This window comes from Malaclemys terrapin, chromosome 11 (genome assembly GCF_027887155.1).
Source record: "Malaclemys terrapin pileata isolate rMalTer1 chromosome 11, rMalTer1.hap1, whole genome shotgun sequence".
Lineage (NCBI taxonomy): Eukaryota > Metazoa > Chordata > Testudines > Emydidae > Malaclemys > Malaclemys terrapin.
In genome coordinates, this window is record NC_071515.1 from 68,794,571 (window position 1) to 69,701,959 (window position 907,389).

General features: G+C 42.8%; 5 protein-coding genes across 14 annotated transcripts; 3 read left to right on the forward strand and 2 right to left on the reverse strand.

The window, feature by feature from the left end:
* Window positions 1–211: 211 nt before the first annotated feature.
* Window positions 212–306,205, forward strand: MYLK (myosin light chain kinase). Of its 4 annotated transcripts, none has more exons than XM_054044297.1 (32): window positions 465–538; window positions 88,824–88,996; window positions 130,305–130,512; window positions 133,806–133,854; window positions 138,578–138,743; window positions 142,832–142,997; window positions 146,802–146,838; window positions 149,589–150,166; window positions 152,686–152,889; window positions 154,105–154,239; window positions 162,939–163,091; window positions 186,919–187,056; window positions 193,252–193,449; window positions 195,142–195,388; window positions 207,161–207,241; window positions 207,600–208,459; window positions 224,517–224,633; window positions 225,392–225,478; window positions 240,468–240,518; window positions 241,584–241,711; window positions 244,841–244,994; window positions 266,889–267,191; window positions 271,758–271,790; window positions 271,888–271,981; window positions 273,688–273,891; window positions 279,724–279,941; window positions 285,806–285,929; window positions 298,328–298,480; window positions 299,664–299,787; window positions 301,068–301,197; window positions 302,204–302,335; window positions 304,005–306,205. In XM_054044297.1, exons 2-32 carry the CDS (start codon window positions 88,832–88,834, stop codon window positions 304,241–304,243), a joined length of 5,676 nt encoding a protein of 1,891 aa, XP_053900272.1. In that variant the 5' UTR covers window positions 465–538; window positions 88,824–88,831; the 3' UTR covers window positions 304,244–306,205. The 4 variants fall into 4 exon arrangements, with proteins under 4 accessions (XP_053900273.1, XP_053900272.1, XP_053900271.1 ...); XM_054044296.1 differs by lacking the exon at window positions 465–538 and adding an exon at window positions 78,157–78,244; XM_054044298.1 differs by lacking the exon at window positions 88,824–88,996 and having other exon boundaries at window positions 212–538.
* Window positions 306,206–309,855: 3,650 nt separating this feature from the next.
* Window positions 309,856–355,976, forward strand: HACD2 (3-hydroxyacyl-CoA dehydratase 2). Of its 2 annotated transcripts, none has more exons than XM_054044301.1 (7): window positions 309,856–310,001; window positions 317,166–317,283; window positions 317,754–317,772; window positions 340,348–340,436; window positions 348,048–348,169; window positions 349,715–349,893; window positions 352,688–355,976. In XM_054044301.1, the coding sequence occupies exons 1-7, from the start codon at window positions 309,877–309,879 to the stop codon at window positions 352,768–352,770; spliced, it is 735 nt and encodes a 244-aa protein (XP_053900276.1). In that variant the 5' UTR covers window positions 309,856–309,876; the 3' UTR covers window positions 352,771–355,976. The 2 variants fall into 2 exon arrangements, with proteins under 2 accessions (XP_053900276.1, XP_053900277.1); XM_054044302.1 differs by lacking the exon at window positions 309,856–310,001 and adding an exon at window positions 314,972–315,021.
* A 20,307-nt stretch (window positions 355,977–376,283) lies between these two features.
* On the forward strand, window positions 376,284–684,262 carry ADCY5 (adenylate cyclase 5). The gene is made up of 21 exons (XM_054043693.1): window positions 376,284–378,855; window positions 544,729–544,878; window positions 552,720–552,841; window positions 593,274–593,385; window positions 593,545–593,672; window positions 597,520–597,678; window positions 598,726–598,867; window positions 609,571–609,711; window positions 629,581–629,603; window positions 636,665–636,809; window positions 639,052–639,149; window positions 643,059–643,146; window positions 658,967–659,083; window positions 660,618–660,782; window positions 665,222–665,397; window positions 673,373–673,399; window positions 674,536–674,668; window positions 676,940–677,203; window positions 677,799–678,003; window positions 678,734–678,858; window positions 681,682–684,262. Exons 1-21 carry the CDS (start codon window positions 377,875–377,877, stop codon window positions 681,808–681,810), a joined length of 3,630 nt encoding a protein of 1,209 aa, XP_053899668.1. The 5' UTR covers window positions 376,284–377,874; the 3' UTR covers window positions 681,811–684,262.
* A 6,312-nt stretch (window positions 684,263–690,574) lies between these two features.
* Window positions 690,575–725,151, reverse strand: SEC22A (SEC22 homolog A, vesicle trafficking protein). 5 transcript variants are annotated; one of them, XM_054043695.1, is made up of 7 exons: window positions 724,994–725,151; window positions 717,594–717,797; window positions 714,975–715,138; window positions 713,503–713,697; window positions 707,402–707,520; window positions 703,690–703,755; window positions 690,575–691,468 (listed from the first exon to the last, which is right to left on the reverse strand). In XM_054043695.1, exons 2-7 carry the CDS (start codon window positions 717,773–717,775, stop codon window positions 691,268–691,270), a joined length of 927 nt encoding a protein of 308 aa, XP_053899670.1. In that variant the 5' UTR covers window positions 717,776–717,797; window positions 724,994–725,151; the 3' UTR covers window positions 690,575–691,267. The 5 variants fall into 5 exon arrangements, with proteins under 5 accessions (XP_053899670.1, XP_053899671.1, XP_053899672.1 ...); XM_054043696.1 differs by having other exon boundaries at window positions 725,096–725,126; XM_054043697.1 differs by lacking the exon at window positions 724,994–725,151 and adding an exon at window positions 724,926–724,944.
* A 12,466-nt stretch (window positions 725,152–737,617) lies between these two features.
* On the reverse strand, window positions 737,618–858,808 carry PDIA5 (protein disulfide isomerase family A member 5). 2 transcript variants are annotated; one of them, XM_054044359.1, is made up of 18 exons: window positions 858,720–858,808; window positions 842,313–842,439; window positions 837,172–837,259; window positions 822,740–822,823; window positions 821,928–821,973; window positions 817,690–817,782; window positions 816,270–816,330; window positions 811,244–811,311; window positions 804,024–804,115; window positions 803,845–803,916; window positions 797,952–798,088; window positions 776,584–776,654; window positions 775,972–776,067; window positions 774,598–774,761; window positions 772,208–772,338; window positions 752,448–752,518; window positions 744,507–744,641; window positions 737,618–738,825 (listed from the first exon to the last, which is right to left on the reverse strand). In XM_054044359.1, the coding sequence occupies exons 1-18, from the start codon at window positions 858,741–858,743 to the stop codon at window positions 738,745–738,747; spliced, it is 1,641 nt and encodes a 546-aa protein (XP_053900334.1). In that variant the 5' UTR covers window positions 858,744–858,808; the 3' UTR covers window positions 737,618–738,744. The 2 variants fall into 2 exon arrangements, with proteins under 2 accessions (XP_053900334.1, XP_053900335.1); XM_054044360.1 differs by lacking the exon at window positions 775,972–776,067.
* Window positions 858,809–907,389: the final 48,581 nt, after the last annotated feature.

Sequence of the window (907,389 nt, forward strand, 5' to 3'; positions counted from 1 at the left end):
CTGCTCTTGGGAGTAAGATTCCTTTTCCTGGGATCTCTCCAATCAGACTCCTTTCTGTACTGCCTGATTCCTGCCTGCGTGCTCCTTTGATCTCTGGGATAGCGCGGCAGGCTGCTTGCTGTAGGGATCTCTGAGCTGCGGAGGAGGTGTGCGCTCTGGGTACCGAGCGGTCTCAGGTCAGGCAGCTGCATTCGTCTCCACTGCACACACACAGCTCTCACCCCTCCCTTGTAGGTCACCAACGTTTGTTGTCAAAAGTGCAGCAGGCTGTCTCTGAAACTTTTTCCCAGCGCGTGCACAAAACCCGCCTTCCCCAGCCCAAACCCATGCACACATTGCCTAATAAGGCTCCTGCTAACGCTAAGGCATTAACTGGCTCCGCGTTTCTCGCTGTTGTGAGGGGCAGGGAAGTTTTAAAAACCCCACTTGGATGGTGCAATTGAGGAACTCTGCAGGAGGAGGAAGGGAGCTGGCTGAAGTTTCCTCCGGGTCTCTCTCTCCCCCAGGAGGCTTCCCAGAGCAGCCGCGGCAGATCGCAGTGAGTAACTCCCTCTTTGCCCATTCATTCCCCGGCTCTCGGCGCTGCTCCTTTCTGAACCACCCGCTCCTATTGCTGGCTGGGGAGAGACCTTGTAAATTGCCCGGCGCGGGCGGCGAGCCAGGGAGCAGGTTGTGTCTGAGCCGCCTTCCGCCGGGGGCAATTCTCCTCTGCCTGCAGACTCGGCCTGATTGGAAATTACTTTTGCAAACAGGGTCCGCTTCAGCAGCAGGGTCGGTGCACGCGAAGGAGCCCAGCTCCCTGGCTAACTCGGTGTGCTTTCAGCTGCTAGCAAGCCGAGCCTGAGATCGCTGTGGGCTCGGAGCTCCTTGGAAAGCTCTCGCATGTGAATGCGGGGTACTGCATGGTTTGATTTCCCTACCCATGCAAACCAGTTTGCCCAGTGTTTTATAAAGGGGTTGTGGGAGTGGGCTCGAAACCAGCCGGTGTGAAATGCCCTGGCTGGGTTTAGAGCTGAGAGGAGAACGGGAGGGAATGAAAACTTTCCTTCTCCCAGCCCTAGCTCTGTGTGAGAGGCCGTTTGGAAACCAGTCGCGAGGTGACAGTGAGGGGGAGAGACAACAGGAAGCGACATTGCAGAGCCTGAAGCTGTTTTGCATCGTTTGGGATTTTGTGGACAGGGACTTTGCAACTAATCTCCCGAGCGAAGGTCAGAGCTCCTCCTTGGCTAACGCACACTTCAGTGCCATTTATTTTTATATTCTCATGCTTCATACAAAGTAGCACATACTCCCCCCAGAGCCACGGTCGGATTTTGTGAATAGCTTCTTTCATAGTAACTGTATTTCAAAAGGCTGCCCAGAGCTGATTTCTCTCTCAATCCGCTATTGTGTCGTTTAAGTGGTGCACTCACGCGAGAGAATAAAGAGATGTGCTCAGCTGAGGTTTGAGATGCTGAGGAAGAAAGGTGTTCCGGATGGCAGGAGCTGCAGGGAAGAAGGCTCTTGTGCCAAGTGTGGGGGAGGGAGGAAGACAAACACAGGGACAAATCCTCATCTGATGTAAAACACCCTAGCTCAATTGAAATAAAAAATGTACTGAAGTCAACGGAGCAAGGGTGATTTACCCCATCTGGGATCTGTCATGGAGATGTACCCTAGTACTAAGCGGCAGCCAGTGATAGAAAAATACAGTTCATGTTCCAGCAGACCCTGATGCCAAAACACTGATGCACAAGAACTGGACGCTTGAGTAGCCCTACTGAAGTCAACAGGGACTTCTTGCATAAGTAGAGAAGCATGTAGTTAAGCACTTGGAAGACCGGAGTCTTGGTTTCCCACAAAATTAAAACCTCTCCAGCAATGGTGTGATCTCTGAAGTCCTGTCTCTTGCAAAACTCTCATAGGAGTTGTGCATCATTTGCTCAGGATCGATCTCAGAAACTAACACATGGCTCTTTATTGGTTCTGGCCCTGTATTTTTGGGGGGAAGTTTTTTTGTTTTGTTTTCTTATCAAGAGCTAAAGCTTGGGCATCCCATGAAGTTCTGCATGATTAAGGACTGCAGGACTGAGCCTAGATTACCAGGAATTCATTATTTTGAAAAACAAGTAGTACAGCATATCCTCTTATCAATTATTAATTAAAAAAAAAACCACAAATGTCTTCTGTTTGCTAGCGGCAAAGACTTGTCTAGAGCAGATTTCAGTGGGTTAGGTTGTAATTACCACCGCAACTACTTTCACTCAAACATCTTTTGGGTCTTTAAAATATAAAGTAAGTGCATTCAGATACATAGAAATGTTTCTTCCAATGTATACTTATGTTCTTTGAAGTTTTAAGATTTTTTTATTGTAATATTGTGGACTGTTAACATAATTTTTATAGTGTTGCTCAAAGCCCTGAGTGCCTCATCCCGGGGTTAAATTCTATTGACCATATTCAGATATAATGCATAAATAGTGGTGGAAGGGGGTGGGATACTTAAAATTATTAGCTTGCTGGGAGGAGGGGGAAATTACTTCTCAGCACTCTAACTTCATGCCATAGAGTAGCACACTTTGGAATTCTTTTCCACTTAATCCTCCCACCTCCTGTCTGCGCACATCTGGCTATTAGCTTGGCATCACTTCCTGGATGGAATGGCATGAAATTGACTAGCAAAGTCTGGAGATCTCTGATACAAAGATGGGTACATTCTCCCTCTAAACTATCTGTTCCTTGTCTGTAAAGTGCAAATCAGGTCCCCAGACCAAGTATTCTGGCTGGGTGCAGGGAGATGCTTAGGGAGAAATACTCCTCCCAAGGCTGAAGAGTGGTGGCAGAGTTGCTCCAGAGCCTAGAACATGCCCTCTACAAGGGAAAGGGCTGGAGGATAAATGCTATGTTAGGTTCCTCTTTACCCTGCCCCTAAATTATTCCAAGCAAGCAGCCCGTGCTGAGTTGGGCTAAGTGACCTGCAAGGGGAGATATTCCTTCTGCAGTGACTCCCCAAAATTTGTCCTTTGCCCGTTGGTGGTGGAACCATGTGGGTCCCTCCATTGGGACCCCTCTGGCCCTGGAGATAGGGGCAGACTTTGCACCTAAATGTTCAATAAATTCCCAGCCTGCAGATACATTTTCCTCCTCTGGTTTTCCCCACTGGTTGGATTATTACTGTATTTGCTAAACATACTTTGGTTTGTAGGCTTGAGATCTTTTCCCCTCCCGCAGCTAGGAAACTTACAAATAACTGGTGGAGTCTAGGAGTGTCCTGAATTGGGAGGATTTGTCTCTCTTAAGCTATAGTATATTTACTAGTAATTCTCTATCACCTGGCATTTTTCAGTAATATTCAGTTTGAGCCACCCCAATATTATGCTTACTGTTTCCTCCTTATCTCTATACAGGGAGAACTTTTAGAGCATTAGTTAGCTGCATTTAAGTTTTATTGTAGAATACTCAGTATAACCTTTCCATAATGAGCTCTTGCCTCAGTGGAGTATGAACATTCATTCCCATAGCTCAGCCCTCTATCACGTGAGCTATAGGAGTAACACCATTAGCTAGTACCAGTAGTAGGCTGTTTGCTACAAGGGGATGTGATACACCCTGGGCTAGTGTGGCTTACTGTAATAATGCTTACTGCTTTCAGTGCAGCCAGAACATCAGAGCTAGGATATTATGTAAATGTGAGAGGCTCACTACGGTTAATATCCTCACCCTAATCTTTATTGGCCTTGTAGGGAAATCTCAAAGGGTCTGCTGCCAAGGAAGTTTGGAACTTGATACTCTACTGTTACAAGCATTTGATGTGTTTCCCCCTATGTGTACTTGCCCCACTATATGATGCAATTGAAAATGCAGGGGATGGTCTAATAAGATTCCTCTGACTAGCCTGTGTAATGCTGAAGGTGAAAATATTCCCTAATAACACATGACTGTGTACCATTTGCTCAGGATAGATTTCAGAAATTAACACATGAATCTTTATTGATTCTAGCCCTGTTTGGGAGGAGGTTTGTTTGTGGTGGTGGTTGTGGTGTTTTGTTTTTCTTACCAAGAGCTATAGAGCTTCCTTTGGACAGAGATTCTATTCTTAAGGCCAACCGAGAGCCCTAACCAAGACATGCAGGCTAAATGTACAGTGCTAGAAAGATTATATATCAACAGTTACAAATTACTTTCAGAACCCTCCTAAAACTAATTGCAGATGCAAATGGGGTTGAGGATTTGGGGAGAGTTCCAACGCACTCAAGCTGGGAGTGATGGGATCAACAAACAATTGGAGCTATGATGATGCAGGCCATACAATAAATATATATAGATGGGTATATGCAGAGTTTTGGGCCCAGCTCATTAGAGAGATTGGGGCCAACATTTGTATTCTGAGCCCCTCTCCGCTCCACAAGTTAGTGGTTGTTCAGATTCAGGGATTTGGTTTGAGCCTTAGAGTTGTCTCACAGTAGAGAAGAGAGGCCAGGTGGGTGAAGAATCTTTTATTGGACCAACTTCTGTTGGTGAGAGAGATGAGCTTTTGAGCTTACGCAGTGGATCTAAGAAGTGCTCTGTGTAAATTCGGAAGGTCATCTCTCTCACTGACAAAAGTTAATCCAATAAAAGATACTACCTCACTCACCTTGTCTTGTTAATATCCTGGGACCAACATGGCTACAACAACATGACATGTCTCATAGCAGAGAAGAGATGGGAATAATCTGTAGTGAATGTACAGGCCAAAACCACTGAATTTAGGCTATGCCTACACTTAAACTCTGCACCACTGTAGTGCTTCAGGGTAGCCACTTCCTACAGCGGCAGGAGAGTTCTCCCATCACTGTAGTTAATTACCACCTCTCAGAGGTGGATTAGGTTGACAGAAGAATTCTTCCATCAACCTACAGCTGTCTACACTGGGGGTTAGGTTGGCTTAACTACATTGCTTAGGGGTGCAAAATGTTCACATTGCTGAGCAGCTTAACTGGGTTGACTTAATGTTTTAGTGTAGACTGGCCTCACGTCCTTTTGATACCCTAGCTCCCAGACAAATTAAACACAACCTGTAGTGTGCAGTCTGCGGTCACACTGTGGGGTCTTCTTCAATCCTGGCCTGAACCCTGCAATCATGGATGGGACTGTTGACTACAGTAGAGAGCCTGTCTATAATAATTATCTGCACATAAATGCCTCCACAAATAGAATAAAATACTAACTGTGAACCCATATCAAAGATGAGACTAAAGATGTTACTTGGCTGATTAGTGAGTTGCTGAACATTAATTTCTGATTGCAAACTTGAAAGGTTGATTGATAACTTTGTTCATAAAACAGGTCATAAGGTACTAATTGAGACATTTGTCTTTTAATGAGCTAAATCCAGCAGTTCTGATGCAGGCAAAACTCCCATTTAAATTAGTGGAAATTTTGGCTAATAAAGTTTTGTATTCATAATTATTTATCAACTATTTCTGCCTCTGGAGATTCTCAGGGACTGCTATTTCTCTCTCTCTCTCTCTCACTCACACAATGATGGAATTGCATTGATGTAAGTGAGGGTAGAATCAAGCCCTTAATAAACAATTGAGGGCCTGATTCACAGAGATTAGAAGTCAATAGGGAAGACAGCTGCAACCCTGAAAATTAAACCCTGAAATTCTGGAATAAATTTAGCTTACACTTCTGTGGGGGGGGAGATTCTGTGAGAAACTTTCTCTCAGTGATTTATTAACTGAGGCTTTTCAGGTTTACTGGAATTTAAGATGTGAGCCTAATCTACCTTTTGTTCATCCAGTTTGCAGGATTTAAGATTTTAAGAGGGTCTACAGAAGCTTCTCCCTCAGACTGCTTATTTAATTAAAGCGTCTTTGTGCATTATTTACATCTGAAACCCCCATATATCTGAGAATCTTCCATCTGTCAGAACAATGGTTTAGGAATAAACATCTTGAAAGGTATCTGGTCAATGCTTCATTGTGAATAGAATCAAGGAAAAGAAATGGAGATTTGGGCCATAATTTTGAAACTTGAATGCCTACAGATCGGCACCTGCATCTGTATTTAGATACCTACATAGCAGTTGCTTGAGTTTCTGAGATGCTGAAGTGACTTAAATGGGAATTAGGGGCTCTCTGTACCTGTGAAAATCACAGGTGCCTAAATGTGGATTAAGGTGCATGTGCTTAGACATCCAAACTGGGGGAACTTTGGCCTTAAAACCAGCTGTCACTGGCTTCCATGGGAATTCTTCAGAATAAGCACACAGAGGATCAGACTCCTCATATGCTGGTATTGGTTATGCTTTAATAGTTCAGGAAATACAGTCTGGAGGCTGCAATCTTCTTCCCCCTCTTCCAGGGTGGATTTGATTTAAATCACTGTCAGGAAGACTCGATTTAATCATGGATTTCTATATAAAAGTGAATTCTTGTTGGTTGTTATTACCTTAATACATATACTTCACAACTCAGAGATGTGGGTTTCGTTTTTAGACGGTACACACTATACATTTTTAAAGTGATTTATTTTGAAAACTTTTCAGATTAGTTTTACAGCTATATCAGAAAATGAATGATTGGTTATTTCATTTACCAAAGGTAATTGAAGCAGATATTTATGAAGTCATTGGGAGGTGAACTATCTCCAATTCAACAGGTTAATCATTAATATTTAGAGGATTTTCTTCCCATGCTGTATTAGGAGGAGAACATCACCAGACAGTCATTTAAATTGTTTTATTTAACTAAAACAATAATGTTATGTATTCTGGATTTTTTTCTTCAACAGCAAACATATAATATTTCAAAAATTCTTGTTTTGTTTTTAGTTAAACATTCAAGTTTTTTAAAATCAGGTTTGTTTTTGTTAAAATTGTTTTTAACTAAAATAGTTAAATGAAATATTTAAAAAAACAAATTAAATCGACTGTCAGCCAGGTCAACATGAGAAACTTAAAATACTGGCTTCTGCAGCTAACTCAGTCGTCTTCACTTTCATTTTCCTGTTTGTTCATAATCTGGAAAAGAAAAAAAAGCTTTCCTGCCTTTTTTCAGGTCCCAAATCATTTCTCAATTTGGAACGAATTAGTCCAAAGGAAGAAAATATTCTTTCTACACCAGCAGAAGCTATTGCTGTTAAAAGTGAGATTATCACTTCAACAGTCTCTGAATCCAAGTGCTTAAGTGACTTTCACCAGTTCACTGGTGTGATTTTTCTTTAAAACATCATCAGCTAACATATCTTGCTTGAATGGTTCACCCTTAGTTCTGAAGTTTATTATAGTTGGCATTATGGAGGGACGATTGCTGGATGTCCATGTCATAGCCGACTCCTCTTCTTCAGCAGTTAAGGTTTGCCCCTGGTACCAAGTATTGAGAATATTTGCAAGAAAATGAGCTGGAGCTAATGCTTGTCCCATTTGTTTTTTTAATGCTTGTAATTTAACTCTGTCATTGCATATTTCTCTTTTTAAGATCTCACTCAGTTCCTTCCAAATTTCAACAGCATCAGCAATAAAACAGCTATTTCCCTGCATTTTGTTCAAGGCTACAGAAATATGCTTCAGGGTACTCGGCATGTGTTCAACATTTCTCTTAAGCCCAATGTTGAGAACTTTGGCTGTGATGGTGCCATCTATTTTCTCACGATTTTGTTCACAAACTGTCATCAGATTAGGCCAGTTCTTGATATAGTGCTCAAAACAGTCCACTACTGAGTTCCATCGCACATCTTGTGGGAGAGTTAGCTTGCTTCCTCCCACTTTTTTCAGAGCAGCTGCTGCAAAGTGGTTGTTATGGAAGTATTTTGCAATTTCAACAACATTAGCCTTTATTCTGGAACACTGAAGTCTTTGGCTAGAAGGTGCATCAAATGAGCACTGCAACCATATGTTATTAGCTTGGGACGCTCTTCAGAATAATTTCTTCTCATCTTGGAGACATTTGCAGCATTGTCTGTGACCAAGCTGTGTACTAAACATTTGAATTTTTTTCACAGTTTGTTTATAGCATTTATATTCTGCTGTGTGTGCATTTCCAGATGTATCAATTGTTTCTGTAAGGAAGACATTCCCTTCTTCTGTTGTCACACAAGCACCTACAACAGGATCATTGTGGACATTGCTTTACCCATCAAGACTCAGGTTAACAATTTTATCCTCTAGACCTTTTGCACACTGCTCCAGTTCTCTTTCATACACTTTATCCAGCAATTCGCCTGCAACATCTGTTCTGTTGGGTGAACTGTATCCTGGTCTTAATGACTGAACCATATTAATGACGTGTGGGTTCTCAATCCTACAGAAAGGAGAGTTTGTTGCATAAACAAACCGGGCAATTTTTTCATCAATTATCTCTTTTTATAATCTGCTGGTTCTTATCACAGATTTATCTATGGTTGTTTCTGCATGATGGAGATTTTTTTTTTTCTTTTTGCTACAGGTGAGATGTACTAGGGTTACCATACGTCCGGATTTTCCCAGACATGTCCGGATTTTGGGGGTTCAAATCCCCGTCCGGGGGGAAATCCCCAGAAGCCGGGCATGTCCGGGAAAATCGGGAGGGAGGGATGGAGGGCTCGGGCGGGGCCTCTTTGGCCGGGCCGGTGCGGGGCCGGGCCGGGGTCGCGGGGCCGGGGGCATGGTGCCGGGCCAGGCGCGGGGCCGGGCGGGGAGCCGGGGGCGCGGTGCCGGGCCGGGAGCCGGGCGGTGCGCCGGGCCGCGGGCCGGGGTAGCGGGGGGGGTGCGCGGGGCCGCGAGCCGGGCCGGGGTAGCGGGGGGGTGCGCGGGGCCGCGAGCCGGGGTAGCGGGGGGGGTGCGCCGGGCCGCCGGGCCGGGCGGGGAGCCGGTCCGGGGTAGCGGGGGGGTGCGCGGGGCCGCGAGCCGGTCCGGGGTAGCGGGGGGGGGTGCGCCGGGCCGCGGGGCCGGGCGGGGAGCCGGTCCGGGGTAGCGGGGGGTGCGCCTGGCCGCAGGGCCGGGCGGGGAGCCGGTCCAGGGTAGCGGGGGGGTGCGCCGGGCCGCGGGGCCGGGCGGGGAGCCGGTCCAGGGTAGCGGGGGGGTGCGCCGGGCCGCGGGGCCGGGCGGGGAGCCGGTCCGGGGTAGCGGGGGGGTGCGCCTGGCCGCGGGGCCGGGCGGGGAGCTGGTCCGGGGTAGCGGGGGGTGCACCGGTCCGGGGTAGCGGGGGGGTGCGCCGGGCCGCGGGGCTGGGCGGGGAGCCGGGGGTGCGCGGGGCCGCGGGCCGGTCCGGGGTCGCGGGGCCGGGCCGCTGGGGGGTGCGCGGGGCCGGGAGCCGGTCCGGGATAGCGGGGGGGGTGCGCTGGGCCGCCGGGGGCCGGCAGTGCTGGGCGGGCTGGGGGTGGTCGGCCAGGGCTGGCACCCCAGGGCCCGAGCCGACCCAGGCTGGCGCCGCCGGGGGGCCAGCCTGGGCCGCGCCTGCTCCCCCCACACCCCCCCTTACCAGCTTCAGGCTTCCCGCGAATTTAATATTCGCGGGAAGCAGGGGAGGGGGCGGAGACTTTGGGGAGGGGGCGGAGTTGGGGAGGGGGCATGGGCGGGGCTGGGGGCGGGGCCGAGGCCCCATGGAGTGTCCTCCATTTGGAGGCACAAAATATGGTAACCCTAAGATGTACTGTGGCTATGTGACCTACATTATGTGACTGAAACACTATCATTGGCAGATAACTCTGAAACTATAGAAAATGATGGTGATCTTGAAGGTGGATAGTCTTCAGAATCCTATGTGTTGAGGATGGATTCTCCTAAACCAAATAAGTCAGTGCAGTTATTTAATTATTATTACCATACTGCTTATTTAATATTACTCATTGCATTCACTGACACTCAGTACTACTTTAAAGGTGAAATTGTAAATGGAAGCCTCAAATCCCTTTTGGGGCCTCAAATCCCCGTCCGGGGGGAAATCCCAAAAAGCCGGACATGTCCGGGGAAAATAGGGAGGCCGGCGAGGGGCGCGGCGGGGCCAAGGGCACAGGGCTGGCGCGGTGCTTGGCCGCCCCGGGGGCACGGGCACTTGACTGGGACCGGGGTTGGCGCAGTGCTGGGCTGGGGTCGGGAGCGTGGGGCTGGCGCGGCGCTAGGGGGTGGGCGTGGGCGCCAGGGGCCGGGCGCCCGGGGGCAGGGGGCGGGGGCCGGGCGCGGGGGCCAGCGCGGTGCTGGGCCGCCCTGGGGGCCGGGCCGGGGGCGCGGGCACTTGGCCGGTGGCCAGGACCGGGGTCGGCGCGGTGCTTGGCCTGGGCTGGGGCCGGGGGCATGGGGCCGGCGCGGTGCTGGGCCGGGGGCACGGGTGCTCGGCCAGGCGGGAGACACCGGGGCCTGAGCCTCTTGCCCTGGGCCAGCCGGCCGCCGAAGGGAGCCACTCGGCCAGGGGGGCTGGACTGTGCCGCGCCGCACCCCGCCCAAGCTTACCTGCTGCCTCCCTGTTTCAGGCTTCCTGCAAACATTTGATTCGCGGGAAGCAGGGGAGGGGGAGGAGCAGGGGGCAGAGCATCCAGGGGAGGGGGCGGGGATGGGGGCGGGGCTGGGGCACCATGGAGTGTTCTCCTTTTTAAAAATTAAAATATGGTAACCCTACTCAAATCAATGAAGGCTACACTCGGAAAGACCTCAAGACTTCTGGAATACGCTGCTCAAACAGTTTCACTTTTGTTTCTACTGCCTGTCCCTCCCTTCTCACATTTATCTCCAGAGTTCTCCTTGTCCAGATCTATTCCGCCCCCAACAATCTCCTATTCATTTAACTTTTTGAAACTTTGCACTTTTAGAGAGAGGTAAGGGATTGCCTCTGTGTACACAAATTTGCAGAGGGACAATAGGATTGAGGTCTGTTATTTCTCACCTCTATATATTTATTTAAAACCATTTTTGCTGTTAACAAGCATGTTATCTTTGGAGACCCAAATCCAGAGTTTGAGAACTGCAAAACTAAGCATCTCTGATGGTATCTTCTAGACTGAGCACTGAGTCCCATTGGGTAGCTAGAAAGATTAACCTAAATAATCTATACAGAAGCCCCTGGAACCCCATAAGATTGGGTCCCTAATCCATGAACTATTGGCACTCATTTACAAAACATTTCTTAAACATTACATGACTATATTGTCTCATACTATAGAATTAGCATTTATAATCCCTATTCCACAACGTGATATCTTAATTAAAACTATCTTTAGATTGGGGTTTTTCCTCAAAAAAGTTCATTTAAAAAATCATTGATTTTTATCCACTCTGCCTCCTTCCCCCAATTTATGGTTTATAGTTTCAAGCATCAAGTTGTCTTCTGAACGAAAGCAATGAGATTCATCTCTTGCCAATTGCAGTTAAGCGCTTAGTGTTACACTGCACATTCAGAATACTCTCTCGCTGAATCCCTTTCCCAGTCAATTTGCTGCTACATGTTTTTGTATAATGACCCCAATATTGCTAAAGTTCATTGCAGTGTGTCGGCTCTTTCAGAGCTGTAGAGATGAGGCCAGCAAGCAAGCTGCTGTTCTTGCACTAGCAGTTGTCTTGACCCCGTCACCTCTTCTGTGACTGGATTAAATATATTTGTGCCATATTAATTCTTCAGCCAAGAAGTGCCTTTTGTGTGCATGGGGTTTGGCTGGTTCCAAGGGCTGACGGTGCTTTCAAAATTACTATGCCATACTTGGTGATATAGTTGATGTGCCACAGGATTCAGAATGCTCATTGACTGTTGGTTTTCAGTTACTTGTACTTTATTTAAAAAAAAAAGGGGGGGGTGTGTGGCAATTAAAGTCCTCCCCATCTATCCCAATTGTCGTTCATTCTGGTATAACATAATCTGTGTAAGGAAGAGGAAAGGTGCTTAAAATCCACAAAAGCCCTACTCAGGGCAGTGCCTTAACAGTGTAATCTAGTCCCTGGTTGAGAGCCATGCCAGTTAATTCTGTCCCTCAGGCTCCTGGCAAGTTGTCTGTATCATGATTCGCTGTTTCTTATATGATTTACATTAATAAAGAAGGGCCCATACCAGGTTTGTGTGGGATGAAGGGAGTCCATCATAATGGGGGACAGTTGAGAAGAATGAGCAGGAGGGTGTCTTTTTGGTATCGTCTGTCTTGATGTTGGGCCAAATTCAGAAGTCCTCACTCAATTTTGCCTCAGTCCTATTACCTGCTTAGGTAAAACACTCTCATTGGAGTCACTGGGAGATTTGCCTGAGTAGTGCCTTAGGCAAAGCTAAAGGTAGGTTTCAGGATTTGGCTACTCTAGAACAGGGGTTCTCAAACTTTTGTATTAGTGACCCCTTTCACACAGCAAGCCTCTGAGTGTGACCCCCCCCCCCCATATAAATTTAAAACATTTTTTTTATATTTCACACTATTATAAATGCTGGAAGTAAAGCGGGGTTTGGGGGTGGAGGCTGACACGACCCCCCCCCAGTAATAACCTCGTGACCCCCTGAGGGGTCATGACCTCCAGTTTGAGAACCCCTGCTCTAGAATGAATTAAGCACATCACACAGAAACTTGACCCAGCAAATATTATTATTGAGGAAGTCTATGTACAGTGGTCCTTGATCACCTCTAAATTCAGTCAGTTACATCATTATTGCTCATTGTCATAATGATCAGTGAAATATGATGAATATCATGTTGTACCTGACTGGATTTAAAGGAGGCCAAAGGCCCTGTTTAGAGTAATACTGTTACCAAGCTCTTATATTGTATAGTGCAGGGGTTCTCAATCAGGGGTATGTGTACCCCTGGCGGTATGCAGAGGTCATCTAGATATTTCCCAGTTTTACAACAGGCTACATAAAAGGCACGAGCAAAGTCAGTCCCAACTAAAATTTCATACAGACAATGACTTATTTATACTGCTCTATATACTATACACTGAAATGTAAGTACAATATTTATATTCCAGTGAGTTTATTTTATAATTATATGTTAACCATGAGAACGTAAGCAATTTTTCAGTAATAGTGTGCTGTGACACTTGTATTTTTGTCTGATTTTGTAAGCAAGTAGTTTTTAATTGTGAGGTGGAACTTGGGGGTACACAAGACCAATCAGACTCCTGAAAGGGGTACAGTAGTCTGGAAAGATTGAGAGCCACTGATATCGTGCTTTTCTTCTTATAGCACTTTACAAAGGAGGTTTAGTGTCACATATTCCCATTTTATAGATGTGGAAACTAAGGCGTACAGAAGTAAAGTTGCTTGTCCAAGATCACACGGCAGATTAGTAACTGCAGAGCTGGAAGATCTCCTGACACCCAGACCCGTACCCTATCTGTTGGACCATAATGTTTTCCAGTATACACAGGCTACTTAATTCAGCTAATCATTTAGAACACAAAGAATTGGAAAGTAGAAAAGGCTGGGAATGTTGAATGTTCAATATAAAAAGAGAGAGTGCGATATTAAGGCTTTACTCCACTTTCTCTCTCATCAATCACTTCCTGAAAATAGAATTCTCAAGGTTCCTATACATAATCGTGCTATAATGCCCCTAATGGGAAGCTATTTAGCATAACAATGGAGGTGTCATCATTGATGATGTTGGAGGAAACAGAACTAATATAGTATATGTATTTTTTTTCTCATAAAGCTAGCAAACTGTCAAGGAGATATCCGTTCTTGTCCATTATCTGTTATTCTGTGACAAACAAAACTAATTATGTTGCTTTTCAATGCTTTTTGCTTGTTGGCTCGTTTTATTACATGGGAAACACTAATGTATATAAAGATTGGGGAGATTTTAATAGCTGATGCATTAGGATCTTTGTCAAACGCTTCCAGTTGTTTTTTGCTCCATCTGTGATACAGAGACGGTTTTACAACAAACCAAGAGGCAAAAATAACAAACTTCCCTCCAGGGCTTCAAAAGTTAAGTTATTATGAAGCTAAACGCAAGCCCAGGACAAAGATTTCATCGTCTTAAAGTGGAACTTTTATATGCTATCTTTTCCTGTCAGGTTCTGTTTTATCCCACAAGACCGGAAATACAGCTTTGCTGATTTTTGATGAGGTATGTAACTTCCTGTCCTCTAAGAGTTTCAGCTATGTTTGACCAGAATGAAGTGGTTCAAGATGATTGAGTGGACTGAAAATTCCTGTTTTCCTATAATGTTAGGATTTCTGGATGTCTTTATTGATGTCTGTAGTTTATTCATTTAAAAAAAAAAAAAAGAATTGAAGCTCGTCCACCAATATGGAACCATTCAGTGGTTTTTTCCTCTCTCCAAATAACTATAATTTAGTTTGGCCTAAGCTATTGTATTTCCTTTCTTTGCGACCCCTCCCCCTCCACGTTGGCCTTCCATAAACTTGCCCATTTTCGTAGTCTATAATAAAATGAGTTAAACAAAAATTGAATGTAGAGGCTGCATGTGGAAAAAACCCAACCCATGTTTTTGAAAATGTGTGGATATGCACAGTTATCATTAGACTCTCTCTGAGACAGTGGCCAGAGTGGGAAATTACCCTGTCTGTAGAAGAACATTAATCTGCATACTCCTGTGGTAAATCATGTGGCAAACTTTAGATTGGCTGTCAGGGGGTCTCTCTGAAACCTTGAACGATTTTGTCAAAAGCTCGGCATCATGAAAAGCTGGTGCCTAACAGCGAAATAGATTGACGTGTAGCATTCGGTATTGCAGTCTGGCTCACCTACCAGTACTGCAATCTAGGTCACCAATATCTTGCAGTGTTTTTTTTTTGTTTTTTTTTAGTCTATCTTTAGTAGTAATCTGGATTGCTGCTGCGTAGGAGAATTGCTTGTTTTGCTAATATGATGAGTGGACTGTCCTTCCCACAGGAAAGCCAGTAAAGATCAAAGGAGTATTTGATCGCCAGTAAAAGTGCATGATGTTGTCATTGATTAGTATTGTAATACTATGTGGGAGCCATTGTTTTGAACCATATGAATCAATCTCTGTGTAATGCTATTCAGGGAAACTCCTAATATTGCACATACTTCTCTATACACACAATATATATAATACATATTTTGCATTTATGTGGCACATTCCATTGCAGGATCTCTTAAGACTTTACAAATTAATTAATTTGTGCTCTAACACTCTGAGAAGCAGGTGAGCCTCGTTATTCCAATTTTACGGAAGTGAAAACAGAGCCAGAAAGTGGTTTCTCCATGGTTACACAAGAAGTCTCTGGACATAGCTACAAATAGAACCCTGGTGTTCCTGATAAATATTCCTGTGCAGTAATCACAAGACCATCCTTCCTCCATAAAAAAATGTGCTTATATCAAACGGGAAACCAGTGTTAAGCAGAAGCCATATAGAAATATTTGTCCTAAACAGACACATAGGGAAGATGAACTTGTGTTGGGTGAAGACATTCAACATGAATTGTGGTCCAAGTGATCTGCTTAATGAAATAAGTTTAAACAGATGATGATGTTGCTTAGCCAATTCCAGTTAGTGTTAACCGACAACCATGCACTAACCGAGTAACCTGTCCAATAGTGTAAAATTAGTAGTTGCTACTAGTTTTTTATTAGCCTTGCATTTTGTAAACTTCTCTGGAAACATTCTTTGGCTGGCATTGCTCTGCTCCCTGATCACTTTCTGTTCCTAGTCTTGTTTTCCAGACTATTTTGATGTCTTAGAACTGATATTAGCGGGGTTCAGATCAGTGTTCGTAAACTTTCTCTAATGCTTTTGGCAGCTTTTCATGTTCATGAACTCTTCGTGATTCTGCAGCTCAGCATCTTAAACAAGCTGTTGAAGGGAATGGGAAGACTTACTCTGCTAGTAATAAGCATCCCTTTTGTGGTGCGGGAAAAACCATATTTATCACATTGGAATACCAGAAAATAAAGGTAATGTGCATATCCGTTTCACCTTGTCTATTGAGTTGCAAGCTCTTTCGCCCTGGGACTATCGGGTAATCTGTGTTTGTACAGTGCCTAGAACAATGGGGCACCATTTTCAATTGGTCCTTAGGCACTATGGTAATAAACATAATTAATAATAGTATCTCAGCGAGGCTGGTGATATTGCCCGTCCGAGTCAATCCTAGCCTGTAAATAAGGAATTGCTGATGGAGAAACTGAGGCAGAGAGCGGTAAAGTGATTGAATGTAAAGGTGAGACAGTGACAGAACTTGGAACCGGGGAATCCTTTTTCCCAGGTCTACTGCTTGCTAGCCATTAGACAGCACTCCCTCAGTAGGAGCAATCGACCTAAAGTGGGAACGAGAATTAGGGATACAGAAATCTGGATGTAAGATAATAGAAAACACCAGGCTACACAGTGAGAAATACTTGCTATATTTTTGTCATAAGGGAGGGTGAATACTTGATGATTGTTCAATATTTTTCAGTGCAGAATTGGGTAGAAATATCCTGTTTTCCTAGGATAAAAACAATATTGAATAAAAAGTATTCCTGGGGCATGAGGGCAGCCCAGCAGACAAAAAGTCCCTGTATTTTTTTTTTTCAAACAGCAAATTTCTGGTGAGTTTAGTTGCCATGGAAAATATTGTGTAAATTATACCTTCCCCCATCTTTCCCCCCACTGGACCACCCTTCATTAGCTCATGCTAGAAAGATCTGTGCTGTATTGCTGAATGTCTAGGTTTCAAACCCTGCTGCCAATCCACTTAGACTATGGGGTTGTCACGGTTGGACATGTTCTCTCTGTGTAGTTAGACCTTTACAGATTCCTTCAGTTTGCAGTGTAATAAATCTGATAACTTTTCTATATTCCATTGTTGTATGCAGTGTAGCCATGTTGGTCCCAAGATAGTTGAGACACAAGGTGAGTGAGGTAATATAATTTATTGGATCAATTTGTGTCTCATAAACAGAAGTTGGTCCAATAAAAAGATATTACTTCACCAACCTTGTGTCTCTACTGATGAAAAGTGCTATATAAATTTAGTCTCGAAAGTGCTTTTCAATGAAGGTCCGTATCATTACTAATTTACAGAGGTGGAAACTGAGGCATAGGGCAAAGTGACTTGCCCGTGATCATCGAGTATGTCAGTGGCAGAGCAATGAATAGAACCCAGACATCCTTAGTGCCAGTCCCATGCTCTCTCCACTAGACCACAACGCCTCCAATAGCAATCTCAATTATTGCTTGACTGCAGAATGTTCTTTGTTTTGTTATAACTTTGTTATAGCTTGTTCTGTGTAGAGACATGCCTTTTAAGTATGAAATACTAATTCCTGCTGATGGTCCCTTATGAATTTCAGTATTGCAATGTCTGTTGTAACAAGTAAGCCAAGGTCACTGTCAAATGTTAATATGTTGCCGTTCCGATTCTATTCCACTTTGCAAGTCACTTTTGCTTTCAGCTGGCTTCTGTTTTTCAGTTCAGTGAGGTATGGGTATGAATGTGCTGTGTGTCCTGGAGGTTGCTATGGTAATACTGTAGCAAAGCCCTGTGTTGCTATTTAACATGCAAATAGAACCTGTGCTAGAATGGCTACCTTTCTGGGAGAGCGGCAAAGAATATAACAACATAGCCTTGGGGACAAGGGAGGGAGGGAGGCAAGCAAAGAAATGTGCTGGGATTGGGTTTTCTCTGAAGGAAACTATAGTTAGGTCTTATTTCTGTAGCACTTTTCGTTGTCCAGGAATCCTAGGATGTAGAGGAGAAAATGTGGGGGAGGGGAACAATCCTCCTTAGACCGTGTCTAAACACAAAATAAAATTGATGTCGTTGAAACAGTATAAAACCCCTGAGTGGACAGACTTCACTTGCATGCAAGGCAGGCTTATATCACTGTAGTTTAAGTTGATTTCTTACTGAATTCAGCTAAATCAATATGAGTAACATTTAAAGCAATTTAAGACTGTCCACACAGGGGCATGCACAGGTTTAAGTAAAAACACATCTTTAGTTTAACCAGTGCAACTTTAGTGGTAATGTAGACAAACCCCCAGTCAGCCCTGTATTCATTCCAATAACCAGTATTTGACTAAAAAATATTTTCCAGAAAGAAGGCATCCTGTCTTGATTTGAAGACCTCAAGATACCGAGAATCCACCACTTCCCTGGATAGTTTGGTCCAAACCCTCAATTACGCTTAAAAAAAAAAAAAATCCTTATTTCTATTTTGAATTTGTGTGGACTTAACCTCCAGCCATTGGTTCTTGTCCTGACTTTCTCTCTTAGATGAAAGAGCCCTTTAGTACCTGGTATTTTCTTCCTGTAAAGGTGCTTATACACTGTAATCAAGTCCCCTCTCAATCTTCTTGATAAGCTACATGGACTGACCTCTTAAACCATCTTAAATGTAAGATGCTTCACCACCCAGCTCTCTAATCATTTTTGTGGCCTTTTGCGCCCTCTCCAAATTTTCAACATCCTTTGGAGGGATTAAACGAATCTCTCAAGAGTCAAGCCCAAAGTTCATTTCCCCTTCCCTCCCCTCCAGACTCTTGTGTGATAACAGTTAAATTTGCTGAGGGGATGCAGTAAATAGGTTTGTTATGGTCTTATTGTTAAATGGACTGTAATGCTGGTTACACTAGGTGATTCTCTGAAATGGTGAATTCAACCCAAAAGCTGGATGTTTTCTGTGTTATTAAAAAATAAAGTAGGCTCATGGGTTGATCTTGATTGTATGTTGTTTTCATAGCTCAACCCCTTCCAGTCTGTAAAGATGCTTGTAGTCATTGACCCCTAATGACAATCTGGTTAATGTTTTGGGTTATGCTTATACATTGTGGTGATATTGTTTCCAGCTGGCTTCCTGGCAGACAGATTGGCAACGAGTCAGTCTTTGTGGTGAGGGGGCCAGATTTATATGGAGCCTGTCTCAGCAAATCAGCACCAGTCAGAGAGTCACCCTGGCAGAAAAACAGTAGCCTTGTAGTAAACTCGGTTATGTGGATGTACATTATGGAGTGGAATATGGTAAAACAATACCATTTCTGTGTTATTAATGGACACTGTCTGTTTTTTTTTTCTTTAAAACCAAGATATAATACCTGCTGAGCTTTTGGGAGGCATGGATCTGTGTCTTCCCAGGTTCAACACACCCTACGCACATGAATTGCATGTGGTAATCTCAGAACATTCCATGTGGTTAATACAGTACTTCATAGAACCATCATTCAGGTCATTTAATTCAGTTGGCACCTCTGGCAACAACTGTGATGAGAGATCCTTGGGGGACTACATTTTTATTTCCCCTAGTCTTTCCTGGGGTTATGTTTTAATCAAACTCAATTAGTTGGGGTCAATAGAGGGATTATTGGGTGAAGCGTAATGGCCTGTGATATAAAGGAGGTCAGACTAGATGATCTAAAGGTCCCTTCTGGCCTTAAATGCTATGAATCTGTGACACCAAGCCTGGTGCCCTATCCACTGGGCAACACTGTCCAGGAATCATTCCTTAGTGACAGCAGTGTGTAGCTTGCATGAGTGGTCATGTGTGTAATCTGTTCGGTTTAACCCACAGAGATGGTCAGGGAAACAGCCTGTGGAGAGCCCTGTGCTTCTTCCTATTACAGAAATGGGGAGCTCTGCCTTATCTCCCTCTCCCTGGCCTGGGCAATGTTGCTTCTCCTCTGCTATGTCTGAAGTGGGGACTGTGGGCCTGCTTGGGGACATAAGAACTTGAAGCAGCACTTCTTCTCTTTGAGAGACAAGATGGGTAATATCTTTTATTGGACCAGTTTTTGTTGGTGAAAGAGACAAGCTGAAGAAGAGTTCTGTGTAAGCTAGAAAGCTTCTCTTTCACACAACAGAAGTTGGTCCAATAAAAGATATTCCCTCCCCCACTTTGTCTATTTAATATCTTCGGACCAACATGGCTACAACAACAGTAAACAGCTCCTTTTCCGTTGTACTCCTTCATCCTCCCTCCTTGCATTTTCTCACCACAGGATAATGTGACAATGACTTCAAGACCCATCATGACACCAGTAAAAGTGGTGACGTGCCTGTGACAGGGTGGCGTGCCCCTTTAAGTCCCAGGAGGCCTGGGGTGGGCAGGCCAGCTCCATCCAGTTACTCACTCCTTGACACACTTGGACCCTTAAAAAGAAAAAAGTCCAGCAGTAGGGCAGTAATTGGGGAGGAGTGTAGACCAACTGCTCCTTTCTAAGGGCTCAGAGCCTTTTGTAGAGGGTTGTCTGAGAAAAAGACCCAGGCGAAAGCAGAGAATCTCCACTGAAAGGCCTAAAGGAAAACAGGTGCAGCTTCTAGGTCTCTTGTGGGAGGCCTTGGGCAAGGAGCCCAAGTGAGTATAGGGCCAGAGGGCCAGGGTGTGCCTGGGGCTAGTGTGGACTCATGGAACTAAGAGGGAGGCAAAGGGGATTCTTTATTGACCCTAGTGAGACAGCTGGAGAGAACCCCTGGCATCAAGGGAATAAGGAATGTGGTGTGCTGTAATACAGGGGAGGGAAAAAATATTGACAGGCCTGAGTGTAAGGCCTGTGGACATTGGTACCCTGGAAGGGGTTGGGGCTAACTGAGACTTAGGCTTGGTGTACACTAACAACTTATGTAGGGATAATTACACTGCTGAGGGGTGTGGAAAATCCACATCCCTGAGCGACAGTTATAGTGACCTAACTCCCAGTGTAGATGGTGCTCTGTCGATGGGAGGGCTTCTCCTGTCAACATAGCTGCCGCCTCTTGGGGAGTTGGAGTACCTACACCGATGGGAAAAGCCCTCCGTCTGTATCGGTAACATCTTCACTGAAGCCCTACAGTGGCCCTGCTGCAGCCTTTCAAGTGTAGACAAGCCCTTAGCCAGAGGTCTGTCACTGAAGCATCCCAGAAGGCATTGGCGCTGGGGTGAGTCACAGAAGACCAAGGGAAAACTGAGGAAACTCTACTGCAATGCCTCATTCTGTCTTGAGGGGATGCTGTGGGACAATGAGTCTTGCTACATTCCCTTGAATAGGTTGATCTAATTAAATCCCTAAAGGGACAGTGGTGACAGGCCCCTGAAGAGAGAGGATGTAAAATCCCTTGCCTTCTAGGGAACTGCTAACAGGTGTTGGCCTTTAAATGAACCATTTCTCTTCCTAAAACTGCTTCCTCTGCTTCTATCAAATGTTGATGTCTAGTCTGGCATTAATCACTATATTACCGACCAATGGAGACTAGGAGCTTTGGAGGAGGAGGGTGTGGGAAAGGGGTCCTCTGTCAGTTCAGAGATGCCATACTTTGAAAGATTGTCTCCATACTTTAAAAAAGGCACAAGACTACTGTCTGACTAATTCTTGATGCAGTGTGTTTTTAGTGGCGGCAAGGGAGATGAGGGATGGTTATAGAAAGAAATGCTTTGGTCACAACTTGAATCTTTAATAGCAGGTTTTGCTGTGAGGAAGCTCTGAGGCTGTGGTGGTTCTTGGCCAGCTAGTGCTATAAATTTGTGTGATATATTTTTTTTAGAGAGAACTCAATAATGTTGTCTGAAGTTGGGATTTCTTACAGCAAATGTGGTTTCTATTGCAATATCTCACCTCCATCCAAGGGCCTGGCACCATATTCTTCTACTTCATGAGCCAGCTCAGTTCTTGCTTGGAAAACCCTCACTCCTTGTAGACCCTATTGTCAATGCTCCTATTCCCTTCTATCCCAAGAACTACAGGCTTCCATCTCTTTCAGGACATGCCGCTTCCATGCCCGTGTGTGCTATTCCCATTGTCTCTGCAGCATTCTTTACCAGTGGAAATGCTTTAAAAATGAGGAGCAACGTTTATTAAAAAGAAAAGGAGCAAATCAACCCTCTTCCCAGGGTTATAAAACAACTTAATTCCTGGTGCAACTCCATTGACTTCAGTGGCGTTGCATCAGAAGTGTGTCTGGCCCGTTGTTTCATTGCAGTAACTAATGGCAACTCTCGAGCCTTTAATCCCTAGGGAACCCTTTAGTGAGAAGGCTCTTGAGGGGAAATTTATCCCAAATCCATCTTGCTCATGTAAATGTATTTTGAGAACCCACAGCAGTTTATAGAGTACAAGAGAGCATGAATATCTAAACTGCGGAGCTAGCCTGGATCATTAGATGGAGCTGGTCGCCCTGACCTGTGGGAAGATCCTGTGGTAGTGTTAGAGGCTAATATCCTCCATGGGAGGAGAAAGGATGGTGTTGATGCTTAATGCTATAGCTGTTGGAGGGGAAAAAGCAAAGGAATTTTGGCTTTATCCACCTAAGCCCAGGAAATCCAAGTTAAGGCTAACATTCCATACTTAATTCTTACAGTTGTGGGCAGGAAAGGGAGCAAGTTCAGTGGTATGAGGATAAAGGCAGAGGGCCCAAATCCGCCTTCAGAAATGTAAGCACAACCTTTAATTTTAAAGGAAACTGCACAGCTCAATTTGAGGGCAAAACGGAGCTTCAGAAATATCTGCTTTCAGTTGGAATCTCCAGTGTCTTGATGGCTTAACCCAGATCTTTGTTGTTCAGAGTAGTTTCTTTGCATGTAATTATCTTAATAAGGGATGGGAAATAAACAAGGCTGCAGTTGGCAAGATCTTTCTTGAGGGATGTTTGTAACAAGAAATAAAATTTGCTAATAGATAAAGTGTAAACAGGAAGCTCCCCAAATTGGGCTTCAACCTAATCCTACACCCCTAGGTATAGAACCTGGCCTTCCCAAAGGCATTCTCCCAAGCAGCCATTCATATAGCTCTGCCCATGAGACACCTGTACACAACAAGGGAGAAGTTGAGCTGGCATTAAGCCTTTGTACACCTGACAATTCTCCTCATGTTCATGCTCACACACACTGGGCTGTGGCAAGAAACCAAAGAGGAACTCTACTAGCTGGCCCTGGGTAGCTGTAATTCTGCACCACCTCTTGAATCCTTGGAAACAAGTGTGGTGTTCATGCTCTCTGTGTTGAGAAACCTGTTGTGCAGAGCAGTAGTTTATGGAATGACCTGAAGTGATGGATGATGAACCTTCATTTGAGAAATTGGGGAAGAGGAAATTGTTTGCAGTTCATTATGCTTTTCATAGCACCTAGAAACCCTAAACTCCCGCCCACCCCCCTTATTGTGCCAAAGAAGAAACTGGGAAGGAGGTATGATGTTTATTCTTTGGTTCTTGATCTTTGTGAAGAAATTTTTTTTCAGAAGTGCCTAAGTCTCTCGTATCCTGGGACCATCATGGCTACAACCACACTGCAAACAACTTATGTAACGTCATCCTGCACCATAGAGCTCAATAGGAGTTTTGCAGTTGACTGCAATAGGAGCACAGGTGTGTGTGTGTGTGTGTGTGTGTGTGTGTGAGAGAGAGAGAGAGAGAGAGTGAGTAACCCTTTTGAACCCAATAGGGCTACTGGTGTGCATGACTGTTTGCAGGTTGAGGCATGAATGGTTAGGCCAGGGTGACAGACTCACTTCTAATCTTGCATCCACGACTGTCTTGTTGCATGACCTCAGACAAGTCCCTAAACCCCTCTGTTCCTCAGTAAACCAGTATAATCTGTAAAATGGGCATAAGATATTTACCTGCCTCCGAGAATGTGATGGTTTAAATGTTAAAGCTTGCAACAGCATTTGAAAGGTCCTATATAAGTGCAAACCCACCAAATAAACAAACTTTTTTATATTTAAACAGTATCTGGAAAAGGAACTAGTTTGCTTGGTAAAAGCCTGTCCTGTTTCATTGTCGAAAAACAAACTGAATCTGTGTGAAAACATATTTCCTTTTGAGGGCTACATCTTGAGTTCTTTCACACTCAGCTTAACTGAAGCTCAGAAATAATTTAACATTCAAAAATGGCAGATATTTCTCTTTTATTCCTCTTTCTCCCCTACTCACCGCCCCACAGGATCGCTGTGCTCCAAGCCAAAGTGAAACTGATATGGATGTTCTAATAATGTCTGAGGTAGGGAAGGAGTATTTGGTCAGCTAATCATTATTATCCCTGTGGTGTTTAACATGACACACCTTAGAACACACAAAATCCATACCAGCCAATCCCCCTCCCCCAATTCTGAAACAAATCAATTTCAAAAATAAATTAATGAAACCTACCCTGGAAAAGTGCCAGACGCTCCATGAAATCAGCTAGGCACTTTGCTATTTACATGGAATGTGCTCTGATTCTGTGGCACTGGGCAGCCATGTAAAACCCTTAGATAGCTCAATATTACAGTTTGGCTCCTCTCCATTTAGACATGTAGGAGGACTGATTACAGCCCATGGTTTATCAGCTAGTAGTAAGTGCCATGGGGTCCATAGCTAACCCTTGCTGATCTCCTCTGATGGGTTAATTTGGAAATTGTATCTAATGCAAGTGCAGAACTATTCTATCCATTAGCTTTATCGCATTTGGGTGCAATCAGTTGTACAATATCAGGGCATTGCAGGGCAGAATTGCCCTCTTCCACTTACAAACAAATCCCTAAGGAAGAAAAAATGATGGGAACTCTGATAGTCAAAGATCTGCAACTACAGAATTTTGTGTGCATCTGGAGTTGATAGGCTTCTTTGTAACCCAGTTTGCTATGCAATCCTCTATATGTCTAACCTAGGAATCCTCTGAGAGAGGTATGAGCACATGTGATGCAGATATGGGAAGATGAATTTTTAGCAATTGAGTGGAAAATGAAAAGACAAGCTGCTGAATGAGTGGAATTTGCATTAAAAACAATGTAAGTGTTTTATACTTTACATAGTCTGCTTGGTAATACATACTGTCTTAAAGATCACTAGCTAAGAACTGAAGAGGTGAAACAAACAGACTCGTTTGTGTCAGGCATTGGTAGTGGGGGAGAGAATCTTTTGAAGAGTGGGGTGGGGAGTTTAAAAAAGACTAACCCCAACAGAATCTTAGATTAGTTGAGGTTCAGTGAATGGCTTTGTTGAAAATTCAGGGAGAGAATTTAAATAGAGAAGAGCTGATAAGGTGCAGGGCATCACAGATCTGTTTCCATAGTGACATTGTTCAAACAGAGGCTTAAAAGAACATGAATACCATCTCTGTTGAATTCTATAAGCGATACCAATCTTCCAGTGGGGGATACCAGTCATTGTTTTGTGTGATGGTTTTCCCCTCTAGATTGGGGGGGAGGGAAAAGGGGGTTGTGGGTAGACAAACTGTTGGTTTGAATGGCTACACTTTTCCCCTCAAGCCACTAGGTTCATTCTTTCTCTCTTTTTGATTGGCATAGAATTCTTAAGGAATATCCATATAATATGTAATAAAGTTTTTTTTCCTCTCTCTCATTTATATAATTCTCTCTCTCTCTCTCTCTTATTTTTTATATATATATATACACACACACACACACACACACACACACTCTGAAAACTTGGGAGTATGATTCAAGAAAGGGTCCTTATTTTGCTTCTTATCCGTATTCCTCGCTACTTGCATCCTTTTATCAGATGCAAGAGAAGATTCATTGTAAAGTAGCCTGGGTGTAATTGTAACTTTTTACCTTTCCACTCCACCTGGCCCTCAATCCCAAAACACAGCATATCTGATGGAAAATCCAACAGTAGCTTCCTTTTTTTCATATAAAGGTCCTGATGCTCTCCCATTGATTTCCCTGGGAGCAGGCCCTTGGCACATAGCTGTTTCAAGTTACAAACATTGGTTTTTTCCTTGTAAAAAAACTGCAGTACTGCAGATTTCCTTTCCATCTCAAAGTAAGCTCTGAAAATAATCATAAAACCTTCAGTTATAACTTACATCCTGCATATTTTGAGATGAAAAGCATACCAGTCATATCTGTCTGTCTAAATTATGATTTTAAAAAAATATTAAAAAGACTATAGCTGGTTTTGAATACATTTGCACTTTTTTTATAACTGGCTGAATGAGCAACCTACCAGGAAGGGAGTTCAGTTTAGTCAGGGGAGATCAGGCATGTGTGAAAACACTGTCCACTTCCTCTTTAAAAGACTTACTTAAACTGCAGTGCTTAAAAAGACTGGGGTAGCATTCAGAAACTCCCCACTATAATACAGGCCTGATTTTGCTGATAGTCTGGTTGGCTCCTTTGTTGCTTAACTTGTGTTTTTCATGACCTTTCTTACCAAATTATCAGAGGCAGCCGGAAGTCATTGGTGTTACACCTGATATGAATTTGATCGCTATCCCTGTGTGATCTAGGATCAAAAATAGTTCAAAGTGGAAAATCTTTATTAGATCATTGAAGCTCTCCTCCTGCAGGACAGGGCTAGTGCACTCAAAATACCCATGGTGAAATTTTAGGCTTATTGAAATTAAAGGAAGTTTTGCTGTTAACTTAAGTGGGGTACTACTTTACCCATAAACTCTCCCTGCTGCATGTTACCAAACAATTAAAATGTTGTACATTCACACACCCGCTGTTGTCATAGAAGAAATACTCCTTAAAGGTGTTTGAGAGCAGAGGGAAGACAAAGGGATATTTTTAGATGTGCAATGTCTTGGGATGAGTACACTTTTTTTAAAGGAACAGGTCTAAATATCTCACCTTTTATTTCTGTTGAAACTATTTTAGGAAATGCATGTCTTTTTTTAAAACAGCATTGCAAGAAAGATTGTCAAGAACAGACACAAAATATATTCATTTGACCTTTACAATGCTGATGCCAATAGCGCTGGCTGACATTTTTTTTAAATCAATTTTTTTGTCAAACATCTTTAATTTTTCAATTTTTTAAAAGAGAAAATTAGGGCTTCCTCCACAGCACTTTTTAGTGGCAAAAGATGGGGAAGTGATAAGCTGAATCCCTCCCCCTTCCAAAATGAAACCACCAATTTTCAATGTAACATTTTTTTTAAAACAATTCAAATTGATGAAAAATGTTTTTTGAAACCTGTGAAAGAAAAATGACTGATGTTCTTTGTGAAACTTTAAAGATTTAAAAAATGGGTATTTTACTCCTCAAAACAACTTTTTCTAGGTGACTAGGCAAGTAGAACTCTGGTCCTTTGCCCCACTCCTGCCTTCGCATTGAAGTGTCACAGTCAGGAGTCCCCTATCGACTCCTCCTTTTAAAGGATGACTTACCAGCTGTCTCCTCTCCCCTCCGACAGGAGATGGAGTGGTCTCGTTGCTATTAGGTACCTTGCCTACTCTTAAGGGATAAATCTGTGGGAGAGTTTATGCAAAATCATTTTTCTAAGCTACCCTAAAAATCTCATATAATGCAGGGAAACGGGTTTAGTAGAAGAGGACTTGCGTTTCTGTGTGGTGTTTAATCAGTGCAGGTTCTCAATCCCAGTCAAGTCTAAATTTTATGCCCTTTATAGGAGCAGGAAGGGAGAACAGCAGAGGGCTGTACCTACCAAGCTCCTTCTCCCTTTCTCTAAAAACACACATGCTGGGTGGCTGGCAAGGATCTTGCTTAGGGACATGAACTCCTTAAAGATACATTTATTCATCATGCCATTGCTACTTCCCATCACATGTCACCTTGTAATACTATAGAACATCTAGGCTTGTGACAGCAGCCATCAAAATTGGTGCACTGCCTCTTCTGTCTTAGGCCCTGAGACATACACATAGGTCTTGTCACCAGGGCTGGCTGAAACTTTTTTGATGGAATATTGGATTTTTGACTAAATGAAATTTTTGGTGGAAAGAGTCAGCTTTCTGTCAAACTTTGGGTGGATTTTTTTTGTTTTTTGGCCGTGAAATATTTCAGTCAAAACATCTGAAAATTTTTGTGGAAAACTTCAACAAAAACTGTATGTTTAATTCTTCAAGGAGATGGGAGGGATTCAGGCCAGCTCTACTTCTGTGGGATTCTGTGCCCGTAAAAGTATGTGAAGAAGTATCAGAAAACCGCATAACAATGACTGACTATCCCATCATCACTTTGTCACAGATTTGTAGGGCCAGAAAGTACTTACGATTTAGCCTGATGTTCTGCATAACACAGGTCATATAATTTCATACTCTAGCCCAACAGTTTATAGTTGAACTAGACATAGTTCTCAACCAGAGGTACGCGTACTCCTGGGGGTACTCAGAAGTCTTCCAGGGGCTACATCAACTCGTCTAGATATCTGCCCAATTTTACAACAGGCTACATAAAAAGCCAGTCCAAACTAAAATTTCGTACAGACAATGACTTGTTTATACTGCTTGATTATAGTATACACTGAAATGTTAAGTACAATGTTTATATTCAAATTTGTTTACTTTATAATTAAATGGTAAAAATGAGAAAGTATGCAATTTTTCAGTAATAGTGTGCTGTGACACTTTTTTGTATTTTTATGTCTGATATTTGTAAGTAGTTTTTTTTAAATGAGGAGTACACAAGACAAATCACTCCTGAAAGGGGTACAGTAGTCTGGAAAGGCTGAGAGCCTCTGAACTAGAGCATATCTTCTAGGAAGGCTATCCAGGATGGGACTCTGAGGGAGCCCAACTTTAAATATCCAATATGACTATCGATAGGATTTGGGCACCGAAGTCCATCTGGCTCCTCTGGAATTATCTGTTACTAAGGCTGCGAATTGGTCACGAATTCTGTGACTTTCCATGATCTCTGTGACTTCTGCAGTGGTTGGCTCGAAGGCTGCTGGGGCAGTCTCGGGCCACCCCCCACCAGCAGCAGGAGAAGTTTGTGTGGGGGGCACAGGGCTGGGGGTTGGGGCACATGAGGGGGTGAGGGCTCTAGGCGGTGCTTGCCTCAGGGGGCTCCCCGGAAGTAGTAACATCCCTCAGCTCCTAGGGGGAGGTGCGGCCAGGGGGCTCTGTGCACTGCCTCTGCCTGCAGGTACTGCCCTGCAGCTCCCATTGGCCATGGTTCCTGGCCAATGGAAGCTGCAGAGCCAGCGCTCAGGGAGGAGGCAGTACGCAAAGCTGCGTGGCCGCACCTCTGCCAAGTTGCTGAGGGATGTTGCCGCTTCCAGGGAAGTGTGGAGCTGGGGAGGGGGTTGGCGGGGCTGGCAACCCCCAGCATCACCGAGGGTCCCGGGCCGCGCACTGCTGCCACCCACCCTCCCCAGAAGCAGTGGGGGCCCTGCTTCCCCCCCCCCTCCCGGAGCACCTGTGGCACCCCTGGGCCATCCCCATCCCCAAGATTTAGTCAGGGTATATAGTACAAATTATGGAGAGGTCACGGGCTGTGAATTTTTGTTTACTTCCCGGGACCTGTCCATGACTTCTACTAAAAATACCTGTGACTAAAATGTAGCCTTATCTAATACGCTAGCACCTACACACCCCTTAGTCTTAGCAGACTTTTAGCTACTTTATCACTAGATTTAGTGACTTTTTTTCATTTCCCTAGCGAGAAAATAAGTGTCAAAGTGACCAGTGACAAATCTAGAGACTTTCACTGCCAATTACAGTGACATTCAGAGAAAGATGTCACCAATATGTATAGTCACAAAATCATTCACAAGCAGCTCAATAGTGTTGTTAAAATCCATTCCGTGTTCTTCTTACTACATTCTTTTGCACACCAAGTCAATGAGGGCTGAAGTTTCCTTCCCAATGAGCAGAGGGCGCCTCCTGATGATGAGAATGTACTGTTGTAGTTACTTTTGGTGTGCAACAGAATGTAGTAAGAAGAACACGGAATGGATTTTATTAACACTATTGAGCTGCTTGTGAATGATTGTGTGACTATACTCGCCTGTGTGTGTGTGTGTGTGTGTGTGTGTGTGTGTGTGTGTATGTGTGTACAAAAACAACAAGGAGTCTGGTGGCACCTTAAAAACTAACAGATTTATTTGGGCATAAGCTTTCGTGGGTAAAAACCTCACTTCTTCAGATGCATAGAGTGAAAGTTACAGATGCAGGCATTATATACTGACACATGGAGAGCAGGGAGTTACTTCGCAAGTGGAGAACCTGTGTGTGTGTGTGTGTGTGTGTATATATATATATATATATATATATACAAATATACACTCTATATATATATTTATATAAAATAAATTCTCTGAATTCTCTGGAAATTTTGTCAAGTGACATTTTTTTACTCCTTTTGAGTGCTTAAACAGCTACATCTAGCAACTTTTCACGGTTTGTCTGGTGAATTCCTGCTATGTGGAGTTGGCTGCCCCATTGTGCTAAGCACAGTACAAACACATAGTAAGAGAGAGAGAACCTGCACCTAAAAGTGTATGCTCAAAACAGCCAAAGAGTTGGAAAAGGAAACTTTTTTGTCCTGATTTGATTGGTTAAGTGACTTGCCCAGGGTCACATAAGAAGTCAGGGGTAGGTCCAAGTCCAGTGCCTAAATCTCAAGACCATTCAAATCTATTACTTGATCATTTTATAACTGTTTTAACCTACACAGTAAAAAGCTCTGTCCCAAAGAGCTGGCAAGGATGCTAATTGTGAGGTTGGGATTTTCCCCTGGAATGGAACATGCTTCTTTGCCATAAACCATCAAAAAGCCTTCAGAGGGTAATAATTTTCAGTTATTACCCATTCTGGCAGGATTTGATCTGCTGACTTTGTGTCCTGTTATCAAGCCCCTGAGCTATCCAGTTCTTCTGATTGCAGTGTTGGATACCAAGATCCTGGATGCTGTCATTGGACTGATAGATATTAACTTATCTTAACCCTTTTTTTGATGACCTACTGTATGATCATTAGTCTTTTAAAAATGGATTGATATTGGTCAATATTCTTTTTCAGGGTTAGCACTGAAGAACTAGAAAATAAAGAGCTTTCTACACTCCTTCTTTCCCTTTCAAAAGAATGTGCATTTGGTATCACTCATTACAGTTGTTTGAAATAAGAACATGACCTTCCTTCATAGCGTGATGTTGTTCTTTTTCGTAGTCATTAAATACAGTGAATAATTTTGTGAAGGAAACAGTCCTACTGAGAAATCTGACACTAGGATTTCTGAGGGGGTGGTGGTGGGTTTTTTTCCTGCTTATAAGTGGTGTGGAAAATGTTGATGCCAAAAAATAACAGATGAAATACTGATAAATGTGGGAATAATTTTATTTAAAACAGAGGCGAATTGGAAGGCAGCTGGTTTTCATCTTGTTTTGTTAACTTTTAAGGAGGGGAAAAAAAAGAATTGACTGTATTGATTTATGTCCCCACTGTTGTGCCCTTGAAGGAATATGCATGAGTGCCGTGTAGAAGAAGCAAGCACGCAGTGATTCTTTGGGCTTCTATTCATCAGAGGCTGTCTCTTCAGAAATGCAGTAGACTTTTCTCACAGGGCCCCATCCTGATCCATCAAAGTAAATGGCAAAACACCCATTGTCTAGGATGATAAATAATCCATAATAAAGAAACTTTAGTCACAGAACAACTTTGCACTAAATGGAGGCTTGGCTAGAAGCTGGATTGGAGTTGTCATCTTGCAAAGCCTAGGTAGAATTCAGGGGTTCCCTTCCTAAGGGAAGTGGTGGTGCTGATCTTTGTGGTTAGGTAAAAATTCCCCTTTTGGTCACTGGATTTTGTCTACTAAAGGTACTCAGGCTGAGATACGGTGGTATTTCGTTTTCTGTAGTGAGGTTGTGTGCTTTTCAGCACCTGCTAGCTTCCAAAGCTCAATCTGTGTTTTGGGAGAAAGTGATCCCTATACAGTATCCTAACCTACCAGTGAAGTTCTGAGGCTTAATTAATAGACTTGTGAAAGCTAGAGATGAAAAGGACCTATCTGGTCCATTTCCCTGTAAGTGCAAAATTGTTCTCTGAAGGACACTTTCTGCGTTTGATCTGATCCCCAGGCTTAAAAGTTCCAGATGACCAGTGTTTTTTTCCCCCCTTCCTAGAGAGACTATTCCACACGACTTTCTACCTAATTCTTGCCCTTTCTTAGTTTCATCCTGTTATTTCTAGTTACCATAAATTACCATGTATCGACCCAATTTATATCAATCCTTCAGATATTTGAAGGCTATTATGAGGATGAGGTAGAGGGCCTTAAAATATGCTCAGTGAAAGGAAGGATGGTCCAGCGGTTCAGATGTTGGCTTGAGTTTTAGGAGACCCAGGTTCAGTTCCCTGCTCTGCCACAGACTTCCTGTGACACCTTGGGCAAGTCACTCAGTCTGTGGGGACAATAGCACTTCCCTAATTCATAAAGGTGTTGTGAGAGTGAGAATAATAAAGGTTGTGAGGTGCTCAGAACTATGGTAATGGAGGCTACGTCTCCGGTAAGGTATTATATAATAAGTTATCCTATTTATTACTTTCCTTACTGCTACATCATCATCAGTGACTTGATTTGGGGGTGGGTTCTGTTTCCAAGGGCTTGGTTTTGTTTTACTAGACTGTTTTTAACACTTATTCAACACACGTCAAAAAAGAAATTAAAAATGTTTGAAAATATTTTACAACTAAAAACAAACAAGCAAGTCTTCATTGTAACAAACTCCCTTTTCTCTCTCCATTCTATTTTGTGTAGTCTTTTGTGTAAGTTTCTTAAATGGCCCCAGATGTCCCTTTTCTGGGGGAGAATTGACTTTAGTGAGTAACTCTTGAGTTATGTTGGTTTTTAAAGTCTGACAAAACAAGACAGTGTTCTAGTGTAGGCCACGCTAAACTTGCTCAAAGAAGTGGAGAGACAAAGGAAGAACCAGAGCTCAGAAAAGGCCGTTTTCCCCTCTGGGTTGCAGTTCAGTTGCTTGACGACTGCAGGCACAGTACACTGCCTATGGCGCAAGTAACCCTGGACTCTGGCCTTACTTCCCGCTCTGGAAGATATTTGGCTAGGTTGCTCTTATTTTGTTACTCTGAGGGAGGCAAGGATTTTTAACATCCCAAACTGATTATGGCAAAGTGCGGCAAGGTTAGGTCTCTTGGCTAAGCAAAAATCTTATCAAATGGTGAGCGGAGAGAAGGGGAATAAGTGAGTGTGGAATTGACATGTTAGGAGCTTTAGAGGTCGCTCTGGACACGCATGAACATGGGTTTCCCTTTCTAGGATCTGGAAAAGACCCAGTGAGGTGATGGTAAATCCTGGTGGGCTGGTTGTGCTAATGATGCTGGAGTGGCAGTGCTGTCCCAAGACAAGTATCAAATTGACAATTTATCAAATTCTCTCGAAGGGCGGGGAGGGAAATGCTTCAAATGGGTGGCCATCTTGTTCCATCAAGAACATCCAATCAAATTTAACTTCCATGTGTCTAATATGGATATTTCCTCCCATTTTAGGATATTGGTTCGCTGCCGTGACAATTTTGTAACTTTCTAATTTCATTAGAAGTTGTGAAAGCCTCTCATCGGCAATTCTTTTAGTCAAAGCAAACTCCATTTGTACCACTTGTCAACTCCATTTCTTATGTAGCTCAAGTTGCTTTGACCTCTTCTGCAGCCTATCCCATTAGAAACTCCAACGATAATTGATTTTGCTTTACCCACTGCTAAGTCTCCTTCATTATGCCTGCTTCCATCCATTGTGTGTATGCATTTCAGATAATCTTCACTTCTCTCAGATATTGTAATACACTGAGATTTTTTTTATGATGTCTCTAGGACACTGTGTATTTCCCTGTAATAGTAACTTTGAGGGAATTTGTGATTGTTTTTAATGAATCATAAAGTATTGTTTCATTATTCTATTTCACCACTATCTCAGCTTCACTCCTTCAGAATCTTACAGTAAGCTAGTTCACCTGGAAACGTTCTCTGAAGGCAGCTATATTTCATGCCAGCAAATGAATGTGTGTTTTTATTTTTGTAATACTATCACTTCGCCCTGATCAGACTTCAGGGCAATACCACTGTCACATTAATGGTGTGGCAGCCAATGCAATACAAACCGTTGTAGTGTTCTGAAAGTGTAGATACATTTGCTGCCCTCCCAGAGGCTGGGAGCAGGAACTTGCAAGTTTCCCATTGTAATCAATAGGAAACTAACAAATGCTTAGGGATGGGAAGTGTTCTCTCTTCCCTGGTCTAGCCTTGTGCCTATAAGCGCATAGTATTATTTTAGCTAGCACTGCAGACACACTTCCAAGGTGAAGAGGTCAGGAAGTGGGGTACCCAGGGTGTCTTTCAGGTTTTCTTCCCTGTCCCTTTAAAATACAGGATACCCTAGAAAGCTCTCAGCATGCCTGCCTCAGAGAACAAAGCAGGCTCCACCATCTTAGGGACAGTGCCTCAGTTAGACACCCTCCTTTCCCAGAGCTCCCCTCAGGGTGATGTTGCTCTGTCATTCTATTGAAGCTCTGTGCCTTAAAGGTAGTGTTTCCCAAATTATGGGGATGGCCTCCTGGGAGGGCTAGCTGGGAGTGTGGGATATGGATGAGCATCACAACTGTTCTGTAGAATCTGTGTGACCTGAGTGTAACCGATGCAGCAATGCCTGTTGAGTTTGCATAGAGCCCAAAACAATAAGCTCGGAGGCACAGGCTCTGGCTTCCTCTGGGCCCTGGAGGGTGCTCAACCCCCGCGCCCCCCCCCCCACTGTGCCCCAGGCCCCACCCCCACCTGACCCCTTCCCCCAAGCCTACATCCCCCGTTCCGCCTCTTCTCGCCCCTGTTCCACCCCAGGCCCTGCTCCCACCTTTTTTCCCCAAGGTCCCCGCCCCACCACTTCCTGTCCCCGCTCTACCCGTGCCCCAATGGGAGCAGTGGAGCCAGTGCTCAGGCTGGGGGCAACATGCGGAGCCCCCTTGGCTGCTCCTCCATCTAGGAGCTGGAGGGATATGCCGGCTCCTTTCCGGGAGTCGCACGGAGCCAGGCAGGGAGTCTGCCTTAGCCCAGCTGCGCTGCCAGCTGGACTCTTAACAGCCAGGTCAGCGGTGCTGACCGGAGCCGCCAGGGTCCCTTTTTAACTGGGTGTTCTAGTCGAAAACTGGACACCTGGCAACCCTAGGTGCCATTGAACGAGGGGGCTTCATTTTCATGAAGTGGGGGAGTCAGTTTTCAAAAGTGTGGGAAAACACTTCCTTAAAGGCACAATTCCATCCCACATGTTTGGTAGTGATATATTTACATACAGACTGGATTGGTCAAAGCCCCAGGCAACAGTTAATGAGGGAAAACATGCAGTGATCACAGAGAAAAAGGATGCATAGATTTTATTTAAAAATGTTTCCACTGGAGTCAGTCATGCATTTCTCTAGTAGTCCATTTCATGCTCTCTGAACTTTTGGATGCTGTGTCTAAGGTATTCTTGTGTATACTTAAAGTTTTGTCTGTGTGCCAGACTTGGCACTGGTACTCTAGGCAGCCTGCAGGAGGAAGAGATAAATTTACTTTCCACTTGGGAAAGAGTAGCAGTGTTCATCTTAATTTTATTTATCACCAAAAGAAGTTAAATCAAGTTGACGGGACAGAGTGATGCTGCTTTGCACTCGTGCTTAGAGGAGTTTGGAGTGACTTGCCCTTTTAAAAAAAAAAAAAAAAAAAAGTGGTTTTGTGCTCATCTAAATTATAGAGCACTGAAGAAATTGCTTGTCGAGGTTCATGTTTCAAGGAAGCTCCAGCTGCTAAATTACAATCTCAAAAGGCTGAATTGTACTAAGAATCTAATTCTTTCTCTTTCTCTATATCAAACAAGTCCCAATCCTAAATTGCTCTAATTACAGGTTGTTTTTAATAATTCCAAATTGCTATATAGTTAAAGGACTTTCGTGTTCCAATTCAGAGGAAATGGCTGTTGGTTAGAAAGTGTTTTAGTACGGAATTAAGTCAAACAGCACTGTAGTAAAGCAGTTCAAAACATGCAATCTGGAAAGATTTAAAATACTCAGTACTCCCGAAAAGTAGTTATTAGATTAGAGCGAAAACAAACTGTGTGCATAAGTGAGAGCAAGGCTCTGGGAGACTGCAAAGAACACAAGATAGTAACCCTGTTTGAAGTTAATGATGGCAAAGTCCTATTGGAGTGAGTCATCCCTTTGCAAGAACAGGCTAGATAGTCCCTTTGACAGTCTATATCCTCTATTAATCTGATACGGTTACTGATGTTAGCCAAAGGTACAAAGCCAGTTCATGCTGCGCCTGATCCTAATCCCATTTAAGTGAATGGAAAGATTCCATTGATCTGGGTGGGCTTTGGATTGGGCCCATGAATCCTGTTCTAGTTCTGAGTCTCTCTCTCTGTGTTCTTGTTAGTTCTATTTATCTGAAGGTTTCATGGTCACCCATTGCTACAGCATCTGAACACCTTACAGCTAAAATTGTTCTGCAAGTGGAAGGCAGGGGTGTTTCCCTTTCATTTCTTTGCAGGCTCTCGCTTGCCTTCCATCCTGGTCTACAAGTCCCTGTGCACACCCTCGGTTATAAAACACATTAAGGTAGGGTTGACAGGTGTCCGGTTTTTGACCGGACCACCCAGTGGAAAAGGGACCCTGGTGGCTCCAGTCAGCACTGCCAACTGGGCCGTTGAAAGTCCAGTCCATGGTGCTGCGGGTCTAGGACAGGCTAGTCCCTACCTGTCCCGGCACCATACTGTGACCCGGAAGCAGCCAGCAGGCGAGACCCTAGGCGGGGGGGGCCATGGGGCTCCATGCGCTGTCCCTGCCCCAAGCACCGGGAACCATGGCCAGTGGGAGCTAGGGAGGCGGTGCCTGCGTGAGAGAGAAGCGCGGGAAGCCTCCTCCCCCCCCCTCCCCTGCTTAGGAGCTGGACCTGCTGGCCTCTTATGGGGCACAACATAGTGCCAGGACAGGCAGGAAGCTTGCCTTAGCCCCCCCCATGCTGCGCCACTGAATGGGAGCCAACCGAGGTAAGCCCACACCCAAACCCTGAGCCCCTGACCCCCCTCCCGCCCTCTGAACCACTTGATCCCAGCCCAGAGCCCCCTCCTGCACCCAAAACCCCTCATTCCCAAAGCCTGCATCCCTAGCCAGAGCCCGCACCCCAACCCCCTGCCTCAACCCGCAGCCTCCTCCCGCACTCTGAATCTTTCGGCTCCGCCTCCCAGCCTGGAGCCCTCTCCTGTACTCCAAACCCCTTATCCTCAGCCCCCACCCCAAAGCCTGCACCCCCAGCCAGAGCCCTCACTCCCTCCTGCACCCCAACTCCCTGTCCCATCCCAGTAAAAGTGAGTGAGGGTGGGGGAGAGCGAGCCACCGAAGGAGGGAGAATGTAGTGAGCGGTGGACAGGGCCTTGGGAAAGGGGTGGGGCTAGGATGTTCGGTTTTCTGTGATTAGAAAGTTGGCAACCCTATGCAGTTGGCATCTATCTGTCACAGTTTCATGGTTAACTACACGTTTGGCACCCTCCCACGCCGTTCCTCCTGGAGGGCACCCACTTAAGGTTCAAATCCCAGTCATCACTTCTTTCAGGCAGAGACACGTCTCCCTCCCTCCAGACCGGTGTTTAGGCTTGCAGTCTCTCTGCATTGCACTGTGGTTTCCCCAGCAGGTCTGATAGGTTAGCCACAGGTGTTGGACCCCATTCTCCAGGAGCTACAACAGTCTACCCCTGTTACCTACCAGTCTTCACAAAGCAAAATACATTTATTCTTAGGGTAAAAGCATTACAGAGAAAACACACCAAAATAAACATTCTGTACACAAACCAAGAGCTTACTAAAGGGCAGGACACTCATCAATCTTATTCCCTAGTAAGCCCAAGTCTTCCACCAACATTGGGCCCCCTCCCTTGGGCAAAAGGTCCTGTATGTTTTCTGAATCAAAAGAAGGCCCTGTATTAGTTTAACCTCAGACTTTTGACGTCAAAAGCTCTTTCTTTGTCTGTCCGGTCTCTGAAAAACCCAGTTTTGAACCAGTATAAATGAGCCTCCCCAAGGCATGGTACCTCTCTGGATGTCTTTACTGCCTGAATTATTCACCTTAATTCCCCCCGAGCCCCCGCACACTATTTTTGGTTCCTGGAGGAACTGTGGTAGCTGTCCTCTCCCTCCAAGGTGCATACAATTCCTGCCCCATAGTGATACGTAACCCCCCAGCCGAGCGCCGCGCTGCCCCCCCCAGCCGAGCGCCGCCGGAACCCCCCCCCCAGAGCGCCGCCCCCCGTGCCGCCCCCCAGCCGCGCGCTGGAGCCCCACCGGAAAATCCCCCCCCCCCCCGAGGGCCGAGCCCCGCGATGCCCCCCCGCCGAGCGCCGCGCTGCCGGAGCCCGCCCCCTGCCAAGCGCTGCCGGAACCCCCCCTCCAGCGCCGCGCCCGCGCTGCACCCCCACTGAGTGCTGAGCGCCGAGCCCCGCGCTGCGCCGCGCTCCCGGAGCCCGCTCCCGCCGGACCCCCCTTCCAGCGCCGCCCCCTCGCCGAGCCCCACCCCCCCCAGCGCCGTGCCGCCGGCGCGCCGCTCCCCCCGCGGAATGCCGCGCTCCCCCCGCCGCCCCTTACCAGGTGCCGCCCCAAGCATGTGCTTGGGTGCCTGGTGCCTGGAGCCAGCCCTGCCTAAATATTTCAGAGATTATTAATTCTACTGTTCTAGAAGCCATAGTATCTTCCCGGCAGGGTAGACCCAAAGATCAGCTTTGTTTTCCTGGCACTGAATCCAGCCAAGATCACTCGTATTCAACTTTCTAAGAGATTGGAAACCACTGAAATGGATTGTTTTAAACTCTCTAATAAGTAATTCCCTATTACCATGAAGGATGCAGTTACTGCCAGCATTGTACAGGTTCTGAAAGTGGATTACATTAGCCCTTTGTTTGAAATCAAATGAGTTTACAACTCCACTTTAGAGTCTTTACAGCTTTAGAACAGAGCCAACAGAAACTGTTTAACAAGTCAATGCTTCTATGGGATTTGCACTGTTCTATCTTTAGCTTTCTGTAAGAGGGAGAGATTGTATTTTCTTGTGCTTTCAATTCACCCAGGGAAAATGATGCCGAGCATTAGAGCCTATTCAGTTTTGCCTTGCAACAGGTAGCTACTGTGACATTGCAGTCTATATAATTTTACATTATATTCACTCATTAGCATATTTTTATAACTGGAATATGCTTCATGCAAAAGGTCTCTTGTAAGGTATCATTACAAAGCTTATAATCTACTGAGCGTGATCATCCTATTGTATCTGAAACTAGAAATATGAAATATAACTCTGAGGGCCTATTGTAATTATGCAAAGTGTGGCCCGTTAATGGTGGTTTGGAATCTTGATAACTCCCATTAACCAGGACAGTTGTCTGCAGATGGGTGTGTTTTACCTGTATGTCTTCCTTTATACGTGTGTACTGGCAAGTGGGCAATGAAGTCTTGCAGTGACCTGTGATCATGTCAGCTGAACTAGAATCCATCTTTAACCTGGTGTCTTTCCATTGAGAAGGAGGGGGTGGAAACCCAGAGAGGGACAAAGGATTTCCACCTTATGCAAAAGATATATAAAGGGGTGGAACAGAACAAAGGGAAGAGAGGAGCCATCATGAAGAATCCCTAGCTACCACCTGAGCTGCAACAAGAGCTGTACCAGGGGAAAGAATTGTGCCCAGGCCTGGAAGGTGTCCAGTCTGAGGAAAAAACTTACTGAAGCATCTCTGAGGGTGAGATTATCTGTATTCAATTTGATTAGACCTAGATTTGTGCATTTTATTTTATTTTGCTTGGTGACTTACTTTGTTCTGTCTGTTACTACTTAGAACTACTTAAATCCTACTTTCTGTATTTAATAAAACCACCTTTTACTTATTAATTGACCCAGAGTATGCATTAATACCTGGGGGAGCAAACAACTGTGTATATCTCTCTATCAGTGTTATAGAGGGAGAACAATTTGAGTTTACCCTGTATATGCTTTACACAGGGTAAAACGGATTTATTTGGGTTTAGACCCCATTAGGAGTTGGGCATCTGAGTGTTAAAGACAGGAACACTTCTGTTAGCTGCTTTCAGGTAAACCTGCAGCTTTGGGGCAAGTGATTCAGACTCTGGGACTGTGTTGGAGCAGACGGAAGTGTCTGGCTCAGCAAGACAGGGTGCTGGAGTCCTGAGCTGGCAGGGAAAGCAGGGGTAGAAGTAGTCTTGGCATATCAGGTGGCAGCTCCCAAGAGGGTTTCTGTGATCCAACCCGTCACAACTACTTGATGTGAAAACATGAGCTTCTACTGCTTGAGCTGAAAGACCCACCTTTTTAGCTTAAAGGCTGGAGCTGACTCATTGACCTCTAGGTGGTCCACCCACAAAAGGACAGAGCACCACACAGTGTAAGCATGCATCACATACTAGATCCTGATCTTGCATTAAATTTAAATAGTAGTTTAGACAAAATACAAGAAGTTTTTTTACTTTGTTTACATGCTAAGCAGGGATGATCTGTGTCTTTACCATTAACTCCTTTCTTTGTGCTTTGTTAGCTGTCTCCTCTAAAAGCTGGCTCCTGCAGCAGTGAAAAGTTTCCTAATACCATGTTGGGTCACTGGAGACGACAAGGGAAGAGAACCACCTGCTCTAGGCCACAACACTCCTTCCTTAAGGTCTCCCATCCAAGTACTGATGCAGCTCAGCCCTGCTTAGCATGTAAACTTAAAAGTATAACAGCACATTGTGATTTGGCTGCAGACTACTTGCCTCTGTGTAAGATTTTCTCAGAGCTGGTTTTGGACAAATATCTTTTTAACTATCAATGCTACGTTAGCTGACATTGAACTTAGGAAGTTTCCAGTTTCACTAATAAAAAGTTGGGGAGATGTGCTTGTAAATATTTCAGGGTAATTGTGCGTGGCTGATTCGGTGCCTAACAATTAATTTTTTCGATGTTATGTTTCCTTTGAAATACGTTGTGCCCGACACTGAGCAGCGTGACAGAGAAGGTATTGTAGAGATAACTTTGAATGTCTTGGCAGCAATTATTGTAGTTGTATGCCCCAAGTAAGAAACTTCTCACTGTGCATTGGGTATGTATGCATCATTCAATGAAGATCCAGATGAGGTTCACATGAAATTTTAGCCATTATTATTATTAGACATCCTTGATAATCATCTGAGCAACTTACAACAAAAGTACTGGCTAGTCCATCAGCATTTGTAATGCACTTGTCAGCATATTATACAGAGTGCTGGGTACAAAATGAAGCATCACACGTATGTGTCTATAAATGAAATTTACCCACCGCCACTACAGTGAGGGAGTGTAGTGCCTATCTATATAAAAATGACAACCCATCGGGAGATCTGGTTGAACAGTTATTTGCTTTGTGTCTTACAATTAAAGCAAGGGTCTACTTCGTAGCATAGTCACAACCTTATTCTGTGCCCTACCAAACTATGCTAAAGCCTTGGGCTATTCTTGTGCAGAGACCGTCAGATTCACATAGCATGAGGTTGAGGTGTCAGTTACACAGCGAAATATAATTTTCCTTTAATGTAGTAGGGGGACAATTGTATTGAAAGTCCATCAACAGAGTTGTACTTGTAAGGTACATGCCCCTTGCTCTCAGTCACTTCCCAATATCAGAAAAGGAAGGAAATCATAACTAGGGTGGCCACCTTTCTAATTGCTGGTAACTGAACCCCTGAGGCCCCTCCCCCTGCTATGTCTCTTCTCCCAAGGCCCCACCCCCATTGCTTGCTCCTCTTCCACCACACTGTCGCCCACTAGATTGTCTCAAGGAGCCTGCCTGCAGGTAGGAGGCAGTCCCGGTTGAGCAGGGGGTGGTATGGGTTAATGGGCTGGTGCCTCCACCTGCCCCATGGTAACCATACTTTTGGTTCAGGTGCCATTTAGAGTTGCAAGGTGCCTGATTTTCAGGCACCTGGCAACCCTAAATGACACCCGGACACAAAAGCCAAAAACTGGATATCTGGGTAAAACCCGGACAGGTGGCAACCCTAATCATAACATCAAGGGAGCTGGTTAGGGCTGGATTTTCCATTCTGAGTCCATAATTTCTGGATAAAATATCTCAGCCTTTTCTAAGTGCATAGGGCTGAAACCCAGAATGTAGATTGTGAGCATAGAGGCACTTTTTTTGGCCCTCTACTGAAGCTTTGTAAAGAAGCCAGGATCAACACAGGCTTGTGCTTAATCTAGTGCTATGAGCTGAATGGAACCTTCTTATGGGTTGAGGTAAAAAAAATCCCACCTATGACAAAAGAAGAGTCTGAAACCACTCAGCAACTGTTTTTTCTGAATATTGTTTAGGGAAGATGTGTATGTGTGGCAGAAGTCAGAACAGAAAAACTGGCAAAGACAGAGATTGTGAGCCAAAAGGAGCAGCTTAGAGCAGCAGGCTGACCCTGGAAGACACCAGAGGAGAGTTTTTTTGTGTCAGGAGTACAAGCTGAAAAGGGTGCTCTTGGTGCTATGAGCAAAAGAAGCTCTTTCCTGCTATTTGATTCCTTCTGTGTTCATAGACACAGGATTTTGTATACTCTGTCTTTGATGCGGTTTTGTTTACTTACAATCAATTTCTACTTCCAACTGGAATGTCCCCAGGGCCCTGAAACTTTGACTGGCTGCTCAGATCAAAAAAGGGGCAACACTAGAATGCATGTCCAGGTGCTACAACAGTGGCGTTGAGTGAACAATGAGATGTCTACAACTGATTCCTAAATACTTCTCTCTTCTGCAGTCACATCTATCTTTTAAAGGAAGCTCTTCTTTTGCAAGCATTGGGTCCCAGGTCTGGTACAGAAAACCCTTAAGTTCATTGTGCCTGGGAGCACTTTTTTCAGAAGGAAGAAAAAGGTTTAATGCTATTTGTTCAACTCAGCCGGAGATCTACTGTTTATAGTCTGAAATATCCTAAATGTGTTCTCAATTACCTTGTGCATACTTTAAAAGAATTAAATTTCCATCAAAGGATTTTGTGAACTGTTTGATCTTGCTGTGTCTAAAGAGCCCAATCCGACTGGAGATAATTTTGTCTGAGCACATATGGTACCATTGTAATGAATTGTGCTCATTGTGGGGTGTGACTTCAAGGGAAACCAGTCCATCTATTGGCTTAGCGAGCGCTGGCTTTTAATGGTGGGTGTGGAATGAGTAGCCAAGGACTTGGCCCTGCAGCAGGACTGAGGTTCTTCATACTATTTGGTGATTTAAGCTTTTGTTTCCTATATGATTTGTAACCTGGAGGGGGGTGCTCAGTTATTTAGTCATCTCTGAATGGCCTGTGATGAGTTGTGGAACCCTAACTTGTTACAAAAACCTGAAAATAAAAGAGGATTTGGTGGTGGTGGTGGTGGTATTGTTTGTTCCTATAGGCCCCATCTGAGATTGGGACCTCATTGTACTATATACTGTTCAAACACATAGTGAGAGACAGTTCCTGCACTGCAGATCTTAGTCTGAAGAGACAAGACAAAGGGGGGGAAGGGAAAAAAGAGGCATATAGAGAGGAAGTGACTTGTCCAAGGTCACGAAGGAAGTGAGTGGTTGAGTCGCGAATAGAAGTTGTGTAGCCTGACCCCTAGTTCAGTGCTTGATCTACTAGACGGTGCTGCCTTCCAGAAAGCCAGCTCTAACAGAATAAAGGTGGAAATCAATCTTCCATTCCTCACACAGGCAAATGACATTCACTAAACAGACAAAATATTGATATCTTCTGTAGATTTCTTGATTGGCCTAACACATTTCACATTATGCAGAAATTAGACCCCAATGACATGAAATGCCTTACATTTTCTCCTTAGAGAGCTGCTTATGCCCCATGAAAATCATTGACAGTTTAGAAGCAGTTCTCTTGCTGCACTATAGCATGCAATGTCTTCGTTCTTCATTCTTCAATACTGAGAGATCTTGTGTGAAAGCAGGACTTTTATTTCTTGGGAATTCTGTCTGCCCCCACTGCTTATTCCCCATCTGCAATCCTAACCCTGTCTTTGGGAGACTGGTGATCACATCCAGAAAGGTGGGAGTGAAGCTGTCAGTATTGCTGTTTGTATTGTACCAATACAGTTTCCAATGCTCTGCTAGAAATTTAAATTAATCTGCACTAAATTAACTAATTTTAAAAGGTACGGCACCAAATTAATTTAGGGACACATGATTATATGCATTTATATAGCAGCTTTAATTACCAAGCCCTTGCTGATGTGATTGCTCAGGAAATGTCTGATGTCACAAACAGATGTCACGTGGAAAATAAGCAGCAGCAGGTGAACTGTTAAGAAACAAAAATCATTTTTATGCAGATATCTTCTATATTAAACAACGAGGGGAGAGAAAACCAGACACTCGGTAGAGCAAAAGCTTAATTGTTTCTAAACAGAGAAGGGCTTATTTTCCAAAAATGTCAACTAGTTATGGGGAAGGCTATAATGAGAGACAGAGCTGCTTTTCATCCAGTTTGCAAATTCAGTTCCAACAAACATGACAAAAAAAGTTCCCATTTATGAGGGTTTTGGGGCAAAAAATTGCTATTAGCAAAACTCTTGCTCTTTTTCATTTCCACTTTGTGATATTTGCTACCTATCTGACTGCATCGTTACTATAAGGCTATGGAAGACTGTATGAAATTATATCAGTGGAAAATCCCTAAATCGGGGTGGGCAAACTTTTAGGCCGGAGGGCCACATTAAGGAATAGAAATTGTATGGCAGGACATGAATGCTCACAAGTGAACACGTGTGATATTCAAGCTAAGAGGGCTAATATAATCCTTGGATGTATAAGCAAGGAATTATCAAGCAGGAGTAGGAAGGTGGTATTACCTTTTTTTATAAGGCATTGGTGAGACCATTACTCGAAATCTGTGTCCAGTTCTGGTGCCCACACTTCAAAAAGGAAGCCAAAAGCTTAGAAAATGCTCAGAAAAGAGCTGTAAAGATGCTTAAGGGTCTGGAAAACATGCATTATAGTGAAAGACTAAAGGAGCTCAATAGAACTATTTTTTTTCAAAAAGAAGGTGAAAAGGTGACTTGATCATGGTCTACAAGTACCTGCATGAAGAAGAGATTTCCAGTATATTTAATTTAGCAGAAAAATCACGAGTGAATGTCTTTCTAAAAGAATGCCCCACCAGAAATCATAGGTTTAATGGAGAAATTATTGGGTGTGGCTTTTTGGCCTGTGTTATGCAGGAGGTCATGCTAGATGATCACAGTAGTCTCTTCTGACCTTATGATCTATTAAACTTCTTGGTCACTTGTTTGAAATTAGTTCAAACCTTCAATTGGTGGTTTTATTTTATATGAGGAAATCTGTATAATCTGAAAACCTATGTGAAATAAGCTAATGATTTAGACCTATTTAAAGAGGACAGGGATCTGTGATTAAAAAGCATCATCATCACAAGTAGTGTCAAGAGAGAGCCTCTTCAGAGAGGCCATGGATTGAATGGGCCTGGTGAACAATGTTGAGGATTAATTTAATTTAATTTAATTATTGTTATCCTATTGATTTATAACTAAACTTCTGTGTTAAATCACTAGGCTGTTTTCCCTCAGATCACCTAGTTAAGTGCTATAGCCTAGATGAGGGCTAGAATCTCCTTTTGCTTGTGTCGATGTAAATCAGGAGTAATTACACTGAAGTCAGCAGAGATGACGTGGGACAGAACTGGTGTAAGTGAAGAGATCAGGCCTGTGGCTGTGCTCAGAGCACAGGACTGAGACAGGAACTCCTGAGTTCTAACTCCATCTCTGTGCCCTTGAAGAAGTTACCTTGGCACAAAATTTTACACGTGAGCCTGCAAAAGTGTGTGTGTCTGGCCAGCATGCATGTAAATCTGGAGTTTGCACTCAGATGTACCTGAGCTTAATAGATCATAAGGGCAGAAGAGACTACTGTGATCATCTAGCATGTATATCAGATTAGCTTATGAAAATGTCAACCTTAACTTCTGTACCTTATTTTCTGTCATCTCTAGTTGTAATTCTCATTTATAAAGAGCTGAAGATGGAAAGTTTTATAAGTGCAGGGTTTGATTATTATTAACTGTCAGCCACAGAAAAATCTGTTATCTTTTTCCATAAATGTCATATAAAGACTGGATGGATTTTAAAATCTCACACTTCTCCACTCACACCCAAACTTTAGAATAAAAAATAGCTTATAAAACACAGGAAAGAAACCTACTTTATGGGATAACCATCGATAGACATTGAAAACATTTGGTATATTGTACCAAGAGAACAACTCTTAGACATCATTTTGAAATCCTCTTTAAGTCACATTGTTAGAAGCTTCTTGCAATATGTAGACAACCCAATGCAAGTAAAATATTATATAGATGGAAATATTGATGGCCCAATAACTTGCAGTCCCAAATACATAATAATTACATTATTTAAAAAGTTGATTATACACAGTAGCTAAAAACAATATTGTTACTGATTTGAGAGAGAAGGAGAGTATTGAAAAACAACCAGGTTTGCTAAGCAGAGATTTCAAGTGAGTAATAGGGCAGTATTTCAGCCATCAGGCAAAAAATTGGCCCGTGTCATTGCTTTCCATGCAAACAGATTTTTTTCAAATAACAGTATTTCATCAGACTGTTTTATTCCAAGACTTAAATCATTCTTGGTGAAAACTGAGCTTTATTTTTTATTATTTATTCAGGTTGGAAATGGCCTCCATATTGCTCTCAGACCCATATAAACTGAATAGCTTAGTAACTCTATGGCACATTTAATAAAAACTTCAGCAAAGAGGTTTTATTGGAGACTACATCTAATGTGGACAGAAGAAGGAAGCTGTCCCTGCCAGTCACTTGGAATGGGCAAGAAGATTCTTGAAGATGGGGTGGTGAATGCTTCATGAAATCATCCTCGCATGCAGCCCAACCACTGCACTTCAGTTTTCATATAGCTTTTTTTTCCTGTATGCCTTATGGACAGCACCTGATGTACAGAACGGAATGTAATTCTCTGCTTTGGACATGACTTTGCTAAGCAAGACAGTTTAGTGCTGCATGTCAAACACGTTAATCATTGCTACCACCAATATCCCTTTCTCTGGAAGAGACTGGCTAAGTGTTTAATTCTTCCCTATCTGTTTAGCATTTGGGAAGCTGAATTTTGGTATAAAATTCACAAGCCCTTACATTTTTTAGAAGAATAGTCAAGAAGTAGTTGTCAGTGGAGCCCTTCAATGGTCAAACCTCAGATCTTTTCTCAGTAGAGTGATTTCAGGGTCATAAGTGAGGTTAAGGAAGAAGGTGGATTGTTTGCCCTCTTGCAGGTCTGGGATATCCCCCTTTAAAAGGAGCTCTGGTTGGGGTCATCTCTTCTTTCGTGCAATTCACCTGTAAAAGAGTATCTCAGAATTCTCTCCTGTTTCTGGAGAGCTGGGAAGGCTCTACTATAAAATGGATCTTTTTCACCCACCTCCGTATCTCCAGTGGGGATCCATCGTGATGCTGTGAGAAATCCCACCAAAACAAGTCCAGAACCATCATCTGTGTGCGTCAGCGTGGGGGAGAGGAGAACCCAACACTCTGCTGTTTCCAGAAGAGATAAAGGCTGGAAAATGCTGCTGTGTTCTGTGTGGTCTTGAGACCGATCATAGAATCAGAAAATCAGGGGGAAGGACCTCAGGAGGTCATCTAGTCCACCCCCCTGCTCAAAGCAGGACCAATCCCCAACTAAATCATCCCAGCCAGGGCTTCGTCAAGCCTGACCTTAAAATCTTCCAAGGAAGGAGATTCCACCACCTCCCTAGGTAACCCATTCCAGTGCTTCACCACCCTCCTAGTGAAAGTTTTTTTCCTAATATCCAACCTAAACCTCCCCCACTGCAACTTGAGATGCAAATCTGAATGTTTCCTCTACAGACACTGATTTGACTATTGCTAACATTAGGAGGCAATCCTCTGTCATTCTGATAGATAGGGAACTGCTTTCATAGGAGTACTGACGTAAGTGGCGTAGCCAGCTTTTAAGAGGAGGGGGAGCAAACCTAAAAAAGGCGCTCCTCCTCTGGCTGCACCGCTGACCGCCCCTCCCCCCGTTCCTCTGGCCACCATGCTGCCCCCCGCTCTTCCAGCCACGCGCCCACCGCCGCCCCCCCATGGCTGCCGGCCGCGCTGCAGGCGACCAGCCTGCGCCCGCCCCCCTTGCTCCTCCGTCCGCGGCTGCGGGGCCGGGCCGCATGCTGCCCATACCCCCCCGCTCCTCTGGCCGTGCTGCGGGCGGCCAGCCTGTGGCCCCTCCTCCGCCCGCAGCTGCGGGGCCGGGCCGCATGCTGCGCCCCCCTGCTCCTTCGGCCGCGCTCCCGCCGCCCCCCCCCCCCCCCCCATGGCTGCCGGCCGTGCTGCGGGCGGCCAGCCTGCGCTCCCCCCTTGCTCCTCCGGCCAGCGGCCGCCTTTGGAAAGGCACCGCTTTTGGGAAAAGGGGTAAGGGGAAGCGGCTGCTTCCCCTGCACCCCGCTAGCTATGCTACTGAGTGTCTATAATTAGTGCATTCCACAGCTCCCTATTTATATGGACGCGAGTTAAACTATATATATCCGACATTGTTCCACATCTAGCTACAGGAGCACATGCTTATCATCCTGGTCACTTGCATTTTATCCCTTTTTCCCACCTCTGATCTTTCCGTTTTTTAGGCTCTACGTGCTTTAGAACTGGCACTGTGGCTTCATCTGTGTTTGGAAAGCACATGGTAGGAGCTTCAGTAATATAGATAGTAACTGTCAACGTTTGGGAGGAGTCAGTTTAACAGAGATGGATGGCCATACTTAAAGTGCTGCACTAGAACAATCTTAGGACATAATTTGTCCCCCATGGTATCAAAAAAATTGGAAACATGACCATTTTTTTCCATAGATGAACCAATTATCTAAGACCCATTTATTTTTCTGGCTTAGCCATTGTGTGCTCAACACCATATAGAAAATATTCAGCCTCTGGCACAAAGAGCTTACATTCTTGTAGGCCACACTGTGTCTGTCCCCTGCATGGGCATGCGAGAAGCAGAGAGTACTAATCACCACAGAATGGGCAGAGAAAGTGCAGCTGTGGCTCTGTCTCACTTCTGCACATGCCCACGGTGAAGGGGCACACTCTACATTCTCTCAAGCGTTGCAGAACCAGGCAGGTAAAACCAGGGTATGCAGAATCAGGCACATACTGAGACCTTGCATGTAAAAATCTCGGCCTAAAGCATCTGAGAAAGTTATAAGCAAGTAGAAAAGGGTAGGACTGCAATGGTTGATGGTTGGGACTTGACCTTAATCTATAGCATGAGCTACTTGTGCACGCTGCAGTGTACCATGTGAGCCAAATATATTGGAATTTATGAACAACAGAAAGGGAGAAAAGGTTGTCCCAAGGATAGAAGTTATTGTTGAAAATAGAAACATTATTGCACAGTGCTCATAAAGCAAGGGAAACTAAACATTCCTTTGTTGAGATGGGGATGGAGGGAAATACTTTACATTGTTCATTGAAAACCACTAAGGAAAATGGTTCTGTTTAGTGGGGGATGTCTGTATTTTTGCCTGGCATAGCCCAGCTCTGATTAACTGAAGCTTGGGTATGTCTCCTGTGGCCGGACTATCCCAGCTCTCTGCTGTGGGTCACATCTCCCTACAGCAGCAAAGAGAATGCTAGCTACCTTTAAGGGACCATGCTAAATGAACCATAGCCCCTGGTAAAAGCAGATAGACTATCTTTTGTAATCCAACTTGAATGTCTGTTTCAGGTATTCCCCAAGACTTAAAATAGGATTATACCGTACAGTCCATAAAAGAAGAGAGCAAATTGTTTTGAGCACAAAAGCAAGAATTTGAACTAAAAGCTTCCCTGCAAATTACCTTAACATCTTGTGTCTCATGGAAAAGAAACAACTTTAATCTGACACAGCCCTGTTCTAAATAAAGGCCTTTCAATAACTGCATTTTCCAGCAATCGCGTGTCCGTTCCCATTGGACCTCTAAATAAAGTCTGTATAAAGCCCATAAGGCAGTAGCTCTGTTGTTACAGTTTGGTTAATTTGATACAGTTGGTTTGGATCACTTTGCCCCTAGAAGGGCTGTGCATTAAAACTTGCAGTGAATTTCCATTTTCTCCATTATCAAATGATGTCATTGTGGGCACAAGGAAGGAACATGGATGTAGCCAGAGCAGTAAAGATTTACAGGAATAGAAACTCTGTAAAGATTTGGATTAAAGGATAATTCCAAAGAATTTGGTGTATTTTTGCAGTGTCCAAAACTAGTTAGTTTTATTTTTCGGTGTGTGCTTTGGAGTTAGTGAAAAGTCAGGGGGCTGACAGCAGTTGACCATGTGCAGACAGGCAGGTGCTCTTTTATCTTTTCTCTTTGGCTGTGCTGTTGCATTTCAATCCTGCAAAAAAGGCAAATATCATTCTGGGCTGCATTCACAGGAGTGTTGTAAGCAAACACGAGAGTAATTCTTCTGCTCTACTCTGCACTGCACTGATTAGGCCTCAACTGGAGTATTGTGTCCCATTCTGGGAGCCACATTTCAGGAAAGTTGTGGACAAATTGGAGAAAGTCCAGAGAAGAGCAACAAAAATGATGAAAGGTCTAGAAAACATGACCTATGAGGGAAGATTGAAAAAACTGGATTTGTTTAGTCTGGAGAAGAGAAGACTGAGGGGGGACATGACAACAGTTTTCAAGTACATAAAAAGTTGTTACAGAAAGGAGGCCAAAAAATTATTGTGAACCTCTGAGGTTAGGACAAGAAGCAATGGGCTTACCTTGCAGCAAGGGTGGTTTAGTTTGGACATTAGGAAAAGCTTCTTAACTGTCAGGGTGGTTGAACACTGGAATAAATTGTCTAGGGAAGTTGTGTAATCTCTGTCATTGGAGACTTTTTAAGAGCAGGTTAGACAACCACATGTCGGGAATGGTCTAGTTATTAATTTGTCCTGCCTTGAGTGCAGGGGACTGGACTAGATGACCTCTCGAGGTCCCTTCCAGTTCTATGATTCTATGTCTTTTGTGGTAAATGGAAGACATCAGTTTCCATGTCTGTTAAATCTATATCTTTCCCCAAGCAGTAGAATCACTTAAATCTCTCTGTGGTTATGAGATTCTTTAGATCTTACTTCCCTTTGCTGTGGATGGATCCTTTCACCCTCAGTTTTTTTGCTGTCAAACAGCTGATATGCAAGAATAACCAGGCTCTCAGACATCTAAATGGAATTAGTTGGGTCCAGAAGGCTAGTTTGATCCTGTAAGTCACACCCTTAAAGGGAGTAATTTTTGATTTAGCTAGTTTAAAGCTTCAGAACAGACATTCAAATGCGCTGCTTGTTCTGGTAAAATAAACTATAGGAAACTATATAAACTATCTAGGAAATAAACTGTAACAATTAATTTAAACCTTCTGACTTTTATGTCTGTCTGGTTTGAATGCACGACGTACGTTCTTTTCTAGGCTATAGATAAGCCATTTCTAATAGCTGGAATACTGATGCTGCTGCTGTGTCCCATTTACCAAATTTACATGTTGTGGCAAAAATACCGTGTAGCATCATGCTTCACTTTGAGTGAAATCTATAATGGCGTGCTGGTTTTCACCGTTAAATGTGGTAAAAATGAAAAATTACACTAAGGAAAAGAGAAAATCCTAAGGAGACATATTAACAAGAAAATTGTCTGCCCTGCTAGGAGTTTGCAGCTGTAATCTACCTCACATTTTAAATCTCTTACTCAGGCTCCTATAGACTTAGTAATTTGGGTTTTAAAATTGCGCCATGCTGCTCCAGAGTCCTTACTGTAAGTTATATATTTTTATTATAGATTAATAAATTTTGACTATGAAATACTTTTAAAAGAGCAAGAACTTCCTGGTCAGTAAAATGTTTGAATCTGGAAACCTCAGTGTACTGGCAAACATGTGGCCAAAATTATGCTCTTGTCTGTTGCTAGGATACTGGCCTCTATATAGAACATATTTTTAAAATGACTTGGGGTGTAGGGAGAGAAAAAAGTAAACCCAAACAATATGCAAGCAAATCTTTAAATATTTAAGTTAACAGATGTATTTCTACTTGAGACACTTGAGAATTTTTTTTTTTTTTTTTTTTATTTTGGCTTCTAATGCTGAATCCAGGGTAGGTCTCGCTCTTTTTTTTTTTTTTTTTTTTTTTTTTTTAAACAAGCGCAAAAACATTTTCACTCTGTGGATGAATTGTGTAACTTCAAGCAGATGCCTCATTGTACATCTGCTTAGGTTTTATCAGACCTCCATTCCTGTGCCTTAATCTTGGTTTTAATGCTTCTGGCCTTGTTGCTTTTCATGCCTCTGTAATTCAAGATCTATCAATGTTTCTATTAAAGCATTTATTTTCTCTCATAATCCTGCCGAATGTTAAGCACCCCCAAATGCTTAGCACTTTACATGTTTCAGCCTGAAGGGCCCAGTCTGTGCTCTGTATCCCCTTTCCATAGTCTGAATCTGTTTAGTGTCTGTTTAGGCCCCAGTCTTGAAAACACGCATGCTTAACTTTGAGTTCAATTAAATGACTTCTGTGTAAAGTTCAGCATGTGCCTAAGTGTTTTCAGCATCAGAGCCCTGGACTGTAAACTTGTTGGGGCAGGGACTGTGGCCAGAATTTTCAAACCTGGGGGGGGGAGGGGCAAAGTTTTGCACCCATGTAGTCTGTGCGATTTTGCAAGTGCACAATACTTGCGGCTTCTATTGACTTCAGTGGGATTTTAAAAAATCACTTCAAAATTGAAAAGAGATTTTTAATCTTTTTTTTAAAAACAGTTTGCCCGTCTCTCAGTTTATAGAGGGATGGGGGGAATAACAGTTGGTTTCAGGGATTGAAAATCTTTTTATAAGAAAAAGAAGACATTAGAAAATCAGTGAAAACGTGTGGCTTTTCTGTGTCATTCCCCTGAGCCCCAAAGTAAAGTACCAGCTTAACTGCTATTAAATGTACCCTGCAAAGTGCATCCAACCACTGACAATCTTGATCTTGCTGGAGTAATAATATCTAGCTCTTGTATAACAACCAGGGCGGGTGCAAGGATGTTTTGCGCCCTAGGCGAAACTTCCACCTTGCACCCCTCTCCTCCCTCCCCGAGTCCTGTGGCAGCTCCCTGCCCCCCCTGCCCTGAGGCGCCCCCCCAGCGGCAGCTCCCCCTGGTCTGGGGAACCATGCGACAGCTCCCCACCCCAGCTCACCTCTGCTCCGCCTCCTCCCCAAGCACGCTGTCACCGCTCCACTTCTCCCACCTCCCAGGCTTGCGGCGCCAATCAGCTGTTTGGAGCCGCAAGCCTGGAAGGGAGAGAAGCAGAGTGGGGCGGCGTGCTGAGGGAAGGAGGCGGAGCAGAGGTGAGCTGGTGCGGGGAGTTCCCCTGCGTGCCGCCCCCCTCCCCTCCCTTACTTGCTGCAGGCAGCCCTCCCCACGCCCCCCTGCCCCAGCTCCCTCCACCTAAATGCCGACGACGACCGGGGCGGCCGAAGATCCGGTTGCCGCCGAAGGACCTGAAATGCCGCCCCCCCAAAATGCTAGTGCCCTAGGCGACTGCCTAGGTCACCTAATGGATTGCACTGGCGCTGATAACATACAAGCTGTCAGCTCAAGAACTGGTTTGGGGGTCACTTGGTTTCTATTTCCATGCACAAGGTGCAGGAGGTCCAGCACCAAATGAGTTAAAAGACAGACACTCCAAATTTAAGAGAAAATTTGTTAAAATACCCAGTGTAAAAAAGGTAATAGAAAAGAGCCCACAAAAATCCTCTACTAGTCTCTGAAAGATACCACAGAACCTTTCCTAAAGCAAGGTTTAAAAGCTGTTTAAAAATGCAGCAAGACACTAGAAAATTTATCACTAGAGCTGGTTGAAATGCGTGATGGAAAGAGGGATGGTTCAAGAAGCTTTTTTTATTGTTTTTTCAGAGAATATTTTCCTATAATCTCTGGTTACTGTAATAATAATATTTTCCACTTCTGTGTGTAAATGCCTTCCACCTGAGAATCTAAGAGAGCTTTAACTGATGAAGCCTGCCAAAAGGCCTGATCTAAAGCCCATTAAAGTCAATGGGAGTTTCTCCAGTGGACGGTGGATCAGGCCTCATGTCCTTGATAAGTAAGTAGGAACCATAGAGATGCTAAGTAAGGAGTTATGCCACTATGACCTTAGTTTTGGTTTTTGTACAACCTGTCTCAAACTCTAGGCACCTATCAAAATTAAAGGTCTTTCTATGCAAATTTAAAATCAGACATAATTACAGATCTTTTCATGTACCATCACTTAGCAGACCCACAATTAAATAAGAACACAAATAATAAAGCCCCAATACTGTAAACATATAACTGCATACTTAAACTTATGCATAAGCATAATCCCATTGAATGTGGCTAAAACTCTTTCTACACAAATTTTAGCTCAGTGAGGTTACTGCCGTGCATAAGAGTTTGCAGGATCTGGAACGAAGCAGTAAGTCGAAGTGAAACCTTGGTGAAGCTGCATCAGTGATGAAGATGGTGACAGAAACACCGAGATCTGATTCCCATTCTCCTGATGGAACTATTTGACCAAGGAGACTGTGATCTGGCCTGAGTTATACACGCCTTTGTCACCTTTTGTCTATACTACAGCAATGTGTTATAGCTGGACATGAAGCCAACAGCCCTTAATACCTCCAATTAGTACAGAACTCTGCATCACATCTCCTCAGCAACACAGGCTACCACACATACATCAAATCTGTTGTCCACTTTCTATGCAAACTCCCCATAGAATATTGAATCACGTTCAAGGGTGGAGTCTTTGATTTGAAGGTGCTCAGTGGGACTGGGCCCAGCATATCTAGATCTTCTATCACTCTGGGATGAGGACTGTGACCAACAACTCCACTCTCTGGGTACAATGAAACTTTCTGCCTAGTTCCTAAGACATAAGGCTAATGTTCACTTGTACAGGACACAGAACTTTCTAGGGGCCCCTCTGAGAGTTTGGAACAAACTCTCACTGGAGCTACGGACCATCACAAACCTCATCACCTTCTGTTCTAAGTGCAAGGATCACTTCTTTGAACTGCCTTCTCTAACATAAACACAGAGCAGTTGTATTAATTTAAAAATAAAATTAATTTTATTTAAAAAAAAAAACAAATCCAAACCTTACCAGAAGAAAACACTTCCCTGCACACACAATTCTCCCCATGGGAAGAAGGTGAGAAAGAGAATGAACCACACAGGACAGAAGTTAGTCATGATGCTTAAAACACTGCTGTATAGAATGGAATAGACCAAACTAGAAACAGTCACCACAGTTGAAAACAAATGATTCCACTGCTCTCCAGAGGCCAATCAAACAACAAAAATCTCCCTGCCCCCATTTTATTTCCCATCTTTCATGTATAGGTTGGCTTCCTGGGCCTAGAAAAACATGTGCCAGATGTATCCAGAAGGATGGCTCTTCTAGTTAGACTGCCTCCCCATGTTCTTTTCACTTCCTGTTTTAAGCTCTAGTGTAGTGTGGCTATACATGGTTGTCACGTTTGTCTTCGTGATTCTGAAATCCCTGTAATATATAGCACATACTCATGTACCCGGTCAATTATTATTTCATTTACAACAGCACCATTGGCATCCCTGGGGTTACTCCAGATTTACATAAATGTAACAGCAATAGCTGGCCTACCGTCTGTAAAGCTCTCTGTGAATGTAAAGGCATAATAAACAAGTATGTTAATATTTAATGAGAAATTAAATAATAGAGCCTTTTAAAAATTAAAAACTCCGGAAGACATTCACACAGCAGCTATCATCCGACTGTTGCTTATGTGGCATATAGGGAAGCTGGAACCTGATGAGCACAGGGAGTCTGATGTCTTTTCCATGCCTACTCCTTGCTTAATTCATTTTACAAGCTTCTAAGATTCTGTGCTGCTGTTCTCCAGCTAACAGATGTTTGGAATGTCTTTTGGAACTGTGAGGAATCCGTTCAAGTGTGTTACAGCTTTGTATATATTTCTTCCTTAGTTTGCTGCAGCACCAGATAATAAAAATGATTCAACAGTAAGATTTCTGTCCCAGTTTAACATAGGATTATTTTATTGTCAAGCCCAGAAGCCAAAGACCTTTGCATGAGGCAGTGAATGAAGCTGCTGGGTAATGTCTCTCTCTGAATCTTCCCATATATTAAAATACAGATTCAACTGATTATTCCATTTTGCATCTGGAGACTGCAAAACTTGTGTGCTGGTTGTGATGCTGCTAACACTGAATTGCAGCTCTGCTTTGAAAAGTGACTAGGTAAAAAGGGCTATTACTTTCTTACTCAACAGATCTGCTTCCTGTCTGCTCAGAGTCCCATCTCTTGTCTCAAATGATTAAAATAAAGTTGCACTGCTTTTTACTCCTGTTAGCCCTGCAGAGCCAGCCCAACCAAGAGGGAACTCCTTTGCAGTCACCTATGATACTTTACGAACAATAACTAAGCCTCGCAACATCCCAGGGGTGTGGGGAAAGTACTATTATCCCTCCTTTAGAATGGGGAAGGGAGGGAGAAACTGAGGCAGAGAAAGGTCAAGTGACTTTGAGCTCCCTTTTCCTTTGGATGCAAGATGATAAAATAGCAAGGCTGATCTCCTGACGTGTTACCCTCCAGCGCACTGTAATATTGCTGAGTGTTGATACTTCCATTACCAAATGAATGTGACTAAGCTATTTTCCTTTCTTGCTTCTAAATCCTTTTGATCATTAGATCCACATGGTTGAATGCAAGTGGAATTAATATCACTCAAGGCCTTCCAGGCTTCTTCAATTTAGTGTCTCTTTTCCTTCATATGTATTCAATATAGGAGCCTCCTGTTGAACTGAAAACAAATACAGTGCATTTGTCTGCTTAATTCATTTTACAAGCTTCTAAGATTCTGTGCTGCTGTTCTCCAGCTAACAGATGTTACGAAAGCAGCATAAGATTAGATCGATTTTCTGTGGCTTTATGTGGCTCAGGAGCAGAGAAATCACTTGCTGAATCGGGCCAATAACTGTTAAGATCAGAAGTAACTGTTGTGACTAGAGGAGCGAGAATCTCAACAGTTTCACTTTCCACAGGCTCTGCATGGATTTGTCTTATCCCACTTCGCCTTGATGTGGGTTTGTGCTCGTCTTGGGTTTCAAGTTCAGACAAAAGCCAAAACTGGGAGCAAAACTTGCTGTGGTTTGGGATGGGAACAGTAACTGAAATTCTTGGAAATGTTTGCCAACCTCAGCAAAACTGGCCCAAATTTTGGATTTATAATGAACCCTTTAAATTGGACAACTTTCTAATTGGTTCTGATTTTGGTATAAGAGTTTCTAATTGTGATATCTAAAGCGTACAGCGTTTCATATTATTAGATTTTCTCTCCATTCCGTGTGATGATCCTTGTCCTTGAATAGCTGTGGTAGATCCAAAAGAGTGCCATTCCCAGATGGTTCATCCCGGCAGAGGAGCAGCAATCTCCTTGAAGTGAACAGCTCGTGATTATTTTAATCAATGGATTAGGTAATGGTCCTGGGAAAAAGCTAAGCTTGTCCATTGACCTAAAAAGCCAGTTCTCAAACTGAGTGATGTAGTATGTCCTAGTGTGTTTGATCTTCACTGCTGCTGTCCCATCAGGGATTTGAACTGATAGGAGAGTCTTCAAATGTTAATTTTCCTGCAAAATTCTGCAAATTTTATTTGTCAATAAATAAATGTGGAAGCTCCGGCATGGCAGTAGGGAGACCATGGCACTGGCTGCACAGAGGTGGGAAATCACCCTGCAGCCCCCTTCCCCACTCCGGGACATGGACTTGGAGGTGAGGCTGCACCTGATCCTGACACAACGCAAGAGCTGGGCCTGCCCCTCACAACAGGCACACCAGGTGTGGCCAGACAGGCTCAGCTTGGCGGGACCCAAGTGTGGAGGGGCTTAGAGTGGGGGGGATCCAGGTGTGTGGGGGGCAATCTCAGTATGGGTGGCCCCATGAGTCATTTTTCTGTATGGAAGCAAAGAAATCTGTGCGGGACACCCCAGGAGTGAAAGCAGCAGTAAATATCTTTGTAAGATGCACTCTAGTTCTACAGTCCCATCCTAGTGCAGCTCTGTTGTTTTCCTGAATGTCAAAGCAGCTGCTTACCTCTGGGCTTAAGACAGTATAGGACTTAAGACAGTATAGCAAATCTGTTGCTCTTGCTGACGTCCGGAGTTCCATTATGACTAATGGCACTGGTCATATAAGTAGTGACTTAAATCACTTAAGAATGTGATTAAAAGTTGCAGATTCAGGCCTCTGATACTAATTATATGGAACCTATTTGATCTGATGGCTTAATGAAAAAATGAGTAAATGAAATGAATTCCATCTGAGATGAATAAGTGCTATTGTCCCTGTTTTTCGCATGGGAATACTGACGCACAGAGAGGGTAAGTGACTTGAATCAGAAATTGAATCAGAATCAGAAATAAAACCCAAAGTCCTGACTGAGTCTCTAGCTGTAATTACTAGACCATATATGGATTTTGTCTAGATTGCTCTGTTTGGGGGTTATCTACTAATGCAATGGAAAAAATGCTTTGCAATGTCTCTCTGTTTGGAAGCAGGGCCCATAGCATTTAATCTAGAGAGAAACCTCCGTGACAACGCTATCTCTGGTTTCAGATAACTTGGCAATTCACAATATGACTGATGCCTTAGAGGCAGAAATTGTCCATTGTCCAGTACCTGTCTGAGCAGATTTCTGGATTCTGGGTTTCCTGCCTGATTAGATATGGAATAACTAGTGCGAGCTCACTGATTCAAATACTTCTCAGAAATGCGGAACAATGGTTCATGATTAATGGCTTTGTATTGAGCTGCCAAAACAGGCCTGCTAGCTGAGAATCTGGTAGTGTAAATCAGAGTGGTCCCATTGACTTCATTGGAGCTGAGGATTTGACTCATCGCCTTTTGGGCCGCCCCCTATTAACCCATGCAACATGAGGGTTGAAAAAGTGTCATTTGCCTGCAGTTGGCCTGGCTCCTCTGTCTTTTCTTTTTATTTAAAGAAAACTAAATCTGGAGCATTGTAAACCCACCCCGGACCGATAGCTGTTTGATCATGATTTAAAGACTGCCCATCGAATGCGCCAGGTACAAAATAAATCACTGTTCTGCTGCTCAACATGCAAGGTACATCTTGCAAAAGCCACCTCAAATGCTATGTGATGCTCCAAGAATGTTGCAAAGCTCCATTGGACTCCATAGACTGCTGGAATGTGCTCAGCAGTAATGCAAATGGTGGAGAGCACAAAAATGGCTAAATAACCCAGAAACTAGCGGGTAAGCTCTGCTGAAAGTCGTAATGGAATTAGCGCTAGGGTCAGGGAAAGGGTGAGAGCGAAAGGATAGGGTAAAGCTGGGAATGCGGAACTTCTGTAGGGTTTTACAGTTCAGAATATTCAAGTTTCAACTTTCCATCATGTTTTGGAATGCCAATGTTTTCTTGGCAAACTGCCTTTGAATACATGCATGCTTTGGTCCTCTATGTGGGTGGGCGTTAGATCTGTGCACAACTTGGTGCTGTCTGTTCACAGTGGGGATTCACACCCACAAAGTCTCATTTTGTTTTCGGAGTTCACATAAGTGCCTCCCCAAGTGCCTGAGATGATTGATTTTTGATTTGTTTCCACCCACAACAATAGTAGTAATAGTTCACACTTCGATAGCGCCTTCAGTGCATGATCTCAAAGCTCGGGCTAATATCAAAACCATGTGAAACTATGGCATTTCACAGGGCCAAAACACAACATTAAGACTTGGGAGATTTGGTTTCTATTCTCAGCTCTGCCACAGACTCATTTGGATCCAAAGTTTCAAACTTTGGTACCAAAGATTAGGCATTCAGGGCAGGTTTTCACTAAAGAACTACAGCGGCACAGCTGAACCGGTGTAGATGCACCGATGAAGTGCTTTAGTGAAGACCCTACTACGCTACTAGGAGAGCTTCTCCCATCAGCATAATTAATCCACCTCTGCAAGAGGCAGTCGCGATGTTGGTGGGAAAAGCTCTCCCGTTGACATAGTGCTGTCTACACCAGGGGTTAAGTTGGTATAACTGTCGCTCAGGGGTGTGGATTTTTCACATCCCTGAGAGATGTAGTTATACCGATGATTGTAGACCTGGCCTCAGATGAGGCCTTCTGTACCCTAGGAAAAGTGGAAGCCATAGTTGGTGCAGCTCCACGAGAGATAACAAGCGTTGTGATGAATCCACTGAGCAGCAAAATAGGTCAGCAGAGGGCAGCATGCTGCTCTTTTCCTCTGGCTGAGGAGGGGATTAAGTTGGCAACAGGGAAAGATTCTGTGGTAGTTGGGAGAAGTGGGTCACCAAGCAGGGTGTCTGTGGCCCTGTGTTGAAGGCAGTTGGAGCGCATATTGAGGCCCATAGAGCCTTAGTCGCTGAAGCCCCAACAAAGCTTGTATGAGCCATGGGGTAGCTGGTGTGTTACCAGGGGCTGTGTCAGGCAAGGGCTGATAACATGGCATGCTGGAGACTCCATGACAGACTTGACAGTTACAGTGAAAACGGGACCCTGTGTGCTTTTACCATCATGTTGCCTTATCCTGTGCTGAGCAGATCTGGGGGAGACAGTGGTGAAAACACCCGAGCTTTGTCAACACTAGTCTCCACCATTTCTACCAGCAGAGATGTATCAATGCACAATACAGATAAGGCCTTAGTGTCCTGGCTTTCAGAGGTAGGTAGAGGACCAATAGGGAATCCCTGAGAGAGAAGCATTTGCTGATATTTGTCTTATTTCTATACTGATTTAGAATCATAAAGGGATTGCCTTTGTTACCCTCCTTCTCCTTTGCTTTCTCCCTTCATGCCTGAAGTCTGGAGAGAAAGGACTTGATTTTGAAAGACACCTCAGCCAGGCTCTATTTGATACAAATTAGACAACTGATTTGTGGGCATAATAGTGTACCTAGACATTTGGTTTCCTCTAAGAAATATTTGTGCCCACAAATTCATCCAACAATTATTTTGCACATGTAAACTTGGAGGCTCCTTCTCAAACTTGGGCCTAAGCATTCCAAGGTCATCAGACTTGGATGTTAACCACATGAGGTAGAAATATCCTAGGAATTTCCTCAGCAAAACTAGAGTACATTTTTGTGGAAACCTCTTCAGTGTATTCATTTTATTTCTTCCTTATTGATTCTGGATATTGGTTAACCTGCTGTGTGCCTTTTATTATAACCTGAAGCAAATGTTGGTCTTCAAGAAATCTCCCCACAAAGGAATGAGCTCTTCTTTTGCAAACCTGAGCCAAGTCTTCTTTTCCAAGTGCTGCCTCTCTATTTTTTGCAGCTCTATTGGGACATGAAACCAGTTTCCTACTTTTTTTTTCTTCCCTCCTTTCTGGTGTGAGTCCCAGATTGGCTGTGTGGTGATTTTGTCTGAAGTCAGATGTTCATGTTTTTCAGATTTCTCATTCCAGTTTGAAATTTGCTATGAAAATATTTTGGGGCTACTGTGAGATTTTTCAGGTTGTTCCTGGGACCAGAGATCAAACTCTTTTTGGAGTGGGGGAAAAATAGATATGCATTTTATGGACTTTCCAAACCTCAAGGTGGTGTTGCACGTTTTCTAAGCACTTTAGTACAAAGTTATTGATAATAACTTAATGTTTCTGCATTTCCTTTTGACATTTTCAGGTTAATTAAGGGCCTTCTGCTCATGGTGTTCTGTTAGGATTGGGCTTCATGTAATTATTTAGTTAGGGATAGTGGCTAAGACTTTCAAATATGAATGTTGGGTGTTTCCATTCTTGGGTGTCCAACTTTTGAGACATTTTGGAAGGGCTTGAATTTCAGAGTGTGCTGAGCACCCACTCTCTGAAAACCAGGCTTCTCTAAAGTGTCTGAAGTTGGGCCCCCAAAATCATTAGCCACTTTTGAAAGTCTTGTATGGTACAAATAGATACTTGTTCCCTGTATCTTGCCTTTTTGGGATTTGACACCCTGAAAAAGAGGAGAGGAACATCAATCCAGTTATATCAGTGCAAACCCCTTATATTCGTAATACACAAACTGATTTAAAGACCACTTTTATCTGTTTAGCCTAATGCAGTGTAAGAACACTTTTAAGGCGCCATGAGTCTGTACTAGGAGTTTACCCCAGTGTAGCTAGAGTGATTTTTAAACTACTTATTTTAGCTACATGGATGCACATCTGATGTAGACAAGCCCTTAGTTCATTCAGACATGCTGAGAGAAACGAGAGGGTTGGAAGCACGGAGGGTCTCCCCTGTGCAAATTAAAAGAATATGATCAATGTATGACATTTTTTGACCACCTGTTGTTACATGGAACACCCAAAATTGCTGTCACTGAGATTAGAAGATAAAATACTTGTGTGTGATTCAGTCTAACAGCATTTTGCATATAGTAATTTCCTTCATGTAGTCACTTTTCTCTGTTGTTTGTGAGGGTCTTTCCTGCAGCCACAGAAATAAAAACACTTAAATAATTTTTCTATTTTACAACACTTTTTTTTGTCGGGCATTCAGAGGCAGGTGTAGGACCTGAAACAACTTTTACCTCATTGTTTGGAAAACTGACTTGATTTCAAGTTGACAGGTATCCCTGTAAGGGATCTGGTTTGGAAATACTATGCAGAGTTTTAAGTGACAGCTGTAAGGCTTTAATTGAGATGCTATCTTATTCCAGACACATTTGTAGAGACTGACAATCATTGGCTGGGGAATCATAATGTTTAGGGCATAGAATTATACTGGGAAGTGCTTGTAAACAAAGAGCAAAAGTGGGATATAGATCCCAGTTCATCTTCGTTGAAGTCAATGGGAGTTTTTACACTGACTTGGGAGTTGAATTGAACCAATAGTGAGCTATTCAGCTCATATATCCAACAGTAGAATACAGTCCAGCTGCAGGAGCAGTTTGCTGATATCGAGGTTAATTAGTGTTCGACCCTCATCCCAAACTGGTTACTGGAATAAATTTTGATAGGAGGATGCTAAATTCTAGCACAAAGAAACAGAGTAGTAGGTTTCTCCACTAGGAAATTTAAGCAGTTGACTGACAAAAGCTAATTTAAAGAGACTTTAATAATTAACATAATTGTCCTTCAAGGTGAAACCCTTTCTAGGAGATTGTTGGAAGCACCAGGCAGTGTATTGGGGAATCAAGTAGGAGGTGGGGGAAGGTTGGAGGAGCAGTTTTCAGGTGTAGATTTTCAAAGTTGCAAAGCGTTGTAAGGTGCCTAATTGCCACTGAAAATCAATAGGATTTTAGCACCTAACTCAGATATGTGGCTGTGAAAATCTCCCCCAGATGTTTTATAATCCCAGACGCCAACAATCACAGTTTTAATTTTCTTCAAATGTTGTACATTTTATTCACATCTGTGCAAACAAATGGGCAATTGGCTTCTTTCTGACCTGCCCACTTTCAATATTGGCGTCCAGAATGGTTTGTCTGGATCATGTGTAAAGGGGAAGCCAATTCATGCTGGCAGTTTGACCAACAGACAGATGGTGAGTCACTTTGCTGTGGAAAAATTAAAAAATGTTGTATAAACAATGAAGCCAAAAAGAATCAGACAGTTTCTTCACCGTGCCTGGCACTGAGTGGGGAGCACCAGGCCACCAGCTGCTGAAGGAGTTTCTGTGAATGCTGGTTAAACCTTGGTTATTTATTCTTAGATGAGAGAGTAAAAGAAAATAACCTAAAATCCAATAATGTAAGTGGTCCGTGAGACTTACCAGAGGAACCTAGATGCCCAGCATATTTGAAAACTAGTTGCCCCTTGACTGTCTTGACTCTGTGCCCCATTGTCCTGTCCCCAACTGTCTCCTCCTATCTGCCCTCCGTTTGTTGTCCCTGTGTGAGTAAAATTTCTAATTTATTTTCTGTACCCTCCTGTTGTCCACAGTCATCCTCTGCTGTTTCTCCTCTTACTCACATTTCCTTCCTGCCCCACATTGGCTTCCCATCCTCTTACCCCACTTCTTTATCCTCTTCTCACCATAGGTTCTCTCTATCTGACGATGACTTGAAACTGTAGTTGTTTCTTCCCATTGCCAGTAGGGGGAGCAGGATTGGGAGCTACTGATGGGAAAGATAAAGGGATGTCATGTGATGGCTAGGTTTTGCTCAGGAACCTTTGACAGTCCTCTTTTGAGGACTAGAGACAGAAGGTCCCCAACACTAGAACTCTGTTCATTTTGGTCAGTGTTACAGGTTGTTATGCTGGGCGGGTCTGATGCAAATTTCCTTTTTCTAGCCAAGCCATTGGTATAGCTAAAGGACTGTCTTATCTATTTTATGCTCATTACAGGGTATATCTGATGTGCTCAGTTGCCAGAATGATAGTGTCATCAGGTAGACCCACCCGGACACCTTCTTGTGGCAGGTTTCAGCATGACCTATGTGCCTGCCTCAGTTTTCCTTTGGAATTCACCTATAAAAAAGGAATATTGTCTTAGTGGCGAATTCAAACCAGTTTATTAATGTAAAGTGCCATAGTCCACAGATCCCTCGTTGTAAAAAACAGTTTCTCTGAAATGCCCCAAGTAAAACAAGACTACAACACAGCAGCTCTTTCAGAGGTTGCCATTCCCAGGTCATCAACCCAAGAGTCATTAACCATTCTGTCACAGTTCCTTTAACTCCTTTTCCAGGGTCCCACTCTCCAGGCCTCCTACCTGAGAGTTCCAAGACACACTTCTCTCCCATGATTCTTCTCTGATAGCCCCAAATCAGGTCTCCTGTGGCATAACTCCACCACAGTGCCCCACTCAACCAGGCCTCCCTGCTTCTGACTCCTACCCCTGCTCCTAGGATCCAACCTACAGTAACAACCCTCTTGTTTCAGGCTCAACTTCTGTTAACCAGGCTAGGTCTTCTCCCTTCTCCCTAAAGGTCTCTGCATGAGTTTTCCTGGAATTCAGCACGTGTTCTCCAACTCTGGCCATTCCTCACAATCAATTTTTTGCTCTTCCCAATGGCTATCTGTATCAGCTCTCCTCTGCTGCCGCTTCTCCCTGGATCTCTCCTTTCCTCCTCAGGCAGCTCTCACCTGCCCTTCTCACCTACTTAGACAAGTTAGACATCTTCAGTTCATTAGGGCCTGATGAAATACATCCTAGAATACTCAAGGAGCTGACTTAGGAGATATCTGAGTCATTAGCGATTATCTTCAAAAACTTATGGAAGACAGGAGAGATTCCAGAGGACCGGAAGAGGGCAAATATAGTGCCAAATTATAAAAAGGGGAATAAGGACAACCCAGGGAATTGCAGACCAGTCAGCTTAACTTCTGTACCTGGAAAAGTAATGTAACAAATAGTCAAGTAATCAATTTGCAAACATCTAGAAGATAATAAGGTGATAAGTAACAGTCAGCATGGATTTGTCAAGAATAAATGATGCCAAACCAACCTAATCGCTTTCTTTGACAAGGTAACAAGTCTTGTGGATAGGGGGGAAGTGGTAGATGTGGTATATCTTGGCTTTAGTAAAGTTTTTGACACTGTCTTGCATGATCTTCTCATAAACAAACTAGGGAAATACAACCTAGATGGAGCTACTACAAGGTGGGTGCATAGCTGATTGGAAAACCATTCCCCAAGAGTAGTTATCAGTGGTCCACAGTCAAGCTGGAAGAGCATATCACAGTCAAGCTGAAAGGGATGATACCACGCTCGGAGGGGTTGCAAGTGCTTTGGAGATTAGGATTAAACTGGACAAACTGGAGAAACAGTCTGAAGTAAATAGGATGAAATTCAATAAGGACAAATGCAAAGTACTCCACTTAGGAAGGAACAATCACGTGCGTACAAAATGGGAAATGACTGCTTAGGAAGGAGTACTGCAGAAAGGGAACTGGGGGTTATCGTGGATCATAAGCTAAATATGAGTCAACAGTGTAACATTGTTGCAAAAAAAGCAAACGTAATTCTGGGATGTATTAGCAGGAGTGTTGTAAGCAAGACGCAATAAGTAATTCTTCCGCATTACTCTGCTCTGATAAGGGCTCAGCTGGAATACTGTGTTCAGTTCTGGGTGCCACATTTCAGGAAAATGTGGACAAATTGGAGAAAATCCAGAGAAGAGCAACAAAAATAATGAAAGATCTAGAAAACATGATCTGTGAGGAAAAATTGAAAAAACTGGTTTTGTTTAGAGAAGAGAAAACTGAGGGGGGACACAACAGCTTTCAAGTACATAAAATGTTGTTACAAGGAGGAGGGAGAAAAAAATATTGTTCTCTTTAATCTCTGAGGATAGGACAAGAAGAAATGGGCTGAAATTGCAGCAAGGGCAGTTCAGGTTGGACATTAGGAAAACATCTTAGCTGTCAGGGTGGCTAAGCCCTGGAACAAATTGCCTAGGGAGGTTGTGGAATCTCCATCATTAGAGATTTTTAAGAGCAGGTTGGACAAACACCTGTCCGGAATGGTCTAGTATCTATTTATTACTTAATCCAGCTTTGAGTGCAGAGGACTGAAGTAGATGACCCTTCAAGATCCCTTCCAGTCCTACACTTCTATGATTCTTAGTCTCTAAGGTGCCACAAGTACTCCTGTTCTCTCTCTCTGGCAGCTCTGACTCATCAGGCCTCTGTCCCCTCAAGGGCCATGGCCTGTTCATTCCCTCTGGGGCACCTGGCATTGGTCACTGTCAGAAGACAGGATACTGGGCTAGATGGACCTTTGGTCTGACCCAGTATGGCCATTCTTCTGTTCTTAAGGGCCACCCAGATGCCTTCTTTTAAGCCCAGCTGGAGTGAGCTGATGAGTTACAGTGCATTGGCTTCTTCTCTCTTAAAGGGACAGTGTTGCCCTATGACACATGGGTGTACCAAAACAAATAGACTAGAGATGTTCTGAGGAGGAAGAATTTGGATCTGGATTTGACTTTTTCTAGGGGCTCAGCCTTTGGGGTTTAGGCTGAATCAAAGCTAAAGTTTAGGTTCAGATTTGGTGGCGCTTGGAATCTTACAACCAATTTCTCTCTTAAATTTTCACCATCACAGGCTCAAATCTCATGTTAGATTTCAGCATCATCCAAACCTGGAACAGGAAAATAGATCCTTCCCAGACTTGCAGTACATCAGTAAGGGCCGGCTTGGAGCTGGGGAATCAAATCCAACCACCTTCCTCCTCATCCCAGCCACATGGAAGTTCTAAGGGAATCAGAGTCAGTGTTCCAGTTTTGGCTCTTTTTAAAATAGACCTGATTGGAAATAGATGTCAAAATCATGCACTATATGCACATATATAGAATGTTGTTGAGTAAGTCAGGTCCTGTGTGAGTTGCTGCAAACCACTAGTTTACAAACACAATGGTAAGTTATGTAAACCAGCTTTTTAATGCAGTAAAATATTTGACTGTATCAGAATGTGAAAGAGCAAATGTTTTAAAGGCACAGATTTGTTTGTGTATGTGTCAGTCCCACCACTTTCCTACAGCCTGAAGTGAAACCTGTGTCGAGTTGTTTGTGGCAATGGATGCTTTGTGAGCTTGGGTCTAAACAGGATTAGAAGAATGCCTCCAGTCTCCCTCATTATGGCAAAGCACTGACATTGTTAATGTCTTGTGTGTTATATATTGGCGTTCTGTGTGGCTTTTCATATGTTGGATGTTGCCTTTCCATACTTCAGTCTGTGTTCTCTGCAGGGTAATGCTCTTCCTCCTGACCTAGACCTGGTGTACTCTGTCTGTGGGAGTCTATATTCCAAATTTAATACATTGTATTGTAAGCAGTCAGATGACTTGGCTTTGTCTGATCCCTAAAGAAAAGGTAAATCCAGGCAGGAAAAGGAAACAAGTGATTTATCTTCTCCAGACAAGAGTAGGTAAATAGTTACAAGCTCACATTTAACGGTTTGAAAATTGGTTTAAATTGGTGCTATTCGGATTGTGGCTCTTTGGGGTGGCACTTCTGAAGCCTTCAGGTTGAAAGGAGCTTCTTACACTTTGCCTAGTCTCAGGCAGAAAAAAATAGACCATGAGGGAAGTGCCCTGCTTCCTGAGACACCTGCAGGATTATGGACGGGGTTGAGACAATCAACCAGAGGCCAATTTGCCCTCTTACCAATGGTTGATTTATGCCTTAGAGCATGAGAGTTCATATCCTTAATAAATGTTTCTTAGCTAAAATAGCTATGAAAGTTCTTATCATGTCTCTTTGAATCCTACTAATCGCTTGGCCTCAACAGTGTCTTGTGGCAATGAGTTCTGCAGATTGCTTATTCACTGTTTTTAAAAAAAATTCTTTGACTGTTAAAAGGTGATTCACAATTACATAAACACCTGCCAGGATACAAGACATTGTAGATCTAGCTTGTAATCTCTTCAGACAGGGACTGTTTCGGTATATTTTATAGCTCCTGGCATGCTGTCAGCGTTTGACAAAGAATAAATTATCACTGTTTGCCCTGGAGTAGGTAATGCATATCTGGTTTGCATACATGTGCACAATTGTGCCCAGGAAAAATACACTGGCAATATGAGCTTATGGACTTTTGTGCGAACAGATAATGAGATTGCATAGAATGCAAGTCAGTGCCAAATTCAGCCCTATACAACACAGCTCTTCACAAAGTACCAGTGGCTCTCTTTAAATCAAGAGCATAATTCCTTTTGTCTTAAATATTCACAGCGTAACCGCAAACCTGGTGACATTTACTCAGGTCCCAGTCCGTCTCACATAGAAGACAGTCGGGGCCTTTCCAATGATTTGCTGGCATTTACAGACCTGAGCCCCTTTGTGGGTTGCAAATGAACTGTATAAAACTTGTGGCTTTTTTCCCAAAACTGGCAGGAACTTGGCAGACTTGAACTCTGTTTCCCTTTGAGTCTCTTGGCTGTCTTTGAAATCAAAACTTGAAGCAGGTACAAATCCCAGGCCAATTGTAACCAAAGAAAACATTTCCTTGACCCACCTTTTGTGAAGCATTATAGTCCTAGTAGTTTGGAAGTGGGCAATCGGAATCGATCACTTGCAGCAGAACCAAGAAAAGACACTGATGGTTTGTAGTCACTTTGTGAAACATGGAAACTAAAGTTAATCTGTATCCAGAGTTTGAAGAGAAAATCTGTTCAGCTGTTCAGATAAGAAATTGCAAACAACATAAATTCAGCATTCCAGAATGTATCCCTACCTCCTTTATCACCCTCACATATCTAAATCCATGAGTTCATCTGAACAAAAGGAGGAGGTTTAGTAACATATCCTGTCTTTTCCTTGATAAAATGCATCTTGTCACATTAGTGGTCCGAATTCAAAGACGTGCAAGAGGCCTTATGATAATGGTATCTCTGAGCCACAATGCAGTCTGCTATCCTAAATCTAATTTATGGCTTTACTGGAAACATCTGGATTAGACTTCATTTTGTTTAGGGTGTAAGTCTCTGTTCTAGCATTTTAACCCTCTGCCTCAAAGGATATATCTAGCTATATCCTGGATCAGCAATGCTTGTATTGGGGCTTCTGGCTGGGACAACTTGTGCTGTTCTGAGGGCTGAAAGATCAATGACCTTCTGAGGATGTTAGGTAGTGCTAATCTTAGTTTGTGCTAATCTTTTCTGCCATACACAGTCTAAAATCTGGTAATGTAGGTTTTGTTACAATAAATGATTTGCGGATCAGATAAGGGTACCACTAGGCACATTCTTCCTCCGATTCTTTCTCTCCGTTCCTTCTTGCAGTATATCATAAGGGGAATTGTAGCATATAATCCCAGGAAAGGCAACCCTCCTAAAAATGATTTAGCATAGGAAGCTGAGTAACATGGGAGGCAGCAATCAGAATCAGACTCCATGGCTGTTTACAGTTTTCCTGCCTTATCAACTGGATGCCTTGTTGGCACAGCTTGTTAAAACTGAAGTAGGTCATTAAAGACAATCAGAACTTCCATCATATTTGTTTTCAACAGTTCAAAAATCCTCAAGCAGCTTCTTATCTAAACTTGCCTTTTAAGCTTAATATTCAGTTTGTTATTAAGGTGATGCAGAAGAGGTGTAATGTTTGTATTTTAAATTGTATAGATTGCTTAGATCAAAAGGTAAAGCAAGAACAATTGGAGCTAAAGGAAGCCTAGAATATATTTCTTGGCAGCATAGTCTAGAGAGTTAGGCATGGAACTGGGGCCAGGAACTCCTGAGTTCCAATATTCAGTCTCGCTGGGCAACCTTGGGCAAGTCATTAATCTCTCTGTATCTATCTTTCGCAGGTGTAAAATGGGAGAAATATGTGGGGCTTGGAAAAATTGTTCCACACCTACTGGCTGCAGGATTAAATCTACTTGTCAGGGTGGAAAAATACACTGGCCGTTATGCACCCCTGCAATTTGAAGGATAGCATGTATATTTATGGAAATAAAGGGTAAAGATCAAACTAAAAAATTTACCAGAAGAAACTAAAATCCCATTTCTTTTTCAAGGAGTCCATTTACAATGGTAGTCTCCTTATAATTTATTATTTTGAGCTTTTCATGTACATCTGCTGATTTTATTAGGAGGTGATGTTAGATTTGAATGGGCAGAGTATATTTTCTTTTGAGGGGATTTAGGCTTGTGTTTTGGGAGATGAGCATGTTGAAAACTGGGCTAATAATGGCAAGCTGGCTTCAATGTTAACTATGGAGTGGCTACCACTACTCCATAATGAGAGCTTGTTTCTACAGAAAGTGATGGAAGTTGACAGGTAATTGAAGCTCTTATTTGCCACGTGTGGGTGAGTGGATTTTTTCTAAGCCCTGCTGACTTAACCACCTTAGAGGGCTAGTGTGGTGATTCTATGCCTAAAGAACACATTCTGAAGTAGTATAACACTATTATAACAAAGAAGCTAGGATGTATGTGTACTATGTCCTTCTATGGATAGAATCAGAACAGCTTATCCGAGACTGCAGTGGCTCTGTATGGCTAATACAGCTAAGGAAGGTTCTTCTTTGCTCGAATGGTAGAGTCCAGCGAGGATCCTTGTTCTGTCCCCACTACCACCACAATACTCTGAGTGGCCATGGTGTATAGCATAATGACAGCAAAGAAGTTTCTAGAAGATTTTAATTTAAAGTATTTCTTGGTTTCTGTCCAAAGGTTACAAGCTGACATCTTGCATCAGCTAATAAATGTAAATTGTACACAGACACTCTATGACCTGACTAGAGCTGTGAGACACGCAGCAGATTTCATTCATAATGGGGTCATTGTAAGCCTTTTGTCCACTGTTATTCCCAGACTCTTTACACTCCTTGATATTTGCTTCTTAAAAAAAACCAAAACTCAAAGTAATTCAAGCAAAATGGCTGATTTTTTTTCATCCAGGTGAAACCAAGAGAATTATACCTGTTCCCAGCTAAATCCATAAATCTTGCGAGGGTAGTTCAAATGTGATCAGTTTGTGAGTGTTGCTGGAAAGTCTTGGCAAACCTGGCCTGACTTTCAGGTTAGTAACAAAATCCAAAACCAGTTCTGTTTGGATTTGGTTTTCTTAGAAATGACTATAGAAGGGTGGTTCTTTGCTGCTCTTAGATTTATCTAGTGATGCATCTGACTAGACTGCGGAGCCACCAAATACATGTAGATGTACCCCTTTCTCTTCAATAGGGCTTTCTCCTAGTTTCCCCTCTGTGTTTTAGGACTATATTTTCTAATCAAGTAGCCATCCTCCTATCCTATGCAGATATATTAATGGTTTCCCCCTCATTAACAAGAGTCAGTGGAGACGAAAGAACCTGCCATACTGGATAAACTTGTGATTTGAAACTTACATGTATATTGAATAGGCTCAGCCTGATGACTTGGCAGTAGCAAGCTGGACCTTAGTTCCTGCATAGGAGATTATGGTGTGAGTCCGAGAGGCTTCCTTCTTGATTCAATCGGTATTGGGGTGGGGATACCCTGTAGAGCTGAGAAGAGGATGTTAAGAGTGCCTAGAATGGGCCTATAACTAAGGCTCCATGTTTGTCACGGAAGTCACAGATTCCGTGATTTCTGCAGCAGCCTGGTGCGTCTGGCCCAGGACCTGCCTGGGCAGCCCCCAGGCCAGGTGCACTGGCTGCTGCTGGGGTAGTCTCAGGGCCTCCCTGCCCCCCAGCAGCAGGAGTTTGGGGGGAAGCTCAGGGCTGGGGATTGGCGTGTGGGGTGGTGCTTACATGGGGGGAGGCTCCCTGGATGGGCGACAGGAACTCCGCACCCTCAGTTCCTAGATCCACGTGATGCCTCTGCCCACAGGCACCTCCTCACCCCCCCCCCCCCCGCAGCTCCCATTGGCTGCGGTTCCCAGCCAATGGGAGCTGCAGAACCAGGTCTTGGGGTGGTGTCGCAGCTTCCCAGGAGCTAGATAGGGTGCCTGCAACAGCCCCTAGCCCCCCCCAGCCCGCGGAGCACAGGTGGCACCCCCCGTCCCCAGCACCCGAGGCACCACCTGTGGCACCCGAGCTGCCGTCCCCAGCACCTGTGGTGCCACCAGGGCCACCGCCCCCCCAAGTTTTAGACAGGGGTATATAGTAAAAATCATGGACAGGTCACAGGCCGTGAATATTTGTTTACTGTCCGTGACCTGTCCATGCCTTTTACTAAAAATACCCATTACTAAAACATAGACTTACCTATAATTAGCAGGAAATGTTACTGTTGAAGCCTGACACATGCTGCATGACTGTGAAAGAAGCAGCTCTTTCTCCTCCCTGACCCCCTTCTGAGGGGGATAGAGAGGGAAAGTGCAGTGTTAATTTATGTGCATTGTGAGGAGTGCTCTTTTACTCTTCTGTTCTGCTCAGCCACACAAGACAAACGCCAGTCAAATCTATGGAGTATGCAAGAGCCCCATGTTGAGTTTCTCTATGCGGACAGATTCCTCTTTAGAGATTTCTAAAGGTTGAGTTTGGGATTAAGAACAACTTCACCCAGGTACACCAGCCATGGACAATCAGTCAAGTGTGTTGCTTTTTTGTTTTTTTAAATCAAAATTTTAGTAACCTTTTCCAACATGGTTGGGTGGTTAGAGTACAAAATTATATGTCAGGAAAACAGCTTCTTATAATCTAAGATCTGATGTTGATCCTTGGGCAAGTCACTTAGCAGCTTCGTACTTCAGTTTCCACATCTGTAAGTAGCTTATTCACTGCACATGCCTACTTCTGTGTATCTTGGGTACTTCTGGCGCCCATTACTAAAGTGTCTGAGCACCTCAGTCACTTTTTCAGTAACCCTGAAGAGTAGGAAGGTTCCCCATTTGGGGAACTGAGACACAGAGAGACAAAGTGAGTTATCCAGTGTCACATAGGAACTCTGTAGTGGAACAGGGAATTGAACCCAGGTCAGCTCCCTAAACACTCAACTGTCCTTCCTCTCACAGAGGTGCTGTGAGTCATAGTCCATTAATGTGTGTATAAGGCTTTAAGATACTCAGCTGGAAGGTGCTATTTAAATGCTAAGTACTGCTATTATTAAAGCAGTTTATGGGGCTTAGGTTAGGTGAGCTCTAAGGCTTGAAGCCAGGACCTTGGCTGCAAATCTGAGCTTGTGCGTGGAAGACTTGTATCATGCTGTTATCTGCTTGTATTGACTTATCCTAGCCCTACATACATTACAAGGCTGTAAGTGGGGCTCTTGGCAGTGGAAGCCACTGTAGGATCCTGAACCATGGGCCTCTAAATGTTTCAACGAGGTTCCTGACTGCCACATGCACCTGAGATTTGCAACTATAGATTTGATCTGTTGTGAACTGTCTGAGAGCATATGGACAGGAGATGAGTGAAGCAAACATTCTGGATACTCTCAACAGCTGTGCAAAATTGACCTGGAACATCCAGTGTATAATCTAATCTATCAATAGTGTCCTCCAGGGTTTCTATATCATGTTCGTCATTGTACCTTCTTGATATGCATCCGAAGAAGTGGGCTGTAGTCCACGAAAGCTTATGCTCTAATAAATTTGTTAGTCTCTAAGGTGCCACAAGTACTCCTGTTCTTCATTGTACCTTCTGGACAACACTGAGAAATTGTTTCCTTATTTGCAGAAATTAGTTAGCAGAGTGTGTTGTTGTACTCTATATATTAGAGATGGACTTGGACCACACCCCAGAGCCAGGTAATCACCTAGATTTTGAGGAAGTCTGGCCCCATATCTGATTTTTGTGGCTCATGCATGTTTCTGTAAGAAATTCAACTGCAAGCAGCCTCCTGCATCCAAATGTCCTATTTGTGTTTGTAGAGCATATGAAGCCTTCAGATATAAGGTGCAAATTAAGTGCAAAGGATTATTGGTGAAAATGAAAAGTCTGAGGAATGGGAGAACACACCAGTCACCCTAAGAAATGCTGGCTTTGTGTGTTACAAGAATCCTTCAGTCCCTATATAAGGACTGAGAAATTATTAGAGGTTTGGGCCTGAAGTTTGGCTGATCATAGAGTTAGCTGTCAGTGGTGAAATTGAGACCAGATCCAGGTTGTAATTCCAAAGATTTCCACAAATTGAGATGTTTGGATTGAGCTCTGGAAATTATACAGACCTGTGAAGGGAATTCTATAATGTGTCAATAGGGGTGTCCCGTCATTTAGTACACTGAAAACCTTTCAATAGAAGCCTCTTCTTTTTTCTATATATTGTTTATGAACTAGAACCATAACACATGCTTGTGATTGAGTTTGAATCCCACTACAGTCCTATAGGAAAGCATGTTGGAATCTTAAAGAAAAGCCCGCCTTGTATTCTGTTTGCCAGCTGGGTTTCCCTCTGGCTTCAATTTGCTACTATAAAATAACTCTTAGGTACAGATACCACATAGAGCCTGCCCAGTGCACTTCACATTCACTTGCTCATTTTTCTTCTAAAATAACAGCTGCGAAGAAACTGGATTTACTGCTTCCTAATCTGATGTTTCAGATTAAACATTCAAGGATGTTCTGAATCTTCAGAGGCTGCTGCATTCTTTTAAAATATATTTCAGCCTTTTTGTAAACGTGTACTTTTAACGTGCAATTTTTTTTCAAAATTGTTATTTTTTTCAATTGTTAAAATAGTTATTTTATGCAGAATGGTTGTATATAGCAATTAAATAATATATATATATATATGCATATCTCCCTGTATGTGTGCTCATTTTGTATGTCTTTCCCTTCCTCTGAACCCCTGTGTAGTTACTCTAGCAATAAATAATTAAAGCCTCAATCCTGTAGAGTCTTATGCCCATGCTTAAATTACAAGCTGTCAGTAGTCCCAATGAAGTCACCAGGGCTACTCACTTCATGGAAAGTTAAACGTTGCATAAATCTTTGTAGGAGTGAAGGTTAAGAGTGTCCTAAAAAAGTAGCATTGTTAACAAATTGGGGGAGGTTGCAGGCAGTGGCTGATAGTGGTTGAAACTGAAAATACTTATGAAAAATACATGTCCTCAATAGTTGTTTAATGTTGAGAGGGACAAATGGAAGGATCTGTCCACAGGAAATGACTTTCTTTGCCTTAGTATCTGTTATAAAGCCTGTGTCCTTAGTAACTCATCAAACCAGTGCTTTAAGTAAATTGTCCATTAAAGTCTCTCATGAGTCGCAACCTGTATTCTAATAAACCTGTCTCAAAACTGAATGTAGATTAGTTTGCATCATCTTGGTTCCTGCTGGTGCACATTGTCAGAGAAATTCCTCATGCAGCCATGTGGTGGCAGAACAGAGTGTTGTTCCTGTATCTAGCTTGGGGGGGGGCAAACTTTTTGGCCTGAGGGCCACATTGGGGTTGCAAAACTGGATGGAGGGCCGGGTAGGGAAGGCTGTGCCCCCCCAAACAGCCTGGCCCCCGCCCCCTATCCACCCGCTCCCACTTCCCACTCCAACTACCCCCCTCGGAATTCCCGACCCATCCAACCCCCCCTGCTCCTCCCTGCTCCCTGGCCGGGAGCTCAGGGGCCGGGCAGGACGGTCCTGTGGGCCAGATGTGGCCCGTGGGCCGTAGTTTGCCCACCTCTGATCTAGATAAAAGCTTGTGTTACAATATTAATTCAAATGGGATAAAGATGCAAGTTTTATTGAATAGAGGGTTAGATTTCCAGTGCTGCCACTGACCTGTTGTGTGAAGATGGGGAACACATTTCACGTCTCTGTGCCTTCCTTCCCAAGCCCATACAATGAGGATAATGATGCTTATCTACTTTTGTAGAATGCTATAAGATCTGTGGGTGAACAGCTCTACCTAAGAGTTAAATGTTGTTAGTTTATGAAGTGTGTTTTCCCTCCTAGAGCTTGGTTGTCTTTATTTAGAGACATTTCTGTAGCAGTCAGCCCTGGATTTGGAACACTTAACAAAAAATAATGAAATTAAGTCTCACAACATGCCTGGGAAGTAGGTAAATAGACTTATCCCCATTTTATAGATGCTCACGGAGTTGAAGTGACTTGCCAAAGGTTATCTAGGAAGTATGTCACAGAGCCAGGAATCAAACATACATCTGATTAGCAGAGGGATGCTGCATGGAACAGGTGTGCTAAGAAGGGATTTGGGAGAGGAAAGGATGAATGTTTAGCTTTCCAGAGGAGGAAGGGAGCAATTTTTCACTCTCAAAAGGTTCCTAATTACTGCCACCTACGGTGCCTGGTATTTGACACAATACTTCTGTGCTGCTTCATAGATATCTTCTTTGAACTGGCAGCGTTTCAGTGGGTGATGGCACTTAGTAGAACATTGTTGCTTTTTAATTACACTTGGAGGCTGCAGTGGTATTCTCTTAACATGAGAAACCAAAGCAGTTTATAGCGTCATTCTGCTCTCTCTCCTATACACAAGTAGAGTTCTCACTGATGTGAAGGGCCATGGGACGCTTGTTGACTGTAGAATCCAAGGTGACAATTCACTGGATTCTAGGAAAGGACTTAATTCTGGGAAGACATGGTCCTTTTAGAAAAACATTTGGGACCCATCTTGTAATCTGCATTGAGTTTCTGCGCACTCATTTGTGTGAGGGGGACACAAACTGTATTTGCACATTTGTTTGGGCAGATAGGCAAGTACAGTTTGTGGGACCACATCCAGGGTTTTGCACACATAGTGTTGCCCAAAAATTAAGCTTACAAAATCTTTGTATCAAAGGCTTGGGCATTCAAATTTGGCATCTCATTTTGTTCCCCCTGGAGTGAATGACAGTGCTATAGAACTTCACTGGGAAAAGGATCGGACCCTTGGAGGTCAGGTTAAAGACCTCTTGGAAATCTGATCCTCCAGAGTCTGGATTGTTGGATAGGGCTTTTTCTTCCTGACTTTGCCTAATTTGGGTTCCTAAATTATACCTGTAAAATATTTACACTTACTTGCACAGATGGGTATTTTTTGTGTGTAAACAGCTGGTCATGGGCAAAATTGCCACTTTACAATCTGCTCTTTGCAGGCAGCCATGTATAGTTGTGCTGCTGTAAAAAGTAAATCTAACTCAGACTTCCAATCGGCCTTCCAGGCTCCCCATTGCTCCAGGGCAGAAGGAAACAGTACTGGACCCCTACCCAAAACAGCACGCATCTCCCAATGGGCTGGCACAGGTACTCTTCCAGGGTATTGGAGGCATGAACCAAGGCTCTATCCTGTTACTACCTCCTCCACCCACCTCCTCATAAGGAGAAGGTAGTAACTGTATGGATCCAACTTCCCCTTGTGCTGCTTCTAGTAGCCTGAGTAAGGGAGTCACTTATGCCCTCCTTACGCCTTTGGAGGTTGCATAGGACTAGACCATCACAAGCCATAAGGATGTAAGTACTTGCTTGTGCAGTGTAGTGGGTTTTGTGTGTACACTTGCAGAATTGTGTGTGCAGAGGAAAAGTTGTCAGTGCATCTTAGTCTTCAGGATAAAGCTAGGATCTGAAAGAAAAAGGTGTGCTAAAATTGGTTTTGTTGGGTAAGGGATCCATACAGCCTGCATAGCCAGCCCTTGCAAATGGAAAGGCACTCTAAAATACTGAATTATTAAACATAGTGGGCCAAATTCAACTCTAGTGGCACTCCACTGAATTCAGTGAAGGTAGAGAATGAATTTAGAGGATGTATTTTGAAAGACAGACTCACTGTTTTTTGTTTTGTTTTGTTTTTTTTGTAACGTGGTTTTATTTTATTTTATTTTTTAAACGAGAAGTAGCTTATTGTGAATTTATGGCCATCTTTGTACCTTTCACTCAGTGTATGGTACTTACACGTCCCTTCTGCCCCCCACTCCCCATCTGAGCACCTTACCGTCTTTAATGTAGTTATCCTTGTGTGGTAGGGAAGTATCATCCCCATTTTACAGTTGGGGGACTGAGGCACAGAAAGAGGCTTACCTAAGGTGACACACAGGCAGTCATTCGTAAAGCAGGGAATTGAACTAGGTCACAGGCAAATGTTCTAACCACTGGACTAATCCTCTCACTCCACTCCTTAAGGGACTCGATAAAAATTCTATGCAGATTTCAGCAGTGGTGGTTCAAAGGTTTCTGAGGGCACCCAGGTTAAAATAACAGAATAGCTGGACCCAGTAAAATGTTGTGCCTAAAGTGTGGAGTTGCAACATCAGTGAGTGAAGTCAATTTGCAGGCTCTGATTCCCCCTCTCTTTCATATGCACACCCTCCCTCTCTCATTTCACTTCTGACTCAGAGGACGGATTTGGGAAAAGAAAATTAGCGTAATTCAATGGCTATGTAGGAAGCTGTTGGTAAGTATTTACTTATATAAAATATGTAGAAGAGAGAGACTACTGGCTGGATTTCTTAGCATTTGCTTTTCTCGGTTTATTTTTCTAAGCAGAATATTGAGTGACAGAGATTTGTTCCCGGCAGAAAATGCTTGAAACACATTCGTCCACCTTGGTATTAAAGTGATTACAGTGCACACTGTGAGAATTTGTAAGGATTTGTATGCTTTTTAGAAAGGATTAAGAATAAAAAAATCTAGACTAGAAATGCTGTCTAGCTGTATCATTGCACTACACACCAAAGTTTCTATGCTGGTTTATTTTTGTATTCTATAGTATATATTGCACTTTTTGTTTCAGCAGGTTTTGTTTTAAAGACTGTAATCTAGCTGTGAAAGCCAGGTGAATTGAATTGGTTACAATCCATCTAGAACCCCTGGAATCCTATTTAGTAGCAAACTTACTATACTTTTAAGAAAGAGATATTGGGGATAATCTGCCATTCTAGAATGTTGCTTAAATAAAAGGATAAATAAAATCATATCATCAGAGCATTCAAGGATCTCGATAGCATTTGTTCAGACTCGTTCTGCCTGCCAAATTCTAATATTGGGCAAGTTGATGTGGTCTCTGATTGTGTTTGTGTAAACGCATCATGGAAATGCTATTTTCAGAGCAATTCCAAGAACACCTTCAGTGTGAAATTATTTTGGGGGGAACTTCATCATTTATTTGCTAGGCAAAAAGATTTCATAATTGGCCACTAGAAAAGGCTTTAAAATGCAGAGCTCACTAAAGTCAAACCACTAAACGTGAGTGATTAGTGGCTTATGTTGCTATAAAATTGCTTGTACTAATTTACAAGTTCATAGTTTTTGGGGAACACAATCTTAGCCCCTTTAAACACGGCATTTAGAAAAACTTCAATCCACTTTTTATTTTTATACCAGATGTGTGCTAAAGCAGAAAAATAGCTTTTACTTTATTCAGTAGTTCACACTAAAACCATGGTATTTAGCATTAACCTGTATTTGGCACTGCACCAAGATACACTAAATCTGCAACCGTGAGGGTAAGAATGATTCTTGTGTGTTTTTGTTCTGTTTTTATTAATATCTTAAAAACCCTCCTGGGGCCTGATCTAAAGGCCATTGAAATCAGTGGTAAGATACCCTTATGGATTCTGATCAGTTCCCTTCAGAGCCTTTCATCTGAGGATCATCTATGTGCAGAGTGGTTTTCATTCATTTCACCTTATGTTTTGCACATAGCAGTATGTTATGTCCATGTGGAAACAATTGCTTCTGAAGCATTTTGTTCACATAAAGTAGTCCCAGCGGCCACTCAAAATATTTGAATACTATAAAATACATGAGTAATCATTGGAGGGGAATGGGGGAGAGGCTATTGCTGGTGATTAGGCCACTCACCTGGAATGTAGGAGACCCAAGTTCCAGTCCTGCTCCAATGAATATTTATTTACATAAAGTGGAACAGTTTCAAGAGGAGATATTGAGAGAGATTCAACACAGAATATTATATAGCCTGGTGATTAGGGCATTTGTATGGGAAGGGGGAGACCCAAGTTCAAATCCTTGCTCCAGAGGAAGGATTTGAAACTGGATCTCCCATATCTCAGGGTGTAAGGATGCAACCACCACATGAGTTTCATGTCCCCAAAAATGATTTTTTCAACTTTCTATTAGCAGAGAATTCCCCCCAAAATTCATTTTCAGTTTGACCTGAACCATTTCCCCTCCCCCCATTTTATCAGAACTACTAATAAACTGAAAAATCAGTTATTCACCAGCTCTACTTTGGATATATATTGGTGTATGTTAGAGAGGAATTGGATCCATTTTTTAAACATTGTTTATTTCTGATATAATTTTTGATTATGCAATCTTTCTGCCCATTGTGAGATTGATATTTAGGGTCATATTTTGCCCTTGTGTATAGCTGTGTAGGCAAATAGACTGTAATATCTTCAGGACTGGAGCTTTGTTCATACTGTCCGTTTAACAACTAGCACCCTGTTGCTTTAAAAATAGCCTTGTGTGTGTTATTGGCCTACGCTGATGCTCAATAGGCTTTCCAGCTGATTAGTGGCCTAATTGGTTGATCAACTTCGCTAATTACTTGTGTTTCACTGTTGGGTAAAGGTGGATTTTAGGCTGGATCTTTCAGAAGCACTCCCGGGAGCTGGAAATCAAAGGGAGATGGGTGTATGTTGAGAAGGGAAGATCATCTGGAGAAAAGAGAGATTAGGAAAGAGGATGATGGGAAGGAAAGAGTGGATGAACAACACAAAACAGGATTTGGGCCAATTAAGAAAATGAAATGTGGAATAACAAATACAAAAGTAGCACCTAACTGAATATTGTATGCTGATGCCAACAAAGCACTCTAGTTATGGACGGTACAAGATGGTAGTGTTTTTCTTAACAATAGTCAAATATTTTCTTTACACTTTGTAGAAAAATTGTAGAACACAGTAATTCCAACAGTTCTGTTAACCAATATAGACCAGATTCTCCATTCATTTATAACTGAGTAAATCTGGTGAAATTCCATTGTAATCCTGGATGTTGCCCTGGAATTCCACAGGTGGGACAGAGTAGATTTTGGACCTGTATGTATTTCATTAATGTGAAGCAAATAAAAAAAAAAAAAAATCTTTCACTATTCAGACAAGGTGTATGACTTTAAAATTATGCTAGTGATGACTGCTGTCTCTTTTCTTTTCTTTTTTTTCTGTAGACCATCTTGTCTTGCACTTATGGCCTGACAGAACTCAGCACCTTGCAAGATTGGGCCCTTAGGTTACAATAAAAAGTCTCCTTTTGCAAACCTGCTCAGCAGAACTGTCATTTTAGACAGGACAGAGCAGTGGAGAATACAACATTATGAATACCTTGATGAGTGAATGGACTAGACATCGTGGGCCAAATTCATGCAGGTGTAACTCCACTTTCTTCAGTAGAGTTACACTAGGGATGAATTTGGCCTATTAGTTTTTTCTGCCCCCAACTCCTTTGTTGTAGAAGACATTCATTTTAATTAGGGTTACCATATGTCCGGTTTTTCCCGGACATGTCCGGCTTTTCGGCACTCAAACCCCCATCCGGGGGGAATTGCCAAAAGCCGAATATGTCCGGGAAAATGCCGGCCAGGCACTTCCCCTCCCGCGGCGGCTCTGCTCCTCCCCTGACTCTTCGGCTCTGTTTAAGAGCCGAGCTGCCCGAGCGCTATGGGCTTCAGGCAGCCCCCTTGCCTCCGGACCCCAGCCGCCGGCCGGGCACTTCCCCTCCCGGGCTCCGGCGGCGCAGGGTCCGGAGGCATGGGGCTGCCCGAAGCCGGTAGCGCTGGGGCAGCTTGGCTCTTAAACAGAGCCGAAGAGTCAGGGGGGGAGCAGAGCCTCCGGCCGCGGCAGCTCTGCTCCTCCCCGACTCTTCAGCTCTGTTTAAGAGCCGAGCGCTACGGGCTTTGGGCAGCCCCCATACCTCCGGACCCTGCGCCGCCGGAGCCCGGGAGGGGAAGTGCCCGGCTGAGGGCGCAGGGTCCGGAGGCAAGGGGGCTGCCTGAAGCCCAAGCACTACCGGCTTCACGGTTTGCCGGGCAGCCTCCAGACCCTGCGCCCCCGGCTGGGCGCTTCCCCTCCTGGGCTCCAGCTGCGCTGGGGAAGCACTGGCCGGGGGCTCAAGGTCTGGGGGCGGCCCAGCAAACTGTGAAGCCGGTAGCGCTCGGGCAGCCCTTTCCGTGTGGCTGGGAGTGGGAGGGAGGAGGGGGCGGGGAAGGGGCGGAGTTGGGGCAGGGCTGGGTGGGAAATGGGCGGGGCCAGGACCCCGTGGAGGGTCCTCTTTTTATTTGTTAAGTATGGTAACCCTAATTTTAATATTAGATCTTAATCTTTTGTCCAAACAATGGACCCTTCCAAAAAGTCCACAAGTTCTCTACTGAAAACTTAGTATCTTGTCTGTTTTTGTATCCTTCTCAGGAAGGAAAAGCTAGTGTTAAAGAACCAGATTTCTGTAAGAAAACCACTTCATCAAAAGATAGCAGGACTAAAACTTGCTCTTCAGTGTGTTATGATTGAATACTATATCCTGCTAATTTACTCAGGATGAGCACAACCTTAGTCCAATAATAGTTCCATTGACTACTCATGGATTAAGGACCTCCTCTCTGAGTAAGGGTGGTAGAATCTGGCCCTTAAGTATAATCTGTTTTCTTGGACAAGCCTTTGAGTTTTTTCTTTGCAGCACTGCAGACTCAAGTTTAGTTGCTTACTCACAACTTGGAAAATCATCCTGTTTCATGTAAAAGCTAAACTCCCACTCATTAGATACCAGTTGTGGCTCATCTTATTAGCGTGGAATAATAATGGTCAAAACCTGCAAGATATATAACGAGATCGGACACCTTCACATTTCCTACTTGATCTATTAAGGATCCCCCCATCCCTAAGACCTGTTAAGAAGCTCTACATCTCTGCATTGCTTTTGGAATGTTCCTTCATGGATTTGGAACCAGTTATATTGCTAGGGACTGGATACAGGCAAATTTCCCCTTGTAAAATTGGTGCAGTAGTTTCATTCATAAAGGGGGTACTTAATCATGTGTTTTAAAGAATTGCTTATATTGAACGTATAGATCCATATTTTGCTCTCATTTGAATTAGTGCATATTCTGAACAAGTGTATTGCAATCACAGGATTTACTCCAGGATTTATTCTGGTATAAATGAGGGCTAAAATTGTAGTGTAATCAATCTTATACCATGATTAAAGTGGAAATATCTTTTTATTCCTCTTTATGTAAGTCTGACATATTGCAGCGTGAGAAGTCGCATGGTTTTCTTTTATAGTATCTTCACATATGTATATACAAACATAAGAACAGCCACATCAGAACTTATCAATCATCTGTGCTGTCTGGTATCTTATAATTGCCAAAAATCAAGGGAGATTTTAGTTTAGCTCCCTTCATCTAACATATGCAGGCACTGAACCTAACTGGTAGCTTGAGGGACACTTCTTCCTAACTACAACTGCTGAGTTCTGAAGTGTTGTAGCTTGTAAGCATGAGGACTTACGGCCTTTTCAATTTTTATCCTAGATAGTGTGATTGCATGTGCTGCCTCCTTCCTATCTCTCTCAAGACTCATTTCTTCAATCTATTCTTCCAGCACTAGCCACTGATCCTTGCTTTCATATTTCACTTTATAATCCTTTCAATTTAGCTTGCATTCCAACAAATAATTCTGAATAGACTATACAAACATAGGCAGAGTTTAACTTCTGTATTGGGCGGAGTAGAGGTCTTAGTAAGTATAGCTCTGACTTTTGAATTTATCGATTATCAGTGGTACAATGTACTTGAAATCACAAAGATGGCTTATGTTTATTATAGAATCACTTTGTTTTTTGTTTTAATTTAATTATTTGACATGTTTACCAGATACACCTCTCCCTCGATATAACGCTGTCTTCGGGAGCCAAAAAATCTTACCGCGTTATAGGTGAAACCGCGTTATATTGAACATGCTTTGATCCACCGGAGTGCGCAGCCCTGCCCCCCTGGAGCACTGCTTTATCGCGTTATATCTGAATTTGTGTTATATCGGGTCGCGTTATATCGAGGTAGCGGTGTACCACTAAACAGAACTGAGCACTTTCAAGTAACTATGAGTCACTGCTCCCTAGTTTTAGAGCTATAGAAGCATTGTCTTAATATAGAAATAGACCGGTCTCTGCACATTCGCTTGATAGTCTGACAAATAATATCCACTGCTGTAGAAACAGTGTGAGCAGCTGGGCCAGACACCTAATGGCCCAAGTATGTTGTGGGCTTGTGAAGGCTCCCAAATGTTTAGGCTACTATTGAAGTATTTAAATGAATGTTTGTTTTGATAAGGTATTATATATAATAATAAGGGTAGGACTTTCAACAGTACTGAGCGTTAGAGCTGGGTGGGAAACAATTTTCCTATCCCAAATCAGCCTTCTCTTCTTCCCTCCCTCCCCCACTCCCCCAAAAAAAGGAAACCAAAAATCTGAAGGGAAAAAAAAATTCAGATTGGGCCAATTGAAATGCTTCATTTTGATCTTTTCAAAAAACTTTGTTTAGATTTTAACACTTTTTCATTTTTTTCTTACTTTTTTTTTCTATAACTTTCATTTAGAGACAAAAATCATTTTTGAAGCAAAAAAACCTTTTCATTTGGAAAATGTTGAAACAGGATAGTTCAGCAGTTTTGAGACAAGCTTGTGAGTTTACACAGAGCTCTTCTTTAGGTCTGGGAAAGTACCTTCCCCAGACCTGGAGAAGACAAGCTCTGTGTAGCTCAAAAGCTTGTCTGTCACCAATTGAAGTTGATCCAGTAAAAGATATTCCCTCACCCACCTTGCCTCAGTGAAAAGATTGTCCTGTGCGCATACCTAGCGGGCCTTTCCCATGAGGCAAAAGATAGCATTAGCAACAAGCCTGTGGACTGGGATGCGGTAAAGCTGGGCTCAATTCCCAGCTCTACCCCAAGCTTCCTGGGTGAGCTTGGATGTGTCAATCAACCTCCCTCAATTCCACATCTCTGAGGTGGGTGTAATAATATGTACTTTATCTATCTTGTTTGTTTAGACTGTTAGTCCTTTGGAGCAAGGACTTTGATTTGGCGAGGCTTTGTACAGTGCCCCACAGAGTAGTGCTCCAGTCTCAGTGAGCATCTAAACGCTACTGTAATACAAATATAAATAATAATGGGACACCGAATGAAATCTGAGGTGCTTCTCACACACACATACCAGGAAAGACCAGGAGTAAGTTGAACTACGATGTTCAACTCTGACTTAAAAGTGATTGCTCCTTTTGTGACCCATGATTGTTGATTGTGTATTGTATAAAAACATCATGCTGTGTGGTGTGGTGTGCTATGTGAGACAGGAAGCACGTAACAGAAAATTCAGTGTTCGATCACTGCCTTTTACATGCAGCAACTCTTATTGGAATGTCACTTTGATATGATTTTTTTTTTCTTCCCAAACTCCAGCTATGCTTCAGCTGGTTATGTGCATGCTTTGCTTATACATTTGTCTTTCTTTCATTGCATGTTGGTTCCTCCCAAACTTCAGAGCCCAGGTGATGCAGTATTTACTGCAAGAAGAAACATAATGTTCACAGAGGTGATCAAACTGCTACTGAAAAAAACCCTCCTCACTTTGGTTTGCTACATGTATATAAATTTAGATTAAACTCTACCCAGAATTCACAAGAGGAGAAAACCAGTGAAACAACACCCTTGGCGGGGAGGCACTTGCACCCAGGGTGAGGGTGGCCCATTATTAATACCTCCTTTCCCTAATGAGAGAGGCAGTGATTTTGGGGGAAGGGTCTTCTTCATGTGGCCACGGTGGTCATTGTCCCTTTGTAGAGCACCTTACATGCCAGCTGTGCTCTGTAAAATATAGTTCTCTAGAATGGGATTTTCAGAAACACTTCAATGATTTAGGAGCATAAAACCTATTGAAAGACAGTGACAGTTGTGTTCCAACTCACTTAAGTGCTTTTGAAAATACCATTCTTAATCCTTTTATTTAGAAGGAGGTTGGGGATTTTGAGGAAATGGTAGAGTGGATAGTGGAGGGATACTATGGGTGGGAATGTTCTGCTTCATTCTTAGCAGAGGTCCCAAACAAATGTGAAGTCCCCTTGAGTTCTGGGAGAATCTACTTCAAGGGCCAGTTAACTGTTTGTGAACATGAATGGGGAGTGTGTGTGTGTGTGTGCGCGTGCGTGTGTAGGGGGGGAGTTCCTATTCTTTTTGTTTTGGTTTTGTTTTGTTAAAAATAATCCATAGTGCTTGTTTATTCCTTGCCCTGTCTAATCAACAGTCCTCTAATATCAACTCCTAACTATGATATAGCATGAATTTAATGATTCACTTTGTATTGATAATTTGAGATCATTTTCTCCAAGTTATTTCTTGTAAATTCCTGGGACAGATGGTTGACCAACACATAGGTACTGGTCAATGACCCAGCTTCCCCATTAATCATTATAGGGAGCAAATCTGTCAAGCTTGTTTAAGGATTTTACATTTGCAGCATACATTTACTTAACAAAAATTTCTAGAAGCTTTTTCCAGCAAATAGTTGTAAAGTTTTGGAATCCTGATTGTCCCTAGCATCATCCCTCTCCCCCTACACCAGTAGTTCTCAAACTTTTGTACTAGTGACCCCTTTCACATAGCAAGCCTTTAAGTGCGACACCCCCCCCTTATACATTAAAAACACATTTTTATATATTTAACACCATTATAAATGCGGGTGGCAAAAAGGGGTTTGTGGTGGAGGCTGACAGCTTGTGACCCCCCCCCATATAATAACCTTGTGACCCCCCCAAAGGGGTCCCAACCCCCAGTTTGAGAACCCCTGCCGCCGCACCCCCTCCCCACACACACATCCCACTGGTTTCAGAGCATAACCCAATGAATGCCGATCCCGCCTTGCTTTGCAATGCTAGGAAGCTGTCTCATCTGGGTGTGAGGGTGGACAAGGAATAGGAGCTTAATGGATATGTTTGGGTAGTAGGGTGAAAACGACAATGGCTACAGACCATCTGTATTTGTATTAGAGCCAGGTTTAAATTCCATTCTTGCTAATGGTAATGGGTGTCAACACGTTTTCCCTAAAGAGTGTACACTGGGTTGCAAATAGTCTTGGCAAATTATACTCTAGATTCTTCCTCTTTTCCACCCCCATCTTAAATCATGCTATCGCAAAACTGTTTATAGTACAGTTAATTCCTGTCTGCACTGGACAGGAAAACCATATTAAGTGGAGACAGGCATCGTCCAAATCTCTCTTCTGTCTGGATGATTTTTACCTATTATCATTGCAAGTAACTCTTAAGGTGGGGTAGCTGAAAGAGTCTAGAGAGAAATATATATTCTTTTTTTCCCCCAGCTGGCTTAGTTAGTGCATTGAACAGCATTTTGTATAGTGTCCATGTCACCGTCTCCCCTATATAGTTTAGTCAGTTTTCCTTGTATTATGGATCTGTCAGAGAGCATCAGGGGACTGAAAAAGTTAAATAAAAGAGGAAAACGTGATTCTAAAACCACAAAAATTGGCAGGGGTAGGCACAGAACCTGCAATGACACTTCTGTTTTAAATTAACCAGTTTTCATGCTGATGCCCCTGTAACACTTGGCCACTTAGACATGCAATTGAACATGGTGCTTGTGCTGCACCTTCCCATGGGGAGCTTTTGTAGGCTCCCTAATGTGTTGGGGGAGCGTGCAACCTGAGAGGGGGCAGACTGCTCCCCATAGCATGCCTGACGTGGGAGAAATGGAGCTGTAGCTTTGGCCTTTCCCCACTTCCTCTAAGATTGTGGGCAATCCCTGGGTGGTTTGTTTTTTTCCATAGCATGGGTCTTTTGAGATGGCATGCCCTCTGCATCTGAACAATGCAGCTCTAAATTTGCACAGTTCCTGCCTATTTAAGTTAAACCTTTACTGCCTAGTTATGTATTTATATCTGTTATAACTGATATCAGAAACGGAGGTAGCATGGGTTAATGGATGGGGCACTGAACTGGGACTTATAAGACCTGAGTTCTATTCATGACTCTGCCACTGATCTGCAGTGTGACCGTAGTCATTTCCCCCCTCCTGTTCTTTGTCCACCTTGTCTATTTATATCATAAGTGTTTTGGGGCAGGGACTATGTTTTCCTGTGGGTGCGTACAGTGTTCAACATAATGGGGCCCTGATATTTGTTGGAACATCTAGGTGCTGCTGTAATACATCGGCAGTGTGATGTACATAGACATTCCACAGTGAGCTGCCTCTGATGGGACAGTTATCCATAATGAGACTTTTAAAAATGCCGTTTCAATTGCAATCTGGTATAGTTACCTCTCTAGCTTTGATCTCCTTGCTTTTCCCCATGCATGTAGAAAGCCTTTACTTTTCCTTTTGGAAATTAGGGGTTTGGAATGTTTGCAAAATAAGTATCCCTGGTGTATCTGCAGTGTGTTTCTTTGGAGGAAGATTTGCAGATATTTCTTAAGATCTTGAAAGCGTGGTATGAAAAATCAGACTTTCAGTATTCACCTCTGTAACTTAAATCCATTGGAAATAGAACACTCTTTATGTCACATGTATTTGTTTAACATTGGCTCTGCTTTTACAGCCTGTTGATTGTCCGTGTATGCTACGCCAAGAAAACCAAAGAGTCATATTGTTAAAAACAACTTTAAGTGCACTATTACAGTTAAAGCACAGCTGAGAAGGGCGTGCTTGTGGTTAAGGTACTGGATTGGGACTTGGGAGATTTGCATGAAGTTCAAGGCTCTCACTGATTTACTGTGTGATCTTAGGCAACTCACTTAAACTCTTAGGGCCTCAGTTCCCCATCTGTAAGATGGGAATAATACTTGTCACTTAAGACTGAAGGCTCTTTGGGGCAGGGATTGTCTCTTACTATGTGTACATGTGGCACAACCAAGCCGTGATCTTAGTGGCCCCTAGTTGCTACTGTTGTATAAATAATAGTAACAAGTCAACATTTTACTTCTTGTTTCTCTTTCTCTTTGAAAGCTTTAACCATGGGGGATGTGAAACTGGTGTCATCGAATCGTATTTCCAAAACCTCTGTGACGCTGGAGCACTCATCTCTCAGCCCCTCTGTTCCAACAGAAGCACCAGCATTCATTCTTCCTCCTAGGAATATCCGGGTGCTGCTGGGAGGCACGGCCAGATTTGAGGGGAAGGTAAGAAATACATAGTAGGGCAGTAGAGGGGCTTTTCATTTCACTGCTTTCTCCTGTCATTTCACTGAAGGTTTCTGTTGGGTTTAAAAAAACATAAGAATCTGGTTAAATATCTTGTTGACCCTCATTCTGACATGAAGTCACCGCTTGCCAAGTGATAGCTGGTATCAGAGACCTTACCATGTCAGTGGAGGATAAAACATTGTTGCGATCTTACTATGTACTAAGTGTAAACTTTGGGCAGTCCCATTTTCCAGGAGTCTTAGCCCAGCATGGGCTAAGACTCCTGCCTCCATAATTGTCATCTCTGCCTCCATAATTGTCTCTAATTAGAGCCCAAGGCAGAAAACATGCTCTCCCATTGCTGGCACAGTTCCTTCTCTCCCAAAACTACTTCTGCACAAAACCCTACTTTTAACTCAAAACTAACATAGCAAGTCTTCCCAAGAGTCAAAAGATGCTCATATTCTCTAAGAAAAAGAACTTGAAAACCTACGTGTAACATTGCCACCTGCCATAACTATGTATTAATATGAAAGCAAAGCAATATTTTCAAATAAAGCACAATTAATATATAATTTGCTTATCCCAAAAGGACAGAGATCTGGAGAGCTAAAAGGGGGGGGGGGAGGAGCCTCCAAGATTTGTACAAAAAAACCATTTTCCTTGGGACTTTCTGTATTGTCTGTACTTGAATCTGTATTATCTTCTTACTCCGTCACAAATAATCTCTCTCTCTCCCTCTCCTCTCACTCTCATATCCCAGTTATCTCCTTTTCTTTTCCATCACTCCAAATCTCACTTCTGAAGCTGTCACCCTTTTCAATCCCCTCTTCTACCCTGCCTGGTTTTGTCCTCCTTTGGTTGCGTGCTGACAGCTGAAATTAACTAGAATCCTAATCTTTGAAGTGGACGTTAGCGCAAGGAGCAGAGTATAGCGGGGAAGCAGGACAGAACCAACAAAAACAGTAGTTGGAAGGTTTTAGATAATTCATTGCTATTAAAAATTTAACTTTAAGTAGGGGACCAGTAGGGGCTGCCTGATATTTATCTTATTTGTTGTTTAAATGAGAGCTGGTTGGGAAAAGATTTTTTTCCTGAAGAAAACTTTTTGACAAAAACAAATTGTTTTTGGAAAACGTTGACTTTTTGCTGCAAAACTGAAAACTAGAAATTAGTTTTTGGATTTTTGTTTAATCAAAAACTTATTTTCCATCAAAAAACAGTTTACATGGAAATTTTTCAGTCTGCCCTAGTTTATACCTTAATTCAAAACTAATAAAAACCCGTTTGACCCCCCTGCCCTATGAGGAGCTGACTTATGCAAAGGCTTGTTCTTCTTATTGCTTCCTTTGTACTCCCACCCCTTTTACTTCCTATTGTTTTGGCATCTTGTTTCAGATGCAAACTCTGTGGAGCCAGGACTGTTTCTTTACTCTGAGTTTGCACAGCACCAAGCATGATGGGGTCCCAATCCTGACTGGGTCTTTTATGCTGGACTGTAACAGAAACTAACAATACACTGACATCAGAGTTGGAGCACAATATTTGGCAAATTGTATTTCCGTTTGTATTTTAAATATTCATTTGGCAATTGGCAATTTGTGTTAATTTTCCCCTGCAAGCCTTGATGGTTACAGATAATTCTGTATGACTGCTGTGATACATACATTAGAGATCAGTGACTGTTTTTATTTGCAGGCTGCGGTCCTCATTTTTTAAATAAAAAGGCTGGTATATCTGTATTTTAGACCAAAAGGACCACATCACTACCCAGAATGCACCACTGCATTTCAGGATTAAATGCCAACAGGGTCAAATCTAAAGGTTCCTTTTCTTATATCTTGAATAAAACATTCCAATCAATAACAATAGGACTCTCATCCTTAATGAGGGACAGTGGTGGGCAACCTGTGGCCCGCAGGCTGCATGTGGCCCATCAGGGTAATCTGATTGCGGGCTGCAAGACATTTTGCTGACGTTGACCGTCTGTAGGCATGGCCCCCTGTGGCTCCCAGAGGCCGTTGGTTCGCCGTTCCTGGCCAATGGGAGCTGCAGGAAGCAGTGGGACACCAGAAGTTGAGGTACGAACTTTTTTTGATCTCTATATAATAGTCCAGAGTGGGAAATAATAGAGCACATGTTCTCTTTATTAACTTGTGCAAAGAAGCTGGGCTCCGTTTAATTTTTAGTCAATTAAATCATTGCTTTAAGTCAACATGTTCCTGTCTGCCCGATCCATTGTTTATAACCTAATCTGGTCAGTGACCTTTACATTTGATTCAATTTTATTATTGTTTATAAACCAATGGGGTCATATTGGTGTCTTGCTTGTGGTTCCAGTCCAATGTTGTTGGAGCACTGCAGCTGTGTGCAGTGCTGTTAGACTACCGCTTAATAGCCGTAGTCTTTGAGATAGCAATCTGCATACTTCATACCATATGTATACATCTTTAGTTGGTTAGTGCAATGTTGCTCTTTCTGTTACTCTGACATTCCAGGGGCTCAGAAGGACAGTATTTGCTACTAGACAGTCAAACTGCTGAACGTACTTCAGTTTTTCTACCCTAGGAAAAATAGGCTATAGATGTTATGATGAATCATTACTGATACTGTGCTTCATCACACAATATAAATATTAAACTAGACATACATTTAAAAAAAATTAAAAATGGCTAGACAGGAGATTTTCTTTAAAGAGTTCTTCTGCAATGGAATTTATCTGATCAGAAAAGAACAAACATTTTGAGACTCCAAGACAGGATATCAGTTTCATATTGTGATTATCTTATATACTCATTAAGAGAATTTGAGAAATCCCCAAAATCAAACCCATTGTTTTGCTTTTTCACATGTTTTCAGGTGTGACAGTATGTAAAGTAAGTTACACAAAATGAAAGTCCAAAAGTTGAAAAAAGAAAGTAGCTCATAAGTCTAGGAAACATGAAGTTAGAAAGGAACAGATGTTGTTGTCCTTAAAAGAAAGCTGGGTTTGTTTGGGTATTTTCCCTCTGAATTTTTGTGACAACTGTGGAAAATTCACATGTATCTGAATATTCATCAGTTTTCCACATGGGAAATGCATGCATTAGGTAGCATATGAATAGTACTTTTCTATTGAACTTTTATCCGGGCGCGCGTGTGCACGCGCACACACACAGAGTTTTGGCCTACTTATTTTTAAAAAGTCCTAGGCCAAAATGTTGCAAGGATCTGATTTTTATCGATAAGCATATTTATTCTGTTAATCATTGGAACAGTTTACCAAGGGAAGTAGAAAATCCATTACCACTTCACATTGTTAAATCAAGATCACAATTCTTTCTAAAAGATATGGTGTAGTTCAGTTAAGTGTTATTGGGTTTGATAGTGTTCACTTGCATAGCAGTGCCGAATTATTCTCTTCACTGTAGAAATTACTAGGTGGATTCCTGCGGGCTGTGTTACGCGGGAGATTTGATAAGGTTACCGTAAAAGTCCCTTCTGTTCTTAAAATTAAAATAAGAATCTATAAACTGCCAATCAGTGGTATCTAGGTGTTGCTGATTAAAATCTGGTAAATTCAGGGTCCAAACAGGAACCCATAGCAGTTTCTTTCAGAACATAGCAACCCCTTCCACTACTTGACATGAAGCAAATGACCCTATATTTCACTTTATGCAGCTGTGCAGACTATTTTCATTATAAAACTGAGAGCTAAACATTTTAGTAGGCTAGCAATGTTGACACATCACCCAAAAGTAAATTATCTTTTGTCCTATTCCTAATTGAGAACATTCCTTTATAGTGGGGAAAAAAAACCAAACTGAGATATTCCATTGTAATGGTTCAGAACACTGTAGTGTAATAGATCCCTAACAGAATTCAACTGTAGAGAAATATTAATGAATTAACTCATGCTACACTCCCAGGAGATCACTAAGTGTGTATCACTATTAGAGCTGCTCAGAAAAATTCTGATTAAACATTTTTCTTCAGAATTTGGCAATTTGTCAAAATTGAACCATTTCAGAGAGAACCTGTTGGAACCCAGGCCTGAATTCCTGCCAACTCACCTGACTTCCTCCTTGGCAGCCCACGTGAGGGGCTGCTGGGAAACACAGGATTTTCCTGGGCTCTACAGATTTACCAGACAGACCGCCCCAGTTTTTTGTTTTTTTTTCCTTAGGAGAATTTTAATTTTTTTTCATTATGAATAATTGGAATAAAACCAATTTTGAAATATCCAAATCCTCTGAGAAATGGAATTGCAGTAATTGAAAGAGTATGTATGTCTTCACCTGAGTTTAATGGTGTTTTCAACACTGCCTAGCTGGCCTGTCCTGGGGTATAGGCTAAGTCTCAGGTGCTGCTTTCACTTGGGCTGGTAACCCAACCTCTCTGCAGTGAGGATGTAGGCAAAGTCACTCAAGGGCCCATAGTCCACTAATGCCTTCTCACAATTCCCACTGAGAGCTTGTAGGACAGACAAGTTCTCCCACAATTCACTGGGAAAGAACCACAGAGCAGCTCAACTTTAGTGCATCACAAAGAACCCTGGGATATGGCCCCCAGAAGTCCTAGTAACACAGATGCGGGAGTGCAGCACCAGTGAGACACAGTAACTTGAGCAGGGCTTTGTTGAGTGGCTGCTCACGCCCCAACTAGGTAGACCCCGGGTCCTGATAACCTTAGTTAACTCAACAGTGAAGACATATTTTAAGGCACAGAGAGGTTAAGTTACTTGACAAAGCTCATACACCAATGTAATGGCAGAGCCAAGAATAGAACCCATGAATCTTGACTAGATTCTAACCACTAAACCACATTCTCTTGATCCTTCCCTCCCTATTTTAAGCGGCAGGGTTTTGGACCATTAGGGTAGAGAACTGCAGGGTTTTTTTTTTTTTTTTTTTTTTTAAACCAGGGTAACCCATAACAGACAAACTCTGTTGATAACTCTATGATTTACAAAGCTTACTGCCCACTCATAATTTTGCTCAATTTGAATAACAGATGGAGTACACCAAAAATTTCTGATGAATATTTCTCCTTCTTTACTGAAAGAAATTTCAGTGGGTGTCATAATATGAAATGAAGCAATTAATTTCTCAATGAAATTGAAGAACTGTCAGTTTACAACTAAGAAAAAATAAACCCCCCTAAATTCAGGGTAATATTAAACTTTGCATTTCACTGCTGTGGACAGTTAACTGAGCAATGCTTTGGCTATATCTATGTATTTTTTAAAAGTAATATCAACGATCATTAATTTTTATGATCCTCAATAATATTGTACCATAGCTCTGCATGGGAGGTATAGCCAAATGTGCTACAGAGCATGAAGTAATTGCATTGGGGGTCAGGAAGGATTTTTTTCCCCTTGGATAAAGCATTGCCCAGATAGGGTTTGGTGGTTTATTTTAATCCAGGCCAGTTGTCAGATTAATGTAAAATCCAACCTATATTGGTAATATGTTTTTTAGGACCTCTCTCTATCCAACCTCTGCTGCAGTCCTTAGGGCGGGATTTAGAGGCTGGTGACCCAGGCAACCACCTGGGTCGCCGGGCTTGTGGGACAATGGGCTTGGGATGCTGTCTTTGTTCTTGGTGACAAAAGAGAAAAGAGAATGTTTGAAGTAAAATATTTCAGGTATTCTGTATGTGGATTCATTTTTCACTAACCTTCTAGAATGTTCTGGACCTTTGTGGAACCTTCCAGACTTTCTGAGAACTAAGTTTTCCTTTAACCTCTGTTGTTGTAAGCCATGCCCTCACAGGTCTATAAGGGGTGGAGCGTTGCCAGTCAGTCAGTGAGATATAAGAATAATGTGAAGTGAAATGAGAGCTCAGGCTGCAATATTGTAAACCTTGTTTTATTGTGTAATTGTGAAAGTGTACTGTGTTTTAAGACTTGAAGAGTGTAAGTAGCGACTAATAAAAGACGACATATTTAATGAGATGCCAGAGATATCTATCAAACCCCTATCTATGCAACAATACACAGGTGCTGACTTTTTAATGTGCTGGGGTGTGCTCAACCCCAGACTCTGTCTCAGGTCCTGCCCCTATTCCACCCCTTCCCCCAAGACCCCGTCCCTGCCCCACCTCTTCCTGGTCCAAGCCCCTGCCCCCACCTCGCCTCATCCTGCCCCGTTCTGCCCCCTCCTCCCAGCGTGCCGCGCCCTTGCTCCTCTCCCCTTCTGCCCGCAGCCTTCTGCACTCCACAAAACAGCTGATTGCAGTGGGCAGGAGACGTGGGGAGGGAGGGGAAGCGCTGATTGGCGGTGACTGCCAGCGGATGGGAGACGCTGGTGAGTGGAAGAGGGGAGCTGATGGGGTTGCTGGTGGGTGCTCAGCACACAGCTGCAATGCTCTGACAGCGTTGGACTAGAACCACAAGCAAGACACCAATATGACCCCATTGCTTGCTATTTTATCACTTGAAAATGCTATTGGCCAGTGTTTGAATCTCTCTGACGCTGTGCTTCGGTTTGTAAGGGCAAAGGCGAGAAAAGCGACCTTTCAAACTAAAGAAATAGGGTTAACATTCTAAGGGCTGTCACTTACAGTAAGACTATTGAATACTAGAACACCCAGTGTTGGTGCACAGTTCTATTTCTTGATGTTAGTACATTTCGGTTATTAAAATTAAAAAGTTTCTATAAGCTTAGAGGAAACAATTTTTATTTGCTTATATATGGCATGAATAAATACAGATTTACAGCTCCTAGGGTGAAAATTTATCATGCATGCAAATCATGCATCAAAGTTGTGAAATGGGCTGCAAATGCAATAAAAATAAGATATTCAGAAGTTTAACAAAGGGAGGGAGGAGGGGCGCCAAAGATGCTCCTCGCCTGGGGCGCCATTTGGGCTAGGGCCGGCCCTGACAGTCCCAACTGTGCCTTTGTGCTGAATCAGCATTTCTGGAAGCAGCACTGGTTCCAGAGTGATTGAGCAGAGGCTGCCAAGTGAGCAAGGCAAGCAAGAGCCTCTCCTAACTTCTTCTCTCCTACCCTGTCTCCCTCCCCGCCCCTCCTTCCCTTCATTGTCCCCTCTCCCTTCACTTTTCTTTCCATTTAGATGATCCCCTCCTAATTAAACCCACAAACAACAAAACCCAACATGGAACTAACATGACATTTGCTACCATCAAATTGTTCACTCTGCTTGTGTGTTCTACCCCTTCCACCACCTTGCGTCTGTCTTAGCTGCTGTAAAAAGTAAATCTAACTCCGCTATATGAGCAAAAGGAATAACGAAGAAGTGCAAAAATTGGTAGATCTAGAAGTCGTGACACCAGTGCTCAGTTAATGATTGTTTTACTTGTCCCAAAATGGCTGATCACAAATCTCTAAAATACTGACCAGGTCTTATTAAAGTCTTCAATCCTGTATTTAATTTGAAAAATATCATCCTTTCCAGCACGGCCTCCCTCCAAGCTCTGTTCTTGTGTGTATGTCTTTGTTGTGATGGATTCCATGAGAAAAACTCATCATGTAGCTTTGGGCTTGCCCCTTAGCAGGGGTGGAGAGTTGTATGGGCCCGTGGTGCCTGGGCTCCATCAATATTCAGGGACCGGGGGCTCGGCTCCACCAATGTTTGGGGCCAGGTCTCTTTCCCGGCCCGCCTGCCATCCCTGAGCCCCAGAGTGGCCCTGAAGCTCCGCTGCCTCTGCTCTGCTGGTTCCCAGTATCAACTGATACTGCAGGTTCCTAGTGCCCCCCATCCACTAGTGGCAGGGCAGGCTGCCTTGACCCTGCCCTTCCACCTCAGACCCTTCCCTTTTCCGGCGGGACCCTCCACCAGCACTGGGCCCACAGCGCCTGCAGTCACCGCTCCTGCTCCATGCTAGGTAAGGGGCAGCCCCATTCCCCACCCCGAGTGAAGCTACAGTGTGGGGCAGCAGCAGGGGAGGGAGGTGCACACACCACAGGCAGGCGAGGGGGCTTCCTGGACCTGAGAGGGGCCCTCGGAGCAGGTGCAGTGACAGTGATGTGAGGCGAGTGTGGTGTGTGTTGCGGGGGGTAAGCTCGTGGATTTTCAGTCCTGTACAAGATAGCATATCCAGTAGAAGTATATGCATCTGTCTTTCAGTAAGCTTGGCTTGCTGTAAAGTAGAGTTATAAGAGATGTTGCCTTTCTTAAATTAGACCAAATTATCGCACTTCTTGATAATACCATTCTGCTTTTCCCAGCTAGGAAAATAAAGTAGCCATTACAAAGGCAGTAATGTGCAGCATTGTGAATCTCTGCAGAATGCCATATATGGAGAATGTTTATGATCACAAGACATCATTCTCATTATCATTTTGTTCAGCCCCTGCTCACTTTGGCACCAGAGACCCTCCAAAACTGACAGTTTCTGCTCTTGACATGTTATTTGGCTTTGGTTGAGCATGGATGTAGCACGAATTTTGAAAACCTGCGGTGAGAAACCAAGCATCTTACTTTTTGACTTGGGACATCTGGACACCTTAGTATGTAATATGCATACATTAAATATGTGAATAATACAGAACTCAGCCCTTCAACAAAGGAAGCCAGGTTGCCTTTCCACCATTATGCTCATTCTGTGAGAGGCAACAGCTTTCTAGATAATTGGGGTGGATGGTTCTGCTGCTGTGTGTGTTCTGAGTGAGGCTGCTAGACCCACTGGCTAAAGTTCACTAGTTCAGCTTCAGTACTTCCTGTTTCCCTCTATGAACAGATTCCTGTGTTAAGGTGTTGAAGCCATAAAGTAAAAACACTGATGTAACGTGTTGCAGAAATCCTCTGTGACTCAATATAATTGTTGGCTTTGCTGAATGTGTTGCAGAAATCCTCTGTGACTCAATATAATTGTTGGCTTTGCTGGATGAGTTACAATCTGCTATACATAATCTATCTTCCTCCTTATTATTTGGGAGTGTCATGCAATGTAAGATGTAGACCATTGTTGCTGAAGGAGACGAGGGGATGGCGGAGGAGATGGGGGGGACCCTTTTCTTTGCCTCCCTTTTAACTAGTTTAAAGCTCTTCTCTCACAGTAGTATATGTGAGAGGCTGTATGTGATGAAACAAAGACAAACCAAACTGGAGGGACCAGCATCAAAGCAGTTGGGCAATCAGCAGCAGTACAAGCTAGTGGGAAAGAAGGCAAGAATAGGTAAAGGTGAATGGACCTGACTAGAAAAGCCCTTACTCTGAGCCAGAGAGAAACTGTCATAGACACCCTCCTCAAGGTGTGTGTTTCATAAATGGGGCACCTGAATGGAGAAGGCCCTGCTCCCCACATAGACTAAGAGGAATCTTGGGATGGAAAACAGTGAAAGCTCAGTTGCCCTCTATTTCCATGGAGAGGCTTGTGGAGAAGAGCTATGCTGCTTGGAATTTGCATTGTGAAAGCAGTGTTTATAGTGTTGCAAAAAACGAAGCATGGGACCATTTCAGAGAGGGAAGAGAAATGAAAACCTGTTGTTTATTTAAGAGAAAAAAAATACTACAGATGTGCCAGACACCTGAAACTCAACCATTTTGAGTTACGTAATCTATGGTGAGACAAATGAGTCTACAGCTGTATTTCACTGGAGTAGCTATTGCATATGGAGGCCTGCTATGCTGTATACCTAGATTTCCTGTACCCCAATGGATACTACAGGAGATGCCTGCTTCTATTTACTTTATGACAATTTGATTTAAGAGTGCAGTTTGATTAAAACGTGAAAATTAGTAAGACTTTATACACTGCTTGGCTTGTGAAGGTTATCAAATAGATAATTTAGGAGCTCCGAATAATGTGAACCTATCAGCTCTATTTCCAGCAGATGCAAAGGATCACTTATTCTGGTACTTTGACCCTAGACTGGGTATGAATGTACTGCCGTGAAAAGAGACATGAAGCCAGTGGAGAGTCTTGATGGAGGAGTGTCTGACTGTAGTACTTATGTCCTTCCTTACTGTAATACCTGAGCACCTCATTGTCTTTATCCTCACAACACTTGTAGGGAAATATTATACCTATTTTACAGATAGGGGAACTGAGGCCCCCGGGGATGCTAAGTGACTTACCCAAGTTCAGAGAGGAAGTCTGTTGCAGAACAAGAAATTGAACCTTTGGCTCCCAAGTCTCAGGCTAGTACACTAACTACTGGGCCATTCTTCCTAGATCTGGAGATGTACTGTGGTGAGGACACTGAGGAGGTGATATGGATTTGTTCTGAGGGGAATTATTAAGATGTAGGTTTTTATGTTTTTCTTTTTTTAAAGTGAAAATAGGAAAATTCACCATCTGCGTGAGAGAGAGCGTGCCTAGAAATGGTTCATTTTAAAAATCCATCGGTTTCTAGTCTTTGCAGTGGGGAAGACAGTCTTCATTCTCTGTAAGTCAGTGCACTGCTACGAACCTGCAGCCAGACCGGACAAAACAATCTTTGTCTTTTGGAAATACGTTGATGTCCAAGAGGAATGAGGAAACCTTAATCTAGTGCGAATTCCAACTAATGCCAGCTTTGCGTGTCTCTATCACTTGTGCAGACTTTTGTGAGACCTAGACCAAAGGAGGTGAGCTGAAGATGGACTAGTATGCTTCTGCCAGTATTTCCTTTGGCTTCCTTGCTTTTATTTGAGGGTTTTTAAAATTCTGTGTGCCTTTTTATAACCCTTTCTATTTCATGGCAATTCAGATTGAGGAATAATTGGAGCTGAACTATTAGAATATTAGTTAAAGGTCACGTCATATGCTAAAACTTAATATACATATAATACCTTTTATCTGAACATCAGAGTAGTTTACAAACATTAAGTCTAATTAAAACAGGTCGCGTAGCTACTCCATGATAAAGAGGGGAACAGACGCAGGACTCCTTTCACACAGTCCTGTGCTGTTATGGTTGGACCAAGCTAATCCCTGCCACTAAAAAGGAAATTTCCCCCTAGGTTTGCAGCAGGGTCTTAAATTTGACCAAAAACCTCAGTCATAAGACATCAGCAATCTTTCTGGGTTGGTAACACACAGGCAAACATATAATTTGGTGCACTTATTTATTATTTGTATTAATTCACATCTAGGGGCCTTAACTGAGCTAAGGGCCCCATTGTGCTATGCACTGTTATAAACACATAATTAGAGTCCCTCCCTGTTTTACAATCTAAATAGACAAGACAGCCAAAGAGTGGAAGGGGAAATAAGCACAGGGAGGAATAGTGACTCGCTCAAGATCACACAACAGGTCAGTGTACGAATTCAGATCTGGGTTTTATTCCTGGTTCAGCCAATGTCCTATCTGTGAGCTCATGCTGTCCTCCATTTGCTAGAGTTTTATTAACTTTCAAAGTAAACTCTATTCATTCTCTCTCTCTCTTTTGTATTGCCCCAGTAACTAGGAGTCCTAGTCCTAGTCCAGGACCAGGACTGTATTGTGCTATACAAACAAAGAATAAAAAGATGGTTCCTGCCCCAGAGAACTTACAATCTAAGAATAAGATAAGAGATAACGGGGGTTACAGACAGATTGGGGAGTATAAAGAAACAGTGACACAATATTGGTCAGCCTGATGGACAGTGGTCTTTGTATGCTAACAGCCTAACTGTTATCAAGTTTTTGTAGGCATGACAGCAATGGAATAATCTGTCCGTCTAAGCTTCTATACCTTCCCATCATCATAGCATTTGAATACTTCATTCATTTCTGACTCATTTACATAGTATTTCCCTGTTCCTCAGACAAGAAGCTCCACTAATTAAATTATATTTCTAGAATGTATCCAGAGATCAAACTTTCTTTAGATCAGGGAAAACTGAACGTTTGTTGAGACTTACTATATAAGGGTTCAATTTAGTGAAACCAGGTTCTTGTCTTTGTAGAATTCTGTTGTTTAATCACAAAAGAATATCTTAGCAGTTTATACAGGAAGGCAAATATAGATTGCTCAAGAAGTGTGTGTACATTCAAACAGAACAAACTAGAAGAAGAAAGATCTTAAAAGTAGAGATCAAAGAACTGTGATGAATGTCTTTGATTTTTATTTATTTTATGGTAGATTTAAAGTGCCCGGTTGCATTTGGGTCCCATTTTGCAAGGAACTGTATGCACACATAGTAAGAGGCAGTCCCTGCTCCAGTGATCTTGCAGCCTAAATAGATAGACAGACGAAGGGAGGGAGAAGGGTATTCTCATTACCCCCATTTGACAGATGAGAAACTGAGGTACAGAAAGATTAAATGTATTGCCAAAGGTCATATAGGAAGTGTGTGGCTGAGCTGGGAACCGATCTATCTTCTATCAGAGGGGTAGCCATGTTAGTCTGGATCTGTAAAAAGCGACAGTCTTTGTTTAATCCTGAGCTGATGGTGTCAAATTTGCAAATGAACTGAAGTTCAGCAGTTTCTCTTTGAAGTCTGGTCCTGAAATTTTTTTGCTGCAGGATTGCTACCTTTAAATCTGCTATTGTGTGTCCAGGGAGGTTGAAGTGTTCTCCTACAGGTTTTTGTATATTGCCATTCCTAATATCTGACTTGTGTCCATTTATCCTTTTATGTAGGGATTGTCCAGTTTAGCTGATGTACATAGCAGAGGGGCATTGCTGGCACGTGATGGTGTATATTACATTAGAGGACGTGCAGGTGAATGAACCGGTGATGTTGTGGCTGATCTGGTTAGGTCCTGTGATGGTGTCGCTGGTATAAATATGTGGGCAGAGTTGGCATCGAGGTTTGTTGCATGGGTTGGTTCCTGAGTTGGTTACTATGGTGCGGTGTGTGATTGCTGGTGAGAATATACTTAAGCTTGGCGGTTTGTCTGTGGGCGAGGACTGGCCTGCCTCCCAAGGCCTGTGAAAGCGAGGGATCATTGTCCAGGATGGGTTGTAGATCACTGATGATGCATTGGAGAGGTTTTAGCTGAGGACTGTAGGTGATGGCCAGTGGAGTTCTGTTGGTTTCTTTCTTGCTCTTGTCTTGCAGCAGGAGGCTTCTGGGTACACATCTGGCTCTATCTTCTGACTCCCAATCCACTAGCTTAACCATAAACCAATCATTCCACTCAATTAGATTGCTGCTACTCTGTTGTTTGAAAGGAGTGACCCTTCCAAGCAGAGGTGAATATCCCTGAAATCAACTCTCCAATGTGAATGAGGCTCTTAATATCTTATTATAAAAAGCTATTCTAGTTCCCCTTGCCTGCTGGACCTGGTAATGGACAAAAGAACACAAAGATACGTCCATGACGCAAGTTAGGAGATTATTACATAATTATAGGTTTGTTGGAAAACATTTTGTTGGGTTTGCTCGAATCTCTCAGTTGGTATGCTAGTGACCTCAGTGTAAGTGGGGCTTTATTGAAAACACATGCTGAGCGAGCACTTTTCTCCACAACTCAAACCAACATAGTTATTTCTGAGCTGACATATGAGTGTGTGTGTTGCTCTTACCAAGATCACAGAAATCTTGATTTTGAAAGAAAGCATTAAAGAGGGGTTGCAAGCCCATAAAATTTGTCTTGAACTCTATATGTCTATAAATATTTATTCTGAACTGTTTAACTAGAAAATCAAGCCGCATCAGTTTATATTTTAGTATTTCAATTAATTCTTTGACTTTTTTTTCTTTTAAACAGTTGTTGTCTGGCACTGTTGTATTGCTTTGAACTTGTACTGCATACAGTCCCAGCTGCTATGAGTCTTAAATCTGTATTAATGCACTAGTCAGATTGAGAATTGTATGAATAAAAGATAGGAAACTCAGCTGTTAAGGCTCTCTCAGAACCATTTACTCTCTTGTAAATGCACATAATGTATACAGTGAATGCAATATGTCAGAGTAAACGTTGTGGGGCCCTTAACATTTGGGATTCCTTAAGTCTAGTTCATTCAAATCCTCACATTTTAATGATTAATTTCCTTTTTTTAAATCAACAAACTTACAAAATACATAATTGCATTTTATACATAATATGGAATTTGCCAGCACTGGCAAGTGGCATTAGCAGTGGAACTGTACAGATAATGAGAAACAGCACTTTTATTACTGACTTAGCACACTTCCTCTGTTAGCACCATTTGCCAACAGACAGTCTTAAGTGAAGATAGAACTGTGCAATTAAATCATCGAGGAAAAACATTTAGCATTTCCCATGGCCACTGACAGCTTGCTAAATTATAGTAAAAAAAACATTTTGTCTGGTTGAAAACTTGGTAAGACCGTACCGTGTTCATTCAGAATGAAGGCTGTTTGTTACCATCTCACAGTGCAGACTGGATTGCTGCCCTTAGTTATGGGTTTAGTATCTACAAATCTCTTTTCAGGTAGAAGTGAGTATCTGGTACCCAAAGAAAGCAGAGAACTCTATTTTCCACTTATTCATAGAGAGATCTTGCATTATGTGGATGGGCATGTTGTGAATTTATATCAAAACTTCCACACTTAAGTGCAATTGGGACTAGCATGTATGTGCATTGCTTTCTTTGGAAATGACATCCCAGCATTGCTAGACAGGTGTATAGATGTGCGGGCTGTTAGTAGGCAGAGAGTATATATTTATTCTCCCAATTTCTGTTTTAACTACTATATGTCACAATCAGTAATCCAAAAGGGATCCGTTAGTTACTGTATTAAGGCAATAACTCACTTCCCAGGTTACCATAGACATCTTACAGGTTCTTGATGCTGATAAAAAGGCATTGCTTTGACAAAACCGCCTAACTCGTGTTTAGTGACTGTTTTCCAGCTAGAGGAAAGCCCACCAGAAATGTTATCCATGTTAGTAACTGCTTCTAGGGTGCGTCAGCTGTTGGCTCTTTGTTTGCAGTGCACAGTGAGATTCATGTGTGGTGTATGTAGATCTCTACCGTAGATGCACACTACAGAAAATTGGAGCTGTGTGAATTTAGCATCTCTCAAGATCAAGGCCATACAGATGAAAATTGTGAGTGGGGACAAGATACAGAAATGTGTAAATTCACAAATATATCTTCATTGCCGTGTATGTTACAAACAGATGGGTGGCATTGTTGATAACATCTGTATTGGCACCATGTGCTGGATAGAAGAAGAATCCGTGAACATCATTAAACTGTTAATCCAAGGCAATGGCCTTTTTATTTCGGCATCAAGAAGCTGTAAAACATAAACAGGTTGAACCTGCTCCCATTGACGTAAATGGCACTACTCGCAAAGTAGGATTGGGCCTCTAGTAATTTGAGACTTGTAGCTAACCCACATTCCATTTGGATGAAATCTTCATATTGACAAAAAAATGCATAATCTTTTAAACCTGTCTCAAATAATATACAATAGAAAAATGATTATGCTCTGCATATATTACAATTACTGATTGTCTTTTCTTTGTGGTGAGCTAGGGAGAGAGCACTCTTTTTAAAAAGATCACTCATGTTGGAAAACAGACATTCTTATTATGAAGTGATCGTTGCTTTCTTCAAGTAATCCTTGTCCTTTTAGAATGGCTTTTATATAGCATCAGCTTATTTCTCCATCTCAAACAATGGCTCGGAGGTTTTCTGAGATCTGGGGTCTGTTTTGGGTGATCATTCAGTTTAAATATCTAAAACTCTTCCCCCCCCCCCCAAGGATAGAGTACATCTGTTTCTCCTTTTGCTATAGATAAAAGGCCAATCTTGCTCTTAATTGCACTATGTGTAGTCCAATGGGCTTGCAAGAAGTGTAAATGGGGCAGAAAGTGACTCAAAATCAATCTTTGTTCAGCTTCCTCAGTTCTTTTTTTAATGAAGGCCCATGACAAAATCTGCTTCATTGTTTTTTTTGAAGTCAAAGTAGATAAGGAAGAAATCGCAACTTCCCCAAATTTCATTTTTCTTGTATTAAGTGTCTTACTCTCATGTCTTGGCCTTTCTTCTGGGGCTGTCTGCAAAAAATTTATGAACAAAAGCAATGGAAAATGCAGCAAATCAGCCTCTCCTGAAGAATTGGAAATGAATGAGCGGTTCCTGTTTTTCGGATGGCTTTCACAACACAGTGAAAGTCTGTCCTTGCTTTTCAGAAAACTCTCTTCCTGGGGCACAGGTTTCTGCTGCTGGGAAATGAATACTTGAAATGGCGCAGTATCAGTTGGCATCATGTTAGAAGTTGAATGGGGTATGTGAAGCAATTAATAGAGGCTACGTGGGCATCTCTATCCATTCAGCAGCCACTAGTGTTTCCCTTTCAACTAATTTATGTTTTTATTGTATAATCCTAAATGAGCCATAACAGCGCACACAGCTCAGCCATAGTTTTACCTATGACGTTTAAACTATTCAAACTACTCAGCACCTAATGAAATCCAATGTGTTTAAAAGGCCTTAACAGTACCAGTTGGTCCCTGGAAGGTAAGCTGCCTAACATTGACAAAATATATCTACATGGGTTTTTAAAGACTTCAGACTCTGGAAAATCTTTCATTGACGTCAATGGGAGTTTGGCTTCAGTGAGTCCTACAGGGTTTTGTTCTGAAGCAGCAATGCTTACCCTGAAAACTTTTTAGGTCTGTTCTTCTAAATACCCTCCTGTTCCCTGAATCTGTGTTAAAGTACTAAAACTAATCATGTCCTCTAGTGTAGTATCTCGCTGGTCTGGCTCTAATGTGTTCAGACTATTCTGTGTTGGGTTTTTTGTTTGCCTGTTCTGAGTCCACTTTAGTTTTACTGCAAGGGCTCTGGGGCAGGGACCTGTTATTTGTTAGGCAGTACTCATCTGTTGTACAGTTGCATGCACATTGATACTTCTGTGAATACTAAAGTGCAGGGCCTATATATCAGTGTAGAAAGGACCAGCAACTTGATGTAATGCAGATAGATGTGGGACTGAATTGTTTCCATCAGTAGACAAGGAGAGGGAGCGCACCTGTCTCATGCACTGCACTGTGCAATTCCGCTATAACGTAGAACATTGCCACGTAAAATCTGTTGGTTACGAAGAAATACAGTTCAGTGATTAGAGCTGAGTATGCTGAGAACGGGAGTCTAGGTTCTATTCCCAGCTCTGTTGCTGACCTTTTGTGTGAACCTGGGAGGTCACTGAAGGTCTCTGTTCCCCCACATATAAAATAGAAGTTACACTTACCCGCCTTGGTGAAGTGCACCTGTGATCAGATGTGTTTTGTACCCCAGAAGACACTAACCATTCTGGAGCAGGGACTGTCTTGGACAGTGCCCCCTGTCACAAGTACTAACAATGTGCGTGGCAGAGCTCTTCTGTCAAACCACCTTAGCTGCAGGCGTTGGAACTTCAGCAGCTCTCGGCAGGGTTCTGCTGTCTCATTGTGGCAGGTGCAGCTCATTAACTGCACAGGGCATACAAGGGAGGTGAGCGCCCCTGTCTAGGGAGAGGGAGTTAAGACAGCAGAGGGAGACAGCCAAAAGTCTGGGAGAAAGCTTTGGCTGAGCTTTATAGTGTGTAATTGCTTTTGGGTTGTCAACAAAGCCAAACTTCAGGAAGGCGGGGAGTTTGGACGTTGACCAAAGGTCGGTCTGAGGACAGGGTAGGGATTCAGCCTGTTCACAATATTTTACAGACGAATAAAGTCCAGGACCCCTTAATGCTAAAAGAGAAAAATTAAAATAAAATCATCCAAGTGAGCTATTTGAGTGGCTTATATAAAACTCTCCTCACATACTTATTGATAGAGGTCAGCTAGCGAATATGCTGGGAAAGTAGAAGGACAGATGTTGCTTCCAGTGGAATGATTTATTAATGCTTTCCATCAGAAAGCATTCTTGCCACCCACCACCTTGGGATTGCAGCACCTGATTGAGTCTGTGTGAAAACAACATCCGCAGTTGTAGCAAAGCACCCGTGCTGGTAAAAGATCCATTAACTGAACAGTGTTAGAGAAATACCAAAGTGTGTGTGTGGAAGTGTGCATATGTCCAGTGTACTAGAAAGGTTATCACTGTTGGAGTGTTCCTTTATAGTGTCGTCTCCTGCACCAGCAGTGAACACTGAAGATACTTTAGTGTTGCCTGAAGATTATATGGTCTATTTTGACATCCAAAAGCTTCAATAAAAATGTAGGCCATGATTCAGGAAAACATACAGGTCTGTATTTAAGTCCCATTGAAGTCATGCTTAAGTGCTTTGCTGAATAGAGCTGTTTTTCCTAAATCAGAGCCTTAATGCACTATGATACCTCAAAACAACATCCACAATCAGTTTAGCTCTGGAACTCCACTTTGGGCCATTGGAAATGATTCAGGGCATGTGGACCCAGTGACATTATGGTACCTGGGAAAGTGTTGCCTTATCCAAATAGCTGGTGACTAAATACCAAAGTCAGTACGTTCGGCACCTCTGGGGAAACTCTACTTCATTTCCATTAAAGAATTGTGGAAAAAATGTAGGATTGAGACGAAATGATCTGCAGCTACTGTCTGTTTTACTGTTAACAGACCATGTCTTTAGTAGATGATCATAAATGCTTCCCTGTTGGAAATACCATAAATGCTGGATGAGTTGGCAAAGACCCAACATATTGCCTGTCAGGACTTTGGAGAAAATGCCAGACTAGCGATCTGTGAAGCACCTGAGTCCTTGCCCAGCCAGGAGCAAGGAAACCGCAAGAACTACAAAGAGACTCAGTAGTTCCGGAGAGCTCTCCATCTTATTGCTGCTTTGGGCTTCCAGTCTCCCACTCCCTCGCTTGTGCCCCTTATCCATGGCCAAAGCAATTTGTGCACTTCAAGATGGAGTATTTTGCCATTGTGTATGTTACATTCTTACCTAACTGATGAGAACTTGGGAGGTGCTGGTTCCCAGTCTCCTGTTTAGTTTGCTATATGTAGATCTCTTATATGTTCTGTAAATTACACATGTACCATAATGCCAGCATTTCTTTATCAGATCATTGAATCCAAAGTGTGACTCCAGCCTCTATAGCACCTCCAAATGGAGCACTGCAGAGGTAACGAAGCAGGACCTGAAGAATTCTTATCACTGGGAAAGAATTTTCTATAAGATAAACTCTCTCTTTTTTGGGGGGGTCCTTTTAGAGAGAGAATTCTAGATCAGTGGCTCTCAACCTTTCCAGACTGCTGTACCCCTTGTAGGAGTCTGATTTGTCTTGCATACCCCCAAGTTTCATCTCACTTAAAAACTACTTGCTTACAAAATCAGACCTAAAAATACAAGTGTCACAGCTCACTGTTATTGAAAAATTGCTGACTTTCTCATTTTTACCATACAATAAAAAATAAATCAATTGGAATATAAATATTGTACTTGTATTTCTGTGTATAGTATATAGAGCAGTATTAACAAGTCATTGTCTGTATTGACTTTGCTAGTGCTTTTTATGTAGCCTGTTGTAAAACTAGGCAAATATCTAGATGAGTTGATGTACCTCCTGGAAGACTTCTGGGTATACGTACTCTTGGTTGAGAACCACTGTTCTAGATCATCTGTACTGGTGTTAAAGATGGAATAAACACAGTAGCATGATGAAGTCATTTTTCCATGTGGTTGTCATTTCTGCCCTCTAGAACAGCGATTTTCAACTTTTTTTTCATTTGTGTATCCCTAAAAAATTTCAAATGGAGGTGTGGACCCCTTTAGAAATCTTAGACACAGTCTGCAGACCCTCAGGTTGAAAACCACTGCTCTAGAATATTAGGACTCTTTTTACCAAAGGACTATGGAAATCTTCGATGCACGCTACAACCGGGAGAGTGGAAATCGAGAGAATCACCCACTCCAGACACACATGAATACGTAGGGGCGAGCCTCCTATTTTTCCTCATCTAACCAGAATCATGAAAATGAATCCTCTGTTTGAGTTTACTGGCAGGGAAATAGACCCAGGGTTCAGTAATCTGAGACTTGTGCATTCAGGTTTGTCATGTGTTTTTTTTTTTTATACAGACCCCACCTTTTACCAAAGTATATTGTTCTACTGTAGTGCCCCTGCTTGACATGGCAATCACAAGGGGCCAGAAGTGCTGAACATCCACAACTTCATTTGAAGCCAGTGGGAGCTGCAGATATCTCTTCACCTCTGGAAGTCAGGCTATATGTTTCTACATAGGGTTAGGAAGAGAGAATCGCCAAATGGCATATCAGTATTTGCACTTCAGGAAGGGTTTTCAGAGTGTGCATTAGTAATGAGGAAATAGGAGCTCAGTGCCAAGTCTAATGCAGACTCTCATTCCTACTGGCTCTTGCTACTCTTGCATTGAATTTTATGAGTTGCATTTTCATGAGACTGGTTGTTTCCCATCTGCTGGTGTGGTGAGGGAAGTGATCAAAATGAATATAGCCTTAAAAGTTGAAAGAGAATTTATGACATTTTCCCTTCCCTGCTGGTAGTTATCAGGAGATATCGAGGAGGTGAGTTTGTTAGAGGTTTTTTCTTCATTGCCACCAAGTGGAATCCAGGAAAAATACATCTGGTCTGAAGTTTGTTAAACTTGTGAGAGGAATTTGACACAGTTAGTTTTGTGGACTGATGTTGTTTTTGAAAGGAATGCCATCACATGCCATACACTAACGCCAGGAATGAAAGTGAGTTGTAGAGTTCAGAGATGCCTCACAGATACTTAATCCACAAAGGTGTATTTTTGTTTTTTTGTTTTTGTTTTTTAGAAGACCTGGTTGAAGATGTGGTGTTTTTCTCTCACTGCTCCAGATCATTTGAGAGGAGAACTAGATAATTGCACTCTCCAATTGTGAAGATGTATGTCTTCACAGAGTAGCATTTCAATACAGGTAATGCCCAGAGAACTGATTTATGAGGACTCCATGTGTTTGGAATATAAAATCTAAACATCACCAGATGTAAAATACCAGAATTTGGCACTGCAATGGAAACCTAGGTTTACACAAAGACCAAGACACACTCCTTGAAACATATGCACTATAGCTAGTGCTTTCAACTGAGCTACATTTGATCCTAGCTTTTGCATTAAATGATAGCTTTAAACTAGGCTACAAAGGGTTCTTGACCATTTCTTAGAAGGGGTATAGTGCCTCTTATTTGAAAAAAAAATAGCATTCCTCTGATTGCAAGGTCATAGCTAAGATACCAAACATCTCTTAACTTTTTTCAGATTTAATCTTGGCTTGTCGGGTTCCAAATCCAGAAGCAAATTTCTAAAAAAACTGGATCAAGTATTCTTGACTTATGCTTTTAGCATTAAAGTTTCAGAAGGAGCCATAACAATTTATCATATCCACCCCCCTCTATCAAGAACATCTGCTCTTTGTTTGTCAAAGTGGGACCACAGTATAAGCCCTACTTGACTGATCTGTACAACCATTCTTGCAAATAGCAGCAGTGGCCAGAACCACATTCTCCCACTTAGCAAGAAAATTGGACTCCTTCCCTGGATCCTCTCCAGGGTGTTGACCTTGTTACCTCTAGACTAGAGCTTTGCAATGCTTTCTACCTAGGGCTCATAGTGGGAGGTCACACACATTTCAGGTGGTCCAACACTCAGTGACTTTTTTCCTGTCAGGAACATGCTACTGCTCAGTGCCCTGTACTAAATCTCCTGTCCAGTACCAGATCTACATCACAGATCTAGTAGTCTTCATGGAGGTATTCAGTGACTAGGACCTAGCTGCCTACGGGGTCACCTCCTTTTTTTTGCACAACCCACCAAGAATACCATGATCCATATCAGTAGTGCAATTGATATGAATCTCTCAGGAGCTGGTGTAAAGGGAGCGCTCGGCAGAGTGCCCTCCACTTTTTGAGTTCCATATGAATCCATGTATCATGTCGCTCAGAACAAAATACACTGCATGCCTCTTTGCAAAGGCCTTCCCTGAATGGCAACTGAGGTCTTCTATATTCTTGGTTATTATTTATCCCCTCAGTATCTCATAGTAATAGTGTGAGTGAGAAGTGCTGAAACTGCTCCATCCTCAGGCAAGAATGATTTCCTTTCTAACTGTTATTGCTGGTAGCTAGTGTGACATTCCAGGGCAACTGCACCTGTATTTCCCTCCACGGTCCAGCAAAGGCACCCACTCTAGGCTCCCAGCTTCTCAGCTATCGCCTGTCTTTGGCAGTGACCTGCGTTTCTCTCCCTCCTGAGTGAGTTTTTTTTAGGTACACAGTGCCCTGCCTGTATTGTGTTGTTCTCAGCAAGCCAGCCTGCCTAAACAGGCCCGTATCTTCAGTTGCTTTCTCCTCAGAGGCTGTAAGCAGCATAATTACCTCCAGTTGTTACCAAACAGCTCTTTCTGTGCAAGCACACTTACTCTTGAGGTGAAAGTATTACAGAGAAAACCTATTAAAACAATAGACATTCCTATACACATGGTAAAAGCTTACCAGAGGTCACCCAAAGTCTTATGCAGCCTCCGTAGGCCAAAATCCTTCCAAAGTTTCCCGGAATGAACTGCCCCCTGCCCTCCCTTTGATCAGAAGGTTCTATCACTTTGCTGGATTAAAAAGAAGATTCAGAGACAGTTTAAACTCAGGCTTTTTATCCAGAGGTCCTTTCTTGTTTGTAGGTCTCTAGAGAATCCAGTTTGAGCCAGTATATGCAAGCCTTCCCAGGTGGTGGTACCTCTCTGGAGGTACCACACAACCTGTGTGAATTTTCCTAATCACTCTTTACTGTTCGCAGCTCCTGGAGGCCTGTGGTCACCCTTCCCCGTGGAGTTGCATACAATCCCTGGCCCACAATGATATGTACATTTAATACAATAAAATCTCCCAAAGATATTGCAGGAATTGACATATCTGTCACATATAGATACTGCAGTGAGAAGTACATTAAGAGTAAGATTATGTTTCAGTTACTTTTAGTGAAAGTCATGGACAGGTCACGGGCAACAAATAAAAATTCACGGAGCCCAAGACCTGTCCGTGACTCTTACTAAAGCCCCGGGTCCAGCCCCAGCCACGGCTCCAAGCCTGGCTTCAGCTGCAGACAGCTGAAGCTGAAGAAGTCATGGAGGTCCAGTAAAGTCATGGAATCCGTGACCTCCGTGACTAAATCGTAGCCTTAATTATAAATACATAACAGACTAAATAGGTACGGTATCAGTGAATATTATGTCTATCAGGCGTCTTCGTTACAGTCAATGCCATGGCATATGAAGGTTTGATGCATTTTTATAACAGCATGGTAGGTTTTCAAGCAAACTAATGATAAAGGCCAAGAGAACTAGCGGTTTTGAGTTCTGGCTTCTTAGAATTATTAGTGTGTCTGATTTAGGATATCCGTCCCCGTCAGTTCAGTCTTTTACCTGGAGTGAACTTCATGAGTTCTCTGTGCCAGTTTGTAATGAGGAATGCTATGTTTCTTCCAAATACTAAATCCCCTCTCCAGCATTAATTTCAGAATGGGATGTAGGCAAGCAGGGAGAGAACTAATAGGATGGACATCCCTGGTTTGCTCTTTGAGACTTGCCCTCAGCTGAATAAACTGGTGTGCATGGATTTCAGCCAGTTTGCCTGCTGTTTGAAGGGCAGAACCTAGGTTTGGAGGGCATGGACAGTGTAAAAGCAGCTGGTTTGAACAAGCTGCTTTAGATTGCTGAATTGTTGCTTTGCTTTTGTGCAGTGTCGTAATGCATTAAATAACGTCCTGTGTGAGACGAATCTTCTGGTGTTACTTCTGTTTACTGCCAAAGATAGCAAAACTGGTCAAATTAACATGAAGCTTGGATAAAAGAAAGAGACCTGCCATCAGTATGGACAGGTGGCATGAAAGCTGAAATAAAGCAGTGGTCAGAACTGATAGGAAGTGCAAATGAACAGATACTGCCTTCTGTCTGCCCAGATTACCTTTAGATTCTTTACTCCTGTATCTCTTTAGTTCTATCTAGAATCTGTACAGTGCCCATCACTGTTACATGTGGTGTCTACCTAATTGAGCTACAGCTTGCCTTGCCTAGCTTTCTTATGCTATAACTCTGCTACTGAATAGGATTAAATGTGCAGGCTTTATGGTGCTATTTAATTACAGTCATATTTTTCTCTGGGAGGGCAGGGTTGCATTGGATTATGTATTTATTGAATACATTTTAGAGAATGCACTAATATTATCCTGTTGCTAATTTTAGTAATTCCTCTGGCCCAACCCCATCCCTTTTGTGGTAACTTAAGAATCCAAGAAAACAAAGTATAACAGCTGTTTATGCTTGGAGGCAGGTATCCCAAGCAGTCTTCTATCATGTGAACAAATCACCCCTCACTGGGATTCCTGACTCCATGCTGCCTGCCTCTTAGATCTCCTCCTGAGCGAACCTCAATAGCTCTGTTTTAGAACTTGGCCACCTCCTCACGGGAGAAACCCAGCAGCTGCGGCTGATTCCTCTTCCTTGTGAGGGAAGGGAGCTCATTTATATCTTTGTCCCCTTATCCAGCATCCCTTGCTGTAGTCTCTAACTCCCACTGCCCTTTTGGGAACCACAACTCCCAGAAGTCATTGGTTCTCAGTGGAAACTACACAGAGGACAGAAGCTGGACCATGACCCTTTCTCACAGGGCTTGCTCACTGTGTGACACTCTGTTAACAGCTATGCAGGCATATATTCAAACAATCTAGAAACCTACCAGCCTTGTTGTGAAAGATCAGAAAGCTTACAGGGGTTCTCAGCAGCGCCGGCTGGTCAGTTGCTCTTGGATCTTTTTCCTTAGCTAAGGCATCTTTCTTGTAAAGTAAAGGACAAGAAATTAGGTATGACGGGATCTAGAACAGGGTAACAAGAGCTCTGAGGAAAGGAGAGGAAGGATGATAAAGCATGGACTATGGCAAGAAATAAGCCATCTGCTATGTACATTCCAGATGTTAAGTTTGCCCCAGTATCTGTATACAGCAGCAGTTTATCATGGTTCTCCTATGAATTCAGTATCCTTGATCAGGCTATTGTGATGCTCCAAACTGAAAGCCAGTCGAGGGTATAGCTACAACTGCTACTGTCTACTAATAATAGATGAACCAGCTGCAATATCAAGCTTCAGTCTTTTTTTAAAATGATTAAAAAGTCACTGTGTACACTGGAGAATGAGGTGCTGATTCTAGGCAACAGCAGTGCTAACCCTAGGGGATTGTGTAATGTCTAGGTGAGCACATGCCTAAAAACATCAGGGCATGTTGAAAACCTTTGTTCTGTATCCCTGTTTCACTTCATGTGTTCTTCGTCCCTGCCAAGCTGAGAGCTTTCTCTTTGAAGTGTGTCCATATTTATTCCATTTAACCCCTTTGGCTTCTAAAATAAAGATTTCCCACATGGAGAACCTGGAGTGAGAGGGAATAGCATTTAACAGCAGGAGCAACAAACCTGTAGGCGTCAAAGGATTTAATGCCACCCAGCGTATTCTGTTATGCTTTAACACTGTGTTGCAATGACAGCCCTCCCCAAAAGAGGCAAAAATAAATATAGAGGAGTAGAAAACTATGCAGTAGAACCTCAGAGTTACAAGACGGGAATGGAGGTGGTTTATAACTCTGAAATGTTCCTAACTCTGAACAAAACGTTACGGTTGTTCTTTCAAAAGTTTACAACTGAACATTGACTTCATACAGCTTTGAAACTTTACTATGCAGAGGAAAAATGCTGCTTTTAGCCATCTTAATATAAATGAAACAAGCATGGAAACAGTTACCCTACCTTGTCAAATCTTTTTTTTTTTAATTTCCCTTTATATTTTTAGTAGTGTACATTTAACACAGTACTGTATTGTATGTCTTTTTTTTTTTTTTTTTGTCTCTGCTGCTGCCTGATTGTTTACTTCTGGTTCCAAAGAAGATGTGTGGTTGACAGGTCAGTTGGTAACTCTGGTGTTCATAACTCTGAGGCTCTACTGTAGTTTAAATAGAGCATGAAGTAGGAAGAGCTGAGTAGGGTACATAATAGGGTTACCATACGTCCGGATTTTCCCGGACATGTCCGGCTTTTGGGGGCTCAAATCCCCGTCTGGGGGGAAATCCCCAAAAGCCGGGCATGTCCGGGAAAATCGGGAGGGAGGGAGGGAGGGCTCGGCCTCTTTGGCCGGGGCCGGTGCGGGGCCGGGCCAGGGTCGCGGGGCCGGGGGCATGGTGCCGGGCCGGGCGCGGGGCCGGGCGGGGAGCCGGGGACGCGGTGCCGGGCCGGGGTCGCGGGGGGGTGCGCTGGGCCGCGGGGCCGGGAGCCGGTCCGGGGTAGCGGGGGGGTGCGCTGGGCCGGGAGCCGGGCTGGGCCGCCGGGGGGTGCGCGGGGCCGCCAGCCGGTCCGGGCCGCCGGGGGGTGCGCTGGGCCGCGGGACCGGGAGCCGGTCCGGGGTAGCAGGGGGGGTGCGCTGGGCCGCGGGGCCGGGAGCCGGTCCGGGGTCGCGGGGCCGGGCCGTGCGCTGGGCCGCCGGGGGCCGGCAGTGCTGGGCGGGCCGCGGGTGCTCGGCCGGGGGCCCGGGGGCCGGCAGTGCTGGGCGGGCCGGGGGTGCTCGGGCCCGGGGCCGGCACCCCAGGGCCCGAGCCGACCCAGGCTGGAGCCGCCGGGGGGCCGGCCTGGGCCGCGCCTCCTCCCCCCACACTCCCCCTTACCTGCTTTAGGCTTCCCGCGAATTAAATGTTTGCGGGAAGCAGGGGAGGGGGCGGAGACTTTGGGGAGGGGGCGGAGTTGGGGCGGGGGCCTGGGCGGGGCTGGGGGCGGGGCCCCGTGGAGTGTCCTCCATTTGGAGGCACAAAATATGGTAACCCTAGTACATAACATTTTTATGCCTCTTAGTATTGCAAAGATAAATCACAAAGCATCTCTTATTTTACATAGGTTGAGCAATCGAGACTCTTCCTTTAGCTGAGCAGTTTATACACTCTGGGCTTGACGCCTACTTTAGATGCGCAAAAAGAAACGGTGAGGAACAAAAGTGGTGTGCATTTATCACAGCACGACTTAACACCATATATTGCTCCAGCCTTGGACCTTTAAAATTCCGCCAGTTCTGCAGGGAAAGGATTCTTTTTACAGGAGCTCAGTGTCATTCAATGGAATTCACGCTGCAGTGTATGAAATCCACTGCAGGACAGAAGTAATTTTAAATGGCTAGTACTGTACATTCCTATAGTTCTTTAAGGCCAGTCTTTTGGGGGTCTGTTTGGTTTATTGCAGCTCTTACATGTGGTGAGAGTCCAGCATGTGCCTGAATGTGAATTTTGATGTGGTTTTTGTGTGTGTGTACCCTGTACTTTGGTCTTCGCAATCCAAGACAGACGTCTTAGCAGTCATCTCTTTCCTGGCCTTATCATGGTGTATGTTGCTGTGACCGAGATTAGCATTATGTGACACACACTTGAACTTTAGCTGAAATGGCAAGCCTCAGACACTTCAGCCAGCATTGGAATGAGCAAGATATTACAATATTTGACATTGTTTCAAATATCTTCTTTGTGACTACACACCAAGTGCATGCAACTCAGCAGCACAGCACGCCTCACTGATATGTATTGCAGTGTATTGAATTTGAGGTTGTAGCTGTTCTTAGGGGACTGTGCTCAGCTCTTTCATATACCATTAACCTCATTGGAGCCACTGATGCCTATCTCAGAGCAGGATTTGACTCTGAACATCAAAGCATAACCTACACTGGTTCTTCAGCCCACCATGACCTGCCATTGAGACTGTGGCGTAACTTAGAGAGCAAACTGCTGGTTTTTGAGTGTAAACCACCTGTCATGTTTTAGAAAATCATGCCCCTAATTTGGAGCAGTCAGACAAAGAGCCGCTGCTTCTTCGCATATGCACAACGTGCCTCAGGTGGCATGTGACCAGGATTCATCACTGAATGTGGTCTGCTGGTTGGATCATTAGCCTGTCCAGCCTGCACTGATGCGGGAGTGCGACATGAGCGCTGAGCCACTGAGAGTGCATTGCTGTCTTAAGGTGTCTTTGGGTGCATATAAGAATCGTGGTTGCAGCCATTTTACATGACACTGTCCCTTGACTGCATAGCTTCAGTGGTGTTTTGTTTTTCCTAGGGGCTATGCGCCCATAGAGCTAGACACACAACTGTGACAGGTTCATGGACATAGAGTTCTTTCTCAGATCTTCATCGTGGTGCTTTGACATACAGTATATGTTTATATTAACAGGACTTTTCAGGAAGATTCAGCAGTTGACGTTCACAGCCCAAAACTCTAAACCTGTATAGTACCATACAAAAAATCTTCACTAATTTTTGTTGTTGTCAGCATTTTTTAATGTTTGCGGGAGAGGCTGGAGTGAAAGGCCAGGGTCTCATCAGAATTGGAGATATTCATACAAAGAAAGGACAAGGCAGTAAATAAAGGTTATAGCCCTATGCTGCAGGGCATTAGATAAGCAGATAGATTCTTCCTTGCTTTGGATCCATTATTCAAGGCAGATGTTTTTACTGAGCTCTGGAAAGGTTAAGAGAGGAATATAAAACCTGCTGCAGTTCTGGAATGGGTCCATCAGCATAAAACCCAGTAACCAGTGATTCATTTAAGGATCCCTGACACTTTTATGGCAAGACTATGTCTTTCAGAGTGGGTCTGGCTCGGTTTGAAACACATTCCAAACCCAAACCTGAAATAAATCCTTTCAGTAGAGCAGTGCTGCAAACATTTCCTCTCTTCATTTCATTTTCAAGCCTTATATTAAAGAACAAAAAAATAGAGCTAGTGAAGGGAATGACTTAACCCATCAAAGGGAAATCGCATGTCGATCAGCCTGTATTTTAATTTTTGGTATGGAATTTCTGCAGCTCCTTAGACATGCATATGTCTAAAAACATACAGATATCATGTACAAAATAAACACACATGGAAGAAATTGAAAAAATATTTATGTATAACTCAGCCAAATGATACTGAAGAGGTATCTGTAGCTGCCTATCCATAACTGAAGCGTTGGGTAATGTTAGGGAAAAGATGCTTTTCCCCAAGAATCAGGTAAGCACAAACAATACTGAAGGGGGCTTACTCACTGTACAGGGAAGACTGACAAGTGGCTTCAAAAATATGGTGCCATAGTGGCCAGTTATATACATTGTCTTATCAATTCATTTGCATTTATCTGTACATACAGAGACAGACATTGTTACAAGTCAAGAGAGAACCCTGACCAAAGATTAAAATAAAAACAGTGTGTACATATAGAGGCCATCCTAATTGCATCAAACGTCTATGACTACCTTATGGGGGAAGGAGGCGGGGTGGGGGGAGGGATGAGTGCTTACAGATATCTGGTGGGCTGTGAAGGGAGGGTTTGTTCTGTTCTAAGAGCTGAATTACTGGGCAGGCATTGACCATATAAGCTTATCAATTGTTTACAGTTGTCAGTGTCCTTGCTACTGAAGCATTCCTGCTTGTTCTGCTGTTTTTGTCTTAGCTGTTAGCTAAATTTTAACTCTTGCCCGACAATGCCCTCTTGTTAACATATCAAACTTTTAGAAGAGATAAAGTCAATACTTTAAATGCTTTGATATACATGATCTGTTTTAGGGTTGCCCAAGGGAGGTAGGAGGGGGAGGGGGGCAGAGGGGAATTGGGGGAAGGGGGTAAAGGTAGGAAACATAGTAAGATTTTTAAGCATGTGTCTAAAGTACCCACACATGACCAGAGAGGTTAGCAACACAAATACAGAAGCAGCAGCAGCTATTGTTTGGACAATAGTCCACCAGGAGATGGGGCTGCAGGATGCATTATGAACAGGATCTTCCAGTCGGGTGATCGTTTGGTTGGAATGTGACCTTTGGTGACATGGTTACGAACAGTGGTAAACGCAGATGCAGCACCAAGGACCACTTTTAGTGGTACCTCCTCGGTGTCTTGTCCAGGTATCGGTTGTTATACCACCGACGAGCCGCTGTCATTTTAGTGAGCGCACGGCCGGGGAGGTGCACATCACCTGGGGTAAGTGAGTCCGTAATCTGCAGGCACATGGAAGCGTTTGCCTGGCACCGTAATGGTCCGTACATGTAATAAAATGCACATCACTGAGTAGTGGATACTTATACAGCAACTTCACCATCTGCAAAAGGAAGGACATCCACAACAACAGAAGAGGACAAGGTTAAAGGACGAAGGGTAGAACAGGAACACACAATGTAACTGTTTGTTTTTCTACAACAGCCCGAGGCTGTCATCAGTGTAGCATTACCAGGGGATGGTGCCAGGTATCCGGACAACCCTACTTTGTACACCATATCGTTAGTTACATATCCAATAGACTTAAAATGGAAAGAAGGAGGAAACACATGGATAGGGATAACAGAAGGGTACACAAGAAAGAAATTAAAGGAGAAGGGTGAGTTTGGAGGAAGTAAAGAGGCTACTATCAGTTGAGTAGAAATGCCTGCAATGTGGGCAAGGGTGGGGGAGGAAAGGGTATGGGACGGGGGAAAACCCAGGCATACATCTAACATGTTTTCTTTTGCAATGCTAAACAGATCACGAGGCAGCATATCACAAGCACAACCTTTAGCTTGTGACTTGGCCAGGTTGACTATAGCATCTGAGGTTTTCTCAATGATTTTGTAAAAATCCTCTATGGCTACATCAATTGCAGTTAGAGCATAAGATAACCTGGTGTTAGTATGCTTAAGGGCTTGGGTGGTTTGGCCTTTGACCCAAGAATTGTATGACATTGCATCCCAAAATTGGGGGTCCTATATGTGTGCGCCCACATCCCCTGGAGCTAAATACCCAGTTACAGTCCAGATCCAGTGAAATGCAGGGAGGGAGCCGAAGACGGCTCCCGGGCTGTGGTAGTCAGATTGAGACCTTGGTGCCTGGATGTTTTTGGAGGCGAGCTGTAACCATGATAGGTCCCAGGTGGTCGGTCTGGGGGCAAGCCAAGTGTCTTTAAACCCATTCACCGCTGCCTCCTGTAGGGAGTTGCACATACTGGCCAGCTTTGAAACAGGCATCTTGTGTAACGTGTATTAAGGACAGGTTCCAGGATGCCGCATCAGGTATGTTTTCCAGGAGGATTAATGTGGGGAGTTAACATTTGTTACCTAAAAGGATACAATATAAACACAATGAATTTATTTATACATTTTAATTCTGGTTTTATGAACCCATGTTGGAATTCCTTGCACTTTCACAGAGGTATCTGTATGGGCCAATACCATGTGCGGGCCATAGTATTTTGACTGAAATATCCCGGGGTTGTATGTTCTTACCATGACTTGATCTCCCTCCTGTACGTGCATCCAAGAGGGGGTTTCTGGAGGGTCCTGGGCTTAAGAGGGTGTACTTCCACAAGGAACCAGTATGCTTTGCTGAAGTAAAGAGTGAATAATGTTACCTACTGCATCCACAGCCTCAGGTTTGAGAGGGTATTGCTTGGTAGGTGGAGGGAGTTGACTGGTAATCTGGATGGGTGGGCAAAGATGAGCAGGCATCGAACTGCAAGACAGTTTATTTTCTGCCCAAACGTGTGTCCCTGACTAGGCTTTTGGGCCTTGCGCCTGCAGTTCTTTTGGGTATGCCCGAGACACCCACAATTATAACAGGCTACCTGGTCTTCTGCTGTTACCACGGCAACGCGAGTAGCCTTGCTCCTTATTTTTTTAGCTTATCTGGCTGTGCATTCAGAGGCCCACATACAGATGGATTCATAATAAGAGCCTGGGTTCACTCCCAAATTAAGGGCTATTTGCAGTTGGGAGTTAAAACCTTCCTTTAACATTTTTAGAAACACCTGATCTATTTTCTTTGGGTCTGCAAGGCGTGCATTGCTGGAATACATCTCCCACTTTCTCTCTCAATATTGAGCCGCAGGCTTGGTCTTGCCTTGTACGCAGCCCACAATCAGTCCCCAATTACCGGCTCCGTTCCCCAAGGTTTCTTGGACGGCTTCCTTAAACTCAGTGCAGGCAAGGGTCATATCATTTTCAGATTAAAATTTAAGAGAGTCCCAAATGCCGTTTCGGTGCCCTTCTGTAGGGATCTTGGCCCATGATAGATCAGGGCATTTAGCTTTTGTTAAGATATAAAGATCCCTGGGATGTAACGTGTAGGTGGTAACCATCTGGCTTATTCTTTTCCAGAATATCAAATTTGGGCTTTAGATCAGGGAGATCTTTCAGTAAGCCCCTTATTTCCTCTGTGCTGAGAGGAATTGTTTTCACCTGTTCCTGACCACCGAATGGTCACTTGGAGAGGGGCCCAGGGAGCACTGGCACTTAATTCTGGGTTAAAAGGGGGGAGAGGAGGAGGGGGCCAAATATCTTGAGCTTCCCCCATGTGTTTTGAATTTGATTCTCAAGGTGTTTCCAACTAATTTCATTTTGGTCTTTATCAATATCGCTGCTTGAGTCAGGGTCAGTAAAATTACCCTTCTGTTGTATGCTAGCAACAATACGATGTGCAGAGGAGTTGGGCTTTTTTTTTTTTTTAGTTTTGCTTTTAGAGCCTTGTTTTCTCCTTCAAGCTTACTCAGCTTGCAGTTGCAATCTGCCTTTTGATTTAGCTCTAATGTAAGAGCCTTTTGGAGTGTTTCCAACTCTTGTAGTTTCCTTTCATATTCGCAATACATTATTACAATCCCCTTCTCTAATCTTCCTTTAGTCTGACCAGACCACCACAACACGCCGTCCATCGTACTCATACCCTCATTGCATCCATTTTTGCGATCGTCTTTTGAACCTTATCATGTTTCCCTTTTATAAAATCAGTCTCTCCCTCCTGTAGAGGGCATCATTGACGAATTCTGGGGCAACTCATACGACATTGTATCCCAGCTTCCTAAAACCCACTTAAGCAGCGCTTCAGGGGAGACCGACTGAGCACACCCTTGTACTCCATTTACTGCAGCACACACTCTGGTGCTCAGTAACTGGCGATGCAGCCTTCGTCTCCAGCGATCCTTGCACCCCAAAAACTTGGTAGTGCAGCCTTCGTCTCCAGCGATCCCTGCACTCCAAAAACTTGGCCACAAACACAGTCCCGTTCAGTCCTCTGGTCTGTGCGTCCTATATGTGGTTTGTATTAAAAAAGGAGTGCGAAGGGATGTCTCGGGGAGTCCCAAACCAAGGTGTGCACTAGAGGTGGTAAGTAAAAGGCTACTCACCTCTATCCCTGGTTGTGAGAAACTCTCCGAGGATTCCCGATCACACCCTGCTCGCTGCGCCAAAACTGTTAGGCAAAAAGATTATTTTCCCCATGAATCAGGCAAGCACAGAAAATACTGAAGGGGGTTTATTCACGGTACCGAGAAGACTGACAAGCAGCTTCAAAAATATGGTGCCATAGTGGCCAGTTATATACATTCTCTTATCAATTCATTTGCATTTATCTGTACATACAGAGACAGACATTGTTACAAGTCAAGAGAGAACCGTGAGCAAAGATTAAAATAAGAACAGTACATACATATAGAGATCATCCGAATTGCATCAAACGTCTATGCCTACCTTATGGGGGAAGGAGGTGGGGTGGGGGGGGGTAGGGATGAGTGCTTACAGATATCCGGTGGGCTGTGAAGGGAGGGTTTGTTCTGTTCTAAGAGCTGAATTACTGGGCAGGCATTGACCATATAAGCTTATCAATTGTTTACAATTGTCAGTGTCCTTGCTACTGAATGCTACTGAAACAACAAAGAATCTGGTGGCACCTTAAAGACTAACAGATTTATTTGGGCATAAGCTTTCGTGAGTAAAAACCTCACTTCTTCGGATGCATAGAGTGGAAGTTACAGATGCAGGCATTATATACAGACACATGGAGAGCAGGGAGTTACTTCACAAGTGGCGAACCAGTGTTGACAAGGCCAATTCAATCAGGGTGGATGTAGTCCACTCCCAATAATAGATGAGGAGGTGTCAATTCCAGGAGAGGAAAAGCTGCTTCTGTAGTGAGCCAGCCACTCCCAATCCCTATTCAAGCCCAGATTAATGGTGTTGAATTTGCAAATGAATTTTAGTTCTGCTGTTTCTCTTTGAAGTCTGTTTCTGAAGTTTTTTTGTTCAATGACAGTGACTTTTAAATCTGTGATAGAATGACCAGGGAGATTGAAGTGTTCACTTACTGGCTTGTGTATGTTACCATTCCTGATGTCCAATTTGTGTCCATTTATTCTTTTGCGGAGGGACTGACCGGTTTGGCCAATGTACATGGCAGAGGGGCATTGCTGGCACATGATGGCATATATGACATTAGTGGATGTGCAGGTGAATGAGCCCCTGATGGTGTGGCTGATGTGGTTGGGTCCTCTGATGCTGTTGCCAGAGTAGATATGGGGACAGAGTAGGCAACGAGGTTTGCTACAGGGATAGGTTCCTGGGTTGGTGTTTCTGTGGTGTGGTGTGTAGTTGCTGGTGAGTATTTGCTTCAGGTTGGGGGGTTGTCTGTAAGCAAGGACTGGCCTGCCTCCCAAGGTCTGTGAGAGTGAGGGATCATTTTCCAGGATAGGTTGTAGGTCGTGGATAATGCGCTGGAGAGGTTTTAGCTGGGGGCTGTATGTGATGGCCAGTGGTGTTCTGTTATTGTCCTTGTTGGGCCTGTCCTGTAGTAGGTGATTTCTGGGTACCCGTCTTGCTCTGTCAATCTGTTTCCTCACTTCTCCAGGTGGGTATTGTAGTTTTACGAATGCTTGATAAAGATCTTGTAGGTGTTTGTCTCTGTCTGAGGGGTTGGAGCAAATTCGGTTGTATCTTAGGGCTTGGCTGTAGACAATGGATCGTATGATGTGTCTTGGATGGAAGCTGGAGGCATGTAGGTACGTATAGCGGTCAGTAGGTTTCCGGTATAGGGTGGTGTTTATGTGACCATCACTTATTTGTACTGTAGTGTCCAGGAAGTGGATCTCTTGTGTGGACTGGTCCAGGCTGAGATTGATGGTGGGGTGGAAATTGTTGAAGTTCAGGTGGAATTCTTCAAGGGCCTCCTTTCCGTGGGTCCATATGATGAAGATGTCATCAATGTAGCGCAAGTAGAGGAGGGGCACTAGGGGACGAGAGCTGAGGAAGCGTTGTTCTAAGTCAGCCATAAAAATGTTGGCATACTGTGGGGCCATGCGGGTACCCATAGCAGTGCCACTGACTTGAAGGTATAAGTTGTCCCCAAATCTGAAGTGGTTGTGGGTGAGGACAAAGTCACAAAGCTCAGCCACCAGGCTTGCTGTGGCCTCATCAGGGATGCTGTTCCTGACAGCTTGTAGTCCATCCTCATGTGGAATATTGGTATAAAGTGCTTCTACATCCATGGTGGCCAGGATGGTGTTTTCAGGAAGAACGTCAATGCACTGTAGTTTCCTCAGGAAGTCGGTGGTGTCTCGAAGATAGCTGGGAGTGCTGGTAGCATAGGGTCTGAGGAGAGTGTCCAAATAGCCAGATAATCCTGCTGTCAGAGTACCAATGCCTGAGATGATGGGGCGTCCAGGGTTTCCGGGTTTATGGATCTTGGGTAGTAGATAGAATACCCCTGGTCGGGGTTCTGGGGGTGTGTCCATGTAGATTTGTTCCCGTACTGTAGCTGGGAGTTTCTTGAGCAGATGGTGTAGTTTCTTTTGGTATTCCTCAGTAGGATCAGAGGATAGTGGCCTGTAGAATGTGGTCTTGGAGAGTTGCCTGGCAGCCTCCTGTTCATAATCTGACCTGTTCATTATGACTACAGCACCTCCTTTGTCAGCCCCTTTGATGATAATGTCAGAGTTGTTTCTGAGGCTGTGGATGGCATTGCGTTCTGTACGGCTGAGGTTATGGGACAAGTGATGTTGTTTGTCCACAATTTCAGCCTGTGCACGTCTGCGGAAACACTCTATGTAGAGGTCCAGTCTGTCATTTCGACCATCAGGAGGAGTCCACGCAGAGTTCCTCTTCTTGTAGTGTTGGTAGGAAGGTTCCTGTGGGTCAGTGCACTGTTCAGTGGTGCGTTGAAAATATTCCTTGAGTCGGAGACGACGAAAGTAGGTTTCCAAATCACCGCAGAACTGTATCATGTTCGTGGGGATGGTGGGACAGAAAGAGAGTCCCCGAGATAGGACAGACTCTTCTGCTGGGCTAAGTGTGTGGTTGGAAAGATTGACAATGTTGTTAGATGAGTTGAGGGTACCATTGTTATAGCCCCCAGTGGCAGGTATTAGTTTAGATAGCTTACAGTCCTTTTTCCTCTGTAGAGAAGTGAAATGTGCATTGTAAATGTCTTGTCTCATTTTTGTAAAGTTCAGCCACGTGGAAGTTTGTGTAGAAGGCTGGTACTGTATGAGAGTCTCCAGTTCTGAGAGCTCATTCTTGATCTTCTCCTGTCTGCTGTACAGGATGCTGATCAGGTGGTTCCTCAGTTTCTTTGAGAGTGTGTGGCACAGTCTCTCACCATACTCAGTGTAGTATGTTGATTGCAATGGATTTTTTACCTTCAGTCCTTTTGGTATGATGTCCATCTGTTTGCATTTGGAGAGGAAGATGATGTCTGTCTGTATCTGTGCAAGTTTTTTGTTGAGGTTGATGGATTTCCACTCCATACGGCTAAATTTAGTGCCTTGCATGTTGTCAAGTATCAGGGGATAGCCGTGTTAGTCTGTATCTACAAAAACAACAAAGAATCTGGTGGCACCTTAAAGACTAACAGATTTATTTGGGCATAAGCTTTCGTGAGTAAAAACCTCACTTCTTCGGATGAAGCATTCCTGTTGTTCTGCAGTCTTTGTCTTAGCTGTTAGCTAAATTTTAACTCTTACCTGACAGTAGGAATGATCTACTGTGGTCCAAGTTGGAGTTGGGAATACTATGACAAATAAAGGCAAAAATGTAGACTAAGGCCATGCCTACACTAGCACTTATGTTGGCAAAACTTCTGTAGCTCAGGGGTGTGAAAGAAACACACACCCTGAGCAACGTAAGTGTTGCTGGCATAAGCGCTCATATGCACAGCGACGCTCGTTCAGCTGGTTTTATTATGTTGACAGGAGAGCTCTCTCCCATTGGCATAACGTGGCTACAGGAGTGCTCTCACATCTGTGCTGCTGTAAGCTGGGAAATGTAGATATGGCCTAAATCTCAGGAAAATTCTTCATTAGAGATCTGTTAAATGGTGTAATTGTTGCCCCCAAAAGAAGTAATGGAAGCCCATTGCACGAGTCATTTGAAGCTGAACTGGACAATACACTAGAAGAAATATTGTAGGGAACCATTTTGCACTGGCAGGGAAATGGAGTGATATTTTTCCTATATCTTTACAATCTACAATTCTATATGTTCTGCAAGTGTGTGTGTGTGTGTGTGTGTGTGTGTGTGTGTGTGTGTATGGCATGTGTCTTGGGTGAGGTGAGGCAGATGAATTACGCTTATGGACTGGATTCTCAGCAGGTGCAAATTGACATAGCTAGAGTACTTTCAGTAGATCTGTGCTGATTTGCACCAGCTTAGAATCTGGCCCATTCTGGCCAAATAATGAAGTCGCTATTAAAGAACCTCCTTTCTGCATACCACTCAAACAGCTACTTTCTGAATATTTACGACGGTCGTCTTGGTCCTAAACGTGTGTGTCTAAAACAATAATTTTAAACTCTATTTCATCTAAAATTCCTGAAACCTAATATCTCCTACTGTGTATGACCTAACATCGAAATTCAATTCTAATTAACACTTTGTCCCTAATTACCTCTGGCTTTGCTCATGTCCTTCAACCCCTATGTGGCTCAGTTTCTTAATTCACACAGGGGAGATCAGACCTTCTTCCCAGGGAGGCAATAAAGACTAAAGAGTTAAGTCGATCATAACACATTTTGAAGATAAAGAGTCTTCCTAAATTCCACATCTTATTATGTATTAAAAATTGGGAGAAAGGCCATTCACTTTAATTTCATAGTCAGTGGAGAATTTAGGGCCTGTCTACACTGGGATTTTTGCACAGATGTAGCAGCCCTGGTACAAACCCTTGGGGCAGATGCATTGCACTAGTGTTCAAAGGTTCCGATTGGGATAAATTGCAGTGGCTCAAGCCACTTTTATACCAATGCAGAATCATCTATGCTAGAGTATAGCTGCATTGGTGCAAAAATCTCTGGTGTAGCCAAGCCCTCAGCTGCCAGTTCCTGCAAATGAGATGGAAAAGGTTCTTCCACCTTGCCCCCCACCCCCACACCAGAATATTTAAAATTGTTGAAGGGGGAAAATTGAAAACCAAATATTTTGGCCGAAACCGAAAATATTTAGATTTGGAAATGCCATGGTAGTTATAGTTTGGGTGCCACCTGCTCCCTTTACCCTGTCATAAACAAGGCTCCCCGGTTTAACTTAATCTCCCATGATGCACCACAGCCTCATCTCAGAGATGATGGGATGCATCATGGGAGATATAATCCAAGTTGGAAATCCAGTCCATGGAGGAGAATGGGAGCATGAGTCATCTGAAATACAATAACCACAAGCCACTTTGGTGGCATTTCCAAATCTAAGTATAGGTTTGTTTTTTTTCAGCCAGACTTTTGGTTTTGGCTGAGAACTGTTCAGTTCTTGTGCATTTGGTCTTTCAATGAAAGCAGACACTTCTTAAGAAAAGTGTTTTGTAGAAAATCCAGGTTTTTCATTGAAAAAAATTTTTGACAGAAAATTTTTGACCAGTCCTAATGCCATGGTTACAGAATCCAGATGTTTTAGGTGTCAAACATTGTGTAGAACAGTGGTGCCCAAATTTTTTCTGTCGCATTCCCCCCCCCCTTACCAGTAATGGAATCTGTCCACGCCTCCCCAGGAGTCAGTTGGGAGCTGCAGCAGGGGGCCAGGATTGGGCCTGGGAGCAGGCCGGGGCTGTGGTGCTGGCCAGGAGCCAAAGCTGCAGCTGGGGCCAGTGTGGAGTTGGGGGGCAGAGTGGGGTGGGTGGTGCTCTCTCCCTGCCCCCCATGGGGGCTGGCTCAGGCCCTGCTGCAGCCCCCCAAACATACCTCTGTGTCCCCATAGTGGGGAATGCCCCACAGCTTGGGGACCAGTGGTGTAGAAGATGTTTCCCTTCTGCTACATGAACATCTCTTGATGAGCTTTCCTATTTAGTTTTTAAATTGATAGAGATTTGTTTGGTGTGTTTTTGTTTATTTTTAAACAATGTTCCTGTAGCTTGAGGACTCTGTGGTGATCTTTTTGACCATGAAAGATAAACGGTATAATGGATGCACAGTCTGTGTGTTGTTGGACCTTGTGCTCTCTGAAATGCATGGCCACATAACATGGAGAGAGCATGGATGGTCCAGTGCTTATAGTATTAGTCTGGGCTGTGAGAGACCTGGGTTCGATTCCTGTTCCACCACAAACATCCTGTGTGTCTCCGGGCACATCACTTAGCTTCTGTGCCTCTGTTCCAAATCCATAAATGAGGATAACAACATTTCCCTATCTTACAGGGGGTTTGTGAGGATAACTACATGAAGTTATTAAGAGATTTGGTGGCTCTTTTTATTTATAATAGTGTCTCCCATTGCTGAAGAATTCCAAAGAGCTTTTGTAACACCGACAGACCCCGGTTGTCAGCGGGCGGGATCGAACCTGGAATCTCTGGAGCTAAATGCATGAGCTAAAAGCCACATGGCTCTTAGCTAAGGGTGTAGAGCAGACTCATTAATCTCTCTCTAAGTGGTCTCAGTGCCACTAGATGGGACAGAGTACCACACCCGGGAGGTGTGTGGGTTACACTTTCACCAAAGGACCTTGATGTTGTTTAAGTAAAGCTGGGCTTGGGAAAAGTTTTAGATGTTTAGATTGGAAATCGAAAGCTCCTCCAGCACATTCATTATGTTGTCTACAGTGGGAAACATAATATGTCCTGTAATGACGGACTGTATATTGGGTAATTAATGTGACGGAGTGTGGATTGCCATGTCACTAACAAAAGTAACTAGGAGTTAATGGAAGGGAAAGGGCTTCTGACTACTGTAAGTGCTGTGGTTCTAAAAAAGGCTTGCAGATCGGAATGTTAGGCTTCAGCAGAAGAGAAACCCAGCTGGTGTGAAGTGGGATTGGATTAGAAATGAAAGGGTTGGTTTTGAAAGAAGAGAACAAAGGAATGAGTATGGGTGGTGCTGCTGAAAATTGTAAGTAGGAGAGCGAGTGGTACTGGAAAAGGAAACGGACAGCTGAATCAAGGCAGGGAGGAAATGTTGGAGGAATCTGGATAAACTAAGTTATATGCAACTGAAGACAGAGCATCTAAATTTTGCTGGGCAGCTAAATTGGCAACTTGCTAGGAAGCCCAACTTCCATAAAATAGAGCAGATTGCAGCATTCCTTCTCCTTAGTAGGAGATGGAGGCCAGCATGAGGCATTTCTTCTTGATCCGTTCAGTTATTTTAAGAGTTTAAGGCAAAGACAATGTGTTTGATCAAGGAAATGGGAGCTAAATTATCAGTTAGGGATTAGGGAAGGAGGGTGAAAATATTGTAGCCGAGTTACTTTGCTGGCTGCATTAGGGTGACTTGACACATACAAAGGCATCCCCAAAGTTGTGGCTCTTCTCATGAAGTATGGGAAGAACCGTTGCCTGAACAGTTAATTCTGTGAGGAAATCAGAGGCATGTCTGGTTTGTTTTTTTCCCTGCTTCTGTGAGTGAAAACGCCACAACCTCAGCTGCTGTGAATGGTTCAATTGAAGTCAATGATGCTATGACCATTTATGCCAGCTGAAGAGCTGGCTCAAAATGTGAAGCTCTCAGTAATACCTGCAGCAGACGATGAGCTACCCACCTCCTCTCCTTTCTTTGCAAAAAATTAACGTGGTTCTCTTCTGCAATGAACTTATGGCTACTGTCATTTTATAGTCGATTATGCATGTCTGTGCTCGCTCACCAATAGACTGAATCCATTTAGTATAATATTGGGGAGAGGTATCTAATCTTTCTAGGGTCCTGTGCTGTGCCCACCACCAAGGCATCTGAGTGGCTGTTAAGGCATGTTTTCAAATGTGGACCCTTAATTTTTCTTTTAGAAGTGGGTTAGTTGACAGAGGGGCTTCCGCTGATGTCAATAGGAGCTATAGGTGCTCAGCACATTGGAAAATCAAGTCCCTTTCCTATGGGACATGTGGCATAAATACCGTTTCCAGTAGCAGCCAAACTGCAGGCAACCACGTTAGAAAAATTTGGCCTAAAGGCCCTGCATACTTAAATGTACAGTAGTTGCTCTGCCTTTGAATTTCTATATATTTGGAACCTGGGCCTCAGAATTCCTCATTGGTGAGTTTAATATGTTGCTGCAGGCAAATCATTCTGATGGAAAACTTTCACTGCATAGGTATCTGCCTGAGTAGTATTATGAGTTTAACATTTTGATTTGTCCTGTCGTTTCTCTGTTTCAATAGGTTCTGCCATTTGGCTTGCAAAGTTTTTTATGTGTTTAACAGTTACCGCTTCAAGAACTTTCCACAGTATTGCTCAATATCCTGCATTTCTTATTGATAAAATCACTTATGTTTTTCTTCTTCCCCTCCTCTTGCCAACCCATCTTTCTAGGTCAGGGGCTATCCAGAACCTAAGATCACATGGTACAGAAATGGGCTTCCCATCACAGAGGGAGAGTATTACGTAGTGGACCGCAGCATTCGAGGGATTTTCAGCTTAGTGATCAAAAATGTGCAAGAGGAAGATGGTGGTAAATACACTTGTGAGGCTGCAAATGATGGTGGAGTTCGCCAGGTGACAGTGGAGCTAACTGTGGAAGGTAAGAGGACTATTACTATGCTGTTCCTTAAATATAATCATGGGTATGATAAAACACACCCTCTAAAGGGGGCAAGATAGATGAGATTATCAAACTGACAGGTGAAGATACAACCTGTATGTACAATGTTGATCACTGATGCAGAAGTAGAACTCATTAGCCTCATCACCGTACTCATTGAGAAGAGTGGTCTGAGCACAGGGTTAGGGGCCAGGAGTTTTAGTTCTAATCCCACCTGACACTCATTCTTTCTGATGCTAGGAGCAAGTCACATAGCCCCAAATCTTCAGAACTGTTTCCACTTACCCTGGGTGCCTCCATATTTGGGGGCTGAATAAGTACAGAATGGGAAATGAGCCACAAGGATACCAGTGCAATTAATAGGAGTTTTGCTGCTAAAACCTGGTACGACATTTTGAAAATGTAAGGGGAGGTTTTAATTTAAAACAATGGAAACTTTGAACTCCATTGCATGGCTTTATTACAGCAATGTACGGTAGCATTTAATGAGATTGTATGTACAAGACAGTTTGACATGTACTTATCACAGATGGCACCTTGTATTTTGAATTTTTCTAGATTTTTTTTAAATGGAAATCCAGATCAAGAAAAAACTCCCTTAATCAGTATCCTGTATGAAATAAGTTAGTGTTAAGTATTAAAGGCTTAAACCAGTGTTCATTGGATTCACTGGAAAGCCTTCCAGTGACTTCAGTGGGAGTTGGATCAGACCCATAAGTTTCCTCTTGTCATTGTAAAGATGTTGACTTGATACCAATAAAAGTATAAGCAAGACCTCATGAATGTTGTAATTCCATGGGCAAGGGTTTGATAGAAGAATGTCCCTTTAGGGAAATCTACCACAGGAATCTTCAGTCCTCTGGCTGTAGATACCAAGTTTTTCTGGAAGTCTGGCCACCCTCTTGTCCACTGTTTTGGAAACTTGAAGGAGCCTACTCGATAGAAACAGTAACCTTTTGCCTGTCATCTTCTTTCCCCAGAAGCAGGGGAGTTCTGTGTGTGTGTGTGTGTGTGTGTGTGTGCGCGCGCGCGCTTGTGAGGTGCTAAAGTAGGTGTTGTTTTAGCTTCATATGCCTTAAAATGGTTGGGTAACAAAGGGCCTGATCTTGGGGGCTGCTAAAGCACCTTTAACTTCCATGGAAGCCACCTCTCAGGATTAGGCCAATAGCCATGGAAACCACAGATTTCTGAGGGAAATAGCAACTGACTGTCAGATACAGTGATAACACCAATTACAGGTGCTTTTATAACACAGTAGCATCATAAGTGAAAGTCTTCATTTCTTGAGGATCTCCCAGCTATGCTCAATATATGGTTCAGTTTGCACATAATATGTCTGTGTCACATGGGAAGTAGCTACGATCAAAATGGGAATTTGGAAAGGCACATCTGCATATTAGATAATCTAAGGCTTTGTTTACACTTGTCGCTAAAAGTGGGGCAGTGTAAACGCTGGATGAGGAAATACTTCCACCCCCTACGAGCGGGGTTCGCGTTGTTGACAGGAGAGCGCCTCTGTTGACAACGAGCTGTTTACACTGCCACCCGCTGCAGCAAAACTTTTGTCTTTCGGAGTGGGAAGGACTTTTTAAGCACCTGTGAACAACAAAGGTTTTGTCCTTCAATTGGCAGTGTAGACAAAGCTTTACACTGCTAAATTTAAAACTCCCAGTAACACAGAGCCGGAGAAAAGTGTTAGAAATTGACATCAGTGCTACTCTCTGTTTGCAAGCTGGCCAATGTGCCTCTTTTCAGGGTTCTGGTGAATACCAAAGCCCTTCAGGTTGTTGGCTTCCTGTTGAATTCCCAAGGCATATCTTGCCCAACTTCATCTTTTCCTGGAAAAAAAAAAGTTTGTCTATTCATGGTCAAAGACCTCTTATGGAAATCCTCAGAGTGCAAACTGAAATATGCATGTATCTGGCATGAACATTATTATTTTCTGTTATGCAAATTCTTTCATTTTCTGATTCTAACTTGTTGCAATCAACAGGTTGCACAGGGGCAGAATTTGAAATCAGTTTCCTGAAATTGGCTGTTCAGTCCTGAATTCATTATTGTTTTAAATTCCATGCAGTAAAGCACCCAAGGACTAAGCTCATTAGGGTTTGGGAACTACAGAAGTCTTTGTTCTAATAATCCTCCTTGTGCCACTGATGTAAAATACAGAACTATTTATTTCCAGTGAAGATAAGCGTACGGGACTGGTGGTTATCTGAAATAAATATTACTGAATCTCTATGTAGCTTTTCTGACCAGAGGTTTTGACTGGTACCACTCCATCTGGTATACTCGTTTTAAATTAAATCTATGGCAGATACTTATAAATCTCAAGAAGCTTCCATTTTTGACAGCTGCCATAGTTATTTATTTCTCAATGTCGCCCTTGATCTGCCCTGTTTCATTGACAATTTTTGTCTGTTAAAAAGCTAGTAATGTTTATTTTGTTAGTGTGTCCAGTAGATGGTGCTAAGTAATCAGTGCATTTTGTGCACAGTGTATATTTTGTCAGTAGTGTAGGGTGGGTTATATTACCTTGAAAAGAAGCACACTGAAAAGAAAGGTGACATGGACAAATACACGAATAAGAGAATAGCCTGTTCATGTGTCTGTCTAATCCTGCCACTCTGAAAAATGATGAATAATAATACTTGGATTTTATAATAGATTGTTTCATCCAGTGATCTCAAATGGTTTTGCAAAGGTGAATAAGAAATTATCCCTATTTTATGGATGGGGAAACTGAACCAAGAATTTAGCTGTTCCTAAGTTTGAAAACTGGCCTCTTAAGTAATTTTCCCAAAATTACACAGGAAGCCAGTGTCTTTGAACATTGGACATGTAGTTTGATGCCTTCTCCACTGGAATACAGTATGGGTGAAAGTCATGTTCTCTAATCATTAATCAATATTAGTTATAAGTAGACAGGGGTCTTTGTGGCCTGAGTCACAAAGTGTGGATAGTGGATTTGTAAATTCTGAATATTCAGGGATGGTTAGATTGGAGTTCTGGCTGGAACCCAAATCTAATTAATAGTTAAAGTATTTAACACAGGTCTGAACCAAACTCAGTCCTATACTGAAGGGCATACAACTGCATTGGTGAGATTGTGGGTAAAATAACTTGTAGCATAGGTATCTTCCGCCTCTAATTTTCATGATCCTTGTTTGAAAGCAGGAGAAAGAAATACAGTATTTACACAGATTTTGGTATCTGTTGTACCTAATAACCATGATAAGTCATCTAATTTGTTGTCTTTCTATAACATACAGGAAACTCCTTGAAGAAATACAGCCTGCCATCCAGTGCCAAAACCCCTGGGTAAGAATTCTAGGCTCCATGGAGTTCTTTAAAACACAAGGTCTGGTGGTGAAGGTTGTGGAGAGACTAGAGAATTTTTTTTCCTCAAGTGACTTTGCTGTCTAACATTACTGCTCAGTTTTACTTTGAGGGCCAATTAAAACGAGTTTGATTTCCGCTTAGCCCCTAATAAAGCCTGACCAGATTAAAAAAGCATATAGTGACCTTGGCAGCATTCTCTTCCAACAGCAGAGGTTTGAATAATGGAGGAAGGGGTGGTCTTGTTAAGGCACAAGACGGAGATCTGGGTTCTATTCCCATGTGGCCTTGTGGAAAACACTGCAGTGCCATAGTTTTCCTGTTTGTAAAATGGGGTAGCACTACTAGCCTAATTCCCGAAGGTGCTCGAAGGCTGACCACGTTAGTGATTGTGAAATGCTCAGATTCTGTGGCGATGAGTGCCCACGTAATGCCTGTAAACAAGTAACCAGAATAAGCCCAAATCAATGTGCTACATTGAGGGCTGTTCTGTCTGTAAATCCATGAGAATAATATATGCAGACGATTGATGTTTGTCTGACAAGGAATGGCAGTAACCTGCTTCAGCTAGTCCTGTCCCATGCCAGTCGGGAGAATACACCCATAGGAATCAATGTGTAGACAAGCGCAGCTTACTCTGGGTTCACCATGGATGTGAACTCTTTCCCATTTATTTTAGGAGGGCTGGAAAGATGCGTCTTGCTAGCCCTTTTGCAGTGGCACTCATGAAACTGTCTTGAGTTGGGATCATTGAGATTAAGCAGTTTAATGGGCCAAATGGTGTTTCTGTAATATTACCCATGGCCACAACCAAAGAACTTGGTTGATGAGCGCTTTTCTCAAGGAGGCGATGGAAGGATTTTGATAGCTTGAGGATTAGGTGTGGGTGCTTTTAAATAGGGTTGCCAACTTTCTAATCGCACAAAACTGAACACACCTGCCCTGTCCCTTCTCTGAGGCCCCACCCCTGCTCGCTCCATCCCCCCTCCCTCTGTTGCTCGCTCTTCCCCACCCTCATTCACTTTCACCGGGCTGGGTTGGGGTGCAGGGGGGGGTTGGGCTCTGAGCTGGGGTGCAGGCTCTGGCTGGGGCCAGAAATGAGGGGTACAGGGTGTGGGAAAGGGCTCTGGGCTGGGGCAGGGGGCTGGAGTGTGGGGGGAGTGAGGACTCAACTGGGGGTGCAGGCTTGTTTTGGGGCCGGGGATGAGGGGTTTGAGGTGTGGGAGGAGACTCCGGGCAGGGAGTTGGGATGTGGGAAGAGGTTCAGGGTGTGGGGACACCTGGCAACCCTATTGTCACTGATGGTGTCCTTAGTGCAATACCATCCCACCTGCCATCCCTGCCCATTAGCATTCTAAACTCCTACGTGCATTACCTGCCTATTTATCCTTAAAGCCATGGCAGATATTGATTAAAAATTGAGATTTTAGAAGGGAATCTACTGTAAAAGAGTGTTCTCCCATATTTAAGGTGATCCCCTTCCTCCTCCCCCTCCCCCCCCCCCCAGTACCCAGCACAACTGTGTGTTTGTTCAAGATTTGCCCCATATTACTATCACTAGCAATAATGGTCTAACGTATCCAGATATAACTTCAGGGCTGAGGCTGGCACAAAGGACAATTTCTCCGCTGCATGAGCTGTGCTCTTTACCAAACATTTATAATTAAATGGTTGTTTTGGGGATTCAAAATTCTGGGCCTGATTCTTCTTGCAATTACTTGTGGTTTTACACTTTTATAACCAGATTGACTTTAATTGGCTTATTCCTGATTCACACCACTGTGATTGAGTGGGGAAATGGGCCTCCATAGGTTCAAACAAAAATAATTTCCCTTGCCAATGTTAGTGATCAGAACACAGATTATTAGTACTGAGTATTTTAATTTCCCTTTTTGCTATGAATCCTATTTATTTACCTTTTGGATTTCGCTCAGATTACAGTGATGAAAATAGACTAGCCAAGCAAGTGAAAGTGACTAGTTCTTCTTCAAGTTCTTGCTCATGTTGATTCCATTCTAGGTGTGCACGCCAACCTGCAATTCCAGGTGGCGAACTATCAGTCCCTCTTCTGCAGGTACAATTTTAACTTATCGGATTCCCTTTGTAAGTTAAACGAGTCCCTCCCTCAGGGTTTGGCCCAGAAATTCGGAACCCTGGTGGAGGAGGGCATCACGGCAGCTAGGTGCTCTCTCCAGGTGGCGTGGGACATGGCGCACTCAGCACCTAGGGTGGTCGCATTGGCGGTGGTCATGAGGTGCAGCTCCTGGCTTCAGACCACCAGCCTGTCCCAAGAGATGCAAACCTCTATCCAGGACCTCCCATTTGATGGGAATGGACTCTTTTTGGAGCAGACTGGTGCAAGGCTGCATGGATTGAAGGACACTCGGGCCACCCTTTGCTCGCTGGGTATGCATATGCTGCAGTCTGCACGGAAGCAGCTCCGACCGCCTCCGCCCCCACATATTCACGTCACATTATGCGCTTACCCTACAAGCTCGAGACGACACTGGCTTGGGCAGTGCAGTGCTGCAAGTCTGTGAACTCTGAGTCCACCTCCATGGATATTGCTTGTAAGTGACCTAGAATGGAATTGACATGAGCAAGCATTCGAAGAAGAAAAAACTGTTACCTACCCTTTTGTAACAGTTGTTCTTCAAGATGAGTTGCTCATGTTCATTCCATTACACGCCCTCCCGCCCCTCTGTCGGAGTTGCAAGAAAGATTTGAGAGGGCGTAGGACCGGCAGTGCTTGATATACCGACGCATGAGCGTGGCACTCAAGGGGGTGCCACAGCCAGCCCTATGGATACCGCTAAGGCAAAAATTTCTCATGACCGTGCTATTGGGCATGTGTACACCTAGAATGGAATGGACGTGAGCAACACATATCGAAGAAAATCATTTACGAAAAGGTAGCTAACCGGTTTTTAGGTTCTTTTGTGCTGTTGCAAACATGCTAGGGGAATATGCACATGCCAAATAGTCCTACTAAGGAAGGATAGTCATGTTGCTATTTAGCTCTGTCTTTCTAAAGAGCTCACCTAATCCAGTGGATTTTAATAGAGTTATTAAAAGGTTCATCCTCCTGTTTTGTTTTTTTGCTCCTGTGTTTTGCTCCTGTTTAGAGCTTTCAAAATTTGCAGTTATGGAAAGATTTAAATCCAAAATACTCTTGATTTATTTTTAAAAAGAAAATAATATAAACCTAGCTATTTGTATTTGGTTTTGTAAAACCTAGGAAGGGTGTGTGTGTGTGTGTGTGTATGTCTAGTAATCTAGTGGTAATTAATATTCTCTTTTGATGTATCAGTATATATACATACACTTGTGTGTACATTTATGTATACATATACACACATGAACACGCACACATGCATGCCCTCTAAATTTTGGGACTGAACTATCTGAGTGACCCTCTTTACAAAGCACCCGCCTTCCTCTTTTGGGTAAGGCACCACTTTTGCCCAAAAAATTTCAGTATTCCTGTTCTCTGTTTAAATCCTCTCCATCATGGTCTTGTCTTACTCAGAATCCTCAAGTAGCCCATATGGCCACCATCATATCTTGGCAGCTCCTTGAACTGAGGCTGTGAGGTCTGTATTAGTGTTCCGATACCTTATAGAAAAAGGGAGGTATTTACACATCTCATTTGCACGTGGGTAAGATGCTGTGTGGAAAATCAATGCCCCAAAAGTGGTTTGGTTTGCCAGAAATTCAAGGCTAAAAATAATCACCATCTACTATCTTCTGCTAACGTGTGGCTTGATTATACCGTGGCTGTATTCAGATAGCTCCTTTTGACATTAACAGGCATAAATGGCACTTATTTTGTCTTGCTTACAATGCTGTTTTGTATTTCAAGGTTATGTGACTGACCTCACTCAATGTTGAAGTGTCACTTCCGTAGAAAAGCACTTTGTTCCACAGCTATGTCATCTTTATAAGCAAAGCTGGGCCAATCCTGCTAAAAGTTATTAATTATCATTAATTTGAACTTCTAAACTCATTTGCTTTGTTTTGTTTGTGCCATTTTCATGTTCACTTTGTGAACATTCCAGTGAATGAATTTCCTGGCAGAAACATTTACTAAAATAGTGAATTTTAAGTACACACGTTAGAACAGTGCTGAAAAGTGAATGTCAGTGATTATGTGATTATCACACTCATCGACGGTGAAATAATTGGAGAATAATTCTGAACAGCTAACAAATATGGGTAAATCTATATTTGTTGGCAGACAATTCACAGATTGGAAAAAAAAGGACTGATTTAAATGTATATTTTTTACATTGTGACTAGTTTGCCCAGCTCTGGTTATAAGCAACCAGAATTATCAAAAAAAGGTGTGAGTGCTTGTTGTGAGTTTGTTGGATGAGGGCACATAGAAGAACAGTGTCCAGTTGCATGAGTAGTTGAGAGCAGTGGTCTCCAACATGTGGGCCTGTGCTGGGTGTCTCCTTATCACAAGTCAGCATTTTGTTCCTTACATTGGCCACACATTGCCAGCTTCTGATTTCTGAACATTTTGTCTTTCTGGCCAAAAATTGTTATCTTATGCTGGTACCTTTGTCACTCAATGTTGGTTACCACCTACACTATTTCACAGTTGGCAGACCACTGTTCTAATATACTTTCTGAAGTGTGCCTAACCAGAAGAAAAGGTTACAACTCCTCTGCTAAGCTAAAATGTTCATTGCCTTTCCAGGGGCAGATTTTCTGTTCCGTCAGTGGAGAACAGGCCAAGCATCTGGGGAGAAAGTCCACCAAAGTTTGCTACGAAACCCAACAGAGTCATCGTGCGTGAAGGCCAGACAGGCAAATTCTCCTGTAAAATAACAGGACGACCACAGCCTCAAATAACTTGGTTTAAGGTATGGTTTCCTGAGGGGCTAATGTCCTTGTTCTGCCTCAAAGCTTCTGTTATTATAGGAGGATGAAGTCTGTTGGTGGTTCTTCAAGTGTTGGTCCTGTTATGCCTTTTTCCAAACGAGGGTATGCGTGCATGCCATACACCTGAGTCCAGTAATGCTTCAAAGCAGTGTCCATTGACCAGCACACGCACAATAGTGTCCCTCGTGCTCCCGACTGAGAGTGTAAGAGGCAGTGTGGGTCAACACCTTTCCAGGTCCTCCTTACCACTGCATGGCCTGAGTCAGAATCATGTCCTCCTTCTCTCCATGCATAACCTGTAATGGAGACTTGCTGTAAATCATTTTTATATCTTAACTTGATAGCTATAGTTAGTATAGGATTATTTCTCTCACCTGCCCCCATTCGCCGGAAATCTTCCCTGGTCCCAAGACTACACCCAGAGTCTTGGGATTCAAAAATTGCATCTCCTGCCCTTGCTCCTTCTCTATCAATGACAAGCATCAAAGGTGCCTGTTCTGCCTGGGTGAGGTGCACATCTCTGCAAAGTGTGGTAGCTATTGATCCTTCCCACCCAGAACTAGAGAGGTCCAAGAGCACTGACTAAAAAAGTTCCTGATGGAGGAGGCTCTGAGACCCCATTCTGACCTTGTTCCCAGGAGACCCACCATATACTTGCCTCAAATGACCAGCAGTGCCCCTCCAGGCATGAGCCTTGGAACGGAGCCTTTACCACAGAAGCCCAAAGAGTCCTCCTCCAGGGCTCCCCATGAGTGTAAGGGGAGCTCTCATGGGCTTCAAGACAATGACCGCATGCCATTTATCAGAAGCCGCCCATTTCAGGATCTTTTAACCCAGGATGGGGGAAAAATCAAGTACCCCAACCCAGGTTCACTCCACCTTCAGATGGGCATCTAAAATAGAATACTCATACTCCACCCCTGCTCAGGAAATCCTTATACAAGGTAGAAAGGATTCTACTAGAGCCTGCTAACAGGCTAAATGGTGGCACTTTTCAACCTGGGCACAACGCCACCAACATACCCTTGGTAGGTAGTCATTCTGGTTTTTCCTAGACTAGTTCCCCTCCTTAGAGACTTCAGGTCTGGCCCTTAGTTTGCTGCGGGTATGCCTAGCAGCAATTATTGCCTTCCTCCTGTGTTCTGTGTTTACACACCTGGCTACTGTGCAATTTATGAAGAGCTTGATCAGTACCTTCCCACCAGTCATTAAATCTATGCCTCAATGGGACCGTAACCTTGTCTTGTCAACACTCTCAGGTGCACCCTTCAAACCTATGGCAACACATACTATGACCCACCTGTCCATGAAGATGGTGTTCTTAGTGGCCATCACTTTGGCCAGAAGGGTCAAAGAGCTAGGAGCCATGATGGCAGACTCTTTATACAGTATTTCACAAAGAGAAGGTCTCCCTTAATTTACACCCCAAATTGCTCTTCAAGATTGTTTCTAAGTTCTATATCAATCAATCGACTCACTTACCTGCAGGTCCACGGACACTGCTTTTAAGAATTTCTGTATTCAGGTGCATGGTGGGCATGCACATCCACATGTAGACACAGATAGGGACAACACATCTCGAAGAAAATTCAGTTACAGTAAGTAAGCTCCAGTGACTGTGATAGTTTATATTATACTGCATGTCAAGAAACCTGTGTACAACACCGAGGGGGGCAAAATCTTCCCCTCGCTTGCAACCCAGACAAAATTATAGAATTGAACATTAATTCTTTTGTCTTCCTCTCTTCCACTGTCTTCTGCATCACAGCAAGGACTATTGACCAGGCAGTAGAAAATGTAGGGAATTTTCTCACTGGTTTTCATTTCTTCTGCTCATACAGGTTCTCTGCCAAAAATTGAACAATCCCATGAATCAGCAGAGGAGGGGGAATGCTTAAAGGTGTGGGAATGTTTCATAATTGAAAGAACACGTTTCCAGTTACTGGCCACTATCATAAATCTGTCTTTCTGTCTGTCTTGAGATACAGAAATGCCCAGGGTCATCAGCCAGTGCTCAGGGCTCCACTTTACCATGCAAAAACATAATAAAAGAAAGTCCCAGTCCCAAGGATCTTTAGCTAATCTGCATTTCATTAATCCATGTTTTATAACTTGCTCTGCCAAGTGGCAGTCTCTTCCCCTTTCTTAGCAAAGATCTAACAGCAGAGTGTTATCGTGAGGCATTGTAAAACTAACGTACACTTTTTTTAGAATGAATGAATCAGATCCATTTGGGGATGCCTTATTCTTTCCTTTTACTTTGCTTACCTGCTAATTCATAAAGATCAGTAGTTCATGTTGGATCCCCAGGACAATGGTGTCAATTGGTTTAACCGAATTTTCTTTCAGCTAGGATTTATAATATTCAGACACTAGGAAGTTATTGAGTCATCAGAGGTGTTAAAAATTCAACATCTACCAACAAGTACCATACAATGCTGCTGGGGAGAGTACAACTTCCGCCTGTATTTAGAATAGGAAAATTTGTATCATCTGTTAGCAAAGACTACTGAAGCACATGCACTGGTTTGCTTACAATGGCTTGCTTAGTCTCAGATACATAGAGTGTAATGCCAAAAGGGACCATTATGCTCATCAAGACTGATCTCCTGTGTAACACAGGCCATAGAATAGGAATTAATGAGTGAAATATCAAGCCCATGGCTTGTGACTGAACAAGAGCCTATCTTTTAGGAAGTCATCTAATATTGTTTTAAAGATTTCAATTGATGGAGAGCCCATCCCATTTCATGGTAAGTTGCTTCAGTGTTTAATTATCCTCTTTTTAAAAAATCCTCTTTTTTAAAAAAAAAGGGGGGGGGGCTTTATTTCTAGTCTGAATTTAACTAGCTACAGCTTCCAGCCATTGGAGATTATCTCTTTGTCCGCTAGATCAAAGAATCCTTCATTATCAGAAATTTTCTTTCCATGTAGATACTTCCAGACCATGATCAAGTCACATTTTAACCTTGCCTTGGATAAATTAAAATAAAGATATTAAGATTAGATAAAATAGATTAAGTATTAGGAACAACTGTTAAGGTAGGTAGATGTCTTTAGTCCGGCAACTTTGACCATGACTATTTTTGAGGGTGAAGTGTCAACCGGAACTTACAATTCTGATAGGTCTTGCATTTATTTGTGCCCCAATCTTAATATTATTTACAAACATAAGAGGCTCAATTGTTGGCACAGGAATGAAAAGGGTGGGGGCCAAATATGGCTTTTATCCACCTTTACACACTCTATATTCTAGGCCCTGCAACGGTTTGTTCTAACTTGCCCTCTGCTTCCTGTGGCCTCCAATGAGCTAAGGAAAGCAGAGAATAGCTGTACTACAGTAGCCCAAGACCTTTTGCTCCCTACGGTCTACCTCTGAGATGCTCCCTATGCCAGAGAGGGACTGTACTGGGTCTCTCTGGCAGCTCTGTGCTGCCTCAGGAACCTCTCCTAGGCAGTGGGTATTTCCTTAGAATCATAGAATATCAGAGTTGGAAGGGACCTCAGGAGGTCATCTAGTCCAACCCCCTGCTCAAAGCAGGACCAATCCCCAGACAGATTTTTGCCCCAGATTCCTAAATGGCCCCCTCAAGGATTGAGCTCACAACCCTGGGTTTAGCAGGCCAATGCTCAAACCTCTGAGCTAGCATAAAGAGCAGCATAAAAGGGCCATAGCACAATGGAGAATTGGCCCCAAAGTCTCTATAACTATAATTCTAAAATGTGATGTCCATCTCTCAGGAAAGGAAATAAAATGCATTACTGCTTCAGTTGCCTATACAGTAAAAGTAAATTTAATTTTCTAAGGATACTAATGTGAATGATGAAAATTCAGACTAGAATGGAAATAAGGGGTGGCAAAATCCAGGAGAAGCAGTCTCCTGCAGATTTGAATTATAAAGCTTTGAACCCAAAATGTTTGTTTATACTGGCTGGGTACTAGCCACAGAAGGTATTTGGCTGAGAGATAAGTGGAAAGAACAACATGGGACAATGGACTGGTCTTTTACCACAAGCTGCTTATTTCCATGACTGTCTCTCTAATGGGGTTGTTTTGTGATCTTTGCAGGGTGATATTCAGTTGCAGCAAAAAGATCGTTTCAACATGTTTGAGAAATCAGGCATCCAGTTCTTGGAAATCCAAAATGTTCGTCTGGCTGATGCTGGAACTTATACTTGTACCGTGATGAATAGCGCTGGGAAGGCATCTGTGTCTGCAGAACTCATGGTTCAAGGTACAACAAAAAGAGATTAATTGGGAATAACACAAGTACATTACAAAGTGTTCTTAAATCATTGCTTTCAGCAATGTCTGAATACAAGTGTTGATTTTTTTCCCCCTGAGCATGCGCTCTCTCCCCTCCCGTGCCCCCTCCCCTTGTGTGGAATGACATTTTGATGTATCAAAACCTGCAGCACAGTGCTACAACTAGAAACACTGTCCGAATGCAACAACTGTCAAAATGTTCTCTTATCACTTCCCATAGGACCTAGCATTTCGCTTTACTTTTGTTACTTTGGAGCTTGATATTTTTTCATTTCAGCAAGTGGAAATTCTACATATGTAATTAAATACAGTAATCATACCTTCAGAGAGTGCCTCATTTGGGATGGGGAGGGGCAAATCCTTTTACCATGATTGTTAAGTAATTGTGTTTAGCACTGTCGTAGTACTTTATTCTTTCAATGCACTGTATGACCATTAATCTTCACAATTCCCCTTTGAGTAGTAAAGCATTATTAGTAGTAGTATACCTATATTTATAGATGCGTGTGGAGGGGCGAACAGAGACATGGGAAGTTAAGTAGCTTGCCCAAACCCGCACAAGAAGAGATAAAAAGCTGAGTTTAAAACTCAGGTGTTCCTAGCTCCCAGCCCTGTCCTCTTCTGTCTGTAATTAAAAGGAAAAAATAGATTTGTATAAACATCTGTGCTACATCTGTCATGACATGTATAGTTAATTTTCTGGGTTGATGCTCATGCTTGTACATCAACACCAAAAGCATAGGCCTCTATCACTTGAGCTACAGTAGAAGTCTTTTTATCTCTAAGGAAGAAGTAGGCTGTTGCAGCTACTGGGGCCAGCTATGTGCACAAAGCAAATGCATTGCATATGCCCCTATTACACCAGCTTGTTGCAATCATCTGAGGTCCACGGGAGTCTGTGTCCCATCTGGGGAGTTATTTTGAGGAGCAACAAGGTTATATGTGTACAAATGACAATGGGAATTGAACTCAAGCATGTGCTACTTAACCTAAAAGGAGTGCTGTGAGCAAGTATCAATCTGTGTAACCATTGTGGTCAGCCACTAGAGAGACCCCATTTGCCCATGTATTACTCAGACCGTTTTTTGTTCATTGAGCCTTTTATTAAATATGTGACTGAATCTCTGACTGCTCCCGCCAGGTTAATGATCCTACTGTGTATAATGAACACATCTGTCTTGGGACAGGATGAGGGCTGAGAATCAACAGTTCAGCCACATTGTGTATAAATTTCAAATACTATCTGCATCCCTAATTATGGGGCACAGTCTTTCCTGGATCAGTACGTTCAGAACAGGAGAGGACTATGGGCCCCAGGCATTTAGTAAAAAGGAGGTTACATGGTAGTGTATTTATCTTATCAGCTGCCTTTACCATTCTAACCTCCCATATCTAATTCTTTAAGTATCAATTAAATCGGCTAGTAGGAAGTTCTGTAAAGCATTATCAGGCAGTCATACAATTGAAATTATTGCATTATTTTTAAGCAAAGCTATGTAGATCTCTTGTATAGATAATCTTGTTCCAAGAGCTTTATTTCTTCCAAGTTTCCACAGTCGGGTGGAGGATGGAAAGAATGTTCTCTTAATTGATAGGGTCATGTAGCACTGTTTTGTCTTTAGCCAGCTGAGGTTTGTTAAGCTTTTTTATGGATCTTTAACTGGTCATCTTTCAACTGGGATTCAGCTTACTTCTTCAGTGAAAAATTTTGGTAACCGTTTGTTTATGGCCAGACTAATTGCAAGGTTGTGATGGGTTATTTTTGTCCTATGTACCTTTAGAGTCTTTTGTTCACTCTTTGTGGAGTGCTCTGATTGCACCACATCTCTCATCTCTACCCTGAGACAAGGATTCAAATGTATGGCTCACCTTGAGCATGGTTCATTCAGTATTTCCTCACCTCTTCCTTCGTCTCAGCCATTAAATTCCTTTGTGCTGCAGTCCCAGTCTCACAGCTGGCCTATACCACAGTAGTTCAACTTGAAACCTGCCGCTGATGCACAGAGGATGGGAAACATTGCCTTTTGGAGGCTGAGTATTGCCTCTCTGGTGCTTCCGAACACTATCTGCCCAATATCTGAATCTGGATCTCCCAGAACAAGTGGTTGTGCACTTTGCCAAAATGCTAGTCTGAGCCTCCTGAGAGTTAAGTACACTACAATGAACTTGGAAAACTGAATGAAAACACTTCTTTGGAATACTGTCCAGTTCTGGTGTCCACGGTTCAAGAAGGAAGTTGAGAAATGGGAGAGGGTTCAGAGAAGAGCCACGAGAACAACTACAGGATTAGAAAACATGCCATAGATTGAGCTCTTTGAGTTTATCACTATCACTATATTTAGCTTAACAAAGAGAAAGTTAAGGGGTGATTTGGTTACAACCTATAAGTACCTAAATGGGCAACAAATATTTAATAATGGGCTCTTCAGTCTAGCAGAGAAAGGTATAACATGATCCTGTGGCTGGAAGTTGAAGCTAGACAAATTCAGACTGGAAATAAGATGCATATTTTTTAACAGTGAGAATAAAAAAAATAATATAATATATGGAGATATACCTATCTCATAGAGCTGGAAGGGACCCTGAAAGGTCATTGAGTCCAGCCCCCTGCCTTCACTAGCAGGACCAAGTACTGATTTTGCCCCAGATCCCTAAGTGGCCCCCTCAAGGACTGAACTCACAACCCTGGGTTTAGCAGACCAATGGTCAAACCACTGTGCTTAAAGTGCTTTCTTGTATTGAGATCCAAAACTGTTCCTTATGCTGCCCTCCTTCCCTGAACTGCTGTCCTGGTTGTTCACTTTACAAATCTGGTCACCATGTACTGCAACCAGTGCTTTCCTGTGCTTGCAGACTTAGAGCGCAGCAGACTGCACTAACTGGCATCCTGTCTTTGCACTCTGCAGAGTTGGCAGCCCATTTATGGCTACCACTTCTATGTGCATAAGTGTGGGAGAAGGATCTTTCCCTCCTGGCATACCCACGCAGGGACAGATGTAACTGGGACTAAAAGACCTAGAATAATTAGGGTCTTTTAGAATAAGAAGAAAACTAAATCTCTGTTTTGGGCTGTAAACTACACTGAGCAATTTGAATCCCTGGATTCATTGTAAGCCCTGTGTGAGCTTCCATGCCAGAACATTTCTTCCAAAAGTGAAAGATTCAATATGTTTGTTACATTTTTATGCCATTGTTGGTCTTTGTGTTGAACATGTTAATCTCTACCCGCCAGCTAACGCTTAGTCAGGAATTTGTGGCTGGACACAGTTTACAACCAGAACACCTGATTCAGCATCTTTGTAATTACACTTTTTAGGTCAAATACAGAGGCTGAGTGGCCTGCCCAGGTCCACATCCTCTCTGAAGTTCCATTAAGAATTAATGAGCTGACTCCAGCTGGAATATCATATTTGCCTGCCTTTTCTAACCCAGAACACTTCAGTCTGACAAAACCCTTTAGTTTTCAGTGGGCCTTGCAGTTACTAGATCCAGAAATATCTTAAACTGAGCCAAGACCTCTTGCCATTTCAGTTAAGCAGTCAGCACTTGTGGTTGGGAGTCAAGATCTGTCAATGAATCTGTTGTGGTCCAGTGACTCAGCAAAAAGTGGGTATGATTTAGATCCATATCAACTTTCCTCGGGTGGCAAGCCATAATTTGGCTCCCATACAAAAAAATTGACTCTCCAAAATATGAACTTTGCCTAAAGCTTTATTTTGACATTTCCAAGGTTTGTATTTAGTATAATATGTTTCCTTTATTTTTATTTCAGGTTCAGATAAGACAGACCTGTATGTTCACCCATTATGGTATGTTTTTCATTCAATACATTTTCCCTTTTCCAATCTTTTAAAATGCAATATACTGTGGTCTTGAAACTGCAGCATGAAACTCCACTGAAAGAGAAACAAACCCTCCTTCTTCATAGTGTAAGTCAACTCTAACTATTGGGGGTTAGAAGGAAACTTTACTCAGGGACAGATTATCTCATAATGGATACCTTGTACCTCCTGTGAAGCAGTTAGTATTGGTCGCTGTTGGTGGCAGCATTCTGTTTGAGACAGACCACTGATCTGATCTGTAAGGGAAAATTCTGATGTTTCTGGTGTAACAAAGTCAGGCTGGGCGGCTGCAGGAGGCTGGTAGAGGGCCAATATGTTAGCCTTAGAATGTTAAAGGCCCTCTTTCCTACAAGCTGAGAAGGGGTTACCTCAGGTCAATTAGGGACACCTGCATCCAATTAAGGGACTGCCTGAGACCTTTTAAAGCCCCTCCTCTGCAGCTGTCAGGCTAGTGGCAATAGGGAAATAAGCTTACCCAGGGTGAGAGGCTGTGCTCCTTCCCATAGAGGAAACAGCCAAACATGAGTGTCTGCTAGGAGAAGAACTGACACCCCGGAGCAAACAGGACAACACTCTGCCCTAGCGAGGGGGCAGGAAAAGGTATCCCCCTTTGTTTTTGTGTTTGTGAGACTGTTTCCTTTTTGTTTGGTGGAGGCTCGCCCCTTAAGCCGATCCCAACGCCTACCCTGAACATATGGCCAGAGTAGCACAGAGTGGGGAAGACAAACACTGCTCAGAGTGGGGCTGATTTACCCCAAGCCCAATGCAAGCAGATGGGGAAGTGCTAGGTCTGGTGAGACGAAGGTCTGCCACACTATGTACATTGTCTTCAAGGAGGAGTTCCAAATGTGGACTGGCTACAGTATCGATGTGAACTGTATGAAACAAGAGGTTGCTTGCTCTGAACACTCCCCTAATTCATGCTCAGAACACTTGTATACATCATGTCAGTATGGAGCAGATCTTTCTTAAAAGCACGGTACTGCATGAATCTTAATTAAAAACTGAAACTAGATGAGTAAGAAATGGGTCTAGTGATTATGATTTCTATTTTCATACGTTTAGAAAACCTCTGAAGGTTACTTTTTTAGTCCTTCTGGAAAACAAATTTTGGGAATGGAACAATTTTATACTTCTGCAGGACTAGCTTTATTTAAATTATTGTGTCTGCTGAAGTGTAAAGGAAGGTTGGAGTTCTAGAAATGATTGCTGAGATTTTCAAAGTAGTCTAGAGGATTTATACACATCTTCCAGGTAACCAGTGTAAACAATGACTATGGAATACCTGTGCCCCTTCCATATACAAGTATATACTGTGCTTCTGAGTCCTCCACATAGAAAGTCCAGGATTAGATCTGGTCAGAATGATAAATATTCCTGTGGAAAAAAAGGTATAAGAAATGAAAAATGTTCTCTCAATTTTTTTCTGAAAGTTTTGAGGAAAATTTTTAATTTTTTTAAGTTGAAAAATGAAAGAAACATTTTCAGTTGGAAGAAAAAGCATTTTTAATAGAAGAAAAAGCATTTTAATAGGAAAAAAATGTATGAATGAAAAGTTTTAACCAGTGCTAACCAGGATGTACAAGATTGCTTCATGGAGTCATCAAGGCCCGTATTAGTTTATTGAACTTATCCCCAACTCTGAGTTTTAGACCATTCAGGATGTTGGATTTCTGTCCCAACACATCTGGAGTGGGATTTTCAAAAGTGCTCAGCTCTGCTGGAAGCAGAACTAGGCCAAAACTGAGTGCTTTTCAAAATTTCATCCTACCACAATGCTAAGACCTAGGCTTCTCCTGGTAACATGCTTTTTAACAGTAAAATTGAACTACTCACCAGAGCTTGCAATGTCCTGAGGTCTCAAGAAGTAGAGCTCCTCCTCCTTTGTATCCTATTAATAGGAGAACTGGTATGTTTTGTAAACCATAACATTGTACAATCACAAGTGCAAGCCTGATGCATAGTTATTTATCCAGCCTAACCTTGTTGAGGCCCCTAGGCACTATGGGTAAAATTTTCAAAAGTGTCTAAGTGACTTGCAAGCCTTAGTCCTATTTTCAAGAGACTTGAGGACTTAAGAGCCGAAGTCTCATTGAAAGTTAATATAAATTAGGTTCCCAAATCACTTAGGCATTTTTGAGACTTTTACTGTATGTTTAATAAGCAGCATAATACAGTGAAAATAGTCAACTAGAATTATCTACAGGAAGTTAACTTATACAGTGTTTTGAGTCATTTATATATGTGGCCTGAATCCATTCACACTTACACCGATTTTACACCACTGTCACTCCCTAGATGTAAATGGAATGAACTGTAAGTCTCAGACAGTGTATGTGAGATCAGAAGCTGACCCATGTCATGTAAAAGAGGGCCTAAGCAGAGGAATGGGATCCAGCAACTCCTGTTTTGTAATCCAGGTTCTGCATTGAGTCACTCTGTGGCACAAGCCATTTATTCCCCTTTACCAGATAGAGGTTAATATTATTTACCTCTATCTCACAGGGATTTTGTGGGGGTTAATTAGTTAACAGGAATTAATTCAGGGATGTCCTGTGGCCTGTGTTATACGGGAGGTCAGACTAAATGATCACAATGATCCCTGTTGGTCTTATAAACTATGACTGTTTGCAAAGTTCTCTGAAGCTAAAGTGCTGTATAAGTACTAATTATTACAAGCCATTGATTATATCGCTAAATAAATAATTTCCCTTCAGCACTCCAACAAAATCAACTTCCACTGCAACCAAAGCTATTGAAAATTCAGAATTCAAACTGGCAACTAGCAATGGGATTGCTAAGGAACTGAAATCCAGCAGCACTGGCCTCACAGCTGAAACCAAAGAGAGGACAGCAGTTAAGAAAGAGGCCTCTTCTATCTCCTCCAAAGAAGCCAAGGACAATAGACAACGACAACTCAGAGAAACTAACACAGAACCTGCTCAGGAACCTAAAGGAGAAGCGAGGGGATCTCAGGGCCTACAGAAAACTTCCAGTACCATAACATTGCAAGCCATTAAAGTGCAACCAGAACCAAAGGCAGAATCCACGGCCACTTCTACTGGACAGGATGAGGACAGGAAAGGGGCCACACAGCCCCTGACGACAACTCGACAAACTGCATCTCTCATCAGACAAGCTGGTCCAAGGAGTAGGGAAGCAGAAAACAGAGTTGGAACAAGGAAGAGCACAACAGAGCAGAAGAGGGAGCCTCAGGGAGTCCCTCCGCAGTTTGAGAGCCGTCCACAAAGCCAGGAAGTATTAGAAGGCCAGGAGGTCAAATTCAAAAGCAAAGGTAAAGGGATGAAAGCTCAAAGAACCCAGTGTTTAGGGCTCTGTTGCTGTAGATGGAATAATGGGGAAATACTTCACTCTTCAGTGCAGGTTTCTCCTCCTTCCTAAACCATTCTTAAAACAGCTCTTCTGTGGCACTCCACACTTGCATCAGCAAAACCATTATTCCACTGCACACCATTATGGTGTTCTGTCTCTGTGATTTCTATACAGGGCCAGACCTTAATATGGCTGTTCAGGGGAATAAGAAGGAATAGGAGCCAAGGCCATTCTCCTGCCTGGCTGTTGTAGGGCTCCCTGCATCAAGGCTCAGGTGCAGAATGGCTGACCATGGACTGTGTGCCCAGCGCTCACTCCCTCCTTATCCTGCCCCACCAGCAGATTCTTGCTTCTGTCCCCTTCTCTAGCATGCTGACCTCTGGTGCTGAATTGGTAAAAGAGGATAAGTAAGCTGAAGTTACTGTCCCCTGGAGCAAGGGACGGAGTAGAGCAGGAATTGTAGTGGAGTCACACTGCTTGCACATCACCCCCTGCTTAGGGCTCAGTCTAGCCCCTGGTGTTTAGGCAAGTGTTTCTAACGATTTAACTACAAAAGGTCATAATTAAAAGGCCCTGGCTCAGTGTTTCCTCTTCTTCAGAAATGGATCAGATTTTAACCTCTCAGAAGAGAAAGGAGCCATGGAGGGCTTTTTGGCTGCATATCATGGTATGCATGATCCATTTAAATCCATTCCCTGAGGAAAATATGAGGAACTTCCATTTTTATTGCAATTTAGTAGAAAATAATATTGAAGCATTTTTCTGGTATTTTAATGTAGTCTTTGCACATCAAATAGCTCTCTCAAAAAAAGAGAGAGATGGCTTTACATTTTAGGCAGGAAAAAATCTAGTTGTTGATTTCCTTTCTTGGTGGGTCTTCCTCACTCTATAAAGAATATATTTTCTATTACCCTCCCAGTGAGTCAGGAGTGGAGAAGGTATTCCAGAGGGCTTTCTGAATACCGTATATACTTGTTCAGTTCGCCGTTTCCAGCCAATAGGAGCTGCAGGAAGTGGCGGCCAGCACATCCCTTGGCCCGCGCCACTTCCCACAGCCCCCGTTTGCTGGGAATGGCAAACCGTGGCCACTGTGACCTGAGGAGCTCCGTGTCTGCAGATGCTCCAGGTAAACAAAATGTCCCATCCTGCCAGTGACTTACCCTAACGGGCCAGGAGCCAAAGTTTGCTAACCCATGAAATATAGGGTCGGCTTATGAAAGGGTCATACAGTTTTTGCCATGTTTAGCTATCCATCTTGGGGGGTCAGCTTATAAACAAACAGGCTAATGAACGAGTATATGCATCCAAAGAAGTGGGCAGTAGCCCACGAAAGCTTATGCTCTAATACATTTGTTAGTCTCTAAGGTGCCACAAGTACTCCTGTTCTATATATGGGTAGTTTATTTTCATAGTATATTAAGCTAAGCACTTCTTTATCACCTTCTCAAAGGACTTTACAAGCATGAACTAGTGAAGCCTCGCACTACTCCTGTGAGGGAGGGAAATGTTCTCTGTTTTACAGAGGCACTAAGGCCCAGATTCTCAAAGGAATTTAGGCTCCTAACTTCCACTGTCTTCCGTAGAGGTTAGGAGCTTAAATAACATTGGGGATCTGGGCCTAAGGGCCTCCCTCATTCACTGCCTACTGAAGTAAATGGGTGTCTTTCTGTTGACTTCAGAGCGCTTCCAATCGGGCCTTAAGAGTCAAGTGACTTTGTGCAGTGTCAACTCTTCTCCTTGATATCTCCTCTGCCTCAGTCAGTCTATCCTCCCTGTACTTCACAGTTGTACACACAGTAGATGCTCTTCCAATTTATTTTCTCCCATCGTTTCTGCTCCTTCTGTTCGCATCCCTCAAAAACCAGAGAGGTACCAACAAGATGCGTCTATGATGTTAGGCACATCTCATGATCTTTCACTCTTGTAACCACCATTCTCCCCCATGCCTCATCCCTTGCTGTGCCGAGTCAAATTAAGTATCCGGCCTTGCAAACACACAATTAAAGGAATGGCATTTTTTCTAAATTTTTTACTGTTCTGTTCCCTGTTGCCGTGTGAAAGACCTAGCCAAACAGCAGAAACTGAGCAACAACTGTAATCAATTTTACAGTAGAAATTGACAATTCACAAAGTGCTGCTAAATGCACAAAGCATTCAAACTTGAGGGTAGGGGAAGACAGTGTAACATGTTTCTTCCTCCCTACCTCCTATCCCCAATCTAGCTGGATTACAGCAATTTTAGGTGTGACTTGTAACAACACTAGAGGAACAATTTTCAGACAGAAGTATGTGTGACTTTTTTCAAGTTGTCAGTGTCTTTTTAAGGGTTGGGATGAGTGGGGAAAGATAAGCAGTAACTGTGTATCAGAATATTTTACAATGTCTGGTAAAAAAAATGTAATAGGCAAAGTGAAGGTTTATCATAATGGGGAAATATCTTTAATGGCCCTCGCCCCCATGCTCCACCTTTGCATCATCTAGTTTCAGGGAAACCAAAACCAGATGTGGAATGGTTCAAAGAGGGAGCCCCTGTAAAAGGAAAAGATGGCATCCAAATATATGAAGAGGATGGAATTCATTGCTTGTGCTTGATGAAAACCCACTTGGGAGACAGTGGATCCTATAGCTGTACAGCCTTCAACCCCAGGGGTCGAACGTCCACCAGCTGGGTGTTAAGTGTAAAAAGTAAGTAAGTTGGGGTGAGCCAACGCGCACTTTAAGAACTAAGGATGGGATTTTCAAAGCTGCCGAAGAGATTTGGCTGCAAAATTCCTATTAAAATTAATTCATATAAAGACTTTTTAATTCCCAGCTCTGCTCTACCACCAGTCTGGTGTGTGATCTTGTGAAAGTCCCTTTATATCTCTGTCTCCCTTCCTCACCACTTCACCCTTTGTCTTCTCTCTTGTAAGCTCTTCAGGGCAGTGGCTGTTCCTCACTGTGTTGGTCGGATGCCTGACACGTGCGGGGTCCTGATCTTGGTTGGAGCTGCTATGGCTGTGTGTAATATGAATGAAGAGGAGGGCAGAGACCCTGCCCAAAGCAGTCTGCACCTTCTGCATGGGACTCTCTTGGAAGTTGCTTAACACTTATGTAGTGCTTTGCATTTCTGAAATGCTTTCCAAATGCTAACTGATTCTCATAACACTCTTGTGTAGTACAGTAGGTAATAAGGAAGGGTGTGGAATAAGAACTACATGGAACAAAACCTGAGAGTTTTATCTGGCACCATTTTTGAGCTTGAAACCCTTGAATATCAAGTTTGCTTGAAAGATTCCGGAACATCTTAGCAAACACTGGCCTAAGTTATGTTTTTTTCCCAAGCCCATTCTTTTATGTGATTTGAGGTTTTGTTACAAAGTTCCAGTCATGTTGATGCAACATTTCTCTGCCAGCACTGGGAATTGTTGGCTTTTAAACCTGGCCACCTGAGGTTCCTCCTCAGCACACTTCCTGCCTTGTCAGAGTCCTATTTCCAGCATGTGGGCAAAATCCTTAATTCCTCCTCTGTTTCATTGCCTAATGGGGAGAATTGTGAAAAACCTGATCCTTCCTGTTCTTTGCACTTCTTCACTTTCTGTTAATGGATTTCAGTTCCTCATGGTGGCCTTATGCACGCAGCTGGGTGTGAGGTTTCACTTGCAAAACCAGAGCCTAATGCAAAGCATGAAAGGCAACCAAAAAAGCAGGGTGCCCTATCTTTGTATTAGTCCATGAGTCAAAATTGTTTTTACTTCCAAAAGATTCTTTTCTTTACAGCTGTGATCTTGCATATGTATGTGGAAATGATTTTGCATTGTCATTCCAGTGTGTCCTCTTAATTTACCGAGTAAAACTCCCAGAGGAGTAGTTGATTTGTAAGTCTTGTATTAATAGATGCACTTTTGCTTTGACTTAAAGGGCCTAAAGTTGAAGAGATTGCTCCGAGGTTTTCCAGTGTCTTGAAGGGATGTACAGTGAGTGAAGGGCAAGATTTCGTGCTGCAGTGTTCTGTGGAAGGTACACCTGTGCCTCAGATCACCTGGCTCCTCAACGGTAAGAGAACTTCCTCTGGCTGCAGAAACGCATGCATCCAGATGCTCAGATACCCTGGGGATGAGCACATTATAGAAACCTACATGACCAAGCAATATGTACTGCACAGAATTTGTTAGCTTCCCATAATGGGGTATGTGCTAAATAATGAGTCTGGGTATATTTAATGCAGTGGTTCTCAAATTTTTGTACTGGTGAGACCCCTTTTGAATAGCAAGCCTCTGAGTGCGACCCCCCCCCCTTATAAATTAAAAACATTTTTTTATATATTTAACGCCATTATAAATGCTGGATGCTGACAGCTCATGACCCCACATGTAATAACCTGGTGACCCCATGAGGGGTCCTGACCCCCAGTTTGAGAATCCCTGATTTAATGTGCCATTGGGAACGTTTTCGTTAAGCAATTTTGTTCTTTATTCCAATTTTGATGTGCTTCCAGCAGGGGGCTCTTGTGACAAGGATGTGTCATACTGTTGGTTTTTTAAGTTTGGTCTTAGTAGCAGCACAACAGAGGCTTCAGAGAATAAGTTTTTAGTCTGGTCCACTAAAGTTACTTATCTGTACCACCATTATCCCCAAAAGTGACATCAAAATGGCAACAGGGTTGCTTGGGAAAGGATGAATCTGGCATCATTACCCCCAGCTTGATCCCTGCCTCCACCCTTGGCTCAAATGTCTAGGTCAAGTTCACAGTACATTTTAGCTTTTGCATGCCGAAACCATAGAAAGTAGTCAGTTCTGTGCCATTAAGCCACCTGGCCCATCAAGCTCTTTGAGTCTGGAGGACTAAAGCTGACAAGATTAACCTTAAGGTGTTTATTGGGCCAACTTCTGTTGGTGAGCAAAACAAGCTCTAGAGCTTGTGCAAGTTCAAAAGCTTGCCTCTTTCACAGACTCATAGGATTGGAAGGGACCTTGAGAGGTCATCTAGTCCAGTCCCCTGCACTCATGGCACGACTAAGTATTGTCTAGACTAGTGGTTCCCAACCCGCGGGCCACTTGTGGCCCAATCAGCATAAAGCTGCGGCCTACGTGACATCTTCAGGGCCATACATATAGTATATATATTGTGTGAATGTGGCCCACATAACACATAGAGGGCTGCATATGCAGCCCACAATAGTAAATAGGTTGAGAACCACTGATCTAGACCAGTATACATACTCCTGGGGGTAGGCAGAAATCTTCCAGGGAGCACATCAACCCATCTAGATATTTGCCTAGTTTTTTAACAGGCTACATAAAAAGCACTAGCAAAGTCAGTACAAACTAAAATTTTATACAGACAATGACTTGTTTATACTGATCTATATAGTATACACTGAAATGTAAGTAAATATATTCCAATTGATTTATTTTATAATTGTATGGTAAAACTTGGAAAGTAAGCAATTTTTCAGTAACAGTGTGCTGTAACACTTTTGTATTTTTATGTCTGATTTTTGTAAGCAAGTAGTTTTTAAGTAAGATTAAACTTGGGATACGCAAGACAAATCAGACTCTTGAAAGGGGTACACTGCATACAAGATTAACCTAAATGCATTTTGTATCAGAACCTTGCTTTAGGGGTTGAGGGACTTAACCCCTGCTGTATCTCTCACGTCATATGCACTTTGCTGATGAAAAAGAATACTTGAGATGCTGTTAACATAAAACTTGTGGATTTTTATAATGTTATTCCCTGATAGTACTTTGTATCATTTAAACATTTTTTAATTTTTAAACTCCTACTGCTTTCTCCCCACCCAAGCTGTGCCTTTTGTGCCCTTATCTCAGCTGGGACAGTGAAACCAGACTGGCAGTTCCATTTTCTGTTTTTCTGGTTCTTTCTGTACTAGCAAGATGAATTTCTAATATTACACAGAAGGGGAATGTTATGTCAAAAACTGTTTACACCTATTTTGTTTTCATTTCATTAAAATATTTCTGTTGAGATCAGGTTTAATACTCTCAAACCCAGATTTGTTTAAACAAATGAACAGTTCACAAACAAAACCCCACATGTAGCTCTTAAATGTCCTAACAGATCCTTTTACAATTAGAGATGGGCCCACGCTTCAGTCTTCTGCATAGAATCCAAACTTCCTCAAAATTCCAGAAGAGTTTAGATTTGGGATTTTTTGGTTCACGCCATCTCCGTTGAATCCTAGCCTAAATTATTCAGTTTAGCCCTTATGATCTGATATTCACAAAGCATGAGTTGATGTTTCAGGTTTTCACAGGCCATAAGTTTTAAAGGGAAACAAGTAGCATGCTTTGTTATCAAGTTGCTTCTCTCAGGGCTGCTTTACAGTGAGTTGTTTGCACATAATTCTTGATTACATGGCACACTTTTTCAGTCATTCAATGTGAATGGGAGAACTCAGAAAGGTGGCAGGGAGAATAAAATGTGACCTTGAGATTGGTATGTTCCCACAGCCTGGCTGGATCCCTTTCTCAGTAACTCAGCAGTGCTCCATGACTGTAATGGAAAAGCCCCTGTTTTATCCACAATGATAAACACATGTGAGAGAAGCTGTGACCTCTCCCACTGGAAATAACTTGCCTGTCTGGCTGAAGGCTGCCTGGGATGGAAGTACTGCACAGAAGGAGCACTCCCACAATTATCCAGGGTCAGCCCCGTCTCCTTCCTAGTCCAAGGTTCCTCCTCCTCCTGAAAAATTCCCCAAATCATGGAATGGCATGGTTACACATAACTGCATGTGGCTAACTCCCTGTCACGGCCTTCCTGTCATGCAGAGCACCTTTCTGTCTCTTCATAGAGAGACTCTTCATTTCCGATTTCAGGAAAATGGGCATTGTCCTGTCAGAATACCCTAGCCACAGTGCTTCAGGGGTGATATGTGCAACATAAAGACTCTCCAAATACATGAAGAAACTCCTTTTTCTGTAACTATTATCAAAGGCACTGCTGAAAAACACACAGTCTAGAGATAAATAAATACAAGATTGTTATAGAAAATCCTAGATTTTCAATATATTTGTACTCTCTTCTTGCCATTCTCCAGTATGTTAGATTTGGATTGACCTTCCACCTGCTTGTCTTTGTGGCCTTCACATACCTGGATAATTGCCTTTTACAGTTGCTGACAGAGGGTGCTGTATTCTACCAAAGCAGCCTGGTTTAAAAACATGAATCTCTTTGGAATTCACATTACACCATCAACACTGGCAGTTGAACAACAGACCCAGGGGCAGAAATGCGAACATGGGGAACTACTGTTTCCTCTCTCTCCTTCACCCCCACTCCTGCACCACTGCTTATAATTCAGGGTTGTTCCTAACCACCTTGACCACATGACTTTTGACCTCCAGTTATGAGCCATCCCTTGTATCTTGGAGCCTGGGTAAAACTTCAGAGAACCTCTATACAACTGCACTTTATCCTGTATATTTTGCAGCCAAGAATCCTGTATTAGTCTTCATGATGGCTTTTGGCTGTTGAGCTGCTTTAGGTTGTTTTATCTACAAGTATTGTTACAGTACAGTGGCAGGTGATCCTGTGCTCCAGTATTGTGTGTAAACCATTATGAATTTGTATTACGTTAGTGCCCCCCCGTGCACTAGGCACTATAGAACCACATACTGAGAGGCCGTCCCTGCCCAAAAGAGCTTACAATCTAAATAGACAAAGGCAGGAAGGGAAACAGAGGCACAGAGGGAAGTGACTTTCACAAGGTTACACAGCAGGTCAGTTGCAGAGCTAGGAATAGAACTCTGGTTGCCAAGCGCCGAGTCCTGTGCCCCATCTACTACACCAAGTGGCTTCAGAGATGCTTGTTTCCACACTCTAACTACATGCGGGCTAACTACATCGTGATACCAGTTGACAGAGGCATTTTTTAAAGGACATTTTTTGTTGCAGAATTATCCTGTAATAGAATACTTGCAATTGATGCATTGCTTCTTGGTGTTCAAACCATCATAACCACCTGACTGTAGTTTATGGAACCATGACAGCGTTAATGGGGAGATGCATATTAAAAAGCTGTTGTTGGTGGAGGGGATGGCCACATATTGTATTTTAACATGAATATCTTGTAAAATGCTAAAGTGTGTATATAGCATTTTGAATGTACTCAGGTATTGGTCCTAATATTAATCATGCATATTATAGGAAGATTCTTATGACATTACACTATCCACAACCCTCAAGAGTAAACTGGGAGTGTCTGCCTGGGGAGTGGAAAAAATGGGTTTGCAGGTTGTCGGGAAGGCTAACTAATTTGGACACTGGCAAACTAAATGTAAGGTAGCGAAATGTGGAAAGGCAAGGCTGGCTCTGATTCTATAAAGATTTGTGTGTGTCTTTTACTTTAAGCATGTGTGTAAATCTTTGCAGGATCAAGGTCTCTGACTGCAGTTGTATCAGTATCATGTGGGCAGGGAGGCAGTCTCTCTGGGAGACGGATCCCAAAACCTTTCGGGTTTTATAGGTTAAAACCAACATCTCAAATCCCATCCTATACCAATTGGCAGTGATGATTTTGAGTAATAGTTAGCAAACAATGTTACCCAAAAAAGCCACAGTACTGTAAATTCATTGTTTCATTTACTATTTACTATTTATAAATGAATTTATTATATATAAATAGTAAATGAAACAATGAATTCACACTGCTGTGGCTCTCTTCCTTCCCATATTTCATTGCTAGCTTCTATCTAACGTGCAGTGGTATGGCTAACATCTCATTGTTCCAAACATCTCCTTCTTGCTTCAGGGGGTCTGCCAAGCAGGGCCAGTGTTAGATTCGGTGGGACACAGGGCAGAAAGCTGAAGTCTCACTGCATGAAGCCCCTGTGGCATGGGACCCCAGGCAATTGCACTGCTTGCTAGCCCCTAATACCACTCCTGGCTTTTATATGCAGAAAACTAGTTGTTGTGGTACAGGTGAGCCATGGAGTTTTTATAGCACGTTGTGTGGGGGGAGGCTCAGAAAGATGGTTGAGAACCCCTGGTGTAGCCGGTCAGGCTTGGGCTGGAGCCCAAGCTCTGGGACCCTGTGAAGGGGGAGGGACCTGAGCTTGAGGTGCAGCCCGAGTGTCTATACCACAATTAAACAGCCCCTTAGCTCAAGCCTGAGTCAGCAGGCATGGGCCAGCTGTGGGGGTCTAATTGCAGTATAGACATATCCGAAGTGGTTTATGCTACAGTGCCACATGCATATATTTCAGTAACCATCCAGCATGCCATGCGTTTTTGTCAGCTGAAATTATGTGAAGCTTAATATTTTCTCCAAGCCACAGCACAAGGATCAGCTAGCCTGGAAGATGAATAAATGCCTTCAACTATCCCATTTGTAACTACCTCTCAGTGCTTGCATGGAGAAGGCCTATATTCATTTTGCACAAATAGGTGCAGCTGAAGATCTTCACAGTATCCTGGAACCACAGGTCTTTTCCATCTCTTACTGCTCCCATGAAGCATTGTTGCCTACAGTACATTTTCTAGTATTTTATCCAATCTAGTTTTGAATTATCTGAAGCTTCTGCTAATTTCCTTTGGAGACTCTTCCTCAACTTAACGAAGTTTTCCTGCTTTTCACCCTAAAATAGTCCTATCGTTAGTTTAAGCCTATTATTCCTAGTAATCCCTTTTGCCACCTGAGCCACTTCTCATTCTCTTTGCTGTTTACATCCCCCATCTCCCTTATAGATGATTACTAGGAGAGCTCATAACCAAGTTATTTACGCGAGTCTGTTAATCTCTCATAAATCAGTACCATCCTGCCCTTTAATGATTTTAATTGCACATTCCCATCAATATAATATCAACTTCCCAGAATTGAGGTACCGTGGAACTATACCACAGTGTTCTAGGAGTGATCTCACTGGAACTGCTCTCTGTCCTGATACTTGTGTATGTAGCTCAGAATTGCGTTAGCCCAGTGATACTCAGACTGAGGCTTGAGAGCTGCAAGTGGCTCTTTAATGGGTCTCCCGCGGCTCTTTACAGCACATGATGTTATAAAACACTGTGTGATTTAAGCATCAATCTAAGTTATTAACCAATCAGATGCTTTTACTGTGTTATCCAATTGTAGTTGAAAAAATAATTATACTTGGTCAGTCATTTTGTTGTGAGAATAAAATATATATAAAGCAGTGATGCGCAGACCTCAGTAGTTCATTTATAAATGAATTTACTATATATAAATAGTAAATGAAACAATGAATTCACACTACTGCGGCTCTCTTCCTTCCCATATTTCATTGCTAGCTTCTGCAGTGGTATGGCTAACATCTCATTGTTCCAAACATCTCCTTCTTGCTGAATATGCTTTTCAGATTGTTTACCCATTTTCCCAGGCTGAATCTCATTTTGATGGGTTTAAAAAAGAATGACTATTACCTTAACCTTTTAGCAAAATAATTCCCCAAGTTGTGTTTTATTTTAGGACAGCTTTTAATAAATAGGAGGAAAATTTCCTTTCTTCTAGTATAAATTGCCAGCAGTAAAGTATTTTTGTTATTGTTCTTGCTGCCAAACTGTCATGGAGATTTGAATGTTATGCCCTTGGAGAAGAGAACATTTCCCTACTGGGAAAATTGTTTTTATTAGGTATAAATCTAGACAAAGGGGGGACATAAGGTAGACTCTGACTGTTGGTTGTTCCACTGGATGTGGTATTGTCTTTTTTGTTTTTTGATTGTTTTTTTGGTTCTGTGTCCGTGTTTTCATGAAATGGCAAGTAGTTCTGCAAACAAAGTAAGTCAAAGTTTTGTTAATACCCAAAGAGGAAAATTGAAGCACCAACAAATTTTGATTAGTTAATATGGCTAAAGAAATTACATTGTTTTTTCACAGAGAACATTTGCATGGCTCTTTTGCTTATTCATGCCTGAAGAAATGATGCCATCTTGTTCTCAGTAAACCAGATTGCATACTGAATGTTTTTAAGCATGCCCCCCTCTAATACTGGAATTCTTATTTTTATTACTGTAGTGCCAAGAGTCTTAACCAGGATCCCCATTCTGGTTGCTGATGCACAGACACAGCCTAGGAAGATGCTCCCTGCCCTCAAACAGCTTGCCATCTTGGGCCTTAGTCCTGCAAATAATTATTTGGACTTAACTGGATTATTGCATGCATAAGTGTGGGATTGGAGCCACCGCAGTATGCAAAGGGTAGAAGAGAGGATAAAGGAAATAGCAATAAAAACATGCCTGATTTGGGAAGTGAATGTTTTATGAAGTGGTTTTGGAGGTTTAACTCTGAAAATGTATTGCTGACTCCCAAAAAAGTAGTTAAATGCTGACCCCAAACTTTTCAAGGGATAGAAAGTTACTCATTTTATAAGGTGGTGATTTAGTGGACAAATAGTAGATTGAGATCATCCATCTTGGTATTGTATAACATTGTAAGTACTACACAGCAAGACTTCAAGCTTCAGGCGCAAATGGAGTATGAAAGCAAATTGTCTTCATTCTAAGACTGAGTGCGCCAGTAGAGATAGCAAAAACCTACTAGATCATCCAGTTCATGGTTGGTCTCTCTAAACTCCAGTGCTTTGTCCTAACTAACTTTAAGTGACTCAGACAATGATATTTCTTTTTTTTTGCTTGAAGATTTTTTCCCCCACTGATTGAATTTTTTGTCCAATTCAGCCTACTATTTCTTTTGCTCAGTTCCACCCCATTTTCTCTTAGATATACCCCGAAGGATGACCCTAAATCCTTCCTCAACTTGATGTTTATACACAGCTATCAGGCTGTCTTAAACCTTATTTAAACTAGGAAAATGTATCATTGATGAACCAGTATTGGAAACTAATTAAGACCAGAGAAAACAGATTTCAGTAACATTTCAGAAAGTCTGACTGAGACTTGGTGGAACTTTCTGAAACAATATTGAAGTAGTATTATCTGGTCCACACTAGCACTTAAACCATTTTCAGGACCTCCTTAGGGGAACCACTTGGTGAAAACCACATTCAGGAACAGTCAAGGTTTCTAATATAGATCAAGCTATAGTTGTCAGTAACCAAACCATTCATATTTAGATGTAATTCTCTTACTTTTTCTTCCTAAGTCAGTCCCTCCAGCCTTCATCATTTTTGCCATCTTGGAATGCCTTCTAGTACTAGCAAGATGTTGATAAATGGAAGTGTTCAGAACAGTACATTATTCTTTTATTATTTGTGGTGTAGCACCTGGGAGTCCCATTCATGGACCAGGACCCCATTATGCTAGGTGCTGTACAAACACAGAACAAACAGATGGTCTCTGCCCCAAAGAGTTTACAATCTATGTTCACATGACTGGGTGGCAATTCCACCATCTAATTTCAGACTGGTAGAAAGTGTACACAGTTGTTTGGACAAACAATAGTTGACTGTTACTTACCAACCTGACTATGAATCTATTCAAAGATACAGGGCCAAATCCTTCAGCATTTTCTTGAGTAAGGACAGCAGGAAGACAGTGGGAGAGTTGTCTGGATAAGGACTGCCACACATAGCTATAATGATACTGCAGCAAAGGCCACATTCTGCCTTTAGATCCATGTGGAATGTTTCTGTTGTAATCAGAAGAGAGCAGCACATGGGCATCAGAGAGCAGAATTTGGCTTTTGTTTGTAACATGTCTACAGTCATTACGATTATAATGTGCATTAAAACTGAGCAGTGTTTATGGAATTTATGGCCTGCTGAATGTGATGTGTTAAGAAATGTTCTCTTTCTTCATGTCTGCAGATGAACCAATTCAGTATGCCCATTCCATCTTCGAAGATGGGATTGCAAAGTTGACTGTACAAGATGCTTTACCAGAAGATGATGGTGTTTATACCTGTCTGGCAGAAAACAGCACAGGACGGGCATCCTGCAGTGCTCAAGTCACTGTCAAAGGTGAATGTTTCAAAGATAAATACTCCGCTGTTGCAGTAGAAATGCTCCCTGACCTGCCTTGATTCTTTCTTCGCTTCCATGTTGATGTGTCCATGCGTGCATCCCATAGGATATATAAGCTTTAGTGGGCTGACTGTCTTCTCCCAACAGCTTTACAAAGGTGTGTTCAGCTGCATCAAAGCTATGTGGCTGATCTTGTTAAGGCATGAAGATTCTGAAGCATAAAATAATATGCAGGCAGTAGGCATGAGTAGAAATGCTATGACCGCACTCAAAGCAATTTTATATAACAAGCAGCTATGGTTAGTGCTGCTAAGGTTTTGTGAATACTGAGCTTGGAGGGGATGTATAACTACAGGACAGGAGTGTCTGTGATGGAAGCAAGATGAGTGCAGTATCAATAACTATCAGGCAGGGAAAGATATGGAACAGAGCACAGCATACTAGTGTTCATACATACTGCCACGTCATTCCCCTAAAATGCAGTGTTTCGAGAACACCATTGCCTGGGGGCAAAATTGCAGTAGCAAGTGTGATGCCATAGTTACAACTCCTCACACCTTGAGCCAGTGGGGCTGGGAGTTTGGCCATACACTTAACTCCCAGATGGAAGCATTAACTTTAAATTGCTCTCAAATAACACTTTCTGGCTACCTGGGAGCAGTGGCTCTCCAACTCAAGGGAATCTGGGTGAGATGAAAGGAGTGGGAGAGGAAAGGTTATGATGAGTGAATAGGGTGATCTCCTGTCCCTGGAAACTGGGAGTCCTCCTCGCTTTACAAAGATCAGTGCTTATAAAGCTCTGGATACTGGCAAACTGAAGGCATCTGCAGACAGCTGACCTGGTGCATTGGATGACTGCATGGCTGAATTGAATTGAACTTCCCCCATCAGGCCTGTCCCACGTTGACCTCTTGTCCTCCTACTGGGGACCTTGCAGGGAGTTTCCCCCACAACCCGCTGCACGAGAACTTGAACCAGCCTTCCCTCTCGCTCAGAGTTAAAACTACTGCATGTCAGAGAAAGAGAGCAAGGAGTGGGCGCCCTCCTCTCAATAAACCCTCCTCTGCTTACCTCCAGGATGCCCATGAGAATGTCTCATTACATTGTGGTATGTTTCCCCAAGCACCTCCCCCCAGTCCTACATGACCAGCATCCAGATTTCATGCTATGAACAGCTGATCATTGTATTCACAAAGGCAAAGGGTTGATTTGGACCAGGTAGGTCCCATTCATTGTGTATATATTGAGGGAGACAGCAGTTGCCTTAATTGAGGTTGCCTTGAGTGGGGTTCAAAAATCCAGGTATATGAAGACCGTGGCTGGCAAGAGGGGAAATCCTATTCTGTGCTGAATAACAAGCACAGGCTCACTTCAGCGTTAGCTCATTTACTCTCCTCATTCGAATGCAAAACCTTCTGGTGCATTGTTCATGGGAAAATGCACATTAATCTCAGGTATGAGAAAAACTGTAAAGACTGCGGAACAGTAACCCTATAAAAACATACACAAGGGCCAATGCGGGAATCACACTGCCTCCTGTAGATCAGAAACTACTTTTGGAGCTTGCATTTAGGCTTTGTCATTGGCCTGCATCGGTCTGCAACTGCCGCTGTGAGGCGGTTTTTCCCCCACTTGCCATCTCTGCCTGGCTTATGGGATGCACAGCATCTGCGGGGAGAACAGGAGCAGAGTTAGATGTTTGTGGGTCTCACTGTAAAATCATTTAACATTTTAACAGATTTAGGTCACCCCCTAAAACTCTTGACATCCCTGCTGCCATTTGGATTACATTTGCTTTCTCTGTGATTCAGATCAACATGGATTTTCGTGCCAAAAATAGTCCCAAATTTTAACCTCTGATTTCAGAATCTCTTATCTCTTTTGTATATTTTCATAAGGCTCCCTAGCAAATACTAATGGGCATTAGTGTTCTCTGAAGCACTCAGTGCTGCTGGTGTGGCCACCCTAAATGTTTGGTTTGCAATGGGCAGATTACAGCAGAAAATTAATGTACATACTGGAAAAAGGGAAAGTAATAAATCTTCTCCAGACCAGACACTGCATTTTGGGATAATACCTAGTGCAGGGGCGGGCAAACTTTTTGGCCTGAGGGTCACATCGGGTTTCCGAAATTGTATGGAGGGCCAGTGAGGGGAGGCTGTGCCTCCCCAAACAGCCAGGTGTGGCCCGGCTCCCACCCCCTATCCGACCCCCCCCCCCGCTTCTTGCCCCCTGATGGCTCCCGCTGGACTCCTGCCCCATCCAAACCCCCCATTCCCTTCTCCATACATCCCTCCCTGACTGCCCCCGGAACCCCTGCCCCTGACTGCCCCATCCAACCCCTCCTCTCATTCCTGACTGTCCCCTGGGACCCCTGCCCCATCCAACCACCCCTTCTCCCTGACCGCCCCCGGAACCCCTGCTCCTGACTGCTCCCCACCACCCCATCCAACGTCTCCTCTTATTCCTGACTGCCTGCAGGGACCCCTGCCCTCATTCAATCCTCCTGTTCCCTGCCCTCTGACCTCCCTGACCCCCATCCACACCCCTGTCCCCCACCCCGAACTCCCCTGCCCCCTATCCAACCCGCCCTGCTCCCTGCCCCCTTACCGCGCTGCCTGGAGCACCGGTGGCTGGCAGTGCTACAGCCGTGCCGCCCAGAGCACCAGAACAGGCCACCGTACCACCTGGCTGGAGCCAGTCACGCCACACAGCACAGAGCACTGGGTCAGGCTGTGTCTCTGCAGCTGTGCTGCCCAGCAAGAGCATTGCGCCGGTGGCGCAGGGAGCGAAGGCTGCGGGGGAGGGAGACTAGCCTCCAGGGCCAGGAGCTCAGGGGCCGGGCAGGAAGGTCCCACGGGCTGTAGTTTGCCCACCTCTGACCTACCGTGTGACCCATCTCTCCCCACTTTGTATTCCTCTCTCAGGCAGTTTAAGTCCCCTGGTGTGATCCATAACTCCAGTTGTTCACACTCCCAGCTACAGGTAGCAAAGTAAATAATAGTACCGTGTCCTTACATATCACCTTTAACCCAAGGATCTCAAAGTGCTTCGCCAACGTGTGTTAATAGTAACATTCCTTTTTACATATGAGGAGTCCCTGAAGATTATTGGCTGGACTTTCAGCAGTGCAGGGTATTGTGTCCAAAGGGAGTTGCAGGTGTTCAGTGCTCTGAAATTCAGGCCACAGATGATTTACCCAAAGTGCACAGTGAGTTAGTGACAGAATTGAGAATAGAACCTGCTCACTGGCCCTTGCTCTAACCATTAGACCTGCTGTCTCCCTCACTCCAGTGAATAGCAATAGAAAAGAAAATGAGAGAGCAATTTGATAAGTTCCCTTTGAACCTGAAATGATTGTTGGCTTTGAACAATTTGTATTGAGTTCCGATCAAGCTGCAGAGGAAACAAAGATTCCTATTGTATATCAGTATTAATCTGACACCAGTGTACAGAATTCTTTCTGTAACCTGTTTCCCTGGTCCTTGGCCATATTTCTGAATCTATGTGGAACTAAATTTCATGCTGCATCACCATTTTGGCTCAGTTACCAAAATGACACTGTGATGGGGTGGAGTAGGCCCAAAGGCCCCCTGCTGGAGGCCTCAGCGTTCTGCCACACCTATCCCATGAAAGGAGCAGTGGAGAGGTCCTCCAATCAGATTAGAGTGGCTGCAGGGGAAGCAGCCAATCAGGGCCCAGGAGGGCCATATAAAAGGAACTGCAGAACAGCCCAGAAGGCATTTGCTGCTTGCAGCTGAAGAAGAAAGGTTTGTGGGCTGGCTGCCTGGAAGAGCAGTAGGGCCATAGACAGCTCAGTGTCGGCAGTGACCAGGGGAGTGAGAGGCACCTGGCTGGCTGCAGGGATTGAGCCCGGGAAGGGCCACAGGAAGATAGTGTCTCCAGGGAGAAAGCTCTGGGGATATGGCCCCATACAGGGCTGGACTGATTTAAAGACTGTGGACACACCCGCAAGGGGGTGCTCACGAGAGATGTGTGCCGACCCCGTTACAGGCGCAAACCTATGTTGAAGGAGCAGTAACATCTGCTGTGGTCATTTGGGGAAGTTTACCTGGAGTGAGGTGTCTTGAAAGTTCAACTTGGTTTTGCCCAAAAATCCAAAAAGCTCTCTTCAGTTTTATTTTTCAAAGAAAACAATTAATGAATTAGAGCAAAGGCTTTCAAATAACTTTCAGAAAGGCCCCATGCAGGCGTGGCAAATAATTTATAAAAGGAAAGTCTGCCTTATACGGGCTGTTAGATTGCAGATCAAATTTAAAACTGAAAGAATATTACACATCCCATAAGGTAAACAGGGTGTAAAAATAGCCTAAACATTGTCCCTTCAGAACCCCACTGCTCTCCCTTAGTCTGTCTCTTGTTAGACCTATTTGTTTCTGTCAACGGTAATTTCCTATTGTGGCATTAATGCAGGAAACTAACATCTCACATCTCCTTATGGTTAAAAAGGGCCTGATCCAAAGCCTATTGAATTCAATGGGAGACTTTCCATTAACTTCAATGAGCTTTGGCTCAGGCCCGTAATGACCAGTTTGGGCCATTGTGGTAAAGCATTTCTTCCCCATCATCAGTTTTGGATTAATTTGTAACTGGGATTTGCCTTATTAATATGAGATAGGGCCCAGTGCTGCGAGGGGCTGAGTACGCTGCATTCTTACTCATTCTAATGAATGAAAGCTGAAGCGACTCAGCATTTCACAGAAGGCTCTTAGCACCTTGTTGGATTGGGCCCATGCTCTGCACTTCCATTGCACCAGAGGGGAGAGGGATAGCTCAGTGGTTTGAGCATTGGCCTGCTGAACCCAGTTGTGAGTTCAGTGCTTGCGGGGGCCACTTAGGGATCTGAGGCAAAATCAGTACTTGGTCCTGCTAGTGAAGGCAGGGGGCTGGACTGGATGACCTTCCAGGGTCCCTTCCAGTTCTATGAGATGGGTATATCTCCATATAGATATATCTATGACAATTTCAAAACACTTTACAAACAGTAAGTAATTAATCCTCCTATCATCCGATCAGTGTAAGGCAGGAAAATATTATCCCCCCTCGACAGATGGTGAAACTGAGATAAAGGAAGGTTAAGTGATTTGCCCAAGGGAGTCTGAGGTAGAGCCAGGAGTAGAATCCTGATGAATTCTGATGGGGTGAGAGACTCAGTGTGGAGAATCCTAAAAACCTAACTGTCTTTGACTTCAGTATTATATAGCTGAAATGTGATAAGGGGTTGATTTCCAAGAAATGAGCAGCACATTTTTAAAAACAAGTCTGACAAATCTTTTCAACATAAGAACCTTTTCTAGCTTTGACCTCCTTCAATGGAATGCACTGCATAGAGTGCTGTGCTAATGATTATTATATGAGGGAAACCAGATGTGTGCTGAAACAGTATAAACCAGGCTAGACTTCCCCTAGGCTCGGGTGTGGGGCCAGAAATGAGGGGTTCAAGATGCGGGAGTGGGCTTCGGGCTAGGGTTGGGGTGGGGAGGAGGGGGAGGGCTCTGGTTGGGGTTGTAGGCTCCGGGCTGGGGCCAAGCGATTTGGAATGTGGGAGTGGGCTCTGGGCAGGGGGTTGGGGTGTGGGAAGACATTCGGGGTGTGGGCTCTGGGAAGGAGTTTAGGTGCAGGAGAGGGTTCAGAGTTGGGGTGCAGGTTAGGGCTCTGGGGTGGAGCAAGGGATGAGGGGTTTGGAGTGCAGGAGGGGGCTCTGGGCTGGGATGGGGGGGCATGTGTGGGCTCCGGCTGGGGGTGCGGGCTCTGAAGTGGGGCTGGAGATAAGAGGTTTGGGGTGTAGGAGGAGGCTCCGGGCTGGGGCAGAGAGTTTGGGGTGCGGTCTCCGGCTGGGCGGCACTTGCCTCAGGCAGCTCCCGGTCAGCGGTGCACCGGGGCTAAGGCAGGCTCCCTGCCTGCCCTGGCTCTGCACTGCTCCCGGAAGCGGCCGGCATGTCCGACCTCTAGGGAGAGGCACAGCCAGGCGGCTCTACATGGTGCGCGCTGCCCATGCCTGGAGGTATCATGGTTCCCAGCCAATGGGAGCTGTGGAGCTGGCGCTGGGGATAGCTCAAAGCTTCCCTGAGCGCCCCTGCTCCTAGGGGCCGCAGGGACATGCCAGTTGCTTCCGGGAGCTGTGCGGAACCGACTGGACTTTTAACAGCCTGGCAAGCCAGCACTCGCAGCTCCAGCCCTGCAGGACTGGATGGAGAAGGGGGGGAGGAGCACCAAGGCTCGGGGCTTCCAGCCAGCAGCATGGAGAAGCAGCAGGCTGGATCTGGCCCGCAGGCCGTAGGTTCCCCACCCCTGGTTTATATTGTGTATATATTTGGGGGTTGATATTTTGTAAAAGTGAGCAAAATGTGTTTGCAATTGCATGACTAGTTTGCTTGTGTAAATTATTGTGATTATATATGCAAACCGGCCAATTACACACTTAAATGGCAATAGTTAACCAATTTGCACATTGAGCTGTGGAGATTGTGCATGAAAATTAGATACACAAGCATTTTCACATATAATTGTGCACCCAACTTCTCAAAAGCTCATCTCCTTAATGGGCAGTGCATATTTACAACACACTGTGCATTCAGGTCACCTGAGATAAAGCTATAGTATTTATATCCAGAGATAGTGATTTTAGATGCTGAAGTTGAAATATAAGGTAGCTATTTATAAATCATGTATAACAGTGCTTCTATCATTCTTCCTCTATAGGTCTCCAGTTGCTTTCAGAGAGGGAGTAAACATTATTATCCCCATTTTATGGACAGGAAACCAAGGCACAGAGAGTTTGTGACTGGGACTTATAGCAAGGCTTATAGCAAGTCAGTGGTAGAGTTTGGAATAGAGGTCCGAATCTGCTGACACATAGCCCGCACTCAGTCCCCTAGACTATGACTAGCACCAGGGTCCCACTGGTATGTGTTTCAAATACACTAATATCATAAAGCCCTTTGAAGCACTGTAGCTATTCACTAACAAAAGCCAGGGGAACCTCTTTTCTTTTATTTTACAGTGTATATTGGTCTAAGCAACAAAGTTTGGATCCCAGCTACTTGAAATCTGGGAAGATTCTGGATCTCTGTTTATTAATATGAAATGATTTTGTTACCGCAAGGATAAAACAGCTTGCTTTGATGTCTAGGGAAATTTCCTTCTGCCTTGCAGTTAAGTCCAGCAATACATGATAACCAGGGCACCTGCCTGGCAGTGTGCTCTGCTTTCATAATTTGGGTCTCTCTCTTCCCCTAGACTCTCCATTGCCACCAGCTTGTCCTCAGCATTGGCAATATCTAGTCATGAGGATGGTGGCAACATAGATGCAGGCCTAAGACTTTCTTTTGGCGCCGTCTTCCTGGTCTGCCACCATATAAGTTTATTTTGCAGACACTCCTTGTCTGCATTCTGTGTTCAGTGTAAAGAGTCTGCTTCCTAAAATTGCTTCTCTGGCTCATCCAATGCTGTACAGTGGGGGCTGCAGCTCTTATTAATGCTCTTGACCCCATTTCTATCCCTTGCCAATGGTTCACTTTCAGTTCTGTTCTTCTCACCCACACTTAATACCACCCTCTATATCCTATTCATATAGATATTTATTTATACAGTCTCCCCAGAGTAAGTGTCTGTGTTGGGTAGCCTGTAGCCTTCATAATCTGATTAGTGTAGGCATTCATTGATCAGTGGACAAGCAGATTAGAGTCACCTGAAAGCCTGTCAGTCTCTGCTGTAACCATTTTATCACAGCAGTAAAGGGATATGCTTTCTGGAAAACGACTTGGTTTTGTTCTTGCCACTGTGTGAGTGGGGCCACAATACGTAATTTAGTGGATGACAAGCTTTCAGGTAGGAGACTTTTCCCTCTGTATTTGCTTAGTAGGTTTTCTTTTTACACCGTAGTGACCTCTCTTGGACAATAATCTTTAAACGAGGTTATCACTGATTATTCCGTAATCAGCCTCTTTGAAGCCTAAGTGAAATCCTGTATTTTTGTGTCATAGAAATATATATTTCTGCTCGAGGTACATGAAGTGTAATGTTCTACTTGTATAATGTTGACATTGGTTACAGCTGTGCAGAGCTGCAACTTTATCTGAAAGCATTATTGTCTAATGTGGTGTAACTGGTAGAGGACAATAGAAGATTTTTAAGAATATACAAGTCAGTCTTGTTACTCATTAAAAAGTTATACCGAGCTATTGATCTAGAAAACCTCCTTGGCTACATGAGCAATGGATCACAGGACTAGCTTTGAAAGGACATATTTTTGTTGCCTTAGAAATGCAGTGAAATGTCAGAGGGAAACCATAATGATCAGAACTAATGTAGTCAACTTATTTTAGCAGTGTCTTAGTGTTAGTATTCCAACCCTCTGTTTATATGTTTCACTTACAACTGCAAGCCTTGTAGGATTAAGCTTCCTTTTAAACAAATTTCCCTTCTCTTGACACCCAAGGCCCAAACATGGAACACAAAATGCAGGCTAAAAATCAAAAATGAGGGACAAAAGTGACACGTGAGCAAGTTTTAAATTATGTAAGACTCAGTCCATCAGCATGAGTGACATTGTCTAAAGACAGTTTAATGAGAGAAACCATTTCCAGGAAAAATGGAACTAAATTTGCATGGAAATGAGGGTTGTCTGTGTACAGAAGGAACAAAAGCTAAAAAGTATGAATTACATGAATATTTCTTGTAAAAGAAAAAGTTGAGCTATGTACAGTCAGTGTGTAGTTGATTTAAAAACCCACCTAAATTGGATGGTACCATATAAGGTGGTCAAATGCTGTGATATTAGAGACAAGGTGGGTAAGGTAATATCTTTTATTGGACAACTTCTGTTGGTGAGAGAGACAAGCTTACACAGAGCTCTTCCTCGGGTCTGGGAAAGGTACTCAGAATGTCACTGAATCACAGTCAACTTAGGAACAATCCTGCATTGGCAGGGAGATGGACTGAGTGATCAAACAGGCCTTTTCATCGCTGACTTCCAGCCTCACAGAAGTGTCACATCCTTTTGTCAAACATTCTATGTTGAACAAAATGCAACCACCAAAATATGTTAAAAAACAATGTTGATAAAATATGAATAAACTAGTTTTAAAAACAAGGTCACACTGTGATCCTAAAAAAGTTTCCTAAAGTAGCGGATGTGGATTAGTTAACCAGTTATAAATCAAAGTCATTCTGATAAAACCATCTCTGTGAAATGAGCCTGATTTTATAAAGCTCTTCAGAAAGTATTGTTGTGCCTATGGATTCAGAACAGGTGTGATATGGGTTGTCAGGAAGACCTTGGCAGAAGAAATCAATAGGAGCTGCAGCTGTTCAGCCTCTTGGTAAATTAGATCCTAAGTACCTGAGAATGGGATGCAATATGTATTTTATAGAAGTAAAATGGGCTTGGATTTTAACTCTAACCCTCATAATTGTACAAACGAATTTAATGCTTGTTGAGATTCTAGCTGAAGTTATGAATTCACTCTTCCTGTGACATACACACTGGAAGGTACTTTCAATCTAACTGTATTGAACTTCACATCCACAAGCAAATGGCTTTCCAGACCAGCCTTTGGTTATTATATACTCATGCTCATGAGACAGCCCTGTTGCCTCTCTATATGTGAGTGAATGGGAAAGAGAAAACCAATCACATGCTTCAGTCCCCTGCATGGCATCCGTCCTGGTTCCCATTGCTTGAGGCACTCATGAGACCGACTTTGACATGTACAAGCTCTGCCAAACAATTACATAAGTTAAAATCATTAGGTGAGAAATTACATAATGGTTAAAATAGTTAGCTGAGCATTGGTAGTCCAGTGGGTTAATGTATTAACTAGGGCTGTAGATTAATCGCAGTTAACTCATGCGATTAGCGCAAAATTAATTGCAATTAATCGCACTGTTAATAAAATACCAATTGGAATTTATTAAATATTTTGGATTTTTCTACATTTTCAAATATATTGATTTCTATTACAACATAGAATACAACGTGTACAGCGCTCACTTATTATTTTTGATTACAAATATTTGCACTGTAAAAATAATAAGAAATAGTATTTTTCAATTCACCTCATACAAGTACTGTAGTGCAGCTGTTCTCAAACTGCGGGGCAGTGAAGTTTGGGTGGGCTCAGACTTCGCCCCCCCCCCCAGGGTCGTGAAGTAATTTTTGTTGTCAGAAGGGGATCGCGGTGCAATGAAGTTTGAGAACCCCTGCTATAGTGCAATCTCTTTATTGTGAAAGTGTAACTTACAAATGTAGACTCTTTTTGTTACGTAACTGCACTCAAAAACAAAACAATGAAAAATGTTAGGGCCTACAAGTCCACTCAGTCCTAATTCTTGTTCAGCCAATCACTTGTAAAAGTTTGTTTACATTTATGGGAAATACTGCTGCCTGCTCCATATTTACAATGTCACCTGAAAGTGAGAACAGGTGTTCACATGACACTTTTGTAGCCGGCGTTGCAAGGTATTTACGTGCCAGATATGCTAAACATTGGTATGCCACTTCATGCTTAGGCCACCTTTCCAGAGGACATGCATCCATGCTGATGATGCTCGTTAATAAAATGTGTTAATTAAATTAGTAACTGAACTCCTTGGAGGAGAATTGTATGTTTCCTGCTGTTTTACTCTCATTCTGCCATATATTTTATGTTATAGCAGTCTCGGATGATGACGCAGCACAAGTTATTCGTATTAAGAACACTTTCGCTGCAGATTTGACAAAATGCAAAGAAGGTACTGTGTCAGGTTGCCTCCCTTTAATATGCCACCTGATGTGCTGAGATGCCACTGAGCCTGCCTGTTCTGCCAGCCTGGGCCCCTATAACCCTGTCTTGCTGAGCCAGTCATTTAAGTCTCCTCCAGCGCACACACAGGCAGGGTCACACCCAACTGCAGAACGACAGACACTGAGATCAGCTCTGGGAAGACTCAACTTAAGGGACTTGCCCCAGCACTCAGGTGTCCACCTCCCTTGGAACTTAGACCCAAAGGTATATTATGAAATCTGCCTCCTCCTTCAATGTGGAGGAAGGTATGAACAGCTTCTTACCCCTCCTCCCCATTATGAATTGTACAAAAGGGTTTATATTATAAACAAGAAATAAGTTTAACAACTACAAAAGGTGAATTTTAAGTGGTTAAAGAGATAGCAAACAGAACAAAGCAGATTACTAAGCAAATAAAACCAAACACGTAAACTAAGCTTGTTTTACTAAAGAAACTGGTTACAAATAGTAATTTCTCACCCTGAATATTGAATTTAGGTAGGATTCAGAGTTTCTGTAGTTCAGAGTTCCAGTTATTTTTCTTACAGACTGGACCCCTGTCTTTCCCTTCAGGTTGGTTTCTTTGTCCCTTCAGATACTTTCAGCAGTCTCTTTCTTGGGTAGGCAAAAGAGGAGAGTCCCCTTTCTCTTCCTCCGCACCCTTAAATAAGATTTACATAAGGCGGGAATCCTTTGTTTCACAAACTTGATGTGCCCCCCCCCTTCCCTTTTAGTGGAAAGTTACAAGAGGTCCAAGATAATGTTTAGTATCAGGTGACAAGACCACCTGACCTAGTAGTGTCACAGTTAGGTCCCAGGATGCCTCCTAGGAGGGGGAGAGATTAATTTCTTCACAGTCTTGTTGTTTCTTCCTAATGGGGAGAGAGATTCATTTCTTCACAGTCTTGTTGTTTCTTCCTAATGGCCCATCAAATCTGATGGCCTGTTGTCTGGTGGGTGTCTTCCCAATACACACCCAGTTGTAATTGTTACACAGTCCCTATTCCTAACTACAGAAATGAGACATGCGTACAAATTGGATAATCACATTCACTAAATCATAACCTTTCCAATGATATCTTACATGAGCCATCTTGCATAAAGTACATCTCGGTTATGTCATATCTATATCATAAGCATATTTTCATAAAGAATATGGAGTATAATGTCACAGGTACCAATGTGAGATTTCTAAAGATAGCTACAGCACTCGAGCCAAGTTTTATGAATCTGAAGTTCCTTCCAAAATCTGAGAGGGACAAAGTGTGGAGCATGCTTTCAAAAGTCTTAAAAGAGCAACACTCTGATGCGGAAACTACAGAACCCGAAGCACCAAAAAAGAAAATCAACCTTCTGCCGGTGGCATCTGACTCACTTGATGAAAATGAACATGCGTCAGTCCGCACTGCTTTGGATTGTTACCGAGCAGAACCCGTCGTCCGCATGGATGTATGTCCTCTGGAAAGGTGGTTGAAGCATGAAGGGATACACGAATCTTTAGCACATCTGGCACATAAATATCTTGCACCACTGGTTACAACGATGCCATGTGAACGCCTGTTCTTATTTTCAGGGGACGTAAACAAGAAGAGGGCAGCATTATCTCCTGCAAATGTAAACAAACTTGTTTGTCTGAGCGATTGGCTGAACAAGAAGTAGGACTGAATGGACGTGTTGGCTCTAAAGTTTTACATTGTTTTGTTTTGTTTTTGAATGCAGTTATTTTTTTTATATAATTCTACGTTTGTAAGTTCAACTTTCATGATAAAGAGATTGCATGATAGTACTTGTATTAGGTGAATTGAATAATATTATTTCTTTTATTTTTTACAGCGCAAATGTTTAATAAAAATATAAAGTGAGCACTGCACACTCTGTATTCTGTTATAATTGCAATCAATATATTGGAAAATGTAGAAAACATCCAAAAATATTTAAATGGTATTCTATTATTAACAGTGTGATTAATCATGCGAATAATCACAATTAATGTTTTTAATCGCTTGACAGCCCTAGTTGCTACATATATAAGGAGGGCAGTATTAAACAGGTCCCTGAGGTGAACTGAGAGCCAAAGGGATAGTTTTGAGGCTAGGGTAATGTGCATATGCTACTTTGCATCTATGAGGAGCTTTCTGTACATACTGATATCTAAAGAATGAAGGCCTGGGGAGTCCATAGAGAGAGAGAGAGAGAGTCAGGGGACAGTATAAGAAGGTGTAAGTGAGAATATCTGCAGAAATGGCACTAAACCAGTGGTGGGTATGAGCAAAGTTGCTGGGGTGAGAGGAAAAGAAAGTTCAGGGTCAATGATTGCATCAAGTTTATGGACAGAGGAGGTCAATGGGAGATTTGAATTTAGGGAAACTGAAGAGATGGAGGGGCACGTGAGGATGTTTCTCTTGACCAAGACTTCTGTCTTTAGTCAACTAGCTAAAGGGAAAAGGCTCTGAAAGTGATACATGCATCAGACAGATTGTGGGGGTAAATATGGAGCGGAGACCTCTAATGGGGTGTGCTTTGAAGGCATCCCTCAGCAGTGGACAGCCAGTAAAGAAATCTTAACACAATCCAAAAGGTCACTTTTGAGGTTCAGAGCTGAAATGCTGCATTTCTGACTGACTAAGTCTCTGAACGTTCACATCCACAATGCTGCTATCTTGCAAATGTTTTAGGAGCTCTGGAAAACTGCTAATTGAATACCTACAACAACAACGCACCAACTGTTTGGGCCCTAGAGATGGTCTCTGCTATCCAGTCAAGACCTAGAATAGCATGTTCCATTGGAGTAGGGTCAGATCAGGCCAAAGATGATAGGCAGAGCTCTCCTCCCTGCTCAGCAAGAATGTATAGTTAAGGGACCACACAACGCTGTGGTGTAAAGTCTTTGGTCCCATTCAGCAAAGCACCTAAGCATGTACTTCAGTCAATTCTTAATCAGGAAAGCCCTTATGCACGTGATTCAGTAGCTTGCTGAACCAAGGTCTTCTCAGTAGAAGTTGGGAATGATCTAAGTTACTCATGGTGACACCGCCAACGGTGTGTTAGGCAGGTCATCTCAGCCTTCTGTACCACACTATCATTCTATATATGCCACAAGTGTTCCAGAAACGCTATATTTTATTAGTGTATAGAAAGGTTTGTATCCCCCATTCTTCACTATGGCTAATTTTTGTGTCCCTCCACTTGTCATGCTAGGTGTCTGAATCACCATGAGACCAGCTGCACAGATCTCAAAGGGAGCTATATAATTCTTTAAAATTGAGCTCAAAGAGCTTTTCTATACATACAAATGTAGTGATTTAAAGTATGTTATTTCAGGAATTTCCAGGGCTGGAAGCGAGTTCCTGGTTTCACTGAGGTGCTATGAATTTCTAATTTTCCAGTAGTCAAATGCAACCCCCATTTTTAGCCCTGCAGCACTGCGAGATATCTGAGTGAAACTTGTGACATTTTTATGTATAGAAAAGTTGGTACTGGTACATGAATGAAAATTGTGCGACTCCATTTAACCCTGCAGACCTGTCACACAGCCAGTTTCCCCCTCAATTTGTGCAAGTCGCATCACCTATCTGTGCCTCAGTTTCCCCATCTGCAAAATTAGGATGATGACAATGACCTCCTTTGTAAAGTGCTTTGAGATCTGCGGGTGAACAGCACTATATATGCACTAGGTATCTCCATACCGAGTCTGATCAGAGATTGAATCAAGGGGCACTTTGTGAATTGAAATAGAAAAACAGGATTGTACTAGTTCATTTGGCTATTCCAAACAAAGGCACAAACCTACTATTAGTAGAAACCTGTATCCTTTACTAGTTGCTTCAGGATGAAATTCACCCCACCCACCCAAAACCTGAGTGTTTGGACTCTGTGCAGATGGTGTGCATTGAGGTTGGGCAGGAGTAATGGACACAACCCCTTTCTACCACACTTGTGCAAAGTTCTGAGGCCACTGGATTGTTGTAAGCATGGATCTGTAGCCAGCCCCAGAGCTGAGTGCAGTAAACATTTAAGGGAGCCAGCCATGTGCAATTATTCAGGTAGCAGAATACCAAATCAGCACAGCCCCTATGCTTGGCTTAAGTAATGCTAAACATCTTATGCTGCCCTCCACACCATGGACAAATTTTGCCCATAGGGTGGAAGAAACACTACAGCATCTCCAAAAATATTTATAAGACATGTACTGGCTACTGCTGTCTAATTGCACAAGTATATTTTTTCCACGCATGCAGTAATTTAAATATTTTAACATCTATTTATTACCATTCTTTGAGGATCTTATTGTTTTACAAACATTAAGCTTAATACTTCTCTGAGGGCAGTATTTATCCATTTTACAGTTGGAGGAATATAAGGCAGAGAGAGGTTAAGTGACTTACTGTAGGTCAACAGTGGGTGAAAGTGGCAGAGCTAGGGAATAAAGCCTAGAAAGCTTGTACAGTTGTATTTTATGGGAAGTATTTCCATGTAGCTTCAAGCTAACCAGGCATTCCTCTAATTTGCAGTTGCATTGAAGATCATAGAATGAGTGGCATGTTACCCACTCTTTGCATGGATAACCTTGGATCTTGGTTTGTTCTTAGTCCTATTCAGTTTTCAAATTAAGAACCAATTGACTGTAAGCAAGGTCACAATAATTCTACGTTCGCTTTACAGAACATAAATGCCAAACAATCCAACTAGTCTGGTGTCACATCTCTGATGGTGGCTAACCTAGATGTTGTGGATTAAAAAGTAAAACTTCTATACCGTACCTGGAGAATTTTTTTCTTGAGCCCAACTGATATCCTGAAACATGAGGGTTATTAGCTCATGTAATTTTGTCTTTGTTTAACTCCAAACACTGTATTTTAAGTTATTCTTAAAAGTTATTCTTGTCTTGATATTCGGTGATAGTAAATATCACAGATTGTAGTAAAATTAAAATACATCACCTCAGCTAGCCGGTCCATTCTGTTCTGTCCATACGTGTAGTTCCCACTATCACTAATGGGAGAAGTGTGCCTAAATCTCCACACCAAGACTAAACACTTTTTAAATAGCCAAATTCTGCCATCAGTTACACCTGTGTAAATGCTCTATCTTAAACTGAGGTGGCATAGGTGGTAACAGAGCAAAAAGTCTGCCCCAAAGAGCTGATATTTAAATCTGGCCCTCCATTAATATATGGAGATATATACCTATCTCATAGAACTGGAAGGGACCTTGAAAGGTCATCAAGTCCAGTCCCCTGCCTTCACTAGCAGGACCAATTTTTTGGCCCCAGATCCCTAAATGGCCCCCTCAAGGATTGAACTCACAACCCAGGGTTTAGTAGGCCAGTGCTCAAAGCACTGAGCTATCCCTCCCCCCATTAACTGCAGGCATAAGTGATGGGAGTTTGGTGTCTAAAGGAAACTGTCATGTCACTAGATCTTTAACTGCTATTGCATGCACATGCAACATAGGAGACAAGCCGAGGCTTCTTTAAAAGCAAAATTGGCCTTAAGTGCCCTAAGCACATAGAGATTCGATTATTTCTTGTGGTGGTTTTAACCAAAATTGCAAGTTGTGCAAAACTTGCAGAGAATGTGTTGACCACATGAATTTAGGTCTAAGACAGAAAAACACTTATAGGAAGAATGAAGGACAAATTAGCTGAATGTCAACCCATACCAATTTTCTATGTAATCAGCCCTCTTTTTTTTATTAAGTTGACAGCTCTGTTAATCTGCGACTTGCCAACAGCTGGTGATATTTACATTGGAAATACACAGGAAGGTGGAACTCCTTTCTAAGTGTGTAATTCCAGCTGATAGCTGGGGAGGCTGCAACAGAACTTTAACTGTACATATGTGTGTGAATCTCTGTGTCGGAGAGACATTAGTGGAAACTGCAGCTTCGTTGTCTGAGTTTGCTCACAAGGAGTGATCTCTGGAGTTAAGTCTTCTCTTCAGCTCAGTTGATTTATTAGCCTTTGAGCCAAAACAATATTTAAACACCATAAATGGTAAACGCTGCTCAGAGAGTCCCTACGCAGGGGTCAGGCTAGGCATTATTGGGCTGCTTTACCATATGACTCTGGCAAACAGATTCCTCTGGTATAATTAAGTCTTTTATAAGACTAAACAGTAGGTTTGCAGCATTCTGAGTACAAGGCAGCAAACACTTCATTCTTTGCATATCCTTGACCGTAACTGGCTACAGCCTGATCCTGTGACAAATTCAGCATCCTGCAGTTGCAGTGATTTCAGGGGGGGTTGATAGCTCTGCTCCTCACAAGGAAGTGGCCCTATGTGTGTACTTTTATACCCACTTAGAGTATTGAGAATAGAAGAAATGTTTGTCACCACTGAACACTAAGAATATTAGTAGTAGTCATCAGAGTAGGTGTTTTTATAGACAGTAAAGAATTGGCACAGCAGCTATAGAGAGGTGAATTACATAGTGTTGATTATGTATGCCCACAAGCAAATGAGGACAGAATAGAAATTGTATACCAGTGCATCAAAGGCCATGCATCTCTTTCCTGTCCTTTTCCAAAAATGCTAGGACCCTGCCTCTCTCGTAGGAAGCCAGAAGCATTTGAACTTTGTCTCTCATCTCTCTGGATTTAATGCACTTGCTGGCAGTTCTTTTAATAAACAAAAAATTGGATGCCCATGTAAGTGTTTTTTTCTAATCAAAAGTGAATCATTATGGGAGAGGAAACACTGTGGGAAAATCCTATATTACTCCTGCTTGGTATAAGATACATGTGGGTGTATAATGTAGCCTTTAAATGCCTCCCTTTCTATTTCTAGTCTTCCAGGCCAAGGACTGTGCTCTTTGGACTGATAATTATGGAATCTATTTATTTTCCCTTTGGGCTCTGCATCCTATTACTCTGTTTCCCAAGGATCTTAAGTTTTAAAACCAGAAGGAAGAGAGAAATGCAGGAGTTGTATGATTATTATTTTAAACATTGTATATATATATATATATATATATATATATATATATATATATATATATATATATATATATATATATATATATATATCCATCCACCACAGTTCATAAAGGATTGATCCAAAGCCCACTGAAATCATAGGGAGTCTTTCTGTTGAATTCAATGAGCTTCAGATCAAAACTGGTTTTAAGACATCAGCAAGAATTAAGCTCTGTGCATAGGAGGAAAATCAGTACTTTTAGACTGGGAATTTCAATGGAGCCTAAGGGAGTTCACCACCAAAATCCCATTGATAATCAATTGTCTTTTTGAAAATCCCAGGCTTAATTCAAGGGATAGCATAGACTATACTGTCCTGCATTATTTGGCCTCCTGTATGAAGCAAACAGCTGTTGTTAAACTGCTGCCTATTTTTATAAATTATAGTAATATATCCCAGCTGTTAGACTATTACATTTTTTAAAAACGGATTTATGAAATTTGCCTTAATGCGTCATCAGACCATTTAACCATCTGTTTAACCATCTTGATTGCTAGCACTTGGGATGGATTGTAAAGACATAATTCAGTAGAGCTGAGTGCAGCAACTATGCTGAAATTCATTTAAAAAAATAAACATCCCACAGTTCAATAGGTTATTTTTGTCATCACGACAATTTTCTCATGTGATAGCTTCTGGCTTTTTACTCTTAAACTAAATCTAAGGCTGATAAAGCAACAGAACAGCGAATCAGAAAAAAATGGAGGAGAGAAGTCAAAAGGATGTAGTTTGTTGTAGTTCTTAACACCAGCTGAGGTTGATTTCACATTTGGTGCATCCAGGCCAGGAGTGCAGGCAGAGATGAGGATAAATAAGGACCTTAATCCAAAACCTCAAACCAACCTTGTTGAGGTCCCAGATTTTTCAATTAACTCTTTCCCATTTATCAGAGGGGTAGCCGTGTTAGTCTGAATCTGTAAAAAGCAACAGAGGGTCCTGTGGCACCTTTAAGACTAACAGAAGTATTGGGAGCATAAGCTTTCGTGGGTGAGAACCTCACTTCTTCAGATGCAAGAGATGCATCTGAAGAAGTGAGCTTCTCACCCATGAAAGCTTATGCTCCCAATACTTCTGTTAGTCTTAAAGGTGCCACAGGACCCTCTGTTGCTCTTTCCCATTTGACTGCCTTTCTACCTCTGGCACCAGAAATGTCATAGGAGAAGTTGTTTCTGCTAGAAGTTTAGTGAGACACTGCTCTCATAAGATTTCCAGACTGATTTCTGAAAAGGAAGCAGTTCAAAGAAGCATCTAAACTCTGGGGTTAATATGGCAGAAAGGGCTTGGGGGCAGGGGTGTGTGTGAAATAAATCCCAAGCCACCCCAAAACCTGCCTCTTGTTGTATAGGATGTGCTGTCAACCCTTTGTTCTTGAGTATTATGTTTCTCTTGTCCCATCTCCGCCCCCACCCTCCTCTTATACAAGTGTTTGGAAAGTCACTAGTTAACTTCCCAATGCCATGTGTGTGGTTAGTTGGTGACTGGTGGTGGTTTTGAGTGGGTGTGGTGTGCATTTGTTAAATCCTGAGGTTTCTCCAAGGACCCATTGCAAGCTGTTGTTCTTTTTCCAAGAGAAAAAAATCAGTCAAAATACTTAGCTAAATATTTTCAATACGTGGTGGAAACATATAGTGCCTGTCTACTTTCATCATAAATGGGCATGAGTTATTTATTTAACCTGGAATTAGAGAGGCCCTGTTAATGTTTTATCTTTTTTTCATAAAAACACAAGACATTTTTTTAAGCATCATCTATGCAAGGTGAAATAATGTGTGTGAGAAACTGGAGAAAATAGGTTTTCTTCCAAAGTAAGTTAGGAAAATACTTGGGCAGCCTTGCTAACAAGTTCTAAGTCCGGAAGTATTATAATGCAGTCTGCAATAGCTTTTTAAGTTACTGTAATGCATTATTGTTTCCAGTGTTGTAGCCATGTTGTTCCCAGGATATTAGAGAGATAAGGTGAGCGAGGTAATATCTTGTATTGGACCAACTTCTGTTGGTGGGAACGACAAGCTTTCGAACTTACACAGAGACCTGAAGAAGAGCTGGTCCAATACAAGATATTACTTCACCAACCTTGTACTGCAATATGTGATTTACAAAAGGAGAGCAGGGTAATGATTAAGGCCTAGATCCTGCAATTTAATACTCCAGCACAAGCATGCCACATTGCAAAGTTGGATCCCAGACTGAGAAAGTGTGGCTTTAGACCAAGAGTCGGCGAGACTACAAGAGAACATCCATATTGTCAGAGTCTAGAGTCCATGAGAAGTCACACCTTTGTCAGCATATCCATTCAATTTCCTAAGCATAATTAAAATCCAGTGTCTTGTGTCCTTTTTAGAGGAGGGGACATTACATGGAATAAGTGGTCATGGTTTCATTTTAAAGAGTTGGTGTTTAAAATCCAGAATTTAACTCTCTATAATATAAGCCATTTTCAAGTTTAGAAATAAATGGCAATTATGATAATCTGCTTTAAAATACCAGTGCATGCAGCACACTGTGTTTGAACAGGAATAGCTTAAAATCAGATTGGTCCCGGTAAGACACATCTTTGGTGGTGGTGGGGTTTAAATCTGTTTTGTTAGTGCTGAGTGTATTTGAAAAAAGTATGTTCTGGTTTCTTTGTAGTCAATCTCTTCAACCGTTCATTTATTGCACTCTAATTAGATTGTAAGCCGTGGGGCAAGGGCTGTTTTTTGTTCTGTTTGTACAACACTTAGTACAGTTGGGTCCTGGTTATGACTAGAGCCCCTAGGCGCTATGGTCATACTACTACTAGGTGTCATAATTTGAATGGTAATACTAGTTATCTTAGCCATGATTGAAAAAATTAGGTTTGTTCAGTCTGAAGAAGAGAATTGTAAGTGGAGGGGGGCATGATAGTCTTCAGGACATTAAAAAGTTGTCATAAAGAGGAGGGTGATACATTGTTCTCCTTATCCACTGAAGACAGGACAAAAAGTAATGAGTTTAAATTGCAGCAAGGGAGATTTAAGTTAGCCATTAGGAAAAAAATCCTAAATGTAAGGCTAGTTAAGCACTGGAACAAATTACCTAGGGAGGCTGTAGAATCTCGGTCATTGGAGGTATTTAAGACCAGGCAAACACCTGCGAGGGATGCTCTAGACAATGCGTAGTCTTGCTTCAGAGCACGGGATTGGACTAGATGGCCGGTCGAGGTCTCTTCCAGTCCTACATGTCTGTGATTCTTTGATTGCACTTTTCATTTCCCTTGGAATTCTCACTCAAACAGGCGCAATTAAGGAGCTATTAGAGCACTGTCCGAATCTCATAAATGCTCACATCCATTGCTACAGAGCTGCCTTCCCTGCCATATGTGCACTCTAACAAGCGTGAGCATCAGAAAACCGTGTCATTTCCACTACTGGTCATAAAATATAATGAGAAATTAAGTAGTGGACCATTTCAAGTAAATCTGAAAGGCTTAATACTACATTCTTAAGGAGAAGTTTAAAACAAACAATGTCTGTGTATTGATACAGAACATGTTTATAAGGATAGGAATGTCTCCCTAGAGGTTATGATATACACAGTGCCTTTCTTTCTGCTCCTGAAGAGACCCTGCTCAGCTTTAGGAAATTTTCCCCCCTATGATATTCAGCCTAATTTTTCATGTCCATAATTTCATTCCATTTCCGCCTTGTCCCACCTTAATAATTCTTCTCCCTCGCTAGTCTTTAAATCCTTTTACCCTTTCCCTTCCCGCTCTTTTGTTGTTGAGCTAAACATACATTGTTTAAATATCTTTAAGCTTTCTGTAAGGGTGAAATTCACCTCTGTGTAGAGATTGATACAAGCCTAAGCACTGTTTAAGTTCAACCTAAGCCTTGTTTCTGAGATTTAAGCGGTGCTTCGCTCTCTGCGCTTCACCTTAAAGTGTCAGGTACTATAGGTCAGCATTGACCAGTCACGATGGCAGATTGCTATTTAGACCTCGATCCTGCAAGTGACTATACATGGGTAGAGCCGTCCTTCCACACACAGCCCTTGTGAAATCGTCAACACTGCATGTGTGTGGCGGGGTTCATCTGCTTGGAACAACTTGCGAAACTGGAGCCTAAACTCGTAATCACTCTTTGTTATATTTAAGATGTAATTATTTGTAGTGGTTTGCTCTTCACCACCACTGCAGATGTCCTTTAACTTTGATACAGCTTTGTATAAACAGCTGGTTTTATTCCAGTGCATAAAACATGCATTTTTGTGGTGCATTTTCGGAGGAGTTAATGCTGCTGACACATTGTTTTTTGAGTTTTGTTTTTGACATATTCCTTCTGCAGTGACTAAACCAGTTTAACATATTCTGGGCATACTGTGTAGTCTCGTCTCTTGATAACAGAACAGAAATTCACCTGTTTAGATTATACAGAACAAGGGACTCAAACGTTCTAGTAAATGTCCTGGTCAGTCTTAGTGGAGTACTGTTCGTAACAATGCTGTTTCCACCCTTTGTGTTCCTTCTTTTTTAGTTTGTCTGTCCCGTTCCTCCTCTTTGCGTGCCTTCCTCCTTCTCTCTGTATTTGTAAAGTGTTATGAGATGCTGGGATAAAGGGCATTATTTCTCAGTGTCCTTTTTGGTCTCTACTCTCTCCTATTTCCTGTCCTATTTCTCTCTTCCTCCCCTTCCCGCCCCCATTCTTTTTGTCTTCTTCTCCCCCTTTTAATGGCTGTCCCCCCCCCCCCCGATCGGTATTCCTTTCTGTGTGGTGCTTTGCCAGGCATTAGAAATGTAGCAGAGGAAACTAGCTTGGATTGCACAATGCAACAGTCCTTTTCCAGCACTTCCTTTCTCTAACATTCTCCATGAGTGAAGAATGAAATACAGGGGGAGCTAACAGACCCTTGTAGCTTGTTACCGGAATTGGGCCTGAACCAAAATCATGACCATTTTACCCACACAATGCCACTTGCACTGCAAATAGGTGCTAGATAAAGGAAGCATGGTGGAAAACGAGGCATTTCAAAAGCTAAGCCCATTAAATTCAGCTGCAGTAGGTCTGAGTTCCCACATTTCTTACCAAACAAGCTTCGATCTCTTTCTATCCATCCCTATGGGAAAAACTTCCTGTACCATAAGCCTCTGGGACAAAACCTCATTTGAAAAGGCCCCTCTTAGACAAAAACACTCTAGGGAGAATTAGGGCAAAATCTCTTGGATGGGAACAGACACAAAAGAAGCTGTTCTTGTTTATGGAGGGCCATGAGTGTGTGCTTGTCATTGTACAAGACAAAACAATCTGTACCCTCAGCGAGCTCACAAGATAAATCAAACAGCAAGTGTTCCCAAGTGATTGACAGATATTTGATGGCTTGCTATATTTGGCCACCATCACTACATTGGCTCCATAAATGCCCTTTCTTTGAGCTTTTGAGCAGAAGTACCTACCCCTATCTGATGCATCTGTCAGGATCTAGCCAAATAAACTGATTTCACACCATATGAATCCCTCCAGACAGACTGTAGTAGGAGTCTCCAGCAATCCTGGATAACTTAACTAAAGGAGCTGTAGTTTAGTGTTATACCCTAAAGTAAGGATAAACAGAGCTCATCCTTCAGGGCATAAGCTGATTGCCTCAGGGGGCAGGAAGAAATCTTTCCCATCATTGCACATTTTGCTGAGTGTAATACAGGACGGGAGTGAGGTGGGTTTCCATATTCCACTATGAATTGAGCATTCATGAAAGGAACTGGATTGTCAGCTATAGAGAGAAAGTCTCTGCATAAGGAGAGGTGTATTAAGGAAAATTAGTTCAAACTTCTCCATGCTATCCTGCCAATATACCTGAACTCTGAACTGGGAGGATTGGGGGAGGGAGGTTACTTCAGTCAATACTTTCACTCAATCTTTGGCCTCTCTTCTGGGGCTGCCAGCAGGAGACACAGCCCTGTTGGTGGTGGGTTTTGGTGATGTGTATACCTGTTCAAGAACTGGACTGAGACCACCCAACTGAAATCACCCTGAGTCAAAGAGCAGCTAATATGCATAGTGAGAGTTCCCAGTAAGAGACCTTTCTATTTTTCCATTGATTCCACAGAAAAGAAAAGCAGCAAGAAAGTGGAAAGCACACAGTCTGTCCAGACTAACAAGACCTTTGCACCAGTCTTCCTTAAAGGCCTGACTGACCTCAAGGTAATGGATGGAAGCCAAGTAATAATGACCGTGGAAGTATCAGGTAAGTAACCAAGTATCAGCATTATTTAAAAGAGAAACCTTGGATGCTAGACCTACCAAATAATTAAAATGTGCAGTGTTTGCCTTTTATACCTTAGTGAGAGAGACTTTGTAATTAAATATAATGCTTCAAGGAGCCAATTTTAACAAAGCAAAAATCAGGGTTGTCTGGACTGAACCTGAAGGTGGATGAACACTGTCTATTGTTAGTGTTCAGATCTGTAGAAGGATCTCTTTATTGTAATAATAAGCAGAATAATATCAACTCCTTGTTGTTGAACTGAAATTAAGTCTTGAAGGGCTCATAATAGCCTGTGCTGTGAACCAGACAAGATTGAACTGCTGTCAGCTGGTGCAAGATTAGTGCTGTAGAAGAGAGATCAGCCGTAGTATGAACTTTGGTACCACAAATCTTTGGCAGCTAACTTTGATCAGAGAATCTAAAATGTCATTTTATAGCTCACACCTTTATTTTTATTTTTTTATCTCCAGAGAGATGTACTAAAAAATACTCAACATTACCTCCTATCACAGACATCTCCATTGACATCCATGGCTCTTTGAAGTTGAAATCATCAAGTGTCAGATTAATTCCCTTACTCACACTGAGTAGTACCTTACTATTGAGTAGTCCTATTTATTCCATATGGATGGTGCCAAGGGGTAAAGTACTACTCAGTGTGAGTAAGGGTCTCACTTACTTGACCCAGAGTTGAGCTATTAAAAACAAACAAACCCCAACCCTACCATCTTTTGGTTAAGATCTTCCCTATGGAGCAACCAACATCTCATGGAAACCCTTCTACTGGAAATAATTTTGCCTGTTACAATAATTAGAGTAGGTGACTGGGAGACAGCCTTTTGGGTAAAAGTTGTCATTGTACTTTGTGCTCTCACTGGGGACTTCTGCTTTAAGCTAGCATCTGTTTCTTTTGGTGTTCATCTGCTGCTTCAAGTAGATGCAGCTGTGTATTCCACTTAGGATCCAGCACGCTGGAGCCAGAGAATTTTGCCTCGCAGTACCCATAGGAGGCAGTGCTCATGCCTGATGCTCATTACCCCTCCCCTGGCTATATGAGGCAGCACCGCCTCAACCCCCCTCAGTTCCTTCTTACTGCCTGTGGCTGGAGTCAGAGCTCTGTGTGGTTCTTAACTTCGTCATCTCTCTCTCTCTAGTGACGTTTCTAGTTGTATGTAGTTAGTGCCCTTAGTTTTAGTGTGTGTTAAGATTTATTGTGAATTAGCTTTAGTTAAGTATTTCCCTGGTGATACCCTCACTGGGGTTTAAACATTGTCTGTTGTGTTGGGGGAGCGACCCCATGTACTATGCTTGCTATACTTGGGCAAGGACCATGTCAGGGAGTGGTGTTCAATTTGTAAATCATCCACAAAATGGACTCAGGTGGCTAGGGACCTTTGCAGGCCATGCGGCCTGCTTCAGCACCAAGGCCTATATCAGATTGAAGGTTGCCCTCGGGTTCTGAAACTGCTGCTGTTTCGCACTCTGGATCTGGTGCCTCACTGAAGAGATGGAGGAGCTGATCCCACTCATGTGCACCAAGGAAAAGGTTGCATGAGACCAATTGAGACCACTCTGGGTCTCATGGAGACTCTTCTCCTCAGAAAGAGCATGGACCAGCCCAGTGTTGTTGCCAGTTTGCAAGGTGGAGCAGGTCCCTCTCACCACTGCCCAGTACTGTGTAAGGGGTTAGAGATCCTGTACTGTCTACTCCAGCTCCAGCTCTGGAGTGTCTGTTGTCTGGTACATATAAGGGTGATGTCAGCAGCGGTTGTTTCCATGCTGGTGGCATATCAGGCTGCAATGGGCCTCCTCTGCCTTTCTGTCCCGACCTCTGCCTTAGTTCAGAACCTTTCCAGGGCTAATCTAGGTTATAGCCCTGGTGGGTGGGTGGGCCACTGAACTTTTGTGTCTGTTGGCACTGCACCGCAGTGTTTCCCTTCTGTGGTCTATGGAAGTGGGGCAGTGCCAGGCTTTGTGCAAGGGACCGCCTCAGCATCAGGAAACTCCTTGTTACTGTGCTATGCTCAGTGCCACCAATGTTCCTGTGACAGCACTCGCCACCCTCCACTTCATCGCTGTCTGCTACATTGTTACTACTCCTGGCTTCAGGGTTGACACCACTCCTAGCACCGGAAACTGAGGTGTACTCAGTGCTGGTGGTACCATTTCCACCATTGGAGCCAGTCCCTCCCTTGTTCTGAGTGATGGCGGATGAGTCAAACCAGTTACTTGGACCTTCAGGGCTGGCTTCATCTTTATTCCTGGGAATCCGAGACTCCTTGGCATTCAGGTTGGGTTCTTCCTCCTCCCACTCTCCATCACCTGGCATACATCGAGGGCTGTTCATGGAGCACCATGGGCACCAGGATTGGCACTCATCTTGTGGTCAGGATGGGGACTCCTGACCCAGCACCTGCTGGCCATCAGTGCCCTATTCTTTCCCAAAGTGGGATCCATGGAACCCGGAGGACACTCAGTTGAAGAGGTCGCACTCCCTCAGCTTACCCTAAGGTAAGATCACCAGGCAGATCAGTGGCCTGGACCGTTGATTTGCTGCAGGTCCAGGCACCAATTCAGCCTTCCCCTTGCAGAGCCTCCAGAGTTGTCCTGTCCAGGTTCATCAGTCCAGGAACGGGATCCAGCCTGGTGCAGTTAATGGCCTCTTTTTCTGTCCCCCAGATGATTTGACAGTGCCTGGCTCTTCCTCTCCTTTAGTGCCAGAGGACTTGAAGGCCAACCAGGACGTTTTGTGGCACATGGCCGCTTCCCTGGGCATTCAGGAGTTCCTGAAGAAGAATACCCATTAGTTGTTGGATATCCTGCAGCCGTCTGCCCTTGGGAGAGTGGTTCTCTCTATTAACTATGTTCTCCTAGATCCTGCAAAGATTGTTTGGAGCACATCGGCTTTGGTACTCCCTACTGCAAAGAGCTTGGAGAAATGCTATTTTGTACCGGTGCAGGGATTTGAGGGCATTTACTCCCATCTGGCCCCAAATTTCCCTGGGTGTAACTGCCATGAATAATAGAACCTGGCAGGGAAGATTTAAGTCCACTTCTAAGGACAAGGAGTAGAAAGATCTTCTCTTCCCTGCAAATGTGGATTGCAAACCAGCAGGCACTGTTGTCCAAATATGATTTTGTGAATTGAACGGCTATGTCTAAGTTTGCAGATCAGTTGTCTGAAGCCTCCAGGGAGAAGTTTCAGGGGTTTGTTGCCAAAGGCTGCTAGGTGGCCAAGACATTGCAGTCCACATTGGATGTCACAGACACGTCGACAAGAGTGATGGCCTCGGCAGGGACCATGAGAAGGGTGTCCTTGCTGAAGAATGTGCGCATTGTTCCCGGCATGCAACAGACTATGGAGGATTTGCTCTTCGACAGCTGAGTGCTTTTTTCAGACAACATGGATGAAACTCCACTTCTTCAAGGATTCTAGGGTTACGTTACGTTTCTGGGGGGGGTGTATTCCAGCAGTGCAAAGGCACCACTATGGTGGTCAATAGCAGCAGAAATACTGTCTGCAACACACCTTTGAGCAGCCTGTCCCTTCCCCAAGACAATGGAGCTACCTCAGAAAGGGGCATAGGTCTCAGAAGAGAAAGTATTCAGGTCCGGGGTTTGGCCAGTCAACACACCCCTACCCTCTGATGTCCCCCTCCGCCCCCCCCCCCCCCCCCCGAGCTCCCATTTTGACTCTCGTCCAGAGCAATGGTCCAGTCATCGCCTCTGTCCGGGACGGGCTGGCTAGCTATCACAATGCTTGGGGCTTAATTACCACTGACAGCTGGGTCCTAAGCACTGTCAGATTGGGCTATGCCATCCAGTATCTCTCCACCCCACCCTCCCTCCCTGTCCCTCTTCAGGGACTGTTCTCACGAGATACTATGCCTCGAGCAGGTCTGCTCTGAGAGCAGTGGAGAAGGTTCCTCCAGAACACTGGGGTCAGGGCTTCTATTCCCAAATCCAAAAGGAGGGGGTAAGACTTATTCTCGTCTTTTGCAATCTCAACAAATATATCAGATACTTGAGGTTCTGAATGGCCATCCTATCCACTATCCGCCCCACATTGTTTCAGAATGACTGGTTTGCTGCTCTGGACTTTCAGGATGCCTATTTTCATGTGCTGATTTTCTGAGCCACAGAAAATTCCTCTGGTTTGTCATGGCAGAGTGCCATTTTCAGTTCATGGTGCTTCCTTTCAGCCTCTCATCTGTTCTGCCCCTGTCCCCCGGGTATTTACCAAGTGTACAATCATGGTGACGGTGTACCTCAGAAAGAAGGGAATCCATATCTTCCCATTTCTGGATAACTGGCTACTACGGGGCAGGCCCAGAGAGGAAGTTCTGGCTCAAGTGCACACTACACTGCATTTACTTGATCATCTGAGTCTCATCCTAAACACTGGGAAGTCAACTTTGGCTCCCACTCAGAAAATCAAGTTCATTGGGGCGCCAATAGACTCTAAGAGTTTGATAGCATTTTTGATGATTGGTCATTTTCAGGCAATTCACCACCTTTGCCTCGGTCTGCAGTCTCAGCCCTCCACAACGGTTCGATGTGCCTGAGGCTCTTGGGCCACGTGTCCACTTGCACACAGGTGCAAGGGGCATTCCAGTGATCGACCTGTTTGCCACAAGGGACAACAGGAAGTGACGTCTATTCTGCTCTTGAGGGGGCCTCAGTCTGGGCTCCCTGACTGATGCCTTCCATCTCAGCTAGCAATCGGTTCTCTTGTATGCTTTTCCCCTGATCCCAATCATTCCACAGGTCATCCTCCAGCTGAAAGCGGATTGGGCCAAGCTCAACATGATTGCCCTGGCATGGCTTAGGGAGTGTTGTTTCTCCAGCCTTCTTATGCTGGTGATTCAGCCTCCCATATCCCTTCCTCCCCATCCTGACCTACTCTCCAAAGAAAAAGTTATTTTACTGCCGCACCCAAAACAATTTGTCTAATGTGATTTCTCAGTCTCATTTAAGCCAGGGAGTGTATTTACTTGTGTTCTTTCCTAAGCCACGTTCATCCCTGGAGAGCATCATCTCCAAACATTAGATGATGTCTAACCTACCTGGGCAGGACTAAACCATTTTTGTTTCGCCTCATCTGTGTCATATGCAGATCATATGAAGGGGCAAACGATCTCTAGGTGGATAACATCCTGTAACAAGATTGCATACAAAATAGCTTCGACTATACCTCCTCAGCAGGTGAGAGCTCATTCTATGAGAGTGCAAGCTACGTCAATAGCTTTCCTCAGTGATGTTTCAATATTGGACGTTTGCAGGGCTGCCACTTGGCTGTCCATACGTACATTTACGAACCATTATGCCATTACTGTGTCATCCAGAGTAGATGCAAACGTTTAGATAGAATCTGAGCCCCGCCTCTTGGGGTGAGTACTGCTTGTGAGTCACCCAAGTGAGATACGTGGCTGCATCTACTTGAAGAAGAGGAAACGGTTACTTAATGTAACTGTGGTTCTTAGAGATATGATGTGGATGTGTATTCCATGACCCACTCTGTCCCCCCTGCATTGGAGCCTGGTTTTTGGACGTTGAGCATGAAGGAACTAAAGGGGGGGGGGTCAAGGCAGCACTGCCTCATATAGCCAGGGGAGGGGCTATGAGCACGCTGCACAAGCACTGCCCCCTACGGATACTGCTAGGCACAATTCTCTGGCTCTGGTGTGCTGGGCGCGCGCACACCTAAATGGAATACACATCTGCATCAGATCTCAAACAACCACAGTTACAATAAGTAACTGTTTCTTCTGCCAGTTCTTCCGTACCTGAAATCACAATCTTTGAACACTTCTATTGTGCCCCTAATAGATGATTCTGGCTTGAATCTGAGTGAGGCAGATACAGATTCAACTTTACAGTGGGTTGTGTTTCCATGCTGATCCCATACATGGTAGTAAATAAAAAAAGGAGCTGTGGCAGGCGAGATAATGCAACAAGCTGAGTTGTGTTTATACCAAATGTCTTTCAGAGTGTTTCATGAGTTGTGATCCAAGTCCTAGCACAAAAAGGCACAGCACGCAATAGGTAATCAGTGCGATTTGTGCCTGCTTGTGCCATGGCTGAAATGGGCCTTTTCTGAGATCCTAAGAAGTTGATGAGGTTGTGTCTCATTTCAGTTGTGTTGATGCCTTTTGTTTTTTTGGTGTTGCGCAGCTAACCCACCTCCTGAAATTATCTGGCTGCACAATGGGAAAGAAATCCAAGAGACAGAAGACTTTCACTTTGAAAAGAAAGGCAATGAATACAGCCTGTACATCCAGGAGGTATTCCCTGAGGACACGGGCAAATATACCTGCGAAGCATGGAATGACTTAGGAGAAACTCAGACCCAAGCAACTTTGACTGTACAAGGTATGAAGCTTGAAGCTCTCTGAACCTTCCAAGTTTAGGAAGAGCACAAAGGACAGCATTCCAGTCTGCTGGATGAGGGTCTATTTAAAGTAGATGGTGTATGTAAGGTATGTTGTGGTGGATACTGCAAGCACTCAGATCTGTGTGTCTGGGTTAAGAGAGATGTTGAGCAGAAGCAACTTCTCCATTTTTACTATGGGATTTCCCATTATAGTTTAAAAACCTCATCCCTGCACACTATTGCTAAGGACAGTGCAAGAATTCTGCTAAATACCACTTCAGATTCTGATCATCAAGGCTTACTTAGCTATGGACTTACTGTAAACCATTTAATGCTGTTTTTCTTTCTAATTAAAGCACTGGGCAGTTGGAAAACCTGCCCAGGAGCCAGGCATGCTGGCTTCTTTTATTATTAGCACCATAAGAATAATGTGTGAGGAATACGTGGAATCTGCAATTTGAAAACAACCCCATAAATGAAGTCTGTGAAGGCAACTTCTGTGTGATGTAAATCCCATCCTTAATGTGGTTTGAAGTACAGGGAGGGGGCTCTGCCCTAAGCTAAGTGCCTGGGTCTTTAGGTGCACTCAGTACCATCTCTTTTTAAAGAAAAATACAGGGATGTCGCATGGTCAAGTCACTTTAGTATATGAGAAACAGCCATAAGTTTTCAAGCACTCCAGTCTTGGTTCTTCCACTGGGGCCCTCAATAAGTCAAATCTTCATTCAGTTTTCCTCTCTGATTTTGCTGGGGGAGGGATAGCTCAGTGGTTTGAGCATTGGCCTCCTAAACCCAGGATTGTGAGTTCAATCCTTGAAGGGGCCACTTAGGGATCTGGGGCAAAATCAGTACTTGGTCCTGCGAGTGAAGGCAGGGGGCTGGACCTTTCAAGGTCCCTTCCAGTTCTAGGAGATAAATATCTCCATTAATTAATTTATTTATTTATTTAAATTTTGGAGGCCCAAGTTGATGTGAGGCATCTATAGCTCCAATTCATATTATTTAGAATTATGGGTGCTCGGTACTTCTGAAAATTGGGCCCAAGATGTCTCAATTTGGACATCCAAAATCAGAGAGGAGTTCCAAACATTGTCCTGAATTCCTCTGTGCCAGATTCCTTAAAATGGGAAATCTGTTTCCCAGGAGTTATCTGATAAATTAATGTTTCTAAATGATTTGGAGGCTATAGGGCTTAAGCCTTGGATGCAGCAGACCGGTGACTGGCACGCCTTGGTTTGCAATGAAGAGGTGGCTTTGTCTGTCTTTCCCCCTCTGCCCGACCCAGGATTCACCTTCAGGGTTCAGCCTCATGGCAGATCTGCTACACTAGCTCGTAACAGCCCCATGGATCACATTCCACTGACTCCACACCTGCTCCCAGCATGTCCCCCTACATTAGAGAGAAATCCTCAGTTCTCCATTTAGGGCAACTTTGTAACATGGGCCTACATCTGGCCAATAATGTGATCTATCATTGCTTAATATTAGTATTACTAAGAGTTTCTTGCAAGGCTAAAGGCCAGCTGTGTTATCAGGTTAGAAGATTATACCCTAAAGTGTTCAAAATTCCCTTGTAACCCTGTGGTTACTTTGTATGTAGTGTAGTCAGTTGGATGCTCACACTTAGGTGTGGCCATTTCTCTTGCTTATTTTTTTGAATGCCACATTGCTCCTTCATTTGTGTGCTGCAGAACCTCAGGACGGTATTCAACCCTGGTTCATTAGCAAACCACGATCAGTGACAGCAGCTCCTGGACAGAATGTCCTTATTTCCTGTGCCATCGCTGGAGACCCTTTCCCCACAGTTCACTGGTTTAAAGATGGGCAGGAAATAATGCCGGGAGCAGGGTGTGAGATCCTGCAAAACGAGGACATCTTCACGCTGATCATGAGGAATGTGCAGCACCGTCAGGCTGGACAGTATGAAATCCAGCTCAGGTACGTTCACCACAAAACAAATACCTGGTAGCCATTTTTTGAGGTGCAGATTTGTTGTTTCCCCAGCCCTTGGAGCACTTTGATGTAGTTATTTTCATCCCTCTCCCACTTCCATCCCCAAACTGCAGCCAGGCATCCCTCCCTTGAACAAAACAAGACCTCTCCCATTTACGTCTTCCTTTCCTAAAACCTCTCACCACCCTAGGAAGGCACAGAACTTCATGCTGCCTCTTCACAGCCTTGCATTCACTCATCTTGGCTTACCTGGTGTTGTCCTGGACAGCATGCCTGTTATTCCCAACAGCCAGCCATGGCCTTTCAGTGTAACCCGTCCTCCCCTGGCTGGTTCCTGATCTTCTGGAAAGGTCTGGATGGAGTCTAGCTCAATGGTTACAGCAGGGGACTGAGTTCTATTCCTGGTCTTGCCCCTGACTCCCTGTGTGACCTTGAGAAGTCATTTAATCTTTTGGTGCAACTCCTTACCCGTTTATAAAACAGATGTTATAGGGGTTCATAAATGGTGGTAATGTGCTTTGTGATCCCTGAATCAAAGTGCTGTAGAAATGTAAAGTACTATTTTGTGAATAATAAAGTAGCTGAGTCCATGTGACAGGTCAAAAGACCCATTTAAAGCTGCGATAGGAAATGAGGTGCATTTGAAAGACAAAAAGGGGGCAGAGAGAAGGAGAGAGTAGGGGCATAATTTTCTTTTTTAGATGCTGGGGGAGGAAAAATCAAGCTTGGCTAGCGGCAGCGGCAAAGGTAATATATGTATCTGATTGTGGATGTCATGGCCAACATGGAGTCACAACACTGATTCATTGGGGTATGTCTTCACTGCAGAGTTAGCCTGGGCTTTTACTCGCCTAACCCTGCCTCCCCTCCTCACACAAAAACCTCTCACTCAGCTTAAGTGATGCTTTCAACCCATGCTAGGTGGCTTGACTGAGGGTGTGGAAGCCCATATTCTGCTTTTATTCAGGCTGGTAACGGACCTTGCAGTGAGGACACAGGATTAATCATTCAAGTGCTGATAGTCCGTGACTTGTGTGCGCCCAGAAGGACAGACACTAGGAGTGGCTCAGCTTACTGCAGCACAATAAAACCATGGGGCATGTCCCCAGAAGTGCTAGTGACACACAGGTGAATACAGCACTAGTGAGGACACAGTAACTCAAGTGTGACTTTGCCGTGTGGCACACCCAAGCTAATTCTGCAGCGAGGACATACCTAAAATGGAAGGCTTACCATACCATAAACGTGATAGACTAGAAAATACAGCTAAGAGCAGAAAATTCTGTAACAAAGCCAGTGCCATAGGAGATTTCTGGTGGGCTTGATGCAGACATGAAATAGCAAACTGAAGACAGCATAACAGAGAGACTGCATAAAAGTTAGTTTATTCCCTAATCCTTTTACAACAAGAATTGTTGGGGATCACACAAGGATCAGTGCACTCATTTTGTTTGTTCTATTCCATAACAAAGCTATGTTGGAATTATTGCTGGGTGAATTTTGAAATCCCTGATTACACTCCTCTGGTTTGTAAAAGTTTCAGTTACCATTCAGGGAGCAGAAATAAAACCATGCGCTTTAGGTAACCAACCACTCACTACAAATAATAGCTGAAGAAATTTCAGCTGGTATAAATCAGCATAGCTCCATTGTCTTCCATGGAGCTGCACTAATTGACAGCAGCTGAGAATCTGGCCCAACATGAATAGTTCATGAGCAGCCCACATTGTCCTGCACACGCGATTGTTTGTGGAGTATGGAAATATGTTTATTGCCAATCTAAACATTATCTGGGGCAGTGACAGCTGAGTCTGTTTGCCTTCTCTTTAACTGCATGGCTCTGAGAGGGCCGGATGCTTCTGTGTCAGTGCTACTGGATTTTATGAGAGCATGTGATGGGCTGCACCACTCACCGGTAGTCTGGTGCCTCCTCTTCGTCACTCTGGGGATTAGCTCTATCTTTCTCTCAGGTCTGTCACTCCTCTCTCAGCCCAGGAACTGAAGTGTCTTCTTTGTGACTCAGTCCTCAGGCTAGGGCACTCGGCATCTCCCTCTTCTGGGGGTATATCAAAGTCTTTCCTTCAGCAGCCCTAGGCAGTTTTCCTGGGACCTATTCACTGCCTCAGGTGCCACTCCCTCAACGGCTGTTAGGGGAACCTGCGTCCACCCTCTACTCTGGGTTCCAGTTCAGGGACCCTCAGCCCAGCAGTTCTGTTCTTTACTCTCCCAGCCCTCACTGCTCCTTCCCTGGACTGCTTCCTATCACTCTTGGTGGTCCCCCCTTCCCTGGGAGTACCAGCGCCAAACCCTCTTCCCTCTTTCCAGGGAGTGACTGCTCTTTCCCAGCAGCAGCCCCTTTCTGTTGCCAGCTTCCTGGCTTTATAGGCCCTTCCTATTCCTGCCCAGCTGAACCTGCTTATAATCAATTCCTTGCACCGTGGCTCTTCCTCCAGGTGCAGCCTGTGAAGTTAATAGGCGTAGCTGGCCACCTTAACCCCTTCCAGTCCTGTGTGGGGTGGATACCCCATCACATAGCATAACTGAGAAATCCGAACAATAGAGCAGGCTGGTAATATAGTGCACCAGAAGATCTTTGTATCAGAGGGGTAGCCGTGTTAGTCTGAATCTGTAAAAAGCAACAGAGGGTCCTGTGGCACCTTTAAGACTAACAGAAGTATTGGGAGCATAAGCTTTCGTGGGTAAGAACCTGACTTGCATCTGAAGAAGTGAGGTTCTTACCCACGAAAGCTTATGCTCCCAATATTTCTGTTAGTCTTAAAGGTGCCACAGGACCCTCTGTTCCAGAGGATCTTAAAACTAAGTCTATTTTTCTTCAAATGAAATGTACTTTGCCATTTCTCATATTCATTTTATATAGCACCTTGCACAAGCCCTAAAGCAATTGCACAGTGACATCCTGGCCCCCTGAAGCTGATGGCAAAACTCCCATTGACGTCTACAGGGACACCTTTAAGAATTAGAGACTGATCAAGTGTGATTGTCTATCTATCTTAGGTGTTTCTAAGATGCCTTTCTCTGAGGTTTCTAAGCACGACCAAATGTTATTCATGTCTTCCCCAATTTTCCATTTGCATTGACCACCCACATATTCAAAAAATATGTTAAAAATCTTTAGGCCTCTTATCTTCATTCTTCCACTCCATTGTGTCCCAGTTAATTCACACAGGCATACAACCCAGTCTGGTCATTGTGTTCTATCAGTGATTATTATTTAGCTCCCTTTCTTTTCCTTCCATAAATGCTAACTGGACTATTTGCTTACCTTGTCCCTTGGGGGTGGAATGCTGAATGTCAAGGGACAGTGGTTAAGCTGATACTGTTCCTTGTTTTAAAACTAAACAGAACTCAGTTCTTTGTGGTAGCTGTGTTTGTTTTCATTACCTTAGCAATGTTTTGCTGACATGTTGTTGTAAAGGGCCATAGGAATGGTGTTCCACAAATTAGTATAAACAGAGGGATCGAGTCACCCGCTCCTGAGCTACAGCCATTGAAATGGAAAACAGCAGCCTGTATCGCTGCAACAGCAACTCTGCTCAGTTGAGAGACAAGGTAGCAGAATCCGGTTGCTGATACAACAGTGTAAATCAGATCCTGGGCCGGGAATTAAAGAAAAATTGGTTTAGCCAATTAAAGGTAAGCAGTGCTTTTTAACTATAGGAAATGGAAACACCTTCTTCCCCCCTCCCCCCCACACACTCTGTCAGTGATGCCTACTTTGATACACCTTATCATCATCTCATCTTGCAAAAATCTCTGTGCTTCTTTACAAAGCTCTCTATTTCCTGATGCACCTTCCCCGATGTAAACAGGGAGATCAGGAGTAATTGGAGGAGCCCCCAAATCCTAAAGCCAAGCCATTGTCTCCATAATAACACAGTCTTGCAACAGAGAGCTGAGGAATCATCCTCTTGCTTCTCCTGCAAATCCTCTGCTCTGCTTATGTCACCCTATCCCCATAGTAGCCGAGCCCTTCCCATTTAAATGGAGCAATAACAATTGCTCTTTCTTCCTCCTTGAAAAGTTTGATTAGTTTTGATTACTTTATATAGAGTTTTTGAGGGTGTGAAGAAAACCTAAAGGTAGCTCCCCCTCCTCATAAGCCGGGGATACCTTGAATTTTATTGAATAAAGGTAATTTGCAGAGCAATTGGCATGCATCAGATTGCACCCAGTGGCAGTTATTCTTTAGGAACAATGGTCCGGAGGGAATGTGTTACTCATTTCTGATCAAATCCGGTGCTCTGCTATCAACATGCTGTGTGTTTTTAAGGAAGAAAGCCGTGACCTCCCCTCTCTTGTCCCCTTTTCCATTGCAAAGTTGCCAAACCCTAATAAAGGTATAAAAACACTTTTGGCCCAATCCTTAGCTGTGTAAATCAGTGTAGCTCCTTTGACGCTGACGATCTGGCCCAGTATGGTTTGTGAGTTTTCTTAGGGTTAAAACTTTTCATGATCTGGATGTTGTTCCCATGTAACTGCCTCCAAGCAGAGAGTTGCCAAACTCTATTCTGAATCCTCACAATGAGCGTCCCTAAAGCACAAGAGCTGCAGCTAGAGGTCAACTTGTTCGCCCTTTTTCAGTTAATTTTTAGAAAGCATAATTCAGTCTGCAATCCTTGTTTCACACGCCACCACTCAGCAGGAATCCTCAACATGGCCCTTACTTCAGCTAGCTGTGCTTCTTTGCTTCCCACTTTCTGGGGACATACAGGAAGTGTCAGACCTGAGGTACAGTGAAAATATTTGAATAGATCCTGCCAAGAAATTAGCATTTTAAGATATTTTGAACATAAAAGCCATTCCAGAGAAAACTCATCCTACAATTAGGACAGAAGCTATTTTTAAAATCGCTTCAGGCTTCACAGCTGGGGTTTTGTTTGTTTTTTAAATTCTTTGACATTTTAAAGATAAGTCCTGTGTAGCACTGTTATGCAGAGCAATTCTAGAGAATCCAACACTTCCAAACACGGTTCTTAATAGTGCAGCCATTAAACTCCGCTACACTTGGAGACCTATACATAATTCCAGCATTAGGAGGGTTTGTGGTAACTCAGCCATTGAAATCTGCCTCTGGCTGCTGTTTAGCGTATAAGATCCCAACATGGAGAGTTTTCATTTATATTTATATTATATATAAAATAAGTTGCAGGAATGCAAAAAATAATTTAAAAAAAATTTGCCACTCTCAGCCTAGCTTCGAGTCAAACCAGCATCCTGTATGTGAAATGCTTAATATCCTCTTATTAATCCTCTGAGTCATCCAGTCCCTCCTAAATAATAATAATTCTTTGCACTTATATCACCGTATTAATCTGAAGATCTCAAAGCACTTTGCAAAAGTGAGTAAGTCATATTATCCCCATTTTATAGATGGTGAAGTTAAAGCACAAAGGTAAAATCCTGCCCCCATTGAAATCAATGGTAAAAAGCACATAAATTTCACTGGAGCCAGGATTTAACTCAGAGAGTTAAAGCAATTGGACAAGGACACCATGAAGCAGTGACAGAGTCAAGGCATGAAGCCAGTGGTCCCAAATCCCAGGCATTTGCTAGAACCTGTAGATCATAAAAAAGGATTTAGGAAACTGCCTCAGGATGGTTTTATCTATCTAGCCACTTATGTGGCCCACTATCACCATAGTATCCGAACGCTTCCCAAGTATGTAAAAATAGAAATCTCTCCCCCCCTTTTTCCCCCTCCTCCATTCCCAGACTGTAGGAGAAATAGCTGGGTAGTTTATAGGACTTTTTCTTTACTTTGTTTATTTTGCATGTGTGAAAAACTTGTAGAAGGAAAGCTAAGCTGAAGTAATGAATGGATTCTGCATTCAGTAATGAAAATAGTGAGGTCCATGGTCGTTTATCTCATGTGGGAGTGACTTCCATGGTTCCTCTGGCACTGGTCTGAAGGAAGGACCTGCAACATTTCAGAGTGTTTCCATTCATGCTGAAATCTTCTTGGAGGTGGGAAAGGAATATTATTTGGGTATCAGATGTTGCAAAAAGGTCCATTAAGATGAGCCTAGAAGTACCGTCCCTGGCCTGTGAACAACAGGAGGGCTTCATCCACCAGTACAAAAAGTGCTGTCCCAATACCATGCCTGGCTTAAAGCCTGGTTGAGAGGAATCCAGTACACTAGCAGCTTAACACGTGATGTTGGAGACCGTTGCTGTTCTCCTGTTTTCTTAATTTACTTGCTTCCAAAGGAAGACTGGACATTAGGAAGTAGTTTACAAAATCTCTAGCATCAAGCAGTGGTTTCTTTAGGATTGGTTGGACCGTGGGCGGCTCGTGACTCCTCCATTTGGGGAGGCTGGGCCCAGACCATGGGCCCACCCGGAGGCCTGCCTCTGCTCGACCTCCTCCCCCAGAAGCCCCACCATGCTCCACCCCAACCCTGTCTGGCCTCTGCCCCCGAGGCCTCCCTCCCTGCCCACTCCTTCCCCCAAGTAGGGTTGCCAGGCGTCCAGTTTTCGACTGGAGTGCCCAGTTGAAAAGGGACCCTGGCAACTCCTGTTGGCAGGGCCGTTCCTACCCCTGCACAAAGTACGCACCCAGGGCCGTCCCTAGCTATTCTGGGGCCCTATGCAGGCCCCCCCCCCCGCAGGGTGGGGCCCCAGGCCTCTGCGGGGCTGGAGGGGCTGGCCCCAGGCCTCCATGGGGTGGGGTCTGGCTTGGGGAGCAGGGAGGAACCGTCCCCCAGCACTCACTGGCGGCGCGGCTAGGGCCGGGTCACTGCACTTCCCACTGCTGGTGAGTGCCGGCCTGGCCCTGCTGCACTCCTCAGAGGTGGGAAGAAGCAGGGCTGGGGCAGACCAGGGCGGGAAGGGGCGGGGGCAGAGCAGGGCGGGGGCTTTGGGGAAGGGATGGAGTGGGGACGGAGCAGGAAGAGGAAGGGCTGGGGCAGGGCAGGGGTGGAGGTCCTAGGAAAGAGGCGGGCAGGTGCTGGAGCAGCTCGCAGCTGCGCAGGGCACCAGGAAATTTGGTGCCCCACGCTTCCTGGTGCCCTACGCAGCTGCATACTTGGCGTATGGGTAAGGGCGGCTCTGTACGCAGCTGCATAGGGCACCAGGAAACGTGAGGCACCAAATTTCCTGGTGCCCTGCGCAGCTGCACGCTGCTCCAGACCCTGCCCGTCTCTTCCCCTTCACTCTGCCCCAGCCCCGCCTTTTCCCACCCCCACTCTGCCCCTTCCTCAAAGCCCCCACTGTGCTCTGCCCCAGCTCCGCCCCCACTTCCCTGAGGACTGCAACAGGGCTGGGCCTGCACTCACTGGTGGCGGGAAGTGCAGCAACCTGCCCCCAGCCGTGCTACCGGTGAGTGCTGGGGGGTGATTCCCCCCGCCCCCCAAGCCAGCCCCCCCTGCAGGCCTGCCCCCCCCGCGGGGGTGGGGGCTGCGTAGGGCCCCAGAATAGCTAGGGATGGCCGTGCCTGTTGGCACTGTCAACCAGGCCGTTAAAAGTCTGGTTGGCGGCCCAGCGGGGCCCCGGGGCTAAGGCAGGCTCCCTGTGGGTCCTGGAAGCAGCCGCCAGGTCCCTGCAGCCCCTAGGTGCATGGGTGGCCAGGGAATCTCCGCGCACTGCCCCCAGCGCCAGTTCCGCAGCTCCCATTGGCCAGGAACCGCGACCAATGGGAACTGTGGGGGTGGTGTCTGCAGGCACGAGGGTAGCACGCGGAGTCTCCCTGGCCACCCATGCACCTAAAGGCTGCAGGGACCTGGCGGCCACTTCCTGGGAGCCGCCATAAGCGCCACCAGGACCCCAACCCCCGTCCTGCACCCCAACTCCTACCCCAGCCCAGAGTCCCCTCCTGCACCCAAACTCCCTCCTGGAGTCCGCACTCCTCCCGCACCCCCCCCCCCCGCCGGTATAATAGATTACCATTATAAAAATATAGCCTTGTGCTGGACCTTCTGTATTGATTCTAACCTAGGGTTACCATACGTCCTCTTTTTCCCGGACATGTCCGGCTTTTCGGCAGTCAAACCCCCGTCCGGGGGGAATTGCCAAAAAGCGGAACATGTCCGGGAAAATGGCGGCTCTGTTTAAGAGCCCGGCTGCTTGAACGCTACCGGCTTCGGGCAGCCCCGTGCCTGGAGACCCTGCGCCGCTGGAGCCCGGGAGGGGAAGTGCCCGGCTGGGGGCGCAGGGTCCGGAGGCACGGGGCTGCCCGAAGCCGGTAGCGCTCGGGCAGCCCGGCTCTTAAATAGAGCCGCGGGGACTGGAGCCTCCAGCCGCCGGGGCTGTGTGTAACTGACACAGTGTCAGTTACACAGAGCCCCAGCCGCTGGAGGCTCTGTTTAAGAGCCGGGCTGCCCGAGTGCTACCGGCTTCGGGCAGCCCCGTGCCTGGAGACCCTGCGCCCCCAGCCGGGCACTTCCCCTCCCGGGCTCCGGCGGCGCAGGGTCTCCAGGCACGGGGCTGCCCGAAGCCGGTAGCTCTCGGGCAGCCCGGCTCTGTGTAACTGACACTGTGTCAGTTACACACAGCCCCTGCGGCTGGAGGCTCCAGTCCCCGCGTCTCTATTTAAGAGCCGGGCTGCCCGAGCGCTACCGGCTTCGGGCAGCCCCGTGCCTCCGGACCCTGCGCCGCCGGAGCCCGGGAGGGGAAGTGCCCGGCTGGGGGCGCAGGGTCTGGAGGCACGGGGCTGCCCGAAGCCGGTAGCGCTTGGGCACAGGGTCAGTTACACAGAGCCCCAGCCGCTGGAGGCTCTGTTTAAGAACCGGGCTGCCCGAGAGCTACCGGCTTCGGGCAGCCCCCTTGCCTCCGGACCCTGCGCCCCCAGCCGGGCACTTCCCCTCCCGGGCTCCGGCGGCGCAGGGTCCGGAGGCACGGGGGCTGCCCAAAGCCGGTAGCGCTGGGGCAGCCCTGCTCTTAAACAGAGCCTAAGAGGAGCAGAGCCTCCAGCTGTGGGGGCTCTGCTCCTCTTCGGCTCTGTGTAACTTATACAGTGTAAGTTACGCAGAGCCGCCGGAGCCCCGGAGGGGAAGTGCCCGGCTGGGGGCACAGGGTCCGGAGGCATGGGGGCTGCCCAAAGCCCGAGCGCTACCGGCTTCACGGTTTGCTGGGCAGCCTCCAGACCCTGCGCCCCCGGCTGGGCGCTTCCCCTCCCGGGCACCAGCTGCGCTGGGGAAGCGCCGGCTGGGGGCGCAGGGTCTGGGGGCTGCCCGGGAAACCGTGATGCTGGTAGCACTGGGGCAGCCCTTTCCCCCTGGCTGGGAGTGGGAGGGAGGAGGGGGCGGAGTTAGGGTGGGGGAAGGGGTGGGGTTGGGGCGGGGCTAGGGGTGGGGAAATGGGTGGGGCCATGGCCGGTGGAGGGTCCTCTTTTTTTATTTATGAGATATGGTAACCCTATTCTAACCGCTATGTCATACTGTTGTAAGTCACAGAGGCTTGGACCATTTGTGTTGAACAGATTTAAAAATTTTATTAAGATGATGTTAAAGAAAAACATAGTGAACAGATTTCAGAGTAGCAGCCGTGTTAGTCTGTATCCGCAAAAAGAACAGGAGTACTTGTGACACCTTAGAGACTAACAAATTTGTAAGAGCATAAGCTTTCGTGGACTACAGCCCACTTCTTCAGATGCATATAGATCCACCAGGAGTTGGTGGGAGGAAGGAGGGGGGATGGTTAATTTCTCCTTGCTTTAAGATCCAAGGGGTTTGGATCTGTATTCACCAGGGAATTGGTGAAGAGTTTCTCAAGGCTTCCCACGGAAGGGAATCCACTTGGGAATGGTGGCAGCGGACCAGTTCTAAGCTGGTAGTTAAGCTTAGAAGTTTTCATGCAGGCCCCCACGTTTGTACCCTAAAGTTCAGAGTGGGGAAGCAGCCTTGACATGGCTTATGCTCTAATAAATTTGTTAGTCTCTAAGGTGCCACAAGTACTCCTGTTCTTTTTGCGGATACAGACTAACACGGCTGCTACTCTGAAACCTGTCATTATGCAAGGCACTGCATTTAGCCGTATGGAGTGGAAATCCATCAACTTCATGAAAAAAATCTATATGCATCCGAAGAAGTGGGCTGTAGTCCACGAAAGCTTATGCTCTAATAAATTTGTTAGTCTCTAAGGTGCCACAAGTACTCCTGTTCTTTTTATAGTGAACAGAGTTTGAGCATAGAAGTTTCTGGTTATCAGGGAATAACATACAGATTATCGAGGGTGCAAAGTTTGGTTTAAGATAAGGTGGCATGAGGAATACATAATCTGCAATATCCCCAATTGGGGGTAAAAGGTTGATGCATCAAAGTACAGACATTGAGATATGAGGGTATGAAGTTCATAAAGTGGCTATGTTCAGGTGTGGATAATAATGAGTGGATATGATGGTGAGGATGGATTGACCCTCATTTGGTGAGATTTAATGTTCAGGGAGTTTATGGTTCCAGTTCATATGATCCAACGGAGAAGGTCACTTGGTCTCTTTCTCGTAGTGGGAGAACGATGTCACTCTGGCTCACGCCTCCTGGTACTGTCGGTGGCCGGTGTATAGTATATTCTAAAGGGTGTTCATATAAACAGGGCCTTGTCTAGGAAAACATTTTCTAGTACTGTTGAAAAATTGGCCAGGCAAACTCAGTTTCTGGTAGCTCAGGTTAAACAATTTTAAAATCCATATTTAAAACTTCAGTGCATAATGGGCCAAAAGGGGTTCTGTGGTGGTCTTATTAAGTAAAAGCCTTTTGAAAAGGGAAGAGCTGGGAAAAAATAACCTCTAAGTTTCCATGCACACGTCCTGAGAATGTTTCCAGGATATATATCATCTTTGTTTAAAAAAAAAAAAAAATCCGTCCAGGAGTTTCCAGTCCAGTTATGAGTTTCTGCCTAGACTGGAAAGGACCAAAAATCCACCCACCAATAAAATATCACCATGGTCTTTAATCATTGGAAAGGGGTTGATTAATGTGTTTTTGTTTTGTTTTTTAAATGACAACACAAGGTGCAGTCAGGATGACTGTACTATTGCCAGGGACATGAACTTTAGCACTTGGAGTCTCCTAAGTTAAGTGGAGATGAGCCATTTGCAGTTAGGAGGATATTATGTCTGCTGGAGAAGCATAGTGGGGGAAGGGAAGCACGCTAATGACTTCTTTAATGGGAGCCATTTACAAAAGGCATCTGTGGCATTCCTCTGCAAAAGGAAGAATAAGGGCTCAGCACCATATATGGTGACACTTTTATGTTTTTTAATATAAACATGTACAGGCTGGAGCAATCCATGTGGATTGGGTGTTCTGATTGGTTGGCTGGGGAGGGGCAAGGGGGAATGAGACCCTGCTTTTACTATCTTAGCGTTAGGAAAGTTAAAAGCTTGGATCTGAACATATAAACACTAGGGCAGAGTTGGAAAGATTTTAAACATTGCAAAATAGCCTCTTCCTCTGCCTAGATTTTCCAGCTTTTGTATTTGTTTTTCTTTAGCTTGTTTGTGTGGGGCTGTTTCATTCTTTAAGTGTGCTTTGGTTTAAGAAGGAGGGTGGGAGTGTTTATTCATTCCATAATGCAAGCAACAGCCAATTAGCAACAGCTTTTGGAGATACCAATCATCCAGACAAATAGTAACCTAACCAACTTAGCCATCCACCAGAACACTCCTATCAGAAAAGGAGAGGGACACACTGGGTTTGATGTATTTTAGTGGAACACAAAGCAATTTATCTCAGGCATCTTATTCTGTTGGGGGTGGGAGGTGAGGTATATCCTATTTCCAATTTCACTTAAACTTTTCAGGAACCAAGTGGGAGAATGCAGCTGCCAGGTGTCTCTGATGCTGAGAGAAAGTTCAGTTTCCGGAGGAGAAATGCACAGAGAGTGAGTACAGTTCCCAGGGACTTGCATGGGTGGGTTCTATCTATTTTTGCTCTGCTAATTCTCTGCCCTTCCAGACAGAGGCTGGCTGCATTTCAACCTAATCCCCAAATGTGACCCAACAAATTGTTTTCATCATACAGTTGAAGCATATTGTACCAAGCCCGTGTAGAGATCTTTTTTGATTGTGCCCATATATGGCTCCTGAAGTCATCACTGATGCAATAAACTAATGGAGTGTGCTCCTCTAATCAAACTTCCCTTCTATAAACACATTTCATCCTTGCTCTGAGATTGTTCCCTGACATTTTAAACCAGCCCCTTTCCTGGCTGTCTTTCTGTTTTCTTTTGCTGATCACAGTGGTAGGGAACCAGCCAGCTCTGGAGAACGAAGAGATGGTGGTGATCATGGTGCACTAACGTTCGGCAGAATCAGTGGCTTCAGAAAGAGTGGTGGTGACACCAGACCAGCTGAGGAGGAGCAGGAAGACGTTCGAGGGGTACTCAAAAGACGAGTGGAAACCCGGGAGCACACGGAAGAGAGGCTCCGGCAGCAGGAAGCAGAGCAGCTTGATTTCCGTGACATTTTGGGGAAGAAAGTCAACACTAAAAGCTTTTCTGAGGAGGAGCTGAAAGAAATCCCAGCTGAGCAAATGGACTTCCGCGCTAACCTGCAGCGGCAGGTCAAGCCCAAGACCTTGTCGGAGGAGGAAAGGAAAGTTCACAGCCCTCAGCAGGTGGACTTCCGTGCGGTGCTTGCCAAGAAGGGCACCCCCAAAGTCTCCTTGCCGGAGAAGGTGCCACCCCCTAAACCAGCCACCCCAGATTTCAGATCTGTGCTTGGCTCGAAGAAGAAGCCACCAGCTGAGAATGGCAGCACCAATACCCAAGCTCAGGACACCAGCACCAATTCTGTGGCTCAGAATGCCAGCACCAACTCTGAAGCTCAGCATGCCAAACCAGAGGTGAAAGAGGAGGAGAAGAATGACACAAACTGTGCACATGGGTGCTCGATGGTAGATGGTGGAATAACTGAGAAGAAAGTTGACAGCAAAGGAATGGCACCATCATTTACAGAGAAGCTCCAGGATACTCATGTAGTGGATGGTGAAAAATTAGTGTTACAATGTCGGATTTCCTCTGATCCCCCTGCAGCTGTCACCTGGACTCTAGACGGCAAAGCCATCAAATCATCAAAGTTCATTGTCCTCTCTCAAGAAGGTAATTAAATGAATAACACAGCAACTGGATGGCACACTGTTACATCCACCTCTTGATTAATAATGTTTACTTTATTAAATGCAATGCAATACTTTATTTGAGTGCGATGCCAGTAACTGACTCCAGATGCATCAGTCTTGTTATTTCAGTGGTGTGCACAATGAACAGCATTGTTTGACATGTTTCCTGTAGATTCCCCTTTAACAACTTGCAGATGTAATTTTCATAAAATTGAACATCTTGCATTCTTGTTAAATGCTGTTTATATTGTTAACAGTGTTTAAGGACTCAGTACATGGTGTTTATTTAAACTGAACTTTAAGAATTTATAACAATGAAAAACTGAATAACATTATTGCTGGTTTGTAAATTTTGATTTAAATCTCATGTATGTTAATTTTTCAGGCTGGTTCTAATTGAGTTCAGACACATGAGAGGAAGGGAGGGATTGAACTGTAAAAAGTTGCTACAACTCCAAATTATAAAGCAGCCTCCAAGATCAGAGCTGAGAGATTTAATTCCCAGTGCATTTAACTCAGATGTATTTAATTAATGTTATACCCCTTGAAATGATACCAGTACCGTGCAAGATTTTTCAGCATTCCAGAAAACTAGCTTGAAACTTTCTAAATTAATTAATCTATTTCATAGCTCTGGGAAATGGATCAGAATTTGGCAAAAACCCTTAAACACAGTGTTGTCAAATTACCAGAAACATTCCTTTGCTATGTTCCGCACACTGAATAAATAGACTGTCTTGAACTGGTTTTGTACAATATGAAATGGGCTGTTGTCTCTAGTACAACACATTTTGCAGGGGACAAAAATAGGAAAATGTAATATCAGTAACACAGAATGAAGTCATTATTGTTTGTTGGTTTCATAAGGCACCTTTAGGTGTTGTGCAGAAAATGACATAGTCCTATAGAACTCGTAGCAAAAAAGTTATTGTGGTAATAATCAGCCTTCTACAGTATCTGCTCTCTTATCTATGTTTCACTGTATAGCTAACTCCCAATAATGAAATTAAATCAGAACCAAAATACCATACCTAGGTGGTCCACCAAGAGCAACAAGTTACTGCACAGTGATCTGAACACACAAGCAACTTCTGGACTCCTTTATTTTAAGCCAGTGGGAGCTAGAAGTTTTGAAGAGGTAACACTGTCTTCACAGAGGTACCAGGTTGGTGCTCCAATACCACAATGTCAGTAGCTAGATGGCGTGGAAGATGCACCAAGTGCCTCACTTCTTGCATGTACCTGAAATGGTATAATGATTTCATTGACAAGCATCAGCCCTACTTGTCAGCGGGTGTGTCTCACCTTAGTGCAGCACAGGGATGGTGTGTGTGTGTATGTGTGAGAGGGGTTGAAGGGAGGGAAGCCAACCTTGAATAACCCTCATCCTGAGCTGAATCCCTGCTTATGCGGAAAGAAGCCCAGGTGGCAGGGATTCAACTCTGGCCTTGGCTGCAGTTAGAGTGTTTCATCTCTCCCACCCACCACTCACCCACCACAGCTCAATGCAGAATTACAGCAAACAACCTGACGGTGCAAATCTCTCTTTCAGACAGTCATTTTCCTGAATTGCATTGGAGCCGCCTGCTGGGCCCAGTTTTATTGTCACAGTGATCTTTCTGCATGAAGTTGCTTTCTTGCCTGATGGGGGTGGAGTACTAAGAAATAATAATGTTATAAAGGAAATGGGGGTTGTGATGTGGTTGGTCGAGCTAGAAACCAGAACTAACTAGGGCTCCCTATGGTCCGGATTTTCCAGGAGAGTAGTGATGCTGAAGTTGGCCTGTCAGCTACCCTGACTGATGGGTTGTTAAAGCCTCCCAGTGTAATGGGGCTGGTGCAGCAGCACTGAGTTGTGGTGCCACATGGCTGATATTTTGTCATGAGCTCACAGTAGAGCAAGTTCTTGCCACGGGACTGAAAAGAAAAGTTTATGATGAGAGTAAAAGTACAACATTTAAAGATGGCCACGCTGCAAGGAGTAGGAGCTCTGGCCCAGATTTTTAAGATATTTAGGCATTGGTCTGCTCAGCAGTGCCATACTGAAGAGACTTAGGAGCCTATGACTAAGGCTATGTCTACACTGCCAAACTGTTTGGACTACGAGGATGTGAAGAGCAATACACACCAAAGTGCTGCTCAGTAACTCCCTGTGTGGATGCTGCGGCGTGTACTAAAAGGTTCCTAGTTCAAATTAACGTAGTCCTGCTTGAAGAGCTCTGTTAACACGAACAATGAACCTTTTAATTTTCATCTGCAGTACTGTTAGTGGAGTGACAACGCATCATTTAGGTGCATGCTGCTATTCACACCTCCATTGTCTGAACAGTGCGAAGTCCTAAGAATCAAAGTGAATTGGGCACTTAGGAGTCTAAATCCCACTGAAAGGGACCTAGGTTCCTAAGTCAGTTAGACATTGCAGTGCTGAGTGGAGTAATATCTAAATACGTCTAAAATCAGGGCCACAGCCTTTATGTTCTAGTAGTAGTAATATTATTAGCTCATTGGTATTATCTTTAACTTGTTTGGCTTTGGGAAGCTACCCCCTGGTAAATTTCAAATCCATATCAGCTGGCTTTGGAGCTGGTGGTGGTGGGGATTAAGTTGTGCCACTGTTTTGCAGTGAGATGCTTCCATGCCCACTGTGAATTAAATAATTAGAGTTTCATGATCCTCGTTCAAAGCAAGTGCCAATTATTTTATTTATTTTCTTTTTCTGCTAATAAGGGTTTGTAAATATTTGAAGGATGTAAACATCAAGACTGGAGAGGAAATAATTCGCATGCTAAAAGGACATAGAACTAGTATCTGCAAGGTAGATAGTAAGAAAGGGCAAATTTAGGTTGAATATCAAGAAAGAATTCCTGACAGTGAGCTCTGTTGCCCTATGGGATAGTCTCCCAGAGGAAGTGGGGGACCCCACCACATTTTAAATCCAGATTGGATGTAACAGTAATAAGTGTACAAAGGCAGTGTGGGTCAGTGGACAGGGAACTGGGCTGGTAGTCGAGATACGTGGTTCTGTTCACTGACCTGCTGCGTGGCCTTGGACGTATCATATCATCTCTGTGCGCCTTTATTTCCCCTCGAACCCTTTGTTGGTCTTGCCTAATTAGACTGTAAACTCTTCAGGGCAGAGACTGTCTCTTACTCTGTATAGTGAGGCCTTGATATAGTGAGGCCTTGATCTCAGTTTGGGCTTCTAGAAGTTGCCAGAATATAAATAACAATAGGAAACAGCCCTGCACTGAGAAGGGGTTAATCTGGGTGACCCAATAAGTCTTTTCCATCTTTAGCTTATACGCATAAAACAGCAACAGACTGGGCCGTTGGCAGGTTAGAACTCTGCATTAGCATGCTGAAGACCCAGGTCCAATCTTTGGGACTGGGAGTCCTGAACAAGCAGCCTGCTCCCTCCTGCAGCAAGCCCTTCCACCAATCTACGAGCAGCATTTAATGGGCTCTGCAGATAATCCCGTTCAGCCGTCCTCAGCTAAAAGAAGGTTGATGCAATGTGGAGGAGAGGAATTAATAGCAAAGGGACCTAGCTCACGTTAATGGGCTTAGTTCCTGCAAAGCTATTTTTGAGTGCTAGGGTATCATCTGGCTCTCATTGTATTCAACAGTAAAAATCCTAGTGGAAGCTGGATTGAGCCTATTGTCCAATATTTCTCCCTCTCTTCGGAATGTATACTACCCTTAGATTTGATGGCGACATTTTAGTTGATGGCCGTCAGGAGTAGAAAAGGAGATATCTGAGAAAGAATACCATAAAATGTATCCCACCGATACTGTAGCTTCATTGCGAAGCTCACAGAAATGGCATGCACCTAGTTAATGAATCAGGATCTAAGGCTGCATTGGAATAACCTACTGCCAGAAGGAGAGAGACCTTTACCTGCCCTTTTGCATAGCACGCACCTGTTCTCGTTGATGTGGGCTGATTGCTCACAAAGCATGCAGCATCAGTGACACATGAACCTGGCACAATGCCACATTTTTGCTCTTCTGAAACCAAATTAAAACACTCCAACATTACTGGAAAGCCAAAGAGGCCGCAGCTTCACTTAAGTTATGTGGCCTCCCATGTGGCCAAATTTACCACTGAGGCAAGCACATGGAAAGTAAAGTAACATAGCCACCTGCCATACACCAGTGATTTATTGTTTTAGGAATTGCAGGTTAAAAAGTATGTATCTTACACACACCCAATCTCTTCTGACATCTAGGTTGTACCAGTAATCTGATTGTTACCACCGGAGTGTAACAATCCTTTGGAAGGAACTTACCCTGCTGTTTGTCCCCTATTTGTAATCAGCCCTTTCCTCTGCTAAACACCCTTCTACTGAAATGTCTCCCTCCTTTTTGAAGAGGCTAACCCCATAAGCCCTCCTTAAACAAAGTCATCCCACCTGAAGGCAGGAATGATGGGCCTAACAGTGAAGCTTTGAATCTAGATCCAAACTTCCCCAGACCTTAGAGGGTTGCAAATCAGAACACAAGCGCCAAATCCCATTTCTGATTCTAACGTCTCCAGCAAACAAGAGATAACTGCTCAGGGAAAGCTCTTCAGGCCCTGGCCTTCTGTATTGAGACTGTGACAAAGTCATGGACCAACTATTAAATAAGGCTTCCAAAATATTTCTCTAGGTTAAAGTCCATGTTAGCTATAAAAATCCAGAGCCTGGACAGCTTAATATTGGACACTATCTCACAATCACAACATACTGTATCTAAGAACACAGGCTCTTCCTTTCATCTCAGCATCAAAACTGTTAACGTCATCACGGATTTTATTTTTCTTATTCAATTTGGGCACCTTCATACTAACTGCCTGTCTCCATGCTGTTAAAGGAATGCTTCCCCAAAGAACAAGCTGCAAGGTTTAGTTTTTTAGGGATGGGTGCATTTGATGCTTGAGGTATAATTTTTATGGGACGGTGAGCTAGGGTCTCCAATTTTTCTTTTACTAACAGATTTGATTGGCTGCTATTTGCATGTGGTGGAGGTTACTGCTGGTTTTCTTTTCATAATTACAGTTTGTGCTTTTAAATGCCGGTCAAAGGTTCAGTTGTCTTAGCACTTGGGATGGGCACCTTTCTTTGTCTATCATAACTTAAAATAAATAAATAACTGATAGAAAAGATACCCAGGAGGTGGAAAATGTTACTCAGGTTAGACATAAGTACATCTGTGTAGTTAAGAGACATTTGATTTTAGTTCACGTTAAAGTGTGAGCATGCTCCCTCTTTTTTAGGTGAGTTATTAGGGGGAATTTGAAAGTCAGAGTGGTAGATCCTGGATGGACAGATTTGGAGGCTGGATGGATAGCAGCAGCATGGAACAAAATTACTTTGACTGTAAACTACTTGGGGGAGGGATTATCTTTTTGTTCTGTGTGTATAGTGCCTAGCACACTGGGATCCCAGTCCTTGACTAGGGTTCCTAAGAGCTACCACAATACTAATAATAACCCCAAGGCACAGAGACTATTATGGGAGAAGGTGATGAAAGGAGCATTGAAGTGGGGTCATTGCTGGAGAGGAGAGATGCAAAATGGGTCTGTGTCACAGCTGGGTGATTTGCCTTTGTAATTAAATTCTGATTTAGTGTACTCTGCAATTTCTCCCTAAGTGCACCGTCACCACTGTGGAATGACCCTGTCTCACTCCCTGGAATGGTTCACAACTGTGAATGCCAACTTCAGGGCAGACTGCCAAAAAGCAGGGCAGAGACCCCAACTGGTGGTATGTTCTATAACTAGATGTCACCAACCCAATAACAAATGTGAACTCCTGAAGCACTATACCAGTCTCACCATGGAGTTACAGACAGTCCCCTTGGGCATTCCAGTCTATCTTGCCTCCCAGGCAAGCTGGACTTAGTTATAGTTGCTTGCTATACATCAAAGATCACAAAAGATTCAGGTTGCTTCCAGTGCCAAGCGACCAGTCACTTACCCCAGTACCACTTGCACCTCAGATCTCACACTAAAGACAACACTTGTAGCCAATCCTATAGTAAATCTACTAAGGATTTATTAACTAGGAAAAATAAATGAGTTATTTACAGATTAAGGTAGGCAACATATATAAACAAATCAATTTCAGTCTATGGGTCCAAAAGGTGACAGAATTGTAGCAATCTGTCAGCAGCACTGAATGTCTTTGAGGGCTAATCCAGATTGACTCTGAGGATCTCTGCTTCAGTTTCATAGCTCCAGCCCTGTGAGAGTTCAAACAAAGAGAGAGATTTTATTGTCAGCTTTTTTTATTTCCTTCTTCAAGAATTCAAGTTGATGGGACAAGCACTTTTGCATGTAGTCTCTTCGTGGGTGTGTAGGGGCAATTAACAATGTCTCTGAATTGTGATGTCCCACAATGGCCCATTTAGTTTTGCTATGCCTTCTTGATGGTTAGAAGACAGTCCCTCCTGACTGAGTTCACAGTTTCCAAGCAAGCATTTCCTTGTAGCATATGATAAAGCTATTGCAAGTGAGATTAATACATGTAGCAATTTATAAGCATTGTGTAACATCTACACACTAAATACACTGTTGTAATTCCAATACCCATCTTAACCATACTAAAACAAAGGTGAAACAGACAGATTTTCAGGAATGAATTTGTCATTGCTCAGCTGAGGCCTAAACCTTTGACAACAGCTGGCACTTGGTCTGCCAGCATCACAGACCCTATTCGCAACTGGGCCTGAAGGGTCATTGTTTCTACCTGGGCCTACATCAGGTGACAACAGTGCAGCTTGGCATTCACCAAGCAAATATGGGATTGTGCACCAGAATTCCCATTGCTTTGCCCAGAACATAGCTCCTTCACTGCTAGTGTTCTTTTCCCATCCTTGGTGCTGAGACAGCATAAACGATTGTTGATCTTGTTAGTAATAATGCCTTTAACAATTTCTTTGTGACTTAACATTGCTTCTAAGCCCTCCTGTCAATCATGCATGTCTGTCTGCTAAACCAGTGCCTGCCATGACTTTTTGGATAAAATCCTTCCTTTGTCAAAACAAACGAAAATTTTGATAGGATAATTCCACACCTGTACACCACAGATTTTACCTCCCTGCAGGTGCATTTTCTTGTGCCTAGCAAATAATTGCATCTGATGCCCTATATGTGTTGTTCAAAACACTACAGTTCCTTTGATATGTCTGACATCTTAGGCCGCAAAATGTGTAACTTCCGGAACTGACTGGAAACACATCATCATGAATTAGGACACTCCATAAATCTGAACACTCTAGGAAAGGTCAGAAGAAAAGCAGCTGCAGAATCTCAAAGACTATGGCACAGCTCTGCTAAATTATCCGAAATGGTCCTTTTATGTATGATTTCCACCCCCATCATATTGTGGTTCCAATTCCTCCAACAAAATAAAATGACCTGGTCTGACCAATGCCGTAATCACCTCTTTACTGCTGCCCCCAAGGATCTCCTTAGCCCTTTTTGCCTTAGCATCACACTGGGAGTTCATGTTCAGCCGCTTGTCCACAATGACTCCTAAATCTTTTTCAGCATCGCTACCTTCCAGGGTACAGTCCTCCATTCTGTAGATGGTGGCCTGCATTCCTTGTTCCCAGATGTATAACATAACATTTAGCTGTATTAAAACGCGTTTTGTTTGAATGGGCAAGATCGCTTTGTATGACTGACATATCCTCCTCGTTATTTACCACTCTGCCAATCTTGTTGTCATCCACAAATTTTATCGGCAGTGATGATATATTTACTTCCAGAAACTGTTGAATAGTGTCAGGCCTCGTACAAATCCCTGCAGAACCCAACTAGAAACACCCCCACCCTTCATTAACAATTACTTTTTGAGATCTGTCAGCCAGCAATTCTTAATCCATTTAACATGTGCTTTATTGATATTTTATAGAGAGAGCTTTTTAATCAGAATCTCATGTGGTACTGAGTTAAATACCTTACTAAAGTGTAAGTAGATTACAACTACACAATTACTTTTATCAACCATGCTTATAGTCTCTTCAGAGAATGGAATTACGTTTGTTTGATCAGAACAAGTTTTCATACAACCGTGTTGACTGGTGTTAATTATATTCCTATCTTTTATCAATAGAATCCCCTATCAGTTTTTCCATTATTGTGCCTGGTACTGATGCTAGGCTAACCTGCCCAGAGTTTTACCCAGGTCATCCCACTTGTTCTTTTTGAATATTATCACAGTATTAGCACTCTTCCAGTCTTCTGGAATTTCCCCACTATTCCAATATTTATGAAAAATGAACATACTTATTCCATTGATCTCCTCAGCCAACTCTTTTAGGATTTTGGGTGTAAGTTATCTGGGCATGCTGATTTTAAAATGTTTATCCCGAGTGGATGATATTTAACACCTTCCTTAGTTACTAATGGATTAGTAAGAACTTAATCATCTGATCTGAGTTTACTCCCCTGGGAGATAAGGAGTCAGGGGTTTTCCTGACCAGAAGTCAGGACAAGGAATTGGACACAAGAGGTGTTGTTTGTTGGTTTGAATACTTCCTTTGTGTTCTGGAGCTTGCTGACTAGAGATTCATGGGAGCAATGCAGCAGCCGGAGGTATTTTGCTACGTATGCACTATTTTGGTTAAACCACAAAATCCTGAAATAGGCCCAAAACCCCTGAAAGGAGTTTTGTGTTTAAACTTGAACCTCCTGTAAACTGTCTGCTTACATCTTCTTTAACCGTGTCACTGCACTACTGCAAAGGTCCCAGTGGTAGTCCCTGAAAATGTCTCATCCAAACCATTTGTATGAGCTCTATTGCATGTGCACTATCCTCAGTGGCAGTGTTCTCCATAGTGCTGATGTGCGAGCTGTAGGGTTTGTCGTCAATTGGCTGATTACTGCAAACAGATCTGAGCAGGACAAAATTCACTGTGAAGTTGTTCACTCAGCAGGGATTTGTGAGGTGCCAAGATTCAAAATACCCAGCTGGAATCACCAGGCTGAGCTTTCTCAGAACTATGAGAAAATACTCTCTGTGCAGGAGGTCAGGAAGGGCTTTTGCAGAGGAAATACCAAATACTTCATTGGAAGACATTTGGCCTCCTAGCCCAGGGAATGGAATATAGCCCTCGATCACCGAACACAGGCCTTTTGGAAAGTTTTGGGTTTTATTGTTTGTTTGTGTTTTTGTCCCTGTTGAACCCAATCAGATTTTTTTTGTTTTTGTAGTTAAGGCCTGTAGCGAGGCGACGACTCACTGGCGCGGCACCTCCTGCTGGTTGTCTTGGGAATTCGCTCTTTTCCAGCATCTGGAGCACCCGCTGCAGGCCGGTGTCTCGCCTGCCGCTGACCTAGTGTCCCTCCCAGACCCCGGTGCCCTTTACCTTGGGGTCTGCCCCAGCAGTACCCCCACACTCTGGGTCTCCCCTCTCAGGGGAACCCCCAGCCCTCTAAACCCACCTTGCCTCAGTTGCTACTGCCAGTCAACATCTAGCCCTGCTCACTGGGGCAAACTGCAGTCTGTAATGGCCACTCATCATTGGCAAGGGGTTCGGACCAGCTGCCTCTGCCTAAGCCCGGGCTGCAGCCTCTGCAACCCCAGTACCTGTTTTGGCCTTTTTCCAGTGCCTGCAGCCGGGGGATTTGCCCAGCTGGAGCTCCCCAGCTCTCTTGCCTTTCCCCAGCCCTGCTCTGTTCCCTGTACCCTGAGCTCCCAGGCAGCCAAGTCCTTCTCCCTCCAAGGCCGGAGAGAGACTCCTCCAGCTCCTGGCCCCCAGCCCTCTTATAAGGGCCAGCTGGGCCCTGATTGTGCTGGCCTCAGCTGTGGCTGCTTCCCCTCAGCCTAGCTTGGCTGCTTTTAACGTTTTTCTAGCCACAGCCCTCTCCAGGGCTGCTTTCAACCCCTGTTCTGCAGGAGTGGGGCAGCCACCCCACTACAAGGACATAGAAATATGCAATGTTAAATTCTATAAGCAAAGAGGGCAGACCAAAACCTAGACATTAAATGAGAAAATATTTTCCAGGAGAGTATTTGCAGTATACTGTAGGTAACTTAGTTTATAAAAGAAGCAATGAGGTTTAGTGGATGGGGTACTGGACTGGGAGTCAAAAGATTTGGATTCTGTTCCCAGCTCTGCTACAGACTTGTGTGATCTTGGGCAAGTCACTTCACCTCTCTGTGCATCTCTTTCTCCCGCCACCCTTTACTTGTGGTGTCTAGATTGTAAGCTTTTCAGGGCAAGGGCTATCTCTCATTGTGTTTGTACAGTGCCTGGCACAATGGGACCCCAGTCTTGGTTGGGGCCTGTAGGCATTACTGCCCTACAAATTACAACAGGCAAGGAAACCTCACTTCTATGAGTCAGATCCTTATTCTCACTGGGTAGCCCCTTAATCCATGAGTGATCCTATTGATTCCCATGGGACTACTCAGCTAGCTAATGAGTAAAGGTGGCCCTTTATTACTGCCCCTATGTTAGTACTCTTACTCCATTTATTTGCTGGGCTGTATTAAGTGAAAATTAATGAGCAGGAGACATGACACATGCTAATTAAACAATGAACTTGGACCCTGCTTTGCATTCGGTACATTTAAACAAGCTCTAACCAGAACCCCAGAACTGCTAATAGAAATACAGATGTTTTCAACTAAAATGATGAGCAGTGAAATAGTTAACAATGTTGATGTTTAAATTGACAGCATAGGGGTTTTCAGTCTAGCCCAGCTAAGCTGAATGGAGCAGTTGACACATCCCAGAGCTGTTGAGAAGTTACATGAATGACATAGCAGCTTAATTCAACTCTTGCAGTGGACCCTCAAGCTCATCAGTTATGAATGCTATTGGTACCTATTTATTCAGTTGCTGTGAGACTGAAAGTTGGTGCAACAAAAGCATTTCCTTGTAGCCATACAAGGGCTGGATTTTAAAAGCATTTTAACAAAGATTGTTGTACACCATGTGGCACATTCAGCATTGTTACTAGAAATCCTGAGGATTTGTGTATAGCTATTACTTTAATAATGGGTAATGATCTGTTGGTCAGAGTAGGAACTTTCTAAAAGGATAAATAACATTTATTTTCATATTAACATATTTTCATAGATTCATAGATTCTAGGACTGGAAGGGACCTCGAGAGGTCATCGAGTCCAGTCCCCTGCCCGCATGGCAGGACCAAATACTGCCTAGACCATCCCTAATAGACATTTATCTAACCTACTCTTAAATATCTCCAGAGACGGAGATTCCACAACCTCCCTAGGCAATTTGTTCCAGTGTTTAACCACCCTGACAGTTAGGAACTTTTTCCTAATGTCCAATCTAGACCTCCCTTGCTGCAGTTTAAACCCATTGTTTCTGGTTCTATCCTTAGAGGCTAAGGTGAACAAGTTCTCTCCCTCCTCCTTATGACACCCTTTTATATACCTGAAAACTGCTATCATGTCCCCTCTCAGTCTTCTCTTTTCCAAACTAAACAAACCCAATTCTTTCAGCCTTCCTTCATAGGTCATGTTCTCAAGACCTTTAATCATTCTTGTTGCTCTTCTTTGGACCCTTTCCAGTTTCTCCACATCTTTTTTAAAATGCGGCGCCCAGAACTGGACACAATACTCCAGCTGAGGCCTAACCAGAGCAGAGTAGAGCGGAAGAATGACTTCTCGTGTCTTGCTCACAACACACCTGTTAATGCATCCCAGAATCATGTTTGCTTTTTTTGCAACAGCATCACACTGTTGACTCATATTTAGCTTGTGGTCCACTATAACCCCTAGATCCCTTTCTGCCGTACTCCTTCCTAGACAGTCTTTTCCCATTCTGTATGTGTGAAATTGATTTTTCCTTCCTAAGTGGAGCACTTTGCATTTGTCTTTGTTAAACTTCATCCTGTTTAACTCAGACCATTTCTCCAATTTGTCCAGATCATTTTGAATTATGACCCTGTCCTCCAAAGTAGTTGCAATCCCTCCCAGTTTGGTATCATCCGCAAACTTAATAAGCGTACTTTCTATGCCAATATCTAAGTCGTTGATGAAGATATTGAACAGAGCCGGTCCCAAAACAGACCCCTGCGGTACCCCACTCGTTACGCCTTTCCAGCAGGATTGGGAACCATTAATAACAACTCTCTGAGTACGATTATCCAGCCAGTTATGCACCCACCTTATAGTAGCCCCATCTAATTTGTATTTGCCTAGTTTATCGATAAGAATATCATGCGAGACCGTATCAAATGCCTTACTAAAGTCTAGGTATACCACATCCACCGCTTCACCCTTATCCACAAGGCTCGTTATCCTATCAAAGAAAGCTATCAGATTGGTTTGACATGATTTGTTCTTCACAAATCCATGCTGGCTATTCCCTATCACCTTACCACCTTCCAAGTGTTGGCAGACGATTTCCTTAATTACTTGCTCCATTATCTTCCCTGGCACAGAAGTTAAACTAACTGGTCTGTAGTTACCTGGGTTGTTTTTATTTCCCTTTTTATAGATGGGCACTATATTTGCCCTTTTCCAGTCTTCTGGAATCTCTCCCGTCTCCCATGACTTTCCAAAGATAATAGCTAGAGGCTCAGATACCTCCTCTATTAGCTCCTTGAGTATTCTAGGATGCATTTCATCAGGCCCGGGTGACTTGCAGGCATCTAACTTTTCTAAGTGATGTTTAACTTGTTCTTTTTTTATTTTATCCGCTAAACCTACCCCCTTCCCATTAGCATTCACTATGTTAGGCATTCCTTCAGACTTCTCGGTGAAGACCGAAACAAAGAAGTCATTAAGCATCTCTGCCATTTCCAAGTTTCCTGTTACTGTTTCTCCCTCTTCACTAAGCAGTGGGCCTACCCTGTCTTTGGTCTTCCTCTTGCTTCTAATGTATTGATAAAAAGTCTTCTTGTTTCCTTTTATTCCCGTAGCTAGTTTGAGCTCATTTTGTGCCTTTGCCTTTCTAATCTTGCCCCTGCATTCCTGTGTTGTTTGCCTATATTCATCCTTTGTAATCTGTCCTAGTTTCCATTTTTTATATGACTCCTTTTTATTTTTTAGATCGTGCAAGATCTCGTGGTTAAGCCAAGGTGGTCTTTTGCCACATTTTCTATCTTTCCTAACCAGCGGAATAGCTTGCTTTTGGGCCCTTAATAGTGTCCCTTTGAAAAACTGCCAACTCTCCTCAGTTGTTTTTCCCCTCAGTCTTGATTCCCATGGGACCTTACCTATCAGCTCTCTGAGCTTCCCAAAATCTGCCTTCCTGAAATCCATTGTCTCTATTTTGCTGTTCTCCCTTCTACCCTTCCTTAGAATTGCAAAGTCTATGATTTCATGATCACTTTCACCCAGGCTGCCTTCTACTTTCACATTCTCAACGAGTTCCTCCCTATTTGTTAAAATCAAGTCTAGAACAGCTTCCCCCCTAGTAGCTTTTTCAACCTTCTGAAATAAAAAGTTGTCTCCAATGCAGTCCAAGAATTTGTTGGATAGTCTGTTCCCCGCTGTGTTATTTTCCCAACATATATCCGGATAGTTGAAGTCCCCCATCACCACCAAATCTTGGGCTTTGGATGATTTTGTTAGTTGCTTGAAAAAAGCCTCATCCACCTCTTCCACCTGGTTAGGTGGCCTGTAGTAGACGCCTAGCATGACATCTCCCTTGTTTTTTGCCCCTTTAAGCCTAACCCAGAGACTCTCAACACTTCCGTCTCCTATGTCCATCTCTACCTCAGTCCAAGTGTGTACATTTTTAATATATAAGGCAACACCTCCTCCCTTTTTCCCCTGTCTATCCTTCCTGAGCAAGCTGTACCCATCCACACCAACATTCCAATCATGTGTATTATCCCACCAAGTTTCAGTGATGCCAACAATGTCATAGTTGTATTTATTTATTAGCACTTCCAGTTCTTCCTGCTTATTCCCCATACTTCTCGCATTTGTATATAGGCATCTAAGATACTGGTTTGATCTTTCCTCCCAGTTTTTTCCTGACTCTCCTTTCTCTCTGCCAATATAGCCCACACTCCCTCTTGTTTCCGACTCATTTCCCCGGTCTCCATGTTCCCCACTTACCTGTGGGCTTTGCTCACCTGTCCCCGTCGAACCTAGTTTAAAGCCCTCCTCACTAGGTTAGCCAGTCTGTGTCCGAAAATAAATAACATTGTCCTGTACTGCTAACTGTACTCCGTTTTAATAAGGTGTATAACAATCCACCATGTATGTGTCTGTTTCCTATGGTGGTTCTGTGAGTTAGTAGGTTATCTTTTTGATGCAAGTTGTAGAACTCTATGAATTATTTAAAATTAGTCTTAATATCCACTCAGACTCTATCTATAAATTACAAAAGACTACCTTGAACATTGTATGTCATTGCAAGCAGCCTGAAAGAGCATTTTTTAATGCTTCTCCTCCATTTGCTGTTTGTGCTGCATTTTGAGTTCAAACCTGATTCTTGAGATAAGTCATGTGGGGGAAGACACGCATTTCTTTTCCTGTGACTGGCAGAGCCTATATACTATGTGACTAAGAGGGCCAGCCTTTCTCAGCAGAAATAATTTTCATTTTGTTCCTTGGAGAGCCGGGTACGGGGGGGAATTGAATTTTAGTCCATTTCTCCAATCTAGCTGAGAGTCAACAACAACAAAAAAATCATTGTGGTCCTACTCATGTTTGCCTCACAAAGCAATTGCGTTGAGAACAGTCTCATTACATTTCATTTTGCTTCACATCATGACATACCCTTTTAAAAAGGGGGATTTTCTCTATACGAAGAGTTCAGTTGTTGCATCAGAGCTGAAGCTAAATCTTTGTGTATCCCTGGGGGAAATCTGTAATCTTCTCTGATATTCCTGTCACAGGGTGAGTTGATCACTTTTAAGGGAGTTTGGGCACAGTTTCACCTGTGATTGGTTTCCTTCTCAGATCATGAGAGTCATGAGATAGGGATGTGTGTGACCAAGAGGCAGGCCTGCTGGGAGCTGAGAAGTAATCTGTACTTAATCCAGAGAAAGAGACCGACCAGTAGGAGGTGCTGGGGAATGGTACAGTAGTCAGAGGGTCCAAGATAGTTGGAGAGGCCTAAGAGGAAGTAGGACATGAGACTCCAGGAATGATAAATAGAGGACAAGTTGGTGTTCACACCTCAACTGCTAGCAGAGGACCTCACACTCCCTGATTGAACTAACCTCGTTATCTCCAGACTGCTTCTTGCCTGCATATTTATACCTGCCTCTGGAAATTTCCATTACATGCATCCGACGAAGTGGGCATTTACCCATGAAAGCTTATGCTCCAATACATCTGTTAGTCTTAAAGGTGCCACAGGACACTCTGTTGCTTTTTACGGATCCAGACTAACACGGCTACCCCTCTGATACTTTGCTACATCAATGCCTTTGATAGTGCTGATGTATGGGCCTTTTTATTTTTTGAGAGCTACCATTACACTTGTTCTTTGAGCCATGCCAACAAAATGAAAGTGACTTTTGCTGTACTATTTTCAAGCTTAGGTACCTATCTTAGGTTACCCGTTTTCACCCTTGGATACTGAGATGAGACCAAACCAAAAACTTGCATCTGATCAATTTGCAGAGGTCCTGTTGTCTGTAGTCTTAGACTGTAAACTCTTTGGGGCAGGGACCATTTCTTTGTTATATGGTTGTACAATACCTAGCACAATCTGGCCCCAATCTCAGGTGGGGCCTTTAGGTGCTGCTGTAATACAAATAATTACTACTAACAAAGATTTGTATCTGGCTCTCGCATGCATCTCTACCGAAAATCCATTTTAAGTGCCTCAGTCCTACTTTGAGAATCCAGAGTAATTTACTTAATTCAGCCTTCATATATAAATTGTTCATCACTCCAGTGAATTTGAAAATTGGCCTCCTAGTTTAATGAAACATATCTTCCAGCGTAGAGACACCAACAGCATTTAAGGAACTGTGATCTCCTACAGAACTCAATATTGCCAGAACAGTTCAGCCACTCTGTTCCATCACTGCTAACAATACTGTACTTTCAAAATTTGCAAAATGCAATGTCCCTCTGACCTCTCTTTCCTTTGTGTTAGGGTCACTGTGCTCACTCACCATTGACAAGGCCTTTCCTGAAGATGTGGGCCAGTACAAATGCATAGCTGAGAATCCAGCAGGGAGAGCTGAATGTGCTTGCAAAGTGTTGGTGGATGGTAAGTACTTTCCCTGATAGGGAAACTCCTTCAGTAAAACTTCCTCCTTCTTTCCATACATGCTCTTTCCCAACCTCATCCCTCACTAAATGGCAAAAAATAGTTGCCTGCTTCCTCCGTGCATTCTTTCTGTGACAATTGTAACTTAATCCCCACAACAGACAGCCCAAGCAGAGAACCAGCAGGGAGCTGAGCACTGAGGCTGCTTTGGGGTCTAATCCCTCTTTGTTCCTGCTGCCCACTGGGTTTCTAAAATGGTTTTAGAACAGTTGTATAGAGTGTTGCTGGGCCTATGAGGATTTGCCTCTCTAAGCTGTCTGCATTCTGTCAGTCCATGTATAGGCAATCTGAGTTTCTTTGGTTAAAAGTCTCCTTTATGCCCCTCCAGCCTGAGTTGTGCAGAGGGCAGCTCAGACACAACCCCCCTTCTTCTCATTGGTTAAGAAAGGCTGGTCATCCTTGGCAGTGTCCCCTTTAATTGGAGCAGTTAACTATCAGCTTTATCGAGTCCCGAGTGCCACTGCTTCTGAACTGCAGAGAGCTCTCCTTCCTTGTTGGTCCCTCTTCTCCTTGGAACTTGGCATTCCCCAGCAACCGTGAGTAGTAAATCCTGTGTAAACAATGTGCAAACCAACAGTTTCACCAACTTTGCAGGAAGACCAAAAACAAATTTATGATGAATGAGGAGGATATTTTCCCCTCCCCCTCAATTCTCAAATAAGATGTATATTTTATTATTACCTTTGTTTTAATTTCAGATCCCTCACCTACAAAGACCCCAAAGTCTGCTGAGAAGAAGACCAAAAAGCCAAAGAGCTCGCTTCCCCCTGTACTCGCAACAGAGAGTAAGTGGTGTAGTGATTTAACAACTTCCTTTTCACTGGAATCATGAGTGCTTGAACTTCGGTGGTACTTCCTGTGTACAAGCACAGTAATGAAGGCAGGCAGCTTGTGTTGTTTCTTTAACCCTTCCATGCAGGTCATGCGAATTGGGAGTTTGTGCCTTAGGGAGAATGGAAGGGAGAGGCGACAGTGTTTGACACATCCCACTCAGTTCTCAGTTCCCATCATGATGCAGTAAACTTACCACACAGATTCTTTTCTGACTGCTTTCTAAAAGGAACTTGGAAATTCTCAAGAGGTTTACTATCACTGCAGATTCAAGACACACTATATTTCCCATATGGAGAAGAGAGGGTACTACAGATGGCCCTGTAACCTGAATAAAATGTCATCTGTACCACAGTCTGCTCAATTTTTCTCCATTTGAGTTGGATTGTGGGATTTGTGCACTTTTTGTTTCAAGCTAATAAGGTTCGGTTTGTTGGAGCATTAATTGCAATGACAGTTGTCACTAGCCATAACCTGGAAAAATTCCTAGTGTATGTCAGTAAGATACACTACATTTCTTTGCAGTAACAACACATGTGCGACTCTGCATATATCAGCAAGGTTAAGGAGAAAAGTGCAGTGTGGTAATATACAGTATTTTATTTCAAGTGGCACTGCTGCATTTAAAAGGAAGAGTAGCAGAACATATGATGTCTCCCTGAAATGAACCTAAATTGTTTACTATATTAGCTCTTAAAGAAGCTGTAGAGAGAAGATTCTCTTTAAATGGAAAAATTGTGTCTTCTTTAAGATGTTTCCTTGTGTAACGTGTTTCTGATGGAGCCACAAAATAATATAATCATCTGTTTTAAAAAATAGTCTGCTTTTCCGGTAAATGGAGTACTTACAGCTTATTGTAGACTTGCCCAATACAATTTGATTCTGCACTGTAAGTATGGTAATGAACAGCACCTTTTGGATTGTTGATGCATAACAAGGCTGTGTTTACCATGTAACCTCAAAATGTGTTGTCATGATACACACTGTGCATGAATCCTAAAAATGTACTCTAAATGCTGCTCCCTGCCTACAGATAGACGTGTTCTTCTTTAAAGGTGACTTGCACATTACACTGTACCTACCAAAACACAACAACTTGAGGATCTTTCCCTTAGTAGTCAATCCTGATCTGGGTGCAAGTTGACATAGCACCATTGCCTTCCATGGAGCTACTCTGCTTTACACCGGCTGAGTATCTGACCTTAAAGGGAATAGTAAGTGTTAAGAAGGACAATCAGCTTATCCCATCCCATCTCCTAGAACTGGAAGGGACCTTGAAAGGTCATCAAGTCCAGCCCCCTGCCTTCACTAGCAGGACCAAGTACTGATTTTGCCCCAGATCCCCAAGTGGCCCCTTCAAGGATTGAACTCACAACCCTGGGTTTAGCAGGCCAATGCTCAAACCACTGAGCTATCCCTCCCCCCTTCACTTTCAGTAGAAAAGAAATTTACAAGGAATTGGATGTTCAGATCCCTTTGGCAGCTTTGAACATCTCAGCCTTAAGTCTCACGGGGTGTATACTCCTCTTCCTGACATTCCTGTTTATGTTCCTCTGTGGTGACATACTTCTATACAAAACCAATTCAGTAGCGTTTACCATCTCAGCCGTGAGCTGAAATCCCGCTCAGATAATGTACTAGTAAGAATCATTGCCATCTGAAAGACAATGGACTTAATGGTGGGGGTGTATGTGTGTGTGTGTGTGTGTGTGTGTGTGTGTGTGTGTGCCTTGTTAAAGGATCACTATTACAACTGTGAGTGTCCCTCAAGAATGACAATAAAGTAAGAGGTCCCAGTCTCTTCTGGGGCATGTCGCCTCTTCAGTCCTAAACTATCAAGATCATATTACAATAGTAGGCTATCTGTACCCTGCCTGCAGCTGTATTTTTGGGTTAACTCTGTGTTGTTTGCATTGTTTGAAGATGGGTTTACTTGCGAGTTTATTGAAAAGTAATTTAAAAAAAAAACCTCCATTTCAAAGGAAATGTGCTAGTTGGTCCAATTTTATGTGAATGTCTATATCTGAACATAACGAATGTCCCACTAGCTTTGATAAGTGGATCCCTGGCCCAATGACTATTAATTGTCATTCATACTGGCAGGTAATAATTCATGAAGGCAATGACATTTGATCAGGGAAAGAGAGAGTGAGCATCATGGCATTCACCCAAGAGTTCTGAAAGAACTCAAATGTGAAGTTGCTGAACTGTTAACTAAGGTTTGTAACTTGTTCTTTAAATCAGCTTCTGTACCCAATGACTGGAAGTTAGCTAAAGTAACGCAATATTTAAAAATGGCTCTAGAGGTGATCCCGGCAATTACAGACCGTTAAGTCTAACGTCTGTACCAGGCAAATTAGTCGAAACAATAGTTAAGAATAAAATTGTCCGACACATAGAAAAACATAAACTGTTGAGCAATAGTCAACATGTTTTCTGTAAAGGGAAATCATGTCTTACTAATCTATTAGAATTCTTTGAAGGGGTCAACAAACATGTGGACAAGGGGGATCCAGTGGACATAGTGTACTTAGATTTCCAGAAAGCCTTTGACAAGGTCCTTCACCAAAGGCTCTTATGTAAATTAAGCTGCCATGGGATAAAAGGGAAGGTCCTTTCATGGATTGAGAGCTGGTTAAAAGACAGGGAACAAAGGGTAGGAATTAATGGTAAATTCTCAGAATGGAGAGGGGTAACTAGTGGTGTTCCCCAAGGGTCAGTCCTTGGACCAATCCTATTCAACTTATTCATAAATGATCTGGAGAAAGCGGTAAACAGTGAGGTGGCAAAGTTTGCAGATGATACTAAACTGCTAAAGATAGTTAAGACCAAAGCAGACTGTGAAGAACTTCAAAAAGATCTCACAAAACTAAGTGATTGGGCAACAAAATGGCAAATGAAATTTAATGTGGATAAATGTAAAGTAATGCACATTGGAAAAAATAACCCCAACTATACATACAATATGATGGGGGCTAATTTAGCTACAACAAGTCAGGAAAAAGATCTTGGAGTCATCTTGGATAGTTCTCTGAAAATGTCCACGCAGTGTGCAGAGGTGGTCAAAAAAGCAAACAGGATGTTAGGAATCATTAAAAAGGGGATAGAGAATAAGACTGAGAATATATTATTGCCCTTATATAAATCGATGGTACGCCCTCATCTCGAATACTGTGTACAGATGTGGTCTCCTCATCTCAAAAAAGCTATACTGGCACTAGAAAAGGTTCAGAAAAAGGCAACTAAAATGATTAAGGGTTTGGAACGGGTCCCATATGAGGAGAGATTAAAGAGGCTAGGACTCTTCAGCTTGGAAAAGGGGAGACTAAGGGGGGATATGATAGAGGTATACAAAATCAAGAGTGATGTGGAGAAACTGGATAAGGAAAAGTTATTTACTTATTCCCATAATACAAGAACTAGGGGTCATCAAATGAAATTAATAGGCAGCAGGTTTAAAACAAATAAAAGGAAGTTCTTCTTCACGCAGCGCACAGTCAACTTGTGGAACTCCTTACCTGAGGAGGTTGTGAAGGCTAGGACTATAACAGAGTTTAAAAGAGAACTGGATACATTCATGGTAGTTAAGTCCATTAATGGCTATTAGCCAGGACGGGTAAGGAATGGTGTCCCTAGCCTCTGTCTGTCAGAGGGTGGAGATGGATGGCAGGAGAGAGATCACTTGATCATTGCCTGTTAGGTTCACTCCCTCTGGGGCACCTGGCATTGGCCACTGTCGGTAGACAGGATACTGGGCTAGATGGACCTTTGGTCTGACCCGGTACGGCCTTTCTTTTGTTCTTATGTTGTACCCTGGTAGTTAGGATACTTACCTAGGGACACCCAAGTTCACATCCCTGTTCCAATGACTAATTATTTATAAAAAGTGGAAGAGCTTCAACAGGAGAGATTGAGACAGACCCATACCAAAATATCCCATAGCCCAGTGACAAGGATGCTCTCCTGCAGTGTGGGAGCTCAAACTTCAAATTCCTTGGGGACATCAGGCAGAGTGAAGAATTGAACCTGCGTCTCCTACACCCTAGGAGAGCACCCTAACTACTGGGCTAAAGATTGTAAGGGAGGTTCTCCTAACATGGCAGCAGTTGTGGAATGAAAATTACAGTGGTCCAAGATCAAGGACTTGCCTCAATCCCGCCCAGTGTTTCATAAAAAACACCCTGTAGACAAAGCAACCAATGACATTTTTAATGTTGATGATATGCTGTTCCCTCAGAATGCTACCATTGGCCAATGTCAACAGCCACCCTCAACCTCATGCAGCTCATCATTTGGTTTAAAAAGAGAGTGTCAAGGGTTCCTTATGCTTCTGGAACAAGAGCCATTTTCTCATTTGGTTTGATTCTTCACTCCCTCTGGCCTTGGTTTGTCACTTACACATGAACACAATGCTAGCCTGTAAAATACTACCAGATCAGAATAGTGATGTATTACATTCACTCCACGCACATGTCAATAAGCACACAAGACCCTGGAGAACAGGAAGTTTGCAGAGTTTATGTACAGTTCCTTGCATTGCTGGAACAGTCATATTGTCAATGGATAATGCATGGGCCTCCAGTTGAGAACCCACCAAAAAAGATGTGGACAACCAATTCCCATTACAATTAATGGGAATTGGGCATCCAGATGTCCAATGTGGCTTTGAAAATCTTGGTCTACATCTCCAGTGTTTTATGAACTTTAACTAATCCTCACCCGCCCTATCAGGAAGAATGTTGTCCTCTGTTATGGAGTGGCAAACTGAGGCAGAGAAGTTTAAGACTACCATTTTCAAAGCTGACTCGTGATTTTTTTGGTACTCAACTCTAATTGTCCTTAAAGGGATGGATTTTCAGAGGGTGAGTACCCAGTATTTTCTAAAATTGAGGCCTCTTTAAAGTTTCCTACGTAGCGTGTCCAAAATAACTAGTTTCTTTTAAAAAAAAAAATAGCTTAAGTGACTTGCCCAAGACCACAAAATGAGCCAGTGGCAAAAGGGGGACTTGGAATCCAAGTCTCCTAACTCCCAGGCCTGTGCTCCCTTGGTCCACTATATCACAGTGACTCTCCAGAGTGAGCTGATTTTAAAAATTATGAAAAATAGCTCTTGTCCCAGAGCTGGTGTTCAGGGCTGAACATGTCTGCTCTCTGAAAACATTACCTTTATGAAATACCAAAAGAATCAACCAAAAATAAATGTGTGTTAACAGCTTGAAGCTGTTGCAGCGGGTTTCTGACTGAACCAGGTCTTAACAGTGCAACAACACAACTCTGTTTTAATGGGAACAAACTGCATGCAGCTCACAATGAGTAATGCAGTGATCTAGACACTGATTCACTCTGAAATGGTCTTCTAGAATTTAACACCTTCAAAACCAAGGTGTATGAGAAGAATGACACGCTTGTGAGTGTCTTGAAAGAAATGCCTGCTATAGTCTGTAGGCATATTTCACTGCATTGCTTTAAGCTAAATATTAAGGAATGGTGACTAACTCTTGTCAGTAGATGAAGTAAATTCCATTAGGTTGTATTGGATTCTCCCATCTCAAATGCACGTATTACATCTCTAACTCCCACTTACATAATACATGTTGAAGGGATGATTTAACACAGAGATTAATCAGATCAGGTGGAACTTCTCCCTCTGCTCAGTGAAAAATGCATTGTACTGTGTCAGAAAAAAATATCTTGGGTGTTGATTCTATTTATTTATTTTGAAAGGAACAGGCCCAGGAACAGGAACTACAGTATTTAAAAGAATTTGGTATCCTGCTGAAATAAATCTTTATTCCTGCTACTACATGAAATCTGTTTGATTTCACGTCAAACAAATGTTATGCTTTCTTTCGCTGACAGTTGTTAATAAAATGTCATCACAACGCTATCCAGAACAAATCCGCTGGAAGGCTCTAGCCTTCTCTTACCAGATCTGATTTCTCAGCATCACTGTTGCACGGATGGAATGCTGAGCAGTGGCATCGTTGGAAGACTATGTCATAAATGTAAATATGTCAGGGGTCCTTTATCATGTTACATATTTATCTCCAGAGCAGGGGGGATTCAGAGCATTTTAATGACTGTGGAAAAATCAGCAGTCGATGACTAAGTGATTAGCACATAGTTCTGTTAGTTGCTCTTCAATAAAAAAAACCTTGTCTGAGAATCCAAGTCTGTAGGAGCCATTTTAGGTAAACGTCACACTAAAGAGACAGACTTGACATGTCTGGTTTGGGAGGTATATAATCAAATCATAAAACACTTCAGTTTTTTAACTGTTATCCATTCCTTGTCAAGATGGAATGACAACTTTTGTGAGTTATTACTATAGTGTAAGTACAAACCATGGCCACTAATACATATTTCTCCCTTATGAAATGAAGTGCTTCCACATCCATTTGCTGTGTCACTCTTTCAAGCTCTTTTACCTCTATATCAGATTTGCCCAGTTACAGTCAATGATTCTTTCTTCTTCTTGTGAGGATGGAGAAACTAGCTGCATCTGGGAAATCAGATACCCCCAGGTTAGGACAAAATTATGCAGGAAAAATATCAAGCCCAGTATTTTGCTGTTCCAACAGGCAGCAGTGGGAGATCTGTGTGTTTAGGGGATGCAAAATGTGTTAGAAGAGATGTGTGCAGAAATGGGTGTAGAATTTTGCCCTAAAGAGCAAATCCCATGGCCTATCCAAGTAACTGGCCTCAGGCACTGTGCAGATACAGCAAGGGGTGGAGAAGAAGACAATTCCCTAAGGGAGTGGGGAGCATTTTAAGGGTCCAAGTAAGTTACTCCAAGCTGCTTCCCTCGCTCCACCCCTTTCCCCAGGATGTTCATGCCCCACCCATTGCATGCTGCCATGTAGAGCATTCCCAAAAGCAGGGCTGTGTTCTGGGCAGTAACTGCAAAGCATTCAGCACCGTATCTTGTACATTGGAATAATCAGTTCATTGCTGGGAAGCCTCTTTCCCCATAGACAATGGGACTGGATTTGTTCCCAAGTGCAGCTGAAATCTGCTTCCTTAATACACACAATGAAGAGAACACTGAGCCGCAGCATTCGGATCTGGACCTGAGCTTCCCCAAAGCTCCGGGCATTTGGAGTAGAAGTTTCAATTGGGCACACCTGGGTTTTGTGAAACTGAGAATTAGTCAAATGTAAACTAGCTGAAATAAAAGAGCATAAGAGACTCAGCTTGTTGAATCTTTAATTGATGCCTTAGTTTACAATAGAGAATCCAATTAATGTATATATAAAGCAATAGAGAAATAGTCACCTATTGTGTAAGTTATCCTTGGTGCCTAGTTCACTAGCATCTAACGTATGCCAGGTATGCTACTTGAATCCCTGCCAGATTACTTTACAGTTTATGCCATACTGACATTTTCTAACTGAGTGAACATTGGCAAAGAACAGTATTTTCCATGGGCTTTGCTTATAGTCCATCCTACATAACTGCATGTTGCCAGAAGAGGAGTGACTTTTATTAATTGTCTTACATGGAGAAAAATGAGAGCGTCTGTCCAGAACTATGTTTTTTGCAACATAGGGCTGAATCAAAGAGATGCTACACACTGTAAATTTCCAGTGAAATAATCTAGTAAGCATATGAGAACTCTAGTATGTAACAGAAACATAAGACAGACTAGGTTTTCAAAAACAGGAGTCTAAAGCCTAAATCCATTCTTAGACTCCTTAAGTGCTGAACACCTATCCACTCTCGCTGAAGTCCCTCAGAGCAGCTGAACGCTCCGCGTTTTTGAAAATCAAGCCCCATATATTTCGGAGTCTAAATATCCACTCAAGAACTTGGCTTTAGGACCTAATTCTGCAAGCTTGGCCATGGCGTCTTAGCACCAGGTCTTCCATAATTGAAGGTGATGAGGGTTGTAAGTGTTCACAACCTCCTGGTATGTGAGGAACATGAAAACTACAAGAGCCCAACTTCTCAACCTTGCTCTCACTGAAGTCAGTGGTAAAATTCCCATTGATTTCAGTGGTGTAGGGCCAGATCTGAGGAGCCTATATTTCTATTTCATGCTAGGTTTCTGTATACTTACTAGCCTTGGTTTAATGTGTTGTAGGAACAGGCTGTGTCCTGTCAAAGCTGTTTTGAACCAGTCGTCTTATCTACCACGTCTGTTAAGAAAATAATGTCTCCAACTATATTTAATCTTCTGAGTAAAAGAGGCTCGGAGTGTGTCAGTGTGTCTTCTCTCTTCCTTGTGAAAATCGATGTGAATTTCCCCAGATTTCTTAAGGGAGGCTGGTGAAAAAAATAATGATAGATCTGTCTTTAAATGTTTTAGAAGCTAAATATGGGATTTTCCATTGAACCAGCTGGTCGTTTTTAATGAGAAAATAAAATAAAAGCTATTATAGACATATTATAGAAAAATGTTACCCCACAAATCTCTGGCCTGGATGGCAAATGAGTTATTCTGTCTAGCTTCTGTTTGTCATCAAATTTAACTCTTTGATTACTAAGTTAATAAGCATTTGTCTCAGAGTTGTGAGAAAATTGCTGCTTGAGAAATTGTGAACCTGGAACTGTTTAGTTTTCAACCCTTCACTACTGTTTCCGGACTATTGGGCAGATTTTCTTGTCGCTGCTGTACTTTCCTCTTCAGCTATTTCTGTATGTTCTTATATCTATGTGTCACGGAACAGCAATACATTACAGTACCAGAGGACACCGCATTATAGTCTAATCTTATATTCCACATTCTCCAATGGTGACTGGGTGTTATAGGCATCTATCTGTCACCAGACCACAGAGGATATGAATCTCTTACAGCCCTACTTAGAGAGGCTTGGGTCTTTAGCTTAAACTATTAGCTGCTTATGTTGTTAGGTCAGGAGGTCCCTGGTTCAATCCTGGTGTGTCAGCCAAGATGGTGGTCGTAATGTTTGCTTTTTGAGTCCTGTCTCTTATTTGATATATTTTTGTATTTTAAAATGTGATGTTCCTGCATATTTGATGTAGGGGATAGAGAAGGTTGTTCAGTCTTTTGTATTTTAAGAGATGAAAGTGTTGCAATGTTTCCATTTGAATGTATTTGTTTCTGATTGATGAAGGGGTAGAAGGCCAGCTATTAGATACCGGGTGTTCCATGCCACTTTCTCTAGTTGATTATAGCAGTTTTCATCCCCAGACCTTTGCTTAATTTGGTAGGGAGTGTCTCTGCCAGTGCTTTCGTTTCTTGTTCTTTGTCTTCCGTTCTTGGCTGTTATGCATAATTGCTAACGTATTATAAGGGACCATAGATGATATTTTAATATAAAAGGTCAGTGGAATTACACCAGGAAAAATCTGGCCCAAGGAAGGAACAATGATCTTTTGGCTAGTCATGGGGCTGGGACTTAGAAGATGTATGTTCAGTTCCCAGGACTGTATGTTCTTGAAGACAGGGATTGTTTCTTACTATGTATTGTACAGGGCCTAGCACAGTTGGGCCTGGTCTCAAGGCCGCTATGGGCAATTCCAATGTCCTACTGAGTAACATTTTTACACTTGTTAATGCAGTTTCTTTAGCATCTATCAGTGCTAAATGCAATTTATGTATCCACTGTAGATTGAAACTGTAGCATAGCAGATTCCCAACATATCTTCAAGGGGGACACGAGACTGACCAAAAGATCCTTTTACTCCTAATAGCTAGAGAAGTTTCCTACCCAAGTTACCTTTTGCTCATTTCCTTTATTTCAGGGAGAACATGATCCCCAGATATTAATCCCTGTGCTGGCCAAGGGGAGGTGAAGACTCTTACGTATTTAGGGCTACCATGTGCTGCTCCGGGAGGATCCCTGGGGAAGGCGTTGTGCCTTTAAGGAATCATAAGGGGGGAGGTGGAAGGATCCGTGCTGACCTCTCACCACACCTGCTTTCTCATGGTGTGGAGAGTCTCAAGACTGTAGCCCCCCTACTCCTTCCTCACACCAAACCATGACTGGATTACGTCCTGTGCAGCTGTGCATGGAGATGTGCCCTACACTGCCTTACTCTGCTGCTTGGATGTATGCGATCACGGTACAAACACATGGCAAGGGTACGAACTGTACTCTTCCAGCATGTGCTGAAGTCCATCCCTATTCAGGGCAGCTCTTAAGCATGTGCTTAACTTTAGGCGTGTGCTCCAGGCCCATTAAATCCATGGGACTTAAGCACATACTGGAAGTGCTGTCCTAAATAAGGATGTTTTCTTGAATTGGGGTCAATGTGAAGGACAGGCTTCACCTGGACGACCAAGTGTCCGTGCTGTAGTTACATTCGCTTTTCTTTTGATATTTTATGAAGGCTCAGACTGTGCAGAGAGCAGTTTCCGGGAGAGGGAACTCTGACTATTTTTAGTAGAATTCCAAAAAAGGGAAACAACAAAGAAAGAAAGAGGCTTCCAAGCATCTCTGCTCCCATGAATTTAACATCGGGGCCAGGGAAACAGCCTGACCAAATGTTCCACAGATATCAGCCTGCAGAGGAATCTTTCCCTTTCAATGTATATCCTCCGGCTGGCTCAAACAAACTCCCTAACAGGCAAATCTGTCTATAAAGTTATGTAAATACCAGCCTGGCGCTGTTTACATTATGTCATTTCTGGGAGGCTGATTCATTTAGGGAGAGAATATTGTGTCCTTGTGTCTCCTGTAAGCTGGTATTCAGCTTCAGCCCCTTTCAATGTAAATATCAGGAGAGAGACACATTGTCTTTTCTAAACAGCTGAAGCAGCCTTGAACCAAATAACTAACATTTTCCAAGAGGCTCAAATATTTTAATGAAAACAATCATTTTGACCTTGTCAACTTGGTTAATGTTATTAGCCTTCTTTTTTTTTTTTGTAACTGTCTCCAGCAGCTAATGAGAGAAATTTGGTTATGCCCTTTGCAGGAGACATACAGTGGGAGCTGGAGTTTTCAGGGTGAGGTCCAAGAACAATGAAGTAAATTCTGTAATACACACATGCACTCCTCCCAAATTACCCCAGCTTTTTCTTCCTGCCCAGGGCTATTTGTGGCTGCAAAATAAGATCAGGATCATCAGTCAGACCTTCTCGCTACCCCTACCCAGTCTGCGTTCTTTTGATGAAGTGCAGTGGCAGTCTGCACATCTTCTGTTAAGTACAAGTAACATTCAGGATTTTTTCAGCATCTGTGTATTATACTAAAAGCAGCAGTCCCAGCTGGGTGAGGTGATAGGTTTATGTTCTCTGCTCAGCTGGTACGGAAATCCTCATTGATGTGAGAGCCTTTTAAACTGCCTGAGCATGGCCCTTAATTCTCACAGGGATAAGCACTGTGCATTAGTTTCACTTGCAGTGTAAATTTAGCAGATGGTGGTTCACTGTACATCTTCACATATATATACACGCTGGCCATTTCCATTGATGAAGTAACTATCACTGGTTAATTTGTGAATGAATGAATAATGTGGAATGATGTGATTAGGCACTCTTGTTTTATGAACCTAGTAGTAGGCAGAGGGAAGTGATATATGTGTATGAATATGTATATACATACACTGTGTGTGTGTATGTGTATATATATGTGTGTATATGTATATATATATATATATAGAACATCTCTACCTCGATGTAATGCTGTCCTCAGGAGCCAAAAAATCTTACCGCGTTATATCTCTCCCCCCCCCCCCCCCGGGCGCTGCTTTACCGCATTATATCAGAATTCGTGTTATATCGGGTTGCGTTATGTCAAGGTAGCAGTGTATATATCTCCTTGAAAGTACATGCATGGGGAAAAGCTAGAGAATGAAACGTAGGTAACCAGGAAAAAATCTGGTGAGATGTGGTCAGATTGAAACTTACAAAAGTAAGATGAACAGAAGTATTGGGAGCATAAGCTTTCGTGGGTAAGAACCTCACTTCTTCAGATGCAAGAAGTGAGGTTCTTACCCACGAAAGCTTATGCTCCCAATACTTCTGTTAGTCTTGAAGGTGCCCCAGGACCCTCTGTTGCTTTTTACAGATTCAGACTAACACGGCTACCCCTCTGATACTTCACAAAAATAAGAGAATTCAGAGATAGAAATGACTCCACTCATTACCTTGCCTGTTAGCCAGGATTTAACAGTATGTGTATAGTTTATGTTGTGACTATTTGAATGTATCAGACAGAGTGTAGCATAGATCATGTTAGATCAGAACCTCGTGCATTTCCTGTTACGAGTCCTGCACTGGGGTTTCTAAAAGTTGGCCATTGTACCTTCAACCCAGGAAAGTATGTGGCAAATGGTGCTCATTCATGTTCACCGAAGTCCCTTAATGTCATTCATGTGAGTCTTACTACAATACGTAGTCAGTGAGATCACTTTCACAGCTTTAACTAGCACTTAAAGCCTTCATTGTTCTCGCAGGACAGTCCGTATTAATTTCACTCTCAGTTTAGAATATTCTTAGGGGACAGGGAGAATTTGATGTGCAGTGCAGCCAAAAGAATAATATATACCTAGTGTAAACCAATATAGTTCAATACGTGTACCTGGAGTATACAGTAATGGAGTTGTGCTGAACAAGTAACAAAGGGCACAATCCACTCCTCTAGAAGTCATTTGTAAAACTTGCATTGACTTCAGTGAGGGCAGAATCAAACCCCACTTTGGGATTTACAATACAAATAGAAGGCAAGATTCCACAACCATTAATGACTAGCATCTACTCACATAAATAGGTGCTATTGACAGTGGGACTGCTCATGGAAACAGAGGCTATTCAACATGGGTAGGCATTGCAGAATCGTAATAGCAAACGTAGTTGAGGAGTTACATATAGACAGGTTTCAGGGTAGCAGCCGTGTTAGTCTGTATCCTCAAAAAAACCAGGAGTACTTGTGGCACCTTAGAGACTAACAAATTTATTAGAGCATAAGCTTTTGTGGGAAAGCTTATGCTCTAATAAATTTGTTAGTCTCTAAGGTGCCACAAGTACTCCTGTTTTTTTTGAGTTACATATAGGATCTCACTCTTTTTGTTTTACTCATACAGATTTGGGGAAAGGTGTGGGTTGGAGGATATTTACCTGATGTAGATAAATGACCATCCTTAGAGCATTGATGCTGAACAAGACCCAGAGATAACTAGGCTGATAACCCAAAAATTGATAGTCCCCTTTAAGGAGTTGTGGGTATTTCTAAAAGTATCTGTCTAAAGTTAACGAGACAGGGGGTGAGGTAATATATTTTACTGGACCAAGTTCTGCTGGTGAGAGAGACAGGTGACCTGAAGACGAGCTCTATGTAAGATATTACCTCACCCCTCACCCTTGTCTCTCTAATATCCTGGGACCGACATGGCTACAACAATACTGTATATGTCTACAGTTAAATGGGAATGGGTCATGGAGGAGTGTGTAGTGAGATGGGTGAATATGAAATGCTCTGGTGGTTCAGTTATGTTAGGGTAAATACCCCAAAGGTAAATACCAAAGTGAACCAATAACCAGCTAAATAAGTCTCTAAGGAACAGGGCTTCTTAGGGAATATACAATACTTCCTGTTTTGTGACTCAGCTGTAAGTATTATGAGAATAGACTTTCTGTGTATCACAGTACTTCTGGTCCCAACCAAAACCAATACATGCAGTGCATGTGAAAATGAAACATAATATTTTTGGGGGGGGAAATAACTTTTTTATAAACAGAAAGTGATATTGACCAGTTTCATTGTCCAAACTTTGTAAGATATTCCCCAAAAAAAGAGAAAAAGCATTGATGCTGAAAACTAAATTATAAAATTCTTTCTGCTGAAACAACTAACGTGATAAGTGAGAGCTGCTATCTCGGTTAATACTAGGGATTGAACTGGGAAACACCATAGCTAGAAGCTGAGTTTCTACCATTTGAGCTAAAAAAACAAGCCCTGTATTTAGTCGCTGCAGCAGACTCATAGCCTGCATGAACCAGGTATAGAAGGGACATGTAACACGGAGTGAGCAGTGAGTTACATTAGTAACATGAGCAAAAGCTGTAAAAACTGTATTTTGTTTGCTGTCTGCATTACTGTTTTCAGAGCTTAGAACAATAAAACTACTGCAGTTCTAACTAAATGTTCCACAACTTCAAGAAAAAAGCTTTTTGTAAAGACTGAGGCCAAGACTTGCAGGTACAGAATGTTCAGTATCTGTTTAAAGGGGAGATTTACATGAGAGAGACAGAGTTTTTACAATTTGATCTCCCATCACATTTCTCATAAATAATGGGCCAAAGGTTTCAAACATAGGTTCGGCTGCTGTATGAATATTTAAGCTCCAAAACAGATGTGGTCTAATATTTGAAAATATGGAGAAACCCCAATTTCTACTGAAGTCAATGAGAGCTGCAACCCTTGTCTTGCATACACATGGATTTAGGAATGTAGGCAGCTAGATTTAAAATGCCAGTCCATATTTTTAACAATGGTGAGATTCCCGGCATCTTGGAAAATGGCAAAAGCTGTCCCCATTCATAAAAGCAATGAAAAATACTAGTGTTCAGTTCCTGTATATGCCAATTTCTATATCAGCACGTGAGGTGCAAATAAGAAATACAAAATCAACTACCTAGTTTTAATTGGGGTTTTCTCTAAACTATTCAGCAATTTGCACATTGAAAATCCGTGGTGATATTCAGCATGTGGTTGATCTCAGCCATTTGTCTGGGCCAAAATCAAATATGGTGAGTACTTAAATGCAGATGAGCACAAATTTTATAGGAACAGGGATGCCAAACTGCCTTAGACACCTTTGAAAATCCCAGCTGTAAATGCGAGTATTCTAAGGATCAGGTCAGACTCCTTGAAAGTGCTTTTGAGAAGCAATACAAGTATAACGTAGATTTTGTGCTGGAGTGAGCTCAACAACAATGCTGCCAGGAATGTGACTATTTGTATCATTTAATTTGTACCTCCCAAAACTCATCTGCTAATGAATTATTTATTTTTTTTATTTATTTTTAACTAGGTGAAGCAACAGTGAAAAAGAAACCACCTCCAAAGACCCCCCCGAAGGCAGGTAAATGGCTGCATTTTGTTGCATTGTAAGTATAGGCAGTAATGCAATAGGATTTCCAAGAAAAGGCCACTCCTACCTTGAAACAATTGTTTGCCTGCTACATGTTTTCTTCTGATTAAATGGTAGGTGTGATGTTCTAGGGGGAGAATTTCAAAAGCACTATGTTCCCCACCTAAACTTAAGGTTGCTCAACAGTTTCTGTTAAAGGACCCTGTGTTCAGTTGTTTGTAACTTGGGCAAACTTTAACGGTTGAAGCTGATGTTTGCCATGCTCCAGGCTGAATATTTTTCAAAAATTTCATCCAAAACCGGTCAGCCAGGGACTGCTGGGCACCAGAACTCAGAGCAGGAAGACCATCTCTCCTGTGCTCTGAGTTCTGTGCTGACTGGTGCCCAGGCAGTGAGGAGGCAAAAGAGGAAGCACTTGAATTCAAAAGTCAAGAAGTGAGGAATGGTGGGTGGAGGAGAATGGGAGCCAGAGTGGAAAAGATTGGCAGGAGATGGAGTACAGTTTCAGAAAGATCCGTAACCACTAAAGCCCCTTCCCCTCCGAAATCTGGAATTGAACCAGGGAGTCCCAAATTTCTACATTCCTCTGCTGTCAACAAATAACTGTGACACCCATTGGCAAAGTGTGTATCTTATCTCCTTCTAGTGGCTGATCCACAAGAAGGTAACAATGTATTATTGCTGCCAGTTACTCCTTTAGCTCACAGAAGGGACCATCGTGATCATCTAATCTGACCTCCTGCATATTACAACCAACAGAACCTTGCCCACCCACTCCTACAATAGACCCATAACCTCTGGCTGAATTACTGAAGTCCTCAAATTATGATTTAAAGACTTCAAGTTCCAGAGAATCCACCATTTCCTGTCACTCAAACCAGCAAGTGACCCGTGCCCCATGCTGCAGAGGAAAGCAACAAAAAAAAACCACCACCACCCAGGGTCTCTACCAGTCTGACCTGGGGGGAAATTCCTTCCTGACCCCAAATATGTACTGACTCAACTGTTCAGGAAAATAGAAAATATACTTCTCTAAAGAGATGGGTTTTTTCTCAGTTCTTCCCCCTCAGATCATTCAGTTTCCAGAAGACAGAAAAATCCGTGCTGGTGAATCAGTGGAACTGTTTTGCAAAGTAGTAGGAACGCCACCCTTAACTTGCACCTGGATGAAATTCCGAAAGCAGGTAAATTGTCTTTTGACGTGTTTTAACAATGAATGATGATTAATTTGAGAAATGCCTGAAACAATGTCTAACTAAAAGGATGCATAATCTGAAAGAAGTTTGCTCTCTCCCGCCCTTGATACAAGAAATCCCCCTTTCTTCATTGGTGCTTCAGGTTTTCAGCTTTGCAGATCGAACCAAATGCCACTGAAAAATACTCTTGAGTAAAGAGCATCTTACAACAAAAATATCTCCACACTAAGCTTGTTTGTTGTGGATATAAATGTTCCCACAATCTATTGTTGTGCAATTCCTTCCCCTTTAATTAATTGACCTCACTGGGACTTAAGCACATACTTAAGCACTGTTCCTGAAGAGGGAAAATTTCCTGAATCAGGGCTTTAGTGAACAAGTTCAGACACTTTAAACTCAGCAGCTCAGTATGATCTTCAGCAAGCAGAAGCTGGAGTATCTTATTGGCATGGAGCAAAGATAAATATCTGCTGGAGCAGCTACTATTTATTTTATTACAAAGTCACTCAGCGCTCTACAGTACACAGATAAAAACAGTCCCTGCCACAAGGAAGCTTAGAATCTAGACCTGAGTTTGTCAAGATGATTGTTGAACATTTCATCGGGGAGTTCGGGGCTCTATATTAATTGCACAGTCTATTGCAAGTTCTACCTTTTAAAACATTTTAAGCCAGTTGCCTTTTATTCTGAAGTATCCTGTTCTTATATTATGGAAAGGGTGCCTGGTAGCATCCAAATAATTTTCTCTCTACCATTCATTATTTTATATGCCTCTGTGTTATCTCCTCTGAGGCTTTTCTTTTCCAAACTAAACAGTTCTAAACTTCTTTAAATTTCTGCAACCTAAAGACTGATTTAGGAACAAGTAGACCATTTTTATCAATATTATTTTTATTGTAGTAGCCTCAAAGAGATTCAGTGTCCTCAAAGGAATCCTGCATTACATCTTCAAAAGACAAGCCTAGGAGCTTAAGTGAATACCTTTGCTAGACGCTAAAAATCAGGACCTGAATAAAGATGCTGGATTTATGGTTTATTACAACAATCTAAAACTCACTGAATCCTCCCTCCGCATTTTTTTTCTGCCTTAGGACTGCAGAGATGTTAACTGACCACTTCACCTTGAATGGTCCCTTGAAATATGCATTAATTACTTACGCTAAACAATCTGTTCCACCTTGCTGCGACACTAAGTAAATTTCCCAGACCTGAAGAAGAGCTCTGTGTCAGCTCGAAAGCTTGTCTCTCACAAACAGAAGTTGGTCTAATAAAAGATATTACCTCATCCACCTTGTCTCTCTAATTCTCCTTTAACTCAGTAAGGAGAGGCCTGAGGTCCTTTTCCTGCTGAGTGACCCTGGCATGTAGTGCAGTGACTAGAACTGGTGGGGAAAAATTGTCCATATGACCATTTTGTTGGTGGCATATTGTGTTCTCATAGGGCACTGAAGCAGTCGAATAAAATTTGAGAATCATGCTACCTACCTACAATCCCATTGGAACCTCAGCAAATTACAGTTCAGTATCTTGTGTGTGCAAAGCTGCACTCCAGTGAATGGAGTCTCTGGGGTGGGATTTTCATGAATGTGTAGCATTGGCTACCTCTGCTCCCATTGACTTCATTGGGAGTAGCTGTAATACTAAGCTATCCCTACGCTACAAGTGCTACAGCAGCACAGCGACAGCTATGCCAGAAGGGTTTTTTCCATCATTGTAATTAATCGACCTCGTTAAGAGGCAGTAACTAGGTTGATGGAAGAAAAACACCTGGAATGGAACCTAAATTGTGTTACTACTTACTCCCAAAATACTTACTCCTATTGCTAGTATTGCAGACGCAGCTATCAGGTTAACTTCAGTGGGCTGATGCCAAAGCGTGCTTTATATCTAAACTAAGGGGAGAGACCTGCTCTGACCCTCATGATTTCTTGTTCTGTAAACATGTCTGACAAGAGAAGTAAACTAAATAGCCCTCATTTTTAATGAAATGCAGAGAATAAATTGAAAAATCTCTTATCTGGCAGGAAATGGTGGGAGAAGGAAGGGCACTGACATTATGCTGTCTACAGTAAGAACACAGTGTACTCCTTTTACAGTTATAATGTAGCATCAAGTTTTTTTAATTCCCTTTAATGTCTCAAGCTAATAAAAAGATTTCCATTTTGATTTGTGACATTTATGCGGAGGTTCTTTTCTTGGTTTAGTTGAAAGGTAGTAGTTATATTTACAAGTACTTAACATATTTGTGGAGTTCAGCTGTGATTTGGACTTTTGGTTTTCTCTGAAACCAACTTAAAATCTTTATCTATTCCAATTGAATTAGAATGATTTATTTATTCTATTCAGCTTGGGAACTTTAAGAATTCAAAGGTGAATGTATCAGAGGAATCAAAATGGAAGTTGAAAGGATAACAAATACTTTCTATGGCATTTTTCTGGTCTTTTTTTTTTTGTAATTTTAGAGAGTTAGAAAATCTGACTGTCCTACTAAAGCAAGGCCTGTGCTTTGTAAACTTTTCTACGCAGTTCTGCTAGCGCAGTTCGACTTCAACCAATGATACCATCCACTGTTCCAGTCTAGGAAACTATTATGATAATTTGTGTGGTGACGCGAATATGGACACATGGAGACTAGAATCAGATAGTGTCATGGATGATCTGGGTCAGAATGTGAAGTTGGGCCTTGAGAAGTGAATGACGAATGAACCAGTGTTCTTGGGGTCAAATCTTGGTTTTGGTGAAGTCAATGGTAAAACTCTTATTGATGTCAATTTAAATAGAATTTGGTCTTTTGCCAGTTAGACACAATTTTTCAACTACATTTCCTGATCCTGCAAAGGGATTTTAGCTGGTGGACCCTAACACCCAAGCACTCTCATTAACTCAAAAGGACTGTGTGCATGTATACTTTGCAGGATTGGGACCACTGAACTACTAGCCTGCATCTCTTGACTTTTTTGGTTAGTTTCACTCTTTGCCAGCTATTCTTACTCACTACAGTAATGGAATTATGTACATTGCTCTTCTAATGCTGAAATCATGGGCTCCTACCTGACTTCGAGGTTGGGAGCCTCACTTTTGAAAGCTCTTTAACAATTCTTCTGTTTAATTTGGCAGATTCAAGAAAATGAACACATCAAAATCGAGAATGCTGAAAACAGTAGTAAGCTAACTATATCCTCAACGAAGCAGGAACATTGTGGATGTTACACTTTAGTGGTAGAAAACAAAGTGGGCAGCAGACAAGCACAAGTCAACCTCACAGTTGTCGGTAAGTGCAGAAAAAATATTTAATTATATTATAAAACACCTACCCGGTGCTCTGGTTGCTGTACAAAAAATCAGATCAAAACAGCACAGTATGTTAAAGGGACTGCAAAAGCAAACAGGTCCATTTAACAAATTAAATTGCTAGGCCAGATCCTAAACTGGTAAAAATCAGCATATTCTAATTTACACCAGCTGGTGATCTGCCTGTTATTTTGATGACACATTATATTTCAATCTAATTTGAAGACTATTGTAATGAGAGATGGGAGAGGGGCAAAATAAACCTTCTTATATTTGTTCCTTGTTTATGTGTAGACAAAAGTCCAGTCCCTCTTCTCCCATTAACCCTTTGTAGGATGCAGATGCTCACTAGGCTATTAGTTTGGGAAAAGCCAGTTTTTGAAGGGTTGAGGAGGTTTGTATTGTATTGGAGATTACAATTTGGAAACTGTCCTGGTGTGTAGTTACTTTATATTGCTGTTGATTTATAAAGACAGTCTTTTTAAATGCATACATGTTTATGCATGGGCTGCACAAGTTGTCTGTAAATGTGTATGAAAAGTTGAGAGAGAATCATGTGTTTGATGCTTTAAAAGCTTGTTTCTGCTCTGAATAGTGACTCTGTCAAATGGCATTGTGTGGCTTCAGACTTACTACCGCTCAAGGGCTCCAGAGCAAATTTGGTCAGCTTACTAGTAAAAGAAAACGTTTATTCAAACTGCCAGTCTGATTCTTTCCACTTTGTGCAGTGTCACTTGTAATGAAAGTTCTGCTGCCCAAATTCTATCCTCAGTTACCCATTGTCTGTAATGGGGTTACTCAGGTGGTCTGAGGCCAGAATTTGTCCAGGCAGTTGGAATTTACGTAGCCTGTCTGTTGGTGACTTTAGCCAGAATAGAATCCTAGTCATTCTCCCATAATTGTAGTCCTAAAAGGAGTAACAAGTAGTAGGCAACTAATATTGTCTCTAAAGAAATGCAGGTATGAGGCCAGGGATGAAGTCCTGGCTCCACTGAAGTGAATGACGAAATACCCATTGATTTTCAGTGGAGCCAGGATTTCATCCCAGGGATCTACTGAGTAAAATGTAATTTTAGTTAGTACACTCATACCTTATGTTCAAGTATAGTATCCTGTGAAGAGTGAACACTCTGCGTCTTTATGCTGCTGTATGTATTGTGTTTACAGGCCTCTTGACCATTTAAGTACATGGTTATTTCTGTTGTCTAAACCAGAAATGCTGATTACATTTAAAAGACAATTGGACAGACAAGTGCAATTATTAAATAAAGTCGAGCAATGTGTCAAATTCAGTTTCCTGTTGCTCTGTGAACTTCATGTAGTTATTATGTAAGTAGCAATTTTATATTCTGAGGAATGTGTTGGTTTGAAAATCAGTAGTCACCGAAAATGTTGAACTCTAAAACCTCATAAAGCTACATACCAGCCTCTTCCTTCATGATGCCATTGGCAGGAAATGTGCAGGGGGTTAGTGGGGCTCCCAGAGATGCTTCGGGAGAGCTGGGTGAAGAATTCCTACAATGTGCTTGAGTTTGCCAGGCTTTCTGGCTGATGACACCCAGATAAAATTACTATTGCAAATTTGCCAACTGCTTCACCTAGACTTCTAGCTGAATTAAGAACTGTAGTGGGCATGATGGATGTCAGAAATGTGTTGCCATCCGGATTTCTACTTGCATGAAGAAAATGGCTTGCTAGCTGTAGTTTTGGGGGGGCGAGATTCCTGCCAGCCCTACCTATTGTAGGCAGGGATGGGCACAAGGAGTTTCTTCTGCTTGGGCACAAGGGGAAGAATCCCATTATTGAGTACAGCTGCTGCCCCTTGCTAGCACTTTTATGGGCACCTGCTGTCTAAAACAGAGTGGAGACACCCTGACTTCTCTCCCTGTCTATCCTGCACCAGGCAAGATGGCAAGGTCACTCCAGTCTCTCCAGGCATACAGACTGAAACAGTGGCGCCAGCTGTGCACACCCTGGGAGAACCCTGCAGGAATTCTAGCTGAATCGGCCAGAATTATTCCTGGGGGCTTCAGTCTGAGCACATCCATTTTCTGCACCGTCTCCAGTGTGCAGGGCAGAATCTTGCCCCCCCCCCCTTAATGAGGATTTATAAAGTGGCTATAAATCTGGCTAGTGCCAGATATCAGCTTTGTTTGTTTTAGCTATTTATAATGAGGCTCTGTGATCTTTGTGTGAGCTGCTTCCCTATCAGATTACAGATTAAAAATCACATCACCGTGTATGTTCTTTGCTCAAAACATAGCTGGTTGATCAAGGTACTTGCTTGGGTTTTGAATGTGTTTAGAGAATTTAGATGTGGTCTGGAATGTGTGTTCTCCTGCAGGAGTGGGCCAGGACTGACCTAGAGCCAGATTCCTCTAAAGAGGTAGCTGGAAAGCTAGTCTCTGTTTGAATTTTAAAAAGTAAATGACATATTAAAATTCAAAATGAAAGCACTAAGGAGATATTACTGTAATATTGTTCTGAATGTATGGACAACTGAGCATACATGTGCATGGTAAAGATAACATGACATTCATATGTACAGTCTCTCACTCCAAAGGATCTAAAAAGCTCTTCACAAACTACATACAGGCAGCACCTCTGAAGTGCAGCCACCTCTAAGATAGAAAGGCAGCAACCAAAAACTGTGCCTAGCACACTACACCCCAATGGGGAAGGGGAAATTTTGGTCTAGGTCACCATACCAGAAGTGCCATGGGATCGTTAAGGACAGCCAGGACCTTGTTTTTAAGCCCTCTCATTGAAAAGCCCTGTGCACAGTAACCTGCAACATTGGCTTATCTGCTACAGAAAGACAAAGGACTGAGTTGACTCTGCCAAGATTCAAAGCAGAGATGATTCTTCTATGATTCAACCTATGACTCCAGGGAGTCAAACCTGTATTTTAGCCCACGGTCCATAGCTGGATATATGAGCAGCACATGCTTTTTATAAATAGCAATGGCATTTTTTCATTAACATCTGGATAAAATTAAAAAAAAAAAATCTCCCCATTCCCCCTTTGACAAATCTGGCTCCTAAACTCTTATCCTGCACTGCTGAAACTGTCAGACTCAGACTTCAGCTGTGAGTATAACTGAACCAAGTAGGGGTTCTGACATTTAAGGAGTTCGAGTAGTCAAAGACTGTTTGCTTCATTGTTGGCAATGGAAAAAGCAGTTCTGGAAAGAGTCCCAGTTTTGAATTATTCTAAGGGTTTTTTTCCCCTTGTGATCTTAATGAAGATCAGTGAACTAAACTTTCATTAAATGTAACTCCAACGTGAAAAACCACACAGGTATACAAGCAGATGAGGGAGACTGCTTGTGCTGGGTGATTAGTGCACAGGACTGGAGTCAGGAGGAGTTTGAGCTTGACACAGATTCCCTGGGTAACTTTGGGGCTCTACAAGTAATAACAATACTGTGAAACCTGTACAGGAAGGAAGCCACCCTAGTAAAGCAACCTCTTGTCTTAAGAGATTGTCAAAAACTACCCACAATATCTTCTGCCTCACCTATTTTAGAAGACCACTTCCATTAAGTGACCAATTTGTTTGTCCTTGGAATGGTCACTTAAGAGAGGCTGTAATGTGGTTCTGGTACCAAATCCATAACTGTATGTTCTGGGACACAGCTAGTGATTTACAACCGTCAGTGTCAAATTGTAGTAGCCTCACGTTGCCAAAGTTTCATTAAAAGAGTTGGTGGTGGGATGAGTATAATCTAAAGTTGAATTAGTGAGGGCTAATGTGTAGTCCTTAACGCCATAACTTAGGTGTCTACAGTATGTGGCCAGTAACCTTCGTACCTCTCAGCAGTGCTTTATTTTTTAAATAAAAAACCTGTGTGTGCTTTATAGAGATATTTATGGGTAAGTACATGGGTTAACATAGATGATGGGTGAAATTTTCAAAAGCACCTAAATTATTTAGGAGCTTAAATTCATAAGACATTGGTTCCTAAGCGCCTAACTGACTTAATAATGGGACTTAGGCTTCAAAGCCACCTAGGTGCTTTTGAAAATGTTACCCAACAAGTATGTACACGTTTGAAATTGGTTATTGTAATAAACAGAGGAAAGAATGATCCTGTAGTTAAAGAACAGGACTGGGACTCGGGAGATCTGGGCTCTGTTCCTGTTTGTGCCACAAGCTTCCTGGTTGTGAGGTGATGAGTTACTCCTGTGCAAGCCTCCCGCCAGGAATTAGTCTGGTGACTCTCAGGGCAGGTATATAAGCCTCACAAGAAGAACAGCAGTTCAGTTGGCTTACAGCTCTCTCCTGCCTAATAGCGGCAATGAACTCCCCAAATCTTAGTCTGCTGTGGCCTTGCTCTTGCTCTGATTTTGCTCCAACCCCGCTCCTGACCCCTGGCTCTGACCACTAGGCCCGACAACCATGGCACCGACAACTATCCGAATCAGTTTCTGACATTGGGTAACGTTGGGCAAGTCACTTAACTTCTCTTTGCCTCAGGTTCCTATTTTACAGGGGAGTTTAAGTTAATTCACTATTTGAGTAATGCTTCAGGCTCCATGGACATTAGTGCAGATTGTTATTGTATAGAATTAAGAACACACATACTTGTGGGTTGATTCTGATCAGTCATAACATGGGGTTTACATAAGTATAACTCCATTGGCATCATTGGAGTTACTCCATATTCACAGTAGTGTGGGGTACTTGGTGTAGTGATGTCATATAAAGATTACATGCAGTGGTCCCTGGGGCTCTAGAAATACCTATGCACAGGAATTTGATGCAGTAGTATTATTCACTGACAGTTCCGCAAACAGTGGTATGCAGTTTTTAATTTCACTATTCTACTAAATAGCTGTGCATGTGCTTTACTTGCACAGTGCTGAACAATGGTGCCCCAAATAGCTGTGTGTAACAGTGTGCTGCATTAAGTAGCAGTTCATAATCTTGCATATAATGTTATTGCACTAAGTAACATCTGCTTCTCCACTAGATGTAATTATTCTGTCCTTGCGTGGGGATGACAGTGTTATTTTCTCCAGGGAAATTGGTATATCCATTTCTTGGAGTTCTGAGTTAGCAGCAGATCTTCTAAGCAAAAATTATGAAATATATGTTAACTTCTGGATGAGATATACATCATGGCCCTGATCCAAGACCACCGAATTCAGTGGCAGAACTCTCTGACTTGAAAGGGTATAGGCTTTGAGCCCAACTCCATAAGTTAAACCCATTCCGCACATGACACCCGGGCCTGAGGACCTTGGTCTCAAATACTATTGTCCGGAAATGACAAGTTAACAGTGGTACTTCCTCTTGACAGGTTTTAGGATTGCTTAAGAAATCTGGCTCAATGGGAAACTTTCCGTTTTTGTGTTAGAAACATCACATTCCCCTTTTGGAAAAGCTAACACCAACTTTTGTGATATTGAAAGATAGGTGGTGGGGAGGGGCGTGAGGCAACTAATGACAAATCCCAGGAAAATAGCATAACTCTAGAGTGTTAATACTGAATTCTTCTACAATGTGTTTCATCTTCTCTTCATAAGCAACTACTCGATGATTACAGTGTTCCTGTGAGGCAAGTGATTATCCCTCTTTTACAGATGAGAGAGCTGAAGTTGAGAATTTAAGTAACTTGTCCCAGACTGCAGAGGAAGGCTGTGTCAGAGGCAGAAGTAGAATTTGAGCATTTTCCTTGCCTCCAATTGCTTGTCCTTGTTGTTCCTCTAGGCTGCCTCTGGAGGGACTCTCCAGTGAAGAGGGCAAGTTGGCCAATGGGCCAAGAAGGGATGCTTTATACTGCCCTCTTACAGTTTTTCAGCACCACAACATACACTATGGGGAGATTACAAATGCTTCATCTCTAAAACTTCGTGACAAACCTCAGCAGCCACATCAACACCAGATTTTTGCAGAAGGATCATAGAAATTAGAGGGAAACCAAACTTATTAGGTCACCCAAACCATCACTCAGCCAGTACTTGATGGTTACCTTTGGAACATAAGGTTTGAAAAAAGGCCCTTGAGAATTTATTTCCCATGATATGTATGTTGGTTCTGTTAGGCCTATAGGAGAAGGAAATGTTCTTGTGGTTAAAAGATGTGTCTGGGAGTGGGTCTATCTGAATTCTCCTAGTTCTGCCACAGACTTCCAGTGTGTCCTTGGGCAAGGTCATTTTACCTCTTTGTGTCTGAGTTTCCTGATCTGTAAAGAAGGGAAGATCTATCTATCTTCCTCAGTAGGTGTTGTGTGACGTCATTGTGCTTTGAGATCCTCAGAAGAAAGTGCAATTATTTAACAATGCAACTTAATTTAATTATTGTGTAAGAGATAGAGAGGTTGCCAGTGGTTTGAACTGGGAGAGTGGTGAGGGACAAGATTTAGGAGAGGCTGGAGCAAATCTCTTGAAGATTTTAGAAAAGGTGGAAGGCAAAGTTCAAATTGTGCCATCAGCTCTGGGTATGGAGCTCCAACTAAACTTATTGGGTTTGTGCACATAGCTAACAGCAGGATTTGCAATTTGGCATTTGGGGAAGATGTTTTATGAGAGGAAAAGTTGTGTTCACTGTAGCACACTTCAGCTTCTCTTGTACTGGTTTTTTTATGAAAAGAGGATTTTTTTTGTTTTTTCCACTCTAGTGTTATGCTAAATCTGTGGTAAATTAACATCTGTAAGGTACAATACTTTTAAATTATAGCACTTCTCTCCCTTGGAAAATAAGTCCCAAGTCACAGTTTTCCAAGGAAAGCAGAGAGATTTGCTATGACCCAAAGTCCTATCAACAGTAACATAGAGTTCAATTATGACCTTTTATGGTTTAGATTTTCTCCCACTGATGGATTTCAAAAGAAGGCTTTGCCAGTGCTGTCGGCATGGATATTGTCCAACTGGCTGTAGAAGTATATTAAATACCTTCTCTGGCTAAACAGCCTGTGGAGTGGAATTAAATTGTTGCTTTCTGTCTGCTCTTTATCTGGCAGACAATTATTGCAATAGCTAATAATAGTATTGTATAGTAATATGATAACTGGATTTAGAAAGAAACCAAACCAATTTTGAGATCAGATAAAGAACACCACCTCACAAATGTCGTTTCAATGCTGTCTTAGTTTGAAGAACAACAATATCCTTTTCTTTCAAGGTTTCGGAGTATAATAATATCTGATTTTAGGGGTTCTGCATTGAAACAGGATTGCTGCTTAAGAACTCCCTATAGCCCTATAATCTACTGGTGTAAAATGAGACATATCTACTTGTTTTGGCTCAGTGTGACCCTTGGATCAAGTAGGAGAACAACTTCCATTTTCTGCTCCAGAAGTTAAAAAGGGATATATTGCCTTTTTTGGTCTCCTGGAATGGAATTTATTTACTGTGGACTCTGTAAATTTGAGCCACTTTGGGAAAGCAACTAGATTGAGTAGCATAGAATTTTTTTGTGGGTGTGTCCTGAATAGGCTGTACTTATTCTACCTATATGGGATTGAGGCTGGGGGTCTCTTGGCTCGACGAGAAAGCTAGAAAATCTCTTTCCTCATCGGGAAGAATTACAAGTCAAACAGCTCACATAGGATTTCACTGAAAAGTTAAAACAGAACGGTAAGTTAGACTTATAAATAATAGTGATTTAAAGGCCAACTGGATTCATGCTATGCTTGTCTCAGCACTTCAAGTGAAATAATTTAATGGGTTAATTAAAGATTATTCCACAGTGTGTTTCAGAACCTGTCTACCAAAAAGCCTAAGAATTTGTCAGAGGAAGAGGTGCTGCTGAATCCAGTTTGGAAGGAAAAGGAAATATAAGTTAAATGTAGTTAAGATAGAGTTTGGTATTGTCCTAGCAGAGGTTGTTATAGGTTGTGTAGGGCCAGATTGTGACCTTACAATCTGCTCTGAGCAGGGGTGAAAGTAACTTAAAGGATTTACCGGTACGCCAGAGTTTTTAGGCCCTGGGAGTTTTTAGTTTGGGGAGCTCCAGGGCCTTTAAATCACCCTGGAGCTACCAGCTGCAGAGGCAGCTGGGAGCCCCAGGGCTCAGGGACGAATTAAAGGGCCCGGGGCTCCAGCCACCGCGGAGCTCCAGGACCTTTAAATCATGGCGGGAACCCTGCCATGCTACCCTGGGGCGGCAGGGCTCGGGCGGGGCTTTAAAGGGCCCGGTGCTCCTGCCAGAGCTCCGGCAGCGGGGCTCGGGTGGCGCTTTAAAGGGCCTGGGGCTCCCCGCAGGGACCGGAGTACTGGGCCCTTTAAATCCCAGTCCGAGCCCGGCTGCCAGAGCTCCGGCAGTGATTTAAAGGGCCCGCGGATCCCCACCGCAGCTGGTGCCTTGGGCCCTTTAAATCACTGCTGGAGAAGCTGGTCCAGTCTAGCACAGCGTACCGGCTCTTGCCGGTACACCATACTAGACCGCACCAGCTTACTTTCACCTCTGGCTCTGAGTAAGGGGTGGTATGTAGCTACATTGCTAAAGGAGCAGAGAAAAGATTGGGACTCAGAATGACACACTTCTTCCCCTGCTCCCATGTTGCTTTGAGGAAGGAGTAAGTTACCACTCCCCCTTTCATGGAGCAGCTTAATCCCCTTTGTGTGCCCAAAACCATTACCCTTGGCTGGTGATTGGAGTGGTGCGGGAAGGAGACAGTGCTCTTTCTATTCCTCTCCATCCCCTTCCTATCCACCCTCTTGCTACTAAGTGTGGAGTATCTAGTGACTAGCTTCTCTCTTTCCTGTGTAGCCGGAGTCACGATCTGAGCAGGGCTAAGCAGTGTCAAGGAAGGGCTGTGACAATCTAGCAGATAATTATTTTTATACAGCAAACTCTTGTCTGGAGAGTTGTTTGCATGATATAGTTAATAAAGTTTGGATGGTCCCTAGTTTCTTGAAACTAAGAACAGGGAAGATTGGAAAACAATGCTAATGGAGAGCAGTTAGGGTATATTTACGCAGCTGCTGGGAGACTGTCTTTCAGCCCAGGTCAACAGAGCTGTGTTAGCAGGGCTTGCGTTAGTGTGCTAAAAATACCAAATGTGGCTCGGGCTCTGAAACCCACTTCCCTCCCTAGGCTTCAGAGCCCTAGCTCCACCCAGAACCCAAACGTCAAAGCAACATCTACGTAGCTATTTTAAGCATGCTGGCGCAAGCTCCACAAGCACAGGTCTGTCGACCTGGGCTGTAGGCCTCACTGCCAGCTGCTGTGTAGACCTACCCTTAGAGCCTAGCACCAGCTACCGTGAGGTGTGTGCTTCTCTAAGCACACTGGAAAATGCATATCACACAAGGTACAATCAATAAATATTTTTCTGCCCTAGGAGACCACCTGTTCTGCCTCTGTGCTAGAGCTGGCCTGGGATCAATAGCTCTACCTACTATTGGCCGTTTTCAACTCTGGATGCCAGCTCCAGTTATAGAGTTAGAGCAAGTTGTTTTTTGTTGACACTACCTGTAGTGATCTTTCAACTCTTGTGGATTAAGGATATAATTTTCAAAAGTGATGTAGGCACTTAAGAAACTAAGCCAAATTGAACATCAATGGGACTTAGGAGCCTAAGTGACTTCAGAAAATGTGACGTGGGCTCAAGTGTCACTTAGGTGCTTTCAAAATGTTACTCAAAATCTACCTTCCCAATAACCAGCTCTACATGGTGGTCAGGAAATGTTCAACTCATTGTTTATATGTCAGAAAATGAAGATTTGTCAAACCTGAAACTTTTTGCAAAAAAAAAAATGTTGGTTTTGAGGACATTTTTGTTGGGGCGGTTTCTCAGATCCAGACATAATGAGACTGCAATCCCAGAATAACCAGTAGTCTGGTGGTTAGGGCACTCTCATGGAATGTGGGAGACCCAGGTTTATGTCCTTGCTCTGAATCAGGCTGAGTGAGCGCTCTTATCCCTGGGATATTGAGTCTCTCTCTGTGGTTCCATTAATATTCACTTACTTTTACAAAGTGGAACAGCTCCAACAGGAGAGGTTGACTCTATAGCCCAGCTCGCTCATGTGGGAAACAGGGGCCATGTTGTTGTTCCTCCTCCTAATCAGGGACTTGAACCTGGGGTCTCCCTCATTCCAGGTAAGTGCCCAAACCACTAGGCCATTGAATATTCTGGCATGGGGCTTTTAGTATTTTTGTTGGGTTGTTTGTTTGCAAAACATTTTGAAAGGTCTGGTTTTCATTCCAATGCAGAATGAAAATAATTGTTGAACAATTGAACTTTTTTACAAAATGGAATTCTTGTTTTCTGGTCAGCTCTAGTGACATTTCACCCTCACATGGATAACAGTGAAAGTGATGCGATTCATTTGCTCCAAGGGTCATGAATCTTTTGATGTATCTTGTCTGATTTTCAAAGTTGGAACAATTCTCAAAACTGTGAGTTTCATGTGTGTTCAGGTTTTGTTGCAAACATTTTGGACAGGTCTAGTGACATTATCTGTTAGTGCCTGGACCTCTAAATCAATGCACGAACAGCTAGCACAATAAGCTTCAATGGAAAAGAGAAATCATATGCATATTATACCTTTTAGCTGTTTCATTTGAGTTCAGAATCATATGTCTATCAGTTCCTGCAAATGCATGTTAATTGGCCTTGGGGAGAGAAACTCATTCACCTTTATTTGTGTAAACTACTGTAGTAAAACTTAAAAGTGTTGAGGGCTGTTACTCAGGGGAGATCCATTTTGAACAAGTCTGTTTTCTTGGAAGTACATTCCTATGTAAGTAAACACAAACAGCAGCATATTTCTGGGTACCCTTTCACTTCTAATTCTGGTTCCAGATCACAGTTGTGGAGGGGTTCAGAAAAGGAAATAATAAATTATGGTACAATGGGAACCTGTGTGAGGTCCTCAACAAGATAAGTCTTACATTCTGCATGTTTGTGTATGCAAAGGCTTGAACATCACATAAAAATGAAGTATTGGCTTGAAGTTAGCCTGCCCCAGGGACATTTAATGGTGTATTAAAAACTGAAATTGGAGGACAATATAGAAGTATGCTTAACCTTCCCTCCCCATTCCAAAACACTAGCTTCTTCCTCTGGAAGCTAGTAATCATGCTAGGGGAGATTTCAGTATTCCTGAAGGGAATGTGTTTTGGCAAAGTGCTTTAGCCTCCAGTGCAAACAGATGAATACAGGATAACCTTTTAAATCCCTGTGAAGTAAACTGGTGAGAAACAAAACAGACAAATGAAGGGAGCATTTGCAAATTCTCTGCATAGTCAGGGCTAAAGTATGTCATACAGTCTGTAGTTGAGAGTAATTTTTGTAGGTGTGGTAAAATGAATCACTGAGTAGTTAGCAGAGCTACCCAGATAATGTCATGTGACTATACCCAAAAAATGCTTAGAATAGATCCTCTGTTTTATGTAGTACAGGGGAATTAGATCTGCAGTGCATGTCCTGTAGTGATCATGTTGTGCTCCCTCTCTATTCATGGGTTCAAGGAAGTTCTTCTTGCATCATTTTGTTTTTATTTGGGTTTTCTCCTGGTGGGAACAATTATCAGAAGGGTGGAGCATTCTCGAGACAATCAGATTTAGGATTAGCCTAAATAAGAGATAAGGAGGTGTTAGTACCGTTATACAAGGCACTGGTGAGACCTCATCTGTGTGCAGTTCTGATCTCCCATATTTAAGAAGGGTGAATTCAAACTGGAACAAGTACAGAGAAGGGCTACTAGGATGATCCGAGGAATGGAAAACCTATCTTATGAAAGGAGACTCAAAGAGCTTGGCTTGTTCAGCTGAACCAAAAGAAGGCTGAGGGGAGATATGATTGCTCTCTATAAATATATCAGAGGGATAAATACCAGGGAGGGAGAGGAATTATTCAAGCTCAGTACCAATGTGGACACAAGAACAAATGGATATAAACTGTCCGTCAGGAAGTTTAGACTTGAAATTAGACAAAGGTTTCTAATCATCAGAGGAGTGAAGTTCTAGAACAGCCTTCCAAGGGGAGCAATGGGGGCAAAAGACATATCTGACTTCAAGACTAAGCTTGATAAGTTTATGGAGGGGATGTTGTGATGGGATAGCCTAATTTTGGCAATTAATTGATCTTTGACTATTAGCGGTAAATATGCCCAATATGTGATGAGATGTTAGATGCGGTGGGATCTGAGTTACTACAGAGAATTCTTTCTTGGGTGTCTGGCTGGTGAGGCTTGCCCACATGCTCAAGGTTTAGCTGATCGCCATATTTAGGGTCAGGAAGGAATTGGCAAAGGCCCTGGGGGGTTTTCGCCTTCCTCTGCAGCATGGGGCACGGGTCACTTGCTGGAGGATTCTCTGCACCTTGAAGTCTTTAAACCATGATTTGAGGACTTCAATAGCTCAGACATAGGTTAGGGGTTTATTACAGGAGTGGGTGGGTGAGATTCTGTGGCCCGTGTTGTGCAGGAGGTCAGACTAGACGATCATAATGATCCCTTCTGACCTTAAAGTCTATGACTCTGAGTCTAATTTGTCTAGTAATTTGCTTCACAGCCAAGCCCTTTTGACAGGGAATGTTTGTCTTATCTTTGGCTCTTGCACGCTTTGTCCTGAGTTTTGTGAGCTACACAGTCCATGAGGACTGCAGCTGTCTGTTCAAGTCTTGGTTGGCGAGATCACTAATGTAGCTGTGTCCTGACCCATTGATTTTTTTGGAGATTATCTCCAGAGCCTCGACTTGGCTGTGGAAGCAGGTTGAGAGCCAGAGCAGAGTGCAGGAGTGATGTACTCATGGCAGCCCGTCCCATTGAGGAGGCAGGCTGCCATGTTCCACACAAACTAGAGCCTCTATATTGTTTCCAACTTCGATGCAAGATACTGAATTACAGTATCCCACTCTAGAAGTGGATCACTGTGGCCAACTCCTCCCCTTGCAGGAGTGGGCAAAGTCTCATAGCAAGCTAAAGGGGGAAGAAGGAATTTTGGGGACACTTTTTGTCCACACTTAGTCTTGTGTCCAACATAACCCCATGGCTTCATGCTACTTTGACAAACCGTGGTAAATGCTTCTGAAAGGGCAGTAGGTCGGTGTCCCAGCTAGTTCTTCAAAGTGATTTCCCTTTGCTTATTTTGGTTTGGTTTGAACCATTGTTCTTTATCCAGGTGCTGGTCTCTTGTAGGCACTGGGACATCTTTGTGATGAAGGTGTTTACGAGAAATACAGCAGGGAGTCACTAGCATTTATTGGCAACAGAGCCTGTGGTGTCTCAGCACCTTTCCACACAATCTCAGGTGGATTTTGAAGAGGAGAGAGACAGGATAGATCTCTGTGGTATTGCCAGACATAATGATTTGTAGCGAAAAGGAGCAGTTAGATATCACTGCTCTTGGAGTTTTGTGATTGGACCCATGTACTCCATCGATGTCATACCCTGTGCTGTATTGTATAATGTTGCTGATAGGGTGAGTGATGGGAGCATTGAGTTCTGCCCTCTATCCGTTGCTATGAGGAGGTTGTCCAGTAGTGCTAATAAGATGGAGAAGAAGGATGGTCTTGTAGTTAAGTCACTGGAGTGGGACTCAGGAGATCTGGATTCATGTCTCAACTCTGCCTCAGTCTTTGTCTGACCCTGGACAAGTCACTTTGTCTCTCTCTGCCTTGGTTCCCCATCTGCAAATTGGGGATGATGATAGTTCCTTTCTCACTCCCTTTGTCTGTCTTATTTATTTAGATAGTAAACTCTTCTGAGTAGGACTTGGCTATTACTATGTGTTTGTGCAGTGCCTAGCCCAAAGGGGTCCTGATCTCTGTTGATAACTATAGGCATTACCATAATAGAAATAATAAATTATAATAATACATCAGCGCCTTGGAAAAAGTACCCTGGAATGGGAAATTGGACCTGTAAAGAGTCACACTGCAGATTCTTGTTTACATGAAGGCAGTTTTACACCAGTCTAGCAATATAAAGGGGTCTAAAAGTGGATGTAAATTGAATTTAAGTATGTTGTTTCCAACTTCGATGCAAGATACTGAATCATCGAAGTTGGAAACAACATACTTAAATTCAATTTACATCCACTTTTAGACCCCTTTATATTGCTAGACTGGTGTAAAACTACCTTCATGTTGCATCCGAAGAAGTGAGGTTTTTACTCACGAAAGCTTATGCCCAAATAAATCTGTTAGTCTTTAAGGTGCCACCAGACTCCTTGTTGTGTTTGAATTACTCTTTAAGGTCCCTTTATGCTACCACAGAATCAGGCCCTGAATCTTTAACAAATAAGAAGGGCAATAAGCCATTCTGGAGGTTAAGGTCAAAATTGCATCTGGTTTCTGATATTTCGGGGTTTAATTAGAGGTCTGCTGTATAATGATGACTCCTAGTGGAATGGTGTTTTAAGTGTTGCCAAGAAATGAGTACAGATAACCTAAATTATTAAGTCTCTTTATCTTCTTGCTGGAGACTCTCGTGGTGAGTGCATCTGAAAATTCTTTATCCCCATTAAAAGTTATAACCCTTTACATTCCATTTTGAGGAAAACTCTTTTTTTTATTGGTGAACTTGAAATTATAAAAATCAAAAAAGAAAAAGGTGCTGGATAAGTTAAACCAGTCAAAGCACAAAAGTGAGGAGTATTCAATGGAGAGAAAATTGTCCCTGTTTCAATAAAAAAAAAAAAACCCTGAATATTTAGCATTAATGCAGAACTAATATAATTTGATCAAACTATCCCTTTTTCCTTTACACGGTCATCCCTCTGCAGCACTAGGGGATGTCACAGATCTGGCTGGGTGCCTCTTTCCAGCCACCCACAAGACTGATGTGAGGGGAGAATCAGAGCCTCTGAGGCCCTGGATACCCAGGTGTTTTATGCTTCCAGAACCTGAATGGAATCCAGCCAGTGCCTGAATCTTGGGGTCCCTAAGCGCACACTCTGTGTGCAGAACTTCTGCCTGGTACCTCCTTCTGAGAGCTGGAACCCACTGTCCAGCTGCCTGGCCACGCTGGGCACAGTGCTAAGCCTTCTGATTCCCCCATACTTAAACACTTCCTCTCCCAGAACTCCACTCCAAAGGTTTCACTTTCCCTGGAGGCATGCAATACTTACGAAGCTCACAGTCAGACACTGTTTCCAGAGACTAGCACATTATTGCTCTTTTACTTAATCATGTAAAGCACAGGAGTGTACTTACCAGAAAACGCTAAACCCATGTCCCTGCCTTAGTTTCCTTGTCACTCCAGGGCATTCTTTGGGCTGGGGTTAGAGCCCCTTGGATTGTCCAGAGTCCTTCTGCTTCAGTGTATGACATATGGGCTGCAACATGGAGCTTCTTCCCCCTTGGTCAGCTTTGCCCTTGACCAGCCTAACCCTTTCTCTTGGGAGTTCTTGGGGCCATATAGGCTCAGGAGCAGGCAGTGTCCCTGCCTGATGCAGACCCCTACAGGCTGGGTTGCTCAGTATTGCCAACCCCAAATGTTCAAAAATCATGAGTCAGGCTCCCCAAAAATCATGAGATTGGCTTTAAAATCGTGAGATTATGTAAACACAATAGATTTGGTGTTCTTTTTATTTACCTTCCGCTTTTTGAGCCTTTAGGGTATCCTTGGATCACATTTTGAAGTTTTCTCCACAGTCACGAGGGCCAGAAAGTTACTTTTTTCTTTTGGAATGAAGGCTGAAATCATCACATATCCACTTGGCTCCAGGAGCTGGGACTTTAAGGAAAACCGTAATTATTGTGAGACTCATGAGATTATTATGAGAGCTGGCAACACTGGTTGCTTCTCTCTCTTTTAACTAGTTTCAGAGTAGCAGCCGTGTTAGTCTGTATCCGCAAAAAGAAGAACAGGAGTACTTGTGGCACCTTAGAGACTAACAAATTTATTAGAGCATAAGCTTTCGTGGACTACAGCCCACTTCTTCGGATGCATAGAATGGAACATATATTGAGGAGATATATATACACACATACAGAGAGCATAAACAGGTGGGAGTTGTCTTACTAACTCTGAGAGGCCAATTAATTAAGAGAAAAAAAAAAAAAAAAAAAAAAAAAAAAACTTTTGAAGTGATAATCAAGCTAGCCGAGTACAGACAGTGTGATAAGAAGTGTGAGAATACTTACAAGGGAAGATAGTCAACGTTTGTAATGGCTCAGCCATTCCCAGTCCTTATTCAAACCGGAGTTAATTGTGTCTAGTTTGCATATCAATTCTAGCTCTGCAGTCTCTCTTTGGAGTCTGTTTTTGAAGTTTTTCTGTTGTAATATAGCCACCCGCAGGTCTGTCACTGAATGACCAGACAGGTTAAAGTGTTCTCCCACTGGTTTTTGAGTATTTTGATTCCTGATGTCAGATTTGTGTCCATTAATTCTTTTGCGTAGAGACTGTCCGGTTTGGCCAATGTACATGGCAGAGGGGCATTGCTGGCACATGATGGCATAGATCACATTGGTAGATGTGCAGGTGAACGAGCCCCTGATGGTATGGCTGATGTGATTAGGTCCTATGATGATGTCACTTGAATAGATATGTGGACAGAGTTGGCATCGGGGTTTGTTACAAGGATAGGTTCCTGGGTTAGTGGTTTTGTTCAGTGATGTGTGGTTGCTGGTGAGTATTTGCTTTAGGTTGGGGGGTTGTCTGTAAGCGAGGACAGGTCTGTCTCCCAAGATCTGTGAGAGTAAAGGATCATCTTTCAGGATAGGTTGTAGATCTCTGATGATGCGCTGGAGAGGTTTTAGTTGGGGGCTGAAGGTGACAGCTAGTGGTGTTCTGTTATTTTCTTTGTTGGGCCTGTCTTGTAGGAGGTGACTTCTGGGTACTCGTCTGGCTCTGTCAATCTGTTTTTTCACTTCAGCAGGTGGGTATTGTAGTTTTAAGAATGCTTGATAGAGATCTTGTAGGTGCTTGTCTCTATCCGAGGGATTGGAGCAAATGCGGTTATATCTTAGAGCTTGGCTGTAGACAATGGATCGTGTGGTGTGTCCTGGATGGAAGCTGGAGGCATGTAGGTAAGTGTAGCGGTCAGTAGGTTTCCGGTATAGGGTGGTATTGATGTGACCATCGCTTATTAGCACAGTAGTGTCCATCCCACCATCAACCTCAGCCTAGATCAATCCACACAAGCGGTCCATTTCCTGGACACTACTGTGCTAATAAGCGATGGTCACATCAATACCACCCTATACCGGAAACCTACTGACCGCTACACTTACCTACATGCCTCCAGCTTCCATCCAGGACACACCACACGATCCATTGTCTACAGCCAAGCTCTAAGATATAACCGCATTTGCTCCAATCCCTCGGATAGAGACAAGCACCTACAAGATCTCTATCAAGCATTCTTAAAACTACAATACCCACCTGCTGAAGTGAAAAAACAGATTGACAGAGCCAGACGAGTACCCAGAAGTCACCTCCTACAAGACAGGCCCAACAAAGAAAATAACAGAACACCACTAGCTGTCACCTTCAGCCCCCAACTAAAACCTCTCCAGCGCATCATCAGAGATCTACAACCTATCCTGAAAGATGATCCTTTACTCTCACAGATCTTGGGAGACAGACCTGTCCTCGCTTACAGACAACCCCCCAACCTAAAGCAAATACTCACCAGCAACCACACATCACTGAACAAAACCACTAACCCAGGAACCTATCCTTGTAACAAACCCCGATGCCAACTCTGTCCACATATCTATTCAAGTGACATCATCATAGGACCTAATCACATCAGCCATACCATCAGGGGCTCGTTCACCTGCACATCTACCAATGTGATCTATGCCATCATGTGCCAGCAATGCCCCTCTGCCATGTACATTGGCCAAACCGGACAGTCTCTACGCAAAAGAATTAATGGACACAAATCTGACATCAGGAATCAAAATACTCAAAAACCAGTGGGAGAACACTTTAACCTGTCTGGTCATTCAGTGACAGACCTGCGGGTGGCTATATTACAACAGAAAAACTTCAAAAACAGACTCCAAAGAGAGACTGCAGAGCTAGAATTGATATGCAAACTAGACACAATTAACTCCGGTTTGAATAAGGACTGGGAATGGCTGAGCCATTACAAACGTTGACTATCTCCCCTTGTAAGTATTCTCACACTTCTTATCACACTGTCTGTACTCGGCTAGCTTGATTATCACTTCAAAAGTTTTTTTTTTTTTTTTTTTTTTTTTTTTTTCTCTTAATTAATTGGCCTCTCAGAGTTAGTAAGACAACTCCCACCTGTTTATGCTCTCTGTATGTGTGTATATATATCTCCTCAATATATGTTCCATTCTATGCATCCGAAGAAGTGGGCTGTAGTCCACGAAAGCTTATGCTCTAATAAATTTGTTAGTCTCTAAGGTGCCACAAGTACTCCTGTTCTTCTCTTTTAACTAGAGACAAAAATAGCCAAAGTTGTTCCTTCTTGCACCCGTTCCTGTGTGGTCAGAGAGATAAGCCTTCAAGCTTACAGAGAGCTCTTCTTCTTTCTCTCTCACACGCCTTGTGTCTCCAATATCTTGGGACTGACACAGCTACAACAACACTACATGTAAATGGTGGTGTCCGTTACATGTCAGGTTACTGTAAACTCTGTAATTTACCCACTGGCAAGTGAGTATACATTGGTGTAATTTATACTCTGAGGGGCGCAGAATGGTGGTGGCAGTTTACAGAGAGAAAGCAACCCACAGAAACGAGCAAGGCAAAGTATTTGTGATTTTCACTTCGGTCCAGTATTGCCATGGTTGATTTAGGCATATTTCTGTGATATATTTTAAAAAAAATGTTGTAGTGGTTATGTAACAGTTGTGTGAGAGCCAGGAGCTTTGGGTGGGAGATGTAACATGAGGAATCGAAAGGAAGAAATAGGGGGGAAAGAGTGTTTTTTACCTTGCATCATCTTGTACCCTGATGCTGAATGAGAGGAACTATGGTCTCGTAATTAAGGCACTGGCTTAGGACTCAGTAGATAGAGGGTCAATTTTTCTCTCTGCCACTGACCTCTTGTATGAACTTAGACAAATGCCTCTGTGCCTACATTCCCCACCTATAAAATGGGAATGATGATCCCCACTTTGTCTGTCTTGTCTATTTAGATTATAAGATGTACAGGGTGGGGACAGTGTCTTACTATGTGTTTATACAGTACCTCACACATACTCACCTGCTGTACCAATGTATATCTTACACAGACATTTGCATCGCCACAGAATGTCTCTCTCCACCTATTCCCTTTCACCTTATACAGCACTTTATTCCCTTTTCCTGATGTTACCAATCAACCTTTGGCCATTAGTTCATCCAGATCATCATCATCATTATCTTGTGGATTTTACTTTTAAGAGCAGTCCTGAGAGGATTACTCCAGCACAAGATATTCTGCATTCTTTCAGGTTTTCTGAAGAATTTATCATAATTCTTAATAAGTAATTTTAAAACAAAAGTGTCAGCATCTTTCTGTCTCAGAAAAGCATTTATCTACTGAACTTCTGAGTTAACCATTACATTTAATTTTGAAAGAGCCAGGAGAAATGAGAGGCTTCTTTGTGTCGTTAACCAGAGCGGCACCCAAATGGCTCATAGAATCGTAGGACTGGCAACAGGGGTGAAAGTAAGTCCAGTGACTTACCGGTACGCTGGGGCCAGCTCTGGCCCCCGGAAGGGGCGGGGCCTAGGGCGGAAGGGACATGGCTGAGGGAGTCAGAGCCAGAGCCAGCCCCAGCCCACCCTGTAAGGTAAGTGGCCCCACCACCGCCACCGGGGTAGCAGAGCAGCCCGGGGCTCCGGGGGCTATTTAAAAGGCCTGGGGCTCCCCTGCTTCTACCGCCCCGGCCCTGTAAATAGCCGCGGGAGCCCTGGGGAAGCGGTGGGGCTCCAGCGGCTATTTAAAGGACCAGGGCGGCAGAGGCAGCTGGAGCCCTGGGCCCTTAAATAGCCCCTGGAGCCCCCCGCTACCCCTGGGCTCTGGGGGCTATTTAAAGGTCCCGGGGCTCCCCTGCTTCTACCACCCCAGCCCTTTAAATGGCCGCTAGAGCCCTGGAGTAGTGGCGGTGGGGCTCCGGCGGCTATTTAAAGGGCTGGGGCGGTAGAAGCAGCGGCAGCCCTGGACTTTTTAAATAGCCCCCAGAGCCCCGCAGCCCTACCCCAGACCTCCAGCAGTGAGGCTCTGGTGGCACTTTAAAGGGCCTGGGGCTCCAGCCCCTGCTGGGAGCCCCAGGCCCTTTAAATTGCCCCCTGGAGAAGCCGGGCCGCCCCAGTACAGCAAATTGGCTCTTGCCGGTATGCCGTCTGACTGGCAGGGATCTCAAGAGGTCATCTAGTCCAGTCCCCTGCACTTGTGGCAGGACTAAGTATTATCTAGACCATCCCTGACAGGTGTTTGTCTAACTTGCTCTTAAAAATCTCCAATGATGGAGATTTCACAGCCTTCCTAGGCAATTTATTCTAGTGCTTAACTAGAATACTCTGACAGTTAGGAAGTTATTCCTAATGACCAACCTAAATCGCCTTTGCTGCAGTTTAAGCCCATTGCTTCTTATCATATCCTCAGAGGTTAACAAGAACAATTTTTCTTCCTCTTCCTTGTAACAACCTTTTATTTACTTGAAAACTGTTATCATGTCTCTTCTCATCTTCTCTTCTCCAGACTAAGAAAACAGTTTTTTCAATCTTCCCTCATAGGTCATGTTTTCTAGAACTTTAATCATTTTTGTTGTTGTTCCCTGGACTTCCTCCAATTTGTCCACATCTTTCCTGAAACGTGGCACCCAGAACTGGACCCTGGATACTCCAGTTGAGGCCTAATCAGTGCAGAGTAGAGTGGAAGAATTATTTCTCGTGTCTTGCTTACAATATTCCTGATCCCCTTCTGCAGTTCTCCTTCCTAGGCAGTCATTTCCCATTTTGTACGTGTGCAACTGATTGTTCCTTTGGGAGTACTTTGCATTTGTCCTTATTGAATTTCACCCTATTTAGTTCAGACCATTTCTCCAGTTTGTCCAGATCATTTTGAATTGTAATCCTATCCTCCAAAGCCATCATGCAGGCTTTACTCATGCAACTAAGAGCTGCAGGAGTGAGCCCCTAATTGGGAAACAGTTGCTCCATGCTTAAGGTTGAAGCTTAAAAAGCCCATTATATAAGCCTGATTTCACATCTCATATCCCAACCCATAGTAGAATTTATTCAGGGAAGTTTAAAAAAAAATCAGAAGAGGATATTTAAACTTCACATGTTTTTTAAAAAAAAATCTCTGGTGTTGAAACTTTCCAATTTTTTTTATTGGTGAGGGGTTCTACTCATAGGCTTGATTCAATGTCCATTGAAATGAATGGGAGTCTTTCCATTGAGTTCAGTGTACGTTGAATCAAGCCTCATTGCTTCTTAGTAGTTTAGCCTACAGCTCTAGGCAGGAAGGATGGTCTTGTGATTAGGGTGCTAGATTGGAACTCAAGAGACCTCAGTTCAATTCCCTCCTCTGTTAGACTTCTTGTGTGACCCTGGGCAGGTTAATTATTCCCTTTGTGCCCAGTTCCCCATCTGTAAAACTCCTCAGCACGCCACTCTGAGATAAAATCATAATTCTTTTTACTTGCCTTCTGGGTTTTGAGCCTTTTAGGTACACAGGTTTTCAAGTTTTTTCTCTGCAACTATATAAACTTGCTTCTTTACTAGCATGACTCCAGGAGCTTTAAGGAAGCAAAAAACATTCTGAGACTGTCAATAACAGAGAGAGTTAGCAACACTAATTTTAATAAACAATCTATCAAATGCGTAGCATAGATCTAACTAGATGTAACAATTACAAAACAAAAGAGGTCAAAGTTGAGGATGGAGAGGGTTCTGTGGATCAGGTGGGGGAAATAACAATTAATGAGGGAGTAGGTGGCAGAATTAATTTGTTTGATCTAATGTATTTTTGTATGTGTTTCCCCATTTGCAGATAAACCTGATCCCCCAGCCAGAAAACCCTGTGCCTCGGACATACAAAGTTCTTCCCTCACTCTCTCTTGGTATGGCTCTTCTTACGATGGTGGAAGCGCTGTTCAGTCCTACACTGTGGAAACCTGGAACTCAGTGGATAACAAATGGACAGATCTCACTACTTGCCGGAGCACTTCTTACAATGTCAAGTCCCTGCTGGCTGACCGGGAGTACAAATTCCGGGTGCGAGCTGCTAACGTGTATGGCATAAGTGAGCCCAGTCAAGAATCAGAACTGGTAAAAGTAGGCGAGAAACAAGAAGGTTAGTCCTTACTCAGAAAAATGATTAAACTCTATTAGATAATGGCCCAGGATTTTTCAAGGTAGGTGCAGCCAATTGCCAATATACATTTGTACATTGCTACTGGTGATTTGAGTGCCAATGGCTGAAATTTGAAATGCTAATGCTCGATGTGAGGCATTTTTATGCTTCCATTGGGTATCTGGGCAGATCAATTTTTGTGTCTTCCTAACTTGGAATATCTGGGCCAATATTTTTCTGTCTGTTTTATGAATGCAATGAATTGTGTGTCTGTGACTGCATTTGTTTATGTATGCTTATCTGTATTTGTTAACAAGTTTCTATAGCTCAGGATACTTGTAGTGAGATATGGAACGTTTCACCCAAGAGTTATGGGTTCAGATTTAATCCTGTTTGAGAATGCTGGTTACTGACTTCTGGGAAATGAATCGGTGGCCTCTGTCTACTTTGTAATGAAAACTTCACCAAAAACATCACCACAATTGACACCAGCTGGTACATTTGTTGGCAGCCTCAGTGGAGAAGCTAAGGGCAGGGAAGCTAAATTAACGTCTCATACCTAGAGACTTCAGATCCGAGGCATGTTAGTGAGTCAGCATGGGAGATTTTGTGCCACAGTTGCCCATGAGGTGCCTTATCCGCAGCCAGAAAACTTAAGTCTCCAGTGCAGTGCTGTCAAACTGGCACCTTATATGAATAACCAATTTTTTAAAGAATTTTTGACCCAGTTACCATTCCAGAATATTTTACTCCTGTTTTATGTGCTCTTGGGGATATTTTCCACGACCATTCAACTTTTTTCCCTTAACCCTTCATCAGCGGAGAAGTTTCAAAGAGAAGAGCTTAAGCAACCTGAAACTTACACTGAACAAGGCCTATATGTTCAAAAAACAAAGAAACAAACATTTGCAACTGCACAGCCAAATAAATTCTATATTGCATGCCTGTATCTTTATGCACACACACATAGTGTAGAACAGGGATCGGCAACCTTTGGCACGCGGCCCATCAGGGAAATCCACTGGCGGGCCAGGACGGTTTGTTTACCTGCAGCATCCACAGGTTTGGCCGATCGCAGCTCCCACTGGCCGCGGTTCGCCGTTCCAGGCAAATGGGTGCTGCGATCGGCCGAACTTGTGGACGCTGCAGGTAAACAAACCGTCCCGGCCTGCCAAAGGATTTCCCTGATGGGCCGTGTGCCAAAGGTTGCCAATCCCTGGTGTAGAATATGGAGGACCTCTTTTAGGTGCTTGCAGGGCACTGAAAAGTCCAGAATTGGAAAATAAAAGAGAACAAGTTATTTTTCCATCTTTCCTACTGCCTATTTTTGGGGAGTGGATGATGTGTTTCAGCTCTCAATTCCTGTTTTGAAGTATATTATGTATGCAGTGCTTTGTGTTCTTACCTGGTTCAAATAAAGCCATAGAGAGTTTGTAATATTATCTTTTAGTGACACATCGGGGCAAAATAACAGCACAGTGGTGCAGCACTGTAAGACCTTCCACAGCTTTTTGTCAAATATTTCCACGCAGAAGTAATTTGTTATCTTGCTTGAGCAGCTAAATTGGCGCTATATTGGTGTATTTACTTTCTCTCACAATTTAAAAGAAAATCTGAAAGGTTGATATAAATCAAGGATCAATTTTCTCTCCAAGGAAAGAAAGCAGTACGAGTGACCATAAATTTGTAAGAAAGCTGGACAGTGCTGGCTGTTGATAACAAAAATTCCCTGTGTTGGAATGTCTTCTCTCTTTGGTTGCTGGAAGAACACGCTTAGGTTTGGAAACTGTCAGACTGTTCTTTGCTTTTGCACTTCCAAGAGTTATCACTGATTGTGATGGGTGGAAACAACATCGTTTGTTTAATTGAAGAGAGAAGATTTTATTATGTTTTTACAGTCCCTAGCACAGCGGGGCTGGAGCACCTAGGAAGTACTGCAATCCAAATAACAAATGATAACAATAATATGGGTTGAGTAAAGAACCCACTGTACAAAGGTAACTCCTTGTATCGGGAGACAGTGTAATTTACTGATTTCAGCAGGAGACTGGAAGCCAGGACTCCAGGATTCTGTTTGTGATGCTACAATTGACTTGGGCAAGTTACTTAAGGCCTAATTTTCAGGAATACTGAACCCAAACAATTCCAATGGAAGTCCGTGGGAAATGCGGGTGTTCAACACACCTGAAAATCAGGACTTTTAAGTTCTCACCACTGTAAACTCCTGGCCAAGTAACTAAGGCTATGCCTTCATTGCCCCAAAAGGTGTGTGTCAAGGTTTACATGAGATAACTAACATTCATTGGCTATCTCACTGTAAAATACTAGAGGAGACAAGATGCTGGTAGTTTTTTCTGCATTGTAACTAGGTGTGGCAAATACTATACCATCCACCTAGTTGATCTCGCCTGGCTGTATTCTGGTAAAATCTACAGTGCCTTGTCTCCACTAGGATTTTACAGTGAGATAGCTAATGCACGTTCGTTATCTCACTGTGAAAACACAGCTTTTTGGGTGTGAAGACATAGCTTTAGCCTCAGTTTGCCTATCTCTAAAAAGAGGCATAGTGCCTGCCTCACAGATGTTGAGGTCCCATGATGCGGGTAAAGCACTTGGAGATTCTCCAATGGAAAGTGCTTTAGCAGTGCAAAGTATTATTATTATGAGAGTGAAATGAGCAGGTTGCCGTATATTCACCATCAGTCCAGATTCAACATTGCTAAAGTAATGTAATAAGTCATAAAGAAGCGAAGTATGAATGGACAGCTTTGATGTTCAGTTGGTAATACTGGTTTCCAGCTGAGGAAGACATTAGCTTAGCTTCACTGAGTTCAACCACGGGGGAGATGTACCTTTTTACTAACTTAGAGCTTCCACCCGTGGACCACAAGGTTCCCAGTCCAAGTCTTTGATGCAGTGATGTGCATGTTGCATACACAGCAAGTCTAGCTGTGGGACATTTGGCAGACACAGCTATTGGCAAAGAGGATGGGATCTGCTCCTTCATGCAGCCCTTAAAAGGGGAGGAAAATGTGAAGTGCTCAATGTAAGTGTGATTTCCAGAGCAAAAAATCTGAGCACAGCTCCCACAGAGTGGGGGAGGGCAATTTTCCCTTCTTGCTTCCCTGCTACAGTGGCAGACTGCGGACCAGTCTGTCTCTGCTGCAGGTATGTAAATATCACAAACACAGCAGGGAGGGGGGTGATGGGGTTTCTGTTGATTGGCTAAGTCCAATCAACTTGTCTGGCAACCAGTTTGCAGACTCATCAAAATCTACTGGGTGTTGAGGGGGTCAAATTCATCTCTGTTGTCACATAAAGATGTCTATGTAACATAACTGTGTAATCTTATTACTGTGTATCTTGCCCTCCTTCCTTCACCCATCCCTACTATTTTATTACCAGGCACTGAGTCTAGCTTTATATTGAAAAGAACCTAGAATGTATTGGGGCTCTGTATAAATAATAAATAGTGTAAATCCATTGGCACAAAGAGGTTAAGTCACATAGTTAGGAGTGCACAAACTCAGTGGGAGAGTCAGATAATCAGGTCCAGCTGTTTGGATGGAGAGCTGCCTTGGTAGTTGTGAAACATTACAACTCACTGATCTTCAGGCCACTGAGACCCAGTATAGTCCTGAGGAGCAATTTCAAGCAGTAACTTAGAGCAGCTCTAAATTGTGCTGACTCTAACACCCGCCCTTCCCACCCCCAAGAGCCATTATGACTGTCGCAGATTGCTGAAGCACTTCCACTTTGTGGCTCCACCCCCTTTTCCTTGATCACCCCCACTGCAAAATAGAGAATGACACAGGGCCATTTATGCTGACTCATCACCACTGGAGGATTCCCCTCCGTACAAATCTTCAGCTGACTTCACTTGTGTTTTTGGATTTGTGCCTGCAAACAGTTGTGCATTTGGAATTGAGGTTCTGTTGAAAAAATTGGGCCTACATGACTAGGCAATTCATTTCAGATAAGCACCAAAAAATGTGGGTGCTTATCTGAACTCTCCAAAGCTCTAGGTTTGCAAAATTGGCAGGACAGCTTCTAAGGACAGCCTTTCTCAGAGGTTTTTGCTTTGTTTTTTACACTTTCAGGTTTGGATATGAGAGTAAGAAATGTATTTTTCCTATACACAAGCATTGTCCAATTAGGGGCTTCATGGGCTTAATAATTTTAATTGTTTTATTTTTCCCTTCCTCTGAAGCATTCTGAAGGCAGCCTATTAAATAATCCAGGGATCTGATTCCTTACATTTTATGTGCCTAGTAGACATATAAACCAGCTGCTTTCTCTTCAAAGGAATATTCTACACTGATGACAACAGAAGTGCCTGGCTTCTGCTACCAGATTGTAATTTAATACATTGAGACTGAACAGACTTTTACTGTATATTTAGTATGCAAACCCTGTTAGATGGCTGCCTTTTGGTACCTAACTGTTTACCCAAAGGATCTTAATTTGAGGACTAAGATTGCCTTCTCTAAGCATATACATCCTATGCAGACAGGAGTTAATCATCTCAATTTTTCTTTCCCTCCCTCTCCCCCGCTTTTTTTATAGAGCCTAAAGATGAAGCTGAGCTATCCGATGATGGTAAGAAGTTCATAATTTCATCAGTGCAAATGAATCTCTACATCTTTAATACATGTAGTATGATTTTTTTAATCAAGTTCTTAATCCTCATTTATAGAAGAGAAAGAAACAGAGGTTGACTATCGGACAGTTACTATAAATAGAGAACAAAAAGTTGCGGAGTTCTACAATATTGAAGAAAGATTGGGATCGTAAGTAGACCATTAGGTTTCTTGTTTCAGCCCTTGGAATGCTGCCTTTCTAAGGCTATAAAGAGCTAGGAGGATGCACTCTGAAATGTGTACGGTATGGGCCTTTACGTTCTTAGCGTTCTAGCTGGGCTGCTTGTGTGCAGTTAAAAACATATATTCTAAAGGGGTCTGGTCTTCTCTCCATAAAAGCTCTTCATTCCCATTAACTGACATTTTAAAATAGGCATCACATGTGCTTCTGGTGAGGAGAATGAAGCCCATAAATGCTAGATGATTCATTTTTTATTCTCTGCTCTGAAATCTGTCTGGAAGGCAGAAACCAACTGTGCACTTACAGCTCCATTATATTGATTAGTGTTAATGAGATTAAACCCTACGCCCTGGTGGTAGGGTAGATTCTCTGTTGACAGTGGTCATAATCCCAAAAGCATTAATAGTATTGCTCATTAAAGGTCAATGATTAAGTTGGCTGTATGTGTCAGTACTCAGGCTTGTGGATATGCAAATCATATGACAGAACACACTTTGAGGGACTTGTTTTGCTGTTGGCAATCAAGGCCATAGGATTCTACCTCTGTATAGTCTTCTGTACAACAAAACTAGCTGTCTCTTGTGTTTTCCACTCGTAAGCAGGGCCGGCGCTTCCATTTAGGCGACCTAGGCGGTTGCCTAGGACACCAGGATTGGGGGGGGGCAGCATTTTGCTGCTGTCGGCGGCAATTCGGCGGCGGGGGGGTCCTTCAGCGCTCCGGGTCTTTGGCGGCAATTCTGCGGCGGGTCCTTCACTCACTCCGGGACCCGACGTTGAAGTGCCCCGAAGACCAGGAGCGCAGAAGGACCCGCCCGCCGCAGAATTGCCGACGACGACCAGGAGCGTGGAAGGACCCACGCCTAGGGCACCAAAAACCCTGGCACCGCTCCTGCTTGTAAGGGTTACGGTTAAGGTGGAATTGTAAGTAAACTCACATTAGCAATTGTAGCCTGAAGTAATAATGCTGGATTAGAACAGAGGTTTTCAAACTATGAGACATGCCCCACTAGGGGGGCATGGAGGAACATTCGGGGGGGACGAGTGGCAATGCCAGGCAGCTCGTGCCAGTCCCATGTGGCAGGACCTGGGCCAACCCCCACTTGGGATGGGGAAAGAGCACCACCTCCACCTTGCTGCTGTAGAAGTCCATTCTTTCTATACATGTATATGTAGCTGTAATGGAAGCTAATGGGAGTAACGTGCATCAGAGGGTGAAGACTCTCTAATTAGGGAGCATTGGACTGCCATAGGATTTTAGATACATGAGTGTGTATAGATTTTTTAGCTTGTAGTATCAGTGTGTACAAGCATAGGTGCTTATTTTTTATTGTGACTGGTGATACACACCAGACTAGCGAAGGTCAGAATTGAGCCTTCCGGGCAGATCCTCATCTCTTTCAGATCAGCATAGCTCCCTTGACTTCAACAGAGCCACAGCCATATATACTATGTGAAGATCTCGCCTTTTGAATGTAATATTCGTCAAGTTGATTTTTCAAATCAGTATGCCCAGTTCAGTCTTGAACAGCACTTGGACTAATGCTTGTGATCATGTGTTTTCAGTGCTAGATTTGAGTTAACCACTCTGAAAAAGTTTTTCGTTAAGTTTCGTTTTTAGTATTAGTAGGCCATAAAATATTATAACCATTTCATAGAAATAGTTATATATTTTCAGGGGGAAATTTGGACAAGTCTTTAAACTTGTTGAGAAGAAAACTGGAAAAGTTTGGGCAGGAAAATTTTTCAAAGCATACTCAGCTAAAGATAAAGAAAATATAAGGCAGGAAATCGGCATCATGAACTGTCTACATCATCCAAAACTTGTCCAGTGTGTAGATGCCTTTGAAGAAAAAGCCAACATCGTCATGGTCTTGGAAATGTGAGTATAACCCTTAAGAGCAGATTTTAGTTTATTGATGCACAGTGTGTGAAGATATCCTGATACCTTGACAGATCATTAAAAATAACTTGTCCTTTTTGTATAAAATATTATCTAGTGATGAGTGACTCTTAAAAAAGGCCAGATTTTTTGTTCTGGTCACATAAATCATCCAAATTTTGTCCAAGTGTTTATTGAAGATATTTAAGCATCTTTGGCCAAATTATTCCTAATATATCTCCATTGATTTCAACACAATCTGGCTAAAAATTTTGTGAGCACAGGCACTCATAAGATTTCTGTTGCATCCTGTATCTAGTTCAGTTGGTAATACTGAAGGAAGGGTACTTTTCTGGTGTTTCTTCGCTCTGCTTCCAGGTGGAACGTGGAAACAGAGAGGAATGTGAAAATCAAAAATAACGATTGGAGAGAAAAATTTAACCAAATATTTCAGAATCTTCAGGTCCAGATTGGTTCTAGAAATGAGAAAAGGGTTGGGGATGAGATTATTACTATTTATTTGGTTTGGCAATCTCTAAACATGCATTAGATAAAGTACTACCAATTATTTATTTAAATACTGAAAAATAGTCATTTTTTATAGATGATGGAATGGCTGTGCAGAATGAATGAATGAATGAATCAATAAATTACACCCAAGAAAGATGTGATTCAGAATGCAAACGCCAAAGCCAAACTGTAACAGAATAGTTGAATTTTTATGAAAAATTCATTATAGTCATGTCTATTAGAGGAGCAAAAAAATCAACGACAGTACTCAACCGTTGTTAGAAAGCAAATTTATTTTCCGTCGAAGGTGGGGTCCTCTGTCTGCACCCTTAAGAGAGCCTTGTGGGTCTCCTTGGCAGAGAAGAGACAAAACTTGGTTATTTAACTCTTCGCACCCATCACTGTAGTACCTATAGAAAAATCTAGATAGATGAGAGAAAGAGAATTCTAAAGTGAGTTTAATGGATGCAGACAAGATCGGATATAGTTCTTTCTGGCTATCTAGCAGCCAGACTGGCTCAACACAACCTGAGCTGCCTCTAATGTCACCATGCAGGGTCTCCCTAACTCATGGCCCATACTTAGCAGTTAAAGAAGGGACTGATGATGCCTGTTTTGTTTTCCTTACTTCCACCCCACGACTCTCAAGTCCCTGCATCCAAGTTACCATCCTTCACGCCATGGACAGCTACTCATGACCACATTCATAGACCATCTGTGCTGCTTCCTGGTTGTTGAGTTGTTGAACAAAGCGATGGTGCCCCATCTTCCCACCCTCACCAGGCCTATGTACACTGTTCACTTTGTGCTCCCAGCCTACACCATCACTAAAAGTGGCAGACAAGCAACATAAGAATCACAGTACAGAGCAACATGATGGTGTTATAACTATATGATAGCTATTCAATCTGTCTATCTTACCATCAGCCACCATAGTTAGTATGTAGATCATAGTACGTATTCTTTCACTTTTGCAGAAGACAGAGCTCAGAAGGTGTCCCTGTGCTGGAACTCCTTTCAAGACGGGAATCTGTATAATCTGATGTAGCTTGGAATGCAATGCTCAGACACCACAAACTATGAGAGCCTGCATGACCAAAATGACAGTTGCATAATTTATCAGTGCACCTGTTTAATGTGAACACCATATTTGTAGCAGCAGCATCAGGAAAGAAAATCAACTCTTGATCTCTGTTGATGTTTTGCCCAAAAGGATAGGTCAATTGCTGTGGTCCCAGCACAGCTGCTTCCCATTGTGGTGCGTAAAAAGGGAAAGGAAGGGAATTTTATTCCTGGCTTGATCTTCCTAGCAAAACACAGATTGCTTTAAGCAAAGAGACTATAGCACTACTTGTCTTAGTTAATGCATGTTCAGACTGTGTGAAAGCTATTGTTTGCACAAGCATATTTCAGAGATTGAATCCTTGTTATGCAACATTGGTGCTTAAATATTAAATGGTGCATTTATTTTTGGATTTAAAACTTGAGCAAGTTAGTGATGGTTGGAGGAGAAAAAGTCCGACTTAGTTTGGAATTGGGAGCTGGCAGGCCTAATGGAAAACGGAGGCAAACGTATAAAGGGTTCTGGATAGTAATTTCCCCCTCCACCAAACCACCCGCTATTTTAAAAGATAAGATGCATTTAAATACCACAGAGTTTAGCTATTTTAGTCTGTGTTTAGGCATGATTTTAGGTTTTAAGCTAGTTTATTTTTGCACATCAGAGTTTCCGAGCCAGAGTTTTAGAAGATCTCAACAGCCAAGCAGTTCCCATTGTTCTCATCGGGGTATAAAAATGTAGCCAGATTTTCATCTCCCATTGATCCACTCCAGTGAAGTGGCCAGATTTTCAATAGTGCTCAGCATTTAGCAGCTCCCCTTGTTCTCTATAGGAGCTGCTGCATATTGAGCACCTTTGGAAACTTAATTGCAATGGCTTGATGGGAGATGACCTATAAGCACACAAAGGATCCATTAGCAGACCCGGAGTCTCATTCCAGGCAATTTTCCTCAGCCTACCCTGGGCTGCCGCTCCCAGGGGATTTTCCACTTTGCTTCTCTATCACTCCTCCATCAGAGCATCCTGCAGGATTCTTCCTTGCCCTTTTTGCTGAGTACCACCTCCCAGCACTTTCTCCTTGGAGGCCCTTTTCCCCCAGCAGGTTCCTACCGCTGCCTCTCCCAGGGGACTCCCTGCTACTCCTGATCCCCCTTGCTTACGGAAAGCCTGGATCTTCATAGCTCCAGGTGCTGCCATGCCCTCTTCATTGGCCAAACTGGGAGCAACTGTTCTAGCACAGAGGCACTGGACCTGTTTCATTTCAAGGGGTCAGCCACCCTGTGACATAAGCTCGTCTAAAAAATCTGATCATGTGTATATATATCCGGGGCCAAATTCTATTTTTGTAATGTGTGTATGCCATTCCCATTGATCTTGTACATCCAAGAAGAGAATTTGTTTCAGTATGAATGATTGAAGATTGAAAGCCATTTATATTGAATTTAGAAATAATAGTAACAATCTGACCCACTTGCCATACAGCCAGAATCCAGGATGCAGGATTGTTCCCTATAATAAAATTTCTAGTACTTTGTACCCTCTTGTTTTACATGTCTCCAAAGATTTCCAGTAGAAGCTTCGTCCATTTTCTTATTGTCACTGCCAGGAGGATTGGTTTTTCTTGATATTCAGCCTAAATTTTTCCTTTTAATTTCATCCCAAAGTGTCTGGTTATTTCCCTTTGTACCATGCTGAATAATTCCTCTCTCTCCTTGGCGTATACCTTATGCAAATAATTTGGGTGGTTTAAACCTCCGTAGTTACCATGGCTTTGCTTAGCCAAGATATAGCTATTACATTCTTTTGATTGGTTCTCATAAATCAATCCCTCCAGCTCCTTAAATCATTTCAGTTGCTCTTCTCTGAAAACCCTCCAATTTGTCTACAGTTTGTTACCTGGCTTGGAGATCTAGGGGCAAGCAAATCCCAGGCAATTTAATTTCCAAATATAGAAGTAATCCTGTCTCTGTAGACATTCCAGTGCCCTGTGAATTGCTTTGAAAGTTGAGGAGTAAGTGCCTTCAGATTCTTCACTTGCCCCATAAAGCCAATTTATGTTTGCATAGACTGTAATAAACCTGAGATGATTAAAGTGCAAATGAATCCCCATTCATTTGGTATGAATGAATTGTCACGAATCAGCAAGCCTATGCATTTGGTTGGGGTATATGTCAAAATATAGTGAAGATAAGATTTCATACAAGGAAGGTCCAAAATAGGTTCTTTAAATGACCATAGTGTCTCTATGGGCACAGTCTTAAAATAACAGGTGGCTAAAGACTGCAATTGCTGTGCAGAAGAATATGCTTCTCAGGAGCCTGAACCCAAAGCCCATTGAAATCAATGCAAAGACTCCCACTGACTTGCTCAGCCCTTAGAAGATGATAATATTGTTCTAACTACATGAAGAAAAAACATATTCCCTCTGCCAGTGCATGGAACCTGGGTTACACTCTATCCATCCACCACCTCAAAGAACCTTTAAAAGCACAGCCAGAAAAAGAAACAACTCGGCTTTTCTAGTATAATATAAACTGCAGGAAATAAATGGAACATCAAGAATCTAGGAAATGCAAGCACAGTTTATCTTAATGACATTACCAGAATAGCTAGAGGAATGAGGGGAGAGAACAGCATGCACGTACATTGACATGTAACATGGCTAAAAGGATATACTAGAGATAATGGCATAGACTCTGCAAAGGCAGAGCCAAGAAGAATGGCATTTAGAGTACAAAAAAAGAATTGTTCAGATTAGTCATTAGGTCTATTTTAAGCAGTCACTGAAGTATATTTCACTTGAAGGTTTTTGTCCTTTCTTTTTAATTTATAAGGTCTTTTGTTGGGAATCCTCTTTTAACTCAAATAAAATGGTTGTCTCTGATAAGAAGCTGCCTGCTTTCTCCTCTGCATTTCTTGTAAAGTACAAGGATGATATTTATTTTGGAACTGCAAAGTGCTCAAAGCACATAGTTTCTGAGAACAGATGCTTTCATAAACATCTCTGCACTGGTTGCTAACATACTGAACTCATAAACTATTAGAACCAAGAAACTTCAATTTCAGATATGTTTATCTGAAACTCTAGCCATTGTCTTAGCCTTACATAGTAATCCATGTAATTATTTGAGTTTGTTAAGCATATGCTGACCTTATTGTTTCCATGTTTAGTTCTCCAATACTTTTTAGTAGGAAACTGCAGTAGCTACTCTAATTATATATTTTCTGAAACCTTATAGTTAAAGCAACAAAAGGAGTACAGAACTCCAGATGTTTCTATTTCAATTTAATACATGAGGGACATAGAATTTCTTACCATGTATCTGACAATTTATAAACATTGAAAGGCTGTTTTTCAATTGTGTTTTCCTTCTGTAACTGAAATGTGCAATTACATTTGGCAGTGAGCGTAAATGTTGCCAAATATTAAGCCATATAAAGAGTGTGCCGTATTTCAATTTAGAACAGATTTACGAGTGCAAGGGTGCTTTTTCACCATTCCCTCCCCTGTTCATGTGTCACCCAAAGCATAAATACAAAGTATGTCCCATCTTTGGACATTAGTTGAAGAACAAGTTGAATAATTTACTAAGCATCAAAAATAACTAATATTTTGTTTTATTACACACACGGACGCACACACATATACAGACACACACCCTTCCTGAGAATCCAGCCAGAAGGTTCTGCTCCCTTTCCCTGGACCCGTCCTATCTTGTTTTAATATCCAGTTTCCTCTCCCACCACGTGTTTGGTTTTCTTTCAATTTTGAATTACTTATTTAGATTTCTTTGATGTTACGAGGAAAAACAATGCACATTCCAAATCTGATCCTGCTTCCATTCAAGTCAGTGGATCAGGCTCCATATTAATGGGTTCAGAGTCTGAGGTCAGTGTGTCACAATCACCTTGCCCTTCCGTTACTGCTAAATGCAAGGTTGGGTCCCAGCTAGATCCCATCTATATGGGCTGGGACTGGTAACAAAAACGGGGTCTCGGTATGGAAAAGGTTGAGATCCACTGATCTACATCATGCATAATAACAGCTAAAAAGTGACCTTTTTCCTGTGGTGTCTATGGAAATCTCCATTACCACACAAAAGCTGCGCCTTGAAATACCTTCAAAACCCTTCAGGAACTGCTAGCAATGTGAAGAACTATCTCCATTTGTATAATGGAAGTGTCCAGTTTACCAATAAATAAATATATTTTTAAATAATCCAATAATCTCCCACCCCCGCCCCTTTTTTGTTTTGTTTCAGTGTTTCTGGAGGAGAACTCTTTGAACGAATCATCGATGAGGACTTTGAACTGACAGAGAGAGAGTGTATTAAATACATGAGGCAGATATCGGAAGGAGTTCAGTATATCCATAAGCAGGGCATTGTCCATTTGGACTTGAAGCCAGAAAACATTATGTGTGTCAACAAGACTGGGGCAAGGATCAAACTCATTGACTTTGGACTTGCAAGAAGATTAGGTAATAAATCTATTAACTTTATTATGTTAAAATGACAAATTGTGTGTGGCAGGAACAGTTTTATCATATTTATTGTATGCTCTTTTGCACATAAATAGCAAATGGATACTTTAAAATGTAATCATCTTATTTTAGAGTAACATATTAAAACCAAGAAAGAACAAAAGTAAGACATCCATAAGACAGCACATAGTGTATGTCTGTTCTCTGAGACAGTCTGCACTGCTGTGAATACAAAATGGCAGTCAGTCTCTATAGATGGCAGTGCCTTCGTACATCAAAAGGTGAAATACACAATGGTCAGAACAGCTGTAGAGAGAAATCACCACATTTACCCAAAATAATTTTGAAACATAATATATAGTATATCCTTATACTTGAAATAAAACACAAAAATCAAGGTCCTGATCATTTGTTGTCATTAACGATCTCATGACACTTTTTATTTTTTAAAGAATAGGACTTGTTCTGGGAATTTTCTAGCTTGGGTAATTACATTCTACTTTACATTTCCCCTTCACTTTGTGTTGGTTAAAGTATTCTTCACTTCATGTCCTAAACTGTTGTGTATTGTTGTACATGCTGAACTGCTGAAGCAAGGTTGCCAACTTTCTGATTGCAGAAAACCAAATACTCTTGCCCCGCCCCTGCCCCACCCCTTCTCCAAAGCGCAGCCCCCACTCACTCCGTCCCTCCTCCCTTGCTCTCCCCCACCCTCACTCATTTTCACCAGGCTGTGGCAGGGGGTTGGGGTGTGGGAGAGGTGAGGGTTCTGACTGAGGATGCAGGCTCTGGGGTGGGGCAGGGGATGAGAGGTTTGGGGTGCAAGAATGGGCCCCAGGCTGGGGGATGGAGCCGAGGGGTTTGGAAAGTGGGACAGGGCTTTGGGCTGGGGTTGGGGTGTGGAAGGTGACTCCGGGCTGAGGCCGAGGGGTTTGGAGTGTGGGAGGGGGTTCAGGGCTGGGGCAGGGGATGGGGGAGGGGGGGTGGGCTCTGGGAGGGAGTTTGGGTGCAAGAGGGAGTTCCAAGCTGGGGCAGGAGGTTGGGGTGCGGGAGGGGGTGTGGGCTCTGGGGTGGGGCTAGGGATGAGAGATTTTGGGGTACAGGAAGGGGCTCAGGGCTGGGGCAGGGGTTGGGGTGCGGGAGGGAGTTTGGGGTATAGGCTCCGGCCAGGTGGTGCTTACCTCAGGCAGCTCCCAGAAGCGGACGGCATGTCCAACTCCTATGCAGAGGGACCCGGGGGCTCTGTGCACTGCCTACACCTGCAGGTGCCACCCCTGCAGCTCCTGTTGGCCACGGTTCCCGGCCAATAGGAGCTGCAGAGCCAGCATTCGGGGAGGGGGCAGCGCATGGAACATCCCGGATCGCCACTGTGCCTAAGTGCTGCAGGGACATACTGGCTGCTTCCGGGAGCCATGCGGAGCCTGGGCAGACAGAGAGCCTGCCGTAGCCCTGCTGCGCCGCTGACCAGACATTTAACAGCCCGGTCAGCAGTGCTGACCAGAGCTGCCAGGGTCCCTTTTCGACCAGGCGTTCCAATCGAAAACTGGACGCTTGGCAAACCTATGTTGAAGAGGTACTTCTATCACAATCCCCTGTTTTGAACTATTCATAACTTCCTCAAAATTCTTTTTGGACTGAAAGTTCCCATGTATGGTGTCATTCCGAAGTAGAATCATTTGGATGGCTACTTGCCTTCCTGCTCTTCAGTGGCCTCATTGCTAGTTCCATTAGCAAGCCTCGTATATGCTTGGAAGCCATACAGTAAATAGCTCTGCTAACTGAACATCAAGTGCTCTTTTTATTTTCTATTTTTATCTTATACTTTGCAGCAGAAGAAAAATCATTCCAAGTATTAAACTAGATATGGGCAGATTGTGAACTTGCTACTCAGGTTTGGGGAGCAGTTATTCATGTAACTAATCCAATTGACTTCCTTGGGGGCAATTTATGGGAATTACTGCTCACCAGTGTAAGTAATGGGTTCACAATGGGGCCCATAGTTATGTGCTCCCCCTTTTTAAATAAAATTACACATGATTCCTTTACAAAAAACAAAACAAGTGATTAGTGTGCAAGTAATATTTGGAATTATTGTATTCTGCCTTTAATAGTACATCTCTGTATCCATCTTTCCTTTTCCGGCCAGTCTTAAGTCACAGAGTAGTGCAAACATAATAAGAATTCTTTGCAAAAAGAATGTATTAATCTAATTAGAAATGAACAAGTCTGCCTTCCACATTTAAGGTGTGGCTATGCTCTGAAAAGAGACAATGTGAAATTGGTACCTTTTTATTCAATCAATCTGCTTACTTTACTCACTGAAATAAAAATTGACTGGCACTTATTCTCCTGTTAGCACTATAGAGTAAACAAAGTTCTGGGATAGGGAGCTGGGTTTTGTTCTGATTCAAGAATTATCAGCAGAAATGTTAATTAGGTTCCAATAGTAAAGTCTTTGTTGGTGTGAACAACTCCAACTTGACTGTCAGATTCCAACTAGCATCTAGGAAACCCATTTATTTGTGAAGTCAGCAGATTTGAACTTTGAGAGACAATAAACATGGAATCCCAGAATGGCATTTTTACAGTAACTTTTCCAAGTAGCACCTCACTTTCAGATCACGATTAGTTTAACCCAAGATTCCAAAAGAGAGACTGGATTCCCTCTTCTCAATGTGGTGGCCATGTTAATAGTTTTTGTATTCTTGGAAAGCATATTGCATTCACTATGTATTTTGCACAGTGTGATGCAAAAATGTAAATTGCTGCAGTCATGTCACAAATACCACATTGGCAATTATGCTACATTTTTCTCAGTCATAGAAGGATTGTAGCCATGGACACCAGAATTTATCTTGATTTCATAAAACGTAGATTAATTTGTGCATTGCTCTTGCTTGCACAGTGGCATTATGGGCATTTGCCTCTCATCTACGAACCAAACTCACCTCTGGTGTTAATCCATGGCTGAACTGTGAGCAACTCTGTCCAAATTATCTGAGTTCAAGATGTGGCATGTGTAGCAGTTCCCACAAAGAGAGAATACCATACTAAATAGGCCACATGAAGGAAAATAGTGCTTTTCTGATCAGTAAGACTTTCCGAACTTTCAACTCAGACTTCTTCCAGTAAAAGGAAAACAATTTTTATTAACAACAGCTCTAAGCTATTCAAGGTTGTTTTGTTATGTGGTTTTGTTTAGTTCATTCTTCTTTGCAATTGCCCACTTTGACAGACTGTGAGCATTCTAATGCACCTATTTATGATTATGTTGGAACGCCCACTGACTTTAATTGAAGGGGGGTAGGACCTTTGTTAGAACTGCAATCTATTATTCTAATCCGGCAGACTTTACTCAATCAAAAGCCCTCATAAAGAGAATGGAAGTGATAACTGAGTGGAGACTGCATCAATTTGCAATATAAGATCATAACTTTCTTTTTAATTGTTTTGTAACCAGTAAAAATCTAGTGCACCTTAACTTTCAGTACTTTGATCTAACTTAAATTAGTTAAAACCATTAATCCTTCTGCAGTAATTTTATGCAGATAATTAGTTCTCTTATTTTGTCAGGAAATACCAAAGACATAGTGGGATATTTTCCTGACCTTTTTTGGTGTTCTTAGAAGCTCATGTAAAAAATTTGTTTAAGATAAACTTTGTGGGTTCATAGGATTTTTGTGTGTGTGCGCTGCTAAGACATTGTTTTTTGAAAATCAATTTGTTATGCACAGTGCAGAAAAAAAGGCCACTTTCCAACTAACGCTTCAGCATTAGATTTCACTTAAATGGTAGCTGAAGCCAAGGTTCTTCCTGTGTACCAAGCTTGTAAAAAGTTGGCCCTCTGTGCAAAATGTATATGGCTTTTCAGTCACTAGAAACTGACATCCTTTCCACCAGATGGCCCTGGAGGTCTCTGACTGCCAGGTTTCCTGAATTAACTTGCTATCACCGGTTATGACAAGAGGAAGAAAGGATTTTGTCGTGTGTAAAATGACAGGATGAGGGGAATGAGAGTGAATTCACCGTGATAGTGCCCAGTGCATACATGCAGGAGGAAGGGATGGTTAGTGATTATGGCACAAAACTGATTCTGTCACAGACTTACTGTGTGATCCTTGGGTAAATTACTTAACTTCTCTGTGCTTTGGGTTCCTGATCTATAAAATGGAGATACTAATGCTTCAAAGGGTGTTAAGAGGTTGTATGATTAGAGTTTGTAAAGTGCTTTGAGATCTTTGGATGGAAGGAACTGTAGAAGGGCAAATTAATTATAATTTCTTAACCATATGAACTGATGATCATGCAGGAATGATAGTAAAACGTGGTTAATTGTGTCTACTAGATGGTTCTGGAAAATAAATATGTTCTGTAGGAGCGCTCTGTTCTGGTGGTCAAGTAAGTCCAGTTGTCGTCTAGTAAAGGATTAACCTGCTGATAATTTTTTTTAGTTTTTGTTTTAATTGTTATAAGGGTGCAACACGTTGTAACATGATTATTTTAACATTAACGGACTGGAGTCTATTATATCTTTTCCCCCTCCAATCCCTTGTCTGTCTTTCTATTGCGATTGTAATCTCTTGAGGCAGGGGCAGTCTCTCCTTCTGTATTTGTACAGAACCTAGCATGATGGGGCCCCGATCTAGGTGTTACTGTCATACAATTAATAAATACTAATAACTATAGTAGGGCAGTGGCCCTCATTTATGCCAAGCACTGATTGCCCAGGTTATTTTGGAGTCTGGACAAGAGCTGCTTTCCCAAACTAAACCCATTTGCTCCAGTATAGCCAGTAAACGTCATTTCTTGGTCCTTTGTGCCCACTTGCACTTGATCATTTCCTTGTTCTCTGCCCACTTCCTTCTTGTTGGTTGCCTCCCCACTTGCACTCTTGCTGCTTTTCTCTTTTTCCTTCTCCAGCTGTTTGGAATGGACGTGATCTAAAACGGGCACATTTGGATTTCCTGATCATTCCATACTAAACGGCTTGCATGGTGTTTCACACCCTTCTCTAGAAATGTTATCTGAAACATATGTGTAGTACAAATAGTGGTGCTGTTGTTGCTTTTGCTGGTAATATGGCACGTTTGCTTCTATTCTGTATAGGTTTTATTCCACACTCATCTCTGCAGTATCTGAGCACCAGTCGGGCATTAAGTGACCTAACATCTGTCATGTGTGGTGCTTTTTTTTTTTTTTTTCCCCCTCTCTTTCTCATTCTCTACCTGGGCATCTTTCAAATTTAAACAAGCACCAGTGGCAAGGCACTGATTTTTCTCTACTGTTTTCACTTAATGAAATATTTTTGGATGCCAACAATTTTTTTTTTGTTCTACATTTATTACTGTTTCTCTTTGCTTTGCAGTGCAAGTTGCCAAGGCTTTGATAGGGCAGTGAAAAGTCCTCCAGTTCTAATCTAGCATCTGTATTCTTTGCTGGAAATGGTCTTGTGGAGCTACCTAAGCAGAGTTGGGCCTAGCTACCCACAAACTTTTTGGGAAAGTTTAGCTCTGAATCCAAACATCACAAGCTGGGCCCATCTCTTATCTTCCCAATGTGCGCTGGTAACCCTGTGTCTGTCTTATTTAGAATGCAAATTCTTCAGGGGAGGAACTCTCTTTATTGTGTGTCTTGTGCAGTGCTGAGTGCATTTGTGATGCTTAGCACAGAAGAATTATTATTTGTTATTCATTCATGAGCCCAGGAAGACATGAGCTGGCCAGGCTAGTAGCAGCTCAGTCAATTATTTACCTTTTTGGTGACGGAGTTTAATAACTAGTCCATAAATGTGAGTGCAGACTGTTAACTATACTTTCAAAAAATATACAACCATTAATGTTTTCCTCTTTCTTTCTTCACAGAAAGTACAGGTTCTCTGAAAGTTCTCTTTGGGACACCTGAGTTTGTGGCTCCAGAAGTTATAAACTATGAACCTATTGGATATGCCACAGATATGTGGAGTATAGGAGTTATCTGCTACATCTTGTGAGTACTCTTGCTAGTCTTGGGCCAAATCCTGGGAGCTTCTGAGCATGCTCAACTCCTAGCGACTGCAGAGGTGTATTGTTCAGGAAACGACCATTTATGGTTTGTAATCATGAACTATAGGATGATCAATGAACACTAACATAAGTGGGCCCCAGTCACACATTGTTTTCTGAAGAACCTCAGAGATCAATTTCGGGACTGGAGCTTCATGAGTTTAGCCATCTACAATTTCACTTTTCATTGTGGGGTTTCAGAAAAATACAGCTTGTTGAAAGAATGTTATGTTAACATAAGTTAGCAGCAGTCCATGCTCACTTAAAAACACATTGTTAAAATGTCTTTCATATGGTCTTTAAATATTTATCCTTCCCTGCTGCTTAAAAGGATCACCTTTGTGTCTTGAAATCTAAATCTGTTTCCTTGCGTGTACCTTGACTTGTTATTGAAGGGTTGTTTGTGAATCCCTGGGTTGCCGCCATTGATGTTACTTATCCTAGAAATCAGAGAACTGAAACATTTATGGTAGAAAAAGAATATGGGTGAATTATATGTATTTAGCAAATTTACACCAATAAAAATGACAAGTTACATTTTGAGTTTCTCCAATCCTGACTATATCCTTTGAAAAATCTTTAAGATGAACTAACAAATCCCAGTGATGCTGTACTGGTTTTAAAAAGATTTTTAATTCACTATTTTACATCTACCACTGGATAAACTAATTAATTTTTATAAACCGTTTGTATCAGCCTAATGCAAATGTGAGGTTGGTTACAGTTTCTGCTTAGATGGTCTTTTTATGTAGGTGATTGATTATATACACTCATAATCTTCCAGCGGCTATTTCTAGAAGAGTACATAGGTGAACAGGGTTTTCATTCTTGCATGTGAAGAGCAATAAAAATGATCTGACTCCAGCTTTGATGTGTTCAAATTTGATGTTATATAACAAATATAATAATTCAGTTGGGAACAGCTTCTTTCTTTGTCTTTCTCATCACAATATCACACTCTAATTTAAGTCCATTTGCTTATGATTCTGTAACACGATTGCTCTGTATTCTTGAAACATCCCACTTTAGTAGCAGGGAAAGGGTTTAGTGGGTTCTTCCTGATCTGCCCACTCACTGAAACAGGTGACCCATTACCCCATCTAGTTACAAGGGAGGTAGGAGTGGTTATGTAGTGGGAATGGACCTAGGGGTTGGCTGAGCAGTCCTAAACCGGGAACCCGAGGGGCAGCCATGCCTACGGAAGAAGGTTTGAGCAGAACTTTATCTTATTGGTAATTTGTTGTTAACACCAAAGTGCAGGGAGCGTATGACTGCACAGTATTTAGACTTTGCTTTAGAATACTATGTGAAAGGCACATGCTCACAGGTTCTTTTCATTTATTTTCTCAAATCTTATCTACCTTTTAAGAAAATTATACTATTAGACTTTAAAATAAAAAAGAAGAATGCCTTGGTCAGATATTTGAGGGGCAAGGTGTGTGAGGCAATGTCATTTATTGGACCAGCTTCTGTTAGTGAGAGAGACAAGCTTTTGCGCTTACACAGAGCTCTTCTTCAGGTCTGGGAAACTAAGGCCTGGTCTACACTGTGTGGGGATCGATCTAAGTTACGCAACTTCAGCTACATGAATAACGTAGCTGAAGTCGACGGACTTAGATCTACTTATTGTGGTGTCTTCATTGCGGTAAATCGACGGCTGACGCTCTCCTATCAACTCCACCTGCGCCTCTCACCCTGGTGGAGTACTGGAGTCGACGGGAGAGTGCTCAGCGGTTGATTTATCGCGTCTAGACTAGATGCGATAAATTGACCCCGACTGGATTGATCACTGCCCCTCGATCCAGCGGGTAATGTAGACAAGCCCTAATTCACTGCTAAATACACAATAAAGCAGATTGTTTAGCATAGGTAGTTAACACGTTTCAAAGTGACATTCAAGGTGAAGTGGCCCATTAACACCTCTCCAGTCAAAAGAAAGAAAGGAACGGGGCAGGAGGCATATGGAGAGTAGTTGGGGGGGGTGGGATTGTTAATGAGTTACAGATTGTTGTAATAAACCTATTAAACTCTCTGGAACAGTCCCACATCAGCATCAACTTTCTAGACACCATGATCAGCTTCAAAAATGGAACCCTACAGACAACTATATATTTGAAACTCACAGATCACTATGCTACCTTCATAGATCCAGTAATCATCCCAAACACACCAAGAAATCTGTTATATACAGCCACGCACTCAGATATCACAAAATATGTTTTGAGGAGAAAGTCCAGGATATACACATGAAAACACTCAAAGTCACCTTCACCAAACAAGGACACTCCAGAGAAGCAGATCGCATCATGGAACGGGCCACCCAGATACCCCAAGAGAACCTGCTTCAATACAGAAATAAAACTCCCTCCACCCTCACATCCCTAGTTGTCACCTACCACGCCACACTGGACCCATACAGGGTATCATCGAACAACTACAACTCTCACTTGATGTGCCTCTCACCCAACCAAAAGAAAGACAAGGAGCACAGTTTCCCACTGTTGTTTTGCTGTTGTGCCCAATGTTATCTGTTTAAATTATAAACTCCTTAAGGAAGGGACTGTGTCTTCCTTGATGTCTTGTACAGAGCTGGGTGCAGCTGGAACTCAGCCAAGAGTATGTAATAATAATCAGTTAATCTCCCTCCGCCAGTGTAGGACTTTTCTCTGCATAGACTGAACTGGCGATATACAAACTCAAGGTTGCAATGCAGAGCCTCACTATTTCAAAGGCCTTTGGCACAATCCCTCTTGTAGTTTCTGGGCACGCCGACTGAAGTGTAAACGCTGCACTATCATTGGGAATGGTGCACCCAGCTTCCCCAGCATACTTAATTCCAGGAGCACGTGCAGAGATGTGGGCGATAATACCACAGTTCTGCTTCCTCCTCACACCTTTTGGGTCATCTGTGGCCTTGGCGATATGGATGAAGCAGTTCTTGTGCTCTCCAGAACACCAGGACTCTGACCAGCCCAGCTTTTTTCATGGGGCCCCCAAAGGGGGAGAACTCCTTATTTCTTTTCTCTAATCCAGCACCAACACCAAGGATGCTCTGTCACAGTCTGATTTCCAGTGTGATGTCAACGTCACTTTTAAATGTCTCAAGCAAAGGGATTTCTACCATTTACGTGGCTGCTGGGGTGCCGAAGCCACTATCTTTCATGTTGACCAATACTATCTCATTGATTCCTTGTACTCTTCTGCCTGCCTATCTGTCTCTTGTCTTACATTTAGATTGTAAACTCTTTTGGGGCAGAGACTGTCTCTTTATTCTGTATTTGTACAGTGCCTAGCACAAGGGGGTCCTCTTCCATGGCTGAAGCTCCTAGGCAGTACTGCAATAGAAATAAATTAATACAGTTATTCCATTGTCTGATAGATCTTGCTGTTGGGACGTTTTTCTGGACATTCATCGCCTATATTTTCCTTAATTTCCTACTATTCTTGTTGCATGTTCTGTAGTAATACTCCCTTACACAATTTCTCTCCTTCCTTGGTGAGGACAGCTGCCATGTAACACTGATTATGCTTGGCACTTATATAGCACTGCCCTCCAGTTAGTTTTTATTTTTCCATGCTATTCATGTTCAGTCCTCCCTAATCATCCCAAATAAATCATTCACTCCAGTCACTACATAATTGTTTTTGTTCTTTACATTTCCTCCATTGTATCTATATCTTACTGTTTGTCTTCCTGTTTGATCTCACTTACTGTCCTGTTCTACTTCTTGTCCCATCATCTTCAGTTAATGTATTGACTTTGAAGTAACATGCCACAAAAACTATGGGTTGTGTGAATCATCTCCATTTATGTCTATTTTCAGGGTTTCTCTTTGCATTTATAATAACCGTTGTCTAATTGAAGCATAACCCTGATGAATTCTTTCCAGCTGTCTATATGCCATTTAGTCTTCCAGGCACTACAGAATTTTTGTTTATTTTTACTATTCTTGGTTCTTTTCTGATGAACCCTTTTGGACAGCTGTATTGCTAACATTCAGTAACATAAAACTCTTTTAAAATTCTATTATTATTTCAATACCAAAATTCAGGTTAAGAAGTCAGTTGTGTATACACATTATTACAAGATGCAATACCATTTGTCTTTTTGGTGCCCAGACATCAGGATAAAGCAGGCATGGATTTACAGTTGCTGATTCACTTCTCCACTTACTGCCAGTAATTCAGCTCACTTTATTAGTCCCATTTGTGCTATATCCTTTTAAAGTACCTGATCTCGGTGAAATCATAACTTTCCACTGCGGTATAGATTGGTTTGGATTTCCAATACTTCATATGGAATTTTACCATGAATCTTTTTTTCAGGATCGTTCTGCAGTTGACAGAACACTGTACATGTGCTCACCTGACCTTCATAATCTCCTGAGACTAGCTCTCAGATTCCATCCTTTATTAATTTGTGATTGATCATTGCTTCCATTGCCTTATTGTAGGGCACTTGGGTTGGTAGAAAGATCTTGCTCCATTGTTTTCTTTTTGAACTGGTATGGAATGATTCAGGGCATTGGTAACTGGATACATTTAGGTCACTGGTTTAAATCTGGCCCAGGTCAACAGTAAAGACTTAAGGATAGCTAATTCTGAAGCTGAAAGTGCACTGCATGTTCTTTAGATAGAACCAGTAAAGAATCCTCGAGTGTTGTGAGTGTTTTTCAAAATGAAAGAGAATTAGTTGGGTTTTCTCACTTGCCTGACACTTGTGCCTTTAACCTGTTCTGAAGAAACCAACCCCAGGTCTCCATGGTCCATTCCATTCTTGGTATCTCTCCTGAGATTTCCAACACTGGAGCCAGTTAGTGCCAACTGTGATGGAGTTTTTGTAATGTAAGGTTATGTTCACTAGGAAATGGACTGAAAGCATCAGCTGATTTCATATTGTAGCTACAAAAGCTAAATTACCGTCTGACCTCCTGTGATGATATGATTAAGGCTACGTTTTAGCCATAGGTATTTTTAGTAAAAGTCGCGGACAGGTCATGGGCAGTAAAGAAAAATTCACGGCCTGTGACCTGTCCATGACTTTTATGATATATCCCTGACTAAAACTTGTGGAAGCTACCCGGGGGTGCCATAGGTGCTGGGGAAGGGTGGCGGCACGTGGCCCAGGACCCCCCATGGGTGATGAGGGGCGTGGGAGGGGTGCGTGGCCTGGGACCCCCGCTGGTGCTGGGGGGAGTTGGTGGGGCTGGTAGGCTCCCTACCTGGCTTCATGCCTTCCCTTGCCCCCACAGCAGCAGAGTTTGGATGTGGGAGGGGACGGGGGTTGGAGCACAGGATGGGGTGAGGCAGGCTCTGGACGGCGCTTACCTACAGGGCTCCCTGGAAGTGGTGACATCCCCACTTGCTTAGCTCCTAGGCAGAGGCATGGCCAGGAAGCACTGCGCGCTGCCTCCACCCAGAGCGCTGGCTTCACAGATCTCATTGGCCAAGAACCGCGGTGGTGCCTGCAGGCGGAGGCAGCACGCAGACTGTCTGGCCATGCCTCTGCCTAGGAGCTGAGTCAGGGGGATGTCGCCGCTTCCGGGGAGCCCCCCAGGTAAGCACCACCCAGAGCCCACCTCACCCCATCCAGTGCCCCAACCCCATGTCCCCTCCCACACCTAAACTCTGCTGCTGCTGGGCGGGGGGATGCGGTGGCCCGAGACTCCCTTAGCAGCGACTGGTGCAGGGGCTCCCTGAGATGCTCTTGAGCCAGGCACACTGGGCACAGCAGAAGTCACGGAGGTCACGGAAAGTCATGGAATCCGTGACTTCCATGACCTCTGTGACAAACTTGCAGCCTTAGTTATGATCATGTTCACCTAAGTGTATTTACTTCAAATTACTGGCTAGGGCTACTAGAACCAGTGTATTTGATTCATTCTAATAGTTAGTCAGTTTTGCTCATTTGTCACTGACAATATGTTGAAAGGGTTGTAAAGTGGAACTCAGCATCCTTGAGGTCCAATCATGGGAGATGCTGAGCATGGCAGGCAATGCTCAGTGAGTGATTGTGTGAGGCACTGAGCATGCTCAATTTCCTTTGATTAGTCATGGTCTTACTGCAGGAATTACTGGATGAAATTCTATGGCATGTGTTGTGCAGGAGCTCAGGCTAGATGATCGAATGGTTCCTTCTGGTCTTAATGTCTATAAATATAGGCACTCAGGATCTTCCAAGAACAGGTACATAAATACTGAGCATTGTCAAGAGAGTAAAATATCTCAGTCCTTTCCTTAAAAATGGAAATTGCAAAAGACTTTTTAAACAAATTGTGCTTGGGATGCCAGAAAGATGCCTGGTTAAGTAGCTGGAAAAATGTTTTCAGTAAACAGCCTGATATTTGTCTAATAATAAGATCATAGCTTAAACTCAAAATTAATTTTCCTGGGCGCACGCAGCTCATTTTTATCACTTAGCTTTCGCATTCCTAAAAGGAAATTGTTTCCATAATCCATCAAATCAATTGCTAGGCATTTATTACTTTAAATGGCTATTAAGAAAGGAACAATTGAGTCCCCAGGTCAAGAAGTTCTGTGATAAGGACAAGAGCTTGTGGGTACTGCATCCATTAGCTGCCAATTTTTCTTTGTTTTCTGAATACATACAAAGATATGGCCTTCCTTACAAGTATTCCCAATGCAAATCAGCTGACTCACACTTTAACTCGGGAGTAAAGGAACAGTTATTGTGGCCTAGTAAATTCTCAACATCATGGAAGGTCCAGAAGTAGGAAAACTTGATTGAGTTTTAAACAACAGTATTTTGAAATAGTGTTTGGAAGCACAGAATAGAGGAGAGCGTTTTGGTTGCTTAATGTACAATGGGCTGCTACATGTAATTTACTAAGTACAGTAAATGCATAATAAATCCATTCAAATGAATGCATTTTAGAGTTTACCAAACATTCCTATATGTCACCCACTCCATTTTTTTCTAAAAACTTACTTTTTTCTCTCCCAACTTCCATCAGTCTTACCCTGAGCCTCCAAGCACTCTGCAGGAGAATATCACTTCACCCACCATTACCCTTAGTTAGGCCTGAGAAGTTGCTGCAGAACAATAAAGTTGCTATCTCTCCACAGGGCATTATCTCTACAGCTCTCCCAGCCCCTACTAGTATTGGAACTGATAAACCAGGCATGAAAAATCAAGTCTTTTGCATAGTGGCAAAAAGTTCTAATCTCACTGAAATGGGCCTGCCTGTGTCTGTCACTCCGTGAAATAATTTGTGTAATATTATTTGTGGAGATTGTACAAAGGTCATATTTGCAATCAAGTATTGATGGAGAGTGGGATTCCCCCTGCAATGACCACACAAGTATTTTTTTCAAGAAGAAATCGTTCAGGAACACTTAATTTGTGTGAAATTATTACCCCTGCATCAGTTGTATTGATCTGCTGAATAAGTGCTGGTTGGGAGCTAATTTCACTTATGGTACAGTTATAGTCAGAAAAGAGACTGTGTAACAATGATAGTGTGGTGGCAGATTTGGAATCGCAGACTCCTCCTGAAACAAGATGAGTTTTTTCTGCCTCTTACATGGCCTCTTAATAACAGTGACTTTGATGAGACTTAGGCACATGCTGAAATGCTTTGTTGAGCAGGAATGGACTTAAGCTCATCCTTGAGTACTTTGCTTAATCAGGGCCAGAGATTCTGCATCAGTAACTTATCTAATGACATTTGCTGATGAAGCATGAAGGCAGAATAGAATCTATTTCATTCTACCAGCGGCCATACTGGCTTTGCAGTGCTACAAGGAGTGAAAACTTGTCTTAGCTAGTAAACAGATATGTGTAAAAGACGGAACAGATATTTGAAGTAAGATGTCATTTTACATTGTCACTTTTTCACACATTAATCTTCCAGTTTTCATAGGTCTTATTACACATTCATATAGTATTGTACACACTTGTAAAGATGCCCTTCAGTGTAGTATCTGAGTGTACCTGACATGGTGTAAATTAAGAGAATAAAACATTTCTCAAATAAGGAGCAAATACATCTGCTCATTTTGTTTTACTACTTCCCCTCTGGGGCTCATGCCTCCACCTCACATATAGACATTTAGAAAACTAGCTAGGTACTGTATGAGATACTAGACTTTGTTACAGGCAACTTCCAGGGGCAGTAAAATATTTAGTGGTACCTTTGTGTGAGGGAATGGGGCTACAAAGAGTGGATATTTTCCAGTTTACTTATGACAGCACAACCCTTGGGAGCAGTTTTTGTACCAAATTTTGGATGGAGTTGTTAGTGACAAAGGGGAGTAGCACAACTCTTTTGTGCGGGCTGTTAATAATTCTGTATAATATAATAAGTCTAGAATCTTTAGAATGTATGGACAGAAGCAGTTCTTGAAGGATAGTGGGTCTTTCAGCACAGTTTTGCTGGGCCTGATCGTTCATTCTTCAAGTGCTGCATCCGAAGAAGTGGGCTGTAGCCCACGAAAGCTTATGCTCTAATAAATTTGTTAGTCTCTAAGGTGCCACAAATACTCCTGTTCTTTTTGCGGATACAGACTAACACGGCTGCTACTCTGAATTCTGTAAACAATATATTTAGAGATGACTTCACATATTTCAATCCAGAGTGTTTTTAAAACCCAGTGAGTTCCACCTCATTTTGTTTTGTTCAGGAGCAGTGATATTGTTGGAGTCTGTCTGACTGCATAAAAAGGAGGTTGAAATGGTCAGGGCGCAGAAAGAGCCAACAAAGGTGGCTGTTTCATCCATAGATGTGGAGCATTGTGGCTCTGAGTCAACAAAGCACTTGAGCGCATGTTTAATTTTAAGAACAAAAGTAGTCCCATTGACTTCAATGGGACTGCTCACATGCTTAAAGTTATTCATGTACTTAGGTTCTTTCTGGGATCTGAGCCTGAGAGCACCTTACAGAATTGAGTCTGTATAGTTCTCTCTAGGTCTCTCTGGTTCTCTCTAGGTCAAAATTTTAGGTGGGGTATATCAGATGTTGAAGATGAAAGGCATATTATTATATCCTTAGTCCAACCCCCTGCCAATCCAGGACTGTCCCATACAGTACTGCGTTATAGAGTTTTGGTACTTGTGACCCTTCTTTCCTTCACATCTGCTCATTAATTAAGGGGACTTGTCAAAGTGCCCTTCAGTCCTATGCTGCAGCTGCTGGGCTGCTGAGTGAAGGGCAAGTACATCCTTGAAGGCTTCCTTTTATAATGTGCGATGACCAGTCCGGGATGCCTTTTATGGTGGAAGAAGGAAGTTCTGTCCTGTTGAATGATCCGCTCTGAATAGCACACAGAACTGGGGTGGAGATCATGAAATCCAAATACAATAAATGTTTCTTGTGTTACCTAATGTGGATCAGTGCCCCAATTCACTCCTATTCTTTTACTGCCTCATTTTTCTAATATGCAGCAGTGGCATGTTCGAGTCACTGTGAGTAGCTTGATACACAGTGGCCTTCACATTTTGTAAATGAATTGTTCATTGTTTACTCGACCATATACAAAACACAAATCAATCTATAACCTTTGTTTTAAACTATAGGTATATAAAAGGCATTGTGAGGGCTTGATCCCAAGTTGTTTGCCCTAAAGCTCAATCTAGTGTTTTAAGATTCTTTCCTTTCCTAGTGCCTCTTCCTCAAATTAATCTAGTTTTTGTAAAGACATGGAGTCCAAGCATATTGAAAAATAATAGCCTGGACAGAGTTGCCCTCTAGTGGTAATTGTTTTAAACAGCAGTTAGTTAGCAACTATTTAAACGAAATGAAAGGCAACCTGTCTTGAAATAACATTCTTAAGTATGACAAGGAGGGTGAGGTAATATCTTTATTTGGACCAACTTATGCTGGTGAGAGAGATAAGCTTTTGAAAACTCAGCTCTCTCACCAACAGAAGTTGGTCCAGTAAAAGATAATACTTCACCCACCTGGTCTCTCTAATATCCTGGGACCGACACAGCTACATTCTTAAGAGTGTTTTTAATTGAATTGTGTGCTTTAAAAAAAAAAAAAAGAATTTCCATACCATGATAAATCAGAGCTAGTGAAGGGCAACAAAGCAACTGTCATGGGAGTCTGGGCAACTTTGATACATTAGTGGGACAGAACCTTCATCCCTTGTTCACTAGCTTGAATCTAGCCCTTGCTGGTAGTAACCAAAAGTTACTATTCTCTGACAGCGGCATAGGAGTCTCTAGGGTTCATGCCCACTTCCTGACACTTGAAGGGACACCAAAGCATTCAGTGGATTATGACAACAGTATTTATATCCTCTTAAGCAACAATGACAGCCTTGTCTGCTTTCACTTTCTGTGAATGTCAGTCATGAGGGTAAGCACTAAGAGACCATGGTAATGATGATATGTTTACTTGATTCCCAGAATGAAGAGACTCCATTGGGCACAGTTACAGGCAGCTGGCGATGTACTGACCTATAATGATGTACCCTGTCTTTCAATGGACTATTCTAGACCAGAAGTTCCCAAACTTTTTTTGCTGCACCTCCCTTCGGAGATTCATGTCCCATATGTGCCCCTTTGGCACAAGGGTACCCAGATGGTGCGCAGTTTGGACCTCAGAGGAAAGGAGAAAATCCCCACATGAGCAGCTGGGGCGGGAGGAGGCTCACACACATCCCATTTGAATCCCAACACCTGGAGCGGCAACTTGTGTTCATTGGTTCTGCCCCCTCTATGTGCATGTGTGTGCACACAGTTGTGTGAGGCCTTTACTGTGGGGCCAGGCCTATGCATGCTGTCCCTGCCATGTTGATTCCCAGTGCAGTCATGGGGGAAGTGAGAGTGATAGAAAGGGGGGGAGTTCTCGCGAGGCTGTGCAGTTCCCATGAGAGCTGGCCAGCAGTAGGATGGTGGCTCAGTGCTGAGCATACTGGGATGGGGGCACGGGGAGAGAGCAGGGATTCTGGGACTAATCTCCTCCCACCCACCCTACCTTAGGCCACAAGGGGACAGGGTTGAGCTCCCCAGGGAATTGGACCAGCATACACTGGATACCTTGAAGAAACAAGAAAAAATTAACTACTCAGGTCCTTGCATCTCCCGGATAACCATGTCTGCCCCACAATTTAAAAACAAACATTCTAGACAGTTCCTTGCTTCCCCCAGTGGTTGGATTAACACAGCTGCCCGTTTAGTTTACCATGTACAAAACAGAGGTTTTGGAAAAATGTTTGAATCCTAGTGCTTCCTCTTATTAGCGATGAGCCAAAACTAGGATTTGAACAACCCTGAACTCTGGAAAAGACTGGATCCTGATCCAGATCTGACCTCTGTGGCTTATTTCTGAAAAGGGTCAAACTGAATGTTCCTGAACTTTGGAAGAGGTCAGATCAGGATCAGAACTTTGCAGCTTGGGCCCATTTCTGTTCTTGATGTTGCTATAAGTTTATAGAAATGGATTATTATAGGCCTTCTTTGACCTTTCCACAGCTGATTTCTAGATGCAATAATATTGAGTTATCACCACTTACATAGCTTACATTGGGTTATAGTGTCTGTCACCTAAAGTGCTGCTCTACTCTGAAAAGATATTCTGTAAAAATGGCATGATGAGGTGGAGGTCCCATGTTTGTGTGTGTCTCTCCCTCAGTGACAACAGATCAAATTTGCTCAGTACCAAGATATTTCTTCTAACTGCCAGCCCTGCAAACTCAACCTCACATATGAGAAACTAGCTATGTTATTTCCTTCTCATGCATTAGCATCAGTAATAACAGATCTGAAAGCCAAATTATGTCTGCAGATACATTTGTGCAATTCCATTGCCTAGAGTGAGGTTGCACCATTATAACTGGAATTTTTAGAAAAGAACTTTGTTAATGCATGAGAAGGGACAGGATCCAGCTCTCGCTTCTAGCTATGTTGGCCTTGCCTGAGCATGAGGAGTAAAAAGCACTAAAATGTTATTTCTGTCACTAAAGTTAGCAAATATAACTTTGAATATACACAAGAAGCAGACCTGCTGAGGTACAGTATCATCTTTGCATAGTCATTATCTGAGGAGAACTGAACTTTCTATGTAGCAAATTATTATGGTACCAAAGTCTTTCCACTTCATCTTTACCTAACTGCTGTTGTCTCTCCCCAAAATGAGGGAGGTATAAGAAAGAGGAGAATCTTTCTCTTTTAGCTTTGGGGATTTAAATTCTAGTCCTCTTCCCATTTATTTTGCCTGTATATCAACTTTCAAGTATATTATTTTAAGTTGACATGCGACTTCTACTGATACAGATTTTCAGAAAGCAAAGAGCTGTCACAAGGATGTTAACTGTTATCTGTGCTCATTTAAAGACTGACACTGTTTTGTGGGTTGTTGTTTTTTTTATCCCCAGGGTCAGTGGACTTTCTCCTTTCATGGGAGACAATGACAATGAAACTTTAGCCAATGTTACCTCAGCAACCTGGGACTTTGATGATGAAGCTTTTGATGAAATCTCTGATGATGCCAAGGACTTTATCAGCAATCTGCTAAAGAAGGATATGAAGTAAAGCTGTTGAACTTGACATATTTTGCACTTTCATATTTAATTGAACTTGTACACCTTGTGCCCCCACGCTCTGAATATCCTTTTTTACAAACAGCTTGGGCAGCAATGAATAAGGAGCTCTGAATGCTCCAACACTCTGTGTCTTTGTGTTCATCACCTCAGCCATCATTCACGTGACGCTGCACAGACTGGAATGGAGCACTTTAAGTGTCTGCTCATTCTTTTCACTTCTTTCCCTCAGGGATGGACTCATATGCCAAATGCATCCCATGGAGTTGTACTTTGTGGTTTGAGTGATCATCATTAATATAACGATGTAGCACATGGGAGCTAAAGATCCCAGCATGAATGCTGCTTCTTGATCTGAGTGGATTGTAATAGGATTTTGTTTTAATTTTCTCAGTTGTTTTTAAATGTGATGCCCTTGAGTGGATGGCTCTGACATGACAATACATTTCCTATGACTCTCATAAAGCTCAGTTTCACAAAAGCCATGGGCCACCACCCTTTTTATTAATAGTAGCAAACATTTATATTATAATAGTGCCCAAAGACTCCAGTCAAGATTAAGGCCCCATTGCTGTGAACATTGAACATACCTAGGGAAGAGACAGTTCCTGTCTTGGAGGGCTTACTATCTAAATGATACAAAACAAAGTGTTATATATTTATAAGTTATAAGCAAGTGACTACAGAGATGAACTGTCACAGCTTTGTTAGACGTGTATTTGTTAAATTTTATTTAATGGGTGGGAGAGGTAAGATGAGGCATGGCAGGAATAGGAAAGTTAGGAAGAGAGTAAAAAGAGGAAGAGGAACGGTCACTGTTCATCACCTGCTAAGGCATGATCAGCAAGCAGGGTTTTGGAGGCATTGTAGCAGAGATGATTATGCTGTGGCTATAATGTATGGCTCTTTTTTGACAATATTTTATTAACATTTTTACAGTGTTTAGCCTTCCCCATAAAAAGCCTTCAAAATCTGTTAAACTGGTCATAGATAGCGAGTGTAACAGACAGCAAGTAACCACAGCTAGTAAGCAGCTGTCCCATTAAGGCTAGTTTAGTAAAGTACGTAGAGATCTACTGCTTAAAAAAGAAAAGGGGAAACTAACATAAAAGCAAATCGGTTCTATCCTGTGTATTGGCAACACTGACTTAGTCTCTTTACATAAAAACAGGAGCCGCTTAGATTGTACTCAATGTCTTCAGCATCCTTGGCTGCAAAAAGACACCAAAAACATGGAAGCCAAAAAACTTTCCAAAGATAGGATGAAGAAATATATGGCCAGAAGAAAATGGCAGGTAATAAAGAGGGCAAGGAAGTGGGCTAGATGCCCTAATAGGTCTCTTCCAGTCCTAGCTTCTGTAATTCTGAGACGTATCATTACAGAAGGCTTCTGCTGCTAATGAAAATCCAGTTGCAGCCAGTGCACAGCTGCAGTAGAGCAGCTGTGTTTTTTATTGCTAATTTAATGCATGGGCAGTAGCAGAGGTGTTGGTGCATAAATGTCACAAGTGCTATCACAAGGCTACTAAAAGGCTTTGATTCTAAGTAGGGATTTTCCCTGTCCCTGCGTATGAGGGTCCTTGGAGGAGGAAACTTCTTTTGCATGGAACCTTGCACCCCCCTCCACACTCACAGTAGGGCCAGGAATAATTGGGCCCCTAATGGAGCTGACCAGAAAGACACTTTTATTGTAGGGGGATTTGTTTTCCTAATCCAGAGAGTCCCATCTTCTCTGGGCACCGAGATCTTTTACTGTTCTTTTAAGACATTCATGAATCCCCCATCAGATGGCTTAATTAATTTTCATTGAAACGTTTTGTCCCCGTCCTTCTGTTTCCTTGATGCTGGAGCCACTGTAGGGGCTCCATCTGGGCTGTTCTCGTGGATGGAGTAGCAGATGCATAGTGGCCTGGATCAAATCTTTTGACCAGCTTACAAAATACTGAGCAATATATTTTCATCATATACTTTCTACACCATATACATCCCTATTTATAAATGTTGTCAGGTGCCTATACAAACCTTACAAAGGATATTACACTTACTATCTATACTATAGAGTCTATCATATCAACATCTTTTAGCATTTGCATTAGCTAATATCCTGTCATTTCAGAGGCTTGCCAAGTTAAATTTTTCTAACTTTCAGATGGCACTTGCTCATTCATTTCACACTAGCTGGTTACTCATTTTGGGTGAAGTTCAGCCCCATAGAGAGGGCCAACACAAGGCCTATCTGCCATCTAAGCCCTATGTAAGCTTTAATTTGAGGCATTCTCTGGTTCATAGGTTTAGTGCTGACCCACTGCAAAGGGATGCATTTCATCCTCTTTTAAGAACAGTGATGAACCTTGTGTCTGAATCCTTTGTGGAAGTTTATAGCTGCATCTGAACTTGGCAGCTCAGGCCTGTCTCTCTAATCTAGAACAATAGAATGACTTATTAAAGAGTCTGTCCATTGACTCCCATAGCCTTTGGATCAGGCCCTAAGTCATTTGTCCACAGTCTTCCTGCTACAGAAAAGATGTGTACCCATTAGGTTAAACTGATGAGAAGCCTCTGTGTTATGTTTCAGAAAACAGGTCATGCTGTCCGAGCCATAGGGAGACTATCCTCCATGGCAATGATTTCTGGTCTGAGTGGAAGGAAGTCCTCTACAAGCTCACCTACCAGTCCTGTAAATACAGATAAAGTAGACCTGGATGGTAAGGAACTGCACTGAATTGTAAAAGGTAGTAACAATTTTATCTATACAATGTCCTCTACCAAGTCTGAACAAAGAGTTTAATGATAGAAAACCTTTTAAATGGCATCTGTCATATAAAACCAAACAAAATCCTAAAGACTGTTGGAAACTAGCAAAGTTGCATCATTAAGAGTGTGTGTGTGTGTGTGTGTGTGTGTACATGCGCGTATGCATGCACCTATCAGGATTGGTCTATTGCTCAGAATGCTTCACTGCACATATTGGGAGGCAGAAAGTGCTTGCTGTAATGCCAAGTAATAAAGGCACATTTGTCAGCTCTACTTAAATCAGCTTTGGAGAGTGTTTGCTTTTTATATATATATATATATATATTGTGTGTGTGTGTGTCCACTATATAATATTTTGCAAGGGGTGTATTTAGTTCTCATACAAATAACAGCAGTATTCTGTGTTTAGGAGTGGAGTGCAGGCAGTATTCTATGTACCTCCATGCACAATGGTGCCAGGGCTTCTCAGACAAGGCCAAAATTTTCAAATACATGTGCCTAAAGCTAGGCACCCAAATCTGTATTTAGAGACCTTAATAAATGACCTCTTTTTCAGGAGTCCAGTATGCAGCAGCTGCCATGTAACTTACTGTGGATGGCAACCCCTCAGAAAATCAGGCCATTTGTTTGGGTGCTTACATGTGAACTTTGGGCATCTAAGTCAGCCTAATTGCCAGGAAATGGTCATAGACAAATACAAGGAAAGAATACGAAATTACGTTATGTTGCACTTTGCTATGTGTACATAACTCATTCTGTTTGATAGTCTGAATCTTTGGCTGGCTGTTAAAGACTAGCGCAAAAGGGTGACATAGTCTCACTATTCCATTAGTTTTATAGCATTAAGCGTAATGGGGGGAAAAAAAGCTGCTTTCTGCAATTATTTGGTTATTTAAAAAACCCCAACCTCATTTCTAGGGAATTTCAAAATAACTAACCCTCCTTTACTTTCTCTAGATGATGCTGCCAGGGCTTTCCTTGAAGCAGTGGCAGAGGAAAAACCCCATGTAAAGCCATATTTTACTAAAACAATCCTGGACATAGAAGTTGTGGAAGGAAGTGCTGCTAGATTTGACTGCAAAATTGAAGGTACTTTAAATTAATGTCTGTGTCATCATTTTGCTTTCTCCCCTCCCCTGTCATTTCTCTGTATTGCTCCATCATGCTTTTTTGCTTTAGTTCCCTTCAGCTTTGCCATTATGTGCACACTTACCACATGGAACATGTTGCAATAATAGAATATATTTTGAGCCGCTTGGTGATCTCCCATGCTTGCCATGAAAAAGAAACCAGCTTCTACACAGCTCCCATGGGCAAGTCACTTAATCTTTCTCCAAGGCTAAGATCCCTACCTCACAGAGGGATTGTAAGGGTAAATTAATTAATGTTGGTAAGTGCTCAGATACTGCAATGAAGGGGGCCATGGATGGATGGAATAGATTAATGTCCTGTGATAGGGCTCCAAACTCACAATGGATTAGTATTGGGTTCCTGGCACTTACAGGGCTCCTGCTCTTTCCTGATTTGTTTAAACAGGGAGCCATTATTGGGTCTTTATTCAGCACTTTGTTGATGCAGCAGGCAAGAGAATAGACTGAGAGCCTGTGCTCTCCTGTTTACAATAAAGAGCTGCTCATGCAGTTCAGTTGTGTTGGAACTGTTTGCTTTCAGCAGTCTGACACTCACATTGGGATGGATAATCAGGTGGGTGTGATGGGGGCCTTAGATGTGTAACACGAGAGAAGAGTTCTTCTCCATCTTCTTCTTCCCCACCAAAGTGCTGGTCTCTTTCTCAGAGATACAAGAGAAGAGATAGGAAAGAAGCAAATGAGGAGTTCCCTCTCCCCAGAGAGCTCTCCTCAAGCTGGAGAGGGAAGTGCCCTGCAGAACAGGGGGGTGAGAATAGTGTGGAAAGTGGGGTCGAAAGAGACTCATGAGGGCAGATACATGCTTCTGATTCCTTTCCTTCTGTCCCCTGTAGAGATTTGTACCAACATGACCACTTTTTCCAGGCCCCCACTTAGTCAATCTGATTAATCTCAGATTAGCCTGTGTTCTGTTACTGGGGTGAGAACTTCAACCCTACTATGGTCCCTTTGTGTTGGATAAAAGAGCCTGAGCAGTGTAAAAGGTCTCCAAAAGGCCTAGATCTGATGTGGGGAGAATTCCACTGGCCATAGGTATTGCAATACTGCCTTTCAAAGACCCCCTCAAAAGCCCCGGCATGGGGGCATGCTAGGCACGAGTTGGACATGCTGAGGACAGGTGGGGCCACAGCTCGTAGAACTACAGAGATTCTAAGCAGCTTTGCTGCCCGTGAAGCAGCATGAGAAGGCTGCACTAACTTATAGGCACAGCACACAATCTCATACCCCTGGTATTTAAATCTCTGTGTTGGGGATTGTTAAGACTGCAAGCACTGTGAATGCTTCATGTCCTAATAGGGAGCCTCAAGTCTGTCATTAGGGACCTCTACTAGTTGATGACTGAGCTGCCGTGAAGAGCTTTCTTCTTTCATTAGAAAATAGTGACAAGTCACATTAGTGAATACTTCCACTGTTAATTTCAAATGTTTGTTATTTGTAGGGAAGTGGCAGCAGACAACTCTTATTTTCATTAGAGTTCAGTAGGACTACTCGTGTGCTTAAATTTATGCATATGCATAAATCTATGTGAGATTGGGGCCTAAAACATTTACAAGTTAATACCATTTAGTGTCTTGGCTTATAGCAGCTGCTATTCTTTCCCACTGTCACAGGCTACCCTGACCCTGAGGTAATCTGGTACAAAGATGACCAATCTATTAAAGAGTCTCGTCACTTCCAGATAGATTATGATGAGGATGGGAACTGTTCTTTGACTATTTCTGAAGTTTGTGGGGACGATGATGCCAAATACACCTGCAAAGCTGTTAATAGCCTTGGGGAAGCAACTTGTACCGCTGAACTCCTTGTGGAAACAATGGGAAAAGAAGAGGAGGAGGAGGAGGAAGAATGAAACAAGACGCAAAGGAAAAGATATTTGAAAAGTCACATTATAAAGACTAACTATATCTCTAAAGCTCAGAAAACCAAGTTATTAAAAACACCTAGTGTGATACTTACATCATTGGGGGGAAGGTGTTGTTTTTTCAGCATTATCAGTTGATACCTGTTTGTTTTCTTTATGGGCATTAATTGGAAACAGCGGGCACTTTAAGTTGCTATGGTGATTGGATTTAGTTTAAGTAAGTCGGTTGTTGCCCAGCCTATTTTTAATGTGAAAGTATCATACTTAATCTACAATTATAACCTGAATTTATAAATATCCTATTTATTGAGCTCATTCATTTGCACCGTCACTCTCATCAACCAATACTATAGCTGAGGTGGCTCTATGAGATCTACATTTATCTCTATGCCCAGAAATCTTTTATCAAACACACACAAAGATTCTATTGGTCTTTAACACAATTGAACCCTTCCATAGTAAAGTCATTCTTCACATAAGTTAACTATAAGGGAAGGTTACACTATAACCAGCATTGCAATTTGCACGTTGTAATAAAATGAACCAATCTTAGTCTTTCCTCCTCTTTAAAATAGTTTCACTGTCTGACCTTTACACACATACACACACACACACACACACACTCTTATCTCTTCCAATTTGTTATTAGTGTATTACTAATTCCACTAATCCTAGACCTCCATGAGTTTGTATGATCTGATATTTCTTTCCTCACCTTTAACCAAGTGATTCTAATTTATCTACTTTCTCTTGAGGTGTCTGTTACCCTGGTACAGGTACAGACGTCTGCTTTAGAAACAAACTGAAAATGTAAAGAACCAGAAACCTTGTGGTTGTGCTTGTCATTTTAATAAAGATTCATGGTTCATATAAGTGCTGCTGGGAACTATAGGTTATTGTACATCCATTAACTTTGATCTGTGTGTGGAAACCTAGTTTAGTTAAAAATTTACTTGTAGTTTATCTGGCCATTACAAAACAGATCTCAACTGATGATTAGCTGGAAATTGCCACCGATTTTTGGAGTAGCCGAAAAAAAAAAGAAGTTTGGATTACAAGCTTCTTTATACCAAGCAATTACCAAAGAACCTTGTGTACCCTATGTACTTGACAGTCTAGTTTTCATCTTGAGCCTGTCAGGAAGGCTTTCGCCTTCACTTTTTTTTTTTTTTTGCAAAAACAAAAAATTCCAGAAAACGTGTCTCTTCTCAAAAGTGATTAATGCACTCAGACTGAGCAACTTTCCTTTACTCTCACACTATTGGCACTTGTTAATTCTTTTTGTTCAAGGGTAATATCAGAGGCCATAAGATGATATGCATAATCCAATGAGAATACATTTCCAGTATCTGTACATCATTCCAAATGTGTGTTTTCCTTTATTCCACTTTTTGTGTGTAGAGTACAACAATTTTAAGTTTCAAGGAGTACCTTTTAAAAAATTTAGTTCCTCAAATTAAGGTATCGAGTGTACTTTTATGCAGAGGTATATGATATCAACTTTAGGATGTTTGATATTACCTAGTTTTGTGTTTTATATTATTTGCTCTTCTACATGTCTTTAAAGTAACAAATCAAGCTCAACTAATGTGGATCACACAATCTTTTTTTAAATAACTGCTTAGCTCTTTGTTGCTAGGTTCAAATTGCCAGCACCAGCATGTCTTTTCTTTTTAAATGGGTAAAGAACTCTTGTTATACTAAACACAATATTGCCACTACTCCTTATAAGGAAAGATTTTTTAAATTTGATTTAGAGCATACAGAGTTTTCCTCACATGTTTTAAATGTGTTTAGGTAACAATGAGGTGTCTTTTGTACCTTAAAATATGCTAATGTTTCCCCATTTTGTTAAACCATCAGAATTGGGAGAAATGAGAACACTACAGCTGTAGTTACTCACAATTTCTAAATAAATAATACCACAAAGCGTGCTGTTTGTATAATCAATTGCAGACTCCAGTTTATTCACACAGGCTGAGGAAGGCAAACAGGATCTCTCCTGATTCTCTCCTATACTGAGATCCACTTAGCACAGGAATGGGGGGAAGAAAGAGTGGCAGGGGTTATGCCTCTGATTCTCCTGGTGCATCTGCTACCAGTTCAGGCCTACGGACATACATTAGAGCTGCTCGGGGCTGCACTAATTTACACCACTGGCTATAATCACTATGGGACCATAAACTAGAGAATTTGCAGAGCATGGGCTGGAGGAAATTCTCAGTTGGCCAGTTAGGGCCAACTTCTAGCACTTTGTTACTTCAAAATAGCTGGACCTGGAACAGGGAGAGAGAATCTGTCCCCAAGCTTAGACAAGTATATGTGTAGATTAGGGTGACCAGATAGCAAGTATGGAAAAATTGGGACATTTTCAGGGAGGGAAGGGGGTTGTTGCATATATAAGAGAAAGCCCCTAATATTGGGACATCTGGTCACCCTAGTGTAGATGTATAAAAATGTTCTGCTTCTGCAAGCTGTAAAGTCAAGCATATTTACCACTTGTGGTGCCTTTTCATGAAAGGATGTATACAACCCTCTAATGTACGATAATAGCCCAGGCACCATGCAGAACATGCCCAAGATAAAACTCAATGTGTTTTGAGAAATATTCCAACTGTTTTTATAGAAATGCATGTCTCAAGCAATACTTTAACATTCGAGAAGCACTGGTGATTTGAAGAATCGGGGTCTAAACACACTTATGCATGTGCTTAACTTTATTCATTGAAGTCGGAGACTACTCATTTACTTAAAGGTAAACATTTGCAGGATTGGAGTTTTAGATGAGGTTTCTGCTGATGCATCTACCTCCAACAGTACAGCTGATGCCTCATGTTCTCAAGACACTGTTCCTTGCACAGACTGGCTCACTTTACATCTGCTTCTATTTCCTTTGCCTCAAGTTCAACTCTTCTCACTTAAACCATAAAAAAGCCTGAAGGCTGGAATAGTGGCCACTGCCTTCTGCTACTCCCATGCAAAGACTCCACTGTATGGCTAACCCACCCCTGCTTGCCCAGAAAGAAGCTATCACCGGGCTTAAGTGGTACAGTTCTCCAGTCTTTAGTGAATTTCACCCTCTGAAACCATAGGGACAAACAAGAAAGCATTTTGAAAGACATTTGCCTACACCAATGGTTTTCAACCTTTTTTCATTTGCAGATACCTAAAAAAATTGAAAGGGAGGTGCAGATCCCTTTGGAAATCTTAGACTTAATCTATGGACACCCTGGGATTGGTGGACCACAGTTGAAAATCACTGTTCTACGGCAACAACATTTCACAGACCCCTTAGACATAGTCTACGGACCCCCATGGACCTCAGGTTGAAAACCACTGGCCTAAACCATTAATGACCCAACAGAACCTTATTCCTAGACCTCACTGAAATTTCTTTTCATATTTAGCTAAAGAATCCATGCTGTAAATATTATTGCCTTAAAAACTGTTTTCTTTTAAGTTGTCTTTAAGGTACTTGAACCAAATTGACTTTAGATACATGCATGTAGCGCACTGAATTCAGTGGGAATTGTATTTGTTTATGTGAAAGCAAAATTTGGACTTTGCTCATGCTGTATCTATGAGACAATGTCATGTGTGTGTGCATGTATCTATAGTTTAGACACTAATTTCCTCATATCTTTGTAAAACAGCCACACTATAAAGCCCTGTAGCATAGAAGATAAAGTGAGACCTACAGCGGGAGACTGAAGTAACTTCATAGAATATTTATAATTTCAGTAAAAGGATTTAATTTTCTCCCTTCATTGCTGTACTTTGTAAATTAAAAAATAATCTGGCAATATAAAACATCTAGTTATACTAGCTCTAGTTATACCTGGGTCTAACAAGCCACTGAGAGTTGTGGAGTGAGATCAAGAAGAGAGATTTTACCTTTTATTTTAAAAAAATGCATTAAAAAGTCATCTGTGCATTTTATTCCTTAATCCACATGGTCTCTCAAGCAGATCCACATGAGCACCTGCTCCGAACCTAGATGCAGGTAAATGTGGGCTCTGCCCATAGATCAGGCTAAGTCATTAGTGGTTAGAGAAGTGGGAGTCAGGCAACCTAGAATCTAGTCCAGGGGTTGGAAACCTCTGGCACGCAGCTCGCCAGGGTAAGCACCCTGGCGGGCCGGGCCAGTTTGTTTACCTGCTGTGTCGGCAGGTTCAGCCTATCGTGGCTCTCACTGGCTGCAGTTCGCCGTCCCAGGTCAATGGGGGCGGCAGGAAGCGGCACGGGCCAGGGATGTGCTGGCTGCGGCTTCCCGCCGCCCCCATTGGCCTGGGACAGCGAACCGCAGCCAGTGGGAGCCACGATCGGCCGCCGCGGCAGGTAAACAAACTGGCCCGGCTCGCCAGGGTGCTTACCCTGGCGAGCTGCATGCCAGAGGTTTCCAACCCCTGATCTAGTCCCAACTCTGCCCTTGACTTGCTGTGTAACTGAGATGCAAGTCACTTAACCCCGTTCACTCTAGCCCCGTTCAAATCAGGACTTTTGCAACTGACTTGAATAGGACCAGGATTTAATCATCTATCTTCTCAGGTACAAAGCTAACATCATCTCTCCATCCGTGCAATGCACTTGGGGCTTCTCAGCTGAATACTCTGTAACGGGTCGGCAACCTTTCAGAAGGGCTGTGCCGAGTCTTCATTTATTCACTCTAATTTAAGGTTTCGAGTGCCAGTCATACATTTTAACATCTTTAGAAGGTCTCCTTCTATAAGTCTATAATATATAACTAAACTATTGTATGTATGTAAAGTAAATAAAGTTTTTAAAATGTTTAAGAAGCTTAATTTTAAATTAAATTAAAAGGCAGAGCTGCCCGGACCAGTGGCCAGGACCTGGGCAGTGCGAGTGCTGCAGGTTGCCTACCCCTGCTCTATACCGACAAAGCGTCACACTTTCCAACTCTTGCTGAATGTGGTAATATTTGATGTTTTTTTCTTAAAGTCCCAATTCATGGAGTAATGTGACTACATAACAAGCTCAACTTTCCTTTAAAAACAGTTACATGTCCCGCCTGTGGGCTTGCAGAGAAAAGCTTAAACTGTGAAACTTACCAGGGCTAAATCTGAAAGCAAATACAAAGAAAGCGGGAGGGATAGCTCGGTGGTTTGAGCATTGGCCTGTGCTAAACCCAGGGTTGTGAGTTCAACCCTTGAGGGGGCCACTTGGGGATCTGGGGCAAAATCAGTACTTGGTCCTGCTAGTGAAGGCAGGGGGCTGGACTCGATGACCTTTCAGGGTCCCTTCCAGTTCTAGGAGATAGGATATCTCCATTAATTATAACCCACGTGTATTAAAATGGCATTAAGTTGAGGGGGGAGGTGATGATTTTTCAGTGCTCGGGGCTGCAGGCTGCTCTGACTCAGGGCCCTCCTCCCCAGGGGAGGGGCCCCGTGCACGCAGCTCTGGTCTCCCATTTGGCGCCAGAGCGCCGCTCCCGCCCCCGGCTTGGCGGGAACGGAGCCCATCTCTGCCCTGGTCCAAGCGGGCGCCTCAGCGCGCAGGGCCGGGAGGGGGAGGGGGAGGGCCCCGCCCCGCCGGGCTGAGAGGAGGCCGGACTGGGGGCGGGGCCGCGCAGCCGGCAGTTACTGGGCAGGGCGACAAACATGGCGGCGCCTGGGAGCGGCGGCGCTGGCCGGGCGGAGAACGGCTACGGGAGCCAGCGGAGGAAGGGCCCGGGCGCCCTGGCTACGACCTATCTGGTCATTTACAATGTGGTGATGACGGCGGGGTAAGCCGGGGCGAGGCGCGGCTCCCGCCTGCTCTATCCGCATTCCCCGCCGGGGACGCCAACCTCCTCCCCACGTGAGCCCGGCAGCAGCCCAGGGACCCGGCCTCCTCCTCCACCTGCCTAGCCTGGCCCCGGGGCACCAGCCTTCGCCCGCCGGGCCCTCGCTCCGTCCCCGCGCCGGCTCCCGCCTAAGCTCTCCTCGGGGGCGGCTGCAAGGCTGGGCTGAGGGGCGGCTTTCAGAGCCGAGGCAGGGCGAGCAAGTGTCCGCCTTCCTCGCCCCGGAGCCCCACCTCCAGAAACCGCCCTTCTGTCGGGGGGAGAAGCTGTTCCCAGGTTCAGCCCAGTCCGCCCTGGCAGGAGGCTTGGGAGGGATTCTTCATCCCTGACCGGTTTTAAAGTCACGCTATTGGATGTGCTCCTAAAAGATCTGCTCTAGGGATTGTTTGGGGGGCGTTCTGTGTTATACAGGAGGTCAGACTCGATCAGTGCTTTTCACACTTCTTTTTTCTGGTGAGCCAGTTGAAGAAAATTGTTGATGCCCGTGACCCAATGATAGCTGGGGATGAGGGACTTGAGGTACAAGAGGGGGCTCCAGGTTTGGGGGGTGGGGGGCTCAAGGCTGATGCAGGGAATTGGGGGGTGGGCTTACCTCCGGTGGCTCCTGGTCAGCAGCACAGCCGGGGTGCAGAGGCAGGCTTCCCGCCTGTTCTGGAGTTGCGGACTGCGCTGAGCCCCAGAAGCAGCCAGCAGGTCCAGCTCCTAGGCGGAGGCGCGCAAGCAGCTCTGCGTAGCTCTTGTGTGCAGGCACCCCCCTCCCCCCAGCTCCTATTGGCCAATTGGAGTGTGGAGACGGTGCTTGGGGTGGGGACAGCCCAGTGGCCACCTGCCTATGAGCTGTACCTGCTGCTGGCTGCTTCCGGGTAGGGACCACTAGTTTTACTAGTAGTTTTTACTGGCTGCCTGCCAGGGTCCCTGTGTGCTGAGCAAGGTGATCCAGTGCCTTGGATTCCACGACACAGTACTGGGTTGCGACTCGAACTCTGAAAACCCCTGAACTAGATCATCACAATGGTCCCGTCTGGCCTGGGAGTCTCCAAAATAATAAATAAGTGATTGGAGACTGTCATACTGGGCCAATTTGAATGAGACTTTTTTTTAAGCAATTTTAGGGTCTTGTTGAAACATATGTGAAGTGAAAAATCTTCCTTTGCAAGGAGGAGGGACTTGGGGAGGGAGCCTTAAAATGAACCCTAAATGAAGTCATCTTCCAGATAACTGAGAGAGACTTGGTTGATATGGTGCCGGGCAAATAAATCTGACAGGTCTTGTTCTTTTGGAGGAAGATGTCCTCATTTATGATTAGTGCTCATGAGGTTTCAAGTCCCTCCCTTTTGTGATGAAACTTCTCTTGTTACATGTTTCAGCAGGACACAGAGTGCAACGCTTATTTTTAAATCTTTATTAAAATAGTCTCATGTCAGCACACATCATTGATGGTGGATGTCAACTTGCTGGATGATTTTACCTTCCCTTAGGCATCCCTGTACTACAAGAGGGTCCAACCCACATCAGGCATGCAAAGCTATGCATGAGAATAAATCTATTGTGACCTGTATAAAGTATGCACATTTATGATATAAATGGTGATTATCTAATGGACAGAAAAATCTGTCTTCCTTTCTGGTATAATTAAACTGTTTGTTTCATAAATGTGTAATTATATGAGTAGTAAATAAAATACACAGCTGGAAGTCAGCAGCTCTGGTTTGCTTTTCATCTTGCTGTGATGTTCCTATATGACTTTAGCTAAATTAACCTCTCTGAGCTTGTTAATCCCCATTTTACAGATGCAAAAAACACTTGCCTGAATCACGGGGCTGCTGTGAACTTTAATTCATTTGTTTGTAAAGTGCTTTGAGATCCTCCGATGAATTTTGTAGAAATGCAAAATTGTTACATTTAAATAAAGATTGTGTGTATGTAAATGTAACAGTTACTTTCTTTGTGAAAAATCTACACCTTAAAAAACAAACACACAAGTGGGAGAATATCTGGACATAAATAATGATGCGATCCAGATGGTTCCCTGCTGCTATATAATTCTTTATCACTTGTTATAACCTCCTTTTCTGATTTTTTGCCCAACTTTCCAGAAAACTGCACTCTCATGAGGTGTGGCCTGCAAAATTTCAGGTGGGCTGTTTTTGCTTTGGAGAAGCTTGTGGCAATGGGATGAAGAAGCATGATCCCAGTGGTTATGGCACTAGCTTAGAATTTGGAATTAAAATCAAGTCCCCAGATAGAATTCCTGTGTGACCTTGGGCAAGTCTCTGTTCCTCAGTTTCCCCCATCTGAAAAATGAGGAGGGTGTTGTGAGGATGACTATCATAAAGATTGTGAGGTGCTCAGATACTGTGGTGAGGGGGGCTATATAAGTACCCAAGGTAGATAGTTTTAATTTTTTTATGGAGTTATTTCAAACTTTATAATTACATATATATTAAAGGGATATGAGTTAAATGTTTTTGAAGTTACCGTATCTGTTAGTAAAACCTTTTATTAGAACAGAATGAGTGTTGATCAAAACTTGATTTTCATTGCTTTTGATTTTCATGTTTGTTTTGTATTTCTCTGAACATAGACGAGGAGTGGGGAACCTTTTTTGTGCCAGGGGCCGTTGACTGACAGAAAAAAAATAAATTGCAGGCCACTCACCCGCCCCTGGGGGCACACAGAGGCTCAGGGATTCCCCCTGCAGCAGGCTGGCTGAAATTAACTAATGGGCCAGATCCAGGCCGTAGGTTCGCCACCCCTGACTTAGATTAGTTCCTTTTAGGCTTATTTATAGTCAGTGTCTAATTTTGTTTGCACAGTCTCCTACATCAACACAATGCTGCATTTTGATTCCGAAAAAGTGTTGGGGAGGAAGGAATTGCAGAAACATTTCTGTAGGTTGAGGTTTTCTAAATAATTTTTTATATATCTAATTTCAGTCCAGATGGTCTCTTTTGGCAGACAGACAAACCCCACACAATAGAGAAGAACCTGCTAATGTTTTGTTTTGTAACTGAAAGTTTTTCCTAAAAATGGCTGTTGAGTTGTTTTAAAGAATGCCAATAAGAATTTTTTTAAATGTGGCTAGAGTGTTGTGGGCATACGAGGGATAATGGAGGAACTTTCATTTTAAGCTCTTCATGAGAGAGACTATCACTTTTTTATTTGGTAAAGTGCCATGGTTGCTGCTCTTCTCCTGGAGAAATTCTGCGCCAAAAAATTAAAAAGTCTGCACCCAATATTTTAAAATTCTGCACATTTTATTCGTTAAAGTAAAACAATATAATCATGCCAGTTTCCATTATTTTGGTAATTTATTTCAAAATACCTGTCAACAACTATGTTGTTAACAATACTGACACACACAATTTTCCCCCCAGGAGTAAAGAGTTAAAGAAATTCCTATGACAGTGGTTCTCCTTACCTCTGTCTACCTGCCTTGGGACCGGGAACAGGGATGTGGCTCTGGGAGGGGGGGGATGCGGACAGGAGTAAGGGAGCTAAGGCTGGGGCCACAGCTGGGGGTGTGGCCAAGAGTGGAGCCTCAGACCAGGGCTGGGCTTGGGGCTGGCAGCCAGGGCTCCTGTGGAGGCTGGCCCAGGCCTCAGCTGCCTCCCCCCCCCTCCGAATGTTCCTCAATGTGCCCCCCAGTTTGGCGGGCTTTGTCCTAGGACAACCCAGGTCCTGTTTCTCTGCCCCCTCCAGACCCTGGCCATGGGGTGCTCCCCCCAACCCGGACACCTCCTCCCCCACCACCCTCCCAAGCCCAGCTACAGGGCCCCCTCTAGCCCAGAGGCTTCTACCCCTTCCCTCCCAGAGAGGGAGAGAGCCTGATGCTGGCCTGGCTTGTGTGTAGTTTCCTGCACATGGCCTCCTTCCTTCAGGGCATTCCAGGAACTGCAGCTTCTGAGCACCCTCTAGTTCCCTCTCCCTCCCCCCAGCTGTATCTTCTATTTGAGTTTAGGTCAGGAACAGACAGCAGGAGCCGATGAACTCTGAAAAGAATAAAGATCCTGTTTACATGCTAAAGTCCTCCCACACCAAATAAGCCCCGTGTGAAGGAAAAAGCCACAGAAAATTATGTAGAACCATTTCTAAATAAAAGAGCTCACAGTGAGGCCTCAGAAGTTCTTTAAAAACTAGATATTAAAAAAAGGGCATAGAGCCGTTCAGCTGTCTGGTTGGAATCCAAAACAGATCAATAGTTGCAGCCATCTTTCACGGGTTTTGTGCCATCTTAAATGATTTGGTGGTCTTAATCCATTTCCTAGTGAATGGATGTCCAGATCAACAAAACCTATCCCTGCATTAGGTGTCACATGAGTGGCCATGGGAGGCAATGTATTAGATTGACGTTAATCCTGAACTTCTCTCAGTCCTTAAGGTGGGGGGCCCTTCAAGTCAGTGTTGAGGCATAATGGGGAAGCTTACAAGGTTGCTACCTATACTGTACCAGTTCAGTGGCTAAATAGAGAGCTTGGAATACGTCAATTTTGAGGCTTTTGCATGTTTACAAAGGATAGCATCTATCTTTGAATGGGAAAGGAAGATAAAAGGACAATCAAATGAGAAGCTTAGGCACAGTATAAGATCTGTGTGGGATGAAGGGAAGTTGAGGACAGAAATATTAAGTCCTTAAAAAGAGAAGCTTTAATTTTGGGCGGATTACTACTTTCAGCACTAAAGGCATTTTAAAATAGTCATTTTATAATTAAAAGACTCTCATTGAAATCATTGTACCTCACAGTATTTCTAAAATCAGCCATCCAACAGAGGGGAGAGAAAAAAGGCAGGAAAAGGGATGGAGCTACTTTAGAACCCCATGTACTTTACCAGTTGCTTGATGTGGGTGGAGTTTGTGTCTGCTGCAGGGGAATCTGTTATTGTGCCACCACGTATAACCTGGAGCTTTAGCTCAATTTCTCAACAAACCTGAAGGAAGAGAGAGAGAAACAGCCACTCGCAGGTATAAACAAGACAATGTCAGAAAGTTGATAATCTAGTTTCAAAGGGAATCCTTGTGTGTTGCAGAGGATAATCTTATTGGTATTACAGTAAGATACTGGCATATTTCAAATGGCAGTCTTTTGAATAGCTACATAGCTTAACTCTTTGCCTTAATAAACTAAGTATTTACTATATGTTTTGTTCCCATTTTCTAGAAATAGTGGTGATGGAAGTAAAATAGCTTTTTAAATTGCATCAATAAATGCTACTCTGTATACATTTTTGGGCCGCAGTGTTCTTTTATTTGGGTATTGAAAAGCCTGTGTTTTAAAACATTAAAAATAAAGTTTAAAAAAAGTTGATGTTTGCCATTGAAGTTGGAATGATATGTACACAAGAACATAAGTTTTTTTTGTCCTTAAATGTTAAGCCTTTAACACATTGGAAACAAACAAGGATAGTAGAAAAAAATTGAAATACCCTCACAGTTTATGCAATGTCTTCAGTACCTTTCCATGTGTAAAATCATATTACATACTCAAAAAGCTATATCAGCTCTATGCTTATCTGCACACCTAGCCTCAGTCCGTCAACTAAGGGCTTGTCTACACTTGACACACCACAGCAGCATAGCTGTAGCGCTTCAGTGTGGACACTATACCTATGCTGACAGGAGAGGTTCTCCCACTAGTGTAGGTAATCTCTCTAGAGTCAGTAGCTACGTTGATGAAAGAATTTTTCTGTCAACCTAGTGCTGTCTACACTGGAGGTTAGGTTGGCTTAGCTATGTCGCTCAGGAGTCTGGATTTTTCATATCTGAGCAATATAGCTATGTTGACCAGGCCTATAACACTGCTTTCTTCTTCCCATCCTGCAACAATCAATCTTAAATTAAAATTCACTGTATTTGTCTATTAACATCGTTGTTTATAAAGCTGTTGGGCCAGCATGGGGATACGCAAATGTCATGGCTTCTCATACATCTCCCAGCGCTGCGGAACTGAACTCCCCAGGATCCTTGCTTTCTGCTGAGTTCACACTGCCCTGAAACTTGAGTTCCTCAGTATCGATGTCCCTCGCTGTCCTGCGGAGCATAGGATCTCTGCAGGCTTATTGGATGTCTGTCTGAGGGACCCAATGAGACGTTACACTCTGATCAAAATTTCAGATCAGGGAAAGTTACAAACAATTTAACCAATTTCAGATCTTGCAGAAAAGTTGTCCTTTGTCTTTAGAGTAAACTTAGCAATTTTCCTAACAAGTTGTAGGTGATTTAAAATTGGGGTTTATGATGCAATCCTGGTTGTAACCTTAACTATGGATTCATGTCTTAATAGTTTTAATAGTCCAAGAAAGACTATTGCATTACTTTGTCCATATTATTGAGAAAGATGTGGTAATATTGTACTATGTGCATCTTTCGTCCGCCATTTGTTTTGGATTTTTTTTATTTAATATGATGGTGGCCCTTTCTTTTGCTGAGGTTCAGTTTACTTAGAGAAACTTCCTTACCTGTAGCAGTTTCTGATAAAACTAAGAAATTAAAAATGAAGACTGACAGGCTTCATGTACATTGGATGGGGAGGCTTATGATGAATGGGGAGGATTACATTGAATCACAACCCTAAAATGAATGTCTTTTAAAATTTAATTTCCTATTTATATGGCAGGCTTAATAAAGCAGTAGTATTGTAAGAGCTCTGAACATCAGTAAATATTTGTTTGGCTGCTTGATAATTACCAAGTAATTAAACCCTCCAAAAGGGGTCTATTACGTAATCTTGAAGACATTAATTTTAATGGCATGAACACCCCTCAACTAAATTATAATTAAGCGTAGGTTATTAAAGGATAGTTTTTTACCTCTGTGTTAAGGATATTTTTGTACGCTCAGTACTGTAAGACATTCAGAAAAGTGCATAAGACTTAACTCTTAAGTGATAGTTTGTACACATTCAAGCTTTGAAGTCTTTGCAGGGTTTCGGGATTTTGACCAACTGTTGACATTGTGCAGGATTGTTGAATGACTGTTAACTGAAACCTATCAGATAAGGATGGGAAACTATTTTTCTAGGTCAGAGGGTAACGTTAGCTTTGCTCAGTCTCCGCATACGTGCTCAATTTAATATCCCCTTATCTTCAGTCTTTTCTTCTTTTTTCCAGATGGCTTGTTATAGCAGTTGGTATAGTCCGAGCATATCTGACTAAGGGTAGCTACCATAGTCTTTACTACTCAATAGAAAAGCCCTTGAAATTCTTCCAAACTGGAGCTCTGCTTGAGGTAGGTGTAGATTGGTTTATTTTTTGTTTGTTTGTTTTTTTAATGTTGCTGACAACTACATGAATGTTAGGTGAGACAAAGTGACAAGCCATTGTTAAACATCACTTCATTTTGAATGGTCTAATAATAATTAGCACTGTTTATTTTCAATGCGCTTTACAAATATTAATGAAATAAATCTCATGCCTCTGAGAGAGGTTTTTATCCCCATTTTACGGATGGGTTGGGGATAAAGTAACGGAACTTGCTCTACTCTACAAAGATAGACCGTATCAGAGCTGAAATTTTATGCCCAATATTTTTCTGGAAAACTAGATGTTGACACTTAACTGCAGCAAGTAGTGGGAACTTTGAAAGACTCCCAATTATTGTAGTGTTAGTGGATACTGTTCTGATAAAGCCAACTGTTTTAAAAACTGATTAAATATGAAGTGTCGCTGTTATTGATTTGAATTTTCTTTTTGTTCTAGATTCTGCATTGTGCATTTGGTAAGCTTGGAATTGATTTTTCTGTTTCTCATGGAAAAAATGCTGTTTTGATTTTTTTAAATCAATAATCGTTTAGTTTGTTACTAATATTATGGAGTAAATTCCCAGTTTCATTCTTGCATAGCTTCCCTGGCTTTTGTATAAATGTAGAAGAATTAATTTGTTGTCTCTTACTAAATTATTATTTGGTAAATGTTAATTCTAGTTGACAAAGAACTTTAGAGAAATCACAATTTCAAAATGTGGCCAAACTAAAAGTAAACAACAGATAAAATAACTTAACACTTATATAGCCTTTCATTGACAATGAATCTTGAAGTGCTTTATAAATGCAGTACAGAACACTGCAGTCATTTCCTTAATTTACCCATCTTTATGATTCTTTGTATCACTCTTCCTTTCCCAAAAAACCCTCCTTTATCTAGGAAGCTAAAATATCAGATGACTGAGCATAATTGTAATCCCTGACTTCTAGTACATGATCCAAAACAGAGTGAAGACACTATCTTTTTAAAATTTATCTAGAGTTTTTTGGAATTTTCTGGTATTTAGCTGTAATTGGTTAATTCCAATAGAATATAAAACTCCATGTATTTTAAATCCAATTTGAACCAATGTTCTGTTATAGTGGCGCAGGACTGTCACTATAGGGAAAGGTTGCGTCAATACATCTGTTTAAAAGGTGGAGCTTTCCAAGTCCTCTAAAACTGACATGCTTAATTGGACTTCTTTGAAATTTGATGCATCTCAGGAGAGTGCCACATAGGGTTAGCGAGCCAAATCTGGAGTAAGTTGACCAAAGGGTTCCAAAGATTAACACCCCCCCCCCAAACTAGCCCTATTTAAAAAAGCTTCTAGATGGGCTTTTTTTGCCCAGAGCTAGAGCTCAAACTATTGATGTGATGTGGGTCAAAATTGTGTCAATTTGTCAAGTTTTACCCAAGGTAGTATATGGCACCCACTAAATCTTTGGGGGAGCCAATTTAAGAACAGTATTTAGGAAAATCTAATTTTTTTTTTACACTATGTATTCACCCATACAGAAAAACTGCTAGAGTGTTTTCATTCTTGCCATTTTATGTGCTTTAAATTCACTCATAAGTGTTTCAAAATCCTAACAATTCCTCAGATTGTTTTGAAATTTGATGTGCCACGTAGGAGTGTGGGGTAACATTAGTGGTCCAAAACCTGTTTCCTTCTGCTGCTTGGTTCTGTTAAAGTGAGAGGTACTAATGACTGAATGAATCACAGACCTCTTAATGGCTATGAACAAACACTTCAGTTAACATATCTAATAATAAATTATTCCCAAGCCTCCATCCAAGGGTATATCTACACTTACTCTACAATGACGCTGCTGCACCACCCTGAGAGAGGGTAGCTAGATCAATGGAAGAATTCTTCCATTGGCCTAGTGTTATCTACACCGGGGGTTAGGTCAGTATAGCTGCACCTCTCAGAGGTGTGGAATTTTCACCCCCATGAGCAGCGTAGCTGTACCAATGTAAATTTCTAGGGTAGACCCAGCCTAAGACAAAAGGCGTCTTGGACTGAATGGCTGGAGGTTTCTGCAATTTGTGAGTAACGGGTGGCATTTCATTTTGGCGAGAATATAATCCAAGTATTTGGGGGCAAATTAGACATGTGAATGCTTAGTGGAAGGGGAGAGGTATTTGCGGGGGGAAGAATGAGGCGAAAGAGGATGAGGAGTTTGAGGTTGCAGCAAGGGGAGTAGGGTAATGGGGATGGATGGTAGAGAATGTGAGAAAGTTTGGGGACTCAGATGAAGGAGGCATGGCACTCCCTGCTCTGCCAGTGCATCCCAGCCTTCCTAGACTCCAACCCCCTTGTACCCCACATCTGACACTACACCCCATTCCCTGCACTTCCTGCTCTGCCAGTGCACCCCAACCCCCTGCATCCCATCTATACTAGTGAACCCTGACCCCCCCCCCCCCCCCGCACTCCCCAGTTCTGCCAGTGGAACCCAACCACCTGCACTCCAATCCACCTATTGCCTACAGCACTGCCACTGCACCCCTCAACACTGCATGAAACCTATTAATACATGTTTGAAGAACATTGATTGGGAAAGTGGAGAGTTCACTGCTGACCAGAAAAGTGTACTGTATGGCATAAACATTACAAGCTCTGAGGCTTCAGTGTTTCTCAGAGATGGGGTACATCTATTGGACAGGGGTCAGAGAATCTTTTTCTCAAACATAAAACTATCAGTATTTTGGAACAGAAACCCTGCCTCTATCTTCTGTCACCAGTCCTGCCCCAAACTTGGCCCATCAACCATTGTGAAACATTACCAGGAATACTGTACTGTTGTAATGTAGTTGTCCTGTGCTCCAGGCACTACATGGAGTCTGGTTATGTGTGTTTTGACGGGGGGAAGCTTACAGCAATAGAAACCTTTATATACCGGAGAGAGAAGACTTCAGAAGGACATGTTCCCCATTTGTGGTGTGGAAGCTTGGGTACAGTAGTGGGAAGGGGCTAGGTTGGAGTCCCCAAACTCACTGAATGGATCATGGGTGTGGCTTGGGAGGTGTGCTGAAGCAAGGCTTGTGAACACAGCTGGGATGTGTGTGGGTACGTGTTGGGGGCAAAGAGGTTGGCTCACTATGCTAATTGCAGACATATGTACAACTGCCTAATTGACTACTCACTCCTAACACCAATATATTTTCCTGTTTACAAAACCTAGGAAGTTCATTGGCAAAAAGCCGCATTAATGTAGAGTTAAGGTTGTTACCCAGCAACCAACCTGTGGACAGCCCACCCTGCAGGAGTCTGCCCAGCAACAGGCTGGCAGACAGCCCACAGACAGGAACCCCAGCATCAGTTCCTGGGCTCCTGAGAGAAATCAGCCCCCTGCAGCAGGAGCTCAGGCATTCAGCCCCAGCCAATTGTCAACCTCTCACCAGCGGAGTGAAGACAGTCAGGCCCTTGGGCTGTTAGCTCTGGGCAGTCAGCCCCTGGCAGCAGGAGGTAGAGTTGGGCCCATGCCTTAGTTTCTGCACTGGGCCCAGGCCACTCTAGGCCCTGGTTGTTGCTTAGCCACTGTTTTAATTACAAAAAAAAAAAAAAAATCTTATTGAAGTGTGAGGCACATGTGCATAAGATTTAGCTGACAGAGGGGAAAAAAAATGGCGACGCCAAGTACACCGAAGAGCAAAGTGGCAAAAACCACTACTAAGTAGAAAAGTAGTCAATACCCAAAGGGAACATTTCATGAAAGTGGCGGGTTGATGTTTAGTACGGCGTGTAATGTTCCTGTAGATTACAAATGAAAAGGAAACTGTGACAAACATATAGAAAGTGCTTTGCATAAACATAAGGCACAAGAGCTTGAAGCAGGCCTGAGCGAGAAAGCTAAACTACAAAGAACAGTGAGTGAGCTATTTACTGTGACGACCAAAGAACAGCTGCATCGTAGGACAGAAGTTTACCAACTTACAGAGGCTTTCTGTACCGCTAACATTCCACTACATGTCCTAGACAATCCTGCTATGAAGAGCTCCCTGAAAAACATTGGTGTTATACCTACTTCGGATCATCTCCAAAGAGCATACTTGCCAAAAAAATTTGAAAGACATGTCAGAGTGACTTGAAAGAACTGCTGAATCAATGTTTTGGACTGGTTCATGACTGGTTCTAAATGGTTTTGTCAGCCCGCTGCCAGTTTTCTTAAAGCCTGCCAAGTGTTTGATCCCAATCAGGCCAAACTTCTTGACCTTGCATCACTAAATGTATTTGAGTCTATTCCTATGTTTGAAGACAATGAGATGGCAAAAGCCAATTTTTGTAATTGCAGCAGTGCAGTTTCTGAAATGGAGGGTCTTGACATTCTGGAATGTTGGTGCACCTTAAAAGATCACTTTCCAAGTCTGGCCATAATTGCTCTGAGGTGTTTATTGGTGCCTGATAACAATGTGGACTGTGAGAGATCATTTTAGCCTTACAAAAATATCTTGCGACATGACAGACGCTCAAAGATGACAACCTGGCGATGTACAATATGCTATTTCAGAATAGTTGAAAGCTCTATTAAAAAATGACCGTTTTACACTCTAACAGTTAATCTGGTCAGTAGTTATTATATAAGATTTAAATAGGCAGTTTAAAAGTTCTGTATTGATGTAGTGCAGGGTGGATTTGATTGAATCAAATTGATTTAAATCACTGGTCAGGAAGATTCGATTTAATAATGGTTTTCTACATAAAAGTGCATTCTTGTTGGTTGTTATAACCTTAATACATATTCTTCACAACTCAGATAGATGTAGGTTTTTAGAAGGTACACACTCTACATTTTTAAACAGTGATTTATTTTGAAAACTTTTCAGATTAGTTTTACAGCTATATCAGAAAGCGAATGATTGGTTATTTCATTTACCAAAGGTAATTGAAGCAGATATTCATGAAGTCATTGGGAGGTAAACTATCTCCAATTCAATAGGTTAATCATTAATATTTGGAGGATTTTTTTGCCATGCTGTATTAGGAGGAGAACATCACCAAACAGACATTTAAATTGTTTTATTTAACTAAAACAACAACGTTAAGTATTCTGGATGTTTTTCTTCAACAGCAAACATATAATATTTTAACAAAACAAGCATATGTCCCTTGTTTCTCACATTTATCTCCAGACTTCTTCTCCTTGTCCAGATCTATTCTGCCCCCAACAATCTTCTATTCATTGAACTTTTTGAAACTTTGCACTTTGAGAGAGTAAGGGACTGACTCTGTACACAAATTTGCAGAGGGACAATAGAGTGGAGGTCTGTTATTTCTCACCTCTATTTTATTTATGTATTTAAAAACATTTTTGCTGTTTTGCTATTTACCTCTGGGGGGGAGACAGCCACAGTTTGAGATCTGCAAAACTAAGCCTCTCTGATGGTATCTTCTAGACTGAGCATTGAGTCCCATTGGGTAGATAGAAAGATTAACTTAAGTAATCTATACAGCAGCCTGTGGAACCCCATAAAATTGGGTCCCTAATCCATGAACTATTGGAACTCATTTACAAAATTTCTTAAACATTACATGAATATTGTCTCATACTATAGAACTAATAATCCCTATTCCATGAGGAGATATCTTTGAGCTATAATATATCTTAATTAAAACTTTACATAGGTTTTCCTCAAAAAGCATTTTATCAAAGATTTCAATAAAGAAATTGAAATTGATTTTTTTAAATTGTTTATCCACCCTGATGAAAATGGCATTACTAGATCTACATTTCCATGATTTTCTTGTTTATTTCGCATGCTCTGTCCATTATTTTAAATAAAAAATACCCATGACAAAAACTTAGCCTTATACATTCCCATGAGTTGATGTCAATATTGCATTTTCTCACATTAGCCTTGAGGACATCCCTGTAGCATTCTTTCTGCCCTTCTCTAGTGAATTTGCCTTGGCTGAATTGAGAGTAGAAGATTTGTTTTGGCAGTCTGGAATCAGGCATCCAGACAACATGGCATGCCCAGCAAAATTGATGATAAATAATCATAGTCTCCATGCTCGTAATATTGGCTTACGAGAGGACCTTTATATTAGTGTGTCTATTGTCCCATTTGATTCAGAGAATCTTATGCATACAGCATTGATGATACTTCAGCACCTTAAGATGTCTCCTGTATGTTGTTCATGTTTCAGTCCCACTCAGTAGGGTGGGATCACAACAGCTTTATAGACCATGAGTTTGGTTTTGGTTCGGATGTTGCAATCTTCAGACAGCCTCTTTCTCAGATGACCATAGCTTGGCTTGCACATTTGAGCCACTACTGGATTTCTTCATCAACGTCTGCTGTCTGAGAGATGGCCTGGTCTCCAAGATATGGGAAGTGCACAACATTCACTAGAAAGTTATCATAGATCTATATTTCTGGGGCTGGGAATTATGCTCCAGGAGCTTGCTGATTGAGGACCTTTGTTTTCTGGATGTTAAGTGTCAGTCCCATTTTCTGATATGCTTCAGCAAAGATGTTTATAATCGCCTGAAGATCTGTTTCCAGGTGAACACACACTACGGCATCATTAGCATACTGAAGCTCGACAACTGAAGTCGGCGATGTTTTGATTCTGGATAGGAAGCAGCCAATGCGGAACCAGGTTGCCATCCTTTCGGTAGATTATCTGCACTCTGACTAGAATCTTATCAGTGATCAAATATAGAGCATTGCAGCAAGGAATGCTTGATGCCTGCCTTAACCCTAAAGGAGCCATAGTAGGTCCATTACAGAGGATCACCGCTTGCATGTTATTGTGAAGGAGATGAAGAGTGGTGACACATTTTGGTGAGCATCCATACTTCAGAAGGATTTTCCACAATGCTTCCCTATTAGTGGAGGAAAAGGCTTTTGTCTGGTTGATGAACGCCAAGTATAGTGGTTGGTGGTGTTCTGTACATTTTTCCTGCAGCTGGTGAGCAGTGAAGATCATGTCAATAATGCCTCTTGGTGGTCTAAACTCACATTTAGATTCAGAAAGAATGTCTTTGGAAAGTGGAAGATGATGATTCAGGAGAAGTCTTGTGAGGACCTTTCCTACAGTTGCTACCAGGGAGATTCCTCTATAATTTCCATGGTCAGATTTATCTCCTTTCTTGAAAATTGTCACAGTCATAGCATTTCTAAGTTCATCTGGGATTTTCTCATGGTTCCATATTTTGAGAACAAAAGTGTGTAGCTATAAGGTGAGTTCCTTTCCCCCTTGTTTTAAATTTCTGAAGTGATTCCATCAACTCCAGATGCCTTTTTGTCTTCATCTACTTAATAGCTCTGCGCACTTCTTCCAGGGTTGGAGGTATTGCGAGTTCATCTCTGATCAGATATTGTGGGATGAAGGTGAAGAAATTCATCAACTGCAGTGTCACTATTGAGGAAATCTTCGAAGTGTTCCTTCCAGTGTGCATTGATGGCTTCAGTTTCTTTGATCAACTCCCTTCCATCCTTAGATCTCAGGAGGTTGGCCTCCAAATGCATAGGCCATAAATGGTTTTAATGGCATTAAGGAAGCCATGTATATCATGGGTTTCTGTTCTTTCTGTCACGAATTCTTTCAGTCCTGTGCCTTTGCTTGTTGGTGAGCTGGCTTCTTTTGCACAGAGTTGATGTTCTGCCAGACACAAAAGTTGTTGTTTGTGATCAGTCAAGTGTTGTATCTTCTGATCATTATCATCAAATCAGTCCTGATGTTTTCTGACAGAACTCTAGTGTCTCTTCGCAGGCACTGAGGATGCTGGATTTGGGGGAAACCCTGCTGACACATTCAGTTGTCTTAGATTTGTCAGTTTTTCGCTGAGGCATTGGCAGAAGAGGTCACACTTTCTTGGATCTTTGAGTGCCTTTATACGGATTTTCTGTCTGCATAGTTTCCATTGAAGCTGTCATTTAGGGGCTAGTCTTCTGGTCATGATCAAGCAGATGAGGTGATGATCAGTCCAGCAGTCGTTGCTTCCAATCATGGCTTCAGTAATGCAGATGTCTGTCCAGGCCTGGGACTGCAAAATGACCTAGGCAATCAAATGCCAGTGCTTGGATTGTGGATGTTGTGATGTCCTGCATTTGTTTCACTGGCAAAACAAGGTGTTAGTGATAACAAGTTCACGTTCTGCACATTTGATAAGGAGGAGGATGCCGTTTGAAATGATCTTTTCTACACCTTCCTAGTCAAGTCTCATCCGACTCTATCATTAAAGTTGCCAAGAAGGATGAACCAATCTGTCACTGGCACACCAAAGAAAACTTGATCAAGGCTGGTGTAGAATTCTTCTTTGGCATCATCATTGGCATCAAGTGTTGGGGCATACGCACTAACAACAACAGTGCCCTATTAGTTCACTGCAAGTTTCAATCAAAGAGTCATAAGGCATTCATTGATTCCAATAGAGAGCTTGTTAAGTTGGTTGACAAGTTCAGTTTGGATGTCAAATCCAGCTGTGAGTTCAACATTCTTCTTCAAGTTTTCCTTTCCAAAAGAAGGTACATTAACCTCCTTGTTCCTTAAGCTCCCCCTCTCCTGCTCGTTGAGTCTTGCTCAGAGCAGCGATATTGATGACATATCGCATAATGTCTTGGGCCACAATTGCGGTAAGATGCTCTGGACAATCAGTATTAGGTTGGTCCATGAGAGTCCTGACATTCCAGGTCCCAAATTAGATGAAATGGCTTTGCTGATTTCAACCACTACAAGATTCCTCTGGATGTGGCAATGCAGCCTGGAGGTGTGATGCAAGCTATATTTGGGGCACCTTTTCTATTCCCTTCCCCATGTGGGGTGAGCAGAGCAAATCCTAAAAGGATTGCTCAGTTACAGTTGCCGAAAACACACTCCTGCCTCATCTGAGTTCTTAACGACTATCTTGTAACTGCAGCTTTCATGCCAATTTATGACTAGGAGCTCCCAGACATCACAATCTTGGTCCCATTGCCATTAGCTGGTCTCTGAAGGACTGAGGTATGTGCTGGTAGGTGGTGGTTCCATGAAAGATGTCTGCATGGATTCTTTTAATGTGAAGGAACCGTTGCACACCAGTTTCCCCACAGATTCTTGACGGGACAAGATCTTAATCCAATGGCAAGGAGACCCAGATATACTGCTTCACTGCAGCCTATATTCAGCTTTACAGCCATTGAGGATACTAGTGTCGACCTCTGTCTGATCTGCCATTAAAGGCATTATTCCCAAAAGATTGAGGGCTAGACAGGTTTATCATAATGATGGCCTGAATTCGCCATGTCACAGCACCATTGGAGGGCACATGTGGCTTTCCAAAAAGGACAACATTGCCATCTGCTCTCTCTACCACATTCTAGTGGTGCTGCTGCTGCTTGGTCCGTGATTGCTTATTTGTCAGAGCTACCTCTGCTTATTTCGCAGCTAACATTCACTGTAGGTTGTTGTTCTACGGTCCACCACTTGTGGACATTCTGGGTAACAGTGCAGCTCTGTAACCAGCGAATTATCACAACATACTTCAATATGCACATACACTGGCCCTTGACACTATAAGAATCAGGAGGGTCAAGATAGACTCACACCTAACCACACATGTGCAATTTAAGAACTACTATAGTCTTTTACAACTGCCTTTCCCTGAGGGTATGTCTATATTTGAGCTCGGAGGTGCAAAAATACATTTTATACATAGGTAGGTGGGGGAGAGGGAGGGTAGCATGGATGGTGGCTTGGGATAGTGTCCAAGGATGTACAAGAGGGTCGAGGTGGGTTTGTACTCAAAGGTAGCTTGAGGAGAGCTAGCAAGGATGCAGCTGAGTGAGCTGGGATCACACTTCCTAGCTCAAGTGTAGACGTACCATTACTCACAGAATACACTTAACCATCATTAAAGCATTAATAACTGCTTATGCTCCACTTCACTGCTGACAATATCCTTTGTAATAAAAGCCCTATGCCCTGCTACTGACGTAACGTACACAGTCAGCATGGAAATGATGCCTACTGCATCCTGAAGAGACAAATGAACCTCTTCCCTTTCATCACATGCATCAGAGGGTGCAAAACAGCTATCTCCTCGTATCAGTCTCAGCTCTGTCACACCTCAAAGTAATCCACAGATCTCTCAAACACCTCAGAGCTAAATACTGCTTTCACCATTCAGTACAGCTACACCTGACACTGACTACACTCACTTTACCTTTAGTGCATGCAGATGATAAATGCTTAGACTGTTATATTCCCAGCTCACTACTGACAATACTTTTTTTCCTAATAAACCACCCATGCATATTGTATCCTGAATGTATACATGCAGCTCTTACCTGTGCTAATGCACTGGAGGATGCAAAACATAGATTCCCTCATATAATCATACCTGTCACCTCAAGGTAATCCACCCATGTATCACAAACATACCTTTACACATGGGTCCCACTACTGCCTCCACCATTTAGTGTAGGCACACCTAACACACCCCTTGCACTTGGAGTGTATCCAAATAATTCCCATTGTCTACTGCAAGCTTCAGGGGAGCAGATGAAGGTGATGGGAGCAACCTTCCTTTCCCCCTTTTTGTCCTTTAATAGTGTTAAGTGGAATCCTGTGGGTGAAAGTGAGTGGGTTGTAAAAGGACATGAAGAGCTTATACATTTCAGCAACTGTGGTTGGCAAAGCAAAGATGTGTTAGTGGGGCATACTAGGGCATTGCTGAAAGAGGGTAGTGTTAATTTTGCATTTCCTAGTTTTCAGAAGTTTGAGTTTTGCTCAACTCACTGTTCTGCAAGGGGACGACACCACCAAGCAACCTTAACTCTTCATTAACTTAGTTTTTTTGGTCATTGAATGTGGAGATGTATTTTAGAATTGGGCAAGGCAAAGTCACTATTTATTCCAGATCTTACCAATAATAATCTTGTTTTCTTCAGTGGGACTAGTTGGGTGAGTAAGGATTACTTAGGTGAACAAGGGTTGCAAGTTCAGGCCCTAGCATATGGTCTGTTCTGTACAAAGTGTGACAAAGTTTCAAGCCTGTATTGGTGGGTCCTGCGCTTCCAGGCGGATTCAGTGGCCTCACAAGCTTGCTAAGGCCCTCAATGTGACCTCCTTTTCTCAGTATAGCAGCAAAGGTCACAGCTTATTGAGCTACTTTCATCACAGGCCAGTATGGGAGGTGGGAAGGTGGAATACCCATAGTCTCTGTTGCTCCTTAGAGCTCAGTAGGTGCAGTTCAGCCTCCTGCCTGGACCTAAGTCTGCTTTCCCTCTCAAGGGGATCTCTGTAAAGCATGGGGTAGAAGGGGGAAACCTGGGCCCACCCTCTACTCCAGATTCCAGCCCAGGGACACTAATGGTAGCAGCTGTTGGCAGCTTCCCCTTCACCACTGATGCTGCTTTGATTACCTGGGCCGCTTTCCCATGATCCCCTTTTCCCAGCTTCACCCTTACCTCAGGCTTCAGCAAAGTTTCCTCTCCTCCAGCCCCTTTCACCTGGGCTTCCTTGAGGGAACTGGAAGGAGAGCTTTTAAGCAGTATGAGTAGGACCTTGATTAGTTCCAGCTGTCTCCATTAGCCTAACAGCCTTAACTGACCCTTTGACGGCTAATTTGAGTCAGGTGCCTGCATTAGCCCAGTGACCTTAACTGGTTTAATTGGTGTCAGGTGACTTGATTGGTCTGGAGTAGCCTTTGTTTGGCTACCCAGGGAACAGGGACCTGCTCATCCTGAGGTTGATATATTTGCCTTCCACTTACTCTCTTATAGACGTCTGGTCTGAGTCCGTCACAACAGACAATAACTTGCCTATACACAGACAATAACTTGCCTAATAGAAACTGTAAACTCCATATCAGTAGTCTGGATTTCAATGCATAAGTGCTAGTAGAAAGCTTCAGTGTGTCTAGAAGTGCATGGACCTACAAACCCCACCTCACATGATGACAAGAAGGGCATCTTTGCAGTTGATTGATTTTTGTGCTGAAATGTTGCTACTTAAGCATTCTTATGTGTTACTCATACAGGCACTGATTCTGCAAATACTGTACTTAAGCACCTGCTTAACTTCATGCCCTATGACTATTTCCAGGGAATTGCTCACAGTGTGTGTAGTTAATATGTCTGTAAATCTTTGCAGAATCAAGGCCAAAGTGTGAAGAAGCCCACTTACGCTGCTCTACCAAATCCAGATGTTTATTTTTAAAACTAAACTACTTTTCATAAAGAAGTGGGAAGTTCTGCATTCAGAAAGTTCCTGTTGTAATTTGAAATACAACTGTTTGTTTAGTTCTTATTCAACAAGCATTCAAAGACAGGATCAATCAATAAAATGTCCTTATGATTCCAAATCCATAAAGCTACAAATCTGAAAACACCAGACACCATCTAAGCATCCCCCCAAATTTGAAGTATTTCCTGATGCTAGCATCAAGTCTGTTAATTTTCTGGTTTTAAAATGTATTTCAGTATAACCAAATATTGCTATTGGAAAGTTGAATTCAAACATTGATATATCTAGCAGCAGAGGGCAGTCTAATACTGTTTGATGCAATAGTTTTTGGCTTTCTGAATAATTGTTGCTCCAAAAAATTGTGTGTTTCTATGAAAGGCAATTAGTAAACCATGAATAGCGTCTCCAAGAAGTGAAAAGCTAGATCTTTTTTAAATTAGTGAAATTATAAAAGAAAATGTCTTTAAAAGAATAGATCTCTCCCTACCCATTTGTGGGAATACTACTACTTTGGACAAAAAAATACTTCATTAGAAGAAACCACTAGATTGCTTTAAAAGGGCCGGTACACTTAAGCAATCTGAATTTTTTTGTTCCAGTGAGGGTTTGACAACATTTTTTCTTAAATAATAGTGGTAACTATACAAACTCTTCCTGAATGAAATAATTACAAATGCTACTTTTAGCTTAATTTAGTACAAGTACAGTAGTTGCTTACAGGTTATAAAACTGGTCCCTAATTTAAGTATCTGGTAATTTTATACAATTATTTGTATTCTGATAAGATCCTGCAGTATAGTAGGTATTGGACATGTGCACATGAAGACAAAGTCCATGCACTTAAAAAAGTTACTAGAAAATAGTTATCAGGAGGCTAATAATATTTGGATTGTCACCAGCCACTTGATCAAGATAGCCGACTTTGACTTTCTGTTCTGAGTTGAGGAATATCCTTCTTCAGAAAACAAGCTTTTCTTTATTTTAGTAAAAATTACAATTTCTAATACCGGTTACCTGAATAGATACATTATTTCTTAACAGTATATTAGTGTTCAGTTCTTTTAAACATATAGTTACTATTCAACAGAATTATTTTCAAGTACCATTCTTCTGTAAAGCAAATGGGAAGAATTTTTCACAGGCTTATTACACTTTGTACATTACCTATCCCAAACTGGGATTTAACAGCCTGTTATCATAAATCACTGGATTATATTTAACCAATGCTGATCATTTCAGGAAAGGTGATTGCAGTTATAAACTAGTAACATTAATAACTCTCCCAGATTAACGTAACTTTCTGCTGTTACCCCAAGGTGATCAAATACTCAGTTACTGTCTCTCCAAAATAAACTGCACTCATTTTAAAAATGGTCCTTGTTAGTTGGAAAACTTCAAGTGAAACAGGATTTTCTTTCAGAAGTATTAATAAGGATTTATAATTCTTTCACTCCGCTTTTCTACAATCTCGTACAAAGGCTGGGCTTTAAATAATCTCAAAGCAATAAATGTTGATTTATAAATTAAACCATTTTGCTTAGGTGTCTAATACAAAACATCAGCACTATACTATTTGTGCCTGTTCCTCCAGGCTTCTCAAACCAGACCGATCTATAAATGGCTGCTGATAGCAGTATTCACAGTTCTTCTCAAAATGTCTCTTGGATGGTCTCCAGCATGTCCTGATTTATCCCAGTTTCTCTTCATTGTTCTTAAGGGACACCTCCCAGTACTCTGCATCCACTGCAGCCTTTTTGCTGATAGCATCTCATTGTACTTTCTGGACTCATATTGCATTTTGCCCTGGAACTCCTTTCACAGAACTATATGTTGTCAAATAATAGTCATTGAATTTGAGTTGAAAGTTCAGTTTAATAGTTTATGGCAATCTGGGAATTACATGAAACACTTCCTTGGAAAAATTTTAGACTTGAGTGGTCAGATGTCATGCTGCCTTTCTCCCTGAGGTTCTTCTGTCTTATGGAGCTTGCCTGCTTTAGAGTTCAGCCATGCTATGAAGTTGATTATTGTAAACTGGCTTCCAGTTCCACTGAGCCGCACACTCTGCTTTCCCTCCAGTCCCTGAGTTTTGTCTGTGAGTTTAGCAACTATTCCTGTTGGTCAAATCAAATTCCCTTGCTACGTTCTTAGCTGTCTTCAGTAGGGTTTTGTTGGTGCACCTTACATCACTCTTAAAGAATCAGTGGTGGGCTTGTCTGTTTTGCTACAATTAATTTCAGTTCATCATTCATTAAATCCTGCTGAGACCATCATATGGATTCTGAAAGTTCACACAGTGGAAAGTACATCCCATGATGTAGACAAATTAGAGGATTGGGCCAAAAGAAACCTGATGAGGTTCAACAAGGACAAGTGCAGAGTCCTCCACTTAGGACAGAAGAATCCCATGCACAGTTACAGACTAGGGACTGAATGGCTAGGCAGCAGTTCTGCAGAAAAGGACCTAGGGGTTACAGTGGACGAGAAGCTGGATATGAGTCAACAGTGTGCCCTTGTTGCCAAGAAGGCTAATGGCATTTTGGGCTGTATAAGTAGGGGCATTGTCAGCAGATCGAGGGACGTGATCGTTCCCCTTTATTCGACATTGGTGAGGCCTCATCTGGAGTACTGTGTCCAGTTTTGGGCCCCACACTACAAGAAGGATGTGGAAAAATTGGAACGAGTCCAACGGAGGGCAACAAAAATGATTAGGGGGCTGGAGCACATGAGTTATGAGGAGAGGGATTGTTTAGTCTGCAGAAGAGAAGAATGAGGGGGGATTCAATAGCTGCTTTCAACTACCTGAAAGGGGGTTCCAAAGAAGATGGATCTAGACTGTTCAGTGGTACCTGATGACAGAACAAGGAGTAATGGTCTCAAGTTGCAGTTGGGGAGGTTTAGGTTAGATATTAGGAAAAACTTTTTCACTAGGAGGGTGGTGAAGCACTGGAATGGGTTACCTAGGGAGGTGGTGGAATCTCCTTCCTTTAGAGGTTTTTAAGGTCAGGCTTGACAAAGCCCTGGCTGGGAGGATTTAGTTGGGAATTGGTCCTGCTTTGAGCAGGGGGTTGGACTAGATGACCTCCTGAGGTCCCTTCCAACCCTGATATTCTATGATTCTATGATCTCATCTTATGAGATAAACTGGCATATTTTCAGCAGAGTGGTTGCTACTAGCAGAATCCTCAAATGCCAAGTTATTTACTGAATTGCTTGCAAATATTTGACTTGTGTATGGTGAGAACTGTCTTATTCTGTGTGCCTTCAGAAATCATTGCATTATTCTTTTTCAAGTTCTTTTACTCACTCTTTCAGGAGTATCAGGATTTCAATGATTTCATTTGTTACCATCAAGTTTTTATCTGAAATTTTAAAATTTGCAAATTGTGTGGTGGTTTGCCTTAGTGAATCTGTATTAATTTTGAACATTCTAATGTGTTTGAGCTTTCAGTCTCTTTAGTTCCTGTTACTCCATAAGTCCCATAAACTTATTCGTCCACAATAAAATTTTTCAGCTCCCTGTGTAAGACACTGTTAGTGTAATGTCCCAAAATATTTTCAGTCAACACAATGGCATACTTCTTCTTTCACAAGCAGTGTTTCCACTAATAGCTTCAACTATATCCTTGTCTATCTTTTTCCCTTTGACATCTGGAAGCCTTTTAGGGTCTGTCTACATTGCAATTGAAAACCCACTGCTGGCCTGCGCCAGCTGACTCGGGCTTGCAGGACTCAGGCTAAGGGCCTGTTTAATTGAGGTATAGACCTTTGGGCTTGGGCTTGAGCTGGCTCGAGGAACCTGCAGGGTGGGAGGTGAGCTGAAGAAGAGCTCTGTGTAAGCTCAAAAGCTTGTCTCTTTCACCTACAGAAGTTGGTCCAATAAAAGATATCCTGGGACCAACACAGCTACAACGACGCTGCATGTTACATATGAAAACGTTGATGGCACTCATTAACACCTTCCAACATAACACCCTTTATCTCATTTCTGCCCATCCTCCCAATAAATATTAACCCTGAATGATTTATCTCCCAGACAGAAGAAGAAGAAGAATGGTGGGTTGAGAAGGGGGTAAAGATGGAGATTGGGGAGACCCTGACATGGGGGGAAGGGGGAAATGCAAACATAAACAGAGCCACTTGTATGTGGTGGAAGTGGGATGGCGGGGGGCACACAGACCCTTGGATGAAGGAGAGGTGAGGGGGTATAGGGAGTCCTTGAAATAGAGGGGAATGAGAAGGTGGCACAAAGGGAGCTGGTGGGGGTGGATTGGAGGAATGCAAGGAGCCTGTGGTATGTTAATTGAACTCAGCCTACAGAAAGTGTGTGAGGTTTGTTTGTAAGCAGAATGGATTTGATTTAAATCACTAGTCAGGAAGACTTGTTTTAATCATGGATTTCTACATAAAAGTACATTCTTTTCAAATTAGTTTTACAGCTATATCAGAAAATGAATGATTGGTTATTTCATTTACCAAAGGTAATTGAAGCAGATATTTATGAAGTCATTGGGAGGTAGACTATCTCCAATTCAACAGGTTAATCATTAATATTTGGAGGATTTTCTTGCCATGCTGTATTAGGAGGAGAACATCACCAGACAGACATTTAAATTGTTTTATTTAACTACAACAACGTTATGTGTTCTGGATTTTTTTCAACAGCAAACATAATATTTTAACAAAACAAGCATATGAATTTTGAATTTAGTTTAAACATTCAAGTTTTTTAAAATCAGGTTTGTTAAAACTGTTTAAAATAGTCAAATGAAATATTTAAAAAAAATTAAATCGACTATGTCAGCCAGGTCAATATGAGAAACTTAAAATATTGGCTTCTGCAACTAACTCAGTTGTCTTCACCTTCACTTTCCTGTTTGTTCATAATCTGGAAAAGAAAAACAAGCTTTCTTGCTTTTTCAGGTCCCGAACGATTTCTCAATTTGGAATGAATTAGTCTAAAGGAAGAAAATATTCTTTCTACACTGGCAGAAGATGCTACTGCTGTTAAGTGAGATTATCACTTCAACAGTCTCTGAATCCAAGTGCTTAAGTGACTTCCACCAGTTCACTGGTGTGACTTTCTTTAAAACATCATCAGCAAACATATATTTCTTGAATGGTTCACCCTTAGTTCTGAAGTTTATTATAGTTGGCATTATGGAGGGACGATTGCTGGATGTCCATGTCATAGCCAACTCCTTTTCTTCAGCAGCCAAGGTTTGACCCTCATACTGAGAATATTTGCAATTGAAGCTAGTGCTTGTCCCATTCTTTTTTTAATGCTTGTAATTTAACTCTGTCATTGCATATTTCTCTTTTTAAAATCTCACTCAGTTCCTTCCACATTTCAACAGCGTCAGCAATAAAACAGCTATTTCCCTGCATTTTGTTCAAGGCTACAGAAATAGGCTTCAGGGTACTCAGCATGTGTTCAACATTTCTCTTAAGCCCAATGTGAGAACTTTGGCTGTGATGGTGCCATCTATTTTTTTCACGATTTTGTTCACAAACTTTCATCAGATTAGGCCAGTTCTTGATACAGTGTTCAAAACAGTCCACTACTGAGTTCAGTCGCACGTCTTGTGGGAGAGTTAGCTTGGTTCCTCACACTTTTTTCAGAGCAGCTGCTGCAAAGTGGTTGTTACGGAAGTATTTTGCAGTTTCAACAACATTAGCCTTTATTCTGGAACACTGAAGTCTTTGGCTAGGAGATGCATCAAATGAGCACTGCAACCGTATGTTATTTGCTTGGAACTCTCTTCTAAATAATTTCTTCTCATCTTGGATATATTTGCAGCATTGTCTGTGACCAAGCTGCATACTAGACATTTGAATTTTTTTTCACAGTTTGTTATAGCTTTTACTGCTACTTCTTGTAAGTATTCTGCTGTGTGTGCATTTCCTGATGTATCAATTGTTTCTGTAGGAAGACATTCCCTTCTTCTGTTGTCACACAAGCACATACAACAGGATCATTGTGGACATTGCTCTACCCATCAAGACGCAGGTTAACAATTTCCCCCTCTAGACCTTTTGCACACTGCTCAAGTTCTCTTTCATATGCTTTATCCAGCAATTCGCCTGCAACATCTGCTCTGTTGGGAGAACTGTATCCTGGTCTTAATGACTGAACCATGTTAATGACGTGTGGGTTCTCAATCATTCGGAAAGGAGAGTTTATTGCATAAACAAACTGGGCACTTTTTTCATCAATTACCTCTTTTTGTAATCTGCTGGTTCTTATCACAAACTTATCTATGGTTGTTTCTGGATGATGGAGATTTTTTTTTCTTTTTGCTACAGGTGAGATGTACTGTGGCTATGTGACTGAAACACTATCATTGGCAGATAACTCTGAAACTACAGAAAATGATGGTGATATTGAAGGTGGATAGTCTTCAGAATCCTATATGTTGAGGATGGATTCTCCTAAACAAAATAAGTCAATGCAGTTATTTAATTATTATTACCATACTGCTCATTTAGTATTACTCATTTCATTCACTGACACTCAGTGCTACTTTAAAGGTGAAATTGTAAATGGAAGACCTGCCTATTTCAGCTATTTATTTTTTATAACAACTGCATCTAAAATGATAGTACCATAGAGTAACAACTATATATATATAGATATATATAGATATATTTTTTTTTTTTTGCTCAAACATGAGAATTCAAGAATAGTCCAGAAGGAAGACAGGCAGTCCTTAAGAAAGAAGTATGAAGTAAAAAAGTTTACCAACCTGAAGATCCTGCATGTTCAGACATGTTCCTTTCATCATCTTCAACACAGCTTCCTCCTGAGAAGGAACATTTCTCATGATGTTTTTTCATTTGGGCAACCAAGCCTCGCATTTCTTTGTTGCACTGTTTGCATTTTGCACACATGCCTGTCTTACCCACAGATAGAGGAACTTCATTAAAATATTCCCAAACTGGGTCTCTTTTACAGCCTGCTGCCATTATAGCTTTTCCCTTCTAATGAGAGAATGGCATGGTAGATCTCAAATCAATGAAGGTTACACTCAGAAAAACTTCAAGACTTCTGGAATACGCTGCTCAAACAGTTTCACTTTTGTTTCTACTGCCTGGCCCTCCATTCTCACATTTATCTCCAGACTTCTTCTCCTTGTCCAGATCTATTCCACCCCCAACGATCTTCTATTCATTGAACTTTTTGAAACTTTGCACTTTTAGAGAGAGGTAAGGGAGTCACTCTGTGTACACAAATTTGCAGAGGGACAGTAGGGTTGAGGTCTGTTAGTTCTCACCTTTATATATTTATTTATTTATTTAAAAATATGTTTGCTGTTAACAAACACGTTATCTCTGGAGACACAAAGGTATTTGAGAACTGCAAAACTAAGCATCTCTGATGGTATCTTCTAGACTGAGCACTGAGTCCCATTGGGTAGCTAGAAAGATTAACCTAAATAATCTATACAGAAGCCCCTGGAACCCTATAAGATTGGGTCCCTAATCCATGAACTATTGGAACTCATTTATAAAACTTTTCTTAACCATTACATGAATATGTTGTCTCATACTGTAGAATTAGAATTTATAATCCCGATTCCGTGATGAGATATTATATCTCAAAGATATATCTTAATTATAACTATCTTTAGATAGGTTTTTTCCCCCTCAAAAAGCATTTTATCAAAAAAATCAGATTTAAATAAAAAAACAATTTTTTTATTTTTTTTTATTTTTAAATCATTGATTTTTATCCACCTTGTTTGTAAGGTATTCTATAACTCTGGTGATAGGCATCCTGGAATGGATACGTTAGAATAGAGGGTAAAGTTGTGTCGGTCATGAGGCTTCATAGGCAATGTCTCTATACTATCACTTAGATCGGCAAAACTTGTGTCGCTGAGGGATATGAAAAAAATCACCCCTGAGCAATACAAGTTTTGCCTGCATAAGTGCCGGTGAGGACAGCACTATGTCAGCGGGAGACGCTCTCCTGCCAGCATATCTATGGCTGCTCATTGAGATGGTTTTATTATGTCAACAGGAGAGTTCGGCATAGAGAGGCTACGTGAGCAATTTTACAGCGGCACAGCTGTAGTGATGCAGCTGCAAGTTTGCTAGTGTAGACATGGTTTTAGTGTTGGTTAGCGGACAGATGGAGACAAGCTTAGTTACACAACAATCATAATTATCCGGTCAGTTTGGTCTCCCATTTGGGTTTAGACTCTTGCTTTTCACTGTGACTGAGTGTTTGTTTCACTACATTGTTAGCTCAAGCTATAATTCTATTTCTGTTCACACACACAAATCTCTAGGTCAAGTTAGTGGTGCTTTAAACTCAAGCTAGATGACCTGTGAGTAATGAAGTGGGGATGCTAATCCAACGTCTCTGAGAATTTAATACAGTAGAACCTCAATTTTTACAAACACCAGTCTTATGAATGATCTGTTATAGGAATCATATTTCCCATTTGGGGGAGAGGGAGACACGTAACAAAAGTGAAGTCTGAAGAACAAGTCAACATCCCTTTGCATTCTGATACCTTCAGTGCATTGGGAATCACTTTGCAGTCATTTGAAGGACAAAAAGAAAGTGATGCAGTGCATCAGACTGCAATTTGTGTGCTGTTCCTACTGTAACTAAGATGTTTCATTTTGAAAAACTCAATCCCTAATTCGTTCATAAAATAGGGATTTTATTGTGTTTAAAAAAAAAAAAAAGTCAGTTGAGTGTTTTGTGATGTGATCACTCACTTGAGCTAGGCTGATGGAGTAAGTGAAGCATACTAACTCAACCTAACTGTTGCAGTGAAGATAGCCTCTGGGACAGTGTTTCATTTAGTTCAGAAAAGTGGCTATTCCCAAATAGTTGCTACATAGCTCTTTCTGGCGGAGCCTGCAACCTGATCCAAACCTAATAGGACCCCATTACAAGTGTCAGGTTTGGGTTAGAAAACAACCAGACCCTCTTGGTATTGGGTTGGGTGACCTCTGATGATTTTCTCCGGCATATGGGGTTGCTGCAGTGGTAGCTGTTTGCCTCACTTCTGTCAACCACCACGTCTGTGTGCTGCAGTGAGTGTGCCAACAAGTCACAGTGCCTCTCACTCCACAGTGTGCACACAGTGCAGCGGGGGCAGCAGGAGCAGGCATACAGACACTGGGACATTCCACTGCTGGCACTCATTAAACCCCATGGGCAGGAGCGAGCAGCAGTGGCACTAACTCAGGTTCAGGGGAAAGGGTCGAGCTGGGTTTGAAAATGACTTGACCCTCGTTGGGTCAGGTCGGATGGGCTCGGATCCAGTTTGGGTCCACGTCAGGCCTAGTAGTCCTGTGAACAACAGCTAGGTAAAAGAGAGAGAGTCTCACATTTGGTATATGTCCTTGTGGTAGAGCACTCACTCTGCGTGGCACTGCAGCACCTTTGCCTCAGTCTGCCCAAGGGAGTCTTCAGCACACTTTGGTGATGGATATGGGTTAGCGGTCTGGCTAAGTCACTGAGAATTCAAACCCTTCTAAAATAACGGCCTCCCCAAGTCAAAGTCCAACATAAACACAAACTAAAGGAATTTTCAACCCTGCTTGACTCAGCTTTCAGCCCTTTTCTTTCAGGCTTTAGTTGCTTGCCTTAATGGCCCCAACAGGTCCTGGTAACAAATCAGACTAACAGTTTGTGTCACGCCTCCCCTACCCTCAAAGAGACTCTGGCAGACAAGTCTTCAGATGGCTCTTGGCCCACCCATGTTTCTTCCAGGACATGGTAACTGCTAGTCTCTTTTCCTTCCCAGTCAGTCCCAAACTGAGCTGGTTCTCTCCTTTTAACTGATCCCTGACTGCTCTTTGCAGGTGAGGTGGGCTGAGCTGATTGAGCCCACCGCAGCTTGTTAACCCTTCCTGGACTGAATGGGATTTGTATAACCCATCACACTCCTAAACGACTAGGCAGACTATAGGTTTTTTCAGCCCTTTTTCTGCATCTTTTGAGCTACACAGGAGTTCTATCATACTGCATTTCAGAAATCTACCCACCATTAATACATGGATAACATTGAAAAGTGCCATGCCTCAGTTATTTTCCTTACCTTAGATTGGGTGCCTTGGTTCTTTCCATCACTTCTACTACTTTGTAATGCCTGAATTAGCTCTTTTGAGGTCTGTACTGCCTGCCTGTCTGAAAAATCTAATTCTTGTGAAATTAATTTTTTTTTGTCAGTTCCTTCTGAACCCTTCCACATCCTTGCCTCTCGTTTCTTTTTCTCGTTCCTACGCAGTCTTTATTCATCTCCCAAGCACTGCTGGTGCTAGATGTTTGCAGTAATTTGTGTTCAGTTAACGTAAGAACAGCCATACTGGGTCAGACCAGTTGTCCATCTAATCTAGTGTCCCGTCTTCCAACAGTGGCTCTCCTGCCGGCAAAATAAAACCATCCCCAACGAGCGGCAGTAGCGCATCTCCTGCCAACAAAGTGCTGTCCACACCGGTGCTTTTCATCAGTAAAACTTTTGTTGGTCAAGGGTATGTTTTTTTTCACACCCCTGACTGAGAAAAGTTTTACCGACAAAAGTGCAGTGTACACATAGCCTTACTCACCCAGTTTTCTCCTTGGGTATTAAGGTCTGTGCCATACTCTTTGCAACAAGACTGATTATTTCTTATTTGTATTAGGATAGTGTCTAAAGTCCCAATCAAGGCATCCCATTAGTACAAGCACATCATAGGACACAGTCCCTGCCCTGAAAATTTTGCAGTCTAAAGTTCATGATCCTGTGTTTTAAAAGTTCAGTTTTACTGGAGTTTTGCTAAATAACATTGTGCTTTAGTAAATCTGTCTTTCTCCAAAATAGTAAAACTGAGTATATTTATCAGTCCTAAAATATTTTTCAGGCATTGTGCCCTCTTCTGTTGTCCTGACTGCTTTCCAAGTGATGTCAAGGGTTTTCCTGACATGGGCTGTAACACATAGTGTAAAAGAGGTAAGTTTAAGCTACAGGAGAGAGAATGAAAGGTAATGAGAAGGTGCTACAAAGAAGCCAGTGTCAGTCACTTTTCTTTAATTTAAATATGTTCTTCTCTGCCTCCTCACATCTGAATGGTTTATATGAGAGGTCTATACACCACAAAAATATATTTGACTATAGCTTACATGGTATTTACATGTTACATGTTGGCATTTTCTTTGATCATTTCTCTCTCTTCCCATGCTTAGTTTAAGGGAATCTTACATTTTTGACACAATAATTCCACTTGTATTCAGAATATTTGGGCAAATGAAATGATGGGAAAGACTTAATTTCTGGTATTTCACTTGTGGTGGCCCTCTGTATAGAGGTGATAATCAGAATGAAATAACTTGCTTCTGTTCCAAATACTAGTGTATCTCATTGGTCATAAGCATCCCAATTCTGGCCCACCACCATGACCACCTCCTTGGACTTTAGGTTTTTTTGATAGCTGAATCTAAGCTCTTTCACTTCCAAAATTACCATTATACCACGGGTCTGGAGATTAAGGGGGGCTAGAAGGGGTGTAATATTGTTTTCTAGTTATCCGACGGTAGATTCTTCTGGCAAATTCCTCTAAATAGGTGGTGATTCTAGAAAAGCCAGTGAGGGATTGTCACTATGTCTTCAATTGAGATTCCCCCTTTACATTTGTAATTTCCATTAACTAAACTTACTATCCTAAACCCAAAATCCCACTTTTTCAGTATATCATTTTGAATTGGGCAATGCCAAACCATTGTTACCTGAATCTTGCTACTGTATCATATCCCTTTCTACAGTGTGTCTGATCCTGCTTTCATTAAAGGGAATAGTAAAATTACTTTTGAGTTGGAATAGGATTAAGAATTGTAGGTGTCTTTGCATTAAGCTTACAATATTTTCCTGAACAGTATTTCTAATATTCTGTTCTTTGTACTGAGAATGGAATATTTTTCAGATAATTTGTTACGTTTAAGAGAATATTCCTTTTATCACAATTAGTGTATATCACAGTAGGTCCCGAAAAGCGTGCTATGAGCTGTCCAAATGTATGTACAAACAAGTGGAGGAAAAGAATATGATATACAAGCAAGATGATCAAGGTAGTGATTAGCACATATTTTACTGGAGCCATGAATTTGCAGGTTTTCTAACACCGTGAAATAATCCTTTCCACTTGTTCATTTGATAAGCAAAAGAGTATTTAAACATTTTTCTTAATAAAATCCAAAACACCTATGTGAAAACATCTGCTTTTCCTCTGACAGATGTATCTTCAGTATGCAAGTATAGTAATGTTCTAGTCCCTGTTGACTCCAGCAAAAAAAAAGGTACCAGAGATGGCTGCCGGATTTCAAACAAGCAAAATGGGATTCTGAGACTTTAATTAGGAGTAAAGAATTTAGTTGGGGATTGGTCCTGCTTTGAGCAGGGGGGTTGGACTAGATGACCTCCTGAGGTCCCTTCCAACCCTGATATTCTATGATTCTATGAAAGAATTAATGTTTATATTTAGATATATCTTAAGATACATCTACACACCACAAGTGAAAATATTATTGTTAGTTCTATAGTGCCATTGGGATTCATGGTGCCTCGTAAACAAGAACAGTAATATAGAAATTATCCACATTAGAGATTTTCTTCATTATCTTGGCACTAAAATATTAAGGATTAGATTGCCTAGACTACTTTTTTAATATCCCCAAAGGTAGGGTGAGGATGGCGAAGATTCAAATTGGATGCTAGCTTTAAGCATGGTAGTTAAACTACCCTGAGACAGTGACTAAAAGAAAGTGGTAGCAGGTCAGGTGAGGAGATGATCTATGGACACCAGATCCCAGGTAGACATGGTGCTGTAATGTCTGGTATTTACAGTGTCATGAGTGTTCTGCTTTTTCTAAAGGGCTGTCTGCACAAGTGATCTCCTTGATGAAGTCCAGGATTAAATTTACGCACCTTTATGGATTTTGTAAGACATAATATGTATATGCATGATGAGGTTTTTTTAAATACACTTCAATTTTGCTGTTTAACTTCTTGAGTTAGAAGCATTTAATATACTGCTTTCCAGAGTGCTTGCAGATATGATAGATTCTTTGAAAGAAGAAACATCAGTACCACATTCTTCCTCTGTACATTGACCATCTAGGAACTTATTCTGATATGATCGCAAGCATGAATCTTGCTGTTAACATGTTTGTGCTTCTCATGATTTTGTTGGGTTTGGTGCTATCATGTTTATAGATATATTAACTTATAGCTGCATGATAGACTTCTGTTAAGCTTTGTGTGATATTGTATGGTGGGGGGAGGGGAGAGATTACCTTATTTTCTTTGGGTCAGCTAGGACTGGCAGTCGTTAGCCTTATAGAGAAAGTCCAGCATGTGGTGCAATATCTGCTGTCCAGCAGTTATTTATGAAGTGTCATTACATCCTGAGTTGAGTCTGCTTGGCCTCTGTGGTTTGGTATGTGCCAGTATTGTGGTTCCAAGGAAAAAAGGGAAAGAAAGTGGTTAGAGCAAAACATGGGTCAAAAAAAAAAAAAGGGTAAGGGTAATAATGGGGAGCCTTCCACTTCCATGTCATATATTTGAATCTATTTAGAGCAGTAGTGACTGAACCATGCTATCATGTGATGCCTTGTTGGTTGCCCGTATGAAATGCAACTTGATTTTTCTCCAGTTCCAGTGGAAAGGTGTTCGTATTAGTATTGGCACCCTTATTAGCGCTCTCATCAGAAAGGTCAGGAATTGATGACATGAAGACCAATGTATATTTTATTTTTAGAGATGGTCTTTCAAAAACAGAATAGAATTCTATCGGATCCTTGCAATCTCCGTCTGTTTTATACAATATCTTGGGTGGGTAAGTGGAAGATGTCAGATTCTGAGTCTATGAACTTGACATCTTTCACCAGCAATCAAGTATACTAAAAATTACTTGAAAAGAAAGACTGCCAATTGAATAGGTTAATATCCTAGTTTTATTAGGATATTATTATTATTGGGACTGCAAGAGCTTTTATCAGGGCAGATAAAATAAAACCCACACTAAAAAGATCAAAACTCTCAACGACAAAATGCTGTAGGCCTGTAGACCATTATTTACACTGATGGTAATAATACCTGCACTGACATAAAACTGGAGTAACAGAAACACTGGAGCAACTCATGTATCAGGCCCTGTATATCTATTTGGAACCCCACATTTTCTTTGTGAAGATAATAAAACAGGATTGGAAGGAGTTGTACTTACCCTTATAATTAACATTTGTATAATATATATGGAGATACACCTATCTCATAGAGCTGGAAGGGACCCCGAAAGGTCATCTAGTCCAGCCCCCTGCCTTCACTAGCAGGACCAAGTACTGATTTTGCCCCAGATCCCTAAGTGCCCCCCTCAAGGGTTGAATTCATAACCCTGGGTTTAGCAGGCCAATGCTCAAACCACTGAGCTATCCCTCCTTTCTAAACACCCACCCATTTTCAATCCTCTATCACTTCCCAAATATTCACATTGTAGGCTGAAATTTTTCAGAAAAGCTTTCTGACCAAAGATTATTCTTGTTTTTAAACTTTGAGCAAAACAATTCAGCCATTTTGAGTATGAGAAAACCTTTTTACACATCATAAAAATCAAAAAGCATGAAGAACTCCCTTTTTTTTTTTCTTCGCCCCCAACCTTAGGATATCTTTCATGCGTATGCATGAGGGAAAATGATTAAAGTTGGATAAATGACTTTATTTTGTCATATTTCCTGGATTCTGAACATTAACTTTACATCCCAGCATAGTCTTTTTTTTTTGTTTTTGTTTTGACTAATATAAAGATTGTCTCCTATTCGTAATTGTGAGGATAAGCTAAAATAAATCCAAGACCTTCATTGGTAATCAATTTGAAATCGCTTTTGACAGCAATTTATATCTGTGGTCTGAACAGCTTAGTTAAGAAGCTTGTTAAATCATCAGTCATATTAAGAGCATGAAATATACTTTGAACAAATATCTAGGACAGCGTTCCAAGGCCTACAGGAAGAAACAAGTATTTTAAAAATTAAAAAGAGGAGTTTTAATGAGTGCAAATGACTTTTGAGGACAGCGATAGACTGATGGCTTTGTAAAGTCTTGCTGTCCCTTTTTTGGCTCTCCTGGGTTATTTCCTTGTAAGGAAAGGAGAGGGGATGATACTTTTGCTGAATTAACCGTAGCTGTGTCTAATCGAATAAGACTCTCTTGAGAGATTGTTTAGTAAATCAAGCCCTTGAGGTTTGGTAATGTGCCTCTTGGACTAATTCAGTTAGTGTCCAAAAACACAGAACGAGGAGTTTTAGCCATGATAAATAGATTTCCAGTGTGTCTGTCAGTAAGTAACTGGTACCTAATTCTTTGTGGCGATATAAAGAACTTAGCCAAAAATAATGAAGAAAATGAATACTCAGTCTGTGGCTTTGCTGCAAAGAAAAGACTTGGTTGAGAACAGATTTAAAACAGTTCAGGCATGCCTCCTGCTGAACTGGCTTCTAGCATTGACCAACAGGTGTGGAGGCCAGTTTGAACACAGTTCTAAGACCTCATCCACATTGGTTGGTTAAATGGCCATTGCAATGATTGATAGAGCACTGTTTCATGTTTTCATATACAGCTTTCTTGGTGTAGATCAGGAATGAGAGGACTGTGACTTCAGAAATCAATGGCAACAGAAAAGTTATACCATAGAATTAGATCAGAGCTATCTAGGTTCTTTTTCCCCACTTATGTCAGTATTTTTCGTCACCCACTCCAAGTACCAGTTTCTTGGCACCCTTTCCCCTTACTCCCACCATTTGATGCTTCTCAAGTGATAAATTATTTCCCACATCCACAGTAATCCACTCCTCCTCCTTGATTTAAGAGACAGAGGTCAGAACAGCATGTGAATCTTAACTTTCATCAGGGTCCATCCATTTCCCAACACAAAATAAATTGGCAGACTTGAACTCACCAAATGCTGCTCCTGATTTGACCAGAAGGGGCAGCTATTGAATGCTTTGAAACTGCCTATCCCTGGAAATAGTACCACCTGTGCAATGCTCCTAATTCTCTCCAGCTTGAGGAGTAAGCTTTGCTATTGATATTTGTGAAGCAGTAGCACCCAAAGAGGATTTAGGACTCCATTTTGCTGGGTGCTGTAGACACACACACACACACACACACACACACACACACACACATAGCAAAAAATGTTTTCTGGGGTTGCTGTTTTTTCTTATGTAATGCCATCTGATTTTGCAGTCTGAGTGTAATAAAATAGCATCTTTTTGTGTGTGGTGTCCCATGAGCTTTTGACAAGCAAACATATGATCAGCCCTATTTACGAGCAAACATTTCCCCTATGCCCGTATATTATCTTGTTCCTCTTTTTGTGTGTGTGTGCATGTACTTTACTCAGGGTGAATTGTGTGTGTGTGTACCACCCACACCTACTGACTTCCTTTTCCTCTTTTAAGAGTTGGAGAAAAAAGGAAAATATGCAAGTACCAGTTGGTGAGCTGTTTTGCTTTTGTTGTTCTACAGTCCAGTGAAATTGGGCTAACGGTGTTCACTAATAGCAAAGAAAATTCATGACATTTTTCTCCTGGAAGAAAACTGTACATAAAAATGTTTGCTGAAATAAGCAATGTATTAGAGCTTGCCTCCATTTGTAATGCAATTTTGTGGCCACATAAGCTGCCCCATTATTGCTGTTCCTTTTTGAAGTTGTGCTTCCAAATCTAAGCTTTCTTTTTTAAAAAAATCTTATTGTTGTGAAAATAAATTTCAGACTGTGAATTGAGTGAAACTGATGCAGTGATGTCGTCCTGAAACAGTATGTCTTAGAAGAGCAAAATGGCCTATTCTTCTTGTGTATTTCAATGTATTTACAGTGAAACCTAATGATGCTTTACATATCAATGTTAACTATTTCACTGTTCCTAGTTTTAGCAGAAATTACATTGGATGTAGTAGCAGACATTGGGACAAGGCAGTGAGCCAGATAGTTGTCAAGTTTACTGAGGTAGATAATGAATCCTCCCACATACACACGCAGACACACGAAGGTTGGGGGCAGAAGGGAAAAGGAGATGTATCTTTTTTTGCAGTGCCAAAAATTTCAACTTCCTCATTAATGCACAAAACTCAAATAGAACCCCATGCCTCCCTCGCTGCCAAAAGCTCTGTCTTCCCAGGTGAAGCTTTCAACCTCCAGGTTCCCGCTTGACAACCTCAGTGATGCAGTTAATGCTTTTTAATACACTACGTGCATCATGCTGAAAACTAAATATTTAGGGCAGTGTAAATCTATTTATAAGGCTCCCATCAGCATAGTATCTGAGCACCTCACAGTTTTTAATGTATTTATCTTCACAACACACATGTGAGGTAGGGAAATATTATTGTCCCCATTGTACAGATGGGGAGCTGAGGCACGGAGAGGCTAAGTGATTTGGACCATCCTCTCTCTCCTAACTAAACCTAATAGCCCCTCCCCCTGAAGTTGGGGAGGCAATAAGGAATGGGTACAAGCCTGGGGATTCAGGCAGTGGAAAATTATTCCATGGGGCTTTTGCACATCATTTAGGCCAGTGGTTCCCAAACTGGGGTTTGCAAAATATTACAGGGGGTTCTCGGGAAAAAATTCCCTAATGGTGGACAGAGCTGTCCCTAGGGACCCCATGCAGCACGGGGCCAGCAGCCTGGAGCCCTTGGACTTCCAAGAGCTAAGCAGATCAAAGCAAACAGATCTATCACATTGAGGAGATTTAAACTTCAAGACTCCTTATAAGAATTGCAAATGGAGATGGATATTTTTTGCTGTTTTTAAAATTAAATAGGCAGCTAGTATTGTTTTTAAAATAATTCTGAAGAACAAGTTTAAGCTTTGTTGTAACGTGTGCTGTTTGCCTGGACTGCTCAAGACCTGAATGCCTGTGTAGGAGGAACTTTTTGAGTTGGCTGCTTAAATACCTTCATGCTGTTTCACATCTGATACTCCTTGATGACACATAGGAGCCTTGTCTTATAACAGGCTTATTCAAAGTGATACAAGCTACGAAAGTGAGATCTTGGAAGAGTGTTGCCGTTTTCATAATGTAATAAAAATACTGTAATGCTAAATAATAATTAATAATAGTGAGTAATAAGCATGTCATTAAAAACAAATGTTATATTTCCAAGATCATTGCTTTTATAATTTATACTCAGGTAAAGGAGACAATCCCTGGAAATAAAAGGAGGGGGTCGCGAGACTTGACATTTTAGTGAAAGGGGTTCACAGGTTGTTAAAGTTTGGGAACCACTGATTTAGGCCTAGTGTGTTGCATACTTTTAAATTATATTTTCCATTTTTCTTCAGAATTTTTCACTATTGGGAGAATATTTAGAATTAACAAGGAAAACTATTACTAAAGCACCATGTTGATCTTCAAGTGTATCTTTGGAACTTACTTTCTTAAATGAAACAATAAAACAAGGTGCAAGGGTGGATTATTTTGAGAACTATTTCTTGTCATGTGAGTAGTTAACAATTTATAATTTCTGAAGTTGTTGTACTGTATATTTTCTTCCTCTCTTTAATAGGTACAGAATGAAGATAGTGTCCTCTTATTTGTTGTTGCCTGGACGATCACTGAAATTATCCGTTACTCCTTTTATACGTTTAGCCTATTAAACCACCTCCCTTACCTCATCAAATGGGCCAGGTAAGTTGCATAAAAGGAAGGTTGCCCTTTGCAGATATTTTACTGACTTGACAGGAAAGTTTATATAACCACACAGAAAATTAGTCTAATAAGCATGGAAAATAATTGTTGTACACAACATAATTGATTATTAGCTGACAGTAGCCACCTCATAGCCACAAATGGATATGTCTCCATGTCCAGCTCTTGCTCCCCTCAGACAATTTGTGTGCTTAAAATCTGTTAAATAGAAGTTGACATTAATGATCTTTAATGTCTCCCAATTGGAGACTTTATTTCTTTCATAATCACTTTGGATATGAAAATTCTTGTTATAAACTTAGTTTGGTTTTTGTTTTTGTTTTTTGTGACCAATGATATAAATATCAAATACTATATTTGCTTTTTTCCAGAATCAGTCTATAGTGAATTAATGTACTAACTTTCAACACTAGCTCAGAAAAGTAATAAGAGTTGTAATCCAATAGATCAGACTGTCACTGCAAAATAATCAATCAAATTTGGACTTTTTTTGGTCGCTCAGCAGTTCATCGTGAATATGAATACCAATTTTAAGATTCCAGCTAAATGGGAGCATGGAAATTTAAGGACACCATCAACTCAACATCTAGCAATAAAAAAAATATATTTTGAGGTACTATGCTTGCTTCTGAGTCCTGCCAATTATATAGTTTTAAAGTAATTTTCTTTTTGTATGTCTCTTTCACACAGTAGTGAGGAAAGAACATAAAGAAATGTCAGTCACCCTGTTACAAGTTTCTCTGTTATCCTTTAATAAACTAATTTTGGTAGCTGAATATCAGAGATATAATAAATGTGTCAAATTTCTTTATCGTACAACAGGCTCCTATGTTATCTGTGCTACAATTATCTCTATTTTAAAGGAACATGAAAATTTAAAAATCACACTTCTGTCTGAAAATGTTCATTTACTATTGTTATAAGTTACTCCCTGTTATAAGATGGCTATAACTGAAAGAGAGGGAAGAAAAAATTTACAGCACTCGGTTTATAGTCAGTTTTACTGTTTCCCAGTTTTAGACAGTTTCCTTTGTTTGTACAGATCTTTTATATAGCAATAAGGCAAAATGTCTTTTTAAAAGGCAAATGTGATGAAAAATCCTCAAGTTGGCAGTGGCTCAGGGACAGGTATTGTACCTGAAACTACTTTTAACTCTTTATAGACAAGATTTCAAGCAGATATAGACTCTTCAGCAAGTTAACTATCAATAGCAGGTGGTTCAGAAATGTGAATTACAATTTTACAGGGTTATATTCAAATATAATTTGCAGCTTATCAAAGACACTTCTGCATTCAGTGAAATTTGATTGTTGGTCTGAACATTTTACCTTGGAGATAGCAACGTCATCTTACTGTGCTCTAATCAAATACCAATTGATACTGAAATAACAAGGCAAATATTAAATTTGTTTGTGGTTATTGAAAAGAGGAGTAACCATAACATAATTTAACAAATAATTTCACTTATAAGAGTTTGGGACTGATTTATTTTTTTATGCCTTTCCCTAAATGTTTTGTTCTAGGTACACACTGTTCATAGTACTGTATCCAATGGGAGTCTCAGGCGAATTACTCACAATATATGCTGCTTTGCCCTTCGTCAGACAGGCTGGCTTGTATTCCATTAGCTTACCTAACAAATACAATTTTTCCTTTGATTACTATACATTCCTGATCCTGGTTATGATCTCTTATATTCCAAGTAAGTACACCATTATGTTAGGGTTTTGTGTGAAAACAGTATATGTAAAGCTAACTGAGAAACCGAGTGATTAAACTGTATGCATAGCTAGCTAGCTTTGCAGGTAGCAACATACTTTTCTGAACGTTTCTTAAAAAAAAAAAAAAAAAAAAATGATCAGACAAAAGTAGAACTACAGCAGTCAGCATTTGCCAATGTTTACCACATAGTGGTAATGGAGAAACTAGGATTTTTTTATCTATACTTGAAATATAAAATAATTGTAGAATCTTTTGGCAAATGTTGACTTTTTAAATTATTTTTCTCTCTGCCACTCTCTTTCATTAACGGGACTTGGTTGTTCTGAACACAGAGTTAGTCTATGGTTTATAAACAAATTTGTTTGTTTATTTTTGGGTTATTTCTTCATGACTTTTCCAGTAGTTAAGTAGATGAGTGGCAGATTTGCTATCCTCACAAAAACTGCAGAGCAGTGCACTTTTTTGCTCAAACAAAAATAGTCTTTGTGGGGAACACTGTTTTTGTACTCATCAGGGATGCTTCTTTAGCTCTCTTATCTTGAAGGGGAGAGGCAATCTGACTCATAATTTAGAAAGATATAATGTAGCTCTTGTTTTTCTTTGATCTGTGGTGTTTTAAAGTAAAAGACCTGTAACCAATACAGTTATGCCATTGAGTCTAAAATTCAAAAGAATGTAATGATAATGCTATTCGTGTCTATTTAGCTATTTCTACAGCTGTTTTTTCTCTGAACTTTTTATTATCTATGTAGCCTTCTAGTCTATGCAGAATGATGCATCGTATCCTAAGTAAGATTTAAACTTGAGCAGTGTTGAATTCTACAATCAGCGCTTATAATCTTCTAAGTAAGGCTTCTTATGAATCTTGATGTCACAAAAGTCATAAATTTTTCCATCTGCTATGAAAACTGCATTTCATTCATTTGTGTCCGAGAATAATATATTTGACGTAGCTCCAAAGATGCAGAGTAACTTTGGATTTATTTACATAAAAAGAAGGAAAGTCTCACTCTTTCACTTCCATCCATCCACTGGAATAGTTGGATTGTAGTTGGTGGAACCAAGCGGGGTAGTGGAAACTGAGCCTTCAAAACAATTTATCTAGATCTCACCCTTAAAACAGCTCAGTTTTGGGGCAGCACTTGCCCCTTCCAATAATATATTCTGTTTCCAGTGTAGATTCATCCGTGTATTCAGATATGTACAGAATTTTTGAACTAATAATCCAACAATGTGAATTGTTTTTTTGATCACCCTGGTAGATAAGCATCAAAACATTCATGACATGTGTCTGCTATTGTTCAACTTGTAATAGGTGTCTTCTTGCATAAACTTGTAGCCTTTGATATTTTGGTAGCACATGAGAATTAAGATTCAGTTGTCAAATCAGTTTATTCAGTTCATTCTTCCTGACCAACTTCACAAATCTGCTGTCCCTACAGAAGCCCCACACTTTTATAGAAGTCTGTCTAAGCCTGGAGAAAATAAACATAGGAACTAATGAATGCTCTTTTCCTGACCCTAAACTCCCACTGAAAACTTTGGAAATACTGGGGTTACAATGACAGAAAAATTTTGAAAACATCCTCATTGAAAGTAATACAATTAATTTTCCTTATAGTTGCAACTCCACTTCATAAAAACCTTTAGTTTTAAAATGAAAGTCCTGTCAAATTAGCTTCGGACTAAAATAATTCTCTCATGAAAATCTTGATTGCTCATAATGGATCCTATGCATGACAGACTTCCTGCATTTGTTCAAGTTTCATTGGAATAATTATGCAACAATGTGTTTTTTACCAAGTTAATGAATGTATTCATCAACACTAGTTTCCCTGGAGTGTAGTAGTATAATCTGGAATTCAGTCAGGTGAGAGACAAACTAAAGTGTGACGGGGGGGAAGATATGTGAGAAACAAAGTGAAAGAAGTCGGAGCAAAGAGTGCTGATTTATAACCAACCACCTTGAAACCTTTTTTAGTGCACGATTTAAAATAGCCATGAGCTGATCTATTTTGCATAACAAACTCTTGGAATACACAATTGACATAATCTAGGCTGACACTAACCTTAACAGGCTCATATGGTTCACTAGGATGAACTGATCTTGAGCTCATGTTTAGAACTAATATTCAGGCTTGTTTAGCTGTTCATATCATATGTGCATGATTTCAGTCTCACGTTTTGTTCTCTCATTCTGCAAATACTGCAACTTATTGTATAAATACAATTTTACTCCACTCTCTGACCCTATGCATCCCTCCTTCAGGACCAAAGAAACTGTACCCAATTTGTTCTCTTTCTGAGATCTGTTTCTCTCCTTCCCCGCCTCCCCCCCTTCAAGAGCCTTTTCTTCCTATTCTCTGTGCGGTTCAGGAACCTTTTCATCCTATGTGTGTGTTCAACTCCTAGTTAGATATATAGTCTGGCAAACTCACACTGATGCCAGCGTTCTGCTGTGTAATCTTGACTGTTCATGCATACCTTGGAGTGAAGATCTACATTGAGTCATGCAGAAAAATAATGTAGTATTTTGTCTTTGAAATAAAAAAAAAACATACTGGCAAAAATTGATGCATGGTACTTGAAGTCTGTAGAGACAATAGTGTGCATCATCCACTGCGTCTCTATTTTTCTCTATGATTTTTGATGAGAAAGTGGATAAGCGATCTGTTATTTTCAGAGAGACCTTGAATGTATGACTGTAAGTGTGTCATGTTCAAACACAAACCTGATTTCATACTTTTATTTACATAAGTCTATTCTCTTTTCAGTCTTTCCTCAGTTGTATTTCCACATGCTACATCAGAGGAGAAAGGTACTTTCCCATGCTGAAGAACACAAGAAATCTGAATAATTCCAGCTCTTTTTCAGAACTTTTCACACACCAAAATGCTGCAGACTTTCAGTAACCCAGCACATTTATACAAAATAAACCAGGAGTGTAAAAATTAAATCAGAAGTTTAAAAAAAACCTTAGAAATAACTAATGTGATGATTTTGTTAAAATTTCACCATGTAAAACACTGGAATATCATTTTCAGCATGCACTGCTATAAGAAATTTATATGGCTTTGACTTTTTAGCCTTTTATCTTTCTTCAGTTTATTTGCTAACAAGACTTCAATTTATCACTTGACACCAGAAAGTTACAATATGAGTGATAAAGTTGTACCCACTAAGTGCAGTGCTTGAATTGGGATTATATTATTATTGTCATTGCTTTTTAAAAGCGCTTGACTGCATGCCAGAAATTGTATGTATTGCTGTAGAGGCAAACTATATTCTCTGGAATGCTCTAAGATTTTTGGATGGGACTCCAGTAACCAGGCAGATTGCATAAATCTTGCAAGAGAATTTCCTAACTTGAAAGGCAAGTGGGAGGGACAGCAGGGAAGCAATTATTGAAACTGAAGGGAAATGTGATTCTCTAGGAATTTAAATAGTATGGTGTCCTACCAGCATATGTTATCTAAAGATTTAACTGTTTATTACCTCAAGCTCTGTTCCAGTATTGTCCCTACAGAGCTATAATACTGCTTTGAAATATTAAAACTGCCTTGAGTACAGCAGCCTCAGCTCACTTTTTTAAATACATAGGGGAGGAAAGAGTAATTTTAATTTTTCTGAAATAATTGGGTAAAGCAATGTCATCAGTCATGGACCTGTACAGAGTGACACCAGGACATATCACTCGGTTGCTCAGTGTTTTCCTCCCTTTATGGCTTTAAATTATCCCCATACGTTCAAACTGTTTTCCACTAGCTCATTTAACAACCTCTTTTGTTTACACACTTGTAAACAGAGGATTCAAACACATTTCTGACTTTCAACTTTAAGAATAAATGTACACAATCACAGTCTAGATATGTTTTATACAGAGCCTTTTTCCAAATTGTGTTTGGCCGCTTGAACTTAAAGATGCATAGGCAATAATTTCAGTGATACTGTTAACTCTAATTTTAATGATGCTAGTAAGCCAAACATTTCTTTTTTTAAATGTAGCCATTCATAGAGGGGCAGTATTTCCATGAACAGATTTATAGTTACATTTATTTTAGGTTTTTCTAAAGAAGACAAAATCTGAATCTTTTCATTACTATTTTTTATTTTTGTTGGCAACACTGCTTCTTGCTCCATTGAAAAAGTACAGGTGAATTTTATCAGTGCTCAAAATGGTAAAGAGCTTTTGATATGTAAATAGCTAAACCTTATAATGCAGCACAAATGATACCATGGCAACACTGGGGAGGGGAGAAAACCTAGAGATAATAGTATTGGTCTGTTTTAGAGAAATATAGCTGTGTTTGATTTACTGTACAAAATAATTTAAATGTACATCTTTATTGACCAATAAATCTCCCCCTACCCTCTTCAAATTGGTTATCCAGGTTAATTATAGCCTGTGTTTTCAAAGGGAGGCACCCAAATATATACATAGAAATATAAATCAAAATGGCCTGACTTTCACAAGTTCTGAACACACACAGCTCCCATTGAAATGAGTGGGAATTCTGGATGCTCAATTCCTTTGAAAATCAAGCCACTTTGATTTAGGTGGCTAAATATGGAGTTAGGAGTCTAACTTTAGACTCCCATGTCTAAACATTTTGGCCTATGTGAATGATATATGAAATGGGAGACATTAACTATATTGCTGGGAAGGAGGCTTGTACAATAGTTTTAATTAGATGGCTTTGGGTTTGATAAGAAGCAGAGAGATTGTCACAAATCTTTGCGAATGGGAAGAAGACTCTGTATAATTACCTATTTAGTTAAATAAGTTTTTATATTTTGGCATTTTATCACTTCTGTACCAGTAATACAATACCATATATAAGGGTAATTGACCACACATGTAAATGAACTCCTACCTTTTTAAAAAAAATGGCGCTAGCATTCTCAGATGTGAAAAATAAATTGTTTGGGTTATAAGAAATCTCGTCATCAAAAACCTATTCAAGAATTCGGTACTCCACGTTTTCAACATGTAAAATGCATTCCTGCTGTACTTACTCGGACTAAGCTCCTATTTAACTTGGTAGAAGTTCATCCTGAATAAGGACTGCAGAATCAGGCCCCAAGATAACTTTTTAATAACTAGTTTCTTTGTTCATAATATTTTCTTTTTATAAAATGAGAATGAACATACATTCTGTGAAGTGTGTATCTTTCACTGAAATTTAATTCAATTTACATGAACCTAATAGTGGGGAGTTTCATAGGTACTTTACTTGGTATAATCTAGAGAGTTCTTTTTCATAAACTATTTACTTGACTCACGTATTTTCTCCCTTCCATTGGTATCATCAAACTGCTACAGCAGATATCTGCTTCTGCTTTGATGGTTTTCATGATGTGCATAATAGTTTGTAGACAGGTTACTAACTTGTGTCCTGCCGTGCTTCTTTATCCAAGTTTTTCATTAAATGGAAGAAACACCATGGTCCTTCCTAGTAGACAATGTACACCTGGAGTTGTAGAAATTTTCATAATGTAATTTACAATAAAATGCAGATTGAAGGTGCAGATAAACAAATTGTAATTTTTCACAATGTGATGGTTTCTATCAAAGATTTTTTTTATTAACCAGTGAAGATTGGCATTTGTGTGGACTAATCTGCAAAGTCATTTTAAAGTCATCTTTCAAGATACAAATATTCATGAATATACATCGAATCAGGTATATGTTGGTGCATATTGATATAATGAAATTTGGATGAAAACTACATTATATACAGTCGTTTTTGTATTTTTTGTACGTTGTGAAGAATAAAATTGTAATTTTATAAGTCTTTGATTCACTAAGATAATAAGTTAAATGTATTTTTTTTTTTTGGTATATGTAGGAACATGGAGCTCTGAAATACTAAGCTTGGACTTTTATGCATGTTTGGAAGATATTTCTACCAGATGTTAATGTAGTGAAACAGTTTGTTCACTAAATATTAGTTTGTGTTGTTGCATTGTGTAATAAATGGATTCTGTGCTCTTTGCCTGGATTTGAACTACTGACAAGTGATACTAATTTCTGTAATCCAAATAATAAAATTATGGATGAAATATGGAGTGTTGGTAGTATGTAAGGAAAAAAGCATAAATATATTTGAGTATGCAATACCAAGCGGTTAATCCTTAACAGTTATTGCTGTGTACTACACGCAATATATTTTTTCTTGCAGTTTGTTGGAAAATTTTTGGATTCATAACTTTTTGCACTCAAACAGAAGATGGCCTAAACTTGAAATGTAGTTTCAGTTTTTGGAAATGTGCATCACAATGTGTTGAGAACACATACAGATCCTTGAATAGAATGAGAGGTTTTTTTGCTTTTCCATTGCTATCTGTACTATCGCAGATAAGTACAGCTATTCTATAAGCACAAATAATTACAATTATTTGAAATAATGAAATGTTTTAACAAATGCAATAGAGTGTTTGGGAGTTCACTTACTAAATATACTGCAAAGTGTTTGCTACCAAGGCAGCTTTCTGGATATTGTCTTAATGTTTTTAACACTTCTTGGGAGAAAGATTTTAAATATCTGTGGAAAATTAATGGACTCTAGCTAATATGTTGTAAGCCTCTAACAGGACCTGAGTAACGGTTGCAAAGTAAGTTATTCTATTCTAGCCCTATGTTTCGCATAGGATTCCACAACTACAGTGTTTTGTTTTGTTTCGCAAAAAGGATGAAATAAAGGATTGTTTTCATGCCCTGTAAAAGCACATGCCCCATGCATGACAGCTGTGACTTAGCACAACTAGTATGTAATTAAAAACTTCCTTTTCTAACTTTGCTATTGATGTACAGTAGTTAGGCTGAACTCTTCCCAGCTTTGCCTTAGCATAACTAATGGTCAGTATTTTGTGTGTCCCCCTTCATATTTCTTTTACCAAATACAGAGAATACAGCAAATATGGAGGCAATACTAGTTATCTAGGGTAAAATTTAAAAGCTTTTAAGTATGAGCACCCTGTTCACAGGGGAATTATTTAAAAAATATTTAAGTGATAGGCAGTTGATGGCCTGAAACTCAGGAAAAGCTCTGTGCTGGGGTAGGATTAGAAAATAAAAAGGTGTGGATTTCTACACAATTCCCTTTTATTTAGTATGGAGAGGGCATTTCTGGAGGGCCAGTTCTCTTTCCCTTAGAGATGATGTTAGCCATCTGACTATCTGAATATTCCATGCAGCTGCCAATAGGTCTGAAATTCTAATCACCCAGTCACCTAAATATATGATTTTGACAAATGAGTAAGCTATTTTCTCAGTATTATGGTAGCAGGTGAGCAAGTAGATTTTCTGCCTGTGCAGGCAAAGTTTGTGACAGTTTTTCAAGGTTAGGTTATAATTAAGCAGTAATTACTGGCAGGAAGGGTACCCCTGGCAGTTAAGGACTGGATGGATAACTTTAGACTGATTTAGTTGGTCACTAATTTCCAGATAATGCCCTACCCTAAGAATTTGATGGCTACTAAAGAGCCACTGAAAACGAAGTATTTACCTTCTTATATATTGAAAAATTAAGTTGGAGTGCATGCTGCCAGAGCTGTGGTATTCTCTTTACAGTGCTAGTCTTGATGTACCAGTATCCTCACCAGTTGGAAAACAGAACTTCTCTCTCAACAGTCCATTGGTTTATAATTTAAGAAACCTTGTCTTCATTTCTTTAAAACCCTCAGTTATAAAGGTATGGCTTAAAATATGTATAAAGCCTTCCACTTGTAGGTCACCATTTCCAAGCCAGGACAATTCCAAAATGACAAAATAGTTCAGCCTTTGTTGTATATCACCATCTGGGTATGTCTCATTTAATCATTTCCCTGCCATTGCAGATGCCTTAGGCACTAGTGCACCTTAGTGCCTGCTGTTCTCTGCCTATGGAACAATATCTAAGTCTCCTGAGGGCTGTAATACTGTGGTCTAATTCTGGTTGTTACATTGGGGGTAGGGGAGAGGAAAGGGTCAGGGTGTTTAGTGGCCTGTGATATACAGATGGTCAGAACGGATGATTTGGTGGCCTTAAACTCTGCCACTATGACATTAAATGTGTGCTCTCTTAATCCAGTTCCTTGTTTACAAGCAATCCCAGCCACATGGTACTACTGGGGCTCCTTTATTTGAAGTCTCTGCAGAGGTTTCCTCATATAGATGCTGAACTGCACCTGTCCCTGTGTGATGGTCTCACCACTTCAGACTTGAAAGCACCTTACTATGATGGTTATGGATAAGATTGTACAGCTGATACCTGTTGTGAGGATAGACTGAGTGAGGCACCTTTCATAAACACTAAAATCACTTAAGTATAAAAATACATTAAAAGATTAAGATTGCAAAATCAAGCACTTGAAAAATAGGAAATGGCAGAATTAAGGTTGCTTTTACAACCTTAATTCAGCCCTCTTGTGTGACTTCATTATGATAGGATCTTCTTGTGGTTACGGCAGTTGAATGTTACCCTGAAGAATTGAAGAAATGGAATTTTAAACTGTGTCCCTTTACATTCAGTTCTATGTTGATAATATCCACTTAAAAGCTAATCCTGCATTTCTTGTGGATTTAAAATGCCCAAGAATGCTTCATTTTGGGAGTGCAGGAACAGGCCCTTAATCAGCAAGATGATATCCCTTTAGCGTAAGATTATTCTAAGACATCACTTCGTGTATGTTTTTCAGTTGCTTTTCATTATTGTAAAGTTCTGCAAGTATACATAGCACTACATCCAATGGAGAAAGACAAAGGTCCCTAGTGCTGGGAACTTACAATTGGTGACAAATGACAAAATGCCAATACAAATATGAGATGAAGAATGGTTCAGGTGCCAGAGGCCATGGAGGAATGGAGGGTGGTGGGACTGACCTAGCAAAGCTTCAAGTGAGTATTAATAGAGTTACTCCAACCAGCTTATGGCGCAATTATTTTAGTTATGCTGCAAACAACTTAGATGCTAAAATGTTTTTCCTTTTGCTATAACAACAAAAATAGTACTTCTGGGTGTAGCTTTTTACTAGCAATTAAGCTGTGCTCAGGAAATTCTTTATCATTTCAGTATCTCTTCCCTTAAATAAAGGAAGCAATTGGAACCAGTTTTATCCTCTACAAATTACACTTATTTTAAACATATTGACCTTTTTGATAGTCTTTATAATACAGAAAAGGTGTTATATGTTCATCAATTTTTAGCAGGACAAACACTATGTAGTACAGTGTAAAAGACTTATTTGGTATCAAAACAGTTAAAGTCAGGTATACAGTTAGCATCAGATCCAATTGAGGTGATAGCCTCTTATTAGTATTCTTTTTTAAAAATTGCTTGTATGATTCTAATAATTTATTATTACAATGTACTACTTATCTTCTCTCACTATTTTGTAACCACATACCAGTTATATTCAAATAAATCCACTACATAGCGCTAGTATCTGATTTTAAAAAACAAAATTGAAACATGCTTGCATAATTAAATAGCTTTTGGAACCCTAAAACGTTATTAAAATGAATAAACACAGTACATACTTCCAAGTTCATTTCACTCTAGCTGATCTCACAGTATGATACAAAGCCCCTACTATACTTGTGAAAATTTAAAATAACTTTTTAATAAAAACCTTGGCTGTTTGTACTTTTTTTTTTTTTTCCATTCCACTATTGCTGATTACTGAACTGTGGAAATGCCTTCTTGCACAATAGTTGTCTGGCACAGCGTGAGTCTATTTGTCAGTGTCATAGACATCGGATGGGAGAAGACAACTAATTAGGGGTCTGATCTGGAGGTATGCGGAATACCCTAAATTCCAGTGAAAGCCCAGGGGAGCTGCTGATGCTCAGCACTTCTGAAAATCAGGCAGATTCCACGGCTCTGCAGCCAAAACGCTTCTGAAATAAATGTCGTCAAACTTTACTAATTCTGGGTCACTGAGAACGAAAATGATGCTTAAAATTGTTGATTGGCTCTAGTTTTCAAGATATGCTATTGGGTCAGCATATACGACCCTTGACTTGGGAATGGCGGAGGTAAGTGAGTTCTAAAGGGAAGGGATCTCAGTTTAAACCAGAAATGACTAAAATACATCTTTGACTGGATCTAGGAATAAATCTATGACTGGGTTTGGACAGAACAAATTGCCCTATATCGGCTCTAGAAATCATACAGTGTCGTGCTCTCTTATTTGTCAGTGTTTGATTTTGCAAAGGGACACATTTCTGTTTAGCCAAAGTGAGCAGAGATGCCTCGTACTTGTGTGAACAGTGCAGATAACTTCTGCTATGTCTGTGGTGAAGTGACTTTTGCATCACAAAAGCGCAGTATAACCACTATGGTTAAGAAAGCCTATCATCTTTATTTTGGCTGCAAAATTGGAGATCAGGACAAGAGGTGGGCCCCACACAGATGCTGCAACACTTGTGCAACAAATCTTCGCCAGTGGTTGAACAGGAAAAGGAAATCTATGCCTTTTGCAGTGCCAATGAATTGGAGAGAGCCAACTGATCATACCAGCAATTGTTACTTCTGCATTGTGCCTCCAGTTGGGAAAGGTGTGTCAAAGAAGAAAAAGTGGACTGCATTATCCAAACATTGCATCAGCTATACGCCCAGTACCCCACGGAGAAGGACTGCCGGTTCCTGATGCAACAGAATCATTCTCACTTGAGTCAGACGAGGAATAGGAAGAGGATGAAACTTCTGGTCCTGAACCATCAATGTCACAGGACCCACATTTTCTCCCATCCTCCTCCTCTGAACCACACCTCATAACACAAGGTGAACTGAATGACCTTGTCAGGGATTTGGAACTACCCAAGAGTAAGGCAGAGCTGTTGGACTCCAGACTACAGCAGTGGAATCTCCTGGCAGGTGATTTTAGGGTTTCCATGTTCCGTGACCATCAAAAGGATCTTGTCCCATTCTTCTTCATGGAAGGTGATCTTGTAGCCTGCAACAACATCGATGGTGTGATGGCAGCCCTCAACATCGTTCACAATCTAGATGAGTGGAGACTGTTTATTGATTCATCAAAGACTAGTCTTAAAGCTGTTTTACTGCATAATGGCAATGTTTTGCCATCAATTCCAGTTGGTCATGCAGTCCATATGAAGGAAACAAATGACAACATGAAACAACTTTTGAGGTGCATAAACTATGACTAACATCAGTGGCAGCTTTGTGGTGATTTGAAGGTTGTTGCTCTCTTGCTTGGTCTGCAGACTGGATACACAAAGTACTGCTGTTTTCTCTGCGTATGGGATAGTCGTGCAAGAGATTCCCACTACATCAAGAAAGATTGGCCACTCCGACAGTCATTGGAGCCTGGGAGGAAAAGTGTCCAGCATCCACCACTTGTTGAATCAAGGAAGATTTTGTTACCTTACACATCAAGCTGGGTCTGATGAAGAACTTCGTCACGGCCATTGACAAAACACAAGCAGCTTTCAAGTATCTCCGTGGAAAATTTCCAAGGTTAAGTGAAGCTAAGATAAAGGAAGGTGTCTTTGTTGGTCCTCAGATTCGTGAACTTCTTCGATATGATGCATTTGACCATGCACTGCGTGGCAAGGAAAAGACGGCATGGAAAGCCTTCCAGTTAGTGGCAATAAATTTTCTCGGAAACAACAAGGCAGACAACTACAGGTTGTTGGTGGAAAACCTCCTCAAGGCATACAAAAGCCTTGGTTGCAACATGTCACTAAAGATACATTTTTTGCTCTCTCATCTAGATTTTTTTCCACCGAACTGCGGAGCAGTGAGCAACGAGCACGGCGAGCGATTTCACCAGGACATTGCAACGATGGAGAAACGCTATCAGGGCAAATGGAGCCCATCAATGTTTGCAGACTATTGCTGGACAGTGACAAGAGATGCTCCATTTAATGAATACAAGAGACAAGCCAAGAAGCGCTGAGTAGACACTGAATAGGACTAAACTATGTACAGAATAGTTTTTTGCCTTTTGTTTCAAAATACATTTTATTTATATAACCCTTTTGCTGATTTTTAAAGTGTTACATAAACGGGACAGGTGAAATATCATGTAAAGCATCCATAAACACAGAAAAGACCTAGGTTTACAATTTATGATTAAAACTCTACTATCTACACAATATACATAGACATAAAATGTAAAAACTTAAATATCTTAAAAACAGTAGCCAATCAGTTGTTTTAATTGTCAGATTTGAATTCAGCACATCAAAATACATAATAAATAGCACATTTTATCTCTGAAGCAGATGATTTCTCAAAAATTGTAGACCAGTGTTATCTAGTTGCCTATGTCTGGAATTAGGTACCTAACTTGGAAAATTTTGTCCCCAAGTCTCTTTACCTCTGTGTACCTATCTGTTACATGAGTACAATACTGCTACAGAGGTGATTTAAGGCTTAGTCTTTCTAAAGCACTAAGATCCTTCCAGCCAAGGTGCCAGCATTAGGTAAAAGCAAAGCAAATAATCACTTCAGGTGTTTGCATTTATGTTAATGCCAGGCTGCAATGTTTTCCATTGCATCTATGCACATACCTCCGCCCACTTGATTGTTTTAAGGCTGATCCTGTGTGCCATGCAAGTGCAAATCCTTATTCATCTTTTCTCATTCTTAGAGACAGTGGAGTTCATAAATTGAAATAAATCATTATAAATACATCCAGCTCAATAAGCAAGTTCTAAGTCTTTCTAGTATCTGCGCAGCTCACTTTCCTTGTGAGCTGGTTTAGCCTACAAAATAAAGGTCAATTATGAGTCAGGCTGTTAGAAAGAAGACATGGCTGTACTTTCACAGTGCCACTCTCTCCCTTGGTTTTTTCCTCCTGAATCATCACATGAGAAAAGGCTGAGAGAATATATAAAAGCAGCCTGAATGGAGTTTCACCTTGTTCATGATGCAGAGTCAGATTCTGTAATTGCTTTGTGGTTCCAAGCATTATTTTGTGCCATGTAGGGGACGTCTTGATGAGGGAAACATGAAGTGTTTTAGGAGACCTTCACGGATACAGATGGCATGGACATTTCAGAGGTCAGGAACAATATTTTTGCAAACCTCATACAACAAATGAAGCCATTAGAAACAGAATATTTGCTACTTGCACTGGTGACATTTACTATGGCATTATGTTTCCCATTCCAAGTAAGTAATGCAGTGAGCAAACCTCCATCTTTAAGGTGCCCACTTGCACCTATTGCAACATTTTCCAGTTCTTTATATTGTAATATTTACTGCATCCGGATACGTAGTGAATGTCTATCTGTAAACAGGGGTGTTTTCCCCTGTAAGAACCAGCTGTGACATAATGTACCTTCATTTAGCTCAGTTACTATACAGGCAGTTCCTTCAGGGCAGGTGTGAGCTAAACAGGGAGTGTCTCCTCTTGCCCAGATATTTCTCCATGTAAAGACTTTCATGTTGGCAACCCATGGATCTGCTGCATGTCCACTTCTCTACAGCTACAAGATACTGCATTTCTAGGCACTTCAGTACCTGAAATTTAAATTGCTTTGTAGATCAAAGGAAAAGAGTCTGAAAGGATGGATTTAGGAGAAAAAAATTAAGAACTGACACTATCTGGAGCTTGACTAAATGATGACTAAGGTAGCCTGGCAAAACTATCATGGATGTTTACCAGCAGAGGCACAAAATCCACTTTTCAACATTTATTTTTGTAATAATGAAAAAAGTAATCATATTTTAGTTGTATGAGCAAGCAGATGAGTAGAATTATGCAAGGCTGGGCTAAGGTGTGGGGACAGCATGTTATCTAGGTAAGAATTAATAACGTTTTGTACTTCTGCATTATATTGTTATAGTTATAGACACATTCATTGACCTCAGAGTTAGGCAGGTAGATTACAAATCAGGAAACAGAGACAGAGCGTTAATATGTCTTAGCAAAGGTTACATAGCTAGTCAGTAGCTGAGGGGGGACTAGAACTCAGTGGTTCTTGGCTCCCACATTGATGCTTCATATATGAAGTCTATGGGATAATTTCCCAGTGGAAGTGGTGGTAAAACATACTGTACGGAATAATCCTTTACTGGCAGAGGGAGTGGACTAAATGACTTGGGTCTCTCTTCCCTGCATCCTAGTGATAAGTTAGGCCGGCCTGTGTGAGTTTAAAAAGGAAAGAAATCCAAATGGCTCTGTTGTTAGCTTTCTTCCTTGAATAGCTCTTCTCAGAGTGCATCGTTGTGATATATTGTACATTTGGCTATTTTCAGTCTTAAGTCCATGTGTGAATTTAGCTTGCGTTGTTTTTGTTTTTTATTACTGAAACACATTTTCAAAAATGATCAGTGGTTTCAGGTGCCTAGATTTTCAGATGCCCAACTTGAGACACCATCAAAGGGCCTGGTTTTCAAAGTGTGCGATGCTCAGCCATTTCTGATAATCAGGCACCTTAAAGTTCTCAGGCAAGTTGGGTACCTGAAATTAAATCACTTTTGAAAATTGTGAACTTCCTGGAACTAAAATGTAAGTCATTTAAGTATTTTTCCTTCCCTGTTTCTGTTCCCCTGGTCTATAAGAGAGACAAGTAGGGTTGCCAATTTTGGTTGGATGTATTCCTGGAGATTTCATCACATGACACCCTTTAATTAAAGATTACTCTTTAATTTCTGGAGGGTTGGCAACCCTAGAGACAAGATGTAACATTTTCAAAAGCACAAGTGATTTAGGAGCTTAACTCACTTAAAACCAATGGACTTTAGGATCTTAAGTCACTTAGGTAAATTTTTTCTCAAGTGACTAATGGCCCCTGCTAACCATGTCTTCATGGCTCTATCGCAAAGCCCCCATCTTGTCCAGACAAGGACTGGACAAGACTTATGTCTGCATTCCATCAACCTGGGTTTCTCCTTTCTTAGTCCATGGAGTTGTGTTGAAAGAAGTGGAAATTCAAAACTGAACAGGGGAGTTTTACTTCCAGAGCTATCTACCTGCCAGTTAATTATGTTCCCGGTTCATGAATTTGAACAGGTAGTCAAGTTTACAGACCTGCATGTTAAGATGAAAGATAAGTGTAATCCTTATGGGGCATTTTCTTACTGTGTGTTTATACTGCCTACCATAATAGGGCCTCTGTCGTGACTCGGGCTGCTGGGCACTACTGTAACACAAATAAATAATTACTTGCCTTTTTCATTGTTTCTGTAAGGTTGTGACTTGCAGTCTTGAATTATAGAGTTTATGAATTACCTGTACCAGGGTAGGATTGTGCTTTCAGTTTAGACAATTTCAAGTCCAGTGTGACACTAGTATCTGGCCCTTTTCCAGGAATAAGGGCTACATTATATTACTTCCAGTGCAAATTAATGCTTATGAATAATTTACCTGAAGATTGGCTACTTAGTAGGATCAAATTATTTCAGATACCACTTCCACAAGTTGAAATGTAAAGGTTTTTCTTCTTAGAGTGCTTGCTTATGTCCATTCCATATTAGGTGTGTGTGCTTGCCACATGCACTGGTGCCGGAAGTTTTTCCCTTAGCAGTAGCCGTAGGGGACTGACTCTGGCGCCCACATGGCGTGGTATAAGGGGCACTGCCAACTTTCCCCACCCTCAGTTCCTTCTTGCCGCCAGTGACTGTGCTGGAACTTCTGCTGCTTCGGCTAGCTTTCGCTTAGTTCAGTGTGTCTCACAAATATTTCTTTGTAAAATAGTTGTATATAGTTTAGTATTTACCCTTAGTATTAGTTGTAGTTATTTGGTCCCAGATGGGACTCAGCCTAGGGACAGGGCATGCCCCGATCCCCAGGCTTTAAACCATGTGATCATTGTGAGTAGCCCATGCTCACCAGCGACCTGCATGTTAGCTGTTTAAGGTGTGTAGGAGAAAGACACATAAGCAACAAGCGTCGCATCTGTAAGTCGTTCAAACCCAGAATGAAAAAGGAGTGAGACATCCGTCTCAGGGCACTCCTGATGGAGTCAGCGCTGACCCCAGCACCGGAGCTGAGGGCTGGGGAAAAGGAATGGCATTTCAGTTGATCAATTGTAGATATCAGCTCAGAAGATATGTTTTAGGAGTATAATTAAAAAAAATTTGACTATATAAAATTTTATGTGACTCACAGCCTGATGGGTGCCCCCAAAACACATTCCAATTCCAAAAGCAACAATGAAGGAATGTGCTAAACATAAGGAATATATGGCTGCTTTCTAGAAGGTCTCTGATCTGGTAGACTGAAGGCTGGTATAAAGTGTTTGATAAAGTAGGTAAAGGCTCTGATCACTGTTTTATTTCCTTGTGTTTTCTGTTGGTTTTGTGATGCTACACCCATATTCTTCATAGAAATATTATGATATGAATATGGCATAACGAAGATATATTTTATGCAAGATGAGTCATGTAAGGTATCATTGGAAAGGTTATGCTTTTCTGAATGTGGTTATCCAATTTGTATACTTGTATCATTTCTGTATCTAAAGTTAGGAATATTGACTAAGTAACAATTACAACTGTGTGTACTTGGGGGAACGCCCATCAGACAGTAGGCAATCAGCCTGAATGGACCATTTAACAAAGACAACAGAACTTTGAAGATATTAATCTCCCACCTTCTGGAGAAGCTTCCTGGGATGTTGCTTTGACACTGCAGGGTCATGTGATGATGTCACCTGGTATGGAGTACCACGTTGGACACTGCTGGTATTTTTCCACTGGAAACAAAGGATTCCTGCTTTATGTAAATCCTACTTAAGGCTGGGAAGTGAGTCAATCAGGGCTCTTCTCTATTGCCTCCCTGCCCAAGAAGGAAGACTGATGAAAGCACCTGAAGAGACAAAGGAATTAAGCTGGGGAAAGCCTGGACTCAGCCCTTGCCTGAGACAGGGGTCTAGCCTGTGAAGAGAAATAACTTGAACTCTAAGCTGCAGAAACTCTGCAACCTGCCTAAAACAACATGAGGGTGAGGAATTACTATTTGTAACCTGTTTCTTTAGGAAATTAAATTTCGGTTGCATGTTATGTTCTGTTTTCTCGGTAATCTGCTTTGTTCAGTTTGCTAGCCCGTAGAATCACTTGAATTTTACCTTTTCTAGTTAATAAACTTATTTCTTGCTTATTTCAAAACCCAGTTTGTGCAATTCATAACTGGGGGGCAAAGAGCTGTGCATAGCTCTCTCCACATTGAGGGTGGGGGTGATTTTTATGAGCTTACACTGCATAGATCTCTCTATACAGGGCAAGACAATATAATTTTGGGTTTACACCCCAAATGATGTGTGCATGTGAGTGCTGGGTAAATTCCTGAGCTGAATCCTCCCACCCACAGCTGATTTCAATCTGCGTTTGCAGCTGTGTATGGCCTTACCTGTGTGTGTGTGCTAGAGAAGGCTTGAGATCCTGGCACAGCAAGGACAGGGTGAGGAAACCCAGGCTCATAGAATGGGTGGCTCAGTGGAACCCTAGCACATCCGGTGGCACCCTGAAAGGGGGGTCTAATCTGTCACAGGTGTATCCACCTGCTGTCTCTGGTCTAAATTGTAAGCTCTTTGGGCTGGGGACTGTCTGTGTTATGTGTTTGTACAGTGTCTCACACAACGAAACTCTGATCCCTGATTGGAGCCCTTAGCACTACCATAGTTCACTTTACCAATCTTTGAAATGCAACCATCTCCAAGATAGAAGCAAGCAACACTAGTGTATAACAGCTTAGAATAGGAAGGAAAGTATTCTATTTCCAGTTGAAACTGAAAATCCTTTTTCCTGGACATTGGAGAAGAAAGAAATTAAGGGTCTCAATTTAACATTTTATTTTTTGTGACCCTCATTCTTCCTCTTTACATGTTTCTCATCCACTTCTTGTGTCTTGTTTTTCAGATGGAATGGGGATTGTTAGTGTGTCCAAACTTGTCTTGTCATGCTCCCCCTTACCAGTAATGGAATCTGTCTGCATGCTCTCCCCAGCCCCCATTACTGCACAATTGGTTCAGCAGAAGAGTTTGGGCTGAAGGCGGAGTTGGGGGCAGAACTGGGAATGGGGCAGGAGCTGAGGCTAGAGGCGGAGCTGGCCTGGGGGCAGAGAGGGAATCAGGGCACAGCTGGGTTGGGGCCGGAGTGGAGCTGCAGCTGGGATCTGAGCTGGGCTGGGCCGTGCTCCCTCCCCACCCCCTGAGGGGGCTGGCCCTGGCACTGCTGTATGCCCCTCTAGGTGATGGTGCACCCCCCAGTTTGGAGAACCACTGTTTTTATGGTATGTCTATGCTACAGTTAGACACCCATGGAGCTGACTCAGGCTCACAGGGCTTGGGCTAAGGGGCTGTTTAATTGCGGTGTAGAGGTTTGGGCTCAGGCTGGATCATGAGCTCTGGGACCCTCCCTCGTCACAGGGTCCTACAACCCAGGCTCCAGACTGAGACCAAACATCTACACTGCAGTTAAACAGCCCCTTAGTTTGCGCCCAAGTCAGCTGGCATGTGCCAGCCATGGCTTTGTCACTGCCGTGTAGCCATATCCTTATTGTGCAGTGCCTAGAACAATGGGGCCCTCAGCCTGTTTGAGGCCTGTAGGTGCTATTGCAACATAAATGCTAAATAATTTATTTAACTCTTTGGTTTAGGCCTGATGGTGAAACATCAGACTTCTGGCCCCTGGGTTGAGCAATGCTTTTTGACATTCATTTAGAACTAAAATATAGTAAGGCCTTGGATCAGGGAAGTTGTTAGTACTCGTCTCCCCACAATCAAAAATGCATTAGAGCCATCTAAGAGGCTGTCCTTGGTCAACCTTGCACTTTGTGGAAAAAGAATTAAGCCAAATCTTCTATCTGGCTTTGCAGAAGGAATCACAGAAGCCCCAGGTCAGCAGAGAATATAGCGGCAAATGCCTACACGCTGCTGCCAGTCAGGATGAGGGCTACCGTCATCAGCAGGGTGGTCCTCTCAATAATCTCCCTGAAGACCAATGCAGAGGATAAGTTCCTGTTAAAGCAGGTGAGGCAAGCTCTGGCGGCTTTAGATGGCAAAAGGAGTCTAAGCTTAAATTTAGGTTTTGTGGATTTGTTTGGTAGCTGGTCTTGGACACTGGTTTCTCTGATACTAGGTGGGAGTTTGCCCTGGACGCTGACTAATCTAATCATGCTCTCCTCCCTGTTCCTTTTCAATAACCTTTAACTTTTTTCTTCCTTTTAATTTTTTTAAAATCTGGTTTACTAGCTTTAAGTGGCATTTTAGCACACAAAGATATTGACTAGCCCTATTGATAGAGCCTGTTTTATTTAAAGTCAACAGATCACCAGTGGAGTGGTACCTGTGCTTGGTGCCATGCGACTGAAAAATAGTGTGGAAAAGTCTTGGTGCTCTTATGGGGGGAGAACTCAGTTTGCCTGTAAATCTAGGAATCTGTAAAATGTCAACAAAATGTACAACCTGGTTTCAGAGATGCATGTTCTATATGAGTTAACTCATGTAAGTCAATGACCTAGAGAGGGGTTTGCTCTGTGAAATGTACAGTAAATGCCTAGAGGGCAAGGGGTAAAAATAGATTCCATATGTTGCCAGCAATAACTTTGTTTAAAAAAGCAACCACCTTGCATTTTAAACTCTTATCTGTAGCTGTGGTAGAATGTTAACTACCAGTGAGTGGCTCAGCTCATTGAAACAGTAAGACTCATAGAATGTGTCAGTGTGCAGTGTTTTGAAATTACCGTATCTGTTTAGACAACAGTAATACAAGAAACCTCTTCTCCTTTCCAAGCGAAAGGAACAGTGTTACGGGGTTTTCTTCTTAGGCTTAACTGACACATACACAACGATAGTTTTCTATTGTCCATCACTCAAGAGTTCTGAAAATCATTTTCATTCTGCAGTGCGTTGCAGTCCCTCTTATAATAGGGGGTCTGAGCAGGGATTGCGTATATTAACTAAGAATTGATAATTAAGTATAAATTAGGTATTGGTTGCTTAGTCTTCTCTTTTCCAGTACTATATTTTACAATGCCACACTTTGCTGTGGCTGGCCAAGTATTATTTCTTCTGAGATCTTATAATATCCACTTTATCATGAGTATTCTAGAGAGACAGGGAAAACCTAATGGGATTGGGCCAGTGGTGCTCTGTACAAGTCCAAAATATCACATAAAATGCATTTGGTCCGTAAATTAGAAAGTAAGTAAGCAGTCTTTAACTTTTTTCTAGTCGGCAGGTTTTTTAAACTGTACCTAGTGTATTTTTCTGTATATGATGTACAGTGCCTGTGTGTATTTATAGCAAGACTTTCATCATTATTACTCTAATCTACAAGTATGACAATAACTAATTGGTGGGTTTTGTTTTTTGAGTTGGGAAGGTTCACTAACCCACTCAAATATTCCTTGTTAGGAGCCTGCAAAGACTTGTGCACAAGTTTAATTTTACACACTGAATAGTCCCATGTGAGTCACTGAGACTAATCATGGTGCATAATTTGAAGCATGTCTGAAAGTTTTTAGGCCCTGTAACAGGGTTGGCACCCATCTCTTGCAAGCGCCCCCCACCCCCCATGATGGGGTATGTCTGCATTCTTTCAACCAGTCTAGCCCTGGTATGGGGCTGTATCCCCAGGGCTTCCTCCCTGGAGACACTATCTTTCTGGTGCCCTTCCCAGGCTCAGTCCCTAGGAGCTTCTTCATTGCTTTCCCCTGGTTGCTGCTAGCAAACTATCTTTGGCTTGGTCCTAGCAGCCAGCCAGGAGCCTCACTCCCCCGGTCCCTGCCCCCACTTAACTGTCCATCGTGCTGCAGTTCCTTCAGCCAGCCAGGCACGCAGTCCTTTCTTCTCTAGCTTCCAGCAGCAGGTACTGCTGCTCTGTTCTGCAGCTCCTTTTATATGGCCCTCCTGAGCCCAGATTGGGTGCTTCCCCCTGCAGCCCTCTAGCCTGCTTGGAGGACCTCTCCAATGCTCCTTTCCTGGGATGGGTGTGGCAGAGCCCTGAGGCCTCCAGCAATGCGTGTTTGGGCCTAGTCCATCCCATCACAGGACCTGATCCTGCAAAGGCATAACATTGAAGTGCTGTAGTGAGATTTCCTCTGAAACCTTACAAAATAAATTAGTAATACTTACAATGTTGCATTTTCAAATTGCTGTTGATGGTATTAAATCTTGTAACTAATAGTGAGGAAACAGAGTCACGGATTGGCCCATGGTCAGAGTTTGGAAGAGCTGGGATTATAGGTCAGGCTCCTATCCACTTTCTCTAACCTCTGGACTGCCTGCCTTACTGGTAAAATGCACACATTGGTAAAATTTGAATCATCACCACAAATAAAACTGCGCTTGTTAAAAGTAATAACATGCGACAATAGCCCTTGTCTCCAGGAGTGGCCCTAGACATTTTGCCAGCCAGGGAGAAAAATGATTGTTGTCTCCCCCTTCCGCCCTCCAACCCCCTCCCCTCAAAACCCCACTGACCAATCAGCAGAGCTTTGCTGACAACAGCCTTACAACAAATCTAGTCGTCTTAACCCATAATGGATATGCAGTATATGGCTTAGAGTCTGGTGACCCAACTTGTTCCAGTGGTTGGACGTAACTATGTTCCTCTGAGAGAGCACTCGTTCCATATCAGCATTGCTCAGAGGCATGACAAATAAGGAAAGTGAAAACAGGGCTAGCTCTTTAAGTCACCATTCACCACTAGTCTTCAAAATTGTATACCTCCACCCAGAACTGTTCTGTGTGTGTGTGTGTGTGTGTGTGTCATCTGTAGTCTTCCATTTCTGGAATTTGATGGCTTGATACTGTGCATCCAAGGCCCCCAAGTCACCTTTGAAAAATTTTATCATGGAGATGGTCACTAGTTGAGGTTTTCCCTGAGAGAGAATAACTGATGGACTAAACACTGACAGAGTTCCACAGATTAATAAATCTGGAAGTCTTGACTGCACTTGTTTAGCAGCTTCAAGGAGGAAGTCTCGGCATCTACTCTTTATAGTCTCTTCAACAGCTTTGTCAAGCTTTGCATCTCCTATAGCAATAGTGAACATTGCACCAAAATTAACAGCACACAGCAGCAAGTGGCTGGCTGTGTCACTCAAATCGACTTCAAGGAGTTTAGTGTCAGATGCAGGTATCCTTTGTGAAAACAACACTCTTGATATAAGAGTACAAAAGAGAGACTAGAGGCAGTCCAGCATCTTGAAGGCATTACCACCAGATTTGAGTTGCAACAGTTTGATGATTCTAGCAAATTCCTGCAGAATTGGTGTTAGAAACTGTAAATAGTTTATTCACAGGGTTGCAATACACCTGATACAGAACTTCTGTATCATAGCATTGTTGTCTATCTTTGCTCAGTTGGAAATGAAACTAACTCATCCCACTGATCCAGTACACACACACAACAGTTGTGAATGGAGAGCCATCTTGTCGCTAATAGCTGAACAAGCTTCAGTGGAGTGTTGCCATCATTATATTCACGTGATCTCAGGCGGCTGTGAGAAAACCAGCTGTAGGAATGAGAAACTAAAAACTCTAGACTGTGTGGCAGCATTTCTACAGCTTTACTGGCACATATTTGATGAAACAGATTCTTATTCCTTTTGAGGAGATGCATGTAGTTTGAATTTTTCTTCCCGACCGTAACGCTGTAGCCGTCAGTCCCAGTCCCAATACATCTGGTGAAATCCTTCTCTGCTTCCACAACACCAACACTGTCAAGACAATGCACACACTGCCTTACTGCAGCAATATCTGTGCTCTCATCTATAACCAGTGAATACTGGGACTCACAATGTCTTTGAGGTTCGAGAACATGCAAGGCACAATAATTGTTTATTAATGCCAGGCATTTTGTGTGATGGAATTTTACATCTTTATCAAAAGCTACTCTGGCAAGTTCACTGGGGTGATCCATGGAAGTAACTGCTGAGTGGCAGGCAACGTAGCAGGCCAGTGTTAGCTCCACTTGGTGCATCATGGTTGACGGTTTTGATACTGTGAAACCAACATCTGTCAGGCGCATAGAAGAAAATGGTTTTGCATTTGCTTTGTTTGTCAGTCCCTGCATGTTGCAAAAGGTCTGCATGCTGTGCGCAAATCAGGGCTTTGCAACATTTGCAGAAAGCTTTACTGTTAGCACCAACTGCAGGCTTCAATCAGTCTTTCAACTCCTTTTCTTTTTCCTACTCCTTTTTGTATTTTCCCCCATACTCTGCCCATTTGCTTTGCAGCTGGTGCATACTGCTCTTCTTGCCTCTTTTGTTGGCTGAGCCTCAAAATGGCGGACAAGGCAGGCTAAACTGGAATATGATAGGAATAGGAGGGATGCATCAAGTGGGTGGACCTCGTCAAGAATGTTCATTATTTTGACCCACACCAAGAACCACCCACAATAAGGACTCAGGAGCTTGTATTAAACTCGCAAGGTTACACCTTTTCTCTGACCTTGGATTGGTAGATGCAGCCACCACCCAAGTGCAGAACCCCTTTGAGAGCCCAGGAAGGCCACAGGAAGGAATTCCCAAGTGTGGATACCCTCAAGTCCTTTCAACCCCCCTCCAGGGAAGAGCTGAGAAGGGGAGGGGGGGGGTGAAAGAGAGGAAATCAGCTGTTGCCACCAGCTAATTAAACAACGTGCACAAACCTCTTCAGACAAAAATCCAATTCTGTTCTTAAAGGTAAATTTTATTAATAAAAGAAAGAAAATACAACTGGGAACTCAGGCTATTGATAGATTTTAAAAGAGCAACTCCAAGGATTAAGCACCAAGAATAGCTTTCTTGAGGTCTAGCTTATAGCTTCCTAGACATTTCCTGATCTACTTACATATCTGGGGTTTAAAATGAGAAATTTCTAGGTATGATACTGATGATTTTTTTCATACCTGGCCTACGCTTCTTAGAGCATAGCTGCTGCCGTTCTGCTTCTCCCCAGGAGAACAGACAGACAAAAGGGGAGTCTTTTTTTCAATTTAAAAAAAATTCTAGTCTTCCCATTGGCTCTTTTGTCCATGAGCCCACTCACTTCCTTTTACCTATGCATAGCAGTGAGACTTTTTAACCCTTTACAGGTAGGGCAATTAGAGAACAGCTGCTAAGAGCTTATAACTACTGGCTGGCTGTCCATAAAAGGGAGCTACCTCCCCCCCTTCATTTATCAGAGGGGTGGGGAAAGGCCATCCACCACATTCAAATAATTGCATGAAGAACAACATGCCCGCCCAGAGATGCATCATTTCTGTAATCAGGTGTTCGGCTTTATATATGCAAGCATACCCCTTTCCATTACAGAACTCCACAAGTGACACATGGGGTGGGAAGAGAAAAGGGAATAAACACCCCCTCTTTTATTTACTAATATAAGGGGAGGAGAAAGAGAAACAGGCATCCCTTCCAAAAACCAATTCACTCACAATAGTGTTATGTCACTTCTCTGGGGGTATGCCGAGGGTCCAGAGGTTACATCAGCTCATCTATATATTTGCCTAGTTTTACAACAGGCTCCATAAAAACACTAGCAACGTTAGTACAAACTAAAATTTCATGCAGGCAATGGATTGTTCATACTGTTCTATATAAAATACATTGAAATGCAAGTACAATATTTATATTCCAAGTGATTTATTTTATAATTATATGGTAAAAATGAGAAAGTAAGCAATTGTTCAGTAATAGTGTGTTTTAAGTAAGGTGAAACTGGGGGTACACAAGACAAATCAGACTCCTGAAAGGGGTACAGTAGCCTGGAAAGGTTGAGAGCAACTTGTGTATGTGCTACATTGCAAGCGGAAGGGGGGAGAAATTATATCTGCCTCACACCAACACCAGCCCTCGGGGAGGCAGAAGAGAAGGGGTTGGAAAAAGGGAAAGCTGGCTCCCCCATTATAGTCTTACTCATCATGGGGGAAGGAGAGATGTATGCTGCTCCTCACTCCTTGATGCTGTCCTTACAAGGGGGGAGTCAAAGAGGAGGCACTGGACAGGAGTGGGGGGGGGGGTACCTACCACACCACATTGTCAGGGGTAGCAGCCTCATGAGGGAGGGGGCTGTCCAAGGATGGGGAAATGGGGGTGGGGCAGGTCAGCGCTGGAGACTTGCCACTGCCAGTAAAGTTGCAGACAGCAGGGGCCCACCATGGCCCCACAACAAAACCCTATGCCTATGCCCTCCTGAGCATGGAGTGGGCAACACAGCAGGAGGCCTATGCCATGGCCACCCTGCAGTTCCCCTTCCCCACTCACAACTGTGCCACCCCCCTCCCTTGACAGGCCCCCAAGACAGCTATGCTTGCTTCAGCCACCACTGACTGACCAACAACTATGCCACCCCCAATTGCTGCCAACTGGCCCAAAGCTGTGCTGCTGCACCCCCACCCAGATTTGCCACCCCACAGTCTGTGTCCCCTGCCCCTCACCGCCCCCCCAGCCCAGCAGCCATACCACAGTCCTGACAGCCCCTCCCCCTCCAGTGGGTGCAGGTGCACCCCACCACCAGAGATGCACCTGGCACTGGCCACTGTCGGAAGACAGGATACTGGGCTAGATGGACCTTTGGTCTGACCCAGTGTGGACATTTTTATGTTCTTAAAAAAGTGGCACAGGGCCAACCTGAGCTGCAGGTACTGACCATTGGGGTGCTGAAAACGCTTTCCGACGGAGACAGGCACCGAGTTAGGTGCCCTCGGAGGTGCCCACTAGCAGTGAAAACAAATCAAAAACCAAAAAAAGCGTAAGCCAGCAGCCAGACCAGGCAAAACAGTGCTGCTACTCCCCCACCCCCAGTAATCCAAACCACACACCCCATTAACACCCAAACCACAAACCAACCCAGCCACTCCCTCGCCCCCTACCTAGTGCCACAGTCCTGTCCCAGCCACGTGGGGAGTAGCCAGCCAGCCAGCAGCCAAGCAAGCGCACACACAACCCACCACCACCACCCCCCAAACCACTAGGGTGACCAGACAGCAAATGTGAAAAATTGGGACACGGGGGGAGGTAATAGGAGCCTATATAAGAAAAAGACCCCAAAATTGGGACTGTCCCTATGAAATCGGGACATCTGGTCACCCTACAAACCACAAACCAACTAAACACCCCCATCACCTAGTGCCACCGTCCTGTCCCAGCCACGTGGGGAGTCGGCAGCCAGCCGGCAGCCCAGCAAACGCGGCGCTCACCCCCCATACCACCCCGCGTCCCCCGCCACGGTCCGTCCCAGGCAGCAGCTGCAGCCACGTGGAGAGACTCGCAGGCACTGCTGGGTGTAAAGACACTTGGGACAGGCGGGGCGGGAGGGGGCGAAGGAGTTAAAGAATGTAGATTGCAGATTCCAGCTGCTGCTGCTGCTGTCCCCGCGGGCCCCGCCCCCCCCCAGCCAAACGGGCCCATCTATTGGAAGAGAAGCCAGCGCCGCTGGTCAGGTAGGAGAGCCGCCCAATGGGAGCAGGCAGCCGCTGAGCAAGCACCAATCAGGCGGCGCTGAAGGCGGAGGCCAGCCGGGCTGAAGTTTGGTTGAAGGGGGAGTACAAAGACGAGTTTGAAAGGTGCGGATGGAATGTCTCTGGATGCGGCGCGTGCGAGCGCGGCCAAGGGGAGCGATGCCGCTGGCGCGGTCTGGGGGCTCCAGCGCTTCGGAGCAGCGTCTCCTGTAAGAGCCCTCGGGCAGCTCCGCAACTAGCTGCCCGCGCTGGATTTTTGCGTTGCGTAGGGAAAGAAACCACTCTGCGGTTGAATTAAAACAAGAAATTGTTTTGGCATGGAAGGGTGAGGGCTTGCACCCTAGGCGGGCGGCAGCGATCTGGAGCAAAAGCCAGGTCCGCAGCAGACGGAGGAGGATGTGTGAATGAATTGCCAGGTCCCCTTCGATCCTGCTTTGCAGAGACGGCTGCATTGCCCCTGGAAGACCAGACCATCGCTAGTGCTTCTGGCTCGTGTGGTGTGTCTGCGGCGGAGATAGCGCATCGCCCCGCAGCGGGAGCTGCTGGCTAGAACCTGCCCCCGTGCGCTCTGCTGGCTGGGAAATCGCCCTGGGCGCTAGCGGGTGGCTCCGGCTCTCCAAAGGAGCCGATTGATTTGGTCCCTCCAGCCCCCCGGACACTGCCGAAGGGAAAGCTCAGTGTAAAGGAGACATCCACTCCTCCAGACCATTAGTGTACCGAGAGCCTAAAAACCATCCAATCCAAGCTCCTCATTTGCGGCAGCGCTCTCCGCTGGGGCGAGGAGGGGGTTTGATCATCCCTAGGACATGTTTTCTTTTTCTGTGCGACTAACCGCCCAAGAGTGGTCCCAGCACCGCCCTCCCTCTGCCCTTTGTAGTTTGGTTCCGAGTCCGTTCAGCTGGCCAACAAATGGTGGTTTGGCCAGGCACTAACCCCAGGTGGGAGTTGTTGTCACTGATTCTCTTCTGCCTTCCACGCAGCAGCCCGCGCAGAAATGTGCTGGATCGTCAGCACGCTTCTTGTAAGGTACCTTGGAGCGGGAGCCTTCGCTTCTCGTGCCGGGATAATTGTTTTGATCCAAGAGAGGATTTGCAGTTTTCCAATGCTAATAAAACTGAGTAATCTGGGGCAGTGATTCTGGTTTATGGTGGGAGTTCAGGTGATTTTCCTCTCTCCTTCCCCAGCCCCCTTCCTGTGAAAGTTCCGTCTAATTATTTAAACAAATGACCAGTTCCCTAGAGAATTGGGAGAGGAAATGACAGATTGGGGAGAACCCTCTAGGAAGCTACCCCTGGGATTCCAGGTATTTATGAGGCACTTGTAGCAAGCTCCAGGAGACCCCAGTTTGTAGAGGGGAGGGTGGTTGTTCACCGAATTGGCTGTGCTCTCCTGACAACTAGCAGGAATCTTGTATCCCTGACAACCTGAGACTTTTGTGTGAACCAGGACTTTGCCAAAGAAGGAAGGATCTGCAGTTTTCGCTCCCCTTGCATTGTTCCCTTGACGCTAGGAGAAAGATGCTCAGAAGATCAGGTCCCTCCTGGCTGTGAGTGGACTTTTTTTCTTTTCTTTGTGGCTTGTCCCCTTTCCCGAAACACTTTTTGCTACAGGGCATGTCCCGGCCCAACAGTGTGAGCCCCCCGGGCTTCGGAGCCCCTGCACCTCGGGGAGGCACCGAGCAGCATCGATCCGCCTGGGGGGAAGCAGAGTCCAGGGCCAATGGCTATTCCTATCCCCTTGCCCCAAACAGGTCATCGAGCAAGAAGCCTTCTTGCATGGCAAGCAGGTGGAGGAGTGAGGAAGACTACGAGCCTCAGCCTAACAGGAACCAGGGGGAGAGCGGTTGCAGGATGATGAGTTTTAGATCCAAGTCGGCCTGGCAGGAGCACGGCGAAGATAGTCGCCGTCACCAGCGCAGAGGGAATCCCACTTTTACCACCAGCCCTCGGCACTTTGGGGAACTGGGCGAGGTGCGGCCCCGGTCCGTGGAGCTGGGGCTGGAGGAGAAGCGGATCAAGGCCAAGATTGAGGAGCTGGAGGAGGAGGAAAGGGACTCCCAGGTGGGCTTCTCCATGGGCAGCTGCTGCGGCAGCCTGTTGCAGATCTTCAGGTCCAAGAAGTTCCAGTCGGAGAAGCTGGAGCGTCTCTACCAGCGCTACTTCTTCCGGCTCAACCAGAGCAGCCTCACCATGCTGATGGCCGTGCTGGTGCTGGTGTGCCTAGTCATGCTGATCTTCCACGTCGTGTACGGTCACTACAAGGTGCCCTACGTGGTGGTGCTCTCACTGGCCATCCTGCTGGTGGTGGTGTTGTGCGTGCTGTGCAACCGCAACGACTTCCACCAGGACCACATGTGGCTGGTGTGCTACTCGGTCATCCTGGCCATCGTGGCCGTGCAAGTGGTGGGGGTGCTGTTGGTCTGGCCCAGGAGTGCCTCCGAGGGTATCTGGTGGACTGTTTTCTTCATCTACAGCATCTACACGCTGCTGCCAGTCAGGATGAGGGCTGCGGTCATCAGCGGGGTGGTCCTCTCAGCAATCCACCTGGCCATCTCCCTGAAGACCAACGCAGAGGACAAGTTCCTGTTAAAGCAGGTGAGGCAAGCTCTGGCTCTAAGCTCTGGTGGCTTTAGCTGGCAAAAGGGCTTAAATTTAGTTTTGTGGATCTGTTTGGTAGCTTGTTCTGGACACTGGTTTGTCTGCTACTAGGTGGGAGTTTGCCCTGGATGCTGACTAGTCAAATCATGCTCTTAGTGCTCACTGTTGCTTTTCAATAACTGCTTTAACCTTTTTCTTCCTTTTTTAATTTTTTTAAAATCTGGTTTACTAGCTTTAAGTAATGGCATTTTTAGCACAGAATGATCTTGACTAGCCCTGTGGATAGAGCCTTTCTGTTTTATTTAATGTCAACAGATCACCAGTGGAATGGTACTTGTGCTTGGTGCCCTGTGACTGAAAAATGGTGTGGAAAAGTCTTGGTGCTCTTATGGGGGGGGGGGGGGGGAGATCTGTGCTTGCCTGTAATTCTGTAAAATGTCAACAAAATGTACAACTTGGTTTCAGAGATGCGTGTTCCTTGACTCATGTAAATCAATGACCTAAAGAGAGGGGTTTGCTCTGTGAAATGTACAGTAAATGCCTAGAGGGTAGGGGGTAAAAATAGATTCCATATGTTGCCAGCAATAACCTTGTTTGTTTGTTGTTGTTTTAAACAACCTTGCATTTTAAACTCTTATCTGTAGCTGTGGTAGAATGTTAACTACCAGTGAGTGGCTCAGCTCATTGAAACAATAAGACTCATAGAATGTGTCAGTGTGCAGTGTTTAGAAATTACCATATCTGTTTAGAGAACAGTAATACAAGGAACCTCTTCTCCTTTCCAAGCGAAAGAAACAATATTGGGAGGCTGTTTGCTTAGTTTTCTATTTTCAATGTGTCTGTTAAACTTATCGTTGTTTATCACTAAAGTTCTGAAAATCATTTTCATTTTGCAGTGCATTGCAGTCCCTCTTATAATAGGGGTTTTGAGTAGGATGTGTATATTAACTAAGGATTGATAATTAAGTATAAATCAGGTATTGGTAGCTTACCGTCTTCTCTTTTCCAGCACTATATTTTATGCCACACTTTGTTGTGGCTGACCAAGTATTATTACTTCTGACATCTTCCAGTATCCACCTTATCATGAGTATTCTAGAGAGAGACTTCTTCTGGGGCCTGAAATTAGACAAGGAAAACCTAATGGGATTGTGCCAGTGGTGCTCTATACAAATCCAAAATATCACATAAAATGCATTTTGTCCATAAAATAGAAACTAGGTAAGACGCTTAAACTGTGTATTTTGATAGTACATAGTGTATTTTGATGTATTTGTAGCAGGACTTCCCTAATTATTACTCTAATCTACAAGCGTGACAACTACTAATTGGTGGTTTCTGTTTTCGTTTTTTTTCACTAACACACTCAAATATTCCTTGTTAGGGCCCTAATCCTGCAAGGACTTGTGCATAAGCTTAATTTTACAGACTGTGAGTAGTCCCATGTAAGTCAATGAGACTACTCGTGGTGCATAATTTGAAGCATATCTGAAAGTTTTTAGGCCTTGATCCTGCAAAGGCTTAACATTGAAGTGCTGTAGTGACATTTCCTCTGAAACCTTACAAAATAATTTATTAATACTTAAAATGTTGCATTTTCAAATTGCTGTTGAAAGCATTAAATCTTGTAACTAATAGTGAGGAAACTGTGTCTCAGAGGTAATGTGGTTGGCCCAAGGTCACAGAGTTTGGAAGGGCTGGGATGATAATTCAGGCTCTCAGCCACTTTCTGTAACCACTAGACTGCCTGCCTTCTTTCTATTGCAGCACACTTATTGGTAAAATGTGAAGTATTATCACAAACAAAACTACGCTTGTCAAAAGTAATAATGTGCTGCAATATCCCTACTCTCCAGGAGTGGCCCTAGCCATTTTGATTTTGTCCTGTTCCCCTCTCTCCTCCCGCCCTCTCCCCCCCAACCTGCTGGCCAAACAACAGAGCGCAAAAATAAAAACCAAAAAAAGAAGCAGTACAGCATCTCCAGGACGTTGGCACCCTTCTTACCCACCCTAGAACCAGCCCTGGTACTCTTTGGTAAGTCACAAATCTCTGCATCAACAGTTGATCTCCCAATTATTCTAATGTGAGGTTCTGCAATAGTTAAACAACATCACAGGATTTCTTTTAAACCTATTTTCAAAAATTAGTTCTCTGCATGATCTTCTTGTGGGTTTTGTTTTGTTTAATCCAGATTATGGGCTGGATCCTCAGCTGGTGTGAATCGGCCTAACTCTATTGAAGTCAGTGAAGCTATTCCCTATTCTACCAGCTGAGGATCTGGCCTGCATTGTATTTGTTTGACATATGTGATCTGTCCAATATTAAAATCTGTATCTACAAAGCATATAGCCTCACAACTATTAGCAGGCCTTTCTGACCGAGGCTGTTGCGTGTTGTCATGGAAATCTCATTTTTGTTAGACTCTGCCCCACTGATGTATATAAGCCCTCCTTCTGTATTTCTCTTTCTCTTAAAGCCAAGATGGGCAGAGGTGGATGAAGGCCAGAAAAATCAAATGGCCTTTCCACCCTTTTCAGTCCACTGTTATTAGTCATGATGTGACTGTCGAATTGGTCAGTAATTGAACTATGGCCATCAGACCAACTGGTCGTTCAGCCATATTTCTTATTTAAAGACCATTTAGAACTTTCATCCCTCTCCCTTTTCGTGGCACTTTGACTGTGATATGGCAACTACTTTCTTCCCTTCCTCTTTGGTTTGTGGGGTTGGTTATTTGTTTTTATTTTCTCCCAATTGTATCAGAGCTGGACAAAACAGGTACTCATGCAAACATTGCAGATTATCATAATAAGCGGACGTCTGACTAGCTCTGTTCTCACCTTCTGGGATAGGGGAATGTGGGGGTGAGGAATGGGAAGGAGAGGGCAGGATTGGACATGGCCACAGCCCGCTGCCCTCCTGCTAGGGTCTGCATCCCATGGGAAGAAGGGTGTAAATTTAGAGCATCCCTGTGGCTGTTGTGATACTGGAAGCCATGCCTGCCCCTGCCCCTTAATGTCCTTGGAATATAGGGAACACGAAAGTGTCCTAAACCACCTTTGCACACACTCTCCCCCGCCATGCTTTTCCTGTGCTCAGTGCAGGACGTTCTGAGAATCATGGCTATTGGAATTCCTCCCTTTTAGAGCTGTGCTGCTCTTTAAAACTTAAGTGGCCACTGAATTAGGTCCTCCAACCTGAGGTACCTTGGACCTGATTTTTGGATGCGTTGAGTGCTGGCAGCTCTAACTGTGGTCAACAAGAGCTGCAGGTACTCTGCACCCCTGTAGATAAGGTCAGGCACCCAAAACTTAAGTAGAGGTCACTTGTAGAAATTTTGGCCTTCTTTAGCACCTGGCCAACTCTTCTTGACTGGGAGTGAGGGAGGAAAAGAAATGTGAATGTTTATTATGACTGACCATTCCCAGTTCAGGACTGCACTAGGTAAAAAGAGAAATAAACTAGTGTACGAGAGCATATTTCACATACAAAGTGCTCGGTGGAAGCAAAATATATTCCATGCATAATACTTCAGTCAAACTACAAATCTTAATTGCTTATGTATTCCTTGTACACCTGCAACTAGTTAAAATTTACACATTTTTAAACCTGTTTAAAATGCAAAACCTTTATTTTTCCAATTTTATTCTTGAGTTATTTTGAGAATGTTTGATTTAGAAATGTGATTCAGCGTACATACTGTATATCTCGTCTTGTGCTGAAATTTCCATGAGGTAGCGATACACTTCCGGACTATGAATAAATGAGATCAGCTTCAGAATTAACATATAAAGACTGTCAGTAAAAGACCCTTTTATAGTAACAAGACAGTCTAATACAGTACTTGTTCATTTGAAAAGAAACCTACTATTCTCACTTAATTGTTTTACATACATGGTAAAACTGATATTGTGGTTTATCTATATTACAGTGGATCCTCAAATGTGCAAATATTGAACAGACACCTAGGAAGACCACAGAGCTTACAATGTAAAGCTGTAACACTGAAAACAATTATATCAACTTCATGTATGCAAGTTGCCCCATTGACCTTAGTGGGGCTATCTGAGTGTATAAAGTTAAGATCAAGCCTATGTGTCAACCGGATCAGGGGTTGAGAATCCAATTGATGCCAATGGACCGTCTTTCAGTAGACTTTATTGGGCTTTGGAAAAAGAGAACCAAGAGTTGGGGTTAGGGATGCAACATAACAGGCATTAACTAACAGTTAATTTAGGTTTAGGCTCTGTTTTACTGCCCAAACCTGTACCGTCACATTTATTTCTCAATAACATAGTTGAGGAAGGGCGCTTGTAGTTCATTAAATACTTCAGGCGATGCGAGGTCGTCCAGTTACAATGTATCAGAATAATAGATGACTAGGAAAGTTGTCTTACATAAATAACCTTGTGGAAAGTGGAACTGAAATTACAGTGCTCTTTTAAAGTAACATTTATTGTTAACCTTTCTCAAAAGAGTTCTAATAGCACTGTTCACAAACAGCTGCACCATCATGTGGCTCTCTTTTATAGCACTCTCTGATCCAAGCCTCCTGCAGCTAGACTCCTAGCTGTTCAGCCCCATCACAAACACCTCTGTCATAACAATACTGCTCTAATGATCCCCATGCCTGACTTCAGAGAACTGGGAACATGTTGACCTTTCTGTCTATAGATTTGTATTAATGATACATTTTTGCTTTGCAGCTGAATGTTGGATCCTCACAAGAATGTAATATTCCATTCTCCCATTTCTACGTGGGTGTAGGTATACATACTTTTCTGTTTCTGTTTTCCTGAAATAGGCTGTTATTTTTAGCAAAGTTGAAGCAGCTCCTGCTCCTATTAGAACATCGGCTCATGTTACGAATAGCTCTTTAGCATCTCATCAAGATGCTTCTTATTGGATGTGATCTAATTAATGTTCAGTTAGTAGCAATAGCACAGTCTACACACCAGGAGAAATTACTATCTCTGTACTACGGCTAGCTTGCAATAGCACACGAGATATCTAGGTCATGACTGATTTTTGAGACTGACAGATTATCAGAAATGTGCCACTGCAGAGTTAATGGGATATATTTTGTTGCTGTTGTTTTCAAATAGGAACTGGGGTTGTCTTTTTTGTTCATAAGCAGAGATAGACTTGCTACCTGAAATGCAAAGCCCCATGTGTGACCTCTTTAAGCTTGTTGATATTTGTGCTTTCTCTGTTACTTATTGGAAGTGGGGTTGGAGGCAAATCTAAATAACACTAATATGAGACCCACTCCTGCAGTTCTCATGCACATTGGGACCAGATTCCACTGCCTTAGTTATGTTGCATAATACCTTGCGCTCAGTAGCCCCACTGACTTCAATAGAGGGTCTCCTATAAAATACAATCTAATGTGAGTAATGGTGGCAGAATTTACCCCAGGAATAGTTCATCTGAAGTCAGTAAGAGATGCAGGATTGGTTTAGAAAACTGAAGTACCCAAAAGCAAAACTCCGTTATACCCATGCAGTCTCACTGGCTTCAGTGGGTGCAACTGAGGGTAGAAATTAGCCCCAGTTGTGCAACATTTCAGGGACTTAAGTATCTACTGTCCTTAAAAAGAATATTGTTCTGTATTTATTGCGGTGGGAATATGGCTTGAGGTTTTTAAAGGTCTACTTATGAATGATTCTCTTCCCCCTCTCTAATTTTCCCTAGCATACTTTTTTTTTCTTCCAGAAAGGAAGCTTGTTAGAGGTGGGGGTTTATTTTTGTTATCTTCATTGGTCCTGATGGCTACAAACCTAACAGGTGATATAACGTTTGAGTGCTGACGGTGTGCTTCAGTGCTGGAGAAGATGCTCTTAATTCCCCTCCACTCCTGATCTGCAGGACTCTGTGGCACGTTCAGCAACCTAGTAGATTGACCCATTTGCACTTAGTTCTCTCATCCCTTCAGCAATGATTGCAGAGTCTTATGGCTGACTGAGAGTAGGTGAACTGAATATCAAACCTACCTTGGTGGAGATGGCTTAAGTATACTGCTGTGCCAGGTGCAATAATTCTAGTGAAAGAATCATCACTCTAGTCACTTTTATGACACTTTGGAAATGGCAGGATATGCAAGTTTCATCTTTGTTCTCTATCTAGATGAAGATGTTTCAGCCAAATGTTGACGGATTGTTTCATGCTTTGCACAGAGGGGAAATGATACCTTCAAGTGTTCTTGAATCTTACAAGGCACAGTTGACTGACCTTTAAGCATCTTAGGCTTGTTGTGTCTGTTTGATAGGATTTCAGTGGAAGGTGAAAGCCTTGGTGATAAATAACGCTAGTGAAAGGGAAACCGAGCCCTTAAACTAATGTCAGATGTGGACTCTAGACGGCCCACAATAGGGCCTCTGAGTGACATGGTCTTGAGCTTTAACTACAATGAAATGATCTCTAGCTGCTGCCTTCCAGAATGGTGTAATACTTTACACCGTAGCCACATTTACAAGGCTCTCATTAATTGAGGGTGTAAGATTTCCACAGGCTTCAAAGAGAATGTTTGCTTTCCTTGAGTCTCTAGTAGGTGTGGTGTTTTCAAAGTGTGCACATGCACACATACAGAGCAAACTCTGGCTTGACAGTGTTGCCAAGGTTTTGGGCAGGAGAAGTCTGGGAGTTGTCTCAACTGGAGTGTGAGCTTTGGGCATCGGGTGATTCTTCAAATGGATTAGGGTTGGATTTTGCTTGAAAACCGTTAGTTGTCCACCAAAGCATCATTTGATTCCTCCCCACCTTGAGTGATTGAAGCTTGTTCTATTAGCTTTCGTTGCCTGCCTGCCTGTCTCTCTTCTTTTTTTCTTTCTTAACTGGAACACTTGTGGAATATTTTCTTGTTGTTCTTCTGTGGTCAGCTCACCAGAATCTTCTTGATCTCTTGTTATAATTACTCATCCTGCAACTAAAAATCTCTAGCATTTAGTTAAACATAGACTGAGCCTATTGTCAAATTTAACTGTTGTTACCTGGTTTGCATTGGGTTTGTTAATGTGGTAAAGTGGCCCTCCCCTGGAGCTGTTCAGTGGCTTCTGAGAAACCACACTCTCTAGTTCCTGTTTTTTTTTTTCTTTTTTTTTTTTTCTTTGTTTTCTTTTTCTATGCTGTACTGCTGAGTATGTTTGAGAAAACGGATCGGCTTTTGATGTGGTGTGGGTGGGGTTTTAAAAAAAGAGATTTCTAAGTATAACTCTTCTTGTGAGCCTAAGGCACGCTTTATTTTCTTGTATGAATCCTTCAATAAAATGCATACATCATCCTGTATAGACCATATATGCAAAAAATATACTGGAGGTGGAATTAGTGCATCGGAATCTCGCCTCCCCTTCCTGATTGTCCAATAACCTGATGTATATCTCTTCATGGCTGGGGGGGAATAGTGGGGTGATGAAGGAAAAGTGTGTGTAATGCAAATATTTTAAATCTTCTATCTTGCTTTCCTGAAAAGCAATGATGTGAAACTAACTCATGTGTGGCCAGGGGGGTTGTTTTAGGGACACTCTGATTTCTAGTTCCTTTCCTTTTTCTTATCTGAGATTTTCTGTGTGGGGTGTGTGGTGTTTGTGTTTTTTTTTTTTTTTTTTTTTTTTTTAATATATAGCATTAACAGTCTTTGCTCCCTTCCATCCAGTGGAGCCTCTTTCCTCCCTCTCACTACGGTCTCATTGATCTTCACTTCAGCCTTTGCACAAGAAACCCCCTTGCCCCACCAAAGCCCAATTTGCACTGAGATCCTGGCAGGTGCTGACTAAGGGGGATGTGGGGAGTGGCAGAATAGCTGAGTAAGAATAATTAGTTCAGATTTCTTAAAGATGAGACTTCTAGAGGGCCGGGGAAAACATTTTCCAAAGGGAAACTGGTACCTGGCTGAGGCACAAGCGAAGTTAGAGATTGTTTGTGATCTAGAGCCACCACAAGCTCGTGAAATGTTTTAGGGCTATACTAGCACTTTTGAAATGGAAGGTAACTCTCTGCCTAATCTTAACTCCTGGCATCGGGACAGGGGACAGGTAAAGGACTATATGCTGGCAGAGCAGTCTTGGTTGTCAGTTAAGCAGAACTAAGGAGGAAGTCTCAGAGGAGGATTAGCTATATGATAGGACAGGATGCCCTTTTACAAGCATAACCCAGCAAACATGGAAGAGGATAATCCAGATGTGGATTTAAAAAAAAAATCCTTCCTCAAAGTTTGACATCGACTGAATCCCCAAAGCAAGAGAACACCTGCTATAGCTGGGTTTCCAGCTTTCCAATGAAGGCGATGTGAGTTTCTTGCACTTCATGAGATCGTACCTTGGAATGGTTACCGGTCCCTTGTACCAGGCAAAATGAGAATTCGGGATGCTTTCAGCATCCATAGCTGAGCCAGATCTGGGAAGTTCTGTGCTTTGGGGGTTTCATGTGAACTTGACGCCTCACCAGTTGTCATGCTCGCACCAATAGGAATTGTATCATTTAATAGTGGGTTTGAAGTACTGTGGAAACAGGTGCAGGGATAGTCCTGCATTGACCGCTGAGGAGGTGGACCAAAATGGACTAATAGGAATTTTCCCATTTTAAATGTTGTTGGGAACGCGACCTCTAACTTCAGCTTTTGGCTCCTATATTTGAAGCATTTAGGATTCCCCTGAATAAATACTTGACTGGCCTCCTCATCTCCTGGATAGCGTCAATCTTGCAATGCAGAGAGAACCTTCCTGCAGGAAGGGCAATAGGCTCAGCCACTTAGGAGCTTGTTGCCAGCGTTTGTATCTCTGACAGACCATTAGCAGCGCTTCTCATTGGTGCATCTTCGGACATTCAGTCAGGCTTTCATTTTGATTGTCTTTGCAAAAGTTGATTTATAATGCCAGGTTGCACTTATGTTTCACTCTTCCTGGAAGGCGTTGCCACCATGCTCTTTTCCACATGCATGAGAAGTTGCTAATACGATTAGGATGTATTCTGCCCACCTCCTCGATGCAAAGAAAAGGAATCCAATTTGTGTATGCAAGATTTCATGCATGATGCATGCAGCATCAGTTTTGCATGTGCGTGGCCTCTCCTGTGGGATGGCTTGGTGATGTAAGCATCTGAAAGGAAATGGACTCCCTAGCACCACAGGTCTAAGTCCCATCTACTTATGTAACCACTCTCCTTTCTCTTCTAGATAAAGAGAATTCTCTACAGTTCATTGGGTGACGAGGTGCTTCTCATTGGAAACTAGCAAAATCCAGAGGTTCTGTCTGCTCGTCATAGACATTTAAAGCTCCTGTAAAACAGCCTGTATGAGTTTGTCCTGGCATCCTTCGTCAAAATGCCCCTCCCTCCCCATACTGTTGTTCAGCATGCTGTGCATTGGTTAGGTATCAGGGGGTAGCCGTGTTAGTCTGCATCTACAAAAACAACAAGGAGTCTGGTGGCACCTTAAAGACTAACAGATTTATTTGGGCATAAGCTTTCGTGAGTAAAAACTTCACTTCTTCGGATGCATCCGAAGAAGTGAGGTTTTTACTCACGAAAGCTTATGCCCACATAAATCTATTGGTTAGGTAGCTTCACCTCAGTGAAGGCTCCATTTCAGTGATGCTGTAAAGTGTTTTAAGAGCCTTTTGGGGATTAAAGCTGCTATGTAACCCTGTCACATATTATGATGCTAGGGAAATGTTTGCTTTGTGGAGAGTAAATACAAGGCGGTACAGAGGAGAGGTAGCCATAAAGGGGAGAAATGTAAGTGAAGAAATGGTTCTTTTCAGCTGCTAGAAATAGAACTGCTAGAGAAGTGACTTCAGCTAACTGTTAAAACTCTTCTCTAAAAAGAAAGTTTCCTATGCTTCTGCTGAAGTATCTGTAGATCGTTCACAATTACCAGGTGCAGCCTGGTTCTGTGGTCGAAAGACTTTTCGGTATTGCTGCAAGCAAAGCTTGGTCACAGAGAAGCTAATGCAAGCCATGCCTCAGCAGTGTGCCACTTTCCCAAACGCTATGGCTCCCTCTCCCTTCTCTTTGTCCCATGCTTGTGACAGAGGCAGAAGACAGTTGCTGCAAGCAGTAGTCCCTGAGCATGTCAGCTTGCGGACATGGCTAATTTATGGAGTAAGTCAAATCGGTATTTCTGTTAACAGCAAGATTGCCAGCTAGTGTACAGAGGACACTGCATCTGTGTGTGAGTGATGCATCTTTTCCATTTGGTAGACGGTACCTATGGCACTGATGTCTAGTCTCAATTTTAATAAATGGGGGATTTATGCAGAGATCCCACAAATACATTCATGACAATTGTTTCCATATGATGTGATTTTTTTTTTTTTTTTTAAGGTAGCCCATAGTAATATTTTTTTTGAGAGGAAGAAGGAGAAATGTCCTCATGTTATCAGTGAAGAAGGAAAATGCGCAGTGTGGTGGGAGACGGCGCAGCAAAATCTTTGTCTCCCACATGTCAGAAGGTAACAGGAACCTTCAAAGCTGCTACTGTGTAACACGTTGCTAGTAAGTGAATTATGGGTCTCCAGTGAGCGTTGCAGTCTCATGAACACTCAAGAATGTCCCCCTGTTCAGTTATTGGCCTTGTGCTCATGCGCAAGTTCCCTTTCAGAGTGAATGTCTGAAATACACCTACCACTTGAAAAGACTTGTAGATCTTTATTTATTCTTTTAAAGGCCAGAAGGGATCGTTATGATCATCTAGTCTGACCTTCTGCAGAACACAGGCCATTGAATGACTCCTATATGGCAATAACAATTTCTTCCTTTTCCTTCCCTTGGAAAACTAAATATTGAATCATGCAGTATTTGGCAATTTAAAAATGAATCAAAAATGATCTCTGCACTGACCCAATGCCTTTTTTTTTTTTTTTTTAATAATGAGTAAGGATGATAGTGCTTTGTGATGCAGGGGGTTGAGAACACTTCGAAGCTTGTGGGTGAAATGTAAAACAGAGGTCCTGACAGATTGTGGTCATTAAAGATTCTTCTGGGATTTTTCCCAAGTATAAGGCTTTGATGTGTTGTCCAGATTTCATGTTGGGTAATTACATTTTTGCATCCCTAAGTACTCTGTAACTTCAACTGGGTGTGATATTCTTCACTTGTGATTCTGTATTCTTTGATAGAGCTGCTATGCAGGTTTCAACACTTGCTGCATGCAAGTAACTTTACAACTGTGATTGAAACTTGCAAGACTGCAAACAAGCCAGAAAAATGCTGATGTTAAGGTTCCAATTAGCATCTTATCTGGGTCACATTGTACATAGGACATAATGTGTCTTGACTACTGTTTAAATGCACATATTAATATGCTGGGCCAAGTTCAATCCTAGAGTAAGCCTGTACAACTGTACTGAAGTTTGTGGAAGACACTAACTCACACATTCAACTAAAACTTCCCTTTTTTTTTTATGTGCTTTTCGGCCTAGACTGTGCCAAGTTTTCCAGAACCTGGGGACATTTTGAAATTGATAGCTGGGAAGGGGTCCCTTGGGTGGGAAGTAGATTTCTCCACCCTCCCCAGGTAGGGAGAAGATGCCCAGGGGAAATGGGTCTCATGGTTTACTTGTTACATCTAAGCTCATCAGGGCTAGTCCCCAGTGTCATAAAACTGTTCCTTTCATTTGCACAGCACCCGATTGGAGCCTCTAGGAGCTATTGTAATACAAATAATATTGTTAAACCCTAACTCATCTCCATCATTTGGACGTGGGTTCTCCATCTAATTCCTGGTCCCTCTCACCTGGCTTGGATAAGCATGCTCAGTCCTCTCCTCTGCTGACTTATTGGACACGCTTTGCAACACCCTAGTTGTTCCGCAATGAAATGCATGTTCCTTTGAAGTGTGTTTGTATTAATGATGCAATTCAGAGTGTATATTACTTTGTAACCATATCAAGCTCTCTCTGAACATTTTTGTACCACTTAGAATTACCTACGGGTGCCTTTATTTCCTCTTTCGTTTTAAAAACCTCGGAAACAATTGGGGGTAAAAAAAATCTGTTGCAGCATTATGACGTAGCTGAGGTAAGACAATTAAACCTGCACAAGTTGGGACTTTTTAGTAACATTAATTTGGCCTCACTGCACATATGTGGCAACTTCTATCAGAACAGATCCAGCCTTTCTCTTCAGTGACTTTCTTTGACTTTCTCTTTGACTATGCTGCGCCACCAATGTGCTTCAACCCTTTCCAAGAGGCAAGAGAACTGCTCACTTGTCCTGTCTACCCTTGACCCCTTTAATGCAACTGCTAATAAGGATGCCAGTTGTTGCTGTCTTTCTGATATAGTCACTTGTTTGCTGGGAGATCATGGAGCTCATTCCACATGGGCCATGGAAGTATTATCAGCAACTACCAGCTTTCAGTGTCTATTGATCTGGGCTGGAATGGAACCTACTGCCAATTCCTTGAGGAGTCCTATTTCCTACAACATATTGTATTGGAATATTAACTTGTGACTCTAAATTGTTACACATCAGTGTGCCAGGTGACCTTTTTTTGCATTCAACTGATCTCTTTAAGAGTAAAAGCTTTCTATGGTAGACTTCCTTTATTTCAGATAAAGGTTGTCAGGTTTTCAACCAGAACACCTGGTCGAAAAGGGGGATGCTGAAAATGAGTGAGGGTAGGGGACAGTGAGCGACAGAGGGAGAGGGGATGGAGTGGGCGGGGCCTTGGAGAAGGGGCAGGGCAAGGGTGTTTGGTTTTGTGTGATTAGAAAGTTGGCAACCCCCTTTATTTGTATAAGCTTCCTCCTTTACCCCTCCCCTTTATTACAAGTGGTTTACCTACTGATGCAGTAATGGGCAGCCAGTTCGTTTCAAAATATTCTTCCTTCTCCCCAAGATCAATGGATCTCCTCGTGAGTTCTCCGACATGCTGGGAACGGCAAGAGGAGATGAGACACTGGTTTGCAGCACAGCTGGCTGCTGAGCCGAACGCTGAAGATCATTAAAGCAGCTCCGCATTTTACAAGGACTGAGGGTGTTGAGACTCTGCCCTCTGGTAGGAATGTGATTTTGAGGGCTCAGATCTAACACGGAGGCACAAATAAAGAAAGCCTCTTATGCAGATGGCTTTAGTTAAGGATGTGATGTGGTGTAAAGCCAAGTTAAACAGCTTCTGAATTCTAATTTCTTAAGAAAATAAGAATGGTCTGACCCAGTACAGCCAATGTTCCATCTAGCCCCAGTACCCTGTTTTCCAAAAGGGGTTGGTGCCAGACGCTTTAGAGGGAGTGAACCGAACAGGGCAATTTATCAACTGACCTATGCCCTGTCGTCTAGTCCCAGGTTCTGGCAGTCAGAGGTTTAGGGACATCCAGGGCATGGGTTTGAGTCCCTGACCATCTTGGCTAATAGTCATTGATGGACCTATCCTCCATTAAAGTATCCAATTCTTTTTTGAACCCAATTACAACATCCCCTGGCAACACGTTCCAGAGACTGACTGCACGGTATGAAAAAGTACTTCCTTTTGTTTTTATTTTTAAACCCTATTAATTTCATTGGGTGATCCCTGGTTCTTGTGTTTTGTGAAAGGGCAAATAACACTTTCTCCACACGATTCATGAATTATAGACCTCGATCATGTCCCCTCCCTCCACCCCCCACTTAGTCATCTCTTTTCTAAGCTGAACAGGCCATTCTTTTCATTTCTTCTCAGATGGAAGCTGTTCCATACCCCTGATCATTGTTTTTTGCCCTTCTCTATACTTTTTTCCATTTCTAATAAATCTTTTTCTGAGAACTGCATTCAGTATTCAAGGTTTGGGTGTACCGTGGCTTTATATCGTGGCATTATGATATTTTGTGTCTTATTATCTATCCTTTTTCTAATGGCTCCTAACATTCTGTGAGCTTTTTTGACTGCCACTGCACACTGAGCAAATGTTTTCAGGGAAATATCCACAGTGACTCCAATATCTTTCTCTAATGTTAACAGCTAATTTAGACTCCATCGTTTTGTCTGTATAGTTGGGATTATGTTTTCCAATATGCATTACTTTGCATTGATCAGTGTTGAATTTTATCTGCCATTTTGTTACCCAGTTTTGTAAGAGCTCTTTGTAACTCTTCACAATCTTGGATTTCACAATCTTGAATAGTTTTGTGTCCTCTGCAAAATTTGTCACCTCACCGTTTACCCCCTTTTCCAGATCATTTATGAATATGTTGAACAGCACTGGCCCCAGTACAGAGCCTTGGGGGACCCTGCTATTTACGTCACTCTACTATGAAAAATCACCATTTATTCCTACCCTTTGTTTCCTATCCTTCAACCAGTTAGTGATCCAGGAGAGGACCTTCCCTCTTATCCCGTCACTGCACTCTTGCTTAAGAGCCTTTGGCGAGGGACCGTATCAAAGGCTTTCTGAAAGTCCAAGAGTGTTATGTCCACTGGATCACTCTTGTCCACATGTTTGTTGACCACCTCAAAGAATTCTAATGGTTTGGTGAGGTATAATTTCCCTTTGCAAAAGCCGTGTTGACTCTTCCCCAGCATATTGTGTTCATCTATGTCTGATAATTCTGTTCTTTACTATAGTTTCAGCCAGTTTGCCTGATCCTGAAGTTTGACTTACCAGCCTGTGATTTGCCAAGATCGTTACATTTGCTATCTGCCAGTCATCTGGTATAAAGCTTGATTTTAATCAATAGGTTATGTACCACCGTTAATATTCTGCAATTTTATATTTGAGTTCCTTCAGAACTCTTGGGTGAATACCATCTGGTCCTGGTGACTTATTACTGTTTAATTTATCAATTTGTTCTAAATCCCCCTCTATTGACCCCCCTCAGATTTTTCACCTAAAAAGAATGGCTCAAGTGTGGGAATCTCTCTCATCCTCTGCAGTGAAGACTGATGCAAATAATTCATTTGGCTTCTCTGCCAGGGCCTCGTCTTCATTTAGCACCTTGATCATCCAGAGGCCCCATAGGTTGTTTGGCAGGCTTCCTGCTTCTGATATACTTTAAAAAATTGCTGTTAGTTTTTGTGTCTTTTGCTAGTTGCTCTTCAAATTCTTTTTGGCCTGCCTAATTATACTTGCCAGAGTTTATGCTCCTTTCTATTGTCCTCCATAGGACACTTCCAATTTTTAAAAGAGGTCTTCTTGCCTCTAACTGGATCTTTTATTCTGTTAACCATGGTGGCATTTTTTTGGTCCTCCTTACTGTTTTTGGTTTTGTTTTTTAATTTGGGGTGTCTGTCTATCCTATAATTTGAGTCTCTATTGTGGGGTTTTTTGTTTTTTTTTTAATTTCCATGCAGCTTGCAGGCATTTCACTCTTAAAACTGTTCCCTGTAATTTGTTTAACTAGCCTCCTGATTTTTGTATATTCCCCTTTTTGAAGTTAAATGCTACTGTGGTGGGTTTCTTTGACATTTTTCCTCCTAATAAAGATATTAAATTTAATTACATTATGGTTGCTATTACAGATATATTACAATATAACAGCTATTGCTATTGCTGTATTCATTTCTTAGATCAGATCCCATGCACCACTCAGAACTATATCAAGAATTCCCTCTCCCCTTGTGAGTTCCAGGACTAGCTGTTCCTAGAAGCAGTCATTAATGGTGTCTAGAAATTGTATCTCTGCATCCTGTCCTGAGGTGACATATTCCCAGTCAATGTGGGAACAGTTGAAATAGCCCATTGTTATCGGGTTTGCAGTTTTTATAGCCTCTGAGCATTTCACAGTCACCATCACTACCCTGGTGAGGTGGTCAGTAGTATAATCCTAAAGCTATACTTTTATTCAAGCATGGCATTTCTAGCCACAGAGATTTTAGGGCAGTGGTCCCCAACCTTTCAGTGTGGCAGGCGCCGGATGACTAGCCGAAATGCCGCTGAGGAGCGTGGCCGCCGGACAAGCAGCCACCGAAATGCCACCGAGAAGCAGCAATGCCAAGAAGCAGCGTCATCAAGAGGCGTCGCCACCGAAATTTCGGCGGCGACGCTTCTTGACGTTGCCGTTTCTCTGCGGCATTTCGGCGGCCGCGCTCCTTGGCGGCGGGGCGCACATAGATGCCCTGGTGGGTGCCATGGCACCCACGGGCACCGCATTGGGGGCCACTGTTCTACGGTAATGTTTTGATTCATTTAAGACTTTTTTACTATACTTGAGTCTGCTTTCTTTCACATAAAATTCCTCTTCCCCCCGTAGTGCGATCTACTACCATTCCTATATCTTTTGTATCCTGGTATTCCCATGTCCCATTGCTTATCGTTCCACCAAGTTTCTGTGATGCCTGTTATATCAATATTCTCATAATACCAGGCCCTCAAGTTCACCCATCTTAGTATTTAGACTTCTAGCAACTGTATACAAGCACATATACAATTTGTCAATATTTAGTTGTCTTCCTTCATGTGATGCAGCTGCATGGGATTCTTTTTCATTTGACTGTTTCTCTTCAGTTTCTAGCAGTAGTTGATCAACTTTTTATTCTCTCCTCTTTACTAGGCTATAGAGTATCCCCTTTAATAAATCCTCCCCTAAGGGATGTGTCTGTCTGAACTGTGTGCTCCTTAGCACCAATCTGCTTTCCCCCAGGCTGTGTGCCCCTCTGCCTCAATCTGTATGTATTAGGAATCCTATCTGTGTCTCATTTCCTTGTCTGGTTTATATGCTACTAGAGAGAACTCTGACTCTAAATGCCTCTTGCCTGGGACTACCAAATACACCCATCCTCTAACTGCCTGCCAGGTTCCCTCAACTCCCACCTCTGTGAAGAAGGGACTGCTGGCATAAAACAAGTGTGGCTGATTTATGCTTAATTCCTTGCTTTGCTGAGAGGCAGCTATATTGTATTAGTCACTCTATAGTGTCTTGTCTCTGAGGGCAGCATTGTTGCAGAACCTCTGTTCTCCTTCCCCATTCTGTCCATGGGACACTGACAAGGATCCTTGGGCCACCAGTTTATAGACCAAAACATCACGGGTTGTGGGTGGACCCTCCACTTTGGGGAGGCTAGCCCCCCCCAGCAGGAGCCCTGAACCCCCCTCCTGTGGCCAGACCAGAGCTTCTCCAGCCAGAACCCCAAGCCACCACCAGAGGAGTCATGGGCTAGCCCTAGCCAACTGACCGACCCAAGCTCCGCCAGAAAAAATCTTCCCTGACCTATTGTACCCACTGCTCATGCAAAACCTAATGATATAATCATTGAAAATTTAGCAGTCCATAGCCTGACCAGTTTCATTGGACAGGGAGAGTCTCTTTCCAAACTCTTGATGGTTTCCTAGGCTGCTTTACAGCTGGTGCTTGGAGTGGGCCTAAAGCCGCCACCACACCAAACAAGTAGAATAACTTTGGGGGAGGAGGCTGGGAGTATGGCCTATCTATGTGCTGGGGCTGGTCACAGACATACTGTCCCTTCGATTATTGTGTTATCCTTTCTCACAAGAGACTGAATCCAAGAAGCCCACGCAGCCCTGTGCTCCGGTTATTGGCTGTGGTTTTTCTGGCTCCCTAACATGCAAGGCCTCTTTCGTTATTAGTGATCAAATATCATCCTTCACTGACATGCAGGGAAACGGTTGCATAAGATGCTCACAACTGAAAAATGAATTACAGTATCTAATAAAAGGCATTTATTGCCCTGTGTTCACGAAAGTGACCAAGCAGGAGAGAAGAGGTAACATTGAACCTTCCGTTACATCTTTTGAATGTCTTTCAGGTTAAAAACTGTCTCAAACCTGCCTGCAAGCAAATCACTCTTGGGCAACTTAATTAAGTTAATAAGAAAAGTGTGTGTTAGGGTTACCATACGTCCTCTTTTTCCCGGACATGTCCGGCTTTTCAGCAATCAAACCCCCGTCCGGGGGGAATTGCTGAAAAGCCACACATGTCCGGGAAAATGGCCGGCACTTCCTCTCCCCCTGTGGCTCTGCTCCACTCCTCCTCTCTCAGATTTACAGAGCCAAGCTGCCCGAGCAAGCGCTACTGGCTTCAGGCAGCACCCCCCCCCCCCCCGCCTCCGGACCCCGAGCCCCCAGCCAGGCACTTCTCCTACCCGGCTCCAGCTGAGCTGCTCCCAGGGTGCAAGGTCCCGAGGCAGGGGGGGTGCTGCCTGAAGCCGGTAACGCTGGCTCCTGCAGCTCTGCTCTGTAAGTCTGAGGGGGCGGAGCCGAGCAGCTCAGTTGGAGCCGGGGGAAGGGACGTGTCCAGCCAGCTCTGGGTCCTGAGGTAGGGGAGGGCTGCCAGAAGCCAGCAGCTCGGCTCTTACAGTCTGAGCTGGGAGGAGCAGCTCAGGTGAAGCCCAGGTAGGAGAAGTGCCTGAAGCCGGTAGCACTAGGGCAGCTTGGCTCTTAAACAGAGCCGAAGAGTCAGGGAGCAGCAAAGCTGGGAGTACCATGCGCCGCTGATTGCACAGGTGGGGGGCAGCGCTGGGGGAGCTGCTCCGGGGAGTCGCCAAAAAGCACTGACTGTGGTGGGGGAGGAGGGGAGGGCAGTGTGAGAAAGGCAAGAGTGTGCAGAGGGATCAGAGCTCTGGCTGCGATGGGCATCGGGCTGCCTTGCCTGCAAGTGGATCAGAGCTCCTGGGGCTGGGGTGTGCTGTATGGCACTCAGCTCCCCATTTGTGATGAGACACAGCAGTGTGGTGGATCACTGCGAAATACCTGCCCAATCAGAGCTGCGGGGGCAGGGCTTGCAGGGGCTGGCTCCGACAGCTCCCATTGGAGCTTTTCCCAGCCAATGGGAGCCTCTGAGCTTGGCTTGTGGCGGGCCAAGCACGTGGAGACCCTGGCTGCCCCTGATCCTAGGAGCAAACACAATGCCAAAACGAAAATACAAAGTTCACTACATATAAAGAATTACGTTTTAGAATTAAAGAATTAAATAGCTCAAAATGTCCGGGATTTTACCGGGCAGGGAGGAGAACTGGGTGCTCCAAGGCATCTGGGGAGCTGGGAAACAGAACAGTGTGAGCTGCGTGTCCTGACTGCTCCCAAAAACTGAGGGCCGGGGCAGATCCTCCACTGAGCAGCTTCATTAAAGTCATGGGAGTCTATACTAGTGGAGTGCCTGACTTTAGAATTGGTGCAGCTGTTTCGTGTGGCTGGGAGGGAGGAGGGGGAATGTGGGGTGCTCAGGGGAGGGGGCGGAGACTTTGGGGAAGGGGTTGGAATGGGGACAGGGAAGGGGCGGAGTTGGGCGGGGCCGGGGGTGGGGAAAGGGGTGGGACCGGGGGAGGGGAAGGGGCGGAGTTGGGGCGGGGCCGGGGCCCCATGGAGTGTCCTCTTTTTTCAATGTTCAAATATGGTAACCCTAGTGTGTGTGTGTGTGGCGACGGGAGGTGAATGTACTGAAGTGAGAGACCAAACAAGAAAGTCAGGTGATCTGGCTAGTATTCCCTTTATAGGTTTGTTTGAACAATGGGATTAGAGTAATTCCTTCTCTCCTGTATTTCACTTAAGGGGTATTTGTTATCCCAGTGGGGTAATTAGTAGTGCAAGTGAAGACATCACAGGTATATTCTGCCTCCTTAATGGCTTTCCTTTCCCTTCTGCGAAAGAGCAATTTGGTGGCCTCAAAGGAATGAGCTGCCAGCTGATACTAACTCAGTTTGGTTAAGGCTTACTATAGCATCCTGCCCCCTCCCTGTGCTCTGCCAGCCTCAGTGGGTGCGAGAAATCTCTGGAAAATCATGCCATAATTGACTTGCCCACCATGAGTCTATGACGAAGTTGAGAACAAAACCCAACAGTCCTGAGAGTCTGTCCTCTGCTCTCGGCGCTTGATCTCTCTTTGTTTCTAACTAATCCTTTTCAAACACAGTTATAAGTGGCTTCTGATGAGCTGTATTGAAACTGGCAGAGGAAAATGCAGGTGGGAAGTTGCCCTATGATTATCTAGCTCAGTAGTTTATATACCACAGCCATAAAGCCTCTTATATGTAGCATTCATCTGTGACCATGCTTGCTTATTTAGAAAGTCTAATCTGGAGTATGTAAAAGCTCAAGTCAGCATTTTAACTGTGCCAGATGATTTTAAAACAGACTAGACTGATTTGAAAATTGGACAAGTGGGGAAAGAGCTATGGGGTAGAATAGTGGGATAGGGAGAATAGAGGGGCTGGGAAATTCAGAGTACCTTAAATCCAATAGGGACTGAAGTATTCATGGGTGCAGGTTTTTTGTGATTCTGGTGTGTCCTGGTAGTGGAGAGCCTAGCACAAGGGGGGGGTCCCAATCCTGATTTGGGCCTCCAGGTGACCCCACAGTACATTATAAACAACGTCTATAAGGCATTGCTGCAGTAATTCTAGGCATCTGAGGTGATGGTGGCAAAAAAGAAAAAGTTGGACTAGTCCAACATTTAGGCCTTATTTTCCTGCTTCCAGAAGGACCAGAGGGTGCTGTAGGAAATGATATTCCCCAAAGTAAAGATGGTACACATGGAGGCTGTCTACTGGATGAACTATGTTTCAACGAGATTATATAGTCACTCAGATCACAGCAAAGAGTTCATTATCAGGGTTTTTTTGTGTTTAGGTACATAGGTCAAATACTGTTTTGTTTTTTTTTTTTTTTTTTTTATCTCCCTGAATTTCTTGTACATATTAGTCTGTAGTTATGTTAGATTTAAGAATTAATTTCATTCCTACTTTTCCTCACACTGTGCTTCCTGCATTATTCCTTTATGGAACCGTGTTTCATATATGTACCCTTGGAAATATGTAAATGTAATGCCCCTAAAGAGATCGGGGTCAAACCTTGAATCCTGAGTATTCATGCTATCATATGGTACCTACAGTTCTTATTAAAAATGTGAAGAGAAAAATAAAGGGGAGTTGTTTGACAGCATAATTCATTTACCCTCTTTGAAAATAAAACACTGAGGTCCCTTGTTACAGCTGCCTTTGGAGGGTGCATAAACCTCATCTGTGTCACCCAGACTCCCTTAAATATGTCTTTGTAATTCACAGCTCTGTAATTTACACTATCTACTGTTGGTTAGAGAGCTCTTGCACAGAATCACATGGGGCAGATCGTCCTTTAAGAAGTTATAGGGGGTACAATACAACATCCTGGTTGGAAAAAACGATAGAGGAGGAGAGCATGCATCCATGCTGAGACTCCTCATGTAATTTCCAAAGAGGGCCCCAGACAAAACCACATTCTAGAAAACACAATAAGGCATTGTCTGCTGTGGCCAAGAAAACTGTGTTGGCACCTCTTCCTAGAACTGGGTTTAAACTGGTTCTTGCTTGTGTGTTTCTCTGACCATTGTACCCAGGGCTATAAGTTATACCCTGCTTTAAATTATTTCGTTAAACCATGCTATAGCTGGCTATAGTTAACTCCATCTGTGCTGGCCAGAAAAACTGAGTTAGCATTTTTCTAGCAAGAATTCTATTTAAACAGCTTTCCCCAGAACTAAGTTCCAGTCCAATGTAGTCTTAGCCTAAGAAAAACATATATTAAGCAATGAGGTGGTATTTGAAGAACACTGTTCCTTTTAAATAGCCTCTCCTTGAGGATGGGAAGATAGCGTGTTAATAGTTCAGATATTTTTGTATTGCAGAAGCACACATGATATGCTAGGAGATGTATATGCAAGACACGTTCCCTGTCTGATAATTAAGGGAGATCAGCAACAAAGGGTTGTTCATCTTAACTTTGGAGTATCAGATAGTGGCCACAATGCATCAATGGTGTCATCTGGTTTGATTCATCCAATTCCTCTTCTTTTCCTGAATACAAACCACATGATGATTCATCCACCCAAGGGGCAAGACCAGGTTTTCTACTTTTGGAATGCTTGGCTTTGCACTCTGAACATGCTATTAGTGGGTTTTTGTATAGCCAAATAGCTATAGCTGTTACCTGGAGCGCAGTATGGGGGTATTATTAAACTGTAAGCTCTTTGGGGCCAGGACTGTCCTCTTTTATGAGTTAGTACAGCACCTTGCATAATAGGGCCTTGATCTTGGTTGGACCCTCTAGCCAATATTGTAATCCATATAATGACTTTGTGGGGTCACACCTCTGAGTGTACTTACACTTTCGTTGGCAATAATTGGTTTAAAAAAAAATTGAGACTTTATCTGACTAACCTTGCATACTACACTGACTGTTACATATATGTATACTGTAAATCAGTATGATATAACTAAATTGGACTTTCACAAACCTTTTGATTAAACTCTATAAATTTCTGTGGGAGGTAAAAACCAGTGAAAACAAAGGGATAAAAAAGTGTTTGGGGTCGTCTTGGGGGACAACTCCAAATGATGCGGGAGATAGGTGGGTGGGAAGAGGAGTTTAATTGGAAATACCTCATCCAACCCAATGGCCTATCTCAATGGCCCAGATCAGCCACTTCTTTAATTCTGTCCTGTGTCACAAACACAGGAAAACATGATAAAGAATATGCAGTTCAGATGAATTTATGAAGCATTATATGGTGACCGTGGAGCAAAATCTTAGGGAGCTTGGACTGATTTAGGAGCTTTATGAAGTACTTCTCATAGCACCACACAGAATGTAATGATGTTGAATAGCACCTCAGAATTCTGCTCCTGTACACGTACTCTTCCAATCCTCTGTCTTAGGGTTACCATTCGGCCGGATTCTGCCGGACATGTCCGGCTTTTTTGAGTTAAAAATAGTGTCCGGGGGGAATTTGTAAATGTCCGGATTTTCCCCCCCATGCAGAGTGCGCGCGGCTGACAGGGCAGCAGCCAGAGCCAGAGCCCCTCCTCCGCTTCCCCCCCCCTCCCCTGCAACTTGAGATCACTCCCCTCCTCTCTCTCCCTCCCTTCCGCCCCCTCCCTGCATTCGCAGATCGCTGGCCGGCCGTTTGCACTGGGCCTCCGGCAGTCTGGAGCTCCTCCCCCTGTTCTCCCTCCCCTGCTACCCAGCGCGCCGCTCCGCAGCACTCTGTTCTGAGCGGCACGGTAAGGGGGCCAAGGGGTCGGAGAAGGGGCAGGGAGGTTCTGGCAGGGGCAGTCAAGAGACAGGGAGCAGAAGGGTTTAGATGGGTCGGGAGTTCGGGGGGGGGGAGGGGGGCTGTCAGGGGGTGGAGAGTGGTTGGATGGGGCGTGGGAGTCCCTGGTGTCTGTCTGGGGGTGGGGGTGTGGATAAGGGTTGGGGCAGTCAGGGGACGGGTAGGGTCCTAGGGGGCCAGTTAGGATGGGGGGGGGTCTCAGGAGGGGGCAGTCAGGGGACAAGGAGTGGGGGGGAGGGTTGGCGGTTCTGAGGGGGGAGGGAGTGGAAGGGGCAGAAGCAGGGCTAGGGCAGGACGGGGGCGGGGCTAGATCAGGGCTCCTTCCGTCTTCTTTTTTGGTTGTTGAAATATGGTAACCCTACTCTGTCTGTCTGTCCTTTCATCATAGTGAACATCTAAGTACTGGGATCAGTGAGGTGGAAAAAAACCATGAGAGTGTGGGAGGGGTGGTGATAGGGCTACCTCCCACATTGTTCTGTGGCTTTTCTGTTTTAAAGGAAACTTCTGCTGTGTAAAAGGAATTGACTTTCCCAGCAACTAGCATACTGCATTGCTATAGAGTCAGCATCCATCTATTCAAACTGCTGGCAAGTGCTGCTGTATTCTGCCTCCATATCACCACCTCCTCCTTTCTGGGTTCCAAGTCTGTGGAATTCTGCAAAGTAACTTTGCAGATCATAAGCTTTGGAAGGGTGGTTCCTGCCTACTCAAAATGAAGAGAGATGTTAGAAATGGAGAAAGCCGTGGATGCAACAAAGATATCTCACTTCAACTGCACCCACGCTGCACATTAGTGCAGAACTTCAAATGATTCAGCATCACACAGCTAACTAGGGTGCACTCTGGCTTCTCCTTGGAGGACATAAGGTTGGGCATTGCAAAAATTTTTTTGTTGTGATTCATCTCCAGGAGGATGGAGCAGGTCAATACCCAAATCCTGCTTCCAGCCAACTTGCACAGTAGCATGTGGGAGCAAAGGGAAAGGACCAGATTCTGATTCCTCTGGAGCTCAGCAGAATTTTTCCCGCTTCACATCCTTGTAACTGAGCAGAAGGGGGCCCACTGGAGTGAAGTTGTACATAGGGCCTAATTGTTATTCCTTTCTGGGGTGCTGAGTGTCACGTCAGGCCTGTAGCGTTAAAAGAAAATGCCTTGACTCAAAGTGCATCTTTAAACTGTTTAATGCTTAGTATTACCACTCAGGGCTAGCAGCTAGTCTCTGACATGCACCCCGTGAGCATGAAGAGGGGAGGATGTAATTGACATTTTAAGAGTTATAGAAGGTAAGTATGGTCAGAACACAGGGCTGGGGCACATGCCTGAGTTCTAATGCATGTTCTGACACTGATTCCTTGGGCAAATCACTTTAAGTTATGACTCTCAACTTCCCCATCTGTTTGAGGCTAATACATATTTATAGCAACAACTTCACAAGAGTGTTGCAAGGACTGCAAGCTAATGTTTGTCAATGTGCTTTGAAGACGTAAAGCACTGTACAAGTGCTAAGGAATATTACTGCTGCTGTAAAGACAAACTTCAAATGTAGTTAGCTGCTTTGCTAAGATTACCATAGAAATGGAAACTGCTCTTTTAAAAAGTAGATCTTGGATTGTTTCTCAGCCACTGAAATTGTAAAGAGACTAAAATAATAGCTCTGCATTCATTGGCCTGCTAATTACATAAGAGATTACAAAAGCGCATTGGGAGAAGGTGTGTATAAGGAAAGATCTAAGTCAAAGAGAACTGCAGTTCAAGTGAATAAACCCCAAATAAGGCCTGCTGACAAAAGCATGTACTGCACAATGACTCAGCCAGCAAATTGTCACGAAGGAAACTTTCAGCAAGTCTGATTCTTTCAGAGTCTCATGGCCTTTTTTTCTGCCCCAGTACTTCTATGTGCATTGTATTGAAATGTCTTAGCTAGCAAAGCACTTCCAAATTCAAGGAGCGAAGATGCCGTATTTGAAGGTGCTTGATAGGACTTAAGCCACAATTAAGGTTTTTGTTTGCTTGGATTCTTTTAATCCGTGCCATGTTTAATAAACATTAGCATGGTGGTTTCACGTGTGATTGAACCATGACAACAGAGGCATCCAGAATGCTTAATTTGCCAGGACTGAATGGCAGTTCTCTGTCTTGCAGAAAATATGGGGAGATGCAGCACTAACTGTTATGTAATGATCCAAGCCATTTTGGCTCCTGTAACGTTGTCTTAGCCTGCTCTGGTCCTGATCCCACAAACCTGTTTGAGCCTGGCATTTCCACTGGAGTCAGTGGAAGCTTCACATAGAGAGGACGTGCAGAGTTATGCGCACTGAGGCTACGTGTACACTACCTGCCTGAATCAGCGGGTAGAAATCGATCTCTCGGGGATCGAATTATCGCGTCTCATCGGGACGCGACAATCAATCCCCGAATCGATGCTTGTAGTCCACCAGCGCAGGTAAGCGCTGTCGGCGGGGGAGCCGTGGCAGTCGATTTGCCGCCGTCCTCAGTGGGGTAAGTCAGCTCGGATACGTCTAATTCAGCTACGCTATTTGCGTAGCTGAATTTGCGTATCTTAAATCCCCCCCTCCCCTCCGTAGTGAGGACGTAGCCTGAGTGAGCTACCATTGCATATACAGAGACAAAGAATTGCTGCCCAGCTGTACAGCAAATGAACTTTTTAACTTCTGTATGGTACAATCAAGCATATGCTACACTAGACTCTCAGGACGTATGCTATCGGGGAGTTACTATGTTAAGTCCCTGTATCAAAATGTTGATACGCCAGCTATAGGCACCTCCTCTTGATTCAGTTAAACCCAGGAATGAGGTGAATTGAAAGGACAGTGTTGGCATTCTTGAGCTTGAGAATGTGAGCAGATCGGTAGTTGTGATTTATAGCCCTTAGAATGTTTATCCTCTATCAGCATGTTGACCAGTGTGTACAATGGGGAAAGGTAAGCACTGGAAAAGCAAGGTCAGAAGAACTGACAATACAGTATTGTGCTGTGTGACCCTGGACCAGTCACTTGCCTTCCCTATGCTTCAGCTGCCTTGTGTTCAACAGGAATAACCACACTTGCTCGCTTTTGTGGTCTGCAGGCGGAAAGCATTATTTTAGTGGGAAGTATTCCTATTTACAATGGAATTGCTTATCCTAGTGTGAAATTCTCCTTATTTGCAATATTTTCCTGTTCCCAGACTTGATATCCATGCATTAAGATACATGGCTCCTTCTTAGGATACAAATCATTCTATTTTAATCTCAGTCTATCTGGAAACGTAATTCTGAACTGTGGGTTTTGTTTCTGACTATGATTGTTTTTTGTGCTTTCCAAATAGAAGACTGTGTGGCATGGGACTGGGATACAGACCTCTCACTAGCTTGAATCCAGCTCAGGTTGGTAGCAGCTGAAAGTAGTTACAGTCTAGGCCTCCTCCTGAGAGGTGTTGAATGCCCACAACTCTCTCTAGTATCCACTGCAGGTGCAGTATTGAAGGTCTATCGGCACAAAGCTCTCTGGCTGTTGAGCAGTCTCTCTGAAAGGATTAGTGACCAGAGCCCTGGTGGACAAACAAACACCAAAACAAGACAGCACCACCAATGTAACATCCTTGTTACTTTTCTGGCAAGAATGCATCAAAGACTGAGGCTAGGTCTATACTGGGGGGGGGGTCGATCTAAGATACGCAAATTCAGCTACGCGAATAGCGTAGCTGAATTCGACATATCCTATTCGACTTACCCTGCTGTGAGGATGGCTGCAAATCGACCGCCGCGGCTCCCCCGTCGACGGCGCTTACTCCTCCTGACGAGGTGGGAGTACACGCGTCAATTCGGTGAGCGATTTATCCGTCTAGATGAGACGCGATAAATCAATCCCCGAGAGATCAATTTCTACCCGCCGATCCGGGCGGGTAGCGTAGACTAGCCCTGAATCTTCATGGAGACTGGACTACAGATTCATGCTTAGAAGTGGCCTATCCGGTTTGGTAGGATGGACCAACCACTTGCATGGTATCGGTTTCTAGTGCTGTCAGTCTGTTACCTGCCTCAGAAATCATAAGCTATGGAGTCCGGCATGCATTCTTCTCACATCAACAACCGCTATGTGATTCATGGAGGTAGAGTGTCAGAGAACTGGCCGAGACTTATGCCAGCCAGCCAGCCCTCTTGCTAGCAGCTCCTGCAGGAGTTATTCTCTGTTGTGGGACAGGACTGGATGTTCTCATTTTACATAACCTGTTTGTTCTTCTGTTAACAGGTTTTATGTTAAATAATATTTGTCTGCATTTTTTAGGCTATCTGTCTGCAATCCAGCCCACTGATAAATTTAATAAATAAAGATAAAAATAGCCTCCAAGGTTTTGGCAGGCAGCTGGCCAAGGAATCTGGGCAAGTTGCCAAAAGCCACTTGACACCTAAAGTTAACTCAGACTATGGTGCTTTGCATCACTCCATGCAAATTTAGCTCTTTAAATGTGTTTTCCTGCCCCATCTTCACTCTGGGGCAAAAGCCCCCCAGCATTACTCCAGGACAGGCCTCACGATTTAAGTGCAAAGAGATTTCTTACTGGCATTTTTTTTTTTTTCATTTCCTCTTAACACTGCATGGACAGCAGTAGTACCTGATGATGAGGTCTCTGCTATTGCACGATCGGTTGAGGACCGATTAGGAATGTTAATGATGCAAAGGTATCAAACTCTGCCATCTCCAATTTCCTACTGACATGAATTGTCTGAAGGGCATTCTAATTTGCATAGCGTGCACAGCACAGTGCTCCGCACTCAAAGGCCCCAAATGAAATGCCTCATCACAAGAGTGGACATGCTAAGGGTGCTTTCATCAACACGTGAGATGGTTTCCTTAGCTCTGGTTTTAGGATTTTGCCCTTCTGATTTTTTATTACCAAGTTGTAGAAATAAACCAGGAGTTAATATCAGGTCATGCAATATAAGAAGAGAGGTTCAAGCATGTATATTGGGTACTTCCTTGGCCTCCACTACCCTAGTATCTGAGCACAATTTTTGTTTAATGTGCTGTGGGGGTAAATATCCCTGCAAGGTAGGGAAATACGGCTATCTCCACTTTAGATGGGGAACTGAGCCACAGAGAGACTAAATGACTTGCCCAAGATCTCTCAGACAGCTTGTACCAGAGCAGGGAATTGAACCTATGTTTTACGAGTTCCTTAACAAGTGAACCATTCTTCATCTAATGACAATGAGTTCTCAGTGAAGCTTCTGTTCACCTGGCTATGAGTTGAATGAAACCTGTTTTAGTCCTAAGAAGCCTGCAGTCACTTCATGGCATAGCCAGGAGACCATTCTAGAAAGTACATGGATTGTATTTTGGAGACACATGATGAAGCAGGAGAAGAGCGCATTTGGTGAGACTCTCTTCCCATACTAGAATTCTGTCACAGCTTGTCAGGAGTCAGGAAGATTTGGAATCCACAGATGTGTGGACAGAGAAAAGTGGACATAGATGAGCAAAGTTATCCAAACTTATCTGCATTTAACAGTAAGGTTCCTGCAGAATACATCTTCAGAGAAGTTTAAAAAGCAAGTACAGACCTGTGTACTTTTAAAGCAGTCATTATCTCCATCAGATTCCTAAAATCCAAATGTTTAACTCCAGTCTGTTAACTGCTTTAGATCTTCCAAAAGATGATTTGCCAAAATTTTCAGATTTGCCTGCCTAAAGGTAGGCACTTAAACCAGTGGTTTGACTGGGAGCTGCCGGTGTGTAGAAACCGTGGCCGCTGTGCTTGAACTATCCCCAATGTACTAAGAGTCTTAAATTGTTGACGCAATGTAAAGGGGCCGGAGTGTGAATGAGAATGGGGTTCTTCTGGGTAGAATGGCCAGGTGCCCAAGTTAGGGAACACACATGCTGAGAACCTCTGCACCCTCTTTGCAAGACAGGAGTGTAAACTTAGTGCACTTTATAAATGTTCTTAAATAAGGCGCTCTCTCTTGAACACAAAGTTCAAGCTGTCTTCTCCCCAGTTGGACCCGATACGCCTAAGCTGTGTTGAGACGATGGGGTGTTGATTGTGTGAGTTAATTGCATGAGCGGTGTGCTAGCTGAGCCAACTTCTTTTAGTTGGCAAGGCGTGCTGTGCCTTGTAACCCTTGATATGGCCGTTCCTTTGCACCTCGACCCTAAAAATTCCCTTTAACACTCAGCAGAATGGTTGAACTGCCTCAGATGGGAGATAAACTGGACTTCAGGATTTTTTTTTTTTTTTTTTTAAAGATTGCTTGGAGCCTGTAACCCTAGATAAGCTGGGAAGCGACTGACCACTGTTCTCACTTCCTTTTTTCATTTCAAAATACAAGAGTAAATACTGAATACAAGTTCTCCAAAGGCTATACCCTTCTACAAGAAGACTCCTACCTTATTGTCCATTTGTCAGCTCACCATGATATTAGTCTGGGACTAGGAAAATATTACAATGTTGTCTTTATTGCAATAAGATAAATGGATCCCTTTTAGTAATAGCTAATAGTTAAGCACCCATATAGGATCTGATCGAGTGCCTATTGAACTCAGTGGAAAGATTCCCATTGTCTTCAAAGGGCTTTGGATTAGGCCCATAGTACACATGTGTAGAAAACATTCCCTCCATAGGAATTTAACTCCCTTGGAAGAGGGAGGGCAGATAGATGTCAGCTATACTGATCTAAATTGGCAGTAACGCCACTGACTCAGTGGAGTCACTCTGGATTTACATGGGTGTAACCGAAGCTATTCTATTTCCAGTCCTTTTATAAGGTGCCTCTTTCCATAGCATTGATGAGGATCTGGCCTCAGGAGGGAGGGAAAAGGAACTTCTCCCAGGTCAGAGTCAGAAACTGCAAGATCTGCAGTTTGTCAGGCATGAGGATCAAGCTGGCAAACTCCTTGCCTCTTGGCAAAGAAGCATAATTAGAAAAGAGAGGGCATGGCTGTGCTTGCTGAGTCTCTTCTGCCTCGAACCCTGATTGTGCCGAATGATGCTCCGTAGGGATTCTGATTTAATTATCAGAAACTCACATTTGCTTCTCTCCTAACCATAGACTTTACATGTGTACAAAGGAGAAAAACCTAGTTCGGTTTCAGCATCCAGTGCCTTGCAAAGACAGTCTTCAGATCAAAATGGAGACTAAGGACCCATTAATCCCTAGCGTAACCCATGCACGCTATAGACCAACACATCATCTTCTGGGTGCCCTGCTGTTTAAGGGGCTGGGTCCAGCCATTCCAGCCAGCCAAGCCAGGGAAATGGCCTTCACAGTCCTTGGCAAGACCCAGGGATGCAGCCTCCTTTCACCTGTGACCAACTCCACTGAGTGAGTTTTCACAGATGCTACCCTTGTTTTCCTGACTGAGTTGCCACCATTTGCTAGTTTAATGTGATTCATTGTTTTTTTGCCAGTATCTTGGCCTGACTGTTTCTGCTACAGTGTCCGTTCTGCCACCATCTGAATCGCTTTGCTATCTGAACGATGCTGCCCACTCTAGCCTCGTCCCTCCTCCCCGGTCCCCGTTCTTGCTCCCACCAGCTCTATCTCCTCCTTTCACCCTCCCCAAATTATCTTCAATTTCTGCCACCGCCTGCTAGCCTCCAGCAATGCTTCCTTGTATCTTGCACATCCCCTTGTCCCCCATCATGTCTTCCTGCCACACCCTTCTGTGACACCATATTTGTCTTTCAAACTTGCTATCTGCAGCCTTATCTCCACCTCTGCCTTCTTCATTTCTTCTCCCCCGCCCCCCCGGCTCCTCCTCTCCATCCACTGTTTCACTGCAAAGAACACTGCCATCGCTTGCCTTCTCCATCCCCTGTAACCACTGAAGTCTGGGCCTCCGCTTCTTAACACAGCCTCTTCAATAGCGCTGTGTTGTGATGCTTGTTTCACAAGCAATAGGTGATGCTGCAAGTTGTGAGAAATATGGCTTTAATAAACCTGCTGAGAGGCCAGTGTTGCATACTTAAGGCAGCCAGACAGTTTTTGGATGATGTAAAATAATGAGGTTACATAAGGGATCAGTCTGACCCAAAACACTTACCTTCTACTTGTAACTGTTATTTCAGTTGCATTATGATCATGGAAATAATACCTTTGAGCAGTCAACAAGAGCCTTTAAACCTGTACCCAAAAGCTGCCATTATAACTTGTTTTGCATGGTATCAAGTATCAGAGGGGTAGCCGTGTTAGTCTGAATCTGTAAAAAGCAACAGAGGGTCCTGTGGCACCTTTAAGACTAACAGAAGTATTGGGAGCATAAGCTTTCATGGGTAAGAACCTCACTTCTTATTACTTGCATCTGAAGAAGTGAGGTTCTTACCCACGAAAGCTTATGCTCCCAATACTTCTGTTAGTCTTAAAGGTGCCACAGGACCCTCTGTAACTGTTTTTGTTTTAACCTTTCATTGACTTTAGTTTTTATAAGTCATGTGATGCAGGACTGTGTCTGGAGAACATTATTTTGGGTCGTATGGAACAGTGTTTAAATGCTAACAATGAAATAGTCTAAAAATATTTAGACTTCGAGTAAAGAAAATTTAAGTACTGAGAAAAAGTGACTCTGTTCTCATAATCCTTTGCTGCTTGTCCTCTTTTTGTGTCAGACTTGCTGACTGTGACTTGGCTCCTTTTCCTCCACAAAAGACTTTTTGGCTCTCGGTTTAGAAATGTTTCCTTCTCTAATTAATCTTGTTTGTTTCCCACATCATGAAATAAATCATAGAGTCCCCATTCAGAACAAGCATGCTGCACAATGTCTACATCTCCTATCGGCGCCTAATCTCTTTTATCCAAACAACATTCTTTCCAATGAAATGCAGTGATTATTGATACCAGTTTTTAATGTATGTGAATTTCCTAAAAATTCTCTCTCGCCGAAAATGTCAGTGGTTCTGGGAGCCATTGGCTGTGAATTACTTGTCTTGGGGGAATCTACAGAAATTCCTTCTGTAACTTTTTGCTTCCTGGAGCATGAGACTGGTAACTGGGAGATCAGCTTGTAGTTGTGGCTGTGACATTGACTCAGTAATTTGGCCTCTGTTCTTCAGTTACCACATAAGTAAACTGGAAATGACACTGTCTTCTTTTACAGAAATGTGTTGTGGCTAAATTAATTGAGAATCATCTGGAGATCCTTTGATGGAAAATGCTATTGAATTGCTAAATATGTTTTTCTTTTTAATTCAATCTAGTGAAAATCACCACAGCAAAGAATCTGCTCACATGTGCATTACCATTGATGTTTAGATGCATTGGTGTAACCGAGGGCACAATCACCAGACAGCTGGATTGCCCAGATGTAACCAAGGACATAATTTGGCTGGCAACTTCCCTTACTCCTGTCAATCATGCATGAGAAGGGAAGAACCTAGTTGAACTTGCCCACTGCCAAGTTATAGGATGAGACCTGTAGTAAGCTCAATTACTAACTGAGGTTGTTCTATTAAAGCTTCCTGTGTCCAAAGACTTAACTTTGAACACGTTTTTTACAAAGGGGAAGAAATAGAAGTGGTCGTGGTCTCTTAGTTCCACCCATGTATAAAATATATGTGTGCCACAAAAGGGGGTGGCCTAACTGAAAATGGATTCTGGTCACAAATGCAAACTGTTGCCTCACTGCAGTATCTGGATTGTCCGGCAAAGGGATCCGTTAACCTGTGCTTAAATATTAAGACCTACAAATCGTCAGTTCTCTAAAACCTTTGCCTTACAGCTGGTCAAAAAACAGGAAAGATATTTGCACTAGTTTTAAAAACAACTCCCTTTTTATTTATTTATTTATTCGAGATTCAGAAACTCGCAAATCTGAACGATGTCACCAGCTCCATTGCTTAGGCTAGGGGTTCCTTTCAAAATGTGCAGCTCCACCAGTTGTAGCCCTGGCGGGTGTGCTAGTGCAAGCAGGCCATTGTGACCAGTTGTGTGTTTAATGCTGTGTCATTTAGACCTGGCCTAAGTAGCTGAAAAACACTAGTGGCCACAGGAGCTAGGTCTGTACTAGGGCTCCCACCTTTGCTGCAAGGGGTGGAGTGGCAATGGTACTAGCAACAGCTAGGAAACTTTTGACACAAACAGACCCTGTATTGCAGTAGACGTGGACTTAGGGGGCTACTAGGCATTCAGGTCTTGGGGGGGATGGTTCAATGGGGCACTTGCCTAGGAATTGGGAGTCTTCAGTTCAAGTCCCTGATATGCTACAGCATTCTTGTGAGACCTTGGGCAAGTTCTTTCTTTTCTGTGCTCCAGTTCCTCATGGGTCTGGACTCTAATGGGGATAATAGCTCTTCCCTCCCTCACTGGGGGTAGGAGAGCAGGATAAATACACTCAAGATTGGGAGGTGCTGAGAGACTATGGTAATGGGGGCCATATAAATAACCATAGATAAAAAGAATGTTTTGTTTTGTTTTTTAATAAATCTCCACATTTCTTTCCACATTGTTTGAGGGTTCCCCCCCCACCCCCGCCCCACCAACCATTTCAAAATAGGACTCCTCTGTATTTTCTTTCTGAAGTTAAAATACCACCCCACCCCACCCTGCCCAACACTCAAACACCTTCTTTTGTACCAGATCCTCTTCCTCAGTAAATTCCTTTTTACAACATCACTCTAATTATAGAAGAAACCTGCTTGGTGACCTTACGTGGCTCAATGTGTAGTTGATGGACCAAGGATGACGGTAAATATAAAGCTTAATGCTCTCTTTTTGGCGTGAAATGATCCTTGGAGTTACTCCTGTAACTGGCAGTTTCCAGTGTGAACACACAGGACTCTCTTTGTTTGGAGGACAGTTTATATATTCCTCTCTTGGAGTAGTACATAAAATGTTAATTACTGTGCTGACATTTCCTTACTGCATGATTAGGTGTGAATTTGCCGGAAATAACTCGTTCTGGTTTGTTTGGAAAGTATTCTCTACTTGTTTGTAGATGGAGCAGAACGTATATATCAATTTAAAACAGCAGTGTTCAGAAAACTACAGCTATCTTGCACAAGCCAGCAGTCTGAACAGTTAAAATCGAGAATAAGCTCTGCTAGTATAGCAGTTATAAGCTAGTATAGGGAGGTTGTACCACTTGAATGACACCAGCATAGTTAAAGCAGTATAACTCTTGCGTGCGGACAAGGTGTTACTGTATGCCAGTAGCTCTGAATCCCTTCTGTACTGTGACACCCTGTGTTACATCAGAAAGTTTCAAGGTTTCTCCCCCCACCCCACCCCCCATGCCATTTAGCCATTAAAAAAGGGTAATTTGCAGCTGTCTGAAATTTGTCTGTCATCCCTCCGGTGAGACACTGTGCACTAGGCATTTCTGAGCCTGATGTGATGACAGCCATTGGTGATGCTGTCTCTGGGGAAGCTCACCCTAAGACTTGGAGCAGAGGTTATTTCATCCTGTTTTAGTACAGATTAACCCTTGCAGCACTCTGTTGTATTTCCCCAAACTGGTTACGCAGATCACTGGTGTGTGTGTGTGTGTGTGTGTGTGTGTACGCTCTGCACAATATGATAAACAAGGAAGCCTGTCTTGTGACTGAAACTCTAGCAGAGATGAGTTGCCAAATAGAGAGAGCTTTTACATAAGAATGGAATAAAATTATACCCTATTCTCTCTTTCATGTCCTGACACAGTTGCTACATTTCCAATTACTTCTGTCTTTTCCCCTTTATTTTTTGACTCCGTTTAGTTTATTTTCCTTTAGTGGCTTACTTTTTTAAAATTCTATTTTCAGTCAGTGTTGATCTTTCCTTTTCGTGTCTCTTGTCTGGCATGTGCTGGGTTTGCTGCTTTGCCCCCTCCCTCACCAGCTGGCTACCTCTTCCTCAGGCTTGGGGCTGTCTGTTGGTAGCTCCATGATGCCAATTTCTAAGGTGTTGAGAAAGCCAATCTTGACTCAGCTAGCTGCTTCCTGGGTCTGTTTTCCTGTAAATATGAGCAGCTCCTGTGACCGATGCCCATCAGGGACCAGAGATGAGATCTTGGCCTTACTGAAGTTAATGGTGAAAGTCCCATTGACTTGAGTGGGGCCTGGGTTTCATCCCAGGGAGGTAAGATGGGTTTCAAATACCTGCCTGTTGCTTTATTCTCAGTGGCATGTTTCGTATGGGGGAATAAACGGTGGGCCTGAGGTCATGCTCCTTGCTCTTCTGCTGTGTCCTTCATCCTGTTAAACAAGTAAGTTTGCTGCAGGGTGCCCAACCTGTCATTCAGAAGAGGATTTTAAAGGCATCATCCCCCAATAAGCATACAAGTGCAGTCATGTTCTTTTGTACTTCATTCTTCGCTTTTTGAGCTTCCAGACCATTGGGCTGTGCTAAAGGGTAGAGTTTTCTTTTGTCGTACAACTGGGTGCATGACACGCCTTAATTAAACTGATCTGAGCATCATCCCAGGGGTTGTCTGAAATAATTAGCATTTACTGTCTCTGCTATTCACCCTTCCTGACAGTTTAATCCTTAAGGCCACAACTTCAATAGGGACAAGAGAACCCAGCAGAATTCTGTGTATTCCTCCACCTTCCACGTGATAAAATTGGAAATAATTCTCAATGTTTTAAAATAAAGTTTTGGCATAAATTGATTACTCGATTGATTGGAGATTTTTTTTTTTTTTAAAAAGCCACTTGGGAAAGTACCTGTGGATTTTGTTCTAACTGCCACTGCAGTTCTTGTCCGTGTGAATTTGAAAGGATGCTAGAAAGAATTAAATCTGATGAATTTGTAGGTTCCTCTTTTAAAGGGACATTCTTGAGAATCTTAACTCTAACAAAGTATAAAATTGCATATAAATGGCTTAATGCAATTTCTAATTTCTATGAAAAGTTAGTTCCCCTTGCATCATTTGCAACCTTAACATTGTGCTAGTTTATGAGAACCAAAGAATGGAAGTGTGTGTGTGTGTGTGTGTGTGTGTGTTTTGGCAGAATCACCCTGACAGTTAGTTTTTCTTAGCTCGAGTTGAGTGAAGATCTTAGATAAAAAGCATAAAAGTAAATGACTATTTAATTGTTTTTACTACATTATTTTCACTTGACAGTCTCCCTCTTAACTTTACTAAGTAGGAAACATGATATGCAAACTTGATCCAAGATGCTGATTCTGCGCTGTTTAGTTACTTGCAGGCATTAACTCCTGTGTCTGTTGCATGGAATGAAGAATGCTTCAACAGTAATCATAATGCTTGGCGATTTTAATCACCTCTCTCTAAGTCCCCTTGAATTTAGGGGCAAAAGTTCACAGGGTTTGGAAGCAGAATACATTTCTGTTACAAAAATATAAGAGAAGTTCACAAAGTGGTGTCCATGGAGACCTGGCTGGTCACATGATGATAGCTGTCCTCCTTTATTCCCAACCATTGGATTAGCTAAAAAGAAGCTTAAAGAGCACAACACATACTTTCTTAATAATTTTCCAGGTAAGCATTCTGTTAGCTGCTGCAAAGATATGAGTGGATTGCTGATGGGAGGCAGGTAGCCCACAAGATAACCTCTGTGTTAAAATTTTGTCTGCACCATGAAAACTTGGGAACCAACCACTGCTGGTTTAAGAGATTGCTCTGAGCCTTCAAAGGAGATTGCCACAGTATTCTGCTTTCTCCTATGCGCAGAGGGAAAGTGGGTAACCTACTCTAAGGCTTTGTCTACCCCTGGAAAATGAGGTGTGTTAAACATGTTAACAGTTGGATCACCACTGACCACGTCCCACAGAGACAGTTATGTTGATGAAATGTTTTTACTGGTTGTAGTTAAACCTTAGAGCCACATCTCTTAGGCCTTGTCTACACTGCCACTTTACAGCGCTGCAACTTCCTTGCTCAGGGATGTGAAAAGACACCCACCTGAGCGCTGCGAGTTTCAGTGCTGTAAAGCACCGGTGTAGACAGTGCACCAGCGCTGGGAGCCGCGCTCCCAGCTCTGGTAGCTACTGCTCTTGTGGAGGTGGGTTTTTAAGAGCATTTTTTTAGAGCTCTCTCCCAGCGCTGGTGATGCGACTACACAGCCACATTAAAGCGCTGCTGCGGTGCTACCTGTGACCAGTTAAGTTTTTAAACATGTCTGTCTTCATCTACACTAAGTCATCAGTGATGTTTAACATTGCATTAGCCTGCTGAGAACTTAGGCAGCATTAAGAAGTTTACAATGTTAATGAACAAAAACCCCTCATGAGCCTTGATTCATCCGGCTCCAATCCCCTTCCAGGTCACCACTTATAATGAGATGCCCCTGGGCTGGTTGTCAGCAGTAGGATTTGTACCTACGGCCTCTGGCTCTAAAACCATGAGCCTCAGCCTGAGATTAGCCAACGTCTGTAGCAGGCTCAAATCAACCTCTGTATAGTAGGCTTGGAAGGATTAGATTTGTGTCGTTAAATGTCAGTAAATGTCAATTACACCGTACGCACACAAACCGACAAAAACCATATTTCCGTGGCTGATGATCGAAATTTACAGATGGGCAAAGTAAGAAAAATGGTGTTTGAGAACTTGTTATGGTTGATGTAAGTATATTTACATTGTATATTCTGACCTATGACGTTGACAGTTTGTATTTTAACAGTTATAAACTAATTCCCCACAACTGTGAAAATTTTAATTGATAAAAATTGGAAAAAGGTTATCTGTCAATTAAAAAAAATGTATAAAATTCCTCCAAGCCTATATAGGAAGTCCAGCCAACACTAGATGGGGACAGAGTGCCATCCTGAGTAAGCGTGGGTTACATTTCTATACCACACACGTTTGCCATTTTAAGGTGCTTTTCAGTTCAACTCTGCCTACATGTCAGGCCCTGTAGACTTTGTTGGGAGAAGGAAAAAAGAAAAGGGAAGGGGGAAAATCCACCTATGGAGAAAGGGAGGAGGGAACCAGCATCAGTGGTTTGTAAACTTTTTTTGAGGAGGGGGTGAGGGATTGATTTAATGCAAATCTTAGGGTGATCAAATACCCGGGTAGTGAATGGGGTATAAATACAAAGATAGAAAAAGGCTGTTCCTTGAGGTGAGTTTGGTGGGTTCAGTCCAGTTCATGGTAGCTAACAATTCATGTCAGTAGGACTGAGAGAAATAATGAAGTTCAGTTGTTCACATCATGGTTCTACAAGCCATGGACTGCAATTCAAAAATTAGAAAATGGGGCACTTTGACACAAGATAATAAATATGTGGCAGAAGTTACCCAAGGATGGTGACTGAATTAAAAAGTGCACATGAGTTCAAGACAAACCTGTGTTTATATCTCCAGGAGATTAGGATTGAGAGATATGGTGAATAAGAAAACAGGAAAGTGGGATTGAAATTAATCAAAACAAGGGCAGGAACAATTGGCCAGATGGCCTTTTCCTAGGTCTTACATTTGGGGTGTCTTTTTTTTTTTTTTTTTTTTTTATTTGAACAAAACCAGATGTCTTTGAGAAATGGAACGTGATATCCTGTTTAAATATACCCTGCTTAGGTTTATGCATTGCCCAACATGTGCATTAACCCAGAAGATTTATATTTTAAAATTTTGAACTGTGTTTACAAAGGCAAGAAAAAATGATGCTCCTTTCTGAAGTCAGCCAGAAATGCAGACCTGTGTTCACTCCTGCTAATCCACAGGAAGGAAATCTTGGCAGTGCATTAAAGGAGCAGAAGTGGATAACTCCTGCTGACATTGCATTTTAATGATAATGCTTGGCCCTCCGAATTATTCATGCCGACAGCCGGTGGGAGAGCTGTATATAGAGGCCGTGATTCCAGTCTTCAGTTCTGTGCTGTAACCATTAGTGCCCGCTGCCTCCCCTTATTCTGATCTCTGAAATGAAACCTTGCTGCATTAGTAGAATCTGGGTACAGTTTCATTAAGTTCTAATCACTTAGATTAGATGTTGTTCTAATCAGTTGTTCTAGAGCATTTCTTGACCTTAACACATTTTCCTTACTGGTTCGCTTAAAAAACAACAAAACAAAGCAAACTCTGTGGGACTTAATTACCCCAAATTGTAGGGGGAGTGCAGGCAGCATTTTCATCAGGGGGCTCAATCAGTGGAGGGGAGTTTTAACTGGCACTTGAGGTTCCTGAGGTATCCCGGAGTGACTAGCTCACCCAGTGGCACCCAAATCCCTCACACCTGAGTAATGTATTTCATGGACCCATGTTCGACTTCCCGTGGCTCTCACTGTGGACGTGTTACAATCGGCCCACTGTACTTAGAAGGTGAATAAATGTCCCTCTTCTCCTGAGGCCCGATTCCCACCTACACTAAGGCTTCTTTGAGCTAATCCTGGCAGCCTAAAGGAGCCTCAAAGTGGGCCATTCATATGGTGTTGCTGTAAATGAGACCCAGGCCCTTGATGTTATAGGGCTGAGTAGGTTGTTGGTGGCTCTGTGTAGGTTCAGTTCCCTCTGAGCTCTGAGTAAATCCTCTTGGAAGGATCCTTTAGCTAGTGCTGTCGCCCTAATTGGAATTTTAATCCCGTGAGATGGGAGGGGGATATTGCTAATTCTCAGATACACACCCTGGGGATTAAGCTGTCTGGGGCAGCAGGTGGGTGAACCATCCATTTGGATGCACAGATGTGTTCCCTTCTGAGGATTCAGCTAGCTAATAGTAGAAGAATGCTCATCCCTGCGCATCCTTACTCCCCATCCCACATGCAGAATTAGGCAGTCTGCTTCAAAGAGGGGAACCAAAGTCAGCGGGGAACATTTCTGTTAGAGCTATGACCCTACAGCTTTACTCAAAGGAGGAAAAACTCGAGGTCTATTAGCAAATAACACCTTACTGGGGTAGTGTTGACCCTAAGTGGAATTTTGCCAAGCTTTTGGGCTTATAAAACTGAGGTTGTTCGCGCTGAAAGTATGTAAGCAGATAAGCCAAAAGTGCCAGCTCTGAAATAAAGTCAGATCACTGGCTTGAATTAGGGTAGGTCACCTGTGTGTGTGTGTGTGTGTGTGTGTGTGTGTTAATTAAAAAATACATGATTTGGGCTTTGTTTACTAATATCCACCATCTTGTTAGGAAGGGAGAGCTGTAGTAGAGAGAGCATCTCTGAGTTTCCAGCATGAGAGAGATGCTCCTTTTAGGAAACCATTTCAGTATGATAGTGGTTTGGGGGAGGCATGTGCCCTTGGATCTGACCTTACTTAGCGCTCTTCATTGTCAGAGACCTGTAGACCAAAGACCCCATTTCAGTGTCCATGGGAGGCATAGTAGGGAACTATTCCTGTACCTAAAAGTAAGTGGAGATGTGGGCATCTTTACTTCATTGGTTGCAGTCATGGTAGGGCACAGAAAACGATGTTAAAATTGTAAGCTGTGTCTCTTTCAATTTCAGGTTTTTTCTGGTCCTATTTGCGGGCTAGGGGGCTCTGTGGGGAAGCAGGGCCTTGCCCCAGTCAGCCTGCAGACAGAGAGCCTATAGTAAGGTGCGGTGAGTTGTCCATCTGTGAAGGGAGCAGCCTGTTATCTCTCGCTCTGGTTTTGGGTTCTTGTGTGTTACTGTTCTGAACTCTAAGAAATAAAGTAGTGTTACGTTGCAACCTGCCAAGAAGAGTATTGGTGTTTGTATCTAACTTATCTCTGTGTGTATGCTGTGAACGTAACTTCTGTCATCAAATCATGACTGTCCCCAATGTACGAGCGCGAATGGTAGAACGCGGTATGTGGTGCACTTGTAGTTGAAATGGAGACACTATGGTAACTATGCCTTTATAAACAGTTGTTTCTGACAAGATGGCTACCAAGCCACCTTGTTGTCTCGCCTGTGTTATTGTCTCAACTAACATAAGACCACTTCTTTCCAGGCAAAATCTAAAATTTTATTCCAACTCCAAGTTTAAGCAGGCTTGATGATTTCTGGCCTTATCATGAACTGAATTCTTCTTTAGGGCTCAAATGCTCTCTCCCAAAATGGCCACACTTCTGTTGTTAGCAGAGTAAGATTCTTTTCTGCACAAAGTCAGAGAACCATTGACAGCATAATTTATTAATAAACCTTTTGTAATGAGCCCTCGACCTCACTTTCAGTCTATCTGTCCCTCATCCCCATTCTAAATGGCAGCGCAATACTTGCCGAGAGATAATGTGCTCAGAAACTAACCTCTGTCCGCTGAGACTGATGAATTAAGTTCAGTAAATATAATTTGCATCACATTATGCATTCAGTTGCTCTGATGGGGCGGACGCAGCGAGTGAGGACAATATACTACCACAGTCATTCTCTTCTGCCCATGTTCCTGTGCTCTGTTGCAGCTGATTACCTTAATGCAACTGGCAAGAGCGTCCTTTGTCAGACTGTGGGCCGTTCCTATTTCCTGATGACTTGCATCAGTCCACTGACATACACACTGTGTGTGAAACGCATCAATCGCTTATGAACGTCATGATCATCGAGCACGCCTTTGCTCTTCTTATTTTAACGGAGTACAAATTTAATTTTGACTTCAGCATGGATCTTATGATCAATTTTGGGGGGAGGGGATAATTTAAAGCATGATTATAATGCTCAGGAACGTGATGCTAATGGTCCTGACCGAGCTTCCCTGCTTACCTCACCAGGGCACTTGCTTATCCCCATCCCAGATACTCTCACAACTCGGCCTCGTGTAGCTGCAAGACTCAGTACCTTATCCACTGGCCTATTCTGCCTGCCAACTCTGCTCTTCACCATTATGTTGGCGACCAGCATTACTGTACATAACAATATTGCACATTCAATAGACCTACTTTGGGAGCCCTGCACATCCTTCTCTGTGCTTTGCCAGCTGCGAGCCAGCTTTTTCATAAGCACCATCCTATGCTACTTCATACCCAGGTGTCTGTTTCTTCTGGCTTGAGCATCGCTTTTCAGCTGCCGTTCATTCAACTCAGTGATATTAGGTAGAAAATGATGTATAGGTTAATAAAGAGGGTCGATTTTATAATACCATAATATTTGAGCATGGCTCAGTTTTGTTGTTGACACTCAAATGCTCCAATTGTCTGACTGAATTAGATATTTCTCGTCAGGGTTTTTAATTAATGGACCTTTTAGAAGTCTCGTGTCTGAGCTGTATTTCTGTGTAACCAGTTAAGATCCCCCCCACCTTCTAGCAGCTGTAACTTATGTTTATATAAAATGTCAGTCTAAAATAATTATTATTGGCTTTTGGTTGACCAGCTTCACTTCATGGTCTAGCTTCAGGAGCACTCTTTCTATTAAACTTTTTCTGCCACTGTTGTTGGCCCTCCGCCAGCTCTGGCAATTCTCATTGGAGGAGTTAGGAGGGGTATCCAGTAGGTAATAAAATATGTGAAATAAATTAATGACCAGTGCAATACACCGATTTCATTGGCATGAGTTTGAGAACACTGTTACTTGCCAGTAGCAAAGTAGCTTTACTGTAGCCCATCCAAATGAGTGCCAATAAAAGTGATATGTCCCACACCACCCTTTCACTCATGCCATAGATGTTAAAGGTAAGCAATTTTATACAGTAATTAAAGTTGAACGGGTTTGTTGTTGTTGATACTACTTATTTTATCTTCACCTGTAAAGCTGGGTTGACTTAATTGCCATGTGTCTCATTAAAAGGAATCAACTATAGGAATTCTGCAGAATAAGGGGGGGGGGGAAATGTATAATTTTTAAGTGCTTTTTAAAAGCCTCTGGAAATGTTTGTAACTGGTTTTTCTATGAACAGTAAAACAGTCAGACTATAGTGATTCCCAGTGAAATATTGAGAGGTTACTCTGACTGCATGGCATCGGTTGGGAAGGAGGCTGGAACCTTCCACACCCAAAGCATAGACCTCTACCAATTGAACTAAAATTGGCTGCCACAGGTCACCTTTGTGAGTATTGTGGGAGATACCAATACTCTTGACCTAGATTTAGGGTGACCAGATGTCCCGATTTTATAGGGACAGTCCCGATTTTTGGGTCTTTTTCTTATATTGGCTCCTATTACCCCCCACTTCCTGTCCCGATTTTTCACACTTGCTGTCTGGTCACCCTACCTAGATTATTATTCTTAAATATTAATGGCAGTTGTGGAAAACGGCTGAGGGGATTGGGAGGTAGCCCCATGCACTTTAAATTCAGTGAGGAGGTGAATGGTGCAGAATCGATGCAGGCTATTGAGACTGGTGTGTGTGTGTGTGTGTGTGTGTGTGTGTGTGTGTGTATATATGCGCATATTGATAGTTTAGGCTCCAAATATGATGCACGATTAAAACATTATATTCTTGTGGGGATAGGTAAGAGGATATCCTTCACAATATAAAAATCCCATCTCTTTGTGTCAGAAAATAAATCATAATCATTTTTCTATATACAACCTCAATTAAGTCATAGACTTTTAAGGCCAAAAGGGACTGATATGATGTCCTGGTTTGACTTCTCATTTAACACAGGTCCTATAACTTCACCCAGAAATTCCTGCATCAAACCCAGTAACTTTTTTTGTATCTTCTGGAAAGACACATATACTTGATTTTAAATAGACTCCAAGTGATGGTGAATTTATCATATCCTTTGGCAAGCTGTTATAGTGGGCAATTGCCCTCACTCTTAAAAATATGTGTCTTGTTTCCAGTTTGAATTTTTTGGACTTTGTGATGCCTTTGTCCGCTAGATTAAAGAGCCCTCTAGTATCAGATAGCTCTTCCACTGTGTAACTGTAGATGATGATGATCAAGTAAGTGCCTCTTAGATAAACTACATGGATTGAGCTCCTTAAGTGTTTTATTGTAAGGTGTATTTTTCAGACCACAGATCATTCTAGTATCCTCTGAATCCCCTCCAGTTTTTCAATGTACTTTTTGAAAGTGCGGATGCCAGAATTGGACACAATACTCTGGTAAAAGACGCACCAATAGAGTCAGTCAAGGCAATCAGTCCAGGAGAATTTTGGAACACTGTTGAGTGTTCATTGAAGCACACATCTGGACATCTAGATTAAATCCACTTTCTAATTCCTCAGATTGTCATACAAAGAAAATGTTACTGAAGCTGTGGTTCTTAGGACAGAAACTACTTAGAAAATCAGTTGTCCTGGGGAAGATTTGAGTTTCCAGTATTGAGTCACTTACTATTTGCAAGATCTGTAATGAATCTTCCCACCCGAGTTTATGGCGGGCATCTCCTGTCTACATCAATTCTCAGCTGATATAGATGGACAGAATTGAGTGAGACTACATTTCTCATTATGACAAAGGGATGCTTTTGCAGTATAGTAAAAAGATCAAAGTTGCTCAGTGATTTGAATCATCTGTACATCTTTCTAGTCAAATTCTTGATTGGCAGGTCAATTAGAGAGTTAAATGCACAGTACTGATATCTTAATGATTGCATGAATTCATGTTTTGTTGATCCACCTAGAATCCTACCACCTTAGTTCGGCAGAGAAGAGAAAATCCTTATGCAAGCTATAGGAACAGTGTTGAATTTTCTTTCCCCATAGACTGGTAGGTGGTCACTTACCCCTGATCCTAACTAAATGTAGAAAAGTGTGGGTGGCTTTTTTTTTTTCCTAATTGATTTAAAAGAACTTCCACCCCCTCGGTAGTGACAATCAAACAGTGTTATTAGCTGTTGAGTTGTACAAACTAGGGACTCCCAGTGACGAGCTGTATTGCTCTGTGAAACAAAAAGCAAGTCATTAGAATGTTTAGCTTAGCTGAACATCTTGTGTATAGTTGGGGTTTTTTTTGGGGGGGTGGGGGGATTGTTTTGTTTTTAAGGTATGAACTTACCCCCCCGCCCCAAACTACTGCAGCTTTTTAAAAGTCTCTGTGTGGGGAATAAGAACCAGTGCTGCCTTTTTGTATGATGGAAGAAATACAGTAGACAATTGATTTTAAATTAAAGCTTAGAAGAATGAGTCAAATCCTTGCAGAAAAATAACATGTCTGAAATTGTTCCCTTGTAACAAGGAGATGTCAGGATCCAGAGTTCTGAGTCAATGAAATTGTCATTGAGTCAATAAAAACTGCAAGACAAATGTGTTGCTTCACTGTTGCACCTGTATTGATATAATCACAGCTGCTTTTTAAAAATTATATTTATATTGTGGCTCAACTGAGCTTAGCCTCCTGGGCAACTTAATTGGGATTAATTTCCCAATGTGCCAGTGTACATTAAAACTGGGGTGTGTGGAGTTTTTTCAGCAACACCAGTGGATCTGCTTATGAGATCTAGAAGAAAGGTGACTAATGTCAAGGTTGGGGACATGCGTGAGTGGGACAGTACAGAGAACAGTACAGTACAGTCCCTGCAAATCCTTGTAACGTACTGGTATAGTATAAACTCATGTTTTACAGGTGGAAAAACTGAGGCACAGAAAGATGAAGCACCCAGAGCAAGTCAGGATCAGAGCTTGGATTAGAAATCTGGCCTGTGTTCTTTTCACCAAACCATGCTGCCTCTCACCAGGTAGATCCAGTCTAAGATTGTCCCAAGGATAAATGTAACATTGTTCCTTGCCTTATAGATTTCCTAGTGCTTTGTCCAGTCTACTTTTGAATGCCTGTAAATGTTGGCACTTCCATCTCTTTCCATGGGAGATTCTTGCAGAATAATGGTTGAAATTTTCAAAAGCACTTGGTTCCCATTGACTTCAATGGCAGAATAATTAAGCCAACTCTGAGCATGTTTTAAAAATCTCACTCTACAAAACTTTGCTGTTTGAAAGCTTTTTCCTGATGTTCCCCTTCATTCATAGTGTATGGAGTGGTGGTCATTTTCATGGGATCACTTTCTGGAGCAGCTGTCCTTGTTTTGAAAAGATGTAGGGTGTTGCTGCAGAGACCAAAGGCCCTTCTCCATTTTGGAAGGTGGGAATTGCAGAGCACAGATCAGACAGTAGCAGGCTGCAGTTTATAGCAGGCTATTGTTATGTGAATATAAAGAGTGAATAAAGGAATAATGCAACTGTTAAATATAAGCTCTCCTTGCCTTAATGTAAAGTACAACTGTGTTTTGTGGTGTATATGATTTATGGACATATATGTCCATACATACATGCATCATGCCTAGTACATACATGTGTGTATAATACAACATACTAGCTGGTTGTGGAATTCTTGTGATAATTTAGGGAGCATCTGCCTATTTGTGTTTAGCACGCACCTGTTGCTGACTTCACTTGGATTGCCCATTAATCCCTCTCCACTAAGACTGCTTCTAACTTGTAAATCTCTGTGTGACTTCAGCAGACACTTTTCATTGGTGATGGTGGTGGCTAAAACGGCCTGTCAACAAAGTGCTGCCTGACTTTTTTTGTCAAAATTAGGCTAGTGTGATGTCCCAGACCAGTGATGGGTCTGATCTTGTGACTTCGAGGCTGGAAATGGGAACTTAATGCCATTAGAAAGCCAGGAATCCCCAGATATTTGTACCATGTAAGATTCAATTTTGTTCTATGTAGAAAAATATGTTTTGCATGTGCGTCTAGATTTCAGAAAACTCTGTCAAGTTTACTCATTAGTCCTCTCCAGTTGGATTCATGGCACTAAACATTCCTGGCTTTACGAGGAGGGAGGGGAAGAAGTTGAACCAACAATTTTTTTCACCTCTAAAAGACTTCATCGTATCTGTTTGTACACATGACAGGGTTTCATAATGTTGTCTGCTTTACTGACCAAGGGGGCGATGGCCACAAAGCCTGAAATGAGCTCTGCTTAGGCAAACCTCTATGGCCATGGGGAGCCCTGCAGAGTTCCCTGGCTCTAGCCAGGCACGGGGGTTTGCCTGCACAGTTCTCATAACATGAACAGGGCCTACGAGAGTAAAATTATTCACATGCTAAAGTGCTTGTAGGACAGGGTTGTCTTAAAATACAGTGTAAACCTTTAGTGGAGCAGCGTGATGAAACAGGTGCTGTGGCTGCAAATGCTGATGCATGTCAAAAGGTTGAAATTAGAAATGAATTTTAACTTTATTTAGCTCTTTTCAGAAATTACAAACATTTACATGACACCTTATCTCCCAATCTTAAAAACAAAATAAAAAAAAAAACCCTCAAAAACTGAGCATCTAAAGTATTAAAAATAAACCAGATGCCTCGCCCCAGATTGAGCTTCTTTGCATCACTCTGACAGTGCAAAGCATCTGGCAATACCCCTGAGGCATGGGATAGGGCCCAGATGGGTTAAAGAATAGGTACTAGAGGCCGATGCCTAGGGCCTCAGCTCCTGGAGTCATGTGATTTCCTGTCTAAGTTTTCATTGAAGAAAAAATGAAAGTTTCTAGCCTTTGTGGTTGTGAAGAAAAGCTTATAAACATGACCCAAGTGTAACTGATGGAGTGATGATTGCCAGAGTCTGCAGAGAGCCTGAAACTGCCACTTGCATCTCAATGGGGTGTTAATGCAAAGATCCACTGCTTTGGTGAGATCTGATAGCAATACACAGCAAAGGGCATTGTGTGGTAAGAGCGGAAGAATGCTGCAGGCCTGGCTCATCCACTGGCCTAGTAGAAACACCTGCCTACTGGGGTAAGTACTAACGGACTCCCTACCCTGTCCTTAGCTGTCACCCTGCTTCTCTGGGGAGGGGAGAGAGAAGTCTCCTGCTCACATGTTTTGTGTGCAAAGTGAGTTAATAGGTTTGAAGTCTTTGCAGGGGCCCCTGCTCCTCCCATCCAAAGTGGACCATAGTATGAGGATGGATACACAATATAGAGGCAGGGCTGGTGTGCATTGTGCTCCAATGACTGCAAGCCTGTGGAACAGATCCTGGGAACCATTCCAGCCAGCTCGGGTAAGAGCAGCCTTTAGGAGGGCCCCAGCTTCGGGGGAATATACAGGTGGCTTAGAGGATCTGGCTGAAAGTTTTTAAGCTTAAAAAAGCTTAAATTATTAGTGCACCTGATTCTTTTAACCCAAATATCCCCTTGTCCCCACCCTTGGATACGCTCCTTGGATATAAATATTGGAGACTGCTTTACAAATATACTACCTGGTTAATCCATGTGGTGATTTGGATTTGAGAAGGAAGAACAATGTTAGTTATTTGTTAAGGGGATAGTACTAAGTACTAAGCCTTACTTAAAAAGATGGGATGTCCTAGCGACCTGGGAATGTGTCAGGCTATTGCTCACAGCAGCGAAGTTAGCCCAAGTCTTCCTTTTTTCTGTGGGCCAAGTATCCGGGAATACTCCTGGCCCAGCTACAGTCAGTCAGTCTTCCTGTGCCACCTGAACAACAGGGAGGAACTAGTTCAGGGAGAGAGAGAGAATGTTGCCCTCTAAGTTGTGAATTCTAGCAGAGCTTCTGTATGACTCCTGATCCTTTACGCTGCGCACGTCTTCTGTTTGGAAAGCGTCGGCCAGTGTGAAGAATGTGTGGTGTTTGGGAAGAAGAAGAAGAAGAAAAATGAATGGGGTGGTATTAAAACAGCCTGCCTTTCACTTTAAAAACTCTCCGCTCGGGATTTATGGACTGAACTAAATGTCTTCCTAACTGGCAAATTACAGTGCACAGAAAACACTGAGCCTCTTCCTCGCTGGCATTATTTTTAGAGTCCTGCTGCTAAGCCCCCCTTTTATGGCCACATTTACTTTCATTTCTTTTAATGAAGCAAAAACAAAGGGAAGCCTTTTCAGACAAATTTTTCAATACTCTCTCTGCTTTGGGGTGAGTAGGTCAGTTTTAAACATTATGAGTTCCCCTCGTACACAATGCCCCTTGTAGCAAAGCAAGACAGAGGACAAGGATCTGCACTCAGCGTGGTCAGAGGCCAGACAGCATCTTAGATGCTTAGGAGGAATTCTAGCTTACAGAATTTCTGGCAGGCGGCACCAAACTATGCCCACTTGCACTACTGCTGCAGTGCATTATAAGCCCACTCATAGCTCTTCAGGCTGATGGAGATGGAACAGGACAGTAACCATGGTTCCATTGTCATCCTGCCCCCATCTGGCACCTAGAGAGCCCTGAGGTGCTGGTCGGGGAACAGTGACTAACGCTCCCTGTAGGTATCAGAGGGATAGCCGTGTTAGTCTGAATCTGTAAAAAAGCAACAGAGGGTCCTGTGGCACCTTTAAGACTAACAGAAGTATTGGAGCATAAGCTTTCATGGGTGAATGCCCACTTCATCAGACGCAAGTAATGGAAATTTCCAGAGGCAGGTATAAATCAGTATGGAGATAACGAGGTTAGCTCAATCAGGGAGGGTGAGGTGCTCTGCTAGCTGTTGAGGTGTGAACACCAAGGGAGGAGAAACTGTTTCTGTAGTTGGATAGCCATTCCCAATCTAGCAGTGCATGGGATTCTTCCGTCCTAAGTGCAGACTCTGCACTTGTCCTTGTTGATTTCTTTTGGCCCAATTCTTCAATTTGTCTAGGTCACTCTGGACCCTATCCCTACCCTCTAGCATATCTACCTCTTCCCCAATTTAGTGTCCTCTGCGAACTTGCTGAGGGTGCAATCCATCCCATCAACAAGATCATTAATGAAGATGTTGAACAAAACCAGCCCCCGGACAGACCCCTGGGGCACTCTGCTTGATTCTGGCTACCAATTAGACATCGAGCCGTTGATCACTACCCGTTGAGCCCGACGATCTAGCCAGCTTTCTGTCCACCTTATAGTCCATTCATCCAATCCATACTTTTTTAACTTGCTGGCATACTGTGGGAGACCATATCAAAAGCTTTGCTAAAGTCAAGATACATCACATCCGCCCCTTTCCCCATATCCACAGAGCTAGTTATCTCATCATAGAAGGCAATCAGGTTGGTCAGGCAACTTGATTCCTCTCTCCCCTCTCCTGCTGCCCTGTTGGCCCCTCTCTACACTGGAGGACCCAAAATGGTCCTTCGATACACTACATTTTGTTTCACTGTTTCCACTATTTTCAGCCAGTCTCCTGGTCGTTAGGGGAAATGGTGAGCTGCAGACAATTAAAGCAGAAGGGAAAATGTGTCTGTCTGAGCAAAACTGTCTCAGCTGGTGAATTGCGAACTCTGGAGGCAGGAGGGCAGGCACAGGAGGCAATGAGGGGGGTTGTGGGGCACTGAGAATTTTATTACAATAGAAAGCAAAGAAAAATCTTGCTCCCTCAATCCCTGGATGTCCTTGCCATTCTGAGTCAAGTATTCTGCCAACTTTCTCAAACGCATGCACAGACGTTTCTGGGATTATCATTAGCAAATGTGTATATTTTTTAAAAAAACCTCTTTAATAGTAAACGGAGGGGATCCTGAAAACGTGACCTTGAATAAGGGGTCACCAGTCTGAAATAGTGGAGAAATGCTAGAGGAGAGCATCACATTGCTGCATTTTCTTCAACCACCATTTGCAGTAATAAAGCCATGAGCTCAAAAGTAAGCATCTGCATGATTGGACCCCAACATGGTGCTTGTGGAAGCTTCAGTGACACTAGACTGCCTTTGAGTCAGTTTATTAAAGTATTTGCCTTTCCAAAGTCCAGGCAGCTGAAACAATATTAGATCATAGGAGAGGAATAGAATCTATGTCCAGGTGAGTAATAAATTTTGCTCTTCCCAGCTCCATTTTTCTCTGACAAAAGTGTGCTGTAGCCTACAGTTGCTATCTGGCAAAGCTTTCTCAAACCACGACTCGAAGCACAGCAATAAAATTACAATTAGTAGTACTGTTCATGCAACGCTTCACTGGTGCTTTGTAATTGTACTGTTGCACGTTCTTCCCTCAGGTGACGCTACGATTTAAATCATAGAAGTAGCTAGTGTCTTTGAGCTATAAAGCATGTGTTGCTGGTGATTTTGCTTATCAGCCAGAGGACAGTTATGATGTGATTTACGATTTGAACCCAAGTTGTTTGGCAAAATGTTGAAAAATATTGTGTACATTTGCCAAGGTCCTCTCTAAATTATGGGAGCCATAAAACAGATCTCTTCAGTCACTGAAAGATATAACTGGAAACTGAAAAGGTCAGAATTATGCTATGAAAACCACCAACATATTAATAACTTTCACGCGCTTTAGCGTGTGGGTCATTCTTGCGTTTGCTCACAAGCCATAAAACAGAATTGCCCCCATGTTTTGGGAATATTTGCCCACTCGTTTAGAAAGATGCGGGTATCTTCCTGACCCTTTGCTGGAAACGTTTGCGAGATAACTAGTATAATGGGAACAGATGTTTTAATCTTGGTGGTGGTGGTGGTAGTGGCGGGGGGGAAAGACGCCCCTATTTTGGTGAACTGGAAATTTACATTTTATTCCACATGTATTGCCACTAAAAATTTACTTTACTCAGGCTCAGATCTTCTAAACTAAAAGGTCATTTGCTTCTGTAGCTTTAACTTTCTGCAGTGTGACCATGATGAGAATTAATCTTTAATGCTTTCTGCTGTGTTGCTCACTGACAAGTGTTTAATTCATATTGGATTCCTCTTTGAAAGCGTATGAAGAGTTTGCTGAAGATGGTTCTTAATTTAATCTCAGAGGGCTTTTTGGCAGTAGTATTATCTGATTTGTGTGTGTGTGTGTGTGTGTCTAAGTGTTGGTGAAAAGTGCTGGAGTGGCATTCCTGGATTCTGATCTACTAGACTTTGCCATAGAGCAGGTACAATACTGAAAACAGTGCCAGGTCCCCCATGCCGGTGGTGTGAGATGGTTCCTCTAGGACACAATCTCTTGAGCTGACAGGATACTTTAATCGCAATGATCCAATTAATACGCCATCCTTCCAACTGAAATAGTTAAGGTAGCCATTCAGTGCAAACTCTGATGATAGTTTTGTGAAGTGGACACGGGTTTACTCGGAACTGTACTGATCTCCACCCACTCATTTCACACAGGCCACTAAACAGGCATGAGATAGCACTAACTGTCCCTCACTGCTGACTAGGGCTAGATTTGAGCCAGTGACATGGATGATTTGTCTGTTCCTTTATTAGCAAATCATTCTCCAAACTGTTGTGTGGTGTTGCATGGACAACAATACGATAACGTGAGCGGGGCTGCAAAATTCCATAACTCCAAGTTAGTTATGGAAAAGACCTATCACGACATCTAGTCTGTGCTGCTGCTAATTCTGTACTCTATATTTCCCAGGGCTTTCTCACCTTGGCCAAGTTCAGATTTGTCAGAGCCTGCTTTAAAGAATTAATGTTTGCCTCACTCTTCTGGCTGCCATTGTGATGTAATACGCTCCTGTATTCACACCCTACACACTATTGTAATAATCTTTGTACAAAATCTGCCTTGTGAGGTATCATTTGAAAACTAATAACTTCCTGGTCAACAATATCATCGTGAAATGTATGTAGAAAATTATATGTCAAGTTATGAACATAAGCACATCAGAATGGCCATACTGGGTCAGACCAATGGTCCATCTAGCCAGGTACTTCAGAGGGAATGAACAGAACAGGTAATCATCGAGCGATCCATCCCCTGTTATCCACTCCCAGCTTCTGGCAATCAGATACTAGGGACGTCCAGAGCATGGGGTTGCATCCCTGACTATCTTGGCTAACAGCCATTGATGGACCTATCCTGCATAAATGTATCTAAATTCTTTTTGAACCCCATTAGTTTTGACCTTCACAACATCCCCGGCAATGAGTTCCACAGGTTGACTGTCCATTGTGTGAAAAAAATACTTCCTTTTGTATGTTTTAAATCTGCTGCCTATTAATTTCATTGGGGGACTCCTCATTCTTGTGTTATGTGAAAGAGTAAATACCACTTCATTATTCACTTTCTCCATTGCCCCTGTATGATGATGTTAGCACATGTTCAAACCCACGTAGCCCTGACTAGGCATGAGTTGTTCAAACAGGTCTATCATAAAGAAAGAAATGTGTATTTACCTCAATTTACATATGAGTAGTAAACCGGGTCCTTGGGACAGCAAGAGGGGGTAAATAGATTTTCTGAAAGACAAAGGACAAGCTGACACCTCCAGCCAGCTATCATCAGAGTTAATTGGCCACTAGACCAGTGATTGCCATTCTTGATCTGTTCCTGCACCCTTTCGTTGCCAATCTGCATTTTAGCAAGCAACAACATGGACTGTCTTTCACCATGAGAATCCATGTCTTCACAGCTGGAAGGAACATTTTATCTAGGGGGAACCCTCAGGAAAATGTATTTCAAAGGGAGACTGGACTATAAAAGTGAGGGGCAAAAACACCCTAGATTATCTTTCTTTTTTTCACCTAAGATGATAAAGGAACCAGCCTTTTGACTTTGGGAGGGATCCTGACATGAAAATGTGGTTAGCAATGTTTCTGGGAACATGGCATAAGGATTTTACCTTGAACCAAATATAGCTTAAGGTTTAGCTACTAGAAAGCATTTTATCTTTGTCTCTTGTAACCAGTTCTGACTTTAATACCTTATACTTGTACTCATTTAAAATCTCTTTGTGGTTAAATAAACTTGCTTTGTTTTTAAATTCGATTTTAAATGTGTCGATTAATCACAGTTAAATCATGAGATTAACTCAAATATTAATCACAATTTTAAAAATTAATCGTCATTTTAATCGCACTATTATACCAATTGAAATTTATTAAATATTTTTGGATGTTTTTCTACATTTTCAAATATAATCATTTCAATTACAACACAGAATACAAAGTGTACAGTGCTTACTTTATATTTTTATTACAAATATTTGCACTGTAAAATGATTTTAAAAAGGAATAGTATTTTTCAGTTCACCTCCTACAAATACTGTAGTGCAATCTCTTTATTGTGAAAGTGCAACTTATAAATGTAGATTTTTTTTGTTTTGTTACATAGCTGCACTCAAACAAAACAATGCAAAACTTTAGAGCCTATGAGTCCACTCAGTCCTACTTCTTGTTCAGCCAATTGTTAAGACAAACAAGTTTGTTACATTTAAGGGAGCTAATGCTGCCCCCTTTTTATTTACAATGTCACCTGAAAGCAAGGTGTTTAGGTGCCAGATATGCTAAACATTCGTATGCCCCTTCGTGCTTCGGCCACCATTCCAAAGGACATGCTTCCATGCTGATGATGTTCGTTACAAAAATAATGTGTTAGTTAAATTTGTGAGTGAACTTCTTGGGGAAGAACTGTATGTCTCCTGCTCTGTTTTATCCACATTTTGCCATATATTTCATGTTATAGTAGTCTAGAATGATGACCCAGCATATGGTGTTCATTTTAAGAACACTTTCACTGCATATTTGACAAAATGCAAAGGTACCAATATGACGTTTCTAAAGATAGCTACAGCACTCGACCCAAGATTTAAGAATCTGAAGTGCCTTCCAAAATCTGAGAGGGATGAGGTGTGGAGCATGCTGTCAGAAGTCTTAAAAGAGCAACACTCCGATGTGGAAACTACAGAACCCGAACCACCATCACAAAAAAATAAAATAAAATAAAAAAAAAAATCAACCTTCTGCTGGTGGCATCTGACTCAGAGATGATGAAAATGAACATGTGTCAGGATGCACTGCTTTGGATCGTTATCGAGTAGAACCCGTGATCAGCATGGACGCATGTCCTCTGGAATGGTGCTTGAATGGAATGGGTGCTTGGAATGGGCATACTTCAGGTGACATTGTAAACAAGACGCGAACAGCATTATCTCCTACAAGCATAAACAAATTTGTTTGTCTGAGCGATTGGCTGAACAAGAAGTAGGACTGAGTGGACTTGTAGGCTCTAAAGTTTAACATTGTTTTGCTTTTGAATGCAGTTATTTTTTGTACATAATTCTACATTTGGAAATTCAACTTTCATGATAATGAGATTGCACTACTTGTATTAGGTGAATTGAAAAATACTGTTTTTTTTTTTTTACAGTGCAAAAATTTGTACTCAAAAATAAATATAAAATGAGCACTATACACTTTGTATTCTGTAAAAACAACAAAGAGTCTGGTGGCACCTTAAAGACTAACAGATTTATTTGGGCATAAGCTTTCGTGAGTAAAAACCTCACTTCTTCGGATGCATAGAGTGAAAGCTACAGATGCAGGCATTATATACAGACACATGGAGAGCAGGGAGTTACTTCACAAGTGGCGAACCAGTGTTGACAAGGCCAATTCAATCAGGGTGGATGCCTGCATCTGTAGCTTTCACTCTATGCATCCGAAGAAGTGAGGTTTTTACTCACGAAAGCTTATGCCCAAATAAATCTGTTAGTCTTTAAGGTGCCACCAGACTCTTTGTTGTTTTTGTAGATACAGACTAACACGGCTACCCCCTGATATTTGTATTCTGTGTAGTAATTGAAATCAATATATTTGAAAATGTAGAAAACATTCAAAAATATTTAAATGGTATTCTATTAACAGTGCAATTAATCTTTTTAATCGCTTGACAGCCCTATTTTTAATCTAAACTAATCCAGTGTTGCGTTTAAACTGAGCTGTTTAGTAACTCCCATTAAAGTAACAGGCTGTTGGCACCTTACAGGGCAACAGACCTATAATATCTGAAGTGTCCAGGAGAGGGCTGGACAATGCAGAACACGTTTTGGGGGACCATCAGGACTGGGAGTGTGCTGGGGGTAACTTGGTTGTTGGAAGCCAGAGTGTGGCTGGTATGTTGCTGACCGGCTGCTGGGGTCAGAGTTGCTGGAGCAGAACCAGCTATACAGAGACTCTCAGGATTTGACCTGCATGCTGTTTGGTGAGCAGCCCTGCTTGGGAGCTTTGTGAGGCACCCCAGGTTGCAAGGCAGATGGTGACACAACCCCTCACTGGTCTGGATTGCACCCTGGAATGTGACAGGCATGTCGTACTTATTTCTATGGCATAGAGGCTCCAGGTTTCTTGGCTGTCAGTCATGGTGGATCTGTCTCTTTAGGGACTAGAACATTTGGATGCCTAGGGTGAGAGAGAGGAGGGCTATTTTCACTGAATCTGAAGCTGCTTTAAGATGGCTGGCTCACCATGATAAACAGTGGAGAGACCAGTAGCTGACTGATGATCCTAGTCTATTGAAATCAATAGTATTTTCTTCTATTAATTATATATTTACAGCATGAGCAGGACACTCATTTTGCTCTTAATTGGGTGTGTGCCCTCGTGGCTGGTGGGGAGCCATCTTGCACTGAGTCGGTACATGCTTCATTTGGATGTCTAAAGTAGTGGCATGCAAAACCTTTTCAGGACTGTCCTTACTAGGTGGGGTAGAGCAATTTATAAAGAAGGGAGAGTATCCAATGATCAAACTGGGGGAAGGGGCAGAGAGAAGGAATACATTTTTTTCATAAAACATCTGTACTAAAGATCTGTTGGATTTTGTTTTATCACTTGGCTCAAGATACAAGGGGTAGGTGCAAATTGTTTGCATCATTTGCTTAAGTGGAATGGGCTATAGGCTTGTGGACTGAGGAGGGACAACAAAAGGGTTAGACTTTCTCTGGATAGGGCCATGATTATGTTCCATTCAAAGTAAAACTGCTCTGGTCTGGGGAGACAGCTATGAAGAAAACATTAATATGGAACAATCCTGCATTGGTCCCCTCATCTCTGTTTACTATGATGTAGTCAGTGGAACAGGGTTTAATCTGGCTTTATAGCTCACTGGCTTTATAGCTGTCACCTGGAGAAGCCATCTTGAAAGCCATTTTCTATCTTCTTTTCAAAGGATTCCTTGGAGGTGCAAGAATGGCCACAGAAAAACTAGAAAACAAATGTGTACTTAAGAAGAACTCAAACTATAGACTCTACAATTGCACTTGTTTTCTGGATGGATTGTCTTGGGGAGAAAAACCATAACAATGAATGGAAATAAGAGGGCAAGGAACCAGGGTGGGGCCCAATCATAAGTGAATGAACAAAGTCTTATAGATGTAAATTCAGTGGATCTTTGACTACAGTACTGTACCTGACAGGGATTTCAAAAGGGGACATAAATGAACTTTCTTAACGGCTTTGAAAATAAAACCTCTGTCCCTACAGGCATGTTTGTTGCTGTCCTTCTTTCATTAGGCAAATACTTTTTCTTCCATCAAAGGAGTTGTCTGACTTTCTTTGGTTTAAATTCCTGTTGTTGGGTGCGCTATCATCAGTCTGTTTAGCTCTGGAAATATATTTTAGTAAATTGCACTGCACAAGAGGCAGAGGACTTACAAGAGTCCAAAACATGGTTGTCCTGCACAGCCATTAATATAATACTATAGCGATCTGTCTAGGTTCTCACTGTAGTACCTGAACTCCTTCCGTGAAAAGTAAACCCAGAACTATAGCCCTGTTGTTGGTGGTCTGAGTGTCAGGATACTGGAGTACATGGGAGGCAGCATTGGTTAGTGGTTAGAGCACTGGATGGGGGACTCAGGAGATCTGGCTTCATGTCCTAGTTCTGACACTAGCCTGCTGTGTGATCTTCACCTCTTTAGTCCCTCCCCCCCGCCCTTGTCTATTTAGATGGTTAGTTCTTTGGGGCTGGCACCGTCTTTCACTTTTTTGTGACTTTCCAGCATCTAGCACAATGGGATTTCAAACTTGGTTGGAGCTCTAGGTGCTACCATCATGCCAATAATTAATAATAATTGGTAGGAAATAACAGTTGTAGGAAAGCTAACTTGAAGCGGTGTGATTTTGCACTTAGGGGTGAACTTTTCAAAATGCACCACTTTGGTTTAACTCTGCTCCTACGGAAGTTAACGGGAGTCTTGCCATTTAAGCTAAATGGGAGCAGAATTAGGCCAAATCTCAGTATTTTGCATGCAGTGAGGGTAGTGGTCATCTTAGTTTGACTTTTTATCTGGATTTTTTTCAAACCTTTTAACAAGAATTCAGCAGACGGTTGCGCGTTGGATTACTAAAATGTGACTTTTTAAAATGTGTGTATTTCATGACAATACCAATTTAAAAAAAAATCAAGTGTTAGTTACATTCAATATGTGAGTTACTAAAGCCATCTGTACTGTAGGTTTTAAAACTATTCTTGTGTTGGCGGCGCATAGTAGATCCTCAATAGAATTTATTGAATAAGTGTATCCCTTGGCAATGGAAGGGTTAACTTTTTTACTGATTATTTTTAAGTAAATTGTAAACTCATAATCTTGTTTACAGTAGGCAGAATACACCTGCAGTACCTCCCAACCTGAATTGTGTGTGTTGGTGGGTACGATATTGGAACAAACCGATAAGCCCTGGTATATATGTGTGTGTGTGTGTGTGTGTGTGTGTGTGCGCGCATATGTAACAGCCCTGATTTTAAAAATAATGTCTGTTCCTCTGAAAACTGCAGTTTCTCAGCACTATTAAAAAGCAGTCCAAAAATATCCAGGAAAACATCCCTTTCTGCCACCCCCTCTGCACACCAAGAGGTACTCCTTAAATTCAATCATTTTAGAAAAACATTAATTCATATTCATCTACCAGTATAATTTCAGCAACATTGCACAATTGTCAGTGTTTCAGCTACACAAAGCTTTCTCTGCACTTGGCATCTGTGTTGCAATTTATTTTAATGACTCTCTATTTTTTAATGCTTGTGTGAGGTGTTGAACTGATCACCCTGGTAACTGAACTCCAGTGTATGCACAGAGCAGAGACCATATGGGGAGGAGCAGGGAAACCTTCCCTATTCTGCAATGCCAATGTACTGCAACCTTGATGTGGAGAGACTGGCTAAAGGGGTTACAGGGTTGGAGATTTCCATACCCATTCAGTCCTTGGTGCCTCTGCCAAGCCTGCCAACAAGGTACCAGTTTTGTTGTGGACTGATCTCTGAGATCAAGTATTCATTGCACACAAACAATGCCAGTTTTGTCTTATACCAGTATAATTACACTGATATAGCAATACCAGTAAATTTCCCCATATAGGCAAGCCCCAGGTCACTCGCTGGTCATCTCTCATCTGCATTTCACATGGTTTCTAGATCATGTTCCCTCTTCTAGGGCCATCTTCTAGAGAAAAACAGAAGATAAACACGCGTGAAGGGAAATGCAAGACATTTGTTTATTTTAAGTGCATTGCAGGTTGTAATACAAGCATACCCAATTTTCTTTGACGAAGCGCAGTCTCTTATGAGCGAGCCCATTTTAACATATTCTGCAGCGCTGCATATGAAGAGTTTCCATGGAAATTTCATAATGAGGATGACATTTGTCACTTTTTTTAATTCTCTTGAGATAAACTTTGCCTACAAAACCATAAACCCAGGAATGAAAGAGAAATTCTTCAAAATCTGAGATTTTTGTAATTTCTGTTGCTGTGTGGTGCAGATGCTTTTAATCACAGCAAAGTAAGATATTTTTAAGTAGCCATCAATATATTGGGCCAAATATCTGTCTGGTGTATCTCCACTGACCTCTGGAATTTTACCAGGGATGAATTTGACTCATTTTGTGTAATGTACACTACATTTGTATAGCCTAGGTGGTTTGTTTGTTTGTTTGTTTGCTGGAAATGTAGAGCCAAATTCTGCAATGCTGTGAAAAGCATCTTAACTTGTTTGGCAGGTGAAGTGTAGAGCAAGGCTTTTGGATTGTCCTGTTGTGCTGTGTAAGCTTTAATTAGGACAGGCTCTCCAGACGATGCATGTAATTCTCTCCTCTCCACGTTTCTACATTCCTCTTCCTTTACCTGGTGCAAGTTTAGGCTGCAATGGTATTGCAGGAATGACAGCCATGGGTGCAGATCAGAAAGGAAGAGAGCTGCTAAATCAAAGCATAAACCAGATTAGCTCTCTGCCGATGAAACTTCAAAAGAATTTCATCCAAATCTTGACACTTGACAAGCTTTGGCCGACTCTAACTGCCAGCCTGTACTGAGATATCCTGTTAATTATGTTACTTCTCTTTACCAACATGGCTCTCTTGTCCATCTGTTACATTTTGTCTATTAAACTGCAAGCTTCTTGGGTTAGGCATTTGTCACTTATTATATCTATCTATATATCTATATAGATACATATATATGTACAGCTCCTAGCACAATGGGATCTTGACCTGGCCTAGGCCTTTGGGCACCACCACAACACAAATAAATAAATTGTCTTCAGTTGTTGGTGCTTAGCACCTCTGAAAACCAGGCCCTGGAGAGTCTACATTAACGTATTACTTAGTATTATCTTGTATATAATGACTCTTTTTATTCTGTTCTTAGCTTATCTTGTGTCATACTGAATAAATCTCTTAATTTAATTTTTGCAGAAGTGTTTCTAATGGAAAGTTCGTGTGGGCTGTGTAATTAATAGATTGCTATGCTCATTTCAGGGGGGAGAGAGAGAGCGAGAGAGAGCAATCCAGTGCATTAAGATTTAACAGGAACAGTGGATGATGTGAGTTGAGCAGCTGTTTGCATCAGCAGCTGCATAGTATCTGATGATGATTATGAAGTGTAGGAACTAGCAGTCCACCTCTATGTAAAATAGTTTTTAGTAATTTTATTTCAATTTTTTAAGTGATGGCGCTTGGCAGTGGAAGGGTTAACTTTAACTGGCTGAAAGTTAACAAAGAAATTCAGCCAGAAAAAGTAGTTTGGCCTTGGTGGACAGATGTTTCCTTGATACAGAAACTGCTGGACAATCCTAAACAGGAGTGATGGTTTGTCAAAAATAAATAAATACCAAGTCTGCTTAGAATCAATGAGCTACTCCAACCACCCTAAAGATTGTTTCTTTATCAGCTTATGTATGTTTGCTATAACAAGATGGAGGTGTAAGGAAACCTGTAAGGTTACGTCGATGAGTATTTTTTCCATGCACCATGTTGGGGTTTCTTTGTTTTAACCAGACAATGAGCTCCATAAATGCTCAGGGAAGATGGACTTGCAAGGGAGCAGGGAATAAAGCTGTAAGTCTCAAACAATAATGTTTTGCACTTAAAATAGCACCTTTTATCTGAGAACCTGAAAGTGATGGAAAAAGGTGGGCGCAATGCTCCCTCTTTAACACAGGGGGAAACTGAGGGGCAGAGTTTCATGATTTGTCCAAACTCAAACAGTGGCAGGGGAAGGATTAGAATTGTGGTTTTGTTACTCCTAGACCCCTGTTCTAAGCAGGATACCACCACACTACCTCATGTCAAAACAATGTCTGTCAGGAAATAATAATCATAATGTAGCTGGTTTAATTTCTTTCAAATAATACCAGGTGTTGAATTCTAGTAATTCTTCAACAAATAATTGCTCATAACATGTGGAGCCATTTCTATGAGCAGCTGGCGAACAGGTAGACAAGCTGGCGTCGGTGGCAGGGGGTGAGGATGAGTAAACAAGAATATGGAATAAGTTGGAAGGGCAGAGGTATGCAGGGCTTGGAAGATGGCGATGGGAAGCTAAAACTGGATGCCGTGGAGAAGGAGATACCAGAAAAAGGATTCAAAGAGAAGGGTGGGGGTGGTCTGGATATCAGGCAAAGGAGATGATCTTAGTGGCTGTGCTTTGGGTAGACGGCTGGGAGGAGAGATAGGAGTCCAGCTGGCTAGAAAGGAGATAACTGTAATCAGGTCAGCAGGTGAAGGCCTGGATGAGAGCTTTAGCTGTAGGGATATAAAGAAATGCTGAATCTTAGAGGTGTTGAGGAAGAAGCAGCAGGAATTGGATATGGTTTGGCTGTGGCCGCGACATACAAAGGCGTCAAAGATGAACACAAGGTCCAATGAATATGGACAAGCGATAATATGGTGAGTGACATGGGGCAGGTTAGATTTTAATGTCCGAATACTGGTATCTGAGGCATTTTCATTTTATATATTTTGCATTGTGTTGAATGCAGTGAAGCAGAAGAACATAATGCAGAACAGAGAATAAAGAGCTTTTAATATCTTTTTGGATAGATAAACCCTTATGACTTGAAAAGATGCCTGCTACACAAAGTCTGAGTAGTGGACTCCTCTCCTTAAAGCTTCAAATATAGCAGGGAGTGATTTAGCATGACAACTCCCATTTAAAATAGATTTGTCACCGGTGGAAATAAAAAGGTCTTCCACGTAAGCTGCAAACCCACCATATATGGCAGGACTGCTGAGTCCTTCCTTTATCTCCGATACCTTGAGCAAACCTCCACGTGTTAAGACACTGCAACACCATCCTACTTTTGTGTCATGATGTGTAATGCCTGTGTTGTGGATATCCTGACGTAAAGAAGTTGTGCTCCAGCTGCGTAATATAAATAAACAAACTGTGGCACATTCTTAATAGATGGTTATTTATAACATTAACTTAAAATTTTTTGTCTGATTTTTTTTTTTTAATTGTAAAATAAAATAAATCTTGATTTTTCCCAGTGTAACTGCTGTTCCTACATGGTTTATAGATTACCCATCTATTTTATAGATTTCCATCACTGTGTAATCAGATGAGTGTTACATGCTCTTGAGCAGGACAAATTAATATGCACAAATATTAGGAATATTGTCTCTCAGTTGAGGGGTTCATCTCAGTAAAAACAAAGGTGAAAATTAGCCACCCTGCTGAACACTAAAGTCCATAGGAGTCATGCAGCTAACACCCTTCCTGGATCTCTTTTAATCTTTACCACTTCAAATAAATGCTTCCATTTCTGTCCTTGCACTAAACCACAAAGGTCAAACTTAATCAATTTTTTTTTTCAAAGGGGCTTTCAAACGGTTACCCAAACTCTTTTATCTCTTTGTCGTCATCATTAGAATAGTGTCAGAGCTCGCTCTCTCTTCAATAGCATTTGTTACTTTTGAAGCTAAAAGAGCTACAGCATTTGTTGTTGCTTGTCGAGTCCTTTCAAATCTTTGGAAGAGAAATCTGTTTAATGTCTCAGGAATGTGTCTGTAATGGTCTAGAGAAAAGTTACTCTTGTTTATAAACTGCTTCTGGAGCATGTTTAGAGAACCAAAGACTTGGGATTCAAAAAAACCCCAATCAAGCCAAATGCCTTTGCTGAACAAAGGAATGTTATGTATAGCAATGGTTGTGACTTCATCTAGCGAGTACAGATTCAACTTGAAAACTCCTGAATTTTCATACTTTCAATGTAATATAAAATATATTTTATTAAATTAGGATATTTTCAGAGCAAAAAAGCCCCCTACAGAGTTATTTCACATGTAGTCACTGATGAATTGAAAACACAATTAGAAAATTGCTGGGGAAAGAACACTGGAGGTAAGGAAGTTTGGAATTAAGATATACCCGTATATTTGGTACAACACTGTAACTTCACAACTTTCAATTAGTTTAAAAAACCGAAGCGTCTGAGAACCTGGAATTACTCGGGCAAAGTAACAAGAGTGGAGCAGAGTGGGCTTGGGAGCATATGGAAGCCTCCTTAAAAGCTGGGAAAGGCAGAAGCTGTTACTGCAGCTCTGCTACCAGAAAGCTCCACAACAGTGGTGGGAGTGTGGTGCCCCAACTGCAATTCAGGCCTTGTTTCCAGGGTACTGTACAAATGCATAGTGAGAGAGCACCACTGCTCTGAGGGGCTGACAACCCAACTAGATGAGAGACAGAAAGGGGGAGACAGTGGCACATAGAGACGGTGTGACTTGTCCAAGTTTACACAGGAGTCAGCAACCAGAGCTAGGATTAGAACCCAGGCCTCCTGATTCCCAGTCCAGTGCCCGATCCATTCGGCCTTGCTTTTTTTCCAGAGAAGGCCTGATCTTGCCCTGTAACATGGAAAAGCTTTACGTCCTCCCCAGTGTTGGTCGACGTGTGAAGCACATGCTTACAAAAAGGACTCTGGTCAGTGGCTGGCTGGCTGAGCCTATAGCTGCTAGTCTGTGACACCTGAGTACGGAACTGTTGCTTGAGAGTTTTTTGCTTGGTATTTCTATCTAAACAGTTGTGAGCTCTCAGTATGGTAATTGGTGTGTTAATGATGGCTATAGTTAAGCTTGCCCAAGAAGTTCCATTCTAACTCCTGGTTTTCAGTTTTGAATAACTTTTTTGTTTTATCAGGGGGATGTGACTTTGTCTATATCTACACTATAAGCTGGGGAGGGTGATTCCCAGCACGTGTGTGTGTGTGTATGTGTATGTGTATATATATATATAAAATATGCGCTAGCTCCATGAGAGCTAGTGTGAGTATAAATAGCAGTGTAGCCGCTGTAACATGGGCAGCATGCATGTACATCAGTGCGTACCCATGGGGTTCAGGCAGGTTTGTACCCAGCACGTCCGCAGCCCACGTTACAGCAGCTACACTACTATTTGTGTGTACGTGAGATAGGTACTCACACCCTTAGCTTATAGTGTAGCTGTAGCCCTTGAATGTTCTGGTGAAAATTTAGTTTTGACTGAGTTGAGTTTCATGATGCCTTCAGAATCGCCCTTAGTACATGCAGTGCATGGCTGAGAGTTCAGGCATATCAAGGATTTGGATGTCTAATTCCCACTAGTTTCACTGGGAGATGAGCATACAAATTCCTAGGAGGCTAGGGTATTTTCAAGGTGTACAGCCACAGAAGGCCATACTACACATGTATGTGTTGCTAAATGAGAGATGTTGAAAAGCCCTTTAACATTCACTTCATGTTTTGTGACTCAAGAGTAAGTAAACGGCATATTTAGGCTTGGCAGGATTAGATATTTGTCAGAAAATGTCAGTAAACCTCTATTTCACTGTACACATACTAACCGATTTAAAAAAACATATTTCCAACAATGGTCATCTAATTTAAAGATAGGCAAACTAAGAAACATGCTACTTGAGAACTTAGTAGAGTCCCACCTTAGTGCATATAAAATGTGTTGTAACAAATGCTACATGAGGCACGGATTTACAGCTCTGCTAAAACAGCATTTCTTCTTCACATATCAGGGGGGATTGAATGTGATTTCTCTTTTTCCTTCCAAAATAATTTTTATTAATGTTTCCAAAATACACACTAGAAAAGACCATAAACATTATAGGATCCTAATCTAGCTCTGTTTCAGGGATACAAACTAAAATTACCACCTTTGGCCATAAGCAGAGACCAAAAAAAAAAGGAAAACAAAACAGCGTTGGATATTTGTTCTATGGCAACGTCAAATGTGAGAGACATTCTAAGCTGTCATTTTGGAGAAGAAGGATTTGATTCTAAGGATGGCGTGTAAATGTTTCTTGAGATTCTGGTGAAAGTAGGAAAACTCTTTTTTTAAAAAGAAAAAAAAACAACCCAAGCCTTTGTTGAGGAAAAAATGTTAAACAGATGGGGCTAAAAGGTAGTGTTATGTTGAGAAAATTGAAGGCGATTCCAGAGATTTGATGACCCTATATTGTATTGATTATGGAATGGGAGGCACTGTGGTCCAATGAATAGGAGGCTGGACTGCAAGTGAGTCACTCAGACCTGGGTCCTAGTTCTGGCTTTGCACTGGCTGACTTGAAATCTTGGGGAAGTTACTTCACCAATGGGGAAAATATAGACATTGTTGGGTAGATTATAATACTTACCCATCTACACAAAGCACTTTGAGATCTGTAGATTAAATATACTAAGTACTTAAGTAGAATTTAAAAAAATAGGATCATTGTCTGGATCCATTAATGCTGCAGCAACATAGAAATGATCTGGGGTTCACAGATGGATTGAATGTATGGTTAAAATTTCCCCTTCTAAATTCCATCCCTATGTAAGCAGGTGAAAATCCTATTGCCTTCGCCAGGATTGTGTGTTCCTTATTCCGGGGTTGAAGATGATTCCAAATCTCTGAATAAATCCATCTCTTACAGGACTGAATGTTCCTTTTATGTTCAGTGAGACTTCAATACATTTATTGTTTACTAGCAAAAAGGTGACTGAATCACCTGAATGTTTAATAGGCAGCAGGTTTAAAACAAACAAAAGGAAGTATTTTTTCACACCATGCACAGTCAACCTGTGGAACTCTTTGCCAGAGGATGTTGTGAAGGACAAGACTATAACGGGTTTCAAAAAAGAACTACCGTATATATTCGTTCATAAGCCGAATTTTTTTAGTAAAAAAGGGAAGCACCTTAGTGGGTCGGCTTATGAACAGGTATGGAGAGGGAGAGGTGGGACACAGCCCCTCTCCCCCAACAGAGGGAGCAAGGAGAGGTAGCAGAGCCAGAAGGGAGGAGGCGGGGCCAGAGTCTCTCCACTTCTGGCCACGCTGCTCTCCCCCTAGCCTCCGAAGCAGCCGCAGCTCCGGGGCTGGCAGGCTGCAGCCATGCCGCTTGGCCCTGGCCCCCAGAGCACACTGCGGCCACGCTGCCCGGCCCAGCCCGCTGGAACATGCTGCGGCCGTGCCGCCCGGTCTGGCCCACCCGAGCAGGCGGCAGCTGCACTGCCCAGCCTGCCGGAGCAGCTCCAGCCAGGCCAGAGACATCCTCCCTTGGCCCTCCCCATATAAGGTGGGAAGGGATGGGATGGGGAGAGTGTGGGGGTCCCGGGCTAGGAATGGGGTCATGTGGGGTGAGTGGGGGTCACAGCTTCCCCCCCCCAAAAAAACATTTCCCCACCAGTTGCTGTCCCGGCCCATCAGGGTAAGCAGCTGGCGCGCCGGGAATTTTGTTTACTTAGGTTTACCTTTGTGCCTGCGGACGCTCGAGGTAAACAAACCATCTCTGCCCACTAGCTGCTTATCCTGATGGCCCGGGAGCCAAAGTTTGCTGACCCCTGAATTATAGGGTCGGCTTATGAATAGGTCATAACAATTTTCCATTTTTACTTATCCATCTTGGGGGAGTCGGCTTATAAATGGACTGGCTTATGATCGAGTATATATGGTAGATAAATTCATGGAGGATAGGTCCATTAATGGCTATTAGCCAGGATAGGCAGGGATGGTGTCCCTAGCCTCTGTTTGCCAGAAGCTGGGAATGAGTGACAGGGAATGGATCACTTGATGATTACCTGTTCATTCCATCTGGGGCACCTGGCATTGGCCACTGTCAGAAGACAGGATACTGGGCTCGATGGACCTTTGGTCTGACCCAGTATGGCCGTTCTTATGTTCTTATTTATAGACATTTCAGGTGGCAAAGGCCTATTAGTCTTGATTCCCCACAGTATATTTTCTAGTGTGGTGTCCAGAGTAATTTTAAGAGTCTCAGGCTCCAAACATAACTGCATGTGACTGGATGGAAACCCCCAAATCACCCAACATGTGTACAAATTAGGAATTGGAGAGAGACACTGTATGGTAAAATTTAACTAACCTAGAAAAAAATAAGTCTACCAGTAAGTCTAAAGAACATACAAACACACACATGCATGGTTACCCTCCCCAAATGAATGAACATTTAGTGATCACAAACATAGGGGGAGCCTGCTGCCAACATTCCTTGGTTTCTGTATCAGACAACCACAGAGCCGAAGGGCTTGTCTACAGAGAGAAATTGACCAGAATAGCTATTGTGGAATAAGCTATTCCTCAATAGCTACTCCGTAGTAGTTGTCCCCGTGGAAACTCTTATTCTGGAACAAGAGAGCCCTTTTTTCTGCTTTAACTGAATCTATTTCCAAAATGGGTTAAGTTAAACCAGGAAAAGGCCCTTATTGTGGAATAACTGGAAAAAGGCTCTTTTATTCCAGAATAAGAATGTCCACGGGGGGAGTTATTCTGGAGAAGCTATCGCAAGCAGCCGTAAGACAAAGGATACCCTCTACGATATTGAAATGGAAACCACCAAAAGGGACACAGCAGGGTAGCTGGGAAGGAAAACTAAACAACTGGATGGTACAGCAATCCCTGGCATGAGAGGCCTAATAATGGGCCACCCTTCAGTGTTTACACTCATGGTACTTTGCTTTTTAAGTGTGTCTGAAGCGTTCTGTAATATGATGGGCGAGAATCATAACTAGCTTTAATGCAATAACATTTCGTACTGCAATGTGCAATACTTTGAATGTTATCTTTGTATAACTTTACCTGTGCGACATGTGAACATTATGTGGTTACGGATGTAGTTAAATAAAGAGTCCCTTGTGGGTGTTTGACAACTGGCTGTCTCTTGGCTCCGCACCACCTGTATATTTTTCTTGGCATCTTGCACTCTATCTACGCTGCCAAGGATCATGTCAGAGTACTAGAGCAGGGCATTTTTCTGAATACGAGATATGAAGGTTGTGATGCTGGCAGACCAGGTGCCAGCTCATGCCAAGGCCCCCAGGCCTCACTGAACACTGACAAACGCATTGCTGGAAACCATTTGGGCTCACCTGTGTTAGCATTGTTAAACAGATGTTAAGTTTATAAGAATGTGTTCAGTGTTTGGACTTTATGCTTGGGAGTTTCTACATGCATTAATCTCACTTAGAATGTGGGATACAGATATTATAAGGTAATATTTAAGTGTTTGCTTTGTAACTATAAAAGTGTTTGCTATGAAACTGGAAACCCCCACTGTCGAGAGAAGCATTACCAAGTGTGAAATACTAGTTTACCACAAGAGGTGTCATCTTCTGCCCAACTAAAGAAGGCCCATAAATACCAGATGAACCATTGTAGAACATCAGTGGACCAAAGACTTTGTTCCCTCCACACCCATGAAGAGGGGAGGAGCACAAACCCTTGTCCCATCACAGTTTGAACTCTGGGCGCAGGAAATAAAAATCTCTGATCAGAGGGAACTGTATCACTATGCTGCTTGGAATTTGGAGAGGGCAGTATTTCTACAGCAAGTGATTTCAATCTGCTTAGTTTGGGTTAGCCCTAAAGGTCAGATAGAGTGGGCCTATTACAACAGCATCTATGATCCTTTGAAACCACTCATTTGTGGGTGTATGTTTACCTGCTTTAACCTTGTAAATAACTTTCTTTTTCCCTTTTCTTAGTTAATAAATCTTTAGTTAGTTTATTAAAGGTAGGATGACCAAACGTTCTGCTTTTAAAGGGACAGTCCCATATTTAAGCCCTCCTGCAGGTGTCCTGACTTTTTCTTAAAAATGGGCAAATTGTCCCATATTTTCTGTCTCCCCCCACAATAGTACTGGTGGGTCCTGCTGATGGCCAGATTCCTGCTTGCCAGCCACTCACCCCTCAGTGGTGAGGGGTGGGGGTCCAGTGGCCGACGATGGGGGTGGGTGTGCAAGGCCGGTGGTGGGGCAAAGATGTAGCGCACAGGGCCGGCCGGTTGCTCCCCCTGCTGGTCTGTCAGCGCGGCCCCTGCTGTGTGCCAGCTCTCGGCTAGCAGGACCCTGCCCCCTGTCCCGTTTCTGGCCGGCACTGGCTGTGCGCTGTGAGCTGCGGTGGTTGGTGAGTACGGGCAGGCACCAGGTGGCGGCTGGTTATGTGTTGCCTCTGCTGCCCACCCATCGGCCCTTTACGTGCTCCCCCTCTCGCTGTCCTCTCCCTGCTTTTTCCCCTTCCCCCCCCCCCATCCCTACTGTTCTTCTGTATCCCCCCGGCGGGGTACGTCCCACTCCCAGCGCTGTGCGGAGAACCAGCCCTGGTCAAAGCACTCAGCTCACCAGCAGCCTGGCCGGCAGGCTCCTTCCTTCCCCACACGGTCTCTGGCTGGGCCGGTGCCCCAGGACAGCCCAAGACCCTCCAGCCCAGGGCGCTGGCCAGGAGGAGCCGAGCCCTGCATGTGCCAAAGCCCCGCACAGCGCTGGCACGGGGAAGCCTCTTCACCCCTCAGCTAAGCTGTGGAGTGGGGAGTGATTTCCGTGCCAGGAACCTGCAGACTCCACAGCAGCTCCTGGGGCAGGGTCTTAGCACCCTCTTCACCTGCCCCCCAGCCCTGGGTCCTGCTCCCAGGGAGCATGGGGCTGCTCCCCGTGAGAGAGGTGTACAAGTGTGTGTGTGTGGGGGGGGAGGATAGGAGTCTGTGTCCCCCATTCACGTGTGAATCCTAAAGCCTTTAAAAATAAGAAGGTTTTTAAAAAAAGAATCCAACGACGCAGTATTTCTTTTTAACGGGGGCTCAGTCAACTTGATGTTAATTTGAACATTTGTACTGCATAGTTCTGATTGATTGCCGTTGAACTCGCTTGAATAGGAGTAATTTTACCAGGTATCCCGTATTCAGCATAGGGAAATAGGGTCACGCTAATTAAAGGATTGGCTATAGTTGTTTTTGGTGTGTGATCTGAGATGCAGTTGACCTAGGGTAAGTGACTGCTCCTTTGGGACTGGGAGTAACCTGAATATTATTGTGATTTTTTGTGTGTAAGGGGCCATCTATCATAAAGGCTGGATGGCAAGATAGACCTGAGTGCTCAAGGGGACTACCTGTGACTCCATGGTAAGGCTGTTACAGTGCTTGAGGAGTTCAAACTTGATACTCAGTTGGTGAAATCTAATTAGAGAACTCTCAGCCAGTTTGGGGTTTGTGCCCTGGTTTATAACAGTCTGCCCTGAGGTTGGCGCACACCTTTGTGAGCCTGACACAGGATACTGAGAGAAGCTAAGCAGAGTGGAGCGGAAGCAGCCTTTCTAAGCCAGCCACTATGGACGGATCGAAATGCTGCCGTAGGCCCTTTCGCTTGCAGTAGAGAGAGATGGCTGCTTAAAGACCATACTTATGGGCAAAGTCAACAATGCTTAACATGTGGCTCCATTTAACACTGCCCCTCCCCCCTCCCCCGCCAAGGATCTGAAATGGTGCAAGTTCAACTGCATTCCTAATAGCTACAATAGCTCACAGTGTGAATTAGAGGGTGAGTGGATAAGGTGCTCTGGACTATGATTGAAGCTGCTGTAAATATGTAGCAGAACAGGGCTTTTATGTAGGGAGCAGCTGAGCATGAATAAGGAGCGTAAAGCTGGCATAGGGGGTTATTGTGGCTAAAGGAACAGTGTGAATGCTGAGCTCTATAGCCCACAATAAAAACTAGTTCAAATCTGACACAGGTTTTGTGGGGATGGAAAGTCAGAAGCATCTAACTGAATTTCAGTGGCCTTTGCATCATAAGTAGAGGTGTTCAGATGCACTAGGAGCTGGACCAAAGCATCCAGCTCTCAATCTATAACTGACCCCCTGGTTGCTGTTCTCTGCAAACAGTGTTTCTATAACCTGCAAAGGGTAAAGCGTCAGAGATTTCATTAAGTTCACTAGGAAATACACAACTGCCAGGTTTTGACATGGGAAATGCTCAGATTCTGCTGTCATAGATAGCAGAACCCTCTGATGCCTAGCGAAGGGGTCAAAGACCCAGTGGTCATAGGGACTGAATGTTTACTCTGTAGAGATGTTTGTAGACCATTATCATTTAGAGACGATCCCTCATAAGGGACAGTATTATGAACATAGGAATTTGGGGGTGTGCCCTGAAGGCTGTTATTTAATGAACCGCAAGATTCTTCCATACCCTTTGAGATGCCCCCCTCCAGAAGGGACCCATATGATCTTCTAGTCTGACCTCCTGCAGTAGGAGGGTTGAGGCAATAGAGAGGAGGCCAAGGATTGTCAGTTGGATACAGGGGCCTTCATATTCTAAGACTCTCAATATTTTTAATGAGAATTTGGTGCTGGTGAAAGATGAAAAAGAATTTGCTTTTCTACACACAGATGTTCAGAGAAGATTGTCACTACTTCTCTGTATTGCTTTAATTATTAACCAGGGCACTTTTAAAAGTGTTTATAATTTTTCTAGGTTAAGAAATCCAATCCCTGTGTGCCAGAGTAAGGTGGATGTAATAATCTCCATATGCTGATTATTAAAACAAATAACGAATGCAAGCAGTTGACTTTACTAACCACTGCAGTAGGCTGCAGAGTCGTCAAAACAATGTTTGTACTGTTGACGTTTGCTAGTGTGAATGTGAACTTTCATAAACCACATAATTGCTAATCAGCTTTTAAACAGAATGCTACATTTTGAATAAGTGGCCCATTAAATAAAACATAGTATTTAAAACAGTTCTCATTTCTGGCAGTTACCTGGACTTCAGAGACCACCTCATTTTCATCGAAATAAACAAAACTGCAGTTACAGGAATAACCAGCATGTAAATATCACTTTTCAACATTGTACTGAGTACTTTATAAGGGACTACCCTTTGATTAAGTACACTAACCGTTCATTATTGGAGAGGGCAGGGAGAGAGGGGCAGCTTATTGGCCTAAGCATTAGTTTAGAAATATTAGATTTCCTTGAACTGTAGCTTCAAATCCCAGCAAGGTTGGCTCAGTTCTTCTTTTTAGCAGATAAAGTGAGTGCTGTGCGTTGTCGTTTGGATGAAACCTTAAACACTGGTTATGTGTATTTAAGATAAACTTTAGAAATCTCATGTGCTTTTTGTAAGGATCAGGGATTTGCCCTGATCTCCGGGACAGGTTTTCTGTTGGTTGGTTGGTTGGAGTTTTTTTTAAGTCTACGACTGCTACAAGCCTGTTGTCTGGCCATGTGGCTGCAGGTTTATTATTTATTCCATTGCAGTAGCATCTAGAGGCCTTAACCAAGATAGGGGGTCCTTTGCTCTAGGCACTCAACACACATGTAGCAAGATCCAGGTCCTTCTGCGAAGAGCTTATCATCGAAACAGAGAAGAGAGGCATAGAGTAGGAGGGGAAATAGAGGATTGAAAGGTGAAGTGACTTGTCCAAGGTGACACAGCAGGCCAGTGGCAGTGCTGGGAAGAGAACCCCAGTCTCCTGATTCCCGTCACGGTGCCCTGTCTACTAAACCACGTTGCCTTTGCACCCCACAGAGGGCAGCACTTGAGTGAACATATTCCTATGCTTGTGCGTAATACTATTGAAGAGGATAGCAAAAAAATGCTGATTATTATTAGAGGTTGCCAGGGCACCTCAAAGAATTTTTCTTAAACCATCATCTTCCTAGGGAGCACAAATCAAGCCCAGGAAAAACAGGAAGTTCACATGAGCTTTTCCTTGTTGATTTTTCATGCAGGGCCTTGTGGAATCAGAAGAGTTTGTTTCCGCTAAGTAGATGACTTGGCTAAAGGTGGAAAATGAACAGGCCCATGTTTGGAAGGCTATTGTAATTGTTTGTTGTTTATAGGAGATTCCTCGCACTTCCCGTCAGTACCAAGCTAGGGCTGGGAAAGCTAAAGATCTAACCAGCTGATCAAATTTGGTGATGAATCCTGGTCACATGCCACCTGAGGCACGTTGCGTGTACACTAAGAAGACTGTTTGAAAATATTTTAATGTAGGGAGGTCTAAATACAGGTTTGGGTTGGATTTTTTTGTTTTTGTTTTTTTGGTGTGTGGGTGTGTGTTTTCCTGTTCCTCAGAAGAACACAATGTAAAAACCTGAGAAGCACAGATTTAAAAAAGAACAAGTTAAATATCAAATACGGAGTGGAGGAGGTAGGAGGGAATTTTTCCCAAAGTCTGCATGTCCAGCTTGTGTGGGTGCAACCCTGGATTTGCACACCCTACACAGGTATATGTTTGTGAGGATACACATCAGTTACAAATCTGGGGTCATGCATGTAGGTAAGAGTGTTCAAGCACAACTCAAGTCTCTTTAAATGCTAAATAATGTATTTTAAAAAGTGATTATTTCATGAGCCATTTGGTGGGGGGAGGGAATCCTGAAAGAAATTTTTAAAACCATTTTAAGAAACTACAAATCCAGAGACCAGTTTTGCGTAAAACTAAGTAATCTCACTCCACAGTGAATAAACAGTGGTTAGCCCTCCAAAATAAACCTAGTCAGTAACAAATGAAAGTTACAGAAACATAAGGCCCTACTTCATTTGCGAAATTGCAGATCCCACAATATTAGGCTTCCACCGCAATTTTGATTTTCATTAGCTTACTTTGCACAGTCCACAATTTTGCATGCATTTTGAGTATGCAGTTAGTACTGCACTAACATTCAATGCCTGTAAACTGTAAAAGACTAAAGTAACTGGACTCAATATTTACGGTAGTTATGTTAAGAGTTTTAGTCTTCTGTTGTACCAGTCACATTTTTTTTTTTTTTAATGAATGTAATATAGTTGCAGCAGAATGTCTGGTTATCAAGAGAAATTAGCAGGCATAACATAATATTGACTGTTCATATTGTTCCAGCAAATTTTTCCTAAACAGATAGGTCTACTCTGGCTGTTCCAAATTACCACTATTAATAAAGGTCCGTTATTACTTTTCTGTGATTTTTTTTCCCCATGTTTTTTCTGCAACTCAGCTGCATTTATTTGAAGATTATGGCAGTTCCAGGGTGCTGCTTTGAGGTACAGAGTGTCACAGATGCCATCAGGCGTCTCGCCCAGCACGTGTATATATACTTGCGCTAGCTCCATGAGAGCTAGTGTGAGTATAAATAGCAATGTAGCTGCAGTGTATAGATTGAGAGCGGGATTATCCTGCGATTCAAGTAGGGCTTTAAGACACATACATTTTGTCATCTAGTGATTAAACCAGAGGATTAGGGAAGCAGAATTATTGAGTCCTAATCCCACTTGAGCAGAACTTCGGGTGAAGTTTTTAATAAGTGCATTTGTGAGTGCAAAATATATGAGCATTTACATACCTATTTTGTGTGTGAAGTTACTACAACTGCAGACACAATTCAGACTCACTTGCACGTGCAATTACCTGACTTGTGATAATGATGCACACAAATTGGGGCACAGTTGCACACGCAGTTTCTATGGTTGTAAACATTTAAAAAAGCATAGTCCCTGATCTCTGTGCCTCAGTCAACACAGTTGGGAATGTTGGATTTAAAATAAAACCAGCAACAGGATCTCAATATGAACCAACTTCTGGAACTGAGCTGAGCTTTCCCAAGCAAAGAAGGACATGGTTTTGACAGACAATTTGTGTTTCTAATAGAGCTGGAGTAATCATACCTGTCTTATTCATTTGGTTGTGCACTATAGGAATGGAAGACAACAGCACAGAACTGGGAATGGCTTTTGTTAGTTAAACCCCCTCTGCAGAACAAGTAGCAGGAAGATCCTAGATGTACACACTAACTCAGTTAACTGTTGCCCCCCCCCCCCCCTTTCTGTCTGGCGCAAATGACAGCTGAAGCTTGTGGTTGGAGTCTTGTCCCTGAGGATTTCGTTGAGATTCATGGTGTGGTCTGTTACCTGAACTGGGCAGACAGCAGCTTGCCCGGCCAGTTGTAAAAGAAGGTCAAAGGGGGGAGACCCAAGAATCAGTAGAAAGGAGAGTAGAATCTCCAAGTGACTTTGAGCTGATTCTACCTACCATACCATGCTGGCCTTTTTTCCCCCCCCTTCTTTACCCCTTGTTTTCACAGCTGCCTTCTACTAGGTATTTACAAGCACTGAGGTGGCTACCACAAACTGGTTGGCTTTCTCGTTCCCTTCACTGAGAAATGCGGCCACTGCTTCTCTCTGGTGGTGTTTATGCCTCATCTCCCAGCAGTGACTTGGGACACTTGAGACCGAACACTGGCTTCACACTCTACATTGAGAGAAGTCAGTGGAATTTGGCCTGGTATAAAGCTGGTGATAGATCAGAATTAAAACTACAATTGTTCTGAAGAAAGGTTATAAGCCTTGGGCCCAACAGCTGCTCAGATAAAAAATGTAAGGCAGCCTGCTATGTCCCTGCTTCTTATCCAAGTAATGATTTATTTAAACTTAGGCAATCTGAGAGCAGATAGAGAACTTCCTGGCTGAAGAAAAATCCGAGTTTAGACCCAAAAGACGTACAGTGGAACAAATATTAAATGTGCTTGTGCTATGTTAGAAAGTGCTGGAGAATGATGGGAGGTGGTCCACATGTTTCTGGATTTTGCTAGGGCATTTGATAGCATGTGGCCCAAACCTCTTTGGGCAATCCTGCAGCTGGTCAAGGTTTAATAAGGCTGCAAAAAAAATCTCTGTGGAAGCACGGCAGCTTGGGTGTGTGTGGGGTGTGAGCAAAGTAGTTGGTTTGACTTAAGGATAGATGTGAGACAGAGCTATATGCTATCACCAACCTTTTCAACTGTTATTTTGGAGAAATTCTAAGAGGAGCAACTGATGGAAACCTACAGGAGGGTTGACCTGTCGATGGACAAAAAACTAGTAATCTGAGCTTTGCTGATATTGACCAGTTTGGATACCCACGAGAAGAAGTGCAAAAATTGCTAGCAAGAGTAGCCATGGAAGCAGAGAAGTTAGATCTAAAGATGTGACATGAAAAGACAAAGGCAATGGAGATGTTTAAGTCTGTTGAATAGGCGAAGATGTTTCTACCCAAATCTGAGAAAGCATTGGAGTGTGTTGAGCACTTGAAATACCTGGGTAATAAGACTGCAAGGAACGCTAAACATCACTTAGGGATTTGACATAGAAATACTCTAGCGACACATTTGGAGAAGCAAAGTTATAACCATGAAGTGTAAAATGAAACTGCTGCCATCTCTGGTCTTCAGCATCTTGCTACATGCACATGAGACATGGACCCCAAAGAAACAGGACATTAAGAGGGTTTCTGCCTTCTGACTGAAATGCCATAGGCGATTGCTGTGCATTTTAGCTATACCTCGCACACAACTAACCAGGAGGTAATCACCCACATTTACAGCATCACTGGAGTGATCCCTTATATTGTCAAGATGGTCAGATGAAGAAAACTCGAGTCTGCAGGCCATGGGGGCCAGATGAACAGAGAGATTGCTGAAGCAAGTTTTGCAGGGACTAATGCCAGGGGCAGTGGGCACCTGCTGCAGGTGCAGTTCAACGATGTGGCCATCTGGGCGAGACGCCTGATGGCATCTGTGACACTCTGTACCTCAAAGCAGCACCCTGGAACCTCCATATTCACCACTATCCTATGATTATATGATGTTTTGTACAAAATATGCCTCGTGAGGTATCGTTTTAAAAGTCTTAATCTGTTGAACATGAATATCCTGTTGGATTGTATGTGCTATTGTTGTATATGGAGTTATGAAGTATAACTATATGTGTTGCTCAAATATGTTGTGAGGTTGGGAACACCCACAACCAGCCTTTCAGTTACAACAAAGGAGTGGGCATTAATGGCTCATCAACACACAATCCACTATCCCAGAGGTTTCTCAGGGAAGGAACGTACACAATGGAGACCGCTAGACCCATGGGGATTGCCTGACCCCTACGTCACACCAAGGTTCTTTCTAGCAGCGGGATCACGGTATAAAAAGAGAGACCGTAACCTCATCACTTGGCCTCTTTCCCCCCCCCCCCCCCCCCCACATCTCAACACCTGGACGCATGTCTGAAAGACAAAGACTTTGAACTGGGGAAGTTTGGTCCCAGGCTGGAAGGTCGTCCCAACCTGTGTACTGAGGAATTGTAACCTGTTTGTACCCTCTGTCTGGGTGAGAAAAGCTGCTTTGATTCACCTCTCTTACTTATTCTAAATCCTAAACTTTTCATCTGAGTGTTTACTTTTTACTTTCTTAAGGTAACTATCTCTGACTTTTATGCCTACCACTTATAATCACTTAAAATCTATCTTTCTGTAGTTGTTAAACTTATTTTAATGTTTTATCCTTACTAGTGAGTCTGTCTAAAGTGCTTGGTAAATCTCAGCTAAGGTTACAAAGGCTGGTGCATGTCCACTTTCCTATGAAGAAGTGGCAAACTAGGGGCATGGCTACACTTGCAGGTGTAGAGCGCCAGGAGTTAAACCAGCCCTTGGAGACCGCAGCAGGGAAAGCGCTGCTGTGTGTTCACACTGTGCTCCTTATGACTGTGGAGCGTGTCCACATTAGCAGCTCTTGCAACGTCACAGAGAGCAATAAATTGTGGTAGCTATCCCAGTGTGCAAGTGGCTGCAGCGTGCTTTGGAAAGGGTTTGCAAAGTATGGGGGGCAGAGTGTGTCAGCATGCTATCTTGTAAGTTCAGACAGCGGCAGGGGGAAGAGGGGAAATCTGACATCAGCCCCCACCTCTCTCTCTCTCACTCTCACTCTCACTCGCGCGCGCGCACACACACACGCGCGCACAAACGCCTGCCTCTGCAGCAGGAGCATTCCACAGTAATGGTTTGCTTTGTGTCCCTGTGTAGTTAAGCATGCCGGCTATCCGAAACGGAGCTTTGAATGGGGATATCCCCACGCCTGAGTTCAAAACAATTATCAGAGTGGCTACTTCACTTCAGGGGATTATGGGACATTTCCAGAGGCCAATCACAGCGCAGTAATGCAACACGTCATCCACACTGACACCCCGGTGTTTCAGCCAGGGCACAGCAAGCTCTATGCTTTTCGTGGAGGTGGATTAGCTGGCGCGCTCCAGCCACGGAGTCCGGGCATTCTAAGTGCCTTGTCAGTGTGGACACCTCAGGAGTTAGGGTGTCCGGGTCTGATTTTAATGCGCTCTAACTTGCAAGTGTAGCCAAGGCCTAGGTAATGAACTTACACTGGTCAGACTTCTGACCAATGGAAGACGGTACAGTTCTGAGGTGCAAGACCAGGGAGTTGGGGGAATTGGGTGGAGCCTCTCTATTGTTGGTTAATGAGTGGCTGGGAGACTATTCATGTAACTCATCTGGATGTGTCTCTGCTTGTAGATGTCTGTGTAAGTGCAGTGCCCGTCAGAGGCTTGTAGTTTGACATCAGCAACACAGTGTGAGGTATACCCCAGGTTGGTCGGTTTGGGGGGGGGGGGCTCAGCAGTCCCACAGTCCAGGTTGTGACACGGGGACCCCGCCACAGCATGCTTCTCTAGGCTGGGTGAAGATCATGAAAGGTGGATAAGATTTCTGGCCAATAACTCCCATACGTTGTGGTTATTGTTCATTGTGATGTGTCTCTGATGCTTTTGCATTAGGAGAGAATGTGCATATGGAATCTGACATCAGAGCCCAAGGTACAGCTGCAGAAGAAGATATTTTTATGCAGTGCAGCTCAGGCTGGAACTGTGATGTCACAATTTCATTTGTTCAGATTTACACCTTCATATACTATACCGTAGTGTGCATGTTATGTGCTTGAGATCCGTTTTATTTAGTTAGAAGTGTGTGTGTGTGTGTGTGTGTGTGTGTGTGTGTGTGTGTGTGTGTGTGTGTGTGTTCGGAGGCAGCAGGCAGGAATCTCATGGCATTGGCAAGGCTTTGCACCTTCAAAATATATCTGACCTGGGAGATTCTGTAACATTTCTGGCTGTACAATAGGTGATGTCAGATTTTTTTCACCAGTGTTTGCAGCTGAAGGTAAATTTCCATATGAGACACCTACACAGTAGCTATTAGTCATCTGCAGATAAGCATTTAACTGTGTGTTTCATATGCACATTGATGTGATGTAATGGAGCTGGAAATTAGGAGAGCCATCGCCATGTAACCAGCCAGCACTCTCTGGATCACCAGCTGTTCTGCACTGACCACTGTGCCCTGTGGCCCACAGATCTGAGGACCCCCTGCTTTTTAAAGCTTCAAATGCTACGCCGAAGACTTCACTGTGTACGCTCCATTCAACAGGAAGCCAGTGCAGGATCATACTTGGGGGAGAACTGGAGGAAAACCTACGTGGTTCCCAGCAGTTCTGCTATCAGAGATTTGAAGTATCTGTTACTCCTATCAGATGCCTCAACCAAACATGGGAACTCTCCTATTCCTTCCTATCTACACTCACTCCATTAGAGATCAATCTACTGGTTCGAGCAGGTGATTGGAGGACTCCTATGTGACTTTTTGAGAGAGCCATCTAGTTGCTTTGTGCCCGTAAAATGGGCATCAGCTATCTCGCAGGCTTAATTTATATTGGTAAAGTGTTTTGAGGCCCTGAGATAAAAGGGCCCTGTAATCAGGTGTGGATTCACCCCTGCAGCACCTCCTGCTGGTCATCTCGGGAATTAGCTCACCCAGCATCCAGAACGCAGGCCAGGTGTCTCGCCTGTTGTTGTCCCCGTGTCCCTCCCGGACCCCGGTGCCCTTGGCTTGGGCGCTGCCTCCCTGGCAGTATCCCAGTCTCTCTCTGGGTCTCCCCACCCAGGAGAACCCCCACCCCTTATCCCAATGTCACCTCAGTTATGGCTACTGCCAGTCACCATCTAGCCCCCGTGCCCTGGGGCAGACTCTAGTCTATCAGCCAATCATCACAGGCAACAAGGGGTTTGGACTGGCTGCCTTTACCCACCCTCAGGTTGCCCCTCTGCAACCCCAATACCTATTTAGGCCTAGGGCTTCCCAGCCCCCAAGGCCTTTCCCCAGCCCTGCCTCACTCTAGGTCCCCAGTGAATTCCCTGCAGCCAGGCCCGTCTCTCTCTCCTATCAGAGGGAGACTCCTCAGCTTCTGGCTATCCTGGCCTTCTTTTAAGGCTGAGTGGCTCAGATTGGGGCGTGGCCCCAGCTGCAGCCACTTTCCCAATCAGCCTTGGTTTTGCCCCTTTCCACAGCCCCAGCCCTCGGCAGGGCTTTTCCAACCCCTTCAGGGCTGGAGCGGGCGTTCACCCCACTACAGGCCCATATACTCTGTGTTGCATACTGAAATCAGAATATTAATAAAACACCTTCCTGGAGCCAGCATACTTGTATGCTTCTTGTCTAGGACCAAGCTGTTTCTTTTCTAATTATTTGCATGTTTGCAGGTCTGGGGGGATGGCTCATGTAGTTTAAATCGCTATAATTAGTGATACCGAGTAATCTTTTTCTTTATGGATTCCCCAAAATGGGTCCTTTTTGTGTTTAATCTGCCCATGCACTTAATTGTAATTAGGCAATTCTAGCAGCTTTTCCACAACTAGCAATGATTCAGGCTCCCCAAAGATCATTTTAATTAAACTTGAGGAATTTGGGCCATATTTTTTCATTATCATTTAGTCAACTGTATGAAACACAGTCCTGAGCAAATTAGACAGGCAGTGTCACGGACAAAAAGCCACAATTTCAGGCTGCTGGAGAGGCAGGTTTGTTTCCAGGTGTGAGGCGGCATGTATTTGTTTGAGGATGGTGTTGACTTCAGTACGGTGTTAATTCCTGCTGCTGTGATGGATGTGCATGTGCGAGTTATTCCCACTTTCCCTTTTTTATATGTGCTGCTTTGCAAATGTGTAAAATTTCCCACTTTTGTGGTGCATCAACAAAAGGGTTCATCCATACTTTTTATTGTAAGATCAGCTGGGCAAGGGAAATGTATAACCTCATGAATTCCCAGGCTCCTTTGAGAGAGATTGAAGTGCATTGGTTAATGTCACTCTGATTCCTGGGCTGGGGTTGTTAACTTCAAGGTTCCACTGGAGGAACTGTGATGGTTAAAAATAAACAATCAGGTCTCTGCCTTTTTCCTTCAGTTTCTCCCTCACTTTCCATGTGGCTATCAGCTTGATCTCCTACTCTGCCGCATCCTCTAGCAATGGCAGAAGGGCCAGGGAGCATAAAGTAAGAGCCCGTTGTTGCCACTGGTTCAGTTCAGTGGCCCAACATGCTCTGTCCTCTGCCAGGCATCTGGGTCATGGTTCCCAGTGGGTGATGAGGCCAGAAAGTCAGAGAAAAATGGGTAAGATGTGTGCTGATGTGGGGAGAATGTGGAGGACAGTGTGTGTCCAGATGACTTCCAGCAATGGATGGAAGGCTGTGAATCGGGCTGCAGGCAGGTTCCAAATCTGAATGGGGGACTGAAAGCAGCTTCCAGTGATGGGGTAAAGGTGCTGCTGAGACTCCAGATCATCTCCAGTTAAAAGGTGTTCGAGAGAGGGGGAAGTGATACATAGGTTAGAGAGGGAGCGGGGGATGGCAAAGAGTAAATAGGAGAGGAAGGGAGAGGGGATGGGGGAAGCCTTATCAAAGTGAAAGGGACAAGTTGGGAGAACAGAGGAACAATGGCAGGAAATGGTGCCCCACCCTCCTTCATAGGAGTCAATGTTTTCTATCTGAGAATCTCCAAGCACGTTACGTTAATGAATTCAGTTTCCCAACCCATGTGAGGTAGGTTCCCACTGTTTTACTGATGGGTAAACTCAGACACGCAGGCCTAATTTGTGGTGAGTACCCACAACTCCAGCTGGAGCCAATGGGAGCTGCCAGTGCTCGGCACCTGTGAAAATCCAACTGTAGGTAGCTTGCCCAAGGTCACACAGTAAATCAGTGGCAGATCTGGGAATAGAATCCAGACCATTCTGGCTCACAGTCCTGTAGTCATCTTACCCTGGAACCTTCATGTGGGAATTTAGTTTTTTCCACACACTCATGTTTCCTCCTAATACCTCTCTCTTCGTCGTATTTCCATTTCCCCCTCCGCCATAACTAAATCAGAATCCTCAGTCTATTTATCCTCACAAACCATCTGTGAGGTAGGGATGTGCCCTTACTCCCATTTCACAAACTCTGGCAGAGATAGATTAAGTGACTTGACCAAGGTCTCACAGGAAGTCTGTGATAAAGAAGCAAATTGAAACCAGGTATCCAGAGTCCCAGGCTAGTTCCCTAAACCACAGGACCATCCATCCTACTTAATCCAATTTTATCTGCATGTTACAATGCTTAAAAACTCCCTATAGCGTTAAAGAAGTAAAACCAAAATCTGCCAATTCGCCACATCTACACCTGGACTAGTGGAAGCAGAATGTTTATTGCTGCTTGGGGTTTTTTTTAAGCAGAAGTGATTGCAATCCAGCATCTTGAAATCATTTTGCCAAGTTGGAGATTATAGTACTGCAGGAAAATGTGTTGCCATGGTGATGATATCCAGAGTCTGAGAGGAAGCAGAAGGTGCATTTTTTTGTACAGTGTGATGTTGCAACAACTTTTTTGGGGGCAGGAGTGGGGGAGGGAAGAGATTAATTATGTTGGAAATGAAAATAGCTACTTTCTGATTAATACAGCCAAGGCAGGAGGGGTAGTGACTCTTGGGATCATGACTGCATTGTGCGGATCACAGAATGCTGTACATGCACTGGATTGCTTTAGTAATCAGATTTTTGTTCTTTATGTATTTTCAGACATTATAGGAACCACCCTACCACTATCAGCACTACCATTTTAATCTATTGATTAGAGCTGGAAATCGTGTAGCATTACTTTTTCTTTTTAATTCAGCATTGTCTCTTTAATATTTTCATGAGTGGAGCAGTTCGTGCTGCTTTGCCATGTCAGTAATTTAAATGTGGTTAATAGTCCTTTAACAGTCCTAAAAATGGAACGATTGTTCCAAGAAGCTGGTTAATTACAGACTTTATAATTGACTCCTGAAGATCGAGCACTAGCAGGTTTTACGGTATTTCTTATGCTAACTCTAAACCTACTATTCTGCTAACGCTGCCATCGTAGCGTGTGGTGTGTAGCAGCACTTGGAACATGAGCACTTCAAAGGAAATGCACCTGGTTGTGCAGGATTAGATACTGGGTGTCTTAAGATGAGCTTCAGTGAAGCTCTGTGAGACTAGGGAAAGGTGACTGCAGGGGCCATGACAGTAGCCAGAAAACACACCTACCTATCCATATGACTCCCATCAGCTTAGTGTTTGAGAGTCCTCCAATTAAATCTAACAAGGGGAGAAGTAATGTCAAGTCAATAGTTAACTTCCTCGTTTTACAATCTACATACATATCAAACATCCTACACTGGTTTCCTATTGCCCCTTTCACCCCAAGGGATTTCTCTAGGCTCTTTACTGATTATGCATATAAAAATCACTTCTCCCACCACTGAAATGTGATCTCTTCTGGGGTGGAACTCGGTGACCATTTAACAATGTAGCACTGCTGTCCACTACACAGCAATTTAGGACAGGAAGTGAAGATGAATGCTGTATCCAATGAAGCTGCAGGGGAGGAATTTTATGTCAGCAGAAAATAAATACCTGGAACGTGATTTTGATCAACAGTTAGGCTATCACCTCTATATTTGCAAAAATTCCCATGGGACTTTTAATGAACCTATCTGAAAGGTAAAGCCTCCATTAGCAAAGTGCCCCCTGTCACCATGCTGGTAGACTATTTACACAAGTACCACTGCTTTCTGCAGTACTTCAGTCAATTGTAAGTTAAACTGAGATTTGACACACAAAGCTTGAGGTAGTATGGGCTGTATCCCTTCCCTTCTGTGCTGTATAACTGCCTTGCACAGATTTTCATGAAACTTAACATGGCTCCAGGTTTCAGAGTGGTAGCCGTGTTAGTCTGTATCAGCAAAAACAACGAGGAGTCCTTGTGGCACCTTAGAGACTAACAAATTTATTTGGTGCCACAAGTACGCTTCATTGTTTTAACATGGCTCATCGCCCAGGGCATTTCTTTTGAAATTTGCCCAAAGAAATTCACACATTTGTAAGAGACAGCAAAGGAGTTTGGGGGGGGAGAATTTGTGGAGCAGTTCTGAACAAGGCTCTATGAAATCTATCTTGTGGAGATGGTAGAAAATAAGTTGGCAAAAGAGAATGTCTTAAAAATCAAATTCTTGCGACCTGTAAAAGATTTAGTATGAAATACTGTCTTTTAAAAGCTGTTCACCCACCTGAATCTAAGCTTTTCTGGATGTCTTTGAAAATGCAGAATAGGAGCAAATGGCACGTTGATGATGATTGTCCCTGAATAAACCAAATAATCCAAACTATGTTAAAATAACAGGAAGGCTGCAAAAGTGAAGCATTCAAAAGACAGGAAATGCAAGAACTGAAGATGGCTATGCAACCTTAACTCTGCCCTCTTGTGCGTATGCATTGTGACACAACTTCAGATTATGTGATTACATACTATTTCTCTAACATAATGTAATATCACAAATATTTGCTACTAATTTACATACTTATTTTACAGGATCTTGTAGTGCAACCATACAACAATGAACATATTAACTTCACTGTTACAATGGTTCAGTATGCTTTTTTTAATTGATCTTTGGTAATGATTCTCCCCGCTTATGCCAATTCAGATCAGTAACAATCCATAGAAGACCCACAAGAAAAATGAAAGGATTAGGAAACATGCCTTGTAGTTAAGGCTACATTTTAGTCACAGGTATTTTTAGTAAAAGTCATGGACAGGTCACGGGGAGTAAACAAAAATTCATGGCCTGTGACCAGTCCATGACTTGTACTATACCCCTAACTAAAATTTGGGTTGGGGTGCTCTGGGGGGGGGCGGTCCAGGGCCGCCATGGGTGCTGGGGGGAGCGGTGTCCCGTGACCCTCGCTGGTGCTGGCGGGGCGGCATGCTCCCTATCTGGTCCATGTATCCCTGCAGCTCCTAGGGGGAGGGAAGGCCGGGGGGCTCTGCACACTGCCCCTGCCATGAGCTTTGGCTCCGCAGCTCCCATTGGCTGGAAACCGCAGCCAGTGGGATCTGCGGGGGTGGGCCTGTGGCCAGGGCAGCACATAGAGCTCTGTTCAGGCAGCCCCAGAGCCAGCCTCACTGACTGCTGCAGAGGTCATGGAAAGTCACAGAATCCATGACTCCATGACAGACGAACAGCCTTACTTATAGTGATAGACTCAAGGAGCTCAGTTTATACAGCTTAACAAAGAGACAGTTAAGGGGTGACTTGATTACAGTCTGTAAGTACATACATGGGCATCAGATATTTAATAATGGGCTCTTCAATCTGGCAGAGAAAGGCATAACACAAGCCAGTGGCTGGAAGTTGAAGATAGACAAATTCAGACAGGAAATATGGTATAAATTTTTAATGGTGAGGGTAATTAACCATTGGAACAATTTACCCAAGGTCGTAGTGGATTCTCCATCTTTGACCATTTTTAAATCAAGATGGGATGTTTTTCTAAAAGATCTGCTCTAGGAATTATTTTAGGGCAGTTCGATGGCCTGTGTTATACAAGAGGTAAGGCTGGATGACACAATGATCCCTTCTGGCCTTGGAATCTATGAAGGAATGAGTTATACCATTATAAATGAAAGGAGACTTGGGCCTTCATTTCTCTTATAGAATGGTTTCTCCTCTCTGAGGTGTGTGTAATACATCTTGTTAGCAAGGATGTGCTGTACGTTTAAGCAGATATGTTTGTTTTCCTTTTGGAGACAGATGCAGCTCTGGCCAGTAATTTCACAATTGCAATGTCTTGTAAAGTGTTCTTCAGGGAAACAATCTCTCTCTCTCTCTCCCTTTTTTTTTTTTTTTTTTTATTTAAGCAATGAATGTATCCCAGTGACTTTTAAAGCATTTAGAGGCCCTCAGAGGAAAGTCACTACATAAGTGCAGAGTATAGCTACACTATTTCTTCCAATAATTGTAAGTTATACTTTTCCAATCACTTCCTCTTCTTGTAGAGCCGAGGTTAGATGTGATTTATAAATGAGCACCTTGCTCTTTAAAGCAAATGAGTCAATTCCCTGACATCTTAAGCAATTGTCTGCATTTTTCCATTGCCTCTGGATATTTGTACACTATAGCTTTTCTCCTGTATAATCAATAGAGCTGAATGAATAATTTATCTGAAGAAATTTGCTCGTTTTTCTGCTCAGAGTCAGTTTGTGGTGTTGAGGTACACAGCCACAGAGGAGCAGAAGGGGGAGTAAGACATGCGCTCACATGTCCCCGGATACTCCCCTGAATCACCACTCTAGACAATGAGGGGAAGAACAGGCTCTGCAGGACCGCTGCCTGGCCCTGTGCAGGTGAAGCAGCAAAGCCCAGTGCTTGGGGCACTAACATAGGACTTTGGAAACCTGGGTTCAGTTCCCTGCTCTTCCACAGACTTCTTGTGTGACCTTGGCCAAGTCACTTAATCTCTCTATGCCTCTGTTCCCTAGTTGTATAATATAGGTAATAGCACTGCCCTACCTCACACAGGTATTGTGAGGTACTCGGACACTACAGTAATGAGGGCCATATAAGTATCTAAGGTAGATAAGGCGTGAGTGGAGCCTATAGTCCATGTCCCCCAGCACACCTGAACCAGCAAAAAGGAGTGGGGTAGAAGGAATTAATTTGTTAGGAGGGCAAAGCGTGAAGCAAGCTGGGGATTTTGACTTAGTCCCATTTCTTTCCCTGGCCTCCTCAATCTAGCTCTTGTCATTCTTTTTTTTTCTCTTTCCCAGGATCCTTATCATATAAAAACCTTGAATGTAAAGTTGAAAATCTGTTTCATTATGATTTGTGGTTTAAAATGTTGAAATCTCAGGTTTTACTTTAAAGGAAATTAGTCTGACTTGTATTGTATAGTAGATTATTTGTAATGCCTGACGAGAAATGTTATAGTTGAATAACCTGGTAAAAATACAAAATAATTTTTTCTTAATTTAAATAGAGTTCAAAAAAAATCATCACCTTTCCAGTGGAAAGGCAAGAGGCAAACTCAAAGCCTCCTGAGGAATTATATGGCCATTAGGTACCTAGCGTTGAGCAAATGTTAGCTTTCATGGTCTGGTGAATTTGTGTTGCTGCTAATGATTATCACTTTTTATTAAGAGGTGTCCTTAAACATGTGTGTGATAAATAACCGCAGCGTAATGTCAACTTGTTCCAGTCAGATGAGCTCATATATGCAACCAGAAAGCTAGTCTTTCTTCCATGGCAATGCACATGTTTTTGGTGACATCTTATTTTCCAGGGAAACAAATATACTTCTGTGCTTTTGCAGCTCTGTGTTTATTGTCCTTCTGCTGTTTACCCTGGGGATTTTTTTTTTTTTTTTTTAAATTCTCAATGCTGTAAATTTTTCCCCTCTCCATTTTATTAACCAAAACTAAAGTTAGAAAAATGGATAGACTCGAGAGTTGAAGCGTGGGGAGGAGGGAATGAAAGGCTGCCATTGCTAACCCTGACTACAACCACTGATGTGAGGTGACTTTTATTCAGCAGAGGCTTGCTCAGGGACAAAAGTAAAATTGATAAATGCATGACTAAATCTAATATGTGCCTTTTAATTTTGCCACAATACAGAACAGGGAAAAAGTCATTTAGGAAATGCAGCAAAGGAAGTATCTGGCAGACAGTCTTCCCTTTTACCTACCCCCAGTCATTCTCCAGATAAATTTAGAAGCACTGAATTTGTTTATTGTATTTTTTTTTAAAGGTTACATTGGGAAAAATGGGAATTCCTTCATTTCCGGGTTTTGGATTGTAAAGGGAAGAAAGGAGGGGCATGTTCCATCTTAGTTACACATGAGAACCAACACAATTTACTGTACCCAAGAGTTTTTCAATAGTGTATTGGCCAACTAATCCCTTGAGGGATATAGTGTTTATTGATCTTATTCATGGCACTCTGACAATGAGCTTCCCACCTGCAGGTGGCTTCAATTAAAGTGGGGCGCCACCAAAAAGACACAACCAGGGGGGATTTTTTTAAACAGCCGTTCCTCCCCCCTCCAAAGAGTTGAACTGTAAAGCTGAAGGAGGAAATATGAAAAGCCTGACACACCTGCCCTTATGCTGTAAGGTTTTGAATCACCTGAAAACATGAGCAAAAAACATGAAACTTATTAAATATATCAAATCTGCTTGTATTGATCTGTGAGATAAGACACAGCCAGTATGTATTTCAGCCTGACAGATGCTCAACATGCCATTTAAAAACAAATAATGTGAAATGTAAAAGTGGGTGCAGATCAATTGCAAAAAAGAAAAAAAAATTACACTTGAACAACAGGTCTATATATAAAACATGAATGTGGCAGATTTCTAATAGCATGCTGCAAAATTATGCAACAATTTAGGACAGGTAGTGAAGATTTTCATATTCAGTAGAAACTGTGGAGGTTAAAGGTAGGCAGAATACAACTGAAGCAATCTGGAATTTGGCTAAGCTGCCTAAGTCTAACACTTCCGACTTGTGTAAAGAGTGCTGTGTCATTCTTTAGTGACTGCAAATATTCCAGGCCACTGCTGTAAATGTCATACAAAAGATGGACCCCTCCAGTAATGCATAACCCTTATTTACCTTTTGCCCTATACTTGTTTTGATACCAACTCAGCAGGAAAGATTGCCCCCTACAAACACCTGACACTGTCTGCATTCTCCAGGCAGAGATTTCATTTTCTTTGCACTGCAAAATCAAAAGGCTCAAGATCTAAAACTCAGGAGTAAGTTATACATTCTTTAAAACAAAGTAAAAGATGAAAGAAATTCTTTGGTTGTTGTCAACAATGTTCTTTCGTTGATTGCTGGGCCTAGATTTAATTTCCCATGCCGTGCTGACAGTCACATACCTCCTCCAACTTAAAGTACATTAGAAAGTAGAGAAAAATGCTGTTGTTGAGACAACGAGATTAAAGAAGCTTTTTAATGCAGATGGAGGCATTGAACATGTATTAATATCTGTGCTTATCTGGCTCAGACCAAACTCCTCCCCTTAAGATGAGGAAAGCACTGGGGACGTCTGATAGTGTCAGAGCTGAGAAGGAAAAATGTCCAGTTATATAGGCAGGCAAAAGAATGGGGAATAGAAAATCTGACCCGAGAGAGAATTTTGAAAGTCCATCTGCTGTGGAGGAATCTGCCTCAGGTTAAAGGATGACAATTAACCTGGTGCAGTTTGGGTCAAATGTTTGCATTCATGTTACTGTGCACTGTTCTGGAATCTTGTCATAAGAAATGGGGAGGGGGGTTCACTCTTTCTCAGATGTTACCATGACAGCACTATTAGATACAATTAACGGAAAACAGACAAGGTAGCCATATTAACAGGGAACAGGTGTGGGTGTGAGAGAGTGAGTATAGTGGTATGTTAGTAAACTCCATCCACAATCTCACATTATGAGAAACCAGTCAGAGCAACAGTATGTGTGTAGCTAGGCTTGGCTTGGCTTGTTTGTGTTTAGTAAACATCAGTAGTTGAGGCCCAACCGAGCCCCTGTGGTTTCTACATATTGTTTTTGTTGGTAAAGAGTACAAGACACACCAGCTGGTGATGAGGATGGAATCCTCATCTGGGAACAGAATGTGACTGCAGAGGCCCAGTGAACAGGACATTAAAACCGCGATTTTTAAACTTTTTGAGCTGAGCCCCCACTTTGAGTTACAATTCCTCCCTCCCGCCAACAAAAATAGACACATGCAAAAATATGCTTGATGGCCTACTCAGAAACCTAACCGAGACCTTGACACAAGTTTAATTAAATTACCTGAACAGATAGTTACCAATGGCACAGCCAGGCTTCCTCAGCAGCGAGCTGCTTCTACGCTGCAGCCTGGCTGTACCACTAGGGCAGGGCCAATACCTGCCTTTCTCCTCTCCCCTCTCAGGGTGGGGAAAGGCGCGTGTGACTGTCTCTGGGGGCGGAGCCAGTGCTCAGCACAGAGGCTGCCGGGAACGGAAATCAGTACGGCCATGGGGGATGTTGACACTGACCTACAGGCTGGGGGGCCACTGAGGTGAGTCGGGGCGGAGGTGGGGCTCCCTCCTTCCTCCCTCCCCCATGTGGGTTGGCACAGGCCACCCGGTGTCACCATTCATCCCCCCCAAACATTCCTCCACACACCCCTAAGGGGCACACCCACAGTTTGAAAACCTCTGCACTAAAAGGAAACTGCAGCTGCTGGGTTGCTACATAAATGGCTTGTTTAAAAAAAATGCTGGGGGAGGTTCAAAATATTTGTTTGGGGGGAAATGGACATGTATGATAACTCCCCTAACTCATGCGCCCGTTCATCCTGTCTCCAGCGTCCTGATTCTGGTTACTAGAGCAAGTTGAAAAATAGGGTGGGTGGGTTTTGTGAAAACTTTAACTGCATGTGTTTTTTTTAACCAGTTTTGAGATGCAGACAAACTTTCGCCCCCTTGACATTTGAAGGACTTCAGCCAGCCCTTCTCTACGTGTGAGGGCTTGTCATTGTTTTATTTTACAAACTCTAACTGTTGGGCCTAGGGGCCCTGATTTCGCAAGGTACTTAAGCATGGGAGTCATTCCATTGAAGTCATAGGGGACTCCATGTGTGTAGCACTTGCCTGGCTGTGAGAACTGCCAGGCTGAATTGGGACATGTGAGTTAACAGGTGGATGTTGTGGTGAGAAGTAGATTTCTGTCAGGGGACGTCGGGGGAGAGAGTCAGGGCCTAGTTGAGACCCCTGGAAAGAATGTCTTAATTCATCCCGCTCCATCCTTGCTAGGAACCTTCCATTCCTTTTCCAGCCTGCTGTCCTATTGTGGTCTGCCTCAGACCCTGAACTGGCAGAGGACATGCATTGGGGGACAGGTAGGGGATGGACAGAATCTATAATAGAGCCTGTGCAGTGAGGTTTACCTTTACTTGCCTCTCCTAATGGTGAGCATCTGTGCTCTTAATATTGGGTGCTGTATTTTATATGGCATTTTTAAAGAGTTCAGTTTGCTGAAAGCCAGTCAAACTTAGGTCCTAACTTCCAGCAGGCCAACTAAAGTGTCCAGAATTGTCTAGAAGGAAAGGCAGACAATGCAGTAGTAGGGGGCGGAGTGGGAGATGAGGTGGATGCCAACCTCAAAGCTTGAGTTTTCACCAATCGCATGCAAAAAGCAGCCCCAAAATGGCCGAAAAACAGTTGGCTTCAAAAGCCCGCCTTTTTGCCCTTTCAAAAGAAATTGTCACGGTTGGCAAAGCTGTTCAGTAGCCACCGCTCACGAGTTTGTGGGCCACTTCCAGGTTTTTAAAGACCTCCCTCCGCTTTGGCTGCCTCTCTGTCTGATTGGATACATCCCATGGCCAATAGGAAAATCCACAGGCCCCTGGAGCTCTGTTCCCACAGATGCATTCACTGTGGGACTTCTGCTCGCTGGGGAAGGCAGGTTTGGTCCTGCTGTGAATGCACCTCGGTGGCTGCTCATTTGAAAGGCCACCAGATGGTAGCAAAGAGACAAAGACTGGGGAGCAGTGGAGCTCGAAGTTAAATTGCCCAAATTTTGCCACAAGGAAGTTTTATTTGTAGCCTATTGCCAATTCAAGGTTTTTGGGGTTTTTTGTCACAGAGGCCTTTGAAAAATAGCCCAATCAGTGAATTGCAGAGGTTGGAAATGGTGGCCACTGCCCTGTTTCCTCACCCAACTCTCTCTCAAGCCAAAGTTTAATTTACATTGTGCCCTCAGAATGGGAAACACGTTGTGTAACTGTTGGAGTGAACACAACAATGCAAACCAACCTCTAATCATCCCTTCCTTTATGTTAACAAGATAAAAATCCTAGTAAGTGCATGAGGTGCCTTGGTTACCTAGCTACCTTGCTACCCAATGGCAATGAGCTGAAGGTAGCACAATAATTTAGGTAATTTGCTGATAATTTCTGCTGAGCATTGCTGGAATTTAGTTGTCCCCTTTCTGTTTGTCTGCTCCTGTAACATTTGCTAAAAGGGGAAGCATTATCTCCTTGGGGTATTATGCTGTCACGTGAGTCTTGTTTCCATTGTCACTTCCAGCAGAGCAAGGACAAAACGACATCTCGCGTTCTTGAAATGCCGTGAGCGAAGTCATAGTTTGGTGCCCCTGGCTCTCTTGGAATTGCTATGAGATTGTCATGTTACTTCCAAACGCTTTGTTTGGGGAAGGAGGGCAGTTTTTTGTGACTTGCTGTGGGCCAGTGGATTGAATGCAAAGCTGCAGGACAGGAGACCTGGGTTCTTTCTATTCCCAATCCTGTCACTGGCAATACATCTACATAGGGATAAAAGACCTGCAGCTGGCCCGGGTCAACTGATTAGGGCCGTGGGATTAAACATTGCTGAGTAGCTAGCCCTTGCAAGGGTGGAGCGTCCCAGGGCTCCAGCTCCAGCCCAAGCCCAAATATCTCCACTGTGATTTTTTTTCAGCCCTGGAATCGAAGCCCCGTGGGACTGAGTCAGTTGACCCAGGCCAGCTACTGGTTTTTTACCCATGTATAATCTAGGACAAGTTACTTATCTTCTCTGGTACTTCTGTTTCTCCACATATGCTTAGCGCCATTTCATACAGTGCTATGAGAGCTATGGATAAATAACACAGTATGAACTCAAGAAGTTCCCAGCTCCCAATTCCACATGTTCAGTCTTCTATACTACACTTTTCTCTTACAGCTCCTGTTTAAACAAGAGTGAACTTCATTTTTACTATATTTAGTTACTGTGTTAATCATAACCTGTCCCCTAGTCAGTTATGAAAAAAGAGAATAGATAATGTTGAGACCTTTTTAAGGAACATTAGTTCAGCTGCTGTTTGCTTGCAATTAATTATTACATTTGAAAGGACCATTAAGTACTACTGAATGTGTCCTGTGGATTCTCAATTAACTTCCACTGCTGATGAAGATGAGTTATTGTTGAGAATAGAGCAGAGTAAGGTACTAAGGTTCATCCGTTAACTGTGCTACTAGTGTAACCACTTTCTCGAATGGCGATTGATTAGAAATGCCAAGAAAGAAAACACAGTAGTAAAATATAGTAGTGAATTGTAGAGATGAATAAAATGTAATCCTTGGTCTATTGTTTTTCCTATTGACGTAATTTGTCTCAGGCTGCCTTGCGTTTAAAACAATCTGTCCTACAGTTTTAAATATTTCCCTTGCAAAAATAGGAGGCCGCATTTCTAGTGGTTAAAGCAGGTAACTGAAAATCAGTTTATCTGGATTTTATTCCCAGCTCTGTTGATTACTCATTATGTTGTGTTGGGCAAGCTACAGCCATATTTTTAAAAGAGGCCCATTATTTCTGCTACCTCAGTGTTTGGATGCCCAACATGAGATACCTTGGTCTTGAAACTTTCAGGGACACTGAGCATCCACATCTCCCATTGACATCACTTTCAGCTCAAATGGTGGCTCCCCAAATCAGTAATCCCTTTTAAAAAGTTGACCTTAACATCTGCATGCCTCAGTTTATCCATATGTAAAATGGGAGTGGCATTCACCTAAACTCACAGGGCTGTTGAGGCTTAATGTTTGTAGAGCACTATATGCACGTACAGCTACTGTCATCAGGTGATCTCGACGTTTTATAAATTAAATCTCATTCTAAGCTGCATTCTAAGCAGACATTTCTAAGGTCTCTCTCTTTTGAGGCTTTTTGGCAGGCTGACTTGGTTTTGATTGGCTTCTCTAATAGAGGCATTTATTACATTATGTGGATTAACTTGAGGGTTATGAAATACTGTCCTGTGAGACATACACTTTTATTTTATTTTTTCCTTTATCCAGGCCCTTTACTTGATAGCTGTCTAAAAGAAGGCCAGGCTTTGTCTGTGTTCATTGTTGGGGCACAGTGTTCCAACTTGAAATGTGGAGGGTTTTTTTCTTTTTCTTTCTTTTCAAATAGTTTATTTCAATGAAACTAAAGGAATAAGCAAAGCAGCTGAAGGTAGTGGAAATACACAAGCATCTGTTGCATTCATAAAAACTATAGAGCAGCATAATAAAAACCAAGATGACGTGAAGGGACACAGCTAAATCATGGAAAACAAGATATAAATCTCTAGTCCGCCTCTAATTCAATTTCTTTTTTGTCAGTTCATTGTGTTTCATAGTAGGGATATGGGAACAAAGGGAAAGTGACACAGAAAACAAGTATACCACAGCAAACGATTTGTAAATACATGCAAGCTAAACGTGCTGAACGTTTTCTTATTTTATGTTCACCATGCCATCTTCTAGCTATGTATTTAAAGAGAGGAGAGAGATCAGAATATACATTGTGTCATTAAATTTACCAAAGACTCTTTCATCTGGAAAGTTACTCTTCTAGATTAGCAAATTGATTTAAAACAAGTATAGCAATTTTCAGAGTTAAGCCTCATAATTGTTTTTTGCACTAAGGATCTCTTGACCAACTGATTAGTTCTTAAGCGTGCTCATTTCAATCTCTTACTCAGGGAAACTATTAGGTAACATAGCCAGTTACAGTCATTTCTGGGGGCTTATCTATACAGTGGAGTAATGCAAACTATGGGAGTGTGATTTCTAAAGCACACTAACATCTGGCATATAATTGGTCCAGGAAGACCCTGCTGGCGCATATTAAAGGTGTTTGTTTAATGTAGCACTTTAGTGCGGTTTCAAAAAAATAAAATAGACACCACCACAAAAACACCCCACCAGTTTCCCTAATCTAAACAAGTCCAAAAAGAGACACTTATCATACAGCAGTTCTCATTATTTCAGAAGATACTTAAACTAGCTTCAGAAACAACTCATCAACAAGAGTGCTGTCTTGAAGTTTACTGATCACTTGGTAATAGACACCACAGTATGGTCAAAATAGCTCATCTTGGCTCATTGTATCCTTGATCTCCTCTGGGAATGTCCTGCTATCAAGCTGCATGGGGAAGTTGGCATCTCAAGAATAACCTAATGGATATTGAGAGTTGAATTCAGGTTTTAAACCTTCCCAACTCCTCAGCCGTAGTCTCATAGCTGCACCCCTTACATCTCCTCAAAAAACAACTCTAAGGGCCCCGATTTCACCTTTCTCAACAGTTTTTAAATTAAGAGTAACTGTGGAAGTGAATGGGGTTACTTTAGTCTAAAACCCCAAATTTTAGAACTAAAATTGCTTGGTTTGTCTCTCAGATCAGGAAATGCCAAAGGTGAAGTTGCATGCACAAGCTTATATCTGTTCCTTGGTCTTTAATTACATGACAAAAGAGACACAGAGAATGGGGTATGAGCTACTATGGAGCACGTTTTGCAAGTCGCTTCTCCCAGTGGCCCAGAAAGTTTGTTTCTGTCAGTTTGTTCTGAAGTCCTGACAGATATGGTGCAATACATTGTAAAACAACTTACCAATGACAAATTGGATGCCCTCTGTCTTGATGTTAAATTGTCCCCTATTTTTCTGGGTAAAGTGGAGAAGAAAGTCTTGGCCAGTCCTTTGCTAGTCAGACATTGGAAGAGACAAACTGTCACTCCATTAGCTAATTGAAAAGTGAGACTCAACCACCGGCTAATGGAATGAACTACTCTCCAGAAACATAACTAATATTTTTCTTGACAACTTGGGGGGAGGGATAGCTCAGTGGTTTGAGCATTGGCCTGCTAAACCCAGGGTTGTGAGTTCAATCCTTGAGGGGTCTACTTAGGGATCTGGGGCAAAATCAGTATTTGGTCCTGCTAGTGAAGGCAGGGGGCTGGACTCAATGACCTTTCAAGGTTCCTTCCAGTTCTAGGAGATGGGATATCTCCATAAATGTATTTATTTATTTACTTTATTTGTAGAGAATGTTATCCTGGCAATGCAGTTATCAAATACCCTTTCCTCCTCTTTCCCCTTCCATGTATATTTCCTCTTCTGAAACCTTTGCTATATCCTGTTCGATTTATGATTGGTGTAAGGTAGCAACGTACTAGAAGTTGTAAAAAAGATCTTCAGTTTCATGTTTATGATCCATGTTAAATGGGGACCAGTCTTATCCATTGTCTGGCAAACACGTTTTGGTCTGTGCATTTTTAAATACAGTTTTTAATATATATATTTTAAAAGGCCTCAGTGTGAGAAAGCTACTGAATGCTCCCCAGCTGTTAACACAGACTTCAAATGTTCTTTCTGTTATCTAGGATTAAATTTCACATTTTTTGAAGCTAACGTCTCTTCTGGATCTTTTCAGCTACTCTCTTTAGCTTGTGTTGATGCCAAAGAATCAAAAATTGAGAGCTTGTCCTGTATGATTAGGGGTATGGAACAGCTTCCATATGAGGAGAGATCAATAAGACTGGGACTTTTCATCTTGAAAAGAGACGACTAAGGGGGGATATGATTGAGGTCTCTAAAATCATGACTGGTGTCGAGAAAGTAAATAAGGAAGTGTTATTTACTCCTCATTACACAAGAACTAGGAGTCACCAAATGAAATGAATAGGCAGCAGGTTTAAAACAAACAAAAGGAAGTATTTCTTCACACAACACAGTCAATCTGTGGAACTCCTTGCCAGGGGATGTTGTGAAGGCCAAGACCATAACAGGGTTCAAAAAAGAACTAGATAAGTTCATGGAGGATAGGTCCATCAATAGCTATTAGCCAGGATGGGCAGGATTGGTGTCCCTAGCCTCTGTTTGCCAGAAGCTGGGAATGGGCGGCAGGGGATGGATTCATAGAATATCAGGGTTGGAAGGGACCTCAGGATTACTTGATGATTACCTGTTCTGTTCATTCTCTCTGAAGCACCTGGCATTGGCCGCTGTCAGTCTACAGTCTACTGGGCTAGATGGACTTTTGGTTTGATCCAGTATGGTTGTTCTTATGTTTTTGTAGTTCTGCATTGTCATCTCAGTATTCTGCTGAAATGCTGTGGAGGCTTCAGCTTTTGACCAGGAGCTGGAGGAATAAACAACCAACTCTGGCCCTGCGGAGAGATTTGGTGATGGGATGAAAGTTTGGTGACGCTTTAGAACACTTTTGAACGTGCCTGTAGTTGGCGGATGCTCAGCCTGGGCCTGGCCATTGTCTTTTGAGTCTCTTGTCCCTGAGTGCCCTAAGGGAGCCCCCACTCATAAGAATGGCCATACTGGGTCAGACCGAAGGTCCATCTAGCCCAGTATCCTGTGCATTGTGTGAAAAAATACTTCCTTTTGTTTGTTTTAAACCCTGCTCCCTATTAATTTAATTTGGTGGCCCCTAGTTCTTGTGTTATGAGAAGGGGTAAATAACACTTCCTTATTTACTTTCTCCACTCCTGGGCAGTCACTCTGTTCCCACTGGGTGTTCAGCTCACACCAGGGGTCCTTTCTGAGTGCATTTATTTTGATCCCCGGCTGTGCTCCGCAGATCCTGCTGCAGGTTGCTAGCTGAGAGCAGCCCTCCAGGGCCCCTCGCCCATACCAGACTTGTAGAGTCAGTCTGCCCTGAAATGGGGAGCAGAGGAAAGGCTAGCCACTGTCTGAGAGTGGGCTCCCCTGCTACTGGAGGGAGTAGCAGTCCCTAGCAGCCTCTCTTCCTGGGAAAAATCTCTCTCTGTAGCAAGTTTCACCTGTTTAAGCGCCCCTTCTCCAGGTGGGGGATGTTTTGCAGGTGCACCTAATTTATGCTGCTTGAGTGCAAGAATGCTAGTTAGCCCTTTTATCAGTGGCATGGGGGCATGTCCCAGCCCAGTTCCTACCTTATGATGAATGTTATCAAGTAAAAGAGTTGCCTCTAATATGGAATTCTGGATTATTTCCTTATTTTTTGTTCCTGGCTAAAGGCATTCAGGAGGGATAGTCAATTGTTTCGGAAACATGTCTGTCTAGGAAAATGGGGCCTGTTCAGTAACTGGTAGTGAACATGTTAATTTACACTAGGTTCTAAGTGGTGTCTCAAATGTGTTGGCTTATACCTTTCTGAAACACACCTCATTTTTGTGGCAGGGCTGGCCTATGCATCCTTTATCTCCTTTCACTGAAAGTACTGAGCTGCAGCCAAGTTCAAACTTTGACATATATTGCCCTTAGCTCAAAGAACTGCATGATGTGGGTGTGGGAAACACCCTCTTTAGTATCACAGAAAGCCAGTTTTCTCTGATATATGGTGGCAGTTGTCCTTTTCATGTCTCCATGCTGTCTGTTTCTTTCTTAACTAGGAACCGCTCGCTTTGTGTCATCTAAGCTCTGCCCGCATCTTACTCTCATTTCAAAGCCTTTCCACATCAGCATGCATTTGACTTGTTGAAGCACTCTTTCAAGGGAGCTTAAATGTTTAGACACTTCACAGCAGGCACAAAACTTTGCTGGCAAGTTAGCGGCTGTGGCACCTAAAACGAGCAGCATGTTTCTTGAAATGCTGCTGTTTTAGTTGAGCTACTTTCACACTTTTTCATTGCCTGGGTTGTGAGAAAGGATGAATGTGATTGTGATTTAAAGCACTTCTGACTGAACTTTGAAACCTCTCTTACATAAACCTTGTAAGGGACTGGGGCGCAGGCAGTCTGGCCTAGTGGTCACAGTTGGGCTGAGGTCTGCCCACCGGGGACCGGAGTCACGGGGCAGGAGTTGGAAGAATCGTAAGGCCAGGTCCTCTAAACAAGGATCAGGGTCAGAGTCAGACCGGGGTTGGAGACTGGAGATCAGAGGCAGTACCAGGCTAGCATCGAGAGGCAGGAATCAGGGTCCCAGTCAGGTTGGAGTCAGAGGCTGGAGATCAGGACATGAGGCAAAGTCTGGAATTGCAGCAAGGCAAAGTCTGTGTGGGTGCCCAGACAACTTTCTGGCCAACCCCTGGGGTTAAGTAGGGGCACTTGGCCACTCAGAGTGCTGCAGGGTATTGTCACCCTGGATCTGTTGGCCAGTGTCCAGGCCCATTGACAGCAATTCCAGGCCCCAGGGCAGAACAGTCAATGGGCCCCCCCTAGAAAGGTCTGCCTGACATTTCGGCGGTGCTGTGACCGCTGGCTGGTGCTGCCGGCTGCACTGCTGGGTGCGCTTCGGGCACAGCCAGGGCTTCCACATGCCTGCCCGGCTGCCTTCGCTGCCGCTGGTACCACCCCGCGCACGCCTAGGAGCCTTGTCGCCTGCCTGGGCCCTTTTAAATTATCCGGGGCCCTGGACAATTGTCCCCTTTGCCCCTCCCCCAGTCGGCGGGTCTGGCGGTAAGTCCTGCGGTGTCTACTCTCCATTCTGCTCCCTAGCTGTGCCTCTGCATAGCCTTCTGGTGGCACTGTGGGAATATCAGCTATCCCAGGCTCTGAACACCTGAGCTCTTGTCTCTGGGTCTTTACGTACCTAATCCACCTCTTGACACTATTTCCACAGCCAACATACCCAGTGATGGGTGTCCAAGGAATGCCCACGTAGAACTTGTTTGTTTACTCGCAGTTTGCACCCTTAGGTCTGATTTTGAGTTTTGGATTTAAATAAACCCCCAAAACGAATCTCTGATGAAACCATCGAGTTTCACATCTTTTGTGGCCTCCTTGATAGAGCACCGGCCTGCAATTTAGGACACCTGGATTTTATTGCTGGCACTGCTGCTGGCCTGCTGCATGATCTGGGACACATCACTTCCTTTCTCTGTACCTCTGTTTCCCCATCTGTAAAACAGGGAATGTGATACTTTCCTCTTCTGTATACTGCTTTGGGATCTACGAATGAAAAGTGCTAAGAGCTAGCTATTACTGTTGTTTTGGCTTCAGAACCAGAAATCAGCCCAAGTTCTTTCAAAGCGAAGTGCGTGTTTGTTTGAAAGGCCACCAACTTTAATGAACTCTTGCTAGTTTTCAGAGTAGCAGCCGTGTTAGTCTGTATCCGCAAAAAGAACAGGAATACTTGTGGCACCTTAGAGACTAACAAATTTATTAGAGCATACGCTTTCGTGGACTACAGCCCACTTCTTCGGATGCATATAGAGTGGAATAAATATATTTATTTATTATTTATATATTTATTCCACTCTATATGCATCCGAAGAAGTGGGCTGTAGTCCACGAAAGCGTATGCTCTAATAAATTTGTTAGTCTCTAAGGTTTTTTTTTTTTTTTTTTTTTCACCCGCCCACTTCTAAAGGCCCCTCCCCCAGCCTATCGGGAGGGACCACTGGACCCAGGAACCAAATAATTGCTTGGGACAACTAATGAAAAAACAGGTAGTGAGGTGACAGTTAAAGGTTCAAAATCAGGGAGGTGCCACAAGTACTCCTGTTCTTCTTGCTAGTTTGTTTGTAACTGGTGGGGGAGGGGGGAGGAGGTTTACTAGGGGACAGTAGCAGATTGGAACAAGGCCTGGCTTCCTTGAAAACATTTTGCCCATCTATACAATGACTTTGCAATAACTTTTGTTTAGGATAGTATTAAAAAAAAGTTACATAAACATGCTTGTGAGCCCCCAATGGGAGTGTTTTAATACCTTACCAAGCAGCACAATCATATTAATTCCAAATGCCCCCCCCTTTTAACTTTTCCTACAGGTGCCTCAGAAGGGTCACACTTTCTTTTCATCCATCTTCCCGAGCGTTTTGTGCAGAGAGTATGTAAACAGTTTTAAAGAGAGAATGGCACAAACTGCACACATGGTACTGTTTAGGCAACTGTGACAGATGGTGCAGGTGTAGTTAAAATGAAAACAATCAGTTAAACAGAGGTGGGGAAACATTTTATGCCTCTAAGGCCTGGATCCTGCAAAGACTTCAGCACTTGCTTTTAGCAGGACCTGGGCCTTAAATATAGAGCAGCCCCAAAATGCCGAGTTTTCTAGCATAAAATTCAGTTACATGGTTTAGAATAATGTTAGCCATTGCAACATTTTTCATCTTGACAAGATGCCCTGCTTAAAGAGGAACGTTGGCCAGGCCCTGTTCTAATCTCATCCTGTTGTGTTGCTTCCTGGAAGTGATTTTAATTCACAAAAGAAAAGGTGGACCTGATTCTCCGCTATCTGGCATCCTTTGTTAGACCATGTCTACGATATGGGCCTCTGCTGGCACAGCTCTTTGGGTCAGGTAGGAGGAAGTGTGCCAGCAAAAGTAGACCTAATTATACTGGCCAAAATGTGCTTTGACCAGTTTGTTTCGCTCAGGGAGGATGGAATAAGCCTCGTCAGTAAAAGCACGGCTTTGCCAGCATAACTGCGACTACCCTAGGAGTGCTTTGCTGGTGCGGTTTACTAGTAGTGCTCCTACTGGTAGACATGGTTTCAGTCATTTACATCATGGCAGAATGTGACCCTTTGGATGAGACAGCCTCTTATGCCCACTGTGTGCTCACCTTGCACGGATGTAAAGCACTGTGGGCGGGGAAAGGTAACAGAGAATTAGATCCCACTTTTATAAATAGGCCCTTGCCAAATCATCAGTAAGGCCCCCTGAGAATCATGAGATTGGCGTAAAAAAAATCATGAGATTAAAAATGTTGTTCCCCCTCACTTTATCCTCTCCCATTGTTTGTTCCTGGGCTTGATCTCGGTAATGCCTACACATACAAATAGCCAACACAACAGGAGCAGCACAAAGAGGGGAGGTGTGGTGAGGGGGCAAGGATCCTTCCCACCAACTACCTTGCCTGACCACTCTTCTTGTCTCTTGGCTTAGATGGCAGAGTTCTTCACTGCCAGTTTCTGCTTCCCTCCACCATTTCTGTGCTGCAGATCTCCTCCTGGGCTTTCCTCCCACCACCTTATTTCCCCTTCTTTTCCAGCCTCTTCCTTGCTGGAACTCCCGGATGATTGCTAATCAGAAATATGCATGGCAGACAGAGAGCTTGTGCTGTCTAGCAGCTGTTGCTAGGGGAGGATGTGACATCCAGTATCACTGTGGAGGGTCAATTAGATAAGAGCCCTAAAGATAATTTCTATAAATATGGGGTTTGGTAGTTGGGGGTGGGGGAGAACTGTAAGAATTACTCTGCTGCTAGTAATCCGGTTGATTTTTTTAAACCTTGCTTCAAAGCTTGCACAGTTGCAACAGGGCAGATGTTAGCACTTTCAAGTATTAAAGACATGCTTAATCTCTATGGAGACATTTGCTTCACATAATGATATGAGCTGCAGCAATCAATTTTACTCTGCCCTTATTGATCACGCCTGTTTCTGTGAGATGATACAAGACAACCCTAATTAAGAGGATCTGCCGTTTTCCTTCAACAGTCCTGTCCAACATGAAGATTTCAGTTCTTATGTTTGTACTTTTGATGGAAAATATCTCCTCTACATGAACCAGAATTAAGTAGAAATCAGAAGTTTGTTTGCACCCTCTGCATTCTGTTTGAGGAAACCAAATAGTGTTTTGTTTTGTTTTTAAATTAGCACTTTTTAGTTAAACACAAATAAATTGCATTATTAGCTCTAAGAAATTATAAAATCAATAACTAGAACTGCCAGGGCCTCCATTTAATTATTTTCGATTAAAGCCACGAATCTATGGGGCATTAGCTTCTGAGAACTGAGTGGCTGGATTGAGTGTAAGTAAAAAGCAAAGTGTTCGTTTTTCTTTACCATTTTGATTTCCAGAGGGGGGCTCTCTCTGATTATGCCCCAAATACTATGCATCTGCTTCTTTTTGAAAAGAATGTGCTTAGATTAGATCAGTTCGTGGTGGTGGTGTTAATGAAATTCAACATCTCTGAATAGTGAAACTTGTCAAGTGAATTACTGTAAAATAGACGATTGCTGCACCTAGCATATTTCACTCTCCCTTTCATGTGGAGCTCCTTAGCGTAAATAAAATTTCACACTAAACATTCCAAGAGAGTTAAGTGCTTAATATTAGATCTAGAAAGAATCCACTTAACTGTGGTTAAAAATAACATAACTAATCTGTGGTCACTGTGTGACATTGATTACACTGCATGGGTTTGGGTCAAATTCTTCAACTGTTACGCTGACTAGTGCCTTAATTCACGAGTAGTCCTAGGACATAAGTAATGGTGGTAGAATTTGCCTGGATAATAGCCGGAATAGACCTCCATTTTTTCATGCTGCAAAAGCACAGGCCCATATGAGTGACTGGTGACAATACTTTCTATTTGCACAGCACTAGCACAGTTAGGATTGGGGCCTCATTCAATAGAGGGTTATAAAGCACCTACACTACCTAGTTCATTAGAATAAATGTCCAGTATCCGTGCAATGCACAAACATAACAAAAACAGATAACTAGTAATATTAAGCTGTTTTATGAATGTATCATTCATTTTAGTTGATGTATCTGAGTCTGTTTAAAGAAATGTCCTTGGTGTGAATGTGTGTGTGTGTGTGTGTGTGTGTGTGTATTTTATATTGAAATATTTATATTTATATTTATATTTATATATATATATATATATATATATATATATATATATATATATATATATATATATATAAAAATACATACACACACGTAAATGTATAGTCACCTTTATCAATAAAGAATTATGTAGAGATGATGATTGGCAAAAATACTTAGTGGTCCTTTTAGCTGAAGGTCTCCAAGGACTTCCCAAACCCTCGCCCCATTGTCCCCATGTTATGGATGGATACGTGGAGACATAGAATGGTTGAGTGGCTTGTCCAAGCTCAGTGCTAGAAGTGGGAAGAGCATGTGGGAGGCCAGGGTCCCTCTGTGCTAACCCTTCAAGTATAATACAAGCAGTCTTTTTATGGCTCTGTCTGATAGCTCAGAGCTAATGTGGCTTATTGCTCATCAAATGTCTGAAACTGGGCATGGCTTGGAAGTCTAGGCATCACATTTAAAAAAACAGACTCCTCTGAACCACAGAATGCCAGCAGGACTAAATCGGTCTTTTCTCCTCCAGAGGGACTGCTGATAAACTGCATGGAATTCAGTTTACAATGTGGGAGTCTTTTGGATATAATAAGGTTTTATGTGGGCATTAATAACCCCATAGCAGTTTTTGTAAGAGCAGGGATTTACCCTCCCGGTAGTCCTTGAAAATGTGTTTTCCTCACTCGCTGCTGCCCTCCCCTGCAGAGGTAGCTATATTTCAGTGGTGTCCTATATAATAGAAGCCCTAATCGAGTATTGCTTAGTACCAACCACTTAAACTTTCACAGTCTTTGCAGGTACTGCTCGAAGTCAGGCTCATAGAAGCCCTTTTCTATTTATTTTTTAATCGCACCAAACTTTGCAGAAGTAATTCCTTTTATGGGAAGTATGTGTACGGCACCTTCAAAGCATCTAGAGAAAAAATAGGATCTTGGCACATTGCTGTAAAACAAAGGAAATAATTTGCTTCTCATGTCTTTTAATTCCCCACCTTTTGTGTAGTTAATATCTCTGCTTTGGGAAACTAGTAATTGGAATGAGTTAATGTAATGTATCCATTCAAACAAAGCCTTAATTTCAGAATGTTTTTACTTCAACAAATATGGAGAGGCTTTTCTTTGAGCAAAAATAAACTTATATAAGCACAGTTTTTTATTTACACGGTTTGCTAAAATAAGCAATTTAAATCTATTGACTTTTTTTCCCTCCTCCTCTTCAGGACATAAAATTGATTTCATTTGACTGCTTTAGACATTTTTTGCCCCTATAAGGAAGTCCAACATCTCGCAGCAGCATGCTTTGTTTTAGTTCCCTGCTTGGTCTTTGGGTAAAGTTTGGTATCCTTTAGATCTTGCCTAAGAATTCAACACACCAGTTTGTTTGTTTGTTCGTTTGTTTGCAGGAAAATAAAGTTATTGCTGGACATCTGCTGCTTATGGTAGTTCCTGCTGCACTGAACAGTCTGAGTTAGTAATAAATATACTTTGACCTAAGTGACTTTGAGAGATAGGAATAATCTGGTCGTCTTGTGGGACGTGATCTGTGCTTCTATATGGGAGGCCTGGGCTCAATTGATCAGTCTTGGCCAGAAAGGCAGAGCACGTTGTGAGGGCAACATGAGGCACGGAAGGGCACCGGAGTGTGGCTCTCTTAATTCTTTATGGAGACACTTGCTTCGCGTAATTGTTTGCTGCAGCTCATTTCATTATATTCTGTCCCTATTTGGTGCAACTCCGAGTGAGGGTCAGGTCAGTGATGGGCTCTAAAATGAATCCCATTCAATTGGCCTCAGGAAGAAGACCGATCACCAGGAGACAGGCCCTCCTGGACGGTATGAACTGCAGGGAAGGTGGGGACTATTCAAGGCTTTGCCAATGAACAGAGCGCTCCCTGGGGACCTGTTGACTGGAGAGACGTTTGTGGTGCTATTCTCCTCTCTTCCTTTCCCATTTATCATGACAAGAGTATTAAACCAAACAAAAAAAGCCATGATCCATACATGGAAATATTAGAGGACGTGTTTTACAGTTGAAGACATTGTTGAATATTCTGTACAAATATTAACGCGCACGCAATTTTCCATCTGGCATTTTTCTGTTTGAAAGGTTGTCCATCATAGTGGGAGTTAAATGACTTTGGAAAGGCCAGTTGTGTGCTAGTGTTTTTTGTCCAAGTAACTTTAAAATCCTCAAAGCGAAAAGGAGTCCTGTTGAAATCCATGTAAATGAAAGACTAATCTGTTCCATACACAGCCCTCTGAGAAAATGTGCCGGTTGAGAGATGGGAGTTCTAGTGTGTGTGGAACAGAGGATATCTTTTTATTCATAAAATGACCGAGTAGGGGATGTTGGACCCAATGCCGTTGTCAAATACCAATTTAGTTAATTACATTCTACCTGCCTAAATTTCCTCTGTAGTTTGTTGGTATGATATTCTTCATTTCCTCCCCATAGCTCTTGTATAATGTTGCACTCTATGTCAATCTGTGAAAGCCATTTCTAATGTCATCCTACTCGTACCTAGGCGTAGTATCCAGCTGCTGCATTTCAGTGCTAGATGAAGTGCTTCTTGTATTTATGATGTTTGCAAAGGCATTGGCCTGAAAAGTGTTCCTCTGCTGTAAGATGTTTTTATTACTGTAGTGATAACACCTTGTGTTGCTATTTTAATAGTAATATTGCACACTCAAGTGGGTAACGGAGTGAGTGCTTGATGTATATTAACTAATTGTGAGGTATATTACCTTTGTGAGGTAGGTGAGTAGCATCTGTTTTATAAGTAGAAGAAGCTGAGGCAGAGAGATGGAAATTATTTGCTCCAAGGCAGAGAGGGAGCAAATATAAGAGTGGGGTTTAGCACTAGGGATTTCAGGCTCAGACTGCACTTATCTATTGCCACTTGCCTGAACAAAGAGTGCTAGTTCTGGGTTCCAAAAGGCAGTAATTTCAATGCAGTTAGCAACATTTGCTTGATTAAAAACAGGCAATAGGGTTGAAAGAGAAACACCCCTTCCATCTTGTTCCATCTTGTTCTGACACCTATATGGTAACAATTCAGAGGAAGTGCCTGTTTTCTGTGTTAGTGGTGTAAAAATGAAATCTTTAGGTCGTTAAATTGTATTACACAGTATAAGTCAATTAGAAGTTTATGGAAAGAGTTTGTTTAGATTGTGATTGGATGCTCCATACTGAAATAAGTTACTGAGTGGCAAGCATGTAATTGTTTTTAAGTTGGTGGCCTGGATATCTTTAATATGACTTGCACAGTCTGTAATTACAAATTAATGTAGACCAAATCATCTGGAATGTGAAGTATTGTATGGTACGGACATTTAAATACCTTCCGCTTCCTTTACAGCACAACTGAGTTTGATCATAGAATCATAGAATATCAGGGTTGGAAGGGACCTCAGGAGGTCATCTAGTCCAACTCCCTGCTCAAAGCAGGACCAATCCCCAGCTAATTCATCCCAGCCAGGGCTTTGTCAAGCCTGACCTTAAAAACCTCTAAGGAAGGAGATTCCACCACCTTCCTAGGTAACCCATTCCAGTGCTTCACCACCCTCCTAGTGAAAAAGTTTTTCCTAATATCCAACCTAAACCTCCCCCACTGTAACTTGAGACCATTACTCCTCGTTCTGTCATGTGGTACCTCTGTTGTGTTTCTTTAATTATTCTCTCTTTAGAGATTAGAACTCAGGTGATTTTTGATGAATCAAAACTCAATTGCTTTAACTCTGCCACTGATTTTAAACCCAGGTTCACTTATGTTCAGTTTTCTTGATTTAGTTGAAGACTGAGTTGTTGAATGGGGAAGAAAGAAAATTGCATTTCTTCTGCTCTTAGCCAGTTGATGGTCTATAGCTCTTGAATGTAAAACATCTGCTACTCTACCAGTTTGGTGCAATGCATCATGAATTTTAAATAGGCTAAAGAATGTTATGATGGCTATTAGTGATTTGGCAGCGAAGCAAAAAAAGTTGGTGATGGTCTGTTCCTGTCCCACCGCTTGTCTGAACAACTAGTCGCTAGGCCTGCTGCTGGCCAGACCTCTGAGACTCATAGAATATCAGGGTTGGAAGGGACCTCAGGAGATCATCTAGTCCAACCTCCTGCTCAAAGCAGGACCCTGGGTTTAGCAGGCCAAGGCTCAAACCACTGAGCTATCCCTCAGTCCCTGGTTCCTGATTCCTTGCCCTAATTCCAGTGACTCCAGCTTGACCCTTAGCCTGATTTCTGATTCCTATTCCAACTTAATCCTTGGCGTGGCTCCTGACTTTGACGCTGGCACGACTTCTGACTGCAACCCTAACACCACCCTGGCTCTGACTGTCCCGTTACAGGCCCTGATGCATACTTAGCAGCTGAACAAAGTTAGAGTCAGAACAGACATGTAAGGTTGCCAGGTGTCCGGTTTTCCAAAAGGGACCCTGGCGGCTCTGGTCAGTACCGCTGACCAGGCCATTAAAAGTCCAGTTGGCACGGGCTGGCAGGCTCCCTACCTGGCACTGTGTGGCTCCCCGGAAGCGGTGACATGTCCCTCGGTTTCTAGGTGCAGGGGTGGCTAGGGGGCTCCACGTGCTCACCCTGGCCAATGGGAGCTGCAAGGCAGCACCTGTGGGCAGAGGCAGCCTGGCTGCCCCTGTGCCTAGGAGCTGAGGGACATGTTGCCACTTCCCATGCCCCAACCCCCTGGCCCAGCCCTGAGCCCCCCCGCATCCAAACACCCTCCCAGAGCCAGCACCCTGCACCCCGTTCTGCACTCCAAACCCCTCGGCCCCAGCGCAGAGCCCCCTCCTGCAACCCAAACCCCTCATCCCTGGCCCCACCCCAGAGCCTGCACCCCAATCTCCTGCTCCAGCCCGGAGCCTCCTCCTGCACCCTGAACTCCTCATTTCTGGCCCCATCCTGGAGCCCACACCCCCAGCCAGAGCCCTCACCTCCTGCCACAGCCCGGTGAAAATAAGCGAGTGAAAGTAGGGGAGAGCAAGCAACAGAGGGAAGAGGGGGGGATGGAGTGAGCGGGGGCGGGGCCTCAGAGAAGGGGCAGGGCATGGGTGTTCGGTTTTGTGAGATTAGAAAGTTGGCAACCCTACATGGGTGGAGAAAGGAGAGCGCTCTTCAGGATAGAGTGTGAAAGCAAGCATAAGGAGCAGCCCAAAGACTTAATCCGATGGAGTAATTTTATTTTTTTTATATATTACTGTTTGGCATCAGTTATATTTGTGTAATTGACTTTTGTAGTAACACCAGATAGTAAAAGCAAATAGTCACTAATAAAATGAAGAGAATGAAATTCCTCTTGTGTAGTGTAATTAAGAGAATAACAAGAACACACCGTCCATGCCAGCATCTGCTGAAGAATCACATCAGGGTGACTTCCCCCCCCCCCCCTTCTCTTGCACATGTGATCATTCTGCCAGGATTTTTTTTAAAAGCATGTTTTTATAAATACTCAGGGTCCAAATCTTGTTCTCATTGAATACAATGGGAGTTTTGCCCACGTTGCAAACATGGGTGAGTGTCGTGGTTACACTAACTAATATATATATCCCTTTTTAATTGAAAATGAAAATCTCTAAAAATAATTAATTTGGCAATCTAAATTCTGTTGCATGATGGTGACATAGCCCAGGTAAAGCAAATAAGCCAAAAAACATGCTATTTTTATAGCAGCTTGTATATGAGAAACTTGAATGACCAGTGCTTCAGTACCTTTTAAAATATGCTGGTAATGTTAGCATCGTTCACAGTTAAAGCCTAATCTTTCATATGTTGAGATAAACATCTTTTCAATTATATATAATTAAACAGTATTTCTAACATTACACTCTTTTTTCTGTAACTCTTTTAAGAAACTGTTAATTATTGATTTTATTCTAGTTGTCATACCTGCCTGTAGCCATTGAGATAAGTTCACTGAATTTAAGGTTGCACCTACCTTTGCAAGTCATAGATTTGTCCCTTTGCCGCTAATGAAGAGTCTCTGTTAGTCTGAATATTAAGCTTACACCAGACTGAATAGTCTTCAGCACATGAATAAAAGGCTGATGATGAAACAAATAGAGTGGAAACGCTGAAACCGACAGCTTGAACGCATGCAAGCAAGTAAATATACTGGTGATGATATTTAGAATTTGTATTGTATCTTACTAGATACAAGCTCTTTATAAATATTAATAATCCACACACTCTTGTGAGATGAGTAGGTCTTATTACTTCCTTTTTAATGATAGGGAATCTGAAAAACACAAAGGTTGAGTGCCACTCTTTCAAAAATGGCCCCTAGTTTTCAGTGCCCATCCTGAAAATCTGGATTGTGATTTTCTGGCATGTTGTGCACCCAGTTCTCCTGGTGATTTCAGCTGGAGGTGTAGGTGCCCAGCAACTCTGAAGCTCAGGCCTGATGTGTCTCAAGTTGGGATGCCCAGCGCTAACAGCCACTTCCAAAAATTTGAGTGTAAATGACTTGCCCAAGGTAAGTCTCTGACAGAGCTGGAAACAAGAACCCAATTGTCTTGAGTCACAGTCCGGCTCCTAATCAATTAAATCTCACTGCTGTTCAACCAGGGATAATCGTTCAGAGAGTGCTAGTAATGTTTATCCATTAATTTTCTTCTCTCTCTTTAAAATTTGTCCTGGCAAAAGCACATGCTACTGAAGCAAAATTGCTGGGAAAAAATTGTGGGTCTTTTTTGTTTTTGTTTTGTTTTTTACAGTGAGGTTCAGCAGTTATTAAGTTGAAACAAATGCATGCTATTCTAAACAAGTTTTTTTGCATTAATGTAGTTCCTTCCCATCCTCAGCCCCTCCCCCCCCCCCCCCCATTTTCCACTCCAAGAAAGGATTTTGCTAAGGCAGGATCAGTTAAGAAGAAAGCTAATTTTAAGGGGAGTAGTTTCAAAGATATTGTTCACTCAGGAAAGGTGAAGGTGATTGAAGCTTGACTTCATGACCATGTTCTAAAGAGTGATCATCTGAAAAAACATCCCATGACCACTGCACTTGCAAAGATCAAGGGACTCCATTCTTTTGATGGCTGTTCTTCAAAAGTAACTTGGTTCTCATTCCCTGTGGTCATCTTTGGACACTTGACATGCTCATGCTCAGAGATGTCCTCCTAATTAAGCAATCATCATTTTTTTTAAATGTAGAAGTTGTTGGAAGATCTGTCATACAAGGAGATGGGAAGGGGGGGGGGGGGTTATTTCATAAAAATATGATTAACCACTTGCTTTTATTGAGCAGCAGGGCATCATTAGCTGGAATATTTTTTATGTGGGCAATCCTTTCATTCCCTTCATCTAATCTTAGAAGTTATGTAATCCAGTTCAGCTGATGCTCATAGGATCCAGCCTTCAGAAAAGCATAGTTAATTACATTTCATCCGCCATGTGTTCAGAACAACTCAAATGCCTTGGGTAAATTATTTTTATAACATGCCAAGGAAACAAAAATGTCAACTATAAAACTATAAAAAGTCCTCTTTTTATTCTGGTTTTGCAGCCCAAGACGTTGAAGATAACTCTGGATTGTTTTAGAGAAGTTAATAATTGCTAATTATATAGGGTGACTATATTTCCCAATGGCGAATAAAGGGACACCTGGTAAAATTACTTGTTTTCAAGTGAGTTCAACAGCAATCAATCGTACACATGTTCAAAATAACATCAAGTTGACTGAGCCTCTGTTAAAAAGAAGTACCGCGTAGTTGGATTCTTTTTATTTACCTTCTTATCTTTAAGGCTTTAGGGTTCACACGGGAAGAGATGACATACACACACTCCTGTACACCTTTCTCATAGAGGGGGGTGGCCAACCAACCCAACCCTTTCTGCCTGGCGCACTCTCCACTCTCCCTGCCTGGCTGGGCCCCTGGGACGTACCTGCCTCTCCTGGTACCTGGCATCACGTCTTCCTGAGGCAACATGTGGGGGGGGGAGGGGTCACGAAGGGTCACATGCCTTCTCCCCCCCCCTGATTTCTGCCAGGGTTCACACCAGAATGTGGCCAGCAGCAGCCTTCCAACACTGTGTGGGAGGGAAGGGACAGAAGCTGCTTCCAGCCACAGGAGAGGAGGGGGTGGGGAGGGATGATTTAGCCTGTGTTTTTTGCAGAGCTCATCTCTGCCCACATCCCTCCGCTTCTGTGTGGCTGGAACCAGCTTGTCCCTTTCTGCCCGCACAGCATCAAAAGGCAGCTAACGCCTCCAGGCTGCTCCTGGCCACGGACATAAACCAGCTGTCCCCTGTCCCCCAGCTACAGCGCAGGCAGGAAGAGGTTAAGCCCTAAGGATGCATTGTGCACCAGGGCCAAGGGAACCTGACTGCAGGGGCTTCAGCGAACCGGCCAGGGAGGTGGCCTAGGGGACAAAGCTGCCCCACTCTCCGTGGGGGCAGGACCCAGGGCCTGGGGTGGAGGCAGGTGAAGAGGGTGCTAAACCCCTGACCTGGGGGCTGCTGTGGAGCCTGCCAGTTCGGGGCATGAACAGATGGAAATCACTTCGCCCCCCCCCGCCGCCACTCCAGAGCTTAGCTGAGGGGCGGAGAGGCTTCCCCGTGCCAGCGCTGTGCGGGACTTTGGCACATGCAGGGCTCGGCTCCTCCTGGCCAGCGCCCTGGGCTGGAGGGTCTTGGGCTGTCCTGGGGCACCGGCCCAGCCAGAGGCAGTGGGGGAAAGAAGGAGCCTGCCGGCCAGGCTGCTGGTGAGCGGAGTGCTTTGACCAGGGGCTGGTTCTCCGCACAGTGCTGGGAGTGGGACGTCCCCCACCGGGGTGGGGGGGCGAATGGAGGAGCAGCAGGGTTGGGGGGGGGGGACAAAGAGGCAAAGCACGGAGAGAACAGCAAGAGGGGAAGCACGTAAAGGGCCGATGGGTGAGCACCAGAGGCGACATGTAACCATCTACCACCTGGCGCCTGCCTGTACTCACCAACCACCAGGAAAGGAGACATAATAGAAAATGTGATCCAAGATTTTTTTCCCTAAATAGAACATATTTCAGATTTTCCACAAGGTGTTTCTTTATGCTGCCTCTGTGTAAGAAATCAGACTGTGCATCTATGTAAGAAATTATCGTGGCATCCCTACACTATTATTTTCCTAACTAAAGATGTATTTAAAGTTCAAATCAGTAAGCAGATAGCTCTTATATTGTAAGCTAGAAGCCATTAAAAAAGACTCGCTTCACTTGTCTTCCGTATGTGACTTGGAATGCAGGCTACATGGATACCGCTGAAACAGGGCAGATTGCATCGTATATTGATAGAGGAATTTGAAACTGAATTAAGAACTAATCCAAGCTTCTTAAAACCACTCAGTTGCAATATTCTGCACAAATTATCCGTACAGAGTACTGTCAAGGTAGTTAAGGAAATAAGGCATTCAATATTTTGGTCACATCTGAAAGATTATTTTATCGCCATCTCCACCTCAGACTAAGACGATGCAGGACTTAGGACTTGTAATCTTTTAAGTGACATAAAGCTGTAGTAACAAGCTATAGATGTTCAGAAGAAAGGGTTGGTCATGAAGTTCTGGTTGGTTACTGCAGAGGTAACTTATCCCAATGTCATTCTGTAAGGAAATGACTTTTAGAACCAGGCAATCCAGTCTATTTCTGAACATCTGTCATGGTAACAATGCAGGTGTTATTTTGACAAAGACGGGGGCAAAGAATGGTAGAGTGTGAGTGTCATTAGCACAGCAGTAATGCTTTGCCACTACCATTTAAGAAGGAAAGTCAAAGCAGTCAAAAACCCTGCAGTCCATGTTGCTGAGCGCAGCTCTCAAACGAATAAGGTTTTGAGTTAAACTGGAGATTCATTGACAAAAGCCAACTGAAATGTATAAATTTTAAAGAGGACAAGAAATTTAGCTTAGTGGTAAGACAAATATTTTAATCAAAGGAGTAACAAATGCTTAAATTGCAGTGGGTCTGTGGCCAAGTATTAGGGAGTCATTCACATTGCCTGCCATTGCCATCAAAGGAAGTTGTATGGGCCACAGAACTGAACAGAAGGTAACTGAGTAGCTACCATTCTTTCCTGATGTGTTGAAAGTAATAACTAGTTCACAATGGGGAATAAGGAAAGTGGAAAGAAAAAGCCTAAATTTCCAATATCCTCCCTCTTGAGACAATAATAAAATGTAGGCTCCATTACGTTTGGAATTGATCAGTCCAGTTATTCACAGTGGAGAACAAAGAATCAGTATTGCTGAGTTATATTCCCAACTACGCAACTGACTTGTGTGCCTTTAAGTATGTCCCTTAACTGCCCCCAGCACATCAGTTTACGATCTGTAAAAATTAATCCAGTATTAACACAATAGGGACGTCTTTTGTGAGATGAGAAATCCTACCCTGTACTTTAGCCACTTGCCAAAACCTGGCCTAGACAGCCACTGAACATAGAGCCACCCTAGCAGCTGTTGTAGCTTCTACCTCCCAACAGCTGGTGCAAGGGGCTTTGGCCTGGCATGGGGCCATTGATCAGGGTTCCCTTATATCCCAGCAATATGCAGCTGCTGAAACAGCCATTTGAAGTTGCTGGCATCTGAACAGCTCCCGCTATTGATGGGGCACAAGGGTGACTTCAATATTTGACTTGCACATCATACTCCTCTGCCTTGCTGGAGCCAATGTTTGTAAAGCATTTGGAGATCCTCGCCTAAAAATGCTATGCATCTGCTTAGAATATTAATCTGTTTTTTGAATAATTATATGCAAAGAACCATTCTGTAAGAATGTTAAACTGATGTTTTAGGATTCAGAATATCACTGAGAGTCTGAGGTCTGGCTCTCTGCCCTGTTCGTATTATAATTAGTAATAGATGATTAATCTGATGGCCTTGCTGCCAAGAGACACCCTCTTCCCCTCCCCCCCCCCGTAAAAAAAAGATTTAGGAATAAATTGTTAACTTTTTTTGCAATATAAAAAAGTAAGAGGCGGGTGTGATGTTGCACTCTATATGATTTTATAAAAATATGCTAATGAGTGTGAATATAATGTAACTGGAATATGCTTCATGCAAAAGGTCTCTTGTGATGTATCATTACAAAGCTTATAATCTACTGAGTGTGGTCATCCTATTTGTATAAATGTATCACTCTTGTATGGGAAACTAGAAATATGAAATATAACTCTGAGGGCCTATTGTAATTATGCAAAGTGTGAGCAATTAATGGCGGTTTGGAATCTTGATGGCTCCCATCAACCAGGACAATTGACAGTAGATGGCTCTGTTTTACTTGTAAATCTTCCTGTATATATGTGTGTGCTGGCAAGTGGGTAATGAAGTCTTGCAGTGACATGTAATCATGTCACCTGAACTGGAATCCATCTTTAACCTGGTGCTTTTCCATTGAGAAGGAGGGATGGGAATCCAGAGAGGGATAAAGGATTCCTGCCTTATGCAAAAGATATACAAGTGGGTGGAACAGAACAATGGTGGCGGCCATCATGAGAAATCCCCTAGTTACCCCCTGAGCTGGAACAAGGGCTGTACCAGGGGAAAGGATTTTGCCCAGACTAGGAAGGCATCCAGTCTGAAAGAAATTTATTGAAACATCTCTGAGCATGAGATTTTATCTGTATTCAGTTTTATTACTGAATTGGATTTGCGTGTTTTATTTTATTTTACTTGGTAATTCACTTTGTTCTGTCTGCTATTACTTGGAACCACTTAAATCCCACTTTCTGTATTTAATGAAATCACTTTTTACTTATTAATTAACCTAGATTATGTATTAATACCTGGGGGAGGGGAGGGGAGGGGCAAACAGCCATGCATATCTCTCTATCAGTGTTATAGAGGGCAAACAATTTGAGTTTACCCTGTATAAGCTTTATACAGGGTAAAACGGATTTATTTGGGGTTTGGACCCCATTGGGAGTTGGGCATCTGAGTGTTAAAGACAGGAACACTTCTGTAAGCTGCTTTCAGCTAAGTTTGCAGCTTTGGGGCATGTGGTTCAGACCCTGGATCTGTGTTGGAGCAGACTGGTGTGTCTGGCTCAACAAGACAGGGTGCTGGAGTCCCAAGCTGGCAGGGAAAGCAGGGGCAGAAGTAGTCTTGGCACATCAGTTGGCAGTTCCCAAGGGGGTTTCTGTGATCCAACCCACCACAGTGAGTGCTCAAAAATTTCATATTATAGCTAGAGCTGTCGATTAATCGCAGTTAACTCATGCGGTTAACTAAAAAAAATTAATCGCGATTAATTGCAGTTTTAATCACACTGTTAAACAATAGAATACCAATTAAAATTGATTAAACATGTTGGATATTTTTCTACATTTTCAAATGTATTGATTTCAATTATAACCCAGAATACAAAGTGTACAGTACTTTATATTATTTTTACAGATATTTGCACTGTAAAAATGATAAAAGAAATAGTATTTTTCAGTTCACAAATATTGTAGTGCAATCTCTTGATCATGAAAGCGCAACTTACAAATGTAGATTTTTTTTTTTTTGGTTACATAACTGCACTCAAAAACAAAACAGTGTAAGCCTACAAGTCTCTTTAGCCACCATTCCAGAGGACATGCTTCCATGCTGATGATGCTCGTTTAAAAAAATGTGTTAATTAAATTTGTGACTGAACTCCTTGGGGGAGAATTGTATGTCTCCTGCTCTGTGTTTTACCTGCATTCTGCCATATATTTAATGTTGTAGCAGTCTTGGATGATGACCCAGCACATGTTCATTTTAAGAACACTTTCACAGCAGATTTGACAAAATGCAAAGAAGGTACCAATGTGAGATTTCTAAAGATAGCTACAGCACTCGACCCAAGATTCAAGAATCTAAAGTGTGTTCCAAAATCTGATTGGGACAGGGTGTGGAGTATGCTTTCAGAAGTCTTAAAAGAGCAACAGTCCGACTACAGAATCCGAACCACCAAAAAAGAAAATCCGCTGGTGGCATTTGACTCAGATGATGAAAATGAACATGTGTTGGTCTGTACTGCTTTGGATCGTTATCAAGGAGACCCCATCATCAGCATGGACGCATGTCCGCCTGAATGGTGTTTGAAGTATGAAGGGACATATGAATCTTAAGCGCATCTGGCACATAAATATCTTGCAACGCCGACTACAATAGTGCCATGCGAACGCCTGTTCTCACTTTCAGGTGACGTAAATAAGAAGCGGGCAGCATTATCTCCCGTAAATGTAAACAAACTTGTTTCTCTTAACGACTGGCTGAACAAGAAGTAGGACTGAGTGGATTTGTAGGCTCTAAAGTTTTACATTGTTTTATTTTTGAATGCAGTTTTTTTTGTATATAATTGTACGTTTGTAAGATCAACTTTCATGACCGAGATTGCACTATAGTACTTGTATTAAGTGAATTGAAAAATACTATTTATTTTTACAGTGCAAATATTTATAATAAAAATAAATATAAAGTGTGCTCTGTAGACTTTGTATTCTGTGTCGTAAGTGAAATCAATATATTTGAAAATGTGGAAAACATCCAAAAATATTTATATAAATAGTATCCTATTGTGAGATGTTAAGAGGGTGGGTGGGGGAGTAAAGCAGCAAACATGTGAGATGAGGGGACCTGTGAAATGAAAAGAGATCTTAACAGACAGCAATAGCTGAGCAGCAACAACTGACCATGACAGTTATTTAAATTTCAAATTTAAATTCAAGAGCAAGCAAAAAAAGGTACAAATAAAGGAAGGAAACATCAGAAACTGGGAAATGCAATGTGCTGAGCATATCCTCGGCAGCACAGGGTGCTGTGAGAACACCAGACCTACCCTCTGCTCTCTACGCTGGCTTTCCATAGAATTTCAAATCAAGTTCAAGGTGGCCTCAGTCCTTATCTTCAAAACATTCCCTGGGCTGAGCCCAGCATACCTAAAAAACTGACTGAAGCTCTGAGATGAAGACCACGGCTGACAACTATGCTCCTCTGTCACGGTAGAACTGTCTACGATAAGCTCAGCTGTGAAGGAGACTGAACTTTCTTAGGGGCCTCAGGAATTAACTCCCTCAGGAACTAAGGACCATCACAAATCTCTCCATTTTCCATGCCAAGGGCCAGGTGTGTCTGTTTAACCTGCCTTCTCTAACATAAATACATAGCTACTGCTATAATTTAAAAAACCCAATCAAACCAAGGCACTCCACTGCACATGCTTCTTCCCCTGGTGGGAGGATAAGAAAAATATGTGACGGATGTTGCTTAATTCTTTACTGGAAGATGTGTGAACACTACGATGATGAGCGTGGCATGTGAACCTATAGAGAATAGAATAGAAGATCCAAAGAAGTAACCAAATCCTACATGTGATCTTTAAAGCAAGCAGGAGTGACAACCTGTTAGGTTTTCAGTGATTCCAGAGTAGCCATAAATTCTTCTGTCCACAGAATCTGTGTTTACATCAGTGTGAGTGCTGAAGCCCCTAACAATTTCAGAGAAGAAAGAAACTGGGAACAAGATCAGAAACCAATTAAAATAATTTGGTAATGAAAAGGCAGAGCTCTTTAGAGGATCTTTCTAGGTAAATAAATAACAGCAAAGAATGGACACAAGTGCCTGAGGCTGTGAAGCAATATTAGCAGCCACCAGCTAAGTGGGATGGTGATGGTGGTGGGGAGAATTAAGATAATTACTAGTTAGCTCCCTACTTCCAATTTATGTAATTATTTTTAGGACTTGCATTGCAGTAGCGCCTGAGTCCCAGTCATCGACCAGGAACCTATTGTGCTAGGTGCTGTATGCACACATCCCAAAAAGATGGTACCTGCCCCCAATGAACTTACACTCTACGATGAAGAGCGCGCAGGTAGACAAACTACAGGTAGCTAGTTGTGTTTAATCTTGTCACCCTAACCAGGTCTCTGAGATATGCTGGATCTTCTGTGATAAGAATCTTTTATTAAGGAAATTGTTAGGAACTGATAATTGGGTGAATTAAAATATAAAAGATGTACACTCCAAAATGCAGAATAGGGCATCTTTCATTCTTAGGCCTCAAAGAGCTTTACAAACAGGTTGCATGATCTCCATTGTACAGGTGGAGAAACTGAGGCACAGACAGAGATAAAAGCGTAATGTAACAGAGTGGCTTGCCACTGGAGGACCTGGGAATCACCAGCCCTGATTATTGAAGGAGCCACACCTCAGAGAGATCAGGCGATTTCCCTGTAAAGAACACCAGGAAGTTGGAGGGGGAAAGCTCAGAAAACCGCAGGGAGAAAGGCTCCTGCAGGAAAGACCCTGACATCAGGGGAGTTTGGATGCCAGGGTCCAGTGAAGAAAGAGTCTTCTGAGGGAAATGCTGACTCGATTTGGGCCTGGAGGCCAGAGTCAGAGGCGGAGCTACATATACAATAGGAAGAGCTGGGATGACTGGCTGAAAAACAGACTGGGACAGCAGAAGGGTTCTGCTGGTGATGGAAGATGCAAGAGCTAGTATGAACTTCTGTCTTGTGGCAGTGGATTTTACCATGGGACCCTGAGGACTGTTTTGAGCTGTTCTGTATTAAACCAGCCCTAGGCAGGGGTGGTGTTAACCCAGAGGGAAACCTGTGTGCGGTTCTGAAGGGACCTGAAGAAGTGGAAACCGAGGCAGAGAGCCACTAAATGACCTCTGGCCATGAGGCAGGACATAGGAGGTAGCTGCCCTGTTACACTTATATTTTCAAAATTGTGGTTCTTCCAGTCTTTGAGTGCCCATCTTGAGAAGCCTACGGTATGATTTTTCAGAGATGTAGACCGTCTGCAACTCCCATTGACTACAGTAGAGTTATACCCCAGATGCAACTGGTCCTGCTGAGGGAAATGAAGTCTGTTTAATTATGGAAGTATGACATTAGGTAAAACTGAAATGAGCATTGTGTCGAATATTTGATCTCTGCTGGAGCTGAATCCTCAGATCCTTATGTAGATGTTACTCAGTTTTTATTCAGGCAGACTCTCTCATTAAAGTCTGGCTGAGTTTGTTTTAAAATGGAATGGATAGAATTTGCGTAAGGGCCTCAGGATTTGGCCTTTGAAGAAAATATTAGCTAAAATTGAACCCAGCCATATTTGGAAAAGCTGATTCTCCAGGGAACACGAAACTCCAGATACGCCTACACCGTATGCTCCTTACAGCAGCGTGTATAGTACGTGCCCTGCACACACCCCAACATGGATATAAATAGCAATGTAGATGGTGAGGCTCTGCTTAGGGTGAGTAAAGACAGACCAGAACCCTAGGATATGTACCCTACATGGCTCTCTAAATGCCAAAGCTGTGCCCCTCCCCACTGATGGAGCCTTTCCCCACCACGCGGAAAGGCTCCATCAGTGGGGAAAGGCTCTGATGGGGAGCTTCTGGAACCTTTGCCTCCTCTCTGTCAAAGCCTTTCACTGCCATGTGTAGCTGCAAACTGCAGCGTAGACACAGTCTGCTTTTCATGGTGGTTTGCAGCTACACGAGTGGTGCCTGTACCCTACACACCACTGCCAGTGTGGACAAGGCCACAGGTAAAGTCGTTGACTGACTTATCTGTTTGTAAAGTAGTTGAAGATTCTTTCTTGCTGTCAATAATGTACCATGCACGTTTAAAAGGACAATTCCAGGTTCCCATTCATGTTGGAACATAGGTTGTGTTGCATCAATGCTTGACCATCCATTTTACATTTCCATTCATGCATGGCAACTGATTCCATGGTGGAAGCTTACGATCTTAGCTTTTGTTCCCAGTCAATTAGGTAGCCCCAGCTCAAGGGCATGGTGGCACTGTGCTTTCTTCTTCTGCCTCTGTGCTTTTTCCCCTCGTAACCATGGCTGGGCGAGCAAGGCAGTAGCCCAGGGCACAAAGCCACAGGGGCAGAAAAACAGGCGCAAAGCCCCCAACTGGGCACTCCTGCTCCCCTGCATCCCCAGACGCTGCTTGGAGTGCAGCCGGGCAAACTTCTGGGGGGGTAGGGGAGGGGGCGTCCAAAGGCAGGTGAAACTTCCCTACGAGAGCTGGGTGGCTGGAGCCTCCCTGGGAACTCCATGCAGGACATGAGGGGGGAGCGTTCCCTGGGGAGTAGCTGCTGCAGCCCAGAACCAGGAGCGAGTGGAAAGCCCAGACCAAGTCTGTGCGGGGCCTGGTGCCAACACTGGGAGCCATGCAGCTGCCCTGAGCATAGAGACCATGGCTCAGAAGCTGGAGGGGAAGCCCCTGGTCAATAAGCTGTGGTCATACACCTTGGGGGACTGCATGGGCAAGACCAGGTGCTGAGAGAACAGACCTTGCTATGGGCCCTGCTGGAGGCCCACAAAATCCCCTCCCTCATCCTCTAAGGGCTCCCTGTCTTTTGTTTCTAAAATGATATTCTGGTTAGAAATTTAACTAGATTTAACAAAAAAAAGGTAAAAAACCACCCAAAACTGAAATAAAATGTTTCCTTTCATTGGACCTGAAATGAAATGTTTTGGTTCTGGGCACCAAACAAAAAATTATTTGCCTAGCTCTACCGCTATAGAACTTTGTTGATGTTTTTATGTTAGAAAATGTTTCTGTTTATTTCTCTCTATTTTCCATTCTTGTTTTCCTCTGAGTTCCAGGGCTATAGCTAGAAGCAGAACCAGAAATGACAAAATAATAGTTGAAGAGAGACTGTTCTTGCAGTATTTCTGACCAGGCAGGAAGCCCCACATACCAAATTTCTGGTATGATTCTACAGAACAAAGAGGTTTGGATTAATAGCTGAGCTGAACTTCTGAACTACCTAAGGTTTGTCCCTCCCAAGTTGTTATTTACAGCAGTGGTTTTCCAGCTCTTTCGTTGGGTGGACAGCATACAAGATAGATCCCCTTCTCTCCTAAATGCTCAATCTCACCCCCCCCCCCCCACCCAGTATGTGCTTCCTCAAATGCTTCGTTCTGAGAGCTACCAGGAAAAGGTTAGTGGATCAAATTTGAAATTGGCTGACTGAGGGTAATGCTAGTGGACTACAAGTGAGAGTTATGGGATGAAACTGAGCAAAGGAAAATTTGGAGTGAATGGAGAGGCCTATTATACTGCTGAATAGTGTCCAAAAGGCAATGATAAGAGCCCTGCCCCTCATGAAATGGGACTAGATAAAGTACACAAGAATGCACTGGACCAAGGTTGTGCCTCCTGGTTTGGTAGGAGATAAACATGGTAACTGAATGTCTAGTCCACTTCTAACTTCTGATTTTAAATAGAGTTGAGTGAATAACTTATTGAGCAAATGGAGCCATGTTTTTCTGTTTGTGGGATATAGACAGGCAGATCATAATTTCCTCAAATTTATTCAACAGATACCTTGTCACACTGTTGCATTATGGATTGCCTAATATTCAGAAGTCAAGATGTTATTTAATAATGAATGGTCAGACAAATCATAACTCATTGTCTCTGTTCTGTGATTGGGTGAATGTGCAACCACTTCACCATATACACATACTTGTGCATCTAACTTCCAATTCTCTATCCACAAACACTTTTATTAAGCCCTATGTCCCCCAAATACAGAAGTCAAACTCTGCCTATGGGACCAGCCCTGCATGGCGAAGCTTGGCACGACCAGTCGCCCGCATGGCAGAGCTCAGGGCGGGCGCACCATCTCCACCCTTTGACTCACCTCAGCAGGCCACCCGGCCTGTTTGGGTTGGGGGAGTGCAATCAAAAAATCTGGGGGTCACGTGACCCTGCGTGCTCCCCCCACGCACATATCGCCTCTGGTAGGGGGCACAAATATACTTGCTCTCTCCAGGCACCAAAATGCCTAGTTATGATTCTACTCTTACCTTCTGATATCTTCCATCCTGGGAGGACAGATTTGGAGTCTTCATTCCATGTGCACTGCCACTTGCTGTGAAGTTATTGAATTTTAATTTGACACAACTCAGCTCTATCTCATCCTTGCCCTCCTCTTGTCATATCTCTTTCTGTCGATGAGATTGTGTCTCCGTTGATTAAATATTTGCCTCTTTCCCTCACCCACTTAAATTCTAATGCTTCATTGGTTATCCACTTCTGGTTTTTAGTGATGGATTTATGTGGACTAAGTGTTGACAATATTTTGAAGTGTTGGCACAATATATTCTTTGTATAAATTTGATTAAAATAATCTGTTTTATTTTGTCCATGGGGTGAATGTGAGTCACCATAGAATATTGTATGCAAAAGTAACAGCAGTTTGATCAATTTCCAGGATCAGTTAATGTTGTTTGATTGCAAAGAGTTGCTATGGGAAAGGGAAGCTGGAAGGTGGTAATGAAAGTGAGCAGCTCACTTTGGTATGCTGGCAATCACGAGCCTCATCAGGTTTAGAGTAAAATTGTACTATGTAGACAACTCCCCTGCCTTAATCAAGCACTAATGTAAACAACATTTGTTTGAGCTCGTAGTCTGTAGTGAGAGGAACAATTCTTGCCAGGAGAAAGGGAATGGGGGCAGGGCACATCAAGGCAGCTATGCTGTGATGGCTGCCTGATGTGCCTTTGAGCCCACCAGTCCAGTTTTTTTCTTTTCAGATGAATGCTCTCTGGGACCAGGTTTCTGTGATCTTTCAGCAGGGGACGTGTGGTTTCAGGCGTGAGATTTTATGCTTAGTTAGAGCTTAGGGAAGGTTTACCCAACATGCTTTTTCTCTTCTTTTGGCTAGGTCCCTGGAAGGTTTACAAATGTGTTCAATAAATATTTAATTCGGAGGATGCTGCCAAAGAATTCCTTGTCTTATGATTTGATTTGGGGCTTTGTTAATGTGAATCCATTTTTGCTATTTCTTAGTAGGGAATTAACAAAACAAAAAATTGCACTATATGGATTCACTGCTATCATAAAAAAGACTGTGTGTGAAATTCCAGCATCCAGATTCAATGCAATTCTGCCTGCATGTGATACAAACACAGTACCAATGACTTTTATCCATCGACGCATTTCTACCATACTACACTTCTACCCCGATATAACGCGACCCGATATAACACGAATTCGGATATAATGCGGTAAAGCAGCGCTCCGGTGGGGACAGGGCTGCGTGCTCCGGCGGATCAAAGCAAGTTCGATATAACGCGGTTTCACCTATAACACGGTAAGATTTTTTGGCTCCCGAGGACAGCGTTATATTGGGGTAGAGGTGTACTTGTAGAGGAAATCCTTCACTGTGAGCTCATTTATGGTCTCCCTTGAAGGCTTACTAGGAGGAATGGGCAGAAGAATCCTGTGGCTCCAGCAAGCCCATCTATAGAAGAGGCATCCCTACTTAGGATGCTGACTATATGGAGCACTAGAGGTGGGCTAACCAGTCCTGACTGCAGCATTCCGTGTCCAGGTTTGGTGCAGTGGGATGCAGCAGGACAGTGACTCACACGTTTCCTCTGCTTGGCCCATGGCAGCACTGTGGGAAGCATTGTCTATACCCGTATGAATGAAACAACATCTTCTCTTCAGTTATGAATGCCCACGACTCAGGAACTATCAGTGCCAGTCCATAGGCTTCTAGGGGGCTACTACTTCCTCCTCCCATTACCAGTGAGGTTCTGGCCCGCACAGCACGAGAACACTACATGGGCCGGCAGGACTCAGAAAAAAGAAACCAAACATTAGGACATACAGAGAATAAACGGGAGAATAACACTGAAAATATTATAATGCCGTTGTAAAAGTCAGCAGTGTGTGCCCTACCCAGAAATGCTGCGTTCAGTTCTGATTACCTTATCTCACTAAAGGACAAAGCAGGAAGAGAAGAAGGTCTTAGATAAGGCAAAAAGGCATGTAGTAAATAGACATAAATCAGATCATTTTAAGCAGAATCTCAACAGGAGAGGGCAAAATCAAGTCGTCCAGGGTGAATAGGAAACTTTCTCAGATACGTGCTATCAACTTCTGCACAATCCACTCTTTCGTTTCCACAGCAAGTCACAAGTTCCTAGCCCTTCTTACCGTGGAGGTAACTTTCCAAGGGCGAACGGAAGTTATACAGATACGGTGCTGTCTTCCTGAGTCGGGGAAAGGATCTGAAGAGGAGCTATGAGGACAGCTTCAAAGTGGTGAAGGAAAGACTGTTCAGTGACATGGGTGGGGGGCAAGGCAGGGGTTTTGGGCGGGTGCACATAGGGTGGGATTTTCAAAAGTCCCAAAGGAACTGAGATGGTGAACCCCTTTTAAGGTGAGTTGGAGTGGGCAGAGAACTCTTGTAAACCCATAGGCCTGACTGCTGCTAACAGCAAGGTAAATCACTTTATCAGGCTAATTGTTTTTGTAGGAATGCAGGGCTGGTGTAGTATTTGTCAGCCAGTTTTATTCCTCGCAGGATTCTGCTAACGGGAGATGATCGCCTTGTTCACTATTGCATGGAATTCAAGTGTGCTGGATCCATTATAGGGACACAGTAGCTGTGAATAATACCTTGTGTGTGGGGGGGGGGAGACTGAAATCCATAGCTTCTGTGGAGATGGCTTCAATGTATTACAAACTCATACTTTTCTCTATTCATTTGTATCTTTTATGTACCCACATGAAGCACCAAACTGTAGCATGTGCACTCTTATTGCTTTGACCGACAGCTGGCCTGCACGTAGTTATCTATCTTACGCTGTGCCCGTCCTCACAATATCGGAGTGCCTAACTGGCAGAAGGGCTGGAGTTCCTGCTCACTAGAGCCCTTAAAAGGGATCACACACTTTGTGAAAATACTAGTGTCCCAGGGTTAGCTGGAAAAAGGGAGCAGCTGCCAACAGTCATCTTCATTCTGACTGATAAATTGACACAGTAAAATTTAGAGAAACAGGGTGGGTGAGATGATACCTTTTGATAGACCAACTTCTGTTGGTGAAAGGGACAAGCTTTGGAGCTACACAGAGCTCTTCTTCAGGTCAATGTAAGCTTCAGAGCTTCTCTTTCACCAACAGAAGTTGGACCAATGAAAGATATTACCTCACCCACCTTGTCTCTCTAATATCCTGGGACTGAGACAGCTGCAACAACATTGCAAAAGACTAAAATTTATCCTTCTACCTCAGTTCAGGGCTGGAGTATAGCATTGTCATACAGCAGAGGTGGGCAAACTATAGCCTGCGGGCCACATCTGTCCCACGGGACTGTCCTACCCGGCCCCTGAGTTCCTGGACGGGGAGGCTAGCCCTCGGCCCCTCCCCCACTGTTCCCGCTTCCCCCGCAACCTCAGCTCGCCCTGCCACCGGTGCAGTGCTCTGGGCGGCGGGGCTGCTAGCTCTTGCTGGGCAGCGCAGCTACAGAGCCAGCCTGACCCGGTGCTCTGTGCTGCGCCGGTGGCGTGGCTGGCTCCAGCTGGGCAGCACGGCTGCCTGTCCTGGTGCTTTGGGCAGTGCGGCTGTAGCGCCGCCAGCCGCCGGTGCTCCGGGCAGCGTGGTAAAGGGGCAAGGAGCGGGGGGGGAGGGGGGCGGTTGGATAGAGGGCAGGGGAGTTCAGGGTGGGGGTGTGGATAGGGGTTGGGCAGTCAGAGGGCGGGGAACAGGGGGGTTGAATGGGGGCAGGGGTCCCGGCGGGAGAAGTCAGGAAGGAGAGGGGGGGTTGGATGGGGTGGTGGTGGTGGTGGTCAGGGGACAGGGAGCAAGGGGGCATGCATGGGGCCATCAGAGAACAGGGGGGTTGGATGGGGCAGGAGTCCTGGGGGGGGGACCGTTAGGGGGCAAGGGGCAGGGACTGGGCCACGCCTCCCCTAACCATCCCTCCATACAATTTCAGAAACCCGCTGTGGCCCTCGGGCCAAAAAGTTTGCCCGCCCCTGTCATGCAATCTGCAGCAGTCTGTTGTCAAGCCCAGGCATTAGTATTATTTAGATCAAATTCTGTGCTCATTTACACCTGTACAACCACGTGCAAGGCTTCAATGGGGCAGGTGTAATCATGGCTGGAATTTGACCTTTAGGCTCTCTCTTATGACTAATGAAGATGCATGAGAAGGAAAGAGCCTGGATTTTCTCAGAGCCCAGGTTGAGTCTGCAAGGTTGACAGTTAGTAAAACAATCCTTTTAGTGGTAAATGAAGCCAATGTGTTATGGAATCAGAGACACAGTAAGCATGGAATCCCACGGTTCCATTTTCAGTCATTTGGAGGAGAATTGCACTGCAGGTTGTGTATTGACTAGTGTTGAAAAGTACCATCTACAAGGAATTGATGCTGTTAATACTTAGAAAGTCTTTCTTCTACCTCCCTTGCTCCCAGTCCTTCAGATGCAGGTTTCTCTAGTACAAGTAAAACCAAACTAACTTCTTTGATCAGTGGGAATTCTCAAGTCTGTCCTTTATTCACAATCCGGGACTACTTGTCAATGTGAGATTGTCCTAAAAAAAATGAAGGGAAAAGGGTGTGGATTGCAAAGCTGAGATTCAGATCCATTTTCCCCACAAAATGCAGGGGTGTGCAGACTCTGGATCTGTTTCTTAACTACCTGTGAATGAGAAGTCCCAAAAAGAGGGAGAGGCCTCCAGTGATGGAGTGAGAGAAGCAGTGACATAGTGAACATGAGGAGAGCATGGACTAGGGACGGGGGTACAGCTCCAAGGGGGCTGGAACAATTTGTATAGTGGGGATGCTGAGAGCCATTGAACCAAACTGTAAACCCTGGATATGATGGAAACCACTTCAAGCCTGGTGAGTGGTAGAACCCGGAGGACTCCTGTGTACAGCTCTGAGGAGAGTCAGCTGCTCTGGTTAATTGTGGGTGAGCTATCATGACGAAAATCTCATGGAGAGGGTGAGAATAAATCCATTAATCCTTGGGAAGTGCTCAGATACCACAGTTATGAGAGCCATAGACGAACCTAGGTAACCTGCAAAAAGAAGAACAGGAGTACTTGTGGCACCTTAGAGACTAACAAATTTATTAGAGCATAAGCTTTCGTGGACTACAGCCCACTTCTTCGGATGCAGAAGTGGGCTGTAGTCCACGAAAGCTTATGCTCTAATAAATTTGTTAGTCTCTAAGGTGCCACAAGTACTCCTGTTCTTCTTTTTGCGGATACAGACTAACACGGCTGTTACTCTGAAACTAGGTAACCTGCTCGCTACCAGGTTCTTGACTTCTTTTTAAAGATCTTTGTGGCCAGGAAACCCTTATGCATGGTCTCAAATCTGAGCAGAACTTCATATCTTATTTTGGAAAATTTGAGGAAAAATGTCTCAGCTGTTTTTTGAGGGTTTTTTTTAAGTGACCTTAAAAAAGAGAGGGAAAATGTCATTAGATACAACCTTAAAAAGGAGCTTTGGGGGAAGATGGGTGTAGCCTGGCAGGAAGCTATAATGCTTCACATCCTTGTTTGAAGTTAGCTATAATGCATTAATGCAGCATATTGTGACTCTGTAGTTTGGTGATTTGACTAATAATTAAAAGATTAGACAATTTTTTTTTTCCAGTCTCAGATTTAGATGCCCACAAATGATCATTCTGAAAGAATTTTGTCTTTATTTCATAACGGCTCAGTCCTTGCTCTGACAAAACTTCTGTTGGAGTCAGTGAAAGTTTTGAGTGAGGAAAGGGCAGCAGTATTAAGCCACAAGGGACCATAGTTACACTTCTTATCTCCTGCTTTCCACCAACCTCTCTCTCTTCTACTGCTATTTTATTAAAGTAACATCTCTACGACCAATACAAGTTTGCTAGGTGCTGTACAAACATGGAGTAAAGTTACATCAACACAACAGCTGGAAGGAATAATTCCCAGTGTGGGTAGTCATACACGTGGTAGCTCAGCAGGAGTTAGCACCTAAAATTAACAGATTTATACTCATTTATGATGTATGAAAAACCAGCTGATGAACAGGAGTAGCAGGAATAGGGAACTGGAAGTTAAAGGCCGTGCAGAGGGACCTGCATGTTACAAGGATGTTGTCAGTTTGATTTAAGACCCAAATTCAGGGTTTGCATAAACTAATCCTGAAACTCATAGAAGTGTTTCCATGATTATTTCTTTTTTGTTTTTGTTTTTTAGTTAGAGTAAATGAGAACCACTTTTACTGGCTTGGATGTAAATTTTCCTACCGTGCATTGCAACCCAAACATTGCAATGTTATTCTAGTGCCAGAGATCAGAAAATGAAGCTGTCTATAAACAGAAGTGAAAGTGTGTGTTCATTATCCAAGCTGAGTAAAATTACTCCTGGGGGGAATTCTGCACCAAAATATTAAAAATTCTGCACACAATATTTTAAAATTCTGCAAAAATCTACATATTTTATTTATCAAAATAACACAATATAATCATGCCAGTTTCAATTATTTTGGTAATTTATTTCAAAATACTTGTCAGCAAGTATGTCTGTAACAATATGGACAACAAAAAAGAATCGGGAAATGTTTTTTGACAAATAGATTCCTGACTAGGCATGTTAATACAGAACTTTGAGTAATAATTCATTTAAATTACAATACAGATACCTATTTCCTGCACACCTCAGAAACAGCGCAAAGGCTTGGGGGACTCAGGGGTAATGGAGGAGCTGAGGGAGGGGGAAGTAATTTCTGGGAAGCAGCTGAGGAGTGAACCTGGAGGGTTGCTAGGTGTGGGTGGGAGACGCATGGAACAGTTTGGTGGGGGTTTTTTGGCAACGGGATTATTATAGAGTTGGGGAGCTTCCCCCATGCAGGCCCTGGCTGATCCCTAGCCTCTCCCATTCAGTCAGGTACATCTACCCCTTTCCCCATGGGGCCCTGCGCTCCTTTCCCCATACCCATGTGGCCCTGATACTCGACTTAGCCACGCCCCTGCCCCGTCCCCTATGGCCCTGCACCCCCCCGGGGGGGGGGCTGTTAGGCAACTATTAAGCAATCATTTCACTCCCACCTTTCCCGGGAATCTGTGCAACTCTTTACGCTTGAATACAGTGCTTCAAGCCACTTGACAAATCATGACATTCTTGAATAGGTGTGAGATACGAAAAGAATGGAGCTGCAGTTAAAACACTCTAGATACCAGTTCATCCATGCTTCTGGTTCTCCGGGGAGAGATGCCACTTTCCAGAACCTCCCCATCCCAGACCCTCTGGCTTGAGTCTTGACTGAGATAATGCAGAGGCACACAAGTGCAATCAGAGGATGGGAGACTTACTTGCTCCACACCCTTAAATAAGAAAAAAAAATTATGATTACTGGGGAAAAAAACCTGAGCCAAGATTTTAAAAATTAGGAGCCTAAAGTCAGGCTTCTAAATCCTTATTTAAGCACCTTTATAAGAGGACTGCTTTTCAAACTGCTGCGTACCTAGCAGCTCTCATTGAAGAAGTTATTGGACTTGGGTGCCTACAGTTAAGCACCCATTTTTCAAAGCCTCAGCCCTGCTCCATTTGGGTGCTCTGACCTAGTAATTATATACGATAATCTCTATTCAGAAGTACATGAACTGTTGATTTTATTTCCCAGTGAAACCTACCAAAAATAAATGAACTACAGGATTCCAGGAATCTTGTTCACTAGGGAAACACTGATATATTTAATAACAACCCCCTCATTTAGGGACTGAAAATAGGCTACAGAGTCTTTCATTTTCAAATCCAGAAACTACTTCAGTACTGGCCAAAAACTGCTGCCATCTGATGGCTATTCAGTGGTTGTGTGAAGTGAATCAGAGGCTTTGATCTAATTCCTAGTAGTTACTTATCTATGCTTATATGGCCTCCATCACCATGCTATCCTAGGACCAGTCCACATCAAAAAAATCACCATTACAATTGACACTCTATGGTAGTTTCAGTTGAGTGGCCAATGACTGAATAAGTAGTCAACATCGGCCCCTGTCTAATTAAGAATTTGTATTGCTGTGTCATAGAGGCTCTAGTCATAAACCAGGAACCTACTGTGTTAGGCGCTATACCAACACACAACAAACAGAAGGTCCTAACAGGTCAGCGGCACATAGGGCAGTATGTAACATAAACATACAGCAGACTGGGATCCATCTATTCCAGTATCCGGTCTCCAACAGCAACCAGTACCAGATGCTTCAGAGGAAGGTACAAGAAACCCTGAAGTAGGCATTTGTGCAATAAGCTACCCACACAGAAAGTTCCTTCATTAGTCAGAGGTTGGCTTTAGACCTGAAACATGAGGTTTTATATCTCTTCGATTGCCTGATATGTATCTTTTGTGTGGATAAAGACAAGGCATCAGTCTTCAGTGTTGTCAATCTAACACTTTCCACCAGCGCTAATGTGACTTAAAAGATTAAAAAAAACCTTTACACTATAAATTTACTTATGATTTTACCCCGTAGAAAGGATAAAGTTAATTTTATATCATCAAAAGCAGCACTAACAAGTGTCACATGATTTCCTTCTTGATCATTAACCTGTCAAATTCAACATAATAAAGCTTTCACCAGTTTAAGGAAACACAAAAGACTTGTCACTGAGAGAATTTTAAGAACATGACAATCATGGTAAATTGTATAAATTAAAAAAAAAGAGAGAGAAAAGAAAAACTATTTTCCACAAATATAATTGGATATTTGCTCCCTCTTCTTATACTAAAGGCAGTTGCTTCTGCCAGAGACTTTTTTTATTGATTTGCTGCAACTTTCTTTAGCTTAGATTCCTGCAATTGATCTATTCATACCCAAAGTGGTCCTGTGAGTGCAGAGACACAATAAACCCTTTCAGGAACCAGGTAGTGAACCAGGTATACAACAAGCTTATGGTATGCCTTAGGCTCCCTCTTCGGCTACAACATGACCAGCTAACATAACTGGAGAGGCATTCAACTGGGTACCCAGGAATGTTAAGGAGGTGGGGTTCCAATCTTCTTAAGCCAACTATGAAAGAAAACAAGGCCTTAAAGACAAGTATAGCAGAAGCATCAAATTCTAGGACCTTGGGGCATTATTATCTGGTGGTTTCTCAATGAAGGCACAAGTGCATGCCAGGTCCTGAAGTGGGTTTCACAAGGGCTGGGAGGATGGAAAGGCTGCACATACCCCTGGTGCAAGAACTTAGATCACTGGCTACAGAAAAGTCTAAGTTATTTCATTACGGCCCTTAGCAGGTAATACAGTGGTAATGAATTTTTATCCCATGGGGCTCTTCAGGTCTCTGAGATGTCCCTAAGTGGGTGACACAGTTTGAGATCCTCGATCTCAGTAGCCAGGACATTGCCCTCCCTGAAGGAAATTTCTGTTTTTAATTGTTTTCTCAACTAGTTCTTAGTGCTACCAGCGAACAACGGGTAATTAGAACAGAGAAGCGCCTAATTGGCTACTGGCTCCAGGAGCAACTGGTTCTTCAGAACAAGCTGGAGTGGAAGATCAGTGATCAGATGGAAGATTTCAATGGAGCCTGTTGGAATATCCATCAGGGATGCACAATGGTCTGGGCATTGTCTAATTGGATTGATGGGGCTTTCCTGCCAGCTAACTGCATCCACAGTCCAACACCCTCTGCTGCCATTGGCCTCAGCATGCTAGCCCTTCCATCCAACATGTCCCCAAGTTTGGGGTCCTATGATGGCAATAGGATTTTAAGGTATTCAGCCACTTCAAAGCTGCATGAGAGAAGGGGTGGTCACACTGGTCCATGCTCCACAAGGGGAAGATCTCCCCTTGAACTAGTTTTTTAAGGGGACCCAAAGGGCTTGCCCACATGACCAAACTGGGCTTCTTTCCCTCACCTTCGGAATGGTTATCCAAGGAAGGGAGGGCTCCCAGCTCTGATCTGTGTATGCCTCATTCTCCAAAGCCACATCTTCGTACAGCCAACACTTTAGCTAGTAACGTGAGCAGACAAGACTCCTGGTAGCCTTGTTTGATACCAGTGGATGAGTCTGCCCTTTTCCAACTGCTCGGTTGACTCCTCTTAGCTCATAGCGCTTGCTCGGTTTATTTGTAGCAGTGCGCTAATGTTATCTGACAGCTACTATTAAAGTGTCACAAGCATGTATATGCAATAAGACAGCTGCTGCAGGGATTCCACTGCAGGCCACTATCTTCCCAGCCACAGAAAAAGGTGGGGGAGATGGTGAAAGTTTTACAAATGGAAACATTCTGCTGCTGCCAACAAGAGTTCTCCCTCTCCAGAGGTTGAGGTTTGTCAGCGAGAGGAAAAGGCTAAAGAGGTGACACACGCAAAGGGAACCTCCAGCATTCACACACAATGAGTTTTGCAGGTTTCTTCACATATGCCCAAGCGATCAAAAATTAAAGTCAGTGAAAGCAAGACAGGACTCTCATCCTGCTCTAAGGTTCACGGGGTGAGGAGCCGTGTCAGCTGATGAAAATGCCTGACTGTGTAGGTAGGTAGAACAGGCTGACAAAACAAGCAAACAACAGAAGAGACCTCTTTTATAGGCTCATCTCCCGAAAATGACACACATGCATGTTGAGGTAGCTCATGCACCCAAATGATGAGGCATTAGTCTCTCATTTCATGCTTATGAACGGTAGAATCTTTTCAAAACTAAAAGCAGAATTTTACAATGCATCCACTTGGGTAAAGTGGCATTTGTCTTGGAGGAAGCAACAGCTGCTACACTTGGAATACAGCGGCCAGTTCCAGGTAGCATCTCTGGGCTAAACAGGGCTACACTAGAAATATTTGAAAGTTGCAAACACTAAAATGCAGAAGAAAGCCCAGATGCAGATGTGGTGGTATTTAAGGTGACGGGGGGGAAAAGGATAAGTTACACAGAGGTAAAAGGGTGCAAGTCTAAGTTTGTGTACCATACATTTTGAGGAAGGGATAAGTTACAACATTAGCTCCATGTAGACTCACCTCTGAATTTGGCTTGAATAATTTAGTACTATACATGATGGGATGATATTAAAAAGCAGGAAATTGTTGTTGAATATCCGGATAATTGTCCCAACAACAAGTTGTTGCAGCCTGTGGAACAATCTCCCAACCTCCACTATTTAGGCTTTAAAAAAAACTAGATCGGAAAATACACTAGCAAGTTTACTGTCGGGAGGGAGATGGACTGGATGAGCTAACAGGCCTTTGCTATCTCTGGAATCTATGATCATATGAGCAAAGGAGACTGTAGGGGGGGAAATAGTGGAACAGGCATAAATTTTATGTGGTAAGCTCAAAGGTGGGGGGGATCATCAGAGAAGCAATATCAATGGATTTGTAATCCATTTGTATTAACTAGTAAAGGTTTGAATAGTGGTTCAAAAATGTGATATGCTAAATTCAGTTTTTTCTTTAAACTAAGAAGTCGGTTTTGACAATCCAGCACAGACGCCCAGTATTTTCAATGCAAAGCATTCTCAGAACACCACTCTAAATCTCACTCCCGGAAACCGCAGCAATCCAGGTAATTCTATGGAACCAAACCCTGTAGTATTCTTCCCCATGTCTCCCCTGATCATTTATGGATTTATCCTCACAATACACTTGTGTTTGTGTGTATGTGAGAGAGTGAGAGAGAGCGGTATTAGAATGGGTGGGCGGGGGAATTCACAGTAGAGACAGCTCTGGAAAAGAGGTATCTCAGACTGCTTTCTGCTTTACTCTGATTAGGTAAAGAAAGAAAGAAAGAAAGAAAGAAAGAAACCAAAGACTTGGCCAACAGTAACTTACATCCTCTGCGCTATGGAATTCAACTTTGGGAGGGATTCTAAAAGCCAGCAACAGCAGGGGTTAGAAATCAACTATCTTGATGTCCTTGGAAATCTCAGCTACTAGGACAACATGTCATTGTAATTTAAGAGTGACATTTTTCATCAATAAAAAGTAACTTTTTGGTCATTAGGATTTATTTTAATTACTTCTAGTATGAGAATGAATCTTACATGGTTGGCGCAATGTAGGACGTTCATGAATCCTATAAGGCCATCTTTCACGGTGAGTCAGAATAAAACAGTAAAGCCAGCTTCTTTTCAATGGCCTAATGAATATGGCTTAGAACGCCTACTTCTATAGTCACATATGTTTAATGCACCAATTAAAATTTATCACATAGTCCTATGGATTTTTCAAGGGACACCAACAGTATAATCAGGAAAGACAGAATTAGTTAGCTTGGAGGTTCATTAGGTAGGTTACTGCACCAGAGTAATGCTCTGGAGATATTTGTCACAGTAATAAAATTGTCTTTTTTTCCCCTCTATTTATTTCAAAAAATCCTCTCACCACAAAGACTTTAAAAACTGCTTTGCACTGATAACCTTTCTATTTGACTTTAAACACTAGGGTATAAAGGAATTAACATATCTCCTAGCTGCTAGATTCGACTGAACAAACCGAATATCCCGAGGTATGGTTAGACACCAATTTAGTTTCCTAGTTATAAAAATATAATATTGTTAGCTAATTATCAGGGAAGCCGCATAATAGGAGGTGGTATATAGAGTTGGGAGTCTCTGACTCCTGAATTTTATTACTGGATCTGCCACTAGCTCTCTCTGAGACCTTGGCTCAAGCCACTTAAGCTTGTTCCTAAGAGGGCCATATTCTAACTTCAGTTATGATCCATATACCAGTATATAATTAAGAATGATAATATCGAGCTCTTATATACTGATTTTTATCAGCATTTTACAAAGGAAGTATCATTATCCCCATTTTACAGATGGGGAAACTGAGTCACGGAGAGGCAAAGTGACTTACTCAAGGTCACCCAGTGGCAGAGCCAGCAATCGTCCCCCAATCTCCTGAGCACCAGTTCAATGCTCATCTACAATGACACCCTGCCTCCCTAATCAAGTCCTTCCCCTCTCTCTAGGGGAAGGTCTCAAACATTTGTCTATACCAGGAGGTTCAAATATTACACTTGCAGATCTCCCGTGGTGCATACTTCCCATTAAATCCAAGATTGAGGTCAGAGTAGGTCATTTAGACACGAAGGACCTGATTCCACCACATTTACTCCCACTGAATAGCACCTAATTCCACCACATTTACTCCCACTGAATAGTACCTGAGCTAACAAGTAGTCCCACTGGAATAGCTGTGAAGTAAGATACTAAACCTACAGGAGTAAGGGTGGCAAAACTGGGCACTAAACTTTTAGTTATTTTAATTGTTATTAATTGTTGCATTCAGCACCACTCAGATGCTGCTAGGGAACAACAGGTAACTGGGCTGGAATTCAGTAGCTACTGTACTTCTGTCTTTTGCCCTTCCAAGATAAATATGCCAAAAACAAACAAAACAAAAATAGAAAGGGTGACAGTGAGCTAGGTGCCTAATTCTTGCTGACTTTCAATGGGAGTTAAATATCTAAACTGTTCAGGCATTTTTGAAAATCTCAGTAAGCACCTATCTGCATCTTTGGGCACCGACATTCTTTGTAAATCTGGGCCTATAACTTTATCTGATTCATGGTACTTTGTCTGGAATGAATTAACACGGGAGTTCTCTGTGGTCAGCACGCCAGGGTTAACGTGCTTCACTCCAAACCATGGAGTCAGCTGTAAGCTACAGTGTTCCTGTCGGAGTTTAAAGAGATGCTAATCAGGTAAATATGGGAGGAAGGTTCATGTCATGAGCAAGAGAGTCAAGTGCTGAGCTTTGCAGAGAAACGAAGAGCGAGCTGATGATGTGTGCGGCAGTCTGTTACATTTCAAGCCTTTGAAGTATCCATGTGTTGGCTTGCAGCCCCCCTAAAGGGAGAAAACTGCATTTATAACAAAAGCCAAAGGCAACATGCTTTCATTTACACCCATAAAAAAAACCTCAGCTGCACTGAAGCATATTTCTTCAAAAAACAACATGACATTCTCTCCCTTTACAGCTGCTCCAGCCCCAGTTCGTTCAAAGCCTTCACAAAAGTCACCAATGCTGTGACTGGAGGCAAAGCTGATACAAAGCACTGGCTTCAGCACACATGGAGTCTTCAAGGGTCTTGATTTGTTTTTTTAAATTCACTTTAAAAGTAAATTTAATTTTTTTAATCCAAGAAAAAACCCACCTAATCCAGTTTTCAAGATGGCTGCCTGAACACCTTCATAAACCGCACACGGGCCTGGCAAACAGCGAGCCTAGAAAGCCCACCTTTACATTTGCAAAGCAGGATTTTACATACATTATATAGAATTAGTTTCAGATCATGGGACCCAGCATGTATCAAATTGCCTTTTGTTTTTACCCAACCTCAGAAATGACAAATATTATTCAGCCTTAAGAATCTGGCATCAGTTATGACTATCACAAACCATCCATGCACTCTAGTTACATAGGATTCTCCCCACCCACCTTCATTTTAAATAGGTCTAAATACTGATCCCAATAAATGATGATGATTGTTTAGCAGTTCAGATTAGAGAGGGATTGGAATTGTGGGCAAGAAGGTTTTGGAAATATGAAAACTCTATTAGGTTTACAGTTTCTATCTTGAGTTTCTTACTGTAGTTTTGCCTGTTTGCTGCATATACAGAGGAGAAACAAGATAAGAGATAATCCCAAAGTCATAACCTAATGGCCATTAAAGAACCCATGATGGTTTTCCCGGGAGTTAGTAGAGATGGCTCCATTGATTTAGCCAAACTCCATTCTGTGTGCAAACCGCACTTGAAAGATTGTGGGAACTCTCATAAGATTGACCACAAAATCCTCTTGTAAATCTGCTTTACTTGATGAGATTAAAGTGTGTGTGTGAGAGAGAGAGAGAGACAGAGAGTGTGTGCGCAAGAGCAGAGAGCAAGATTTTTGTGGTGAATCTTGTGAGCTGGCATGGTAGTCTTGCTTTCCTGAAGCTAGCTGTAGTGTTGTATCAGCTGTTAGCTCTTCAAGTCAAGGACACTCCTTCTTCCTGTTTCTTCAGTGCCTAGCACAATGGGACTCTGAAACCGACTAGGGCCTCAGGGCATTTACTGCACTACAAATAAATATAGTAATAATGGGAGCCAAATTCTGCTTAGCTACATTCTTGCCAATCCTGTTTAGTTCATTGGGGTTGCATGGGTCTAGCCAACAGCAAAATTTGTCCCCCACTCTTCAACAATTGGAGGAAATTTGGGATGTGACTTGTAAGCTGGAAACATACAGTTCTTGGGTGGTGAAGACCAGCAGGGAAGTTCTGGTTCTGCTGTTAGTGGAAACTTGGCCCTGCATCCCTTTGGGAGGGAGGAGCCCGTTCTCTTTCAGCGAACAATTACAAGGATTCTACTTTAAAGAAAGGTTCAGAAAAGGGCAACTAAAATGATTAGGGGTTTGGAACAGATCCCATATGAGGAGAGATTAAAGAGGCTAGGACTCTTCAGCTTGGAAAAGAGGAGACTAAGGGGGGATATGATAGAGGAATATAAAATCATGGGTGATGTGGAGAAAGTGGTTAAGGAAAAGTTATTTACTTATTCCCATAATACAAGAACTAGGGGTCACCAAATGAAATTAATAGGCAGCAGGTTTAAAACAAATACAAGGAAGTTCTTCTTCACGTAGCACACAGTCAACTTGTGGAACTCCTTACCTGAGGAGGTTGTGAAGGCTAGGACTATAACAGCATTTAAAAGAGAACTGGATAAATTCATGGTGGTTAAGTCCATTAATGGCTATTAGCCAGGATGGATAAGGAATGGTGTCCTTAGCCTCTGTCTGTCAGAGGATGGAGATGGATGGCAGGAGAGAGATCACTTGATCATTGCCTGTTAGGTTCACTCCCTCTGGGGCACCTGGCATTGGCCACTGTCGGTAGACAGGATACTGGGCTAGATGGACCTTTGGTCTGACCCGGTACGTCTGTTCTTATGTGTATTTTGATGTGAGCAATCTGAATTTCCCTGCTCTGGGAAAGAAGGTTGTAACAGGAGCTCTGGCAATATCTGGAGTCCTCAGGTTTTTCCAACCTAGTCTGGTTTCAGGACTTCAAATGTAGAGCCCTGCAAATCCGTGGAAATCTGCATCCATGTGCCAAATATGGTCAGATGGATACATGTGCGCTAATGCTACATTACACAACATTAGCCAACCGTGCTGCACTTGTGGCAGAAGAAAAAAGAAAACAAATCTCCACGGAGCTGAGAATGTTCTTGGCACAATGGATTATCCTTGATCTGTGGACAGATGATTACAGAAAGGTTGCCTATTTGGAAGTAACTGTTCATTACATAGAGTCACAACATTTCGGAATGGTAGGGCGGGTGCTTTGTGTGACTCAGTTTGACAACAGGAAACCAAAAACTGCAGAGAACATTCGATCGGCTGTTATTCAAGCATTCCGAAGATTTGATGTACACAGCATTACCAGCCAGATGGTTTTCATCACGGAACGTGGTTGTAGCCCTCAAGTCCTACAGGCGAATAAACCGCTCAGCGCACATTATAAATACCATACTTGAGCACACTACCAAACCGGGAAACCAAAAAGAGGAAGCAGTAACCAAACTGATCCATGTAACCTGAAATCCTATTATTTATTTCAGGAGATCTGGTCTTCAAAGCAGACTGCAAAAGTGTCTGAAAGGATGTGTAGAAACATGATGGAACAGCAAACTACTTATGTTTCAGACAATCGAGGAGCAGTGGGACGGAATATATGAAATTTTGACAGAAAAGGGGGATACTCAGCTCATCGATAGCATTGACCACAACACCTTGAGCATCTTAATAGAGTTCCTGCCACCCTTCAAGGAAGTGTCAAATGCATGAGAGCAGTCATCATAGCCCAGTCTCCCCTTGGTGCCCATTTGGTACGAAAGGCTGAAAAAGAATCTCCATCCTACCACTGATGAAGATAGTCTAAGTCAACTCAAATCCAAAGCCTTGAAAGGTCTCATCGAAAAGGTAAGAATCAAGCCAATGCACAGAGTAGCAGTTTTCTTGCACTCATGAATGAAGGGGATGAAAATTTTCACTGAAGAGGAGAGACAGGAATTTTATCAAGAGATCAAGAAGCTTGTCTCATTGCAGGAGAGAAATATTCCTGCAATGAATCTTATGCTTCTTTCATCAGCTATACAGACACCATCACCAAAGGAGACAAAATGGTCACATGCAGAGTTTGAGGATTCTGATAGTGACTGTGGAAATAACGATGATGAAGTGTCAAAGTATATCACCCTGAAGCTGACAAAGAATGAAGATGTACAACACAAGCACAACTTTCCCCTTCTCAGTCGAGTTGCACGGTTTGTGCATTCCATCCCTGCATCCAGTGCACCCTCCAAGATAGCCTTCTCAGTCTCTGATTACACAATTAATGAGCATCGTTCTTCACTGAAGCCAGAAACTGTGGATGATTTAATGTTTTTGCACAGTAATATTTCAAAGAAAGTCAGCTCTCCCGAGGAAGATATCTAAAACAAAGTCCTGCAATTCAGGGCTGGTATAAATCACAAGCTAAATAGGCAGCTGACTTTATTTTACAGTTCAGTTTGTGATTTTGAGCATTATTTACTTGAGACGTTTATTTTATTATGTAAAAGGCTATTTGTTCTGAGGCCTGTTTAGAATAAGATTGAAGTTTAAAATAATAACAATAATGTGCATATTTATTAAGCCATATAGCTTTCTTGTACAGTACGCACGCACACAGATGTTCCTCCTAAGAGGCACAGTGAGATAGGGTGCTGATTCAGGTGTGGATGCATATACATATAAAGATGGAGTACAGTTCGCGGGTTGGATACAAGTTAATTACCGTGGATGAGGATCCAAATTTTTTTATCTGTGCAGGGCTCTATCATATGGTCCAGAGGCCATATTAGTTGTGTTGCTCAAGGATCTCCTTCTGGTGTTGGAGGAACATCAAGTGTGCGTGTTGATTGTTTAAGTCTTGCAGCAGCTTTCACTATGATTAATCAGAAAGGATTGTGAACATGACTGTGGTCCCTAGTAGAGGTAGTTGATCTGCCCTTGTGAGTAACTGTTAGTCTTTTTCCCCCAAGATGTCTTTGAAGGTAGCATTGGATAATTGTTCTTCTGCCCCTAAGGCTTTCTCATAATGGGGACAGGTTTCCATCCCCCTTTTCAACTCTTTATTTTTCCCTCTTAAATTTGTGCCACACATTTGAAGGTGAGGAATTGTTTGAGGTGGAATCTGAGTTCAAGTTGCCTGTCTTACTGGCTTTTAAATTGCACTACCACATTTAGGATGTATTTTCAAGCTGCTTCCAGGGGCACTAGAGTGCATAGCTAGGTGCCTTTTTGAGCATTCCTATACAACTAATAAATATTAGGCTATCAAAAGATTAGCGAGGAGGTGTGGGTTCTGGCGCCTTTAGTATGCTGATAACACCTGGCTTTAGGTCTGATTATTAGCTATTCTTGTACATAGTGTCTGATTTGAGATTGAGGCTTGGACGAGGGCTAACTGGCTGAGACTTAACCCTGATAAGACTGATCTAATACTGCTAAGCTGGGGAACAGTCAGAAGAAATGGAAGAGATTTAACCATCCCCTTTGATTAAGGGAATGCACCTGCTGTTTATAAATCAGATTTCCAGTTTGGGGTTTCGGGAGTTTTTGGATGCTCAAGTAGTAGCTGTGTATCAGCACTTTTTCCCCACCTGTGTTCAACAAGAAGAGTGTGGCTTTTTCTTTGTGGTGCAGAATTCATTTAAACTATGCACATCTTTGTTCCCTTGAGTTTGGAAGCGCTGTAATGTGCTCCCAGTGAAAGGTTGGTGCAGGATGCAGTTGCCAGGTTACAAAGTGCCGCTTCATACATCAAGTGAGTTACATTATTGCCCCATGAGCTACACTGGCTTCCACTTGTGGTAGCTTTGAGGTGGAATTGGTGGTGTTTGTTTTGGATCTGTAAAGCCCTAAATGGTTTAGGGTGTGGTTTTCTGAGAAGCTGTCTCTCTCAATGGCCATAAGGACACTTGAACTAACAGACCTCTGGATTAATAGATGGAAAAGTCACCCAGAGAAGCAGGGCTTTTTCTGAACATGTTCTTCCAATCTTGCACTCACTTCCCTTTATCCTTTGGTTCAGCAGTGCCTGAAATGTGTTGATTTTTAGGACATCTTGAAAGGATAGTCTTCATTAGAATCATAGAACTGGAAGGGACCTCAAGAGGCAGGACTAAGTATTCTCTAGTCGAGACCATCCCTCTGCCAAAGAAACCTATTAGGTTGGTTTGACACGATTTGCTCTTGACACGATTGTTACTTATCACCTTATTATCTTCTTGGTGTTTGCAAATTGATTGCTTAATTATTTGCTCCATTATCTTTCCGGGTGCTGAAGTTAAGCTGACTGGGTTAATTTGTGGGTTTTTGGAGAGGGGCCACTTGAGGAATATAGCAGGGATGTCATTTCAGAAAAATTAATGGGGGGGCCAAAGTGGTGTCAGAATTCCCCTCTTCCACCTTCCTGCTGAGGCTACAGCTCCTCATGGGGGGTAGCAAGCCGATCTGATCGCAGAAGGGTCAGGGAGGTGGTAGGCCAGTCCTATCCCCGGGAGTAGAGGAGCTTGAGGGGGTGTCTTATTAATAGCTGGTGCAGGACAGGGATTGGGGTCTGGCTCACACTGTACTCAGCTCAAGCTGCCGCCACTGCTTTCTGTCCAGCTGATTGGAGAAGGGGTGGTGTTGACAGCGTGACAATTAGGAGACCCTTTCTGGCCCACCCTATAGCAACCCCCACAGGCCTGAGACAAAAACTGTGTTAAAAGAACATTGAGGTTGCAAAGCAATGAACTCAAGTTAGGAAGTGGCAGACCTTGCCTAGTATATATGATCTGTTCTAATAAAAATGCGCCGGGAGCTGGCAAAAAGTTGTTCAGAATTAAGGTAGCCTGTGCAACCTTCATTCAGCCCCCTTGTGCCTATGCATTTTGATAATCTTTAATTACAGATCACATATTAAGTTCTTCTGCTTGAGCCGGTGGAGAAACTGGGAGCAGTATAAAGGTGTTATCTTCTAGAGGGATGGAAAGATACTGGTAATGAGTTTCACAGCTATTTGCTAGACAGCAAAGGAATGTTGAGACTTAGGAATAATGGGTTCAATTCCAGGTTCTATAGGGGAAATACGTCCTAGTGGTTAAAGACCCTTCTGCCCCTGTCCCTTGCTGTTCTCATTTCTATATCCCGAGCTCCTACTCTTGTCTATCCCAGCTCCTGCCTCCATTCCCTGTTTCTCTCTGTTCCTCTCTCCTCTTGTTCCTCCCCTCCACCTAAGCTTCTGCCCCATTCCTCGCCCCTCTGCATTTGAATCAGGTTGCTTCCTCCTTTCTCCTCCACACTGCCTGGGCACCAGCAGGGGGAGCATTGAGAGAACATGAGACGGTCTCCCAGCTCTCAGTTCTGATGCAGCTGGGAGGAGCAATTCGGTGTGTGTGTGTGGGGGGGGGGGGGAGTCCTGATCATCCCTTGTACTCCAAGGATGTAGCATGCTCAGTTGTTTTGTGAAAATGACACATGCACAGTCCAGTCACATACAGGAGCTCTGAAGGGGTGGAGCATGACCAATGCCGATGGAATCGTTGGAGAATTTAGCTGCCAAATTCTAACAAGTTTCTACTGAGAAAGTTCAAACTGAGATTTTGTCAGAGGCTTCTATCTTGGTCAAATTTGGGTGGATTTCACGGGGACATCAAAAGGCACATCCTTGATACCAGGGCGACCCTGCTGCCAATTTCAAAACCCTATTCTAAAGCCCGTAGATGCTAGAACTTCTCAGCTAAACAGTTAGTTAGCAAAACAATAAGCAACAATAAGAATCTTACAATGGAAAGTGTTTAGCAAACTTAACTATAGGCAGCACTACCTGGGCCATCTATAATAATACAGTACAACATAATGTACTGTGTTTTGGCATCAACATGGTGAAATGGCAAGATTTATCAGTTGCACTGAGAGAGGGTTTTCTGAAGTAAGATTCCCTACAAGGGAATTATTTTAGTCACAGGCAGACAAGACATTTGATATCTTATGTTTTGTTTAAACCTCTTAAGAACTCTGTGATATTTCCATGGCTTCCAGGACAGCCATTCTGACTAGGTGGCTGTTTGCTTAGTGATGGTGTTTTGACATTAAAATGAAGATGGTAGGATAAAATTAAAAGTAAAATACACTTGGACTGAGGTTGAGATGGAAATAGAAGACAGACTTGTTGAAAGTCTCTGGGTAAGAATAAAAGGGGTAAAAAACAAGGGTGATGCCATGGTAGGGGTCTACTACAAACCACCTAACCAGGGAGAAGAGGTGGATGAAGCTTTTAATAAACAACTAACAAAATCATCCAAAGCACAGGACTCGGTGGTGATGGGGGACTTCAGCTACCCAGACGTCTGTTCGGAAAATAACACAGCAGGGCACAGATTATCCATCAAGTTATTGGAATGTATTGGAGACAATTTTTTATTTCAGAAGGTGGAGAAAGCTCCTAGGGGAGAGGCTGTTCTAGATTTGATTTTGACAAATAGGGAGGAACTGGTTGAGAATTTGAAAGTGGAAGGCAACTTGAATGAAAGTGATCATGAAATAGTGAGTTCATGATTCTAAGAATGGTAGGAGGGAAAACAGCACAATAAAGATAATGGATTTCAAGAAGGCAGACTTAAACAAAATCAGGGAGTTAGTAGGTAAGATCTCATGGGAAGCAAGTCTAAGGGGGAAAAAGTTCAAGAGAGTTGGCAGTTTTTCAAAGAGACAGTATTAAGGGCACAAGAGCAAACTATCCACTGTGTAAGAAAAATAGGAAGTATGGCAAGAGGCCACCTTGGCTTAACCAGGAGATCTTCAATGATCTGAAACTAAAAAAAGGAGTCCTACAAAAGGTGGAAATTAGGTCAAATTACAAAGGATAAATATAAACAAATATCACAAGTATGTAGGGACAAAATTAGAAAGGCCAAGGCACAAAATGAGAGACATAAAGGGTAACAAGAATTTAGAAGCAAGGGGAAGACCAAGGAAATGGTAGGGCCCATTACTCAATGAGGGGAGAAAAACAATAACAGAAAATGTGGAAATGGCAGAAGTGCTAAATGACTTTTTTCTTTCTGTTTTTTCCAAAAATGTTAGTAGCAATTGGACATTTAACATAGTAAATGCCAATGAAAATGAGATAGGATCAGAGGCCAAAATAGGGAAAGAACAAGTTAAAAATTACTTAGGTTAGATATCTTCAAGTTGGCAGGGTCTGATGAAATACATCCTAGAATACTCAAGGAGCTGACTGAGGAGGTATCTGAGCCATTAGCGATTATCTTTGTAAAATCATGGACAACAGGAGAGACTCCACTGGTAAAATATAGTGCTCATCTGTAAAAAGGGAAATAAGGACAACCTAGGAAATTACAGTTAGCTTAGCTTCCGTATCTAGAAAAATAATGGAGCAAATAATCAAGCAATCGATTTTCAAACACCTACAATATAATACGGTGATAAGTAACAGTCAAGAACAAATCATGTCAGACCAACCTAATAGCTTTTTTTTGCAGGGTATCAAGCCTTGTGGATGGGGGGAAGTGGTAGATGTGGTATATCTTGACTTTAGTAAGGTTTTTGCTACTCTTGCATGACTGTTTCATAAACAAACTAGGGAAATACGACCTAGGTGGAGCTACTATAAGGTGGGTGCATCTGTTCCCAGAGAGTAGTTATCAAGTGGTTCACAGTCAAACTGGAGGGGAATATCAAGTGGGGTTCCACAGGGATCAGTTCTGGGTCTGGTTCTGTTCAATATCTTCATCTATGATTTAGATAATGGCATAGAGAATACACTTATAAAGTTTGCGGATGATACCAAGGGTTTGCATGTGCTTTGGAGGATCGGATTAAAATTCAAAATGATCTGGACAAACTGGAGGAATGGTCTGAAGTAAATAGGATGAAATTCAATAAGGACAAATGCAGAGAACTCCACTTAGCAAGGAACAATCAGTTGCAACCATACAAAATGGGAAATGACTGCCTAGGAAGGAGTACTGTGGAAAGAGATCTGGGAGCCATAGTGGATCACAAGCTAAGTATGAGTCTATAGTGTAACACTGTTGCAAAAAAAGCGAACATCATTCTGGGATGAATTAGCAGGAGTGTTGTAAGGAAGACGTGAGAAGCAGTTCTTCCACTCTACTCTGCACTGATTAGGCCTCAACTGGAGTATTGTGTCCAGTTCTGGGTGCCTCATTTCAAGAAAGATGTGGACAAACTGGAGAAAGTCCAGAGAAGAGCAACAAAATGATTAAAGGTGTGGAAAACATGACCTATGAGGAAAGATTGAAAAAAAAATGGGTTTGTTTAGTCTGGAGAAGAGAAGACTGAGGGAGGACATGATAACAGTTTTCAAGTACTTCAAAGGTTGTTACAAGGAGGAGAGAGAAAAATTGTTCTTAATCTCTGAGGATAGGACAAGAAGCAGTGGGCTTAAATTGCAGCAAGGGCTATTTATGTTGGGCATTAGGAAAAATTTCCTATCAGGGTAGTTAAGCACTGGTATAAATTGCCTAGGGAGGTTCATCATTGGAGATTTTTAAGAGCAGGTTAGACGAACACCTGTCAGGGATGGTCTAGATAATACTTAGTCCTGCCTTGAGTGCAGGGAACTGGATTAAATGGTCTCTTGAGGTCCCTTCCAGTCCTACAATTTTATGATTCTGTGGCTTCTCTTTAAGGAATAAAGACAGAACCCTGGGAATTTTCATTAGATCATAGAAGTTAGAAATAGAAAAGACCCTATTAGATAATCAATCCAGCCCCTGCTCTTACAGGCTTGTTCTAAATTACACATTTTCCCTAGCATTTTGTAAAATCTAGCTTTAGATTTCCAAAGTGATGAGGCGTTCACCACCCACTCTAATATATATCAGAAGATCTATTTTTTTAGGGCTGTCAAATGATTTTAAAAATTGCAATTAATCGCAAGATTAAGAAAATAGTTGTGATTCATCACAGTTTTAAGTGCACGGCTAAACAATAAAAGAATACCAATTTACATTTATTATAAATATTTTTTGACTTTTTCTACATTTTCAAATATATTTCAATTATAACACAGAATACAAAGTGTACAGTGCTCACTTTATATTTTTATTACAAATATTTGCACTGTAAAAAGATGAAAAAATCTACAAATCAGAGCACGAAGGGGCATACAATGTTTAGCATATCTGGCTTGTAAATACCTTGCAGTGCCGGCTACAAAAGTGCCATGTGAATACCTGTTCTCACTTTTAGGTGAGATTGTAAATAAGAAGCTGACTACATTTACGGAAGATAATGCTAACAAACTTCTTTGTTTTAGTGATTGGCTGAACAAGAAATAGGACAGAGTGGATTTTTGGCTATAAAGTTTTACATTGTTTTGTTTTTGAGTGCAGTTATATGGAAAAAAATAATTCTACATTTGTAAATTGCACTTTTACAGTCAAGAGATTGCACCGCAGTACTTGTATGAGGTGAATTCAAAAATACTATTTATTTTGTTTATCTTTTTTACAGTGCAAATATTTGTAATAAAAAATAGTATAAAGTGAGCACTGTACACTTTGTATTCCATGTGGTAATTGAAATAAATATATTTGAAAATGTAGAAAAGCAACTAAAATATTTATAATGAATGTAAATTGTACAGTATTCTATTATTGTTTAACAGTGTGATTAAAACTGTGATTAATTGCAACTATTCTTCTGTCTAGTTAATTCAGAGGTTCTCAGACTGTGGTCCGCGGACCACCAGTGGTCCGCGAGCTCTATTCAGGTGGTCCGCGGATAGATGCCTCTAAAGGTGCGTGCCTGGACGGTTACACACGAGAGAATGAGGGGCACCCACCTAATTAGTGGAGCCACGCAGGTGTGGCTCCACTAATTAGGTGCCTGGACCCTGGAGAAGACGCACACGTAAGGTGAGGTGGTGGCCTTGGGGGAAATAGGGGGTAGATGGGAGGGGGCAGTGGGGTGAGAAAAGGGGGTGGGGGGAATTTGGGACATGCAGGGCTGCGGCGGCCAGAGAAAGAGGTGACTTTCCCCAGCTTCAGTGCTGTGGCTGCTGGGGAGAGATGTCCCTCCTTTCCAGCCTCAGCTCTGTAGCTGCTGTGGTTGGGGAGAGACCCCCCTCCTTTCCAACCCCAGCTTGGGGTCTGCTGCGGCGGGGTAGAGAGAGAGAGAGAGACCCACCCCCTCCTTCCCAGCCCAGTTCAGGGGCTGCCTTGGCGGGGGAGAGAGGGCACATCTATCACATTAGAAACTGGTGTTGAAATATGAGTTGTGTGCTTTTACTTGTAGAACAAAAAACTTTAATTATTATTGGGTTTTTTATATAGCGCTTTTATCCAAAGCGCTTTATAATAGTTAGCTAACGGTACAAACAAAGATCATTTGGAAAGATCATTAAGTGGTTCGCCGAGATCCTCCGCAATTTTCAAGTTGTCCGTTAAAATAAAAGTTTGAGAACCACTGAGTTAATTTGTTCTGCGTTAATTGCTTGAGTTAATTTAAATGAGATGCAATAGAACACACTCACTAGATCTCACTCTGCCCTCAAACACACCTATGCAAATTTGACTGAAGTCTTCGGAAAGTGTATGTGTATATTTGTCTGCGGCATTGGGCCTAATTTAGAGATCTCTTATGAAGCACTTTGGGCCTTATATACTGCAGCGTGATAGTTATCACCATTATAACCTCCTTAGGGTGGCCACCCATCCTGTAATTTAAGGATTATGCCTTATTTGATGCCTATGTCCCAATGACCCGTATCCCTTAAGGAGCTACGAAGAAGCATTTGTGGAGATGAAATCTCTGAGACTAAATCTCCACTCACACAAGTTTTAACTCCATAAACATATAGTGTTAAACCAAAGTGAGTGGAGAATATGATGCAATGTTTTTATCCTATCAAATGCTTCTTTATAGCTCCTTACTGGATTTAAATCAATGTACATATTATTGATTTACACTAGTGTAACAAAGAGGAAAATAAATCCCTGTGTTTTCAAGACCTAATCCTGCAAAGGATCATGAATTGTATGATTTTACACCATGAATAATATTGTCTTCCTTAATAGCTTATTAGCTTTCTCCTGTTTCCTTCATATGGTTCTTCTTTATTTCCAAGCTATGTAGACTATCCTCCTACGTAGTTTTTTAATAAACAGATTTTATGCTGTAACACAGCAACACTTCTGACAACCATTTGCTCCTTTTTATTAAGTAATTGTTTACCTAATTATCTTTAATTTTTGTGAAGTATTTTGAATAAACTTGTTTTGAAGTGGCATGAATCATAGTCTTCAAAATGGTGTGGGTTCCAATTTCAATGGACTGACTACAGTTTTTCAAGTAAACATGCCCTCTGTTTTTTCTTTTTTAGCTTGTGGTTTTCTTTTGGTGAATTTAGGTTGTTACTAAACATTTGTGGTTCAGTGTTTTGTTACTTAAACATTTGTAGTTCAGTGTTTTTAAAGTTTAATGCTATGGTGACCTCAAGATAGTGCAGTATGATGATATGACAATGTTAAATTCACCTCAGAAAACCCTGTGTCTGCTGCGTAATCCCTGATCAATATTCTTTTGGACAGGGGAAAACACGCTTTCATCTCTGGACTCCAAATTTTCCATGGATTACAAAAATGTGGAATCATTTATTCTCCCACAGCCCACCCAGTTCTCAGCAGATCATGAGTTTCTTGTCTTTTTTCATTTCATAGAGGTTTGAGGTGGCAAAGGCTGTTGAAACTTAAATCTTCAGTAAAAATATTTTTGTTCATTTTCTTTTCTTTTGGCAATTCCTCAAATATCTTCAACTTGGGAATTTGATAGTAAACAAAATAGGCCTAAATGCAGATCTTGACAATATTACTTCTGTGACCACATTGTTTCTGAATACAAGATTTTGCTCATTCAATTTCATTGTCAGTTTATGCTGCCTGAAGAAATTCATAGCCCCAAGTCTAACAGAGTGGGACCTAAAGATTGTTTAGAACTAGGGTGGATTGATTTAAATCAAAGCAATACCAAATCACTGATTTCAACCATGATTTAAATCATCAAACAGGAAAACTTGATTTAAATAATCAGTTTTAATCATGTTTTGCATTTGTACTTTTTAGTTATTTTCCTAAAGAAAGTTTGGTTCTCATTAGCTGATAACCATTAAAACATGTTGATTTTCAACTAAATATAACGTGTACACTAAATTTGGTGCTTCTTTTTGCTAACCAGGAGGATATACTATATCTCTACACATCTCTTTAAGCAATTATATAACTTAACTTACATTTATTCAGATTCTATTTTTTACATTTTTAGTATGTTAGAAAATGGCGAATGATGAATTTCTTATTTACTGGATGATAAGTTTTTTTTTAATGGTGATTTGTGTCAAGGTCTAGTAAGATGGATATTCAAATTCAGTTAAACATGCACAAAAACAGCATTTTAATTGTTTTTTTAATTAAATAAACTACCTTAAATTTGCTGGATACATAAACTTTTTCCTCATCCAAACATGTTTGGCGTTTAAAACTAACTGATTTATTAAACAAAGGTAGTATTATCTGTAGTTTGTGAACTGAACTGATTTTTTCTGGTCACCGTGTGCTTCAAGATTTTAGAACTAGTAGATCTCATCCTTTCTAATATCTAGCTTTTATTCTTAGATTGGAAGAGGAAAACAACCTTTCTTGCTTTTTCAACTTCCAATTGGTTTCTTAACTCTGAATTAACTACTCATTGAACTGAATTAGTTGAATAAACTGAAATGAAGAAAATATTCTTGAACCTGCTGTCAAAACTGGTTTATCATATCAACAAATGGATTCCAGAGAGATTACTGATGAACCCAGGAAGCTGAGTAGCAAATACCACCTCCTCAACCGCCCCGTAACCTGCATGGGGCATATCAAAAGCTTCTTCCGGAGGAGAAGACTAGTGTTTCAAAGATGCTTTTCTCCGAATGGCTTGGGGTCTGGGGAGGAGAGGCGCGGAGTGGCTGCAGCTGGCCCGGGACTCCTCCGGGCAGGTTGAGAGATGACTAGGTGCTCCTCTGGGCAGGTGGGAGGATGACTCAGTGCTCCTCCGGGGTTGTGGGGGGGTCTTGGGGCTCCGGTCACGGGGAGGGTGCTCGGGGCTCCTCCGGACATATGTGTGTTTGTGTGTTTCCAGGGCTCCAGCCGTGGAGGGGAGTGCTCAGGGCTCCGACACGGAGGGTGCTCGGGAATCCTCTGTGTGTGTGTATAGGAGTCTCGGGGCTCCTCCAGCTACCGGGGGGGGGGCGCTCAAGGCTCCTTTGGGCAGAGGGGTCTCAGGGATCTGGCTATGGGTGTGTGTGTGCTCGGGGCTTCTCTGGGCAGGGGGAGGTCTTGGGCTTCGGCCATGGAGGGCAGGAGCAGGGAGTCTTGGGGCTCCAGCTGTGGAGGGAGGGCCCGGGCAGAAGGGGTGGATCCAGGGCTAGCCTCCCCAAAGGGGAGCTCCACCCGCCGCCCATGACTATAACTATCTGTTTAGAAACCAATATACAGTACTTAGAGGTACATCATCCTAGCATGAACATTATTATAAACTGTTATAAATACCTTCATACTGGTATAACAGTGTCCATACTAGGAATGATGAACCTCTTTAAGTATAGCTGTTTGTAAACACAATGGTACAGAAATTGTATGTAGACAGGAGCTGAGGTATAAACAACTAATCACCATTTCCCTTCCATAACAGAATTTTGGCATTCTGCCAAACTCACTTATCATGGATGGTCTAAAGAGTTTGGCACAGGGCTGCCCAGAGGGGGGGGCAAGTGGGGCAATTTGCCCCAGGCCCCGCAGGGGCCCCGCGAGCCCTGGCCAAGAATCCCTTTCCTGGCTAGAGGCGCCTTTTTAATTTTTACTCACCCGGTGGCGCTCCAGGTCTTCGGCGGCACTTCGGCGGCAGGGGGTCCTTCAGTGCCGCAGAAGACCTGGAGCCAGTGAAAGACCCGCCACTGAAGACTAGGAGCGCCGCCCGGTGAGTACAAGCACTACAGAGGGTGCCGCCTTTTTTTATGTCCACTCCCCCACTTTGCCTCAGGCCCCCTGAATCCTCTGGGCGGCCCTGCTTTGGCATAGGCTACCACTGAATCCAAAACAGAACACTGCTCTGGAGCACCTGGGAAGTGTGAGAGTAGCTGTAGTGGCTGAGGGAGGTGGGTAGGTAGGGGTAACACATGGGGCTGGAGCTCCCTCAACTCCTGCTACAGGGTGGGGAGAGTAGAGCTGAACTCCTCCTCAATCAGCCCCCTCTGAACACAGCACATGGCACCAGCAGCTTATCCCCCATTTGGGTTGCATCTTTCTGCTGTCACCTACAGTAGCTAGTCCTGTACCTCAAGCAGTAACAGTATCTTCATGGAGGATAGGTCCATCAATGGCTATTAGCCAGGATGGGCAGGGATGGTGTCCCTAGCCTCCGTTTACCAGAAGCTGGGAATGGGCGACAGGAGATGGATCACTTGACGATTACCTGTTCTGTTCATTCCCTCTGGGGCACCTGGCATTGGCCACTGTCGGAAGACAGGATACTGGGCTAGATGGACCTTTGGTCTGACCCAGTATGGCCATTCTTATGTTCTCTCCTGAAGTGCTGAAGATTATGCATAATGGTCCAGGCTGTTAGTTGCACATAATAGAATTTGTTTTTTACTTTTTTCTTTAAAAATTAAAGAATTGTGGGAAATTACATACAAAAACTGCATTAAAAGAACAGTATTTAGATTGCAGAGAAACACTGATAAGTTAGGAAATGCCAGATTTACAGTTGTCTGTGCAATCTTAATTTGGCTCCCTTGTGCATATGCATTACAGTGCAGTCTTTAATTAATCACATAATTTTTTCCGACAGGAACTTTTCTCATTCAGTGCTCAGAGAGGATGGAAAGGGAAACAGAATTAAGGTTCTCTGAACAACCATAAATCTGACTTTTCCTCACTTTTAAGTGCTTAGGTTGAAAAAGTCAAATAATGTTCTTTTAATGTAGGTCTTTGTATGATTGTACTTGTTAGGCATCCTTTTTAGCATTTCTATAAATCTATCTGTATGCGCTAGGTGCCCTCACCTTAACTTAAAAGGCAACAAAAGACAAAGGAACAGTGGTCTTAACTTAAAAATCCTGAATCTCCCTTTCTGTCAAACCATTCCCCAGTTTTACAATTCCCACCCATTTTTTAATACTTGGGGGTGGGGGAAAATGAGTTTTGCAACACACAAACCATATTTGGGGATTCACTTGTGCCTTCTGAGCTTTTGAGGAATGTTCTTCCCTTCCAAATAAATAATACTTTCCTGTAACTAGATACATTTTTAACAATTACCTGGCGATGAAGCCTGGGTTTAAATGAAAGGGAAATAAGCAGTGATGCACTGCCAATATTTTAACACAGGGCTCCTATAAATATTCCCTGTAGCATGTGATAAACTATATGGGCCATGACTATGTTTGTTGGCAGACAGGAATAGTGAAGAGCCGTAGAATAAAATTAAATTTGTTTTTCCTTTTAAAACAAAAGTGCTGTCTCATAATCAGTGAGAAAAGTCACACAATTTGGCAAACAAACTTCTATTAAGCGATTTGCTGGAAATGTTTAGGTGCTCTGTTCTGAAAAGTGTACAGTATATTTCCAATATAGTACATGTTTCAACTTGTGTAGATTGATTTGAGGATAGGGAGGAGTCAATTGCTTATAGTGCAGCCTGGGAAGGTCTCCTCACCAAGACATCATTTGAAAATATCCACCACCCCAGTGGTTCTCAACCAGGGATACACAGAGGTCTTCAAGTGGGAACATCAATTCATCTAGATATTTGCCTAGTTTTACAACAGCCTACGTAAAAAGCACTAGAGAAGTCAGTACAAATTTTAATACGGTACAGACAATGACTTGTTTATACTGCTCTATATACTATACACTGAAATATAAGTACAATATTTATATTCCAAATTATTTATTTTATAATGATATAGTGAAAATTAGAAAATAAGCAAATTTTCAGTAACAGTGTGCGGTGACACCTTTTTGTGTTTTTATGTCTGATTTTGTTAGCAAATAGTCTTTAAGTGAGGTGAAACTTGGGGTACACAAGACAAATCAGAGTCCTGAAAGGGCAACAGTAATCTGGAAAGGTTGAGAGCCACTACACCACACAATACAGTCTGCTCCATTCAAAGGGGGGGGGGGGAACCCAAAGTGCCTAAAACTCTCACAAGCAAACTTGTGAGCCTTGGGGGCAAATCAGCATATTAAAAAATGGAGGGGATGACATCAGAGTCGGGAAAACTGCCCCAACCCTCCTTTTGGTGACAGAATTATAATAGGGGCTGGAGGAAAATCCAAGCATGCACCCTCCTTTGCTGCCCCAACCCCAGCACAACTTAGAAGTGGTGGGGAACAGAAGGTTCCCAACTTCAAACTAGTTTTTGGACAATCCCGTCCCCACCCCCCCAAATAGTTTGATATGATTTACAAGTGTCTGACAGTAGAGCTGGGGGAACTTTGGGAGATGTAAAGGTGCCTTAGCCCAGCTTTGATTAAATTATCATTCAAATGGTTTTACTCTGCATCTTTTCCTGGGTTTGAGTATGTGTAACTGTCCAGCAGGGTGAGTTTTGTCTGAAACACGGAGCTTGAATTGGATATGCTGTATTTGGCAATGCTTATACGTGTGCAACAGCTGTGGCGTTTTACCCTATCACTGTTTCAGATACAGAGAAACAGGTATGTCATAGAATCATAGAATATCACGGTTGGAAGAGACCTCAGGAGGTCATCTAGTCCAACCCCCTGCTCTAAGCAGGACCAATCCCCAACTAAATCATCCCAGCCAGGGCTTTGTCAAGCCTGACCTTAAAAACCTCTAAGGAAGGAGATTCCACCACCTCCCTGGGGTAACCCATTCCAGTGCTTCACCACCCTCCTAGTGAAAAAGTTTTTCCTAATATCCAACCTAAACCTCCCCCACTGCAACTTGAAACCATTACTCCTTGTTTTGTCATCTGGTACCACTGAGAACAGTCTAGATCCATCCTCTTTGGAACCCCCTTTCAGGTAGTTGAAAGCAGCTATCAAATCCCCCCTCATTCTTCTCTTCTGCAGACTAAACAGTCCCAGTTCCCTCAGCCTCTCCTCATAAGCCATGTGCTCCAGCCCCCTAATCATTTTTGTTGCCCTCCGCTGGACTCTTTCCATTTTTCCACATCCTTCTTGTAGTGTGGGGCCCAAAACTGGACACAGTACTCCAGATGAAGCCTCACCAATGTCAAATAGAGTGGAACGATCACGTCCCTCGATCTGCCGGCAATGACCCTACTTATACAGCCCAAAATGCCGTTAGCCTTCTTGGCAACAAGGGCACACTGTCGACTCATATCCAGCTTCTCGTCCACTGTAACCCCTAAGTCCTTTTCTGCAGAACTGCTGCCTAGCCATTCAGTCCCTAGTCTGTAGCAGTGCATTGGATTCTTCCGTCCTAATTGCAGGACTCTGCACTTGTCCTTGTTGAACCTCATCTTTCCTCAACCTTCTTTTGGCCCAATCCTCTGATTTGTCTAGTCCCTCCATATCCTATCCCTACCTTCCAGTGTATCTACCACTCCTCCCAGTTTAGTGTCATCTGCAAACTTGATGAGGGTGCAGTCCACACCATCCTCCAGATCATTAATGAAGATATTGAACAAAACCAGCCCCAGGACCGACCCTTGGGGCACTCGGCTTGATACTGGCTGCCAACTAGACATGGATCACTACCCATTGAGCCTGACAATCTAGCCAGCTTTCTATTCACCTTATAGTCCATTCATCCAGCCCATACTTCTTTAACTTGCCGGCAAGAATACTGTGGGAGACCGTATCAAAAGCTTTGCTAAAGTCAAGGAATAACATGTCCACAGCTTTCCCCTCATCCACAAAGCCAGTTATCTCATCATAGAAGGCAGTTACCTTAGTCAGGCATAACTTGCCCTTGGTGAATCTATGCTGACTGTTCCTGATCACTTTCCTCACCTCTAAGTGCATCTCTCCCCACCATCAGCCCTTTCCCCTACAAAGACAAGGTAAGCCTGATATCTAGAGACTTACCCGAAAAGTTTTGTAATGTAGAAAGACCATGGTTTGGTAACTCCACTCTTGGACTCGTCTGCTCCTCTGTATAACAGGAGATCAGCACGTTTCAATGAGAGTGGAGGAAGCTCAGCTCCCACTAGGCCCAGAGTCAGTGACCTGCCCAAGGTCTCACACAGTCAAACCTGCTAAATGAAATGGGCTTGTCGCCTATGCCTGTGCGTCTCTGTTCACTCCAAGCATGCTTTCCCCTGTGCTGACTCTTCCCTGTCGTGGTGCTGCACTTGAAGGCAGACAGGTTTAGACTCTGACCATGCTCTCCTCTCCCCACTTCCAGGTAAAGATGCTGGCTGGTGCGGTGCCTTGCTGGCACAGGAGGTGGGAGTCCAGTGAGGCGTGTGGGAGACAAAATGGAAGCAAGGGCTGATGGAGGAGACAGGTTGAACCATGGGGCTGGGGTTGAACTGCGCGGGACAGGGATAGAATGGGGGAAGCTCTCCCACTCCACCTTGAACAAGCCCCCTCCCCACAAGCCCTTCCCCTGATTGCTCCCAGATCTCACTCCCAAATGCCACAGCCACACCAGGATCTCTCCAGTAGCCTCTACCCCAGGCTTTCTTTCCTCACAGCTATCCCTCTCCTGTATGGTTGCCACATGGCTCTCCTCTAGCTGCCTCTTGGTTTGCCCCACTTGTCTGACTGATCAGTGTTGGACCCTGCATTGACATCGGTGGCAGCTGAGAGATGTCATGCATGAAGTTGCACAAAACATGGCTTCTGCAGAGATTCAGTGGTAGAGCAGATGATGGGAGCCAGTAATCCTCGCTCGCCAATTTTTTTTACTCTTTCCAAAGGCAGCATCCCCTTCCCTAATAGACTCTTTTGCTGTACAGAATTGCCTTAGCTGAAAGCATAAAAGAGGAGGAAAATGTAGCTATAGAAATACCTTTTCTACTTGGTATTTAGCAAAACATTTTGGCAGGACAGTACGTTCTCCCCCTCTCCCTCACTGCCCCTTAATCACTTTGTGGCTAGAGAAAATATGGTCCAATTCAAATCCCAGAAGAAAACTTAATAAAAAAATAACTGGGAAAGGAAAACTTGTGACCAATAGAATGTAGGAAAAATTCCTTCTAAGCTAGAAGTTTACTGAAGCTGCATCTGTATATGTAATCTTTTATTCTTTTCAAAAAGATGCCCACCATTTATTTCTTAGAGAAGTAGATCATGACTAAGATGTTTCATGTTTCTCTACTGTGTATGAGTCAGTGAAAATATCAGTGGGAGAAGAACATCTGTCTCTTGGATAGAAAGAAAGTATACACCGGGTTCATAATTGCAGTAAGCAGTAAACCAATGAAAATCTACAGAACATGAGATTTGTGTGGAATACTAAATATTAGAAAGCTGTTTGGGCAAAGATTTTGGTGACCTCATCTGAGGCAATTGTTTGTAAACATCCAAGTTTCCAGAGTAAATTACTGCTTTGAGGTAAATTTGTAATTATTTCATAGTGTGTCTATCGCTTACTTCAGCAGCAACTATTTTTAACTACAGAATTGCTTGTATTATCATATCTAAAGAAGGAAGAATTTCTGTGGTGCATTTTTGCAAAATTATTATCACTGTGGGGATAGAATATATTGTCATCCTTCAGCTGAACAGTAAATCTATATCAGGGCCTTGCAGGTCAGTTTCCCATCAGAGGAGAAATCAGTGACAGGGAGTGATGGTATTTTCTTAATGTTAACTTGTTTTATTTACACTGTATACCCCAGTTCTTGAACAGAGGTTGTCACAAACAGCATGCAGGTAAGCCTCTCTTTTGGAACTCTGAGCTCAAAACCCACCGCCTGGTTCTCAGGAAGAAACTGCCCTAAGAATAGAGTCTAGTGAGAGAGATTAAAGCAGAGCGCAAACAACTTGCAAAAGAAAACTTTGTTATCATGCCATGATTTTTTTTGTTTTGTTTTTTGGTAAACTGTATAAGGGCACCATCAGGTAAAACCTGGTACTTTATCTTGATCCTGGAAAAGTGGGTTAACTTTACACACAAATCAGTTCAGTGGAACTACTCATGTTTATTAAGTTGGACATATGCATAAGTCTTGCAAGAGCCTGGTCGTAGTCTGTTTCTGTGCTCTGGTGGGGTTCTGTGAAAGCTGCGTTGACCTAGTGTGGTGCACCAAGGCCGCAGAGCGGAAAGGGACCCAGCTGACTGCTACTCCAGAAGCATGTTCAAAAAATTGGTTCAGAATCTCTTTTGTGCTGGATTCCCCTTTTTTGCTATTTCAGGTATTCAATACACAACGATGCAACTGGCTCGTTTAAAAACAAAACCCTCATTATTTTCTTCTGGGCATTCTATTTTGCACTAATGTTTATTTTTATTATGTCTTTCACTGCCCAAACACCATCCAAATGGCCAAGAGAGGATCATATGACTATAACTGTATCATTGCCATCCTAATCCGATCTACGGTTTTTGACTATATTGGCCCTGTGCTAGAGTACGGCTGTACTGGATAGTTGCTCTCTGGGACTAAAGACAGCATTTCATGTGCAGAAAAAATACAGAAATTGATCTTGCAGCTAGTTGCTAATGGTTTCTTTTTCTTTTAATCTTGGTGGCACCTCTGGCTATGTAACTGTTCCAGCTCTTTATTAGGTAGTATGTAAAGAGGCAGCCCAGAGTTAATTGCTACTTAATAGAATGTTTTAAAAGCTAGAGCCAGTCTTCAATTTAATTTCTAATGAAGACCTTTAAAAAAAATACTTCACATAATATTTTTGTGCTTTTGATTCTTCACAGCCAAGCATTTGGAATGTGTCTAACCATCAGTAGTTAGATACAGTATTATAGAAATAGCTTGGATAAATAGGGCATCTGTTGCTGGTCACACATTGTGCCTTGATTGTATTCTAGAGAGACTTCAAGAAGTTTATATGTTTTTTTCTTTTAAAATATTAGAAAAAGAGGGGAACTTTCATGAGTAAAGCTATGCCCCTAGATCAAATGGCGCCCCCAGCAAGGATATCTTTGGTGCCTCCCCCCCCAATTTGTTAAACTTTTGAATACCTTATTTTTTATTACATTTGTGGCCCATTTCACGACTTTGATGCATAATTTGCATGCATGATTTATCCCTGTCATATAAGATGATAAATTTGCATGCTAGGATCTGTAAATCTGTGTTTATTCATGACATATATAAGCAAATAAAAAAAATCATTTCCCTCTTCACCCGGTCAAAATGGGATCTGGGTGGCTCTGGTCAGCACCACTGACTGGGCCATTAAAAGTCGGGGCTGGCAGGCTCCTTACCCTGTTCTGCACGGCTCCCAGGAAGTGGCCAGCATGTCCCTCTGACTCCTAGGCACAGGGGCAGTCACTGGGGCTCCGCACACTGCCCCCGCCCTGAGCGTCAGTTCCGCAGTTCCCATTGGCTGGAAACCACATACGGAATACCTGAAACATTTTACTTCAAACATTCTGTTTTCTCTTTTGTTGCTAACAACAAAAACAGCCCCCCAAGTCCAGCCCCCCCCAGTGGGTTGCCTGGGTTACCTGCCCCTAAATCCGGCCCCGGCTACTTATGATGTGTGCATATTTAGTAAAATAATTAGATCTTGTTGACTCACCGTACAGGCCCCATAAGATGCATTCTAGAAACTCACGTGTCGTGCCTCCTTTTAGACAGGCCGTTATAATGATAATTAATTTGACAATAGATTCCCAGTGAATAAGAGAATTATGAGAGCTGGGAAGCATAGCTGAACTCCAGAAAGAAAGGATGTGTAATTCTCTGTTGGCAGTAGATTGTGCTTTTCATGGCTTTTTAGATTTCCCTGCGTGATGTGCTTGCCTTCTTCTTGTTCCAAATTGTGCCAGTGATGAATAACTCTTATTCAGCATAAGCCCCAGATGTAGAATTTTTAAATAGGATTTTACAAAATCTAATATCATCTGAATAATAAATATTTTAATGATTTTGTTTTGATTTCAATGCAAAAAATATTTTTAAAAAGGTAAGAAGGTAACTGACCAGTCCTTTTGAAGCAGAATGGCAAGAAAAAGTAAAGTATGGGTGTGATGGGATGTACCAGGCATTTGCTGCCCCCTGCCGGCAGCTCTCCTGCCTTGGCACACCCTGCCCTGAAAAGATGTCCTGCTGGAACGGGGAGCACCATGAGTTCAGATTTCCAGGTACTCTCTGGAATTAGCTTCCCACAACTGGCTGCAGGCAGAACCAGCAAGAGCTGGTCCTCCAGCACCTAGAAGTGCCGGGAGCATGCAGAGACCAATTCGGGCCCAACAGGCCAGATTAAAAAAGACTGGCTGCTCTAAGGGCCAGTTCTGGGTGAAGCCAGGACAGGGAAGGAAGGATCTGCCCTAATCCAAATAACCTGTCTGGGTCAGGGCCTGACCTTGACAGTATATGCCTTGGACCTCTGTGAATGACTGTTGTTTATGTTATGGGCTTTAACACCCAGGTAGCTATTTTGAATTCAGCATTAATTTGTTTTCTGTAAACTTGTGAACCCACTATGGGGGGTGCTGGGCTCAGGTGATCCCTTGACAGTGGGTCAAAAGTAAATAAAAGCTTTTTAAAAAATGAATTTTTCCACTTTAACAACCTTCATTGTTAGCAGTAAGACAGGTGAGGAATTAACATAAATTATCCTGACAGTGACTCTTTTAAACATATTGCCATCTCTTTATCATATATTAACTAGCATCCTGGTGTTTGAATAATCGGATACAAACGCAGAAGGTTAAAAACAGCATACTGATTCACGCTGATCTTTTATTTTGTTTGTGATGGTTTCACTAGGCTTTTCCCTGAAACACTGAAACAACAGATTACTTCTTGATCCTTACCTGTCGCACCCTAGCCATCAGTTTTGTGACATTTTATCTATAGTTTACTGTCCAGCTGGGATGGCGTATCTAATGGGGTCCTGCAGGGGTCTGCCCTGTGTCTGGTACTAGTCAATATTTTCATTAATGGCTTGGAGTGCTTATATGCTTATGCTTATAACATTTACGGATGAAACCAACCTGGGAGGGGTTGCAAACACTTCAGAGGACAGAGTTAGAATTCAAAATAACCTTGATAAAATTGCAGAATTGAACTGAAATCAATTAAATGAAATTCAATAAAGTGTGAAATGCTGCACATAGGAAAGAAAAATCAAATGCACAAATGTAAAATGGGGAATAACTGACTAGACTGTAGTACTGCAGAAAAAGATCGGGGGTTGTAGGGGATTACAAATTCAACATGAGCCAACACTGTGAAGCAGTTGTGGAAAAGGTGAATACACCTCTACCCCGATATAACGCGACCTGATATAACACGAATTCGGAAATAACGCGGTAAAGCAGCGCTCTGGGGGAGGGGAGAGGGGGGCGGGGCTGCACACTTTGGCAGATCAAAGCAAGTTCAATATAACGTGGTTTCACCTATAATGCGGTAAGATTTTTTGGCTCCCGAGGACAGCGTTCTATCGAGGTAGAAGTGTATTATTCCTGGGTATATTAATAGGAGTGTCATATGTCACAGCTTGTAATTGCAATTGTCCCACTCTCCTGGGCACTGGGGAGACTTCAGCTGGAGTAGTATGTTCAGCTTTAGGCACCACACTTTAGGAAAGATGTGCACAAATTGGAGAGAGTCCAGAGGAGAGCAACAAAAATTGATAAAAGCTGTAGAAAACCTGACCTATGAGGAAAGGTTAAAAAAACTGGGCCTGTTTAGTCTGAGAAAAGAAGACTGAGGGGGGACCTGAGGCTGGCAGTCAATTGTTCTCTATGTCCAGGGAAGGTAGGACAAGAAATAATTGGCTTAATCTGCAGCAAGGGAGATTTAGGTTAGATAGATACAAGGATTGTTAAGTACTGGAATAGGCTTCCAAGAAGGGAGGTTGAGGAATCCCTAGAATTGGAGATTTTTAAGAACAGGTTGAACAAACACCTGTCAGGGGTGGTGTAGGTAGGTATATTTGGTTCTGCCTCAGTGCCAGGGGCTGGACTAGATGACCTCTCTGTCTCTTCCAGGCCTACATTTCTCTGATTTTTAAAGAGATGCCATTGTTTTAAATTTTTCTTCCAATGTTTATTTTGTGTTAACAAGCTTTCATAACATCTAAAACAAACAAAACAGAAAAATTGCCATCAGTGTATTTTTCTTAAATCCCCAAGGAAACAATATTTCAAACATAATTTTCTGCATTATTTTCAATACAAACAATACAGCATTTTGCTAGTGTATGAGAACCTAAGTGAAAGTGACTAGAAACTGCCTAGTATATTTTTATTTTCCAAGCAATGAAAAATGAATCAATTTTGATGGGAGTTAAGTGCCTAGGCAGTGTTGAAAATCCCTCTCGGAGCCTGTCTGCATCTTTAAGTGTTGAAATACTTTTAAACTCTTTCCCTGGATCTCTCCGTGCCTGAGTAAAATGGGAATGGTAGCACTTCTCTACCTCGCAGTGGTAATGTGAGAATAAATACATTAATTATCAGGTGCCCAAGCACTCTGGTAAGGGGGGCCAAATAGGTATCTTAGATAGATACAAATAATAAATAAGTGAAACAGCCTTCACCAAAATCAGAGAGCTATGGGTAGACCTCATGGGCTAATGTTTTAATGGGCAGGGGAGAGAGACTCCAACCCCAAAATAGAAATCTACATTTTCCCAGTGCCTCTTAAGAACATTTTTAGAAGCATAAATTGCCTGAAATAACTGCCAATAATATGTTTTCTGTTTTCGGGCCATGGAGCTTAGGGAACCAGTTTTAATATCTACATCATCTCCTTCCTCCTGGGACTGAAGCTGGTTACCATAGCAAAACCGCAAGGAAACTGATAAGCAAGTACAGTAGTACCATTGGGCAAACAGGATATAAATTCATTTGCATTAAGAAGACAGAGGGCTATGGAAAAATTAATGAGACAGAAAATCTTTAATTTTGCCTTAATTTATTTTTAAAACACCTGTGAACAAAGTGATTTTAATCAAATACCAAGTAAAGTATTCTTCCCCACACACTATCCCCTTGTCCTCCCCCCCACACCATCCCCCACATTATTTTAGGAACCTCAGATGAACTGGGAGGCCCAAGAGAAATATTTCCAAAGCAAAACGCTGAATGTTGCTTTGAGTAGCAAGAGCTGAGCTTTAAATCTTTGCAGAGGCTTGATACTCCCAACATTATATTGTATATTTCTCTTTTTGTTCAAGCCATGTAATATTACAGTGTAAATCAGCTTTCATTTAGGAGAGTAAATACCGGCTTACATCCATTGCTGGTGAATGTTCATTGCAGTGTAACTTACGTCAGTCTTGCAGAGTGTGATTTTCTGAGCCTCTTTTGTAAATCAGTCTCTGCAGTCCCATGGGGTTGTCTACTCTGAAATGAAGTTAATGAGACCTCTGAAAATCACGTTACTACTTTCAATACCATATCTATTTTGATAATGTTGATCTGATGATGTTTGCTGAACCCATGGATATCATCTGTCTCCATGCACTCCTGGATGGTGTGCCATCAATGAGGCAACTGAGCTATTTAAGTGACCAGTGCTGCAATTATATCTGCATCTGTGGACCCCCTCTGACTTCAGTGGGGCTTTGTATTGGCACAGAGATGTGCCTGCAGTAAAGCTCATTGCAGGAGTGAGGTCTTCCCACTGTCCGGTGAGTGGACCCCCGTTGTATTCACTGCACAATGTCTAAACTGCCTAGAAAAGGCTTGTCTACATGAGGACTCTCAGGATGGTTAAAATGAATCTATTTACCTAGGGTTACCATATTTCAGCAAGCAAAAAAGAGGACCGGAGGAGCCCCGCCCCTGCCACTCCCACTTCCCGCCCCCCTCAGAACCCCCAACCCTCCCCCTGTTCCTTTTCCCCTGACTGCCCCCTCCTGGGACCCCTGCCCCTAACTGCCCCCCAGGACTCCACCCCCTACCTAAGCCTCCCTGCCTCTTTTCCCCTGACTGCCCCCTCCTGAGACCCTCCCCCCATCGTAACTGGCCCCCTAGGACCCTACCCCCTACCTGTACCCTGATTGCCCCAACCCTTATCCACACCCCCACCCCCAGACAGACCCCTGGGACTCCCACGCCCCATCCAACCACTCTGGCTGCCAGAGCCCCATGCGAGCGGCTGAATTTCCTGCAGCCCTCCCAGCCGCGCCTCGCTCTGCATGGGGGGGAAATCCCGGACATTTTTAGTGATTTACAAATTCCCCCCTGGACGCTATTTTTAACACAAAAAGGAGGACATGTCTGGGTAAATCCGGACGAATGGTAACCCTAATTTACCCCTTTGAAGGATTAAGCTACAGCAAACTAAAGCCACCTCACTTTTGAACGAGAGCGTCCACACAGAGATTTAATGTGCTTTAACAGTGCGTTAACTTCACAGCTTTAGTTGATTTGTCTTAACTTTCCTGGGTGTTTCTGTATAGACAAGCTCTGAGTGTATTCTCACTTACACATGTTTAAATTCAGAGCAAGTCCATTGTCCTCAGGAGATTTACTTTACATTTGTGCTGTGACAACTACAAACATAATTAAGCCCAAACTTATTTGTATTTTAAAATTACAATGCAATATTATAAAGTGGAACAGTCATGTATTATATATTTATGTAAAATATGGTGTGCATGTGTGTTTTGGACTATATTTTTTTATGCATACTGATAAATGTTCTGTTTAATGTGTAACTAAGTAGTTTCAGTACAGAGAATTCTGGAGTCAGTTTAATCTGATGATGCAAACAATGCTATTTAGTGTTAACTCATTGAGCTTGTTTGTAATAACCATACTGGATTCACAGGCTGTCCATCACAATCAACCCATCTATGAAGCAACATGCAGAACTCTCTGTAATTCCTAGGGAAGCCCTTACTTCCATTTCCTTATTGATTTTCCTTTTCTATGATGATGAGCATCAATGTTCTTATGTTTTCGGGAGGGAGGGGGGAAATAATTCTAAAAAAGCCAATGTTTTCCTCAGTGTCTATAAACAAGTATTTCTACCAAATATCCTTCTAGAATTAGGATTCTAACAAAACACATTTTTCCACAAAATTTTGTTACCTTTACTTTTGCTCAAATTAGATCTGCTTGATTTGTATACATGCTAGATTTTCCAGAGTTATAAGGTGTTAAAAAAACACAACTATTTTTTACTGGCCCTCCAAAGACCTGGAAGAACTAAGTCTCAGTGATTTGTATTTTTTTACTATGTTGATGTAATATCATTCTTGTCCTCATTAATTACAGAATTGTTTTAGCAGTAGCTGGGAGGAAATTAAAGATCTTTAGATTTTTGTTCTTTGCTGTGAATCAAATCCTGAATGCAAGGAAAGTGGTGTAACCACTGCCTAAAAATGTGCTCATGCACTGCAAAACTAGCATTAATATGGCCCTAATTCTGACTGCAAGCACTAGGTATGGAATATACTCGCTTTGTGTGTGTGAGTGGATGATATTCTCATGTAATGGCTGGTCCGCAAAGAGGATAAGGACCTACCACTCCAGAGTTCCCCCTTAGCTGAATCTGTAGTAGTTTTTTGAAGCTGAAGGACCAGGATTCTGTTCCCAGTTCCTCAGAATGGGGGCAGGGTTTTATACAGCAATTGTCTGCTGTCTCCAGCACATGGATTTATCCCTAGTGTCAGAATAATCCTGATGGGAGTTATGAGTAGAGACTGTTCCTGGGACAGGGAGTGTGTGTGTGCATTAACATGCAACCCTTAATACTGTCTTCTATAGCGTGATAGCAGCATCCTGTTAAAGTTAGATTTTGCCACAGCTGGAGTAGCCAGTCTGAGTTCCGAGCTCCCACTGCTGCCTTCTTGGTTTGATTTACACCTGTGCACATTGTCTGTCAGAATCGGGCTCTGTATCTACAGGGGGTGGGGTGGGAAATTTTGAATTGCTGTTGCATTACAGAAAACCATTCAGAAAAAAGTACTTCCAATATTCATATCTATGAGACTGTTACAAGTCTGATATTCTGTTCCCCTAGAAATAGGAGCTATATTCAAACAAGTCTGTCTCTATAGGAAGATATCCTGTCTAGCTCACAAGTGGCTGATGGTACAGAAGCACAAGGTCTCCTCTAGGAAGAATGCTTGTTTGCATGTTACCGGTAGAACTGATTTGAAAATTTCTCTTAAAATAAAAAAATTCAACGCAAATTCTTTTTTTGAAAATGTTTAGTTATTTTGTTTTCTAACCAGCTCTAATTACCAGTGAGAGAGATGTAATTATTTTATTGGGAAATATAGTCACTGTGGAAATAACGGAGCAATGTAGTTCTTCCTACGTATTTGCACATTCATATATGTATATAACATATTATTGACCCCATAAAGATGTGATCTGAAAATCATTGTCATTCAACTCGTTTTAAAGAGCTGAGACCGGATGATAAAAAAAAAAAATTCCCAGTTTTTGAAGTCGATTGAAATCTAAAGTTATTTCCTTGCAATAAGTGAACACTATCTGAAATATAAAAGCTAATGTATCTTTCAACATATTTTCATGCCGTATATGCAGGTATTTTAAAACAGTAATAATTCTTCCTTCAGATTCTTCTACATAATTCTGAGCTAGCCAAACATAGTCACATTAAAACCTCTTTATAAGTCTCTGCCATAGTAGTTTTAAGACACTTGATTGCTAACAGAATTAGAGAAAAGAATTTACATTAATGCGAAGAAATACGCTTCTGAGGGCATGTGTAAGTTTATACTTCAAAGAACGGCAAATGCACTGAAATGAAAAATACTAGACTCAGTCATGTGTTGGATTGTGGAATGATTCATATACCATGCTGAGCTTTTAAGTATTCTGTCTATTGTTGATGGTAGGTTTCCAAATTGTAATCATATGTTTCTCTTTTTTGTTGCAGCTGGTCTCCAATGTTCTCATCTTCTCCTGCACAAACATTGTAGGAGTGTGTACGCATTACCCAGCAGAGGTGTCTCAAAGACAAGCATTCCAAGAGACCAGGGAGTGCATTCAGGCCAGGCTACATTCTCAAAGGGAGAACCAGCAACAGGTACGAAGGAGCGTGACAAGAAATTTGAGAATGGAACTGCTGATTTGGAATTAGTCTGAAAATTGTTAATTTAGGGCCAGGTACTGAATGACCCTGTGTGAAAATGCGTTGTGGATGGCAGGGCAGGATTTGGGAAGGTGGAGAAGAGAGCTCAGAGGAACCTTTTTACTCAGCTACCCTTATAGACTAGTGTTCAGGGGTGCCAACAAAATCCTGCTCCCTGTGCTCCCTGTATGAAATTCACCCTAAGCAGAGGATTTGCACGGTGTTATGCACCATTTAAGTCCCCTCTAAGCCTATCTTGAGCACGAGTGGCATATGGGCCTTGTGCTGGCCCTCTGAACAGGGCGTATACTTCACTCCATCATAAGTGCACAGCATGATGATTTGTCAGCACAGCAAATAGCATATGGTAGTGGTAGGGCTGTTGTTTGGCTCTTCTGCACACATTAGTAGCTGGAGGCCAATTGTGGCAGAAATTAAGTAGTTCCCCATAGAGGGTGCTGCCCCAGTGCTTCCGAAGGCATTCTTCTATCTGTCTCTAGAGCATCCTCACTTCCCATGGTGTGTGTGGCTTTGAACACAACACTACAGGCTTCCGCTGACTTACATTTTAGTTTTTAACCATTTTTAATGTCCTCACTTGGTGTTTGTTAGAAAAAGGCCTAATTGCTATCAGCACACAGTCTTGCTCTCAAGGGCTGCGGGCATATCTATTTGCTAATACAGTCTTTGGTTTTGCTACAATGAGTCTCTTGCATCATAATAATTAGAGATGAAAAAACTTCTTAGGTCAGCTTGTCCATTCCCTTGATAATGTGGGACCATGCCCTGCAGTAAATTTTCCAGTCCAGTTTTAAATAACCCATGAAATGAGGTTTCTGTGGCTTCCCTTGAGAAGTACCTTACAGTTTTGATTGTGAGTTCAGATAGGAGCGGAATCAATCAGTTGAGATGGCTGTGCATTTCTGTGAGTCAGAAGGGCAACACAACTTTCACTATACTACTCTGCTTTAGCACACCTGCATCTGTAGATCTGGCCATGGACAGTGTTATTCTGGACTACTTTTTGGCCAACATGGGCACCATGAAATGAAGTATGTATGTATACCTAAGCATATTTTATTTATTTTGACATCTGGTACATAAAGAGCATCCATTTCATGCACTAAGTGTAGGGTTGCCAGTAGTCTGGTTTTCGACGGGTATGCCTGGTCGAAAAGGGATCCTGACAGCTCCGGTCAGCACCGCTGACCAGGTCACTAAAAGTCTGGTTGGCGGCGCAGCAGGGCTAAGGCAGGCTCCCACCTGCCATGGCTCCGCGCAGCTCCTGGAAGCAATGGCATGCCCCCAACCCTCCGGCTCCTACAAGTAGGGGTAGCCAGGGGGCTCCACACACTGTCCCCACCCCAAGCGCTGGCACTGCAGCTCCCACTGGCCAGGAAATGTGGCCAATGGGAGCTGCAGGGGCGGTGCCAGTGAACGGGGCAGCACGCAAGGCTGCCTGGCCATGCCTCCGCATAGGAGCTGGAGGGGGGACATGCTGCTGCTTCCAGGAGCTGCCTGAGGTAAGTGCCGCCCGGAGCCTGCATCCCTGACCCCCTCCCCAGGCTCCAACCCCCAGTCCCAGCCCTGATCCCCCTCCCACCCTCCGAACCCCTCGGCCCCAGCCCGGAGCCCCCTCCTGCACCCCAAACCCCACATCCCTGGCCCCACCCCAGAGCCCGCACCCCCAGTTGGAGCCCTCACCCCAATCCCCTGCCGCAGCCCTGATCCCCCTCCCGCCCTCCAAACCCCTCGGTCCCAGCCCGGAGCCCCCTCCTGCACCCCAAACCCTTCATCCCTGGCCCCACCCCCGCACCCCCAGCTGGAGTCCCCACCCCCTCCTGCATCCCAACCCCCTGCCCCAACCTGGTGGAAATAAGCGAGTGAGTGAGTGTGGGAAGAGCGAGCGACAGAGGGAGGGGGGATGGAGTGAGCAGGGGGCGGGGAAAGGTTGTTCGGTTTTGTGCGAGTAGAAAGTTGGCAACCATAACTAAATGCCGTTTACGCAAACTAAAAATACAGTCACAGTAAGATAAAATCAGCAGCCTCTCCTACCCCCAAATCCCCAAACTAGGAAAATGTTTTACCTACAAATGCCAGATGTCAACAAGCCTCTCCCTCCCACAAAACCCTGGCAAACAGATGGGCTTTGCAGCATGCCCTGAAGTTTGGGCTACTTTAGATCAGGCTTTGCAAAGTCAAGAGGCCCTCATGGAGAACGCCCTGTTAGCAGATCCCTCCCTTTTAAGCTGAGGGGAATCCAGCTGGAATGTCTCCCCAGACTGTAGTTATGATGCATGGCGAGAGAGGCAGTCCAGTTTATAGGTCAAAAATAGAAACCCCATTTCATGATTTTAGAGGTTTATAGGTCAAAAAACAACAGCTTAAGCTCCACCTAGAAACCCACCAGCAGCCAGTGCAGGTCCTAGAATGCTGGTGTTGTGGTCTCACAGCAAGATAGCTTGTTCAGTAAGTTTGCTACTTCATCCTGTACTGGCACTGATTTCCCAGTTCGTTTAAGGTGTATCCCCTGAAAATGCATTGCTGTAATCTTGTCTTCAGGTGACAAGACATGAATCAGTCTCCAGACTAGGCATAGGTAAAAAATATCCATCCAGGCCAACTGCTGCTATAAGATTATCTAACAGTATCTGGGGAATCTGACAGTACTATCACATGCTGTATGGGAGAGAGCTCTGTGTAAGATGGAATGCTTGTCTCTGTCAACAGCTGAAGTTAGTCCAATAAAAGTTATTACCTCACCCACCTTCTAGTGATTTCATTATCCACTATAACCTGGCGAGGAGTAGTAAGTGAGGTTAGCATTACTGGAATGGAATAAAGAATTCTTAGCTGAAATTGCGCACCCTAAACAACCTACAACAAGTGTGTATTTTCTAAGGATTAGAGGAAAGGACTTGAAGTCAGGCCTACAGGCTTCTACTCCCAGCATTACTAATTTTTTGAGCATGAACAAGTCACTCGCCCTATCTGTCGAACAGGTATAATTATTTTATGAATACCTACTTCGCAAGCAGGTTCACAGGTTTAATTAATTACTCTTTGTAAGTGCTTTGAGGTTATCCCTAGCTAGTAATATAGGTATGTTAGCTAGTTATACATAGCTGGAGAGTGAGAGAGAGATCTATCTGTAATTCTGTATCTTTATCTAGTATATCTTTGTATAAAAATCAAGGAAATGTATATAATTTGTACTTATTTCTCTCCTCCTGTTTGACTACTGCCAACATAAGTATAGCAAGGCAATACTATTCGCCTGGCCAATACATGCTGAATGATATTACAGTTAGGGTGGCAGTGTTTCATTAGCGATCTCGGTGAAATGTAAAGCTAGATACTAGTTGTGTTGTGTTTTATTGTGTATATTCTTAACCAGTTACATAAAATGAAGGTGTCTAACTGGTACCAGTAAATTGTATTGAACTGTGCTTAGATTAGTTATTAAATGAAGGCTATTACTACTCCATTTATTTGTATGAGATGGCAAACTATATCTGGGTAAGTGTAACCTGTTCATTGGTTGATGATGATGCTTTGTGCTTTCCATCTGAGGATCTCAAAATACTTCAAAAGCATCAATAGATTGAGCCTGACAAAATCCCTGTGATGTAGGGGAATATTAGTATTCTCCTTTCACAGATGGGGAAAGTAAACAAATTAAAGAACATTCTGAAAGTTGCCCAGGAAGTCTGTGGCAGTGCCAATAACATAGCCTTGGTCTTCTGATCACCATTGTGGTGCTGTAAGCACAAGATCATCCTTCTGCCCTAAGGACCTACGGAGAGCGTCACAAGCCCATAAGATGTCCCTGGGTTAAGGAGTAGAGCTTTACAAATACCTGATTTTTTTTATTTGACCACTGATTTGGAAATAATAAAAAAAAACTTTTTGATGAACCAAAAAGTTGAAAAAAATCTGGATGGGGTTGAGTGAAATGATTTCATTTTGTTACTGAGGTGGGGTGTTTTTCTTACATTTTTAAATAAAATTGAAGAAAATTTACAAATAAAAAGTAGTTTCAAATCAAAAAATTAAAACATTTAGTTTTGAAAATATTGGAACAAAACTTCAATTTTTTTAAGTGAAAGAATCGGGCGAATTCAACACCAATTCACAAAATGTATTGATCAACTAGAAACTGCATTTTTTAGCCAAAAAAGAAAAAGATTTTGCCAAAAAAATTTGCCCAGCTCTATTAAGGACTTTTTATTTGGCTCTCTGAGTTATCTGACAGATGTGTAAAATTCAATGTAGGATTAGCAGCTTCTGCACATCTGAGGGTGTCCATTACAATTAACTGAGAGGCAATGGTGTGTGCACCAATGTGCCTTGGTTATTCCAGTAAATATATTAAATATATTGTGCTTTTGTGCTCATGACATACATGAGTGTCAGAAGCGCAAGTATAACTGATGTGAAAATAGCTAAAGTTTCTTAGTTTGATATTCAAGCACACAGGCACAGATGATGCAGACCTCTTTTATTATGTATTTTCAAGGACCGCAGTACCTTCACTCAGCTGCTACAGTTTTGAGCTGTGCCTGATAGTGATCCCTCATGAATTTTGTTCCATATTTTTGGTACAGATGAAGGGACTGGAGATGGGAATCAAGCCCTGACAATGTACATTAAAGGACAGGTAAATACAGTGCAACACTATGCATTGTAAAGATTTCTCTAGTGAGTGCATTGCACATATTATCAACAAGTTTGCTCTCTTACAGTTCTCACAGAGTTTGTTATGCTGTACTTGGACACAAGTAAATAGGCAACAGTAAGACAAAATATGAATTAAAAACCAGAATTGTGTTTTATAATGGAATGAACTATGGAAAAGAGGGTTTTTAATGGTGATGTGAGCAATTAGTACAAGAGCATTGACCCCTCTGAGTCATGATTGCAGTTTGATCTGTGGAGTGCTGTGTTGTTAGGAATTAATGATCTATTGAATAAGGTTATGGACCTTCATTTAGACTAGATTATGATTGTGTGGTTGGTGAAGGGGACAATTGCTTTCCTCCATGCTATGTAGTAGCAATTGTCATGCAGGAAAAAGAGATAGTATGGACGGGTAGACTGTATAAATCGTTGTGATTCTACAGTGTTGTCAGAACATCTTGCCTTTTGCCTACTGATTAGACTACATTTGAGTTGGACCAACAAAATAGATGTCCATATTTTAATCTGCCTTTTTCTTGTAGAAAAAAATTCCTTAAACTAAAAGAATTTTGAGGTGAAATCAGAAAATAAAAGGCAAATAAAGGATTTAGGCAAAACTGTATTGTATCTGGTCTAATGCTAACTACACACACAAAACACCAGCATGCATACACATGCAGATTTACATTCTGCAACTTCTGCATAAAAATTACTACCAGATTTAGGCTGATCACAGGCTACATAGATGGCCAGGTCACAGAGGCTTTTCTCTGATATTTAGGAAAAGTTGTCCCACTCCCATCAGTTGTAATATTACACAATAACTCACTTTCTTAAGGTACAAAACTAGATAGCGAACAACATACAAAGTAATTTTATGAAAGCTACACTGAGCCCATTTTAATCTTTAAAACACAAAGATATTACAAATAAACAAGAATGCACCTTAATTGCTCAGGATGAGGGTAGAGAGATGTGAATTGTGGGTGATGGAAGGTAGGTAATGGAGGTAATGTCACTGTATGCATGTATGTTTACTATGCCTTATGCAACTGGGCCCCGATCCTAATTGAGGTTTTCAGGTGATACTGTAAAATTACTACTAATAGTGTGTTTACTCCTGGGGGAATTCTGCGCCACTGCGCATGTGCAGAATTTATGTCCCCTACAGATTTATTTGCTTCTCCGCAGAAAAATGACTTTCTGATGGGGAAGCAAAGGGGAGCCACAAGAGCAGTCATGCAACCCTCCTCAGCAGTATGTTTTGGGTGCCCAAGGTTGCCAGCAGATAGGTAAATAACTGTGGTGTAGGAAGGGGGACTGGGGAAGACCCAGCTGGTGGCTCCTCCCTGCGCTGGGCTTAGCTGCTAGTCCCTGCTGTGCTGGGGAGGACAAAACTTCCTCTTCCCCTACACGGCATCCAGGGCTGGGTCAGACCCACCCCCAGATTTTTCCCTGGGCTGCAGGAAGCTCTGCAAACTCCCCACCTCCAGCCCGCTTCCTGCACCCATTGCTCCTCAGCTGCAGGGGGAGGGATCCCTGTACAGGGAGCTGCTCTCCCATCCACCCAACCCCCGTGCATCCAGACCCCCTCATACCCAGACCCTCCCGCCGAGCTTCACCTCACCTCCCCCCTGCAATCAGAACCCCCCCCGATGAGTCCCACTCCCCCTGCACGACCCCACCAAGCCCCAACCAGCTGCACCTGGATCCCCACCTCACTGAGCCCCACTCGTCCAGCATCTGGACCCTCAGTGAGCCCCCCACACCCAGACCCCCCTGCTGAGCTCTATCCCCACCAACACTGAGCCCCAACCACCTTCACCTGGACCCCCCCCTGAAGAGTCCCATTACCATTGCATCCAGAACCCCCCCCAACAAGCTCCTGAGCATCCAGATCCCACCCACACCTGATCCCCCACTGAGCCACCCGCACCCAGATTGCCCCACACAGAAACCTCTCAACCCACACCTGGATCTCCCCACACTAAGCCCCTCCACACTTGGATTCTGCCTGCCCACACCTGGTGCACCTGGCATGGAAGGGCAGGGCCCTGGGGTGTGTCTGGGCCAGGCCCGGTCCTTGCGCTGTGTCAGGGTTGATGCAGCCTTCCTGATGAGTCCGTGTCCCTGGGGGGAGCTGCACAGTGATCTCCCACCTCTGTGCAGCCAGTGGCCTGTGCTCCCCAGTGCCATGCTTGAGCCTCCACATTTATTTGACAAATAACATTTTCAGAATTTTTAATTTGGGGGGGCCGAATTTTTAATTCTGGGTGGGGGGGCGAATTTTTTATTTTTTTGGTGCAGAATGCCCTCAGGCGTATGTGTTGTACAATTGGGCCAAATTCTCCTGCCAGTTATATTGGTGCAACCCTTCCCTGCCACGGAGAACCCATATTCTGGACCCCCCTGAACCATTGCACCCAGAACCCACCCCCCTTCCCTCCAAAGGGGAGCGTAGTAAGGAATGCTCCCTTTGTGAGTTAGATTGTGCTCTGCCTGTTACAGGTTAGTGAAGTAAAATGAGACTCTTAAATGGATTTCAGGGGAATTGGGAAATCAGTCCTGTAGCCTTATGCCCAACGGAGAACCCTGTAATGATGCATGGTTATATAATGAGACTTCCAAGTCTACATTTTTACATGAGGCTTTGTTACTCTGGCTGCCTGTGGATGTGTTCAGCTAGTAATACTGCTCTTTAAAGAGCCCCTCAGTACTTTGCAGTGACTGCTGGTCTCTATAATGAAGTCCTGCTGCTTTGGAGCCCCCTACTGGAATGCAAACTTGTGTACTATACAGACTTGGGCACTGAAGCAGCTGCCTCCATATGGCTCCTTCATCTGGAAGAATCTGCAACTGTGGATAGCATATATAGTGGATCTGGCAGGAAGGTTAATTTAGTTTCCCTTTGATATTGTGTTCATATTTTTCTGAGTGGGACAGGACCCCCGGTGCCTTGATGGCAGAACTGGCTGCTGCATTTATGAAGACCATTCCTCTTGCTTTTGCTCATCAGTCACTGAACTGATGGCTTCATTTCTCTCCGATAAGAAACAACGTGCGTTTGTTAACTGGGAAGCAGGTGTTTTAATTGGTTCATCTGTCTGACTCAACAGGAGCGGCTCCTGCTCTCTGTACTTCCTCGTCACGTTGCCATGGAGATGAAAGCCGACATTAATGCCAAACAGGAGGATATGATGTTTCATAAGATCTACATCCAGAAGCACGACAATGTCAGGTAAGAACTGCTGACTGAATCCCAGCTGGCAATGGAAGTGGGGGGCCATACTGAGCCCCACCTCTTAGTTACAGAGAATTAAAGTAGCAGGTGGCAGGGACACACAATCCAAAATAAATAACAGCTAGAAAATTGAATTAAAAAGCAGCACCAAGAAACATCAGTGAGTTTGTGTGTGGCATAGGATGGCAGCATCCTCTGTATCTGCAACATCTTTCTTTCAGGAAGTAGTTTCTACTATATCCCTCTTCCAAGAACTTTTCCTAGAATCCTTCACACTTTTTAGAAAGGTGCTGGGGAGTCACATGTTGTTTGGTTGCTTGTTTAATTATCAAGTAAACCATCCCAGTTACCCCAAATTGCACTCCTTTCTGACTTGCAGCACCTGGGTGAAAAAAGAACTGCAGAGTCATATTGCTCTTAAAATGACTTGAATATTCATCACTAGCCTTAAACAACAAGCTTTGTAATCAGTGAGAACCAACTCCTAGCAGCTACTCCGTTAACAGACAGCACACCCGTGTTCCACAGCTCCCTGGTCTGGCCCTTTAGAGAAGGTCCCACAAGAAACAGGCACTGAATCTATGGCAAGCAGTGCACAATCAAACACAATGTTTGTGCTGCTGAGAGGAAGCCCGGTCTTGCAAGTTTCTAAGCACCCTCACTCCCATTGATTTAAGGAAAGCTGGGATTTTTGTGAGCACTGGGAGATACAGCGGCAGCCTGGCTAGCAAGAGAGGACCGCTTGGCATCGATTCATGTGTCTGGGAGAACAGAGAGGGGATGAGAATAAATATTAATTTATCTTGCCATTTTTAAAGGAGCAAAATCTGATGCCCACGGGATGTTGATGAATAAATTAAATTATCTCTGCTGCAGTTATAAACCTGTGTGGGGTTTCATTGAGCCAGACTCTGAAGTGGTTTGGTAGCTTTCCTCCAGCCCTGGCGCTAGATAAACTACGGAACCTTCCCTCTCATCAATGCCCCACAGGGTGGATTATATATGTTACTCAAATGCGACTGTTTTTCCCAATAACTTGTGTGACATGCTTTACTACCCTGATTTGTGTTTGGGATCCAATGCAACTTATAACCTGATACTTGGTAACCAACAAATAAAATTAAAATAGGTTTACTGTGTCTCTAATTTATGTACTGTCCTTCTGTGATTAGTAATTTATTACTATTTGTGTTACCATGGCACCTGGGAGCCCCTAGCCATTGCGCTAGGATCTGTATTAATACTAATAGTCCCTGCTCCAAAGACCTTGCAGTCCCATTCTTTGATTCGAGACAGTAAAACACATTTAACATATTCAGACTTCTCAAAGCAGTTGAAAGCAATGACAAGCTGATGTGTCTGTAGCTGTAAAAAAGTATAACAGGTGACTAGAAAATGGCAACAAATGGAACATTCATGTGAAAAGCCCAAGGAAATCAGTGGGAGACTTTCCATTGAATTTAATGGTCTTAGATCAGGCCTCTGTTTTTGATTGTAACTTGGACATATCAAACGGTCTGGTAACTGATATCCATGCATGGGTAGGATGTAGGACAAATGTTTAATCAGTTATGAAAGGCTACAACCTTTAATGATGTAAAAGTAAATTATACAGCTTTGAAATGAATGCAGATTTTTATGGTAACTGGTTTAGTGATTTTAAATCAGAAGAAGTATATTACATCAACACAGTACTCGTAACAACATGAGCTACTGCATTCTTTATGTATATCATTTTTTCCTATTCAATTTGTTTGGGAAGAGTTTGTAACTTCAGTGTGATTGGATGGTGGTCACAATTTCTCTAGAAGAAAAATGACTTCTTGTCAGTACCTAAAAGTTGGCTTGATATTTGAATAGCATGTGACTAGTTGTACTAGAGCAGCGGTTCTCAAACTTTTGTATTGGTGACCCCTTTCACACAGCAAGCCTCTGAGTGTGACCCCCCTCTTATAAATTAAAAACACTTTTTAATATACTTAACACCATTATAAATGCTGGAGGCAAAGCGGGGTTTGGGGTGGAGGCTGACAGCTCACGATCCTCCCTGTAATAACCTCGCGACCCCCTGAGGACTCCCGACCTCCAGTTTGAGAAAGCCCTGTACTAGAGGAAGCAATACAAGACAGCCACATATCATCATATTGGGTAGTATCAAACCAGCTTTATGTGATGTTGCAATTCCTGGATTTGGAATAGAGGACATGCAAATAAAATCATATTTATGAAGATTTGATTGTCTTTTTAGGACAATAATTAATCTGAAATTTTGTTGTTTATTATAGAAACCTTCCTAAAATAACTGGGAGCAAGCTTAACTGTTCTTTCCTCTTTATTTCATTGAAACCATATTACATAAAACTGGGCTGAGATAAAATATCTAGGGGTAAAGTGTATCTTCAGTATGGACTCTTCTTTAACAAACAATCAAAAATAAATTCTACCAGAGTTAAAGGATAAAATAGAATACTGAGTTCCGTTAATAATTTATAGGGTCACAATGAGCAAATAAAGGTAGTCATTACACTTGAAATTATATAATGCTAATAGTTCTCTCTTCAGCTCTAAAAACTGATTAGAATTTTTCAGATAAGTCATACTTAATATGATGACTTCGTCAGCTGAGGAGGTGTAATAGCTTATTTCAAATGAGATGAGACAATAACAGATTCAAAGGAGATATTTGCTAGTCCTTGAGTAAGAGGTACTATAACAGATATGCACCGCCTTAACATCCAACCAGGAATTGGATCCAAGGCAGAGGTTGCCCTCAATCCATGTATCATGTCTTTGATATGAAATGATGAAACCTTATTAGAGTTTCTTGAGAGTCTCTAGGCAACAAGTTAACAAAGCTAGAAACAGAGGATAGCTGACTTAATATACAGTTTGCTCTTAGTGATTTGAAACTTGTACAAGAAGTAATTACAAGATGTTATTGCAGCTGCTATTAGAGAGGTTTAGAAGATTGTTCCATATTTTCCTGATTGTTTTCTTCCCTCTTTGGTCTATGTATTATGAAGAAGGGTCTCAAGGCAATTTTTCCCCCATGCAAAATGAGCACCCCTCAGTTCAGATAGAGCATTGTGGTATTTGTGTAATATATAAAAAGCAACAGAGCACCTTTAAGACTAACAGATGTATTGGAGCATAAGCTTTCGTGGGTGAATACCCGCTTCGTCAGACACATGTAATGGAAATTTCCAGAGGCAGGTATAAATATGCAGGCAAGAATCAGTCTGGAGATAATGAGGTTAGTTCAATCAGGGAGGGTGAGGTCCTCTTCTAGCAGTTGAGTGTGAACACCAAGGGAGGAGAAACTGCTTCTGTAGTTGGATAGCCATTCACAGTCTTTGTTTAATCCTGATCTGATGGTGTCAAATTTGCAAATGAACTGAAGCTCAGCAGTTTCTCTTTGGAGTCTGGTCCTGAAGTTTTTTTGCTGTAAGATGGCTACCTTTACATCTGCTATTGTGTGGCCAGGGAGGTTGAAGTGTTCTCCTACAGGTCTTTGTATCTTGCCATTCATATTGAAGTCTAGAAATAGACAAATATAGACAAGTTGATAAATATTCAAATATCCTAACAGCATGTATGATCCTTTAAATAGATATACATATGTAAAAATATAACATGGCACATTCCAAAGATAACCTTCACTTTGCCTCTCTCGTTGAGTCCACAGAGTAAATTCCTGAAAGGTGCTGAGTTGAAGGCACTCGGGACCTTGTAGGATCAAACATCTTAGAGGGTAAACTCTTCCGGTCATGGACCTTGCCTCCTCCATGTTCAATAGAATATTAAGGATCTTTTCCAAAGCCCATTGAAATCAATGGAAAGACCATCAGTCACTTCAGTGGGCTTTGACTCTAGCCTACACACAATCAGTATTTAAAAGATAGTAACTAGAAAAAGTAAAGGTACAAAATAAGTAAAGGTACAAAATAAATCGGTTTTCAAAATGGAGAGAGGTAAATAGCGGTGTCCCCCAGGGGTCTGTACTGGGCGCAGTCCTATTCAACATATTCATAAATGATCTGGAAAGGGTAAATAGTGAGGTGGCAAAATTTGCAGATGATCCAAAACAACTCAAGATAGTTAAGTCCCAGACAGACTGCAAAGAGCTACAAAGGGATCTCACAAAACTGGACGACTGGGTAACAAAATGGCAGATGAAATTCAGTGTTGATAAATGCAAGGTAATGCACCTTGGAAAACATAATCCCACCTATACATATACAATGATGGGGTCTAAATTAGCTGTTACCACTCAAGAAAGAGATCTTGGAGTCATTGTGAATAGTTCTCTGAAAACATCCACTCAATGTGCAGAGGCAGTCAAAAAAGCAAACACGTTGGGAATCATTAAGGGAGGGATAGATAATAAGACAGAATATATCACATTGCCTCTATATAAATCCATGGTACGTCCACATCTTGAATACTGCATGCAGATGTGGTTGCCCCATCTCAAAAAAGATATATTGGAATTGGAAAAGCTTCAGAAAAGTGCGATAAAAATGATTAGGGAGATGGAACAGCTTCCGTATGAGGAGAGATTAATAAGACTGGGATATTTCAGTTTGGAAAAGAGACGACTAGGGGGATATGATAGAGGTCTATAAAATCATGACTGGTGTGGAGAAAGTAAATAAGGAAGTGTTATTTACTCCTTCTCATAACACACGAACTAGGGGTCACCAAATGAAATGAATAGGCAGAAGGTTTAAAACAAACAGAAAAGTATTTCTTCACACAATGCACAGTCAGTCCATAGAACTCTTTGCCAGAGGATGTTGTGAAGGCCAAGACTATAACAGGGTTCAAAAAAGAACTATATAAGCTCATGGAAGATAAGCTCATGGACCCAGCAATGGCTATTAGCCAGGATGGACAGGATGGTGTCCCTAGCTTCTGTTTGCCAGAAGCTGGGAATGGGCGACAGGAAATGGATCACTTGATGATTACCTGTTCTGTTCATTCCCTCTGAGGCACTTGGATTGGCCACTGTCGGAAGACAGGATACTGGTCTGGATGGACCTTTGGTCTGATCCACTATGGCCATTCTTATATTCTTAAGTATCAAGTGCCCAAATCAAATCCCTTAAGAATTTTGGAGTACATTCTGCCACATTTACTCTTGTTAATCAGTATGAATAAAGGTGAAGGAGTCTATGTGTTAGGCCATGTCTAGACAGGAAAAATGTTTTATTTTAAACACATGCTAGCTAGCATGTTTTAACTAACACTTCTTTAAACACTAGATCATATTGGGCTTCATGCCTCTTAAAAACATGTTAGCTGGTTGTGGTTGAAGCGAGAAGGGGGCCTAGAGATTTCCTCAACTAACTAACACTTTAAAAAAAAAGAGAGAGAGAGTGTGTTAAAAGCACATACTTAAGTGCTTTGCTGAATTGATGACAGTTGAAGTCAATGGGACTTAAGTATACATTTGAAGTTAAGTGTGTATTCAAGTATTTTGCTGAATTGGGGCCTAAAACGTGCTATGTAATTCCTTTTCAAACACAGTCTATTTTCGTAGCCTAGACATGGCCTTATTGAAAGCAAAGGGGAAATGACTTTAGAATTAGTACATCTCCTCTACCTGTACTTCAGAGAAATGAAAAAATAAATAAGAGTATGGGAAAAGGAGATGTGATTTGGAACAAATGACTCCTTTCACTTTAGGAGTCAGGCATGAAGTCCATTGCCTTAAGTGGGCTCATTGCCTTAAGTGGGCTCAGTAAAACCTTCTGTAATGGGAATTATTCTTTACTGTGGGACCTTTTTAAAGCCTATATGTTTACCTAGAAACTTGTTGATGGGCGCAGTGTACAAATCAAATGAATAAAGGAATGTAACTGAAAATTAGTAGGCATGCTTTTTCCTTTAATCTGTGCAACAGTCAAGGAAAGCTTTTTGTTTGAGGTTGGAAAAATCCAACCAATCTTGTTTGTTTTTCAGTGTTATAAAAAGTAAAAAGATCTAAGTTCTGTATTAGATAAAGGTCATTGTGTCAAGGCAATTCAGAAACATGTTAAATCCGTGCAGGGGTTTGTGCCTGCCCATTGAATGTGGCTTCCTGTTGCTGATTAATGAACAGAAACATTTCCTTTGTAGTTAGTAGATGTGGGGAAAGTTTGTTTATTTATTTATTTATTGTTTTCACTTGAATTTTGTAAATCAGTCTCCTAACAAAACTCTTCTAGTGATCTCACACATTAGCTAAAATAGGTTGATCCTGTTGTCTACTCTGTTTTGGTTTACATTTGCATTTATTGATTCAAAGATGATTTTAGGATTATTCCTGTAATATCCAGTCTCTGAGAACAGTCATTCTACTAATGCTTCATAGATAGGGAAGGCAAAGTGATCTGATAATCATTGTGGAAGTAATGAGACTGCAGTCATAGGTTTGATCTCAGCAGATTCAGATCAGCCTTTTGCCCTTCTGAAGTATTGAGCTCCGTGAAGTCGGTGTGTTGAGGTCTCTTGGATGAAGCTCTTACTAGCATCCAGGTCCTGTCTGCTCCATGTGCACCTTGTAAAGAACCTGAAGACAAAAAGGCTTTTACCTGGTATCCTTACCCAGAAATTCTCCTAATCCCTCACAATTTTGCAGCACATTTTGTGCCAGTTGTCTGTCTGGCTGCTGCCTTATGCATTTTTGGTATGTACTTGAAGCATATAATTTTTTTAATTAATATTTACAAGATAGAGTGAACAGAATTAAAAGAGAACTACAGGTGCAATAGTATGTTACCATACCTAGAAATCCTGCAAGCAACTTTAGGGTTTCAGAAATATAAAAAATATATACAAGTTGTTTATGAATTTTAACTAAGGATGGGCTCAGGATGCAAAATTTGACTTATGATCACCTAAAGTTTTGAGGCTATTTGGAAGCCAAGCTTTTGTTTCATCCTGTTACAGAGAGAGAGGAGCCGTTTGCTGAATTCAGATCCAGAGAGAGTCTTCAAATTCTCTAAAGATGACTGGATCTGGGATTTTGTTGAGGACCCATCTTTAATTTTACTTAGTAGAAAAATTGTCTAACAGAAAATGCTCTCTTGTAAACTGTTGTGGGAAGTTACTCTATCTTTGATCTATTTTGCAATGATGCTTAACATGGAAACCTATCTCATCCCTTTCTACGTGTTATTGACTGTTGATGTTTTTAGTTATTTGTAGTCATGTTTCTTCTGCTAATCTTAATATCTCCCCCACTCCACCCCAGATGGGTGTGGTTTTTTCACAAAAATATTCCGTTTGTCCACCTTTCCAGAAACTAGCCTTTCATATAATCATACCATGACCCTGTAAGTGAAAGGAATACAACTTTCACAAGTGGACCATTTTTGTCCTTCCAAATGTCTGAGAATAATTTTCCTAGAATGAAGCGATTAGACTAATTTTCTCATGATATTTTAGATAATTTCCCTATGCATGTATAACGTCGACAGACCCCCGGTTGTTGGTGAGCAGGATGGAACTGGGGACCTCTGGAGCTTAGTGCATGAGCTGCTACAGCATGAGCTAAAAGCCAACTGGCTGTCAGCTAAGTCTGTAGAGCAGACTCATTTTATCTCTCTTTAAGACAGTGGTCTCAGTGCCACTAAATGGGACAGAACACCACACCCAGGAGGTGTGTGGGTTACACATGCATTGATTTAAAAGTGTGTACAAGAGAAACCTTCTTTAGCTGTTAGCTAGGGCCTAGAAACACAGCTGAGCAATGCAGATTCAACGCATTACAGTGTAGTGGTACTCACATTATCCTGTTTAATACAATATGTAAATAAAATATATTTCTTAAGGCATACATAGGTGTGCAATATATATGATTTTCATGAAGAAGTAAAGTGGTTCCTCTAATCTGAGTGGATAAAAGAAAGTCTTTCAGAACCTTATTCAGGACTTCCTGGGAATGAGTTCATAGTCTTCTGTTCATTGTTATGGAAAGTAAAGTTTAGAGATTAATTTATCCACAATGAAAATATGATTTCCTGTCACTTTTGGCAGCAAGTTACTTTTCCAGACTTTCCTCTGCTAAAGTGTATTAGGAGTGATGGTGGTAGTCAAGATGAAAAGATATTTTGGGTTAATATATTCTACTGCAGTGTAAGTGAGCAGGTTTTATGAGCTTTTATAGAGAGACTAACATTCTTCCTCCCTGAGTTATTGTATGAGAATTATCTTTGACAAATACAAAACCTTATAGAATGACTTGACCTTTCCCACGTCTGTGTGTTAAATATAAAGCCATTGTCAAATATAATCAGGAAAGGAGTTCCCAAGACCATACCAGTCACTTTTGTGTGTGTAAACAACAAGGTGAATTGTGCAATTAAATCAGTTTGTTTTATCTTGAATGAGATTGTAGCTGACCCAAACGCACTAACATATGCATGGATTATGATGTTGAGCTGATGCTTTCCAAGTGGAAATTTAAACTTGTAGTGTTGCCTTTGCTATTTATAGTAACCCATTGCCATGATAATGGCTTAATGATATCTAGGTTTAGCCAAATATAGTAATCTCAGTACTATAAACAGAGTTCAGATGGCCTCTGTAAAAGAATAAAGGTTGGTAGTGTCACTTAAATTCTTCTGATGAACTGTTTCACAACATTTATTTTAGAGATGGTATCCAGGCATAGTGAAAGTGACAATTTCCTCTTTATATAATTCTTATGAATTGTATACTGAACAAGATTAACCTGATGTTGTAAATTGTTTAAAATAGCTTGACAACTTGGATTATACTGTTGGCAGAAATAAAGCAATGGATTCCACTCTCTGTAGGCACTGTAAATGAGAAACATGTTTAACTACCTTTCCAATTCAATTATGTTCTAGCATCAAAACTTTAAAAAAAACCACCTTAATTATCATTAAACATGTTTTCAATTAGAGCAAATCAGTATAGTTCAACTGAGAATCAGGGTTCTTGGCTTCTAATAGCAGTTCTGCCGCTGACTTACCCTTTTTATGACTCCTCTGTAAAATGGATATAATAATCACTTTCTTCACAGGTAAAGTGTGGTGCTTAACTAATTGTTTGTAAAGTTCTTTGAGATCCTAAAATGTAAGGCACTACATAATCGCAAATTATTACTTTTGGGTAATAATCTTCAACTAAAATTGCTACAGATCTCAGATTTTCTTTTAGTCTCAAAGTACAATTAAAATTTTCTAGGTATCTATTTTTTCCCCCTCAAGCCTAAACACTTCTTTTAAAGGAGATATCAGTCCAAACACTATGTGTCACAACTTGGTTTTAATTGCAGCTAGTGGAAAGGTTCCCATAGAATAACTTTAAATGGGTACATTGATGTTAATGCAATAGTCTGTCAACTCTGCTTGCTAATTAATGGTGTTTTCTTGGTGGCATATGTAGGTTTAGCTCTTGATTTTCTGGGATGCTAAATTACAACACCCTTCTTTTGAAACGGAATGAGTTTATAATGTGGCATATTCTATTAAGTCCGGTTCAAATTGGTGCATTCCATCTACAGATAGGTTTGTCATCCGGCTGTTGTTAGTCAATAGCTCATCTGGATTTTTATTTCCGTATTTTCTTCTTGAGGCAGTTGAAGCTAAGTAGAAGTGGGTTTAATTTTACCATCTTCCATAAATATAAATACTGTAGAGTGAATGTGTAATAGTCATGCTCTGGATATTTTCGGTGATTCCAAAAATAACCCGTTGTCTCAGCCAGTGTTAACGTAGCTACTATTTCCATGGAAAGCATCGTCACTGGGGTAAGTGTTTAAATATCTGCTGCCCAATCCCTCCTCTTCCTTCCATCTCCCAACTCTGTCAGCTTGTGTAAAGATGATGGTTTATAGTTGAAAACACGGGAGTCTTACGTCAGTCAGGAGCTGGCCAGCAGCAGGTACTCTCCATATCAGTCACAGACCAGTGCACAACTTTGGTTTCCTTTCTGGTTTTCTCCATACCAGGTGAGATGGCAGAGTGCTGGAAGGATAACAAGGGCACTAGTATTCTGCAGCCTTTCTTTTAAGGGATTCTCATCTAGTCAATGTAGGTTTTTATACTGTGCTCATCCTTGTAGTATCTGAGCGCCTTCCAGTAGGGCATTAAGCAACAGGACTATATATTTATTATGTTGTTTGCATCTGCCCAGAGGGAGAAGCATGGGATTGCTGTGTTCTTGTTGTGAGAGATCATTTTGCCTTCTCAAAGTCAGTGCCAATACATCGTGGCTCTTCAGGGCAGACTTCTTGGGTTCTTTGTGGTGGCACACCTATGTGGGGGGCCTATGCTGAACTGGAAGGCTACCTTGTGAATAGGCCAGGGAAGGGCTGCATACTCAGGTCTATGTGGATCCAGTGACAGTACACAACTATTGCAGAGGGGCTGTGCCTGCTGTTGCAGTCCATAGACTTGGAACGGCAGCGGTGAGAGAGATGCATAGCAGCCCCACACAATCGTCCTGGAGTGAGGGTGGTGGATTTCACCTCCTGAACTGCTCTGCACTTCACCTGCAGAGAGTTCATGCCTGAATACCCCAGCTTTATCCAGGTGAGGTGAATTTCATCTTAAATAATTTTCCATAAACCCTGAGAATCTTTCAGATAGCAGTAACTCTTTTGCAACTACCAACCCAAGTTGGATTTGAACCGATTATTGAAAAACTCTAGCTTTCGCCTAACTGCCTGAGTCATCCTGTCCACTTATGATTTCTCTTTGAGGCATGTGATGGAGCAAACAAGAGTCTTCTGGGAAAAGATGTTAAATCTAAAATCTGCCTGTGAGAGGAGCATCTGTATTTACAGGAGTCATAGTAGCTGATATAAAATTGGCTTAAAAGTTCTGCAATAAGATGGGATACATAGTATCAAAGAAGACACTTCAGAGTAGTATTTAGTCCCAAATCACTCCGTCCCTATGATACACATTTTATAGACATGGCATTATTGAAAGCCTCAGATAATCTTTAAACGTAAGGACAACACAATTTTATAGCAGTTCATCGAATTCTCCTCTACGTACCTGCTCTAATGGGGTTTACAAACCCCACACTGAGCATAGACAGACGGGTGAGGAGCATCTTCCTTGCTTATTGTAGTCAGACTGATCACACCCCATGCAGCGTCCAGAACTGCCTGTCATGGACACATGCACCTACAGCTGTAACGACTAAGAAAACAAGCCCAGCTATACAGAGGGGCCCGGGAGAACAGCGAGGGAAAGGGAGGCAGGACGCCCTAGGACAGCAGAGGGCCAACAGCCCCATGCCAGATTGCCTCTGAGAAACTGACAGGGGAACAAAAGGAGATGGCAAGCCTGGGAATTTAAGGGTTCATTGACTTGATTGAAGTTAAGAGGTTATAGACTGGTATAATTGTAGATGAATTGAAGGGGACCAGTTAGGAGAAAGCTGGGACCCCTAGAGAGACTGCACCAAGAGCAGTTGACACTCGTATACAGACATAGCTGCTCAGCTTAATATAATAATAAAAGACCAAACACATGGTAACTTGCTTACAGTTTTCATCTGAGAGGCTCCAGAGGTGTGTGTGTGTGTTAGAGCTGTATCTTGTGCTGTGATCTCAACTACTGCTGGCAACTCCTACGGTCTTCAAAGGGGACAAAGGACTCGTCTATACTCTAAAGAACAAAATAGCTAAATAATCATCTGTAAGGCACCCTGTTGGAGTGCATTACTTAAACATTTGTGTAGTAATGAAGACAACAACCAAAAAGTACAGAGTACCAGGCGACTGCAGATCTGCAGCCCCCCCAGCAGTCTATCCAGAAATAGGATGTACTTGTGATGTATAATTCACACCCTGCTATTCCAGATTTACACAGGGGTCTGTGAAGTCCCCAGGATGATGGATAGGAGAGTGCTAGATGTTTTAATGATGAACTACTGTGGATAGAGAATTAGAGAGAATAATGAAAAGATTCTCATAGAAGTCTACAGAGGAGTGTTTTAGCTCACCAAGGTTATTTAGAGTCAATTTCTTCTTCAGACTTATGAATAAATTCATTTGCAAAATAATGCAGGTCTCATTTTCTGATCACCCTAAAGATAGATCCATGCAAATCTCAAAGGATGTTAATTAAACCAACCAGGGAGATTCCCTTTCTGCCTCCCCTTATTCTCCTTGGCATAATGCCAGAATAAGGATTGAATGAGGTACGTAAAATGTGTCCCAATATATTTAAACTCTACTGCTAGGGACTAAAACTGAGTTCTCCAGTAGCCAAAGTTATACCTCAAAAGACCCACTGAAAGTTAACCAAAGACAGTACTATTTAGTTTATCAAAATGCAGAGCAGATGGTTTAAGAGGAGTAATGAATTTATATCATGCTTTGGATGTATTTTTATTATTTTTTTAATTATTATTTTTATTAAATATTCTTCATACCCCTTTTTCCACCACTCCTTACATTACAATGAATAAATATTTGACATGGAAGTTTTTCATCCCACAGTACATTGAACTTCATAAATTCATTTTGTTGAAGAAACAAAACACAATAAATAACCTGCCTGTGCCTTAATTTTTAACCCTTCATCAATTTTTGTTGTGAAAGTTTGTGTCTTATTCTTCCTGGCTGTATGTTCAGTTTAGAAGAGACTGCAAAAAGGTGACTGAGCGAAGGCAAAGAGTGGACAAAAAAATAGGGTGGATTAGGGAGACGAGGTTGAGCAATGAGGAAAAGCACTTTAACAGAGAGACTGTGAATAAAGGAGCATAGAGGGGAAGAAAGAGATTATCATTTCTAGGGTATCTGTCTGTGCCATTCTGTCTTTTGGAGTCATTCTTCTACCACTGTTCTATAGCATATTATTTTCTATTTGTGCATTTGCCTTTTAATTAAATCAGCATTTGAAAATTACATAGATTTAAATGACAGGAATAAGACTTTAATGAAATAAAGCTTGTTCTGAGAACCCAATGGGGTAGGTGCCTGTGTTTTGCTTTAAGAACCCTTCGAAGAGGGACTGTGTTAGCTCTCATTGGTCTGTTCTGGAAAAAGAGGGACGGGATGTTTCTTAAGATCCCTTTTTGATCCTTCAGGGTTGTTCCAATTCTTAGCCTCGGCTGATAAAGTATGTATGTAATTGGCAATTCAGAAAAACTCTCTAAAGCTTTCAGAAAGCACTATATAACTCCATCAGTAATGGCCACAAATGACCTCCTTTACGCTTTTGAACTAAGGGCCTGAACCAAGCCCCACACTAAGTTAGGACTTGAACCCTGGTTTCTTAAGGTTTCATTAAGGTCAGTTGCAGTGGCTCAGCACCTCTCAGGATTATGCCATTGGAGATAAAAGGCTTGTGCCCTAACTAGTTATGCAGCATGCTCAGTCACATAAACTTAATCAGTATCACTTTGTCCGTAAAAATTCTGTCTTAGCCTCTGCTTGTTGATGAGTGCTCCAACCTAAAAGGCCAGTGGTTCGGAGAGTTGGATGACCAAGGCTTTATTTCATTCCCAGACCCATTGCTAATGCTCATTTGGTTCCTTTGATTTAGTAGCAATCATCTGTTGATCCACCCTGACAGCTCACTTGTTTTGTTTTTTTAACTTTGACAACAGAGTTCTCTGTCAAGTTTGGTAATATGTTGGCACTGTGTAATGCTCATTATATGGAATGTGTTGCTAATTAGATGTTACTACTAGGACAACCCCAGTGATATTCCGACAATAACTTAATTTGTTATCTCCAAAGTCTGCCAGACCCATGAGTGCTGAGTGCAGAGGTACATTGGAGAGACCCTTTGTAAAATATCTTTGGGAGCGTGAGTAAGACGAGAGATGGTATGTCAAAAAGCTGAAGAGGGTGTGTTGTAGTGGGATGGGGGTAGGGAAGAGAGGGAAAACAGCAAAACACTACATGGAAAGTGAGGAGCAGATACATTGATCATTAGCCTGGATTGGGGAATAGCGAAAAGGTGAGGAGCCATGTCAGGATCTTTTAAAAGTTAATTATTAGGTGGCAAAGCAGGACTGATTAGCAGTTTCCACATATATATTCTCCTTTCTACAGTGACTGATGATGCCCAAGAGTGCATTAATTGGGATCAATTTGTGAAGTGAAGAAAATGGAGCTTTGGGTTCTGCAGTAAGCAATTTGATAACTTGTAGCTATAGATCAAATTGAACTCAGCAGAAACCAAATAGTCATCCATAAAAATATAATTATTCTGCTGCTTTGATTTGGGATTCTGTTCAGAGCTACTGTAAATCCCAATCTCTTAGGTTTGGAGACTTTTTTTTTGGGGGGGGGGGGTAGAGAAGCACAGAGGCCTTTTGAGTGTATAGTTTTTTCTTTTTCTTGAGGAGAACCCTTACTTATATAAAATAATAACCGGCAAATACTGCCTCAGCATGATGAGTCTTGGTTTACAAATGCCATGAACTTGTGTTTGTTTTATGCAGTGGAAATGCTGGGTGTGTGGTCTATTTTTTTAAGCTACAGTACTGTATGTCAGCTTGCTAATGCAACTAAATCAAATGTAGGTTTTACAATGAAAAATATTTGTGAATTTCTTGCAGGCACGCAAGGTCTGGAACTGCAGTTGTGTGGTCTCCAAAAATTTTTTTTGTCAGTTTGTGTTTATTGGAGGGATGTATTTGCAGGTATGGTAGAATGAGAACGAACGGCTTGTCCACACGGAGTCGTAATGCATGACAAGCCAGAGTGAAAAGCTACAGCTCTGTAGCCTGCTGTGCACAATGTTGCCATGTGGACTTTGCCACCACACACTAAAAGTTCTGAATTGCACTTTTTGCATACGCAAAGCACACTACGGAACTTTTAGTGCGTGGTGGCAGGGTCTCCATGGCCAGTTATTGTGTGGCAGGCTAGAGCATCACATTCATCAGCTCCAGCTCAGCTATCTCCGCTCACATTACTCAGGAGGGAGTCCACCGTCACTAAAGAAACTGCAGCTGGAGCAGAAAGTATATGTCTGCCTGCTGACAAATATAAATTGGAGTACATCACTCCAGTGCTCAGATGACTGAGCTACCTACTCATTGAATATTACATCATCTTCCCCTCCATGAACACAGCTTCCCGAAGTGGCTGCGGTCCTCAAAGATGATGAAAAACTCAACAGATAGTGTAAGGGGAGTAGAAGTGATAGTGGGAGACTGATTTTATCAGCATTGACCCATGACTGTGGAACTTGCTTTCAGAAGTGAGGATGGTTATGAATCTGACCATCTTCAGAACGAAATATAAGAGTCATCCCTTAGAAATGGCATTCCCATTTGCTCACATTCATGTCCCATTCCAGTGCACACATGCCTCATCCCTCCCCAACCCTTGACTACACTATTTAAAAAGTGAAATTTGTAGTCACTTATCCTACCTACCTCTGGTCTGATGTGTTAAGCTACTCATGTGAATATGTTAGAATATAATTGTTGCCAGGTGCTCAGATACTGCAGTGATGACATTCTACTTGTAGCCTACAGAGCTAGTGTAATGCGCATTTGCTACTAATTTTCATCGCAAAATATTTCTCATTAAATAAATGCCTCACATGCTTTATATATTATGCTTGGCATCTTTCTTGTGCTGTAGTCACATCAAATTAGAACCATTGGAATCTCTCGATCTTTTATTTGGGTAGTCCTCAAAATGTTATTTAGTTAGTGCTCGGAAACTGGAATGACAAAAAGCTGTGGAAGTACAAAAAGATCTTATTTCTTGAGTAATGTATTTAAAATGCCACCTTTAGATGATAAACCTGGAGGCTGTGATGAGTGAGGTAAAATGCTTAACTCTAGAGTCTATTGTAATTAAAAACTCTGGGATTCATGTGGCTATAGCCTTACTTTTAGTCTTTGGTCTCCATATGATCAGTTGGAAAAGATACGATTCAGTGCTACTAAATCCCTGACTAGCACTTTCATTAGTGTTTATTAGATCACTGTGCTTGGCTTAAATATATAAATAAAATTGATGCTATTATGTGGTTTATTTAATTCTTCCTTTGTGTTCCTTCACATGCTTTTGGATTATCCTCCCTAAAGACCTAGGAAAACAATTTCTACTAATAGTAAGCCCTGGTAGAGCTTCTAGTAGAAACCTAAAGAGCATTTGACATTGGTTATTCATGGATCATATCTCATAGCTTTGTAGTTTTCCAATTAACCTGTGTCAAATACTGCATTTATATTATTACAGATAATTGAACAAAAAATCCTATGTCATTTTGTTAGGATACTGTCATTTAGAGAGCAGGAAAATATTTCTTTGCATGAGTCTTAGCATTTTACACTTTCAAAACACCATGCTAATATTAACCCCCATGAGAGGTAGGTAAGAATTATCTCCATTTTGTGGATGGGGAAAGGGAGAGACAGAGGATGTGATGGTGATTTGTCTAATGTTAATTAGTGACTCAGTAGGAGAAGCGGATTAGAACTCAGGAGAGACGGATTAGAACTCAGAAGTTCCTGCTCCCCGTCACATGTTCTAACCACTAGACCTTGCTGCCTCTGATAAGTACATTGCAAAGTAATTATGTTTTAGTAACAAGGGAGAGATGTTCTCACACTTTGAACTGAGGATTAGCTCTTTTTTACAGTTATCACCCTTGTCTGCATTGGGAATGAGCTCCAATTTCAGCCCCTGGTGTGGCTACGTATATTGCAGACAAGGAAAGCCCTGATTTGAATCAATGGAAGTTACCTTCGCTTGAAACCGAGGTAAGCTGCATCAGGGCAAACTGCAGTTTTTCTAGTCTGTCTATAGTGGAACCTTGTTACCAGCGCAGCTATGCTGATGGCTGAAACCAGGGTTAATTCCCTATGCAAAAAAGCCCATAAAAACACAGAACATAAAAGTGTGTGTGTCTTCCTTAAGGCTATACAAGGCCCAAACTGTCTTAGCTGGCAGCTCTACATACCTGCCAGTTATAATTTGGCAAGAGTCCTGCACCAGGCAGCACCAATGTGTTAAAGACGTTCCTTATCTATAGTATCAAATGTATCCTTTCTTATTACACCTTCTGGTGTTGGTTAGAGTGATCCCTGTCTCCTCCTCTCCAAATGAATCACCAGTCAAATATGTTTATGGGATGTTATCATGAGGTCCAGAAAATACAGTGTGACTAGATAAATGGGATATGGTAACATTCCTGAGCCTCACTTGATTAACTGCAGTTCATGTTAACTAACAGGGAAGGGCTCTGAGCGGGGTATATGTGGCTCAGGAATATCTTGAACACTGTTCATTTTGGCTGGTACCATATGTTCCATTTTAAAGGTCTTGTTGGCTGCCTTAAGCAGCATTTTTTCTGTGGTGTATGGGCTGGGAAAATTCTTCTACAGTGAATGGCTTCCAGATTGGGCTGCAGTTGCAGTTTGTTGTGTTGTAGCTGTGACACTATAAATAAAGTTATTAGCATCAGTATGTAAATGGGTTTCTATTTTTGTTCACTGCATTGTTTGTAAAAACTAGGGCAGTTATTCAATAGGAATCATCTGCTGTTTAGGACTGAGCACACCCACAATTGAGGCTGTGTGGGCTTTTATTTTTCCACTCGCTTTAAGAAATTAGCTGCTCTGAAAGTTACTTCATTGTGCCGGATAAGAAACGGACTAGCTGTGCTAAGCATTCTTGGGCTTCTAGAGTGTCATGGTACTTCAGAACAGAGAATCACTTCTTGATAGAGAAAACTGCAGTGCAAACATCAAATACCACAGCTGCTGTTTGGCTTAGCATGTGTTTTTCGAGTTTCATTTCGTGCAGAGAGTATACTGGTGTATTTCAGAACAGTGTTACACTGTTGGTTTTTTTCTTCATTCTTCCCAATAGATATTTGTTGGGGTTCTTAAAAACACATTTTGGATTGACAGCCTCGGGTCTTGTTTACATTAAAAAGTTGTACCACTTTAACTATACTGGTATAGTTACAGTGATACCAATGTTCCCTCTAATTTTTTACATCCATGTGCAGAATGAATTTTGTTATGTGCACCAATATGGAGGTGATGAGGGATGGGGGTGGGGCCCAAGGGTTCAGAGTGTGGGAGGGAGCTTAGGGCTAGGGCAGAGGGTTGGGCTTGTGAGGGCTCTGGCTGGGGGTGCAGGCTCTGGGGTGGGGCCAGGGATCAGAGGTTTGGGGTGCAGGCTGCCCAGGGGCTTCAGCGGTGCGAGAGGACTCACCCCAGCCCTCTCTCACTGCAGCAGCCCGGGGCTGTGGGAAAGCACCTCTCCCTGGCCACGACAGCTCCGGAGCTGAGTCCGGGGGAGAGGCACCTTTCTCCGGTGATGGCAGCTCTGGGGCTGGGGCTGGGTCTGGGGGTGAGGCGCCTCTCCCCGCCTCAACCCTGCATGCCCCAACTTGCTCCCTGCCAACCCCCTACCTCTCTCCTCTCCTGGCCCCTGTGGCTGCGCGCCTGCGTGGCCTTTGATAGCCTGCCGCACAGCCACAAAGCTTAAAGGGAGCTTAGAGAGATACACCCCGTAGAGTGGAGTCAGTTATGTTATATTTATTGCTCTATACCAGCATAGCGATTCCCGTTCAGGACGTGGAGTAAGCCACACCATTATGTTCCACTTTTATACTGGTATAACTGCATCCACCCTAGGGATTGTACCAGGATAACTATATTGATTTAAAAAAAGTTACATTCCAACAATCAGAGGTGTACAACCACACAACTTCCCAGTGTGGACCAGTGACACAAGTCCTATATCCTCCAGAATAGGTGCAGCACCAAAAGCAATTGTGCAAAAGTCTCTCCACTGCTCTGCGAATGTACGCTAACCCTGACTTCAAGGATCACCTCTAGGGAGCGGGACAGAATCCCTGTGTGTTTATCCTTTGCCTCTCTGAGACGGACAGAAATTTTAATACTAGTTACGATGGTGGGTTTGTGAGGTGGACGCCTGTCCACAGAGACCAACAAACTGAATTTCACACAGCATAAGCAGCAGCCATCAGATGTTTGACATGCAGCCACTAGCAAACTTTGTCTCAATTTCTGTTCCTCTGCCCAGTATACACTGAGGGCTTGTCTACACTTGCAGCGGTGCTGGTGCAGTGGTGTAGCTGCGCCACTGTAGTGCTTAGTGAAGATGCTGCCTATGGCAATGGGAGAGAGCTTCTCCTCTCAGCGCAGGTACTCTACCTCCCCGAGAGGGGGTAGCTGTGTTAACGGGAGAAGCTCTCCTATCGACATAGTGCTGTCCAGACCAGGAGTTTGGTCAGTTGTATCTCTGGTAAAAGATTACAGTGATGTGGCTGTAGCAGCACCCCTTAGTGCAGTGGTTCTGAACCAGGGGTCTGGGGCTCCCTGGGGGGCCGCAAGCAGGTTTCAGGGGGTCCACCAAGCTGGGCCAACGTTAGACTCTGTGGGGCCCAGGGCAAAAAGCCAAAGCCCCACCACATGGGGCTGAAGCCCAAGGCCCTGAGCCCCGCCACCAAGAGCTGAAGCCTGAGCAACTTAGGTTTGTGGGGGCCCCTGTGGCATAGGCCCCCAGGCAGTTGCCCTGCTTGCTACCCCCTACCGGCCCTGGCTTTTATATGCAGAAAACCAGTTGTGGCACAGGTGGGCCATGGAGTTTTTGTAGCATGTTGGAGGGGCATCAGGAAAAAAAAGGTTGACAACCCCTGCCCTAGTGGACCTTCTGGGAGCCCAGATTTAGCCACTGTTTTCCTGGGGTAGCGAAAGAAGTCTCAGTCTTCAGTGCCCACTGAGGTGGACTCTGGACCACCAGCTAATTGTCCCTTCAGTCTTATTCCACTTCTGGGTGGGGTTCCAGAAAGTTCTATAACCAAAACACTCAAAGGTAACTCAATACTGGGCTGTCCCCCAGTCTTCTGGGGGAGGGGCATCCCTGCCCTTTCCTTTGGGCTTGGTTCCCCAACAAGTCTCTGATTCAAGCATTGCTTGATCCTTGATGTCTGGCTGGTCCTCCCCAGTGGCTGCTTCGGCTAGCAGGCCTGTCTCTACAACGTCACAAGCGAAGCTGCCTTCAGGCAGAGAGTCAGACCTCTGTACTCCTTCCTGGCCAGTAAGTACTCAACTGAGTCAGGCTCTCTCCTTTTGTTCCTCCTCCAGGCTCGGCACTGGCTGCAGGTATAGCAGGGTGGGGCTAGCTGGGCCCAAACGCTCTCCAGAATCCCTTCTCTGCTGGTATGGGGCCTCTCTGCCCCATCTGAGAGTTATACATAGAATAGTGTTTAAAACCTTCATGTCTGTTGCTTTAGAATTGAACTTGTCACCCTTTCAGATGCCAAGCATTTTTTCAGCGTTGGTGCTTAATCGCCAAACCAAGATTGCTGTTGTGATCTACTGTGAGAGCAGAAATAACCTAGATACTACAGTAATTGGTGCTTTATATGCAAATAGTCCTGAACCAATAACTCTGTCCTCTTATTTCTCTGGTCCGAGACATCGTGTAGTTTTTCCAAGCACTGTCTTGTTTCAGGTTTCTTTCTCTGCTCTGGGAAAGATTTGACCAAACTTCAGGGTACTCTTTAGAGAACGCATTATCAAATTGCAAACTAATAACTATATTAAAAAATGATGTTTGGTATATTAAAGTCTCTCAAGACTCTCCAGAGTAAGCATCTGGCCTATTCTTTATGTTTTATTGCATGAATTCATCGAGTGCGCTGCTTTGAAATTCCTTGCTATAGCACTGTCCATCAAGGAATTTCAAAGCAGCGCACTCGATGAATTCATGCAATAAAACATAAAGAATAGGCCAGATGCTTACTCTGGAGAGTCTTGAGAGACTTTAATATACCAAACATCATTTTGATATGTGCTATAGCAAGAGCAAAGTTCTTGCCGCTGCGGCTCCTGTTGTTTATTTGCAGATCTGTTTGTCCAGCAGTAGCAGAGTGGCATTGCTTCTCCTAAAATTAAATTAGAAATCCTATGTACGTTTCAATAGAATAAGAAACAACTGATGTGAAAATTGGGAGAATAAAATAGGAAAGTTAAAGGTGTTTGCACGTGTGATGGCAGTTCTCATCTCTGTTCCCTAGCCTTAGCCCTTTGCTCTGCTCCACAGTTCAGAAGTGTAACAGGTGTTCCTCTTCTCAACGTTTCCCTCAGTGCACTCCTCGCTGATCCACAACTACCTTGCGGTGCTACAGGAGCGTCACTGCTTTCCTGTCATCCCCCTGTGCTCTACTCCACTCCCCAAACCGTATCTGCCTGGCCCGTGTTGCTGAAGCTCCCTGGGGCTTTTTCCATCTTGACCTCTGCTGTCTATTCGGTTACCTGAATCATTTGCAGATGAAGTTAAGTTCTGTAGCTGGCAGAACTAAAGCAGCTATTTCCTCATCAGTTGGCACAATCAAATCTTTTCTCTCACTAGATTTAAATTTTCCCCATGAAAAGTTTGGATGCTATCTCAGTTCTCTTGGAAAAACTCAGCCGAAGTTTCATGGTGGTGTAAGTTACACAGGTCAGAAAATGCACGGTAATTCGTAAAGTAGTGTAGTGTGGTGTAGCTTGATCTGATATTTAGTAGATATGCAAAATAAGAATAACTGGCATGTTGAGGAGACAGGAGGATGTAGCCAGATGAGGAGGGATAATCCAGTGGTTAGAATACTCGCCCTCGCCTCGGGACATCCACGTTCAGTTCCCTGCTCCATCAGAGACTTCCTTTGTGACCTTGGTGTCGGGTCCCAGTTGGCTCCCCATGACCACTCACTAGACTGCTGTGCCTATGTGTGTTTTAAGCCTCTGGACCCCCAACAGAGTATAGCTACTACCCCAGTCTTGGGGTCCCTAGTACCCCTTTGAGGCACAGTCCCTTTGTCGAGAACCTCCTCCCGAGAGTTGAAATATGTTGTCCAGCTGTCTAGAACTCTGGTCTAAATGCTGGCCCTTCTGACTTCTCCCCATCTTAAAGACTCTCTCCCCCAAAGTACCACCTAAGGTGTGAACCTTCTGGGTTACAGTTCAGCTCTCTCAGGATCTACATGGTGGTTGTGAAATATATAACACACACTAACCCTTTGCCCAGGATTCTAAGGAAATGACTCTTTTCCTTGCCAGATGAAGCGTAAGAGAGTGCACATCATTTAGAAAACAATAAACATCCTAAAAGCAATGCCCTCTACTAACCCACTCTTCCCTTGGGTGTTCTCGAGGGACCACCTGTGTCCAAGTAGGTGCAGACACCTCTACCTCACCAGGCTCCTCCTACACGCTGAGTTGTTCTCTCTCCTCTTGAGCTGGTGAAAAATGGACTACTGAGCAGCTCAACTCCTGCCCTTTTTAATAACCTCACACCCTTTGTCAACTGATATCACTCAAGGAGGCTGAGAAGGATCACAGTTCCCTGTCAGGTGACTTCATTCCCAAGACGACCTCTCCCCTGAGTTCAGACCTGAAAAGCCAATTTGCCCTGGACAGCAGCCAACTTTGTCATTTAGATGGATGATTGTCAAAGTTTAAGGAGACTCCGTTGTAAGGCCTCTGCTGCTCTGTCTTGAAATTTCAGTTAACAGTAGCAGCAACACCACAGAAATGACAACTAGCCCCTCATTCAAAACGGGGTTTGCAGCTTGGTAAAAATACACACACAGGGATTCATAATCTCACACAGAACTCAGAAATCGTGCAGACAGATTCCCCACATTTTCACCATTGGCCACGTCACTTTGGGTATGTCTACGCTGCAGTCGGAGGTGTACCTGCAGCGTGTGTAGCCAGGGGCGGCTCCAGGCACCAACGCAGCAAGCGCGTGCCTGGGGCGGCAAGCTGCGGGGGGCGGCCTACTGGTCGCTGTGAGGGTGGCAGTCAGGCTGCCTTCGGAGGCATGCCTGCGGGAGGTCCGACGGTGCCGCAGTTTCAGCAGCAATTCGGCGGCAGAGACGCCGAAGGCACGGCACCGGCGGACCTCCCGCAGGCATGCCGCCAAATCTGCATGACCAGCAGACCGCCTGCAGGCGTGCCGCCGAAAGCCGCCTGACTGCTGTGCTTGGGGCGGCTAAAAACATAGAGCCGCCCCTGTGTGTAGCGCACCCGAGCTAGCTTTGATCTGGTTCCAATAGCAATAGCAGTGAATTCACAGCACCACAGGCTGTACACGCTCGCTCGGGACCCAGAATATGTACTCAGACGGTCAGCCCAAGATGCCACAGCTTCACTGCTATTGTTGTTCGAGCTACTTAGCTCAGGGGTGTCTACACTACTGATTGCAGTGTAGCCCTACCCTTGGTCTCTCTGTGCCTCAGTGCCCCGGGTATAAAATAGGGCAAAATAGTACTTACCTACCTCAAAAGGATGATGATAAAGATTATGAGGTGTTCAGATGCTGTGGTAATTTAGGTGTGTGTTGGGGGTAGGGGAGGCCAATAAGTGCCTTAGGCTGGGTCTACACTACCCGCCTGAATCGGCGGGTAGAAATCGACCTCTCGGGGATCGATTTATCGCATCCCGTTGGGACGTGACAATCGATCCCCGAATCGACGCTCTTACTCCACCAGCGGAGGTGGGAGTAAGCGCCGTCGACAGGAAGCCACAGAGGTCGATTTTGCCGCCGTCCCTACAGCGGGGTAAGTCGGCTGCGATACATCGAATTCAGCTACGCTATTCGCGTAGCTGAATTTGCGTATCTTAAATTGACCCCCCCCCTGTAGTGTAGATGTAGCCTTAGATAGCAGGAAAAGCAGCTCACAGGAAGAGGTACAATTAAAGCAGGCCTCCTCCCCATCGTACTGTACACTTGTCCTGTTTGTTGTTTTTCCAGCTGCACACCCGCTTGGTATATGCTATATGTTTGTTCACCCATTCAGTGCCAAATTGTTGCAAATTATAATACTTAGTAATCTTAGTTATTGCATAGTGCCTTTTATCTGAGGATCTCAGCACACTTGGGAAAAAGCTAGGTAAGCATTATTACGCATTTTTTTACAGGCGAGGAAACTGAGGCACAGACCGTTTAGGCAATAGGCCCGTGGTCAAACAGTGAGGCAGAAGGGAATAGAAGCCAGATTTGCCGGCTGCCATTGCCCCTGCCCTACCGAGTAGAAATGGAAGTGGTATGAAGACATTTTCTGGTACTGCTGTGTACTATCTGAACAGCGCAGGATAGAATACACAGTATAAGAGCATTTAACTTCACTTTAGTACTTCCATAAGTAACTAACTTAATTTATGTAAAGCATTCACTCGTTGAATTCCAAGTGTCAGATAATTAGGGAGGGAGGAATGATGTGTGGAATACGTTTCATATTGCAGGATGGATTTTACCCAAAAGTATTATTCATCCAGTGACTTATTCAAAGCTATTTTTATGCCTGCCAATTTGCATCCAGAATTTTTTTATGTTTAGTTTGGTAGTTCAGAAGTCTTTAACAGTTACAGAATTACAAAGGGAAGTATGGATATATATGAGTTTTAAATATTATATTGATTAAACAAGGTATGATACTAGATGCTGGGTTTGTAACTTTTAGTAACCGTGGGGGGTGAAGTCCTGACACCAATAAGGTCAGTGGGAATTTGCCTTTGACTTCAGTAGAGACAAGATTTCACCCCAGATTCTTGCCAACCACTGAAGGATACCAGTGAAGATTTCAGCATTCAAAGAAAGCTGTTTTACTCCCACAGTGGATCCTCCTCTTTATTTCTTCTTCTAAAGTCTTTAAGCCCACTTCTTCTCCCACTGAAATCCACACAAGTCTTACTAGTGATGTCATTGGGAGCAGGATGGTCCCTTAACAGGTGAGCTATACCCCTTTCAGTATGGCCTCTTTTTCTTTTAGAATCATTAATGAAAGAAGCCACCTTAGCTTCCAGCTCTTCTCCCTTAATGCAGCACAAATGTTCCCCAGAAGAGTGGTTCTTAGCAAACATGGTAGGTAGAAGATTCATTTGTTAGACTGATGTTAGCATATTCACACTATAGATGTGAAATGACAGTGCTTTCGCTGCTGCTCTATATCTGTGGTCACTTTTACACTGTGTTGTAGTTTCTGATTTCTTCAGGCTTGAGTTGTGATGATCTATTGGCTTATGGTTAGTCAGCTCCATTTCAGTGCCCAGGCCATTTTGATTTTGTGACTAGCTACACTGCACTATTCCCCATTGCCTACAGTATGGTCCACTGTCAGTTGTGTGGAGCTCAATATGTAGTAGCATGTACAGAGATCATTACAATCCCTCACAACCTATGATCAGATCCATGATGGACACATTTCCGCAGCTGACCACACCCAGCCTACCTGAGATTCCTGCCCTCAGGCTGTGGTCAAATGCCTTTTCCACTTTATTTATTACTATTAATTATTTGTATTACCAGTGGTCTGTTTCCTGCTCTAGGAAGCCAAGAAGTGGATCTGAAGTACAACTTTTCAAACCTCAAGGACTGTTAGGGATATCAATTTCTGTTGAGGTTGATCAGCTTGGAAGTTGGATGAGGACATGAATGGCAAATCAGTGAGGACATGATAGCTGGGGGGTGCAGAACCCCTAGAAGATTGTAGCTTGTGCAGTCCTGTACGCGGAATAGGTGTAAGACTGCCTACAGAATTCCTTTTCTTCTGTTTTGACGGTTAGTTTAGTTTAATGCTATGTCTTCAAAAACTGAGGCTATCTGAGTCCAGTGACATCTTCATTACCTATCCTAGCTAACATTTCTTACCATCTAACTGCGCTCTTCACTGCTATATCTAAGCATCTAATATTGTTGCTTTATTATTACTACTATCCTAACAGTCTTCTTCCTCAAAATGAGATCATGTAGACAAATAGGCTTCATTTACATTAAAACTCCATGTCTTATCTGAACCCGTTTATCCAAATTGCTATAATGTCCCCAATTGCATTCATATTACCAGTGTTTCTCTGTAATATTTCGTCTGTTTACACTTTATTACAAATTGCTACCATTAATATCACATCTAGAATCAAATCTCAGTATGTATTCATACCTGTCAATTACTCTGTTGAAGCCTTGATATTTAATCTTGCTGTTTTGGATGCAATAAAATATAATCATTATAATTACCACCTCTTAAATTTTCAAAAGCCCATACCCACAGAGGGTAGAAAATGGATAGTTCTCCTATATGTTCCTTTCTGTTATCAGTCAAGAATCTCAATTCCTGCACTTCACATTGCTTAATTCACTCCCTGACAAATGGGCATCTTTTCCCTAAACAAACCATTAGGTGGAGAGAGAATGTGCAACAGGGTTTTTTTTGTTTTTTTTTTTTAATTAATGGAGATATCCCATCTCCTAGAACTGGAAGGGACCTTGAAAGGTCATCAAGTCCAGCCCCCTGCCTTCACTAGCAGGACCAAGTACTGATTTTGCCCCAGATCCCCAAGTGGCCCCCTCAAGGATTGAACTCACAACCCTGGGTTTAGCAGGCCAATGCTCAAACCACTGAGCTATCCCTCCCCCTAGGTTCTGGGCTACTGGATTCATGTACAACTGAAGATACATTTTAGTGTAGCTTATTCAGAACAATTGCAGAATGGAAGCTCCATTCTTTAATTTATGGGTAGTTCAGCCACCTAGGATTTTTGATCATACTCCAAGATCTGCATCCAAAACGCCTTGAGGAGGCTTGGTGGAAATGGAGACTTTGGAGAAAATGGGCAGGTGCAAAACAAAACTTAGTTTTCAGCAACTCAGGGCCACAATTGTACATGATGCTTAACACAAGGTTTCATTGACTTAGGAAAAATTCAAAATATTCACATGGAGTGAATTTCACCCTAGCGCTAATGGCCAGCACAAAGCCTTTGCTCCACTTAACATCCCCTTACGGACCTCCTTTCAGAGGGTCTTCCATGGCACGTAAGCCTTGTTTTGGCACAAGGGTGAATTTCGCCTATAATTTATTTGATGACAATCATGCATTTTCCCAACATTAGCATGGTGTTTATTTGTCGCCTTTCTCTATGCCCCCTCCTCCAAGATGTACGTGTATGTTCTGAGCAAACCAAGGACAATTCCCTTTATCTTCTTATATGTCCCATACCTACTATATGAGAGTCATAATGTAATCTAAAATTTTATTTCAAGCTCTGTGTGATTTTGGAGCTGTCCTCTTTAATTCTACTGCTCTAAAGCCAAATTGATGATCCAGTGATATTTCAAAAGCTAAACAGGGGCCAGATGGGTCAATACTTGGGTGGGGGGCATTTAAGGGATACCTAGTTGCTGCAATAAGTTATAGTAATAATAATAATTAAAGCACTACATTGATACCTTCTACCTGATGCCCTAAGGTGCTTTAATAATATTGATGGCACTTCATAACAACGAATTGATGTAGTATCTGACTTTTATGGATGGAGAAAATGAGGCATATATGAGAAAGGGATGGAGAGAGGGCAGAAAGCAGCCACACTTCCCAAAACGTTCTTGAAGATGAGTGGATTGCCTGGGTTTTCATATTCCTGGAGAGCTCTTCAGTTTGTCTTACAGTGATATCACATTTAGAGTGTGACATATTCAGGTTACCTTCTTTAACTGAATGCTGCAAGTAACATGCCGAGTGTTTGCCCCGAAATCAAAGTCTCCCAGAATGGATGTTCCAGGAAAATCCTCCCAATTTTCACACAGTAGCCTGATTATTATTTCTAAACTGCCCTTATTTTCATGCTTGGTCCTCAGGTAAATTTATAACCACTTTCTCTTTTGAAGTTCTGAAAAAATACATCATCAAATAGATATTTAAGACCCCCTATTTTTCTATTTATGTGAAGCAAAGTGGTTTCCGCTCTCCCATTTATTACATTCATGTTAAACCAAATTGGAGTTTGTGAAAACACAGTTGGGTGGATTTTATAAGTAGTTGAGACCAACTCCCACAGTGTTTTGCTATTCACAATAGAGGAGCCAGACACTTCTACTTCTCAGCGTTGCAGCTGCAATGCTCATCTAAGCTATCTGATCTTCTTTAACTGGAAATCTGGTGGAAAAACAGCCTGATTTGTGAGATTTGATTCTTCTTCTTTCTGGTTGAGCTGAAAATGCCATGAGAACACGTTTCTTTCCATTCTAGTCCATATTGGAATGCAGAAATAAATGTAAAAGTGTACAACAAAGAAAGTTAACTAAATTTTCTAAAAAGTCTTTAAAACTAAAAATCTGGGATCAAGTTTTCGGCAAAGAATCAAATGGGGATCTGACCGTGGATTCCGAGGCGGGGATAAGGGTGGGTTCCTTACAGAGAATGAGTCAATAAAGGGGGCGGGTTTTCATGAAGGAGAAACAAACAGAAATTTCACACTGTAGCCTGGCCAGTCATGAAACTGGTTTTCAAAGCTTCTCTGATGCACAGTGCTTCCTGGTATGCTCTTCTAATTGCCCTGGTGTCTGGCTGCGCGTAATCAGCAGCCAGGCGATTTGCCTCAGCCTCCCACCCCGCCATAAAGGTCTCCCCCTTACTTTCACAGAGATTGTGGAGCGCACAGCAAGCAGAAATAACAATGGGGAGATTGCTTTGGCTGAGGTCTGAGCGAGTCAGTAACGGTCGCCAGCGACCTTTTAAATGGCCAAATGCACATTCTACCACCATTCTGCACTTGCTCAGCCTGTAGTTGAACAGCTCCTGACTCCTGTCCAGGCTGCCTGTGTATGGCTTCATGAGCCATGGCATTAAGGGGTAGGCTGGGTCCCCAAGAATAACTATTGGCATTTCAACATCCCCAACGGTTATTTTCTGGTCTGGGAAGTAAGTCCCTTGCTGCAGGCGTTTAAACCGAGTAGTGTTCCTGAAGACGCGAGCATCATGAACCCTTCCCGGCCAGCCCACGTTGATGTTGGTGAAACGTCCCTTGTGATCCACATGTGCTTGCAGCACCATTGAAAAGTACCCCTTACGGTTTATGTACTGGGTACCCTGGTGCTCCGGTGCCAAGATAGGGATATGGGTTCCATCTATCGCCCCACCACAGTTAGGGAATCCCATTGCAGCAAAGCCATCCACTATGACCTGCACATTTCCCAGAGTCACTACCTTTCGTAGCAGCACCTCAGTGATTGCTTTGGCTACTTGCATCACAGCAGCCCCCACAGTAGATTTGCCCACTCCAAATTGATTCCCGACTGACTGGTAGCTGTCTGGTGTTGCAAGCTTCCACAGGGCTATCGCCACGCGCTTCTCAACTGTGAGGGCTGCTCTCATCCTGGTATTCTGGCGCTTCAGGGCAGGGGAAAGCAAGTCACAAAGTTCTATGATTTAATGGGCTAGATTGTTAAAACCTGCCTTAAAAGGTGAAATTTTACATCTGCAATTAGCAACTACCTCAAACTTCTAACCCTATGGTTCTATGATTCAATGATTCAATGATTAAATTCCATAGGCCCTATTATCTGTCCCATCTTTGTGCAACTCAATCGATAGTTGGTTGCTTTCCTCTTCTAATTAGAATGTCTTTTCCCTGCTAATTCAATCCTCCCAGCAAATAATTGATGTTTTACCTCATATTTCGTCTTTGTGTCATCAATATAATATGTTCCCTAAACTGGACCAACAATTACCCTTGTGAAACTTCACTTGTCCCTCTGATCCATACTTTCAATTCTCTGTGAGGTTCTCTTCATGTCTTGGCACAAGCTCGTCCACTTTACAGCGCTAGTCACCTTCCCTACAGTCACCTGTTTTATCCAAGGAATTAGTGCTGTATAACACTGTAACATAATGATATAGGCAATCCCAATGCTTTCCATTTTGAGCAGGGACATAATCCCTGGTCCAAACAGTTTGCAAATGAGTTAATTTGCAAGAAAACTGTAGAAGATAAAAAGGGAGTGGAGAAGAGGGAGCAAGGAAGCAATACCCCAAATAAGGTTGTTAGGTTGAAAGTGATCATTCTGCACATATTGCTGCTCTAGGATAGGTTATGGAAAAGCAGCCTTGCTTGGCTAAATATCCTTGATGCTAGGATAAACTTGCCAAATGTGATTCAAACAGCAAATGTCGAGAGCTTATGGATTTAAAGCTGTGCTAGACAAAGCTCTGAAAAATATACTCTAAGGAGCCTCCTGCACTGGACTAGATGGGACTGAATTGGTCTCTTCCTCTCTAACTTCTGACACCATTGATTCAAGGTGCAAACATGAATAGTTTGCTTTCTGTACACTAGTCAGCTGAAGTTTAGTCCTCCTTCGCTGCCTGCTCTGTGATTCTTGCTTAACAGTCGCAGTGAATACAGAGTGTGTCTGAAAGGTAAATATTCCATATTATGTTAAAAGTAGGGCTGTTCATTAATCGTGGTTAACTCATGCGATTAACTCAGAAAAATTGATCATGATTAATCGCACTGTTAAATAATAGAACACCAATTGAAATGTATTAAATATTTGTCGATGTTTTTCTACATTTTCAAATATATTGATTTCTATTACAACACAGAATACAAAGTGTACAGTGTTCATGTTATATTATTATTTTATTACAAATATTTGCACTTTAAGAATGATAAAATAAATAGTATTTTTCAATTCACCTCGTACAAGTACTGTGGTGCAATGTCTTTATCATGAAAGTGTAACTTACAAATGTAGATTTTTTTGTTACATAACTGCACTCAAAACCAAAACAATGTAAAACTTTAGAGCCTACAAGTCCACTCAGTCCTACTTCTTGTTCAGCCAATCGCTAAGGCAAACAAGTTTGTTTACATTTACAGGAGATAATGCTGCCTGCTTCTTATTTACATTGTCACTTGAAAATGAGAACAGGCATTCACGTGGCACCTTTGTATCCATGGCACTTTTGTAGCCGGCAATGCAAGGTATTTACTTGCCCGATATGCTTAACATTCGTATGCCTCTTCAGGCTTCGGCCACCATTCCAGAGGACATGCTTCCATGCTGATGATGCTTGTTAAAAAATAATTTGTTAGTTACATTTGTGACTGAACTCCTTGGGGGAGAATTGTATGTCTCCTGTTCTGTTTTACCCGCATTCTGCCATATATTTCATGTTATAGCAGTCTCGGATGATGACCCAGTTTAAGAACACTATCACAGCAGATTTGACAAAACGCAAAGAAAGTACCAATGCGAGATTTCTAAAAATAGCTACAGCATTCGACCTAAGGTTTAAGAATCTGAAGTGCCATTCAAAATCTAAGAAGGACAAGGTGTGGAGCATGCTTTTAGAAGTCTTAAAAGAGCAACACTCCGATGCGGAAACTACAGAACCTGAACCACCAAAAAAGAAAATCAACCTTCTGCTGGTGGCATCTGACTCAGATGATGAAAATGAACATGGGTCGGTCCACTCTGCTTTGGATAGTTATTGAGCGTCATCAGCGTGGTCGCATGTCCTCTGGTATGGTGGTTGAATCATGAAGGGACATACGAATCTTTAGCGGATCTGGCATGTAATATCTTGCGATGCTGGCTATAACAGTGCCATGCAAACACCCTGTTCCCACTTTTAGGTGACATTGTAAACAAAAAGCGGGCAGCATTATCTCCTGCAAATTGTAACCAAACTTGTTTGTCTGAGCGATTGGCTGAAGTAGGACTGAGTGGACTTGTAGATTTTACATTGTTTTATTTTTGAATGCAGTTATTTTTTGTACATAATTCTACATTTGTAAGTTCAACTTTCATGATGAAGAGATTGCATTACAGTACTTGTATTAGGTAAATTGAAAAATATTATTTCTTTTGTTTTTACAGTGCAAATATTTGTAATAAAAAATAAATATAAAGTGAGCACTGTACACTTTGTATTCTATGTTGTAATTGAAATCAATATATTTGAAAATGTAGAAAACATCCAAAAATATTTAAATAAATGGTATTTTATTATTGTTTAACAGCGCAATTAATCACTATTAATTTTTTTTAATCACTTGACAGCCCTAGTTTAAAGCTTTGGTTAATTTCCCCTTTACATCCTCATGGCTCTTATTGCTTTCCTCAATTCCCACAAGGACCCCTCTTGTAGTAGCACTAGAGTCAAGAAGCCATTCTGATAGTGAGTCATCTTATTCTTTTCCCTACTGGCTTCTGGTACCACTAACATTTTTAGATGACAAGAGAATCCCTCTGTCTCTCTCTCGACCCCAAAAACATATTCACTCTTTAGAACCCCAGAATTACAGAAAACATATTTAAAGTGAGAGACACTAAAGAAACATGGCTACAACAATACTGCATACAACAATGAAAGTTTCAATGTAAAGTATCGAGCTTCCCCTGACTTGAAGGCTGAATTTGGATCAGTTGTTTTCCTCTTACTTCCCAGAGACATCTTACTGATGTTAAAATCAGATCAGCAGCTGCAGATCCGGTAGATGGTACTTTCCCTTTTGAAATCTGTAGAGAACCAGCACCCCCATGTTTTGGCAGACATACTCTGCTGATGGTGACCTATTTTGAATGAGATACATCTGAGGATCTGTCCATTTGTGGGCCTTATGGATCCCATGACATGTATTGCAAGAGCAGGGATTTAATGCTGGGTCATATTCCAATCTGGGTAATTAAACTCTGCCTTCCTAAATTCCCTTTCAGTATGAATAGAGACGACATCCTTCACTTTCTGTCCTGTACAGTTGTGAATGTTTCCATCTTCCCAGCAGTCCTGAACAACAGATCCCCTATTAGACACACAACACGGTTCAAAATCCTCTGAAACCTCATTTAGAAACGGTCATTGGGATTCATATTTATGATCAGCAGGCAGAGACATCTGATTTGGTTTGTGGTGATGGATTAATAGAGTGGTACTTACATTGTACATAAATCACTGAATTTCCTTTGCATGTCACAAAGACAGATATAACAAACTCCTTTTGTGGTCTGGCTTATAGCTACTGAATATCTCATTTTATTGGTTTTGCCTTCCTAAAATAGCCTTCCTTCCAGAGAGGTTATTTATTATCTCCTGTTTCCAGTGAAGAATCAATTTAGTTAAATCTGGCATGCTACTGGAGAACTCACCAGTGCCAAGTGGAGCAATTACTTCCTATATCTTACTTACGACACTCCTGTTAATACATCACAGAATTATATTTGTCTTTTTCATTACTGCATCACACTGTTGGATCATGTTCAATTTGTGATCCACTATAACTCCCAGATCCTGTGCTGCAGTACTACTGTCTAGCCAGTTATTCCCCATTTTGTAGATGTGCATTTGATTTTTCCTTCTTCAGTGTAATACTTTGTACTTGTCTGTGTTGAATTTCATCTTGTTGATTTCAAACGGATTCTCTCGTTTGTCACGGTCATTTTGATTACTGTCCTCTAAAGTGCTTGCAACCCCTCCCAGCCTGGTATCATCCTCAAATTTTATAAGCATACTCTCTACTCCATTATTCAAGTCATTAATGAAAATGTTGACTAGTATCAGTCCTATTGGACCTAAGATAGACCCCTGCAAGACCCCACTAGATATGGCCTCCCAGTTTGACAGCAGACCATAGATAACGACTCTTTAAGTACCGTCTTTCAAACGGTTATGCACTCACCTTATAGTAATTTCATCTAGACCACATTTCCCTAGTTTCTTCGTGCACTAGTTTTCACATGCACCCTTTTATGTGCATGCTCATCCTCCAAATGGCTGAAGGAGAGAGAGACTAATCAACAAAAATGATTAGTGGTATGGAACAGCTTCTATATGAGGAGAGATTAATAAGACTGGGACTTTTCAGCTTGAAAAGAGACAACTGAGAGGGGATATGACAGAGGTCTATAAAATCATGACTGGTGTGGAGAAAGTAAATAAGGAAGTGTTATTTAATCCTCGTAACACAAGAACTAGGGGTCACCAAATGAAATTAATAGGCAGCAGGTTTAAAACAAACAAAAGGAAATATTTCTTCACACAATGCACAGTCAACCTATGGAATCCTTTGCCAGAGGATGTTGTGAAGGCCAAGACTATAACAGGGTTCAAAAAAGAACTAGGTAAGTTAATGAAATGGCTATTAGCCAGGATGGGCAGGGATGCTAACCCATTCTGTGAAATGACAGGTTTCAGAGTAGCAGCTGTGTTAGTCTGTATCCGCAAAAAGAACAGGAGTACTTGTGGCACCTTAGAGACTAACAAATTTATTAGAGCATAAGCTTTTGTGGACTACAGCCCAGAAGAAGTGGGCTGTAGTCCACGAAAGCTTATGCTCTAATAAATTTGTTAGTCTCTAAGGTGCCACAAGTACTCCCATTCTGTGAAGTGTCCCTAGCCTCTGTTTGCCAGAAGCTGGAAATGGGCAACAGGGATGGATCACTTGACGATTACCTGTTCTGTTCATTCCCTTTGAAGCACCTGGCATTGGCCACTGTTGGAAGACAGGATACTGGGCTAGATGAACCATTGGTCTGACCCAGGATGGCCATTCTTATGTTATTATGATCCTAGAATAGATAGCACAATTGTTACATGTAATGTAGTTGCCCTGAAATATGTATCTCAAATTGTAGCAGTGCCAGTTAATGTGTCAGAGTAATTGATGGAGCCAAATTTAAAATGCTAGTTGATTTCCAGTAGTAAAAGTAACTAATGCAAAATGCTCTAACCAGTTTAAAAAGATACGCTGACTTTAATAAATAATTAAACAGCACACTGGCAGCGTCATAAAACTAACAGCAATGCTCCGAGTGACTATCCTTACCAATTAGCCTAGTAAAAACATTGATGCTGGGCATATTGTTTGCTACAGACTATTACTTACTTTCACTTATTGTACCTCTAACCATTTGCCCAAATTAATTAAATTATAGTTTATTGTAAACAATGATAATTTTATTATGACAAATTAGCTTTCCCCTTTCTCATTACTTAATCATTTCTTAAATCAAATACCATGGCTTTAATTTTCATGCAGTTGGATGTGCTTTACTGTGTTTTATAACTCATTAAATCTCAATGTGTCTAGGGTTTTGTTGAGTTTGCCGTACACTGCACGTTGATGCTCAGTTTCCAGTAACACTTGCTGTTTATATTCATGGCTCGTGTTGCCATTGTGATGGTGATAGGGTTTGTGTTTCTTCCCTTGCAAGATCTGTGTTGTGGCTGGGATGCAAATGTTTTAAAATAGAACATGATCATTTTTCTTGACGTTAGTAATACTGGTGATTTGCTTTAGCATTTCAAATATTCTTGCATTTAAAAAGAAGCGTGGCCACATTAAACCCATCCTCTGATAACTCCGCCGGCTTCTAAGTCGTATAAGGCTCCAATTTAAAAAATTGTGGTGGAGGGCAGGTGGGTGGTTGTTTGGATTTTTTTTTAAACTTCAATAGAGTTGCTCCAGCCTCCCTCATTGACCTCACTTCTTTCTATTCCTCTCTTCATTGCTTTGGTTTCCAGCTGGATTCTCTGCCTCATGTCTCAGGCTTTTGATCCAAGAGCCTTCTCCTCTATGATGCCTGCCATCTGGAAGAGCCCTCCTATGTCTTCTGACTCATTGATTCTCTCTTTGTGTTGAAATCTGAGCTCAAAATGTGTCTTCTCTCTTGCCTGTGTCTCTTAATCAGTCTCTCCTGCTGTTGCTCTGTGATTTAAGCCTGGAAAGCATCTGAGGATGGTGTAAGTAAATAAGATATAAATTACCAGCCAGATCTTGCAGCCCCTGACGTTACTGGGAGTTTTGTCAAGCATTTTAATGGGAGTAGGAGCTGAAGTTGTATTGTGTTGTGTTATAGGATAAAGGAAAATATACTCTGGGAAAAAGACAATGAATTTTAAGTAATAAAACACTGGGTAGTGCACCTTGTGGATCATCAAGTTAAGACCAAGTTGAGACCAAAGGGCTTAGCCATATAAAAAAAATGCAATAACTTCTCTTCTCCCCTGTATTCCCCCAGAAATAAGCAATTTACCATCTCTTATAGTTACGTAAAAATAAGGGGAAAAGTCAAGCTCTGGTCAATGTAGACCCCCCTATGAGTTTAGCATGAGGTCAGTGATGATGCAGAAACTACCTCCAGAAATGCCATTTCTGCATTTTAATTACCTGTTTAGATTATATTTTTTGCACAGCAATTGCCTTCCAGATGTGCTAACAGTCTCCGCTCCCAGTGAAGTCAGCAGGACCTGTGACAGCTGATCATCTATGAAATTCAGGCCATAAATTAATTGTAGTCAATTACTACCATTCCCCTCCACTCAGCCTACACTAATGGCATCTGTGGCATTTTTAAACCAGTAAGCTTTTCATCCCCTTGAGATTTATAGCTAAAACCCTCATTTTGTTTAGCCTTTATCGTCAACCTCTCCATTCGTCCCAAAATTTCAATGCTGGTTGACCCTTGGTCTGTGAAGGGGCATGACTGCAGTGTCTTGCACTCATTGATGTGTAAGCATAGTCCACTTTCACCTGTAGGAAAATGCCTCATCTGATGAATCCTGCAAAATAATTGGCTTGACTTTTGCTTTCCAATAGATAGGGCCGGCTCCAGGGTTTTGGCCGCCCCAAGCAGCCAAAATAAATAAATAAATAAATAAAATAAAGCCGCGATCGCGATCTGCAGCGGCAATTCGGCGGGAGGTCCTTTGCTCCGAGCCGGAGTGAGGGACCGTCCGCCGAATTGCGGCCGAATAGCTGGACGTGCCTTTATTTTCTAAGGGCAGCCTGAAATAAAACAACACTAAATAAATGGCACCGGACAAAGAAAGGGTGGGAAGTGGGCGAGTGGGGTGGAATTAAGGCATGAAGGCTCCTTTTTTCCCTCAGAATAACTCGGCATAATTACAGTAATTCCTCTTTCAATTCTATGTCCCACAAATCTGATCAGCCATTTTGGGGGAATTTCTGGTAGATTTCGTTCTAAAGAGAAGCTCTGATTCTGCCTGTGGGGTGATATTGTGTGGCCTGTGTTGTGTGGGACGGGGAGGGCAGGCTAGATAATGATAATAGCCCTAAATTGTGGCCTATAAATCTATTCCACCCCAAAAAACGGTTCAAAGAATGTTGCAGTTTCAAAGTCAAGCACACAAAACTTTAATGCCAGAACGAAGGCTGCCCATTCAGCTTCAGTTCATCCCCTTTGTGTGTTTGCATTGTCATGCAGCCTTTACCTATGTGATCACTTGCTATTTTTTCACAGGACCCTGTTTCATTCAGTACACTGGTGGTGCTCTGGGGATGAATCAGGGGTCTAGAGCAGTGGTCCCCAAATTTTGGGGCATGCTCCCCTTCGGGGACCCAGAGGAATGTTATGGGGGGCATGCATCGGGGCTGGGGCCAGCCCCCATGGTAGGGGGGTGGGAGTGCCGCGCTTCCAGCCCGGCTCCCAGACCAACTCCGCCCCCAGCTTTGCTCCTCCCCCAACCCTGTTCAGCCCCAAGTCCTGCTCCGCCTCCAGGCCCAGCTCTGCCGTCACTCCTTCTCTGCCCCCAGACCAGCTCCATCCCCAGCAGTACCTCCGTTCCGCTCCCAGATGGGCTCTGCCCTAATTCCCGCTCCGCTGTGAGCTGGAGCTACTCCCCATCCCTAGTTCCACCCCCAGCTCTGCCTTCAGCCCAAGCTCCACTGCCGAGGAAGCCTTGGCTGTACAGTAATGGATGGGGAAGACACAGACAGATCCCATTACGGTGAGAGGGGGCACAACTGAAAAAGTGTGAGCACCACTGGTTTAGAATGAAGGAGGTTGTTGGCTGTAGAAACCTGCTTCATTTGTTGCAGAAGTTGGAAGGTGTCCAGGGCTTGACTTTACCAACCAGAACATGCAGAAGAAAAATGCTGCTTTTAACCATCTTAATTTAAATGAAACAAGAACAAAAACCGTTTCTTTACCTTGTCAATTTTTTAAACTTTCCCTTTTCTTAGTAGTTTACCACAGAACTGTAGTGGGGTCTCTGCTGCTGTCTGATTGCCTACTTCTGGTTCCAGATGAGGTGTGTGGTTGACGGTCACTTCATAACTCTGGTGTTTGTATCTGTGAGTTTCTAGTGTTACACTGTACAACAGCTGTCCAAAGTTCAGCCAGAGGGCCAGATGTGGAATCCTAAAATAGGGCCCATAGCTGCTCTTTCCCTGTAACTTCAGGATGAGGATAAAGCTGACAGAAAGGCATCTTTAATTCATCAGAGCTCAAACCCAAAGCAATTTTTGCTCATCTAACAAAGGTTACAAGTTAAGGCAATGTTGAGGGTGTTGGCATTTAGCTTCAATTGGAAAAGACATAAATTTGTGTGCAAATCAGCTATGAAGCCCTCTGAAAATTACTCCGTTTCACCAGTGAAAAGATTACCAGGAGTAGCTTTTGTGGAGTGTCCATTACCTACCTGACATGATGGCGAGGGGGACCATTAGTTATTATCCTGTGCATATTAGCATTAGCACTGACCCTTATTTCAGAATCATTAGAGTAATCTCTGTGTGTGAGAGACAGCCACTATACTGCCCAAGAGGTGACGCGATGTGAGACATTATGCATAGTGTCTCCAGAAATACCTAGAAGAGAACAATGAGCAGTACTACTAGCTGTGCTTTAGGTGTAATGTCGTTTATGTAATATGCACAGGCCCACACAATGGGATCTGAGCAAGATGAAGGACTTCATTGTTTTCCCCATAGTGAAATTTTACCAGTTTTCCTCCCATCCCAGTCAAGGGAAACCAGATATTATATTGAATCCAGGGCCGTTTAAATGCTTTTCTGTCTTGTACTGCTGCCTAACAGAGAATTCCTGTCTTGAAAAGTAAGTAACAGTATGAAAGTAATTTTCATGTAGATCTTGAGCCCACAAAAAGATTAGGCTTTTTGCCAGCATAAGAATCAGACATTTTCCAATTTTTATAATGAGCCAGTTCTAATAATAATTGCTCATGGTCCAAAAATACAACACAAGATTAAAATGTACAAGGTCTTCAAGGGAGAGCCGTGGTTGCTTAGGAAGCTATACATGCTTCTCAATAGATTTTTGGTTTATTTTAATTGTATTCCTTTGTTTTAACTTGTTTGCAAATGATATGAAAGCTTGATTTATTATATGTTTCCATTAGTATTTTTTTTTAAATCCCAAACCACATTTTGATTCAGGCATGCTTGGCACCCTGCTTTCTCTCTTCCCTATCGTGTTTGAGCTTCAACATCTGCCCGACCAAAATTATTTCATGCAGTATGGTCAGATATTAGCGTTGAAATATGGAAGGGAAGTGAGAAAACAGGGTGAAAATGTGCCTGAATCAAAATGTGCTTCAGCATTTTCAAAATACTCATGAATTTTTTTTTGCCACTTTTGCACTACTTCATGTCCTAGGCTGTTATGGGAAGATGTCCCTGAAAATGTGCCCGCTGCAGTTTGGCTAGAGCAGCAGCTCTTGGGGAGTAACAAATCAGAGATCTCCTGTAGCAAATAATGAGCTGGGTGTAATGTGGCATCTCACTCTGCTTTGTGAGGCACCTCAATGGCCTAAACAGCATGTCTAATATTTAGACCCAACTGGATCAAATCCTGGAGGGATACCTCATCTTTTTTCCAAGGTAGAATAATTTAGTTTCATGTCTGTTTGTGTGATGCAGTTTAGGGGTCTTTCGGATGAAATCTTAACAGTCGTAGTCTTATTTGTTTAGTCTGAGTCTTGTAACAGAAGTGGTTTGCCCCAGTGTGTTTGGCAAGAATGTCCTCCCCTCCCTTCTTGTTTTGCGGCAGCGCTCTACGCTGCCAGGTTGCTTCCCTACATCCTCCGTGGTGACAGCATATCGGGGTAGTGTATGTGAATAGTTGTGTATAGTGCTTTGGGGACCATTCAGAATGGAAGATGCTGTGTAAAAGTGAAATATTATTTATATAAGTTTTTCAGAAATTAGACCAAAAAACTAGGTGAGAAAAGGAAGCTAATAAGGCTGGGCTATAAGAAAACTGCAGACTTCCCTCTCTGGTTCATAAAGAACAGAGAAGCGTTCCAGGGCTCTGGAGCTGGGTGTTCTAGTGGGTTAGAACAGGGAATCAGGACTCTTGGGTCCTGCTCTTCACTGTGCAACTTTAAGCATTTTACTCAACCTTGTTGTGCCTTGCTTTACCTGTCTGTACAATTAGTATAACTCCTGCCTCACAGGGAGTGTTGTGGAACTTAGCATCTATTAAGCACTTTAAGGTCCCTTTAAGGCTACAATGTATGAGCAGAGTACTGTTATTATTATTGCAGTAGTAATGGATCAGGGGTGTAGGCAAGAAAACCAGACCATTATAGCTGTGTAAGAGGTGGGACAAGGAAATTAGATTTACACATTACAGGAAAAACCTCAATTTCTTTTGGGGGGCAGGAAAGTAGACACATGAGTGTGGCTTTTCTGAGTGGAGCCTTTAGAAATGGGACAAGGAGGGAAATTGCCAAGAGTGTGCTCTGTTGGGGAAAAGGGTTGATATCAGCCATGAATTAAGCCACTTGAATGACTCCCAGCCTGTGTGTTCTTCTTGGGACATTAACTAGCAGATTAGAACTTAGGCAACGAGGCAATAATTTAATGGTACTTGTGTCTGTATCTTTCTTTTTTTTTTTTTCCATAGCATCCTCTTTGCAGACATAGAGGGGTTCACCAGCCTGGCCTCCCAGTGTACAGCTCAGGAGCTGGTCATGACGCTGAATGAGCTCTTTGCCAGATTTGATAAGCTTGCAGCTGTAAGTTTTCTATTATAATTCTGATTTTGGTTCCTGTTACCCGATTGACATACTGCACCGGTTCACTAGATTTCTACCATTCACTGCCCTAGAAGGCAAGTTATTGCAAGCATGAAATGAAGTTTCATACTTCTCCCTCTCTTCCTTTTTTCTTTGTAGGAAAATCACTGTTTACGTATAAAAATCTTGGGCGATTGCTACTACTGCGTGTCTGGATTACCAGAAGCAAGAGCTGACCATGCACACTGCTGTGTTGAAATGGGAATGGACATGATAGAGGCTATCTCGTAAGTACCGATTCCCCAGGGAGAGAAATGTATTTCATCTCTTAATGCATGAGGTAGCTAGCTCATTGAGCTAAAGGCCAGCAGAGAGTGGGTACATTTGGGACCAGCACAGGCACACAAATGGACCTGACAGTAGAAAGACGGAAGCCTGATTCCACTAGAACCAGCGGGGGCATCTAAAATATTCCCCCTCCTCCCTACTGGGATAGGTCATCCTAGGCATGGAAGGTGTCAGTCCCAAACGAGAATTTTTCAGCAAGGTAGAGGCATGTGAAAAGAGGGTTTCTAATGGAAATCTGTCTGTAACCTTTGTAGACCCCTGGTCATTCTGCAGTAGCTTGCCCCTTTGCTTCTTAAAGGGAAAAATGCTGCCTACTAACCTGATTTGGAAAAGGCCCAATAGGCTGCAGATGTAATATGTAGGGGGAGGAAAGGCTAAGACAGGATGTTGATGAAGCTACATGAGGACAATATGATATAGGCCTGTGCACCAAAAGGGCTCCAACTGCACCAACTTAGAGTGTAGTTAGGATCATGGGACTGAAGGATGCTGCTGGTGCCACAATCATGGATGCCACTGCAACCCTGAGGGTCCGTAGCAGCTGCAGAGTGTGTGCTTGGGATGGGGAAAGAGAATCGTATCCTCCTCACAACTGCCACAGATCACCCCTTCATCCACCCTGTGCCAAGTCATCTTCCTGAAGATGGGCACAAGTCCAGAGGTGGGTGAACGGCTTCTTTCAGACTAATTACTTGGCCGCAAACAGTTGGGTTTGGCTGTTTATTCACAGATAAGCAGCCTGGTGCTTCATTGCCTTGTCCCTTTTCAGTCGTTTACACTGCACTGAGCGAGTGTATAAATCCAACGGGTTACAACGGTAGCGTTCAACTCCCGCTTTGCCATCCCTGGCACAGGCAAAAGTAACTCCACATGGGGCAAGGCCCAGCAATGATAAAGTCTGTTTTACAATGTTCAAGAGAGCTTTGTAACTGTTAATAAATCTGAAACATTTTCTCTGTGTTCCTAAGGGTAGGTGGAGGTTGGGGGAGGAAGGGGGAGTGAGAACAGAAAATCACTTATTCCAGTGATTGTTAAATGCCTTTCATCCCATACAAAGTGGGAGGCAAGCTTTAAAGATAGAGGAGGAGTTATTTGTAAACCCCAGGGTACTAGCAGCCCAATGCATTTTTTTCAAGGGAAGGTGGGTTGCAGTTCAGTAAAGAAGCCTAGAATCTTCCGGCTTCATAAGGTATGTCTACCCTGCAATTAAATACCTGCAGCTGGCCTGTGTCAGCTGACTCATGCTCGTGGGGCTCAGACAGGGTTATAAAATTTCGCTGTGGACACCCTCCACCGGGTCCCTGAATCCAGGCTTCATCCCCAGCCATCTACACTGCAGTTTTGTAGCCCCACATCCCAGCTGACGTGGGCCAGCTGCGGGTGTTTAACTGCAGAGGAGACATACCCTAAGTGTTACTCAGCTGAGCGGGGAGGGTGGTTTACAAAGCAATCTGTCAAGGGCTATAGATTCTTTCAAGCCACCCACGGTAGAAAGCGAGACCTTTGCTGTTAAATGTAATAGACAGAGTGTTTTCTTGGTAGTACAAGTTGTTGGAAATGATTCCTTTTAGCATTTAATAAGATGCTGCCTAACCTGCCATTTCTTTGTACTCCACATCAATTCCATGGGATTCTTTACTACAGCCATTGAAAACAGGTTATTCGACAACTCCTTTTATACAGATCTCACAGGTGAAAAGTGCAAGGAAGCAGCATGTAAAAATAAGTGAAAGTACAGATATAATAGTCCAGGTGTGCATTGTGTATGAGACGAGGAATAGTTGTTGCATACCAGTCTCAGAAAGAGGTCTCTTAGGTGGGAACGCTGCTTTTCAAACCACATACTTGTGATCTAAAAAATGAGACAAAGGTGTGGGTGTTTGTTTATGTCCTTGAAAAAATCCCAATAAGGATGTACTGTACCCAGCACAATAAATACGTACCTTGAGACTTGATCAAGATAAAGTGGAAATTCAATCCAATTTACTGAACTGAAGGAGATGAGAACTGCAGAGCCTTTACATTTCTGTTTTAGATCCTTTAATGCTAGAGGAGCTGATCCTGAAAAGGACTGAACACATGTTGGCTCCCAATGAAATCAGTGGGATTTGTGAACACTCACCACATCACAGAATTGGACCTATATTGAGTAGTTCCAGCTCTGGGCAGATCAATTAACATAGGCATAATTGGTTACAAATAAGTGTTCTCAAAGCTAGATAGTGCAGTGCACAGAGGACATGTAAGTACCGGGATGAGTAAGTGGAAAGATAGGCTTCTATTTATGTATATATCGTTAAGAAAACCAGAGGAAAAAATAAACAGCCTGTGTTATCAGTTCATTTGGGAGCTATGAGACAAGGTTCAATGATAACACCCCGGTAAGTCAAAGTGTCAGGCGTTTGCCATTAGAAACATGTCAAGTGTTAGATTGAGAGGTCTTTGGGAGAGAGACCATATCTACCTCTGTGTTTGTATGACACTTACAACAATGAGGTCTCAATCCTGATCAGGCTTTGGGGTTGAAAATAGCACTTTTAGAAAACCATTTGATTCCTTCTTAAAGAAAAGAAAAGAATAAGGAGCAAATGAAACTGAATTTGGGGCAATTTATTTCATTGACTGGTGTATGCAACCACTGCTCGTTTGTTACCAAACCTGGGGCTGTGGAACCCCATATCAGGTGATGAGGGCAGAATGCACTAGATCCTTGGAGAATTAATATCTCCCTTTCCATGCAGGTTCCTCCCCCCAGGTTAGGTTGTCTTTGCAGGAACAGAAAAGGGCTGTGGTCAGGACTGACTGCAGTTAGTAGGATTTGCCTTGTGCACAACAAGAACCTGCGTTTACTGAAAGTACAGGATCTGGCCCATAGAATCAACTGCTCAGATTGTTGTGTGCCCTGCCCCCCTCTCAATCCCATAGACAACCAAGGAACTGTCAGGTGAGTTTCTCTGTGAAACCTGGGCATTCTGGTAATGATGTGATCATCAGCAACTATAAGCCACATTTGACCTTAATGAGGCCATCAGACCCTTCGTAGGTTCCCCCCACACACACCTGAATTCCCAAATGAAATTTCCATGTGAAGAGCTCTTCAAGTAAATTTTTGCCCTAAAAAGGAAAAGACCACCAAGTATGACAGTATCGTTCTGGGAGCAAACAGAGGATCCAAGAGCTCATTAAAATCAGAGTCTGAGTGTTTGTAGCTGCCCACTTGGAGTGAGAGCAGAAGATGTGGTTCTGTGGTTTGTGATGGCTGCAGTTTAAAGCTCAGTTCAAGGTTTCCAACTGCAGTGAGTATTTCACACACAGATCAGGTTTCATCCATGGAACACTTGATGCCTGGTGCCATACAGACAAATTACGAGCTCAAAATCATTTCCTTTTTCTCTTTGCAACATGCTATTACTTTTAATGAGGTTCAGAGAGCTGGGAGGTTATGTCCAGTTTTGGAATGGAAATCAAAGACCAAGACTTAGTGCTTTCACCCTCCCAAAGAATTTTTCCATGAGCTCTGAACTTGCAACCAAGTTGAGAGAACAAAGGACTTATTCCAAGGACACCCCTGTCTAATTAGTACTTTGCTTGGCTAGCCAGATTATCAAAGTGCAGTACAGCCTGTCTATTTTCTGTAGCTAAAGTACTATGAATGAGCAGCCCTTTGTGTGTGTTTGAATAATTTCTAGGGAATTGTGGATTTTGTACTCTTGGAGTCAAGTTATGTCACTGGATACAGGCACATAATTCCCAGAGACATCCTTCTCATTCTGCATCTCTTTTCAGATTGGTCCGGGAGGTGACAGGAGTCAACGTGAACATGAGGGTTGGGATCCACAGTGGGAGAGTTCACTGTGGAGTCTTGGGCCTCAGGAAGTGGCAGTTTGATGTGTGGTCAAATGATGTCACGCTAGCCAATCACATGGAAGCCGGAGGTAAAGCAGGGTAAGTTGTTGCTTCACCAAAGCTGTTGTGAGTCAATCCACATGACAGTTTTGCTTTTGACCTGCAGGAGGGTCTTGGTTAGTTTGTTTGTCTGTCATAGCATGAGTGTGGTGCAGAATTTTGAATTTGGGCACTCACTGGCTGGTTTATTTCCTCTCAACCCTACACTTCTGTTCACAATAGGTCTGCAGTCACCCATGGTGGACATGCCTTATATGCAAAGAATGGAATTCATCCTCTTTGTAATTCCAGTGAAATTGATGAAGTGGCACTCAGAATTAATGTCTCTGTGTGATCCCTATCACAATGGGTCGTGGTTAGGGAGAGGTGTAACCATATGCTAATAAATGTTTGCTGAACATATCACCTGGTCATCAGAAGGAAATGTTGTTCCTGCTTTGGAACACCCTTCCATAACCGATCCAAATAAACGTACATTTCACTACCTTAAGGACCAGTGGAAGACCAACTCCCTGACATAGCTTCCCCATGAGATTATTATTCTGCAGGTATTTCTACATTTCCTCTCCACTAGGAGGGAAGAGTAGAAAACATGGATCATCTACTTGATTGTATACCTCTGTAAGGCACGTGGGTACTACAGTGATTAATATGGTATAGTAAACTAGATGCAGCAGAGTATACATGGTATATGACTTTGTAGACTCATGTCTCGGTCATGTGTGTGTAATGTGTTTTGGTTGTTGAGCAAGCATGTCTACTGTGTGTTAGAGCAAGCAAATCAAATGAATGTATGAATGAATGAATGTCTGCCTTACATACACCGGGATGCTTATTAATGGATGCAAAACTTGGATAATGTGTTTTAACCTAATTCTGTGGAAAAATATCAATGGGCCTGATTTTACTCCCTTTGAAAGGCAAGACAAAACTCCCAGGGGATATCAGCGGCAGCAGGATTGGACCCTGAAATGAGCTATTTGTTCTAGTGCACAGAATCTGTCACCGGCAGGAATTGGCTTACTAGATATGTGATTATTAGAGCTGCCTAATGAACTCCACAATTTGCCTTTTGTCTCATTCCAGGCGAATCCACATTACCAAAGCAACCTTGAATTATCTGAATGGAGACTACGAGGTGGAGCTGGGTTTTGGAGGCGAACGCAATGCTTACCTCAAGGAGCACAGTATAGAGACCTTCCTGATTGTATGCTGCAGTCAAAAACGGGTAAGAGCAAACAGACTAATGTATGTTTTAGGTGTTTTTGGCTGGTGGCCACTCCTAACACCTCAAAGCACCCTGAAAGCCAGGCTTTCCTAGCCAGTAGGGGATTCCCTCTATGCCAAGAAATCCTCTAGTGCCAGAGGCCCAGTGTAACAACTTCTAGGATACCTTCCCTCCTGCCCCAGCACAGGTGTGTGTCTGGTGGGAGGCAGGGTATGGCCACCCTTTGCACCTCTTCTCACCCCGTTCCTGCCCCAAGCACAATTTGTCTGTACAAAAGAATCTGGCCTTCATCCTTTTTTTTAACCACTTGGGAGATTATTTTGTAACTGAGTTTTATGCTGGTGGAAGCTGGCAAATTATTAGTCTTAGAAAAGCAAAGTTCTCCATCATACCCCAGGCCAGGTACTGCTTCGGCTGCAGCCGGGGAAGCTTTCCCCACCTGCCCACTAGCGTGCCTCAGACATGAGCTAGCGGGGCCCCTTGAGTTAGTGACAGTGCTTCACTCCATGGTACATGCTTCCTCAGTATATCTGCTGGTTCTGCCAGCCAGGCTATCAGTCAGGGCGTGCTGGGATGGTGGATGCCTGTCCTTGTGGAACGGGACCGAGAGTATTCATTTCCCAGAGATCACTTGAACAAGCAGCACAAGGTAACAGCTTTCAGTCACTATTGACTTGAGCTGGACTCAAGTCAATGCAGTAGGCTACAGTCACTGGTTCCACTCATTCCACTGGTTCTGCTGTGTGTCTCTTCTAACAAAAAGTGGGCTGTGTTGCAACTAATCTGTGTGTCCAGATTATAACTGATTTTAAGGCCAGAAAGGACTACCTTGATCATCTAATTTCACCTGCTGCATAACACAGAACATGATATTTCACCCAGTATTTCGTTCGTCAAGCTCCAAGCACCAGTGGACACTATGTATGCTGTCCGAAGTTCTTACCAGCTTGTAGCAATGGGTCTGGAGCAAAACTCAGTTTTTGAATTACCCTGAATCTGAGACTAATCAAAACTCTACTGTAGATTTGAAACCCCCTGAGCATCTGAAAAATTATGAACTGGATCCGAATGTTTATTTTGCAGCTGTCTCCAGGTCCATAACGGGACAAAGCAAAACACTATTTCAGAACATCCCCAAACTTTGGAACATCTATTCTAACTCACAGAGGAAAGATTGTCTTGTGTTAAAGCACAGGACTATTAGTCAGGACATCTGGGTTCTGTTCCCAGCTCTCCCTTAGTCTTGTTGTCTTACCTTGAAGAAATCACTTGACCTATTTTCCCCTTCTGTAAAATAGGAATGTTGATAAACATGGGCGTTATGAGGTTAAATGCATTGCTGGTGACAAGCATGGTGCATGCATAACATGGTGAATGACCACTATGTCTATACAAAATTAGCTTGAGATCATCACTTGCAGTTACATTCTCTCAGGAAGGTAAGCAAGCCTCAAATCTTCTAAATGCAAAAAAGGGAAGAAAATCCATTATCATCCTCTAAGGAGAGAAGCTAATGTTTTGGTATCTATCTACCCAAGAGATAAACCTCATTAATGATTGTCAATCTTCAGAAGATTATTAGAGTTTTCAGGGCAAGATAGTTATGTCCCACACATCATGGCCTGTCAGTGGGAAGCTCAAGCCACTTGAGATATTTACACTTTACCCTCTTCACTGCTCCAAAACACACTTTTGGTGAGGGCCCATGTCCAGGGGAGGGAGGGTGTATTGATTTGTTACATCAGGAGAACACACTAACTTATGTTCCTGTGAAGATCTGTAGAACTTTGTTGGGACAAGTGGAATGTTAGTACTTCAAAATATGATACAACATTCTGCTGCCTCACGGTGGCTGCAGCGGAGACTGCAATAGAGTTTTCAAAAGGAGTAATCCAAAGCACTCTCCATGTTTGCCTCGTTTTTTGGCAAGACTGTCTTGTGGTGGAGTGGGACTCGAAAGTTCTGGGTTCAGTTAGCAGTTCTCAGTTACAGACTTCCTGTGTGACTCTCTGCCTCAGTCCCCTGTGGGTTTGATACTTCATTTCGTCCACCCTGCCTTGTCTATTGGACTGTAAGCTCTTGTACTATGTGTTGGTACAGAACATCGCACAATGGGGCCCTGGTCTTAGTTGGGACCTCTCGGCTCTAACGTAATGCCGCTGCTAATAGTACTCTGCACCTCAGGGTCCCAAAGCACTTAATATTAAGACTTGCAATATCCATGTGGCTTAGGAAGTTACTATACTTAAACTGAGCACAAAGACGTGACTTACCCAAAGGTCACAAAGACTAGTGTCAGAGTCCAAGAGAAGCGAGGTATCCTGAGTTCTAGGCCTCACAATTCCAGCTTCCTCACTCTTACAGTTCACTTGTTTGTAATTGAAGCCCTGAGCTTGCCTCTCTTTGAATCTTTGAAAGCTCTCTGCCCAAATTTAAATACCAATTTTAATAGAATAAAAAGTTATCAGAAGTGAAAAGCATTTTCTCTTTCCTCTCCCCCCCCCCCCCCCCACTTTGCCTAATATTTTGCTAGAAGTAAAGATGGACAAGGTACCAGTGTTTTACCTTTGCTTCCATTCCCTCTATTTTTAGCTACTTTCTTGTGTATGATTTATTTGGTGAGGTTTTTACTGGAGTCCGTTCCAATAACCTCCATAAAATGTTCGTCTAACTTAGTAATGGGTTCCTGTGAGTCGTGTCTGGGTTCCTGTTAGTCACACACTGTATATGGAATTCTCATAAGAAAGCTGAGTATGTATCGCGTTGTGGCCCAGGGTAGCAATGTATTTCATATGGGCTAAAGATGTAAATCTTCTGTTTTTCCACCTAAATTAGGAGCAGCAGATGCAGTGGCAGGGCAAATTTCGCTCACCCTCCACTGCTCCACAAATGTACCTCATCTCCGATCTTTAGGCTCCTTCCAGGGGTGAGAGAGTAGGTCTGTTTAAATCCTTGGCCTTTCTGCCAAGAAGGGTTGTTTTTGGTGAACAACACTTCATTGGATGGTTCGGTCACTCGGGGCAGGGTGGTGAACCCCTTCAAAACCCAGTTCAAGTGGAGCTGGTGGCATTCAGCGCCTCACAGCCCAGGATCTCTGTTGATTGCACTGTCCATGTAACCCACACCAGGCTAGTGTTGGATCTTTGTCCATCTCTGGTAGCTGGTTGACGTAAGAGGTTAGTGAGTCTGCTACTGTTTCCAGTTAATGACATCGGTTCTTTAGCTCAAGTGGTAGGAGCTCATGCTTTTAGCATTGAAGGTCCCATGTTCCAATCTTGCTGTCAGCCCAAGCAAGATCAGTTACATCTACATCAGGCTTTCCAAGTCTTACTTATTCTTTCCAGAAAGCTATTTTACTTGCAGTTATCATTGAGATAGCTGTTTTCATTTTAAACTTTCTGAAACGATGACCTTGGAGCTGATATTTTGCATGCTTACTCTCAGTTTTTTGAAAATCTTGAATTTAAACAGAACTCACCTTTGCATGTTCAGATAAAATCAGTCAGTGGGAAAATAGGTTTGCCTGACTTCAGTGGAGGGGCACTCCTTACCCCAGTGATTAATTTGGCCTAGCATGTTTATTTGCATATGCAATCAATCACATATGCAATTATTATGCCAAAAAACCCGGGTAAATACAACTTTATTGTTGATGCCAAATAAAGTAAGGGAATTCACAGTAGTGAGGCCAGAATTTCAGATAATTAAGGTGAACACTTGTGGACCTAATTTACATAGAGTTACCATGACTGCATTTTCAAATCCATGCAATTAGCCATTTGGATGAGCAATTTCCCAGTTTACGTGGGCATACTTCAATTGTCTGAATAACTGGCCCATAACTCCCACAGACACTGTAACTCAGCATTGTCAGGAGTATAGTTAAGGCATAAAATTAATGGCCAGGGCCGGCTCTACCATTTTTGCCGCCCCAAGCAAAAAAAAAAAAAAAAAGCCACCCCAAGAATGGACGGAATGCCGTGTGCCGCCCCAGGCACGTGCTTCCTCTGCTGGTGCCTGGAGCCGGCCCTGTTAATGGCATATATTGTGATACCAAATTCCACTTACTGTTGCTCTGATGAATCATAACTTTGAATTTCCTGCTGTTTTGTCTGTTTGCATTCTCAGCCGTTAAATGAATTATTTGCATCAACATAGTTTTCTGTTGCACTGATTAAATAGGAGGAATGCATGTAATATTTTTCTGTTCCAGTGACTTGTATATATATCAGTCTAGGTCCTCCTTTGAAAATAGTTTAATAAAAGGATGCTACCAACTTGAATTTTTTTATATTGACTTGTTAAAAAAAATTTAGTTTCTGATAGAGCAGTCTTTAAATAACATCCACAGAATTGAAAATATACATAGGGACTTTTCTGCTTCCCCTTTGATGCTTATAAAGATCTTTTACTAGCAGAGGGATCAGGCAGACCCAAGAGTTTCAAAACCAAACTGGTTCAGACCCAACCCCCTCTCTTTTCTCTCCCTGCACATACCTGCCTACTGCCTCTTCAGTTTCACCAGCAGCTTTGCTGGTGCTGTTACTGGTAAACACTTCCTTGCAGAACTTGTGGGAAAGCTGGTGTTTGAGCCCTTGCCTTCCCATGCCTCTATTAAGTACAGGAGTGATGGTGTTATGCTATTGCCATTTTCCTCAAACTGGGGGATGCGAAGAAATAGCCAAGGGGACACAGACAGACCTCTATATTGTTCTCCAGAGTCTCCACTTTCATTTGAAAACAAAACAAGTCAATCAATAAACCAACCAACACAAAAACCCCTAGCTCCTAGGGTTGTGAAGAAACCATTCAAAACATAAGGCAAGTGTAATAAATGCTCAGATGTCTGCCTGAGTTTGCAGACAGCCTGAAACAATAGATTCTAAGTGTGACCTTTCCCATATATTTTAATGGGATGTGAACTCAGATGCCAATTTAAACAGCAAGTTGCTAACTATTTCATAGCTCATCAAAGCATGTCTTAACCTTAACTATGAAGATCTATGCAAGCATTTCCCAAAGTGGGAATGGAGGCACAAAGGACTACCTGGGGGAGTGTGGAAGATGTATACAGTACATTGAGTAGGGCTCTAACACCACATGGGGTTGCAAGTAGTTTCATTTTCTTGAATGGGGGAGCATCAGCTTTCAGAAGTTTGGGAAACACTATGCTAAGAAAATAATGCAGGCACTGAACATGACCATCAACTAGAGAGTGAGAATGCTGACTGTCCACTAAGTGCTGCCGAATGTACAAAGTCAACAAACCCTAAAAAGAAGGGGGGGGACACATGTATTTTTCTCACTTCTCTTTCAGTTATAGGAAACGTGGCTGTTCCCTGTAATACTAGCAGGTACAACATTTTCAGAAAGAAATGGTAATGATGGCTCCTTAAGCCTGAAATGGCTCAATGAGTTCTGGCCATGGCGGCTAGGAAAACAGCTTTCATTCTTCTCTAAATAATGTCCTAGAACTCCATCCAGCTGAACAAACAAAATGATCGTTTATATGTTGTGGATGTGACTCTACTAAAACATCTTAGATTTAATGAGTTTCATTGCAGCTGAGCAGGCCTCCATTCACATAGATTTACTGCTGTGATGGAATTGGTCATATGTTATTATCAGGAATACAGTTCACATGTCAGTATGACAGCAAAACAATATAAGGAGCTATCCTATAGCTAAGTGAGGAATGTCTATGCTGCAGCTTTGACTGCTGAGCTGCCCCACTGATAACCACAGATCTCAAAAAAATCCTACTGTAGATGCAGCCATAGAGTAAAGGTGTTGGATGCAATTGATTGGTCTAAGAAAATCTCAACTATTTCTGTGGTTTTGACATGGTGTTACTGTACCTCAGTGTGTGGGAAATGGTGATGAGAATTCAATAAAATCTCTGGGGATAAGATTTACGGTCTCTGCAAACTCATATTTGAAAGTTCCCACAGCAACTTCTGGAGTTTATCCATGTTAAATTTGAAAAGCTCATTGTTGTCTGATAATATTGCAGCTCCCATTGTAACAGATAGCACATAAAGATTAGCAGAACTGAAAGACATGGTCAACAGTTCTTTTTCTCAAACTTTCCCCAGTTTTCTCATGCATTTGATGACACTTTGTGTATAGTCAGTGTCATTCCGGGGTGCAGTCCAGACCAGTGAGGGGTTGTGTCACCACCTGCCCTGCAACTTGGGGTCCCTCACAATGCTTTGCTGCTGTAGCTCCCAACCTGGGCTGCTCACAAACAGCCAAACAGCATATAGATCACACCATGAGTGTCTGTGCATAGCTGCGGTCCTGGTCCAGCAGCTCTGTCAGCAACACACCAGCCACACTCTGGCTTCCAGCAGCCTTGGTTACTACTACTTGCAGGCTGACCCCAACACACCCTCAGTCTTGAATTTTCCCCAATATTCAGAAAATATTGCCCAGCCCTGTCCTGGACAGTTCAGATGTTATAGGTTCGTTGGCCCTGTATGGGGTCAATAACCAATAACCAACAGCCTGTTATTTTAGTTACCCAGCAGCTCAGTTTAAACACAACACTGGATTAGTTTAGATTAAAAAATAAAACAAGTTTATTTAACTACAAAGAGTGAGATTTTAAGTGAGTACAAGTATCAGGTATTAAAGTAAAAAATGGCTACAAAAAAGGCAAAGATAAAATGCTTTCTAGTAGCATTAACTTAACAAACTAGACTGGTTCAAGGTGAAATTCTTAGCACATGTTCCCAGCAACAGGGCTGACCAAATGATCAGGTCATGATGCCTTCCTCCTCCACTCCTCCCCCCGAAGTCAAAAGGCTGGTTCCTTTGTTGTCTCAGGTGAAAGAGAGAGCAAGAGAGAGAGATACCCTGGCATGGGTTTTGCCCCTCACTTTTATAGTCCAGTTCCCCTTTGAAGTGGATTCGTGTGAGGGCTACCCCTCAAAACAAAGTTTATTCAAGCCGTAAAGAAGGCAAAGTGGAGTCTGGGGGTGAAGGTGGCCCATGCTGTTTCATCTCCCCTGCGTAGGCTGAAATGCAGATTTGCCCTGTCTTCTTCCCGCTGTCTCAATGACCCTGTTTACTACTTATATGTAAATTGAGGTAAACACACATTTCTTTGTTTAGGATAGACCTGTTTAACCACTCCTGGCTAGCCAGGCATGGCTTTGAACACATGCTACCAACATCATACAGGGGGAATTCATAACTTTACATGTAATGTTGCTACATGCATTTCACCATGATATTGATGACCAGTGACTTATTTGTTTACCTCACAAGGCATATATTGTACAAAGATTATTATACTAGTGTGTATGATGTGAATACAGGGGTGCAATCGATCAAGTCAGTTTTCCTGTATAGTCAATTAGCAAGGGAGCAATAGGCTAACTAAACTGAAAAGAGTGACCCTTATAAACATCTACAGAGTAGTAAATTGCTTAGGCCCAGATTTTCAAAGCTATTTTGGTGTTTTTGCGTTCAGCATCATGATGCCTAACTAAGTTTAGGAGCATAAAATATCATTTTTCAAAAGGGATTTAGGTACTTGATGGGATTTAGACTCCTAAGTGCCTAAATCTTTTTAAAAATTAGATTTAGGCTTCTAAATCTGTTAGGCATTGTGACACTGAATACAGCCATGTCTAAATACCGTTAACAATCTGGGACTTCATCTTTTTTTTTAAAAATTAAATCACAACATACTTTTAAAGAGTTCAATCAGAAATCTGAATATTTTTTTTAAAGTAAATTTTAAAAAAATCAAGTTCAGAAGGTTCTTTTAAATAAGTGGTACAACTAACAGTGAAGTCCATTTGAGCAAGAAGTTTGAGTATCGTATTTTATTTCTGCAAGCAAAATTTTGCCACCAGAGGCTTTGACTGAAAAACACTGCCCCACACTGGGTTTTAGCTATGGCAAAAGCTACAGAATATATGGTTCAAAATCTCTCCTATACCATTTTGAGGGGGAAGAAATGCAAGAGTTCTTCACACAGCTTTGGATAATTTATATGGCCCGTGATCTCATGGTTGTAAATGACTCAATAGTGTGTGTGTGTTTACCACAGTTTGTCCTAACCTTGCCCCAACCCAGAACTGTCAATACACCTGTACCTACTGAAGTCTTTTATTCCCTTCAAATTAATCACACAATTGACATAATGTAAATTTGGTATTTGACAGTCAATTGTCCCTAGTCAAAAGCAGTTTACTAATTGGCTGAGACCTTTCAGTTTATATGCTTGGATTTCTGGAATTAAGTCTTTGTTTAAGATTATAGCTGCATTTACTAAGACTAATATCATATTGGACTGTGCTTCACCATTGGGGGAAACTTGTCGCATGTATCTTTTATTGTCTGTTGACGTAAAGGCATTTATAATGTAACCAGATAGGTTTGCTTTTATAGGTCTCCAGACTAGATTTACTGCCTAGCTTTTTTTTGATTGCTACTGGTTGAAAGTCTCTCGCTAAGCTGTAATAAAATGTACAGGCAGTGTCACTTTTATTATTCAGAGCAGTAAATATTTGGTTGTAGATATCTAATCTGTTCTTTCTGCTAGTGTTTTTCTGGCATCAGATGATATATACAGATCTGTAACTATGCAAGGGGTTGCAGCTAGAGTACCACAAATGATTGTACAGGTTAGAAAAGTAAAAGTTCTGTGGCTTTTAAAAAAAAAACGATAATAGTCATTTCATACTTGTGTATTTTTAGAAACATTTAAAACACAGCTCTCTTGGAGATTAGCTAGAGTTTCCATAATGGTTGCTAATGTGAAGTTCATCTGGCACAAAATGTTCACAGTTCCAGCTCTTATAGATTAAACGATGCTGGTTTGATGCAGGTGAGAGACAGGAGTGACAGTCATAAGGTTTGTTTCCCCACACCTGTCTTTCTGTGGCTTCAGTAGTTTGTGATAATGTGTGGCTTCTTCTTCTCAGTTTTGCAGTGGAGCTGAAAGTTCTTTGCGGTTGCCCCCAGCCCATTGTAGTAATACACTAGCAGTGCTCCCAGCGACCTGGGAATCGGTAATGAGATAGATAGAACCCTTGCAGCAGTTCAAATGCAGCCTTGGGGCAGTAGCAACCCCAGGCTGTTATTATCCAGTGGCTATTAAGAGTAACGTCTCCATGGCTGTCAATCTAGCGCCTTTCCCCAGCACTAAATTTACAAATTTTTAATTCAGAAAAGCATGACAATATAAAACGTGACAGTTAACTCTCTGGTTACCATGGAAATAGCACCAGTCATTCTGTGAGAACGTGACAGGAACGTGGTGAATGCCTTGGAAACCACAGTTACTGCTTGGGACAAGAGAATCCGTATGGAGACTATATGGACTAACCTGTATCTTCATCTAAGACTTGAGTTGAACCAGGCTCAATCATTTTGAAAAAATGGTGGCTTTTTCTTTTCTAAAATTGTTTTGCTGCCTCTGCAATTCCTGGCTTTGAAATCCAAGATACGCAATAATAATTACGTGAGTCTGTTCTGGTGCTTGTGCTCAGACAGATCCAGGAAATCTTCAAAAAAGGGTGACCTCACAAGCAATTAAAAAAACAACTTTTCAAATGCTCATTCCAACAGAACCCCCGAACTCTCCAAGGGTCGCCCATCTCTCAGGAATGATATATTAACATGCTTACGACCACGGCCACGTTGGTTTTTGTTAAGTCAACGTGGTCAGATCACCTAGTTCCCTACTAAGCGACCCTACTACTCTTGTTGAAATCTTGGTCTGAATGAAAACTGCAGGATTGATCCTGTACAAGCTACTCCTGCCTCCTCTACAAAGCAAAGGCCAACAAGCGGAGGACAGAGAAAATCCTATGTTGAAAAAGCAGTGCTTTTCATTAGCTAGAAAACACCCTCAAAATAAGTAATTCACAATACTATTATGTCACCCCATAGCGCCTTGCACTTCTGTTTTTATTGGTGATGGGCCTGAAATAAATCTCTGGGTTCAAACACACCCAATCTTTGCAGCAGTCTTGAGTCAGGTCCAAATTTCATAGCTATCTCTTACCACCAAACACCCTTCAACTTCGGGAGCATTTCAGTCAAAGACAAAATGTGCAGTTAGAGTTGAAGAGGAGAAAACACCTTTTTCACCTTGTGCAGTACCATTATTTTCTTCTTAGCATTTACCAAGTACAGTACCCAGCAAACATTAAGTATTCTTCACCCCTTCTTTGGGAGGCATCCCCATTGTACAGGAGGGCAGGATCAGTGCCAGAATTGAAACCTGGCTCCTAGTTCTTTACTCAGATCAGCCCTCTGCCTTTGTCCCGTAAATTGCAGGCACAATGATTCGTGTTTTCCAAGGAATCTTAACACAGTCTCTCCCCTCAGAACTACAATTTTGTTCCTGAATTTAATTGTTCAGTCTCAAGGCAAAAAAAGACACCCTGTTTGCACGCACCAGAGCTGTTTGTCCTCACAGAGGAGGGGAGTTATCATTTGCTAGTAAAATGGTGGGCAACAAATTTTGAGTCCTTTGAAAAACTGTCCCATTTTACTTATCTGTGACACTTGGAAGGATAGGAAATAAAGCAATAAAGAAATGATCAGATGAACGCTCCTTATTTCTGTTGAAGTGCATGATTAATAGGTTAATGCAGGGGGATAAATGATCAGAAACAAAGTGATTGCTATGTAAAATGTTTCAAAATACGTCATGCAATTCTCTCATGTTTTTATTTTAGAAAGATGAGAAAGCGACAATAGCCAAGATGAACAGACAGCGCACCAATTCCATCGGCCATAACCCTCCACACTGGGGTGTGGATCGCCCCTTTTACAACCATCTGGGTGCTCACCAGGTCTCCAAGGAGATGAAGAGAATGGTAAAGATGTTTTGCTTTATGGAATATTTACTATTATTGTTTATTATTTATAGAGCACCAGGGGCTGTGTATGGCACATTGCAGAAAAATAGGGCACAGTCCCTGCCTCGGAGGAATTTACAGTCTAAGGGGCCAATGCTGCACACACTTACTATTGGACACGGTGAATATTACCTTGACTTCAGAAGGACAATTCACAGCAGTACTAGGTACTCCTGGACACAAGTTTTTTGTGGGATTGGGCCCTAGGTTATTTGAGGATGACTAATACTGAGATGGGAGGTTGAATGGCAAAAAAAGACTGCTTTTATTTAACTCTTCACCATGTTGTGAACACTCACCCCACGTTGAGTGAGAAGAGCAAGTTTTCTACTAAATATGTGTAGACACCAAGTTTTCCATATGTAAAAGAGATTAATTGCCAACGGTTATTTTCATTGCTTTGGATTTTTTATGTACACCTACTGTAAGTAATGTCATCATTTATACTCATTGGTCTCCAGAGAATCTTTTTCATGACTTGCATCTCTCCAAAGGAAAAGTGGCAGCTCCATCCCGTGAATTATTTAAGATTGCACTACACATAGCACTCAAGAATACACTGTAAAGCATATGGAATAGTTGACCTATGGCAATGGGTCTCTAGTTCCTAGCCTTCCTTCGGGAAAATTGAATTTGATATCCACCCAGTTGCCAACACAACTTCTTGACAGAGCAGTGCTGCTCTCTGGCTCATTTTAGGCAACATTGGAGATGGTGAGTCTTTCTTGCAGGGAATACAGGGAAATAAAGATGAAGGAAAAAAAATTTTAATAGGCAATTCATAATAGTAACATAATAATAACACTTAGCACTTCTGTAGTAATTTGCATGGTCACATTGGTTTACAAACATTAACTTATTAATCATTGATTAATCAAAGCTTTTAAAATAAATGAATTTCCTTTCATCTACATTTCAAGTTAATTCAGGGCAAAATTAAAAATGTGTCTCGGTTACAAATGGATACGTCTCTGAGATTGTAGAATCCTAGAAGTGGAGGGCTGGAAGGAACCTCAAGAGGTCATCTAGTCCAGACCCCTGCACTCAAGGCAGGACTAAGTAATAACTAGACCATTCCTAACAGGTGTTTGTCTAACCTGTTCTTAAAAATCTCCAATGACTGAGATTCCACAACTTCCCTAGGCAATTTGTTCCAGTGCTTAAATATCCTGACAATTAGGAAGTTTTTCTTAATGTCCAACCTAAACCTCCTTAACTGCAATTTAAGCCCACTGCTTCTTGTCCTATCCTCAGAGGTTAAGGATAACAATTTTTCACCCTCTGCCTTGTTGCAACCTTTTATGTACTTGAAAACTGCTATCATGTCCCTTCTCAGTCTTCTCTTCTCCCAACTAAACAAACCCAATGTTTTTCAATCTTTCCTCATAGGTCATGTTTTCTTGACCTTTAATCATTTTTGTTGCTCTCCTCTGGACTTTGCCCAATTTGTCCACATATTTTCTGAAATGTTGTGCCCAGAATAGGACACAGTATTCCAGGTGAGGCCTTATCAGCACAGAGTAGAGTGGAAGAATTACTTCTTGTGTCTTGCTTACAACATTCCTGCTTATACAACCCAGAATGATGTTCGCCTTTTTTCCCCCCCAAGAGTGTTACACTGTTGACTCATATTTAGCTTGTGATCCACTGTAAGCCCCAGATTCCTTTCTGCAATACTCCTTCCTAGGCAGTCATTTCCCATTTTGTATATGCACAACTGATCATGCCTTCTGGGAGTACTTTGCATTTGTCCTTATTGAATTTCATCCTATTTACTTCAGACCATTTCTCCAGTTTGTCCAAATCATTCTGAATTTTAATCCAATCCTCCTAAGCACTTGTAACCCCTCCCAGCTTGGTATTGTCCGCAGACTTTATAAGTGTACTGTCTCTACGACAGCCAATTGGAAATTACAAACTATATACACACATATATTTTGCACACATAATTATGTGGCATGTCGCATACACCCCCATATATTTTTGAAATTGCAGTGCTTACTGAATGATAGGAGAATTATTTTTTTGTTTCCACTAAACATAATTAGGTATAATTGAAGGTCTCTGTATTTTTCTGTAAACTGCTTATCATTAAGACTATGTTTTAGTCACGGGTATTTTTAGTAAAAGTCATGGACAGGTCATGGGCAATTAAAAAGTCACGGCCCCTGAGCCCTGTCCATGACTTTTACTAAAAATATCTGTGACTAAAACGTAGCCTTAATGAGGGGGGCGCTCCTGAAAACTGCTGCTGGGGGGGCAGCCCGGGCCCCTGCTGCCACTCTGAGCGGGGGGTGGCCTGTGGCACTGCCGCTGATTCTGGTGGGGGACGGCCACTGGCCCTGCTTCCACTCCAGATGGGAGGTGGCCCGTGGCCCCACCACCACTGCCACTTTGGGCACGGGGCAGCCTGTGGCCCCACTGCCCCTGCCGCTGCAAAATTCACGGAGCTCACAGAAAGTCACGGAAGCCGTGACTTCCCGTGACCTCCGTAAATGATTCGCAGCCTTACTTATCATTGACATTACACACCAAAAAAACGATGTTAAAAGAACATTATTCAAGTTGCAACATTAAGCACTCAGAAATTAGGAAATTCCGTCATTCAGGTGGCCTGGCTCACCGCAGCTAGGAGCAGCCATTACAGGGAAAATCCAACTTCACCCCATAGTTCTGGGCTGGAGGGAGTATGCTCAGCCACGCTGCGATGATTGCATGCAGAGTCTGGTCACACAAAGGGATTGTGAGGGGCTCAAGTATACTCAGTGAGGATAGAATCTTTGGAGATTTTAACTGGTAAAATCTAAAAGTCTCTATGGAGCATATGCAAACTGTGATTTTCTCCCCCAAAGGCTGATAACATGGCCAAATGTAGGCAGACTTTCACAAGCATGGCAAAAAGCACATTGCTGACACAAAGGCCACTCCCCAGCCAAATTTCAAGTCCCTGCTCCAAAGCACGGGGACACTAGGAGTGGAAATTATTACCAGACATTTTTAACAAGGGCATAACAAAATGTTCCTAAAAATTCAGCCAAATGCAGGCCTCTGCATGTAAAATTTCAGCCCAAACAATTAGTTTGGTGAAGTTATAAGCAACTGAAAACAGGGTCTTATAATGGGAAGTGTCAGATAACCTTAATTATAGGTGGTGCTACCAGTCTGCCTATAATATCTTTTACCTTCACAATAATGAAGCCTAATCCATTTGTATCCCCATAGTCATGTGATCTTGTTTAATGAATGCAGGCTTTTTTTCCCTTCCCAAGCTCTTTAAATGTAGTTCCATGAAATAGCCATAACATATTATCTGTCTGGCAGTACATTTTGTTAGTGGACAAATCTATGTTGTTTTTTCAGTAGTTCGGACTCAATAGGCATGATGTTATTAGCAAATCCTAATCAAGATAGCATGTAATTATAAGGAGAAGTTTCTTTTGAATTGGCTTGAAAAGGGTTGTTGCATCATCCTATTCAAAAAAGAGGAGTGAGCATGCCAAATGGTATTATGCTTCATGCTGTTAATTACAGTTTGCCATGTCTAGCTCGTTGTTCAGTTGGAAAAACATAATTATTTATTGACATATCAAGATAAGATTAAAAAAAAATGTCCTGCCAATTGCTTGGGGGTGGGAGAGAGTTCTGGAACAAGGGAAGACAGTGTCACTTTCTCATTCCTTTACATATCTTGTACCTTAATTTGCAATGACTTTTACCTTTAGAAAGAGTCTGCAGCTCAGAAATTCTTTCCTGGTAGATCAACCTCCCTTCCTTTTAGTAGCAGTTAATACTTCTTGGTTACACTGATGGGAGAATTTAATTTGAGAGACTGACGTTGTCTACAACTCTTTGTGTCAGATTCATTCCCAAAAACCAATTTGAAACTGACTCAGTTTTGTTTTTTACTTATTTTCAGGTTTTGAGACCCCCCACTATCACTTTTACACAACACTTTCCTTTTGTTTGTGATGCTGTAGCCAAAAATAACACCTGCATTCTCCATGGAAAAGATCATTTTAATGTCCACTAGGCAGGTGGTTTGCTGTTTCAATCATAGGTGGGATTTTTTTCTCCCTTAAGGTAAATTCTCTTCTGCAGCGTTGTAATAGTTAGCTTTCTGCCCTGCCACATGGGCAGTGCAGTGGATGTGTGTGGTATAAAATACATGTTGCCGCTATTGTATTAGATGCATACCCTGTGTTGTGTGCACACATGCACACTATGTCTGTAAACTATATGTCTGTGAGTAAAATAGACATAAAATATGGGTGCACAAAAATATGTATAGGTGGACACAGGTTTTATCAGCACTTACGTGGGATGATGTCATGGCTTTGACCTTCATGAGTAACAGTCATCCCAAGCTCCTGAAAATGTACCCTTCCCTCCATACCACTCACTGTGCATTTTTTCCCATTCCCAGTCCATGATGGTGTGGTATAAAGGTTTTGGCGATCCCTCGGGGTCAGGGATGCTCTTCTGAATTGCATTTCCTCAGCAAAGACATTTTGGAATCAAACTTCCACATTCAGGAGGACAGAGAGAAATGTGCTAATGGCAATTTGATTATTTTTTTAAATTCTGGACATGGGGGCTCTGAGGTTTGAAATATATTAATGTTACTGGATGAGATGGATTAGTGGTTGCAGTGCCCATACCTTTTTTTCTATAACTTTGTAAGCTTTATCTTGTCACTTCATTGTAACATGACACTTATGTCATGATGCAATGCAACCATCCTTGCAGTGAGACACCAGCCCAGTAGAGCACTTCTCACCAGCAATGGGGCATTGTTAGCGGGAGAGCACTGGGTACTCTGGGAAGTAGCTAGTCCTCATGTTCTCTTTGTGCTCTGGGGATGGGTTTCCAGAGGGTGAACTAAGTTGGGCTAGAATCACACTGTGATACCAACAACGCAGAACATCAAGTTGACACATTTGGGTTAGGTTTATTATTCTCAAACAAGGAGTGTTCACATGGGCCAGGATATCGTTTTTTTTTAATATGGTCTTCCACAGTATTCTTGCCAGCAAGTTAAAAAAGTATGGATTGGATAAATGGACTATAAGGTGGATAGAAAGCTGGCTAGATCGTCAGGCTCAACCGGTAGCGATCAACGTCTCGATGTCTAATTGGCAGCCAGTATCAAGCAGAGTGCCCAGGGGTCTGTCCTGGGGCTGGTTTTGTTCAACATTTTCATTAATGATCTGGATGATGGGATGGATTGCACCCTCAGCAAGTTCGCAGATGACACTAAGCTGGGGGAGAGGTAGATACGCTGGAGAGTAGGGATAGGGACCAGAGTGATCTAAACAAATTGGAGGATTGGGCTAAAAGAAATCTGATGAGGTTCTGCAAGGACAAGTGCAGAGTCCTGCACTTAGGATGGAAGGGGACCGACTGGCTAAGCGGCAGTTCTGCAGAAAAGGACCTGGGGATTACAGTGGAGGCGGTGGAATCTCCATCCATAGGGGTTTTTAAGGCCATCTTGACAAAGCCCTGGCTGGGATGATTTAGTTGGGTTGATCCTGCTTTGAGCAGGGGGTTGGACTAGAGACCTGCTGAAGTCTCTTCCAATCCTAATCTTCTATGATTCTATGATCTTCTTCCTCCCACTCCTCCATTCTTGATCTTCCTCCCAAGTAGAGCAACAGAACCCATCCAGGAGGTGGCCAGCTAGTACCAATCACGGCGCACTGCACCACTGCCTAGGCCCCTCTGTTTCTGGCACACTGCCATACATGTGACTCCTCCCTGTGGGGTCCAGATCCCCGGGACTCTGCTTCATTCCCACCTCAATGTAAACTGCCTCAGCTCCTCACAGGATTTCCACCAAACCCTCTTTCTTTGCTCTTTGCCAGCCTCAGCACTATATCCCTCTGGCATTTAAAGGCAAGGGAGGATGGGAAACAGACACCATGAGAAATACCTGCCTGCTCCAAAAAAAGTAATGGAGAAAATAATCTGCCCTGTGTGAGAAACTGCTGTCAGTTGGCAGACTCTACTGTAAACCTTACTGGGCCACTGTTCCCTGGATGGGCCTGTGTTTGTTGCTTGTGATGCCTCTTCCAGCATAAACAGTGTAGAGCAATTAGAGTCATCTCGCTCATGTTAATTAGCCAAAGCAAACCGAGTGGAAGAGACCTGGACAAGATCGGCATTGTGACTGCACAGAACTGGAAAAGAGCCAGAGTAACTATGTGAAAGAATCTGCTGTCAGCTGGTTTCTATTTTTGTTACTCTTAGGATATTTGTTCTTTCTAAAGCAACGGTAGTGGACCCAGGATAAACTAGTATTTATTCCCCCAGGGAAACACAATTTTGTTTGCACGGTGTGTGATATACACAAAGGAACAGAGTTCCTGCTCCTCACTGTTACACACTCAGGTTTTATTTTTAATTTAAGGGGGTTAATAACACAGGTGGCTTGAAAACGTGGTGATTATGAGGATGTTTTCACTTGTTCAATAGTAACAATACTTTGCTTTTCTGTAACACCTTCCAGACTTAAGATCTTGGAGTGTGTTAGGATGTATGAATGGATTTTAGTCTCTCACACACCCAGGAGGTCAGGGAATATCTTTGTGTCTCAGTGCCCCCATCTGTAAAATGGGAATGTAAAAACTAAATCTCCTGGCCAAGGTCACAAACACAGTCTGTAGCGGAGTAAGTGTGGTACCTCTTTGAGAAAAGGAATCTTATGCTCTCTCTCAGGACTGCCCATCTGAGCTTGACACTGGCTCCTTGATGAGTTCCTGGGAGCCACTGCCAAATTACTATAAAATGCAGCAGATTGCAGCCAGCCGTATCTTTAATAAGAAAGTGCAACCCACAGAGATCACATGCCGCAGCACACAGTGTTCGTCTGGCTGCAAGTGGAAGGATAACATTGTTACCAGAGGAATTGACAGGCAGGATGGTTCGGGTAGACTGGTAGGAAGCACTGCTTATTGCTGCTCCACACATGTATGCCGTCCACAAGTGTGTGCTGCCGACTCATGGGTAGGGGGCCAAGAGCTTGCTGACTGTGTCCCTGACTCAACAGACCAGCAGACTTCATGGGGCCCCCATCCTAGCACTCAACAAGCACTTGAAAGGTGCAGCAAGTCCTGATACATGCACTAGGGGGAGAAGTCTGCCTCTGCCTTCTGATCTCAGTCCATTCTCCATAAATGTACAACATGGCGGGAGGCTTTTGTCCATGTAGTCTCAAAGGAAGGGTGACGAGTGTGAGAGTCTTTGGTTTGTAAATATTGCGCACACACAAAAACTACTTTGCAACCTTAATCGTGTTCTTTTAACATAAAGCACTCAACATCAGGAAATGCCAGTCCCCATGTGCCTCTGCATTATGGGAGTTTTTAATTACATGATAACATATTAGTTTTTTTCCATAGGACTTTTGCCGCATTCAGTGGACAGAATGGAAAATACTCACTTCAGGAGTGGTTATTTAATATTTTGTTTTATCCTCATTGCCCTATGCATTATTTTCTGCACATCTTTCAAACCCTGCTCTGAAGACAGAATTTTGAATGTCCATACTAGATCCTGTGAAAAAAGTAGTAGGTGACTTGCTCTTCTCTTTGTGGAACTAAAAATAATTTGTTTTTATCAAGAGTTCCTTTTAGTGCCAATTGTCTGTCATGGTGGCAGAGTTCGGCACTTCACCTGAAAATACACAGATTGGAAAGTGCACTTGTGGCCATTGGACAGTTAGGTTTTGACCTTTAGAAAAAGCAGTGTGACGTGCATCATGCTATCTTTCTAGTTGCTCATGCATAAGTGCTGGCATGGGTTCCAAAGGCTACCATATGTTCATTATATTCCTCTTATGCCAACAGAAGTATAACTGCTTAGGTTGACAGCTAGCACGTGTCTCAGGGAAAAGGTGGGGCTTCAAGTAAAAAGCCCTTTTAAGCAAGCAGGAGCAAATTTCCCAAAATGTCAGCTGAGTGCTGGTGTGAACTCCAGGCATCTCTCCCCATTATTGTTTCACTTCGGGTATGTCTAAGCTGCAGTTAAAATCCCATGACTGTACCATACCAGCTGATTCAGGCTTATGGGGCTCGGGGTAAGGGGCTTTTTAACAGCAATGTAGATGTTTGGGCTCCAGGACTCTGTGAGGTTGGAGGGTCCTAGAGCTCACACTGCAGCCTGACCCTGAATGGCTACACTGCAATTACACAGCCCCTTAGTCTGAGCCCAAGTCAGCTGGCATGGGCCAGCCTTTGGTTTTTAATTGCAGTGTAGACGTACTCTTAGAGGGAGAGGATCTGAAACTGAGTCGTTTTAGGAATAAAAAAAATTGAAATGTGCAATGCTAATTTGAAACCAAGCATCAAGACTTCACATGCTTGGATTCTTTCATGTGAGTGGGTGGGTGAGATGCTGAACAGCTGAGCAAAGGTAATGGAAAGATTTGAGAGCTGCTGAGTTAAGCTCCGGACTGCACATGGGACCTGTAGAGAGCAGAGGCTGAGCTGCAGGTTCAGTGGACTCTCCACGAGAGCTTTAAGTCTCCAAGACTATTTTCCTGCTTAGTGGATTTAGTTCTACAAGAGGGGAAGGCATGAGCAGCTCCTGAAAGGTGTCAGGCTCCCTCCACTCCCATTGTAGAGAATGGGAGACGGAGCTGTTCAGGAGGCACTCAGCACCATGCCAGAATCAGGCCCATGGAGAGGCAAGCTGATTTTAGAGGTCTGCTCCAATAGGGTGACTGCTCTGTTAGCTAAAACCCAGGGGTTGGGAAGAGGAAAGAAAGGAATTTTGGGTGCAAATGTCTATGATTTTAACTTTGATTTAACTGAGGCCTGGTCTACACTGCACAGGTCAACATAAGGCAGCTTATGTCAATCTAATTATGTCAGTGTACATACTACAGCCTTGTTCTGCCAAGGTAAGTGCCCTACTACACCGACACAATAACTCCACCTCCACGAGAGGCATAGCACTTAGGTCAGTAGAGGTAGGGCGACGCAGTGTCTGTGGATAGCTCTGTGTACACACTGCATTCCTTACATTGGCTGTTGGCTGTCTTGTCAGCTTCACGACTCCATACTGGAGCTATGAAATTGACAAGAAAGTGGGGCAGCTACAGCCCGAATGCCCCCGGCTCCCTGCTCCCAGCTGGGCTGCTGCCCAGAAGCTCCCTGCTCCCCACTCAGGGAGCCAAGAAGCCCAGGCAGCTGCCCTCCCCCCACTCCCATCTGGGAGTGGGGAGGCAAGAAGCACGGGTGGCTGACCCCTGCTCCCAGCAGGGAGCTGAGAGCCCAGGGAGCAGTTGGGCTCCTGTCGGGAGAGCCCTGGCTTTCAGTCCCCCAAACTGGCCTTCTTCAGTCGGTGGAAGCATTCCTAGTGAGGACACGTAGCGCCGACAGAAGGAGGGCGGTGTGGACATCAGCCACTGCAGTAATTACTGTGGTGGCTGTAAATCGACCTAATATAGGTTGACTTAGGTATAGACATATAGATATCTGACTTTTACCCTTTCTGCCAGGATCACCTGGTGATACAATTGCAGAGCTAATTCCAACATAAAATTGAAACACAGTCAAATGCAGTTTAAAAAATAACCTGACAATAAATGTGTTAAAGTTATAGCACATTGGAAAAAATATTTTGGATACTATTAATGCAACAATTAAAGGCCTACATAAACACATTTGAGACTCCATGTGGTTTCATTTGGAGCTCCGTGGGCACCCAAGAGCAGAATGTAGTACCAAATATTGTATTGGATTTTTACATCCCAATAAAAGAGCACTTGCATGGCTGCCTGCTCATTCAGCCGTTAAAAAAAAAAAAAGACACTTAGTACCATGCACTGCGTTAACTCAAACGACTGTCTCCATATTGTGCAACGAAAGCAGCCTATTTACACCATTCCTTGCCTCCACACTGCCTCACAATGACTCCCATTATTCAGGAAATCAAGGTTGGAAAAAGTCTCAACACAGCAAACCCTCCTAACTTTACTCCCCCAAGTATTTCTGTTCTATCAACTATGATTTGAAGAAAAAAACATAGTGGGGCAAATATTCCTCTCATTTACCTCCGTGCAATCTCAATGAAGGCAAGAGGATTTACTCCTGTGAGTGAGACAAAGGGGGGCTGATCAGTTCTCATCAGACCTGAACAAGTTCATCATTATTTTCTTTTCAAGCAATCATTTGATAATCATTGTCTACAGTGTGGAATAGGGCAGCTGAGAATAGACTTGACCCACTATTTTTTCCCCATCATTTTTAGATTCTGAGAATTGATTTGTAATTTGTTTGACTGCAGAAGTGAGAAAATATCAATCATTCTATTCTAGTCTAATCTTTATATGTTTTTATACCATGCTCATCACTATGGTGTATGAGCTCGTAGGAAATCGCCAATCTAGTTTGTTTTGTTCTTACAGCCAGATCTTTAGGTAGCTCAAATTCAGTAAGAAAACTCTTCCCAGTTACACCAGAACAACTCCCTTGATTTCAGTGGGGTTGCTGTACTTGTGTGGAGAACTTTGCTTCATATCTATGATCCATATTCTTCTTCTTCTTCAGTGTCTGGAGAGTGCATAGAACTTCATGGAACCACCATAAAAATGTTTAATACCTCATATAGGCTAAATACAATGAAAGTCTAACTTTATTCTGGTGGATCAAGACTGGCAATCATCCTGCATTAAGTTCTTTAAAATAAAGTTAAAAGTCAGCACTTATTGTTTTACATATAATTAGCATATAAAACCTGAAGTTCTTCAACTGATAGCTGTATGGTAATGAGTTTAAGTGAAGGGGACTTTACATTTATTACATTCTTATTTTTACTTGAAAACCTTGGAATTGCTCTAATAATACAGGAACATTCTAGACCATTTTGTTTTGAACGGCATCTTTTGAACAAACCATTTCCCCAAATGCTTTACATAATTAATGTAAATAATGTATCAAAAGCTTAACCTATTCCATATACCGAAAAGTCATTTAAGACATTAAATCAAAAGTGTCAAATGCAGTCTAGAATGTGGACTGAATTACATGTTTAATTACTGTCTATGATCCAAGTATACAAAAATAAGGCCATACGTTACCTACCCTTAATGCACAGCAGAACTCCCTCCGATATCACTGGGAGCTTTGCACAAATACCAAGGTAGAATTGTGGCACTTAGTTAACAATGAATGCCAAAACTTTCTAACAGGGGCTCTGATTTTTTGAATGTCACAGTTCTTGGATGCTGAACCTTCAACAAAATCATTTCCGTGATGCTGCAGTTGAAGTCAATGAGAGATGTTGATTGTTGCTCAGTTGCTTTGATTTCAGGCTCAACGTATCTAAGATTTTCGAAATGGCATTAAAATAATTTTAATGCCATTTCGAAAATAGAAAATAAAGTTGTTGTTGCAGTCATCATCACTTGGTGGGAGGGGATTAAGGATGGGAAGGAATGATACAGAGCACTTCCCAGGTTTACTGATATTTCTGTCTTTGTTTCTTGGCCATTTGAAAGTTAATTTACCAAATTTGCAAGCCCTGTTGTGGTAGTTGTATGCACAGTGTAGGCCCATCACTCTGACCTGTTCCATGTGAAAATATGGCCCCTGAATTGTCATCATCAAGATTAAAAGTTCCGTGAAAACTGGTAAGTGTGTGAGGCTCACACCCCTCAGGGGTGTTGCTTCTGGCTAAGACAGTGCTACATTTGGAAGGTTATCTTAACAACCATAATGACAAGAAACGTTTTGGGGGGCAGGGGATTCAGTGAAAACTTTCATTCTGCAGAAAATGAATCTGTCGCTGGGCCAGATATATCCACCATGTTGACCAAATCTAAGTCACGAGCCAGCAGCTGGACCCCCGGTACTAAATAATGTTTAAGGAACAACTCGTCACTTTTTACTGCCTGTGAAAAGTTCCGATCGGCACCGTTGGAACTAAACCCCTCAAGTCACGAAATGGGTACAGCGCAGGACAGGAGCAGTGGAAGCTTCCTAGACTACCTTGCAAATATGCCTCAACCTTGCTCTGCGGGTGCACACTTTTGCATAGTTTGTTCTTCATGCTGACTCATTCCTTAAAATCTTTGCTGGGGCTGCCAATTGTTATGGTGGTGTGGACAGTAGGAGGTAGATTGACCAGAGGCTGTCACATCCTTGAAGCTGAATGAAAAGGTAAAAGGGAGATGTAAGATTATTCACCTTCCTTCTTAAATTCACAACAGTTTAGTTATTGCAACAAGTGTTCTCAAAGTTGCCATTATTATTTCAAAAGGCTCTTGACTTGAAACAGAAATAGTGATCTGCTTGTCATATATTTGACAAATGTTTTATCACTTTCTTTAAATAATCTGTATCGATCGGCAACTTCAAATAAACTCAGTCAGTTTATAAAGCAAGCAAGGAGATTAGAATGATTTGAATTGTTAGAGCAATAGGCACTCATATAAATCCATATAATAAAATTTTGGAACAGAGACAGCAATATAATGGTCAGTCTTTCTCTCCCATTCCTTCCAAGCACTGTAATAAAAAATAATTACTCGTGACTCATTCAGTGTAAAAGTAGGTTTTAAAATGTATAGGCTCAAACAGATAGAAGACCTGTTAAATCATCTCGTCCATCCCTTGTTAATACTATTGTCTTGGCTTTGTGCTGCCAGTGCAGCTAGGTGTGGATTAATATTCCTGAATTTATATGTGGTGGATTATGTTAATTTTACAGCAGTTATCAGATTTCATTACTTTATGATTGCAATTAGATCACGGAATAGTGTAGTCCCCTATGGAAAGTGGCGGAAGCTCTGGCACTGGGGACATTTAAAATGAGACTTAACAAAAGATTAGATAACACACTGTCTGGAACTTTCCTTCTTTAGTTAATACATTGTGATAAAAGCCTTAATGTGTTTCCAATTCATTTTTAGACAGAGCTAGAGGATTTGTACCCAAAAGAGGATCCATTTCATTGTCTTTATTCTAGAACTGTCCTTCACCCCCTTTGAACTCTACCTTTCTGATTTTTGTCGTGACCCCTGCTGTGTCACCCTTGCAGCAGCCACGAGATTGGTCTGGGTGGCATCATGGATAGGCCATCAATTCCATTTTGTAGTGTGGCTAATGCTTTATAAGCAGAGTGGTGCTGCGCTGGTGAAGACCCGGGGCATCACTGACGTAACTATTCAGTAAACCACGGAAGAGCAGGCCTGAGATGACTTGCATAGCCAGATCCTTCCATTGCAGCTTGAGCAATGCTGACAAGGGAGGCAAAGATCCATTTGAAACCACATCATGAATTCAATTTTACCACTTTGTCATACCACTGACATGCTGTTTTTGTCTTAAGGCTTGGTTTTGAGAGGTGCTCAGTGCCCACAATTTCCTTCAGGGTGTGAATTGTGGTTGTTGAATTGGGAGACCCTCTGGCAAACCTACAAAGCTGGTTTCCAGGTTCCAGCAGCAAGAGTGCCACAAGAGGCCTGTAGTGCCATATCAGGATTTAAGGGGAGACATTGTCTCAAATATTTGGGGTCCTGATCATGTAGGACTTTAAATATTACAAGGCCACTCACTGAATTGCACCTGGAATGAAAAGGTGTACACATCTACATAGAGGATCCTTAAACCTCACCAAGCAGAGAGCAAATTGAGTTACCAAGCTGAAGGACACTTGAGGAGAGGACTTAAAACAAGCTATGTAGATAAGACAAGACCTGATTTTTCACCGGTATTGAGCACTCACAACACCTATATTTTAAGCTTCTCAACTGAGCACTATTGTTTAAGGCAGTGGTTTTCAAAGTTTGGGTCGCGACCCAGTGCTGGTCTGGTCACCTGATGGCTGGCCAGTAAAAACTAGTAGTCCCTACCTGTTCTGACACCGCACTGCGCCCCGGAAGTGGCCAGCAGCAGGTCCAGCTCACAGGCAGGGAGGCCACGGGGCTCCACACGCTGCCCCCACCCCGAACACCAGCTCCACACTCCCATTGGCCTCAAAAGGCATGTCATTTCCACTAACAGGCATCATGCAAAAAATGCATATGCTTACTGAGAGCAGAATAGAGCCCTAAATTATGTGGAAAATTCCAAACACTGATTATGCTCTTCTGCCAATTGCTTAGAGAGGGTCTACTTGAGGAAATGTTATGGGGAAGTACCCTAAGATTGTCTCAATTGAATCCCTGAGCAATGTTTTCAGTATCCCAGTGAAGTGCTTCTGTGCAAATAAGGAGTATTTCCTTTAATAATATCTTAGCCTTTTAGACAGTGCATTTAAAAAAAATCAGCTTGCAGGTTCTCTTGCATAATAATTCCATTTTATGAGTTTTGCTGTATGAAGAAGCCATCATTCATTCAAAATGGGAGTATTTGAAGTGAATAATTTAATTTACTTAGCTAAAGAGGTTCCCACTAAATATAATTTTAACCTGCTTCCCTTCAATTAAAATTCAAGTCACTCTTAAATATTTAACCTCATTAGATGAGAAGAGTCACAAAAAAAAAGTAATATATTTTTGCTATACCTGATGTATACATTTTTGAGTCTTTCATTTTAAGAATACAGCGTAAGTTGAACTACTAGTATAGAAGTCTCTCATTAATCATTTCCAGTGTTTCCAGCAAGTTTTAGTGTTTAAACAAGAGTCTAAATTAACCCAATATTATTTTGTAATGTTTTAAATGGGCTTGCCAGAAAAAAATCCAAGTTTGCTTGTGCAAACCAGGTAATTGCACACTCAAATGGGCAGTTAGGCATGATTGTCAGATTTCTGTTGACCTGTGAAAGTTTGCCCATTGTAGTGTGTTCACCTGTTTTTATGAGAATCACTGCTGTGTCCTTTAGAAAATTGACCCGGTTGGTCTACATTTTCAAACTTGGGAACCTGAAATTTAGGAGTTCAGTATCGGTATGTAGTATCAACATGTAGAGTCAGTAGGAACAGTGGATATTCACTGTCATTGAAAATCAGGTCACTTATTTGGGCTCCTGTGTATGGATTTAGTTCCCTAACTCCCAGGAACCCATGTCTGAAAATGTGGACTTTATATTTAACAAGCAGTGTCTGTGTTTTTACATTAAGGTTCACCCCGCCCCATTTGTTGGGTGATAACTATTCATGTTCAGATGGTTTCTTTTGTCAGTGCAACTAGCTATGACACCAGGCAAATTATGAGCACTTTGTCTACATGGTTAATCAATGGGCTTTTATTCCTGGCACCATCTTGTAAAATTCCATACAGGTGGGGAAAAAATCAACGCTTTTGACAGCTGTAAAGCAATTTAAGCAAAACGAATACCTGAGTGATATTTCAGTCCCTCTTTAACCTTAAACCAAAAGCACTTGTAGTATTCTTTGGCTTAGTTGCTTGGACATGCTAAGTAAGTTTGCTGGGCATGTAAAACATGCTTCCTTCCCATTCGGCATTAGTCTGCTAGTAGTTAGTAAAGAAGAGCTGGGGGACAGGAGGGTTCCTCTTTCTGCGTGCCTGAATGGCAGTGTTTGAGTTACAGTTTCTATTTTAAAGTGTGGGTTTAGTCTGAAAAGCGATTGTAAAAATGGCACTTTCTTGTTCAATGGACCTGCTCTGTGTATTCAGACAATCAGACCTGTTGATTTCAGTGACAAAAATATGTTTTCTCTTGTTCGTCCCAGAAAGCCTACCCAGCTTAGGGAAAATGTGCAGGATTCTGACAGCATCACCAGATTGATAACTTATTTCCAGTTGCAGGGCCAAATTTTCGCCCTCATTTACAACTGTTCAATGCCATTGTCTCCAGTGTCAATGAACAAATACAGTTGTGGGCAAGATTTGACCAGCAGGCTGTGTATGGAAATCTCAGTGCCCAGGCTAAGATTGCAGTGCTAGCATTACTCATGGGGGAATTCTGCAACAAAAAGTTAAAAATTCTGCGTACAATATATTAAAATTCTGCATATTTTATTTGTCAAAATAACACAATGTAGTCACACCAGTTTCAGTTATTTTTTATCGTGTATTTCAAAATACCTGTCAGCAAATATGTCTGTAACAATATAGATGACAAAAAAATTCAGATTTCTTACTAGGCATATTGATACAGAACTCTGAGTAATAATTCATTTAAACTACAATACAGAACCGAATTTCGGGCACCCCCTCAGAAGCAGTGCCAAGGCTTGGGGGAGTCGGGGTAATGGAGGAGTTGAGGGAGAGGGAAGTAAATTACTGGGAAGGAGCCTGGGTGTGAACTTGGAGGGTTGTTGGGTATGGGTGAGAAAAGTATGGAACAGGCTTTTTGGGGGGGACAAGGAGGGATTGTTAGGGAGCTTCCCCCATCCAGACCCTGGCTGACCCCTAGTCTCTCCCATTCAGTCAGGCACATCTGCCCCTGTCCCCATGTGTTCCTGCACCCCCATGTGTCCGTGCACCCCCTGTCCACATGTGTCCCTCTATCCCGACTCAGACACCCACTCCCCCCATCCCCATGTGGCCCTGCATTCCCCTCTCCTGTCCCTATGTGGCTCTGTACCCCCTCCCCCATCCCCATGCATCTTTGTGCCCCCACCCAGCCAATCTCCTGTCTCTGTGTCCCTGTACCCCCTGTCCCTGTCCCCATATGTGTCTGTGCCCCCACCCAGCCACTCCCCTGTCCCCATGTGTCTCTGTGCCCCCACCTAACCACTACCTCTGTCCCTATTTGTCCCTGCACCCCCTGTCCTTGTCCCCATATGTCTGTGCCTCCACCCAGCCACTCCCGTCTCCATGTGTCCCTGAACCCCCTCCCTCTGTCCCATGTGTCTCTGTGTCCCATCCAGCCACTCCCCTGTCCCTATGTTCCCTGCACCCCTTCCCACATCCCTATGTGTCTCTGTGCCCCCCACCCAACCACTCCCCTGTCCCCCTATGTCTCTGTGCCCCATCCAGCCACTCCCCTGTCCCTATGTGTCCCTGTACCCTGACTGCATGTGTCTCTGTGCCCCCACTAAGCCACTCCCCTGCCCCTACGTAGCTCTGCACCCCCTCCCCCATCACCATGTGGCCCTGCACCTCTTTTCCCCCCGTGGTCCTGTGGCTCCACTCCCATTCAGCCCCTTCCCCAGTCTGTCCTTATGAGCCCCTATCTGACCTCCCACATTGTGTGTCTCCCTATAACCCCTCTCTCCTGACCTGGCCGGCTGCGAAGAAGGCTGCTCTCTCTCTTCCCTCGCAGGCAGGGAGCTGCTGCTGTTCTTGTGCCACAGCACCCTTTGGTGGGCAAAAGGCAGAGCTGCAGCAACATTTCGACAGAAGCATTTTTCTGTGCACAAAAAAAAAATATGTGGGGCTCATTAATTATGCACGCATGCAGTAGAGCAGAATTCCCCCAGTAGTATAGCATACCATCATTTTACTTGTAAAATAAACACATTTGAGCTGGAGTCATTGAGATGCACAAAAACCCCATGGAATCCTACATCTGTCATCACTACATTTGCTAGAGTTTTAACACAGTGTACAAATTCTGCCCTCATGTACATGGGCATAACTCCTGTTGATTTCAGTGAGACTTGTACCTGGGTATCTGAAGGCAGATTTTGGTCCAGTCCATATGAGACCTATTTTATGAAGCTATTCTGCTCTATCAGGTATGTTAATAGACATTTCAGATTGCAGATAAATGCCTATTTTTCTCTTGGGACCCTTCAAACAACTCTCAGGGCTTTGTTGGACCTGTAAACGTGTAGATAGCTCATTCAATAAACCTGAATGATCCTGGAGTGTATTTTAATTTACTTGCCAAAATACAAGAAATTTCCCCCTTCCCATTCATAGAGATGCATTTTCGTGTTAAATTTCAGAGTAGCAGCCGTGTTAGTCTGTATCCGCAAAAAGAAGAACAGGAGTACTTGTGGCACCTTAGAGACTAACAAATTTATTAGAGCATAAGCTTTCGTGGACTACAGCCCACTTCTTCGGATGCATATAGAATGGAACATATATTGAGGAGATATATATACACACATACAGAGAGCATAAACAGGTGGGAGTTGTCTTACCAACTCTGAGAGGCCAATTAATTAAGAGGAAAAAAAAAAACTTTTGAAGTGATAATCAAGCAAGCCCAGTACAGACAGTTTGATAAGAAGTGTGAGAATACTTACAAAGGGAGATAGATTCAATGTTTGTAATGGCTCAGCCCTTCCCAGTCCTATCCTGAAAGATGATCCTTTACTCTCACAGATCTTGGGAGACAGACCTGTCCTCGCTTACAGACAACCCCCCAACCTAAAGCAAATACTCACCAGCAACCACACATCACTGAACAAAACCACTAACCCAGGAACCTATCCTTGTAACAAACCCCGATGCCAACTCTGTCCACATATCTATTCAAGTGACATCATCATAGGACCTAATCACATCAGCCATACCATCAGGGGCTCGTTCACCTGCACATCTACCAATGTGATATATGCCATCATGTGCCAGCAATGCCCCTCTGCCATGTACATTGGCCAAACCGGACAGTCTCTACGCAAAAGAATTAATGGACACAAATCTGACATCAGGAATCAAAATACTCAAAAACCAGTGGGAGAACACTTTAACCTGTCTGGTCATTCAGTGACAGACCTGCAGGTGGCTATATTACAACAGAAAAACTTCAAAAACAGACTCCAACGAGAGACTGCTGAGCTAGAATTGATATGCAAACTAGACACAATCAACTCTGGTTTGAATAAGGACTGGGAATGGCTGAGCCATTACAAACATTGAATCTATCTCCCCTTGTAAGTATTCTCACACTTCTTATCAAACTGTCTGTACTGAGCTAGCTTGATTATCACTTCAAAAGTTTTTTTTTTCTTTTAATTAATTGGCCTCTCAGAGTTGGTAAGACAACTCCCACCTGTCTATGCTCTCTGTATGTGTGTATATATATCTCCTCAATATATGTTCCATTCTATATGCATCCGAAGAAGTGGGCTGTAGTCCACGAAAGCTTATGCTCTAATAAATTTGTTAGTCTCTAAGGTGCCACAAGTACTCCTGTTCTTCTTTTTTCGTGTTAAAGGGGAGCATGGAAGGGCTTGAAAAAGAACAGATTTTGTTAGTAATGCTTAGCTAAATGGATCCCCAATAAATAGTCCATTAATGTCTTATCCACTGTTTTGATGGCTGAAAAATCTATGCTTATGCAAAATACTTGGCATGATAAAATTCCAAGAATGGGAATTTCAAAAACCGTGGCCAAATTCTACTCCCATTTAAGTTTCACTGTGTTAGACCAGCTCTGAGCACTTTTGAAAATCCCACGCTAATAAGAGAAATGACTTTAAGAAAACGAAAGACTTCAAAACTAGACATGGGAGAGCAAAGACTCATGAAAGTAAGTATTGGGGAAGAAATGGATATCTAAATATGTAAGCCCTTCCTGTGATTGGAGGCAGACAACATCAGCCAAATTCATACATTGTGCAGGCTAGCAGTGCATTAACTACAATGGAGTTGCACCCACCTGTCTGTCTGAATTTTGACCCAAATGTGTATTGCATCACTTGTATCAGTAACCTTTTCTTAAAGGCACAGCAAATGCATGACAAAGATCAATTGAAGGAGCAGAAGCCATTCCCTTACCTTTAACTTTCCTATGTTTATTTTAAGACATGTATTTATATAAAATTGTGTTCTGTCCAATCTATCTGATGAATGATATAGAGACAGAGAATATTGTATTGGCTTGGCAAGGTTCTCCATCAACATATAACAAATGAACACTGTGCAAGCTCCTGTATGAAATGCCATCCTTCAGAATTCTTTGTTGTATCCAAGGTCATTCTGTTTCCTAACTCTTATGTTTCATTTTCCTTTCTTTCAGGGTTTTGAGGATCCCAAGGACAAGTAAGCAAATTTTGTCATAAATGTTTTGTGTTTCTGCATTCTTGTTTTTTTTTTTTCCTAATGTGAAATTAGCGTTTGAGACAGATGCCCAGTTTCCAACAGTGGAGATGGGAGTCCCCATCTTTTTTTATACACGGATGAAGTCATAGCATGAAGAGTGGCAGTGACATTTCCTGTAGGGGCAGCTAATCTACAGGCACCACGTCCATGAGTGTGAGGACTAGTCCATTTTCAATTACCTTCTCTTTGAAGCATCTCTGTTGAGAATGCTGAGAAGGAGTCTAAGTGCCAGTTGCAGAACCTGTCCTAGAGAATTATAAATGATGCTGGCACACATGGCATTCTCTTACCCAGGGCACTTCTTGTGTAAGAGCGCTTGAGCAATAGCCACTGCTGCTATTATTATTTATTTATTTTGCTTTACCAGTTACGGAACAGTAAGGATGGCCTTCAATAGGAATGGGTTCAGCATATCAGCTCAGGGAAGATGGGAGTGGGGATTATAAAGTGGGAGAGGACGGTAAGAGATCCTCCTAGCTCCAGTAGTGAAATAGAGGAACCCCTGAGACAAGAGAGTTGAGGCAGAACTCTTACTCCGTTAGGGTATGTCTACACCCAGCCGCTAATTCGGCGGCTGGCAATCGAAGTTCTGTGTTCGACTTATCGCGTCTTGTCTGGACGCGATAAGTCGAACCAGGAAGTGCTCGCCGTCGACTGCGGTACTCCAGCTAGACGAGAGGAGTACCGCGGAGTCAACGGGGGAGCCTGCTTGCCGCGTGTGGACCGAGGTAAGTTCAAACTAAGGTACTTCAAACTTTAGCTGAAGTTGCGTACCTTAGTTCGATTTGGGGGTTTAGTGTAGACCAAGTCTTAGTGTTACACAATCGCTACACTTACAGGGGCTCCCATGTCAGCTTGTCCATCCAGCAAAGGCAATATCAATGCTCAGAGCTTTAGCTGGCAGATCATTCATTTAGGGGAAGTGGCAGCTCAGATAGAAGAAACCCAGCCAGATAAGAGAGATGTAAAATGCATTTAGAGTCATTCTACTGCTAGTGCCAATGAAATTACCTGTAGTAGGTGGTAACGTAGAGGAGCAGTTGGGCCAGGAAATAAGAGTTAACTTGTGTACACTTACACTGAGCTAATTTCCTAAATGAAGCAAATGAGAGAGAAATAACAGAACAGGGGCCGTAATGGGATACTTGTGAATGAGGGTTCATATACTGAGAAGTCAGTTGCACCATCTATCAGAGTTGATCTATGGGTAATGAAAGCTATCCTACTGTGACACTAAACAAATGGATTACTCTGTTATCCACAACAGGCAGGGCCCTACCTTATAATTATAAATCACTTTACAAACATTCTCCAACCCTCATAGCAGCCCTATCAAGTAATAAGGTAAGTAAGAATAGTTATCCCCATTTTACAGGAGGAGAAGCTGGGGCAGAGAGGTTGCAACTTGCCACCAGGAGATGTTGCCAGAGCCAGCATTTGAACTCTGGAGTTCTTGGCTCCAGTTCTGTGCTAAACCCACTGGGGTCATGTTTTTCAATGAATAAATAAAGTCAAGCCCATTCCATGAAAATTCATATTGAAACAGGGAAGCCTTCAGCCTGGAGAGAAGGATGTCATCGGTGAACTTTGGCATATGTTGAAGGGAACAACATTCCAGAGTTTTGGGCCCCTCCCTCCAGTACAAAGGGTTGTGACCAAAATCTTCAGAAGTGGCCAGTGATACTAAGTGCCTTGGTTTTTGGTAGTCCAACTTAGAAACATCTTGCTTGATTTGCAGAGAGGCTGAGCACCCACAGTTTTTCAGTAAAGCCAATGGGAGTTGTGGGTGCTCAGCGCCTCTGAAAATGGGGCCCCTTTAAGGTCTCTCAAATTGAGACAACCAAAATCCCTGGCTGCTTCTGAAAATGTTGGCCTGTGTGACTAAAAGACCAATTCTGTCAAGTTATTTATTCCCAGTGGTTCTAACCAACCTCTGTGACAAAAATGCTTACTCTGCTCCTCGCCCTCAACATTCCTTATCTTTTTGTTTGTTTGTTTTCAAAACATACCCAGAAGAAAATTTACATATAAAGGGTGTTTTCTCTAACGATGCTGGGCCATTATGAGACAGATATGGTAACAAGATGTTGATATTAAATTTCCAAGAAAGATGATCCTTTTTTGTTAAATTCATCACTGGCAGCTCATTAAAATGAGTGACACTTGCTCTAAATTTTCCAGTTCACTCAGTATCATATACCAGTTTATGCCTTAAATCTTTACTTGCTTGCCTCTTTTTTTGACTATGAAGCTGGCTCTCAACAGAATTTTTTCTTGGCATATATTCCAGTTAGTTGTCTGTCTTAAAATCTGCTGTTTTTTTTTTTTTTTAAAGATTCTTCAAGATCATATTAACTCTGAGGTTTTACCTCTAAATTTTGAACAACAAAAATGCTATTAAGAATTAAATCCTAATAATTGCATTGTTTGATCTCACTACTGACATTAATCTGTTGCTCACTTAATGTGTTTGCAACAGAAGTAGAGGAAGAGGCTAGCAGTGAGAAGGAGGGGTGGGGGGGGGAAACAATCATGGATTAATTGCCAGTTGTGTTTACTAATAAAGCATCTTTATTACCAAGATATTTTTATTTATGAGAGAATTTTTATTGTAGAGGTATGATTAAAAGAACAGAGGAATGTTATTTGTCTGTAGGTCTTTGATGTGAATGAATCAAGCTCTGTGGGAGCTGAATTGAATCGGTTGCCACCGCCATTTGTAAAATATCTGGTTTTAGGGTCAAATTGGCACCTCCCCTGGAAGTGACATGGCAAAATGACAAGCGGCTCAGGAAGCTCCATGAGAGTCATGCTTGGGAATTTCTACTGATCTTTCCTGCGACAGGGCGTAAATAGGTTGTTTCGTGTCCTTTGGAGTAATGACCCTGCCCCCAGTGGAGTCTCTAGGAGGAGGTGTCACTCAATAAGAATAAAAGTTATGGGGAGGGGGGTTTGTTAATTTTGGGGGGGAGTGGGAAGAAGAGTTAAAACCCTAGCACAGTGGTGGACAACCTGCAGCCCACGGGCCGCATGCAACCCATCAGGCTAATCTGTTGACGGGCCGCAAGACAGTTTGTTTACATTGACTGTCCACAGGCACGACCGCCCGCAGCTCCCAGTGGCCGCGGTTCGCCGTTCCTGGCCGATGGGAGCTGTGGGAAGCGGCGCGGGCTGCAGGGACGTGCTAGCCGCCACTTCCCACAGCTCCCATTGGCCAGGAACGGCGAACCGCGGCCACTGGGAGCTGCGGGTGGCCATGCCAATGTAAACAAACTGTCTCGGATTATGCTGATGGGTGCCCGTAGGTTGCCCACCACTGCCCTAGGAGTCTTTCAGAGTACCAGGGGGATGGGCTTCCTCACGTTTAAGCATTTTGATGCAGTTTAAATGCTTCCGAAAGCCAGATTAATAATTTTGAAGTCTGTCTGACAGCAAGGGACCCTAACATGCTCTCCTTCCCCAGGGCCATATAACATAAAACAGTATCAATAAAAGTTTCTACACACACCCTTCATTGCTCGACCAGTGTAACTCTACTCTGGCATCTGTGGCAAGTGTGCTGCTAAAAGTGATGTGGACTAATGTCCAAAAGGAACTGCTCTGAGGCAACCAACTCAAACTGCGACGGGATAACACTTCGAGACTTTGGCTGGATTCCAACCAGCAACCTAGTGGTGAAATGACCCATAGGCCATTATTAAGCCTGAACCAGCCAGCCACAGTCAAAAACTACCCAAAGTGGTAGTTCTCCTTCCCAATTCCTCCCAGGCTGTGCTGTTAGACTGGAACTTTGAATCTAGCTGAGGCTCACTGAGATGGCAATTAGTTTTAACCTTGGATTCTTGGAGAAAATTATTGCAACTCTCATGTGATATAGAAATGGCTAAATTTAAATTGTCCAAATCTAGAAATAACTAGCAGGAATTTTGAATACATTCTGTAAATAGGACTAGTAATTTCCTTGCTTTTTTTATGAAGCTAGAGAACAGGATTATGACAATTGAGCAAAAATAAAAAATGGCTCTTTCTGTACTTAAGCAGATGTGGTTTCTTTAAAACAAACATCTAGAAGTAAATTGAATTTCCTTTCCTCCACGGGGAAATCTAAATTGCATTTCAGAAGTGGAATATATACTAGCTGATGGATTAAATAACTGTGGTGTCCAAAAATAAAAACAGTCCTTCTCCTTTCCCTGACCCCTGTTGAAATGCAAACTTTTGCTATAACAACATTAAGGAACTGAGACAAAGACCATTTGCATTAGCCAGACTGCCTCCTGTTTGAATGCTGAGGATGTATTGTAATGACTTGTCTACTGCATATATGTATCACTGTCTTCTTTTGGTTGGAATTTCAATGATCAATGGTGTGTCATAAGACAGTGGGGCCTGATTATTATTTTTTGTCAGATATGTGCAGATCCTGTTGACTTAAATTGAAGTTGTGAGTATTGAGCTCTTCTGAAAATCAGGTCCAATAATGCTAAAGCTAGTGAAAAGTCTCCTTTAATTCCAGTGTTGTGGGGCATTGGCTTTTGAAACAGAAGTCCTGATTATGTTTTGGCCAATTTTGCGAGCATCTTACTCACACCTACAGAGGTCTGTTGGCCATGGGTTTGTTACAATTCATGCTATATGCCTGCATTAGCCAGTGTTATATAGCACTGACAAAACCCAGAAAACTCAGCCGGCAATATCATCTTTCATCCTGCCCTGTTGTGCTTTAGGTTTCATTTTTTAGGAGTGTCTGAACAATGGTTGATTTTGCCTAACATGGGCTGTATATTGCCCTGGAATCAATTAGAATTGCAGTTGGAATCAGGACTCACATTAAGGTCTGTCCTAATACAAGCTATATTTACTTGGGCATCATGGAAACTGAGCAGAATAAATTTCAGCTTTAGCTTTTAATTTCTGCCTCGTCAGTTTAAGCCAGACCATTAAAGAGACAATGTCAAGCTATAAAAATTCTGGCTAAGGTTTTTCAAAAATGATTAGTGTCTTACTTTTTGGGTGCTCAACTTGAGACCTTAAAGGAGTCTGATTTTCAGACTGTTGGTTTTCATCACTATTTTAAAATTACATCCCTTTAAGGTGGCTCTATGTAGGCATCGGAAAAACTGGTATGAAAGAAGCTGTGGGACTGAAAATCACTAATCATTTGAAAATCTTGGTCTATATGTTTGGAAAGTAGGATCTGACTCCACATTGCCTTGCCACCTCGTGTCATCTTTTCTCTTAGCTCAAAGGTATAAAATAATATCATTTGCATAAGAAAATGGTTTGACCCAAGAACCTCGGGATGCCAGGGCTGGCACAGATCCCTGAGGTTTATAGGGTACAGGGATCCACCTGGGTTCCCCAAAAGAATGTCATGCATGGTCTCTAATGAAAGCCTGTGTTGCACTGGTCATCATGACCATTGTGAGATGCATGTACAGAGAATATATGAGGAGTTATGTTTATATATCTAAAATAGTCATCTCTGTAGTTACAAACAGGGTCACTCAAAGGTAGCATGTCTTGAGATAAACTTCTCCAGACAGGAGATGGGAGACACTTATCTCCATGGGGGCTATTGTGTATTGTATATCCTACAATAGGAGTCTGTTAGCATTCTAAGGCAAATGCTAGTGAACAACTGGCAGAGAAGAAAGTTAACAGGAAAGGTAAACAGCAGGGGAGGGACCCTATCTTGAGGTGACCCTATCTTGAGGTGACCTTCAAAAGTCTGTTCTGTATATTTGGAGGTGCAAAGAGACACTCTGGTGTCCTTCGCCTAGGAAGTAAACCGAGAGCCAGTTTGCTTCATGAAAAAGGGATCTCAACCAAGCTTGGTTGAAAATGCTGGAGAGAGCTTTGGATGAGATGAACTTCTTAAGACAGGAGGATAACTTGTTTGCAGTGGTATAGTTAGTTAAGTTTAGGCTTTAGAGTACATGTTATGATGTTGTTTTATATGGAACCATTTGTTCCCATCTCTCACATTGGTTTTTATTGGAATTTCTATTCTTTCTTAAATACGTTTTTCTTTGTTTTATAATTGTACTCAAGTGCTGTGCGTAATACAGGAGTGGTGGTCTAAGGTAAAACAGATAAACTGTGGTACACTGTTCTTTTGGGAACAGAGGATCTGGGATTTCTGTGGGTATCCAGTGATTGCGGCTGGATACCATAGGGAAACACTTTGAAATGACTTAGGGTGCATCTATAGTCAATTTGCAAAGCAAAGAATCAGCTGGTGTAGCCCAAAGAAGAGTGCATGAGTGGCTGACAGGCTGGTTGTGTTGGGGAGCTAACACCCACCTGGCACAAGCAAGACTGTCATGCTGGAGGCAGATGGTGATGAGGAGACTCACCGCCCTGGCTGCCCCAAATGTCACAAATGGAAAGTTCCAATTTGGTATCAATTTATACTTTGCCGAGCTGTAAATAACTACTCAGGAATAACACAGTGGCGAGTCATGCCCAACACCTATAACTGTTCCTGACAACACTGTAGATGAACAAAGCTGGAGAAATTTTCAAGTTCTAAAATTTCAAGCTGGGTCAGCGTGTGGAAGATTTTGACAATTTTTGTGATTTTTTTTCCCCCATGTTTTTTGACCAACTCAGGCAATGACATACATAGCAGGACTGAAATATAGGGAAAAAATAAAGCACGAGAATAATGGAGGGAAAATCCATGCGGTTTTAGAGGTTGATGTATGATAAAAATACACGTTTAAGGAAAGCAAACACCTTGACGATAGGGAAAGACCGCTATATCAGATATCTTAATTGGGTGAAGACAGACGGATGAGGACTGACAATGTATTGGATAGCTGATAACATTTCACCTGGAGATTATCCAGCTAAAGTCTGTAATAAATGAGAAGTGATTAACATCCAGGTGACTCTACGGTGAACTGGTGAACTCCTTTGGGCCTCTTTGCCGAAAAAAGTTCAAGCTGAGTGCTCTGTAAAGTTCCCATTCTCTTCCATTTTTGTGACATCCTCAGGAACACGCAAGAAAGCATGAACCCGGAGGATGAGGTGGATGAGTTTCTGGGCCGTGCAATCGATGCCAGAAGTATTGATCGGTTACGCTCTGAGCATGTTCGCAAGTTTCTCTTAACATTCAGGGAGCCTGACTTAGAGAAGAAGGTAAGATTCCCCAATAACTACTCTCTCGGCCGAAGAAAGTCTATTGTTAGTTTTGTTTGTCCAATTTAAGCTTAAAATCTTCCTACAGTTTGGAGTTACTTTACTTTTTTCCCCCCACTTATCACTTCAGTTCCTTTAGGGAGATTTTAACTTACCCGTTTTTAAAGGACACAGTGTATCTGTTGAAGGAAACATTTGATAGAAATGCACCATTGGGTAGGAATGCATGCTGAGCCATTTCTCTCTCACCTATAGCAATAGTGAACTTCAGAGTGAAATCAAGATGTTCTTGTGCCCATTACTGATCATTGGAGGATGTGTCATGGGTGGCACTCAAAATTATACTCTTTCTAAACTGCACTGCTCTCTTCTACAGTTTAGGAGAGGAAGGGTGATCTTGAGGCTAAGGAACAGGATTTAGGAAATCTGGATCTGCCACAGATATCCTGTGTGATCTGGGGCAAAGCATTTAATCTCTCTGCCCTTCAGTTGCCCGTAAAATGGAGACAATACTACTTCACAGGGATGAGAGAATAAATTCATAATAAGTTTGGAGGCACTCACATACTACAATGGTGTGTACCATATAAGTAAATAAATTATTTTACACACACACACACACACACACACACACTCTCTCTCTCTCTCTCTCTCTGCTTGGGGAAAATTTAAGCTCTGCCTTTTTTAATCCTAAATAATGTGAGCCTTAGGGCTATGTGAGCTGTCTTTAGGATAACCCTTAATAATAATAAAAGGTGAGCCATATTTTTAACAGGAAAAGCCATATCTATACATTATGTATTGGTCAGGTTAAGTTTGAGTCTGCTATTCTATTACTATGTTTAGCAATTATGTTTGTACTGCAAAAAGAGGATACAGTGATTAATCTAGTTAAAGAGCAAGACGTCTTTGCAGTAATTGCAGTATTTTTTTTATTCTGAATGGATCACATTAGCGTTGATCAGAAGTGTAAGCATGTTATTTTCCCCATTTGATTTTAAATTTTTTAAGAAAACTGAATGGTTTACATATCCCAAGGGCCTCCTTGTTTCACAGCTTAGGGATTGAGTTTGTTTGGACTAAGAATTGCAGTTCTAGCAGCACAGAGGACAAGTTTAGGAATTGGACACAGCTCATCTGTGACTGACATTGATCACTAATGTAACAAGGAGTCTGGTGGCACCTTATACCTGATACCTGATCACTAATGTGAATGTTGTGAATGAATGAGAACCTGTGGCAACCTCACATTTTCATTAGAACCAACTAAAACTGCGCAAGTGTTTTTTAACACTGGCAGATACCACGAAAAACTTTTCTCACTAGGCTTGAAAGAGGCAAACAAGAAATTGGTGTTTTCACAATAATCTTTCACTTCTGGTGAAATGCAGTGATTTGTTGACACATTACCTTTTAATGCATGAACAAAAAATTGCACTGGATTCTGTTCCAAAGAAAAGGTGAAGGGGGGGAAAAAACCCTTCTCAGAAGGTCTTTTTATCATATAAGTTGCATCCATCAATTCTACCTTGGCCTTTGATAGGTCCCCAGATCCCTAGAGGGCAGGCAAATTGTTCTGGAGCATCCACTGGCCTGCTCCAATTGGACTTCAGTTCCCAGCTGTCTCTATGATTATTCGTACTGCAACAGCGCTTACAGACCCCAAACAGGGATCAGGTCTCCATTGTGTTAGAGCCTGTACAGACACAAAGCAAAAAGTGGATCCCAAAGAGGATACACTCAAAGTAATGCCCCAGAGATTTTAGTTTAAACAAGAGATTCTCCTTGTGAGTGATCCCAAAGAAGATGTGTATATTGCAGAGAGCAGTCTGAATATGACACCAAATAAACTCCGTTTAGGAGCCTTAAAAAGCCTTGGCCATGTTTAACTATTTATCCCCACTGGAGAGAGCCCCAGATGGAATGAGTCAACATCTCACAGCTGTGCCCTCTGTTTCAGATTTATCTATTTTGACAGACATCAGGAAATGGACAAAATATAAATCTTCTTCCCATCTGCACAGGACCTTTCCACAGCCCTGAGATCTTTTTGGTGGGAGGGAGCCCCAAAATATAGGCTAAAGTAAGGGGAAATTTTCACACTTCTCTAAGTGGTAGTTCTGCAAGTGGGGCTTCTGGAGAACCCAGAGGGTGCTGGGTGCTGAATGAGGGGTTTGGTGGGACGTAGGGGGTGGTTATATGTATTACCTATGCTTATAAAAGCCTGTTTACTTCCTCACAGTACTCCAAGCAAGTGGACGACAGATTTGGAGCCTATGTGGCTTGTGCCTCCCTTGTCTTCCTCTTCATCTGCTTTGTCCAAATCACAATCGTGCCCCAGTGAGTCGCTCTCTATCACTTTTTCTGCTTTCTGGTATTTTTTCTCTGTCCATGCATCAAAAGGAAGCAAAAGTCTTTAAATAATGCATGCCTAAGTAATGTACAATGCTTATTGTATGCCTTCATTTCTAGTTATGGTATATTATGCTTGGCATGCAAGGATTTTCATTTTGCGGGCATGATTTCCTTTAATGTTTACCTCTCATTTGAGAAGTTTGATTTAGTATATTTATAATCCCATACAAAACCAGATCACTAGAATAGAAAGGATTGTCTACTGAGGCAGTAAAGTCTTTGTAAGACAGGGCTAGAGTGGGCCTATGTTGAATGCAGCTGAGCAGAGGAGGACAGGGGAATAAGCAATCCACCGCAATCCTCTGGTTCAGCCTACTTGGATCTTGGATCTGAATACTGTTGCAAAGCTCTGCCTTGCTCTATGAACAAATGAGTGGGGAGGTCAGAGAATGGGCAGAGCGTCGTTTCAAGGGCTGCAGTCATTTATTCATCCTCTCCCAGCCAGGCAAGAGAGGCAGTGGGAAGGAACTGTGCTTCGTAGGTGTGTCAGAGATACAATGCCTTCTGGACTGGTGCAGCGTATGCATGGCCCTGTGCTCAGATGGGTGCCTCATGGCATAACCTAGCCCAGAGGATCTTCTCAAAAAAGACGATGCTTCAGAATTTTCATTTCTGTTATTGAAAAATGAGAAACTAAGTGTGCTTGTGTTTTTTCAGAGACCAGAACTGGCTCAGTAGCGATGCTTTCTCATAAATTGGGCACCTAAAAATAGAAAGTGCTCCTAAGATAATTTTAGAATCGGTCACTTTTAATCTCAAGAATAATATAATTGAAGAGTCAGAAATGCTCCAATTTATCTTCTTCCAATCTAAGAAAGCAAGATTAATATCTGTCCGAGCCACAGAAACAATATGATGTTTGAGGTCACTCTTTCTCCCCCCCCCTCCAGGCGAAAGGAAGGTTGCCACTGCTCGAGGAATGATAGAATCAACAAAGCAGAATAGCAGCAGCAGAAATACAGTGTATAAAGAGACAGATCCATTTAAGGAAATCAGAGGCTGAAAACTGAAATTAGGTCAATCCCTGCACTTCATACATGCTTAATCCTCACTAAAGCTGTTCTTTTCATGTTTGCCCAGGTTCTGCAAAGGTTTACACTTTAGATCAGCTGACTTGACACTGCTGCCTTGAATTCATACCTTTGTGAGAGATGCCCATCCCCCACCCCAGTGTAGACCTTCGGTATGCCCATCAAGGTCTACACTGGGGTGGGGGAGGAGGATCGATCTAAATTACGCAACTTCAGCTATGTGAGTAACGTAGCTGAAATCGACGTACTTAGATCGACTTACCGTTGTTCTTCACCACGGTGAGTCGACTGCTGCCGCTCCCCTGTCGACTCTGCCTGCACCTCTCACCAAGCTGGAGTACAGGAGTCGACGGGAGAGCGCTCGGGGATAGATTTATTGCGTCTAGTCTAGATGCGATAAATCAATCCCTGTTGGATTGATCGCTGCCCGCCGATCCGGCCAGTAGTGAAGACATACCCTAAGCAGCTACCGGACTATTTAATTAGAGCTAATTTAACATTTTTTAAAAGGGTTGACAAAAAATGTCTGGGCCCTTGGCCGTCCTATTGGCTGGCTCTCTCTGTTCTGTATTACACAAGGAAATCGGAGCAGCTTCACTATGATGTGGCATATGCTGTATGCCTGCCAGTCTTCTCTTATGGGCAGAAATATTTGATGTTTTGAAATTTTATTTCCAGGTGTTTTAGAGACTCCCATAATCTTGAGCACTTTTAGCTTTCCTCAAAAGAATCCACAGGCAGGATACTGGACCTTATAGTCAACTAGTCTAATCTGTATGGCAAAACCTACTGGGCTTGACATTTCAGACCCCAAACTGCATTTATGTGCATGCCCAAATCTGCATGCATGCTTTTTCTAGTATGGAAACCCACGTATAGGAAAGTCAATGAGATTTAGGATGCTAGATGCCCAAGTCTTTTGAAAATGGGACTTGGATGCTTTTGAAAATTTTACTCTGTGCCTTATGAGTATAACAACATGAGTTTCCTGTCTGCAAAATGAGTGAGGTGAGGTGTTCAGATACTCCGGTAATGGAGAACATATAACAACTAGAGATCAATACATGCGCATTATTTTTCCATATATATTAATACTAGCTAACTGGCAAGACTGACTGGAAGTGGTGTGGGTTACCATAATAACATACCATCTCCGGGGACCCAAACTCATATTTGAGTTGGGTTACAAGTGAACCTGAATTTGGTGGTTCTAAGGTTCTGTACCAGTCTGTAGTGGTCATTTGTCCACATAGCAGAAATATAGTAGAAATGGATAATATCTTCTCAGGAGAGGATTAGAATAGCAGAGGAGTTGGAGGTCAGTGGTCAAGAGCATTGGCTGAGCTATGTATGTATGTTTGCCAGCACCATCAATCACCGTGCTTTCACAACCATTAAATTCATCCCAAAATTCGAACCCAAAACACAAACTCCTGCTAATTGCATTTATATTTATAGGGGTGTCTGTGTATATATATATATATATATATATATATATATATATATATATATATATAATATTGCAGGCAAGTAGTAGTGAGAATAGGATAATACCCACATTGCATGGGAGTTGTTAAATTCTCCACCATCCTGTGGATAGCTTGGCATGTTTGTAGGCTGATTTGGTTTCTAGAGTAAACAAAGCGTCATGATTCATCTTTGGACCAGATATATATTTCCATCACATTTTTTATTCATTTTTCTAATATTCTTAATTGCATGATTGTTGTCTTTACTGATGACAGCAATTAACAAGCAGCTGCAGCCATGTGTATGTGTGTGTCGCCATCGAATGCTTTCATGAAATATCAGCAGAATCTGAAACTTCACACAAAATAGCAATGATCATTTGTGATAATAAAGAGGAATTGCCTTAATGAATGCCTTGAAGGCTCAAACAATGAATTAGCAAAGACAGTTGCCTCTGTCATGGAAGTACATGGAAACCATCTGGCTTTGGTGTGTTTGGTCTTAATGTCACTGTGCAAGATAACCTCACTGATAATTTAAAGTGTTGGGATGGGAGGGGACCTGTCTCTTTTGTATTGAGACCAGAAACTTTCAAAACGTTATTGAATAATTGCACGATCAAAACAAAAATGTGTACCACAAAGCTGGCTTGGAAATCCTGTTTTCACTGAAAGGAAGAGTGGAAGGAGATAGGGCACAATGCAGACTCCCAGCACTGCTGCTTTATTCATGAGTGCTCTGATGCCCTCTTAGCCGTCTTTGTTCCTGAGCTTAGGCGGGAGGACAGCCAAAGTGGTAGAGCAGAGATTCTCTATATGAGAAACCAGGCTAGGCTTGGGCATCTTCATGACCTTGTTGGATGTGGGCTATTTCTCTGTATTTTCCTCCTTAGCCAATACAAGGTTCCTGAGTCCTTCACAGAGGATGCAAATGAAAGGATGGGGATGGACTCATAAGTGTGACTTGAAATATGTCTCCCCTGCATATTTCATGTGCACTTGGCTGCAGCGGCCTCAATTCTAAAGCACAGCAAGTTTCTCTTCCAGTGAATCTGGTATCCATTGCCAGCCTGGGGGTGGCCCACTTGTAACAAATTATTTTGTCATGTCTTCTAGCACATGAAACATTTCTCAGTCTCTCTGCTGTCACCCCAGCAATTTAAAGGGAACAGGGAATCTCCTTATTCAAAGCATCTCCTACCTCCTACTGCCATCCTAGCCAGAGAGAAAGCCCAGACCACATGTTATAGTTTGTACAGATGTACTAAGGTTAAAAGCAGAGCAGTAACTGTTCTATATGGTGTTAATCTTTAAAAATCCCTTTCTGGTTTCAGCTCTACATTTATGTTGGGTTTTTACCTGACCAGTTTTTTGATCCTGACCACAGTGGTGTTTGTTTCGGTCATTTACTCCTGCGTAAAGGTGAGTAATGAGATTTCTCTATACTGTCCTTTGCTGACCCTGTTAGCATAACCAGTCTGTTTCTTAAGCTAATATATAACATCCTTGTATTTCATTAGCTGTCCTTTCCCCACCATTCTCCAAGGGAAAGATGCACTTACATACTACAATGATAAGGGTTATAGAAGAAACCTTAGATAAGACAGAATGAGCTGAGGTCATGTTGTGCTAGGATTGGCATAGTTTTCCACAGTCAGAAGTAATCAGCTGCTCTCCTTGTGGGTCTGCATATCTATGAAGTCCCCTGCAGGCACTCTCATTTTGACTTTAAAAGAATAAAATTCCCAATGTGGAACCAAGAACACTGACCCTGCGCTTCCTCCCCTTAAAGTTCCTGCAGAGCCGGCTGTGTATTGTCCCCTGTGGCACATGCTTGGTTTGGTAGGCAGATCAGAAGAAGGGTAGCATCAAGAAAATAGGTCTTGAAGAGAAATAAAAGCAGAAACATTTAGAGCTTTCTCAGCCTGTCTCAGATGAGCATAAGCAGTAATCAGTCAGTGATCTCCTTTTTGTAACCGGTGGTTGATAAGCAAAGAAGGATGGTTGTAAAACAAGTGTTAAGTATGCTCAGCCTTCCAGGGCCGGCCCAGCTGAGCGAGCTGGTGCTTGGGGCGGCAGATTGTTCGAGGCGGCATTCTGCCCAATCCTAGGGCGGCACGGCCGCTTTATTTTATTTATTTATTTATTTATTTTGTTCCGCTCCGGCCGCCCTGTGTGGGGCGGCGGTGCGGAGAACCAGAGCGCCCTGCAGGGCAGTCCTCTTCCTTCCCTCCCTGCCGACCGGAGCGGAGCCCTCGCGGCAGGCAGCAGGAGGCAGCGCAGCGGGAGGGGCCGCGTGGCAGTACCCCTGCTGTGGCCTTGGCCGCCCCCTTTTCTCTTTCTACCGTCCGCTCCCTCCCCCGCCCCCCACGAGCCGATCCCCCTGCACCCCCGCGCTCCAGCCTCGCTGCAGGTTTTTTTTTTTTTTGCTTTGCCGTTCTGGCTGCCCGTTTTTTGTTTTTTTGTTTTTTGCTTGGGGCGGCCAAAAAGCCAGAGCCAGCCCTGCAGCCTTCCATAATAAAACTCTCTTCTGTGCTTTTGGGAAGGCAGTGTGTTGGTGCTAGAGTATTTGGTCCGATGGTCTGTTGTGTCTGATGTTTTGTGGCTTCTCCCATTTTGAAAGCCTCTGAAAGTTCAGATTGTGGCCTTGGCTACACTGGCAATTCACAGCGCTGCACTTGCTGCGCTCAGGGGTGTGAAAAAACACCCCCCCCGAGCGCAGCGAGTGCAGGGCTGTAAAGCGCCAGTGTAATCAGCGCCTGCAGCGCTGCACGCTCGCTCGCAGTGCTGCAAGCTACTCCCCTCGGAGAGCGACTACACTCGCGCTTCACAGCGCTGCCAATCTGCGCGTGTAGCCAAGGCTCCAGACTTCAGGGAACCTGACATCATGGCTCAGACCCAACTTTGCCCCTAACAGGCTAAAATGAAATAGCTCAATAGTACTTTTTTTTTCTAGAAAAAAAATCTGCCTGACACAGTCCACCACCTGATATCTGCAGCTCTTTAGTTCTGGATGCTGTTGGTGGTACCGGTCTAAGGAAGGCACTCTTGGCAGATTTTATTGACTTTGGCTTTTCCTTTAATATGGGCTATGAAATATTCCCAGTGAAACTCCAAAGGCCCTAAGCGATGTTAAAACTCAGAACTTAGGGTAGCTCGCTGACAAGTTCCCAAAGGTTCCCTTTGGAGGGAACTTGCTCAGAAATGGGCTGTTCTCTTTGACCACGCTTGTTTATGCTATTTGGGGTCAGTCATCCTTTCTCGGTGGACGATGCCATTTACAAGCTCAAGAGAACAATCTTAACAGGCACACAGGTCCCTCTGACCCAGGAGATGGTGCCCAGAGCCCCTTATTAAACTTGATATGTCTCCATTTTAAACCCGTAGCCTGCACTGCCTATCTCTGACTGTCATTACTGTGTATGCAATGCTTTGGTGATTAATGATACAGTGTGGGCCAATCCAGAAAGCATCTTGTGAACCCAACATAGATCGACACTATGACATAACGGCACCAGGCAGCAACACTCGATCACAACACCAGCCAGCTAGAGCCTGTGCTGGAGGGGTTGGTTGCTGCACTGCACAGCTCTTTTTGGACTCATGTCCTAGGACAAATGTTGTTGCAGCATCAGCTCTGTTGAGCCCAGGCTTGTGGCATTTGAGTCTGGCTGACACCAAACAAGGCTGACTTGAACAGGCATGGATATTTTCCTCCTGTTGGCTTGTATGGGCTTATATTATTTTCGTAGGCTGACAGCCGCACTAGCGTTTCGGATGTCAAAGATTTTTTTTATGAGTGATCTGAATGAAGAATGAGTTTATAATACACAAAGGAGTTCTCTGTGTCTCCATGACCCTGGAAGGCTGTTCTGTTTTGTTTTCCGTGCCTTGACCTCCCAAGTTCCCATTTAGGAGATCTGTCTAATGATGGCTGCAGCTGCTATTTTTAAGATGTCCCTCCCTCAGAAGGTCAGCCTGGGCTACAAAACCACACATGCCCCCTGGGAATGCAGGTGGACAAACACAAAAAGGCAAGCCAATGAGGGCAGAAACGAGGAAGTTACTGTGAACTGCCTGGTTTTTTTAAGAAGTGGTTGTTTATCACTATATGCATAACATTACAGAGGTGCACCATACTCTGCAAAACACAGCGAGGTGTATCCTACCCCATAGAACTCACAGAGAATGAGTGGGTCTGGATGCTGTTTTTCCCACTTCTTCCTTCCTTTTCTGGATCTGAGGGGGCCACCAGGGGATATGACATGAGAGGCTGCCCTGTGAAAGATCTACTGAACAGTTCGTGGTGGCTGGTTTTATTAAAGAGAAGCCCATGCATATGGCTTCTCAGCACCAGTGAATTTTTGATTTCTCCACCATTTAGTGCTCAGATGCACAAAAGCCTCCCTGATTAGTGCACCAGATTATAAACATAACTAATGGGTTCTGGGCTGGCTGCTGGCAGCCTTCACCCCTCTTGCAAAGATGGTCTTGTCAATGTCTACAGTGAAAAGATGTCACATAGCAGAGGTGGACTTTTGATGTCAGCAGCTTCTAGTGGTCAATTACTGAAAGATTAAGGGGTGAATGTTCAGGTCAGTTTTTATTACTTGACTCGTTTGTCCATCCCAAAAGAGGATTCTGTTGTGTATTCTCTGACCACCAGCTGGAGAAATGTACTGGAGCTTTTGTTATCCTGAGAGAAGTGGTGGTGAAACCAATGGCGGGAATGTTGAAGAGGAGCAGGAGTTGCTGTGGGGTTGTCAAGGCCTTGGGTGTGGCAGTGCCAGGGCCGGCTCCAGGCACCAGCCCAGCAAGCAGGTGCTTGGGGTGGCCAAGGGGAAGGGGCGGCACCTCGGGTTGTTCGGCGGCAATTCGGCGGCGGGTCCCTCTCGGAGGGAAGCACCTGCTGCCGAATTCCTGCCGAAGAAGAAAGTGGCACGGTGGAGCTGCCGCTGGAGTGCCGCCGATTGCAATTGCGATCGCGGCTTTTTTTTTTTTTCTGCCGCTTGGGGAGCTGGTCCTGGGCAGTGCCACCTAAATACCAACCAAAGCAACCTCCATCCTCCAGGCCAAGTCTCTGGTTCTTGAGACGGGTACAGTACATACAATCTGATAGTGACTCAAGAATCCAGTCAGTGTAGTGGTTGTTACGGGAGCACTGCACCTGTTTTACTGCAAGATTATCAGTACTAATGAATTACTCTGTCCCTAAGAAAGATGAGTAAAACAATCGAACACCAGGTGGTTGAATACCAGTGCATCACTGCAGGTCATTATAGAGGACATTAGAGCTGAGAGTAGATTGGTGGAGGGATTCATTAGCAAGCCACAATGCAGATAAGAAACGATCTCTCGTGTCTGTCCTGTTCTCTAATCAAAATACTGCTGCTAATCTAAGCACATATGTGGCACTTTACATTTTCAAAGCATTGTACAAACAGCAACTAATTAACCATCTTCTCTTTTTTCACCCCTAATATTTGTTTGATTTTTGCTAGAATACCAGCTTGTTGTCACGGTATGTGAGGAAAAGGCAGCTGCTGTGGTGTTGAGGGCTATATAACTAATTGGACAGATAGATGTAGTCTGGGGGTTTTGTGTTAAGATACAAAGCTCCCTAGCTCACTTTAGGGCTTCTCTATTGGGTCAGATTCATTTTGATAGCAGGACTAATGTTTTTTTCTGTGTCTGGACTCAGAATGGGAGAGCATGTGTGTTAGGTGCCATCAGTTCCGTACAAGAAGTGTGGGAAAACCAGCATTTGTGGCATTCCAGCTTGGAATATCAAACTGATGGAGCCCAAGCATCATTTATGTCTATTTGCACTACTATTAGATGGTAAATGATCCCCTTTTTCCCCCATCTTATCTTTTTACAGTTTCCATCTAAGATTTCCTTTTCCTTTTTTTGTCCTCTCTATATCTGGCATTGACGATTACTAGCAGGCGCTTTCAGGACAACTTGATTTTGTTTTATTTTTTGCTGTCATTATCTCCCACTATAAAATTCTCCATGGGAGTTGATCCTGGAATTGCCAGTCTAGCCAACGTAGGTTTCCAAGTTCCTTCAGCTGCAATAAACAGAGAACACTTCTCGCTCCTCACTTTGCTATTCTGAGAAGACTTGGCAACTGAGGTCCGATGGTGTCTTCCCATTAAAATCTAGTTTCTGCAAGGCCATGGGAACCACTCTCTCTTCTTAAATACACTGCTGACTGACATCTGTTTTGCTACTGATTTAAAAACTTCACATTTCTTCTGAGAACCCATAAATTATACTGCACTCCCCGCTCTGGAGTTCAACTTCTTGGACATTGCTGGACATGAATGTGAGACAGAGTACAAGCTACATCTTCCTGAGTTAATTTGATCTGGAAATCACAACTTATATACTAACTTTCACATACCCATTTCTTGGCTTTTCCCTCCCAAAGTGGCCAGAAAATTTAAAAGCATATTTTCTTGTTTGTGATCTTTCCTTTTGGAAACATTTAGTGAATTGAAAACTATACGTTGGTTTTATAGGCTGATAAAACACTAAATAATAAACCAAACAAATGGATTTACATCCCTGAATTGCGTGGCATTATTGACTTGAACTTCAGACATCTTAATGTATTACAGAATGACCAAAATTATGTTATTCCAGATTGGAAGTTCAGGATTTAGAGAATTTGTTATTTATTTTGCAGCATACAGCACTAATTACATCGTGACTGTCAAACAATTTTCCATGTCCAGAGTATATGTTGAAAAAGACAGAAAGCAGAAGAATTACTCTCCTTTCTCTGGTGGTTGTGGTTTTGTTGTTGTTTTTCTCTCTCCTTGTAGATTATCATTTTAGTTTGTGTGTTTTCTGTTTTCAACAGGCCTGTGAATGGAGGTCATGGGTCCTCCCCAGTATAACTCCACTGGATTCAATAGAATTAAATGTGCCCACCTTCCTGTAGGTTTGGTTTTTACACGCGACATTCCTTATAGAAAGCAGTGCCTCTTTCCTGGCCCCTTGGGTGGTAGATTTCTGAAAGCTGTAAGGCGAGTCCTGTCCTGACTTCTCCTGGGCAACAACATTGATGCACAGGGTGTAATCAGGACAGGACTCGGCTCAGTGTGCGTTTTCCAAAACTTTCTCCTGCCATGATGATTATGACTAAGGCTGTGTGTCTGTCACAGAGGTCACGGATTCTGTGACTTTCTGTGACCTCCATGATTTCCGCAGCGGCCGGTGCTGGCTCAGGGGCTGTCCATTTTGGGGTGTGGGAGGGGGCTAGGGGTTGGGGGGCGAAGGGAGCAAAGGGGGCACTTACCTCAGGGTTGGGGGCTCCGCAGCTCCCACTGGCATAGGCGGAGGAGGGGCCAGGGGACTCCGCGCGCTACCCGTGCCCACTGGCTCTCCCCCACAGCTCCCATTGGCTGCGATTTCCGGCCAATGGGAGCTTTGCCTGAAGAGCTGGCACTTGCGGTGGGAACCGCGATTTGGAGCTCCTCTGGCCGGAACTGTGGGGACATGCGGAGCCCGGTAGGGAGCCTGCGAGCCCTGCTAATCCCCGCCCCAGCACCAGCAACGCGGGGGTCCCGGCCATGCACCACAGCCCACCCTCCCTTCCTCCCCAGCCCCTCCCCAGGACCCCAGCACCAGCAGGGGTCCTGGGCTGCCCCCCCAGCCCAAGTTTAATTAGGGGTATATAGAAAAAGTCATGGACAGGTCACGGGCCATGAATTTTTGTTTCCTGCCCGTGACCCGTCCATGCCTTTTACTAAAAATACCCATGACTAAAACATACCCTTAGTTATGACACACTTACTATACAGTCCAGTTGGTGTCCTGCATCTGAGAGTGGCTCTAGCTGTTGGTACTTCACAGCTGGACATCTGAAGATAGGATTTCACCTATTGCTTTCAATGCCTTTTGTGCATTTTAAACTAGAGTGAATTAAATAATGGGGAAATCCATCTGACTATTTTTTCCCTATGCTAATTTTCCTTGACACTTGGATTTTGGGAGCCTGATCAGGCTAATGGTATCTGGCCCCAAGTTCCCATATCAGCACCTTATTTACCAAATGAATCATATCCCTATTTTCAGCCCCTCCTATACGTGTGTGTGTGTTCGTCACATTTGCTCTGCTGTTCTACATTTAGATACCATTTTAAACAGAAAATGAATCGCATTTACTAGTTCAAACAAGCAATAACCATAGTTTGAACTATGCTTACGTGTTTGTTTTGCTACTTTTAATAGAACATGGGTGACTGTTACTAGACTGCTGCTCTATAGAGGCTTTTGCAAAGGAAACCTTGTCCAGTGCCTAGCGCACAGGATAGGAATGTTAGGAGATCTAGGTTGTATTCCCAGTCCTGTCACAGATCTCAACCAAGTTGCAACCTCGCTGTGCTTCAGTTTCTTCATCTGTAAAATGGGAATAGTAATTATCTAGCTTATGGCGTATGTTAGGAACTAAATTCATTATTGTTTGTAAAGAATAATTGCCTCAGAGGTGCCATATTTCTATGGCATTACAATATCATGTATCCATTGGGCAGCTTCACTCATTGTTTTTCTCTTCCATATTTTCCAGGATGTACTTGTTTGTTGACACAATCTGTTCCCCAATTTACAGAGTAATGAGAACCAATATTTGTACCAGGAAAGCATGTTTGTTAATGGAGTTTAGTTTATTTGACTATCATTTCCAAAAGATCTTGCTCATTTTCTCAGGACTGGTTAGAGGTCAATCCTATATAGGGTGGACTGCAGGCCTTATAGTCTTGTGCTCTGAGAACAAGACTGGAGGCCAGGAAGAACTACTGAGTTCTAATCCAGGCTCTGCCACTGTTTCCTGAACAGATGTGAGCTAGTCCCTTCACCTTTGCAAGCCATATTCATTCTTGGGATAACTCCTTGCATCATCTTAGTTTTCCTATCTGTCAAATGAGAATAATGCTTATCTGGAGTCCTTTAAAGAGGTGTTGTAAGGATAAATTATTTAGTGTTTGTACAGCACTTTGAAGTGCTAATTATTAGTCTGTTCTACTTATTAAAATAATTAGTTGCTACGGCATTATTGTATAGCAGCTCCTGCAATAGAGAACGTGGGAAATCCACTCCACTGCTCTTAATTCCCTTGTTTCTCCCTTCATGATTTTCCTTCTCTTTTCTCAGAAATGTATTTTGCAGATGTGGCTGCCTTTTTCCAATTTAACTTTTTAAAAACTCACATCTGCTGATTGTAGCTGAATACTGAAACTCAGTTTAATCCAAAAAAAAGCACCATCATTAGAAGTCTAGCTGCTAGAGTAGAACTCATGGTGTCCGACTCGTCTTTCACCTTAGGGTACGTCTACACTACGAAATTAGGTCAAATTTATAGAAGCCAGTTTTATAGAAATCGGTTTTATATTGTTGATTGTGTGTGTCCCCACATAAAATGCTCTAAGTGCATTAAGTAGGCGGACCGCATCCACAGTACCGAGGCTAGCGTAGACTTCCGGAGCGTTGCACTGTGGGTTGCTATCCCACAGTTCCCACAGTCTCCGCCGCCCATTGGAATTCTGGGTTGAGATCCCAATGCCTGATGACGCAAAAACAGTATCGCGGGGGGTTCTGCGTACATGTCGTCAGGCCCCTCCCCCTCCGTCAGAGCAACGGCAGACAATCGATTTGCGCCTTTTTACCTGGGTTACCTGTGCAGACAACATACCACGGCAAGCATGGAGCCCGCTCAGCTCAGCTCACCGTCACCATATGTCATCTGGGTGCCAGCAGACGTGGTACTGCATTGCTACACAGCAGCAGCTAATTGCCTTTTGGCAGTAGACAGTGCAGTATGACTGTAGCCGTCATCGGCTGTCTGGGTGCTGGCAGACATGGGGCTGCATTGCTACACAGCATCAGCTCCTTGCCTTTTGGCAGTGGATGGTGTATTACGACTGGTATCCGTCATTGTCGTACTCCTCAGTGAGTTCAATCAGAGGCACCTAGGCAGACATGTTTTGTCTCCTGGCCTATTGAACCGTCTTGACGATGATGGCTAGCAGTCGTAGTACATCATTTTCTGCCAAGCACCCAGAAGATGCAGATGGCTATCAGTCTGCTGCCAGCTTAAGATGTAAAAATAGATGGACCAGATTTGTTCTGTATTCATTTGCTTCCCCCTCCCTCTGTGAAATCAATGGCCTGCTAAACCCAGGGTTTTGAGTTCAATCTTTGGGTGGGCCATTCTGTGTGACAGTTGTTTGTGTTTCTCCCTGATGCACAGCCACCTTTGTTGATTTTAATTCCCTGTACCTGTAAGCCATGTCGTCACTCGCCCCTCCCTCCCTCCGTCAGACAATAGTTTCGCGCCTTTTTTCTGCCCAGACGCCATAGCACTGGGATCATGGAGCCCGCTCAGATCACCGCGGCAATTATGAGCACTATGAACACCACGCGCATTGTCCTGGAGTATATGCAGAGCCAGAACATGCCAAAGCAAAACCAGGCGAGAGGCGATTGCAGCGATTGCAGCGCAGCGACGAGAGTGATGAGGAAATTGACATGGACATAGACCTCTCACAAAGTACAGGCCCCAGCAATGTGCAAATCATGGTGTTACTGGGGGAGGTTCATGGCGTGGAATGCCGATTCTGGGCCCGGGAAACAAGCACAGACTGGTGGGACCGCATTGTGTTGCACGTGTGGGACGATTCCCAGTGGCTGCGAAACTTTCGCATGCGTAAGGCCACTTTCATGGAACTTTGTGACTTGCTTTCCCCTGCCCTGAAGCACCAGAATACCAGGATGAGAGCAGCCCTCACAGTTGAGAAGCGAGTGGCGATAGCCCTGTGGAAGCTTGCAACGCCAGACAGCTGCCGGTCAGTCGGGAATCAATTTGGAGTGGGCAAATCTACTGTGGAGGCTGCTGTGATCCAAGTAGCCAACGCAATCAAAGACCTGCTGATATCAAGGGTAGTGACTCTGGGAAACGTGCAGGTCATAGTGGATGGCTTTGCTGCAATGGGATTCCCAAACTGTGGAGGGGCGATAGACGGAACCCATATCCCTATCTTGTCACTGGAGCACCAAGCCACCGAGTGAATAAACCACAAGGGGTACTTTTCAATGCTGTTGCAAGCCCTGGTGGATCACAAGAGACGTTTCACGAACATCAACGTGGGATGACCGGGAAAGGTACATGATGCTTGCGTCTTCAGGAACTCTGGTCTGTTTCAAAAGCTGGAGGAAGGGACTTTCTTCCCAGACCAGAAAATAACCATTGGGGATGTTGAAATGCCTATCATTATCCTTGGGGACTCAGCCTACCCCTTAATGCCATGGCTCATGAAGCCGTACACAGGCAGCCTGGACAGGAGTCATGACCTGTTCAACTATAGGCTGAGCAAGTGCCAAATGGTGGAATGTGCATTTGGACATTTAAAAGCGCTCTGGCACAGTTTACTGACTCGGATAGACCTCAGCGAAGCCAATATTCCAATTGTTATTGCTGCTTGCTGTGCGCTCCACAATATCTGTGAGAGTAAGGGGGAGACCTTTATGGCAGGGTGGGAGGTTGAGGCAAATCACCTGGCTGCTGATTACGCACAGCCAGACACCAGGGCAGTTAGAAGAGTACAGCAGGGCACGGTGCGCATCAGAGAAGCTTTGAAAACGAGTTTTGTGACTGGCCAGGCTTCCCTGTAAGCTAACCACCCTCCCCTCCCCCCTTCGAGCACCGCTTGCAGAGGCAATAAAGTCATTGTTACTTCACATTCATGCATTCTTTATTAATTCATCACACAACTAGGGGGATAACTGCCAAGATAGCCCAGGAGGGGTGGGGGAGGAGGGAAGCGCCAGGTGGGGTGGGGGAGGAGGGAAGGACAAGGACACACTGCAGTTTAAAACGTTAAAACTTTAACTCTTATTGAAGGCCAGCCTTCTGATGTTTGGGCAATCATCTGGGGTGGAGTGGCCGGAGGCCCCCCCACCGTGTTCTTGGGCGTCTGGGTGAGGAGGCTATGGAACTTGGGGAAGAGGGCTGTTGGTTACACAGGGGCTGTAGCAGCGGTCTCTGCTCCTGCTGCCTTTCCTGCAGCTCAACTATACTCTGGAGCATTTCAGTTTGATGCTCCAGCAGCTGGAGCATCGACTCTTGCCTTCTGTCAGCAAGCTGACACCACCTATCCTCTTCAGCCCGCCACTTGCTCTCTTCAGCCCGCCACCTCTCCTCTCATTCATATTTTGCACTCTGACATTGACTGCCTCCACGCATTCTGCTGTGTTTTGTCAGCGTGGGAGGACATCTGGAGCTCTGAGAACATATCATCCTGAGTCCGCTGTTTTCTCCTTCTAATCTTCACTAGCCTCTGCGAAGGAGAAACATTTGCAGCTGGTGGAGGAGAAGGGAGAGGTGGATAAAAAAGACACATCTTAGAGAACAATGGGTACACTCTTTCACATTACATTGTGCTGTTCACATTACACAGCACATGTGCTTTCGTTACAAGGTCGCATTTTTCGTCTTATATTGAGAGCCTGCCGGTTTGGTGTGAGAGATCACTCACGCAGTGCCAGGCAACAGATTTCGGCTTGCAGGCAGCCATGATAAGCCACAGTCTTTTGGCTTTTTTAACCTTCTTAACGTGGGAATGGTTTCAAACTGTAGCGCCCTCATTTCCCATACCAAGCACCCGTTGGATTGGCCATTTAAAATGGGTTTGCAATGTAAAAGGAGGGGCTGCGGTTTCCGGGTTAACATGCAGCACAAACCCAACTACCCCCCCCCACACACCCAATTCTCTGGGATGATCACTTCACCCCTCCCCCCTACCGCGTGGCTAACAGTGGGGAACATTTCTGTTCAGCCGAGCAGGAACGGGCACCTCTGAATGTCCCCTTAATAAAATCACCCCATTTCAACCAGGTGACCGTGAATGATATCACTCTCCTGAGGATAACAGAGGGAGATAAGGAATGGATGTTGTCTGCATGCCAGCAAACACCGGGACCATACGCTGCCATGCTTTGTTATGCAATGATTCCAGACTACATGCTAATGGTCTGGCGTGGTAAAGTGTCCTACCGTGGTGGACGGGATAAGGCAGCCCTCCCCAGAAACCTTTTGCAAAGGCTTTGGGAGTACATGAAGGAAAGCTTTCTGGAGATGTCCCTGGAGGATTTCCGCTCCATCCCCATACACGTTAACAGACTTTTCCAGTAGCTGTACTGGCCACGATTGCCAGGGCAAATTAATCATTAAACACGCTTAATTTTAAACCATGTGTAATATTTACAAAGGTACACTCACCAGAGATCTCTTGTGTGCCCTCAGGGTCTGGGAGCACGCCTTGGGTGAGTTCGGGGATTACTGGTTCCAGGTCCAGGGTGATAAACATATCCTGGCTGTTGGGGAAACCGGTTTCTCAGCTTCCTTGCTGTGAGCTATCTTCATTGTCTTCATCATCATCATCTTCCACGTACCCCGAACCCGCTTCCCTGTTGCGTGATTCTCCATTGATGGAGTCAAAGCACACAGTGGGGGTAGTGGTGGCTGCACCCAGAATGGCACGCAGCTCCGCGTAGAAGCGGCATGTTTGCGGCTCTGCCCCAGACCTTCCGTTTGCCTCTCTGGCTTTGTGGTAGGCTTGCCTTAGCTCCTTAATTTTCATGCAGCACTTCTGTGCGTCCCTGTTATGGCCTCTGTCCTTTATGGCCTTTGAGACTTTTTCTAATATTTTGCCATTCCATTTACTGCTATGGAGTTCAGGTAGCACTGATTCGTCTCCCCATATGGCGAGCAGATCCCGTACCTCCCGTTCTGTCAATGCTGGAGCTCTTTTGCCATCCTAGGACTCCATCATGGTTACCTGTGCTGATGAGCTCTGCGTGGTCACCTGTGCTCTCCACGCTGGGCAAACAGGAAATGAAATTCAAAAGTTCGCGGGGCTTTTCCTATCTACCTGGTCAGTGCATCTGAGTTGAGAGCGCTGTCCAGAGCGGTCACAATGAAGCACTGCGGGATAGCTCCCGGAGGCCAATAACATCGAATTCAGTCCACACTACCCCAAATCCGACCCGCAATTAGCGCAAATTAGTGCTAATCCCCTTGTCAGAGGTGGAGTAAAGAAACTGGTTTAAAGGGCCCTTTAAGTAAAAAAAAGGGGCTTTGTCGTTTGCACGAGTCCAGGCTTAATTCGATTTAACGCTGCTAAAGTCGACCTAAACTCATAGTGTAGACCAGGCCAAATAGTGGGGTAAATCAGGAATAGCTGCTCTGAAGTCAATGGAATTACACCAGTGTATAACTGGTGTGAGAGGAGAGTCTGGTCTGTGGGGCTTAGATGTGCATTAGAGGTGTTTCTAAAGAGGGTGTGAGTATAAAGTGATGCCATAAATTACATTTAGTGACAATTTTCTCAGTGTTATCATGACCACTATAGTTTAAGGGCCATTTTGTATGCTTGATCTGCATATACAGCTCCCATTAATATCAGTTGGTATTGCATCAACAGATCAAAAAATTATATAGTCCTCTGTGATGAGGTTTTGCATGCCATATTATCCAGGAACCACACTTCTGAAAAGCGTGTGGGGCAAGTAGCCATTTCAGAGAGCTTGTAATGGATGATTGACTGACTGATTGTTGGTGCAAGAGCTGAATGTTTGAGTTTAAAGTTAATTTAACTCCTTGACAAAACTGTCAAATCTTACAGATGGACTGAAATTTCAGGACAGAGGTCCTAATTGTGGTGGTAGCAAAGCTTTCAAGCTAAAGACATTGGACAGTTGCTTACTTATAAGTCTTCTGGCTGCTAATTATTAAGATACCTATAAAGTGGTGATGTTCCCTTCCAGTTCAAAACAAAAGCTACACATACAATGAAGAGTCAAAAGTCAACTCTGTTGGGGTCTGGATTTATTTAAAAAAAAAAAGAAATCAAAATTACATGCCAGCACACCAACGATTGAACCAGAGATGTCTAGAGCGGAACACAAACATCTCTAAAGCTTGAGTTAAGGCACTGGTGGCCCAGATTTTTAAAGATGTTTAGGTATTTCAACATCTAAGTGATTTAGGAGCCTAAATCTCATTTTCAAAAGGCATTTAGGAGCCAAAATTCCATTGACTGTTGAAAATACAGACATCTGTTGCAATACCTCTTTAGACTTAGGCGTGTGGGTTTACCTTCCTGCTTGCCTAAGGGCTGGTCTACACTGGGAACTTACCTGGGCATCACTACATCTCTCAGGAGTATGAAAATTCCCACACCCCTGAGACCCGGAGCTGTTTGGACCTAAACTCCAGCCTAGACAGTGCTAGGTCAATGGAAGAATTCTTTTGTTGACCTAGTTACTGCCTCTTGGGAAAGGTGGATTACCTAATCCGATGGGAGAACCTCTCCCATTGGCATAGGTAGCGTCTATACTGAAGCACTACAGCGGTGCAGCTGCAGGGCTGCTGTTGTGTCACTGTAGCATTTCAAGTGTAGACGAGCCCTAATTCTGTTGTAGGAGCAGCTGGGTAGTGCAGACAGGAAGTCTTTTGACACTGGCTCATCTCTAGATGCCAAGAATTGCTATATTAACAGTTTTTATTTCCAAAGAGAATACTTTAAAAACAATTAATTCCAAGAACATTACAAGAATCTGAATAATTTGTAACCTTTTCCGGGATTTAGTCATTCGGTGTGAATGTGTCAGAACACCAAGCCCTCCCAGTCCACACAGACACACACCCTGTCCCCCCAGGAGATAGAGAAACAGTTTTGTGCCGGAAGCTGGTGAAGTCAGCATTTTAAAATGGTTTGCAGCATTGCTGATTCTCTCCCACTTTGTAACAGTCACCAGCTAATAATTATGTTGTAGGTTTGCTGTGTGGGAAGCAGTACACTGGCAAAATGTTGCACCTTTGAAAATGTAAGAATGAAGGCTAAAAGGGAAAAGCAGGACTTTTAATAGAAGCGTTAGTCATAGATAAATTGTAGTGCGGTGTCATTGTGCTACTAGCTTCTAGTGTCTCTAAAAATACCCTCTAGTCTAGTGGCTTTGCTGGTACAACAGCGCAGTAACAGAGAGAGGAGATCTGGAGCAGCAGAAGAAGTCTTGTCTTAGCCCTTCTTTCCCTTGAGCGAAGGTGCTGGGGAGCATCATAGAGGTCATGCTCACAGGCTGTGGGGAATGTGAATAGTTCTCAGACATCTGCTAATGTCTAGTTCTAGAGGAGCCTCTTTGCTCCTCTGTAGCTGTATGCTCTGTGCTGTGATAGAGCAGAGAAATGGAGGTGGGAATGGGATCAGAAAAGGGGGATATAAAAGAAGGGAAAGGTTAAAAAAAAAAAACAACCTCCCCCCAAAAAATTATCCTACCCACAGTGGGACTTGCCATAGCTAAGATAATGCTTCATGCTGGAAAGAAGACCTGTTGCAATATTGCTTTTCAATAAGATGGGTGACCGGGGAAGCCTACGCTTGGATTCCTAGGGATTATCACCATTCACTGTATTTCCACCCTGAATAGAGTGAGACATCTGGGAGCCAAGTGTTCTAAAGATGCCCTGTTAGTAGGACAGTGCTTATGGAGAAGGTTAATCTAGATGGAAGATTACAAAGTAGCAGCCGTGTTAGTCTGTATCCGCAAAAAGAACAGGAGTACTTGTGGCACCTTAGAGACTAACAAATTTATTTCAGCATAAAATGGAAAAGAACGCCCAGTAGCGTAATCACAACAAGAGAGTTTGATAACCAAGTGCCTGGCAGGGAGGATAGAGTAGATAATATGATGAGGTTGCAAGCTATTAGCAATGTGTCCTTAAAATGGTACTGCTTAATTTCCCTGAATGAAAGTGAGGTATGAATCCATGATTGCATTGACGAATACACCAGAGATTTTGCAGCCCTCTTTTTTTTCAATCCATGACCTCTAGATCCTGGCAGTTAAAGATGACTTGTGGTTAACTTTCCATCCACCATGACGGGATACACAGTTTTGCATGCCATGTCATCTTGGCTCAGAAGACATCGTTTCCATTGGGAAGAAACAACTAGATTTGACAAGTCTGCCAGACTGTATTGCTATCACTTTATTGTCTGCCTCCGTTTCCCAAAAAACACATGCAAGAAGACTAGTCCTTGTCACCCTTCTTTGACCCCATCCAGCACAAGCACTACCATTTATATGTAGGGATGTAGGTTGCTCTTAACATTACAACATTTATAAATATCCATGTCTTATGTATTTTATTTACTCTTTATTTCATGTCCAGCTTTTCCCAGCTCCACTCCAGACTCTCGCAAGGAAGATTGTTCAATCCAGGACCAATAGCACCTTAGTTGGGGTCTTCGCCATTATACTGGTTTTTCTGTCAGCATTTGTCAACATGGTACATGGTTTTTAATCCATTTCTTTACTGTGTAGTTTTATTATTGATCTTTTCAGGCATGCATACCAGACACATAATCATTGCAATCATGTGAATGAATGTCAGGTGTTGCTGTTGCTATATCTGAGGGCAGCCTTTCCAACCCAGAAGTGAAATGGGAGTCATCTAAATGCCTTCCTAACAGCCTGCATTGCTGACTCTGGTTTTGCTTTTGTTGCACATCCATTTTTCTGACTGTTCTATTTCTCTTGGTAGCTGTATAAACCAGGAGCGAAGTTTACCCCTATACAAAGGGCCAGGCCAAGGCCTATGTGTCACTCAGGCCCCACAAAAGCTCTATTTTGAGTGGGACTTATGTGCTGCTAGGCTTTGTGTTGGCGTCTGCACAACGTTGAATTTCACACTGACTGTAATCACTTCACAGAGATTGGAAAGGCTGCATTTTAAGTGAAACATTTAGATTTCTTTGCATCCAGACGCTGCTGCTAATTTCAGATGCAAAGAGAAAGATTGAATGTTCTTGATAGCCGACTATTTTTAATTTTTAACTTGTTAGCTAAATTTATTTTAAACATGAAACTAAATATTCTGGCTGCTACATAAATCTGGGAGATTTTTAAGAGAAAAAGGATGATCCTGTGACTAAAGCGCTGGGCAGTGTGTTGGATTTGGCCTTTATTGCTGGCACTGCTATAGTCTTCCGGTACATCAGTTATGGCTTAACTGTTAAAAGTGCTGATCTACCGCAGATCTCATTGATTTCAGTGAAAATAGCAGGTCCTCAGCACCTCTTAAATCAGGCTGGAAGCCGCTCTGTCCCACTGTTTCCCATCTGTAAGATGGAGATAAACATTGTTTGTAGAGCACTTTGAGTTTCTTGGGTAGAAGGCACTAGGGAAGTGCAAAGTATTATTATGGTGACAGTGTTAGGGCCTGATCTTTCAAGCACCTTGTAGGATTGGGCCCCAATAATGTAACTACAAAGAAGCAGGTGTAGATTAAAGGTGCACAGCACCTTTAAGAATTGGACCCTTATTCATGGGCATTCCACTCAACAGCTTGGAGTGTCTGGCCGTTGCCATTGCTAACCATTTTATAACAACGTTAACCAAGGCTGATACAAACTCGTTGCTTAATCGAGTGGTCATGAAATAGTACTCGGTACTCTTAGGAACAGTATTCTGCTGGTTTCTCGGCATTTTGTAGCAAGTCTGCCACAGTGGGTTTTGTCTTGGTCCAATAGCCTTTGCTGTAGAAGGCCCCCCGCTGCAGTAGTCTTAGTGATAGATTGCTAGCTATGAGAAATGATCAGCATATCCCCTTTGTCAATACAGTAGTTGCTACCAAGTATAAATATAACAGTGATTTGCACAGATAAGCAAACTTATTGTGGAAACTGGGGCACTGAATATATATCTTGTGTCACCCGATGTTTAATTCTGTCGTTTTCAAGAGAATTTTTAAAGTGGATTGGTTGTTGGTTTTTCTTCTTACCCGTGCCTTTGGTTTTTGTCACACTCTTTATTTTCTCCAGTTCATGTGCAGCACTGTGGATCTTGTCAGCTGTGTGGCTACAGAATATAACATCACTCCCGACCAGGTGGACATATGCCATATCAGCAACTCATCTTTCAATTACAGCCTGGGCACCTGGCAGGGATTCTGTGGCAGTTCCCTGCCCAATTGCAACTTCCCAGAGGTATTGCTTGAAAGAATTGATTGCAGAGCTGGATTTTAAAAGGGGCTCAGTTCTGTATTTACTCATGCGTGCATAAAAGTAATTAAATCTCATGATACGGGGTGAAAACTGTTCACTACAGAAGCCGTGACACAAATTTCCCTTTGCAGCCATCATTACAGCATTGACAAGGGTTAACATTCTCAAACATGGGAATTTCAAGTTAGGCACCTAAATCCATTTTAAGGCATCTAAACAAGTTTTCTGATTTTCAGAGGTGCTGTGCACTCACAGCGCTGGTTGAAGTCAGTGGGACCTGCAGGTGCTCGGTGTAACAAACCACAGCTATTACATATGCACGCTGTTGTTGGAAGGGATGAACCGGAGACCTTCACTGCTCAAGTTGCAGGAAAACTCCTTTAGCTTTGAGTTAGTAGTAGTAGGCTCTTGTAGTCACTGGATACAACCACTAGAGGGAGACACGATCACATGCATTCATGACATAGTTTACTGACATGCTTCAATGGCTGCCAGTAGGTTAATGTTAATTAATGTAGGTGCCTAAATATGCATTTAAGAGCCTAACTGAAGGCACCTAGTTTGAAAACTTTGGCCAGGTACATTCTGAGTTTCTCTGGAGCATCCGATATGGGCCGTGACTAGAAGCAGAAAAGTTATAATGGTCCAGTAATCAAGATTTGTAGCACTGAAACAATCTGCTTTGAACTATTGATTTTTATTCTGCTACAGCAAAAGATATAAATCTTTTTCATGCCATTGTACTTTACTGCGCCCTAAATCTCTTCCTTTTGGGCAGTTGTTCAAGATACTTCTGTGAGCGTTTAGGTCACAGCCATAAAAAAAAAAAATGTCTGTAGGAACTGAAAAGGAAGAAACTGTGGTGCAGGTGGTTGTGCTGTCTGGATCTTGGGGGTTTATGGGAACCTTTTCAGTTTTCTGGCTGATCCTTTAGCGCCCAATTGTTCAAGGTGTTACTGAGCCCCCAAGATGTGCTGAGTGCACTTATCTCCCCTTGGAGCAGTTGGGGCGTAATTCTGATGCCTTTAAAGCCAATGGGAATTTTGCCATTATCTAACCTATGGGAGGGGGGGGTTATACCACACTCATTACTGTAATTTGCAACATTTCAGAATCTATGTTATGCCTTGTCTAAACTTAGGGTGGCATGGAGAGTACCGGCGCTAGGAGCCGCAGTGAAAGCAGGCTGTGTCCACACTTGTAACTGCAGTACGTAGCTACACATGGCAGGGAAAGGCTGCAGCAGAAACGGAGATGGCGGGGGAAGGCTCCGGCAGCTCCCCACTGGCATTGCAGGAGTATTTCCCTGCTTCTGGAGCCTTTCACTGCAGTGGGGAAAGGCTCCAGCAGCAGAGAGGCAGTGGGACACTATGCTGCTAATAATAGCAATGCAGATGTGGAAGGCACTGCTTGAGCATGTAGAGGGCTGTGCAGGGTCAATACCGTCGCGTCATGTCAGTGGGTATAATAAACCAGGGCAGGTTCTGCTTCTCCTGGCGCTGCTGCTGGCCACCCGCTTGCAGGTTTGACAGGGGAACTTTTTGCTTTATTATGCCCCATGCAGGTCCTGGGGCCACTCAGGAGGCAGTATGTGCTATTCAGCTTCCTGGGTTCATCAGTAATCTCCCTGGACTCCAGAGAAATTACCGATGAATCCAGGAAGCTGAGTTGCAGATACCGCCTCCTCAGCCACCCCGGAACCTGCATGGGATATATCAAAAGCTCAGGTTCTTCTTCATAGAATCATAGAAGATTAGGGTTGGAAGAGACTTCAGGAGATCATCTAGTCCAATCCCATGCTCAAAGCAGGGCCAACTAAATCATCCTAGCCAGGGCTTTAACAAGCCAGGCCTTAGAGGTTTTTAAGGATGGAGATTCCACCACCTCCCTAGGTAACCCATTCCAGTGATTCACCACCCTTCTCGTGAAATAGTGTTTCCTAATATCCAACCTAGACCTCCCCCACTGCAACTGGAGACCATTGCTCCTTGTTCTGTCATCTGCCACCACTGAGAACAGCCGAGCTCCATCCTCTTTCGAACCCCCCTTCAGGTAGTTGAAGGCTGCTATCAAACCCTCCTCACTTTTCTCTTCTGCAGACTAAACAACCTCAGTTCCCTCAGCCTCTCCTCATAAGTCATGTGCCCCAGCCCCCTAATCATTTTTGTTGCCCTCCGCTGGACTCTCTCCAATTTGTCCACATCCCTTCTGTAGAGAGGGGACCAAAACTGGACACAATACTCCAGATGTGGCCTCACCAGTGCCAAATAGAGGGGAATAATCACTTCTCTCAATCTGCTGGCAGTGCTCCTACTAATACAGCTCATTATGCCATTGGCCTTCTTGGCAACAAGGGCACACTGCTGACTCATATCCAGCTTCTCGTCCACTGTAACCCCCAGGTCCTTTTCTGCAGTACTGCTGCTTAGTCTGTCGATCCCCAGCCTGTAGCGGTTCCTGGGATTCTTCCGTCCTAAGGGCAGGACTCTTTGGGAAGAGATACTGTGGCTTTTCCTGGACAGCTTAGGGTCTGGGGAGGGGAGGCGTGGCTGCGGCTGGCCTGGGGCTCCTCCGGGCAGGTGGTGATGGGGGGCTCGGGGTTCCTCCAGGCAAGTGTGGGGGGCTCAGGGCTCCTCCGGGCAGGTGGAGGGCGCTCAGGGCTTCATTCAACCTGGGCTCCGGTCGAGGGGTAGGGTGCTCGGGACTCTGGCCCAGGAGCAAGGGGTGTGGGTGGAAGAGGCAGAGCCAGGGGCTAGCCTCCCCAAAGGGGGGCTCCTCTCGCCATCCATGTGTAGTATTCAGGTGTGTCGGGTGTCACGCTGTCTGGAATGAGTGCCGACCTCAGAGCAGACTGTCAAGAAGCAGGGCAGAGACTCCAAACTGATTGTATGTTCTATAATTAGATTTCACCAACCTAGTAGCAAGTGTGAACTCCTGAAGCACTATACCAGTCTTACCAGGGAGTCACAAAAGTCCCCTTGGGCATTCCAGTTTCGTTTGCCACCCAGGCAAGCTGAGTTTAGTGATAGATGGTGACTTTACCAAAAATCACAGCAATATTTAGATTTCTCTCAGTCCCAAAGGACCAGTCACTTACCCCAGATCAATTTTCTCCTTAGATCTCACACCAAAGACAACACTTGTAGCCAGTCCTATAGTAAACTATCAGGATTTATTAACGAAGACAAATGAGAGACTTATTACAAGGTTAAAGCAGGAAACATATATACACAACTGAGTTACAGTCTATGGTTCCAAAAGGTGACAGAGTTGTAGAAATCTATAAGAGTTTAATGTCTTTTAGGGCTGATCCAGTTTCATCCTTGGATCTCTGCTTCTATTTCATAGCCCCAGCCCTGTGAGAGTCCAAACAGCAAAAAAAAAAAAAAAGAAAAAATTTCCTCTTAGATATTTTTCTTTTCTTTTTCCAGAATTGAGGCTGATGGGATGAGCCCTTTTGCATGTAGTTTCTTCATAGGTGTCCAGGGGCAATTAACAAAGTCTGTTTTGTGATGTCCCACGATGGCTCATTTAGTTTTGATAGGCCTTTTTGATGGGCAGCAGACATCCCTTCTGACTTGAGTTCACAGTTTCAGAGCAAAAATTTTTTAGTTATAAAGCAAAAACTTAAATATTACCTGACGGCAGGTGATAAAGAAATAAATGAAATTAATGCATGCAGCAACTCACAAACATTTCATAAAGACTAAACACATTGTTTTAAGTCCAATACCCATCTTAACTATACTGCCACACAGGTGAAACAGACTGGTTTCCAGCAATGAATTTGTCAGTGCTTGGCTGAGGCCTAAAGCCTTTCAAAGAGCTGGCACCTGGTCTGCCGGCGTCACATAGGGCCCTCTACTCTGTTCCCCTAAGCCGTGCCTCACCATCTACACTGCTGCTTATACCCATGTTAGCTAGGTGTGCAGTGTGTGTACGCTACAACCCGCAGACATACCTACAGTGTGGTCTGTGTAGAGAGCGGGGAGCAGAATTAGGTATAATGGGAACTGGGGAAACTCCGCATCTATCTGGACGTGGCAGATGGGGGTGGAGTGGGAGCAGGGCTGGTGCATCCACTTTGCAGGCCGAGGATGCTACTGCAGCCTTGAAGCTGAGCCGTGCTGCTCCATGGCTGGATGAGGAAAGATTCCATCCCCTCCACTCTACTTGGCACGTTGAGTCAAGGGCAGAATCTGGCCTTAGAACACTAGGCATTTTACTGTAATATTCATGGGATGGTGCCTTCTGCTACCTCCTGGACACACACACACCTTGGCCTTCAGTCTAAGTGTTCATTTAGCTCAGGGGTAGGGTTACTACTCCCTCTATATGGTCTGTTATGTCTCTTAGTTTTGGTTTGCTTTGTCCTACTGAGTTTGATCTCTCTCCTGTTTTCTTTTTTTGTCTTTACACAGTATTTTACCTACAGTGTCTTACTGAGTCTCCTGGCCTGCTCTGTGTTCCTTCAGATCAGCTGCATCGGGAAACTGATCCTAATGTTGATCATCGAATTCATATACGTTCTCATTGTGGAGGTGCCAGGGGTGAACCTCTTTGACAATGCAGATCTTCTGGTTGCAGCCAACACTGTGTAAGTGGGTTTCACTTTCAAAATGTCTTCCTCCATCATATTGACTCCCAATGATGCCTCCATATCACTAGGAAGACTGGGTTTCTGAGTCTTCAGTGCATAAACTATGGAACTGCAGTACTGACGTGTAAGTCGCAACAAATTAAGGCTCCCTCACTGTTGCTATCTCCATGCCATCTCACAGGTCTCTACACCTTAGAAATCTTCTCCTGAAGATTAAACCTGTTTCTCAGGTTCTTGGTAATGATGAAATACTACTGGCAAAACGTAATTGGAATGAGTATGGATTTTTTTTCCCCTTAACATGGAGGCTGTTAGCTGTTCTGATTGCTAGCATAAGACTCTTCAACACTGTCAAGACAGAAATGGCTACTTCAAAAATAAAAATAACAACAGAGTCTGAATGGCTCAGAGAGTTGGGGCTCATCAAATGAACAGTTAGCGCACTGCAGGCCGGGCTGTAAAGCTACCTCGCATTACTGCGTTGCGTACAACTTGGTACCGTGCACTAGGAGTTTCCGTGGTCTTAGAGATACCCAGCTTTGAAATGAGAGTAGGTCACTAGGGAACTTTTAGTGTGGGGTAGAAGGGTACACGTGGACCATTAGTGCTTGGCAGGCTAGTATGAGGTAGATTTACACCCCAGCCTACCATGCACTAACTATTCCACTAGGCAAGCCCTTGGTAATGAAATACTGGGGTGCTGGATTTCACCTCTGGGTTGTTGCTTCAAATCCAGCCCAGGTTAGTAGGGACTCAAAATTGCTATAATCTGATGTCTGCCTTGTGATCTCCGCCCTGTTCCTAATGTCCACATCTCAAAAGCCAACACCAACAGCGACATTAACTCTCAATTTCTGCAAATAGGCCAAGGACTAAGTGGGACTGAAAGCTATCCTTTTATCTATACAGGTGCATTGGTCCCTCCAGGTCAGGGCTTTGAAGCACAGTGTGAGGGAAGCTTGCACTAATGCTGCTGAATAAACCTCCTTCCACTGATCATGGAATCTCCTCAAGATGTTGAGAGAAGAGAGAGGGGTGGGCACGTGCACAGACAACACACAGAGAGGCGCACACACACATACACTTTCCTCCTGAGTTGCCCACCACATATTCCATTGTTTTCTTACATGTTCATCTGTCCTAATTTCACCACATTTGAGATGGAGACAACTACCCCACATGGGTGGTTTCATGTCTTTTCTGAGGTCCATTGGTTCTTTCGAGCTGGGCATGCTCAATTCTCATAACACTCAAAACCACTTTTATTAGCATTATTATGTGTCCAATAATAATTTATGATTTTATGGGTTCGCCTTTAAATTTTCAATGGAATCATTGCAAATAGTTTGTTAGCATAAGCAAACAAAATCGTGTAGGAAGCCAAGTGGCACTCGTATCGCTTCTTTGCCATGTTCATTGTCAGTAGTTTTGATGCAATTAATCTCTTTTGGGGTTGTTTTTTCCTTCTTTTAGGAGAAAATTTATCCCTAAATAGCTTTGCCTGTTTGAAGAAATAACATAAAAACATAATTAGGAGAAAAAAAGCATTTTATACCCCAAAAAGGCATCACATTCTTGGTAAACCTAGCGTTCTGCAAGATTACAGCACTTAAAAGTGTAATTTACATCACTCCACAATCAAAATGTCAGTAATAATGTGGAGGAAATCAGCAGTTTTTCCCAGAAAGAAATTTCTGTGCTGCTGTATTCTCATTAAATGATTTTTGTTTCCACTAAAAGCTCCATTAGCAGCTAACACCCCAAAGCATAGCAATCCGTTTGTGTCTTATGGGAGATGGGTAGTCAGTGTACAATACCCAATCTAGAGATGTACCACCATGTCCAGCGGACATAAAAAACACTGCCTCATGATACTTTAATTGGACTCCTGTTGTAGTTATATAATTACTGTCTATTCTGCAGGCTTTAGAGTACATTCACTAATTAGGAACTATACACATGTCACTTTGTACTTCTGGGTACAAACCATCCCTCCATGCAAGCAACTGAAGACTGATAGTAATGCACTGGGAATTACTAGACATGACTACCATGACACACCAGCATCATGACACTTGAATTATAACTAGAAGAGCAAAGCTAGTGTTATGTAAGATTCATCTGCCATGCGGGAGATAAAATTAACTTCATAGACTCATAGCTTTTAAGGCCAAAGGGCATCGCTATGATCATCCAGTCTGACTTCCTGCATAACATAGGCCAGAAAACTTCAGCCAGTAATTTCTGCATCAAGCCCACAGTTTTCTGCTTGAGCTATAAGCATATCTTTTAGAACGACATCCAGTCTCGAGATGGAGTGTACATCATGTTCCTGGGTAAGTTGCACCAATGGTTGATTCTCCTCAATTTTGAAATTTTCATTTTAGGTTTTATTCTGGATTTGTCTAGCTTCAGCTTCCACCCATTGGATTTTGCTATGCCTTTTTCTCGAGACTAAAGATCCATCTACTATCAGAAATCTCTTCTCCATGTAGGTACTTGTAGACATGATCAAGTTATCTCTTAACCTCCTCTTGGATAAACTAGATTAAGCTTCTTCAGCCTTTCATTATAAGTTTTTGAACTGTACTTGTAGCTCTTTGCAGAACCCTTTCCATTTATCAACATATTTTTTGAAGTATGGACGCCAGAACTGGATGCAGTATTCCAGTAATGGTTTCGCTAATGCCATACGCAGAAGGTATTACCACCTCCATACTCCCACTTGTTATTCCTCTGTTTATTCATGCAAGCATTGCATTTGTTGACTAGCTACAGCATTGCACTGGAAACTCATGTTCAGCTGATTATATGGCATAATCCCTCAGTCCTTCTCAGAGTCCCTACATACCAGGATTCAGTCCCCCATCTTGTAAATGTGAACGGTGTTTTTTGTTCTTAGATGTACGACCTCACATTTCGCTCTGTTTAAAATGCATATTCAGGGCTGGTTCTAGGGCTGGCTGAACAGGGTGGGTGTCCTGGGCACCAACTTCCAGGGGCCACTTGACTTTTTTTTCCCCTCCTCCGCTGATTGACTGGCCATTATTTTGTTTTCTCTGCCGCTTTGGGAGAGGGGGTCGCTGAAATTGTTTGGTTGGCAAAATGCCTAGGGCTGCTCCTACGCATGTTGCCCAAAGAAGTGTATTTTATCAAGCAATCCTGCTTGGTCTATATTACCTACTTGTTCCCATGATTAATTACCACTCAACAATTTTTGTGTTATCCAAATACTTCACTAGCAATGACTTAATGTTTTCTGCAGATCATTGCTAAAAACTATTGAATAGCATGGGGCCAGGAACAGTTCCTGTGAAAATCCACTAGAAACATCCCCTCCTTCTTCTAGTAGGAGTAGTGGAGGCAAACAACCAAACTAGTTTTAAGATGGAGTTTGATATGTTTATTAACAGGATTACTTGATAGTGTTTTCTGTGCTAGCAGGGGACTGGACTCCATGACCCAGGAGGTCCCTTCCAGTCCTATGACTTATATTCCTGTGGATAATGATTCCCCATTTACAATTATTTTTTGTGATCTGTCAGTTAACCACTTTTTAATCCATCTAATATGGGTAACATTGATTTGGTATAGTTCTTACTCTTTTATCAGAATGTTATGTCAAAAATCACCTTTACAACCCAAACTTTGTAATCGCATCAAGCATCAAGTTTGTTTGATATGGCCTATGTTCCATCAAATCATGTCAACTGCCTTTAATTAAACTACCATCTTTTAATTCTTTACCAGTTGCATCCCATATTAGCCTTTCCATGATTTTGCTTGAGATTGATGTCAGACTAACCAGTCTAGTTACCCAGGTCATCCCATTTATTCGTTTTAAATGGTGGCACAACATTAGCTTTTTTCCATTCCTCTGGAACTCCCCCAGTTTTCCCAGACTTGTTTGTGATGGTTTCTCGGTGTGTCCAGGATTGTGAGTCACCTGATTATCTCTCTTCCTCAGCCAGAGAGAGAGAGAGATTTGCTGGTGCTCAACTGGGTGTCATCTCCCTGACATTCTCAGTCTGTTGGCCACTCAAAGAGTCTCCTCAGGGCTCTGCCAACCCTTACTTTGCCTTGCAGGTTAACACTTGGTGTACTTCAGTCCCTGAGCTCCTCTTCTGAAGTGTCCCCCAGTAGTGTCCGGCCCATGACACTGGACAATCACAGTAACTATTCCCAAGGGAACAGTATACACACAGCTTCACTGATCAGGTCCCCAGCTTAGGATCAGGTCCTTTATAACACCACAGCATGGAGATATAGTGAAACAATCATAAGTTTATCATCAAAGATTAAGATTTAAGAGATGCTGAGTAAGGTTAATGGAAACAGGAATGGTTACATATGAAATAAAAAGTATAACCCGCTTCTTGGAGTCTAAACTTAACTTTAACGGCTAAAATCCTTGTCTAAAGCTCACCTAAACCTTTCTCCCAGCATCATCAACCCACATGGCTGGATCCACTGTTCATGGGTGCAAAAGCCCTGTCCTTTGTGCGCCCTCTGTGATGGATCAAGATGTGTCCTTTTGCCTTCCCCTTATATCCCCCCAAAGTCAGTGATTTTGTCCCCAGAGTCAATAAAACCCTCTAGGGGCTGGTCTACACTGAAAACATACATAGGCGTAGCGATATCTCTCAGGGCTGTGAAAAATCAACACCCCTGAGAGATGAAGCTATGATACCAACCAAACCTCCGGTGTAGACATGTTGACAGACAGATTCTTCCGTCGACCTAGCTACTTGCCTCTTGGGGAGGTGGATTAACTACAGCGATGGGAGAACCTATCTACACTGATGCGCTAGTGGAGTGGTTTAAGTGGTGACAAAGCCTGTTTTTCTCTGGTGCCTGTTGAATTCATGCTGACTTCACATGTCTCTGTTCTTTATTAGCATTCAGTTCTAACCAGTGATGGGAGGCCCGTTGTGAAACAATACAAGGCTTTATTTACATGTAAATTAGCTAGCTGTACAAATACCCCTGTGCTGAGAGAGAACCTGTCCCTGCTGGTGACTCAGACCTTTGATACAGATGCTCAGGATATATTTTCTGTACATAACTTTTTAAATATCATCAGTACATACATTTCACATTGATATTAATGCCCAGCATGACACCAGCTTTCATTTGATACCTAACAAGACACTATGTGGGAATAATTACCGCAAAAGCAGCATTAGGTGTAGTGAGTTTGTCAGGCCTATTAGCAGTTGTTGACACAGAGCAGTGAGTCCTTGGCCAGCAGGCACCAATGGGCCTCTGTGTCACATTGTTACAAACTAACAGTAATAACTGAGCGAGCTTGGCCGAATCTTTCAATACTTACTGAATGCCTGTGTTCCTGAGAACCCCAGCCGTCAGGCCGACCAAGCACTTGCATGTATATGTTGCACCCATCTACTACATGCCTCCTGGCTGAATCTTTTGTCAAGGGACATTCCTGAAGTCTCAAGCTCAGGTTAGGAAGTCTCCCCGTTTGGTCAACTCCCCCACACACCCCACTTAACTCGTCCTACTTTGCTAGGCCAGTCCTCTATTAGTGTGAGGTGCCTAAGTCACCTTATGTCTATGATGTGAATTAGAACAGCTGAAGAGCTACTGTCACTTACACCTGCAGCAGGTATTGCAGGATCTGGGAGTCACACAACGAGCACCCTGATGGCCTCTTCTGTCTCTCACCACACCTATCCTGTGCCAGGTAGAGCCTCGACACAGGGGAGAATCTACCCCCATATACATCCACTGCCCTCAGATGGGAAATACTCTAACCTGGTTGGATAGTACATTTTTCTGCTGTTCCAATCGGTGCAAACTCTGTAAAATATTCCTGCCACAAAACATGAGTCTCCCTCAACCTATTAACAGAAAGACATTGTTTGCGGCAGCAGGCGTTTTTGTTCACCAGGGCTTTATTATAAATCACCGTTTCACTATGATTAACAGCCAAGGTTAGCAATGTCCAAAGCTCCTGAATTGTGTATACTGATACATTCAGCCTGGACCCTGTTTATTGCTGGTGTAGCAGAGTAAGTGGCTAAGAAGTCTGATATGAATAATGTGCAAGATAAAGACGTATTTATAAATCAAAATGAGAGGGAACCCTGGTCTCAATACAGCAGAAAATCTTCTGTAAGAAATAAGATTGGGGAGCCAAATGTTTTTTCACTATGCTTCTTGGGTTTTGGTGGATTCTATCTCTAATTCTAGAGCGAGAAGTCAAATGTTCTTCTTAGTTCACATCTACACTTAAAAGTTAGGGTGAACCATTTACGTCCCTCAGGGGTGTGAAAAATCCACAGCCCCTGAGCGATATATTTGCTGATCTAATCCCTGGTGGGAAGAATTCTTCTGTCAACCTAGCCACTGCTTCTCAGGGAGGTGGATTAACTACAGCGATGGGAGAACATCTGTTGTTGTCGCGAGTGTCTACACTGAAGCTGTGCTGCTGTAGTGGTTTAAGTGTAGACATAGCTTTAGTCTCAGTATTACAAAATTGCAGAATAATTTAGCACAATGTAGTCAGGGATATGGTAAGGTCTCAGGGTAAGGTTATGTCATCTGATTTGCCTGTAAAGCACCAAGCAGACCAGTGGCACCATAATAATAATCATTGATTTATTTTTGTGTAAAGAGTTAAAAAAGAAAAGACACCTATATCGGGTGCTAGACACTGAACACTCAATTCATACTACAGCCTAGCCCCAGCAACATGAAACAAACAATCAGACAGGGACTTGCCAGCCAGCTACTCACAAAAACGTGCCTTGCCACCCCTTCTGTGTAAGAGGAGCCTACGCTCCGCCCTCTCCAACAACTCTGTTAAATCGACGTCTTTTGCAGCCTACCCAGCACAGTACTAGTAATGCAAACTGGTGTCTAAAGTGGCCCTTAAAGTTTACTTCAGTGTTTCTCAACCTATTTTCCAGTGTGGGCCGCATATGCAGCTCTCAGTGTTATGTGGGCTACATCCACACAATATATATACTACCTGTACATGGGCCTGAGGATGTCACATGGGCCACAGCTGTGTGCTGATTGGGTGCAAGCGTCCTGTGGGCCACAGGATGAGAACCCTGGTTTACTTAAAAGAAGTCCTTTCTCCTGCTAACGTTCATGTGTATAGTGCGGGTGCTTGCACTAATGTTATAACACAGTTTTGCGTTGATAACTGAATGCCTTGCAGGATGGGGTGGGCAGTGCTAATGTGCTTTTAGTGGATCCAGAGATATCATACCGTACAAGATGTCATGTGTAGCAATCTCAGGCATTCCTGCCCAAAGTATTCAGAATCTATTTGAAAATTAGATGCAATGAGTGTGTATGACAAGTGTGCTTATTCCTGAACCAGTGATGTCAACAGTAGGTTGCCTCTAACTTCAGTGGGTGGAAGATTCAGGCCCAATTAGATCCTGCCACCACATGGTAGCTACAGTGCAAATTGATGATTCCTGTTACAACACACTGACATTTGCAATAATTAAGTAAATTACCACTATTATTATTATTATAAGTTCCTTTTTAATATTAAAGAATTCATGAATTGGGAAGATGGATCTGGTAGTTCAGAACATCTTTTTCCAAATCCTCCAGCTTTAAAGCAAGTTGTTCTGCTGGATTTAGCGCGACAAAATGTCCTGAAACATACACAGGCTTTTGCCAAGTGCCTTCCATTGGATTTTAAATCCCAGACAGCCTTCTGAAAATTAACTTTCCCAGTCATCTTTATACATAATGTATGTTTAATTCACAGACTCATTTCAAGGGAAATTAATGTAATAGCGTCATTCTGCACCTTTCAATTTAACTACTGACCAGTAATGACATACTGTTTAAAAGGATTGTAGCGCCACACAGTGTTAAAACTGCAGGACTGTAAAGAGATTACTCAGTGATGTCAAAAAGACCTTTGTGTTTCTCCTGATCAAACCAAAATATTCACCTTAAATATGTCTGATTTTTTTCCCAGTGAGTTCTCTAATGGAACATCAACGTGGTGAGTTTCTTTTTTTTCCCCACATTTCATGCCAAAAATTGCCTTTTAAAATGTTCACAAAAATATAATAGTAGCAGAGGGGTAGGATAGCTCAGTGGTTTGAGCATTGGTCTGCTAACCCCCCCAGGGTTGTCCGAAGAAGTGAGGTTTATACTCACGAAAGCTTATGCCCAAATAAATCTGTTAGTCTTTAAGGTGCCACCAGACTCTTTGTTGTTTTTGTAGATACAGACTAACACGGCTACCCCCTGATACTTGACAATCCCTGAAGGGGCCATTTAGGGATCGGGGACAAAAATCCATCTGGGGATTGGTCCTGCTTTGAGCAGGGGGTTGGACTAGATGCTCTCCTGAGGTCCCTTCCAACCCTGATATTCTGTGATTCTATGTTTGAGTCACAGATAGCAAGGCTTCTCTAGTTCTTGTCATTGCTTTCACGACCTGGCATATTGCTGAATATTGACCAGGTATGTATGCCTGTTCTTGGAGCGTATTCTGAAAGGGTTGATGCCAATTAGCTACTAGTCCAGATTGTAGATTTTGTTTTTTTAAAAAGATTGAAGGTTTTATTTTAATGTTTTCATAATTTTAAATTCAAAAGGGGATTTTTTTGGGGGGAGGGGAGGTATTTTAAAATTTCCACGAAGTGTAACTTTTTAATAATTGTAAATGAAAGAGAGAGAGACTGACTAGATATTAACCACACACAACTTGAAACTGAGCAGTCTAGTTTCACTGTCCAAGCTTAATGGGGGAAGGAAAAAAAAGCATAAATGGTGCTAAGTAAACCAGATTTTTAAAATGATTTCAGTTTTACCGAGTATAGTGTTGTGTTAATGGCTTTTTAGAGATGGCTTTTATATTGACAATGTCCCTTTAAGAAGTTAAATCTAATCTCCAGTTTCAGATGTCATATTTGAAACCAATTATCAACTGCAAAGGTTGCAAGCGACCACAAGTATTGTTCAAATGGCAAGTCAGGAACATTCCCTCCACTGCTCTTGCAAAACAAACGTTAGGTTGCACAACTGTGCCTTCAAGAGAGAAATGGAGCTTACAATTACAGCTGTGTTCTTCCTGGTCAGGAGCAGAGGGCTGAGAATATTCACAAGCTTCTGTCTTCTCCTTGACTCTAGCTCCCAGAAAGCATCGAGAGTGGCACTGAAGATTGTGACCCCTATCGTCATAACTGTTTTTGTCCTGGCATTATATCTGCATGCCCAGCAGGTGGAATCCACAGCAAGGCTCGACTTCCTTTGGAAACTGCAGGTGGGTGGGTGCTGTATGTGTTTGCATAATGCACTGAAGTTGTGTTTCATAATGCAAAACTATTGCCCTACAGTGATGGACAGTGTGATCAAATGCCCATGAATTCAAGCTGGGCATTGCCTTCAATCCGATAGATCAATAATGCTCTTCTCTTCTGTAGCATCTTTCATTCAAGGGTCTTAAAGCACTTGACGTACCTTACCTACAGGGATGCTATGATACTTAATTTATTGGGGTAAGCGTTATCCCCATTTTACAGCTGGCTAAACTGAGGCACAAGGCACCATTTGTTTTCTTTAACCATGCTGCTGAATTCTGAAATCAGAGGCAGGCAGCAGAAAGAGTCTGTACAGCTTTCAAAAGTTATCAGAGACCTATGCTTCTTTTAGCCCTTGATCTCTATGTAAACAAACACAGAAACCACCTCTGAAATATAAGCAGAAACCAAGTTGGGTAGGCTTTCGTTTGCAGCTTTCAGAGGTATGGTTGTCGGAGTTTGGGTATATTAACATATTTAGAGCCTATGAATGTTTTGTGGCTTAATTTTTTAAAAAGGCAGGATTCCATGTTCTTATTTCCAGGTCTGACATGAAACACATCACATTCCAGAAGTGGCTTTATTTGTATAAATCAGGTTAACAGTGTCAGGAGGCCACCACTGAAGTCCTGGTTTCTAGAGGAGTGAAAGCACACATGTATCTGGGACAGCTGTTTGGTGTTGCTGTGAGCAGGGCAGTTCTGTGGTTATTGTGTATTAGCCACACGGTTCACACTTGCTACCCGTACAGATTTCCTTCTTTCCTTTTGTTTTGTGATTTTTCAGGGGGGTGGGGAGGGAAGAAAGCGATTACCGGATGGTAGTGATGGAAGAGGCCCAATATATGCAGGTCTGATGCCGTTCTCACAGGAGCATCTCCAGTTAAATCAGTGTTCAGCAAAGCTGGTACTAATTAGGTCTACAAGGAGAACTCAGAAAGCTTATCCGTGAAGTCTGAGTCATATAGTGAGCTTATACTCTTATTTTATTGTATCCGCCTCGTCTTATGAAAGTACATCCATCCAACAGCTTCCGTTGCATCTAAATAATATTCCTAAAATCCATGCATGCTGGGCCAATGTCCAGAAACTAACACCCCTCCCTCAACCCGCAACTTTTTCAACCCAACCTCCCTTCCACTCAAACATACTCCTCCTCTTCTGAAAATACCTGGGAAAGCAGACAGACGTTGCAGACTGACCTGAAGGTCATCTATTTCAGACTCTGGCTGGCCAGCACAGGGTGGGCTGGGCATTGCACTCCTATGGTGAAGATCTCTCTTATAATACAGTAACTCTGAACAGGTTCGCTGAGAGTGTAACCAGACCAGACTAGCTTGATTTTGTGTAAGCTCAATTGTAATTACATTTCATGAGCATCCATATGTACTGGCAAACCTCATGCAAACTGAGTTTCCTTTTGTTTAGTTGAGTAATGAGCTTCTGTGAGGGGGATTACATTGTAATATCACTTCTGCAGTCAGACTTGGAAGGAGATATCCTGGCAATGTACTCTTGAGGCTTTGTGCAGATGGTTAGGAGGAAACCCACACAGTTCAGCAGTGTTAGTGTTTTGGATCCGTATGCAATAAGATGGAGAAAAGCTTTGGAGCAAACCAAACAACTTGGTTTGGGGTCCAGTTACCCCCCCACACACACACCCCTACCTCTCCCCCCCAGCCCCCACCAACTCTGGCCTCCCCCAGAACAGACCTCCTTCTGATATCCCTCCCCACACATGCAGCTTTGTCTCACCAACTCCTGGTACCCCATATAAACATCCCTGAGCTTCCTCCACTCCATCTCCTTGCACATGCCTCACAGCCATACAACTCCAGCATCTCCTGCCCCCTTCCCCACAGTTCTGGCATTCCTCCCCACCCCCGTCCTTCTCTCCTCCCGTATACCAGTGATAGAATTTTACACTGACCTTTGCGCGGCTGTAAATAACTACCCAAGGGCAGGACAGCTTGTCTTTGAAGATTTTCAAGGTCTGGATTGCCCTGGGACAAAGGGTACAATCCTGTGAGGTGCTGATTCCACTCTGGCCCTATTGAAATTATCTCCTCGTGGGAGCTGAGCAGGCTTAAAAACAGGGCAAATGTTTACACCAAATATGACCATGTTTCTAAAGTGTATTGATATTCTGCTCTCTGGTTCTGTGAGCTCACTTGCAGTTCTCTCTCCTCCCAAGTAATAACCAGCACCACTCTCTCTTTCTCTTTTCTCAACTAGGCCACTGAAGAGAAAGAGGAAATGGAGGAGCTACAGGCCTACAATAGACGCCTCCTCCACAACATCTTGCCAAAGGACGTGGCAGCCCATTTCCTGGCACAAGAGCGGCGAAACGATGAGCTGTATTACCAGTCCTGTGAGTGCGTGGCTGTCATGTTTGCCTCCATCAGCAACTTCTCAGAGTTCTACGTGGAGTTAGAGGCAAACAACGAAGGGGTGGAATGTTTGAGGCTCCTCAACGAAATTATTGCAGACTTTGATGAAGTGAGTGAGAGGATATCCAGACTTTTAATCTTGCTAGAGTTCTACTGACAGAGCAAACAGAATCAGTTCAGCCCTTCCCTCACACGAAGGAAGTCAACCAGCAATGGGACCAGTCCAGTCCTCATCACACACATTCTCAGTCTTTAACCTGTTTTAGTTTATGGTCACTTTCTTTTCCTTACCCTCTTCTGCAGCACCAAATAATTTCCCTTCCTTTGTGTACAGATGCTCCCTGAGTTATGCAAACCCGACTTGCGGAAAACCAGACTTACGGAAAAAGTTCCATAAGCCTTTTTTTTTTTCCCCTTCATAATTTTCAGAGATATGTTTCTGACTCACGCAAAATTTGACTTATGCAAAGCGTTCCGGAACGGAACTCTCGCATAAGTCGGGGAGCTTCTGTATATCATATTGTTACCTGGCTGGAGCTCCATGGACTCTGACCACATCCTCTCTGAGTCATGGACACACTGGATACAATTTTTCATAGTGGATGTGCCATGCCATACTGTGTTGCTGTAAGGATGAGTTAAACAGCATGTATTAGTTTGCATCAAGTCTTATTCAGTAACTTTGCTCTCTTTCTGTTAAACAGATAATAAGTGAGGACCAATTTCGGCAGCTGGAGAAGATCAAAACCATTGGCAGTACGTACATGGCTGCTTCAGGCCTCAATGACTCTACTTATGACAAGGTGGGAAAATCACACATCAAAGCTCTGGCTGACTTTGCCATGAAGTTAATGGACCAAATGAAGTACATTAATGAGCATTCATTCAACAACTTCCAGATGAAAATAGGTAAAGTATTTGGATTCAGGTTACAGAATTCATTTTTATTGATGTTCATTCCAACCTGGCCACTTCATCTAGAGTTAAAAGTGCAGCTTAATTTATATTTAAAACCTACAAGTTCGCTGGTTCCAATGAATCTGGCCTGTGATGACAGAAAACTAGTGATGATGCTTTTCTTTGGTCCATACAAAATGGTGTCTGTCCAGTTCTTTGAGGACAAGTGTCCACATTATGAAAACCACCATTAGAATTGGCACCAGATTGAACAGTCACAGAGACTCTTACTGTGTAAAGGTTGAGGCATGCTGGCATCTGAGCCATACTGGGAATCTTTCATTGTTGCTGCCCTGATACACCTGCTATGTGGACACAGACTTCAGTCTCAAGGCCTGTCATTCTATCACCTGACTTGGACATTAAATTTCCTTTAAAAATAGGGGAAGACATGAGAAGGATGAGTGTGACAACCCCCTAAAGTGATATTTAGGCTAGGGAAGTCATCAGGACTCTGTATGATCACATAGAAGACCCCGTTCTTCCCTGGGGCCTGTACTTCTCCTAATCTTCCCACAGCTTTAAAAAACAACATATTGCACAGCTGAAAGGTTTTATGGATTATTTCTGGATTTAAAAAGGGAAATGCCTAGCCCTGGGACATTCATATGCTCACATGACTCCTGGGTGATGGTGTATAGACAATGAACCTGAAGCACTGGGGTTTATTTTCTGTTTCTAGGGTTAAATATTGGTCCTGTGGTAGCTGGGGTAATAGGCGCACGAAAACCTCAATATGACATCTGGGGAAACACAGTCAATGTAGCCAGTCGAATGGACAGTACAGGTGTTCCTGACAGAATTCAGGTGAGTTTTAATTACCATAAAACATAGAATGTATCTTTTATGGGATTTTCAATCTAATCTAGGTTTCTATCTCATTTCATCAGTTCATGCCAAACGTTTAGGGTGAGAGAGGTGAACTGGGCCTGAGCACAGTATTGGGAGCTTGGAATCCTGAGTTCTGATCCTGAATCTTGTGGTCTTGGGACAATTCATTCATTTCCCTAGCTTTCACTTGGGGGTTCGTATGCTGTAGGGACGTTGTGAAGGTTAATGTTAAAGCACTGGGGGAAGTGATACTAGGAAGCAAATTCTGCCCTGACTTACACCCCATTGACTTTATTGTTGAGCCCTATGCAACTAGATAATACGTTAACACATATTGGAAAACATGACATCCTTTGGAGTAGGATACGGCTATATTTCTGTTGCCACCCAACCTCACTGCTAAAGAGCAAGGAGAATCTTAAGAGTTATTTTGGTTTACTAGGACTTGCCTCACAAATTTGTTTCTGTGAATACTGTTATCTGTGGTAAACAGCATTTTCAACAAACTATAATGTCTTTAATTTTCTCTGTCACAGTGATAACCTGTATTCTGTGAGGACATGTATATACTCTTTCTTCAAAACTGTAGAAGGATTTCAGACAGGCATGGGGGTGGGGACATTTCCCTAGAGAAGCAGAGAGAAAGAGTAGTTTTAAGGTTAATGCAATCTTTCTTATTCTAATCAAGCTCCTTGTTCAGTGTTCAAAGAGAGTGACCTTTCCACCAATTCATTTCCATTGTCCCATGGCACATACGGTCCTGTTTTCTCTAAAGAGTTGTTTGCGTATCATCATTCCTCAGTACCATACTGCAGAGGTATAAAAATAATAAGAGTAAATGGTGCCAAATCCAAGTGAGGATTTTGTGCTTTTTTCCAGCTAAACTGGGAGTTAACTGGATCACTATTTATTAAAATTTTCTACCTAAGAATATCCATGAGCAGTTTTCTCTCTAGACTAGTGACTTTCCAGCCCTATGAAGGTAGAAGTGGAAACATTTAAATCCAGAGAACAGAGCATGAGAAAATGCTGTAAGGAAAAATTCTGCACTGAACAGTCTGCAGTAGATCAGATTTTTACAGGGCTTTTCAGCTCTGCGTTTTCAAAGTGACCATATTTTAATGAGCTGCATTGTGAGCTGATAAATACATGGGTATGTAGTATATACAACACAATACTCAAGGAAAAAAGGAGAGTTCAGGAAATAATCAGACTCTTTGCACACACTGATAGTTAACACATTGAGTGCAGTTAGATTTCCAGATCTATCAGGCAATGGAAAATCAGTGGAATGTTGCAAGAGGATGTTTGGATCAACTTTTCTGTGTACAACTGTCAGGTGATAGGTCCTAAACTGAAAGGATTTGGGTCTAGCTTTGCAGAGATAGCTAGGTGTCTAGTGGGATTTTCAAAAGAGCCTAAGCAGGCTAGAGGTCTAACTCACAATGAGTTCGGTGCCTAAACTGCTTCTTTAGGCAACAAAATATCTTTAAAATTTGGCCCCTACCCTCTTGAAAATGTTCTTTTATGTAGCAAATAGTTATATTTGAATGGCAGCTGCCTTAAGCTACAGCATGAAACAGGATAGTGCCTGAACAATCCTTGTTGTCTTTCACCCAATTTGATCACCTAGTGTGTTTCCAGTTTGATTGTTTGTTTGCAGCTTCCTGAGAAATGACATGAGCCATGTATTATCCATTTAACCTATTTAAGGGTTTACATCATAGGGTTCACAATTTAAATGGATTTCCAACCTACTTCCCTAACAGCACCCTACTTTCACAGGAATACTGCCAAGCATTTCACCTGGGTTCTAGATGCAGTAGCTTAGTACTATGACTAAGGCTACGAATCTGTCACAGAGGTCACGGATTCTGTGACTTTCTGGGCCGTCCATGAGTTCTTCTGGGACAGGGCTGTTGGGGCAGCAGCTGCCATAACAGGTGGCCGGTGGCCAGCCCCAGGGCTGCCAGAGCAGTAGCCAGCCCTGAAGCAGTGGCCCCCGGAGCAGCTGGCTCTGAAACCACTGGAGCAACAGCCAGGATGGAGGCTCCCAGAACAGCTGACCGGCAGTCAGTCCTGGTGCCACCAAACAGCTGGCCTGTCAGAGCAGCTGTTGGGGTTGGGCCAGTCCCCCAGGGGCTGAAGCATTAATGGTCAGCACCTGCTACAGAAGCAGTGGCGGGGCTGGAACAGCTGATGTTTATTGCCTGCAAGCTGTCCGTAACTTTTACTAAAAATACCTGTGACAGCATCTTAACTTGAACTTGACTAACCTTTTTCATACTGTGACCTGTGCACCACCCCCTTAATGTAAGCAGATACTGGAGACATGAAATGGGATATTTCCTTCCCCCCTCTGGGATCATGACCTAGCTCTTCACCTGGGTTCTAGAGCCAAGCTTATAACGCTGACTTCCATTTTTCATATTGTGATCCTTTGTAGCCTGGCCTCCCCCTCGCAAATCAACTTCAGCAGAAGACTGGCTCCATGAAATGGAATTGCTAGTAATATTTCCTTCCCAGCCTCTAGAATCATGACCCTCAGCTGCAGAGCAGCTGATGTGCCCCATATGACCGTGAAACTCATTGTTTGCAGCTTGTAGCAGTTACGTAACTTGTACTGGCCACCTTCCTATAAACTGGTTGATACAAGTAAGAGAATTTTAACAAAACAAAATATTACACCCAAAATTAATTGCATGTGTGGACGACATGGCTGAAGAGAGATGGTGTAGAGGTGAGGGCGAGCAAGTTTATCGGTTCTGCTATCACTTCTAATCTATTCTTTCTCTGCAGGTGACCACAGACATGTACCAGGTTTTAGCAGCCAACGGCTATCAGCTGGAATGTCGAGGGGTTGTTAAGGTAAAAGGTAAAGGAGAAATGACCACCTACTTCCTAAACGAAGGACCGCCGATCAGTTAACAGCAACCATGTAACAACTTTAACAATGGCATTTGCATGGAGAAGAATTGCTGTTTAGCTGTGGACCCAAACGTACAGCGCAGTTGCATTTTTTCATGCAACGACTTTAGAGCATGGTTCTGACAAGCAAATGAACTTTAGCACATGCCATGCAGTGCAGAAGAAAGAAAACACTGTGGATTAATTCCCAGTGGAGTGCTAAATCGACCAAAGATGCATCTCTATGGAATTCCCAGTTAAACGAAATGAATTTGAGGTTTGAAAATGAAGCTGCTGCACAGGACATAAGATATTTAAATATTTATTGAAGCTACACAAAATGTTACTGGGTTGAAGGAATGTATGATTCACTACAAAGCATTATTTTGGAAAGGATTTGCACTCCTCTAATATTTCCGTTCTATACAGTCAGTTCTTTCAAGTGTACCCCTATTCTTTTATTAGCTGTTTGATAGGCTTTCAAAATTAAAAGCGACACCCACTGTTCTACACAAAGGGCCTTTCAGAACAGCATCGGTAATGTTTTTACGTTGAAAAAGATACCTTGCCCTATAAAACTGTCCCCTTTCTCTTACATGGCTAACGGGCTACTCTTCTGAATAGGACTGGTACACCTCAGATCAAGATGAGGAAACATGGCTCTGCAAACATATTTATTAAATGAAAGTCTTCTGTGCTCTTCTTTGGTATATATCTCAGTTTACATGTGAAAGACTAGATGAAAACAAGAGACACTTTAGGGGGAACCCCCCCTCAACTTTCTTGTTTTTGTATTTTTTATTTTGTAATATTGAAAACATGGAGATCTAACAGATATACCAAATTCTATATTTTGTAAATTATATATATTAGAAAAAAGTCTGTCCACACCAGCGTGTGGTGGGTTGTGTATATATAACCTGCAGAACTATGTAACATTCCGTGCATTATTCTCTGAATACAGACTTGGCAGTTTTCAGATTAAGAGTAAACAATCAAACAACAGTTGATGAGGTTGCAGGCCGAGTCAGATGCATTTTTAAGTGAAAAATTCAGAAAACCCTACAGAAGAGGAAAAAAATCAAGTACAATAATCATTGCAAACAACTGTTCATTTCAGGATTCAAGATGCAGTTGGGGCTGCTAAAGCGTGCAGTGAATGGAAGTAGGATGCATGATAAATAACTAAGCTGTTGAGAATATCAGACAAGCATAACAGGGAAGAGCACTAAGCAAATCTTCAGCTGAAGGTAGCAAAAACTCTGTCACACTGGAACAAAAATAAGATCATTTTTACAATTGCTTTAAAATTGTTATTTTCTCACAGCAGCTATTAATAGAATCCTGATCATACAAAAAAAGGGTCCAAGATACTCTAAGTGCCATTTGCCTTTACAAAGAACTCTGTACTGCATTGCCAGGTTGACTATCTTGTAGCAAACATTTATTAAATTAATGATTCACAGCTATTTTAAGAGTTAGGTGATTCTATCTTTTAAAAAAAAAGACAGATGGATCATTTGTATGTGGATTCAGGAGATCTTTAAATAGAGTGACAGAGATATCATGTTGGACATATCCTCTTACTGGGGGGGGCGGGGCGGGGTATATGAATAATTCGTTATGATTTATGTACCTTTTTTAACTTGTAAAAAATAAACCCTTGCTATTTTATTTTTTAAAAAGCATTTTAAAGCCCTATTTTTTATATTCTATGAGGGGAGAGTTTTGATACTGAATTTGGCTATCACTAAAATGACTCAAATATTTTGACAGTCAGTAAAGTTCTTTTCAACTCTTCTCAGGGCAAAAATTACTGTATTAACAACTTAATGATTGCACTATAGTGGTGATTTATAAACTAGGTGTTTCAATTTATTTTTTACAACAAGATTAAGTTAAAATGCATGGGCCTGTCCTAATTAATTTACCATGTTGCTTAGCATCCAGCCATTTAAACTTGAGCTTAAATGGCACCCCTGTGATCCTTCCTTTTCCCCTTTAATAGGCCACATCTTTGAAAAGTATAGTATATTGACTTCTGTAAAACTGCCAAGTCTGCCCTTGTACTATACTTTTGCTGCTTTGCATTTGCTGATTTGCAAAATACTTTCGTTACATGGCACAATGACCACACCCTTCCCTTCCCACCCTCTATCCCTTTCTACCACTCACTGGGTTTCATCACCTTCATCATGTACATTCATTTTTAGGTTTGCTTTCTACTTTACTAAAGTCTGTATTCTTAACTTTTGATCAGTCTGCTGCTCCACCTTGCGCAGCTGTGTTGTCAATGATATTTCGAGTCCCCACTATCTCTGACTGCGATTGTTGACAGTGTGTCATGATCATTTCAAGGGGTATACACGCTCTTTATTTTAGCTCCTATAAAAATTGATACCGTTATGATTTCCCATGGAAATTGAAATCTATTTAAGTAATTTAACTATATTAAACACTGTTTCACTGGTAACATGGCTTTGTTCTACGTTTTATTTAAGATCTAGCTGGCTCGTGAAAAAGACATATTTGTGCATCAAATGATCGTTATGCACAAGTTTTAGACGTTCCATATTTAAATGTAATGTAACTGATGTGTTCTGTATAGAAAACCTAGAACTGTATTTGAATGAAGTTTTGCGACCAATTGCACACTCCAGGTTATCTACTGTGAGACTATTTAAGCACAGCTCCTCTTAGCACTTATTTGTGCTATGAACGCCCCACTATGTGTGTGTTCTGTGTATTGAGGAACCACCTAAGGTAAATTAGAGCCAATATCAGAAAGCCTGGTTATATCTAGCATATTTAAATAGATGCTAGTAACTCATGTTACTTTGAAATAGCTACTCTACCTACAATGCTACCGTTTTGCTGCACATGGTTTATTTGCTACTACTTTCGCAGTTAGCTTGTGTGACGTACAACACAATTTTAAGGAACAGACCTGTTAGCATGCCTAGGCATTAGAAGGTTGAGGCACTTCTGTACAGGGGTTCAAGCTATACCTCCTAGAACTGAGAGCAAGGCTGATGTAAATGCCACATTCTGTTACAACGCTAACTCCCCAGGCCAACTGGAAGGGGAACTAGTTCTCGTCAAAATAACACCTAATAGCTAGATTCACAAAGAGATTTAAGCACATAGGTATTCATACCCAACATTTAGGCACCACTGCTGTCCTAACAGTGTCGATGTCTGTATTGCTGCTAGTAGGCACAGGCCAAGCCACGTAAGTGCTGATGCTGCCCCACAGCTAATGAGCTTTTTCACTTTCAATAATTAAGTATTTACTGGGGCAAGGCCTTGAACCTGAGGCAGTCTACACCACCATTTGTGTTGGTGTAACACACACCCCTAGCCTGTGTGGACAGTGCTATGTCACCAGGAAAGCGTCTCCAGCCCCTGCGAGTAGTGGTAGTTCTGCCAGTGGGAGTAGTTAAGCTGACCGGAGAGCTCTCTCCCTGTGCATGGTATGGGGGAACCTGGTGATTTCAACTTGGTGTCAGGGCCCCTAGGACTTAGGTATAGCAACCCTGGAGTTCATAATATATCTCAAAATATCAAATAAGCTGATTTACAGGTATAATTTTTCAAGCACTAACTGGTCAGGCCCTAGTATTACTGAAAAAGGAGCATCGATTTAGATTGATTAAGCACCTAACATATCAATAGTGGGTTTTTTTTTTTAAACTGAGTTTCCTCTTTGTTCAGAGAAAACAAGGACAATTTTAAAAAAATAATAAAAACCATTATGAATAAATTAAATCACCTCTATTTTCTTTTGGTTATAGAATTCCTCCTATTTCCCTGCCAGAGTAAAGATATATGGAATCGTGAACTATTTGTAGTGCCGGGGGGAGGGAGGATGCGTTAGACTAGAAACCTACAATCAGTACTGTACTTGCTTCATCTCCCCAGAATCTGAATTTCCCCTTTTTTAGTCTCAGAGGTATACAAATATTGCCATCTGCTGGAAACAAACTATTTTACACTTCAGGTAATCCACTACGTTAACACCAAAACAAAACATAGCATCATAAAAATCAGAGATGGGAGAGAAGCAGGGACTAGATCTAATCCAACAGCATGGTAGAATTTCCTAAGGAAAGGGCATGCTATATCCAATATTTACCTGCTTCTATAATTTCTCTCACCTAAAGTGACCAAAAGCAGCTGAAGGAAACCAAAAAACCCATGTCACTTTTTTCTAGCCAACTCATTAGACAAGAGTGAGTTTTTTTGTAACGTGAACAATTTATAGCTCGGTTGTGATGACTTAACTCCCTGCTAAGCTAGCATGTTTCATCTTTAAGATGATTTCTGTACATTAATTCACAGATGAGTAGAGCTAGAAAAAGTCCAGTTAGACCCCAAATTCCAAGATAATCTTCCTGCCCATGCATGACTCTTCCCTTCTGTCTATGTACCAGTGTTTTTTGTCCAGCCTAATGTTTGTAGGCCAAGAAACAGAGCTTTCACCACTTCTCCTGGAAGGTTATTCTCCAGTCTAATCCATCTCATTGTCAGGAAGTTTTTCAGGATCTTTAGCCTACATTTTCCTTGTCTTAATTTTGTCCCATCAGGAGTAATTATATCCTCTCAACATATTATCCAATCTCTCTTACACTTAACAATTGGGTCAATGGAGTTGCGTGATGAATACAATTTCATATGTAAAACCCCTGTAAAATCACTTAGAAATGCCAAAGTTTACAGATTTTTTGTCCCAGTTCTGCAGATGGATCCACACAAGCAGCCCCATATTGACATTACTGGGGATTCTAGAGGCAGATTCCTGTGCCCTTATGGAGCTATTTGCAGGATCAGCACTACTGGGGCTTTCTTCCATTATCACTTAAAAAAAAAAAAAAGTAAAATGCCTCTGCAACACATTCAATTATGCAAAACCACTAATACTACAAGCATTCACACAACATGCATTTTTACAATGAGTGGCTGCTACACAAACATGTAGCTTTCCTGCTGTTACCGTCTTACCAAGTGCCAAGCCAAAACAGCATATGTTTAGTGTTTGTAAATGGTAATGCATTTCTACTTATTACTTAATCTGGGATTCAAAAAAGCAATTCATGTGGTGGGGTGGGGAGAGACCTAAACAGATGTCATTGCTTCTTTGCTAAAGAAACTAGTAATTATTAAAGATACGGCAATGGGTGTTGAATAACCTCACCATTTAAAAAAACTAACAGACTTTAAAACAATAGTGTTCTACCTCCAGTCAGCCATTTGATGCAGAGAAAATGAGTTCTTTAGGACAAAAAAGTGATTGGATTGAATCTGCTACATTACCAACTACATATTCAAACTTTAAAAAAACAAAACAAAAAACAACAACCTGTATTTTCCAAAAGACTTTTGATATTATTCTACATTTTAAAATGCACCTTTAGGTAGTTAACCCACCAAAGATTGCTAGAAAAAACACAAAAGAGAGAGGGCTGGTTATTGTTCAGTGCCTGAGAGAAGGTTGGCTGCTGGAGAGAAAAGAAAAAACAAACAAAAAAGCTAACTGTCTGTAGGAGAGATTTTTAAAAGTTTCACATTTCTACTCAGGTATTTAAAAAATAAATGAAAAACAGACCACACAATACCATAAGGGGTCAGGACTTTTAGGTCAGAAAACACACAGGGAAACAATAAAAACACCACTGTGTGTGTTTTAAAAAGCTATAGTGAGGCATTTGAACATTCCTAATTAATCAAATTTGAACAGACTCATGTTTTGTTTAAAGAAAATATTTTCATTCTTTTTACATATGCTGGATCCAGTCTGCCTCAGAGCTTAACCTCTAATAGGATGCCGAGTGGCCTCAGCTTCCACTGATGTCCCACTGAATGCACCCAGCACCTATCAGAATCAGGCCCTTTTCCTTGCGCAACTCCAATTCTAATCAGACTTGGACTGTAACCAGTACAGAATCTGTCCTCATGAGCCTGATTCAACATCTAGTGAAGTCAATGGAAAGTCTCCTTTTGACTTCAATGAGTATTGGATGAGGTCCAGTGGGCACAATCCTGGACCCACTAAGTCAAGGGAAATTTTGCCATTGACTTCAGTGGGTCAGGATTTCACCCCATAACAGGACACAAAAGGTGCATTTTCCAAACCCGTGCACAGAAAAAGTTCAAATATTCTAACTACTCGCATGAAGTTTGTGCACAAAAACAGTTCTGAACATCTTCTAATATGTATTATTAGCTTACATGTTTAGTAATGAATTTGTGAGGAACTGTCACAGCTGGGGAGTAGACATTATTGCTTCACTGTAAATTGTGATTTTTCTCAACAAGCATAGTTCAATCTGTCTGACAGTTGTATTTGCTCATTACATCTGTTAAATCAGCAGTTTGTTTAATGCCACTAGTAACAGTAATGCAATAATGGCTCTAGATGTTACAGCAAGGGAACGCATCCTTTGAAAAGCAGGGAAAAGGGAAAAAGATTAAAAGGAAAAACAGACTTCTCAGACTGATACATCAGCAGCCACTGACAGGGCAGAAAAGCCTACATCTGCATAAGGTCACAAGACTGGAACAAAGAGGTACCTTCAGTGTACATTCTTAGTAGCATCTTTAGTACTACAACTGAAGTGAAATGAATAGTGGTAGAACTATTTTAGACCTTCCAACAGAGCAGGTTTATAATGCTAATTGTTGTTTAGTTTCCTGACTGTCATAATGATAATAAGCTAAAAGCATTATCTTTGCAAATAATTTAACTCATTAACTGCAGAAGTTACAAATACCAAGCCCAATCCTGCAACCTGTGTTCATGTAAGTATTCAATACGCATGCTAGTATTCCCATCAACTTCCATTGGGCTGTTTCCATAAGTAACTCTTACAATTACTTCTTCATGACCTCTTTTTTTCCTAACAAGAAGCAACTCCTTGGTCCAATTTCCTCTGGGTGAAATTCACTCAAGACCTAAGCACCATTAAAGTCATCAGAATGCGGCTTAAAGGGGACCTGCACTCATTCAAGCCAATGGGAGGTTTTCTATTGACTTCTCTGGAAGTCGGATTGGGTCCTAAATATATCAGCATAATAAATTAAAGTTCCTGAGTGATTTTTGCACTTTTTTTTTTAAACAAAAAACCCCCCAAAACCAAAAAAAACTCAGAATTTTTGGCTCAAAGGAGTGTGTTGAAAAGACGAAAGCTTTAGTTTGTACTAAACACACAATATCCATATTTCAAACCCCAAGTTTAAAATAGTGAACGATTTATTTTTGTGTTTTCAGGTGTCCTGATTTCAAAAGGCTGCACTGCAATCTAATGCAACATGTGTTGTTTGGCAGTGGGTAGTCTGAGTTGTTTAAAACTAAGGGTTTAACTAACATTATTGAAATCTTTGTATTCCTGCAGATATGCCTCTTACACTCTGTTTAAATTTCAAATCCTCCTCCTTCCTTCCCTTCCCCCACTGCCCCAAAATACCAACAAAAAGTGTCATAATGGGAACATACAAGACCAGACAAATGCATCCCCATTCTATTTGCTGGACGAATGAAAAAAAAAAAAAGAAAAAGGTTCAAAGGCAAAGCACACCTCCTGCAACAATTATCTTAGGGTAGGTCTACACTAACCCGGTAGTTCGGCGGCAAGCAAATCGAACTTCTGGGTTCAACTTATCGTGTCTTGTCTGGATGAGATAAGTCGAACCCGGAAGTGCTCGCCGTCGACTGCGGTACTCCAGCTCGGCGAGAGGAGTACGCGAAGTTGACGGGGGAGCCTGCCTGCCGCGTCTGGACCGAGGTAAGTTCGAACTAAGGTACTTCGAACTTCAGCTACGTTATTCACGTAGCTGAAGTTGCGTACCTTAGTTCGAATTGGGGGGTTAGTGTAGACCTGCCCTTAGCTACCACATGCACCAAGATATTTTCAGCCTCTTAATTATGTAGGTCTTAAAAAAGAGACATTATAACAAAGAGTGCATCAAAAAATACATACTACTGCTGTTCATTTAGGACTGATTCCATTTTCTGTAAATTATCTTGGTCTTGGGCACCTGGATCCCCTTGAGTAAGGTCACTTCCTTTAAAAAAAACAATAGTTGTTCCCAGTCTAGGTATTACTTCTCTGCTATCAGTTTGATTGCCAATAAATTACCGAAGAGAACATTTTAGGTGGGGACCGCCTACAGAGATCTGATGAGTAACATTTCATAGTAAAGCAGAACCTCACTAATCGCCAAGCCTAGTAATGCTCACAAGCAATGTGGAAGCCATCCTGCTATTAAAACTTTTCTGAAGGCTTTAGTTATGCCCCATATTACTACACCTCACTACTTGAGCAAACTATATTAAAATATATTTACTAGTGCACTATAAAGCCCTGGAAATAATTAACTCAAAATATGATTGTCAAAAGAAATAGAACGCAAGGTAATAGCCTTGATTGTTCATCTGCTAATTAATTCACAAACTCTGGGACTCAACATAGCTGTCCCAGCCACTAACACACAGTAGTGAGGTTCGACTCCAATTCAATAAAATGTAAATCTACCAGACCAACAAAATCCCTGGATCCAAAAAGGATTTTTTTTAAACTGAACTCTGTTTATGATTGATGGAAATAAGCTCACCACCAGTTGCCTATATGCTAAATTAGGTTTCAGCTATTAATCCAGTTCATAAAATGTATAGAGACACAAGCAATAGCTCAAACAGGTTTCAAATCAATGTCTGTTTACCCACCTGGCACTTCTTTTCAAACTTCTAGTGTTCAAATAGAGGAGGAGAGCAAAGAGGGCCAAGAGACAGAATTTTAGGTTATTTACTTAAATAAAACTTGTCCATAAAGGTCACTTTCAAAAGATCATTAAAAACAAATTATACAGAAAAAAATATTTACCAAGATTTATAGTTAACTCAGCACTACATGGAAGGCCACTGGGACCAAGGAGCTAATCCCCATAAACAGATGGTTTCCAGGTTAGGCTTTAATTAAGAAAACACATACACGCATCCCATTAAATTTAATGTGCAATCCAATAGTTTCACATTTAGTAACGCACTCATTCCAATCGTCTGCTAATATGCAATAGCATCTTTGTATTCAGCCTATACTACTGCCTCACAAAGGCAAAACTGATTTTGGAATTGGAGTGCTCACTTGATATGCAGAACAGGCCCTGTATATATATCTTTTTCCATTATCATACTTTTGAAGAAGGCTTTTTCCTGCTATCAGTCAAGTCCTCCAAATTTGTATTTGTCCTCAAGGGACAATGCTCTGCATGGATAGGACCCATTTTCCTCCACTAATCCTGTATTGTGTGCGTCTTCAGGCTTCAATGAGGATAAATCTAAGTTCTCAAGTCACAAACGTCCACAGGCATCTTGTGTTGATCTTTAAAAAAAAAAAAATAAATAAAAAACACAACTTCTTCTTTTGGAGAAAAGCTTTTCATTCCTGAGAGGGAACCATGGGTGGACTGAGACTGCCTTGGGTCAGACATTGTAATCAGGGGACTTCCCTTGTGGTTGTCTTAGCCGTATCTGTAATGCTGCAAACGCTCCCACTGTCACGTGGAAGAAGAGCTGCCAGAGATTGCGCAGTTCGTACAGATACATGTTACATAGGCAGATTAAACCAAAAGTCAGGAAGGATTTGACATTCCGCCAGCCTGTGCAGTATAAAAATAAATAACACTGCAAAGAAGAAAACACAAAGTCTGATTAGTGCATTGAAAATTACTTCTGCTAACAAATCACACTGAACTATCAAGTAGATACAAAAATGAACCATGTAGAACGTGTTGTTTTTTTAATTGAGTAGGTAAATGTGGTACTAACTTAAGTGGGCATTCTGGAGTGACCAGTGCTCAGCATCAGAAGAAGTTAAATTTTGCTTCCATTATTCGCTCTTCAAGGAAGATTTCGTCATCATATTTGCTCATTATCAATAATGAAAGTGGCAATGGAAACAAATGTTTTGGCTTGTCTATGCCACTCAGGCAATGCACAAGAAACAGAAGAATCCTTAAGTACCCGGCTGGATGGAATCCCTCAGCATTGGGGAGTTAATACAGGTGTGAAGCTGGTAGACTGTCCCCTTGGTCTCACTCCTTGTAGTCACTAGCATAGGGAGTGGGAGACACCCAAGCTATTGCCAGCTGGCACAAGTTAGAACAGATCTCAGGCTGCTTAACCTGCAATGGGATGGGAGCCGGAAAATCAGGGAGCTATAAATTGCCCCCATGCTCTACTTTATCCAGCACATGCAGTTTCCCTTTGTACACACCCTAATCCTTAAAAGGTGGTAGGATTACTGGGGAGATTCAAATGCATATTTGCATTCTGGCTTCACAAATGTAAGTCAGTAGGAGGAGGGGAAAGAGTAGAGGGAAGAGCACCTCAGAGAGAAGGCTTAAGGGGACAACCTCAATTCATCCCAAGTTTCTCTTCTTCACAAAACATTCTTCAAAGTCCGAATCCTTTATTCCATTACACCTGCAAATCTCAGGTCTGCTAAAATTACATCGTTTTCACAAATGCTTTCCTCCTCTCCCACTTCCACAACTCACTGCTCCATTTCCTGACTTTAGCTCCCACATCTACTCCTCTTCTTGTTCTCCATTTGTGCCCACTCCGCCTCCTAAGAGACTGCTTTGTTCTCAGCTCAGCTGCATGCTGACCAATGCCTTCTGATCTTTGATGCTCCCTTGAATCTTCTGCATGGCTGCTATTTAAAGCAGCAGGGCAGAAGATGCTATGGCACATCAAGGATCCACAGAACACAGACAGCTGTGCTAAAATAAACCAAAGTCACTTCAAAGTAGGGAATCATGTTGGGAGGAGGAGGGCGGGGGGAGTTTTCAGGAGTGAAAGCAAGCAAGCAAGCAAAGGCAGAAAATACCAAGGGATCCTGCAAAAGGAACAGCACAAGAGACTTCTCCCCAATCAGGGCCAGCGCTGGTGAAAATCAAGACGCTATTAAGATACAGTCTAGTACAAAAATCCATTGAGTTCATACCACCAAACTCATTTGATTGAGGACTTTAGCTCCATATCAAGCCATGGATCCACAGTGGTCAAGGTGGATGCTGATTTAAGAGGCTTTTCTTTAAAAAGAATCCCTAGAAAATATTCTTTTTTGGAAAGAATTGGTTTTAAAAAAAAAAAAATCTTTATGCTACTTGTTTACTTTTTGCATTTCTCTCATCTGGTACAAAAAAAGACTTGTCATATGCACTTTTATTTCTAGAGCGACAAGGTGGGTGAGGTAATAGCTTTTATTGGACCAACTTCCGTTGGTGAGAGAGACAAGCTTTCGAGCTATACAGATCTCTTACTCGGGTCTGGGAAAGGAACTCAGCGTGTCACAGCTAAATACAAGGTCAAACAGATAGTTTAGCATAAATAGTTAGCACAAATTCTAAGGGACCATTCAAGGTGAAGTGGCCCACGAACACTCCTGTAATTATAGGACAAAAATGGGGGTTAGTGGGTTACAGATTGTTGTAATAAGCCATAAATCCAGTGTCTTTATTAAGACCATGATTTTAGTGTCTAGCAAAGTTATGAATTTAAACTCCCAGGCTCGTCTTTTGAAAGTGTTGTGTAGGTTTTCTTTGAGGATGAGGACTCACAGGTCAGATACAGAGTAATCGCTTTGTGAAATGTGTTCACTCACAGGTGATACAGTGTTTTTGTCTTTTATCATCTTCCTGTATGAGTTTATTCAAAAGTGTAATGATTTTCTGGTTTCACCCACACAATTGTTATTGGGGCATTTAAGTGCACTGGATGAGGTACACCACACGTTGTGATAGGCATGCGTAGAACCCATGGATCTTGAAAGGTGTGTTGATCATTGTAGCAGTGGAAATATGTCTGCAGATTTTGCATATGTTGGTCCAAAAAAAGATATTACCTCACCCACCTTGTCTCTCTAATATCCTGGGACCGACATGGTTACAACTAAACCGCACACTTATTTCTACTGATTTTCATAAAAATCACAGAACTGGAAGGGACTAGAGGTCATCTAGTCCAGTCCCCTACACTCGTGGCAGGACTAATTATCTATACCATTTCAGACAGGTGTTTGTCTAACCTACTCTTAAAAATCTCCAATGATGGAGATTCCACAACCTCCCTAGGCAATTTATTCCAGTGCTTAACCACCCTGACCGTTAGGAAGTTCCTAATGTCCAAACTAACCCTCCCTTGCTGCAATTTAAGCCCATTGCTTCTTGTCCTATCCTCAGAGGTTAAGAAAAACAATTTTTCTTCCTCCTCCTTGTAACAACCTTTTACATACTTGAAAACTGTTATGTCCCCTCTCAGTCTTCTCTTTCCCGGACTAAACAAACCCAATTTTTTCAATCTTCCCTCACAGGTCATGTTTTCTAGACCTTTAATAATTTTTGTTGCGCTTTTCTGGACTCTCTCCAATTTGTCCACATCCTTCCTGAAATGTGGCACCCAGAACTGGACTCAATACTCCAGTTGAGGCCTAATCAGAGCAGAGTAGAACAGAAGAATTACTTCTCATGTCTTGCTTACAACACTCCTTCTAGTACATCCCAGAATGATGTTCACTTTTTTTGCAACGGTGTTACACTGTTGACTCATATTTAGGTTGTGGTCCACTATGACGCACAGATCCCTTTCCGCAGTACTCACTCCTAGGCAGTCATTTGCCATTTTGTATGTGTGCAACTGATTGTTCCTTCCTAAATGGAGTACTTTGCATTTGTCCTTATTGAATTTCATCCTATTTACTTAAGACCATTTCTCCACTTTGTCCAGATCATTTTGAATTTTAATCCTATCCTCCAAAGCACTTGCAACCCCTCCCAGCTTGGTATCGTCCGCAAACTTTATAAGTGTACTCTGTATGCCATTATCTAAATCATTGATGAAGATATTGAACAGAACTGGACCCAGAACTGATCCCTGCAGGATCTCGCTCTTTATGCCCTTCCAGCCTGATAACTGATAACTACTTTCTGGGAATGGTTTTCCAACCAGTTTTGCAGCTACCTTATAGCAGCTCTATCTAGGTTGCATTTCCCTAGTTTGTTTATGAGAAGGTCATGCAAGACAGTATCAAAAGCTTTACTAAAGTCAAGATATACCACGTCTACTGTTTCCCTGCCTCCACAAGGCTTCTTACCCTGTCAAAGAATGCTATCAGGTTGGTTTGACACGAATTGTTTTTGACAAATCCATGCTGACTGTCACTTATCACCTTATCATCTTCTAGATATTTGCAAACGGATTGCTTAATTATTTGCTCCATCATCTTTCCAGGTACAGAAGTTAAGCTGATTGGTCTGTAATTTCCTGGGCTATCCTGATTTCCCTTTTTATAGATGGGCACTATATTTGCCCTTTTCCAGTCTTCTGGAATCTCTCCGATCTTCCATGACTTCTCAAAGATAATTGCTAATGGCTCAGATATCTCCTTAGTCAGCTCCTGGAGTATTCTAGGATGCATTTCATCAGGCCCTGGTGACTTGAAGACATCTAATATGTCGAAGTAATTTTTAATTTGTTCTTTCCCTATTGTTAAAGTAGAATGAATTATATTGTAAAAATAGAACGGATTAAAGAAATGCTATATGTACCTTTAAGCAGAAATAAGGAATGCTGAAATACAGGTGTCAGGAAAAGGAACATTAAGGCATAAACAATGAGTCCGCTTAAGCTAATGGCGGAACATCAGCCGGAGAGCTGTAAAAGTTAGTAAGAAAATTGAATATGTATGTCTAGCCTCGGGTAAACTTGTCAGTTTTGCTTTCTTTGTCCTCTTGTTAAGTTCACGCCCTTTTTATCTGTATAAAATAAGGTAGTGTGGGTTTTGGATGGTGCTCACATTATCTGGGCGTTATTAGCAGAGCGCTGTGCTAATAAAACAGAGTGGTCTGACAAACTGTGAGTCCTGAGTCTAACTTTGACAATTTGGAGGTCCCACTGAGATGGCACCCATCTTCACTGGGGCCGTGTGATTCCTGACCATTTTTGTAGGATGACCATGGCAGTCGGCACCTGGCCCGAGCACGACCACAGTGAAGTCTACGCCCTCGAACCTGTTGGTTCCCACTCTGTTCTGGTAGGGATCCCGGGATCGGACATCAGGAATCTGGTCAGGTAATTATTTCTGTGTTTTGTCCGGACTGAGGACTGTCCTGTGGAGTGTTTGAGTCTGGGTGCCATCTCCGTCCGGGGATCGGCCGACCAAAGGGTTCGGTCTGAGCGAGCGAAATCTGCACAATCGCAGGCGCACCCTTGGGTAAAATCCTTGGTGTGAAAGCAAGGGTGACTGAGGCAGTCGCCTGTGGGCTCCTTTTGTGTGTTGCATCGGGCATCGCTCTGACAAACTGTGAGTCCTGAGTCTAACTTTGACACTATTTTAGCCTCTTCTGATTCTACCTCATTTGTTAGTCTCCTGTTCCAGTTTTCACCAAGGAGGGTGGTGGTGATTGGATGTCTAACATAGTGAATACCAGCGAAAATGAGGTATACAACAAACACTAACCCAGGAACCTATCCTTGCAACAAAGCCCTTGGTAAAAACTGAAACATCAGCATTACGATACTGACAGATAGTGGTAGTGTTTATTTTTTAAGTTTCTACAAGGAAAGTCAGGAATTGTGTGATTGCTTCTGGATAATACAATTTACTGGGTTATTTTTTATTCTGTTAGAGCATCAAGTTAGTAAAATATCCATCTTAGGATATGTCTATACTACCCCCTGGATTGGCAGACAGTGATCGATCCAGCGAGGGTCGATTTATTGTGTCTAGTCTAGACACGATAAGTTGACCCCCGAGCGCTCTCCTGTTGACTTCTGTATTCCATCGCCACGAGAGACACAGGTAGAGTCGACGGGGGAGCGGCAGCAGTCGACTCATCGCAGTGAAGACTCCGCGGTGAGTAGATCTAAGTTCGTCAACTTCAGCTACGTTGTTCACGTAGCTGAAGTTGCATAATTTAGCTCGATCTCCCTCCCCCAGCGTAGACCACGCCTTATAGTGCCCATCACCATAGTGTCTGGGCCCCTTTATTAAGACCTTTGTTTATCCTCCCTATGAAACAGAACAAAAATACTCCAAAGTAAAACTAGTATCAAGAGAACAGCTTGGCTTCCTCTGAACATGTGGCGTATCTTCAAGTACAGGACCTAATGTCTGTTTTGGGGGAGGGTTCTAAAAGTTATATTTAAAGGACAATTAACATGTACCAGTAAATCAGCAATTAGAATCTAGCTCATTTCATGAAATCACCTCGCCATGTAATAAAATCTGAAGAGCTGAGTGTGACAGCTTCAAAGAACAGAGTGAGCCATCAGGATGTGCTTCTCTCAAATGATCAAGGAAAACAAAGGGTTTAAAAATAGGATGACAAATGTAGTAACTATATTTAATAATGTAAGTGTGCTTTTTGATCAAGGCTCCATAAACTTGGAGGCTTTTACTCAAGTTTCGTTGTCTTGCTGTATGTGCAGAGCTGAATTTTTCAGCAATCCCTTTCCTACTTTGAGATGGGGAGAAATTTGCCCCTTACAAAACAACAACAGTCAAAAGGCCAAGGCACTGTGATTTTAACATGTCACTCTAACATGCAATGTAATGAAACTCGTGTGTTGGTTTGTTTTAAGGGAACTGTTTTGCATAGCAATTACAGAATGTGCTTTTGTGTAGAAGGCTTCCCTATGTTACTTCAGAGAAAGAAAGCTTTTATACCTATTAAGAAATGGCTTGAGGTCAGTTCTTGAGACTTGTAGTTGGGGGAAACTGAGACTTCAAAGAATGCTACAAGATTGTGGAGCGAGCCAGAATAATGCAAAGCAGACCAGATAACATTTCAGACACTAGGTTTAATTTTCCATTATTGGGATAGAAACTTTTGGTTTTCTTGGCTGTATTATTGATTCCCTAACCCCTCAGTTACTTTTCATTCTGAATATTACAGTGCTACCTGTTCCAACAAAGTTGCAGCATTGAGGGACGAGGGACAAGGGGTAGGTCTATTCTTACCTCCGGGTCCGGCGGTAAGCAATCGATCTTCTGGGATCGATCCCGGAAGTGCTCGCCATCAACGCCGGTACTCCTGCTCAGCGAGAGGAGTACGCGGCATTGACGGGGGAGCCTGCCTGCCACGTCTGGACCCGTGGTAAGTTCGAACTAAGGTACTTCGACTTCAGCTACGTTATTCACGTAGCTGAAGTTGCGTATCTTAGTTTGAAGTGGGGGGTTAGTGTGGACCAGGCCAAACTAACGATTTGTTTAGTCTGGCTGGAGCTGGGAAATCAGAGCCAAATCTTAGATTCATGAGCAAACTGGATTCAGAAAAATGAAAAATAGACATTTTTTCTTGGAAATGCATATCTGAGGCTAGACATATACAATGTCAAATGTGCCTCAAAATCAGAATTAATATGTAAGTCGTTCACGGATACTTCTTGACCAAACTATATATGAGAGTTTTACATTATTGGATTTGCATTTAAAGAACGAACAGAAATGCTAATCACACCTGCTTGAGGAGTGGGAGATTTTAGAGAACATCTGGTAAGGATTGCCAGGGAGGGACCCTTCATACTAAGGCTGAAACAGCTGATTCTGAAGTTGTTTTAGGGCCTTGTTTTTTCCCTTCATCTGCTAAAAACTACTTCTAGCTACTGCATTTTGTTTTTAAGTTTGATACATCATGTATATTATTATTTTGAGTCTTGGTTTGCCAGTCAATGATACCTATTACCAGGCTCTGAAGAATTTTGTTGTGTGTGGCTGAATTCTACTTGGACTCTTGGTATTTAGGATTACATAACTAGAATTCTAGATCTAAAGGGAGCAACTGCGTTTCAAACTCAAACTGGACACAGACACAGAACCACACTGCGTTTATTCTTTGCTAAGCAATAGTTAGTAAAGTAAAGTATAATCTTTCTGGCAGCACAGTGATTAATTTAACATGTTGGACTAAAAATTTCTATTCCCTTTAGGTCCAATTTTTGTCCTGTACAACTTAACTGTAACCATTTTCTTGTAAATTAATAAACTTCATTTTTTTCTGAAGTATTAACTGAACAAAATGTAAAACATTAGGCCAGTCCTATGGCTGAAAAGCAATGCAATGCACTTTCATGCAAGATCTAGACTAGAGATCTCGAACTCAAATCACCATGAGGGCCACATGGGGACTAGTACATTAACCCGAGGGCCGCATCACTGACACTTTATATGAAAAAGATACAAAAGCCCCGCCACTCCACCCCTTCCGTGAGGCCCCACTCCTTCCCCGCCTCCATTCCAACCCCTTCCCCAAAGTCCCCACCCCAACTCCGCCCCCTCCCTGCCCCTATTCCAACTCCTTCCCCAAATCCCCGCCCCTGTTCTGCCTCTTCTCTGCCTCCTCTCCTGAGAGCACGGCTCCCCGCTCCTCCCCGCACCCTCCTGGAAAGCGCTAAGCGCCGCCCAACAGCTGTTCAGTGGTGGGAAGCGCCTGCAGGTAGGCAGAGGAGTGGGGAACACAGCACGCCGTGGGGGCGGCGGGTGAGGGGAGCTTGGCAGCCGCAGGTAATAACTCCGGGGCGGCAGGGAGCTTTGCAGGCCGCAGCAAATAACTCCGCAGGCCGGCCACGAGTTTCAGACCCCGATCTAGACTTAGAAATAACTTCCATGCCAGGACAGTCTTAAACATGCCATGTCGTTGACACTTGATTCGGGGAGCAAAGAGGGCTAACTGCATTTTGGTAATAATGACACAGATGGCTATAGGAGAGAAGTCTTGGAAATTAAATTTAGAATACTAGGAAAAGGTTTATACATCCAGAGCTTCTGGGGTCACTTTCTCTGCAACGTTTCCAGTTCCATCATGCAGAGGGTCAGCAAGTATGCTGGGGGCGGGGGTGGGACTCCACTGTTGCAATGCACAGATGAGAGATTATGTAAAGAAGAGGGGGTTCAATTTTTGAGGTATTGGGAAATTTATGTGCGGGAAGGGCACCCTCTACAGAAGGGATCTGGCTCCACCTTATCCAAAATGAAACTAGACTGCTGGCATAGAAAATAATGTTTGTGGGGAGATTATTTAAGGTAGGGACTGACGAAAAATCAACAGGTGCAGAAGAGCACTCAAGTTGTAAAAAGACATCTGCTAGAGAGATGTCACTAATACAGCAACTCCCTCACTTAACGTCGTCCCAGTTAACATTGTTATGTTGCTGATCAATTAGAAAACATGCTTGTTTAAAGTTGCACAATGCTCCCTTATAACGTTGTTTGGCAGCTGCCTGCTTTGTCCACTGCTTGCAGGAAGAGCAGCCTGTTGGAGCTAGCTGGTGGGGGCTTGGAACCAGGATGGACCAGCAACCCCCCTATCAGCTCCCCTAAGTTCCCTGTGTGGCAGCCGCCCAGCAAGCTATCAATTGCCAGGCAGTTCAGCTGTCCCTCCCCCCACTGCCATGTGCTGCTCCTGCCCTCTGCCTTGGAGCTGCTCCCGGGAGCCTCCTGCTTGCTGTGCAGGGGATGAGGAGGGGGAGAAGAGGGGTGCTAATGTCAGGGTTCCCCCCTATTCTGAACTCTGGGATACAGATGTGGGGACCGCATGAAAGACTCCCATAGCTTATATTCTACCAGTTTAGGTTAAAACTTCCCCAAGGCACAAATTCCTTTCCTTGTCCTTGGATGGTATTGCTGCCACCACCAAGTGATTTACACAAAAATTCAGGGAAGGGTCACTTGGAATCCCTATTCCCCCAAAGTATCCCCCCGAACCCCTTAACCCCCTTTCCTGGGAGGCTTGAGAATAATATACCAACTAACTGCCTTAGCAGTGTGAGCACAGACCAGACCCTTTGTCTTCAGGACACTGAAATCAATCAAGTTCTTAAAAGAAGAACTTTATTATAAAGAAAAAAGTCAAAGAATCACACCTGCAAAATCAGGATGGAAGGAAACTTTACCCAGGGTAATAAAAAGATTTAAAACACAGAGGATTCCCCTCTGGGCTCAGCTTCACAGTTACAAAAACAGAGGGAGTTTTATTCCCGTAGCATAGGAAAATTCACAAGCCAAACCAAAAGATAACTGAATGCATTTCCTTGCCCTACTTCAGGGGTTCTCAAACTGGGGGTCGGGACCCCTCAAGGGGTCGCAAGGTTATTATATGGGGGTCGCGAGCTGTCAGCCTCCACCCCAAACCCCGCTTGGCCTCCAGCATTAACAATGGTGTTAAATATATTTTTAAAAGTGTTTTTAATGTATAAGGGGGGGGGTCGCACTCTGAGGCTTGTTGTGTGAAAGGGGTCACCAGTACAGAAGTCTGAGAACCCCTGCCCTACTTACAATTTCTGTGGTTTTAGATGGATTATTCCAGGTATATTTTCAGGAGATGATATACCTGTTTGGCTTCTCCCTCCATCCGGAGACTGAACAACAAAAGAGAACATTGGTCCTTCTGGTCAGGTGCCAACCAGGTTATTTGAACTGTTTAATCCCTTACAGGTAAAGCAATTGAGTACAGCTGTCAAGGAGGGATTTTATGCTATTCTTCTCTCTATATTTATGACACCCTCCCCTCGCTCCTTTACCCCATCTCCACAGAGCGGGGGGACACAACAGGCCTCAGGACAGAGGGAGCTTGCTGGCAGCAGCTGCTGTCTCAGCTTGCTTATCTACTTAAAAAGGGGCAATGTGCATCTCTCTCTCTCTCACACACACACGGTGTCTCTCTCTCTCTGCCATGCTGTCTCCCCTCCCTCCATTCGTGCTGCCTTATAGAGTGTGAGGCTACATTAACAACAATGTGTTAACCCTTGAGGGCTCAGTCAAGTGCTAGATAATTTAGCAGTACGGCATTCCCCGGGAAATATCCCACCCTCTGACTTCACCATCTCCACCAAGCTTCACAATCATCATTGCTGTGTACAGTATTAAATTGTTTGTTTAAAACTTATACTGTGTGTGTGTGTGTGTGTGTGTGTGTGTGTATTAATCTTTTGTCTAGCAAAAAAACATTTCCCTGGAACCTAATCCCCCTTATTTACATTAATTCTTATGGGGAAATTGGATTCACTTAACATAGTTTCGCTTAAAGTAGCATTTTTCAGGAATATAAACGACAATGTTGAGTGAGGAGTTACTGTACAAAGGCTGTGTCCTGTAAAAGAAAGGACAGAAACTACAGCTGACCTAGACAAGTGACAGGTTGAGATCACAGAAGTAAGTTCTGGGCCAGTTAGATTGGTGCCAGACCAAGAATAATAGTTACCTTGCCAAAAATAGAAACTATAAATGTCAAGGTACTATATCAATGCAAGACTCTTGAAGAGCAAAACTAGGTAAATTAAAATACCAGGCAATGGAAAAGGACCTTGACATAACGGGTATTCCTGAAATGTGGTGGAAGACAAATATCAATGGAGTTCTGTAAATACCTCACTATTAGTTTAACATTTAGCACTAAATTCCTATTCCATTTAGGTCCAATTTTTGGCCAGTACAACTTGACTGTAACCGTTTTCTTGTAAATTAATAAACAGCAATACATGAAAGATGGATACGTTGTATGGATTGGGGAGTCACACTGTATGGGGAAAAATCCCAATAATCTAGTGAGATTAAATTTCTGAGTGAAGATCATCACATAGTAGAACAAGAGCATTATCATATGAAGTGCAAAGTGGCTGGAGGACTGCAAACAAAGGGTAAAGATACATGATAATGTATCAAGTTGGGGTGTTCTTCTGTGTGGCATTAGCTGTGATCTTATTTAACATTTTTACTAATAATCTTCGAGAGGAGGTGGCCAATATGTTATGGACTTCAGAATGGTTGCTAATCTGAGAGGAAATACAGTCACTGAGAATAGACAACAATGCAACTGGACCTAGTGGGGTTAGAAATATTATCAGAAGATACAAAAGATGTAAACTGGAAAAATGCAAGACAATGGATTTCAGTACTGCTGAAAGACACTTATGGAAGGGATTGTAGTTGACAGCAATTACGTACAAGTAAGCAATGTGATATAGCAGCAAAAGAGGAAGTGAGATTTCTGACTGAACACACATTATGTTATGAAGCAGTGAGGTGATAGTCTCAAAAATGACCACACTTGAAATAGTGCGTTTAGTTTTGGGCTCATCAATACCAGACAGATAAGCAAAAATTAGCAAGAATTCAGTGAACAGCCATAATGCTTATGAAGGGACTGTGACAATTGACTTATATGGAACGACAGAGAGCTAATTATGTATAGTTTAGCTAAGCAACAACTAAGAGAGAAGAGGGATTTGCTAAAAATTTAACAATCTATTAAGAGCACAAATATGAAAGAAGGAGAAGAATTACTCAGTGGGATAGAAAGACTGTATAACGAGGAATAGTGAGATAACACTGAGGAGAGGAAAAGGAAGACTGCATATCAGGGAAAACTTCCAGATGGTGAGATGTATTAGCCTGCGTAATAGTCATTTTGGAGAAGTGAACGATTCTCTATCCCTTGTGACATTTACAAGCTAACCTGGGAATAACACTGTAGGAACAAAATCTGTATTTGCCCAGGAAGATGGAAAAAAGGGACCTAAAATGTCAGTTTCATCTTTAACTTTTATGATTCTATTATGCTGAATCATACAGCAATCCTAATATCAGCCTCCCGAAGGAGACAAACACATCCCTCTCTCGATAAACTAACTGGGAAAAGACAATCCCAGAAAACAATAGCCCAGAATCAAGCATGTAGGCGTGAATCCATGCTGTGATCTCTCATCACCACCAAAATAAGAGCAGAGGTAACTCTTAAAGTCAATCCATTCAAATATACACAATATTTAAGAAAACTTGATAACATTTGTACACGACTAAATAATGCTTCTGAAGACTATTGCAATATGGAGCAGGAAGAATTTACCTGATACAAGCAGGCTGCTGTTCCAAGGAAAAACGCAATGACATAACTGAAATCTTCACCCTCGTTCTGTGAAAAGAGAATAAAAATCCAGTATTTTCCCAATGTATTTCAACAAAAGTAAATACACAAGATATGCATGGTGTACACAAATAACTTCTAGTTCTAATTAAAAATAATCCAACATACAAATTTAGAATGACCTCCTGTACCAAAACTAAAGTGGAGAAATTAGAAGGCATCACTTATTTCTCTCTGGGAAGGTCAGATTCACAGAACGGAGTTAGGAGGGTCCAAAATATCCTAATTATCCTTGCTTACTATTTCTATTCAGCACAGCAGACACCTAATGCTGGGATTCTCAAAAGAGCTTAAGGGAGGCTCATCTGCAGCTTTGGGCACCTGGTTTCCCTAGACTAGTTTGAAAATCCCAGTCTAAACGTTGGGAACTAGAAGAAGTAACAATTTGTACAACTGTCTTAATATAACATCCTCACAAAATGGAAACTGTGTAAACTGAAAAATACAAACTGTCCACTAGGGTGTGCTAAAATTCTATGTAGAAAACAATGCAGGCAAACATACATTAATAGAAGAGAGAACAAACAAAAGCATGACTATTTACTAGACAAAGATTATTCATAAACAGTTATATGGATAGCAAATTGAATTTCTTTTAAGCAGAACAATTAAAAAAAATGAACTTAAAATTACAGATTTTCTCACTTTAAGTTGCTTTTCCTTAAACAGACTTATTTCTTCTAATATATTCAAACAGGTTTTAATATTTTCCATAAAGCTGAGCAGAATAAATTTACAGTGATTATTCTAGACTGCATTTTCATGCTTTTCAAACAAACATCTGCCACAATCAGAAACTTTCCCATACGAACAAGGGCACTCATGCAATCTGTTTTTCATCAAGGAGAATTCCATTTCTAAAGGAAGCTGGTCCATTTGGAACTACAGCGCCTCTCTCTTGAGAACACGTTTAGCTTGAAGTTCTCTCATCTGTAGCTCTGGCTATAAAAAAAATCTGTACTTCTGCACACAAAATTTATGTCCAGGAACAGAACTTCAACAGATTATAAAAACTTTCACCTCACAGTCACAACAGAATCCAGTACAGTGTAACTACAGGTTACAAAGTAGTTTTGTAACCTCTAAATGAATTATTGATTAAAAAGGAAAGTATTCTAAATTCAGAAGGAACCTTTGTAATGAAAGATTTTTTTTCCCCTGGAGTTAAACTTCCATTTAATACTGTGTTCGGATGACTTCTGCCTTGACCTTTATGGATTTATTCCATGTTAATTTTAAGTTCCTCTTCATTTCACTTATTCTGGGTGGATCCAAAATGCCAGGAATTAAATACTAAACACTATATTTCATCTGTAAATCACTATCCACCATAGAAAGAAACTGAATTGGCCACCACATTATTGGTTACATAGGTTAATTCTACACTGGAATATCCTTCTGCAGCTGTGTTCCTTTAGAAACAGAATAAGTAATACAGATATTATGCAATTAAAGAGGTGAAATTCTGTCCGCTATTTGTGCAACTCTGAACTGTAATTTATATTTATAAATCTAATGGCATGGCGATAAAGCATTCAGGAAATATTATTTATATGTACATAATATATAAGAAATATGATTTGTGAAGGAACAGGGCATTAATTCTCTAGAAATGCCACATGAAACTGCATAATGCATTAAAAAAATCCATATACCTTGGCTTTATTCTCATTTTCAGTTTGTAATAGTAACAACGACCTTGGCACAGGGCATTTTCATCAACTCCTCCCAGCCATTCATTAATCTTCAAGAAATGCCCTGGGCCTCAACTGTTAATGTTTAAATTAATACACCAGTATGTATACAGAACACAATTAGAATGCACACACCATCTTTCATATTTTAGGTAACCAGTGTCCTTAAAAAGTGATTAAGCAAACACTGATAATGCTGTGATTATGAAGGAATAGTGCACAAAGTCTTATACACCTGAATTTACTTTACTGAGAGAATAAATATTAACCAAAATAGTAAGATTCCCCCTACTCCTTTTGAAAGCCACCACAGGATCTTCATCTTCCACTAGGACAACCATCATGAGAGGACCTCAGTTTAATCTTTTAACTGGGGCAGATACTCAGCAGCTGTCTATTGTCATAGCTTCACTGACTTCAATGGAGCTATGACAATTTACACTACCAGAAGATGTGTCCTTCTAAAAGCACAGTATCCTCCATTCAGTACAGAATATCAATGGCAATGTATCTTATAGAAGTAATGGTGTACAAAGAAAAACCTCTTATTCATTGCAAGGTCATGAATCACAATATTGAATGCAAATATATTTTAAAAGGGACAGAACTTCCCATAACCAAGTACATAATTTTTCATTTTATTCTCAAAGGAACAAAGGTCCTGGTTACAAAAATCCTTCAAAGACCCATGTTCTGTGGTTCTTTGCTGACAATGGGCTAGGCTAGACTGTCCAAATTTTGAAGGCATATCATTTTGTTTGAGCATTATGCATAACAGACACCAATAAAAAAGTGGCTTTTCAAAGTTTGTCGTCATGGCATGGGTTTAGAAAACAGCAGTCTATGCCCTGTACTGGTGGGATTTGCAAAAGTATCTATTAGGCACCTTTGAACATCTCTTCCTGTACACACTCAATGGATATAGAATATTACTCCTGGGGGAATTTTGTGCCAAAAAATAAATTCTGCAAAATTCTGCATATTTTATTTGTCAAAATAACACAATATGATCACTCCAGTTTCAATTATTTTGGTAATTTATTTCAAAATACCTGTCAGCAAGTATGTCTAACAATACAGACAAAAAAATAAAAAGATTCAGGAAATGTTTTTTGACAAATAGATTCCTTACTAGATATATTAATACAGAACGTTGAGTAATTCATTTAAACTACAATACAGAAATGTATTTTCCGAACCTCTCAAAAGCAGTGCAAAGGCTTGGGGGAGTCAAGGGTAACGGAGGAGCTGAGGTAGAGGGAAGGAGCCTGGGAATGAACCTGGAGGGTTGTTAGGTGTGGGTGGGAGAAGTATGGACCCTGGCTGACATCAACTCTCTCCCATTCAGTCAGGCACATCTGCCCCTGTCTCCATGTGGCCCTGGAAGCCCTGCCCCCATCTCCATGTGGCCCTGGAGCCCCCCCCCTCCCATTCAGCCCTTGGCTCAATGCTGTCACCTCACTAGCTCCTCAGCCCATACCCCAGTCTGTCTCCCCACTAGCCCTTCTGACCCTAATCTCTGACCCCCACAGCAGCCCCCGGTGCCCCACTCTCCCACCTAACCTGCCTCCACGGGCAGACTGCTATAATGAACGCAACTGGCTGCTAGCTGTTACTACTGGTCAGATGGCTGTTCTGGTGCCACAGTGGCCTCTGGTGGGCAAATGGCAGAATTGCAACACTTCTTGGGCAGAATGTATTTTCTGCGGGAAATAAAAAAATTCTGCACCAAACATGAATTCTGTGTGTGTAATTCCCCCAGGAGTAGTAATATACATATTGGGTCTGAAATCAATAGGAACATTCATATGAATTAGGGTAGAAGGATTTGGTTCATACTGTAAAATTTATATTAACTAATTATGATTGATATTTTGCACAAACGTGGCACTCTGATTTCAGTTCTTCCCCACTACAGAGTTGTAAACATGGTACAGTACCTGCAGAAGACTTTCTATGGCATGAAATCCTCTAATTAAATTCAAAGCCCCACATAACAGGCTCAGTATAAATGAAACAATCCCTGGCAGAGTAACAGCTTCCAGTCGTTGATGAGGAGCTGCAAGGCACAGGATAAAAATGGTATGAAATAAATCAAAGCATTTTCCTTAAAGTTTAGAAAAATATAAATCTTATTTTTCAGTGACTTCTTCCTGCTCAAAAACACATAATTAAAGTTGGTAAACCTTTAGTGTATATGTAAAATTCTAAAAAGAGTGAAAGATTTGATAAAATATACTTTAAGGAACATCAACTCTGTATTTTAGTTGAAGTAATGTCTTTGTTAAAGAAGAAATTTAACTTGAGATATCCAGTTTATTCAGCACGGTGCTGCAGACTGTTCAAACATGCCAGTAAATCAATACCCAATAATGTACTTCCTGGTAAAATTTGTCCAAAATTAGCAACCAGCTAATAAGTCACATACTTGAGAGCTCCTTTCACAACCTTCACTCTTCTTTAACACTAACGCATTAGTAAGGGCTATCAGGGCTGATTTAACTTGTTTGCTGAACGAAATGCTGTGAGGCAAAGCCTATTACATGCCACTACAGCAAAGCACACCAGCTGTAAATGCTACCAGAGATACAAATGGAGAAAAATTCTGGAACTACATCTAGTATTTGTACAACAATAGGATACATACTTTCCAGTTGTGATTCAGAAGTCTCTTACTGATTATATTAAAAACAAAATACAGAAAGGGATTTGAAAATATACATTTCTCTGCATACATTTATTTGTGTTTATGAGAGGACACAGTTACACAAATGACTGCAAATGTGTATCAATCATTATTGTGCATTTCCACAACAAATAAAATGGCAGGGGGTGGGGAGGGAATCCAACACAAAATCCGTAACAGTCTATGCAACATGGGGGAGGGGAGAGGGGCACAAGAGGGTCACATATTTAAATCATTTTGCTTAAATCAGTGAAGTGTAAAGGTGCAAACAATGAAGTTAACGAACTGTAACATTAATATAGAGAGGGGTGTCAATCCTGATTGTTTGCACTTAACAGCTGCAGACAAAGGCTCTCCAAATAGTTCAGAAAGTTACAGAAACCACAAAAAATATGACAAAAGCGATTTCTCCTGATAAGCACATAAGACTGTTTGAGTGTCATTGTGTCCTAACTTTATTATGCTCAACATATATGTTTTGTTATAACTAATTTGTACAAGACTTAACATATGTTTTTGTTTTAAACAAAAAAATACCTTGGTGCTCAACTTCGATAACTTATTTTTATTCTAACCACAAGACACATTAGATGTGGCAACTACTAAAGTTAAGGTTGGATGCCAATTTCCATTCTAACTTCTTCAGTTACTTATAACTTTTTTCAAACTTTTTTTTTTTTTGGCTGAAATTTTAGTCTCAGCCAAATTGCATTTATTTAAGCTGTTGGGTAAAATTAGTTCAGCTCTTGTTCAGTTTTATGAGTAGAGGGAGGAAAGCCACACCCACATTTTCCCCATATATTCCAATCAGGAATTTTACATTTTGATAACACAAAAATGAGGAACGTCTTATTCTGGAAAAGTAAACAGTTTTGTCAGCAAAAATCAGCAATTTTGTGCATGAGTGTTAGAACCTTTCTCTGTTTTTTCTTTAAAACAATTTTCAGGCACTCTAATTAAGGACAATCTACACCATTGCTAAAGCTATTAAGCTCCTCAAGGGATTACACATTCTATTATCAAAAGAGCTAAGCACCAGACAGCAAATAAATGCATAAACAACAGAATTTAGAATGTCAGTTAAAGATGGCAGAGTAAAAGACAAGCTGTACTAGAGCCACTAGGTCCATCAGCCTGTGGAGTTTATAAACTCTTAAGAGGAGACAGCAGATAATCACTAAATTAGTGAGTTTTTAGTATAGGCCCGGGATCAAAAAACATACAAATTCTGATGTCAGAACTTGTACATTCCCTGTAAAGAATGACTTTAAATTTATTCACATTTCTCCTGCTGTCCCTCCCCAGCTGCCATTTTAAAAAACGTAATGGAATATTGTGATTGAAATATCAAGCACTCAACTTTTTAGTGGCTTAAGGGAGCTCCAAGAAGTGTAACCTGGCCTTCTGCTAGATATGTAGTACGTTTTATTGCTGTTTACCTTATTATATGTAAACCTCAATGTACTATTTTTACTAATTTATACAGCGAGTACCTCTTTTAGTTCCACTGATTTGAGAGACTGTACCAGTTCTACTGGAATTCCTTATTTTAAAAGTAGGAAAGTTAATGGTACCTTAACTTTAGAAACTGAGATTTGAAAAAAAGCTTTAAAAATATTTAAAATCTGCCCTAACCGGACAAATGTATACAACAAATTAACAGTCTGTTATCACCACATTTCTAAAGCATGATGAAACCTGAAATTATCTTTAAAGCAAAATACTATCAGGAGTTTGCATGCTGCATACCCAGGGGTGAAAGTAACTTAAAGGACTTATCAGTACGCCGGAGTCCTGAGCGGGGCGTGGTCTCAATTGGAAGAGGCGGGGCCTCAACCGGAAGAGGCGGGGCCTTTCAAGATTTAAAGGCCCTGGGGCTCCAGCTGTGGCTGGGAGTCCCAGGGCCTTTAAATCACTCTGGAGCTACCAGCTGCAGAAGCGGCTGGGAGCCCGGGGCTCAGGGGCGAATTAAAGGGCCCGGGGCTCCGGCCACCACGGAGCTCCGGGCCCTTTAAATCACTGCGGAAGCCCTGCCGCTGCTACCCTGGGGCAGCAGGGCTCAGGCTAGGGCTGGGGTAGCGGCGGCAGGGCTCCGGAGGTGATTTAAAGAGCCTGGGGGCTCCCTTCAGTGGCTGGAGCTCTGGGCCCTTTAAATCACCGCCGGAGAAGCCGGTCCAGTCCCTACATTAAAAAATAGCTTTAATTTATTCATTATACAGAACAGTTGTTCTCTAAAGAAAGGATTCCAATTTTCAATCATTTGAACAACATTTTCATAAGCCTAGACTCTAAATATTGTTCAGCATCAGACATATGCCCAATAGCTGTATCCATTCTAGTAATGCCAAATGCTTTACCATTACAGCTACAGTTAATGGGTCAAATACTGCTCTCAAGTTACACTCGTGTAACAAAACAGAATTTGGCCTGTGTGTCTATTTAGCACCACTTACTAGCTGAAGTGGTTTAAGACATGTAACTCACCCACCACAAAACTCATATCTGAATGGGAAAGCAAAAGAATTATGGGACTTTGAGCAAGGAAGGTCACATTTGGAAAAGTTATCCTTGGAACAGAAGAGAAATGGGGAAGTCTGACTTGCTGCATAGGTATCAGACAGACAGCAAAGATTTTTTAAGCAAGTCGTTACTCTGGGAGATGGTTGCAAGCTTATATTTGAGCAAGCAGCTGACCTGTGAAATTCTGGAACTGCTCTAAGATAAAAGACTTGTATTAAAGGAAAAATTACACTCCAAACACTGTAGTATCCAATGGTCCTTTCTATCAGGAGCAAAAGGCAGCTAAAACTTAAATATTGGGAGAAAAAACAGAGTGTGATCTTCCCTGGATGTATAGGCCTTGAGAGGGAGAGTCTGCAACCAGGCAAATTCAGAAAGGAAGAAGAGAAGAGAAAAATATGCAAAATAGAGAGGAAGGACAAACTAATTAAATGAAAATAGGACAGGAAAATTGAGAAATGTCAGGAAGCAATACTTCTGAAACAATCAGGTCAAGCAAAAACCAGCAAGGGAACGCTGACTTCTGATTTAAAGTTTAAAAAAGAAAATCTTTAACTTGTGATAACATGATAAAGAAAAAAGAAAGGAAGAATGGAAAAGAGAAAGAAAGGTGCCTTACTGCATTTGAATTTAAGCTACTGTGTTCTCAGAGGATCTTTCATTCTAATAGTGTCATAAATAAGCATCTAATGCTTCCTGAAAACACTTTTTAAAAATAATCTATTTAGAAATAATTCTGCCTCTGCCATAGACGTTCAGTATTTTTCCTTTTAACCATAAACTCCATCCAGAGGATTTTTATTGAGTTTATTTGCTTCCACTTGTGACACCATAACCTTTGCCACAGACACAGGATTACATCAGGCTGTTAAATAAATAGCAGGAGACTAACTCTGAAGAAAGGTGCAAGTGTCAGAAGCGATAAAAGGAGTCCATAGAATGTCCATAGAATTATAATAAAGATGTATAGTACATATATACACAAGCAGAAGTGGTACTAAAAATGTTTTCCACATTTCTCCATCAGTCACCAACAATATTAAGAATGCCCTGGATGATTTAGCATAGGTATATGGCATAACTTGAGAGGTACCACTGTCCTAAATAATTTGAACCTGATTACACATTCTCCTTTGTTGTTGCAGTAGTTAGATTTTTTTCCCCCCAATATCAACGTTATAATCATTATAACTATAAATTATTTGCACTCTGATAGCTCCTAAAAGTCTCAATTAGGATCAGAACCCCACTGTGGTGGACACTGAACAAACACCTAGCAATGTACCTTTTTCAACTAAAACAGCATTTTAACATCTGTAGAGAGAAAACCTATAGTAGAAATAGAAGAAACTGAAGTGTTTAAGGTAATCACTGAAAAAGAATTACTAGCATAATAGTTAAAGTGACTTAATATTTGCAAAAGTGTACAAATTTTAGCTGATCACTTATTTTACAGTACTTTAATAAGAGTTCACATTTGTGTCATTAATTCAGGCCCTAATCCTGCAAGATGAACTGTTTGGTACAGAGTCCAGGGCCGTCCCGGGGGGGGGGGGGGGGGGGGAGGGGGGGGCGGCAAGTGGGGCAATTTGCCCCAGGCGCCGGGCCCCGCAGGGGTCCCCCCAAGAGTTTTTCGGGACCCCTGGAACGGGGTCCTTCACTTGCTCCGGGGGCCCCGGAAAACTCTCGTGGGGCCTGGGCGCCCGGAGTGTCTTCCGTTCCGGGTCTTCGGCGGCAATTCGGCAGCGGGGGGTCCTTCCACTCCGGGACCCGCCGCTGAAGTGCCGGGTCTTTGGCGGCAGGGGCCCCCCCACCGCAGATAACCCCAGGCCCCCTGAATCCTCTGGGCGGCCCTGACAGAGTCTGCCCATGTGGGTGAGCATCAGGACCAAAGATTTTTTTAAATGAAAAATGTTTAACATTTAAATTAAGTTTTCATCATTTATTCTATTTTTTCACTTCACTGAACTTGAAGATTGAAACTAGACTATTTTGTTTCACTTTCTCTAGTCAGTTTCATTTGTAGAATCCATGCATTAGTACAATGTTTTTGTGTTCTTGTTTTCATTCGTCTATTCTGCTGGAAAATACCCAAATTTGGAGCTTAACTGCTTGAAAGTGTTTTTAATATCACAAGATAAAGTCTAGAATCATATGTCAGTATATACTACTCTAATATCCAAACTCACCAATGCATTAGTTATCATATATGCTTTAAAAAAGTTACCCTATAAAATTTATTCTTTTCATGATATACATGAAAAAATTCAAGACTTAAAAAAGAACTGGCATGACAAAAATAAATGAAAATATGCTATTACTGATGTGATGTACTAGGTACAAACATTTTTTTAAAGAGTACTGAATTTAAACAGGATAATTACTTTGAATTTGAATGTCAAGGACCTGCCCTATGTGGTGCTCTTCCCACTGAGTCCAGTAGTCATGACATGCCGACAGTAATACAATGCTTTCATGATGCCTTCAGATCCCATTATAAAGAAATCACTAACTGATTTATGAGTCTTATAAAAAAATATGCATATTTAAATGTCTACCTTCACTTGTATATTTTCATTTAGAAACCAGTCTATCAGTAATTGCCCTCTATGGAAGCTGCAGGGGAAGAGTAATTAACTGAAGCCACACCTGCTAAACAAGGACACACATCCTAGGTCATGGCAATTGTTCTTTATACAGACTAGCAACTAACAAAGTACCAGGTTTGGCATTATTTTCCATATTTCATTTTGATTAAAAAAAAAAAAGCAAAGTAAACATATGGCTCTGTATCTGGTTCACATAAGATAATAGTAATTAAGGTACCAAACTCACCAGTAGATATCTTACCAGTACCCTTAAATTCTGCAGCAGATAAGTGTGCAAATCCATTAGTTGAACCAAGTTCAGACATGGAAATTTGATAAGGTGGTCTCAGCTTGATTTCTGTCTGCATGTCAGCAAGATTTATCTTGGTCGACAGAGACCGTGGGTTATTATATCTCTGCTTGGTCCTTTGAATAAAATTATCTGTGTAAAAGTAAAAAAAAATATCCCTATAGACATTTGTTAATTAAATCATTCCAGAGTGAGGCTTTATGGGTCATATATTTCTAAAATACAAATTTAAATTTATTATTTGAAATTCTTACATTTATCTTGGAACATTCTAATACTATTTCTGTTTTATGACTAATATATCAAGGACTAATTAATTCTGCAGTATAAAAAAATTAAGCTCTAGAAATCTAATTACTTAACGACTGTGAATAAACTAATGACTTGCCACAGCATGATACTGAAAGCACTGCTAATATAATGGATTTATTTCACTAGTTTTAGCTTCTCTCTCAATTTAGCAAATATTCTTATAAAAATAAAATAATTCTTTTTTCAGATATAAATACACTTAATTCATGTGACTTAAATTGCAAAATATTAGGGCTGAATACTTTCATTATATCTTCTCTCCTCAGCAGTAAACACACCAATATAACGAAATTACTCTCTTAACTAACAGCTAGGAAAACACATTGAAAGATGGAGAAAGGAAAGAAAGCAAACAGTGGTTATTCTAAAGGACACCTTTAAAAAACAGACTAGATCAGCTGCATTGGAAAACTGAATGAATTTAGTAGGTACTACATTTTTCTGCACCTTGTATTCCTTTTACTCTGTCTAAAATGTATTTTGTTAGAATACATAAAACTAGTTTCTTTTACCTCCAAATGAAGGTATAATTTTTAAGCCACTGCAGATATCAGCAGAAACCACAAGAGATGCTACAAGTAACGCCACATGTAGTAGGTATTTGAAGCTTGAATCACAGAAAATTCAATGCATAAAGCAAATCAAAATCTTCACTTCCTTTCTTTGCATTGAACAAATAACTATTACACAGTGAAGAGCAAACATATAACTGGGATTTTTTAGTTTGGAAATGGCTTACCAAGCTCAATGTCTTTATAGGTTCAATATTTTGATACGGGTATAATGTCAAACATCTCAACATATTACTAACTGGCAGAAGTTAAACTCATCCATATTTGTTTACGCAGAACCTGATCTAAAACTTACTGAAGTTAATGGAAAGATTTCCAAAGGATTTTGCATCAGGCTCTAACAGACTGATTCAACTCCCACCAAAGACTATGGGAAACTTTCTATTGACTTTAATGGGAGCTGGATTAGGCCCTAAATCACCCTAAAGCTAACTATGTTTTAAGTTGTACGTTCTTTAAAATAGTTAGTTGAATTTGAATTAGGATTGAAAGAGTTATTGTAGTAGTAAACAGTCAGATCCTTACCAAACTCTATGAAACAGTATGGCCGGATGGCAGTATTTGTCCTCATCATATTGTACGTGGTGATGAACTCTTTCTGAAGCTCATCCAGGAAGCAGAAAGCCAGAACACTGGGGTAATTTTCAGTGCACAGCATCATGTAGCTCACTCCCAGAGAGCTAATAAAACTATAATTTAAAAAATGGTTTTAAAATTTCAAAATTAAGTCCATGTAACTTACAGCTTTGCAAGACTGGTTCCATATGCCATAAACAGAGAAGCAAAAAACGTCTATGGGGTAATGAAGACATTAATATTTATTGAGAAAGCCAGAGATTGTTTTAGGGAAAATTTACTTTTAGATAATGTCTTTATTTTAAACAGAATTGTATTAATGAATGAGAAGCTATGTTATACATATAAAAGTGTATAGTGTGTTGCAATGGACTAACGTGTGGAAGAGAGGGAGATTTTGATAAAATCCTTAGGCGGGAGGGCTGGGGGGGGGACACACACGTGGGTATCCTCTCCAGGGAATGGCACATTTAGAATAAATGCAGAACATGCCATCTGGTGCATTCCAAAGGCAAAAAAATGCTCTTCAGAATTATTTTTTATAAGTGAGGGTATTAAAGTCTTCCATAGAAAGGATGTTTCATCAGTATCCAGAGATGGAGATGAAGATGACCAGAGACAGGAAAATCTTCCCCCCCTTCCAATTAAACATTTGGTATATATCTATACATATTTCACTTAGATGTTAACAAATTGTTGTATTCGATTATTGGTTCATGAAACACAAGTTTCAAAATTAGTTGAAGTATCTGTCATATACAGCTTAAAATAATCAACCTAATCATTATATATATCAAGATTTTAAACACAGAGTCTTACTAATAGATGGTAAATATATAAAATCTTTGATTACACGTGATGTCCAGTTCTTTAAAGTTTCTTTTTAGTTTATCAGTTGTCAAAGAAATTATAGATGTATTAAGATTTACTACTGAAGTTTATTAATAAAGTCAAAGCTACAGTGCTATATTTTTTGCATAATTAGTTAAAGCAATGATCATTAACTTCTGAGAGGAAATATTGACTTTTTCATTTGCATTTACACACACAGAATCGATATTTGCTCTACCTTAACAATCATAGCTTAGGTTTCATTGCTTGCATTTATCTTAATTCACAGAGATAAAAATATCAGCCACTGTGAATATTTGTTTTGTGAAAACTGTTCTTTTTGTGTTGTCTGAAGCACAGCTACAATGAGTGGCAAAACAAAGGTAAAAGCACAAATTTGGGGGCGGGGGGAAGAGGATAATTAGTGGGGTTGTTTTTAAAATAAACTGAGAGGCTAACCCTTTACTCATATGTTGTGATAGTTATAACATTAAACAGTTACATCAATGAGCCACAGAAGTTATTAGAATACAATAGCTACCATTAAGCAGCCACATAAACATTTCTAATTTTTTTTTTTAATGGTAAAATGCTTTTATAAAAACTTTTAATAAATATTTTCAAGACTTTTAAAAATATGAGTACAACTTAAAAAATTGGGGAGAGATGGAAAAGATAGAGGGTTCAGGCGACGTAAAGAGTTACCTTAAGTACTGGAAAGAAATGCAATAGCAATGTGTTAATGCAATGCGTTAATGTTCCCCATAAGGGAAACTTTAGTTTCACTGTCCAAGCTGAGTAAAGTACATAAAAGATGAAAATTAAATTAGATTTTGGTGTTTACCAAATAACTGTTTATTAATAAACTAGGCTGTTAATGATCAGATGTTTATCTCAACAGTGCACATTTAATCATGGAATATTTCCGCCATATATATATTGCATATTGTTATTATTTAGATTATGGAGGCAGCTAGCATACTCCAATCAGGACGGAGGCTCTACTGAGCCAGGCGCTTTACAGATGTAGGAAAACATGGTCCCTATCCAAAGGAACATTTGCTATTGGCGTTACAAATTAAGGTAAGGGTGCAAATCCTGTATTCCTTACATATGCAATGCTCCCACTGAAGTCAATAGTAATTTTAGGTGAACAAGGCATGCAGGTTAGGCTCTATAGCCCAGATTTTTAAAAGTATCTAGACCACTGACTCCTACTGATTTCAATGAGTTAGCCACGTACATATCTGTAACAATCTGGCCCCAATTCTATAACACATTTTTATATACAGACTTACGATTTGAAAAGGTAGTAATTTTACATTCAGTTTATATTTTGATAATTCAGATCAGACAAAGAAAATAAATCATAATTTCCTTGAACCATAACAAAAAATATCCAAGGACTAATCACAAGTCTCCTGAGCTCCTGGGGCTTTTAATGCCACACACTATCTTGAAACCAATAGGATAATGGAATAAATCTTGAAAATGCTTAATCTTGCAAGACTCTAGTAGGTCAATAATTTAAATATTTATAACAATGCAGGTTACATCAAACTAGGATTTCCACCAGAATATAAATGTCTTTAAAGTCAAACGTGTCTTAACTTTCAATTTCCAAATACAAAAATAATTGTTGATAGTTATTCTTAATTTAATTCATTACCTCTACATTGCAACTGTTAACTAACCACCACTCAGGAATGTTACAAGGATAAAAAAAGAAATTCTTACTTTATATTATACTGGCCAGCTTTCAGCATACATCTATCAGGAAGCTGAGCAAGCTTCTTCGAGAGTGTTTTAAAATATTTTCTACATTGCTGCACTCCCATGCTTTGCTCATAATCTGTAGAGGCAGATAGCGGGAGCCCATCTCTAACACGGACCACTGAGGCAGATAAGATCATAGACATTGCCAACAGATTTAGTGAAAGCCTAAAACAAAACAAACATATTCAGAAATGCAGATCAGACAAAATTAAAACAAATAAACAAAAATTGAATATGCAGCCAGAACCATTACTATCTGGTGGGCAGGTAAGGTAACTCTCAGTCAAGGCTGACGGGTTGTATGCCTGGTTCAGCCTTAATACACGGCAAGTCACAAAGGGCTTAGTCTCGAACCTAAGCTCACACAAGAAGTCCTATTGAGTAGTCCCTACCTGTCTTTCTGACTCACAAACAGGTCACAGAATCAGACTTTTAACTTCTCTTATTAGTATGTACACAATTTGTATTACCACAGCACTTAGAGACTCTGAGATTGAGGCCCTGCTATTTTTTTTATTTATTATTTGTTTTACAGTAGTGCCGAGAGGCACCAATTGAGATCAAGATCATAGTGCTAGGCGCCATACATACTACATCATCTTTGTCTCACTGATCAAAAGAAGATCTTGCCCGAAGAGCTTAACGTCTACATAGGCAAGACAGACAAAGGAGTTTTATTATTCCTATTTTATAGATGGGGAATTGAGATACAGAGAGATTAAGGCCAGGACCAAGAAAAAAATTAAACACGTGCCTAACTATCAGCATGTTAATAGTTCTACTGAATTCAGTGGGACTATGCATATGCTTTAAGTTAGGCACAAGTTTAAATATCTTGCTGAATGGAGACCGACTTGACTTAACCAAAGTAACATAGGAAACATGTGGCAGAACCAAAAATAAAACCCAGGTCTCCTGAGTCACAGTCCAGTGTCTTAACCATGAAACCCTTTCTCTCTTATTTGGGTCTGAGTTCATTGATCTGTAAAATGTGTATAGCAATATCCACCTTACACAAATATTGAGAAGTTTAAAATAAATAATGTTTGTAAAGCATGTGAAAACCATGAATGACCTACCATAAAAGGACAAAGTATAATTATTTTAAGATACATGGGATCTAACCTTGGAGGCAGGGATGGGGAAGAATAAAATAAATGTAACGTCGAGTGATTCCTATTCAAACTAAAATTTTACTTTTTGGCCCTGATGCAATGCTGCTCTCAACTTTCCCCAACAATTATATATTTTGTGGTATGCTTGGTCTGCATGTACAAAACAATATAACAAAAGGAGATTAAAATATTCCTGCACAAAAGATGGCAAATCACAGCAGACATTTTAAAACACACCCATGCAACCTTTGTCAAGAATTAAAAGATAGATAAATATTTAAAATGGTCAAACCTTTAAGTTACAGTAGATATATCAAAATGATCAAAAGTTTAGCAAGACAAGCATTATGTGGTTCTCTAAAAGTAAAATTACTTATTTGCTCATTTGTCTGACCTCCTGTAAAACACAGGCCATAGAACTTCCCGAAAATAATTTTTAGAGCACATCTTTCAGAAAAACATCCAATCTTGATTTTAAAACTGCCAATAATGGACAATCTCCCACGACCCCTGGTAAATTGTTCCAATGGTTAATTACTCTCACCGCCATAAATGTATGCATTATTTCCAGTATGAATTTGTCTAGCTTCAACAATTTATAATTATTTAAAGGGTATAAACTAGGGTTGTTGATTAATCAATTAACTCATGCGATTAAATCAAAAAAATTAATCACGATTAATCGCACTGTTAAGCAATAGAATACCAATTGAAATTTATTAAACATTTTGGATGTTTTTCTACATTTTCATATATATCGATTTCAATTACAACACAGAATACAAAGTGTACAGTGCTCACTTTTTATTATCTTTGATTACAAATATTTGCACTGTAAAAATGATAAAAAAGAAATAGTGTTTTTCAATTCACCTTATACAAATACTGTTCTGCAATCTCTATCATGAAAGTGCAACTTACAAATGTAGGGTTTTTTTTTTTTTTACATAACTGCACACAAAAACAAAACAATGTAAAACTTTAGCGCCTACAAGTCCACTCAGTCCTACTTTCAGAGTAACAGCCGTGTTAGTCTGTATCCGCAAAAAGAAGAACAGGAGTACTTGTGGCACCTTAGAGACTAACAAATTTATTAGAGCATAAGCTTTCGTGGACTACAGCCCACTTCTTCGGATAAGAAGTGGGCTGTAGTCCACGAAAGCTTATGCTCTAATAAATTTGTTAGTGGGCTGTAGTCCACGAAAGCTTATGCTCTAATAAATTTGTTAGTCTCTAAGGTGCCACAAGTACTCCTGTTCTTCAGTCCTACTTCTTGTTCAGCCAATCGCTAAGAGAAACAGGTTTGTTTACAGTTACAGGAGATAATGCTGCCCACTTCTTAATTATGTCACCTGAAAGTGAGAACAGGCGTTCGCATGGCACTGGATATTTACATGCCAGATGCGCTAAAGATTCATATGCCTCTCATGCTTCGGCCATCGTTCCAAAGGACATGCTTCCATGCTGATGACACTCGTTAAAAAAAAAAAAAAAAAAAGTGTTAATTACATTTGTGACTGAACTCCTTGGGGGAGAATTCTATGTCTCCTGCTCTGTTTTACCTGTGTTCTGCCATACATTTCATGTTATAGCAGTCTCGGATGATGACCCAGCACATGTTCATTTTAAGAACGCTTTTGCTACAAATTTGATAAAATGCAAAGAAGATACCAATGTGAAATTTCTAAAGATAGCTACAGCACTCAACCCAAGATTTAAGAATCTGAAGAGCCTTCCAAAATCTCAGAGGGATGAGGTGTGGAGCATGCTTTCAGAAGTCTCAAAAGAGCAATGCTCCGATGCACAAAGTACAGAACCCAAACCACCAAAAAAGAAAATCAACCTTCTGCTAGTGACATCTGACTTAGATAATGAAAATGAGTGATTGGCTGAACAAGAAGTAGGACTGAGTGGACTTGCAGGCTCTAAAATTTTACATTGTTTTATTTTTGAATGCAGGTTCTTTTGTACATAATTCTACATTTGTAAATTCAACTTTCATGATAAAGAGATTGCACTACATTACTTGTATTAGGTGAATTTAAAAATATTATTTCTTTTGTTTTTTAACTGTGCAAATACTTGTAATAAAAAATAAATATAAAGAGAGCACTGCAGACTTTGTATTCTGTGTTGTAACTGAAATCAATATATTTGAAAATGTAGAAAACATCCAAAAATATTTAAATAAATGGTATTCTATTATTAACAGTGTGATTAATCGCATGATTAAAATATGGAATTTAAAACCCATTTCTATTTGACTATGCAGATTTCCAAAGTGAAGAGGACAAAGACCCATCCCTTCAGTCATTTAAAACTAGGCTGAATATTATATTATCAAGAACGGCCCTATATTGGCAGGAAGATGGACAAATGACCTACTGTAATAAAGCTCTCTGATAGCATTTATTAAATTAATCACAGCAATTTCATTTATCCCTAATCTCTTATGGGGAAAAAGGGGGAGTGCGAAAATATCAAGTAGGTAGGATTACATAATGCTATATGTATCTCTCCAAAACTCTCCCATTGCCCATATATTAAATACTGAACCCAATTTCCATTCAATCATTGTTTTACTCCCAGAATTAAGGACAAAGAATATGAACAGCCAATATCAATAATAGAGACAGCAGAACTGAGAGTGGATAAAATCCTTCTTCTAGATCTAAGTTATCTATTTTACATATTTATTTTATTTGTAAATAAAATATTCTCATAAATCCTAGATAAATAGGGATTCAGATGAAATGAAAGCTATTTATATCAAGGCAAATTAGTCCCTCTTAAAAAGGATAAACCTCCCTGAAACCTGCCAGCTGTCTTCCATGCATTATGAAATGACAGAAAAACAAAACTTTGTTTAGACAGTCTTTTTTAATATCATTAGTAAAATATTTCTTATTAAGCCATCCAATGAATACATTTCTTTCTTCTCAGTCTCCAAAGAACAGTGTCAGAAGACTGTATAAAAAGTTGTTTTTGTTTTTAAGATAAATGACAAACAAAAACACTACTACCAAACACACTGTGGCTACAAGAGTATATGAATGTAGAGAAATTAATAAATATACATATTCTAACTGTATGCAATTGAGCACTGCAAAACGGTCATGAAAATTTACCACTAAACAACAATGTACTAACCCTTCCTATAACAGGATAATGGAAATTAAAAAACAAGGAATATTTTACTCACCCAACCAAAAATATTAAATATTTCTCTACAGCAAGCAGTTTTTTATGCATGTGTATATATGTGTACATAGGAAAATGTGATGAAGAAATATTTGTATAAATAATATCTTTAAATGTCATTTCTATCTATCCATCCAAAAGTTTAGGTATTAATCTGCAATCAATCCCTTACATATTTAGTATTTTTTTCCCAGATACTCTCTACCTCAGACTATCCTAAACTCAAGGGACCTCACTTTCCTTACAAATATAACAGTGAGTCTCCCACACTTCACAAATTTGTGAGAGGTTTCAGAGTAGCAGCCGTGTTAGTCTGTATCCGCAAAAAGAAGAACAGGAGTACTTGTGGCACCTTAGAGACTAACAAATTTATTAGAACATAAGCTTTCGTGGACTACAGCCCACTTCTTTAGATATGCATCCGAAGAAGTGGGCTGTAGTCCACGAAAGCTTATGCTCTAATAAATTTGTTAGTCTCTAAGGTGCCACAAGTAAATTTGTGAGAAGTACTTTACACACTTTAAAGCCTGCTGTTTCCATTGCAGGGCCCCTGGGAATTAGGAATATGTGGCTGTGGGGTCCATGACCTAATCCCAGTTTCTTCTATTGAGAAGAGGAAACTGGTAATTGTTTTTAATATGGAGGTACGTGGTTACAACTCCATATTCAGAGCTATGTTCTGAAATGAGCCTTAATATGAGGTATATAGTCCTGTTTTTCCCTCTGTGAAGATGGCCTTTCAGTGTGAAATGTGATACAGTGTTAGTTTTATAGTCTGAATTTTCAAGGCAATATTTGTTTGACTCCTTTGCATAAATTTTTAATATAAACTGTTTGAAATTGGGTTGTTGATGAGTGTCATTCATGGCAGTACAACCTTTAAAAAAAAAAACACAACACATTGCTTAGCTTCACAAAAACAAACAGAGATGAATTCTGAGTAGATCTGGTGCAATGGGTAGTCTCTGCTCTCCAACATATGCTAGACTTCCAGCACCTCATTTTTCAAATTATCCCCAACACATGAACTTATTACATTAAACATCCACAACTAATGGATGGGATAATTTGATAGACTGCTGCCTGCTGAAGGGCTGATTGAGAGGGCAGAGTTAAGGTGTATAGTTCTTTTGGGAATAGTAAGGTGTGTGCCTGTTGTTATGTATAGTAAATTAGGCTAACGTTTCATTTTTTTGCTTTTTCTGGGTTTGTCTCATGTCATGTGTATCAACCTTAACTGTTCCACAATTTTCTATTTATTAGTTTATTTTCTTAACTGTATAAAAGCTTTACATTGCATGCTCTAGATCAGGGGTGGGCAAACTACGGCCCGCAGGCCAGATCCAGCCCCATCAGGGCTTTGGATCCGGCCTGCAGGATTCCCAGCCCTGCGCCGCTCCCGAAAGTGGCCGGCACCACAGCCTCTGGTGGGGCAGAGGGCTCCATGCGCTGCCCTCGCCTACAGGCACTGCCCCCTGCAGCTCCCATCGGCCGGGAACAGGGAACCGTGGCTAATGGGAGTTTCAGGGGAGGTACCCGCAGGTGAGGGCAGCACGCAGAGCCCTCTGTTCCCCCCAGGGGCTGCAGAGATATGGTGCCAGCTGCTTCCGGGAGCGGCGCAGGGCCAAGGCAGGCAGGGAGCCTGCCTTAGCCAAGCTTTGCGCTGCTGCTACCCTAGAGCCGCTCCAGGTAAGCGGCGAAGGGCTGGAGCCCCCTGCCGCACTCCTCCTGCACCCCAACCCTCTGCCCTGAGCCCCCTGCCACCCCCCACACCCCTCCTGCACCCCCAACACCTTGCCCTGAGCCCCCTGCCACACTCCTCCTGCACCCCAACCCTCTGCCCTGAGCCCCCTGCCACACCCCTCCTGCACCCCCAACCCCCTGCCCTGAGCCCCTTCCTGCACTCCGCACCCCCTCCCACACCCGCCCTACATTCATGGTCTTACATGAAATTTCCCCACCCAGATGTGGCCCTCAGGCCAAAAAGTTTGCCCACCCCGATCTAGCTTCTGGCAGACCAAGAGAGTGGGGGAAAACTGCATATTAAAGTTAAGGAACCCTAGAATGCCCTGTCACCAACTTCCTTCGGTTTGTAACAAGGAAGCTTTTGTTTGAGCACTTTAACTGATTGCACCAGTATCATACAAATGGGGACAGAACAATCTCCCAGGTTACAAGAGCTCAGACCACTTATGCTTTGAAGGTTAGCACCAAAGCCGGGGTCTCCATGCAGAAGTCTATTAACAGCCAATGAAGATCCTGGAACTATGTTGTAATGAGCTTCAGTTATAAAATTATGCTTTATAACCAGGCTACGCAGTTCAGCACTAGTTTCCATTTCCAGGTAATGTCATTGTGTAACTCCATGTAGAGTGCAGTACGATAACCTGATCTTGAGGTGTTATGGATAACCCACATCACAGGGGTGGGGTGGGGTGGGGGGGTGTTGAACTGCCTCCTTCTCAATAGGGGCACACTAAAAAAAAAAAACTTTTGGCTACAGCAGCTATCCAACACACACACCTGTGTTGCACCGATAAGTTACACGGGGCACTCTGTCCATGGCAGGAGTGGGGAGGAAACAGAGGTCACAGCTGTTTTGCAGAGCAGCATTTGTACTCACGCCCAGCGCCTGGAGGTGCCAGGGCACCTGCTGCAGCCTTACACTACAGGGAAGAGGTCATAGGCAGGGTTATGCCTCCCTATCTCTGAGAGGCAAGTGGCAGGTGGAATAATTCCTCCATTGCACTAGCCCCCACATCCCCTCTCCCCCACAGTCTGGGACCCGGGCACCAGGAGCGGGACCCATCCCTATCCCGGCCCTCGAGAAACAGCCCAGTGTTATCCCTATCCCCCCCCCCCGCCCCGGGGCCGGAGGCGCAGGTGGGGGGCAGGGCCCATCGCTATCCCGATCCGTGCCCCCAACTTGTGCCCAGAGGAGGAGGAGGAGGAGACCCAGCCCTGTTCCTGCCCCTACCTGCGCCCGGGGCCCGTGGGGGAGGGGCGCCCCGCCCCATCCCTGCCTCTCCCGGCCCCAGTTCCCACCTGAGCCGCCTTCGCGCCGCCCGCACGGCCGGGTGGTCAGGCGGGCCTAGGTCTGTTGCTAGGCAACGGCTCTGCGAGGCGTAGGAGACCGTTTCGAACTACCTGCCTCACCGGAGCCGCGGCATCGGCAGCAGGACCACGTCCGCCTGCCGCAAAGCATTGTGGGAACCGTCGACGTGCCCCCGCCGCAATCAATGGCAGGGCGAGGGGATAGCACGTGACTCTGCGTAATCAGCCGACCGGTGCTCGGCGGCGGGGTGAGGACTGAGGAGGTGGTCGAGCTGCCGTTGCTCTCTGGTGATGTGGGGTGGTCGCCAGGGCGCGGTTGCTCAGAAGGGGTTGGGCCCCCATTGCTCTGTGGGGGTGGGACTTGGCGAGCCGCCATTGCTCTGTGGGGGTGAGACGGGACCGCCATTGCTCTGTGGGGGTGGGACTTGGCGAGCCGCCATTGCTCTGTGGGGGTGGGGAGGTAGTTCACGTTGTCAGCGATTTGTGATGCTAATGAAGTTATGGATATTAGAAAAGTTGCCACAAATGCCTGTAAAAGGCGGGGCCCTGCAGTCGGGCCCCCAAGTAGTCGTTGGCTTTCAATGGGACATGTGTTCCTAACACTCCCTCAGGTGCTTGTGGGTATCCCCCCCCCCCCCCCCCACCGTGTGTAAAGCGCCTGGTGAAGTTTTAACGTTATATAAATAATAATTACTGATCCTTGGTGTTTCTGCCGAGTCCACCAACACTCCCAGCTCAGCCCCAGCGGTAGTTGGCACCGGGGACTGGACTGAGCCTGGGTCCAGCACTATTCACACAGACCACCAATCAACTGGTAACTCAGCGAAAAGCCTCCCCATCCTATTACCAGTCCCTGGTAAAAATCCTGTTTGTTTAACTTTTCTGTAATGTGACAAGCATATGCCCCAGGGACATTGTTTACTGAATAAATCAGTAGGAGCTGCACCAGGGAGGAAAGAACTTAGGCCTAGATCCTCAAAGGTATTTAGGTGCCTAACTCCTATAGGAGTTAGGCACCTAGATGCTTTTGAGGTTCTGGGCCTTAGGGCTCAGCAGATCAAGAGGAGAAATGTAAAGCATAAAATGCATGTATAAAGGAGGAGTAGAGCCTCTGGAAAAGACAAGGTTAAGGGGACTGCAAAGTTGGCTGGATAACTTCAAAACTTAGATAGGTGAGTTGAATTGTAAGCCGTGGTACTGAACAGGTCCAGTCCTCATAGATTAAATTGAATTGGTTGGTTATTTTAGGACAACCAGTCCTCACCCCCCACACACATACTCAGAACCCCCCAGGAGCTCCACTCCCCCTGCACGTGGACCCCTGCTGAGCCATCCGCACCTGGATCCCCACCCCACTGAGTCCCACTCCCCCAGCAACTGGACACTCATTGAGTCCTCCCCCCCATACCTCTGCTGAGCTCTATACCCCCCACACCCAAACCCCACCTGCTGAACCCCAACCACCTTCACCTGGATCCCCCTGCGGAGTCCCTTTACCGTTGCACCCAGAAACCCCCCCACACACACAAGCCCTTGAGCATCCAGATCCCCCCACACACACAGATCCCCCACTGACCCAATCACACCCAGATTTCCCCACACAGAACCCTCTCATCCCACACCTGGATCACCCACACTGAGCCCCTCTACACTTGGATCCTGTCTTGCTGAGCCTGCGTGTCCAAACTGAGCGGCAGGGCCTTGGGATAGGCCCGGTCCTTGCGCTGTGTCAGGGTTGGGTGCAGCTTCACAGCTGAATCTGTGTCCCGGGGGAGCTGCACAGTGATCTCCCACCTCTGAGCAGCCAGTGTCATGGGCTTTCCCAGTGATGTGCTGGAGCCTCCACATTTATTTGACAAATAACATTTGCAGAATTTTTAACTTTTTGGTGCAGAATGCCCTTAGGAGTACTAATTGTAGGAGTCACCAGTTGACTTGTGCAAGAAGCTACTGAAAGACTACTAGGGCTGTGTCCACTGTGTGGTTGAAACCAAGCAAGCACAAACTTTGAACAAGGTTTGCCTACCCAATCTGGACACATTTTCCCCCTCCTCTGAGAAGTCTGCAATACCACCAAGTCATCTATGGCACTGTTTTATAACCGAGATATCAGAAAAGCCTCTGGGCTAGAGAAAGCATTCAAGCAGCACTAGGAACCAGTCCTGCAAACACATGACTGTGTCAAACCATAGGCACTGACTCTCAGGGTGCTCCGGGGCTGGAGCACCCATGGGGGAAAAAATGGTGGATGCAGCACTGTCAGCCCCCAAGTCAGCTCCTCCCCTTCTCCCCTCCTGTCAGTGGTCCCACCAATCAGCGCCTACCCCTCCTTCCTTCCTTCTCTCCCTGCACCTCCCACCTGCTACGATCCACTGTTCCATGGCATGCAGGAGGCCCTGGGAGGAGTGGGGAAGGAGCGAGGGTGGGGTGAGCTCAGGGGAGGGAAGGGGCAGAGGTGGGAAGAGGTGGGGTGGGGCCTTGGGGGAAGGGGTGGAGTAGGGGCTGGGCCTGGGGCAGAGCCGGCTTGAGCAACCCCCGGCACATTAGAAAGTCAGCGCCTCTGTGCCCTACTGTTTCTCGCTCAGTGTTTCACCCCAAGGGTAAAATTCTGGTTCTGTTGAAGTCAATGGACGTTTTGGCCATTATTCCATTCCATTATGGAAGTTAGGGCCATCATTTCACCCCAAATATTTACAAAACATGAATCAGATCCCCCAAAATCATGACAGTGGCTTAAAAATCAGAACACTGATTAGGTGTTTGTGTTTTTGTTAGAGCTTGTAGAGGTCACACTTTCAAGCTTTTGTCCACAACCATGAGATCAAAAACCTTATACTGTTTTTAAATGAAAGTTGACATTCACAGATAAGAAGGTGAGCCTAGCATCTGGGACTTTAAGAAAAACACCAAATATTGTGACTCTCATAACAAAATTATGAGAGTTGGCAATACAGTCACTGCTTCAGTGGTTTCAATGCTGTTGTTGCTAGCACACTTGAGGTGGGAATGTCGTCAGGGTAATAAAGAACGTCCGTGAAACATAGTTTATTTCTTTGTTCACATGTTTTCCTGTGTTTCTCTGTTGAAATTTTCTCAAGAGTTCATTCGGGAGGCAGAAGGGTTGTTCCTTAGAGCAACAGTGTTTCATTCTCTGGGACCTTACAAAATGTGAAGAAACCCAGTAATATCACATAAGGAACCTCACCACTAATAAATGCATTTGCTACAACAACTGTGGCATGCTCTCTTTCACACAAAATACTTAGTGTCTCTAATCTTCACACGACATCTCAGTCAGTCTGCAAAGTAAGAAGCTCCAATGAGATTGACAAGTGTATTTTTATTTTCAGCGCCATCAATCCTGGATTTGTAGAAATAAAACAAGATGAGCTATTTTTGATTATCATGTAACAAACCATTCCAATAATAAAGGTCTCGCTTCAGGGCTTTTCGTCTCTATTTAGTTTATTTCCTGTTCAATGGGAAAAAATGAACTGAAAAACCACATTAATGTACTCCTAGTAGGCATAATCCCTTTAGTTCCCTACATTACTGTAATTGAACACATCACCAGACTTTGTTTGTATTCAAATATTTCCAGAGAAGGAAAATCATTCCAAGCTGATCACATCACAAGGCCAGAAATTTCAGTAGACGCCATTTAAACAATTACAATAAATAAAAGCATTATTTATTAATAAGATTGTACAATAAACACTTCATTTATATTCATAGAACTCTGGGTCCCTAAAGAAATTTACCTTTGAATATAATAATATCCACAACAAACTTTGCATAAGTAGAGTTATGATGTTATAGCCGTAATTTAATTCAGAAAGATAGAAAGTAGCCTTAGCAGGGCTGGAAAGCATTATTAGGTACTGTAAAATCAAATAAGATTATAATTGAGTGGGATGGAAATGTAGCTCTATATAACAGTAACTCACCAAGACAGAGTAAGAATACCGTGTCTTTTGAATAACATTCATATTTTATTTATTATTGATTAGCAGGTAAGGCTGAACAGAGACTGTAGCCGCAATATGCACATTGGATACCTTGCTATATTTGAGAATGCCATACTTTATAGCTGAGAGAAATGCATGCTTAAAGTTTTTAAAGGTTACTGGTACAATAGAACCGGTTGCCCAGTCCTCTATCCCCTGGGTAGCTCAGGAGCCAGCCAGGTGGGGAACCGATTGCCCAACTTCCCAGGTAGATCAGTCAGCTCACGCACCTGCCAGGCAGGCAGCCTGGCATCTGAGGATCCAGGACTCCCAGGCAGCCAACCAGCCTGTTCCATCCGAAAATCTTCAGCCAGCGCTACTGAGGGCAGAGCTGACCCTGTATAGGAACTTGCTTAACAATTCTCACAAGCCAAAATAGGATCCAAATCTGGCTTTCAGGTCTTGATTCAGCAAGCCACTTAAGAACATGATGAAGTCCATCCCTATTTAGGAAAGCACTTGAGCACAGACCGAAGTGCCACTGAAGTCAGTGCGATTTCAGCATGTACTTAAGTGCATTGCTGAATCAGGACCGTGGAGCCTGGTTGGCTGTGCAGGGCTACCAGGTGTCAAAAGTAGTAGAACATGCCTCAAACAACTGCAAACTCAGGGCCAAATTCTGCACCAGTGTAACTGATTGGAGCAGTCACTCATGGTGTCAGAAGATGTGATTCTGAATAAAGCCAGGGTGCTTGTCTGCTGAGTAAGAAAATGCCATTTTTACATACTCACTTTCCTGCCCATCATTGCACGTTAATGATTAAGGCTAGGATTTAGTCATGGGCCCCTGGGACTGATGCTCAGGTGCTCCCCAGGTCCATTCCTGCAGCTGCCCCTGGGACCGCTGCCGCTGGGGTGCTCTCTGGGGCCGGCCGCATTGGCTGCTGCAGCTGCGGAGGTTCCGTGACCTCCATGACAGAATTGCAGCCTTATTATTTCATACTATAATGCTTCTCTTGTTGAAGTAGATGGTCACGTTAGAGCTCCTCAGTAGGTGAAAAAAAAAAATCAAAAGCCTCTCTGATGGGGAGTCCACCCCACATTAGTTAACCTTAATTAACCTTATAGGCTGCACTTGGAGGTGAGTCAGGATCTGCTAAAGCCTAGGCCAGGTCTCCACTACAGACCTATATCAGTATAACTACATAGCTGGGAGGTGTGAAAAATTCACACCCCAAGTGATGTAGTTATACTGACCTAACCCACCCTGTAGACAATGCTATGTTGACAAAAGGGCTTCTGTGGACATGGCTCTCAGAGGTGGATTAACTACACAGATGGGAGACTCTTCCCCTTTGGTGTAGTCGTGTTTTCACTAAAATGCTGCAGCAGTGCTGTATGTGAAGACAAGCCCTAATTGAAGATGAAGCCCACCTGGGCAGGAGCTTGTATAAAGCCAGCAAGGTGACAACAGTTGGGGGCTGCAGGTAGGAGCTCTGCAGTCACTCCCAAGAGAGAAGGGAAGTTAGCTAGGGTTGTAAGGAGATAGTTGGCAGCCACTCTTTGAGCACAGAGAGGTGGCTAGGAGGAAACCCAGGCGGAGAAAGCCCTGGGATCCTGTCCCTGATGGAAGGGTTTACCAGAGGAGTTGGGGGGAAGACAGCCTGTGGAAAACAGAGTAGGAAGAGCCCAGGGAAAGAGCAGCAAGGAGGAGACTCTGTAGACCTTGGCTGATGATGATAGTATCCCTGGGCTGGAACCCGAAGTAGCGGGCAGGCCTGGGTTGCCGTACAGCCTGGGAATTGTGATGGAGGATGGTCTGGGATGGTGTACGGTTGGTCCAGCAAGACGATACCCTGGAAGGGGAAAACTATATAGTGACATGGCCAAAGGGCTGAGTCACAAAGAGAGAATAACCTGAGCTCTGGAGAGCAAGAGGGACCAGGGGATAAGTGAGCAACAGAAGGCTGGACTGGAGGAAAACTGATCCCCAGACCCAGCACACACACCCCCACTGACACCCCCACACAGTACTTCCTATTCCAAAGGGGGGGTTAGATACTGTTAGTTTAACAGCAATAAAAATGGGGGTGAGCGCATTGTTAATACACTTTAATAACTGTTTAATTTAGTTTTATGTACTGTACAAATGAAGACTGCATTCTGTTATGCCTATCACTGGTTTATGGCCATTGGAACTATACGTTGGAATCCATTATCATCCTGAGGCACAAAAATTAAATACGCCGGACAGGGACATCAGCATGAGAAGAATTATTATGTATTTAAATAGTTGAGAGGTACCAAAGTGTGAGTGGGACTAGTGCACTGGGTAAATCCAGTCTGCTACAGTAGATAAATCTAGTGCCCTAGATAAAACCCCTGCTTCTCTTTACAAGCAAAGCCTGTTACTTTTGCACCATTTCTTGCTTCTCTCTCAGCCAACTGTGCACATATTTAGCATGTGGACTGTGGTGGCTTTATACATTTGCTGCCAAATAAGCTGTAAGAACTAATCAGATCACGGAGAACTGCACATGTTAATGAACCAGGCTCTCTCTATTGAATGCCCAGTATATATGAAGCCATTTATGTGGGGCATCAGAGGCCACTTTCTAAAGATTTTGTTCATAAGGGAACTGTTTTCCTTTGACGAGTATTTGATGAGACTGAATACTGTAGACTAGGAGGTAAAGTAATATCTGTAAAATCTGACTAACTCTTTGGAAGGCCAATATGGAGAACAAGTTAGTAGTGGTTCCAGACTAATAAGAATAATAAAAACTACTAGACTGCTATGGAATTCTACAGAGGGATAGCAATGAATGTTGCTATGGTATACGATGCTGCCCTTGCTGCTTCCTGTATGGCTTTGTTCACGGGAGTGCTGGCTGGCTGGATCTTGTGTGTTTCAGGATGTCTAGGAGTTTATATATTGTGTCCTGGATCTCCTCTAAAGAGATTTGGAGCTCTGGAGCCACCCTCCATAGCAGCTCCAGGAATTGCTGTGGTCATCGAGAGGAGACAGTGAAGCTGGATCAGGAGATGAGGAAGTTACCTTCATCAGTAAGCAGCAGAACCAGCTCATATTCCTCCTTTTCTCTGAGCTCAGGAGAAAGTTCTAGTTGCTTTGAGAGGGGTGATATGACTCAGTATTAGACACTACAGCCTCTGGGTGTCACAACATGTACAGGTCTCATAAGCCCCAAAGGCTAATAATAGGGGTTGAAGAGGGTTGTGAAAGTCCCGAAGACATGGGTCCCGTTGGACCCGAGGGAGTGATCCCAGTTGGACATGGCTGGTTTCACAAAGCTCTTGATCTCATGTCTGGACTGATCTCCCTTGGTGATATCGATGATGGTTCCTCCAGCACATCTGATTTTCCCAATGACAAAAAGGTCAGATTGGGCTCAATAGGCAGTGCAGTCATTCCTGTTGAAGGACAGCCACAGCTCGTAAACAGTACGCCAGATGGACTTCTCTTCCCATAGCCCCTTGTCTCCTGACACTGTCAAAATCCCCCCTGGTGAGGATTGAGGGGATCTGGACTGGGGCATCTCTGGATCCAGGAGAACACAGATGTTCTCTAGAGTGGTGTACATTTCTGCTTGCCTAACTCTGGTGGGACAAGCAATGGGGGAAGGCTTACGTGGCAGATCCATATGGGGTCATGACAGTACTGCGAGTGAATGAGGCTCCATTGTGTGCTCTTCGATGGAACCAGTGGTTCTCGGTTCCTTTGACCTGGATGGTATCATAGGTGGCAACACTGCGGCTGTGGAGTCCACGACTGGTGGAGCCTTGCCCCTGTGTGCCTCTTTATCATGGCTCTGAGGCTTAATATGTCTTAAGTCCTTGGACACTGGGCAGTTTTGTATGCAAGCAGTGAAGGGCAATGAATAGAAAAGGATCAGCTCTTGTTTTTCCCTCTCAACTTAAGCCTAGCCATGAAAGGTAAGCAGAAAAATTAGTCCCATTAACTGACTGATACACTCCTACTAAAGGAAGGGTTTGAATAAAGTTTTCTCTGAAGTCCAAAGAGTAGTGACATCAACCATGTTTTCAGTATGAATCTCCTTCGCACTATCCACATGACCTTTGCTGCAAACTCCCCCATGCTTTTAATTTACCCTTAGTACTCCTACCTATACATCCAGAAATTTTAAAACTCACAGATAAAAGGGAAAACTTATTTTGGATCCACTGGTTTGCAACTAAGGAAAGGTAACATTAATGTAGGGAATCAAATGGCAAAGAAAACAGATATTTGACTTAAAGATCATCACCTGGTGGTAAAGGCTAAATTTCTTTCTTGCTGCTTTCAGGATTACATCCTGAAACCCTTACTCAGGAGTGTAGTCCTTAATTACAGATTTATGGGACTACTCACCCTTAAATTAAATGGAGTGTGCGCATAAATAAGTAGTCCCTGCTCCTTGGATTATTTTGAATGTAAGATTACTTTGTCAAATGTTTTTGAGCTGTAAAATGCATGTTGGCAGGGATCTTGAATGACTCTAGTAAATCTGTATACATGATGTTTTCTTTTCTACATTGCTTTTCTATTGATTCAGTACTATCAAGACTATTAAGATTAATGCTGATAGTGTGTTGAAAAAATAAAATAAACTAGTAAATTCCTGAATTGCTGTGATGATGATGTTTCTTTCAAAAAGCTATAAACCTCGAAACTCATTAAGAAGAGAAATGGTTTCATAGAATACCTCAGAAATGTACTTCGGTTTTATCTTAAATTTTACCATCCATGCAGGACTTGCCTATTCAGAGACTATCTATCTATCTGTCTAATCCTTGGATTAAAGATTTGAACATACAAACTTCCTTTCTCCCCCTAGTCACTTTTTATTCTTAATGGTAGAGCAGTTAGCCACTAGACGGAGACTAAGGCTTGGATTTTTAAAGCAATTTAAGGTAATTAACCCAAATCCCAATGAAATTCAACAAATTCAGTGGAATTTGGGGACATGAACCCCTTAAATTCCTTTGAAAAAAGCAGCCCAGTTTCCCAATACAGGTTCTTGGGCCAGTAAATGAGCTTCCCTTACTAAACTGTACATAAGCCCCTTTGTTTTCAGTTTAAACTGATATTTACCAAAAAAAAAAAAAAAAACGCAGGTTTTACAAAAAGTATTATTTGTTTTTTTTTTTTCAATTTTCACCCTACTTTTGAATCATTCAAATATATAAAAAAACAACTTGTTTTATTAGGAAAATACAATATACTGCATGAAATATATGTATTATAATACATTAGTCTGTGTGTATATTCAAGTAGGCTACGTATTAGTCTAGAAGATACAAACAATAAATAAACAGGCACGCACTCAAACTCTGAAGTGCGTGCGCGTCTAACGGCACTGATTAATCTCACACCCACCACATACCCATTTCAAACCGTTCGCGGATAATGGTTTAAAGATGTGACACACTAAAATGTGAAGAAAACAAAAATCTGTATCAGAATATGTTTCAGAAAACAAAAACAGGAGAAAAGGGTGAAGTTGAGTGTATGCATTTCAAATGGTGTGGCCCAATTATTAAATGTAAATATTTATAGGCTAATAGTTCTAAGTCTACAACAGTAAACTGTTTATTCAAATGAAAATTTTTATTTGGGGATTGGAGATGTTTTCTTAAATTCAGACATGGTATTGTGTTTTTAGTTCTGCAGCAAGCCACACAAGTCCATTCATCAAAGCATTAATCTACTGAATACTTTTCCCTCCTGTCCTTCTGTCCAGCAAAACAAACCACGATATTTACCCATACAAATTAATAGTTTTTTCCACCGATTTTCACCTGTTTTTGTTGTTGTAGTAATAAACACCAATAAATTCCTGGGAAAAATTAAAGAAAATAAAAACGAAAATAAAGGGCCCTGCCTATACAGTTACATAGGACTTTATCCTGTAGCCTTACTCACTTGGGAAGAAATCTAAAGCTCTGTAGGGCAGTACAAGGCCTATTTTGAGGATTTAAGTGGTACATAGTCTTTGGCTGGTCCTTTGCACAGTGGCACATCAATGTTTTGTATAGTTTACCAAACACATACACCTTTTCTCTTGATTGTCCTCCGGGGTTCCAAATACCCCACGAGATGGAAGATATGCCTGACTAGATACAGCTACCTCCATTAGCTGGTTGCTCACATTGAACTATATTACGTCTAACACACTGGGCTTGGCTTCTCTATGCACAAAGTTTGATTTTTTTTCCTAAAGAGATTTCATCTATATTCAAGGAAAAGAAAAGTCTTAAAGAACTCTACTTCATAACAGCATCATGGCTGAAGGTGGCACTAGGAAGCTTGGTAGTCTGGCCAGGTGCACTAGATGTACAGTAGCATTTTCTAATCAGGGAAAGTAAATCATCTGGGCTTCCCCGCCCCCCTCAACTATCAGAACACAGAGCAAACTTCAGCTAGTTACTCTAAAATGAGAGACTGAAATGGAAGAATTAAAAAGCAAATGCAAAGTGAAACTTGTGAACCAAAAAAAGAATGGCATGGCATGCTCTAGAAATTAGTCTGGGGACGTTCTCTGGCCGCTGTTATACAGGTAAGACTAGATGATCACAATGGTCCCTTCTGGCCTTGGAATCTATGAATTCTTTATTCACACCATTAGTTTCAAAGGGACTACTCCCGTGGATGACTTGAAGGGTCTTTAGATCATACCAACAAGGGCTGCAGGATCAGGATCATGGTTCACAAGAACGGCAGCCTCTCTGATTCACTGCAAGCCACTAATGACAAGTAATTAATTTATTGTTGATACCTGATTTGACAAAGATTGTTACTCATCTTTAATAGTACAAATTCATGCTTGACTAACCATATCTTCTGCAAATGACTGGGGATGATAAATATGTGAAACTGGCCTTCCATTTAAAGACAGAGACTCAAATCTTGTGTCTGTCAAGTAAGAGCTTGTAAAAAAAGAAGAGAATTTTAAGTGTGATTTTAGAAAAAAGGAAGTTGAATAGTCAGTGTAACTTCAACGGGTCAGAATATGATTTTATTTGCCCTAGTGTAAATTCAGATTAACTTCATTGACTTCAATAAATTTATTCTGGATTTACACTAGTGTAACTGAGATCAGAATCAGGCCCAAATGTTACCTAATTAAACAGGCTAGGAAGTAAGTTTGATATACTCTGGTTCAGAGTAGCCAATGCTTTTGTTAGCAATTAGATTTAATTGTTCATCTTGTTCAAAATCATCTCTTTCAAAGACATTCTGCCTATAAACCAGATGAGTAATGACCCTATAACAGTAGGTAAAGTATTTTCAAGTATTTTGTATTTGTACATTAACACACAATTAACTGAGGGAAAAGCCCCTCCAAGTCCAAGAAGCAACATGACAAAACACCAAAAGAAAAACTAGGCTCCTTAATTTTATTATGGTGTAACCAGCTGTAAAGAATTACTGGTCTAAAGCATAGTGTGTAATTGTCCTATTCTAAACATTTACTAAAGCCTATAAATCACAGCAGTCCCAAGAAGTGATGTCACCTTTGGCCAGCTGTGATCTTATTTTTTAAAAAAGTCTACAATTCTCTGCAATTAATGCAAATAGAGACATATCCCAGAGCTTAGGATTTCATGGATGTTGTATTTCCTTTCCTCAGTGCCAACCACTTCGAGATCATGAAAATTACAGTAACATGTCTACAGTTTTGGACTGATTGTATTCGTTGCTTCATACTCAGCCAGAAGCAAAGATCTTCCCTCTCGGAATCTAAAGACCGTATGTAATTTTTTCCCCTCACACATAAGGCTGAATAGGCCCTACTCAGCATGAGGACAGTTTAAAGGATCTGATCCATAGCTACCAATGAGCATGGGACATAATGCAAAACAGTGGCTATGCCAAAAAAAAAAAAAAATGGACTAGTGGGAGGGTAAATAGGAGGTTGTAATAAATTATTAGGCCATGCAGAATATCCGTGTACTGCTTGACAGCTAATTTTGTTGGTGGTGGGAAGATTCAGGAGGTGCCTAATAAGAGGAAATATTTGGCATGGCATCATCATTGCTTAGATTTATGGCATGGTTAACAAGCTGGCCACCACACAAGACAAATCAGCCTACCAGCTCTTACTCCTGATTACTCAGTAATGGCTTCAGAAGCTTAATGAGTGGCAAATGTACAGTCCCATTAATTGGGCAAGAGAGAGGAGGAGGCGGCGGCAACGTGCACCCAAAACGGACAAGAGTGTGAGAAATCCCTTAACCTCTCCACCAATGTAGCGAGAAGTTGCCCCTTATACATCACTGAGACAGGCAGACGAGATATATTTCATATATAAATTTATAAGATATATTTAATATATCTGCAAACTTCTAATAGCAATAGAGAAAGTATTCAGGTCCAAGTGATGGTTCTCCATTATTTAATGAGGAAGCTATGTCAACCTGCAGTTCAATGTCACCAGAGAGTGTGAAATGTGAGACTAGTGCCACAGAGGATATACTAAAAAACAGAGAACCTATAAGAGTTAAACGATGGGCTTGCCCCTTACTCATCAGACAGGAAATAACCCTTGTTCATGGAACCTGCAGTGGCTTATACTTTCTTGTCACCAGCTCTTACGGGTACTGGTTACATAGCACGTTGCCTGAAAGAGCTGCAAAACCAGGTTGATACAGGATTAAAACATTTTCAATTTTTTTATTGATTTATTTTTAGGTCAAAATGAATCTTAAAAAACCCATTCTATGAAGACATATCAAGTACCTCCAGATGAATGCAACTTTGTAAAACGAACAGCACAAAAGCACATTTTTAAAGCATTCTCTGTAGTAATGCTGTATTTCTTTACAGTGATTTGCAGTCTTTAACATGACTGCTAAAGACATAGTTTTAATGCTGTAACTCCATTTTTTAATTTTTATTTAACAAACAATGCGGACAAGTATTTGGAATGTACACAAATTGTCTTGTATGTAATTTCTGCATATCAAAAATATTACACATCTGTCAGACAATCAAATATACTGCTTTCCAATATGCATTTCATATGGCCTAAACATAAATTTACAAAAAGACAGCCTACATTTTGCTCCCATATTTACAGGGGCATTTGATGACATAAATGCTGAAAAATGAGACTGATTCTGAACTTAAACTATGCTGTGCCGATTTTTGACAACTTTGTTTAAAATGACTCAGTACATTCTATAAAGATATGTAAACAGTTCTGGTACAGCGGATTAAAAATGAAATCAGTTAGATCTGGAATGGTCAATGCTAGTGTCTTCATTAACTCAATTTCCCTATTTATCCCTGAGCACCTTAAAATTGTTCCCCCCAAACATCTCTGAACAACATGTATCTATTTCACAAAAATGCAAAACTGCATTTGAACAGATTTTTATGTTTCTCAAAAGTCCCATTTTCCTCCACTGATTTAAAAAAACAACAACAAGTTATTACATGGATTGTAATACCCTTCAAAGAAAAATGCAGAATCACCGTATCAAAAATCTTCACCTACAGACACACTACAGATTACAAAAATATTGCATAGGAGTGTTGATGGGCATATTCTCACATCATGAGAAAACGCTAGTTTTTAAACAGAATATGGCAACAATCGGTTTTCCTTTAAAAATCAAGTAGTTTCACTTTATTTCAAAATTGTACAAAATGGCATGGCTGTTTTTTTTGTTTTTAAGTCTCTGTCTTTAGAATATGTGAAATCTCAGGCACAGTAACAATGGACCTGGGACCATTCACAGTGCAGTGGAAAATGTCTTTTGAGGCAGAAATTACAGTTCATCCTTCTTCTTTCCTACCCTTTCATGGTCTCTTTCTCTAAGAGTTCGCATGAAAGTGGCAAATCCAGACTCCTGTATTTAAAGAAAAATATTGGTTACATTTTTTAAATAAAAGACACCAAAACAATGTTTCAAGACTCCCAACACCAAGGCATGGGTATGTACGTTTAATGTAAACTAGAGAACAGTCATTGCTTCTGTATTGTCTGATCACAACAATGTGCTGGTGCAGGGCTCCTCCAATGAAGTGGAAAAGGAAATATCCATAGAGGCTTTAGACTCATCAAGTCTCTCATGAAAAACTGGCAGTAGGGAGGGGAGGAAGAATATGGAAGGCAACAATGTAACGGAGGAGAGGGCAGGGAGCTTCTCACAAATTTTGTCAATGCTTTTTCATTAATAAACTCTGAAACATACATTAGTGCCATGTTAATATGCTGTATGCACCACTTCAGAACCAGCTAGTAGACATGCGATTGCCACCCAAGAGCACAGAGATGTGTCAATTCTTTATTCCATGATATTGCTCGGCCTTGGTTGTCTCTAGGGCTCTCTCTTAGACCTTAGATCACAACTGACTCCACATGGGCATGAAGTGCCACATGAATGTAAAGGACCTGCTCATGCAGAATCTGTTACTGGACTGGGGCCCTGATTAACAAAAGGTGGTTCTTTGTGCAACCCAGGGAATTAATTTACAAGTAAAGGTTTCTTTGGCAGAGTCAGGAACAGAATACAGGTTTCCTGACTCCCAGTGCCTTCCTCTAACTGCTAGAATTCCTTTGCAAGATAGAATCATAGAATCATAGAATATCAGGGTTGGAAGGGACCTCAGGAGGTCATCTAGTCCAACGCCCTGCTCAAAGCAGGACCAATCCCCAACTAAATCATCCCAGCCAGGGCTTTGTCAAGCCGGGCCTTAAAAACCTCCAAGGAAGGAATTCCACCACCTACCTAGGTACGCATTCCAGTGCTTCACCACCCTCCTAGTGAAATAGTGTTTCCTAATATCCAATCTAGACCTCCCTCACTGCAACTTGAGACCATTGCTCCTTGTTCTGTCATCTGCTACCACTGAGAACAGCCGAGCTCCATCCTCTTTGGAACCCCCCCTCGGGTAGTTGAAAGCAGCTATCAAATCCCCCCCTCATTCTTCTCTTCTGGAGACTAAACAAACCCCAGCCTCTCCTCATAAGTCATGTGCTCCAGACCCCTAATCATTTTTGTTGCCCTCCACTGGACTCTTTCCAATTTTTCCACATCCTTCTTGTAGTGTGGGACCCAAAACTGGACACAGTACTCCAGATGAGGCCTCACCAATGTCGAATAAAGGGGAACGATCACGTTCCTCGACCTGCTGGCAATGCCCCAAAATGCCGTTAGCCTTCTTGGCAATAAGAGCACACTGTGGACTCATAGCCAGCTTCTCATCCACTGTGACCCCTAGGTCCTTTTCTGCAGAACTGCTACCTAGCCATTCGGTCCCTAGTCTGTAGCAGTGTATGGGATTCTTCCGTCCTAAGTGCAGGATTCTGCACTTGTCCTTGTTGAACCTCATCAGGTTTTTTTGGCCCAATCCTCTAATTTGTCTAGGTCCCTCTGTATCCGATCCCTACCCTCCAGTGCATCTACCACGCCTCCCAGTTTAATGTCATCTGCAAACTTGCTGAGAGTGCAGTCCACACCATCCTCCAGATCATTAATAAAGATATTAAACAAGACCGACCCTTGGGGCACTCCGCTTGAAACCGGCTGCCAACTAGACATGGAGCCATTGATCACTACCCGTTGAGCCCGACGATCTAGCCAGCTTTCTATCCACCTTACAGTCCATTCATCGAGACCATACTTCTTTAACTTGGCGGCAAGAATACTGTGGGAAACCGTATCAAAAGCTTTGCTAAAGACAAGGAATAACACGTCCACTGCTTTCCCCTCATCCACAGAGCCAGTTATCTCATCATAGAAGGCAATTAGGTTAGTCTGGCATGACTTCCCCTTGGTGAATCCATGCTGATTGTTCCTGATCACTTTCCTCTCCTCTAAGTGTTTCATAATTGATTCCTTGACGACCTGTTCCATGATTTTTCCAGGGACTGAGGTGAGACTGACTGGCCTGTAGTTCCCCGGATCCTCCTCCTTCCTTTTAAAGATGGGCACTACATTAACCTTTTTCCAGTCATCCGGGACCTCCCCGGATCGCCATGAGTTTTCAAAAATAATGGCCAATGGCTCTGCAATCTCATCCGCCAAAACCTTTAGCACCCTCGGATGCAGCGCATCCAGCCCCATGGACTTGTGCACATCCAGTTTTTCTAAATAGTCCCGAACCACTTCTTTCTCCACAGAGGGCTGGTCACCTTCTCCCCATACTGTGCTGCTCAGTGCAGCAGTCTGGGAGCTGACCTTGTTCGTGAAGACAGAGGCAAAAAAATCATTGAGTACATTAGCTTTTTCCACATCCTCGGTCACTAGGTTGCCTCCCTCATTCAGTAAGGGGCCCACACTTTCCTTGACTTTCTTCTTGTTGATAACATACCTGAAGAAACCCTTCTTGTTACTCTTAACATCTCTTGCTAGCTACAACTCCAAGTGTGATTTGGCCTTCCTGATTTCACTCCTGCATGCCTGAGCAATATTTTTATACTCCTCCCTGGTCATTTGTCCAATCTTCTACTTCCTGTAAGCTTCTTTTTTGCGTTTAAGATCAGCAAGGATTTCACTGTTTAGCCAAGCTGGTCGCCTGCCATATTTACTGTTCTTTCTACACATCGGGATGGTTTGTTCCTGCAACCGCAATAAGGATTCTTTAAAATACAGCCAGCTCTCCTGGACCCCTTTGCCCTTCATGTTATTCTCCCAGGGGATCCTGCCCATCTGTCCCCTGAGGGAGTCAAAGTCTGCTTTTCTGAAGTCCAGGGTCCGTATTCTGCTGCTCTCCTTTCTTCCTTGTGTCAGGATCCTGAACTCGACCATCTCGTGGTCACTGCCTCCCAGGTTCCCATCCACTTTTGCTTCCCCGACTAATTCTTCCCGGTTTGTGAGCAGCAGGTCACGAAAAGCTCTGCCCCTAGTTGGTTCCTCCAGCACGTGCACCAGGAAATGTCTGCTATAGGAGGCTATAGGCCAAGATTCTTCAACCTTTGACACAGCAAAAGGAATCCAGGAGAATGGTAGTTCTTGAAGTGTTTTACTGCTTTAGTAACAGCATCCTTTGCTATCATATTGCAACAAACCTGTAACTCTATGCACTTCATGGTTGTCACTTTGCTGCATGTATGTCCATTCAGGACTTCACAATGACAGCAGGGACAGAAATCACATTCTCTGGCTCCAAAAGCAGATGGCCATGCCATCAAACTAAAGGAGAATCTCCAGTACTTGTTTAAAGTAGAGAGAGACAATAGAGTAATTCTAATTCTATCCAATAAAGAGCCAGTTGTACACAAACACACTAGCTAGAACATTTTCCAACAATTGGACAATGTCTCCCTTAAGTCAGGTGATTCTAGAGCTGGAATCCTTTCCTTCATAAATCTCATAAGAATGGCCATACAAGATCAGAGCAATGGTCCTTCTAGCCCAGTATCCTGTCTTCCGACAGTGGCCAGTGCCAGATGATTCAGAGGGAATGAACAGAACAGGTAATCATCAAGTGATACATCCCATCGCCCATTCCCAGCTTCTGGCAAACAGAGCCTAGGGACACGTCAGACCATGGTTTTGCATCCCCGCCCATCCTGCCATTGATGGAGCTATCCTCCTTGAACTTATCTAGTTCTTTTTTGAACCCTGTTATAGTCTTGGCCTTCACAACATCCTCTGGCAAAGAGTTCCACAGGTTGACAGTGTGTTGTGGGAAGAAATACTTCCTTTTGTTTGTTTTAAACCTGCTGCCTATTAATTTCATTTGGTGACCCCTAGTTCTTGTGTTCTGAGAAGAAAATAACCCTTCCTTATTTACTTTCTTCACACCAGTCTTGATTTTATAGACCTCTATCATATCCCTCCTTAGTCATCTCTTTTCCAACCTGAAAAGTCCCATCTGCTATTTTGTTGCCCAGTCCCCCGGTTTTATGAGATCCTTTTCTACCTCTCTGCAGTCTGCTTGGGACTTAACGATCTTGAGTAGTTTTGTATCATCTGCAAATTTTGCCACCTCATTGTTTATCCCTTTTTCCAGATCATTTATGAATGTGTTGAATAGGACTGGGCCCCGTACAGACCCCTCAGGGACACCACTATTTACCTCTTTCCATTCTGAAAAGAGACCATTTTATCCTTTGTGTCCTATCTTTTAACCAGTTACTGATCCAGGAGAGGGCCTTCCCTCTTATCCCATGACAGCTTACTTTGCTTAAGAGCCTTTGTTGAGGGACCTTGTCAAAGGCTTTCTGAAAATTTAAGTACACTATATCCACTGGATCACCCTTGGCCACATGCTTGTTGACCTCCTCAAAGAATTCTAGTAGTTTGTTCAGGCATGATTTCTCCTTACAGAAACCATGTTGACTCTTCCCCAACAAATCGTATTCATCTATGTGTCTAATACTGTTTTTTTTTTTTTTTAACTATAGTTTCAACCAATTTGCCCGGTACGGAAGTTAGGCTTACCGTCCTGTAATTGCCAGGATTGCCTCTGGAGCATTTTTTAAAAATTGACATCACATTAGCTATCCTTCAGTCATCTGGTACCAAAGCTGATTGAAATGATAGGTTACATACCACCATTAATAGTTCTGCAATTTCATATTTGAGTTCCTTCAGAACTCTTGGGGGAAATACCATTTGGTCCTGGTGACTTATTACTGTTTAATTTATCAATTTGTTCCAAAACCTCTTCTAATAATACCTCAATCTGGGACAGTTCCTCAGATTTGTCACCTAAAAAGAATGGCTCAGGTTTGGGAATCTCCCTCACATTCTCAGCCGTGAAGACCGATGCAAAGAATTCATTTGGTTTCTCCACAATGGCCTTGTCTTCCTTGAATGCTCCTTTAGCATCTTGATCGTCCAGTGACCCCGCTGGTTGTTTAGCAGGCTTCCTGCTTCTGATGTACTTAAAAAAAAAATGCTATTACTTTTTGAGTCTTTGGCTAGCTGTTCTTCGATTGTTTTAGCCTTCCTAATTATATTTTTACACTTCACTTGCCAGAGTTTATGCTCCTTTCTATTTTCCTCAATACAATTTAACTTCCAATTTTTAAAGGATGTCTTTTTACCTCTAACAGCTTCTTTTACTTTGTTGTTTAGACACGATGGCACTTTTTTGGTTCTCGTACTATGTTTTTTAATTTGCGGTATACCTTTAAATTGAGCCTCTATTAGGGTTTCTTTAAAAAGTTTCCATGCAGCTTGCAGGGATTTCACTTTTGGCGCTGTACCTTTTAATTTCTGTTTCACTAAATTCCTCATTTTTGTGTCGGTCCCTTTTCTGAAATTAAATGCTACCATGGAAGTCCTGGACTTCAATCTCTTACCTGGCAGCCTAAATCATCAAATTCACTCCAAATTTCCCTTAGCAGGTGCTAAATTTCCCAGAATAGACCAAACAAGTTCCAGTTCAAAAATGTGTATGGGTGTGGTACACAATGATTCAGCCCAGTGAATTACTGATGGGAGCGGAAAAGCCTTTTGCAATACACTGAAAGTTTACCCTGTCCTGTTAATTTACAACAAAAATGGAAAGAGACAAGACACTCCTCTCCCCATGGAGGTTATTTTTTCAAATTGCAACCTGTTCTTATACTTACCCCTCTCTCTCCGTTATATTTTTCTACAAACTTCCCATAGTTGTAATAGTTAAAGGTGGGGTAACCATCCACACCTTCCTGTTTACACAGATCATGGTTCTGTTCTTTGGCACAGTCCACTGCAGCATAGGCGATCTGAAATACATAAGAGATGAAAAACCATAACCGTCTGCTGCTTCAAATAGCGACACTTTCAGTGGATGAGAAATTGAAGAGATGCAGACACCCTCTGCTGTTGCAGCCCAGATTGTCTGGAATAGGAACAACTACTTGTACCAAAATATGCAATGCTTTTATAATCTCCAGAGATGGGGAGAAGGATAAGAGCATCAGACTCAAGTTGACTTAGGTAAGATGTGAACTCTGTTCTCTAGAGGTGCAGCAATTCATTGTGCTGGCTAGAACTGTATCTCTTAAACTTCATTAATTAGGGCTACTCGGCTGCAAGTGCTTACAGGGGAAGAAAACCATCTTCGTTATCCCTAAATATACTACTGTATCTGGCTGGCTGCAGCGTCTTCTTCCCTCTTTAGTTTATTCAGAGAAAAGCTTATATAGAAAGATGGTGCAATGTTTATTAATTAATTCATACAAGTGTAAAGGACATTAACGATGTATGCTCAAAGCAGCTGTAACAACCCTCACCCAGTTCCCAGGTTAAGTGAGATGTGGGTCTAGTGGGTAGGACACCAGAGTCAGAGGACCTAGGATTTAATCGTGGCTCCGTTATTCATATTCTGTGTGCCTTTAGGCAGGTTGCTTTACTCCTCTGCCACCCTTTGTCTGTCTTTTAGTTTGGACTGCAAGCTCTTTGGGTAAGGTGTGTTATGAGTATGTACAGTGCCTAGCACCATGGAGTTCTGATCTCGGGTAAGGTCCCTAGACGGTACAAATAAATAACAGTAATAGCCCGAAAGAGAGCTCAGCGTGGCAACTCCAGGGCCACCCGAGGGGGGGGGGGGCAAGTGGGGCAATTTCCCCAGGCCCTGGGCCCAGCAGGGGCCCCCATGAGAGTTTTTCGGGGCCCCTGGAGCGGGGTCCTTCACTCGCTCCAGGGGCCCTGGAAAACTCTGGCGGGGCCTGGGCCCCCGGAGCTTCTTCCGCTCCGGGTCTTCGGCGGCGGGGGGTCCTTCCGCTCCGGGACCCACCGCCGAAGTGCCCCAAAGACCCGCGTCGGGGGGTCCTTCCCCCCCAGGACCTGACACCAAAGACCCCAGGCCCCCTGAATCCTCTGGGCGGCCCTGAGCAACTCTCTGCTGCTCTACCATAGACTGGCTTTGTCCCTCTTTGCCTGCTCACAGGGAGAGCTCGTAACTTAGGAGCCATAGTATGTCGTCCCAGACTAAACAGGGCTCCTGGCTACTGTTACCACCCTGTGTGTATCACTGGGAACCTGATTCTGAGAGGTACTGAGAACCAGCACTTCCCACTGGCTGCAGTGGGAGTTGTGGGTGCATCTCAGGATCAGGCCTTTTTTTAAAATTTTCAGCTTCAGCTCTTTTGGAAAATGGACTTTACTTACATTGGCCCAATCCCACTGTTATCACATATACATAACTCCACCTGCAGAAGTTATTCTAAAGTTCTTCTGCAATTTACACACACGTATTACCTTCACAATCCCATTATGCATTTGCTGGAGACTGGGTGGGTTATACAGCGTTAAGTCTATGCTACGTAAAAGCCAACCGATTAGAGAAGGGATTATTGTGACTACTGGCTACAGTGTTTCAAAGCTAATTTAATATCAGATGCATTTCAACTTTAACTTTCCATTCCACTGGCCTACTCCAAGCAATTGGAGCAAAATACCTTTTATTTGCATGATGTCAGTGCTTCTGATGCCCTGTACTCCCATAATTAAAGATCACTTACTATGCCACTATGTCTTTTATTTGCATGGTGAGGCAGTCAAAACTACATCAACTGATCGCAACATCTGGGCAGCAATTAAAGAAACTGGAAAATCTATCTTGGGTTTTGTGTTGTTTTGGATTTGAGATCCTCATAAAACAGTGGCTTAGAAAGATCAAACTCTATTGCATCCTCGGATGAAAATTGCTACTTCATTGCAGAATATCACTTCTTTATTCATGTGTTAAAACAGGAAAACCATTAAAGTGGCCTTAAAGACCAAGGATTCCTGAAGACTATTTAAATAAAGGAATAAAATCACAAATACATTTTGGTAGTTTTCGTACAACAGAAGGAACTCTCAATGAATCGGGGCCACTAAAGACAAATATTAAGAATCATCTGCAGCAAGAACTCTTCATTTGTTTATGTCAGGTATTTATACATTATAAGTGATATTAAAAGAGCATTATTTAGTTGCATGTCAAGTAGTTGAAAGGAAAAGTCAGATTTATGGTTGTGCAAGGTTATTGCTGCCTCCTTGTGCAACCATTCTGTGCAATAAAATAAGGCAGGAGTCCTGTGGGAAAACGTTGTATCTGACCATGTAATTAAAGACTGTATCATAATGTACATGCAAGAGGGCAGAATTAAAGTTGCATGGGCAACAGTAGACTTGGTATTTCCGATCTCTGGAGTTCTTGATTTTGCAGCCTTAACAATGTTCTTTTATCCAAGTTTCATATGTAATTTCCTAATTGGTTTGGATTTTTTTTTTTTTTTTTTTTAAGAAAAAGGCAAAACCAATTCTATTAGGCGCAACTGTAAATCTCTGTATTGTGCATCAAACTGGGTTTGAATCCTAAACCCTCAGCATTGCAGCACAGACTGCCTCTACTTGCTACATTAGCTGGCAGCAGGAGAAAGCTGTTATTCAGAGGCAAGGGGCTGCAGTGGAGGGAAATGTGCTGGTGAGGCCATATGCTGCGTCAAAGGGTGGTGGTGATGCTCCATCTCTCTCTCTCTCTCTCTTCCTGGAGTGATGGGAGCTATTACTCCTTGCGATGTCCCCAGATGTGGCCCGCGGGAGGGTCAGCCACAGGGGCATATGCTGTGCCACACATTAGTGCACTTTAGAAATCACAACCCAATAGTGCACAGTACCTCACTGTGCAGACAAGTCCATGTATATTACTATACTTAGTGTCATTGTTTTCTTCAGGGGAACCAGCTCCCAACAGAATTGCGAAACAATTTTCTAGTCTAGAGTGACGTTACCATTTTAAAAAAATGTGCATATCTTAAATGGGTGTCTGGGAAAGAGACAATAGAATCTCCTTTCTTTCCGGAAATTGTTCCTCTTCTGTTTTTCAACCTTTTGCATTTTAACAGTCTGTCTTCCAGCCATGGTGGGATGATGTAAAATATCTTCCTTCGGTAGCAGTTGCTCTCCTGTTAAAATATGAACCACTACACACTGGTTTATTGATTAAAGGAAATAAATCTCTGCAGGAGCTAATATTGACTTTTGTTATGAAAATGGAAGTGAATAACTGAATATTGATTCAAGGAAGGAATGATATAGGACAGGCTGATTTAAAACAATAAATTAGGGATAAAATTTCAGTGTGAAAAAGAATGGTACTATGCATCTGCTTTAGAGTAGTCAACTACAGATGACAAATCTGATTATATAAAAAAAAATAGTCTGTTGTTGCCAAGTGACTTAAAGGTTTTGATAGCACATATGAATTAAACAGGGACCCATTCTTCCCTATGTTTACTGTACAAGGTTTTATTTATGTAACTGGTTGTATCTCCAAAATACAATGCACCCCACTGAGGTTAGCCACAATTCACTCATTATTTCTAAGGGAATCAGTTTGCAAGAGAAGATTAATCTTTAGTTACCATGATGTACAGCAACAACATTACCATGTCTGATGAGTCTTTTTTTTTTTTTTTTTTTTAATTCAAGACATGCTTGAATCTCCAAAGTATTAGTTTCTTGTTTCTTTAGTGCATGTGTGTCCCAATTTCATCACACAGAATTTTCCTGGATTAGGACCTGAAAGTGTCGTTCAACCTAAAAAAAAGCGACTGCCAAAAATAGCATGGTGGAGTTCCATATTGTGATTCATTAAGTCTCACTGATTTCTAGAGGTTCTGCAGGTTCTAGAAGTCTTCCTTCAATGATGGCTGTGCAATCCCCATTTCTTCAGATTTTGCCCTCAATGACAACCATACAATCGCACTGTTAGCTGTCTGGTGGTCTGCTTTATATAGATGCATAAGAGTACAAGTGTGTTCAAAAAATGTAAGTAATTCCAAAGAGGCTTGCCCAAACAGCAGCACCTTTTGAAGAATTCTAGATCTCTCTTACTCTGTGGGCATGGAAAAAAAATCAACAGATTTCCTCCACGAAGTTCAGATCAGAGCACCATAAATCAATTCATTCTAGCTTAACTCTGGACTCAGCCTTTTGGGGCTCAGTTGAAAATGAGCCTGCGGACTTCTGAAGGTTTTATTGGCGTCCCTAAGAGTCTCTAGTCTAGAGCACTGACTGAACACATCTTCATGCTCTTCCATCTGTTCAGCAAAGGGACAACGGTCACCCTTGCATCTCTTCAGCATCTGTTGGTGAGCCGGAAGGTATGAACGGCCTCTGCTGAAAGCATCCATAAAGAGAGCTGCAGATGCAAGTCAAGGCCCAGGTCTCTCTCCTGGCAGCTGCAAGTGAGGGCCAGAGCTCCCCAGGCAGCTGAAAACAAGAAGGTCCCAGGACCCAGGTTTAATATTTTTAAAGTACCTGAAAGTAACATTTTGTCAGCTGTTGAAAAGCAAGAAGTGACGTGCAACTGGCAGAGAGGTCCTGCAGTGAGGGAGGAGCCTTGCAATGGGGGATGTCTCATTGGGCCTAGCAGAGTTGGTTGCATAAGAGCCTTTCCAGAAGCTACCCTGAATTCCGTACAGTCAGGATGTGCTCAGCGTCTCTAGACGTCTCTCCTCGCTGGCCTGCTCTTACCAGTAGTCCAGAGACACTAAAGCAAGTGGAGGTGCAGGAGCCGTGGGTGGTATGCCAGAGCCAGATATTTCCAGATCTTCTGTAATGCGCTGACACATTGGACAAGCACATCAGATATTTCTGCTAAAGTAATCAGCAATCAGACAACCAATGAAACTTTGATATTTGGGGCCCAATTTTGAAATAGTGACCTTCATTTCTGTGCATGTGACTTTGCATGCAGATGATGGGCTTTGCATGTGCAAATTCTGTTGTTAGTGCACAAGTATTATGTGATTGACAAGTGCACACCAACAGATTGAGTTCTTTGGAAAAAAATCTGGCCTGTTGTTACGAGACTTCAAAATTAATGCCCCATTTTGATAACGAAGATAACATTCATACAGAAAAAGCAGTCTGTTTTCTGTCTCTCTACAAACTTGGGAGAGCTCGGTCAGTTCACCTTTTCAGATATTTTTTGCAACCATAAGGCCTGGAATCATCCTTTCCTTTTTTAATTTAAAAAGTTAAAATTTTCCAGATGCCAAGGGGCCACCCTTATTGAAAAATCCATGAGAATTTAATAGAAAATGGTAACACTTGAACCATCTGTTAGCATTGTTAGCATCCCTGTTACAGAATCCTACAGACAACCGTTTAAAAAATAGAGAAAGCTTAATTATTTTCTATTACATTCTGTACATTTTTAAGATTAATACCTTTGCTCCTTATTTTCGGAGTAATGTCTACCGAACCCTTTTGGTTTAATCCCTGTTTAATTCCATGGGGTCCCAATTCAACAAAACATTTGAGGATGTGTGTAACTTTAAACACAGGAGTTGTCTTATTGAAGTTAGTGGGGACAGTCACATGCTTAAATCCTTTGCTGGATCAAAGCCCTATGTCTTTTCTACAAGGGCACCAACAGGCAGCAAGAAACATCTTGGTAGCCTATGGGTTGTGCATGACTGAAGAAGGTTCCCAAGGTGATCAATCCTTAGCACTTTCATAAATCAACACGGGGAACGAAGCTGTTTTTGCTGCGTGCCTACCTTTCGGAAACTGTACAAACCTCAATATTCTCTATTGGATCTTCTGTTCCACCTCATTACATTTTATACCTATGCACTTCAGCTTTAAATGCCCTCAGCTGAAATAAAGAGTTGCAGCCATCAATCATTGTCTCCAGGGCTTTGAGTCCTTTCACAGCTGCCTGCAGTTGTGAATCAAAACCTTCAGATGTTTGCATTCAGCACAACCATGACACATGCTAAAATTGTGATCAGATGTTTATTAATACATCCGGATAAGCAGGTTTCACATTGTTTGGTACATTCACTTCATAACTCCTAGATGGAATAAAATTGCAGGGAGCTCCGGACAGAAAGGCCTGTCTCAGAGCTAGCAGAAGGTAGAGAGAAAAATGACATGTTTTTAGAATTCTTGCAAACAAACTAGTAACCACAAGGCATAACGTTGCAAAAGTTCCAGCAGCAGGAGAATTGAGAACAGTGTGCCACTAAATGCTGCTATACGCCACCTGAACCCAAGGGCATAACAGCAGCATTCTAATTCCATCCGTAAGCAAGACAAGAGAGCGGTTTGCCTCCCTACAGTTCATCACATGTAGTTCAGAAATTGACTAAATGCCCTCCATAGAAACTCCTCCCTGCTCTTCCAGCATGTGCGCGCACAGATGCATCCACAGTTGATTGAGGTCTCACCAATATCTGTAAAGTCTAAATGGCAAGAGGTTTCAAAGCTAGCCCTTCATTTCCTAGTAAATCCCCCAAGCCATTTCCACAGCATGGGTAGGTGAAAAGCAGACAGGAAGTTAAACCACAAACATAGATCTAGGATTATGGCCCTAATTCAGCAAAGGACTTAATCATGTTCCTCACTATAAGCAAGTGAGAAAACGGGACTAGTCATGTCCTTAAATAGATTGCTGAATTGGAGCCTGTTTCTTGTACAGACAGAAGGTGCTGGGTTGCAAAGACTGGGAAGAAATAAAGGGAACTAAAAAAAGCAACAACAAAAAAGTGTTGTTGTTTTTTAATAGCATCTTTCATACAAACCATATCCTGAAACACATTACAGATCATAGAGACAAGAGAGAAGACTGAAGATGTACTAACAAAGGAGAAATGACAGGGCCTAACAGTAGAAGCCTTTGCTTTTATGAGCCAATGAGGCCACTGCATTTGTGTGAGCAAGGACTATCCATGTGACTAAGGGTTTGATTGATCTGACACAAATTGCAATTTCCCAGTTTTTGGATTAAGGGTGGAATTTTCAACAGCTTGTATGTGATTTACAAAACACAAGTCCTATTGAAAGCCAATGGGATTTGTGCTCCCAAGAGACTTCATTTGGGTTTTGCTTGTAAATCACTTAAGCTCTTTTGACAATCCCCTCTGTGTTTCTGCCCAGAGTCAGGGTATGTCTACACTACAGTTGCTACGGTGCACAGCTCCAGCACTGCACTTGTGCCGCTGAAGGGCCATAGTGTAGATGCTCCCTACACTGACAGAAAGAGTGTTTCTGTCGCTATATTTAATCCACCTCTATGAAAGGTGGTATTTGGGTTGATGGAATTCTTCTGTTGACCTAGCTGCGTCTACACTAGGGCTTAGATTGACCTATGGAACAGTGAACAAAATTTTTCACTGCTCTGAACTATGTAGCCAGGTCAAATTAGGAGTTAGGCTAGCTCAGACCTCAGACACATATATTTCTTCCTATGTCCACCCCACTAATTATAACAAGCCTGTAAGGAAGGGTGGACAAGAAAATGTTTAAAATAATCTTTATTTCTCATCTGTAGAGTTACAACATGACTTAATAGAGAAGAATTAAAAGGGAAAAATAAAGAAAAATCAGAAAGAAGGTTAAAAGTTCAACTCAGTCTGGCCAAAAAAAAGTATGACCTCTAAGATGCACACATATTTTATAACTGATTAACTTGTTCACCAGCATTCTTCTGCACAAGCCTCATCATTAAATGAACTAGAACAAGCTTGTTAAGTGAAAAGGTGGCAGAGGCACTTTAAACATCTCAGAAACTATTAAAAATGGGTTACCTTTCGATCTTCTTTAAAGAGTTCTGCAGCAGTTGTGAAATGTGGGATGGAATTTTTACAGTGTGGACACCCTATGCAGCATGGGAAGAAAAGGAAAAAAAAAAATATGTAAAATTCATTGCAGAACAGGACATTGGGGCAACTGAAAGACAAGCCTGTAGGTAAATTAAGAATCAGCATTTAACAGAAAAAAGAAAAAAAACCTTTCTAGATGAGAGGTTCTGAAACTCTGAGCTGAGGAACTTGGTGATATGGTGAGCGATCGCTGGGCACATGGTCTCCAGTTCAAGAAAGTATCCAGTTTTAAGAGAGAACTTAAATATTGGCATAATTCCCAATAAGCACATGCTTAAATGTTGCCCTGAACAGGGATGGACTGAAGCTTAAGCGCCTTCCTGAATTGGAACCACAGTGCAAGGGTCTCCTCCTTATTTCCAGTTGCTTTAAATAGCATTAGAAAACATCTATAAACAGATTCAAGATTTTCATATTATTCTGTTTTCACATATGTAATTACTGTAGTTGCCACAGGGATGTTATGTGACTGAGAATGGGAGGAGTAGAGGTGGAGGCAGTTGTGAATGGGAGAAGTGGTCTGTATGCTTGAGAATTGGAAGGGAGGTATCCATGAGAGAATCTCTGCATTAAACATCAAGCTCACACTCTGAAAGTTCTAGAGCCACACCCTGGGGGTGGCTGTGAAGTACGTCAGTACACCAGCTTTTCACAGCTGGAGGACAGACCTCCAATTTGCGTTAAGGTTACAAGTCCTTGCTTTTCCATAGTTTCCTCCCATTTGCTCACACAACAAACATCAGGCAATTTGAAAGGGATTGGGTGGGATAGGACTGAAGGAAAAAAACCTACACACAGAAAGGCTGCGCAGTATACTGGTAAAACTTTGTGGGAAAGACTGGCTAATATATGCTGATTTTATAGCAGTGTCAAACTAGAGACTAGTTAGTTTCTCACTTTGCTCCAATCCCTCGGATAGAGACAAGCACCTACAAGATCTCTATCAAGCATTCTTAAAACTACAATACCCACCTGCTGAAGTGAAAAAACAGATTGACAGAGCCAGGCGAGTACCCAGAAGTCACCTCCTACAAGACAGGCCCAACAAAGAAAATAACAGAACACCACTAGCTGTCACCTTCAGCCCCCAACTAAAACCTCTCCAGCGCATCATCAGAGATCTACAACCTATCCTGAAAGATGATCCTTTACTCTCACAGATCTTGGGAGACAGACCTGTCCTCGCTTACAGACAACCCCCCAACCTAAAGCAAATACTCACCAGCAACCACACATCACTGAACAAAACCACTAACCCAGGAACCTATCCTTGTAACAAACCCCGATGCCAACTCTGTCCACATATCTATTCAAGTGACATCATCATAGGACCTAATCACATCAGCCATACCATCAGGGGCTCGTTCACCTGCACATCTACCAATGTGATATATGCCATCATGTGCCAGCAATGCCCCTCTGCCATGTACATTGGCCAAACCGGACAGTCTCTACGCAAAAGAATTAATGGACACAAATCTGACATCAGGAATCAAAATACTCAAAAACCAGTGGGAGAACACTTTAACCTGTCTGGTCATTCAGTGACAGACCTGCGGGTGGCTATATTACAACAGAAAAACTTCAAAAACAGACTCCAAAGAGAGACTGCAGAGCTAGAATTGATATGCAAACTAGACACAATCAACTCCGGTTTGAATAAGGACTGGGAATGGCTGAGCCATTACAAACGTTGACTATCTCCCCTTGTAAGTACTCTCACACTTCTTATCACACTGTCTGTACTCGGCTAGCTTGATTATCACTTCAAAAGTTTTTTTTTTTTTTTTTTTTCTCTTAATTAATTGGCCTCTCAGAGTTGGTAAGACAACTCCCACCTGTTTATGCTCTCTGTATGTGTGTATATATATCTCCTCATTATATGTTCCATTCTATATGCATCCGAAGAAGTGGGCTGTAGTCCACGAAAGCTTATGCTCTAATAAATTTGTTAGTCTCTAAGGTGCCACAAGTACTCCTGTTCTTCTTTTTGCGGATACAGACTAACACGGCTGTTACTCTGAAATTTCTCACTTATGTGGACAAAAAATTCATTCATATTTTACAAAAAAGCAAACCGGGGAAGGAAGTGAAGATCTGCCCTTTTCATTAGAGAGCAGCTTCAGATTTTAACGGTCTCAATTCAGCGGCTCCGTATACTGTCTGTGATGAACCTGAGGTACTCTCAAATACTTGGCCTACATTAGATAAATCGGTGTGACAAAAGTAACTAAATATCTGCAGTGAACTATTCTTCCTAACTTGTGGAGATTGTGCACAAAGAAGTTGTCAGAGCCCTTCTCTTTTGATTAGACACAAAGGAAACTGGTTAACTTCCTCCAGTCGTGCACTGATCTAATGTAAAGGTAAAAAGCTATCGACGGATAATCAAAGTATTCCTGCCTTTGCCTTCAAATGATAAAGAGCAGCATGCAGGCAACTGCGTGTTCACAGTACAGCTCACATTATTCTTAGTCATTTATTACTGCAAAATATTTGTAAATAGGTGGCACTCTTCCCTTCTTAGTCAGTATTGAACAGATGCCCTAGCATGATGTTAAAAGGCACTTTGTTACTGGGGCTGCTGTTTTTTAGCTGAGATGTAAAACCAAGGTTCTGGTATCAAAGATTTCAAGGTCTTTTTCACAAGTGTAGATGGTTAACCCTGACATCTTGGCAAATTGCAGTACCATTGATTACACTGTTGGCCATCCTGCCAACTTCAGTCTGAATTGCACACAGTCTTCTTCCTGCAGGGAGGGATTTTCAAGAGCACGAAGTGACTTAGGAGCACAAGTCCCAATGAAAGCCAGTAAATTGGTAGGAAGTAAATACCAAAGAAAGTCAATGGAACTCGCACTCTTAACTCACCCAGGCATTTCTAAAAATCCCGCCCTCACTGTCCTCAACTACTTTATAGTGTTGCTACATTCCCATCCCAAAGGCAGCTACACTTCGGCGCTCGGTAAAGAGATCCCTGTGCATACACAGTATAGTCTGAAGTTAATTTTGTTAAGTGCTTTGGTGTTGGTCAGGCTGAACTGGCCATTTGGCCCCGGGGACAGGGCACTAGACTGGGACTCTGGACTGCTTGGTTTCTTTTCGCAGGTCTGTAACCCATGTGATAGGTGATCTCTGTGCCCTTGTTTCCACTCCCACCATTTGTCTGTCCTGTCTATATGGGTTGTAAGCTCTTCAGGGCAGGGAGAGTCTCTCAGTATGTTTTTGTACAGCACCTAGCACTATGAGGCCCCAGTCTTGGCTGGGGCCTCCAGTTGCTAATGCAATACAAATAAGATAATAATCAGTGATGGGGAAACACTTAAAGACATTTCAGAAGCAAAAAGGCAAGAAATCACACCCACAATCGAAGAAACCCCTCCCCCAAAATTATTTAAATAGTAGTTTACACTTTCACAGCATTGCTCCACTCAGTCCCTCTAGAAGACAAGGGTCCCCCAATAACTTACCCTACGAAGTGTTTTGGAGGGTTGGGGGGTTGTTTTGAAGGACTTGAGTTTGATTTTCCAACATAGTTTTTATTAAGTGATCCTTCAGATTGAAAATAAGACACCCCAAAACCAAACGCAACTTGATTTAAAGTTCCCCCCCCCAACAAGCAAATGTCTTTCAGACAGCATCCCTCGGGTGGGTTGTACCACTCTCTGTGCCTGAGGAGGGAATCTGTTAAAACTCCCAGCTACAAGCCCCCACTTATGTACTGACAGATAGCTTTGATAGTTAGGATTTAGAACAAGTCATTCTTTTCAAGTAAATTCAACTGAAAGCCAATAAACCACGAGTGTCCCTTTAGACAGAGAAAAGTCCACTTCACATTAAAAATGCAACCTGGTATTTTACAGTGGTCAACAGATGGCAGCTCAGAATACCAAATAGCAGTTTAGCTGATAACAGGGGAGTAATAAAACTGTCAGGCATGTCAACAGTTGCTCAACGGCCCTACTGTCCTAGCACGTCATCATGACATATACTGCAGAGTAATATCCAACAGAGGGCATCAAGACAAAGATTCATAGATTTTAAGGGCACAAGGGACCATTAGATCATCTGGATCATTGCCTGTATTTTCCAAATGCTATGACTAATAGGTTTGGAGTTTTTAGGCAACAGAGGAGATAGCTAAACCACTCATAATCCAAAATCATTGGTAAAGGAGTGTAAGCCTCCCAGTTTTATCCTACCACATCTTACACACTCTTGGTCGTTGCTTTCACTTCTACACTCCTCTCTTCCTACCTATCCTTCCTATGTCTAACACATCCCCTCCCACACCATGACTTACTGGTGTGTATCTTACATTTCACTTCTGAATTTGACCCAGTGTGTTTTATTTAACGTATTCTGGTCACAAAGCTAAAAACACCAACATATATGGCTTTTAGCATCACTGTTCAATGGGCATTCTGTTAACTTTGGCCATCTACCCGTGGAACAGTTGTGAAGTCCGTGCCAAATTCTGTGCTGAATGCTCAAGGAGTTTCAAGAAGTCATTGAAAAAGATGTGGGAAGGAGCGCCTCAGACGGAACTTCATCTGTTACAACTTAAAAGGATTGCCAAATGCAGAAACCTGGAAATCACCCAATTCAGTCATTCTATTTAAGGCGCGCACCCACAAAAAAGCAGAGGATGACATCTTTCTTTTGACAGAAGGAAAACTCATTCCCACCACTCCTTTTTCACACTTCCCATCACACTTTTATTTTAAGCGTTCACGCTGTCGTGGAGATTTGAATGTAAAAAGAACAAGTGTACAATTACTGTGGATTAAGATATGAAAGTACACAGGCTGCTCAGAAGAGATCTTCCAGATAGGCTGGAATGGAAAGAGATTAAACTTGAGGCAATTTAAGGTGTCTATGAGATGTCAAGAGTGGAAAGGTTCTATACATCTCTCTTAGGCATTTATAGGGCAGCAAATCTTGAAAAGATGAGATTTTAATTGCAATGGGAAATGGGATTCAAAACCCCTTCGGTATCTTTGAAAATCCCAGTTGTAGTATCTAGCTGAATGGGGGTGGCGGCATGGCAGGAACATTCTTGAAACGGAAGACCTATACCAGGGAAGATGGGTTCCACCTTATTCAGCTTGCTCGAAAACAACAGGCTTTATAATGACAGAGGAGGGTTCTTACCACTAAAGAGTCTGGGGAAAATCAGCAGAAGTTAAGGTGCCCTTTAAGGCTGCACGACAACATTCATAGGCAGCTTTGGTTGCAATGAGGTGCTAAGACAAAAGTGTTTGTTAAGAAGAGTTCAATTTCCCATGGCAAGGTCAACATGGTCAAAGCAGCAGTGTTTCATTTTGAAATAGGAATGCCCCATACTGGCAGAAGTAAATACCAATGATAAGGCTAAAACCCAGAAATGGGCAAGCTGGAATGATCCCCTTAGATGCCCTAAGCTTACGGCATTTAAAACCAGAATGGACAAATCGCTCCAAAATGTATTGCAGGGAATAAACTGCAGAGGCCACCAGGGGATGAACTAGATCAAGGATTCTCAACCAGGGGGTGGTGACCCCCCAGGAGCATCACAAATAGATGTCAGGGAGTTGTGACCACCCTGCACTTATTGTTAAATAGTAAGGGGTTCCTAGCTAGATAGGACAGCTGTTCTGGGATGGTGATGGACTAGATGATGGACCTAACAGAGAAGTAAGAGAGAGAAAAGACCTCACATTCTATGAATACGAGGTTTAGATAATTGAAGTTAAAGATGTAAAGGAAGCATCTAAAAAAATGAAAGGGATATTACCAGTTCATCGGCACAAACAGAGTAAGTCATCAAGGGTGCTTGGGTAGCATTACACATAAAAGAATGAAATAGAGGCTCTCATCGTTTCTGTTCCTAGCATGTAACATTTCTCAAAATAGATTCTGTCACGGCTCCTCTCTCCCAGCGGCTTAATCCCAATCCTACACCTTCACTTCAGCAAAGTTTTGGTTATACCCTTGGAGAGTATGAGGGTCACAACATGAACATAAAATCACCTAAAGCACACGGATACAGCTGCATTAATTTCCCCCATCAGGAAATTTTACTGAATCTCCCATAGTTGCCTGATGCCCCACTACTGTTCTAATCTTTCACGGTTACTGTTGTTTGATTTTGCTTTCCCAACAGGTTACCTCTCCAATTTTAGTGTCACTGGCAAATTTGATCCTGGCTGAATTCACATGGTGGTTGAGTTTAGCAAAGGACAGGTTTAAACACAGTTCAGACAAGATTTTCAGAAGAGATTTGTGATTTTGGGTGTCCAGCTTGAGATACCTTAAAGGGACTCGGTTTTCAGAACATGCCAAGCATCCTGACCTGTGAAAATCAAGCCCTTTGTAAAGGGTCCCCAAAGTTGGCATCCTAAAATGGAGGCAAGCAAAATCCTTAAATTGCTTTTAAAAATCTTGACCAAAATTCATTCCCTATGCAGAAATCCCCCAAAAGCTTTGAATTCTCTGGCAGGGACACAAGAGAGACCTGCTTGAAGTACAGTGGCATGTGATACACGTCCCCATCTGCATCTGATCTGCAGAGGATTCAAGTGGGTTACAGCCCCAGCCAGGAAGCTTGTGCTCTTTAGCTCAAGCTACAGCAGCTCATGCTTTTAGCTCTGGAGGTCCCCAGTTTAATCCCTGGTGTGCTGGCCAAAATGGTGGCTGCGGGCTGCCACGGAAGAACCACTGAAACCTAGCATAGCAGCGCTGACCATTTGAATCATACATTCTTTAACCCTCTGATAGAAGCAGATCCATAAACCGCCTGGAAGGGCCCCACTAGTCACTAGAGGGCCACAGATTGACAACCACTGCCACCGAGCATTCCAGGGTGGGCATGGCCACAGGATACAAGAAGCTACCAGATCTGCCCGTATAACAAGCACACCTCTACCCCGATATAACGCGGTCCTCGGGAGCCAAAAAATCTTACCATGTTATAGGTGAAACTGCATTATATCGGGGTAGCGGCGACAGGGCTCCGACGGTGATTTAAAGGGCCCAGGGCTCCCCGCAGTGGCCAGAGCTCCGAGCCCTTTAAAGCACCGCCCCAGCCCCGCTGCCGGAGCCCCAGGGTAGCGGCAGCAGGGCTCCAGTGGTGATTTAAAGACCCCAGGTCTCCGGCCCCTGCAGGGAGCCCCGGGCCCTTTAAATCTCCGCCTGAGCCCCGCTGCCGGATATAACGTGGTAAAGCAGCCCCGCCCCCCTGGGCGCTGCTTTACCGCATTATATCTGAATTCGTGTTATATTGGGTCGCGTTATATCGGGGTAGAGGTGTAACACGGTGAACTGCAACTACCCAGAGGAGGTTCTTGAGGAGGGTCCATCAACTTTGGAATTGACTCCACCACCCACATGCTGAAATTGCTTGAATTTGTTGACTTTTGGGGCACATGTCAAAGCTCATCTATTTGGACAGGCATTTGGGGAGAGATTGGGGTTTTGTGGGAGCAGAGGGGAGGAAATTTTGCTTTTCTGGCCTGGTTTCTTTAATGCAGACTGAAGAACAGGAGTACTTGTGGCACCTTAGAGACTAACAAATTTATTAGAGCATAAGCTTTCGTGGACTACAGCCCACTTCTTCGGATGCATATAGAATGGAACATATAATGAGGAGATATATATACACACATACAGAGAGCATAAACAGGTGGGAGTCTCTCTTTGGAGTCTGTTTGAGACTGCAGAGCTAGAATTGATATGCAAACTAGACACAATCAACTCCGGTTTGAATAAGGACTGGGAATGGCTGAGCCATTACAAACGTTGACTCTATCTCCCCTTGTAAGTACTCTTACACTTCTTATCACACTGTCTGTACTCGGCTAGCTTGATTATCACTTCAAAAGTTTTTTTTTTTTTTTCTCTTAATTAATTGGCCTCTCAGAGTTGGTAAGACAACTCCCACCTGTTTATGCTCTCTGTATGTGTGTATATATATCTCCTCATTATATGTTCCATTCTATATGCATCCGAAGAAGTGGGCTGTAGTCCACGAAAGCTTATGCTCTAATAAATTTGTTAGTCTCTAAGGTGCCACAAGTACTCCTGTTCTTCTTTTTGCGGATACAGACTAACACGGCTGTTACTCTGAAACTTGTCATTAATGCAGACTGAATTTATCGACAGTATAAATGACTAGATTTTAGAGTATCTTGTATTGGCATCTCTGAGGGGTGATGTAACGAACGGATTTAGGTCTGTGCAATACAGAGCTCTTTATATAGGTTGTGAGAGCTCTACTGAGGGACAATGATTGCTGAAAAACGGGGTTTGATATAAAAGCGGGCTATGCCCTCATTAAAAGGCAGATTTTAAAATGACAAGGAAAATGGTTAACAGCAGGCTGAAGGACAAACTTAGGAACTACTGAGTTGGGCTGGGGGCTGTTTAAGAGCATCGTGTTAAAGGCACAGATGGTTTGTATACCTAAGAGCAAAAAAAAAAAAAAAAATAGGCGAAGCTAAATGTTAAGTGGGGATGTGTGACCAAATGCACTCCTATATTCCTACCCTACACACTGTTGTAATAATCTCTGTACAAAATATGTCTGATGAGGTATCATTTGAAAACTAGTAACTTGCAGGTCAGTAATATCATGGTGAGGTGTATGTACCAACATTATATGTAAAGTTATGATCATAAGCCGAAATCATGGCTGAGGTGTGTTTGCCAGACAAGTCTGGGGAGTGGGAAAAGCAGGTTCTCAAAGACAAAGGACAAGTTGATGCCTCTAGCCAGGTGTCATCAAAGCTGATGAGCCATCCTCTGTCAAGTAGCCAAGGAAGGGGGCAAGAACAAACAGACCTAATATTTCTGGACTGTCCAGGAGAGGGCTGGAACACACATTTTTGGGGGAAATCCAGAACTTGGCGTGTGTTGGGGTCACCCTACAAGTGGTAACCAAGGCTGGTGGAAGACAGAGTGGCTGATGTTTGCTGACAGGTTGCTAGGATCAGAGTTGCCGGATCAAGGCTGAGGCTATAGACAGACACCCAGGGTACAACCTGCATGCTGTTTGTGAGTGGCCCAGATCGGAGCTACTGCAACAAAGCATTGTGAGGCACCCAAAGTTACAGGGCACGGGTGACACAAGCCCTCCCTGGTGTGGATTGCACCCCGGATGTATGAGAGTTGATTGTATGTGCATTTACTAAGGCTAACAAATTCCCTTTTGCAAGTGAAAATTTTGCCATAACAGTGAACAGATTGAAGAAAATAAAAACAAAATAAAAACCTATAGCAGGTAAAGTGTGACTTAAAGAAAAATACAAAGCACATATTAAGAACAAATTGACAAAAGGAAAAAAAAAAAATCAACCAAATGATTGTAAGTAATCATCCTGCTACATCACAAATAGAAGACTGCATGTGCAATTGTAGGCCATCCACACTACCAAAAGGAGATGGGATAGAATGTTCAAGCAGAGAAAAAGTGAAATGAATTTCTTGCCTCTATCTTTACTAGCGTATGATAGGGAAATTCTCATTTTAAGGAGGTTTTTTGGTTTGTTTGTTTTTAAACAGGAAAATGGACTGTCTCCTTAACAGACATCAAAGCCTTGAAGGAGAAAGTCTAGAAACTCAAATGCAGTAAATCATCAGGACCAGGTAGTTATTATCCACGTGTCCAAAGAACAGTGTGTGCAATAGATAGTGACCGACAAAGAGCATTCACAATATTGAACTTATAATATATATGGGGTAACATTTTCAAAAATGCCTGAGGCTCAGATTTTAAAAAGTGTTTAGATACTGCTGTGCTCAGCCTTGCAATGCCTCACTGATTTACTCGCCTAAATATCAATTTCAAAAGGGTTTAAGGCACTTAGGCCCACATTTGTAAAGGTATTTAGGTGTTGCTGTGTTCCGTGTCAAAGCTCCTAACTGATTAAGTAGCCTAAATCTAATTTTCAAAAGGGATTTAGGCACTTAAGAGCCAAAATCCCATTGACAGGCTCCTAAGTCCCATTTTCAAAAAAAGACAAGACTTCAATATAGTCTTTCAAAATTGCTACTAAGTCACTTTAGGCCTTGCCTACACCCAAAAGCTGTACGGTTTTAACTCTACTGATATAGTTAGACAGTATAACTCCCCTAGTGCAAACACCAGTACACCAGTGTAAAAGTTCCCATATGAGAAGGAGAACGAGCTATACTGCGCCCACAGTAGGAATTGCACCAGTACAACTATTTTGGTCACATCCCAAATCAAAGTAGTTTAACCAGTACAAAATCAGCGTGCAGACCAGGTGGTTAGCACTTTTGACAATTTTATCTTATTATACCTTTACAGATCTCTGTCTCGATCATAATACATACATTTATATATAGACACACACATATATATTCACACACGAGTAAGGAGTATGAGTAATCAAGTATTATATTTATGATATGTATTTGTTATACATCCACTATTTTACCAGACAGATTACAAACACAACATTGACATTTAAGGTTGTAACCCGTTTCAGGATAAAATTCATTATGCAAACTTAAACCAGCCCTGTCACACCTGGCTTAGGACACAATGGCATTTACACTGTCTGAGCTCTTGTCTCTGCACAACAGGAAAAAAAAACCTTCAATCCTTTAGCAACTCGCATCCCAGGATCTCAACAGCTGTAACATTCATTTAATTAAGCTTCAAATTGCCCATGAGTGATAGGCATTACTATCCCTTTCATAAGATTGAAGATTAACCTACGTCAAAAAGAGGTTACATAACTTCCTCATGGGGTTTGGTTCTGCTAGGTACTGAGCACATCTGTGAGGTGCTGAGTGCACTGAAGTCTGACAGAGTGCCCAGCACTTTGCAGAATCAAGCCTGGATGCAGAGGTGGGACTGAAACCCAGAAGTCCTGACTCCCTGTCTGCTGGTCTAAATAACCACCCTCTAAATAAGAAGAAGAGACATTGCCTTCCATTACTGATTTTAAAACAACCACACTTCCAAGCAAGTGAAAGAAACACATCAGAATCCATCAAAGCCGACAGAGGAGCTGGCGGAATGCAGAAGACAAAAAAGGCTGTTTCCATTTTGAGAATTGAAGCGGTTCACTAGAATTAAAAGAAGCCTATTCCTTGGCCAATCAAAGAAAGTTAGACCATGTACTATAATTGCAGAGATCAGAGCTGAAAAAACAGCTAGTGCTTATACTAATACAATTCATGCAGCCACGCAAGTTATTGAAACCACAGACAAATTCAAGAAAGCCATTTGGAGATGTTATTGAAAGGTTAATTGGTTTTTGTTCCATTGGTAAAGAACTGGAGGGCCTTTTAATACAATATCTGGGACCAAACCTTTTTTCATAATACGACCTGACACAGCATAACTTGTGGCGTGGGACAATGATCATTAATATTTGAAAGGAAGGGGTTTGTCCTTTGATTTGAGAAGTTTGTGGGGTTTCATTTAAGTGTCAGGTCAATTAGGCTTTGCCTCATGGCTCTCAACATTGACAAGCAACCTATTAATAATTTCACAATGCGCCGGTGTTTGCTAGGATATTCGAAGTCTTATTTTATCAACACTTTAAAAAGAGTAAAAAAGAAATTTTTCTTCCATAGTAGAAGGTGATTTAAAGGACCAGGTGAAAGAAAGCCATCTGTAATTGTGCATGAAGCATGTGGGAGTGTGGGTTAGATACTAGTCCACAACATTGTCTGTAGGAATAGGCAGTGGGCTAAAACTTTGAGATTCCTGTGCTATAATCCCAGCTCTGCCATCAACTCATAGTGTGTCTTCAGACAAGTCTCCACTTCTCCCCCTCAACTACCAGATCTGTATAATGGAGAAACTTACACCCTACTCCCCCGGGACGCTGTCAGGATTAATTAGTCTCTTGCATAGTCTAGGAAGAGCTATGTGAGTGTTAAGTACTAATTTTTATCCTTACTAATACTTCAGAGAGCCCTCTTTCACCAGTCTTATAGGGGGATTTTCAAGGACATCTAAGGCATCCAATTACTCCTGACAGTCAATGGCAGCTGTGTACCTAACTTCCTGAGGTGCCTTTGGATACTCACCCTAGATCGTCAGTCTTCATCACAGAAGCGCAGCTCCTAGCTTGCTGTCATTTGGCAGAGCAACGACATGCACTGCGTACCCTTGGAATCCTCTCCTGTCGATTTCTGAAGTCCTAGCTAGTTAGAATTCTGTCTGGTCTGAAAACTGGCACGGAATCTCCTACTGGCTGCGGAATATCATTAACCCTTGAAGTGCACTTGTTCAAAGAGCATGCATATCGCGTGTTGAAAGGGCACCCAGGTAACTATGGCTACAGCTCTGCCTACGCATTTACTGTCTGCATACTGTATTTATCTCATTACTTTGTCAAATGCTTGAGATACCTAGAGTGCAAAGGTGCTGCATAAAACCAAATCCTTTGAAATTGCTGCCTTTAACAGAAATGTGTGGAGCTTTGACAAAAAATATCACAGGCCAGACGTGGGTTCCCTGGAATTTGGGGATGGGGGAGGCAAGGAAAGAGGAAGAGGTTAGCAGTGGAGGACTTCTCAGTTGGATCTCCCCCTACAGCAGGGGACAAGGATGCGATTTTATTAAGAGCGGACTATCACCACCATCAGAGTAGTTCTGACCCTTGACACATGTAATCCTGCAAAATGGAAAGATGTACAGTGAGCACCTCTGAGCTGGTTTAGAACAGAAAAGGGTTGAAATAAAAGACACTCGGAACAGAGCTGGAGTTTCCCTCACAGAACCGCTGGATTTTTCCCTGCATTTTTTGTCAGTTCCCAGTGACATCTGACAAAGCCTTTAAAATACAGCTTCATGAAGCTGTGGACCACAAACACAGGCCTCAACTTGGCCTCTGATTTTGCAGGCACAATTAACTCCAACCACACTTCTGTGGCTGCATTTAATTGCATGAGCAAACCGGATCTTGCCATGCAATCACTTGACTTGTTGGCACAGCTGGGCAGTCAGAAGGTAAAGTCCTATAGCTGTGCATGCAGCTAGCTGCCGATGAAAAGATAAAGGGGCAGTTAACTGCAGCATCAAAGTCCTAAATTAGAGTCTGGCTCAAAATTAGGCCCATTGTAATATTATGGTATCAGCCGAAAACAGAGGTTACAGCGTTACCTAATATGAGCTTGACCCCACAAAGTCAAGAGACTTCAGAAGGATGGTAGTACATTACCAGTCTGAAACCTTCCCTATTCATATCTTTATATCGCAGGGTAACGGTAGTACTTTTGGAGGTGGGAGAAGGAATATTCTGCGGCAAATGGCACACGTGGTACAACTGCTAAATCGTCTAACGTAGCCAGTCACATAATATGGGTAACCTCCTTCCCAATAAATAAATAGCTTGTAACATTTTAAGATTATTCAAGATTTAAAGCAGGAATCCTGTTTCAGAAAACAAGAGGGCTTTATGAGTGTGAACCTGACTAATTTATCTTCCGGTTTAGTGCCATAGCTGTATTCCCAGCTTCTTCCCCACATTTCTTCCTCAGCTGTGTTCAGTCCATTAAACTAACTCATAATTCTGAAGTAAGAGTAATGGATAAACGATTTTAAGAGCAGTTCTCGCCATACCAATTATTATCCGCAGACACCAAGAATGTAACAGTGGCTGTGCCAGCTTGATCACGGAAGCCTCTGTACAGATTCACCCATTAACAGAACAGACCATTAATGGATTATCTGGACAGCACTGTCATCCGCACTATTTACACCAATAAGCAGATACTTGACTGACATGAGAGTAAACAGCAAATTCCCCACTAATGTACAGAGAGAAATTAGGTACAGGCAGAGCTCACATAAATCATCAAAACTCTGAAATGCATAAACCCACTGGATGTGGAGCATCATTATCCGAGGGCTCAGATCTAGGTCCTGGATATTTACCTCTCCTTTCAGCCAGTAAAACCTTCCTGGAGATGCTTTTGCCTTTAAAGGGATTCTTTGCTGTGTGCAGCCAGTAATTTGTATATGGGGGGTGTGTGTGTGATTAAAATTGATATCTCTGTCATGAAGACGCCTGAACGATTTTGGCTTATGTATACACACCCCCTTATGTAGTTACTCTGCAGGGACAGTCTGAGGAACTAAATACCAGTCCTTTGCACAAAAGATAAGCAGTCTCAATTACAGCATAAACCAGCCTCTACCTATTGGGAAGTTAGGAAATCTCTCCCACGGACAAGTTATGTCATAAATGCCTACTCTGAAAGAGCTGGTGCTGGCCATTGTCAAAGAAAGGATACTGGACTAGATGGACCATTGATCTGATCCAGTACAGCATTTCCTACGTGCTTATGGGATACAGAACTTATCACACAACTGCTGCTTTGTGATGCATGTTTGGTTCTAGCTCACCCAATTGTTGAATATTTCAGACAATTTTTCACTGTGGTTCCCTCACATGGGGATCAATTCTCTCCACATCTACAGTGATGAGCTAGCTGGGGGGTGAGGTAGGGTAGGGAATGCCACAAAAGAAACAATTCTATGACACCCCGATTCTGGGGCTAGTTCTCCATTGGTCCCTGCTCTAAGCAATGCTGGCTGACTGTTACACGAGACAGGGATCGCCAGAGCACAGCAGACTCGACAACACCCCTACATGAGAGGGACAAAGAAGGGATAGAAGAGATCTGGTGAAACCAGCTAAGGATTACTCTGCAATGGGACTGGGGAAGGGAGATACTCAGTTATCTTATTAGGGCAACTTTCTGACCTGTTTGTGCCCCTGGAGAAGCCCAGATGTGTTCCACTCCTGTGCACCAACTTCCTGCTCACCTGGGTCATTCTGTGTATTCGTGGGTGTACAGATGAGACAGAACCAGGAAGTTTCCATTTTGGGGGTCGGGGACTGGAGGGGAGAAGGGGTATAATTGGTGCAGGTAATAAGGCAGGAGGCTGATCTTAGTTTCCAGCAAAGTCTGTGGGGGGAAATCAATGTGTGCCTGTTGCAGACTTCTGTGTCCCACACAACATCAACGAGATAGATACAGAAATACAGAAAATAACTGATCTATTCTATACAAAGCCATGTCCCCATCTGATTTCTTACCACTATGCATAAGCAGACTGAGGTGTTCCTGGCCTAGCTGGTGACAATGTCTCTCAGTCAGGGTACATCTTAATAAGGACCCTGCGGCCTGAAAAGAGTGTTTGTACCACTGCCAGGAGAAGGACCTGCTGCCATGTCTCCCAACCACCATCCTACAACAATGTTAAGACCCATTTTCTTTTAACCAAGATTCAAACCAGACCCAAAAAAATTTTCAGAGATAGGTTTCACATTCTAACTCACCCGCACCACAAAAAAGAACAATGCAAGTTTGAGAAAAGTTTAGGAGATGAGCAAAAGCCAAAGAAGAGATGAATGTCCTAACTATACATATAGCGGCTACCCAGTTCCGACTAGTTCTATATAAAACCCTTTCATAGAAGAGTGTGGTCCCTAATAATGATGTTTTTATTCTGGGTCATCTTTGCATAACCTCCATGGGTTACACTGCAATAATACTAAGGAATAAACCTCACCAGCAGACAATCATTTCAGGTTAAATTGAAGTTTCTCTGCTGATTAGTAAAGCAAACTGAAAATCACCTCTCAGCAGTGAAATATCTATTAAAAATGTCCATTCTGTGAACCCTGTTGAGCCCTACAAATTGAAGCCATTTGGGAAGTTAATAGTGTTGGCAATGACCATCGTTACAAGACACTAAAAGGAACAGTGAACTTTTTTTCTTATTATTACTTCTTGTTTCAGCTGACAGGACATATTTGTTAAAGTGTTTGTCTTGGTACTTTTTAAGAAGAGAAATCAAATTGGTCTGGGAAACACCAAACCCTTGCACTAAAACTGACCAATTAAAATAAATCCCAAAGAACTAAGACTATTCCATCACAATCCAACCCCATTCCCGATCTGGTTGATTCCTTCGTATAAAAGTCCTCTTGGAGGTAGATTTTGACCTCCATGATAATCCACAAAGAAATGTGTTTCCATGCTAGTTTTCGTTTCTTAAAGAACAGTATTTCTGTTTGAAAGAAAATAAATGTGGGTTGGGTTTATTTTTCCTTTTGGAAACTCTTTCGTACTTGCAGAAAACCCTTAACAGAAATCCTAACTAGAAGAAAATACCAGAACGCTACTCTCTGTAATAAATCTTATAATGCATTCTTGTCTGATTCACTGGGAGTAACCCAGAAAACATTCCGAACTCAGATGATACTCTATTGCAATTTGTTTGCCCTTTGTGGCTCTGACAGCTAATCAACAACTGATTTTTATCGTGAAGTTTACTGTGCAACGGCAGGGGCATGTTAACACTAACAAATTTTGGTACAGCCAACTGGCTGCTGAAAAGGCCTGCAGCCATAATGCCATTTGTCACCATATAGCCTACAGCCATGTAGAACCACACTGCTCCGGGTTGGATCTGCTTTAGTACTAAGATGGAAGACCAGTGAAAACCTAGTTACTACAAGTAGCATTGTTTATATAGTGGGTGTTGCTCTTCCACCGAGTCAGTACTAACAGCCCAATATAATTTAGGAGTCATTAAACTGCTAGAAGTGCCATCTTTTGCATGAAACATAAAATCAAGACCCTTGCCATTCAAAACAGCCTGATACAAAGTCCACTGAGATCAACGGCAGTCTTTCCATTGACTTCAAGGGACTTTGATACATGTTCAAAGTCATTAAGATCCTATGGTACTTTTTTGCAAGCACAGAGATGTTAGCTTCCACGTCCTGGCCAAATTCTTGATGGGGGAGTTATGCGCTGCCCACCTAAATTCCCCCTGTGGATTCGGTTTGATTCAGTATGCCTCACTTCCTGTTTTAAACTACTGTGAAGGGTTGCACTGTGCTGGTAAAACACTGCCACATTCCGATTCCACAAGTGGCTATATTTCAGTGGGGTGAAGGTACATTAGATACATTAAGTGCTTTGGGTTATAAGGTGCTATATAAATGCAAGCAATTATTTTGAAAAGGATAAAAGGTAGGAAATGACTGTGGCCTTTGCCTCCAGGTTTATTCGTCTAACTGAAGGCTTTAGAAAGGTCAGAACATTCAACCTACTGTTTTAGATCCAAAATCTAAATCATATAAGAGATTCACAATTCTTACAAAAAATCAAAAAAATAAGACAAGCTCCTTCATAGGGCACACACTGAATACAGTAACACACTGCAGGACTGCACTGGCCTAGGATGTGGCGCTGAATAGAGAAAGAAAATTATTTGATCTAATGAGGCCTGGCAATTTTAGCAGTGCTCCTTCTGCACTAAAATAAGCAAGTTAACATTAATTGGCGAGCATAAGCATGGAGAAGTCCCATGACTGAGGAAATGGTAAATAAAAGATAATCTATCAAATTTAGCAGAACGCACATTGTCAGTGCAGAAAAGCAGCCAACTCCGTATAGGATGATTTGTACTGTTCTGTTTCCTTAATAATTATCTTACTGCAACCAGAGATTTAAAATATTCATCAGTTCTTTCCTATCAGGCCTGACTAAAAGCAGGCTTGCTGCATGTGTGTATGTACCCACCCCCACATGCACACAGACACACATTAACCAAAAACAAATCTGCTGAAATACTGTACAACCTGAACATGGGAAACGGTAATGGAAATTTGGTCACTCTTGACTATAAGTCATAAAAAGCCCTGTGAGGATATTTAACCAACACCAATCTATCCTCAATGCAGACAGACTCATGTACCACTTTACCCAAAGGTGTGGTTGTAAAACTACGTTCAAAGAGTAATCCAGCTGCACCGAACACCACTGAGTTATGCCGACCCATTAATGCACTTAAGGCCGGATTCAGATACCCTTACTCACAATGAGATTAGTACCTTATTTCATAAGTAGCCCTGTTGACTTCAGTGGGACTACTTATGGTATAAGGTACTATCCAACACAAGTAAGAGTATCCGTAAATATCCACATGCTTTTGATCACTGGAGTTGCATATTAATGAGTCTCTAAACCATGCCCGTAGTGACTTATGAAGACTAAAATATTTTAAATGCATGGCTTTAAATAGTTTTTAGTTAATTTAGATTTTGTTAAAATGACCTAAAGATAACCAAATCTCTCTCTCGCTCTCTCTCTCACACACACAAACACACACACACAGTGGGGGAAAGAAAAAGATCTCTTCCCTCCATGGATGTTGTTCATACTGGGAAGCTAGGGTAAAATGAACTAGCTGGTGAGAACAATGGCATACGTCTTACTTTTACTACTAAATGTATTTGCTTTTAAAATAAACTTCATTCTTAATCAATAGGGATCCATTTATCAGAAATTCCTGGCACACGGGCAATTTTTAGTCAACGGGTGGTGGGAACTGGAGTTGAAAAAGGATTAAATCTCTTTCCCCTTTCTTTTACAACCTCCCAGGAATTCCCTTCTCTCTGCGTCCCACAACCAGCAGGGCTTCACAGGAGCCCGGAATGCATTCATGTTTAATTTTCTTACAGAAAAGCAAAATAAGGAGCTGTTTTTCCTGCCTGATTAAACATTAAGGGCCTGATTTCTCAAAAACAGTCTCCAGTTGTGTGGGAACAAATCTGATTGAGAAAATTACATATCTAAATGCTATCAATTAATTGCAGAGACAGTCATCTTATGGTACAGTATTTTCCAAGAAAAATTGGGCGGGAGCAGGGTCAGGGCCCTTAATAAAACAAATCAGGCCATAGATATTAAATAGATATTAAACAGACTCCCCCCAACACAAACCAAAACACATCCCCAAGACTAAAAGCTGAATGGCATCCAGCCACCTCTGGACTAATACTGACAATGGAAGGGATGACTCTGCTGATTTAAATAACACAATGCAAATCAGGAAGGCGGCCAAGCGCCAGTGCTGGCTGGAAACATTTCTGGCATTGAACATATTTGAAAAAGAGTTATTTCAAATAGTGAGAGAAATTGGCTTCTCTCCCCACCCTGCACATCTGATTTACAAAGGGCCTGATCCAAATTTCCGTTGATCTCAATGGAAAGACTCCCTTTGACTTCTAAAGGAAGCTGGTTGGAGCTCATTTATTCGTAAATGAGATAATCTGGTGATGAAGTTGTTAAAGTTGGACTCTTGTTCCAGGCAGGGATCAAAATGTGGGTTTAGATTACTCCTGAAATGGTTCCATCAGAATTTAGATTTGGACTACCAAGGGATTGATTCACCCCTGCATTACTCCATTGATTTCACTGGAGCTACCATGGCAAATAAAGTGGAGTAACATACTAATGAACATACTAACGTATCCATCACTATAATATAAGGAATCACATTTTGTTATGCACGTCATAAAATGAAGCAGAGGAAAATAAATGCACTCTGTTTATTCATCTGCCTCCTTTGCGATCCCTTGTAGTACAGTCAGTCTCTGGATTAAAGCTGTAGGCTGTTTCCCTGATTCTGACACCCCCCCCCCCCAATTCATAAAATATATTAGGGAGGGTCTCAAGCAACTAAGTCAGAATGAGATATGAACTTCTACAAACTTAGGGTGTTCAGATCTAGAGATTTGTTTCAGGTCTATGTCTAAATTAATGACTCTATTTACAAAAGTATATACAAAGCACAGGATTTCAGAAGCTACAAGGGACACAAAAGCTATAAGATAAACAGAGACACAAATACTCACATGGGGCATAGAACATGACAAGGGCATGCTTCTTCTTCTTTAAAGACTCCCTGAAGTCTTCTCCGGCTAGGTGGATAACATTGGTTAGCTTTTCTTCCCAAGCTGGTTCAGGTGGAGGTGGTGCTTGCGGGCTAGAGGAGAAGAAAAAACAAAGGATCTCTTAGATCTTTTTAGAAACATGCAAAGAGGCCTTGTGACTCAGTCACCTATTGAGGAAATGGTGGGAGCGGTTCCTTATGGCTATTTGTGCAGAAGAAAAATGTACTTAGCATTTCCATTGCCAGGAAGGACAATTTTCAGAAATCAGGAAAAATGTGATTTTGAACATGACTGGTTCAATATAGGAAAACCTTTATTTCAGCAAAGATGTCACAGAGTGGACTTTTGCTCCAGAACCATTTAAAATGACTGTGGGAATTTATAGTTCTGAGACAAAGGTCAGGCTGAAATAAAGGTTTCCTGATTTGCTCTAATCACACCAGTACGGCTGCATTTATAGGCGTGCATACAGAACATTAGGGTACAGCAGGTGGAATCAAAAGGGAATTGACATACATAAATCACACCCACTAAAGCAAACAATGTACTGTATATCACCATAATGTAAACTTGCTTTCAAGTCTTTCAAGACCGGCTGGGAAATACAAAATTCTAAAAGTGAAACCAGGATACAATAATCAACACTAGCCCATTTTGGAGGGTAGGAAGTAAATGAACTGCAATATTTGAATAAAGAGAATTTCATATATCAACTGTGATTGCATATAGTGTCCAGCTAATAGCAATCCTGTACATGGAGAGTACCCCTAAAAATCTCTTGCTATTCACCACCTCATGGACATGTCTCAGACTCATTCCTGCTTGTATCTTAAATAAGTGATTACTTATATAAAATCATCAGTGTGAAGGCATATTATCAAGACCTTCATTTGTCACCGCAGTATTAAATTACAGTTTCCACACTTTCTTGTCATTTTGAAAGGTACTGTTTTAAATACAGTCGGCTATGGATAAAACAAATGAAAACTCAACATTTTAATTCCATTCAAGGTCATTCGCTAGACACCAATCACTACTGAGTCGCCCAGTTGCTAACAAAGGAATCAGGATACCTGGGGGCCAGATCCTCAGTTGATGTAAACTATCATAGTTCTACAGACTTCAATGGAGCTGTGACAATATATCCCAGCTCAACATCTGGCCTCTGGGTACTATATCTGGCACTGGTTTGGTGAGCGTCCAGTGATTACAGCAGGAAGAGGGAGTCTGTATTCCTCGCGGTCACTGACTTTGTGTGTGAAACTTGGCCAAATCACAACCTCACTGCCCCCCAGTGTAAAATGTGTCTAATACTTACTTTCCACACAACAGTGTTGTGAGACCAAATTAATCATTTGATGTAAGTCTCTCTAACTGCCTTACAAGCCCAACACAATAAAAATGCCCAAGTATTATTAACCAAACTCTTCCGTTCAAAAATCAAGGTTGGATGCCTCATTTCACAATTAGATGGTGAAAGCGCAACAACTTCAACAAATACACCTTTACCTCGATATAACACTGTCCTCAGGAGCCAAAAAATCTTACCGCGTTATAGGTAAAAGCACGTTATACTGAACTTGCTTTGATCATCCAGAGTGCGCAGCCCCGCCTCCCCGGAGCACTGCTTTACCGCGTTATATCCGAATTCATGTTATATGGGGTCGTGATATATCGAGGTAGCGGTGTAATCGCAAAATACAGATGAAACCTCTTTCTGTGGCACAATATAACAAACAGAGTAAACACAAAGTTTCTGAGAAAACAAACTCTGTACGTCAAAAAAAGCAATTCTTTATATTTTTCTTCCAAAACAGTGAATAGAGACAATTACATCAACAATTCTTCCCTCTTGGAGCTACATCCTTCTCAATGCATTCAACCTAAATCTATATGTTTTACTGCAACTCATAAGAAAGATGCCATTTTTAATGGTCAGAAATTACTTCAGAAAGAAAAAAGTACAGCTACAACAATTTGGTGGCTAAACAAGGAAAAACTATTGGCTAACAAAAAGAGGGTTAAGCAAATTTGATCTTATTTGTTTGAGCCAGTGTTATGCCCCCCAGAGAGAGGCTTAGGAGATATTTTAAAAATATTTATTTGGGGATAGAATTACCGGGACACGTATTAAAAAAAAAACAAAAACCCATAGCAAACAAAGGATTTTGTATATTAAAAAATATATAAAGAACACCTCTTTGTGTGGCTTTCAGTACTTTCAATTTCTTTTTTGTTAGTAAGGATTTAAGTATGAGATGAATCAGTTTAAGATTTACTTCTTCACAAAAGCAATATTCAGTGGCTAATAGCCAGAAATCTGGATGAAATCTCCAACTCATACAGCTTACTTTTGCAGCCAGCCAATGATCTTCTTCTTAGTTCTGAGTTGTGGCAGAGTGTACTTCTCCTCTCCATCCTGAAAGTACTTCAACGTAGGAAACCCTGAGATGTGAAATCTTTCTGCCACAGCCTTGTTGACAGTAGCATCGACAGCTGCAAGGACACCAGGACTCTGAAACAGAGAAAGCTAACTGCAAACCATGGCATCACACTCACTCTTAGCCAGGAGATGGTACAGATTCAGAGAGGCACTCATATGGGTTTAGACTCCAAGTGCAAACTACATGTATACTGAAAAACACAGCTGGCTCCAAATATCACTGTGAAGGGATGGATATATTTTACCAGGTCATAGAGCAGGGGTCGGCAACCTTTCAGAAGTGGTGTGCCAAGTCTTCATGTATTCGCTCTAATTTAAGGTTTCACGTGCCAGGAATACATTTTAATGTTTTTAGAAGGTCTCTTTCTATAAGTCTATAAGATATAACTAAACTATTGTTGTATGCAGAGAGGGACTGTCTTGGTTCTATCGCTATGCACGGCTACATGGGGGAGCAGGATTTTCCTTTTATCACGTAAATTATTAAATACAGGTGACCTTGATACACTCTCTACCCTTCAATTACCCACCCTCAGAACCCTCTTTCCACCCCACCCTCAGTCCCATATCTCATCCTGGATGCCCGACCACCAACTAAGCAGCAGCATGGAGCAAACTGATCTCCTGATCCACACCCCTCGCACTGAAATCTGTCTGCCGTTGCTGAAACTCCACTTTCCAACTCCCCTTCCCGGCCTGTCACTATGGTGCCATATGCTCCCCTCCCTTTTTCTCCTAACACACGGACAGTTGTTTTTTCCCTTACAACATCGCTACAAACCTACCCTGTTGCCTCCGATCCTCCCACTAACTCACTGTCCCTTCCTTGGTCACTGCTTGCTTCCAGTACTGCAATCCTGCCTCTTCTTTTTGGCCTCCCATACCTCCTCCTGCGCCCTTCCAATCGATACCGAATGCTGCTGATAAATTAACCACTCTAACCATGTCACTCCACTCATTGAAGCCCTCCTCTGGCTTCTTCTCGCGTTCTGCAACAACTTCAAGCCCCCATCTGACTTTTAAGTGTCTGCACCAACCTATCCTATATCTATGCCCCCTCTTCCTCCTACCTCCTCCCCCATAAGAGCTCCTAAATGCCCCCTTTCATATCCTCCTCCCATTCTCACCTTCATGCCTTCTCCCCTCAGGTCTTCCCCTGCAACTCCAATACACTCTTCTGCCAAATAACCACTCTTCATTCAGATTTCCTTAACTGACACTCCTTTCCCTGGGAGGGCTTGATGGCCTTCGTGGAAGGGAGCATTATTGAAAAAGGACCTACTGTGCTTTGAGACAAGACCTTTGTCTCCGAGGCATTGAGTGTCTGAGCTGCAATGACCATCTCTTCCATTCCTGTATGGCCTGTGCCGTGCTGGTGCTGAATCAACAACAGTGATCATCATCATCTCTGGGCCTGAGATTCTTTTCTTAGTTACACTGACGTACAGTGGAATGACTCCAGTGTAAAATCAATGTATGCAAGACGAGAAACAAGCCCGTTAAATTTTTGCATCTACACCATAACCGAAACCCCCCCCTCCCCACCCACGTCTTCTTAATTTGCATTTAGCATGAGGCCTTTAATGAATGGGAAAATAAACATTTCCACATTATATTTGGGTTTGATCATATTGTGTATAAATAAGGCCCTACAGCAGAATATATAATCACTTGGCAATTCTGTTTTCGCTCAAGACAGAATGTTCTTGCTAACGCTTTGGCAAGGCTCATGCATTACCGATGAGACTGTACTTTGGAAGCACATCTCGGAGGCCCTGTGGGAGGATGAGAACAGCTAAAATTGTGGCAGGGAGGGATGGAAAAGTCATTTTTATTACTTCTGGTATTTATCATGGATTATTTGAAAAGGGGGAAATAAAGGAAATTAGCTTACATCACTGGCTCCGTGCAGCATCTCTGCGGCCATCTCATACTCTGGCTTCATTTTCTTACAGTGCCCGCACCCTGCCAGAGAAAACCCAAATTAAACTCTACATTACGCAATGATATTGGCCGCTGGATTACTAAAAACAAAGAATCACTCCGTGGTTAGTCATTGCCCCATCCCACCACGGTCAATGTCCAGAACCAGGTAGTGGAGATTTACTCGAATTCAGAACATGTTTTATTTATAAAGCTTCAGCAACATTTCGGATCATTTCCAAAATGGTCACTAGAATTTAACTTGTTTAAACAAATGCAATGGACACATTCTCCGGGATTCTGGAATGAATCAGAAGTACAGAACACACAGTATCTGTCAAGCCACTGACATGCAGTGTGGCCTTGGTCAAGTCACTCAACCTCTCTTGCCTCAATTTCCAAATTCCTATCGACTTAGAGAAATGATGTACCAGGGTAACTTCATCAATTTAAAATCGGGCTTATGCTGGTGCATTTTAAATTAGCAATTTAATTTGGATTACACTGCAGTGATACAAATCACGCTTTATACTGGTGCAGCCTGCCTACATTAGGGGATTGCACCAGCGTAATCACTTCCATGTAATTACACCAATACATATATTCTTAATGAAGGCAAGGCCTGTAAAATGGAGATAAAGGTACTTCCTGTGTGAAGTTATTATTTATTATTTTATTACTGGAGCTCCTAGGAGCTCTACTAATGGACCCAGAACCCCATTCTGCAAAGTGCTGTACAAACACAGAATAAGGTTGGCCCACCATTTGTCAAGGGGCAAGAGCTTGAAAGCACCAGAACTGATTATCAATAGCTTTAAACAGGCAGAAACCCTGAAGGTGGTTAATGTACTGTGCTGCAAAAGGGATGTATTGCATTTAGATACCTGGTGGTGATCATCCCTACAGGTGCTTTTATTTTCCCCTAGGTTGCAGTCAGTCATGTTCTCCTCCTTTGCTTGTTGCTGTAATAGGCACTCAAAGGCCCTGTCTTTACTGGTCTTTGAATACCATATTTGAAAACAGGGCTTGATGTCCGTTTCAGTGTGACTCCAGCAAAAGCCGTTTTCTAGGCTGTGTAGGCAGCACCAGGGATATTTTTAAACCATTTTCAAATAGTGCACTGAGACTAACTAGGGCCAGATGAAGCCCAGTCCAAGAATTCTGGAGGAAAGAAAGTCAAAACCAGAGCAGTCATGGATCTAAGCTTGAACATGGTGTTAGAACCTGGCCAGACACCCGTGTTTGCACCCATTACAGATGGAACTGTGGTTCCATTAGGTTCAAAGCCCATCACAGACAGGGCCTAAATTACAACATTATGGCATAACATCTATGAAACAACTAGGTACAGGCTCAACTGCTATAGCTGATCCCAGGAGACACTTTCAATGCGAATAAAACAAATAAAGTTTTAAAGCCATTAAAATGGCACAATCAGGTTGGTCTTGGAACTGAAACTCCTTGCCTTGGGGAGCTACAAGAAGAGCTTTTACAGTCAGAAGAGCAAAAGCCCTGAGCTTGGAACCAGATGTGATACACTAAGAGGTGAAATTCTATTCAGAAAGAAACTGGAATAGCCTAAAGAATTACCGTCTCAGCACCGCAGTCACTGCTCATCCCATTTTTAAGAGTATGCAAAAAGCTTGTGCAATGATTTATTTGCCACTGCAGAAATCCTGCAGTCACACAGCTTTCTGGGAGGCACTGACAGTTCCCGCTGACATAGACTTGAATTGATTTATTTAACCCTTTTGGAGCAGGGAACTTTATTCATTTTGTATTATCCCCCCCTGTAAATAAAGAAAACTTTGAATCACAGCTCAGATTGCTTGAGACGTTTACTCAGCAGCACCAGAGATGGGCAGTCTCTGATCAATTACTTGTTCATTTGGCTCCCCAATAAAAGGTGGGATACAATGTACGTTTGTCCAGCTTCTTGTTGACTGCTGATCAGCAAGCATGGGTTGCTATTAATTGCCACGAAAATCAATGCTTTTCCACTGTCTTTGTTAATTTCTCTTAGCTCTCGCATGGCAGGGTAGGAAAACGCAGATTAGGCATATCTTGTTTGGAAAACAAAAACGTAATTCGTAATTCAGGGAATTCATACAAGTACTGTAGTGCAATCTCTTTATTGTGAAAGTGCAACTTACAAATGTAGAATTATTTTTACGTCACTGCACTCAAAAACAAAAGAATGTAAAACTTTTGAACCTACAAGTCCACTCAGCCCTACTTCTTGTTCAGCCAATCACTAAGACAAACAAGTTTGTTTACATTTATGGGAGATAATACTGCCTGCTTATTTCCAATGTCACCTGAAAGTGAGAACAGGCATTTGCATGGCACTGCTGTAGCCAGCGTTGCAAGGTATTTACATGCCAGATATGCTAAATATTCAGATGCCCCTTCATGCTTCGGCCACCATGCTTCCATGCTGATGACACTTGTTAAAAAAATAATGTGTTAAATTCTCCCCCAAGGAGTTCGGTCACAAATTTAAGTTAATGTCTCCTTCTCCGTGGTTTTATCCACATTCTGCCATATATTACACATAGTCTCAGATGATGACCCAGTAAATGTTGTTTGATTTGACACTTTCACTGCAGATTTGACAAAATGCAAAGAAGATACCAATGTGAGATTTCTAAAGATACCTATAACACTCGACCCAATATTTAAGAATCTGAAGTGCCTTCCAAAATCTGAGAGGGACGAGGAGTCAAATATACTGTCAAAAGTCTTAAAAGAGCAACACTCTGACGCAGAAACTACAGAACCCAAACCAGCAAAAAAGAATATCAACCTTCTGTAGGTGCCATCTGACTCAGACGATGAAAATGAAAGTGCATCGGTCCACTCTGCTTTGGATTGTTATCATCAAGCAGAACCCATCTCACTTTCAGGTGACATTGTAAATAAGAAGAGGGCAGCATTATCTCTCGTAAATGTAAACAAACTTGTTTGTCTGAGTGACTGGCTGAACAAGAAGTAGGACTGAGTGGACTTGTAGAGGTTCTAAAGTTTTACGTTGTTTTGTTTTTGAGTGCAGTTATGTAAACATAAAAATCTACATTTGTAAGTTGCACTTTCATGATAAAGAGATTGCACTACAGTACTTGTCGGAGGTGAACTGAAAAATACTATTTCTTTTATCTTTTCACAGTACATATATTTGTAATCAAAAATAATATCAAGTGAGCACTGTATACTTTGTATTGTTATAATTGAAATTATTTGAAAATGTAGAAAAGCATCCATTTATATTAAATTTAAATTGGTATTCTATTATTGTTTAGCAGTATGAATAAAACTGTGATTAATTGCAACCATTTAAAAAAAAAATCTCGCTATTAATTGCAATTTTAAAAATGGTTTGACAGCCCTAATTCCTGTTAAACTAAGACTACAAAAACCCTACAGCTAAAGCTTTTACTATCATAAAGAGAAGTTACTCTGCCCATTTTTATGGGGAATTTACCTTTCCCTTTTATTTTGTGTTTTGCTGCCTGCCTAGTCCCTCCAAGAAGAGAAAAAGAAAGACTAAGTTAAGTCTGATATCAACATTGCAAATCAATCATCTCTCCTATAGTTACTTATCCTACCTTCTGCTAATCTTGCGAAGATTGCCATTAAGTTCTCATGGTCAATGAGAAAGCCATGAAAATGAATTCCAAGGTCATTGCCTTTCCTCTGACTGCCACATTATGCTGTTCAGCACAGTTTATATTTCCCTGAGTGCTAAGTTCCTCTAGTTTGGATGCTTTCTATTGGAAAAATGAATGGAAAAAATAATAACAATTCTACAAGATGCCCTTAACCCAGATGCTAGGATGTGCTGCATTGGGTCTGCTGGGATTCTGGATGGAAGCCCACAGGTTTTGTAGCAAACACCTCTGATGTGCACTGTGAGAAGATGCACTTTTGTGTTAAGTGTATATTGACATGAGGCGCCATTAAAAGCAAAAGACAAAGCAAGGAAAGTGACCTATCCGGTCCCAGAAGAGGAAGAAAGGTCACAATCAAGTGCAAGGATGTCTTATGCCTGCTGCAAAAACACCTTCGTCGTCTCCCCCGGCTGGGGCTATTGGGAACATCTGAGACACGGGAGAGAGGAGGACTGTAGATAAGTGAGAATAAGGATAATTGGGAGCCTTAGGGTATGTCTACACTGCAAAAAACATACACACACCCCTGTGACAGACAGTCTCAGTGCCTGGGTCAATTGACTCGGGCTCGCACTACGGCGTAAAAATAGCCCTGTCAACATTCCTGCTTGGGGCGGACCGTGGACTCTCACACTCAGCAAGGAGGGAGGTGCTCGGAAGCCCGTTTCCAGCCTGAGCAGGAATGTCTACACTGCTGACGCAGCCCCGTGAGCCTGAGTCAATTGACCCAGGCACCGAGATACACTGCCACGGGGTTTATTTTTTTGCAGCGTAGACGTACCCTTAGACTCACATCACAGGAAAGAGGAACTCCCGAGGAAGTGAAAGTTAGTGACTCTCACCCCGCAGCGGGAAAACCAGCCCCGGGCTCTGCAGATTTGCAGAATGATCTTCGGCAAGTGACTTGACATCTCTGTGCCTCAGCTTCCTCCACCTATTCAATGGACATCTTACCTAGTCTGCAGGGCTTAAGAGAGGTGAAATGCTTTGAGCCACTGCAGTGAAATGTGATACATAAAACAAGTGTAAGTTATTAATATTCCATACTGAAAAGAGAGGGGGGATCTAAACTTTAAAAAAGCTACAAAAAAATCAAATACTGTACATACTGTGTAACGCAAGCCCCTGCTAATTGTTTTAAAATAGCTGCACAAACAGAGTTCCAGTTTCCTTATTTATTTATAATTTATGTTCTCAACTGCCCTAAGTAACCACGGGAATAAACAGCTTCTTCCTCCAATGCAGTTGCTGTTAATCAGGAGTCAGAAGGCTCAATGACAACAGCCAGAATCACGTTGTTTAACATCCTCTATATCATCCCCGTGCAGAGAAAGCATAGGGATTGGGCATAAACTGCAAGAATCAGGAGACCAAAACCCGGGTAGCTAAGACTGTAACTTGGCACATCCCAATTGCTAGCAGCTGGGAGCTCTTTCAGATACAAAGCAGTTGAATGAGCAGGTGGGATGATATTAAATTGGAAGAGGTAGCAGTATATCGACAAAGGGATGAGTTACTAAAAGACTTACATCATCAGTGAGCAACTGAACATTTCCATACTACCAAGGTTCTGCTCCAGTCCAGGAAACCACAGTTACAAACAGAACTGACAAGCAAGCTTGTAGGTATAGAAGGGAGCTTTTATCACAGACAGCAGGCTGAAGAATTTTGCAAACATATGCCTAGTTGGCGGCAGCTGTGAGGTCCACCTTTGAAGATGCCATTACCAACGTTTCAGTCTTCTTGTGACAATGCAGGAACAGAGGATGGTGCTCTGTGAGCTCTCTTCAAAAAAGGATAAAAGCACCTTAGAGCAGCGGTTCTCAAACTGTGGGTCAGGACCCCAAAGTGGGTCGCGACCCCATTTTAATCATTAGACTTGCTGGGACCCAGAGCTGAAACTGAAGCCCGAGCTCCACCCCTACCCGGGGTAGCGGAGCTTGTGCTGTGGACCCCTTTCACCCCACTCAGGGTGGCAGGGCTTGGGCTCCGACACCCCCCACCCAGGGGTCATATAGTAACTTTATTGTCAGAAGGGAGGGTCACGGTGCAATGAAGTTTGAGAACCCCTGCTTAAAGTCTCGGGGGCCAGATCTTCCGCCAGTGTAAATCCATGTGCCTCTAGTGAAACCAAACGAGCCATGCCAATTACTCAATGCTTGGGGGAATTCTGTGTCACCGCACACGTGTAGAATTCATGTGTCCCGTAGTTTGTTTTTTTTTCTCCGCGGAAAATACATTCTGACTGCAAGGCTCTGCAGTTGCACCTTTTGCCCACCAGGGGCTGCTGTGGTGCCAGAACAGAACAGCCAGCTCACCACTGAATAGGATGGACAACTAGTCTGTTCCAATACTTGCAGGTCTTAACCCAACTTCACCAATGCGAGGATATGCCCAGTACTGCACTCTCCTCCCTCTTCCATACATACACACCCTCCTACAAAGTATACCCAACCCTGTGGTCTACAAAGCAAGAGATCAGGAATGGAAACTGAATCTAGACCTTTTACATGGCAGTGTAGAGCTTTAACTAAAGAGAATTTCTTTCCTCCCCCAAAATAAACAGCATTCTTATCTATTATACATGACACTTGGGACCATTAAAAAGACACAAAACTACAGACAGTCTGTATTGCAGCAACTTGTTTTCAAAACCACTGCTAAAAACTTATATATTTCTACCCCTGAAAACTTACAGTTCTACCTATAGAAGACATGGAGCAAACCAATCCAACAACCAAGCTACTGCATAGGCAGTCTTACTACTGCCCCCAGAATACAAATATCACTGCTTCTCCATGGCACTTATTTACGGATTGTTTCTCTCAAGTTAAGGCTATATAAATATCACAATTTTGTCACAGCCTCTCATTTCGACACAGCATTGTCTGAGGCTGTCAAGAGAAGGCAGGTACACGACAAGCAAGAGATAAAGATCATCACCAACCTCCAGCTGATTGAGAACGAGCAATTTCTGATTTGCAGAACCCTAGAGACAAATTAGATTATGAATAAAGATTCTAAAGAATCATTATTAAATTCCTTCTATTGACAAGCTATTCAGGCAACATTAGCATTTATCAATATTCATTAGAACGTGCCATTTCTGCATTCCTCTATGGCTGCATACTACAAATATTTCTGTTAACCTAATGGGAAAAGAGAGGTTACTCGCCCTGTGCAGTCAGTGTAGTTCTTAGAGATGTGTCCCCCTGTGGGTGCTCCACTTCACGTGCACATATGCCCCATATCCTGTCTATCAGATCAAGGCTATATCAGGCTGTGTGGCCAAACCGTCCTCAGTTCCTTCTCCATCACCAAGTCTCAGAAGGAAACTCCGAAGCAGAGGGGAAGGAGGGCAGATAGTAGAGCACCCATAGCGACACACAGCTCCGAGAACTACAGTTATGGCACAGGGTGAGTAACCCCTCCTTCAAGTAGTGTCCCTGTGGGTGCTCCACTTCAAATGACTCCTGAGCAGTATCCACGTAAGGAGGAAGGAGCTGTGGAATCAAGTCCAAAAGAGAGGAAAGAATTGCATTGCCAACTGCCACATCAGATCTAGAGGCTCGATCACGGTGTAGTGCTCTATTAAGTTCTCAGCAACTGAAAACATGGGATTAGAATGGTATGCAACTCTGACTACGGCAACCACTGCAGCTTTGGCTTTAATACCCTAAACTGGATATATCATTATCATCGTTGCAGAAGGAGAGGAGATCTAGTTGAACTAAAGGTCAAGAATTGGATTTCCCTTCCTCTTACAAGCATTACGCTGTACCTAAAGGCACAAAAATCTTGCAGATAGCAGAAAGATTCATGACTGTTTTTAGAAAGGTAATCCACAAGTTCTGCTAAATGGACTTACGTTTAAAAAAAAAAAAAAAGGGCTCGGATGTTCACTGTATTCTGTGGAAGAATCAGATAAAACTAGAAAGTTTTATTCAATGCTTCTGTCAGAAATCCTTTGTGCACTCACCCATTTTCACAGTTACAGCATCAGGGCTAAATTCACCCAGGGTAGATCCTGGCAAAGGAAAACTCCCAAGTGGGAGGGAGAGGTGCAGAAGGAGGTAAAAAATTCCACCTCTTTGGTCAGGACAGCTCAATACAGAGGTGGTACTGGGAGGAGAGAAGGCTTAGTCAGAGCTCCTGCAGATCACATTCATAGTTTAAGCCAGAAGGGCGCATGATCATCATCTAGCCTAACCTCCTGCAGAACTCAGACCATGTACTTTCACCAAGTGACTCCTGCAACAAGCTCAAAGCTTCTGGTTGACCTACATCTTTCTTCTCAATCTAATCTCAATTTAAAGCAATGGAAATTCATCACATCCCTCAGCAAGTTGTTCCAATGGCCAATTACCCCCACTGTTAAAAAATTGTATCATATTTCTATTTTGAATTTGTCTCGCTGCAGCTTCCAGACGTTGATCTTGCTACTCCAGAGCCTCTGCATCCCTAGTCTCAACTTTTTGAGGTCATATGGTGCGCCCCATGGAAATTAAACAGATTCCCAATCTGTGGGAAGTGTCGATAGAGGTTAGTACCACAAACTTCCCTCCCTCCGAGATGGGAGAGATATGGGGGTGGCTGATTATACTTCCCTAAGCCAGCTTTGGGAAACAGGTCCTGAGCAGGTGTGAAAAATAAATTCTCTCCTATTTGATTGTGAAAATGAGACACAAAGCATTGCCTTAAAGTGAAATTGTTAAAGGGATGTTATGACACCACTACCACAAGAGTTCCATCTTTATTCTCTCACAATTATTCCATATCCAAATGCACTTTGTTCATAAGTCATAAGATGATCCCCCCACCCCACCCCCAATTGCCAGTCCTGCAAACACAAACTTGTCTAGGGGGGAAGTTAAATTGTATTCTTCCTGACTGTTATACTACCAGCACCAGGAGAGATTCTTCATTTAGGATTTAACTACAACACAACACTACAGAAACAGAGTTCAGGCCAGATAGCGAAAAGTAATGTAACTCGCAGAAATTGCAAGGGGAGTTTAAGGGAGCAGAACATCTTAATCCAAGATGCAGTTTGCTCAGGACATCAGGGTTAACATCCTGTAGCAGTACAACAGGTTCTGGACCCTGCATAAAAAAGTGGCATTCCTCAGAGTTATCCTGATGTCAGCAGTTGGACCCCTGTAAGTGGGACTGGATCCTCTCTCAGAGGCAGAGGGAACTAGGGCGTGGGACACAGAGGTCCTACAGGGAAAACCCTAAGAGAAACCAACCTTGGAGAGAAATTAGAGTGACGAAGATGTTGGATTTGTGTTGTTACCAACAAACTCCAGGAAGGGGTAAGTTTGGATTTTATGCAGACTGTGTTCAGATTCAGAGCAGGGTGGGAACTCCACCTGTGAATACACACACACACACACACACTATTAGAAGAAGTGCTGTGGGATACTTACTAATCACAATTGACCAGTCAGATATCTCTTCCAGAACACAGCACCTTTCCCCGCACACTGTCCCCATCATCATATTGAGGTACTGGTTCATTACTAAGTCAGAAGAAAGAGTAACACCAACACCAAGTCATCCCTTGGAGATGGCCCCATCCAAGTACTGACCTGGTCCATCCCCCCTTTGATCAGAAGCTCTGAGAGGATTACAGCAGAAAGATCATAGGCAGGGCAGCAGGTCAAAGAGAATCCAAATCATTCCTCTACAGATGTAAATCCTCTGCAATGCCAAAGGGTTTTTGTCAGCAAAGCTAGTAAATATATGTCTCAAATACCCAGGGAGCAGATATATGGAGGAACAAGGTACCATTTTGACAGTCAGTTCCCTGATTACATTACAGGGTTGGCAGGCCAAATTCCCTATTTGCAGAGGACAACAGAAAATTGAGCGAAACCACACAGTATTTAGGAAAATGAACTTAAACAAAAAAGCCAACCTCTTCCCACCTACACACACTGATTAGGTTTGTCTAATCTAACCAGCGATTGTTCTTAAATTCAGTCTAGCGGAAATGATGCAAGGCCCAGAAAAAAAAGTGTGTGGCTCTAACGTCAAAGCAATGAGAGACTCCTAGCCATCATGTGGCACAGATACTATAGGGGACTTTATGACTGGAAATTTTGCACCGTATATCAACCTAATTGGTTCTATATTTTGGGCAAGGGAGGGAATTCATTCAAAATGAAATAAACAAATGGCTGCTTTAACGGTAAGAAATAGTTTAATCAGTTTAATTAATAGGTTAATCAGTCATTAGAAGCAAGCAAATAAGGCTATGAATATAAACCATGATTCTTTCCCAGCAGAAGTCTCCCAGGCCTGCAATGACCAAAGGCTGTCAGAGATAAGATAGGGAAGAACTCGTCCTCATTTTACAGAAGGGAAACCAAGGCACAGATAGGTTGAAGGACTTGTTCAAGGACAAAGAGAAAGTCTGTGGCAGAGCAGAAAATTAAACCTGGGTCTCTCTAAGTCCCAGACTAGCACCCTAAAGATGGACAATCCTTCCTCTATTCACATTAGTGCCCTGGGAACACTCAACAGATAAATCCCTTACTGTTATACAACTGGTGAAGGTTACGTACAGAAGAGAGACCAAGGATTGCCTTTGATGCCCTGGTCCTTTTGATTATCTACCCAAGTTTTACTGCATAACTTGGTGGCTAGGATTTTTACGATGTTCTGACTCTTATTTACATGATCTATTGCTATAAACTTGCATTGATTTTTTTTTTTTAAATCACAATCCCACCTACATTTTTCAAGAGCTCAAAAAAATCAATAGCGGGATTTTCATTTTACAGGTTAATGGTATTACTGCATTTTCAGGGACGCCTGTTCGAATGCATGTGAATAACTGCTGTACTGAGACTTGGTGCTGTAATTAGTTTGATAGATATGATAGTGAATTGTCTACTGTACATTATTGCTCCCTTGGATTTCTTTGTTCTTGGTTTTAAAAATTCTACAATATCAAGCACTTTGTATCTGTAAATAAACACCCTTTGAAATATTTTGTTCATGTAGTGTTTGGATTTTGTAAGGGGTCCTATCCTAATCTTACTGAAATCAGTGGCAAAACCTCAGTTGGCTTCACTGAGAGTAGGATAAGGCCGCAAGATTGCAGCTCAACCATTTACACTGTAGTAGCAGAGAGTCTAAGAATTTCTGCTGTACAGTAGCACCTTTCTCAGGAGTTTAGAATTCAGATGAAAAAAATTAGATGAAAGCTGACATACTGAATTATTTGCCAGAGGGGGAACTTTTTAGTATATATTCCATAAAAAGAAATGTTTTAAAAGGACATTAAGATTATCTAGTTAAGTACTCAAAAGTCAAGAAATGGCAACATTAAGATGTTTGTCTCCCTTTCATCTACCGATCAGTTTCTTCTACCAGCACTCCCCACAGTAGTATCTGAGCGTCCTTGTGAGTTTGCATTGTGATTCAAACTTTAAGTATTTTTGTCATTTCCAGACTTAGAAGTGTTTCACTTTGCAATTTATATGAGTCAACATGACTTTTGTGAAGGAAAATTATGCCTCACTAATCTATTGGAGTTCTTTGAGGGGGCCAACAAACATGTGGATGAGGGTGATCAAGTCAATATAGTGCAGTTGGACTTTCAGACGGCCATTGACAAGGTTCCACACCAAAGGTTCTTAAGCAAGCTAGGCAACCATGGAATAAAAGGGAAGGTCCTCTCAGGGATCAGCAAATGATTAAAAGATAAGAAACAGAGTAGAAATAAATGGTCAGTTTTCACATGGACAGAGATCAATAGAAGGGTCTCCCAAGGATCTATACTGGAACTAGTGCTGTTCAACATATTCATAAATGAGCTGGAAAACAGAGTAAACAGTGAGGTCGCAAAGTTTGCAGATGATTCAAAATTAGTCAAGATAGTTAAGTTCAAAGCTGAAGAGTTACAAAAGGATCTCACAAAACTGGGTGACTGGGCAAGAAAATAGCAGACGAAATTCAATGTTGATAAATGCAAAGTAATGCACACTGGAAAACATAATCCCAACTATACATACAAAATGATGGAGTCTAAATTAGCTGTTATCACTCAAGAAAGAGATCTTAGAGTCACTGTGAATAGTTCTCTGACAACATCTGCTCAATGTGCAGCAGCAGTTAAAAGAGCTAACAATCCCATTAGACAAGGGATAGATAAGAAGACAGAAAATATCAATGTCACTATATAAATCCATGGCATGCCCACACCTTGAGTACTGCATGCAGTTCCGATCGCCCCATCTCAAAAAAAGATGCATTAGAACTGGAAAAAGTACAGAGAAGGGCAACACAAATGATTAGGGGTATGGAACAGCTTCCATATGAGGAGAGATTAAAAAGACTGAGACGGTTCATTTGGAAAAGAGACAACTAAGGGGAGATATAACAGAGGTCTATAAAATCATGAATGGTGTGAAGAAAGTGAATAGGGAAGTGTTATTTACCCTTTCAGATGACACAAGACCCAGGGATGACCCAATGAAATTAATAGGCTGAAGGTTTAAAACAAACAGAATGGGGTACTTCTTCACACAACACAGTCAACCTGTGGAACTTGTTGCCAGAGGGTGTTGTGAAGGCCAAAAGTATAACTGAGTTAAAAAAAATAATTAGATACGTTCAGGAAGAAAAGGTCCCTCAATGGCTATTAGCCAAGATGCTTAGGGATGCAACCCCATGGTCCGGGCATCCTAAACCTCTGACTGCTAGAAGCTGGGACTGGATGACAGGGGATGGATCACTAGATAAATTGCCCTGTTCTATTCATTCCCTCTGAAGCATCTGACATCAGCCACTCGTGGAAGACTGAATCCTGGGCTAGATGGACCATTGGTCTTACCCACTATAGCCATTCTTATGTTCTTAGGATGTTTTTTAAACAAGTTTTATGGATGGAAGTTCTCCTTTTCTTCCCCTTCCTTTTTTCCCTTTTGAAATATATACAAAGTCCCCTTTCCAGAGCCTTGTGAGATCTGCCCTGTTTCTACCCCCACAGGATTCACACAGTACAAGGCACGTGATGGACAGTAAATAAGGTGATGGTCCAGAGAAGCCTTACCTCATCCAAGGCTTCATCCAATTCTCAATGAAGCCAATGGGAGCCTTTCCATTGACTTCAATGGGAGGTGGCTCAATCTCTCAGTGAATACTTTGAAAAGGTGTGTGGCATGATGCACATGTTAGAGTCAGTGAGCTCATATGTACCCTTATCAAGCGTACATGGGGTGATGCCCTCTTACAAGATATGCAGACAACAAGGCACGGCCCTTATGAATGCATGCCTCATTCTCTACAAACAATTATTTTACTCTGTGGCTAAAGTACCAGGCACAATACATCTTCGTTTCTCTCTCTTATGTGATTGAAGTTAAATAATGTTATATTTGGTAAAATATTAGATAATGTTTTCACCCCTCAGCCAAAAGGCCGAGTTACTCGTGTGTAAAATCCAATTTTCAAAGACTGAATTTCACCAGGAAACTCAAAAGGGACTTTCCCTGAATGAGGGATATTTCCCTGCCAAATTTCAGCTTCAAGTCCCTGCCATTTCAAGCAATGGAAATATTATTTATATAATGGAGAAAGTGAACCTTTGCCCATTCTTATCTCACTTAATGAGTTTATCTATCCCCAACCCATACACTCATCTTCAGGCAGAGACCAAGCCTGGAAAACATCAGCCTCAGAGTTTAAAGTTTCTGAAAACTATGAATGACTGAAAACAGGGAATACAAATAAACTGCAGGTAAAAAACTCCCCATCCTGCACTGCAGAAAGTATGTCTCTGTAACTGACCCCACTGATGGCCAAAATATCTGAGGTCTCTCTGTGTTGGAACTCCACATCAGGTGCCACTTTATTATAACTGTCCTATTTGGATCAACAGTGAGATTTGAAATCAAGACCTTAACAACTAAAAGGAATGAATCTTTACTATCTGAGCTAAAGGACTAGTCCTTCTAGCTGGAAATAGCAGTGAACTCCAACTGCTTATGCAGACCAGCCACTAGAGGGGGACAAAAAATTACACTCTCCCACAATGGGTTACGTATACAGTTTGGAAAGGTCTCCCACTGCTCTCTATTTTGCCCTTATTAGTGAATTGAACGCTGGTGACAATTGCCGCATGGAAGTTCTGTACTTAGCCACCGCATGGGACCAACATGGGAATGCTCCTTGAAGGACTTTCAAAGTAAATTCTCAAGTGCACAGACATGTCATCCCTCAAGAAGTGAAGGATCCTTTTTACCTGCTCTTCATCCAAAATTTAACAAAATATCTAACAAACAAAAATCTGTGTGCTCCTTCACCTGTGCACCAAACGACACTAATTTAGAACAAAGCCGCTTGCCCTAGTTCTACTCATCCTAATCAAATCACAGAGCATCATAAAAAAAATTAATGGGGTGAGTTTGTATTTTCAAAGGCCTGCCCACACTACACAGTAAATCCAGTCTCCAGCTTCTTCAACCCTTGGCCCCTCTGCTGGAACTGCCAGAGAGGTACTAATTAGCGCTAACTACCATGGTAGCTGTTTTGTAAGGAGTCTCCAGAGCGTGTGCTGCTGGGAACCAGAAGGAGGATTTATTAATTCATTTATAGTTCTAAAATCAGTTGGGGGGGGGTCGGGTTTTTGTTTTTAAAGTAAAAAGTGAAATCTATTGTCCCAGTTCTTCACTCGCAGTAAGAATCAGAAGTAACTCCACTGAAGTCAGCAGGAGACCACTAGACTCCTCTGTGTTTAGGATTCTGAGCCCTTTGCTCACATTGGGTTAATTGCTCAACATTGGGAGTGCACGCTCACAGCCTGTCTCAAAACATTTTGGGTTTCACTGATTAAAAAGGAAAATATGGGCTGAGATTTTTCAGAGCCAACTGGGGGATTTTGCCACACAGCTCCCACTACAAGTGAAGAGAACTGTGTGGCTAAATCGCCTACTTGAAAAAATCTCAATCATGTAATTTATAGAGCTGGTTTGGGGGGAATAAAGGGAACAGCACATCAGGAAAGTTTCTAAAGAGGGGGAAAGGGAATTTCAATAAAATCTCAATGAAGTTCCAAAACTGGAAACATTTCTACCAGCTCTAGATTTGTTCTCGCCAGACCTTCTGTTTATGGACTAAACTGAGATGATGTGCATCACCAGCTGCATCTTTGTGGATATTGACGTCCAGGGGATATGAAGAGTACTCCATATCTGCCCTGCTCACCAGAGTGGGAAGAAGAATATGAGTCCTAGGGCAGAGAAACAGCAGCAACAGTAATTTTGCAATCATCAGGTCCTCTGCAACAGCTTACATCATATGCCTGAGTCAGCTCTGGAGAGATCTGCTTGGAAGTGGGTTTAACATGATCTTAGGCTTTGAGACTTGGAGGAGGTGGTTGTAATAATTTTTTTTCACTGTTTAATCCTAAAAACAGCTGGTCCAATTCTCGTCTCACTTCCACCACTTCTGACATGAGAGCAGCTCTACTGACTTCATCGGAGCTGACATAGTATGGGAAGGGAATCAGCCTAAAGTCCCTGCCCAGGCCACCAAACCACCATCAGAGGGTAACAACTTTCACTGCCCTAGCAACTGGGACTTGCTGCTGAATCTGTACTGCTTAATACACCACAGGAGATGAGAGCTCAAGAGGTCATTTCTACATGATATAACGGGAATGGTGATATTTTAAATGTTACCAATGTCACCTCGGTTAAGAAAACATAATGAACAGTATCTCCTATGCATGAGATACGGGCACTTTTAAAATCCATTCATGAATGGATTTTAATTTCAATCCCAGACTTTAAATGCCCTTTAGTAGCATTTCCATTGACTTATCAGAGACTCTGGCTTATATTGCATGAGACTTAATAGAGATCGTGCTTGGAGGGAAATACAGGAGGGAAATAATTAAGTGTAGGAGAAAATGTGCGGCGCTTATGTTTTCCTTTGAGAAATATTGTCCAAGAGATTCCAGTTCCATTAGTTTGGTGATTATTTCTCCCTCCCCCCCCCGCCCCTCCCCCCCTCCTTTTTTTTTTTTTGAGGGATTGTTTCACATGTGCCTCACCAAATTATTTGCCACAAGAGAGATGCAGGGCAAAGTGTTCAAAAGTGCCTAAGAATTTAGGAGTCCATTGGGACTTGACTTAAGTGCTCAAAGACTTAGGTGTGTAACATATTACCAGCAGTCTAGACCTAATGGGCTAGATTTTCATTTTAGGAACCGAAATGAACTGGACAGATTTTTTCAGAAGTGCTCAGCACACAGCACTGCAGCTGGCTGTTTCGTAGGTTTCTAAATATGGATTCAGGAGGCTAAATGTAGGCTCCTATTCTTGAAAGTCTTTACTCTGATGCTTTTCAGACCTTCTCTATTATGAATTGCACAGTTGCCTCTATATTATGGTGTGGAGGTGAGATGAATAGCTCTGGTTGGAACCATTCAGTTCCAAAGCAAAGCTGTGCGGGCCCAACAAACTGTAAGTGAAAACCCCCCTGCTGTGAGGAGGAAGGCTTCTGGGACAGCATATTTCTGTATTATCAGCACTGGAACATGAAACAGCCAGAATAACAAAAAGAAATAATACAAGAAAAGATGCAAATGTGTTTAAATGAAGGTTTTCACCCTTTCCGTGCAACACTGAGATGGTAGAATCAAAGTGCAGCCAGATTTAGTCCACAAGGAACTCAGCACAGGACTGTAAATATCTATTTATTTAGAGACAGCAGATTCCAACTGTGACACACTATACTTCAAAGCAGCACCCTGGAACCTGCATATTCACCACTGTCATATAATTATGAGATATTTTGAACAAAGTATGCCTTCGGAGGTATCATTTTAAAAGTCTGACTCTGTAGAACATTAATATTCTGTTGGATTGTATGTGCTATCATTATATGTGAGGTTATAAAGCATTGCTGTATATGTTACTGAAATATGTTGTGAGGTTGTGAACACCCACAACCAGCCTTTCAGGTAAAAAAAAAAAAAAATGGAGTAGCCAGACATGTCCTGATGGCCCATTAAAAGGAATCTACTCTCCCAACAGCCAACCTAGAAGACTTTTCAGGGAGAGCATGTAGAGAATGGAGACTGCTTGACCAATGGGGGCAGACCCTCACGTCACAGCAAAAGATGTTTCCAGCAAGCTGGAAGAAACTATAAAAGAAGGGAAGTGACATCATCACTTAGTCTCTCTCTCTCCCCCACAACTCAACACCTGGAAACACATCTGGGGGACAAAAGACTGAACTGCGGGAGGGTGGTCCCAGGCTGAAAGAGAGTCTCAGCCTGTGTATTGAAGAGCTGTGACCTGTTTGTACCATCTACCAGGGTGAGACACTGCTTGATTCAAATCCTGTTTAGTTTGTAGAACTCAGACTGCAAATTTATTTTTATTTCTTAAGTAACCAACTTTAAGCTCTAGGTTTTCTACTTCTAGTCATTTAAAATCGATCTTTCTGTAGTTAATACGTCTGTTTGTATTTTACCTAGAGCATTGTGGTTGGGGTGTTTGGGAAATCTCAGCTCAGTTTACAAAGGCGAGTGTATGTCCCTCCAAATCGAGGCAGGGGCGGACTGGGTAATGAACTTACACTGGTCAGGCCTCTGACCAGTGCAAGACGATACAGTTCTGGGGTGCAAGGCTGGGAGCTGGGGGGAATTAGCTGGAGCCTCTCTTTTGTTGGTTCATGAATGGCAGAGAGATCATTCACGTACTTCAATTGGGTGTGTCCCTGCTTGTGAATGTCTGTGTAAGTGCAGCACCTGTCAGAGGCTTGTAGCGTGGTAACAGCATCATGGTGTGAGAAGGATACCCCAGCCTGGCTGGACAGAAGGCTCAGTGATCCAACAGTCCAGGTTGCACCCTGGGGATACCATCACACCAATACGAAGATTTATATAGGGATTAAGGTAGAAGTATATTACAGTAATCCAGGATCACGGCAAAGCTGAAGACATGTTCGCTAATAGTTACAGAAATGAACCAAAACATATGACCGCAACGATGCACGCCCTGCCTGGATGGTTCAGAGGTGGCCTTCAGATTCACACATCATAAAAGTGCACCTGACTGTTATTTACGGTTCCCCTTATCCAAACTTTCAGATTAACTGAACATCCTCTTGAGAGCTTTACAATGCAATTTGTTTTAGAAGGTTAAAACCCTCCATTGTGCCTAAACTAACTTGAGAAACAAACACCTAACCTTAGTCCTGTTCTACACTACAAACTTGTGTTGGTATAATTACATTGCTTGGGGTGGGGAAAATCTACATCCCTGAGCGACGGAGTTACCGACCTAACCCTCGCCGCAGACAGTGCTATGTCAACAGGAGGGCTTCTCCCGCCAACACAGCTACCACCTCTCAGGGAGGTGGAGTACCTATGCCGATGCATAGATAGCAGCTTCACTACGTGCTCCAGTGGTGCAGCTGCCCCGCTGTAAGTGTAGACAAGCCCTTAGTGATTTGCACCTCTCCGCCCACTTATGCGCCAAGCTTCAAAACAAATCTACGTTTTTATCCCCAGACTAGGCACAGGTTAATTAACTAGGAGCATGAGCTGCACTGCCAGTGGCGGTCAATATGTGCACCTGCTCACACTGGACTGCACCAGTAGTATGGGGCTGCACTTGCCAGAGAAGGCTCTGTTCTCATACCCTTACTCAGGCTGAGTTGCGCTTTCTTCCACCATGGTCCCAATTACTTCAGTGGGGTTACTTGTGAAATAAGGTGCAAATCATCATGATTAAAGATATCATGATCTGGTCCCCAGGGACTATCATTAGTAGCTAAGGAGATACAATTGGCCAAATATATCCCTGGCAAAATGCCATGGAACTATAGAATTACACCGTGATGGAGTTTGGCTCAACAGAATGTTAAAAAAATACTTCTGTTTTCCTGGGATCTCTTAATACTAGGTCTATTAGTCCTTTGGCCATCTATGAAACGATAGTTAAAGCATCACTGCCATAATTCTGCTTCTACCAAAAGAACTTGCACAAAGTATATCCAGAATTTCTTTCCTGTCGATTTTTTTCTTTTGTCTCTTCTGAGACCAATGTGTATATATTTTAAATGAAGACACATTCACATCTTCTAAGTTTCCCAAGGTTAAAACAAATAATGAGGAGATGTCCTTTGCCTTTACTGCATGTTCTGCTAGAGAGTAATTTATCTCCTAATATTCGTAAGGTGACTCCATTAGCAAATTTAAGAAGTGCCTGGAGAAGATCTTTTAATCATGGCGATAATGTTTATGATAGCTGTCTGTTGTTAATTAGTTTGCATGCCCACCCTCTGCTGCTGATGTCCAGAGAGGATTTTTGCGAGTGAGGATCTTTTACATCTTTGTAGGCTGGATTCTGCATATACACACACACCTATCTTTGGTAGGAATTTTCTGGATGTAAACAAGTCACACCACGTCTTCTATGCCCCAAATAAAAAAAGCTCTGTTTAAAAGGACTTGTTCTAATAGCAAACATGCTTTTTACTCCACGTTAGGCCAGGTAGGACAAAGTGCTGGTAGGGACCAATGGGACTACTCATGGGAGTAGAGCGATTGCACGGTTAGCCCCAGGTTCTTTTGACAATGTTACCCACATGGCCTCCTTAAAGAGACAGGCCTTGTAACTTGGATTTTGCTGGAAAAGAAAGTTCTAGGATGAAATCCCAGCTCCATTGAGATCAACAGCAAAACTCCCATTGATTTGAACAGAGCCAGGTGCTAGTACCAGGATTTCAACCCTTGAGCCAAGAACCCCTCAAGAGGGCTAAGTTTTCGACCTTACAGCCAAAGACTGCTAATTGAGAACACGCTGCCTCCAGAGCCCCTGTGGTGTTCAAACCTAGGTACATTAGAGCGAACATCCCAGCTGATTGCAATTGCCAGGATGGTGCTGTGACAGACCCAGACCAGGGGGATACAGGAGTCTGGTAGAGGGCAAATATACTGGTCACTGGATGAGTAGTTTTCTGTTCCCTGAGTGACCAGAGCAGGGGCTGCACTAGAGTAATCAGGAACCTGCTAGAACCAGTTAAGGCAGGCAGGCTAATTAGGACACCTGGAGCCAATTAAGAAGAAGCTGCTAGAATCAATTAAGGCAGGTTAATCAGGGCATCTGGGTTTTACAAGGAGCTCACTTCAGTTTGTGGTGCGAGTGTGAGGAGCTGGGAGCAAGAGGTGCAAGGAGCTGAGAGTGAGAGGGTGTGCTGCTGGAGGACTGAGGAGCACAAGCGTTATCAGACACCAGGAGGAAGGTCCTGTGGTGAGAATAAGGAAGGTGTTTGGAGGAGGCCATGGGGAAGTAGCCCAGGGAGTTGTAGCTGTGATGCAGCTGTTACAGGAGGCACTATAGACAGCTGCAGTCCACAGGCCCTGGGCTGGAACCCGGAGTAGAGGGCGGGCCCGGGTTCCCCCCAAACCTCCCAATTGACCTGGACTGTGGGTTCTTCCAGAGGGGAAGGTCTCTGGGCTGTTCCCCAACCCACATGGTGAATCTCTGAGGCAAGAAATTCCACCAATAAGCGCAGGACCCACCAAGATAGAGGAGGAACTTTGTCACAGTGCATACAAAGAGACAGGAGCTACGCCATATTGGGCAATATAGATTAAAATCATTATCCTGAATTGCACCCAGAAACAAATTGGCAGCCAGGGCAATCTGCATAAGAGTAGTGATCTATGCACTGGATGCAGAATGCTACTAGGTAAGCAGGCTAACCACATTCTCCACTAGCAAAAGTATCTGAGTGGTCTTCAAGTGTGCACCAAGTGATCTACTAAAATAGAGTGCCTCTCAGTAGTTCAACATGCAGATAATACACAGCATGAAACATCATGGCAAGGCCTGCTCACAGCCTCCTAGACAACCTGAGGTGTGTCAATAAAGCACCACCAACCTCAGGAGTCAACTTAAAATGTGCTCCAAATACTTTCTCAAGGTCACTTTAGAGCATTCTGCTTGGACGAGACCACAGAAGGAGCAAAAAGGTAACGATCTGAGGCAAGATCCTGCATTTGCCCTGCTCAAGATGAAAATTCAAGTAATCCAACCCACCTCAATTTATTGTAAGCAAAATTATTAACATTAAAATACCAACAATTCTACAGCGCTTTAGGTTTCAAAGCCCTTTACCAACACAAACTAACCAGCTGTCACCACACTCCTGGGAAGTACACAACTACAATTGTCCCTATTCTGGCAGACTGGGGAAACTGAGGTAGATAGGTGCCAGTGACTTGCTCAAGGCTGCAAAGTGAAAAGTTAGAGGCAATGGGATTAGGATTCAGGAATACCCGGCTCTCAGTTACATGCTGAATTCCATGCAGTGGAAGTGGGACAATGCACGGGATGAGCTGAACATGAGGCAATCGCTTTGTAAAATAATGAGTGTCCAGAATATTCAACACATTAAGTTTTTCAACTGCGGTAAAAAAAAAACAAATAAAAAAAACAAGCCAACTCCAGCTCCTCAGCTGTGTTCTGAACTTATGAACATTTCAAGCTAATTTTCTTTTAGGAGGATCATTAAAAAAAAAAAAAAATCTGCATCTTGACATTCAGATTGTGTGTGAGAGACTGAGATGAAAACAACCCTCTTTTTATTTATAAACAGGCATTTGGATCAGACTATGGAATGGAAAACGCAAACTCACATGGTGCATGGAACATCACTAGTACAGACGAATGCTCCTTTATAAACTTGTCAAAGTCTTCATCCATCAGATGATAAACAGCATTCTCCTCATCTGCCCAGGGAGTCTCCGGGGCCTGTGGCTGAGGTGGCTGGGGACTATAAAACAAACACACACAGCTGAGAGGAAGCTCTTCTGTGTTCAATAGCAATCATTTCAGCCAACCAGATTGCAGGAAACCAATCTGATTGTGCAAACACCAACGCATGACACGCTAACCCCACCAAATGGAGTTCTGTAATTGGTTCCACTCTGAGCTGATATGCACTGAAACTAGATAAAACGGGGGGTGGGGGGGGAGAAAAATCCATCATGATCAGAAGCTCCTAAAGACGGTGGAAATAGACAGGGTAAAGCAGGGAGATAAACAGAAATGCTTTGTTATTTCATTAGAATATAAAATTCACTTTTTTAAACTACTCTTTTAGACAGCTCAGCAGAATGCTCCATTCTCCCAGCATTAGCTACCATTAGCCCCACTGCAGATGAAAGGAAAGCAGCAAATGTAAAACAGCCATTCTAACAAATAGCCTCAGAATGCACGTTGCTGGATTCAGCACTCCTATGCAGAGGTAAAGAGACGGGGGTGGTCTCAGGACTTTGTGCCAAGATTCTGTCTCTCGTGATCTATGGCCCCCATCTGAGTAGCTCCCAAATACTTATGGCTTTATCCTCTACACCTCTGTGAGATAATACTGGCCTATCTTATGACTGGGCATTTATGCTCTGATTCAGCAAGGGACTCTGACACATACCTAATCTCAAATACGTGACAAGTCCCACGGACTTCACTGGGATGCTCATGTGCTTAGAGTTAGGCACATGCTTATGTATTCTGCCGAACCGGAGTCAAAGAGATTATGTGACTGCTCAGGGACACACAGGAAGCCTGTGGCAGAGCTGGGAACTGAATCCACATTTCCTGAGTTCCAGTCCAATGCCTCACCCAGAAGATTATCTGTCTTCCCCTCCATAAACGTACACTAAAGAGACAGAAGATGGCAGATGGCAGTTTATCATACTGGTGACTACTTCAGCAGGAAGATCCCAATGGGAAAAGGTGAGAAGCTGCTATATGCAGATGACATATCAATATGGGCATACTCAAAAGAAGACCTAGAGGAAACAGTAAACCAGCGGTGTGACCAGCTAAGCACTTATGAGATGAAAATGAGCATCATTAAGACTGAGGGCATGTGGGTCAATAAATACGCCACTGGAAAACTGGATAAAGAGTTTAAAGGAGTACAACTTAATCAGACTCCTCATATCAAGTGCTTTGGTGGCTAGATTACGGAAGACAGAGTTTGAACGCGAGATACAGTCCAGACTGGGGAATGCTAGAAGAGCATGAAATAACATCTCAGGTGTTATGTCTGACACGTGTATGCCACTGAGACTGAAAGCCCAACTGTATAGAACAGTGGTGCGCTCCACAATGCTATATGCTGCAGAAGTATGGTCAGTAAAGAGACGGCAGATGATGGGGTAACGGAAAGAAGGAAAAGCAACAGAAGTTGGAAGATGCAATAATTTATTAAGATGCTGTTGATAATACGGTAGACTCAAACACGGGCACATTTGGATCCAGACTTTGTTGATGTTATAATCAGCTGAATTAAAAACATGGAACCAAACATCTTCAAAAACTTTAGCAAAGTTCAGATCTGGCTCTGGCCCATCTCTGATGGAGGCAGATTTGCTATTTTTGATTTAAATGTATTACTGTTTCAGCTGCCTGGCACATGCAATGGCAAGTGGAGGATACAACTCATTTATCTTGTCTGGCTGTCATTTCTAGACAAAAAGACCGTTTAGTAACGGTAGAAAACAGATACAGACGGAGGTAGTGGATTTTGCCTACATATGCGGTGAGGTATGGCCTAAGAATACCAAATATGACATAGTAAATTGGGATGCACCATGCCCCTTATGTAGATCCCAGTAGTATCTAAGAACCTCAAATCAAGAACCAGGGCCCAATTGTGCGAAGCACTGTGCAGACAAATGAAGATGACAGTGCCTGCCCAGAGTTCACAATCTAATTCGTAGAGAGAGCCCAACAGGAGGCCAAAACAGACAAAAGGAGGGGTGGTGGGCAAGGAGCTTCAGATAAAGCTATAAAACAAAGGGTTTAGCAGAAAAGCCACTTGCCTAATCAGTGACAGATGGGAGTGATTTGTAGGGTCCTGGCAGAAGTAGGGTTTAAAGAGGGATTTTTTTTTTTTAAGAGGATCACATGGTGGTTTTAAGAATTTTGATGGGGAGTTTTTGTTCCCCCTTAGTGGGCAGAATTTTACCAGATCTGCGAGAGGATCTGGCAGTTTAATTAACGAAGGCACTCGCTTAGATTGTAAGCTCTTTGGGGCAAAGACTGTCTTTGTGTTCTGTGTTTGTACAGCGCCTAGCACAATGGGGTCCAGGTCCATGAGTGGGGCTCTTCGATGCTTCAATAATAAAAATCATTTCCCATAGCAACCTAAGGAAATAATGAACATAAGGAAAGCAGTGCTGGAGGCCCCATATAATCTATTTTAGGAACTAATTAGTAAATTAAGGTGAAGGAGTTCCACATGGGTGGCTCCCTTAAAATCCTGTGTGCATGTTAGTAAGGCTAGATAGCAGCAGAGAAGACATGCCTCAGTGCTTGGCTGAAATCCCATCTAAGCACCTAGGGCATGTTAAGGGGCAAGGCAAACCTAGTGGCTAACGACAGTGGATGACAGAAGTTTGGAAGGGTTATCAAGGGCTATTTAAATGAAGAACTAGGGACAAGGGGAGTACTGTAACAGGGCAATGGGGTGTCTGAGTGGGGCCCAACAGGAGGTCAAAAGAAGCCAGTGAGAGGAGCTAAGAACCTACTAAGACAGTTTGCATCTGGACCGATGCAGCTGAAAAAAAAGCAGAGCTTAGGAATTGAGTGTTTATAAAAAAAAAAAAGAGAGAGAGAGATGGACTCAGTAATCAGTTGCGAGGGGTCGGGCCTGGTGGTTGTTACTAGGGAGGGGATCATGAGTGGGCGACATCACTGAAGATCATTTATATAATGCCATTAATATGACAGATGCATTGTATCATCAGGATAGGAAAGGCTGCGGGAGAACTGCTACAGCCCTATATGTACAGGATACCATCCAATGCATTAACCACGCAGTGTGCATGACTGCTGTTCCTCTACATCCTCATACAAATGTCTTAAGGCTCAATGAGATAAGCAGTCAGATCTATCTGGGTGTCTATTAGAAAGATAAGAGAGGTCAAATATCTGCAGATTGATGACGTAGACGCCTCCAGCGTCAGAAACAGAAGTCTTGAGTAAGCAGTAGGAAAGATGCTGGAATCCTCCAAACTATTAGATTCTATCCCGAGGGAAAACAACTACCCTGGCTGACTCAATCCTTCTCTCCCTCTCTCTCTCCCACCTTTGCAACTCCAAAATCAAATTACTGTTTCCCTCCCAGCATTTAGGACAGGCTGACTGAATGGCCAAATACTGAAAGCAAGTTTATTGAGAAAAGGGGTGGGGGGGAAGGCAACCCCTTGGAGGATATATTTATATTATTTCATAATTTATTGACATTTTCTACGGCTCACAAGTCTTTGGCGGATTCTCGGTATACGTGATGGCCTGCCCAACCCCCAGCCACAATGGACACTCTGGTAACGACACATCCTGGCTGCTCTGCACGGTCAGAATACAGAATGATCTGTACCAAAGTAGCTCCCTAATGCGAGAGATTCTGTTGCAGGGGCTTTCTTTAACCTCAAACCATTTTATTTCAGAAGTTATACACACACACACACACCCCTCACTCGTGCTCCAGACAACCAAAGCAGGGGAATTTAGACTCAGATCGGAGCATTCCCAACATCTGGAGCTAGGATATTAGAACCAAGAGCTGGTGTGGGCACATGTATAGAGTACGCATGTTCACCGACTGCTTCACCCCATTTTTGTTTCATAAAGGAAGCCACTTTCCTCTCTCTCCACTTACAGAAATAGCCTGAGAAACAGATATCGCAAAGAGCAGGATGAACCTGAGGTTGAGTTATTTGCTGAGAGTTTTCAATTACGCATGTGCTGTATATTTAAAATACATACGTCTTGAAGCTGTTTAATTACACTTTTAGGCCCTGGCCACAGCTTTTGGCTACTTGTACTGCAGATCACTCTGTGTAAGATCATATTGAGCATGTGATAGGCTCACACTATATACAATTTTAATTGCAACATCTATTACTGTCAAAATCCTAGTGTTTTTAATCTCTACATGTGATTTCTTAAAAATTATATTGATTACAAAAGAGGGGCAAGAAAGCGTCTGCACAGATTGTCTTTTGAGAAACTATTAAGCGTGTACGGAAAATTAAGTGAGGACAAACAGCTGTCTTTAGCTCTGGACTGCTGCAATAACAGGCAAAGCCCACAGCGGCTTGTTAACGGAGATTATCATTGGAAAGAGCTTGCAGCTGTTCTGCTTTGCTTCCAGTAGCGGTGTTCACGAGCTGTCAGGGCACTGATATAAAAGCACTGTACATTACAGGGATTATCTGGATGTAATGTGGGCAGACTGAAAAAGCACCAAACGTCTAAGGTTTCACATGTGGTAGCCAGGTGATAACCCACATCCTTCCAGGCCTGAAAGGCATAAAAGATACAGGTGATGAAGTCATATATCCTTGCTCTAAGGGAGTTGCTGTCTTACTCATTCAATTCTGATGACTTCATGGACTGAAAGAGGCTTAGAGACCAAAGCCAAATTTCTCTTTGATTCACATAGTAGGACTCAAGCCAACCTCAGCATCCTAGGTTCCCTAATGCAGATTTCCCATTGATGTGAATGGGCATCCTGTCAAGGCTCCATTCTGGGGTACCGGCATGGTGAAGAATCAGCAAGTCCAGGCCAAATGTGAATGCTGTGAATGCCCCAAGACCCCCACGCCTCAAGTGTAGCGAACAGATGAAGGGGAGGGAAGGAAGAGGGAGGTGCACATTTTCTATTGAGGAATCGACCAAGATATGGAGAATATGGTGCTGGAGAACATACTGGATGAGGGAAGGCAAGGGGAAAAGTCCTGACCTTCTCAAATTTTGATAAAATCCATGGGCTAGGTCCTCAGCTGCTGTAAACTGGCGTTCTAGCCTATTCTATACAGGTTCCCGTGTCTTCCTCATCCACAGTATCTGCGTGCTTTCCAGTAACTCCATTGACTTCAGTGAAGCTACGCCAACTTACACTAGCTGAAGATTTAGCCAAAACAAGTGTTTAAAAATGTGTAGTGACTCAACTATGATTCCCACAAACCTCCAACAAGCCAAAAAAATATTTAGCATGACATAAGCACTGCCACTAGCAAGGCAGAAAACCCAATCTCCATCATAGGGATCCTGGCCTCATTTTTCAAAAGCGACTAGTGATTTTGGGTGCATTGACTTTTGGTGACTAACAGGAGACACCTTAAAGGGGCCTGTCGTTTTCAAAACTGCTGAGGCACCCAGCTTATGAAACTCAGGCCCCTTAAAAAGGTGTCTCAAGTTGGTCACTAAAAATGGAAACATCCAAGATAATTGAAAATGTAGGCTCACATTCTGAACTGGAATTGAAACCTAAAGATCAGCACACCTTTTTGTCTGCAGCAGACAGGTCACAGACAGCCTTTTGCTAGCAACACACTGCAACTGTAAAATACAAGCATGCATGCTGAAAACAAACATTAATCAGAGTTAACCTGTAACAGGTCAGTCAACATCAGTGGTGTGGTTTTATTCGGTCTTTGGAGAGGAGGAAGCGTGGGAGGGAGGGAGGAAGAGAACTGGATTGTTTTGTACAGTACATAAAGTTCAATGCCTTACTTTTGCAGCCACTCTGCTATATCCTTTGCAGTAGCCCCATAGTTCTCATAGTGGAACAGGAACTTTCCTTTCCTATTAATGCAACAAAATGAGATTTAGTCCCTGTATTGGAAGATAAGGAGGAACATGAAATTATGATTTAACATATGATTTCTAAAGAAGAAGTAAAAAGGACTGACTCAAAGTAGCAGATGGTAGGGTATCCCCGAACATTGTATTCCTCCTTTATCTTTTCAAATTCAGCGGAGTGGACGTTCATCCCTGCAAGTACCTGCAAGATCAGAACAGAACCATTTGTTTCTTTGCCCTCGTGCTATTCCCAATAATACAGGACGTCACTGCAAATTCAAAACAAGAAACAAACTGCCCAGACTAATAGTCCTGGACAGATTTTGATTGCACTCATTTTACTCCAAAGCCACAGAGACATCACTGAAGTCAGTGGAATTACACTGGTTTTGCGTTGATGCAAGAGAGATCAGAGCCTGGCCTACTATATACAGCTTGTAAAGAAACATTCCAGTTAGCTTATTGCTGTTCCTTGTTTTCTGCTACAGATTACTCATATTTATATGCACCATCTAATAGAAGTACCCAAAGGGGACTTGTTCAATAGAATTACTGATGCCATCTCAGAATATTTACATTTCAAGTGGCAGGATGAACAGGTTTATTCTGTTTCTCAAGTACCACAGCTCAGAAAGCACGCAGACATTAGCCAGGACAGCAGCAGTTCTAGCCCCACGTCTTTGGCTTCCATTTGGGCAGCCAGTTTAAAGTCTCACCTAAAGGCCAGAAAACCCAATTGCCTGAGCAGTGGCTTTGCCGTTTAAAAAGGCACTTTGGGGGGAGGTGGGGGAGGAGAAGGCATAAATCAACCTTGCTGCAATTTAAAAATAGAGCTCGCTTTCATTTTGTGCACCAGGAAAGGAGTCCTTCCTCAGAGGCTTCCAGAAATGGGTTTGGGCTCTGAGCTGTATGAATCTCTTTAAACCAACAAAGCCACCCTCATCCATCCTCACTTCGAATCACAGAAACGTAGGGCTGGGAGGGACCTCAAGAGGTCATCTAGTCCAGCCCCCTGTGCTAAGGCTGGAGTAAGTATACGTCCATTATAACCAATGTCTGGCAAGGGGATGGCCTGCCTTTTGATACCAAGTATCCATGGCATCTCGAAATAACACACACAGTGCTTGTTATATACTTCATAAATGTCACAATGCCCGTGAGGCAGATGAGCACGATACCCATTCTACAGATGGGGAAACTGAGGCACAGAGACACCAGTGAGTCAGTGACAAAAAATGGACACAGACTCAGGAGTTCCTGGCTCACAATCCTGTGCCCTAACCAACAGACCATACTACCCCTCAAGTATTTTCAAAACACTGGAGAGTAGTGGATGGGAGTAGCTATGCATTTCTGTGGGTGTGGGACTTACACTGAGGTCACCTCACAACTTGGAGATACAACTCCAAGATTAACTCCATTTTAATGGCATTGATGGTTTAAATCATTTTAGCAGCATGGGCTTAATCCAAACCCCTCCGAAAACAGGATTTTCTCTTTCCAGCTGAAATACCACATCGGAATTTAATACCAGTTTCCTGACTGCAGCAAACTGCACGGACAAAATGTGCTCAGAGCCAGCTGGAAATAGATCTGCAGTACAAAATCCTCACATGAAAGTCAGTCAGCCTTTACTCAGAATGTACTGGAGAGTTACAAAAGGAGACATTTTGGTCTCGTTTCCTCCACACCTACTCCAGCAAACTCAAAGAGGCAGATTAAAGGAGCAAGCCTTACATCAGCCTTCTGTTCATTTTACTTTTATACATTTTCTTTCAACCACCAATGACAGATTTTACTTGATCCTTACAGGTACTGGACCTGACTCTCCATGCCTTGTATCTCATGTTATCATTTACACACATGCAGAGTAAGTGCAACAAGCGACCAAATCACAACAGTAAGTTTGCATGGTATAAAAGACTATACAGGCCAAAGGAGTGGCGAATAAGGCCGATTAATTACATTTCTGAGGGTCAAGCTGTCAAAGCTCTCACTTAAGTCATTAGCTACACGAGCTCAGAAAACGCCAAAACTCCACAAGGACGTTCCTGGGGCCAGCTGGTGTAAACTGTTGTAGTTCCACTGACTTCAATTAAGATACAATGATTTACACAAGCTGAGGATCTGGCCCTTGATTTTTAGGGACACCTGGATCAGAGGGGGAGCCGTGTTAGTCTGAATCTGTAAAAAGCAACCGAGGGGCCTGTGGCACCTTTAAGACTAACAGAAGTATTGGAGCATAAGCTTTCGTGGGTGAATGCCCAGTTCGTCAGACACAGGGACACATGATCGCTCTAAGTGAACGGTTTATGTCCCATGGACATTAACGGGAGCATGAACTGACCCCAAATTTGCTATAATATATGCTTTAAGAATTCCAAGAGAAAGATGAGATCAAAACTTCCATGTAATGTGTAATCCTCGGTATTTTAAAACATGTCTGGATTTTGCTGATCCCATGCAATAAAGTAAAACACATGACACACACTAACACAATAACCTCCAAGAAAGGGGCCTTCTTAAGCAAGTACCTGATATCAATGGGAACTTAACCATGTGCTTACGTGCTTTGCCGACCAGGAATGCTTTCCCAAATTGGGGCCAGAGAGTGACACTTACAGGAATTCACTGTTATTAACTGGAATTCACCCTGATTGCAGGACAAAGAGACTACATTCAAATTGTGAGCTGGTCTTTTTCCTTTTGCACCGTTGTGCAATTTAATGTGAATTATGAACCTACTTTAACACTGAAAAAGTCATCTAGCTTTCCTGTTGGCCACAGCACTGACAGCAAAAAGACCAGTCTCACGAGCAGAATACAGTAACCAATGTCAGGTACAGTTCACCTTTTCATTTTTACAACCTATTAAATAGGCAGTTATTTTATTTTATATTTTCATGCTTTCTCCTAGCAATAATGACCTCAGAGCCTGGCATTTCCTGGCAGTTAATGACTGGTTGGGTTAAAAGACCAAACCATCAGCTTGTCCAAGCCAGTCACAAACTGCCAGGAAACACCTCACCTGGAGCCATTACTGCTTTAAAGTACACAATGGAAAAACTGTGACGTGTGCAGTATAATTAAAAGTTAATTTAATTTTAGAAATGGTTAAATATATATGGAAAAAGTTAGATAATATAGGACCATTAATCCATGGAAAACTGGGTTTTAATTTAGACCAAAGGACTGAGCTTCTGTGTGGAAACAGCATCTTCTACAGCAGTGGTCTCCAACCTTTTTACACCCAAGAACACTTATTGAATCTAAGGGCAACCCAGGATCAACCCTGCCACTTCCCCGAGGCCCCAGCCCTTCCCCGAGGCCCCAGCCCTTCCCCGAGGCCCACTCACTCCATCCCCCCCATCGCTCGCTTTCCCCCACACTCATTCACTTTCATCGGGCTGGGGCAGGGGATTGGGGTGTGGGAGAGGGTGCGGGCTCTGGGCTCGGGCCGAGGGGTTCACAGTGTGGGAGGGGGCTGGGGTGTAGGAGGTGGTGCAGGGTGCGGGCTCTGGGAGGGAGTTTGAGTGCAAGAGGGGGCTCTGGGCTGGGGCAGAGTGTTGGGGTGCAGACAGGGGTACAGGGTGCTGGCACTGGGAGGGGGGTCAGGGTGGGACTTGGGGTGTAGGAGGGGGTATGCGGTGCTGGCTCCAGAAGGGGCTCAGGGATGAGAGTTGGCGTGCGGCCTCCCACTGGGCAGCATTTACCTCTGGCGGCTCCTGGTCAGCGGCAGGTGCAGCGAGGCTAAGGCAGGCTCCCTGCCTACCCTGGCCACACACCACTCCAGGAAGGGGCCAACATGCCCCTGCGGGAGGGGGAGGCACATGGCTCCGTGCGCTGTCCGTCTCTGCAAGCACCGTCCCCACAGCTTTCCCGGCCAATGGGAGCTGCAGGGGTGGTGCTTGCAGGCAGGAGCAGAGCGCGGAGGAAGACCCCTGTCCCCCCCAACCCCGGGGCTGCACTGGCCGCTTCCGGGAGCGGCGTGGGGCCAGGGTAGGCAGGGAGTCTGCCTTGGCAGTAGGCACACAGCACCACCAGAGATGGCAGTCGACTGGGAGATCCTCTAGGATCAACCAGTTGATCGCGATCAACCGGTTGGTGACCACTGATCTACAGTGAGTTGCCAGATCAAGACTTTGGTCTTAGCTGACTCTGTGCAGAGAGGCCCCCCTGTGCCAACATGAAGTCCCGCTGACTTCAGCAACTTTCCACCCGGCCCAGGTGTCTGCCTGCATGGAGCTCGCTGTAGTGTTGGGACCCCAGCATTCAGTCTCACTGGGTTATTAAGACGATACTCCTGAAAGATCCTTCTAAAGAGCAGAAGGAAATGATCAACTGTTGCGGGGGTGGGGGGGAGGAAATGGGGCAATAATGGTTTAAATTCTCCAGCTTGAGTTGCAACTCCTATAAAAAGTGGGATTGTCTATGGCATAGGCAATAGAAAATTACAAGAAAATACAGTGCGTTCTGCACAGTGCTAGCCCTCCAGCAACGCTTACACATGTGGACCCTTATGTATCTCATTCGTGTATACCTAAAGTCCTGAAGCAATACAATTCACCTGTCCTGCCAGACAGGGGTGTCTTGTACAGAGGAACCTAGTGTTAATTCGATGGAATTCACACTGTAGGACAGGTGGAATTTTAATGCTCTTCAGCCATACCAGAATTTTTATACAAATATCTTCAAGGGCAGTACTCTGCCCTTAAGAAATGCAAGCAAATCTCAGTGAAGGTAGCCCTAAGCAAACAAGCATTTAACGCATGCGTCTACCGAGTTTCAGAACAACTACTTGGGGGAGCATGCAAGTGGGAGGATTTTTAATGCTCACAAGATATACTGACTGGAATTCCCCTGCCAATGAAACTCAAGGCTTCAACCTCTCTGCTCTACCATGTGCAGCCTCTCTGGGGCATAGCCTGCCATCTGTGACAACCTGAATGTTAGAAGGAACCCAAACTCAACTTAAACTCTGCTCTAACCCACATTTCCATCAGTCATTTTCCTTTGCCTCCCACGTACCCACCCACCCACCCACACTATTTTATTTATTATATATATATATATATATATATATATATATATATATATATATATATATATATATATAAATAAATAAATAAATAAATAAATAAAATCTTGACTCAAGCACTCCCCGTAGTCAATGTGAAATATCTTGATTTTAGTGAGGCTTTTGACACAGTCCCGCATGACATTCTCATAAACGAACTAGCGAAATGCAGACTAAATAAAATTACTACAAGGTGGGTGCACAACTGGTTGAAAGACTGTACTCAGGGAGTACTTATCAATAGTTCGTTATCAGACTGGGAGGGCGTATCTAGTGGGGTCCTGTGGGGGCCAGTCCTCGGCTCAGTACTATTCAATATTTTTATTAATGAGTTGAATAATGGAGGGGCGACTATGCTTATAAAATTTGTGGATGACATTAAGCTGGGAGGGGTTGCAAGCTCTTTGGAGACAAAATCATAATTCAAAATGACCTTGACAAATCTGAGACTTGGTCTGAAATCAACAAGATGAAATTCAATATAGACAAGTGCAAAGTAATACACTCAGGAAGGCAAAATCAAATGCACAACTACAAAATGGAGAACAATGGGCTAAGTGGCAGTACTGCTCATAAGGATCTGGGGTTAGAGTGGATCACAAATTGAATCTGAGTCAGTAACGTGATGCAGTTGTGAAAAAGGCTAATACACCCCAAAATGATATTAACAGGAGTGTCATATGTAAGACACGGAGGAATTGTCCTGCTCTTCTCAGCACCTGTAAGGCCTCAGCTAGAGAACTCTGTCCAGTTCTGGGCACCACGCTTTAGTAAAGATGTGGATAAATTGAAGAGAGTCCAGAAGACAGCAACAAATAATAATTAAAAGTTTAGGAAACCTGACCTATGAGGAAAGGTTAAAAAAACTGGGCATGTTTAGTCTTGAGAAAAGAAGACTTAGGACGGACTGATAACAAATATGTTAAAGGTTGTTATAAACAGGATGGCAATCCATTGTTCTCCATGTTCACTGAAGGAAGGACAAGACATAATGGGCTTAATTGCAGCAAGGGAGATTTAGGTTAGATTAAAGCTTTCTAAGTATAAAGGTAGTTAAGTTCTGGAATCGGCTTCCAAGGGAGGTTGTTGAATTCTCATCATTGGAAGTTTTTAAGAATAGGTTGGACAAACACATGTCAGAGAAGTTCTAGGTTTATTTGGTCCTGCTTCAAGTGCAGGGGGCTGGACTTAACCTCTCAACGTCTCTTCCGGCCCTATATTTCTATGATTTTATGATCAATGCTAAATCTTATTGATATAACATATAATTCACCTATGGAACTCACTGTTGCAGGATATTACCAATGCCAGTACTTTAATGAAGTTCTAAACATGACTGACATTGCTATGAATACAAACATTATCTACAGTTATAAAAGCTAAGATAAAATTACAAGGTCAATCAATCCTCATCCTTCATGACAGAGATTGATCACAAGCTGCAGTCAGGAGGAATTCGCCCTCCCACCAAAGTATGATTCCCTGTTATAAAACTAGGTGTATTATGAGAATTTAAGTGTCTCTCTGAAGCATCCAGCTTTGGTCATTCTCAGGATATGTCCACCCTGCAACAAGAGATGTGACTGCAGCTCAGGTGGACATACCCACGCTAGCTTTAATCTAGTTACCTCTCTAAAAATAGCACAGGCTAGCTGCCCAAGTGCAATCCCACCCAGGATCTCGGGTACATACTTGGTTACCACCCACGTTGCCATGGCTTCACTGCTACTTTAATGAGCTAGCTCGATCAAAGCTCGCTCCGGTACGTCCACACATGGTGCAATTCCACCTCCCATTCCAATGCAGACATACCCTCATAGAGTGGACACCAGACTAAAAGGACTATTAGACCCCAATCCTGCAAACTCTTCCTTAACTTTACTCACATAACCAGCCCCATTGAAATCAACAGGATTACTCACATACTTAAAGCTAAGTGTGTGGGTAAGTGTGTGCGGGATCAGAACCATAGCCTGTTCTGGCAAGAGTCACACTTGGTGTAGGAGGTGAATGAGTAAAATCTTGTGCTCCACAGTACAGAAATCAAGACCAAACATTGCGAAAGGATTTGGAGTCGGGTTTGGGTTTTGTTTTTTGCTTTTTTGGAGTTGCTTAAAATATTTCTCATCCAACCTGAAATCAGTTAAAATGTCCTGCTTCAGTTAATATGTACAGTCTTAAATATTCAGAGGATAAACTTAAGTTTTTTTTTTTGTTTTTGACATTTATACATCTTGTCATCCTCTCACTTACATATGTGCCTTTCAGTTCTGTGGCTGCCTGCTGGTAAGATGGCATCATTCTCTTACAAACACCACACCCTGGTCAAAAAGGGGGGAGAAAAAGACAAGGCAAATCATATACCAGTAATGACACTATTTCATACATGAAATCTAGCACCTCAAAACAGTGAAAGATGAAATGTTTTCTGAAAAACAGCTTCAAATCTCAAAACATTCTAAAGAATATCAAGATTAAAAAAAATAAAATCACTGTTTATTCCTTACCTACTTTACTAAGCCCCTGAGATTATTTAACATCTCTAAGAGAATTACTTTTTTGCCATTTGGGTTTGGCTTTGCATTTCACTCGTCCAGATCAGCCAATTTCAAACTCAGTTTCACATTCTGATTCCAGAGGCAGTAGTGTTGTGTTTGGGGCCATGATAATTCATAAAAATTCTTAAAATTTGAAACAGTTATCACTGATATTTCCCCCCAAAATTTCAGCAAAACATCTCTCTTCATTTTTTATTAAAACCTTTTTTCTTCCCTTGCCTCCTCACTTAAAGAAAAAAATTAATTCTAAATTCTGGACCTAAACTGAGTTCTCAGTGTCCCTTTAACTGAAACCACACACACACACACACACACACACACACACACACTTACAATTAAAGGACCTGATCCTGTATTCTCTAGGTACTCAATATTCCCACTGAGCTGGGTCCAATAGATATCTGGGTCTCACCCTACATTTTAAAAGTCACTTGTCAAGATCCAAGTTCAAGGTCATGTGTGTCTCCCCAAACTTGCACTTCAGTGCAAGAGCAATCAGAATCTGGCCCTTAATATGGAAAAATTAGGGCACTTCTGATTCAATCCAGTGCAACAAGTCTTAAGAATTTAATCGAGGAACCCTTCCTTAACACACTAAGTGGACATTAAAAAAAACACTAATGCTCATTTGACTACTTAGGAAAGGTGACAGTTCAAAGAAGATCCTCCAGATGCCAGACAAGGCAGATTAGCTAGCAAAAAAGAGAAGACATGGGACTGGCATGTGCTAAAAAGCTGTGTGTAGATGATGCTGTAGGAGGTTTAAGTAGATTAGTAATAAATCACCTTGTAACCAGCAGGTTTTTCCATTGCCAAGTAAACTGAGATGAGGGAAAAGACGTGACTAAGTTCTTCTGAGTCAGATGAAAGGGACTTTTATCTGAATGACTCCTGGGACTGCAATGCGACAGTAGTCAGCATTTGTCTTCCAGCCAGCAGTGAAGAGAAGAAAAAGAATAAGCAGTTGCCCTGTACGCTGCATGAGATCACCCCCAAAAAGATCTGCTAATGTTTCTGGGGAGATTTTGGCAACAGCAATTCAGGCTTCCCCACATCCGTGTGCCTCATCCCCAACCAGGGGGAACATCCTCTAGGAGACAAGGGAAAAGGATTCAAGTTTCCATAGCTATTCCACCCTTGGCATGAGATTGACCTTGGCTGAGATTGGTACAAGGGGGCTAATTAGTGCCAGTTAAGAAGATTTCATAATGCGCATGGCACACCATCCATTTCACTGAGGCCTAAACTGGCCTCAACCACTGTCATGCAGTCTGCTGAACAGCCAGCAAATGGCATCCTCTGTCAGTCATTTCCTCCCACAAGCCGTTTTCATCGTCCTCTCACCAACGCTGACGTCTCTTGCTCTATACTTCAAACTCCTTCCAGCAGCCCTCTGGGCCTCAGACTGTCCTGGCTAGTAACCTCCGTCATCTCCGCCTTAACCTTTCACTCTCTTCTGGATTCTTCCCTAAAAATCCAAGCATTCACTGGTCTCCTCTACCTTCAAAAATCCCACCTGCCTAACTCCCTTCGGCTCCAAACTCACAGAACACACCATCTACGACAGCTGCCTTGAGGTCCTCACCTTCAACTCCATGCTGTATTGCAGCTACCATCTTTCAGCAGTGAACTCCCTGTTACCCTATTTCAAACTTCATCGACTAGTATCTGTCCTTATACAGACTTCTCAGTGTAGCTTTGTCACAAGGGCCCATTTTGTGCCAGGTATTTGAAACAGGCTAGGGTTTATTTTAACATTGAACAGTCAACTGATCTTTTTCTAACAAACACTGAATGTGACTGCATCACTTTGTAAATTTAATCAAGAGACTCAATCATGAACTTAATTTTGTCGTCGTCATCATGAGATATATCCTCCAGCTGTCTGGTCACGTTTTTGCTTCTGTACTTCTTTCGCAACTTGTGCTGAGAACACCACACTTTTGCAGCACACATGATCCCTCACCTCTAGTGTATGCAGACATCTCAGTTGTGTTGTTCTTCCACATTCACGGCAAGCAATTTTGGTCTCTGTCATTTGCTTATTCCTCCATTTTGTCTTTATGCCTTCGAATGAATTTTTAATCAGATGCTCTTCAATTTTTGCAATGCTCACTAACCTTTCCATTTTGGAAGCCCAGTACTATAAATATCCTTCATTTGTTGCAAAATCAGATTCATTTCCTGCAATCATTTTGCACTGAACTGGAGTTATACCACAAATAATTTGGGCTCCAATTAGTCCACCTGCTAGTTGTTTAGATTTGACTTAGTTGCACAGGCCTGTAACAACCATCAATGCCCTCATGTGGCAGCTGATTTCTCGATGGAAAATGAGCCTTTCCTCGCCTCCGTCCCCACCAATAGCTTTCAGTGTGCATCACTGTATTCTTAGATTTTTAAATTACTTTATTTAGCAGTTTGCAGATACCTTCATCTTCCCACTCACTAGCACATACTGAAGATGTCTATTGCCTGTGAGTCTGCCACAATGTAGAAAAAATGGATGATTTCACCGTCTTTGATTTCTCTGCAGTACGACTTGCTTCCAAGAAAGTTTAGAAGCACTGCAGATCTTAGTCAGGTACCATCCCAGATGGAGGGATTTGGGACCCCATTCTTATCAAAGGAAAAGTTTTTTTCCAGCTCTGGGTAATAACAGTGTGAAACACAGGGGTGCTTATAAGAGACTGATCCAGATTTCCCTTTTCCAAAAAGGAGACTTAGGTCAGGGCTTCAAAAGGTTCCACCCACGCCACGTGGCAGCAATCAGTATCTGCACATTCTGATAACCAGTATTTTAACGTGACTGCTGGAGGAGTTTGGTCTTTCTTGAGTAGGTGGCACAGCGGAAGGGAAGGAGAAGAGTGGGAAGAGAACCAAGTCAGAAGGTTAATGTTAAATAAAAGACGAGGGAATGAAGGATTGTGAAATCAAAGAAGGGTTTAAAAAAAAAAGTAGGCTTCTTTGTAGAAGTTTAGAGAGCAGCAAAAGCATTACAATAGCGAAAACTAGCAGGTGTTCAAAAGCAGCAACACTGGAAGCGGCAGTGTGTCTGGGGAACAGTTCAAAGGGAATGAAGGGTCAAGTAATGCGCATTTCAAGAAAGGGCTGGTTGTGGAAAACCATTATTAATGAAGGAGGTAAATTGTGAAAGTGTTCTGGGGCTCAGGAATCTCCCGAGAGGAACGAGTTACAGACTTAGGGAAGGCATATCATCTCAGCGGACACAAGGCAGGAGGCAGTTGCTGGGAGTTACAGTACATGCTGCACCTCAGAACATGACAAGGTCACGCAGAGATGAACCGGAGAATCTCTACACATGTGTAAAGTTTAAATGAAAGCAGCTAGGGTAAGCTGCAGTGGTAGGCTGACCAGACAGCAAGTCTGAAAAATCAGGACAGGGGGTGGGGGGTAATAGGAGCCTATATAAGAAAAAGCCCCAAAGATCGGGACTGTCCCTATAAAATCGGGACATCTGGGTCACCCTATGCAGTGGTAAGGGAAATGCGCCCTTTTACTGAGCTATTAGACCAAGTCCTGGGCAGTTCCTAGCAAAGCTCAGATGAGACTAAATGTAGAATTACATATCCTGGATGAGGGAACCACTTTGGGCCACTCATTAGGAAACCACAGACAATGCTGCCTTGGGATGCTCAGTTTAACACAGCAAAGCAATATTCACCCAATTGCAAGCGACACCTAACTCATCACCAGTACCAAGGCTAACGCAGCAGTGCTTTTCTACCTTAGATCATGTGATCGCTCCTTTTTCACAGCCTGCCTGTCTTGCAAGTGGGCAATGGCTCCAGGGCAATGGTACTGAGCGTTAAAAGAGCTGGAAAGTCTCTAGGTTGCTGAATGGAATTGCAAGGAGCCACCAAATAGCAGCAACGCAACATTCACACCCAGCGATGTTCGCAGCGTGACTCAGTCTCCGGGCATTGATACAACACAATGTCAAGGTGTCACACTGCTGTCATTTTGTGACTTGTTACAACTCCACCTGACACACTCTTTCCCAAACGCTTTGAGGGATCCTGGCAACTTGGGTTCAATTACTCAGCACCCCATGTTACATCATGTATGAAGCTCTCCTGAGCAGTACTCTGTCCCCTCTGCCTGACACAAGGAAGAACATATGAAGCTGCAGCCAGAGCCCTGGTCTCCTTTGGAGATTCGCTGTTCTCATGGGACCAGCTTTTTATGGGCTATGGAGAAGAACACTGCAGAAAGTAAATAAAAATATGAGCAGTATTCACATGCGTCCATAGAACTGTACAGGGCAGAGTGCTGGGCACACACAAAAGTATATGCGTTATTAAGTCATATGCACTCAGCATACCGAACAGGAATAGAGCATGAGAAAACCAGACAGGACAAGTAGTAAGAAAGTGATGTGAAAGTGTAGTGACTGAGACCGGTACCAGCAGGCAGTGGAAAGAGGCACAAACTTGTGGAAAGAAAAGGGAAACAAAGTTAAAAGAAGTCTGATTGGCCAGGAGAGTGATAGAGTGGATGCCAGGGGGAAAGAGACCAGAAAGAAACCAGAAGACAAATGCTAAGGGCTGTACAGTGCAAGGAGATGAATATTAGTCACTAAAGCGTAATTAATGAAGAAAGTGGAGAGCATTCCACTCAGAGGAGAGCACCTCTGGGTAGGGATGATGGTTGATCAGCCACAGGAGTGACAGATTGATAGGAAATACCAAATCACGTACATGGGGCATAGAACATCATCAGAAGAGGTCTGTCTTCTTTCTTTAGAAGCCTTCTGAATTCCTAAAGTATAAACCAAACAAAAACAGTTATCCATGAAACAGACATGCATCAGGCCACAGTCACTTTTATCTGTGTTCAACTTTAAAAGGCAAATAATGTATTAAAGACACTTCCCCTTGTTTGCTTCATTATCTAAGGGGGGGGGGGGGGGGGAAATCTTGTAAAAAGCCAAAAGTTGAATCACTTCTCTCCACTCAATTCCGGCTTAGAAAGAGTTAATACAAATTACCACGGGACTGATTCACTAAATACCTTACGAGAAATTTTCAGTGATAGGATGTAGAAATTACTCTACCTGCCGACTCTCAATAGAGGCTTTTGGAAGCTACAGGATAATAAACCCGTTTTCCAGCCTGATGCTCTCAAAGAAAACTACTCTGATTTCTTATTAAGGAGCTGGACTCAATAAAAAAATAAATACAAGACTTTAGCTTCCTCACCATGAAAGCCTAGGCAGGGCCATGAGAGGCAATGAGAATAGATTTTTCAGTGCCGGTATGGTGGGAAAACGAGATGAAGTTTTTAAATTGAATGTAACCCTGGGAGAGCTTGTCATGGAGAACAAAATGGTGAACATTAAAAATTAATCTTCTTACAAAAACTGAATGTCAAAATAACTGTTCCTTATATCCAAAATGAAAGCTAGGTATGGATAAGGCTCTTTATGAAACACCATCTAAAGCTCAATCAATTAAAATTTTAAAATCAATAGACTGGAAAAGCATACAAAACACCAAACTGATCATCACTGGAGACCGCACTGTTACCACTGCAACCACCCTGTCTTTTCAAAACGAGAAATACAATTTTACATATTCACAGCCTTCCCACTTAAACGGAGAGGAAGGCTGGTCTTGTGGTTACAGCACTGGGCAAGCACCGTGGAGATGTGGTTTCACTTCCCGCTTCTGCTGTATGATCTTGGGCAAATCCCTGAATCTCATTGTGCTTTATTGTCAGTCTATAAAATGAAAATAGCATTACTTTCTCCCAGCCTGTCTCTCTCATCTTTATTTAGACGTAAACTCCTCATGGCAGGGACTGGTCATTTACTGGGTGTACAGCTCCTAGCACAATGAGGCCCCGATCTCAGCTGTACTATTGCAATACCCCCAATGGTTTTGCAATTCACTAAAAGTAAGGCAGCATGCTGCAGCGGAGACAGGAGTCAGGAGATCGGGCGCTGCAGTTAATGTGAGATGTGAACTCGGGAGAGTCACTTAAACATTCGGTGCCTCAGTTTCTTCTTCTGAAAAGCGGGATAATGGTGCTTGCTCACTTTTGTAAAGAGTTTACACACTTCTTACTGACATTACATTAAAAATACAGACACACACTTTATGTATCTGGTTGAAATACCTTTTCACTGTCCACATGCACAACATCTTTGGCTTCGGGATCCTCTTCCCACAACGGAGCTCCTTCAGGATCCTTTAGAAAGGCCACCACTGACTGCGATGAATGGAAAGACAACAAGGGACTTTTAAACATAATTGCTACCAGAACAGGAGGGATACCATCCCAAATGCCACCTTTCCACTAAGCTGACTTTTCGTCTTCCCTTTCAGCAACAGCTTTTGCCATTCCGCCCTAAAGCTATACTCTTTAATGCAGCCGAGGGCCCCCGGGTAGGGGAACTGATGCAGTTTATCTGAACAAGGGTGGAAGGTGCTGGAGTTGAGGGGCTGTTCAAAGGCATGAACTCCTTGTAGGACATGAATATCCCAGGTCATCAGGGCTTGTTCTCTCCGTATGGCTGATGGAGCCATGGCAGAAACAGGTCAAGAGATGGGCACGATAGGTTAGAAGATACACTCCAGATCACAGCGGACTACTTCAGCAGGACTAGATTCTAGAAAGCATCTCCTCAGCTGCTCCCTGGCCCGGTGGGCTAAGATTCCTCCCTTCCTTCAAGACAGATTCTCATTCTATTCAGACAGCTCTCACTTGAGAAGTCTAGTGTACTCACAGCCACATATAGTTAGCACATGCTCAGCTGGTCAAATTAAAGTCTAGGCTTGAGCTCAACCAGCTTAGCTGGTGTTGAAGATTTGTCTACTTGAGACTTTTCAGACACGTTAGCTGACATATGCTAACACCCCACCTTTTATTCTGGTCTAGACAAGGCCCCAGTGACATTCTTACAACCCTTTTGCCTTCAGTGGGGATGCAACAGTATAACCGACTGGAACTCAGCACAACGATCTGTTCATGATGGGCAAGAAGAAAGATTCCGGCTGCATCCCAGTTGGCTCTGAAGGGCTCAGGGGAGGGAAAAGCAGTATCTGTGTATGTTAGTTACTCAAGTCAGCAGACAGGTCTCTTAATACATCCAAGGAGCAGATCTGCTGAGTAAGGAGACTTTACATACTCCGGCACTTTTGGGAGAAGCAACACACATTACCACGGTGGTAACAGAGATGGGTCCCATCTAGACAGGCCAAACCATTTTATAACGTAATTGTAACTGTAGCATAGATGGCACTCGGAAGCTACGGGCAATAACCTCTCTGACCAATGCTGGAAGAGGGCTCTATAGCATGCATGGGAAGGTAAAGCAGGTGAAAGAGAGAGAGGAAGGGAGAGAGATCTTCTGCAGTTAAGAACGATACATCAGATTCTGCTCTCTCAGAGTTGGCAGAGCTTGTCTAGATCTCAATTATACATCAGGGGAAGAGGTAGGGGGTCAATCTTTTAACTGCTATCAAGCGTGATTTCAGGAATTCCCATGTGCCAAGTTCAGCTATGTAGAAACAGATGCTGTTAGAGGATGAAGGATTAAAGGGATTTAATTCATCCAGCCTCTCTCTTGCAGCCAAAAAAAAAAGATGCTGTGTCATGTTTTCTGGCAGGGGTAGGCAGCATATTGCCTTCCACTCATTCCTCTGCTCAGTGGAGCTTCCGCATTTCCTGAGCATTTTAAAATAACCCTTTTAATCCCAAGAACATAAAAAGCAACTACAAGGGTTCCTGCATTCCCAGGTTAGGGTTGGAGATCTGGACAAGGTCCACCCACTGTGTCAGGGAGTCCGTAGCAAACACTGTCATTAAAAACACACTTTGATCTCATCGCACAGACAGGACCAAGTTGTGCTTTAACTATTTTCTCAAACCACACCAAAGCTTTGAACTTAACACAGATGTAGCACAGTTCAGGAACCTGGTGTTGTCCACTCTATCTTGCAAGATCAAACCATGTTTCAACATGATGGAACCAGGTTCCCCAGCACAGTGGTGAGCCCGATATAAGCTGGTTGTTAACTGGCCATCTTATGGAAAGTAAACCATAATGCATCAGGATGCTAATAAGAGGCTTATTATCCTTTAGATTTGACACATAAATATTTCAGTTTTAAACACGGACTTGCAAGAGCAAACTTGATTCAGAGATAATACCAGGACTAATTTACCAGACTAGCGCTTCTGTGTATTCTCTTTGCTATTATTGAAGAGATTTGTGTTTTAACAAGTTTTATCCTTTACAGAACAGGAGAAAATTCCTTTTCAAGTAGTTCCTGCAGTGGAGGCTTAAATTCCAATCCTGCATTTATGGCATCCTGGCCTTACACTGCAGAAAACTACAAGTTAGACAGTATGGTCGATCCATCAATTAAAGCACATGACTTGGAATAAAAAAAATCCTGGTTTATTGCCACTGAGTTGCTGTGCGGTGTGGAATAAATCCCTTAACCTCTTTGAGCTTCAGTGTGCCCATCTGCAAAATGGGTACAAGAACCTACCTAGCTGGGGTATTGCACCACTTAGTTAGTTAGTGTTTGTAAAGTACTTGGAGATGCATGGCCAAAAGGCAATTGAGGGAGATTTATCACAGCCTATACAAGATGAAATAGGAAGAGGAGAAGATGGGCTATAAGGGAGAAAGCCCTTGCCAATATATACATAGCTCTGAGAAGCAAAGCTAGTGAGAAAGTTAATGAAAGTCATGTTGAATGATGGACCGATGCTGAACTGATGCATTTGCAAGCTAACTTTAAAGACATTAAACTGATAATAAGGAGTATGGTCTTTGAACATGGGGGCAAGATAGTACCTGGATAACCCCTTTTCATCTGCACTAGAGCCAGCTACCCCCTTCCTTGGGTCATCAATGAGTTGCTTGCCCATCTTCATTAGGCAGTGGACAGGGTGGATGGTAGGGCCATGTAATCCAGTCAATAAGAGTCAGGGGAGGCCCAAGAAAGATGTGCCAAACAGGGCAGTGGGAATGGGGAAAGCTCCCAGCAGAAGCGGAGAGAATAAGTAACAGCCCATAATGTTTAAGAATGTACCTGCTCCGCTCTCTAGTTAACAGCACACTAATCTCTTCGGGGGCATGCACATGCCTTGCGGTTTACCATAGCCCATCGGCCAGCTCTGCAGGAGCATTTCTCCCTTGTTGTGGCAACATCTGTAGGGGATATGGGGTGATTCCTGGCAGCCATCAAGACCTTTATTGAACAGGGTGGAAAGACAAGTGCCCTACCCAACAAGGACTGAAGACAGGATAGTAGACACTGAGTGCTCCCCGAGGACCATGGATTCAGCCCTCTGCCCATCTCAAAGATAGAAAGCATAAGTCCGCTTGGAAATCCTGGCTTTAAAGGGAACATGCAGGAGTGGGCTGAAACATGCAGCCAATGAGCACGGATCCCACAGGGCAAGTTCATGTAACCCACATGCCTCAAGCTCTGCAGGTTTGTTCATCTCCAGTTCAAATCCTGGCCTGAGGCAAAAGGGAAAAGTGAATGCCGTGGTGTTAGCCTGGGCATTAGTCCACAAAATGCTCAGGCTAATCCCCGGTCACAAGGCTAAACCTGCTGGGAGAGCAGGAGGTGCTGCAGGTGCTGCACAGGTAGTGTTACTGCAGGTCTGTATCTGGTGCAGTGGCAGGGCTGCGGAGGGCCCAGCACCAGGATAGGAAGACATGTTGCCGGTTAGGATGCAGGTTCCCTGCCAGGGCTTCATAGGGGAAAGCTTTGCAATGTCTGCCCGACCTACAGTGCTTTTAATCTACTGCACCAAAATTCACACATGTATTTGAATTTTTGACCGTCTTTTTCCTTCTTTCATTGTTCCCTTAGAATTTTGCTTCCGGTTGGTCTGTGTGAAATCTCCAGGAGAAAGAAGGTCATTTTGTTCCCTCTGTGCTCAGGGCAGATCCATGTGAATCTAGGCTGCCATAATCAGATCAGAGAAAAGGCCATTTCATCTCCCTTTAAAGCTCATATCTCGGCGGCTAGAACAACAGAGAAAGTATCTCCCCAAAATGCTGTCCAGCTAACACTATTAGTTACACACTGCCATCGACAGCATCTCACAGCAAAACAACATATTTGTTACCAGCCTGCAAGTAAACTCACAGTTTACGTTGGTTCTATCTTGGTAATCATATCCAACTTTTGTGGATATGTAGCTGACAGACGCATAGGAACAGAATGACCTAAAGGGTTTCAGCTGTTTGTGAAATTTACCCTCTCCCTGCCGCCTCCTACACAAAACTGCAAAAGCCAACATCTGTTTTTAATCCACGTACGTCTCCCCATCCCTCCACTTTCCAGTGCCAAAAAAAAAAAAAAAAATCAAATATTTAAATTTACCTTCAGTGTGACAGCTCGGTTATATTCAGTATGAAATGCACCATCCCTGTTGAATGAAGAGTGGGGAACAGTGTTAACTTTCAGGAATGTTGCTAGAAATCGTACAGCTGTTTATCCTGGCATCTCGTTAGCCAGAATAAAATTATCCTACTCAAATCACAGAACTGTGTGAAATGTACAGCAAAGCAATTAAAACAAAGAAGGGGGGGAGCTTGAAGCAAACAGCTCTCTAGTGAATAATTTCTTCATGGAAGCCTTAATGAGAACATTTACTAGAGGTATGATCTTAGGAGATGCAGCTGCAATATTGCAACTCTTCTTCTGAGTAATAATACACAGCACTTTTCATCAATAGATCTCAAAGTGCTGAGCAAAGGATGTATGTATTATTTCAGAGGGTGCAACTGAGGCAGGAAGTGACTTGCCCAAGGCCACCCAGCAGGCCACTGGCAGAACCAGGAATAGAACCTAGGTCTTCCAGGTTCCAGTCCAGTGCTCTATCCACTAGGCCACACAGGCTCCCTCAGATTCATACCTCTATTCATATAGGGCCTGATTCAGCAAAGCATGTGATTACATCCCATCAAATTCAATACCTTAGTAAATTCACCTTTAATGGGACGTAAGCACATGCTGAGATGCGTAGTTAAATAGGGGCCTGGACTGCTTTAAATGTCCAAGTGCACAGTGGCAAGCTAATAAACCCCTGTACTAAAGTGCAGTATAATATAATACAGAACTAATAATGAAAGTCATTATACAGTAGCTTGAACAATTAGTAACAGCAAATCTCATCCCAGTCCTATACTTACTTATAATGCAATAATTCCACCCCTTTCTCCTTTGAATTAGGATCTGCTTTCATCTTCTTGCACACTTTTCGGCTTTCTGCATCACTGCAAAATACAGAGAGACAGGAAAATGTACGGTTAAAAAACGAAATCAAAGTGTGTCCAACATTTAAAATAAAATGCATAGCTCTGGTTTCTCATCAACTTTGTTGTGATTACTCGTAGTTTAGGAACCTCATTCACTTAAGTCTCCAGCAACAGTGGTTTCTATCAAAGTTGCCAAGCATACTGGAGCCTTGCTGCAGCCAGTTCTGATTCTGACAGTTTGTACATGGGGCTGAATGGTGATAAAACGGGGACCAATAATTGCGGTTCCTGTCCAGATTCCTCTCTCTTAGAGCTGAGTTTAGCTGCTACATGTTTTAGTGTGCAGGCAGGGCTTCAGTGCAGGTGACTAAGAGAGAGATTCTAAGTTCCACAAAGAATGTGTCCACAGCTTTATTGACGGGATTGGTGAGCAAACAGTGTTTCAGGAAGGGATTTGAATTAAAAACAACTTTTTGTATCGGGGTAGAAGGGAATTCCAGGCAAAAGGGGCAGGCAGCATGCAAGGAGTGAAGACAAGAGTGGGAAAAGGCTAGAGGCGGAGTCAAAGGGGCAAGAGGGGGCCTGGGAAGAAATAAGACAGATGTAGACGCTAATTCAGGAAAGCATCCCTGTTCAGGACAGCAATTCAGCATGTGCTCAAGTCCCGTTGAAGCACCTACTTAAGTGTTGTCCTGAATTCTGCACGAAGATCAGAGTGGAGTTGCATGGACCCTTAAAGGTTGACGTGAATGTGAAAGGCAAGAAGCCGCCAGTGAAGGAATTTTGCAGAGAGGCCAAAAATGGTCGGAGTGGCATGGGAAAAGGAGGATTCGCATCGGCAATGCTATTCTTTGCATAGACAAAGAGCGAGATTAAAAGGCTTTGAAACCTGTTCCTCAGCAGTCGGCAGCTGGTACTTTTTGCACTGATAAATCAATTTAGAAAATGAAAACGTTGAGCACCCATCAATGTTGCTGAAATTTACACTAATTAGAGCCACTTATGAAAGCCTAGACACATTGGGTAGGTCTATACTGCAATAAAACACCCGCTGCTAGCCCATGTCAGCTGACTCGGGCTCACGGGGCTCCAGGTGCAGGGCTATAAAACCGCAGTGTAGCCGTCTGGGCTCGGACTGAAGCTCAGGCTCTGGGACCCTGCAAGTGGGAGGGTCCCAGAGCCTGGGCTCGGGCTCATCTCTGCTGCAAATTCATAGCCCTGCAGCCCAAGTCCTGCAAGCCCAAGTCAGCTGACAAGGACCAGGTGTGGGTGTTTTGTTCCAGTGTGTACACACACACACACACACACACACACACACACACACAATGGCTGCCAGGAGCCTCAATAAACGCAGTGCTACCGCTGGTGTTTGTGACTGAGACAGTCAGAAGAACTGTCTGTCTCTTTGCAAACGTGAGAAACGAACAATAAATTAACACTGTGTTGCAGATAAGAGCAAACCCGGTGTGCAGAGGTTTTCTGAACACACTTTACAGATGGCATTACGTTAAAGAAAATAGTACTGACACCTACAAAAACTAGACTGTTATTCTGTGAATCCAAATTAGCATTCTGAGGAAATAGCAATGCCTGTGACTATTCCCTCAATTTCTCGGTATCAAAATAGCTTGCAGCCTTGGGGGCTTTCTAAACTCACATCTGTTCCTGGAGTCACAGATCACAGCCAGTAATAGATTTCCTTATTCTTCACCTTCAGATACCAAGAGACTGCATGCTTGCTTCTCCAATACAGATCTCACTATGGTCAGCAACATCTCTGTTACCTCCAGTCTGGACTACTGAGATTCATTCTCCATAGCACTGCAATGGGACAGGACTCTAAGGCTGCAGCCAGGAACAAACGGGGCTGCCCATCTCATGAGCAAGATGAGATAGTGACAGCATGGGACATCTGTGCTCCACTCTCTGCACATCAACTGAATGAAATTCAACGTATTGTTTACCATCCACAAGGCCTTAAATGGCCATAAGCCAAGCTACCAGAGACCTCCTCACCCTCTCTGGCCTATCACGCCACCTCCACTCATCCAAGATGCTTCAGTGAACTGCCCCATGGGCCTGGCTCAGGGGAGCCAATGACAGTGAATTCTCAGAGCCCTAGCATCCAAAACTCACTCTCGCCAGGACACTGTAGCCGAAACATAGAGGGTCCATCTGGAGTAGAACTTGTGCTACTGGAGTAACTGGTTGCCAATTAACACGAGCTAGTTAACGCCTTTGTAAATGCTACTCCCGGCACCCCGCAAACGTTAGTTCCAGGACATATACAACTGTGGTTTACCCTACATCTCACTTCATCTTAGAACAAATTTTGTGGAGTGTCTAGTTTAGCGTGTACAAAGGTGCTGGCAACTCTATATAACAAGTTACAGTAGGGCCACAAGCTCTAGTCTAGACAGACCTTTGGATCTGCAGAGAGTGTTGCTGTATATTTGCTTTCTGTTGCTGGGAATGTTTATCTTGAACAGAACACTGGAATGGGAGTCAAGAGACGGATTCCATTCCCACCTCTGCCACTGATTCACTGTGGGGAAGTCACTTAGCTCCCAAAGCCTCATTCTTCCTATTTGTAAAATAGGGATAGTGAGACTTACCTTTGAAAAGTTCTTTAGATTTACAGAGAAGTGCTACACAGTATTGTTCTCCGATGGAAGAGATGGCTAGGTATTAAAATGGATGCCCTATGAATACTTGTAATGAACATAACCGAATGCAATTCCTACTAACTCCCCACTAACTTGGGCATCTATTAAACAATGGGAATACAAACAACAGGTGGTACCGGGTCAAAAACCAGCCTCTAAAGCATTGCTTACACTGGGGATTTGCCCCAATTGCAGCCACCTGTATAGATGCACAGGTGCAAACCCACTAGATAGACAAGGAAAGCTATGATTTGCACTGGTGCATCTTACCCTGGTTTCCAGCACAGGTACACCAAGCCATGAAAGTTTCATCTATCTACACTAGGGTTTACATTGAACAAGCTACGCCCATGGCTGGATCACAGCAAATCCCCAGCACAGATGAGGCTTAGATCTCCATCAGTAATTTTTTCATGCATCATTGCAGATGTCATAGCTTCACAGGTTCCAAGGTCAAGATTTCAGCATGTCAAATGCACCATGCAGAGGCTTCATTAATGTTTCTTTGGAGGGGCAAAAAAAAAAACAAGTAACTGAGAAAGGAATGCTGAATCTAGTTATTTTTATCTTTGCTCCTTCTGCTTATCTCCACGCAAGCCAAAAAATAAAATAATCCGTAAGGTGTCTGTTGATAGCAACCTTCTCCGATACATTTGGAAACTGCCATTATTCTTAACAGTAAATACCAACAGAGCTTCAGCCTCTGCTCTGAGGAGATTTACCTCCTTTGGATTTCAGCCAACAGCCTTTCTCTAATGACAAGCGCTTCACCTCTCACATGGGAAAGGATAATTAGGTCTCCAGCTCTTGCGATTTAATTATACTGTTTGAAGAGGAAAGGAAGTTCGTTACAGGGCATGTTAAAAAAAAAAAAAAAAAATCACACACACACACAACTCCCAAACTGACTGTCGCACTTATAAGACATTAGAGATAAGGATCCAGGCTCAGGAGAAGTGGTTACTGGAGACACCTCAGAAATGCTAGTTTAAGTAATGAGGTCAGGAACTCTGCCCACATTAATACTGCTCTAGTTCCTCATGCCACCCACTTCTGCATGAATGTTAACCCCAGAAGCTCAGTGCCACACCACCACTGACAAGGAAGAGGCCACAGCTTTATTTACAAATGATCCAGTTTTATCCCCTGCGTTTAGCCTAAACTAGAGGCCAGAATATCCCCCTCCCAAAGGAGTGGGCACACCAGGAAACTTGCTGAAAATATCAATAGAGAAAGGGAAGCTGAACCAAAGTGGTCCCATCTCACCACCTCCCACCAATCTGGCTCTACAGAAGCCATTAAGTGATCTATAGTTTGCAGGAGGGAGAGGGTTGGTATGTCTTTCCTTGGATTGGCACGGTACTCAAGCAACTGTATTATAAATGCATCATGTGGTTCTTGCTCCAGTGTAGGGAAGGTGATTGTAAGGCATATAGTCAGAAATCACATGCTGCCTAAAACACATTGCTAGTCAGTTGCATTTAAAGTTCCCAGACATCATAGTCACAAATAAGACGCTGACTGGCAATGGCTTTTCATTTCAGAGGGTGCATCTAAGAGTTGCTATTGCAAGTCTGTAAAAAGCAACAGAGGGTCCTGTGGCACCTTTAAGACAAACAGAAGTATTGGGAGCATAAGCTTTCGTGGGTAAGAACCTCACTTCTTCAGATGCATCTCTCCCTCCAATCTCACCCCAACTGTAGGGAGGTGTTTGTGTGTGTATCATTATTAATACTTCCTAGTCTGAGGTAGCAGCTGCCACAACTAGTGCTGCTTACAGGATGTCACATTTATATGGAGCCTCATATTCTGTAATGATCCCAGGCCCTTCTGTATCACTCTCCCGAGACAGATCTGAAATGGGAGGTTGGGGGGAGGGGGGGGAAATCACTTCTCAGAAGCTGTCAACCTGGCTGCAAGAGCTCTTCTTCTCCAAACAGCTGTGCTAAGCAGCCACTGGATGATAATGGCTTATATCCACTCAGACAGAAAGCACTTGCATCGCTCTCAACTCGGACAGGCACGCCGATACTGTGACAACGAGAGCCGTATAAGAATCTATGTCGAACAGAACAGGCACAGACCCAGACAGCAGGACAGAGATAACATTTTAACCACAGGAAGCTTAAAATAAAGGACTCGTTCCTTTATCATAAATAACGTTTGCCATAGTGTGATGCTGCATTTCTCATGGAAACTAATTTACTAGAGAAGTGAGAACAACAGGTTTGCTTGTAACAGACAGAAATCAAGTAAGGGGCTGCGCAATGGTTAAAGGGTTTGATTTGATTGATTTTGGGGACAGGGAGGTTTGAACCAAAAACTGCTTCATAGAAAGTAAATAGAAAATGGGATTAGCAGATCAACAAGAATCCAGGGACTCATGTGGATTTTGGGGCTCGCCCAAAAGACAGCAAAACTCCTCCATCAGAGACCCACAATGCATCATAGTTCTCTATTCTGAGCATTCCCCTGAAACGTGATGCGAATGAAAGAGGCAGCAGCAATTTATATGCTGTAGAAAACCAGCACCACCAGTCTTCCAGTAAAAATGATTCTGTCTACCCTCTAGTCAATTAGAAAGCCAAAGAACCTATACAAACAAAATGGGGAGGGGGACATTTTCCAAAACTGAAGCTCGGGAGATCATATCACTAACAGCAAAAGTATCTTTAATCAAAAAAAGCACCCCAAGATAAAGCTAATGCAGGTGCCTTCAGACACCAACAATCAAGAGCAGGAAAAGAACCATTATACACCATGATCTTCCAGCTCTGCAGAAAGCCACAACGTTACAATTAATGGTATTTTCCTTGGAGTTCCAAATTAATAAGGTAAGACAGCAACACACAAACCAGCATCAAAATAAAATAGAGAGATTTTAAAAACCAACCAAAGCCTGGGCAGAAAGCAAGCGTCACTTTCTTCTAAAAAAAAAGCCCCTCGCATTGTAGATTCTACTAGACTCCACCTAAACTGTTGGATCTTGGCCTAGGAGATTCCAAATTATGGTAACAATGCTGTAATCAATAGAAGGCGATAAGTATATGTTTGAATTCACATTAGAATTAAATATATATGAAAATACTTCTAGGAAATATCATCCACATATATACAGAAGCTGTTATATAACGTATTATCCTTTGGTTGCGTCTTTGCATATATATTCGATGAACTGGGAGAGTTACCTAGAGAATGGTTAAAGTGGATTATTAAGCACTAAATGCAAGAAAACGGAGGTAGCGTTAATTCAATCTTAGCTAATAACATTAATGTTAACATTCCGCAGCTAATCAGCAATTCAGAAAATCAGAAAATAAACAGGAATGTTGAATGCACGATCTGAACGCTACCTCTTACGCGCATGCATTCCGATAGTCTTTAGTTAGAGGTGACCATAATTCTTCTGAACTTATATAATATACCAGGGCTTGAAGAGTTTTACATCTAGTAGCCCAAAGGCTAGGCCTACTCACCAGGCTGAAATCCACTGATGACAAGTCTGCTCCTTTCCCCAATCTAAAGGAATAGTATAATTATAAAATTGCTTATATTCTTACAGTGGAGCTATTCCCCACGCGTGAGAAATGTTTACACTGGGTGCTGTAGGGAGCAGAGGCGATACAGGGTATGTCTACACTGTAAATAAAACCGGTGTTCTTAAATTGTGTTAGCTAACTCAGTTTAAAATATCGGGGAAGACAAGCCAACTTAGTTTTTTAACTTGGTTAGCAGCACCCCTACATGCTTTAACCCAAGGAGGTGCCACTCTTCTCCCTGAGTCGCTGACCTAAAGCTGCAGCATGATTTAGGAGGCAGTGTGATGTCAGAGAGACCATCTCCCAGTTGGTATTTAAAACTGAAGCCCTGACTCCTTGGAGCTAGTAGAATCCTATGGCACTTACCATAATAATCAGACATGTCTCACCCTGGCTAAATTCTAATGTAGTTGATTACATCACATCAGGCCAGGTCTACATCAGAAACATAGCTCTGCTGGTCAGTGGTGTGATGAGGTGAGCTCCCTGGCTGACAGAGCTATTCTGGCAAAACCCTCCAATGTACACACAATTATGCTGGCAAAACTGTGTGTTTTTTAGTGTAGACCTGCCCTAAATCCCCTTAAGAGCTTCAAACAGATATTTGTATTCTTCACTTCCTCTCCTACCTGTCCTGTAATGTTTACTTGCTATCTTCTACCGCACAGTTACTATCTTTCACCCCAGACATGGCTACACTTAAGCAGGCACTGTATAAATGCAACAGCACTGCATTCCTTTCTTTCCTCTTCTCTCTCTTCACCAGCTCTAGGAAAAAAGTTCTGAAATTCACAACTTCATCAAAATTTCTCATCAAAATTTCAATCCCCATCCCCAAAATAAATAAATAAATGTGTGAAAAAAATTGCAATAAATAGATAAAATAAATTTGCATCCCATTTTTGACCAGCTCTTATTTCTACCTTCAGTCACAAAAATTGAGATGGATTTTAGACTCTTAAAAGTCCCTCTCCTCCATCCCAAGTAATTAAACCAATTGATTTACTACAGATCCTATAAAAACATTCTGTATTCAAAACATTAGGAAATGAGAAACTCAGAGAGAACTATTTCACCCAACAGCTAACAAATACGATAAGATATCGGAAGGGAAGGAGAGCAATATCTTACAAAGGCATTCATCAGCCACCTACACCCATTTCTGGAGGAGGTAGACGGCACTGAGGTATATGACATGGAAACAGGAAGGTGGGATTAAGACCAACTCAAGAGCAAGGCATTTTAGGCCAGATTGCATTTCCCTAACGAACAAACAGTCTGGATGTGCTAAATCTGAGCACATGCTCTGTGACAGCAGATGGGACCCACACAAACAGCTTTGTTTCTGTTTGGGACCTACGTTAAAAAGCACCGTGTGTGTTTGATGAAGGATTAATTACTCAAAGCCAAAGCAATATGCACTTGCTTTGGTTTGGTTTTTAAAACCAATTTCCATAATTGGGAAAATGATACTACACCAAAAATGTTATCACAGAGCAGCAGACAAATTCCTGGGAGTCCAGAAGAAGCTAGATCAGATGGGGATACCAAATTCAAATACCCAGTTATACAAATAGGGCAGGAGAACCACACATCCAAAATACCCCAGGCTACTCGTAAACGTCCTTCAGAGTGTGTTCCGCAGAATGCCAGCATTTAGCCACTGTATTTGTGTACTAAAAGGTGACCTGCAAACATTCTGACACAATTCCCACTTCTATCTCTCCATTTATCTAAGGCTAGGTCTACACTACCCGCCTGAATCGGCGGGTAGAAATCGACCTCTCGGGGATCGATTTATCGCATCCCATCGGGACGCGACAATCGATCCCCGAATCGGCGCTCTTACTCCACTAGCGGAGGTGGTAGTAAGCGCCGCCGACGGAAAGCCGCAGAAGTCGATTTTGCCGCCGTCCTCACAACGGGGTAAGTCGGCTGAGATACGTCGAATTCAGCTACGCTATTCACGTAGCTGAATTTGCGTATCTTAAATCGACTCCCCCCTGTAGTGTAGATGTACCCTTAGAGTTTCGTACTGCCACCCAACATGGTAGCATCAGAGCACCTTTCATGTACAACAGGGATAGCAAAGTTCATGGTGGACTTTACAGAGTCCTTGGCACCTATCTGTTTTCAAAGTCACAGCACTGGTTGGGGTAAGGAACTTGGCTCTTTTTTGTTTTTCCTTTTTTAAAGATTTTATTAGTTTCCTCTTTTCTTGTGGGTAGGAATTTGGGGCAGAAAGAGGCATCAGTGTTGTGAATATCATTTTAGAGCGTAAAGGTTCTCTAGAGACCCTTTGCCATGTCCTCCTGACCGCATCTCCCAAATAACCTAGTTCCCATCCTTAATCCCCCCACTCAATTCCAACTGATGTTCTCAACCGCCCATCTGCCACATTCCACCCATCCCTTCCGCCTCCACTCAGATGCACTCTAGTTCTGCTCCATCCATTGCAAACTAATCTGAGAATGATTGGTAACCTTCAAAACCAGATCTCAGCGCTTTCCAAGCCGGGGTTAGGTTTTCCTTGTTTAGGCCAAAACTACCTGAGTAATGAGTGACTGAACTTCAATCCAAGCAATATAACACTGGCATTCTACCACCACACCCCAACACAGAAATAAGTTTCCATCATTTCACAGTTTATACTTGTCACTGTTAGACCATGCTAACATTTGCTACAAAGGGCCCAAAGAACTGTCCTATTACACTTGACACAGCTCTTTTGATTTACCCATTACACATATCACCAATTCGAGGCCCCAATCCTGCATCCTCTCAGTACATGGAACTCCAGGGTGCCCCATGGGAGCTGTGCACATGGAAGATCTGCAGTGACACTAAGTAGAGTAAGCCAATCAGATGCACACGGTGGGGAGCCTCACGCTGCACCACACACAGCTCTTAAATCACCCTATATTACCACATATCCTATTTTACGGTCACAATAAGGGTTGAAAATAATTCTCTCTTTTCAAACAAGTTAAGCTTTCTATTCCCCATTTCAGTTCCCCTGCAAACTTACAGCCAGATCCATGCCTGCATTTGTGAAAGCTGAACTAGACTCTTACCAAAATATCAAGCCTTTTTTGATGATATGTATGCCCACCACATTAGCATCTGGACGCATTAAATGTACAGTAAGAAGTAACACTTATTTTAACTTTGTACTTTTGTCATTCAAAAAATCTCTAACACTTGATAAAAATTAACTATTTAAGCCTTACAACATCCATGGGAGATAGGTGTTAACCTATCCATTTGTCTGGTAAACCGAGGCACAGAGACTTAAGTTAATTGCCCAAAATTATAAACATAGTCAGTGGCAGAGCTGGGAATAGAACTCAGAAATCCTGACTCCCAGTTCCTTGCTCTAGTTATTAGACTACACTACCTGAGCCTTAGGCCTGGTCTACACTTGGGGGGAGGGGAATCGATCTAAGATACGCAACTTCAGCTATGAGAATAGTGTAGCTGAAGTCGACGCATCTTAGATCAACTTAGAATCACTTACTTCGCGTCCTCGCGGTGCGGGATCAACGGCCGCCACTCCCCCATCGACTCTGCTTCCGCCTCTCGCCGTGGTGGAGTTCCGGAGTCAACGGCAGAGCAATCGGGGATTGATTTATAAATCGATCCCAGATAGATCCATCACTACCCACCGATCCGGCAGGTAGTATAGACGTACCCCTAGTTTGTATTTAGGGTGCCTCACTCTAAGCACTTATAGCCCAAACCGGAGCAGTTCCTAAGAAACCTTATCTTGCCAACAGCTGTCCCCGTCCAGATACTATATGAAGGTTTACTGAACCCTCATACAGTTAGCTTTTAGTTTCTAACCCAGAACTGATGCACTAGATCTTGAAATACATAACGGGAGCATACTGTTTAAACAGACAGCAGCAAAAAGCAGATGTCATGTGTAAGACTGCATCTCACCAGACATTATTAATTCAACATTCCGACTTCTCACACGCTGCAATTCATTCAACATCAAACGCCTCAGTGAGGGCTTCCTAATTAAAACATGGAAAGGCTGAAATAAAATGTAAGTATTTTTGTCACATCATTTGCGGGTCTTTTATTCATAACTGAACTGCTTCGTGTTTCATTATGTACAGAGCCACCTACAGTACCTCAGATAGGAACCAAGAGTCCTCACTTTGATATTTTGATAAATTCCACCAGTACAAGCACCCCCTTAGTAGGGGTCAGCTCCTTTCTGCCAGGGCTTAAGCCAATATGAATCGCTTCAAATCTAGCTGCTGACAAAAGGCCTTATGCTGCAAAGTGCTAAGAGGCCCCCCGAGCCTATATACAATAGGGCCCTGCTCTAGCAAGGGACTGATGCACATGAATAAATCCCAATGGCCTGGGAGAGGAAGGCGCTCAGCACGTTGCAGAACTGTGTCCAAAGCATCACAGAGAAGCCAGTCACATCTATTCTGGAGGAGCTCAGCTATCCTTGTAATAGCTGCTACCAACTAAGCGGCAGCTTTTCTCCATGCTAACTAGCTGGGCAAGCGACCAACTCTTCCCCCAGAGTCTAGGCAAGGCCAAGTCTTCCTGGCCTTCCAGAGGCTGCTCTATTTCTGTCAGCACTGGACTGGAGAGCTCAAGCCTAACCTCTTGCTTGACCCATGGAAACCCATGAATGGGGAAGGTGGTTTACATGTAAGTAGGCTATTTAGACAGAAAACTTCTGGTGGTAAGGCCTGCATCTTCCTCTGTATTTCACACAGTACTAGCTCAGCTAGTGCTCAACAACAGATTAAATAAATAAATAAATTAATGGAGATATCCTATTTCCTAGAACTGGAAGGGACCTTGAGTCCAGTCCCCTGCCTTCACTAGCAGGACCAAGTACTGAATTTGCCCCAGATCCCTAAGTGGCCCCTCAAGGTTTGAACTCACAGCCCTGGGTCTAGCAGGCCAATGCTCAAACCACTGAGCTATCCCTCCCCCAGCTTTGTTGGGGGAGCAATATACTCTTGCTTTCTCCTGCAAAAAGGAGCAAAAACCACTGTGCCTTGAGAAAGCGGTGAACACAGCCAATAGAAGAGGTAGCGCTGTCGTCGCCACACGGGAGCCGAGCCGAAGGCAGCAACTACAACTCTGCATGAATGCCAGCCTTGCCAACGCACATATCTGAAAGCAAAGGGAGCTCACTACAGCAGGGCATAGAGACTAAAGCCAAAATTCTCTGCTTCAGGGAGCGGAGAATACTGCTGCCAAACAAACCATTTCTCGTCAATATTTGTAAAACAAATTGAGCCTGCACTGTAAATATCCCTACATCTGTGCATTTGTTGTTTCGGTGCCGAGACCACAAATAAGCATCACAAAAAATTTGCAATGGGAGAGTATGTTGAGCAGCTCTGGTAGGGCTCAGTTGTTCAGCACTCCTGGAAACAGGCCTTTGTGGTCAGCAACAGAAGGCACTACTCATAAAGGAAGCTTGTTTTAAGTGACAGCCTTTTGGAAGGAAAGCAGAGGGAGGAAGATAGTAGAATTAAAGTCAATAGAACCTGTTGTAATACAAAGATCAAAACATTGAGTTTCCTCCCCCCATCCCAACACGGGGAAATTAAGGGCCAGATTCTGATCCCATTGAACTCAATAGCAATACTCCTATTGACTTCAAATGGGACCAGGATTGGGCCCTAAATACTGAATATTTCTCCCTGATGTAATGCTAAAATTTACATAGAAGCTTATGATTATGTGTGTTACAGTAGCACCTAGAGATTCCAACCAAGATGGGAGCACACTATGCTAGGAGCTGTACCCACACACCCAGTAAGCAACAGTTCCTGACCCATAGTGACAATCTAAATCAGGAAAGGAAGAGAAAGGGTGAGAGGAGAAACAAAGTCACAGAGAGGTGAAGAGACTTGCCCAATGTCTCACAATGTCTCACAGCAGGTCAACAGCAAATCTGTGAAAAGAACCCAGGTCTCCTGACTTCTAGCCCAGTGTCCTATTTACTAGACCTCAGTGCCTGTCAAGTTTTAGTTGTCATTGACATTTTTTGGCAGGAGAGGGGACCTAAGAGATACGCCACATTTCCCCGCTACATTTTCTTCTTCACAATCCGTTTGCTGAGTTAGAGCCTCAGAGGTTGGAAACTGATACAGTTCCACTGATGTCAATGGAGCTACCCCAATTTATGCCAGCTAACAATCTCAACCACTGTCATCGTCTCCTGGAAGGAGGACATAACATTCATTTGGACTGGCCCAACAGAACAAGAACGTAGAAAAGGGGTGGCCAACCTGTGGCTCCGGAGCCACATGCGGCTCTTCAGAAGTTAATATGCGACTCCTTGTAGAGGTACCGACTCTGGGGCTGGAGCTACAGACGCCAACTTTCCAATGTGCAGGGGGTGCTCACTGCTCAACCCCTGGCTCTGCCACAGGCCCTGCTCCCACTCCAGCCCTTCCCACCCCGTCCCCTGAGCATGCTGTGCCCTCGCTCCTCCCCTCTCCCCCCATGCCACAAAACAGCTGATCGGGAGGTGCGGGGAGGGAGGGAGGGAGAGGCACTGACTGGCAGGGCTGCCGATGGGTGGGAGGTGCTAGGAGTGGGGTGGGGTGGGGAGCTGATGGGGGGCTGCTGACATTTTACTGTGGCTCTTTGGCAATATACATTGGTAAATTCTGGCTCCTTCTCAGGCTCAGGTTGGCCACCCCTGACGTAGAAGAAAGGCATAACATGAGCCTTGTTAGTTATGATTTGTTTAGAGGTGGCAGGGAGCAAAATAATGATGAATTAACTTTGGTTAACCAATAACTTTTATTGTGGGTCACTGATTTCTAACAAAAGACGAAGGGCCCGGACTCGAAAATACAATTTTAGAAAAATCCCTTTGAGTTTATAGATGACCTAAATCTGACCATGGTGCATCTACTTGTATTATAGCGTATCAGCCTCTAGAAAGGTAGCCAACAATCTGTTCCCTTATAAGAACAGGAAGTGGACATTGTCAACAGCAGGCAGAAAAGCATAGCTTTCAAGATGGAGAGACAGAGACACACACCAAGATGTGTCTTTAAGGTGCCACCAGATTCCTTGTTGTTTTTGTAGATACAGACTAACACGGCTACCTCCGATACTTGACACCAAGATATGAAAACTAAAACCACAGCTACTGTGCTATTGTCAGCGTCATGAACAGAACCACAGCAGAGGCTTTCAGATCTTAAAACCAAACCAAACTGCACACCTGTTCCTTCCCCCTCAAATATACAAAAAAAAACAAAGTTTCCCCAGTGTTGCATTGAGAACTGCCATGAAACTACAAGCGAGAGAGCAAGTTTCTAAAATACATCTTCTAGTGAAATGCTATAACTGCAGGTCCCTTCCAAACCAAAGAGTTATACAAATCATGCAATGTTTGCATGCTCTACCACAGCTGTTACCCTCAATATACGATGTAAGTGCTGCAGAGGTTTGAGGCTGTCCCGCTGCACAGGGGTGAGTTGCACCCACTGGCCCGCTGTTCACAGCTGCATATTTAACATCCCCTGAGCCTGCTGCTCTGCTCCAGCGGAGAACAGCCTAAGCTCTAGGTTCCCAGCCATGGAGCACAGAGGATGAGGATGCGCTGCCTGAGAGTACACTCCAATCTCTCGTCCAGCTCACAGAGTCTTCTGTGTTGCAATCTCTTCCATGAGGAGCCAAGGAGTAGGGTGACCAGATGTCCTGATTTTATAGGGACAGTCCCAATATTTGGGCCTTTTTCTTATATAGGCACCTATTACCTCCAACCCCAGTCCCAATTTTTCATACTTGCTATCTAGTCACCCTACCAAGGAGGGAGGAGAGGAGAGCTTTCATGCTGCATTCCCCTCTGAAGGGGGTGAGAGACACAGCAAAAGAAAGACCATGCTCCAGGGTTCCCAGCTCATGACAAAAGAACATGCTGGTAGAGAGGAATTGACAAGAGCTGTGGGGAAGAGACTATCCCAAGGACATCCCAAAGGAAGACCAGAAAGGTGTGTACAAAGTACACCCACTCCAATTACAGGGTTATCCTTCATGACAAAGTGCTTTCCATTATATGAGGTGATCGATTTACAGCCACCGAAGAGGTAAATTCGCAGTACCAAAATAAGACTGGAGAGGAAGGGGGAAAAGAAAACAGCGCATCACATACCCACAATCTATCCAGGCTATAGTACCTCGTCCTTTCACCTCTTGGGCCACATCGGACAGTAACCTGAGTGGACTTTCAGCAGCGGCAGCTGAAAACAACAGTAATAATAGCGTTAATCCAATCAGCAGATACAGCAATTGCAATCTGTTGCTCAAAGCAGAGAGAGAACATTTTTCCTAGAGTGCCATTTGTAAGAGGAATCAGTAAAGCTTGTGTAATTTGAAAGGAACGCTGATACCTTGAACATTTATACCTACAGCATGCACCACTGCCTACATTTCTGGGGGTACGTCACGCATTCTACCACAGACTTCAGGATCTTGGCCCACTTTCTTTCTCCCATCTCCTTCTCCCTACAGCTGTGCACTCAGTGGTTTGCCTTGGAAAGATAGTCTAGTGGTTAGAGCGTTAGCGAAAACTCTGGGAGACAGAGATTTGATTCTTTGCTCCACCAGAGACTTCTTATGCGACCTTTGGCAAGTCACTTAGCCACTCTGTTCCCCATCCTAACCCTAATAGCACTTTGCTAACTCACAGGGATGTTGGGAGCATTAATACATTGAAGAGATGCTCAAATACTATGGTAAAGGGGGCCTTATCATTTTAACCCTAGAAGTGGCTGCATTTGAAAGAAATCAGCTGCTCCACTGTAAAACATAATTTTAATGGAACCATCAAAACCACGAGAGCTCCCATTGCTGGCTCCTCAGCTAACAAAAAAACAACAAACAAGCCTACCACATCCCACCAGTTTAGGCCCTGACCCCACAAGCTAATCCTCATGAACAGAACCACTCGCCTACACCAATCAACTAGCAAGACTGGAACCTTTGCCAATGGTAGGGTTCCACCTTTGACTCTTCACTAGGGCCATCTGTTACCAGCTAACTCAATTACTAAGGCCTTGAACTTTGCCTACACTAAGAGTTGAAGGTCATTTCAAAGAGGGTTCGCTAACTTGATCTATAAAAACAAGCCAACCTGTTTCCTAGACAAATCAAGGCTCGAGAGTTCCCAGAGGGTAGTTTTAAACAGCAGCACTTCTGCCCCAAGGGCTCTCATAAGAGGGTTCTTTCTCTCTTCTTCAATGTACATATGGGGATGCTGGCTGGGTTAACAAAGAGGCATACGCTGCAAAGAACATTGCTTTTCTGTTTACCAGCTGAATTTTTAAAAAGCATTCTTGTTCTCTGTAGGACATTTACAAAGCACCTGTTATCTTGGAATCTAGGTAATGGGAACCACCTTCTTTTTATACCAGCTCCATAATCCCCAGCATTGCTCCATGTCTCTGCAGCATAGGCTCAATGAAGCTATGCTGTCAGGGACTCCTCCCACTGGAATTAGTGCTAAGGAAACTATCCTCGTCCCCAAACACTGACCCTATGCGACTGGCATTTGCTCCAAACAGTACAGAATGCAACAATATACCTAGGCTTGGCCAAATGAGTTTTTATTTTTTTAATATAATTTCAAGGGATAATATCAATGTTTATTTTAAAGCATTTTTTCAAATATTTATGGCTTTACATTTCACAGTTGCACGAAATTACGGGAGAGAAGTCAACATTACATGTCAAAATATACAAAGAAAATATCCTTTAATCAAATTCTAATAAGTTCTCAAGCAGCATTTTTCTTCCTCTGCCTACCTGTAAATTTAAATGAGTACTGATGGAAATATTTTTTTCATTTGTTTGCATGTGTATGGTGAAATCAATCTTAACAAGACATTTACCGACAAAAACCTAATCCTTTCAAGCCTAAATATACCCAATCACCAAACCCAGTGCCAAGAAGGCATTTCAAACTTGGAAATACTGGATGAGAACATGGAGGGAGTTCCCTCCACGGACAGCAACAATGGTTGTGGAAGTCATCTGTTAGCATGGAATAAGCACATACCTCAGGTGGGTGCATCCCTCATGATCAATGAATTTTCTGCACGTACCAGGAATATTAGGTAGCACTTGCTTGAGCCCCACATGATATTTTAACCCTTCTCACCAGCAATGTGACTGTCAATTGGCCAGAATCTCAACACAGATGCACGGTGCATAGCTGGGATTAGAATCGCGCCCGATGACTTTTTACAGGACAGCAGCTAAGCGAGAGATTTTTTAATTGTGTATAAGGATCACCACTCTAGAAAATGTTAATCCCCCAGACAGCTCTCAGTGCAATGCTTTACATTGTTAAATCCAACCAATTAAATTAAAAAAGAGAGAGCGAGAACATGACTTTTGAAGGATGCCCATAGGGCGACATTTATTTGACAAGTGTCTGTGCTGAAGTGCTGCGGTTGTACTACTAAAAATGAAAGCTACCACCACTAACAATGTTAAGCCTGGAAAAAAAAAAAAAACTTTTCAAAAGCTTAACAATACAGTTGCCTTACTTTTTAACAAATGTTCTTTTCAAATGGAAAAATGGTAGAAACCCGATTTATGATTTTCACGTTGAGTCTGTTCCACAGACATTCTTGGCCAAGTTTGAGCACTTTCCCATTATACCAAACATATAACTATTTTAACAGTATTTAAGTCACATGTTGCATACGTGCCAGTTTAACCATTTCAGAATAACCCTCCACCCTACCACACCTCGGAAATGAAGTTAATTCCCCCAAGCATCTGTACTTTAGAAAACAGGAGAATTCTATCAACAATAGTTGTTTTGGGGAAAGAACATTGGAACACCATATTAAGGGTCCAAATTCTGCTTTCAGTTGCAGTAGTGTAAATTTGGAGTAACTCCACTGAAGTCAATGGGGTTGACTTGATTTACACCAGCGTAACAGAGAACAGAATTTGGGTCCATCTCACTAAGCACAGTTCAAAAGATATTAATATTAAAAAACAACATTTCCTGGCTGCTTCCCTTTCCGTACTGTACTTGCAGGGGCGGGAGGGCGAGAAGCAGCAGCATTAAAGAGTCTTGTTTTGATCTCACTTCACAGTTAATCAGCAGTTCTCATGTGGGCTGGCCAAAGGAATATCAAATCCACGACAATAATAGCATTTTGCATTTCCCTAAGGATCTCAAAGCACTGTTTCTTTTACCTGGCACCATAAATATACCCAGTACTTTATGACACACAGAACCAGAACCTGTCCAGAAGAACTTGCAATCAATATCTGATGACACAAACACACAGGGCAAGATTTCAGTTATGGATTGTGAGGGGACATCTCTGGTGAGAATATCAGCAGGGGAGACTTCATGGAAGACACTGGTTTTAACTAAGGCTAGGTCTACCCTACCCACCTGAATCGGCGGGTAGTAATTGATCTCTCGGGGATCAAACTATCGTGTCTCGTCAGGACGCGACAATCGATCCCCAAATCGACGTTCTTACTCCACCAGCGGAGGTGGGAGTAAGCGCCGTCGACAGGGAGCCGCGGAGGTCGATTTTGCCCCCGTCCTCACAGCGGGGTAAGTCGGCTCCGATAGGTCGAATTCAGCTACACTATTCGCGTAGCTGAATTTGCGTATCTTAAATCGACCCCCGCCCGTAGTGAAGACCTGCCCTAAGAGGCATGGGAGAGACAGAGCAGGTACATACCAAGAAGTGGAAGACTGTTCCAAGGTTGGGGTGCAGCACAAAGGAAAATACAAAGGCACAAACAGGAAAAGGAAGTAAAGCAGAAGGGTAAGGAGCAAGAGGAAATAAGATTAAAGAGGTACATAAGAGCAAGATTGAACAGCCTTAAAGGGGAGGATGGAGAGTTTGAATAAGATTGGTAGACGACAGTGAAAAGATCTTAGAGGGACAAGTGACATGGTATGAGATGAGGGAGACGGGGGAGCAACACAAGAGGCCCACTAGTATGGTAATTAAGACAAGAGGCAACCATAGAAAATCCAAAGGTGTTAGCAATACAAATGGCTGGCTTTAGGTATTCTAAACGTTCATTCATTCTGCCTTACAATGCACCACCCTGAGGTTGGTACTTACAGATTATGGCAACAGGCACATTAGAAATACCTGTGCCTGATAGATAGGCTGTGACTCTGTCACAAAAGTCACGGATTCAGTGACTTTCCAGGACCTCCGTGACCTCTGCAGTGGCCAATGCTGCTGGCCCGAGGGCCGCCGCCCCCGGGCCAGCCTCACAGACTGCTGCTGGGCCGGTCTCGGGCCACAGCACCCTTCCCCCACCAACAGGAGTTTGGGTGCAGGAGGGGGCTCAGGGCTGAGGCAGGGTGTTGGGCTTGGGGTGTAAGAGGGGGTGAGGGCTCTGGGTGGTGCTTACCTCGGGGGGGCTCCCGAGAAGTGGCAACATGTCCCTCCCTCGGCTCCTAGACGGAGGCATGGCCAGGTGGCTCTCTGTGCTGCCTCCATCTGCAGGCACTGCCCCACAGCTCCTATTGGCCACAGTTCCCGGCAAATGGGAGCTGTGAAGCAGACGCTCAGTGCGGGGGCAGCATGCGGAGCACCCCTGGTCACGCCTCTGTGTCCGCCCATGTAGGGGCCGCAGGGACATGCCGGCTGCTTCTGGGAGCCGTACGGAGCCTGCCAGGGAGCCTGCCAGCCCCGTCAGTCCCCCACCCCGCCCCTTCCCCCAGCAGCAGCGGGGGTCTCAGACCATGCACTGCTCCCCGCTGCCCCCAGAGCACCCGTGCCACCTCTGGGCTGCCCCCTACCCCAGAGCACCCAAGTTTCAGTCAGGTGTATAGACAAGTCATGGACAAGTAAGAGGCCATGAATTTTGTTTACTGCCCGTGACCTGTCCATGACTTTTACTAAAAATACCCCTGACTAAAACATAGCCTTACTGATAGATATTATAGTGACCATTTTTGCCAGCTGGTAAACAAAGCCATAGAGGAATGAAGTGTCCTATCCAAGGTCACAGAGGGAGTAAGCAACAGAGCTGGAAACAGAACCCACGAGTCCTGATTCCCAGGCCTTTGCTCTAACCACTAAACTACAACTGTGCATTACTGTTATTAAATATTGAGCACCAAGAGCTTGCTCATCACTGTACAGGAAAAGACGATGACACTGGCTAACATTTTAAAAAATGAGGGCTAAACATGGGGAGTCTGTATTTAGGCACCTAAATAAGTACCCAGGGGCTCACCATCTAGTTCATCAGGTACAAAGAACAAGAGTCAAAAGCAAAAGGAGAACTCACCAGATTTGGAATAGAGCACTAATACGTTATTCCGTGTCCTGAGGAGCTTCTTGAAATCCTTGTGGTCGCTAATGTTTTCTATGAGTGGAGACACCTTCACCGAAAACAGACATGCTGGCAGGACTGCCTAAGGATGCAGGAAGTTAGAAATGTAAGTGACAACTTCCCTGCTTGCATAAAAAACAAATGCAAAAAGGCACTTCCAAAACCAACCACTTTTCTGGCATTTCAAACTCAGATAACTTAGTGCTTTAAGCCATGTTTCACAATTTGATAAACAAAAAGCAACAACAACAAAAACCCCATTCAATCAAAACTGGAACTATGCAATGTTAAGCATTTCCACAAAGAAACTCCTAACTGGCAAGTACTGGATAAATATTTCCCAATACCACCAAGACAGTTATTTAAGAGGTGTGCAAGCATAATCATTAAAATTTGCTCCTCAAGTAACCTAATTCTTATTTTATTTATCCACTGTAATAAATAATAATATAGCACTTATAAAGCATTCTTGCCCATAGATCCCAAAATGCTTTTCAAAGGGGTCAAATATTGTCTCTCTTTTTTTTTTTACAAGTAGGCAAAGTGAGGTTAAGGGACTTGCCCAAGGTGAGAAAGTCAGTGATAGAGTCAAGAGTAGAATCCAAGGGTGAAATCATGCCCCTACTGTAATCAATGGCAAAAGTCTCACTGACTTCATGGGGGCCAAGATTTCACCCCACATCTCTCAACTCCCAGTCCCATACCTTAGAGAGCCTCCTGAATGGGGACTCAGGAGATTTGCTCACACACATCCTGTGTGACCCTGGGCCAGCCACTTCATCTCGCTGCCTCTCCGGGTAGGTCTACAGTGCTATTAAAAAACCCACGGCTGGCCCACGCCAACTGACTCGGGCTCATGGGGCTTGGGCTAAGGGGCTGCTCAATAATGGCATAGACCAGCGGTGGCCAACCTGTGGCTCTGGAGTAGGGTGACCAGATGTCCCGATTTTATAGGGACAGTCCCGATATTTGGGGCTTTGTCTTATATAGGCTCCTATTACCCCCCACTCCCTGTCCCGATTTCTCACACTTGCTGTCTGGTCACCCTACTCTGGAGCCACATGCGGCTCTTCAGAAGTTAATATGTGGCTCCTTGTAGATGCACCAACACCAGGGCTGGAGCCATAGGTGCGTTCCCCCTCCTCCCCACTCCCTCCCAGCGCTTGCTGCGCGAATCAGCTGTTTTGCGGCGCAAGCGCTGGGAGCCAGGGGGAAAAAGCAGGCACGCGGTGAGCCATGGGGAGGAAGCGGAGGCAGACCGGAGGCAAGCTGGGGTGGGGCTAGAGGGCGGGGAGCTGCCAGTGGGTGCTAAGCACCCACCAATTTTTCCCCCATGAGTGCTCCAGCCCCAGAGCACCCATGGAGTCGGAACTTATGGCTGGAGCTACAGGCGCCAACTTTCCAATGTGCCGGGGGGGGGGGGGGGGGGGCTCAACCCCTGGCTCTGCCACAGGCCCTGCCCCCACTACACCCCTTCCCGGCCCCTCCCCTGAGCCTGCAGTGCCCTCACTCCTCCTCCTTTCCCCCCAGAGCCTCCTGAACCCCACGAAACAACTGATCAGGAGGTGTGGGGAGGGAGGGAGGGGGAGGTGCTGTTCGGCAGGGCTGCCGGTGCGTGGGAGGCGCTGGGAGCGGGGGGACGGGGGAGGGGCTGCTGACGTGTTACTGTGGCTCTTTGGCAAAGTACATTGGTAAATTCTGGCTCCTTCTCAGGTTCAGGTTGGCCACCCCTGGCGTAGATTTTCAGGCTGAGGATGGAGCTGGGAGGGTCCCAGAGCTTGGGCTGCAGCCAGAGCCTGAAAGTCTACACCGCAACTAAGCAGCCCCTTACCTCAAGCCCAAGTCAGTTGGCATGGGCCAGCCACAGGTTTTTAATGGCAGTGTAGACGTACCCTCAGTTCCCCCATCAATACAATGGGGATAATATTTTTGTCACACCTTTTGACTTATTAGCCTCTTAGCCTATGTATGCTCAACAGGGCCATCGCCTTAGTTGGGGCCTCTACTACTCGTTTGCATTATTGTAGCCTCCAGTAATAATCATCCTAACTACTGGACCATTCTGCCTCACTTCTGCACTCTAATGCATTCATACTAATCAAAAGATTACAGGAAGCCTCACTGGAAAAAATCTCTAGTTTACTTTCACTTTACAGGAAAACCTTAATACTCAATTGCTTAGCTAAAAGCTTTAGTTTATTTGCCTAAGACAAATAAGAGGTTCAGCATTTCCCTAATTACAGTACTAATAGTTAAGTGTCTCATTCCAAGAGAGCTGTAAAACATGCATCCAGACCAGAGTGCATATGAAAAAGGAAGAGCCAGTTCTTTTTGCATCCTGTCTGCTACAGACCTGTGTTCAAAAGCAAGACACTAAGCCAAGCAAAGTCAGAGCTCTCTGCTCCAGGCACTAAATTTGCAATGAAATGCAAAATTATTTACAAGCAACAGCTTGTCATCAAGGCCGAAAAACAAAACCCAAAATCCATAAAAGCAATGTTATTTGGTGACAGACATTTCCAAAGAAAAGATATTTCAAATTCCTGATTGGACAGAGTATTTTCAGGAACCTTTTCAATTGTCAGGTTAGATAGAAATTGCTGTAGCCATGGGAATGAAATCCTGTAATACATTGTTTGGGACCCTATAGTTACAGAAAACTATACTGACACTTACTCTATAGTTGTAAAAAGTCATGTACACCTATAAATGAACGAGTTATCCCTCTCAACAGTGTGAGATTCTTAGGGTACGTCTATACTTACCTCCGGGTTCGGCAGTAAGCAATCGATCTTCTGGGATCAATTTATCGTGTCTTGTCTAGACACAATAAATCGATCCCAGAAGTGCTCGCCGTCAACGCCGGTACTCCTGCTCCACAAGAGGAGTACGCGGAGTTGACAGGGGAGCCTGCCTGCCGCGTGTGGACCCGCAGTAAGTACCTTGTAGTTCGAACTAAGGTACTTCGACTTCAGCTACGTTATTCACATAGCTGAAGTTGCGTATCTTAGTTCAAACTGGGGGGTTAGTGTGGACCAGCCCTAAGTCTCACTCTAGTGGTTAGACGACATATAGAGATTTGTAAGTCCACTCCCACCTCCAAAATAAAACAGGCTTACTCCTTTAGCTCAAACAGTAGAGGCTCTTCGAGAGGTCCACAGTTCAATCCCTGGAGTCAGCGGTGTTGATACAAGTATACTGCTTGAGCTAAACGAATACACGTTCTAGCTACTAGAGGGGACAGATAGCTGCACTGTGTTAATGGGGTTACACATACTGAAATTCAGCTTCATGCAATTCCACTGAAGTCATAAATGGGATGAATTTAACACATGGACTGAAAAGGGTCTGTTCACAATCCGTATAATTATTTTTCTTTGGGGGGGGGGGGGAAGAGGATGATTGAAGTTCTCACAACTTTATACCAGAACTAGTAAGAGGTTTTTCAAAAATCTGCTCAGGTTAGGGATTGCCAAATTTGTCTAGCATGCAAGAAAGAGAGGCTGAAACGATGCACTTTTTATTGGTCTAGGAAACCAAAAATCAATAAGACTACACTATGGAATCACGGTCTGAGAAAATCTGAGTTTAAAACTCAAAGCCATTTCCAAAATGTCACCAACACCAGGCTGCATCATAAACTGGTAAACTTTATTTAAAAGCACTTGTATAGATTTACTGATAGTTTGGAAGCGAACTTATTATGTCTTTTCCAGACGGAGAAGCTGTACAGCCAATTTCAGTGAATTTCTATGGCAGAGTTATACACCCATTGAAAACATGGATTCAGGAAACAATGACTTCAACGACAGCCGTGTACGTGTTGTCACCAACACAGAATTTGTTGTGCTGGTGTAATTGCAGTCCCCTTAAAGGGGAAGCCCCTTGCACTGCACATATCCATTGCTACCTAGCACAATTTGCTCTGCAGCTATCAATGTGTGTTATTCATTCGTTCTTCTACCACACCAATCATTGTGATACCCAAGTGCCTGTCCATTTTAGATGATAAATCCACTGGGGCAGGTGCAGGGTACTGCAGCATGCCAAGTACACTGATCGCCCCCACCAAATAAATCATTGTCATCTTCTCAGAATTAAGATAAATGTTGAAGCCACAAGAAACCAAGGTTCGGTCTGAAAGTATTGAGTTATACATTAATATAGCAATTGCATATCAGTCTAAGTATAGGCGCCAACTTTCCCCGGCACCGGTGGGTGCTCGCGCCCCCCTGCCCCCTCCCTGCCCCTATTGGACCCCTTCCCCAAATCCCCACACGCCGCGTACCCCCTCCTCTCCCCTCCCTCCCAGCCGTGGGAAACAGCTGTTTGCAGCACAAGTGCTGGGAGCTAGGGGGAAAAAGCAGGCATGCGGTGCGCTCAGGGGAGGAGGCGGAGATGAGCTGGGCGGCGGGGACGGGGAGCTGCCGGTGGGTGCTGAGCACCCGATTTTTCCCCGTGGGTGCTCCAGCCCTGGAGCACCCACAGAGTCGGCACCTATGAGTCTAAGGGTATGCATCAATATTGGTAGGTTACAGCTGGTGTCTGCAAGCTCATCGCCTTGTCATAAGAGTTTGAGGGACATGGCATTTGCAAACTGATAAGAATTCATCAGGTTTGTGTTCTCTGAATCTCTCAAGTTTAAATTAATAAATTGAGACCATCCTCAGACATAAGAAAAAATGTCTAGTGTAGACAAGGCCCCTTAAGATCTCTCACCCAAACCCAGCAGCAACAATGGGACAACTAGTACTAATGCAGACACGGTGCCGCCGGCACTGGCCTGGGTTTCAACCATCAGCTCAACGAGCTCTGCTCCAGGCATGATTCAGTCAACACAAGGGTTAAAACACTAGCAGCTGGTCTGGAGATCACTAGCAGGCAATTAAGAAACAAGTGGTTGTCAAGAGAGCTTTAGGGAATCAAGGCCCAACTCCCACTGAAACTGGTGCAATAAGAACTGGTCACCTATCTCCCTGAGGTTCATTTGAAAATCCACAGCAAAGAAGTCTAGTGTAGAGAAGGCTGACTTGCAAATCCACTGCTACCTTATCTACCAAGGGTTAGACTTACATAGATACCAAGGGATAGACTTACACCAGACTTTTTGTCCAAGTCTGTGTAGAAGGGGTTACAAGCCAGCCAGCACTGTATTAAATGCTTTAGTCATTGTTCAAATCCAGGACACAGAAGAGGATGAGCTCATACTAAAAAGAAGGGGCCAGGAAAAGTGACAGACTCCCGCAGGCAGGAAGTCTGACTTTATTTGTCTCAGGAAGCACTATGCACGTGGACGGAGCAGTATAAATAAGAAACAAATGAACCCGACCTGCCATTTGATCAAAGAAACCTAAAAATTCAAAACTATTCATGAGAAGCCCAGCAAGACTGGCAGCTTCATGTGGGAATTGACTTCTGGAATCCTTGAGAGTAGAGGGAATATTAAAGCGACATGCCCACTGTTTAAGAAGTGCCTTGTCTCTAAAGATATCAGGAAAGAGTGAGGTCAAGCCAACAATTTTCTAAGATCACAAGCTCTCTGGCCAGGGATTGTCTGTTTGTTCTGTGTTTGTACGGGGCTTAGTTGGGCTCTTCGGCTCTATGATAATACAAACAACAGTTGTGGCACAATGCACATCAGCAGTAGGAAAATTTGGTGGAGGCCTTCAAGGAAAGGCACTATGACATGAAGATGTCTCAAAGCTACCTGCCTTTAGGATTCTGGGTGGAGAAGAGCCCTGAGGTGGCAGATCTCAGTTCCACTCTGTTTTACCCATGCCCTGTCTCCAGGATCTGGATTTATTTCTATAAATACTGTCATTCTACCTAGATTCTTACACTGCCCTCATCATAATAGTATCTGAGCTGGACCGTGTAAAAGGTCCTGTAATTGCTTACAGTACTCAGAACAAGATATGTGTTGTTCCTATGTGAATATACAGAATTATAAGATCATGAGATTCAGCTGCAGGGTTTTACTCTGTCCCTGACCACCACATCAAGATATATATTTAAGTCTTTCCATTTAGCTTACTCTTTCCTTTTGAGCTTTTCCATTATCTCTAAACTAGTGATTCCTACAAGTTGTTAGAAGAATTCACTGTTAAACAGCAAGTTTGTCTCAACCTACTGCCCCACTATAATAAGAATTGTTGCTCAAGTGACAATTGGGTTTTCAGGAACTCCTAAAATCCACTCTCACTGGCCCCAGGGGCAGGTATGTAAGTAATTGTCTGTAAGTCACCTTCAGGACAAATGAATTTTTGAAGAACTTTTTTGTTATTCCTTATGTTAACTCCAAAATCATCCGCAGTTTAAAGAGAGGTAAGAGTGTATTCAAGCTCGTATAAGGCTACTAAGCTAGTTTTGCAACAACAAAAGATAATGCTATTTAAACAGTTCTCAGAATGCTTTTTTCATATTTAAACCCGGTTATCCATGTGGAGTAGGACTCAAAAAAAGTACCACTATGACTGGGTGCGTGGTTTAACTTACACAACTAGCCCCATAACAGCTCACAAAAGCATCAGGGCATTTCACACAATTACACTGAACACACAGTAATCTTCAAACTTGGAAGTCAACTTTTGTGCTGAACAATGCAAATGAACAAGGCACATTTACTACCCAATAGTGGAACACAGCTTTGCTTCATATGGTGTATCGAAGTTAAAAAAAAAAAAAAAAAAAAAAGGACACTGTCAAACAGTTACCACCATTAGGAGAAAATTCTCCTAAATTTGTAATAATGTGGGCCCTGGCTTCCAGTATTAGGCATGTGAAAGTCTATGCATGCATTTGCACACATTTAACTTATGCATTCATGACTAAGACTACGTTTTAGTCACGGGTATTTTTAGTAAAAGTCACGGACAGGTCATGGGCACTAAACAAAAATTCACGGCCTGTGACCTGTCCATGACTTATACCAGGAGTGGGAAAACTTTTTGGCCCAAGGGCCACATCGGGGTTGCAAAATTGTATGGAGGGCCGGGTAAGGAAGGCTATGCCTCCCCAAACAGCCTGTTCCCTGCTCCCTATCTGCCCCCTCCCACCCCCTGACTGCCCCCCTCAGAACCTCCGACCCATCCAACCCCTCCTACTCCTTGTCCCCTGACTGCCCCCTCCCAGGAACCCCCACCCCTAACCACCACCCCCCGGAACCCCACCCCCGTGCTCCCTGTCCCCTGACTGCCCCAACTCCTATCCACACCCCCGCCCCCTGACAGGCCCCCCCAGGATTCCCATGGTTATCCAACTGCCGCTATTCCCTGTCCCCTGATCTGCCTCCCCCCCCGAATCTCCGCCCCATCCATCCCCTCTCTGTCCCCTGACTGCCCCTCAGGACCCCCTGCCCCTTATCCAACCCCGCTCTCTTACCATGCCGCTCAGAGCAGCGGGCGCTCACAGCCCCACCACCCTGCCAGAGCCAGCCATGGCACCACGCTGCCCAGCAGGAGCTCGCAGCCCCACCACCCAGAGTGCTGACAGCGCGGCGAGCTGAGGCTGCGGGGGTGGGGGGACAGCAGGCCGGGGGCTAGCCTCCCCAGCCAGGAGCTCAAGGGCATGGCAGGACGGTCCTGCGGGCCGGATGTGGCCCACCTCTGTCTTATACTATATAACCTTGACTAAATCTTGGGGGGGGGGGGGGCAGGAGCAGGGTGCAGCCCGGGAGGCACCACGGGAGCTGGGGGCAGCAACAGCGCACTGCCTGGGACCCCCGCTTGTGCTGGGGGCACAGGTGGTGGCAGGCGGCCTGGGACCCCTGCTGGTGCTGGGGGGGTGGGAGGCAGTTGGTCGGGCTGGCAGACTCCCTACCTGGCTCTGCACCACCCAGAGCCCTCACCCCCCTCCCGCATCCCATCCCTCAGCCCTGAGCCCTATCCCCCATCCAATCTCCTACTGCTGGGGGGGCGGGGGGGCGTGCGGTGGCCCAAGACTGCCCCAGCAGTGGCTAGTGCGGCTGACCCTCAGGCAGCCCCCGGGCCAGCCACGCCGGCCGCTGCAGACATCACGGAGGTCCCAGAAAGTCACGGAATCCGTGACCTCTGTGACAAACTCACAGCCTTAGTCATAATCAAACATATCTATGTGACTTCGGTGTTTGCACAGGCACACAGCCAAAATGGCACCTAACTGGCCAAGTGTATGTACAAATATCTGATTACTACATGGACAACGGGTATTTGCATGCATAAAACAGGTGTGTGCTACTGCATATACCTACCTTTGAAAGTCTCACCCATGGCAATGTGTATTTTTTGGGACCATGAAAGTAATTTGGGTTCTAATACAAGTACCAGGAGGTCCTAGCGTCCTGCCATGAAATCATGGTCTTCCTGTATGTAATGACTTCTCCAGACTCCCCTAACTCAACTGATGACAACACCAACTCTCCTGCAACTCGTCTTTGAAAGGGACTCCCCACCTTAGCACAGTCACCCTCTCAAGTGTCTTCATTTTGGCACAGCAGCATTTAGTCACTGTAAATAAGAATATTAAGTCATCCTGTGTGTATGAAATAGACTTTGCCTGACAAAAAATCCATTTTACACGATTCTCCTAATCAGCGTTTAGAAGGACATCAGGACTGCCCTGAAATTCCACAACAGTTATGGAGATTATAGACTTTAAATAACTTAAGAGGGGCAACACAAATTCCAGGCAGGACAACCCAAAAAAGGTCTTTCACTTGCCAGGGTGAGATGGGAAAGAGCAGGTGAGCCTTATAGCCAGACTGGCTTTGCCCATCCTTTTCCTACCAATTCCTATAGCAAATCCCGTGGCAGTGCTTTATGCTGTATTTGAAACTTTCTTTAAAAGTTAGTTTTCTTGGATCTTCCACTACTTTTAAATAGTCACATACTGCCAAAACTAAAAAGGATTTTCCCCCTCCGTCTAGACAAATTGAAATATTCACTCATGACTATTGTTTTCCCTCCTCTCATACACGTTTTTGATTTTATTTTTTTTAAATGCAATTGCTAGCACACTTGAAATAAGCGGTGCCAGGTACATGTATGAAGGCATTATAATCATGAATCAGAGACATCTTTTACAACAAAAGCTTATGCTCTAATAAATTTGTTAGTCTCTAAGGTGCCACAAGTACTCCTGATCTTTTACAACAAGATTTAACAGAAACCACAGCATGGTGAAAGCTACTGTAACGTATACTATATTATTATACATGTTTTATAATAATCACCAAAATCTAAAGGGTAAACCCATATATTAAGAATTCACAAAAACATCTAAAATTAATTTTCCTGGTCTTTTTTTTTTTCCCAATTTCTTTGATATCCAAACAACTTATGTAGACCTACTCAAAAGTGACTAATGATTTTAGGTATCCAATGAGAAACACCTCAAAGAGAGCTGATTTTCAGATAGCAGGCAGGCAGCACTATCCGAACACTAGGTCCCTTTAGATTGTCTCATGTTGGGCATGTCAAAACTTGCATCACCCATATTAAGTAGTCACTCTGGAAAATGCAGACCCCTTTGTTTAAGAGAAAAAAAAATTGTTAATAGGCTTTTTATCTTCCTAGCTCATCACGTAAACTGCTTTTGACCTTGTGCAATAACTTCTCTCCTTCCACCCACACACACACACTTTTTCGTTACCACTATCTACATTCAGGATGGCGCTGCCTTGATCACTGAGCCATTTGTAACAAATGTCTTGTGAGACAGAAAGTGATAAGTCGGACAGTCCCCCATTTTTGTTTATGATTAATATCTAAAATAGCTGAAGAAACATTTTAATCAAATCAGATCAGAAACAATGGGGTTCCCCTCTGTTACACGAAGGTATTTAGAACTCTGTATTCTGAACGCTTCAAGAAAACTGTTGAGTTCTTCATATTTGGAACAAAGAAAGGATAACATTTTGGCCTCAGATTTTAGTGGTCATAAATAAATCTCCAGTTTATTAATGTACAAATTAAAAATATAAACAGCATCTATGGTATCCGTCAGGCCAGTAACATGACCTTTTCTTAACCACTGTGGTACTAACAATGTATATAAAAAAAAAGGAAGAAGTCTCAACTAATGTGGAGTTAGGCTTGCAAATCCCATCTGACTTTTCTATTTGTTTATGATCATTTTTCTTGAAAGGTACAAGCCATGGCCCTTTACTGATCCAAATTATAAAGAGAATAATTAATCCTTACCTCTAGCTTTTTAAGGAACAACGTACAGCCAAAAAGCACTGATGCATTGTCAGTTACGATGCATAGTAACTAAAAGGACAAACGTCATTTCTTCCTTCCTCCAACAGAAGAAGTGACACAGGGATCACATCATGGTATTTATGTTCTACCCTAAAGTTAGGGTATGTCTACACTGCAATCAGAGGTGTGACTGCAGCACCGGTTACCATTCCCGTGCTACCTCAGCTAAAAATAGCAGCAAAGCTACAGCAGCGCAGGTTTTAGTGTAGGCCGTACAAGGCTGCCAGGAACCCTGAGTACGTATTGCATTGCTAGCATTGTGTTTTCACTGCTAGATTAGATATCCTACCCATGCTGCAGTCACACCTCAAACTGCAGTGTAGACATACCCTTAAAATAAGGAACACTATAAACAATGCATCAAAGGTAACCTGGTATTTGCAGAATTCACATTCTAAGTCAAGAGGATAGTGAAAAACACCATGGTGATGTCAAAATGTGACTAGTGCCTATTGTTCTGCACAGTACTTAAACTACAGGCATAATATATAGTTTGTCCTAACAGTTGTTCCAAGCTCTGTGTAACCCATTAATTATACTGAATATCACTGGTTTTAAAATGCTTAGTGAAGGAAAACCTGCACAACTATTTACTAATTAACAAATGACTGTAATACGGTCAATTACCAATGCTGACAAAGAATTTTCTCCTTGTTATGAATGTAAAGTTCAATTTCTCATCAAGTCCAGCATTGGTGCAACATATTATTTTATTGACATTCTGTTTAGTATTTGTCCCAGATATCAATTCATGAATGAACGCATTTGTGTAATTTTTAAAATTAAGGGCATGAGAAAAAGAGTGTGTGCCATATTATCCCTTGCTAGACAGTAGTTTTGAGGAAGTGTAAAGAAATACAATATAATTTATTCGATACGTGAGACCAAAGAAAGAAATCACACTCCACTAATGGGATTTGGGGGGGATGAACTCTAATAATACTTAGCACTTACAGAATGCTTTACAATGTCAAAGCATTGCACAAACATTATCTACTCAATCCCCATAACACCCCTGCCATGCTGGTAAGGAGTATTATCTTAATTTAACAGCAGGAGTAACAGTCACAGATGGGTTAAATGATTTGACTATGGCCAGATGGAGGCAGTGTCAGAGCCATGATGAGAACTCAGAAACATGTAGATCATGGGGGCATGATCACACTATGCTGCATCTTTAAGTAAAATAAATCTCTTACCGATCCAGAGCAGGTATTAAAGTCATATCAACACAACCAAAGATAGCACATTGCATTAAAGCTGCCAAAATTGAGATTAGCTCTGTCATCTTTGTTTTGCAGGTGCACATATCGCACTGTCCCTCCATTCACACTATCAGTTCTGCTCCCATGAGCTACCAGGACATTGAAATGTACAGCTCCATGCTAGTTTCAGTGGCCTGTTGTGTCATAATATTGCAGCTGACTGCCAGAGTCCTTACAAGCCTAGCCCTATCCCAAAAAAGCATAAGCAAAAAAGAAAAAAAAATCTTGCAACTGAGAATAATAGCTCATATACTGAGTTTTTCATCCATAGCCCTCAAACCACTTTATAAAAGGAGCTCAATATCATTACGCCCCATTTTACAGATGGAGAAACTGAGTCACGGAGAAGTAAAAGGAGTTGCTCAAGGTCACACAACTGGCCAGCGGCAGCGCCAGGAACAGAAAGGGTCTCCCGAGTCCCAGTCTAGTCCTCCAATCACAAGACATTTGTTAATTACCCCAACTCAATCACTTGCTTTTACTTCTTCACAAACATCTAAAGGTCATATATGTAAGCCATAAGCTCCTCTGGACAGGACTTTGTAAAGTTGAGCACTCACTTTTGACGCTACAGGTGAAAACCTGGCCTCACTGAAGTTAGTGGGAGTTTTCCCATGGACTTCAATGGAAACAGGATCTCACTCTATATAAGTATCATCAAGCGTACGCCTGTGAACCAAAACCAATTCAAGAGTCGAGGTTTGGTTCAGGAGGGATATCTGAGATTTTATCCAGGGGATAGCTTTTTGAAATAAACATTTTGAGGTGGGGTAGAGACAAAATGGACACATGCACATATCTGTATTTAGGAGGGGATCTAAAGTGGAGGACTTGGCAGTCCTCAGTGTCCCTCTGACACACACAAGATTACTTGCCACACCAACTCAGACACTATAGTCTACTCTAATAGGCTCAGAAACGGTCTGGGAACCAGGAGCTCCTGAATTCTAATCCTGACCGTCACCTATGTGTAGAATGTCTTCAGGAAAGTTAAACTGTCTGAGCTCAGTTTCCCTATCAGTAAAATGGTGCCAACAGTGTTCAGTCACCTACCTTCAAGGGATGTTGTGAGGGATAGTCAATGTTTACAAAGTACTCCAGAGATGTGGAATGCTGTAGAAGCGGTAATTATCCTGCCTCTGGCAATGGTCTATACCTTATGCACCATAAGAAGATGCACTTTCCACCTTATCAGTTGTGCAATATTGTGCACTGAAGGAAGATGCCTTCCTGACTCCTACAACCACCAGTTTTTGCCCTGAGGTATAAGGTTTAATCAACCGTTTGATATACTGAAAAGGGAAGTATCTTAAAAAGGTATACCACAGCACTATGTGGTTGCACACAACTTGATTATCATATTACTTGGACATCCGTAAGGAAGACTTTACAAATAACACAGATTATTGCAGTAACTTTCCTGATATAATTCACTGCATTAAGAATAATCATTTGCTTTTTAGTGCTTTTCTTTAGAGGATCATAAACTGCTTTACAAAAGGTATGTGAAGCATCTCCATTTTACAGATGGAAAACCTGAGACGGAAAGAGGTTAAAATTTTAGATTTTCAAAAGTAACCTCTAATTTGGGGCACCTACCTCAGATTTTTAGAAGTGCCAAGCACCCCACAATGCCACTTGACATCAAAGAGAGAGCTGTAGGTGCTCAGCACTTCTGGAAAAATCTCAGAAGTCCACACCCAAAAATTGAGGTTACTTACAAAAATCAAGACCTTCGTTACCAGTCCAAAGTAATAGAGCAAGTCAGGGCTGGAAATGGTCTCCTGATTCCTTAGTCTCTGGTCTAACTACTAATTAACACTATCTTCACTAAAATCAAGACTAAGACCCCGATCCTACCAAGTCTCACGCATATGTTTAATTTATGGTAAATTAGTGAGTGCATAAAGTTAATCACAGACTTTGCTGTACCAAGACCATAGGCTAATTTATTTTATTTTTTTATCTTGAAGTAACATTTCAAGAGGACACACACCTTCAAGCTCAAGATAACAAAAACTGGAAGAAAGAATTTAAATTACTTGTACACACTAATGGGTAAAGCATCAGTACAATCAACAGCCCAATTAAGACATCTGCTCAGTATAATGGCACCATGTAATTTCACTTAGAATACCACATTCACTTTTGCTCATCTTATCTCAAAAAGGACATGACTGTAATAAAAAAGATCCAGAGAAAGGCAACAAGAATTTTAGAGTCAGAGAGTTCTATACAAAGAGAGATTTAAAAGATTTAAGATTATTTCATCTGGAAAAGAGAAGAGGAATTATGACAGATGTCTACATATAGAAAGGGAATGGTATAATGATCTCCAATCCGATAAGATAAGAAAAAAGGGGAAATAAATAAAAATTCTTGTATTTATTTTTAAAGACCTAGGATCAACCTCATCACTGGTGTAACTCCACTGGCATAATCTTGGTCCAAATTGTATAATCAATCTGGGACTTTCACTGCCACAGTTATTATTGAGACAAACGCTTCACATACTAAAGAGGAGCCCAATACAAAACCTTGAATCAAGACATCTTCAAATTTTAAAAAGAGTTTGGCTCCACAGTTCAGCTTCACTTCAATTAGACGCTTACACAGCTTCAAATGCTAGTGACCTCTGTGCTTCAGGTACATGCAACCAGCTGTGCAGAATGTGTAGTTCTTTTCCGTCATTCTTTGAACCAACGGATATCTAGGCCACTGTCAGAAGCAAGAGATTAGTCTAGATGGGCCAATAGTCCTGTCCTAGAATGGCAACTCCAACATTATGTTTTAATTTCCAATGCAATGGGGGCAATCCCCACATCATAAAAATTCTAGCAATTCTGCCACTTGCTTCATATAGTTGTATTTCTGCCGTGTATTTTGGATTGTGCGTGCATGAGAAAATAAACACAGTTTATCATTAATTATTAACTTTTTTGTAAAGAGAAGGGAAAGAAATATACTTCCACTAAATCAGTTCAATAAAAGAGTGAATGCAAGTATTCATTAACCTATCTTTTTACATATTTATACTAAACGTTCAAAGAATCAGTTTTAAAAGCATCTTTTTGCAGGCCTATGAGTCGAAACAGCATAGTTTTGCTATTCTCTTTCGTATAATTTAAATGTAATGTGCCTAGATATTCCTGGATGTGCTGTCATACAATTTTTCACTCAGTACCCAGTTAAAGTTTAAGATTTCCACATTGTTTTGGATATCTGTAACCTGAGTACACACATACAAACGTATCATGGAAAAAGCTATAGAATGTAACTATACAGACATCTTTAGTAAATCCATTATCAGTGGTAATGTTCATTTTTGATAGAAATTTATGATTTAAAAGAGGCAACGTCACCAAATCAGATCTCCTTAAAAGGAACTTCAACAGAATAAGCCACACTTCATCATGCAGGAACTTTTGTTTCTAATTAGTTACTATGTGAACTGATCAACCGAAAAAAAAGAAGTGAATCTAATATGTAATATTGATCACAGAAATATTCCCTTCACCATTAATAATAGCATCTCTCATATTTTATAAAATTATAAAGAAATACGTATAGATTATTTCATTGGCAGAATGGAAATGTTTTTAGAAGGTGGGGAGAGTATATTAGGTGATGAAAAAATAGGTGAAAGGAAACAAAACAAAAGAAGAAAATCACCCTGTTTTGAAAATAAAGCCCCAAAAGGAAAAATGGAGAAACAATTCAAAGTTCACCTCAGCAACTGGCAAAGTCAGAAGGGGCCAAGTACCCCAGAATAAAGCCATGTGAGACACAAAATGTCAAAGCTAATTGCCTCAGAGTCAGCAGTCTCCTCGGGGGAATTTTTTCTACACGGAATACCCTACAGTGTTGCAATATTTACATATTCTCTAGTTATTTTATATTTATGTGACATATACAAACATACCTATAGAATCTAAAGGATATTCTTTAAAAATGCATTTACTTAGCACAAAGTTAAACCCATTTTGCAGCAGGTTTGAAATGCCAATGCCTCCTCCAGCTAATAGCACGTTTACTCTGAGTGTTGGATGTCCCTGCAGCATTATAGCCTTATGTTATAAAACATTTCAAAGGATCCCCTCAGGACTACACACCTTTAAAACCTGAAAGGACCATTAAATATAAATATATTTGTATAGACTGTTCTATAAGGATGATATAATATTCCAGGGTGCCAGCCTTATTGTGATATTGCAATATTTTAGTATATCCATCCCAAGTGCAAAAAGTGCTGCTGATTGAAAGAGGCTTTGGTATTTCAAACCTGCTGTTGTACATACACATTTACATTTTACCCAAAGCTGAATCCAACTCTGCCCCTTTTGCAACAGGCTTGAAATTCCCCAGCCCTTTCCCATCAGCAACACTTTCTGCACTTGAAGCTGGATGCCCTGAAATATTGCAACACCCCACAGGATGCATGTCAGGGTGCCACCCTAGAGTGTTATATAACCCTCCCAGACCAGTCTATACACGACATGCACTAGGAAATCTGAACGGGGTCATCGGTGGGCGGAAGGGTCCAGGCATGGGTATGTGTTCGGCAGGAGGCTGGAAATGCCAGCGCCCGCTCCTCGGCGGCGGGTGACTGCAAGCCCGGCAGCGGCTGCCCCAGAAGGAGCCGCTCGGGACTCGCCCGCCGGCTCCCGGAGAAGTTCAACTTCAGCTGCGGCGGCCAGAACTGCCCGGGCAACTTGCTGCCGCGGCGGCTCCACGCAGTCACTTTGACAGCGAGCGCGGCACACGCCCCGGCGCCCCACTGCGCCCCGCGCCTGCCCCCCGGGCACCAGCCCGCACGTGCCATCCCCAGGGGAGCCCCCGCCCGGCCGGCCGGCACGTACCAGGAGTCCGAGCGGCAGCAGCATTCTCCCCGCCGAGCGCTCACTGCCAGCTCACCCCCGCTCCCGCTGCTGCCGGCGGCGGCTGCCACGTCTGGCTGAGCATGCGCACTCCATGGGGAATCCTGCTGGGGGGAGGAGGGAAGGGGGCCAGAGGCATGCCGGGGGTTGTAGTTTGGCCCTGGCCCGGGCGGCGGGGCGCGTGGGGCGGGCGGGGCGCAGATGGCGAAAGGGGGACGAGACAGGGAGGAGCAGCAGCCACTCTCCTCTCCTCCCCTGTGCAATTACTTGACACCTAGTGCCTGGGTGCTCCGTCTTCAGAAAGCACGTGCACAGGCAGAGGGGGCCCCGTGCTGTCCCCCAGCCCCACTGCAGCAGGGGTGACCCCCCAGGGCTGGGCTGGTCCCCCCCACACCGTCCCCACACAGGCAGCTCATGCTGGAGATCAGGCCTGTTGCCAGTCCCGGGATATCCCCCGGGGGTCTGAGCCCATCTCAGCTGAGGCTCCGCTCAGAGGTGGGCCCATGGGGTTGTACAGCCAACCCCACATGAGTCAGACACCCCCGCCCGCCCCGCTGCAAGAGGTTAGCCTAGACAATTGATCATATTGCGGTGGCTGGTCTGGTTTGGTTTTTGAACTCCTCCTGCCCACATGTGTGTGAGACCAAGAGGGAGAGAGAATCAGTACGGCCAAGGACCCCAAATGGGGTGAGTACGGTGATTTTGGCCTCCATTGCGGGAGCTCTCGGGGCCTGGCTGCCTGAGGGCACGGGGCTTCCAGCTTCTCCCCAACATGCTGATTAATTAATTCCATGTCATGCCCCCCCCCCAGCTCCACTCCTGCCCAGCAAGTGATTCTGCCACAAATCAATTTTGTCCCACGCCCCTACATCTGCTTGTGCCCCAGCCTCCCCTCTGCCCCTTCTGCAGCTCCACAGGTTCTTCGCCATCCCGCTTCCCAAGCCAGGTGCTGAGCGGGGAGCAGGCAGCAGACTGACCCGGGCCATTGCTGATAGGAGGGGACAGTGGTGTCCATTCCTGACAGGGCAAGGGAAGGGTCGGGGGTGGCAGAGCTCTGCCTGCTTCCTGTAGCAGCTCTGCTGGGCAGCTCTTTCCCAGGAGATGGGATGGCGAGGAAAGCAGTCATCAGAGAGTTTTGCCCCCTGGCAGAGCGGAACAGCTGGAGCTGCTTGGACCTCAAGGGGGGAGGGATAGCTCAGTGGTTTGAGCACTGGCCTGCTTAAACCCAGGATTGTGAGTTCAATCCTTGAGGGGGCTATTTAGGGAACTGGGGTGAAAATCTGTCCTGCTTTAAGCAGGGGGTTAGCCTAGATGACCTCCTAAAGTCCCTTCCAACCCTGATATTCTATGATCACCAGACTGGCTCTGGCCCTGGCCTACAGTTCAACTAAATCACAAGGATTGGCAGCATGGGAATGGGCCAGATCATCATCCCCTCCCCTAGACTGGTGCACAGAAGGTTTCCCTTTCTGTTTGGCCACCAGTGATGACATAGCCTGCTCCCATGCCATGTGGTGCTCTGTCCCCCTCCAGCAGTGCCATATACAAAGGATGAGCCTGCTGCAGGGCAAGATCTCTTAGCAAAGGCAGTATATGCTTGTGTTTTTAGATCTAGAGGTCCTGGGTTCAATCCCTGCAACTGCCTGCCCATCCTGGGGTGTTTCATTACAGTGGAGTTGTCCTACCCCCCACCTCTGCCCTGTGCAGATGCCCCCTACCAAGATGGGGGGCATCTGCACAGGGCAGAGGTGGGGGGTAACAGGGTTAGACATGGGATGAGGGGGAGAATAGGGGAGGTACTGCCAATGTGCGCAATCTATTCACAGTGGTGGAACTTCGGAGGGTTCTGGAGCTTGTCTGGTGATGACACAAGAAGCTCCAGCCCTCTCACAAAGTTCAGCCCTGCTGGAAGCTGGCCCAGCAACCCAGTGCAGCTCCACTCTCTCCTCCTGTGAGAAACACAGACAGGATGGTGCTTCTGCTTCTCCCCAGCACCCAACCCAGAAGGGGCAGAGAGACAAAAAGCCCCTCAAGCTGCACCCCCCACCCCCAGTCTGGAGAGGGGACCCCGCTGCAGCCATCCTAGGCCTGGAACGAAGGAGATGAACATAAGAACAGCTGTACTGGGTCAAACCAATTGTCCATCTAGCCTAGTATCCTGTCTTCCGGCAGTGGCCAATGCAAGATGTTTCAGAGGGAATGAACAGAAAAGGCAATCATTGAGTGATCCATCCTCTGTCATTCATTCCCAGCTTCTGGCAATCAGAGGCTAGGGACACCCACAGCATGGGGTCGCATCCCTGACCATCTTGGCTAACAGCCATTGATGGACCTATCCTCCATGAACTTATCTAATTCTAACATAGGAGGAGCAGAGGTGGCGGTGGGGTCTAAACTGAAGGGGTGGGCTGATTGGGGGGCTGAACTAATGGGAGGGATGACTGGGGACAGAACTGATGAGAGGATTGGGGGACAGGATTAACTGCCGCTCAGGGAGCGGGCAGATGTGGGGATGAGAGACCAAAATCACCTTACTCAATACCTTTGGGAGAGTGAGCTCTCTAATTGCTACACACATTGAGGATGGGTAGAAGTTCAAAAAACAGCCAAAAAAAACCACAAGATCATCTTTTTATAAAAAATCTCAATTTTGGGGCCAATTTAATGATTTCTGATCTCTTTTGGGGGCGAGGGATCCAATACATGATTTTTGATCTTGAGGCTGGCATTATTGCCCACCAAAGGCTGTGTGGAGCCCCTTCAGACTGCACTGCCCAGGGAAAGGAGTTGAGACATGCACATCTCCAAATGCCTGCGCCTCCCCAGCCTTCTCTCAGGTAGGAGGGTACAGGGGAGCTGCAGACATTTAGAGCTGTGCCACATCTCAATTCCTTCCCCTGAGCAGTGCAGTGTGAGGGGGAGCCACTCAGCAACGCATATCCAGAACTCTTATGTGACCCCTTCCCATGCTGACTGGCCCTCTTTTAGGAGGGACAGGCCCCAGTTTTCAGTAACTATGTTGATCCTTTTTCCATTTGGCCTCTATACAAAAAGAAGGCTGGTTTGTTGTTAAGTCACTACACCTATGACTTAGAAGCCTGTGATTTAACAGATCTGGGTTCAGTTCCTGGCTCTTCCCAGAGTCATGAGTGAGTTTAGGCAAATTATTTAACTTCTCTGTGCCTCAGCTCCCCATCTGTAAAATGGGAATAATAGTACTTTCTCCCATGTTCAGTCTGTCTCAGCTATAATAATAATAAAGGGCTACTCTTGTCCAGTGTATTTCAATGGCGTTAAATGGTGTATTTTTGTTTTTCTTTTCAAATGTGCCTATTTACAGCTCTCGGATGTTATCAGGAACGTTGCCTCTTGTACCTCAATCCCCTCCCCAAAATGTTTATCTTAATCCATGCAATCCGCCCCACTCCCACCACCACCATATTCTTGGTGGCTCTACCCTTGTCCTCAACTCTTACCCCTACTCTATTCTCCACCCCAGGAAGTCTTTGCTAGCTCTGCCTAGTTTTACAACAAGAGCAGGGGAGAATAAGTAAAGAGGAGTAAAAAAAGGTGGGTTGAGGATTGAGGGGGTAGTGGGTTAGGAAATGGGACCCTCGACCCCAAAGAATAATCTCATTAGGTGCCCCCAAAACCTTAAAGTCATCTCTGAATGTCCTCATGTGTTGGTGACAATCTAAAACTGCAAATAAATAAATGCTAGTATCAGTTTGTGAAACCTTCATTTTGATCTTTATAGCTGAATGATCACTTCATCCAGATTAGAAAATCTCCTGAGCATTTTCCAGCTCAGGCATAAACAGAGAGCCAGCTCTCACTCTAGCAAACAAGGACAGTGAGCCCTGCTAGGAATCTTAATGTCAAGAGAGGTCACACAGGTTATAATTGACTCTCATTAGCCCTCCACCAACAGCACACTTCTTTACCTACAGCCAAGCGGGAAGGAATGACATTTTTACTTCCCTTGGAAATATCAAAGGAAATCAAAGACATCACTCACAGTCTGATGCTTACAACTGACGTGAGAGGAAAACCCATCAGCACTAACCGGAGACAAATTCTTGGGAAGTAATTTGTAGATCCATACAGCTGACTGATCACTTCAAGTGGTGATCAAAGCTACTGAAATCAACTCCTCCCACCACTAGGGAGCTAATAATGTAAACTAGAAACATATGTAGAGAAAGTTGTTATTATTATAATTATTTATATTGCTGTAGCATTCAGATACAGTCATACGTACACAGACATAGCACAAAGACAGTCCTTGCCCTAATCACCCAGTTCCTGCTGGGTGACCTTAGGCAAGTCACTTCACTTTTCCGTGCTCAGTTTCTCCATCTGTAAAAGGGGGGATAATGACACTTCTTTCCTTTGTACAGTGCTTTAAGAGCTAGGTATTTATTATTATATTATTAATTATTACTATTATTATTTTAATAACAATGAATTTACAATCTAGTGTTCTCCTTTTGCAAAGCTAGCAAATTCCACTTCTTGCAAAAGAGCTTAAGATATTAGGATAGTTAGGATTTACATGTATGTTATGGCTTTATCATAAAAGCTTGCAAAGGTGTAATAAGTTGATACATCCAAACTATATAAAGAGTTCATTTACAGTAACTTCTCACTTAACGTCCTCCTGCTTAACGTTATTTCAAAATTACGTCATTGCTCAATTGGGGAACAGGCTCGTTTAAAGTTGTGCAATGCTCCCTTATAATGTCCTTTGGCTGCCTGCTTGTAAGATTCTGTGGAAGAGCAGCAACTTTACAAGGGAGCATTGCACAAATTCCTCTTCTCCTCCTCCTCCCCCTCCGCCCCAGCGCTAAGGACTTTCTGGAAGGGAGGAGGAGCACTGCATCTCCACTCCTCCTCCTCCCTCCCAGAAAGTCCTAAGCGCAAAGTGCTGGGAAAGAGGGGGAAGAGGTGGGAAGCACCGCGTCTTCGCTCCTCCCCCTCCCTCCCAGAAAGTCCTAAGCACCACAAAACAGCTGTTTGGCGGCGCTTAGGACTTTCTTGGGGAGGGGGGAAGGAGCGGGGATGCGGCGTACTCCGGAGAGGAGATGGAGATGGGGGTGGGAAGAGGCGGGCCTGGAATGGAGCGGGGATGGGAAGAGGCAGGCCTGGAGCATCCCCTGGCAAAGTTGGCGACTGTTCTTCTCTGGGGAAGCTGCCACTGCTGCTGTGAAGGTGCTTCCTAGCGTCCTTGCCTGCAGCGGGCTGTGCCTGTGTGGGGTAAGCCAGGGGCACTTCCCAACCACAGTACAGTACTGTACAGTATATAATGCCTTTTGTCTGCCCCCCCAAAATTTCCTTGGACCCTAACCCCCCGCATTTACATTAAATCTTATGGGAAAATTGGATTAGTTTAACATCGTTTCACTTAAAGTTGCATTTTTCAGGAACAGAACTACAATATTAAGTGAGGAGTTACTGTACTTCTTTTATGTGGCACCTCTATTACTGGAGGTTTGCAACCATGGTAGCCCTTTCTTTACAGTCCTCTGATAATCTCTTTGTGGTTGAATAGTCCTTTTGATCCAGCCAGGATATCACATAGATCATCCAAGATCTTTTTCTGTCTTGTGTTCTTTTTCCATCAATGTTCCCTTCCAGTGCCCATAACTATGCATCGCCCGTTGAATCTAATGTGCTCTGCAAATCAAATCACTTTTTTCCTAAGATTTCTAACAAGTGTTTGCTGAGTTTCAATAATCTGCAATACTTTTTCATTGGTTACACGGTCCATCCATGATATTTTCAGAATTCTTCTTTAACAGCATCATATGAAGAATTGTAATTTCTTTATTATTTATTGTTTGAATGTCCATGTTTCACAGCCATAAATTTAACACAGATAAAATGTAAGTTTTTAAGAATTAGAATTTAGTTTTCAGATTTATGTTCCTTCCCATCAGATGTTTATTCTTCCAGAACATCTCTTTCACTTTTGCTATTCTATGGCTGACTTCAAGATCTGAACTTCCATTTTCTGTAATGATGCTTCCAAAGGAGCAATAATTTGTCACTTGCTGTATGGCTGAATCATTCACTGAAATCTTGCACGTTTACCCAGGCTCCCTGTCAACCACCATAGTTTTTGTCTCATCCACATTCAACTCTAGCCCATATTCTTTGCCTGTTCATCTAGAATCTCCACTAACTTCATCAGACCTTCTTCTGAATCAGTCAACAGCACTGTGTTACTTGCATAGTGAACATTATTCACCCATTTTTCAGACATCTTAATATCTTCTTTCTGTTTCTTCAACTGATCAAACACTCACTATAAATGTTGAATAAAGTTGGTGATATTATGCAACCTTGTATCACTCTTCTCTTGATTTCTGTTAGATTGCCCTCTGATTCCAATATAATTGTTTTATTACTCAGAGTTCATATCCATCAGTCCCTACAGATCTTAATATATTGAGCAATCTGTAGTAGAAGATTCTGTCAAATGCTTTTTGAAAACCAATGAAACGCAAATATACTGTTTTCCCCATTTCAGTGGCTCTTTCTAATATGAGCTTCAAGTTCATAATGGCGTTTATCGTGCCCTTTCCACATCTGAAGCTGTAAAGTTGTTCACTTATTTCCTTATCAATCTTGAACAACTCACAAAAGTATCTTAAAGGCATGTGATTCTAGGCTGGTTGTTCTGTAGTATTTACAGTCCATCACATTGTTCTTTCGAGGAATTTGAATACACAGTAAGGTTGTAAAATCTTCTGGTAATTCTGTCTCAAGCATATTCTTCATTATCTCTGATAGGGCTTTCAAGTCTTCATCCCATATGCTTTTGAACAATTCAGCCGGTATTCCATCACAACCTAGTGCTTTTCCATTCAAAAGTCTTCTTATTACGGCCATGATTTCCTCATCCATTATTGGTGGATCCGATAGGGCCAGTGGTCCTGCAGGAGAAATAGGACTTGCCTGGCTCTTGATGGCCTGAGGGGCTATACCGGGGAGCAATCAAATGATCCAGGTGGTGCTCCCTTTAGCTAATTAGAATTGGAACCGCTAAGTTAGGAGGCTGCTAGAATAGTAAAAGAGGAAGTTGCCCTCTTCAGGTAAGGCTGGCAGATGCTGCAGGAGGGGGAACAAGCCCTGAAGGAGGGGTAGGGTCAATAGTGAGATCCCCAAGAGACCACTCAGAGTCCCTGGCTGAGGAAGAAAGTGGGAGACTCCTGTCAGAAAGTCCAGGAAGAAGGCTGGTGTCTGCCCCTAGAGGGGGAAGGCCTACAGTTTGAGCCTGGTTCCTGGGAAGGGACTAGGAAGAGGAAAAGGGTGCTGGTGAAGAGAAAGAGAGACCCTGAAAAGAGACTAGCACTCTAAGGAGGAGTAACAGAACAAGAGCCCAAACCCCAATGTGGGCAAGGGCCCAGCAGGTGAGTCTGAGAGACAAGAGGGGCTGCTGGCATCTTACTGAAGACAAGAGGCAAGAAGATGACGACTTGAGTAACTGAAACTTTGGATTATCTCTTTATGGTAGCTTATTGGTTACTGATAAAGAAAGTCTTCTCCTGGTTATGGGAATCTTGGAGACAAAATCTGATATGAGAGTTATTTATATAGCTAGAAGGAGAAACTGAGGCACAGCACATGGGTTTGTGACATTGGAGATCTATAGTTAAGAATTTTCAGGCTTATGATCACCATATAGTTCCTGGGTATATTCTCACCATCTCTCATTCTTGTTTTTAGGGTCTGTCAAATATTGTCCATTTTTGTTCTTAAGGGTCATATTGATCACCTTTCTTCTGTAATTAAAATCTTGTATCTTGTGACACATCTCACTTTGTTCTCTTTATCCAACTGTTTAACTTTTTTGCATTTCTCATTCAGACTTTGTAAATCTGCATTTATTCTTTATCATTTTATTTAGTCTTCGGTATTCCTCTTTTTCTGTTGTTGATCTTTGTGCTTTTACTTTTCTTCGTTCATCCACTCTTTCATCTGTCATCCATGGGTTTTTCTTAGCTAATAACTTCTTCCGCACATGTTTATCTGTTGTTCATTTACCCACCACTGAAATGCTGCCACCTTCCATAACAGAATGTGGAAGACATCTAGCGGTGCACAGCAATATTTCCAACTGTGTAAGGAAGAAAGTGAAGAGGAATATTGTTATGGGAGGAGCTAACAGGCAGCACTCTTACATATAGTCTTACAAATTCTTTTTCTTAGCATGTGAGGAAACTTCTAGTCTTTGAAGAAAAGCTGTAGTGGTCTTATGTGAGAAGTGTGGCAGATGGCAGTTTGCTCTCCAAATACAAAGAATAAAGTCGAGAAGTTCTTGAGACAGAGTAGCTTCCTACGGAACTGGATGTTGGTGGGTGGATTGAAACTTGTGGAATAGGAGAATTCATGCATTCTGTCAGTGACGGTCTCTGTTCCAAGACTGATGTATGTGTGTAAATAAAGCAGCCGGGTCACTGACATGCAGGGCACGAGGATTCCCCTGTTGCTTGGCAGAAGTGTAATACTATTGTTAGAAATGGAACACTGATGTCAGGAGAAGCGGCAGAAATGTATTATCTGGTTGAAATAGCAAAGGAAATTTGGCACCAACTCTTATGAGGAGTGCCTTGGAATCTTCGATGTTATAAATGCTCAGGACCTGTTTTGCACATCATCCAAAAGGTTGTTTGATTCAGGCAGCCTATTGCACAGTACAGCAGTTTAACAGATAAATCAAAGGTTAGAAAGAAATTCTAATGAGTTCTTTGTATGTGAGTCAACTGAACTGGCACCACTTTCCCTAACCATTGGTTCCTCTTGGATTCCTTTTGGCTGGTGATTGGTGCAGCCCACATCTGTCTTCCTGCCCACTATCTTTCTGATTATCTAGGTATTTAGTTTAGTAGGTCCATAGCTCCCGTTGCTGTGGTATGTGGTTGCAAATGGAGACTGAAGCCCTGTATTTATCCACATGTAACCCTTCTGCCAGGTGGAGCCGGCAGCAACCAGGGCCAGGTTCAGTATCTAGGGGTTCCTTTTCAACAATACAACACAGAACTGGCTCGAGCCTCTACACAGTAACCTGGGAAAATTACACACCACCCCAGGCGCCTCTGAGAGGCAATACTTCCCCACTTGCAAGCACAGAGTCTGAGTGTAGAAAAGAAACTTTTAATGAAAGGAGGGAAGTCACCCGACATTAATTAGGGAAAATGCCACAAGCAGGATTCATAATCATAAAACTGTGAGCAGGACACCCACCCCAGAGTCCATGGGGCTATGCCTTCTGCCTCATGTTCTTGAGTTCTACAACCAAAAGTTCTTTTTCTGTGCCCCTCTCTGCTCCCTCACCATACACCACTCACAGTGGTTGTCCTTGGTCAGTGAGGACCCAGGGTTCAGAGGTGCATCTGTGTGAATTCACCTCCCACCCAGGGAAGAAGGCAGCTAGCTTGATCCGCCATCTGAGCACTTGTGCTGGCTGCCTCGCCAGCTGCTCGTCACTCCCGCTGGCCTCCCTTCTACTGCCACCTGCCTCTCTGCTGTGATCTCTGCAGATCAGTCTCTCACTGATTGTCACCCCTTTGTTATTTTTAGCTCTTAGCAGGCTGGGCAGAAACACAATCCCACCACAAGTGATTTCAGCTCTGATTAAGCATTTAAAATAACAAAAAGGCTCCTAATTAAGCCTATTTAGCTCTATCTTTGAACAGTGGGGAGGAATAGGTTAAACCAGACTCACTGCTTGGCTGAGACACCTGTCCCCACCCCTCTTACTTTCACAGGGGGTCTGGCATTCGAGCCCCTGGCTTAATGAGTTTCTTTCAGCTGAGGGTGATCCCCTCATTTGGGACAGGTTAAGCACAATTCTGCTCCCCTTTATTCATACAATGAAGATAACAACACTGATAACAACATTTCACTACCCCTGCATTCAAAAGTGATGTGAAACCCAACACCAACCAAAACTGATCACTTGGTGCTCCACAGCTCCTGTCTGCTAGATACCTACGCACAATAGGTGTGTTCATGTAAATAGTTTGCTTCTGAAGTCGTCCCCCCCCCACCAACTAGCTGTCAGGGGAGGGTTCATTCAGACCCTGCTTACACACATAACACACAGGACAATGTAACAGCAGTCTGAACTACCCCATACTGTTCCACTAATGTCCCCACCACTCCTTATTTGGGGGGATCCAGGGATCACCAGAAGTGACTTTAGGCACAAGGTAGATAGGCAACCTTTGAAAGAGCCATATGTGATAGGATTGCCAAGAGGATTTCCATTGTACGAACAAGCAACCTCGCTGGAAATCCCCTGCATTCTGGGAACCCATCCCTAGAACAAGAGCTACAGAAGGAAGCTAGTTGGCTAGTAGACAATTTTTTCAGGCAGGCAGGAAGGGTTGGGTTAGGGATGGGCAGAGACCTATAAAAGTCAGAGAGAAGGAAAAAAAGTTTTCACTTAAGAGTGAAAGGGGCTAGTACAAACATTCCTGTACCCCAAGGACACTCACGGCAGATGCTGTTAAATTCCATGTCTACTTGCATCCGTGCCCATTTGATTCTTGGCCACTCTTCTGAGACTGCCAACAAGGAAGAAGGCAGTGGTTCCAGTGGTGGTGTATATGTTGAACTGGCAACTTCCCTTTAGGAAATGGAGTCAGCCCAACCCCGCCCCCAACCAAGTAAGTCATCGAACAGCTGTCACCTAGTAACAACTTCCACTGACTGCCAAACTAGTTCACTTTCAGACTGATAACCGAGAGCTGAAAGAGGTAGGTACACAATTGACCTGACCCATCCAGTCCTCCATTCTCACTTGGGTTCCCAAGATCTTTATGACCGCGTGACTTTCTCCTTTGACTCTTTTATGTCGAAAATTGTTACATCTCCTAATGCTTTATCTCACTGTCACCAGCAATATTTTAGGCAATGCAAAAGTAACCTTAATATGAGAGTTTGCTGAGGTAGGTCAGCACCGTGCAGGATGTGCTGCCTTTGCTGCAGAAAGGGCTAGAATCCTGGTGTGTCGTTGCTTTTGTGATAGTGGTGCTTTTTAAAAAAATCACAGTGAAAAGAAAAGAAGAAATACTCTCAGGAATAGTGGGGGGGGGGAAAGAACGAAAAAGAAAAGCTTTGTACAAGATGTGTTATTCCAAACAGCAATTCAGAAAGATTATACAAAAATCCAGTTTGGCAATTTCTTGATGACTATAATTCTCACACACATGCAGTGAAATATCACAGAGAACATTCATGTGGTTCCTTCAGATTTTCTTTCTCAACTGAATAATCTACATTTTGTTTTCCTTTTTAACCTGCATGAGAAGAATGGTCTGTCAGTGACTGGGACATGGGCATTCAGGTTTTGTGGTTGGAGCAGGCATCTGTAGCCAGGAGTCAGAGCCCAGGGTCAGAACCAGGATCAGATGACAGAGTGAAGGTGTAACCCTAAGAGCACCCCAGTGCCAGATGGCAAGGGACTCCCTGGTATGTAGCAGTGAGTTTCAGCTGTCTTTACCAGCCCAGTATACCCAATGTACTGTCATAATCTGCATCTAAAATGGGTATCATGTGCGAATTGGTGACACACTGGGAATTAATATCTTTGGGAAATGTATGTATTAACACTGAGGAATTATGGATACTCACTAATATTATACTTTAAAGTCTGTGACCCACCAAAGGGAAAGAAACAGATTTTCTCCCAGACAGGAAGGAAGGTAGCTATCTACCTGGCATCCCGACCCAGCATGACTCTGGTTCCCAACTCATGGTTCTGATCTCAAGTTTGTCTCCTGCTTCTGATCCCCTGTTATCCTGACCCAGCTGACTCTCTGCTCCTGTCTCATGAATGTGGACTCTGGCTGTGGCCACTAGATCTGGCTGCCCACAACCCAAGCCATGACAGATAGTATAGTTTGGTGGATGGGTGGCTTGATCTAAGGTTCTGGGCAGAGACACACCTTGTCCCCTACAGCCAGATGGGGGTAGCCTGATGGTCTTGGGCCACATGGTGCTTTATAAGGTTTTTTGGTGGACTACAAGAGTGCACCTGGTGTAGGTGAGAGGCTAAATCCACTCTGGCTGGTCCTGAAGAGCTCATGGGCAAGTCTGGGAGGAAGTGGGGGTGAAAGCCATAGTTTGCAAAGAATGGGCTCTGTTGGGTCAAGATATGGATTGCGTTACTCATAGACTCATAGACTCATAGACTTTAAGGTCAGAAGGGACCATTATGATCATCTGGTCTGACCCCCTGCATGCTGCAGGCCATAAAACCGTCCCTACCCCTTCCCTGGACTCTGCTGTTGAAGTCCCCAATCCTGTTTTTAGTGACTTCAATCGGCAGAGACCCTCCTGCTAGAGATCCCTGCCCCATGCTGCGGAGGAAGGCGAAAAACCTCCAGAGGCTCAGCCAATCTGCCCTGGAGGAAAATTCCTTCCCGACCCCAAATGTGGCGATCAGTAAGACCCCGAGCATATAGGCAAGAGTCTCCAGCCCGACCCCGTTAGCCATTATACTATTTACCCACCATTGCTTGGCTTTCCTTGACTACTATGTTTTACCATTAAACCATTCCCTCCATAAACTTATCTAACTTTATCTTAAAACCAGACAGGTCCGTCGCCCCCACCGTTTCCCTCGGAAGGCCGTTCCAATATTTCACCCCTCTGACGGTCAGAAACCTTCGTCTAATTTCAAGTCTGAACTTCCCCACGGCCAGTTTGTATCCATTCGTTCTGGTATCCACGTTAGTACTAAGCTGGAATAATTCTTCTCCCTCCCTTGTATTAATCCCTCTAATATATTTAAAGATAGCAATCATATCCCCTCTCAGCCTTCGCTTTGTCAGACTAAACAACCCAAGCTCCTCTAGTCTCCTTTCGTACGACAGCTTTTCCATTCCTCTGATCATCCTAGTGGCCCTTCTCTGCACCCGTTCCAGTTTGAGTTCATCTTTTTTAAACATGGGAGACCAGAACTGCACACAGTACTCCAAATGAGGTCTCACCAGCGCCTTGTACAATGGAAGCAGGACCTCCTTATCCCTACTAGATATACCTCGCCTAATGCATCCCAAGACAGCATTGGCTTTTTTCACCGCCACGTCACATTGTCGACTCATAGTCATCCTGCGGTCTACAAGAACCCCTAGGTCCTTCTCCTCTTCCGTAACTTCTAACCAATGCGTCCCCATCTTGTAACTAAAATTGTTATTAGTCATCCCCAAATGCATCACCTTACACTTTTCACTATTAAATTTCATCTTATTTCTGATACTCCAATTCACAAGCTCATTCAAGTCTCCCTGCAGGATATCCCTGTCCTCCTCCGAATTTACAACGCCTCCCACCTTCGTATCATCCGCAAATTTTATCAGCCCACTCCTGCAATCGGTTCCGAGGTCAGTTATAAATAGATTAAATAAAATGGGTCCCAAAACCGAACCTTGAGGCACTCCACTAGTAACCTCCCTCCAACCTGACAGTTACTAAATGTGAATTCGGCATAGCACAGCAAGGGAAGCTAGTCATCCTGGTGGTAGCTCAAAAAAACATGAAGATACTGCTCCCATATTTGATTGACCCACTCTGTGTGCTCATTAGTCTATGGGTGACAGGCAGATCAGGTGAGGGACTCGATGCCAAGGAGTCTGAGAAATTCCCACCAGAATCAGTAGATGAACTAAGGACCCCAGTCCAATACAATGCCCATTGGTAACCTGTGGTAGCAGAAGGCATTTTCCAGGAGGTGTTCACTCAGGCAATCATCAATCTTGAGGCATAGGTCAACTAAGGCATCCAGGCCGGATTGGGATTTCACCCCTGCCAGTTCATCTTTAATATCATCGTTTAGGCCAAACTGGAACTGTTAATACTGGGTGACCTTGTTCCATTCAGTGTCTACTACCAAGGATCAGAACTTCACTGCATATTCAGTAACTGGCTAGCGTCCCTGCCACAATACCTGACGGGTGGCTTTGGCCATTTGCTCGCAACTTGGGTCATTGAAGATCACTGCCATAGCTCAAATGAAGTCTTCAAATTGTTCCAGAAGTAGGTTTGATTTTCCCCGGAGCGGAGACGCCCAAGCCAGGGCCTCTCCAGGAAGCAGGCTGATAATCAGTCCTACTTGAGCTTGGTCAGTGGGGTACGACTGACGGTAGGCATAGATTTAGGAACCCATCGAATTTGTCAGGCAGTGGGAGTTTGGGCTTGTGGGGACTGGGGGCTGGAGATAAAGACGGTGCAGTTGGAGCTTGCAGGACTGCATTCTGTGCCTGCAGGGGGCAACCTGGGACAGTAAGGTCTATAGGGCACCGACTATCTCCATCAGAGAGAGACTGGGTTTTGTAGGATTCATGTTTGCTGTGTCAGCTCTAATGCCCTTATTGTTTGTGTTCTGGGCTGCTCAAGCTGTTGGTGACCGGGACACGGGTGGTTGCAGCAGGCATTAGGGTCGAACATGCCTAGGTAGCCAGGAGTCAGAGCCCAGGGTCAGAACCAGAGTCAGAGGCCAGAGACAAGGGTCACAGCCAGAGCCAGGAGACTCTGAGCCCAGGCTCAGAACTGGGTTACCTGGAGTCAGGCAAGGCAGGGGGAGGGGAGGGTCAAACGTTGGAACAAAGCAGGAGAAAGGCTGTGAACAAGCATGCACAGGAGCTACTGCAGCCATGGGCAAAAACTGTGAGCGGCCACTGAACTGCTGCTGGGCTTACGAGCTGGTCTGCTGACTCTTCCAACCAATCAGGCAATGTAGTCAATTGGGCAGCCTACTACAGGCCACCTGTGCTTGTTAGGTTGCCTGGAGACTGGATCTGCTGCAGGACCTGCTCCCAGACTGGCTAGCTGCAGGCCTTGACTCCTGACATTGTCATTACTTACAGGCAGGGCCGGCTCCAGGTTTTCTGCCGCCCCAAGCGGCAAAAAAAAAAAAAAAAAAAAAAAGCCGTGGTAGCGTGATCGTGCCGCTCCACTCTTCGGTGGCAATTCGGCGGCAGGTCCTTCGCTCCAAGAGGGACTGAGGGACCTGCCGCCGAAGCAGATGTGCTGCTCCAATAGTGGCCGGAGTGCCGCCCCAAGCACCTGCTTCTTTAGCTGGTGCCTGGAGCCGGCCCTGCTTACAGGACAATGGCACTGGGTATCTGTCTGAAGTCGAAATCACACATCGTCTCTCTCCAGGACAGAACTTCATAGCAGTATCTATCTAATCAGTCTAGCTGTGCGTTTCTAATGAACTCATCACTGTGGGATCTTGGTGCACTGCTATCTAGTATTACAGGCTCCATGCTGTGTCTGTTTGGCATCATTGTCCATTTCTGATTTGGTGGCAAGTTGCTATGTAGCATCATGCTGTTTGCCTGTCCAGAATATCAAGACAAGGCACTTGTAAAAGGGAGGTGTAGGGCAGAAGGCTGGGTGTGTGTTTGGGTGTGGGGGGTTCAGGGAAGAGGGCTGGGGGCATGGGGGTGCAGGGTAGAAGGCTGAGTTTGTGGGGGGGTGCAGGGCAGAGGGCTGGGGCTCTGGGGGTGCAGGGCAGAAGGCTGGGTGTGTGTTGGGGTGTGGGGGGTTCAGGACAGAGGGCTGGGGGTGTGTGGGGGTGCAGGGCAGAAGGCTGGGTGTGTGTTAGGGTGTGGGGGGTTCAGGACAGAGGGATGGGGTGTGTGGGGGGTGTAGGGCAGAAGGCTGGGGGTGTGTTGGGGTGGGGGGGTTCAGGGCAGAGGGCTGGGGATATGGGGGTGCAGGGCAGAAGGCTGAGTGTGGGGGGGGTTCAGGGCAGAGGGCTGGGGGTGTGTTGGAGTGTGGGGGGTTCAGGGCAGAGGGCTGGGGATATGGGGGTGCAGGGCAGAAGGCTGAGTGTGGGGGGGGTTCAGGGCAGAGGGCTGGGGGTGTGTTGGAGTGTGGGGGGTTCAGGGCAGAGGGCTGGGGATATGGGGGTGCAGGGCAGAAGGCTGAGTGTGTGGGGGGTTTCAGGGCAGAGGAATGGGGCTGTGGGGGTGCAGGGCAGAAGGCTGGGTGTGTGTTGGGGTGGGGGCGGTTCAGAGCAGACGGCTGAGTGTGTGTCTGAGCGGCTCATGGCAGGGGGCTGGAAGGGATATGCCCTGTTCCACCCCCTTTCTCCCAGGCTCATCCCTACCTCTCTCTGCCTCCTCTACGGAGCTGTGTCCACCCTTTGCCGCTCTTCCCCCTCCCCCTCGCTTGGGCCATCAGCTGATTGGCCAGGGACGGAGAGGAGAGGGGCAGGAAAGCACCACGCTGGGGGAAGAAGCAGGGGAGGGGGGAAGCTTGGCTGCCGCAGAACCAAGCTTCTGCCTCCTGCCCCTGCAGGGGAGAGCGGTGGGTGGGGGGCTGAGTGGGGTTGGGGGCCGGGACCGTGTCAGGGGAGCTGCGTGCCACTCAGAATCGGCTTGCGTGCTGAGTTTGGCACACATGCCGTAGGTTGCCAACCCCTGATCTAGACTGTTCTCAGTGCTATCAGGTGACAGAACAAGGAGTAATGGTCTCAAGTTGCAGTGGGGGAGGTTTAGGTTGGATATTAGGAAAAACTTTTTCACTAGGAGGGTGGTGAAGCACTGGAATGGGTTACCTAGGGAGGTGGTGGAATCTCCTTCCTTAGAGGTTTTTAAGGTCAGGCTTGACAAAGCCCTGGCTGGGATGATTTAGTTGGGGATTGGTCCTGCTTTGAGCAGGGGGTTGGACTAGATGACCTCCTGAGGTCCCTTCCAACCCTGATATTCTAGGATTCTATGTGCAAGTGCCATTGGAGAATGAGGAACAGCTATACAGAGCTACTCTCCGAGATCTGTTTGAAGAGAGTGACCAAAGTAATTTTTTTGCTCCTGCTAGGTCCCCAGTACCCGATATTGAGAGCTGCAGACAGATCTATTATTATGAGCATCCTACTAACAAATTCCATAAGAGATTGTAATCACACCAATAGAAATTGTTTAAGGGTGCAGGCTGGATCTAAAGGATTGCATTTGAGAGCAAACATTCCTATTTTATCAGTTTCCCCATTTTTTTAAACTATTTTTAAACCTGATAAATAGATCAGGTCACAGGCCTGATACACCTGATTTATTCACTGAAGTCAATGGGAGTGGAACGAAGGCAAAGCAGGGGAGAGTTTGACCCACTGTAGGTGTGCTATGTGTAGGGTGACCAGACGGCAAATGTGAAAAATTGGGACAGGGTGGGGGGTAATAGGAGCCTATATAAGAAAAAGACCCAAAAATTGGGACTGTCCCTATAAAATCAGGACATTTGGTCACCCAGCTCTGTGCACCTATGCACATCTGATGCTTTCTTTTTCTGCATACTACACCTTTAAATTGCTAAGGACTTTAAGGACAGCCCTTTCATGCAGCACAAGGGAGACATACACAGTGTTTTTTTCACAGAAACTTTACTTCAGTACTTTGTTGTTATTGTTTCCCTCAGTCTAAAATCAAAGTAATTTTAGACTATAGGTAGAGCAGTCTTTGTATGTGTGTGGGGGGGTATAACAGTAGGAATCTCAGGGGTCAGTTTAAAAGTTTAGTACAGATATTTTCCAAATATTTATTCTCAAAAAATTTCCATTAGTTTTTATTGTTTTCTTCGTCTTAGGTCTGAGCTCCCCTTAACATTAAAGTGGCCCTACTGTTAGTAATATTATAGTCTCTTTCCTTAAGTCTCCAAAGGCAGGTATAATATGTTCATATGTAATATAAACACCATCTATAGTTTGAGCTAGTATGGGCCCTTGCTGTCATGTTGTAGATAATTTATGTCTTTCAGTCACCTGTTGAGAAAATTGCTTAAACCGGATTAAAACACCCACTGAAGTACAGAGACTGAGGCACTTATTATTGGATTTTCATAAGCATTTATATTTATTAAGAGTCAAGTCTGTTTTCTAGTGATTTGCAGAAGCATTAAAAATGTTTTAAGGTAGTTTTACTTTTAATGCATCATCAAGGCTGGGTGAAAAGCTGATCTAAGAGCTCTGTGGAAGCCCGAAAGCTTGTCTCTTTCACCAGCAGAAATTGGTCCAAAAAAAGATATTATCTCATCTCCCCTTTGTCTGCTGATCTAATGGATAGGCACTGGAATAAGACTCAGGAGTCCTGCATTCAATTTCTGTCTCAGCCACAGAGCTCCTGCAACCATGACCTTAGGCAAGACTTAATCTATGTCATGCCTCAATTCCCCATCTGTAAAATGGGAACAGCAGTTTGCTTCTTCACAGTGTGGGAGTGAGGATAAAATCCATTAACGATTGTGAAAGAACTCAGATATAATGGTGATGGAGGCCATATAGGACATGTCTATACTGCCGCTGGGCATTGCAGCTCAGGCTCTGAAGCCAGTGAGGTGGTGAGCTTGAGAATATTGAATATTCAAGCACCGTCTACACACAGCTATTTTTAGAGTGCTAGCAGGAGTCTGTGGACCTGGGTTGGGAGGCTCATTCATAGATTTCACACAAAAAAAATAAGAGGTGCACCCACCAGGAACAGCTGTTCAGCTCGGCCACCAATCAGCTGTTCAGCGGCTGCCTGGAGGCATTCAGGGAGGGGGGAGAGTGGTGGGCGGGCAGGGGGGCCTTGCGGGAGGCACAGGGGCGGGAAGAGGCAGAGCAAGGGTGGGGCCTCGGGGGAAGGGGCAGAGTTGGGGTGGGGCTTTGGGGCAGAGCAGGGGTGGAGCACCCACTGGGAAAAATAAGTCAAGAGCCTGTGTTTTCAGGCTGCACTGGGAGGAGAACCAGGGCCAGATAAAGCCAAACTGAAAATGAAGACCAGCTAGGCAGGGCTTGTATAAAGGCAGGAAATTGAGGCAGGAGGTGGGTGCAGTTGGGAGCTCTGCAGTCACTCCCCCGAGAGGAAGAGAGTTGGCAAGAGACAAGGAGGAGTTCTAGGGGGGAGAGTAAACCCTGAGATCCTGTCCCAAACTATTGAGTCTGGCAAGAAGCTGAGAGGGGGGCAGTAGCCACTGAAAGCGGAGGAAGCTTGGGCTGGTAAACCCAGACGTGGGCCAGGAGATAGAGAAGTGAAGTAGCAACTGGCTACCGGAAACAGCAACCGGGCTTGGGATTCAATAGATCACGGTTGCTAGGCCTAGGGTTCCTGAGCTGGAACCCAGAGTAGTGGACAGGCCCAGGTTCCGCCCCCAGCCACTGGGAAAGTGGTACTAGACTTGGAGTTGGACTGGAAGACTGCCTGGTGCTGCATATGGATAGAGTCTCCAGTGGGACTTTGGCACCCTGGAGGGGGAGGACAGAATAGTGACCTGGCCAGAGGGGCTGAGTCATGAAGAGGGAGCACCCTGAGTCCCAGAGAGGGGGGGGGGGGGGCTAAGGTGCAAGCAACTGACAGAAAGGGGCACCAGACCCGATGAAAGCGTTCCAGGCCTAGCCACAAGGAGGTGCCCCCAATAGTGACTGTACCCCATTACACCCACATACATTAGCTTTATGCACATGAATGGTGGCATTAGAGTCAATGAGGCTGTTCATGTGAGTAAAGTTATTCACACCTGTATGTGTTTGCTTGATCAGGCTTAAATATATATATAACACCTACAGTATATAAAACACAGCCAGACCTCAGCTGGTGTAAATTGACATATCTCTACTGACTTCAGTCCTCAGTGAAGCTGTGAGGATTTAAACTGGCTGAGGATCTGTCCCCCCTTATACAAAATGATCACAAATGGAAATGTTATTTGAGTCTCTAAAAATGCAAACTAATGTAATCTTTCAGCGTATTGAGCTCAGTATAGTTCCACTCAGATAATGTGTTCATGTATATTTACTCCAAGCAATACACATTATAGATACATACACAGTACTTCTCCCTCTCTTTCTCTGCATGTGCGCATAGTTAGACTGTATCTCTATACAAATATAGATTAGATCATTTGTTTTTCCCTATGACTCAGTCACAATTATTCTTGTATGTTTAATTTTTCCCTATTTTTCAGGGGGTTTTTTACATTCATTTGTATGATTAAAATACAGACTGTCCAGACTTACTACCAGCAGCCACAATTAAACACATGACTGCAGTCATTGGTTATAGAATGCAATAAGAATACTTTAATGGAAGAGGGATTTTCCTTTTAAAGGACCTTTTCTTGCAGGGATCATTACTCACAGCCATATAAAAAGCATGGCAGAGCTACCTTAAAAAAATTATGATCAGGTCTGCTGCCTTTCTGCAGTTCCACTGCCAGCGTAGCAATTTCGTTACTCAGTATGGAATGTACAAGGTCCTGAGAATTCACACACACGTTGCAAAAAAACCTCGTTTACCAGGGAAACACCGCTAGGACTGCTGTGAAGGAGCATGTACAGGGAAGGGAGATTGCAAAAAGAGCAAGGGAATAAGGGCAACCTCCAAAGGTCACTGAAGTCCATAGAAAGATTCCCATTGATTTCAGTGAGCTTTGGATCAGGCCCTAAATGTGTGGGAGAGATGTCAGTAGAGGAAGAAGGGAGAGGAATGGGAAGCCAACAGGGAATCCATGCAGGCAGGGCCGGCTCCAGGCACCAGGCACCCAAGCACATATTGGGGCGGCACCTGGTAAGGGGCGGCGGGGGGAGCGCAGCGTGGCGGGGCATTCCATGGGGGGGGGGCGCTCCAGCGTGGGGCGCTCGGCGGGGGGCGGGCTCCGGCGGCATGGCGCTCGGCGGGGGGGCGGCGCGAGCGCAGCGCTGGGGGGGGCGGTCCGGCGGCGCTCAGCGGGGGGTGTGGCGCGGCGCTCGGAGGGCAGCGCTTTTTTTTGCTGCTTGGGGCAGCAAAAAAGTTAGAGCCGGCCCTGCATGCAGGAGACAGAAGGAAGAAATCAGAGCGGGATGGGACATAGCAATAAGTGGAAGGGAGGCAGGCAGGAGTGGATATAGAAGCCTTTGGGGCATTTATGAAGAGAAAGAATGAGAGGTCGTGAGCAATCCAGCTAGGAGCCTGTGCAGGCAGGCAGCATTGGGGATTGATGGCACAACCTGACTCAGGAGAAGCTTATTTCTGACTGTTTCAAAGCTGGTGGTTCCTCTGGCTCAAACTGGTCTCAATGGGTACATCTGCTCTTTGATAAAAGAACTACGGCAGGGCAGTGGCTGGCCCTGGTCAGCTGACGTGGGTTGCAGGGCTCCAGAACTGCAATGCAGACATTCAGGCTTGGGCTCAAGTCCGGGTTCTGAGACCCCATGAGCAGGGCGGGTCTCACAGCCCCGGTTCCACCCCAAGCCCAAACATCTACACTGCAAGTTTAGAGCCCCATGAGCCTGAGTCCGCTGACCTGGCTCTGAGACTCAGTGCTGGAGGGTTTTTTTAGTGCAGTGTAGACAGACCCTAAAAGCTCACTTCTGCATGTTACTGAAAACCCTGAGCTCCTGCTGAAATCAATGGGAGCTGCGGGAACTCAGCACTCACAGGAGTGCTTGGCATCTTGCAGATTTGAGCCCTAGCTAAACAATGATGGGAGTCACTGTGGATTTGGGGTTTTTATAAACACGGGATGGTCTTGAAGGTTCAAGAATAGGACGAGGAGTCAGGAGTCCAAAGTTCCAAAGCTCCAAAGCTCACCATGACCTTTGACAAGTCACTTAGCTGATCTTGCCTCGGTTTCCTCTTCTGTAATAGGAGATAACTTCCTCAGCTTATTGAGGCTTCATTAGCTAGTCTTTACAAAGCACTCTGCTATCTCGAGAGCTTTCCATTGTGGACCCTGCTGCCATTGGAGAGTTTGAATCTTGCCACCATTGGAGGTCGGTGCAAGACGGGCTAGTTTTGCAGACCTTCCTTTAATACTTATTGCATTTATTTATTTATTTGAATTTAAATAATTGAAAAAATGCCAATCCCAGGCTTTAGGCGTCCTAACACATCATTAATAACACAATGAAATCCCAGCCAGGGGTTAAGACAATCATTTCAGCAGGAACTCCTTTCCACCCCCTTCCTCTCTGTGGGAATTCTACCCGCGACTCTTTCCAAAAGCCCTAACAGATGTTTGCAGAGGTTGCAAAAACATGGGTCTTTCCCTCTGGAAATCAACCACCAAGATTGATCTCTTAGAATCACAGTATAGCTTAGAGCGGGTCAAAGGACATATTCTTCATTCACTCAGCAATGAAGTTTCTCATCCCCTTTGTATTTGTCTCCTACGTACTACGGGGATGAGCTCATTGTATATATGTAGATGGAAGTTGCTAGAGAAGGAGAGATCTTTGCCTTTGCAACTGTAATTTAGCCACTTTGTGTGTATGCATTATGATACAGTTTTTAATTACATGATCACATGCTATTTTTTCCATGGGACCCCTCCTCATTCAGCACACAAGATGGACCTGCTCTTGGGGATGCATCAAGATTGCATAGTGAAGAAGATTGTTGTCTGGAGAATTCCTGCCAATTTTATTGCAGAAGCGGGAGAGTGTTTACTATTTGAAATACTGGACAGGTGGGTGTAGGCCCGCCCAAACTGAAGGAAACAAATAAGGGGAGGAACCACCAAGTCCAGACTACAATTAATTATGGGGAACAACAAAGGAGAAAACAGGTCCTGCCACTTTGTGTCAAGGCAGGACATGAGAATGAGGAAGTGGATGATATGAAGCACGAGCACATACAGATGTTCTCTGGGTGCGGTTTGGAGGTGGATGTTGTGCAGACAGCTCAGATGGCTTTTTGGGGGCAGACGGAGAGGCTTGCGGGGCAGGGGCCTGATGACTAGTTCTGGGGATCCAGGGTTGAGGGATGGGTGGGGCGCATGCTCCTGCAGGATCTGCTCAAGAAAAGCAAGAGAAGCAGGAGACAAGGCTGTCCTCAGCTCCTGGAACATATAAGAGGGGACACACAGAGTGGAGAACCCCATGCGCTGGCTGTGCACAGCAGGGGCCACCCAGCCCCTTAAATTGTAATCCAGGAGGTCTCTGAGTCTGGTGGTGCAGCCAGGACCAACTTCCAGTGCACCAACAGGGACTCCACCACTTGCACACTAAGCTGTGGATTATATAGCAGTGATTCTACTAGGAGCGTGTCCCCCTCAGTACTCACTTAGAATCTGGTTGCTAAGACTAGCTTCCAGTCCTGAGGCGGTGCTGGTAGAAGATTGGCAGCTCAGAGACTGGCAGCTCAGGTGGAGATAAAAGAATGGCTGGCCATATCGGAGGTGGTGGAGAAAGGTGTGCGCCAGCAAGCTCCATGCCAGGCTACCTGCACAGTAAAATCATAGAATCAAAGAATATTAGGGTTGGAAGAGACCTCAGGAGGTAATCTAGTCCAACCCCCTGCTCAAAGAAAAAAAAAGACGCCACCCACTGTGGCGCTTTTACTGACGGGGCGGCGCTCCGGGTCTTCGGGTGGCACCTCGGTGGCGGGACCTTCACTCGCTCTGCAGGTCTTCGGTGGCATTTCGGCGATGAAGCTTCAGTGCCGCTGAAAACACCCATCAGTAAAAGCGCCACAGCAGGTGGCGCCTTTTTTTTTTCCCGCTCCCAGGTGAGTAAAATTAAAAATTGCCCCTCCCCCCCCCCCCCCCCCGGCTACGCTACTGCACTGAAACCAAACTCTCCACAGATGGTCATTAACTGTGTGTTCCTCGGTTTTTAGGTGTCTGACTTGAGACCCTGGGGACTGATTTGCAGAAGAGTTGAGCATCCAGCAGCAGCTGAAGTCAACGGGCTCTGTACTTTGAACACATGAAGTGCTCTATAACGCTAAGTACTCTGGAAAATCAGTTCCTAGGGATCTCACATTGGGCACCTGAATTAGTGGAAATATTTTACATGAATCTCTCTGTGTCTCAGCTCCCCATCTGCAAAACGGGGATAATATCATCCACTCATCAAACAGGTCTGTAGTGAAGATAAATGAATTAATGTTTGTGACTCACTCAGATGCTACAGTGATGAGCCCCACTGAAAAGCCTTTGAGGAAATGAATAATTCTGTATGAAGAGCAGGATTTGAATAGTGTGCAGTAAAAATGGCCTTGTGGGAGGGGCACGCATTGAATAATGAGGACAAAACAAAATATTAAATGAGCACATTCATCCTGTGTGTTGAATGAGGCAGGGTTCCTGTGAGGAAAAATAGTATGTGATAATGGAATTAAAGATTAAATCATAATGCTTGTGTACAAGGGGCAACTTTAATTCTGTTGTTTTAATGTAGCCTTTTGTGTGTAATATGTGTATATATAAGACATCTATACAACAGTGTTGGAAATAGGTGGATACAGAACTAGAATGTGAGGTGATCTGATGCATCTGGGCAAGTCTTATGTAAAAATTTCCTTCATTTAAGGACTAGAAAATCCCAGATGATGAATGAATCTTTATGGCCATAGACTAGCTTGTCTATTCAGAAATAATAAACAACTATGTAAAGCTAGTTGAAAAATGGGAACACGTTTTTTAATAAAAAAGAATTCACACATGTTTCACCAGCTCTATATCTATGCATGACACATGAAGTTCCGCTCTCCAGTCACTTTTGGCCCAATCCTGCCCTCCTTGAGTGCCAACAAGAGTCTTGCCTACAGAGGGACTCCAAGATTGGGTTATCCCTGTGTAGCTGTGACCTCAGAAAGCTATGGGTGCAAGGGCCTAGCAGTTACTTTTTGTTACATCTACAAACCACATAGCAGTGGCTTTAATAAATGTGTGGTGTAGTGAATAGAGCATTGGACTGGGATTCAGGAGACCTGAGTTCTCCACCACTGGCGTGCTGAGTGACTTTGGGCAAGTCTCTGTGCCTCATTTTCCCCATTAGGATGGGGATAATGATACTGGCGTCCTTTATAAAGAGCTTTGAGATCTACTGATGAAAAGCACTATGTAATAACTAGGTATTATTATCCCAAAATCTTACACAGTGACTCCAGAATAGCTCAGAAAGAATTGCAGTCACTATGGGACTGCTCAAGTCAGTGGAAAGACCCCTGTTGATTTCAATGGGCTTTGGATCTGGACTCACAAGTAGGGCCCTATCAAATTCACGGTCGTAAAAAACGCATCACGGACTGTGAAATCTGGTCTCCCCCTGTGAAATCTGGTCTTTTGTGTGCTTTTACTCTATACTATACAGGGGAGACCAGCATTTCTTAAATTGGGGGTCCTGACCCAAAAGGGAGTTGCAGGGGGGGTCACAAGATTATTTTAGGGGGAGTCACGATATTGCCACCCTTAATTCTGCGCTGAGTGGCCGGAAAGTGACGGCTGTTGGCCGAGTGTCCAGCTCTGAAGGCAGCGCCCCGCTAGCAGCAGTGCAGAAGTAAGAGTGGCAATACCATACCATGCCACCCTTACTTCTGCAGTGCTGCCTTCAGACCACAGAGTGACTGCTGCTAACTGAGGGCCCAGCTCTGCAGGCAGCAGCGCAGAAGTAAGGGTGGCAATACCGTACCATGCCATCCTTACTTCTCCGCTGCTGCTGGTGGTGGCTCTGCCTTCAGAGCTGGGCAGCCACAGAGTGACTGCTGCTAACTGAGGGCCCAGCTCTGCAGGCAGCAGCGCAGAAGTAAGGGTGGCAATACCGTACCATGCCATCCTTACTTCTCCGCTGCTGCTGGTGGTGGCTCTGCCTTCAGAGCTGGGCTCCCGGCCAGCAGCCGCCGCTGTTCTCCAGCTGCCCAGCTCTGAAGGCAGCGCCACCAGCAGCAGCAGCACAGATGTAAGGGTAGCACTACTGCAACACCCACCCTACAATAACCTTGTGACCCCACCGCAACTCCTTTTTGGGTCAGGACCCCTACAATTCCAACAGCGTGAAATTTCAGATTTAAATAGCTGAAATCATGAAATTTATGATTTTTAAAATCCTATGTCCATGAAATTGACCAAAATGGACCATGGATTTGGGAGGGCCCTACTCATGAGACATAATTTCCCACAAACCAAGTTTCATTTTATTAGATGATTTCATCTGATAAGTTGACCTTATTAAGAAGACAGCCATAGAGTTGAAGTTATCCTGGTGACATAAATCAGAATCTACGTTTGATTAATGTTTTAAACAAGTTGCTTATTGGCAGCAACACAGAACCAAGGCTATATATATAGGAAGAAGGATAGTCTGATAAAACATTCACTGAAACTAGCTATGTGTAGACAGTGCAGTCTATGAAATATAAGATGGGAACAACACTGAAACACTGATAAGGTATAGGCCAGCTGAACTAGTAAAGAGCAATAGAACGAGTTTTAGCTGTTACTGACAGGGTCATTTCAATGGGTTCATTTCCCCACATGCATCAGAGAAGGAACACAGCTGAATTGAACAACTGTAGGGTTTTTTGTTGTTTTTTTCCTTCATTCTGTCACGTAGAAAAACAGAAAAACTGAGCATTTGCTGAAGGCACTTAGGTATGAAAGGCAGCAAATGGTTGTGCTAAAAATGCAAGCATGTGCAGCAAATGTGACCTACGAAATAGAAGCTGACAGTGAAAAATGCTGTGGATGTGAAGCACAACACTGCTCCTGAGCTATACCGTGGTACTATGTCCAGGCTGCTGAAAGGGAAAACAACCTCATGCAAAAAATATGAGATCCTGTGATGGGGAACATTCACAACCCTGGATTAATTTAATTAGTTCAAATATAGAATGACCAAATATTCATTTAGGTTCCTCTAGTAAATGTCCAGAGAGAAACCATTTCTACTCAGTAACAGAGAGATTGTAAGCTCTTACCGATATTGTAAGCTCTTTGGGGCAGGGACCATCTTTTTGTTCTCCACTTGTACAGCACCTAGCACAATGGGTCCTGGTCCGTGACTAAGACTCCAAGGTGTTAACATAATACAATTAAATAATATTTGGTATTTGTTACAAATTTGTGTATTGTGTATTGATTGTGTATTGAACTGATTAATGTATATATGTACCACTGCCCTCTACTGGGCAGAATCAAAAACGTGCAACTGTGTGTCATGTGCTCTGTCATGCTAATAGCTAACACAGATTTTCCTTTAGCTCAAATCATTGGGACCTGTTTGTTTTGCAGCAAAGGGTGAGAGTGCTGTCTACACTGGCACTGAATTTTTGAATGGTTGTGGATGCGACTTACTAGAGATTAATACTATTAATTATTTGTACTGCAGTAGCACCTAGGAGTCACAGCCGGCTCAGGCTCCCATTGTGCTAGGTGCTGTACAAACACAGAACAAAGAGATGGTCTCTGCTCAAAGAGCTTACAGTCTAGAAACATTTCTATTGGCTTTGGATTTTATAAAAAGCTTATTTTTACACTATCACTAGCTGGCTCCCTGTAAGGGGAGTCAGGCTCTGCTTTGTCTGTGACCTAGCAGTTAACCTCCAGCCAGCTGATCCTGATCTGAACACAATTTCAATTAGTGACTCCAGCAGTGGAAGGGTCAGGGCAGGGAGGGAAGAGAAGACAGTCAGATGAAGGAGTGGATATCTCTGTGAGGGGCCTGGAAAAAGGGGTGATACTCAGAGAGATAGCCTTGTGGGTTGCTGTATCAGGGGAGGAACAGGAGCTAGGAGGGCCTAGGAAGAAACCTGGAGACCCTAAATTAGCTTTAAGCTACTAGGAAACTGCATTAAGGGGTTTGGAGGTAGAAAGTAGCCCAAGAAAGAAGCAGCATGTCCACAGGAGCAGACTTCATGCAGAATCCTTGGGCTGGAAATCACTGTAGAGGCTGTGGTATGTTCCCCTACCAGCCCTGAGAAAGGGATGTAAAAGCCTCACAGTAAGGATGATTGAGCCTAGGGTGGGCCTGAAGACTGAGCCCAGGGTTGAGGAGTAGCCTGAGAGGGACTGGTTGGACTTTCCTTACCCTGGGAGGGATCTGGACTGTATGTCACTTAGCTGGGGGGCTAAGTTGTGGACAAGAACAGGTGACTAAGTCACCAAAGAGCTGAGTGCCAGGGGTGATAGAGTGGCAGACACTTGCCATGCTGTGTCTTGACTCATGGGGAAACTTGACTGGCATACTTCTACCCCCCCCCCTTCTAAATTTGGGGCCCAGTATGGTTTGATGGTGTCTGTAGTGAGGCAGAGTGGCCTCACTCCAGTATGGAGGGAGTTAATGCCCCCTAGTGGGTGCAGCTAAGCCTGCCCCATCCCCTTCCCTGGAAGTGCAGGGGTGGGGCAAGAAGTATAAGAGGAGGGCCCTGTAGCTCCATTGCAGGCAGACCAGGGAAGGAGACAGCTGTCCCTCCCAGGGAGTTGAGCCTGTGACTGGAAGTGGTGAGGAAAGGTAAACCATAGTCCCCTGAGATGGAAGGTTATGGAGAGAAACTGGAGGAAGGACTGAGAGCCAGGGCCTAGCGGTGATGGAGAAGTGCTGGCAGGAACTGGTAGGAAGTAGCCTGGGGAAACAAGACTTTGGTCCAGTTGTCCCATTGGGATGCATGGCAGCAACCTCACATTTCCCCACTGACCCAACGCTGCCGGGGCTGGGTGTGCACTAACCTTTAGGCCAGAGGGCCAGAGCCCTAGAACAGCGTTCTTCACTCCAGCAAGGATGCTGAGGGCCGTAGACTGTTGAAGTGTTTAGCCCATGCCCAGAGGGCCGGGGCCATAGACTATTGTTGTCCACCCCGGCTAGGAGGCTGGGACTACAGCTCACTGGGGATGTGCTGAGCCCTCCTACTGGAGACCTGAATTGCTATTTGGCTGACTTGCATGGTCGCAGGTCAGACCGCCCAACGAACTTCTGGCAAATGTGCCAGCTTCCCAATGCTGCCAGAAAGGGGCTCCCTGACCCCGAGAGGGAGGAATGTTAGTGTCCCCTTCATATTTGTGTATTTTTATTTTATTTTTTTTGAAGAAAGAGTGTGCTAAAGAAGAACTAAATAGGATTATGCTGAGCAAAACTGGAAGTTTGTACAAGAGATGGTTTTAAGCATTTGACCAAAAATGAAAATGTCAGCAAGAGAAGTATTTGACCAGCTCTAGAGCTGCATAAAGAAGATGCAGCCAATAATATTTGTCATCTGATTTAAGTGCCAAATTTCACATGTGGGAATTTCCCCACTATTTAACTAGCTGTCCCTGTTTCTAATGTGCATCACTAGATCCACGTTTGGAGTGGAATTTTTGAAAGGACTCCATATTGGCCTCACTCTAATCCCATTGAAATTAATGGCCAATCCAATGATATTGCATAATCTATTGTACATATATAGCCCCCCATTACTAAATTGAGTACCTCACAATCTGTTATACAGTGATCCTTACATACACCTCCTCATGACATAGGGCAATGCTATTATCCCCATATTACAGAGAGGGTAACTGATGTGCCCAGAGGTAAGATCACATAGGAAGTCTGTGGCAGAGCAGTGACTTGAATCTAGGTCTCCCAAATCCAAGGCTAACACCCTAACAACTGGCCCACCCCCACTCTTGCCAGTCCTACATTTCTATTTCCAAATACTTTGTGACGGGTTGGACCCCTTGGGAAGCCAACTAATGTGCTGAGATACCATTGAGTCTACCTCTTCTGCCAGCACACGCCCCTTTAATCTGTTTTACTCTTAAAACCTCCTCTAACACACACTGGCTGGGCCACACCCAGCTGCAGCTCAGCTCTGGGAAGACTCAGTTTAAGGGACTTGCTCTAGACTCAGGTGTCCACCTCCCTTGGAGTGCAGACTCAAAGGTTTATTATGAAATTTGCCCCCTACCTGAGTGTAGAGAGAGATGTGCACCCTTCTTACCCTCCCCCCGTTAGAAATGACAGAAACTGGGTTTAATAATAAACAAAACAAATTTTATTAACTATAAAAGGCAGATTTTAAGTGATAAAAGGGGTAACAAACAGAACAAAGCAGATTACTAAGCAAATGAGATCAAACATGCAAACTCAGCTAGTTTCACTAAAGAAATTGGTTACAAATAGTATTTCTCACCCTAGATATTGTTGCAGGCAGTTTGCAAAGCTTCTGTGGTTCAGAGTTCCAGTTATATTCTTTTTCTGTCTGGACCCCTGTCTCAGTCTGGACTCCCCCCTTGCCTTCCCTTTTGCAGTCTGTCTTCTTGAGTAGCCAGGCCATGGAGAGGAGGAGTCCTGTTTGCCTTCTGCCCCACCCTTAAATAGTATTTACATAAGGCGGGAATCCTTTGTTTCCCAAACTTGACACCCTCCCCCTACCCCTCCCTTACAGTGGAAAGTTACAAGTCCCCGGTAATGTTTTAGTATCCGATGATAAGACCACCTGACTCTATAGGATCACAGCATCCATGAGTCAGTGGCAGTATGGAGTGTCCACAGGAAGGCCAAGCTCTTACAGTCTATTGTTCTTGCTGATGGGCCATCTGCCCTGTCTGGCTTTTCCATTGTTGTACCTGACGTGTTCGCAGTGGGCGTCACCCAAAGTAGCCTAGCTGAAATACAGATACATAGTCAATATTCCTAACTTCAGATACAGAAATGGATAATCACATTCAGTAAACCATAACCTTTCCAATTATCTGTTATGTCATATTCATATCATAAGCATCTTTTCATAAGGAATATGGAATGCAATGTGTCACACTTGAGTCACCATAATTACTTTATACTCCATGTTTGAGTTTTCTGTTTGGCAGATAGGATACTGTTGTTCCTTAGCATTCAGCAAAATCAACAGCCCCTCAAAAAGCCCACCTTTATTCAGGTTTTGACAGAGTGCCTACTTGAACATAACCTTGCACATCCGACTGTTCTGGCCATACAAGTCTATTTTCCATGCCTATGCTACATGATACTTGTCTGGGCTTCCAGAATCTAGAATGGATTTCTTCTTCTTCTTCTTCTCCTCAGGACTTGGCTGAAGAAAGTATGTTTCACTTTCTCTTTCTGTGAAGGCGCCTTTTCCAATGCGTCACTAAAGGAGCTTTGCCTGCCAGAATGTACCATCCTCTATCACATTCGCAGGTACATCTCAAGGTTGCAATCCAGGTCTTAGAATTATAGGCAGCAGGTACGCCAGATAGTGCCTGATCTATTTAGCACTTATAAAAGTTGTTTTGCAATAGAAAATTGGGTTTTCAACAAACAAACTCTTCCATGAAAGTGTCTCTTTCTGCCGAAAACTTTAATTTTTTCATTCAAAAACTGAATGCCTGGAAAGTTTTTGACCTTTTTTGCCTAAAAACTTATATGTTCCAATTTTGAAATGCTGCTGTAATGCCTCGAGGGAAGTGTAGTTCAAGGGCCTTATATCCCCCTTTCTTCTGGATGGGTGGGTATATTTCCCATGATACACCCACTCTGCTCACTGAAGGGGAAACCATGGTGCATTCTAGGTAATGTAGTCCAACCACAGATCCTGGCCTATCAAGGAAAATAGGAGTATGGGACACCTGAACTACAATTGCATTTAGACACCACTGCAGCAGCATTTCAGAAATATTTTGAATTTTGGCAGTCTGCACAATCCACAGTGACACAAAGGAAAGCAACCTGAGAAAAGGGACCTGGCCTCTCTTCTTTGAGATGTCACCAGCTTCCACTGGGTTTCTTTTCCATCATAAAAGATTCTTGAGCTGTTTCTTTAAAAAATAACAAAAATGTTGATGATCTAAATTCATCTATTCTACACATTACCAGAAAGATTCTGATGTACAGCATAATTGTAGTATACTGACTACTTGAGTACATTTCCCTTTAGTAGCTGGCTCCTGAGACTGTAACAGTCTGTTACTCATTGCCAGGCATTAGTCAATCCTTCAGTTCACTTGCTAGGGACTTCAGCTTTTGCTGCTAAATTTTCTGAGTTTAATTCTGGCTGATGAATACAGCCACATTTCATTACTTTGTTTTGTCATTCTTCTCAAAATAACCCCAACAAACCTGATAACAATACTGTATGAATTAAAGCAAACCAAGGGCATAATGAAAGGGAGAGAGGCTGCATAATTTTGAAATGCTCTTCATTCCAAGGTAGTTTATTATATTCTTTCCCCATTAGTATTTCTTTGTTTTACTTCTTTCTCTGAGGCATAAAGAACTGGAGAGAGCCAGAGCTTAGTATAATTCCAAGCATCTCATTTGTCAACGAATTCTTCATTAATTTTCATGAGGGGGGAAAAAAACACAACCAAAACAATTTTTCCATGAGCAAGTGGAAAAGAGCAAGAAACAAATATTTTGTAAACACACACCTAGAACAACACTAAACTGAATGAATATAGCCAAACATATTGGCCCAAATTCATGCCTAATGCAAACCCATTACACTTGGCTGCATTTGGCTCACTCTTTTTTTAATATCTTAACAATACTATCGGATTCAAAAATAGTTACAATAAAATGAGGAAAATACAAGAGATAAGATAGGAGAAGTCACATCTTATTGGACTCTAGATACCACAGGGAGAGGGTAATCTTGTAGTTAAAATGCTGCAGGGGGACGCAGAAAATCTGGGCTCAATTCTTGGTTCTGCTGAAGATTTCCTTGTGCAAATCAATCCCTCTCTGTCTCTGTCTCAGTTCCCCCGAGTAAAATAACACTTTATTTCTCCCCCACTTGTCTGTTTAGATTAACTCTTTAGGGTAGGTATTGCATCATCAGTTAGGACTGAACCTGGGCTGTCTGGATCTAAAAGCCTAAGCTTCCACTGCTTGAGCGAAGACACAGTTACTGCTTTAGAGAAAGTAGTAAGCTCATATATGATCAGCCACTAGAGGGGAGACAGACCTAGAATGGGTTAATCTGGGTTACACACCCGGTACCCAGAACAACAGAGCTTCAGTTGGGGCCTGCAGGCCCTACTGTAATACAAATAGCGATGGTGTCACCCCTCTGCCAAGAGGTGGTAGATGTTTGGACTGTGTGGCTCAGCTTCCCATTCGAGGAGAAATCAGTGACATGGAGTCTGGGTATTTTCTCAGTATAATTTGTTTTACTTACTCTATATACACCAGTCCTTGAACAAAGGTGGCCAAATGGCATACAGGCAAACCCCCTCTTTCAGAACTGTCAGCCCAGCACAGATGCCTGGTTCCCAGGAAGTAACTTTGCCTGAAGAATTATCTCTAGCTACAAATATTACGGCTGAATGCAAATTCAGTTGCTTTTTGTAGCAGCTCTCCCAAAGAGAAGCTACATCACAAACCTAACAATTATACAATATTTCTCCGGAGACTGTACACCATTTGTGTGCTAAGAAAAACAACTTGTAGGCCTGTGTGTGACAGCACCACCTGGTGACTTCTGCAGTAACAAATACCTGGTCCCTCTATTAGCAGTTTTATTTATTTATTTATTTATTTCCAAAACAATACAGATATAGGACCTGATTCTGCAAATTCACACTTACATAAGTAGCCTTAATGAAGGACTGCTAGCATGAGTGATAGTGCGAAGATGGGATTCTTATGTTAGTGTCTTTTGTACAAATCAGCAGACAATGTCAATAAGCCGGTTATGGAATTAATGATACCCGAGGGAAGAAGAAATTGAGGCATGGGTGGGGAAATGAGGTCTGCTGAGGTTTAATGGACGAGAGGAAATAAATGCAGTTCCAGATGGCGCTTGCTGCAGAGCCAGCAACAGAGCTAAATGCGGGCCCCCTATCCTGCACCAGTAAAGCTGAAATCACCACAGCTGGGTTCGGTAGGTGGCATCTCAGCTCTGGATCAAGAAGCACTTCCCCTAGTGGCTGGACTCGAGACAGACCAACCTGAACTCTGGGATTTAGCTAACCACCGACAGCCAACTATAAGTAGCATATAGCAGAGAAGAAAGTGACTGTTAGAGATATTGCCTTATAGCAGGGGTGGGCAAACTTTTTGGCCTGAGGGCCGCGTCGGGTTTCGTAAATTGTATGGAGGGCCAGTTAGGGGAGGGGGTTGTGGCCCGGTCCCCACCTCCTATCTGCCCCCCCCGACCCATCCAACCCCCCCATTCCCTGATGGCCCCTTTGGGACTCCTGCCCCATCCAACCACTCCTTCTCCCTGTCCCCTGACTGCCCCCTGCCGCCCCATCCAACCTCCCCTCCTTCCTGACTGCCCCATTCAACCCCGTTCACCCCCTGATCACCCCAACCCCTATTCACACCCCTGCCCCCTCCCCACCACCCCGAACTCCCCTGCCCTCTATCCAATCCCCCCTGCTCCCTTACCATGCTGCCTGGAGTGCCAGTGGCTGGAGATGCTACACCCAGGCCACCTGGCTGGAGCCGGACCAGGCTGCCGCCACCACACAGCACAGAACACGGGGTCAGTCTGGGCTCTGCAGTTGCGCTGCCCCAGGAGTTCACAGTCCCACCTCCCAGAGCATTGCACTGGCGGCAGAGCGAGCGAGCTGAGGCTGCGGGGGAGAAGCCGGGGGCTAGCTTCCCAGTCCAGGAGCTCGGGGGCTGGGCAGGCCATAGTTTGCCCACCTCTGCCTTATAGGATGTTCACACCATTGGGTGGGAAACTGAGCTAAAGGATTTCTGACAAAGACAACATGAGTGTAAGTTCATATATGTATATAGGTTTATTATTGTGTTTCCCCAAGTCAGTTCTGTGTCCCCTTTTACCTTAGTGAGGTCTCCTTGTTTCACAGACAGACAGTTCTTGTGAGTGGGGAAGGATTGCCTACGAAGGGTACCCAGGAAGGTGTCGAGTGAGTCTGGGTGGAGGCTGGAGCCTGTGGTATTTGTTAGAAGTTTAATAGGAACCCCTAGACATCTGAACCTAGCTGTTGTTGCTGCTGGCAGATGACACCTGGCAGAAAGGCTAAACCAATAGTGGTGTGTGTGTGTGAGACAGGAAAGAGCGACGGCCATTGCTGGATGAACAAAGGGCTCAAAGCAGGCATGAGCACACATCTGGGGACCAGAAGGACCTGAGTTTTAAACTTAGCTCTGCCACTGACTTAGTGTGTGGCCTATGGGAAGTTGCCTCAGTTTCCCCATCTGTAAATTAAGGATAATAGTGACCTACTTACCTACCTTACTGGGGTAGTGTGAGGGTTAGTTTAATATTGGTAAAGTGCTCTACATAATTAATGATGGTAAAAAATATGGAAGAGATATTATTCTTGTGCTTCAGGGTTTAAACCAATCTAAGGGGGTGGGGGGGCAGACTAGTCCACCTCTGCTCTGCAAGTTCTTACACCTTCCTCTGAAGCATTCAATGTTGACCATTGCTGGAGATAGAATACTGGAATAGATGGACTGCTGACTTGATCCAATCTGACCTTTCCTATGTCGTAGGTCGAACCCTGCCATGCAAAGGAAGGCTGCATACCAATGTCAGGTGACTTACGCCTTTTTAAGGAGCTAAGCAAGCTTAATTGGTGACAAATGAAAGCAAATCTAACCTTAATGACTTCCAGTTACTGAGGCTACATGCAAATAGGGATGACTGGCAAAAATGTTATTGCTTCCATGCTTTAGGTTTCCTGTCTCTTGTCTGGTTCTTACCCTTTTGGACTTCTTGTGCATGCACTACGAAGCATGATGGATGGAAATCCCATTGTTTAGGCTGTAACCTGCACTTATGAGCCAGTCCTAGGGCAGTCTGACAACATTTCCGATGGCATAGAATCATGGGGCTGGGAAAACCCTCACAAGATCATCTAGTACATCCCCTTGTGCTGAGGCAGAAACAAGGACACATAGACCATACCTGGAAGGTGTTTATCTAAACTGTTCTTAAAACCTCTAATGATGGAGCTCCTACAACCTCCCTGATAACCTATTCCAATTCTTAACTATTCTTATAGTTAGGTACTAGGAAAAAACTGTCTAACCTCTATTTCCCTTGCTGTAAACTAACCTGATTACTATTTGCCCTACTATTGGTGGACATGGAGAACAATTGATCACCATCCTCTTTATGACAACCTTTTATATATTTGAAGACTTATCAAGTCCCACCTCAGCCTTCCTTTTTCTAAACTAAACATGCCCAGTTCTTTCAACTTTTCCACTGGGGTCATGTTTACTAAATCTATTGTTTTTGTTGCTCTTCCATGGCCTCTCTCTAGTTTGTTCACATCTTTCATAAAATGTGGCACTCAAACGGATCCCAAAATGATATTTGCCTTTTTCACAACAGCATCACACTGACTTGTAATCAATTTGTGATCCACTATAACCCCCAGATTCTTTTCTGCAGTATTGCTGGCGAGCCAGTAATTCCCCATTTTGTATTTGTACATGTGATATATCACCTCTGGAGTGTACCGGTACATCAGCAAAGCGAGCAGAAGCCCCATGTCAACTCAGATGATTAAGGCAAGAATGGCATTGCATGAATGTGGAAGGTAAACAACTCAAGTTGGCCTTACACCATTGATATAGTTTGCAAGTGCAAAACCTGGTGTATCAAAGGTATCCAAACATCAGCTGATGACCCACTACTGGACTATGGGGGGTTTCCAGATGATTCAGGGGAGACAAGCTCGTGCACTAGATGTAATGTGCCTTTGCCATAAAGAAGGCAATTGCATATATTTTAATGAAATAAAAATGACTTACACCTATTTAACTCCTACATATTTTACATATCGGGATCTCTTAGCCTACCACTGAAATGCAGCTGCTGCTTAATGATGCACACACCAGAATAGTTGGGGCCAGGATGTGAAGAATACTACCTCCAGCTGAAACTACAGGGGGAATTTACATAAACCGAACAGCAGTGCTTCCACAGCAAGCATAACTAACTGCAGATTGAGTCGGTGGTTTTCAAACATTTTCCTACTGTCAGTTCATCTTAAGCTCTCCTTTCGTGTACCCTATTTTTCCAATGGCAATTCTAGTTACCAGAAAAAAAAGAAGAGAAAATTAGGCTAGTGCTAAGTAGTGATGTGAAATTAAACTCACTTTAATGGGATGTGTGCACCTGGTTGGTTACATCCCCCTCTTTTGCATCTGTGCTGTTTAAATAGAACAAATGGGGACTCATGTTTTCATTAGGATTGAATCTCATTTTGTTGTCTTCAGGTTCCCACTAATCTCTCCAGGTCACTCTGCATTTTGGTTCTGTCTTCCTGTGTGTTTGCTATCCTGACACTGTCTGAAAGTTTGATCAACAGTTGAATTTACACCAAAGACACCCCACACAGAAAAACAGCTGCACAGGCTATGAAGCAGAGATGGCTTGAGTTCAGCTGGTCAAACAATCCGAAACGGCATCTGGAAACCTGAAGAGAATCTTTAACTGAGCTCCAACTAGCTGCAAGAGTCACAGCTTGAAGACTGACAGATGCTTCACCATTGTGACAGGAGCAGCTCAGCCAATTACAGCTTGAGACCCACTGTGGTCACTGATTCAGCAAAACTGTCCATCTGGGATATCGGAGCTAACCACCTGCATGCCTATGCAAGATGTAGATCTTGCCTCGCTGTATACTGCTGTAGCGCTAAGGATTAGAGGTGGATTCAAAGCAAACACCTGGATCCAAGCATGCCTGAACCTGAAGGCGAGCTCTGGAGTTCAGGTCTGGGTCTATCTTATAACCAGATGATCCAAACACCCTCAAACTTTGGGGAAGTGGATGCCAATCTGAACATTGTGGCTTGGGTCTTCTGTAATAATGGTGTGTTTTTTGTTTTGTTTTTCAAGGCATGTCCCTAGGTGTGTGCATGGCAATGCTGCAAAAAGGTCGAAAGTGTGCTACCGTGTTGATCACGGCCACATCCTGCTGTCAGTTTGTAGCAATGTGACACCAGCTCCTGAAACCAAGGCAGACCTGTGTGATTGACTGAACCCCACAGTGAAAAAACATCCGTATTTAACAAGAAAAAAGGGGTACAGCCTGTGTTGGAGCAAATGATGCTCTGAAGGGTGTGCTGTTGTTACAGCTCAGTTTCTGAGGTTTGCTTACCTGAGATAGATAGAATTTGTTTTGGGACCAATCCTGCTCTCCCTGAAGACAGTGGCTAAACTCAGGAGCTCTTAAGTAGGCCCAACCTGAGAGTCTCTTAAAGGATTTCTCACTTCCTTCAGTGGATGAAACCCAAAATTGTTTTGATTCCTGATAGAGATGCAGTGAGAGGGACGGAGAAGATGCAAAACTTGAGCAATGCATAAAATATTAATGAACCTGATGACAGCTCCTAGATTGTAGAATGGGGCTATTTTACTGTAAATAAGGCCCAGCACTTAACTTTAAGCATATTTGTTTAAGTTCCATTGTCTTCACTCAAACTTCAGTGGAACTTTAAGCCTGTGCTCAAAGTTTGAGCATGTACTTATATGCTTTGAAGAACAGAGCTGGGATTGCTCATGTGCTTAAGAGCTGTCCTGAATCAGGGCCTAAGTTCCTACACATTGGTTCCCCCCCACCGCCCCAGTCCCTGTACATTCAAAAATTGAGCACTCATACAAAAATAATCCTATGCTTTTGCCACTATATAATCTACCTGGTTAATACCTCAAGGCCATTGTGTTTGGTTCCCCCCGCCCCCTAAGACATGACTTTCAACTGACTATGAACACACCTCCTAGAACTAATCACTTCTACTTTCAGAAAACCTACGTTGTTGCATCTATGCTGCATGTGAATAGCTCAAGAAAAAGAAACTCAGCTTGAACAATAAAACCTATTTAATACTTCCTTTATAAGAATAAGCATTTTAATACAAATTAGTTAGCAAACTTGAAAAACCTTACTCACCCGAGTAGCTCCTGCTTATCAGTTGCTCTGCTCATTGTGATAGGGGAATAAGATTTGTTCTACTAACTGCAGTACAAAGAAATGATTGTAACATAAATCGGCGGTAATATTTGCATAACATTCAGTAGTAAAATTCACTCTTTGATGAAAAACACTATTTGCCTTAAACATTCTTCTGTTCTGTTCCTGTGTGAATCAGACATTTGGTGGAAAATGGAGAACAGGTCTGACAGAAGAATCAAACATTGTAAATTTCACTCTCCCATCACAACATGAATATAAATGGAAAACTAGCCTGCTAAAAGTATTTTTTGATGGACAACTTTTGTATGAAAGAAATAGGAAGAAGGATTCAAGCGTGGAGGCACTCATGAGAAATCAAATAATTGATCAGGCTGGATATCGGGTGACTTGCAACACACCAACAGAGCTGAAATTTAAATCACTGCCCTAATGAACAGTCTGTAATTCTGTAATGCAGCAAGAGCTCCGGTGAGGCGTTAAGCACCTTTGACCCACTTCTGTGCAAGGCTGGGAGTGTTCTGTACCTTACAAGACATGGCCCTAAGTGGACTGTGTGGTTAAAGTCGGAGTACTGGGATGAGATACTCTGCTTTCTCAGCTGGAGCTTATACTCCCAAGTAGGGTGGCCAGATGTCCCGATTTTATAGGGACAGTCCCGATATTCAGGGCTTTTTCTTATATAGGCTCCTATTACCCCCCACCCCCTGTACTGATTTTTCACATTTGCTATCTGGTCACCCTACTCCCAAGAGATAAACCGGGTGTATGGGATTGTTGCCTGAAATGATGCTGAATGCTTTGGGCTACGAGATTTAAATGAAATATACAGTATATTTAGACTCCACTGAGTAAAATCTGAGTAGACAGCTTACAAGAGTCTAATACTACTGTTTAATAATACCTAACCTGGGATGAAACAATGCCCAATCTGTGTATGTGTTTAATGCCACCGCAATCTTGATTATACTTTGTTCAAAATGTTCCCTGTTCCTGATTCCTGAAATACAAGCACAGGATTTGATTTTAGACATTCAAAGGCAGTGTATGAACAGAACAGTCTTTCATCATATGCAGCAGCACTGTGCTATACAATACCTTCAAAAACCAGGAGAAAGCTGTTGATTCTCTTTGATGCTGCGCTTCACGGGTGGAACGTTAGTGGCTATTTGTCCATTGCTACATGTTGTGATGCGCAGGCTGAATGAAGGACACAATGCTAGGCAGAAGAGGTTTGCAAGTTTTTTAATCACTGAAATTTAGAGTAGGACACCTCTCTCCTTCTGCACCAACACACTCTTTGCTGCAATCATCTTTCTTTCTTGGCATCTCTGGCTGTGCCTGTGAAGGGAAGCAGACACACTCCATTAGGATGCTGAACAGTGCATTGCTATATGTGTGTTCTCAGCTTTAAGGTAATATAATGGGCTGTGGTATCAATAAAACTTTTGCTGAGGTATTGTGAGCAGCCACTCCTTCCAATTTGCTCTACAAACACAGCGCGCACAGTGTAGTGAGTCCAACTCATTGTCTTTCTGGGGTATAGTTTTATGAACAAAAAAGAAACATGAACAAAGTTCAGCTCAGTCTTAGCTCCTCTTAGGACAACTCAGCCTACACTCTAGATCCTCTCTTCTCAGAGAACATAGAATGGCCATATTGGATCAGACCAATGATCCATCTAGCTCACTATCCTGTCTTCTGAGAGAGGCCAGTGCCAAATGCTTCAGAATGAATGAACAGAACAAGGCAATTTTGAGTAATCCATCCCATTGTTGAGTTCCAGCTTCTGGCAGCTGAAGGTTTAGGGACACCTGGAGCATAGGACTGTATCCTTGACCACCTTGGCTAAGAGCCATTGATGGACCTATTCTCCTTGAATTTACCTAATTCTTTTTGAACCCAGTTATATTTTTGGCCTTCAACATTTCCATCTGGGCAAGTTCCACAGCTTGATTGTGTGTTAGGTGAAGTATTTCCTTTTGTTTCATTTAAAACCTCTGCCTATTAAGGTCATTGGGTGATCCCTGGTTCTTGTGTTAAGCTACTCCCACCTCCCTTTAACCCCACGTGGGTGTATGAGCCCCCTATCTCCATGAGTCAGTAGAACCCAGGAAACCCGCTCTCAGCAGGATCAACATCTTCTAACAGTGTTTCAGGTGAACACTGCTTGTTACAGGTCTCTCTCCATGCTCCCATCCATGCGTTCAGGGCACTGGTTTCAGAGTGGGCTGTGAGACCTGGATTAAAACAAAGCTGCATCACATAGGCCCCATTGCTTGCCATTCTTCTCCACAGTACCACTGATTCCCTCTTACCTAGTTACAGAGGCAAAGGCAAGAATTGTGAATGAGTGATATTGCTGCTAAGCCAACTTACCACACAGCATCGTACAAATGGAAAAATGGGAACAATCTCATGTTTGTACTGTGCCCACCTGTAAACTCTTCTAAGTGGACTTCTTATTAACCCATCGCTTAATAGATGGACAAAGTGTGACACAATCCTGGAGATGGCCAATTGCAGCCCAATTGCCACAGGATTGTAAGTCCAAGAGGGGCTTTCCCCTTTTCCTTGGTTAAAGACCTAAGGGCTTGATCCAGCTCCCAGGATTAAAGTCAATGGCAAGACTCCCATGGGCTTTGATGAGAGCAGGATCCCTACACTCCTGGCCTTTCTTTTCATTTTTCTTCCTTCTCTGAAAAAAACTCTCTTGTTGGAATTGTTTCCTTTAGGCCCTGCCCCCAGGACAACATAGCATTCTGGGGAGGGGGTGGGGGGGGACAGTGCAAAAACCACTAAAAATTGTGCCCCTCCCCCCCCCCCAAAGACAAAAAGGAGAGTGCAGAAAGGGGCCAGTGCAGAGCCCCATAGGTATCTCTCTGCCAACCCACTGCAACAGGGGTTCTAGCCCAACATGGCTGGGGTCCTTCAGGTATATCGACATGTTGCAGAATGGAGTATCTTACCTTTTGAGAGGGGACTGAGCCACAAAGTTTGGGTCCGGATTCTAACCTTCCCGTGGTTGGAGGAGGGGGAGGGTTATGAGGTTCAGGATTCCATTTCAAGCCTATCATTGTGACAAGTCTGAGCGGTGAAGTTCTGATTTGGTCAGGAGTTTGGGTCTGAACTTTCCCAAAGGTCAGAGATAAGTTTGGATTTCAATCCCTGCCTCGGCTCCATTTCTTGGGATAGTGGGCATTTCGTCACGGCTGCTGTAGTCTAGATTTATTCTAAACCCCTGTTTTCAATCACTCGTAACTTTCTGAAATGTATAAATTTGGTGGATTAAATTTTCTCTGATATGATCTCTTGGGCTCAAAGCTAGAGCTGAAAAACAGGTTCCTAATGTGGGATTGTACCATTTGGTTTACTGTGGTGCTGCTATAACTTAATTTTTCACTGTTCCTTTTTACCTGGCAGCAAATGGTTGGCTACTGTGTGTTGTGAGAGCTGCAGTAATGCAGATACTCACCACACAATGGAATGTGTCTCAGGTCACACATGAGACACATGGTCAAATCAATTTCTAGTCCATAAAACCTTTAGGCTTCTCTGTTTATGGAGACAGACCCACGATCCTTTTCCCCCATCTGTCAGCCAGAGACACTCAGAAGTCCCGAGGTCTTGCCTGTATTAGCGATGTTGATACCTGCCTGCCTTATCACACCAATGGACATATGAAGATTGATAATTAACAGTACCTGGCTTCAGGATGGGAAAATTGCAGATTACTTTTTCATGGGCACCTAAACTTAAAATTTGGTTGTATGACAAGAAAACGGATTTTCCAGTTTTCAAGCTTTCCCTTCATCTTCCCAGTAAATGAAATACAGTTGCTGCTGTAATTGTCTAAAGGCCTCTCTGCATTCTGCTGGCTCTGTTTGTGCTACTGTCCCCAGGGCTTTTAATTTTGATTCTCTTGCTTTCAATGTGCCTGCCTGACTCTCACGTGGGATCATATCTTTAGCTTTGTCCTCTGTTTAGTATAAGTTACATTGCCACCAGTCTGAGACTGTAAGCTGCAACAGAGAGTATATGATAACATTTCAAATTTAAGCAAAAATCCCTCTACCTAAATATTATGGATAATGGCTATGTGGCATGAAATCTAGACCTGATCATTCAGGCGAGCGCTCATCCTCCGCTAGCATAGCCTGCTGTTGAGTGCTCCCTGCGAATGCATTCAGAGATACATTTTGGTCCCAGTTCACCTTTTAAAAGAGCAGAGATGTAGTCAGCAGGCCAGTTAGGCCATTCAGTCTTACTGCTTTGCTACACAGGTGTGGGATGGTTTTGATTACGTTTGCTGTGGCTGTGGCAAACCCGCATTCTTCCATTGCAGCACTAGAGGACAATGAGAAGGTTAAGAGAAGTTGATCCTGAAAGGCAGGTGGCCTGCCGGTGAAACATGTTCATGCACTGATGTGGATTTGATGGTATTAAGAGTCATTTTAAATCCAACCACACTCCTTTTCCTCTTCCCTCAATATATATGAAGTAGTCCAGCCCATTATGACAGAGTGATAATTAAAAAAAAAAAATCACTAGGTCAATACATGTAGTCAAAGCATTGAAACCACCAAGAGCAGCCACCCGCATGCGAATCTGGTATCCAGATGCTAAGGCCAATGGCAAGACTTTTCTGCGGATTTGCCTTTGCCTCTGAAGTCTCAGTTAGCATGACTAATCTGAATGCACTGAAGTGTTGGAGCACCTCTGGCCAGCCAGTTCAGTTACAAACAGACCAATTCTCGATGTTCAAACAGACGTTACACAGACTATTCTGGCTTGGCTGGAAAGTGACACTGTAGCTGCATTTCTTGCAATGGTTCCGCCCTTTGAACTACCTGACCGTCACTGAAAAACCTTAATGCAACTTCTCCCCTCCCCACTCCGCGCAGATCTCGGATCAAAGCACTAGCAGGCCACATGTTCTAAGAAGGCTCAGGCTGGCTCCACACTGCATTTCTGATTCCACCCCTTTTCTCCCAAGACTCTGTTTGTGTGTCCAATATCTGCTAGCTCGCCCTCCTTGGATTGGCAGCTTAGTTCCTCCTTCTCTTGCCTGAGGCAGCTCAGTTCTCTTTGGTCCACTTAGCCCTTTGTGTCACTGTCCCTGCTGACAGACAGTTCAGCAGGGCTATGGCTGATGGCAATGAACCTGCCTCCCCAGCCCTGTCTGTCAGGCAGCAACACTTCAACTTGCACAGGCAGCACTCTGCCTTGTCCTAAGCAATAAGATTTTTCCCCCTAGTCTCCCTGGCTTGCACCTCTATCCCAACCCTTGGCCACCCTCAGAGTGACATAAATGTGCAGGGATTCCTGAGGCCAGGCCGCTGGCTTGTAGTGCAGGCCCTCAGACAGAATATGCAACTCAACTACTGTATACAGGGCACAGATTTTATATACTACACCCTGTGACTAAACATATGCTCCTCTAGCCTCACTCTTGCTCGTGTGATGGACACATCCCCATGCGTGTGAATTCTCCAGGGCAATCTGTCCCTCCTCCGTACCATACTCAAGAGAGTATGAGGATGCATCAGCACCACCTAGTGGTGAAATTCACATTGAACACTTTTCTGGGGGGAGATGCAGAGCAGGACTATGCAACTGCCAGATTGAATCCTTTTTGCAATATCTGTCCTTCGTTTAGCTGTCAAACATCTGCATGCAGGACAGTGCATTTCAGATAGCACGCAGTCTAAGGTGAAGTCCAGAAGAAGAAATCAAGAGAATGGAGGAATAAGGAGAAAAGGAACAGTGGCGCTGGAAGATGAAGAGAAAACACAGAAGAAAGGTCTTCATCCCAGACACCAGTGCCCATAACAAATGAGTCCTGCAGGGAGATTCTTTGGGAGAAGAGGCCTGTGGTCAGTATAAATAGTAACAGTTCAAAGTCTGGCCAGCGAGAGCTCTTTCTGGTAAAGTCACAGAAAAGAAGCTCTGATACAGTCTGTATAATGGCCTGGAATAGGGGGTAGGATTCTGAGGTCAGAAAACTGATTGTATGTCATGTCAAGTGGAAAATAATGTTGTAATAGCCTGACTATTCACGTACATTGCTCTGAACTGAACAACCAGGTGTCATTGGCCCTATAATGCTAACAGCTAATGGGGATTCTTCTTTAACTCAAGAGATAGGGTCCTCTGAATTAGGGATGGAAGATTTAAGTTTCATCCCTGCTGCCATCACCATGAACTTCCAAGAGTCCACAATCTGCAGCAAAATGACAACCATGAAATTCTAGGTAGCTATGGAAATGTTACAATGCTTTATTTTATATAACACTTTTAGTCCCAAAGCTCTCTACAACTTACATATGCACAGTTCCACTGAATTATCACCACCTTTTGGGTGAAAGGTAGCACAACAGTATCCGAGGATAAATTTTGCTCAAGGACATCAGGGGAGAACTCCACCGTTAAATATGTGCCGTTGGACCTTTAATGCTGAAAGAGACCAGAGAAGACCCTGGTTTACAAGGGCTTGTGGTAAACATCCACACACACTACACTGCTCAGTACTTAAATTTCATACCTCACAAGAAAGAAAGTTTGAGTTGGCTCTTCTGGGATTTAGATTTTCAGTTGCAGGGAGTGTCAGCTAACAGCTAACCCATCCCTTCCAAATTAAATTTTACAAGGAAAAACTTCTAGTGTACTATTAGATGCCTGCAAAGCTGGAGATATAATCTCCTCTCTGTGCCCAAGTTGGTGCATATCAGTTATTTAAAATTTAATATAATTAAATGGAACAAAAATACATGCAGTAAGATTGCAATCATCCATCCTGTTAAGGACATGGAGAAACACAAGACATTTACAAGATACCTGACAACTAAGGCAACACCCTAAAAACTATGTAACGATGCCAAATAAAACTACAGTTGTAAAGAGAAGTTGAGGGAAAAACAAATGCAGGACAGGAAAAATGGAGAGGACTGCTCACTTCCAAATTCCTGACTCTGCTTGATCACATGCCTACGCCAACCAAGAGAGAGAACTAATGATTCCATTGCAGCAGTTTCACATACGTGGCATTGCTGTTGCAAGGCCTGATCCAAGGCCCACTGAAGTCAATTGGAATTCTTCCATTGGCTTCCATGTGCTTCAGATCATATCCTACGAGTGGACCAGGCTGGATGAACAGGGAAGAAAGGAGAGGTTTGGAACAATATATTCTACATTAGGACTAGATCAAGACTAGTTCCTTTGTATAACTTTGAGTGGAGCCCGTTGTGGCATTGCAATAGATTTGCAATCAGAAAACAATTCAAATGTTTTTAAAAGTACCAGTCCCCTGCTTTTCAATCTCAGTTTTTGAAAGGAAGTCAGATTGAAAATACTATACATATAGCTTTATATAGAGATTTTTCCTATACAAACTGTACTGCAAAATGCTTTGCAGAGTTAAAGAACGCAATGACAGAGTTAAATTATAACAAGATTACAGAAGGACAGAGAAATTAGAGCAGGCAAAGAATAGGCAGATTATTATTTATTGTGTGATGACTACATCAGTGGATCTATACCGCTGTTTTCCTGTGATATGATTTCTGAAAACACCCACCACCAACATGATGTATAGTCATATTAGCATTGACGAGACATCCTACAATCACACTGTTTTATAACTATAACATACTGACAATATCAATATGACTGGATTAGTCTATTGAATAGAAACAGTTTCATATATATAGTGAAACACTGCCGCTAAAGAAAATTCCATTTTGGGATTCTGGAAATAAGTAACTGAGGCTCTCATCTTGTAATTTGTAATGTCACTAAAACCCCTTGATGTATTTCTTTTTACTATAGAGTTATTTATTATACTGTCTTTATACAGCTTCAGCTAAACACCTTAAGAAACATATTGCTAATGTAAATATTGATCTGTTAAAAGCAACAGAGAGTCCTGTGGCACCTTTAAGACTAACAGACGTATTGGGTGCGTCTGACGAAGTGGGTATTCACCCACGAAAGCTTATGCTCCAATACATCTGTCAGTCTTAAAGGTGCCACAGGACTCTCTGTTGCTTTTTTACAGATCCAAACTAACACGGCTACCCCTCTGATAACTGATCTGTTAGTAATTTAAAATTTTTATTTAGGGCCATAGGTACCAATTTTCAGGGCAAAGGATCCCGGAGTGACAATACACATATAGCACTAAGGAGATGCAACCACTTCCAGTATGGAGGGTGTTAACTAGATGGGTAACCATAAGGCCATGGAATTTTGGGCAAGGACACTGGGGCAAACCTCTGCTCTAACAAAATGTGCCATGCTATATTAATAATGCCTGTCTATACTAACACCTAAAAGTTTCACTGAAATGAGGGACGGCAAGTCCCCTTCCCCGATAAATGCAATTGCAGTGTAAGCTTATTGCAAACTCTGCAGATAAGGACTCAGGAGAAAACCACCACTGTTTTGTCTTGAAGTAAACTCTCCTGGCACTCAGCACGCTGGGAAAACGTGCACCATGATATTGTTTAGAATGCGATCACAAGCAATAGCACTTTCAGCTCAACTTCTGTTCAGTATGGGTTGGCCTGCAATGTGTGTAGTTTTCCATTGCCTTCAATGGAAGCTGGAGTCTACCTCCTTGCAGCTGTGTGCAGGGCTCTGACACAATCCCAATTATTGGCCTCAGTGAGGGGATGGAGGGGAACACAGCCCTAACCACTCCGCTGCACTGGCTAGCCTTGCAGGGTGCCTACCATGCCTGCTGCCCACAGAATGCTGGTGGCATTGTGTTTGTGTTGTTTGGCACAATGTTGTGTGAATCTCCACTGATGATGTGCACACCCTGCCACTACGTTGCCCAATGTAGCCCTAAAACAGTACTTGAGAGATCACTATTAAATCTATGTAAGATGCAGTAGCTATTAAATGAATACCATCCGATTAAAAGTACAGGTCTGTCGCATCTTACGCGCATTTAACATGCACGATTTCAGCTTTACGCGGTCGGCAAAAACAAACAAACAAACAAAAAAGAGAAAAATAACAATTTTAATACTGTACCAGTAGTGCGGGCGATTTTGCCCGCCATTCAACTCAATGTAATTTTGACTATACGCGGTTTTCGCTTTACGCACTAACTGCGGAATGGAACCCCTGCGTAAGATGAGACTTGCCTGTAATATATTAAAAAAATAGAACAAATGTCCTCACTTGTATTACTAACAACACCTCAGAGTATTAGAAGTGAAATAATTGTACAAATCTAATTTGCTTTTCACCATTTTTTTTAACTTTGTATTTCTCGCAATTTAGAATAATGAAAACAAAGCAAACCTGAAAAAGAGATGTTTGAAAGCTTGACTCTCTCACCAACAGAAGTTGGTCCAATAAAAGATCTATCTCACCCACCTTGTCTCTAGAAAACAAACCACTCAGTTTCATTTCACTTTCCAGTCACTATCCTCTCTGCATTCAAAACCCTGCTAAAGATTCTCTTGGACCAGAAACCAACTGGCTGATTATGGCTAGATTGGAGGCACTTGGAGATAAATCCCTCTGGTTCACACTAACCTCATTGTGATGTGAAAACATTATCGCCTAGCAAGGGCAATTAACATATGTGGCCATACTGGGCCAAACTAATGGTCTATCTAGCCCAGCATCCTGTTTATGATAGTAGTCAGGGCCAGATACTTCACAGGGCCGGCTTTAGTAAGTGCGGGGCCCGATTAGAATACCCAGCCGGGTCTTTGACGGCACTTCGATGGCGGGTCTTGCACTTGCTCCGGGTCTTCCGCAGCACTGAAGGTCTCGCCACCAAAGACCCGGAGCAAGTGAAGGACCCGCTGCCAACGTGCCGCCAAAGACCCAGACTGCTGCCAGGTGAGTAAAAAATTAAAAAGGCACCTAAGTTAGGCGCTCTTCTTTAGGGCGCAGGGCCCGATTCGGTGGAATCGGCCTAAAGCCAGCCCTGATACTTCAGAGGGAATGAACAGAACAGGGCAATTATCAAGTGATCCATCCCATGTCCAGTCCCAACTTCTGACAGTTGGAGGTTTAGGGACATCTGGAGCATGGGTTGCATCCTGGCAACACTACCATG

Excerpts from the sequence above, each read along its gene's own strand:
- MYLK (XM_054044297.1), top strand. The coding sequence starts at position 88,832 with ATGGGGGATGTGAAACTGGTGTCATCGAATCGTATTTCCAAAACCTCT. Across the intron at positions 163,092-186,918 it reads TGCTCAAGTCACTGTCAAAG|AAAAGAAAAGCAGCAAGAAA; the intron begins GTGAATGTTTCA and ends TTGATTCCACAG. Across the intron at positions 193,450-195,141 it reads AGCAACTTTGACTGTACAAG|AACCTCAGGACGGTATTCAA; the intron begins GTATGAAGCTTG and ends TGTGTGCTGCAG.
- HACD2 (XM_054044301.1), top strand. The coding sequence starts at position 309,877 with ATGGCGGCGCCTGGGAGCGGCGGCGCTGGCCGGGCGGAGAACGGCTAC. Across the intron at positions 340,437-348,047 it reads TAACACATAGTGTAAAAGAG|GTACAGAATGAAGATAGTGT; the intron begins GTAAGTTTAAGC and ends TCTCTTTAATAG. Across the intron at positions 349,894-352,687 it reads TATGATCTCTTATATTCCAA|TCTTTCCTCAGTTGTATTTC; the intron begins GTAAGTACACCA and ends TTCTCTTTTCAG.
- ADCY5 (XM_054043693.1), top strand. The coding sequence starts at position 377,875 with ATGTCCCGGCCCAACAGTGTGAGCCCCCCGGGCTTCGGAGCCCCTGCA. Across the intron at positions 378,856-544,728 it reads ACAAGTTCCTGTTAAAGCAG|CTGGTCTCCAATGTTCTCAT; the intron begins GTGAGGCAAGCT and ends TTTTTGTTGCAG. Across the intron at positions 629,604-636,664 it reads TTTGAGGATCCCAAGGACAA|GAACACGCAAGAAAGCATGA; the intron begins GTAAGCAAATTT and ends TGACATCCTCAG.
- SEC22A (XM_054043694.1), bottom strand. The coding sequence starts at position 720,125 with ATGCGAACGCCTGTTCTCACTTTCAG. Across the intron at positions 707,521-713,502 it reads TACTGGTAAGATATCTACTG|CTCCTCATCAACGACTGGAA; the intron begins GTGAGTTTGGTA and ends TGTGCCTTGCAG. Across the intron at positions 703,756-707,401 it reads CCATAGAAAGTCTTCTGCAG|AACGAGGGTGAAGATTTCAG; the intron begins GTACTGTACCAT and ends CTCTTTTCACAG.
- PDIA5 (XM_054044359.1), bottom strand. The coding sequence starts at position 858,743 with ATGCTGCTGCCGCTCGGACTCCTG. Across the intron at positions 842,440-858,719 it reads TGCTGCCGCTCGGACTCCTG|GCAGTCCTGCCAGCATGTCT; the intron begins GTACGTGCCGGC and ends CTGCATCCTTAG. Across the intron at positions 738,826-744,506 it reads AATATAACGGAGAGAGAGGG|GAGTCTGGATTTGCCACTTT; the intron begins GTAAGTATAAGA and ends CTTTAAATACAG.